Source organism: Equus caballus, chromosome 17 (genome assembly GCF_041296265.1).
Source record: "Equus caballus isolate H_3958 breed thoroughbred chromosome 17, TB-T2T, whole genome shotgun sequence".
Lineage (NCBI taxonomy): Eukaryota > Metazoa > Chordata > Mammalia > Perissodactyla > Equidae > Equus > Equus caballus.
Genome location: NC_091700.1, coordinates 61,055,423 through 62,208,855, shown reverse-complemented (window position 1 = coordinate 62,208,855; position 1,153,433 = coordinate 61,055,423). Strand labels below are relative to the sequence as shown.

The 1,153,433-nt window shown below is 35.6% G+C and overlaps 1 protein-coding gene and 4 long non-coding RNA genes across 18 annotated transcripts; 3 read left to right on the top strand and 2 right to left on the bottom strand.

Annotated features, from left to right (window-relative positions):
- The first annotated feature begins 199,629 nt into the window (after positions 1 to 199,629).
- On the top strand, positions 199,630 to 1,080,835 carry PCDH9 (protocadherin 9). 13 transcript variants are annotated; one of them, XM_070240339.1, is made up of 6 exons: positions 199,630 to 200,274; positions 201,490 to 204,660; positions 530,537 to 530,638; positions 781,169 to 781,244; positions 1,053,522 to 1,053,672; positions 1,078,651 to 1,080,835. In XM_070240339.1, the coding sequence occupies exons 2-6, from the start codon at positions 201,625 to 201,627 to the stop codon at positions 1,078,679 to 1,078,681; spliced, it is 3,396 nt and encodes a 1,131-aa protein (XP_070096440.1). In that variant the 5' UTR covers positions 199,630 to 200,274; positions 201,490 to 201,624; the 3' UTR covers positions 1,078,682 to 1,080,835. The 13 variants fall into 13 exon arrangements, with proteins under 13 accessions (XP_070096440.1, XP_070096439.1, XP_070096438.1 ...); XM_070240338.1 differs by having other exon boundaries at positions 781,043 to 781,244; XM_070240337.1 differs by lacking the exon at positions 1,053,522 to 1,053,672 and having other exon boundaries at positions 530,582 to 530,638.
- On the bottom strand, positions 920,028 to 921,352 carry LOC138918531 (uncharacterized). The gene is made up of 2 exons (XR_011427999.1): positions 921,212 to 921,352; positions 920,028 to 920,250 (listed from the first exon to the last, which is right to left on the bottom strand). It is a non-coding gene; the product is annotated as an uncharacterized lncRNA (long non-coding RNA).
- Positions 921,389 to 937,798, top strand: LOC106781888 (uncharacterized). Its single transcript, XR_001378676.3, has 3 exons — positions 921,389 to 921,579; positions 923,663 to 923,709; positions 935,837 to 937,798. It is a non-coding gene; the product is annotated as an uncharacterized lncRNA (long non-coding RNA).
- Positions 1,038,411 to 1,060,543, bottom strand: LOC138918530 (uncharacterized). Of its 2 annotated transcripts, XR_011427998.1 has the most exons (4): positions 1,060,369 to 1,060,543; positions 1,054,395 to 1,054,645; positions 1,053,245 to 1,053,273; positions 1,038,411 to 1,038,678 (listed from the first exon to the last, which is right to left on the bottom strand). It is a non-coding gene; the product is annotated as an uncharacterized lncRNA (long non-coding RNA). The 2 variants fall into 2 exon arrangements; XR_011427997.1 differs by lacking the exon at positions 1,053,245 to 1,053,273.
- Positions 1,080,836 to 1,123,456: 42,621 nt separating the features above from the next.
- Positions 1,123,457 to 1,130,974, top strand: LOC138918529 (uncharacterized). Its single transcript, XR_011427996.1, has 3 exons — positions 1,123,457 to 1,123,789; positions 1,125,065 to 1,126,797; positions 1,128,780 to 1,130,974. It is a non-coding gene; the product is annotated as an uncharacterized lncRNA (long non-coding RNA).
- Positions 1,130,975 to 1,153,433: the final 22,459 nt, after the last annotated feature.

The window sequence follows — 1,153,433 nt, the reverse complement described above, 5'->3', positions numbered from 1 at the left end:
ACCTAGCACCAATCGTCAAGCCACGCTGTGGCGGCATCCCACATAAAATAGGGGAAGATTGACACAGATGTTAGCTCAGTGATAATCTTCCTCAAGCAAAAAGAGGAAGATTGCAAACTCTGTTTTATATCATTAAAGCTGAGATTAGTGATCACTGATCTATATTTGTGGGATTGGTTACCAAATATTGTTTAAATTAATGTTCATTCCATCAGGAATTTAATAGTGTAAATAAAAGTGAAAGCTAATTATTCACATATGTGCATAAGGACACAGATGTTTCCATATAAAAATTCAAATTTTTTTTTAGTTTTCTTATCTTGCTTCAAATAATAAAAAAGTAATAAGACTATCAGATTATTTGTAAATCCACAGTATTCCATTATAAAGTTAATTTATTTTAGTATGGGAGGCATGCAATTTAATATTGCTTTTTAATATAGTCACCTTTTATTGCATCTTTCAATGTAAAGCGTATGTGTATGTGAGAAGCAAATGTGTGCAGAATATGTATATCTCATTAAAGGGACAGAAACCAAGCAAGTAGCTTTTATTAATACCTCAGGCAGTCTCCTTGGTGGTCAGCTGTGGCAATGCTCTATAAACACAACAGGTCTAGTAATGTTAGCACAAGCAAATCCAGAAAGACTTTCGGAAGCACCCTGATGTCGTCCCAGAATCTGTGGTCTTGAATAGCTGTGGACTCAAGAGGAGAAGATCTCCCGGGAGCTATGTGCTCTCCTGCCAAGCAAGCTGAATTTTGGAGGACGATGCAGAATCAATTGTGTTTTTGCAAAGCAAGAAGACATTAGAAATTTTAAATGACACTTGACCTGAATGATAATTATCATAATTTTTCAAATCTCACATTAGCAACTCATAAATTTATTTTCCTTTTTTTAAACATTCTCCTCTATGGAATAGATTGACTTTGACAACTGAAATATTTTCAACTTTATAAACATAAGCACTTTATATATATAAACTATCTTCTGGTGAATAGTATGCCTAGATCTCTAGCAAGGTAGGAGAGAAAAATGCATCTGAAAATTGCTATCCTCCTTTATCTCTTGAAACCATATTTTTTATCTGACATAGTATGAAGTCTAAGTCAGATATGGCAGCAAAGGCTAATAAATTGATGACAGTATGGAAAGTTGGGATGACTTGTTACAGTATTAGCTCTGGCAGTGTTCCCATTGCCTTTCAGTTTTAACATCTACTCAAAGGGGAAAATCAGAAAATCATGAAAAATGATACGGTGAGAATGTTGCCCCTGAATATTGTACAGCACGCATGCCAATCCTATAAACAAGAGATGCATCTTTCAGTGGAATGTCATAACCTACAAAATAAACTGTTTCATTAACAAATAACCAAATTTCCTTTGAAAAAATAAAACACAGATACTGCTATAAATCTGAACTTCCAGTCATCATCATGACTATATGTCAGTGAGTGCGTTTGAATTCAACTAAAGCAAAAACGCTTGGAATTTTAATTGTTGTATACAGCCTTATCACAGGCACAAGAAAAAATTCCGGTTGGTGTTTCCGACATCGAATTTTAGCTGACAGTCTTCCACTGGGCTTTCCCAGTCCACACTGAGGACTGAGGCCAGAGATTAAGAATTTGAAAAACACCTACATACATGATTACCAATAGACATAGTGTTTATTTTTAATAAATAATTTTTATTTCTTTCTTCACAAGTAGTCAAGCTACAAAAAAATTTTAATGATCAAAATGATTAATATTAACATACATAAAAGTATTTTAATATTTAATATATGCCTATACTCACTAATTTAAGTCAAAATTTTTCTACTCTGCTATATAATATTTAATTTTCATGTTATGCCAAATTTGTGAAGGAGGCTATGCTTGGGAAACACAATGCCTCTAAATTTGACCTTAAATTCCAATTATAAAATGTAATGTGCACTTTTTCAATTTTAAATGCTGCTCCTGTCTTGTTTATTGCATAAACCTATGCTTCAGCTTACATTACAGAAATTTCAGACATATAACTCCTCAAATACTTATTGCTGGTTCTTTAAAACAAGTTGTAGTTGAGATGGATAACTTGTGATGACTGCTAGTTCATGCTTAATGGTACCCAAATCATCAGACATTTATATCTCAATGGTTTCTATCATTGAATCACTCCTAGTTCACCTAAAATTAAAATATATCTAATTATACTTGACTATCGCTTTTCAAACATTGTGTCAGTATAGAACTAATATTACCATTTTACTAACTTTGAAAATATTTACAAAGATGTAAGATACTAACATTTTCATTTATTTATTAACTATTTACCAAACACTAACTAAACACTACTATAAAGAAGTGGCCTGGATTAAAAGATTGGTGATAACCACAAACACACTGCAGTGCAAAGGATTTATGAATAAGCGCACAAACAAGAGTGGGCCCTGCCCATGTACATCTCCCTCATTCCTCATGGAAGCCTGACGAGATCTTCTTCTTCATAAATCTCATGTAAATTGAGGTACCCACAGGTCAGAGTTGCTGGCAAACTACGAATTTTCTTCCTTTTACACTATGTGTCAGCACCTAAAGGCCACAGGTCAAATCCAGCCCACCACCTGTTTCTGTAAATAAAGTTTTGTTGGACCACAGCCATGCCCATTCATTTCCTTATTGTCTATGGTTGCTCTCACTTTACAAAAGCACAGCGTACTAGTTGCAATAGAGACGGCATGGTCCACAAAGCCCAAAATCTTTATCGCCTGGACCTTAATATAAAAAGTTTGCTGACACTTGTTTTATATCACTAAACTAAGGAAAGGACTATTTTAACGCTCAGTGGTCTACATAATACCATCTACAGAAAGCACTTGCTTGCGTTACTGTTGCGTTATTCTCTTTCTGGTTCATTCTCTGTCATTAGGCCCAGAGCATGTTGGGCCATGACCCACTAAAATCCATCCCTTTGGTTGGGGACATGGGTATTCATCCCTCGTTCCTCACCCATCTCTCACTGATACATAGAGATGTCACTTTTTTAACATGGCAACAGCATATCCAAAAAAACCCTACAAAATAAAAACAAGTGATATTAATTATCATGATAACCTTGTTTGAAAAACCAACAAACTCAATATAGTTTTGCAGCTCTTCATGCAGTTGGAGGGCTTAAGTGCTCCATACTTAATTTTAAGGCTGGAACTATTAGACTTGTGCCTGCCAGGCATTTCTTTCAGTTTTAATGTCCACCTTTCTTCTCTGAATGAAGCTCAACATCAAAGATGCTTTGTATGGATATTCACCCAACCAAAGAGGATATAGTGAGTATCAAGGCAATGACAGTGTATGATTGAGAATATCATCCTCAGGCAGGAGGCTCAGTGTCAGTGTCAGACTGACCAGTGTGAATCTTCTCTCCAGTTTCTTGTCTTCTGGGGACATACTTGTTGAAGTTCTTAAAGTCTTTTGATTCTTTCCATCAAGTTTATCACGAAGGCACTGAGGTAGATACAACTAGGCTTTATCAGTATCTGAATCTTCTCCCATTCTATACATACAGAAAAGTAGAATATTCAGCCCCTTTGAAGTTGGGTCAGACCATGCGACAGCTCTGCCTGATAGACTGTGGCTTTGACTTTCAGGTCAAAACATTGAAGATGGGCACATGATTTCTAGTTGTTTCTTTGTCTTTGTTGCGTGGAGATGAAGACTCAAAATTACAGAAGATTGTAGCCATGTTAATCACAATGTGCTGTATGAAGTTCAGTTGTCATGAATAGTTGTCCACACCCTTGAAAGTTTGGGATAAACAAGAAATAAATCTTTATTGTGTAAAGCCACTGAGATTTGAGTTTCTATGCGGCACACACTTGCCTAATATATGTGCCTTCTACTCAGACTTTCTGTAATTTTAACAAGACTTCTAGTGCTCCCCACACTTCCTCTTTAACCCTGCAAGCAGAAAATGTGCAGGACTGAACTATTCTATTCACTTTCAGAACACCCAATCATGATACTGATAGCTGACTCCAACTCCTCTATTAAGTATCTCCAAGATAAACTAAACTATAAAAAGATATACTCCGAGTCATCCCAGAGAGTGAGTGATTTTAAAATCAAGGAAAATGCTTTAAACGTGTCTGGAGTTCAACTCAGATAAGACAGAAAATTCTAGCCCCTGAAATCCAATAGAAGCTTCCAAAAGAATGAAAATGAAGTCTAGTCAATCAATATACTGTATCGTATCCACTCTATAATGGTGATGCCAGCCTTATTTAGTAGTTTCTACTACAAAGTAAAGATTCTTGATAAGCCCCCAGCACTTCATTGGGCTTTAACTGCCTAGTGTCTTCTGCTGAAAATGAGGTGATATCAAGTTTAAGATCCATAGCTTAAGCTTCTCTTTCAGATCCTCTGTTCTTGAGTTCACAGAGGAAACAGAAAATGAAGAAGTACTTTAGTTGTTTATCACATGTAGGACTGAAAGTAGTCCCAAATTTGGTAGCATAATCACTCACTTGTCGTAACACTTGCTCATCTTTAATATTCAGGCCTAAGATCTGCCCCAATAACGCAGGTATGAATTTGGTGATTCTGTCCAGCACTCCTCATGGAAGGAGGGGATACAGCTGCTTAGCAGCAGCAAACTGGGGTTTATAATCTGCCATATGGTTTCCCTGGCATATGGAATGAATGTTGTGTCCCCGCAGAATTCGTATGTTAAAACCCTAACCAGCAGCATAATGGCATTAGGGGTGGGGCTATTGGAAGGTAATTAGGTCCTGAAAGTGGAACCCTCATCAATGGGATTAGTGTCCTTATAATAACAGACACAACAACTTCCTCTCTCTTTTCTCTGTCATGTGAGGACACAATGCAAAGATGGCTGTCTGCAAACCAGGAAGTGGGTTCTCCCCACCAGCTACTGGATCTGCTGGCACCTTGATCTGAGCTTCCTAGCCCCCCAACTGTGAGAAATCAATGTTTGTTGTTTATGCTGCTCAATCTATGGTAATTTGTTATAGCAGCCTGAACTGACCAAGACACATGAGCTTTGTGCCATGGATAGGTACATTGCAGGACCTCGGGAAACTCCAGAACATTTTGGGTCATCGCAGCTGTAGCTCACTCATCCCTGAGTCAGAAACACATCATGTTTCTCCCATGTCAGGAGCTGTAGCTCAGGTCCTACTGTTTGTGTCTGAGCTATCTAGTCACCATGGCTCATAACATCAGTGGATTCCTATAACTCCACTAGGAACACAGGCTCATTTCACTGCCAGGGCCTAGCCCAGCAATGGAAACCATAAATTCATGATGAAAACAGGGACTAACACCACTTGTCAATACTTTCGATGAGGACTTCCAGAATGAAATGCTTGGTTAGCGACAGGTCAGACCATTTGATTCCAACATGTAACACTCTGTTGGGTGGCCAAGAGTGCAGCCTTTTTTCTTAGGGGAACCTCTCCTGTGCCTCTGCAGCTGTCCTTGGAATGGGTTATCCCATGCTATTTTAGAGCCTCTTCATTTCTTTTATTTCAGTCATCCCTCCTTATTTCTAGAGCCCTCTTCATCATTACCTAGATCAACAACTACACTATGCATAGTCTGTTGCTGAAACAGAAGGCCAGGCTGGAGGAACGATAGCTGACCCATTCTCTAGTGAATTCTGGATTACAAAAATGGTAAAAAGGAGTATTTCTCTGACTCCAAAAGGAGCAATGATTCATCTTGACTTGAATTAACCTATATTTTAGATATGTGTTTGCCTTTCCTGTCCATAGAAACTTTGTCAGCAGCACTATCGAAAGTGCGATAGCGGATTTGGTTCACTGACACAGGATCACACGTAACATCAAGAAGAGGAGATCTATCTGCTTTATAGCAAAAAAGATGTGATAGTAGTCACATGATCATGGTTATATCACCTAGAAGTCACCCAGAGTAGAGAGAATGGAATGGTATATTAAAGAAGTGGCTGAGATGCCAGCTTAGAAATGGTTATCTGCAAAGGTGGGGTGTCAGGTCGAGCAAGCAGATGTCAAGGTAGTCAATTAGGAAAAGATCCAAACTGAAAGTAGCAATAGAGCCTTTATTCACTTACTGAGACAGTTCATGCAAGACAGAGTGTTCTATTTTTTCCCATGGAATGGCACCCAGCAAGCTTCGGGTGAATGCTCACAGCTGAGAAACCCCAACAAAAGACTGCCTCTTTGTGTATATAGGGACTAGTGGGATAGGGGGAGAGAGAGCTGGGATTGGAAAGGTACTGGGTCCACATGGAGCAAAGTACCTCAGCCAAAGCTCCAGATAAGGAGGTCTTCGTGGAGGTGGCTGAGAAGTTCCTCAGCCAATGTCCCAGATAAGAAAGCCGTCAATGGATGGCTTGGGCTAAGAATGCGGATATGCTATGAGCACGGCTGGCCTGGGGATGCCATTGAATGAAAATCCCTCCAGGAAACTGCAATTTACTGTCTGTGCACCAACTCTGGTATGGAGAAAATAAGCTCACCCCATGAGGACCGCTAGGAAAAGTCTTGTAATTACCTATGGTCACGTCTGAAAGATCCCACGTAGGATTTTTGCCTGGAGCCAGACTCCTCACAGGATACCCTAAATCTACAGTGTTATAGTGCTCTATTCCTGGTAAGTAAAATTCACAGGCCTAGGAACCACAGGTTGGAAGCAGAAGTGACCCTACTTAGCGTCACTCCAGGGACTCTTGGGGAATTTGAGCTTCCTGTCCCAACTTTAGTCTCTGTGGGTCTAGAGGTCCTCATTCTTGGAGTTCTAACACTTCCAGCAGAAGACACAGTGAAAGTCCCATTGAACTTTAAAGTATAAATGCTGCCTGGTCACTATTATTGCTCTTGTGCCCAGTTTCAGTAGTAAACAGATAAAATTAGCAGACATATGTTGGCAACAATACATGGCAAACAGAGACACAGATATGGCAGTATTTAGGATCTGGGTTATCCCACCAGACAAGTCATATAGCACAGCAAATGTGATCATCATTGGTGAGAGGAATATAGAATGGTGGTACAGGAGAGGGGTGATGCCTATTAATGGTGTCCTTGAGATAACAGCACATCAGGGCTGTGGTCTCACTAAACTTTCTCTTATAAGTTTTCTAAGATACAAGACCAACAAGATTCCTGGAGAATCCGTTCCTAGACGGGACAAATTTAGAAGAAGCAGCAGGTGCGTCTGAGCTTCATTCACTGTAGTGGATACTATGGTGCTGTCTCATATCCTTTCTTTAGGGACAATTAACCCATTCCCCATTTGCTGAGAATCGCTTGCAGATGTACCCCTCATTGAAAAGGGCTCTTGATCACAAGAAACTGCATCATCCACCACAGTTATGCCTCCTCTTAAGGGATGCAAAAGCACAGCCTCATTTTGGGACACTAATATAAACATACATGCCAACTCCAAAGTTTCCCATAGGGTTGATTGAGGTGTTATTTGCAACTCTACAGCATTTCCCTCTACCAAATTGTGTCTTCATCACTTCCTTACAGCTGAATCTCCCGAGAACTTATCCTAGTAATCCTCTTTGCATATAACTCTGCATCTCAGAGTCGGTTTACAGGGAACCAGTCTAGACAGGTAGGAATGTATCAAATCTATATTTCCCCCATTACTCTTGATTTACGTCACGAGACCATGCTCTCTAATCCTGTTAATTATACCAAAAAAGAGGTACAGACTTCAGAGATCTTGCCCAAGAATGACAACTTAGATTTAGCTGAAGTTTCGGTTTTTGTTATTATTGTTTGTTTTTAATGTTGTGGAGTTGGGAATGTGTGCACATGTGTGTGTGTGTGTGTGTGTGTGTGTGTGTCTATGTGTGTGGAAGTTTTAACTTCCAAACACCAAACAGAGAGTACAAACTATATACAAATAAAAATACAAGTAAGTACATGACTCCCTGATGCTCCCTTAATATCCCGTAGAAACTTACTCGCAGTGTTTGAAGTCAGTGCGACCTACTTGCCGAGAGCAACCTACCTGGTCAGAGGAACCTGGAAGCTATAGGTTCACTGTGTATTTTTCATTTTGATTAAGGGAGGAATAAACCACCACTCAAGATTCTCCCTTAAGGAACATTATAAGGATTTTGTAATTCACACAGAACAACATGAAGCCAGAAAGGAATTTTTAAAATTCACTTTAAATCAATGTATTAACGTTTTGTGTAGTCAAGAGTGAATTTAGGGAGATAACAGTCCAGGTAGGAGGTAATGGTAGTTTAAAAAAAAATAGCAGTGTTGATTGAGAGAAATGGATGGAGTCGAGGTATATTTCAGAAATAAAATAGAAAGTGCTTGGTGATCTATTAGGTGGGGAGGATGGGGTATGTTTCAGTGATGACTTCTTTGGTTCTGGCACACATCACCAGGTAGATGGTCCTGTTCATTATAATAAAGTGTATGAAAGAGAATACTTGCTGGAACTGTTGAATTTGAGGTTTTTTTAGGATATGCAAATAGAGCTGTCAAATAGTTGCATAACTGATCTACAGCTCAGGGCAAAGTATGGCTAGAGAGATACATTTGGGTCTCAGTAGGGTTAAACTGGTAAATGAATTCGTTTGTAAGGGAGATGGGCTATGGAGATAGTACAGAATGAGAAGAGAATGGGTCTAGGACTCATCTTTATGACACTATTATTTAATGATCAGAAAAGAAGAAGGCATCTGCATGAATGTGATAAAGAAGGAGTTGGGAGGCAAGGATGATTTATTAGGGTTCGGTAACTTAAAATATGCAAAATGTTTAAAACAGCACCTAGCACTTAATAAGCTCCACATAAACACAAGCTATGACTGTTATCGAGTAGAGAAGAGGGTGATAAAAACAAATTCACGAGCTTCAAACAAGGATGATTTTTACAAGAGGTTAGGGAAATGGTAGTCTTGAAGCAGCAAAGGTGAACAAGGAGAACACTAACCCATTTTTCCACAATGAGGAGTATGACGTGTGAGAAAATCAACCGTTCTCACTCTAGAGGCTTGGAGATGAAGTCATGTGTTCTGGGCAGAGGCTCTGAGAAGATGATGTGAATATAGGAGTCTGGGAATAATGAAGAGGGTGTAGTGGAATGTTGAGGAAGATAGGAAGTGGAGAACTGGAAAGTATAGATTATCATGGGGATGATGGCATGCAAATTCATTAGGAACCTTGAGACCTATACTTTGGAAACAGATTAACAACAATAAAAACAGGCATGAAGGGTTAATCCAGTTGTTTCTTTGAGGAAAGTAGAAGCTCTGGCCTATATAGACAGAGCATTTGGCTCACTCTACTTGGGTCTGTGGTACAATAGCAACTCATTCTGGGCTTATTAGAAATGTGATGAGGTGACATCGAAAGTGGTTGCTGTATCTACATCCTGATAGCCTCCGGGACTGTTGATTCCAGTGACTGAAGACTGCATAGAGAGGAAAATTCGTATTTAATATTAAATGTATTCATTTATCATTCATTCAAATGAGACATAAAACTTAGGTTAAGGATAAAGAAATGGTCTTTTGGAACACTGAGAATCTAGATTTATCACCTCTTTTAGTTATCCCCGTCACAGATCTTTTTTACTTCTTTTGTCTCCATAGTCTTTATTTCCTAGAATTGCATAATTTTTTCCTCCAATGTAGGAAAAGCAAGAGGAAAGAGTTCCCTAACTAATGGCAAGTGGGAAGGTAGATGCTCATGTTCTTTAAATTTTTTAATTTATCAAACTCATAAAATAACAGCACATTGAAAACTATGTACCAGATGGTTTTCATAAACGATACATCCATTTTTAATTGTTACTTACATGGGTAATAGTGACTAGATCTTTTTAATTTTTTTAATGCGTAAGGTAACTGAGACTAAAATACATAGTGCGACTTGTCTGAGATAACAATGGTTGTTTCTTTTTTCTCCATTTGACTTCCCCTCTTGCATATGCTATATAAAACAGCCATAATATTCTCTCAGAAGTCCTATCAATATCATTTTTCAAGTGGCCTTAACTGTTGTTATCCTATTCAATAGTACTAGCATCCAGATTTTCCTGCTACTATATATCCCATTTCATTTTCAAAACTCTTTTTTATTCTTTAAAAATTTAAAACCCATTTGATTCAGCCTCTAATAGTCATCTTATTCCATCTGAACTCTTTGCAAGGATAAAGGCCAATTCTTTGGACATATCCATTGCCATGTTTCAGTTTCAGTACCTCCATAGGGATAAATTCATTATTTAACACTTAATAAATCACACCTTCTAAATCTGACCTTATCTAATCTCTAAATATGAATGGGATGACAATTCCTGCTTTATCATTTCATTTCTGATCCAGCAATGATTGACCCCCTTACTAGCCTGAAGTCTATTGTCAACCAATTTATTTTTGGCCTTCTTTTTGAAGCAAGAAATCTGGAACAAGACAAATTTATCTTTGAATACAAGGAATAGCACATGGTATTTAAGACCGTAACCTCTAAAGTCAAATGGTCTGTACTTGAATTCAAAATTACTTAACAACTTTGCTCCTCAGTTCTATCCTCTATAAAGTAGGGTGAGCTCCTGCATAAAGTTGTGGTAAAGGAATGGAGATAATGACTGTCAAGCACTTTATAGAGCCCAGTACCCATGATTCCCAGTTAAGTCCCAAGGATTAAACGAGGTAACTGTTATAAAGCACTTAGCTAGTGCTGCTATACAGTAAGAACTCAATAAATGTTATATTCTATATTTAATGCAATAATAATAGTAATAATAATCTGCCTTGTGGACACAATAGCATTTAATTGACAAGATGTTCTCAAGATTGGTGATGAGTTATATGAAGCCGTGATCATAGCACTTGGCCCATGATGGGTGCTCAATAATTAGCAGCTATTGTCAGCACCCTAGTCTCTCTTGCCTGTAATTCTTTTCTTCATCAACCAATATAGTCCCTGTTCACAAAAAACCACCCTGCTTTCTTGAGTTGTTTTGGAATTATAAAAGTGAAAAAAAAAAAAAAATGGAACCCAGTGCAAAATCATGTAATCTTAACTTCAACTGGGACTTTACTCTTGCTTTAAAATTATTTTATTAAGCCCTGGGACTGATTCCCTATAATGTTGATAATAGCTGCTCAAAAGATTGTTTTCCTGAGACTTTAATTCATGCCATTAATTGTAAGGAAATGACATCTTTTTTTTTTCCAACAGACTATTTTTAGAGCAGTTTTAGACTCACAGCAAAATTGAGATGATGGTACAGAGATTCCCAATTTACCCTGCCCCATAAATACATCTGTTTTTACATTACTGAAAGATCAAGTTTGACTGACATGAGTTCCCCAATATGCATCTCTATCATCCAAAATATTTCAGTCTTTATAATATTTTCTTTTCCTTCTTTATATTCTCAGAGGCTTTGATCTACTGCTGTCTTTTAAGGTAAACTTTCCCCAGTTCCGTTTTCTTCTTCGTCCCCTGAAGATCTACTCCCTCAATTATCCTTAAACACTCTAAAATATTTGACCTGTCCCTCTCTTAATAGAAAGGTCTCTGACCTTTTACTCTCCAATGTCTAAAGCTTTGAAATATCTTAGTATTTGTTTTCCTTCTCTTTTATTTCCTTTTCACTTCCAAATTTTTTAAACAAGTTGTATATATTGACTGTCTCTATTTAATCACCAACTCTCAACTCCTTAACATTTGAAACATGTTTACATCTTCATAGCATTTGAAATGCTTTGGCTTCTAAGAAGTTCCCCTTTCAAAAGTTACCCATTACCTCTTCATCCTCTAACTCGATGTTTCTCAATACTTGCTCTCCTTAGAACTCTCTTTAGCATTTGACCACTCCTTGAAAGATCAGAGAAAGGGCATAGAAAAGGTATAAAAGCAAGAAAGCATCTGTGAGTTCTGGGAACACATTCAAATTTGTCCCAAAATTTTCAGGAACCAGGCAAAAGATAAAAAGAACATGTAGGGAAGAAGAACAAACACTCATAAAATGAAAATCAGAGTTAGAAAATGGAGTTCCTACCATGCGATGTCACTGTCTAAATATTTTCTGTGTACAAGGCAAGAGAGCCAGCTTCCATTTAACCTGGTTGTATGCGCACTTGTGAAACTGGCATAATTAGCTCAAATCAACAAAGGGTCTACAGTCATTACTAAGCTGGTTGCTTTTCCTCTCTGTGACTTCAATATTATTGATTAAAATAACAAATTAAAATGAATGTGCAGAGGCCTGTGAAAGAGGCTCAACAGCTGGTAATAGGACAACAGTGAGTCATCGGAAGAACAAACCCTTAAAATACGGTTCTTGGAAACATGAATGCATCAAACTACCTTTGGCAGTAGTTGATTTCTAGCAATTGATAATTGTTACAATTGTTACTATCATATATAATCATCCAACTCAGAGCTTGATTTTAAAATTTTGTGTCAGATTTAAATAGAACTAGAGTAGTATGCATAGGGATGGATTTCAGTATAATAAGCAGAAATTTTCCTAAGCAAAAATGAGCCCATTGCATCAAAAATAGATCTTCAGGTGCTAAACATAAATAGGGCCCTTTCCTCAGACAGAGGAACACGGAAAAATTGTGCCCTGTAAATTTTTACAAAGCAGTAGTTACACAAAGATCTTTTTTAAACACAGATATCTTGTGTCCTCTGAGAGAGAACACTTCAGATAAATAAGCAATAGTTTTAGAACAGTTCACTTCCTTTACTTTTTCAAAAGATTGACTGGAAATTCATCGCAAGCAGCATTTAAAGAAACACAAAACAGGCAAAATTTAATATCTAGGCTACATTAAACCATTGGTAGAAGGATTATATGTACTTGAATCAGTGATTATAATTTAAGATGATTTGGTTTTTTTAAAAAGGGTAGAATTTGAAAAGAAAGCAAAAAGAAAATCACATAGTAATTCAGAAATTGAATAATAGAAGTGCAAAGCATTATGAATTATTTTTGAACCATCTTCACAGTTCTTGTCTAATTTGTATGATAGTTCACTAGTATTACCTGATATTTTAAAAATAAACCTTCATTTCACCTTCATTTTCACCTATTTTAATATGAAACGAAAATTCACATGAAGTTATGGTTGTGATATACAGTTATACTTTTTCTAATTTATATTGAAGAAACATATAACTATGAATTTTTAAAAGGAGGTCTACACACCACCTAAAATCATCTTGTATAGTAACTAGCTGTGAGAGGAGAAGGAAATAATTCTTCAGAAACTGATTGTCTTAAGCAGCTTGGACTGTTATGGCAAAATACCTTATATTGGGGAGCTTAAAAGACAGTCATTTATTTCTCGCAGTTCTGGAGGCTGGAAAGACCCAGATGAAGTTGCTGGCAGATTCAGTTCCTGATAAGAGCTCTCTTCCTGGCTTGCAGACAGCTACGTTCTCCCTGTGTCCTCATATGGTGGAGAGAGAGCACTGGTTTCTCTTCTTAGAAGAAGAACACTTATCCCATCATGAGGGCCCACTCTCATGACCTCATGTAAACCTAATTACCTCCCAAAGCTCCCACCGACAAACACCATCACACTGGTGTTTAGGACTTCAACATACAAATTTTGCTGGGGACACAAACATTCAGTACATAACACTGCTTTCCACGTATTTGAACAAATAATCAATTAACAGTCTAACTGCAAGGAAAACTAATTTCCTCACTCTAACATCAAAGATGAAGTTATATTATAATTTTAAAATTTATGCCCAATTCTACCCCATTATTTTTGTGACAAGTAGAGTTTTCCTATCATTTGTGCATTATCTTTTATTTTAAACTGGATCTAGCATTTTAATCTGTCATCACTCAACAATATAATACTATTGAATCTAGAAATAAGACTTAACAATGGAATAAAGTGCAAATGTTCTACCTGCTTCAAATTATCCCAGTAATATTATCAACTCAACTATTCTGCCACATGTGGCTCAACTTATCAATAATGAATGGTGGTGGTGGAGTGTGAAATGAATCTAGAAACATGCATAATAGCGTACCGTGGAAGTGATTGAGGACAAATGACGAACATGAAGCTATTAAAATGCAACCAAAAGTATTTTATAAAATGAGATTTTATTTTTTATTTTGATCTTATTTTGATACAATTTACATACAATAAAATTGACCCATTTTAAGTGGAAGTTTGATAAGTTTGGACAAATGTATAGACCCAATTAACTGCAACTCCAATCAAGAAATACAACTTTTTACACCACCAAAAGTGTTCCCTCACCCCTTCTTAGTCAAATGTCTTACCTACTACTATGGATTATTTTTTGTGTATCCTAGAATTTCATATAGATGGAATTATATGTTAGTTACCCTTTTGTGTCTGACATTTTATTTTCAGCATAGTATTTTTGGGATTCCTCCTCAGTGCTTTTACATCAGTTGTTCATTTTTTCACTTGGTAATTAGTTTCTTTTTATAAAAATATCAAAATTTGTTTAAGAATTTGCTTTTTGATAGACATTTTGGATTTTTCCATTTCTAAACTATTATGAAGAAGGCTATTCTGAACTATCGCCCTCAAGTTTTTGTGAGAAGATGCGTTTATACTCTTTTTGGATAAATACCTACCTATGGTGGGGTTGTTAGGCCATATGATGATTAAATTAATCTTTGCAAGAAACTGCCTGATCATTTTCCAAAGTGTCTGTGCCATATGATATTCCTCCCAGCAATGAATGAGAGGCCCGGTTATATCACAACCTCACTAACACTTGTATTCCTGGTCTTTCTAAAATTTTAGCTATTGCAATGAATGTATAGGGTATCTCACTGTGGTATTAATTTACATTTCCTTGCTGCCTAATAGTGTTGGGAGGCTTTTGAAGAGTCCCTTTGATTATATTTCTTTAACGTCCTTTGCACATTTTTAATTTTCTTCCTATTGGATTCTAAGAGTTTTTTATGTATTCTGGATAAAAGTCCTTTTTCAGATATATGAATTGCAGATATTTTCTGCCAATCTGTGTTTTGCATTTTCATTTTGTTAATGAAATGGTGAGCTTTGAAGAGCAAAATATTTTAATTTTGAAGAAGTTCACTTAATTATTTCTTATAAATTTTTTACTTTTAGTGTACTGTTGAAGACATTTTTCCATACCATAGTATTGCCTACCCCAGGATTTTCTGCTAGAAGTTTTATAGTTTTAACTTTGAAATCTGGGTTTATAATCCATTTTTTAGTTAAATTTTGTGTATTGCATAACTTAGAGAGAGATATATGCGTAGTTTCAAAACCATATTACATTGTTTCACAATTATTTCTTGAAATGACTATTCTTTCCCTGTTTAATTTCTTTGGCACCTTGTTGAAAATTAATTCACCATATATGTGTGAAGGTATTTCTCTAATCTCTATCTTTGTGCCCATCCTATTGCCAATACCATAATTTCTTGTTTTTTCTGACTTTATGGTAAGTCTTAAGATTGGGATGTGTAAATTCTCCAATTCTGTCCTTTGCATTTAAAATTCTGTTTGCTGTACTATTTCATTTTCAAAAACTTATAAATTTTAGAAGTAGTTTGTAAATTTCTACAGAAAAGCCTGCAGAGATTTCTCCTGGGATTGCACTGAATCTATATATCAATTTGGGAATAATTATCATTCTTACAATTTATGAACAAGATATATGTCTTACTGTGATGGTTAAATTTATGTGTCAACTTGGCTAGGCTACAGTAACCAGTTGTTTAGTTGAGCTTCAATCTAGATGTTGCTTTGAAGATATTATTTTAACATGTAATCAGTGGACTTTTGAGTAAAGTGAATTATGCTCCATAATGTAGGTGGACCTCATCCAATCAATAGAAGACTTTAGAAAAAAGACTGAGAAAGAAGAGAAAGGACTTAAGATGGCCTTCAGACTCCAGATTGCAACATCAATTTCTGTTAGAACTTCCAGCATGCTGGCCTGCCCTGCAAATTTTGGATTTGCCAGCCCCCACAATTGTGTGAGCCATTTCCTTAAAATAAATCTCTCTCTTTATTTATTTATATCTTATAGATTCTGCTTCTTTGGCGGTCCCTGACTAAAACATTCTTTCTTTCTTTTTAGAACTTCTTTAATTTCTTTCAGAAATGTTTTAAAAAATTTTTTTGCTAGAAAAATATTGCACATAGGGAGCTGGCCCCCTGGCATAGTGGTTAACTTTGGCACACTCCACACTCCACCTAAGGCTTGGGTTCACAGGTTCAGATCCCAGGCGTGGACCTCCACCACTCATCAGCCATGCTGTGGAGGCAACTCGCACATAAAGTGGAGTAAGATTGGCACAGATGTGAGCTCAGGGCTAGTCTTCCTCAACAACAACAAAAATGAAATAAAATAACAATAAATATTGAACATAGTATTTAAAACTTATCCCAAAGCATTATATGTGTTTGATGCTATTGTAAAGTGTATTTTTAATTTAATTGTTCATTTGTTTGTTGTTAGTATAAAGAGATTCAACTAATTTGTATTTTCAACTTAAATTATTTAATTTTTCTAAATTCACTTTCTTGTCTAGTCCATTTTAGCAGATGCCCTAGGATTATTTACGTGTGTGTTTATTTTTTTTTACAAAAGAAGAAAGACAGATTGCTTCTTTATTCTCAATCTGTATAACTTTTACTGGTTTTTCTTGCCTAAACCTTGAAAGGAAGGAAAGCCTTAGAAGAAATTATCAGTTCCATATTGTGCTGTAAGAAATGACTTACAAAAATAAAAGCAGAATTGATACTGAGAGGAGGAATAACCGTATTGAATAGAAACTTATGGCTATATTTGATTCTATAAATAACTCAGACCTTTTCATATATTTTTGCATACCTAAAATAAAAGAAATAGACAAATTCAATATAATTCTTCTGCAATAATTTCAAGCAGCCTGATTATACTTGTCTCACATGTTTTTAGAGATGTATTTTTAACCATATTGGAAATAAAATATTTACCAAATATAGAAAAGCATTCAAAAAGAATCTGTGCTCTTTTAACTTATGAGAACTTTCTGAAAATAACATCAGTTCGATAAAAGGTGGTTAGGAAGAAAGCAGAATCTTCTCAAGTGTGATTTATTTTCAAAGATGATCAGTAATCATAACGCATGCAAAAGGAAGAGTACGGCGACACAAAGGGGTCAAGATTAAAAAAAGAAGGAAATAGTGACTGTTTGCACAACAGAGTATATTTGGCCCAGGTCCTGGGTGTTGCAAGTGTCTTGGCATCTGGCAGTATAGCATAAGAGTTAATGTCAAGAAACCTGGAGCCGTACAACCTGGGTTCACATTCTGTCTCTTTCATTCTGTGATCAGCCTGTAATCTTGGGAGACATTTTTAATCTCTCTGTGCTTAAGGTTTCTTCATATATAAAATGCAGATAATTATTGTAGCAATCTAATAGGGTTATTATGAGGATTAAATGAGTTAGTATTTGTAAGCAATTTAGAAGAATGCCAGACACATATTGAGCTGTGTTTGTGTGTACTTTAAATACAATTTTAAATTCATTCCACTTTGAGAAGTCATACTATTCACATGCCTTAAGGTAAAAATATAATAGTTGTCACAAGAATTATTCCCACGATAAGTTCAAGAAGTTACACATTTAATTATAAAAAGATTACAGATTTTACTATACAGAAAAACTTCTTAGTCAATTTTATAGGGCATTATCATAAAAGAAAAGAACGCTACTAATATTTTTCATATGTTAACAAAGAGCTAAGATTCTCCTTCAGCCCTCTGTGTTCTTTCTTCCCGTCACTATTCACTATATCACAATTTCCTGGTCCTCAAGTGGCAGATTAAATGTGTCTTTCTCAGGAAAGCCTCTGACCCCTCTCTCTAGGTTGCATCCCTCATACATATCTTAATGAACCCCACATTCTTGCCTTCAAAGTGCTTATCACAATTGTAATTAAATAATTATTCCCATAATTATTCCTTTTATGTCTTTTCCACAATAAAACTTTAAGCTGCTCAGACATAAGAATCACTCCTGTTTGTAACTACACCTTCTGTTTCTAGCAGTGTCTGACACAAAGTATCTATAACTTCCCTGAGAGAAGGGATCTAGCCATACTCTTGATATCCCTATCCCTTGATGCTGAGTATATTGGGGAGTGTGATAAATATTTGTTGCATGAATGAATAAAGAACTTACATAATAAAAGTGATAAACTATTAGTTTTTGAGTGATAAATCAATCAAAGGTATGTTCTGCCAAGTTACAATGTAGATTTTTGATGCTGTTGCACTTTGAAAACACTACCTTAACCCACCATCCAGCAGTATAATTCTAGTCGAGTTCTCCATTATTTATTTAATGATTTGAGTGTGTGTTTGTGTTAAGGACTAAGTGTGAGGCAGAATTTTATGATAGTCCCCAATGGTCTGTCCTCTAGTGTACATATAAGTTCTTCCAATTACCTAATAAAACATTAATTTAGGTGATGTTATGAAGAAATTTTGCAGATGTAGTTAATATTCCAGATGAGTTGACCTTACAACAGGAACATTATATGGGAGGACTTTATGACCCTTTAAATCTAGATCTAGAGGTTAGAGATGGAGAGGGTCAGAGATTTTGAAGTGTGAGAGGAATTGCATGCAGGAGAGATTCTGTGTTGCTGGCTTTACGGATAATAAAAGACAAATGGAAAGAAAGACAGGAAGCCTCTAGGAGCTGAGAATGACCCTCAACTGACAGCCAGCAAGGAAATAGTGACCTCAGTTCCGTCTTTCAGGTACAAGGAACTGAATTTTGCCAACAATATTAATGAGCTTGGAAATGGATTTTTCCCTAGATGCTCAAGACAAGAACATAGCTTGGCCAACATCTTAAATTTCAGCCTCTGAGACACTAAGAAGAGAACCCTTCCACAGTGCCTAGACTTGTGACCCAAGGACTTGTGAATTAATAAACGGGTGCTGTTTTAAGCCACTAAATTTATAGTAATTCATTACACAATAAAAGAAAATGAATGTATCTCTTTATAGAAACAGGTAGATTTGGCTTGCAAATACAAAGAAAAGTTGTACAAGGCTCAGATGAATTAAATTTGTCTGACCATAATGCTTTTTTTAAATTGAGTTCATATTGGCTTATAACATTGTGTAAATTTCAGGTGCACATTATTATATTTCAATTTCTGTATAAACTGGATCGTGGTCACTACCAATAATCTATTTTTTCTCTGTCACCATACGTATGTGACCACAATGTTTTGATACTCAATTTTAAGTGTTTAATAGTAAAATAAAAAATACTCAATTTAACAGTTTAATTTTATTATTTACTAATTTAATTTTAATTATTATTAAAGAGTTAAAATTGAGTCTCAAAAAGATGAGAGAAAGTGGTTTATTAAATTACTTTATTATGAACACCCTATAAATTAGCTCTAGTCAACAAGGCAATGTTAATGGAAATGAAGAAGGTTTTTAAACGATATTTTTAAAATAAACATTGGCTATTTGGTAGGGATTTTGCTATTTGTGCTTCAGTACAAAACACACGCTGACTTGCTTGTATATGCCAGAGAAATAATCCAGATTTGTAGATCCCAGGAGTTGGCTTCCTCCAACGTCCGTTGACCTTCCTCACTTCTGTTTTGTGTGTTTGTTTGAACCCCGCCACTTCCTGTGGAAATCACGGAGAGGAGAGAACAATTACAACCCCCATTGTGTTTGAAGATCCGATCTGTGCCATTTTTCTATGTCCTCCTATAAAAAAGAGGTGACTCTGCAACCTCTAGATCATGATGAGAATAATTTCTCTGTGTAACTGAAACAATTCCTATATTCTCAGCCGAGAAAACTGCAGGTGGAGGAACTATGAAAAGAAAAGGCAAGGTGAAGGGGAACTTCTGGTTTCCTTCAGCAGCATGACAGCTGCTACACTAAGTTACGCACAATTCCCAGCTCTTCTTAACTTCTTCTTCATAATGTTTTTGGAGCAGTATCAAGCATCCTTTGTATATCTGAGTCTCTACCATTATTGTCTCACGTTGCTTTATTGCTATAATAAACTTGTGAATCATAGTAACCAACTCAGTAGGGCTCCTGTGGTGAATTCATTTTCATAACCTCTTTTGTTGTCACAAATGTGATCCAAAAGGGTGCCAAGTCAGCAGTTCTTCCCTGCTTATTAATACAGCACATTACACAGATTCATTTAAAACTTCAACAGATGTAATATAATGAAACACTCTACTTATGATTACAATTATGCTAACACTTAATAATAATTGGGCCTTTGTGCCTATATTTCATTTTGTTCTAAAGACAACCGGATATTTTCAAAAGCAGCCTTCCCCTCAGCAGGTGTTCTGCTTTAAAAGCCAGCATAATTAAGTAAGAAAGACAAAGTGATTATGGCATAAGCAACAAGTGTTGAACTCATAGTTAGAAATTAAAGAGATTTGAGGATCTAGTTGTTCTTAAAGAGAAAGCAAGTTTGCAAAATAAAAATCAGGAGGCTTAACGACAGTATATAAATACATGGAAGTAAGAAGTAGTAAAAATGCGTCTTGATGTGATTAGCACAGCTTGTTGCCATTAAATTAATATGTAGAATTATATGTCAAGTATAAACAAGCTATTCATAAACAGCTCATCCCAACAAACTCTGTTTTTGAAGGTTTAATAATGGCAGTGACTCTAAATTGCCGTTCTAGTGATTAACAGAATACCTATTTTTCCATCAGACCATATTTACCCATTATAATATCTATAGTCTATCACAAATGTAACTGCAGTATAGAAATTATACACCAAATACTGATGAGACATTGGATAGCAAACAATCAAATTTCTTCTTCAAATGCAAAATACATATTTCAGATCTTATTGACTCAAAAATTCTCTCTACTGTAAGGGTTTTGATCTCACAGTGAAACATGTATTTTAAATGGAGTTCACTAAATGATGGTATCACCTCCACATGCTTAATTTTAATTTTAACTAAATAATTGAGTAAATATAAATGTTTTAAATTGGTAGTGAAACATAGTGATAAATAATGAAAAGATATTTATAGTTTATGTTTGAGGAAAATGTTCTTGTGAGTACCCACAATTATGTTTCAAAATTACAAGCTAGGTAAATGCTCTAATAGATACTGGATATCAGACATTCTTCATTCTTTGGGGGAATTTACAGTCTAGAAAAAGGCTGCACGATAAACAAATATGTAATGATAAATTTTGGTAACTATTGTGATTAAAATAAAAGTAGAGTTGTGTAAGAGAATAGCCCGGGAGATCGAATTTAGAAGGGATGATCTGGAGTGGTACTTCTCACAAGGAGCCATTTTAACTAAGACCAGATTGCTGAGAAAGGTTAGTTTGGGGTGAAGCAGATGGGAGGAAGTATTTTCAGGCTGAGAATGTGCACGAAAAGCTCCGAGATGTAGATCAACATAGATGTAGCAGCCGTGCACGGTCCAGGGTAAAGGTGGAGATAGGTAGGTTTAGTTGAAGAATCTCGTAAGGCAGGTTAAGGAATTAGGGATTTTATTTTAACTACATTGCAAAGTCATGAAAATATTTGAAGTATATGGAGGGTGGTAACAAATTAACTTTAATCTTTTAAAACATCGCTTTGGATGCTCTGTGGAGAGGGTGCCCTGAGCAGAGACGAGTTGCAGTACAGAGATAATTCTGAGGCTTGTACACAGTCTAGGTGAGTGATGATGGCTTAGACTAAGATGAGATCTCAAATCGTTGGGAACTACATGCACTGAGTGTCTAAGGTTTTACAAGACATAAGGAAAATTATCCTGTTAGCAGTGAAAGATCATATTTATTTATGTATTTATGAGTTTTTATACCTTGCCTTATTGCATAAGGTTCTAAGGTATAGTTTTATTAAAGATACTGTTAATTAACAATAAATAAGTGGCAAATCATGGTGAAGTGAACAAAAAGAATAAAAAGACAGGGCCAGCCCTGGTGGTGTATGGTTGAGTTGGGTGTGCTCCACTTCGGTGGCCCAGGTTTGGTTCCTGGATACAGCCCTACACCACTTGTCAGTGGCCATCCTGTGTCAGTGGCTCACATACAAAAAGAGGAAAATTGGGAACAGATGTTAGCTCGGGATAAATCTTCATCAGTAAAAAAAAGGGGATTGGCAACTGATGTTAGCACACGGTGAATCTTCCTCAGTGAAAAAAAAACAAAGACGAGCAAAAAGGCAAAAAGTAAATATCAAAATGAGGAAAATTTACTAAATTGTAAGCTATAATATCTTGTATATTAACTAGAAGGGGGACACAATTTGCTTCTAAAATTTCTAGAAACTAATAAAAAGAAGGATATATGATTTCCATTTAGGAAATATAAGTATCTTGAAAATTCTAAAAAAAATTAAAACTGTTTCTAAGTTGAAATAAAGGAATTCTTGAAACTGATAGTGTGAAATCTTTTATATGAAATCCTCAAATGAAAATCTTATGTCTAAAAAAATATGACCACCATACTTATGCTGAGGTACTGCATCCAGGCTTATTATTTATTCTCCAGAATTAAGTTTGGGCTTGTTCTAGCTGCTATTTCCAATAATCCCCAAAGCTCAGCACAGCCTTAAATTCTGGCTCTGCTTAGACCATTATAAATTCAAGCAAATGGTCCAATACCGTGGAAAGTTCAGAAAAAGTATGAACAGAATCCTTATTCTTAATAGGTTCCTCCACATTGTGCTGACGAATGTAACTAGTAATCTCTAATGGAATAACTCAGTCCAAAATTCTCTGTTAATCAAGCATAACGATGGCCTGAATATCAGGAAGGAAGTCCGCAGTGGTGAATCGCAGCTAGGCATATTAGAGAGAGCAAGTACTGTGCTCTCAAAGGGCCTGGCTTTGAATACTGACTCTACACTCAGCAATGTTTTAAGCTCTCTGAGCCTCACTCATCTGGTTATAAAATGCTCATAAAACTGGCCGCCCATAGCCATCGTCAGGATTAGAGATGACACATGCAAACCATCACCATTGTCTGATGCATGGCAAGCACTTAACGCATCATGACTATTTTTCTTTACTTGTCTTCTAACCAGAAAAATAAAGCTTATTTAATGTTGTTTCCAAAAGCTTAACGTTTGCAAAAATCATGCCAGTAAAGTTGCTGATCTAATGAAACTGGCAATTGACAGGATATTTTGTTTTACTATAACATACCAGGGACTAGGAAGGTATTTTATATGACAATTTAGCATAGTGTATAAACACAAACTGATCATTCCACCAGTTTCTGAAAAGTCACTCTTAGGACAAGAACAATCACTAAGTGAAAACCTGGCAGAGACATCAGGGTGTAGGGGGATGGAGGACTGACGGCAGCAAGGTTGTGATAAGGAAGGAACGTAAATATAAAAACATAATAGCAATACATTACCTACTTTACTATAAAGCGCATCCTTCATTTCAGATCAAATTATGTGCTCATCTTTCAACCTGAGAACAGAAAGTATCTTTATAAAGTCATCTTTTGCCTTCTTTTTCTTACTCTGTAGATATTTTAACATCTATTCATTAATTTTAGAAATCTGAGAATTTCATATATTTATGAAATGACATGCTAATCGTATAAAAGAAAGGTACAAGAAAACAACCATGTTATATCAAAATACCTTTTGTGAGCATTCTCAATGATCTTGACTCACATAACTTTAGCTCTAAATGACTAAATTGTTTCTGTCTCAAGAGCTGAAGATCAACTCTGTCCGTGTGTCTTTTAGAATACCTGATAGAAGATTTTGCATCACTCTCCAGTTACTGTTTCAAGCTGTATTTGCAAATATAAGCACACTAAGGATAATGCAACATGGAATTCTTGAACTCTTTCAACCTGCTCTCCTGAAACAGCACTAATTTGGAAAACATAAACTAGTAGGATATAAGTGCGTTTGCACATAAGGGTCTGCTTTTTCATCATTTGCTCATCAATTACAGGCATTAAGTGTATGTTATATAATAATCAGAGGTAAATGTAGCCTCAATTCTTTGGGGTTTTTCTCCCAGTCACAATAAGTCAGAGAGTTATGAAAGATATTAATAATAAACCTTAAAAAGTATAAATTATAAGGTTTGTATTCATATTAATCTTGTAGAGAGAAGACTGGGAGCAAGCTTCTCTAAGGGGGTACTTTGATAAGAAATACAGTCTGGCTAGCAGCTATTGGTGCAGTGTTTTCCAATATAAAATTTGTGAAAGCCAAAAACAAGAGATTGTTTGAATACAGAACGGTGGGACAGTCAACCTGTCATCATAATCTGGGACAAATTTTCCCAAAATAGAAGGCCTGTAGAACTGGATTAAATAATGTAATTAGGGTAAGTTGGTTAGAGGATATTTTGTCCTTCCCCTCCTTCTATTCCCTAGTTTAGAAACACAAGGTAAAACCCCACCAAGAAATTAGGCATCCGACGATGGTGCTGTTCTTCTGAGGCAACCACGGTGCTGCAATTAGTTCAAATTCCAGTCTGAAATCACCATTGTCATGCAACAATAGGCCAGGAAACTTTGATGGTAGGGAAATGATAGAAGTGTATTGAATTTTGAAACTTTAATTCCAAAAGTAATTTTTGTTGGCAGCCAGCTTGGTAGATTCTTATATTATGTCTTATATTATGACTCCCCATATGCTCTACCTATACCAGGATCAGAGGGACAAAAAAATGGACAGATGGAAAGAATCGCAGTTTATGAGAGCATTATGGGTAAAGCTTTCAGATAGTAGAAATTAAGCCATATGCTGATGCACATTGACCTACTGTCCAAGTTTGTTTCAGAGAAGAGGCTCCCTTCAAGCAGCCAGGAGGCAAAGATTTGAGGCAACATTTATTTGTAAGCATTAGATTTTGACAGATCACTCTCAATTCAAGGATCGGTAAATCAAGAATAATTTGGGATTGAAAAACGACTCCCCTTCTTTGTCTGCTGAGTTTCATAGCATCATGCTTGAAGCAGTCACTATCTTTGCTGTACGTATTGTCACATTCTCATAGTGCCCTCTACTGCCTTTCTAGTAGGCTTGGAGACAGCAGGTTGGTTGACAACTAAAGGATGTGCTTTCAGATATGAGAGACCAATAAGAAGAAGGAAAAATAATGTCCTTTTCACATGTTCTTGATTACCAGAAGACATATTTTAAAGCCATTCTAAGTTCTTGTCAGCAGTACTTCTCTTTCGGTACCAGGTCAAAGATCCGTGATGAATACGTCTCAGAATATTCTATCCAAGTAGAAGAAAGAAATTAGACTTTAATTAGATCATTACTAACTCATTAACAAAAACGCTTTTTAAGAAGTTAAAATAATTTTGATCATGAGTCAACAATTGATAGGTTCACAAATTATCACTTTAAAAATCTTAACGACATAAAAAAATGTTTATATTGCAAATTATGAACCCCAAACAATAATATTCTCTTCCACTAATTGTTGAAATTACCATTTTTCAAACCAGTAAATGGGGCAAGAATGCTTTTATAATCGAGAAAGTACAGTTTGATGTGAGATATTGAGAATTATCTTTTTTTAATCTAAATGTTTGCAAAGAGAGGAAATTATACAAAATAAAATTTTCAGAAAATTGCAAAGACAAATGAAATAAATGAGAAACGATTTAGAACAAAGCTTGTAAGGCAGTAGCAGAACTTTTCTCATATAACCACAATTACATCTTTAAAACTCAACTGGTAGGTCTCAGGGAAATCTGTAATGACATAGCAAAACAATGTAGGACACAAAATAGAGAAATTGTTCTGCACAAATTAAAATGGTATAATGTTTTTAAATCCATTACTTTTAAAGAAATTCTGTACTAAGGTAATACAAAATGGAGTTTAAAAGATATCAACAAATAGATATAAAATCGTGTCCACAATTACATTCAGTATGGAAAGCCAATTTTACAACACACAAACACAATGGCAGATAGTTTTACTTTGAAGTTTGTTTTACGTCAAATCACACTTTGATATTTCTTTTTATAGTGAGTAAATGTAAAAACAAATGTCAAAGTGAAAAACAATGTATTCAATACCTGGTTTGTGTTAATAGTGCAAATCTATCAATGAATATTAAACTAAAAGTAGAAAAAAACACTACAATTTCTTCTCTTTCCAAAACAGAAACAGTAAATCACGCAAACACAATAATTTGTTCTGTTATATATTGTAAAGGTTATGTTTATGCTACGAGCTGCGAATGAGATTAATGAGTTTTCTCAGCACGGTAAACCTTCTCCACGGAAACAGAAGCTAAATTGCAATAAATCATGGGTTTATGTTCACGTATTTATGGGATGGGAAAGATTTAGAGTTCCTCTGTAGAGAAAGCCGTCCCAAAGTAAAAGAAAAAATTATAGCGTCCGTAACATGAAGGTAGATAAACTGGGGCAAGCTCAAAGTTGTGCTTTCAGTACACTTTAATAATGTCAGTAATTTATTAACAGTAATTATCATGGTAGAGTTTCATGGTTGTACTTCACCAGAAGTGACAAAATGCTAGTTCAATATGTTAGCTACCTTCACATGATTATGTACCAAGACCAATTAAACTAAAGCTGTCATTTTTATACATTTCCTTTAAAAGTAAATACTATTTTTTCTTCCAAAAATGGGTCAACAATAATAGAGGTGATCTGGTACAATTCATCCACTATAAAATATCTCATGTTATCATTTATGCCAATAATTCAGCCTTATATCACTTCCTAAAGAGAAAGATTTTTTCTTTGTTTTTAAGAGAAAAACCCTACTCATCATATTTGGCTGATAAGAGTATACTCTGTAATATTTATATGTAAAGTGGTTTTAGAGACAAATTTTGTGGACAAAGATCTTGAAGACAATCTAGTATCAATTTTAAGTGAATAGCATCTCTTCCTCTTAATTTGTGGCACCTTATTAGAAAAATGAACAGAAGCCAAACGCTGAAATACAATTACAGCAATACTAACACAGATGCCAAAATCCTAGTAAATGCTACTTTGCCCATACCTCTAAATAAAAGATTCACTATTGGAAGCAGTAATATTTTTCTACTCAATATCTTGACCAAAAAAAAACAACAACAACAATAGAATCTGATGTATTTTGCTTCTGGGAAAACCATTCAATCTGGTTCAAATATGATGTAATGCTAAGAAAAGAGGAGATGGATTGTTTTTAAAAAATCAAGATCATTTCAAGTGAAAGATTGATGAGTAAAAAAATTCGTATGACCAAGAAAGTAATTACAATCCTTATAAATAACAATACTGTAATAAAGTTGAACAAAATGTTGTAAGGCGTGGAATGTCATGTTTCAGACATTTTAAATGGGCTGCTTTTCTTATCTATCTTCAGAAGGAAATCAGACAAACCACAGAGCTAAACTTAGATCGTGTATGCTCACAAGTGAGTAAAAAGTCTTTGTTAAGGTTATATAGCCTCAATTAATTCTTCACGGAATAGGGACTTTTTGATGGAAGAACCAGATTTGTGGGCGATGTTTCTTTTCTAACGCAGATTTTTGTTAGGTCTTTTGAGAAATTTGTGTCCATTAATGGAGGAACAATCGCTCTCATATACCCAAAATATTTGACTCCATCCAGTTTAAATATTTCCAAATAACATATTTAATGGACACTGCTCAAGAGAGAGCCAGAAGTATAAAAATTAATAATGAACAGTCCGTAGGTGGAGAAAAGACAGGATTAACATGATATGACAGATTTTGATATTTTCTGAAATGAAAATGTTACGTTTTCCTTTATACAATATGCAACCTTGAAAAAAGCTTACTCTATCTTGATTTCTAGAATTCTATAACTAGCAAATTGACAATAGGGAAACTATTTCCGATTTGGCACCCTTACAGACACCATATTATTATCAAACATCCCAGTAATTACAGTATATAAACTGTTAGATGTCAAATTTTCACATATACTTTCATGTATTTTGATCCTTCTACTGCTGTCAGACTATTTGTTACCAATAATTGGCAAATGAGGTAAGTGCATCATTTTAATTTTATAACAGAAACAAACAAAATGATTCATCCAATTCTCAGCCAATTGTTTCATTTCTATTTGAAGATGAAAAACTATAAAAAAGGCTAATTGTGTTCTTTAGTTGTATGTTCAGACTTGTTCAGAATTTTTATATTGGCTTGATAGAAATCATATTATTATAGCAAATTTTAAAATGTTATGCTCTTAAAAAATAAGCTAATTAATTACTTTTTGTTGCTTTACAAAGTGGTCTCTGTAAAATGAGCTCAGAAGTAAGAATATTTCAGCTTTAGCTCTTTCTTAAAACTTATTTCCAGTCAGTTTTATTTAGAAACATTTTGTATATTCCCATTTCCAAGAAAACTATTGTGTTAGATAAAAGAAGTACATAAATTTATTTCTTAATAACTTTAATGAAAGAAATTCTATAAAAAAAAGTAAAGTTATGACCAAACCAAAAGAACATCAACTCTCGTCCTCATTTACACATAACACAGTTATGCTTTATTAGCAATTAGTTCCAGAACACAAAACCTAAAGATGATTAAAATGCTGTTAATGAATAGTTGGAAGCAAGTAAAGGAGTTTTTCACGGGTTCAAAATACATTCAAATCTGCACAACATCCAAAGCTAGAGAAGTTACAACAAAGTTGGAATACAATAAATAGGCAGATCAAGCAGACTAACACCAGTCTGATGGCAGAGGCCTTTATTTTCGTTCATTTTCAAATGAATTCAAATCTTTCCACAATGAAAACTTTAGGCACAGATAACTTCACTGATGAAAATCTATCAAAAAAAGAATAAAGAATAAGAAGTAGAACATAATTTATCCAAATTCACACATTTATGGTTAAAAAAACTTGGCAAATTAGAAATGTATAAAAAGCATCTAAAAAAATTGATATTTAACATAGTCAATCCTGAAGGATTTAGTGCTTTCCTCTCAAGTGTTGTAAACAAGGGAGGGAGATACTCTCTCAACACTTCTAATCAAAATTTTACTGGGGACCAAGTTAGCTCAAGAAAAGACAAGAATAAGAAATTTAAAAAAATAGAGTAAAGATTGAAGTGAAAGAATATAACTGTCCCTACTCACAGACAAGATTATTTATATAAAATCGTAATATGTAAAATTCAAAGCAATCTACAAAACATTGTCTAAAGCTTTAAGTGAATCCTGCAAGTTTGTAGAATACAAGGTCAATATACAAGAATCCATTTAATGTCTGTATTTGGAGCAACATAGAAAAATATAGCCTAAAAATAAATTTACAACAGTGATAAACACATAAATATCTTAGGAAAGTCTTTAGATGGACAAATTTTTTATATTAAAATCTACAAAATATGATTAACATGAATTTAAAGGGACCTAAAAATGGAGAGATCTATCATATTCATGGGTGGGAAGGCTCACTATTTTTAAAATATTACCTTCTCCGACTTGATCTATAACTTCACCTCACTCTCAATCCTAACACCAGTAAGCTTTTAGGTTTTGTTTTTGTTTGATTTAAAAGCAAGTGACAGGCAGATCATAAAATTCATATTAAAATATTAAGCACCTAGTATATACAGACAAATCTCGAAGAACAAATTTGTAGGACCTGACTTCAAGATTCAGTATAAAGCTAAAGTAAAACCAGATAAGAATGACCAGATACATAAATGGGACAAAGAGAACACAGAGTTCAGAAATAGACTCACACATTGATTTTCTACAATCGCAGCCAAGCAATTCAATACATAAGGGTGATTATTTTTTAACAATTGGTGCTAGAAAAACTGAATATACAGGAGGGAAAAAATCTAGACTCCTATCTCATTCCACACACAAAAGTTTTTTAATGATTTTGCAAACTTGGGTTAAGCAAAGTATTCTTAGATAAGACATAGAAAATAATAATGATAATAAAATAAAACTAATTAGACTCCACTGAAATTAAATATTTCTGCTCATGAAAACACTTTTAAAGAAAATAGACAAACGACAAACTGGGGGAAACATGGAAAAAGTGGAAAAAGACTTAACAGTTTGTAGGAAAATTATATATAGGAAGTTCAAGACTATGAAAACAAGTATATTCTTAAAAAAATCACAATTGTTGCCTCTCAACAGGGGCTGGAGATGGGAACTTCAACTGGGAAGAGGGATGAAATAACTTTTTGGAGTGAGATAATTGTTCTGTATCTTGATATAGGTATGAAATACAACATTCTTGCATAGTCTGGATCTAATCATAAGGAAATATCTAATAAGGCAATTGAGGCACACCCTACAAAATCACTGGCCCATAGTCTTCAAAAATGTCAATGTCAAGAAAGACAAATAAAAACTAATCATATGTTTCAGATATAAGGAGCCTAAAGAGACAGGACAACTAAATACAATGAATGCTTCATCTTGGTTTGGTTTTTAGAGCAGGGTAAAATAGTTATAAAAGACATTATTGGATCAATTGATAAATTTGAGTAAGGACTGGGATAATATAATAAGGACAATTTTTCAGATTTTGATAATGTACTCTGGCTGTCAGAGAAATCCTTTATTCTGAAGAAATTTATATTAAAATATTTAGAAGAATCGGCTTGACATCTCTGACTTGCTTAAATGGTCCACGAAAATATGTTTGTGTATATGAGAAGGAGAGAATAATAAAGGAAATGGAGCAAAATGCAAACAATTTCTGAATTGTGTAAAGGATACACGGGTATTTCTTGTGCTGTTTTCGCAAACTTCCTCTAAATTTAAAGTATCAAAATAAAAATCACTTACACACAAATTTAGAGCACTATAAGACAGAAAAAAGGGACTGTGTCAGGGGTGATGGAAGGCAGGAGATAATACAGCAGAAATTTACAGTTCTCAGCTCTGAGAACACATGGTTCCTTTGGTTTTAAAAGACACGATTGTTATCCAGATGAAGGATAGCGGAGGAAAGCCTTGAAGAAAACAGTGAGGAAAAAATAGATCCCCATCTGGAGGCTGACTAGTCAGAGGAAGGTCCATTTGCTTATGAGTTGTATTTAGCAAAATGATGTCTACTAGGAGGACGAAAAGCAAAGAGAATCTCAAAAGTTCCACTTATAAAGGATGTTCTTTAATGCTATATGTCTCACTCAAAGAATACGCACCAAGATAGGTCACTTTTACTCCTAGATCTGCTACTTAGTAGTCAAATATATAATTTAAATTTTATGTGCATGAATTTTCTCATTTGTAAGTAAAGCAACAAGGATATCCAATTCATAGCATTTTTATGAAAATGTAATGACAATTCATATAAAAATTTTAAAACACTAAACACATCAATTATTTAATAACAGTTAACAATTAATTAAATACTATATGAGACATCATTATGCACCTGTATAAAATGTTATACCATTTCTAGATATTAATAGGTACAAATAGACAATACATAGAACTAGATTTCAGGTTATGTGTTATAAACACTTGCAAAAAATAAACATATAAACATATGCAAAAAATAGCAACTGTGCTAAAGCAAATTTTTATTTAAAGCTTTTGACGTAATGTGTGACCTTTGAACATAGCATATAACCATTAAGATAGTTTATCTTGATTTTCCTTTTCCCTTTTAGGGCTATCTTCTGTTTTGAGTAGTTTGATCTGTGTTCCATTGGCAAACACAGAAATTTGCAAAAAGCATGCAGCTTTGCAGATGTTTCTCAAGCATATAACATATTTGAGCTGCTGTCTTGGGAACCAGGCCATTTTTATACAATGAGTTGCTGCACATACTTTAAATGTCAAGACATAGTCTCAAGACTGTACAGGCTTTTCATGAAGTCTAACTTAGAACAGTCACATTTTTAATTCTACGCACGTTGATTTATGAACAATCACGGTAGATTTTCTTGACGCTTTCTTTATTTTCCTACTTTTAAAGCTCGATCTAGCATTTCTGGTTAAGTGCATTTTCTCTTGTCTTCCATGGGATGCTAACAGTTTTAAAACTTCAGTAAAAACTTACAGTCATTATATATATATTTTCAAAGGTCATTTAACACAAAAATATTAAAATTGAGTCATGATATTGAATATTATAAGCATACTTGTGTATGTATATATCTATATGCATATATAATGAAATCTGCAAATGTCATAAAATTTCAGGAGATTAGGAAAGTTACATTGAATGTTTCATAATCAGTGATGATAATATATATTACAACATAAGGATCTTTGGAATAAGTCACACATGTAAATTATGAAAATACTTATAAAAATAAATGTCATATTTTCTATAATTCTGACAAAGAACACTGAACTATAATTTCTGGTTTTAAATAATTTTCTATATATTAAGAACTTGGGATTCGGTGTTATAATAGTCTTTTATAATGTATAATACAATCTTATTCTTTTCTCTTTAGAGTCATGGTATTTATTTATTTAATCAATATGATTATACAAAATGAAAAAATCTACAACAGTTTGCTGAAATTGAAGTGACACATAGAACATGCTTTGATATAAGAGATTTGTACATCTAATTTTTAATCATTAATTTATTCATCATCTGACCATGATTTTCTCTACTTACACTTATTCACATAAAAAATCACCAATCAAACAAAGGATCCAGCAGGTGGATCAATTGTGACCAGCGGTTGGTTGCAGCACATCCGGGAGTGGTTCCGGCATGTCCAGCAGGTTGTTCACGCAAGGTTGGCAGGTGGTTCAGGCGTGTTCAGCAGGTGGTTCTGGCGTGTTGGGCAGCTGGTTCCAGCGTGCCTGGCATGTGGTTCTGGAATGTCTGGAAAGTGGTTCAGGCTGGTCCAGCAGGTGGTTTAGGTAAGGCTAATTCCAAAGCTATACACTGTATCCTGTGTAGCTTTGCACTATACAGTGTAATATGTTTGCATATAAGTGAAAAAGGTAAGGCCAAGAGAAAAGAAGGATGGAACTTAAGAATCGCTGGTGATTTGCTAGTGCACATAATGGACTGCATGGACTTTCCTACATTTTTACTTGCAGTCCAGGAAGCAAAGACAGCGATCAGTAAAGTGATCTATAATCGTCCATCAAATAAATACAAACTAATTGCTTGGCAGACGTTTGACTCTTCTTAGTATTGAAACCAAATATATTATTTTTTTCCTGAAGACACTTAAAAGAGGACTTTATGATTCTCAAAAGAGGTCAAACTGCTATCCAGTGAAAGCTCTTTAAAAAGGATCTGTTGGTTAGCTCTCTCACTCCTGGACCAGTCTCTCTCTTCTTGACTGTCAGAGGGATCTTTATAAGATGTAAATCAAGTCCTCCCTTTCCCAAATGCTCTGGAGGTATTTTACCGCACGTGAAATAAGTCTAACCTCCTAACTGGGTTCTACAAGGCCTTCTATGAACTGGTCCTTGCCTAAGTCTCAGGTGCCATCTTATAACGCATCTTCTCTGCTTTTCTTACCAAGGTATTTAAATTCTGCCTTTCTGATTTTCAAGTAAGCCCAAATCAATATGGTTTCATGTTGTTGCAATTGCTTTCCTCTTTTCAAGGACAGCTTTCCACCCAGATCTTCACATGCATGGCTAAATCAGTTCATTCGGGCCACCACCTACACATTACCTCCATTGAGAGAACTTCCTCACCGACTCTGCCCAAAGTGATCCCCTTCTGCAAACCAGCCCCTCTACTACAACGCCAGGTTTCATTGTCTTCACAGAACTTACAAGTGTATGTGATAATGATTAGTATACACATTGTTTTTTTTACTTGTTTGTTATTTATCTTGCTTCCCCAAAATATAATACAGCATGGCCCAAGAAACAGTCACTACTGTAACCCGGCACCAAGATCAGTGTCTGGCTCAGAGCAGCCATTTAATAATGTTTTTGAATGATTGAAAGGATGGGGAATAAATACAATATAAGCTGAGCACACAGCTTTCTCATGTTCTGGACAGTACAAGAGAGGAAATTAAATTATCTAAAGGAGTAATTTTCACCTCAAAATCAGAGGATTCTGTATTAGGGGCCAGCAGGACTGGGAAGTCGAAGGATGAATAATTGCCTGGTTTTGATAGTCCTCATATCCTTCAAACTGAACAAATTTTTAAAAATTTGTTTTATCTCTTGAGTTTCTGTGTAAGATTTCCTTGGAGAAAAATAGTTTTTCTTATTGAAACAACGACAACACAACAGTGTTTGACATTGGGCAATATTGGGTTCAAGATTACTTCCCTGACTAATCCTTGTAGGAAAGCTATTCTGAGCAACTGCTCAAATGTAGAGCCATATGCTTTTAACAGTAAAAACACTTTCTTTTTAATACATATTGTAGATCCATATAACATATAAGAACCTTTGACAAAAAATAAGGTCACCACGTCTCTGCTGGAAAATGAGCTGAGGAAATATAAGCTGGTAGGGTCAACTCCTGCTTTCATAGATAGGTAAAATTGAAGGCCCAGATTTCTTCCTCACATGATGTTATTGCTAATATTTTTGTTTTCAAGCCATCAGGCAATAGATAATCTCTCAGAAGTGTCATTGCATTTAGTCCTCAAAAATAATCCTATAAAGGAGATCCTATTAATATTCCCATTTTATACATAATCCATGTAGTTTGAATCTGAAGACATCCCGACCACTTTGTTATGATTTAGTCGAAATTTCTTAAAAGCAATTTTAAGCAAGATATTTGAAGGAGAAAAATAGCTCGGTAATTATTAACTATAAATCTATTAAATATAAGGACAGTAGTTTCTCCGAAAAGTGTCTTTGACTCTTTTAATAAATTAGATAAATTAGATTTTACATATGATAATTATTAATAGAAATATGCAATTAATCCAACTGCTGTAATTAAGGGGAGGTCACACAATTTATATACATGCATAAACACACATGCACAAATTCTATATATGAGATTGCTTTTCAGGGCAGCCTACTTAGTCATGGTTCTCAGGCAGTCGGTTACTTCAAATCATCAAAAAAAACCATTAAATAGAATCATCAGACATAAGTATTTAAGAAAAAATTCAAGAGACAATCCTACAGAACCTCATTCTCATGGCAGAAAAGGAGGGCACGATTCCAAAGAGAATCAATAACTGAAAATCTGTAATGTGCCGATGGCTAATGAAGAATGTCTTCATGAATATCTGTCCATAAAAACAAAGGCTGAAGAAAGGTCAATCTAAAATGTATTCATGACCAATCTCTCCTGTTAACTACCGGTATAGGAAACTCAGGCTTTCTTTGAGACCCTATAATACATTTTGGATAACATTATAATAAATTAACAGATATGTAATTTGGGATGAGTAATATGAATTCATGTCGGGACTCCCCCAAATTCCACTTATTCCAAGATATTCCCATACCAGGAACAAGGTGGATTTCTATAACCCAGGCTATACCTGAATAGGAGTCTCAGCCAGATGCCAGAAGGGTCTTCTATGACAGCAGGAGATGAAGTGAGGCCAAGAAAGACCAGCTCATAAATTATAGCTACTGGAGTTTTCCGCTGCAGTTGCCGACGTATCAAGCAGCAGCTATGTGGCCAACAGACAGTCCTGGAGAGCAAGAAAGCCAGACGCTCCCTCCTTGCCAGGGACTCTCCTTCATCCCCTCATCACAGAATTGTATAGCCAAATCTCTTCTCCAATGTACTCAAATATTATAACGGAATGGAACTAGGGAGGAAGACTGAAAGTCTAACATGTCTGAGAGACGACAATTTTTATTCTCTTTTCATAGATTATTTTAAATGATCAGTTCACTAGGTTTTAAACCAGTTAGGACCAAAATTTAAATGTTTCTCTTCTAACAGATATCTGAGGGCTTAGAAAATAACAAGATTAGCTCAAGACAAAAATAGAGAAGCTGGTTTCCCTTGTAAATAAATTTTGCATCTTTCTCTATACTTTTTTAATATTAAAATTTTTATAAATCTTCATTTGCATATTTTAACCTTGTGAGTTCAGTCTTAAACAAGTTTAATTCTAAAACTAATTCTAAAGTATCCACAGTGATTATTGATATTTTGTCAAGCATTAGTGGAATTTCTAAGTCATTGCTGTAGACCAAGGCAACAACAGTATATAAAAAAGAAAGTTAGCTTATGCAGAGGGCTCTCCAACAAGTTCACATTTTTTCATATACAGGAAAGATGATGATATTTTATTTATCCTCCAATTTCCGACACAGAAGTCACCACATATAGCATTTATTCTCTTTTTTATGTAATTAACATTTATTGACTTTGTATTATGTATGAAGCATTCTACTTGTAGATTGAAAATACAAAAATAAATATAATACTCTATATGCTCAAAGGGACATATGCAACTGACTGTCTGGCCACAAGGGTATACAAATAAGAATAATGCAATAAATAAGGGATATTGGAGAGGCAAGTTCAAAATTCTTGGAAGCAGGAATATTGCTTTGGTTGCTTAGAGGCACTTCAAAATGTAGGTGACTTTTGAGTTGTATCTTAAAGATAAATAAGATTTTAATAGTCAAGTAATGGGGAAATATTCTTCAGGTAGTATGAGTAGCTTGTGCGCAGGCACAGCACCATGAAGAAAGTACATATTTATAGGATACTAAACAATTTTAGTATGACAAATGCATAGGAGGCATGACAGTGTTTGACATGAGATACAATTAGAATGGAATGTGGTGACAGGACAGGTCCTGTAGTCAATAATATCAAATGAGGAGCTGCAAATTATTTACTACTAAACAAACAAGTAACATTCCCCTATTGATTGAGCTCCTTGTATTCTGATATTTCTCCAAAGTACCCCCATTCTTTCACAAGTGTGAGCTTTCTAAAATATATATCTATTAATAATAGGAACATTTATTTTGTATCTTATTACTCTTAGACGTAAAACCTTCCAAAAACTCCCTATCATCTAAGACACTAATGAAGCCTCTTGGATAATATGGAAGACACTTCACAGGCAGGCTAGGCCAGCTTCTCCTGCTAACCCCCTCCTTTCCTCTCTCCCACACACTACATTCTAGCCTTAGGGAATTTGCCATTCTTGTTCATGTTTCAACTCAGTCTAATTATCACTTCCTCTTTTCAACTCTTCCCTGGTGCCTTTAGGCAGTCAGTCACACCCCTTTGTCTGCTCCCATGAAAGGAAGTAATTGGCTGTCAGTGAAGGATCTTATGGAGAGTATTCCAGTACTGAGACAGATGCTGGATTCAATAACCTCGAAGGTCACTTCCAACTCTTTATTACTTTTCTACAAGCTATTATGTTTGCATAAACACTACCCACATCAATCAACAAGCTTAATTACAGGTGAGGTTTTTGCATGCAGGTTACTTGAATAAAATAAAACTATATCTCACTTATTAAGTGCATTTTCATTTTTATCTTAGAACTTTTTGTGTCTTTCACAATGATGGCACTACATTTTATATTTGACAGGTAGATATATGTTAGAATAGATATATTAGCATATTAGATAGATATCTTATGTATATTATGTAGTATAATATAATATAGTCTATTAGTTTGCTAAAAATGTTGTAAAAAACTATCAAAAACCGGGTGGCTTAAAGAACAGAAATTTGTTATCTCACAGTTCTAAAAGCTAAAAGTCCAAGATCAAAATGTCAGAAGGGTGAGTTCCTTCAGAGGACTGTGAGGAAAACTCTGTCCCATGTTTCTTGTGGTTTGCTGGAAATTTTTGGCATTACTTGGCTTTGTAGAAGTGCTAACAATCTCTGCCTTCATCTTCACATGGCCTTCTCCCTGAGTGCCTGGCTGAGTCCAAATTTCCCCTTTTTATAAAGACATCAGTCATACTGAATTGGGGCCCATCCTAATCCAGTATGACCTTATTTTAACTAATTACGTCTGCAGTGACCCTATTTCCACGTAAGGTCACATTCTGAGGAACTAGGGTATAGGATTTCAACATATGAATTTTAAGGGACACAATTCAACCCATGACATACAGATATTTTGGTATCAACTGTATAATCTCTATACTATTAGTATGTTGCTATAGATTAGATGGTATAGTCTACAGTACTATAATGATAATTTGGCATAAAATAGTACATAGTGTATATCTATACTATTAGCACATTATTGCATTAGATAGGTCTATTAATATATTTTATATTACATAGATAGATGCTAGATAATTTATAAGAAACACATCTCATTGGCCTATTCCAGGCAAAGTCTATGGGCTGACTTATTGTTGGTAGTGCCCTGAAATGCTATCCAAAGCAATTTTTCCTGCAACTTTTTCTCAATATACTAATTCTTTAAAGGAGAAAACAAAATATTATTAAGAAACGGAGGATATTAATAGCGTCTCACTCAATGTTTTTCAACAATTAATATAAAGGTTTTCCCTAGGTAAAATTTTAATTACATGTGTGTTTTAAAGTTACAACTTTCAAAGTTGCAATTCTGTGACTAACTTTGAATGAATGGTATGGCAGTTGAACTGCATATGTATGTAGTGTGCCATTGTTTCCTTAAAGACTTGCACAAATTGGAAATATTTGCCAACATGGTATTTAGACTGTATTCTATTCTTTTATATTGGTGAAGTGATTAATTCTATAATAGCATTTTCAAATACAGGCAATATGAAGTATTTGGTCTTGCATAAAAATTTGTGTGTGAGTGTATGTGTGTGTATTTGCCATTTGCTAAAATCTACTTCAGTTAGAAGTCCAAAAATAACTATTACATGGTATTTGATGAAGTAAATAGCACTATTTAAAACAATCCTGTGTTACAAAGTGACGATGATTTTGTGGAACAGCTCCTCTGCTTTCTTTTTTCATTCGTAGCCCGGACCCCTGTCCCCTGCTATCACATCCAACCATTCCCTGGGTTCCCATCAGAATTTGGAGACATATCTAAGTATCAGAATCCATGTTGTTTTTAGAATTATCACTTTCATACAAAAACAAAGCCTTTGTTAATTGAGGCAAGATTTTAATGACTAAGTCTGTCTTCGTTAGGACAAATTCCTCTTCCTAAGTTTTTTCAATGACACACATACACACATAAAGTAAAAATACTGTTTCCTTTCTACTACTACCAATACTTCTTACACTAAGTGTGTAGGTTTACTACATCAAGCAATTCTGCAATTCTCTGGACAACGCTGACTGCCTATAATTAAATTCAGTTCTGACACTATCTACCTGAAGTTAGCATCAGATCCCAGAAGTTAAGGGCTCAGTCCCACAAGACTGCCCTACTTGAGATGCTAATCGCAAGTCCAGACCTCCCGTACTTGTGACCAACTGGCTAATAATCTTGTGTTCCCATGACCCCTTCTTTTTTTTTTTAAAGCTTGGCACCTGAGCTAGCAACCATTGCTAGTTGCCTTTTTCTTTTTTTCTTTTCTTCTTTTTCTCCCCAAAGCCCCCCAGTACATAGTTGTATATTCTAGTTGTGAGTGCTCTGGTTGTGCTATGTGGGACACCGCCTCAGCATGGCCTGATGAGCGGTGCCATGTCGTCACCCAGGACTCAAACTGGTGACACCCTGGTCCATCGTGGTGGAGTGCGTGAACTTAACCACTCGGCCACTGGACTGGCCCCACGACCCCCTTCTTGAGTTCAGTAATTTGCTCGAACAGCTCAGAAAACTCAAGAAAACACTTTACTTATGATTACCCACTTATTACAGAGGACATAACTCAGAAACAGCCAATGGAAGAGATGCATAGGGCAAGGTATAAAAAGGGGCATGGAGCTTTTATGCTTTCCAGGTGTATCACCCTCCTAGCACGTGAATGTGTTAACCAATCCAGAAGCTCTCTGATATCCCTGTTAGGCTTTTTCATGCATGCTTCATTATGTAGAAATGGTTGATTAAATCATTGGCCATTAGTGACTAACTCAACATAACCTCCAGCCCCTCTCAAAGGTCAGGGGTGAAGCTGAAAGTTCCAATCCTCTAATCACATGGTTGGTTCCACTGGCAACCACTGCCCCTCCTTTTGGAAACTCTATCATTAACATACACTCAGGTGTAGTTGAAAGAGGCTTGTTATGAACAACAAAAGATACCCCTTTCACCTTTACCATTCCAGAGCTATTTCAAGAGCTGGTGACAAAAAACAAATATTATAGCAATAGAATAAAATAGCTCTTATCAATTAGGAAATTACAAGGGTAAAATTTTAGGAGGTCTGGTCAAAAGCTGGGGACAAAGATCAAAATAAATATTTCTTATTATATCATAAAATCACACACACACACACACAAACATATACATATATATGTGTGGGTGTATATGCACATATGTATATGTACATGCATGAGTATATTATGTGTACGTATGTGACTCTATATTTCTGGTAAGATGGCTCTAATTGTAAGAAACGTTGTTTCTAAATTTCACCTTAGGTTCTAACTTGGCTCCCTGCTATATCATACTGAATGGTTTCTATTCCTGATTCTTCCGCTTATTAGCTTCTACATGCCTATATAATAGGAATAATAATATTATTGTAAGTATTAAATAATATAACACCTATAAAGTAGCCAAATAGTCCTTGACATGTTGATGCAAATAATCCATAATCAATCCATAAATCATAATCGGGGTGAGTTTATTATGAGCCAAGTCTGAGGACTATAGCCCAGGGCCTTCCGTCCCAAAGGGGTCTTCCAAGGATGGAAGGAAGGGCACCAAACAAGTGGGGTGTACAGAGTGGTTATAGACCATCTTGGAACAAAGAGCATACATCACATATGACAGGAATATCTCTTTTACTATTGTCACGAGATGCTTAGATGGCACAGCAGGTTGGTGGTCAGCAAGTCAGTGATCACAAGGTGAGCACAGCAGGTCAGTAATTAATCCTTAGTTTCCAGAAAGAGATGCTTATCCTTAAAGAAATGCTGATATAGGAGGAAGTTATATCCCTGTCTTTAAGGGCTTCACTCTTGTCTTTGGGACATAGTAAAAGTTTAAAGCAGATGTACAATGCGTGCTCAACAGGCCACATCAGGTCCTTTTGGTAAAACAAGGTCAGGCCAAATTAATTTTACACCAAATGGCTTCCTCATGTACTACAATGTATCCTATTGCTTTTCATTTATTTATCAGACATATAGTAAGAACTCAATAAATCAGAGCTATCATCATCATCATCATCCCTTTTTAAAGAATACAAACCAAAATATTAACATTTATCTTTATACATTGGAATTAAAACTGATTATTTTATACAGTTTTTAATATTATTTTTCCAGATCTTTACAAGAACCATGCACTGCAATAAGTAAAATAGTGTTTTGAAATGAAATGAAAAGAATCTGACAGTATTAATCCAATAGTATTAATAAACTGTAAAACACTTATTATATAAAATAATGTAACATTAACTGTATTTCAAACAAAATTGCATAATTATTCAATCTATTAGAAATATTTATTGACATCATGACATATTTGAAAGTGACACAGACAAACATTAGTTGCCACTTGTTTTTTTCTATTTGGTAACAGTGGATCTAAGAACTATATGGTGGTTTTCAATTGGTATTTTTCTTTGGCTTTTATTTTTGGATAATTGACCCTTTATAAAGAACACTCAGAAAAGACTCTCTTGTGTCTTTGAACACTATTTACCTTGCATCCTCACTTATCTGAGGTTAGCTTTGCTGCACCAGGATTTATGGGATAGAATTTACTAGTGTGTATTTATTTTTCTATCCCTTTACACTCCACTTTTCTGTGTCCTCTGATTTAGGTATTTCTCTAAAAGGGGCATTTATCTGAATTGCAGCTTTTACCTGACGAAAGACTTTTTTATCATCCTAATATGGAGTTAAGCCTATTTACATTTGTTGCAATTGCTGACAATTTGGACTGTTTGTGCCATTTTCTTTTGACATGATTCGCTTTGCTTTGCTTTTATTCTCTTCTGACTTTTGTTAGATTAAATTTTTCCCCTTAATTTTTATCTTCAGGGTTGCATATTGTATATTTCTTTTTAGTTTTCCCTTTAGTTATTAACATTTGTATTTAAATCTACATTTTTTCCTAATAAATGATAATATTAATGCTTCGCACTTTATCCAGACAAAGGTGTGTCACATGGCATACTTCAGTTTCTTATGAACGTTTCTTCCCCCAACTCTAAGGTCATTTTTGCATATTTAGTTCAAATTTATTATTAACCATAAAAACTACACTTATCTTTTTTCTTTATATTTTATTTCTTATTTTTATTGTTGATATTTGGTAAATTTATTACTACGTTTTACCAACATGTGTTCTCATTTTAACTTTTTGTCTTATTCTTTTCTTCTGCATTCACTTTTTCTTTACTTGCAGAAGTAAATCCTTGAATAGCTTTGTCATCAACAGTGTCTGGGAGTAACCTTTCTAAGTGTTCATATGAATTTTTTTTCTCAACTATTGTAGATAAAGAAAAATTTGCTGTTCCTATACTATTCTTCTGTAAATAATCTGAATTTGTCTCTCTGATCGATTTCAGGATTTGCTCTCTGTCCTGGTGTTCTGCAATTTCACTATGATCTGTCTATTCCACACACATGGGGCTTCTCAATCTGATGAATCACATGTTTGTTCATTCTGGAATAATCTCAGGTTTTATTGTTTCAAATATTTCCCCTCTACCATTCACTTTATTTACTCCTTCTTATTCTTATTTCTTTTAGAAGTATGTTACAGAACCTCATGCTAATCTTCATGTCTCCTTATTTCTGTTGCCTGTCTGCCATCTTTGTATCCCTCCATACTGGATTTGGGGACATTCTCTTGCTCTGCCTTTAAATGCACTAAAGTATAGGTATAGAGATTTCAATCTAAGTGTTTCTCAGCTTTCATCTCATCATGGAACTTACAGAAAATATTAATACTTATAGGGCACACTGAAGTAAAAGACAAGTCTGCTCATTCCAGTAATTTAGCAGAACAATTGACCTTCTTTCAGTACTGTCTCCAAGATTTATAACTAGTGCTATTAGCCAAGCACAGCCACTAATATCTTCAGGTGCATCCATTTGTAAAAGAAACATTTTTGACTTAAAAATCTGGTTTCGTGGCTTATCTATATAGCAACTGACACGTTATCATTGTGAGTATTAATTGTGTTCTTCAGAAACCATGCCTTTCTATTTCTCTTCTTTTTATTGGTACCAAATGTTGAAAACTGCCATGCAGGCTACTTAAGACAATTATTCCACAATCGTGTGTGCTAATTTGACTTCAGCTACTAACTGTCAGATATTGCAACTAGCTTATTGATCTCACTCTAATACTCTTGTGGTGTCCTCATAAAAGAAGTTTAAAAAGTTCAAATCTTTTTCTGCCTATGATGGATATTTTCGTAGTAATTTGCTATTATAATTATATAAGGCTTGGCACCATTGCTGGTATCACTATACAATGCACAGCATCCTTGCTTTTTATGATAAATTTGCAATAAACTGTTTAGCTTGAAAATGAAAAGAATTATTGAGTCACACTAAGATACATTTGGGTATCTTAATTTTTGTTACCTCCTTCCTTTCATGCCTCCTTTCTTTCCTTTTTTCCTTCCTTCATTCCTTCGTTCCTTCCTTCCTTGCTCCCTGCTTTGCTCCATCCCTTCTTCCCTCCCTCTCTCTCTCCCCTCCTTTCTCTTTCTTTTCTTTTCCTCTTTCTTTGTGTCTATTTCTCTAATTACTATATTTAGTTGTGCCTTTGATGATTGAAATCAAAACAATTGCTCATTATGCTTGGACTATGAACATATGTATTTTAAATATAAAATACTTAAGTAGAAACATTTTGGCTTCAGAAATCAATGTTTTAAATGATGTTTTAAAAAATTAGAATGAAGGTGTTGAAACATCTAGCATGTTTTAAACAAATTAGTAAATACGGAAATAGTAATTTTGTTTAATTCAATGAGTATAATTCTATAAAATCACAAAAAAGTAATAATATATTTATAAATGATAATGCACTCAGAAAAATCAATTTTAAGAAGCTCATTGTATGTACCAACCAAGCTAGTTTTCAGAAATAAACATTTTTTTATTCCATAAAATAGTTTATGAAATTCCATCAAATATTAAACTGTGCCTAATTCCTAGTGTCAAAAAACAGTAGTGGTAAAAGAGAAAAATCAAAAAGAAAGCACAAAGAAAGAATTCAATCAAGCATGTTCTATACAGGAATAGCTAAGATCAGATGATGGGAATAATGACAACTGCTAGACAATTCAACAAAAATGCTAGATTATAAAAAAAAGTGCAGAATTAAATATCATATTTTATATGCTCCCAAAATAAGGAATGTCACTGACAATAGAAATTAAAAGTAATCATCAGACTAACTGAGATATTTAATGAGAAGATAAGGGATGGGATCATGCAGCGTGACTAATACAGAACACTGTCTAATGGCGTGGACTCGATACAAAGGCACCTGGGCAACAATACAAATTATGAATTCAGGAATTTTATAGAGGGAGACGCAGAAATGTTCCAACATAATTTCAAGTGTAGACCTTTCAATGGTTGTAAACATATTTTAAAATTAAAATTTATGATCAACTATATTTCAGAATAAACTAATTTACTCAAAGAAAACAATGGTGGGAAACTCTGGGCTTGTTTATTCTTTAACAATCTATTGATTTTTTAAATTAACTATATTTTTTATTTCCATATTTTTAAAATATTTATGCTTGATTCACGGGAGCTATTTCATCTGAAAGCTCTTTGAACATTACAAATCACTGCCAATTCCATCAACTTAAAAGCTTAGATTCAACCAAAACCTCTGAGCATGGGGCCTGGGCATCTCTGCTTTTCAAACACTCTGACAAAGATTCTAATAAGGATTGAAAAACCACAATTTCTAATACAGATTTTTACAGTCCCCTTAATCCTGCTCTACTTTCTTTAAACTCTGCTGTGAATTTTCCTAGCTTGAGTCTGTGGACGGCCTTTCATGTAATAATACTCCCAAATGCTCTATGGTTGTTGTTTGCGAGCTCATCTTCAACAGTAATCATCTTTCATTTGTCTTTGTAGGGTGCTTCCACTATTACTTTTTCTCTTTTGAGGAAGATTACCCCTGAGCTAACATCTGCTGCCAATCCTCCTCTTTTTGCTGAGGAAGACTGGTCCTGAGCTAACATCTGTGCCCATCCTTCTCTACTTAATATGTGAGACACCAGCCACAGCACAGCTTGAAAAGCAGTGTGTAGGTCTGCACCTAGGATCCGAACTGGCAAACCCTGGGCCGTTGAAGCAGAACGTGTGAACTTAACCACTGCACCACTGGGCTGGCCCCCTCTATTACCTTTTTTTCTGGTAAATTCCAAAACATTGCTTACAGTTGTTGATTTACTAGAGGTTTAAATGTCATTATGAATTCAGGTACTATCGATCTTAAATTTTACTCCCATTTCCTTCTTGCTAAAACTGATACCAAGTGAGACTTAGGGGTTCAATCTTTTAGTGGTATTTTTCTGTATTTCAGCCTAGATGGGGAAGCACCTTCAACTGAGGTCCAAAGATAGCAGACCGACTGTTCTAGTCCTTATTTGTAGGCAGTACAGTACTTTTCTAGCCTCTGGCTTTGTTTGGACCAGTTTTAACTGTGGGTCCCATGTGGGCTTTAAATCCTATCCCTAATAGCCATATTCACTCTTTGTCTTTCTGTGGGCCACATGAATTTAACTCTTGCTCATATTCCAGATACCTATTTTGTTTCTGGTCACTCAGGGATTTCCTTTTCTTGTTTTTGAACATGACTATCTAGCAAAAAAGTAAATAAATATTTCTTTGAAACAGAAAAGATGATACTCCAACATGTATCCATCCATGACTCCAATCAGTCATCTTGACTGGAAATCTTGAACACTGATGCTTTAAATATAACGACACACTGTTCTGAAATAATTTTGCTCAGATGAGAAGAAGAATTAAGCTTATTTTATTCTTGAAAGTTATGGTTTCTCTGGACACATAAACTAATGCCCAAATGTTACCCTAAAAGTGACAAACCAAACTCTTAATAAAATTGAAAATAGGTGCTGGCCTGGTGGCACAGGGGTTAAGTTCATTCATTCTGCTTTGGGGGCCCTGGGTTCACTGGTTCAGATCCAGGTCACAAACCTATGCACCACTTATCAAGCCATGCTATGGCAGGTGTCCACATATAAAATAGAGGAAGGTGGGCACAGATATTAGCTCAGGGGCAATCTTCCTCAGCAAAAATAGGAGGATTGGTGACAGATGTTAGCTCAGGGCTAATCTTCCTCAAAGAAATAATAAATAAAATAAATTGAATATAAATTTAACACAGAAGGCTATTTATTTCCTCAGAAATGTATGTTAACATATTGCTGAAAATTTTCAAAAACTGCAATATTCTTCTGAAATGTGATCCAATTTTTATCTAAAATATAAAATCAGATGCTGTTCACATTTTAACTATGACTTAATAAAGCAATCACCAATTTATTAGACTCTCAAGACTCTTCCAGGCTTAAATATTTAAGTTTATTTTATAGTACAAACCAGATCCCGAGGTTGTTATCGTAATGGTCAAATGACAACTACAGATAATGATATTTTTCAGGTAAGATAAAAAAAGGAGACAATTTGCCTACAATGATTATATTTTCCCCTTTGTCTTAGTTAGAAGTCAAATCCTAATTACCTTATTCTTTTTTAAGTGAAATATTAGAATACCTTTAATAATTCTAAATTACATAATACCTAAAGATTTCAAAACACTTTATGTTAGAAATTTTGCTATCAATCTTAAATTTAATTCCTATTTTCTTATTGCTAAAACATTCCGTCTTTTAAACATTTGAATTCAGAAAAATGCAGAACAATTTCATTAATTTGCTATGTGAATGCTTATGTGTTTTATATACACTCTCTCCAAAATGCTTTTGATATTAGCTTTTTTCTCAAAAAGAATTAATCTTAGCTATTATGATTCTCTTTAATTCACAAATCTTTTTTCCCATTGCCTGGCTTTGCTTCTTTATGTTCTATATATGAATTCCTTAGAAATTTATTATTTTTCTCTGGCATTACACCCTACTTCTCCCTTCAGTATTTCTGATTCCCAACAATGGAAAGCAGACTTAGTCAGCAACACAGCACGAACAATTTTTAAAAGCAACGTTTTGAAATTTTGAAAAGTAACGTTTCAAAAGCCAAGTCTTAGCTTGCAAAGTTAAAACTTGGCAGGCATGCTTTCTAAGTTCTGATATTCTATCAAATTTTAATAGTTTTAATTGCCTAATTATCTGCTCCAGTGCAATAATAAAGCCTTTTAATATTTCATTTTCTACTACAGGAAAAGGTATTCCAGTCTGTGCAAGAGAACCTTCTCACCCTTTGTTGAATGTTAAGTTGAAGTTGTTTCGTATAATCTTGCACTTTTGGAAGCCAGCTCCATCTGTCATCTCACTTTGGCCCCCTCCACCTCCCTCCTTACCCAAATGTTACTTGTTTATTCAAAGAACACCTCGTTTTCTTTCCTTTATCCTTTTTGTCATTGACAGCTCCATTTTTTATATCCATTTTTAGACTCTTCAGTAAATTTCTCTCTATTATCTATGTGTGTGTTCTTTAATGCAGGCAATATCTTTGTTTCTGAATCTTATATGCCTCCCCATGCCTCTAAAAATTTTGTTCTCAAGTCCCAGTCTTGCCATTAACACCTCTCTTAATCTGCCGGGCTGTGCTGTACTGAATAGTTAAGAGAGAATCAATGCTTCTTTTCAGGCACTGGCAGAAGAACTGCCTTGGGCACACTCAGTGAAACAAGGGACCATGAGGTCAACAACAATAAGAGGATTTAAGGACAACTTCTAGGCACTGAATTTCTATTTAGGAAAGTCTGTGATCCATTTGTGTCTCCTTGATCGAACCAATCAATCTATGAGAAATAAATAACAAATATAAAAATTATTTATCTACATCTTCTAGAATTTATTCCTCATACCATGAGCGCACAAGAAGTTCTGGTGTTTCATGCACAGGAATACTGTCATGAATCTTCAAAATATGACTATTTTTGTATCCAAGATCAATACTCTCAGTTTCCGTTTCCCACACTGGGCTCAGCCCATCAAGTTACTCAGCCTCGTTCTTTATTTAGGTACTACCTGCTTACTCGAAAATTTTTGACACCTCACAAATGAAAATGAAAATGTTTACTTTCAGTTTCATTATAAGGAAGCAAAAGAACTCATCAGCAGTAATTAGGGCTTTAAATATTCGTCAATGATGATGCTCCTATTATAATCAGCTTGGGAAACTAAAATCATTTTCTTTTCCTAGGGAAAAGGTAGTGCACAATGGAGAAAACTGATAAGAAACCAAGCAGCCACAGTTTTTGAAAATTATTTACCTCTAATGTATTTTTTCTTTAGAAAACAGTAATGAATTGCAAATCACAGGAAAATATTAAACCAAAGTGAGAGATTTTCATGAGTAATACAATTACTTCTATGGTTAATGCATTTTAATAATGCATCTCAATAATTATTATCTATATTACTATCTCCACTTAACTAACCAAAATTCTCTTTATGACTTAGGGCAAATGAAAACTAGCATGTAAGAGTTATAACTTAAACCCATAATTGGTCTCAAAATTTGATTCAGTTTTATGTATACAAGGAATAGAAAACAGAGATTATATGTCTTTTCAAATAATAGAATTTACAAATAAGCAACTAAAGAAGAACCTTTCACAAGAAAGAATATTTTTTTCCTAAAAATATGCTTAACCAGGCTTAGATGTTTTTGCATCATACCTGAATCATTATTTTACAGGCATATTGAAAAGAGTTAAGAATATGCTTCATTTGTTTTTGAAAAAGACTTTGATGAGAATTTTTGTGACAGGCCCAAGTTGAAAATTACAAGCGTAAATGATCCAGAATAGAACACCAATCAAATAAGAATTTCGTTAAAAATTGAAGTAGGGCATTTGACAAGAAATTATCCTTATTATGGTTTTAGTGATGACAACTCGTTAGTAATATACATGGAACTCGAGATCTGACAAAATAAAAGATGCACACTATAAAAGAAAATATATTTTAGGAGATTAAAGTTTATAAAATATTTTATATTTTCTTTAAAATCTTTTATTAAACTGATAATCTTAATATAAGTTAAACATGTATACTTTATTCATTTCTAAAGCATCTCTCTTCAAAAACAATTCTGAATTAAAATATTGACTTATTTAACTCTTTTATCAATGTCTTTAAAGATCTCCTTATATATGTCAGATATCTTAAACTGAACTTCTTTAAATCAGTGAAGACAAATCTTTTAAAAAATCAATTAGGTGAACGAGTAATCAGTTCTAGAATTATGCATACATATCTGCATTAGGAATCAAATTTATGAGAGACAACAGAGCTGCTATCTTAAAGGGGTTTAGCCTAACCAAACACGTGCCACGTGACTTTTGCAGGTATGTTATTCTCTTCCCTTTGTGTGTATGTTTACTTGCAGTGTTCCTGTAAGTGTTGCAATAGTTAACTTTGCACCTAACCCACAGTGTGAGCTGCAGGGTGGAGTGGTAGCTAAGCAACCTAACCAGGAGAACATTAAGTACCAGATTTTCCTCATTTAAATCTGTTTGAGAGCTAGAGAAGTGAGAGATTTTTATGGGCAGAACTTTTCAAATTGATTTGGCTAAACTAAGCAGCCTGCAATTTGTATGCGTGCAATCTTGTCAGGTTGGCAAAGGCCAAAACAACAGAAATTGCTTTAAGAAAATACTATTACTACTGTGAGGAGGATTTTTCTTTGAGAGTAGACTCAGTTTTATTCTCAAGTAAAAAGATGTATTTTTCAAATACTGTAGAAATTTCATATTTGGTGTATCTCTATTCTTGTATCACTTGGTATTCTGAAGATAATTCTTTTTAAGACAATTTATTATGCTATTAAAATTAACCCAAACCCATACTAGATGTAACTAAATAGAAAATCTTTACTCTTCTTTATAGACTTAAGCACAGAAAATTTCTATTCCTAATAGGTTCCTGACATTAATAGTTCAAGTTAAAAAGGCAGAGATGGGAAGTGGAGTGAATAGATCTTTGATTTTAAAAACCTACAAAATATTCTTTCATTTTTTTTCCTTTTCTATTACGATTTTTAAAAAATAATTATTTCCTTGTTTGAATGCATGATTTTATTAAGTATGTATGCATCCTCCTAGTCTATAATTCCCTATTTTGAGCTTTATATTAATGAAAGCTCAAATATTATATATTTTTTATGAATTATATTTTTTGTTAAATAATAAGATTGTGAAAAATGTTTGCGGTTTTGTGTGAACCATAGTTTACTGATCTTATTACTACTCATTACTTCATTATATGAATGTAACTCATATAATTATTTGGATCACATCAATAAGTAAAATGGATAAATGTATTAATTATTTTTCTATCTTACCATTAATGAAAATTTAAGATGTTTCCAACTTAGGGGTAAAAACAATTCTTCTTTGGTTCTTGCTGTGTCTCCTAGAGTACCAGTGAAAGTGTTCCTCGGGAGATATTCCAAGGAGTAGAAGACTAGATCATAGGGATGACAAAATCTTTACTAGATAATAAAAAATTGCTTTCCAATGTGATTCTAAAAATATATACTCCCACCACAATATTTGAGCATCTCATTAGTTGTTCCAAACCTTCACCAAATCTGTTACTATCAGTTTTCTTTTTCATTTTTGCCAATGTGGGAAATCAACGTATCTCATTGTGGTTTTAATTGGCATCTTGATGATTAATCATGAGAATGAGTATCATTGAATACGTTTCTTCTCCGTGACATGCCCCATGGGAGACTAGGTGCACTTCCCAGTGGCGCTTCCCGCTGTGGGAGGATTACCCAGCTCTGTCCTGTTGAACTAGGAGTGCACAAGGTGGGGTTGGAAACTGTGTGTGTCATTTCTGTGCACAGTATTTAAGAGCCAGCTTGTGATTTTCATGACTTTTTATCCTCTGTCCTGAGGCCAGTCATCTTCCAAATGGATTTGCTCTCAGAGTCTGGGTGCCTGAGTCAGACCACAGAGTAGAGTCAAAGCCCACCAGTGAAGGACACACACTGTGAGAAATTAATGTTTGCTGTTTTAATCCACTAATGATTCTGAAGAGTTTTTAAAATATATTCAAGACACTAGTCTTTGTTGGATTCCAGTGTTGAAAATTTTATTTCCCACAGTATGATTTGTTTTTTACTCTTTTTGTGGTGTCTTTTGATGAAAAAAATCCTAAAAAAGAATTTCTGAGAATTTATCAATCTTTATCCATGTGGTCAATCTAGTTTAAAAATCCTTCCCTTTCCTAAGATGACTGTATTCTAAAAATGTTTTTTGTTTACTTTTCATGTTTCAGTAGAACTTCACCAAAAATATATCAAGCCTTGAAGTATACGTGCTTTTCTTTAAATTTCTTTTTTTAAATCGAGAAATGTTCGATTACCATTTTATTTTTTTATGGCTACAGAGTTGGTTATAGTTTACATTTTTCTTTTAGTCAGTTTTAATGTTATATTTTTCTAGGAATTTATTAACTTCATATACATCTTCAAATTTATGTGCATGAAGTTTTTCATAATATATTCAGTAAGCTACACATGAAATATCTATGATTTGTCAAATGTATTTGTGCCCTATTTTTACATCAATTTTACTATAAGTTTATCATTTTTATTAGATTTCTGTTAATCTTTTCCTTTGTGTGCTTATTTACTTTTTAATTGATTTCTGCTTCTTTTTTTTAAAGATTGGCACCTGACTCAACAACTCTTGACAATCTCTTTTATTTTTTCAGATTTTACTCCCCAAATCTCCCCAGTACACAGTTGCATACGTTAGTTGTGGGTCCTTCTAGTTGTGGTACGTGGTTCACCGCCTCAACATGGCCTGACGAGTGGTGCCATGTCCGGGCCCCAGATCCGAACTGGCGAAACGCTGGGCCACCGAATCCGAGTTCAGGAACTTAAACACTCGGCCATGGGCATGGACCAATTTCTGCTTCTTTCTTTATTATTTCCTTCACTTTAAATTTAGTTTCAATCAATTTTATTTCTAAAATCTTCAAATGGTTGTTGGTCCATTGATTTTGAATCTTTCTTCTCTGTTTAAGTAGTTAGGTCTCTAACTACAAGTTTTACAAATAATATTTTCATAATCATTCAATTTAAAATATTTTTCATTTTCGGGGCTGGCCCTGTGGCTGAGTGGTTAAGTTCACGCACTCCACTGCAGGCGGCCCAGTGTTTCATTGGTTCGAATCCTGGGTGCGGACATGGCACTGCTCATCAAACCACAATGAGGCAGCGTCCCACATGCCACAACTAGAAGGACCCACAACGAAGAATATACAACTATGCGCAAGGGGGCTTTGGGGAGCAAAAGGAAAAAAAATAAAATCTTAAAAAATATATATATTTTTCATTTTCAATTTTCAGTTCTTTGTTTAACTAACTCCTGGGTTATTTAGATGTGAGATCACTAATTTCTAGTGTATTTTTCTTTTGGATATTATTTTCTACCTTAAGAATATTTGGTCACAAAATTTTAGTTCTTTGACATGTGATGAGGCATTTTATGTGGACAAGTATATGACCAAATTTTACAAATATTCAAAGTCTGCTTAAATAAATATTTATTCCACATTTGTGTGCAGGAATAATATAGACAGATAGATGATAGCTAGGTAGATAGACAGATTTCTATTACGTCAATTTTTGTGAATTTTAATGTTTAAAATGTCTATATCCTTTTTGGTATTTTTGAATGTTTTATCAATTATGGATAGTGCTACCCACAAGGTATATGAGAATTTACAACTACAAATTTATATTTATCAATTTCTCCTTATATGTCTCTCAATTTTTATTTCCTTTATTTCAAAGCTGTACTATTGAGTGCATGCAATTGTAAAGTATTTTATATTAATGAGTTAATTGTACTATCTCTCACTTAATGTTCTTCTTTAAAATAAATTTTTTCAAATATTACTATCCTAATAATTTATAAAAGAATGAAAATTAGTGTAGCGGCAAACTTGCCAATAACGATACTGAAATAACATTTCCAAAGTGCCAAAGAGTAAAATTATCAGCCTAGAATTGAATACACAGCAAAACTCTTAAGCGTGAATGTCAGTCCCAAACCATAAAAGTTTACCATCGAGAGACCTTCACTAAAGGAATTAGTATGGATTTAATTCAGGAATTATGAAAGTGATCTGAGATGTCAGATATTAGGTGGAAAGAATTGACTGGTAATAAATAATCAGCAAATATATAGAGAAGCTTTATAAATTAACAATCTCTAATGTATAGAGTTAAACCACAATATTTTTTGTTTAAATTTTAATTGTTATACATGTTCCTTTATCTTTATATCTCCTAACTCAAACATAGCAGAAGATCAAAGATTATTGCCTGAATTTATTCAATAAACGGGTGACAATGTCATTTTTTTTTCAGTATAAGTTTGCTTTTAATACTTGGTGAATTTTGTGAGCTCTTGAACGCTCTTTGTATTCTCCATGACTAGACTTTGCCTGGTAGATAGCATGTTCTCAGTGGCTTCAATTTGAATAAATAAGTGATTTAATAAATGAATTGTATAACTCATATTCCAACATCAGACTCCAAATCATTGAATTTTCTACTGCTTTCTAGTGGTATTACTCATGAAGTATGACTGTGTGCATTCTTGGCCCAAAATTTGCAGTATATTCGCTCCAAAATGCTGTTTTTTATAAAATATCTCCTGTGACAACCCAGGCAGCATACAAAGGCTAGGACAGAGTAGTAAGGCTGGCAGCCAGGGAATACAGATTGCTCAAATAGAGAGAGGCTGAAAGCATAGAATCACACGAATAGTAAACGAGATGATGCCTTGTAATAACTAATGGAATCTTTTGGTGAAGGACGAAAAAGTCACTCAGCAAAATACTTGACAAAAATCCCATACTTTAGATGATCTTTAGAGAACAGAAGCTGAGTCTGAAAATACTGGTCCCAAATAAAAGGTCATAACCATTCCAATACAGAATGACCTTGAGCAAAACAACACAAAGGTAAAAGAAGATCAGTAGTATTTGGAAGACTTAGGAGGAAGAGAAACCAAACCCAAATAGAGAAGAGAAATTTCAGAAATTCTAAAATTCTGATATAAAATTTCCCCAATTTCTAATGAAAGGGTAGAAGAAATTCGTATCATTCACCAATCCATTCATCTCTTCATTCGGTGAAATTACATTTTCTGAACACTTAGGAAGTGCCAGGCAATAAGAACATGACAAGTGCCATATCTCTCAATGCCTCAGTTTTATCATTTGTAGAATAGTGATAATTAGATAGTTTACTCATCGAGTTGTCTTAAGGATTAAATGAGTTGCTCCATCTCAAGTGCTTAGGACAGCTCCTGGTACATAGTAAGCACCCCCAAAATGCCAGTCAACACTAATGCTACAGATCTGCCAAATAAGTGAAATAATAAGGTAAGGAATAGCAATGGCCATGAACAGTTCTCTGCAAAAATCTCTTTTTCTGTCTTTCTAAATCAAATGCAAGTTAAAAATTGAAAACCAATGGCAGATAATTATGAACAAAAGGGCAAGGTAAAAGAAAAGGCTTTCAGAAAGTTCTTCAATTTCATCTATTCAAATGTTTTTGACTCTGTCTTTGGGACAGGTTCCCAGCGACTGAAAGACCTTTTCAGTCTTCTGAAATGATATCAGCTGAGGGCCTCTCTACTGTGCTCAAAATATTTTCATTCCTGGGGAAATCATGACCAAACATTGCATGTTTAATTCAATTGAGCTGTGGAGAACAAAAGATGCTTGAAGAAGACTGGGAATAAGGATTCCAAGAGGACAAGTAAATGTTCTGTGACTGAGAGGAACTAAATGTGAAATCCTGATCAGCAGACGTTATGTAAACCACATACCACTGGCTTTGAAGTAAGAGAACAAAGGTCTTGAATTTTATGAATAGGCATGACTTTCAACTTGTCTCCTTCACAGTTTTTTATGAGCTATAAGGTGCTTGAGAAAGACAGGGAAAGCTGAAATACATAGGTTTCCCTAGCAACTGTAGATTCTTGATAATATAGCATGAGAATCAAATGGCCGCCTTCCAGAAAAAAAGAAATGCAACTGGAAAATACTGACCGAAATGGTAGTAGCTTTTATGAGTAATTTGTGTAATTACTGTCAAGATTAATGATTAATTAAGCTGTAGTAATGGAATTTTCAGCACTGAAGTTTTTAGCATCATGACTCTTAAAAAGATATCTTCATAAGAACTTATGTTAGACTATTGTTTAGAACCTAAGCTTCTCAAAAGTCTGTTAAGAGAGTTAGAAGGCCATAGTCATTCTCTTGGTTTTGAAATGCATCCTCCAATTATCAATTAGGGAATCTCATTACAAAGGTTCAACTAGTGTTTGATATTGTCCCAGAGAAAGTAAGCAACCAGCTTCAATTCTCTTGGCTAACATTTGTTCTAGCTGAGTTTTCAGATCCTAGCCTGGAACAAGGGCATACTGTTGCATTAAATTTTAACCCATGTTAAAAAAAATAAGTGAAGAAGATCTTAATCTTTCCTGAGTAAATATATCCATAGGCAGGAATTTTTCCAGCTACATCAATTTACAACTTTACTTGAATCTATAATACTTTAGGAGAATTGTGATCATCTAGTCATGCTAGCCAGGAAGAACTAGTTATATCTTGCTATGGTCACAGAACAGCCTTAAAATTACCCTACTAAATGAACAGCCAAGCTCACCCTATAGATGAGCACTAGGCAAGGCGCACATTCCTCAGCCTTCAAGAACGACGTGAAAGAATTAAGAATTGGAAAGAGGTTGAGAGTAGAATTTGGGCAAAGAAACCAGGTACCAAGCAATAGGTAATAGGTCCTCTTACTCTTACCATGGCCATAAAGGAAGGGGTTGGATTCCATAGAATCTGAGGATTTCAAATATTGATCTAAAGAAAATTGAGAGAAAAAAAGGCAAAGATATTATCCATATTTCTAACCTGAAGGACTAAGGAGAAAGAAACTGGAGCACAAAGAAGAAAATTTAAAGGCCAGTCCTTTGGCATAGTGGTTGAGTTTGCGTGCTCTTCTTCGGCAGCCCTGGGTTCATGGGTTCGGATCCCAGGCTCAGACCTACACACTGCTGGCCAAGCCATACTGTGGTGGCATCCCACATACAAAATAGAGGAAGATTAGTAACAGATACTAGCTCGGGGTCAATCTTCCTTACCAAAAAAAGAAGGAGAAGGAGAAGGAGAAAAAAATTTAATAGTAGAGGAAGATAAGGAGCTGAAATTGGACATGAACATTCTTGTTATTGGCAAAACTTTATCATGTTTGCATTTAATATCTTTAAAAGGGTCAAAATTCGTTCAGATTAAATGGGAATATGGGTAGTTATGAAACTAGAATAAAGCCTCTTTTGGTTATAAAATAATGTGTGGCTATCAGGTAATAAAAGTGATCATTTTTGTAAAACGTGTAAAATAATTCAAAGATTCATAAGAAATATTCCATAGACATTTTAACGTTGATAATGTTATTGGAGTTTGTGACAAGCTTCCAAATTTACTGCTTTGAAGAATTATCACTTGGATGTAGAAGTTCTAGTGTATACATTTAGAAAAATAAATTCCTTGATTTTTTGCCAGTCTTCATATATGTATTTGTGTACTTTAAATAAATGGGGATTTTTAAGGGCACTCTCAAACTTTGATTAACATTTTTTTATGACAGCAGATACTACTAAATATAATGGCTGTATAGTACAAGTTAGAATTCACAATAACTCAATGAGGATGGAGTAATAAAGAAATATATCTAATTAAATGTTTTCAATGCTCAATGCTTCCCAGACACTAACCCTACCAGCATATAAGTCTCTGGTCTCTAGTAAATATAGCTTAAAAAAATAACATTTGGAAAAATATATGAGGAAAGCAATGGTGCTTTCAGTAGGAGAGCAAACATCATAATCTAGAAGAAGAGAGAGTTAAAAGGAAGCCATCCCCTATCATTGGGTTGTGACAAGACAATTAATCAAACTGGACAAATAAATAAAAGCAAGATCATCTCCAAACTCTAAAATCATATTCATCATGAGATAGAAACAGTACACAGCATGGAAAGGCCTCCTAGGTTGACTGTCAAAGTGAAAACATAAAAGTTTTTTCAAAAACAATTACAATAATTTCATGCTTACAAAGTGGATGAGGGAAAAAAACAAAACCTTCAGCTCTGCATGCTAGCTACGCGGGGAAGAGTGGGTTGCCCTCACATCCCTGATCACAGGTTTTACTCTATTACTACCTGATATATTCGAGCATACCAAATAGATATAAAATGATAGTAGATGACCTCCTGGGGGCTTCTGTGCGCAGAAAATGGAGGATGAATCAGTCTGAATTGAATTGTGTTTCTCTCCCCCACAGATAAATATTGCATACTAAATCAGTTTCAGTGTACTCACATTGCCTTCCGTTTAGCTTAATATATGCAGTGTCAAGTTATTTCAAATTGAGTACAGTTTGACTCGATGTACATAGTTTGTCTAAGGTAAAAATTGGAAACAGTTAAAGCAAAGTATAATGAAATTCTCTTCCCACTCTCATAATTTTTCAGGGAGTAGGAAGAAAAATCTACGAGCTGGAACTTCGACTTAAACTGGTATTTCTAATACTACTTAGTGGCATGAAAAATCCATATTCTTCACATTCCAAGAGAACCTACTAGATTATTTCATTCAGAGATTTCTGCACACTAACACTTTCTTTAGTGACTGTCTCAATCAATTGGAATAAATCAAGTTAGGTCATATTTTCCAGCAAGAAGTTTTCTCTAGGTTACTATATTTCTGAAAATATTGTCATGTACACATCTCATATCAGAGACAGATTTTTTTTGTGTGTGTGCAGAACTGTTTCCCTGTCTCTGAAGCCTTATGATGATAAAACAGTGTGTGTGTGTTGCATGCATGTGTGTGCATGTAATATATGCTCAATGTAATTTATAAGCAGGTAAAGGGTGCTGGATACAAAGTTCTCGAACATAGTCAGAGTGAAAATATAATACTACTTGCTCTGCTCATTTTCTCCATCAGACATTTTAGTCAACACCCAAAGAAAAAACGAGGGACAGGCAATAAGGAAATTGGTGATTGCTGATATAAAAAACTGCACAGTAAATTCAATCCACTTATATTGGTTGGGATATTGGTTGAGCTGCTTTAACAAAGACCCAAATTAACAGTGGTTTAAAGAAAATAGAAGTTCATTTCTTTTTAATGTAGATCCAGGTTGGTATGGAGACTCTGACATACGAATTTCTCTATGATTGAGGGGCTTTCTATTTTGTTGTGTAACATCCCTCTGTGGATGACTTGAGTTCATAGTTCAAGACGACTCAACACCGTGGCTGCAGTCTACACACTGGGAAAGGGGAATGGAGAAGGGTCATGTCTGGCTGCGTGAAACATTGTTTTAACAGCACAGCCCTGAAGATAAAAACGGAAAATAACTTACATCACATTATCCAGAAATTACTCTCATGCCAGATCTGGGTTTGAGGATGCTGGGAAATGTAGTCTTCATTCCAGGCAACCTTGTGCTTGGCTAAAAACTGAGGGTTCTATGACTAATGCATAAGTTGGTACTAAGATTTGTAGTAATCAATCTTATTACTCTAATAAAAATTTCTATGTCATAGTTCACTATTGTCCTTACTCTTCTAAAACTTATATACCTTATGAGAGGTGATATGATACAACTGTTTAGAAAATCACATCTGAAACATATGCTTTTTGATTGAATTTTGATTCTGCCACTTTCTTGCTAAATGACTTCTCTGTACCTCAGTTTCCTCATTTGTGAAAAATGGGAATAAACTTATTAGATTACCATAAGTATTATATACTATTATATTATATACTAGTATATAAGTATTATATACTATAAGTATGTTTTTGGATGCATGCACTTGGCACATAATAAGAATTTAATAAATTTAGCGCATAGAATTATGTGTCTGCTTTTCTCTAGAATAATGCTTTTGAAAATAAAGTCTTCATCAGTCTTTTATAATTTTTTTCCTTTAATGCTTGTTTATAGATTTATTTTCTTAAAAACCATATTGTTTAATAGTGCCAAATATAAAACTAAATCAAGACTCCAGAATTATGTATTTTCTTTTCTTAAGTTGGATCTTTATTAGGAATTTCTAAAAAAAGATGTTTTGAAAAAATTTTATATCCATCTCTATAAATGATGGCTTCATTAATGGGCTAAATAGTTTTATCAATTGGCTTATTCTTATTTTAAATGCCTAAAAATAATGTTAACTTTACAAAACTCTGGGTATATCTTTAAAAAACAAAACAGACTGTTTTAGACAACCAGAAACTAATAACTCTTTAATATTTCATTCCAAGCATACAGCAATAATAAAGATTTGTCAGCACAACACAGCTTGAGGAATACGGCTCAGAATGTTGAAGGCATCCAGATGAAAGAGAGTCAGATAAAATTTAAGAAATTATGTGGAGTATAAATTATAAGCAAGCATTAAATGCAACAAACCCATGGCAAGTAGCTGGTGTTCTGCATAAGTACAGGGTTAGGCAGTAATAATAGAGTGTGCAGCTCGTGCTTGAGCATGTGCATGTACTAATATCAAAGGGAAAAAGCATTATTGCCCCGTGATGGATCAACAGTGAGTGGATTTTATGTCTCAAGACAGAAGCAGCAGAGAAAAGGCACAGTGGGAGAGCAAAGAGAAGGAAAGGGAAAGAATAAAACAGTAAAGTAGATTAGCCAAGATTGATAAAAATTTCAGATCTGAAAGAGGAAAACAGGAATACAGATAGAATATGAGAGAGAGAGAGGGACAGAGATGGAGGAAAGATGTCAACAAGAAAAAGAAAACAGAAGATCTCACTCTCAAAATTCAGGCCTGAAAAGAGAGGCCAAGATGCCAGGCAGAGCCCGCACACAAATGACCTAATCTCCCAGACTCAGGCCTCTACTGCCATTCTAATAGGGACTAGGTCTTCTTGAAATTCTTTCTTGTCTGTCGCTGACAATCTGAGGCCTATACCAAGCCTTAGTCTTGATATCTTGCCTTACTTTTCATATATACATCAGCATTGTTGCCTGAGAAGCCAGTTAACCTCACACTATAGCATCTTAGACACATGTGTGTATCCATTGGCAGGTAAATGTAAGCTGAACCTAGGGATAGAGGTACTTCAAAGACAGTGGCATCTATAGTCTAGAACTACACTGGCATTTATAATCTAAAACTATGCTGTCCAGTACGTTAGTCTCCAGTCACATCTGGCTATTGAACACTAGCCCAAATTGAGATGTGCTGTAAGGACAAAATATCTGCTGGATTTTGAAGACTTAGTACCAAAGATATGTAAAATATTTCACTGATATTTTATACTGATTACATGTTAAAATAATATATTTTGTTAATATTGAGCTTAAAATATTAAAATTCAATGAATTTGTTTTTTCTTACTTGTTTTAAGCATGAGTACTAGAAAAAAAATTTTTATTGAGATATAATTGACATATAACATTGTGTGGTACTAGAAAATTCTAAATTAGATATGTACTTTAAGTTATATTTCTATTGGGTTATACTAGTCTATAATTTTATCCACTACAAGGCAAAAATCATTTGCTCTCTATCAATTCACAAAATGGGCTCCCTCCTGAGTCAAGCTTTAAAAGCCTTATAAGTGCGTAGTCTGGTGCATGGCCCAATGAGCAAGGATACGTGGTTGTTCTGGCCAACCACAACCTGTACGTACCCTTTATCTAAGCACTTAGGATATGTGCAGTCCAATTTTAGTCAATTAAACCAATCACTACTTCTTACACTCTTCGAATCATGTTTTATATAGTCTTTACCAATGACAAAGAACATAAAATACAGAAGAAAAATTATAATTTACACTATATGTACTCTCAAAGTCAGAGAAAAGAAATTTTTAAAATATTCATTGGAAAATCAAGGTAGCTGACTTGTATATTGAAATGAGGGATAGAAACTAATGCATCCTATTCAACATTAAATATTTGACAAGTCGGTACTTGATGGCCATGTCAGTCAGTAGCACAAAAGTCCCACGGTAGGTAAAGTATTGCATTACATTTATTATAAGTTACAATTTTTTTTTACATATTTTAACATCTTTGAAATCAAGATGCTTCTTAAGATTAATGATATCTTATAATTTCTGTCAGGCAGACGGCATTCCCAACAAACTCATCACTGCCTGTGCTTGAGCAAGTATCATTGTTATTTGTGGCATGATAACACAACTGAAATGTTGACATTTCCATCTCAAACTACTTAAGAAACAACTCGGGAAGGAATGTGAGTTCTGTTTATACTTTGAAAACCTTCCATAGACACATTCCAGTAAGAGAGCACCAGCAACAAGTCTTCTAGAATTGACATCCATATCATAGAAGGAAATTCTGGAGATAATGTAGAGCAGTCTGAAAAGATTATCGATCATCAATATCTTGATGGTTCAGCAGGCAATATATTTTGGACAAAAAAAACCAGGAATACAATAAAACAGATAAACAGTGATTCAGACTCTTCATATGAAGAACTTTAAAAATACCTTACCCAGTTTATTTCATTTTTATTTCCCATTCACTTGTTCATTAAGGTGATAAATAATAAAAATCTATATGTGTCTGACAGACCTCTTTCAAAAGGTATAAAATTAAAATTCTAAGTTACAGTAATGAACTGAATTGTAGTGTAATTTTCAGCATTCTTTTTCTTAAGGTTTTAAAAAATAATGACGCTTTTGATTGGTACCATTATCATCATATAATACTAAACTCGGTTGCCTAAACTGTAAGACTGAACAAGAGCCCATCCTCAGTAAGAAAATATCTAGAGTCTCTTTGAGTTCACCAACTTTATCTATTTATGCTTTAAGATCATTTTGTAGTTCTCAGGAAAATATCATGCGTATACTTCCTCTTCTTATTTATTGTATTTAGACAACATTTATTGATTCTCCAACGTAAGAAAGGAAAATATTCGAGAACTTTTTCTATATTTCATAATTTCTTTCCTATTAGCCTCCCAATTTTTGTTTGTACTCATTAGTTTTTAGTCCTTTACCTGAGTACATATACATAAAACTTTCTGCATGTCTTAATTATAGACAGGATTTATTGAAGCTCGGTATATGACTCATCTCTCCTACTGTCTTCTCCTGATTTCTGTCATTGCACATTATTCTTTTATATTATCCAAGTTTACAGTATTTACATTCTTAAACTATAATTCAGTCTATTGCCTTTTTCTATATGCTGATTGAACAAACTCAAAGCAATATACAAGATCATAATATCATGCTTAAGTAACTACTTTCTTCTTCAAGATCAAATGCTATGATTGAACCCATAAAGAAGAAACATAAAACTATATCAGTAAATGTGTCTCTTGACTGCTTAAAAATCCTGCCTCCTTTTGTTTTTTACTGGCATAGATGGAGTAAGACTTTTCGAAATAGCTTTTTATTTTTGTTAAACTTTTAGATTACTTTTTCACCCTATTTATAGGGAAAAAAAATGTCCGCATGATAAAATTTTAACTTTCCTTGAATTGCAATGCAGCACGTTTTTCGAGATTTGTTTGTTGTTGTTGTTCCTCTTACTTCCTGCTATCCCTTTAAAATTTCGCATTTAAGAAAAAAATCTGCTCCTGGGTTTAGTTCACTGTTTCTTTAATTCCATGGCTTCTCGGTTTTGGAGAGTTTTTAAAAATCTTTTTTGGTGTGTGTGTACATCTTCAAGGAATTTTTTTCTACAAGAAGAGTCTGTGAAAGGTAGATTTTATGAGTTTGTGTGTGTGTGTGTGTCTAGAAAAGTCTATCTTGTCCTTACACTTAATTTGGTTGGTGTTACAGAAAGTCTAATTGGCTTACTTAACACCCTTTCCCAGGCCAGACTCCCTTGCCAATTTCTAATATAAGGCCTAAGAGGATAAAATTCAATACTCAGCTTCCTGATACCCACGGATGACCAAGAAACACAGCTGCATCTGGTGAACTTAAGTGGAATCATGCTAGCAGAGGGACATACCTAGAAAAACTTTTGTTCCTAAGGAAATACAAATAAAAAGACTCAGCTGGTGTGGGACATCTGCCCTCTCCTCCTGGCCTTACTCTCCTGCACCTAATTGCGTAAGACTGGTCAAGAAGAGTGGCAACCATCTAAACAAGTATCCTTTGTTTATCTGAAATTGAAATTGAACTAGCTGCCATTTCTTGGTTTGTTTGCTAAATCTGGCAACTCTGAGGCCATCCTCAGGTTAAACACAAACACACATGCCCATTCAGAGGGGAGATCTAGAGAGAAAAAGAGTGCCATTGTGTTCCCAATGCTAATTGGCATCAACAGCCAAATTTTTTAAGTAGTATAAAGTTGGATGGAAAGGACTAAGTAGCTGTGAATGTCTATTTCCATCGTGGGGCGACTGTAAGAAGCTTTTAGAGGCTTGAACTTTGAGCAAAGCTGAAGGAGAAAGGGTGTTGGGTAAAGAGGAGTAGAGGATATCAGAAGATGCACTGTTGCTCAAACTTTTAGTTCAGCAGTGGGAGGTGAAAGTTCTCCCCATGTAGAAGATTCCTGAATTAGACATATATCTGAAAGAAAATACTTCCTACGTCCTACATATTTTCTTCCAGGGTGCTCCTTGTAAAGGAAGAGGGATTAACATGGTTTTAATATATATTTGATAAAATAAGGAAAATTGGGAGTGGGAGGAATCAGTGATGTTGGACATAATGAATGAGAGAATATTTGTATTCCAGAAAAGTAAAAACAAGAACATTAACTCACAAGACATTTCTCGGACATAGGGAAAGGGCTGAAGTGGCTTTTTTGTTCTGGTTCTTAAGTGTTTTTACTGAATTTGTGGGATCCAGTCCCAGAAAACTGAACCCTGTTAAATGAGTCTTCTACTCCAACCAGGTTTAGGATTTCGTGTATTTAAGTTTGAGAGTGTGTGTGTGTGTGTGTGTGTGCACGCACACACACGTGCATGCATTTATACCCAAGCACATGCACGTCTCAGGTGGGAAGAACATTAATTCTATAAGCTGTATATGCGTATATACACTGTACATGCCCAAACTATAGATACCTTGTGTTAGAGTTTTTAAAGAAAGAAAACTTCATATAAAAATGTATTACCTTAAGCTACAGAAGTTCTTCCTCTTCTAAACAACATTTAAAAACCAGGATATATGAAACATCTTCAGAGGTATGACGCTTTGTTTTGCAGTAAAAGAAAATCTTCTGGGTTACCACCCTGGCTGCAAAATATCACAGAGTCTGTGAAATCAGAAAGTCAATATGTATTAGACAAAGAGAAGAAACGAGCGAATAGAGAGTGAACTGGAAACCAGCGATGAGGAAAACAGCAGGGGGTTGCTTCTTGAGCCCAGTGACCTTTTTCTATTCTTAATACACTGAAGATTGTGTAGATCACAGAAAAAAACGATTTCTTTAATTCTTTAGTTTTCTATGTACAGACAAAAATTTTTCTCTCCTCTTTCTTGTATTTAACTTTAGTAATTTTCTCCATTGAGGTTATTAAGCTTGTAAATTCAATTCAGCCTGGGCTAACTAGGAGAAAATAATCAGTATCTTGAAGTTTCCCCTGCTACTATTTATAAAACTCTCCAAGAACTGCAAGTATTCTTCTCCTAACAAGCAATACTATCTTCACCAAGGGAAATGAAACAGAGCTGAGAGTGTCTTGCAACCTATTACATATTTAATAAGTAATAATGACCCATCAGAGCATGGACTATTTTTTACGTATTATGACTACAGGTAGTCACTTCCCAGTTTTAGCTACAGGAACAAGGAGGGAAGCTATTGTGATGGAACAATCAAATATAAAGTGATTAAAATAGCTGACATTGTATTTGACATTTGTTAATATGAACTTTCAAGGACTGGGTCATGAATGCAAACAGCTTTGTGCCACTGTCTATGTATGTGTGTCTCTAGCTCAATATCTCAAAATATTGAGATCCTATTTCATTTCCACTGTCTTAATAACCACTTGGATACATTCATTAATCAGATCTTGGGATTGAAATTTGTCTTGTCTTATGATATCAGGGACTAAGACCAATATAGTAGACATTAAACATAATTTGATAATTCAGCATGCCTCTCATATTCTGATTGTCAAGACTGGCTAATTTTAGAGTCAAAGTAGTACATTTCAGTGATAGCAGGCTTAGAGTCCACATCCACTAGGGCATATAATTTACTTCTTCTCCATTTCACCTTCCAAATCTAGACTATCTTCATGACCTTCTGAGAATAAGGCACATCCTCTACTGTTCAAATCAAATTATCCTCACATATTGTGGTAGGTAGGCAGAATTTTAAGATGGTCCTAAGATTCCTACCCCCTGGTGTTAATGTCCTGTATAATTCCCTCTCCTTGAGTATGAGTGGGACCTCCAAATATGATGGATATCATGGCCACGATTATGTGATATTATATGGCAAAGGTAAAAGGATTTTGCCTGGGTAGGCCTATCCTACTGAGAGAGCCCTATATGAATAAATTTAGACTTTTCCTGATTTCAAGGATTCTCTTGCTGTCTTTGAGAAAGCATGCTGCCAACATGGGTAGGGTGACCTCTAATTGCCAAGAGTGACCCTAGGCTGACAATCAGCAAGCAAACTGGGGCCTCAGTAATACAACCACAAAAAACAAGTTCACCAACAACCAGAATGAACTAGGAAATGGATTTTTCCCTAGTCAAGCTTTCAGATGAGAACATAGGCTGCCTGACATCTTAATTTCAGCATTGTTAGACTCTGAACAGAGGACCTAGTTGAGCCATGCTCAGACTTCTAATCTACAGAAATTATGAACTAATAAACAGGAGTTGTTTCAAACTGTGGTAATTTGTTATGCGGCAATAGCAAACTAATATAAATGGCTTCTAGGCCAGGAGCATCATAATATGAATTAAAGTTAGCTGATACTGTTTTAAGAACTCTGAAAGACTGAATGCAGGACTAGGTTAATATGAGCTCCTAACTCAGTGTCGAACACACAGTACATACTGAAAAAAAGTTGGATATGTGACTGAATAAATGGTTAATTTATAGTAAATTCTTTCTACTGCAGATGACAAAGCACTTTGAGATATATTGTTTTTTTAAATGATAAAGTATTGATAGGAGTATTATTATTAAAATACACATTTTAGAAGTGAAAAAAGTAATCCACAGAGAGGTAAGTGACTTGACTGAAGTCACAGCATTGGAAAGTGACAAAATTTTCCACCACAATCTCTCCGCCTCTATTAAACAAAAGCATTGAAAAAGTAAGTGGATGGAAACGTGTTTGAAAATAAATAGAATTCTGATTAATTCATGAAAGCAAATAGAAATAGCATCAAGAAAATCACTTTTGGGGCATGTTATCTAATATCTTTGAGTTTCAATTCCTTCATCTATAAAATGGAATTAAACTAGTACCAAACTCATAAAGGGCAGAGCATTCACATAAGCATGTCTGTTACAGATTGATAAAAAGATAATAGAAAATGTAGACTTTTGAAATTTTACAGCTTTTATAACTTGTTACATGCTGTCTTAAAAGACATCTTCATATATACTAAAAATAATAAAGAAAATTAAATCTCCTGTAAATGTAATTTTTTAAATAGATTTTACATACTTAAAAGAAAATAGTGTTACAGGCTATGGGTTAAATGTTTTCTCTTTTTTTTTTTTAACATTTTAATCAAATATTCAGTAAGAGTTTGAGTTGTTTACAAAAGTATTTATCATGCTCACTATTTTTCTATCCATCTCCCAAATAAGAACATAGAAAGTGAGGTTCATTTAAAACGACAATAAAGCACAACACAATTCTAATTTAGCCATCATCTTTTGAATTTCAAAAGCAATCAAAATCACTCTGGAATATTAAGCAAAGGACTGAGTGATTTCTCAAAAGATCTTTAACTTTCTGAAAGGAGGTCAGGATGTGTCTTTTTATTAAATATTGGAAAGAAAGCCATTTTGCAAATAGCTTTTTCAGACACTCTCACTGAAATAAGTTCCTACATAAGAATAAAAGAGAAAACATCATCATATTTGTACCACTTAAATGAAAATATTAAAATGACTTCACAAAAATCTTTTTTCTACTTTCAAATGATTTGAGACTTGATAATATATTTCCCAAATTTACTTTATACTGTCCAAACTTGCACATACAATTTTTTTTAGCCCTAGTCATTACTTTTGATATCTCCAAGAGAATTCACTTCAGTGGTTTACCCAGAAAAACTCCAGTGGATCTTAAATAGGTCCTCCTGACAGTTATACTTAGATATGAAACATCTTGCAGCACGATTGACAGATTCTCATATATACACTAGAGCTACAAAAAGTAGATATTGTCTGGGGCTACAAAAAATTGAATTTAAAATATCTAGTATTAAATTTAACTAGTTATTTTCTTTACAGTCGCATAAAATTAATAGATTGATATACTGATTTATAAATGACCACTACATTGTATTCAGAGGAAAAATAAAAATTAAATTAAACTCTAACTACTTGTGTATGTTTGTTTTTCTGGTCACCATGTATTTTCTGTGGAAAATTCTCACATTTTTAAGCCTTCGGATTTGTCTCTTTTCAGAAATTGTGTTCAAAACATAAAATATTTGAAAAGAATCAAAAAATCAAATCCTTGTTCCTTTGCTGTAGTTTTATAATTTATACTATGCTAAATTCTAATAGAACTTACCTCATATACGAATGCCACAAAATAAGTCATCCACCATCCCAGATATTAAACTCGCACAAGTTGCCTTTACGTAAGTTGTCACACAATGCGGAAGTCATTATTCTTTCTGTGATGAATGGATCTTCAAACATAAGAAAACTCCTACTTCCATCTCTCTTACCAGACAACAAAGGAGTTGTGATTTTTCTCTGTCTATATTTTCTTATTTCGGAACACAAATGTAAAATGGATTATATCAATAAACAGAGGGAGGAAAATAAAGGCAAATATGCAAAGTAGGAACCCTCAATTTCAGAGAAGATTTGGAAGTAGACTGATGATGATGAAGAAGCTGTATGCCTTCTGTGCCTCCAGGCAAAGGGAAAGCTACGTGCAGTCAGCGTGCCTTGAAAATAGTGCATATTGACTGTACATCTTGACTGATAGTATAGAATTTCAGCATTGTTGTAAATTACGTTAGCAAGTATAAGTGATTAATTGTGATTATAGATATATACATACACATCAATAATTAGGAAGACAGCAGTGAAGCAATACTTTTAATATTTTATTAGGTGGTTTTTAATTTTTAAAATTTTTTTTCTTTGGTGCGGAAGATTGGCTCTGAGCTAACATCTGTTGCCAATCTCCCTCTTTTCTTCTTTTTTCTCCCCAAAGCCCCAGTACATAGTTGTATATCCTAGTTGTAAGTCATTGTGCTTCTTCTATGTGGGATGCCACTACAGCATGGCTTGATGAACAGTATGTAGGTCTGTGCCCAGGATCCAAACTGGCGAACCCTGTGCCACTAAAGTGGAGCATGTGAACTTAACCACTACACCACCAGGTCAGCCCTCTAGTTGGTTTTTAAATGTTGCAATAATTGCAACACACAGCTGAAGATTTTCCACAATAAAGTTCTAGAAACTACACAAAAGCATTTTTACTCTAGCATACACACATATCATAAAGAAGTTCCAATGGATATTGTTTAGACGGTTGAAGATCAGAAAAAAAACTTGAGAAATATATAAAACTAAAATCCATGATAAAAACCAGAAGTTTCCTACAGCAATTAGCCCGTCAAATTTGCTTGACAAATTGTTACTTTTTAAAAATCCCTTTATCTCTGGGAGAAATTCAACTAGGAGCTTGCAAGTCCCCACTGCCTGAACAACAGTCACATACACCTTGTCCCTGTCACAGTGCTTGATATTATCTAGAGCTGAGCAACAGAAAAGCTCAGGACCAACAAAGGCTCGTTCTGTTCCTGTCAGCAAGCTCTGCTCTCTCTTTCTTATTAGAAGTACCGGGAGCTTTCTCTGCACAAGTAGAGTCCTAGAATAGGTAATAGCTGTCTCTTGTTTTTAACCATTTATAATCCTGAATGAAAGTAGATCTCTTCCTTTATCATGGAAATGCCTGCCCCCTTTTGGCCAAAAACCAGCAATTTAATTTACAATGAGAAAACACAAACCATAACATCCTCTCTTCCTGCTACCCCCTTCCGTCTTAAATAATGAGTGAGCAGTTCTCAGACTAAAGAAAAAACGAATTATCATGATGCAGAATTTGAGTTCCTATCAGGCACCTATCTTTTGTTGTTATGCAGACATATGACTTTGGAAGGAGCCCATGATTTCAATTTTACTTGCAAGAGGAAAGGGAAAAAAAGGACCTTGTGCAAAGAAGTGCAAGTTTAAATTTATGTGTCATCAGGCATCAAAAATTTACTATTTTTTCCTGGATTCAGATAATTATAATAAAAATAATTGCTGGAAACATAAGGTTTAGTAACATTACATGTTAAATGTCAAATTTAAAAACTTATGTTTATTTAAAAACTAATTTTATGTATTGCATACCTCTTAAAGTTACTACAAATTACGCGTGCTCAAAGACAAACCAAAAGACTATGTTTTTATCAGTTGTTAATTTATTACTTGATTCTGATACCATGATCAGGGAATATTGTTTTGTGAATAGAATGTGAAGAACAAAAAATACGCAAGCGCAAAAATAGCTGATTCAACCGTGAATGTGAATAATCAAGGAAGTTAAAACAGCTGAAGTCTGGGGAGAAAAATAGAGCGATTTAAAGCGAGTTTCAGGTAGGTCAACTGGTAACCTTTGATTCTGCCATAAGGAATGAGGATTGGGGTGCGGTTCCTATTGCACAGGAAAAAATCCGACCAGCGCAACTCGCCTTTGACTGAGAAGGTGATTATTGAACCAAGAATGACCCTGGATTTACTTGCTTCCTTGTGGTTTGTTCAGTGCTTACACTGAGACTGGATGGCATACCATTTCTTTTGAAGGCAGACTGAAAAAGAAATGGTAATTTTTTTTAAGGATTGTTGGAAAAACATATACCAGTTGACAAAGCCATAATATTGTATTTAGTAATTTATTGGATCAGATCTAGTAAATAGAAAGCAACATTTTCTTGAGTCTTTCTGGGTCTCAAGAACTCTAATCATTTCAATGGCTCCTTATTTTGGTTTGCTGGTGTTTATTAAAATTCTGGTTTATATTTATGGCGGCATTGTCCATTATCCCAAAATAACATACTCTCTCTTTCGCACACACAGACACACTACCACACACATGCACATACCTATACTCAGAAATAATCTATCTTGTAGGAACATAATCCTGGATTCTCTCTCCCTCCTTTTGCCTTGAGGTTGAAAGGCTGTTATGAGTCGATCAAGATGCAAAGATGTCCTTGATGTTTCCCTCAGCTTGACTAGAAGTTAGACAGAATTCCTCCTGACTCCAGGTCCTGATTTCCCTTTCCTTAGAACATTTATTTTACCTGAGAAAACTTGTGATTGTGAATTCTTTATGTTTCTCTTTGAGGTGTAAATCTCTTTAAAAGCCTCTTGCAAATTTTATAATGGAGGAGTGTCTTTCTCAAGACCTGGGATTCATACCTTTGAAATATATTCAGCAAGGAAGTTAGCACCCCTGTCTCCCAGTTGCTGTGGGAGGGTAGGAGCCTGACTTCAGTAGGTAGCCTTGTTCCAGGTTGTAGAACAACCTCCAGTCATGGAGATGAGAAAAGTTTACATTTGATAAGGCCAATTAACAAAAATAGGTGGCCTAAGATTTCCTCCTAGCTCTTAAAAATTTTCTCAACTTTTGTTTGAATGACGTTTTCTGTCTCTCTCCCTTATTACAATAGCCTGAATGAAATCTTCCTCACCCATTTAACTTTGGCCTGTTTAATGTTTCCTTTGACAGAGCTAAATTCATGATATTAGGAAATGATGCTTTTTTGTGATGTGGGATGATATTGCACTCTTTTGTTCAAATTCTTAGTCTATAACCTCTTTCTGAAAACATCTTTCAATTTGTATCGAGAGATTTTTCTTTTTTTCTTCTTCTTTTTTTGATGAGAAAGATTGGCCCTGAGCTAACATCTGTTGCCAATCTTCCTCTTTTTACTTGAGGAAGATTGTTGCTGAGCTAACATCTGTGCCAATCTTCCTCTATTTTGTATGTGCATCACTGCCTCAGCATGGCTTGATGAGCAGTGTGTCAGTCCATGCCCAGGATCAGGACCCACAATCCCTGGGCCATGGAGGTGAAATGCATGCACTTAACCACTATACCACCACGTGGGCTCCTGGAGATTTTCCTTGATCTTTATCTCTTTTTGGGTTTATTCTCACATGTGATTCATATTCCAAGATATAGCTGAAATGCCTCTTATTTTGGAGGTGTGCAAATTTCTAGGGATTCTTAGGTATGTGTTGCTAAGACAATCACTTAAAGTCATGAGATAAATATTTCCCTTCACTTGCTAATATTTTCTTAGATTCATATTTCCTTGGCTTTGATCCTTGGTAATAGCAAGGCCACGGAGGACCAAGACTACGATGTGGTTGTAGGGGAAGAGTTTTTAAACTTCTTTGTGTCTTGAACCCCCTTTGACAGTCTGGTAAAGCCTACGAACCTCTTAGAATATTCCATTTAAATCCATAAAATAAAATACATAGGATTAACATGGAAGCCCATTACATTAAAATAGAGTTACCAAAATGTTTAAAAAATTGTTCTATAGTAACATATTTCTTGTTTAAAACATTAAGTAATAAGATACAGTAATTTGTTTATTATTAACCATAACCTTAAAGTGGTAAAAAGCATTATTTCAGTATATCTGCAATAACTAAGTAACAAGAAAAAAAACCCCATAATTTCTATTGGTATGTATCAACAGATTAGCTGATACTACTGCGGGTTTTTTACCCATATTCATAATTGAAGGAAGTATTAAATTTCAGTTGGTGGTTACTGAAAACCGGTATTCTTTTTTTTCTGTTCAGGTATATGGATAGCCTGGCCTGGAATATAAGAACCAGAAGAGTGCTTGGATTCTAAATCAGGACTGTGAATGAAGACTTAGGGCCATACGGGCCCATTGTGGCCTTTCATCATTAGCGAGTATGTATAGGAGATTGTGGCTGAATCCCTATAGAAACAAACTATAAATCCCTTCCAAATAGCTTCCCTATGAGAGAAAGTGCTATAAAAGCAGTGCTAGGATGAAAATTCAAAAGGTTGGAATTCCTGCACAATTTCATCACATCTTTATTTTTACTAGCCTCTAACTCTGTGAGCATAAAATGTACTTACTCAGCTGACTATGCTAAGTTCACATGCCTTAGGGACAAGCTGTTCACTTTCAGTGGGTATTTTTGTAGTGTGAGATAGGAAAGAGCCCCAGGAGAAGGAATTTCTGAATAATGGCAGAGATACTATAGGGGTCATTCACTTGCAAAGTGTCCTTTAACCTCTTAGATACATGGAGTTTAATAAAAAACCCCTCCCATAACAGCCGAACAAAGATGGCTTTGTTTATGCATTAGAATGACATGACAAGTTTCTCTCAAATGCTGGTTGTTTTGCAGTTCCCATGTTGTACAGATTTTTGCAATCATAATTTTGAATAGATTTTAAAAAAAATTAACGGAAATACAGTTAGTAGACTCTATAGTTAAGAAAAGCGTATTACATTTTATAATCATTGCTAACTGGCTGATTATACTCTTCAATTTCAGTGTCATTCTGATTCCAGGAACTGTCAACCTCGTGGAAAGCAAGAGGACTAGGAATTTTGAGAAAGATTTCTAGACTTCTCAAACAAAATCTAGGTGGACATACTATTTCCTGAATAGAGCCTTAATCAATATGGTACTGAGGGGAAAAAAGGACAATTAACATTAGACCCAATAAATTTAATCCTGTGTGACATAAATTTTGCTAAAATTTACAAGTGTGAACCTGAATATTTTTTTCTCTGCAGTAGGTATTGAGTGTCTCGTAGCTAATTCTTTTATGTTTTATAAAATCATATCCAAAGTTTTAAAAATTTTCCCTTTGAAATTACTAAGCAGATGTATAGAAAAGAAATAATTCAATATTTGTGTTTATCAGATAAATCAGGTAAGCACACCCCATTCATTCCCATCAGCTAATATTTACATTGTTCCCTGAAAATAGAGTCACTGGAAAAATAAGACTGTCAAGTTAGATCATAGACCATTGCCCTGCATCGGGCCGGCCAACAAAAGGATTTGGTCAGCAGACTACCAGTTTGCCATCTCTTGTTGATTTGTGTAAAGCACACTGGAATTAGAACAAAAGGAAAAATGAGGTGGTATTTTTGGTTCCACAGCCAGCTCCTTGACCAAAACACCTCAGTTTTTGATGTGGAGAGATGAAAGACCACTGTGTACATTTTGATTTGATAGCCTGTCAGATTCTCTCTTGACCTAACTCTATTCAAATGCCAGAATCCAAGGGAAAGGGAGGTTATTATAATGAACAGGGCGAATCAAAGCTGCGTCACGGTGCTTTCTCTAGACGAGAGGCAGTTCCACATTGGGACTTTAGAACAATAACAATTTAATCAAGGTGAAATGTTTGAAGAGCGACAAGACAGATGCACCTTGCAGGAGTTTTGGGTGGAATCATTCACCTGGCTGCAGCATTGGTCAGGTGGTGTCAGCTTCTAATACACCTGAAGACATCAATCAGGAACAGATGTATTGGCAGTATATGGGCTGGGAAGCCATGTAAAAATAGGAAGAAAGATGGCATTGTGAGACCTCCCAGGATTTATCCAATTGAGCAAGTCAGAAAAAAATGAACAGGTGCCAGTTCCAACAATCTAGCTCCTGGGTAGAAGAAAGGGTGGTAGCCCACAAATTCCTGGGGTTTTTTTATGCTGCTGGTCCCTTGATCTATTATTATCCTCAGGCCGCTGGCTTAGGTAAGACCCATTACAGCTATGATAACAGGTGTTTAAGCACTTCCAGCTAAGTGTTCAGACTTAACAATTTACTTACACCTAAATAATATATCTTCTGTATGTAGAATTATTTATTCAGAAACTAGCGTTTATTTTTCACTTAAGATATCAGCATGGCTCATCAGTACATGGATGAAGCAATATTTGAGTTAATGGTCTATGAAGTATCCATAAATAGAATTATGAATTTTTGAAATGTAGTGAAACAGTGCCTTCCTTCTGAGGCACTTAACTATTGGGATATAATAATTACAACTCCAATGACTCAGACAGAAAATTAAAACAAAATATCTGTGCTCTTGATCTGAGAGATAAAATATAGTAGTCTATCATCAAAAGAAGCAAATGAACCTACCATTCAAGTTTAGGAATCTCCTTATTCATGTTGCCCTATTAGCTCTATCAGAAGAAGATGAGCGTCTTTCCACCTATTGGCCTTCAGCACAGTGCCTGGAACACAATCTGTCACCATTAATACAACTACAAACGGGAAAGGTCAATTTTTAACCCATTTTCCTCATCAGAGCTGCAAGAAGAAAACTGTAACAAGCATCTAAAGGATACTTAGATATCACCAGGGAAATTAACATCACACCCCACGATAGTTTCCTAAACAAAATGTTTATAAACTTCCCTTAATTTAAGCTAACAATTTCTAAATGTGTCTTAAAATTTGCCTCAGACAATGCGAGATCATTTTTCACTCTGAGAAGGAGCTTACTTCTGATCTTTGGCCTATTTTTGTCTTAATGACATTTGTTCAATTCATTGAAATCCTCCTCACTTTAGAAGTGTACTCTAAAGAAAAATAAGTAGGCCTTTTGCATATTAAGCAACGGCAAGTGCAATTGATATTTTTGGTTATTGAAAGTTACTGAAAAAAATAGGAAAACATGCAAAAGGCTTTTCATTTAAGTGGATTTCTTTAGTTCAATGAGACTATTAAACCATTAAAATTCTTTAATACCATTTTTCAGCTATTGTCTGTGCCATTTGTTTGCACTCATATACCAACACAGCATTGTTGTCACATTCTTGTGCCTTTCTTCTAATTAAAGTATATATCTCCTGAAGAGGCAAATATATCTCATATTTATTTTAAATACTTACAGTATCTTCCTTACACATAGTATCTAGTTAATTATCAATTTAAATGTATGCCAAGTCTTTTATGCCATTGCCTGAAATATCTGTCTCCTCTAATCCCAAACCAACTGGAAACCCATCTGGATAAACTTCTGTGTTTGGGTCAAATTTGGATAAAAATATCATTAAGATACCTTTTTTGATCACAAGCCAGATTCTTTTTCTCTTTTGAATTTTTCTAGATCTGAACCTATATTTGTAGTGGCGAAAGCTGAGACTTTCTAGAGAGCCCAAAGATCTCGTATCACCAGAATTGAGGCTGTTTCCAAGAGATGCTGAAAGCCTTGGGAAGTAACTAATTCTTTCATTTCCTAGTCAAGTTTTGATTTCATTGTCTATTGCTGCTTTTAAAAAATGTGAGCAATCTCTTGAAAATGTCCACAGACTTTCCATTTCATAGACAAAATAAAGAGAAGATATCAAAGAGAACTATCACCAACTTTTAGCTTCCCTTTTCTTAGTCTTCCAATGGATCTACTGGGTCACATCTTCCAGACACCTTTCTCAATGTATCTTCAATTTCTCTCCACCCACTGGTACATAGAAGATCCTTTTACTTGTTACTAAGATGTGGAACACCCTTCAGCACCTCCCTTCCTGGAACCCTTTTCAAAGTGTCTGTATTTAATGTTCTCTTCCTTTTGCTGCCACAAATATTGAATTCTGAAATTCTATAATTTATTTTGTACATACCCCCAAAGTTCTTCATCACCAGCATTATTACCCCAAAGTCTTGTCTATCTTACTTGGAATATTAAGAACTTTCTCCCTAACTCTTTTTCCTATATCCTCTGTGGCTTCCTGTAATCTAGTTTATACACAGAAACCAGAGTAATATTTTTTAAATGCTACTTGAACTTGCCTTACACACACCATCACTTCAAACTCTATGTTTCTGAGGATAAAGCCCAAAATTCTTAACATGGCCTGCAAAGTGCTGTATGGTTTGGTTTACTTTCTGCTGCTTCCTCATTTTGCATAAATTCCCTGGCTACTCTCTGGACTCCAGTTGTCACTGGTCTGCTTTCAGTTCCTTTAACGTGCCCTACTTTTTCCCTGTCACTGCAATATTTGGCACTTACTCTTCTTCTGGACATGCTTTCTCCTCCCCTTTGACCTACTCAACTGTTAGTTTTCATTCAAATTTTAGCTCACTCATCCTTTCTTCAAGGCAGCTCTCGCACCCCAACTTCTGACTGAGTTCGATTGTTACTGCACACTGTTTTAGCACCATCTATCTTTCCTTCATTGCACTATTGTAGTTTGTAACCATAAATTTAATTTTATGGCATCATTTATTTGCTCAAGACTAATTAAACATCCAACAAGCTATCCCTGTCTCTTCTGCTCCCTTAATTTCTCTCATATCTTGTCAATTCTTTCCACGTCTACCATGAAATTTCACCCAGATTACCTCTTCAGATTAGCAATCTAATTAATTAGTAATCTAATCTTTACTCTTTAGTCAAAAATTATCTTTTTAGGGCTGGTGTGGTGGCATAGTGGTTAGGTTCTCTCACTCCATTTTGGTGGCCCAGGGTTCCCAAGCCCGGATCCCAGGTGCAGACCTACACTGCTCATCAAGCCATGCTGTGGTGGCATCCTACATACAAAATAGAGGATGATTGCCATAGATGTTACCTCAGGGACAACCTTCCTCACCACCCCCCTCAAAAAAAAAAAGATCTTTCAAAAACATAAATTTGATCTTGTTTCTCAGCCCTGTTTAAATTAGTTCAAAGAGCCCCATAGCCCTGAGAATAAAGTGCAAATTGCTTAATTTTGCTTACAAAACCTTTGTGAGAGAAGCCTTTTTCTTCTTTATTTGGTCCCCACCTACCACTTGATGTCAAATGTGTCCAGGGTTCTCCTGCTCCACTGCCTCTGATTCCACTCGTGCTGTTTCCTTACCTGGCTGTCTTCTGGGCATCTCCATAGGGGTACCCTCCTTGATCACATATGAGTGGTTCAGCTGTTGTTAGTCTGATTTCCCATAGTAGCTGGGCATTCTTGCTTTTAGTCTGATTCCTGATAGTACCTGCATCTTTTATAGCACATCTATCTATGTATCTTTCTATCTATCTTTCTATTATCTATTTATACACCCATATACACATGTTCATATATGTGTACATGTACATATATGTGAGCATACACCTATGTATGTATGCATGTATGTATATATACTTAAAAAAATAATTTACATAGTTTTCCTTCCTCCTACAGGACAGTAAACTCCTAGAGGGCTGGTGATACATTATTCACTTCTGTTTCCTCAGGGCCTATGTCCAGCACATAATACGAATTTCTTATATATTTGTCAATATCTAAGATTTTTAAAGATAATAATAAAATTTAAAATTTTAAGATACTAAATCTAAGAGATCTGAGCACCCAGTTCCAATGGGGAGGAGGTTCCCCACGCCATCAAGCAATTTTTGGACACTAGCTGAGTGTCCTACAATTCAACTCAGTCCCGACACTATCCACCCAAAGATAGCGTCAGAGCCACAGGTTAAGAGCTCAATCCCACTAGACTGCCCTCTGCTTCAGGTGCCAATCCAAAGCCCAGGTTGCTCCCTGTGCTTCTGACCGACCAGCTACAGATTGGAGAGTCCCACAGCTCCCTCCTGGGGTTTGATTAAATTTGCTAGAATGGCTCACAGAACTCGGAGCCATATTTTACTTATAGGTTATCAGTTTATTACAAAAGGATATAACTCAGGAACAGCCAGATGGAAGAGAGGGCAAGGGAGGGGAAAAGGGCTCAGAGCTTCCCTGCCCTCTCTGAGGGCGTCCCTCTCCCCAAATCTCCATGTTTACCAACCCAAAAGTTCTCCAACCCCATCCTTTTGGTTTTTATGGAAGCTTCATGTCAGGAATGATTGATTAAATCATTGGCTATTGGTCACTGATTGAACCTCCAGCCCCTCTCCCCTCCCCTGAAGTCAGGGTGGTAGGACTAAAAGTTCCACCACGTAACCACCTGGTTCTTCTCCAGGCAACCAGCCCTCAACCTCAGGTGTCACCTTATTAACCCCTCAACCAAAAGTCACCTTACTAACATGAGACACCTTCATCTCTCTCATCACTTAGAAAATTCCAAGGATTTTAAAAGCTCTGTGCCAGAAACAGGGTCAAAGACTAAATATATAATTCTTAATATAATTCACAATATCACAAAATATCAGTGCCTTATCAATTAACTTTTACTGTGATACTGTATATACTTAGCTAACCTCCCCTAATATGTTAGGAACTTTTTCAAAGTTATAATACCAATATTTATAAACCTTTATCAAATACAAGATAATTTCACTTGTGTTATCTTATTTGACCTTCAGAACAAATGAGATTGATGAAGCAGTATTATTGCTGTCCCCAACTTTAGGAATAAATAATTGAAACTCAAAGCGATAAAATGACCTGTTCAAGCCCATATTCTATCAAGTATTATTAAAATCAAACCCCATTCTTTAATCTCAAATCGTGTGCTTGTTACATCAATTGTTTCATATGTTGTATGTTTTTGTAAATCCAAAGGCTTGTAGCTGGGTGGTTTTCATACAATTTTTTATATGAATTAACGAATGCATTAGTAATCTAAATGAAAATTTCACAATTTTGTTAAAAATGTACAATTATTGGAAAAATTTAAAAAGAAATATAGTGGACTTAGAATCCTCTGGAAGCCAGAACCATACCAGAGAAAGGTTAAAGTATTGTAGATTGAACTCCATATGAAATGTCACAATTTTTTTTTTAAAGATCAAATATATGAAGAAAAGAGTAAGGGTAATACAGGATGTAGAACTTTGTTAATGTTAGATATTTTAAAATTGGTTTAAAAGGTTATATATCAGATTTAACTTTCCTTAATACACAGAAATATTCTAAAATATCTCACAAATAATCTTTCAGAGATTTGTCTTTCCATTTTAAAGAAAGTTTACATTTAGAATCACAGTGATTTAAGATTTAATATCGCCGTAAAGCAGCATAAACCACACCTGTCTTTATACATTTCTGTTCATGTAGATGTGAACAAAAATTATGAGAATGAGAAAATTATAAGCAATTTACATTTGTTGTAGCCTTGTTTCTATGGCAGTGGGAGATGACCATAATTTGTCACCCTGGTAACCAGAAATGCACTGAGTATCATAAGGGGCTGCTCCCACAAAGTGCTTCTCTTCAAACTTAATGAGAGAATAAAAAGGACAATATAATCAACTTTAAAATATCCTCAATAACACGGCAAGATTTGTTCACTTTAAAAATGAAATCATCCTCACAACACTTTTAATTGTTCACATGGTGCTTATTCTTGCTGAAATTTTCAAAAAGGAAAGAAAAATGGAAAAATCAAAGCCTTTCTCATCCTTAAATTATGGCCTGAGATAGACTCAGTTCTGTCGTATTTAAAAGAAAGTACTTGGTCATGATTCAAAAGAAAGGGAGGAAGAACAAAAGGAAAAGAACAAGACTTGCTGTGCACCATTACTTTACAAAGATATCTTAATCTTTTATTTTAAACTGACTTGATTTAACAGGATGGGACAATGTTATTTTAAGTGTTTTCCCCCCCAGATTACATATCTTGGAAAAACATAAAGCTTCTGATGGTCAAGCATAATTTCAGTGCCCAAGATGCCTGTTGTCTGCTGTATTATACGAACGTCTTACAGGATTTATAATAATTACATAATATATTTGAATCTACTTCCCAAGAGGTAAGTATCCATTTTCTTAAGCTATGTACAGCTGTCTTCACACAAGCAGTTGGAGGAGAAATGTATAGGATTAAATGCTTATATATGCAAAAGCATTTCAGAAGTTAGTAACTCTAAAAACAGTTAACAATAGCCCTTAAAATATATTCTGAAGTCTTGTGTTTCCATTGCATAGACTATAAATGGAAAGCTTTTGATTCTAGGGCTTAAAGTCCATATTGTACAGGAAAGTTGTAAATTAGACAGACAGTTGGAATGTGGGCAAATAACAGTTACTGAGTTTATGAACAGTCAGAGGACTCTGGAAACATGCATTTGTGCTGCTAAATAAATATAATTTCTGCTTCTTGCTTAGATCCCACAAGAGGGCACTGAATAGAATTTTCCTTAGTTGCCTATTTTCTGTGGTAAATAAGACCACACTGAGGAAGTGTGTGGACATTCCCAAAGATATTGTCAGTATGTATGGCATATCATTCCACTATTCCATGTTAGTAATGGGTAGCTTCGTAGACTGCTCTAATTCCCTCCTATAGGATGACTACTGCTCCAAGAGATTTAACTTAGAGGGATCCACACATTCCCATTGCTCGAGTGGAACAATTTTAGGCATAGTTAGCTTCTTTATATTGATACCTATCCCATTATATGCAATGCCTTATGTCCTTGTGATTCCCTTTTTTTTTTTTTTTTTTTTTTTTTAGCACCAAGCACAACTGAAAGAAAAAGTTGAATGGTTTGAAAAATTTGCTATCTATAGGCTCCATGTCTAAATTCACCCTGTTGAACTCAAGGCTTCTGGACACTCACTCATCAGCCTCTGTGTCTCAATTCAGTCCCATTTTTAAGCATTTCCTAACCCCACTTGGAGTTCACTTTTCTTATGTATACCTGCTTAAATCTTACCTAGGGACCCAATTCATACTATTTACCCATACAATAACTTTTCCTAGTCCTGCTATGCCTAATTGGTTGGGCAAGAGTATGGTTAAGAATTAATGGACATTAACTACAGTTGAACAGCTAAAAACCTAGGAAACAATACATATTCTGCTTTACCTAGACTTCCACTAAAGTAAATCTTAGTGGAACAAAAATAACTCTACGATTGAACCATAACTCCTCTTGACCTATAGTAACTCATGTACCCTATTTCTGTATCTTACATATGTAATTATTCCCAAGTTTTTTCGTTATTATCTAACTCATCCTGAAATCTTCTCTCCTGACTTTCTTCACTACTTCCTAGGCTATTTGCAGCTTTTGGTCAACATTTTAATATCATTCTCCCCAATTTGTTTCTGTATTCAAAACTATTATTGGACAAAATTATAAGACTCTACTGAAGGGGTCACTACAATCTTTACTATCAAACTATAATTAAGCCCTTATTTTTTCTCACCAATCATTTTCTTTCAGTATTTGAAGCTCCTTTTAGGCTTCTTTATAGCTCTATAGCTCTTTCCATGTTTCTAGAATTCCCACTGTTTTCAATATTATCCCTGCTTGTCTCACTCAGCAGGTGACTTTACCTATTCATTCTCTTGTAAGACTAAAATCATTGGACATGATTTTCACAATGTCCCTTCTCTAGACAAACCCAACACCTGTCAACACAGCTTATTTCAATTTTAAGACATGTCTGTATCTTCATATATAACTCGTCTTAGGCCAGAGGTAGCCCTTGACCCCAGACCTTCTTCCGTTCTGCTCTAGTAAATATCCTCTCTCTCTATTCCTCTTTGTTCCGCAATAAAAGTATTCTGTAATCTCACATAGGATTTAAAACGCTGTATCAAGGAGGGAGGTACAAGTAACTTATCGAGATAACTATCTCTACTTCCTTAATGTCTATTCTAGGATTTTTCCATTATTTCGAGATCAACATGGACTACAGAAAATCCATTCTGGTATTTCCAAGGGGCTGCCAAACGAGAATACCCAGGAAATTCTGTCATTGAGAAAACAGGCACTGAAAAAAAAAAAGAAAATACTTCTTACAGTTCAAATTTGTTGCAAAGGTAATGTTTAAAGTTCAAATTGCTATAAAATGGCTAATTAAATATATGAATCCTAGCAAATGGTGCATAAAGAGCATTTATTATACACTTTTAATTTTGGTAATGCAATCTCATTTGGATAAACAGTTATAGATGAACTATTATCACTTGAAATTTCCAAGATTTCACATTCTGATTGGATAAAAATCCAGATTTTTTACGTTCAAAATAACTCCTCATGTTGGCTCCTAATGTCCTTTATTCTTTGTCCCCATTCTGATATTCAGTTCTTTCGCACTCCCCAGCCACTATCACAAATTTCCAACATAGTTTTAAAGTAATTTTCTATCCTACACAGCCCAATCCCATAATGTATTCAAACTAACAGATATCACCCTCTGAGTATCTCTTATGCACAATTACTAATGGCCAGACCTGAGTAAGCCCATTACCTCTTTTATTTAATTCTGGCTTAGGATTTGTAGCCTTACTGGAGAAAGTATGGTAATTGTATTAATAGGCCTCTGTACATTTTCAATTCCATTTAATTCAGCAAATACTTATTCATTGCCTATATCACTCAGTGCCTATCACATGGCTGGGCACTGAAAAATAACAGAAAATGAGGTAATTTCTCCTTTTGAGAAACATTCCTTGTGTTAGGTGGTAGAGACATGAGCTAAAATAGAAATCAATAACATTTGACAAATGCTAAGAAAGGAAGAAAAACCCATGTGCACGGTCTGTTAGGAGTACAGATGAGGGACCCTTCACTCAGCCTAGAGTGGGCTTGGGTGTGTCATGAGAATAAAAGATTCCAGGTGGAAAGATGACTGCAGCCAGAGGAAAGGAGATATGAAATAGCCTTGTGTGTTTAAGGAATTACAAATACCTTCAACCTAGTGTAAGAATTGAGGCTGTGCAGGTAGGAAAAAGATTGATTGTAACAGGATTTGTACATATCAGTTTTAACAAAGGAATAAAAAAGTGTCAGTATCTTGATTCTCTACATCTACCTGTGGCTTTGAAACATCTACAATATGATGTCCAACAAATTAAGATGATATTTCATGAGAGACACACATCAGTGGGCACAAAGAAGCAGCATACAGAGCAAGAAAGGAAGATGTCAGATCTTACTTAGTAGTTCCCAGGATTTGTCCACTGCATGTATGAGACACATCATGGTGATGCCCAGAAAGGACTAGAAGAAACATTTTCAAAATCAAAGTTTCTAGAAATACCTAAGAAATGCACTGTACTAGTTTCTTACTGCTGCTATAACAATTTACCACAAATTTAGTGGCCTGAAACAACACACTTATTATTGTAGGGTTCCATAGATCAAAAGTCTTAAATGATTTTCACTGGGCTGAATATAGGTATTGGCAGGGCTGCATTCCTTCTGGAGGCTCTGAGGAGAGAATTTGTTTTCTTGCCTTTTCCAGTTTCAAGGCATCCCACATTTTCTGACTCGTGGCCCCCTTGTATCATCAAAGCCAGCCATTGCCCATCTAGTCTTTCTCATGACACTATCTTTGTTTCTAACACTCCTGCCCCTCTCTTCCTCATTTAAAGACCCTTGTGATTATATTGGACCTACGTGGGAAATCCAGGATTATTTCAGCTGTTTAGCAGCCTTAATTCCTTCTTGCCATGTAACGTAATATATTGACAGGTTCCAGGGGTTCGGATTTTGACATCCCTGTAGGACAATTATTCTACCTACCACAGGTTACACATTATTTGATCTAAACTCTGTGTACTGCAATAAAATGAGAGTCTTCAGGGTTATTCTCAAGGAGCAATTGTTGGTTGAGCTTCGGCCTATTACAAGGTTTTGTTTTTTCTTAATTGTGCCAAATAGCTTTGTCTTGCTAAATGGCATAGGACCCTGGACAGAGTTTTAGAAAGGAAATACAGGAGAGGCAAGTGGAATCAGTGTAACTAGAGATACAGAGAGGAAAAAGGTTTTGATAATAAGATATACGTATATCAGATATTATGTATATTATTATCCTAGTGTGGGGAATTTGGTGAAGGGGAAAGATTTTAAAGAGGAAATTATTGTGTTATATATGATTTGATCCAAATTTTCATCCATCCAAAATCTTTAGCTGAATATCTTCAATACTTTTGTAGTCATATGGTTTTCTATTGGACACAATCAAATGTTAATATTATATAATAGGAGAAAGGATGATGTCCAATGAAAACCAAATGTATTTGGGTTACAAATCTAACTAAGTATTGCTTTCAAGCTTTTGATCCTAAGTGCTCCCAAAGATGTGGTTCGTAAGCAACATCTTTTTCTTTGTTTCTGGCTGCTCTATGTATCACCCAACTTATATCTGAGGCCCCTGAGAATATTTCTCAGTGATGACTCCATTGGCAACCATACAGAAATTTCTATATAACTTACTGTTTTCTGTGGTTTATTATATATTTGCTAGTTCTCTGAGATGTTTGTTGTCTTTCAAACATACCAATTTTTAGAACCCCTCTAAAAATTTCAGTTTTTGGAAACATCAATTTTTGAGTACCTTCAGGGTATTGCTCTTTATAAATACCTATTCCTGATGAGCCTCTATGAGAAAAATTAAAATTTTGATCCCTGGGGTGCAGGTTAGCAGTACTTACCAGATAAAAGTACCATTATAATACTTATTTGTATCAGGATAAGCTACATACTTATTAAGTTTATCTCTATGTCTTTGGAGGCTTCTCAGTTATAGACTACTTCTAAAAATGTTTAGATGTTAAAATATTTTATTAGGTAGCCAGAATAATATGCTAACTTAAGCCGAGAGCTGATTAGAGTTAATAAAAAATACAAATGTTTCCCTAGATCATTCATATGATATCTCCCTTCCCCACATAGATTGAAACCATATTATAGAGTGCCTCCTTGAGGAGATACACATACATTATGTCTATATTATAGTGGGTAACTGGAGTAATACACTGCATTTTAATATAATTCCTATTTTATTTATTTAATTGTTTCAATTGAATAACGGTAATAGATCTGTAGGTCGATCTACAGTGAGAAATAAGGTATTTTTGTCAAAATGCTAGAAATATAAACAACATAGCACAAGACCTAATTACTTAACAATTAATATCCTCACACACACCAGTTGGATATGCCTTTTTTCCATATCTTCCAGGGAAGTTCAAATGAGATTTTCATCTATTTGCATAATGGATGAGAGATATTACTTAAACATAATATATGTGTAAACTGTTTGGAAAAGGAAGATGCTTATGGCAGAAAGGGTAGCATGCATGCTGGGCAGGTGACAGGCTTGAATATTTAAATATTTATACAGCTAGAAAAGCCCATAGAGTTATAAAAATAAGTTCTACTTAATTGGCTATGTATGTCTAAAAGAAATACTCAAATATGTTACAAAGCTTTGTAATTTGTATTTTAAAAGTTAATCAATACCTTTACATGGAATAATTTTGGTGAAATCACTCCCCTGCCAGAAGACCTTTGTATTGTATCTAATACAGCACTTAAATTAACAATTGTCAAATCAACAGGAGAATGCACCAAGATTATTACACTATACTTTTACATGCTAGGGCACTTTGTGTGATATTCCATTGCAAAAACAGCAAACCGAGTCGACTCCTGTCATTAAAAATGAATGGATCACAGAGATATCTTCAATAACAGTGTTCTGGGAAATGCATGTTTTTTTACACTTGCAACAATATATTATAATATTAATTACTTAAATCAAAGGACAAATAAAAGCATTGAATCATTGTAATTCTTATAAAATTCTCATCTGTAAGTTCCTAGTTGTTTCAGTGTTCTTTCTTTCTTCATTTATGATACTCAAATACTCAAATGAATACAAATCATTGGCAAAATTAACTTAATTGTTTCTTATCCTGATTTCTTTACTGGGAAAATGTGGCTTGCCATTGTTTACATGCAGGCATATTAGAGATAAGGAGCCAGGATTCTAAAATCCCAGTTGCAATACTCATGTTATTGACTTGCTTATCAACTCAATATCCCTTTCTTGAACCTTCCAAACCAACTGTTTGCATTTTAATAATTGATTTTAAAACAGCAAGAGTTAAAAGGAATAAAGCAAAACAAAAATCCAATGGTAGAAAAAAGCTTAATCATGCAAGTCTTGTTTAATATTCGGTGTGTCTGCGTGATTTTCCTCTCTATGTGTGTAAAGCAAGAGTTTCTATAATACAAGCTCTATACATCCTCTGTCACTGGACTCTGCAAAACGGAGGCTCAAATACACATTGAACAACCCCACAGTCAAAACCCGTGTCCTACATGAACGTCGGTGTTATTTCATCCTAACTAAATAATTATGCTGAAAGAAAGTGCAGCTGTTTTTCATTTGGCAACTATAGTTACCTAGGACTTTTTAGAACCAAGTGATAGAGAAACGTAAGAAAAAATCCCTGTAAATCCAATCGGCACAGAAAATTAGAATTAAATTTTGACCACATGCCTGAAAAGATGGATTTCCACGTAATATAAAAGTGCTTTGACTATCTGTTTTCCATTGAAGTCTGCAGTAGCAGAATTATTAAAGATTCACACAGTGGTCTACGATGTGGTGCTAGGCATGCACCCAATGGTTGTTCAATAAGCACTAATTATTGCTGCTGTTTCAGTACTCTAGGGCAGTCTTGGAACATTGAATAATCAATGGGAAAAAGTGTGCAAATTACATTAGTAGATTTTTTTATTATCTCAGGGCAAGGATGGCAAAGAGTAAACAGAGCAGATACCCACCAACCCAGTGTTGTTAAAGGGGTACTTTCAGGACAGCATGAACAAAATGTCTAGCATATGCTCCAGATTTTACAATGCTTTCCTGTCTAACTTTGTCTAAAATAATAGTGACCTATCTGCAGGGGGCATAGGCAAATTCAAGCTCTTATTTTATTTTCTTTAACAATATACAGGACAATTATTATTAAAACAAAAATAAAAGAGAGAAAAAAATGAATGTTAACTTAAAAGAAAGACAGGAAAAAATGAAAGAGGAAAGGAAGGAAGGAAGGGGGAGGGAGGCTAGGAGGAAGGAAAGAGAGAAGGAGAAAAGAATGGTAGAAACACACAGTGGAACCTCAGTGTCTTTTGGGGAGAGGTACGCTGCTGACCATAAGTGAGGCACAATGACTTTACATCCTTACAGGGATGTAAATGCTTGTTTACATACCTGGCTCCCTGTATAAAAGCGAGTGGCACCAAGAGTCGCTATGAAAAACAAAACTGCCCACAAACATTTCCAAATATACCCAGGCAGATGATACCTCCTAGCTTGGGAGCCACTGCAGGACTTTGTATACATGAAGCTCCTGTTAAATTAAAAATACACCAGAGACATACGGCACATTATACGAGTGGTTCTCAACCTTGGCAGTGCATTAGAATCATCCAGGGAGCTTTTAAAATTCCCAAGGCCAAGGCCATGACCCAGCAGAGTTACATCAGAGTCTGTAGAGGAGGGACCCACACATCAATATGTTTTAAACCTCCCCTTCTCCAAGCCAGTGATTTTAATGTTTCAAACCATTACAGCGAACCACCCTCCTGCTCAAACCTTTAACTTGATGAGTTGATTTAATAACCAAGTCAAAGCTATAGCACCCTTCTCACCCAAGGGTCTGGGACTAAGAGTTTAATGAGTATAACAAAAGCCATTAGCCATTTATTGATTGCCTACTATGAGTCAGAATCATGCTAACTTACATATATATATGTAATATATATGCAAACTTACATATATCTAAAAATCTCAGTCCTCGAAGCCACTCTGCAAAACACAAATTATTATTTCTTTTTCTAATGAGGAAATGATAAAGAGGTTGTGATAATTGACTCATTGAATGTCACGGGAGTAAAAGATTCCTGTTACAAACCTGAGGCTATCTGCCTTTTTCTCTTTTCTGAACATGAAGTAATGTTAGAAGAGAATAATTCCATGGAATAGACCCCAGCAGCGGCCACAACCAGAGCCAGCCCGATGAGGCTGTTCTCCTAAAGAGAGAGAGAGCAGGAGAGGAAGTGATAGGCTATCCTGGTTTCCATGTCTGGATCAACAACTTTCACAGTCAAACTTGGTTTGGGGCCAGCCCTGATGGCGTAGTGGGTAAAGCTCGGTGCTCTCCTCACTTCAGGGACCCCGGTTTGCTTCTCAGTCATGGAATCACACCACTCCTCTGTCAGGTGCCGTGCTGTGGCAGACAGCTCACGTAGAAGAACTAGAACAACTTACCACCAGGATATACAGCCATGCACTGGGGCTTTGAGGAGGAAAAAAGAAAGAAAGAGGAAGATGGGCAGCAGATGTGAGCTCAGCGTGGAGCTTTCCCTGAAAAAATAAAATCCTTGGTTTGCACAGTCAAGTTTCCACAGTCAAGGCCTAGCAGGAGCGAAACATAAAAATAATGAGACATGAACATGAATTCTATAGAGTTCATGAAAGGCAAAGTTTGGGAGTGTGGGTGGGGAGAAGGGCAGTATGTCCAAAGTAGTGCAATTTTAATTTTTAGCACTTTCTATTTAGATTCAGGGTTTATAATATGCAAAACATAATTCAAACCTGTAGAGAATTCCTAAATGAAGAATCATGTGGTTTCTAATTTTCTTATCCCAAAATGAAAGAGACACATATGATGTAAATGTAATGACTACAGTAGTCAAAATACAAGATGAGTTATTAAAAGAATGTGTTACCATGAAAATAAAGTCCCTAGGAGAGTAGTTCTAAATACTATAAATACAGATTTTATTTTCAGCCATCTTATTGAAGCAAAAGGAGAAATTATGTACAGAGAGGAGAAATAAAGATTTGTACCATTCACCCACATAAAAGAAACTAAAAATCCACAGAAAACATTTCATTATGTCACTGTGGACTATCACCTCACAACACACAGTGTGCTCTGCTTCTCGTTAATTAGTATAGAAAATTAATGCCGGGGCTGGCCCCGTGGCCGAGTGGTTGGGTTCGCATGCTCCGCTGCAGGCGGCCCAGTGTTTCGTCAGTTCGAATCCTGGGCGCGGACATGGCACTGCTCATCAGACCACGCTGAGGCAGCGTCCCACATGCCACAACTAGAAGAACCCACAACGAAGAATACACAACTATGTACCGGGGGGCTTTGGGGAGAAAAAGGAAAAAATAAAATCTTTAAAAAAAAAAAAAAAAAAAAAAAAAAAAAAAAGAAAATTAATGCCATATTTTGTTTTGTGACTTCTATGTGTTCTAGATTTAAAGGTTGTTTTATTTTTTCCAAACTACGTATAACAGTAATGGTGTGCCCTCAAAAGTGTCACATATTCATATCAATCTGGTTTGAATTCATGCATTTTAAGAAGAATATGATTAAAAATTAGTTACTCATATTTTCCAAAGCATAAATCGGGAAAATTATATTTCATTATTTATCTCCTTTTCTCCTTGCTTTGTTTCCTTTCCTAAAAATTATTTTAAAATATTATAAATACCATATAAAGAAGAATTATTAATTCTAAGTTTATTTTTATAAATAAGCATTTGTTCAGCATTTTCTTTTTATCATATTATGTAAGAGTTGGTGTGATCAAGAGTTTAAATTTCTCATTACAAACACATTTTGGTTAAACTAAAACGTTTGCAAATATTTTGAGCAATTTATTCTAAATATCTACAAAAAAGTAGTTGGGAAAATAAATGACCTACGAGAAGGAGTTAAGAGTTGGTAATCAAATCTGTAATATCGTGTCTTGAAAAGGAATCATGGGGCGGCATACTAAATACCTGACATTATTTTTCCAACTCCCAAAGAGAATATGACTTTCCCCAGCAAAACATTCAAAGTGTAGTTTGTATCCAATGCTCTCAGACTCTCAAATTGTTTAAGACTTTAAAATTTAATCAAGGGATTTCTTAATGGAAGCTAGGAAGAGCAACATCAGAAATACATTTGACAAAAGGGTAACAAATTTCTACTTAATTATTTACAATGGCCATATACAGCTACAGAGAGACAGAAAAGTAGTCAGACTCTTGTGCATCAAACTCAGCTGTCTGAAAGAACAAGGACATCAATTCGTCCTCACACCATGCAAACAGTTTTCAAGATTGCATCTTGTTGATCTTGATGAAATTACAAGGCTAGGATCTGAAGCTTCGTGCTGGTAATTTATGGCTACAGGTCACTCTGAATTGAATGTTTGCAGGGTACAGAGAGCCAGCTTGTCATTTGCATGCATCTCATTTCGACACCTAAAACATGTTTTTCATCATTGCTAAAAGCCTCTACATTTTAACTTTTTTTCTTCTCTCTCTCTCTCACTTTTTCTGTCTCTGTCTTTTTCTCTTTCTCTCACTGCCTCTGTCTGTCTCCATCTATCAATATCCCTATCTTTCTTTCTAGAATAGAACAGATATGTTTTCCACTGAGCCCAACATTGCAATAAACATCCATAAGAAATGATAAATTAAAGTAATTTAATCTACTATGTTTAGGTCAAAGTTTTTCTTTTGTTTTTGCGACTTACTGAGGTAGAATTATAGCACAAATGAAATATTTCAGTTGTTTTATTCATAGAGAAACCCTTTAGCTTCCACACTTTGGATTAAGCTTATACTAACTCTTCTTCTAAAAATAAGAGCCCAGATTTCCTATTACTAAGACACAAAGATACATTTTCAGACCAATACTTGTTGTCCTTGAAATTTTACTATACGATACATTTATTAGCCTTCACATTTTTGTTTGAAGTTATAATATACATTAAATTTTTTAAAACTTTAATTTAAAAAATGAAATTAGATGTTTCTTTAAGGAACATCACTGTAAACAAATTCATAGGGCTCTGAAAAACCATTTCTTGAAAAGAAGGTATCAGCGTATTTTCTACAATTAAAAGACACAAAGATTGAGTAAATAGTATTTCCATGTATCAGTTACAGGCTCTATTTGTGTGACTCAAGCTTTCTGAATACACAAGTTCCTCGGAATTTGTATAAAGCCAAATGTATATAATCCCTGAAATGTCCCAGTATATCTTAACACTTGCTATATTTTCAGCACATGTAAGGAATGAAACTGGAGAATCTTGTGTCACATTAAATACAAGATGATTCCATTAATAGAATTAATCTAGTGACATATGAAATATAATCTTGCAATTCCATTGTTGGAAAAAGCAGATAATTAGAGATACTTGTGTGAATTTTTTTAAATTTCTGAAAGTTGTAAAATCATTGAGTCTTATAGTCGAAAGGAATCTTAGGAATCATGATGTGCCATCTAATATGAAGTCCTTTTTATGACATCCTGCATAGGCATCCAGTCAGTGAGAGACTAAACATGAAAATATATCTCATATCTGTAATCAAACCCCTTTTATTGCATATTATATATCTTGGATTACTTATAATAGTTAAGAACTTTTTGTATGTCACTTACTAAAGAAAAAGTAAGAGAATTTTCCTTGGAATTTCCTTATCTCTTGTTTAGGTTACACATGTATACGAACAAAAAATTTCACATTTTTCATAATTAAACTCAATGTGTTTTAGTATTTTTTTGCTCTATTATAAATTGTTATACTAAATTCAGCATCCTATGTACAAAGAATAGGTAAATAATAATTAAACACTTTTTTAGCTTAATTCTAACTGGTATGAATTATTTTACGCTGTTGCACTTCTTTTTACCACTTTTCTACTCTTTGGTTTTAAAGATTTATCACAATAGAAAATTCGAAGAGAATTGGTATAGGATAACTGAGAAACATTCACACTTAGGATAAATTTTTCTCTAGTTCCACAAGAGTTTCTAAGCCCTTCTATTCTTGGAAGAATCATCAGGACGTTCCATTATAATGAGTGGTAGTGATAGACATAAAAGCGTGAACTCACCAAGAAATGATAGTGAAAGAAGCATCATTTTATATTTCAAGAACCTTGCAGGATCTGAGATATTACCCTTTTCGCAAACTAACATCTTATTAGCCTACCACACTTTCATAGTGCTGGCAGAAGACGTGAGACTCCTGGGTCATAGACAAAGAATATTATTATTCCATTCTGCACCACACAGCAGCAGTGCTTTGGTTTCCCTTTGTCTCCCAAGCTCCATGGAGTTGAAGCAGAGCTGGGCTTAGGTGGATGTAGCACACAGTGGGTTAGTGTCACAACTGAAGAGCCCTGAGCTTACGAAACCTCAATATTTTAAAAGTGGCTGCTAGCAAACCTATCCATACTTTTCCAGGAGAGAGATATTATCTCTTTCGAACTGGTCCCCAAACAAACCTGTTCACAACCCTGAAGAGGAACACTATTTCTGTCTTCCAAGGCTGCTTGCTATACAAACATCCTTACAACTTAGTCCAGGATAAAAGCTGAAACACATACGGAAAGATCACGGAGAATTGTCTCCCAACATTGATGTGTGAGTTAGTCTAAAATATCCCATGTATCACTTTATTGTACTCATAGGATTTCAAAGCTAGTACAAGCAGCTAGGATTGACAAAGCTGTTACTAGGATCCAAAAAAACCTAAATACGTCACATGTATTTGTCGCTAAGGATTGTGAAAGCCTTCCATTGAATTTGTCTGAAATTTTGTAACTATAATATGTAATCATTTTTCCTGGTCTAATACTCTTGGGACAATAAGAAGATCAGCATAACTGCTGGATAAATATTCTAAGTGAAGCATTCATCCATTTTGCATGAAATTCAGCCTTGTTGTAATTAAATTTGTCCTAATAGTTTTAGAAATTGGTAGATAGTTTTAGTCTGCAAATGAATCCTGTCTTGTTCTCTTTCTCATGCTTTAACTGTAATAATTTTCCTCTCATCATCAAATTCCTCTAAAGGATTTTTCCCCTTTCTGCTGCACCTCAGGAATAGATGTTATAAACTGAAGTTCACATCTTTGTGTTCATCCCCATATTCGATGGCGCTCAAGTGATAGCCACAAACTGAGGACAATGTCTTTTGTATCCATGCAAGTTAAACTGCTCAGTAAGCTACATGGACTTGTGCTTCTTTGAATTGCCAAAGTCTTTCAAGGATTTTAAGAAAAAAGCACTTTCATTTAGTTATTTGCAGTCCATATGATCAGAGCTTATTTTAAAATTAAATGTGAAAATCATAAAGAAAGAGAAAACATAATCCACAAGTTGAGAGAAAATATTTGCTTCACACCTAATCAATAAAGAATTAGTTGACGGAAAAATTAAAAGATGCTAAAACTTAATAAGAAAAATACAACCTAATAAAGAAATGGGCAAAAATTATAAACAAGCACATCATAATATAACACAAAAGGTCGATAAATATGTGAAAATATGCTCAGCCTTAGCTTTCAGAAAACTACTCTGAACCACTAACGTGGCAAGAATTCAAATTTGTAAGAACATGAAATGCTGGCACATTGTGGTGCTCACAAACTCTCATATACTGCCTGTGGGTTAAAACTGATATAATTACTCGAGAGAATAATTAAGTGACATCTTGTAAACAAATAAACCCTCATGCATTTGTCTCAGGAAACATGAGGAAGAACACCAGAGAAGCATTGTTTTTAATGTCATGTTACTGAAAACAACCTAATGTCCATCGAAAGAATAGTTAAGTAATATTTCATTGAAATAATAGTATAAAAGGATAAGACGACTGCATTATAGCAATGGGCATCAAAATTGTAAAAATAGAAAATATATACATTTATAGAAAAATAGGAAATACATGAAAACATTTTTAAAAGATGAAGCAAAAACTGTAAATTAAAAAAATGTGGCATGTATATAAATAATAGATACAGTATATTACAAAAATAAAGAGAATGATAAAACAAATAAACCAATCTGGACATTGTGTGTGTGTGTGTGTGTGTGTGTGTGTTTTCTCTTTCTCTGCGAGAAAGGCAAAAAGATAGACTGGTTAAAAAAAAATAAAACACCAAAAAGAATTGGTAATGTTTCCTTTCTTTAAAGGGAGAGTGAGTTCACAGATCTTTAATTATTTACTATTGTGCTTCATAATTTACACACGTATCTAATACTTTTTATGTACCAACTATTTCACAATAAAAAATGGGAGTAAAAGTCACCTGAACATGTAAACCTGGTAAAGGAATGATAGACATCTGACCACACACACACACACACACACACACACACACACACTAGAGAGAGTGACCTTGGTTGGGGTTATAAGGGCGGGTGCATTCCATATGCCAATGTCATATGAAATTTAGGCAAATCTTCCATATTTAACCTAATCTTTGTTGCAAAAGTCTATGGCATTTTATAGACTAACTAATCGACCTTGACTTTTGAGACAGTTCTCTTAAGATGCGTTTTCCTCTATCCTTATGAAATTAAAATTTAGACTACTAACACTCTTCAGTCTTGTCTGAGTTCTAGGGAGAAGGAAACATTAGATTAGGACTGGATTCTGAATCTGAAGATAATTTTTTAGCTATTGATGCTAGTGAACATATGACCACCTTCGAAGCAGCTGGCAAATTGGAAAGCTTGCTATGATTCCTTTTCCCATGTGTTTTATTTGTATCATTGTGTATTTATTTGCTAAAAATGACTTCTTGTTTTGGTTTCACTACATCTTTCCTTCAAAATTGGAATATATTCTTGTAATATTCATTTTTTTCTATGTCTCCATGCTACATTAGTTTTTAATAAGAAAGAAGAGAATGAGTGGAGACCTTAGGTTTCAGAATGCCATCAATAAAAAGAAGAGTATTTTAATGGTTCTTCCCTTTTTGTAAAAAAAAAAGTTTAAACCAAAATTAATTTTTCAGGTAAATTTGGTATAGTGATGATATGTTGTGCAATATATCAGTTTTATAGGCTAATCAATTATTAATCATTGAATTTTAAAATGCATCCTGAAAAACTACATTAATATTTCATGAAACTTTGCTGAATTTCACAGTATTTAAATACGTACTTGTATTAGACTTTCTGTGGTTCCATTGACGATTGTTTTCGGAAAAACTCCATATGCTAATATTTGTATGTATGTTAATATTGGATGCACTAAATTAGAGAATTGGGGACTCAAGTCTTCATGTTACTGGCGATTTTCTAAATTGTAGAATTCAATGCACCATCACCACAGAATGTCTTAAAACTACAGAGAATATGTAAATCTTAATGTCTGCAAAAATGACATTTTCAACATCATCATAAATAATATAAAATACATTGAATTTCCATTCTGATCTACTCTTTTATCCCCAGATCTTAAAATAGAATGAAAAGCTAGATGAGTTTTGATGAGAATAGATTCTACATTTAAAGCTATTTTATATCGGGACGGACCCAGTGGTGTAGTAGTTAAATTTGCATGCTCTGCTTCGGTGGCCTGGGGTTTGCAGGTTCAGATCCTGGGTGCAGACCTGCACACCACTCATCAAGCCACGCTGTGGCAGCATCCCACATACAATATAGAGGAGGAATGTCACAGATGTTAGCTCAGGGCAAATCTTCCTCAAGTAAAAAGAGGAAGATTGACAACAGATGTTAGCTCAGGGCCAATCTTCCTCAAAAAAATAAAAAGAGAGAGAAGAAAAAAAACTATTTCATATCAGTAATTTGTGACTATACCCTAAATTTTAAGTCAAAATTACACTTTAGATGCCATTGTACAGGATAAGTATACATATGTTTGCCACAAGTATATTTAAAGAACTTCAGAATGAAAATATTTTTTCTGATATTTGTAACATTTGTAGCTGCCAGGTAAAATATTTGGCTGTGTTTATTAACTACTCATTATTAGTAAAGTTGTATTTATTCTTTTATGCTTTTTTTCCCAGAATTATAAAAACAACAATGGATACAATCTGAATGTAGAAAAAAATCACTGACATATTTCTTCATTTTTATTGAATGATAGATATGTCTTTTTTTGCCCAGGGCACTAGGCAGTTCTCGTGGTGCAAAGAAAATATAAACTGTTTTTTACACTCAAAATATCTGTGTGTGTGTGTGTAAATATCTGCCTGTTTTATGTGTGTGAGCATATATAAATGCATGCGTGTACATGTATATCTGTGTATATGTTTATGTATGAATAGATAGATGATAGAAACGTGTACAGCAAGACGTGTTTATGATTAGCATAATCTAAAGAAGAGATTCCTGAAATAAATTAGTTTTGCATAAAAACATGAAAATTCTTACAGTTAGTTCAGCTCAACCACATATTTTTTAATCCCTGCAAGAATTCTGTGAAGATTACTCTAAGTGTGAAATAAGCTGTCTCCCCATAATCCGGTGGTGAGACAAATAGAGGAAATAAAATGTAAAAATGTTGGCTTTACCACTACATTCCTGTGTAGGGTCAAACACTATTTCCATCTCAAACTTTTCACTCTTTTTCAATAGTAGCAAACCCTTTTTAAAGTATAAAAATGGCTCCTTGTATTCCTGCAATGGAACAGAATCCCTCAGTATAATGCTCAGTTTTTCAGTGGAAACGGTGAACTCACTAGTCACTCATTCTTCAGTCTACAAGTGCAACCAGCTCTCCTTTGGTCTGGACAAGAAGATTCTAAGCTTTGCTGTAGCTTTAAATTTCGATGGGTTTCTGGTATAGTCAATTTAATCATTGTGTTTTCTATCAAATTTCTTTTCAAATATTTGCTTGTTCTTATGTTACTTACATCTTTCATGCATTATCACATATTTTCGTTCTGAAGCCCTATGTGTTTTTCAGATTGAATTGAGGTTGTTTTTATATTTCTACTAAGGTCGTTGCATTATCGAATGGTCAAATTGTGAAAAGCATTCCTCTTCTTCACCTTCGTGATTTCTGCAATCATTCAAACCCCCTCTTTTCATCTCCTGAAGTATTAAATGGTCTCTGCCTCCAATTTTATCATACTGTCACTTAATTGATTTTTTCTGAAACACAAGTCTGATCATATTAGTCTTCTTAAAATCCTACAATGGTTCCATTGCCTACAAGCTAAAATCCACATAGTTCAACATGATTTAAAGGCAGTTCATTGATCAGGTACAAACCTCCCTGCGCCTTCCTTTCCAATTATTCCCCAATTAGGCTCTCCACTTCTGAAGTACATTACGCCTCTCTGCATTTGTTCATGCTGTTCCCCCTGAGTAGAACACCTACCCCATTTTCTTCCTCTTGTCTCTCTTTCAAGCTTTAGCTCAAGCATCACCTCTACCAAATATCTCTCTGATTCACCTTAGAGGAGGAAGAGATGTCCTTCTTTTTATCTTTCTTTTCCATCTGCCAAACTTCAGTATCAGTATTTATTAAATTATATGTCTGTTTTATTAGATTCAAAGTCCCTTCGGGGAAAGGTCTTCTTCATCTTTGTATTAGGGGACTTAGCACGGGGCTGAAACACAGCAGTCTCTCGATTGACATCTAGTGAAAAACAGTATGAAGTGAAGCATCCACACTAGAATATTAGCACTATGAGATGAATCAAAAACATACATTATACAAATGACTTCATACATTTATATTAATTTCTATATTTATACATTTGCGTGAAAACTAATGACAGTGCAGTAAAGAATATCAAATTTTTCTAAAGTGTTTCTTATAAATACAGATTTCTGGATCCCAAGGACCAGAAATTTTGATTTCTTAGGTCTGTGGGACACAGAAATCTGTCTTTTACTAACTCCCAAGTTGATTCTTTTGCATAGTAGAGTATGAGAATGAATCTTTATAAAATATTACAAGAAAAAATGAGATAATTTTTTAATAGACTGATTGGCATGTGAGGTGAAGTCTAATCTTTGTTTTCACAATGAGCAGAGTTGAATTATGGAATTCTAAATCCCTGAGTCTTGACCACAGACAAGTTTCCTCATGTGCCAATTCAGCTGTCTCCAGATATCTCAAGATGGCATACAGAATGTCTTTTTCTTATGAAAACAGAGTTGCTTAATAGTTGTTGCAGTCAGTCTTGCTTGATGGTTTAAGCATTAAATATGTTCAAATGGATGGCTCTTCTTGTAAATTAAATCTGTTAGCAGAATTTATTGAGGGACAATCAAAAGTTTACAGAGCCTATACATTTCTCTGTCGTATATACAAATATATACTTAATTTTACTAAGTTTCAGTAATCAGAAAATAAGTGATGAAGCTAAAATCTCTTTGAAACTTGAAATATATTTTGTGAAATACATAGTATACTTCCTGAGGCATATTTACTAAAATCTTTACATTTGTTCCATGTTCATAGCTGCAATTAGTATACAATTAGTGGAGCAAGATAATATAAGGATGCATTTTTTTCGCTTATTTATCCTTCTCTTTGCAGGTTCGTCTATGACTTGCAAAGGAGTTTGCATTTCTGTATGGACACACACATGCACGCTCACAGACAATTTCTTGTCTTAAGTGCCATATGGTCTCTTTTGAAATCTTTCGTCTTCCAGATTGTATAGACTTTTACTATTGATTTGGCTTATCTAACTCATTTTCAGAAATGAAATGAGTTTTCTGATTAACTTGACTCATTCTTAAATGTATGGATTAAATGCCCCTTAATGTGTCTGCTCACATCTGGTATTCCAGATGTTTGCTATAATAATCATATAAAAATCGACACAGCATTTCCAGGGCCGTGAAAAACACTGAAGAATGAATAAAGACAGAATCGTATCCCTTCCTGCATATCCTTTCCTGGAAATTGGGTATTCTGTGCTGTACCACCCAGGCCAATTCATCAAAACCCAAAAACCTCAACAGGACTAATCCAGCCTTAAATAAACTGGAGTCCTAAATTGCATGCAGTGAATTAGCCATTCAAAGCTTCTCCCGAGTACAGAAATCTTCCCATAAAAATGCCCTAAAAGGAAGGATCCTGAAATATTTTCTTTATCGTGATGATTTTTTTAAAATCAGCACTGGGATTTGATGGGGTATTACATAGTCTGGTCCAGAGAGCCATGACCAGGAGGCTAGACAGCCACATAAAAACAGATTGTAAGGAAAGGTCCAAGTTGCAGGTGTTAGGAGAGAGGGTGGTGACTGAGAGGTGTTATTTCAGAGGTGGTTGCCACCAGACTATATAGGTTGGGACACTGATGCAGTGGGGCAGCATGAATGTTTCTGAGTGAACAGCAGTTCGATGTTTTAGAATGTGAATGTGGTAGGAGGATGTACAGTGTTCCCTTGTATTACAGAAAAAGAAGATGAAGCACAGAAATATATTGTTTTCAACTTATCTGGATTAGTAATTGAGATTCCCAATATAAACAGTAGCAACAATTTCTGAGTTCATGGCTCTGTACTGGGAGGTTTCAATGAACACAACTAGGTAATTTTATATTTATTTTTTATTCAATAATGGTCTGTTGAAGAAAGCCAAACTAAAGAGTACATAGACAGGTTGAAAATTTTTAGTTTAAGTATACTCTGACATGCTGAAATGATGGGTATACATAATCAAGATCAAATGCATAATGAATAATGCAGACTTCACTTATGAATGAAACAAATTCAGAGAGGTAAGTACAGAATGGGAAAGACACAACCTAATGAAAATCTCTAGTGGAAATAACTCTATCTCAACATGAGCATAAGATAATTTGATGCCTCGAATTCTAATATAATGAATAATCAACTAAAAGAATTATGGTTTTTAGACCAAGCGGAGCAATATTCCACTGTATTCTACATCCCTAGTGTTCAGTTCTGGACATCTGTGTCACAAAGAACATTGCCAAAGAATACATACTGAAGAGAACAACCAGTGTAACTCAGTTTAACATGTATCAGCACACTGATAATTTGCCAAACACTTTGCTAGATATTATAGAGGGTTCATAAAGTATTATAGGAAATACAATTTGTAGAAGTGACTGTACTTACCTGAAAAAGAGAAGACTTTGTGTGAGGTGGAGTGAGGTTGGAAGGAATACATTACACTGCATCTCCTTCGAACACGTAAAAGACTGAGTGCCCCGGGAAATGAAACATTCAAAGTAATGCCATAGGAAAGAACATTTGTATGGTGACAAATAGAAACTAGATTTTGGTGGTGAACACAATGTAGTGTATATAGAAGTCAAAATATCATGATGTACATGTGAAATCTATATAATGCTACAAACCAAAGTCACTTCAGTGAAAAGAAAAAAGTCACTGGTGGCCTGGGGTTCATGGGTTTGGATCCCAGGCATGGACCTACATACCACTCATCACGCCATGCTGTGGTGGCACCCCACATACAAAATAGATTAAGATTGGCATAGATGTTAGCTCAGGGACAATCTTCCTCAAGCAAAAAGAAGAAGATTGGCAATAGATGTTAGCTGAGGGCCAATCTTCCTCATCAAAAAACAAAACAAAACAAAATGACCATCATAAAAAATTTTTTAAAGAGGCAGAGGAACTGTTCTAGATCAAAAAGAGATTTAAAAAACATAACAAGTAAATGCTACTTGTGAACTTTGACTGGATCTAGATTAGAAAAAAAAACCCTTATAAAACACATTTCGGTACAAATGGAGAAATTTGAATATGAACAGAATATTTGATGCTATAAACTACTATTAATTTTCTTAAGGTGTGAAAAAAAGTAATGCTTTGGAAAGATACTTAATGGACTATTTTATGAGGTAGTGATTTTCCTATTAATATATATATTCAAGCAGAGAATTGGCGGCAAGTTTTTGGCACCCTGAAAAACAGATCGGGCTGCATTTTATGTTTGGTGAAAACCTCCTTTCAATTCAAAACTTTGTTTCTTCCAAGCTGTTTTATAGCATGTGGAGAAGTAGAACCTAGGGATCCTGTCTTTTATTCTTTCCATTGCACTTTGATTTATCTGCTTGATATTCACCAGCCTGCCTCATCTCCTTCAGCAGTAGATAATGCATTATAGCCACTTCATATCAAAAAAAAAAAAAAGGCTGTGAACTGCTACTCCAACGATGTATACTGTGTCCTGGAGAATAGCAATACAGAGGATGGAAAATGATAGACCTGACGTAAAGAACCATGTGAAATTTGGAGAAGGGAGTATTGTCTGAAACCTAACTAAAAGAAACATTATTTCATTTACTGTTTTGAAAAAATTTTCATGGTTATACTATTTCTGATGTCGTTAGACACAAATTAGATTGTACCTCTATTTTCTTATTTTACTTATATTGTACTATAAATGTAATTAATTTTTTCATCCCCACTGTAATGGGAGGACAATTTGGGATGAGAATTTAATAAAATATGTCCCATTTGCTTCTCAATTGGTTTGAGAATATGCAGTATATAAAAACATGATCAACCTGATACACTTGTTTCAGTTTGAATAATATGAGGGTTTATTATGTGCCAGAAAAGATTCTTAATACATCGTATGTTTTCTCATTTTAGCAGATTTCAATTATGTAATATGATAGCACTTTGACTATTACTGAAAAAAAAGCTCATTTTCACCTAATGAACATACCAGGCTAATTGATCATCATTTATAATCCCAGCAATGTCAAGGTAATCTAGCATTTCAAAATAAATTTAAGACTGTTCTTGACACAAGTAGCTTAATATTTCCCCGAGAGATGGAGGTTATAACAAAATCATGTTAGCCTTAAGGTATCCTTGAAAGTGACCGAGGTGAAGCAATCTTTCACTAACTTCCACATGATTACAAAAGACAGATTTTTTACAAAAATCTGGATAATAAAAATCATTTTGAATGTGAAACATTTCAACTGCACTTGAACGTTGCATACTCCTTATATGCTAGTTTACCTCAGCAGATGTTTTACACGACAGTAAGCCAAATGTAATGTCTTTATCCCGGAGAGATGTCCTGGCTAGCAATGGTAACTATTTTGTTACAGTATGCAGATGTGAAAATATATGGCTGCAAAAGAATTCCAAGTGGTTCCAACCTGAGGATATTAGTAATGAAACACTGAAGAAATGGTCACGTGGCAGAAAATTTTGTGTTTCTGCCCACTGTCCAGCACTGAGAGAATAATCACTTTTGTAAATGGGAATGGTGTACTGTAAATGCACATTGCTCCTGGAGAGAGACGTTCTCAAGTAGTCCTTTTTTTTTTTTTTTGAGGAAGATTAGCCCTGAGCTAACTACTGTCAATCTTCCTCTTTTTGCTGAGTAAGACTGGCCCTGAGCTAACATCTGTGCCCATCTTCCTCTACTTTATATGTGGGACGCCTGCCACAGCATGGCTTTTGCCAAGCGGTGCCATGTCTGTGCCTGGGATCCAAACTGGCGAACCCCAGGCTGCCAAGAAGCGGACAGTGCGAACTTAACTGCTGTGCCACAAGGCCGGCCCCCTCAAGTAGTTCATTTTTATTCCTAAATCAACTCCACATAAGTCACGGCCTTGAGTCATTGGTTATAGAGTGGAAAACTCTATAAATCCATGCTTAAAAAAATAAAGGTGATCGATTTGCAATCAGTTCAAGTCTTTATATGTAATATTTAAAATCATCCTGAAAAAGCATTTTAGAAAATGAAGGCTAAAGTTGACTAATTTATTTCTCTCTAGAATTCATTCATTCTAAAATGGGTAAAAAAATGAAAAAAATATAAACTGTTGGAAATCAGCTAAATTGGACCACAAAGGACACATGGTTTTCATTAGCCATTTTTATATGCTGACAACAATATGTATCCTGAGAAATATTCATGCTGAGTGAATGTCACATTGTGTATTTTTCATTCTTTATAAGAGTGTCGTTAATTTAGTTAACAAAAATTGAAATACACAAGCTTTATTAGTTAAGATAATTATAACATTTTGTCCACCAACATCACTTAAGTGACGCAAGATAGAAAGGAAAGTATAGAAATATGTCCATGATTTAAACGTACAAAGAATGCAGTAGAAAGAACACTTGACCCTGGTCAAATATCTGAGTTTCAATCATGCAAGTAAGTTAAACTCTTTAGATGTTATTATCTTCCTCTGTAAAATGCAGAAGTAATATCCACCCTATATAACTCACAGCATTATTGTATGTTAAAAAATGATCATCAAATAAAACTGTTAAAACTATAAGGAATCATATAACCAAATGATTAATGAACAGAGAAAGGTTACTTTGAAAAGCTTAGTTTCCTTGATGTCTGTAAACGTACAGGTATCTTAATCCTATTTGAAGGGCATGTGCTTCTTGAAGGAGGCAGATTCCGAAGGAGCAAGATTCTACTCTCGGACTCGCATGGTTAGGTGTGAGCAAGTGATCTAGGTTCAGAGACCTTAATCTCTGGCCTGAGACTTTAAGCCTAGAACCAGTGATCGCTGGAGAAAGGAGAGATTGCAGTTTGTTTTCCCAGCCTCCCCGTCTGGAGGTGGCAGTGGGAACATTGACTGGTGCAGGAGTAGAGGCAGGGATGGCAGACGCATCAGTGATGAGGGCTCACTGTGCCATGGCTGGGGTGTGACTCTGGCACCGGTCGCCACAGCCCAGTGTCCCCTGACCTTGGCCCATCTTTTGAGTCAGTTTCTCCAGTCTTTCTATAGTTTCCGAGACTCACCTAAAATTCTTCCAAAATATATTATTTTCTGCCTGAGAGAGTCAGAGTTGGATTTGTTGCTTGCAATCAAAAACCTGGTTGTCCCATGTAATAAATTCATAAGGAGTTTGTTTTGATACAAACATGGCTAATATATAATTGATACATTCCTTTAAGGATATAAAATATGGTTATTGATTTCATGAACTTTTCTTTGTTTCTAAAAAAATACTCCTTTCTTTCTATCTCTCATCTTTTAGATATCTTAATATATTAATCCTATTTTGTGGTGGTCTGAGATCTCTTCTATGATGCCTTAACTGAATCGGCCATACTCGAGACACCCCATAATTCCTTTTATAGCCCAAATCCCTGTCAGAACTTAAATTATATTATGGCAATCACTGTCACAACAAGAGTCAGTTAGAAGTGGTATGTACTGAAATAAAAGGGTTGCTATATTAATAATGCATACTTTAGTGTCTACAGTTGTTCTAATTTTCAGTGCAATACGTTTCTTCCCCTTCACTTGTGTAATGGAATTGATGGCATATTTCTTAGGACTGATTTATTTGGCCCAGTTTGTATGAATTGATTCTTTTTGGAACATTTGACAGAAGAGCTGATATCAAAATAATGCTGTATACAGAACACATAAACACATTATTGAATGAAAAATGAACTGAAAGATCATGAGTTCTCAAAGATGATGCTCACAGCAAGAGGATTAACTTGCATAAAAATCAAGTCACTGCTCTGAAATACACGACGTAATAAAAACTTGAGAGAAAAATGCAAGAAAAACTCAATTTCTCAGCCATTGCCATGAGTGTAGATGTGCATCCTGCTGTTTTGTGAACAATTACCATGCCTGGAGGGAACTGAATGAATGCTGGCACCTATTGGTAGATGGAATCAAAGCCTAAGCTTATTCTCCTATCATGAGGCTCACATGCCATATGCTACAAACTAGTACATTAAGTCGGCGTAAAGAGGGAAGTAACACATTTTACCACTGCTTGCTTACATTGCAAAAACTGTAACACCATTATATAAATTGCCTGTAATTCATTGAATTTCTTTTTTCTTGCAATTCTTAGAAATTTAGAAGGACATAAGTCTCGTAGAAAATATACCAGTTGATTCGCTTGGTTAAGAGCATAAGGTTCATTGAACTTTGGCCTAAATATTATTCTCTCCACTTTTTCTTAAATCTCGCAAGCTATATGCTGCACATTTGCCATTGAGTACTACATTCTCTGTGCATCTTTTGTGTGAAACAGAAGAATGCATAGGAAATATGCAGTTGTGATATGGAAACTCTTACTTTCATCAGGTGGATGATTCTTACAAATATATTTTAATCGTATAATTTTGACTTCCATGTTAACTTTGTTACTGTATTCCCTGTATAATAGATATGCAAAACGTCTAGCATAGTTTAGGTTTTGAGGCAAGAGGTCAGTGGATGTTTGATGATTGATTGACAATTGATGCATGCAATGCTTGAAAACTTAGAAGCTACATAATTACGTATCATTATTTCTGACAAATCTAAGTGAGGATGTATGGGGGGGAAGTAACAATTGCCTCAAATAGAGGAAGCAAATTCAGTCTTCCTTTCCGGTTACTCCTGGCAGAAACTTCATGGATATCTCTGAACAGATAAATGAACAGGGCAGGGTGGGCCACCGGGAGTGAAAAAGAGTAATGTGCATATTATTATTAAATCCCCAGACCTCTCGTCAAATCAGCCAGTCAACAATGTGTTCTGCACTTGGCCATGCACGGTGGAATATTCAAAGAAATCTAGGACACAGTTTTTCTTCTCATAGAGCTCAAAATTCAAATGAGATGCCAACATATACAGAGCTAAAGTATGAAAAATAAAAACTCAATAGAGAAAAATGAGATGTAATGTAAATGGGATGTCCCAAACTATTGTGGGACTCCTGAAAAGCTGCAAGGCTTCATGCAGATGACTGGAGTTGATTGGTTCATAAAGGATGTGAAGGATGCGGATCAGTGAGGAAAAGGTGTTACAGAAGTTCATGGAAAGACAAGCCAGAATAAGCAAAGCTACTATGCTAGCAATGAGCGTGTTTTGTCTTCAGGAGAAAGGAGTAGTACTGCTTGACACAATGTTACAGAATAATTGGATATGTGTTTGAGTAGGGAAGAGTAGATAGCTCATGGAAAACGGCTTGATCTGCAAGATAATAAGGGAATACTGAAGAAAACACAATTTCATTTAAAGCAAATACATATTAATGTAATTCCCAGCTACCACCTGGCCTTTGTGCAGGATATTATCTAGCTAAAAATAATTTCTCCTGCTTCATAATTCCAAAGGAAGGGGAAAACTCCAGGAGTTATACCATCTAGGATTGCCTAATTATTATTAATGTCACATATTGACAAGGTATGCTAGGTGTATCAGCTAGTATCAGTGTGCGGTTTCTTCATCTTGAAAATATTTTCTGCCTTTCTTAGAAGTTTATTTTTAGACATCAAAAATGAGAAAAGCAAAATATGAAATTTCTGGAGACAAGCCTGGTGGCGCAGTGGTTAAGTTCATGTGCTCTGCTTCTGCGGCCTGGAGTTGGCTGGTTCGGATACTGGGCGGACCTATGCACTATTTACCATGCCATGCTGTGGCAGGCATTCCACATATAAAGTAGAGGAAGATGGGCATGAACATTAGCTTAGGGCCAATCTACCTCAGCAAAAAGAGGAGGATTGGCAGTGGACGTTAGCTCAGGGCTAATCTTCTTCCCCCCGAAAAAAGAAAGAAATTTCTGGTTAAGATGACTATGTAAATTGACACTTTTAACCTTTCATTTCTCTGATACCTTACCTCCTATATCAAAATGTGTAGCGATGGCAGATAAATACGTACGGAGATATTTTAAAAGCCCAATAAGATAAGTATTTCCATGCATCAGAAATAGAAGATAAACATAAAGCAATGAGTAGAGGGTAAAGCCGTGTGCTTGCTGGTTTCAGGTATCAGTGTGAGCTTGGGCAGCCTAAGTTCACTTTGTCTAAGTAATAAAGATGGAAACTGCAACATATAAGACGGGGCAGCCAGAGATAGGCTTACTTCTTAAAACCAAGGCTAAAGAGGATTTTCACTGATGGTGAAAGGAGGTAAAATAAGTTAGCACCAAATAGAGTCAAAGTTGTGGCTTATTTGAAATTACAGATCTGAGAAGTAGATTCAAAGACCCTACTTAAGACCAGGAGCTAAAACAGTCCACCTCTGGCTCGGGATCTGAATTGGATTCTTCCCTCACATCCTATGACAAAAATTCTTTCCAGGCAGATTAAAATTTAAACAAGAAAAGCAAAATGTTAAAATTGTAAAAGAAAATATAATAGGATATGACCTCAAGATAGGGAAGGGCATCTTAAAGAAGACCAGAGAGCACAAAATGTACAGGAAAATATTTATAAATTTGGTCACATTTAATTTAAATTTTACCTAGACACAACACAAACAAAGTGAAAAAGGAAACTACAATCTAAAAGAAGATATTTGCTGGACTTATATAAAAAAATTGATTTTTTTAATTAGAACCCCTCAATAATAATAGATCAGTAATAAAATGACAAATAACCCAATGGAAAAATTGACAACAGCAAAAAAAAAAATTCACACAAGAAGAAATGAGGAAATCTGAATGAGCAATGAGCACAAAAAACCTCTTTAATATCACTAGTAACCACAGAAATTAAAATTAAAACACAATTAGATACTATTCTCACCATTATATAGGGAAGAACCTTAAAATATTTGATGATGCCAAAAATTATCAAAGACATGGAAAAAAAATTAGAGATTATCTCATGCTCCTGATGGAAGTGTAGAATAACAGGAGCCTTTTGGAAAGCAATTTGGCAACATCTAGAAAAGTTTAAGAGGCACTGTATCATTTGGAATGATGTTCAGGTATAAGTAACTGTAAACCAGATTACAGTGACTTCATCAAGCAAGGGGTTTATCTCAGACATTAAAATAAAAATTATCTGGACAGGCATCTCAGGGCTGGAGCAGTGGCTAACAATGCCCTCAAGGAACCAGACCTATTTTGTCACTCTGGTTTCCTTAATGTGTGACTGCTGCACCTCCAGAATCACCACAATTCCAGGCAAAAAAAATTTAGGGATGAGTGAGTCAGCGCTGGCAGTTTATGACTATATTGCATTGGCCGGCACTTTCTTGTGACTTAGCCTCCTCTAACTGCAAAACAGATTGGGATTTAGAGTAATTTGCTTTTCAAACTCTAAAGATGAAATAGCCAACATAAAAGGGTTTGAGTAGTGTTGAATTCGCCAGCTGACAATAACCACTTCATAGGCACATAACTCCCATAGGAATATATGGAGAGAATATACGTGAAAACTTTTCTCTGAGAGTCTTGCTTCTCAATGTGTTCTGTGCTCCTTGAACAGGAATCAGAGGCATCATTTAGGAATATTTTAGAAATGCATAATCTCAGACTCCATCCCAGATCTATTCAATCAGTATCTACGTTTTACAGGAGTCCCAGGCGGATCCACATGCAAATTAACGTGAGAAGCACCACTCTAGAGAAATCCCTACACATGTAACAGTGTACATTGTATCTTACAGGGAAAATTGGAAATCACCTAAATGTCCATCAATAACAGAATACATAAGTATTTATTTTATTCAATAGAACAATGTACAGGATAGTTGAAATGAATAAATGATTGGTATTCATCTGGACAAATACTAAAATATAATATTGATTTAAAAGACAGAATGCAAAAGTAAATCAACAGTATGATATAATTTGTGTATATTTTTAAAAGTACAAAACAGGGGCCAGCCCAGTGGCGAGGTTGCTAAGTTCATGCGCTCTGCTTCAGCGGTCCAGGGTCCACAGGTTTGGATCCCGGGCGCGGACCTACACATTGCTTAACAAGCCATGCTGTGGCAGGCATCCCACATATAAAGTAGAGGAAGATGGGCATAGATGTTGGCTGAGGCCAATCTTCCTCAGCAAAAGGAGAAGAATTGGCAGTGGATGTGACTTCAGGGCTAATCTTCCTAAAAAATATACAAAACAATATTTCATGTGAATATATGCATACTTGTTACAAATATTAAAAAATGCATGGATGGAGGATGCTCACGAATTTTATGACACTGATTAACTTGTGTAAAGATGGAAGAAAATGTGACTGAAAAAGAGTACAAAGTGGTTTCCATTTTATGTTATATTTTATTTCTTAGAAAAACTGAAGCAAATACGGCAAAATGTTGAGATATGTGTCTATGTATTTGCACTGGTGTCTGCAAAATTATTCTCTAAATTTTTTTATATATTTAAAATATCATAAAATATTTTTAAAGATAAAATGAATGCAGATAATTTTTTGAAACCATAGTAATGGTATAACTCTTTTCATACTGGCAATTTGTTCTTAAATGATTTAGGAATAGCTGGGTAAAATGAATACATTATTTATGAAGATTAAGTAAGTCAGCATTAGAGCAACATTTGTAACTGATTTTTATGATAGTGAGTCCAGGATATTTCAATGAATTTGCAGCTCTCTCCTGGTAATAACACAGTTAGGAAACTCAAGAATATATCTCAATACATGGGCACATATTTATAACAAGTAGGCTTCAAAACTGCTAAAGATGAATGGAAAAACTGTGGTGAAGCTGAACATCATGCCTGTTTTGGAAAGGATTCTGAACATTCTTGGAACCTACATGCCATTCTTCCAGCCTCTCATAGTCTGTCTCTCCAATTGCTCTGACTTTGACAATGATATTTATTGTATGTTTACTCCTTTTCAAAACATTAATCTGCTTGAAAAATTTGCTTCCTGGTTCTTGCCATGCTGTTTGCTTCATTTTTAGTACACAACTTTCTCTGTGTTTTTAGTGCTTAACATTAACACTAGAAATAACATATTGTTTTACACTGTAGAAAACAATTTCTTAGCATATAATACTCTTAGATAGAAATAAGCCTTGTTAATAAAAAGATTGTTCACCTAGTCTCTCTGCTATGTGTACCAGTTTCACGTTTATTAGCCACAAGATAAGAAAACCAATAAGGAGAAAATTTAAGTGATATACCATGAGGACGTACAGTAGAGAGTGGAAGGACCAGAATTTGAAAAATCCCATGGTATTTCCACTTTGTTCCCTTTGAACCTTTCACTATCTTCCCACTATCCTAAAATTAAAACCAAGAGACTTGTAGGTTCCTATTAAGATATAAGAGATTTTTAGTTTAATCTGATATTGGCCTCAAATACTATTTTTTCTTCTCCCCGTAACAGATGTCAAGATAGTTGATTATTATAAGAAGCTGATCCATGACTACTTGGCCATCTTTACCTACATACACAAATGCCTGAAGCTGGAGCATCCAGAGGGTAATTATAGAGAGAGAATTGGCAAACTTTTAAATTGGCAAACTAAGAAGGAAAAAACTAAATTGTCATTAGTTGCACATAATATATTTCTATTCTTAGTAAATGCAAAAAGACCACTTAAAAACTAATAAAACTAATGAGTATTCAGTGAAATAGCCAGATACAAGAAAAATACCAAAATAATAGCTTTCCCAAATGCCAGCAATAATCAGTTAGGAACTCATGCACGCACTCACACAGACACACACAGAATTTAAAATAGAAAAAAAGACTATCAGATATTTAGAAAAGAACTTTAGAAATTAGAGAAAGATGTATTTGAACAAAATAAAATAGTAAGGAAGTATTAACAAAAAAAAAGACAATAAAAGATATTATACTCCTGGAAAGGAAGAATCAATTATATATATATATACGTCAATTATACTAAAATGAACATGCTATTTCAACGTAATCTCCTTCAAAACTGTAATAAAAAGTAGATATACATGTGTTGACACGGAAATATGCTCAATATATATTATTAGTTGAAAAAAAGGAAGATGAAAAATAATATCTGATCCTTTATCAGTCATCAATATTGTATATAGCTAGAACACATAGAATTTGCGTGTATTTTTGCTTCTTTCTCTGTGTGCATTTACGAAGCAATGGAATAATCCACACCAAACTCTCAATATTGGTCACTGCTGGGAAACAGGTGGGGGGAAGGGAGAGGAGAGCTTTCCAAATATTGTGTACTTCTGTGTTGCTTGAAATTTTATGACGACCACATTATATTTGCAAAAAACAGATGAGTAGATCAACAAGGAAACAAAATGGAGATATGCCATATTGGGAGACACAAAGGAATTATTTTTGGAAACCTTTCATTGCTTTGTAAATCTGTTTCAATAAGAGCAATAAGGTATGCTGAATAATGACTCCCCAAACATGTTAACATTCAAATCCCCAGAACCTATGAATTACCTTACGTAGTAAAAGGGACATTGCAAATGTGATTAACTTAAGTATTTTGAGATGGGAGATTTTTCCTTGATATCCAAGTGTCCATAAGTGTCCATAAAAGAAGGCAGCAAAGGAAGGTTTGACTAGAGAGAAGCAGATATGAAGACAGAAGCAGACATTGAGAGATGCAGCCATGAGCCAAAGAATTTCAGTAGCCTCTAAAAACTGGAAGAGTCAGGAACAGGGTCTCTCCTGGAGCCTCTAGAAGGAACCAGCACTGCCAACACTCTGATTTTAGCCCTGAAAGACTGATTTGAACTTCAGGCTTCCAGAATTCTAGGAGAATAAATTTGTGTTGTTTTAAGCTACTGTGTATATGGTAATTTGTTACAGCAGCAACAAAAAAATGAATGCAGGCAGGAAAAGTGCACTGAGACAAATCTGATGCGTAGTTAGGATAATCAGGTAAACTGCATGGCCAAAAACCTATAAATTGAGGAGACCGAGTAAGTTTGGCAGTGCAAAGCAAGAGGAAAAGCAGAATGAAAATCACTATGGCATGAGCAGAGCCAACATTTAAATCACAAGGAGAAACTTTACATGAAAACCTTGGATAAAACTGAGTCAAAAGTGAAGGACCAAGATGGTTGTCAGATCACTCAGTCAGTCGATTAACAAACAGGTATTGAATGTGTATTATGTATAAGGCATGGTAAGGAAATGTAATGAGAAATGAGCTGTGACTCCACAGAATTTGTGATCAGGGAAAGACAAACAAACCACTGAGTGATTTTAGACAGATGTGTGATATGATGGTTTTCTCTGTAGAATAATTACTGGCATCATTGATGGGAGTTGGATAGAAAGACAATATTAACCACAAGAACAGAAGCCTATGCCCCATGTGGAACCCACAGGAAAAGCCTAGATCAGAAGTGGAAAAATATCAGCTCAGAGCAGGCATTGAGGGGTTAAAGGTCAAAGGAACGAACTGTGCCCATCATATCTCTTCTGGGACCTAAGGGATTTTTTGGGCTGATCTCAAAGGGGTGATGGGGGCTTTGCCCTGGGGAGGGAGGCCTGGAGGTGCAGATGTGTCCCAAAAAGAACACTTTTATTCTCCCAGATAGAGTATTATTCTATATGAGAAAAAACAAAAACAAAAAGTCATATGGAACACGTCAAGGTCAAACTAGTATTCTTAGCCGAACTAATGTCGGTTTGCTTCTGATTATTCTGATAACAGTGTCATTGATCTACTTCTAGCCCTGGTGATGGAGAGAGGAGAAAAAATGTACACACACACGCACACATAAATATGCATATTTGTTTTGTACAATATTAGGAATTCTATTAAGGTTTTAGAAAGATAATCCACTTATTCAATGTCCACATTTGTTTTCATCCCGTAGAACTGGTTTTAAAATATCAACTTTTGAGATGAGGGTGATGTAGTCTTGTTAATCTGCTCCAAAGCCATTTCAGTGTGAGGCACACATTATACACTAATTGGATTCCTGGTGCATCTTTAAAAACTAATTTCAAAACACTAAGTAATCAGAGGCTTTGTCTTCAATACAAAACATTGCATCAGCAAAAGTGTTTATTACTCAGCCACCTGTGTTCTGCACAAAGCAGTTTAAGTAGACACTGTCCATGCCCTGAGGAACTGTCTAAAGCCAGGGCCACTGTCACATTCAAAGACAGACAACTACATTAATGACAAACACAAGCTACTAACATGATTAAAAAATAAAAGGATCCGCTTCATAACGTTATTTGAATCAAAAGGTGAGCTAGTGTTTTATTTTGGGAAAAAAAGACACAGGAACTTTCTAAATACTCAAATATTTGTCGAATTCAATAATGCATCCTACAATCTTGTTTAGATTCAAAAGATGGAAAAATTAAAATGCAAACATGGCTTCTTGATTAGAGTGTATTCTAAATGGTGCATTCCATATGAAGTAGACTTTAGGTAGTTTCCTTATCTGAGAACCAGGTTGTTATAAGCCTTTCTGCAAATTCCACTGGATTGTGACCTACTCAAAGGCAGGACCAAGCGATACTATTTGTGTATCAGTTTTCACCGTGGTGTCTGGCATATAATATAGACCTTACAGAAATGCTGAGGATGGCTAATAATGAATGACATAAAATAATTTTGGAGCCAGTTTTCTGTAAGTGGAAATGTTTCTGTTTGTGCCTTCTTACTAGGCCTGCAATTTAATATTTGTGGAAGATTATAAATATGTTAAGACCTTTCACCAGAAAAGATATGCTAGATCACCCTGACTTATATTAACATTTTCCTATAATATAGATTTCTTTTCTGTTTGTCTTGTACCTTCCACAATCAAATGTTTCTCCAGTTGCAAAAGGAGAGACTAAATGAATTTCCAGTTGAGTCCATTTTTGGAACCCGTGATATATGGATGTACTGCACAACTCCATGGGACATTTACATAAATACATGTATATAATTGGGAAGGATACCCCTGGAGTTGTGCATTGTGGTGGCATTGTGGTAGGATAGTGTACATGATTTTCAGTATAGACAATAATGCACAAACTGATGTGTGCAGACATCATACCCAGTTAAAGCAATCTCTTCATTGGAACATGCAGTCTCTCTTCCACTGTATAAGTGTCCTCTCAAATTATAACATTTTTTTCCCTCTATTGGAGAAGAAGCAGATTAACAAATAAGCTACAATATCATTATGGCACCCTCATAAATCTGTTCTAGGGAAAGGAAATTATTTCCATCAAGCCATGGAATAACTTTATTCAGTAAAGTTTTGAGACCAGAATTCACTGAAATCAGGTCAATTTTTCAAATCAGCTTAAAAATATTGATAACCTATAGTCAGATTGAAAAAATAGTTCTAAGCATAGTTTGTGCCTTTAAAAGTTTCCTGAGAAAATAAAAATTACCCAGTATATAGAGTAAGTTCTATTGTCAGGTCTTTCACTACCAAGATACTCAGGGAAATTCTCATAAAACATGCAAGAGAGAATTTTGTATAATCAATTACATTATCTTAAATTCATACCTTATATAATTTTCAAAGTATATTAGGGATAGATAGACAGATAGACCGACACACTTTAAAGAATGGGAGGGAAACAGAATTAATAAAAATAAATCAGAATCAATAAAAGTTTCATTTTACACCCACTGTACAGTAGTAGGCTGAATAATGGTCCCCAAAGATATCTGGTCATAATCCTCAGAATTTGTAAGTGTTAGTTTATCTGGAAAAAACACCCAAGGATTTTAAATGGGGAGATTATCCTGGATTATTAGGATGGGCCCTAAATGCAATCACATGTATCCTTATAAAAGCGAGGCAGGAGAGACGGATGAGAGGAATATGGGATGTGAAAACAAAACAAATATTTGAAGCTGCTGTGCTGCTAAACTGAAAGATGGAGGAAGAGGCTATGAGTTAAGGACTGCAGCCCTAGAAGCTGGACAAGGCAAAAAACATTTTCTCTTCTAAGGTCTCCAGAGGTAGGCACTGCTGACCCTCAGGTTTTAACCCAGTGAAACACACTTTGGACTTCTGACCTCCAGAACTGTAAGGGAATAAATGTGTGCTGTTTTAAGCTATTAAGCCTGTAGTAATTTGTTATAGCAGCCACAGGAAACTAATATCTATACCTTCAGATATAGAACTGGAGTCTTCAAATACTCTTTTCCAAATGATTTATCATTCTTCCTTCTTTAAAATAATTAAATGATTTCAAACACATCACTTTCATGAAGTCTTAGTAAATTAATAATATTTAACTATGTCTTTCTATTTATTGGATCTACATTATTTCTACTTATTGGATTTTCCTTGAATTCCAGGTTTACACTTAGGTTCTAGTCCCACGTGATATATACATTAGACACATCCCATGTGCTACTTTAGACACATCTTGACAGTTTTTTGCTTAATATTTCTATGCAAGTCTCTGAATTTCTCCATAATATAAATTAAATATATTTTCTATCTTAATTTTGTGCTACCAAAAGGTAAAGACAATTGTATTAGTTTTCTGTTGCTGCTAGAACAAATTTTCACAAATTTGGTGGCTTAAACAATAATTTCCTTACAATTCTGTAGGTCAGAAGCCAGACACAGGTCTCATGGGGATAAACTCAGTGGACCCATGTTCCTTTCTGGAGGTCCTAGGAAAAATTCTGTTCCTTTAACCTTTTCAGTTGTAGAGACTGCCCACGTTCCTTGGCTGGGGCACCTATTCACAAGCTTTATATCAGCACTGGTGAGTTCAGTCCTTCTCATGCTGCCGTCTCTCTGGTTTTGTGACCACATCTGGGAAATGTTCTTAAATTGAATACACCTGGATACTTCAAGAAAATCTTCCATTCAAGTTCTATGCCTGTAATTTCATCTACAAAGTCCCTTTTGCCAGGTCAGGTAACATCTTCAAAGGTTCTGGAGACTATGCATGTACACCTCTGAGGGCCATTATTCTGCCTACTACACCCATCTATTATATTTTAATACATGTTGTTTATACTATGAAAATCTAAAATATACTTATTATAGATATTTTAAATGATAATGGCAGTCATTTTAAATGCAAACTCTTTGCACATATTTTATTTTATCCTTAAAAACACAGTTACAGATAATTAAAATAAGAATCATAAAGAATAAGTGACCTGGCCAAGGTTATTGTAACAAATGACCCTCTTACTATTGTATTATTTCATACATAAATATCAGATTCTCATCATTGCATCATGATATGCTCATGTTGAGGCCATGAGATCTGCGTTTTAAAAATTCCAGACAGGAAAAAGAACATCAACAACATGGCTGAATAAAACATCACTCATTCTTATGTCCCCTTCAACAACAACAATTCGGATCCATCCACAGACAAAAGTGCCCTTGTGGGATCTGTGAGAAAAAGCACCAGAAGCCAAGGGACCCAGGAAGAGTCTCATTCACCAGTGCATTAGGTAATAGGTAGATAGACCTCAGACTTGACTGTGCACCCTGCAATGGTTTGTGAACCAGCTCCATCCCCTCTTGGCTGTAGTCTGGGAGATTTAGAAGAATACTATCACAGACAATGACCCATGGATGAGGGAGTCTTTGTGAAAATCCAGGTTTCCAGCAGAGAAATTCCAACACACATTTGGAGCAAAAAAAAAAAAAAATTTTGAGTTTGGATGCACTGGAGAAGGTAAGAAAAATAGTTTGACTTTACCCATGTTACCCCTCCCCCAACACAGCATATCTTAATGCCAAGAGAGATCTCAGCCCATGAATTCTCCCGTGGGGGAAAGTGAGAGCATGTGAATGAGCACTTGACTTCCCCAGTTGTGCAAGATGCTGCCAAAAGTGCATTTCTTTTTTGCCCCATCCAGAGAACAGAGTCATGAGCTACAGGACTGGGGTCTTGGAGAGTGGCAGATAGGACTCTGGAAGGGCATTAAAAGGATGTGGATCCTATTAACTACATGGTGGACTCCATAAAGAATCCTGCACAGGAGCTAATGGGGAAGCTTCTCCCATGGATCCCTCAGCTAGCCAACAGGTACCACCAGTATTCCATGTGCCTCACCCAAACTTACTTCCACCCTGTTGTGAGCTCTCTGTGTGCATCCCTAATTATAGCAAGATCAAGCTTTGGCAGACACCTAGTAAACAGACACAAAAAAATAGCACAAAACAGATGCCAAAGAGAGACTACAAACTTGAGCTTTTTGCTTGGGAAAAGTACCCAGGCTGTCAGCACCCAGCCTAGTACATTGCAGGATCCAGAGAAGGCATGTACTTTTAAGAAGTCTGCAACAAGATGGAGCAAGCAGCATGGAGCAGGTGTACCCAAAGGAGGGCAGAGAAAGCCTCAGACACCCTAGTAGGATGGATGGAAAGTATTATTCTCCTAGCATCAAGTAGTATAGACTAGTGGAGGTGACTGCTGCTTCAAATATGAAGACAGCAATAGAAAGCTTCAAGGAACAGGAAAAATCAAGAAAATGTGACACCACCAAAGGTTAACAATAATCTTCCAGGAATGGACCCCAAAGACATGGAGAACTGTGAGTTACCCAGTAAAGAATTCAAAGTAGCTGTCTTCAGGAACTCAACGAGCTACAGGAAAACACAGACAGTCAATTCAGGGAAATTAGGAAAACAATACAGAAACAAAATGAGAAGTTTAACAGAGAGAGTGAAATCACAAAAAAGAACCAAATAGAAATTCTGGAGCTAAAAAATGCAATTATTAAAATGAAAAAGTAATAGAGAGTATCAATAACAGAATGGATCAAGCAGAAGAAAGATGGTGTGAGATAGAACACAGGAACTTTGAAATTATCCAGTCAGAAGAAAACAAAGAAGAAGGAATGAAAGAAAGTGAAGAAAGCCTACATGATATATGGGGTACCACCAAAGGAACCGATTTATGCATTATTGAGTTTCCAGAGAAGAAAAGAGGAAGAAGGGGGCAAGAAAGTTTATTTAAATACATAACAGCTGATAACTCCCCAGATCTGAGGAGACATTTGGATATCCAAGTTCATGAGCTCACAGGTCATCAGACAAACTCAACTTAAAGAGATCTCAAAGATACATTATAATAAAACTGTCAGAAATTGAAGACAAAAAGAGAATCTTAAAATTAGCAAGAGAAAAGAAACTTTTAACTTACAGGGGAAACTCCAAAAGGCTATCAACATATTTCTCAGTAAAAATCTTAGAGGCTACGAGAGAGTGGGATGATATATCCAAAGAACTAAAAGAAAAAGAGAAAACTGCTAACCAAGAATACTCTAACAGGCAAAGGTGTTTTTCAGAAATGAAGAAAAGCTAAAATCTTTCCCAGACAAATAAAAGCTGAGGAGGTTCATTACCACTAAATCTGCCTTAAAAGAAATACTGAAAGGAATTTTTCAAGCTGAAACGAAAAGATGCTAATTAGTAACAGGGAAATATATCCAAATACACAACACACTGGTAAAGATAAGTATTAATCAAACCCAGAATACTCTAAGACTATAATATAGTGGAATGTCAACCACTTAACTCTAGTATAAAGATTAAAGGACGAGAGCATCAAAAATAACTATAGCTATAAGAATTTGTTAATAAATACACAATATAAAAAGAAATTGCGACATAAAAAACTTAAAAAGGGAGTAAAAGGGTAGAATTTTTTGGATGCAATCCAACTTAAGTTGTTGTCAGCATAAAATTGAGTTACATCTACAAGATATTTTATGTAAGCCTCATGGTAACCACAAAGCAAAAACCTACAGTAGATTCACAAATAATAAAGAGAAGGGAATCAAAGTATACCACTACAAACAATCAATACACAAAGGAAGGCAGCAAGAGAGGAAAAAAGAAATAAGAAGACTACGAAATAGGAGAAAACAATAATATGGCATTAATAAGTCCTTACCTATCAATAATTATTCTAAATGTAAATAGATTGGTTCTCTAACCAAAAGAAATAGAGTGGCTAGATAGATTTAAAACAAGACAACTATATGCTGCCTACAAGAGATTCACTTCAGCTTTAAGGGCACATATAGGTGTGTGTGAAGTGACGAATGAAAAAAGAAATTCCATGCAAGTGAAAACCAAAAGAGAGTAGGGGTAGTGGCTATACTTATATCAGACAAAACAGACTTTAAGCTAAAAATTATAACAAGAGACAAAGAAGGTCACTATACAATGATAAAGGAGTGAATTCATCAAGAAGACATAATAATAAATACATACGCACCCAGCATCAAAGCACATAAATATATTAAGCAATCCTAACAGATCTGAAGGGAGAAATCAACAATACAATAATAGTAGGGACTTCAGTATCCCAGCCTCAAAAATGAATAGAACATGCAGAAGGAAAGTCAACAAGGAAATGTTGGACTTGAACTATACTTTGGATCAAATGAACCTAATATGTATATAGAACATTCCATCTAGCTGCAGCATAATATACATTCTTCTCAAACACACAGGTCATTCTTCAGGATAGATCATACAATAGGTCACAAAACAAGTCTTAGCAAATTTAAGAAGATTGAAATCATACCAAATATCTTTTCCAATCACAATGACATGAAACTAGAAACCAATAAAAGGAGGAAAGCTAAAAAATTCACAAATATGTGGAAATTAAACAACACATTTCTGAATAAGCAAATGGATCAAGGAAGAAATCAAAAGACAAAAAAATATTAGAAACAAACAAAAATGCAAACACGTTATACCAAAACCTATAGGACACAGCAAAAGTAGTTCTAAGAGGGAAGTTCATAGTGATAAACGCCTACATTAAGACAAAAGAAAGATCTCAAATAAACAACCTAACTTTACACCTCAAGGAACTAGAAAAAGAAGAACAAACTAAGCCCAAAGTTAGCAAAAGTAAGGAGATAACAAAGATCAGAGCAGAAATAAATGATGTACAGACAAGAAAAATCATAGAAAATCTCAACAGAACCAAAAGTTAGTTTTTTTGAAAAGATTGACAAACTTTACTAGACTCATCGAAAAAAAGACCCTGAATAGCCAAACAGATCCTGAGAAAAAAGCAAAGCTGAAGGCATCACACTTCCCGATTTCAAACTCTGCTAAAAAACTATGGTAATTAAAACAGTATGCTACTGGCATAAAAATAGACACACGGACCAATGGACCAGAATTAAGAGGCCTGAGATAAACCTTCGTATATGTGGTCAACTAGTATTTAAGGTAGGAAGAAGGATTTGGCCACCCATTTCCCAAAAAAATGGCCACGAAACCTTGTGAATAGCTGTGAAGTACTGGAAAGCTACAGGATGGCACAAAAGACTGGGCAGGGTTCTAACCTGCTGTACACAGGGTCACTATGAGTTGGAATGGACTCAACGGCACTAAAGACAACAAAATATTTGGGAAGGGAGACAAGAAAACTCAACAGGAAAGGAGTCTCTTCCATAAACGGTGTTGGGAAAACTAGATATCCACATGCAAAAGAATGAAATTGGACTGCTATCATATATTACTCACAAAACTTAACTCAAAATACATTCAAGACTTAAGTGTAACACCTGGAACTGTAAGAATCCTAGAAAAGACATAGAGATAAAGCTCCTTGGCATTGGCCTTAATAATGACTTTTTTGGATACGACACCAAAAGCACAAGCAACAAAAGCAAAAATTAATCAATGGGATTACATCAAACTACAAAGCCTCTGCAGAGCAAAATGATCAACAAATGAAAAAGCAACCTATGGTATAGGAGTAATTGTTTGCAAATCATACAGCTGATAAAGGATTAATATCCAAAATATATAAGGAACTCATACAACTCAGTAGCAAAAAACCAATCTGATTTAAAAATGAGCAGAGGAATTGAACAGGTATTTTTACAAAGAAGACATACAAATGCCCACCAGCTACATAAAAAGATACTCAGAATCACTAATCATCAGGGGGATTGCAAATCGAACTGCAATAAGATGTCATCTCACACTTGTTAGAATAGCCATCATCAAAAAGACAAGAGATAACAAGTGTTGAAGAGAATGTTGAGAAAAGGGAATCCTTGTGCTTTGTTGGTGGGAAGGTAAATTGGGCAGCCACTATGGAAAACAGGATGCAAGTTCCAGAAAAAGTTTAAAATAGAACTACTATATGATCCAGCAATTCCACTTCTGGGTACATATCCAAAGGAAATAAAATCAGGATATCTAATAGACATCTACACTCCCATGTTAATTGCAGCATTATTCACAATAGCCAAGTTATAAAATCAACTTAAGTGGCCAACAAGGATGAATGGATAGAAAGATATGGATAAAAACACAATGGAATATTATTCAATCATGAGACATAAGAAAATCCTGTCATTTGTGACAATGTGGATGGAACTTAGGGCATTATACTAAGTGAAATAAGCCAGACAGAGAAAGACAATTTCTATATGATATTCACTTATATGAGGAATCTAAAAGAGCTGAACTCATAGAAACAGAGAATTAAATGATGACTGCCAGTAGCTGTGGGGTGGGGGGAAATGGGGAGATGTCAGTCAAAGGGTATAAACTCCCAGTTATAAAATGAATGAGTTCTGGGGAGCTATAGCACAGCATGGTTATTATAGTTAATGATACTACGTTACATACTTAAAAGTTGCTAAGAGAGTAGATCTTAAATGTTCTCACCACAAAAAATAAATGTTAATTATGTGAGATGATAGAGATGTTAATTAACCCTATTGTGCTAATTATTTGACAATATATAAGTGCATCAAATCATCACATAGTACACGTTAAACTTACACAATTTTATATGTCAATTGTATCTCAATACAGCTGGGAAAAAAATAAAGATTCTAGACAGGTTTGGGTGTAGTTTCAGATGGGAAGGAAAAGATGGTCCCTGTCTTGGGGCCAGCCCAGTGGCATAGTGGTTAAGTTCACACACTCCGCTTCGGCAGCCCGGCCCGGGGTTTGCTTGTTTGGATCCTGGGCGCAGACCAACACATTATTCATCAAACCATGCTGGGGCAGCGTCCCACACTGAAGACCTAAAAAGACATTGAACTAGGGTATATAGTTATGTACTGGGGATTTGGGGAGAAAAAAAAAAAAAGAGGAAGATTAGCAACAGGTGTTAGCTCAGGGCCAATCTTCCTCACCAAAAAGCATTAAAAAGAAAAACAAGATGGTCCCTGTCTTCTAAAGACAAAGCTGAAGCAACAAAAAGAAGTGGTGGGTTACAATATAAAGATAAGCTAAAACTTGTTGGGCATTAATGGCAGTTCCAAGGAACAGGATGGACTTTCAGAGGCCTCCCTGCTGCTCAGACTTAATCACTGTAACACCCCTCAAAAACCTCAGATGCAGATAAAGAGTTTCTTACCCTTGCTATGCAAATGCAGCTTCCAGATCAATAGGCCCTCTAAAACAGATCGGTACTTTAAACAATTCCTATATAGATTTTCTTGAATTGCCAGTGAAGTTATATTACCTAGTTGCATGAGACTATTTGTATTTATTTTCTCTTCTTATATCCAAGCACTGATATCAAAACCAATTTTTTTCCACAATCTAAACTGCAATTTCTGGCATTTGTACGTGACTTACAATTGAGAAATGCGCCAGAAGACAGTCAGATTCAGAGGCTGAGCTTTCCCAGCAGTTCAACTATCTAGCCAGGTGCAAACTCAGCAATAGACTTTATCTGCTCATTTTTTGTCAACTTAGTTGTTTATTTGCCTGTGCAACACAGCAGAGGCTTGAATTGTAACTCAAATTCAGGTCCCTCAACAACTCTTAAAATGTCTTTAAAATGATAGCACAACAATACTGCATTGAAAAAGAAAGTTCATACACAGACAATGGCCTGTCACCCACCAGGCAGAGTAATCAACGGTGACAGAAATTGCCAGATTTCTCGGGATAGGATAAACCTTTTCAAAATTAGGAGTTCAGAGAGAACGGATTCATACATGATGGAGAACTATGACACAGATGCCAGCAGCTATCGAAAGAAAAGAGTTTTGGCAGACTTTAGAAAAGTGTTGCTTAATTTTCAACAATATTTAATTGAATTATGATTAAAACAAACAAGCATTTAGCCAAATAGGAATTGCAGAGAGAATCATGGTATTCCTTGACATTACTGGAAATCATTTCCTGAAGCTTAAGGATGCTTATATTATATAATGAGGCTTAAAGATATCATTACATATTGGAAGTGTGTCACAGTGCTATAACGACTGTCAATTATCTGAGGTGATTTACAGAAATCTTTATATCCTGAAATTGAATTAGGCATAGGCTGAAATTCTAGTTGTGACATTTAAGAGGGAAAATGGTCAGGAATTGAAAGAGTAGCATTATTGATTTTTGATTCATTAAAAAGTTCTGTTTTTAACAGAGTACATTATCCCAAAATTGATTCTGTGTTTTATAACTAGACAGTGTGTGAGTTTCAAGGAAATACGACAGGAAAATCATGATTAAGTGCTGTAGCTAGATCTCAGCAGTGTTCCAAGGACTCAGGGGCCACAACTCACTGGGGTCAGTCTGGTGTTGTATGAAAGCTTGTCAAGAGAATAAGGGTCTCATGAAAAGGAGTCAGGAGTACGAGGCTCAACTATCACTCTTCATATTGGTAATCTTTAAGGATTAAGTTTAAATTTTATTACATAAAAGCTAATGAATTTCTGTTAGAGTTATCAAGTGATAAGTGGTCCTATGATTCTGAATGCCACCCTCACATCCTGCTGAATACTGAATTGGAAAGTTCCTACTTTAACTCCTTCACTGTCATAGTTGAAGATACTCTGTTGGAAATTTCAGCAATCCACTAAAATATGTCTATTCTGGGTGGCTTTCAGAAAAAGGGACACTAAGGTGGTTTTCTGTTCTAGGCTTTGTCCTTAAATTATAATTGTAAATTAAACATTGTCCTTAGATTGTATCCACTCTATCCAGTTATTTATGTACCTGGAAAGGAACATTTTTTAAATTTTGGACTTTATAAACACATAATATATCGGTTGAGAAAGAAAGAACCCACATTTTGGAATGAAAGCTACACAGGCCCATGCAAGACTATTTCAAATAATCTGCAGTAGAGAATTTATATTAATTACCATTAACTCTTAACTAAAGAATTATTAGTGTATTTAGGCAAGTTTGACTAAGAACAAGTGTTGCAGATGGTCTTGCATTATGGAAGAATTAATTCTTTGGTTATTGTGCGTCCTATGCTGTTTTACTTTAGCAAGATTGTTTCTTTGAAGCTAGGTATTTTCTACTCATTGTTCGCCCAATTTCTCATTGTCACCAAAAACAAGTTCCAAGGCATAAGGAAACTCAGATAAGCATCAATGTTTCCTACATTCCCAATCTGTAAACCAGAAATTAACTGATCAAAATACATGGAAAGCTCTCTACCGTGCAGCAAGAACACCGATTAAATGTGCGGTGTTATAGTCCAGATTGATGTTTCTTGTCCATGAGAACCTTGTCATCTCTCCAGGCTCCTGCTCCCTCCATTCTCTCTTATTTATTTAGTTAGTTAGTTAGTTATTGTTGCAACATTGATTTATAACATTATATAAATTTCAGATGTACATCATTATATTTCAATTTCTATGTAGGTTACATCATGTTCACCACTCAAAGACTAATTACAATCCATCACTACACATGTGAGCCTAATCACCTCTTTCACCCTCACTACTACTACTAATAATAAAACTATACTTTCCTAAGTAGCTTGAAAAATATCTATAATCTTCAGCAATCTTACAATCCTGTTTTTACACACCATGAAGCTGTGGGAGCCTCCTCCTTTCCTTGGTATATACTTCTGCAACCTCTTTCGTATATATCACCCTGCACAGCCCTTGTCTTTTCTGTAAAAATATTTTCTTTTCATCAAGGTAGTAATGTCCATAGACTTACTAACAGAGGGCTGGGAAACTTGGTATAAAAACTAGATTTGTGTTTCACCCTCCTCATATGTCATGCCTGTTCTCCAGAGGTAGCACATTTCATATCTTCTTTTGTTCTATAATTTTATCCACATTTCTTGAGTTTTTTAGTCGTAGATACTATTTACCTAATTTCTTGATTTTAAAAAAAAATTTAGAAATCATATATTAAATTCTATCTATGCATGGAACTCCCACCATAACCCTCATCTTAATATAACTAAAAGAAAAATTTTGGCTATATTGTTTTCCATTACTTCCATTACAATACTCTTTAATTATTAACTATTTGCTACAGTTGAGCTATGTGATATGCCTTCCTTATATAACATCTTTTGTTTTCCTCATAGTTAATAATATAGCTATTTTTCATTGGTGAAGACTTTTTCCTACTTTTCCTTAATTCATCCCCAAACTCTCCCACAGAAGTAAATATCTCCTCTAATATAGTTGAATGTATCAAAATTTGCCTTAGTTTCTTTTCTTTTCTTTCTTTCTTAGAGAAAGTTTAACTGGACTCCTCCATCCTTCTGCTCCAATATGAATCATTTCCTTCTACATACCTGCTGCATTACTGTCATTCTGGGAGTTTCGTTTGTGCTGGTCTCTGTTTCCCAAATTACTCCTCCACAAATGTTTCACTTCCTTAGTTCTCAGTTCCTATTTAGGAATGAGGCACAAATAATCCCATGCATTGGGGTTCATTGGTAATCATTATTCTACAATGATCAGGCAGGAACCCATCAGCCTAACAGGAAATGTGTAGATCTTTCCTCCTGAGTTTCTAGGTTTTCTTCCCTCAGAGAGATTATGCAGTCTCAAAATGACTGCCCCCAATCTGGAAGCAAATTCAAGAAAGAGGCCAGGAGTGCCCTGTTAGGTATGTAGACTTTCACTTAATCCCATTGCTCCCATGCAGAGTCCTCTGTTTCAACATCTCTGGGGAAGAAATTTACAGAATACTCACCAGTGTTGCTTGTATTTGGAGGATGAATGCGAGAACTTTTGATAAGACAGCCCTTCAAACCATCCTCTGGCTTTAAATCATAGCAGCACCCCTTTCTTATAAGTTGCTCCCATTCCTGAGCCTTTACACAATAAGCTACTTCTTGACTATCCTCCTGAAAGCTTAGGTGTTAGCTTTCTCAGCTCTGCTGAGTTTCATCCACATTTCAAGTCCAAAACTTTAGTTGACATATATTTTCTATTAACTTCTTAACTCTCTTTTCTTGGTGCTTATGTGTTTATGATTTTTTAAAGTCTTTAATTGTTATATTGACAGAGTTTCAAGAGAACATGGAAACAAAAGCATGTGTTCAACCCACCTGTTTAACTGGCTCTCTGCTGCTTTTTCAATCAATTTCTCATTAGTGAAAATTTCCACCTAACTGTTGTCCTCAGTACACTGCACCACTCTTCATTTCTCTCTTATTATAAAGCCATGGAGGTTTCATCTCCTAGGATGTGGGCAGCACGTCTCTGAAGTTTCTCCATCTTTAGCATCAATCACCTAGCGGACTATAAGGTAATCTGGGATTAGCAGTGTTTCTACCTGCAGCCACCAAAAAAGGAACTCTATCTAAGTAATACAGAAATCATCCTTATGTGTGCACTAACTGAAAACAATTCTTTATTTCAGTCTGTCGTGGCTTAAACTTAAGCCTTTAAATATATAGAATACATGGACTATTTTTCTATGGAACTTCTACTTTCCTAAAACACGCTCTGTTGAGTCTCTATTGGCACTTATTTTCTTTCAATATGCACAAATTTGAAACTCTCTTTTTCTGAGAATCACAGTATTGTTGCTTTTTAGGAATAAGAAGATACTCACAGTACTACAACGAGCCACACAAATGTATTATCCTAAGATGTAGCATCAGAGTCTCTCCTGGAAAGTAATGATTATTGTTCAGCAAATTACACCACTGAAATGATATGGGGAAAGTAGAAATTTCAAGCTCAATGTTGTCAAAAAAAAATATACAAGCTAAACTGGATGAGTCAAAGAGAGGAATCTCTTTTGCATCTGAGCAATTAAGGGATTGAAGTTACAGGAGACGAGGAGAGTTTAGGATAGGAGCCAGAAAGGTTGTGGTTATTTTGTATTAATTTGAAAATAAACAAGGTCATAAACTCTAGCGCTGCATTCTTGGGAAGGAAAAGAAAAATGGGATCGGGGAAAAGTACAAACAGTACTTTAATTCTATCAGTATTTCATTTCTTAAAAGATATCTGAACTAAATATGGCAAAATGAGAGGATATATTAGACTATATGGTAGGCACCTAAGTATTCATGATGTTTCTTTCTGTACCTTTGTATATGCCAAAAATACTTCATAAATTAAGAAAAGGCAACAACAAAAGAACATGGACTAGTGCCCCTGAATCAGAAAATCCTATCTATATTGCAACTTAGAGAACAAGACCTGTGGTTGGAAGTTTGTGAATATCAACCTGATCAGAATTTTTCCAGATCATGGAACTAAGGTCTAGGACTCATCCCAACATCCATCCAAAGGCAAATTTTTATCTGAGAGGTAAGTTAAGGAAAGAAAAAACTAGGAAAGTAGAAAAGAAGTGGCAATTATCTTCCACCAGAAAAAAAAAACATAATTATCAATATATCAGCAGATATTAGAGAACTGCCAAATATATATATATATATATATATATATATATATATATATATATATATATATATATATATAATGTTCTTTCCATTGTAGCATGCTATTCTGTGTCGGTAGATTCCCAGACTCTGGTGCACTTCCCCCATCCCCTACCTGTGCCTCTATTTTTTAATTTTGTTTTCTAAGCCAGGTCTTATTTCCTCATCTATTTACTTACATGTCTTATTTCCTCATTAAGGATGTAGTTATCTATAGCTATCTATAGTTATCGACTATAGAGTTGATAACATCATCATTTAATATCATTTCTGATTTGTCTTTGTTAACACAGAATTTCCAAAACTTAATTGAGGATTGGAGGAACTTTTTCTTTATTCTTTAGACATGGAAACCCTGTTGTCATCCCATAGTACTAGTATCTCATGGAATACACCTTGAAAATGATGGATTAGATGATTCCCTAAGGTGCATTCAAGGGCTAATATTAGACGATTCCATCATTTCCTTGAAATATTGCCCCTTCCTGTGCTGGTGGTGGATGTTCTGCTGCAGCTTATTAAACAGCAGATGCTCAGATATCCTGCTGTCATCCAGGGAGCAGGTTTATTTTGTAGCAAGTGACACTTCCAGATGGTGAACTGGATGCAGTCTAGCAAGCTGTTGATGAAATGCCTCAGGAAGTGGTGTAAGGCATTTGTGGGCAGTCCAAATTTCATTCAAAATTAGATAGTAACACCGTGTTTTACTCATTCAAATGGTTTGGAGCTTAATGCCAAGGTTCAGCTTTGTCCGTTAAGCTCATAAAGGTCACGCTTCATCATTAAACTCTGTATTTGTCCTCCTTTAGAGTGTTATCTTGGTAGCAAATATTGTAAAGTGTTGTCAGTGCTGTCTTACAAATAAAAAATTGTTGTATCTAGTACACTAATATGACCTTCTCTTTTAGCTTATCCACATGCAGCATTTTATCTACTCTGCAAAGCAAGTTAGATTTTTTTGTATTTCTTATTTTTATTTTGGTATATTTTCAAATAAAATAAATTATTATTTATTAACTTTTCAACTGCTTTTTCATCTTAAAATAATCATTTCAAGAATGATAATATATCAAGTGTATATTAAACGATATTATTTATGTGTCGGTGTTAAGATATAGACCTAGAATAATAGAGGACAGGAAGTATAAAAACTCCTAAATTGAAGAAAAGATAAGTAAGATCACTACGTTATACATGAAAGCACATAAAGAACTTATTTTAGAATCTCTTTGAGTTATTCTGGAATAAATATTATGGCATTAGCATAGTTATCTACTTTCTCCCTACTGGGGTCACAGGAATACAATTCTATACTTGTCTCACAGCAATCGCCCTCCTAAATGATTTATATCAGCTTATGCCCCTGTATTCACTGATTATATTGTTCTAGTTTTCATAAATTCAGCAGGATTCAGATAAAAGAAAGTAACTAATTTGATCTGAGAATTTGGCTAAAGAATTTACCTTTGTAAATATGATGATCCAGGTATATAGTATCATCCACGTGTAAAGTGGCCTGTTTCCAGATAAATAAACCATGAAAAAATAAGCTCTGCCTCTACACAAAAGTAAAAGAAAAATGTTCAAAATGTATTAGATCATCTGTATTGGTCATACATTATCACATAACAAATTACTCCAAAGATAGCAGCTTAAAGCAACAAACATTTTATCATTTCACATTTTCTGTGGGTCAGGATTCTGGCCATGGTCTAGCTTGATCTCCTGGCTTAAAGTCCTCATAGGATGAAATCAAACTGTCTGTAAGGGCAAGCAGCCTCATCTTAAGGCTCATGCGGTTGTTACCAGGGCTTGGTTCCTCTCCACAGAACTGCCTTAAAACATAGCGGCCAGCTTCTCCTCTAAGGTTAATGATCCAGGAGAGAGTGAGAGAGAGTACCCAACAGAAAGCCAGAGGTGTTTTTATAACCTAATGTTTTTTTTGTGTGTGAGGAAGATTGGCCCTGAGCTAACACCTATTGCCAATCTTCCCGTTTTTGCTTGAGGAAGATTGTTGCTGAACTAACATCTGTGCCAATCTTCCTCTATTTTATGTGGGATGCTGACACTGCATGGCTTGACAAGCAGTGCTATGTCTGCGCCCGGGATCCAAACCTGAGAAGCCCGGGCTGATGAAGTAGAGCACACAAAATTAACCACTGCACCACCTGGCTGACCCTCTATAACTTAATCTTCAAAGTGACATCTGAAGACTTCTGCCATGTTCTATTCCTCAAAAGAAAGGCTACAAGTCCTGCCCACACTCAAGAATGGATTATAAAAGAGCATGAATACAAAAGGCAATGATCATTGGGGGCCACCTTAGAGGGTGACCACCATTATATGTTTCACATCTTAAATGATTAAAGTAAATATTATTTTAAGTATCTTTAATACACAAAATCAATAGGATGTAATTGAGGCATTCAAGTCTTAAGAACGTGGAATTAATACCCAAGAAAGTTTAAAAGACCAAAAGTCTTTGGAGGTGATTTTCCCTTCTTTATATAACTAGATCTAACTGTAATGCTAATAGAATTGACTTCAGATACGTCTACACTGGGAACAGTAGATTGTTCCATCTGTGAGGGAGATTTACCTAACTCCAAAGGGAAACATTTATGCACATGGACATTATATATGGATATATATCTTTGTGGTTAAATTATAAAAACTCCATTTGATAAAGTACCTTTTGTAATTATTCACTACCTTTAATGCCCTAAGGCAAAATAAACAAAACAAACAATTATTATAACACTGTAAGAGGTTAAAGCCCTTTCAAACAGGCATATTATAATATTTCATTATAAAATGTTTTTTCCTAACAATTTAAAGATTCATATCAGCATTAACTTATTACACCTTATAATTTTATTTTTGGTGGAAGAAGACATTTTTATTTCTCTGAATGAGGAACAATGATAAAATAGAAGATTTTAACCTATCTCTGATACATAAAATGTCAACAATGAGCTAACAATCAGAAAGATATCTTTCTCTTTCTTCGGTCGTATTTTCTCTATTGTGTTTAATCTTTCCACCAAAACTGTAAGTTACATTCTATACCATTCAAAGGGACTAATGTAAAGCTATATACATGCAAGAAAAACTTCAGATAACTTATTAATTATATTTTCAGTTAATAAAATGAAAGAATTCAAAAGATTAATTTGTAAGAATTGTGTAGAAAATGTTAGTTGCTTTACAAAGTCATTTTCCAGAATCAATACAGCCTCTCACATTACAGATTGACACTCACCCTTTTTCAAATAATCCTAATTACCATCTCATATCTAAACATTGAAAAAGTGACCTATTTCAGATCAATATTTCACGATGGATACTTTTAATGATAGCTAGCCATATCGCACAGCTTTTGTTTGTTAAGCTGACACGGAAAATTAGCTCTGTTTTTTCTTGCTTATGATTTGCAATTGCACATGAACCAGATGGCTGTAAGAATCAGATAAAAGAATAATAAACTTAAGCCAGAAAAATTGAGATTGTTCGAAACAACATACCATTTCAAAGATATAAAAACCCCGATGGTTAAATCCTTTTCCTTTCGCTCCTTGCATGAGCTGTCTAATGCATTTATTTCCGTCTACCTTTATTGGAGAACCTGTCCGTTAAATTAAACCACGGAAATGCAGGGCAGATGAGCCTTGGTTCAGGGAACTAATAAGCCCGCTAAGTCATGAACAGGACTTCAGATGAGCTGCAGTTTTTCACCTTTCTTACACACCTGGGAGGCATTAGACAATTTTTCCTCTGAAGGGGACTTTTTTCCTTGTCCAGAGGAAATACCTTCCTTACACCAGCCCTAAATAATGCGGCACTTTAAGGTAACTCTGTAGAGGGACTTGTGTAGCAGAAGTACATCACAGGATATGCGCTGTTAGAAACTCAAACTTATTACTTTGATGTACCAAATGATTCCACAACTCAAAAATTCCTAGTGCTCTCTCTGTTTGGATGCAATGAGGTAAGTGACAAATGAAGATGTTCTAATATAGCCTTGCTGTCTCCCTGTCAAGGCCTGTATGAAACAGAAACCTGTCTCCCATAAAAAATTCTTGTGCAATACTTGCATGAGCATGAATCCTTGGGGCGATTATAAATTTGTCCTCATTGCATGAGAGGTTACCTTTAATGGCACATTAAATGTAGTTAATAAGAAAGGTATTCTGACAATAGATAGAAAGAACACGGGAAGTTGAACTGGTGAATGGAGAGAAACAAGAGATGAAAATTTAAGAGAACACTAGTTATTATTTCAAATAGTAATGAAATAAGATATTCAAATACGTATGATATAACCTACATATCTGCATGAAGCAAATACTGATACAATAAAAATGGAAGAAATATGTGGAAATCTTTTTAAACACTTTCTGTTATTTTCAAATTGTTCAAATGTACATTTTGATAAATTAGCTATCTATTTCAAAAAAGAAATCACCCCACAATTTGGAAGTCTGAGAAAATGTGTGTGTATATTAAAAAAAATAAACATTTTCAAATAAGAACTAAAAAACCGGAATTGCCAAAATGCCATTTGCTAATGAAACCAGATTTTGGTAATACTATTTGAACTAAAGTCTTCACATAACGATGTGAAATAATCCTAACATTTTTCAATAAATAAAGCAAGTTGAAATAGCAAAAGGTGTGGGAAAATCTATGCATGAATATTGTATTAGCTACTGTCTGTGTTTTCTGCATGAATTGTAGGTTAAATTCTGAGAGAATTAGAGAAAGAAGGGAACAAACACATACAAGTTCAGTCTGCATATTTCTAACTTCAGATAATACTTCTTATATAATTGCTATTTATATTTTTAATAATAATCATTTTAAATAAAGCACCTATAAAAAGGTAATATTGATCAATACCATCCTGAATTGAGAGAAAAGTGTTGTACTGAGTCAACATACATTTGTTAGAATAAACATCTGGATTTTTCCAAAAGTAACCAGTTTATATTTTTAAAATCAAACCTCAAATTTCTATAAACGAAAATAAATTAAAAAATGAAATTTGTTCACCAGAAACAAATTGAATTCAATGGTCCTTAGCTCCCTAAGAGTATAGTGCAAAGTAAGTAAAAATAAAAATCTCTGTTGTTCATTTTTAACATTTTTAAATACACAGCTTGAAGAATGAAAAATTTTAAAGTGTCACTATACCTACCAGCTTATAAAGTAAAAGAGAACACTGTTTGGATTATATTAATTGTCGCCCCAGTCTCACATAATAATCCATTCACATTCTGGACAATTACAAATCACCTTCTAAATCTTGATCAATATAACACACAGGTGCAATACCCTTGGGAAAAATGGCTGCGAAATGGGGAATAAGGAACTACCTGAATGGTGTCCTCAGACTCCTAGTAAATTACTACGTATAGAGAAATAGGCTCTAGTGTGGAAGTTTAATCACTGGCTGCTAAGGAGTGAATAATATATTTACTTATTCACCAATTCCACTTACAAAGAACATTTGGAGTATGTTTTGGTGCATATATCACCTGTCAGTGTGCTCCAGGCAACAGATAAACTGTTGGTGAGTTTATGAACTTGAAACAGAACAAAGAACAGATCTAACCAACTGCTTTAATGGAGTTTAATTCTTCTGTTTCAATGAGGATATTTTGAATTTCTTAACGCTCACCATCTCATTTAAGAGGAGGTTTTGTTTTCCAGTTTAAAAAAAAAAAGTGATGTAGTCATATGGCCATAGCTATAGCCCTAATTCTTAAGGACTCACAGATGTATCCAGTATGTGAGACAGAGGAATTGATTATCAATTTGTATTCATGGAAATTCCAAAATCATCAAGACAAAATTTAGCAGTTGCAGGAAAGTCTCTTTAAATTTCAAAACTCCTAAACAACTGATATTCTTTTCCCTCTGATGTTTGTATATGTTAACTATGTTTAATGCATTTCATTGAAAATTGTCATGTTATTTTTGAAATTTTTTTGCCACATGAGAGAAAACAATTCTCTAAAAAATTAATACTCTGATAAGCCACAGTCTGTAGTTATTTTGTCCTAATAAAAATTATGACAAAGTATGCCCAATACAGCCTCTTAATATCTAAAAACCAAAAAGTAATAAAATTTGTACTAAAAATTAAACTTATGGCTTATATTAGTCATGGTATAGGCTTAGACATTGTTAAAAAATTGAATCACAAAACTCAAAATATAAAAATAAATAGAATCGATTTTTCCTCTCTCATCACAGTCTGGAGATGAATGGCAGGTCAGATGACTCTGCTCCAGAAATAAATAGAGGCCTAAGTTCATTTCACATTTTTGCTTTTCCATTGCCAAGGCGACATTCTCTTCTGCATTGTTGAATGTAGACCAACGTTTTTCTATACTGCAACCTGTGGGAAAAGAAAAAGCAATTCAAACAAATTTCGTTTAAGAAGTGAGTTGGATCTTCATTCATTTTCACATTCCACTGAAGAAAAATAGTCACAACTAACTGCAAAGAAGGTTGGAAAAACGTCATAGCAGCCGTGTGTCCAGCAAAAATCTACTGTAGTGGAAAAATGGATTTGGAGCAACAGCGAATAAATGGACCCAAATATGTGTGTCCTTCTTTATTGCCACATGCAGACTCATTCCACGATTTGTTGCATCTTGCTCAGTTTAGGATCTCTTGGTGAAGCAGTGTCCTCTCCATGAAGGCTAAATATGACTCTTCACAATCTATTAATCTATAAACTAATAGACAATTTATATGACGACCTCTCACACAAAATTCAATAGAACAAGCTATCAGTCCTCTATAGGCATACAGCTAATTTCAGTAGGCCAGGCATTTGGTTTGATTTCCTTGTCAATAAAATTCTCTGAAAAAAAAGGTTTTCACCTTATTTCACTTGTCAGTTTTTTGTAAAATAACCATGCTCAAAGATTTCCATTATTTTTTTTGAATTCTGTGCAGATTACATCATGTTCACCATCCGGAGACTAATTACAATCCATCACCCTACACATGTGCCTAATCACCACTTTCACCCTCCTCCCTTCTTCCTTCCTCTCTGGTAACAACCAATCCAATCTTTGTTGCTATGTGTTTGTTTATTGTTGTTTTCATCTTCTACATATGAGTGAAATCATACGGTATTTGACTTTGTCCCTCTGACTTATTTCACTTAGAATAATACCCTCAAGATCCATCCATGCTGTCACAAATGGCTGGATTTCATCATTTCTTATGGCTGAGTAGTATTCCATTGTGTATATATACCACATCTGCTTTATCTATTCACCCCTTAATGAACACCTAGGTTGCTTTCAAGTCTCGGTTATTGCGAATAATGCTGCAATGAAAATAGGGGTGCACGTATCTTTATTCAAGTTCTTTGGATAAATACCAAGCAGTGGAATAGCTGGATCATATGATAGATCTATCCTTAATCTTCTGAGGAATCTCCATACTGTTTTCCACAGTGGTTGCACCAGTTTGCACTCCCACCAGCAGTGTATGAGTGTTCCCTTCTCTCTACATCCTCTCCAACACTTGTTATTTCCTGTCTTGTTAATTATAGCCATTCTGATGGGGAGTAAGGTGATATCTCATGGTAGGTTTGATTTGCATTTCCCTGATAGTTAATGACGTTGAACATCTTTTCATGTGCCTGTTGGCCATCGGTATATCTTCTTTGGAGAAATCTCTGTTCCAATCTTTTGCCTATTTTTTAATTGGACTGTTGTTTTTTTTTTTTTGTTCTTGAGATGTATGAGTTCTTTGTATATTTTGGATATTAACCCCTTATCTGATATATGGTTTGCAAATATGTCCTCCCAATTTTTAGGTTGTCTTTTCATTTTGTTGATGGCTTCCTTTGCTGTGTGGAGACTTTAGTTTGATGTAGTCCCATTTGTTTATTTTTTCTATTGTTTTCTTGTCTGATCAGACGTGGTGTTTGAAAAAATTCTGATAAGACCAATGTCTAAGAGCAGACTGCTTATGTTTTCTTCTAGAAGTTTAATGGTTTCAGATCTCACATTCAACTCTTTTGATATACACCTTAAGCCTGTCGACTCTTCTATTTACCGGTTCTGGTCTAGATCCATCCATTCTCTAATGAGGTAAAGACAGATTAATTGAAGATACTCTGAAACAATATGGTTGGATGAGAAGTGCAACTCCTTCAATCAGAGCTTTACCACAGACCGGCTCCCTATTCTGCCTAAAAAGTTTAATTTGGAGGCATGGGGATAGGTTGCAAGTGACAATCTCATCTTCTGCTACTTAGGATAAAAAAGCAGTTGGTATTTTTATGCTTTTAGGGCCCAGATTATTGGGTTTTCAGTCAATATGATTGCCAATTGCAGGTAGAGATTGCCTCTCTTAGTGATGCTATCTTTTCCTCTATAAACAATAGCAAAAGTTGTCATTTCTTGCCTGATCTCAGCTCTCTTTACTAGGAATTTTGCTAAAACAACAAAGAGCAGCCAAACATATCATTCATCTGAATTTTCCAACAAGTTCCAGTAAAGCTCCAGACCTGATAAGCGTATAGTCTGCCATTGAAATTATCACAGGTTATAGCTTTACAATTACTTAACCATGCCCTGACATGACATCATCTTTCCAGCCAGAACATGCATGCCATTCTTTTTCACTTTCTAATAGCAATGCCAGTGCCACATGATTTGGTTTTTGTTTAGTAGTGCCTCACTTCCAGGTATCTTTTTCTGTATTAATTAAAGACTAAGTTGATTACAAATAGACTGCAGAATACATTAGTTTAAATAGGAGTTAGTTCTCTCACACATGCAGTTCGGGAGTGGTTCAGACTGAAAACCATCATGCCTCTGTGAAGTCCTTTCTATGAAGGAACCCAGGTTTTTTCCATTTTGTTACCCTTTCCCACTCTATGGTATTGATTTCATCTATACATCCACAAGAAGTCATTTTGAAGCTCTGTCTCAGTCAATGGAAATAGGAACATCTAACTGGGAACAGGCAACTTCCTTTTGAGCAAGAAACTCAAATGATACACAGATGACATCTACTATCCGTATTCTGTTAGAGAGAATTTAGTCACTTGGCCACACTTAGCTGCAGAGAATGCTCTAGACAGATTCCTCTTTAATGAGAAACCTGAGTGAGCTTCTTGGAGTGTTGTCAGCAGATGTATTTCAGCTTCACTCCTTTCAGGTATTGCCTCAGCTGCAAAGTCATTTTGTCTAAGGACAAGCCCCATCCAGCATGACCTATATACAATGACTAATCCATGTGGGGATACAGAGTCTGGCTCCCTCACCAAAACTGAGTACAACTCTGAAAGCCTATTCAATTTTCAAAGCCCCCAGTGGGCTCAGCCAAAGCTGGGCTGGAGGATGACTGCCCTCTCTCTGACCACTTTTATTTCCTTTCCTGCTTCCACAGGTATAAATCCCAAGGACGCTCCTTAACAAACATCCTGTATGTTAAACTCCATCTCAGAGTCAGCTTCCTGAGGAACCCAATAATCGACAATGATAAGGTATTTCATTTAGTTAACGTGTATGTAAATTTATCTTTCTATAATTTAGCTAGTCACATCAAGGCAAATATAATAGATGTCCCTATCTATGCCTCCTACCTAATTCAAACTTGCCAGCAAGATAGAAATTTTTTCAAATAAGGAAGTTATCCTTTACCCTTGTCCTTGTGACTACAGTATCAAATGCATGAGGATGAGAAAAATATGTGGCTTTAATAATTTCAGTGTATATTCCCTTGCCTTCTCGACAGTATACATATTATATCAGTATCCAAAAGCTACTACCTGATAGGAGTAACCAGACTGCGTCTCCTCATTTCATTACAAATTAATATCAGTTTAGTAGACAACGGTAATATTCCGACTCTCTCTGCTTCTACTTATAAGTACTAGCTTTTATTTAAATGGCTCATGCCAAAACCAATACATCATACATCACTAGAGACTAAGTAAGGAAGCCTTCAGTCAGCCTCATAAGCAATGCTTGTAAAGGAAAAAAATGCACACAGGGGAAGGAACGTAAGGTCTATGAGAGTTTCACAAGACCAGGAGGACGTAGCTGCTCCTTCTCTTCCTTAAGGACAAAGCAGGAGGGGAGAACTGGAGGGAGGTTGCCAGTGGGCATAGTAGTGACTTTCCCTCTGAACCAGGGGAGAGATACTCCCAGAACAGGGGAACAAACAAAGGTGATAAATTCCTGCCAGTCGGAAGATAAGACTTCACTCTGAATAGCCTATGCCATTTCTATTCTGTCATTACAATTTCTTTTTGAGTCAAATGAAGGCCAAAATTTTAATACATTCTACATTACATAAATTGCCATAGTGTGTTTGCTGTTTTGACCTTTTCAGCATTCCTTCTATAATTTGATTGGGCAGTTATTATACTTTCTTTCTGTTTACAACATTTAACCTGAAAGGAAGAGAGCTATTGAGCCAAACAAGCAAAATACTAAAATAACACAGAGAATTAATTAGAGGTATAATGTGCTGCAAGTCAGGGGACCAAAATGCCAGAAAGTCAGGAACTGCCTTGTGAATTTCTTGATTGACAGAAGCAGCAAGAGAAGTGAAAGTGATAAGTAAAGTGAGGACAATTAAAACAAATTATTAGCATTATTTAAAGGTCATTTACATTAAAATTTTCTCTAATGTATTAGATGCAATAATCAAAATGTTTTAAAAATAAACTTATATTTGAGAAGTGTGAAATGTACTGAATTTACAATAGAATAGTCTTGGATAAATAAGATTTGGCAGAACAAATCTAATCCATCAGGTGGCATTTCTTGAGTGCCTAGAATGTATAACACATTGGGTTAGGAACTCAGAACAATCAACATAACACATATTTCAAACAGCTTACAATCTCCAGCTGAAGTTGCAGACAATGAATGTGTGCTGACACAAATCCACACAATTGAGTGATTTTCCCCAAGAGCATTCAGCAACCTGAAGGAAGAAGTCGTAGCGATGGATGGTTGGATTGATTGAGGGTTGAACTTTGCCAGTCTATGCAGCAGAAAGATTAAGGGACAAGAAAGTTGAGGTTGTTTGTAAGGTGGTGGTTTTAGTGAGTTCTAGGAGTTTGATGAATGGGATATAGTATGTGAAGAAGGGGAAGAAAGACACAGTGAACAGTGAAGAAAATATTTAGTGTTGGAGAGAATGAAGCAGAGAGTCATTTGGAAATAAGTGTAACAGAAATGCCCTGAAGCTAGCACCTACATTCCTGATGTTGAACAAGAAAAACAGGAATTTGAGGCCTGGCAGCGTTAGCTGATTTTACCTTCGTGAGTACAACAGAGGAAGGAGTATGAGAAGGATACTTACATCAGAGTACATGAATCTTAATTTTTGAAAGATGATTTAAAACATAAACTGATAAAAAATCTGTCTTCAATCCATCCAAAAGCCCTAATCATATTCTATACTTCAACTAATTTGATAACTTATATTTTCAATTTATTATAATCCACTAGATGTGCAATCCCTACCACTGTGAAATAATGACTCCAAAAGTATAAAAATGATTATGAAATTAGTTCCTAAAAATGTGCCAATGCCCATACATTCAAATTAGCACCACTTTTCAAAGTAACCTTGAGTCTAGTCCCAAAAATGGTGCATAGTTGAACAATTTTGGATATCGTTGGTTGATGGTATTTCTAAATCATTGATCTATGATTCTCAAATAATCAGTATAGGCACATCCTTTAAAAATAAAACAAAAATTCAAAATAAGGCATGAATCTAAATAACTAATATTCCCTAGATTTGGTTGCCAGAAATTTCAATTTTCTGCACCTCTGAAAATAATACAAAATATATTCTAGCATTTTATATTCTTGCATCATGGGAGTATAGGTACTCTGAAAGGACTTTCTAACACACACCACACACACACACAAAATCCTGGTTAAACTTACAATTTTATGTGTTATTATGCTCTCAATAGGTGAGAGAAATTTCCACAGATCCTATTCTCAAGAGACGGGAATTGAGATTCCACTTCTGAGAAGATGGAGTAGGCATACTTTTCCCTATTTCTCCCTCTAATTTATATTTAAAATCTTGGACATTATATATAAAGCCAACATAAATATACTCTGAAAATGCAGAGAGAAAAAGGCAGACTAGGTAGGGACCTGGGTACCTGAGAAACAACAATGTGGTGAGTTCCCTAGGGTTTCTTTCTGCCTCATATATCTAAGACTTGGAAGTAATGAAGCCAGCAACTCAGAATGCCAGTGGGTGTGGACAAAATAAAACCCCAGCAAAAGCCTCCTGTCTATAGCCAAAAGGGCAAGAAAAGTGCAGCATGATAAAACGGAACACTTTTAGACATGAACTGGTCTACTCCAGCCCAACACCACAGAAAAAAACTGTTGCCCACCTCTAAGAACAAAGGCTTAGTCAGGAGCCTAGACTTTCAGTCTTGCCAGGAATTAAAAAGTTATAACCTCCCTGCCAGGGTGGTATCAGAGAAGGCTAAGTAGAGAACTAGAACCTTCATCCCTTCCAGAGTATAATATACTCCCTACCTGGCAGTATTAGGATTCCACTCTCCTCCCCTACTGGGAAGAACCAATTGAAAATTTTAGAGCTGAAAAATATATGTGAGATATATACTCAATGGATGGGCTCAACAGCAGAACAGAGGGTTTGGGGTAAAATCAGTGAATATGAAGACTGAACAATAGAAATTGTCCAATCTAAAAAACAGAGGAAAAATAGATGGAGGAAAAAAAGTGGAAATGTTATCGAACCTGAAGTGAGTTCACTCACCTTTTGTGCAGCAAGCCAATCTCTGACTCTGGGTGTAGTGGAAGAAAGTAGGAATTTTATTGCAAAGTGCTGAGCAAGGAAAACGTGCAGCAAATGCTGTACTCCTGAACTCCCTGAAAAGATGCAAGTGTTTTTATTCAGGGTTTTATGTAGGGGAGGGGGAGCCTGTGGCCTTGGGGACTGAAGTTCTAACAGTCCTGCACAGGCATGACTGTCTGTTCTATGTGTTGCATGCAGTGGATTTTTAGTCTTTGACATCTAAAGTTTATAATCAGTCGTTTTAGCTTGTCAATGTTCCTACAAGATGCTTAGTCAGGCAGGGGGGCTGTCAGCAAGTTCCTCTCTTATCAGCAGTCCTCCTGCTGTTCTGCAAGGCAAGCTCAGAAACTTTGGTTACTTTGTTTCCCACGTTAATCTTGTGAGTACAAGGCACAGTTTCACCCCAAATCCAGGGAAATTTTTAACATCTTCATCCTCAGTTTCAGAATGAGCCTCAGAGACCCATTGGACTATAACAAACAATTAAATATTCATGTCATTGGAATCCCAGAAGGCAACAGGGCAGGGCTGAAAAGAAACTTGAAAAAATAATGGCTAGAAACTTCTTAAGTTTGACAAAAGATCTAGACCTATAGATTCAAGAAGCTGAGTGAAAGACACATACACAGAAATCTACACCAGGATATATCATGAGAAAACTTTTTGAAAATTAACCATCCTGAAAACAGGGAGAATGAAATAATACCTTACCTATAGAAGAAAAACAACTGGAATGACAGGAGGTTTCTCATCAGAAATCATGTAGGCCACAGGGGAGTGAGACCACATTTTTCAAGGGCTGATAGAAAGAAAGGATCAACCCAGAATTCTATATACAGAGGAAATATCCTTCTAGAATGAAGAGGATATCAAAATATTGACAGACGAAGGAAAACTAAGAAAATCTATCACCAGAATTCCCCCCAAAAGACTGGCTAAAGGAAGTTATCTGAACAGAAAAGAAGTGGTAAAAAAAAGAAGAAATCTTAGAACGTTGGGAAGAAAGAATAACAGAAAGAGTAAAATAGGGGTAAATACAATACTTTTTCCTTCTCCTCTTGAGTTTTATAAATTTTGTTTGATGGTGAAGCAAAAATTTAACATCGTTATGGTTTTAAATGTATGTAGAAGAGAAATTTAAGACAATCATATTATAAATAAGGGAGGCAAAAGTGCAGAATGACAGATTCGGTTTCTACATTTCACGCTAAGTCGTAAAATATCAACATTAATTTATGGGGATAAACTGTGTACATATTATGTAATACCAAAGAGATATACGCAAAACAATCCTACCAACAACATATGAGAATTCTAGTTGCTCTATGTTCTTTCCATCTACTAGTATATGTTAATCTCTTTAACTTTAGCCATTCTGGTGGGTGTGAAATTTCTCTCATTGTAGTTTTATTTCCCTAGTTACTAATTACATGTCTGTGTCTTGCCTTTTTGTTTTCTATATTGTATGTCTTAATAAGGAAAGATATTTAATTTTGATGAAGTTCAATTTATCATTTTATTTTTTATGCTGTTTTACTTTTTGCGTCCTTGTAAGAAATTACTGCCTAATCCAAGATCATAAAAATATTGTCTTTTGTCTTCTCCTGCAAGCTTTGGAGTTTCAGCTTTTATGTCTATGTCTATAATCAAATTTGAATTAGTTGCTATGTGTGCTATGAGGGAGAAATCAAGATTCATTTTTTAACACATTTATCAAATTCTTCATCAACATTTGTTAAAAAGTCTTTCCTTTTCTTCATTGAATTACTTTGGCATCTTTGTTCCACACCAATTAAATCTCTTCAACTTTCTATTCTGTCCCATTTATCTGTTATTCTTTCCTATGACAATGCCAAATTGTTTTGAACCTTGAACTTTTACAGTAAATTTTGAAATAAGGTAGCATGAGTCTGTCAGCTTTTTTTTTCTTTTTTTTTTCTTTGTTAGCTTTTTTTTATTTTTATTATTCTTTTTTTTTTAAAGATTGGCACCTGGGCTAACAACTGTTGCCAATCTTTTTTTTTTTTTTGCTTTATCTCCCCAAACCCCCCTGTACACAGTTGTATATCTTAGTTGCAGGTCCTTCTAGTTGTAGGATGTGGGACGCTGCCTCAACGTGGCCTGATGAGCAGTGCCATGTCCTCGCCCAGGATCCGAACCCTGGGCCGCTGCAGCAGAGCTCTCGAACTTAACCACTCAGCCACGGAGCCGGTCCCTGTCAGCTTTTCTTTTTAAGTCAACATTGTTTGCTTTTCTAGGCCATTTGCATTTTCATATAAATTTTAAAACCCACTTGTCAGTTTCTCCAAGCAGGCTTGTTGGGATTTTGATTGAAACTGTGTTAATTTAAAAATCGCTTTGGGTTGAATTCACATCTTAATAATATTGTCTTCCAATCCATGAATAATTGTATACTGTTCCACTTATTTGGATCTCCTTAATTTCTCTCAGCAATTTTTGTTTGATTGGTTTTGTTTTTTAGTTTTCATTGTAGTGTTCCTGCACATTTTTTGCTAAATTTCTTCCTAATATTTTAAGGTTTATGATGCTATTGTGTCTTAGTCAATCATTAAAATAATAACATCAACTCAAGGAAAACAATAGTAAAAAAATACCTAATAGACATTAAGTTAGGCATTTGCTATAGAAATATTTTTTGAAAATGAATTATCCTATTTTTTTACTCTCCATGGGGATGGATTAGTATGAAGAAATTGAGAAAAAATGTATGTATTTTATTTTCAAATAAGGCAATTGAATAGACCAGGACAAATATTTCTAGGAAAACATTGCTTTAGGAAAGCAAAAAATAATAAAATTTATATGAAAATTTGTAGCAACAGCCAAAATGGTATTATGAAAAAGAACTGGTCGATTTAATGGTCAGAAGACTCAAGTTTTGGCCTATGCTGATCAACTAACTAGCTATATGACCTTGGGCAAGTTATATAATCTCTTCTGTCTCTTGACTTTCCTTTTCCTCATCTGCAAAATAGAAAGGATAAGCTAAATAATCCCTAAGTCTCTCTCAGTTCTGAAGGTATTCTATTTTTGAAGATCATTCCAGGATTTCTCAAACAAAAAGTGAATATTGCTATTTAGAAGTTAAGGAAAATTATTGCATGTATTCCTTCCGTAGAGGTGGTGTGGCATAGTGGAAATATTTATTCTTTGGATACATGGTTTATGGTTTGAATTGTTTCCTCTATAAAAGATATGTTGAAGTCCTAGCTCCTAGTACCTCAGAATATGACCTTATTTGGAAATAGGGTCATTGCAGATGCCATTAATTTAGTTAAGATGAGGTAATACTGGAGTAGGATGGGCCCCTGATCTGAAATGCCTGGTATCCTTATAAGAAGACAGCCACGGACCCACAGAGACCCACAGGGAGAATGTCATGCAATGAGAGAGGCAAAGATTAGAATTACGTAGCTGCAAGCCAAGGAACGTCAAACATTGTCAGTAAACCTCCAAAAGCTAGGAAGAAGCAAGGAAGAATTCCACCCAGATTTCAGAGGGAGCATGGCCCTACTGATTTCAGACTTCTAGCCTCCAGAACTCCGAGAAAAAACTGTTGGACTTCTCAGCTCCAGACCTTCTAGCCTTCAGGACTGTGAGAAAATTAAGCCAACCAGTTTGTGTTACCTTGTTATGGCAGCCTTAGAAAACTATTACTTATGGGATACAGATTTTTATGTACACTCTGTTGTTTCTAGTATATATGACCATGGTACTTAAGCTGTATGTGCTTTAGTTTCTTCTGATGTAAATTTTGGATAGTGAAATCTACTTGATAGTTTTGTTTTGTGAATTAAACTAGAGCACATATAACAGTGACTCAAATACGCTTTCACCATAGTAGGCATTCAACAACTTATTCCTTATAATTTATATTATTGGTGCTCAAATTTGAACTGTTAGAGAAGTTTTGTAAAACGTAGATTCCTTAGTCCCACTGCACTTTTATGAGTTAAAAGTTTTGAAAGTGTTTTTTATGAATTTATATTTTTAACTTGGTCTGGAGGTGATCATTATTTACTCAGCCGCCTATTATCACCCTATAGATCTATTTTGGGGAGCCGCTTATTTAAATGAGAATGGTTTCATTGTTGATCCAAAGAACTTTTTATATCTGGAATAGGGAATTACTGCTTTCAAATTTGAATCACTCTTAAGATCTATAATTGGCTTCTTAAGTTTTTCTATCACCCTTTTAAAAGAAACTTTATCTTCCCTTCTGAAAAGTAGTTTGTATATACATTTTGTAAACTACGATTTTCAACCAAAATTCTAAAGTTTGCATCTAAATAATAACCTAAACAAATGCATTTCAAAGTCTGATGTTCTATCAAGAGATTCACAAGTAGTTTATTTTAAAAGATTATGAAATCATCTTGGACACATGCATTTCACAAATTTGAATTTTAAGCTTCATTGATATCTTCTCAAAAATATTGTTACTGTCAGTATAATCTTTATATTCTTAAAGATTTTATTATGCTTCAAAGATCTTTTAAAAAATTTTTGCTGTGTCTTATTTAACATTCATTATCAGGTTAGTAAATAGTTTCATCTGAAGTGCGGGAGAGGGTCAGATCACTGTGTCTGTTATAAAGTACACTTTTAAAATTTGTATTTTTATTGAATTGTGGAAAAGCATATGTATAGCATGCACTCAAAAGCAATTCTTGAAAAGATAAGTTAGTGATGAAAACAGTTACATAAACATTACAGTCAAGACATAGATAAGTTGTGTGAGGATGCCAAAACTAATGTAGACTATAAATCTTTATTAGCTGGAGAAAATAAAACTAAGTGTGATAATTTTATACAAATAGACCAAAATGATGTAAAAGTCATAGGACTACAAAGTGGGTTGTACTGAACTAGAAATTCATTCCCTCAAGTTTTCAGTATGTTATCTTTTATGAAATTTGTAATTTTCAAAGCAATTTTCTGTTTGGTAAACTAATCATATTTTTTTCTAAAACAAGTGCTCAATATTAATTCTGTTATAAATTTGAAAAATTTGCCCTGATTTAGGTACCTAGATTATGGACATATCAAAGTTTATTCTTTTAGGAAATCATAAACAATCATATTTAAGACATTATTTCAGAGAACTAATCATAAATATTATCCTTGGAGAGAACACAAAATGAGGGATTACCAACAGTCCTTTATCAATGGAAATATATATGATAGCAGATATGGTGTTTTACACTTTGATTAGACCACTGATGTGCAGAATATGAATCAGCTCCTGGCATATATGCAGTATATATTAGGTAGAAATGTTCAACAACAATTTACAGTCAATCCTCATTATTCCCAGATTCTACATTTGTGAATTTGTCTACTTGCTTAAATTTACTTGTAACCCCAAAATTAATACTTATGGGGCTTTCATGGTCATTTGCAAACATGCTCAGAGCAGGACAAATTTGAGTCACCTGACATCCACATTCCCATTTGAGATAATACAAGCCACGGCCCTTCCTTCTTGTTTCAGTCCTCATACAGAGATGACTGGAGAATGGACACAGTAAGAGGTAGTAGAGTGAAGCACAAGAAACTCTAGCTCTGGGATGAAGAACAAATCCTGAGTTTGGCACCTGTAAATGGGGCAGCCTCAGGCAAGTCACTTAATACTTCTGAACCTCATTTTCCCTTTTGCAAAATAAAGAAAATAGAATCTACGGGATGGGTTGCTTTTAGGATATAAGATCATAATCTATGTGAATTATGTATATCCATATGTACATATTTCCCCTGGAGCAATGGTTCGGTATTTGCGAATTCAGATTTTGACAACTTTATAGAACATAACTACTGTGCATGACAAGAATTGCCCTACATTGTCTCTCACTGCAAAGCTATATTAAAGGAGAAAAACAATTTATATGTATACTATTTTTGATCAATTAAATAGACTGTAAATGTGTGTTATCTTGAGTAAGTATCTTTCAATTTAATACGGAAGGTTGAATATATGAGATTTTACTTGCTCCCTAAACCTACTAAAATAGTAGTTAAGAAATAAAGAGAGGATAGAGGAGATAAGATATGTGAACAAAATTTGGGGAGATTGAATGTATGTAACACAAGGTAATGATTTAGAGAAGAGAAAGCTAAAAGTATCAGAAGCAGTAAAGGCAAATGGTCTCCTCTTTCTTTTTTTCAGTAATAGGCCCCCTCTCTTTTAATTGGACACGCAACTGCCCGGGTCTGAATGCATTTCTCAACATCTCTTGCAACTATATATGCTCACTAAGATATAGTGAATGGAATGTGAATGAAAGTAGCCTGTGTGACTCCCAGCTTGCATCCTTTTGAGAAGAAAGCTATTTGCCCTCCAGTGATGTCTTCCCTGTCCTTTTGGCTACAACTTGGATCCAGTGCTGGTGGTCCAACTTCCTATGCAGATGAGTGCAATGCCATAGATGATGACCGCGCAATAAGAGAGAAGGAACCTGGGTCCCTGGACAGGCTCCAGAAGTAGAGTTACTACTCATTTTGGATAGTCTTTCTGTTCCCTGGCTATCAACGAAGGATAGGTGAGGGGTGAGGCTGAAACCAATAGGATCTCCAGATCCTTTTCTCTATCCCAGCAGAAGACAGAAGGTTTACTCTCTTGAGAGACTGAATCAGAAATACCCTGAGTAACAGGAATCGGGGCTTACCTGAGGACAGGTGTAAAGCACTACACCAAAACAGTAGATATTAACTACAGTTTTCAAACTTAAACTCTACAAGCCCAGTCTCTTTTTCTACTTCTACAGCAATCTCCCTATATAGAAAACTGGAAGACTCTTCTCTGAAGAAAATGATAAGCCAAATAGTAAAATCTACAAATATTGACAGGTATGTGTCTCTCAAAAAAAATGGTGAAGTCCGCAATTTTATAAGAACTCTGTGAACAGTAAGCATTTAGTTAACTTTTAGCATCTCATTCCTAAATATAAAGTGGTAGTCAAGGAAAAGAATACCATAAACAGAGAATAACAAAACAAACAAAATAGAAAGAACTCATAAAATATTAGAAAAACATGCAGAAAGAAAAATAACATTTTTAATCTTAAATTAATTTTACTGTATTAGTTATCTAATACTGGCTAACAGATTATCTCAACATTTAGTGGTTTAAAATAGCAATAAATACTGATTATGTCCCACAGTTTTTGTGAGTCAGTAGTTTGGGAGCAGTTTAGCAATGTGTTTCCGGCTCAGGATTTCCCATGTTGTAACAGTCACAATGTTGTCTGAAACTTCAGTCATCTGAAGACTTGACTGGGGCTGGAGGACTCCTTTCATGGGTGGCAGGTTGTTGTTAATTTTCAACAAGAGCTCTCAGTTCCTCCCCATTTGGGCCCTTTCCCAAGGCTACTTGAATGTCTTCATGACTCTGGTGGCTGGTGTCCCCCAGAGCAAGTGGTCTAAGAGAAGCCAACACAGAAACTACATTGTCTTTTATGGCCTAACCTCAGAAGTCATACAGCTACCTCCTCCATATGCTATTGGTCACATTAGCTAATCATTATTCATTGTGGGGGGTACACAGGGTGTAGATACTAGGAGACAAAGATCATCCAAGTTCATTTAAAGGATGCCCACTACCTCATCTGTAAGAGAAAAAGTAAATATTAAGCTGGAGAAAAAAGGGTAGTATATGTACTCCAAAAAAGAACTTCCCAAAAAGGAAAACGAATTCTTAGAAATTTAAATTTTCATGTAAAATATTAAGAATTCAATGAAAATTAAATGTAAACTCTGTAAATTAGAATTTAAAAAAATTTCCGGATGCTAGAACCAAAAGACAGAGAACTAGAAAATTTGAAAGAAGTGAGTATTATGATAAATTGTCTAGAATGGTGCCTGCCAAGAACTCCTCACATCCCTGGATATATATGCGGTAGAATCTATTTCCACTCACTTTGAATCTGGGCTGGCTCCGGGACTTGCTTTGATCAGTAAAATTTCGGAGCAGAAAGATCAAGGACAGGAAGGGGGATAAATGTGCATTTCCACACCAGCCACTGATTTTCAATAAATAGCATTCAGTTGTTTGTTTATGCAAGACATTTTGAAGAGACTATGAAACTACCACACAGGCATATGAAAATACTATGCAGTGTGGAATGCTGGGAGAAGGGAGAGCAAGTATTTATCTGCTAGCTCCTTCCCTTATTCTATCTTTCAGGGCTTGAAGTTTACCTCATGAGATATTAACTTCCCTGCAATCCTAGGTTGTTATTGATGCCACTTGACAGTTACAAAGGAAGTCAGAGCCCTCACCACCGCTGCCACCCAGCAGAGAGGTACCTTACATGAGCCTAGAAATGGTGAAACATGAGAATATCTATGGGTTCACTAGGTGAAACTTGACTGTTGCAGATGCTCTGCTCTCTCCACAGAAGGTGCAGTGGAGGCCAGGTTATCACTTCAAGGACCTCTGAGACAGATAGTGGTATTAGATTAGGGAACAATAGTGGCAGCTAAGGAGCTCCATTGTGTAAGCATCTCAATTCAAGAGGCAGATAAGACTGAGCAAATCTATTGGGAGAGCACATAAATTAGATTTCATACAATCCATCCCTTGTACCACTCAGATGTGCTCACATTCTCCAATAATAATATTAAAATAAGATTGCTGCACTTCTTCACCAAGAATGGTGGTACAAATCCAATCGTTTAGTAGCCAGTTGCAGAATTCTAAAAAGTATTGTGGAGGGTTAGCAAACCATGCTACAGTCCCTATCACTGCATCTGTTCCCAAGCTATAATTGATATTCTTCTTCCAATCAATTCTAGATTCACCACCCACTTCTGCTTTGACTAATACTTCACCTTACTTAGCAAAGCAGTGAAGTGACTGAGATCCTCAGATATGAAGGGTCTGAGTGTAGTTGTCTTGCTCGTGTCCAGATGAATTTGCTAAATAGATGCACCAAGTAATGGTGCCCTGAAATTCACTCATTCCATACACATTCCTTCCTGTGCCCATTGGGCAGAAGCACCTCAGATTCTCTTCATAATCAGAGTTAACTACCAGGCAGTCCAGTAATTCTTTCTTTGCCAGCTAATGCTCTGGAATGAGGAGCCCAATGATATTTGCAACTTCCATTTCAGTGAAATTCTTACCATTTCCTCTGGTGGAAATTACCCCTATAGTAACAGAACCTCTATTTTTGCAGTTATTGGTTGGGAAGAAAGGCTGTAGAAATTCCATAAGTTGGTCACTGGGAGCTATGATGAGGGAATCAATCTTCTCTCTTCCTCTTATTACCTAAACTCTCTGGGAATACAGCTCCATATATCAGCCATTGGATCAGTTCATATACCATCACCAAGAGGACAATGCATTTGAACTCATTGTATTTTCCAAAATGGCCACAGTAGTATCTTCCCCTCCATATGCTCTTCTGCAGTGTAACTTTATCAGTCTCACATCAGGAGGTAAAGCCAGCCTTATTCAGAACTTTGATCAAAAATAGTGTCAATGGTGATATTATAGGCTGGATCCTAAGATGTCTTGCAGTCCCCATGTGTGTCTTTTAGAACATCTGGTACTGGAATGCTCACTTCAGAACCTAGCAATCAAGCCCAAGCTGCATGGAGAGGCCATAAGTAGATAATCCAGCTATCAGCCCCAGCTGAGCTCCTGACATTAACTGCCACTCATGTAAATGAGCTATCCGCCCCATCAAGCCTTCTGCAGCTCCAGCTTAGCCTCAGCCTCAGCCCCAACATCTGCCTAAGCCAACTGAAAACCTCCAATGAGAACATTCCAGCTGAATTTAGTCAGCCAACAGAAGAGCGAGAGAGAATTTGTTTAAGCCACTTAGTTAGTTGTATAGAGATAGATGACCAGAAGAATGCCCCAAACCCTTCATGTTGTTGATCCCATGTTGAGACCTTAGCAGAGACTTCAGTAGGCCATTCCATCATTCTATAGGAACAATCATTTTGAATAACAGAAAACATTTATGACCAGAAAATCTCACAGTCATACACCCATTATCATAAGTCATTCCCATTATATGGCTCCCTTAGTTGGAGGTAATGCTGTGTGGGATATTATGTTATTAGATCAGGCACTCTAAAGGTCATGATCATCAAATGGTGATACTGACAGGAGTAGAGAAGGCAAACTGATATCCACAATGTGTATCAATTTCAGTGAAAGAAATCTTTGTTCCCTCTAAAGTGGAAGGTTCCTGATATAATCTACCAACTAGATGGTTGCCCTGACTCAGAGTGCCATATCGAAGAGCCACCAGCCCTGGTGGTCTAATAGTTAAGATTCAATGCTCTCATGGCTGCAGCCTGGATTTGTTTCTCAGTCAGGGAATCACACCACTCACCTCTCGATTGTCATACTATGGTGGCTACAAGTTGCTGTAATGCTGAAAGCTATGCCATCGATGTTTTAAGGGTGGACAGGTTTCAGCAGAGCTTCCAGACTAAAACAGACTATGAAGAAGGACTTGGCCACATACTTCTGAAGAAACTGGCCATGAAAACCCTGTGAATAGTGGACAGAGCATTATTGGCATAGCACCAGAAGGTGAGAGAATGGTGCAAAATGACTGGTCAGGGTGCTGTTCTGCTGTCCATAGAGTCACTAGGAGTCAGAATCAACTCACTGGGATTAACAACAACATTGAAGAGCCAGCACTGTTCTTTACTTCAGTGGTTGGATATTCTGAAGTAGCTAATTTAGCCTTTATGATAGGCAACCCACAATTTTTGACAAATACATAGTTTCCAGCCATGCCACAGAGCTATTCTCTTCATGGGTCCATTTGCAGGTAGTGAGATGGTTGAGGAAAGAGATTTGCTAACGTGCACTGTCATCCTGTTACCTAGTTTTTGAAAGCCTGTTCTTCAGTAAAAGCACACTGGTGGGCATTAACATGAAACACAAAGATCTTCATACTTTGTGCCCTCTCTCACAAGTCCATACATATAACTCTCTTCTCCAGACATCCTTATCCCCAGTCTTCCATTCTTATTTCTTCCCAGCCATTATCCACTAGAGAGCATTTCATGTATATCCATATATGAGATATCTCCCTCCATACAAAATGGATGACTGAGTGTTTTCTTCACAGCTTTGCCCCCTGACATGATGTGATTTGACTAGTATCTTTCAGGACCACTATGAATGGGGTCATAACATGGCAGCAGCCCTTTTCCAGATAATACTGATATGTTGTGGGGGTCTGTCTGTGAGTCAGGCTTAAGTCTTTTCTTCCTCTGTCAATTGGTCAAAAGTTACCCTCCATAAGGACATAGTTGTGAGTAGAAGGATAAACATCAGATAAACAGAAGTAAGTGACAAGGGAGTCTGGGTCATCTGTTCATTTAACTTACTTGTGCTTTCTGAATCTGCTTCAACCTACTTCTAAATGTGTCACTTCCACTAAATATTTGATTACTATTGCACCTGCCTAACCTTAGGACTAGCTGAATTCAAAATAAGTTAGTTCATGGTAGAAAGCTCTGGTTACATAATCTCTTGGTGTTCTTTGGTCAGGTCCTCAGACAAAAGCAGCTGCTCAGATAAAAGCAGTTGCTGGCATGTGCAGACAAAACTGTACTTTTCAAAGGGAGGGTCATTCTCTGCCATGGTGGGCATGGCTTTGTTCTAGAACTCTGTGATTATCCCATATCCAGAGACTCAACACAGCATCCTTATCTATCACAGATTCCTCTAGCATAAATTGGTCGGTCAATGGATGAAATGCCTATAATAGCAGGGCAGCCCTCACTGAAGACTGGATTTTTAAACCTCATTCAATACTTACAGCATTCACAGTCTCCTGAGCAATGCTTTGGAGCTATATTCTCAAGTGATATGCATGTTGCATCCATAACACAAAGACTTATCAAGTACAGTGGTTCTTTCTTAGTTGTGTATAGTTCTTTGAGCAACAACTCGTCTTCAATGCAGAATATCCTGGAATACCCCAGATCTCTGAATCCCTAAAAATTTCACTAGTCTAGCAAGCATCTAGTTTATATAGATTTATTACCACTTTCTGGCACTATTTCACTGTCATGACTCTCACTTGGATATAAGACACTTGTGGAGACTACAAAAACACAAAAAGCCAACATACACACACTTTTTTGGAGTTCTACCAATTCTATAATCAGGTCTTTGGTCTGATCTTCAACAGAATCTGTCCAGTGGCTGCAAAAGACAAACGTCTTCTTAAAATCTACCACAGAGGGGCCAGCCCCATGGCTGAGTGGTTAAGTTGGCGCACTCTGCTTCAGAGGCCCAGGGCTTCACCGGTTCAGATCCTGGGCGCAGACACGGCACTGCTCATCAAGCCATGCTGAGGCAGCATGCCACATGCCACAACTAGAAGGACCCACAACTAAAAATATACAACTATGTACTGGGGGCGCTTTGGGTAGAAAAAGGAAAAAGAAAATCTTAAAAAGAAAATCTACCATAGAGGCTCCTTGGCTTTGACAGCCTACCTTAAGTTGGAATTAGCTTTTTATAAAGTCTGAAAAGCCATAAAAAAGGTCATACTATATTAGTAAATGCTTAGTTATCATTGGCCTTATACTGATCAACTGCACTTGCCTTACACCTACACCTCCGGTAAAAATATGACTGACTATGATGTCACTGAATACAAGGGATAATTAACACCCTACTTCATAAGAAACATGGCCCTATTTCATTCAAACTACTCTAAAATCCCATCCTGCAGATCAATTTTCCAGGGCCAGTCCTGGTCAATTGTTTCAGCCAAGTTCCCTTGAAAGTATGGCTTTAACTAAAGCTTGCATGCTAATACTTTATTGGTGGATAAAATTCCAGATAGTGAGAGGGAAGTGAAAACGAATGTGCAGCAAGGATAGGGAGAAAGCAAATACAAGGCTTGTCGCTAAATTGGTCCCAGCTTCACAAGATATCATATGTGGGCTTGGACTTCGGACTTACTGCAACTCCCACTATAGCAGAAATGATGGAGACTGCCTAGTTCCCAAGCCAGGAGAGGTGAGATGGCCAGCAGTGCTTAGAGATTTAGTGATGAGGCAGAGGAGGTTGCTGTGGTCCTATCCTCTTTTGGTCAAATAGAGAAGGAAAGTGGAAATTATGAATCTAGGTAGGTGCATAGATTGGGCCCAATAACATAAATTATAAAGTCTAAATATAAATTCTGAAAATTGTGCTTGAAATTATATTTTGGTTTTTATTGTTAGATTACTCCAGTCATATATGCATTAATAGTAGCAATCGGTATCATTTTCTTCAGATATTCTGTATACTAGATGTTTACATACATTTTCTTTCATCTTTACTATAACTGTAATACAAGGATGATTATCTCCAGTTTAGAGACTCCATAACTGAAACTAAGACAGAGGAAATAATATGCCATTATCAGATAACTAGTGTTTGTGATTCCAACCTAGGTCTGTCTGAGTATAAATCCCATGCTTTTTCCAGTACATTGCGATAACTCAATAAAAACAAATTGCTGCTTGCTCATTGCTCTGTAGTATTAAAAAAAAAAAGTCATGAAAATCTATTTTGTCCCCTGTAAAATTTGTATAATGAGTATGGCCTAAGTTATTACTCTTGTTTTACAAGTAAGAAAGCTAAAACGCAGAGAGGCTAACAATCAAACCTACCTTCACATTCCTGGAGAGCATAAGGTTAAGGACACACTTCTATCACCAACCTGGAAATTCAGTAAGCCACAGCTCTAGGAAACACAGAAACATTTTTAAAATGTGGCTTAGCTTTATATTATGCATCACATTTTGCCAATGCTCATTCTTCACTTCTGCCTGCTAATTTGGTAGTTTTTTTCCTATGAAAAAGGAAGACAAAACTTTATGAAAAGCGGCCATAATATAGACTTTACTCGGAAAGCATTCCTACAAATGAGAAAACACACACAGAAAAGTACAGTAATTAATAATGTCTAAGAGGAGGGAATCTCTGTAAATTCTTTTGCAATGATTAATAAATCAGTTTTCTCTTCTTGCATTAATAGAAAGTTCTAGAAGTAACAGGATGGTTTGTGCTTTGGGGTTTTTAGTGAGGCTTTCAAATACGAATATGTGCTCCAAAGATGGACAGAATTGGTATCTAAACTTTATGCAGCCATTTAATAACTATGAAACCTGGGTGAAGTTAATGAGTTTTTCCAATCTCAATTTTCTAGTATGCAAAATGGAGATTTCTAACTGGCATGTAAAATGGAAATAAATATTCAACTCATGTCACTGAAAAGTATCATTTGCAATGGGTTTAGTAGATGCCTAGTTGCAGATTCCTCAATACCTGGCAGTCCTATGTCTTACTTTCAATATTTGAAATTTTCATTTTATTGTTTATCTATTTCAGAAAAAGCAGAGCTCTCATTCATTTTACCAGCATTCCTCATATATTCCCCCAAAGTTGGACGCTAATAAAGTTAACCCTCAGTTGCTAACTAATTAATCTGAAATTCTAAATACCCACATGAATTAAATCCTTGTTTCATCGTGAGTCACGCACTAAAAATGAAGAGCTGTTTAAGGTTGTGTAAAACATTGATTAATTATCCATCAAAAATAAGAGTCCAGGGATATTTAAACTTTGCGTTTCAATAGTAGATAGTGTTTAACTCAAATCACTAAACTAAGTCATTTTATGATTGAGGTTGCAAAAAGTAAGCTCTAGACTGTGAGAGAGGGGTAACATGACACAGGAGAATGACCCTATTCCCCATTTTTGTGGCAGCATGTGAAGCGTGTTGCTGTGAAGTGAACAAACACAGTCACATATGGAGAGAGGCAACAGCTGTCTCCATAAAGTCTTTGGCCTCCTGCTGCCCTCCATCCTAGAGGCAGACGTGGAAGTTGATGGCTGCCCACCATGCTATACTTTATTGCTTCATTGACTGTGTTGCAAATGCTGACAACAGTTTACCAGCCGCAAAGAAATTATTTGATCGACTCAAGTTCTTTTGCTGCCATTCCAGAGTCTTGCGTGTCCTTGGTTAAGTGGTGCCCTTGTAAAATTGCAAGGCAAAAAATAAACTGTTTTCCCCAAAACCAAATAGATATAGTGCTGTGATGTGAAATTACTGAAAAAAAAATGTGATTTGGGGAAATTACAGTTCCTTGTTTAGTATGTATTGTGCATGCCCTACAGCCTTCCCTAACCAGTAGCTCCCAATTTCATTTAAATTGTAATGATTTCCTTTAAGGACAATTAAGTTGCCTAAGAGCAGTGCATGCATACTAATGTGGCAGAGGCAAGGCTTAGTGTAGAAGAGAGTAATAACTGTTTATTAATATGATAATTAAGTGTTAATGCTTAGCAACCTAATGATATCTGTTAAATAACTTACATTTTGGAGCCAAATCCTGGCAAATGGAATTCTATTAAAAATAACAAAATGCAGTGAATATAAAAATAAATGATGCTAATCTGCCATTAAATCACATATATTTTCTGATTTGCATCTCATAAGAGAGAAATCCCCTATTCTCTCTTTTCTACCAAATATGCAAAACCAGTATAATTATCCATGCCCATTTCAGAGTTTTTTATGCTTGTGGATATTTACACACATTCCAAAGGACAGAGAAGTAATAAAAAGTAGAGATGAAGATGAATAGCATTTTAGAATATTCTTTTTAAAACTATCCTTTTAAAAGCATGCATTTTCTAAACTTTCAAAAAATTCTAATATAAGAAAACAAAACATCCAAAATGTGATATTCAAAATTTTAACAGTTTCTATGGGTCCTCACTCTCCAGCCTCAGACTATCTTTCATCTTTTCACAGACTACTCCATAAATAATAAAAACTTCCAATTTCTCCAGTATTGTCTGAATTTTTTCCTCTTTTTAAAGCTCACTTTTAAATTTTAAATGTATATCCTTAAGTCTTCGTTATCATTATACCTTTAGCGACATGTACATTTGAGAGTGTGACTAGGTATCCATTCTTAATTTAACAGAGTTCCAGTCAATGTTAAATATTGGGAGAACAAATAGAAATTATTCTTCCTGCAAAGTGGACAACAAGGAAAATTTGTTCTGCAAGTGTGGAGCTGCACTTCTATAAATGGAATGAACAACATTTCATGAGCTGCTTCCTTTCGGAAGCTGTCAAACTACTTCCTAGGGTGAAATGAGACACCACGGTATCTTACTCAGTGAGTGATTTTTGGTCTTTAATCTGTAGTCTGAACCCAACAATCAAAGGAGGAAAATAACCCATCCAAAGCCACATTCCTGAGATCCCATTTTTAATTGCACTGTCTCAGACATCTCCTCTTTTCACTGTTCTGCTGTCCTTGTGGTAAAATATGCACAAACTGAGTAAAGTCCTTTGAAGGAAGACACAAAGCCTGAAGTTCTTTCCAGAGAGTGACACCTATTAATGCCAAGAGAAGTAAAGGAGAAGCCAAACACTTAGTGGATCAAATACAAAGGAGGACTAGGAAAACTCAGAGGACTTAATCGCAAAGAACTCCTTAATGGCCTTTAAAAGGGCAATATTCTTAGCGTATTAGGAGCTAGGTCAGAAGGCAATGGAGCGAAGTGTGAATTGGATTAAATCAAATCACAAAAAATTAAAACAAAAAATAGTTTTCACAGAGCTTGGCTATAAAGGGAGAAAGAGGTATAGGGCATTAGCTAGAGAGAGAATATAGAATTGAGGACTATTCTAAAGCTAGAGCATATGTTTACTTGAATATGTTTAGATGTTAAAGAAATACTGAGGAGAGACTGGTTGAAGATTTCCAGGAAGGGAGTAAAAAATGATGAAACAGTCTCTGAAGAAGTAGAAGGAGCTGAGACTGAGAGCACCAATGGAGACATCAGCCCTGAATCCTACAGGAGCCCCTCTCTCTCTGAAACTGAAAAAAGGGAATGAGGTGGTTATATTTGTATTGTGAAGACAGGACTTTCTTACCAAATCATCTCAAATTTTCAGTGAAACAAAATAAAATAAAAAGCACTGTTATCTAATCTTTTCTTTACCACAAGTAGTTTTATGCTTCAAAATACGAAGCAGTGGAGGTTTTGAAATACAGACTTTTACAGCACACCTGTGATTATTCTCCTTTAGTCCAAAGACCTCTCAACCATAAAGGTTGTAGCTGGTCTAGTTAGTCTTTTCTATTTCCAACTTCTGGCCCAAGTTATTGTCTTGTGTCTTTCTTTGGATCTCTAGGGTAGTGAGGAATTCTTTTCTATTTGGCCCCAGATTCATCCCTTTGGCTACCGGTCAGAATTATACTGACATACTGTCTACCTCCTTGCAAACTTGGCTAACATCCATGATACTAACTGGAGAAGGCTTCTGTCTCTTGGCTAACTCTTCTGTTCAGAGAGGGGCATAAGTCCTGCTCCCTCCATTAAAGCATGCTAGATACTGTTGTTTTCTATTTTTTCTACGTGACTTTGGCTATTCCTATCTTATTTTTTATCAAATGTAAGACAGAAGAAAAATGCAGATAGAAAAGAAGATAGCTTTTGTTGTAAATGCAAGTTAGCTATTTATGTTGATGAGTTTGGACTTGCATTAATATTCCAAGAGCTTGGAAGCCTTTGGTTGTCTAAAACATGTCTTTTGAGCAACAAGTGAGGAAATAGAATCCCCAGCTCTAGAAACAGAGATTAATGGTTTGATTAATTTGGAGTTTCAATGACTTCTTGATTTTATGATTGAGTAGAGTAGAATTTGGGTATAAGGGCTAGCCAGGCAAAAGTAGCAAAAATAACATACTTTAATAAAAATGTTTCCAAGGAAACTCACAGAGGGGCCAAACTCAGGCCAGGAAAAGCTAAAACATTAAGAGGTCTGGAGATACAGCACAAACGTTTTCCTTGTCAGCCTAATGAACAAACGTGTCAATGGTTTAGGGTTCGGTAAATTGATATCTAACAGGTGCATTTACTAAGAGAGTCTGTGCACAAGAAATTTATTCCTCAGTGCTAGATGTTTATATTTATTGTATTTTTTTGCTTAACCAGATTTCCTACTATAACTTTGTGTCAGAGAGCTTATAGAAATCACATGCACTGCCTAGTCCAATGAGGTAAATTACTTTAGGTAGATCTAAAATTGTAAAGACAAATTCTAAGACACAAAACAAGTAAGTTTCATGCTACCAGAGTATTATGAATGCTTTATTTTACAAGGAAACAAAAACAAACTATTGATTTCAAGATGTTAAATTGAGCCCACATATTTACATTTTTCCCTTTTGGTGTAATACAGTTTATCAAATAAACGTGATAAAGTCTAAAACAGAGCTAGATAAATAGCAGTGATATCAATAGAACAAAACTTGGATTAATTTTTGTAATAGAGGAATCAAATGGGATTGGACTAAGGAAAAAGCCAATTAGTTTCAAAAAGCATTTGATTAAACATATCAAAAGAAGGACAAACAGAAACAAATGAACTTGTTTCCCTCTAGAAAAAAAAATCACCAGTTTGAACTACGAAGGAGGCAGTGTTACCTGTGAGCATATGCACGTGCACGTATCTTTAAGTGTGTGTGCACCTGTGTGTGTTTTGTGAGTGATGGGGATTGAAAAAGTCTGAAAACTTCACTGGGACCAAAACTGATTGTGACTTACACTCTTAGGGGTCACGTGGTGAGTCAACTGGACAGTGCAAGATGGAGAATCCAGTACAAAAAGGTGGGGAAGCAGTTCTCCAATTATGCATGGGATTGTGACTACCCCGAAAAATACAGAAGAAGAAAAACCTTCAGTAAAGTAGTGAAATCTCCAAATCAGACTAGTCTCCACATTTCTTCCTTTCCTAGTGCTAGTCACAACTGCATTTAGACTGAAAGGCCTTCTCAACAACCCACAGGCAGAAGATGAAAGAGTGCAGAGATTATTGAGCAGTAGACAGAGATTAGATCAAAGACTTAAGGAATCCCATTGGCACCCTTCCCTAACAGCAGCCAGATACTGCATTTGCCCACCAGCTTCTATCATCAGAGACGGTGTCTCCCTATCCTAGGACTCATTTGGAGGATAATTCTCCAAGCATAGGAAGAGAATTCAAATGTGAGCAGCCAAAAAATTCACTATATTGCTCATGTTTTCTGCACATGCACAAAAAGACTTAGTATGATTCCGCAGACCAAACTCATAAATGTCACATTCTGATCCCATTATAATAAGACTAGAAATTAACAAAAAGCCAAACAAAACAAAACAACTAGCCACTCAGAAATTTAACAGCACTTCTTAATAAATCTGGGATCAAAAACTAATTCGAAATTAACCTACAGAAGAACTCTACAAGGGGACTGCCACAGAAATGAGAGCTAATCTACCCTTCAAAATCCCAGACGGCCACGGAGCTGAAAATCATCACATACAATGGAGGGCCAGGGTAAGAAGCAGAGCTGAAAACCAAAGGACTAATTAAAGGTCTATGAAAAGGAACAACTGTGCAATACCTGTCACCAACCCTCCTGTATACCCACACATACACACACACAGAGCATAACTTCTGGCAAAAAGGACAGTGGTTCTTCTCTAAAGAAATTGAAATTGTAATAAGGTGAAAGAGAAGGTCTCTAATGGCGTGTTAGAGTCTCAGAGCAAAGGACTCTCGGTTCTGGGGATTTTAGATCCTGCTTGACCTGCATGTTCATCCTAAAGTGAAGACTGCCAGTCAACCCAACCTTTCCGCATACACTGTGGTCCCTGCAGACATCCCAGTCAGGGAAGGTGAAAAATCAGCCTGTATAATACAGCAGAGGAAACCCATCCCACCCTCCCAGTGCTTAATTACTGAATATAAATGGACAACCAGAGATTACCAGGTAGATATATAAAGAACACTGGCCGCATGGAAGACAGCAACCGAGAGCAACAAAACAAAAGCTGATTCCCAGAGAAATGTGTAATTCAAAAAAAGATGTTAAAAAACATCTAATTAATATATCCAGAGAGATTAGGGGAGAAAAGTTGCATCTTTACCACAAAAATAGAACGACAAGGGAGAGAAAAAAGGAAAGATTCAAGAACAAATCATATGTGAATATGAATTTTATGTTCAAAACACGAGAGATTTATTATTTCACCCATTCAACAATTACTTATGGAACGTTTGCTACATGTCAGCGCATTAGGTGCCTTCTCCCCATGCTCTCTTACATTCAAAAATTGTTTGGTGGAAGAACTATGCTGAAAATTCAGGCTTAAAATGCCATTATCGGTGAGAGATGAAAACAATTTTCTAAAATGCCCAAATGACGTGCAAATGATAAAAACCAAAATTTTAGGTCAGAAAAGCTGGGCATTCAAGTGAGTACATAGGGCAAACTCCTGAGGCAAACGATCGAAATGAAATAAAGAAGGATATTGGATACTGAAGAAATTTGCGTGCGCCAGGCGGACTGTGGCCCAGCTAGGATCCGTGAGCCTGGCGATGTGGCAGGCTCTGTAAGTTTCCTCATACCTGGATAGCGTTTTCTAAATACTGCGTCTGGCCGCCTTCCCAGATATACTGAATCAGAATCTCCAGTGATGGGGCCCTAGTAAAAACCCGGGCTCCAATCAGGAACTGAGGAAAGGAAAGAAAGGGGAAGGGGGTCAGAGGACTTGCAGGCGCTCAAACGCTACACCTGGAGTTTAAAAGGGGAAACTTCACCTCAAGGAACACGTGAAACCCCCAGACCACCAAGAGCTTCCGGCGTCAGTGCTTCCCCGGTGCAGTGAGTAGACCGCTCTGTTTCTGCCTTACTTCTTCTGCCCTCTTTTGTGGTATTAGTTTCTCTAAATGTGAAATTCAAACTCTCTGAAAGGAAGGAATTGGGGTGCTGCGGCTGCGCACGCAGTTTTTCTCACCCTCAGTCTCCTTTAAAGTGGAGACATGCTATCACGTAGTGCTGCCTTGAATACTTACTGAAATAGCAGTATAAGGAATACCTGGCATAAGGCATCGTGCATACTGGGAACTCGCTAAAAGGGAACTATTCCTGCTAGTGAATTTGTAGCTGCTATTGATAAATATTATAGCCATTTTTATGACTTTTCTCTACAAATATTAATTGCATTGCCTTTTTCCTGAAAATATTTAAGAATGCTATTATCATGAAAACTACGACAGCTGCTGTTTTTATTATTACTCTTAGGACTCTTTTAGTCAATGTGGCTAAATTTTATGGGACAGAATGCTCGAGTTAAGATAATGCATAATCATAATTAAGGAAATTTTTCTTTAATAGGAATGGTTGACGAAATTTAGAATGTCCAAAAACCACCAGGAAAACTTGTTCAGAACACGGCTCCCTCTCCCAGAGTTTCTGATTTGGGCCTTGGAGTAATTTGTGCAGAAGCCACAGTCCCCCAATTCTATACTTGGGAAATCAGTCCCTCTATATGAATTGTTGAGAAATTAAAATATCTTCGTCTGTCTCTGAGTCAGCTATTTCTGGTTGAGCCATTTATTACATCTTAAACTATTAATAGAGTTTAATATCCCCATCTTGACTCTTACTTTAATTCAAAAGGAAGAGAGTTCTGCTGTAGGGAAGTCAATTAAACTACTCATTACTATAAATATGATGAAGGTAGAAAAATTTTATATTACCATAATCCTAGAAGGTAATTTCACGCAGATTTAAGAGAAAATTTAGCAGAATATTTATGGTTTGTCCAACTTCACAGGTGTAACTGTGAGTAAATCTGCATTGGGCGTATTTGATTAGTGCTCGTGCTATGGCTGTGATGGCCCCATATACAAAAATGGGCCGGGATAAATTGAGTTGGAAAAAGGGTTGAAAGTAGTCAAGCTGTCAGTTCAAGTTCCAGTCTGGGCTCTACAAGAGCAAAGGCATTCACTTTAACTTTCAATTGGTTGTTTTGCTATCCAGAAACCATTAGTTCCTTTGTTTATTCAATAAACAACTACTAAATACCTACCACCTGCCAAGGAATATAAGCGATTAATTAATTTTATTCTTACACAAAGGCTTTCACTGAAAATTTACAGAGTTCAATTGTCCTGACCTAAGAGAATAACATAGTTATTAGAAGGTAAAACTCTTACTACCATCTACGACTACTTCTATTTGAAACCTATTTCAAATTATCTTTGTGACACTGTCCTCAGGGGAGGCAGGTGAGTAGACTGGTTCTAGAATTTTGCATTTATGAACCTCAGCCTGTTACATTCAAATTATCAATTCATTAGCACATAGAGCCACACAAATGATTTCATTTTAATCTATAGTTTGATTTGCTTATCAGAGGATCTGCCCCGTTTAAAGCTTCAGCATTCTTTTGCTTCTCCTTGGGTCATTTTTTAGAGGGCTCCAGGGAAAACTAAAAATCTTCTCAAACATGTCCATTATTATTACTTACCAAAAGAAAAAAAATTTCAGAATACCTTGACCTGGTAAAAAATATTTATTTCCTCTTTATTTTTCTAAAAGTTAAAATTTAACTGGCAAAATATGATAAATAAGTCAGTCCTAAGTAATATATTAAAATTGGATATGATTGGTAAGCTTGTTCCACTAAAACATTTGAAAAGATTTAGTATTCTGATTTTTAAAAACTATTCATAGTGGTTTAAATACAAAATATATGGGCATTTGTTTACAAAAATTCAGTGTTATGCCTCTCTGTCAGAAATACTTACCATTATTTCTATATGAAAATCAGATTTGATTTATATCATTTTGATTAAAATTACCTTTTATGGGTCTGTAACACATCTTATGTGTCAAAAGTATTCTTGCCTCGATTTTTTTTTTTTTTTCTTGGGCAAATCCAACTCAGCTCAACATTTTTTCAAGGATATCAACATCACAAGAACTGGATCATCTGAGGAAAATAGAAAGGAAACTTTGAAATGAGTTGAAAAGATTACAATGGCTGTGTGAATGCAGTGAGGTGCAAGTAATAAAACTAGTGGAAGGAAATAAAACTGATTGGATATATAGATAGCAATCTGTTAATGAAAAAATAAATGATTTCAAGGAAGATCTCAGAGATAATGGGAAATAGAGTGAAAAAGACTTTCCAGACAGAAAGCCGTTTTGATGACAAGTTGATTCTAGTAATTAGAAATTTTGATATTGAACAATCAAATATAAACAAGGAAATGGGTGGTGGCTTGAGGGTTATGACTCGCTTGCAGTAATACTGTGGCCAGAAAAAAGGCTGTCTTGATTATTAAATAGTCTAAATACTCCATTTCAGGGTGTCTAGGATTAAAAACATGAAAGGATTCATGGAAAGAGTCAATATAAAGAATGCAAAAAGGTTACAGATACCCAAATCGGTAAAAACTATTCCAAAAAAAGAAATTCCCTAAACCAAGAGGACAGATGATAGAAAGGTAAAGGGTATAATGAAGATGCCTTAGTATGTGCAGCCCTTAAGAGAGCTGTGCGTTATTCAGCCTCTTTCATTTGATGCCCACGTTCATCAGGTAGGAGATGAAGACAATAAAATCCCTTCAACAAATGAAAGGGCTGACACCCACAGAGGCTGAATTTCCCAGATTATCTTGGTATTTCTTGGATATACCCATAATTTCCAGCATATCTTGTTTTGTTCCTTTCTTTTGATTCCTTCTGCTATGCCTTTTTTTGAGCCAGAAAACAGTAAGTATCATGATATGATGATGATATTCTCTGGGATCTCTTATTCCTTCCTTCCAGCAGAGAGAACTGAATGGTGTTAGCAGGTCTTATGTTTTCGCTCGACACATGGTGGTGTTGAGGGGTTTCTAAAACAGAGTTACGTGCTGTGTTTTTGTCTCTGAGCTGCTTTCTGACTGTACTCCAGAATCCCTTCCTGCTAAATTTTGAAGTGAAGATTTTTTCCCCATTTAAACATCTGTTGGGGTTTGAGACTGCTAATAAATTACTCCCTCTCTTTCCTACTTTCTAAAGTAATGGGGAGACATGAAGTGGTGGCGTTCAAAGTGAACACGTCATGGGCGGCAGTGCTGGAGAAAGGAGGGCAGGGTGAGCCTAAATTCGCCTGGCCCGCCGTCCTGGCATGGCCCACTGGAGGATAAATTTGGGTCTGTAGAGCAGAAATGTTTTCCTAAACCACTGTCTCTTTCTGGCCCTGGATATAGAGGAAGAGGTAATCGTTTTGCAATATATATATATATATATATATATATATATATCAAATCAACACCTTGTACTCCTTAAACTTACCCTTCCACCTAGGAACTTTGATTGGCACATTCAACTGAGTGAAAGGTAAGAGTGACGAGTCCAATAGGAGACGGGAGTGTTTCTCTAGTTGTAGTGCTTCCTCATCAAGAACGGGATTATTCTCAGCTGTGAACAAATCCAAATAAGTGGCTAAAACATGATAGAAGTTTAAATTCTTTATCATTGAGTCCTGTAGGTAGCACAAGATTGTTAGGACAGTTCCAGGATCCTGAGGGATCTGATCCTTTTTAACTTGAGTCTCTTTCATTTTCTGTACCGGAATGCCACTTTGTGATTCAAGAAAACCACTCGCTCTTGAGTCACTAGGTCCACTAGCCAACAGAAGTGGGAAGGAGGAAGAAAGACTATGCCGCCTCCCTCCAAGGAAACATACCAACTGTTGCATACACCACTTTATTCTGTAGCATATTGGTTAAAACTATGTCACTTTCAATACTTATTTGCAAGAAGTCTAGAAAATGTAGTCTTTATCCTGTGTGCTCATGCTAAAATGTAGGTTTCTATTACAAAGAAAGAAAGGGAGAACTTGTAAAAAGCCAAACTCGTAGAAACTGACTAGAATGGTGATTATCAGGGGCTGGAGGATGAGGGAAAGGGGAGATGTTGGTCAAAGAGTACCAACTTCCACTTAGAAGATGAATAAGTTCTGGGGATCAAACGTACAGCATAGTGATTAGAGTTAATAATACTGTATTATATATACTTGAAAGTTGCTAAGAATAGATCTTAAGTGTTGTCACCACAAAAACTGGTAATTATTTGACGTCATGCAGGTGTTACCTAATGCTATGATGGTAATCATTTTGCGATATAAGTGTATCAAATCAACACGTTGTGCACCTTAAATTTACACAGTATTATAGGTCAATTGCATCTCTAAAAAGCTAGGGAAAAGAAGGCTTAGGAAGCCTCTTGCTTATATAGGACACACTTGCATTACAAAAGTATGAATTACCATTTGTTGATTTTAAGCAATTATTTAGCCTGAACTCTTTTGCTCAAGAAGATGGTTCTCTTCATTTCTACCAGAACAACATATGTCATCATGTCCATTGTCAGGTCCACCAGAAACAGTAAACTGCATGAATTAGAACAGGTAGGGGCATAAAGGGGACAGATGGGTGCAGTGGGCAGTAGTGATTTGCCTGTCCACTAGCCAGTACCCCTTATTGTCGTAACAGCACCTCAATTTTTCTTTCCCTCACTCTCAGTTCATATGATTTAGATTTCTACTTCTGTCACTTTCCCCCAGATTGCAGGAGTTGGTAAGTGACCAAGGACTGGTCAGGTGGGGTGTTCCCTTCCCCCTGGCCATAGGGATGGGCATGGAGCACAAGACAGATCAATAGAATGTATTCAGAACTATTTAGAAAGCAGAGTTATGTGTTGACGGGAGAACAGAATCCTGCTGGATCTACAATCGGAACAACCTGAGACTTTGAGACTTTTTTGTTAATTAAACAAATTATTATTATTATTTTTTTTTACTAAGCCAGTTTGAATTTTTGAATTGGGTTCCTGTTACTTTTTCCTTGAAGTCTAGACAAAGTGAAGGTCAGACTCTTGGAATCTTATTTCTTTTAATTTGCTGTGATTGAACAATAGCATGTAATATGAATGTGGTACTCAGCCTTAGGATGGCTCCAAAGATGCTGGCCTCTTAGGAGTCACAGTGTGGTGTAATCCCCTTCCCTTGATTGTGGGCTGACCCAATGACACTCTTCTAATGAACCGAAGCCAAGGGCGTTGGGTTGTCCCTTCCAAGATTAACTTATGAAGAGTTGAGGTATATGTCTTGCATGCTCCTTCACCCTCTCTTGGCTCTCTTGCTCTGAGAGAAACCAGCTGCCATATTTGAGCTATGCAATGGAGAGGCCCAAGTGGGAAAAACTGATGTCTCAGGAAGGACCTGAGACTATAGTCACATGAGTGAGCTTGGAAGGGGCTCCTCCCCCCCCGTCCAGCCTTGAGATTACTGTAGCCCCAGTTTATACCTTGATGGCATATTTATGAGACAGAGTGAGCCCAAGGACCCAGCTAAGTTACACCAACATATCTGAACCACAGAAACTATGATATAATAAATATTTGTTTTAAGCTTCTAAATATGGGGGTAATTTGTCATGCAGCAATAGATAACTAAGAGAATGGAATTAACCCCCAATAGATGAACAATAAAATACTCTTTTTAACAAAAAGGGACAAAAATCTGTTTAATTGGAATGATTAGATTTATCAAGAACAATTTATTAGTGGAATTTAAATTATTAAATTCTAGTATGGTTTCTGGTGTACTATAAACACCTTGAGCAGTATAAAAATTTAAAAAAAAAGAAAGAAAGGGAGACTGGTTAGTGGAGACAGCCAGCAATCTCTACTACCCTCACCACCCACTTCTTACACACCAACATGCTTTCGGAGGGGTACTGTCACATTCATGTATTTATTCGCAGCTGTTCTTTCTCTGGCCAATAATTTTCCAACTCATATGAGTTTTTCCTTTTGCTTAGTTTGGTTAAGGCTAGTATATTTTTTTGCTGCTTTTACTTTTGTTTCTTTGCTTGTTTGCTTCATTAGGCAGGGAGAATGGGAATGTTATGACTGTTTACTCTGCCATCTTTTCTTTGTCAGCTTTCTTTGATTTATGTTTTATGCTCACTCAGGGTACTTTCTATCTTTCTGGCGTGGGAAATCTTTCACTCTATAATTTTAAGAAGAGGAACACATGTAACAGATTCATATATATTCTCATCATTCTAACTGTGGTGGCAGTTATAAAAAGAAAATGTTATTTCCAGATGATTAATTTGTCAGTTGATTGTTGATGAACTTCTAAAATGCATGCATCTTCTTTTACTGGATGAAAAGTTCCTTGAGGGCTGAGATAATGCATCTCTCTTAAGCCCCAAATGTGCACAGCAGTATCAATATAATAAGACAACAAATATTTATAGAAATAAAGAAAACTAAATAACAAAAGAGATAGGAAAGTGGGTTCAGGTAAAAAGGAGGAGAAAAGGAAAGGAAACATGGGTGAATTATTTATGCTAGATTTCATGAAATGGAAATATTTGATGCATAAGGAAGAATAAGCTAGACCACCATGGGAATCAACTGGGGAAAAAAATGACACTCAATTTAAAATACTCACCTGCATTACATATCACTTCAACATTATTCAAAATATGTAATTGAAAACATTACTAACCTTGTAAATTGTAGTAAAAATAGACAGGAAAACAGCCATAACAGCACATTTTTATTAACTTCCATAACTGTAATCAATGAATAAAAAATAGAATTGTCCTTGTAGGTCAATTTGGTTTTCCTTTAACTAGTGTAAATAAATCCAGCTCTCATGCTTTCATGGAAAGAACAGACCAAATTTTACTGGAAAGAATCTTAGGCCTTAACACTAAAAGGCGGATCTCTGGCCAGTATCACTAGCAGACACACTTTATTTATGACAGGTGTGGTCTCATTAACTCTAAGGCCCACTGATCAATGTTGTGTGTGGTCTGTTTTCCAAACTAAACATACCCAAGGTAACAAACATAAATTTATCAAAACAAATATTTTACTAATGCTCTCAGACTCCCATGAGACTGCTTTTTCTCCATGAAACTAAGGATGCTGTGTAAAAAAGGGTCTTTAACCTTTTATAATGCATAAGCCAGGAGAGGTTTCAGGAGATCAATTATGTGCCCTTGTACCTAACTGAATTATTCAATAGGGTTATAGCCAACTTTATGTAATAGCATAGAGAATGTTAAACAATAATTCATTTGGAAAGTGATAATCAGGCAACTGATTTTACTCAAACTACTTTTCCCATCTTCTTCTTCTAAACTAATGAATTTGTTTGTTTGTTTTTTGAGGAAGATCAGCCCTGAGCTAACTACTGCCAATCCTCCTCTTTTTACGGAGGAAGACTGGCCCTGAGCTAACATCTGTGTCCATCTTTCTCTATTTTATACGTGGGACACCTGCCACAGCATGGCGTGCCAAGCGGTGCCATGTCCGTACCTGGGATCCGAACCGTTGAACCCCGGGCCGCTGAGAAGCAAAACATGCAAACTTAACCACTGCACCACCGGGCCAGCCCCTGTATTTTCTTTTCAGATGAATGTAATTTCCCATCATATTTGCTAGGTACCTATATTATCAATTATTACTATTATCATATCATATTTGAGTGCTACTTGACAAAGGGAGGCTTAGATACCATCCTTGGTGTCTGAGGTCTTTGCTGCTGGAAAGGAATAATACAGTCTATAAAGGCATAATAGATAAGACTATCGCTATTAAACTATACATACTTAGTGTATATACATATATATGTGTGTGTGTATATATATATACACACTATACACACTCACCCTACACATCAAGAAGCAGGCTATACAGTATTGCACTTTCACTCTTGTTTTCAATATCCCCTACCTTAACTAGAATGGAGTTTCCAGAGTCAGTGAAGTGAGTTTGATATCTGGGCACATTTTTAATTCTAATTAGGCAAGACTGAACATCTTGGTGCCCAAGATTAGAACATTTTTAGAATTAGAGTGGTAGGGAATATGCAAGCAGGGTGACTGTCAGTCTAATAGAAGATGTGTACGTAGTATAGTCCTTGGCATCTTTTAATTCAAGCTTGTGGCACAATTGTCCACTTAGAGCCCAGACTTTGTATAAACCTTGTTATCTAGTTATGAAATACACTGAGAAAACTGAGATATTTGTAAAGACTGGTTCCAGAGGTATATCAAGGCAGACTGGAAGCAGAGGCCAAGTAATCTGGCAAGATCCGTATAATCTCAGACAGTGGTGAGCAACAGGTTTTCTATGACAGGTGGCAAAGTTCAATATCCAGGGTTCAGATAGCCAAGGAAGGCAGAACCCTAATGCTATAGGATTGAGGAGTAGTAAAAAAGCTTCAACCAGACAACAAACTTCAGGACTGCCCTCCTATCTTGGAGTGAAACTAGAATCCTAGGACGCAATCTAGTTCTACTTACAAAGCCACCAGCATAAAGGAAGTGGAAAACTGTGACTTGGGAGTAAATAGACTCCTACATGTTCGTCTATGGGGTTCTAATCTAGGTCTACATATGAGTTAGAAATACTAAAGGATCAGTGAGGAACACTCTCAGTCAGCAGTACAGTGGCTGAGCATCAGTATTCTCACCTGGGGGAATTTGAGGAAGGTGTGGCCAGAGGAAATAAGGTAAAAAACGGAAAAGTGATAGAAGATGATCAATATTCATCATTTGCTTTTGCATAGAATAAGGATGGCCAACATAAAAATAAAGGGCTAACAACAAGGGAAATGGAGGAAGTTTCCAGACTCAATAAAAATGTTAAAGGGAAATATGTAGAACAACTATTTTAAACAACTTTCAAATTAATTTTATGAAATTTGACATATATTTAAGCCAAGAATAAATTTAAAATGGAATAGCCTAAAATGAAATTATGATGTACTTTGTAGGTATTGCAGATTTGGAGAGAATATACTAATTGGAGAATATGCTAATAAGAGAATGATTTACGGGCAGGGATGTGTGATGTGCAAAAGGAGATACTGTGACATGACAATGTCAGCAAATTTAGGGCTGTCTCCAACATTTAATTTGCAATTAGAAGCAAGACTGGTAAAGATTTAGTATAAAGAGATACCAGAATAGTTTGTTTATAAGCAGTAGCTGGCCTAGACCTATTTAGCAACTATATGTTTTATTTTAATTTTCATTACAAATTAGCCATCTAAATATCTTTTTCTACCCCAATAAGAAGACTCATTTTCAATATTTATCATTAATATGTAGCCTTGCTCATCTTCTTTAGTTATATTTAGACTTTCTGAGCTGAGGAAATCTGAGCTTTGTAGTCATTAGTGATCATTATCCTTAAATGAAAATGTACTGGAAATAACTTTTATATCATTCTTATTGGGTAATTTAAAGGAGAAAATGGGAATATTAATGTTGAAAAAAGTACAGTGTAATAACGAAAAAGCTTGTTGAAGAGAATATCAAGCTACAAGGATCACCAGGAAAGAAGTGTCCTTGTCTGATATTTCATGTAAGGCCTTTACTATTCCATTCCCGTGACCAGAAAAAACTCATCCCTGCCTTCCAAAGCAAAAAAGGAATGCCAACCAATACAACCTAACACCAAAGGGTGCTGTTGGCTCCCAGTTACTTGAAATATCAGTGGGCTGTAATTGCCAGATTAAATAATTCACTAAAACTTAAACTCGTGCTCGAATTCTCCATCTTTTAATCTGATAATTTAATATAACTTTTGCCTCAGTCTGGACCAAGCATTCATAAGCATGAAGCCCCACTTGCCAGATGCTGCCTTTACTCCTCAGTGAAAACAGAGCGCTCAAAGTACTGTTACTTGTCAGTAACTGTGACATCTCGGTTGAATAGTAGATGGGAGTCAACAAGGCTAGGCTATAACCATGGTGGAAACAAAATGCTGATGACCCCTGAAGACAGGAAACAGGTCAAGACATTCAACACTCTTCCACTTCAACTCAAGGTAGGCAGCACCTGTTGAAATTGTGCCGCATGCCAATCCAAGCTACCCCCTGATCAGTTCCCAAGCACCCCCTCTGTCATAGGCAATGACATTCTGCTGCATCAGCCCTATGGCTCATAATATTCATGGGTTGAGTCCATCCTATTTCACACTGCTGTAATTCCTGAGGCTCCTACACATACCTCTTGCTTGCCCAGTTCTCCATTCTCTTATTCGTATACAGTTTTCCACTCTTTCTACCTTGTTGTATAATCCACCTTCATTGCATTTCAAAAGAAGTTCTCTGTAATTATATCAGTTTATAGGAACCTTCTGTTTACTTCCTCCTTCAAACTGAATCCTGGATTTCCTCTAGAAATTTGTACTTTTTCTACAGTCTCCAAAAGTGGAAATTGGTCCTTCTCTCTTACCTCACATTGTTGACCATGAAATCAGGAGACAAAGTCAGCCTTCTTCTCACCAGGCTTTTTCAAAATGTGATCATTATTCTTTTACCTTCATGTAAAACCTGCCCCTTCAAATTCATACATTCTTGCCCTCGTTTTCATTAGTGTATGTTGATGGGTCATTTGCTCACATTCGTTTAGAAGTCAAACTGAACTAAATGATCTTTCAACATCCCAACTCCTGCCCTAAAACTGAGAAATATGCATATGTATTTGGATATCTATCAAACCACCAAGTCTGTTTTAATTTTCTTCATTCAGTGACCTCTATTGTCACTCTATTTCAGCAACTCACTCCCAAGAGCATACCTTAAACTTCTAAATACTTAAAGTCATTATCCTAATTTCTCACCACAGCTTTTTATTCCTTTCATAACCTCATTTTTTAGAAAATAGAATGCCTGATATATAGTGGATGGTGTAAAATATTTCATTTTGCAATGGGGAAAAAAGAGATGAGAAACATCTTAAGCTTTGAGGACATAAATGTCAGAGAATTTCTTAAAATTATAGAGAAGACATAAAATTAATCTTTTAAAAATTAATTGTTTAATAGAGAAGAATGAAATACTAAAAATCTGATTATTTGTAAAGTTAAATAAAACAAAAAACACTGGTTAAATTAATCCAGAAAAACACGGAACACACAATTAAAAGGAGACATAATCATACATTTTAAAAAGAGTTAAATAAATGAGAATGTCATAAAATATATGCTATTAAATCAGAATCTTAGATAAGTGAGCAATTTCTTGAATATAGTTTACTAAAAATAGATTCAGGAAGTCAAAGAGAACGGAGAAGTCTATAATTATTATTGAAATTGAATTTGTAGCTGAAAATTTATGCCATGGACACAAATAAAATAGACTAGGCCCAGATACTTTGTGTTCCTCTTTATCCTATGGTTGTTTTTCAAACTTTTAAATAAGATTTTCTGAACTAAAATTTTAAGGCTATATATTTCCCCCTGAATAGTTTTAGTTTTCAATGAAAAATGTGTCTGGAAAGACGAAATTCCCACATTTCACAAATGAAGAAGAAACCTAAAGGTAGGAAGGTGAGCTGCGTGGTCAAGGGGATGTAATCACCACCACTGTTCCAGTTACCACGGCTGCACGACAAACTAGCCCAGAAGTTAGTGAGTTGCTAAAAAACAATAACCTTAATATGATTCATGAATCTGCTACCTGGGACAAATGTCAGAGAATTTGCAGCCGTGTTTTAAAGCCATCACAGTAACTAAGGAGCTGTGTTTGTAAAAGATGTGAATGGATGGAAGTAAGACAGCCGCTTAGAACCAAGACTGTCTCAAAGAGAATGAACCAAAGGACTGAGAACCTAGGAGTTTCACCCGCAATGAAACAGTGAAGACCAACCCACCAGCAGAGAGAGAATAATGAACATGTCTGTCTTAGCCAGGATTCTAGAAAGAAAAAGAAGTCGTATTCCCTTCTTCAAGATTCAGGATTACTGATCCAGCCCTAACTTGGGTTTGGTTCTTGGTGAACCTCAGATCACAGTGTAACATTGCCAACCAAAATTGAAAAATATACATGAGCGAAAGTAAGAGATTGTCCCCAAATTTTCAAGAGAACAGTAGAAAAAAATACCCACCTCATTTTATGAGATTAATATTACAATGATAAAGTGGCAATTTTCTATTCAATATTCTTTCCTAACAAAAATTCAAAGTTGTTGGAGTAGCACTGTACCAAGATAAAGAGGTATATTCTTCAGGCTCCCTCATAGAGAGAGGTGAACATGGGACTATTTTTGTCCAAGTACAGGTTCCTGGATAAGGATCCTGAGAAGACATCTTAAAAGAGGGCTGACTCAGCTGCACTTGCTCTTTTATCCATTTCTCATCTCCTATGTCCTGCCCTGGACAGCAGATGGTGTGACTCCCTAAGTCATTTTGGAGCATGACGATAAGGTTCACAATTATTGCCTCCTTTGGAATCTTTAATTTCTTCTATCTAAACAACATGGATTTATTCTTCCTTCCTCTTCTCCTTGCTCTTCTCTCCCTTTTTTCTTGTGTTTAGCACTGTATGAGAGAAAAATATACGGCTAACATTGCAAAAGTGATTTATTTTTCTTATAAAACAAGAATCCAGAGCTAGGGCACTGACCCTAAGATAGCATCAATGCTTCAGGCACCATCTACCTGTGGGTCCTGCAGTTTTTGAAATGTGGCTTTTATCCTCAATTGTAACAGGTCATCTGTGCTCCTATGCATCACAAAGACATTCCAGAAGATAAAAAGGCAAGGGGGAAACTAGAAGAGATATGACAGCTCAATCTGTCTCATTTAATCCAAGAATAACAGTTCTTAGAGTCCTGCCTAGTATTGCTTCCTTTATATCTTATTGGCCAGAAATGTGTCACTTAGGCCACACCTAGATTGGCAGCCACATGGAAAATCATGTATTTAGCTGGGAACATTATTACTAAACCAAGCAGAATTGGGTTTCTGTTAGTGGAAAAAAAAGAAGGGGAAAATGAATATTGAGTGGACAGCCAGGACTATCTAGTTAGGTCCACATTTTGCTCAGCATTCTGATATTGTTTGATTATATGTAGCAAACCAAAGTCGTGGAAATTTTTAATATTTAGCCCAAATTAGACAAATAGATATGATTTTCAAGATAGGAAAAAAATCATGGAATTTTAGTAATGATTTTAATTACTAATACATATAGACCGTTTGTCCAGTCTTTTAAAGAGATTACATTGGTATATGTGGCAGCATTTAGATTATTATATTTGTTTAATATTAAATCAACATTTTGCCCCAATTTATTAAAAGAAAACGAGGATAACTTTGTCTAAACTTGCCGATAAAAGCTTTTGAATACTACTATATTTTCCTCATGCATTTAGCCATTTTGCTACATCTTACAGCAGCAATAATTCTCTATTCCATAAAAAGTGGAATTTTACAAGCAGGACCAACGGTTCCATAAATTAAGAGGAATACCTGCCTATGCTGAAACAACGCATTTCTTTCTTATTCACACTTTTGTGATGTATTTGTCTGGGAATCGCACTCTCATTTTTCTTAAATTTACAACTCCTTTTTATGGGTTGAAAATCCGGTAAAAAATTGGTTGACATCTAGAATATCAAGAAGCAAGGAATTTATAAATAAAATGCATATTTCAGATATGAATGTTTTCTGAAAACATATATCTCATCCTAAAATGTTATTGAATATATTTAGTAAGTTGGTAAGATTTTCCTCCTAACACAGTTTCAGAGGCTTAGGTGTGTGTGTGTGTAAACACATATGTACACACATAGTTACTCATGTAGTTGAGAATTTTAATTGCTTTTCCAAGACAAAATAATCTCATTGGCATATGTTTTTTTTCTGTAGGAGAAAATTTGCTGGTATTAATTCAAATCTATACCTGACAATTGTTAAAGGAAACTAATCTGTAGAAAGAATAGTGTAGCAACAATAACTACACTTTGCATTTCAATTAATTTATTAGACCTGATTGTTTTCTCACATATTACAAGCGAGTCCGCTGTATTGGAATGGGTGAGCGCTTCTCATATTTTCAGATTTGAATTATGTAGTTATTGATCAAGTCAGGAATGGAACCCAAATGCTATATACAGCCAGACACTTCAATAAGCCATACAAATACTGAAAATAACATTTGTAGAAGTATGACTTTCTAGTGTTTCTTTCCCTCTCTTATGTAAGTGCCTGTTAAATTCCAAGAAAAAAAGTAGAAAAATTCAAAAATTACTAAATTTCTACAAAATATATATGGCTTAAGAACTTCTTCAAGGTTCTGAAATATTTCTCTGCTGATATTCTTAGGAAAACTCTTCACAAAAGCCAGTACTCATTTATGTTTTTATAGATGTATAATTAATATCTGAACTTGTATAGTTGCTCTGCAGATGGATCCTACTTAATTCATTCATTAAGCAACTTCTATATGCCAGGTCCCACACCTGTTGAAAGAAAGTTTGTTAATCCATAAACTTTAGTTAAAAAAATAGTATCTGTACATTACTACTAATAGACATCTATTCAACTAACAGATAACTCGAAGAAATGCCGGAAGCTATTTTGGTAAAGATATGGAGTTTTTTTCTATAATCATTTTTAGGGTTATTGATATACTACAAACAAAATGTCTTCCCGTAGCTTGGATCCCATCAGTAGTAGCTGGTTGCCACCTGCAGCATAATATATGTTAAATATTGGTCCTTTCTCAAACTGGAGCCACACACAGGGGCTGGGAGAAACTGACATTACTGCAAATAAAAACTGATCGATGGGGAGCCTGGAAGTAAAAACAGAAATGGATGATGCCCAATGGGTTGTAGCAATTGCAAATATTAGTGAAGAGAAGCAAATGTCCGAACAAGAGTAGGAAATAGGGATGAGGCCATTGTGAAATTCAGATAGGACAACAGCGCACACCAAGGAAATTGAAGAATGGTAGCAGATCCTGCACCACATATCACGCCCCCCCCCCCAGGTCTCCATATTCTGGAATTGTAGAGAAAACGGTAATCTGTGAGAGAGTTACTAAAAATAATAAAGTTCCACTCAGGTCTGTGGAAATGCTATATAAGTGACCAGAAGACCTTGGAAAGGAGGCACTAGCAGAACTGGTAAGAGTAGAACCTGATGCAGTGTCCAACAGGCATTTCCCTCAGCCCTAGCTCTTCCCCTGCACAAATAATTGAGATATACGTCCAGTCTTTTTTGCAGATTTAAAGTTCCAGATGTCCTAAATATTATTCCAAAACCTCCATAATAATAAATGATCAAGAAGAAACATTGTTGGAAGAGAGTCTAAATCACAAAGGGTGATGCATATTTTTAGTACATTTGATTTTGTGTGAAATTGGAAAGATGAAATCTGATCTTTTAAAACAGTCTACTAATTTGTACATTTTGCTAAACTTAATCCTAAGAAACCTTAGGATCAAAAGATATTAATCCATTTGCCAAGAACAACAGATCTTTGTTCAGATGCTCTTTGGAATTACTGAAGAATTAACTCCTTTTCTGTAGCTTCATAATATAATTAAGATGTTAAAGTTTCCAAGATGTCCTACAGTAAAGAAACATCTTTAACTTGATTAAGTTGAATAAACCTATTTCCTCAGGGCAAGTTCTTTGTTCATTGTTTCTTTGAAACAAACCTACTAACACCCTTTAGTGCTAGACTAGAATGCTTAAACTATGGGTTCTCAACCTTGGCCTTATTGACATGTTGGGCCCGTAGTATTTGTTGTCTATTGTTACATAACAAATGACAAATTTGGTGATTAAAACAACACCCATTCATTAACTCACAGTTTCGTAGGTCAGAAGTCCAATACGGCCTAGGTGGGTTCTCTGCTCTGGCGTGGGCTTAGTTCTAAGCTGGAGGCTCCAAGCCCTCTTCCAAGCTCATTGCTGTTATGGGAAGAATTCAGGTCCTTGTGGTTGTGGGATTGAAGTTCCTGTCTTCCTGGATGTCAGGCAGGAATTGCTCTTGGCTCCTGGAGGTCACTGGTAGATCCCTGATGATGGGCCCCTGAATCTCAGCAACAACAATCTTCTCACATCTGTCAGTTCTCTCTCGCATTCCAAATCTCTCTGATTTCTTTTTCTGGGACCATCAGGAGAAAACTCTAATTTTAAAGGGTTCATATGATAAACCTGCTTGATTACCACCCTACCTTAAAGTCAACTGTGCCATATAACATAATCATGGCTGTGAAATCTTATCATATTTGAAGTGCAGGATTTATACAGGGTGTGTACACTGGAAGGGGGTGATAAATCTTCAGGGACATCTTAGAGTCCTGCCTACCAGAAGGTGAGATAATTCTTTGTTGTGGGTGCCTGTCCATGCATTGTGGGATATTTAACAGGATCCATGGCCTCTATCCACTAGATGACAGTTGCACCCTCCACCCCAGTTGTCACAATCAAAAATGTCTCCAGACCTTACCAAATGTCCCCTGGCAGGCAAAATTGCCCCTGGTTAGGAATCACTGGTTAAAACACTATCCTATTGTCATGAAACTCAGTGCAAAATTAAAATATACAGAGTCCTATTTTTTAAGGCCAGTAAAATATGGATTTTGTTAATTTATTACAATTTTATTAATAACTTGATACTGATTTTTAGGTACATTACTTATTCCCTAGCCTACATCAGTATGATGACCATTTTTACTCATAGAACCACAGCATCAGTTTAGCTTTGCTAGTTGAACAGCAACCATGATAAACCCCAGTGTTAAAAAATTAGGCAAATAGGATGCAGAATGTGAACGGCAAACAAATTGGACTCCCCTTAAAATATTGAGATGACTCATTAATAAAAGTCATAGCTTGGAGCCATATCAGCCTTCAGGTCCTAATTTTCCTTAAGTTTCTTATGAATTTGCCACTTATGGAATTTTCTCTATCCTCTTCAGATTTATTTATATCTTCAACGTGGAGCATTTTCAGGGTTTTAACTTCCACAGTTTTACAACTAACTCTGTAAAATGGAAGTGTCTTTTATTAGTTCTAAAAAGTATCTTTTGTGAGTTTCTGGGGACAGCCTCTTCAAATGTTCTCAGATTGCTAAAAATTTTCATGTCCATTTCTCATAATATTTTTGAATTTATGGTTTTTATAACATCCCTTCTTGACTTTTATTTCTCTAGGCTGAAGAATTCTATTTTATTTTTAAAATCTCTATCTATACAGAAGCATTCTTTGGCTCCATAATTCATGAGGCCTCAAGCTTTTGTGATGAGCGGATAGTTTGGTTTTTTGAAGCTTTGGTATTAGTAGTATGGAGAGGAGGATTGTGGGCTGACGCTGCCAAAGCATATACTAACTACATGTGTGACTTTAGACAACTTGAACTTGGTCCTCATTGTCATTATTCTAATCTCGAGATTATATCACATATCTTTTAGGATTGTTAAAAAATAAAAGCATAATATATGCAAGGGCTTAGTATAGTACTTAACTCCTAGAAGTCAGTGGTAAATTTATTCATTCTTTTAAGAAATATGTGTTGAAAACTATTCTGGGGTAATAGTGAGTATTCAGGAATTGAAAACATACAGAACAGGCATGGCCCTGGTCCTCATTGGTCTAGTAATTGTTGTGTTCACTATGAAGATGAGGGAGAGGAGGATGAAGCTGTTAACTATGGTGTTGACTCATTGGTAGGAACATGGAAATTTCTGGAGGCCACTGCACAGGACTAGGCACTAATGACAATTCCTATTCTGTTCTTTCAAACTTTAACAAGAACTATTAGGAAGCAATAGACTAGTAGTTTATATCCTAACTATGATCATCTTCTGTGGGTAACTTTACAAAACACAGGCATCTAGGCCACACCCCAAGATATTCTGATTCATTAAGTTTCCAGTGGGGAATACTGTTTCACTGTTCAAAAAGGGCACAGGGGGGTTTGATGCATAATTCAAGTCTAGAAGTTATGGCCGTGTGGGCAGTGATTTATGGCTACGTGTAGCATCATTCGTTAACCAATTGGGGATTACTCCATTAATAATTTTATTACATTGTGTGAACTTTTCTCAGTGTGGTAATTTCCCACCTGCAGTGCATTTCCCAGAAATTCACATAATATTTCAGGTCTGGATGTATCATTATTTTATAACTTCTATTTTATAGGAGTTAAAGTAATATTTTCTGTTTTGTGGTCAATACTTCTTATCAAAGATTCTCAACTTCTTGGCATATTGTGATGGTATCTTTTAGGCAAAGCTCACAGTAACTATTTTTTCCTGAAAGATGACTGATTAATAGAGAATCAAATTAAAAATGAAGTAAATTTTTAAATCTAGTATAAGTCTCTATATGTTACTGCTTAAAGTTCCTACGCTTCTCCTCCCTCGTTTTATATGATCTCTCCTGATCATCTTTAGATTTTGCTACTCATGTGCCATTTCGTTCTCCATAAATTCAGTGACATCTACAAATCGAGCAGGTTTACTAATCACTTTAGAAATCTTATTAAAAATAGTAAATAACGATGGTCTCATAAGCAATTTTTAGAACAGTTGCATCTATTTATTTCTATTTTGTGTTCATTGACTTCAATTCACTTTTTTATCCATAATCCGTTTCCTTATTTCCCCTAATCTTTTAATTTTTCAACATTGTGTTTAACTTTTCAAAAGTTTTTGTGTTCTAATTTTTCCATTTCTAAGAAAAATTAAAAAACCAAACAAAAAACCCACCTGTAATTATTAACCAAAGTGATTTCCACGTACAGAAGTTTTGCTATCTTTTCCTCAATATATGCAATGACATAAATGTCCTCTAATTCTATGTTTTATTGCACCCTACTAAGTGGAAATAAGTATGCGGTTGAGACTAACTGGGCTATAATTCATAAAGTTATCTCAGGAGTCCCTCTCAGGAATAAAATCAGTTGATATTCTTAAAAGAAGTATTTGTTAATTACATGGTGCAACATTTTTGTAATTTTACCCTGACATTTTTTTCTTCAAATTCTTACTAATTGCCTAGTGGTCTCTTAGCAATTGCCTATTTAAGTACTGTTTCCTTAAAATGCTGGCTTTCAAGTGTTTTATCACAGCTATGAGTAACATAGCTGTGAGATAGATATTTTGTATGTTAACCAAGGAATGTCCAGCACAATGGTTGATGACCAGAGGCCTCTTCCCATCCCAACCTTCATACTTCCCTCCAATTTTCTTGGATAATAGTAGCCTCAGATTAGAGTATAACCCAATGTGTATACAGGTATGTATATCATTGAGATTTTTGCTGACTTTTGCAAATGGACATCCAGAACTGGATTTGATTCGCTTAGCAAAAAAGAAATGTCACAATACTTCCATTGCGTCCTGAAGCAGTTAACATCCATGGCAAATGCAGTTCCTATTGGTTCTTTGCTGCCTTCTAGTATTGTTTCATACTGATTCTGAAATTCACCATTTTCTCTAGAGACTAGAGATCAGACTCTATAATTGAGTAGAGACTGGATGTGATTTGAGCTATTGTAGTTTTCTAGAAGAGATGCACGTGAAGCGCTCATTATAATGATGGACAGAGTCCTAGAAAGTTAAGAATTCTAAGGTTGGTAAACTTTGCATTTTTTTGAAGAAGAGAAGTAAGGCTCTTTGCCTGTGACTATTTGCCAAAGGCACTAAAAATCATTTATTTTTACAAAGGTTATTCAAGGCAGGAACAGTTTGGAATTTTCTCCTTAAATACACAAAGTATCTGCTGCATTTTCTAGGGTGATGATGAATCGCTTCCAAAAATACATACTTTTGAATTGAAATGTCTCACACTAGAAGAAAGCCTAAAGGCAAGTAAAGTTTAGATATTTGAAATTACCAAGTTTTATATGCTAATATATCATCAGCTTATATATATATATTATGTTAAAAATGTAAATATTAGTAAAAGATTCTCTCACAGGTTTTCTCTCAACTTCTAGAAATATTATATTTATTTTTACAGTTAAAAATTGGGACTCATAAAATTAAGTTGACTACCACAAAAGATAAGACTGGAAAAATTAAAATAATTTATAGGAATGAGAGTCACAGAAGTGAGGTGGAAATGTCACTGTCCAAAGATTAAATATTTTCTGAATTGTGTCATTAAGCAAAATATAGTAAAGACTTCAACACATTTTTAATATACTTATGCTGTCTCATCACAGGATATCATATTTGAACAGCAGACATAATGAAAACATAGGGAAAAAGAAGAAAAGGGTCATTAAAATACATGTAAAAATGGGAACTAGGCCACGAAAATGCATTTAAATATCTGTGTTCAGAACTGTGAGGTTCTCTTTTATCTAGTATTTTGTTTTGTGCAACTGTTTGTATTTGACAAATTTTTCCAAGTAATAAATATATATCTTGGGCAGAGTTTCAAATATTTTTTAATGGGATAACTACTCTAGGAAATTAAAAATTTAGTGAGAAACTAACATGTAAACTAATAAGTATAACATATTGAGCTGATTGTTACAGATTTGGAAGAAATTCTGTCTTAGAGAAATAGCATGGTCTTCAAAGTGAGAATAAAATGATTTTGAATCCCTAGTCTGCCTCCAACAAGCAGCACAAATTTGTCGTGGCACTTAAGCTCTCCAAATATGATTGTTCATTTGCAAAATGAAGATGTAAGTTTCTAAATGCATGAAGAGGTTTCCATGAGACACGTCATTTGTAAAGTACTTAGTGTCATGCCTAGTGCACAGTAGGTGTTCAAGAAGTAGTTACTATTATGCTCAACAGTGAGTCATGTTTTCCAAGGTGGAGTGAGTGGGAAGACATGTTAGAAAGGTTTCCATGGAAAGATACTGTTGGAGCTTCACCTGAGAGGATGGCTTTCATATGCTGTCTGCCATCAATAACATTAATTTGCTCTAAGGTTGTACTTGTTCCTGACCCTATAAAAAAGGGTACAACATAAAAAAAATAAAAACTTGTCATTATGTTCATTTCAAATTTTAGTTGGATAATGGAGATTAAATATGAAATATTTAAATATTTGGAAGTGTTTACATTATTCACAAAATCATTTGTCAAACATGATTACTAGGTGCCTAGGACTAAGCCAGAAGATACAGAGCATCCCCATAAAAGCAGAAGAAAATGCAGCACACTCTCCTCACCTTTGATAAATGAATTTACTGGGTCAAAATAAATGCATGTGATCTATTGATAAACATGTGTAGAAGGCATTCAATGAATTAAAAGATGATGTTGAATGAGAAGAGCACATGACTAAAGAAACGTGTGGGAGTTAGTGGTACAGGGGAAAAAGGGGTGTTACTCAGAGAAGGCTGAAGTCTTTCTAGAAGAAGGGATGCTTTATCCGAGAGTTCCCTGCCATGGAGGAGGTAAGAAAAGGAAGAAAGTGAAAACAGCGTTGCAGGGAATGCAATCTTTGTGTGGGAGAAAAACAGCTCTGATAGAGGGTTGAACTTTGAGCTGATTACCCTGAAATGTACATTCTTAAGTAAGAAAAAACAGATACTTTTAACTGGAAAACTTAAGTCCTATCTGCTCTCCAACCATGTCCCTATCCATCACTACTCGGCATAGAACATTGGATGTTAGAAGACAAACTTTGGATGAAACATAATTAATTTGCTTAACTGAAAGTATTGAGTGAATTTGTGCCATCATTTCATGGTCACAGAGACACAAATATGGAGTGTAAATTTGGACTTCTGTACCTTTCACATCCCTTCTGTCCCTCTAGGTAGGCAGAGTGGTTTTATAAACATTCTCCATTGTTGAAAAGAGAAGGTTGTCCATGTGGATAGCTCAGGTGATCTGAGCAAAGATTCAGACTCAAAAGGCGTCAACTCCACTAAACTTTCAAGGGGAGATAGACTAATGTCAGAAAGTCCATTGCAGGACAGAAATGAGAAGGACAATGTAGTTTTTTGGCCATATGGTTGTGGGTGGTGTTCACTCACATAACAAAAGAGCTCTTATTCGCTGGGCTTCCACGCAGCTGCCTGTCACTGGCACCGGGGAGAGGCGGTGCTGGACCGTGTGAAGCTGGCATAGACTTTTAAATGATGATTCCACAGGAGCTCACATCTAAGACCTCACAGACTTTGAGAGCTTAGCTCTCAAATCCAAGCTTTTGGAACTCAATTTTTGTTTCTCTCAAATTAATGCCTTTGAGATGAATACTAAAGTGTGTTTTGAAATTCAAAAGATAAGCAATGTCTTTCTAGTTATCTGAACTTCTCCTTTCCCAGAGACAAAGCGGAAAACTGGAATTTCCCAGACTATAGAATAATCAAATTAATGTATATACATATGTAAATATACAAACACATATATGTGTTTGAGTATATTTCTATATATATCTACACACATACATATATAGCAAATATGTTTATTATATAGTGCATATATATATCATAAAACATTGTACCTATTTTGTTTCCTGAAACACCATTGCTAATTGCCGCTCCTTTGTGGAAGTGTTCCATCAATAAATAAATTTGGGAAACATACTTTGTCTCTTTTTAGTAAGTAATAATAAATATTATCATATGAAATGTTATGTGGAGCCCTGAAATATATATATTTTTAAATAGAACATTGTAAACTTACTTGACTGTGGAACCCAATTCTCTAGGTCTATGTTTTATCCTCTCATAAGTGCTGAGGAAGATGTTATGGGAAATGTTGCTAGATGGCATGGGAATCAGCTTTTTAAGTGAGCTTTTTCTTCTCTCTCTCATCACCTTCCTCTACCTAACAGCTCTGCGAGGTCATAAATGCTATCTTACTTATCCTGTAATCTCAACATTTGACACATTGTATAAGTTATAGTTGCGCTTAACACCCATGTTTTTCAAATTTTCTTCGTAAATTGGATTTTTTTCTGGTAAAAATGTGTCAGTAACATTCATTCTGTGCTAAAATATTGTACAGGTTTGAAATATGGCTTTTTATCATTATTGCCATGTTAGTATAGCTTTCAATAAAGATGGAGGATAATTAAGTAAAGTATGTTTAAAAGTCTGTAAATGGTTAATTGGCGATTTTTTTTATGATCTTGGGATAGATAGAACTCTGGTAGCTATGAGATAAAACTCAGAATTGGAAAGGAACACGTGACAGATTTGATTACATTTACATTTAAACTGTCTCTGTTGAAAAAAGATATAATTAAAGTTGAAAGGCAAACAAGAGACAAAAATAGTTGCATTATCTGACAGTCTTTTCAAGTGCATGATTAGCTCCTATGTTTCAGTAAGGAATATACAAATTTGTTAGAAAACAAAATGGCAGGAACAAGCATCAGTAGACATACAAACAAAATAGACAATGTTTAAAACTCTCAAATTATAATCAAATAAATGAAGAGTTAAAAATAATTATCATTTTTGCCTATCAGATTGATAAAAATCAAAACGCTTGATCATGCAATGTTAGAAAGGATTTGAGTAAATACTATTGGTTCATCTTTAAGTTGGAATCCATCTGGAAGGCAATTTGGAAATATTTATCAACATGTCACATGCATTTCCTTTGACCCAACAATCTCAGTTCTAGATAGTTATGTACAGGGAAACAAAAGAAACAAAAATATATATATTGTGATGGCGAACATAGCACAGACTTTTGGGAAAAAAATATATAGGAATAGTTAAATTTCTAGAATGTTCCCACCAACACTGGTAAAGTGGATTTCTCAGTATTTCCATACGAAGATATCTTTAAAAATAGATATAAACATCTAATGCATATTTAATTGTGTGCACGTGTGTGGTGGGAATGAGGATGGCAGTGGGAGGTGGGGAGGGCAGCCTGGGAGAGCCTAGAGCTATTGTAACAGCAATCAGTTAGTGGCTGAAGTGGGAAAATAAGGAAAAGACAATGTAAGAGGAGACATTCCCTCTCTCATTATACTGTTTTTTGAGATTTTCCTTTTCCCTAAGGAATTTGTATAGCTTTGTAATTTAAGAAGCTATTGCTACTCTGAAAAACACTTTCATATATGAATGCCACATTTTGGTGAAGAAAGAAGAGTATTAAAACTACGATTACATTAAAAGTGGAATTTAATCACTGATATGAATAGATAACAGTTCTTTTTGAATCATACTAAATTAAATAATCGTGTTACTAACCTGGACTTGTTGAAATGTTTACAACACACTTGCTTAAGTTTTATGGGGAAAATACTATTTCTCAACCATTGAAAGCATTTTATTAGAGGTTTGAATTTAGATAGATTATATAAATTTAAGATACAACGTGGTAAACAACGACAATGCAGCCTAACAGATTATCAGATTGCAAACACGTACAATTCATACTTATTAAATTTTAAAATATAAAAGAAATGAAAATACTGTTGAAACAAAATTGATAAAAATGGCCAAAATTGGAAAAAACAAAATTCATGTAATTAAATATCCAATGAACATGATCCTTTTTTTTTTGAGAATAAATTATTTGAGACTTGGCAATACCTCTATGAATCTCACAAAATACAATCTCAGTAATAAAGCATATTTTAAAGAAAAATTACGTATATTTTTTCAAGTATATGTAATTTCATGGATTCTTTTTCTAAGCCTTTAAAAAAGATTTTCAGAGAAAAAGGAGCCCTTTTCATGCTGGGTGATTTAGACCTCGAAATGTTAACAGAATGCTGGAAACCTGATCAGTACATGTATTTGTTTCACTGTAGGAAGCCGAGTTTTATTAAGTATATAATTGTGTGTTGTGAGAGAAATGCACGTGGCATATAGACCTGCTGGCTACGTATGGCAATGTCACATATGTCTCAAGTTGGGGCCCAACCCTGAAACCTCAGAAAAAGATCAACAATAGATGCCACAGTAAGCTGATACCAGCTCTTCAAAGTGTGAGTAAGCTGTCTACAATGCCTCGTGGTCTTTTAGATTTGTTTGTTTACAGTGCAAAAAATTACCTTTTCAAGTGATAAAATTACTTTAAAGAAAAAACAATTAAGGAGCAAACATTCTGAGAAGTATCTGTGCAGTAAATTTAAAATCCAAGTGAGAATGCCCTCAAATGTATTTGAAAACCGATTCAATAGAAAAGTTTTCTGTGTTTGTGAGGGAAGGGAGTGAGGAGGCTAGGAGAAGGAAGATGGAGGGAGGCAGAGGGCGTGCTGGCAAGGAGCTGATCCTTACAGTACCCCACGTTTAATGTTCCCCAGGAAGTGGAGAAGTGGGAGTTGGGGAAAGGGGACGAAGAAGGCAAGCATTACAAATATTAACATCCAAGACAAGTTGATGAATTCGAGTCCAAATCAAAACATACGGAACATAGAGTCCAGCAGGTCCATATTTGGTGATTGTGGTCCCTGCAACACGATGAAGCTCAGAATCAGACCAATGACAGTATTTGGCTCCTCAGTTGCTCTATGAATTAAGGCTGACTCCAAACAAGGAGAGGTAGGGACAAAAAGAGACCCTAACACATCAGAAGGCAAGGATTCAGGATGCCTGACAAGCAGCCTGGGATTCTTCGCAGGTGTTGGAACCTGAGGGGAACTGAAGGGAAAACCAAGAGGACAGACAGGACTGGGCCGGCAGAGGTGGAAACACTGGGGAGGCCAGGCTTCCGAGAGGTCATGCTCAGGCATCACCCTGTGACTGAAGATTCTCGGTGGATGCCCAGGTCAGTTGCAGGCCCCCCTGTTGGTGGACCAGGCACCCAATCTACTCCAGGTGATGTGATGGATGTAGGACTGGGAGGGCTACATGTAGCAGGCAAATCTCAGGTAGGGAGGAGCCCACCCCAACCCTTCTGGGGAAACTCAGTGCTTGCTGGCACTTGCGAGTCTTGGGATGTCTTTCGGTTTGATTTGTTTCTTGGTTTGTCCTCTGTTTTCTTTGTATTTGCTTTCCCATTTATTAGCAGTGACTATACACAGCCTTTTCAACACTGTACAAAAGCCCTAGCAACTAAAATGGCAGAACAGAGATTCCCTTTCTTCAAGTGGCTTTGCATAGAAAGGTATCTAGCCTTAAATTCATTTGTTCAATTACAAGGTGACCTTGTTTCTTTAATGTTTAATTTCTGCTGAACAGTGAAAGGAAAACTGTCTTATACTCAAGACTATTTTCTTCTGTCAAACAACCAGCTGGATGTCACCCTTCATCCTGAGGAAGTGGTATGCAAGATAGCTAGGGCGAGTGAGGAGGGGCCATGACAGGGCCATGACAGGTGCCATTTTTAAAGTATTTTCTCTGAACCACATGTTCTGTGGGCAGAGTGACAGAGAGAATTAGATGTTTGCTGAATTTATTGTGTTGCAGCAGAAATAATCAGATGACTGGAGACTGTTCAAAGTGCAGTCAGCACAGATGACGCTGTATTTGTATTAATGTAAATTAAACTACTTTCTGGGATATATTTCTAAATCGAATATGTTCACATAGTATGTGTGTGCATATATGTGTGTGTGTGTATGTATATTTCTTTTTCCAGATAGGATTGCTTGCTTTATCAACTCCTTCAAAAACTCATGTCAGAGTGACAGTAAAGAAATGAAATCAGACAAAAGCCACAAGAGAGAAGAGCTCAGAAGGAGGGCAGAAGCAGATGCGAAGTTTCAATAAATGTGTGGACGGTCAAAAAACAAAGGAAGCAGCATATGTTCAAAGTGAAGAAAGCAGTAGTTCAGGATACAGGAAGTTTAGGGCTGAGCCTAAAGAACCCCAGACTCACCACAAGTTTAGGAATAAGAAAGACACTGTGTGTGCCTTTAGGCTGTGCCCACTGATATGAGCGAGAACCCTCAAATCTCAGTCTTAGCGTTTCAGGGTCACTCTTCATGGACACTCCTGATTGGGGGTTGGGACTCCTCTAAGACCTGAGTCAAGGATCCTGGCTGCTTCCATCCTGGGCCTTGGCCATCTTCATAATATGGATTCAACATTAAACCAGACTCAGAACTGTCTAGGACACTCAGAACAATTTGATAAAAATTTATATTCAAGAAACATGAACAGGATACTATGAAAAAAGGAAGCCCCAGAGAATGTGAAAGAGCATTGGAATTTAAAAGTATGATTGTTTAGGATTTTTTTTAAGTGACAGTAAAAGAAAAAAGAGAAAGGAAAGCTCTTCTCTACTGAAAAGCTGTTATTCTAATAAAAGAAGAAAGGATAATATTAGAAAATTCCTATTTTGTGACATGTAATGTAATCATTGATTCAGGTCAAAGATCATCAGTGGATGTTAGAATCATTTGTTGCCAGTTTATCAAGTAACCAAACATTCAAACAGAACCAATACATCTTCCCACAGATCATTTAGTAATTGAGAGGAGAAAAATCCCCTACAGTGGAAAGGATTGCAGTTACTTCCTGCATAAAATGACCATACTTCACACCATGAACAGGAAAACAGTCTGACATTATGGGTCTCCTGGTGTAACTGAATATGAGGAACACAACCTCACCTATGAAATATTATTGCACAGAAAGTTCAGCTTTAATCGGAACTCTAGTCCTGTGCTATGCAATATGTTGGACACTGGACACATGACTATTGAGAACTTGAATTGTGGCTAGTCCAAATTAAGATGTGCTATAAGTGTCAAGTATACACCAGATTTGATTTCATAGATATAGTACTTTAAAAAAAGAAGGGAAAATATATTACAATTTTTTTATATTGGTTACATGGTAAAATGATGTATTTTGGATATATTGGGTTGAATAAAATATTAAAATAATTTCACGTTAATTTCTTATTTGTTTAAAAATGGCTATTAGAATATTTAAAATTATGTGGTTCAACTTATATTTTTATTGAACAGCACTATTTTAGATCCCAGTTTACAAAGATAGAGGTCACAGAGAACCAAGTTAATGACCCAAGAGGAAGCAATTAAGCAAATTCAGTTTGTGTAATAGTCTATCCTACAACTGTCTTAAACTCTTTAGAAGTAGAGTGTCAGGGGAAAAAAAAATGAGGGAACTGTTTTAAACTAAGAGAGTAAAGAGATATAACAATAAAGGCAATGTGAACATAAATTAGGTTGGATTGAATTTACAAGGGGGAAAACACAAATGGCTATAAAGTTCTTTCTGGGAATAATTACAAAAATCTGAATATAAACTAGATATTAGATGATGTTATGGAATTATTACTACTTAAGCATGATAATGATCTTGTGGTGACATAGGAGATTGTCCTTATTCTTTGGAGATACATTCTGAATGATTTTGTAATAACAGGTCTGTATCTTTCTTTCAAATGCTTGTGCAAATATATGAGCAAGAGCTCAAGGAAATTGGACCAAATATTAAAAATTGATGAATCTAGATAGAGGATTGTACTATTTTTCTACACATAAACGTTTTCTTATTCAAAAGGCAAGGGTCCAAAGTTTCAAGTGGGAAAGGATGGCCAAAAATTTTACATTTACAGTTCCTCTTTGGTATACTACGGTCTTTCCTATGTATTTCTTACTTTGATAAAAACATAATACATAAATGTATAATATCAAATAATATGGAAATATCAGAAGTCCCCACTGGAAAGGAAGTCATTATTCCTATGTACATTGATATTGATTCAATTCCTTCCTTTCTCATCAGTGATAATTTACAATTGAAACACCAGATGCAAAATGGTGATTGTAACAGTCAGCGTTCTACCACTGTCATTAACCCTGTAATTTTTACTCAAGTAAATGTAAAATAATAATCAAATGAAATTGTCTTGGACTCTATTATAGATAGTCATTGTACTTAAAACATCAAATTATGAAAAGAAAAATTATTTGTATACTGATCATAGATTTTCCCTTCCTCTCTACAGCTTTATCGTAACTTTGCAGAACTACATTTTAATGCTATGTATCTGTCTTGTTTGACTAAGTTTAAAATTTACACTCTCCTTTGTCTTCCTAATAACAAGTAGCTTAAGTGCCGATCTAACATAAAGAAGATACTGAAACAGAACTCTAGTCATCTCAAAAAATTGCAAATACACATAATTATGGCTACAAGTGATACAAGGTAGACTGTTTCACAAATTTCATTAGTAATCTGGAATTCAGGGAGCATATAAAAATAAATCTCAGTAAACAACAATTACATCATTTTTAACTATAACTGCATATATTTGATAGCCACTTAACTTTGAAATGGATGCTATTGGTATTTGGAAAAATTGTCATAGGAAAATGGAAGCGTTATAAAGTTAAGGTGCTAGTATTTCTATTTAAATAGACAATACAGCAAGGTACCTCTCGTTTTACACCTTTTTAGGTTCTGAGTACCTGCAGAGTGTCAGCCACCATTGATTGATGAGTAACTCCTCAAACAGCAGACCTTGGATGTCAGCACATTGTGTAAGTTAATGAGAAAGGACTGAAAAATATCCACGTTAAAACTAACACGAGGTAAAAAAAAAAAAATGAAGAAATAGCAAGAATAGCACAGGTGATTTTATCACTTTTCTGAAGGAAATATTTGTTGTGAAGTGTATAAATTATATATTGACATTGTACAGCTAGCTTTTCTTGCTATGGATTCTAATATCTTTTGTAAAAATATGACTATAATTCTGATATTATAACTAGCTTATTAGATATCAAAATTTATATCTAACAAATGTGAGTAAGCAATTTAAAAACATTATGGTTAATAAAAGATATTTCATTCAAATAACTTCTTTGATAATAGTATTGATACTTGAAACAGGAGAAAAAATGCCTAATGGCTTAATGTTGCATTAAATTAACTTCATAAAAGATAGAAAATTTTGTCATATTTTTGAAATTTATAAAATAAAAACTATAGCATAAATCCACACATTTAAAATTTTTAGCAATTTTAGTTTTGATCTGCATTACCAGAAAAGTCCTCTAGATGGCAGTGTTTACCACAGTTAGAAATTATTTTAGACCTATTTTAACTTTTAAAATGATTCTTACATGAGCCAAATAGTGTATAGTTAAAAATTTATTTCTCTAGAAGTCAATATTTCTTCAGCATTTTTGTTTTGCTCTGAATGAATGTTTAACCTAATTCAGCAAGATTTTGCTTATTTATTAGGTTAATTTGCAATTTAATTTGCAAATTTCCAGGAACAATTAAGTTGACCCAAAAACTTTAGAATAAACATATATGTGATCTCTATTCTTTGGAGGAATTAAAATAAGTTGTTGAGACTGTGGTAATAGGATGAAAGAAATCTTAGCAAGTAACCAGATGAATTATATTACTTTTGTTTTTCAAGCTTGTGTATAATCGTAGATTTGAATGGAGTTATAGATGTTTTATTGGGACTTATAGTCTTATAACCAAGGGAGATTTTCATCTTTTATTTGAAATAATTGCAGTTTTAATTTTTTGACCTGACGAACAACCCAAATAAGCCACAGATGTATAACAGAATGTAGGGCAATCATATTTTGTCAGAGAACTTGTGAGTCAGGAAGGTTTTTTAAAATTATGAAATGGTAGAAATAATGATAAAGATATGATATAAAGTTAATTTGAGGGGCCTGCCCTGTAGCTGAGTGTTTGAACTTGCACACTCTGTTTCAGTGGCCTGGGGTTTGCCGGTGCCGATCCTGGACGCAGACCCACACACTCCTCATCAGGCCCAGCTGTGGCAGTGTCCCACATGGAAGAACTAGAAGGACTTGCAACTAGGAGGGGGAAAAAGGAGGACGACTGGCAACAGATGTTAGCTCAAGGCCAATCTTCCCAGGGGGAAAAGAAAAAGACTTCCCTCTCTCAGTAAAAAAAAATATATATATATATATATTAACTTTTATACTGGATAATATTACATACTAGTAAAAAACTAATAAAAATGCCTCATATATACATGGAAGAATCTTACATTTTCTGAAAACAAAAATGGACAGAAATGGCCAAGTTCAGGCCCAGTGCTTGGTTTATAGATTTGTATGACTTCACTAAAGATAGAAAACTTGTCACTAAGCATTGGGAGAGAGATGTATTTCTCTAGATTTCAACTAATATTTCAGAGGCATAATTTGTAACATATTTTGTCTATTTCCCTACGGGTCAGAAAACGAACTCTAGCAATATTTTAAATTTTGATTTGGCTATTTGGAAATAATTAAATATAAATTTGGTTAAATAAATCATAATATATAAAGCTATAAATGCTATTCATCCAAAGCGGGGTTCCTCAACTTTGGCACTACTGCCAATTTGGGCCAGATAATTCTTTGTTGTGTGTGTGTGTGTGTGTTTGGTGAGGCCGGGGTGGGGAGATAATCTGTGCATTACAGGATAATTAGCATCATCCCTGGCCCCTACCCACCACATGCCAGTAGCAACACTCACCCCTCTACCCATACTCCAATGTGACAGTCAATGTCTGCAGGAATTTTCAAATGTCCCCAGAGGGGTAAAATCACCCCAAGCTGAAAACCACTGATAGAAACATCTGATTTTTTTCACTCTTCTTATTCTCCCTTACAATTATAAAATGCCAATCATGTTATTACAATTTACATTTTAGTCTTGCAGTGGATAAATTAATCAGAAAAAATAGGTCAAGCAAAATTACCAAGTTGCTGTGGGTAGTTCTGTTAGATAGGACTCTGGTTGCAAGTAATAGCTATTATGAAGGCTACTGGTGTAGTTCTTAAAGAAGAGTTGTGGGGATATGACTGGGCAGGCACCAACAATGACCCGGAACTAGATAATTAACTACCATAAGGGGTTCCCTCTTTATGCAGCGTCTTCATTTTTCTTGTTCTCTCTCCCTCAACCTTCCTTTGGTTTTCTGGTTTGTGTAATGAAAAACTGCTTCTAATTGCACCTGCGTATATGTCACTTCCCGCTCACAGAGCAATGAGATTAATCTTGGAGTATCTCTGTTACAGATCCAGGTTCTTTGGTGAAGGGGTTCAGTGGCCCATCTTGAATTCAGTAACTTCACAAATGTAATCAAGTGTTGTTAGAAATTGATGGATCTATCCATTTCTGGCAGGATGGGAGGAGTCCACACCATGTGAAGATAGCTGCTTTGCTTACCATGTGGATGGAACATGGGAAGAAACATTTTAAAAAATGGAGGAACTCTTGTGAGCTTTGGAGATGACTCATAGGTGTTCACACGTCTATTCTATCACCTCCTTGTCAATATCTTCTAAATGCATCAGTGGCCTGGTGTCCTCACATTGCTCAGCAAGGGCCCTAAGCCTCCAATTCATTTTTCTGCAATCTCTGCCTTCCCCTTAAAGGTGCCAGGCTCCAAATAGACTTCTTCCTCCCTCCCAGTCTGGAGTCAAACAAAAATTTAGCTCAAGATACCTAATCTCTGCGAGAAAGGAAACAGACTAACTCAGACTCATATGTGAGTTATGTGTAGGTTTCTTGAGCCTCTGAGCAGTGCTTGCATCAAAAGAATGCTTGGTAAGGAGATGAGTCCCTGCGTGGTACAACGGTGGGCACAGTCCTTTCTCCAGTGTTCTCTTTTTGCTCTTTTTCTCCTGTGAGCTATGACACTTTGTATCTAAGAGGCCTTTTAGGTCCTTGCTACTTAAAGTGTGGTCCACAGGTCAATAGCATCAGGATCTCCTGGGAGCTTGGCAGAAGTGCAGGCCCTTAGCGCCCGCCGCAGATCCATCAGAACCAGCACTTTAATTTAGCCAGACCTCTGGGTAAATTTGTATTCACATTAAAGTTTGTGAAACACACAACAGGTTAATTGTTTAAATCATGAAGTCAGTTTTAGTATAATATTAGGCTTACAATAATAAACTGAGTAAACGTCCTGAAACAATATGAAGATAAACACAACTAGATTACTAGTATATTTATGTGTATTATCCAGAACTTGCTATCAAGCATTTGAACCATTAAGATTAATGGAACAAGCGAAGTTTTTTAAATCTAAAATATAAAGGAGAGAGATTATGATGAGAATTAGCAAAGTAGAAAGGACTCACAGGATAGAATGCCTCCATCTAAAAAACGAAAACCAGTAAAACAGCTGAATTATGCCTCAGGTGTGGTTTTTTAAAATCTCTCTGTGCTGGGCATATAGGAAGTTTTAAAAGAAGATAGGTATTTTTTTTTTTTAACACAGTATGGTTTTTAAAGCAGATTTTTGAATCAACTAATGAATAGACTTATGACACTAAGTTTGTCCCTTATGTGTTTTATAATTATTTCATGTAATGCTCACTTTCCACTTTTTCCTACTAATTGTGGTATTTACCTCGTATCACCTGGTCTTTAGGATCTACTTATCTATTGTAATGTACCAAAAAGTCAGCCTAGTTCCACAGTGAAGAACAAATATTGCTCGAAAATGATCTCATTACTCTCTGTCTGCATAGCCATTAAAGACACCTCCATTGGTACAGTTACTTCTAGAAATTAAAATACATTTGTAATTAGGTCATAGATATACTGATATTGCACTCAAACATGGGTGCTATTTACTCTCCAAAATCAACACATTGCATGAATACTTTTGTGACATAAAGAAATCTTAAATTTATTGCAAAGAGATATTTATTGCTTTTTCTTACACTTTACAAGTGATATTTTTCCAAGGACAATTTTCCTAATCAGGCCTTCTTATGAACTCCACTTATGTTTCTTATACTACTTTTTAAATAAATCTCTCTTATGATGTGTCCTGGCTTACTTTAAAGCAGATCGACCCCATTCCATACAGCCAAGAAGTTTCTTTGACGCTCTTTTAATCCTTTCTGAAAATTTCACCAATCTGCTTGTAGCTGGAGCACAGAAAATTCACAGGCATAGAATTGAAAAGATGATGTGTACTGTAGGACCTTTTCAAGGACTGTATTAATGTACATTACAGAATAAGATTTTCATTTGAGAAAAAATTATTTTAAAGCATGCACTCAATGTTTGTAAGCAGAGTGGTATTGACTTAAATCCCAGACAAAGCATACGGATATCTTTTAAAGGCCGAGCAATCCCTCTTCCCTCTCTCCATTACTTGGGTGTTATCAGTGATATGGAATTAAGCCAGGGCTGCAAGAGTCAGTAGGATATGCATAGTCTCCCTGACTCATCCTAATTCAATTAGAGGGGCACTGTGGGTTGAATTTGGTTCCTGAGAGGAGACTATAAGAGAAAAATGAGGCTTATCCATCCTGCCCTATATTAGTAAGTCTATTTATGTGCACATTACATAACAGATTGGACTCCTAGAAGAATATCATGTAAGTTTATTTATTTTTTAAAAAAAAAGGACAGGAAAAAATAGTCATGAAGAAGTTGGGGGGGGAGGGAATAGAGAATGAAAGTTCCCATAAGGATGTTGTTTCAAGTAATAAGAAGTTCTGTTTTTAAGAATATACTCTTATTAATCAGAATGTACTGAAAGAGAATAAAGAAAAACTCGTGTTGTATTTATTTTAACTTGGGGAAGAAGAGTCCTAATACCTAAGAAAATTATTTTCCCAATTATCTTTGGGCAAATGCTGTTGTGTTTGAAACGTGTCCTTGTCCCAACATTTTGCTCTCTCTCTTTTTAAGTGAAGTGTGTGCTATTTCTGCATGTTTGGACATTTACCACGTATACAAATATGAATTGAATAGATCATACTTAATATTTCTAATCTAACAGTTCTTACGAAAATAAATATCATACAGACATAAGAAATAGCAAGTTTTGTAAGTTATATTTCACTTGAAATTACATGACTTCAATCAAACTGTTTAAGGTTAAACATATATTTATTCTCTTTATCATCATAAAACTACTTCCTCATGTTTTCCTGAGTGATTACTTGAGCCCTACCTGTGATGGGGAAAACACTTGTCTATATATAACCTGAAGTCTTAAAAAACCAATAATGAAATTTGAAAATTCAATATTTTCTTCATTTATATAGTGATCATGATAAAATAGTGGCACTGGAAAATGTCAGTTTATATTGTAATAACTGTTAGAGCTACAAATCTGACATCTATAATCGTTGTCAGTCATAAAAATATAGCAAATTGGGATAAATTTAGTTCCGTCATTCAAACAGAATGAAGCTGCTTGTCACCTGCTTTCCTTTGTGATTTGATTACCTTGGACTAGGTTTTCCTTAAAAAGAAAGAAAAGGAGAGAAAAGAAAGGGATTCAAAGGAAAGAGCTAATAAACAGTGAAGCAAAAGAATTCTTCTAAGAGCTTACTACACTTTGCCAGTTTGCACAGCCTTAAAAGGTGTTAATTTTCTTTCCGTGGTGTTAAAATTCTGCATTGTCATTTTCTAAGGAGTGATAATACAAATAACCCTTAGCATTTTTCACACAATTTCCCCCCCAGAAGTACAGTACAATAGTCTAGTCTCGTGTGAAATGGGGACAATAATACCTGCTGTGACATGAGAGCCCCTGTGATTGATTGATTAATGTCTGCTAGACACAATGAGACATCTGGATTAAAGGAACTTTAGAAGTAGAGGGCACAAAAGTTTTTATTTTTAACTTTGATTGGAATATAGAACTAGTGTAGTAAAGTTGAAAATATGAGACTTAAAATCCTTGAGGAGGTCATTTGATCTTTCTAAATAGCATAGTCTATGTCGTTTATATAAAATGTAACTTAAAGGAAAAAGCCTTTATAATCTGTGTGAAATGTAATTTTAAAATGCTGAGTGGTAATTAGAAAATCATCGATGAAAATCCAATTAACAAACTGATTGCTTAATATTTTAGGTTATTAAATGCCATTACTTGGAAATTATTGCTTAGGGTGCCTTCACTTCACAAGTATCCATCCCATGATCCATATCACCAGCAGAGAGCACGAGGGCAATTTTACTATAGCCCAGAGGACAGAATTCCTAAAGGACTACTCAGGTACAACACAGGTGAGTATGTCATCATTCCTTGCTGTAGCAGACAGGCATTGACAAAGACAAACAAGGGTTAATTAAAGAGCTCCAAGTAGAAGTCTAACACGTATATTGCAAGATTTCTTTTGGAAGTCATATAATTGGAAATCCAATATTCACTAAAAAAAAAAAAAAAGATTAAAATACAGCAAAAAAACCTTCAGTACATGTTCCCCTACAAAAACTAAAACTAATGAATATCATTTCCGTACTTCATAACTATGCAGATATAACTTCAAACAAAATAAAGGTGGATTTTGAGCTACTCGTGTTGTAAATGTTTTACATGGTATTTGGGGCAGAAGCCTCAAGTTGTGAGAGCAGAGGGTTAGGAACATGACCCTTCATATTTAATTTTCTTCCAAGAATATTAATAAGGTCTCTAAGAATAGATCTCATTCTGGAATTTAGCAGTTGGAATATAACAGGGCAAACCATAAGCTTCAATTTAAGAGCTAAAAGTAGTACGATTAGGTAAAGAGTGTCAATAATTCAGATATGCCAAATAAACACCCACAAGATAGAATGCCTTGAAGTCAGTGGCTTTATTTCTATATTCAATCTCCTTTGAAAAGAATCTAGACATACTTCATTTTGGGGCTTTGACCTGTGGTTTCCGTTAATTGAAGTCTCACGGTCATAAATTCAATCGCGAGGATTTTTTCTCTCCCCTCACCTTCATCTGTGTTCATACTAAGATTTCACTTATGAGCATAGTGTAATATTGGGTTGTGACTACAAGTAAAGCTATCTCTTAGCAAACAGAAACAATTCCACTTAGCAATAATGTTCAACAATTATTGCTAAGCTATGTGTTGCGACTAAAACATGACTTTGAAATGACTACAGTATGATTAAGAATGTGAGAGAACTGTGATGCTTATGAAATCAACTGGAAAGTGGCAGTGCTGCTATGTTTATTGTAAATGTGTCCGAACGATGGTTCATTTATGATTTTAAAGTAGTTCAGAGCATAAAATAGGTGACAACTGGAACAATGCACTAGCTTTACTTGTAGATTTTGTGAATGGCAATATGATCGTTCGCTGTGGTAAGATAAAGGAATCTTCCTTTAATTTACTCACATTATTGTATGAGATAATATTTTTATTTTGACTTTCAGATACTTAAGTCCTTTTTATTCTTAAATTTTATATATTCTAATCATACAAAATACTATTGTAAGAGTTGGTTGGCTATTTAAAAGCACTATCAACCCATTGCGTGCAAGAAACCTGTTTTTATACTTCATATACAAGGGATTAATGTATTTTAAAGCGGGCTTTTACTGTGAAAAAAGTTTGAATTAAAAAGAGCTTACATTTTCATAGATGTGGGGAAACTGTAATGTCCAATGACTTGGTTAAATAATGGAATTATTTATACTATAGTTTGGTAGGTTTGCTTAGTGAATTTTTTTTTTGTTTGTTTTTACTTAAAAGCTAAAAATGTGTTCCTATTGAAAATGAAAACCATTGTATTCAAAACCAGGAGGTATCCCTGCCCACGCCATCATAGCGCAGAGCTAGTGTAAGAGCCTTGAATCCATATACAACCCAGTACAGAATGGGGGACACGTAGGTTTAAAATAAATGCCCTCTATCTCTGCAAGTTAGAACAAGTTATTCAATCATGCATTAAGACCTCCTCAGACAACCTTTATAGGTCATTCCAAAAAATAAATTTTTTGTTCCAAGTGAATTGTTATTATTAATGCGTCAAACTTTACTCAGGTACCTGGCGTTGTAAGTACAACCCATTACACAAACCTTCGCGGTTTCCTGATTTTAAAAGATCATTCAAATATAGATAGTACTTTCGGGGCCAATACTGAAGGAATAAGGTTAATCCTTTCGGGAGTCATTCCATCCGGCGCTTGTATGAAAATGAGAAACGTGTGAGCATACGCTACACAACTGGAGTCAGAGAAATGAACTGCAAAGGAAAAGACAAGTATTACATGTAAAGTTGGAATCAGCAGAAAGGGCAAAGGGAAAGGAAATGTTCCGCAGCTTGGGGAGCAGCTGGACGGGACTCCTTCCAGCCTTTAGCGAGCAAAGTTTGCAGTTAGGTGAGCTGGAAGCGGCTTTGCTGCAGCCGCCTGTCCGGACGAGCTCGGCTTCGCAGATTTCCGGGCGCGGCGGGAGCAGAAATGCAAGGACAGCCACGATCGCCCGCCGCGGCCCGTCTTGCTCCCCGAGAGGAGACTTCGCACCGCACAGGAGACTGGCCAGGGCTGACCTAGGGGACCCCAGAGGCTGTCACTTTCCCTTTCCCCTGGGGGGCTTCCGTCACCCAAGCATGTAGGGAGTGCTCAAATTAATTTTCTTTCCGGTCTCGTCTGACATTCAAATATTCTCTGCCCTGACCTTTAGCCATCCGCCCTCTCCGCCCTTCTCGCCAAGGTCCCCGGCAGCAAAAGCCTCCAGTTGCACCACCGGGCGTGTTGTCTGCTGAACGCGCTCTGGGGATCTGGTGGCCCATGCTCCCCTCCGAGGGCCGACAATGCATCTAGCGCCTCGGACCCGGGTTGACTCTCCCATCTTTGCATTTTAGCCCCTCCATTTAGCAAAGAGAAGTGCGCGAAACGCGCGCCCAGAGACGAGCCGCCGCGGTGTCCCCCAAACGCCCGCCGCGGTGCCCGAGGCTCCCTGGGTCGGCGCCCGCACGCCCCGCCGGCCTCCCGCGCCGCCCCAGCTCGCCGGACCGCCGGGGCTCGGCAGTTCGCTGCCCCGCGCGGACCCGCGCAGCTGTCAGCCCCGCACCCGCCGGCGAGGGACCGGTCCGCCTAGGCTTCGGAAGCGTCGGCGCCTCCCTCCGGGCCGGACCCTGCTGGGCATGCTCAGTGCGCCTTCTGGAAGCCGGCTCTCCCGGGGCCAGGATCAGTTCTCCGGGTTTTCACGGCTGCCGAGGGGGCGCTGAGGAGGGGAGGCTGGGAGACAGTCTGCGCCTTGTTCCGAGCCCCCTCCCTCAGGCCCGGCTGCGGCCGCCCGCACCGCAAGATGCGGACCAATCAGGGGCCGGGGGCGGGGCCTAGGCCGTCACGCCCTCCCTCTGGGCTTATTGAGAGTTATATCAAGAAATTCAGTTCAGAGAGAGGAGAGAGAGGAGAGGGAGAAGGAGAGAGGGGCAGAGGAGAAGGGAGAGAGAAGGAGAGCATGCAAGACAGGAAGGAGCGCCTTAGAGTCTCTGAAGCACGAAAGAGATAACCAATTAGGAATTTTGGGGGCAACTGTCGCCCCGGACAGCAGCCAGAGAATCACCATCACCCCAACTCTGACGTTTCCTGCAAGAAGTTAGAGACTTAAGCGATATTAACATCGGAGGGAAATGATATGCTTGACGCTGTGGAAAATACCCCTAAGCTGAAGAAGTGCAACTGGATGTTGTGTGTGTGTTAAATACCACAAGAGCCCAGACCCCGTGGGTAATAGAGACGAAATGTGGAGAGAATGACTAACGACAAATCTGTGAATTTGTTCTCTGGAGTTGCTAATTTGCCAGCCCGAAGCAACACATTTTACAAGGAGGAAACGTTTTGCTGCTTCTGATTTCTCCCCAAACTGGTGCTACCAGATGCATGGCTTTCTATGTGTTGGAACAAATCATTGCTAACTGCAGCATACCGGCAAAGGGGAAAGGTTGAGGCAACTAACGTAAGTGTAAAGTTTTGCATGCACAATTGTAAATTCTGTGTTTAGAGATGTCCTCAGTGGAGACGAAGGATGTTTGTAATTGGGTAGACGGTTGGGGCAGAGCTCACCTACTCGGCTGTATCTGCATCCCTACCTGCATCACTCTGCCGGAACTAATCGCGGGCATCAGCTACCGTGCAGCCTAATGCAGATAAGATTAGAGCTTGGGAACTGACCAGTTCTACTCAAGTAGGTAGCTGCCTGGAGGCTTGCACCCATTTAAATTGCAGTTAGGGGAGCATCTAAGCAGCAGCCTTTTTACCTGCATCATTGGTTTGCAGTATTTATGTGTGGCAGATGTTACTTATATTTTAACCAGAGATCAGGGTTAAGAAACTGCCTTTTTTTCCTCTTTATACTCAGTATAAAATATTGTGCTTTTACATGGAAATGTTAGCTGCGTTTCATTTACATCTCGACACTCTCTTCCACCTCTAGGAGAAGGAATCATATATTATTCTACGTTTTTAAAAGTTTTAATGTGTTTATTAATTCTAATAGGGATAATTTGACAATATGGAGAAATGAGAGCAAGGTCTGGGCAAGAAATTTGAAGTCTTGGTATTGTGCTTTTAGGCAATGAGGATATGTAGTGGCCGGTGACTATTGCTTCTGATGCTGCAGTAGCATGTCCGGATGCTTGTTTCCCAGTAAGATTGTACTAGAAGGCAGTTGAAGAACTGGGAGGAAAGAAAAAGATAGTCTTTTCAGAAGAAAGAGATGACTCAGTGTGGCAGAGAAGAAAACACATCACATTTGACATGTGACAAAGCAATTAGCGGGAACCATAGCTAAATACTTAGTGTTTTTCACTTGCACCTAAAAAAACTAAGGGAGATTGGTTAGAAGCCAGGAGGCGGCTAAGCCGGGGGAGGGGAAGAGGAGAACAAGAATGCATGTTTTGAATTAAACAGTATCCTGCAAAACAGTGTAGGTGAATACAGGTAAAAATAGCAGCTGTCCTTAATTCAAAAGTAGATAATTTCATTTTCTCTGAGCAAATGCAACAAGCAGGGGATATTCAGTGTTTTTTTTATCCCCAGAGTTAACTTGCAAACAGTAGCAGAGCAAACTGCCATGTTTACTAATGTGTAGTGGAAAATGTGTTGTGATATTTCGTGACTGTGTGTTTTTGTTTACTGAAGAATAATAATGTCTGTACGATTGTGTTGACAGTGGCTGTCTCCAAATAAGCGATGAGATGTAATGCATCCTCCCGTCCATGCACGCTTCCTCTTGCCATTCGTGCATCATTCCTCAGTGGGAACCTTTAAACCCTAAAATCCAGGAAAAGAAAATAAATACATTATCATGGACCTGAGGGATTTTTACCTGTTGGCTGCTCTGATTGCCTGTTTAAGGCTGGATTCCGCAATAGCTCAAGAACTTATTTACACTATTAGAGAGGAATTGCCTGAAAATGTGCCCATAGGAAACATACCAAAGGATCTGAACATTTCTCACATCAATGCTGCCACAGGGACCAGTGCCAGCCTTGTCTACAGACTGGTTTCTAAAGCTGGGGACGCCCCTTTGGTGAAAGTATCCAGTAGCACTGGGGAAATTTTCACAACCTCCAATAGAATAGACAGAGAAAAACTCTGTGCGGGCGCCTCTTATGCTGAGGAGAATGAGTGTTTCTTTGAACTTGAGGTGGTGATCCTCCCCAATGATTTTTTCAGGCTGATCAAAATAAAAATAATTGTTAAGGATACCAATGATAATGCCCCCATGTTTCCATCTCCTGTCATCAATATTTCCATTCCAGAAAACACTTTGATCAACAGCCGCTTTCCAATTCCATCAGCAACAGATCCTGACACAGGCTTCAATGGTGTACAGCATTATGAATTGTTAAATGGGCAGAGTGTTTTTGGACTGGATATCGTGGAAACTCCGGAGGGAGAGAAGTGGCCGCAATTGATTGTTCAGCAAAACTTGGACAGAGAACAGAAAGATACCTATGTGATGAAAATCAAAGTAGAGGATGGAGGCACTCCACAGAAATCCAGCACAGCCATACTGCAGGTCACAGTAAGTGATGTAAATGACAACAGGCCAGTGTTTAAAGAGGGTCAAGTGGAGGTGCATATTCCAGAGAATGCTCCTGTAGGCACCTCTGTAATTCAGCTCCATGCCACTGATGCAGATATAGGCAGTAATGCTGAAATTCGGTACATTTTTGGTGCCCAGGTCGCCCCTGCAACCAAAAGACTCTTTGCTTTAAATAATACTACCGGGCTGATTACCGTTCAGAGGTCCTTAGATCGAGAGGAGACTGCCATTCACAAAGTGACAGTGCTGGCTAGTGATGGCAGCTCCACTCCCGCTCGAGCAACGGTTACCATCAATGTCACTGATGTAAATGATAACCCTCCTAACATAGACCTAAGGTACATTATAAGTCCCATCAATGGCACAGTGTATTTATCTGAGAAAGATCCTGTCAATACAAAGATTGCCCTAATTACAGTTTCAGATAAGGACACAGATGTGAATGGCAAAGTGATCTGTTTTATTGAAAGAGAGGTCCCATTTCATTTGAAGGCAGTATACGACAACCAGTATTTGTTAGAGACCTCTTCTTTGCTGGACTATGAGGGCACCAAAGAATTCAGCTTTAAAATTGTTGCCTCTGATTCTGGGAAGCCCAGTTTAAATCAGACTGCCCTGGTAAGGGTTAAGCTTGAGGACGAAAATGACAACCCACCAATTTTCAACCAGCCTGTAATTGAGCTGTCAGTTTCTGAAAACAACCGACGTGGGTTATACTTAACAACTATTAGTGCCACAGATGAAGACAGTGGGAAAAATGCAGACATTGTTTATCAGCTTGGACCGAATGCCTCCTTCTTTGATCTGGACCGAAAGACAGGAGTTTTGACAGCCTCCAGAGTCTTTGACAGAGAAGAACAAGAGCGATTCATTTTTACAGTAACTGCCCGGGACAATGGGACCCCTCCCCTTCAAAGCCAAGCGGCTGTGATAGTCACTGTTCTGGATGAGAATGACAATAGCCCCAAGTTTACTCATAATCATTTTCAATTTTTTGTGTCTGAGAATCTGCCAAAGTATAGTACTGTGGGGGTAATCACAGTGACAGATGCAGATGCTGGAGAGAATAAAGCTGTGACTCTTTCCATTCTAAATGACAATGATAATTTTGTGTTGGATCCCTATTCCGGAGTCATAAAGTCAAATGTCTCATTTGATAGAGAGCAGCAGAGTTCCTACACTTTTGATGTCAAAGCCACTGATGGAGGACAACCACCTCGTTCCTCTACTGCAAAAGTAACTATCAATGTCATGGATGTCAATGACAATAGCCCAGTTGTCATTTCTCCACCGTCTAACACTTCCTTTAAGTTGGTGCCCCTCTCAGCCATTCCTGGCTCCGTGGTAGCAGAAGTTTTTGCAGTGGATATTGACACTGGGATGAACGCTGAACTTAAGTATACAATCGTGAGTGGGAACAATAAAGGCTTGTTTCGGATTGACCCAGTCACAGGTAACATTACTCTGGAAGAAAAACCAGCCCCTACTGATGTGGGCTTGCACCGTTTGGTGGTCAACATAAGTGACCTGGGATACCCTAAGTCTTTGCACACACTTGTGCTTGTATTTCTTTATGTTAATGACACTGCTGGAAATGCCTCCTATATCTATGACTTGATTCGCAGGACTATGGAGACCCCATTGGACAGGAACATAGGGGATAGTAGCCAACCCTATCAAAATGAGGACTATCTCACCATCATGATCGCCATTGTCGCCGGCGCCATGGTGGTCATAGTCGTGATCTTCGTCACCGTTCTGGTGCGCTGTCGCCATGCATCAAGGTTCAAAGCAGCTCAGAGGAGCAAGCAAGGTGCTGAATGGATGTCACCAAACCAAGAGAACAAACAAAACAAGAAAAAGAAAAGAAAGAAAAGAAAGTCTCCCAAGAGCTCTCTTTTGAACTTTGTTACAATTGAAGAGTCCAAACCCGATGATGCAGTTCACGAACCTATCAATGGGACAATAAGTCTACCAGCTGAGCTGGAGGAGCAAAGTATAGGAAGATTTGACTGGGGCCCAGCACCTCCAACAACCTTCAAACCTAACAGCCCTGACCTGGCCAAGCACTACAAATCTGCTTCTCCACAGCCTGCTTTTCATCTTAAACCAGACACTCCAGTTTCTGTGAAAAAGCATCACGTGATTCAGGAACTCCCTTTGGACAACACCTTTGTCGGGGGTTGTGACACCCTTTCCAAACGCTCTTCCACTAGTTCAGATCACTTCAGTGCCTCAGAGTGCAGTTCCCAAGGAGGCTTCAAGACAAAGGGCCCCTTACACACCAGACAGGTAAACGAGCACTTTTACTGGTCTATAAGTACTGCATACAAGTGCCCAGTCAACCAGTATTAACGTGCCAGTGTGTCTATTGTTTTGGTCTAACTTTAGCTTAGTTATAAAGAGGGAAAAAAAAAACTTGACCCCTTTTCTATTCCTCTGGGGCTCAGTCAAGAATTTTTAGAACAGCTTTGAAATTTCTGAGTTCTGAGAATTATTTAACCTCCCAGTTTCCTTCAAATGGCTAAAGATGAAAAGAGGAAATTATTCCAAAATGTCCCGAGATAATGTTTGCTGAAGAAGAAAACCTGTCCTGATATGCCAAATTCTGCTCCTGGGGTTTCCAAATTGACTGCTTCAAGATTTTCACATTACTTTTTGATCTCGAAAGTCACCTTCAAATCTCAAGTTTTAAATGACGTTTGAAGGTCTGACTGTAATGATGTCGGAGCTGTGGTTGCTAAAGGGGTTAATTTTTTTTTAGTCTCTAAACAAGATAGTAGAGTATGAAATGTACATCAGCTGTGAAGCACATGGTTGTTGATAGATTGCGACTAAGCCATATAGGAAGTCTTCTCTTTGATTTCAGATGAGTTTATTGTAATATAGTAGATTGGGTATGGAATAGAGAGGTTTGCAGCTTGTCCACAATGGCCAAAGTACTCTTCCAAAAAAAAAAAAAGAAAAGAAAAAAAAAGGAATGCTTTCTCCTGGATATAACTGATTTATACAGAAAAGAATGAATCCATTGTAAATATTCTCTCATCTTAGTAATGCATAAGTGATCTGTCATAACTCATTTTAAACTGTGAAATATGCCATATGAAGAGGGATTAAGAGGCTGAGAAACTCATATTTCAACCAAATCCAGAATTAGTAATAATTCCTTGTTAATAAAGATTTAAATGCAGCGCTGTCTAATTTATTTCACTGGTGCTTGTCTATTGCCATGAAAGTTGAGTGTCAATAATAGCCTGTAGATGGCACTAGGGTATCATGTCGCTTGTGCTGGCCAGGTGCCAATCTCGCAGTAGCAAGGAGAAGGGGGAGGGAAGGATCCAACTGGTGCTATCGCCAAAGATACCTTTTATTTAATGATAGTTGCTCTGGAGCAACTAGCATTTAAGTTCATTTGCTTGCTCTTTTGTGACTAGGTCGCACCGCACCACCTTTCTAGGATGTCGTAAGCTCAGTTCTGTCTTTGTTGGTATTGAGTCCACCTACGGTGATGGCCCATCTGAATTTGTTAAAAATAAGGAACCTATAGATTTCAGAAAATGAAGTAAAGCAAAATAAATCTTCAGGATAGGACGGACAGTCACTGAATAGTGTTTGAAAACTCAAGAGATTTTTCCTTTTGCTTTTTTTGTGGGGGTTGGGGGGTGGAAAGTCTTGTTGAAACGCCATCTCCTTCTCATCATCTAGTGTTTATTCATCTGGAGTAACTTTAACACTCCATGGTCATAAGATATTTATAAAAATAATTTTGACAGTGAATCACATAGGTACTGTCAGAACATTAAGTATAATGCCTATGATTATACAACTAAAATCTCCATTTCTTAAAGCAAAAGATTAAATATCTACGCACATTAAATATAAAAGTGCGTATACTTAGAGTTTGAATGCACAGAATGAAAGGAATTAAAATGTCAGTATAGAAGTTCTAGAGGAGAATATGACTTAGATATAAGTTGAAGTTAGAACAACTTATTTTCATGTTAACTTCAGCTTTAAAAGAAGTTGATTTTTAAATTTTTAATATTTAGAAAATTTCCAAGCTTAGTAAAGGTTTGTAAAAGTTGGTAAATAGTTAGTCATGGTAAGAAAAGTAATTTGTAAAACTAAATAGATTTAAATATGAATATGCTATTTAATGAAGAGAAAGAAAATGGCTTTTTTTTAATGTTATTTTTAATGTGAAGGTCACTCACCATATACTAATGATATTTTACTATTTGCATCATATTTTGAAAAAACTAACATGATTTAAGACTTTTAATATAAAATCTGAAATTTTTTTCTAAAGAAATATACTGATCTTCCTCCCACATTCTCTTTCTTTTCATATAAGTATGGTGGGTGTTAGAATTGAGGTACAGACCCACTTTTTCTGGCTTCTCAAAAGTTGAAACTATATATAGTACCCTGACATAAATGTTAAGTGCATTTCAGCAAAGTATGGAAAAGATGTTTTGTTGAGGCTTAGTCAGTCATAAGAACATTTGTTTGTATGATGTAATCTTTGAAATAGGATGCTGAGTAATTCTCTAACTGGAACTAAAGTGCGTTTTAGACATTCCTTGAGACCATGTGTCACTGTGCACTTGTAGGCATTTTGGTGTTCCAATGTAGCTATAATTCACTGTTATGATAAAGAGCTATGCAAATGGCTTTGCTTATACCTTTTAGAAATTTTCATGCTGAGAAAGAAAAATTGCGATGTTGGAGAAAAGGAATATTGGAAGTAAGGAGAGGTGATGGTGATAACAATACGTACAATTTTAGTATAAAAGAGGCGTTTTCCTATGAATGAAGAACATAAATTATATAGAACCCTTCTATTTTTTTTTCACTGAACTATATGATTGTTATCTGAAGATGTTCTAGTTAAGCTAAAAAGCAAAAATTCTCTTTTTACCTCCTTCGCTTCAACTAGTGGCTTTTCCACAAAATGTGCTCCTGAAGCTACACAATTTTGAAAAAGTAGAGTTTATGACAACACCAGCTTTCGAGAACATCTTGTCACTTTATGGTGCTAGTTGATGTGTGGGTAAAATGCAAGATTCTTGAGTAAAGGGTTACCAAATTTAAATATCATTAATTTGTGTTGTCTATGCAATGAAAATATAGTGTCTGACCTTTCCACCATGATTTGCTTGTAGTGCATTGATTCTTATTTTGTCTGACTTTTTCCCCTGCTGTTTTCCTTGTGAGACCCTGCAAAGAATATATGAAGCAATCGTAAACCACATTCTTCATCCACTTTATTTGACTAAGCTTACATTTTCCTTGAAGATAGCAAGTCTGTCACTGAATTTTTCACAAATAATTTTTTATGAATTTTTAGGAGTGCCCTTAGCATTCAGAGATTGAGTGAAATTACCTTTTATTTAAGGTGAGATCATGTCTTGATATTTATTCATAGATAATTAAAGTTCACTGTTAGGGGGTTAAGAGGACGACAACATAGCCGGTTCCAGTAAGGCTTTCAATGATAAGCTCACTGGGGTATTTTCTTTAAAAAGAAAAGATATTCTTAATGGATACGATTTTTAAAATACGATTAAAATTTCTCAAAATGTAAGGTGTCTCAGAATCACCTGGAGAGTTTCTTAAGACAGGGCTCGCTGGGCCCTACTCTCAGAGGTTCTGATTGAGTACCGCTGGAGTCTAGCCTGAAAATTCACATTGCTGACATGATCCCAGGTGTCATAGATGATACCAGTCCAGGATCCACACTTTGAGAACCACTACATCAGCATCTTGGAAGAGGAAATATCAGCTCCTTTCCCTTTCAGATTATCATTTCCAAAAGCCCTGTTTTTGCAAGCCCAACTCTCAGCTCACTTATTGACAACCGTTTTATTGTAGCTGGAGGCTTTCTAGTAAACTGTTTATTGCTGTTTCCCAACCTGGTTGACAGCATTTGGGGAATTAATTTTCTTGGCCCCAGTGTGCTTTTTGTGGGGGTGTGAATGAAAATGTTAAAGAAAAAAAAAGTGACCTATTTACATTTGACAGCTTCTTCCAGGAACAGAACAATCTGTGATAGTTTTACTAGAGTTTGCTTCTGGGTACACAATCATGTTTAACTTTTAAATGAAATGCTCATTTTAGAGCTTAAACATCCTTGCTTTAACTTTTCACAGACTGGAGTATTTGCTCAGATATACATTTGTGTATACAGTGAAGAAATTATATGTTGAAAATGTGTACCCATGCTGTACTCAAGTGTATACGTGAACTTTTACAGTATAAAGGGAATTGTTTCTATTCCCAATCATTCAGAGATACTGTATTACATTTATGATTACTTTTCCTTTTTGAGTAATCCCACTACAACCACTACTGAAATGCTGTTATGTCATGTAAGATGAGCAAGACAGTCATAGAATTGCTATTTAGAATAGTCACAAAGAAAACTACAGTTGAAAGTGAAGGGAGCAAATGTTAACTAATGTGAGGCTGGCAAAAACTTTAAGATATTTTAAACTACTAAATTTTGGAGTATATGGTGACAGTTAAACATGGGTGGCATGTGGAGAAATATTGCTCCCCAAAATGCAAATTATATTTAAAATGTTATCAGTTGTGATTTTATTTCTACTCCTTCCCGTTGGCTAAGTGCTCTGTGATTGTGAAGTCAGTTTATGGTCATGAAGGCAAATTTATGAGGAAGAAGATACCCAGACTCCTTGGATATTGTTTCAAGAATTTGAAATGAGAATTGGCCGTCCATTCAAATTGGCTATCTTTCCTCTTGGGATTGTAAGACAAATATTTGATGGTTTTGTTTTCAGATTGATACACCTAAGCTATAAAATTCAAGGTACATCTTAGCATTCATTGCTAATAAATTTAAAGAGGGTAAAAATAAAAAGTTGGCACTGTATTAAGCATAGACCTGTCTGCTGACTCCTGAACATTTGTTAACATAGAGAAAATAATTTCTATAGTTTAAATATTCTATTATCTTATTTTCCAAATTTTGCTGCAATTAATTCTATAGATAGAAACACTGTAAATTGATGTTCCCTTAGTTTCAGATGAGTCATCCTCATAGTGTCACACAACAGATTCTGGCATCATTAAAGTTACCTTGCAAATATTGTACTTGTAATAATATGTTATATTCTTATAGCATATGCATAGTCATATTGGTTAAATATTTCAAGTTATAATTTATTTTCTCATAATAGCACAAATTAAAATATATGTGATGTAGTGAAATAGAATTTAGATTTAATGCAATACCTCAAATCTAAAATCAGGTTTCCTCATAACCAATTGTGACTTATTTGGAGTCTTGAAGTTTCATTTTCATATTGAAATACATGAGATGTGTGTAAATTAACACCCAAAATATTAGAAGTGGCATCATAATGAATTATTTTTTGCGACACTCCTGAGGTATTAAAGTGACACCTTTAAATCACATTTTCTCGCAACCTCTGTTCCCATAATTATTTCTGTTTTATTATTTAGATTCTTTTGATTTCCTGGTTTTTTTGGTTTGGGAGAATACAGAAATCCAACAAATACTGAAGCTACAGTGGTTGTGTTGGTCGAGCCGTACCAGACTGGGTGTTTACAGGACTCGGGGCTATGCCGACTGTATTGCTTTTTTTGGGTACTTTCTCAGTTTGACTTTATCAGAACTGAACTCTTAGCTTGTGTATAGTTTAAAAAGAAAAAGACAAAACTGTGAGCCTGGTGGAGTGTTTACTACTTTCAGTTAAACTCCTTTGAGTAAGCTTCTCTGAATTTAGTCTGGTGTTTTCTTGAAGGGGACCCTTTATTAAAACGATAAATTACTCTCCTGTTAATATTAACAACTCAGTTAAATATCTTATATATTTAACATAGTTGGAAACTGAGAATTATTTAATGTGGATTCTTAAATTTTGGCTTTCTTGACAGCCAAAGTTATATTTAATATGTTCTCCAGAATTTATTACATACCAACCCCCTCAATTTTATATCAAATTTGTCGAAAGATGACTCTAATCACAGGTCAGGTATCAGTGAGAATTTGAGAATGCAAGTCAAGGGCTTCCTATAAAGTTTTTAATATCTGGATGCTTAGGAGTCATGTTCACTAAGTAATAATGCTAATGTGTTATGACCTTTTGGATAGTTAGCACCCCTAAAATCTGCATCAGATCACAGAAGCAAATCTAAATGTAGCAATGTAATCACTTGTGTACATAAGGAGATATGCTCCCGTTTAAGATTTCATCAATTATTTCAGATGGCTGTTAAATCTGTCAAACATTTCATTTGGAAAGGAACACATGCATTTTTGCCTTTGTTTGATACAAACCTATTGGGCTGTCAGTCATCAGAAACATAGAACAAGAAAGATATATTCCCAGGATTGACATTTTGGTTTTGATTTATATTCTTTGTTCCCAAAGCCAAAATTGATTAAAATGTGAAATTCCTAAATAAGTTAAACTACCCTTCCTTAACAGTGGTGAGTGATGGAAGAAATAAACCGAGAAAACAACCCATATTAAATCTCTCTCGCTCATATTTTTGTCCTACGGACAGTTTGGCTCCTATAGACAAGAATAGTGGCAGAATCAGTAAAATTTTCTGAGCCATAATATATAACTTTAAGGCATTCAGAACTCGAAGTCATTTATTAGGGATCTGTTTTTACATACTTATCCATTATTTAAATGGCGTGTGAAAATATTTTCCCTCGATCTTTAACAGATCTTTGACTGATTACAGTGCCGTAAGCACATATCACATTTAAAAGGATGGACTTGGGACCACCTGTACAGCCGGAAGTGGTGAAGATGTAAGCACAGGCAAGATCTTTGACGCATATTTGATTGATTCTTTTTAGTCATTTTACACTAATTATTCCTGAATTCCTTGAGAAAATATGTAAAGTTATCTTTTCTAGAAAGGAGTGTACTACAACTCACCACTCATTAATTTATATAGATTTTTAATTATGTAGGCTGCAGGAAAGAGTGAAAATGTGGTCAATTTTGCCATGTCTGTATAATATCTTCTATTTTAAGATTCTTCCATAGTATGTCTTTTTTCTGACCATCTCTACGTTTTAGTATTACACTGCTTTGTTAATATCCAGTCTCTGGCCTCTTTCAGTCTGTTAGCAGTTGATTAAGAAATACTCTAATCCCTTCCAGGATATTGAGAAACTAATGGATTGCAGAGTATTTGGGTCTTTAAGCTTCAATTGTAAATGGTATGAAGAATTGTCATTGAGCTGATATTTGCATATATCTCTCCCAGTGCTAGTTACTTTGCCTCCCTTTTTGTCCTCCTAATCTTCAGCTTTCATTCTAAGAATATTTATTTTAGTCGGAAATAAGCACGCCAGTGATAGAAATTTAGGATTCACCTCCAAATGAATGCCATCACAGACAGGGAAGTTCTGGCACATTTTGCATAGATCTGTATGAACACAGTGAACCCTTCATAAGCTCTTAGATTGCAGGAAATCAGTGCTGAAAATTAAGTGGGGTTTTAAAGATTTGCAAAGTAGAGAGCTTTGTATAATGCTGGTATTGCAGGTGCCTATTAAATATGAAGTAAAGGCTTTGTAATACAGCTAGCTAACACATTTCCCTCCACATTAGAGTGATTTATAGCCAAGGGAATTAGTCTTGCCTATTTTTTTCAAATGCAGAAACATTGGATGTGCTTGAAAGAATAAAAATCTCAAACACAGGCCTTAGAATGGACAGATTTGCTCTCTGTTGATTCTAGTTATTCAAGGTAGATGATGCGGGCCTGCTCACACTTACCTGTGGTACCTCTGATGCCCATGATCTGGCCTTCGCCTGTCCTTAGGAGAAACTGCATTGTGTGTGTAGACTCTCCTCTAGATGTAAATCTGATTAAAACCCTAGGTATCTATAAAACTATAGCATTACTGTAATGAACAGGGCTGGCTACTGAGTGAGTGCTTTGATCCTCATAGGAATTGCTATTGAATCATTTCTCAGACTTTATTTTTAGAACTCATCTTTGCTCCATTTGTAAATGGTGTGTATTTGTAGCACAGCATTTCATTCCAGCCATACATGGATTTCAATATATTTACCTTCATGGCAGTGTTCAGTAAAATGCCTCACAGTTCTTTAAAGCTTAATGTCTTTGGCCCTGTTAGATACAAATCAGTGGAAATAACCGTGCGTATTTTTAAATGATTTCACAAATCCTATATTTTTGCCTACTACAAAAAGTATATAATCCATGTGCAGCCCACAGTAGGTACAGTATACTTGCTGAGAATCATCACAGATGATTGATTAGGAAAGCAAAACAGTTTTTGTGTAAGACAATAGCAACTGCAATTCAGTGAATGAGGTTTTTTTCACATTAAACAAACCTCTATAAGAAGAAGGGAAATAGAGAAGGATATAGAAAATGAAGCTGTATCTTTTATAGGAAGAAAGTGTCTTCTGCTGACAGTAGTTCCATAGTAGATCTTTTCTTGAGTAAAAAAATTCTGGTGCTTTTTTGGATTCGGAGGATGCAACCAATCTGTGCCTCTGTGTGAGAGCAGCTGCATGCTGAGGACTTTCAAATACACAGCAACGTAGGATTCTGCAGGAAACGTTTGTAGAAGGTGGAAGTGACAAATGGAGACAAAATGGAGTGAGTTCTGAGTTGTGAGTTGATGCCCTCCTGTGTCATATATTCGTGTCATTGAACTGCTTTTCACGTTGGAAGCCTAGTGTCACAATAGTCCCCCTCTGTTTTCAGCTGTGAACACACCTGGATTGGCAACTTTTCTTTGGTCTATTTCTTGTTTTTCATGGGTGGACCCTATTCATTTATCTTACTTCATACACATCTTCTTCCTTACTTTCTTGATAGGTTTTTAAATGACCCAGTTATTTCTACGTATCTTCCCTCAAAAAAACCAGACAAAATATTTTGCTCAAGAGACATCCATAAAGTGTCAAATAAAACACCCACAGTGTGTCTTTTCTTCCTAGAAATATAAAATCTCTGCTTATGTTTTCCTTTGTAATTTTTAAAATTGAGTTTTTCTTAGTGATACCATTTTCAAAGTTAAGAAATAACATTAAATTTTAGCTATATGGGTTAATACTGTTTCAGTGCATTCCCAATCCAATCAAATTTCCAACATAAAAAGGATGTTAGAATTTTTGTGAAAAATTCTTTTTTGCTGCAAAATTGAAGTGAGTAATAACGTTACATTAAAGCATAGTAAAAACAGACACAACCTTTAGGATATTTTAGTTTGACATGAACTCATTTTCATTCTTGGTCTTGACAGCAAAATTTTCTGCCAAACCATGATGGCAAAATATGTTGAATTCATTGATTGATTTTTAAACATGGTAATAATTAAGCAAAATCGTTTTGACACCTAAAGTCTCTGTTTTAGACAATAAATTCTGCTTTAGCTGAGGGTTTATTGACTTCTGGATGATACTGGGAGCGACACTCCTCAGGGTTTAAACTATTCCTACTGGACCATCTGTTTTTGGCAGGGCTGTGCATCTTCTCCAGCAGATGCAGTGTTAACCCCAGGCGTATATTCAGGATTATTCAAAACACAGCCCTGGTTCCTCCTGATCTTCAGGCTCAAATGGCAACTCAGTCAAATCAAACACTGATATATCAGAACTTAAAGCATAATAATTAAGGAGAACATAAGAGAGTCCCTCAAAGGACAAGACTATGTCTTATTTACCTTTGTATTTCCAAGAGTAAGCCTATAACATTGCCTAGAAGAGTGAACCCAGTAGGATTTAATAAATGTGGACCTAACCTGAGAGATCAACTGAGATTGGAGTCAGGCTTTATATATGTATAACATTTCCATTGATTTAATCTCCTTAACAACCACGCAAAATTACATTAGCTTTCTTATTCAACTTAGGTAGAAAATGAGAGTCAGAAAATATAAGTGCTTTTTTTCAAGTCACTTGGCTAAAGCTAGTGGCTTTTATTTCCAGAACCCTGCCTCTGCACTGGTCCTTCTTTCCCATATGTAGTCTACTTTTACTTCTAAAACACTGTTTTTAGGCCAGATGTATGTTTGAAAGATTTTCTTCATTAGGGACATTATTTTTGTTAGAAAGGATTGCAGCCCATTTGTAAAAAATAAACCCACATTCGAAGACAACTCATTGCACCAAAAATTGTTCTTCACGAGTTATGTCCCAGTAAAGTAACTCTAGACCGTAAGATTATGTTAAATATGGTAAGCATGTGACACACAAAATCTAATCTGGATCTATTGCTGTGACAGAGGCCAAAATGAATAAAGTGTATATGGACAGAGTTCTGAATGTCTGGTTTCAGCTGCTGTCCGTGTTTTCCTCTACAACAGCTGAGGCCTGATGACAAAAGCTCTAATTAGATTTAAGAACTTTTTGTGGCTCAGGAGTCCCCATGCTCTTCAATCTAAGAAATGATAACCTCCTTGGCACTCCACCATATTTCTGGTGGGCCAGTGAAGATCCACCTAGCCTAACCTCGTCTTATAGATGTGCAAGAGTAGGCATTCTTAGACTTGATTTAGACGTTCTTAGACTTGACAAGAAAACTTAAGTTTTCTTGAATCTGAGTTTTATTATGTGTTTTTAATAAGAAAGTTATCTCTGTTAATCTGCTTCTGCATTTTGCCATTTTGATTTTTTTTAAACGGGGAATATAATTAACGCCTCTATGTCATTTATCGGCGTCTTGACTCACTCATTATTTCTGCATGTACATGAGAGAGTGAAGCAGAGGACGAGAAAGCTGCTGATTCTGATGTACATAAATATACTCTTCTATCACTTAATCAGAGATATGAGTGGTTTCCATTTTCTCCCTCATTTCTTCCATACCATTCTCTCTGCCCATCATAACATTTTTTTTCATGTTAGGATATAATGGGAAGGGAAAAGGTGAACTAAATAAACAGGATCGGATTCCTTCTCTTCCAAGCCTCCTCATCCAAAATTTTTTTAAACCTTTGAATATTTAGATTATTGAGTCATTACGTCTAAACATAATGATCAATAGATTTAGTTTGATATCTGTTCGATAGACACAAGTATTTTGGAGGAAAAAAAGTCCTGATATTAAAGGTCCCTTAAGAGACTTTTGAGCCATCCAGACAACACCCTAGAAGCACGTATGAATTCTATAAAAAGAAGCAAAATAATAATTGAATAGTGACTGAGGCAGTGTCTAGCTACCATATTAATTTTAGAAAGATAAATTTAGTGTCTAATAGAACTCATAGAATAGTTTCTCAAGTCTCAAATGGACCTTTGAGATTATTTGGCCTATTTAATTCTTTTTCCAGAAGAAAAGGAAAAAACTGAGACACAAGAAGTGATTTGCTATTTGGAGTGAGAAAAATGACTTGCTGAACTGCTACTTAAAACCTGTGTGACATTGGGCAGATCATTTAAGTGTACTGGTCCTTGCTTTCCTCGGCTGTAAATGGATGTAATCATGCCTAACCCACGAGGCTGTTATGAGATTAAGTGAGCAGGTACATGAGTACCTGTAAATGTCTGGCCCATGGTAGGCAGACACACACAAAAAACCCCTACATTTTTTCCCACCCCTTTTGTTCAAAGACACCAGTTTGCCCCTAACAGAGGTGCCCGATTTCACTTAATGCATGCTCTTTTAGTTTTGTTTTTGGTGCATTTCTTGAATCTGAGTTTTATTATATGTTTTTAATAAGAAAGTTATCTGTTAATCTGCTTTTGGTTTAACACATTGTTTTTTGATTATTTAGGATTTCTCAAAAGTTGATTTTCGTAACAGTGTCAGAGTACAGCAGATAGGATGTTATGTTTTCTTTGGATCTTAGTCTCTGTTGTTTCGCGTTTGTATAATTGCTTCATCTTTCATTTTGAGTATTTCACCATTTTCATCTGCCTGTTGTTTTTTAAAATTGTTCTGCTCCTTTTAGTATTTGTTATTAATTTACTTCCCCGTCGATTACCCATAGGAATGCCACCCGTTTGGGGATTTTCACCTTATACATCACTCCTATTACAAAACAATGTATAAGAGAGTGAATCTGTTTCACAGTCAGTACTTAACACAGCTGGAACCGTTTGAAACCTGCTGGGTTTTGCTTCCAATTATTCCATAGACTAGAAAGCATCTCTGTGAAGTAATGGCATCCATAGTGTAATCAAACTAGTTAAAATACCTTGGAGTATGTGGATCATATTTCTGGGATTCATAAAATTTATACCAGAATCATAATAACCGATAGTTTTTTAAATGATTTATCTTGTTTTTAGATAATTTTAAAATAAATTTTTACTTTCTGAATATACAAGCTTATAATGTTTTAGTATGTGGGTGACATTATGGCATAACTGAGGTCCAACAAATAAAAACATAACATAATATGATACTATCTGAAAAATACTTTTTCTTAATATCCTCAAGCCAAAATCATTGCCTTATGTTGGAATAGCTGAAAGCATCAAATAAAGTTAATTATTTGGATTTGGAATAGAATATAGTGGGGATCGGTTACTAATTCAATTAACTTTATCAACTAAATAAGTAGGTATAGTCAAATTTCAATTGGTCTCGTGACTTCGATTGTAGAAATTAAATTTTTAACTTCTTATTGACCTTTCCTACTCTCTCGGTGCAATTCAATTGTTTTTAGATTGGCCTTTTGATTTACTTCCGATTTCAAATATAGACAGTGGCTCAGTAAGAAGAAAGGACCTTAAAAAAACAAACAATGACAGGAAAACTCATTCTTCGTGCCTAGAAAAATTTAATCAAATAGAAAAAAACATGGCAAAGTGGCATGATATCCTTTAGACTGCTCCTTGTTTTATGCTAAGATATGACACCCATCTTAGAGCATTGGGGTACTAGACAGGGTGGGACAGAGTGTGGATATTGCTGTGAGTATCAGACCTCATGGAGTTGTAAACATCATAGCATGGCTTATAGTAGATGTTCAATAAAGTCTACCTAATCACAACATAGGGGCAAACATGGAGATAATCAGGCAAAATGAGGGTGTTGAACATGTTTTAAATGGCAAGAATCAGGCTTTAAAAATTTGAGTTCATTGTTTTGTTTGCAATATGTAGCATTCTCATGACGTCAAGTATATATGCATATATACTATGTATAGCTACATGTAAATTAAGATGGCCACCATTTTATGTTGCCCATATCAATGATATCTTCTTTTAACTCTTATAATGGAAAGGTGATTGTGCATCTGAGGAAGACTATATAAATTCCAGCTCTGACAATGACCAAATACTTATTCTATGAAGAGATTACATTCCCTAATCTGTACCTCTCACATCTTTCCCTATGTAGACAGGGTTCACTTCATTTTCTCATTTAGCAACGTGAAGGACTTTTTCTGCTTCGTGAACACTTATTTGGCTGTAAGCCTGATAACTAGACAATATCCAGCCTTATCACGAGACTATTAACCCATGTTATATTTTCCTTAATGGAGACTAAAACTTATTCCAGAATTATATCCTAAAGTTTTAAATGTATATACTTTTGTAATTCTCTGATATACAATGAAATTTTTCTGCTTCCAATGACCTGTGATATGATCCACTGATATATACACAAATTACTCTTTTTTTATTTTTCATTAATTGTGTTATTCAGTAACTACTGTGATCCAAGAACAGTGTTAGACAATGGGAATTTTTTTATAAGATGAATAACACATTGTCTTTGCTTTAAAAGATTCCAGTGGGTTTTAAACATGATACTTTTTTCTTGGAATTCCCTTATTTTAAAAAAAAATATGAGTTCCCTCTCAGTTTTAAATTGATGTCATCATTTCCCTGAAATATATTTTTGAAGTCTCTTTTTTTAACTAGTGCTCAAGACTTGATCTTTCAGTAGGGTAATAAAATTCGAAGATCTATTACTCTAATTATAGGAATGCCAAGTTTAAATTTATCCTTTGGTTAATTTAGAGGGAAACATACTTTTTCATCCTTAAAATCACACTTCTTCTACAGGCAAAGGTGTTAGTAAAATATGGTTGCAAGTAAAATTTCCTTTTTTTAACTATATGAGATTAGCATATTTGCTGTATTAAAAATCACTTTAAAAACATGGCACACATTGACAAACTTGAGTAATAACCCAAGTTAAAAATGTTCTCTAAAGATAGAATTCCATTTATGTAGGGATCCATTTTTGAGTCATGATATTCTGTGAAAGAATGTTCAGGCTTCATCCTTCGAAAAAACATAGGCTTACCATAGACATGGAATATAGATGTTAAACTCTGGCTGGAATAAATGTTTGGTTTGATTGACTTTTACTTCCAGATAGTTCTGATTTTCTCATGAGTATTTATCACACAATATTTTAAGGAATCAATTCAATGACATAAATGTTGAAAATAGAAACCTTTATTATATATAAATTTTTCATAAATTGAGAAATATTAATATCCCAAAAAGACAGTTTCCTTTAATCAAAGAAGAAAATGTCATAAATTGGGCTTTACATTTTAGGCAACACAGACTGTGTCATTTTAAACATACTTAATCATTTCTAAAATGTTAATTTACATGTGGATGGATGTTTATATGAAGAGGTCACTTCAAAATTTCAACATAGTATTCAAACAAAAATCTTTGTTGTTTTGGAAAAGAATACATTTAATGTCTCACCTGCACAATTTTGTGCAAATATATTTTTAAGAGAAACTTTTCCTGCCAGAAAATGTACTATTTTAGTTTCAGTTAGGCTTCAGTGATAAGCATCAAGTTGTTGCCTGACTCTGAAAAGTTGCCTAACTTTTGTTACTTAGCTTTCAACTTCTCTGTGGATGCTTAGGCAACCATCTACAAGTAATTACTATAATGAAAGTGAACTGCAAAATTGAAACCTGGTAAACTAGCTAGACCTCAGAAATAAATTGTATAATAGCTCTTGTTAATTAAAAATATTGATTAAAATGTAAACAATTTTTTGGGAAATCATAAATTTATTGATATTTAGCCATGTAACTAAATGTAATCCACTTTTCGATAATGTGAAAATATGGACAGTTTGGTAAGCTATTTTAGATCCAAGGAACAGGATAGATTACGCTTAGTATAATAGATACGTTTAAATAAGGTTGGCATGGAAATCACATGAATGTTATCCTGTCTATAGTAACCAATTTCTGCATAAAATTAGAAATGTGGCCATCTCACCATTACGCACAGTGACAGTTAACTTGGCATTTTTACATAATTTTAATTCCTTATTATGACTTTTATAAGGACTATGCATTGCTTTACCAAAGAAAATAACCAGTAAAGGTTATTAAAATAAATACATTTTCCCATTTTCAAAAATTTGATACACATTGCTTTCTAATCTTTGTCAACAATAATATCTATTTAAAACCATTTATACTTTGCTAAAATTTCACTTAGCATCTTGAGAATTCAATTTTCCCCTTTGAAAATTAGATCATTGGATTCAGCCATTTTTTCATTTCTATTATTAAAAATTGAACTACAGCTTTTGTTAATTACTTAGGGAAACATCACTCTTTGGCAGGTTGCCTGTTACCACTCAACATTCATCTGGCCTACTTCTTTCTATCATCAGTTGATATATGTTCAAACAGTGCAAATCAGTGTTAACATTGGCTCAAGAAAAACAATTACAAAGTAAATCATATGGTTCAGTGTCTCCTGACAATGAATGATTTGCAATATTCCCATTGTTTGTATGATCTATGTTATCACTCTCTGCATTAGTGTTGATAACAGAGCATTGCCTTTATTTTCTTTGAGGTCTTTGCCTGATTAATTTTCCCCTTCTGAACTAGAAAATTAACTTTTTCCTCCTAAATCAGAAATCACGAAACAGAAGAACTATAAAATCTCAAGCAAATTTTTGGTATTTTTAGTTTGATTGGAAAACTATCAACTTAAAATAGGATGTAGCTATCATATTTTTATCAGTAACATTACTCTATGTTTGATTTTTTTCTGTAATAAGGGATTAAGATGAATTTAGTATTTCAACTTTTGTGAATATTGGAAAATTACACATGGTTATGGGATAATGTGTAAATATAATTTAAAAAAAATCAAAGTGGTATTTTTGATTGATGGCATCGTTTATCAGGCTAAGTCTTAGAAAAGCTAATTAAATCTAATAATGCTCATTGATTTTATTGGCAGCCTGTTCATTCCAAGAAAAAATAAAGTTACGCTGAACAAATAATATAAATAATCAGAACTGTCAATCTATTGCTGAAGGAAAATCAAGTTTGAGATTAAAAGGACTAAATTGCAAATTACCTAAAGTAGCCCCCAAACATATCACCTGAATGTCAGACAAGAGCTATTTGCTTACAGAAACATAAATTAGACCTTATTTTGCCACCGCAGAGCCTATGACATTCTTTCCAGAACACTGCAGAAACAGACTTCCGTAGAATGGTTCTGAAACCTGGGCAGTGGCCTAGGAATGCTTAATTCTCTAATATCTCAATGATTTCTGAATCTCAAAATGTGTTTGTATTTATCACTACTTACTTTTGTGTGCTTTTTCATCTATAAAAATTTTAGGAAAACTTAATTCTATCTGGTTTTGATGGAAGTGTTACAAAAAGACTGTTTTGCATTGTAGGTGGATAGGTTTAGCAGTTCCTTTGCAAGTTTGGGAAGCTGACATAGATGGAAGAGGTATAGTTCCAGAAATGCCACATGTTGGCCACAAGACACTTTCTTTGTTTTTCATCTTAAGCAACCTCATCCAGTGTTCATATCCTGAATGTGCAGCAACAAAGACACCTTTGGCTCTATGGACATGATATATTTTCTAAATATTCATTCCACGGATAAAGGTCATTTGAAAGTTATTCAAAATAAAATTCCAAAATAATTAAATGTTACTAATGCAGGTGACAGCAAATTATAAAAAACCTGAAAGTAATATCAAACAAAACAAAAAATAGATTAGTGTCAAATAAATACCCCATGATTTTTACATAAGAGGCACTTTAGTAATTTGGCGTAGTAATTGATCGAATAAGATATCAGCTGTCTCTGGCAAGGTGAGAAGCTGGACAGGCCAAGATTTAAAACCCTGGGAGTTTGTGGAGCCTTGTCAGAGTAGGCCATTCTGTGGACTATAGAGCGAATCACCCCTATATGATTAATCAAATCAGCTCTTTATTATAAAAGAGATGACATCCATGGGCATCTGATTTGGAATTGTATGCATGTAGATTAATGAACTTGTGTAGACTGTGCCTTCCAATGTTTTGCCTGGGAAAGGAATAAATTCATTAGGAATTTGGACAAAAACAACATTTGATAACCGTAATAGAGTTAGAGTAGCCTATATATGGGAAAAGCTAATGTTAAAAAGTATAAATTCATTAACTTAATAGTTTTTTATTGAGAGTGAAACTAATTATTAAGCACTTTAACATATTAGTCATTACTTTATTACTAAAACAATGTAAACATGCTTTTAAAAATGTATAAAAGAAATTGGCCAAAATAAACCACAGTAATTTCAGCTAAATAACAAAGAATTTCACAGGAGAAACGGAAGATATTTGTGGCTCTGTAAAGAGATCACAGTATTCACTCTGGCACCATTATTTCTTTATTTCTAGAAACTTGGTTTGCAATGCTTTGAAACTAATCACCAATACCAGATAATGACAATCACCAACATTTACTCGAGTGCTCACTGTGTGCCTGGCGTTCTTCTCAGCCCTTTTCATGTAGTAACTCCTTATAGGAACCAGGACCTTCTGAATTAGGTACTATTATTAATGTCCCTCTTTTTCAGCTGAGGAGAAGTTAAATGATTTGCTTAAGGTCACAGTTCTTGTAAGTGGCGAGCAGCCCAGGACTTGAACCCTAGCAGTCTTATGTCAGATGCTTGACTCGTGGTTGCTAAGCAATACTGCATCTATGCTCGAACTTTTATTTAAAAAAATAAAATTGTCGTGCATCACCAACAGTCAATTGTGCCAAAAATAAATTCTTTGTGTAAAGGTGAAAAAGGACAGCTGAAGTCTAATTTAATGTATTTTGTTTTTAATTCCTTTAGTGTGTAAATGCTGCCACTGAGCACATGGCATGATGCTACAACCATGCTTGAGGCATGTGTGGTTCTTTCCAGTTTACAGTGAACACTCACAGACAGTATGTAGTCAGACTGTCAGCAGGTTTTTTTTGGAGGAAGATTAGCCCTGAGCTAACATCCACTGCCAATCCTCCTCTTTTTCCTGAGGAAGATTGGCCCTGAGCTAACAGCTGTACCCATATTCCTCTATGTTATATGTGAGATGCTTGCCACAGCATGGCTTGGTAAGTGGTGTGTAGGTCCGTGCCCAGGATCTGAAGTGGCTAAACCCAGGCTGCCAAAGCAGAGTGTGTGAACTCAACCCTTATTCCACCAGGCCAGCCTCAGTAATAGCATTTTTAAGTGTATCTTTTAGGCAGTAGGATTCCAGATGCTTTTCGCAAACAGTGGATTTTAGCAATGAATTACAGTATTTTGCTCATTTCAAAATAGAACAAGAATTTGGGGCCACCCAGTGGTACAGCAGTTAAGTTCGCACATTCGGTTTCAGCGGACTGAGCTCCCCAGTTTGATCGCCGGTGCAGACCTATGCACTGCTTGGCAAGCCATGCTGTTGCAAGCGTCCCACGTATAAAGTAGAAGAAGATGGTCATGGATGTTAGCTCAGGGCTAGTCTTCCTCAGCAAAAAGAGGAGGATTAATGGTAGATGTTAGCTCAGGGCTTGTCTTCCTCAAAAAAATAAAATAAAATAGAACAAAAATTTTGTGGGTATCCTTTTTTTAAACTGCTCATATCAGAGAAGAAGAGATCTAGAAGAGAGGGAGGTCAAACTATAATGATAACAAAAAGGTCTTTCTTCTCCGCTAGACTAGAATGAGGCTTTCTGTTTTTTTTAAAAGAAAAAAACTTTTATTCCAGCCCCTGTACCTGAATGAGTCAGAAGCACTCAACACCATCCACCTCTGCACAAACTTACCAGCTAAGATCAGCATGGGCCTTCTCCCAGCCTATCTGTAATACACTAGGAAAACGCACTTTCACATCTATTTAGAAATGTGTATAATAAGTTATTTTATTATTTTTTATAAAATTTTAGCCCTTTTTCTAGAATAAGTTTTCCAGTTTTATCATCCACAGCCACAAAAATTATCTAGTAATTTTATAGAGTTCTATAAATACACCATGTTTTATTATTGGCTTCTTAATGTCTCCTTGTTTAAAACTCTAACAATAGGTAGTAAACACTTCCAACCACCTTTCAAGATCCCCCTTAAATCTGAGAACTGGAGAGAACTATTTTAGCCATCTAGTCAAATAAAATTTGTTTATCATGGGTTACTATAATGAGTGTATTTTAATAAAACTTCTAGGGGAGAAAGTCCAGGTTTAATTTGAGGTGCATTTGAAGGTTAAAATGAAATAGCTGAGAGTTGTGGATGCACAGCTTGCCCTATTCCACTTGGCAAAGGAAATTGATTCTCAGAACAATATGTTTACGTTTTTTCCATTGTATGTAGTGAGTGTGGATCACTGAATCACTTTCATGAATGCTATTCTTATTTGGAACGTAAAGTCTGTCACATTTCTAGAGAATAAGAAAGATCTGTTCTTTCAAGAAGAATTTCTTGATATGAGATAAGCAGATTGACTTATAATTTCAAAAACCTATAGTTTTGAAGCTTGTATTGCTTACATTTTCATTGTGGGGACTGAGTTATTTAAAGCTTAGTTCGATTTGGAGGCGGCAGCTTTTTCTGTATGACACTAATATGCTTTAATAGGCAGAAAAATTTCAATTATTCTAATTAAAGAGCAGAATTGAACTTGTTGAGTGACAGTAGATGTTATGTTGTTAATTAGACAACAAGAATTTGGTAAGGGCATACTTTTAGATGAACCATTAATGTAAGAAAGCTAAGTTCACCTGCTAATTTGTCAATGAACTAGAGTGACAAGATTTCCTTAAATTACTAAAGTAAGATACTAGAAGACCGTAATTCTTAGATGTGAACTCAAAAACAAGCAGGCAAGTTGACTTTGAAATTGATAACACATGCAAAGGTAAAATCAGTTTGTGGTGGAGATGTGAGGAATAATTTTAGTCTGTATATTTGTTTAGGGAGTTATTTTTTTAAATGATGCTTTTGGGTGGAATGTTTGGTCTCATGTTTAATAAAACCAAACATAAAAGCAAGCACTTTTAGTAATCTCTTTTTATCAAGTTCAGGTAGAAGAGTGCCAAACTGTTTTGGTTTCCCAATAGGTTACAGTCTTGATGGAGTTCCCATTTGGAGTTTGGAAACTAAAATCCTGGCATGCAGATATTGGTGGCCTAACATAATGAGTGGATTTAGCTTTCCAGATGACCTAAAATATAGCTGGAATTCTCCTTTATCTAGAGACTAAACAGACAAGACTTTATGAAAAACTAAATTAATTTTGCATCGACATTCTGGGTGTTGGTGATAATTTGTAGTGACATTATGCCTATTGGTTATGATTGTGACAGGCAGTCTCTACTCAAATGGGTGTTACAAGAGCCAGATTTAATAGTCCTAGCAGTGGAAATTTCTGCCTTGAGGAGAGCAGAAGCTTTCCAGCGTGTATGTTGTTTTCTACCTCCACAGTTATGGATTAATAGACATCAATTCTAGGAAGTTGAGTAATGACGTGAGAGGATTAATGGAACTGGACAGCATTGTGCTAGTGGAGAGAACATTCTGTAATGGTTTTTCTGCAGGGATGTGGTAGAAAAGGCAAATGGACACGAATTCCGAGCCTTGGCACATTCAGGATTTCAAGAAACTGAATGAAAAGGGAAGTGGAAGACAACTATGTAATTCAAGCTGGTATAATTTTTCTTGTCAAATACATAAAGCACTTTTCATAAATATCAAGAATTGGTTCAACAGAGTGGCCTAATATTATATGTAGTGTATGATTTTGTCCATTTAATCACAATCACCTTTATCTCTTAAAAATATTCACAGAAAAGATAAGCTTAGTCTGTGACCACAATAAGAAAATTAGATGCAATGAATATATACAATACATCTAATATACAATCATATACATATTGCTATAGGAAAAGTCTCTGAAGTGAAAAGATCTTTCCTTACCAAAAGTTTTAATAAAAATATTTTAACTACAAAATATGGAAGTCTCCCCTAACCAGCTGGAGTTTTTTTCCCCCTGCTACAAAGCTTATCTATGATAGCAGTAGAATTATGGCAGTATTTTCTACTACTAAGGTTGTGTGTATATTTTTTCAAGTTATCTGAGAACTTTTTAACTGTCTGTTGCAAATTGAGTATTTCCATAGTGGCGCTTTAATAAAATTACTGTTTTGGGACTTTAATTTGGCAAGCTCTTGAATGTATTTTTACATAGATTTCTGATGGGGTGCTAATCTTTAGATTTTTTTGATGTCTATTAAGTAGAAGATGATTTCTTTTCCTTAACTGCATGCACTCTATTTTTTTAAGCACAAAGCATATTTGAACACTGTGCATAGATTGGCAAAAATGAGCTACATCAGTATGGAAATGGCCCCCAGTGTCACTTTTACAGATCCACTTTCTTAGGCAATGGATTCTAGTAATTCACAGTATTGTTTAAAGCTTGTTCTTTTGATTACCTCTTAGAATAGTAATATTAAAGCCAAAAGGATCAGGAATATGCCAAATTTAAGATCATCATTTGAAAAAGAAATCACAAACTTGTTAATACTATAATTGAGGTAATTGTAGATGAGTCTTTGATAGATAGTATGGCATTAAAATATAATTATAAAGTCTATTAACCATAATGATGGAGTTCTAGATGAAGATAAAATGAATGATTGTCTTTAAACTTTCAGTAAATTTGTTACCCAATTTAGAGAGATTTGTAGCTTATGAAAACTTGTTTATTCATTTAACTTTAAAAACTTAAGAAAGAATTATTTAAAGAATATTTGAGGTTCTATTATTTAGTGTCTAATATTCTGAGAGAGTGGTCAAGAGAATTCTAGAGACTGGAAATATCTTAACTTAGTGCGAAAGTGTATGTCCTTTACAGTGAAATGAATCATTGCTTTGCTACTGTTGAGGTCTTAAACCACAGAGCGCTGAGAAGACAGCAATTTGCTTAATTAACCCCTGTTCATTTTACAGGGCAAGAAATAAGATTAGTCTTTGGCAATCACATGTCACTTGAATTATATTTAATCTTTTATTACCCTGAAAACATACCACCACACACACACGCACACTCTCTCTCACACTCCAATGCAAATATGGACGGAAGGAATACCGCCACTCATAAGTGAATACATTTCTTCCTAACAAACTGAATGTTAGTACCTCTGATGGCGTTTCTCTCTGATGGAAAAACAAGGTGCCATAGTTAGTAGAGCAAAGCTCATGCTTTACATGTTTATGGCCTGCACTAAAAGTAGGTAAAGTCTGCATTTGTGTGTATCCTCTACATAGCTTCTCTAATAGCAAACGACTTCTTGCACAAAATGTATATGCTTTTCATTCTGACCAATAAAAAGGCAACTTGGTGAGTTATAGAGATTGACTGGGTGCTTGACATGTGGTGCTGCTCCATTAAAACAGTGGGCAATAGGTACTGGGGAGGTTTAGGAGAACTTAACTTGTTTTACTTGCTTGCCTTTAGATATGCCTTTAGATATGTTGGTATCCTAATACTCTAAAAATATAAGAATGCAACATCAGTTCACATACAACAGGTTTCCTTGTATTGCTTTTATAGTCTGAATGTAAAAAGAATAAATAGATAATTATGCTCCTAGTCATTCTTTAATCATGTTCTGATATTACCAGGCAATTTTTGTAGACATAGATAAGCACATTGTTCATTATTTACATGCAGACTGCATCTTTTCAATCATTATTGCCTAACTAATTTTTAGAGAATGATCATGGAGCCGTCCCTCTCCCACTTCACTGCTGTAAGATAGGTGGATGTGTTTGATTCCTTTTCCATTCTTTTGTTTATTATCAAAAGAACCCTATAGAAAATAAAAGATTTGTTTTCAATTAAAAAAAAAAACTCTGGTAATTTATATTTAATTTTACTTCTGCAAAATAGCCACATTTTCACATCCTCCAAACAAATTGTCATGTGTAACTATATGCTAAAAATGATGGAATGTGGCTGAAAGTAACTTCCTTATCGTGCTGCAATGTATGAATAATTATGAATGTAAACACTTGACATCACATGTTCTATAATACCGTTATTCTGTAGGTAGCATTCACAATACGGTATATTCTATTGCTACTTTGTGAAATGAATTCTTGAGATTCATAGTAAGGCACTACACAAAGCATTATTATTAAAGAATTATAGGGAAATTTTTCCCAATTGAAAACTGATAATTAAGGGTATTATTTAAAGTAAGTATACTGCAGAGTAGATATGAAGTACAATGTAGCAATACCTTTCTCTTTTGATTTTAAATTAAGTTTTTATATACACAAAATTCGGCTCAAGAATTAGGTGATATATTTTAGAACATTTAAAATAGCCAAAATAATGTTGTAGTGTGTTATATGGATAATTTATCAATAAAAATGGTTACTGTTAATAATTGGTAGAATTTTTTCCTCCCTGTGATAGAGATTTAAGTTGAATGAGAATTTAGTAACATGTATAGGGATGCATCTTAATATCTATATTTGCTGAACAGTGTTAAAAACACCATGAAAACTTGTCCTCATTACAATGGACTTTTGTACACTATAATTTGAGTTAAGTAATGAATATATAAAGTATTTAAAAATTGTATATCAAAATGTATAACGTTCCATTTTTGGCTATATTTTGTAAAGCGTTTTTGGTGTAATCAGTATGACTCACATATGTCAAAACAAGTATTCTACTATTTATTTAAACAGATATATACCTAATGTATTTGGAAGCTTATTGCACTCATATAATTGTATATATTATGGCTTCAAAAGTCTGTACTTATCCTTGCTTTAAAAACGTAGTATGTGCATTTCTTTCCAATTTATTTTAATTAATTATATTAAGGAAAACATCTTTTACTAAATGTACCTTAAAATTCACAATAAAGTTTCAGAAATTGTTTTGTACAGTGTTGAGATTTTGTGTTGAATTTGTTTGTGAACATTTTTTGAAATTGTTCTCTGGTTTTCTAATAAGGATTCCCTGAACTTAATCTTATTGATAAAATGATGAGTTAAAGCACGTGATGTGGTGAACAGCTAGCCCCTGGTTAACTGGGAGGCTGTTCTCCTCAGTGATGAATTGCTCACACCTATGGAACCTTGGCTAAAAGACACCAAGTGGGCTTCCTCCTCGACTCTCTAGTTACTCATTGTGTCCACTTTTCAGCATTGGAATGCCAAGCAATTTCCACTTTAGCTGAGTGTTCTAGATTGCAGAGAAGCAGTTACATGGAGGTAATGTGGAGAAAATATATGCAGATCTGTTAGTCAGACTTTTTTATGCTCTATTTACAGAAGTTAAATAGATATTTAAGAGTAAAGGTTTAGCATATGTTACTTTTGACGTCCCATTAAAATGCAAGGCTAGACTCTTGAATATAGTAAATATAAATGTCCATATTTGGTTCAGGTTAGCTCGCTGAGGGATAGACTCACTTATTTTGCTAACATAATTTGGATTGCTGGGGTGAGGACAAACCCCGTATCATTGTGAGTTCACCACAGTATTTAAGGTCATCCTGATCCTTGATGGGACGAAATGCTTGGCTATTTCCACAGAGAAGCACATGTACTCCACATGGCTGGGTAGTGATAAATGGGTGTTTGCTTTGTGTTTTATGCTTTGATTCCCTACGATAAGGAGTGAGAAATTGAATTAAATTTTCATAACATAATCTTCTCAATCGCAGGTTGATTGTTTTATTTACATGCTTGTTAAAAACAAGCAAAAAAATTCATCGATTTCATTAAGTGGTCCCAACGTTTTTCATATGAAAGAGTTTTATTTTGTAACGATATTCATTTGAAATAGCAAAGATAAAAACATACTCATCATAAATGTGGAATTCCTGTTTCAAGACTGCTGTTGGTCTTCAAGTTCTATTCATTTTAGCCCAGAGAGATTTAGCCTATTCTGCCCTATTTTCCAAGTTTTGTTTTGTTTTTGCAGTTTTTTTTCACTTAAAAACAGTAAATTGGTCAGTCCATTCAACAAATGTAGTTGAAAGAAAATATTTTTAGCTTGCATTGACATTCTGATGCCACACACAAAACAGAGCAGTTTTTCTTTTACTTTCCATCCGTGTAATGAAAAATATTTTGAATGCTGAAGTAGTCAAATGTGAGGACCAACAGGGCTGGGCAAGTGGCTTGTTGGTATCTTAGTTAAATATTAAACAGCCAGGGATAACAAGGTGCTCTTTCCATAGGAGGGGAGAAGTGATTCCAAACCTCTATTTTCCCCTTTGATTAGTTCTTTGAAATTGTTTCCTATTTTAGGGCTGTCCAGTACCTCTACCCATTTCTTTCCTCTTTCATATTTTTTTCATGAGATGTAATTCCTTACAAAGATTTTGCCCACATTTTTATTCTTAAATAGTACATATTTTAATACATTAAAACACATTAACACAATACATTATCCAAACATTTTCACCACTTAATTTCACCTTACACATGCATTCTGGTATTAACTTAGGGGGTTAAATAAATATTATTAGTCATATTTTAGAAGAAGCAAGTGATTTTTAAGAATTAGAGGGAAAACAGAATAAATATTATACCTAACAACAAGATATTCTAATAGAAAACACCAGCTAATTTAGTTTATAATTTTAATTATTTAATGACTAGAAATAAAGTACTTAATCTTAGAGAGGTATATGTATATGGATATATGTTCATATATTTATATATATACATATGAATATATTATAATCTAAATGCATATATGTATAGAAGAACATATTTGTATGCATATGTTTAGATAGATCGAAAAAGACTGAAATGTTAATTCTATCATGTAAAAACCTAATTTTTATTTATTAAATATAATCAGTTATTTATTATACAATCAAATTTTAATACATATTTTAATGCCAACAATTATTTTTGATATTATTTGAATAATGTATCAGCTTTCTGTTCTAAATTTTTGAATAGAGTCTTTGGAATTATCACTAATTAATATTTTTATTAACCTAAGTATCATAGACTGAGATCATTATTTTTACTATAGCTGCTTATGGGAGTTAAACATATTTCCTTTAGTAAAGCACAACACCCACTTAGTTTTTGAAAATGTACGTGTAACCATTTACTCATATGGATATATAAATAAATTCAGAAGTCTCCAAGTAGTGTAAATGAATCATTATTTTAACTCTTCTTACTTTAAAATATGATTTCATAAAAAAAAGATAATCCCACACTTCATTTATTTAATAAATATTTACTGATCACCCATATTCTGGTGTATATTTTTGCCAAGTGGATCTTTATGCATAATTTGATATGTTTCACGTGCACTTACAACCTTCTGAATATTAGAAGATTTCCAAAATGACTGGGTTTCTTGGGAGTGGACAGGATAAAATTGAGAGTTTTGTATACCAAATGGGATTTAATAATATGCTGCAAATTCAAAAGAAACCTGCCAGAATTTCTAGTTCTTGGTAGATACTCATAAATACCTTATGGATAAATGAGTGACAGAAGGCTCCTGAAGATGGAGTTGTTGTTTTCATTAATGTATATTACCAATTATAATTTATACTTTTTTCAAATAAAATTTCAGTTAATCTTGTCATAGGGTAAGATGCATGCTAGGGTTAGTTTTATTATTTCATTTTATTTATTTATCCTCTTAACATACTCACAAGATAAAATAAAGTGTGTTCCCTACAATGGGGAAAATAACCAATTTCTTGTTTTGTTTTGTTATACAAAACCTGTACTTGGTATTTAAAATAAGTGTATTGCTGTTAGAGTCCAGAAAAGTCATCATCCAACTATTTACCATTTTAATTATAAATAGGTATTTAGTAAAATAGTATTCTGTTTTTAAAATATTGAAAACAACATACTGGCAAACTCTTCTTTTGATAAGCATGTGTGTCACTTTCTTTGCATGATTTATGTCTTATATAGAAGAGTAAGGGTGTTAGAGTTAATTCATTTATAAGTCAGAAGTATTAATTGGCACATTTAAGAGACTATTCTTCAATATATGTATTAAATGAATGCATATAATATTGTGCCTTTTGGCAATTACTTATTATAATCATTTTGGAAATGTGCAGTAGCCTTAAGCATATAAATGCTTATTAATATAACAGAGATATATTTGTTACTTTAAATATTTCATTTTAAAACCAGCTGTGCTTAAACTTTTTGTGTTCTGGACTCCTTTGAGTATCACTTTAAAGCTATAGGCCTGCTCTTCAGAAAAAGTCATACACTCTCATTTATTTTTTAAAAATCGCAAATCATTCAAAGTTTCCACAGACCCTATGAAGCCCATCTGTGAAATCTTCCAAGAGCCTATGGCCCTGGGTAATAACGAAATATGTATAAATTATTGGACTCCCTATGCAACTTCTATTAAATATTCTTTGGAAATAGTTTGAAGTATTTCAAATAAGAGGAATTTAATATTCTTTTCTCAGCAATAGCTATTTTTTAGAAAATGAACTCACTTTGGAACCAGTTCCTCCTACAATAGTGGCTAAAACCTCAAAATATTTTTGCTTCCTTGTACGGTAGAAAAATGAGATAACACATTACAAACATCCATTTTGCCATAGGAATGAATACATTGATTACATTAATGAAATGCTGTTCATCGCATGTATTATTGACGCTGTTAGCAGACATGCAAATAAGCAGCTAGACAGAACCAAACGGAATAGGGCAGCTTTAGATTTAACTCTCTTTGATGTATTCAGTCCTCACTATTAAATTTGATTTCTTTTGTATATTTCAGCCATTGTTCTTTGGCTGCTGTACAGTGCACGGACAATCCCTATGGAGTGACATAACAAAGATGTAATTTCCTGTTCGCTCGCATTTCCAACCTAGACTTTGTGTGACATTTTCTTTCATTCTACAAAGAGAATAATAAAAACAATACTTTTTTTGCCTATAGCCATATATATTTATAAACTAATGTCACATAAAATAGTGTGTTTGAACCCCACCAAAAACGTGTAAATTTGGCTTCCATCCCCATTTCTGAGAAAGTGAAAGATCAGTGTTTGAGCCTTTTTCAAGGTCACACGGCTCCTATGTGACTCAGCTAGGGTTTTTCTTTTAATCTTCTAACACTCGTCCCAGTAATCAGAACTGATTTGAATAAGAGACGAAAGTATTTTAAAGACAATGTATTGAAACCTTACATAAGGATACATCAAAATGTGTGCGCCCAGAATTTGCCTTTGAAAATACATACAAAACTTTGAGTTGTTTATAATATTTTAGTAGTATTTGTCATAGATGCAGAGAGACTTTTCACAGTACTTTGTCACTTGCTGTGGTTTTCTCTAACTCATGATCAGAGACATTTCAAAGCTTGTGAAGTAGTGAGGGTTTCTTTCTTTCATGTATATGTGTGTGTATTTGTGTCTGAATCTTCTGCCAGAATTGAGAGATGAGAGTAGTTTCTCTCATCACTCAGGAGTAAGAGGTCCTGGGGGAGAATTTTAACCAATACAAACCAGCTTCCATGACCTTAGTACCATTCCTACCAGTCCATTTCTTCAAGATGGGTTTCTTTATCCCCCTCCAATTGCAATTCCTCATTAGTTTTGGCTAATTTGTATCAGTACCAAAGCAACTATACCTGGTAATTTTTATGCTTTAAATACATTCCACATAGTCTTTTATTCATAGATCTTGTTTCTAACCCTCAAAACAGCACTGTGAGGTAAAAGTTATTCTCATCCTCATTTCACTGATGAGGAAACTGAGTGTCATAGACATTAAGTAATGTATCCAGAAAGTTGGTTTCAACTTCACAACAAACTATTACAGATTAAGTAGTAAACCACTTCAGTTCCACTTCTCCTTTACAAGTTAGTGATCCCTTTATTTTTTACAATTTTATTGAGGCATATTTTACATATCATATAACTCACAATCTATAGTGTGTAATTCCACAATTTTTAGTAAATTTAGCAAGTTGTGCAACCATAATTATAAATCAGTTTGAGAATATTTTTTATCACCCCAATGAAATCCCTTGTGCCTATTTACTGCTGATCTCCATTTCCCCCCCTCCCTGGCCCCAGCAGGCACTAATTTCCTATCCGTCTTTGTAGATTTGACTTTTCTGGACATTTCATATACATGGAATCATACCATACGTAGGATTTTTTTCTCTTGTATTTTGCTTTCTAGTGATTATTTTTGACATTATTTTCAAATGAATACATCTTCAAATATCATTGCAATTATTATTAGTGTGAAAATATAATAACACTTATCTATATTCCCATCAGCACGAATCATTTCCCTCCACAGCTTTGCTGGCATAGATTCTTACTTTTCTCAAAAAGATCTGGTAAAATCAAATAACTCTTCATGAGAGTAACAAATTATCACTATTCCATCCAAAACTGGTGTTTGCCTCCTCCATTATCTATTAAATAATAGGTTATTTATTTTTAAGGATTCCAAAATGTGTGAAAACTAACAACATTCAAGACATTATTAATTTACCCAGTGAGACTGTATTTATTGCAGTTTTTCATAAGCATTTTTTGACCATGATTTGGATGTGGCTCAGATGACCCCTCATTAGGGAGATTTCTCAGTTGGCACAAATGATCCAGGTTTACGCTTTCAATCAAACCAGTAATTCTTCCTTGACACATACGCCCATTGTAATTACAGCTGACTCTCTTGGTGAAAGTTCCCTCCTGTATATTAATGGTGTTTCTTCATTATGCTTTTGTTTTTTACTATAATTTAGCATGTATTCTAACCACAGAGTGGTTCCAATTGCGGCATTCTTATCAAAAAAGTGATGGAACCATACAACTTACCAGTCCTCCCACAGTAAATTAAATGAGTAGAAGCAAAATATTTACTATTTACTTATAATTATTTACAGAGATCGTTAGAAAACGAAAACTTCACATTTTAAAAAATAATCTAATAAGATGATAACTATGAAGCTTATTGTAAAAGGGAAGCTTTGATAATATATACTGCAAAAACTGATCCAAATTTTATTTGGTTTTATTTTAAGATGCCATTCCTGGGGTTTTGGTAGGATATTTATTCCTCAATTGTAATTTTTGAGCAAATATTTAAATGATTTTATTTTCTGAGCAAATATTAAATAGGTAATATGAGGAAATGACCAGACATGGTCACTAACTGAGAAATAGTTCATTGAAGCTTCATCATACCTATGAAGAATGAAATACGTGAAGATGATGGAAAGCTTATTTTAGTCTTCCATGATCGCTGTTGAATTTTTGTCTTTGTCTCCTATGTTTTAATTTGGAGCCAGTGATTTTGTGTCTCAACATTTGAGAAACAGAGAAATATGAAATGTGTTCACATTTCTATAGTGCTTATATGAGTGCAATAATCAATAAATTAATATTTGCAAGAACTTAGAATAGTGCCTGGGACATAGTAAGCATCTACGCTTGATAAAGCATAACATTTGATAAATAATATGGCTAAAACTCCCAAAATAAAGTTTTCCTCTCAATTTAATAACTATTTTTACTTTAATACTATTCTGTCCAATCAGCTTTTAAAAAAGAAAAAGGTCATCTTGAGTCATATAGAAGGAAAAACAAAAATAATCTAAATGTTCAAAATTTGGAAGTTACATTGTTTCTTGTTCCTATATGTGTACGTATAATTTAAATATTAGTGACACTGAAATTAAATGTTAGCCCTGTTTGTATAATAAAATATGATTTAACAGAAATATTTAAAACTAGTTTGACTTCTACAGAAATATGGACAGAATTAGTAAAAGATTATTTCCCGTGGGGATTATAAGAGACTATCAAATCGAAAGATTAAGAGCCTTTCTCTGAAAGTTTCATAAACTCATAATTGTAAGATTTCTCTTTAATCATTACTTGTAATTAAAGTATTTTTTCCTACTTATAAGGAGGTGAACTAAGAATATATATCCAAGGTAATCTATAATAATGTAAGCTTTCCATGAGAGGTTATTTGTTTTTATGGTTTATTTCTTTTGGAAAAACTCATGTTTAACAGATAGGTCATGTAGTTGGGATTCAAGTTCATTTCTTAACTCTGTTCAACATCAGGCTAGATTTGGGATATGGTGCTTTCTTTTCTGCATTAATATTTTATATTGAATATGATAAAACCTAAATAGAGGAGAAACAGATAACTGACTATGCAAAAAAGAATTGTGTGAATGGAAGGGACAAAGTTATACAACTTTCTTTTTTCTTTTTCTTCTGTGTGGGTATGTTTTTAATCTCCTGTAACACACAGCATGATTCCTTGTATATAGCTGACCGGGAACTGAAGCCTCCTGATTTCATGATCCTACCACTTTGGTGTGGGATTAATTTATCAGACATCTTTATTTCACTAGGCTCAAGAAATTTATCCCAGATGTACTCTGAATCTGGCGTGTCAGTGGATGTATGTTTGATTACAAACAAATGTGACTATAGTCAGGCATATATGGGCACAGTCTTCATGCTTTGTGCTATAATTGGGTTTTCATGCCCATATTTTCGGTTTATCTCTCTAGTTTTTGCTAAAGGAAATTGAGTGTTGCCAAATGGAAAAAGGAGCAACAGGAAGAAGGAGCGTGCAACATAATTGGGCAGAGATGATGGTTCCTGTTCAACAGTCTTCCTTTCTGGCTACTTGGTGAAAGATATTAGGATCTTACATAAACATTCCTTACAAACATATGGAAGTTATGTATGCTTCTGGCAATAATTCAGTGAACAGGGTATTTAAATTGAGCGATTTTAAAAGTTGCAGCTTTGTACACAAAAATAAGGAAAGGATTATCCCTCTTATTGATGATGTGTATTATTTTAAACAGCTCCTGAAGAATCTGCTTCACTCATGATGAATTCTGCTTTTCTGAGTTAGGCCACCAATCTTAGCTATTCAGGCTCCTTCCATTCCATGAGACTGCCCAGAACCTTTGCAATACATTTCCAACACTGCCCCTCTAGATTTGAATTTATTTTCATTGTCAGTCTGAGTATGTTCCTGTCATTTGGAATCCAAGGATCCTAAAGATATTTTATAAAAGCATTTATAAATCCATTTTATCCATATAATACAAGGCAACATATATGCAGCCAACAGAAACTGAAACATAATAAAAGTGTTTCAAAGTTTAAGTGAATAGTAACTTACATTTGTTTGGTTTTTAGTCTTTTTTTTTTTTTTTTAATATTGGCACCTGAGCTCCCCAAAGCCCCCGCAGTACATAGTTGTATATTCTAGTCGTGAGTGCCTCTGGTTGTGGCATGTGGGGTGCCACCTCAGCATGGCCTGATGAGCAGTACCACATCTGCGCCCAGGATCCAAACCAGTGAAACCCTGGGCCGCTGAAACAGAGCGCGCAAACAACCACTCGGCCACGGGGCCGGCCCCAGTTTTCAGTCTTTTCATATCACTTTAAAATTTATTTTCTCCCTTATTCACAAAAGAATTCTAGGTTTGAGAAGTCAAATATTTTTCTCCCTACATCTTATCATTGACAGAATTAAGGCTAAAGGATGGAATGCATGGTGGAAGAACGTATATTATATTCTTAATATACACTAAGAATTGCTAATCTCTTTTAAGTCTTCCACAATCCTTTTAGCTATAGATTGACGCCCCCACTTTTGCAAGTAAGAAATCAACGTAGTAAAGCGACTTGCCTAAGGACATATGGAAAGCAGGTGGTTCAATTTCAGTAAGAACCCCTTATTTCTAATTTGAGATGTCTTTCTTTCACACAATTTCTTGAACGAGAATTAGGAGAGTTTTAACAGAAAGAAAAAAAGAGGGAGAAGGCCCTTGAGAGATGCCTGAGTCAGGCCAGGTAGAGGAGAGAGAAGAGCATGCAGAAGAATATAAGGCAGGTCCAGGAAAGGTGCTGCTGGTTTGGCCAGGCAGACATTTGTGCATAAAAGAGGTTAGAGATATGTCGGAAGCGGCAGGCTGGCGTTAAGTTACAATGAGGGCACAATAACCTTCTAGGTGTTTCCATTGTTTCCAAACTAAGGTAGGGGGATCTATTTCTTACATTATATAAGATTATATGCTGTTTTATTTAAAAATATTAGAAACAGTTTTGGCTAGCAGAAAGCAATTCAAGATAGTGAGCAGGAGAAGACATGAACAAAATAGTAGATTGTAGAGGTAAGTTCTTCAAATTTATTCAAATACTTATCAGATATTAACTGAGAGCCTATTATATGCTAGAATCTGGGACATCAAAATAAGCCAGACATCCTCCCTGTTTTCAAGGAATTAATATTTTTCGAGGAATGTACATTCTCCAAGGAATTTCCGTTCTAGACAGAGAAATATAGTAGTTATGTAATGTGTTAAGTATATATTTGTATTACTTATGGAATTGGGATTTAGCCCACTGTAAAGATTAGAAACCCAAAGAATGATTTATTTTCCTAAAAAGGAGTATTTTCAGAGCATTCACCAAAGTATTAGTGGATATTAAAGCATCAAAACCAAATTTCATTGCTTTGAGAGGTTCAGTCTTGAGATCACATTTGAGCAGAACGGAGGCCAAGGCCTCAAGAACTTTTTGTGCAATCATTTCTCAGTATTTTTCAGTAGGATAGAAAATAGAAATGACCGATTTGACTTTTTTTCCCTATTTTGTACTTATCTATAAGAAGGTCAAATGAAAAATTAGCTTTCATTTGACATTTTAAAATATTACTGGGAAGGATCAAGAATTTAAGGGAAATAGAACACTATAAAAGCAATATGTATCCTAACCAGAAGATAGAAAAAAGTTTCTGCTATGCTTTAAAATATATCGTTTAAAATTACAGAAAAGTTTGAGTTACAAATAGTAAAACTATTCATATTAGTAAAAATCTTTGTTGACAAGTCTGTATTATTTAGTGCATTTGAGCACTTCTCCTATCTATAATTTAGTTACTAATTTTACATTAACAGCTTTTTACTGAATTCTGACCACCTAGTATGCTGGATTCAGCATTTTCAAAATAGAAATCCAAAGTTCTATCTTAGAAACTACATTATTCAATTTGCTAGTTCTTCTTTCTCAAAAGGACCCACTAATTGCTGTTTCCTTTCAATATTGAATTCCTTATAGGTACAACAAAATAAAACATTTCTTCTTAATTTAAGGTATCAAAGTCTAGGTGAACTTAGCCAAAGTCTCTTAATTTCAAATTTGGGAAAAGGAAAAATTAGCCCCACTACCATTCATCCATTGTCTCATTAACTTAACAAATATTAACATTCTGTTCACAAGTAGCGTCTTTACTTGTCTTATTTTCTGCCTATCTAATGTCTTGACCATGTGTAGCACCATCATATGGTTAAGTGGGACTAGATGTCAAAGGGCCTAGTGACAAGAATCAAGTAATGTCTTTATGCTTCAGGGTCTCTATCTGGACAATTAGGAATTGTGAGTAAAACTTCCAAGATTCTTTGCATATTAATATTCAACGAGAACCTCCCCAAAACTTTTTGAATATTGTTAGTCTTTTAAAACAAGATTGACAAATAAGCTTCTCATGTCAAGTGGCATAAATGTGTGATGTGTTTTCGTGACAGTATCTAAAGTTGTATTACTTTTCATCAATTTATTTGAGGAATATTTATTTTATTTTAACAGTATTTGTTTCAGTGGATTAATTTTCATACACTAATTGTATTTATATAGACAAATTAAAACCACATTTATCTCTTGAAGCTAACTCACGTTTTCCTTGAAGTATTAGCTTAGTAACATTTTTTTCTCTTGTAAGTTCCTTGTCTTTACCTGGTGCGTTCTTCTAGGTTGTCACATGGCGTTCTCCCTCACTTCACTCATGTCTCTGTTCAATACTCCTTCTCCAATGCTGTCTGTCATTTTAAGTTAGTATCTTTCATAACACTTATCACTTCCTGAGCTTACATTGCGCTTTTTTTTTTAACTGTATGTATTTTTATAACTATGAGAAATAAGCTTTATGAGGCTGGTTTCTTTATTTACAGCAAAGCTGCTTCCCTGTTGCCCAGACTTGTTATACTTTTCAATAAAGTAGACCCTAGCCACATGTGGCAATTTAGTTTAAGTTAATTAAAAGTTAATAATATAAGAAAAATATTTCCTTAGTCACCCTAGTCACATTTAAGCTATTCAGTATGACATGTGTCTACTAACTCCTGCACTGAACAGTGTAGACATGGAATATTTCCATCATCGCTATGGACGGTTCTGTGAACGGTGATCAACATACTATAGGTGCATGATAAATAATGAGGGATCAAATCCAAAATCTTCAACAAAACTTAAAGTTTTGAATTAAGACCTGTCATTTTTGCCTTTTTTATATGGAATTATTCCCATGCAAAATAAGACATTGTAAAAATGAACAGGTGAAGCCTATTTCCCAGATTCTTATTCACCAACAGAGGCAAAGATTTCCAGGGCAAATCACTAGTTTATTCCTCTTTTCAAATGTGATTCCAAGTATTTTATTAAAAGAAAAGGTACATTTCTTTATAGATAATTTGCTGAAATTAGCAGAAAATTAATTTATTGTTAATAAAATAGAATTAATGTTATGATACTTGATCACATGAGGAATTATTCCTCCCTTGCCAATTAAAAAATACTTTTAATAAAATTGTTTCCTCTGATCTCGTAAATAACTGGATTGTCAAAATAAAAGTATCAGAATGTTGTTTGAAAAAACCTACATTTGGTTTATATTTGTAGGTTCAGTAAAGATTTAGACAAAATTTAGAAGATAGGAATCGGGAAGGCTATGTATTTATGACAGAAAATAATCTCTTTTATAATAATATTAGTATAGCATTGCTGACAATAAAATAAGTGACTACTTAAAGTCAGTACATTATTATCAACAAAATTATCGTTAAAGTCAGAAATCTCACATAGATGCATAGAAATTGGTATAATAAATAAAGGCATACTTTTTTTTCCCATTTCTGCTTAAAGTTCAACTTTATTAGTAAACTGTAACATATAAACTGCCTTGTTAGTTTTATTACTGAATACTTCCTGTGTGATTTTACAATTAGATTTTACTCTTGAAATTGACTTATTCATCTGAAGAACATGGCCTTTGAAATCACTATATTGTGGATATGGTTGCATTTTCCCTTAGCCTATATCAATAAAATAAAAGTAGATATGAATTCTAAATTTCGTTACAGTCAATAGAGTACACATGTGATAACATTTAGGATTATATGTATTTATATATAAAGCCATATAAAATCCATGATGCAGTTCAGTGAGAGCATTTTTTGATCAGCTGTACTTTAGAGAAACAGAATTTTTTAAATATAACATTTAAAGATGTTAGAAGATCTTCTGCTGGCAATGGAAACTATATCTAAGAAAACCCATTATCTAACCTCCACAGGTTATAGCAAACCATCCGGTATGAATCAAATCCGTCCATGGACATTTTGGTGCATGTTTCTATACGCTACCTTTCCTCTAGCCCCAGAAATTCAACAAGACTCTGGGAAAGATAGCTATGTGGTTTTCAGTTACGGAAGAAAGCGGCTTTTCTATTTACCTTGAGGATCAGAGAGGCTTCATGCAACCTGGAGAGCTCCCTTGGCTCCAGGTTTTAAGTCGTTGGGATGTGCTTGTTCTTTTGTTTGTCTTTCAGGGCTGCATGGACCAGCATGACCATCATGTTCAGCTTTGAAGCCTGTGGGGCATAAGTTAGATAGAAAACACAGTACAGAGAAAGACAGATGCTGCTGCATTTGGATTGAGTTTAAAGGAGATACTCTAAAAGTGTTTGGGTTCACCTAAGTTGGAACAAATGAACAAAGAAAAGTAAATTGCTGGCCAAGTTATCAATGGTTCTCTCTCTTTGACTTACAACATAGACCATGGAAAATGACCTTAATATTTCAATTTTTGCTTTAGCATACTGTTTTTCACACAAGCTTTAACAGCTGCGACTTATAAAGCCCAAGAATTTTCCACGTCTGAAACTTAATGGGGATGTAATGTGCATGTTCATTTTGCAGTTGCAGCTAACCTGTATGTTAAAAAATGAACATTAGTATATCTAACTAGTCTTACACATTAGTTAGAGTTGTTATCCAGTTGATCCTTCACTAGAGGAAAATAACTCTCTTTACGCTTCCCTTCATTCATCCTAATCTTTTTCCCTTATGGTAGATCATTAAAATTTAACCAACTTTATTTAAGATGTTGCTACTAAAAATGCAGTTCACCCATGAACCAGAAGCATCTGTATTACCTGGAGCTTGTTAGAAATGCAGAATCTCCATGTCTACTGAACCAAAATCTGCATTTCAGCAAGATTTTCAGGTGATTTGAATGCATATTAAAGTTTGAGAAGCAATATTTTAATGTATGCATTATATTGTGGTAGACATTTCCTAATCCTGTATACATTTTTGATTCCTGAAATGAAATTATTTTCTATTATATAAAACCATCAAGTCATGAATTTTTAACTTCATTGTCAGTCAACATACTCAAAGGTGAGTCAATATAAATTATTTTAACATTATACTTATCCATCAGGATCCATATTGTTAATTTAGGTATATGCTCTTAGGATCCAAGAGAGTGAGAAGTATAATTCTTTCCAACCACAGACTGTTTCATCTTTATTGGTACCTTAATTATGTTTTTGTACACCAGAACAAGTTTTAGCTTTTCAAAAATCTTAAGTGTTCATTAAAAATACTTCCAACTAGTTGAAGGATATCAATGGTAGAACGTCGCCACAATATTGACTTTTGTTGTTAGTGCCATGGAGTTGATTCCGACTTCAAGTCGTGTGCAGCACAGCAGAACCCTGCCCTGACTTTAGGCCAACTTCTCACCTTCAGGGCTGTATCAGAGAATGCTCTGCTGCTATTCACAGGGTTTTCATGGCCAGTTTTTTCTAAAGTAGGTGACCAGGTCCTTCTTCCTAGTTTGTCCTAGTCTGGAAGCTCCACTGAAACCCGTCCACCATGGGTGACCCTGCTGGTATTTGAAATACTTGTGGCATAGCTTTCAGCAACACACAGCTGCCACAGTATGACAACCAACAGACCTTGTGGAGTGGCTCCCTGACTGGAAGTGAACCTGGGCCACGGTGGGGAGAGTTCTGAATCTTAACCACTAGACCACCAGGGCTGGCTCCTATACTATGAGAGGTTTTTTCAGAAGATTTGAGATCTGTGGTCTCAGTATCATGTCTTAGAAAACCTTTAAAAATAGTATATTAAATACCTGAGCAAATTGAAGATTTCAAATGGTCACTTTTGGTTTATTAACTCCAGATTATGTTAGCTTCGGGTGTAAAGATTTCTTGGCCTATGATGCAGCCCATTGTTTTAATGTATACTTATTTTATATATTGTGATCACTTATACCATATGTTACATATTTGTATGTTAAGACATTTTCACACAGATAACTATAATCCTGATTCACGCCATCACATCTATCCCCTCACACCCAAGATATTATTTTTTAGCCTATATTCATCCTACCCTCCTAGTTCTAATTTTAACCATCTTACATAGTTTGAGAAACACTTCCTCCTGCCACTTTTAACTAGTTTTTTAGGTTGAAGTCATCCATACATTCAATTTTTTTTTTTTTTTTTTTTGCTAAGAAAGATTGGCCCTGAGCTAATATTTACTGCCAATCTTCCTCCTCTTGCCTGAGGAAGATTCACCCTGAACTAACATCTGTGCCAGTCTTCCTCTATTTTGTATGTGGGTCACCACCACAACATGATTGACAAGTGGTACAGGTCCATGCCTAAGATCCAACCCTGTGAACCCAGGCCACTGAAGTGGAGTGTGCTGAACTCAACCACTAGGCCATGGAGCCAGACCCCTCAACTATTTTTAATCCCAGAAAATAATTTGTAAAGGAATGTCATTTCAATTTATTTATCAAAAGCCTTATCGTTAATTATGAAACCTAATACATTTAATAAACATTTCTTTTTAGCTTAACCAATTAGCTTCTTTCTGGGCCACACAGCTTCGACTATATAGAAGATACATTGGATTCTCAGATTACAATAGAACCTTGCATTGAAATTTTCGAATGTCATAAAATTCTTCTTAGAAATCTGTTATATTTATATTACACAAAGGGACACACAGTTCTATATTTTAAGAAGCTCAATTTTAACTAGTTATAATGTTAGAGCTACATTATTAATATTGAGAGCCATAAATATTAATATATTAGAGCTACTATATTAATATAGAGCTATAACACTAGCTTAATATTAATGTCTTTTATTTAATTCTAAGTGAAGACAATTTAATTTTTAAGTTAGTTTGGATTGTCCATGTAGAGTTGGTGATGAGTTTTCACTATCCCCCAGTAAACAAATAAAATAAGCGAATACCCAAAATTAAGCAATGAGAGTAGAAATCTGTATTGCAGAAATATTGTTAAAGAAAATATCATATAAGTTGTCCTGGGTAGTGGTGGTATTTTCTTTTTTTTCTGTTTATTTGTGTGTGTGTGTTTGTGGTAAGAACACAACATAGGAGCTACCATCTTAATGTACAATTTTAAGTACTAGTTACCTTGTGCTGTGTTCTTGTTTTTTTAATGAACTACAAATAATATATTTATTTTCATTGCCAGTCTCTCTAATGGATCAAGAATTTAGCATAATTTTCACTCACTGCACTCAAGGACATTGCTAGATATACGAGCTAGAGGAGCTGAGTGGACAAGTAATTATCATAGAAGGTAGTTATGACAATACCATAAGGAAAGTCTTGACCACGTAGTTTGGACATTCTGCGGAAGGCATTCTTAGTCAGCTGAGAAGACTAAGAAGAGCTGCGTTAAGATGAGGTTTGAAGGATGAATCACCTTTTGACAGGTCAGGAAAGGTCACTCTAAATGAATGGAAAATAGTGAAAAACTGTCCTGTTTCTAGAATTCGTGGTTTTATTTGCCAAGATAATAAAGTTACTTTCACCATAACACACTAAGTGAAGTTTTCAGGGTAGCATTGCCGTTTACAATTTATCAACACCCCCACCCTGTGCATGCCTTAGTTTTAAAATCCTGTACCTCCATAAATTCAGAAATCTAAATGGGATTGAATAAGGTTGTCACATGGACAAAGGGCATAAGTTGTTTAGAATTAGCACAGAATCCATAACGTAAATAGGACCTTGACCCCTTTGTCCCTTATAACCTTCATCTTCACAATTTTTGCTGCTAAAGAAGCTGTGTGACTGCTTGTCAGTGTTGTTCCCTGTGTCCTTTGTTAGCATGTTCAGACACCAACCACCTGAAGGGAGTTTTATCATACATTTCCACTAATCAAGTGGTTGTGAAATGATGACTAAGGAAAGAGACACTGATCTCTTTCTTCCTTGGGAATGAAACATAGTAATTTGTGTGTCTAGCTAAATTTTCTATGTTTTAGAAAATTTAATATTAAGACATTAGTTTTCTCATTAACACCATGCATTTAAGAAGAGAATTATTAGTGTATCATAGAATGAATTGCAAATATATATGAAAAGCTACTCCAAATTTATATCTTAAATCTTAATTTTTAATCACAATCTTATTTTTGTATATTTCCTTAAATTATAATTTTTAAATGCAACAATAATCTTAAGTTTTAAAAGTTAAAATTAATCAAACTGCTTAAACCACTTCTCTTTACCTCAAACGTCAGCCATAGTATGTTCTTTTTTTGTTTTTGGCTTTTGAAAAAAAGTGTATAATGTATGGCAAGTTTTATAATTAAAAGTGACTGCCTTTATCCTTTGAGACATCCCTCTTTGACGATATCCCAAAGACTCAAGAAAGAGTAATAAAAATAGCAACTGAGATATTTAGGGTGATATTTGGATTCAGAAGAAAAGGAAGGAAGCAGGCTGTGGATGCAGGAACTTGAACTTGTAAGGGATATAGTTCATAGCAGACTTTTTCAAAAATATAATTACCTACACTGCCCAAAATTCCCCCAGACATGCTGACTTCGTATTTTTTCTTAATAGTTATGAGTCTAGGCTTACTGTCAATAGAAGTGGATTTCATTCCTGCCAATTGCTTGCTCTCTGGCTTGGGGCACAGTTTTAGGCCCTCTGATCCTTACTTTCTGAAATTCATTGCAGTGAGTTTCAAATGGACATAAGACTCAAGCCGTAGCAATTATTATTTTTATCATCATTGATATTGGCTATAGTAGTAGTAACGGTAGTTGTAGCAGTCATTCACATCTGTAGATAAATTAATTGAATCCAATTATTTCTTCCCAACATCTAGCGAAGAAAACTACACTAAGGAAATAGAGACTTTCGTTTTGTTCATCTTCCTTTTTCAAGAGATTGAAATGAGCGTAATTTTAGGATGTAGATCCGTCCTGCCATGGCACCTTCCAAACGATCTGTGGAAGTTAGGGATAGTAGTGAGGAGCTGCAGGTCTAAGAAGAGCACTCGAGGACAGGGACAAATAAGTAGGAGGGTGCCCCAAAATAAATTTCATCTGTTTCCTAACTTTTCCAAGAAGGACTAGTAAACTCTTTATTCTACTTCCTTCAACCAATGGTTCCTCGGTGTGAGTGGTAAAAATTTACTCTCAATGTACTGAGGGATGTTGATGAATGGAAGAGCTGGCAGAGATCAGCTTATCCAAGGTCTAGTTGGCAAAGATTTGGGTTATGTTTTGTGTGGGAAGTGGAGTGACTTAAAGTTTTCAGCAGAGGGATAGGTTGATCTGACCTATGATTTTAAAAAATCATTCCAATTACTATGCGGAGAACTGATTTTAGTGGGTAAAGCGTGAAAACGAAGATAAAGATAATGGTAGTTTGGGCCAGATTATATAGCCAACAAGGTGGTAAAGAATGGTGAGATTTGGGATATTTACTAGATATGTAGTAGGGCTGATAGGCCATGTTGGCAGATTTGATGTGGGGTGTGGAGGGAAGAGATGATTTGTGTCTAACCTCTTGACTCCTTGGTTTTGGGCCTGATTGAGGGGCATTGGAGAATTCTGCGGTTGCAGTAGATTTAGGATAAAACCGAAGAGTCTTGTTTTAGTTACGAGAAGTTTAAGATGCCTATTTGACATTTAAATAGAAATATCAGGGAAGTAGTTTAATTTATGAGCCCTGAGAGGGAGGGAGGCTGTATTTGGAGAGATGTATTTGGGGTCCATCATTGAAAAGTTTAATGCCCTGAAACTAGTTATCAATCTAATTAGCACGTGAGAAAAGAAATCCAAAGACAGTGCCCTGAGACATAGGCACATTCAGAAGCAGGAGGAAGGGAGCCACTAAAGTACATAAAGATGTAGCCAATAAGGTAAGGGGCAATTTGGGACTGTGGTGTCCTAGAAACCAAGGGGGGAAAGAAAATGTTTCTGGAAAAGAGAGTGATTAGCTGGTAAAATTCCAATGAGGGTTCATGAGGGCATTAAAAGACAGAGAATTGACCACTGCAAGACAGAGACTGTTAGTGGCCTTGAGAAGAATGGTTCTAGAACCCATTTTGGGGGGTATTTTTTCATGTCCTACATTTTCAGTCACTCCCTTTGGTGACTTTAAGAGAGACAGCTAGATTACAGTGTCCCTCCATCTTTCCAAGATTGACCCGCATTACTCTGGTTTTACACCCACTAATAGAGCTAGCACCCACTGTAATTCTCACCATCTTTAGGATATTTATATGGAATATTCAGTTTATACCACTTCTATTACACTATTACCAACAAAGATTCAAATGCCATCCCATCTTAACCAGTTAAAAAAATTATTTTAACTTCCACTGCTTTCTAGCTGTCGTCATACTCATTTCACAAACACGTTTTTTAAATGATCTATATCCTTTTTCTACCAGTTCCTCTCTATTCTCTCTCTCTGTCAAACCCCTTGCGATATGAATTTCTTCTACAACTCTCCTGAAATCGCTCTGCTTAATGACACCAATGATTTCCTAAACATTGAAACCAGTGGCTTTTTATGATTATTCTCTTTATGTAGCTACCTTGAGTAGGAAGTTCAAAATAAATTATTTGCACTATTTGCAAGTTTGATTTACCATGACTTAAATTTCAATAATAAATCCCCAGGAGCTCCTTTTTTGACTTAAGCTTTTCATAGACTCTAGTTTGAAACCCACTGATCTAGAAAACAGTATTATGTTAATATCTTTTACAGAGGACAACACCTAAGCTAAAGGCCAAGCTGATTTTCTCTGGGTTCCTACACATATCCCACTGTTAAATTTTACATTAATTTGAAATTGATTTTTAGTAATTAAAATCACAGTTTTATTAGCCTCTTGACACAAATTTAAAATGAAGAGCTTTAACTTTATAAATGATAATGCTTATTGCAGTAGATAGTGCTAAAAGGTAACAATACGACTCTGTAAACACATTTGGAGTTGCTGTCCCTGAACATGAGCCAGCATCATAATCTGCTTATCAGTGAGAAATGTTCAGGGAGTGTGAAATTCAACAAGACAAGCCAAAGAAAATTAATTCAGACTTGCCTCAGAAATGCCAATTGACCTAATCTTCCCAATCTATTAATTCTGAAGGTAGAAGGAGGAATAGATAGAAAAGCCTAGGGGGCAATCATAATGACACAAGGCTTATGAGCAGCTCACAGAGTCAGCTCAGCTCCTGAAGACCAACCAGGGAATTTTGAATAGTTATTTTCCATGTGCATAGGCCATGAGGAGTCTTATAGGTCAAAAGCAAAATCTAAAAATCAATAACAAAAAGTGAATTAGGAAACTTGAAGACATAAGTAACGTGATGGGTTGATTTAATACAAGTGACTCTTAGAGTTGGAGGCATCCTGTAATAGTAGCAGAACTATGGCTTCCAGTGAGCCATACAGGAACTCCACAGTGAGCTTCACTATCGGACTTGGAGATAATAGAAGCTTTGAATCATAACACTTACAAGACGGTGTAACTGTAAAAGCTGTTCCTGAAAACTGGTGCCAGTTATATAGCATACAGATCGTGGTTGTGGGTTAAAATTTGTGGGCCGCAAGCCCCATAGGCTGCCCATTCTTTCATTCTCTGTTGGAAAGAATATAGCAGAAAGCTTCTGTAATTAAGAGATGACACTGATCTTCTAGGAAATACTACAGATTGTTAAAAAGCATTTCCATATATCATACTTAAATCACATATTCATTAGCAATTTCGTCTAACTTTCTGAGCAATCAAATTTTGTAGAAAGAATTTCTAAGAAATAATATCAAGTGGACAACGACAAACAAACACATAGCAATGGAGATTGGATTGGTGGTTACCATAGGGGAAGCGGCGGGGAGGGCAAAAGGGGTGATTAGGCTCACTTGTGAGGGGCTGGACTACAATTAGTTTTTGAGTGGTGAACACGATGTAATCTACACAGAATTCGAAATATATTACAATGTACATCTGGAAGCTGTATGTTATAATCCAATGTTACTGCAATTAAAATAATAATAATAAAAGAAGTTCTATTCTAAGTGACTAATTGACCATAAATACGTGCAATGATAGATACATTTTAGTTTGGAGTTTTCTTGGGTGCCTGAAATATGACCATGGATTTCTTAGCAAACTATAGTTTAGTTTAAAGTCTGTATTGTAATCAATATTTTCTTTTCTGTTCTACTTCTCTTTTCCCTTCCCCTTAACTTTGACTTTGAAATAGGTTTTAAAATATGATAGAAACAGATTCCCATAAGAAGTAATGAGGGCACATCCAAGAAACTGGGCAGAAATGTTGCAACCTAGCTTAACTTTTTATCATTTTTCTCCAAAATAACAACTCTTGGTTAAAGAAGATCTATGGAATATTTACTTCATAATTGATGACCTCAAAATGGCTTCTGGTGTTTTTAACTTTAATTCTAATAGAGTATGACAGGCATAAAAACCAGATTTAATACCAGTAATTATTATAATTATTATGAATTAAATAAATAGCAGTTAACACTAGAAATCTGTTTTTGCTTAACCTGGTTTGTTAGGATATAGTCCCTGTAGTCTTGATTTGACCTCTAATCTAGTTACTTTAACAACCCACTTCATAGTCATTTAGCAGCTGTGTACTGGGCAGGCTTTGGTTGATAACCTGTGGATAGATTGCAAAGGATCAGTCCCAGCCACCGACTCTTGTGGCAAGCGCTTTCGTCTACTTAAATCTCAATGATCCCATTATAAGGATTAGTTAGGCAGATGTTTAAATAAAGAAAATAAAATTTCTACATGGACTTTTGTGTCTGACAACTCTGAGAGTACTGACTTTGACAAATACTGTTGGCTTTGGATGATAACTAGGTGTTCTCTCAACTTCAGTTTTCTCTTCCATAAAATAGGGATTTTACTACCTAACTCACAGTAGTTAAAGAAGGCAGACGCGCTACAGTGCCTGGGACATAGTAACACATTCATTTACGTCTTCATGACTCAAAGGTTTATTGTGCAATTACTGTGTGCCACAGTAATGTTTAATTGGGTATATGGGCATAAATGCACAAATTATATTTAAAGTCTCTGTTCTCAAGGACATCACAGTAGAAGAAAAGAAAATTAAGCAAGCTTTTGCATTGTACTATTTCTGGTAAGTATAGAGTACCAAAGGGTTTTATAGCCAGGATATCTATTTGTCACTCTATTACAGCTCAGGAAAGTCTGTCTTTCTCCCTCATGGGATTGTTTTGAAGAATTTAAAAATGAAATTATTTGTGTAAATCTTTACTCAGTGGCTGTCACAAAAATAAGCATACAGCAAGTGTTACTTATCATTAACATGTTTAAGATGAGATTTAAAAGATCTAAATTCAGTAGGATTAAACTGGCAAAGATGGAGGGGGGAAGATTCAGGAAAACACAACAGCATGTGTAAAGAATTGGGGCAAATGAGAGTGGCACTTAAGAGGAGCTAAAAACATTGATATGGCTACTGCATTCAGTAATAAGTTCAGACTAAAGGAGATAGGGCATTCAAGGCTCGAGTTATGAAAAGGCCAATTATAAACTGTTAGAAAATGTAGACATTATTCTAACTTGTAGCAGGAACTCACTAAAAGTTTTAATGTGAAGAGTTGACATAATCAAATGTAGAGAAAACAGTGAGAAGGAATGGTTATTGAATGTAAGAATGAACAGTTCTGTGTGCTAAGTACTTCATAAGCAATATCTCATTTAATCCTCCCAACATAAGATATTAATTATCCTCATTTTACAACTGAAGAAACTGAGATGTAAAGAAATAAGTAATTTGTCCAAGGTCGTACAACTACACTGGTGAAAATTGAATTCTAACCTATTTTATTCTGACCTTTAGCCTCTGCGATACATTTTTTCCTATTTTACTCATCTTAGCAAGATCTTTCTCAGGGTACAGAGAGGTAAAATGGGAGTTGGCAGCAACAAGAATTCTAGAAATAATATCATTGGATTAAGATAGTGGCAGTGAGATAAAGAGAAAAGAAGGGCCTTGAGAGATATGTGGAGTCAATAGCACTTTGTACTGAACATATAGTATTGTGTTTGAATGTGAAGGATGCTTCAAAGATGAACTCCAGGCCTGGCTTGGCAATTGGGAGGGTGTTGCTTCCCTTTATTGAGCTAGAGAGCATATGAAGAGGACTGATTTTTGGAGTGGAGATTAGACAGCATGGGTTCACTTTTGGACCTGCTGAGGTTGAGACATCCAGGACATATCCTAGTTGATAGGTCCAGTGTAGTAAACTATGTCTTCCTGTCTGAAGACAGAGATTTGATAACTATCAGTGGTAAATGGTAACTGAAGTCTTGCCCTGCAAGACGTTATAAGAGAGAAGAGGACAAAAGAGGGAAATACCAACATTGTGGAATAAACACCAATATTTAAGGTTAAGGTTACAGAAGCAAGATTGTAGAGTTGTGTATTCAAAGATGGACAGAGGAATTGGATGGCAGCTGATATGGAGAGAGAGTATTATCAGAGAGGTCAACAAAAGGAAAGAGAGTCAGGTGTCAAATGCAGCCAGGATTTGCTAAGTAAGTTAAGGGCTAGAAAATCAACTGGATTTGGTGAGAGAACACCTGTGAGAGAAATTTCAGCAGACTGATGGAATCCACATGGTAGTCAGGTGAGTGAGCAGCAAGTAGTGTTGATAAAATGGAGTCTTTCTTCAAGAAGAAAGACTCTGAAAGGGAGAAGAAGATTCAGAAGCTTGGAGGCATGACTGATGGCAGAAAATTTCATTTGAAGACAAAAGGTGTTAATTATTTAATAATTTGATAAATTATAAATACTCTTCATTTTAATTAAAAGAAAGCAAACCTATGAGCCAACCCTGATGGCCTCGTGGTTAAAGTCTGGTGCTCTCACCACTTCAGCGGCCCTGGTTTGTTTCCTAGTCTTGGAACCACAGCTCCTCTCTGCCATGCTGTGGTGGTGGCTCACATAGAAGAATTAGATGGACTTACAACTAGGCTATACAACCATACACTGGGGCTTTGAGGAGGAAAAAAAAAAAAGAGGATGATTGGCAACATGCTATCTCAGGGTGAATCTTTCCTTGCAGAAAAAGAAAAAAACAAATCTAAGTTCTGAAAGTTGTGGATCAATATCTGAAACTTTGTATGACTTGTGAGTATTCATAGCAATAATAAAGGCACTTTTTATTAAATACTTACTATGGGCTGGACACAGTATTCCTAGCAATTGGTAGTTTAATTCTAGTAAAAACCTATGAAGAAAGTGTGACTGTTGCTCCCCGTTTTAGAGATGAAGAAATTGACTATGAGAGATTACACAGTTAGTACCTAAGGTAACTTAATAACTGCACTGTCTTTTCTCTTTGAGAGAAAATCAGTCTAGCATATTTTTCGTTCTTTTTTTGTAGTAAGATCATAGGAGTGATATCTTATGAGGGCAGATAAAAGTATCCTCACATGCTCTTAAAACAAGAGAAGTCCCGTAAAAGAGCCAGACATGTGATGGAATAGACAAAGCTAGATAAAGGGAGAAAATAATCTTTTTTTACTTAATATTGTGTTGTAGATATATTCATTTTTGCTTGGTCTAAAAATATTCGTATTACGGAATAAGTGAAGCTAGGTAGTGCTGTCAGTTGTATCATCTCCAGATATGTTTTTCAGTCCTAATAGAGGCTCTTTTTGTTTTTGCTTTATGTTTTTATTTCTGGAAACCACTCAATCACTTTAACAATAATGCTTTGATAGTAGAATGATTTTAGTCAAAAACTTTAACATTGAACTGAAAGTATTTCTTAGTTGAAGAGGAACTAAGTGAAGAGAGTGGGCAAGATGCATGTGCAAAGATCCAGGCAGATCATCTGGTTAAGCATGGGGGATTGAACCTGAAAAGATTTAGGGCAGCCTGAGCAATTTGCTTTATGCTGGTAATAATTGCAACACTGCTTACTCCCTACTTCCCTTATTAACTTTCTCTGGATCACCGCTCTTTTTGAGTTCATCTGTCTTAATGAAATACCCATCTTCTGTCTTTCTTTCCTGCTTTACATTTTAGACCTTATAGGGGACTGAAACTAGTTTTCACAGCTGGACACACTCACTAGCCAGAGGCCAACTTGGCTTCCAAGTAAGGCTCCATGCAATTTACCCCATTAGGCGTTTGTTTCATTGTCTACATGAGAGCAATAAAACTTATCAGCTAGCTCAATCAAACACATCAGCTGGAAATGTCTTCTTGCTGCGAATGAACAGACCAGTTTTAAAAAAAGGTTTCCCTGGATTTTGTTGTTAGAACAGACTGGATCTGTTGTTTGAGCATTAGACATGGTTTCTACGCCTACATATTTGTGCATTTTGAAAATCTAGTGCTAGCATTTTATAGAAGTTAGTACTATCATAGTTCTCTTTATAATTAGTTAAGGAATGGGATTAGAGACATAAGTTTTAGGTGAGTTCTGAGAGTTATAGAAATAAGTATTTTATTCTATCTGTAATCAGTTTGAGCAAATAACCTCTCTCCAGCAACAATTAAGTTTCCATTCTCTTTCTTATAATAAAGGAAAATGTATTTGTGAGATGCTTTCACTCATCCAGGACACTCCCAGAACCTTTACTGGAAGGATCGTTGGTATGGATGGTACCATGAGTTAGTGTGAAGTAACGGCTTAGGTGGAAATAGATGCAGAAGTGAGAAGCTGGTTCTCACCCACAGCAACCATCAATAAATGTATATATACACAGATATACAGGGGCCTTCTTAGGATGTATATATATATAATTTTTTCATTTTATAGCCCCTATTTGTTCTAGGCCCTACATATGGTGTTTTCATGGATAGTTAGGGTGGTTTATGTATGAAAGTTCAGATAGCTTGCCACATCAGGATGATTTATTTATAATGAATCTTGGGTTGTGGTAGGTAGAAACCAACCAAGACCCCTTTATTTCTGGGGATGTGAAAATTAGTTTTCTACAAGTAATTATTACTTTTAGTCAAAAAAGCTAGTTTCTCTGAAGAATATTGTAAATTTCTCAGGCATATGCACCATATTGTCCAAGCTTAGACAATCATTAAAGACATATAGTGGCCTGCCCAGTGGCATAGTGGTTAGGTTTGTGCTCTCCACTTTGGCAGCATGGAGTTCGCAGGTTTGGATCCTGGGTGTGGACCTAACACAACACTCATCAAGCCATGCTATGGCAGCAACCCACATACAAAATAGAGGAAGATGGACACAGATGTTAGCTCAGTGACAATCTTCCTCAAGCAAAAAGAAGAAGATTAGCAACAGATGTTAGTTCAGGGCCAATCTTCCTCACCAAAAAGAAAAAAAGACATATAGAGTCAAATAACAAAAACTGTTTGCTTCTCCTCATATCTGAATATATCATGCAAAAGTGCCCAAAAGCAAATTTCCTTGCAACCTTTCAGTCTGTGGAAATGCCTCTTTATCAAAGAGCATTTAGCTTTGTTTAGATCAAAGTCAATGAATAAGTATTTTTCTGATATAAAAGATGCTTAATTTGTTTTCAAATTTACAGTGACTCATTAAACATAAATTTGAAAGTAATAAAAAGGAAAATGAAAGGCCAGTTTAGGTTGGAATTAAGAAATCTGGTGTGGATGCATCCCTTGTGTTTAATGCTTTGGGATCTCCCCCACGCAGGCTTAGCCCACTTCACCTCTTGTTTACCTGCAGAAATGTAGCTTTGGTTATTGGTTCAATTAATAGATAAATTTATTATCAACAGTGTTTATAATCAGCAATACTCATAATCCATAATAAAAAAGGGCACAGCATTCAAGCTGAGCTTTCTGTAGACAGGACCATTGTAGTAAACAATAAATTTTTTCCCTCCCTCCATACCCCCCCATGTATGCATGTATGTGTCTATTATCTAGTTACCTGCTGTCAGTAGTATATTTCAAAATTAATATTTTCTATCCAAGTATACAGGACAAGTTGCGTGTAATTTAGAGTGTGTGTGTATAAAAGAGATATTTAGTTTTCCCACAAATAAATAGTCTTGTTAATCAATGTTTTGTCATGCAGACCATATAGTCTATGAGATATTAAAGATGTTTTTAATTTTTCCTTCCATCTAAAAAATAGAATGATATGAATAAATTGATTCTAAAATTTAATGTCTATAAATTATATGGATTTTTAATTTTTGCCCCCTCTAATGGAGGGTTTCATCTGACAAGGAAAGCCTGTCATCCAAGTTGTTGAAAAGAGTTAGCTTTTGGTTTTGTCAAAATGATTTTTTAAAAAGCAGAAATAATTCATGCATGCAACTCTACAGATCAAACCTCTTGGAGGAAGTTTATGGTTTGCTACAAAGGTGGTGGGGTTCTGTTTTATTTTTGTCTTATAGCTAGAGGCATAAAACAGCATTTTCTGCCTGTAAAGAGTACTTAGAATTCGAAATTCAAAACATATCGAGACACACACTTCCTGCTGCCTTGCTAACCTATTTTCCAGGGTCATTTTCTTTCAAGTGCAGTTAAAATTTTTCTCTGTCGAACTGAAGTATGTACCAGAGGCTCTTGGGATTTGAGTTCACCATTCCAGACTTTTATCTAGAGCAGGTAGCCTAAGCGAATTTTCCATCTTGTGAAACTCCTGCAGTGAGGCTGCAGAGGGGAAAATGGAGCTAAGTACTGACAGATGCGCCACGAGTCCCTACATTGTGAATCAGGGTTGCAGTGGGAAAAAATATATATAATTTGCTGATCTTGAAGGATATATCTTTCAAGGGGCTAAGCTATTCACCCCTCCATTTTCTGCTTTAATACTGTTCACAGGAAGGTGGACTCAATAACTATACTTCTCAGGTGATAGAGTTCTCCACCCGCCACTCCTGCTCGTAGTTATTTTTATATAAAAAATTGCAAATTCTGTTTATTCAAGAAGATCACTATGGGAGGAAAAGTATTAAGGTGGGTAACTTTCAGTCCTCTCAAACCCTGCTCCAATTTTTCAGTCTATCTGTATAGGATAACCACGATGGTCTAAATTTCCCTCTTTGTGATTTATGCTTAAACAAAGCTTTTTAAAATTATTATTATTTTGAGTTCCCCGAACTGTGAGGAACAGAGTTTCAGAGAGTTGAATGACTCTTTGCTTTTTGGATTTGACTTCACTGTTTGGATGAACCAGCAATACCATTCCATTCTTGAATATCCACAAAAAACCCTCTAGCGTTCATCCCCAGCAACCTCTTTAGAAAGTGCAGGTTCCCTCAGATTTGAATGGTTCCTACCACTTGCCTATTATTCCCTCACTTGAGGTCAAGTCTCCATTTTTCATCTTACTCCTCGTTTAGCTTCACTTATTTACTTTAACTGCCTGCTCATTGAAGTCATTTGAGTTTTCTGCTCATTCTATATGAAGGGATACATGTTACAATTTTTCTGCCAACATTTATGAATGAGTATGTTCTGCCTGGAGAGATGTATTAATAATGATATTGGGGCTCTTTCTGGCCTAAGCAGGAAAGTATGCCTTCAAGAATTGCGCTATCTGCCAGGGGAGCTGTGAGAGCAATCATGCTAGACATGGTGGATGTACACTTGAGAGGAAGGACAGCAAGGTTGACTGAAGTAGCTGAATTAGTCCCTTTACAGCAATTGGAAGAGTAATTGAGGCTTACTGAACATTTTTTTTTAAGACAGATTAACACACACCTGTTGATTTGGCTGTGTAATAATCCTGTTAGCCCCATTTTACAGATAAGCTGAGGTTCAAGGTCTCATCTGATGTAAGTGGTGGTCTTAAGTTTTGAATGTGCATCCTGTCTGTTATATTGTGCTTCCTTAGTGTTTTGAAAACTTTCACATTTTTTAGAGAAGCCAGCTAAATCCCGATACCTATGGCAAAGAATTAGATACTAAGAGTAAGGCCTTTTAGGGAAATCAATTCCACTGTCCTCATTTGTTGAAGACGTATGACGTGTCTACAGTGCTGCTTGGTACTTCATAAAGGTTATCTCATTTACCTCTACAACTTCCCAGTTTGTGGGAAAGTATTATAATCATCAGTTTATAGAAGAGGAAACTCAGGTTCAGTGGCCTCAGGTAACATATCTAAGATCACCAAACTATTAAGTCACTGAGGCAGGATTTAAGTCCTGAAGGATTTCTTCAATGGCCAGTTTCTATGCACTAGACCATTAAAGATCTTAGTTGAAATGTGGACTAAATTAGGGATAAAACCATATTACCAAAGATAAATCACCGCTGTCACAATTTCACCTGGGTCTAGTTCCTGAGATTTTGGATGAGATCATAGGTAGTTCAGTGTTTTGGCTCAAGGCTCCCAGTTTCACTTCTGACACAGATGGAAGAAGTATATCAACTTGAGAAAATGCTGAATGAATGAGATTGAGGGTCTTAATGACTGGTGACAATCCAGTGCCCGCAAAGTCTTCTGCTATTAATAGGAATAGAACACCAAGTCCTACCCTGAGCAGGAAAAATCAAGCGTTATCCTCATTTTAAAGTTTTACCCCAATTTGTAAATATGGATGCTGGCCTTTACTTAATGTAGATGCCCTATCTTCGCTTTTGTCTTTTAAATATTGTTTGGGTTGGAGTACATACAATTAATAAGAAAAGTCATTCCCTGTAGGAAAATTTACTTGGAAAAATTAAAATAAAAGTGACAAAAATCACTCAGTGATCTATTCCTGAGATTCCGGGGGTCGGTGTGTTTGCAGCATTGTAGTTTGACATAGTGAGCTACAACAGAAAATAAGCAGACTCATGTGAGACTTTCAACAATGAGCTAATTGGAAAAAATACATAGAAGTGGAAAATAAGGGCTAAAAAGATTAATTCACTTGCTCAAGATCTCTTAAGTGGTTAGTAGAAGCAGCTTTATTAATTTAATCTTAAAAGTGTCATTTTAATATTTTTCATTACATAGATACTTTGTTGGAATTTTTTCAGTAGCAGAGGGTTGCTACGATTCGATATCAGTTAACATTGACATGCCAGTTTCAACAGCTCCAGAGTAAATTTAACGCATTGTTTAATTTACAAAATAATATTTTGGTCTGTTGTAGAGTGTTTTAATAACAATTAAAATATGAACACTTCAGAATCTACTGTAAGATCCTGTTTAAAAGAAGCCAAGAGAAATGTATATAGCAAAAATTTTACGAGTTAAATCTATGCCATAGTTTTCCTTAAAAAAAATGGAAGGACTTTTCTATGGTAGATCATTGGAACACATCTATGTATATGTTTTTGATTTTCTTAATAAAGCATTAAAGTTAATACAAATACCACAATAAGCATTGTAAAATATATATAAATAATTTGAACTGATGATTTTGGAATGTCATAGTTTTGCTTTCCTTAAAGCGTGAATTTTCAATAATTGCATAGTTCTTGCCTCATATTTGCATTTTTTGTTTTCATGTCAAATGCAGTCATCTGTGTGACAAATCTAAGTGTTGTCTCCACTCATAAACAACCACTGATTTTCTACAATGACACTGATGACTGCCAGTGTCACCAGTGTCAACAGGATAATGTCTCTAACATCAAGAGTTTGCAATGTTATGAATGTGTGAGGATTGGGGAAGAGAAGATAAAATGTATATTAATAACCTTGTTCAACAAACATTCATTAAACACCTACTGGAACTGTTGCTCATCCTTAGGAACACTAAAATGATCCAGACTTACTCATGAAAGGTGCCCTAAAAGCCATTTTAAAAATTGTTGTAGAGATTCAGAAGAAGCTGAGCACATTCAAGTTAGAGATAACAAAAGTTTAAATATTGAGATAGCATTTTAAGTGAACTTTGAATAATGATTGACAATTGGTAGTCGTTTTTTTTTTCCCTCAGTATTTTTCTTCTGTATTATTAATACCCCTTTTTAGAGTCACTGAAGTCCTTTTTAGTATTCTTGGTATGGATCTTTTTCTCTCCCCATATTTCCTCTTCTTCCCTGTTTATTTCCCCATGGCTATGAACATTCTGTATCAACCTTTAGAATCAATGTTCTTGAACTATAGCGATATAAGACTGTGCAATGATGCTGAGGCTTAGCAAAGAGATTATATATTGAAATCATTTCCAAATCAGATATTTTACATTAGAAGAAGGCTACAAGAATAAAGGTTTTGTCACAACTTGTCATAAATGTGAATATGGATTGCCACCTGCTTTGGATAACAAGTGATTTTCTAGAGAAGTTGTCTACAACGTGGTTGCCTTTATCAGCATGTTTTCTTCTCTCCAGGTATTGTATTTGTCATTTTTAATATAAGCTTTTGTTATCTGTTGCTATAGAGCAAGCAATTTGTTTCTGCATGAAATAGTAGGGACGTGACCTCAAGCTCCTGAAGACAACTCTGTCTCCTTTTCCTTTTTCCTTGGGCATATTAGGAGGAGCTTGGTTTCTGACTTTTCCATGTAAATCTAAATTCCTCTAAACATTAATTTTAATACTTTTGATAATAAATTGGATTATGAATATAACTCAGACAGCTGATCTGTTCTAAGGTTGGTCATAGCACAATAACTACTGTCACGGTGTAATCATGAAGAAAAGGGGAAAAAACCACCCTGATGTTTAGATGCAATGGGACTTAGAACTTCAGCATACTTAAAAGGCTGTTGAAAAGAGTCGGAAGTGGATAGATGCCAAAGTTGGGCCTCAGTCTGTTATTTAAAGCAAGTGACTCAAAATGTTGATTTTCCTGCCACAGGGGAATGTCAACACTTGTAAAGAAAGAGAAATTGACTTAGAGCAAATGAGTTAGAAGGCTACATCTAAAGCTTTTCTATGGTTAAGTGAAAGCTTGATGAAGAGTGGCTTTTCTCCTTATGAAACTGTAAATTTGACTTTATGTACTAGAGAATTATATGATACAGGGCTTACCGAAGTCAGGTACTGTCCTTATTGTTTTCTATGTTAACATCTTACATCCTCACAATCACATGATGAAGTAAATATAGTTATTATCCTCCTCATTTTAAGGAAGAGGAAATAAAGCATTTAAGTAATTTGCTGAGAGCTATGTAGTTATTAAGTAGGAGAAACAGATTAAAACCTACAGAGCCTGGTTCTAGATTCTCTCTGCTCCTAACCATTTCATTATACTATCCAATGACACACATAGCTCCTTTAAAGTCAAATATTGTGGCTTAAATAATTTATACTTAGATTGGGCCAAGGATTTTAAAAAATCATAGCGGATTCTTATAAATTTGTTATTTTAAGATAGAATAAGGAAGGGTATTGTTCTAAGGCATGAAACCAGTATTAATTAATTTAATTAGCAATGACACAATGTTAAGGACTCTTACTGTCCAGCGATCATTTTTCTAAATTTATGTCAGTATTAATGTCATACAAAGACCTTTTCATGCAAAGAAAAGATATTTTCCACATAGCAGAAATAATTATAAAGTTGTGGTCTTTTAGACAGAAATGCAGTAAGAGATCAACATAGACTTTGACCACTCATTGTAGGCCATTTTATTTCAACATTATACATTTTTTTTTTATCTTAGCGGAGAGAAGGAACTTTATTTTTCCTATTACAACTATGTAATATAGTATAGAATAAAAAAGTCCAGCAAAACAATCAAAATCCTTAAAAATTCTTATTGATCATGCTTTATATATAAGTCTAATAAAATAAGCAGATATTTTCATTTGATAGAAAATATCAATTATGTTGTGTTACCAAACTAAATCAATGTACTAACCAAATAATTTGTATAAACTCATTATACTGTCATAGTTAAGGTACATACTTAAATATACACATTTTTTGTAATATGAAACAGTTTTCAAAGAGGTTAAGTGACTGGTTCAAGGTTATCCAGTGTAGGGAAACAGCTTCCAATTCAAAGGGAGCGATGCATTCAGTCCATTCCTGATTATCTTTTGGATACCTGTTTTATGTTATGTAACAGAGGTGGAGGATACAACACTAGGCTAAACCAACGCTCTGCCCTCATGGCACTTATTCATTTCTAATAGAAGAGAAAAGCAAATAACAATATATTCTACGTCTTGTGCTTATAAAGGTTTCAAAGCTGAATAAAACAATTTAAGGCACGAGGAAATTACGGTGGATGTGAAAATTATTGTGTACGGAGTGGTCAGAGGAGGACATGCTGATAGGAAAAATCCAAAAGAAGTCATTGCAAAGCCCATGTTCTTAACCATTCAGGTCAGCTGACCTCATACTACAGCATTTCCAACTTAAGAAGAAACAGATTCATGGGGCTGGCCCCGTGGCTGAGTGGTTGAGTTCGCGCACTCCGCTGCAGGCGGCCCAGTGTTTCGTCAGTTCGAATCCTGGGCGCGGACATGGCACTGCTCATCAAACCACGCTGAGGCGGCGTCCCACATGCCACAACTAGAAGGACCCACAACTAAGAATATGCAACTATGTACCTGGGGGCTTTGGGGAGAAAAAGGAAAAAAAATAAAATCTTTAAAAAAAAAAAAAAAAAAAAGAAGAAACAGATTCAGAAAGCCTAATTAATCAGATTGGCTTGAATCTGGTTAGATTACTACTTGTATTCAGTCTGCAAAATGGGTAGAGTTGTGTAGCTTCTAATTTACAGAGCATAATTGACTGTTAAGACATAATCCTAAATCAACAAGTTGGTCATTCAAGTATGATTTATTACACTAATGAAAAATGCAAATACCAACACATCTCAAAAATTATTCAAATTCACTAGGCAATAAACTTATATTAAAAAGATAATATGATAATTATTGCCTATCCAGCTGTCAAAAATTAAAAATAAAGTATCCCAAATCGATTTTGTTTCCAAAAACAAACATTTCTCATGAAGAGCTCGTGACAATATAAATTGGAATAACTTTTTTTCCTAGAAAGGATAGATAGATAGATGGAAAGAGAGAAAGAGCAAGGAAGGAAGGAAAGAAAGAGAGGTAATAGATAGATGGAAGGAAGGAGGGGAGGAGGGTAGAAAGGGAGGAAAGAAGGAAGGAAGGAAGGAAATATTCTCTTTGTCCTGAGTTCAATCTCAATTCTGCCATTTAATCCTAAGGCAGTCTTGACAATTCATAAAAGGGAGCAATACCAGAGTTACTGAGAACATAAATAAGGTAACTAATGTGAGATTTTTAACACAGAACATAGTACAGTAAGCACTTGCAAAATATTAGCTATTATTATTGTGAAATATATAATGGTGTATTTTACAGCCATAAAATTCAGCTTTAGAATTCAATGACATGCTGAAATTTTTATTAATATATGGATAAATAAAAATTGCAGATTACAAACAATATTTACAGTATAATTTCACTTTGTAAAAGTAATCATATATATTTCATCATGTATAACGAGATTTATATTTAACTTACCATTTAACGCACTCAAACTCTTTTTATTCATTATCGCAGTTCACTAATAAAAATAATAAAGTGAGGGAAATAAATAATAGCAAAAAAATTAATGGTGTTTTTTTCTGAGTGATAAGATTATATGTGATTTTTTAATTCATTTATTCCTTCATACGTTGTTTTTCAACTCACATTATCAAGTACCTACACTTTGCTAGGACCCTATTTTAGATGCTGTATTGCTGTGGTCAGCAATATGGTCAAGGTCTCTGCCCTGATGGGGCTTTCATAAAGAGCTTTGGTCAACAGGTAAATAAATTCATTTGTAAGATCGTTTCCATAGGGTTAGTGCTATAGGAACAGAGAACAGAGTGATGAGATAGCAGGTGACTGAGTAGAAAGAGGGAGACCGAAGTTCTTGTATATAAGGTGTGGTCAGAGGAGATCTGAGGAGTTAAGAAATAAAGTGAGACCAGGATCACAAGTGGAAAACAGACAGGTGAAGAGCAATCTGGTCAAAGGCCTGGGGGGAAGAACAAACTCTGCCCGCGCAACAATCGGAAAATGGCCAGAGCAGGGTGCCAGTGGTCTGCAAGTGTAGTGGGAGTTTTGACAGCACATAGTGAGGCCGGAGTTGAATGTTACTTCTCCTTAATACTTATGTTAATTTTTGAATTTTTCTATACTAAACAGGTTATATATTCTTGACTATTTGAACTGAAATATAGATCTATTTAAAAGAGGCAGAAATTAAAAAACATAAAAATGTTTATAGATGAAATGAGAACAGCAGAAAATGAACTTGGAGATGCATTATAATTGCATTATGTGCAAATGCATATGCATGTGGGCAATGACTAGAAGATATCAAAGCACATAATTGTGTTTGAGTGGATTAATAACTTTTTAAAAGCTAAATCCTTTAATCTTTCAGCTAATTAATTTTTACAATAAGGTAAGGGAAAAGTCATGTCATTTATTCCCTTCGCAAACTTCAGGAACCTCTTTTATCATTTACTTGAAAATTCCTGTAGGCTGTCATTATGCTTCTCTTTATTGTAAGAACCTGGTTTCAGATCACGAATAAACAATTGTGAACATGTTTATTAATAGTTTTCCTAACTATGTGTAAGGAAAAAATAACATTGTAAGTCACTGATTATTACTTAAAGATTTGTACATTTTGGCAATTGAATATAAAGTTATAAATGATGATATATCTTTGCAAAATATTATGCAGGGTTTAAATTCAGTTCTTTGACACAGCAAGTGTTGGAATAAAAATAAACATTTTTTTTGCTCTGCTTTGGCATGTTAATAACTAAAACCAGAAATTATTATTACTGTCTCAGTGTCTTCCTACAAGATGAAATGAAATATTACAATGATTTGAAATTAGGGAGTTTCAGGTTTTTGATGTGACCTTGTTACAGAAAACCTGCACTGGAATTTTAAATGGTTGGAATATAATGACAGAGAAGCAAAATTAAGATGGAAAAGTTGGAGCACCTATAAAGGATAATTTTAATAACTATGTTTGACAAGTGAGATTAAAGTACCTGATGTATCTTTGAAAAGCACTGTCCAAGATCTTATATATATATTTCAAAAAATATATTTAAATATATACATTTAAATGTAGATGTTAGATATTTTTAATACATATTATACTTGAGAGTAGGTTGATTCCTCTCCACTGAGGCCTGATAAACCCGTGAAGCATTGTTGTACAGCAGATCTCTACAACATTGCGTCTATAGCCAACAATACTGTATTGTACCCTTAAAATTCTGTTGAGAGTAAAGATCATGTTAAGTGTCCCTACTTCTATACAATGTTTTTAAAAGAATATAGATAAATTTTTATAATGCCACGATAGTAAAATAATAAAATAGATTGCATCCAAAAAGTTACGAACAATTAGTGCAACTATAATGGAAAGCTATGGTCTTTGCTTCCACATTTTTATTTCTCAGGGCTGAGGAAGATCTGTACGAGCTTCTTTATATTTGATTCCTTTTGATTCTCATTCATGCGCATGGAGTTGCTACAGTAACCAAACATTTGAAAGCCCAGAGTCGGTTCTTTCTCTGCTTTTACATGCCAAACTTAAAAGTGTTACTATTTACGTATGGTAACTAATTAGTTGTCCTGGCTACTCTGCGTCGTGCTATGAATGTGGGAGAACTGGATGGCAGTAGAGGACTGGGAAAGTGCCTGTATGATTTTGCCCATCTTTTCTCGTTAACTCTTCTCAATTTCACTACTAAACTTAGCGGCACACTTAAGAAAGATTTTCTCTTTCAGTGACCTCAAACCGAAGTGCTCTTTTCTCAGTCCAGAACGGTGCAGGTAGTTGTATATTCAACAGGTATCTTTTTTTCTGAGTACATTACTTAAACAGTAATGTCTAGGGGGCACACAGTTTTCCTTTCTCTCTGATGTGGAGAAAGATGTTAAAGACTCTGAAGCACCTTGTCTTCTCCACCCACTCGGGAGTGTTAGAAGAGGGCATTGAAGGATGGCCAATTTTATTTCCTGATGCAGACTCCTGCAAGCGAGGAACTAGGTCAAAAACTTCTGACCTTCTGTGAACAGTTTCTTCTGGTGATCAGATAGGAAAGGCCTTTGATGGTTGTTCTGTGAGTTAGGAGTCCAGCAAGGGGAGTCAACACTGCTTGTGGTATTTGGTATGTGAACTTTAATAAAAATATTTCGCACTGAAATTCCCAAGAGAATATACCTAGTTCACTTTAATCAACCCAAATTTTGAAACTGAAGTTCTAGAGAGAAGCTTTCAGAGAGGCAGATGCTTTGAAAATTAACATGTGTTTTTGAAATACTTATATTTTAGGAGAAATCTGAACTATAATTCAATCTGAGAAAGAGACAGGTATATTTTTCTATTTTATCAAACATTGTAATCTATAGTCTATAATTTACAGTTAGTTTTGTGCAACTGTACATTATTTAGGGTAGCTATCTAGGCCAATAAGTATTAATAAATGGAAGGAATAAAGCCAAGGAAAATTTAGCCTGAATATGAAAAATTAATAACACTAAAAATTATTGGCTTTATAATTGCTTCCCAGAAGATGTGGCAAAATCTCTACTCCAAGGGTCATTTAAGAAGGCTGACTTGAACAAAATGCTTAGTCTGTGGACTAGGCCAGCTAATAAGTTTTGGCCTTCGCCAATTCCCAGGCACTGTTGACCACACATAAAATATCACAGGTATCACTTTAGTAAGTCTAGAGAAGGGCAAAACCTTTTATAATCCTTAGAGGAATTGTGTTGTTGCTATTATTACAACATCTTCTTTAGTTGTGAACTAATGGGAAGAGGCACAAATTACAGACATTTGGCAAGGGGAAATAGTTTCATTTTCTGCTACACTCCCTTATTAACTGCTAATTCCCTCTTCCTAATTACATTAACCCTTTCTGACAGTCCCTAGAAATTAAAATGTTTTCAGGTCCTGGTCTTGTATACACTGTCAGTGGTACTTTCAACAGTCAGCATTTCCCCACCATAAGTAATAGCTCTGCATGTTGGTCTGTGACCTGTGGAAAGCGACTTCCTCCTCTTGGAGTTCAGTGGCTCTATTTGCAGCTTACCCTCAGATAAGCTGCAAGAGCCATGGGCTCTATGGATAAATTCCATTTAGAACAAGAAGAAGAAAGATTTAGCTCTTCAGAGGAGGTTGGCGTCAGCGGGTGCTAAGCCAGGTGTTTCAGTCACTGAAGAGCTTGAAGCATGGAAGGAGCACACAGCAGCCAACCAGGCCTCCTGAATAATTCATCACGGCCCGATGCTCTTCCGAGGCTGTACTCTTATTTATGAACATAGATTATACCGTTATTGATTGCAGTCCTCACGGAGGCATTTCATTAACTGGGAGGTTTGTCTGTTTGCATAAGCTTTGTTTCCCTGAGAATTTCCTTGTATTTGAACAGAAATTTATAGCGGAAGTAAAATTAAAGAGAATTGTCTAACAATTCTGGCTCATTCTGCAATCAGGAAGGGGATTGGAAATGGTTTCCTCTAGATACCCAGATTGTTAAATCATTTTATTCCATTAATTGTACTGTGATCTGAAAGTGTGATGAAAAAACACCCAAGAAAGGTACCCTTCGCAAGAATCTCTCTACCAACCTCATTACGACTGCTGTTCCAGATAGATTACCTGAAATTTCAAATAAATTTTCCCATGGTACTTGGATTTCAGAGATGCTTAAAATATCTAAGTGACTAGAAAAATTGTTTGACTGCTCCACAAACCAGCTCCTAACTACATGAATTCAAAGGGCGTGATAATTCAGTTGTACTCAGTGCTGCACGAAGGTTCAGAGGGCAACCAGAATCTCACTCACTAGGACGGATGGTTCTCTTAGGTGCGTGTGAGCAGAAGTAGCCTTTCTTAAAAGAGATCTGAATGGTACTTGTAGCTCATGAGATTGCAGTAGCTGAATCCAATGAAATGCTAGTTTCTATCCGATAAAAACACAATGGCATGAAGAGTACCACAGCCCGAATGCTCTTTTGAATCATGATATACAAACTATAAACCCTAATATAAGAATAACATTAGACTACAGAAGGTTGGACTTTTAATCAAAATTGAACTAAGAAGACAATTTTCTATTGCAGGAAAGAAAACTCCTGAAACTTTTGGGGTATTTGTTTTTGTTGCATTTTGTTGCTGTTTTGGAGGATGATGATTTGTTTGTTTGAAATCTGTGAGGCTGAAGAGAAGTGAATCAGAAAAACGCAGAGTCAGGATTTCCCAGACGGCGGTCTGAGGAAGCGCTTCAGAATGTCCCTGAGCTGGAGTACTTTGACAATGGAGGAAAAAGGAGAGAAGTTCGTATCTAGAGTTGACTCATTTCCACAGTTGTAAAGAAGGCCTTAAAGTTCTAGCAACTGTGCAAAAATAATAGACAAAAGAAAAATGTAAGCAGGCAAAGTCTCCTTTCTAACAAAAAAGAAAATATCTTGGTTTCATAGTTTAGTTACTTCTTTATTACAGTATTGATTTTCTTTGCACTAATTGCTACATTTTTTCAGCATCAGGTTTATTATTTTTTTTCCCTGAATGAACTTGTTCCTAGGAGTCATTTACTGAATGGATCAATTCTGTAAGAAGATATGTTGCCACTTGTTAGGCAAGAAATTATTCACCACCTGCCCCTTCATTTCTCCAATTCTCTTAAAAGTTTTTAATGAAAATGTTTCAATAAATTGAAAATCTAAAATATTTTATTTTTTTAAGAGATTTTTACTCTCACCTTCCAGGGATCAATCTGGTTTCTCTGACACCCATTATTTCCTACGCGAGGTCCAAGAACTCACTCTATTGCTTTTCCTTTTGTAAATTCCATTCAATTTCAAGAAGTGTTGTGAAGGGCCAAATATGCCGATATTGTGTCATATATGACACTCTGCACTGACTTCAAGTCAAGTCATGTCATTCCTGTGTTAAAACACTTCAGCGCAAACTATTTCCTTTAGAATGAGTTCTAAACTCCTTGCCATTGTTTATGTGTCTTTATATGGGGTGCCCCACTCTCACCCTTTGCCCACAACTGTCCTAGTTTAGCCAAAAGTCCTATGTCTCAGTAAACACAGGACAGTTGATCACTCTATAGGGCAGCCTTCATCTCTAACATCCTCCCATTCAAACCCCCTCCTTCCAAAGATTTCCAGTTGTATGATCTTGAAGAAATCATCTTATTTTGCTCATCTTTAGTTTCTTCATTTGTAAAATAGGAATGATAATAACATTTCCGTTCATGATTCTTTTGAAGATTAAAGACAGTGTCACTGGCCGATGTCTGTCTTATTGTCCATAAATATAGTGATATCTTTCCTCTTTTGGAGTTTGATATTGTTTTACACTATAGGGAGACTGTTATTTCGTCTTGCAGATAGGAATAAAACTAAACTAGAGCCAGCCTTGATGGCCTAATGGTTAGCATTTGGCCCGCTCCGCTTCAGTGGCCTGAGGTTCAGTTCCCAAGCCCAGAACCATGCCACTTGTCTGTCAGTAACTATGCTGTGGGGGTGGCTCACATAGAAGAACTAGAAGGACTTACAACTGGAATATACAACCATGTACCAGGGCTTTAGGGAAAGGAATAAAAAAAAGAGAGAGAGGAAGATTGGCAACAGATGTTGGCTCAAATCCAATCTTTCCCAGCAAAAAACCAAAAAAATGAGAAACGTTTCTCATGTTTCAAACCACCTACTTTAGAAAAAAAAAAGAAAGACTAAACTAGTGTAATTTCAACATGGCAGCTTATGTATCTTTTGCTTGTCATTCATTCAGTGTTCCCAAGATTAGAGAGGTATAGTAAAAACACCATAGAAGGGAAAGCCGTTATCTCATAAGGGTAAAGATGTAACAAAAATAAGTTATTTTGTGTTTGAAAGGCTTTGGGGCCTTTCACCCATTGGGAGAAAAAAACGCTGAAGAAGCGAGTCAACATTTATAATTCCTGCTCTCAGTTTGCAAGCTATGTAAACATTCAAGCCAAGGAAATATGGAAATAAACAGACATTTTGTTCTATTAGCTTATATTGTGTGAACCAAAATGAAGAAGCATAGATATTTATTTTCTTTGGGCCTAAAATAAGCACTAATACCTTATACCCTCATAACTTGTCTGTCAGGAGTATCATAAGGTCTACTGATACCACTTATCTTCATTATAAGAGCTTTTATGTGATACACTATGGAAAGACATTATAATTATCATTATTTGAGAAAAAAGAGTAAGATCCTGACATTCAGTTACCTTTGTAAGAAGTTTACTTTTAAAATCGCTCCATCTCATTTGGCATCTAAACTCACCACAGATGCTTTATGATTTCATGTTTTTAATTAATGTCAAACCCCAGGTTGCAGTGAGAATTGTCCGATTTCCCTGCCAGAGCCCAGACTGAGAGAATTATGCTGGCAAGGAAGAAATGAGAATGCCCATTAAGGTTGCAAACTCAAGTTTCAAACTTCCCCAAAATCTGTGTCTGTGTATGTGATAGATTTAAGTTTGCCTTTTGCTAAGGGCCCTTCTGATCCCCGGAGAACTATCTTTAACAAATATTGTGGGGGAAAAATTGACTACATTCATAATTATATTACTATTTCATTAACTTACATGGCATATTTTATTTCCTATCCAGTTCCTAGTCAATAAAAGAAATTATTTGGCATTATAGACACTTTTGCATGATCTTGCGTGAGTTTGAGAGTCAGTAGGGTTTACTCACAGTGTAGGCCAGCACTATAATCATATATGTGCCATGTCAGAGACTTTCAGAAAACTGAACATTTTTAAGCTGCTGGGTAAAACAGAAATGATCATTCTAAGACTTACCAGTAATACAATTTGTATCAGTTCATTTAAATAATATTATTTGAGCAGTTAGTTTATGTATGTCTTAAAGGCATGAATGTTTCAAAATGAATAAAAGAAACAAGTGTCAAAAAATTTACAGTTTAATGAGGGAGATTTTTAAATGACATAAATACTGAGAGTGATAAATGGCTGAGGTGAGATGTATGCAAAGTGTTGGGGCAAGAATGAATATAAAGACACGAGATATGATGCAGTTAAGATATATTAATACTCAGAAAGAAGTGTGTTTATTCATCCCTTCAATTAATTGATATTTATTCCATATATGTTAGGCATCGTTCTAGGCACCAGGGATACAGGGCTATGAAAGATAAGCAACTTATTTTATAAAGCAAAGAAAGCAAAAAGAGATAAAATACCATCAGATAATGTTAAATACTCTGAAGAAATGTGTTAGAGAGCGAGAGGCAAAGGGGAATATATTATAAAGGCTAGCCTCCTTAAAGAGCTGATATTCAAGCTGAAATTGAAGGATGAAATTGGCCACCCACGTGAAAATCAGGGAGGAGAATGTTCCAGGCAGAAAAAAGAGCAAGCCAAGAAGCTATGAAGCAGGCATAGGTTTGCCAGTTGTGTTGCTATTTGTATTGGGTTCAAAGGTGTGGATAGATTTTAGATAGCTAAGCAGAAGCCAGATGAGATTGGTATTGCCTTTTTTTATTCCCACAAAACAGCTCCCTTTTGTTGGTTATTTCAGAGTGAGTCCAATATTTTACTCGACTTTGTACAGCTCTTAGTATTCCGGATATTTCCTTTAGGGTATCTAGCTTCTGTCAACAGTGAGTAATTCCTCAGCAAATACAGTGGGAAGAAAGAGACAGCCCCTGGGACCTAAAGAGAAAACAACTCAAAAATAAAATCACCTAATGGAACACATCATGCATCTGGCATGTGCTCTTTTGTTATAAAAAATGCAAGAAAATTTGTTTTCCATACATTTGATAATTACTACTTAAGATTATGATCCAATTTTAACGTAAATAAATTTTGCTTACTCCACCTCTCTATCCCGTTTGAAAATCTTCCCATGATTATTGTAATACTGTAGCCTCTGATACAGGAATATCAGGTAATCACTAAAACAAAGCCTTGTAACAGATTTTAAAATATTAGAAAAGCCTGAAGCATTGAACTATCTCTGAAAAACCTGAAAGATTTAGAAATGATTCTGCAATTACTTGAGCCTGCTGGCCTGTTGCATTCAGTTCCAGACAGAGTTTTAGTTTGCTTCTGAAAAATAACTGACATAAGTTTTAAAAAGTGAGTTAGTGAGAAATTGTGAAATATCTGATAAGCTGAGATGGGATGCTAAAATACAAAATTGAAAATCACGTGTATAGAAAGGAAAACCCGTTTGATAAAAGACATACATTAAGAGAATGTGATGAAAATAAGGTGACAGGAAATCATTACAAGATAACATTTCTTAACATTGTATGAATTACCAAAACAAGATAGTATCTCTTTCTTGCATATTCTAAACTGGTGGTAGATTATTTTATACACTTTTTATGTTTTATATGAACAGGACTTTTTGTCATTTTTAATTTTCTGTTTATTTTTTATTCTCTTCTTCCTTACATTTGTTTCAATTCAATGCACCAATTCTTTTTAAATTAGTTGCATAAAACAATATATGCCTTGAGCAAGATGCCAAAATATATGTGTGTATTCATCGTGTATCTTTTGATTTCTAAGATTATAACAAGGCCAGATGAGACTGTTATTGCTTTTGTCAGTCATACAAAACAATTTTCTTTAGTCATTCAGTTATTCCAGGGTAAACTAAATTTTTCATCAGTGACTATTATACTGCAAATGTAGTTTTTCAGCAAATGATAAATCTCCAGTAACTGTAGATAAAAGCATCCTGGAAGATTGGAAACCTCCTGGTAATCGAGGGAAGTAGATATTAAAGGGTTTATATATTTTTTTCAATAAACCTACTTAATTGTGTGATTGGGGCCAGCCTGGTGGCACAGTGGTTAAGTTCACACATTCCACTTCGGCAGCCCAGGGTTTGCCAGTTTGGATCCCAGGTGTGGACCTAGCACCACTTGGCAGGCCATGCTGTGGTAGGCGTCCCACATATAAAGTAGAGGAAGATGGGCATGGATGTTAGGTCAGGGCCAGTCTTCCTCAGCAAAAAAAGAAAGAAAGAAAGAAAGAAAGATAAAGAAAAAAAGAGGAGGCCTGAGGAGGCCTGGCAGCAGATGTTAGCTCAGGCCTAATCTTCCTCAAAAAACAAAAAAAGAAGTGGAAAGCAAAAACAAAACAAAGACCTACTTAATTGTATGACTTCCATCAACGCATATAGAATGTTCTAAATGTGTAAGGCACTGCAAAGTATACAAGGATGAAAATGACACAGCTTTTATAGGTGAGAAGCTCATAATTTTGCAAACAGAAAATATGTTGAAATAAGTTGTTAGGTGTGTTATGAGAAGTGCCATAAAATATATTTTTTAAAAATATTGTAGAAGGTACAACTGATTCTGGAAGCTTAAAATGGGGAGCTTGGACTGGACCATAGGGCTGTGCAGGTACCCCAGGGCAAGCAAGATAAGGAGAGAGGACAGCATGGCCATAAAGCCCACAGGTGAGAAAGGGCAGGTCCAGGTGGCAGTGATTAGGGCTAGATGGGGAAGTGTCTGGAATGCGCAGCAGGGACGGGAGCGGGGGGGGGGGGGGGGGGGGGGGTGCAGCTAACCACATCCATTAAATAGGAGGAGACCTGATCCTTGTGCATTCAGAAAAGGCACTGCTTCCTTGAGATCTGAGCCTGAGTCCTCTAAGTAGCACCCTAGATTTATTCTTCCTAGGTATTTAAAATATAAAACTTTCTCATCTGCCTCATTCTCATTTCTGTAGTATAATTTTGAAAGAAGTTCCCCCAATAAAGTGAGTTTTAAAGTAGCATTAAATGATGATAGAAAGCTCTATTGTTTTTCTCTTGTTTGCAAAAAATGGTGCTGTTTTTGTTGTAAGAGTATAAACGTCAAGACAACATGCCTTTGAACAGAGCGGATATTCCTTCCTTTCCAAAAGGGCATCAATCATTTTGAGACGGCAGACATTTTCAGATGCTTAAGTCTGTCATGTCTAAGGGGATTTAATTTAGTCAGACATCTAGAAATATTCTCTTATCTACCCAAAGAGATGCTGATTTCAACTGATTTACTGTTGTTGTTGCAAAATTGAAGAAATGTTTGGAGATTTAGGTTAGAAAAATGTGTTCATACTTTTTTCTTCGTCAATACAGTAGAATCGGAAGTCTAGCAATGTCATGCTTTTTACTCTGAAAAGTACAGAGAGGCCTAAGGCACAAGTGGATTTCTGGAAGCAGTAGATTTCATAAATTTGAAGTAAATTGTATCAGGCATGGAGTGCTGCCAAATTCTAATTCATTAGTTCACTGCTTGGCAGAGTTCCGCTTCCTATCAACAGTAAAGCATACAGGTTTCTTCAGGGGGTATGGAACGTTCTCACTTCCAAAAGGCAGCTTGGGCTTTTATTTAATGTAAAAAGTGTAATTCTTAAAACAAGTATAACACCAAAAGCTCTTGTAACTTCTTTAGTTATAAGATGAAATCTGGGGGAATTTGTGAAATACTGCAATTTCTGTCATATAATTTGAGATGAGCATTTTAAGAAAGAAAAAGTATCTTCAAAATCTTTTAATTCACTCACATCATCTTGCAATGAAAGAATTACCTCTTTGGGTACAATGATGATACAGGAACCTTGAGTGCATCTGGGCTAAGTTGTCTTAAAAGTGAGCGTTGTCCAGAACTGAAGGGAGCTGTACCCTGCAGCTTTACTGTGGTTGTTACTCCTTGAGGCCTTTTCCCAGCCTGAAAAACCTAAGGTCCCCATGCTTAATGATACATTTCTTCTTCTGATTATTATTTGCTCCTGTTTTGATCGATTGAAAAGGCAAATTTTTTTCTTCATCTGAGTATTGAGCAAAAAGCTTCCCCAGTTTCTATGAGAAGTAGTTCCTCTTGTTAGTTGCTGTATGAAATGAGGTCCTTGGGTCAGATGGGGTCTTCCGGTTCTAACATTATAGGATTTTAGAATGCAGTGCTTCCTCTTAGATTTCCTACCCAGTCGGAATCATGCCCATTTCTTTTAAGCAATTCATCAAAGAAGTTGCAGCCTTTGGTTTACCAGTAGAACCTGAGCCTGTTCTCCTTGCATTGCCTACGTACACCCACAGCCAGCAACCCATAAAGAGAAATGGCAAGGGAGGTAAGAAAGAAGGTCATGTTCCTTCACTGTGTTAAATATTAATATCCCTAAAGAGGAGGAAATGTTATTTTTTTTTCAAGTATTTTTTGGTCACCTGCTATATGCAAAGTATTGTGTTAAAGCTGCAATGGGGGAATATAGAAGTGAAAAAAAATTCTGTCTGTCTTACCAAAAGTTTGTCTCTAGGAGCAGAAAAGCCCAACAATAAATGACCCTATTTCAAGATAGTACAGAGATAAAACCCAGAAATGTGATATAAACAAGGAGTTTTAGATATTCATGGAAAGAATAATTTTGAATCGAATGTCCAAAGAGACCCTCAAGAAGAAGATGACCCTTTCACTGCACTTTGAAAAAGTGGAGGACTTTTCTGGATTAAAATAGGTAAGGCAGAGGACAAGGCAGCATAAGGCAGGAGTCATATATGATGAATGTTACATTCAGTTGTTCCATAGGTTTTTTGTTCAGTGGTAAGTGAGGAGCAATTGGAAGGTCTTGGGAAGGGGAGAATCCTAACTAAAACTGGCAAGATAAGAAGGTTAATCTGGTTGCAGCAAGTAGGTTGGTTAAAGGGGATTAGTTACTAACTCTGTTTGCAAATAGTTGTGCAGTGGAAAGATGCAGGCTTCCTGGAGTTCTGTTGGTTGAGAGAACAGCACTGAGTGCCTGTGGTTACAATTGGTGAGTACTAGTTACTCTGTTTTCCAGCGGTATTTTTGGTAAATTAAAAACAAGTATACATTAGTTGTAAATGGTTCTCTATTTACAAACCATTGTTCTCACTCTTTGATATAATTACAGGCACTTATTTTTGGTGTATTGGGTTTAAGAATCACATGACTTGAATAAATTGTGCTTATTGATTTAGCAAAACCAAGCATGAGGGAGCAACATGGGGCCATTGAAATTGACATGGAACAAATGATTATATTTCTGATTAACATTGTTCAAGATATCTTTGTTTTACATCCTTTTAAGTTGCTCATGCTGTCAAAATATAGCTTAATAATTGTAGCAATCTGTGTTAGTTATGAATTTTTTCTGACTTGTTAGGAAAGCAATGTATTGACTTTTTGTTTGGATTAAAACTAAAATTATGTTTGCTATTAAAATATGGACTAAAAATATTTCTGCCTCTATATAACCTTTATAAGCTTTTATTTTCAGAATTTTGACTTCAGAAGTGAATATCAGATACTTCTGCCACTAAGAAGCCCTATAACCTTAGGTCTTAGTTTCTTCATCTGTAAAATGGGGCTAAGAATACCATCTAGAGTGTTTGTCAGGATTAAATATGGTCATTCGTGTGAAAGTGTTCAGCTAAAAGCAGAATTTTTTAAAGCTCAGATACTATACAAGTGCATTTTTATTACTACTACCATTACCTAGTTTTAAAGATAATAATCTTAGTTTTCTTTTATAGGAAGCAAAAGCTTTTAAAACAATTTTTCTTCATGAAGTAGAAATTGCAATTTCTTTGTAATCTTAGGGTAACAAGTAATCATAAACAAATCAAATAAAAATTTATGGCTATTAGAATTTATAGTTTGATTTTTCCTTTAATGTTACTTTGCTTTGTACGAAAGCAGATTTTTTTCAGGATTGTTTATTTCCTTTCTTGTAAAAATAATGATGACAATCACACTGACAAAATTTATGAGGTCCTAACAGTGTGGTGGGCATTATGCTTAAAAGAAGATATCTCATTAAATTCTCACCATAACTCTAAAGTGGGCACTATTATTGTACACATTTCATAAATAAAATGATACTTAAGTATTAAATATAACATGTTCAGTATGACAGGGCCAGCGGGTGAAGCAGAATTCCAGCTTGGCTGGTCAGCAACAGACATCCATGTCCTCGCTATATCATGCTTGCTGTCTTCATACTGATACCTAGGTGTTCAAGGATCACAAACTCTAGGAGGACAGATCTCTGTCTTACACTTTTTGTACATAATAATGCATGGTAATATTCCTTCAGAAGACCTGGCCACATTGTTGGCATAGTTGATCAATAAATATAGTTGAAGGGTTATTGATTCCATATAGTAGATTAGGGCAGACTTGGATGCTCAGGTTTAAGCACAAACCTGAGGGCGTAACCTCTTTTAATTTTGCCCTTTAGGTGCCTCACTTGCCTTATCCTAGTTGCAGCCCTGTAGTAGATGCTCAATAAAAATTTGTTTCATTGGATGATTCCATGCTTAATTGGAATGGACAATGTCATGCAATAGTTTTACCTCACAGGAATCAAAAACCATATGATACGTTTTTTTAAAGATCAAAAGAACTGTATTTATTATATTCATCCTTGGACAGTGTTCAGTGACTGTATTTTTCCAATTTAATATGTACACCCAAATCTTTAAGAACATGAGACCGTCAGGCCTTGATCAGTTTTTCTCAGGCTTTTAATGGTAAATAAAAATGTCTTTATGACATGTGTAAAGAATGTAGAGAAGGACTTCAAAGGACATAGAAGAAAAATATGACTGAAACAAGAGATGCTAAGTTTTAAATGCAAATGAATATGTTGATTGATTCAGAAAAGTGGTAATTTTAAAGAGAATGTTGGCTGCTTTTGCCTTAATCTTTTCATTTAAAATGAAAACTCTCACGGCATTCTAACCACACGCTGGTTATTGCATATAACAAGGAACAACATAATTACTTTTTTTCTTTTTTTTGCTTTCCTGTTTCTCATTGCACATGTGCATGCTGCTGTTACCTAGGAGAGAAACAGGTATACATCAGCTGTGAAATTCCAAAGAATATAGGAAATTCCTATAATTGGTCCCTAACTGTCTGGGGAGAGCTGCTTCACACAAAGAAATGGTCTTGAACAAATCTTTTTCAGTAGTATGTTTCCTTCAATTCACAAAGGGGGAGAAAAATACAAATTCCAATTAATGTAATTTTGCAGGAAAAAAAAAAAAGGACGTGGAAGGTATCCTTAACATCCTAGATGTGCTTATAAAATCTCAAAGCCACTGAGACTTCATGACTTCTGAGGACTTAAAGTATGTTAAAAAGATAGACCCGCATTTAAATGCTGATCTCAACTTTTCACTGGGGACCACTAAAAAGCCTTTCAGAAGAAAAGACCAGGATCAGCAAAACATGAAATCATTATAGCAGCAGACTTTCTAGGTCTGCTTTATATTATACTTTTGAAAAGGACATTTGTTTAAGGATATGATCGTTTTATCCTGCATGTAATGCATACTCATTTACTGGGGGAATGGTGGGAGTTGGAAGGGAAGGATGGAGCGCTTTGACAATGAGGTAACAAACCAAAAACACAAGAGAACTGGCCCAGACCCCCGCTATTTCTTAGCAATTCATCTGTGAAGGCGTTCTTCTAATACCTAATGAGGGGAAAAAATGAACAGTGGACAATTTCTGCTTGTAAATGTGCTCTGAAATATAAGGAAGTGATTTGAGCTATTGAAAAGGTGGCAGTTGTGGGATAGTCCCCAAGTGCCCTTGCCTTCTTTCAAAACCGCTCCATCTCAGTTATTATTCCTTTTGGTTAAAAAAGGAGTGGATATGGCACCCTCTTCAAGCTTTTTAACACAGCTGTGAACAGTAGCCAAAGAGTTCACTTTAAAGTCAAGCGAGCATACTCTCCCTCCAGCGACAGCACAGGCTGTGTGGTTGGAAGTGACCAGACAGTATATTGTTGCTGTGCTGGTAAATACACATCACAGTTTTATGTTTGTGATGTGCGCGTCCCTTCACTCTTTCTTCTTGCCCTGCTCCCACCTTTGCTTTTAAAACAATACCATAAGTGGATTTGAATAATTGCAAAGATAAAGCCATTTCACTTTTCCAAAAGTATCATTTTTCATTCAAAAAGTGAAAGTCCAATAGAAAGTTGAAGCATCCTATTTTCAGCTGTTGAAAATAAGAAATTGAATAAAAAAGAATGCTAAGTCTAAAAACAACGGTATATGAAGCCTTTTCAGATGAAACGTAATACTTGCAGACTAGATAAAACACTGTAGGCTAGATGAGAGGAGCAGAGAAACGGCCCATTAGAGCATCTTTTCTGCATTGTTTATCTATTTTGTATGTATAAAAATGCTTCCACTTGCCTCTGGGCACATATATAGCAAAATTCAGAACCATGAAAGAGTAACTAAACTCAAAAAAGAAGGCCAAAATCATAGTTGTTCCTTGCCAAACTTGAATCTCACTTCCTATCAGAAAAGAGAGAGGAGAAAAAGAAGCTTCACTATTTATTTTATGAAAATGTTGAGAAAAAAAAACAATCTTAAGTGGAAGTTTGTTTTGACTGAAGTAGGCTTTTCTGGCAGAGTACTTTTAATAAAAGAGAAAGAAGTTGCCAGTTATCCACAAGCGTTGAAAGCTTTTCAGAATTGGAACCCTTTCATAAGTCCTTAATGTAACCACTGCCGCTTCTAAATGTGAACAGTCTCAAAGATTCCTGGAAGGATCTATTTTGGAGCGGGTCATTTGCCGGTTTCCGATGTTCTGTGCATATTTTTTGCGCACTTTATAAGATTTACTGAGCAGATGATTTTTCAAGATTTCCATTGACATAAATAATGGCAGAAAGCCTGAATCAAGATGTCCATCACAGCAAACCAAGGACAATCATTCTGCTTTTTTTGTTTATTTTAGTTTCGTTGGTTTTTGAGGAATTTGGCTTCAAGATTATGCTGAGAAATTTCAACTGGAGGAAAGAGCATATGTCATGTGTGATATTCTCCACTGTATGCATCGTCATATATCCACATATTAATTGATATGAACTTTATATATGCTTAGTTTTGTAACATCTTAATTAGCAAAGTAGGTTGTCATAAACATGTACCTTCATTGCGTAGAATCCTAAGAAAGACGTTATTAAATATGGGGATTTCTGCTGTTATTCAATATCAAATATAATAGAGAGACTCTTTAGCGTGAGTTTCCTGGAAACATTTGAAGACATTTCAATGTCATTTTATGTTGACTGAAATGGAACGTGGACTATTTCCTCAATTACCTGCCTAAAATATTCAGCTAAAAGAGACCTATTAAATCTGAAGATTAAAGGCAAGCCAGTTTTATAGCAGACAAAATTAATTCTTAAACTTATTGCCTTGCAAGTTAAGAGCAAAAGACTTTCTGATTATAGATATTAAGACCCTATAATGTCATCCTTCAAAAGCACGTGTTAATATAAAATCCTTATAAAATATGATTTTGGTGTCATTTTATTGACAGATATATCATCTCTTCTGAAGTTTGAGGAATGTCATTGAAGTGACTTTCTAAACACTTTAGGACTTTTCAATCATTATACTAGTATATTTTATATCTTATAAAAATAATACAGTAACCATCCAAGTAATAATTTGACTTTAGCTGGACTAGTTTGCATTAATGCTGCTCATAGTTTTTTTCCACAAAAGACTCCTGTTACATATTCCTGGATTTGAAAAGTTATGGGATGTACATCTGAATGTATATTGAAACTTCGAAAGGTTTTCTTTGTGTCACCTACTATTTTATACTATAAAACGTATAATATAAACTGTAGCTTGGATGATACTAATTTAATAGGATAAGATATTCTTTCCTGTTAGGCACGAGCAGTCTCTTCTTGTTATTGAGAAATCATATTTTGTCTTAATTAAGACTCTTGAGCTTCTACAGTACTAAATGAGGTGCCCCAAACCCCTCAACATTCTTATCATGTATCAGAAGGGAAGAACAAAAAAATCTGACGAGGTAAAAATAATTAATTGAAAACACTTGGAAGAAACCTAAGCATCTTAATAGAGAGATACTTCATTTATAAGTATCTTGTTCAGACCAAATCATGAATTCTTGAAGAATTTTATTGCTTTGGTATTTGTTACTAATATTTAGACAGTCATCCAAAGAGAGCTTTGGGCAGTCATCATGCAATACATGTTGGGGTAGATATTTTTTGACTGTCATTATTGCATTGTACTATGGTGTGTAGTAGATTTTCCCGTTAAAACCAGTTAAGGAGATTAATGAATGTCTGATTTAATGGAACTTTCATTTTCCTCTTGTTTTCATGTCAAACACCAAAGACGATGGGGAATCTGGAAATCTGTGAACATTCCCACCTCCCAATTCAATCTCTGCATGTACTTATAAAATAGAACAATTAATGTGACTCAGTATCTAGAGGAATTTTTTTTTAGGAATTAAGGGGGTCAAAGTGACGAGTGGGATTTAAATAATTGACAAACATGAGAGGTTTTTAATTCAAAAGAATTTGACTGCTGAGACAGCATTTCCCATTTCATCCTATTTTTGCATTAAAAAAAAGTACATAATGAATTGCAGAACATTTGTATGTCCTCTTTGCATGTTTTCCTCCCTAATGCATATCATACTCACCTTCTATCAACAGCTTTAAAATGTAAGTGGAATGAGTCCTAAGGAACATTGAATCTGATATACAAAGGTATTCTCTAGACACTCTATTAGCATTCTTTTACAGTGAATGATAAAAGTCCTTCATACAGAGATTTAAGATCCTTGGCATTTTTACTCTTTCAATGTCAGTTTGGTATATAGCAAGTGCCTAATGTTTTACACACTTAATATGTGAACTTTTTCCCAGAACTATAAATATTTCCTAGTATGAATATTTTATAAAGTGTATGAACGTTGTGCTAATTAACTGAGGTGGTTCAAGATTACAAGACACTGGTGCTTTATTTGGACTGTATTTTCTTTAGTTTGTAATAACATCACCAATAATAAGATATTATATACAGCAAGCTCTTTTTCTCACGTGAACACTATTAATTAGGATGAAAAACAAGATCATTGTTCCTAAGAGACAGTTCCTTACAAATTTTTACAAAGAGGTGGCACCCTCTTTGTCCTTCATTTTGAAATATTTTCTTCCCTAAATTGTTCCCTGGCAAATAAGCCCACTATCATTAGAGCAAATTAAAAATCTCTTTTGGAAATTTTGTGGCAAAACCGGAAATGGGAATTCTTGCTCTAAAGAGTTCTATTTGCATTTCCTCTTTACGTGTTTTTGTTAGAAAGCTCCTAAATACACCCAAATTTGCCTTTCTTAGACGAAAGGGGGTTCCTCTATGATAGTTACTCTCGCCCTTCAGGGAGATACGGGATCTGTTTCCTCAAGGGAAGAAATGCGAAGTGTGTTCTCTGACAGTGTTTATTCTCCCAAAATATACAGGTGCATAATTGTGAGGACTCAACTGAATTGTCTGTAAGGATGCATTTCTTCCTCCATTTCCCTTTCATAGCCTACTCTAAGCAGGTAACAGCCTTGATATCTTTAAATGGGCTTGGATTGAGTCAGACTTCAGATGGAACCTTCTGTCCCTGAGGAGGCCATATGGATATGATCTAGCTCGCCTCTTTCCTCCCTCCCCCAGGGGTCTGTTGTTCTGTCTGGCTTTCTTTTCTTAGTAGAACTTTTGTGACTTTCCTAAAGCTGTAAGCCCAAGAGAGAAGGAACACCTTCCCAGAGAGCCCTCCTCCTTTTTTCAGTTCAAATCCTACAGAAGTACTTTATGCTAGATGTATTCAAATTAAGTGTATTTATATTTTATTTTATAAACGTCTGCATTATGAAATTAATGTGACAAGAACCATTTTTTCAATAACTAGAAGAAGGAACCCCAGAATAAAACCCCCAACCTGGAGCAAACCAAACTTAACAACAAAGTTTCTTAATTCTGAGCCTTAGAATTCCTTAACATTAAATCCTGTGTCTACCTCATAGCATTATTATGAAGCTCAGTTGGGGACATTTATGGAAAAATATAAAGAGTAAAATTATGTAAAAATGAATATTTAAAACAATTATAGTCTAGTTCTATTTCTGTCCATGCTACTAATGATGTATTTGATGAAATAGCTTTATTTTGATGTATTTAATATACACTTTAAGGAAAATAAGTCAAATTCTTCAATCGATGTCTGTGTCCTCATTTCATTTACTCTCATGAAATTTATCAGTTATTACTAGATTTTGCAAAGAATTCAATTTCAGAAACTAAGTTCAAATATATTAGTATTTATTTGTACTTTTAATATTTTAATTTTACCTTTCCTTAATATCACTTTGCACTCTCAAAGCTTATCTTTATTCATTCTGTAACATTTTCTTGAGCACACATCATGTGCTCTTAATTGCTGGGTGGAGAGTAGTGAATTAGGCCATCACCTTCATTTTTATTTAAAGTTCAAACATTGGGTATGAATGAGGCCATTCAAAGTGTTGCTGATTTAAAAGCCATGAAATCAAAATGAAGTATGACCCATAAGTGTTAAGATACCATTTTTTGATATACAATCAGTTTGAGCTCTTTTTCTAGGTCTTTGATGTGGAGCCATTTTTTTTCCATATTGAATCAATGTAAGATCTCCACTGAGGCAATTAATGTTGATAAATGAGATCATATAAAAGTTTATTAAAGCTTATAAATTTACTAGACCATACAAAAGTTTAATTCTGTTTGATTTTCTTTACACTTATGATACCAAGAGAATGGGATTAATTGTCTAAATTCTGGATTCAAATGAACATATTCTGATATTTACATATATCTCCTCAGGCTTTCATATCAGGAACATTGTTTGTTCTATTGATGGTAACATAAAATCACTGTCACCAATACCACCACATTATCTTCAAACCCAAAGTGCATTTAGGTAATCATCCAAAGTTTTCATATAAAATTTTGTACCCTACATTTATAAATGGTACAGAAGTAAATCTTAGAGTCACTGAAAGTAATGGCTTTTTGTAAATAAAGAATTATTGATGCAGAATGGACTCCATGTGATGTTGCAAGACAATAAGGAATGAAAAAGGTGGTGTAATCACTTTATTGAGACTCAGAATCGTGGTTACCCCATTTAGTCCCAAACTGACTCACCGGCTGCTTCCCTACCTTTCTTATTCCCACTACTCAACTTTCACGACTTCTGCTTTCCAATTCTTGCTTCTCTTTTTTCCCACTTACTCATAACACTTAGCCCACCATTCCTATTGCATATGTACTGTTGTCTGTCTTTTTATTTTTTGTCCATATTAAAAGGTTTGTGGAGGGGCCCAGCCCAGTTGGGGTAGTGTTTGAGTTCGTGCCCTCCACTTTAGCAGCCTGGGGTTCCCCACTTCAGATCATGGGCACAGACCTACACACTACTCATCAAGCCATGCTGTGGTGGCATCCCACATGGAAGAACTAGAAGGACCTACAACTGGGATATACAACTATGTGCTGTGGCTTTGGGGAGTAAAAAAAAAGAGGAAGACTGGCAACAGATGTAAGCTCAGGGCCAATCTTCTCCACCAAAAAGTATACCTTTAAAAAAGGAAAAAAAAGATTTGTGGAATTCCAAACAAAATATATGAAGCTATTCTAAATTTCTTTCTTTAGGACTCTCATTGCTTATACTCACATATTTGTCTTCTCTTTTCTCTGTTGTTAGGGATCTGGTTCCTAGTTCCTTATCTTTTGTGATGTCCCAAGTTGTTTTTTGAAGTTAGCTTCCAATAAGACACAAAACAACAAAATAATAAATATTACAAACAATTGAGGGAAAAAAAAATGCAAAAGAAAGAAAAGGTAGCACCATAACTGAAACAGAAAAGAGTGTATGCCCTGGAGGACGGTGCAGACATAGTTTCCGCTGCAGACTTGACTTTAAGCTTTCTGGCAGCCAGGACAGCAAGAGAAATGTTACACATGATCCACAGTGTCCAGAGCACGTATTTCTCAAAAGAAGAACAAACTTTTTCTGATCTCAAGAGAAGAGAAGCTTTTCTCCTGATTCTACAAATAAAGAGACCAATGGAGAAGGCACACTGGAATTAACTGGGGGCTTTTTAAAAACACCAGTTATAGGCCCCATCTCAGATCAATTAAATCCAAATCTTCGTGGGGGAAACCAAGAATTATTATTTTTCAAAAGCTCTGAAGGTAGCTATAATGTACCCTCAGGGTTGAGAACTCCCAGCCTGGAGTAGAGAGGACTGGTTCCTAGATTTGAGGCCACCAAATACCAGACGTGTGTTTCTGTTGGTATTATTTCTCTGGGTCTCCTGATTTCTAAATCAAAGAGTGTGAATTAGATACTTTAAAGGGTCTTTCACGTTTCAGTATTTGTCTCTTGATTCTTCCTCCAGTGGACTTTTACCTTCAATAGATCTCATGCTGCACATTTTCCAGGAAAAGCTAAGATATACATGGATTGCCACCTGTGGTCATCATAATTAATGGCCAATTCTGGCAATGTGAGTCAGATACTTTGTATGGCTAAATTCTAGACCCCAGGAGGTACATTTAATCTTTCAGACAATAATTGACTAAAAGTGCTCTTGTCATAAATCAGAAGCCATTGACACTAGCAAGCAGGTTCTTTTATGATTGAACCTTTCCTTAAACCTCAAGAATATTGTTGTTTTAAAAAATAGGGCAGTGGGGAGTGAGAAGAAAATAGAATTTCCAGTGGCAGAAGAGAAACCAGCATATGGAATTACCTTATCAAGGGTGTGTTTCAGATAAAGAAAAATACTCTATCCTGTCATAAAAATAATCCCAAAACACCAAAAAAGACTACTTGAAAATAATTCAGATGTCGTAGTTATCAGCTGTATCATTTGTGACCAAATATCAGCTGATGGGAACTGTTTTGGAGTTAATGAAAGCATAATTACTTTATTTCAAGGGTTCCTAACCAGAGTCGGATTGGTACTGTGGAGCAGATGTCATGCTATGGTGCAACCTGAACCTATTACAACGATTGCCTCTTGACTGGATTGAGTAACCAGATGTACAAGTCATACACTTTGAAAAGCAAAACTGCTGATTATCGGATGCTTTTAATTTTAAAGTAATAGTAACATATTTGGGATCTGTTCAAATCCTTGGTGATACTGCATATTAATAGCCACTGCAAATTCAGAGAAATAGCAGCTTCCAAATAGGGCCCTACATGGTTTCATTTTTATTCACAGAGACTTGGGATAAAAGGAGATGAAGTTTGAGAATTTTGTATTATCACTCTGTTAGTTTCATCGGTAACTTCTGTGCTGGAATCAAATGGGGAATTTGCTCTGATTGCAGTATCCGACTGTGCTGAATCTCAGAGCGATTAAGACTTGTTAATAGCGATGGAGAGTCGGTAACACTGCTCATAGATTCGAATGGCAACGTTGAGCAGTCAGAACAAAACCCAAATTATTTTAAGGGAACAAATTTGATTCACACATAGTGTGACAGCTGATGTCAGAAGAAAGTCTTCTGTTAATGTTTCAGATGGTTATGTTATTACCTGGGTGATTTGACAGAATCCACCGGAGCTTATGCAAAATAGGACATGGCAGATGTCAGGGAAGAAGAAGATGCACATGTGATGGTATTGACTAGAGTTTTGTCCTTGAGAATTGGGGGAAGTGGCATTTCCTTCCTGAAGCAGGTATCGTCTTAATGCTTTGGATTCTCACTATGGGAGATCTGTTTCCTGAATCACACAGATACTCATACCATTGCCATGGTTTCATTATTTTACTTTAAACTACAACTGTTCCATTTTGTTTCCTGGGAGAATTTTATGTGATTTCATCAAAGAATTTAGTTACTCTGATTTGTACAGGCTACTTTCAATGATATATGAACAGATTACCATTAAGTTCAGCACCCTAGATCAACAAGTGGCACAGATAGTAAATAAAGCGTGAACACACAAAAACCATCATAACAATATTTGAAACATTTCATGCAATTTACATAGCTTGCGTAAATAATGGACACTATGTATTGAGTGCCTATAATGTGCCAGACAAGTATTCCAGATCATTTGCTGCCCACAACAACTCAATGAGAAGAGCATGTGTTATTTTTGCCATTTTATAGAGGAAGATACTAAGGCTCAATGATACAAAGTACTCTGCTCAGAATCTCTCAAATAAATAGTAAAGATGGGATTCAAATCCACTTCATATGATAAAAACAGTTCATGTATTTTCCACTGAGTTAAAATGGCATTCTTCCCAGTCTCTCTCATAGAAAATTTCCTTTTTCTTTACTATATGGTCTGTGCAGCACTACTGAAAATAAGACTGGAATCAGATTGTTTGTGGGCATTCCTTTCAGCTTAAAAAATTTTTAGAAATTTCTGACATGGAATTGAACAGATTTTCTCTCCTTTTGGGGCATTTTTAAGGTTGTGCTTTTTAGTAAAAGCCAAGTAATCGATTATGGACAAAGAAAATCAAATAATCCTTGTGGTTGATGACATTTTTAGGCCAAGCAGCTTTTTGAGTAGCTGTAAGAGACCACCAGTGAAGAAAGAAGTCCCTTTTATTCCTGTGTATTAATAGCACATAAGTAGCTTTAGCAGAATCTCTAACAATAGTACTACCTCTCACTATTGCAGACAGAGCTGAAAAAAATGTGGATGGGTTAAATGTTCTAAAATGTATTATAAAATTACATGTCACAGCAGCTGAAAGCCAATTTCCATTACAACATAGCTTCACTGTGCAGAAGTTGAGTCATCTCTATTTTGGTAACTGTTCTTTATCACTAAAGATAATTCACATTATATTTTCATCCTCATGATAGAGGCAAGAAGATCACCCCAAAGTTTTGACCTACAAAATTGCACTTGATAAAGCAGACTGAGGAAGTAGTGAAAGATACTCTGGTGCTGTCATTGAGCTTATAGTTGGAGATTTCAATAAGACAAGATTTGATTTAAACAGATTACCAACCAGTCTCCATCCTCACATTATTACCTCGGTTTGACTTGGCTTACATGCATCAGTTCCTAGCTATTCATAGCCAATGATAAAATATTTACTGAGTAAAATGAATGAATGAGAAGTCTTTGCTTCTCACATTGCTACACGATCACGTTCAGGGTAAATAAATATAAATAAGTCTTTTAAGTCATTTTATAGAGCCTTCTATTCATAAACACATTGTGTAAACTTGGGGGACAGAGAAAACGGAGCCACAGATATTTTATGTTCTTCCCTATTATTATTCTTACCTAATTAGTAAAATGTCAAATTAAGGTCCAAGTGATTGAGTCAGATTGCAACTTTAGTCTCCATTTTAAGAGGTTAGACAGTGGCACTATTCAGCTGAAACTATAGCACTTATGTAATTTTGTTAGCCTTCATTTCTCGTGGGTGCAATTAAATGCGGCATATCGAATCCTCAGAGTATATACTCAGTCTCTCCTCCCAACCTTCCTCACTTTCGCATTATATGATGGAACAAACTCAAAGGACCAACCTCAGGTCTAGGTTATGATGCCATCTGGAATACAGGTACTCTTGGAGAGGAACAGGTGCTGCAGTGAAGGACTGATTCATTCTCTATCACTTTTCCTTAGAGTTTAAGAATGTTCAGCATGGACGGAGAGCAAGCAACAGCAGTTGAGGAGGCCCCATAGCAGACATGTCAGAGAAGCTCTTTCTTGCTTTCTAGGAGCAGGAGATGTCATTGTAAACAAGGATAGCATACCTCACTACCATCAGCACTACCAGATCTCCAATTCTTCCACTGTCCAAGAAGGCATTATACAAGAGAAAAAATATGATGGCACAACATGCCAACACCTCTCTCCACTTTGCAAACATACTACAATTTCTCCCACTTATATTTTTCTACAAATGTTTTTTTAAAAAATTGACTCCTAGCAAGTTTACTCCATGCATGTGCAAATTCTCCTTGACTGTTCTCATTGTACATCCTCCCCCAGAACACTGCTTTTTATAAATCACTAATTATTTGTATCTTCTAAATACTGCCCACCAGTGTTCCTATGGTGACACTACCTTGGCTAGTGAAGTACTGGTATTTGGTTAGATGTTCCACATCATAATTTTAGAAAATTTAAACTTTATATGAATCAAAGTGAGACAGATTGAAAAAAGGAAGAAAACAAAAAGACAGGAAATGCCCCTTTTTAAATGACATCCATGGGAAGAAAATGAAGGGAGATGTAGAAAATACAAATTGGATACACACAGCTGGAGTTTAGATTATGTTTTCCCAAGCTGAGTGCTGAAGCCAAAGTCCAGTTTGAACTGACTCTGATATACCCCAAGTACCTCCCCGCTTCCCCTAAGTCATAGCTTCATAAAACAGCAAACAAAATAAAAACTTAAAAATATTAATGTATTTTAACAATTTGCAACAGACGTTTTGATATTTCTGAAGTTGTGCTGCATCTTGCAATCAATGACATCTCAAAACTAGTTGATAACATTTTCAGTGGCACAGAAAATCATCGTGCATTGTAGAATTGATGGCATCTTGGAATCAATGAAATGCATTATTATTAACAATATTAGTTAATAGTAATCTTTCCTACCCAAGAATGATTTTCATAAACCTATGCGTATTATATCGGGCACTGGAAATTTCTCATTCCTCACATATCGTTACCTTGTAACTACAGCTTCTTTCCAGTTTCTATGGCAGAAAAATCAACCACCACCACATGATTTTTTTTCTCTTCAAATAATCGTTGTTTAAAGAGTTTTAACCATCAATTTGGATGAAGAGTTGAGGAATTTAAATTGCCGTCTCACCCATGCCAGATGCCACTTTTACACTGTGTTAGAATCTTCTGGAGCGTATTTATAGATGACGTGTTTGCTTTCATGCATGTTGCTAGGTTTACATATGCTGCTGTTTGGAAGTATTTTCAGATGTACTGGAGCAGCAAGCCACCTTGCAATTCAGCCTTTATTCTTTAAGAATGTGCTTTTGGGGGAAAAAAATACAAAACAAGCTTTAAATGAAGAAGCGTGCATATGTTAGAGGAAAATGCAGCAAGAGAGAGTTGGCTGTGGGACCAAAATTTCAGTGACTCTCATTCTCTGGGTCATCTTAATCCTGCGTGAGAAGCAGGGCTAGTGATCTGGGGTCCCGTTGGGGTGGCCATGTATATGAACCGTGGTGAATTAGAGTGCCAAAAAGAATGGCTTATTCTGGATTATTAAAACAGCTAATTCTGTGATACAGGGTGATTTATATCACTTATATTACAAGTTTGTGTTTTTATCTAAATGAAATGACCTATATCTAAAAACCTCAGGGAATGTTTTGAATTTTAAATTCTCCTGAATCCTAATCTTTGCTACATTGAAAATAGGAAAAGAAGAGGATACAACCATTAGGCTTTTGTTTTTTAAATTGCATATTTTTGTCAACATTGGCTTTCATGGTTATTTTGAAAACACTTGGAGGCTGTCTTAGAAGATTTTATGAAAAATAGTCACTTTTATTAGAAGTTAAATTGCTCAACTGAAAATATAATTATTGGATATAAATGTTTCAAAATCATCAAAAAGCTATTGATGCAAATTTTCAAGAGTGGGAGGCTTTCTGACCTGCTTTCATAAATTTTCATTTCTACATTTTTTAAGAGACCTATCTGACTATGAACATTCACATGTATCTTTAGGTAGATGTCTTTCCCATACAACCCTCACTGTGGACTTTTTATAATCACTCATGAGACTTTCATGTATTCCTAAACTGAATTAGTCCATGAAACAGTCGCTCTTTCTGGTATTGCTTTTAATTAATTTATTGCATGAAGAGTCTAACCTTGCCTATTAAGGTATTTTCTTAGCGATGTCTTTTTATAACCTTTCCTTTCTAGATGAGCAACCTAAGAAGAGGTAATGCAGTCATTTATATAAAACACAAACTGCCTGCCAGGGAACCTGGGTTTGTTCCAATTCTCCTCTTAGGCAAATCTTTTATCTCCCTTTGATAGAGACCGGGGTTCTGTAAAGCACTAACCTAATGGAAGGGGGTTGTCTTTTTCTCTAATGTTTTGACATAGAATCTGGATTAGAAATTATAGAATTGTGGCATTGAAGAAGACATTTTAATCATGTAATCCAACCTTTCAAGCAGTGTAAGAATTCCGATTCAGAATTCCTTACAGTCTCGTTCAGCCTCTATGAAAATGTATCCACATATAGGAAACTCATCATTTTTAAAGGTAGCCTTTTACACTATGGAGCTTCAGTTACAAGTCAAGCTAAAATCTGCTTCTCTTTTTATTTTTATCTGTTGTTCTTTTCTACCCTCTGAAATAAAAATGGCTAGATCAACTGTTTTTCCAACTTAAGACCCAGCAAAATTTTGAAGCAGTTTATTATGCCCCTCTTCTATTGTAGACAGATTGAGATGTCTCATTCCAAATTTATCTTATTTTTTGTTTTTTGAGATCTTGCATTTCTTGATGGAAGTCTGATATGCAGATTTTATATGGTCACAGAATTGCCTATATATATGATCTGACTGTGGCAGAGTCTTGTTTCTCATGATACGGTACCCATCTATAAATTTATCTTTTGAGGAGCATCACTGAAATATCTTATACGAAGATATCTTAAATTCTGGTACATAAAATGAGGATTGCAGGAATTCAGAAAACACAATGTAGTCAGGATGGACTTCCTGGATATAATTGGATCTCAGTAGGGCCTTAAGGAATTCATAGAGTTTTAACTAGAAGAAAGGATTGGGAGTGTTTTTCCTTCTGTCTGACACAACACTTTGTATTGAATTCTTAAATTTTATTGACCACATAATACGTTAAGGACCTCAAACGTTTTGACATATACTTTGTCAACCATATCTGTAGTCATATATTTAAAGTCACGTATTTTTAATGCTGTGTTGTATACTTGGCATGAATTACTATTAACTTGTATAAGTTCTTGTTGATTTTGACTGTCTACTAAAATAAAGAGACTGGGTAAAGGTTAACTAAAGGAGTGTATTTGATAATCAAGGTGAGGAATTCAAATCCTGGGAAACAGTCCAACAGAGTATTCTGAGGAACTACTCTGAGGTCTAGAGGTCTGAGTACTGTTTACATATTTTTTTAACAAAGCTGTATATGTGCAAGAAAGTGCTTACACATCTAATAGTCATATACTTTAGGGATAACAAGAACTTTTTGGTCATAAGTCAAACAAGGCTTGTAATGTCGGCGTTATCTATGTGGGGGGGGAGGCAAGCACCAGGGTCATCGCTTTTTCCCTCAATCTCTAAAAAATGTGGTTGGATGTGAGAGAGCAGTACCCATTATCTCTCCTTGTTGGTGATTCATCCTGCTGGCGTCTTCAGTCATGATGTGAGGGGTTGCCAGGTCATTCTAGCACAGGCTTATGAGACCTGCATGGCTGCTTCACAGTACAGCGTGAATTTTTGTTGTACTGATTTTAAGCCTATGTAGCTCGCTTGTTAGATTTGCCTGTTAGACCAGGGAGAGGGGGCCCAGCTTCATTTCCATGACCCGCTATTACAGCCTGTTAAAATTATTTGGAATGTTTGCTGTTATCTGCCACTGTTGCTATGAACTATGTGATGCCTTCTATTTGACACACATGCCTTCTATATCTCAGTTGAAGTTATTGATTTAAACATGGCGAAAAGGGAAGATCTTTAAACTGAACTTTGGGTTTGCATAGATATCAGAAAGTCAACTCAATTGTGACCCCCTAAGATATTTCTAGCTGGAGAAATCAGGAACTAATGGATTGGAAGATGAGGGGGTAAGTGGGGAGTATATTTCAAGTAATTCAAATATATTCCAGGAAATGGGAAGGTGCTAGGTAACTTGGTTAAAGGGAGCATGGATTACTAGTGTGGAAGAAATGAAAATTGAGGTGAAGTAATGCCATTTTTTCCTTGTTTCCCCTGATCAGAAAATCAACTTTAATTTTTTAACTCTCTGATTCCTTGTATTTTCATAAAACTTACCCTTTGATATTTGTCATATTTATAGATACATAAAGCAATTTGGTAGCTAATTAAGCTGGACTAGACATTTGCATTCGTGATCCCTATGAAAATAGAGCACTTCCTTTCTGACATTAGCTACAGAAGTTCTGGGTGGGCATTTGATGGAGTTGGTGTGGGATCACAGAACCAAACAAGCAGATAGATGGGTGCACAGGGCTTGAGTTCTCATTGAAAGGTGGTCTTCTATGATCAGAACAAGGATGGGGGGATGCAGGCCGTTACAAAGTCTATTGTAACTGGAATCATATGTTTATCATATCCCTAATCTCTGTCTCAGAGGCACTTGTCCCAGGCAACATCTAAAGACTCACATTGTACTTACTTGGAAGATGACCCTTGAAATAGAAACCGAAAGTTGTGTGAAAGTTTCTTTGAATTTTATTTCCTAAACTTTCCCAGATTTTTCTGCTACATCTCCCCATAATTGTTATTAATGTTTTCTAATAAGCAAAATTGAAAAAATTCATGTCACCAAGATTTCGTGAATGTAATATTTTCTATCCCTATTTAATCATAGAAGCAACAAATTGCAGGGTTTGTGATCAAGGTGTCAACAAGTTCAGAAATGCACATAAAAAAACTGGAAGAATTTGCCGTGTTAAATCACACACATTAATCCTTTAGTTTAGGAACAATGTTTGTAAAGCGTGCCTTCTTTTCCTTCCAAATCAATTCTATTTTCCAGGAACAATAAATCAGTCACAGAGAGGCAAAGTACCTCTGATGATCGGTGGGGATGAGTTTATCATAGATGGAACTTCTTGATATGGCCCCTTCCTTGACCCTTTCTTTAATCCCTGCTTTGTAATAAGTAATACGTTGGAGACCAAAGGTCCAAACCATACTTAAAATGAAGTCAAAATTTCACATTTAATTATAAAGTATACCATCTGGCCCAATTATAAATATTGTAAATAGGTGGCAATTGAACTAAGCATCTAAATATCTGATCTTTCATTTCATTGTTCTCAATTGTTATTTCTATATTTTAATGTGGCTGCATTTTTATTATTTTTAATTAATATATCTTATTCAGTTTCCTCACTGGGAAAGACATCCTAGAATATGAAAACTATTATTATATTTCTTCAGCAATATACCATTTTGGTGTATTAGAATTTTATGTAATTCACACGTGGAAAAAAAGAGTGAAGAATTTATTTATTACATTTAGAATTAAGGATTTATATTATATATGATAGCAATCTTATAGTTTTGCATTTTTTTTGTTTTTGTTTTAAATCTTTATTCATTTTGACGTATTTTGTTTCTAGTAGCAAGTTGGTATCAGAGATACGTTGAAATCATCCTTTTCTGCAGAGCTAAGTGACTACATCTATCTCGTGTTTCTTTCTTTGTGTGTGCAGAAAGTGAAAATGCTCATTCATAATAAGAAAATGTAAGTCTGGTAGGCACCAAGGTTTTAATATTTAATTTTCTACATTATAAAGCAGACTCTTCTCTGCCTTCCCATAAATGCAGAAATGGATAAGATTAATTAAACATTAAACCATTATTCTTCGTAAAAGAAAAGCCCATTGCTAGTCATGTTTGATATACTTTCTTTCCAAGGTGATCTTTCCCAAGTGTAACTCTCATCCCTTTTTTAAATTTTTAAAATAATTAATAACAAGGAATGTAGTCATTTTACTGTCATTTTTCTTTTTTATTTTTTTCTTGTATTATTATGAAAGCCTTTAATATGAATTGTGGATTGATTCCAGAATAGATAATTTATTCGATATTATTAGACCCAGCACTTCTTTTGTAGTAGAATTGTCTGGAAAGAAAAACAAATTTCTTTTCCAGGTCTTTTGGATATAGAGAATGTATATATGTATGTATTTGATGAAGAATATATATGTTTGATTCCAGGGCAGAGCAGATGTTTGAGCACTTAGCAGCCAGTCGTGTTGAGGTTTGTGATTATTCTGTTTTAACCAGTGACTCATTCCTAATAGATTCACAAGGTAAAAAAACAGCCAAGAAATATTGGACCCAAATGTAGAGTTTAAATAAGGCCAGAATATTGGATTGAAACACATTCACTCACACACAATTTTTCATGCATATAATTTCTATCATGCATTGTTACCTTCTAACATATATAAACATAACTCCTAATTGCTGTACTTTTTAAACTACGGGCATAATTACCATGAACATAATTATAGCATTTGCCAGATTCTGTTCATCACAGAGAGGTTTTCTTTCTCTCTCTCTCCTTCTTTTGTTAGGCAAGGTTATTAGCTATTTTCGCTGTCAGATGATGATATACCTTCTGTATTTTACAAGGAAATGGAAGAGGAGCCATGGAAACATTTAGCCTAAAATATAAATATAACAGAATTGCTGATAACTATTATTCATGGTCATGTTACAGTTGCTCTCAGAGCATTGACTTCTGTCCTGAGGTGGCATCAAGTAAAAGAAAAAAGTGAGTTTCCAGACGTCAAGTGGTTAGCACTAGGCAGGAGAATATGTCTGCCATTGGGAAGAGACGAAATGATTAGATAAACCAAGATCAAACTTACCTCTACTGTCTCCTTTCTGACCCTCTCTTAGAGTAGGTAGAGTTTCAGTAAATCATTAAACTCATGTACTAGTAAAACTTCTTTGAACAGCATAGTAGACTGGCTGCTCCATCCTCCTCTCCTAGGAGGTACATCATATTGGAACATGATTGTAGACACTCAAGATCTCCTGGGGGAATTGAAGCAATGGAAAGAGATGTAACACTGGCATTATCCTCAGAAGCCTCACTAGTGACAGAGACTACTTCCTACTTTCTAAACAGTAACCAAGGCAAAAGTTTCCAACCAATAATACAGACTACGGTTTAAATGCTAGATGGAGGGAGTAGAGGGACGATAATAAACCCATTCAGTAAAATGACTTAAATAAAATAAATAAATAAGCCTAAGGAAGACCTTTGTGGTACCCAACTGCCATAACTTTGATTAACCCCGCTGTGTTTCAGCACTGGGTCATGCAACCCTTTGACACCTTTTCTTTGAGATGTCAGTCACATTTCAATAACTTTTCAGCATGAACTTGTAAGTCGTGTCTCTTCATTGACTTTGAATGAGGCAGGTTGCTTATGAATGCAGCTTGAAGTGTCACTCAGAGACACTTGCATTGTGTTATCTTTGATTGGCATGTCTGGGGTTGTGGAAAACTTCCAGAATATCCAAATGTGCTTCTTTAAACACTGAATTTCTTTACACAAGTGTTTTTTCCAAGAGAATCAGCTCATACTCTTGTGATGAGAATTTGTTATTGCAGTGTTCCCTCTCACTACAGATGAGGCATGTCCTAAAGGGGTAGGTTCACGGGACTTGGGAACTCCGTGTTTGTGATTCTGATCCCACAAGCCTTTGGGGCTACAATTTAACTAATGTATGACATTAACTGCCACATGCAGAGCCTATCCAACAACCTAATTACTTTGATGAGAATACCTGTGTAATATCCTCCTACTTGGCCAAAACAAGTGGTGCTAAAAAGATCCCAATGCATCTACTTCATCTAGAAAAAAAATAATAAAAGCAGTCTCTTCATTAACAAAATGCCAAGCATATAAACAACTGATTTGCAAATGATCCTTATGGACAAAGATGTACTCTTGCCCCCAGTATCGACTTCCTTGTGACAGATGACATGAACTGTTGGTATCCATATTAGTGCGATTCGAAAAACTATGGCTTCATATGTTAGATATACATACATATAACAAAAACAAAAACTATTGAAATGTGTAGAGGAACTGACTCCAGAGATGGCTGGAGTAAGGACATGCTCACAATGCCCTTCCCTACAGCGTGAGCCTTTGTTTCTCTGTAGTACAAAGAAGGCACTCACACACACACACACACACACACACACTAGCACGCTACAGTGTATTGGGTTATCAGAGAAAGTCACTAGCAAGGTCCCCCAAAATCTCATCATCCTGCAGAGAAGGATGCTTATGCTGGGCATAGCTAGACCAGTCACAACTGGGAAAATGCTCTAAGAGGGCATTCCCCACCCCAACAATACTTTACATATTAGAAACCATGGGACAGAAACATCTGGACAACTACGTACAGCCTGAATTTCCTGTCAGCAAAGTGGCCTTGGATGATGATGCCTTCAGAGAACATCACATCAGCCTGCTCCTCCATTGAGCCCACTGGGTCTGTTGAGCCAGCTTCTTATGAAACTACCCAAAACAGGGAGAAAATCTTCCTCTAGTGTCTGGCCCCATGGTGTAGGGGTTAACTTTGTCATGCTCTGCTTCGGTGGCTTGGGTTCGCAGGTTTGGATCCTGAGTGTGGACCTACACCACTTGTCAGGCATGTTGTGGCAGTGACCCACAAATAAAGAGGAGGAAGATTGGCACAGATGTTAGCTCAGGGCTAATCTTACTCAAGCAAAAAAAAGAGGAAGATTGGAAACAGATGTTAGCTCAGGGCTAATCTTCCTCAGCAAAAAAAAAAAAAGAAAGAAAGAAAGAAAGAAAGAAAAGAAAATCTGCCTACAGGGCCATTTGGATTGTCTCTCCTCATTTAGAGACCAAATTTATTTAATTTATTATTAATCTTAGTAAGGAATATCTTTTTATAATACAAACATCTCTGGGTCCATCCTGGGACAATTATCATTTATATATTATTATTCATTTAATTTCCATGCTCCCCATCTAACACATAATAAAGATCAGTTGACTTAAGGAAATAAAAATCTTGACTGCCATGGAAATGAAATACCGTGGGCTAAAATAGCTTGAGGACACTAGGCATATTTGGGAAGTACCAAAGTGAAATTTCAACCATTTAAAACTTTTGCCTGGAGTCAGCCCTATTCCTCTTCAGAAAAAGGAATAAACTTGTCTATTCTCCTCTTTGCCATGCCTGCCTCCCTGCTGCCAGAACAGAGGAACATTAATGCCTTAATGTAATGATTAGTTGGTTAATAGTAGATTAAAGGGGATTTTGTAACTATCTCTAGCATCTAACCACCATTTATAATATTGTTTCCATATTTAAACAACTGATCTACAAATTAAATCTTTAAAAAAACCAATGCATTTATAAACTGATGTCTTGGCTACACTGCTCTGGTGAGCACTTATTTAAAAGAGGTAACATTTTGCTCTATTTATAAGTGTACTAGAGTTTGCTAGAGAGCAATGTTATTGGTTGATTAAGATCGTTAAAGGAAAAGTGAAATAACTTCAGTACAGTAATTAACTTGCTCCATTGTAGTGGCTAAAGTCCAGGCTCTGAAACCACATAGTCTAAATTTGAATCCTGATCACTGCTTACTAAATATATGGCATGTCTAAGTTTTTTAACCTCTTTGCTCCTCAGTTTTCTCATCTGGAAAATGGGAATATTAATAGACTACTAGGGATAATAAATGAATCAGTACAAGTCACACACTTAAAACAATGACTGGCACACGATAAGCACTCAATATATGTTAGCTATTTTTGATATTAAATATTAGTGGAGAATTTGTAAATTGTTTTGAAGAGTTTAATCAAGCAGTAAATATCACATGAATGTATTAATAATGCTAAGTTAAAAAGTTATACAAACTGGGGGCCGGCCCCGTGGCCGAGTGGTTAAATTTGCGTGCTCTGCTTTGGCAGCCCAGGGTTTCACTGGTTCGGATCCTGGGCTCGGACATGGCACTGCTCATGAAGCCATGCTGAGGGGGCATCCCACATACCACAACTAGAAGGACCCACAACTAAAAATATACAACTATGTACTGGGGGGCTTTGGGGTTAAAAAGGAAAAATAATATCTTTAAAAAAAAGAACTAAAAAAAATTTATACAAACTGTATATTTTAATAAAAAGTTAGACTCTTCATTTTAAACATAATACCTACTGTATTTTATTATGTGAATCTTTATCATATTTTTAAAAACTCCCAACTTTTTGTATGTGAATACACAAAGAAAAAAATGTAGAAAGAGATTCTTGGAAGTTCTTAACTTAAAATACAAAGAACGTTGCAGCAATAGGAGATTAGGATACTTAACATTTTAAATAATATTCCCATTATTCTCAACTCAGATTAGTATTAGTAATGCTTAATGATGGGGATATCTTCTCATAAATGCATGGTAAGGTGATTTTATTGTTGTGTGAACATCATAGAGTGTACTTATGCAAACCTGTATGGTATAGCCAACTACACACTTAGGCCAATGGTACTAGTATCATGGGAGCACGGTCATATATGCGGCCCATCATTAACCAAAACATCGTTATGCAATGCACGACTGTGTACAAAATTATACAGGAACATATATAAACTTTAAGAAGAAACTTTCTTTAATTGAAATATATTTGACATATAACTGTGTAAGTTTAAGATTTACTGCTAATTTGATACACTTATATATTGCAATATGATTGTCATTGTAGCATTAGAAGAATCTTTTTAAAAGGACACTCTAGATGGCCAAACTAAAAGGTAGAAAAAAACATGAAAATCTCTGGCCAATGTAAGATAAATTAAGCAAAAATAAGTGAGAATATAAGAGAGACAAGCCCATTGGAATATATGAGAGGTGACTATGGATCAGTTATTATACCTTTTATTGATTTCAAAACTAAGAAATAAATTTCAAGTGTATCACATACTGGATAATGGTGATATTCACTGATTAGGAAAGAGATAAGTGACATAGGTTTAAAAATTCCTGAAATTTACTCACTTCTTCATGTAAGCCATATTCACAATTATGTTGTGATTTTTCTGTAGCTTAATATTTCTGGAGCAAAGGGGAGAGGAAAGATTCTTCCTCTTCTACCATATATTTGTTCCCTCTTTCTCCCAACCAGCTGGAGTCACCGAGCTTTTAATTTAAGCCATGCCCTCCACACTGCACCTAAACAAAGTCTGAGTAAGAGTGGTAAGAATTAAGAGTAAAGGAAAGCATTTAATCATTCCCTAACAAGATTGTGTTATTCCACGGGCAACATTAATGCACATGCACTGTGTTCAGGCTGCCAAGTTACAAAGGAGCTGCAAAATATGACATCATAGGTGCAAATTTATGTCTGTCTGACACCATGTAGGAGCACCATGGAGACTACTCATCCAGGAGCTAGGAAGGAAAAAGGGGTGAACATTTTATGAGTATTTGCTCTGTGTCAGACACAGACACTTTACATCCATTATTTCCCACCCCTCTGAGCATTCCAAATTTTGCACACAAAGAAACTGAGGCTCAAAGACTTGCCCAAAGTCAGAAGATTCATGAGTTGCAGGACGAGGATTTGCACTCTGCACTGACTCCAAGCTGACAATCCTTCTACTTCCCCACAACCTGATTTCTAGTTCCAGGCTTGTCATTGGCTATGTTGACATAAACAAGTCACTTTCCTAATGTGTTAATTTAGGGAGTTGTATCAAGACCCATCCGGATCTTGGGAATATCTAAATTAGTAAACCCAATGAGGTGAAACTAAATACATCCACGTCATCAACATAAATGCATCACACACAATGTACACAAAAATCTCCTTAACACTAGTGAAATGGTTCTAGTCCCACAGGGATAAAGCTTCCTAAACAATTTATTACTCTGCCAGGTCAGCTGAAATCTGCTCTAGACAGCAATGACCATAAGGGGGAAAGATGTACAATCAAAGAGAATCCAAAATCTGTCGCCTATTCCCACCTCTTCTAATTCACTGTGTATTTCAAAAGAAGATTCCTTTGCTTCTTCCTCCTCCCCTTCTTCCTCCAAAAATTTAATCAAAATAAGAGAGAACGACTGCAGGTGAGGTCAATGATCTACATCAACAAATAACCACAAGAAAGGTAGGGGTGATTCTCTAGTAGATGTTAGGTTATTAAATTTAATAAAGAATAATGTAGCTTGAAAAGTGCTTTGGGTTTGTCGTAAATTAATACTGGGTAGCCAACAATATGTTTATTGTTTTACAGCGAAGAACTGATTAAGAAGGCCCCTAGGACCTTCTACCTTGTTACAGAATTAATTTTTAACATCCTTTTCTACTTCACAAGATTTAAAGATGCTTGAGGAAAGAGAATGGGTTATTTATATACTCTTCTTTTTCATTACACCTATAATATTCCTGTACACATGTTGGGTATTCAGTAAGCATATATTGAAGTCTTCAAAGTAATATATATGCTTACTACATCTGAGACACCCTCAACAGTCATTTATCTAGTGGATTTTAGAGTTTTCGTTTGTTGTATTTATTAGTCATGAATAGCAAAGACCTGAGCATGCTTAAAACTTCAGATTGATCTTCCCTGTCTCCAGCGGATAGCAGGAAGGCATACTACAGATGCCATTGCTTTGACAATATCTAGTAGTTATGAAATGCATATGTTTTACTCTTTTGAGTCTGTGGATTCATTATTATTTAGTATTTAAAAACAAAAAAACTACACAAAGTTATGATTGAGAATAATTGCGTAAATTAGAAGGAAAGTAAAGACCTGTATTCAGTCATGGATAGGCATGATAACAAGCATTTTTGTTAATTTTTCCTTTAATTCTTCAGATGAAGCATATTTTGAGAATTAAGATACTGTTTGGGGCAATTCTTTAGTACTGGCTATCTAGTTAATTAATCTGAACTAATTTTGAGTAATAGTGTATAACATACATATACATAACAGATGTTTTATAATCTAACTAGGTGTTTTATGCTGGAAAAGTACAGAAGGCAACTAATTTACTTGGATTTTTTTCATCAGTTCTTGGGAACTTTTAATTTCTCCTTAATATTCAGAACAAGTTAGCTCTCTAGTACCTTTTATTTTCTTTAGATTGAACAAGAATAAGATGACAGATAATAAGTTTAATTGTAGGTACAAACTCTCTCCTAATGGTACTTCATAATTTGACAATCATACTAACCAACGATGGGAGTTATAAAGTTGCTTAAGAAAGACATATCTGAATAAACGAAAATCGAAATAGGGGCTTCAGCTAGTGCTCAAAAGGAAAGAGAAACATAGGTAATGAAAGCTTGTCTCTTCAACCAAGTGTATGTTTACAAAGGATGGAAAGCATTCTTCTTTGGCTTAAACACGTGAACAGAGGTGCTATAGTGGAACACAGCCCTGTCTTGATTTTCTCTAACTGGGGACAGGCTGGAGAGGAAAGGAAAGAGTTCTCAGTGGTTATATCTCTCAGCATTTCTTGCAGATAATATGCTACCATATATGTCCATTCGAAAACACAAATGATGGAGTCTTGCTTTCTGCTCCTAGGAGCTTATGTTTCATGAATCAGGTGAGAATATAAAGACGAGTAGAAAGGGATCCTTTACTGCAATGTGTCTGTAAAGGTGAGTAGATTTTGTTCTTTCAAGTTTGAAGGGAGAAATCAAGCTAATTTAAAAGCAATTATACTAATACCTGTATGAATGAATGAATGAAAAAGCCTAAAACAAAATTAGGGAATTTTGCATATTAATTGTGATTAGTTGTATTGAGTAACTGTTTTCAATGTTTGTGTCACTAGCAAAATAGTGACAAAGTTGTTTCTTAAAAAGAATAAAGTTAATTTCATGCATGAACTAATCTACACATTAAAAGCAATATTATTTGCCCAATCTCCCTAGAAGACTTTCTGGTATGGTGAAGTGACAATCAGCTGAATAGGATCCTTGCATCCTAACTATTAATTTCACACTGAGTGTCAACTTTCCCGTCTGTAAAATGATAGCATATTCTTCATGAGGTTATTGTTAGGAATAACCTAGAAAATATATATAACATGCCAAGGAGGTGAAGGCATTTAAGAGACACTGATCCCTTTTCACAGGCATCTCTACCATGAAGAAAAATGCTTGGTGCTTACAATTCAGTGCCATATTTTATTTTATGTGGACATTAATTTCCTTATCGCAGTTGGAATTGTCATATTTGTAGTTCAGTTATTCATAAATAAGAAAAAAACAAAGAAAAAGCCAAGCAGGAATCTAAACCAAATAATAGATTTTGAAAGAGGCCTTGTCAATTAATTCAACTTGGCCATCTTAAGATAGACGTAAGTTCTTCGTTAAGACAATGTGTTTAGAGCATGTTCATCATGATCAATATTTAGAAAAACAGAAACAAAACAAACAAACAATCTAGAGCTAGGTAAGGAAAGTGAAGCCCAGGGCCATCACATGAGTTTTATAAGATTACATACATTTATTTAATGGCAGAGCCCAAATAGTGCCAAGTCAATTGCACTCTCAAATATGCTTTATAACAAAAGATTTTTCTTACAGACAGCAATATTCAAATGATCTTGCATCAAAAAGATTCTATTCCTCGCTATCATACAAGTACTTTTTCCAACTAAAAATTCTGAAAGAGGTAGGCATTTAAGTGTCGTTCTCTTGAGATTGCTGATAATATGTAAGAAAGATTAGAGAGTGTGATACAAAGTAATGTGGAAAAGGGCAGAGAAAAATAATTATTCTGTATGATGGGGGAAAAAAACCCCTAAGATACCACAACAAAGACATTAAAAGTTAACATTGCTCCAGGCAGCAATGTGTTGTAATTCTCTGGCAGAACACAGAGCAGATTCCCCAGTCCCAATACAGTAACTCAGGAGCTTGCAGCTTCAACACATTTTAAAATGACAGCTCGTGCTTATTGTCTGCTTGTGGGACAAATGGTCGAAGCTTCTAGGAGAAGCAAGATTAAGAATCTGCATGACCCGGACTACACTTACAGCCAAAATAAATTATATTTGCAAATTTTATAGGGTACATTGATTCTTGTATTTTATAACAATTCCAAAATTTTAAAAATAAATATTCATATTTAGGAATATAAATAAATCCTCTCTCTCACCCTGAAAGAGATGAAGATTATTTTATAAGATCTTTGTACATAATCTGTCCTACTGCAGCACTCTCAGTTGTTTGAGGGACTAACTTTGTCCTTAATTGGTGTCTTCAGAATCTTGCAGAATATGTAGTAAGAGGTCAGTAGTTGTTCAATAGATTAAAAGTAAATAGATTTTGTTAACGAATGTTCCTTCTCAAGGGAATAGTTACTCAAGGCCCATTTCCTCTGTGGTGATCCAAGTAATTTCCTCAAAATAAGATGTTTTTCAGCTACTTAAAAACGTATACTAGCTCCTTATTGCAAAATCTATAATTTTTTTGTGTCATAATATATGAGAAAGTAACTTGAAAACTACAAAGTATTACATAAATGAAAAAAAATGATTATGAATTTATTTCAGCAGGTTTTTAAAGAGGACCTAATTGTGACACCGAGGATTCAGGCATTAATGAGACCTACACTTGGTCATATCGGATCAGGCATTCCTGTGACTAAACACTGATATGATGTAATTGAACTATGTGTAAAGTCCTCTGTAAGCAATATGAGAGAGAAATTGCGTTTGTTGTCTGGGGAAGAGTTAGAGATAGTTACAGAGAAAGTCATACTTTAAATTGGATCTTTAAGATTGAGTGATACAAAGATTAAAGGAGAAAAAGGGAGAAGCGATAGAAGGAGGATTGAGTAGGGAAAGCCAAGCTGTTGGGTGGCAGAAAAAGGAATTGAACACTCATCTCTAACCCCTAATTCCAGGTGTTTTAGCCATGAGGGCTAGTGAAAATTCATTCATAATGGATAGTACCTGCAACCACAGGGGTTGCCTGTGTACAAAGAAAAATCTGTATTACACATTTCATTATGTAATTGCATGGAGACCCAGACTAAGAAGAATGACAGGAATAAATGCCTTTTCTGGATGCACCATCAGCCTTCTTCAGGGCATTTATGCAGACCTTACTATCTCTTAATACATGGGCATGATATGCAGTAGAGTTTAGAAGACTTGATTTTAATTCACACACTACATTCATGTATAGGCTCGGGAAAAAATAGAAAGTCTTCTTAAATTCCTCATATATTTAAATATACTTTCTGTTCTTAAGGATGGCATGAGATTATTAAAGAAGTGGCATATGAAGTTATAAAGTTAGAGTAAGATGACTACATAATTGTTGTTGTTTACATATATTTACATGTTTTCTGGGAAATGGAAAAAGACAATGGAAGATCTGGCAATGGAAAACAAAAGCCACTGAAGTCCTTAAAACAGTGTTCCCAGTCCAACCTACTCATAACTCCCTGGCCCCGTATCTTCTTAACCAACTTGCACCATTCTTTGAGGTTCTAATGATGTTTATGTGGCTCACTCCTCCATACCCTAACCTACCTGGTTAAAAATCATTGCTTAAGTATTTCAAAAACATGTAGGTTTCCATCTCTCAGGATACTTTACCCCATTTGGCCAGTCAATGACTGAGTCTACATTCTACTCCTAAAGTCTGAGGAAACAAATGAATTTGTGTCATTTCTCCATTTTCACCACATTTCCAGACTACACAATTTTTTTGTCTATCGGACTCTAAATTTTGTTCCATGATTCTTTTCTGTGCTAGTTTATTACTCAGTAGCATGTCCTGCGTTTACCTATCTTGTATTAGAATATGTAGACTGATCGAAGAATCTGTTTGAAAGACATTTCTCATATTTAATTTCTAAAAAGAAGTAAGATTAGGGCCTGGCCCTGTGGCCCAGTGGTTAAAGTTCTGCACTCACTTTGGCAGCCTGTGTTTGTGGGTTCGGATCCCGGGCGCGGACCTATTCCACTCACCAACCACACTGTGGCAGTGTCCCACATACAAAAAAATCGAGGAAGATTGGCACAGATGTTAGTTCAGAGCTAATCTTCCTCAAGCAAAAAAAAAAAAAAAAAAAAAAAACAGATTGGCAACCGATGTTACCTCAGGGTGAATCTTCCTTGGCAAAAAAAAAAGAAGTAAGATTGATGTGGAAATGAATAATCTTTCCTTACTAATGCAATGGTAGTATTCAGGAGGAGGTTGGGGGTAGTATGTTGATTCTAACAATTATAAGCTCTCATAGACTATTGCTTAGAGAAAATGTAAGGGTACATCATGTATTTTATTCCAGGTTAAGGTCCTGGAGATCCAAGCCTAATTGATTAAATGACGATGGTAATAACAACAACAAAATCAAGAAACAAACCCGAAAAGGAAAAAGAAAAAAAACCTGCAAACTTCTAAGTCTTATAAGGCTTTAGGCTTATGACGGATTTTAGGATGCATCTTTTATTTTTCTATCCACTGCAACCTTGCTAAAAGGACATTCTGTTTCCTGCTTGATATATTCCAAACATGATCTTAACTGTTGTGCTTGAATTCACTGTTATAAAACACCTGCTACGGCAAAGAAGATGTTTTAAATCCCGAGCACAACTAAATTAACAATCATATGATGTATGCCAGGTCATATAGCTTTTTTCTGACCAAATAAACTAATTTAAATAAGTTACTTGTTCTACATTTGGATGCTGACCCTGGTAAATTGTAGTGACACCCAGAAAATTACTTGTTAGGAAAAGGTATTTAGGATAAATAGGTTGTAGTGTGAAGGTGCCGCAATGCCGTAGATATAAATATTTAGGAGCTTGATTAAATTTTGATCCTGAGTTCAGGCCAATCTGCAGTTAAATACTGTTCTGTTCTATAGCTTCTTGCTTTTCAAAAGGCTCTGGCCACTTGGAAAGTTAATTTAAGGTGTATGTGTATGTTTCACCTGCTTGGCTTGCAGAAGTTGCGTTTATATAATAGATGTTTCACAGACAAAGAAGAAGTGCTGGGAGCTCACTTTAATGAAGCACAGATAAACAAACAAAATCCATGGTGCCGTATGGCAGTTATGCCATACCATTGAATTTATTACCAAATAAAACTGTGGGGTTATGCATTTCACAGTTTTTAACTATACATATCCAATGTTTTTTACAGATTTTCTGTAGGGTTATTTGCCCAGACTTATACAAAAAATTAGTAGCGTCCTTGTTGAACAAAATGTACGAAATGAAATCCAAGTAGAACAGCGAATAAAATTACAGACTGGTTCCCTCCAAGTCCTATTACAAGTGGCAAGAGCTATGAAGACATTTAACCTAGTGAATATAACATTGTGTCCGTTTGGTTATGGTGTATCCTTGTATCCAGGATCCACAGCAAACGTTTCTGCAGCATGTAATCTTTTGTTCCTAAAGAGAATATAGATATTTTCTTACCTTAAAGTTATTTAACATTGCCCATATGAACTCTAAACTGCCAATTAACCTGCTAAGTTTTATTGAGTTCAGACAAACTCAGTGTTGAAAATTTAATGTCATTTTTCATTTATGTAGTGATGTTATACTTTCTTAAAATTTCATACATTCTAACCCTGATAATCCAGTCAATTTACCCACGTTCCCCATGGCAATTATACCAGCACGTCTTTTTCTTGGGGAGTCACTGAATAGTTTTGGCATTTTATGTGGGTTATCTTCAAATCCTCAAATAAGTTACATTTGAGATCTGACATTTTTATGGCTCAAATCCTTTTTAATTTACACCCTTAATTAGGTCACATTAAGGAAAGTGCTTTTTTTTAAAAAAAAAAAATCCAATGTATCCATTCATCTGTGAAAGTGGACATTTATATTATTACTTCAGATAAGATTGCTCTCTGTGGTTTAGAGGCTCTGACGCATTTCACAAGTGCAATTTCATTGCATGCATACATAGACAACTTTATAAATAGCATTCAGTATAACTTTTATTCCGGCTATAAATTTGTACTTTATTCTTTTTCCTTTCTCACTCTTACTTCCATGTTTCTCATTTTTCATTAAGCCACTTTCAAAATAAGCTTAAAATATGATGCTCAGTAATGCTTATGTTTAGAACCCATCACAGCCCCTCCCCCAAGAACAAAGCTAGATGTGAACTGGCCTTACTTCCACTTGGATATGCAGTTTGACTTTCTCAGTGAAGTTGGCAGTGATCCTTAAGGCTGAAAGGGAATCCTTCAAGGAGGACAATAGTGCTTTTCTTTGGCAGTAGGAAAAGATGCAAGAGAACACAATTAATTCCCTACCCTAGCCTTCAATGGCTCAATTCAGCTGGGCCCGTTCACCGGCATTTTCAGTGATTGGCATGGAAAGGAATACAGAAAAGTGGATCTACAGAATTGCTCTTCAACAGAGACAACTCACTTATCTATAACCTGTCAAATTTACCACCAATTAGTGTCAGTATCATAAATTCTTTACAAATTTGTCGAGACACTTTTTCCCGTGTTCTTTTTTTTTTAAGTTTGGTTCTGTTATCAGAGCATATCCTTAAAGTTCATCCTTCTCCATTTATACATTTCTTTCTTTTTTAAATGGATAATGTAAAATATAACAATAAAAGTTGTGACTAATATTTGGCCCAGCTCACGTGGAAAGGGAAATTCCCTGAGAGGCAGCATTAATAATGGGTTGGCACAATAAGTTTGCTAAAATGGGTTTGATGCCTTGATTGCACTTCTGAGGTGCATTTGTTGTTGCTTTGGGGAAAGTATGTATATTGGGTTCAATAGAGCACAGAATTTTAAATTAACCGCTTATTTTCCTCACCTTGAACATAATGATTTTAATAGTATCTTCTTGTCTATTTAAGGTGGCTGGAACAAAGGAGTGATGTGTTTGCTTTTACCAGTATCACTAGCCTTATTTCAGTCAGTTTAGCTTAGAGTGAGAAAATATCAGGGACTGCTCATCCATCTGTTTCGTAGGTTACTTGACTAAGCCTCATTCCCAAGAGGACTTTTTTTAATCAGCTTGAATTCAACAATAATTTACCCTGTTCAGGACCTAAGAGTGGGAATGATCAGCACTTCATTTTTCAACTGGCCTTCCTAGTCTTTTCTCCTCCTCTGCCTCTTCTTGCAATGGATAAACTTTTTTATTTTTCTCTCCAAATCCCCAAGACATAGTTATATATCCCAGTTGTAAATCCTTCTAGTTATTCTTCCATGTGGCATGCCTCCACAGCATGGCTTGATGAGCAGTGCACAGCTCTGCGCCCAGGATCCAAACCAGCGAACCCTGGGCCACCAAAGTGGAGCAAGTGAACTTAACCGCTATGGTACTGGCCGACCCCTGGATAAACTTTTGAAAAAGCTGAGAAAATCCTGAGTTGATTTTTGGAAGTGATATCAAACTTGGTCATGATCTCCGTTTGAGATAAATAACATTTGTGTTATTTGAGAGATGTCATTATAAGTAATTTATAAGAATGAAGATAATGTAACACTTTCATCTGATTTCCTCTGATTCTGTGTGGCTATGATTCTCGTGTTCTCTGGTTGATATTATGATCTATATTAAAATATCTATATTTGGGAGTTTCCTTCTAGGGTTGGGGAGTTTTCACATACCAAAAGAAATAAGACAATCTTTGAATATCAGGCATCTAAGAGAAAGGAGGTGACAGAAGAAGCTATGTGATTTGACAGACCGTGTCCTTCCTCCCAAGAGGTCAGCAAATTAAAGCATGTTGGAATAAGGCAGGAAAGAAGAAAATCAACATGGTAGTCAAAAATAAAGGGAAAAAAGTGAAATGACAGCAACTCAAATACCACTACTACTCCCATTGCTGCTCCAAGTAGTTCCTAATATTTATCTCCAACCATTTGCCAGTCTTATGTTCATTGTATGTATTTTCTCATTTACTCATCTCAAAATCACAGGAGACAGGAGTTGGTAGTTTTTCCAATTTTGCTGAATGAAAGCATATTGATTTTAAAAATATATAAGAAAGTTATATTATGAAACTCTTTCTCTATTGCTGAAATGTATACTGGGAGGATTTAAGTAACTTAGCCAAAATCATGTAGCTGACAGTCTCTGGATTCTAACCCAAATAGTCTGCCCAGTGCCTTTGGTCCTAATGACTATGCTATGCTGCCACTCTTTATTTAAGTTGATAAAGGATAAAATTTAAAACAGGATATAATTATTATCTCAGGCAGATATCAAATAAAAACATGTCGAAGATTTTCTTTAATTTGTTAGTTAATATGGGAACCGGTAAGTTATTGCATTTGGTCCAAAGGAGAAACCCAAATTCCACACAATAAATTCAAATAAGGAATGCTGAAATAAATTTACAAATGGATGCAGAACTGGCAAAACAGGTCAATATCCAGAGGGGCATAATCAATTGTGTTCTATTGGACACAATTTGTATTTTTATGGACAGGAATCATTTGTATTACTAGCTGTATTAATGGCACGTTAATCCCCTTACCTGTCCCATTGGTTAAAGGACTCACAAGAATCACTTTACTCTTATAAGGCATCTATATTGTTGGCAAAAGATACCGAACAGCAACAGCAGCAGTATTTGCACTGAAAAGGGTTCCAGACATATCAGGAACAGACTCTTTTGTCCTCCCATTCCTGAGTGGGTGGCATAGAGCATGTGTTGTCTCCAGGACCACCACTGGTGGTGGAAGGAGTACAGTTCCCATAGGCACATCCTAGCTGTAGGACCAGCACTGACCTTTGAAACTCCACCCCAGGCTTCACCAAAACTAGACGTAAATCGTGTAGGTCCAATTATTGTTACTTGACAATGAAAACAGCTTGATACATTCTACTCCAAAACAACGTATAGACTCATGGTTATGGAATCGCATTTGTCTTTTCTTAATAGATTCTATAGCATTGGGTTAGTAGCCATAGAGGTTAGTATGTGGTCAATTCAAAACAGCTCAAATTAACCCATGCTGTGCACTCTCATTTTTCTACAGTTTAAATTCTATCTGTACAGAGCTGTAAAAACAAAATGTGAACAAAAACAATGAGATAACAACAAAGTGGAGATAACATAGATGAGTGAGAGTCAGGACACTAACCAAATTTCAAAGCCTTTTACAATATTTTCATATAAACTGTACTCAAAAGTAAGACAATTTGTATATAATATCAGTCTAAGCAGATGAAAAGTCAAAATTCCAAGCAATCTTCTTTGTGTTTCTATCTAGAACCAAGTTTCTGCTACATAGATATATTTATTACTGACTTTCTCTTTTTTCTTTTCTTCCCTCCACTGTCCAGACTATAGTTTGCAAAATTAACATGCACAGGAAGGAACTGTTGCATAGTTCTGGAGTTAATTTAGAACGCTTTATTTATAAATACAGTTGAAATCTGACGTTCAGCCATACCTTGGTCTCATGGAATAACTGTGTAATATATTGCTTTAAAGATGGTTTCAAAATATGTTTCTCTGCTTTTCTTCATTTCTCTTTTCTTCATTTCTTTCATTTAAAATTCTCTCTGTAAAAAACTGTAAGAGTAGTTTAAACTATATGACCTGGCAAATGCCTCACTGAAATTAAATGAAAGTATATCTTCTACAATTCAAAACTTTGAGCTTTGTCTATTGCATACGTTCTCAAGGGGAGATGTAGCTTCCAAGGGGCTAAAATTGGTTCCTGGAAGAGAGGGGTGAAAAAAATGTTACTCTTTGTGTACATAAAGCACAGATATACATACATTAAAAAAAAAGATATGTACTTTATCTGCAGTATTAAAATTTGATGAGGTTGGTAATTAAGAAAAATATCTTAAAAGGCTACTTGGGGGAGAAATGAATAAAAGGATTGACAAACATAAGTCTACTGTAGTTCATGGAATAGTAAATTACAATATAGTCAATAGATGATTTTTTCCACTTTTTTTTTACATTACACTGACCAGTTGTTTTGACTTTAAGCAAATTGAACTCAGAGTTTTCTGCTAAGTTCTAATTATGCTATGTTATGTTCTCTAATTTGATTCAAAAAAATAAATAAAACTTGTGTTGCGTGTATAAAGCATTACTCTCTGTGATGTACCAATTGTACACCTTGACTTTTAATTAGCTCTATCCAGCAAAACAAGTACATTTTATTGCCTACCTCAGTGATTGCATTTCTCAGTGTGATCCAGGTGTTTGATGGGCAAAGTTTTGGCAGTTACTGAATCAGAAGGAAGCATGATTTGGCAATGCATAAACTAATGTAAGCTGTTCTTCTTGTTACCATATGGAGCAAAAGCAGTTATTAATGATGAAAGGGAGAGCAATTGTATCACTTGAAGTTTGTTGGGGAATATTCCTGATAGCTGATAGTGTTGTGGTTGAAGTTATAAGAATTGGAACTTGGAAGTCACCTGCATTGGGAAGGTGAAAAAGATTTATTTTTTTTGCCTTTTTCTAGGGACAAATGCTGAAGAAATATAGTCACAAATATTCTGTGTAGGTTTTGTTTGGATAAAGTTATATTTATCTAATTAAGATGACGGGCTGATTTGATCCACTTCACTACATCTGAGTACTATACTTTTACTCAGCATTATATTGTGGATTCAAAATTAATTTCATTAAAGTTTCAACCTAAGGCAAAATATTAATAAGGAACTAAAATCTAAGAGTAGGAATAATATCACACCAAGGTCAGTAATTTGATTCTAACTGGAAAATTAAATATTCTCATGAGATTGGGCTAAAGTCATAAAGCAAAGGAGGCCCGAATCGATACACGACATTATCTTGCAGAAGCCTTACACATTTTTGCATGTTAGTCAAACAATAAGAAGATGTTATTCAGTTTTTTTTAAAGTTTGGAAAATTTGCAGCTTCTCTTATTCTTTTGATTCTTTGATCGATACCTCATTAGTTAATATGCTCTATTTGGCACAGCAGATCAGGGCAAATGAGAATCCCATCACTGGAAGAGTTGGTGATGCTGAGGGTGAAAGAGCAATGTACACAGAGTGTTAGAATAGAATATATCTGCTGTGGGTAAGAGTTCTGCCACTGAATGCAGCAAACATGGGTTTAAATATGGATCTTCCACACATTATCGATGTGTCCTTGAACAAACATGTTGCCTCATCCACTGAATAACAACCATAAGAATTGTGTCATAAAGCTACTTTGAAGGTAAATACATATAATGCGCCAAACACTCTAGCACACAGACTTGTTGAGAGAAAGTTTAATATTAGGGATGAAGAAAATTATCATGACGGGAAAGGTATTATAATAATAATTGTATACACAGTATTGTAAGGAGTACTGAGAAGGGGCACACGTGAAAGTTCAGACCAGGCTCTACTCTAAGTTGGTTATGACTTAACTGCAGAAAATGACACAGGGATAATCTAACTGGCATTATTGTGATGTCAAGATGCGCTGTTAAAAATGTGTACAAAGCTAATGTGCTCAGTGATATGGCAAGAGGGATAGTGCCATGACATATCTAAGGATTGGATTGTCTAAATGCATTTAAAGTTGTGTGTGCATTTCCTGAAATTTAGTCCCAAGTTAAGATAATAACATCATTAATTATTTAAATTAATTTTATTATAAATAAATGACAACAGTGGCATAGGAGGCTTAATTAGCATAAAGAGGTGAGAGTTACATGTAATCCCTCATTTTTGTAACTATTAATATATATTATGTTATATATAAATGTAAATGATAACATTAATAGTATATATTAATAGCTATTTTGTAGCTATTGTACATATTATATCTTGTTCCATTAGTCTTATCAAAGTCACTCAAAACTAAGCCTTTCCATACTAGTTTCTAGTGAGTGATCCCACCCACCTCTATTGAAATAACTAAGAAAATATGCTTTTAAAATAAAAGTGACAAAAAATACTGTTAACTTTACAATGGATAAAGATAAGTAATGTGACAGTGAATTTTTAATTTCTCCTATATTCCTTAAAAATAAACTCAACTATTTGGTAGTGGTGACAGGTGTTTACCGTTTCCATGGTGCATCCCTGTTTGGCTGGTGTGTTTATCTAGCCCTTGCAATAGGCCATACATATATAGTGCAACCTAGGCGTTGCCTTTTTACCCTAGTGCTCACCTATGCTGAAAACAAGTATGTTTGTTTATTTGTGTGTGTAGATTTTTATATAGTCTGAAGGGTCATTTGCCTAAAGAATAATTTGGAACTATTGTGGAGTGTTCATATCTCAGAATGGTAATAACTGTATCTAAATTCCACATGTTCCTACACTCATTACTTCTCCTTCTTGATATCCCAGGTTTACGTATTTACCTGTTCTGACTGCTTTACAAAAAGGGACTTGAAAATATGATATAAAAAGATAGAATTAGAACTCTAACTCACTTTGGTAAAAGAAGTAAAGAAACGTTATTCCAAGAAGCCATCTGAAAGAACAGGAAGCCATATGATGGAAGGGGCATGAGATTCAATTAGTTCAAGCTATTTATTTAGGTAGTCAATCAACCAATATGAATTGAGTAGTCACTATGTTCTAAATGCCAGGAATGCATAAGGTACTGACCTCATGGAATTTGCTTTCTAGTGGATAAGACTATAAATCTGTGAACAAATTAATTGTGTAATTTCAGATAATGACCACTGCTATAAAGAAACTGAAGCCGGATAATAGGATAAAAATGAACTGAGTGGGAGTGCTTTTATTGGGGGATAATGTAGAAACAAGCATAGACGTAGAGTCAGAGAGGTAAATAGATATGTATCAATCGAGGCTCAGCCATTTCCTGAATGTGTATGTCAGTTAACATCAGTGAGCTTCTCTTTCCTTATCTGTAAAAGAAGGATCACACCAACCTTGCAAAACTATCCTGATATTACAAATATTACGTGTATAATGCCTGCTGCATAAGAGGCCTTCAACAACTGTCAATCATTAGGAATCACACCGTAAAAGTCACAAGGGTCCCTCGTGTGGTAGTGTCTTGTCTCTAATGTCCTTTTCACTTAGAATTGCTTTTTGAAAGGTCTCCTAAACTAAACACATAGATATTTGCATTAACTTTTAATTCTCACTGTAAATGGAGTAATTATTCTGTGGTCAGGAATTTTTGCTCCTCTACAAGGGTGAAGAGACTGTAGTCACGTGCTCCTTGGGTATTTTGGGAAATTATTTATCTCAGTGAACCTGGTTCAAATGCGTCACTACCAGATTGCTTTTTCAGGGGCCACCTGGCTTATCATCTGCACAACAACATGCTGTGTGCCTTTAAAAGAATCATTTCCATACTCTCATTTTCTGTAAATGAACATTTTTGCATAAAAGTTTTCCATATGAAGAGCTTAAACCTAGATTACAAGGACTCTTAAAATGTGCACTTGCTTAGATAAGTCCATTTATTATTAAATTCTTTTGTGTGTGTGTAAAGCCTCCTTGACTAAATTGTCAAGCCCTTGAGATTGAGGACTCATCTCCTTTAAAATATTATGGAAATGTGGTACACAAAGCGAGTGTTATGTACACAGTAAGGGTCACTTGTTATGGTTAAATGTAATTATGTTATATGATGCACTTCAAGGGGCATATTGTCATTTCACTAAGGATTCATCACAAAAGCTTTGATTTTTCACTTTATAAATAAGAAATCAAAGCTTCAAGATGCAAAATAGCCTGTCCCTAAACCAAATAAAGATATATCATATTCGAACCAGCTTTTTTCATTAGCCCATAGAACTATTTTGATCTAAAATAAAATATTTTCACTATTTCTAAAATAGCATGAAAATCAATTTAGACTTACTGGAGATGAGTTTTGAAATAATTCTTGTGTCATGACACTAAATATTAGGATTTTTCTGGAGACTTTTATTCAAATGGGTAGTACAAATATTGATCGCAGGTTAGAAAGCATTAGACACAAATTTTAGAGAAACCTTTTAAAAAATCAGTAATGAGGGTTTATGTGTGCTTATGAATAGGGAAGATGTCCAGACTTGGACCGAGTCTGTAAGCATACCAATTAAAGACAGATGCATTTGAAAAATGAAATATGCTCAACTACGTGATGAGGCTACATTATTGGCTTACTTAGGAAAATGAATATGATCATTTTCATAACACACAATTACCTAAATTCCATTGGCAAAATAGAACTTCAAAATAAATCAACATCATATCAGGTATAATACTCTTAGGTTATGGACTTAAAATAGGGAGAGGGTGAGGACGTGTAGAGGAAGGAGAAAAAGTGACAAAATCAGAGAACCTTCTTTGAATAAATTAAAGATCACCTCTCATTTTTTTCTTATGAAGCATGATTAATCTCCATTACCTCTTTAAAGTTTCAGAAGCGTGAGAGTTTGCAGTGTGATAGCTATAATTGAAAGAACATTTTACAACATGGATGTATTTTTTAATTTGCACAGATGCTTTCTAGCCATAGGACTGAGACCACTTGTCTCATTTCAGATAGGCCACATGATTTTGACTAAAACTGACGGAATATGACGTGGTAATGGTATTGAGCCAAACTGAAAATTATGCTAAAATATTTTGGTGACCCGATTAATAGTTTTGTTTTGTAGGTCCATACTGCAATGTTATTCTTTATAACATTATTAAAATGGGAAATGGTAAATTTTTTCTCAAATATGTATTTATTGTAGTAAAATTTATATATGTTTATTCAAATTTATTAAAATATTCACCTTGTCCCTACCCAGTTATTTAATATAATACATAGTTTAATTAAAATTATGGATTTATTTAATAGAGAAATGGTGAGTTTTTTTATGTTTATATGTGTGAATTTAATGAGTCCCTGCTATATCCTTGTGGACTATTTTTTATTCCCATAATAAATGTTGTGTCAGGCTATATGCTATATAATACAAATGGTACAAATGGAGATTAGCTTTTCCTCTAAAAATGGATTCTGCTATTGTCCCAAAGTGGGATTTTTCTACCTTGAAACTGACAAAACAAGTGGTTTATTGCTTTGGCATGGCTGCCTTTTTGAGTACATCTGCCTCATTTCCGTTAACTGTTGTGATTTAAAACATTATATATTGCTTATTATGAATAATCTTCGGTTCCATACAATTATACCATCAACTTACTAGCAAGTGACCATGTGTCTCATTTAACTATTTTAAAAGATAATATCCTAAATCAGAACTACATTACCCTTAATATACCATATTAAAATTAGAATTGTAGTATGACCAAATTAACTTTAACATAAAATAGGAAATAAGCACAAGTGATGATTAACCTGCTGCTTTTCACTTAAAGATGCTATGATCCTTTGTTACATTGAATACAGAGCGAGTCCAGAAATAGAATTAATGTTTAAGATAAGCTTGACAATCTTACATTTATCTTATGTTTTACATAGAACACTTACTCTTTTAACATAGAGCGCTTAAAATATCCAGCACACCATAGCTATGTAACAAGTGTCTGTTGAATGAATGAAGAAAAGGATAAACAGCAATCACATGCAAAGCAGGGTCCCAAGAGTTTTTGTAAATTACCCAATTTAATCCTCACAATAACGCTGAAACAGCAAGGGTACCTTTATTGACTGCCTTCTACATGTGAGGCACTTTATATACTTAATCTCCCTTAATTCTAACAGTACTATCTTCATTTTACTAACAAAGGAACAGATTTGAAAAGTTGAATGACTTGGTCAATGGCGTCATTATCTTAGTGGTCAAGTGAGTATTGATGAAAGTTCTAGCTGACTCAGAAGTCCATCAAACTTTTTCCCTGTGCCACAAACTTATGTATATGTATGTATGAGATTATTAACTTTAATGATGTACATAATTAAACATTATGTATCTGATATACTAAGAAAATGAAAAACTACTTATTTAAAAAGAAAAGAAACAAAAGATGAAAGAAATATATTTCATCCCTTAGTTTTGAAACATGCTGCATCATTCCTCTTCTCATTCATTGTCTAAGGAGGCTGTTTTTAAACTGTTAAATTAGATCATTTCTGAACATAAATCAACAAAAATCATAACGTCTTTCTTTCATATTTTAATAAAGAAAAAAGTGCAAATTTATTTCACAAATAGGCAAGTTTTCTAACAGTTAATTCATGTGCTCACTTCATCTCTGGGTACACAGAGAATTTGCAGCTAGAATTATTTATTTCAGGACTTTCCTGTCAATGCCCCATTCTTTTCCAGTAATCTAGGATGCAATTCTCAAAACTGGTAGCCAAAGAATACGAAGTTTTATGTTCTAAAATAAAGTGTTCTGTTTTCTTGTGTTTTTATTTCCAAAATTTAGAGTTCCTTTACCCAATATTATTTTAATTTACTAAATTGCTGACAGATGAAGGAAGACTTTCCATTTTATCTGATTTTTTTCTTAGAACAAAAAATAGTATAATCTTCTATAGTTTGGGTCTTTTGCCAAAAAATGTAGACAGTTTCACATGATCTTCTTCCCACATCAGTTTGTGATCCAACTATAGAAAAGAGACATAAAATACCGAATGAATGAAACAGGAACTCCAACACCAGGAGGTTTCAATTTTGAAGGAGGGTTAGTGGCAAGATATGTGACTATAGATGTACCAGCGTGAGTGATGAGCGAGGGTTTGAGCTCAAGAGTAAGATCATCTTGTGAAGGAAACGTTTCAAAAGAACATTCTAGGGAAGAGGAGTTGGTTTTTATTTCAGTGCAGTTGAACTGATTTAAAAATGAGATTAAGAATTCTCTTACAGAAAGAGGGGGATCCTGAAGGTTAAAACTATTTCATTGTCTAACCAGATCTGACGTATATGGCTAGTAATCCAAAGGGGTTATTTGTAAAGTGTCATGCTAAACAAATTTGCAATTAGTTTAAAACCTATAACCTATATTCTAACTGAGAAGGAAGATGGCTTCAAAGGCAGAGGTGGGGGAACATGGGGGGTTGTTATGACAGCCTCTATCATTGATAAAGCTAGTCTGACAATGCTTTAAATATTTAAGGGTCCTTTAAAAATTCCATGTGAATTTGTTATTTTTGCCATAGAATTCTGAAATATTTGAGTTTCCAGCAGTTCAGTGCAGACACAGGCTAGTTAGAAGTAACAGAGATACGCATTTCCTTTATCCTCACGGTGAAATCTAGCCTAAACTCAACATGATATGTTTAGAACTCCAGGACCCAGATTTTAGAAGGCAGTGTTTTCAGTAGGTTCTTCATCTGGATCACGTGAACTTAAAACCATTCTTTTCAAGAGAAGACCTTGAGAGGAACACAAAGCTTAAAATTCTGCATCGTAGGGAAGTTGACAGCAAGGCCTTACTTTGAATATCTCATATAAAAGCTATGTATTAGTGAATCATATTTGATTATCTTGAAATGCCTGATGTTACATTCTTAAGACCACTAAACTCTAACGACACCGACACCGTAAGTACTGAAATTTGATTGCAATTGGCCTCTTTGCAACTACATTCAGTCATTCGCTTAGCCCTGCACATAATCATCAGACTGACTGTGGGAATTCCCTGCTCAAAGAACTTCAATGGCTTCCCACTGCCTCCTCAATGACAAAAATTCCTTAGTCAAGAATTCAAGTCCCTAGGAACTCACCACTGTCCTACGTATCCTATGAGAGCAAGCTCAGTTATCCTGTTTCTTATCCATCATACATCACTTCTGTTTCAACATGATTTAAAATACTTTTCCAGACTGTGTAAGTAGTACAAGTTTATTGTAGAGATTAGGGAAAGATAGGAAAGGAATAAAAAGAAAAAGAAAACCACTAGTTCTTCTGGCACTTGAGGAAAATCCATGTTAATGGCTAATATTGTTAGCAAGTTTGAAATTATACTGAATTTAGAGGTTCACAATCTTCTCTTTATGCTGTGTATTTAAGTTCACCTTTTTGTGCTATTATACAATCTATACCTTTTTGTGGACATCCTGATAATTACTTGTAAATAAATTCGTGAAAGTAGAATCATTGAATTACAATGGGAAGATTTTAAAGCTTTTCCATTTTTATCCACCTTTACCTGCAGAGCAGTCATACTGATTAAGCCTCCCAAAAGGCAACTGTGAGGTGTCCATTTCCCCACCCCTCCTCACAGATGTGTTGGTATTTGACATTTTAAATGTATGAATTTTTAAATAGATTTTATTATTTTCCCTCTACTATTATTGTATTTTTATTGATTTTAAACATCCCAACATGTTATGTGTATTAACACTTTATCATATATTGTGACATCTCTTTTTTTTATTGTTGTTTTCTTTGCAATAATGCTTAGAAAACACTTTAGGTAAATATTTACCTATATTTTTTCCTATATATTTTAATAACCAATAAAGTGTCATTACCCTACTCTACAGGGACTGTGTTTTTGTGCGTGATAAGAGGTAGAAATATAACATTATTGCCTTTCAAATAAATTTATCAGTTGCCCACGTGCTATTTAATAACTAATGGTTTTTGTTAATTTAATTATGAACTAAATTCATGGGAATACTAATCTCTGTTTCTTATTATTTGTGTTTTCTCACTTTCGTCTGTCTATTCTTTCAGTAGTACAGTGGATTTGTAATGTGTTTTATATCCAATAGTTCAGCCCTAATCATTATCTCTCTTCCCCAGAATGTCTGTCATTCTTCATTATTTAAGCTTTCAGCTTAAATTTAGAATCTTTTTGTCATGTTCCCTCTGCACCTCTCTCCCAGCTAGAAAAAATATCTTGGGTATGTTTTTTGTTTACTTTGAGAGGCATGAAGGATAATAAAGGTGATAATTTGGGTATTCAGAATGTTTCTTTTCTATTTGAAACTGTTTCCTTTCATCTTTTAGAACTTTTGGTGAGGAAGATTGGCCCTGAGCTAACATCTGTTGCCAAGCCTCCTTTTTTTTCTCTTCCCAAAGACCTAGTGCATAGTTGCATATCTTAGTTATAATCCATTCTAGTTCTTCCATGTGGGATGCCGCCACAGCGTGTCTTGATGAGCAACGCATGGGTCCGCACCCAGGATCCGAACCAGCAGACCCCAGGGCCATTGAAGCGGAGCACACAAATTTAACCACTTGGCCAAGGGGCCAGCCCCTAGAACTTTTGAGTTCGTTATCTTATATGTAAAAATGCAGATGTTAGAGCACTGTCAGCAACACTGATACTTTTGAATGTCAAGGTCTTATATTTGTGTATCATTCCATGTTCAGAATATGCTGAGTTGTACGTGCAGGTTGCTGACTTCACAGATGAGATCATTGAGGCACAGAAAGACCTAACATTGCAAAATCCAAACAAACTAATGAGACAGCCCTTGTTCTGCCTGTGTACAAAGACTACAATTACTTTAGTTCATAACTGTTAAGAATCAAGGGACCTGAGGTCCAATTCTGGCAGTTTCACTATTACACCGTATGTCCCTTATGTTCTTCACATTTGATGCATTTTAACTGAAGCTCTGGAAGACTCGCAATTTTTTGATCTTTTAATGTAGAAGAATGACTTTTGAACAAAGACCTCTCTGCCCTTTTATGACAGAGAAGGCTTATTAACACTGACGTAAATATTATGACTATTATGGAAAGAAACAGTCTCACAAAGACTCAGTATTGGGAGTGAGATTGTGGAGATTTAGAAAATTTCAGTTGTTTACCAACATTGGTATTCCGTTCAGGCATGGTTCCATCCATGGATTCCATTCTATTCTATCACAGCACTGGTATGCCTTTAAATAGTGTTGCTTATCCATTGCTGGTTTTTATTCTTTTTGTTACTCTTTTTTTTTCCTTCAATGTCACTCATTAATATTTACCCCCAAAGAAAACTTACATCCTAACTGAAGATATTAGAAACCTAGAGTTAAAAATCAATAGATTATTCACCCTGGTTAAAATGCTGAATGAGTGATACACAGAAAAATTAGTTAGAATATGTACATCAACATAAAAACAAACAAAAAATTCTTACCATATTTTAGAGTTACATTACTCTACATTGGTCTACATTTTCAGTCCTTTGGATATACTTATAGGTATAAGATATATATATACACATACATATATATATATACACATATATATTTAGAGGATGCTAAATGGATGAGGCAAATTTATATCCTACTTCTTTGGCAACCTACTTCTCAATTTTTTTAAGAAATTCTATTTTTAAAGATATTGCTACCACATTGGATCTCAGAAGAAAAGCTCAAATATAAAGTGTATTTGCTATTCACACATAAAATATCCTCCCTTAACTTCTTTTTTCCCATCTGTACAGAAGCTGATTCAGTGAATGATGATGAGCTGGCAGTAAACGTCACAACTACAGTTTTTAGATAATATGTTCTTGCTTATTATCAGATTGCATCTAAAGTCTTTTTTTTCTGAAAGCATGATTGAAGAGGTAGGAGTTGGTGTTTGCTGTTTTGTTTTGCATGGAAAACCTCCATTGCTGTTGGCAGTGGCAGGGGATAAGGGTGAAGAAGAGCACTGAGCTGGGGCGCTGACAAGACACCTGATGTCAGTGGTTCCTGCTTTCTGTGAACAGGCAGTGCTTTTCGAGTCTGATGGATATGGTTAGGCAACTGCTGACACCCTTCACGGGTAAATCACAGATTCCATTCATGAGGCACTTTGCACTCTAGAGAAACCTACCCGTTTTTTAAGTGATTACTTTTCTTTCCCAGCAGTTTTCTCTCTTAGTCCTCTTTCTGTTCTTTTCACTGTGCTGCTTCTTGAGCGGCCTTTCTCCATTGACATCCAGTGAGCAGCCCGAAGTACAGATGTTCAATCTCAACTAAATAGGATGAGAAGAAATGAATAGTTTAGAGCAATTTGTAAGCAACCAAGCAAAGAATGAAATTCTCAAAGTATGTGCTGATCTTAGAAGATGATAAGCAAGAGAGCAAGAAAAGGCTGTGACAAGTATCTTTGAGGAGAAAGGAACGATTAAAGGTCTTTCTGGCACAATTTTTGGTAAAGCTGAGGTAAGATAGAAACTGCAGTGACTACTTTTTTGATACTTATTTTTGCACTTCCTCAATATCAATTCTTACATTAATTAATAGTATTCCTTAAATACATACGTGTAATTCAAGATGGAAATATTTCCTGTATTTCAGCAGGCTTTAATTTAATAAAGTGAGTATGATTCGAGATATAAGGATTTCCTATGTGTCAGTAGGCTGTGGTTTATGCATATATTTAAGGGTAAATTATTTTGTGTTCTTCAAGTGTTTTTGCCTTTCAAGAAAGAAACCTAAATAATCCATATAAAATCGTCCTTGGTACATACTGAGCACACAGTAAGTGAGCTCATTATTATTTTTATTATCACTATGTGTACTATTATTTCTTGATCAATCATGTAATGAGGATCAAAAGAAGCCAATAGAGTTATAATTTAATTAATTAATATGTCACAGGTTGGTCCACCTAAAATGCATTAATGACTTAAGCAGTGTCAGATTCTTTAGGGACTTTGAAGAGGGGAGCGTTAACGAAGATGTCAGCCACTTCAGAGGCAAGGGCAAAAAGCCATAGACTTAGTGACATGTCTACTCGAATGTTTTTTTTATTTTCTTTTAAATGTAGTTCAATGATTTAAAATCACTAGGAAGAGTGTGTTTGAACTTCTAGAGATGTGTAATAGATGTTATACAGTGTCATGGAGCACAGGGACCCGTTATTATATTTCATTGTCTCTTTTATTACCTGAGGGTAAGTGCAGGCAATAGAACAAGGTGTCAAACTTACTTTTAACCTTTGCTAGAGGAAGAAGTTAGATGAAGGGTTGAAAGGTATTTCTAAGTTATTATCCTTAGAAAGACCTCACTCACCGCCCCTTTGCAGCTACTGAGCGTGAATGTTATTCAGTCTGTAGTGTCAGCCCCTCATATCAACTTCTACTTAGTCCTGTTGTGTTCTCCACGGGGCCCTTCACCCGAGTGCCCGTGCTTCATCTAATGCATTGTAGATGAGTTAGCTTTCCCCACTGTGCAGTCTAGTCAGATGAATTGTGCTTCAAAACACAATAAACTCCATTTCTGAATATTTAGAAAAAGTTATTTCTTTACATTATTTCATTTAAGATACTCTGGATCAAATGTCAGGTGTACTGACTGTAGAACATTCTTTAAGTTAGATACATATGGTCAGATAATAAAAAGTCAATATTGGAAATCATTGATGTTTTCCTCACTTATCTGCATTTTTACAAATGTAGAGGAAGATTTTTAAAAGTCTATTGACGTTTGACTTAAATTGATGGTTTCATGCGGTCCATGTTAGTTATTTGGCATATAGCGTACATAAAAGGGTGTAGAGAATGTGGTTATTTAGATCTGTCAAGCCAGCCCTATCCAGTGAGCTCTCCGTTAATCTTTCCTATGACCAACAAAAGGAAAACTGGAGCATCAAGCTAAAGTCCTAAAACATCTGACTAATGGTGACTGAGTATTCGCAGCATTTCTAGGTTTATGTAAATTGATTCTACTCTTTGACGACTTAGTCGTTGCTTAGCTCACTAGAATGACTGGAGTGAGAGGATAGTGATAACATGAATCCACAGAATTTAATGTAAAATTCTAGATTCAGAAGGTCTAACTTCAGATCATTCTTTACAAAGGATTACCCGACATGACATTTATTTAGTGCAAATGCTTTGTGATTTATTAAATATCTATCTCACTTCTAGAAATAACTGGAACAGTAATTCTAGCCACCACCACCCACCTTCCAGTCAGAAATCGGTTCTTTTGCTATTGTTTTTATTGCTGTGTTATTTTTAGCTCTTTTACTTTGTCACTATGTTGATTTATTTTCTTTTTATGCAATTTTCAGTCCTCTTTGTTTGCATTTCCTAACAAAGATATTTTAACCATCCTTCCCTATCACCCAACAATAATAAGTCTACTTCATCAAGTAAGAGCAAGCTGTGGAAATACAAATTTTCTTTATCTTGTCACTTTTGTTTGTATTATTCCCTTTAAATTCTTTTATGCTAACACTTTTGGCATAAGGTAACCATGCAAACTAGAAAACTTAAAGAAAGTTTGGGTTAAATCTAATCAGAAACAGGATTTAGATAAAGAACTTAAATAATTGTGGACATTAAATTACGTTATTTATAATCAAAAGAATTAAGAAAAAAATGCCACTACATTTAGCAGGCTTTGGAAAGGACCGTCCTTACTGAAACAATACCTGATTTTTTTTTCCCTTCACTTAATTTTAAGAGGCATTTCCTCTAAGCATTTAACCATTTTTTCAAACTATATTGTTTAATCCTAGATGTTTAGAGTTACAGAGCTGGGCAATGCTTCAGAGATCTTTACTCATTACTTAACAGATGGAATGCTCACAGAATGTCATGATTCAGAAATGATATAAGTATTTTGACATTCTGCAAATTAATATTTATTTATTGCATACTCTTCCAGAGCTCTATTTGGTTTGTTTTTTAGGATCATTTGTTCCTCCTGTGTCTTTTGTTGTTGTTGGTATTGCTGCTACTTGCTTTGTTTGTTTTTAATCTTGGCAATGATGCTATGTTTTAGTGTTTCAGTGATATGGAGCTTCAGGATCAGACGTTAATTGCTGTGCGAGTGTTTTGTGTGTGTGTTATTACGTGTGTGTGTGTGTGTGTGTGTGTGTGTATTTAACCAAATCTAAAGAGTGGCTTTTGAAGAACTGATTTACTTTCTGCAACATTTTTAAAAATATTTTTTATTCATATATGTAGACAACACTTATCAACTTCACAAGGATGTTGTTCGGGATTAGCTAATTAGAAGGTACTTAGCACATTTATATAGTGCTCTGAAGTCCTTTTCTGGTAAGGTTTCCCCAGGACAGTAAACTGTTTAGCTCTTCATTGGTTGTGCTCCTGGTTTTTATCAGTTCTAGGTGTGTGGTTTTTCTTTATGTTGAGAATTTATAAATGCTTTGACCCCACAAATTTGCTTTAGTGTGGGCTCCAGGATATCAAAATTAAAATAAAAATGAAATTAGTTTTTTCCTTTACTGGAAAGAGTAACAATAGATCAAATGGTTATGAGAGCAGAAAGCCCACTTAAGGATAGGTTGTAAAAACTTTTTGCATAGCTCCTGTCCAAAAAGACCCAGTTACTGTTTTAGCCACAATGAGTTCCTTTTTTCTAATAGTAAACAGCCGAGCAATTAAAGCAGTTTTTCCATTTTAAGAAATATCCTCTCGCTATATTTTGCCTAATATTTGACAGTTTATTTTTAAATTGATTGGTGCCTAAGAATATAGATCATTTATTTTGTATTGCAGGTAAAATTTTTATATGAAATGAAAAGAGAAATTAAAAGGATAACTTTTAGTTAAATCTGCATTTATATTTTGAAAATATTTCAATTTTTAAAATTCTTAAGATACTTTTAAAACTGTGCCAGTCATGCATCTGATAATGAAAGTAAAGCATAGGAAAATGATCTTATCGCTTTACTTTTACATAGTTTTTAAAAATGGACTTTCTTAGAGCAGTTTGAGGGTCACAGCAAAATTGAGCAGAAAGTGCCAAGTTCCCATATACCACCTGTTCCCACACACGCACAGCCTCCTTCTCTGTCACCATCCTACGCCAGAAAGAAATCAGAAGTGGATAAATAATGCAGTAACACAAAATCTGCGTATCTCAAATATGGTGGTTCTATTATATACTATGGTGATCCCTAGCCAGCAATGTGAAGGAGAACCTCTGATGGGAGCAGTTGAAGAGAAGTGAACAGCCTCTAAAAGTTGTCTTTTAGCCAATTTCATTTCATTAATCAGGATCCTATTCCTTGAGTTGCTGAGGTTTCCTGTGGTGTTGCTGAGAACTAGATCCATCTGGGGGGGGGGATTATCTACCGGAAAATAAATTCAGTTTTTCCATCTCTTAGTTGACACAATGAGAATATATTCTAGGGAGGCTGGATTTAAACAAAATGAGTATTTTTTTAGTAAATTCTGAAACTCTTCTGGGTATAAAAAATAAAATATTTTTCAAATGATTTGGTAGAATTTTGTGGTTTATGGCTTTGTTGTGTTGCTGTATGGTAATCTGGTTAAAAGAGTGACAGCAATATTATAAACTGATAAGGAAAATACAGTATAGGAAACACTCCCCCAACACAGACGCACAAACACACACACACACACACATTGTTTTTTTTATTAATGACTACCCTATGTAGATGTTAAGTAAATGTTTTTCCCCAAATAGGTAAAAATCTGTTACAGTTTCTTAAGGAAAATTTATTCTCTATAATATATTAACTATGTTTTGGTTAAAAGAAACCATTGACTATCACGTGCTTGCTTATCTTTACCGATACAGCATGCATAATTATAAAAGTTAGCTTTCTGTTCCTTCCTGGCCTCAAGTAACTGCAGCTTCAGCTATGGCATGGGCCAATGAGATTTGCCTTTTAGTAAAAGGTATTTAGTTTCTATTTAGTTGTGGCTATTTTTCCGAGTATATAAAGATTCAAGCTGCAGTAATTTGGACTGTGTTTTGTTATATGACAAACCCAACAGTTCGTGATAAATAAGGTATTGTCTGAGACCTTGAGTTAGATTCATTTAGCTGGGGAAAGGAACTAATCATTTCTTTGGTGACAAAGACTCAGTAGGCGACAAGTACTATGATAGGTACTTTATATACGTTATCTCATTTAACCTTCACAACAAGGAGCCCATTAAAATGAACCGAAGAGCAGAAAGCTAATAATGCTTCCAAAGTCACACAGCTACAAATGGCAGAGGCAGAATTTAGTAAAATGTGTTGCCCTGATGACTAGTTTGATGTTTCATCCTGGTTAAATGTGCATCTTCTCTTCTATATTAGCAGAGAGGCTGCCATCATGGGTTGTGTCATCTGACACTGGTTTTCTTTTATCTAATTTGCCCCACCTGTACATGTGGACTGACTCTGAGGAGCTTAAATATATTACTTTTTAAAAATATAATACTTAAAATCTTTTCTGACTTTGATGAGAATTTTATATAATCCATGACTTTGAGTAATAACCAAAGAACACCTTGTGTCCAACTCTGCACTGTAATCGTTCACATACAATCCTAGTGAATTCATTACCACAGTATATAGAGTTTTTTAAAGAAACTCTGAAATACTTCTTGGACACAGCTGTATTCCATGCTGTCTGAGTAATTGGAATGCAAGTAACACTCGATTGAACCACACACAAGCCAAAGACTAATGCCTACTTCTGTGCTGTTCATGCTTCAGTGAAGGTGGTAAAAATGAACAAAACAATTTGAAAGAATATTTGTCTTTTGGAAAAAAAAAAAAAAAGACCTCTCAAGCTTTTAAATCAAAATATATATGTCATAAGGAGAGCCAAATGTTTCAGAGTTTTCCCATCAGCTTAGGGAGACAACTTGATTTTCAACTAAGAGTTGCTTTTCAGTTCTTAAAATATTATTGTTTCCTGATTTTAGTGTGAGATTTTGGCCAAATTCTGGGCTAAGGGACATTGATAAAACACTTGAAGGGAATGGACTACTTTTAGCTGGAAAGGCAGTAATGGTAACATGGTTGGATTTCCCCGGGAATGGAATTCAGAAATTCCAGAAGATTTGGAAACTGGGTAAAAGAGATTCATGATTCAAAGAACTGGCTTGACATCATTTAAAAAAAAAGAGAGAGAGAGAAAGAAATTCATGCCTGCTTCATTAAGCGTGTTTATGCAAGCAAAACCAAAAAATAAAAAACAAAAAAACAAGCTAAGAATGTTCTGAGGTCTTTCTTGGTAGGCAACACAACAATGCTAGATATGGGTTTGTATTTTGGCATTCTTATGTCGCCTCTGTCACCTTGGGCAAGTTACTTAATCTCATTTCCATCATGTGTAAAGTAAAGAAACACTAGTTTCTTACAATAGGAGTCAGGGTTAAATGCTACAAAATATCTAGAGCATAAAACACATTGAATGCCTTTCAGAAATGTCAGCTGCATTCTTTCTTCTCCTTTTTAAACCATGACTATGAACTTTGTTAGAAGAGATATTTAGATAGTGTTAGCTACTTCAGCCTGGGGTGGAAATGAGGATGTTAACAAGAAGGGTTTTGTGGTAAAATTTTCTAAGTTACAGGAATAGGAAATTGAAATATGAGAAGTAAATAGTGAGAATGGTCGAAATGCTTTTCACCAAGTGTTCTCATTAGTCCACGATTTGAATTCGTGCCCATGATTGCTACAGATATTACTAAGGAATGTCCTATTCTGCTCCTGAATACCCATGAGGAGTTCTGAATACTTGCTTGGGAGTGTATTTCCTATAACTTAGTATTGCAGTCTTTGATTAGTGGAGTATAAAGGTTTTCAATTATATAAGCAAATGTATTGCTTGTAGTCAGTGGGAGTCCATGGAGTAGAAGAGTGTAAAGTTCTGGTTACACTTTCTCTTTCTTAGCAAACCTACCCAGTCCATTTCTGGTAGCTTTTCTACCACCTCATCCTCCAAATTCCCTAAAACCAGAAAGTAAATTTACCAAGATAAATAATACTGGAACTAGATAGTAATGTCATCTAATTGCCAATAGCCCTAATCATAAGGTTCCACTGTCTGTAACTGTGTAGCCATCTTGCAGGCAGGTATTGACTACAGGGGCTGGAATCTCTACAGATCTGCTGTGCTAAATGGATGCGTTGATCTTCTAGTGAGGAAAAGAAGCAGGATGTGATAATTATCAGAGAAATGATTAGCATACTTTTATCTGAAGGATGTTATTCTAAGGTGTTGTTTGTTGAGTTCATAGCCCAGAGATTACAGGTGACAATCATAATTTCACTTTTTTAGAGACACTTTACTCAAATTTTATTTTTTACTAGCTGATAAAATTAAACTTCCCTTCTAGCTACTTCCATTGGGTTTCAAATGATAGCAAGTGACGTTTCTCTTTTGGGGATCAAAACATTCTTAGCTCAGATCTTATTCTGTGAGACTGATATTGTGTAATTACGTAGTTTTGAAGTTGCTATAGATTTCTTTTTCCTTTGCCTAGTGGCCTAGTAGTTTACATCACTAAGTAGCTGAAGTTCCAATCAGTAAGTGAGTCTGATGGCTAGTTGGGTCTCAGAAATGCTGAAGCCGATATGAGACACTGATTCGTATTGCCCACGTTATTATTTTTCTGTAAGAAACCGAATGATGTTATAAAACTGAACATTACAGTTGGAGAGTAAAAGCTCTGGCTCCTAGGATATTTCTCATTGTGCTTTTTATGGGAAATAAAATGAAATAACATAGGGGAGAAATCATGTGGTTTAGTGCTGTTGAGATGACAACTTTAGCAAACAAGGTATGCTACCATCAAGGAAGGCCAGTGCGGCATTAGGCATTGAAACTGTCTCCTCAGTGAGGGGGAATAAACTACCAGGAAAGAGTTATGATAATGGCAGTAGAGCAAATCTCTATGGGCCTTTAGAAGTGAGATTTTTGCTTTTCTCCCATAGATTTTTGCCTGGATTCTAAAGCTATACATGCATCCAGGTACATTGTTTCTGAGTCATTTTCTTTACAATTCGGTACACGTTTACTGAAGAAATTAATAACAAACCATGTTATTGAAGGTTTGATTTTGCTACAGATTGAGTGCTATTAGTTATTTGAATCAAAAGAAAAATACCTAAGATAAAAATCTGCCAGTGCTGAAAGATTGGGATCACTTTACATATATGTATCATAAGCCAGATATATAATAGATCCTTGATATGGATATTAAAAATTTCAAATCCCATAAAATAAGCTAAGAACAACCCAAGGAAATGGACAAAGTGCTTTTTGTTACCTTAAAAATAAGATCAGGGGCCAGCCTAGTGGTGTAGTTGTTAAGTTCATGCATTCCACTTCAGCAGCCCTGGGTTCGAGGGTTTGGATCCTGACACAGATTTATATCCATGTTCATCAAGCCATGCTGTGGTGACGTCCCACACACAAAATAGAGGAAGATTTTCCCAGATGTTAGTTCAGGGACAATCTTCCTCAAGCAAAAATAGGAGGATTGGCAATGGATGTCAGCTCAGGGCCAATCTTCCTCACCAAAAAAAAAAAAAGAAGAAGAAGAAGAAGAAAAGAAAAGAAAAGTAAGATCAGAATGAAAATAAGTTTATTTAAAATTCTGATAATTTCAATATAGACCAGAAAGTCAAATCACTGAAGAAACTATGGAACTGTTCTTAACATATGTCCAAAATCTTAAATCTTGCTTCTGTATTTTAGATATAAGTAAAACAAATTCCCTTTAAAGTATTACATTCTGCTGCAGAAAAAATTACAAAACAATCTGAAAAAGCATGAACCTCAATAAATAATAAATAATACTTAAAACAAAGCCATTTTATTGGGAATAAAAGCACATGATTCTGTTCATTTTTCATAAGTCATTGGTGGATTGACACAATAAATAAAATCAGAAAAAAGAAAGATGTCTATGACATACCTGAGGCAATTTTAACAAGAAATTGCTACCACAGTTTGAACCATGCCAAAGTGTTACATAAACTATTGATTTTTGCATACATTTTGTAAGTTTAATGCTTCTATGAGTATTAATATCTTCATTATGCAAATAAGGCAACTAATGAAGGGCAGAGCGGGATCAGCTGTGTGTGGTTTCAAAGGCAATGATGGCAACAATGTAGTGTGCCTTTGGAGGAGATTCTGAAGTCATGATTGTATTGGTTATAAAAGTAGAGAAAGCTTGTTTGAGTATCTGTTTGTATGTGTCTGATATAAGTAGGACTTGTAATACTCAGAAAAGATAACCATGGTGTAATAAACAGCAGTGGGATTTTGTTTCACAATCCCTAAGTATTTCCCTTCAGGCTAGATAGCTTCAGTTTTCTCATTTGTAAAGAGACATGTTAATATCACTTTCTGATTGATATATGACAGTCATAGAAGATGATGCATGTATTTTGTCAATTACAGAGCACATACAGATGTTGATTTTTGACTGTTATTATACCTATTAATTATTCTAGGGAGGCAGAAGTCAGGAAGCAATTTTGAAAAAACACTCTAACCCTGCCATCCACATTTGAGCCTATAGTCATTCTATTTCTCAAATTATTTCTTAGGATGATTAAAATATAGGACATTAGTCCCTGGTAATCTGCTTAATGTTGGAAGATTAAAAATATCACAAATCAAAGTGAATATGAAGAAATTCAAAGGTTGCGGCTGCCATCACAGATTCTTGGGCACATAAGCCAAAATCTGTATATAAACGTAAGAGAACAACATTGGCAGCAAGTCATGGCAATCCACATATTCAACAAAACGTGATAATATTTGTAGTTGGAGTTTTATAAACTTTAGCTTTTGTAATGTGTAACAGTGTGGATTTAATTTTGCAAAATCTACACCATATTAGCTTCATCTCTTGCATTTTTCATGAAGATTTTTGTGTAGATAAAACATAGATTTATGTTTTGAATTTCAGTTTTATGTACATTTGTAATATTTAAGTCATTTAAATAAAGAGCATATGTGATTTTAAATTTCATTGCACCAAAGGGATGTAGAATTTATTTAAATTAATACTTGAGTTCAAACATGTTGTGAATTTATACATTCACTGGAGGAGGAAGAAAGTGAAACATTTTAGGAAGCATTCAAAGGAGAAGGAAGTTGAAAGTGAGTCATTTCGTAACCACTGCCATATACAACATCAAGGGTTGAGGAAAAGTACAATCAAGTTCTAAAAATGATAACACACTTTTAGATCTACAGGTGCTCTAATGGTAAAAAAAATATATGTCGGGGCTGGCCCTGTGGCCAAGTGGTTAAGTTTGCGCGCTCTGCTGCAGGCGGCCCAGTGTTTCGTTGGTTCGAATCCTAGGCACGGACATGGCACTGCTCATCAAACCACGCTGAAGCGGTGTCCCACATGCCACAACTAGAAAGACCCACAACGAAGAATATACAACTATGTACTGGGGGGCTTTGGGGAGAAAAAGGAAAAAAATAAAATCTTTAAAAAAATACATATATCAGTGAAGATTCTAGAATTAGACTTAATTTGATTACTGGTTCTACCAGTTCCTAGTTGTGTGACCGAGAACAAGTGATTTAAGCTGCCTGGGATTTCATTTCTTCATCTGTAAAATAGTACCTGTCTCAGATTATGCATAAGAGTTAACAAACGTCAGCATCTAAAATGTGGTTGCTTCCTGAGTTTTGTGATTGGACTATGCCCTCAATGGAATAGCATGCCTTCTTGTTCTCATATTTTCTATCAAATTTAACAATTTTCTTCATTTTTATTCTTCAGCATTTCAGAACTTCATTGTAATTTTACACAACCCTTGCTTTAATAGCTGGTAATGGTTAATTCAGTCACTACTGTTTTTTCCTCTTTATGTTGTACAACATTCTTTATTCACCCTTGAGTAAATTTGTAAATTCCTAACTTATAAAAGTGCCCACCATGTGGTAAGCACTAAATGAAGAAGCAAATATCATTGTTGTTTTTCAGTGCAGGATAACGCCTTCTAATAGCTTTTTAAACTAAGTGTTTATGGCCGAAAAAGATGTGTTCATTAATGAAATTTTACAGTGGTACCCTAAATTCTTCCTATTTGAACGGTTATCCAGGGACCAGCCACTTTAGCATTACCTGAAAGGTTGTTAGAAATGCAGACAATCAGGTCCCACCCCAGAAGTAATGAATCAGAATCTGCCTTTTCACAAGTTCTCCCGGATGATTCACATACATATTAAAATTTGACAAGGATTGCCCTAAAACATTTTCATCCAGCTATAGTCTTCATTGAGAGTGCTTTTTTTTTTTTTTTTTTTGGTGAGGAAGATTTACCCTGAGCTAACATCCATTGCCAATCCTCCTCTTTTTTAGCTTGAAGACTAGCCCTGAAGTAACGTCTGTGCCAGTCTTCCTCTACGTTTTGTATGTGGGATGCCTCCACAGCATGGCTGATGAGTGGAGTAGGTCCACACCAAAGATCTGAACCCATGAACCTGGGCCGCCCAAGCAGAGCATGTGGAAGTTGAACCACTTGGCCACAGGGCCAGCCCCTGTGGTCTTCATTAGTAGTCATTTACTCTAATCATTGAACAGATATTTAATAAGTGCATATTTTGGTTTCTTGAAATTCTTCCATTCTAATGATTTGAGGTTGTGGTCAATGCAAAGGGACAAAGGTCAATTTGGAATGATCATGCTAAAATCTCAGCAGACTAATTAGCATGTTAGCTTGGGCCAGGGGAGGGGTTGCAGAAGCAATTAAGAAAAATAAGGAAAGTCAATCCTGTGTATTTGGGGCGTTAGTAATTTGGTCCATGACAGGTGTGGCTCATTGTATTTACAGGTGCACTAAAAGCTCCAGGAATAAGTAGGGTAAAGAAGTGACACTAAATATGAACTTTGTACTTTTTGCCCAGGGATAGTTCTATGAACACCTGAAAAGGGACAAAAACATAACAGCAAAATGCAGGTAAATGTAGAGGAGAATGTTCACATCTAGGGGATTCACTGTTTGACCAAAGAGATCCTTCATAAAAATGAGTTCCCTTGTGTATTTAGAATAATTTTATTTATAAAATGCAATTAAATAATTATATTACAGAAGCTGGTTATTTGTCACAGGATGATAACTTCTTATAAAAAGGAATTACAAAATTTTCACAAAACTCTATATTGCTTGAGGGCAGAATGCAAATTTGTTTATCCTTCATATATTCATGGTCTAATGCAATACATGGGTATGGTATATGTTCAAAAAAGTGGTTCAATAAAATGCATTGAATTGATCTTGACTGAAGCCTTTGGATTCATTCATAAGAGACATAAACTTCTTCAAATGAATCACTGCTATCTCATCATTGAGGGAAGGACCATTGAGGTTATATATCTTGGGCTTTGTAAATGAACAGCAAACTTAGAAAAAGTGAATTAAAAATACAATCTTATATAAACAGGCAATTATATTTCTGTACTTGTATATAATTAAAGTGAAAAAAAGACAAGTGATATTTGAATTTCTAATTATACATCTTCCACACAAACAACTGTTTCCTGTTGTTATAATATTCTGCCTCTGAATGTAGAATTGGAGATTAGAAAATGATGCCCACATTATTAGTGATCTTTACTCTTCTTGCTTTTGGGATATGTAGTCTGAAACAACCTTAAAACTTCATTAGGTTAAAAAATTTTGAATGAAGGCAATGAATACACAAAAGAAATATAAAATACGACAGAGTATGTTTATTTATAGAGAGTAAATTCTATCTCTCTAGTTATATTTTGTAATCTTATAGCTACTGTTCTTAACCTTCTTCCATACCACAAATTCAATATGATCCTATAATTAATGTTAGAAGTACTTGAAATATTAATACAAGTGTCAGAGACTTGCATGAAAATAATTGACTTCCTTAGTGTTCTTTTCATTGAAATAAAACTAGGATTGTATTTTTAAGCTGCTCAGTAATATTTTTAAAACATATTTGATAATACAACAGATCTCGCAGAGTTTCGAATGCCTAGTTCTCAACTTAAGCACTATGAACCTTGATGTTGTGTATGCTTCAAGTTCTTACACACTTTCTTTTCTGATCGATGAAGTGACGATTATACTATTTGCCCAAGTCTTAAGACCTCCTAAGGAATAGTGGTAACTCTCCCTCTTTAGTGGAGAACAAGTTGGCCAGTCTGTCAGAAGTTAAAACATCATTTGTTCACATACTAATCTCATCATTAGAGTTTTCTTGTGTCTTTTGCCAAAATTCTGTTATTTTTTATTGACCTTATAAGGAAAAATCTGGAACAAGATGTAAGAGAAAAAAAATGTTTTGTCACTATTGAATTCTCTGTGCAAGATCTATTACTGACACATAGGAGATGCTTGACAAAATTTGGTGAATGAAAGGATGGACTGCAGACTAATCTTGATGTAGACTATCATCTGAACTTGTTTGCATACCCACTCCTAGAAGCTGGGTAAAACGGAACTACAGTCTTAAATGATTTGCGATCCAAGAGCCATGGGTTAATGTCATGTATTAAACAACACTACGACCTTGTCCACAAAGCTAGAGATAAATGTCATATCAAGCCATTCAAGCAGAAATTCTTGTTCTTTAGGCAGTAACTCGGAGAGGTAAAAAACCGAAATGATGAAATAGTCCAAATCCCCTATCTTTCATATTGCAGAGTAGTCGCAATTCCTAATAGTGAGGCTCAGCAGCTTTTGGGCTGATCAGGCTATTTTGGTGCTATATCAAGAGAAAATTTTGACAGCCTTGGCTCGCAATTTAACCTCCTTCAGAACTGTTACAATCTGGTGGGGGAATAGCCACAGAATACTAAACATCTATCTTGTGTTAAAACCAGCCATTCTCTCATAAATAATAGCTGTATTTCATGCATGATCCTCTTTTTGTTCTGTTGCTACAGAAGCAGCCAACTAGGCAACAGAGGAAGCAAAAGTAAACTAACATATTCCCAGTTCTCTTGGCATCATTGATGAAAATGTCTATGATGCTTATGATGATCCAGAGGACATCAGAAGAAAAAACATGTTGGCTTGTGTTGTATAAGTAAAGTGTGTGTAACAGGGGAAGGGAGCATGGACAGCCAATGTTTGCCAATTGAGAAGAACAAAGCTCAGAGGGAGGATGTGTTACAGCTCCGAAGTGTGCTGCAGTTCCCGGAGACTTAGAGATGAGCATTTAAAATATTTTTAATGCTCAGAACTTGCATTTACCATTTATGTGCTAGTAATGGTTGAATAACTTACTATACTAAAATTTATTTCTTAGAGAAGATTAGAGAATATAAACCTTTCTCTCTGTAGATTAGAGTAAAATGGGGTTTGTGACATATTCGTAAAATTGGTACTAAGAAGATTTATTCTTGTATCCTTTAATCTTTTCTCTCATGGAACATATAAAATACTTTTCTAAGGCCTAAGACTCAGAAGCCTAGTGGAAGGTTTTAGCATACATGTCTTCCTGAGGGAAGAGTAAAGACCCTTCTTTGAAGTAAGGCAGTCCTGGTGTTGCACACTAGAAAAGGATCTTAAAAATGTCTGTGCAGGGCACTGGCCCCATGGCCGAGTGGTGAAGTTCGCGCGCTCCGCTTCGGCGGCCCAGGGTTTCACTGGTTCAGATCCTGGGCTCAGACATGGCACCGCTCATCAGGCCATGCTGAGGTGGCGTCCCATATAGCACAACCAGAGGCACTCACAACTAGAATATGTAACGGTGTACTGGGGGCTTTGGGGAGAAGAAGAAAAAAGAAATGTGCAAGCTGAAACCGCACAAATCAATGGAAAAAATTACAATTGTTCTGTCACTTTTTGAAAGTTTTTACAAAACCTTGAAAGCTCTCTTCCTGCTGGTCATACATGTATAGGGAAATGAACAACTAGTAAAACTAATATTTATTTAGTACACTATAATTTAATGCCTTGGAAACATTGACCATTAAAGTGTTTTATTTCTTTGTAAAAGAAAAAACGTATCAAGAGTAGTTTAAACAGTTCTTGCCCTTTTCTTCTCTTCATATAACTTATCATATGGAGCGAGCATCTTTTCTATGCCTTGGTGAATTGTCATACTCCTTTCTAAGTTTGGATCAGCTAGCAACATTTTATCCTTTGCAGTTTCAATATTTTGGATTCTTCCTGAGAGTTCCATTATTGTGAAGTTTCTTGCCTGCGTCGCTTCTGGACATCATCATCCTTTTCACCACAGCCATTTTGCTAATTTATGTCGATAGCTTTGCCTTCACTGAGTTCCTCTGGCTGCAGATCTACAGCCGCTTGAACACAGCAGAATCAACATTCCCATACTCAATTATTTCTTCGATAACCCATTGGTATTCTTTCCAAATTTTACTTGTGATGTTATCATTTTTTGTTTCTTTGCTACAGTTTTCATCTTTGTTGGCCAATTACCTCTTTCAATTATCCATTTTCGTAAAATGCCATGTAGGTTTATCACTGGGAGACAGAAAGAAACAGAACTATATACTTTGCTGTCTGTGCATTTTGAAAGAAGTGCCTAGATTGGACGCTGATAAACACATAGTAGTTTGTGGACTGAAGGGCTAGCAGCAGAATTTGTACTGTGTGATGCTACAAACTGTATGTCAGCCACTATTAATACACTGTGGTAGCTGAAGTTTGAACCAGGTCGTTGGGAGACTGGTCTTGTTTAACTAAACCATGGTAACTACAATTCATACATACGAGAAATGTGCAGGGGCTGGCCTAGTGGCGCAGTGGTTAAGCTCCACATTCCGCTTTGGCAGCCTGGGGTTGCCAGTTCAGATCTCAGGTGCAGACCTACATGCTGCTTGTTGAGCCATGCTGTGCCAGGCGTCCCACATATAAAGTAGAGGAAGATGGGCATAGATGTTAGCTCAGGGCCAATCTTCCTCAAAAAAAAAAAAAAAAGAAATGTGCAAATGAGGCTGCCCGTATGCTACATTAATAATTTACATGATTTATACCTAAAAAATAAATTCCTTTTAGGTTCTTTATCAAAAAGAAAAACATTGAACAGTCTATAGGGGCTATATGGTTTGTTTTCACCCACTGTTATGCCTCTATAGGATTTGCCTGAATAGAGTGTTAATATTTCCCTTAGTTATAAAGACAATTAGAGAGAAAACTGTAGGCTATATCAAGCTTGGGCTCACAGGATTTGCTAGTGGAGTCGTTTTGGGTCAAGAATTGTTTTTCACCTTACAGATTCTGAAACTTAACATTAACACATCATCTGTATAAGTGATGAGGTTCTGGAGGATTCATTTTTGTTAGCTAGGCTAACAAGAAAATACTAATTTATATTGTAGATCTGTCTACCTCAACTGAACATTTGCATTTGGTAGTTCCTTTGGACAAGCTCATTCAGTCAAGAGATGAAATCATTGGTTGGAATATTCCTTATTAGCTACAGAAGTAGAGCATAGTAAGAGTTAGGTCTCAAGCTATTTTTTGTCCAATCAAATAAGCACATTCAATAATTTGTCTCTCCATATTTGAAGAATATTTCTCTTCATATCCAGGGAGCCAGGTATTAGAATTAGCACTTTATCGCCTTGTTGGTGTGAAATGAATGTTGACAGACTGTAAGTTTCCGATAGCAATTTGTCAACAATACTTTTTAGTGGCCAAAATTAATTCATTTTATAACACATCTCTTGTAAATAGTTGAACTTTACAGTTCATGTGGCAATATGCTACGTATATTTGAAATGGCCAGCACGTAGTAAGTGCATACTGAATGCTTCGTTATCTTTTCTTTTCCTCCCATTCGTTATTTTTGTCATTTTTGTGGGTAATCTTTCTTTAAGGACATACGGTATTGCTCCTTGCAGAGCTTAGAAAGATCCTTAGGACTCTCAGGGCAATATTCACAGATTACTACATTGATTACTTTTGTACTGGGGATGTGTCCATCAAGAAGCCATTTTATAATCTTGATGTAAATCTTCATTTATTGAATGAATTTTTTCCCATTAAAAAAACCAGAGTGAACTTTTCTAGTTTTTAACCCCCAATGGTAAGAGTATGTGTTAATAAAACTTGTAGCCTCCAATCAGTGAATATACTCCTAAGTATAAGATTAACTAACAACATATACCAGGAACTAGTGGGGCATAAACTCTTAATACAGGCCCCATGTTTAGATGAAATTTACATGGGCTGGAAAATTAAAAGAGACTAAAAATCTCTTTTAAACTAAATGGTCAACCTGTTTCAAAATGAATGTTCCTAAGACATGCTAATAAATTGAGCTATGTCACATTTGTGTTTGGAATCTCATAAGGGCGGTTCCAAATCAGCCCTCTCGGGTGTACATGGATGTGGCTCTCAGAGTGGCTGGTACTAACATGATGTATACTCTAACGTGTTCCATTGAAGGAGTCTTTTGTGCTCTGTGCTTATTTTTCTGCTGACCATTCCCTTGTCAATTTTTTTCCTATTACTACATGAACAACACTCTTGATTAGAAAAAAAAAATCAGGCTCATGAGGTCTTGTAAGGATACTTATTAATGAAAAGCCACAGTCTGCAGAACTGATTATTTTCCTGTAATTCTCTGTATATATGTTACTTTAAACAGTCAGATTTCCTTTTCCCAGTTGCAAGTTGACATTTTAAATGAATATATAGACCATCTTTTCTCAATAATGCTAGTGACACACATTTTTTGTTGCTCTCTCTAATTACTTATTTAGGGCTGTATAAGAATGCTTCCCACTAGACATCACTAAATGTACTAACCCAGTTATGTTTCCAGACTGGGTTTTGTTATTGTAACATGATTAAAATACCACATTAATTATGTAAAACTCTATAAAATGGAATTCAACAGAGGTAATAAATGCATATTAATAATACATAAGTTATTAATCTGTATATTCAGTTGAATGAGATGCAGAATATATTTTCAATTCATGGAGATTAACTTTACTTTTTATACTTATTTTCTTTAATCTTATCCAGCTAAAAAAAGAAAACCATTTTCAGGGTGAACCAGGATTCAAGATCCTTTTTATTAATTTTATTTTAGCTTCATAATCCAATTTGAATAATTATTTAGCACACTGGAAAGTTCCAGAGATATTGTAGTATTTTTTTGGACTTGGATTCTTGTTTAACAAAAGAACAAGTAGAAATCAATATCTGAAAATATAGAGTTTCAGAAGTTTTATGGGAATTTTTATTTAAACAGCACTGTAAAATTATTTGGTCTGTTTATTTAGGAATTTGTACCTGGGTCGAGCTCTGAGAACAGATGTTTGTGATTTTTTGAAGAAGCAACATGAAGACATGGGGATGATAAGAAGTACCATTTGTAAATATGGATTTTTACTTAGATATTTTTTCCTCCAAATGATTTCCGGAAAAAAAATTGGAAATCTAGAATAAGGGATAGTAGAACATACAGAGAGGAACTACTGGTAAAGTTTTGATTTAAAAATTGAACTCTGACTCGGAGGAATATTAAGAAACACAACATGAATGTACAGGACCTAAATTATATCCTGTCAGAGGCCAAACAGGATCACTGATTAAGAGACAGTTAAGAAAAATCTAATAAAGGAAAATAGTGAACTTCTCATTCTTAGCAGTCAGTCTCCAGGAAACTATTAAAGGTGGAGTAGAAACGTCGTCGTTAGTGCTGTCCAGTCGATTCTGACTCCCAATGACCCTGTGTAAAGCAGAGCAGAACCCTGCCTGGTCTTTTTACACCATCCTCTCACCTTCCGGCGCTGTATCAGACAATGCTTTGCTGCTGTTCATAGGGTTTTCATGGTCAGTTGTTTTTTCAAGTGGGTTTCCAGATCCTTCTTCCCAGACTGTCTTAGTCTGGAAGCTCCACTGAAACCTGTCCACCATGGGTGACCCTGCTGGTACTTGAAATATTGATGGTATATCTTTCAGCATCATAGCAACACACAGGATGATAAACAGTATGACAACCAACAGACAGTGGTGTTGTCCCCTGACTGGGAAAGGAACACAGACCTTGGCCGTGAGAGCACTGAATCTTACCCACTAGACTACCACGGCTGACAGTAGAAATGTTACATTTCAGATATAATAATAAATATAATACTAAAGGGAGAACAGGATTTTACCATTTTAAGAGCAGAAGATTTGCAGTACAGGGCAGGGAGTACAGATTACATTTGTAGGGTTTCAACATACCCCAAAATTAATCATATAAAACAACATCCTGTTCTATGAGACTGTCGTTAACCACAGATGATACTTGGCTAAATGCATAACAAAACAAAACAAATTCACCACATTGGTTCAACTATTATCACCGCAAACAACCATTTATTACGTGTGATTCATTCTGGAATTACCACTGTTCTCTATTTTCTTGTCTTTTCTTATTTTTGAGTCAGTCTCACCATTCTCAACATAGTAAATTGAACAATGTTTAAACCACGGGACCACTAGATATAGGTATTTGTTTTTTTCAAAATTAAATCAGAAAGTTCTTTTACCATCACTACTGCCTTAATATAAGAACACCTCACATTAAGTTAGAGTGATTGGCAAGGGTTTAATGGTTTGCTAATCAGAAAGTTACTGTACTTTTTGCAAAATAATGACAGTTATTCCATTAGATTTCATAACAAGATCACACAGATTCATGGGTTTGTTTATTATGCACCAATGCATAGATCACAGCTAACATAACTAAATAATTTTCACAAAGAGGTTAATTCATAGATTGTGCTTCTGCTAACACTCTGTTATCTGCTCACAGCATTGACTGTATTTGGTGACTGCCATCCTAATAGGCTGTTAACACTGGGCAATTGATTCTAAGGGAGTTTGCCTAAACATTGATGATTTGCTTTTGTTTTCTAATTCCTTCTGAAATCCCAAATTGTTTTATTGATTTTTATTTGCTGATACTCTTAATGCAGATAGTAGTCATGGTTATAACAGCATTAGACTGAAAACGAACACTTCATAGAAATATAGTTTCATAAATGGCTAATCAGAGGGTATTTAAAGTGGGACCTTTGAACATTGACTACTAGGCAAAAAATGTTGCTAATGTAGCATGTGGCCATTAGAATTGTAATTTTTGAAATTTTTGATTCTAATAGCCTTTTTATACATTTTCCACTAAAATTCCAAATTTGGTGTTCTGAAGTCTATATGAAATATATGGATAATAATTAAATATTTATTGTAGTTAATTGGATAATTGGTTAAAGTTTTGAGAGCTTTGACAATGGTTTAGGAATGATAAAATCACATTTTAAATTACTATAAAGTGTATTAACTTACCAAGAAAGTGTTTCTTTTCCCATTTAGAAATTATTTTATTGTATTTTTCATACATTTCACCATATTTTTAAGTGATAAATAGGAATAGATTTCTGAATACTATAATTTCTTAATATATCTTTTATTTCCTGTGTGATAAGAGTATCCTAAATGCCTTACTTTTTGCAATTTTCAGAAATCCTTGATTCCAGGTGCCCTTATGATGATCTTTAGTGCTTCTCTAACAAATTTTAGGGTCACGGTAACTATACTACTTACATGTGGACTTTGTTAACCACCCGTGAGCCTTGGACTTTGTCCACTATTATAAAGTGACTTTTTCTTAGTTTCTTATTTGTGGATCAGATCCAGACTGGCCACTGCAGAACTATAATAGAGAATTGCTTTCTGATTTATTGGAATGTTATGAAAGATTTAGATATAAATGTGAAGAGGGGCTCTAGATCATAAATAGTACTTTATTTTGATATCCCAGCCTCACTCTCTTCTAATAAAGAGACTTCAACAATCTAATTCATCAAATACTTATTGAATTTCTAGAACTTCCAAGGTGCTGTGTTTACACTTTATGAAGATAAATAAGACATGGTTCCTGCCATCAAGAGGCTTGAAGTCCAATGGGAGAATGAGATATTGTACAGAAAGAGCTATAATAAAAGACTTTTTTATAAAAGTTCACAAGTTGGAAAGATTACAGAAGGAATATATATGAGGCACATTTGAGCTTTGAATTTGCCACTTTATGTCCAAGAAAGATTTAGACAGGTAGAAAGAGAAGGAAGGCATGGTAGGAAGAGCAAAGACAGAGCTGAAGAACATGAAACTTTTTTGAGGAGCGTTGTGTGGGTTCAAATTCTCCTAGAGAAGCAGGCAACAAGATGGGGAAAGATCTACAGGGGGTTTATTGAAGGATGAAGGGGAGGGAGCTGGAGAAGACAGGGAGAGCCTGGAGACCAATGCAGGCCCCACACCTGTGCAAGAAGAGGTAGGTAAGGGAGGTTGGGCAGGAGAGGCTCAGGACTCAGTGCAGGGCTGAGAAAAACTTGGCCAGGCTGATGAGGCAGCTGGGAGCCAAGGCACTGGCACTAGTCCGCCTGCCTCTCTTAGCCTTTGGTGGGAAGCAGTCCAGGGAAGTATGGCTTCAGTATCGATACGTAGCCTCTGGAGTCTTTGTCCAAACCTGGCTCCTGCAAAAAGTTGGAAGGAGATCTGAGTGGCTGATGTCCGTTGACATTGCAGCCAACTTCAGGAATGCCCTGTAGTTTCCTTGGCTGGAACGTATAGAATGTAACACAGGGAAGGAGCTGAGACTACATCGGGGGGGGGGGGGGGGGGGGGGGGGGGGGGGGGGAGGGGGCGGGGTCATGAAATGTCATCCTTTGGAATGTGTGATTTATCTAATGCTAAGACATTGAAAAGTTTTAGCCTTTTATGTAGAAGTATCATCTACAAAGCATTAGCATTTAGAATATATCTAAACTAATATACATATGGATTTTTAAAAGGGGGGAGGTTGGGTATCCAACCACTGAGTATCTATTGTACTAATTCAACTGAAGAAATGAAGCCCTAAATGTTAATATTGAATGTTGATAGCTGTGACTGAAATGCAATGTCAGGAAACATGTTGACAAAAGAATCAAAGACTTTGGGAGAGATAATAAGTAGGACGAAAGAATGGGAGGGAAGAGAAATGATTCTAAGTTTAAATCTAGGTTCCTCAAAGAAGGTTAATGTCACCTATTCATTTATTCATTCAAAAAATATTTATCGAGCCTCTCTACTATGTGCCAAATACTATTTTAGACATCAGAGATAAGTCAGGGAACAAGAGGGGCAAAACTTCCTTGTTTGATGGAGTTTACATTTGAGATGAGACTGAAAATAAGCAAGATTTTTATCAAGTGGTGAGAAGTGTCACGAGAAAAATTCAGCAGAGAGTGCAGAAGAATAAGGAGGACCAGGGAGGTGAGGAGAGAAGTTACTCTTTTAAAAAGAGTGATCAAAGACATTTCATCAGAATTACCATTGAGAAAGAAATCCACAGAAATAGCTGAGGAAGCAGGCGAATGGGTATCTGAGGGAGAGTGAGGGACAGAAGAAAAGCAACAAGGCAAAGCCTTAAAGTAAGAGCTTTCTTGCTGTTCAATACACAGCAAGGGGGCAGGGAGATTGGGGAAAAGAGAGTGACACGGAGGTTAATGGGAAACAAAGCAAGAGACTAATGAGTGACGGTGATTAGGAGGTGGGGGCAGGTGTCGTTTATGATATTACATGAAATTAGAGGTCACTGATATTTTTGATCAGAGAAGGGGCTTGATCTCACTTCAATCTTCATTCTGCTGACCCTTTTGCAAGTAGACGGGAGGAGAGCAAATTCAGAAACAGGATTCCTCATGTGAGGCTCTTCCAGTATCAGGCAAGTGTTGTTAGCAATGAATGTGGTATGAAGAATTCAGATTTTGGATCTATTAATCAGACATAATCAGACATTAAACACTGCTACTCTGTCATTATTCTGCATATTCACTTCTTAAAGTTTGAAGCAGTGGTAATAAACATATGTCTTATGTTACTTTCAATAGGAAAATTAAACTCTATATTGTACATACATTGAGTGTTGCTGGTGATCTGTCTTGAATAAATAAGATGTACTATCATTCCTCTTCCAGTCGTCTTTCGAAAAACAGCTTTGTTTCACAAAATTTTATGATCACTTCTATTAATAGTTTTCCTAGAAACTAAAGAAGACTTTACAGACACTGATTCATCTGTCTGAAAACACTATTTCTCTTCCCCATAGTTTAGTTCCTGGTTTAAATACCACTTCAGCTGAGAAGTCTTTCCTGACTGAAAGCCCACATCACAGACTCCTGTGTTCCCACCCTGTGCTCCCGCAGCACTGCCTATTTTGCCTGTTATGACACCTATGCTTTGTGGTGCTTGCTGATTTCAACTTCTGTCTTTCCCCTTAGCCAAGGAGCTCTTTCCATTGAAGGAGATTTCTGCTACTGCTTCATTACACAGCTATTTGATTTACCAAATAATGATGTGTGTTTCTAGTTATTCACATATTGAGAAGACATAGCTTCTCGCAAATTTACTGAACCTCATCCATCTCCACAAATTCAAATGCCCCACTATGCTAAGTCTGCATATATGCACTCTCCTCCAAATGGGAGATTTGCATTTGTTCTTGCCTGTATGCGATCGGGAACTGAAATAATGCAGGTGGAGTACTGAGAGCAGTATCTGGCACATATAGAAAGTGCCAACATGTTTTCTCCCCCATATTTTAATATACTCATAATACAATATATGTTATACAGATATAATATAATATAAATTCTCCATTTAATATATATTCACCATTTCTTTTCTGAAATGGTTGGAAGATAGATGTTATAAGTGCCTTACACAAACAACATATTTGCTTATTGTCATTTTTTTCTTTAAATGTTTATTTTAATTTCAATTAAAACTTTTGTATGTGAAATTATATTAATAATACACTTATAGCACTGCTTTGCCAATATTTTTGCCAATTCTTTCCAAATTCTTCCAATCTCTAAATTTACAGAATTGCATAATAGGACCAGACAATACTTCACAAAGTAGAGTAGGATTTTCTTATAGTTTTGACATATTATGGTGTCTTGGTATTTTTATTTATTATTAGTAGTAGGAGTGACAGTAGTATTACTATTCACTTATTGGGGTTTTTTTGATAAATAGAAAAAGCACATTTGAACAATTCTAACTAGACCATTCAGATGGAGCGTTCTATTCTTGCTTATAATAAGGAAAACAATGGATATTGTTGAAAAGATTTCTAAATCTAAAGCACAGAATGTATCAGGTTATGTGTAAAAATATAGAAGAAAGGGTACAGAAATAAATAGAGATAATGAGTTGGAGTAGAGTAAGAAGGTGTGATGGAATTTTAACTAGATGTGAAAATAGATGGAGAGATTTTAGGAAACTTTCTGAAAAGTACCTATCATAATTAAGAAAGAAAACAGTAATGATTCCCCAGTCCCTCCAGGAAGAATGAGCTGTTAGAACAGAGAAGCTGGAGCTGGGGATGGCAAAGCAAGTTTGAAATAGCCCCCTAGGTTCTCCACTCCTTTCCCTTATGAGATCCAGATTTTAAAATCACATTTTTTCCTTTAAAACAATTAACTGAATTAACTCAAATTTTTTAAGAAAAGTAGGAATTTAAAAGTAGGAAAAGAAGGGAGAAGGGAATGCCCTAGAGTCCTCTTGGACACTACCCAGTGAGCAATAATAAAAGCTACATCTGTCAGAGTTTTTTTTCACTTTATGTTTATGTAAAAATCAAAATATTCCTAATTCCTTTCCTCTTCTTTCTTTCCTCTTTCATAAGTGACTTCAATAACCTTCCTTTTTATGCACCCACAAGAAAAACAATACTCTTGCTCCCTAAAGAAAAACAAATGTACTAAATTGACTTAGAAGTTTTGAGCAAGATGGACTACTTCAAAAGAGAGAACTAGATGCTGAAAATGATACATGTAGGTGGATTAAACTCCTTGGTGTCCTGAAATACTTTCATCATTTGGCTTTCTGCTTCTAAGCATTTTATTTGAAACAAGAAGTTTCATTGTTTTTTCTTGTCTATATCACACTAATACACTAGGGATTGCAAACAGAAGTACACATGACAACTGATCTATTTCCCATTGGGATGACACATGGCACCTAAAAAATGTCTGCACTTAGGACAAGAAAATCCTGGCTCCAGCTCAGGTTTACAGAGTGTCTGATCAGCTATCAGGGGATTCTCCTGTTCTCAAGTACGAGAATAAACTAATATATGTTGGGAACCAGAGCCCCCTTAAGACCATTTTTTTCCTTTTATTTTTAAGTTCAAAACAATCTTTTGCATATTAATACTAATAACTATGCTCTTGCTTAATTCCTTTTTACTCAGCTATTATAAATCACACATTAAAGACACTTTCAGACTACAGCACATCCTTCAAATTTTTCTCATTTTTGCTTGACTTTTATATTTTTACAGTTGAGTAGAACCATTCTATAGTACTTGTCTTGAGTTTTCTTCTCCTGGATAACCTTATAAATATATACGTATAAATTTATATATAAATAAACCTTATAAGTTTATCTGTAGGCACTTCAGGAAATAAATATCCTCTTGGCTGTGTTTCAAGACAAAACTGTCTTGTGTTGAGTTTCACTGCATAACATTTGCTGTTATAGGGAAATAGATAGATAGATGATAGAGATAGATAGATGGATAGATGATAGATAGATAGATAGAAATAGATAGATAGATAATTTCATTTCACTGAAATAAAAAGTATATAGACCAAGTCTTACATGAGGAAGGCTATCGTGCAAAACTGGAGTTCAGAAGGTTAAAGCCTCAAGCTAACCCAGGAGAAATAAAAAGCTCTTAAAGCAACTCAAGAAGTGGACTTTTAGTAGAACTATGTCATTTTAGTGGAAATGAAAATGCATTTTTGTGTTGGAAACTAGGGTGTTTTATGTGTATAAACAATATACATATATTAATATTATAATATTAAAAATGAAATAGACACCTAGTTAGCATACAAGAAAACTACATATCACATTTTGAATCTCAAAACTATGCGCCTTTAGAAAGATATTTATTACACGTGGAATAGTTTTACATAAGATAAAGCGGTTAAATAATAGTTACATTATTGTAGTAGTTATATAATAGACAAAGCTGTTACAGTATAAAGGTTTAGAATGTGAGCAGTGGTTGGCTGGGGTTTTCTGCCAAAAAGTTTTGTCTTTTAAAGATCTCCTGGGATTCTTATGTTCCCGTTTCATTTGATAGCCTTACTTGTGTGTTATCCCACTTGCCACCAAAGTTTCTTATTGTTTTCATCTTTTCCTTCTTGTTGCTCGTAATATGTAATGTCATGTTTTTATGAACATATCTTGTTTTTCTTCCCACCTGTAACCCCCTTGGAGGTCATAAGGAGTATTTTAATCGATCATATCATAATCTCTGGTGGAATAAAATCAGACAGTGTCTTAGTTCTTCCTTGAAACTTCTCTGCAGTTAAATTAATTGGATATGTATATTTCTGCAACAGCAAATATGAAGTTATTGATGGCATGAAGCAAAGGTAGCTTTTACTGATATGGGTCTTGATATTTACTGTCAGACCGTATGGCTCAACATTCATCTGCTGAAAAAGAAAATTATATTTGGCAGCTATGTGCCAAAATTCAACCGGTCGCTTTTAAACAGGCTCACGTACAAAATGAACTATTTTAATTACCTTTGGGTGTGTTCCATGACCATCACTTTCTGTTGGATTTTGGAACTCTACTGTTTGACGTATGACATTTCATCCTAATATTATTGAAGTTTGCTACATTTGAGGAGGCCATCAGTAACACTTCCTAGAACAATTTTCCAGACCCATTCACCTCAACTTTGTTCTGGGATGCCCTTTCCCATATTGTGATTCCCAGGCCACTTTCATGAGAATGACATTTGATACTTTATAAAAGTTGAAATCCTGAGGCCCCGCCCCAGACCATTTGGCATGTTTACCCCTAAATCTGCAATTTTAACAAGCGCTGTGTGTGACTGTAGGGTGCCTAAAGCCTTAAAGTGGCTGCTGTAGGACATGAACTTCAGGGAATCAACTGAGCTACTTTGAATATACTTATGTAGAACCAAATCATTTTCTCCAAAAACATTTACAACTCACCTCTGCATGTGGTCAACCATTATTTCAAAATTTTCTTTCATTGGAAGAAGAAAAATGAACTAAAATTATTGGTCCCTGAGAATCATCTTGTATACATTTTTTGAAATTTTCCGGCACTTAGCAGATATTCCCATTGTAGTACAAATACAAATTTATTTTTAATTTTAGTATTTACTTATTATGTAACAGAAGACATTCTACTTTGTAGAAATTTTGGAATATTTACACCACCACTATTTTTTGGAAGTATATTACATAGAAAACTCCCTTTCTGATCCTTGGGTTCCAGCATGCAGAAACTTGCCCTCCTGTTAATAATATGGGATTGAGGGGGCTGGCCCCACGGTAGAGTGGTTAAGTTTGCTTGCTCCATTTCTGCAGCCCCGGATTTCGCCGGTTCAGATCCTGGGCGGGGACCTAGCACTGCTCATCAGGCCATGCTGAGGTGGCCTCCCACATAGCTCAACCAGAAGGACCTACAACTAGAATAGAACTATATGCCAGGGGGGCTTTGGGGAGAAGAAGAAGAAGAAGAAGAAGAAAGAAGATTGGTAACAGATGTTAGCTCAGGTGTCAATCTTTAACAAAAAAGAAAACGATGGGCTTGATATGTTTATGTGGATAGATATATAGAGGTCAGCAGTCACTCCTAATCTGCTCAGAGGGATATCTCTCACTGGTTTCAAATAAGCCTTACGCAAAACTCTATGGCTTTTACCAGGAATTCAATTACACTAACCATACTTTTATAACTTTGGTAAATTTAGTAAGATTTATGGGGTAACAGTGTATTGAACTGTATGTTTTTTAAGCACTCTGTTATTACTGAATAGTTTGTTTTAATATTTTCTTGATACACTTCTAATAAATGTGTGTTTTATTTCTGTAGGAAAAATTATTAAAAGGTTGCTTGGAAAAAAAGATTACGATGATTTCAGCTATGATAGATACTACCAAATTTCTCTTCCACCATTGTATGACTTTAAATTCCTACCAAGGTTTTGCCAAGACTAGACATGATCAGTTTTAAATTTTTTAAATTTTGCCCATCTAAGAGTCAAACATATTATACAGTGGTATCTATTGACTTTTTATAACATTTAGTGAGTTTAGCCTTTTATATTTCTTCTTTTGTGATTTGGAGAATGGTAGTCACTCATTTTGTTTAAAAATCACTGCCAGTGGTTAGGCATGCAACGGAAATGGGATTACAAATCTATTAAATCTGATCATTCTATTGTCTTTAAATAATTTTGTTCTTCCAGTTTTTCTATTATGCCCTGGTATAGGGGGCTGAGCAGGGAGGGCTGGTTTTCCTTGAAGAGAAAAATCTCTGAAGAGAAAGTGCCTTTTGTTTGGGAAATGAATATGTAAATCTGAGTGTTCAGATTATTGCCTTAATTTGCTAGAAGGACATTTTGTCAAAATATATGCCAGACTACCTAGAGTTTAAAAGCTTGATAAAAATACAGACAACTGCTCCAGACCTATTGAATTAAAATCCCTAGCAAGTCGGGGAAGGACTCTGCATTTTAACATTGCCTATATGCAAACTATAATTTGAGTACCAATGCTTTGGGGAAAAAAAAATAAAGAGAACCAATTTATATATAATTATTAGAGTTTTTCATTCAAGAGCTAAAATGAACAAATAATTAGAAATACCAAGTACAGACCACAATGTTTATGTGAAAAGGAGAGCTATTAAGATGCATAATTTAAAAAGGAAAAGTACATTAAGACTGAATATAATGATTCTTGATGTCCCCTGCATAATTTAATCAGTGGCAATTGCCATGCTTAGATGGAATAGGAAAGGCTTAACATAAAATAGTTGTTTTGCTTGTTCTGTGGAATCACTAGAAACAAGCACAGCAGGTAGATGCCTGAAACAACTGTGAGCCTGAAGAGGAGAAGCTTAAAAATAGTGAAGGCAAGTTTCACGCAAACTGTAAGCTGTTAATGCTTCTCACACTTAACAATGAACGGCTGGCCACTTCTCTTTACCTTCTATGTTACTGATTTCAGAAACCTCGTAATATCTGTTGAAAGATTTAAATAAACTTCTTTTTTTTTTTTTCAATCTGTGGAGGTAACATGAGCCTCTCTTTTTCCTCACAGCAGTTAGGCCTGGCAATCCTTCACATCATGGGGAGGGGAAGTCTTTTGGTGCTTTAAACTTTTCTCTGTAGATTCCCAAGGGCTAAATCTTTCTTAATTTAGTCCACAATAAAACACAGTACTAATAAGTAGCCATTAAAAGCATGGAAAACAATTGTATTTTATTTAAAATACATATTTCTGTACTTATAATTTATATTTTATATTTGTATTCCACTTTGTTTAATCTTCATATAGTAGGTGGCAGGGCTGATAAAAATCAAGAACCTGCCAATTACTCAGAATGCCCTTGAAGCATTGTGGATCACAGAATGCCAAGAAATGGAGGGAGGCTTAACAATCTCTGTCAAAAATGGTTCTGAGTCTTTTACTTGATGTAACACGAACGATGGATAATATTCACATGCCCAACATCTTCCTATGGATATACTCTGCTTTTGACAATCCCAGGATTTTTCAGAGAAGCAGAGCAATTAGCACCACAGATTCTTTATCAGTTAATCTGCTTAGATCTGTTCCCATTAGTACTATTTATTCTTAGCCTCCATAAGGGTAAAAAGGCAACAATCTAATTAGAGGAAATTTCCTCACGGTAAATACATGTAATGATTTCTTTACCATAAAGGAGTTTTGTGGTCTGCAAAAAGCAAATTTAGAAAGAAAGGAGATGGTCATTAAAGAGTGTGAAAAGCACTAGCATGAGACCAAGCTGCCCCGTCTCAGCACGGACCCGGAAGCAAGGGGGAGTTAGGCAGGCTTGAAACTGGCCTGACCCTTCTCACGCAGAGCGTGGTCCTATTAACCTGTGACTTTGATTGAAGTCTTTTTTTAAACTAGTAGATCATTAATCACAAAATATTTGAATATAATTTTTAAAACAATTGCAAACTGAATAGTATTTCAAATTCATTTTCTCTGCTACTGAACACCAATGTAGAAAATATAGGTTGACCGTACATTCAACTCACTTCTGTTATTTGGGGTTTTGGAGGAATTTGGGGGATGGAGAAAGATACTACTATCATATGTGATGCTGTCTTCATTAAATAGTATCTTTTGTGAGAGAAAAGCTGTTTGTAGTCATTCAAGAAATTCATTAGAAAATGATTACTAATATAATGAGGTTTCATGAAAATGTAAGTTAAATGCATTTTATTTTGTGTCTTAAGAAATGAGCATTAAATGTGAATCAAGTGTTTTTATTTAGCTTTCACTTTTACAAAAATATTACTATAAAAACATCCCCAACTTTAAAATGTTAAGAAAGTTTAAAAATTTAAGCAAGGAAGTTTTGTGTTGTTAAAAGATAAACTGAGTACATAGTTTCATTTTAGCTTTGGGGAGAAGGCCTCAAAAAACTTTCCAATCAGGCTCTGAATATCAGCTGCCAACTTGGCCAACTTCTGAGCAGAGAGCTGCTTAAGAAAAGGAAAAAATCCTTTCAAACGTCTTGTCAGGTTTCAGCCAGGACAAACAGTAAATATTCCTGGCAGTCTTGAACAACTCCTTGGAAGCAAGAGGTGTCCCCAAAAAGAGTGCAAAGGATACTACTCTCCCAAGATCCAGAGCCACTCTCAAAGATAACAAAGACTTAGGCAATTCCCCTGAAAGCTGGCGACAGTCAGTAGGACCCTTGCCGCAAATGGAGTGCAACCCACATGTCCAGCATTATCTAGCCCAAAATGGGATATAACCTACATTTCTGTCTGACCATATTATTTTTGGCCCCCAACTTGATGGTTGCCAGCCAAGTCCTCAGGACACAAAACAAGACAAACAAGAAGGCAATAGCCATCCCTGGGAGAGAAGGGATTGACAACCAGTAGGTACCTGAAGGCAAATTCACAAGTCACAATTCAAAGAGCTAATTCTTACAACAGTTTTTTGCCTGCCAATCAGAATTTGAAAAGAAAGAGACAACGTGAAATTTTACCTTCCATTCTCGACCAGGCACCACAGATTGAGATCTAGGAGAGATGATTTGGTAAAGATTCTCACTCTTTGCCAGGTTCTGCCAGTTTTCCCAGGATCCATCTATGATCCATCCCAGGATCCATCTCACTCCATAGTGTGAGTGGGGTGTCCCAGCTGGTCTCATCCAGGTCACCAGAAACTGTGGAGGAGGACAAATAATTTTCCCTCAACCCTTTACGGTGAGTGCTTCCTGTGACATCTTTTTCTCTAGGGCATCTCATAAATGGATAAGCTTAACCAGGTTAAAAGGTCTCCACTGCAATCACTGTAATCCAAGATTACCTTGGTGAGGTTAACCTGCTTGTTCCGTCTTAAGACAAAATTTTACTCACCTGAGGCCTCATACTGGACCCAATCCAGTTTCAGTCAGACCCAGTCGGACCTTAGACCCAGCCTAGTTTTTAAGTCAGAACCAGTTTGACCCCAGACCCAGTCGGGAAAAAGAAATGCTCAAATAAAGTCTGAAAGCTCATAATACAAAAGTTGCAGAGCTAGGATTCGAGAGGGACTGACTTACCACCTCAAGAGGCGGAGAGAAAGCTACGAGCTCGTGGGGTTCCCCAGATACATGTGTCTGCTCGATGCTCCTTGGGACCATGGGATCTCCTTCGTTTCCTTCCTCTGACACCAGAACTGTTAAAAGATAGAATGAGATACATTAAAAATTTTTAGTTTACTTGAGCAAAAATCAATTTGAATTGATCAGCATCCAGTCCAGCAGATAGAAAGGAGCTTTGAGGAGCTGTACAAAATGAACGACTTACAGGCAGAAGAGAACAGGAAGAAGGAAGTTACACTAGGCCAAAAAAAAAAAAAAAGCAAACCCGTTGGGTTACTGCAAAGTTACTTTCCTTTAGAGAATGACAGGGGTCTATCAGGCAGAGTACCTAACTAGTACAAATGTGGCAATTCATGATTGACTGGTTTAAGATTTCATTTCTGGGAGAGCCGAAACTGTAATGAAGTCTGGGTTTCGTGAAGTGGGGCTTAGCATGAACGCCTCCATTTTAGGTCTGTTTTCTTGTTTTTAACAGTATGCAGCTAAATTTTGTTTGGAGACCTTTCTAATTAGATAGGATGAAAGTTTTAAATTCAAAGACTTACTATTATAGATTGAATTATTTGGCTAAAATGACAAGAAAGTAAGACATGAACATATTCTGATAGGATTAGTCCTTACTTCATATTTTCGTATGTTGGGATAATTTGAAATAGTTGTATTTAGTGTTTTTACGTGTATAGTTGTTGATGAGCTCAGTGTGCTACTCCAGGAGATATTTGAGAAAACGTTATTTTTTCTGCTTTTGATTTTTTGCTAGATGATTCTAAATTGTAAGCAACATGAGGTTCAGAAATGAGTTTGGGGGGCCAGCCTGGTGGTGCAGTGGTTAAACGCACACGTTCTACTTCTGCGGCACGGGGTTCGCTGGTTCGGATCCCAGGTGTGGACATGGCACCACTTGGCAAGCCATGCTGCAGTAGGCGTCCCACATATTAAGTAGAGGAAGATGGGCACAGATGTTAACTCAGGGCCAGTCTTCCTAGGCAAAAAGAGGAGGATTGGCAGCAGTCAGCTCAGGGTTAATCTTTCTCAAAAAAAAAAAAAAAAGAAATGAGTTTGGGATCAAACACACCTGTTCTAATGCTGATCTTGCCCCTTACCTGTAGAAACAGGGACAGGCTATTTAATTCGTCTGAATTTCAATTTTCTCATGTGTAAAATGGAGATAATAATATCGAAAACTTAAAGGCCTTGTGATTAAATATAATAAATATGGAGCTCTTACTTTTCTAAACACAATAAATATTCATTCTCTTTCCCTCTGTATCTCAAAAGAGACCACATATTAGGCATCTTTGCGATCCAGGCTTTAGCATAACGCACGTTCCATGTGACATGCAAAGCTAACTTTTATTCATGACTGCTTTTTGGAAAAATAAACTTTTAACGAATAAGCTTTACATAAAAACTGTATTTTAGAATATCCTCCTACCTAACACCTGAAGGATTTTTTTAAAGAAAATTTAAATGAGGTAGTATTTACTAAATATACGTGGATTTTCTTAATACTATTGTTTGTGCCAATGCTGTGTAAAATGAGAAAATAGTTAACATTGTTTTGTACTTAGTATGCTTATTTTACTCTGCTTTCTTGGGTAATTCTATCTTTGCTCATAGTGGTGTTTGCCTAGGAGCTATCAAAACTGGATGCTGTTATCACCACAACTGGTTCTAACCAAATGGAACTAGTAAAGAACTGTGAACTTTGAGTGACTTAAGAATGCCACACCTTTATTGGAACTAACTGAAATCTTTTCTGACCAGGAGATCCTTACATTTAAATCTTGCAAAAAAAATCTTGTACCCAATACAATCCAGGGTGCTATCTTTCCATCTTTAATTAGCATATCCTGCATGAAACTGCCACCCACCCTCTCCCCTAATCCCCACATATAGGTCCAACACTTAAAATCCTGGACTTCTTTCCCTAAATCAGTAACCTACACAGCACGCTTGTCCACCGCCAGGCGTTCCCTTGCCTGAGAAGTTAATCCATTCAGATTTTTGTTCTGTTTTTTAGCTCCGGTGACCTTTGTTTTATTCTTTAAAATTCTTTTCCAAAAACAAGGTTAAAACTAAAACCAATCACATGGCTACAGAGTAGCTACTCTGGGAAGAGAGATGATCCTTTAAGTCAGTAAAGACTGTGCAGTGCAATAGGGGAAGTATGAGCCACACGTGGCACCTGAGCACTTGAAATCCAGGTAGTGCAAATTGAGATGTGTCCTAAGTGTGAAATGCACAGTAACTCTGAAGACAGTACACACCCACAAAAAATTGTAAAAATCTCATTAATATTTTATGTTGATTGCATGTTGAAGCAATGATATTTCGGATACATCGGGTAAAATAAAATACATTATTAAAATTAACTTCCCCTATTTCTTTTTACTTTTAAAATAGGATTATTAAAATATTTTAAATTACATATGTGTCTTACATAGTTCTCCGGAACAGTCCTGGTACAGAACTTGCGATTTTGTTTCTCTGCTCATTAACAAAGACATTCCTCTCCCACAATTAAATTGAAGAGCAGTATAAAGTAGGATGACTAGAAATATGAATGAAAAGATTTTGTCTGGTATCCTTGGCTAAGAAAAGAAAAGAAGAAGAAGAAAAGCGGCCAATGACCCTGGCAGGCCTGACAGCCCCAGGTAGTTTTCCAGCCTTAGCCATTTATCACTTTCAGAAGCAGAATTCAACACCATTAGTGGGCAACAACGATACTGAGGATATAGATTTATGCGTTTACTATGGATATGTTGTGTCTGCTCTGAATATAATAGTAAAGGATGTAGGGGAGGAAAACGTTCTCTACTCTCTTAGCTGGATCTGAACATTAAACTGGCAAAGATTAACAGGAGAAAATTAGACAGATTTATTTAATATAAGTTTTACATGTTACAAGAGCCTCCATAAGGAAATGAAGACCCAAGAAACAGTTAGACCTGTCGGTCTAAATAAAGAGGTAAACTGAGGCAAGCTGGAATTACGAATTTCTTTGGGAATAGCAGAGGAATTGCAATTCAGAGACCCTTGACGATTTGGGGCAGGCTGTATTTATGGACAAGGAGTGCAAAGAAGGAGGGGGTCCAGCTTGAGTCCAAGCAGTAGGTTCACTGGCTTGAGAGATTCGTAGCAGTGGTTCATCGGTCAGGAGACAAGTTCCGGTTTTCTGTAAGTGTGGCATTTACAGGAATTCGGTCTCAGTTCTGAAACCTCATTTCCTAAGGGCGCCTGTGTGAGATTCTCCGTTTCATATTCTCCAGTTCCATTTAGACTGAAATCCTTTCACAGACCTGAGTATTTTGAGGCTAGAGCTAATGCAGAGGGGCAGTCGTGGAGAGACATAGTAGGTCAAGAAGTATGAGGTAGGTGTAGCGAACTGGTGGAAACTGAGCAGGGCCTGTTTGTTCGGGTTCTTCTAAGCATTCTCCGTCCTCGGAGATTAAGATGCTCCTTTCTTCAGGTTAGAGAGGGCACCTCTCACGTGAGAGTTTTATGACCTATTTTAGGGGAGAAGGGCTGGGGAAGGGCAGAGGGACCTTCCTGCTTCCTGTTTTCTCAAACTCCTTCAGTTTAAAATATTCCGTATGCCAGGGCCAGCCTGTGGCCTGATGGTTAAGTTCGGTGCACCCCACTTCAGTGTCTTGGGTTCACAGGCCCAGGTCCTGCTGCAGACCTACACCACTCGTCAGCCATGCCATGGCAGTAACCCAAAGTGGAGGAAGATTGGCAACATGTTAGCTCAGGGCTAATCTTCTTCAGCAAAAAATAAAAAATAAAAATAAAAAATCAACATGCCAAAGTGCCATATTTTGGGTGTAGCATGTCCTGGACCCCATCAAGGGACATTATAAGTGCATATCCTTATAAATCTGATTAGAGAAATGTTGTATGACCTCAAATAAACTGCAGCAAAAGCGGGCATATTGAAATTGGTCATATGGGGAAAATAATTACTAGGTGTGTGCTAATGCAGAAAATGAAGGAGTGGCTTATTTTATTTCATATTAACCACATCTGTTATTCCTTCAACAAGAAAAACACTGATAAAATCTCTAGAATTGCAAAATAATATGACAAATATAAAAAAGTTTTCTTTATGAAAGTTTTCACGTAAGATGTTTAAGTATTTGTTCCAGTCATTTAAGTAATACTAAAACAATAAGAAAAAGAAGCAGCACATGTGCTTTTGCATATGTGGTTTAAGTTGAAGCGTACTTTTCCCGTGAGTTTTAAAATCGAGTGACCTAAATTTGTAATGACTGCTTTTAAATGACTAACAAGTATTCCACTGAGTTGGTAGGCTAAAAATCTACAAATATATCATTTCTATTTTAAAAAAATGCTGTGAGGAACAACCCTTAAGTGTCACATCAATTACATATACATATTGTCTTATGTTTTAAAATAACTTTCTTAAGGTAGAGGTGCTCAGCGACAGGAAACAAGCATTGTAACGTGTAATTCCTAGTGCCGTGTTCTCCTTCAGAAACTGCGTGTCAGTCTGTACTTTCACCAGCAAAACAAGGAGACTGACTCTTTTTTCTATCCATGACCCCGCTAAATTTTAGACTTTCAAAATACATGCTGATTTTTATTTCCCAACTTGATGCCTAAATATTCAAATTAATATATGCTTTGTATACAAAGTCTTAAAATTTTTGAGCATAAAGTTCCACCAAAAGGGTGACAAGAGCAAAATTCTTTTTATATCAAGTGAAAGGATACTGGACTTGGTGATATAACCTGCTGTGCCCCCAACCGCCGTACGGCTTTATGATTTTCCTGTCAATTATTTGAGTCATGGCGTCTTCATTACTAAAGCAGCAGTGGTGGTAGATAATATTTGCCGGTGGAATTTTTGAAGTTCAAAACTGCAATTTTGTTTTAAAGTTGTACCATCTACCCCGTATCATTATGGGACATTTAGTGGAATTTTGAGCCGTCACAGATTCCTAACACATATGTGACGTGATGACGCAACTTCCAAAGTCAAGTCTTTCTCACTCGTTTGTATTGGAGTTGAAGTTCAGTTCATATCTGAAACGAGAACATAATTTTAGACAACTGAATAGAATTTGTGAAAGAATAATTATATCTTTAAGTGAAAGACAACTACTTGTTTTCAGGTATTATTTTAAAATTAGATGAATAAAAAAATCTTTTTTTTTCTTCAAATGAACATAGCTAAACTCACGTTCTCCTTTGATAAAGCTCAGTTGCGGAGGGTAGGGTGGGGAGAGCACTTGCTTGTTTTTCTTTTTCTTTTATCTGTCACCATTCAGTGGGCTTGCAATAAAAGAATGATTAAATGCACGATTAACATCATGTAAGCGTGCTTCATTCCAGTTTCCTGACAAGATACCAAATCCTCTGAGTTTTATGTGCGAAGTAATCCCAAGATCCAATGTCAGCATAATTCCCCAAGACAGCTTAAATATTTATCATTCTCTCTTAAATCAAGTAATCTCTTAGGTTCATTCAGATTCCATTTCTACAGATGTATGTATCAATGTCTACCTATCTATCATCTATCTCTTTACACAGGCATACACACATATTCGCAAACACACAAGTACTTTTTCCCTTTGACTACCCTAAAGGATTGTTGAAATGTGTGCCATTTGTTTTTCTTCACAGTACTCTAATGAAATACATGAAAAAGTGTGTAAGGTCGACAAATTATGCCTTTTGGGAAAGTCCAAACCTGGAAAAAAATAAGAGGAGGAGAGACGTTTACCGTGATTACTAGAGTGGCGTCTCAGTAGGTTAGGATTATTGTAAGTAAAATTGATTTTGTCCATGATTTGATTTTAATCTAGTTTAGCAGAATCATATTCTACAAGGAGCAGATATTTAATTTAGTACATTATGATGAAAAGACTTCAGTTCAAAGAAGCTGAATGCATTTGTTGCAATAAAAGCACTAACTGATTATTAGGCTTTTAAAAATAGTTATTCCTTGTTATTTTATTACCATTTAAATCATTTGCTCTGCTCATTATATATGTTAAATCTAGAAAATAGTTTAGACTCTTGGACTGGTACTCTGGCTGAGTGTCTCTGTAAAATGCAGCAATTTAGGAAGGAATAAATAGGGTTTAAAATTTGCTCCACGGGTTATTGGTTTTTTGGTGGGTTTTTCTTTTGATCTGGAGATTTTCAGAGAAATCACTTGCCATACAATGAGCTGAAGATGTCTAGTTACCAGCTACAGTTGTAAACAAGGGTCTGTGGAAACCAATCTCCTGTAATTTTCCAGTCTACTGTTTCCCAATATTAGGGAGTTAGAACACTTGGCAATTTTGAAGATGCTGCTCAACAGAGGTCTCTAGCCCTTTAACAGTTGGTACCAGATAGGGACTATTTTCTGAGGTTAACACTGAGGCCAGGAGAACTAAGCAAGCAAAGGAAAGAGACAAAAGGGGAAATTCAGAGGGTGAAGTATCATCTTTCCTTTTCTATTGAATAATTTACACCAAAATGTCCTCCCTCTGTCTCCGTTTTTCCTATAGGCTCTTGACGCTATATAAATATCATGTCAATTCATCATACTCCCTGTGGCTCTGCAAACTATTTGTAGTAAATTTTTGAGTCTTAATGAATACAAAGGATATGAATTTTTTTTAAAGTTAAGTCTGCTCTTTCCTTTTCTGTAAATAAATGATTAAAACCGTCTTTTAGCACTATACCATTAATTTGCTTCACAGACATTTTGTTATATAAAATTACAAAGCAAATCGAAATGGCTCTATGCATGCAGCATGCGTTTTGTTGTTGCTTTTAAAGTGAAGAATTAAATAGTACCTGAGACCTAGTGGAATAATCAGCTCTATGGTGTGGAGAGAAGGAGGGTGACCACTGTCAGACAGTAGTAGCTTTTTAGCTTTGGAAAGTTTCCTAAATCCTATAAGCCTCAGGTTCGTTTAGTAAGCAAATTGAACCTTAATAAAATCCACCCGCAAGAATTACAGTATGTATTAAAATTATGCAAAGTAGTAAATTGACTCCCCAAACTTTGCACTTAGTTGGCCCTTAATAAATGGTGGCTGCTGCTTCTGGTATTTATGCTTCCTGACTCCCTTGTGGTTAGCTGGTCCCTTGTGAGTAGTACACAATGAATTGTGGGCAGAAGTGAGGTTATCCCTCCTGGGCTGGAGCATGTAATTGCTTGTGTGAGATTGTCCAGAACTCTTTATTTCTCTCTACCATGGCAACCAGCAATGTTACAGGTAGTAGTTGCTCCATCAACTGAGACCCCAATGTGAGTATGACATAGAGTAGAGCCTCTAGCCGGCCTGTGATGGACTTGTAATATAAGTGAGGAATAAACCTTTTATTTGCTTTAAACTACTAAGCTCTGGGAGCTATTTACTGCAGCATACTCTAGCCTATTCTGATCTACATAACCTTTAAATAGGTAGAGAGTGTAATATCAACATTCTTCCAGTTCTTTGAAACTACTTACCAGTTAACAACAAATTCTGACTTTGATGAGAAAACTTTAATGCGTGTTTCATAGATTGCTTCTCTTCCCTTTTAAGAGAAAAGTAATGAATATATCCTATTGTTCTCAAACGTGTTAGAAAAGACCGAATCTACATCATCAATTTAATTAAGCTGAAGCATGTTTAGCTATTTTCTTCACAGTTGTTTTAGGACACAGATCCACTCCCCATACTTCTGATTTCAGAATAATTTTATAATTTACTAGATTGCTATATGAAATATATCTGTATAAAATTTTGCAAGTTTAAAAAAACGGAACAGTTTTTTAAGACCAGCGCTCCAGACGTTGTACAGAACACACAATGGTTCATAGTTCCCAATGATTATCTTTTTCTTCCTTTTTAACATATATCTGCCTCTGCAAATGTGAGCTAACAATATACAATGTGCAATATGCAGTAATACAGTGAAATAGCAAGAGATGCGCTTGCCTTTTATATTATCTAAAATGGTTAACATTGTGAAAGTAATCTTGCATCCTCTGCAAAATTCTCCCTTCCCATTCTTGGGAACTGCAAAGAAGGCTTTTCTTTGGTGAGCTGACTGTAGCATGCTTGTACCTATTCTGATAAACACTGGAATTTTTCCTGCAATATGTTGAGGGATGTGAGGCATAGGTCACAAGCTTCAATGTGTAGTGTTTTTCCATTTTTTTAATCCATCTATCTAATCTCTCCAATTTCTTGTCTGTGTTTCTCTATCTGTTTGGGGCAAATAAGATTGATAGTGGTACCTTGGATTCCTGTCCCTTGGGGCCTGGTGAAACACTGTAAGACATATCACCCAAGCTGAAGCCGGGGAGCACTCCTTCGGCCTCTGTCTTACTGTCTTATCAGTAATCTTTGACTTCCACCAGCTGAAACTGTGAGAATGCTTCGCTCCATCTCCTTCGCGCGCCTCAAGATTCGGGAGTAATGAGAATTCCCCCGTGTTACCGCCTGCGAGTCCTACACTGAGATTACATCAGTTCATTTAGCCAGAGCTTTTCAGGCACTCCTTGGCAGGAATTGATTTCCTTATTTTGGTCCCTTTGCTTTTGGCTTCTGCCCAAAAGACAGATTCAAGGAAGTGAATTCTGCCCTTGCAAGGTCTGTTTCAAATAATTACCTGAAAATGTTAGAAAATGTAAGGCAGTAGGGAGGTTATTTTTCTTTATCTGTAAACCCACTGAGAACATGTATATAATGCACCTTAAAAAAAGTGTGTTCCTTTTTGGGAGTTTGTTGAGAGGTAAGAGACATGAAGGGAAATGAGAAAGTTAATTGATTTGCCTTTCAAATTGATTCATTAGGAAGTTTCTAAAAGACAAAAAGCTCAGAAATAAAAACAAAGTAAATTGAAAAAGATATGGCATGTATTTTTAAACCAATCTTTTTTTCACCAGTCATGATGTCCTTTCAAGTATGCTTCCTGCCAGGATTCAAATCATAGCTTCTTTGCATATGAACATAGCAATTATTTTATACCTGTGCTAGGAATATATACAGAGATGTGATTAATACATTGTTCCTGCTCTCAAAGACCTTGCAGTTTAGTGGGTATTAGTTTTTCTGCTCATTTGACTGTAGCCATAACTGACCTGCAGGATCTCTGTGGAGGCAGTCAAATGAGCAAAAAATCTACTATCTGTTGGTGACGACTGACTGAAGGAAGCCCGGGTTCTAATCTCAGTCAGCCCGCCCGGCTGTTTAACCTGGGGGAATGGAAGCAGTGGGAAAGCTGGGGAGAAAGGTAACTTTGTAGGGGAACATTTGTTTCTGTTTTTACTGCCACTAAACAATACATAGAATCTTTTTTCATATTTCTTCTGACGTAGTCTAACCTCACATGAGTAAAAAATAGAAATTAAATTTTACAAAGTCATTTGACCTGTCAGCTATCAAAATGTATTCGGTTTATTTGATTCTTTAATAATAATTGTGGGGCATCAGAATTGGCCACCCCAAAATGTGTCTCTTTGGCTTGATTATTTTTTTAGGACAAAAGACTCTGAAAGAAAGTTTGAGCTTCCCCAAACTGCCTAAAAGAACTTAAGATAGAATGCCTCCCAGGACAGCCCATTGCCATAGATAACTCTGGAGATTGGTAGACTGGGAAGGGCCTTGCTAAGCCCGTTTTTATCAACTCTCAGGTAGCATTGTCTAGAGATGGCCCAGCAAACACTTATTTATCAAACATGTAAATTACCTTCCTCCCCTTTGAAGTCCCAAACCACGCCCCCCAACATCATCCTTTGTCTTTAGCTGAAGAGGGCTTTTGAGGTGGTGGCTTCAGCCGCTGTAGGGAGTCAGTTTTCCTGGGTTTCTCCCATGTTGACATCTTGTTAAACTTTGTTTGATTTTCTCCTATTATTCTGTCTTATCTCAGTTTAATTCTTACACCAGCAGGAAGAAGCTAGAGGAAGAGTCCTTCCTCCCCTACATAATATAATAACCATAACCATCATCATAATAATAGTAAATAGGACAAACCAGATCTTATTGACAAACAAGGTGCTCTTACTTCCTCCTCAAAGATTTTATGCAGGAGTGTTCTAGTGTAAATGATCTTAAAGCAAACCTTAATAGACGAGACATCACAGAAGGCTCCTATACTCTGATCCATGAGAAATCATGGAGGAAAAATCCATCCACATCACCTGGGAAATGATTCAAGGGTCGATGGAATTGGTGTATATTATTTTTGATGCTTCACTTGGTTTTGAGTCAGCGAAGGTTGCTCTCAAAGTGATTTAGAGAAACTAATTTGGGGAGAGAGGAGGAAATGGAAGCGAAAGGTTGATTTGAATGTCATCATATTTCTATTATATGGTGATAATTGTCAGAATTGTGGTGCTGGCGGTGAGAATGGAAATGGAGGGATTGATAAAAGAGTCATTTCAAAACAAAACAAAAATAATACTCAGGTCTTAGAGAGTGATTAGATATGACAGTCAGGTGAGACAAAAGAATCGAAAGCATTTATTATTTGTGAACTGACAAAGCAGACCAAAAAAAAAGAAAAATTGTTAAAAAACAAAATTCAACCAAGTAAATTTGAAGATCTAATTGGCTTTATTAAGTGATTCATGAATTAAGCAGCATCTCATCTAGCAAGCAGAGAGATACTCCAAGGAGTTATACAAAGTGGAAGGTTTTTATAGGAAGGAGGGTAAAGCAAAGAAGTTACAAGCAAAAGAAAAAAAGGATTGTTTTGCTCCAGGCCATCTTCTTCTTTAGGGAGAAGGGAACAGCAATGGTTTTATTATGCAGATCACCTCTTCTTCCTGGGGGTGGGTGGGGGCGGATGGAGAGGGCCCAAGTGACAGATTATCTCATTGGTATTGACCAGAAAATTCTAGACTGGTTGACTAAGATTACATTTCTGGAGAATGTTGAGGTTGTAATTAGGTTAGATATTAAATCTAGATTTGGTATCTCGGGTAAATTGGGCCATTGTAAAAATTATATGGAATAAAGCATGGAAAATACCCACCCATCTATGAGCTCCTTTGTGCCTCTGGAATGCCAAGCAGATCTCAGGCACTTTGTGTACCTGACCTCATGAAATCCTCCCAGCAAAATGCTGGGGGTGTTTGCCTCTCGTTTTGACTTATAATAGTGAAGGTCAAGTGCTGTAAGCAACCTGTCCTGTCCTAGTGCGCTCAGGCTGCTATAAGAGAATACCATGGACTGGATGGCTTTAAAACAGAAGAAATTTATTGCCCACAATTCTGGAGGCTGCAAGTCCAAGATCAGGGTGTGAGCATGGTCGGGTGAGGGCTGTCTCCCTAGTCACAGACTTCTTATATCCTCACATGGGAAAAAGGGAACTAGGGAGCTCTGTGGGGTCTTTTTTATAATAGCAAGAATGCCATTCGTGAAGGCTCCACTCTCATAACCTAATCACCTCCCAAAGGCTCCCCTTGTTAAACTGTCACCTTTAGAGATGCAGATTTCAAAGTATGAATTTGGGTGGGACACAGCCCTTCAGACCATAGCTTGCCTAGAGTCACACAGGTAGTGAATAGCACAATTAGAATTCATATCTAGGTCTCTGAATTCAGAGCCACACTCCCTATTACATAGCTGGCACTCAATAAATGCCATTTCTCTTCTTTGCGAACAGTGTATGTCACACTTTTTACTTTTTGAATGTATAGCAAAAGTGGTGGGCTCTCATCCCACAGGGAAAAAAAAGAGCATACATAGATAAACACAAAATGTTGGTGTTGTGGATGTCCCTAAAGCAGTAAAGACCTCTGAGAAGCTGGTAGCTTCAAAGTTAATTTCTATGAAATTGAAAAATACGTTAACTAGAAAGTCAGTGCAACACTAGAAATAAATGTATTCTTTTATTCAAACGGTTTCCTCTATTAAGCTTCCTGTGTTACTCTGTTTGATTAGGCAAATGTTGAGTAGCTTCATTATTGTCTTGAAAGGACGTTTACACCCACATGTGCCTGAGTTCTCTTCCCGAGATAGCCCCATGACTTCACTCATTCCTGTCATTCAGGTCTTCACTCAAATGTCAGAGGCCCTCCTTTTTCTTTTAACTGAAGTACAGTTGACAACAATATTGTATTAGTTTCGGGTATACAACACACTGATTTGACATTTATTTACATTACAAAATGATCACTCTGGGCCAGCCCCTGTGGCCTAGTGGTTACGTGCGGCACACTCCTCTTCGGTGGCCTAGGTTTGGTTCCCGGGCATGGGCCATACATTATATCCCCATGACTTATTTATTTTATGACTGGAAGTTTGTACTTCTTATCCCCTTCACCTCTTTTGACCTTCCCCCACCTCCTCCCCTCTGGCAATGAGCCATTTGTTCTCTGTAGCTATGAACTGTTTTGGTTTCATTTTGTTGGTTCATTTGTTCTGTTGTGTTTGGAGTCCACATATAAATGAAATAATACAGTATTATTCTTTCTCTGTCTGGTTCATTTCATTTAGCATAAGACCCTCTAGATCCATCCATGTTGTCACAAATGGAAACATTTCATTCTTTTTTTATGGCTGAGTAATATTCCACCATGTAAATATACCACATTTTCTTTATCCGTTCATCAACTGATGAACATTTAGGTTGCTTCCATATCTTGGCTGTTGTAAATAATGTTACAATGAACATAAGGGTGCATGTATCTTTTCAAATTAGTGGTTTTGTTTTCTTCGAATAAATACTCAGAAGTGGTATTGCTGGATCACGGGGTAGTTCTGTTTTTAATGTTTTTTGAGAAACCTCTGTACTGTTTTCCATAGTAGTTGCCACCAGCAGTGCACGCGGGTTCCCTTTCCTCTGCATCCTCTACATCCAAATAGCCAAAATTTGCTATTTGTTGTTGTTTTGATAACAGCCATTCTGACAGGGGTGAGGTGATCAGAGGCCCTCCTTGATGGACCATTTTATCTACAATCACCCTCCACGTGCTGTGTTCTCCACCCTGCTGTATTTTTCTTTATAATACATACTTACTTAATAGTATATTACAGTTTCTTTTTGAACTTTTTTTCTATCTCCCCATTGGAATGTAATATTCATGAGGTTCTGAACTGTTTTGTTTGTCCTTTGTCCTCAGCACCTAGAACAGTGCTAGCACACAATAGGTGGTACATACCTACTGCATAAATGAGTGAAAGAGTTACATGTGGACAACCATGCAACCATGCTTGCTGGTTTAGAAAAATAAAGCAGGACAGAACAGGAAGGAGAGGGCAGAGTTGTGCCTTAACTTTTGGTACAGGATGCTTGAGTGACCCTAGGAGAGCTGACCCTCCTGGGGACTAGCTGTGTGAGAGGAGGCATAGGAGAGCAGCGTGAAGTTGGGTGCACTTGGAGTGCCCTCATTTACGCTGTGGTCATCTACTGAAGGGTCCCTTACACACTCTCTACTCCAATAATGTTGAAAGACCCCTTCTTTAAAAAACTACACCTAAAAATGAGTAGAGTACATGTGTTTACAATTATTAGAAAGCTGTCATATATTTGCAGATTAGCCGTATCCACTTAGTTTCAAGATGTGGGCTTCCCCATGCCTGAAGACGCCTTCACCTCCAGCTAAAAGCTCTTTTCAAAGGTGTGCTAATGTATAGAAAGCTATTAATACAATTATTCCTTATGCTTTGAAGGTCAGAGATGAGCCGGTTACCGGTGTTACTGTTTATCATCTATCATAGGCATGGTGTTACTGCTACTTAAGATTATATCCCATTCTTCAAAGCATAAAAGTCTTTTTGCTCTCATTTATAGTAATACTTCTGTGGTGGGAGGAAAGTGTGTGTAGTTATAAGTTCAATTACAGCTCCTGGTATATCGGTAGCAGTGTCCTAGACTGGACCGTGGCCCTGACGAGGGCTATGCAGTGAAAAATGAGGATCATGCTGAGTACAATGGAAACTTAAAATGAGATTGGGTTTAAATTCACTTCTGGGACTTGCACACTTGGCACAGGAGAACATGGGGTCACTATAGTAAGATAAGGAACGTTCAATCATATCCTGCAGGGAAGCTAAGATACTGGTTTTGTGGCTCTTGTTTAAATGCCTAGAACTTTCTCTTGGATGATGTATATGTCCATATGTGAGTGTGTATCTATATATACTTAGACACAAAAACACAGAGATATGTATATATTGAACAAATAAGTTTTATTTACATACTAAGAGATAAAAATTGAGGTCATAAAAAATTCCTTTTCCAATAATGTTATTCTTTTACAGTGTTTTGATAAAAAAAAGAAAATATTAGACAAGGTAAAATATAGAAACTTAGAGATAATATTTCTTATGATTTTAAAAGCTATGGTTTAGGCATGCTACTATTTAAATCGGATGTAAATTGAGACTATGTAAATAAATTCAGTTTTGGGATTTTTATTTACACATTCATAATTACAGAGTTTCAAAGAATAATACTGAGTCAGAAAAAAAAAAACTCCATAAAATTATAAACAAGAAAGAGGAAAGGAAAAGAAAAATATCACATTTATTTTTTGGCTTATTATGTTTCAAGTATATTGATTGGCCATCTTTTAGTTGGTAATACTATTTACACTCAGAGCTAATATAAAAGCTAAGTATTATATCTACTTTTAGAGGAAAGGAAACAAAATTTATGAGACATTCAATAATTTGGCCATAGTTAAATTGGCAGCCATTGGTAGAATTGGGATTTAAACAGATCTTTCTGAATTCAAGGTCCATCTTTGTGGATGGCCCCATGGCTGAGTGGTTAAGATTGCTTGCTCTACTTCAGAGGCCCATGGATCACCAATTCAGATCCTGGGCACAGACCTATACACCATTCATCAAGCCATACTGTAGTGGCATCCCACATAGAAGAATTAGAATGACCTACAGCTAGGATATACAACTGTGTACTGGGTCTTTGGGGAGGGCAAAGACAAAAAAAAGGAAGATTGGCAACAGATGTTAGCTCAGGGCTGATCTTCCTCACCTAAAGCCATCTTTTTTATTTGGGACTAACCCAATTTTCTTTTTTTCTTGTCTTTCCACAAAAGTAATTTATCTTGTTTTTATGTTTGTTTGTCTGTTTTTTCTTAACACATAATTTAGAAAAAGGAATCAAAGAATAAGCCTAATTTAGTGCTGGGAATGCATGAAGACCCCTCAAATACATGGTTAATAGGTCTGGATTTAAGTACCTTTCCACTCTTGACACCCAGCTATGCTGCTGATGATCCAGGACCTGTAAGATGCACATTTTGATTATTTCCAAGAGTTGTCATGCTGATAATTTTATATCCTCTCAGTCACCTTCCTAAATCAGTTGCCAATGACTAAAAAGTGGGTTTGAATCTAAGAAAGAAGGTTAATTAAAAAACTACTGTTTTTCCCTTTGGATTTCTGTCACTCATTTATTCATTCATTCAACATAGTGCATACCCTGTGTAGACACTGTGTCAGACCTTGCTTTGGTCCTTATACAGCCTAAAGACTTCTGCAAAGGTTAGGAACACAAATTTATAGGCAGGTAATATGAAGAAGAGAAGTAAGTGTATGGGGTGCATCTATAATTACCCAAAAGACACCTGCCACATGTAAAAGAGTGTAACGGCTACTTAACGCTTGTCAATCATGGCCATGTAGTGATGGAGCTCAGCATTACCTGGAATATAGTCTTTCAGGAGGAGATAAAAAAGTTCTAGATTTTTGTATGAAATCATTCATTCTTAAATATTGGCACAGTTTTTGTTGTTTAATTATGTGCAAAACAAATACATTAAGCATATAGCCCAACACGTCAAAATGCATTGTCTGTAGAAATTATTATTGTTTAATGTATTTCCCACCATTAAATAGTAAGTTCCTAGAGAACTGGGATCATCTTTGCATTTTCAGAATTTAAGAGGCATTATAGGTTAATAATTGTTTAATAAGGAAGAGAAACTTATTCATTTAGGAAGCAATTGGTGATATCTAATAAGTGGGAAATAAGCCCCTGACCTAGATGAAAAAGAGATATGTATGAGCACCCACTATGTCATGGGTACCTTGAATTGTTACAGCCACTTAATGATCCAAGTCAATATTGTTGTTAGTACTATCCATTTTATAAATGAAGAAGTTAGCATAATTAAATAAAATGTATGAAGTTGCATCTTCCAATAAATACATTTTCAAAATAACTGGAATCTTGAGTCAAATATACCTAACTTCAAATTCTAGTGGTTTCAAATTATATTCTTGTAAAACATTGTGCAAGATATTTAACCCTGCTGACCCTCAATTTTCTGATACATACGGGGAACATAATAAAACTTTATAGGGCTGCTGTGATATTTATCTGAGATAATATATATGATGTCTTTGAAGAGTGTGTGGCATCTGGTTGGTTTTCAGTAAATGGTAGATAACATTCCAGCTACCGTTTTGTGTTAAAAGCCTGTGTTCCATCTGCTATACCTCCAAGGGCAAGAGTTGCCGTACAGTATATCAATGATATTGAATTCTAGGAAAGTGGAGAAGTAGGTTGTTATCCTTCCACACTTTGGGTTCTTTCTAAGTAGCCATGCTAGTGGGCCCAAAGGCCACCAAGACTAAAGGTCATGCTTTCTCTGTGGATGTAGAGTCAACTTTAGCGCCTCTTTCTCAAGCTCTAGTCAATAACATTCAGGCTGCCCAGTTAATTCCATTCAGCAATGAAGCAGTCACTATTCTAAGGAAAATATGTATTGAAATGTAGATTTCAATCAGGAGAACACATCAGAATTCATGGGGAAGCTTTGTTAAGCTACAAGTATTCCTAAACCCACAGAGGCACATCAAATAGTTGTGTCTTGGATTGAGAACCGCTGATCTTCAAAAAAGCCAATATTCAACTAGAAATGTTACAAAAGCAAGAATACTCATTTCATGGTAATGATTTGTATCTTTAATTAAGTACCCATATGGTCATGCATTTGAGAGTATATGACAAATAGCATAGTGATACAGTTACAGAGTAAAGAGTTATTCATCTTTGTATCCCCAATTCCTTGCCCAGTATATGTAAAAGAGTGCGTACATCATCAGTACTGGCTTAACAGCTTGGGTTGAATCTTTCTTTCCTGTCTTTGTGATAGTGTAGTGGATGGTGATGATGATGATGATAAAGTATCCACTGACGCTCGTTGAGTATCAGGCCTTATGTTAAGTACCTCACATATAGTATCCTATATAATCCTCATAATGCCCCGATTACTAAGGTGCCATTTTCTTCCTCATTTAACAGAGGAGGAAATGAATGGATGGAGATTTTAATTAGTCACCTTTTACACACTTATTATAGAACCATGATTTGAACCCAGGCATTCTGACTCCAGAACATAGATGACTAGTTTTACACTTCGTTCTCCCCTATGAAGAGTGAGAAACTCTAAGAGGCTAAGGGTCTTCCTTCAGTGATTCCCCTGAGACATACTGCTACCAAAAATCTTCTCTATCATCTGTAATATTGAACCTCCATCACCTCCTTTAGTGAATATAGTTAATAATTAACTGTGCATCTTATTGGGAGCAGGAAATCAAATAACCAGAGATACAAAAATAGACATAGAGATACACAGATAGATAGTGTCTGCTCACTTAGCTAACTAGAAGAGATGTAGTGATCAGATTCAGAAGTAATCACATTTTTGTTAATTAGGCCCTCAGTGCTGTTTTTCAAGTGCCATCCATTCTCCTAAACAAATAAGTACTTGTCTCTTAAATAAGTAAATTGCAGGCCTGGCTTCATTTAGTACATTAACTGCCTTGTGAGAATTGATAAGACTTCTTTAAATATCCTAATATCCTGCGGCTTCTACTGTTAAAATAATAGCATTCAGTTTTGAAGATTCCACTTTAGCAAATCTGTGCATTTTTGCATGTTGTTTCCTAATATATTCCATTTATTCTGTACTGTTTGCACTATTTCTATTTAGACATTATTTTTCTTTTTTTCAGTAAATATTTATTTTTATTGCAGTAACATTGGTTAATAAGATTATATAAATTTCAGGTATACGTCGTTACATTTTGATTCATGTGTAGATTTCATCATGTTCACCACCCAAAGACTAATTATAATGCACACCACATACACGTGCCAAATCACCCCTTCGCCATTCAGCCTCCTCCCTTCCTCTCTGGTAACGACCAGTCCAATCTCTGTCTCTGTGTGATTGTTTGTTATTTTTATCTTCTACTTATGAGTGAGATCATATAGTATTTGACTTTTTGTCTCTGACTTATTTTGCTTAGCATAATACCCTCAAGGTCCATCCATACTGTCACAAATGGCCAGATTTCGTCATTTCTTATGGCTGAGTGGTATTCCATTGTGTGTATATATAGCATCTTCTTTATCCATTCATCCCTTGATGGGCACTTAGGTTGCTTCCAAGTCTTGGCTATTGGGAATAATGCTGCAATGAACATAGGGGTGCATGTATCTTTACACATTCAAGTTTTCATGTTCTTTGGATAAATACCCAGCAGTGGAATAGCTGGATCATATGGTAGCTCTCTTCTCAATTTTTGGAGGAATCTTCATACTGTTTTTATAGTGGCTGAACCAGTTTACACTCCCACAAGCAGTGTATGAGGGTTCCCTTCTCTCCACATCCTCTCCAACACTTGTTGTTTCCTGTCTTGTTAATTATAGCCATTCTGATGGGAGTGAAGAGATATCTCATTGTAATTTTGGTTTGCATTTCCTTGATAGTTAATGATGTTGAACATCTTTTCATGTGCCTGTTTGCCATCTGTATATCTTCTTTGGAGAAATGTCTGTTCGGATCTTTTGCCTATTTTTTAATTGGCTCGTTAGTTTTATTGTTGTTGAGATGTATGAATTCTTTGTGTATTTTGGATATTAACTCCTTATCAGATATATGGTTTGCAAATATCTTCTCCCTATTGTCAGGTTGTCTTTTCATTTTGTTAATAGTTTCCTTTTCTGTGCAGAAGATTTTTAGTGTGATGTAGTCCCATTTGTCTACTTTTTCTATTGTTCCCCTTGTCCAGTCAGACATAGTACTTGAAAATATGCTGCTAAGACCAATGTCAAAGAGCTTACTGCTTATGTTTTCTTCTAGAAGTTTCATGGTTTCAGGTCTTACATTCAAGCCTTTGATCCATTTTGAGTTAATTTTTGTTTATGGTGTAAGGGAATGGTCTATTTCATGCTTTTGCATGTGGTTGTCCAGTTTTCCCAACACCATTTATTGAGAAGACTTTCCTTTCTCCATTGTATGTTCTTGGCTCCCTTGTCCAAAATTACCTGTCCACAGATGCATGGGTTTATTTCTGGCCTCTCAATGCTTTTCCATTGATCTGTGTGTCTGTTTTTATGCCAGTACCATGCTGTTTTGGTTACTATAGTTTTGTGGTATATTTTGAAATCAGAGAGTGTGATACTTTCAGCTTTGTTCTTTTTCCTGAAGTTTCCTTTGGTATTTGAAGTCCTTTGTTGTTCTGTATAAATTTTAGTATTCTTTGTTCTATTTCTGTGAAAAATGTTGTTGCAACTTTGATAGGGATTATGTTGAATCTGTAGATTGCTTTAGGAAATAGGGATATTTTAACTATGTTAATTCTTCCAGTCCAGGAACACAGAATATCTTTCCATTTCTTTGTTTCTTCTTCAATTTCTTTCAACGATGTTTTATAGTTTTCAGTGTACAGATCTTTCACCTCTTTGGTTAAGTTTATTCCTAGGTATTATATTCCTTTTGTTGCAATTGTAAATGGGATTGTATTCTTTCACTTTCTGCTACTTTGTTGTTCATGTATAGAAACACAATTGATTTTTGTATGTTGATTTTGTATCCTGCAACTTTACTGTATTCGTTTATTATTTCTTTAGGATTCTTTAGGGTTTTCTATATATAAAATCGTGTCGTCTGCAAATAGTGACAGTTTCACTTCTTCCCTTCTGATTTGGATCCCTTTTATTTGTTTTTCTTGCCTGATTGCTCTGGCTAAGACTTCCAATACTATGTTAAATAAGAGTGGTGAAAGTGGGCATCCTTGTCTGGTTCCTGTTCTTAGAAGGACAGTTTTCAGTTTTTCTCCATTAAGAATGATATCAGCTGTGGGTTTGTCATATATGGCCTTTATTATTTTTAGGTGCTTTCCTTCCATATCCATTTTATTCAGAGTTTTTATCATAAATGGATGCTGTATCTTGTCAAATGCTTTCTCTGCATCTATTGAGATGATCCTGTGATTTTTTTGTTCATTTTGTTAATGTGGTGTATCACGTTGATTGATTTGAGGATGTTGAACCATCCCTGCATCCCTGGAATAAATCCCACTTAATCATGGTGTATGATCTTTTTAATGTATTGTTGTATTCAATTTGCTAGTATTTTGTTGAGGATTTTTGCATTGATGTTCATGAGTGATATTGGCCTGTAATTTTCTTTTTTTGTGTTGTCCTTGTCTGGTTTTGGTATCAGGGCAACGTTGGCTTCATAGAATGAGTTAGGAAGCTTCCCTTCCTCTTCAGTTTTTTGGAAGAGTTTGAGAAGGATAGGTATTAAGTCTCCTTTGAATGTTTGGTAGAAATCACCAGGGAAGCCATCTGGTCCTGAACTTTTATTTTTGGGGAGTTTTTTGATTACTGTTTTGATCAACTTACCCTATTCAAATTCTCTTTTTCTTCCTGATTCACTTTTGGAAGGTTGTATAATTCTAAGAATTTATCCATTTCTTTTAGATTGTCCAATTTGTTGGTGAATAGCTTTTCACTGTATTCTCTTATAATCTTTTGTATTTCTAAGGAGTCCATTGTAATTCTCCTCTTTCATTTCTGGCTTTACTTATTTGAGCCTTCTCTCTGATTTCCCTGGTGAGTCTAGCTAAAGGTTTGTCAATTTTGTTTATCTTTTTAAAGATAAACAGCTCTTGGTTTCATTGATGTTTTTCTATTGTTTTTTTAGTCTCTATTTCATTTATTTCTGCTCTGATTTTTGTTATTTCCTTCCTTCTACTGACTTGGGGCTTTGGTTCTTCTTCTTTTGCCAGTTCCTTTAGGTGCACTACTAGATTGTTTATTTGAAATTTTTCTTGTTTGTTGAGGTAGGTCTGTATTGCTATAAACTTCCCTCTTAGAACCTCTTTTGCTGTATCCCATAGATTTTGGCATGTTGTGTTTTCATTTTCATTTGTCTCCAAGTATTTTTTGATTTCTCCTTTGATTTCTTCATTGACCCAATCATTGTTCAGTAGCATTTTGTTTAATCTCCACATATTTGTGGGTTTTCTGATTTTCTTCCTGTAGTTTCTAGTTTCATAATTTTGTGATCAGAAACGAGGCTTGGTATTACTTCAGTCTTCTTAAATTATTGAGACTTGTTTTGTGTCCTAATATGTGATCAATCTTGGAGAATGTTCCATGTGCATTTAAAAGGAATGTGTATTCTGCAGTTTTGGGATGGTATATTCTATATATATCTACCAAGTCCATCTGATCTAATGTGGATTAAAGGCCAATGTTTCCTTATTGATCTTCTGTTTGAATGATCTATCCACTGGTGTAAGTGGAGTGTTAAAGTCCTCTACTATTATTGTGTTACTGTCTATTTCTCCTTTTACGTCTGTTAATAATTGCTTTATATATTTAGGTGCTCCTATGTTGGGTGCATAGATATTTACAAGTGTTACATCCTCTTGTTGGATTGTTCCCTTTATCATTATGGAGTGCTCTTCTTTGTCTCTTGTTATAGTTTTTGTTTTAAAGTCTATTTTGTCTGGTATAAGTATTGCTACTCCAGTTTTCTTTTTGTTCCTATTTGCTTGGAGTATCTTTTTCCATCTCTTCACTTTCAGTTTGTAAGTGTCTTTAGGTCTGAAGTGTGTTTCTTCTTTTTTTTTTTTTTGAGGAAGATTAGCTAACTGCTGCAAATCCTCCTCTTTTCACTGAGGAAGACTGGCTCTGAGCTAACATCCATGCCCATCTTCCTCTACTTTTTATATGTGGGATGCCTACCACAGCATGGCGTGCCAAGCAGTAACATGTCTGCACCTGGGATCTGAACCAGTGAACCTTAGGCCGCTGAAGCGGAACATGCACACTTAACCACTGCACCACTGGGTCGGCCCTGGAAGTGTGTTTCTTATATGAAGCATATATATGGGTGTTGTTTGTTTTTTGTTTTGAGGAGGATTAGCCCTGAGCTAATATCTGCTGCCAATCCTCCTCTTTTTGCTGAGGGAGACTGGCCCTGAGCTAACATCTGTGCCCATCTTCCTCTACATTTTTTTTTATATGTGGGATGCCTGCCACAGCATGGCTTGCCAAGTAGTGCCATGTCTGCACCCAGGATACAAACCGGCAAACCACGTGCCACCGAAGTGGAACTTGTGAACTCAACTGCCGTGCCACTGAGCTGGCCCCATAGGTGTTGTTTTTTAATCCAGTTGGCCACACTATGGCTTTTGATTAGAGCATTTGGTCCATTGACATTTAAAGTAGCTATTGACAAGCATGTACATATTGTCATTTTGTTACTTTTGTTCTGGGTGTTTTAGTAGTTCTCTGTTCCTTTCTTCTTCTCTTGCTCTCTTCCCTTGTGGTTTGATGGCTTTCCTTAGCATTATGCTTGAGTTCCTTTTTCTTAATTTTTTGTTTATTTATTATAGGTTTCTGGTTTGTGATTACCATGAGGTTCATATATAATAACCTACATATATGGCAATCTATATTAAGTTGATGTTCTCTTTAGTTTGACCTCTGCTAAAAGCTGTACTGTTTTACTCCCCTCCTCCCTCATCTCATATTTTTGATATCATGTCTAACCTCTTTTTTTTGTACATGTGTATCCATTACTCTCTTACCAAGGAAATAATTTTAGTACTTTTGTCTTTTGACTTTTATATTATCTTCATAGGTGGTTGATCTGCTACCTTTGCTGTATTTTTGCCTTTACCGGTGATTTTATTGCCTTTTTTTTGGATAATTTTCTTATTCCTGTTTCTTGTCTTCTCTTTTTCACTTAAATAAATCCCTTTAGCGTTTCTTGTGGAACTGGTTTCTTGATGATAAATTCTTTTAATTTTTGCTTGTCTGAGAAACTCTTTCTCTCTCTTTCCATTCTGAATGATAATGTTGCAGGGTAGAGTATTCTTGGCTGTAGGTTTTTTCCTTTCAGCACTTTAAATATATCATGCCACTCCCTTCTAGCCTGTAAGGTTTTGGCTGAGAAATCAGCTGATAGCCTTAGGAGCTTTTCTTTGTATGTAACTTCTTGCCTTTCTCTGGCAGCTTTTAGACTTTATCTTTCATGTGTTACATTTTAATTATAATGTGTCTTGGCGTGGGCCTCTTTGGGTTTATCTTTTTTGGTGCTCTCTGTGCTTCCTGTACCTAGATGTCTGTTTCCTTCCTTAGATTAGGAAAGTTTTCAGCTATTATTTATTCAAATAGATTCTCTGCCACTTTGGCTCTCTCTTCTCTTTCTGGGACACCTATAATATGACTGTTAGTGTGCTTGATGTTGTCCCAGAGTTGCCCTAGACTGTTCTTGTTCTTTTTTTTTAAAGATTTTTTTATTTTTTCCTTTTTCTCCCCAAAGCCCCCCGGTACATAGTTGTGTATTCTTCGTTGTGGGTTCCTCTAGTTGTGGTATGTGGGACGCTGCCTCAGCGTGGTCTGACGAGCAGTGCCACGTCCGCGCCCAGGATTTGAACCGACGAAACACTGGGCCGCCTGCAGCAGAGCGCGCGAACTTAACCACTCGGCCACGGGGCCAGCCCTGTTCTTGTTCTTTTTAATTCTTTTTTCTTTTATCTGTTCAGCTTGGGTGATTTCCTTTAGTCTTTCCGTCCAGCTTGCTGATCGAGTCTTCTGTATCATCTACTCTGCTATTGAGTCCCTCTAGTGAATTTTTCATTTCCAGTATTGTATTCTTCATTTCTGACTTGTTCTTTTTTCTATTTTCCAATTCTTTGTTGACATTCTCACTGAGTTCCCCCCATTCTTCTCCTGAGATCACTGAGCATCCTTATGACTTCTTGTTTGAACTCTGTCAGGTAGATTATTTATTTCTGTTTCACTTAGTTCTTTTTCTGGTGTTTTGTCCTGTTCCCTTACTTGAAACGTATTTCTTTGCCTCCTCACTTTGCCTCTTTGTGCTTATATCTCTGTATTAGGTGGGTCAGCTACCTCTCCAAGAGATGCCTCATGAGGCCTGGCAGTGTGCTTCCCTTTCGTCACCAGTTCCAAATGTTCCAGGAGTGTCCCCTGTGTGGGCGCCATGTTTTCTTCTGTTGTGGAAGGGTTGCTCTTGCTGCAAGTACCAGGGACACTAGGCTGTCCCCCTGGCCAGCTGGTTGTAATGCTTAACTGCATATGGCTGCTATGGACACTTCAATCACTTTATTGGGTTTGGGAAGCCCCAGCACAGTTGGCTTTAAGGTCTAATCGCGCATTCCTATTGGAATTTTTCTTTTAAGTGAGTAGGCCCTCAGTGTGGCTGGTTGCTAGGCTCAGGGGATTATAATTGCTGTAGGCCTCTGGCCTGTAAGGATCTTGTCAGCTCTCTCAGGATTGCACCTGAGTGGGGCTGGACCCAAGTGTGGGAACACACAATTGTTTCAGGCTTTGGAAGGTAGGGCCGACCCCCTATGTGGCTGTCGGAGAAGCACAAGTCTTCTGAAGCTGACAAGCCCCACCACCCAGAAGGCCACACACACCATCAACAGAGTCCTGCCACATGCAAGTGCCCCAAACCCCTGAATCAGACCCAGTCCCCCCACTGCAGAGGACCCACACACTCCATCAATGCCCCACATGCTCCACCTGCTCCTCATGTACACCCTGCCCCACAGAGGCAGACCCACTAGCCTGGCTGCAGAGGATCCATGCACCCAGCCTATGCAGGCCCACAAGTTTCCCAAGTGCTTGCTGTTGACTGAGCTGAATTAAACCTGCTCTCTAGTGGGTGGGGCTGACCGTGGGCTAACAGGTCAGTGGAAGAATTCCAATGGTGTCTACCAGTGTGTCTATCAGCAGACCTGTACTAGGTCACAATAATGGCTGCCGCCAACATTCCAGTCACTGGAAAGGGCCCTCCTCTCACTGCGATGCACCCAGAGCCTACCAGATGAGTCTCTTTTCACTAAAGGACTGTGCATCTTTCTTTCTGGTGATTTTAGGTTGCTTTCCAAAATGGGTGAATTTGTGCATGGGCCCTTTAAGAGCTGGCTTTTTTCCGCTTATGTCTCATAGCTTTTCTAGGGGTATTCCTCATTGTAATTAATAGCCAGCAAAGCCAAATATTATAAGACTCATTTCAGTTGTACTGACCCCAAAAGATGCTTATAGTGGTAATGCTCCCCTGCTCAGACCCCCTTCTGCTCCAGGGAAGGCTGCATGCCTTAGGATTGCTCCTCGCCAGCTGTGAAGCACTGTGGCTTGCAAAGGTGGCTTTCTTCTCTCCAGAAAGGAACTTCTGCCTCTTCTACCTCAGTCAGCACTGTCCCTTGTTTTAGGGATTCTTTTTATCCAGTTTGCATTTCTTTCGCAGGGTAATTGTTCCAAGAGCAGTTGTAAATTTGCTGTGTTTGTGGGAGGAGATGAGTTCAGAGATCATCTATGCTGCCATGTTCCAAGATCTCCTAGACATTATTTTTCTTAGAATATAATATCCACTCTAATGGCCCCTCCTTGCTCCTTGGAGGTCTAGGATACATAATTCCATTTGAATCTAACAAAAAATTCTAGAGGGAGTACTGCGCATTTAAAGACACTCTGTGAATGCAAATTGGATGACTACTGATTCTATTCACATGACCTGTTCAGATACACACATATTTATCTTAAAATCGCAACAAATGTACCAGAATTTCCAGAAAAATCATTTGACATTTATAAACTGTTTGGAACGTCTCAGCGTTTATTTTCACCAATGCTTTCTATAGTAACTATTACTCATATTTAATGATTCAACAAATGTACTGTAATAATATCGAAAACCTCAGCACAAAGAAGAATAATTTTTAGTAAGTGTAATATTTTCCTCACAGGGAAAAAAACACAGAGAGGATGAAAATAGTTTGATGAATTTTAAGTGGAAATAATAAAATATAATCCACCAAAGGGAAATTGAATTTTATAATAGTAACAATGCAATGGTGAGAACTTTAAGGAAGAATTCAGCAACTAAAGATACTTTTAGAATCATATAGTTCTCTGATGGTCTCAATGAATAGAATGTGCTTATCTAAAAGATGCCCAAGCAACCACGTTCACTTATTTATTCATGAAAAATACTCTCTTTCTTTTGAGCATCTACTGAATATAACTCTCAGTGCTGGATAATATGACAGATGCAGGGACATAAACTTTTCTGACATTAAGGATTGTGATTGTTCTAAAGGTGAATTTAGTCCTGTTATTTCTACTTTTAACCCTTCAAGCTGTTTTGATTATAACAAGTTTCTTAACATTAAAAAACTGCAACGTTTTATTTCTTTTCTCTTTGAGGTATTGAATGTTAACACAATAGCTCTGTCAAAACTTACATAGATTCAGGGGCCAGCCTGGTGGCATGGCAGTTAAGTTCACATGTACCTCTTTGGCGGCCTGGGGTTTGCCAGTTCAGATCCCGGGTGCGGACATGGCACCGCTTGGCAAGCCATGCTGTGGTAGGTGTCCCACATATAAAGTAGAGGAAGATGGGTATTGATGTTAGCTCAGGGCCAGTCTTCCTCGGCAAAAAGAGGAGGATGCAGCAGATATTAGCTCAGGGCTAATCTCCCCCCCCCCCCAAAAAAACCTTACATATATTCATCATATGTGCAATAAAGAAGGACAGCTAGAAAAACTCTGTAGTTTTACTAATAGTAATTTATCTCACCTCCAAGCCTGCTAGTTAGACCTTTTAGGGCTCTATAGAGGGTTTTTCAGATAAAAGCAGGACTTGCAGCTGAGTCTACGGTAACAAATCCAACATCTTTTGACCCACTATGTGAAAAAGCACACATATTCCCAGATGAAATAAGCAAAGGTCTTTGCTTGTCTGTGGGTGTGTATATGTATAAAACAGGATACATTTATGTTCTCGTTTGCAAATTAAAACATATGAAAATAAAAATGATACAATTTCAAAATACCAGATTTTTCTTTCTTAATGTATTACTCTGTTAACTAAGTTATGTTTCCTCAAAGTGAACTATTGTTGATATTTTGAAGAGATTTTGGAAGTGATTCTAAATACTTGGTCAGAAAAGAAAAAAACCTTCAATATTTTGCCTCTCCTCTTCCTTTTTTTCCTTTATTTACCAGTTTATCTATTATAATTAGGTTTGCTTGTTTTTTCCCCAAGGCGGTGGGTGGGTGAGTGGGGGGAATCAACAGTTTGTATCTTCCCCTGATGATGGGTCAAAGGTTCCATAATTTTAGAGCATCTTAGAATGGAGAGTTTTCTTCCACTGAAAGAGGTGTAATAATATCTAGCTTGTTGGGTTTTTACGAGGATTCAACGTGTTAATAGTTGTAAGTTGTTTAGCACAATACCTGGCATATAGAAAATGCTCATTAAATGTTAGGTCATGATGGTGCTTTTTAACTCAGAACTAGTTTCAAACATCAATCTTGAGAAATATTGGAATTATATACTGAAATTGTATCATCTGAGTCATCAAGATGTCTAACGTAAATGACAACCTAACCTAAAAGGCAAATCATACATTATATACATTATTTGACCAGTGACTCACAAAGGTGTTCTGCATTATTTTGTTTGTTGTTTTGGTGCACAAATATGGAAGGAGATGAATTCAGCATGAAGTCACTTTTTTGAGATAACTTATGTTCTCGAGAGAGAGACCTGATGTCTTTTATCTGAATTTTAGTCTCTACTCCCCTTCAATATCCCTTTTTTAAAATTTATTCTGTTAACTAAAATTTCCCACCCCAGAGTGCCATACTTTGTTCTCTTCGGATCTGAGACACTTTGCTGTTTCTTTGCCTATGTCTTGTTTTCTCTGTGCTATTTGTAGCTTCCTTATCCTTCTGCTCCTCTCTTCCATTCTGGGGTTCCTGGAGGATAGAGCAAAAGTGAAGTTCTAGACATATGCATGTCACTTATTTGGCACTTATTTTTTGGACAAAGCTCGTGCACAAATTCCACTCCCCCTGCCCCAAATTTTATCAAATGGATTTGGACAACCTAGATGGAAATGGAAATTTCCATTTTCTTCCTCTTATAAATTTTGCCCTACTGTGAGTTTTACTCAGATGCTCTTTATTTCTTTTACCTTGGTATCTCGCCTGCTCTCACTGGCTTCTCTGAAATGAGATACTCAGTTGGACTTGACCTCTCCACCCTTTCTCAGACTATGGGCTGTGTCTCTAGATCACTAGGCCCTTTCAAGCTCTGATAGAACTGCTTACTTATCATGTCCATATGGGCAGCACCATATGGTTATCTGCAGCATATCAAACTCATCCTTGTCTAAAATGGTACAATCTACTCTCTGCCTTTGTAGCTTGTTTTAGTAAATAGCATACTTCCTCAAACCAGAAATCCTGAATCTCCTCTCATTCCTCACCCTCCACCTCCACAAATAAGTCACAAAGCTCAGTTCTTTCTGCCTAATACATATCTCATGAATTTATACATTTATTTATAAATTTCATCAATACGCATTCACTCACTACTTGTATCAGTGCCCTTCACCTTAGTGGCTATAACTCCCTCTTACCGGGTCTTCTTGCATCCGCTCTTAACCAGACCTACAGTTATGTTTTCTTGTTCTTGTTGTTTTAAAGCTGCTGCTAGGGTGATCTTTTATGATGCCAATATGTTCCTGACAAGTAAAACTTTCCGTGGATTTTCAGTTATCCTTCAGATAACCTCCCAAATCCTTAACAGGGTTTACAAGGTGATCTGGGAGCTGACACCTGTACCTCCCTTCTTTCAGTTCCTGGAGCACAACAGCCTCTTTTCCCTCTTAGCCTGAGGGCATGCATTTCCACTGCCTGCAGTCATCTTCCTTTTTTTTCCCCTACCCTCTTCTTAAAGAGCTAAAGTCTACTCTCACTTCAATGTCATTTTCTCAGGATGTCCCTTTGGCCCCCTCCTACTGGGTCCCTTGCTGTATACACTGTACTCCCTGTTTGTTTACCCTCATCATGCTGCTTGCTGATCATTGATATCTCCCAGCATATAATTGCACCAAATAATTCTTTGGAATTTAAGTTTGGAGTTAGAAACAGGAGAGCCTAATTCCAACCATATCACTTGTAGATGAATGACGTTGTATATGACACTTAATTTCTGAGTTTCTTTCCCCCATCTATAACATATGGACTATAACATCAGCCTTGCATGGCTGTAGTAAGTTTTAATAATACCCTATAACATCTAATATGGTGCCTGGAACATTTTCAGCACATGAATAGTAGCTGTTATCTGGAGATTTCCCAACATAAGTTATGCAACTTTCCAATTAGTTTAGTTGTATAATCTATTCATCCTGCCTACCAAAGATGTGACCTTACAAGTAATATGATAACTTAATATATATTAGGAGAAAGAGAGAGAAATTGAAAGGCAGATGGTTTCTGCCTGCTTGAGTTATAAAAAAATGATTCACTTCCCTTAGGTCCTTCCTTACCGGCCTTTCGCTATTTGCTAAAGGACCCTTGTGTTGTTTTACCTTTTCATTGTACTTCCAGCATTTTAACCTCAAGAACCGCTCATCCTTGCTCCAGATCAGGCAGATCCAGCTCCCAGAAAGATAGAGACTCAAGAATATATACGCAAGTCAATGCTAATTTCAAACTAGTTTAATGTTTTCTTCCCCTTTTTTAATGTGATTGCATTTTATAAGCACCTTCTGGAGACAAAATGGCTTAAGCCCAAGGCTGTAGGAATAGGAATTTTTATGGCCAAGGTCAGCCTGGTGGGTAATTATTTTGGAGCAGGTTATGTTTAAGGAATCTTGACAATTCTCTACTTTATCTGTGTTCTTGAGTGGAGTCTGATTCCCAGTACTACTGTATTTTCATTTGTGACCATTCATACAACTCAAAAGCCAAGTGAAGGAATAGGATTTCTAATCCCCTAAAGATCTATATCCATTGCTTGTTGAGTTTTTAGTTGTATTTTTTTTTATTACTAACTTTTGACATGTTTGTATATGCTGAAGATTTCAATTAAAATAGACAGCAGGGTGATACTGAATCAATCCTTGTTGTTTTGTATCCAGGGAAAAGGAAGCAATATGAAATATGGAAATCTAAGAGAATGTAAATGCTCTAGGATCTGCTGTGAGACATACCCTTCTGCTTGTGAGACAGACATGATTTTTAGAGCAGAGAATTTGCTGGCTTAAAGAAGACAACTTGCCAGTTTTATTAGTTTTGTATCTTACGCTAGACAGACTCACTGTTCCAATCATTAAAGTACCAACCCTAAGCTTCCATTAAGTTTGAGCCAAATGACAGCATATTTTCCAAGTGCTTTGTACAATAACAATAAGTAGCTGAATACCGCTTATAGATGAGTAAGCTTGTGATGACTTCACTGTAAACCGGGTTCCGCTCTCTTTTTCATTCTTGCTTAGGTTTAATTTTCATGAGCTTGCCACAAACATAATTATTAGTGCTTCTTATAAATACCCAGTGGAGATCAAATTGAAGGAGAGTCATTCTTAGAAAAGTGGAAAATTTGCAAATATCAACTAAAGTACCAATGTGGTAGGAACTGAGTGGGTGGAATCACAAATGTTTATTGTGGTGAAGTTGTGGGGTTTTTTTCCTAACGTCTCAGGGGTGTGTGAAGATCCAAAGAACAATGAATTACTTAAACATGTTTCTGGGAACACTTCAGAATAAATGCTATCAGATTATGGCTTATCTCTTGCAACCAAAATTAGGATGGAAAATCTACCTGCAAAGAGCCAATCTCTAGTGAAGAAAATAGTATGTTTTTATTTTCAAAACTAAAGTATTTTGTTATTTTGTGCCATACTGAGCACCCTACATAATATCAGCCTGGGATTCAGAAGAACCTGCAGGAAATCTTGTGACAAATATTTAAGGTCAACTAGAAAACATTTTCGTTCTCTGTGATTCCCTCTGAATTTGCTATTGTTCATTTTGAATTCATTGTTCTCCAAAGGCAAGAAACAGAACAAACACTAACTGTCGGATGTCTTGTCTTGCTGTCTATCTGCAGAATTTTTTGGCTGTGTGAAGTTCTTCAGAGTATAGTAGAAAAAATTATTTATGTTTATACATTTTGTGCTTTTCCTGAACGTATTATTATCCTACAGACTCGTTAAATTTCTTAAACTGCTAATGTACAAGAGTTTCCCAAATTGCCAGTTATTTTTTAGACTGTCAATGTAAATACCTCCTTTGTTTGAAAAGTTAACCCTGAAGAAAAGATGAGGGTACTCAGCCAGCTACCAGTAAGCGCTTGGTGCCTTGTTTAAAAGCATATGGCTTCTTTACAGTCATCTTCAGGCAAAGAATCCTACAAAAGATGTTAATAAGGGGCTGGCCCAGTGGCACAGCAGTTAAGTTCGCAAGTTCTGCTTTGGCAGCCCAGGGTTCGCCGGTTCACATCCCGGGTGTGGACATGGCACCGCTTGGCAAGCCATGCTGTGGTAGGCGTTGCACATATAAAGTAGAGGAAGATGGGCATGGATGTTAGCTCAGGGCCAGTCTTCTTCAGCAAAAAGAGGAGGGTTGGCAGCACTTAGCCCAGAGCTAATCTCCCTAAAAAAAAAAAAAAGGTGTTAATAAGTTCTTGATATGTATACATATGCCTCTTGGACTTCTGCTTCACCAAGAGTGAGGAGACAACTATAATAATCTGCCACTTGAGAAAACTCTATTCATTGCTAGGAAGAAGAATCTGATATCTTTTCCATAATGCTTGGAATATGTTTTATCCCTATTGCTATAGATGCCGAAGGATGCAATATAGTATAGTAGATGATTTTCCACAATTTACAGATTCCCACTGTTAGCAATATCATCCCTTAGTACGTGCCTATAAGACAATTCATCAGGACCATATAAATGATATGCTCAAGCTTCTTTTTAAAGAATGTGCTAGACTCACAAAATAATTAGTTCTACATCATTCAAATATTACTGTTTTTACATTTATGCCCATTTTAATAAACACAGAGAGCATAGTATTCAAGAAAGCCACTTTCCGTTAAAACAAGAAGTACCACTTAAGGAAGGCTAAAAGTTAAAAAGAGCAGATCATTTTTAATTTTAGACTGTTAGAAATATTTGATTATAAGGCACTCACATCTAAAAAGTAATTTACCTTTCAAGGGTGACTAAAATTTTCAGTCTCCTAAGGTTCTCAAAAGCACATGTTGCCACGGCAAACGATGCAGGTATTTTAGTATTGTAACGTCTTCCAGTGGTTTTGCTTTTTCATTCAAGTTATAAGGGGTCCTCGTGTTTGCCTGTCAGTATCAGAACTATCCCAGGAGCAGATGCAATTCTAGAGATATGATGTTAAAACCTGTTGTGTGCAAAAACTGTGTGAGTCCCTGGGCAGGACACACCTGTGAGGAGGGCAGAGCCCCTCCCTATGGACTGCCCACAATCTAGGGGAGAGTTGCAGGCTTAAAGCCAAATAGCTTGAGAGTTAGCAGGCCTGGGGAAACTCCAGTCAGCACACATTTTTCTATCCTCCACTCACCAGTTTACCGTTATCTTTGTTTTCCCATGCAGTCTGATTTCTTTTTTTTGGCCTCTTTCCTCTGAGGCTGAGAATATACATCTGTGTGGGAGTAAATGCCCTGTGTCGCTTCACACGCGCGTGAAAACAAACAGAAGGGACAGGCAGCATGCTATGCTTTTAGAACAGGGCCTTATTCCCCTCGGCTCCTGACAGTGTCACCTCAGGCCCTGAGCATATGGGCAAGGGCTTGTCTTCAGCTCCACTTATGGCACATATATAAAATTTACTGTACCTTCCTGGAAAAATGCAGTGTTTGCGAACCACTTGGGAGAGGGACGGATTTATGGAAGGGGAAAAATATGCCCAGTCAAGCTATTAAACACTGGTTTCCATGCCATTTTCAGTCAGTAGGATATACATGAGGAGCTCTCATGTTAGGCCATAAGATGAGCAAGTGTTTGTATCCTTTTTGAAATAAAGTACTTGTCAAGATCTCTTTTAGGGATCAATTTCACTACTTGTATCTTTGGAATCATAGGTTTTTTAAGGTCAATGGTCAAAGATAAGGGATGGGCAACACATGTAATGACAGAAGTAGAATGAAAGTTATTTTTCTATTGCTGAAAAGAGATGCAAAATCAGAAACACTGTTTCTCAACTAATTAATCCCTCTGAATTTATTTTTCAAAGGAATCTGGTTCATAAATTGTTCTGTACTTTTGTTGGTAGAGAAACTGGTAATATGTTCGACAGTGTTTTTGGATGAATAATCTTAAAGTATTAATCCATATAGGTCCTTAAATCAATCTTCCAATTTGGCACAAGCATTCCCATTTCACTATGTATGATATTTTTAAAATCAAGAGAGTTGGCTTTTGGTATAAGTAGGTATGTATTAGAACACAGAAGTGTAGTGACATGCTGTTAGACCCTGTTTTACTTGGAATGGCATGGTACATTTTCACTAATATGTTTAATTTTGCTTAAAGGCGTTACACCCACTCCTTCCTGTATCTATTTATGACACTATAGAGAAATTCTCATGGTGAAGTTGCAAACCCAAATTGATCGGCAGCTAGGGTGGGAAAGAAATAGAACCCTCATAGAGAAGACCTTCTGGATGTCAATTTCCAATGAGCAGAAGGAGGGAGAGTCCTTTGTCTGTAACTATATATTTTGCATAACTTAACCTTTAAAGTGTTGTGTGATTTATTTATATATATGAAATCAAAAAGAAACTGCCACTCTTTTCAATTGCAGATGTCATTTTAGTTAGAGCTATAATTAGAAATACATAACTTGAATATGTAGAAAGTGTTTTGTTTTTACTTGGGTGGAGTTCGAGGAGGGAAGAGAATGGCAAAGGCACTTCAGCAGGTGCTGCTTACTATTCAACTCGAAAATTTCATTCCCTTGGAGGCTGTAAGCACCATGGCCTTTTGGAAAATGCATTAGAGTGGGTGTTAAGAAATGTGGATTCTAGCTGGTTTTGCCACTAGTTATGTAACCAAGAAGACATCACTAGCCTTGCCTAAGTTCCTCGCCTTCATTTTCCCTTAGCACTTTATATGTTATATACATATTATAGCCCACACATATCCTGTGCTGACGATACAGACATGACGATAAGTCCTTTACATGTGTTACTCTATTTGAAATGTCCTATCAGAACATTTACTGGATTACATTGAAATTATCTGTTCATGAGTTTAACTCTCCCCTGTGGCAGAGACTGTGTTTTATTGGCATATTAGAGGCTTAGGAAGGTTTGTTAGGCTGAACTGACCTTTTATGTCCCTCATTTCTCATTTGTTTGGGTTTTTATTCTGTCAAATAAAACTAAGATTGTAGTTTCTCCTCATCAAGATAAGGACCGTTTCCTTAATATTTTTTCTATTGTTGTTATAATGTTATGGTATAGTATTTTTTGGTGTACATTCCCTGTGTTATCATAGATCATTGCTATTTTAATTTTATTTTTGTAGCCCAACTGACTCACTCAGATACAGCGAACTAAGTATATTCCCTCAATAGATTGTTCCGAGTGATAAAATAAGTGAAAATACCATAGATTCTCGGTTCTATGAGACACTAAAATCATATAGCAAAGCCACAGTGTTTGCCAAAATAGTGATCTTGACATTGATCATTGTGAACTTGACTTTAGGTCTCTATAAAAAGCTATACCTTTTTATGTTTTTGTGATACAACTAGTAATATATTACTAAGCTTTATCAAACAGAAAAAGTTTGCTTGGTCGAACAGAATTTGTTAGTCTGTCCCTATCTGTTCATCTAAAAACATTTTTAACAGATATTTTCTGAAACAGTCTTAGGGTCTATATCTTAAAGCTGCATGTGAAATCCATTAGCAGCCCATACTGCAGCCTAATTGCTAGAATGCAATCTTGGAAACATTTTTATAACTGCTAGTGAAACCCACATACATAAGAGGGTACATTATCTTATAGTAATTATATTCTCGGGAGATTTTGTTCTTAGCATATTAGAATGGTGTGAATAACAGCATGGGCTACTGGCCAAGGAAGGAATTATAATCTGTTGAGGTGAAGATCCACCAGTGTAAACTATGTTTGAAATACTTTCAGTGTGTATTTGAGATAGGATGAGTTACATTTAGTTAAACACTCCTCCTTTTTATTTCTCTTTGACCATTAAAACACCCCGGTACCATTCATGAGGAAGAGAGGGAACAGGGAAAAATGAAAATAAAGACTAAGGGGAAAACAAAAACAAAAACAAATCAAATACCAAAAATAATCAAGAGAGAACAATTACCAGAATTTGATACGATGTTTCTTTCCATGATGCTCTGGACACCAAAATGAGGCTAAGGGTTTATTCCTTTTGAAAAGTAACACTGAAGCATCTCATCATATTCAATTAAATTTTAGTATAAGGCATGATAAGGGCATTAAAAACATTTACTTATTGATGCTAAAGTGTGATGGGTTTTCCAATTCCATGGCTAAGTAGAACAATTCAGAGTTTAGTGGTCTTTGAGGTCATCTGAAATCTTGCTGATTTTTAGTCACAGTACAGCCATTTCTGTTCATTTTCTTGCTGGGAAGTGACATTGCATTATCAACAAGTAAGGAAGAGATTTAAAGCAGAGATGGGAGGTGGAAGGAGAGACAAAGTTGTTGAGTGACTGGGAAGGACCAGGTATAGTTGGCTAGACATATTGAGATGAGAAGATTGAAAGTATAATCGGCTACGGGGGGAGAAAAGGAAAAAGCATGGGAGGAAATTGTACAACACACTACCTAGTTTGGCCTGAACAAAGCATTTAGGTAAGGGATGGTGAAGAATAAAATATGGAAGAAACGTTTGAGTTATGTTGTCAAACAACTCAAACTGAGCTGAGAATATTTACCACATCAGGTATTGAAGTTGGTTATTAGGCATTGAAATGATAAGGATACTGGACAAAGGGCTCTATTTCTAAATGTTATTTTACCTAGATCTCTTCTGAGGCTCCCCCTTCCTCTTGGAGATCTGGGTAAACTTGCCCTGTCTCCTTAATCCGTAATATCCTGTGAATGTCTCAATCACTCCCCACAATTTGTGAATTCCAAAAGGCTGGCATTTCCATTGTATGCTTCACTTTTGCTCTGTGTGCACAATCTCTACTTCACCCTCTATCTAGAAAGATATCAGATTCAGCATCATTTTTCCATTAAAAAATCCATCTGCAATAAGCATTTCACATTTTTAGTGATTTTGCTGAAGATTTGAGAGGCCATACCCTTAAGTTTCTTCTTCTCCCCTCCCTCCCTCTTATTTCTTTGAAAGTAGTTTCTCCCCGTTCCCTGAAGCCCTGATACAAACTGACATCTGTGCCCCTCAGGGACTCCCCCCACCTCCATGAATTTGCTCATTTTCTTGAATTATTAATGTTCAGTAAGATTTAGTCACAGCCTTTTCCTACCTCTGAAACTGTAGTGTAAAGTCAGCAGCCTTTGGAAGATCTCAGGATATATTTTAACATCTGCCATTCCATTTTTGATACTCTATTGAAAGAATTAGACTTGTTTTAAAAGGGATGGCCTGGAGCAAGCTTAGGGCATAATTCTCTTGGGGCTAAGGAAACGACTGAGTTATTGCACTTTGTACGTGTCTGTGCATATATTGTGCACAAACACACACTTTCACAGATGAAAGTAACACAATGAATACTTTTGAGAAGGACTAAGAATTCCATGTGGAATTGGATTTTGGGCATCATTTTAATAGCCATACAAAATGTGATGTGAATTTTGATCTCTTCCTTCTGGCCACTCTAGTAATGGAATGTTGTTATAAGATTATATTTCTTACTATTTTCTGAAGCAAAGGGTATTTTAAAACTCTCTTTTCAAAAGATCTTGCTTTCTTCCATTTTTCCCCCTTTGAACGCAGCTTCAGGATAAAAGAGTTTCAGAAATTGGCCCAATTGCTTTTTTGAACTTTGTCGATGTTTTGGTTACCTACCTAATATGTGTGCCTCCTCTCCTCATTCCAAATAGAACCCTCATTGTGTTTGGATTTCTTCTTTGCTCCCAACACCCACTCGAGGGGTGGAACTTTGTTCAAATGAGGTAATCTTGGCAATACCATTGCTCTTGCCCTAATTTAGGGATGGATTAGCCTAAGCTAGTTTAAACTAATTTGTGAGAGATTTGCAGTGGCCTGCTTGAAGTTTCCATGCATTTAAAACAGAATGTAGAAAGTCAGCACAACTCTCCTACAGGACATCAACAATGTTACATATACGTAATCGTGATTATTATACTCGGAGCCATCCCATGACTGTCGTTATGTGGAAGCAAATACAGAGCTCAGAAGTATAAAGGAAGTAATAATTGATCGCAGTTTTAAAACACTAGATCAATCAATTCTGACACCTGCTTTAACTTTGGATCCTTGTTAGACTAGCCAATACTTTCCCATGTACTTTAAACCATTTCTTCCCTCTTATTAAACCAACCTAGACATTTTCCTATTATTGAATCTATAATTCCAGCTATTGCATATTTTTATCTCAATGTCCCATAGATGTTGCAATTTTATTGCATTATTTCCAATGTTCTACTTCCTATGTGTTTTCTCCCTGTATTTGCATTTTGTCATAGAGAAATCTTAGATTTTTTTATTTCCTCTTCCCCCTCACTTCCCAAATCCTAATCACTAAGTCTTATTGATTCAAACTTCTAAGTATCTCTTAAATTCACGCAGTCCTCCTATACCTACTTTGACTGGCTTGCTTCAATCCCTAATCATTCCTTACATGGACTGTTGCAAAACGTGCCAATCACTTCCTGGGCCTTCCATCTCTTCCTCCAACAACCCAATCTCCAAATTACTTCCAGGAAGAGCTTTCTAAAATAAAAATCAAGCATATCATTTTCCTGCTTAAAATTTGTAAGCAATTTCCTATTCCTTGAGGATGAAGTCCCAAGTCTTTTGCATAATATTTAATACATGCATGTTTTTTCTTTTTGTTCATTTCCTACCTTATTGCTGGATGACTCCATGTTCCAATCATACTGAATTTCCTAAAATTCTCTAAATATGACTTTTTTGCTCACAACTTGGTGGTTTTCCAGTTCACCTCCTTCCATGTACTTCCTCTAATTTATAATATTTGTGTATGGCAAACTCTTTTTTGTCCTCAAAGATTGTCGAGGATCACCTTTTACGTAACTTCTACCCTAACGCTCCTTAGGAAGCATTAGGTCTTTCTCTACACGGCTCCCACAATGTCACTGCATACCTCTGTTAGAGCACAAGGCAAATTCTAATAGTTTATTTTCTTGTCTGTTTCTCTGCTAAACTCTGACCTCTTGGAGCTAAGCACCATTTGTCATTGTATTTCTGATATTCTCATTGTGCCTGGCACATAGTAGACAAGCAATGTTTGTTTTTGAATGAATAGTGAGAAAGAGAATTGCTAATGTAAAGACTAAAGGCTATCTGCGTATGATGTCAGCCCGGCTTGTTAAAAAGGAAAATTTCAGAGAGTTCATTGTTTTTGTCTGTAATTATCCTTGTGATAATACACGACCAGTTTTATATTTGTTCTGCTCATTTTATTTTGTGTTTCACTTAGATGCTTGAGATTGCTTTGTAGTTTTGTATTGTTTTTCTGCTTTAGAATGTATTCAGTAACAGAAGATAAGGTGGATTTGTCTTAAATAAGACTTTAAGCCAATAATCAGGAAAATAAAATGGAAATTTTTGTTTTTAGCCATTTTTAAGCAGAATAATATATTAATTACTTGATATTAAGTGATTGCAATATTCTGTTTGACTTACGGGGAGACTGCAGAACTTGTTAGAGTGAACTCAGGAAATGATCTTCTATAGCTTATTTTGGGTGAAAGTGTTGTAATTATCAGGACAGCCTAGGTCATGTTGAGGTGCTAGGTCATGTTGTAGTAAACCAAAATGAAACAACCCCACCCCTCCCCAAATCCCAACATCTCAGAGACTCAACACCACAAAACTTCACTTCTCACTTGTGCTGCAAGCCACATGTGTTACAGAATACCTCCATTCCACACAGCCACTCGGGGATCCAGGCTGACAATATGCACCCAACCTGGAGAGGCACCCTCAGGACATGGGGCCTTTGCAAGAGCAATACCATGGAAAGAGAACAGAGAATTGTGCGTGGGTTTTTGTAGCCCAAACCAGGAAGTGACACATTTCATTTTGATCACAATTCCAGTGTCCAGGACTAGTCACATGGCCTTGCCTAATGTCAGGGGGCTGAAAACATAAGTGAGCAAATGGGATTGTTAGTAAGCATTTCTTTCTGCTACAGTCTTATGGTACCTGTTTCATGGATGGGTCTATAGCAATGCAGTCTTGGAAAAGTTTGTAAAATGAGTGAGAAGGCAGGGAGAGAAAGTGAAGACCTTTCATTTTTTCCTTTCCCGTAGGCAATACTGCTTTTCATTTGAGACTCAAGTTTAGAAGTCCTCTCTCTCTCCTTCTCTGTGTATATTTGTATTTCTGTTGAATTGCATATAGAACATTAAATGAAATACAAATAAAACTTAAAAAGTAATATATCATTTTACTCTTTTCATCAGGACATTCTCACTTGAAGGTACAGTATCCAACTGTGTCTTTTAAACACAAAAATGAATATACTGGCTGATACTGTTGAGAAGTTCAGGCATAGGCTACAGAGACTTCAGGTTCGGCTGTGCCTTGTTGCTCTAATGATGTTGTCAGGAGCTGAGTTCTCTTTCATTTGCCATCTCTAGATCAACTCTCCTCCATTTGGGCTTTATTTTAGGTAGGCTCTTGTCACTTAGTGTTCCTTGGCCATCTCTACACCCTACCTGCTCCTTAACAGTGAGGTTATTAGGAGGATGATATTAGTTACTATAGTATCTAAAAGAGGGCCTGCCACTTGGTACACGTTGCATATGTGTTAGTTATTATTATCTTTGCCCACGGTTTCAGGCAGAATCCTGAAAGAGAATTTCATTACCCTGGCTCATATCGAATGCTCAAGTCTTGACTAATCATAGAAGATCAAATATTGGGAATGGCCAGGCCTGTGTTATTTGCTCAACTTTGGAACTGGGAGGGCTGCATTGGTGCTCAGCTGCATCTGACATTTGTAGGGGTGGGAAACTTTTCCCTTCTAGATTCTTTGGCTGGTCTAATAATTAAATTGACATAAGACGGATAAACAGGAGTCAAACAAATTTAATTTCACATGTACAGGAGCCTATAGAAATATGAGACTCCAAAAAAGTGACCAAAGCAGGCAACTTGTATACCTTTTAGACAAGGGAACAATAAATTTGTGAAGAACTGACATAGCAAAGGGGTCTGGGCTTGGGGTAGCAAATAAGTGAAGAAGTAACAGTGTTTGTCACCAGAGGCAAGAGGATGCCTTCTATCTTCCTGGTACAGGGAGGGTACCATCACGTGGGAGATTTATTTCCTGCTTTTGAGGGGACAAAGGAGGGTCAGACTGTTCTTGCACCTGCTGTTTCTTAAGTAACTTTAATTCAAATTCATCAATGTGCCAAGGTGGCACATTTTGTAGTGGAATATTCTGCTCCTCTTCATGTTCTTGGACTGGTTGTTGGGGAGAGGGATGTTCTGGAGAGGAAATGGATCCTGGGAAGGCAAAACAAACAAACAAAATGCCGACTACGTTTATTATCCAAAGAAACATTAGCATGTTCATTTGGAGTTGTCCCTAGGCATATATAAGGTGTATTGATAAATTCTCATTTTCACTTAAAATATAATATCTGTCAGTGGTTTAATACATTCTTCAAAATTGCCAATTATAACAAAGGGAAATATTCTAGAATAAATATAGGATACTTAAATTTTTAAGTCTTGGAGGAGTAGTTTTCCTTCTGAAATAAAAATAAGTATTTTTATGACTTTAGTACTTAATTATTTAACCAAACTGTGACTTGCTTTATTTGTATATGTGAATCTTTATTGTTTCTTCCAAATACTAACCTTTTACCAGCAAAATTTATAATCAATTTGTTCCTAAAAAACATATTTCTAGGTTTTAAATATGATCTCAATGTTTATATTTATAAATAAGTCATATTAATGTGATTATTATTGTTGAAGTGCTTTACTGTCATGAAGAAGAGTGGATTCTTTGCCTAGGTGTTTCTAAATATTAGATTTATAATTTCATCAGGAAATTGGATACAGTTTGGTTCAAATCTAATTAAATCAGATTTGGGGCTTGTGTATGTTTGTTAAGGCAATCTGCTATGTTATTACCTTATGAGCAATTACATAAAAATAATTAATACTTTAAATATCATACCAGATTACATTTTCCTAAAATTCTAAACATATATGTGCACATTTAAATTACTATACTTATCTACAGTAATTATGTTTATAATCACTTTAATCTTATTCTCTCAGTATATAGTGGTCTTAAAATATCTCTGAAAAAAGTTTGAAATGCGTGGCTTTTCATAATGCAATTAATGTTGTAGTATTTTCACTCTAAAAACATTCATCTTAAATTAAAATTTAATTCATTTTATGATATAAATCCCAAAACAAATTTCTTATACTGGCGGCCAATATAAAGACTATTTCCTTGGATTCTAGGTAAGTTCTTAATTACAATTGGAATTTTGTGCAACTTATTTTAAAGCATTTGTGATTTCTGTTTCTGGTTTAACAGCTGTTTTCATCAGTTCCATATGAACTGCTATTTATATCTTAATGTTAAGCTTCTAGGAATTCTTTTCTCTACTGAACTGTCTTACAACCATATTCTAATATTTACAGTCTTCCTGCCAGCCCCCTCACCTCCAGCATCTTTCCATCTCCATTGCAATGATCTTTTCACTACCTTTATTACCAAAAAAATTATTCTGTATGCCAATATCCCAATATTCTTATCGCTCAGAAAGACCATTGGCCAAGAATGAAGGTTTATGGGGTAAATAAAATATCCCTCCACAGTCTCAAGCTGGTCTTCTTTCCCAGAAGTTCTCATTAATTTCATCTTGCCGAGATACTGAAATATAGCAGTAATATAGTTTCAATTATGAAATGGAACAGTCCTGAACCATGACCCTTCTGAGAGTTTTCATCGCTGATTTCCGTGCTCTATGACAGTATTGGTGGTTTAGCGGTTGAGATTCATTGCTCTCACTGCTGTGGCCCAGGTTTGTTTCCCGGTTAGGGAACCAGACCACATGTCTGTGGTTGCCATACTGTGGCGGCTGCATGTTGCTATGATACTGAAATCTATGCTACGGGTACTTTCAAATGCCAGCAGGGTCACCCATGGTGGACAGGTTTCAGCAGATCTTCTAGACTCAGACTAGGAAGAGAGACCTGGCCACCCACTTCTGAAAACCATGAAAACCCTGTGAACAGCAGTGGAGTATTATCTGGTACAGCACCAGAAGGTGAGAGGATGGCACAAAAAGACCGGGCGGGTTCCGTTCTGCTGTCACAGGGTTGCTAGGAGTCAGAATCGGCTTGACAGCACTAACAACAACAAATGACAGTATGCTTGGTGCCAGAGAGGAACTTTCAAAATATTTCTGTCACGTGAAAGCTACAATGTACTTCTCACAGAAAGAACTCTCCTAGTATCAGTCAGGTTTATATAACATAACTAGAATAGCATTGTGTACTCAACATAAACCTGAAAATTTTCTGTAAGATGGTGCACATAGACCCAGAATCAAGACCTCAGACTTTTGTATTTATATTTTAGATCATAAGAGTTCACAAAGATGGCCATATTTATGAACAACAACAAAAACTTAAAAGTAACATTTTTAGAATTGACAATTGGTAGTAGATGTTTATAACTGTTCATAGAATGCCTACAGTAAAGCTGCAGAAAGCGTCAATATCCCCAGGCTCATGGTGGAGGGTACATATGTGAGTCAAAAAGCGAAGTGCAAAAATCACTTGTGTAAGCCGAGCAAGTAACATAACTTCATGATATAACATTGATGAAGTGAGCATTTCTGTCTCCCAGTTCCACACTCCTTAATCAGGAATTGGAAGGAGTTAAACAAAAACCCAAAACCTCTCTTGAATTTAGACTTTTCCCCCCTATGAAACAGCAACCAGAAAATTGTGTAGGATTTTGTGGAAAGTTGAAGGGGATGTAATCAGGGATTGAGGGGTCCTCTAAAGCTGCTTTTAACTAAGTCTGTGGGGTAATCTGAAAACTAGATCCTCCAGCCTAGTGTCGGGTATATGTTAAACCTCAGTTTTAATTTACGACCTGTAATATAGTTTCCTTGGCGGTGATTCATAAATCCCCATTTCATCTGACGACTGTTGCATGATAATGGTGCTTTCTCAGGAGCAGCTTCTATTGCTACTAAGCCTGCTTCTCAAGCCATGAAGCCTTCCGCTTAGAGAATACCACCCAATGCCAGTCTTCACAAATGCATAGCCTTATTGAAAATGTGCTAGTGCCTCACATTGTTATGCAGGTCCATGGTCATTAAAATTTTATCATATAAACCCTGCTGTCTGCACAGAAGAGGAATTGAAAATGTTGGCAAGGAACGATCATATATTTTATCAGAATCTCCTAAAAGGGAAAACCAACATGTTTAGAGCAGGAAGGACCAAAATAACATCGCCTTTAAGTATAACAAAATGTCAAAAACTCTGAAATTGACATTTATCGACTACAGTTCGTTTTCACATTTTCCTTGAATATCTCAGTTTCCCAAATTTGCATGTCAGTTTGATCCACTTGCACATGGTATGAGTGTCATATGTTTCTCTTGGAAAGCTGATATTAATCAAAGGATGCCATTGAGACCTAAAGGCAGCATGCTATTGATTGCAGTGTTGACTTATGAAAGGGCTGAGAGATTAGTGGGTTTAGAGCTTTATGTAGGAAGAGAGATTTGAATGGCTAGAAACATGATTTGGGGAATGCACTTTAGCTTATGAACGCAGATAAAATATGAAACAGTGGAGATAAAACCAATCCCACAGTAGCTACAACGTTTTTGTCAAATGCCCATGTACCCCCCCCCCCGAAAATATCTCTCCTTACAGTTGTGTCTGAATTGAATTTTGTTTACTGCAAAATGTGGCGTTTTATGTTTTTCCTTTTTAGATTTAGAACAGACTGTGACTCTACTAAAATGTTCATATGCTGTTCCAATTTCCGTCAATGGCATGAGTAATCATTTTAAAAAGAGAAAATCTATCAGAGCTTTGAAAATATATAGGAGTCATTCTTGTCATATTTTAACATTTTATTGTTTGGAACAGTTTTAATGATTTATGTCTATATGTTTTCAAGGTTAAAACAGAGTGTGGTCAGATAACTTTTTAGCAAATGAGAAAATCAACTGAGGACAAATGTTGGATTATGTGCTAAACTTTTAAATATTTGTAGTATTCTGTGTGTAGATAAGACAAGAGTTCTCATCATTGATAGGCAAGCTCTGGGAGAGTGTTCTAGAAGTAGTGATAGATTTGCTCTGATTTATCTTTTCCTCTTCAGTGTTTTCAGATTGTTGTGGTGTTTGGTGGGGAGTTTTTTGATTCCCAAGCAGAATTCATGAATCTATGTTCAAATTTACTTTAGGTGCCTTATCAAAATTACCATCCATTTTTTCTCCAATAGGTCAAAATTTAATACTTACTTTAATTTTAATAATATACTATTAACATATAGTTTAAATTAATATATAATTTTATGTGATATATATTTCTTTGAAGCAGTCTTTGTTTTTATTGAAATCCAATTTCTGAGTTCAGTTTTAAAAGGTTCCAAAAGTGAGAGAAGCACAAGGTTGTAATGAGCAATTGCAAATGTTCACTGAAGAAATGGAAAACTGTATGTCAATCTATGAACATAATTCAGCCATTGTGGAACTTCTGAGTAAATACAGTAGAAAAATTGAAGTGGGGATTGTATCTATTGATGTATAATGTATATGCATATACATATACATGTTATATGTAGCACAGCCAAGTAAGAATAAATCTTGATAAGACATTTTGGTAAGAGATGCGCGTCCTTGAGGTATCTTGCACACTTTGGACAGTATATATCTGCCTGCCACTGTGTCCTCTGGTATACCTCTAGGCTAAAATCTATTTAAAAAACAACTAAACTAATTTTTCAGCTTGGAACCTCATAAACACCATGAGAAATTGACAATTGTTTGATAATAATTGAACCTACACTCTTTTCACTGTAAGCAATGTAACAACACAGGTATACATATATGTATACATAAATATACACATATGCATATTTATGTACAAGTACACACAACCAACAAACTGCAATATTTCAGGACCATTATATTTATGATACAATCATGCAATTCTTTTCTGGTAGAAATGAAATTTTATTCTAGGATTGACTAGGATAGTTGAACAAATTGACTAAACTTTTAGCAGAAAGATATCCCTGAACTTCTGTGCACTAAATTATACTTTAAATAGTTTCAAATGTTTTGAACAGATCAAATTTTAAGAAATGGAAGAACATTCTAGCATGAAAAGTATAGACCTAAATGATGCCATGATATGTTTTGCAAAAACACCACAAAATATTTACTATATTTGTTCCTTCAGAGTTGGTTCTATCATATAGTTCCCTGTGCCCAGGGTGACACAGATGGAGCATAGACCTGTATTTTACAGTGTACATTGGTTTGTGTTTTGTTTCTTTTTCTTTAATTGAACATTCTAGAAGATCATCAGTAACACCCCACTTTATCTATAGTGAAGACTTTGGTATGAATGTCGTAGGCAGGATCAGCATATAGAAAAGGTAAAGAATTGACCTTCAGTAATTACATATATATACCCTTGTTTATACTTCAAATAAGTATAACATATGTTTAAGATTATATCACTGTCCATTTTATTTGTAAAAATTAAGAGAAAACACCATCCTTTTGAAATTTCCAAGTTGTAATAGTGGTTTTCTTTCCTTTTTTTTTTTTTTTTTGGTGAGGAAGATTGTCCCTGAGTTAACATCTGTTGCCAATATTCCTCTTTTTTTTTTCCTCCCCAAAGCACCAGTACATAGTTGTACATCCTAGTTGTAAGTCATTCTAGTTCTTCTATGTAGGATGCCGCCACAGCATGGCTTGATGAGCAGTGTGTAAGTCCATATCCAGAGCCGCTAAAGCAGAATGCTTGAACTTAACCACTCAGCCACAGAGCCAGCCTAATAGTGGTTTTCATATAAAGTAATTTGGATCTAAATTTCATCCTAATCCTTGCTGTCTTCAGCAAATAGCTGTTGTGTTTGTTTGTTTATCATCACTGAATTGAAGGGGACATTAAGTGTTGAAAAGATATTGAATATCTTGCTTCATGAGACTGTCTCAGACTGATTTCAAGTATAAGAATATTCAACCAACTGTTCCTTAAGCAATAAGGACAGTTAATAATCTCATATCACAAAGAGTGGAACTAGGCAGTTCTGGGGTTCAGTGGCTCAGTGATGTGAGTGTGGCATTTATGAAAAGTATAATTTTGAAAATCCTTCTCAGGGTTAGAAGATGCCAGCCACTGCTCTGATCCTCATGCCCTCACACCATGATTCTAGGCAGAAAGACATTCTTTAAAGCAACGTGCCCTCATTAGCAAAGGCTTTATGTACAACCCAACATCTATCTTCGCACAGATTGAAAAACAAAATTTTCTCCTATCGTTGTTCCATTTGTTTCCCCTTCTGTCTTTCAGTATCTCATCTGTGACACATGAATTTAGCCTCTCTCCAACTTTGCAAAAACACTTTCTGACCAATGGATTAGTTCCTTTTTTTTCTGCCTTATTTTTACCCCTTTCGTGCTTGTCTGGTGCTGTCCATCATTCATATGAACATTGACTTCTCACTACAGTGAGCCAGAGCTCTAGCGTGGAAAATATTTCATTATTCTTCTTCAACATTCAGTGAAAAGATAGACGCAGTATTTGATAACAAAGAATCACAGCGAAAAGAGAGAGAGATCCTAATTCTCATTGGTATGAGCGGGACTGTCACAGCCTCCTTACTTGTACATCTATGGGGAAGGACTGGCAGACCAGGAGGACAGACAGTCTGGAAAGCAAGTCTAGCTTGTATTCCAAGGATTTCCTCAGACCTAATTTTTTTATTTTTAACTACCCATCACAGTCGTCAAGAGTAAGCAATTTAGAAGAAAACTTAGCAAGCAGACTAAACACATGGGCCAATATTAGAAATCAGTGACTCAGATTTTGCAAACTATAAAAACCATACTGGGAGATCGGCAAATAATAACTGAATCTGATTGCTTCCAAACACAGCAGTTGCTGTACTTAGGAGGCAAGCTCTTCAAATTGTTAACTCAGTAACTTGCATGGAAAACCATCAATCCTGTTATATATTAAGAACTATCTTCTTAAATTTGTGCCCTTTATATAGTATAGCTAATGAGACTCATGCTTCACAGTTTTAATTCAAACTAAAAAATAGCATGAACATTTGTGCAAACCATCTTATGATGAGTCTCATTCAAATTGTGCTAATAACATGGAAAAACTGCTTTTTAAACCTTAGAATAAGGGAGACTTTTTTTTTTTAGTATTCAGCAGAATTTTTATATACGCACAAACAATTCTAAACTTCTCTAAGTTGGAAATATTTAATTATTAAATTTTTCTTATTAAAACTGAAGTTTTGGTTCCAAATGTTATTTAGCGATTGCTTTCACACCCACAGTCTATGACTGCTGGCTTTTCTAACAACTTGCACTGGAAATTCAGTGGCTAATTGCAAGATTCTTATTGGTGCAAGTGCACCTGTGCTCTCTGTAGAATTGCTGCTCTTATTAAAACCTTTGAACCTTTGTTTTGGAATGATTTTTTCCCTCTGTTACTGGCAAGTTTCTACAAAATCGTGTGAAATCTAAGTAAAAGCCCAGCAAGACTGCATGTCTTTGATAGGCATAGTTTCCAAAGGTAGCTTCTCTTAATTCTGTAATAATAAATCAGAAACAATATAAATATTTTTAATTCTCCAAAAAGTGTACTAGCAAGGCAAATATTTCAAAATGCCCAAACAGTGAAAAATCTAATATTTTATAGAATTATATCTTAGACATGGACTAATGGACATTTTGGAGGGCCACAAGTGTTGTTTGAATTGGGTTTTACAGGTGGGAAAAGAGGTAAGAATTCTGGAAGAAATTATTACTGTAAATTGCAGAAAATATGGATAATTTTTAACTTCATTATATATACATATATTTCAATTTTCTGGAATAACCTGTTTTTTTAATCTGTTTGCTCATTACAAAAATTATGGATGTTTCCAACTTTAGATTACACTGTGGTGTCATTATTGGTTCTTTTCTTAACACCTGCTTTCAAAGTAGTTTACGGCTGGAAGAAAAAAAAGTGAAGCAGCATTAGAGCTCTCTCAAAGCTTTCTATAAATGGTTCCATTTTTTTCATTCATTTATGCTTTGAATGCAAAGTGAGTTTAAAGCAGTAATTCTTTTTCTTTCTATTACTCTCAAAATGTCATTTTTGAAACCATAGCATTTAATTATAGGGTTAGTCATTCTAAGTTTCCTGTATCAGTGTTACTAGGAGTTTAAATTGATTACTGTGAATGACTTGTTTAAAATACTAAATAAACACACTTCCTTTAGGAGTTCTATATTTTTCAGATCTTACACCTGCTACTTTTTAATTTTTTGCCAAAAATTTAAAATTTTGTGATGTCATATGGTAACATCTTTAATCAACAATGAGAGAAGAATGAAGGTAAACTTTAATAGATGGAGTGAGAGACCCTCAGCCTTCAGGGCAAAGGCTCCAGTGAAGTATGGAGGGCAAAGTGTTCTTTTCCTGAAGAGCTCGTTGGGCAGAAGGCACAGGATTCTGGCAGCAGTATCCTCAATCTCAGCTGAAGCGACTTGCTCCAGGAAAGAGCCCTGGGTCTCAGAGCCTCTGTTAAGCATTCCGAATTACTAGAACATTTGTTGCCTTCCCCTCTGCCCATTTGTGCCCATGGAGAATGTTTCACTATTGAGCTAAAGCTACAGCTCCAGAGCAGACTATGCCTGGGTTATTTCTTCTTCTTCTCATGCAACATAAAATGTAGTCTCTTTCTGATAATGGGATCACTAAACCAGCAAGAAAGACGATTGGCTCAAAAATTGCAAGCTGTGAATGACCCAAGGCCTCTGCTAATTTTTACAATAGTTTTGACAGGAAGATAAAGCGTTCTGACTTGTTTCCAAATATTCATTACTGAGAGATTTACCTGGAAAGAATGAAAAGATAATAATAGAAAAACAAACTGAAAGACTTTGAGTTTGGGACTTGAAAAATGGAGAGTAATGAGAGGTTGCATTAGGTGAGTATTATTATTTATGTTTAAATGTTCTCGCCAGAACTTTGATGTGTTTTCCTGGTTGGAAAAAATGATGAATAAGCATAGGTCCATAATGCATATTGATCATTCAAAAGCACATTGCAAACTGAAAAGCAAAACAACCGTCAAGGCTCTTAAAACACACACAGGGAATTATGCCAGTAAAGGAAGCTGCTTTCTAGGGAACACAGGGTTGTATTAGCTTTTGAATGAAGAGGTTAACCACTGAAAAGCTATTTTAGAAGGGATGAAAAAGCAACAGATATTAAAAAAAGGTGGATAATTCTCCATGATTGGGGACAGAGCCCCCATGAGAGTCTACACAGGGTGTTTTCAAGAACCAGATAACTAGAAAGAGTGAAAATTTGTGAAAGACTGCATTAACATTCTTTTAAAGAAGCCATTATGTTTTTCTCATGCTTCTTCTTGTGCACAGCTTTTCACATATAAACCTCATCTAGGATGAATTAGAGTAAGATATCATAGATATCATCCTTCTCTCTCTCTTTTTTTCTTTTCTTTTTGGTGAGGAAGTTTTGCCCTGAGCTAAGATCTGTGCCAATCTTCCTCTATTTTATATGTGGGAATCCACCATAGCATGGCTTGGTGAGTGGTGTGTAGGTCCACACCTGGGATCCGAACATGTGAACCCTGGACCACCAAAGCAGAATGTGAGAATTTAACCACTAGGCCACTGGGCTGGGCCCTCTCTTTCTTTTTGGTAAGAAAAAAATTCCAACAGCTTTTTAAGTATTTTATCAAAATTATTATTCCATCTGTCTTGCCTTGATATTATGAGTTCCATGACAGCAGATCATTTATTTCCCATTCATTTTTGCATAATCAGTGTTTAAGTCAAAATATTTATTGAATAAATTAGGAAATTGATAGGAATATATTAAGAAATTTATTTAAAATTACAGAGTTCATCTAGTCTATTTTTAGAAGCTAACTTGACTTCAGGCCATGATTTTTCCAGAATTATCTTTCTGATATAATTCAACTCTAGTAGTCTATCTTAAGTTAAGAAAGAATAAAGCTCTTTGAAGATGTCAAAATATGCCTAGCCCTCATTTAAATTTGTAGATAATCCATCAAAATTAAAGTATCATTTATTCTAAGGTGTCAGTGTGTGTGTATTGTAAATAGGGATTTAAATAACATATTTTGAATGTAGAGAAGTAACACATGCTCGTAAGATATTTAGAAGAAAAATGTATTTAGAATGAAAGTACAAGAAAGTTTAAAACCTGCAGTCTCATAAGCCTTGGGTTAACTAACTTTTAATCGTTAAACATCTTTATATTTTTTTCTAAATTGCCCACTTTAAAAATTAATTCATTCCATGTATATAGTGTTTTGCCTTCTCTAAAATATAGAATAACTGTTTATCATAAAATAGAATGTTTGTTACTTTTCTAAAAGAACATAGCACAAAAGATAGAAAAAGTAGGCACAAAATCAGCTATGCAGTGATAACCCTAATATTATATAATATTAGACTATTATATAATATCACATAGTAATATATAATATTATAGTATTTTATAGTATTATGCAGTATTATATACATATATATAGTAAAAGCATGTACGTATGCTTTAACCTATCTTCATTCTAGAAACTTTTAAAATTGATTTATTGAGATAAAATTGACAGGGACTAAAATACAAATATTTAAAATGAAATTTGTTAAGTTTTGACATGTGAATATACCTGTGAAGTCATCACCACAATGAAAGAAATTTCTTCAGGCCTCTGTAACCACTCCTTCCCGCCCTTCCCCAGTAATTTTTAATCTACTGTTTCAGAAATGAAATTGCTTTTAACTTAGTACACAGTGGATGTTCAACAAATGTAAATTAAGTAAATCAACATTAATTTCATCCTCTAAAATGATTCTTTTCAAAGCATAATTTAGTTAATTTTTGATGCCGATGGCGAGATCATAATTATATCCTTTGGAATGTGCCCCTGTAGTCCAGAGAGAAAAAGATAAAATAAGGGGGCTTCCCTCAATAGCAATGGAGATTTTGGAATAGTTAAAGAAGAGTAAGGAAACATTCATATTAATTTTTCTTGGGCAACCCATGAATCATATTTGAAACAACCTGGTTTTGATGTTTCGTTAGATTTGTCCAGTATTCTAATAAGGATTTATAACAGGTGACTTGGTTCTTCATAGAAGATTTAAAATAAAACATACTGAGCTATTTTTACCTGTTCATTTAGAAGAAAAACAAGTAGAATACAGCACCACAAGTAAAAAATAGCTTCTTCTTCTTCCCTGGCATATGTATTCATACTCACGCAGACACACACATATTTATTGTACATTTTACTGATATAAAGAATGTGTGTCTACAATTTACAAATAATAACGTATATTTCAAGGTAAATTCCATATAACCAACTGGTTATTACAGAATATTTTCATTAATTGGTAGCAAATAACAAATGAGTATGCTTGTGACATGCATGTTGGTTGATATTTTCATTTATGTTCATAAATAAAACAAACAAAAGTAAGACCTATATCAGAACTTCACTCATTTATCAGCAATGTGAGCACTTATTTGTTTAATCAGATAATAGTTTTCAAATACTGGAAGAATATTTCATCAATTTTTTCTGCTATTTGTAATGTAATGAGTACAGATATGACAGATTTTTAGGTTTATTCTGTATTATTAATATTTTCTCCATCACTGTCTTAAGTCCAGTGATTTTAATTTAAGTGATTTTAATCAATACAGCAATAAATCAAGCCCTGACATATAGTGTTTGCCAATTTTTATGGTGTAAGCACTCCAACCATGGCCATTTTCAAGCTAACAAAGTGATAATACAGAACATGGAGTTGAGAAGGGCTGCACATAGCACACCATTATATACTATTTCCACCATACGGTTACAATAAATGGAAAAACGCCCAAAAACATAGATAGTAGTAAAAGCTAGTAAAAATTATTTTAATGTAATTCATTAAATTATAAGTTCAGATACATTAATTTCTTTTTTTCTTTTAGTGAGGAAGATTAGCCCTGAACTTACATCTGTTGCCAGTTCTCCTCTTCTTGCTCAAGGAAGCTTGTCCCTGAGCTAACATCTGTGCCAGTCTTGCTCTATTTTGTATGTGGGACGCCACCACAGCATGACTTAATGAGCAGTGTGTAGGTTCACACCCGGGATCCAAACCCATGAACCCCAGGCCTCTAAAGCAGAGTGCACAAACAGAACCACTCCACCACACCTACATTAACTTTAAATAGTGATTGTGTTTAATAACTGGTTCACAAAATTCCTGAAAATTTAACCGATTTTAATAGCTCCAGTACCCCATTGCCCAGAGAGGGCTGCTGTCCTCGACATAGTAACTGTGACCAATGCCGTTGAGTATTATGGTAGTTAGCCTGTTCTGCTACCACTTTTGCTCTTTAGTAGTTAATCCCCTGTTTGGGGTCAATCTTTGCTGAAATCAACTTAAGTTTTCTCCAGATTGTAAAGTTCCACGTCTCTTGAACTAAACGACTAAGTGTTTTCCTATAGTCCTTTTACATTAAAATACACTGATTTCAAGATAAAATACAAAAACTAGATTCTGCTGACTTCCTGACAAAGAATTTAGATGAATACGTGGGCTAAAAGTTGCATGCAGGTTTCACTTTTCTCAAGTGCCAAGATATGGCAAACAATTACTACAACGAGAGCTACTACTATTACTACCACGTCTCCTCCTCGCCATCCTCCTCTTGCTCTTTATCTTTTTTCTTTTTTTCTCCTTCAGATAGAATCCCTTATAACATGGGCCATCCTTAAAATACAGTCTGGTTTGTTAAGGATAGGATTTAATCTATTTTTTGTCTATATTCTTTCTGATAGACTCTCTCTTTGCCTAAAAATTGCATTTAAATGTGCATTCTTTCCAGGCCAACTTGTTTTCCTTTTAAGCATTTCCCAATTGCCTTTTTGTTAAGTTGGGTCCTCCCCGTACCCCTGGCTGCTTGTAGGCAACAGCCTGTGGTTAGCTGTTATGAGCCTCTCCATCCAGGAGACTGGGAAGGGCTGGCCAGATGCCAGAGGTATGTGTTGATTCAGAACTTTGAGAGGATCCCTTAGTTGTCCAGTCTTTGATCCAAATCAAGAGCTCTTTGCTCTGCTTGCTTCCCCTCAGGCAAACTATCTTTCATTTACTTGTTTCAAATTCTTGACTTGGCTATTAGGTGTCACTTCAAGTAACTGCTAAAATGAAAAGATTCTCTTCAAGTATGTCTTTATTTTACATGCTTTCCCATTTCCTGGAAGCTGATTATGTTGGCATGTAGACGGCGCAGGTTTACTATAGAATTTTTGGTACATCTTTGAAGTTTTGAAATTGTGTTACAAAGGATGCTAATGTGATTGCTTTTTTATGGTTAAAGGAAGGCAAATGACAGTTGGTGGAGAAGGGGAAAAGGAGTGTGGGACTGGAGTACTAATTTGGAACAGGTGTTGATCATTTTTGCCTAGATTAAGTAGTGTAACTATAAACAAATCCTGTTCTAAAATAAAGGTTCAAAGTTAAAAAGGCTACAAGAAAGTCTTTCCATGAAAGATTTCCCAAACCCTTTCCAGAAACAGAAATGTTACTGTAAAACAGAAGTTTCAAAGTGATTAAGAGTGGTTGGTTGAAAACAAGAGCCGAAAGAGAAAACTGCATTGCAGTGATTGGTTTGATTTGGTGAATAAATTGCTATTTTCAGATTCAATTTGTATCAATAGACAAAGCTCTGTACACCTGCAGACCCTGTCACAGTCAGTATAGAGAGCTGAAGCAGCCAATCTTAAACAGTCGGTTTCCCTTTGGACAATAATTGCACCCCCGTTTCAGAAGCCTCAACCTGAGAGAGGAGCCTTTGATGCCTGATTGGCAAGCAATACTCTGTTCTATTTCTAATGGAAAGAACATCACGGTTTATAAATTTAGGGAATATCTCAGAAAATTCTACCTCCTTGTTTTTAAAAGGGCTGAGGGTGTTGAACTGCTAGAAAGATTCATCTTTATTAAGTGTGACTGAACACTCGAAGTGTAAGATACTGTTTTCTGAAAGAAAGTAAAGAAATAACTTTTTGGTTTTTCACAATGCTCAGTGTAGCAGGTTGAGTTAAACAGGTGTTCATGGAAGTCATGCATAGTTCCTGGCTAAGAAGGAAAGTCGCAAAGTAACTTTACACACTTTTCACCATGGAGGGTGGAGGGTTGATGTGGAATACCCAAGTCCTTCTCAGCTCTGATTCAGGCCCCCAGGGGCTGGCCCCGTGGCATTGTGGTTAAGTTCACATGCTCCACTTCAGAGGCCTGGCATTCGTGGGTTTGGATCCCAGGTGTGGACCTGTACACCACTCATCAAGCCCTGCTGTGGCGGCATCCCACATACAAAATAGAGGAAGGTTGGTACAGAGAGCTCAGGGTCAATCTTCCTCAAGCAAAAGGGAAGGTTTGGCAACAGATCTTAGCTCAGGGCCAATCCTCCTCACCAAAAACTAACTAAATAAAGACCATCTCCTCGTCCATCCTAGCCCTTACAGGCTGGAGCTTTTTTATAAAATGAAGAAATCTTCCATTTTGGGGCACTAATGCATACAAATTCATTCATAATTTTTTTCTCACTTTCCACTTGGTGAATATTAACAAAAATGCAAGGGATGTGCGTATACGTATATAGAAAGAGCAAGAGAAAGGACAAAGAAATTGACATTTGAAAATAGCATCATAATGAGTATAAGAAATGCCACCTCCACATCCCTTAGTACATTCGTAGTAGTATATAAACTTTTAAGCCCAGAGGTATAAGAGGAAAAAAATATGTAATCTGTTTCAATGATACTTTTCTAGTATCAAAAACTTTTATGGGTACTTGAATAAAATAAAACTATACTACTTGTCATGTAAGTATGCTTTCAAGTATTTAATGATTCCTTTTTTCCGGTTACCTTCATTTATTAAATATTTATTGAGTGTCTGGTACTCGCGCACTGTGCTAGGTGAGAGAAATACAACTGTGAGTGGTTCCTGCAGAATTCCACTTAATCTTCTTAAGAGGACTTTTAGGTATAGCAAAATATTCTTCCTTGTCTGCTAGTTGTTGTATAATATAACAATATAACAACAAAGTTGTCACTTTGCTTCTTGAATTTGAAGCTTGACTGTGTCTGCATCGGGTAACATAGGAATGAATTGTGCGGTGAATAGCAAGAAATGCAGAAGGAGACTGATACTTCAGAAAAGGAATATGTTTCTTTTATTTAACATACAAAGCAAAAAGGAGGATAGAAATGCCAAATTATAATATATAGATAGTTATATAGTGAAGACATTCACATTTAATTGTGTACTTTGAACTGTCTTTAGTTTTACTTCAGTTTTCTCATACTTATTTTCACCGCTGTTTTAACAACTATTAGAAAGCTCATATATTCAGATTTTGTGGGCTCAAAGCGTTTCAAATAAAAATTTTCCATAGTCCCATATGATTCAGGTTAACAGATGACAGATGCATAATCCAGTTAAAACCAAACATGTTGTTACTGGTGTTATGGTGATGATTCCATCCCCATAACTCTGCATATGATATATTATAACAAGCTGGATTGATTTATTTGACCTCTTGTCAGATGTTTGTTTATTGACTAAATCTACATGGCATTTTTTCCTGTGGGGATTTGGCTGGTATATACGAGCAATATGCCAGCTATATTATTTTACTCTTTTGATTTTTCCAGCTGCTTTCTTGATGGACATTCTTCCCTGATTTTTCTTTTTGCTTTGTAGTTGGTTTGGGGAGAACGGAATATCTGTACTTCATCTCTGGATATGCGGATACTTTTTCAGGGGTTCAACCTTCATGACCCATATTTTGCCTGCATAGTAATCCAGACAGATATGGCTATTGCTTGGGTTGCTGTGAATTCAACAAAGCTTTCCTTGAACAGTGAATCCAAACATTATTTTGTCTGTCAATGTACTTCAGCTTCTATTTAACTGCAGCTTGTCACCGACTGGTGGGGAGAAGGTAGGTGGTTGGATGTGTTGGCATTAGTCACACATGATATAGCATAATCACACTGGGATAAGTGAGTGTCATGCAATCAAATAAAAGCCTGTTTTGTGGTTGTTTTTCTTTATAGTTTTTTTTTACAGATGGGTTCTGCCTGTAAGCAGTACTTGACTTTCAGAAAAAAGAAACACACTACAGACACAGACTAAAAAGAAAAATATAACTAGATACATGTGCTTTCTGAAATAGAAGATATTATAGAAAATTAAAGGCTTCTTGGCAGAAAGTTTATAAAAAGCATTGTCACTCAAATATAGAAAAGTTGTTTTATAGCTAAAGAATTCTTAGTTTGTAAATGATTGAGAGAGTGTGTACAATAAAGCAAATTAATAGATAAAAGCCAGGTTACCCAGCTACCACACCCATCCAGGCACTGTTTTCTCCCAATTAACTGTCATATGCGCAAAACAGATTGCTCATTGTCCCTGGAGTGTGCCTGGTTCTCCCCTCCTGCCCCTGAAGTTTTGCTCTATCCCCTCCAGGAGTCTCCTGCAGCTTTCTTGCTGCCTTCCAGATAATCCCCATGCCCGTTTTCTCTAACGTTTCCCCACTCTATCCTAGCTTGAGGTTATCCTTCCTCCCCTTAAGTAATACTTCCTATGGCCAGGGTAATGTTCAGGCCGTGGGAACACAGCAGTGAAGGAATACAGTGCCTTCCCTCAAGAGCTTATAGTCTTGTGGGAGATCCACAAAAAGCAAACATTACAGTGGAAATATGTGGATCAAAAAAGGAGCTACCCACTGACGATGTTGGGGAAGCCCTCACGAGCAACTGTTTGAACTGACATTTTCAAAAGGAGGAGAAGATTCTCATGTGACTTGTGAGGGAGGGCATTTCAAGAAAAGGAACAAAAAGTATGAGAAAACAATGATGTGAATGTTCAAGGAGATGTAATGAGCTTCGTACTACTTAAGGGAAAAGAAGCAGGCAGGGCGGGTGATGATGGTTGTCATGAGGATAGATATTTGTAAAGTCATGAGATCAGGAATGTTCTTATTTGCCAAATAAATTAAGTTCAAACTTTAAAATGGTTTTGATTTGAGGGAGGGGATGACATGGTCATATTTAAGTTTCAGAAGGAATTTAATCATCAGGTTGCATTATTGAGTTTACAGGCAGAGAGACTAGAACAAGAGCATTGCAAAGACTTAGTGAGGGGTGTGAGAGCTGATGTGTTTAGGAGAGAAGACTGTAGTGCAATGGAGCTTGATTACATATGGAGAATGAGGAAGAAGGAAGGGTCTAGGAAAGGATGGACAATTCAGCTGTGAGTGCCATCCCTCCCACCTCTGTACCCATAGGCACAGTACTAATCAATCTGGATACTCATTGTAGCTAAACCTGGGTATAGCTCAAGAACAAGACTCTTCAGAAACCCACCTGGAGTCAATCAGAGGGGCCAAGCAAGGGGATATATATTTGCCATTATTGAGATAAGATGACTCCTAGTTATTGTTTCTCTTTGGGAATCTCATGGCAGAGTTAGTTCAAATTATTTAGTAACTCATTATTTGGCCATCCCATTTATTGTCATCTTAAGTCATATATTTTGTTTATGTTTCTTTTGAAATGAAATATGAACCTCTCATTTTTAATTATTTTTACCCATTTACGACTTTTTTCCTAACTAAATTGCAAGTTCACTTAGAACCCTGATGGTGTTATTTCCCTAATGTAACTTTTCTTATTCCAAACATAATTTGCACATAATTAGCAATTACTCAATATTTGCTGAACAGATTTGTGAGCCATTTCAGCTGTCACAGGCAATGTCCAAAGAATTGTAACACACAATAACATATTACATGTTAGTGACAGGATAATTGCTTAAAATCAAACAAAAATTTGTAAAACCAAAAAAAGAAATACTAGAGTAACAACAGAGTTACATTACTAGTAAACAAAAGAAGGTGTATAGCTATGCCTGTCCAAATATTCATTCTTAGGTCCAGCTGAGATGTATATCTGTAGGTCTTTAAAGTTGTTATTTTTCCCTCACTATAGCATCAGTTCTAAACTAATATGCACTTTCTTAAACATCTATCTGAGATTATTGGATTTGTAATTTTTCTCTGTGCACAGCAAAAGCTTTTAACATTTTTGTCCCTGCTTACCCTACTGATAAATTCCTGTGGATGGTAGCCTTCCTTACTCATAGACTGTTCACAGCAATAATTTTCTTAAATTCTTAAAGATTTTGTCATTTTTGTTTTGTAGGAAGTTGTTAAAAATAGTCATTATTTTACATTTGGGATATATTTCTGGAAGTACTAAAAATGTTTTAACTATGATTTATCCTATTTCCCCTTCATAACTGAAACAAAAATGTAAAAATAGAACTATCTCCTCAGTAAACCTGGGATTATGGGCACATACACAATAACAGGTGGGCACCTCTCCTTTTCCCCTCATGGTGACCATCTGCTGGTACCCATCTGCCTTATCTTTGTAAGCAGGGATATTTTAAACTGTAAGAGAATATCAATGTCTGTAAATTGCTTAGAGAGCGAGATTTATTTAGATTCCCAAAAGTGACGGTATAATTCACTTAAAGTGAAACTTTATTTATAGCAAACCCCCGAATGAACGTTCAGATATCTAAAATGTATTGTGTTGTTTAAATTGCATTTTTGGTTTATACAGAGCCACTTTTCTTGGAGCAGGGTTTACTTATGAAATCAAATTGAATTCTACTCTATTTCTGTTCAACAGATCATGGTTCTGCCCTAAATGAAATGATTCTATTTTTCTAAACAGTGGAAGACAGGACATGACCAGCTTTGTCTGGCCTGCTTATAATTCACATTTGCCCATGTATCAGCAGCTCCTTCTTCATATGCTATGGCTATTTGTATAACATTCACGTTGTTAAATTCAGAACTATTGGAGGTTGCATTGATTGTATTGCCCTTCTGAGAGTGCTAGAAATGCCCTCTGAGGACAAAAAAATGTCTTGTAGAAAATATCATTGAGCTCTTAATGGATGCCCTTGGGTCTTGTGTAGTAGGTGCTATTATTGAAAAAGACAGCAGTGCAAGAAGTATACTCTTGAAGGCTTATATGATTAGTTCTCATGTAGAACCTTCACATGTGTGTAAGAATATAAGAGAAAATGCTTTTATATCAAATCAATAATATTATATGAGACTATTGCTAGAATATTAGCCATGAAACAAACCAAATGTGCTAGATATTCTGATTTTGATGAGTAGTAGCTGTGGTGATGTAATGGGTCAGTGAACTATGGGAGAGAATATGGAGAAAGCACAAATAAAATTTACTGAATTGAAACCAAAGCTCATTTTCAAGAAGTTCATCTGCTGATCTCTTTAGAAGACTTGTGTGATTGTAAAGCTTGAGGTAAATTGGCAAGATGATTGGGAAAATGACACAATAACTTCCTCTCTGTGGAGGCTTTGAGCCAATCCACTTATTTGGGAAATCAATTCATCAAATTCATCTCTTAAATTATATAGCTTGCTTTTCCTGAGTAGCTCAAATTGTCTTACAGACATTATCTCATTTGTCCTCATAAAGAAATGGAAGTTACCATTGAATGAATGCTTCATAGAGTGAATATGTTAATGAATGGAAATTCAAAGTGTTTTTAATCTCTACTGTATCAGTCACTGGCTTTGTGACAATGATAAGTTACTTAACCTCTATTAGTCTTATTTTCTTCATCTGTACCATGGAGAAATAGTCATCCTTTTTACTTAATATCATGAAGAGTGTTGTAAGAAGTCATGTCAATGCTCAAGAAAATTCTTGGAATTCTTCCGAAGAAAAAACATGCACTAAATTTTAAAGCTACACTAAAGCATGTTTTGCTGGTGAATTAATCTCATCTAAAGGCAGCTTATTCATGTAGATATCAGAGTGATTTTAATTACTGAAATTAGTTTTTTTAAAAAATTTTTTTATTGTGGTCTTAATTGCAATTAGTTTTTAGAACATTTATTGAGACTGAAATATTTACCAGGAGTTGTCCTATGATATGAATAATCTGGATGCTACCTTTCGGGAACTTCTAATTTAACTGGAAGAACAGACATGCTGACAACTTAATAAAACAAAAGGAGTTGAGAGTTGTATCTATTGGCATGAATAATGAGCCACAGGAACATAGATGAAATGGAGATTCATTCTGTTTGGGTGGAATAAAGAGAACAATTATGTAGAAATAGAAATTAGAAAAGGAGTCTGGATGGCTGGCCTGGTGGCATAGTGGTTAAGTTTGCACACTCTGCTTTGGTGGCCCAGGGTTCTCAGGTTCAGATCCTGGGCGCAGACCTTCACTCAACAAGTCATGTTGTTGTGGCGACCCATATACAAAATAGAGGAAGATTGGCTTGGATGTTAGCTCAGGGCCAATCTTCCTCACCAAACAAAAAGAAGAAGAAAGAAAGAAAAGAAAAGGAGTTTGAGGACAAAATGTAAAGGACTTGAATAGTAGATGTTGATTGAATCCTGTTAAGAGAAACATTACTGTGTTTAAGCCTCTTGAATCTAATCAATGTGTTTAATCTCTTCTATGTATTTGAAAGGTAATTTTGATGGTAGTGAGAAAATTAGATTAAAAATGAGTTGTGAAGAGAAACAGCAACAGAGTAGGACACATCAAATAGAATTTGATAATTTCTAAGTTGAGTAACTGGTTGAATGGGGATACCATTTACCAAATATCAGAAGTAAAGAGGGGAAGCAAGCTTAGATGAAGGGAAGGAATAACAAATATGATTTTGGTAAATTAAGTATGATATTCTTCTGTATCTCACATTCCAATCTTCACTTAAACATCAGGGTGTATTTTTAATATCCACCCAAATATCTGCAGTTTTGATAGTTACCTGTGTTTAGATAACAGTGGAGCCACGGAGGCCAGGAGAATAGGGGGATGGAGAATGCAAGAGGGTGAGGACCAACTTCAAATAACATTTAAGGGGTTATTCACAAAAGAGGAGCTCTTGTAGATAACAGACAAAAGTTGTAAATGAAGAGCCAGAAGTGAATAACGCCACAGGCACTCTAGAATAACGTCTCAACAAATAAGGTCTATCCCATTAGTAAGTGCTTTAGTGATGTCAAGTAAACTGGATTGAGACCAAAACTAATTTTGTAAGACTAAGAGCTGATCTTTGGAATTGACTATTACAAATTCACTGTGGGGTGGGGGAGGCAATGGGTATATTATAGTAAAGGAAAGGTAAAGCTGCACAATTCATTCAAGAAGTTTGGTAACTAAGCAAAAGAGAGATGGGACTGCTTCTTGAAGGGGTGCTGGACTCAAAAGAGATCTTTGACCATGGAGGACATTTTAGCACATCTACAAGCAAATAAATGGTGGATGGAGGCAATGGAAATTCAGGAGGGAGAGTAAGCATTCTTAGAGTAAAGCTGCAAGAAGTGGGAGAGGAATAAGATAAAAAACACAGTCCGAAACTACTTGAGCCATTACTTCCTAAGAGACTGTAAAGGAGTTGGCAAGTAGTGGTACAGAAATAGATCACCTGCTGAAAGATTGGCTATGTGTGTGTTGGCTGGTGGCAGGGAGGGGTGGGTATTTTGCGTAGGGTGATTATAACTCAGAACTTTGTTAAAGGAATGGGGGGAAAAGCCAAGTAGATGTGATTAAGTGTGCCTGGTAGCACTGAGATAAAAGCAGTGATATTATCAAAGGAAATCCAGACTTCAGGTAAGTAGAGCAATAGAATGTTCTGGGGGAAAAAATTGAGGATATCCATTTTTTCTTAGCAAGTGAATAAAAGTTCTAGAAGATACAGGCAACCTAGAAAGGACAGTTTGCAAGGAAAGAGATATTAAAGGGTCCAGCAAGGGACCGTGCATGGCTGCCTGTGGCAGTTCCTACTTCTACTAATTGCCCCTTCTTTGTTTATACAAAGGATATCAATATAAGACAATCTTGCTTATTAGCCAGGCCAAGAACAGCTGTCTGGGGATAGTACTCTAGCAAGATGTGCATGTTGGAAGTTATAGAAAGTGATCTGTTAGCGGGGACGAATAAATTACCTAGATTCAAAGAAGGCAAAAGAAACTATGCAGTTATGACTGGTTTCAAATTATAAAAGGAAAATACATATTTGGATCTGGGTTTTAAGGTCTCAAGTATGAAGGATACAGAAATGTTTCTGAGGAGCAAGTGAACAGAATGGGCTGATGGACAGAGCATTGGGTCACACACTGAGAACGAGAACAAGAACGTGGGGTCCAGAGAATGCCTGCCTCACGACAGCAGTACTTTCCCTTGTAGTGTCTGTCTTCCACCCTCAGGGCCTTGCCTCTCTTGGCTGCCTTAGCTTTCCTCATAGTTAAGGTCATAGGCTTGTGCTGAACCTGTTTCTCCAGTCCCAAATTGCTTGGATGCTGAACACTTTCTTTCTCCTACTTAACCTCTGATTTTTTTTCTTCTTCATTCACCAACTATGTGTAGAACTCGTCTAAGGACAACCAATCAGGGATGAGTGAGTCTAACATCTGAGGAATGATAAAGGAGCAGGCCCAGTCTGTGCACAAAGCCTAGGTTATGTGGTCAACACATGGGTTTCAATCGAATATTTTTTTAAAAACATTTTGTTATAATTATGGCATATACAAATCAAAAGCTTGATCTAATTCCAGGAGTTTTATTAATGGAAAAAAAATCAGAGATGTGCAGAAATAATTATGCATAGAGTTGATCACAGATAGTTAAATATATGGTTAAATATATATGGTATATTTACAGGATGAAATTATGAGTTTCTACTTCACACTGGAATATTGGAAAATTGGATATTGAAAAAAATGCTTATGTTATAGATTTAACTAAATAAAAATAGGATACAGAAGAATGATCTGTATCTTAGGAGGAAGAAATGTGTGTCTGTCTGTGTGTGTGTGTGTGTACTGCAAGCATATGTTTAGGAAAAGTCCTAGAAAAACTACAATATGATTTCCACACTGGTTGTTTCTGAATTGTGGTTTCATGAGTGATTTATGCCTTTCCAATACATTCGCCTAGATATGCTAAATTTTTACAGTGACCATGTATCACTTTTCTAATCATAGAAATGTTACTAATAAAAAAGAATACTTATATGATCACAGCTATAATTTTGTTATGCCACAATTTTTGTGGTCTACACACACACACTTTGACACGTTGTCTGGGTCTTAAATGAGCACAGTGACTTCACCTAGTAATTGGGCCTAATTATCTCCTGCAGGTCTGGGAAGTGTGTTCTTTTTGCCACAGTGTCTAATGCCAGCCAATTTACACTTAGTTCCTCTACAATTGATCTTCTGGGCTTTCATGATATAATAACACTTTAGAATTTTCTCAACAGTGTGACTCTTTAATCTTTTTACATAAAACAGGAAATATTTGTCTATTATCCAGTGTTTCAGTGTTAACCATTTGATTTTGGCGCAGGAAAGGAGTGCAGGAACCGTCGCAATTATGGGGGTGGGAGCAGGATGAATCAGAGGCCGTCTGTACTGTTTACGAGGTGGAAAACAATGTGATTCACTAACCATTCAATTTATTTGTACTCTTCCTGTTCATTAGCCCATGAATAGTATAAACTGGGTGAAACAATGATTCAGAATTTTCTTATCAGTGTTCATTCAGCAGGAGAAATCTTGAGGTCCCGTGGTTGGTTTTGCTTTTTTTCTTTCCTTCTTGCATCAATGATAAATTAGAAAAAGTAATTAAATACTGTTGGTAATAACTTGCTTGTTGTGCCTTGAAAAAGAATGGAACTCATTATAGAAGACCCGATGGCCAGGTTTGTTCTCATTCTCTGTCTCTCTTTCTCTCCCACGCACATGCGCGTGCACACAAATGTGCTACCAGATATTTAAACTTTGTTTTGCTGATATGACTCCAGCCTAAATCTCACTAAATCGCATAGTGACCAATAGTTCAACTATTATTAAAGATACCATTAGAGAAACAAGACTTATTGAGCTCTAAACATGGGCCATGTAACATGCTATCCATGAATCATGATATGCTTAATTATCGAAAGTTGAGGGGTTTCAATATTCATTTGCTAGTATTTAAACTGAGTAGTAATTTATTTTATAACTTTATAAAAGGGTTAAATTTATTTAATTTCTCATAGCTTAATATTCTGTTCAACAATTAATAATAGAATCACTATTCAAAAATTCTATTAAATCAATTGTTTCAAGATCCAGTGCTTTTTAAAAAAAATTATATAAGCAATACAGTGATTTCAGAATTGCGAAAAGAATGAAAAAAAAGGAGAGGAAAAAAGAAGAAAGGATGGAAGGGAAGGAAGAAAGGAAGAAAGAGACTTAATGCCAGGCATCGAATATTCTACCCAAAGCAGAGTCCTGTATTTATTCTTAGTTTCATGGTTTAATTGAACTGAAAAATGTTATTTTTATAAAATGATAAGGAAGAGTTACCATGCTGTTTTTGCTGAGTAAAAGAGATGAATTTGAAAATAGGTCCTTCGTTATTTTGAAGTGCAAGTTTGCTGATACTAGTAGCCACCTAGACATATTTTCAAGCAACAGGAGATCTAAACATGAACACTTCTATTAGGAGGAGAAGATTTTGGCATGATAATTTCATGAAGACTGCCAACAAAATTCAGCTTTCCAACCATCATTCATGGCTCTAAGTAAGTTTTTTTAGTCTGTTGGTACTGCTATTTTTCTATGTACATTTAATTTGATGAGTCTTTTAGAGGCTTTTCTGATTGAAAAATGCCTTAGATCTTATTACAATGGTCTAGTGATGTTTCATGTGGCAACAGTCTCTTGCATAACTGTGATGGGTTGGTGTAGTACACAAGACGTTTAATTATTGGCACACAAAAAATACTTCGCAGTGGTCTACTCACCTCTAAGGCATTAATTTAACAGATTATCTTAATGAAAAACGTTTTAGCAAAACTTCCACCTCCCAAGATAAGAATAAAATGCTGCTGTTTTAGAAAACTAGTATTTTAGTATCCCTATTATGTGAAGTGAATAAAAGGCATTTATAAATGATAAACTTCTAGATTAAATCTTTTAATAATATTCTGGTCTATTAGACTTTAGACTATAAGCATAGGTGTGGATGCAGATTTTTCTGTTTCCTCATGGTCCTATTGAATATAGCATGTGCCTAAAAAGTATTGTAGATGATGACTTTGTAAGTACACATTCAATATCATCTTATTGTAGACGATGCTATTAACATCATGATTCAAAGGAGCAATAAAAGATAATATATGCAAAAAAATGTGGCCATATATTAAGTAGAGTCGGAAGTTGTTTTTGCCCATATGATATGCACGTCAATTTCCTTTTTATTTAGTGTTATATTGATATAGGGAATTGTATTAGTCACCTTCTCTCTAGGTCAAATGAGTATTTTGAGGAATATCACAACGTCTGTGAAGTTTTTTTGAATCCAGAGAAAGGTAACTGGCAGGAGGTAAAAATTAAGTGTTTAATCTTTCTGATTCAGAAGAATGGAGGTCAAATAATCCCACATTTGACTTTGCTCTCTAGTTTCTACCTCCTGCCAAAGGTGACTGATCTAAGTTTGAATTACTTTCCTTTAAATTGGTAAAGTCCAGTGGAAATGTTAATATACCCTGAGTTGTATCTCTGTCACTGGGGACAAGGAATCTCTGCCTTAGACAAGAGTTGTCACAAATTGGGCAATGTGTACACAAGTAAGGAGAAGGATATTGCAAATAGATCAGAATAATTTCTTAATATGGAATTCTAGTTCTAATAGGACATTCATCAAAATAATGGCAGTCATCACAACCTGTTAACTAGTATTTTATCAGTCTGGAAGCTATAAAACATGACATTTCTGATATTCTTCAAAATCGTTCTTCTGACTTCCAAATGTACCTGTTCTGTTTGGAGTTGGTGTGGCACTGTTATCCATGGGGCTAGTGTGCTATAATTAAATGAAGTTTACTTCCTAATTTTCAGGCTTTTATATGCAATAGGGAGAAGAAAAATGATTTGGAGAATCTCCCGCACACCCCCCTGCACCTCACCATAGTAGATTACAGTTTCTGGTTTAGCTGATTAAGAGCTACGGTACTAGAGTTCTATAGTTTGGAGTTTGAATCCGTACTCTCTATTAGCTGAGGGACTTCGAGGAAGTTATTTAACTTTTCTATTCCTCAGATTTATCTTAAAACAACAACAATCATTACAACAATAATGGTAGCTTATTTTAGGGAAGATTTGAGGTTAGAATGAAATAATATGTGTAAAGCTCTTAGGATAGCGCCTGCCAGTTAGTAAGTCTGTAATAAATATCAGCTGCTATTGTTAGTTATTTTAATCAACCTGCTTAGTGTATTCTTCACATTTCCCTAACACCAATTAGTTAATTGATAAATATGTAACTTGGCAAAGTAACATCCCAAAGGATTTTACATTCATTCTCTTTAAAGAGAAACGTGATAAAGAACTAGTAGCAACACAAAGCAGTTGAAAGTTGATAAAAAAAAAAAAGAGCCAGATTAGTCTAGGAAATAAAGAAATGGTCTGGTAGTCAAGGATGCGTGGGATTTGCTGTGGGAAGGGAAACAAGTGCAGAATGAGGGCTAAAGGACTTTCTAAGGAAGGGGAACAGATCAGACAGGGCACACAAAGGAAAAGAAGTTTGACGTGCTCATAAATCAATGAAAAACCCTAGATCTCTAGCAGCAGGGGAGGATCCAGCCTTTGTGTGACTTAAAACACTTATTTTTAGAGTTCCTTTTAAGGAAAAGAATACAAATTAACTGTAAGGCCTTTGAAGAGGCCTGTGCAAACGAGGGGCCTTGAAGCTGATGTATTAACTTCACTATAAATCCACATCTATCTAATAAGAGAAGTATTTACTAAGTGTAATGAAATAAGTAGAGTGGCCATACACTACGGACAGCTCTGCAATCCTGGCAGAGGGGTTTAGAACTCTGTGTTAGAACAGTGGTTCTCAAAGACGAGCTCCAGGATCAGCAGCACCAGCCTCTTATAGGAACTTGTTAGAAAGGCAAATTGGCCTCACCCCAAACCTTCTGATACAGAAATTTTGAGGCCAGCAGGCTGTGTTTTAACAAGCCCTCCTGGTGATGATGATGCACACTAAAGCTTGAGAATCACCGTGTTGGAAATAGGCTCCGAGAAGCCTATAATGAGGGTGCGTTAGGTAATAGCATGCTGTGAATGAAAGGAGTTTAGCCACATTACAGATGTGTTTAGCATTGGCTAGATTAGAGGTAGATAGGCAACTCTTGATGCTGCTACATTGGCAGGTATGTAATGCATATAAGAAGATCTATAAGAAGAGAGGAATTGACTAGATTTGATTGCTGTATGTCGGGTATGAAGGAGGTATCTCAGGAAGAGTCGGAGTGTCCAAGTTGCTTTGGACAGCAACACTGAAAGTAAGGAGAGTCGGTGTGCTGGAAGGAGAAGATGGGACTGATGGGTGGGGGGAGGAATAGGAAATTCTGCTTTGAATGAGACCCAAACTAAGACAAGTTAAGTGCACGCTATAAATTCTTTTCAGTTCTGTCCTGGAGGTGACCCCTGACGTCCCACTTTGACTGTGAGACTCCTCCATGGCTGACATCCTCCCAAATCAATGTCCCAGGGAGAGGTGAGAGGAGGCCTTCAAGAGTTGAGCTGCAGCAGGTGACATGATGATGCAAGACTGGATGGATACAGGGGCTTGACCTCCTCAGATTCCTAGGGTCTTCTCCAGCCCTCAAACTGGAGATGAGTTTACGCCAGAATTGGCGCTCTGAATCAACTGGGGAGGGGGAGGCATATCCGATGATGAGTAAAACATAGAACCACTCAGAGGCCTCTTAAAATGAAGTTTGAGATTCTACAACAGCACAGATGGTTTTTTTCTTATTCCCTGTCATCATTTATATGCAAAATGTGGAACAAGAGAAGGGGATTAACAGTTACACTACCTAGAGTTGTAGAGCGTTTTCTGTTTTTTTCCCCCAACTTGTATTTTTAAAAATATATATTGTATTTTTTCAGCAAGCCCATAATATGTGTTTCATATTATCATCCTTATTTTTGAGATGAAAAGAGGGAGGCCCAGAAATGGGAAATGGCCTTCATCATGTTAAAATAGAGTCTCTTTGAACGTGCTGACTCTGGGGTATCAATGAGATATTGAAGTAAAAAGTATCTAGTAGCCAGTGGGGTAAAAAGGACTGGAATTAGTTGCAAGGACTGGAGGTATAGAGTTAGCATATTTCTTGGATAACAATATAATACAAAACAGTATATAATTACACGCCCTCCTCACCCCACAAAAAATAAACTAACAATTTTATAGATTGTGCACTAGCTGATTTCTCCTTGTTCAAATTGTTTACATAGAAAAGAAATGTGATATGCTTCTTTTCCCAGTGGGTAGCTAGTACCTAAAAGAAATTCCACTGTTGGTTATAGTGCTTTTTAGTTTCCAGTAAATTTGAATAGACTCTAGCAATTTTAACCGCTATGGAGAATGTAAACAGAAACAAAGGATTTGTTGAGAGCTTTTCATTATTTTGCTCCATATTATTGTGGTTTTGTTTCATTCTTTTATTCCAAAATCTACATATTATATCCGATGCTGATTGGGAATTATTCTAGCTTTAATAAAATTTGCCTATTTTATTTGTACTTTGGCAGTTTAACATAATAAATGTATTTGCATTTCATGATGTATGCTAACATGAATGGTAAAATAAGCTCTGATTATAAGCCTTCTCTTTGTGTACAGTCACATAAGACCAGAAGCATTTTCCATGTACTAGTTGTTTTCAAAGCAGTTATACAATGCATTCTATGTCCTTAATGGTGTAAAGCTGATAAACTCATGACTATTCCCACCACTTTCAAATTGGCTGTTATGCTTGGTAGAAAAGGTACCTGAATAAAAATGTTACCCTTAAGCTCAAGGACTCAGAGGTGCATAGGTTCTGAGGTTTGGTCGCCCAAGTTGCTGATCAGCACTAACCAAAATGAGGAACATGGAAACAAAAGTGGACATCACCTGCATGCACACATGAGGATTCTTATTCAAATTCCACTGCATGGCCTGAACTTAATATATAGTTAGCGACTTTTGCCTGAATGAGTGAATGGAAGTAATTTATTTCTCCTTCTCTATATCCCACACTCCCAGCTGCTCAAGAAAGTTAGGGAGAGAATGGGAGCGTTGTCAATTATGCCACAAATGACAATAGAGTGAAAAGAATTTCTCAGCCAAATTAATATTGTGTTTCTCTCTATACAGAAATTTTTAATTTTAAAAATCATTTCACAAACATGTTTTCTAAGTTGATAAATTAAATAAAATTAATATTTTAAGATTAAATAAATATTTTAAAGCCCTCATAAATCCCACTATCTTATGATTAATGTTTTAACTCTTTTCCTCTTGTTCTTTGTGCTCAGATATAAATATATTTACAGATTTATTGGCGTGTAGAATCTGTTTGTTGTTTACTCAAACATATCTTAAATATTTCCAAAGGTTTTCACATTTTTCCTATTATTATTTTGATGGTTGCACAATATGCAATGTAATAACTTTGAATTGATATTCTACAATACATGTAGCCATTTCAACTCTCGTCATAGATATTGCTGCTATAAAAAGTTTTGGAGAAAGCCCTTTCTACTGTTATAAACTTGGGAAAATTTTCCAGAAAGAAAGATTTCAGAATAAGTTTTGATATTCTCTGGAATATTTCAACTTAATGTGTTCACACATTGGCAGTATTGCTGAAGCTAGAGTATATGTAAATACTTTGAGTCTTGACATTGGAGGCCAAATTAGGCTTAGATGGATTTTTTTTTCTTTAAAAGGTATTTTTCCCTTTGAAATTATGTCATTCCCCTTTGAAATTGAATTATACATTATATATTTTAAAATATGTGAAGTTGTTTCCCTTTAAAGTTGTAAATGTTGTTATTTATATCCTATTAAAATATATAATGTACAGTTATATATAATAATCAAATATGATATTATAAATAGTAATACTACATTATATGAGCTAAATAATAAATGAAAATTACATCCAAATTAATGGTCCCAAAGATATGCTTTTAGAATACGTGACCTTAATCCAACTTACAAAGCTAAAAAAAATCTATTTTTAAACATATCCCTTCACTGACCTTCCCTCTTCTAGGTTATTGAGTTCCAAACGATGGTCCAAAGATTAGTGTGGAAGGGACTGTGTAAAATCTCCAGGGATATGGCTAAAAATACTTATTTCCAGATCTCATCAACCAAATCCTTAGGAGTTGAGACTTGGGAATTAGTATTTTTAATAAGTTCCCCAGGTAATTCTGATAATTTCAGACAGTTTTCAGAAACCAATGACCTAGATAACCAGAGACGCCATTTACTATTTCTTGCATCCCTCCACAGTCCACCCTCCATGTTTCATAGAGAGCCCATTCTCTTTGGGCTTGGATTTAAGGTATTATTATGTTTCTCCGTATAAGATCCAATTTTACTAACATTATTTAATGTTGCCTGCTGCTTCTTTTTAGATTTATCATCTAACCCTTATCTAAAGCCATCCTGGCTATAGGGCAAAACCAAATACCTGTGAAATAAGCAGAAATATAGTATTTAAAGAACATTGAAATATGCCATTCATTTTTTGCTTTCACTGACAGAATGCGATCATCACCTATTACCTAGCTAAAGTCATTCCTTGTGTTTGAAAGTTTGAAACGTGCATACGGTCTTTGGAAGACATCTTCAAATACACATATTGACATTATCACGGTTTAATTTAACTTGCTTGCCAGTGTAGGAAGCACAAAGGCCTGAAGAGGAGTTTGGTGGCAAAAAACCAGACGGTCCGTTGGACACAAGATGCCAACCACAGGGAGCACACATGGAATGCGTGAGGGAAATGAAAGGTGCACTTAAAGTTTTAAACTGGGAGTGTAGGGGTGGGGGCGGAAGAGATCTGAAGACAAAGTGATAAATAGTACCGAGAGAGTTGCACAGAAAAGCCCATTGGCTCTATTTTTGCCTAGGTTTAATGCTAGCCAAGCACATTTACCCAAACTCTCCAAATGGAAAACCGACAGTTTAAAGCCAACTCAAATAATAGAAGAAAGTCCCCTCACTTCACCAAATCAATTTCCTCTCCTGATTCCTCTCCCTACCACTTTTTGCAGAAAGATTTCAGTTTCGAGTGTGCATCTTCTACTTAGGAAGGAAAGCCAATGGGTGTTCCCACAAGCTGAGATGTCTGTGACTCTGCTTGCCTTAACTTTTCTGATTTCCTCCAATCTCCTGTGTGAAGTTTTAAACAGGAAACACTTGCTGTACAATCTCTTCTTCCTGTGTCCACCTCTTTCCAAAGGGGACCTTATTTAATGTCCTCTAAGTTACAGAGAGGAGAAAAATATCCCATAAATAATTTGGAACACAATATTTATTGTTAGGTGGACCATATATCCTTTTTTTCTTAGATGTTGACATTTACAGTTAGAAATAACTGATTTGAAGATTGGCTAGACAATGCTAATAATAATAACATCAAGAGCAGCAGCAACAACCGCTAAAGCATTTAACTGTTATTATTTGTCAAGAAACACAAGAGCCTTAAATAAAATAGCTCATTTCATCATTGCCCGAATCCCATGAATCTCACATTATTTCTCTCCCTACTTTATGCTAAGGAAATTGAAGCACAAATAATTCAAGAAACATCCACGAAATACAGATTTACCAAGTGAGAGCACCAGGATTCAATCCGGACTCCATAGAAGCCTACTGTCTACTGCTTACTGCCGAAAGTTTTCAAAACATCTTTGTTTTAAAATATGTTCTATATAACGAAATGCTCGTAACAAAATGCAAGGTCTAGATTCCTTTTTTAATTTCAGAACGGAATATTGTGTGAATATTTTTCAAGACTCTAATTCATGTACGGTATTCTGAAAAGTTCTTCAATTGAGAGTGTGGCTTTTAACCATATGTTTACACGAAGCAAATAAATATGTCAAAGAAAAAAAAAGTTAATTTTTCTCCCTGTGACCTACTCCCTTCTACGGAATAAATCAGGGCCCTGATAACACCACACTGCAGAATAGGGGCATTTTTCAAAGGCATTTTTCTCTTCTCAGTTTCTCAAAGAACTTCATCAAAACTAATGGGACTATAGAGAAGATTTATCAGAGGCTCGGTCTGGTCTGTTCGATCTCCCCTGCACATGAGAACGGGCACATCCATCTGCCTTCCCTGGAGACTAAGTAGGGACAGAGAACGCCTGACAGATATTATGCCTTTTAAAGAGGCTCTGTTTTTAAATGAAGGCTTTTTCTTCCTATGCTATTCTCTAATAATGAGTAGCAATCATTAAAATAGTTCCTGAAAGTGTTATTTAATTTTGTAGTTATAATGGATAGACTGGAGAGTGAAATATCTTGAGTGTATCATGACTAATTTTGCAACTGGGACAGTCTCTTTGGCAGGATATGAAGTAATGAAAGTTCTTGCTTCATACTATATTGGTTCTCTTTTAATCTTCATTTAAATAATTGGATGTGATGTTCCTAAGGATAGGCCAAGTCCAGTAACATTAGGTCTGCTTAATAATATGTGCATTCATCAGGGGCTGCTTGTGATAAAGAAAAACATCTCGTGTAGATACCCTCAGATAAACAAGAGATTAAAATGTGGAAGTAAACTTCTATCGTTACAGTTCCTTAAAATAGTAATATGATGGTATATGTTAATAATAAACATGCTATAGAATGAAGAGATAAATCGATTGAACGTCTTTTTTTCCCTCATTTCTTAAATTTAGACTGTTGTTCAAAGCCCAGTGTAGGGGACCAGAATATGAAAGTTTTTGCAGTAAGTACCTTTTTAGAAGTCAGATGGTATCTTTGCTGCAAGAAAGTTATTTGTAAAGTAGTTTTTAAAATATAACAATACTTCCAGAAGTATATTTGCTCTATACACGGATTTCTAAATCATGTGCACTTACAATGTATGTGTATATGTGTACACTTATAATTGTGAGAAAGCTCCCTAAATGAAACAGATCAATCAGTTTGAGAAAATGTGGAAAACAAGTCTGGTAAGTGCCAATATAATGCAACAGGTTGTCTCGTCAGCAGATGTGCAACTCTATTAAAAAATCTCTGTCTAAATGTGGATGCTATGTTTAACATTAAAGCAACAACCGAAAAACCAAAACCAAACCAAACAAACAAAGCAGGCTCCATGTCCGCACAGAAACTACAGAAAGGCCTGGAGGTAGATGGCCAGAAAATGAAAGAACTAGACCAACTGATAATTGATGGACTGATCAATATGTCACTTTCCAACACCATTCATAAGATTTTCCATCAGAGACAAATACAGCATAATAAACCTGATGATTGAAAGTAGAGTCAGATGGCAAATAAATAGAAAGAAAGAAGTTTATAGAAGATTAAACTCCTTCTTCGGAAGGTGAACTTTGTTTCAGTGAAAATTATGAGTGTTTAAATTTAGTACATCATTAGTCTTATTTGGAACCAAACCGGGATAATCATTGGTCTCTAAAAATTGATAGCTATCTTCTTAATAAGGGAAAAAAATAAGACATGCAAGAAAACTGGGTATGTTAGACTCCTGACTAACTGTTAATTCATTTCAAAAACAGAATAGTCAGCGGCCAGTCTGGTGGCAAAGCGGTTAAGTTTGCACACTGCTCTTCAGTGGCCCGAGGTTCGCCAGTTTGGATCCCGGGTGTGGACCTACATCCTGCTTATGAAGCTATGCTGTGGCAGAAGTACCACATATAAAAAATATAGGAATGGGGCCGGCCTCATGGTGTGGTGGTTAAGTTCACATGTTCTGCTTCTCGGCGGCCCGGGGTTCGCCCATTCTGATCCTGAGTGCGGCCATGGCACCACTTTGCAAAAGCCATGCTGTGTTAGGCATCCCACATATAAAGCAGAGGAAGATGGGCACAGATGTTAGCTCAGGGCCAGTCTTCCTCAGCAAAAAGAGGAGGACTGGCAGTAGTTAGCTCAGGGCTAATCTCCCTCAAAAAAAAAAAAAATAGAGGAAGATGGGTTCAGATGTTAGCTCAGGGCCAGTCTTCCTCAGCAAAAAGAGAAGGATTGGTGGCAGATGTTAGCTCAGGGCTAATCTCCCTCAAAAAAAAAAAAAAGAAAGAATAGTGACTTTTAGGCCTGACTCTAAATTAAAAAATGCAGTTTTTAATATATTTGATTACCATTCTAACTCAGTATAAAATATGGTTTCATGTATAAACCCAAATGATATGCATTTTGACATAAATTTTGAAAACTTTACTGTGTCTTTTTTCAATTGAGTTAAGAGGCTATCGAACAGCTTATGAATTTATTATAGGCAACTTTAAAGTTTTTTAGTGTGAGTTTATTGACATAGTAAATTAGATTTTTAATAATAAACATTTCTCTTCATGATTGCTATGTTATCCGTATTTCAGTGATTGATAGAGTGTGGTTTTATATAAAACTGAACATTTTGAATCTTTTATAAATATTCACCCCAAGGAATTATGAAGAGAAAGACATTCTATAGGTAAATCTAAGTTGCTTAGTTTTTGTATTAAAGTAGTTTGGTTATAACTATTTCTGGGAAGAGGGGGAACAATTTCTTAGCACTTTTTCAAATAATAAATATTTATTATACGAATGATATAATACAGGGAAACGTACATGAATTTTGTACAAGATCTTTGAGGCATAATAAATAAGCTGAAAAGCCTTCCTGACCGTAACTGAATTCTTACAAGCAGACTAGTCACCTCTACTGATAGAAATTAGAAGTAAGAGAATAAGAAGTAAAAGCTAAAAAAGCTTAATATATCGAATGCATCATGATTTTGGGGCGGCTAAGATTTGTCTCTGGAAGACTCTCTTCTTAAGCAGAATACTTGGGATTCACTATTACCGTGGGAGACGCTCGTGTCCCCTCTCTCCCACTAGGAGTACATGGCCTGTCTGTTCCTCCTGCTTCCCAGATCCCATGTTGCTCTCTCTCTGTCTTTCAGTCACAGCCAAACAACTCTGGTCCTAATTAAACCAAGGGGATTGACATTCTCTCCTAGGTACTTAGAATGCTGTACCAAGAGCATTCTCAGACCATGCCAGCCAGGGAACAAGTCTTGGCTTTTCCCATTTTGGAATTTCTCTACCCTTGTTTTGTTAGCAGTAAAAAACAAACTGAAACTTGGATTCCCGGCAGCACAGCATAGCTCCCTACTCTTGTCCCTTTGCATCTGGTGAAATAGTTTTCAGGGACTAATTCTTAAAAATTTTACGGTACAATTTTTCAATGTTTTACACAGTTTTGATTTTATTCTAATCAAAGTGGTCAACAGAAGCACAATAACTGTACGCTGGAATTCTAGTTCAAACATCAAATCTCCCACTTTTATCTAAGTATAGTGATTACAATATAAAAACCAGCTTCTCAGCTCTATAGTTGGAAAAAAAGCATTTGACTGAGACAAGCCTAGCTGTGTGTTGAACTTACTACCTATGTGACTTTAGCAAGATATTTTACCTTTCTAAATTTGAGTTTTAATCTTTTGTAAAATGTAGATAATTGTAAAAGCTACTCTTAATCATTTTGTAAATGAGTGAAGTATATTAAATACTTATAAAAATGACAAGGTCATATAAGTACTCAATTAATGTAAATCAATAATGCCAATAAAGATATTATTTTATATAAATGTTTTTACTACTTTAAAAGTAGCAGAAATTTATATTTTCAACTTCAGGAAATTTTTTGGTATTTGTTTTGTAGCTTAAAACTATTTAAAAATGCTGTGAATAAAATCAATTGGTCATGAATTAAGCCTGAAATCTACATTTTACCATGCATTAAAATTAAGAATGTTATTGGTTTCCTTCTGTACAAAGAGAATTTGATTCAACTCCTTGATAAATTTATTTTCTCAGAAATATGATTGAAGAATGGAAATGATGTCAAGTTACTTATTCCTTTAGCAGTTACGTTTATGTTGTTTAAAAGTTCAAAGAATGTAAAAGAAATTTGCAAGGGTAGCATGTCCTTAAGTATAAATGGGTTTGCTCATCTCCCTTGACTTCTTTTTTATATATACTTCCTATGCTACTTTCATCCATTATGAGTGTTTCTACTATTTGCTGCTGACTCAGAAACCTGTATCTCAACATTGCTTGACATCTCAGGCCAAATTAATTGAATTTAGAGAATAAATGACATCTGAACTGGACCTTGAAGGATGAATAGGAGTTTTCCAGACTTAGTACAAAAATAAATAAATAAAAGCTATAGCCTGTGCACAGGGAGAGGTGGGAAAGAATCTGGTTTATTTGGAGTTCATGGAGTTTTAAAGTATGGTTGGCTGGGAAAATGGCTACACTTTAAGGATGGAAAGGAGGCTGATTTAGATTGTGTAGGACTCTGAGTCTTTCTAAAGAGTAGGTGGTTTATCTTGGCTTATAGTATTGTCGATATTGATTGATTAAAATCTTTGCTTGCTTTTTATTTTGTTTTTGTTTTTACTTGAGCCTTAATAATATGACTCTTTTTTTTTTTTTTTTTTGGCTCTCAATGAATGAATGGGTAAGTTTCTTTTGGATATGGCCCAATTTTCAAGTCCCAATATTGTAATCTGAGATTAAGTCTTGTTATCTCTTGCAAGGAATATTTAAGAGCCTATTAATCACCCCATGTCTCCAGGCTCTTCCATATCGAATCTAATTCAGCCACCACTTCAAAGCATAGCTCTGCTTATGTTACCACTCTTCCTTTCTCTTTTTCTCTCTACCTTGACTCTGGTTAAAAACTTGTCATTTTCATTTGTATACTGAATTTCCCATAAAATCCTTCACTGTCAAATTTGGAATAAAGCCTTGACCTAACTTCTTAACTTTTTCTACCATGACTTTACTACAAATGTACCACTTTCCAGCTAAATGAACTACTCACTTTTGGACAAGTGCACTTGGTACTTTGATGATACTCTAAGTTTCTTTTTTTTCTTTTTGTGAGGAAGATTAGCCCTGAGCTAACATCTGTGCCAATCTCCCTCTATTTTGTATGTGGGACACCACCACAGAATGGCTCGATGAGCAGTGCACAGGTCTGCACCCAGGATCCAAATCCATGAACCCCAGCCCACCAAAGTGGAGTGTGTGAACTTAACCACTATCTCACTGGGCCAGCCCTGATGATACCCTAAGTTTGCTCATACATTTATTTATTCAATATATTTTTGTGTTCCTTTTCTGTGTCAGTTTAGTACTTGACTCTGAGGATAAACATAAAAATGAATTATAATTTTGATGCTATTTCCTTCCATAAAACACTCTTTTTCACAATCAAATGCTTACCAAAATTCTTCAAGTCTCTGTTCAGATGTCGCTTTCTTGATGAAGCCTATCTCATCCATCCTATTTAAAATTGTAATCACTCACTCCCAGCATGGGCACTCTGAATCCCAACTAATTTCCTCTGTTTTTCCTTTTTTCTCAGCTCTAATGTTCTAACACGCCATATAACTTACTTATTTGTTATGCCTATTGTCAATCATTTGTCTCCACTCACTAGAATGTAAGCTGGGCAAGGGCAGGGATCTGTGACCATTCCTAAGTGTACCCTGACTGCCTGGAACATAGTAACATTCAATAAAATGTCCAGCTCAAAAAAACACTCTCTTAATGAAATCTCTTCTGAGGATTCAAGCTACGGTTTCTACAGCACTTTTCTGGTGCCTCTCAGATAGGACTTAACCTTCTGCTTTGCCATGTCTTTCTATTAAATGAAAAGCTCTATGAGGCTAGACAGTGTGGTTCACATCTTTGTTTCTTCCATAGCATTTAGCCCATTAACCCAGGAAATAGCAAATAACTGTTTACTGGAAAGAGAAATGAATGAGGTTTATAAACTGTGAAGTACTATACCATGAAGATGTCATCTGGTTTCAAATATTGTGGCCCAATAACAATCATCTAAAAGCTCTAAGTCATCGTCATTTTGTTCAGTCAGGCTCTTTTAGTTTGAATTCAGTACATCAGGGCGTTTTTACATGGCTGTAATATGGCTGATCTGTCCTCTCTGACCTGGTTGACTATGTTTGCTATAAACTGTTTTCCGATCCTTGTATAGAATGAGATTGAGCTCTGCCTGAAAGGAGAAGAGTTCCAGAAGCTGCAGGGTTTGCTGCAGGAACACACAGGATAACAGATGTTCTTTTCTTCTTTATAGTCACAGAAAAAGTCTTCACTTTGCAAAATTAAAGGGTAGAACTGACACAAATATTGAACAGTTCTCCTAACTTCTTAACCCAACGCCCAAACTTAGGGTTTGAAAATTGGTTACAGCTGTTCCTTTCTGTTTCTTAGGATTTTTTTTTTTTGTCAACGTTAGTGTTGGACACATTCACGCACCAGCGCTCAAGCACAGCCTCTGACTGCAGGTGCATTCACCACTGGGGGAGCAGGCTGCCCCTGTTTTGTTAGCCTCAGCGTTTTCAAAAACCTCACCTCGCCTGTGGTGCCTGTGAATATATCACTGTCCACCTCTTTTGCCTTTTGTATTTACCGTTGTCTTATGCTTCAGCGTTTCCGATGCCCTTGAGAAGCTGTAACGATGCTTTACATTTGAAAGAGTGCCAGATCATTTAATCAGGCGGAGCGTGAGAGGCATGGATGAATTTATTCTATCTAACATTTAATAAAAAATAAATTAAAAATGTGACTTATGCCATGACATGCTTAGCATTACCCTTCCAGGTTTAAATTTGAGAGTCTTCAGCACCCTCCTTGGTCTGAAAACTGACGTGTTATCAATCTAGTGCGGGGGTGACAAGGCCGCCGATGTCTTCCCAAGGCTCTTGTTTAATAATTAATTTTTCATTGCAGGCATGTTCAATAAATGGATTACAAAACTTAAGCCCGTTTAAAAGGTTTTAGAAATTCATTATTAGTTTTAAAAGATGAATGCACAAATTAACTATCCCATGATAGATGGGGCATACCAAATATAGCTAGACCTTATGTGGTTTTAGCCTATATTTATATATAGTATAGAGCAGGGTATAAAGTCAGTACAGTTTTGTAGACAATGTCGTTGAATCACCGAGGAAGTAATTCTTTTCAAAAGAGACTCAAAAGGGGAGATCAGATGACAAAATCGTGCTTTGAATGTTTTCATCTTTTCTCTTGCTCTCAGAAGTCCTCAACCACCTAGCTTCTGGACACGCTCAGTGCTATTTCTGGAGCCAGTACCTCAGCTCAAGTTCTTCTACTGAGTAATATTATGCTTTAAAATCAAAGGAACCTTATCAGTTATCACATCTTAATTTCTGTGATTAAACTTCAGTGCCGGTTATTAAGCTGTTATCTTTCAGCTCCAAACCCACCAGCTTTGTGGTTCCCAGGCAGGGGCTCAGCAAATTGCATTTCCCCTTGGCCATCTGGCTTCCTGTTAGGATCTGCCAGCAGGGCACACTAGAGAGAGGCTGGCGGCCTGGGAGAGGGGAACTGTGACTTTCTTCTCTGCTGGTTTTGTTGTCATCCCAGGCATGGCATTTCACCCTGGTTGCAGTTCTCTCTCTCTTTTTTTCCTCATTCCTGGAATCAGTCTCATGGCGCTCCCTTGGAGTTACCAAAGGCAGCCAGGCAGTGTCCTCTTTTCAGAAGTCTGAGTCCCAATTCTGTGGTGCCCTCTGCCAGGCTTCTAGTTTCTGATAACTCCAAGCTCTTCCCTTGTGTCCTAAGCTGTATAGGTATTCAATCCTTCCCATAGTTATTCATGACTGTGTTACCTCAGTGTCTTATTTCTTTCCTTTTTTCTTTTCATTTTTTTATTTGCATCTTTAGCCCTCCGACACCTGATTTACAATTCCCTATGTTAAATTCTTTCTATTAACATGACTAGTGTGCTCTGTGATTTTCCAGCTGGCCCTTGGCTGGTACAAGTGCCATAGACCATAAAAAAAGAAGAGAATCAATTTGTCTCTAGCTTCTAAGGGAACTCCATATAATTGAACGGCTAGAATATTCTGATCTCTTTTGTCTTAAACTATTGAAAATGTTTTACATGTAATTATGATATATATAATTTAAGAGTTGTAAAATCAGAGTTCTTAGTAGATTACCTCACAGCTTATTTACCCCTTGATTCCTTCCCTCCCGCCCTACCCAGCTTTGTGATGATGTCTCCCTCTCATTTCAAGCCAAGATGTGAAGAAGGACAGTGGTACGACAATGGCTACCACTTTGAGAATCTCTTTCCCTATTAGCTGTTATACTAGGGAGAGGTCTGCTAACCAGTCTCCTGCTCCCCACCCACTGAGTAAAGAAGAAGCTTCAGGTAAAAAGCAGAGAAGTTGCCCACCTTCCATTAATGTCTTTCATCATTGTATGAACAATTTTGCTTTCTGAAATGGTTACTCTTATTTCATAACCATGCCTCAGATTACCCTGAACAAATGCAATGTCAGGAATTAGTCCAACTTAAATCTTTCCCCAAATGGAATTAAGCTAAAGAGACTAGCTACAAATGTTTATTTATAGAAAGTTAGAATTGTTGATGTTCTATTTTTCCATATTCAGTATGCAAAGTAAATATTAGGTAAATCAGGAAAATAAACAAAACCATGTCCTTGATTAATCATTTTTCCATTTATTATATATTCATTCATTATTTTAATAGATGTTTCACAAATGGCTACTGTGTATTAGGCAAGATGCTAATATTGATTGAACATTTCTAATGTGAAATTCTTTGTGGAATTACTCTTTACTAAATAATAAGTAGTATTCTTAATACACAGAAAATTATTTCGTGGAGACTAAAATTATTTGTTGTCCCCACTAGAGTTCATTTCATAGGAAATCTAAATTTTAGGGTCTAAACTTTAATGTAAAATATTTCCTTCATTTGGTGCCAGCAGACATGTCTTCTCCTTTGCTGCTACTTTACATTTTGGCTGTAATCCATTCTGGACTTCTTTTGAGTCAAAGCTCTAAATGATCAAAGAATTTTACTCTATAGCTCTGATTTACATCCTCATAAAGACAATTGATAGGCAAGAATAATGCTATACTTCGGCCCTAGGAGATCTCGATGATGAAATTCATTGACCTATTTTCTCTATTGTTCTGTCTTTTGTCTTTTGGGGCACGCATTTTTATCAATTCAGCTTGTTGTTTTGACTAGTCTGAAGTCATCCAGGGCTTTTTGTCTGAAATCAGCCATTAATTAGTCAATGTTTCTGTACCATCCACTATATTCAACGACAAATGTCAGAGGGTTGTGAAGTGGAAACAGATACTGGCTCTAAAATTAAAGGAGCTCATCTTCCAACAGAAGTGTGATGATATATTAAAGAATAAAGGAATTGGTATGACAAAAGAAGTACAAGAGTCAAGGAAAAGAATATTACTTAGATGTAGTTAAGCTGGTACACTGTCAAGAAAAACAAATAGCATCTCTGATGGCTTGGTGTGCATTTCAAATTGCCTCGCTCCACTGGAGGGCATAGTTTCCTCAATATCAAGTTAGATCCTTTGCCTGTTCTTGAGGCGGTGACAGTATCTTTCCTCTGTGGTACCTCCACTCCTAGCATAAGATGTAAAACACAGTAGGTGCTCAGAAAATGTTTGATGAGTGAATGTATCAGTAGATGACCAAAGCATTTGTTTTCCTATGGGGATATTAGCCTCGTTCTTCCCAGAATCTCTGGTAATAATCTGTTCATTCATAGATCGAGAGTCATAACACGTTTATGTAGAGGTCACTGGTCAACATCTTAATATATTTCTTTAAAAATCTAGAGTTTATGGCACCACTTTTCATTGTAACATTAGGCAAAAACAAAGTTATCCTATCAAACGGAGATTTAAAACTTCCATCAAATTGGAAGTGATATTAAATTAAAAAGATGCTTTAACATAATCCATCATTTCCTACCTTCTCAAAAATTAAGCTATGTGGTTTCTCCTAATAATCAAAGAGTATGTCCCAATGGTTTTTACTTTGCCTCTTTCTCTTGTTTCCATTTATATTTATGGTAGTGAAATTTATTGTTATCCTTCATGAAAACACTATTATTTTCCCCTAGGGAAATTTTTTATTTCCTTAATGAAAATATGCTTTACTTCTGAAATAAAGGCTTTAGTTTTTGTTTGGGATTTTTTGTTATTTTTGTTTGTTTTCCAGTCAAACATTCTTAATGTTCACTCAAGTTAATTCCCAGGCTTGAGTTCCGGTGAAAATGGAATTGAAAAGCAATTACTTAAGTGAAATTATAATGAATAAATTAAATTTGCAGTAATTGGAAATAATAAAGGATGCTAAGTTTATTAAAGAAGAGTAAATCAAAATTATGCTTTTTAGAAAAAATGGTGTAGCTAGAGAAAATAATTTTCTTCTGAAGTCTTTTGTGATTCTTTGAGAGATATATTTTTTCTTCCTAGAGAGTATTCTTTCAGTAATATACAAGAGACAGTTAATTTTGGTAAGACAGCATTAATCATATACTTTTGGTCTTGACATGTATGATCAAATACTTCACAAGGACAACTAGCCTGGTCCTTGTCCACTGCAATGGGAAAAAATGTGCCTCATCTGTTCTTCTCTATTAGTGGTTTTTAGATATAAGTGGATTGCTCTTGTAAAATTGAGTTGACACCTACCGATGTCTTGGAGCTCCATCTTGATTCTCTGTTATATACAGATAAGTTATGGACCATAGACAGATTCAAAGCACAGTCTCACAGAAAAGGGAATAAGAAAATATGTTATGAACTCTGGTCCAAATGATGTATGTAACTGGCAAACTGGAGTCAGGGACATCCTACAGAAGAATACTAATATTGGAAATCTTTTCAGGTGGAAAGGAAAATTAACATTAAACAATAAAAAGAAAACCAAACTTTCTGAAGAGATAAATGTCAGACCCAATTTTTTTGGATATTCTCTGTAGTGAACTTATTCTTGACCACAAAAAGTACTTCTTTGTTATGAAAAGAAATGAAAAATTTTAATCAAAATTAGGATGAGTAGGAGTTGGAAAACGGAAATCATATCAGTAATTCAATGGGTAATGAAAATATCAAATATAAGTAAGCATAAATCTTAGTATTGTATCAGAAATCCAGTATGGTGACAGCTACCCTCTTCAGAAATGTGAATTCTCTTTGAACATAAATGAGAAATCGCTATCAATTTTGTTTGCTATTGAATTTGGTTTTGATATTGATTTGGTTCTGACATTTGCTTAACTGTGTCACAAATGCTGTATTCTGAGGAAAAGCGAAAGGAAAGGGAGATGATAGACTGTCAAGTACTGTCACATGAATTTTTGCAAAGCCAGGCATAGCTAGTGCTTGGGGTTTACTGCTTATAATTCTTTAAAATATTCTGCATTTTAAAACTTTATCCTATTTTACCCCTCAAGATATAAGGATATACATGACTATTATTTTTTACCTCAACCAATTTAGCCTTTAAATTAATAGTCCCATTTACTGGACTGTTACCAAAGTTTATTAAGCAGTTGCTTTGCAAACAATTACAGAAAACGAAAGCAAACAAGTTCAAAAACACCACAACACTTTTTCTTCCATTGAAAATAATTACTATCTTTGTTAGCTGCAAAAAATAAATTCTGATACATTTATTGTACTGCTATGGCTTGAAAACATTATTTTCCACCAGTCTTTGAAATGTGCTATTTAATAGAGTACTTTATTTGTTTCTTTTAAGGAAACAACCTAGGCATCTATAAGATAATAATTTTGAATTCTTCTACAATGCAGGTGAGAATGCTGCCAGTCTCAAGAAGTATTCCTCCTTGTTCAATTTTTATTTCTCCATTGTGCTAATGGCTCACCCTGTTCTTTAATATTCCGCGAGAGTCTGTGGAAGTGACTGCTCTATCAAGTGCATGGTCAATTAGACGCTCTGTCACATGAAGTGAGAATGTAAATTTTAACAATAATTTAGATATCTAAAATAATTCACAAGTACACAGGATTGTTAGTTCATTATTCATGAATAAAGTGATTTAGAGCTGAAGCTGAGATGAAAGTCTTTCTGGTAAAGAGGTTGAGTAAAAAAAGACTTAGGAGCATGAAGTAATTTCATAAAGTGCTATTTCTACAATCAGAAAGTGGCGTTCATTACTTGATAAAATTAGTTGAGGAATAAATTTTAGTCTGTTTTTCAAATGTATTTGTAAGATCATAGGAAGCAAACCATTGGAAAGATAAAATTAAATTGTAGTCTACTTAATGGCTCCAATCTCTATATTAAGGAAGTTGTCTGTTCCTAATAGCAATGTGACTCTGTCCTATTTCAGGAGGTCATTTGGGATATTGGTGGGTCAGATGGAAAACATTTCTAATGAATTTAACAAGTGATATCCATAAACTAAGTAGAATATGACTTTTTAAATATTCTACATTCCCCTTGCTCCATATTATTTCAATTAGAATCACAATCAGTTCATGATTTGTAATGTGTAGAATATTTATACCAATACTTATTCACTATGATCGGGAAGCAAGTATAGATCTTTAATATTTGTTCCTCAAAAATCCCTTCTCTAAAACTTTCCTATCTAAGTAGTCTCACTGTTGCTCAGTGTATATGTTGTGCTCCAACAAAGTTTGCTGCTTGTGCGAATCTCTTTCATATGTCAACAAATTTGCACACCATTTATTTGCCCTGAATGGCTCCCCATAGTCTTCTCTGCAGTTGCAATCAGTAGAAAGCTCTGGATAAGACCTCTTAGGTTTAGATCACTATCATGCTCTCTAGTAACACCAAAGCTGTGGACAAGTCATCTAATAATTCTGGGCATTCATTTCCTCATCTGTAAAAAGAAGTAGGAATAGATAATTGCCCCTATTACATCTAGCTCTGAAATTTGAATTCCCGCTAATTCTTTTTTCATTCTTTCATTTGCATACTTGTCCAGTTCCTTCATTTACATTCCATATGGGAAATATTGCATGTGTTCTACTTCATCCATTTTTTAAGCACTCAGAGCACTATGGAGAACGCTACTCTCCAATAATGAAAATTCAGTACATACCCCAAAAGTCAGTTTCATCCTTGCTGTCATGTAATGTAATACCTGTCCTACTTCTTTTGAGAACACAGAATTCACAAACTTTCCATTTGGTGCCTAATAAAGGAGAAATTGTGTCACAACTCTTAAAAAATTTTTTCTTGGCATTTTGAGGGTGGAATGGGAATAGGGAAACTTGCAAAACTGCTTTACGTGAGATTTTATTGTATAAACATCAGTCCCTATGTTAAAAGGTCGCCTTTAAGATACAGAATTTTATTTGGATCTTGCACCATAACCAAATTTTCATGACTTCAATTAACTTATGTTCATTTCCCAATAAGCTTTCATCTTTTGGGAAACATAAGACTTTATTCAGGTTTTACAAACAATAATTCCATTTAAAAACATATGCATATACATACATACATTATATATATATATATATATATATATATATATATATATATTAAAGGTTTGCTGCAATATACGTTTTTTTTTCCTTGGTGAGGAAGATTGGCCCTGAGCTAACATCTGTTGCCAATCTTCCTCATTTTTTTTCTCCCCAAAGCCACAGTACATAGTTGTGTACCCTAGTTGTAAGTCATTCAAGTTCTTCTATGTGGGCCACCACAACAGCATGGCTTGATAAGTGGCATGTAGGTCCAGACCCAGGATCTGAACAGGCAAAACTTGGGCCGCTGAAGCAGAGTGTGCAAACTTAACCACTTGGCCATGGGACCAGCCCCTAAAAATATAGTTTTGAATAGATATTTATGGTGTTGTGGAGCACATTCTTAATTCATTTGACATTTTAAAATAAAATCTTTAAAGTTTCAGAGACACATCTCTTTCTTCAAACCATGAGCATATTGCCCAGCTCACTCATCTAGTAATCATTATTTAAAAGAAAATTGCATTAAAAAATGTGGAGCAGTTTTCTAGTCATAAGGCTGTGGCATCACAGTTTTGCGATTATGCAGTTCTTTGCAATATAAATCCTGCCTACCCATGATTTAGTTGATTAAAAAAATAATGAGGTGCATATCATCTGACTCTTTTTTCATTTCTAAAATTTATTGGTATAATACACATAATGTAGGTTGTTGAATGTGGCGATTCACTAGAAAAGTGCAAAACAAGGTCAAATTGGAATGCAGATGAGGTCATAAAATTTTAAAATAGTCAATAAAGCAATTAATGTATCAACAGCGTGTGCTATTAAGCAGCAATGTAATGATGCCACTGATCACACCAGGGTCCTCTGAGTGTTTATAACAGGCAAGAAAGCTGGGCTCTATAGGCATTTCACATGTATGCTGCAGAAAAATACCAACATGTAGCCTTGGAATCATTAAAAGAATTCTATTTCAAATGTTTCCAAGAAGCTCAGGATGATCCTTTTTACAAAGCACACTTTGAAGGAATAAAATGGAAAGATACAAAATATGAATCACAGCCCTTTGTTTGGTTTATTTGACTTTTTTTTAAATTGCAAAGCAATACAAATTCATTGTAATTAAGTAAAACTGAAGTATGGAAAAGCTAAGAATCAAAATCTCTGCCCTTTCCAATGCCATTTGCGAAGGTAGGCTCTGTTAATAGTTTAGTTTGAATTATTCCTTTAGTTTTCCTGCCTGTGATATAAATCTATATATTTATATAGATACAGATACAGATATAGATATATACCATGTATAATATGCATGCCTATCTACTATTATGCATTGATATCATAATAATAGTCATGCTCTGTCTGCTGTTATGCTTATTTACATTATCTTTATTTCACTCTATTATGTGATTGTTTTTGTGTTTATTTTGAACACTTTAGACTTTATTGAGAATAAAGTGAATCTTCTCATGGAACAGTATACAACTTAATATTCTGTGCAGCTGACAATATCTTGTTATATATTTTTAGACATCTCAAGCCATCATGGTTTTAGTACCCTTAAAACCTATTGGAAAATCACTATGAAGATTCACTATGGAAATTTTAATAAGATGCTAGTTAATTTAAATTTCTCGAATAAAACAGGTAGCTAAAGGTCATGCCTCTTCCATTAATTGTGTAAATGGACTATCTAGTATTTGGACTTTATTTATTTCCAATACCACCTCTTAAAGACAGTGTCAGGTTGTCTTGAATTTTTTGCCCTGAATGAAAAACAGATTATTCGGTTGCATTTGTTTTGACATGATCATTTACTCATAAGGTGTCAAAGACGACGCAGGAAATACTTATGTTCCTGTTTTGGGTGATGTGATGAAGAGACTTTACCAATAAAAAATAGACAGTGTGTGAATTTGTGAACTTTTAGGTCATATTCTTGTCTAAGGGAATGAATATAGTGGCTATTGACCAGACAAGGATTTATGAGTAAGATTGACCATCATTTTTCTATACTTTTTTTTCCTCCCAGATTGTATAAAGAGTGTACAGCACTGCATTGAAATGGCAAAGCATAATACACCCAACTCCAGCATACGAACACACACACACACACAACTAAACATTTTACTAATTTACATACTTTTGTAGTAGAGAGATGATATGCCATTCTCAGTCAGTCACTGTGCAGTTATTGTTACAGAGCTTGAAAGTACAGCAGCTGAGCATCATTCAATGAATAAGTAAATTTTATAATCAGTCATGCAAATAAGCTATACTGATGGCTGGTACAGATGAAAAGAGAACTGTGTCCTGTGAACTTTGATACACTTCATGGTTGAAGAAGAAAACAATTCTGGTCTTGTTAACATCTGAAATTTCAAGTAAGCTTTAAGAAAAAGATAACACACGCATAAGATTTACCTATATACAATGCATTTTACTAGACATAGCTACTTGTTTATTGGCCAAATCATGAAAACAATCTACATACGTTATATAATCATAACTTATTAACTGTGAAGGAATTAACTTTATATTATTTTAAGAATCATTTAGCTTTTTATATGTTATAAATGCCCAAATGCACTTTTATATTCATTCAACAATGATAGGGTTCATTGCCAGGGACTGATCTTGGCACAGGAGTAAAGAACACAAAAACAATATATACTCTCATCGAAGTAAAGAAAAAAACAAGTCAGAAAATACATAAACCCAATGATTTCATTTTGTAATAAGCACTGTGAAAAAGATAAACCTGAGAAATAACAGTAGAGACTATAATAGATAATAATATATAGACAAATCAGAGACACTTTCATAAGAATGAGAGTTAAACAGAGATCTGCATGATCTAGGCAAGCAATGACTTGGAGAAATGTTTCAGGCAGAAATAAGTGGTGCAAATAACCTGAGGCAGGGACTCTCTTGGCAAGTTGGAAGAACAAGCAGATAGTCAATAGAGCTGGAACAGAGAGAGTGAGGTGGAGGGTCCATTTATATAGAAGACCTTTTCAAATCAACCTTTGGGAACAGTATATGAAATTACTAAAAACCTAATTATCATTAAAAATGGTGAGAAAATATACAAGTATGATATTTTATGAAACAATACATCAATTGTTTTGCTGAAAAACAATTCAAATTTTTTGATAGATATAATTTTGGTAATAAATTTCAACTATAGTTAAATTATTCCCTTCATCCTTCATTATAAGTAGATGGGTTTTATTGCTATCATTTACTTTCTTGAGTCCAACCAATGGGTGGTTCCATTTTAGAATTAGAGTGTTGAAAAATATCTGAGCTTTTATCATATCTAAATATTTCCTTGCTTCCCTTTTGCAAATGAGGAAAACGAAGCCTGGATGGTTTCAGTGATTTTTCTGAGGTCAATCAAGCAGAGCTGGGAAAGGCTGTGGATGTAACTTTCCCTGAGTACTCAGGCTAGTGTGTATTTTCTTGCAGCAACCCATGTGAATCTCCATTACGGAAATATTCAAGAGGTGGAAAAAATGATGTTGGCTTGAAAATGTAGATTATAGATATCGTAAAAGAATATGACAATTTTCATGAGTACTTAAGTGTCTGATTTAAAATAATTCTTAAGGCAACCCTAGATAATGGGAAATATTATTCCAGCCATTTAAAAAAAAAAAATAGTGAATGATTTCCTTGTTCTCAGTGTTTCAAATAAATGGGAATCTGAGCTGGTAAAGAGGTTGTCTCAATCCCACTCTAATATTTGATAAAGTTATAATTTTATTTACATCTGTCTTTTTGATATTTTGAATTTCGTTGCTTAGTATGAGTATTTATTTGCATAGTATAAATGTATAAAAAGGGTACCTAGTGTAGGGGAGCAGAATTTGCCAACTCAAGATGTGTCTCTTTTGTATGAAGATTATTTTGGGCTGGTTATTTTTTTAAAAACTGCAGACATGGGAGAAGCTCTGAAAACCAAGTAGAGGTTACCCCTTTGTAAAAGACATTTACATTTGTAAGGGAAATATCCATTTGTAAAGGTGTCTCCCTCTCTGTACCATGAAAGGAGGATGACCTTATCTCTTGAAACTCTTATCAATATGGAAGGCAAGGACATAAATCTGCATAATAACCTTACTCTTGTTTACTTCTGTTTCTACTTTTTCTGGTAATCTCCTACGACTGACTCCCACAACCCCCAACATCCTCCTTTTTCTTTAGCTAAAGATGGTATTTAAGGTGGCGGTGGCTTTGGCCATTCTGGGAGTTACTCAGCTTTCCTGGATTTCTCTCATGTATACATGTTATTAAACTTTGTTTGATTTTCTCCTGTTATTCTCTCTCATGTCAATTTAATTCTTAGGCCAGCCAGAAGGACCTAGAGTTGTTTTCCTCCCCTAAAATAGGTCATAGCAGGTGTTGATGCAAATAATCCATAACCAATCTATAAATCAAAATTGGGATGAGTTTATTATTAGCCAGATCTGAGGACCATATAGTCAGGGAGAGTCCTTTCACAAAGGAATGGAGCACTCCATAGAAGTGGGGGTGTACAGAATGGTTATACGCCGTAAAAGAGCATGTGTCACATATGATTGGAATATCCCTTTTACAACAGTCAGGAGATTGCCTAACCAGCACAGCGATTGATGAACACAGCAGGTAGCAGGTCTATGGTCTCCAGCTGTTTGGTCATAGCAGGCCAGCAATCAATCCCTAGCCTAGAGAGAGATGCTTATCCTTAAGGAAATGACGACATGGGAGAAGTTACATCTTTCTCCATCTTAAAGGGCATTGTTCTAGTCTTTGGGGCACAGTAAACTCTTGAGGCAGATATAAAATGCATGCTCAACAGCCATGTCAGCCCCTTTGGGAAAATAAAAGGTCAAACCAAATTAGTTTTACACCAAATGGCTTCCTCATATACCCCAATATATCCTATTGCTTGCCATTTATTTATCACAGGATATCTACAATTATGAGCAGTTATGAGACATACAATTATGTCTCTTATTTATTTAGCTGGTGTTTATCAGAATATGATGTTCAGGATGAGAAATCCTGCAAAAAGCATCTTTCCAATAGAATGAAATTCTTATTTACATTAGATTATATCTGTGAAAACAAGAGTGAGTGTATAAAGTAAAATTTTATGATTTCTGTTGCCAGAGAACACACTAAACTCATGTTTTAATTCGAGAATATTTTTAAAGCCATCTGCTGCATCTCTAGTAATTCTGAGAACGCAATCAGTTCCCAATTACCTTCTCAAAAGGATAAAGTAAAGCAGTGGTAATCCAAAAACTATTTATATTTGGCTAATTACCTTTCTATCTTCTCTTGCTTTTTATTTTTTTCCTTCACAAACATCTAACCTCTCACACACTCACTTTTTTCACAAACAGGAAATGAACCTTTTTTTTCTTCATGTGACCCAACTCTGCTGCATAGTGAAGGGGAACAAAGCAGTCTTTCATAATGAATAATCTGCAAATTTTATTCTACAATGTGACATTTTAAAACTTGATAATTTTTTTCTTTGAAGGTAGTGACAACTCTGAGCAGACTCTAGCACATAAGGAAAAGATTGATCCATGGGAATTGGAAAAAATGCCATTAAAAACAATGGGGTATTTGTTTCCTCTCCATTTCTTAACACGTGATTTTAATGTAAATATGTATGTATGAAGAAATGCAAATGTGCTGCTTGAGCTATATCTCATCTACTACAGGATGGCACTATTAACTCCAGCAGGAATCTCATTCAAGTCAGTTTGCAGTTCTCCGGCACCTTCTTAATTTACATATTTTTGAAAACACAAAGGAGGTCATGGTAACATGGTAGATACTCTTGGCTGTCAGCAGCATAACACTCAACTCAAACTGTCCTAAACAAACAAATCAACAAAGACATGTTGTCTCTCCTATCGGACAGGCCAGGATGTACAGTCTTCAGCTATGATTTGATCAGGGATCTTGCTCCGTATTTCTACCATTTTCATGGTTCATCTTTGCTTTGTCTTAAGATGTGTCTCTGGCTGGTTTCTGTCATGATAGCAAAAGTGCTATAAAAGTTCCTGAGCTCACACAGTGCATGCTACCTGGAACATCAAGCCCAAGTCTTAGGCTTCCCTCTGATTGGGCCAATTTAGTTTATTGGCCCACCCTGAAACAGTCACTGGTGTCCTTTGCTGCCATGTGTGGATTGGCTTATACTTGGGTTATGTGTCTGTCCTTAAACCACATAAGGAGTATGATTATGTGGATTGGTAAAGTAGCCAGAGGCCACCCTTAAGGCCAGGAGTGGAGTCCTCCTTCCCAAACTCTGATAATGTATGATGTACAAAAATACCAAATGCCGTAATTTATCTCATTAAAGCAATGAGGAATAAACAGAAGTACTTTTACAATGAGAATGAATGTAGGGAATTATTTTTTGTTTTTTTGATTAAAATATATAATTTGCTTCATGGGAATATATATATATAATTTTCTTCATGGATTTATACACACACACACACACGGGGGATCAGAATTGGCCACCGCAAAATCTGTCTCTTTGCCTTGCCTTGATTATTTTTAAGAACAAAAGACGCTGCAAGAAACTTTGACCTTCCCCCTAACCACATAAAAGAAATTTAAAATAAAGCCCTGTCCCCAGGACAGGCCATCACCTTAGAAAACTCTGGGTATTCAGTAGACTGAGAGATCCTTTGCTAAGCCCCTTCTTATCAAAGCTCTATTTAGCCAAACATTTACTTTTCCATTTCCATGTGAATTGCCTTCCTCTCCTTTGAAGCCCCAACCACCACTCACAACATCCTTCTTTGTCTTTAGCTGAAGATGGTATTTAAGATGAGAACCTCCATCATTTTGGAGAGTTGCTCAGTTTTCCTGAGTCTCTCCTATGTATACGTGTTATAAAGCTTTGTTTGATTTTCTCCTGTTATTCTGTCTCACCTCAGTTTAATTCATAGTCCAGCCAGAAGGAGCTTGAGTGGGTAGGGGGAATGTCTTCCTCCCCCTCACACACACACACATTATATTTTTAAAAGTGCTTCAATTACTACCAATGCTATGTTATATTAATTTTATCAAGAAATAGTGACAGTTTTATTTTCTTATTACTCAACAATATTTTTATAATTATTTTTTGGCTGGGAAAGATTCACCCTGAGCTAACATCTGTTGCCAATCTTCCTCTTTTTTTTCCTCCCTAAAGCCCCAGTACATAGTTGTATATTCTAGTCGTAAGTCCTTCTAGTTCTTCCATGTGAGACACCATCACAGCGTGGCTACTGACAGACAAGTGGTGTCGTTCTGTGCCCAGGAACTGAGCCCAGGTTACCAAAGTGGAGTGTGCCAAACTTTAACCACTAGGCTGTGGGGGCTGGCTCTAAATTAAGTTTTTAATGATTATAAAGTTTCACATTCTGTATGAATATCAATATTCACAGTGTTTAATATTATGCTATTTAATATAGAATATATTAATTCTATAGACAATATTTTTTCCATAATATTAATATTTTAGAATGTTTAATATTCACACTATAGAATATTTAATATAAGACTACTGGAAGTGTGCTTTTTCATGAAAGTTCCACAAATATAAACAAACTAATATTTTACTTCAAGGTATCTGTCAAATTCTGTTTTGAAGCCTGTGTAATTGGTGGCATTAGGATTTCTAAAACCTTAATGCCAACAAGGTTTATTAATTAATCCAAAAAACATTTATTGAAATCCCCTATATGCAATGTACAGTCCAATAGCAGTGTAAACAAACAGAAATAAACCTCTTTTCTCCCTCACCTTAAATTCTTTTGGAAAGAAACAAACAATAAACAGGTAAACAAAGAAATAAATAGCATGTCAAACATTTTTAAGGGCCATTAAAAAAATAAATAAGTAGGGGGAAGCCTAGCAGCATAGTGGTTAAGTTGGTACTCTTGGCTTTGGCAGCTCGGGGTTCATCTGTTTGGATCCTGGGCACAGACCTGCATACGGCTCATCAAGCTGTGCTGTGGCAGGTGTCCCACATATAAAATAGAGGAAGGTGGGCATGGCTATTAGCTCAGGGCTAATCTTCCTCAAAATAAATAAATAAATGAATAAATAAACAAAGCAAAGTAAGTGGGTAGAGGCCTGGGTGGTGGGTGCAGATGTGAATTTGGTGGGTAAAGAAGGACTTTGATGAAATGAAATTTGAACAGAGACAAGAAAGGAGGAAGAAGGAGGCCCAGAAGATTGAGTTCATGGAGAGATGCTGTTGGGGGCGCTAGTAGAAATGCTCAAGGTTTGGGGTAAAAGACTAGTGCAATGACCCAAATCAGGAGCTCACTTGGTTTATTTCAAGAACAAGGAGGAAGATAGGGAAGAATGTAAGAGTTGAGGTCTAGTCATGGGGAACCTTGTAGGATGTCCATATTCAGATTTTAGATTTTATTTTGGGAAAGCAAGCTATTTTTTTTTTTTTTTTGAGGAAGATTAGCGCTGAGCTAATTGCTGCCAATCCTCCTCTTTTTGCTGAGGCAGACTGGCCCTGAGCTAACATCCATGCTCATCTGCTTTATATGTGGGGCGCCTGCCACAGCATGGTGTGCCAAGTGGTGCCATGTCCGCACCTGGGTTCCCGGCCGGCAAAGCCTGGGCCTCGGAAGCGGAACATGCACACTTAACCGCTGCACCACCGGGCAGGCCCCGATCTGACATATTTTAAAAGGAATGTCTTGGCTGCTGAGAGAATTAGCTGTGGGGGGTGTGCTTTATATTTTGTACTCAGATGTTTTTGGCTTTCAATGTATCAGTCACTGTTTTAGCAATTACCTGAATTATCTCACCTAATTCCTACAACAACTCTATGAAATAGAAATGGTCTTTACCCCCAATATACGCACCAGCCTGTGAGACTGTGAGAGGTTAAGTAAACTCCTGGCGCTAAAGCGGCAGAGCCAGAGGTTGCAGCTATGTGTGCCTCTCACTGTGAAGCCTGAAGTAGCAACCGTGATGCGGCCTTCTATCGTGTACCATTTAGCCTCTCCTCTACATTTAATTAGGGCCTACTTAAGAGCATATTGTCTGGGAGTAGTGCAGATTTAATTAAGGGACAAAGACAACAGTATTTATTTTAGTAAACCTTTGTTTTTCGGAAAGGCAATTTTTTAATAAAACAAATCAGAAGACTATACAAGGCAAACTTCTTATCAATGTTGATTGCTCTTGTTGGTTTAGAATTGTTTTCTTTCTTAGAACATAGTAAAAATTGGGAAAATTGCATTCTAATTATGAAACAAATTATGTTTACCTGTAGTTAAATAACATTGTTAAATATATAACTATGTAACTTTAACCAACATAAAATAATGTATGGCATATAGTATCTAGATCATGCGGAAAACTGGAAAAGAAGATATAATTATTCAGAAAAAGCTAATAAAATATTTTCCATCTGCATTATCCTAAAGATAAAATCTAATAAAATTATCAGACTGTGTAATTTAAGCCAACTACCATAGTCTATGGTCTAATGCATCTCAGGAAATATACTCCTTGCATCAGAGGCAAGGGGACAAGAACACCATGATGCTCATGCCTGTCCAGCCCCTTTTCAATGAAGCAATAAGTGCTTTTTGCCTCTCTTCAGTGTTATGATGGAAAACATGCAATTAATGGTGGAAGGAGCAGGAGATAGCAGACAATCTCTCCCACCATTTTGTAAATATACACACACGTATTTCTGTGTGAGTGATTTTATATGTATATATATGTGTATGTATGTGTATATATATACATAATATATTCGTGTGTGTATAGTGTAACAACATAGGTTAAATGACAGTTTTCCCAAAAGATCTCTAATGGAATATAAAATTATTTTTTAAATAAGGGAAATTTTTGACTTGAATTCTTTTAACTAAAGTTTAATTGTGTTCTTACTTAGAAAAACTTTATTTCTGGTCTTCGATAGTGTACTTGTGCCCAGATAACCTATTAGGTAATTGAAATGCCAGTGGTGACTAAGACATTTGATCTCTCTGAAGGATTTTTTTGGGTCATCATTTTCTTCACTTCTATTGACTGTCACTAGCATAAGTCGGGATTCGATTTTTTTAGAGACATTGTAAACGTTCAGAATAAAACTAACATTATATATATATGTATGTATACACACACGTGCACAACCACAGCAGTTTGTGAGTGTTTACGTAGTGTAATTGGTCATGTACTACAAAGATGCAAGTACCCATTGGATAAAAATATATCTGAAAACATCGTTTATGGGAATCACTCTTTAATACCAATAAAGACACTGAAATATACTAGATGTAGTATACATATGTACATTCCTCTGCTTAGGCATTTGGACAATTTATCCATGTAAGAAAACTGAAAACAGGGAAGCGAAATAGCACAATAACTACTATATAGTAAATACTGAATAAATGAGCAAATAATTTTTGAATACATCTAAGATCTCATTCAAACCTTTCAACAATCTGTGAGGTAGGTATCGTCGCAATTTTAGAAATGGGGAAACTGTTAAGTTGCCCAAAGGGTTTTAAACCTGAACCTATCTAACCTCAAAGTTCTGATCTTCATACCATGTGATTTAAAAGCAATTGTGTGAAGAAGGAAAGTACACTTTTCGAGAAAACTCAAAAAGGGTATAGAGCTCTTTTCTAGTTTGTGATATGCAAGAAACAAAGAGGACTGTATTTACCCTATTTGATTTGTCATATGCAAGAAATACAGTAATGAACCTAAAGTTGCTGAGAAAGAATGGGAGAAAATAGCAAAATCACTTCTTTCCTACCTACAAGCTTCTACATTGAGTAGGACTCCCCTAGCAATGGACTGCCGCTTTCTCAGAACCTTTATGGAAATCTTAATTGATAAATGTAAACAAATTTGCCTCTTTTTCCATTAAGCTACTGTTTGTCCTCTGATAACTTTTTCAACTTGAAAGACGCAATGAAAATTTCACTCTTGAAAAAATGGAACATACAATAAGTTTAAATGTACGTGAAAATCAGGAGTTCCCATTGGTATTAAAAACACCCCACCAGTTTATAAAATAATTTTGTGTGAAATTAAGAAACGAATGTTGCTGAGGAGATTGAAGAATCCAAGTGTTTTCTCTTTTCCCAGATTTTCTGCTTAAAGCATCAGACTCACGGTTTCTTTCCAAGGCAGGGTTTGGGGAGTGGAGCTCAGGAGAGACCAGCTTTGATAGAGGTGGTCTATAAGCAAATGCGTATTTTATAGGAGCTGACATAAGGGATTTGTTATTTTATTGTAACTGGTGAATAAGTTACTGTTGGACTAATTTTCTGTTATAAATCTTACCTTTGTCATAAATTTTAGGCCAACGTTCAACGTCAGTTTTCGACTTTTATCATTTCAGTTTATTTTTAAATAATTATTAATGTTTGTAATTAGCATTATGATGAATCAAGAAAATGGATGGATATATATTGCATTCAGTAAGTAGAGAGTTTTAATTTATGGAATAGCAAGAATTCCATTAATAAGAAGTTAATCAACCAGGAAGTTTTTTTCTTTTGGTAGACATTGTATAATTAAAGGATCTTTAATAAAATGTAAGAATTCAATAAGTTTAAATTGGATCAAGTTTAAGATAAGCAATTATAGTAGTAATAAAGAAAAATTAAATCTTTCTCAAGTACATCTTTTGGGAATAATTTACTGCTTTTCACTTTTTTATATCTTAGTCTTATTTTCCCTTATTCTGTAAATTTCTTTAAGGCCAATACTTTATATATTCTGCTAATAGATATAACACCTAGCATATAGCACATATTTAAAATAGACTGGTAATAGCAAAACACATGGAGCTTACTTTAATAAGCACTGTACAAAGGCTGACGATGATGGAACAAATATAGCTTATAAAACAGCTTGGAACCAGCATGTGTGTTTTTATGCATTTTTGTTTATTTTGTTTTAGATTTATACTGAATTTCACCCTAATGTTCTTTACTGCTGAAAAAGTTTTGCTAAAATATTTGTTTATTTGGCAAATATTTATTAAGTACCTACTGAGTGCCAAGTACTAAGCCAGAGGTTGGATATAAAGTAATAAAGAAAGCATATACAAACATGACTTTTCTGATTCCTAAAAAATCGTGATTGATATAGTTTTAAATAAGTGAGCAGGCAAAAGAATATATGATTGCAAATTGTGACAAGGATTGTAATGGAAAAGTAGAGGGAATGAGAAAGGATAAAGGGACTTTAGATCAAATCAGGAAAATTGTCTAATAGGAAGTTAATATACAAATTGAGATCTTAAGGATGGATAGAAATTTCTAGAACACAGGGTAGTGGTTGATGTGTTTAGAAACTATAAGGAAATGTTGGTCAAGATAAATCTTTATCTTATTTTAAATTAAAAATCATTTTAGATACTGGAGTACATGATCCCATTATACTTTTATAAGATTACCCTTGCTGTCCTTGTGAAGTGGACTCGGACTTGGCTTGGACTTGGATTATGGAGATGGAGACAGTTTGTGTTTGTGTGTGTGTGTGTGTGTGTGTGAATATGTGGTGTGATTAAGATGGATTGGATGGGGCTGGTGAAATGGGTGGAGCTTTTAAGAATGCCCTCCAGTTTGGGAACATGAGCAACTAAATAATTAGCATTGCCATTTCTTAAGATGGAGAAATGAGATAAAAACAAATTGTTGGAAGGATCAGCAGTTAAAATTGATAGATGATAGCTAGATAAATGTATAGAGACATATGTGTGTGTATGTATACATATAGTTTATATATACATATATATATATTTATTAGTGTAGATGTCATTGCCAAATAAATGGTATTAAAAGCAATGAGAATAGAAGGTATCCATTGCAGGGGGGTGGGGGGAAGAGTTACTCCAAGTGGATCTATTAAGAGTTTCAGTAGTCAGTAGTCAAATAGAAAAGAATGAGATAGGAAAGAAAATCAAAGAGAGACAGGCAGAGGGATAGGAGAAAATAAATAGCAGGTGGTGAGTGAGTAAAACCAAAGACAGAGACAGGGTGAGGGAGGGAGAGAGAAGGAGAGAGAGGGATGGGGAAGGGGAGAAGAAGGGATAGAGATTCAAGTATAATATGGTCAATTGTGTAAAATGAGCTCTGAAAAGTATTCCTATAATTTGACAGACAGAGGCTATTGGTGGTCTTAAAATCTGATTAGAATAGACAACTCTTTCAAGAACTTTGACAATGATTGAGAGAAGAGAAAGTAGATGATAGTTTGATGGAAATATGGAGCAAAATACAATTAGTTATGTTTGTTTTAAAATGAGAGTCACTACAGAATGTTTGTACGTTCTTGGAATGATCCATTAGAGAGGAATGCTGAAGATTCAGGGGAAAGAAATCTTTGAGACCTCATGGAGTGGGAGATTGGCTGCAGAACAGATGGTTATATTAGCTTTTAATAGGAAAAAAGATTATGTCCACCATTAAAATGAATAAGATGATGGAAAAGATAGACTCAGGACCATGCAGATTTACAGACTTTTTGGATACAATATGAGCACGTTTCTATCAAATGGCTTTTATTTTCCTGAATGAAATGTGTTGCAAGGTCTTGCTTTTTCATTGGAATCCACACAAAGGCATTTTGTTACAAAAGTAAAGAAAGGACCTAATTATAAGAAAGTTTGCCTAGGGTCCATTTTTACATGGATTGCAAATCTATACCATTCAAAGAAGCAAAAACTCCAAGGTTTGTAGTTTTATTTTTTGTGTGGGTTTTAATCTCTTTGCTCTGATAAGAACATTTAATATCAACTCAACACAACATATAGTTTTAAAAAAAGCAAGCCATTCTTTGCTAACCAAGTATGGATATAACCATAAGAGTAAAAATTAATTTATGTAATTCTTTATAAATACAAATATATATGGTGTTTTGGCGCTTATAATTTAAATAACTGTATATATATTCTCATAGAAGGTAATTAATAGCTTAAAATAGGAAAAAAATAATCTATATATGGGTATCTGATCTATGATTCATTTCTACACAAGAAGACTGGATAAATATGTTTTTTAGATGTTGTGAAAAAATTAAAATATGGACATACGTTAATGCCTATAATAAATTTTACTTTATAAACAAATATATCTGCACAACAGGTACCTTTCAGAAATTTGTAATATAGCAGGCTAGGTAATATTATCTATTTTGCTTGCAATCATGCAGAAATTACAGTAGCTTTTATTTTGCAGATGGATAATCCTGAGCAAGAGGAAAATCCGTGTTGTTGTTTTTCTCCCATATTTGGTTTGCAGAACAACTTTACCTTAAATCTCTAACAAGATCTATCTGAAAATTATTATTTAAATGGACTCTCAAATTTCAGCAAAATTAGTCTAAATTAAATCACTTAACTAAATAACTAAAAATAAGTCTCCTGTTTTCTCATGGTTAATGATAGCAACAATAACAGAACCCAGAACTCACAAAAATAGTTATATGACAGAAACATCAATATCAAGTACCTGAATGTATACATGTAAATCATCATTCTTGTATTTGGTATATTAATCTTTAATGTATTAGTTTAATGAAAAAGTTAGACAGCTTTGGGGTTTCTTTCAATATATCTTAGGGAAAGGTTTTAGAATATATCAAGAGTTCAACATGTAGAAACAAGGGTTAATTTAGCATATTTTCATCTAACATTATTAACATCTATCTGGATAATGTGCTTCCTTCAAATATTGCAATTTTGCCTTTAAAATCAGGATTCTTTTAATTGCACCATAGCTGTTTTCTATAGGAAATCTGGTGGCCTGGATCATTTCCAGTGAGGAGCTCAGATTTCACCAGAAGCACTATTTCCCAGCACTCTTTCTGGTAGAAGCTGGGTTCCTAGTGGAAATGATGCTGCTATTAGGATGATCTGAAGTACTCTGGAGAGAGACCTTCTGCTCAGTTACCCTTCAAGCTGGAACCTGCTATGACAGTTGTCAACAGTGCCCTTTCTGATGTCTCCCAGTTGTGTTCCATTTAGAATAAGTACTTAAAGAGACACCTGCTAAGAAAGCCAGAACAGAGAAGCTACATGATTCTGGCAAACATATGTAGACAATAATATCCCTTTCCTACCTTGGGCAATAACTTAATAAAGCCTTTAAGACAACAGAATCTTAAATAGTCATCCTTTTTGTTGTTGATGTGAAGGAGGGATATGGATACCAGCATCAAAACTTTGTGTGCCTACAGCTGCGATCTGGGCACTGCCACGCTTTCCTGCTGCTATGACTCTCCAGCCATATGCTGCCGTTTAAGTACAGCCTATGATTCAGGCTGCAAAGCTTGTGAAATCGGCATATAGGCTGTCATCATTGTACTCTAAACACCCTACAAGCCAGATTTTTCTTCTTCCTATGAAAATTAGACAAGATCCTCCAAGTGTCAAGTGGATAGATGGTACGTATTCTAACAATATAAAGAAAGGTATACTATTCAAGAAGAGTCAAATATTATTTATTAAATAGTACCTAGGGGGAAGCATAAAGATCTTAGAAATTTATTAATGGAATAAGAAATGAAATGACACACCCCAAAACTATTGTAGATTTCAAGTGAATAAAGGAAAATGATACCCCAACAAGTCATTTAAACACGACAGGCGAGGCATTTGGATCATTGGGGTAGGGGGGCATGGTCTACTTTTCAGAATTTGGGAAGGGTTTAAATCAAAAATTACTTTCAAATTTCCAGAAGAGAAGTCTTATTTTATGGTGTTTTTTTTTTAAGATTGGCACCTGAGCTAATGACTGTTGCCAATCTTTTTTTTTTTCTTTTTCTCCCCAAATCTCCCCAATACACAATTGTATATTCTAGTTGTGGGTCCTTCTAGTTGTGGCATGTGGGATGCCATGTCAGCGTGGCCTGACGAGCAGTCCCACATCTGCGGCCAGGATCCAAACCCATGAAACACCCGGCCGCCAAAGCGGAGCGCGGGAACTTAACCACTCAGCCATGGGGCTGGCTCTATGTTTTTGTTTTTATACTCAAGAATTATAAAATAAAAACATGGTAGTGCAGATGGATCTATAGATAAAAACAAAGGTAAAATAAACTCTTCATTTCCCCAATTGTTATATTTCTCCTTTTTCTGTTATCTGGTTACAGATAAAATGTAATATCCTGGACTGGATATGGGTGATACAAATGATAAATGACAGTTTGTACTCGGTTTTCCCACCACCTTCCCTAACTTCCAGATTAAGGCACTTGCCCCCAACATTAGCACTGCCTGCCTTGCCTAAATATTGATTCCTGTTGTCCATATTGGTCTTGAGCTTTTTTGGGTTGACTTAATTGCTCCTCTCAGTAAAATATAGTATTCGTGGAACAAGATGTGGTTTTTGCCTAGGGGAATCTACAGTTTCCTCATAAAGCCAAAAATCATTTGAAACTCAAGGAATTATTTTACTGGTAAAATTTCAGGCACTGAGAGATTTCACAGAGGAAATGAGTTTTAGCCAAAGGGCCTGTCTAGTTTTCCTCGAATTATACCCATATAAGAGCTGCCTAGTGGAATTTTAAATACATCTCTAGTTTGTGTGTTCACTGTTTCATGAATGAGTACCATATCTTCTATACATTTCTTTCTGTTAATTCTTAAAGATGAATAATTAACATTTTTTCCTTCAATATTTAAAACTAAGAAGAAATAATTGCTTATAAACAAAAGGCAATTTGCTAGTGAGGGGATTTTAGGATTGAAGGATATCCATTAGCTTGATTGAAGTAGACAGCAGGCAGTAGTCATTTTGACTATTTTTCCTCAAAGGACAAAGAACATCTCCTGTTTCACTTTGTACATGCCCTATCTTTCGGAAGAAATGGTTTTATCAATGCCTCCCTTGTATCTCTCAATCTCAGTTCCTCATCCTTTTTTCAAAAAATGTAGTGGAAATTCACCTCTTACAGACTGTCTCATGTGATTAACTGTATTGCACTGATTACTAAATTACTCTTTCATACAGTTTTACTTAGAAATATATTACTTTCCATTCATTGTAAAGTTGCTTTTGGAGGGAGATGATATCATAGCACTTGGTATATAAATATATTATTTCTTACCATATCTTATTGCAATTGTTTCTATTTCCTCTACTATTCTGAGATCTCCCTCAAGGTCAAGTACATTATTTTTGTATTCCTTGCACCTAGTTATCTAGTTCCCTGCACATAGTGTGCACTTGATAAAGGTTTGCTAATGAGGACATTAATAAATATGGAAATGCCTGTCGAGTAATTCTTCAGTTCTTGTCCCCTCTTCCACCTACCCCTCTTTGTCACTGCTCTAAGTAAGATGTTCAGCATTGACCGAAATTTTTTGAACTCCTCAGAAATAGCTTTCAACTTCTTAACAGTAGTTATTTCATATCAGCAGAGTGGTTAAAAGTATGCTCTCCTAGCTGGATGCCCTCAGGCAAGATACTTAACCTATCTGTGCTTTTGTTTTCCTACAGATAAAATGGAAATGATAATACCTATCTACCTCCTGGGATAGATTTTGGATTAAATAACTCCATGCTTATAAAGTACATAGGATAGTGTATAGCTCATAGTGAGTGTTGAGTCAATGTCAGTAATTGTTATTAATTCTTGCCCTAACAAAGCAATTCAATGAAATAATTTGACATTGGAATGGATTGTCTGTTCCTCCTCCCCCCCAGAATTTATATTTTATTGACATCTCTTCAACTGAGAAAACTTCATGGTATTAGAAATAATTCTGATTGCTATAATTCAATAATTCGAGGTAATTTATATTTCTACTTTCTGTAACATGGCCCATCCATCCATGTCTCTTTGGTTCACTGTAAACTCCTCTGGGATAGAGAGAGAGATTTTATAGGCATTCATCATGCTAGTTCATGGCGAAGATGCGGACTTTTTAATGGAAATTTTAAACCCACAATTTTCTTTTATTAGTTTAGTACAATAATTAATATTCTCACAATAAACAAAGGAGTAAAAGCCTAAGCATCTCTAACAACAGACAGGCTTTTATTAGTGTCATATCAAAAGTCATTTAACTGCTATGTGGTTAAAACTGTCTTATTTAAACCAGGTTATGTCATAACACTGTTGCAGATAAGGTGAATAATTCACACTGTACTGCGTGTTCAGTCGCTCATAATTAAACTTCACAATATAAAATTTCACTTTAGAGCTGCTTTAGATGTTCCATTGGCATAAGACCTGAAAATCTCTACATGTGCAATTTGTCATTTATGAATGGGTTTTACTTCTGAAGTGTGTGGTTAAGGTCAATCGTTTGAAATTAGAAAGCCATGTTACTACAGCAACAATGTATTTTAAGAAGAAATTAGGAAAACAGGCTAGCCCACAAACAATTTGCCCATAAATTACCTCAAGAAAAAGTTCTGTAGAATGTTACTAATACTTTACAGATATGTGGGAAAATACTTTCAGAAGTTCAACATGGGATGCCAAGACTGTCTTCCCCTCAATTCTGGACTTTCATTTCTCTGCTTCTTCTCTAATCCAATTTCTGTACAGGTGGATTCAAGCCACCCTCATCTCAAGCCTATAGCTTACCCCAGGAAGTTGGACAGGTCGGCATCAGAACGGCTCCGAGAAGGAGTTGTAACTGGAGAGGGAGGAAGAGAATGAGCTTGGCTTAGGGAAAACAGAAATGAGATTTTGCTTCCCAGAGTCCCTTACAGCTTCTCCTTTCTATCAGTAGCCTCCAAAGAGGGGAGCACATTCTCCAGAGGGTAGTTGAAATGATGCGTTGTAGTATGAGAAAAAATAGTAGAATCTTAGTTTATTTTTTCTTAAGGAAAATAAATAAAGTTTAACCATGTAGTATTAAATATATGGATTGAGACTCAACCCCGTCTCCGAGGTCATCATGGTGGTATACACCTTTGTGAGGTATTTTGAGGGAAGAGTGGAAGAACCATAACATGGAAAGATGAAAGGTGGCATCCTTAGTCACACATTTGATTATGCTGTAATGTATCATGTTTCACGTTCACTCCTGTTATGTGAAATCACAATTAAATTATTTCGTTATAACTAAACTAATCCTCAGCAAGGGGACATGTGTCCATTTTCAAATTGGCAAAGCACAAAACTGCCATTTGAACATAATATAAGTATAAATGCAAGCAAACATCAAGAACATGACATGTCTGCTCCAAAATAAGCTTTACATCAAATACTTCATATTTTCTAAACTAATTGATGATCTATCTTATGTGATGTCATACAAAAAATTGAAAATGTAAGACATTTGCAATGAGATGTTACACCGTCTATTATTAATGATGAATTTTACCCTAGGTTTTTATTGTGCCTTAATAGATAAGCTAATAGTGTAAATACATGGATATAATTGAAAAGGAATAGATAGTTACATATAGTAGATTCATATTTATATATTATTTTTTAAACTGGTTGAAATAAATGATCAAAATAATTTGAAACTACTGGCCTATTCTTTTTTAGGAGCTGGGAAGAGGGTTGTAGTGATATAGTAGTAATATAGTGTTTTTCTTGTCAGTTTTTTCCTTGAGGAAGATTGTCCCTGAGCTAACATCTGTGCCAATCTTCCTCCATTTTGCAAGTGGGATGCTGCCACAACATGGCTTGATGAGCAGTGTATATGTCCATGCCTGAGATCCGAACACCCAAACCCCAGGCCACTGAAGCTGAGTGCACAAACTTAACCACTACACCACTGGGCTAGCCCTATGAAACGACTGTTCTAGGTCACCATCCTGTCACCTCTTCCTTTTTCTTTGAGGACCTCCAATATCAATCTGTTGTCTTCCTCTTCCACTGCTCCACCTTATGGCTCAGAAGTAGTTTCTCTCCTCTTGTAGCTGGCTGTGGGACACAGCCCAATCTCATGAGCAGGTCTTTTAATAAAATAGCCATGGTATGTTGTCCTGTTACTTGGGAGTTTGCTTTTCTTCTTGCTTATAACAACTTAGATCATAAGAAGCAGTAAAAAAATGAAGATGAAGCTTTAGATTCTGAAGGACTAAAGCATTATATTCAAAAGATCCTATAGCTTTTAGTACATGGATGATGGAAATTAGGAAAAGAGTAAGTGCTGAAAATGTAAGGACCATGCCCTAGTGAAGCCACGATGAAGAACAAAATGTGGAGCTGCTCAGAGGACCAATTTCCGCAATGATACTACAGTTCAGTGAATTAGGACCTGAATCCAAAGGAAGTAAGGTAGCAGTATACTAAGGTATAGCCGGTAATGTTAGACAGAGTGTTCATTGGAAAGGAGATGGGCATACCTCATGGAAATAGGGAAAGGAAGAATGTTCCTGAGGCTACCTGCCTGTTTATTTATACCAGGTGAATTTTTAAAAAGCACGGATAAAGAAATGGCAGTGACTGGTCTTCTAACTTAGCTTTATTTCCTTGTCTTATTTTGCCATTTTAAAGGAAGGATGGTAGAACAAGTGTAAGTCGTAAGGTGTTAAGTTTCTACGAGAACTGCCAGTGACTCATGTTGATCTTGAGGCTTTTGGTTTGCCAAAACCTGGGTTGGAATTTCTGTATCAATGTAATGGAGATTAGAATTGTGTCAAATCTTGTGAAAAATAAGTGAGACAGTGAACCAGGACTTCAGATGGGTGTTTTTCGAAATGGCCATAGGTCTCAACAACGAGACCACAAATTCGTGATTTCAGGACTTATTTTAAATTATGCTCTAGTAGTTAGAAAAACTAAGTGTTGCATGTGTGCTTGGTGAGGAGAGTAGCAGAAGCCATTTCTTAAGCAGGGGAATGACTACAAACATGTAATTTGCATAATTAAGCCATGTCCCTTTCAGGATTCAACACTAGGTCATAGTGCCAGTTAAGGAAAGGGCCACTAAAAGAATAGGCATAGTATGTGGAAAAAATACTTTTGAAAACTATTTTTTTCTGGGTTTTATGGCAATTGTGTCTCACCTCCTTCTTCTATCACTATTTGTGTCTGTGATTATACTTATGTCTATCGTGGAAAATACCATTAGTCTGTTTAATGCGGAAGAGGATCCAGATTTGGATATCTTTTAGCAACTCTATTTCTAAGAACTAAAACAATTACCTTATGTAAGTAATTTTATTTCTTGCATTGTGGTGTGTGTGTGTGTGTATGTATGTCTCTGTGTGCATATTAGCAATATTATCTGTATGCATATTAGCAATAACTTCAGGTAGAGTGCTCTATAATCAATGTGGGATAGCCTAAGCAAGATTAGGAAATAAATAGCCATAATAACCTAACTCAGTTTTCCTCTTGGGTATTAAGAATGTTTGCACTCAATGAGGGTTATATACCTAAAACAAAATTTATATTACATCAATTGTATTAAGATCATATTTAATGATCTAATCTTATTTTTGGTATGGCACTCTATTGTTTAAGAGTAGCCCAAGGTCTTAACTGTGATGTAATTAGAATGATTCCTTATGATATGTGAAAGAGCAAGAAGTTGTTCCTTTTTATTCGTTTTAACTAAAATATCTTTTGGACTTCTAAGGTCTCTTGGATATACTATTTGAAAAGGTTTTCTCCCATTTTATTATTCTTGTTTTGTTTCTGCTCTTCATTAGGACAAACACATGTTCAAGGACACATCTGAAGGATGGAATTTATGGGCTGCCTGTTCCAGTGTGCATTAGATTTGCAGTCATTGAATAGATTAGTTTAAGCAATTAAAAGAGACACCATATAAACCTTACACAAGCATGTAATGATGCCAGGAGGCAGTAATGGCCTTGGGGGAATATAAATCAAATAATCGGAATAAGATTATATTGTGGTTCCTTTTCAAAAATGCAAGAGAGAAAGCATAAACTTTTCCGTGCATTCATCCTTGATCTTATTTAATGTTTTTGAGAAGACAGGAAAAATATGATTTTGAGAAAGGGATTCTTAAGGACACATCAGTAAACATTATTCTGGAGGTTTGTGTTTGGTTTTGTTTATATTCATTTGCATATTATGGACTGCTGTTTGCATAATAAGACCACTGTTATTTCTAGTCAGTCCATGGATGATTACACATATGAATAACACAATCGTGTATCCTCTCTGATATACATTATTGTAATCTATGAAAGTATCCTGACAATTCTCTGCACTGAAGGCGGTGAATCATGCTCCAGAGTGTTAGATGACAACTCCACAGTATTATGTTGCCATTTAGAAGGAGGAAGATTCTAAAAACACATAGAATTCATCCAAACGCACTTCAAATCTGCAGGGCTGTGATTAGAAAGCTGATATCAGGCATGACCAAAGATCTAGACAACGTGGCCCCCTTGGATCAATATCTATGACTGACAAGGGTGCGCAGTGATCTGCATAGACAAGACGGTCAAACAGTTAGACTGCGGAGGCGGCAGTTCTGACACTGATCATTATAGGCTAGACAGAAGAATTCGATATAGGCTAGCCTGTTTTTTTTTTTTTTTTTAAATAAAGAGACACCCTCAGAGTCTTCTAACCACAATAGAGAAGGGGGTGGGGTGGGAGATAATGTAAACCTCACCACCAGGAACACTCCAGTTATCCTCTGGAAATGTTAGTATCAGTGTCGTAAGCCAGAAGGGACTCAGAGAGAGAAGTAAAGAGAAGAAAACCGGGCTTGTATAAGAAATGGGGCTAAGCCTTTTTTAACTCCTTAATTTTGTCTTCAGGGCTGCTGAAGAAATACCACATGTGCTTGTTATACTCACTATGCATGTAACTTCACATAATACTGCACATTTCAACAAATTATTTTTTAGGTTCTTCTGCAGTGAAAATTATGTGAGAGTAATAATCATCACACTATCTCTAGCTGTTATGCATCTAGATTTTCTGAAATTCTAATCAGAGTTTCAAGAAGCATCAACCTGCAACAATTTTCATAGGTCTGAAATAATCTAGTTTTATTTTGCAAGAATATCTAAGGCATGTTTGCTTTTCTATTTCCTCTTCTTTCAAAGAGTGTGTATTTATAATTGCTGAAAAGAAAAAGGGAGAATTGAGTCTAGAATGATATCTTAATAGTGCACATATATGCACATACTTTGGACTCATAACCAGGAGCTAAAATATCATTGTTGTCAATATGATTATTTTAAGACCTACAATTTTTCCAGGAAACACTTTTGCAATTAACTTTTACTCTCAAAAAAATAAAGTGTAGCTAATTATGCCTCAAGAATATGTACATGCCCCATTTCTGAGTTTTATAAAAAGAAAAACCTGATAGCTAATTTCAGAATAGATTTAGCTTTTATAATTGATTCTGTATATATCTGTGAAAATAGAATTTTGATAAAAAAACCATGTTAGAGCTTTAGGTCAAAGCACAAATGATTCTGAGATGTTTGGTAACAATGGCTAGAAAGTGAATCAATCAATGCTTATTATTGAAAAATGGTTTGAAACAGAAGGTATTTAATTGATGTGCATGATCCTGTTTCATGCAGAAAGTGCTGGGCAAGAAAGTCAAATTTAGATTTCTCAATCATACTGTTAAAGTTGAAGAGTACAGTATTCTTTGACAGGATTATGTTATGAACATAATTGTAAGCACTAGACTGTAGTGATTTCAATTTATTATTACATTATAAGCCTCCATATTTAACCATGAGAAATCAAATGTTGAAAAGTGTCTGTGTATCTCATTTGCTTTTGACGGTCTGAAATTCATAAAAGGTTAAATGATGGTTTTAAAAACAAATAAAGATTAATAGACAACCTTCTGCATGGAAAGTGTGGGATAGAAAATTAGGTATGTTGCAAACATTTAGGAAAAGAAATAGAATCACTAAGAAGTATTTACAGTAGCAAGAATGCCAGAGAACGTTCATTTCTAATTTTGAAGAAATAGATTGGCAGCTTACTGGAGTGCTATAGAAATAAGTTAGTGATATCAACATGGCTTTTGACAGTCTTTATTATATTTAAGGGAACAGAGTAGAGAACCATGTTTTAGGTGTTAGATCTAAGGGGATGCATCTGTTCTGGAAGGGCATCATTATGTCAAGTGGTAACACGCAGTGTTTGGAGTAGAAGGTCCCAGTGGGAATTCCAGCTCTGGCAAGTCTGGTTAAGTGCTCTTGATGAAATCATTCGCAATTGCTATTTCTCTATAAAACAGGGATAGTATATTAAAGGGTTGTTCTAAGAGTCAAGGATCATATATGTGTGGTTCCTAAAACATCGTCAATGATCAAAAAATGGTAATGTGTGAGTATCATCTTAGAAAGAGGTTTCTGGTGTTGTGATAGGGGCATTTGCCCTTGGACTATTTTTATCAATGTCTTTAATGTAGACATATAGATTATGTTTATCATATTTGCACTCAACACAAAGCTGGATTGATAGCTAATGTATTAGATGATTGACAAAATCAAAGTTTGGAAAATCTTAACTGATGGAAACAATGTGCCCAAGCTATCAGCATGAAATAAAGTCCTCCACTCAAATGCAGGAAATCAACTAAAAGAACCAAGGACAAAGGAGTCATGATTTGACAACATCTCATTCTAAAGCCTTAGGAACTCTTAGTTGATTGTAAGTGGGCTATGAGTCATCCTGTGATGAGAATGCCAAGAAAAGCTAATGGAATCTTGGGCATCATTGATAGAAGTATACTGTACAGAGCCCTGGAGGTAATTCCCACAATTCTCTGTACTAATCAGAACAACTCGTAGATATTGTAACATTCTGGACGTTGCACTTTGAGAGACGTAAAATTAGAAGAGGTCAAAGAAGTATCTGGAATGATGCCTTATGAGGAGAGTTGGTATAATCACCTGCAAGTATTTCAAAGGCTTTTACATGGAAAAAGAAATCAACTTCTTCTTTCAAACTTCATCTGATAAAATGTAGGATTAATGGAAGTTACATAAGCAGGTAAATTTGGATTTTTTTGTAATGAAGAAACTTTTTTCTAACTGAACTGTTAAAAATGGAATGTTTTCCCTTATGAGGTGATAAATGCTTTGCCAATGTAAGTGTTGAAGCAGATGCTGAGTGATTTCCTGTTAGAACTGGGTGAGAGTCTCCTCCATTCCACAAACAAGTACTGAGCGCATGCTGGATACCAGGGTTACAAAGGTGATAAACAGGGGCCAGGAAATGGCACAGGTTTTAGTATAGCAATAAGTGCCAGGATGCAGTGAAGGAGCGCTTAACCCACCCCAAGACCTCCAATTAGCCTATATTCTATACTAAACTGTACTAAATTCTATAGTACAGTTTAACAGGTAAAAATAAAATGATCAAATTAAACCCGTGATGTCAAATTATTTAGTTTGATTTACTTTTTTGACTTTAGAAAGCATTCATTATGAGGAAAATTGTTGCATTTTTGCTGTGTTTGTATTTTGTTTTTATGTTGCATTTAGTATTGTTATAGTTATATATTGGGCTTATCTATGATTTTAAACAGCACTGTCACTTAAGGATATGCATCTATGCCTCAATATTAGGGAAAACTATTACTTTAAAGCAGTGCTGTCCAAAAGAACTTTCTGCAGTGATGGAAATGTTCTATGTAAACATTAACTGATACAATAGCCATGTGTGGTTCCTGAGCTCTTTAAATTTGGCTAACATAATTGAGGAACTAACTTTTGAACTTTGTTTAATTTTTATTAGTTTAAATTTGAATAGCCACATGTAGCTAGTGGCGACAATATTGAACAATGCTGCTTAAAACAACTGGATTAATTTTATATCACTAATAAAAATTGCACCTATCTATTAATAAGCGTATATAGGACAAAAGTAACTATTTATCTTCTTTAGCATTATGAGGATTTAAATTCATGCTACTATTTAAGGTGATGTTTTCCCTCCAACATAACTTAGAATCTGTCTCATCTTTGACAGAGAGCAGTACATTTGAATTTTTAAACCTCTCTCTTCTAATGTCAGATCAAGACCTATCCTGGGATAATTCTCCTACCTTATTCCTCTTCTTTCACATTGGTCTGTAAGTTAGGCATTGAAATTTGCATTTGATATGTTTATTTATTCATACATTTGGGAGTCAGGCTATGGGTTACTTTTAGTTTATCCCTTTAGATTCTTGCCTTGGTCTTTTATTTGCTGACGTTTCCTGATTCTAAATTACCAAGGACTCTGTATGCAAAATGTTTCCAGTTTCCTTCTGTTTTTCACACCCTGTTTCTCATTCTCTCACATCGTCACTGTAGAGTTCATTTCTGAACATTCAGTTGAATGGGCCGCTGCATCTATGAACACTGTCATGCCCTCACAACCCTGCAGCAAAAGATGGAGGGCACTAAAATTATTGTGAGTAGTTTTTACCTCACTTGAAGGCCCTTATTTCTTATTCAGTTAAGTACTTTTACATTTAAAAAAAATGTTTTATATTCACATAGAGGGAAAGATACAGAGATTTCCCGCATTCCCCCTTCCCCACACATGCATAGCCTCCCCTATTATCAACATCTGGCTCCAGAGTAGTACATTTGTTAGAATTGATGACTATACATTCATACATCATAATCGCATAAAGTCCATACATTAAGTTTCACCCTTGCTATTGTACATTCTAAGGATTTGGACAAGTGTATAATGACATGTATCCACCTTTATAGTATCATATGGAATATTTTCATTGCCCTAAAAATCCTCTTTGCTCTGCCAATTCATCCCTCTAAACCCCCAACCCCTGTCAACCACTGATCTTTTTACTCTCTCCATAGTTTTACCCTTTCCAGAATGTCATATAGTTGGAATCATTCACTATGTAGCCTTTTCAGATGGGCTTTTCACTTAGTAATATGCATTTAAGTTTCCTCCATGTCTTTTCATGGTTTGATAGTTTACTTCTTTTTACTGCTGAATAATATACCATTGTCTGTATGTACCACAGTTTATTCACCCATTCACCTACTGAAGGACATCTTGGTTGCTTCCAAGTTTTGGCAGTTATAAGTGAAGCTGCTGTAAACATATGTGTGCAGGCTTTTGTGTAGACATAAGTTTATAACTCCTTTGAGCAAATACCATGGTAAGGGTATGTTTAGCTTTGTAAGAAACTGCCAAACTGTTTTCCAAAGTGGCTGTACCATTTTGCATTCCCACCAGTGATGAATAAGAGTTCCTGTTGCTCCACATCCTTGTCAGCATTTGCTGTTGTCAGTGTTCTAGATTGTGGCCATTTTAACAGATGTGTTGTGGTCTTTCATTGTTGTTTTAATTTACCTTAATTTTTATAAAAGTGTTTTTGTGTTATCCCATTTGATACTTGAAACAATATAAACAACAAGTTGGATAGGCAAGGCAATCATTACCATCTTTGTTTACTAAATGAGAAAATGAAAGCTCAGAAACATAATTGTGCAAGATTTTGGGCATGTTGAGTTGCAGAGGTGGGAGAAGAACCAGACCTTCTCTTGCTTAATGCCTCTAATCCTCATGTCAAGAAATAAGAAGGACCATTTGAGTATATAATAATAATTTTTAAAATATGGCATACAATTCAGCTATTTCCTTATTCATGGCATAAATTAGTAATCAGAACACTTTCAAAAGAATTTAGGTGACCTTAATTCGATTCTTAAAAGTATAAAATACACTTGGAACTTGATATTTTGGCTTCTCCTTCTTAATTTATAATTTAACATTGGTTTGTATGTCTTGAAGAAACATATCTAAAATATGTTTTAGATAAGAATTTACACATCTGTTTTCACACATTGTCTTCTTTTTAATGGAACAACTATAGCTGACATTAAAAATAATCAGAGATTATTCTATTAGTATGGTAATAGTGTTATCACCTTCACTATGTTATTAGGGCATAATGAGTTGCTGTGATTAAAAATAATCATTCATTCATAAGCATTACAATAAATAAATTATGAAACCTTCTGCAATCAATTAATAATAAATTTCTGGTCTAAAGTGTGATGGCCCTGAGGCAGAAAAAGAAATAGAACAATTTAATATAAATAGGAGAAATAGAGATTTGTGAAAGGTCACGATTGAAATGTTTGACGGAGCAGGTTGCTTTTTGAGGATGTATGGAGGAGGCTGCAATCACTTGATGAGTATAATCTGGATAGCTTCCTAAGCATATGGAGTGGTGAGAAAAAGTGGCACAGAAATGCTAGTAAGGAAAGATAAAAACTGGATAAATTGAAGGAAAAGCTTGGGGGAAGGAAAAAGCCTGAGGGAAGGAGATGAGAACAGATGTAGAAATGGTCACTGTATTTTTTAGACAACATGAGATTATTTTGAATATGCTGTTTCAGAGAATAAGCTACTATAATAATTCAATAAGAGGCTAAACTGGCTGGAATGGTTAAAAACGGTTTTACACGATAGTAGTTTCCAGTTTCAGCGTATTGATTAAAGTAGAATTTAGAATTAAAAATGTCCAATAATGGGTATGCTGGAGTTTTTAATTTTATGCTTTGCATAGCGTTACAATGACTTTATTTTATAGTACCTGTGTTGTTTCCCTTCCAAATGTAAGGACATTTTTCAATGTATGAAAGACTTTAAACACTTAATTTTTCTTTTATTCCTAAAAGGAAATATTTAAAAATGTTTTGTTCCAAAATGTGCAGAAACTTACTTGCTTGCTCTAATTATTTGATGCATTATCTCTTGTAAATAAAAACTATGCATATTTAATAGTTTTAGATTTTTTGTTGATGACTGTTAGACATCTAAACAACTAAAGGTGTTTAGTTCTGTGATGCCCTTGATTTTACATATGCCCCAGATCTCTCACTCAAAAGAAGTGCAACGTTAATTAACCTTGAACATAAGCTTTTACTTTAAAATAATATTTATATATAGATACTTGTTTCAGAAAATTGAAGGAATATTTTTGCAATGACATCCTGTCTATCATTCTGAAACTGGACAGAAATTTTGCCAAGAAAGGATATAAGAGATGAATAGAAAAAATTCCTCAATTGAAGGTCTGTTAGAATCCTGAAGAACTTTCTTCATATTTTTTCCTGGGAAAGCATTCTATTCCAAAAGATTGAGCCATAAAAAGCACACAGTAGGTCCATATTACCTTAGAGCAATCATTTTAAGTCAAAGAGTTGAAGTAAAATGAAACACCCTGTAAAATGATGATACACCCATGGAGTACTAGAACATTTCCTTTAAAATATATCACTGGGGGGCTGGCCCCGTGGCTGAGTGGTTAAGTTCGCGCGCTCCGCTGCAGGCGGCCCAGTGTTTCGTTAGTTCGAATCCTGGGCGCGGACATGGCACTGCTCAACAGACCACCCTGAGGCAGCGTCCCACATGCCACAACTAGAAGAACCCACAACGAAGAATACACAACTATGTACCGGGGGGCTTTGGGGAGAAAAAGGAAAAAATAAAATCTTAAAAAAAAAAAAAAATTAAAAAAAATAATAAATAAAATAAAATATATCACTGGATTTCTTTTTCCATTCTACGTTAAATTACATGGTCGTTTAAAGGGAAATAGAAATGGTAAATTTCTTGTACTATAGTCATGTCAACATTGGAGTAAATCAGTTGAAGAAATAAGTAGAAGATATACAGAAGTTTTAAATATGTATGTATATGTATGTTTATATATATGTGCATATATATATCCATCCATTTAAATGGATTTTCCACAGCTGCTACTTTTTATAGATGACCCATAAATAGTGTAACGTTTTTCTTATTTTACCAGTTGATAGTCTACACAGTTTAACCTTCCGTAGAAACCAAGCCAACTGTGGTTAAATACCTATGGTTTTTTAATAACTTGAAAAAATAATTGTTTTTAGAATTTCATAAGTTAATTGAACATAATTATTAAGAACTGATTTGGTGATCCTATTTCCCTTTGAAAAATAATTTCTTCATTTTGTATACTGCTTTAAAACTGTAATGAAAGCTGCTATTTTCCTTTTTCTTAACTGCCCAATTATAAATTCTGTTAAAGTAGTAACCTTAACATCAATGGCTAGATATTACAGCTTCTAAAGAAAAATTATTTATAATCTCAACTACTGCTTCATGTAAAATCCAAAAAGTAAATAATAATGTGAGAGTGACCTTCATTATTTCTTGGGCAGAATTTAATTAACTAGAGACCATCTCCTTCCATGAACCCATGGTGGCCCTTTGAAATTCTTTGGAATGATTGAATTCCTATCACAAATTCTTCACAGGACTTTCCAAATTACTGGAGAAAAGAAAGTAGATAAAATGAGTCTAGATGTACAACTTTGATGGTAGTCAACAAAGTACTCTGATTCAAAGTACTCTGATGGGGCCCCATGACATGACATTGCTTGGAAATAGTTAATTATATGTCATTTTTTAAAATTAAACCCATTCTTTTGTGATTATTTTCTTTTAAACTGTGTCTGTAAGATGTTTGTAGAACACTGACACCTAATTTTGGCTGACGACCAAAAGCTCTGTTTGCAATTAAATATATCTTTTAAGGGAACATGAGGTCAGCAGAGATGTTTTGATTTCATTTCACTTGCAAATGTATAAAGACTGATATATTGCAGAATTATTGTCTGTAAGTCAATTCATAGCAAAACTTTTAGATCATTTTGTGAGAGTTTTTGCTTCCCAGTGTCAAAATTGCTCCCTAATAAGTATTCTCATACGTTAGATGCTCTTTCAGAGTATTGAGTCACTAAGGACATGATATAAAGGTCCCCAGTAAGTTAAATTTGTTCAGAAACCATGGACAACTTTCAACATAGAGTCTCAACCATTTAGAAAGCCTGTTGATGTCCATTTCATTGATTGAGACTCAATGACTTAAAAAAGAGGTCAACTGAGCTTGTTACTTCTAGCTCTGAGGCCAAAAGAATATCTTTTCTTACTTAAGTAATTTCTTAATTGATATTTTTATTACAGACGTTTTACAGTTAGCCAAATATATTGAGAATTTCTTTTTTGTTGAAAGAATGCCCTTGTTGGTAGTTTACAATTGTCAGACACATTTGTAGAAAAGAGTGATATAGAATGTTTTTTATTTTTTTTAATTTTAAAATCATACTTATTTCATAGCACCTGCTGTATTATTCATTTAAGACTTTCCAGGGCTCTAAGTGACAGCTCTTATATATGCCCCATGTTATGTGAAGAATACTGTATTCAAAGAGGTGTTTTTATCATGCTCTTTAAAAAATATCATTTGAATATTTCCTGAAATTTTTGTATACCTAAGGATGCCAATCTGTTATTTAAAGTTATATTACCCCACATACGCTCTTACTTTAAAGTATGTACTAACTTGCCACGGATTGGAACATTTGTAAGTGATCATTTAATACTCAAGTCCTAAGGTGAAAGAAAAGATAAAGCTTGAGTTTAGGCTAGAAACAACAGCAAGTTTTCAAAGAAAAACTAGTCTGAAAATAAGATGGGAAATTTAGATGGTTTCATTTCTGAGAAAAATGTCTAAGTATAAGTCACAGCATGACAAATCTCTATAGAGGGAACCACCTCCTCGCTAGCGTGGGTACTCCTCTGACTGACAATTCAATGGGAATGGAGAGAGCTCCTATTTATGTTTAACTTAGCTTAAAAACAGCAGCAAAGCTCTGTGCCTAATATAGAAATGCTCTCGGAAGATCTAGTTTATTTCATGAAAAAATAAAAGAACAAAAGCTTAAAAAAAATACATCAATGAATAATATGTCCTAGTTGTACTTGTAAGGGAAAAGAAATGAATGAAGAGGTTTTGGGTTTTTTTTTAGTAATGTAATATATGAGAAAAGAAATATGGGTCCTTAAATATTATCTCCTATGTATTCCATGTTTATAAAATTAAAGTCACTTACATCCATGTTACTCACTCATGATCTTTCTCCATCTCCAGCTGCATGTAATTTAAGGCATGCCATGAAAAAAGTGAACAATTAGCCTTCCTGCTATATCACTGCTACTCCCTGACTGTTTTGTCATTTGGAGCAATTCCTACTTCCTTCGATCTTATTATTTGCAATCTGTAAAATTACTCGTAGAATTCCACGTTTTCACCCAATCCATCTCATAACTCCAACTTTCTAACCACTCCAGTTCCAATACACCATCTCCAGGAGTATTCTCATCATCACTAGCTTTCATTTCAACCCATTGCTCTCTCTCAGCTCTACCGGCTCCATCATGTTCACTTTCAGTGTTTTCATTGATTTCATTTCTTCTGCCTTCAAACACGGGAAGATCTGTAAAACTGGAACACACCTTCATGTGTAATTCTTCCACTTCTAAACATCAGTCATATTTCTTCTTGTTTTTGGAGCCAAAATTCTCCACTTAGACAATATGTAACACATGCTGCCATTATCTTACTCATACAAGTCTTATCATGTTAATCCATCATCAAAAGTATAACTCTTCTGAAGTTTACAAGTAACTCCCTTTTCATTTTACTTTGTATTAGTCAGCTCAGGCTGCCATAACAAAATACCATAGACTGGGTGGCTTAAACAATAGAAATTTACTTTCTTACAATTCTGGAGGCGGGAAGTCCAAGATCAGGGTGCAGCATAGTGGGGTTCTGGAGAGGGCTCTCTTCCTTCTTGTAGACAACTGCTTTCCTGCTACATCCTCATGTGGAGAGAAGAGAGAGCCAGCCAACTCTCTGATGTCTCTTCCTCTAATGGCACTAATCTCATCATAACGGTTTACCCTCATGACCTCATCTAAACCTAATTATCTCCCAAAGACCTCATCTCCAAATACCATCACACTGGGGGTTAGGGCCTCAGCATAAAAATTTTGCAGAGACACAATTCAGTCCACAGCAACTTTTCTGAAGTATTTCACATCTCTGACTGAGCTTTCTTTAGGAGAGGATCTGTTTTTAACTTCATGACACCCCATCAATGCATCTTCATTTACTTCCTCTATCAAAAACTTCAGTAAGCTCATAGATTCCTAATAGGCATCGTATTTGCAGATTATGTGAAACTTGGAGGTGTAGTCCTGTGTCGGATGGCTATCTTGTAAGCTGGACAAAAGTAGGGGTGAAAACAGAGTTCAGTGCAGCTAACGATTGAGGATTATGAGGCTTATCAGCACATGTCAGAAAGATGTTGGGATTTTAGTTACTGGAAGTCTGAATATTAGTCAATAGTGTGATGCGGCTGCCAAAGCGCAAATGCAATTTTAAGCTACTTTAGTCAGCATACAGTTTCCAAAATAAGGGAGATACAAACCTCACTCTATCCTCTATCTAACTACAAAGCACTGTTACATTAAATTCTGGGTGCCACATATTCAGTGATATAGATTAGGGTGAATCAAAATCCTGCCTTTTGAGTGTCCCCCATAGAAACATAGAAGATTCAGTCTGAGGGGACACCAGCTTGGAAGCCAAGGCTTTATATTCTTCAAAGCTGGAATATAATGCTACCCTAAATAAAAATAACCCCTGCTTTTCTGGAAAAAAACCAGACAAACAATAACCTACCTGAATACATAAACATGTAAGGATTTAAGAAATAATCAAATTTCTACTTGTAATATCTAAATTACAACTATTGCTTTTTTAATATCACATTGCAGCAAAAACTTTTTAAACTTAATTCAAGCTATATCGTTGTGAGTGTCTTAGTCATCACTAACATCACCTGGGGGCCATCTAACACATCATCTCCATTTTCAAATTATTAGAGAGAGTACTTTCTGAAGTTGATGGTCTTGCTAGAAATTTTCATATCAAGCCATAATTAACCGTGTATTCATTCATTCCTTTAGTCAGCAAATGCATTTTGAACTGCATTTGAAATACATCAGGCACTGTTGTAGGTAACAGGGATGACGCAGTGAGCAAAAATAACAAAGCCCAGCCTTTGTGTTCTCATATTTGCATAACAAGAGAACAATTAGTTTTTCATTCATTGCTTAGGTATATATTCTTCACTGCCTCAACAGCTACATTTTCTCCAATGAGTTTTTGAAGTGGCCTTTAAAATGTATCGTTACAAAGTTATAAAACACTTGCAAATTTTAATTCATCCCTGGACTAATTATTAAACTGTATTAAAGTACTTTGTCCTTTCTTTTTCACAGTGACCTTTGTAAGCATCCAAAATAGGAACTGATTCATGCTCTCAAAGGCTGATGTGTCTTCCTCAAGCAAGGCTCATAGCAAGAAAGAATTTTAAAGAGGCCTGACATAGTCTGGCTCCTGTCTTCTGACATACAGTTTTTGCTAAAAATATCACCTACGTTCAACCATGCATGGTACCTGGTGAACCTTAAAAAAGGGCATTTGGTGGTCAAAACATACAAACTTCCAGTTATGAAATAAATAAGTCCTAGAGATAAAATGTATGGCATGGTCACCATAGTGAATAATATTGTATTATATATTTGAAAGTTACTAAGAAAGTAGATCCTAAAAGTTCTCATAACAGGAAAGAAAACATTGTAACTGTGTAGTGATAGATATTAACTAACTTATTGGGGTGATCATTTTGCAATATATACATATATCAAATCATTATATTGTACACCTGAAGCTAATATAATGTTATATCAATTATATCTCAAGTTGAAAAAAGGGGACTTGATGAAATCTGTCCAACTCCATAGGACCTATGTTTGGGTGGCAGATTTCAGCTGATTTTATTTATTTGAATAATATTCCAATAACTGTTCTGACATTTTCTAATAATTGAGATAACTTATTAGGAGAGCAAGTTTACTATCACTGGAAATCCTAACACAGAGCTGGATGTCCAAATTTTCTTCCTTTCTCTCTCTCTTTCCTTTCCTTCCATTCTCCCTCCCTTTCTCTCTCTTTCTTTGAAGGTTCTACTACTGAATCTTTAATTTCTTCTAAATTCTAATTTTTTATATACTTTTTAACCTGGTAAAGGGCTTTGAAATAATCAGATCACTGATATTCAATGATGTGCTATTGATCAAGGAAAGATAGATGGCAATCCAAGTTGTGATTTAAGATGATTGATCTGAGGGGAAGGAACTTTAGGAGGAGGGTTCTTAACTCAAGTGTCGTTGGTCTGTGAGAGAGAGAGGGTGCTGCTGTGATGGTGCACTTTGTGCCCAGAGCGTGGACATGGTCCATGACTTGGGGTCTACAGTGATCTACAGCTCAGAGCTTTCAGAAGAAACAATGGGGAGGAGCCCAGGATCCCTTTGCTGATAGATTCCAGCACCCTTGACATGTCATAGTCATCATTCAAGCTAATGTTATTCTTCTAACAACTCAAAAACTCCTCATTCTGTCAGCTTCAGCCAATCCAATACTTAGGTTAAAAATTTGTAGCAGGCAATGCAGTGAATGTAGAGTAGTTGGCCTAGGTATGAGTCAGTTTGCTCAATCACTAGCCAGATGGACTTGTACAAAGGACTTAATCACTCTGAATACCAGTTTTATGAATGAAGTAGAGAAATATAATTGTACTTATAAACAGAGTACGCAGAGAGAGAGAGTTGTAAGTTGCACAGTGTCGTAAAGCATGGGTTGGCAGCACCCGGGGACATTAAGGAGATAATTACGTTATTTTAAGTTGCAACAGCTCCTGATACTTGGCAGATGCCACTGCACACCCTCGTTGTATACTGTCGGCCCGAGGTTTCTTCACTTGATATTGTGCCCTGACCAAATTGCGCTGTCAGGTATGAGGCATCCTGGTTGTCACATGTCCCTGAAATTTCAAGTGGTTTGCTGAACTGCAGAACTACTACATTCCAGCTGGAAGCAAAGGAGAAAGGTGAAGTAAAGATGACTATTATGCCTCCCAGTATCTCTGCAGGAAATAGAGTGGTTTTTTCTTGATTTTCTATGATTCAATTCCCTTATCCCCTATTTAATGTAAGCACACCCAGTAGAATTCTGAACTCAAGGAGAAAATACAAATACTAGATATATTGGGTAAAATTACCATGAAGACAGCTATTTCAAACATACACTGCATGTTGGGTTTGTTGGTGAGGCGAGTGGAAGAAGTAAATGAGGAGTCATGAGGACTTAAGGGTAACATCACCCACCATTATTATTAATGGATGCAGGGTAGAGGGTTGACTTGTGATGGGAAAAGAGCTGGCAAAAAGGAAAGGATGGAGACGCTGAGGCAGTGAGAAATAATTTGTGTAATATTTTTGCAACAATGTCTGTTCTCTAGAATATTTGCCAAGAAATTTTTGGAACAAGTTTCTGAATATATATATATCCATGATATAAAATAAATATTGCAATGACTAACCTTGTGGTTAAGAGATGTAATGGAATGTTCAGTCATTGATTCAGCAAGTATTTTTTGAGCATGTGCTGTGTTCCAGGAGTTGTAGGCACTGGGGATGCAGGATGACCAAATCCTACTAGGTCCCTGCCTTGAGAGGGCATATAGTAAATAACTACAATATTGTGGCATGTGGCTTCAGTGTTAGCATTTTTATGTAAAATTTAAAAATTATGTATTCTCACATATTGGTGATTATTCTTTACTAGTGCAACTTTGTAAGGTCTAGTTCCTATAGCATGTGTTTACATGTGTACATTTGTGCATACACATTCTGATTTTAACATTTTTTCCTCAAAAATCATAAATTTGATGACCTGTTTTGGTGTTTCCTGTCTCATACTGGGTGGTGGGACGAATAGCCGAGGCATAATGGAAGTTGGAGCATATAATTAGTGTCCCTTAAATCTGTCACCTTCCATTTAATAATTTACCTTTCTTTGGCTTCTCATTTCTACTTACCCTCTATGTCAAGTATTTCATTCTGTTATGAGAAGGATTTTATTTTGGATGAGATGAATTGGAAAAACTTAAATATAAGAACAAGAAGCACATTTCTAGGGCATCTACATTATGCTGGAGACTTTCATGTACTTGGAATGAACCATTCACTTACACTAATTTTTTAAACATGTCTGTGAGGCTGTCAACCCTGTAGTCGGAAATGTCAGCTTGAATAATTAGGGCAGTGTTGTAGATGCAGGAGATTGAACATCACTCAATAAATACAGGGAAGCAGGATTTGTATCAATTATTGCCCAAGGTTCTTTCCACAATCCATTGTGCTTTGCTGGAGAAGCATTTGTACCCTGCCGTGCGCTGTCAGCACCCTGCTATTTCATGAAGGAGAAACTAGCCTGCGCATAACCATGTGAGATGTTCCCCTGTAAGAATGTAAGTTTAGAAGGTGCCACAAAATTCAGAGAAATGACTTGCAGTGTTACCAGGTTTTCAGTAAAGACAGCTTGCTTACCGTAGCACAGATGCTCACCCCTACTTTAGTTAGGACCGTCTCTAGTACAGATGAAAGAAATAATTACAACACACCCCATGTTTATTTTATAGGGAAAGGATTAACATACAAATTCACCTTCTCCTTTGAAATTTTCTTCTAAACAGCTAGATCCCTGCAGGCACTTAGAATACAGAAACTGTATCTACCTATAAAAAGGGAATTAGGAAATTAAGGTTGTTTTCAGGAAAGTGTAACCCCCAAACTCCCGTCTGTTTAGGCAAATGCTATGGAAAGTTCAATGAGGAAAATCTAGATAGCACCATCAATTCTGTCTGTTTTGTTGCGAGACTTAGCTTTGGTGTTTTGACATCTGTGTCATTATGGGTACTGACTCTATGAGGAAGTGACGGCACAGACACACTCATCTTTCTTCTCTTCTTTCCAGTTCACTCCCTCAGCGTTTAAAATGTTCACCCAAGCTGCTTATTAGAAAACAGGATCTTTGATGACAATTTCATTGGTGACTGCTGCTTATTTCTCATTTGAAGTTATGAGTCTGATTATGTCAGCATTCACTCTTTCTGAGGTGAAAGAATACTCTCCGTGGCTCAGTGAAATATATTCCATTTTCCTCATCCTCCTGAGACCGCTTTCAAACCAGGCTGCTTTGGGAGACTTCCATTCTGTGCACACTTAGATGTGTCCCTTATATTGTCACCTTATTTGTAATGCCATTCACCATCAACATGAGCAAATGGTGTATATTTCTGGTGCACCGAAAAGTGTGAAAACAAAAAGGAAAGGAATAAATTAATACTTAAACCGAGATCCTTCATCATTGTGAAGCATTAATTAATAATCTATTTGCATGTGGCATGGGACTGGAGGTTTTGCAATAAGTTAAGTGCTCATTGCACTATGCACCACAGCTTTCCCCAGGATCAAGAAACAGGGCAGAATGGAAGATATTTCACCCAGTAAACATTGAGAAAAAGAATTAAATGATAAAATCCAATATTTCTCTTGCTTACAAGGCAAGGGTTAAGTGTATCTGATAGAAAATTCACATTCAACCAGCTGTCCTTAGTAATGAGAAAAAATAAATACACAATGGGAAAACCTGTCGCATGCCATATGACAGATGGATGGATAGATAGCTTATGGAAGCAGAGCTGTTTGTTGTTAAGTAGACAATTTTAAGCTCTTCACATGGTTTTAATCATTTAAAAAAGTCCGCATGATCACCTGTCTTGAATGTTTATTTTCCTTGTCAAGGGCCTGGCACTGCTGAGTAGGCATTTTCTGGGGAAATATTTTCTGTATATACATACCTATGGTCACTTGTTTTATATTTTAAAATTCTGTCACTTATGATTATTAAATATTAGGAGGAAAATCTTTTATTTAACCAAATATATACAATGACCTAGTATACAAGGAGATAAGAATATTTTCCTAGAACAACAGTTGAAACTTTCGTTTAAGTGATAATACTAAGAGTCAAAAATATCAGAGACACGTCCTGTATTGTGAATCTACTATGTTTCCTGAACTTAGATATTACCTAAATTATCTCAAATTTTTAAGAGAAACTTACATGGCATAGCATAACAATAGTGATTTTATAGATGAAGAAATTAACATTTCTAAAGGTTGAACAAAGTGCTACATATCTCACTAGTAAGTGACAAAATCTGAATTCAAATCTTCTGATTTTACTCCATTGCTGTAGGATGTCACAGACACAGGGGAGAGAACCATAAAGGTCTGAAGGAATTCTGTGGATTAAATTGGAAGATACACAACTGTTTTTGAGCTACAGCCAAATCTGATTTTCTTGAAGTGTAGAGTTATTTTGTGTCACTAAATACATCACCTAATTTAATATGTACAGAAATTCTATGTTAGGCATTATTATCCATCTAATGTGATAATCTTGTCAACAAAGATTAACTAGTGTTTCCATTGTCTTTCAAAAGTAAATAGAATGGACATAGAATCTAGACCAGTTCAGGTCCAAAGACATTTCTTCTAACCACTTGATTCTTCTATTCAATATAAATAGTTGAAAGTTACTTGAATAGCATTTTAATTCTAAATCTAAAAGACTTTCTGCGTATTTTTCCTTCTTTCATCTACATATATCCAGTTTACTCAGAACTGGTGCCAGACAAAATTGTGAAATATAGAAGTTCCTATTTCAGGGTCTTCTCTTTCCTGCCAGTATCCCTTTCCCCTTTATCTTGTTTCTCTACTCATTTTTCCAAAGCTCTATTCTATTTCTTGTTTCATCCCAACTAGTCCACTAAGATGATAGTTGATAAAAGATTAAGGCTCAGCATCTCCCAGGAGTATTTACATTTTAATAGGGGTCTCTTGCCGATCAAAAAAGCCTCCAAGATGCAGAGGAATAAATTCTAAAGGTAACAGGAGGGAAAGATATTTTTAGATAGGAGCATCTGGCTTGCCCCTCTAATCACATCCCATAAGCTGCCTACTCCATTTATTTGTAAGACCTTGGCTTTGCTGTTTACAGTGAGAAGGTTCCCTGTAATTGCACACGCTTTTTCAAAGGTTTGAATCGTGTCTCAGAGATGGTGTGATATTGGTACCTCACTGTTTATTCTCTCTCCTAGTTCCGCATTTTTGATGACTGGAACAAATTCTAAAAGGCTTTTTAACGATGATGTAAGGCCTTGAACAAAATGAAAATCTGTTGTTTTAGCATATTTGGAAGAGAATAATTCAGCTGTCATAGGATGAAAGACTTGTCTGGAAATGCCATCTTTCCTTCGCTGTGTTATGATGCACACCTAAAAGGGAAACACCGTTTGGTATAAATGCTAGAGCCTCTTATACCTAAAGAAAAGAATGCATAATAAAGCACCAAACAAGCTTTTGTCGTTTCACCTGCAGAACTCGCTCTTTAAAGCATATTTAGCCAAGCTAGTACGCCTGCTTGTTTTAGCAACTGAAAGAACTGAAAAGATTGAGAGGTTTTTTTTCTTTTAAGCATTGATTTAGCATATATGCTAGATTAAATTGGATACTCTCACATAGTAATTTTCTATGCAAAAACAGACACCCTACTGGGTAGTTTCAAACCTAAAATGCTGAATAATTTACAAAAAGGCTTAGTAATTAAGTATGATGATAATACATTAAAAATGGAAAACAAGTAAAGGAGGCTTTCAAACACATTCTTGAAGTGAAGAAAGTTGGGGAAACATCCTGAAAAACTTGGTCTTTATTTGGTCAATTAATTAGTATCCTAGTATTTGATTGCTGAGTACAACATTCTTTCTTGACAAATGTTAACATTTGCTACTCATTTTAATATTTGTATGAAATTCTCTAGGCATTTACCTATTTCCTGCTTTATATTATTCATTCTTCCAAACATTCTGAGGATGCTTTTGTAGTATGGAGTTTACAATTAAAGATAAGCTCTTTAGCTATACTTTTTTTTTGTTTTTCTGCATCACTGTAGATACTCAAGAATTAAGCAAAAAGAAATAGGCATATAAATCTGGACCCTTAATACAAATTCTGCATTCCAATTTCCTTCCCAAGAGGAGGCATGAAGAATTTTGAGAAGTGAGGGCAAGACATAACTATAACAGCTCATATATGAACTGATTTCTTTCAAAACTGATATTTCGATTTACTGGTCAATCATTAATCACAAGCAATTTATTAAATTTCTGCTTTACGCTGGGAACTGTACAAGTATGAACTACATCTATTTCTCTCCAAATATATATTAACATTTATGCAGTTTGAGGTCTCCAGATAACCTGTTAGCACGTCCAAATGAATATGGTAAACCAACCATTTCTCCAGAATTCCCAATTTATGTCAATGTCACCACTATTCTTTGAGTCATACAACTTCAACTTATGGAAGTATCTTTGAGAAGCTCATTAGCCTCCATACTCCCACATTTGTTAATAAGTCCTGTCAATTCTACTTCTATAGTATCTCTCACATCAATTTTTCCCATCTTTTTTTCCCCCACCATATTCTATTTCCCTCTAGATTAGGTAGTTCCAGTAGCTACTTGACTTTCCTCTCTATCCAGTGCTTCCTGTCAATCCATCCAATTCATTGAAGACAAATTCACCTTGTTAAAGGGTACTTCAATTATGTCAGCCCTCTAACCCTACTGCTTCCCCAAGAAAAGCCATAAACACATTAGCCTGGCCTTGCATGGTCCTGTATAATTCCACTCCCTGACACTACCTTTCTAAACTTGTTTCAAATGTTTCCCCTAAACATAACCTACTTTCAAGGCAAAATGAATTATTTATTCTTCTCTGAAAAAAGATTACATACTTTTCCACCTCTAGACATGTGCTCATGAGGATTCTAATCCTCTGGTTCAATCCTCTAATCTTCATTCAAATCTGTCTCCATGAAGTCTTTTCCCACCACCTGCCGTGTCTACAAAAAATAAGTTGCGTCAATGTGTTGTTCTTTAAACTCTTTAGGGCTTTGTCTTCATCTTTCCAATGGCAATTATATTCTGCTTTGTACTGCAATAATCTGTGTACTTGTCATAGCACTCGTAGTAGGGACTATTTTTTGGAGAGAGAATATGTTTGTCAGTTCATTTTTACAGTAAAGTTCATTTTTTTATAGCAAAATTTATACTAGCAGCTGATGTCTCTGACTTTTGGTTTCCTCATCTGTGAAATGGGGATAAGAAGTTGTTATTACCAGGCCCGTTTTGACAGTTAAATAAGATAACACTATGTGAAAGTCCTTAGTACAGGTGTGCTTATTTTACCTCTCATTATGGGGTATCAGAGATGAATACAGAAAGGATGAAAATTTCAGAAGAGTTATCTGACCTTGAATATTCTGGCCCTTGCATACTGTCCTGTTGTCATGCCAACCAGCTGCCCGTCGAAGAGATGCATCATGGCAGAGCAAGCTTGCAGTTGAGTACAGTTGAATTATATATACTAAAATCAATCTAGTCAGTATTACTTTATTAATATTTTATATCTTTATGCTAAAATGTGACTTCTAAACTATATTTCTCTTTGTTTTAAAGTTAAGGAGACTATTCACATTAAGGATGAAAAATTCATGGCAAAAACAGCACATTTATTGAACATATATTTTGTTCAAGGCATATGGTGGCTTCATTTTGCAGAAAAGTGACATATTTTTGGAACTATTCTTGAGAGATTTATGTTAACTACATATTATTCCCTTCAGGCTACTAAAATTCCATTAGGAATTATTTCTAAAAGATAGAGAATTTGTGGTGAGGTCAGAAATAGAAAAAGAGATATTTTTGCCATTAAATCTATAAAGACTTTATACTTTTGAGAAAGTCAATGACTCCTGGATTCTCTAGTTTTCACAAGATATTGTAACTTAGGACTGTATATTTATGGCCTTTGCTATGGTTTCTTTTTTACCATTATTGCTATTAAACACTCAGAACCACTGTGTGTACTCTTTTCACAGATGTTGTATACGACCTTTTGCAAGATATTCTTAAGGCAGCAAATTAAATACAATATGTGCTCATGAATGTAATAGTATAGTATTCTTTGTATTTTCATATGCCTTCAGTGTGGTTTAATTGTACCAGTGTTTAATGAATATCTATTTCATACTCTGCTGTTCGTCACTCTAATCATGATCCCTTTGCTTAGTATTTTATATCTTTATGCTAAAATATGATCCCAAAATTTTCCACATGTTTTAAAATTAAGGAGGTAGAAGGCAAAAGGGGTGATTAGGATCACATGCGTGGTGAAGGAATATAATTAGTTTTTGAGTGGTGAACATGAATTCGAAATACATTACGATGTACATCTGAAATGTTATAATCCAATGTTACTGCAATAAAAAAATAAATAAAATAAAATAAATAAAATAAAATTAAGGAGGTAGTTGCATTAAAGGAGGAAAGATTTATGAGAATACAGAACATTTATTGATATGCATTTTGCGTAAGAAATATATGGCTCAGTTGTTGAAAAGTATTGTGATTTTGAGCAGTTCTTGAATTATTCATAATAACTACTATTTGAATATTGCTTAATAATTTTCAAAGTAATTTAATAGTCATTATTTCATTAGATTCTCACAATGGCCCTAAGATAGAGACATAGAATCATTATTATTAAGCAAATCTGCCATTGAGAAAAATGAATTGCTGAGTTTTCAAGAGAAAGGCCCAGGGTTCTGCAGTTTACGTTCAGGAAGGCAAAGACTCAAAAGGCGATCATTGGTCTCTGCAGCTCACATTTTTGCATTGTCTCAAGCAGATCTTCTAAGCCACGTCGGTGCCATCCATCCGCAGTCTCCTTCTCCTCCTCCCCCTGCTCACACACAGTAACTACCTGAGGTCTTCACGTAGTCCTGTACTAATAGTGAGAAAAACTACACCGAGTCACTCTTTTTTAAATACAAAGCATAAAGATAGATGTGGATAAGTACACTGGTCCTTTGAGTATAGAAATCTATATCAATCTCTAGGAGTCTCCAGAGAAAGCTATAACACGACAAGTCTCTAGTCAGTTTCAAAAAAAGGTTTTCAAAAGGGGCTGACCCCGTGGCCGAGTGGTTGGATTCGCGCGCTCCGCTGCAGGCGGCCCAGTGTTTCGTTGGTTCGAATCCTGGGCGCGGACATGGCACTGCTCGTCGGGCCACGCTGAGGCAGCGTCCCACATGCCCCAACTGGAAGGACCCGCAGTGAAGAATATACAACCATGTACCGGGGGGCTTTGGGGAGAAAAAGGAAAAAATAAAATCTTTAAAAACAAAAAAAAGTTTTCAAAACCTTAGAGTAATTGTATTTGAATCTAATGGAGGTAATTTTCATGTAATTTCAATTGCTAAGTTAAGTAAACTGAAAATTTCAAGGAACAAAAATTGTCGTTAGGGAAATTATTGGCAATAGTGAAATAGAGCAATGTCAGTTCTCTCTGATTTACATAGTCCTTGGTTATCTATCTGGAAAACTTAGGGTGGAACATCCAAATAATCTTTATATTGATCTTCTTCTATTGTCCCATTTCAGTTAGACAACTGTGCTTATGACCAAAATAGGGCCTACATCCCATGAGGGCCCAGTGGGGAATGTGGGAGAGGTTAAGGATGGAGTTCATGACTAGAAAGGAGCAAAAACACACTACTGTGAAATGACAGACCATTTGTAATGTAAAGGTAACAACTTGACTTATCATGATTAATTTCGTTTACAAATGCTTTGTGAAGGTGTGTTGTGATAACCACCTTTAATATGAATCAGTACTAGAAAATGATGCTTAAACTGGTAGAATGCTTAATGTAAGAGTTGTGATAATGCTTCTCAAATTAAACTGTCAAATAGAGTTAATTATAACCTCTTAAAGTTTTTTTTCCTTCTGTTTGTAAATTTGATATAATAATGGAAGGGCTCTATCAAATGCCACGCAGGGAGAGCTGTGAGGTTATGAGCACCTCTTTGTTCTTCGAGAGTTGCTCTCTGGGTGTTGTTAATCCATTACCTCAGTGGCCGCTTTCTCTAGGCGTATTTAGACACTTGCCTCAAGTCACTTGAGAATTAAACCATAAGAACAATTCCGTCATTTAAATTTAGAAATTCAGATTTCATGTTAGATTTCACTAGCTTCCATTCAGCTCCGAAATTGTGCAATTCTGAACGATTAAACATTCTTATTGAAAGAATAAGAATGATTTTCAAGAAGCTGGGGAAGGGTATGTCCAGTCTTGCTAAGGAAGAGGAGGCTGCTAAGGCCTCCAGAACGTGTCCCTGATCTCAGGGGCTTGGTGGTTGAGGCACAGTCCTTATTCCATTTCTTCTTCCTCTTCACATAGCCTTGAAATATGCATTTGACTGCATCAACCAAAAAGGCAGAGCATATAGTATCAACTTAAAATATGGCTTGACCAGTGAGGTCACTCAGACTGGTTCCAAAAAGAATGATGAAATACCTCATTATCCCAGAATGGTGAAGAAATGTCAGATGAAAATTTCCAAAACTGAAATAGATAACATGACTGTATGGAATGAATCATATGCTCACCCATTCTCAACCTCCTTGTCTATTTGGCAGGGGAGGGGAGCACTGAAAGGTGCAGGTTTAATGAGTAAGAATCAGAGACACTGTTCATTTGAAATACAACACATCACAGATACATGTGCAGGGATTGACACAAATGCTGCACTAATGCCCCACCTTCCTTGCAATTTGCCGGATGCATTGAATTATGCAGTGCTAATGAGGACAGTGCACGAAACATATGATGTAATGTCATTGAATATACCATGTGTTGTACAATAATGTCAATAATCCATATATTATACATATTCACCCATGTCTCCAATTACTGTTTTATATATTGAAATGCCAAAATGTTTTTTCCAGATCTCTCCTTCAATATAGAAAATCCTTTTTATCAGAACGTATCTTGAAAACCACTTTTTAAGCCAAGTTGTTATAAAAGAGAAATGTTATAATTAGAGGTTGTGTTCTTGACCAAAGAGTTAGAATAAAATATATCAGAAATAATGACAAACAATATCATAAAGCATAGATACAATATCTATAAACTTTTTATAATTTGGAATAGAAAAATTATGTTCCAAGGCATTGGCATGGTTTTAAAGCATGCTTAAAAATTTCCCTCCCCCCCAAAATCTATAACATGATATGATTGGACTAAAGACTAATGTGATAGGAAGTTCAAAGTCTCTAAAGTTTCGATTCTAGTCTATATTTCAGCAAAATAATATATTTATAATTTATATAAATATGCTTTTGCTCTCCAGGTAATAATACCATTTGTACTGCTTTTTTTTTTCTCCTTTCAGACCGAATCTCTGCCAATCTCAATTTCCCTATTAGTTCAAATACAGATTAAATTTTCATTTATGAAATGTATCTTGGTTTTATTCAATCATCTCTCCTCTCTTCCAATCCCCATTCTTTACTGGTAAATCTTTTATAATATATCTTCTGGCATATATTTGAGTTAGATTTATCTTATATTTTTTCTAGTAAACAAAATCCAAACAAAAGAGAAAAGATCTGGGTTGTATGCCCAAGCACAACTTCTTTAATTAGCCACTAATGGAGTCTTCCATTTGTTTTGTTATAAGTTAGCCTGATTTTATCAAGATTCTGATGACCAGGATTCCTTAATCTACACAATTACATTAATTAGAATTCAATTCTAATTAATTAGAATTCTTGGTATCCAAAGTGATTTATTAATAATTAAAATTTCTTCCCCAAATTTCAGATTCAGTTATTTTAAATGCATCTTATTTGCATAATAACATGTAGCCCAACATTTATGTATTTTTCTTTTACTCTAGATGAATTTGTGAGATGTCTATGCAAAATCAGTCCATTGGTTTAGTAAATTTTCTTTGAAAAAGTGACACAATTCCTTTTAAAAAATCTGCATATTTTCTCATCTTTTGCTACTAAGTGGAACGTTAGTGAGTTATTAGCTGGATGTAGTGCAATCATGGTAACTACCTCTTTAGTCTATTGACGTGTTTTTATTTTGAATACGATATTATCTCAAATAATTCTGGATTGATTCAGGGACATATGTTACTACCAACAAGTAAAAAACATGTTCCAATCATTCTTATTGACTCCACGGATGATGTGCCATACATCATATCCAAATGACAATGTCTGTCTCTGCATATTTTAAACTCAAAAAGAAGAAATTAACTGAAGCAGTATTTGTAGTATTATATTTATTGAATGTTCAATGTCAGGCAATGGAAGTATTTTAAACATGTTTACTTATTAAATAGAACTTTCATATGACATAGACGTATCCTTAGCCACATTTAATCAGTGAAGATATTAAAAAAGACAAAGTTCAATAAGAAACCTGGCTGTCCTTAAACCTGAGCATTCTCACCTGCCTACACCTGCAGAGCAAAGGAGAAGCAATTCCCCCGCGAATCCATGTCTCAAGATTTGCTACATGGACAGGACTTTCTCAAGAATGAAGCAATGGAATGCTCTTTTTAGCATTTCCTCCTTTGAAGTTCATGCATATATTATCCATTTTTTTTTTTTTAAAGGATCACATTTTTACTGCCACACAGCTTTTCTCCAGCTTTCTTTTAGATGTATGATAGTTTAGATTTTATTTTTAGGTCCATGAATCATACATTTTTGTGTAAGATGTGAAGTAGGGATTGAGGTTCTTCCAGGCATATGACTATCCAACTATTCCAGCACCATTTGTTCAAAAGATCAGCTTTTTCTTTTTTTTCCTAGTGAATTTCCTTCACACTTTTGTTGAAAAGTAGCTGTCAGTATATATGTAGGTCTGCTTCTGGAGTCTGTTTTGTTCCATTGGTCTATTTTTCTATCTTTGTGCCAATTCCACAGTTTTTGGATTATAGCTTTATAATGTCTTGAAATCAGATTTTCTTGGCTTTTCAACTTCGTTCTTCTTTTGCAAAGTTGTTTTGCCTATTCTAGGTCCTTTGCCTTTCCATGTGAATTCTAGAAACATCTCATCAATTTCTACAAGGATTCCTGATGGAATTTGGTTAGGGTTACATTAGGTCTACAGATCAATTTGAAAGAATTTACATCTTTAAAATATTGAGTCATCCAAACCATCAACATAGTATATTTCTCCTTTTATTTAGGTGTTCCTTAATTCTCCAGGCAATGTTTTATAATTGTCAGCGTACAGCTTTCACCATATTTTGTCAGATTTATCCATAAATATTCAATCTTTTACTGCTCTTTTAAATGATAATGCTTTTTAAAGATATCCATGTCAATTGTTGGTTACCAGTATATAGAAATACAATTGAACTTTGTATGTTTATCTTGTACCTTACAACCTTGCTAAACTCATATGTTAGTTTTTGGATTATTTCATTGGAGTTTCTACATAGACGATGGTATCATTTTTGAATATATATAGTACTACTTCTTCATTTCCAATCTGTATGTTTTAAATTTCTTTTTCTTGCCTTTTTGCACTGGATAGAAGCTCCAGTTTGATAATAAATAAAAGTGGTAACACTGGGCATCCTTATCTGTTTCCTGAACTTAAGGGGAAAGCATTCAGCCTTTCATCATTCTCATTAAGAATCATGTTAGTTAGAGGATTTTTACAGACGCCATTTATCATGTTGAGGAAGTCCTCCTCTATGTCTAATTTTCTGAGAGTTTTTTATCTTTAATGTATGTTGGACTTTATATGTGTTTGTGTGTGTATGTGTGTGTATATTAGTCAGGGTTCTCCAGAGATCCAGTAGGATCTCTATACTAAGTGATTTGTTGTAAAGTATTGGCTTACAAGATTATGGAGACTGGCAAGTCCTAAGATCTGCAGGTCGAATCAGCAAGCTGGAGACTTGAGAGCTGATGCTTTAGTTCAAGTCCAAAGGCTGCCAGGCTGGAGAACCAAGAAGAGCTGATGTTTTAATTTGAATCTGAAGGCAGTAAGAAAGTAGATGTCTCAGTTAGGAGATCATCAGGCAGGAAGAATTCTCTAATTCTCTCTTACTTGGGGGAAGGCAAGCCCTTTTATTTTTTTGTTTGTTTGTTTGTTTGTTTGTTTGTTTATATTGAGGTCATATTGGCTTTTAACACTGTGTAAATTTCAGGTGTACATTATTATATCTCAGTTTCTGTATAGACTGCGTTGTGTTCACTACGGAATAGACTGGTTTGTATCTGTCATCATACATATGTGTCCCTTTATCCCTTTATCCCTCCCCCCACTCCTTCTCCTCTGGCAACTAGTAATCCATTTTCCTTATTTATGTGTTTGCTTATCCTCCACATATGAATGTAATCATAATGCGTTTGTCTTTTTCTGTCTGACTTATTTCACTTTGCATAATACCCTCAAGGTGCATCCATGATGATCAGCCTTTTTGTTTTATTCAGACCTTCAACTGGTGGGATGAAACTCATCCACATGAATGAGTACAATCTGCTTTACTCAGTCTACTGATTTAAATGTTAATCTAATCCAAAAACACCCTCACAGTAAACCCCAGGATAATGTTTGACCGAATATCTGGGCCGTCTGTGGCCCAGTGAAGTTAACACATAAAAGTTAACCATCACAATCATGATCTATTACCCAGTGAATGACATACTGGGCGCCATTTGCTATCATTTTGTTTGGAATTTTTGGATCTATGATCACAGGGAATACTGGTTTTTGATTGCCTTTTCTTACAATGTCTTTTTATGATTTCTGTATCAGAACAATTCTTCTCTCATTGATCAAGAAATATTCCTTCCTTTTCAATTTGTTGGAAGAGTTTCTATAGCATTCAAATTATTTCCTCTTTAAAAGTTTGATAAAACTGAATTTGAATTTATTGGCATAATATTTTTTATAATATTTCCTTATTATCTTTTGACCTCTGTAGAATCCGTAGAGTTGTCACCTCTTATTCCTGGTATTGATAAGTTATTTTTTCTTATTTTTCACTTTCCTTCATCTATCTGGTTGGAGGTTTCTCAATTTTGTTTATCTAAATGAATAGATGAATTCATCTATTCATTGAAGAACCAACCCTTTGTTACCTTGATTTTGTCTTTGACTTCTCTGATTTCTATTTACATTATTTATTTTTGATCTATATTATTTCCTTTTGGTGAATTTCAGGTATACATTTCTGCTTTTTTTCTAGTTTATTTAAGAGGAAACTGTGGTCCTTGATTTGAGGCTTTTTCAATTTTAATACAGGGATTTACTGTTATAAATATCCTAAAAGTATTACTTTTGTGCCATTCCAGAAAACTTGATATATTGTTTTTTCATTTTCATTTAATTCAAACTAATTTCTAATTTTCCATTTGATTTCTTCTTTGACCCATTGGTTATATTGAAATGTGGTATTTAGTTTATAAATATTTGGAGATTTTCCAGAAATTTCTCTATAATTAATTTCTAGTATAATTCCATTGTGCTCAGAGAACATACTTTATGAGTTGAATTCTCTTAAATTTAAGACTTGCTTTATGACTCAGAGTGCCATCTCTCTTTTCACATATTCCAGTTGCGTTGGAAAAAATGTATATTCTGCTATTTTGGATAAAGTGCTTCTTAATGTCTGTTAGATCAAGTTAGTTGATTATGTTGTTAAAATCTTCTGTGTCTATACTGATTTTCTGTTTACTTTCAGTTCTATTTGTTTTCCTTTCATGTGTTTTGAAACTCTTAGTTAGTGCCTGAATGTTTAGGATTATTATGTTCTCTTAATCAACATATCACTATGAAATGGTCCTCCTTATTCCTGGGGATATTTTCGTTCTGAAATCTACTTTGTCTGTTGTATACCCAGTCCAGATTTCTTTTGAATAGTGCTAGCATAATATATCTTTTTCCAAGTTTTCACTTTTAAGTAATCTGAGTCTTTATATTTAAAGTGCATTTTCCTGTAGGCAGCATATTAGTTAGGCATTGCTTTTTATCCATTATAACAATCTCTGCCTTTTTATTGGGATGTCGAGATCATTTACATCTAATTGTGATTGTTTATAATGCTAGGTTTAAATCTATCATCTGCCTCTTTGTTATCAATTTGTTCCATCTGTGCATTTTCCCGTTTGTTTTTCTTTTCAGCCTTGAGATTGAATATTTGTAATGATTTATTTTATTTCCATTGTTGGATTGTGTGCTATGACATTTTGCTTTGTTACTTTTCTTGGTTGTTTTAGAATTTATAGTGTATGTCTGTAAGTTACTACATTCTATCTTCCAGGAATATTCTACCCATTCACATATAGAATAGGAACTTCACAGTAGTATACTTCCATATCATAAACCTTTCAAATGTCAATTTTATAGTCAGGAATTCTTAAAAGTAAAATTGCATTTTATTTTGGATTTGGGAACAGTTTATACACTGCTAGGTAAAGTTTACCCTCTATAAACTTTCCCTTCAAGTATATGACCTATAGATGAGAAGAGAATTTTTCTATAATTTGGTCAATTTGTTCCTATAAGATTCTGGATCTTGAGAGATAAAGGAAATCAATGTGTGAAAATATTTCCTCACTGGCATTTAATTTTATTATGTCTTGATTTTAACACAAGAAAAATAAATATGAGAAAAATTTATTACTGAGAAAAATTACTTCTTTTCTGCTATTTGTTCTCTTTTTGTGCCTTTTTCTACTTCTACTTTTGCTACTTATACTCATGAAAGTGTACTATGGAACTTTTTACTGTCTTGGTAATTAAGAATAATATCTCTTGCAGAAAATAAACTTATTCCAGAAGTATCTATAGAAAAGTTTTGTTACTCAGCTGCTTAACATACAGATTTTATTTTTCATTCATTATATTTTTTTGGTCCTCATTATTATTCAAAAATTGAACACAAGCTATAGACTACACAATTCCATTTGAATAGTTGTTCATAGTTACTAATGATAGTGAGTAATGATAGTGATCAATAAGTTACTAGAATAATCAGAAATTTCAGAAAATGTTTTTTAATATTCCGTTTTATCATCACGTCAAATTGCTCTCTGTAAACAGAAAATACCTGTTGGTTCTCTGAAGGAATTGCTTACATACAATATGGTGTTTTTGAACAACAATAAAAGATTTGAATGTAGGGGTGTTTGTGGCTAGAAATTGAGCTGATAAGGTGATTCTTATTTCATGATGCATTTTAAAACTAGGTGTTAAGAAACTTTTGAATGAGTAGCTTTAAATTGATACAGTTTGTGTGGACCTGTGAATTGAAAATGGCACTGAAATTGAAAGAAAAATGGATCTAAAACTTTTCACAAAACATTTAAGTTTCACACAGGCTGAAATTTAGGTCAAATTACAATCATTTGCTTGTCCTTTTTAGCCTTCCTTACAAGCATGCTTAGTCTCCATTTTTACAAGGTATGCATTATGCTTACTCTAAAAACCATAGTTATTTTCAAATCCAAACAATGTAGTGAAAAATCTTTTTTTAAAGAATGTTAAAGAAAATTTGAAGTTATAAAGCATGAAAAAGTAAGTGTTATGAAACAATACAGAGAGACCTCTACCACTCCCCAAAGATGTTGACTCACAGCTCTAAAAATAAATATTATCTGACTATATACTAAGTACCACCTATAAGTAGAGCTTCTATAGTCTAATATCAGCCACTTTTATTCATAATATTTAACATCTGTGTGTTTCAGTTGCAACTTATTTAAATATAAAAACAGCAAATTGGGGTCGGCCCAGTGGCATGGTAGTTAATTTCATGTGCTCTGCTTCAGTGGCCTGTGGTCTGAAGGTTCAGATCCCAGGCGTGACCCTACACACCACTCATCAAACCATGCTGAGGAGGCATCATCCAGGCAAAATAGAGGAAGATTGGCACAGACGTTAGTTCAGGGCCAATCTTCCTCACCAAAAATACCCCTATAAATTGATCTCACTTTTTTTGAGAATTTATTATTAAAACTGAAATTATCTTAGGAAAGTCTTACATATTTATATTCAGTAAACACATGTCTAGAACACATATACAGTCTAGAAACCTGTTATCTTTTATAATTATTTAATTAAATTTGATTTGATCTTGGAATCATGATTGGAGAAAATTTATCATTAATAAATGAACTATTCATTAATTAAAAATAATATTTAAAAAATAAATTTTCTAGTAATTATCATGAATTCTTTTGTTTTACAAAGAATCTCATACAGTATAGATGGCTTTCAGTAAATTTTGAATGACTCAAAGTTAAAATACAGCAGAGCTTGAGAAAAATACGCTGTGCCCAAATGCAACAAAAATCTATTATCTTACCATAACTAACTCAGCATATGCTAGTTAAATGTGTAAATCTGACCTTTTAGTATAACTTTTCTGATATTATATCTCAATATAAAGAAATAATCTGATAGACATTTTCTCAATTAAATTGAAAAATATATAAATAAATGCAATTTTTTTTAATTCTATTAGAGTTATCTTATGTTCGCACATGCAATTCCAATTAAAGTGATTTGGATATGTGAAATTTACGTAGACAAAATAGGTAGGCTCAAAATGTATTCATGTTACTCAAAAGTAAAGTGTAAGTGATTACGTTAATCTAACAAAAATAATTTCCTGGCCTTTCTCACTCTTCCAATGATTCTATGGAGATGAGCTTAAAGTGAAAGAGAGAGATAAAAGATAAGAACAAAAAAGTAAAGGGGTAAAGGGACACATATGTATGGTGACAGATAAACCTAGACTATTGGTAGTGAGCACAATGCAGTCTATACAGAAGTGGATATATAATAACGTACACCTGAAATTACACAATGTTATAAATCAATATGACCTCAGTAAAATAAAAGGAAAGGAAATAAGTTTTCTCTTTCCTTTATTTCAAAGGATGACATCAGTGGCAGTAGTTTCTGTGTGAAGTTAGGAATGACTGAGGAGAACACTGAAAACACTAAACAACCACCACATGGAAATGTTGCATTGTGATTTGGGGCTGCTGTAGTTTTTACAGGGTTTGCTACAATTTATTTCTTATACCTGAATTTAGTCATGATCCTCCATTCAAAAAGAGCCATGACTCCAAGCTTTATAGAAGTTCTGATCTAAATCACTGCAGTTAAATTAATGGATTATTTCATCTTACAAACTTTGCTATATTCTAATTCTATGACATTTTAAACATGGCTGCTTTATTTATTCTGGCCATGTAAAGGAAGTTATTTCACTTCAATCTCAACTTTGTAACTATGATTAGTTTAAAAAAGCCCTACTGATACATTCCTCTTTTATTTTTCCTAATGGTAATTAATTATACCTCTAGTACTTGAGGACCTCTAGTCAAACCATCAATTATGTCTCAGAATTAAGGCTAGGACTCCTCTAGTTTGGAAGACTGAAGTGTCTATCCCTTATATAGGTTCATAAAATTTATTCAGAACCATAAGAATGAGCCATACTTTTAGAGCATTAAGGGGCAAACCACACACAGTTCTACTCCATTGGCAAGATTATTTATTTACATGTTCATTCGATCAATATTGGGTTCCTACATATACTAAGTTTATGTCAGGTGTGAGGCATAAAGCAAGGAACAAGCAATGTATGTCCTGTCCTCATGGAGCTTAGAAGCAGGTTGGGGAGGCAGGCAGTAACAAGAATAAAGAAGTAAATATATAACTTCAAATAGTTATACATACTATGCAGAAAGAGGAGGCTGATCCTGATTTTCTGGTCGTTATGTAACAATTTCAGATAACAGTTGAGAGCATGCTGTTTAGAGTCAGGCATTCCTGGATGTGAAACCCTATGCTATTACTCTGCAAATTCCTGCAGGTTTAGTAACTTTACCAAAGGAGAAATTCCTCATCTATACAATAGGATAATAAAACCCATAGGGTTCCTATGATTACCAAATAGGATAACGTATGTAAAATGCATAGCCAAATGTCTAGCACATTATACACATCCAGAAATGATTGTAGCGGTAGTAATTGTTATTACATGTATCTAACAAATAAAAGCAGATGATAAAACTGGAAAAATTATACAAAGAATCATAATGACTGTCACAAATATTTATATCCTATATCTTATTGCTTGAGAAAAAATTTACATGATCTGAGTAGAAATTGTTGTTCTGTCTTTCCATATTGTGCACCCCACAGTTTTGTAAAATGGCTTATACAATTTGACCTGTAGGACATTCAATCTTTGATACAATAAACAATAAATAGTGAGATAGAAAATATGTCAAGCAATTGTAAAAAAACAAATGTCTTAGATTTGCCTTGAGGAGAACAAATATTATCCCCGTTTTCCAGATGACACCATTAAAGTTTAAAAAGATTAAGAAATTTGGCTGAGAGCTCACTGTTATTAACTGGTAAAACATTGCACTTCAAATTTATGTGTCTTTGAAGGCAAAGACATTGTTGCTTCTATTATTATATCATTGATATATCTTTTTCACTTACTTATTTAGTGGCCAGATAATGAAAGAGACAGGTATTAATTCAGGTCTCCTGTGTATATGTACTGAGATTTCTTCTGCAGGCACCATCTTACTTTACTTTAGTTTCAACCTATCATTTCTACTTGTCTAGATTTCTTCTGAATTTTAATTGTGTCACTCAACATGATGACATAACTGTCCTAAATTTCTTCTTCCAGAAATCTGGTTAAATATGCCTTTTAAAAAATGAAAACTCAGGGCTGGCCCAGTGGCGCAGCGGTTAAGTGTGCACGTTCCACTTCTCGGTGGCCCGGAGTTCACCGGTTCAGATCCCGGGTGCAGACATGGTACTGCTTGGCACACCATGCTGTGGTAGGCGTCCCAGATGTAAAATAGAGGAAGATGGGCACAGATGTTAGCACAGGGCCAGGCTTCCTCAGCAAAAAGAGGAGGATTGGCAGTAGTTAGCTCAGGGCTGATCTTCCTCAAAAAAAATAAAATAAAATAAAAAATGAAAACGCTTTTAAAATAGTCCTTAATTATTCCCTACATACACCTGGTTTTTGGACCCACGTTATTAATTGCAAGACAAAACAAAAACTGAAACTGACAAAAAATACTGTTATATTGTCAAGTCAGAAAATGGTAAAGATTAGAACTTCTTGATCTCTGATGTTAAGATGTGATATACATGATCTCTAAAACAATATTCCAAATGATTTGAGTCTGCTAACACATCAAAGAATAACCTGTATAAGATATTTAGGAGAAATCAGGTATCATTTTAGACACAAAGAAATGCCTATCCATTATTAATTTTACAAAGTAGAAGGTTCATCATACTTCAGAGGATCATTTTGTGACTAAAATTGAGAGCATTAGAAATTTCTTTTATCGTAACTTAACATTTCTTTTTGTTTTCCTTATTATTTCTAGGTAAATACTCATTTTTTTTTTTTTTTTTTTTTTTTTTTTGCTGTTTCTCTTAAGGTCTACATTGTAATCAGAACAATGTAACAATTATCCACAATAAAGATTTTGCTTTCCATTATTTCACTGGAGTTAATAGTAACTATTGACTTTGACAGAGTTTATTTCTTCATTGTATTTGTGTTGTCTGTCACTATGTTTCAGTTTGCACAAGGTACTCCTAATTTATTGCAGTATAATTAGGGAATCACAGAGACCACTGAGTTCAACTCAGTACCAAATTAGCTTTGTAAACCTTAAGTGCTCAATTCAAAAAGAAAAGCTGAATGAATCAGTGCAATGTAAAAATGCAAACACATGAAAATTGAGCCCAAATATCAAAAGGAATTGTTACCATCATAAAATATTCACCAACAACTCCTCAGCATACAACTATTCTGCTTTTTACTTTGTCTACTTCTTGCTCTTATGCCGCACTGAGCTTTTACAATTCTCCTAGATGGTACAGATGGGTAAAGACCACTGTGTAGGAGTCAACATAGTGAAATAGCTACAATGCCACAGTGTCAAGTCATTCAGCTGAGTCAATGTCAAGTTGAATTCTTGGATAACAGTAGTTAAGCAGGCAGTGGGCAGGCAGACTTTAGGTGCTTTGAGCGTATTTGTAATCATCGCTTGTCTTTACATAATTTCTGACATTTTAAAATTGATTACTTTGGTCAGGATGATTGCGTTGTAAGTGGATCTTTCTCTTCTTTTCTTAGTTCAGTCGAAACCCAAGGTCTCTTCTGCCCCAATATTTTCTGCCTAGCTTGTGTTTTTATAAAATTACTGGATTCTAAATGTTTCCTATAAAAACAAATGTCATGTTTTGAGCTGTTTAATTAGAGCTGAGGCAAATTAATACAAATTTTCTAACTAATATTTACAGAATCCAAGACACTTCACAGGATTCTAAGATGTGATTGATGACACGTTTTTCTGCCTTGTTTGCCTGACGTTCAAATTGCTGAAGATCTTAACAGGAGAACCGAACATTTTGTCTTGACAGAAAAACAGCAACTGCGGATATCACTTACCCCGGGTTGAATAAAGTACTTTTATAAATTTCATCTATGAACCAACTAGGGCATTCTTATTCCCAATTTAGATACTGAGGTCTAATAAATCTACTTTACTATTGTAGCAGGACCAAATCTTGAAAGTGTTTTTCTCAGTAGGTGCCAAATTTGGCTGTAATATTTGGATTATGAAAGAACACCACCTACAACATGATAATATATACTGTTGACAAATCACCTTCATCTTTCCTGTTGAGTTTTGCAAAACAGTTACTTACCTTATTCAGCTGAGAATCTGAGAACTTGTTTTCTCTAAACTAATTCTTTAATACTCTCTTCGTTGACAGTGCTGAAAATATACTGATGCCATAGATAAAAGGCACTTTTGATCACAGATTATTAAGAAAAACGTCCTTTATAGAAAGAGAGCATTTGCTTTCTGACAAAGAAAGACTCACATACAACAAGAAATCACACATATCTCAGGATACGAGGGGCAGGACCTAGAAAGACAAAAATATTGTGTTACTTTACTGTGAAATTGAGTAGGGTTGTGATTCTCTGGGGGACAGACTATAAAGAATATACAGTCTTTCTCAAAGATTTTTATATCATTTATAAATACACCCCTTATGCAGCATAAAGAATAATGTTCCCATTACCTCAATAAATTTAATTATTTTGACTATTTCTATATTAACATTATCTTATATAATCCATAATATGATATATTTATATATCAATGCAAATACTATTCTATGTTTAAGCAACTGGCTATTTTCTAAATTTTTGACACATTACTAGATGTTCCGAAAATGGTTTTGCGGACTTATTTTTTTTCTCAGTTACACTACTAGAATTTTACTATATTCTGATTTTACAATATGTAACTTAAAAGCCTTACAAGCCTATTCTAAAAATATTATTAGGATGTTTACACATTTGAGCCTAGACAAAAATGGAAGTTTTTTTTTTTAAATTTTCCAAAGTGAATGATGTGGTTTCTCTTCTTATGAGTGGAAGTAAATAGAATTTACTGCTCTAGAAATTATTTATCTAGAGAAGTCATTTTTTTACTTTTCTTTTTGATTTTGTTTTGTTTTGCTGATGTGGCTTTTGAATATTCACCTGAATTTACAATTATAGCAAAGATATTTTAGAAATCTCTTTGGAATCAAAGAAAAATAAAGGGTTTCAAAATTTAATTTCTTTACAATGATTTCGGACTCAAAGACAGTTGAAGTGATGTTTTCAGCTAACTCTGATAGTATGTGGAGGAAGAAACTGAGACACAGGAAAGCTAAGTGAATTGGCTTTAATATTAAACACCTAGCAAGTGGCGGAGCCAAGATTTTTATGCAAGCCTTCTACATCCTGTGAATCAAAAGTGCTCTGGTACTCTTTCAAGAAAGAGAGATCATGAATTATTCTTTGAGGTCTCCAGAAAGACTTTATAATTTCCTTCCTGTTATGATAGCAGATACTAATCTTGGTGTCCAGTTGACTACTGACTTCCCTTTTACTAATCTATATACTTCATTCCTAGTGTTGTAACAGTTTCATTCAAACAAAAGGAAGCAGACACACACATCCCGCATATACACATATGTACATGCATCCTAATATTCATCCATTCTTAGTCATTGAAAATATAAATTCTCTCAGCGACGCTATAGTACTTTGCTGGTAGTCAAACATTTGTGGGGAGGGCAATGTTGGTAAGCATATTCAGTCACTTCTGGAAAATCATCATAAGAATTGAAATTATCAATAGTATTAAATCAAAGTATAATTACTTGGATGGAATCATTGGTTGATGAAATCAGGAGTTAAAGACTTGAGAGGAAACTTCTCCATTCTAGAGATATGCTACGGAGCAGAAAACTCATGCCAGCTCCTTGGTGCTTCCTATGTTTGAAAGCACTGGAAATATAATGCATTAGAAATCCAATGAGTGATAGCATTTTTCTCTTTGATTTCCTTGTGTGTGTGTGCTTGTCTCCACCCTTCTAAAACATCATTAACTTCAAAATAAAATTAAATAGATTATGCGTCCAGTCCAGTGACATAGTGCTTAAGTTTACGCTGTCTGCTTCAGCGGTCCAGGGTTCTCAGGTTCAGATCCTGAGCACAGACCTATGCACCACTCATCAAGCCAGGCTGTGGTGGAGCCCCACATACAAAGTAGAGAAAGATTGCCACAGATGTTAGCTCTTGAGGAAGATTGTAGCTCAGCAACAATCTTCCTCAAGCAAAAAGAGGAAGATTGGGCAACAGATGCCAGCTCAGGGTCTATCTTCCTCACCAAAAAAAAAAAAATTAAATAGATTACAGTTTTCTTTTACATCAAACACATTCATTTATATTTTCCTGAGGACACAGCAGAATTTCTCTGATTACCCATAGGAAATTTTTTCCCTCAAGACTCCTCAGTGATATATTTATAAACCATGGAGTACAGTGATATGTTTAGAGGTTGGATTCTTGTTATTTCTCATTCTTAATATTTTGCTTGTTATGTAGACTTCATATATCCTGAGAATATTTTTATATCTTCTATTTTTTATGACAATGTGGTTAGCTCATCTCTGAATATTAAATGAACAAAGAAGAAAAAGACAGTAACATTTATTAATAGACTTGAACTCATAAAGAATATTTAAATACATAACACTGTATTCATAAATGACGCCATTTTTTACAAAGTTCTAAGCTGATCCTTTTTTTGAAATTAGGAGGGTGAGGAAGGAAGTTCAGTGAGCGACAGTCAGTCAACAAAACAGAGCTGGGAAACATTACTTGATGCGGGCAGAAAAGATAGGTTTCCTTTTTGAAAATTTTAAAACCCTGAGCACATTCAGTGTGTGCTGCCACTTAATGCATTGCCCAATATTTCCTGCACATCCAATTTTTATGAGAACCTTAAAAGGTTTCTAGTAGACAGTTTAATCACATTTCCTCTCACCACTTGTATGTGTGCTTCTATATGGAGGTCATTGTCATAAAAAGGAAACTTGTTTGGTTTCTCACTGTGCCTTGTCACTTTCATTTTTTGGGGGGTGTGGGGGAGGGTGTGGAGGCCTGACAAATACATCAAAGCAGATAACATTTACAAATATAGGCCATTCCTTGATTTTGTTAAATATGAGCTATCATTAATATATGCAAAACACATATTTGTATGTCGCCAGACTTGGCTCCACCTTCTTCCCTGCCCTCCAAAGGAATTAATGACCGTGAACATTAATAGATGAGTGGCAGCTGGACAATTGCTCATAATCCGCATGATATGTGTGTAGTCAGATGAAGTAATCTTTTAAAAATGGCCTCATAAGATTTTCGTGCTAATACTTCTTCAACGGCTTTTACACCAGATATCCTGAATTTACAGATGAAAGGCTACAAGGAGTGAAAGCAGAGCTCAGAAATGGAAGACCGAGCAGTGTCCTCCCTAGAGCTCCTTTTCCACCTGTAAATATTCTTCAGTTGAAGTTTTAGCTGCTGCTGTCACTGCCAGAGTCTAGGAATGTCCTAGATCAAAATTACTCTTCTTGAGAGAGATTTTATAACGGCAACAATGGAGGAAATAAATTTTGGTCATTCGGTGAAAACTACTCAAGATGATCTTTAAGGCCACAAATGATGTTACCATTTTGAATGACTGTATCCTTGGAATGAGAGCAGAATGCGAAATAGCATTACTTTTAGGTAAAATAAGAGAACATATTCCTTTGTTTTGAGGTAGTACTCTCAAAGTTTGTGCGGGCCTAGAGTAGACCACAGGAATAGAATTCGGATAAAAAGACTAGGTCCACCTTTCTTAAGGTGAATACTGAGTTTTTATTAATATGGATCATCAGAAAGCAGAAACAAAAGTCTCAGTTTAACCAAATAACCAATTAATAGTGTGAGAATATCAGCCACGCTTTGTCACAAGACTAGATTATACATCACTTAGGAGTATCATGGAGCACAATATCTCTTTCAGTTGTCTATTTATTTCATTGCCAGGAACTATGAAGATTTTTGCAAGATACACTTAATGTGAAAATTCTCTGCTTCATTATATCCCTCAGTGTTTCTCAATATTTCCTTTATTGTGAAGACTAGATAACACAAAATATAAATATACAATATACTGACACATTTTAAAAGATGTACTACTATATTTTATCATATGAATATATATGTGTGTACAAGTTGTTATGGTATAGAACAAAGTTTAAACTATCAAAAATAAAGTTTCTAAAGTTTTAAATTTTCATATAAAAAGTTCAAATTAATATGAATTATTCAATTTAACAGTAAAGATAAGATTTAATAAGTCATAAGTTATAAGGCTACTAGACATGGAAAAAATGTCAATATAAGACATCTAGTAAATATAGCTTTTCAAAATTTCAAAATTTATTCTGTGAAATTTGACCAAGTATTTTGTAACTATAATTTTGATTGCGTGAGTGTTTAAATTTTTTGTGTATAATATTGAAGAGGAAAAAGAAAGCAGTATTGTTCTTTGGTTAAAAAGTAATCTGCTTAAAGGTAAATACATTTAAAATATCAGAATTATGTCCTATAATTTATGTATTTAGTATGGAAATTATTCTTTGTTCAAAAAATATTTTTAAATGGGGAAGATAAAGTCGAGATTTTTTTTTACTGTACGTGGCTGGAACTGTAGACATATTTCCCCCTGATATGGAAAGATTGTGAATTGCAGAAGCACAAAGCCATTTCTTTCCTGGTTATTTGGCTTTAGAAGATTTCTTTAGTATTCTGAGCTTCCATTTCCATATCACAAAACTGGGAATAATATTGTTCACCTTGTGTATTGCTGTAAGAACGTGAAATTCTGTACACGAAGAGCCAGACAGAGGAGAGATTCTGAACCTTGCACTAAATAGATGGTATCACTTATCATCATCTTCATCATCATCATGATCCCAGCACCTTGTTAAAAGGGAGGCCATTGAAGTCTCCTTTAACATGGAGAAATCTCAGAGTCCTTCTTCAAGTTTTCTATTTTAAAAATGAGACCACTGAAACCCTAATAGCTGACCTGCCAAGGCCATGCAGCAAATGTGTAGCAAACTGAGAAGGAACCTGTGTCTCATGACTTCTGATCTGATCTTTCCATATGATTACAAGTAGACAGAATAGATATTATAAGCTTTCCTTTTCTAATATTTTCCCACCCCTACTCCTGTGTGCCAGGGGTGCAGTTTAGGGGGATATGAATCCAAATAGAACTTCAAATTAAAGAATTTGATTGATTATGATTCAATAATTCATATTATTCATATATAAATGATTGGACTTAATAATTCAATAATTAAATAATATGACTTTGACTACTTATTTTTATTTTCTAGCTAACAAATATGCATTTACTAAGTGTTATGCACTGAATTGTGTTCTTCCAAAATATAGATGTTGAAATCCTGACCACTAGTACCTGGGAATATGACTGTTGGAGATAGGGTCTTTAAAGAGGTGGCTAAGTTAAAATGAAATCATTAGGGTAGACCTTAATCTAATATGGATGGTGTTCTTATAAGAAGAGGAGATTTGGGGCTGGCCTAGTGGTGTAGTGGTTGGGTTCACATGCTCTGCTCTGGCGGCCAGGGTTTGCCAGTTTGGATCCTGAGTGTGGACCTACACCACTCGTCAAGCCATGCTGTGGTGGCAACTCACATACAAAATAGAGGAAAATTGGCACAGATGTTAACTCAGGCACAATCTTCCTCACAAAACAAAAAAACAAAAAACAACCCACAAGAGATTAGGACATAGATACAAGCAGAGGAAAGGCTATGTGAAGATAGGAATATGAAGACCATCTATAAGCCAAGGAGAGAAGCCTCAGAAGAAACCAACCCTGCTGGTACCCTGATCTTGAACTTCTAGCTCCAGAACTGTGAGAAAACAAATAAACACATTTCTGTTGTTTAGGTCACCCAGTCTTTGGTACTTTGTTATAGCAGGCCTGGCAAACTAGTACACTGCATGCTAGACACTCTTCTGAAAACTTTATCTACATTGTGTCATTCACAGCTGAAATTCTATACTAGTCATTCAAAGTCCTCTGGAAATGTTAAGATCATTTCCCCAAATGGAGACTTTATTCTTTTCCTTGAAAAGATGCACATCTTGAGAGTCAAGGGAAAACAGTGAAATCCAGAAATCACTCATTAGAAATCCATCTTATTGTTAATTGAACACACTCTTCTAGTCCAGTCCTGTCAATCTACTTAAGCACGTGTGTGTGACATTTTCTTAGGAATCTTTTTATGTTGCGTTTTACTGATTCTCTGAGTGTCTAGCACTCCTAGAAGAATGTTAGCTCATGTAAAATAAAAACTCTATGACTAAGCAGTTAGCACTCGGCACAGCAAAGTGTAGTGTGTGGCCATATGCGTACTTGATAAACGCTTGTGGAATTACACTGAAACCTCTTCATAATGCTGATGTGAGTACCTATGTAACTGACTGCCTTGGTTGTGAAACAGTCTTACAACATGATCTTTTAAACAGCTCAATAATTAAATTTGCTTGGACGGTCTCCAAGAAAGACTTACTCATGCCAATGTTATTATAGCGAAATTCCAGAATGGTAATTCTGGTTGTTGGTTGTAGTGATCATCCTTGGTACCTAAAGCTAATTAACATAGCAATACAAACGTTAATCCAGGCAGCTTACAAGTGGAAAACCCAATTAGAGTGATGCGATATTAATTAGAAGAAAATAAGTAGTTTAGCTTGAGAGCCCGGTGACACAGTATGAGTTATCAATATGGGGTGTGTGTGAAAGGGAAAGAGTGAAGGGGCTCCTGTCCACGCAGGGCGTTACAGCTTCAAACAATTACTTGAGATACTGTGAGGGTTAGTAAGAGCATATTTCAAACACCTTTTGGTTCACCTGAAGAAGAAAGATATTATTTTTTTGCAGATACTATGCAATAGTCAAGGAAGGGAACAGGGAACTGTATTCAGGGGAAATCAGTTAAGAGGCACCTGCTTCTTCATTGCCCAGACAAGGAGGGAGCCACATGCGATACTAAAGCTACATGAGGGGACTGGTTTCCTAGCAGAAAGTTTGTTATGTCGGTTAATGGCACTTCTCTGGGAAAATACAGTTTGGAAAGCAAAATAATCTATGGAATCATAGCAGTGTAATTCAGGCATTGCCATTGCCATTGCTGTTTTATTCAGATGATTATGTGTAGATAATAAATAAATGAAACCCTGCAAAGAATGAATGATGATTAAATTACCATATCTGGAGGCAAAGATTTACTTTAAGAATTATCATAGAAAATTGTTAGGAAAATATTTTTATGCTATTATCTATTTTATTACATGTTATTATAATACATTTGTATGTTATAAAAGATTTGATAAAGGGAATATTAATAAATTAAGAAGCAACCAAATATGATGTTAACCAAAGAGGCATTGAATGTGTAATAAGAATGAAGAAAGAACATACAAAATTGACTTAACAAGGTTAAATAGAGGATCAACAAATAACAATTGATGACTACATAATCACATAGAAATGAACAGAGAATTGAAGCTAAAGACTATTGTATGGAGAAAAACAAACTTTTAGATTCCAGTGTGACTGACTTAAATCAAATCTGTGCATTGTGGCCCTTCCACATAGGGCTCCCAAAGGAATACTTACAGGGTTTGCAAAATATCACATGATTATATTCTAGGGAAAACATTTTATAAGGTACGTGTTATAGATATGGTAGAAGGATACAAATGTAAATGAAGGCTTTAGGACTCTAAACGTGGGGAAGTGAGTTATTTTTAGCATAAGAAGCAATTTTTGATTTTTTAAATAAAACAGTTTGCAGAAAGAATAGAATTATATTTTGCTGGGAAAGATGTGCCCTGATCTGACATCTGTTGCCAGTCTTCCTCTCTCTCTCTCTTTCTTTTTTGTTCCCACCCCGAAACCCCAGCACACAGTTGTATATTCTAGTTGTAAGTACTTCTAGCTCTTCTATGTGAGCCACCGCCACAATATGGCTACTGACAGATGAGTGGTGTGGTTTCTCCCCCTGGAACCAAACCCAGGCCACCAAAGCGGAGCGTACGGAAATTTAACCACTAAACCATCAGGGCTGGCTCCAGAAATCACATTTTAAAATTTCTGAATGAACAATCGTCTATCATAATACTATATTTCTTAGTCCATTTAAAATTATTCAAGAATAAAATATTAAAAGTTCAATCAAATTTAAAGAATAAATTTAAAGTTTATTTGAAGGCCATTTATGCCTTTTCATTTTCTGATGTATTTTCTTCCTATTTCCTACTTCATAATTTCATTTGATTTGCTGAACTCTTTAATGTTTCCTACAAAAATGTATGTTTATATTTGTGCGATTCATTTATTTATTCATGCTACTTTGTGAGTTTTGAAAAGTATTAAGGGCTTATGTGCTGCATCCCAGTATGCCAGTTTGCCTGGTGGGATATTTTGTTTTACTAATCTAGCTCCCTACGGACTGAAATAATAATATAACTACACCGGCCAACTCAAAGGTCTAAGCGCTCTAACTCTGAGCAGCGAAATTCCTCTTACATTGTGCATACCTGTAGATACTTCTTTTTCTTTTTTCTTCACATGTGAGTACTTACTTTATATATCCTCGTGTATATACTTTTCTCTTTATTAATGTGCTAATATAATTTTCAAATGTTTATGAAACTGATCATACACATTTTCTGATGCTATTTTTATTTGCTTTTTATTAGTACACCATGAAATTCCTTATAGATTTTCCTTAAATGAAGCGATTCCCTAGTACATTTAAATATTGGTAGAAATCTCATTTTAAGTAGCATCACTCAGATCATCAAAATTCTTGCCTTGTGTTCAGACCTAATTATAAAAAGGAGTTGACTGAGAATATATACAAAATGCAGACACTATATTTTTTACATTTTTCTTTTCACATAAAGCATGTGCTTATCTGTGTAACTTATTTGCAAACAACAAAATAGTAGGGAGAATATTTTGAAATAAGAATATTTTATTATATTCAAAGCAGTACTACCTGAAAGTGTAAACATATATATTTCTTTAATCGATCCTGCTCTGTCTGTATTTGAGGACTGTCTAAGACAAGATATAAGTATGTCTTAAAATGTTACATTAGCAATTTGATTTGATGAGGTCTAAGAAAAGTGGCTTATAAATTACAGGTGTTTTTAAGTGATGCACTTCCAGTGAGAAATAGATGGCTACATGTTCATGGATTGGTGGCCATAACTAAATTCTCACCAAAAGGGATTTTCAGAAGCTTTTTAAATAACACAAGCTGAGATGACATGATTTTATATATAGAAAACCCTAAAGAATGCATTGGAAAACTATTAGAAATAATCAACAACTACAGCAAAGTTGCAGGGTACAAAGTCAACTTACAAAAATCAGTAGCATTTCTATACTCTAACAACGAACTAACAGAACAAGAACTCAAGTCTACAATCCCATTTACAATTGCAACAAAAAGAATAAAATATCTAGGAATAAATTTAACCAAGGAGGTGAAAGACCTATACAAAGAAAACTATAAGACATTACTGAAAGAAATCAGTAATGGCATAAAGAGATGGAAAGATATTCCATGCACATGGATTGGAAGAATAAACATAGTTAAAATGTCCATACTACCCTAAAGCAATCTACAGATTCAACGCAATCCCAATCAGAATCCCACTGACATTCTTCACAGAAATAGAACAAAGAATCTTAAAATTCACATGGGGCAACAAAAGACTCCAAATAGCCAAAGCAATCCTGAGAAGCCAGAACAAAGCTGGTGGCTTCACAATATATTACCAAGCTATAGTGATCAAAACAGCATGGTACTGGTACAAGAACAGACACACAGATCAATGGAACAGAATTGAAAGCCTGGAAATAAAACCACACATCTGTGGACAGCTAATCTTCAACAAAGGGGCCAAAAATATATGACAGAGAAAGGAAAGCCTCTTAAATAAATGGTGCTGGGAAAACTGTACAACCACATGCAAAAGAAGGAAAGTAGACCATTATCTTTCCCCACACACAAAAATAGACTCAAAATGGACCAAAGACTTGAAGGTAAGACCTAAAACCATAAAACTTCTGAAAGAGAATACAGGCAGTATGCTCTTTGACATCAGACTTAAAAGGATCTTTTCAAATACTGTGTCTACTCAGACAAAGGAAACAAAATAAAAAATAAACAGGTGGGACTTCATCAGACTAAAGAGCTTCTGGAAGCCAAAAGAAACCAAGATCAAAATGAAAAAACACCCCACCAACTGTGAGAAAATATTTGTAAATCATATATCCGATAAGGGGTTAATCTCCATAATATATAAAGAATTCACACAAATGAACCACAGAAAAACAAGCAACCCAATCAAAAAGTCGACAGAAGATATAAACAGACATTTTTCCAAAGAAGATATACAAATGGCCAATAGGCACATGAAAAGATGCTCAACATCACTAATCGTCAGGGAAATGCAAATCACAACTACACTCAGATAGTGTCTTACACCCATTAGAATGGCTATAATCACCAAGACAAAAAACAACAAATATTGGAGAGGTTGTAGAGAAAAGGGAATCCTCATCCACTGTTGATGGGAATGCAAACTGGTGCAGCCACTGTGGAAAACAATATGGAGGTTTCTCAAAAAATTAAAAATAGAAATATCATATGACCCAGCTATTCCACTACTGAGTATTTACCCAAATAATTTGAAATCAACAATTCAAAGAGACTTGTGCAGCCCTCTGTTCATTGCAGCATTATTCACAATAGCCAAGATGTGGAAGCAACCCAAGTGCCCATCAACTGATGATTGGATAAAGAAGATGTGGTATATATATACAATGGAATACTACTCAGCCATAAAAAGATGAAAATGTCCCATTCACAACCACATGGATAGACCTTGAGGGTATCGTGTGGAGTGAAATAAGCCAGACAGAGAAAGACAAACACCATATAATTTCACTCATGTGTGGAATATAAACAAAGTTACGGACAAAGAAAACAAATTAGTGGTTACTGGGAGAAGCCGGGCGGAGGATGGGCGCAAGGAGTGAAGGGGCATACTTACATGGTGTATGACAAATAATATTGTACAATTAAAATCTCACTATGTTAGAAGCTATTATGACCAAAATTAAAAAAATAAATAAATAAAAAAGAAAAGCCTGAGGTATCCTTGGAGTAGAAAACTTAAAAAAACAAACCAAGTTGAATACAATTTCAAAACCAGTATTGAATAAGGGAGTAAGTAGGCAGTGGTCAAATATGCTAAAGATAAAATAAAATTTAGGAATGGCTGTCTTTGGGATTACAGGCTTTGAGAGTAGGTGGTCTCTGATGTCACTTTGTTTTCTTGACCCTCCTGCGTCCTCCTTTAATTCTGTGTCAACATGACTGGGTGCTTTTGGAATCTGACCTCAGGTTGGAAGCTCATTGCCGGGACTGGATAAAACAGGAGGATCCTATATCTTTAAACCTTTTTAAAACATAAAATTATTAAATTTTATTGATATGATAAATACTGTATTTAAACACCAGACAACCCTTTCACGAAATAGTCTATAGGTAGTAAAATGGAAAGAGCTGTGGGGCGATGCATTACTAATTTTTTGTTGGTTACTGGAATCCACTTCACCCTCATTAATAAAGCAGTAATAGAACAGGGCAATTGCCAACATTTGGGCCCTGTAGCCATGCCAGAGAATTCACATTGGGGCATTTTAATCAATTAGCTTTGTGACGTTGAGCAAATTACTTAATCACTCTATGCCTCAGTTTCCTTATCTGTTAAAATGGGGATGTAGATTGCATACATTCTATTGGGTGGTTATGAAGATTAAAAAAAAGAATAATGTATTTGAATTACTTCACACTATATCTGGCACATAGTAATCAATGTTACCTGTAATTATAAGCTTTTCATTTTAACTTGGACTTTGAAATAGCCTCAATCATATAGAACTAGATATGTTGATTGTCTTTGTTAAGATGGAGTCTTTATTCAATTTACCAAATAAAAATATTTGAATACAAAATTTCTAGAAATAACTCTGTTATGAAACAAGCTATTCTTCATAGTCAAGATTTGGTACACATAATTAGCTATCAAACATGTGCCAATTATAAAACTGCTCGTGTGTATTAGCCAGGTGTAGCATACCTTAAATATTAATTCTGTGAATCTGAAGAAATTGTATGAATTATGCCATTTTCTGCTCTTCTGAAAATGGACATACAATAATTTACCTATTCCCTGGTGATTTAAACTTTTCAGATTTGTGCAAATTTTTTACTTATCTGCATCATTAAACATTAACTATGTTATATCCTCAGTTTCTGACAACATAAATGTTCTCATCTCTTTCATACTCTAGTGCTGCCAGGAGAATTTTAGATAAGATATAACTAAAAAGTGGTAAATGTACACTTCTAGTTATTTTTATTTCTAAACATTTAATAATATAATGAGTTTTTTTAAAGATTAACAAATAAATGAGTTAGAAAAGCATGACCATTGCAGTAACAGCTAGTGTTGGTAGCATTATTCTTTTCCCAAGGAGAATGGAAGGGAGGTGTGTTTTGATTGGCGGTATCACCTGAAGAGAAGCTGAACTGTAAAACTGAGACAGACTGTCAAGTTCCTTGTATCTAATACAAAAGTGGCAAATTAGTGTTCTCTGCAGCACTAGCATCGGAACAGATTGCATTATAAATCATCATATCGTTGACAGACAATTATATTCGGAACTTTCCAAGCATGAGGTGGTGGCAATGTTTGTCCACCAACAAAGTCATTCAAGCCAAAAGCTCAGCTAGGATGTGAACTTGAGGAAGTTACTTCTTGGGGAGCTGCCGGAATTAAGTTCTCATATCATCTTCCTCTCACACATCTCCTGTAGAATCATGAAAAGATAGACAATGCATATTAGCACTCATTGAGTCTGCCCTCTTGCCCATCCAAAAGCAATTCAAATATACTATCTTGCTCTCTGTCTTAGGTTAAGGGGGAAAATGTCTTTATAAAAAGAAGGCAGAGAAGTAGTTCTCCTGGAAGTGAAGAAGAATGAGCTGATCAATTTCTTTTTGTATTCCAAATGTGATACTTGACAGTTACAACTAGACATATTTGTTATATATTCTAAAACATTTGCGTAAAATATTAAATTAATTTTTGATAAGTTATGTGTTTTCATCACACAATTTCTACACAAGCATTTCATCAGTGCATAGTGAATTACAAGATTGAGTGTAGTAAATTGAAGAGATGGGCTAGTTTCTATGAAAAGAAAACAAATGTTAGTACTATTTACACATGAAACAAATTAACCCAAGTAGCAAGTCTTCTCAAGGCCTAATTGACAAAGTTTCCCTAATGTTTACAAGTTACAAAGTTTACATAAACGTTTTTGTTCTCTTGATAGTGATATTCATGTGGCGACATTTTGGCCTTACTTGTTCTACAAATTGGTTAGTTTATGAAAACTGCTACCAGAAACCTGATTAAATTTCAGAATGGTTTAAATGACTGTTAGAGCCGTTATTATTAGGATAGTTTTGTAGATTTCCGCAGAAGTTTTGCTAACCACTAGACTCAGCTCCACTGCGCTCAAAATCGGAAGCATTCACATAACAACCTACCTTGGGTTAAGTTACTTTTTGCTCATGTGGTCTTCGCTCAAGGTCTGAGATTCTAAAAGATGGATACCATGTTTTATTTAGTCTTTTCAATTCTTCCAGCAGGTTTGAGTATGTGCTTTGCTTCTGCTTTGTTCAAAGCATGTATTCATGTAATAGGTGTGTGTATTCATGTGGCAAATTATAGCTCTGTTAGGTCTTCCACTGAAACTGACTTTCCTTTTTATAGTTTTGGTAAAATAAAGATTACTTACCTAATGTCAGAGGATCAGATGCAATAACTATAAACCTTCACCCTAGTTTTGTCAGCTGGATAAACCAATAGAACCTGTTCAATGTGGCTGTGTTGTCTGCCTTAAAAAGAGAGCTATTCCGAATCTAACTCTGATTTTTACCTTTAATAAATATCCTTTTTCTTATGAAAATACAGTCTCTGCTTCCATAGTCACTATAATTAAAAGTACTTAAGAATATTGAATTTTAAAAGGCTTATCCAATATTCCTAATTTATTCACTTTGAAAATATTCTAATTATCTGAAGCCTTTTATCAACGTTTTCTGGTTTACCAGAGAAATCCACGACATTACTATCTGCTCTGCGATTATGTTTTTCAGGTACAGATCTTTTCAAGCTGAGCTAAGAATTTGCATCAGTTTGTTGAGTATATATTTTAGGGTCTTTATGCACAGTGAAATTCAGTAGAAACATTCATCAGTCTTGCTCAAAGAGGAATTCTCCATTACTAAACTCTGAGATTCACTCTTCCATAGTTTTATGTAAATGGAAGTCATGCAGATTCCAAGAATAACCCTATAATCTGGCTTCACCATAATTGTTGAGGCATGCATATGAAGATGCATTTTTTAAAGGCTGATTGAAAATACATAAACATTCAGGAGGTTATTGTTTTAGGATGCCTTTGATTTCGGAAAGGAGTTATTTCTTCCTCTGAAAATTACAGCTCACTGGAAACAGGAATTCATTCAATAGAATTGATTTGGAACACAAAATGCTACATAATTTTCAATACAGTCATGCGTCGCTTAACGACAGGGATACATTCTGAGAAATGCGTCATTAGGTAATTTCGCCCTTAGGCGAACGTCTTTGAGTGCACTTACACAAACCTAGATGGTATAGCCTACTACACGCCCAGGCTGTATGGTACTAATCTTATGGGACAACTGCCATGTATGCAGTCCGTTGTTAACTAAAACGTCATTAGGCAGAACGTGACTGTATATCCATGTTATATAAGTGCACAAGGCTCCATAATTTTAAATTACATGGGCTGAAGATGGGGAATTTGTGTTTTGTTGCTGCTTCAACAATTGGCTGTAAAAAGATGATGAATTGCGAGGTGGTTACAGACTTTAATTTTTTGATTGAATGAAGGGATTGTATTTATAGAAGGTCATTCAGCTCCTGTGGGGAAGGTTATTAATATAAGAAATTATGTGCTGAGGTAAACCACCTCAGTCAGACAGTGAAATTCATCATTCAAGACTTGTTTAGGGACATGCAAAATACACTGTAAATTGAGTGTCTCCCTTTCAAGGAGATTTATGCTGCAGCTCAGGAATTTTCAGAAAGTTGTGATAAGAGTCCTGAGGATTAGTGACCATCAGAATACAATTAATTTTTCTTTAATTTACCTGGAAACCAAGTCCATTTTGAAATATCTCCTGTCCTTCTTGTTCTGCATATCTTACTTGTAAATATAGGGGGGAAACTGTCTATTCCTATCCTTCCAGAGTAAAACTTAAAAGCACACATCTTTAAATATGTGGGTTCATTGAGTCAAGTCTCTTACAAGGCAAAGAGTATATAAGTAAATGCAAACAGTGTTTCTATATCAAGCTTACGTCCTTCTGAGAATCAGCATGTCAATGTTCATTCTTGGAGCAGTGTGGTAAGGGGTCACAAATAGCATATTATTTAGGTTATTCTAGGGAGCAGATGTAGTATCAGTTTTATGAATATGTTTAAGAAGTGAAAGAATGTTAAAAACATTGCCAGAATCTGTTATTTTGAAAAATGAACATCATGCTACTTTTAAAACTTAATAGGGAGTAGTAGGAACCTGTTATATATAATTTTAAATGTTAATATTAATTAATAGAACCTGACTTTGTATAGCCCTTCATACTTTCTAAATTCTTTCACATCTAATTATCTCATTTAAGGCTCTTAGCCACCTTCCCTGACAGCTAGGAGAGGGGTTATTATCCCCATAGGGACATAACTACTTACTCATGATTTCACAGTGAATACAATGCTTTTTCCAATGGAACACTCTGAAGACTATGCCTGCATGCAACCTGTCGGAACAAAACAATCCCAGATATTCAATACTTCCAATTAGCTGCAGCAAATATATGGTGTTCTGTGAATGTCAATGTAATGTATTGTTCCATAGCAGAATTTGAAGTTGAAAATACTGAATATTTTTATTCAAAAACAGTTTTAAGAATCTAGTACTTCTAGACATTGTGCACAGCATTAGGATATCAAGGGGAAAATAGACACATACACATAATTATCATACAGAGAAATCAATGTTAAAAAGTTATATTTGCTATGGATGCAAAAGGGAAAGAGTAAGGAGGGGCCAAGCCAATGACTTGGGCTTTGGACAAGTTGGTTTTAAGATGCACAAAGGAATCTTAAGTGGAATATTTAGCAAACAATTAAAAATGTAGAATGAAGCATAGGAGGGCAGTTGGTTCTCCTATGAAGCAGTAAATTTGGTTATCATCACTTACAGGTGGATAGGAGATAATTCAAGGTTTGGAATTGCATGAAATTTCCCAGAGAAATAAGAAATAGTGAGAAGATAAGCTAACCAAGAATGTAGACTTGAGAAACACCAACATAAAGGACATTTCCAATGGGAGCGGAACTGTCAAGGATACCGAAGTGAAGAAAATTATTGAAGAGCAGAGAGATCAGCATTACGGAAGAAAAGGGAAAGAAAGAAGAGTGGTGGCTTTCCAAGAATAATGTTCGTCAAGTGAAAGGAAGCTGAGCCATAAGAAATAAGGAAATTGAAAATAGAAAGTGTAGAATACTCTTTCCAAAATGCACAATGAAAACAGAGTTGAAAATACCAATGAGAGTTAGGTCAATTTTAGGTAAATTTATTTTATCATGATCAAAAACCATCCTGTAAGTATTCTACAAGAGAAGTGTCAAAGTTATATCATTATTTAGATGTAAGTGCATTTGGCATGTTGGGAGTACACGATAAGTGGTCTTATCATTGATAATATAGAAATAGTGGGGCATCCATTTGATACTTTGGCAGCTATCCTACATCTCTGCCTATTTATTTTTTCAAAGGGTGAAAATTATTACTATAGTAATTATAAAAACTGTTAAAATGGTAAATTATGGCACATTCTTTTTTCTTTTTGCCTTAGTAAAACTGAATTTGAAAGTCTATTTCCCCCTAATTGTCTCACCCTTTCCTGCGAAAGCAGAGTGATAAAGTGATATAAAACACCCTTTAAAAAGATAGTCTTAATAAAGTACAAGGTATACAGTTACAAAAGTGATGAGGAAGACACGTATGGTTATAAGAAACAGAAACTCACACCGGCTACATTAGAATAGAGATCTCCTGGAATCCAAGGAAAGAAAATAAAGACCACTTGAGTCCGTGTCTGCAATGGAACAGAGAATGGTAAATGAGACACTTTCTCTGTGTATGTCTCTGTGTCCCTCACTCTGTCTGTCTCTGTCCATCTCTCTCTTTCTTTCCATTTGGTACCTATGCATTTCTGGAAACATCTGTTTACTTCTTTATACTGTTTTGTCACAACTTGTACATGGCTGCTGCTGGGTCCTTGTATACTTAAACCTTTCGATTTCAACTTCAACCACCAACTGAGACTTTCTTTTCTCCCTCTTAGTTTAAATTTCCATGAGAGCATTGGAGAGAAAGAACCCCTCTTTGAGCATGCAGCAGTTTTAACATAAGACGCTGGTCATCTCAGATTTTGCTTGTCTGGGTATCTGAGACACACCACTTTCCTCATGTGACTGGTCTGTAGGGAGAGGGGATGAGAGAGAGATGATTGTGCGTGTATGCTGGGAAGTCTCTTCAGGGGATTGGATACAGTAGAGGGGGATGGCTTGACTAGTTTATCATAAACATAATGTGAAAGTGAAAACACGCCATTTTAAACTCGCACAAGAGTTCACCTAAATATAGAGAATTATTACTCTGGGGGCATTTTAGCAAGAGAAAATTTAGATTTTGTTTTTCACCTTGTAATGAAATGAAAAGGAATCTTCTGGTAGATTCTATCTTACATACTTTCTATTTGTATTGAATTCTCACACCAAGTATTTGTCACTTCTTTTCCATGAATCACAATGAATAGATATCATAAAAACAAATAGCATGTCAACACATTTACTCGACCAGAGCCCTCTTGAGATAATGTCTGAATTTTCATTAAGACTGTAGTGATTAGTGTTTCTGATTATGATAATCAAATAACTCATTAGTGCTTATGTTTCAAAAAGGATTTAAAATATAAAATGTTTCTAGAATATGGTGAGTCATTTCATTCAGGCTGTTGACAATGGGGAAAACTGAAAGGACAATTTTGACCCTTAATATCATTGCACAAGTAAGGCAAGGGTGCCTGGCTTTTACATGCAGCACATTCCCAAAGGCGCCGAGTTTCATGGCAGTTCATTTTAAAGTGTACGCTTGCTTATACAGGAAGAATAAATTGAACAAAAGTTGTTGCCTTGTCTGACTTGACATCAACATAAACCATCAAATGAGTGGAAAAGGTTTCAACAAGTGAAGTGCATGTTTTATTACTTGGTACTCAAAATATGAAGTAGGCAATTGAAGTAAGGGGAAGTAGGTTGTGAATTTGTTTTTCAAAGAAAACTTCATTTGCAAGTAGTTTCAGTTTAATGAACAGTAGAAAATAAGGTTTTGTTATCTTTCATGTGTATTTTCTGAAGCTTGTTTAAAAGTTTGTAAATATTTGCTGTATGTGCCCTTTATTGGGTGTATGTGTGTGTATGGGTTTATCTTCCTTAGGCAAACTTCGCTTGTTGCGTTTAGCTATTTATTTTAATAAGACCATCGACGAATTTCTATACTTCTCCATGCTTTAGAGAGCTCACTAGAGAATAAGTTTGAAAAGAATGTTCTGTATTTGGAGAAGATACATACAATGTCAATTGGCTTAAAAGCGCAAAATACTAGTTGGTAAGGTTCAGTCAGGCCTTGCTCACAATCAACTATTAACACCAAAGAGTCTAAGCTATATGGATAAATTATATACACAGTTGCTATACTTAGAGCTACATTTTCTTCTTTTCTTCTTTGTTTTTGAGCAAGACTAGCCCTGAGTTAACATCCGCTGCCAATTCTCCTCTTTTTGAGAGGAAGATTGGCCCTGAGCTAACATCCATGCCCATCTTCCTCTATTTTATATGTGAGATGCCTGTCACAGCATGGCTTGACAAGCTGTGCGTAGGTCCACACCTGGGTTCCAAACTGATGAACCCTGGGCCACTGAAGCGGAGCCCATGAACTTAACTGCTGTGCCTCTTGCCTGGCCCCTAAACCTACAGTTTGGCCATATCCAAATGCATATTTATCATAGCATTTGGTTTTAAACTCATCAGACCTTCCTTTTTAGCCCATGTTTCAGAATATCTGATTGGCCCTTTCAACCTCCCAGATTCTGAGCATGAGATATTTTGAGTTGAACTGATAAAGGTATGTTTTATGAATACATTTGAATATTGAGTTAAGCAGATGGTTTCTTAATATTTGGTTATAAGTTCCTTCAAGGGAAAAATTTTTTTCCTATTAAGTGAATAGCCCTCTGTAATAAATGAACTAGGGGCTCTAAATCCGGTCTATTGATGGGTCATAGTTGTTAGCCTCTTGCATGGCAGTGATCCGAGCAATTTGTGAGAATATTAATGAGCTAAGTTCAAAGGTCCCCTTAAACTCTTAAGCCCATAATTTAAAATATGAGAATGAGAATATGGCTGAGTTTCTCTTTGTTTCAATTATATTAAAAGGAATTAAGATAATTTCTACCCTATGTCATCTAAACAAAATAAAATACATCATCCACTGGCCTCTAAATATTTGACCTTGGTTTGGTCTCTGTGCCTTAACTTCCTCACTGATAATAGACTTTATGCTAGTCCTAGTGGTCTAGTGGTTAAGATTTGGCCCTCCCCACTGTGGCCTGGGTTCATTTTCCAGTGAGGGAACCACACCGCCCATCTGTCGGTTGTCATACTGTGAGGGCTGCATGTTGCTATAATGCTGAAAGCTATGCCACTAGTATGTCAAATCCCAGCAGGATCACCCATGGTGGACAGGTTTCAGCAGAGCTTCCAAACTAAGACACACCAGGATGGAGGACCTGGCTACCCACTTCCCAAAAGATTAGCCATGAAAACTCTGTGAATAGCCATGGAGCATTGTCTGATACAGCACCAGAAGGTGAGAGGATGGCACAAAATGACCAGGCAGTGCTCTGCTCTGCTGTACACAGGGTCTCTAGGAGTTGGAATCAACTGGATGGCACTAACAATAGAGGTTAAGAAAAGAATCTCTAAAGTCCCCGTCAGTTTAATATTCAATGAATCTATCAGATGTTGAAATCACCAAAGGGAAGGGAATTGCTGCAAATCTTTACTTGCAAGTACAATTTTCAAGCCCAGATTCCAAGCTCTTAAAAGCGTTTCAGTGCCACAGAGGGGAATGAAAAAGCAACCTAATAGGACTTAAAAAGCAAAGACTGAAAGAAAGGCAGAGGGGGATTCAGAGCTACAGAGCTCAGTGTCAGACTATGAATCATATTTACTCTGATTTCCTATTTCTTTTCATGTTGAGTCTCAAAAGAAGCCAGCTACCTTATCTGGTTGCTTCCTTCTGCTTCTACACACACACACACTGCAAACTCCTACCCCTGCAAAGCTGGAGAAAGTTATACTTTGTTGTTTAAATTGCCCTTAACTGTTTGAATTATTGCAGAACATTGCAGATTGTAGGATTAATTTTAACTACATCACACTACAGTGATGTAAGAAAACCAACATAAATTAGTGTTGATGGCTCCACTCTGTTTATCCTATGTTTCTTGGTAATGAAAACAATAAGAAAAAAATACGTGAATAGTCTAGCAGAATCTTTTCTGTTCTTTCCTTGAAGGGGGGTGCAAAAGTCTACTCATTCTTGACAGATCCTCATCATCTCGTGCTGAATAAAAAAACCTTTTGTAAAATAGCTTGAAACTGTAATAGAATGGTAATACAAGATCACAAAGAGTCATGTTTTAATGGTATTGAATTTTAAATTAAAAGGCAATAATTAGTATATACATATATATTTTTTTCCTCTTAGAATTCTTTTCCTTAAATCATGTACTATATTGATTTGGAAGTGGATTTCTGTTATCATTATTATTAATATGAAGAGATATGTTTTACAAAACATTCTCTCTATATTGTTTAATCACCTTTAAATATTGCCCCATCTCCATTTCAAAAAACTATTATGAACTCAAATATTAATCCTTATTTAGCTTGAGTAAATATATTTATTTTAATATCATTGTAGGACAAAAATACATTATTCTCTGACAGACAGCTGTCATTCTGTATTCTTCTGAAGAACACTACCTGGGGGAAAAAAATAATGTAAAAATGTCACTATTTACTTCTTTTCTCTTCAGACCTTATTATTTTTTCCACTCAATTTTGAGACATTTAGATATGTTGCTGAAAATACATTTGGAAGATGTAGAGAGTTCATCAAATTGGCCACATTTAATATACTATCAATTCTTTGAGGGCAAGAATTATTTCTTATTTTTATTCTTTTAACCAAATCGTTAAAAAATACTTGGCACATGGAGATTAATAAGTAATGTTTGTTGAATGAATGAATGTGTTTATTTGGGAGGATCTTCCTAAAAGATACAGTATTTAATGTGCTTCTTGAAGAGAATATCGGATCATGTTTGATCATTTTCTTCTTCAGAAAAGAAATGTTTCCTAGTTATGCTTCTTATTTATCAACATACATTCACAAAATAGCTTTTTTACATATATTTCTGTCATCTATTTCTGCTTCATTTTCATACCTTTCCTTACCAGAGGAGCAACTTCATAAGGATAAGGCAGAGAAGTGTTAGCGTTTTAGAAAGTCATCTAGTTGTTACAGTTCTATGACCTGAGGATTAAAACATAAACAGTAAAGTGGTTTTGCTGAAGATATGTTAGTTTGGAGCTTGGAGACAAAGAAAGTAATTCAAAAGGTGGCTTCTATTAGCAGTGCTTACACATGCAGATGATAAAGTACATTCCTGCAGGGTTGCTCACCCCACACCTATAAGAAGAACCGTTTTTAATGCCTTGAAAGTGAGCATGTTTCTCATGTGACTTGGTTTTGTTCCTTTCAATAGATAGAACTTTAATTTTAAAAATAGCTTTAAAACACACTCTAGTCTTTTAAACATTCAAAGCTAGAAAGATCCCAGACTTGCTCAAGAGTTTCCGTCCAACATCACTGTGATTAATTTCTTTAATTTGACCCTAAATGCTCTGACCTATTTCAAAAGTTACTTGATGCACCAATTCTTTTTCTGAAAAGAACGTGGAAGTGTAGCCAATAAAATCAGCCCTTTGATTGTGGCGTTTTTCTCTTTATGATTAAAAAGATGTATATAGAACATGAGAGTTAAAAATTATACTTTGATTTTAATAGAGTCACACATATTTTCAAAGCTAACAGCAAGTGGACACACCAGAATCAGTGATATCATTTCAGCTTCTCTGTAGTCCCTTTATCAACTAAATTATTTGCCATTTGAGAAAGATCTAAATTTAGAGATTGATATTTGGAGAAAAAAATCCTACCTTATGTTTTGGGGTAACATATCTGACAATATCTCCCAGATAGACTGCATTTTTGCCTTGGAGAAGTGGAGGAGATCCTCTCACTTAAACTTCCCATTTTGCAGACAAAGATGCTGAAGCTGAGCAATGACATGGTCAGATGGTGACAGAGCTGAGAGTCAAGTCCATGTGCCAGTTGGCACTTTCCAGTATATTCTAAAGAATATCCTTTTTACTGTAAATCATTGATTAGAAAGTTATAAATTTTCACTCAAATTTAGATAACGTACAACTTGTATAAATGAATTTAAAATCAAAATATGAAACACAAATTACAAAAAACATCTTAAAATTAGGTATTCAAGGGAAAGTGTTTATATGTTATTAGTGTACTATAAAAAACCAAACATGCTCTCTCTGTCTTTTTCTCTCTGTGTATGCTCTTAAAATATAAGTCGCAGCTTCAGGGTCTGTTTTAGAAAAGTTTTCAATAAGGGAAGTATAATAAACCACTGAACTTATTTAAGAATTTACCTTGAAAAGACAATATTCAAATAACTGGCACAGCCTTGAATTTTGAATTCACTTTAAAGCACTCTAGATTTGAATCTCTGAATTTATTACCCGATTTCTTTGACTGAAGGCTGACTTGCAGACTATTGTTAAAGATTGGCCTGCAGGTAGCCAAGGCTAATGTTATGGTAAAGGTTTATTTTTGTAAAGCGTTTTTCATGATATAAGGACATAGTCCTACTATAGGAAATTATATTCAGTTCAGATGTTTTAATTTCTCTCTTTACTGCAGAAACTTCAAAATATATTTATAATTCTAGGTAATTATTTTTTCGGAAGTATTTCACCCTACACTCCAGGATGCACCTGTGTTAGACATTGTGTGTATTAACTTAGTATAGTATAATATGTGGTTTCTTTATAACATATTTAAAAATTTATAAATAAATATTTGTATAATTTAGCTGTATAGTTAAGGGTAAATCTTTTTGAAAAAATATAGTTTTTGATGGAATAATAATGGAACCAATTTTATATAATAAAGAAATATTTCTTCATATACAAATATATACAATCATCTATATGAAAAAATACATGAAATGTGTATTCACAAGCATGATGTGTGTGTGTTTGCATGTGTGCACACATGTAAATGTAATTCACAAATGACCTCCTTTGCAGGAAAGGAGACTATTTCCTGTGTGCAAGGCCCATCGCTATATCCCTGAACTGACATCATAGGCTAATCTAACTTTTCATGCATTTTGATGTCAGTTAACGGAAAATATTATAAACTAATGAGTTGTTTTCTTTTCTTTTCTTTTCTTTTTTTTTTTTTTTGAGGAAGATTAGCCCTGAGCTAACTGCTGCCAATCCCCCTATTTTTGCTGAGGAACTCTGGCCCTGAGCTAACGTCTGTGCCCATCTTTCTCTATTTTATATGTGGGACACCTAACACAGCATGGCATGCCAAGCAGTGCCATGTCAGCACCCGGCATCTGAACCGGCGAACCTCGGGCCACCGCAGTGGAAAGTGCGGACTTAACCGCTGTGCCACCGGGCCGGCCCTGTTGTTTTCTAATAAATTAGTTTTAGCATTATATATTTGGTACTCTTTCAGAATTCCTTGGAAATTTTAATCAACTCAAAAAATACATTGATTTGTCTATTCATTTTGGTGCGTGTGTGTGTGAGGAAGATTGGCCCTGAGTTAACACCTGTGCCAATCTTCCTCTATTTTGTGTAGATTGTCACCACAGCATGGCTTGATGAGCAGTGCTAAGCCCACACCCATGATCAGAAACCTATGAACCCTGGGCTGCTGAAGCAGAGCGCGTGAACTTAACCACTGTGCCACCAGGCAGGCCTATGACTTGTGTTCTTAAGCATTAATTACCTAGAATGAGAGTGAAACTCATCCTATTTCTTCCCTGAAGTCTTTCCATTCAATCTGGAAACATAACAGACAGACTTCATCCTTCAATTGCCTGTGAATACTTCTAAAACAAGACCTCTTCCATTATGTTTGGAATTTAAAATATTTTTAGGCAATCTATTTTTACTTGTGTTGAGAAATTTTACCTTTCATTTCTCTTCAAGATATAAATACAATTAAATGATAGATATATGAAAAAAGTCTCAGGGATTTTACAATAACAAATAAAATAAACTTAAATGAACTAAAAAACAGTTGTCCTGAATAAAAACATAGCATGAATAATCTTGATTAACCCCAGTACTGAAAATGTCATTATTAGATTCCTTGGAATATGTTTGGACAGAATTTATCATCTCTCCTTAAGTGTCTGTGGAGTTGCAAAGGCCTGCATTGCCTACATCCCTTTATTTAAAATGCAAAATTAAGTTGCAATTGCAGTGCTGACTGGCATTAACAGGGCTCTGCCCGAGCAATATAACAAGCAATCCTTTTGTAGTTTAAAACCTTTCAATGTCTTATTGCTCTTTGAAATGGCTTTACAGTAAGGTAATACAAGGAGGGGCCCAATGGAGAAATTGAAAAGTATAGAACATTAGTGTTTAAAGTATACTTCCCGAGGAATTTTATTTTTATGCATGCCCATAGCAACTGAGTCAGAAGAGGTGCATAAAACTCTCATATAACATTCATGAACCATTTAAAGAAAATATCGTAATGCGCACAGAGCAGCTACGATTTGTGGTCTTTGTGAAGGTGGTTTTGCATTGCTCTTCCTTGCTGAGTAATGACCTGAAATTGTATCCAGTTTATCTATATTAAGTTAGAGAGCTTAGCGGTAATTGCGTAGGAAGGAATTTACAGCTGGACATAGGAAAAATACATGGGCTTATTCATGTGTTTATGTATTTAGGAAAATGACATTCACCCTCATGTACCCAGCACTGCAGCACCTCTGCCCTGAGGACTCTTTGGCACACCTAATGTTGAGGTCACAGAGGTCTGCGCTGTTATGGCACAGTTAGAGGGAACCTACTGAATAACTTTGACATTGGGTGCTATTGTTCAATTGTTAATTGAATTACCAAAAATTTCACAAGATTACAAAATAGCTTTTTCCTTCCTCCACACTCTCATTGAGTGTTGTGTTGAGAAAAGGAGACAAAATTCAGCCTAACGTAGCCCTCTCAAAAACTGAATGATTATTTTTGGAATATATCTCTAGATCTATTTCTGCATTTGTGAAAGTCCCTTAAGAAAAGCCTTGAAGGCCTTTGAATAAAGGGAAAGTCAACTGAATACACAGTCTCCAGAAATGGACAACATACAGAGTTGCTAAAACTTCATAATAACTAAAGATATTTATGCCAATAGATTCTTCTCAAATACCACTTAAGCAATAACCCACCGAGAGAAAGCTATGTCTTGGTTATGGTACTTGACACTTATACATTTTATTAAATAGTTACAGTTTGAAAAATGTCAGCCAGCCTATGACAGAGACCATTAAATTTTGGAATAGCATATGAAAGAGGAATTCCTAAACAAAGAAAAAAACAAAATATTTCTTTTGATACTTCAATGGAACCACTTACTGAATTTCCTGACTTTAATTTCACATTCTTGGATGTTTTTCTAATCCTCTTTTTACTTAGATTTGTTAAGATTTTTTCTGGTTGTAAAGTCTTCCTTCTATCATAACTGTTTTGGAAGAAATGGGTTTTATTTATCATAAAAGAGTAAATTGATACTAATGCTTTAAAAGTGACCTTCTTGCCACAACAAAATGCACAATAAGAAATATGTCTTTTTATCTGTCCATTTCACTTGATTACCGGGAACTATAATTGAGGGAAGCCAACTGGTCTATTTAATGGCCTGTGCTAGAAGACTATATAAAATCAGCTTTTGTTTTCTCATAAATCCCACGTGGAATTGTCAACTTCTTTCTGTTCACTGAGCAGTGGTGACTACCTCCATCTGGCTAGTTTCTCTGCAAACCTGGATTAAAAATGAAAGTTTTGTTGGCACAGAGGAGAAAGAAAGTGCTACTGAAGAAGAGAACAGAAGAGGTACCTTTGAGACATCAAGAAGGTAGAAAAAGGGTGTTTCTAGACTCAAAGGAGACCTGAAATGGGAATTGTGAGAAGGATGGAGTAGAGTTTACATAGAATGAGAAGGGTTATTGAGCAGTTCAGGAGTTTTGAAGCAGTCAACTTACATACTAGGGGTTTCTGCTGTCCTGGCAGAACCAAGAGGGTGGCCTTGGCAAAGTCTCCTGGGAAGGGAAATGTTGCAGGGCCCAGAAGTTGAACAGGAGCTAATTTGTTCATATACATAGTAGGGAAATTCAAATGTATCCACTTAGGTAATATATTGCTGTGAGGAAGTTGCTTCCTGCCATGAATTGCTAAGGGTCCAGTTGGAGAAACAAAGCATGATGAGCAGACCTACTGCTTTGCTCAATGTTTCAGGTTTGCTCAATGCTACAGGTACTCTCAGTCCATGGTACTAAGGCACTACATTTTTGTGATTGCACTTGTGATATAACTATAGGTCTTGGAAATGCTAACTTTTTTTTTTTTTGCAATGAATGTTTCTGTTGGAGACAGTAGAAGAGGAAGACATTTCCTCTACTCCTCTAGGTCCTTCTGTCCAGGCTACGAATTTAAATTCCCATGAGACAGACTAACAGGAGAAAATCAAACAAAGCTTTATAACACGTATACATGGGAGACACTCAGGAAAACTGAGCAACTCACCAAAATGGTGGAGGTTCTCATCTTAAATACCATCTTCAGCTATAGACAAAGGAGGATGTTGGGGTTGGGGGGGTCAGTTATGGAGATTACCAGAAAAGTACAGTAAACAAGAGTAAGGTTATTATGCTGATATAAGTCCTTGACTTCTGCATTGATAAGAGTTTTTAGAGATAAAGTCATACCCCCTTCTTCCTGGTACAGAGAGGGAGACACCTTTACAGATGGAGATTTCCCTTACAAATGTAAATGTCTGTTACACAGGGTAACTTGTACTTTTCAGAGTTTCCCTCATGTCTGCAGTTTTTAAAAGTAACCAGCCCAAAATAATCCTCATGCCAAAGAGAAATATCTTGGGGTGGCCAATTCCAATCCCACACAGGCCAAAAAAAAAGACAAGAAAGGAGGAAATAACTACAAAGAAATCACCTGGAGAGTTAGAAGCCAAAACAATCTAGGTGAATATAAGTCACTGTAAAAGTCTTGCATTTATTTATTTGTTCTTTCATTTCAGTTAAAATTTTCACTTAAATATTTATGCAATACCTAGTGATGCTGCAGGCATTGTACTATATAATTGTCAACAGGAGGATCATGTTCCTTTGTGAAAGAAAGAGAGCAAAACTATATTTAAAGGAAGTAGAGAGAGACCTTTAAGCTGTAGTACCATAGAGAAAAAAAAACTAGCATGTTCCTCACCTGGCTTTAGAGAAACATTTTCTACTGAAAAAAAGGAGGATTGACCCTGAGCCAAATGAGTAAGCACCGAGCGCCCACGTGGTACCTTTACTTCTGAAGATGCATGATTTCAAGATATTAAGGCTTATAAAGCCCTTTCACAACCATTATCAAAAATCTTGTTGAGGTGGATGGAGCGGATTTTTCACAAAGCCATGCTAATTCTTTTTCTGTGTGCTTATTCATTTTTAAGTATTTGCAAAACTCAGAAAAAGTAAAGAGAGATAAGGCAAATACCCATGTCCCTGATACTCAGAATTAACATATGCTAGTATTTTGTCATATTTCTTCTCCAAGTTTTAAAGAAAAAAAAAACTCTTTTCTTTAAAGAAGAGGCAAAACAAACAACTTTAAAAAAACAAACAAACTCTATACTAAAGGTCCAGATGGCATTCCCTTTGAATCCTTTACTGACGACCCACCTTTGTTTCTCATTTTACGTAAGTAATCTCTACCTTGAAATTAATATGTATTCTATCCATCTGTATTTCTATGATTTGATTAAGTATTTATATGGCATTTTGTTTTAAAATTTATTATTCTGCATTTTATGTTTAAATCATGATATATATTACCCAAGCTGAATACCTGTGTGTTCATCACACTTTGATGAAAATTTTAGCTTTGTTTTACAATCATACCTAGTGATGACAGGAAAATAAGCCAATGGAGAAGGATACACAGAAGACATTAGAGAGAAGGCTCTAAATACAGGCTCAAGCTTCCTGATTTTAGACAGAGGAGGTTTCAGGATATTAAGTGATTGGAAGAAATTTTCAGAAATGATAAGAACCTACACTATAGACTCCTATAGTGTACACTATAGATAAATTTTTATCAGTTTCTAGAAATACTCATAAAAGTATGTGCTTTGAGGTAAGCATCTTTAGGAATGTTCTAAGAGTCCTTCCCTTGTCTGCTTATAAATAGGAAATTGTTAATGTGTTGGTCTGAGAAAGTATTTTAGAGCCAGGATCCAACACAGAACATACTTTCTGAGAAAGTACTCAGGTCTCATTTTCTGTAGGCTTCAATTTTAACAACAACAGTAAAAATATGAACAGTTAAATGATTCTGAAAGGGAGCAAAAGAGGTAAAAAGAAACCATGAGTATGCGGTGTCCTGGAAGGCTAGTGACATGAGTGTCTGGAAGGAAGGAGTTACCAATTGTGTCAAGTGCGAGGAGGACCGAGAGTTGCTCTTGAGTTACTAATGTGGAAATCACTGGTGATCACAATAGAGCAGTTTCAGCGGAATGAGGCTGGTGGAAACATGATGCATGTGGGTTCTCCAGGGGGATGAGTGGAGAGAAGAAGGTGGCGACACCAAGTACAGACAATTCTTTAGATTCTTTTCTGTAAATGCAAATTTCTTATTAACCTTAGAACTTTTTTTATCAAAAGTTTTAAGAATGTTTTCCAATTCTTCATGAAAGGAAAGCTTAGTTTCTTAAAATGTGTAGGAATAACATTTTCAGTGGGAGTTTTTAACAAATGTAATTGTTATTTAATGAAACCTATAGCACAAAAATACAAGGCTACTGACTCTATAATGATTGCACAAAATTTATAACAGTGCCATTGAATTTTAGCGAACAACCTTGATTTTGTAAGAAGCTTGGAGGAGTAATAGAGTAAAAGGGCATATTACTACTACTATCAAGTCGGGTGGAAAAATGTAAGAAAACTCTTTAGCAAAGAAAACAGCTGTGTCTTATTTATGGTTATGTGATTTTTTTTCCATAAAACTTTTGTTTCGTTTGCTACTGTTGATATTTTTCTCTTGCTATCATGGCTATGGAGACCTTTCATAGGAATTTGTGTCAAAAATGAAAGAGCTAACATGCCTGATTATAAGGCAGGTTTGAGTAGGTATTTCTATAGGTAGTAAATGATGGTTTCCCAGGAACCACAATGGGTGTTTTGAGGAGGCAAGATTTATCCACATATTAAAATAGAGACTATTAATCGCAGGTAATGTAAAACAGCCAATGGATTTTAAAGTATAAAACAAATGTATTTACAGTGATTTCCATTTAATATGATTGTTGTGATTGAGTTTTGGACATCTCGAGTTTGATTTACATATGCACCCTGCAGTATTAAATCTGACTTACCAAATTCATCTTAACCATAATTCATTACATAGTTACTCGTATCAGATTTGGCAAACAGAAAAAAAATTTTTTTGTGGGTGAAATCTTGGGACATTTATAATACATCTTCCTTCCATTTCAGGCTACAGCTCTCCCTGAAATAGAAACTTGTTAGGAAGGATGCATAGTGATTAAATTGTTTTTCCCTTAAGAACTTGCTTCCTTAAAGTTTTAGCTATTTATAATATTTGATCTCAAAATATCGTTTATAGTGTTATTTTTAAATTCCTTCTTATCTTTTGCTCTGATTCATAGATTTGTAATCCTCAGGGGCTATTTATATTATAATACTCAAAAATTTTTTAAAAATTAAGAAGTAACAGTGGGTTAAACTTTTGTTGATTTTATTCTCTGTTCTATAAACAGAGGCTGCTCCAGAATCAGACACGGGAGAGGCTGAGGGGTGAAATCTTGTTGGGATGGAGGGGCTTACCTGAGTGTCACGGTCGTATTACAAATGCACTCATTTTGCTTGTATTTTATTTCCATAGGGAGGTTGACAGAGAAGGAACAACACTTAATGCTCCCTCTTGGCACCACCGCTGTCTAGAAAGCACCTATCCTATTATTTGGTAGTCATCCCTCACATTAAGTCCAATTCTATAATTTCCCATCCTTGGATCCACTGTTAAATTTAGTGCACTAACAACTTCTGTCCCTATCCTCAAATCATTCCTCTCATGATCTGTGGCTAAAGCACTGTCCAATTACTTGCAGCTCACAGGCCAAGTCACAAGAATTCATATCTTCTAGACTTTGTGTATGCTGTTCCTTCTGTCGTGAATGTGTGCTAACCATCCGCCCATCTTTAAGAATCTTTCCTCGTACCAAACTCAGCAGTCTAGTCTTTCTATCATCTCAGTCCCTTAGCAAATGCTGCATACATTTTTGTGTCTCATTTTCACATAGCATGGTGGCTATTCATTTCCATGTATGATTTCACTGCTAGAGTGAGAGTATTGCAGATATTAAATGCCACATCTTGGCGAACCAGTAAAATCCTGACGCATAGCACGCACTCAGTAAATGTCTGATGATCGGGTAAATGAACAAATAAGCAGAATAGAATATGTGAATGAATGAGTAAATGGACGAACCTCTTAAGGGAGATATGGCAGAGGAGAAATAGCCCGAGTCTTGTCACCCAGGAGTGCTTTTGTGGGGCAAATCCTTGCACAAAGGACACTGAATATATCTGAATCTCTCTCTCCCCCATCTGTTAAAGAAGGACTATATTTTATAACTCTCTGCAGAGGTTTCTTGTGGGTAATACATAAAATCTTGTATGTAAAGACATAATGTATTATACAAATATAGGATATTTTTTCAAGGTCAGAAACATTATGATACATCTATGAAAAAAAAATCACCCAATATATGATGGGTTAAATAAGGAAAAGGAAGAACAAATGCTAAGATGCAAAAGCTCAGATCGAAAGAGGAATGAGGCCAAAATTCGCTGTAGTGTCCTAACCCAGGGATTCTAAACTCTGGTTGCACATTAGAATTGCCTGGGCATTTTGAAAATATTTTTGCCTGAGCTCTAATTTTTCAAGTGTGAGGTGGGACTCAGTCATTGACAGTTTTTAAAACTCCCCAGGTGCTTCTAATATACAGCCAGGGTGAGAGCCACTGCTGGGCCACAGGAATTGAGGGAATGTTTCTAGGGAGAAAAATTGCTTAATACATGAGATGTTTTAAAAAGATTAATCAGCATGAATAGATATGAGGAGAGGCTGGGGACAGGAATTGAGTGATTAAAATGTCTAGGAACATCACAGATGAAAATAACTGTTTTAAGGCCTAAGGCCTAAACTTTTTTTTTTTTTTAAGAAAGCTAAGGAAGGCTCTGTGGAAAGATATCAAAGATAGGCCTTCATAATTAGCAGTGAAGTTGTTCAGACAAACTTAGGCACATTCCAAGAACTAAAACTGGCAGAGCAGCATTTTACAAAGTACACCTAAAAGTCACTTGGGCTGCAAGCAGAGGTTAAAATGGCAGTCTCCATTTGTTTCATTACCCATGATGAGTTCCTAGAGGAGGTAAGTTTGAATAGGGTTGAACTGACATTGTTATAGAGAGGATAGGCATAAAATAAGTTTTTTCAAGCCAGAAGTTTTCTTAGTATGGTTTTGGGTTTGCCAGTCATGCTATTACCGAAAGTTCGGTCTCTGATCCCAATGCCAATCCAAATAATGAGAACAGAGTCTTGGGGGAAAAAGGAAAGCTTTACTTTGCCAGGCAGAGGGAGCAAAGCAAAGGGCCAGTGCCCCAAAAGTTGCTTGCTCCCTGTTAAGAAATGGGTAGGGGCTTTTATTTGGGTTTTAGGTAGGGGAAGGGGACCGTGGATTTCTTGGTCAGCGTTTTCCCATCCACCTGTGTGTGGGGCTGCTTCCAGTGCAGGAGACAAAAGATTTCTCGGATGAGAGTCCTTAGCTGTTTATCTCCATAGTGGGAGGTAGGCTCTGATGTCAGGAAGCCAAGGAGTTGGGCCTGGGAAGCTTTGGCTTCTTGATATTCTCTGGACATTAGTTTCTCTGTAAAAGAACTTCAAGGTTCTGGGATCAGCTGCTTTAGTGGGAGCCCAGTTTAAGGCCATCTGGGCTTTAACAATTTGTAACTTCTATTTGGTTGTAAAGCTCAGGGAGTCAGAGGTTAAAGAAACAAATATTTACATGTGAGTGTAACTAAAGAACCAGGGAACTAGGATTGCATGTTTTTTCAGTTTTAATCCCATACATGCCAGGTTCACTGTAGGGGAATCAATATCAGGGCTGATATTAACCATGAGCCAGTAACAATGCCTTCCTACTCTGCCATATTGCTCTTTCCCTTAAACAAACACAAAAATAAATGAGGTAGTTACTTCATACCTTCAAAATGTAATGAAGGGCATCCTGGAATTCTTTTTAGTATTTTTGCTCATTTTCTGTGATTTTAAAATTATTCAAAGTAAACAGTTTCAAAGAATGTAAAACAAGGGTTTTAAAACATGTTTAAATATATAAAACGGTGGTGTTGAGATGAAAATATACTGAACTCAATATACTAAACTCAAACTCATTTGCTTTTTAAAATGTCTTTGGTAGCAATTGTCTAACAGATTGTTCTTTGGGATGGGGAAAGTAAAATTTCATTAGTGAATCAAAAATGTGACATACTATTTTGAAAAAATATTATCTTCCCTATTTGTGTCATAAAAATCTGTACGTATGTTATAGTCTTATGGGAGGGGAAAGGGTGTATACCAATGATGAACTCTTTGGTGAGGCCCTACATTATCTTTTATTAAAATGGGAACCTTAGATACCCTAATGTTATGTTTAACATATGGCCAAACAGCAATGCTTATAAACATTCCTTGCCTTCAATCTAATAAGAGATTTAGGAAAGAAAGAAGCAAAGTAACAGAAAGCGAATAATATCTTATTTTCACATAAAAAACTCTTACGAGGAATATGGAAAACAGCCATTTTAATATTTTCACAGAGAAAAGCCAAACCATAATTTAATATCTTATGTTCTACAATTCACATCCATTTACAAGTGAATTATTTTAGTTAACCTGTTTTTAAAAATACTTTATTTTGGTACAGAAAAAAATGAACTAATATTTTAAGACAAACTTTTAGTTTTTCAATTTTATCTGTTTCAAATATATCATTTATAAAGGCTGTGCAAGGGGTAAATAAGGTATGGAGCTTGGTCGCAGAAAGCTGGGTGGCAGCCCAACCTTGGGAAAAATGCTTTTGATACCTCATTTTCCTCATCTCTAAGTGGGGATAAAAACAATATCTAGGTCACAGGTTAATATGCGTATGATATATGTCAAGCACTTGAATAATATCTCACACAAATAGTAACACCATATAAGATTTAGCTACTAAAATCATAAGCATAGTAAATAAATATTGCTTAAAAAAAGAAAGGGTAAAAATACAATAACTACATCTTAGATTTCTTTAGTTTTAGTTAAAAATTTTCACAATCTGTTTATCCTGGGGACATTTTCTTTATCTTTTTGGTGAAGGCTCAGTATTAATGCATGTACCTATGAGCATAGATCCTTGTTAGTTCAAATGGTTCTTCTTTACTAGACTCATAGCAAACAACCATGTCTCTCGATAGACACTCTAAATGTGGAGTAGTTTGTCACAATTATTTGGTAATCTCTTTCAGTGTAACTCACACAGCAAAAGTGACAATATTCCTGTCACTCCTCAGAAATGTCCCAGCTCTGCGGGTTTCCACATTCAGGAGAATGAAGAAAGCCATTACGAGGTATGCCATATCTTTATAGAGACCATGTTAGTACTGAGCACTTTGCATTTTCCTGGTGATTTTTAAATACTTTAACTATTATAAATATTGTCTTTACTGACCTCTTTTATAGTCATAATTTTATACTAGTACCTTTTTTAACAACTTTAAAAAATTTTAGAATAAAAAGCAATCATCTTTTTCCTCATTGGTAATAGTCCAACTATTAAATATAATGTCTTGTCTTAAATGCGAAGTGTTGAATTTTACCTATTTTTGAAGAAAGTAATAAGCAACTTTCTTTTGGAATTAAATGTTCTTAATTGATTCATTTTTACTAGTTGAGCTAAAAGATACACTCGTCTACTTCTTGAAAGATTGATTTGTTTCATTCCCTATACTAAAGGAAGATAAGACTGTGCAGCCTAATATGAACAGGTTAAACTGGAATTTTTCTTAATCTTTTTCTTTTTTTACTACTTTTTCTCAGCTTGATCCTTTATTTCCCGGTATGTTTTAATTTAAAATAAAAGTCATTATTTTCCTTTTTTTCTTAATGAATTCACCCACTGTAAAATGTAGAAGATCCACATATCTTTTTTCTTTTTATATGTTGGGAAGGCTATTCCAGTATGAATTACTCTAACATGGCTGGATGAGGAAATCTCTTATCATTTATTTCATTTTTTAAAATTGTGGTATAAAACACATAACATAAAATTTACAATTTCAATCATTTTTAAGTGTAGAGTTCAGTGGTAAGTATGCTCACATTGTGCAATACGAGATCCATATTTTTAAGGAGTTCTCTTTCAGTAATTAATTCTAATATTAATACATGTATATTTGTTTCTCCTATTTTCCACAGTCATAACATCCATGTTGACATAACATACATGACTGATAGGTAGATAATATGTATGTGTATCTATGTATGTGTGTTTGTTAGTGTATTAGTATATATTCTATTTTCTTATTGAAGCTAGGTTTTTTCCCCATTCCCTTAAAAGTATTGAAAACCTTTTGATTATTACTAGCAGTAAAAGGTTTTTGCACTTGTTGTTGCCAACTCTGGGAATCTATATTCTGAAATTCCCCAGTTGTAATGTAGGTCAGAGTAACTACTTTGATTAATAGAAATCTGATTAAGTAAGCAACTTCTTTTTGTACAAACCGTTAATTGGGCAGGAAAAGGATATAGTGATATTTTTGACAGTTTTCTCCCCTAACTTTTTATTCACGTATTTTTCTGCTTTTTCTTTGTGTGGATCTAACTATTCAGAAACAGCCTTCTGAACTTCACTATATATTCTTCTTCCTGTTTTACTTTCATTTTCTTCTTTATCTCTCTCTCTCCCAAATCTTAATGACTTGACAGTTGAGAGAAGCACCGTAATTTTTTAACCCTCTGATTTTTCATCATCACCATGTATGTTTCAAGTATCTAGAACACAGGTGTTTCTCCCATTAGACACTCTTATTTCATCCAATAATAACAAAATGGCCCTTAATCTATGACAGAAATAAATGTTTTATTCATAAAGACTCATGCAATTCTTTAAAAAGCCTATTGAGAATGTTCTGAAAGCCACTGAAATCCAAGTAAATTTCAAATTTCTAAGAATTAAGTTTATAACATTTTTGTGTCTGTGTTTTTGAGTAAATAATGCATACTCCCCAGACAGGTCTTTCATTACCCCAAGGGGATATGATGGGGAAACTTTTACCAAAGATTTCCTCATTTTTTTGTAGAGAATTTAATTAAGCTATAATTAAAATAATTTTCTATGAACCATATTTTTTTCTCCCCTGGATATTTTATAGGACCCAAAACATAAGGACACAGTTTGTACGGGGTTTATTTGACTAAAGTTCTGGGGAATGTGGGCAAGAAAATGATACTCAGAGTTATGATGATGATTTATATTATGACTCCAATTATCAAAGAACAGTGAAAGTAAATCCGCTGTGCTATATTTATGAACAAAGGAAAGTAGACACATTATTTTAGTAATCTCTTATCCCACAAATTCTCATTTAACCATCATACTCCAGACCCATTGCAGTCTGAATGGTTTCAGACTAGATCATCTGTAAAGTCCTCTGTCTCTCTAACGGTCTAAAATGCTAAATCAAGATGATGACATCAACAATGAACACTTTTTTTAGCACATACTCTGTGCCAGGGTCTGCTTCAAGCTCTCTGTGTATATTATTCAGCCATCATTTACATTTTATCCTTGATCAGGTTAAATGGCTTTTGATAATAATATGCTTAATTTCTTAAGTATACACTTTTTTAAATGGAGAGAGACAATTTCTGATGTTTCTTATAAAATGAAACTTGAAGATAGAAGTTGCACCAGCTTTGGAGTTCTATAAAGCATTGTGAAAGACAGGGTTTCTGTATAAATGCTTAATATCTGCAGACCAATAATAAAGAGGATAGTTTTGGTAACCAGTTCCTTAAAAGTTATTAACCTAGTGTTAATCATTCTTGAGAATTAATAGCAAAAGGTGATTATAAACTGTAGAGTTTGTGTCTGCCATATGTTATTATTTTGTATTTATATTGAATTATGTGCTAAGCCTGGCAAATGTATATTCCTAATTTTTAATTTTCTCACAATTTATACTTCTCTTGAATCACCTTACTAAAGTGAAAAATAGCATGTTTGTCTTTTTTATCATAGAAAATATTTAATTGAATAAAACTATAATGTTGAAGTAGAAAGTCAGATTTTGTGTCAATTAATGTTGATTAATCTGAATCGTTATTAAATTTGTATTAGATATTATATACAAAATAAAACAAAGGCTGATATGACTAGCAACCTTTTAATCATTCTCAAATTATCATTAACTTATTACTCAACTTAGATATAACAAATATTGCTTACTTATAGAGAAATGTTAATATTATCTAATGGGCTGTTTTTGTACCATACTCTATTCTAAGCCCGTAATATGTATTACCAATTTTCATCTAATCAGAGATATTACTGAGTCCAAAACATGCCATGATTTCATGTACAACTAAGAAAAAATGCTGTCAATTAAACTCTGCCTATTTTTGATTTCCTTAATATATATCTTGCTTTAAGATATGTTAAAATATAGAAAAATTTACATATTAGAATTGTTAAAATAGAGCTCATTTAAAACTGACAACAACCCCATTAGGTAGTGTCAACCTTAAAGATAAGACAGCTCATTATTTTACCAGCAAAATGAGTTTCTTTGAGAGTAGCCAAAGAATTGCAATCAGGACGAGCATGCTATGGCAGACCATAGGCAAATACAATAAACAAGAGAGAGGAACATTATTTGAGGAGAAAAAGGAGGTAATTGGGAGGGGTCGTTTTGAAGGAAAGTCGTTTAGAGAAAAGCAAGAGTTCAGGGTGGTGATGATTTCTCGCTGACTGAGTTGCTGGGGTAATCAATTTCTGTTTGGGATGCAGTGTACATTTCTTCCTATTAATTAACAATTCTTTCCTGTTGACTGGCTTCTGTTGGGGTCTGTAATTGACTATCTTTCCTGTAATTGACTTCCAGTGGTACTGTGTAGGAACTCCCCCTTCTGGACCCCTGACTCCATTTTAAATGAGGTTTCCCTTTATTAATTTTCACAATAGGTACTATTATTATTATTATTCCCTTTTACAGATGGGGAAACTGAAACACACTAAGATTACATAATTTGCTCAAATTCACACAGATCATAATTAATAGAGCTGGAATATAACCATAGCAAAATGGATTCAGAAACTGCAAAGTTAACTACTCTGTGATAGTGTCTAAGTCACAAAAAAATAATAATCACAGGCCTTTTGACTGTCAGGGACCATGGAGATTATATAATCATATTACCAGAGCATAGCTTGAAGACAAGAAAGATGGAGTAGCTTCCCTACGTCACAGAGCTAGCTAGAGATCGCTCTAGGGTTAGACCCATGTTTTCTGATCCTGGAGTGATCTAATGACTGCCTTCAAGCTGCATAAGAAGTTTGCAAACAAGTGTCAAAGAAAATAGTTCGTATTTGAAATTTCTCTTAAATTGGATTTCAAATAAGGTGTGTAATTTAAACTGTCACATTTAAGTTTTCTCTTCCTGGCAGGCCTTCTGTGTGTCATTGGATACATAGAGAACCATAGTGATCAAAATAGAATCACAGGGGCCGGCCCTGTGGCATACTGGTTGGTTAAGTTGCCCAGCTCTGCTTCAGCAGACTGGGTTTTGCGGGTTCGGATCCTAGGTGCGGACCAATGCACGGTTCATCAAGCCATGCTCTGGGAGGTGTCCCACATACAAAACAGAGGAAGATGGTCACAGATGTTAGCTCAGGGCCAATCTTCCTTAGCAAAAAGAGGAGGATTGGCCGTATATGTTAGCTCAGGGCTAGTCTTCCTCAAAAAAAAAAGAAAGAAAGAAAGAAAGAAAATACAAGTCACAGAAATGAATAAGTGCATATCGTTCTCTTACTGTAAATGCATATTACCTTTACTAAGCATCTTTAATCTATAAATTTTATCGTCATTTTCCTTTTCTTCCTTTCAATTCCCTTGACTGTAAAACAGCATAGAAAGTAAGCAGATAGAGCTTGCAGGGTCTATGTTCTGCAATCTGTAGGAAAATGTCTCATAGTTATTAGAATTCACACAAGACTGCATCTTAGTAGGAGTAGCTGTTCCCCGTCACTGTTTTTGATGCTTGAGCTAAAGTATTTTTGCAAAATGGTCTAGTGTTCAGCGTATGAATTTTTGAGATAAGACTTTTCACTTGTAGCAATGAAATCCGAAAATCAATGTCAGATGGAAATCTTAGCTCTAAGAGTTAGGGAGATTGATGGAAGAGTTTTAAAATAAGTGTGAATTTTAGCCGCCAGACTTTGGAAATGTGGCAGTTATTGCAAGTGTGAAATTCCTGAGTGCAGATGGTTGATGAAGATATCCTAGGATGGACCATGGCGGTAAATCTCCAGACCAAAATGGGGAAAACTATTTTGATAAGGGATATATTTCTGACCTTTTATGTAAATTTATAACGCAGGTTTTGCTGGACTCAGATTCATAGAAGTTAAATTCTCATTGGTTTCATGAACATTGCAATGGTGTCATTTGATGGGAATACTTAATAGAATAAAAATATGGCAAATGGACAGTGAGAGGAGTGTGTGGTAAGAGAACTAAAATGTATTAAACTGTTACTATTACTATGTGTCTTGCATTTCATATTCATAACTTTATTTAGGACAATAGTCTTCCAGGTAAGTTAAATATTCCCCCACTGAAGATGATGTTGTGGGTCCACCTTGAGCTTAGGTCACCAAACCAAAGGCACGTTGAGGGCTAAGAGTACAACTGGGCACAGTGTTTGTAACACAGCTAAGAAATACTCCTGTCTACATTAACAATACCAAGTGGAGTAAGAGCAAAATGGTAACATTATCTGCTACTTTCAAATAAAAAACGGGAGATGTAAGGCCAAAACTCTGCTTTTGTCTTGGTCTTTTCTTCTTTTCCTTTTCCTTTCTGCACTTATCACAGATTAACCTTCACTTACTTAACTAATAGTCTGGATCTAAATAAACAGAACTTAATGTATGAATATTGCACTACATATTTGCATTTTCCTGTTCTTGGTGTATTATATAGTCGTTACCCAAGTACATTTAGCTTTTAGTATATAAATGTGTTCAGTCCTTAAAATAGGTATTATAGTTGATATCATCATTTAAATTAAAATAACTAATAGATAAACCATTTAGTGATAATTTTTTTGTGTTATAATATTTGGGAGTAATAAAGTAATTGCAATTAATTTCTGGACTTTAGCAAAATAACAAAATCATTACATATCATGTTTGCAACATTGTTAGAGTTAAGTTCTCACAACAACGCATCCTTCTTTCCCCTGTTGACCTTTTCCATAATTATGCTGAAACCAATCTATAAGCCATCAATTGACAAGTCCTTCCTTCCTTTCTTCTATTCTTCCTTCCTTCCTCTCCTTCTTTCCACAAATATTTATCCAGAAAATATACCGTAGACATTGTTGTATTCTATGCTAAGGACATCATGCTAAGCAGGTAAATATGGTTCTTTGTGTCTAAGATCTTACAGTCTACGGGGATACACTCTTATGTTCAATAAGTCACCAAAAAGTGTAAGTATCGCTAAAATAAGAGATATTCAAGATTTGAGAAGAACACATCACAGGAGAAATTTAACCTAGTAAAGGAAAAATATAGTAAGGTTACTGTAAGACTTTCAGGAGTCTGCTGTGTGAATGATCAGGAGTGGTGTGATACGTGGCCGTGGAGAAATGGGAATGTTTCTCAAGTAGGCTGCATGTGTGAAGCCTACATGTTAGGAGAATGCATCACAGGTTTGAGAAAAGTCCCACTGGTTATTTCTTTTGTCAATTCAGAGCTCTTTCTGGCTCCATTATTAAGACCTTATCCTGGTTAAAAATGCGGAATGACAGTAGCTATCAAATTTCACATTCTTAGTTACTGTGATATCTACGTACATTTTTAGTTATTAAGAACAATGTCTATATAATATTTCTCAATGTATGTTCAATATAGTTGGCTTTAAAACTTCTAAGACTTAATTTTAAATTCAGATATGCATATTTATGGATATATTCCTACAGATTTGGATTTTTTAAATAAATTTTATATGTAATAATTGTATATATACTACATATGGATGTATGTTATTATATAGAATAAATCTGATGTAGAGTAGTATCCTTATGTGGATGTGCAAATCCGATTTTATATATAGTAATTAATACCCACTTAATTATTAAAGAGAGTACACGTTAATGTTTCCAGAGGCTAATAAATATATTTGAACAATGGGGGTGGCCTGATGAATTGCTCCATGAAATCCGTAGAGAAGTTTTCAGCTGGATTCCCTATATTCCAGCAACAGATATAAAACAATTATCAAATTTTCCACCAGCTCAATATTGTTTTTGCAGTTACTTAACCCTATGTGAAAGATGGCCATCACCTTCTTTTCCTTTTTATCAAACGCATTCTGCCCGTCTGTCTTCACCACAGAACAAGTGGGCTGGGTTTTATTCGCAGGAAGAGCCACAATTGACAGATTTGCTGATGGTGTCAGCAGTGTTCACAAGCTTGATGGACAGCACCAAACCTTGCCGTGGCCCAGCTCCCACTAATTAGTTGTTTGAAGCCACTCTGTGTGCCACAGGCATAGACTTATCAGCCAAAGACATCTTTGCCATTCAGAATGACAGCTGTGATGCAGCTGCTCGTGGAGAGAAAGGAATGTACAAAGAGAGAGGGGAAGAGCCTTTCAAACAAGTGACAACCATAGTACCTTTCACTGAAGGATCCTGAAGATATAACAAAACAACCAAAAGGCAGAATACAAAAAGGTGTAAAGCAGGATCTGTTGGATCAGCATGGCAACCACACGTGAAATGACAATAAATAATATCAAACTGTGAGAATGAAAGAGAAATACAGCTGCTTCATACTACTTTTTAAATCAACTGAAGTTACATATTCTTGTGATTAATACAGGTCAGGCATTTGCTTATGGAATTAACATAGATGCATAGAGTTTTCAGGAGGTTCTGCACATGTCCATGGATACACATGGGGAAGCCTACCAGAAAGTCTGGTATTTAAACTCCTGTAGAGGGCATGGTCATAAATAATGTATTGGGATGCGAAATATCTCAGGATATTGAGGACACATTAAGAGGAGTGAAAGTAATACAAATACATGTGAGAAGAGTATAGAAATGGAAAAGATAGAAAAATAGAAGATCTTTTTTCTAGAAAAGTGTACTTATACTGAAATAAAAATAAACGAAATTCTTTTCCACTCATGGATGATTGTGAACTGTGACATTCCTTTTTAACGACTCTTCAAAGAATTTACAAATCTAATGGAAAGTCAAAGTATCTGTTGTTAGAAGTACACATTGACTAGTTAAATTAAATATTTTTCACAAATGCATTTCATATGATAAAATCCTCATTCTAATTTCCAAATATCCACCAAGAATAAAGTTCTTTATAGAAGATACCTGATATTTTACAAAACAATTTTAATTGTATTTATTTATTATAGAATTTATAATCATGTTCTAAATTAACACATAAGTTATGGAAATCCTATTAAAAGAAACTTTAGACTTGAAATGGATTTTTGGATGTTTGCACTTGAGTTTTATATGTTTATATAATATAATTATTATTGTTATACTCTATAAACACATATAATGATTACTTCAGAGGGCTTATGAAATAAAGTTTGGTGTGTCATCAAATTCTGGGAGGAATGGAGATGGAATTGCAGCTAGTCTTCTCATCTGCTCTATAGTACATAAAATTCTGCACACAGATATAAGAATGTTTTACCTATTTAAAAGGCTTGAGGGGCTGGCCTGGTGGTGTAGTGGTTAAATTCACTTTGGCGGCCTGGGATTCACAGGTTCGGATCCTGGGCATTGACCTAGTATCACCTGTCAAGCCAGGCTGTGGTGGTATCCCACGTAAAATAGAGGAAGATTGGCACAAATATTAGCTCAGCGACAATCTTCTTCAAGCAAAAAGAGGAGGATTGGCAATGGATGTTAGCTCAGTGCCAATCATCCTCACACACATGCAAAAAAAAAGGCTTGAGAAACACTTAAATATGCCAATTAAATAGAAAATGATACAGATAATATACACTACATAATCTCAACTTTGACTTGATTTTAACTTTTATTTTAATTATATAGTTCTGAATTTAAAAATGTTAAAACTTATTTACAAATAGAAGTGGCATAGAAGCACTGTAATTATTGAGGAATAGTTACCTGGACCACTTTTTTTTTCTCTAGGTAGTTCAAACAATGAATATACCTTAGAATGTATGTGTGTGTTGCATAAATTCAGATCTAAATATTAACAAAGAATAAATTAAGCTGAGACTTTTGAATGTCATTTATTTCTTCAATTTTGGAAATACTGGAAACAGATTATTTGACATCTACAGCATGTTAAACTGAGAGAGAAAGACTCTGAAGCCAAGAACCCCAGGATATCCATATTCAGCAGGTCAGAGATGGATTCTGAATCTGAATTTGTGAAAAATTTCAAATTTTATGAAGTATTTAATGGATTTTATGTGAAAGGTTAACAGGAGGACTGAAGGCAGAGATTAAATGATGATCAGTACATAGCTCATGTAGAGAGATTAGTGTCTTGCAATCTGAGGATTAAGACCAACTTTTTCTTAGTAGAATTGAAAAAAACAGAATAGAAAAAGTGGTATAGAGTTGAATGCATATGTTAGAACAGAATAGAATGAGAAGACAGAGAAGGAATAAGAGAAGAAATAGAAGAGAATAAAAAAATATTAGAATGTATGGCATATAAAATAGTTAAGTATTATTTCACTGAACTTTTATTTCAAGTGTATCTGTTTGTGTATGTTTGGGTGTCTCTATGTAAAATGGGTTGTTTATTGTGGGTTGAAGTAAAAAGTTTGAAAGCCACTGATAAAAAATAGCTCACACTTACATACCAATTATCATTTATCAGCAACTTCTCAAAAACGTTTTGATTATATTAACTGAGAACTCATTGGATTAAAATTTCCTATGACTCTTGTTTATAGCTGAATAAAGGAAGGTGTAGAGAGGCAAGTGACTTGCAAATTCTCACACAGCAAATGAGAAGCTGCGGCGGGACTCAAGTCTAGAAAGTATAAATCTGAAGATTGTGCTCTCAGCCACTGCTCTAATGCTTCTGACAAAGATGGTGGCAGAACCAGGATTTGAGACCAGCCTCCTGACTTACAGTATAATATGATTCTCTTTCACTTTATCATTTCTCTCCCTTGTTCACCCAAACCCCAATCATAGGTCAGAGTTTATTGATGTGCTCCTCACAGATCATTTGTCCAATAAGATGTTCCTCATAACAAGAGTGTCTAGGGGGCCAGCCTGGTGGCATAATGGTTGGGTTTGCTTGCTCTGCTTCAGCGGCCTGGGGTTTGTGGGTTCAGATCCCAGGTGCAGACCTACACACTGCTCATCAAGCCGCACTGCGGTGGCATCCCACATACAAAATGGAGAAAGGTTGGCACAGACGTTAGCTCAGGACAATCTTCCTCACCAAAACAAACAAACAAACAAACAAAAGAGTGTCTAGGCTGAATGAGTTTAAGAAGTTCTGCCTCGATAACTCCTTTTAGTGATTTACAATAGGATTAATGAATAAATGCACTTAACCAATTTAAAATAAATGAATCTGTTTACATTTGTTCAACCTAATCCCTGGTAAAATAATTTGACTATAATAACATACTCAAAGAACATCTGTTAATATTGTATTTCGTATAACTCATTTTGAGAAACACTGGTCTAGATCATGAATCATACTATATGTTAAAATTGATTTTCTGACATTAAAATCAAGACTCTTAAAATTTAAGTAAGACCTCCATTTTTAAGCAAGATGTATGTCAGAAAACAAAACAAAAAGGAAATGAACTTGTGCTGTCAAACTTGTGATGTGCATGTGTGTGTATTATCCATACACTTGTTACCAGAGAAGTAAAAGTATTTTTTAAATTTTTGATTCTGCCTTACTTTTTAGATAACATCTGTAATGATATGTATATCTAGCACAGTTTTCAAATGAGCCATTCAAAAAGCAGAAGCCCAGAAACTTTCTTATTGAGATTAAATTCTTAATGCTTTTGGCATTGTTACCCATTCTAATGTAGCTGTTTTTTTATAAGACGACATGTCTTATCACAAGCACGATGTGTTCTTTTTTCCACTCCTGCTACAAATTTTTAAAAAATTAGATAGAAATAGGGGCTGGCCCCGTGGCCGAGTGGTTAAGTTCGTGTGCTCCGCTGCAGGCGGTCCAGTGTTTCGTTGGTTCGAATCCTGGGTGCGGACATGGCTCTGCTCATCAGACCATGCTGAGGCAGCGTCCCACATACCACAACTAGAATAACCCACAACGAAGAATATACAACTATGTACCAGGGGGCTTTGGGGAGAAAAAGGAAAATATAAAATCTTTAAAAAAAAATTAGATAGAAATAAAATTAATTTTTCTAGTTTCTATCTACTTTACAAAATAATAAATCTCAAACACAGTAATATGTTGAAATAATTGCACAAACACTGCTGTACAGTGAAAGATGGCAGAAATAGAGCTAAATTTTGGAAGGCAGGAAGCTCCAGCTTCTTCATCAAGTAATATACAAACGTTTGAATTTTGCATACAATAGACATTTCTCAAATTTGAACATATCAAAATTTGCCAAAATTTTATATTGGTCAAAAGTATATTATATAAAAGTCAAATACTGCTTATATATATTAAATGTAAGTAGTTTCAGATTGGCCACTAATATTGAAAACTAGTCCACTTGGGCTCTCATATGGCAATATGAGAATAGAGGGAAAATTCATTAATTACTTAATACTTTCTTAATTTATTTTAATTTTTGAATATGCCACCCTACATATTTACGTCTTAAAATTGGAGTAGAAGTGTGGAGACTGCCACTACTTTCCAGTCTCTTCTCTAGCTACAGAAGGAGGAAGATCGCTGATGCCCAGGAGTTATGCTCTCTCAAATAATTTCACTCAGTGTCAGTTAAAGATTAAAAAGGCAGCCAAAAAACCAAAAAGTAAAAAGCAAAAGCTGTATTGTGTGTAGGTAGGTTTGATAATGAATTCTAAAATAATGAAGTTCATATATTTAAAATATATAAATATGGGTTTAGCCCACATCTAGCAATAGGATTTTTTTAAAAGCATACTTTAGGGAAGAGGTTTGTATTTTTCCAAATTGATCTCATAGCCTTCTACAATCTAATACTCCTATTCTATTGGTGTGTAATTATTTCCATATTTTTTGTAAGGAAGCCAAGCTGCTTTAAAGCACAATTTCTGGCTTAATTATCTCAATTTTGATTTCAATGGGTATTCAGGATGTAATATCTATCTAAAACAAATGGACAGTATAAAATTTCAGCAAATCTCGTATTGATGTTTAAATTTAAGCAATTTGTAGACATGCACTTTGCCAGAATTTTATAGGAGATTTAGTATTGTTTTCAAAGTGGTGGCTGGTTTGTTTATTCATTTACTGGCATAGTTATTATATAAGAACCTTTACAGTTGAGATCCTGGGAAACTTCTGTTAAACCTGGGAAGAAAAGTAAAAACCTTTGGGTGAGTCTAATCTTGAGTCAGAAAGTATCTGGAAAAAAAGTATGATGAGCATCATCTTGAGTAAGACAAATGTTGATACAATAAGGAGAGCCAAATTTAAATTCGAAATATGGATTGAAAAAATAGATAAATTGTGGTAGTGTACAATGTAATACTATTCAGCAGTGTAAAGGAGAAACCGCTGATACATGCAATAACATGGATGAATATCATGCTAAGTGAAAAAAAAACAGACATAAAAGGCTACATACTGTATGATTTAATTTCTATGAGATTTTGGAAAGGCAAAGCTATAAAGACAGAACTCAGATCAGTGGTTACCGAGAGCTGGTGCTTCAGGGGAGGATCTTAGCTACAAAGGGGCTCAGAGGAAGTTTTTGGAGTTATGGCATTATGGAGTTGTAGAGAACATATTTTTGGATAAATATATTCTATAATTTGATTATTGTTGTGGTTTGTCAAAGAAAAATTGCGCTGGATGGAGTTAACAGACAAAGGAGAGTTCATTCAAGACTATTGCAATAGGGGAGAGAGATGGAACTCAACTCCTTTGAAAAAAATAAGAGAGAGTTTTCAGCACTGGAGTGAACTAGTGGGAAAGATTGGAGGGTGTTAGTGGGAGGTTGGTCAGTGTGATTAGATTATCTGTGTTTGCTCTCACTTATCAAAGCTAGGCTCCTCCCCGCCCACAGAGACTAGGACATATGGATGCTATTTTTCTTGAGTACGTTTCAAAAGGATAACCACCAGGTCTTTGAGAAAGACATTCCTGACTTGTAGGACTGGCAAGAGAAGGGAGATTTCCATCTCAAAAGGGCAGAAACAGAATTTAAAATTGCAATTTATACAATTGTATAAATACAGAATTTACAAGTACATACTGTAAGAAAAGGAAGGTCAGGGGCCTAGAGGCAGAAAGAAGACTGTCTCAAGTTTAGTCAAGCCTAGGGGAATGTTAAGGGCTCTTAGTCAGGTTCCATGACTGTGTGTGTTTGTCACACTCATATAACTCTACTCCTAAACAGGTGAATTTCACTGTATGCAAATTATTTCATTGTACGCTCAATAAACTTGACATTAAAAAAAATGTAGCCGAGAAAAATGTCATCATTGATGTGGAATGAGAGCAGTAAAATCATGATGCCATCGAGAAAGGAAAAAGTGAGATTATAACCCCACAGGAAATAAGTCCTTTTCCGTATATGGAACATCTACCATCTTTCATTAATGACATGATAATTCATAAACCTAAAATATTCAAGAGATAGCAGGTCTCTGCTCAGAATACCAAAGTGATACCCTAGCTGCCATAGATGAACTGTGTTTGTGTGCATATCTTTCTGTTTACTGAATTGTTAAGCAAGAAGCTGTTACCCAGAGGAACATACTTGATTAAAATCAATACGCTGATATATCCAAATACTATACCACACTCACTCTTCCATCTTCCTAGAATTGGAGCAATTGTCCTATTCTTTCAACAACAGCTGATGTACATAGTTATGGTGAAAAGCATCTCAGCAGGACTGAACTTTGCTTTATGTCATATGCCTCTTTCTCAGAATGCAACGGTGTAGTGGCAGAAAAAGAAAAGGGAGTTTCTGTATGTTGACTTCTATACTGCTGAATGCTTTATTTTAATTCCAGAACCAGCGAGTGTCTACTCTCCTTGTAGTGGTGATTGGAGGGCAAAGTTCTCATTTTCACCTGGGAGGAAGTGACAAGGGGCTAGGGATGTAAGGAACCAGGATCTCCAGGGAACAGCATGCCTTATGTGTCTTGTTAACAGGATTCACAAGTCCCTCTCTTCTCCCCACCCTTTAGTCACTTCATTGAAAATACAGAAGGCTCATTTAGCAGCACCCTAGGCACAAGCATTACAGAATCAATCAATCAACACAAATACTTCCTCTCTGAGGCTCCCCCGTGACCTTGAGAAGTGTGACGAATGACTTAAAGGATGGAACAGATGGAAGATTCGTGATAAACCAAGAAATTATGTTCTGCTGCATGATGAAGAGAAATAAAATGGAGAAAGTGAGATATATGTTTAGTTTAAATAAGGCCAAATAAATTCTATAACTGCTCTGTGCGGCCTTGGCCCCAGATCAGAGGTACTCAGCCTGCACAGTAATCAGGACTTTCTCAATAAACCTCAGCCTGTTACGCTTCTTACCACATTTACTTTCTCAATGCGATAGTACTTTACAGCTATCTACTCGATTATGGCCAGAGTTCCTAGCAGTTATTGATAACCATACCATAGACTTTATATCTCAACCAGCACAGGCTGAAGGAAGGCAATCAGCACAGTGAATTTCCTAACCTGGATATATCTTCCCGAAACACGAAGGCGATGACTCAGTTCTACAATTGAGCTTGTGATTCTCACTGTGGCGAAACTTCTTACGTCATTTTTATTTTTAGTTCTTTGGCACAATTATAGAAAATTATTGTAGGAAAATCACAGCTTCCATCAGGAGGAGCCCTGACTGCTTTTAAGAGGTTCTAAATCTTGGGAAAACTCATGAACAATGTGCAGTGCATTTCTTGGTGGGGAAATGCAGATAAAAATTTGTTTACTAAAAGAACGAAGCAAGATTGTAAGACCTTTTCAGTTTATCTTTCCGCTTCTCTTTCTGAGCCCTCTCTTTCTGAACTTTGCCTTGTATTTCCCTTGCTGCGGCTGCTCTCAAAAATCCACACTCTTCCAAGGCCTAACTTTCTTCAAAGATCGCCTCTTTGTGATTCAAGGGTCTATTTCCTATGTGAGCCACAGAGCAAAGTTGGGTGAACACACAGTTTGATGAGGATGACAGTTTTGAGTAGCTACTCTCCCGGTTCCCGCTCCCTGAGATGCAAGTGAGTAAAGTGAATTAGTTTACTAGCCAGAAGTGTTTGCAAGCTGAGTTCAGTAAAACCACGTCATAGTAATTTGATTTGCTGGAGTGACTTCAATACCGCAAAATATGGGGCCAAAATTTTGGAACACCACTAAATATAGTTAAGAGAATCTTAATATAGTTAAAAACGCCACCATTAATATAACTGAATGTATCATTATTATCCACATAATGTGTGTAATCACGCCACTATTTAAAAGCAGTATTATGACTTTCAGTTCTGCAATAATAGAAATTTTAGATATTCTTGTTATATAGAAAAATGATGTTTAGATTTTACAATTAGGGGTTTTAGTGGTTTTATCAATATGGGTATGCCTTTACTTCTAAGCCAGTGTCTAGTATACATAGAATACCAGAGATGAGGTGAAATAATAGTATGAGTGCCGGGTCTAGGTAATATTCTACAGCACAGCTGTCACACAATGGCCACCTCTGATAGTTTATTAGTAATTAGCATATTAGTATTAATATGTGTAGTACCTAAGTATAGTAGGAGCCAGTACTAAAAATACTCTTAATGATTTTATATTATTATGAATGTATGCTATTTATGAGGATACTCTGAAGTTACAAATCAGTGCATTCCTTATTTGAAAGTTTCAAATGCCTTTATTAACATCTCTCTATTATACAAATATTCTCATACTTCCTTTCCTGCTTTAGATTTGTTAAAAAGTGTCTGCTGTAGAAATGGAACATAGCATTTTTTTTCCATGGCAGAATGCGCTTTTCCGTTTTTACTGCATGAGCAGGCGGTTTGGTTCATTAAGCTCAGTGGCACCGATAGTAAACTGAAGAGGAATGAAAGCAAGAGGAACTGAAATACCATCATCCCACTAATGATACTGAAGCCGCTCAGCTTTATTGGGAGACTGCCCAGACATCCACTAATAGAAGGCATGGTCCAGGATGTGAACTTGGTGTTGGACTGCCAAAACTACAAACCCAGGAAAAAAAAAAAGCATTGCTTAGAAGAATGTCTGGAATAATTTAAGGAGTTGTCCAGAATTATAGTGTGTGTGTGTGTATGTGTTACTGTATTTATTGGTGGGTGAGTTAGAGAGGAGAGAGAGCACAACAGAAGAAATAGTAGAAACAGGAATATTCAATTACCTCAAGACTCTATTGAATAAGGATAGCAATTTTATCACAGGGATATATGTATCTCAGGATGCATGAATTGGAGAATATCCAGACAGCTTGGTGTCACTTTTTGATTAAAAGAAGGTAGCTCCTGAATGTTAAATAATTCCTGATAAATGTGCACTTTCTTAAGAAGGGGCCAGAATGCACGGCTCTTCAGATACCCACACACTTCCATATCATAGTACTTTTGAAGTATTTACTAACACTCAGTGATAATAATTAACACAATGATTTCTTTTATAAATGAATGTTATTGTTCCCGATTCACCCCTGCACATGAGGAAGTATACAGAAATGTGCCCTTTGAAACAAGGGAAGAAAACAGATTCTCTGTTCAAATTGGGCTGATGCCCAGTTTGAACAGAGAATCACTCAGTTGGGGATGGCAGCTTTCGTGGCCTCTGGCTAACACAAACCCCTCAGTGGCTTTTCACAGCCACTTAGAATCAAGTCCCAGCAGGCTCAAAGTGGAAGCTGCAGCTGCAGACACTGGGGAACACCTATGTGGTCCTGGACGCATGCTCACAGGCCCCTTTCCGATTTTAATTCTGTTTCTGTTTTGTGCTGGAGGTTGGAGGGCAGGCAGAGAAGGGCCCTTCCTCTCCCCCAATTTTCCCTTTCTCTTTTATAAGCCCTCAGAGAGAGATAAACCTTTTGGAAATTGTTCAGGTAGGCTCTGAAAAACACAGATCAGAGATGGGACTCAGTGACATCTTTGCCCTTTAAAAAACACACAGCTTAACATAGAAGTCTCTTTTAGAGGTTTAATAGTCCAGCAAAGGCAAATGAATCAACAGAACAGAAACAGTAAGAAGGCCGGGCTTCAGAGTTGCACCTGAGCTCATGCTGAACATTTAAATGTGGTCTGAGAATCCATCCACGGTTAAAGCTCTTCCCGCTGGAGGACTTCACTGGGAAGAAAATGGTGTGTTTTACGATACCAAGAGGATCCTATAGGGGTAAGACATGGAACATATGAAAGAAATGGAAAAGATCCAGCAGGATATCCTTAAATAGAAATGAGGTTTTAGATAAAGAAAAGACTTTTATGAGAGGGAAGAATAAGCTATTTCCAGGTCCAAGTTGTTCACAGCCCTGCAGAAATCTCCATTTATTATCACAGGCTATAACAGATTATGTTATTATAATTCCTCCAATTTACTTCAATTTTTATTCCTATATGCTTCAAAGTAGCTATAGAAGAGAAATTAAGTATTCTCACCAACTAGGAGAATAAAAGGTCTTGATAAAACTAAAAGTTCAGAACCATCAACTAGTGAAGTGGAATATTGGCTGGTTTGGCAATATAAATGCGTAATCCATAGTTTTACTTGAACTCTCTCTCTTCTTTCTCATCAGTTTCTCTCCCATCAAATGTTGAACCCAGGAACTTCATATTTTTAAAAGATACCCAATTAAAGAAACATCTTGGATCTTCTTGAAAGCAAATGCTTGAAGATATTATATAATCTAAATTGTTGTTGTATAACATCATGGCTCAAAAGTGAGTAAATGCATTCAAATCACAATTGCCTAGTTAATTAAGCACATTCTTTTAATATTCAATTTAGCATACATATATTAGCATATCTCTTATTTACCATATGTAGATATTTTCCTAGGCACTTTGGGGATAAACGTTTTAGCCAGTTCTTAACTTCTATGTCCAGGTTTTCTAGGGCTTGAGAGAGATCCTACACACACATCAATACTGCACGCTGGTTTGAACTGTATGCTCTGATGGGGCACATTAGGTGGAGGAAGGATGGAAGATGAGATGGATTCAGGCTGACATACCAAAGAATGCCTCATAGGAGAAGTGGGATTGGAGTAGAGTATCAGAGAACAGTAGGAGAGCTAGCAGGAAATTAGAATGCTAATCGGAAGAGAATATTGTGGGAGTCTTGCAGTCTAGAGAAATGAGGGAGCCAAGTGACGCGCAGAGGATGTGGAATTTGGGGTACATTGTGGTCAGGGAGTGCACTACCAGGAGAGAAATTCTTACACTTGATCCTAGCCAAGAGGCCGAGAAGTGATAGAAGAGACAAAGTTGAATCAATTTTATTGCTGATATGAATTTGTAAGCCAGAAATAGTATTCTGACCCTAAAGACTTATTGAGATAGGTGGCAATAGAGTGCAAGATTGTAAATGTTTTTGAAAATGTTTTTGAGAGAAACAGTGTGTAACCTGACATTTTTTTTAATTCACAACACATAATACAGGATTCTTCTTTCAGGCAGTGATGTTTTGGGAGATGGGAAAGAAGGAGAAATAAAAAAGAGAAAACATTTTTATCAATTACAGTGATGTGGCACATCCCCTTTATGTTCTTCTGCCTTTCTTCAAAGCATCCCTTCTATTTGATGACCTAACATGCAAACTTGATCAGTCTACAAAAACACTTATTTTACAGATGGTCTGGTCAACTATCAATGTGATGTTACCTAATGAAAATGTTATAATGAAGGAAAGCCAGTTTACCTTTGGGATCTTTTTCTTATAATATCTTTCCTTTTACCTTCTTCTTTCCGAAAATGAACATAACCACCCTCAACTGACTCCCAACACACATCCACAGAAAATCAGCCTAATTCACAGGATTCTTTCAACATTGCGAACATTTTAGATCTCCTGTTGAATGTAGGACATTACACTCACCTAAATTAGGAATCAGAGACAAGCATAAAATAAAGAACAATGATGTAATATCTACTATCTTATAGGTACTGTAAGAATACAAAGAAAGGGGCTGGCCCGGTGGTGCAGCAGTTAAGTTTGCACATTCTGCTTCGGTGGCCCAGGGTTCGCTGGCTGGGATGCCAGATGTGGACCGATGCACGGCTCATCAAGCCGTGCTGTGGCAGGCATCCCACATATAAAGGGGAGGAAGACGGGCATGGATGTTAGCTCAGGGTCAGTCTTCCTCAGAAAAAAGAGGAGGATTGGCAGCAGGTGTTAGCTCAGGGCTAATCTTCCTCAAAAAAAAAAAAAAGAAAAGAACACAAATAAACAGGCAATTAGACTCTGATAGAGGCCAAGCAGAAGAACCAGTAGAGGGTGGTGTTTAAGATTTATCTAGAGTCATGATTAGGAATTCAGTAAGAGAGCAGTTTGGAGCAGAAGCCCTCAAGGTAGAGAGGGTAGCAGGTTGCAAAGGGGGAGAGATTAATGTGTGAGCATGGAGGCATGTTACAGGAGGAGCTGGTCATCTGCAGAAGCTGGAACAGCACTTCCCACACTACATCTCAAGAGGTGGTGTTCTGGGAAAAGCAACAACAAAACAAGCAAACACAAAACCCTGGTATAACAGTTATAAATATATAAACTTCCAGGTTTCCTTGCTGGAGGACTTGTTTACCCCTCTAATAAGCTAATGTGTTTCATTCTTCTCCCGTGAAACACTACCATTATTTCAGGAGGCATCTAATGTGATTAGTGTGCCATGGAACACGACTTGGGAAAGGCTGGGTTAGAATATCCTCAGTCAGTAAGTAAAATGTGCCTATTTAGTTAGAAGAGGGCAGATGGATTTAAGACTGATTGGTTGCTTGAAACTGGGACAAATTCTTTCAAACAAGCAAATACACACACACACACACACACACACACATTATTACTGATTATTCATCTGGCAGTATATCTACGGTATCATAGCATCAGAATAAGATGAGTGAAGCACAGCGTGAGTCTCTAAGTAGCTGACAGTGTGTTCAAGTTTTACAAAGGAGTGAAGGATTATTTCCAGCTGTTGGAATAGCTGAACACTCATGAAGCAGGTGACATTTGGTCAGTGTCTTAGAGTGATGTAGACGTACATGCAGGGCTATCTAGGCAGAGGGAACAGCATGAACCAAAGTTCTGTCTAGAGCTCAGGCTCGACTGAATGTGTGTAGTATGCTTTGGAAAAAAAGATGAGAAAAATGAGAACGAGATTTCCATCTTATCTAGATACTGAAGGACACTGAATGTCATGATAAGGAGTTTGCAAGTCAACCTCTAGATAATATAAAGTTACCTTTATAAACTCTGACATCATCATAAGAAAAAAGAAATTTCAAGAACTTCATGGGCTCAGCAGTATTTATCATTAGGATAGTACAGGCAGATAGAATTTATGCACTCAGATATTTTTTTGAAGACAGTTTTGTTTTGTGAGATTTATATATTTTTTCCTGATGTCCTCCTATAACTGGACATCTTTTCCATTCCTTAGTGTCATGGGAAAAGCGTAGTTGTGAATACCTCGTATTTAAACCAATGAAAAAATTGCCATTGAGTATCTGCTTTTCAGATATGTTTTGAGGACATACAAGCGAGCACATATTTAGCAAGTGCTAGTCTGATTGGGGGAAGTCATACTTACATACGTGACACTTTTTGAAGGCAATTATATACTATATTACGTGGAATTAAAATGTAAATACAATAGTTTAGAGCACAGAAAGAGGCGTGCAGGTTGCCCCTCGTCAGTCAAGAAAATGAAAACAGGGCTGGGTTTTGATGAAGGAGGAAAATTTGGAAAGGTAGAGAGGAAGCATTGAGTTCATCAGTAGGAGAATGCGTGCGCAGTTACTCTATCAAGCTTTGTTGCAGTGTTCGCCTGGTGTTTGAGAGGAATAGATGGGATTCTGACATGACAAATAAATATTGTTTGCGAAGTAAAAGTACACTAAGGAGATATAAGGCACATTATGACAACCAAGAGTTTCAATTTAGAAAAGAGTAGAATATTTTTAGATTTTTTAAAATGTTAACCAGTTTCTCCATGGCGCACGAGAGAGATGACAGTTTCAGAAATAATTACATTGCCGTCAGGAGAATTTCTGAGAAACTAATGTTCCGTAGAGACAGAAAACTACCTTGTTTTTGAATTTGGTGACTTGGCTTTCTACTCCAAATAGGCAATACAGCAGTAAGTTGTGTTTTAAGAAAGTGTAAATTTGCTTTTAAAAGTGGGATTGTGCTACATACAGATTTAGTAGAGTATGCATAAAATACTACAACAACTGAAATAAGAGCAGGCCAGCTCTTTTTCAAGCATCGCTTAGGGTTATCTTAGATAAACCTGTAAAGTTACCCTGCTTTACCCAGCTCTAACACTGGTGATATTTCCTTCCCATATTTCATGTAAGCAGTTCTTTCTTTTCTTTTGCTCTATTTCCGTGGGTATGAATTCAAGAATATACACAACTTAAATATTTATAGAAGGCATTGGAAATAGTCTATTTTTTTTCAGAACTAGATCCTAAATCTAAATACTAGTTTTAGGACTGGAATGCTTGAAAACTTGTATTATTTCCCCATGCCTGTACAAGAACCCATTTTTAGATGTCAATCGTTATTTTCTTTTATAAAATGTCTTGAGGTAACATGCTTTGGAATCACATATTGTTATATATCATTTACTGATATAAAGCACTTCCCTAATCACAAATCAAAATTGCAAATTATAATATTTTACTAATAGTTTGGTTAGTTACGTTAAATAGATATATGTTACATAGATGACCTTCTATCTACTGCTAGTTGACAACTATTCTTGTCAGGCGTGTACTTTACATGAATTATTTCATTTAAAACTCAAAAATATTATTATCTCCCATTTTTTACAGAGGAGATTTCTGAGGTATAGAAAGGCTTAGCAATTTGTCAGTGTCTTAGAGTGATATAGACGTACATGGAGGGCTATCTAGGCAGAGGGAACAGCACGAACCAAAGTTCTGTCTAGAGCTCAGGGTATAGTGAGGAGTTCTGGCTCGACCAGGTCACACAACCAGGGTTAGTGTTGGGATTGGCTTGTGGCTCCAGAACCTACAATTCAAACTCAATATCATCAGGAATTTATAAGCCGTAAGCAATTCATCAAATTAATTTATTGAATTATTATGATATGTTAAGAGATATAACCAAATATATCCCATAACTCCACTGCCCGTTACATGCTTTATGTATATTATGTCAATTAAATAAATACCATGTCAGTTAATTCTCATGTGGCACATCGGCATCTTTATTTCTTGTATAGTAAAGGCAATCAGACCTTGAGATACTGTGAGACAATTAAGATTATTCATATCAAGACTATGAAATATTAAGTGCGATAAAGTCTGAGAAAGATGCCTGAAGAAAGTTAGACTTTTTGCTTTGAATGTAAGTTTACGTTAGTTTCCTGCCAAATAATATAATTATTTGCTTTCCTACTGGTTTTTGTAGTCCAACAAAGTTTCAAAATCTTTCTGCTCGTGATTGCCAGCTTTCAATTACTGAGGGTGGACCATCCCATTCAAAAGGCACATCTCATCCCTCATCAATTTCCCCCATTTCAGAGTTGTGGCTGTCACAAGTGATGATGTCTGATGTTTGAACTTCATAGGGTGATTGTACCCAGGGGCTTTTTAGGCAGCTGTGTTTGGTGTCTTATGGACATTAAAAGGAATGCCCTCGCCATAGCTTCCTAACAAAGTACTAGTCATATAGTAAGTACTAGGAATCCAGCCAGTGTTTTATCATTATTCTAGTTACTTTGATTTATTCTTTTGTACTTCAATAGCACAATACAACCCATCTCTTGTTTGTTCTATTCACTGCTATTATGCGTTGATTTGAGGGCTTTGCAGCTATTTTTCCTTCAATAATAGCATCTCCTTTCTCATCCTCTATCCTGGAGCATTTTTTTGGATTTGTCCTTTGGCTCCAGGATTTGTTTGTATTCGTTTGTACTAAACTACATTTTTTATTTTGTCTTCAAGCCAAGCCACTAAATATGTCAGTCAGTTGCAAAGGATGTCTTATTTCATTTCCCGTTCTGCTTTTAACTTTATAGTATTAGTAATTGTTCAACCCAGTGGAAATCTAATTTGAATAATCTTTTATTCAATTAGACACTTGATGTGTTGCCTCAAATCTTCATTTTTGAGATTTCCTTTCATGCTTCCTTCTGATTTCTAGTTCTAGGTGAAATAAGTAGAACTATGTTTTGTCAAAGATACCATTTAGTTGAGATTACTTTTTAAATAAGCAAGGTGAGAAAATAGACTTCTGATATGTTTATGTTATTTACACGTAATTAATCCTAAATTGCTGTTTGATATTTGCAAGTGCATTAGCTTATTTTCCAAAGCTACCATGCCATCTGCAGGGGTGCGTATATGTCTGTATCTCACAAAGGGGAAAAAAAAAAATAGAATGATAATTGGTAGCCAACCACTGGAAGCATGTTCGTTCTGCCGGGCTCCCTCATTTCTAGGCATATTGTTTTTTAGCCATGTATTTTCAATATAAGAATACATTTTAGAGTGAAGGCTGGTCTATGACTGTTGCCAAAGCAATTACGTAGCCAGCTGTAAAATTAGCTTAAGATTTGTAATTGTTTGTTTTTCTACCGCCCTAGAGAATGCTTCCACTAGTGGTTTTGATAGTCAAAATTCCTACTATTCAACATGATAAAATTCAGAATAGGAGAAACATAATTATTAATTGTGCATTAGCTTTTTTTTAATTTGATTTGAGAACAAGTCACTGCTCTCTGCTCTTTTTAAATTAGCTCACAGCAAATCTGCTGTGTGTCTGTTTCCCAATGTGACTGTCTTCTCCATGGGAGAGGCAAAGCTTTTCACAAACAGCAGCTTTACGGTTTCTATAGCGATGCCTCCTCCTTGCTACACTGAATGACAGTATCATAGTCTTAGGTTATCTGTACTCATACATGTATTCCCTGGTTTAATTGTCTTCTATGCACACGATGCTCTGTCCAATTTGGAAGTGGATGTCCATTAGAAAAGAAAATTAAAAAAACACTGAAGCTATCCTTCTGGTGTTCTTGCTTGTCCTATACTCCATTCTACAACTTCTAATCTCTGTTTTATTATACTTTGAAACCACCAAGATTCCTTCTTAATCTCAATTCCCAATGATTTTCCTTCTTTGTAAAAACTTTTGTTTACAAATAGATTTTCCATCTTATACTTCGTTTATTTTGTTTTAAGTCTTAAAATGTATAATTTGCCAACTATTCCTTATTCCACTTTCAAGACCACAAGTACTAAAGCCTAGTTGTTTATTCTGCCCCTCCACCTACACTCCATAAAGATGAAATTAGGCTTTCAAGGCCCAAATATGAAAAAGTTTTCTTTTCTTTTAAATTAGCAGAACTGCTCTTACATTTAGCCTCTTTGTGAATTTAAAATTGCGCTTACTCATCTCCCCTTTTCACTCTCTGCATCTTCTACTTTCTCCTTTAGAACACAGTCCTTATTTTTGTATTTTTCATTATTTTTGAAACTATTTCTGAAGGTATTTAAAAGTCCCTTTGGGTTTAAGACTGTGTCAAATGCTAATCAAGGAACAGGAAGTATTAGAATAAAAGTTTGTCTTCTCTAATTTTTGGTCTGCGATTAGCAAGTTAAAAGTTAATTTGAGCCTTCGTTAAGGTGAAGGGGCTTGTGGGAGTCTGAAATATCTAAGTGTTCCCTATTCTTACTGAGTTTAGAACACTGTCCAGATAAGGTATTTGAATTCACAGAAGCCACCCACCAGAAGAAAGAAAAGTGTAGGTTCTAAGGACTTGAAGAATAATCTTTTTTCCTCTATGAACATCAAACATCGTGTACTTGAAAGCTACAGTCCAATGAAGATGTTGTTTCATGACTAAAGTGTTGGTTTTAACATAAAAATAACTCTACCGCGCCTAGAGGGAGAAAGCGAAGTGAAAATGATTCGAATGCTTTCACAAATATCTGAGGCTTGGAATGGGCAGAATACAGGTACATTTTCCCCGAGAAAACCCCTAAGGACCCTTAACTGAAGCTGATGACTCCAAGTCTTATCAGCTCATATTCTTTAGTTCTTTGACCGCTTCTGATTTAGGATTCTCCTTGAATCTTTAAAACCACTTTAGGAAGCTTGCAGAGGTTAAGGTACAAAGTAAAAGCTGCCAGGAGAGAAAGTAATCCAGTGGTACTCAGATTTGCATTTCTTTAAATATTGCTACCTGTTATTAATTCTGATGCGATTCTTTATTTGTAGAATATAGTGTGGTTTTTTTTGAGGAAGATTAACTCTGAGCTAACATCTGTTGCCATTCCTTTTTTTTTTTCTTGCTGAGGAAGATTGGCCCTGAGCTAATATCTGTGCCCATCTTCCTCTATTTTATATGTGGGATGCCTTCCACAGCATGGCTTGACAATGGGTGCATAGGTCTGGGCCCAGAACTTGAACCAGCGAACCCCAGGCTGCCAAAGCAGAGTGCGTGAACTTAACTGCTGTGCCACTGAGCAGGTTCATAGAAAATAATGTTATTTAAAATAGAAATCTATTTTTTGTGGTCAAAAGGACATATATCTGACTTTCGTGTCTTTCAACTAATGCTTTTTTTTTTTCCAATTTTCAATGTGGCTAAGATTCTTTGAACATCAAACATTGTTAGGAGCTTTCATATACATTGTCTTATTTAATCTTCTCAATTAAATGTGTGAGGTAGGTATTATTATTTTAATATTTAGATTATAAAATTATTACAGTATGTAAGGGGGATCTAATATCAAATGATAATAGCAGTCTAAATTGCACAACAGTGTTCCAAAGATACACATATAACTGTAAGAAATTGGGAAATACCATCATATTAATAAAATAGGATATGTGAAGCTACCAAATTTTTCTTTTACTTTAAAGTCATGTTTTGCCTGGTGACATGTAAAACATTTTCATCTTTGGAAGTCTCTTTTCTCTGCTGATTTCAAAAATAATTTCTCTAACATAGTAAGCCCTCTTTTTATTATTCCTTTCAGTTTGACTACTAATTAGGCTACACACACTTTAAATTAAAATCACCATTGATGTCAATGTCCATAAAACAAAAACAAAAATCAAGTAATATCAAATGCTAGAGAAACTCAAATTTCTCCTAATTCACTCCTTTGAGAAGTAAGTTCATTAGTCTCCTTGTTGACATACTGAAAAGCAGGGGAACGCGTTTGAATGTGGAGACAAGAAACTAGATTTGAACTAACAACATGGAACGTGATGTGTTGTGATTTTTTTTTTTCCACTTTACTCCTTCTAAAGCAATGTTATTTGCTACACTGTGCCTTCTTTCTTAATCAGCAGTAACTGAATCTCTGAGCTGTAGCCATGCTCTCATTTTTATACTGAGAAAGACAGACGCACAATAATTGAGTCATATCTTTTTTTATTTCCTTACTTTCTGACTCTTGATGCATAGTACTCACTTTAATTCACAGCACAAAGTCTCATCAGTTCTGGTCATTGGTTTAAGTAAGTCCTGGCAATATTTTAGTGAATAACTTTATCAACTACTGAACACTGTGGTAATTCACACGAGGCATCAACCAATTCATTATTGTTCATGTGATGACAAGACAAGAAAGCAGAATTTCCAATGACAATATTTCATGCCTTGATGAATTGTTTTGGTGGTCACCAACATCTGCATTTAAAATCCCAAACTCAATCTTTTATAACAGATAGACATGTTAGAATTGACTGTCTTTTAAGAGAAAAGGAGGACTTTAGGACCTGGCATGTTGCCTGACACATAACGTGTGTTTACAGTATTTAAGGAGAATGAAAGTATGTATTCTACGTCCCCCAAATTGTTCCGGTAATTGTAAGAATCTCTAAATTCCACTATAAACAAATATGAAAGGGCCTATAGGCCCCCTAGAATTTATAACCATAACTGTAAATCGTTAGCAGTAAACTCTAAGTAAATTGGGGACAGATTACTTTTTAGAATGTAGATAACAAACATATGGTATTATATAGAAAAGACAGGGTAAAATGTGATTCTTATGGTAAGTGGAAACTTTTCCCTGGTTGACATTTAAAAATACACAGTGCAGTTCTTTTCACTGAAATAGACACTGGAATGGAAACTGCCCACACTCTCTTGCGTAGAAAAATAGGAAAATGTTTCCAGCAGCCTCTCACTCCTTGCTTAGTATGCTCTGTGTATCTAGCATCATGTACACTCAGTGAGAATCCAAATGTGTTGATGTTTACTAAACAGCCGGGTGCACGATTTCCTACTGCAGTGCCTAAGAAGAAAAGCAGAACATATGCTTGAATATTCCAAATAATTTGTTAGAGGATGCATGTGGATCTATATCTAATATGAAATTAATTTTTCACACACACACAGAGCTCTGTAACCAGATTTTTACACAGTGGGTTGTGATATTGTAATCCCTCGTTCATGAGCCATGTGTTTGAATTATACTAGTTGAATTATCAAAGTCATCTTGCTGTTTGAATGCTGCTGGCATCATATTTGAAAAAATTTTATAATCAAGTCTAGCTCCTCTAGGGGAGATGTTGATACTGCCCCTGCAGGTGGTACAATAGATGTTAGTTAGTGGCTTGAAGCTAATTTTTCTATTTCATATGTTTATGAAATGTTTTCTCTCTGAAAGATACCAGAGGTCTGATAGACATTTCCTCTCTCTCTCACACACACATACACACACACATATAAACACGTGTGAACTCTTTTGCACGCATAATCTATTACCTCCCTCATCTCTAAAACTCTGTTGGAAAAAAATAATTCAATGGACTTTTAAAAGTTTGAAATATTTCAACAGTTTTATAGAGGATTTGATACCTAGGGAAGTCTTCAAACCTCTAGATGCCCAGTTAAATGAGTCTTATCTAGTGAAATGAGAATTACTTAATGTTTTAGCCTCAAAAGAATCATACCAAGTATATTTTACTGAACACCTATCCTAAGCCAAATGTTTCCCTACGCATCCTCATTTATCTCTTTTCCTTCAGACAGCTTTATAATATTATAATTATTTCCATGTGGTAGCCATGCACAGCTGAAGGAGGTCTTTCTATTGTTAAGCAACACAGTGCTGCTCCCGATCCTAGTTTAGTCTAGGCTTACTATATTACTGATTTTGATAAAGATCCAGACAGTGTGTCTATCATATCTGCATGCTGTATGAAGTAAAATCTACAAGGTAGATGACAAATCGGGATAAAGAAAATCTCTGTGTCCGGAATAATAAAGACAAAAGCTAACAGTTTTATGTGTGATGTTCTACATACGTGTAAGAACTAAAGAAATATATAATTGGAAAGTGAATTTCACCTAGCTTTGCAGTGAATCAATTGAAAAGATTTACAATGTTAAATTGATCATAATTCGCTGTAATCTAGCAGATTTAGATTGCTACTGAAAAGTGATAATATTTTCTTAGAACAGATTAAGAAATATTCTGGGTCTATATTAAGGAATTTAACTATTTGATTTTTTTAAATTTTATTATTCTTTTATTTTTTTTGAGGAAGATTAACCCTGAGCTAACATCTGGTGCCAATTCTCCTCTTTTTGCTGAGGAAGACCAGCCCTGAGTTAACATCCATACCCATCTTCCTCTACTTTATATGTGGGACTCCTGCCACAGCATGGCTTGCCAAGTGGTGCCATGTCTGCACCCAGGATCCAAATTGGCAAACCCTGGGCCGCCGAAGTGGAACATGTGAACTTAATCGCTGCACCACCAGACCGGCCCCTGATTTGATTTTTATATTGGGCCGACCAAATTATATCTACAGTTTTACATTCAATTCTGAGCACCAAAGTTTCAAGGATGCATTGCTAGAATGGAATATATAGAAAGGAGGTAAACTTGGACAGTGGTGATCTGGACACCATTTCCTGTGGCAATCAGGGATGATATATCTGGAAAACAGGGAGATGTGGGAAGTTGGAGGAGAACATGGGGAAGGAGCTATATATGTTTTATGTATCTTCAAATATTAAAAAGGTTATCTTGGGGAAGTGGAGTGAACAAATCTATGGCATTCAATAGGACCAGTGAATGGAGATTAGGAGGAAAGCCTGCCTCACTGAAAGGGAAATTATAGCAAGGAAAAATGTTCCACAGTAGATAGATTGTAATGTGCTTCTTGTCCTTAGAAAGACATTTCTTGTATTAAAAGGTAAATTAGAATGTTTGGCATTTACTCTTCTTTCTATTTTAAATGCTTCAGATTTTATACCTAAAATGTAAAATGAAGTAGTGAGAGAAAATAGCCCATGCATATCTTAAATACAAAAAAATGGCATTTCTCTTACTTTAAAAAATATTTTTTTATAGCTATTATGGTGACATTTCATAGCAGGCCGTGATAACATAAAATAACCTAAAGTAGACTGAGTCATGAATGTTGTTTACAAAAAATAAAAATCCTATTCAGACACAGGTTGACTTTATTTTTTCTTAACTTATCAAGGTGATGTTTTTCAGAATATATGAAAAAAAGGAAATGCTCTATATTATTATATATATATATATTTAATAGTAACTTTTAAGAATGTGTCTATATCTAAGTTAAGGTATTAGATGTTAGAACTCAAGTTTTAGACTTAAAAATTTAAAAATGAGAAACTACCTCTTCCCTATAATCATCCATAAAAAATCAGAGCCAGGCCTAATGGCCTAGAAGTCAAAGTTTGGCACTCTCACTGCTTCGGCGGCCTGAATTCACTTCCCAGTCACAGAATCAAACCACGCCTCTGTCAGTAGCCATGCTGTGGTGGCGACTCACATAGAACTAGAAGGACTTACAACTAGGATATACAACCATGTACTGGGGCTTTGGGGAGATAACCACTTCATACCAAGGTTTACAGATATTGTTGAGAAAAGTATTTCTGACTTCATAAGAGCACATTCTTTGAGTATATTGTAACTAGAGATACTAGAAGAAATAGCATCGGCCAATATATTTGAGCATATCTGTTTAATTTTAAAAACTTTCAAGTTGAATTCCACAGAATTTGACCCATGACTATGCTCAGATATCATATTGGTTTTCACATGTGCTTTTAAATTAGCTTCACTAAAGAATGTGATATAAAGAAAATAAGAAATAATATTAGAAGAATGAATAGATAAAAGATTTTGACTTTTAAAAAGACATTTTGTTTTAATAAACTCTCCTTCATTTTTAATTTGCTTTAATTTGGCTTTTTAATTTGCCACACCCATCTTTTTCCTAGGGGTATGTGATTTTATGAAGAATTACCACATAGTTAACATTTCTCCAAACATTATAACCATGCTTAATGTATGCTGGAGACATGGATATAGCCAGATACAGTAAAATTATTTCAGCTTTATTCATTGAAACTAGAATTGAAAAGGGAAGGTCAACATTCTAGAGAAAAAAAGAAGTGAAATTTTATGTTTCTGTATGAATTGATTCACTAAGGGAGATGAACATAATTAATTTGTTGGTGCTTGTCTACATCTGGTTATAAAATAGTTGTGGCTCATAATGAAAAGCATATTTTGCCCTCTTGAAATCAAAGGTTTACAATAGGTCAGCAACATCCTTAATTTTGACACTTTCCTCAGATTTGGTCACACTTTTGTCATCTGTCCTTTACTGAGAATCTTCAATATCTGGCACTGTTTAAGGTAGTTCTACAAGAATTCAAATTCTAGTAGTAGATAGATGTTAAAATAATCAAAATACAGTTTTACAAATATACTAGAAGTAGTGTGGAAAGAATCATCACTCACTCTGATTGAGGGGCTTAGAGAAGTGATTAAATGGAGATTAGTTTTGACTTGTGTCTGGAAGGGTGAGAAGTTTTCCGTGCAGTAAAAGTAGGCAGACTATTTCAGAGAAAGGGAATTAAAAATGTAGGGGAAAGAAGAGAGATGAAATAGCACTGACTAGAAAAAAGATTTGATTTTGTATGAGTGCCAGGAAGTACATCTCAAAAGTTGTACTAGGGCAAGTCCAGATATGATCAATATCAATATAAATAATATGATCAATGTAAATAATAAGAAATTTAAGCTGACAGTGCCATGGGCATTCAGGTATGGTAGACCACTCTGGCAGCAGTATGGGCAGAGGGGTTAAAGTCTATCTAATCCTGATTCAGAAAGATGAGTTAGAAGATTACCACAAAAACCTAGTTCTGAAGCAATGAGCAACAGTGACAAACAGCAGTAAAACAGGATGATCATGTTTTAATTTTTATCCTCTGTGCTCACGGAGGAATCAAAAAGAATTGTGTTTTAACTGGAATTCAGTCCCTCTCTATAGCCCCAAACTTTCCTTCCCTTCTCTTCCTTCTTTTCATCCAAAAATGTTTTTGAATCCACAGCCTATCCCCAGTCTTCTAATTACTAGACAAACAGTAGTGAACAAAGTAAGGAACGGGTGACAGGAGTGTGTGTAAGCTTGCTTCTGTGTCTTTGGGGATTAACGAGGTTTTGCATATTCAAGTAGAATGAGCACATGCTTGCCCAGCAACGAAAGGTCAATCAAATATATAACAGGTCTTGTATAAAAGTTAAACATAGAGGCCCACAGAATAAATCCTCAGTTTTCTGCAACAATATTATCATTGCTCAAAATACTCTATTAGAGCACAGCATGTGAGCAAGAAAGATAGGATGGAAATGGAAAATTCCAGTCTTTACAGTCCAAGAAATCTGTGTTCCAATCTCATCTGTATTGCTTCCTGCTGATAAAACCTTAGGTAATTTATTTGACCTCTCTATGCTTCATTTTTTTCTCCTTGAAAGTTGCAAAAATAAAACAGTATACATTCAGCATCTGGCCCATTGTAGGCCTTCAGTAAATGTTAGTTATGACAATGGTATTGATTAAGGTTCTCTTAGGACAAGGACACTATTAAAACTCCTCATTACTGTTACCACTGTTGATTATTAAACTCAACATTAATTTCGTCATCTTAAAAATCACCTCTTCAAATGTACCATCTTCAGTAAGAGAGCTGAAACTGTGATGAAGGCCATCTTACGGTGGGCATCCTGGGGCCATGACTGTCACTTGTAGGTCAGACCAGGAAAGGCACAGGGTCCATGGTTACTTTCATCAAGTCAACTCATGAATGAAAGTCTTTTTCATTTTTGTTTTGATTGAATCTAAATTTTAGGGTGTTGTCAGTTGATCCAGACTTATCTAATCACACCTTTATTCTCTCACAGCATAACATTTTTGCTTATGTTACTTTATTATATACATAATTTTAATAAATATTTTAAGTGTATATATGCCATGCTAGTTTATAAGTTCTTCAAAGAGAACCATATTTTTTCTCATGTTTTTAAACTTGACAAATTCCTAGTGTGGTATCTGGCATAGGGTAGGCGTCTAATAAACTACTGTTCACTAAATCAAATATAAGCTTTATTTTTCCCAACTTGTTGAAGTGAACAGAAGTTACCAACTGGAGGCATTCAACTCCTGCCATACTCTTATACCACATGTCTCCTAATGAATGTATGTAATAGCAAGTTTATTTCACAAGCAGATTTCAAATGTCCAGTATTCATCTTTAGTCCTTATTCACTCTGGATTCATGTCTCTGATGTTTTTCCCTCACACCATGACAGAGAAATAGTACAAATACCTTCTACAGAATATGCAGCACATTTTTGATCCTATAATTCTTAATTATTTTTTTCTTGCACATGGTTGGTATTTTTCAAATATTTGTTAAATATATGTAAAAGGAAAATAGGTTGATACATTTGGGTTTATTCTTCTATAAGAGAATATGAAAACCACAGCCAATGTTTTAAAATGATTGTAGTATTCCATATAATTGTATGTTATTTTCCATAAAAAAAATTGGATGATCACTTGAAAATGAGTTAGTATTATCAAAATTCACCATGTAAATAAATGTAATTATAAAACTAATTATAGTATTTTGTCATGGTAAAATTACCTAATTTGCCCAGTTGTACTGTTATCTTCATAGGCTAATATTGAATTTAGCCATGCTAAATTTGTACTGCATATTACAGTTTAGCAGCAGTTTCAGGAACCCATTATTAACTGTCAGATGTCATATTATATCAGTGAAATTTGAATCACTCATTACATTTTGGCATTTATATTATGACAGTAAATCAGTCTAGGAAACCTATTTAGAGAGTGATTTTAACTTCAGCTAATTTATTATTTAAATAATGTCACACATTTTAGCAATCTACCAATATATTTAAGTGAATACATCCTATAAAGTAAACTTTTAATTAATCAGAATCAAATTAATTGAAATCCATAACTATTTATTCACCAATTTAAAAAATAACTATAGACATTTTATACTTCAAAAGGAAAAATGAAAGAAGAATAAAAACTAATATTTGGATTCTTTCAAAAAGTTGAGAGTGATTGGTAAAGTCAGGAAATAATCATCTCTACGTTCTTTACTTGACCTCTACAGATTTACTTTATAAATGATTTTTGAAATGCTTACTTTTTCGCAATAGCAAAATCCAAGTCATCAAAGAAAGATGATAGCTGGATATACATCCCATGATAATACGTTTTGGATGTTTTTTGAATAGCATGGCTTAACAAATTATTTCGCCCTCAACTTTCAATTATTCACCAACTTTCAATTATTCTGCACGTTGCATGTTTCATACTTCACATTTTCATACTTTTTAAAAAATTGTACCTCTTCTAATCACACATCCATGCCTCTACTTTGTCTTGCACATTTTATGATTCATATAAAAACCTTAAATCATATACTATTCAGTAACTCAGCATTGCACTCTGCGGTCTCCCTAAAGGGAGAGAATATTACTTAGAGATAAGCAATTAGGTATTTTAAATATTTAGATACCAAAATATCATTCTACAGTCTTAGTCTCTCTTATTGAGATAAATTGTTCCCTGGCTCTGCATCCATAAACATCACCAGAGAGAACATTAATAATCATTAAGGATGTGCCTCAATAGAAATTGGGAAATAGTTTAATGAGATTTTAACTTAAATGAAGACCAACCGTGAGTAACACTTTCTTTATGATGGATCCTCAGGGTCTGAATAATGACTACTAACGAGAAAATGATCACTTGTCTTTTGGTTTGCTCTTTCTTCCTATGTGAGTTCAAGATTAAAAGGCTCAAAAAGCAAAACTGGGATAGCAATCCAGACCCATTAAATGTTGAATGGAAAAAATGCAACATAAGAAACAGGTTGGATCATTACCGTAAAGAGTTTGGGAACCATACAGATCTAGTTTTCAAATGTCCAGTAGTAATATACAGTGTCTTGGGAAAATGGTGTTTTGCCTTAGGCTTGCTGGATTTCAAAAATATCAGAAATTTAGTGTATCGCTCTAGTGTGAAGTGATAGCCTCCACATACATGTCAACAAGGTTTTTCCCCAAGGTTATGTATTTCCTCCAAATAGTGATATCTGTGGAAATGATTAAATAGAAACAGATTTTCATTTAATTAATATGTTTATTCTTGCCTTTTCTTCTTGCAATGTTCTTGTTTCTCTTTCCTCCCATCATAGCAAATCAATTTGCCCCATACCTTTATCCTTGATATTTTTTATTTAGTAGTTGAAAGGTATATTAAAGGCCCACTATTAAATGAAATTTTTTACTAAACTGATGAATTTGAAACAAATCTTAGGGATAGCCTTTAATTCTGCAAAGGTTCCATAAATTTCTGGCTCAAATCATTTTTGAAAACAGATACACATTTTATCCATTTCAAAGGATATATTTTTAAGAGCTCAATCAGTTAATGTTGCTCCATATCAGTTCTGGATATAGCTGCCATAATTCAAGAATTTATTCTGGAAGTAACTTGAAAGAAGTGCAAAGTGAAAACAATCGCTGGCACACTGGGATGAGCTTTACAACAACATTTGAGAAAGAAATGGGCATCTCAACACATCCCACATCCTTCTTTATGATGTTCACCAGACATTCCTAAGCAATAGGGAAGATATTTTGTGATACATCTTAGTAGAACCACCCTGGAAATTGTCTAATCTGTATTGTCTGATTCTCTAGACCTTTGAAAAAGTCGAAGAATTAAAGCTGCCCCTATAAAAAAAAAAAAAAACCTAAGCTAATAGGAATCAAAAGACTTAATCATTTTTTCCATAGGTTCTAATTATTCAAAACTATTGTCATTTTGGTAATAAATCATTGCAACTTCTAATGACAGTATTTAAAGTAATGTTTAAAATCGTAAAGAAAAATTTGACTTCACACAAAACTAATAAGAGAATATATCATTGTGGGATTGAATGTTCTATTAATATTTGTATTCTTTTGTGAGGCAAATGCATGCAGATACCTGATGTATCCATTAATGAGCTTAATGAGCTCAGAGGATCATAATGTGCCTGTAACATGCTTAAGGAGGAATTATTTTAGCCATACTTAAAAATTAACTTTAAAATCCTTTACCATATTCCCAAGCTATTTAAACAATATTTTTTAAGGAAAAGAATAGAATTAAAGGAATAAATATGAAGATTCCATTTTAAGGACATATACTTTGAATTTTTAACATATTTGCAAAACTCAATTGGAAGGATTTGTTTTTAAGATCTCGGCTCATTCCTTCCCCTTGTATTTGTTCTTGTTCTGTAACTCTTGTCCTGCCTCCAACTTTCCACCATGACAAAGTGATTGAGAACATGTGTTGGGTTTTCTTCCTTAGCAGTTTTGTTCTGCAACTGTTCTTTCTTGGTACTTTCCAGGCAATTGGTCAGCTTTCAAGTTTATTTGCATTTTAAAAACAACACACAAAATAAAACACTCTCGGATCTGATTAATGCTCACAGTTTAACTTCTGAAACACAAACAAACAAGCAGTGCAGGCCAGCCACCTGCAAAACGCTAAAGGAGCCTCGTGATTATTGACTGAGAACATTGCGTGAGAAATTTTGCAGGCAGGACAAAGTGGGCAGAGTTGGCTCTAGAGAAAATGAGTTTGCTCGCAAATGTTGGGTAGAGTTAAATATAAGTGAAAGAAATATTTTTTACTTCCAAGTAAATTTCGAATGCACTTTGGTAGTGATACATCAAGAATAAATCATCCATTATCAGTTTTTTCATTAAATGACTTCGCATATGACAATAAAAAGGAAAGTACATAGATTTTAGAATAAAATTGATCTCATTTCAAATCACCTAATATCTTCTTTTCTTTCTTTGCACTTCGCCTTTTTGAGGGGAGGGAGGTACATGGAGTGAGCCTAAGAAACTGGCTCATTGACCGAAGAACCTTGGCAATGTTCTCATTGTTACCAAGAAAATGAGAAATACCATACAGAATGTTGGCACTATAACTTCCTGTGATATTCTAAAGTATTTTTTGTGTTATAACCTCTTCTAATGTCCTATAGTACCTAAAGTTCCCTGGAAATTTTGTACGTCACATGATTTATGCAGTGGGTAACTCTTACTGTTATTTGGTATTCTCCAAACATATAGCTCAGTTTCAGAATGTGCTTTACCCTATGTTTTATTTTGGAAAACTGAAACTCAGTAAGTTGATTTCCTGGGCCTTGTCTCAATGATCACTTATTATTTGCTAGGCAGTGTACTAAGTGCTTTTTGCCTGTATTATCTCAATTAATCCTGAAGACCAAATTGTGAGATGGTTATTACAATTACCACTGTTCTATTAAACTGAAGTCCAGAAAGCTTAAGCAACTTTCTAAAGGTTACATGACCAGAAAGGACAGAGACAGAATTAGAATCTCAGCAGTCTGTCTGTTTTCAGATCTTGTTTTTATTTGTTTTTTTAACCTTACTCCAGCCCTATGAGACAACTAAATTAACCTCTCAGTAGGAAGCTTTACATGTTTGAATGATACCAACTACTTTTAAAGGAATAGGACATGGTGACCTTGAAAATGCAACTTTCAACCACTCCTTGTTAAGAGAAACTATTATACAGATATTCTTACTTGGGGTGGGCTGCTAAAAAGAAAAAAAAGTTATATGTCCCAAATGTCTAAAAATATATAGTGAATTTTCTCTATGTTTACTTTTCCTTTCATAATTCTTTCTCAAAATGTTCTTGCTTGCTGCCATTTGCTTGAGGATGACAAAATAGAGAAAGAGTAACAAATGTATATTAATTGAAAACCTTGGACATAGCAATGATGTGTGTCATAGGGGATTCTTTCCTGATAGAGATATGCTCATTTCATGAATCTAGATTGCTCACGTCATACAATATAGTAATAATTTCTGTTGGCAAATTATTCCATCTTTTATATTAAAAATTACTGACTTTAAGGAATTTACAGAGTAGTTGGGAAGAAAAAGTTTGGGAAGATCATTATAACACAGAGTGACAAATGCAATGAAAGTTATAGGTAGGGAGGATACCCAGAATACAAATGAAGCCACCCGATCTGGATCATTTTAAGAGATTTTTTGGGAAGGAAATCCTCAACTGAGACTTAATGAGTTAGGGAAACAAAAAGTACACTTCATTTCCTCTGTTTACATTTCAGATAGTTTTCAAACAGTTCATAGAAAACAGAAATAACTAATTTTCTTCACAGTATGATAATAAAAACTAGCAAAAGCCAAAGACAGCCTCCATATTAACTTCCAGTAAAAGATCTACATTTCAGAGCCGTTTGGGTGCAGACTTTCTAAACAGCCGGAGAATATGGGATTCCATGGTAGACAGTGATGCAGCGAGTGTAGGACCTTTATTTCTCCATAACAGGAAAGCATGTGTACAGTTAGCAGCAAAAGTTTTTTAATTCTCAAAATCACTAGACTTAGTACGCTTTACAACCCTCACCTACTCACCATAAGCACATGCCTCTGAATACATTCTTTCCTGGCTTAAAACTAAGGTCTTTCAAGAGTGATTCATTTTGCACACACTCTCTTTTGAGCTAATAGAACACCTACAAGATATGAGAAAAAAAACTTAGATATACACTGTTTCTTTCTTTAGAGATCGTTGGATATTAGTAATTGAGGTTTGAAAACATGTTATTTAAATGACTACAAAGCTAATGTGACGACAATAGAGCAATGCTGCTAATACTATTTAGAGTAATATTGCTATGACTAATGATGGTGAGTGCTGTAAAGTTGAATGCAAAACAAACAATACATGGAAATGTTAGAGACCATGACTGGTTATAGAATTCTCTTCTATAGAATTCACTTCTGCAGCCCTCCTTCTGTAAAGTGAGAAATTGCAAGTGTGAAAGAAAAAAATTCAAATGACACTTGTTAAAGATGGGAAGGCAGACTATATTCAGGATCAGCATGATAGGTGTAGGGACCATGCAATGGGATTTTACAGTGGGGAAGAGAGATTGGGCTCAACTCCAAATACAGCATGGGCAAATGGGAATTTATAGCCAAGGAGCAGGGTGGGTAGCAGTAGATGGAAAACTACTAGGAGGGAACATCAGGGATAAGGGGCATTCTGGCTAAAATAACCTTTCAGAATTCTTGGAGAAGACAGAGCAGGGTGACAGACATCACCTGGGGGATGGTGGAGGAAAAAGAACCTGATCAGATACCGCATGTGGGGGATTCTTGCTAACTTGACTTAGCAGGGTTCTTGCTAAAACTAGGTTTTACAAGAAAATGTACAGTGGGCTTAGGAGAAGATTCAGGAGCCTGACTAAAGTTTGGTCAAGCAAAGAATCTTTGTCACAAGAGAGAAAGGGAAGCATATAAAAGTGTACATGATTTTTTTTTTCACAAGTGCTTTAAATCCTTTAAATCCTATATAGATTTGAATTTCTTTCCCTGTTCTGTGATTTTGTTAATAATAGTGTATAAAGGATAATATTAGCATGATTTCATTTATTTAAAGCAATGCCATTTTATTTATTTATGGATAAGTAAAGCTCTGGAAATAGTAAAATATTTTTCTAAGCGTTGAAAATAATGGGTGAGTTGTACATAATGGAAACAACATGGCTCACTAGAGGCATTTAGTGTCCAGAGCGGAATAGCCTTTGACTGATTAAGTGGGCAGACTTTATTGACTACGTTATTACATATGAAATCTATTAAACTTAAGTACAACCTTTCCCCCCTTCAAATGTTAACATCAGTGCCAGTGTGAGAGTAAAACTCGTGACATTTAGAAAGGAGAGAGAATCCGATGAGATTTACCAGGAAGAGGATATATAAATAATTGAATAAGAATGTCTGTAACAACACAACTCTTTTAGATAATGTATGACAAAATATTTCTCTATTTTCTGATGAAGAAAAGGTTTAAGAGAGGGCTCCATCAGTTGTTCCGTAGCCACTGCAATCAAGGTAATTTCGGTGGCTTCCTTCCAAATTCTGATTTATCACCCCAGTGTCCCAAGGGCCCTCCATGTGATTGCCTTGGCACTGATATTTATGCTGGATGAACTCAAAGTGCCACTCTTAACTCGATATTATGCTTCTTTAGGTCACAAGAGTGCTATCTTTCAAGGACATTTGGGTGATTTTCACACCACCTCATATCTCATCAACACCAGAGGTATCTCTTTGAAACTTAGAAGGAGTCCACTAGACCCGTAAATAAAATTCAGCAAGTCTCAGTAAACATTTCTTTTCCCAGCTGGGATGCCAGTTCACAGAAGAAGAAAGTCAATACCCTGAAGTGGGATAAATTAGCGCACTGGCTCCTAGGACCAGCTTCACAGCTATGGCTTGATTTCCTTTAGGGGTGTGGGAAAATGTAGCTTTTCATGCCTGATATTCTTTCTATTATTATTATCTATCCTCTTCAGAGGTGTAGAGAAATGACCTTTCCACTGGAAATGCCAAGATGATTCTTTCAGGGAGACTGCTGTTGCTTCTAAAGAGATAGGCCTCTGTGTCACTCTTTTGGAGAATCTGCCATTGCAATCACAGTAAGTGCTTAGTGGAAGAAAACAGTGCTGGGGTCTCCAAGGTAAGCTTACTCTCACAACAGGGCATGGGGTCCACCACTGCCTCGCTGCCTTCAAGCTGCCAGAGCGCTTCTCCCATGCTGACATCCTTAGATAGTAAGACCTTCATTGTCCTTGTTTACATTCTTGAAGGGAAGCTTTTCTTTCTGCTGAAAGTTTGCACACTGACAGCTTTGGAATGTGAATTTTTCCATCTTTTTGCAGATCAAGTATAGTAGCACTGATAGGAGCTTCTCACACTGCCTCGTGTTAGTTTTCTGCAAAACGTGGGCTAGAGACAGGTGTCAGCTCTGTTCACCAGCCAACTGGACCCTAGGCCAAAGGCAGCAGGCCTTTCCTAGCCCAACAAGCCACAGAAGTGGCATTGCACCACAGGCTGTTGCCAATGCCCGTGTACTTTTTGATATAGTGTGGTCTTATGCACAGTGCGTTCATTGATGTAGCTGAAGGTTAGGAGTGAAAAGATTCTCCTTTGATTCCTTGTCAAAAATAGATGCCACTTAGGACTTACATTGTTAGATTAGTTTAGACATTGACATTGTTGGGAAATGGAAATTCTTTACTCTGGGAAGTTTGACGCTAACACTTTCCTGTCATTTGCATAACATTAAATGATCGGCCAACTCTTGATTTCCATATATACTTCTTTGTAATCCAATCTACCTTTTAATGAAATAGAGAGAAGACCTAAAATACATCAGGTTGTAATAAAACCGGGCTGTGGATGTTTGTAAACTTTTAAAATTTGAAGATCCATTACATTCGAATGGCTTTGGGCATCTTTAAGTTATAACTAAGCCACATGTTTTATTAGTAGCATTGTATTTCCTTAGAGACAAAGGGTTACAAAGCAATCAGCAATTATCTGACAATGACACCAGAATGTAGCCCTCCTTGTACTTTCTTCATGGATTATATAGTTATTCTTATACTGTATTTTCTCAAAATAATTTTAAAACTCCTGTTTTAGAAATGCCTTCACAATCAGGTTGGTAATTAACACAAGAAGAAATTACTTCATTTGGTTGCTTTATATTTTTTCACCAGAAGCAGCATTACTCGCCAATTTCATCATCAAGTTTCTTCTCTAATCTTGCACTCAAGTGAGTTTTGTTTGTGCCTGAAAATATATGCAACTTTTTGTTTCTGAGAGCATTTAAATGCTGACTATAAAATTTAAAGATAGTTTTTATGAGATATTGCATAAAACTAACTAATCTACCTAAACTGAATTTTACCCTTAAACTGCTTTCTAAGCTAAAGTGTTGGTTAAATGTTGGCATTTCAAAGGCTCTTCTTGTTTAAAGATAGACATTAACAGAGGTTAATATGAGGAAATGCCAGGCAAAGAAGCAATGAATCAGAGTGCCTATTGACTACACCAAAAAGGAAATGTTAACAATGGTGGAATAGAGTTCTGGGCACCCTGCAAATAGAAAGTTTTCTGATAAGTGAAACGTAGTTAAAGTTTGGATATCTAATTTGCAGTTTGGATAAGGAAGAGTTTTATTTGTATTTTCTACTTTTAAAATGTAAAATAGCAAAACGGCCCTTTGTTGTTCTTTATAAAAATCATGATTTATCAAGCTCACATATTCAGGCAAGTGATATTGATAGAGCCAAACATGAATGCTTTTGTTTTGAAAAGATTTTTCCAAATAGCTGATGTTCAGAGCACTGATTAGTAGACTCCCCAAAACTCATTTTCACCAGTAATTAGTATAAAATATTAATAAATCTGTGCAGTGATTATGTAGACATAATAAAATTGATATCGGAGGAAGTAGGAGAGAGAATGAGAAGGGCCTTATGAGACATTAAGTGTCTACTCTGAGCCAGACATTCTCCTAAGCGCTGGGAAACAAAAATCAATGGAGGCGTGAGTTGTTCCCTAATCATGGAGGCATGCACGTAAACAAATAATTACCGCATGTGAGAATTATTAAAATAGAAGACAACAGCGAGCTCTGGAAACATCCAGAAGACTTGGCAAACTGTGTTTTGTGGAGATTGGTAACCTGAAGGTGGCAGGGCAGAGAAAACTTCAAAAGTGTGTTGAAATTTGAACTGATTCTTAAAATATAGTGGAGGAGTCAGGTGAAAAAAGAAGAGAGTCCAAGACAGAGGAAAAAGTATGTGCCAGCAATTGTAGGCTTAATATAAATATAAGTAAGTCAGTGTGGCTAGATCCAATGATGCTGTGTGGACATGGCAAAAGATGGATTTGGAAAGACAAGAATATAAGTCATATACGACTTTTATGTCATACTAAGGAATTTGGACATTTTATCTGTAACTAGGGAGGAAAATGAAATATCTTAAGCACATTTTATAAGGATCAAATTTGATTTCTAGAAAAGAAATCACTCTAGCAAGTGTTTGAAAGTAACCATACTATTCAGGTTTATGGAGCTGGTTGATTAAGGGCATACCCTCCCAAATATAATCTCCTCTGGGAGCCAAAAGAGAAAACAAATCAAATGAAAAATGAATAAATTTACCATGTTGAAATTTTACAAAGAGGCAGAGGTGACTTCAATAATTTAATTGTGCTATTCATCCTAGTAAGGATATTATTTTAAAGGAGCATTAACTAATTAGATTGAAAGACAGATTCCGTACACTCTAGTTGTCCCGGGATTTTGACAGTGTGATGCTTCTTGGGTTATTAGGTACAGGATGAGGGAGAATCAGCTCTATGTTTTGCTTTGTCACCCACTTTGAGACTCTAGCACTACTGCTGTGGGCAAGGCAGATAGTATCAGTCTGTCTATGAGTTTGGAAGAGGACATGCATGCTATTCAGTGTGTATGTTCAGTGTATATTTCCCAAGATATAACCACAGGAGAAAATGACCTGTGAACCTTTACTGTTTGCTACATTTCTTTTCCCTATCAAATAATAAAATCTAATCTGAAGTCACTATCTATTTGGAATTGGATGAGTATAAGTAGAAGAAGTAGAATAAGAAGGAGAAGGAGGGGAAGGGGAAGAGGAAAAGGAAGAAGAAGAAATAAATACACAGCTCAAAATGAAGAAGGAATGTGCTTAAACTTCTGTTGCATAATCTGTCTTTTATATTGGGGTATAAATAGAGCCGTGTGAATGGAGGTCTATATTTGTTCCCTACTTACCTCCAGAAGTTGCTCCTTTGAACAGCACCTTTTTCTGCAATGTACAAGTAGAGCAGCTGCTTTTTCACAGACTGGTTTCTGGTTACTCAACATCCTTTTTCCTCATCTCTTCCACCACCCTCCACCATATACATGTATCTATTGCTCATCAATAAAATGAAAAAAAAATCTTGACTGCTCGTTTATTTTCTAAGGGATTTCAGTAAACCAAATGTATCAATGGAACAATGCTCATTGGCCTCAAAGCAAAGGAGTAATTTGAACTTCAAAAGTCAAACATAGATTGTGAATTTGTGGCAAAGCTCAAGTCTCTCAATGGCCTCTGACCTTTTCTAAGACTTTGCTATAAAACATCATTAGCACTCCGAGATCTTAGAATTTAGGATACTTGTGAAGAATTTAGCATCTAGGGTGGAGGAACTTATTGGTATACTTAAGTTATTGAAACAGAGAGAGTTAAAGTAAACAAATATTTAAAGACTAAAATACTATAGAATTAGTTTACAGTGAAGAGGTTAAAAGTTTGAGAGGTTTAATGTTATGTAAAGACAGCTAAATTCCTTATATTCAATCATATGAAGTTTATAAATGGAAAAGCTTGATTAATTTTTATATGAAAAAAGACAGGAATGTTCATTTTTATATGCCCCTCCACCAAGGGTAAATCCCTCCCCCATGAAGGTGAGGGTGCGCGCCCCTGGTTTTAGGGGAAGAGGTGACTGTAGAAGTACTCTTTTGGTGGGAACACAGAAGTGGAAAGGGGAACAGATGATGAGTATTACACCTCTGGCATAAACATCTCTGATATCTTTGTTAAGATATTTACTGAGTATCCATATTTACAATGGACATTCCATTCCATAACCCCATCTCTAGGTGACATCACCTACTAATTTGGGGGCCTGTGGCAGCGGTGCTGAATCACAGGGATGGGGCGGATAGACCTCTTATGAAAATTTTAAGGGAAATTTCTGATATTTCAGAGAAACAGCAGTGAGATAGTGTACATATTATCTAGTCTCTAAAAGCAACACAGAAAAAAAATTATCTTTCTATCATTGTTGCTAGGTTTCGGAAAATACTTTCCAGGCACAAAACTATTATTTTCAGAAGAAGCTGTTTATTATGGTTGATCATCGATTTTCAGGTGATCAGAGAAACTAACTACTGCTCTGTTTCATATTCATTCTCTAAGACTGGATGTCTGAAATGCATTTGAGCTCCTATTGCTTTCAAGTTAGAAAGAGTTTACCTCTAACTTTCACACTTACCTGGATGTGTGGTGTATTTTACTCTTCTTTTACAATCTCTAAAATGGTGATAAAACGTTTAGGTTAAAGGAAACTATCATTTGTCAAAATCTGCTCCAGTGTGCTAGAAAGTATCAAAATAGTATCACTTTTTTAGGTTTCTATTTATACAGGTTGCTGAAGTTAGTGAATTATTTATTTATTACTGTGCAAAGTCAAAGGGCTGAAATAAGAAAATCCTCTACTCTTGAATTTCAAAGTAAAACAGTGTTTATTAAGCCAAGAACCTATTACCTATTGCATATTCAAATGATTCCCCTTTTCTCATTTACCTCTGTCTAGAAAGAGACTAGTAAACCATTATCATCACTCTTTTGAGATTTATGATTTTATCTCTTTATTTTGTTTTTAGAGAAACATAATTCCTAATGTTTCACTCTTTCAATAGATCTTATCTATGACAACAAATGTTACATTTTTGGTCTAGTAAATAGGTGTATGTGTGTTTATTTATGTTTATACATATGTAAATACACAAAATTTCACTTCCTGTAAAGAGAACAGGAAGCACAGTAGGCAGGTACATTAACCAAGGGTTTGAATGCCCAGGTCAACCACTCACTCACTTACCTTGTACAAGCTACTTAACTTTTCCAAGCTTTGTTTGTTTTTTGTCAGTATGCTGGAACAATAGCAGTAATAATAACACCTAATTCATAAAGTTGCTATGAGAACATATGTGTGTATATATATATATATTAATTGTATACTGATCTATCCTGTTTACCAGAATGTCTGGAATAATAGCTTAATGAAGGTTAGGTATTATTTTAGTCCTGTGTCAACTGAAAAGTTCTTTATATTTCTTTGAGAAAATGTCTAGCGAAATCAGGAAATGAGTGAAGGCTACACAAGCATAATTGTACTCTTTAATCACAGACGTCCCCTCACAGCACATTGGGAGATTTGCACTTTGTCAGCACTCAGAACATATTAAGGAAACAATCAATCAAGACAGCGTTGCAACACAGCAACCCCTGATCCATTATTCATTTCTGAAATACTAGTTGTAAGGTAAGGTCTGTATGTTAGGGTTGATTTCCTGTCTTATCACACGTTACCATTTTTTAGTGAATGTGAGGAGTGACTTTTTCTCATGGACCAAATCCCCACCACTCTTGAATAAAATAGAATCAGAAGGACCAGATCCCGGGGCACAGATCCCTCATCATTCCATTAGCATTAGCAGCATGACGCCAAACTTGCCGTTACTCCTTTTATGCTTTGTCACCTATGAAGTAGAAGAAAGAGGAATTTAGTGTTTCCTAAATTTTCAAACTCCGTGTTTAGATTTCCACTTAGAAAGAAATACATTCAGGTCCTCCTTATTCTCAGTAATGTTATGAAGTCAGCTCAAACACTGAATTCATGAATACTGGACCATTACATCTAAGGTGAATAAGGGGTTACTTAGGTTCCTATGAGCCTCTGGTCACACATTTTAATATATTATCAATACATAGCCTTGTTTTATGTGTGTTTCTGTTGAAAGACACCTTATTTAATACATATTGTTGACTCATTAATATTGAACTCATGGCCAACAGCACTGTAACTCATGCCTGAACAAAGCTTATTGAACATATATTTTCTCTGTAAGGCACATCACAGCCTTTTTGTGCTTAGAAACACTAGACGGCACCTCAGCACTATACGTAGAATTCATTTTAAACAGCAAAATCACCAACAAAAAGCACCAGGATGCAAAAAAACATGGCACTAAATAGACTGCAAAAAAGATGCTTTTCTACAATCTGAGAACTGAATCAGGAAGGCAGAGTGTCACACTGTTCGACCTAGCTAGGAACATGTGGGTTGTGTGACTCAAATTTTTTGGAGCTCTGGGCATGTCCACAATGACCACAAAAACACGGTAATTATCGTCTTTGGGGTTACAAATAAATTTCAGCAAGTAGGCATTCACACGTATGGAATCTATGAATAATGAGGATTGACTGTACCTATTAAATAATCTGTACTTTTTAAAAGTTTTTATCTTTGCATTAGGATAACAACGGCACAGAAATGATTTATAACAATAAACATTTATTGAGTAAATGTCAGGTCAGGCACTGAATTACTCATTTTATATTCATTTAACAACCATGACTATACTGCTCTTTTACAGACAGGCAAATAAAAGCTTAAAGAATAAGGCCAAGGTCACACAGCTAGAAGTGGACTAGCCAGGATTCAAACCAGGCTACTTGAGTCCAGAACCACTACAAGTTGTTAACCACTGTGTTGTACTTCTCATTATAAGGAATATAGTATTTATGCACAATAGAGCAACATTATTGGCTAAAAATCCAGCGCATTCCATTTTAGTTCTTCTTTGATCTTTGAATCTTATGTTCAAGCCTTTACTTCTTACTTTGAACATGCTATTGAGATGTAAAATATTTCTCTCTTTGTGTATTTTGTGAAGCCATAGTCTTCTCCATTTTTTGACCATCTAAATAATTTCATATTTTTCTCTCTGCATATTTCCATTAAAAATGACTCATTGATGAGTCATGTTCCCACGTTTCATTTGTGAGTCATTCAGAAGTTTCCTTTTTTAACCATAGTGGGTTATGTCCTAGACCAGCCCCTCCAAGCCCATGTATCCCATCGTAAAACCAAACTAGCAAATGAACAACAATAGTACTTTTGGAAATGCCTTCTAGAATAATGTTTCCTTGGAAAAATACAGTTTCTGGGTGGAATGACAACAAATATATCCCCAGTGCAGTTAGGTTAGAGACTCGCATTCCTTGATGAAAGGTGGGTGTTGAGACTGCTCCACCTCAAAGGCATCACTGGCTTTCTGAGAAGATAACTGAAAGGAACCCCAGAAACTTTGGAGCTGGAGAGATTGAGGAGAAGGAAACAAGGTGGCGATCAGAAGTTTGGTAAGAGGAAAGTCCTTCTAACGCCCTGTCTACTTGGGGATGCTGATGGGGCCAGGACGTCTTCTTACCTAAATAGTGTCTCTTTTTACTGCTACTGATCTTGGATTTTGACTGGTAACCCACTTTTTTCACATGCAGTATTTGTTGGTTTTGACCCATCTTTCTCATCTCCCTGTTACCACGAAGAAGATAATTCTACAGATTTTCATTTATATTCATGTCCCTAAAGTTCAAAATTCACAAATAATTGATGTGTTCTTAGGGTATTTAGTGCTAATATTGAAAAAAAAATCTTTTTAAAGAATTCTCTTTTCTTCTTTTATCTCTCACCCTCCCTCCCACTCCCCCTCACCCCAGCATCCGCCTATTTCTTCCTCTATAATTGCTGTCTCTCAAATTTCAGTATAAATACAAATCATCTAAGAACTGTGTTTTTAGAAGAATATAGATCCATGGATCTCACCTACAGACAGTCTGATCAAGTAGGTCTGCAATGGAGTTAGGAATCTGCATTTCTAAGATCCCCCAGGTAGTTCTGATAGAGGTGAAACAGGACCACCTTGCAACCTGTGACTTAGTGCTTAAAAGGAAATGAAGTTCACACTTGCAGGTTACTAAAGGATCTTTACATATAAATATGGGAAATTAAATGGAATTAGCATTTCAGACAGCCCAGAAACAAGATCTACTGGACATTTTATTACACAGTTAGGAACAGGAGATTGGTAACAATGGTGCCATCTTTTGTAAAGGAGGATTGAGTTTGATGTCAATGGTCAAGAGAGGGAAGTGAAAGTTTATCCAGAGGGATCTTTTCTGTTCATACATTATCCTTCACTCTCATCACCGATAAGTTGATCATCAAATGAATTACCTTGAGTGGGTTTAAGCAGACAGTGAAGAGAGAAATATAGATTGGAGGAGATTGGCAGTGTTTATATCAGCAGATTGAGAGGAAAAGGAAAGAACTACTTTTTGTCTACCAGGTCACATAGCTCGGTGGCACTTTCTGGAAGGATGTCCAGAAAGTCTATTAGTGGGTGAGCAATATTATCATCATCATCATTACCATTATAATAGCCATCATTAATGTCTTTATTAAAAGAGGAAGAGAGACCATAGCTCTCTCTCTCTCCATTCCCACGGACCTTGGAAAGGCATTGTGACAGACACAGAGAGAAGGTGGCCATCTGAAAGCCAGGAGGAGAACTCTCATAGAGATTGAATCAGCCAGCATGTTAATCTTGGTCTTCTTAGCCTCCAGAACTGTGAGAAATGAATTTCTGTTGTTTATGTTGCCCAGTCTACGGGATTTTCTTATGGTAGCCAAGTGGACTAGGACAAGGACTTGAATATATTCTCATATTGTTGTCGTAGGAATTTGAAGAGAATTAGTATGATCTGTTTGTAGTTGAAGAGCCCAGGTCTAGTGAAGTTAGGTAACTTGTTCAAGGTCACACACCAGTAAAAGGTGTTTGGCTGGTGTCAATGTTAGATATAACTCAGAGAGTCTAACCCTAGAACCTAAAATCCTAATGATGAAACCACACATACTTCCCATAGATGCATGTAATTTGACTTTTTGATTTTTATTATGGATATGTAATTTAAAGATTTTACTTTTAAAATCACTTTCATCTTAAGTAATTTATTTGTTGAGAAGTATTGCAATTCATCATCGTATAAACCTACTGTTATGTGTTGAACAGGTCCTTTGTCAATAAATTTATTATTATTTTGTTTTAAAGTGTTTCTGATTCTACAGTCAGGAATTTCGCAATCTATTCAAAGGGTTTTTTTTTTCCTAATAGGTTGAAATATTTCTAGACACTAATGCTTTTGTGGCAGATTTCAAAGGAAAGTTGTCTAAGGGCAGCACGTATTTTGAAGAGTTTCTCAAATGCTTTCCTGTCCTTTGTTACACTTTGTATTTTTAAGTTCTTTGAAAGTAGGTACAGTGCCTCATATTCAAAAGATGTTAGAAGAACCTAAACTAGATTTCTATTGGTTTAATTTGACATTTCTTTGAAAACATGCAAGTTGGCAGAGACAGAATTTCCTCAAGGAGGTCCGAAATTTCAGTTCAGAAAAGACTGGTTTGTCTATAGTCACACTGTTTCAAAGCATTTAACACTGTGATGTAACTTGAGAAGAGCACAGGGCCCCACATAAGATATGAAAGATCAGCTGGGTGTATTTTCAAACAGAAGAATTTCCTGTTAAGCTTGACTGTCTTGTTTGAACTAAGAACTTCTAATGTTTCAGCACAATGTGCAATCATATTAGAATTTGCAATCATTGCAAATGAAAAAAATAAATGAATGTGGGCTAATCATTGAAATATGATTTCACTTAAAGGAAAGGAATCACACATGTTAAGTTAAGCTTCAGTAGATTTTAAAGTAACTTATCTTAAATAACTTCCTGAATAAAGGAAATAATAACCATCCCTTGCTGATAATGTCTCCTTCCTTTACTTTGCAGTTTTAACTTACATTCTAATAGTTGTATCTTACTAACAACAACAAAAAAACTAAGTTTCTGTAGTGATGTCATTCTAACATTCTTGAGCGGTCACGATTTCTGCACCTCCAGGTCTATCATATTTTGTAGCACAAGATTATTGTCTTGCCGTGCTAGATGGTAAAGTGGAAAGAACAGCTATCCCCTAGGAAAGAGGATCCCCCTGGATATTAAGTGATGATTAGGGACTGACCCTCTCTTTCCTGAATTGTGACTCAAGGCTGAAGGAGAACACTTGATCCCAGGCGTCTAAACAGTCTGGTCTGACATTCCATTTAAGGCTAATGTGGCAGCACCATGGCCAGCAGCACTTCTCAGCAGCTTCCGTTAGCTTTGCCTGTGGGAGCTCTTGAAGACTTGTGGACGCTAAAGGCAGCATCACCTGGCTGCACCTTGTTAACAGAGACTTCTTCCAATTTCATTTCTCACTGGCAGCGAGTCCTAGCCCTACTTCTATAGTTCTGATACCTGTGTCTTAGCCTTTGCCAAAGGACTCCATCACATGCTCTTCCCTGAGGCTAGATATAGATTCGCTGACTCTCTCAGAATCCATTACCTTAGAGTCCCACAGTTCCTCCACCCCACTCATGCTGAAGGGCATTCCAAGGTAAGACTTGAAATCTCTATCTATCTTCTCTCTCCATCATTATCTATCTGTGTATATATATATATATATATATATATATATATATATATATGACGTCATTCCTAAATATCTTATCATATAGGCCCCCTGGAACACTTACAAATATACTAACCAAGTGCAAAGTCATTGATCAAATCACTAAAGAAGGCTGTCTTGCATGCTATATTTTAACAAAACCACTATCACTGCCACACATTGCCAATAGTAAGTATGCTGTCACACTGAACTGAACAGATGAATGTCACTGTATTCTTGTATCTTATTTAGTGGTCGAGGTAGGGGTAATTTTAGTCAAATAATAATATATTCACAAAATGTTACCATGGAAGAAAAAATAAGTAAGATAAATCCTTGTATATACAATCATTGTTAGTTGAACAGATGATGACATTAGCTACAAATGTATACTATACGAAAAATGCTAATGTATTAGAACTTCCCACTTAAAGCAGATCACACCTAGAAGAATATTTGGTAGTGAAGTTACTGTAAAGTCTTTATAACAAATGAAGGAAAAATTAATTTTCTCTTCCCTCATATATTCTAGAAACTATGTCTCCAAAGTATGTAGAATTATCTAGACTGCATACTTATGAAAGGATTTGAGCTTTAGTGCTATTTATATTTAGCAGTTAGTGACAGAGCATGAACATTTATTAATACTCCCACATTAAACTAATTAAAATCATACATCCCAAGATCTGCTATTACTTTTGTAAGGGTAAATGTTTGACTAATGATGTCTTAGTAAAAACATTAAAATCACATTATTTTTTCCTTTGGTTATGTAAGACAGCAATAAAATATGGTTGGCCACTTGAAGATTTCTTGCCAGTTTTCAGCAAAAGCAGAGCTGAGAAATTCAATTATGGAATTTTAAAAGTATGTTAGCTATTTTTAAATTATAAATGTTCCATTTTCTAAATATAGCTTATTTTTATTAAGCTGAGTAATTTTAATATCAATTTATAATACAGCCAAACAGAAAGGGAAATATATTGTTTATAATAAAAATGATACATCTTTTTATTCAAATATTGCTTGCTTTTTAGGCACTGAATTTTCTTGATATGCCAAAATACAGACATGAGATTTTGGCACCTGGCAAACCATAGGTGGTATGATATCAGAGATGCTGGAACAATCAAATCAAAGACACAAGCACAGTCACAAACACAGACACATACACACACAAAAATAATCAAGTTAAATACATACAAATAGAAATACTCTATACAAATCTGTAAGCATGAAATAGTAAATTTGTTACTTCAAATGGTCTATAATCATAGCTGAAAGGGAAAACAACATATTATGGAACCAATTTTATTATAGAAAAAACTTGATTGCTTCAAAGAAATATTTAAGTGAATGAAAATAATTTATATAAATCTTGTTTTGGAGACAACATCAATGCAAATCACTTCTAAAGATGAGGGCCACTTAACAGTTTTAATGTATCAAACTTAGAAAATGTGTCATTTAGACATACTTTTATTTTTGTATGTATAATTTCTAATATTTATTTCTTTGCCTGTTCAAAGGAAGTGGTAGAAATAATTCATTGGACTATTGACCTCTACTCATGAAATTATCATTTATCAGGAAACAACTGTGTATGTGTGTGTATGTGTGTGTGTGTGTGTGCGGGGGTATCAGTGAGAGAGAGACTGGTGAAATGTCTAGAGAAATATCCTGTTCTTTTTCATAGCATCTCATGCTATTATAGTATTTACATACAAAGTCGAGAAGGAAAATATACCTTAAACATTTTTGGTAATTCTATTCAGGGCTTAAAAAGTTTTCTTCATTCTCAGGAATAGTCATATATTTTTAAAAGATGGAAATTCATTTGATCTAAGGGAATTCTAGCTGAATATAGTGCCCAGTAGTTTGATTTATAAAAAGAAAGGAAAGAGAAGAAAAGCAAAGATCAATAAGGTAGAAAAGAAGACAGAAAAGAAAAGAAAGAAAAGGAACGTAACAATTCGCAGAGGACTACCAATATCAATCATCTTTCCAAAAATAAAGTGCAAGGGAATATCCCCATTATTTTAGGTGACAGAATTGTTTTCTATTTCTAGTATTTTAGGTGAATAATAAAAACAGCAAGTTCAATATGTTAGTGAAAAAAGGCATGCGTATATTCTATCATTCAGCAAGACTGGCATCTGCTTAATTATTCTGCAAAATATGTTAACCAACAGTTATCTACCTATGAGATTTCCTTGTATATTTAGAGGACACAAATTAAGTTTTTTTTTTTTATTAAGGTTATGAAAGTTAACATCCTTGTGAAATTACAGTTGTACATCGTTATTAGTCATGTTGTAGGTACACCACTTCACCCCTAGTGCCCTCCCCCCCACCCCCCTTTCCCCTGGCAACCACCAATCATTTCTCTTTGTCCATATGTTGACTACCACCTATGAGTGGAGTCATACAGAGTTCGTCTTTCTCTGTCTGGCTTATTTCACTCAACATAATACCCTCAAGGTCTATCCATGGTGTTGTGAATGGGACGACTTTGTCCTTTTTGATGGCTGAGTAGGATTCCATTGTATATATATATATACCCCATCTTCTTTATCCAATCATCAGTTGCTGGGCACTTAGGTTGGTTCCATGACTTGGCTATTGTGAATAATGCTGCGATGAACATAGGGGTGCATGGAACTTTCGGAATTGCTGATTTCAGGTTCTTAGGATAGATATCCAGTAGTGGGATGGCTGGGTCATAAGGTATTTCTATTCTTAACTTTTTGAGGAATCTCCATACTGTTTTCCATAGTGGCTGCACCTGTTTGCATTCCCACCAATAGTGTATGAGGGTTCCCTTTTCTCCACAGCCTCTCCAACATTCGTCACTCTTGGTTTTGGATATTTTTGCCATTTTAACAGGTATAAGGTGATATCTTAGTGTAGTTTTAATTTGCATTTCCCTGATGATTAGTGATGATGAGCATCTTTTCATGTGTCTATTGTACATCCATATATCTTCTTTGGAGAAATATCTGTTCTTGTCCCCTGCCCATTTTGTAATTGGGTTGTTTGATTTTTTATTGTTGAGTTGTGTGAGTTCTTTGTATATTATGGAGATTAACCCTTTGTCGGATAAATAACTTGTGAATATTTTTTCCCAATTAGTGGGCTGTTTTTTTCTTTCAATCCTGTTTTCCCTTGCCTTGAAGAAGCTCTTTAGTCTGATGAAGTCCCATTTGTTTATTCTTTCTATTGTTTCCCTCATGTGAGGGGTTATGGTGTCCGAAAAGATTCTTTTGAAGCTGATGTCAAAGAGTGTACTGCCGATATTCTCTTCTAGAAGATTTATTGTTTCAGGCCTAATCTTTAGGTCTTTGATCCATTTTGAGTTTATTTTAGTAAATGGTGAAAAAGAATGGTTGATTTTCATTCTTTTACATGTGGCTGTCCAGTTTTCCCAGGACCATTTGTTGAAGAGACTTTCCTTCCTCCATTGTAGGCCCTCAGCTCCTTTGTCAAAGATTAGCTGTCCATAGATGTGTGGTTTTATTTCTGGGCTTTCAATTCTGTTCCATTGATCTGTGCATCTGTTTTTGTACCAGTACCATGCTGTTTTGATTATTGTAGCTTTGTAGTATGTTTTGAAGTCAGGGATGGTGATGCCTCCAGCTTTGTTCTTCTTTCTCAGAATTGCTTTAGCAATTCGGGGTCTTTTCTTGCCCCATATGAATTTTAGGATTCTTTGTTCAATTTCTGTAAAGAATGACATTGGAATTCTGATTGGGATAGCGTTGAATCTGTAGATTGCTTTAGATAGTATGGACATTTTAACTATGTTTATCCTTCCAATCCATGTGCATGGAATGTCTTTCCATCTCTTTATGTCGTCATCGATTTATTTCAAAAAGGTCTTGTAGTTTTCGTTGTATAGATCTTTCACTTCCTTGGTTAAATTTATCCCAAGTTATTTTATTCTTTTGTTGTGATTGTGAATGGGATTGAGTTCTTGAGATCTTTTTCTGCTAGTTCATTGTTAGCATATAGAAATGCTACTGATTTATGTCTGTTGATTTTATACCCTGCAACTTTGCTGTAGCTGTTGATTGTTTCTAATAGTTTTTCTATGGATTCTTTGGGGTTTTCTATATGCAAGATCATGTCGTCTGCAAACAGCGAGAGTTTTACTTCTTTGTTGCCTATTTGGATTCCTTTTATTTCTTTTTCCTGCTGAATTGCTCTGGCCAAAACCTCCAGTACTATGTTGAATAAGAGTGGTGAAAGAGGGCACCCTTGTCTTGTTCCTGTTCTGAGAGGGATGGGTTTCAGTTTTTGTCCATTGAGTATGATGTTGGCTGTGGTTTTGTCATATATGTCCTTTATTATGTTGAGGTACTTTCCTTCTATACCCATTTTACTGAGGGTTTTTATCATAAATGGGTGTTGGATCTTGTTGAATGCTTTCTCTGCATCTATTGAGATGATCATGTGGTTTTTGTTTCTCATTTTGTTAATGTAGTGAATCACATTGATTGACTTTCAAATGTTGAACCATCCTTGCGTCCCTAATATAAATCCCACTTGATCATGGTGTATAATCTTTTTGATAAACTGCTGTATTCGGTTTGCCAAATTTTGTTGAGGATTTTTGCATCTATGTTCATCAGTGATATTGGCCTGTAGTTTTCCTTCTTTGTGTTGTCCTTGTCAGGTTTGGGGATCAGGGTGATGTTGGCTTCATAGAATGTATTAGGGAGTGCTCCATCTTCCTCTATTTTCTGGAATAGTTTGAGAAGGAGAGGTATTAAATCTTCTTTGAATGTTTGGTAGAATTCTCCAAAGAAGCCATCTGGTCCTGGACTCTTATTTTTGGGGAGGTTTTTGATTACTGTTTCTATTTCTTTACTTGTGATTGGTCTATTCAGATGCTCTATTTCTTCCTGATTCAGTTTGGGTAGGTTGTATGAGTCTAGGAATTTATCTGTTTCTTCTAGGTTGTTCAATTTGTTGGCATATAGTTTTTCATAGTATTCTCTTATGATCCTTTGTATTTCTTCAGTATCTTTTGTGATTTCTCCTCTCTCGTTTCTAATTTTATTTATTTGAGACTTCTCTCTTTTCTTTTAGTGAGTCTGGCTAAGGGTTTGTTGATTTTGTTAATTTTTTCGAAGAACCAACTCTTTGTTTCATTGATCCTTTCTATTGTCTTTTTTGTTTCAATATCATTTATTTCTGCTCTAATTTTTATTATTTCCCTCCTTCTACTGACTTTGGGCTTTGTTTGTTCTTCTTTTTCTAATTCAGTTAGGTGTCGTTTGAGGTTGTTTATGTAAGATTTTTCTTGCTTATTGAGGTGAGCCTGTATTGCAATGAATTTCCCTCATAGGACTGCCTTTGCTGTGTCCCAAATTATTTGGTATGGTGTGTTTTCATTTTCATTTGTCTCCAGATAATATTTGATTTCTTCTTTAATTTCTTCAATAATCCTTTGTTTGTTCTGTAGCATGTTGTTTTGTCTCTGTGTTTTTGGCCCTTTCCCAGCTTTATTCTTGTAGTTGATTTCTAGTTTCATAGCATTATGATCAGAAAAGATGCTTGATATTATTTCAACCCTCTTGAACTTATTGATGCTTGCTTTGTTTCCCAAGATATGGTCTATCCTTGAGGATGTTCCATGCATGCTTGATAAGAATGTGTAACCTGCTGTTTTTGGATGAAGTGTCCTATATATATCTATTAGGTCCATCTCATCTAATTTTTCATTTAATTCTATAATTTCTTTGTTGATTTTCTGTCTGGATGTTCTGTCCATTGGTGTTAATGGGGTGTTGAGGTCCCCTACTATTATTGCATTGCTGTTGATGTCTCCTTTTAGTTTTGTTAATAGTTTCTTTACAAATTTTGGTGCTACTGTGTTAGGTGCGTATATATTTATAAGTGTTATGTCATCTTGGTGGAGCGTCCCTTTTATCATTATATACTGCCCCTCTTTGTCTTTCTTTATCTGTTTTGCTTTAAAGTCTACTTTGTCTGATATAAGTATGGCAACACCTGCTTTCTTTTGTTCATTATTAGCTTGGAGTATCGTCTTCCATCCCTTCACTTTGAGTCTGTGTTTGTCTTTGGGGCTGAGGTGTGTTTCCTGGTGGCAGCATATTGTTGGATCTTGTTCTTTGATCCATCCTGCCACTCTGTGCCTTTTGATTGGAGAGTTCAATCCATTCACGTTTAGAGTGATTATTGAAAGGTGGGTGCCTACTATTGCCATTTTATCACTTGTTTTCCGGTTCTTTTGCATTTTGTCCTGATGGAGAGCTGTTACTTTGTGTTATTGTCCTTCAGCTTATCTCCTTTATTCTGGATTTTGTAGCCCATTTCCTTTTTTTGATTTTTCAGGAATGAGGTTCTTCCTGAACATTTCTTGAAGAGGAGGTTTTGCGGCAATGATCTCCCTTAACTTTTGTTTATCTGGGAAAGTTTTTATTTCCCCATCATATTTGAAGGATATTTTCACTGGGTAGAGTATTCTTGGCTGCAGGTTTTTGTCCTTCAGAGTTTTCAATATTTCATTCCAATCTCTTCTAGCCTGTAAGGTCTCTTCTGAGAAATCTGCTGATAGCCTTATGGGGTTTCCTTTGTAAGTTATTTTCTTCTGCCTGGCTGCCCTTAGTATTTTCTCTTTGTTGTTGACTTTTGCTAGTTTCACTACTATATGCCTTGGGGTTGGTCTTCTTGCATTAATAAAGTTTGGAGATCTATTGGCTTCTGTCACATGAAGTTCCATCTCTCTTCCCAAGTTTGGAAACTTCTCAGCTATTATTTCTTTGAACAGGCCTTCTGCCCCCTTCTCCTTCTCTTCTCCCTCTGGTATACCTATAATCCTTACGTTGCATCTCCTAATTGAGTCGGATAATTCTCGGAGAGTTTCTTCATTTCTTTTTAGTCTTAATTCTCTCTCCTCCTCTGTCTGCAGCATTTCTATATTCCTATCCTCCAAATTGCTAATTCTGTCCTCCATATTATCGACCCTACTGTTTAGAGTCCAGATTTTTCTTAATCTCCTCCATTGTGTTCTTCATCTCCAGTATTTCTAATTGGTTCCTTTTTATAGTGTCAAGCTCTTTTGTGGCATAGCTCCTGAACTCATTGAGTTGTCTATCAGAATTCTCTTTTAACTCATTGAGTTTTTAATAATGGCAGTTTTGAAATCATCATCATTTAGGTTACAGATTTCATTGTCTTTGGGATTGTTTTCTGGGTGCTTATCATTTTCCTTCTGTTCTGGAGATTTAATATATTTTTTCATACTGCTTTGTGGTGTGGATTTGTGCCTCTGCATAGGGATAGAGTTTAGTCGCTTCTTCCACTTGTTGCGACTGGTGTGTGTGTGGGGGGGGCAGGTGTTTAGACTGCACCAATCAGGAACCCTGTCGGCTGTTACTGACTGGACCTGGACCCCTCCTCGTAGTCACAGTGGTCCTGTGGGGTCCCTCGTTGGTTGTGGGGGCAATCGCAAGGGGACCTCAGGCTGCTGGTGCCTACTGTTGCAGCCCACTTAGATGCGCTCCCTCCTTGTGGTCTGCAGCGGTGTCGTGGACTTTCCCAGCAGCCAGGATCAGGATAACCTATAATCGCCGCTTTGTCCTAGCAGAGCCCACAAGATCACACTTGTCCACTATAGGTCCCAGCAGAGCTATGGGTATCTTCTGCAGTCTGTCATTAGCTCACCTAGCTGTGCTACTTTTGCCCCAGGGCCTTCCCACCTTGTGATTGCAAGTCGGGACCTCTCCACTAGTGCTGTGCAGAGGCTTTCGCTGAGGTTGCTGTAGGAACCTGGAGTTCCCCCCTGAGCTACGTAGCTGTTTCACTGGAGCTCCACTCTGCCCCACTCCACTCTCATGGGATCTCTGGGAGCCCTTTGCCTCGTCTGGGACATGGCCAGAGTCTGTGGGCCTGGCAGTGGCTTGTAAGCTGCTGCCTTGTGGGGAATTCTGCCCAGGGAGCTTCCTGGTGTTCCGAATGCTGGGCAGGGCCTCCCTGCCAATGGCGAGCAGAGGTCCTCCCTGCTGCGGGGGCGGGACCCTGGAGCATCCCCCTGGGCCGCAGAGCCGGGTGTTGGCGCTCCACCCAGTCCCCAAGCACGTCTACGGGAAGTCCGGGCACCCCCTGCACCGACCCGTGCACCAGAGACTGTGGGCTCAGCAGCAGCTTGCAGTCTGGTGCGGTGCCAGGGAATCTGCTTGCCGGGAGCTTCTCTTTGTTCTAGATTCTGGATGGGGCCTCCCAGCTAATGGCGAGCAGAGCCTTTCCCTGCTGGGTGGGTGCGGGACCCTGGAGCCTCCCCCCAAGCTGCAAAGCCAGGCGCTGAAGCTCCAACCCTGTCCCCAAGCACGTCCACAGGATGTCCGGGTGCCCTCTGCACCAACCCATGCACCAGAGACTGTGGGCCCAGCAGCAGCTTGTGCTCTTGTGCCATGCCGGGGAATCCACCCACCAGGAGCTTCCCTTTGTCCTGGATTCTGAGTGTGGCCTCCCTAGTAATGGCAAGCAGAGGCTTTCCCTGCTGGGAAGGTGCGGGACCCCGGAGCCTGCCCCCGGGCCGCAGAGCCGGGTGCTGGAGCTCCAACCATGTCCCCAAAGCAGGTCCACAGTAAGTCCGGACGACCTCTGCACCGACCCATGCACCGGAGACCATGGGCCCAGCAGCAGCTTGCGGTCTGGTGCCGTGCCTGGGAATCCGCCTGCCGGGAGCTTCCGTTTGTTCTGGATTCTGGGTGGGGCCTCTCTGCTAATGGCAAGCAGAGGCCTTCCCTGCTGGTGGGTGCAGGACCCTGGGGATTACCCCGGGCTTAGGTGTAACCGTGGGGATCTTGAGTAGGGCTGTTGTCACCTGTTTCCACCGTCGCTCTGCTGGTGAGTGCACACTCCCACCCTTGGTGTGTGGCGATGCTATGGGGTAGTCCGCTGGAAGAGAGCCTCCTGCAGGAACTAGGCTGTCCGGGGGTCGGGGGCAGAGAGTTCTCACCTATTTCCACCTCCTCCCTGGGGGGAAGTCCGTCCGCCTTCTGATGTATAGTACTACGAGACTCTTAGGCGTCTTGAGATGCTATCTGGATATCCTTTGTTAATCGGTGAATGTCCAATTAGTTGTAGCTTTGACGGGGGAGAGACAAAGAAGACCACTCACTCCGCCATCTTGGTCCTGCCTATTCGACACAAATTAAGTTTTAATGTTGAAAAGGTATTTATGTGTTTAGTGATACTTTTCCCCAAGTTCTTTACAAATCATTTTCTAAATACATACCCAGTGCCCTGTATTTTGCTCCCAGGAAGCTTTACTGCACTGCTTGTATACAAGCTGATTTTTGCTGTTTTCCCCCCTTGCATTATCTATATGTGTTTACATGCTCCACTGTAATAGCCCCAGAGGAAGTATTATGGTCCGTCTCATTGATAATCCACGTTTTAAACTCTCTAAATACATGGATGGCATTATCCGCTATCATTGTACTGATCTCCATTTTAAGAAGTATCTAAATACATATTTACCAGCTTAATCTGTGTCTTGAAAGGTCCCTAAGCGTGTATTTATATGATAAAGTGTACTGACACAGTGCAAACTGACCTTTAATGCACAGTTATAACTAGGGTTTTATTATTATAATAAAACACAAAGCTATAGGGGACTTTTAAAGCATACATTGAGTTGCAGGACTTAAAATTTTCCTTTTGGGGAAATTCTTCCACAATCCACAGTAAAAGGATGTCTGTGGCTTTTGGACTTTCTCTTAACTTTTTGTTTTATGTGTCCTAGAATAAAAAACTTTGAACAAACTACCTAAGAACTTTTAAAAATACAAGAAAGGCTTTGTGGTTTCTCTTTTTCTTCTTTTTTCTTTTAGACTGAGTTTATTTTTCTACTGCATGGATATATGTGGCAGGACAAAGTATCTACTCCCCAATAACAGCAACAGTCATTGGCATGAATTACAATTTTTAGATATTCTCCATTCCACAAGGAATTCCTACAAAATGGATACTCTTGATTAACATGGTACTTAGGTCATGTGATCTTTTAGGGTCTTTTATTCCATTTAGAATGTTTGGAATATTCTCCTCAGTCTTATTTCTTTAAAGCTGTTTGCCGATTCAAACTAGAAACTTATTTTTTTTTCCTTTTTTTTTTATTTTATTAATGTTATGATAGATTACAACCTTGTGAGATTTCAGTTGTACATTTTTCTTAGTCATGTTGTGGGTACACCACTTCCCCCTCCGTACCCTCCCCCCACCCCCCCTTTTCCCTGGTAACCACCGATCAGATCTCCTTCTCAATATACTAATTTCCACCTATGAGTGGAGTCATATAGAGTTCGTCTTTCTCTGACTGACTTATTTCGCTTAACATAATGCCCTCGAGGTCCATCCACGTTGTTGTGAATGGGCCAATTTCGTCTTTTTTTATGGCTGAGTAGTATTCCATTGTGTATATATACCACATCTTCTTTATCCAATCATCAGTTTCTGGGCATGTAGGCTGGTTCCACGTCTTGGCTATTGTAAATAATGCTGCGATGAACATAGGGGTGCAACGGACTCTTGAGATATCTGATATCAGGTTCTTAGGATAGATACCCAGTAATGGGATGGCTGGGTCATAGGGTATTTCTATTTTTAACTTTTTGAGAAATCTCCATACTGTTTTCCATAGTGGCTGTACCAGTTTGCATTCCCACCAACAGTGTATGAGGGTTCCTCTTTCTCCACAACCTCTCCAACATTTGTCGTTCTTGGTTTTGGATGTTTTTGCCAATCTAACGGGGGTAAGGTGATATCTTAGTGTAGTTTTGATTTGCATTTCCCTGATGATTAGCGATGATGAGCATCTTTTCATGTGTCTATTGGCCATATTCATATCTTCTTTTGAGAAATGTCTGTTCATGTCCTCTGCCCATTTTTTGATCGGGTTGTTTGTTTTTTTGTTGTTAAGCAGTGTGAGTTCTTTGTATATTATGGAGATTAACCCTTTGTCGGATAAATAACTTGTGAATATTTTTTCCCAATTAGTGGGCTGTTTTTTTCTTTCAATCCTGTTTTCCCTTGCCTTGAAGAAGCTCTTTAGTCTGATGAAGTCCCATTTGTTTATTCTTTCTATTGTTTCCCTCAACTGAGGAGTTACAGTGTCCGAAAAGATTCTTTTGAAACTGATGTCAAAGAGTGTACTGCCTATATTCTCTTCCAAAAGACTTATTGTCTCAGGCCTAATCTTTAGGTCTTTGATCCATTTTGAGTTTATTTTGGTGTGTGGTGAAAAAGAATGGTCAATTTTCAATCTTTTGCATGTGGCTGTCCAGTTTTCCCAGCACCATTTGTTGAAGAGACTTTCTTTTCTCCATTGTAGGCCCTCTGCTCCTTTGTCGAAGATTAGCTGTCCATAGATGTGTGGTTTTATCTCTGGGCTTTCAATTCTGTTCCATTGATCTGTGGACCTGTTTTTGTACCAGTACCATGCTGTTTTGATCACTGTAGCTTTGTAGTATGTTTTGAAATCGGGGATTGTGATTCCGCCGGCTTTGTTTTTCTTGCTCAGGATTGCTTTAGCAATTCGCGGTCTTTTGTTCCCCCATATGAATTTTAGGATTGTTTGTTCAATTTCTGTGAAGAATGTTCTTGGGATTCTGATTGGGATAGCATTGAATCTGTATATTGCTTTAGGTACTATAGACATTTTAACTATGTTTATTCTTCCAATCCATGTGCAAGGAATGTTTTTCCATCTCTTTATGTCATCGCCTATTTCTTTCAAGAAAGTCTTGTAGTTTTCATTGTATAGATCCTTCACTTCCTTGGTTAAGTTTATCCCAAGGTATTTTATTCTTTTCGTTGCGATTGTGAATGGGATAGAGTTCTTGAGTTCTTTTTCTGTTAGTTTATTGTTAGTGTATAGAAATGCTACTGATTTATGCACGTTAATTTTATACCCTGCTACTTTGCTGTAGTTGTTGATTATTTCTAATAGTTTTTCTGTGGATTCTTTGGGGTTTTCTATGTATAAGATCATGTCATCTGCAAACAACGAGAGTTTTACTTCTTCGTTACCTATTTGGATTCCTTTTATTTCTTTTTCCTGCCAAATTGCTCTGGCCAGCACCTCCAGTACTATGTTGAATAGGAGTGGTGAAAGTGGGCACCCTTGTCTTGTTCCTGTCCTCAGAGGGATGGCTTTCAGCTTTTGTCCATTGAGTATGATGTTGGCTGTGGGTCTATCATATATGGCCTTTATTATGTTGAGGTACTTTCCTTCTATACCCATTTTACTGAGGGTTTTTATCATAAATGGGTGTTGGATCTTGTCGAATGCTTTCTCTGCATCTATTGAGATGATCATGTGGTTTTTGTTTTTCATTTTGTTGATGTAGTGTATCACGTTGATTGACTTGCGGATGTTAAACCATCCCTGTGTCCCTCGTATAAATCCCACTTGATCATGGTGTATAATCTTTTTGATGTATTGCTGTAATCGGTTTGCCAAAATTTTGTTGAGGATTTTTGCATCTATGTTCATCAGTGATATCGGCCTGTAGTTCTCCTTCTTTGTGTTGTCCTTGTCAGGTTTGGGGATCAGAGTGATGTTGGCTTCATAGAATGTGTTAGGGAGTTCTCCATCTTTCTCAATTTTCTGGAACAGTTTGAGGAGAATAGGTATTAAGTCTTCTTTGAATGTTTGGTAGAATTCTCCAGAGAAGCCGTCTGGTCCTGGACTCTTGTTTTTGGGGAGGTTTTTGATTACCGTTTCTATTTCCTTACTTGTGATTGGTCTATTCAGATTCTCCATTTCTTCCTGATTCAGTTTGGGGAGATTGTAGGAGTCTAGGAATTTGTCCATTTCTTCCAGGTTGTTCAATTTGTTGGCATATAGTTTTTCATAGTATTCTCTTATGATCTCTTGTATTTCATTGGTATCTGTTGTGATTTCTCCTCTGTCATTCCTGATTTTATTAATTTGCAATTTCTCTCTTCTTTTCTTGGTGAGTCTGGCTAGGGGTTTGTCAATTCTGTTAATTCTTTCGAAGAACCAACTCTTTGTTTCATTGATCCTTTCTATTGTCTTTTTTGTTTCAATGTCGTTTATTTCTGCTCTTATTTTTATTATTTCCCTCCTTCTACTGACTCTGGGCTTTGTTTGTTCTTCTTTTTCTAGTTCTGTTAGGTGTCGTTTGAGGTTGCTTACGTGAGCTTTTTCTTGTTTAGTGAGGTGAGCCTGTATTGCGATGAATTTCCCTCTTAGGACTGCTTTTGCTGCATCCCAAATGATTTGGTATGTCGTGTTCTCATTTTCATTTGTCTCCAGATAATATTTGATTTCTTCTTTAATTTCTTCAATGATCCATTGTTTGTTGAGAAGCGTGTTGTTTAGTCTCCACATTTTTGCACCTTTCTCTGCTTTTTTTCTTGTAGTTGATTTCTAGTTTAATAGCGTTATGATCAGAAAAGATGCTTGATATTATTTCAACTCTCTTGTATTTATTGATGTTTGCTTTGGTTCCCAGAATATGGTCAATCCTTGAGAATGTTCCATGTGCACTTGAGAAGGATGTGTAACCTGCTGTTTTTGGATGAAGTGTTCTATATATATCTATTAAGTCCATCTGGTCTAATTTTTCATTTAATTCTATTATTTCCTTGTTGATTTTCTGTCTGGATGTTCTGTCCATTGGTGTTAATGGTGTGTAGAGGTCCCCTACTATTATTGTATTGTTGTTGATGTCTTCTTTTAGTTCTATTAAGAGTTGCTTTACAAATTTTGGTGCTCCTGTGTTGGGTGCGTATATATTTATAAGTGTTATGTCTTCTTGGTGGAGAGTCCCTTTTATCATTATATACTGTCCCTCTTTATCTTTCTTTATCTGTTTTGCTTTGAAATCTACCTTGTCTGATATTAGTATAGTGACACCTGCTTTCTTTTGTTCATTATTAGCTTGGAGTATTGTTCTCCATCCCTTCACTCTGAGTCTGTGTTTGTCTTTGGGGCTGAGGTGTGTTTCCTGGAGGCAGCATATTGTTGGATCTTGTTCTTTGATCCATCCTGCCACTCTGTGTCTTTTTATTGGGGAGTTCAATCGATTTACATTTAGAGTGATTATTGAGACGTGGGGGCCTACCACTACCATTTTGTGTCTTGTTTTCCGGTTTTCTTCAGTTTCCTTTGTTTCTCGTCCCATGGTTTAATCTGTTCTGATGTAGAGCTGCTACTCTCTGTTGTTGTCCTTCTACTTATCTCCTCTGCTCTTGGTTTTGTAGCCCCTTTCCTTTTTTGGATTTTTCAGGAATGAGGGTTTTCCTGAGGATTTCCTGAAGAGGAGGTTTTGTGGCAATGAACTCCCTTAATTTTTGTTTATCTGGGAAAGTTTTTATTTCTCCATCGTATTTGAAGGATATTTTCACTGGTTAGAGAATTCTCGGCTGTAGATTTTTGTCCTTCAGATTTTTGAATATATCATTCCACTCTCTTCTAGCCTGTAAAGTTTCTGCTGAGAAATCTGCTGATAGCCTGATGGGGGTTCCTTTGTAGGTTAGTTTCTTTTGCCTGGCTGTCCTTAATATTTTCTCCTTGTCGTTGACTTTTGCTAGCTTCACTACTATATGCCGTGGAGTTGGTCTTCTTGCATTGATAAAGTTTGGAGATCTATTGGCTTCTGTCACCTGAAGATCCATCTCCCTCACCAGATTTGGGAAGTTCTCAGCCATTATTTCTTTGAATAGGTTTTCTGCCCCTTTCTCCTTCTCTTCTCCCTCTGGTATACCTATAATCCTTACGTTGCATCTCCTAATTGTGTCTGATAATTCTCGGAGAGTTTCTTCATTTCTTTTAAGTCTTGCTTCTCTCTCCTCCTCTGCCTGCAACAATTCTATATTGCCATCTTCCAAATTGCTAATTCTTTCCTCCATATTATCGGCCCTACTGTTCAGAGCATCTAGATTTTTCTTAATCTCCTCTATTGTGTTCTTCATTTCCAATATTTCTGTTTGGTTCTTCTTTATCGTATCAAACTCTTTTGTGACATAGCTCCTGAACTCTTTGAGTTGACGGTCAGAATTCTCTCTTAACTCATTGAGAATCTTAATGATGGCTGTTTTGAAGTCATCATCATTTAGGTTATATATCTCATTTTCTTTGGGATTGTTTTCTGTGTATTTGTTACTTTCTTTCTGTTCTGGAGATTTAATGTATTTTTTCATATTGCTTGATGTTGCTGATTTGTGCCTCCGCATGGAGATAGAGTTTAGTTGCTCCTTTCACTTGTTTCAGCTGCTGCGGTGGGGGGAGCAGCTCTTTATACTTCACCAACCAGGAACCCTGTCCATAGTTGCTAACTGGGCCTGGGCCCCTCTTCATAGCCACAGTGGCCCTTTGGATTCCCTCCTCTGCCGTGGGGGCCGTCACAGGGGGGCTTCAGGCTGCAGGTGCCTACTGTTGCAGCCCACCTAGATGTGCTCTCTCCTTGGAGTCTGCAACGGTGTTATGGGCTTTTCCAGCGGCCGGGGGTGGGATCACTTATATTTGTCGCTCTGTTGCTGTCGGCACCCACCGAATCTCACTTGTCCTCTATGGGTTGCAGGAGAGCTATTGGCATCTTCTACAGTCTGTGGTTAGTACACCTAGCTATGCTGCTTTTGCCCTGGGGTCTTCCAGCCTTGTGGCTGGCGGCTGGGTGCCTTCTACTGGTGCTGTGCAGAGGCTTTCCCTAAGGCTGCTGTGAGCCTGTAAAGTTTCCCCCTAGGCTACTAAGCTGGGTCTCTGGAACTCTCTCCAGCCCCAGTCCTCTCCGAGATCTCCGGCAATCCCTAGTCTCACGGGGCGGGCAACAGCAGCTGGGGTTCGTCCCGCCCTCTGGGCTTCTCTCTGGGCCTCTCCCGGGAGCCCTGAATGCTGGGTGTGGCCCCTCTGCTAATGGCAGACAGAGAGTTTTGTCTGCTGCCTGGCGGAACTCCGGCGCTTCCCCTCCGAGTCGCAGAACCGGCCTTTGAAAGTTCCCCCCGCCCCGGTCCTCTCCGAGATCTCTGGCAATCTCTAGCCCCACGGGGCGGGCAACGGCAGCTGGGGGTCGCCCCTCCCTCTGGGATTCTCTCCGGGCCTCTCCCGGAGCCGTGAATGCTCAGCGTGGCCCCTCTGCTAACGGCACACAGAGAGTTTTGTCTGCTGCCCGGGCAGAGCTCCGGCGCTTCACCTCCGGGTTGCAGAACCGGCCTTTGAAAGTTCCCCCAGCCCCGGTCCTCTCCGAGATCTCCGGCAATCCCTAGTCCCACGGGGCGGGCAACGGCAGCTGGGAGACCTCCGTACCCTCCGGGACTCTCTCTGGGACCCTCTGGGCGCCCCGGGCACCAGGCTGGGTCTCCCCGCCGATGGCGGGGAGAGACTCTCCCCGCGGGCTCAGGTGTGCAACTCCAAAGTTTCCCTCTGCGTTTAGGAGTAATTGCGGGGGGTTTAGGTAGGGTTCTGGTCACCTGTTTCCACCGTCGCTCCTCTGTTGTGTTCTCGCTCCTGCCCTAGATGTGTGTGGATCCTCTGGGGGCGTCCGTTGGAAGAAAGCTGCTTGCGGGTACTAGGCTACCCGTCGGGGTTGGAGGGTTTTCACCTATTTCCACATCCTCCCGGAGGAAAGTCCGTCCGCCTTCCGATGTATAGTCGCGTGGGTGTCTCAGACGTCCTGAGATGCTGTCTGGATATCCTTTGTCAAGCGATAAGTGTCCAAATAATTGTAGACTTGAAGGGCGAGAGACAAAGAGGACTACTCACTGCGCCATCTTGGATCTTCTCAACATTATTTTTCTTAGGTGAGAAGATTTCTAGGACAAGTCTATATGTAAGGATATAATTATGAAGGCTGAAAAGTCAATCAGATTGCAATGTTTGCTCAAGATGCCTAGTAAATGATGTAAATAACATTAAAATCCTATACACATAAAACTTTTCTTCTGAGGATTTCAAAGGGCTTTATAGACATTATCTTAATGGCTCATAACTAGAAACTTATTTGTATACAAGCTTGTATATAATGTTGGATGTGAGGAATTTGGAAAACATAGTTAAATATAAAATTAAATAGTAATATGTAATAGGTGTGAGTTTTTTCTAAATTAACTGAACTGAAGTCTATCATAAGGCAATCACAGATTTTCATCCCCCTCCATTATTCTCTTTGTCAACTGTCTCTCAGATATATGCTCTTGAAAATATGTACAATTATGCATCATTTAAGGACAGAGACATGTTCTGAGAAATGTGTTCTTAAGTGATTTCGTCATTGCGCGAACATCATAGAGTGTACTGAAAGGGAATAATATTTCTCACCCAAACATGTGTCTCTTTACCATGAAGATTATTTTAGGCTGATTATTTTTAAGGAAAAAAGACTCAGAAAGTTTTTATCGTTACCCCTTCCTTAACTGCCTAAAAGACTTCAGATGAAAAAACCTGTCTCAGGAAGGGAGCTATCATTTTAGCATAACGTGAACTAGGTAGTAGATAGAGAGGAACCTACAAATGTTTTTTGGGATCTCCTCTGTGTTCTTTTGCGTCTGTGTGGCCAAATAGACACTTATTTTCCAAACATTTGCTCCTTTTCACCTACCTGTCAATTGCCTTCCTTCCCTTTGAAGTCCCTGACTCTCCCCATCCCCAACATCTTCTTTTGTCTCTGGCTGAGGATGATGTTAAGGTGAGGGCTTTGGCCATTTTGGTGAGTTACTTGGTTTTTGTGGGTTTCTCCCACATATACAGGTTATTAAATTTTGTTTGTTTTTCTCCTGTTAATCTGTCTGATGTCAATTTAATTCTTAGACCAGCCAGAAAACCCTAGAAGGGTAGAGGAAAATTTCTTTCTCTCCTACAGTGTTTACACAACCTGGGTGGTATAGACTACTATACACCTATGTATAGGCTATATGGTACAAGTCTTATGGGACCACAGTCAGATATGTCGTATATTGTTGACCAAATCATTGTTTTGTGTCATGTACTATATATACAAGCTATCTTCACAAGAGTGCATCTATAAGGGCATTTATTAACTTGTATTTCAGTTGTAGCTTAATTTAAAATCCAAGCAGTGGCATGAGCTACCATCTCATAGTCCCTTTCCTCTGGGCTGTCCCACTGACAGACTCCTTCCTCTTTGTGACCCCAGCAGCAGGGCCAACTCATGTGGTTTGAGCACATAGTCTTCTCCAGGAGTTCTCACATTAGACCTGGCTGTCACCCTGTCTCCCCTTGGGAAACTGGATCATGCTCCCAACCCTGAACAAATATCTATGTCTGAGAGGATAGAGGTCCTGTTTTGAGTGACCATTGCAGCTACCCTCAGACTTAGGGATTGAAAGTGAGGAAAAAGTCTGTCCACAGCAAATCTAGGACACTATTACTGAAAGAAATGGAAGTGGATTCCAGGCTGAAGGCAATGACCAATATCCAATAGAAGTGGTCCCTGAGAGTTTAATATGTCTAATGTCTGTTATGTTCACCAGAGAATGTTGTGTGTGTGTGTGTGTGTGTGTGTGTGTGTGTGTCTATGCTCCTCTAATAGACCTGGTCTTCTAGAAAAAGTTCAACCAAACCAGGCAGATACTTTTGTTGGTGATGTTAGGAGGTTTATAATATTGGCATTTCTCCATCTGTCTCTGTCTACATTTAAAATACAACCACTTAGAATCTCAAAACAGTGAATGCAGTCGTACTCCTACTTAATAGAGGCTTAGTCAGAATTATCTTTGCTGAGGGCACACACCTGCATGTAGTAGCATCTGAAACCTGGGTCTACCTGAAGTTCACTGCCGATGGTAATTGATTTCCTTCCTTCAGTCAAGTTAACATAGATCAAGAGTGAGGTGGCACTTGGCTGCACACACGATCTCAGCAGCTGCAATTTTGCTGTTGCCTGTCAAACAGAGTCCATCTTTTACGGTTTCCATAGAGGCCGGGAATGTTACTGAATTTAATTCTGAGGCACTGACTGATTCCTCCCTGTGATCTGAGTTAGGAAGACATTCTACACTACCAGATCTGAAAAGAAAATTGTCTGTTTTAGCATCATCAGATGTGTATCTTTCCTTTTCTTATTAAATGCTTACAATAGTTTTATAAAATTTCATTCTCATTACCCAAACTTTGGGAGATAATATTTTATTCTTATTCCACAAATATTAGAATTAATAAATGGGTAATATATTTGCCAAAACACATGTATATACAAAATTGATCTTATTTTGTTTTATGCTCAAATTGGAAGTAGTTATATGCCATCTTCAGTGTAGGAAAGAGATGATGCTTCCTTATTTCTTTAATATGAGGGAACTAACACACAGTCTTGGGGGATACAGCAGGTCAAAGCCTCCATGGGACCCACACTGTTCCTTTTGGTTTTTTGTTTGTTTTGGTGAGAAAGACTGGCCCTGAGCTAATATCTGTTGCCAATTTTCCTCTTTTTCCTTGAGGCAGATTGTCACTGACCTAACATCAGTGCCAATTTTCCCCTATTTTGTATGTGGGATGCCATCATAGCATGGCTTGATGAGCGATATGTAGGTCCGTGCCCCTGATTTGAACCTGCAAACCCCCGGCTGCCAAAGTAGAGCGTGTGACCTTAACCGCCAAGCCACTGGGCCAGCCGCTATATGGTTCCTTTTGGAAGTGTCATCCAAAGCCTCAAAAAGTTACTGAAGAAAAGAATGAGGAGGGGAGAGGGGCCATGAATTGTCCTTCCCTGTTCACTGTAAGTGGCTTTAAATAACTGAGATTTGAATCGCATTAGAATTAGTTTACTATGCATACACTGGGAAAAGAGGTGAGGGAAAGACATTTTCTTTTTCCAGGATAATGTTTAAAATAAGACCCAGGTCACTGGTAAATTATTTTATAGCAGGCACTGCCCTCAGACATAATGGTAACTATATGAGGATTTATTGGTTTCCAAAAGATCCAATATATCTTTCCATGTAGAAAAAATTAAGATGAAACGTAATTTCCAACTATGAGTTAAATGAAGTTACATTTGATGTTAGTGAATTATCGCATTGTGGGCCTAGAGGAGTCCCTGGTAATACTGCCATCTAATTTTCCTCCAACCTTCTCCACTCCTAGTTTTCCAAGCTAGGAATCTCAGAGTTACTCTAGCTTCTCCTTCCCCTCACCCTCAGCTTCATTTTTCTCTAATATTCATAATTCCTACCTTTAAGATGTCATTGTTTTCTCCACACTCTCCTAATTGAGCCCCAATCATGTTTGACCTGAAAGAATGCCATGATTTTATATCTTCCCACATGAATTTCTAGTGAGAATGATAAAGCAATAAAGAGATATATTTTGGGGTACTCCAGATAAAATTTCAGGTCTATGTTCACCCCTCCAACTTTGATAGCAGGTATGTGTGAGCTACAGGGTAAATCTTGTAATGTCTCCGCTAATATTTATTAAAATAATAATAATAATAGTTCTTATTATTTTCTTAAATCCAGATATGTGAATTCCCAAAAAATGTGGATGGGAGGTTATAGATCAAGTAAATCAAATATGACATGTTTCTAAAATTATTGTCACTTTCATTATTGTTATGAAATATATTTAATTGTTGATTATGAGAACTACAGAGGAAGTGTGCTGTTCTCTAACATTTTACAACCTGTGGCTAATACTTAATTATTATTGCTCTATTCTAACTATGTTAGAAAAAAACACTAATTTATTTTCAATAGCATATTATGCTGCTTTAGTTTTCATTGCTTATAGTTCATTTAATTAAACATGAGAAAAGCAGGCTTATGGGGAAAAAAGTCACATAATTGTCATGCAGTGTACATAGTAGAGGGATCCCTTTTCTTTTTCTCTAAGACTAAGATGTTTGTCAAAAAGACTTTTATATGTGCCTGTATTTATGCATCTCTTATGTAGGGAGCTGCAGACTATTGCAAAACTCATTATCATAATTTTCTTCATTTTTTTAGTTTGCTACCTTTTAATGATATCCCATCTTTTAAAAATATTTGGATATGATCTAAATGCCTAGATTTAATCACGCTGAATTTTTAAAAATGTTATTGTAAAAAATAAAATATTTTTATGTTAGAGTTTTCATTTAAGCTGCTCATGAGGCAATAATTACATGAGAATTCAGACTGAGACAAGCCACTGAGGTACTGTTTTCAGTACCCAAGTGGTCTCTATGAAACAGCATCTAGGGGTATATTTCCTTTTAACTTGACTTCATTTCTCTCTAATTAGTAGTGTGCAATGTACCATTGTGATGCCTGCCTCACCCCTTGGTTCTTCTACCTCCCCTTGGGGATTTCCCAGCTGTTTTGCTCTCCTGCTGTAATTGAAATCTTACTTGTTCCAGCCTGTAATTGATAGCGAACCCAACCATTTTATGTTTGTCATGCAACAGATGTACAACAGAAACACTGAAAGTGGCATATGGAAAAACTGCCCTACTAGAGTGAAATCAGATCCACTCCTATATCCCAGTTCCACTCTCAACATTTTGTGGTTTTCTCCTTTTTACAAGTGCTTTGTTGCTGCACAAGTCAATATAAAATCATAATATTCATTGGTTACATGGTGATTCTTCTTTAGCCTCATTACATGATTCTGCATATATAATAAGGGCTTCACAGAATAATGTAGATTACTTAATAAATTTAATAGGGTTCGCTGTACACTTTTGTCAAATCTGGTCACCATTTTTAAATAAAATAATTAACCTTACATGAACATGTCTATGCCCAGGAAAGAATCAAGAGATGTTTGAGTTAGTTAACTGTATTTCTTAAATTAAAAAAGAAATACTACTTGCAAATGCAAAATGAACCTTCAAATCAATTAATTCTAATTATAATTACATCTGTAACTCAAGAGTCAGAGCCTTTGCTTCAAAAGAAATATTATCTTTTCAGTATAATATAAAGGACCTTTGAGTAATTGATTCCATATTATAGAGTATATTATATTTTCAAAAGATGGTTCTGGATGCTTTGTAGATTGTTTGATAGGCTTTTGTGTGGATATATTGGGCCCTCAGTGGCTTGACTAGAGTGCAAAGAGATAGGACTTGGACTGAGCAGGACAGGTCTAGGGGAATTGACACCATCTTAGGACAGCAACGCCCTTTACAGGTAGAATGAGATATCCAATTGCAATGTCATTGCACTAAGACTCTTTGGGTAAGTACTAGTGAAGTCAGATTCAGAAGGAAAAATATGGAAGTAAAGTGGGTAGTGGTGAGTCAGGAAATATAATGAATATCAATTTCATATTCCTGGTATTCTTTTCAATTTTTAACAGAACTTCAGCCAATCTGGGGAATGTTGAGGACCGGGATGGGAGGGAAAAATAATTGACAAGTGTTTAGGGGTATGTTAGGGTACTAATCAAAGGTGTTAGAATCCCATTCAGAGCTCTGAGCTGCGGTAGAGACCTGAAAGGCTAATTAGCTAACTGGAGCAGAAGACTGGACGACTGATACTATCAGAGAAGTGTTTTTGAAAATGATTGATGATATTATAGCCAGTGAATTTGAGGATAGAGAAGTAGAGGCAAGGAGATGAATTAAAGCGCTGTTAAAATATCCACATAAAATACCAGAATTGAAGAGAGGATCTGGGAGTTCCCAATACATAGGAAGACATTTCAGAGGTGTAATTGGCATGACATTCTGTGAAGCGTGAAGGAAAGAAAACGTGGAAAATGGCCCAGGTATTTGTAGTCTGAATGACTGGAAACTGTTTTGATATTGGTAAAAAAGGAAGAAATGTCGGAGAAAAAACAAATTTTGGAGATAAAGTAAAGAAATTAGGCACATAACATCTTGAAAATTCTATTGATATATCTAGATGCAGTGCAAAGTAATTATGTAGAAGCAGGAATCTGGAGAGAAGTCAGATTAGACATAAACATTAAAAAGTGATGCGTGCCTGTTAACTAGTTACATAATATTTTAAATGTGTTTCAAAACCTTCTATAAGAGGTTATTTGTGAACATAAATATATGGAGAAAATAATATAATATTATTTTAAACCTTTTTAATACCATCCTTCCTTAGAAAAAAATTATGTTAATACAAAATGTATTATGAAAATGATTAAAAATCTCATTGTTATATTTTGCAATTTACAAAAGCACAGATTGGATAATTATTAAAGGAAGTTAGTTTTCTCGTACCAGTTCAAAATTTATTCGCAGAGGACTTTACTTTGGTTCAAATAAGTGGCATTATTTTTAAAGTGATCATTTCTCCCTTTTGAATAAAAGTCTGTTACTAGAGATTAGTGCATCATACATTATAAACAGAATGGCAAAATGAGTTGCTCTAAATAATTCTAGTACATCATGTTTTCCTTTTAAGTGAAAAAAAGAATAGAAACATGGCACTGATATTTAGCTATGTTTGTAATAATATATGGCTATAAACCCATACGTTTATTTCAATTGTAATATTAAAATACAAACATTCACATGGGTTTTTATGTACCACAGTTTTTCATGATAGCATGAAAAATTGTGTTAATATTGGTTCAATTTTAATGAAGCAGAACAAAAGGTTGGAAAATATATCAAATACATTAAGGCTATTAATATCAGAGCAAGTTCTCGCTATTGAAAGCCTGGCTGGATTTTACATTATTTTTAAACTGTATATGAATATGCACAAAGAATTCATTTTATTTATGATATATTCAGAATTTATTTTCCCAAATCATCAACACATCAGCAATGTGCATTTTTAAAAATGTGAATATTTTTGAAGGTTAATTTAAATACCTTTATAAATATAAAGTTTAAAGTGTATGGTACTGCTGAGTTGATTTTACTATCCTACATATCTCAGATGGCTGAATTGTACTTAAAGAAGACCTTTGAAGGAAAAAATGGAAATGACTTTCTGGTTAGACTCTAGAGAGTTGTCGAGATTTACAGAAAAGTGAAAGATGAGAAAAAGATAATGTGAAATGAAATATATGTTCTGTAACATGAATATATATTTAGAACCCTGGAAGTAATGGTGTAATGAGTACAAAACTGGGAAATTTGGCATAGTGGATTAATTTCATTTTGAATTTTTTATGCTTTAATTTTAATTTTTGATGCTTAATTTTTCCTTTATGTTTCAGTGAAAATTTAGTATTCAATTTCATTCACACCATCTTCCTATCACTATTGCATTTTCTGGCACTCTGATTAAAATGGGAGAGGAAGCAGCTCTGAGTGTTAATTCCTGTGGGTATGTATTTGGCAGTCTTGCAGTGTAACTATATCTATTGCCTGGGGATTGCCTTTATCTTCTTGAAGCTTATTTGATGAAAATATTACCAAACCTCATAGCTACACAAAGATGGCTTAGAAGATTGTTATTTATAGAGCAAGTCACTTAAACATAGAGAATGGAAACACGCAATACTTTGTACATGTTTTTAGAAGGTTTTTGAGCAGGGCAAAATTTGAAGCAAGGAACAGAAAGAAAATTTCCACCCACTACATAGTTTTGTTCTTCTCCTTCCCTTCCCTACTACTTGATTTGGAAAAAAGAAGCAAAACAGGAATCAGGAAGAAAAACAAAGGAAAGGAAGGCAGAACTTGCTTTCAACAAGAGAATGTCTAAGGGAGCCCAGCTCCATGATGGGCAGAGGAAGGTGGTGGTTCTGAGCGTGATCTTTGGAGGCACTTATTTTTGCCTCATTTTGTGCAGGTCAGTTAACTTCTCTGTCCCTCACTTTCCTCCTCTGTAAAATGAAGCCACTAACAATACGTTAGTTCATGAGAATTAAGTGAGTTAATACTTATCAAGCATTTGGGAAAGGACCTAGCATATTGAAAGTGCTGGATGAGTATTTGTTAAAGGCAAAATAAAGGAAAACTCAAAAGAGTACTTGGTTTTGAGAGATTTTGGAATTAAGCCCGACAACTAAAAAAAAAAACAGTATCTCGAAAGTGTTAGCTGAGTCAGTTGACCTTCATAATTTTGGTCTATCTTGTGACCTGGCAATTCCATCCATGAGTACATAAACCAAGGAATCCTCACACAGTTTCTGTACAGGTGGCCCTGTACAATGATGACGACAATGTTGATTGTTAGACTTACTTGGGTACTTAGTATGTGCTGAACTCTTTTTTAAGTAGGTCTTGTTCTTTAGCACACTTACCCCTTAGGCCAACTACGTGAGTAGACTATATTATAGGTGAAGCAACAAGGCGTAGAAAAGTGACTTGTCCAAGCTTATACACCTGGTCCATCAGGGATCTGGAATTCAAGCCAAGACAATCTGACCCAGAATCTTGCTTTTATCTCCCAGTCATAAGAAAGCAAAGTCAGAAACAAGACAAGCCACTGATAGCTTCGTTCAGAAACATTTACTCAAAGTCCACGAAGGGCCGGAAACTATTTTAGACACCAATAAATCACAAGTAGGGGGAGATGATGATGTTCCCAACCTCCAACAGCTCAGCTTTTCTTGGATAAGATAGATATATAAGCAAAAATTACCGTTTAGTGAAATAAGTGCTGATGTAGGGGCACAGAGAATAGAGTTAACTTCTCCGCCTGTATCTGTGGGATTTAGGTGAAGACATAATAAAGAAAGGAAACTATGAATGGAATTACTAAGAAGTTCGATAGACAGACAGGACTAGGTACCACAATGACCTTCCAAACAAAAGGAATAGTATATAACATTTTTAAAAAGTCATATAAAAGTGATATTTAAGTATGAAAGGAATGTGATAAAAGAAAGAAGGACAATTTGCAAAATTTGCACAACATAAAAATTACTGATACTCTAGACCTCAAATTTAACTAAGCAGTTGGGAAAAGGATCTCACATCAGATTTCTGTTCTCTTTTATTCCCAAGTAACGTAGAGCCAAGAAAAAGGGGCTAAGGGTATAAGAGAAATAGCTTTTCATTTTAAACTTCAGTGTTTACTACAGCGGACAATATCAAATTCAAACAAACACGCAGCTTCTTTCAACTCTGTTTCCCCATGTGACTAAATGTACTCTTACTTTTATTCCTATCTGTTCTGTACACAGCTGCTGTTTTCTTTGTTTCTGGCTGTTTCAAATCACTTAACATTACTTTTATGCTCAAACTTCAGTATTTCTCACACCTGGAAAAAGAAATGCTGGTTCTTTTATAGTTCAAATTGATATTGCTTTTGATTTTCAACTTTTATCTCAAATTTGATGTCTAGGGTCATATTCAAGCTTTTTTTTCACCTTGCTTTTTATAATTTGAGTAAATAACTTTTTTTGTCCTTAAAAATTTTCCGTAATAAGTATGTGTTATATGAATTATGCAGGGAAAATAATCAAATTAAGAGCAGCCCTCCCTTTCCAATTTATAATATATGATAGTCTTCTGACATTTTGTGCAAAAGAAAAAGTCCATTGATTTTAAATTCATTATTCAAGTGTTTATAGGCATTCAAGTGCAAAATATATTTGTTGTGAAGGCTGGGTGATTAGGAGCACAAATTTGTGGCTCCATAACAAGCCCCCAAATAAAAGTGAACCCAGCATCTAGCACAGATTCAGCGAGAAAAATAGAGCTGCAGACCATCCATCACTTTTTTGTCATGACCTCTGCTGAATCCACTAGCAAATTATGTGTTATTGAATCACAATGACAGACCCAAATACAAATGTCACGACTTTGCTATGTTCCCTGGGTCTTGCCACATCACCGTCACCATTTTATATTCCCTTCCCGGGGACACTCTGGAAGATTTAGAGGCTTTCAACCTAATCTGACTGGCTCCACACAAACAGCTGGAGCCTTGCCAAGAGCCTAGCCCGATTATGTCAACAAGACGGCCTGGTCCACAAGGGAGCTCCAGCCGGGTGTGCAGAAGCTCTGGGAACGGCCATGAATTAGCTTTATATGCTCCAAGAGGCAATTTCCTATAAAAACAAACTTCAAAAGCTGCCAGAGGAAATTGTTTCCCATTGGAACCAGGCCTAGCTGGCGATTGTCTTTAGTGACTGTGTCACTTTGGTAGTCAGTCCCCAGGACATCCCATGCTTAGCCCTTGGACTTGAGTTTCTAGACAGAACCAAAGCCCAATTAACACTACACATGTCAAAACACTTCTGTAATAATTGTGGAGCTGCTGTTCTGCCCCCAATTATTGAAGTTATTGTTTTAAAGTTTAAAGTCAGGTAGCTAAACAGATATTTTCTGACCTCAACTTAAAGAAGTTGCTCCTAAAACTTCAAAGAGGTCATTCTATTAAACAGAGTGTCCAGATTAAGAAGAGAAGCTCAAAGTACTCTGCAGTTCATTAGCCTTTTGCTGAGGCGTTAAATGGAACAGTAGGAAACTTTGCTTACAGGTATATTTAAATATTAGAGGCATTTAAACAAGGCTTATGCATTTTGACTAACTCTTTGTTACATTTCTTTCCAAAAAGCATTCTAGCTGAAAGACCACCTGGAAGGTTAACTCTTAGATTCTCCAATGAGCAATGAGTTTGGCAGCTTACAGCAACTAGTTAATGTATAGTAACTACATATATGAACAGCACAATATAATGACTTTTTGTACTTCTTGTAAAACAAACACCTACAGAGTTTGAGAGGATTCTAGGGTTCTTCTGGGCTTTTACAAAATTTAGAAATATCTGTAAAGGGTAATTTGGGGTGTGGGTTTATAATATGCATCCATCTAAAGGTGCGTAAACATTTAGAAAGATCATTAGGCATACAAAAATTATATTTAGGACAACAAATAGCAAACATATATTGAGAGGACTCCAGAGTATAAGACTATGTGTATATAAAGAATGCCATATTATTGCAAAGGAATGAATTTGTAAGAGTTGACTTTTTTCACTCTACCAAAGGTATTCTTTTCTTCCTAGAAACAGATATTTGATATCTGTTTCATTGATCTTAACTATTTGTCAGTTAATGTCAGCTATTTAAACAGCACAAAGTGAAACAAGTCATTTCTATCACTATTTTCCTACACAAACCAAAAAAGAATTTGTTCAAATTTCAAATTTTGAAAATGATTTCCCCTCTGTCTGCAGTTTTAATTTGAAAGCCAATGGTCATATGCTCATAAAGGCCTATTCTGCAAACATTATTTGATGTCACTTCACTCACACAATTGTGACCCCTTTTCTATATGAATTTGCTAACAAAGTCAAAACTGTAAGTAGAAATATGGAGAAATGTAATAATCACCATTTATTCAATCATTTACCTATTAAAAATGATCAATCAAGTATCCTAGTTAAAGTAATCTTCCAAGTATTTTGAGAAATACAGAGATAAGAAACAGTGCCCACTCCCATTGTTGTTATGCTCCCTAAATAGAAAGGACAGGTGCACAGGAGGTTCAGAAAAAATGTAATTTGATGCTGGCCCCAAGGAGGAACAGAGCGTGTCAAGAAAATAAGATTGTGATCCCCTCTGCCTTGGGGTGGAGAGAGGATCAGCCAAGATGTTATGGAGGAGTTGGCACTTCAGACAATGCCAACAAGCTGAATTTACACCTACAGAAATATGAGTAAAAGAAGGAGAAAAGAAAAAGGGATTAGGATGAAGAAAACAAGACCCGGGCTCCAGGGAAGAGTTTCAGTTCCCTTTTGTTAGAAAGAAGGAGGAAGGAAATTAGGGGTGCATACTCTCTAAATGTTACTGTGAGGAATCAGTAAAGATGGTAGAGCGTGAGGAGAGAGCATCACAGCTCTCTTTTGGGTACATTTACCTGGGGGTCATGGGCAGGATAGTGGGGAAGGGGAAAGATTGACTGGCTGGGAGACTACATGGTAAAGTATTTGATTTAAAACAGCGGGCAATGAGAATGAAAAGAAAGGAACACTTTGAGATACAAAAAGACTTGATAACTGATTCTTTTGTGGTGTGAAGGGGCAGAGCATTAAGATTCTGAGCCAGTGACTTGGGGCATGTTAGTTCCACCAACAAGTACAGGGAGCAGAGGAAGGACACCAGTGGCCTTAGAAGTAATCTCAGTGCTGTGCATGATTAGTGTAGCACTGACAGAGCATCCCGTGGCTTAACACCTTCAGAGAGGGGCCAGGACCAGAGGAACATTTGGTAATCATCTGATTTGACCTAATGATTGAGTGTCTCTGAATTGATATTAATAGCTATTTTATAAGACTCCTATCATGGAAAGGTATATACATTTTTAATTTTATTTGAATGAACATGTGGGAAAGGCATTTAGGCATTATAACCTAAATTTAACCAAGCGAGCTCATCCTATATATAGAAAAATAGAGAGAGATTGAGAAATGGATAACCATTATTCATATCTCCATATACTCATTCATTTTTATGGTGCCTATTCAATAAACACACATATCAGTATATGTGAAAGATATTTCTATAAAATTTCTGGATTTTCTATAGATTTGGTTTTAAATGAATATCTGTGAAAAATGTTAGTAATTATAATTTATCATCATTAAAGATAAAGCTTAGGGAAAAAAATATGGTAGTGTAGCAAAGTGTTGAAATTTTTGCAAGCTGTTTTAGAAACTTCATTGAATCCAAAGATATTCTAATTCTGTTTTCATTATTAATCACCTTTACACTCAACTCAACTCTGTATAAGGTTTCATATGCCGTAAATTTATTATAACCTCTAATTCTGTTAAATATAGTCAGACAATAGAAATTTTATTTATAATATTTAAAGCAAATGTTTTTGTATCCTGGATTGGATTCTGTTCTTCTCAGCCAGCTGTGCTCCTGTACCCTTTGTGTACTGTTATGATGTAAAGAGAATTTTCCTTTTGAGGTAGTCGATCAGTTACCGTCATCCTTTAACTCTGTGAAAATTGTAGTGGCCTCCTGCGTTCTGTTTGGAATCCAATAACACATTTAAGCGACTGTGTGAAAAGAAAAGAAATTTTGAATTAAAAAAATTGAAATATTTTCCCATAATATTATACCTTAAAAAAGGAGACATGCAAGTAATTATGTGAACTTTTTTGAGCTTTTGTTTTTTCCACTGAAGTTTTCATTACACTAGTCAATTGCCAGGCATCTGACTCTGTTAGTGATGTTGTCCCAGATGCTGAGAGTCATATTCTTATACTAGGTGAAATCTGTGCAGGTGAAATCTGTGCTTAATTTTCCCCCACGAATTGTAACCCCAGCATAGTAATAGAGTGACTCACACAAATCTGCAGCTAAATGCCAGCCACTCATCATGACAACAATTAATTTGGACACATCTTAATATACAGGCCCATTTCTCAGTCTCAAATTTAATTTGGTGCTTCAGATGAAATCCTATTTGTGAAAATCAAATAGAGGTTAACTGCAGATTAGGCTGTTCTGCTGTTTCAATGTTCTCGGCTTTGATATGATGCCAGTGTGACATCTAGGTTTTACTTCTGTCTCCATATCGGTTCTACCTCCCTGTCTCAGAGATCATTTCCTCATGCCTGTTAACAAACACAACTGGTGCACAAGAATTAGTATGCTTGTCACAGCTGCTATCATTTTGGAATTCCCTTGTAACAACTCAGAATACAAAAGAGAAGGAAAACAATGCCTGCTTAGTGTAGCTTCATTTATAGGAAAGATTGGTATCCAGAAGCCACGCCTCATGCTTTATACTGTCAATTTACAAAAAGCCTTTTAGCTTGAAATGAAAAAGAGGTCATAGGTGTCTTTAAAAATTGCAAAAGGCTGCACCACAGTCAATACAAATAATAATACAGATTTTGGGTCAACAGCCTGGCTAGTATGCACTGAAGATCTGTATGACAGAGACACCACTGCTCAAGAATTGATGCCCTCATTTGCAGAGTGCATGCATCCATAGAGGGCCTGATTCTCTATAGCTCATAGTCCTCTGTAGTCTAGTAGAATCTGTTTGCAACAAGCCATAGTATAAACCCACATCTTTGTGGATTGACCTACCCTAAGGGACCTTACTTTTGTAATAGCTGTAGCTGTTTCCATTTTATATGTTTTCTATTAATGTTTTTACTTTGGTACTTGTACCTCAGGCATAGAGTTTGTGAAAGGTACAATTTCAAAAGTTGAAATTTAATAAAAAAATATTATCTAGCTGTAATGTGTGTGTATATATATATGTATGTATACATACTAATCTCTTTGAATTCATTCTCCTCTTCATAGGAAAAATGTTTTTTAAAAGTATTTATGTAATTGTGAAAAATAATCAAATCGTTTTAAAGATATCCTGAGTTGGTTTACGCATTTATTGGCCATGGGTAGATTAAAATATCCAAAATTCACACATTTTGAATTTCATAGAAGTGATATAATAATGTTACTGTATTGACACCTACAACTAGCATATAGGGCCTTCATTTAAACACCCACTGGCTCATAACTCATTACTTAATCTCTTGATATTTTTTCATAATATAATTCTAAACAGTACCTTCAATTATATATATGATATACTCTTACGAATGTACATATATTAATATTTTGTCTTAAGTTCACATTATATTTAATGAGCACATATTTATTACTTAAGTTTAAGAACCCTGAGATGATGTTCATTTATAGAAATTTATTTAGTGTAACTTTTTCTGTTTTGGAGAAGTCAATAATGGTTTATTAACGACTACTGACAAACAGGACAAACTGCCTCAGAGGAAGTAACCTCTAGCCTTTTACAAAGCCAGTGTATACTTTGAGCAATCAGGAAGCTGTGAACCACCTGTTGAGCCAGCCAGTATTCATTTCCTTTCATATCTGTAGTCTTATCTTGATTTTTAAAGTTAAATATTGAATTTATTCTGCTAGTCACTGAGAAGCAGAGTTCACGTTGTATATTTTTCTATTTCCAAATATTTGCTCTGGCTTTATTTACATTAAGGTTTTATTGATGTTTTTGTAATATTTATAACTTGGCTAGGCCAATTTGTTATTGTTTTGCTTTGTTTTCTTCTCAACAAACTCAAAACCAAAGATAATAAAAAGTTGGAACAATTTCCCTTTCTTTTATATAATTTTTATATGTTTTAGCCTTAGGATTGAATGTAAATGAGTTTTTTTCAATATAAACTTTAGATTTCTGAATACAGATTAGATAAGTTAAAAATGGGCTGCAAAATTATGATTTTTATAATAAGTTATAGAACCCAGAATTCTAGAACAAAATCTACAGTTTTTCAACATTCCAAAAGGGATATCTTTTTCTTTCACTTTTTTTTGAAGTCTGGTAATCTGAGGTAGAATTTCATACAGTAGAATTCACCCTTTTCAGTGTACAGTTGCTGTGTATTTGACAAATGGATCCAGTTTTGTAACTACCACCATGATAAAGATATGAAAAATTTCCATCATCCCCAGTAATTTCCTCCTGCCCCTTTATTGTCAACCCTTCTCCCAATCCTAGCTCATGACAACCTCTTACCTGTTCTCTGTCCCCATATCTTGCCTTTCCAGAATGTCATATAAATGGAATCTTATATTATGTAACTTTTTGAGTCTCGCTTTTTGTCTTTCATTTTTAATAAAGTCATTATTAATTCCTTTATATGGCTGTTTATAACATCTAACAAAGACAAGCATCGTTATCAAATATGGGTGTGGCAGGAGGTATACTTTTTAACTTGACTTACATGGATGAGAAAGGAAGATGTTTTGTTCTCTCCATGTTATGATTATTATTTGGATGTATGGCTTACCATGAAATTTAAGGAGCAATCACTCTGGATACTTTTAATAAGTTATTCAAATTTCTTTTAAAAATGTTTTTGTTATTCTGTATCTTCTCCCTGACTCCCTGTAGTCTTTGTCACTTTTTCTTAATGTACTGTATTATTATTTACTAAGACAAGTCAGTGATTTATGGACATTTAAATTATTTTAGCTTTTTCTTACCGTTCTAAAACATTGTGTACTATCTGATAGACTTTTACAATACAGTGATTTTCTCAGATGATTGATGATATGTTGTATTGTTTAATGATGCCTGTGCTTTTACCTTAAAATGTCAATTAAATAACACAATTAAGAGAGATATAGGTATTGGTTGGAAAGTGTGTACTTTTAATAATTGGGGGTAAACTTTGTATTTGGTTTTCTTTTCAGTAATGTTGATATTTTTTGAGTTTGATCTTTGTTGTGCTGTATTTATATTTCTCTCATGAAATGCTTACATCAGTGGAATTCAGAAGTTATTTTACCTTTAGGATAAAATTAGCCACCACATAGAACTTTGAAGTCCTAAACTGTGCCTTGATTTACCTTTTTATTCTACAAACTTACTGATTTTCACTCATGTTTTCATTTATCCTTACATCAACCCTATAAATTAGTCATTAGTACTTTCATGTTTTAAACTTAGCATTCTATGTTTTTTCTTTTATTCTGTCTGCCAGTATTTTCCTCAGATGTTAGTTCAGATGTCGGCTTGAATTTAATTTCTTAGCAGATATGTTTGCCATTTTATCTGTAAAGAAACTGGATAGAAATCACCCACTTACTCCGGATTTTCGGAGGCCTTTCTTCTGTGCTCCATACATCCTAATCATCAGCAAGTCCTGTCAAAATCCCCTTCAAAGTATAGCCCATACCTGAGCCTTTTCTCTACCTCAGTCACCACCAATACCCAAAGCCCAGTTCACCACTGTTTGGTGCTTAGAGTATTTGTAGAAGCTTCTGGCCGTCTTGCTTTCACTGCCATCCTTCTACAGTGCCTTATATGATCTAGGCCCTGCCTTTTTCTGCCATTTCCCTCTGAATTCGTTTCCTATTGTTGCTGTAAGAAATATCACAAACTAAGTGGCTTAAAACAACACAAAGTTGTTTTCAGGTTCTGTAAACCAGAGGTTCAAAATCAGTTTCACTGCCCCAAGATCAAGGTGTCAACAGGGTTTGCTCCTCTTGGAGACTCTGGGGGAAAGTCTGTTTCCTTGCCTTTTCTTACTTCTGGCATCCTTAACTGGTGACACATTGGTTGCATCACTCCGACCCCTTGCTTCACATCTCCTACCATTCTTCTTTCGTCAAATCTCCTTTTGCCTCCATTTTATAAAAACACAAGTGATTACCTGTATGTTCCACCCTGGTAATCCAGGACAAATCCCGCATCTCAAAGTTCTCAATCACCTCTGCAAAGCCCTTTTCGTCATATAAGGTAGCATTCAGTTTCCAGTGATGAGAACTTGGACATCTGTGGGGGATCATTATTCAGCTTACCACACCCCTGTATTGCTTCACTGAAACCAAAGCTAGTCTCTTAAACAAGTCAACTTTTTATAGCCTCTTAGCTTTTTTGCTTGTTGTTTCTTCTGCACAGAATATGGCCTCTTCTCTTCATTTAGGTTTCTGCTCAAGAGCCATTTCCTCAAAGAGATCTTCTCTGACTGTTTTAAAAATATTCCCATTCAGTTTTTTTATTTTTTTTTTTACTGAGGAAGATTTGCCTGAGCTAACATCCATTGCTAATCTTCTTCTATTTGTATGTGAGTCATTGCCACAGCATGGACACTGACAGACAAATGGTATAGATCTGTGCTGGGGAACTGAATCTGGATGTTGAACTTAACCACTAGACCACTAGGGCTGGCCATCCATTCACTTTTCAGCTTTGTATTTACTTCACAGCTTATATAACTGAAATTATTTTATTTCTTTATTGTCTAGTTGACTACACCACCCTAAGGCAGGGTCTTTGTCTTGTCCATGATGCATTCCCTGGATAAACTGTATTGGCATGAACACAGTAATTTCTTAAATTTGTATTGAGTAAACAATATATTATTCTAATTATAAAAATGAGTAAGCTGAAATGCACAAGGGTTAATTAAATTGTTTAAGATCACAGAGCTAGTAGTGGCAGAACTGAGATTTCATTTCAGATTTCTCTGACTTTAAAACTCACGTTCTTTATATTATTTCTTTCTTTTGAACGGAATTTAACTTTAACCATGACCTTTAGTAATATGCATCTACATTAGCCACAAGAAGAAGAACCAAACCCAGACACACATTATTTGCATTTTTTCAGGGAATCCTGGAGAGCAATATGCTTCTAAGTGCTGTTGAAGCTTTTTGTTTCTTTCCTGACATTGTGCCATGTTGGAATCCATTCCATGACCATTTGGTGAATTCAAGCTCAGGGACTGATTTATATTAAGTCCTTGAAGATGTTATACAATATGGTCCTTAACACGCAAGTTCCTTTTCTCTCATCCTAAACATGACTCTGGAATGTTAAAAGAAATCATTCTTTGGGTCGTTTTATTGAAATCCTTAAGGAGTCTGTAGGTTTTAATGCAGTACAAAAAATGTAATTTTATATATGTAATGTTTTATTTTTGCTTTTCATTTCTTTAGAGATAAACATTAATGCTTCACCAAATGAATGCTTGTGATCCATATACAAAAACTTACTATAATATTTATTTGTTTTAATGAGAATGGTTTCCTGGTATAGCGCCATGCAGTTTGTGATTTGTTTCTGGCACCATTTATTTTATCAAGCTGCTTGTCTGTCAGCCAGATTCTTGAATCACTGCATTCATGTAGAGTAATTTCTTGGGTGTGTGAAAAAACAAGAATTTCATCATGTTGATTTTGTTTTGAGACACGTCGACTTCTATCACTATTTTGGCAATTTGGATTCAGCTAAACAGATAACCTAACAAATATGCATCATTTTTAAAAAGCTTGTGCAACACTCTGCTTCTAGTGTTATTTAGAATTAATACAATGAAGTTTAGGACCAGCCTCAATGCTCCCCCAGAGCATTGGTAAGAAAAGCATACAATGAGCCCACAGGAAGGATGTATATTTGCATGTGTTCCATGTGTCATTCTGCAACAGGCCAAATGGAATGCATGCATTCTGGACCCACTTTTCTCCTTTCAGATGACTAGAAAATGCTAGTAAATTTGCAATTAATTAAAATTAAAGAATGGCATGTCATTGATTTTAGCAATATGAACATGAATATCTTAAACTTAAGGAAATATTTTATTCCTGAAGAGTTTATCCTCTGTTCTTAATTTACTGCATATGCTGATAACAGACGTATCCTACAGTTTGAGATATCTGGCAGGGACACAAAGATAGCTACAAAAATCTATCCTCTTATGTGGGTATACTCTTTTGGACAAATTTTTAGACTTTCACTTGGGATATTTCTGGGTTATACTCCATTCTCTCATCTTGATGATTTTTGTTGAATTGGAAAATTGAATATAATAATCCTATATCCGATTGGATTTAACATTTCTGAACATTTAACTATATACATATTATTTCAGGCAAACAAAGGTAGAATTAGAAATTTTGTCCAAGATATCTTTGGTGAGTTAAAAGAAATACATTTAATTGAAAATATATTAGCATGTTGAGGCAAGTTTAAAAAAATAGATTTAAAAGAGATTCTATTTTGTATCAATGAACAAAACATAGTTTTAAATGGTCTGAATCAAATTGATTAATTTTGACTATATGATAAGTCATGAAAGGAATTTGGGGATACACAACAACTGGGGCCCTGTAAAAAAAGTTGTTCAGGCCTCATTTGTCTTTGGAATCCACATGGTGCTTTCCTGAGGAGAATGCTTTATAAATATTACATGCTTTATAAGTATAGGTTGACTGAATGAACACATTAGATGACATAAATACATAGAAAAGGAAATCAGTAAACCTGACATTCTTGATAACTGATATAGTATAGTGTCAGAGAATCAGTTTTGTTCACTTTTAAGTCATTTTATGGTTTGAAACTAAAATATACCACAAACATTAAAGTTATATTAAGATGTCCTACAGAAATTCATTATTTAAAGAACTTCATTGGTTAACTCTTTAATACAAAAAAGCAGCTTGCAGAATTACTTTCATTCTAGACTATAAAACCTCTACTTTTAATTGTGTAATCTATGTTTTTTGCCTATATATTCACGATTTATTTGTTAAAGTCTGCCTATATCTAATTAAATATTTCAAAGGCCTTATCTTTATACTGTATACTTTATATTTTTGCATTAAGTTGAGCATATGTGTATTTACTGCTTTTTTCTCTTTTTAATGGGATATGCCTCAATTTCCTGCTTTTCTTAGATAATTATATGAAAATATTGTGATCATCAAAATGACAATTTTTATACTTTAATATTTATAGAAAACTAAAAACATGCAAACATGGTGAAAGTGGAACTACTTTTTTCTGTTTAGCATATAAAGATAATCTGAAATTCTTTAATATGTATAATTTTTAGTACTGATAATTTATAATCTAATGGAGAGTATGAGATGGAATATATTTCTCTCAATAATTTGATGTATTTTTTAATACTTTACACTTGCTTTACTAAAGGTATAGATAATTATGTATTTCAATCTCTACAAAACTTATGAATTACTTGAAATGCATGTTAAAATTTCACAATACAGCTCTCGTCACAAATATATTAGCCATACATATATGGTACATAGGTGGGAGCTCATCCAGAATTCAGGAAATTCAATTGTCTTTATTTAATATATATCCTTTTAAAGTAATAATGAAGACCAATAGTAAGTTAATGACTTAAAAAATCTAGGGTATCACAAATTCAGACTAATCTGTGGTTCAGTACAGCTGTAGCACTGCATAATGAAAACTTCTATTTGTAATTGTGACTCTGAAGCATGTCAAGAAGTGAAAGTAGGATGTGCTTCCTGTGATGCAGGCTCTAAATCTTTGAATATTAGTAATCCATGAACCATGTCCATTTTAACTTTCAAGTAATTTAATCAGAGATATCTATGTCCTAACTATTCCGGATAAACTCGAGATTGCTAAGCATGTTAAACACTCGGGATCTGCATACCAACATGACAGTAAATACATGAAATAAGTAAATCTTATACATATGTATGTGTGTGTAAATAGACAATCTTAATATGTAGATATATGTGTGTGTGTGTGTGGTGTGTATTAAGCAAGTCTCATTGTATAGTTAGTATCTGGAGAGCAGTATATTAAATGAAATAAGCCAGAAAGAGAAAGACAAATACTGCATGATATCACTTACATATGGAATCTAAAAAAACAAATAAAAAGACAGATGGATTTCATAGGAACAGAGAATAGAATGGAGGTTGCCAGGGGCTGGGTGGGGAGAGGGGGAAACAGGGTGATGTAGGTCAATGGGTACAAATTTTCAGTTACGAGAAGTATAAATTCTGAAGCTAATGTACTGCGTGGGGACTATAGTTAAACACGGTACTGTGTACTTGAAAGCTGTTCAGAATAGATCTTAAGCATTCTCACCGCACACACACAAGAGTCACCTATATTAACTATGTGAGGTGATGAGTGTGTTAATTATTTTGATCTTGGTAAACATTCTGCAGTGTATATATTTATCAAATCATCACATGCACGCTTTAAATACATACAATTATATTTGTCAATTATTCCTCAATAAATTTTTTTAAAAAAGAATGAAATGCCAAGTGACTATTGAATCGAGCTGTGTTGCTTTATACTGACATGTTAAAAATGTTGGTATAGGTTGATGCATAAAATTTGATTATAAAGGAAACAACTCTCAACATTTTATAAAAGCATTGTTCATGTAGCCTGCGATTTTACAAGCAGTCAGTTGACATAAAATGATATAGACAAACTCAGTACGAAATCTGCGGAAATAAATATTCAGGGTAAAATAACTAACTCCAGGCCAAATTAACATGTTTCTTTGCTAAATCTTCCAGACATGTTGCTAATTATTTCCAGTTATAGTATTAAGGCACATTGGGAATTGAATGCATCACAAACATCCTCACATAAGGATAACAATTTCATCCAGGAACAATTAACAGATGTTTTTATTTTTAAGTTGGGAATTCTGGTCACAGAGTTGGTAGAAGCGCTACTTAGGACTTAATAGAAGGACTTAATAAAAAAAGTTCCTGCATCATTTACCACTCCAAATTTATTTCCTCCGGAAATAAATGGTCTGGCTTACTCTGTTAAGGATGCCATTTAAAATACTGCCTTTTTCTATGAAAACTGATGAAGTACTTGCTAGAAGATATGTTGTGCCATTGCTAGTGAAGTATGATTCTTATGAGTTTGGCTTCCAGAAAGTCTCAGAGGGATAGAAAATGGTCCGTTTAGCTTATGTTTATATAAACCCTATTACTCTGTGAAGTTCAAAATGGAATAGCTACTCTATTTCTGTGATTCAATTTTCCTCTTGTTGCCTATTTTTTTCTGATCCTCTGAAGTATCTTCATTTTTTCCTAATCCAGAGGTCTAAGAAAGATCTGAGCGGGAAAACGTGATTGTACTTATTTATCTAGTGTAAAATATTGCTTCCAGCTCAACATAAAAATGGAGATGAACATTTCCACCTTTAACTTACAATTGTACAACAGAGAATTCAAGCTCACTAGCGATATAAAAGGTTTACAAAGTATAAATAATGAAAAAATTATAGTTTAATTTGAATGTACATTATAATCAGAATGTGGCATCCACTGTTTATGAATACAGTAATTTTTATCAGAGGAGGAATCCTTTTAATACTCAATGAGTAGAATAGAGGCTAGAAAAGTAGGCGTACTGACAAAAAAAATAACTCTACTAGGAGTGGAGCAAATAATAAATTAAATGTGTTAAAAATTATTAAAGAAAACAACTTAGGTGATTCAAACAAACTTCATTTAACACTTCATAAAGTGGACAGTCTCCTTTAGAACTGCAAAATAAGGCAGAAAGCAGAAACCTTTTATAGGATAAAGAATAAAGAACAAAGAAAAGAAAAGCAGAAAAATGTCTGATTGGCTGGGGCCACATAGTCAACTTGTTTGTTATGAGAAGCCCAGAGACGGCTTGGCATTTGGGGCTTGGCTGCCTGGATATGCTACATTTCTGATCAAGCAGAGCATTTACAGGGACACAAAAGTTATCTAAATTTTGGTTTGTTGACTTGGCACCTGGGGCAGCACCGGCTCCATCTTGGACCTAGAAACTTATTTCAACTAACATGTCTTCCTTTTATCTTACAATGATATCTAATAGTGTGCACAGCACATAATGTGGATTATGTTTTTGGTTTGTGTTTTTATGAATAAATTTATTGTCATTGAAAAAGCAGGTAAGCATATTAACCTAAATGTTTACAAAATGCCTTATTGGAATAAGGTAGACACTAAAATTTGCTGATTATTCATAGTATTCCTACTTATCCTAAAAATTACTTTCTTTGAATAAAGAGTAACAGGTAAGCTTTACTTTTGTTTATTTTAAAGTATCCATAATTCTCTTTTCTATTAAACCTTATGTTTGACCTTTCCAATGAATTAGAATGAAGAGAAATTGCAAGGCAGATTTTAAGAAGATACAACAGTTACTCTCCCTAATATATTCATTTTTAGGGACTCCATGAAAGTCTAAGTAGTGGTGTTGTCCTTTAATTGAATAGATTTTAATAATAAAGAAATCTTCATTTTTTTAAAATAGTAAAATCATTAATTTTAACCAATCTGAACTACAGAGTGGGTACATGATAGAATCCAAAGCCTGTCTCTACAGTCCTTTTAAGAAGGTTGTTCATTCTCATAAAGAAGGAATCAAGCAGAATGCCTTTTGAAAGGTTTGTTTTTCCTCCTTATCAACTTCTTTGAGAGGAAGCAAATGGAAAGCTTTATGATGGGAAAAATCAATCCATCAGTCAATGCTTGGGGAGGCAACTCTGTTAAGAATCTAGAACCCAATAGAATTTGGCAAACCAGTGGTTCAGGTGATTTTCTTTTTTGTTTGTTTAAAATATGGACTCCACAACCAAGCTCTTTATCTGTGTTATGCTCAGTTGGTGAAAGTGATGAGCTGGAAGACATCTGCTGGTTTTGGCTGCCCTAAGGAAACCTTTCTTTGCAGAGTACCTTGTTGTAATCATGCGTATTGACACCTATTTTAAGCTTTACTTTAAAGCCTCTGGCTTTTTATTTGAAATAAGTCATCACACCTTTTTGATAGGAAACACTGATTCCTCTTTCCTTCTGCTTAGGTTTCTGGCTTTGCCAGCATTTGCAATATGGAAGGAGATTACTATGAGTTATTAATTACTCTATTGATTTGATATATTATCAGTTTAGTGGGTTTTTAAAATTTCCTTTTCTGCTGATACTGCGCCAAACATAAGAGTTTAGTCAGTCATTTTTTATGCTTATTCAAGATAAATTAATTTATTAAAAAAGTTAAATACCAATTAAAACTGGAGTTGACGTAAATCCTCCTCTCCTGAGAAAGATTAAAAATTATTTTTTAATTATAAAAGTAAGCAACAACATAACTTAAACATCAATTAAGGCAAGCAATACAACTATAAAAGGGAATTTAAGTCTTGCTTATATTTTCGACACATTTTAATGAAAATATCTGTTTTGTCACTTGCTCAGCTCGTGAATCTGCCCATGGCCAGGAGAGAAGGGCATAATGATATTGCCAAACTAATGAAGACTCTGCTCCTTACCAAAGCAGTATTCTGAAACCAGTCGAGATCTCAAAACTCGATAATAGAAATTTATCTCAAATGAAATTATTATCATTAAAGAAACTAAATTGAGGCTGTCCTTCAGGAAGGAAACGTCTGTATAATTTATATTCAGCATCAACAACTTATTTGGATATATTAATTTTGATCCCTAGTGAAATAGTTCTCTAGAGTGTTGGAAAGAAGTCTTGGAATGAATTATTTATCTATATAAAATTGAAAAATCTAATTAAATGTATAATTCCATTGGTATGAAATTACTTAAGTAATTTTACTCAAAAGTATCAATAGTATTACAGTATTACAATAATATTTTACCAAATGAGAACTAACCTAGAAAATGCTAAGGTATTTAATGTGCTCATTTATCTTCTATTCGTTAGGTAGCTTTATAAAACACAAGGTCTATTATTGCAAATGATTCAATAGTTGGACTATGTTCAGCAATATGTATCAAACAGATAGATGTGAAAGAGATAGAGATGTGTGTGTGGGGGCTCATTTATACAAATTAAAATTCCTAAATAAAATGGTATCCTTTAGAGTATTAGACTTCTGCAGCCTATGTTTTCCTAGCCGAAATTTAGGAAGAGGTATATGCAATATTCATCATTAAGAGAGTTAATAAATTTCCAAAACTTGTGATCCCAACATGTTAAAAATGCAAGTGGTAGTTACTATACAGTCGACTGAGTTCATACATTAACCTTACAAAACCACCAACACTACAAGATTCACAAATCCATGGCTTGTTCCACAAAAAAATTGTTTCTTTAATTACCCATGGGGATTGAAAATATTTGTGAAAGTGCATCTAACCTTTTGAAATATCTGCAAAGGAATGTCTTCTCCTACTCTCTCCAGGCTGTCCACAGACCTGGAAAAGAACATTAATGCTGACTTAGGTAAAGTAAAGGGAATCCAATTTAAAACTATTGTGATTTGATTGTGAGTATGTATGTGTCAGAGAGAGAGAAGGAGAGAGAGAAATTGTGCATACCCCTCTGCATCTGGCTATATTTTGACTTGATCATAGTCCTACTGATATAGGACTGGTTTAGGTTTAGTTTGCTAATATTTTTGGACACTTTTGCCATCTTATCTTGGGCCAGAGCATGGTGTCATGGAAAAAGCACACAGTTTATCCTCAGATGTGCAAGCTCCATTCTGCCCTCCTAACATTTATGTGAATTTGGAGGGGTTACTTAATCTCTTCACATCTTAATTTTCCAGTTTGTGAGAAGGAATTACAATCCCTAACTTATTGACTTGTTTGGGAAAAACACCTGTCATAATGAATAGCGGTGCTCAGTGAACTTTTCCCTAAATTTTAAAACTATGTCATGGAAAATAACTGCATTTGTATTAGACTCGTGTTATGTCATGAGGAAAACAAGCCCAATATAATATTGGCTTCTAATTTAAATGTTAGTTAGTAGAATTAGGGCATTTGAAACTGATTATTTTGTTGGGAGCCCAATAACGGACGTTTAGGTATTTGTAACCAGATAGATAAATACAAATTTTTTTTCTGTGTATCAAACCAGGCATGGGTGACTAAAAGGTCTACATTATTATCTAATTTATTTCTATGCAAATATATCACTTTAAAATAATAGCATAAACATTCAATAAATTGCGTTTACATGAATATCTGAGGAGATTTTGGAATTAGTTGGAAATTATGCATCTTTTCTCATAACCATCATTGGTTAATGATGGCTTAATGAATTTCTGCTAGAGAAGACTATAAGTGGGAAACAAAAAAATTAAGCTACCAAGAAGTTACACTTTCTGGGGCTTAAATTTCCGCGGCGGTTATTTGCAATTACTCTGAAATAAGTTGTTAAATACGTTTGGAACAAGCCTGTTTACTTGGAGGGCACTACTTTCTTAATATTACAGCATCTTTTATTTTGTTAACTGAAAGGAGCTTTAAATGCCTCCATAAATGCTGTCTGTTGACTTTTTAGAAGGTAATATGCCTGTTGTCCATTTTTTCTTCCGACCAGCAAATAAGCTAAATGTTACTGGCATTTGTATGTTTTACTTCAATTCTGTGTTTACACATTAAAGTAACAGTGTTTTTACTAATTAGGACTAAACTGCTGGTTGCTTACTTGTCACTTGCTCCACTCTTTCCTGCAGGTTTTTAAAAGCCTGTGATTTGGTAGTAACCTTCACTATTTTTCAACTTGGCCTCTGATTTTTTTGTTTAGACCATTTCTTTAAAGAAGCTAGGGTATTTTTGAACCTGAATTTCACTATCTTGTGTGTAATAAAGCCCTTGTCCTTGTTCTTTTTTTAGGAACAGTTGAAGGACAATTTGTCAGGTGGAAGAGCATGGTTAACAAAAAGTACCTGCTATACTTGATAAAGAACAGAATAATAGGCAAATTATACTCAGTACTATCTAAAAAGACACCGTGAAATCAATACAATATCGAAAGATGTCTTTTCTTTTTGTCTTTCAGGGTTTTATTTATACATGATAGGTAAATAATATTTATCTTTATTTTGATATGTTTCTTCCATTCCTTTCATTCTTTCTTTCTTCCCTCCCTCCCTTCCTTCCTTCTCTCTTTCCCTCTCCATTCATTTATACATTTAACAAATATTTATTGAGTAGCAACTATGTAGTAAGAGTTGTTTGGCTGTAATCTCTTTTTTTAATATTCTGATTAAAGAAGAGGATAAAACTACTTTAGATTAATGCACACCCGCTTTGCTTACAGTCAAATTAGATACTGTTTTTTATTGCTTTAGAAATTCTGAGAGAATGCCTTGAGTTGGTCATCTTTATTCTGTTAATACCATGTGCATTTAGTGCATGGTAGCAGTCTTTTCATTTGTCATCTGACAAGTGAAAAGAGTTGGTTCTTACGAAAAATCAGTGTCCACAACCATCACTGCCTCCCTTCCTCATGCACCTGCCAGAAAAGGGGGAAGTGAAGGGTTCCATGTGAACGAGCTACATTTACGGATATGAGGAATTACATTGATTGCTTATTGATTGCCCATCCCCATTTAGGCTGCTCCCAAGCGACCAGCAAGCATGAACACAACCACGGGATTGGGATAATGTTGGAGCAAGCTGGTGTCTGTGATGGTTGCCATTGGAACTCTAAATACCAAGAGTGGTGTTGCCACTTAGCCCATATAGGTGACAATAAAGTTTAAACCAAAGAAAACATAGTGGAACCAATAAACCTGCTCTTAATTATTTCCTCAAATGTTATTTTTGATTCTGTGATAACTAAACTGTGGTCAGGTAGTCATTAAGATTAGTCCTTTCCTATGTGTTACTGCTTATGTCAATGACTTTTCATAGCTAGATGTAGTACTCTGCACTACTCTATTTTATGGTATTCCATTGCTCTGTTTCTTCCACAGACTACTTTAAATCCTGCAGGCTCCCTCAGTGCCTCAGGCTGTGAAATAGGAATAGAAAATGAGTTGCTCCTAGACAAATCAGATACATTTTATATGCAAATAATTTCTTCCTCTGTGTCATCAGAGTACAATAATTTGAGTGTTTGACATAGTGATTTATCAGTGTCTATGATACGTCACCTAAATATTAGAGTCTGCCTGACCCAACAGGATGTGGGTGGAGTGGTGGCTAAACTTTCCACATTTTTCTTTTCCTTTGTTCTGTTCTTCTTTAGATGCCTAGTTTTAGCATTATCCAATTCTTATAAAATGTACTGTATAGATGTTAGGGATTTTTGCTCCCACATTTTATATTTTGTCACCTTGTATATTTTGTACCTCCTTCCTCTAAACTCTTTTTTAAATCCTTATAGATATTATGCTTATTCTGGAAGTTTTAATCGTAAGAAAATATTGAAAGAAGTGGCTCCATCCATAAGCAATGTTATTAAAACTTTCTTTATGCTTTATGACTTTTCTCTTGGCTTGTGGAGATATTTTGAGCTGCAAATCTTGTGACCAAGAAAAGAAAGAATGAGGGAGAGAGAGAAAGAGAGAGGAGGGGGAGAGAGGGAGAGAGAGAAAGGAAGGGACAGATGGAGGAGGAGAGGGAGGAAGAAAAGAAGGAAGAAAGGAAGGAAGGCAGGCAGGAAGGAATCTGAAGAATATTAAAATTAACTGCCAGTGAGCAAAAATATTTTCAAGTATCAGCTATTAATTTAGTGAAATATTTTAAGCATAGGAAAAATAGCATTATTATGGAAGCTGAATGAGAACATTCTGCAAAATATCTTTATTAGTTACTTCCCTGATGATTACAAAATCTTTGACAATCACACACCTGGTACATAGGAAGGTGCTTAATGCAGGACCATAGAGACCTCATTAACAGATTCCTTAATACAGGGTTTTGGCCCCTGTGTCAATTAGAATTTCTCTGTAAAATAGCAGGAAGACCTCTTTCTGCTTGTTTTCCCCTCTGATGTACAAAAGACCCAAGAGGCTACAAACTAATCATTGAAATCAGCATTCATAATCTCTAGATGTTCACTCTTTTAGTAAGTTTTTGTTTATTTATTGAACTAAACTAAAATTTTACTTGTAAACAAATTTGAGGCAAAATTTATAGTAGCATGATTTCTTTTCAACCCCAGAATTCCTATACTAAAATAACGTTCAGTGAAATTGCAAACAATTCTCACAAGGTGCTGTTAGAAGGAGTTCCATTTCATTATCAGTGTTAGTTAAGCTGATGGCCAAGGATAAGTATAAGGAAATAAAAAACATTTATATTAACTAAAATGCAATTATATATTTGTTCACTTTCCTCATCTATAAAAGAAGATAGCAATACATATCTTGAAGTGGTATTGGCAATGCCATACTAAACCTGTTTTTTAGCTTCCATGTTAAACCTTATTTTTCCTAAGGTTGAAGTATTTCACTAAAAGCATATTTGCTACTTAATATTTTGTTCTCTGGCAGTTAGTTATAGTATTCTTCAAATTTCTTTTGGTGTCTTTTAGATGTAGAGTTGCAACCTAACATAAGCTCTCTTAAGAAGATAGATAGAAATAAAAGTGTGTTAGTGTTAGAGGTTTAATTTAAGTGTATCATCATATACTTAAGTGCTCATTCTTGTTTATGTGAAGTGGCATAAACAGTAATAATAGCCACCCCTGATTAAGCAACTACCTGCCCGGGTGCTTTACATTCATTATAGTCCCAATCAAATTAAAAATTATTTATCTTTTATCTACTTTTTTAACAGATGAGGAAACTGGGACTCTAGAGGTTAAATTACTTATCCATTGTCACATAATGAATAAATGACAAGACTGAACTTAAATTTGAGTGGATTTGTTGGACGATAATGCACCTGAATCTTTCAAACTTTATTTTTAATTTATAAGTTATTAAAAATATGATGTAGGCAGAAGATATCTTTAACAAATTTGTATGTACTAATCCTCAGCTTCCACAAAGAATTTTAAGTCCATAAAAAATGATTACAAACCTATGTTCCAAACTTTTTTGTAAAGTTAACAGAAAAAGACTGTGATATGGGGTGCTGATAAAATATGAATGCCCAGTGAATTATGTCTGCATGGTTTTACGACAGTAAATGACATAATAATAAACATAATTCCACACCATATAGTCAGTTTTGGTTAGCATTTTCCACACACATTCTCCTTTATGCCTAATTCTCTTTCTATTGGTATTTCATGCTTCTTTTTTATTGCTGTGTCTTGTGTGTTCTTCAATAGAAGATTTATTATTATTATAATTATTTTAATAACATTACTTTCTCTACTAATTTTGGCCAAAGCCTAAATCTTAAAGAATTTAAGAAAGCTTCTGATCATGTTGACTTTGTTGAATATATTTTCAGTGACACTCAGTAAATATTCATTAAGCATCTACTTTTTTTGCCAAGGACTAAAGTACTAGAATTGTAGAAGCTAATAAAACATGGTCTCCGCTTTCATGAGTCTGTAAGTACAGCAAGACCTAAGTGTAAACAAAGAAATACATTGAAATTAGAAAGCACTGAGCTGAAAGTATACACAGATTGGTGCTAAAGTGTTATAATCCTGAACCTTTACCAGATATATTTGCAAAAAGTGTCATAATGATATTGAGCCTTAGAGACAAAGAACCTTGTTACCATATTTTGTGCCTCTAGAATCTGTTGATTTCTTTTTCCTACTTTGACCACGGATTTGATAATAATTTAAGCATTCTTATTTGTTGTAGAATAATTTCTTGAAAAAAAATTGATTCCACAAAGATCTTCTGATCTTTATCATTTTGCCAGAATTCTGTAATAACAAAGTTAAACAAATTTCCTGTAAACCTCAAGATGTATTCAGTGCATTGTCTACTCAGTCATTTTTGTACCAGACTCCAGGTACTCTGCCTTTAAAACAAAGTGATTGTTTTGAAGTTTTTAAATCATAGGAATACCTTTAGTGTTGCTTCTCAACACGTACCGTGTGTACAAATCTCTTGGAGCTCTTGTTGAAATGAAGACCTGCATTGAGCGATCCTGGGTAGAGCCTGAGATTCTGCGTTTCTAATAAGCTTTTAGGTTTTGTGATGCAGCTGGTTTAGAGTCTGCACTTTAAGAAACGGGAGCAAGAGTAGTCATGACGAATCTGCATTCTGTAAGGCCAATAGAGTATTTCACCTCTCTGTTCTATTAGCCTACTCGTGCTTTATGGGGAAGCAGGAACAGAAATATTTTCAGTAAACTTGAATTTAATCAGATTGGATCTGAAAGACTTTTCAGGCAAGTATCAAGAACTGGGTCACATTACATGCTCTCAAATCTGTTAACATTTAGTTAAATCTGTTGTTTGACTTCTGCAGTAAAATAACCTGAGATTAAATTGTTCTGTCACTATATAATTGTTTTTAAAGATGTTTTATAAATGTAAAAATCATATGTCTTATATTTGCTATAAATAGGAGGAATCTTGCATGATACCGCTACACCAGTGGCTCTGTTATAAATAGTAAACTCATGTTGCCTATATTGACTTTTTTCCGGTCTATATTGTTTATGGTATTTTGATGATATATCATTATATTACAGAAACTTGATTAAAATCAAATTTCAGTGGTCATGCCTTCGTTCAATATAAGAGACAAAGAAATCAAGATACCCAATTAGAATCTGTGTCCTTATAGCTGCCAATATTTCCTTGGCTCAGTAGGATGGACTTGTGTGGGCTATGATCCTTCTATATATTTTTATTATTTGAACGTAATATCTAGCTTTTCCTTTGAGTCTGGCCACTTGCGTACCTCTGGATGCAAATTAAACAGGAAAATACCTCAGAATATTCTTAAGTTGAGAAAACTTGTCCTCTCGTCTGGTCTATTACAGCAATGACTCCTAAACTTTCCCGTCCATCTCCGCCACACTCACCACTATTCCTCCAGCCCTCCTAGGATAGGTCTAGAAGACAGAAATCAACCAGAATGATATCTCTCTACCTCCTTTACCTTTTACTATTAAAGAGTTCAGAAAAGTTTACAAACATTTTACAATTATGAACACCTCTGCAGAGTAGAGAACTATTAATATGTTTAATGAATGTTTATTCAGACTTTATATATTGCTTTGAATAATGCAAAGGATTAAAAATTCTCAGAACCTGAAAAATATTCTTTATTAAAAATAGTAAATTCCTTTGTCTAATACTTTATACCTTTCAAAGTGTTCAAAATTGTTAACAATAATCGTGAATATTTATTTAGCGTTTTTTTATACTGTGCATTATGTGAAGTTCTTTACATACATTATCTCATTTAAAGCTCATTAATACACTAGTTACTGTTCCCTTTTCAGAGAAGGGACTTGAAACTTGAGAAGTGGAGCAACTCACACACCTGTTGAAGGACAGAAATGGTTAGAAAGTTTTCTGATCTGAGGCCCTATTTCTTTTATACCACCTTATGATTTTTGTTTTTATTTAAACAATGAAGTAGACCAGAGTATGATGATTTTCTAATTTTTCAATTTGAAGCATTTGAAAAATAATGTGTTTAAAAGTGTTGCCCCAATCCATATATAGCTAAGTGGTAATTATTTGAAATTTCAAGCAATGCAATAATATGTTTTTTATTAGATTTTGAAATCTCTAGGCTAGAATAGAGTATATTTTTGATGCAGGAAGGGAATCATGGGAGAATGATAAAACTATACGTTTTAAACCTGTTATATAAAATGATCCTGCAAGTTACTGTATATTTGTATTTCTCATTATAGGAGAAAAATGGTTGAAGATGGTCTAATTTCATACTGCTACAAATATTCCAAATAACATTCCATAAATCTGGGATTCAGTTACGAACTAAGGGTTTGAGTATGTTACTGGATTTATATTTACATTATTAAAGGAAAAGCAAAAGTTCTGCTATGATACTTTTCCAATTTAGTTTGTAGATATTTGGGGTAGAAAGAAATGGAGGTATGATGAGAGACATAATTAATGATAAATTTGTTTTTTATCTTAAATGGACAAAAATGGCTTCTTTTCCTTTTCCAAAATGCATAGTAATTGCTAGTATTTATTATGCACATACTAGTAGTTGCCAATATTTGAAAATTAAATGGATTGATGGATGACTGCTTGCATGTAGACACTGTGCTAAGCACCATACTCATTTGCCTCACTAAATACAGCACAGCAGGGTACACTATTTCAAGTTTATCCCAAGTTTATATGTAGAACTTAGAGAGATGAAGTGCTTCATTAAGGTTGCATAGCGAGAAATTGTAAACAGCAGGTTCAGACTACAAAGCCGGAAAGAGTCCTCCTAATCCTTATACTAGTTATTTAATTATGCCAGTGAGTATATGTGGGTTGCAGGAACTGTTTGTAGAATAGATGACTAGCTGTTTGCTTCCATAACTATGGCAAAGGTAACCGCACAGAGCCAGGATTACACTGGGCAAAAGCGTTCAGCAGATGGGCCTGTTCCAACATAGTAACTAATAGTCTGATTCATGTTGGAAACTGTCTTGGAAACTTAAGTTTTCAGCAAGATGTGGTTATAAATACTTGAATCATCCTTTAGGCTAAGAGTTAGGCAACATTAGATCGTACCACCTGGGGCTACTCTGCATTAGCAGAGCTGCAACCTGCTACTAGTCTAGTAACACTGAACTACCCATGACACCAAGCCTCAACAAGGAGAAATTAAATCAAATTGTAGTTGAGATTTAAAATAAATTTTAACATAAATATTTTTAGCAGGAATGTTTATGCGTTGATAAATACATACGCATGTGTGTGTACATAGATAGATGATAGAAATCTATTCACGCACACATGCATACACAAGATTCTAAAATTTGACATTTTTCCCGTGGATTTGAACTATTAAAAAACATATTTTGTGTACATAAAAGACATGCTGTCGGCAGCTAGAGTCACATTGGCAACCCATTGAAGAAGTCATGTTTTTTCTAGAATTGATTGATGGTTTGCTGAGGAAAAGAACATTGGGCTTTGGGAAAAAAAAATGTCATAAAACAGAAAATAAATATGAACTACTGTGGTATTTGGCAACCTTTTATCAACTCTGCTAAGCCAAAAGGGCAGTCTGCCAAACCTCAAATATGATTGCATTGTACCCAGAGTGGATAAAAATACCGTAGCAAAATAAATAAGGAACAAGCTATAGTATCATCTTTATCTGAAGAACATGGGAAAGGATTGGAACATTAACTCCCTTTTATATTAACAAACCTATTCAATTATTGTTGGAGTTTTTATTCATAAGATGTAGGTTGGAGGGAAGGTTAGGTTACATTTCCAGTGGGCAAGTGTCTGGTTGGGTGTCTTTGTGCCCTTTATTTAACTGCTGTGAACTTGATGTCTGCCTCGTGTAGCATAAGGGGGATTAAAGTGCATTGCCACTCATCTCCTTCCAGCAATAAAACTCTGTGTTTCTGATTTTATAGTTTAATGTAAAATTTTATTTTTACATATTTTAGTTTAAAACTTGTATCTTTCTTGAAATTCTCTGTGAGTATAGAGCTGTCACCCTTGGATTCTCCAAAACGTCCTCAAGTCCTAAATTATGGTCTTTGGACCAGCGCTCCTGAGTATCCTGGATAAGTTTGGCTGTAGACTTAATTCCCTTGTTTGGCAATTAGGACATAAGAATATTCTCCAGAGATCTGCTATATATCCTGCAGGATTTCTGTAGTATGTGTACTTTAGGAAACACTGCAAAATTGAATTTTTAAAACTTAGAGCTATTTACTTTATGTAAACTGAACAAAATTGGTGTTGTATGGTACTATTGAATCAAGCATTTAAGAGTCCTAAGGAATGTAAGTAAACAAAGGCTTAAAACATATTTATTAGATGTCTGCTGCGATAAGGAGGATGGCAGAATAGGATATACTCTCCTTGCCTTCTTACCAACGTACCCCTTCCATAGAGCCTCTGTGGTCAGTAAGCTCAGCCAATGCCCTTAGAACTTCCAAAAACGTTGCTTAGAGGTGCATTGAACATATAGCCCAATTTGTCCAGGATTATGCTGGCTATCTTCATGTAATTATTGATAGTACTCGCTTTCACTCTCAAAAATGTTTGAAATTGGGCAATTAAAAATTTTGTCATCCATTATATCCCCAACTTTCCACAAAAAAAAATAATAATTTTCATTTAGGACAAATTTATGAGCTCTGAATAAGAATTAACTTAAGGGCTGGCCTGGTGGCACAGTGTTTAAATTTGTGCTCTCTGATTCAGCGGCCTGGGGTTTGCAGGTTCGGATCCCAGGCACAGACTTAGCACCACTCATCAAGCCATGCTGTGGTGGCATCCTACATAAAATAGAGGAAGATTGGCACAGATATTAGCTCAGCAACAATCTTCCTCAAGCAAAAAGAGGAAGATTGGCAATAGACGTTAGCTCAGGACCAACCTTCCTTACACACACACACACACACACACATGCAAAACTAACTTGACTCTTATAAGAATTATTCCAATTAGTTAACAACAGATCCTTTGAGCAGTAACAGGGCAAAGGAGCCTTTCTATTTATTTACGCTTATGTATTAATTTGTTTGTTTATTAATACTGCTTCTCTTGCAACTCTGATGTCCTGCAGTGCTTGTGAAACCATGCACCCCTTACAGACTTTATCTCATCTCTAACCAGGAAACGTCAATAAAATAATTTAAATTTTATTGTAAAACTTAAGAAATTTATGACTCATGCGAAATGTAAAGAAACATGCCTATTTACTTTTTGGGGGGGCAGGGTGAGGTGAGGAAGATTGTCCCTGAGCTAACATCTGTTGTCAATCTTTCTCTCTTTTCTTGAGGAAGATTGTGGCTGAGCTAACATCTCTGTCCATCTTCCTCTATTTTGCCTGTGGGACACTGCCACAGCATGGCTTGATAAGTGGTGCATAGGTCGGCCCCTGGGATCCGAATCTGCAAACCCCGGGCTGTGGAAGTGGAGCATGCAAACCCAATCACTATGCCATGGGGCCGGGCCCTCTATTCACTTTTTTTATGCCAAGTACCAGTCTCCTCTGTTCTTTACATGTGTGGTGACTGTGGGAATACAGTCTTATGACCTAAATATTTACTGATCTTCAGGAAAATAAAGCACTGAAAAGGAGTGGAGGGGAAGGGAGAATTAGATGCATATAAGTAGATTAGATAGGAAGGCTCCTGATTGCTAACGGTAGTCACATACCCAAATGCTACTATTACAGCAGGACTTCATTGGTATTAACCAGGAAAATGGCTGCTTGTGGTGGTCACTCAGCAGTCTCTGTCAAGCTCAAGGTTGAGTTGTTCAAGTAGCCCCTGGCACCCTGTGAGCCAGAGACAACTGGTTATTACACCAGGCTAATCACACAGATCGCTTCACAGCATGTCTGTCTCAGTAAGTTGGAAAGCACCTACCTATTTGTGGATTATTCCATAAGCCAGTACTGTTATGCCACACATCTTTCCAGATACTGTTTAAAATACTTTACTATGCAAAAGAATATAGCTGACAGTTCCTTCTCATGGGTCAAATTATCTGTAACATTGTCTACTCATTTTTACACTGAGCAGTCTCTAAACCTGCTTGCCATATGCATAGGAAACAAATCATTATTGTAATGAAATTTGAGACACCCCAGAGTAATGGAGAGGAAAAGGAAAATAAAATAAAAACCTGCTGCCCTGACATCAAAGACAGCCAAAGGAAGGGAATTGCATCAGTGAACATGTGGTTTTGTGATTTCAGAGAGTTGCTGCAGGAGCTCTGGTGTGCGAGTGGTGGGGGCAGGCGGCCCCTGCTGAATACTCAACAGTAGACATGCAATGTGCAGTGAGGGTCATCGAACCTTGCTGTCTGGAATCTTATGAAATGGCTGTGCTTGAAATTAGAGGTAATTGAAAGTAGACACTTGTTTCATTTAGCTCGTAAACGTCACCTTTTGACCTAGTCATTACTGCATAGACTTCCTCAGTAGCCATACACTCTTCATCCGTGCATTTGATGGCTTTTTATTCTGGCTGTTTTATTGTATCAGGAATTGAACGTCTATAGAAAGCAAAGAAGAGCAAAAGGATACTTGTTTTATGGCATAGGGCTGAAAACAACACACATTATTTCTGTACCTCTAGAGACAGGATGCCCCCTCTAGAGAGGCTGACATCATAATTAATTATATACACTCATTTGTTTCATAGGGATGGAATTCAGTCTTCACTCTACTGTGTACTCAGAGTCGATTTCATCCGTAACATTATATACTGCACTTTAACGTCTCAAATCCTGGAAGTATATCATTAAATTAGTAACTTCTTCTATAATTTATGACTTGATTGCTAAGTTAAAGACAACTCTGTTAGAGTCCCTAAACATCTAGCTGAATTTGAAAGATAAAATGATCCCTTATAATAATCTATTAGTACTGTTAGACTGCCAGTGACCCCATTATCACTCTGCTTAATTAGCAAATCACCTCTTACTTTGAAATAATTGCAAAATAATGAAATGAAAAGAGAAGAGTAAGAAATTGATACATGTCAAGATTGTTTGTCTCAATTGTTTTGCAATGTTACAGAAAGAAAAATTATTTTGTAAATCATATACTAATAGTTTTTTCTTATTTGGATAGAATTTTTGAAGTTTAATGGGTCTGGTGAAAGATAAATTAAGTACTTTTAAACTTTACAACAACCTACAGAAGTGGACATTCTTTATAACAGATTAAATAAATAATGAAATGGATAGCACATGCCATATTCTTCAGTTGAATAAGGTTCTCCACGGTCTTTAAGAAGTAGGCAGTAGAAAATGTGTCATTTATAATGATAGCTGTTACATTTCTGATTTCATAATATTTCTAAGGCAAAATATGTGAATAATCTCAAATTGTTTTTATTAATGAAAAATTATACCTGGTATTTATTAATTAAACTGTTCATCCTTTTAAATATCCTATGTGAATAAATAGCCTTGTGTGTGCGAGATCCTGCTCACAGTATATTATATTGCAGGTGCAATATAGGAACTCAATCTTTTGCGAAGTTTTGTCTTGACAAAGATTCTTTGCTTGACCAAACTTTAGTCAGGCTCTGGAAATTTCTCCTAGGCTCTTCTGTACGCTTCTTTGTAAACCCCAGTTTTTACAAAAATCTGCTAAGTAGTTGAACCAGAACCCTCCACCCTTGATCTCTCATCACCTGGGATGTCTGATCAGGTTCCTCATCTGCCACCATCTCCCCAGTGATGTCTCATCACCCTGGCCTGTCCTCACCAAGAATCCTGTGAGGTCAGTTTAGCCGGAATTTCTGTTACTTGATATTTCTGTGCAGAAATCTTCCATCCGCTGACTGCCCTGCTGCCCCTTGGCTATCAATTCCCACTTGCTCATGGTGTATGTGGAGTTTAACCCAGTCTCTCCCCATTGCTGTAAAATCCTGTTGCGTTGGTCCCTATTCCCATCATGATGGTCCTGAGTAAAGTTGCCTTACCATCTTTAACAACTGCCTTTGAACATTTGTTTTTGACAGTCTCTGTGATCTCTTAAGATTTAAATCAGTTATTAGAACTATGTTTTTGACACTTTGATAAATACCGACAGATTAATTTTTGAGAGCAGACTAAAACAAAAATAATAGCCCTAGAAAAAAAAGGATTAATGAATTCTGTGCATAGTTGCCATTTTGTTATATTTCCTCACAGAAACTTTCGTAAAAAGAAAAAAAATCACCTAGTTCCCATGTTAGGAAAATTAATAATTCAGTGTACATATAAATGTTTACATTTTAAAATCCTGACTTAGAGTCTGGTGAATTCTTTGTAAACACTCTCTATTTAAATAAACTATTTTCTAAAATTAATATAGTCAGTTTAAATAATTTGTAGAGAAATAGGCTATGTGAATTTTATTTCTTAAATGTTCAAAAGAATTTCAAAACCCACAGGACTATTCTCCATTTGCTTAATAATACATTTTAACCTTTCTGCAATTTGAAGTATATATGCATTGAATCAATATTTTTAGAAAAATAGCCAAAAACTGGCATGGCAATCCTGAACACTCAGGAATTATATATTTTCTTGCTTGAATTCGTGTATTAGTTGGTAGAGATATCTGTTTGATTTTTAAAAGTATTTTTCCCCTTAATCCTCAACCAAATAAAATGATAAATTCTGACACTCTGGTAATTTGCATAACAATTGGCCGCAAAGAGTAATTCATTAATATTCAATGAAGTTCTAATTTGCACAATGCCTGCAGCAATATGTAAACTTCATTTTGCTTTAAGATGGAAATTTGTTACAGTGCAAATATCAGTAAGTATAATTTTATTAATCAGTCCCAATGAGCATTTGATTCTGTGACCTTGACAATGTCTATACTTTTGTCCTAGAATTCACACAAAAAAGGAAAGTATGATCACTGTATTTTCTTCTTGTTGCTCCTTAGCTACACATACTTCTTGGTATTCAAACACACTATAGTGCAAGGAACTTTCATTATTCAAGAGAAAGCTAACGATATTGGTTAACCTTCACTAAAAAAAAAATCAGACTTACTTATCTCAATCACGTTCATTAACTTAGTCAAGTAGCATTTGTCAAATGTCTGTTGTTTTCCAGACAGCTTGCAAAGTGCTGGAGATACATTCAGACTTACATCTGTGTCCTAGAGCTTTCAGACTACAAATTTTGAGTCAAGAAGGATGTATTTGCTGTGAAATAAGAATGGAAATGCTGCAAATACATTTTGGCTTGAGCTGAACTAAATAATAATAGTGCTAAGAGGTAACAGACAGTACTTTTGATGCGTCAGGCACTATTCTAAGTAGTAACTCCCCAACTCTAGGCAGTTGGTATTGTTGTTATCCCCATTTTAAGTTAGGAAAATGAGGAATAGTGAGCTTGTTAAATATGCTTATACAAAGAGCGATTAGACCTATGTTGCAATTTAAAGTCAAAGTTTGATTTCTACCAAGATTTTCTCACTGGATTTAAATGTACCAAGACATTAACCAAAGTTAATATGCGGGTGTTGCATCTTACTGACCTTGTTCTCAAAATTTTTAGATTAATAAAGTACTTTTCATTTATTCATTTGACATACATGTATATGCTTGAGTATCTACAACCTGTCCCATGTAGGCAGTGAAGATTCATTAGTCATTAAGACAAACAAAGCCTTGTAGTCTTAGTGCTTTCATGAGGATGTTAGAGACAAATGACAAACGAGGAAACAAATGTACGTGTCATATACTTTCAGGTAGTGGTAAGAAAAACAAAGCAGTGCAAAGCGGTTGACAATGAGGGTAGGGTAAGGTTAAATTGTAGTTTGGTTAGGAATTGCTTAGTTGAACAAAAGCTCAAATGAAATGTGGAGAGATTCTCTCAACCATGTAGAGGAAAGTAGTTCAGGAAGAAAAAATAGACCCTAGGAGGAAAAACAAGACTAGAATGATAGAGGAAAAGGCCAAAGGGTAGATCTGACTGTTATGAAGTCAGAGAGATTGTAACAGCTGGATGAAACTGTAAACTTCGGTGGCGATGGAAAATAGTTTGGATTTTATTCTACGTATGATGAAAAACCAATGGAGATTTTGAGGAAGGAAGTCAAGTACTGTGGATTATGATTTTAAAAGATGTCTCTGGCTTCCGTATAGAAAATAGATTGTAAGGCAGCTAGAGGGGAAGCAACAAGACAAATCAGAAGTTCCCGTTCCAGTCCAGGTGACTGTAGTAGGATGGTGTAGTAGGAGTGGGGGGACATGGTCCATGTCAGGAGATTTTTAAATGACTCTGAGCCAATAAAACCTCCTGATGGGCCGGAATTTTAAAGCTGTCACCCAAACTGCCAAATGTCCAAATTTCAAGCAGACTCAAAAAAATGCTGCATTTTTTTGACTTGGTTTGTAGTATTGTGAAGTGACATTTAAAAGAACTTACGGTTTTAACAAAAGTTATGAAGAGTTTAAAGTTTAAAATCACTGATTGTTTCTTACAAATCAGTGGTTGTATTAAAGGATAAGTAGGAGCAGACCATGTACAGACATTCCTTAATCTCTGAGAACAAATTATGAATGAAATAAATACAGACCTTTATGTATCTTAGCAGATAATTATTGAGTATTGATATCAATTAAGGAAAAGTAATTTTATTACATATTGAACACCTTGCTAATAAAGTCAGTTGTATGCTCATAGGTGACTCATCAGGGTGATGTTAATGGTAATATTCCTCCAAAGCAGCAAGATTCCCCACTGCCCCAGCTTTATTGAAGTATAATTGACAAATAAAATTGTAATATATTTAAAACATACGTGATTATTTGTTATATGTATACATTGTGAAAGGATTCCCACAATGAAGTTAATTAACACATCCATAACCTCACACAGTTACCTTTTCTTTTTGATGAGAACACTTAAGATCTACTCACTTGGCAAATTTCAATTATACAATACGCTATTACTAACTATAGTTACCATGCTATACAGTAGATCTTTAGAACTTATTCATCTTGTAACTAAATGTCTGTATCCTTTTACCAACCTCCTCTCATCCCCCACCACCCAGCCATTGGCAACAGATGTTAGCTCAGGGCTAATCTGCCTAAGGGAGAAAAAAATAGTACTGTATTGTGCTTGTCATATTTAGAACTGATATTTTGAATTGATGATCATAAATTTCCCAGAATTATATTTGTATCAGTAAAGAATTTAGTGAATGTCTAATGTAATACTATTGTGGGGACCTGAAATTGGCCACCCCAAGATATGTCTTTTTGGCATCAGGATTGTTTGAGGCTGATTGCTTTTGATAAACTGGGACAGGGAAGGAGGCTCTGAGGAATGGAACTTGCCCTTTGTTAGCACACATTTACGTTTGTAAGGTAAATCTCTATCTGTAAAGGTGCCTCCCTCTCTGTACCAGGAAGAAGGAGATGACCTTCTCTCTAAAAACTCTTAATCAATACCAAAGGCAGGGACTTAAATCTGCATTTTATTGTGCTTCTCTGGTCACCTCCTGTAACTGACTTCCCTCCCCATCCCAATGTTGGCATTTCTTTAAGGATTAAGCATCTTTCCTTAGGCTAGGAACTGATTGCTGCGCTCGCCTGTGACCGCCCAGCTCCAGACAATCGACTAGCCTCCTGCTACGCCCACCAAGATAGCAGACCCACTACCTGCTGTGTCCATCAAGGACTGTGCCGACAGGGCAATCTTGTGACTATTGTGGGAGGGACATTTCAATCACATGAGAAACATCCTGTTTGGGGGTATATAACCACTATGTGCACCCCACTTCTTCGGTGCCCTTTCTTCCTTCGGGAAGAAAGGCCCCGGGCCATGGTTCCTCATAAAGCTTTGTTTAATTTTCTCTTGCTATTCTGTCTCATGTGAATTTAATTCGTTCTCCGGCCAGACGAACCCACATTTGGGGAGAGGAAATGTCCTCCTCCCCTACACTATTGTATGGGAAAACAAGAAAAAGACTGATTCCATTTAACTCCCAAGAATGACTTCCTTCTCCCTCCTTCTCTTCCTTCCCTTCCTCCTTATCCTGCTTTTTCTTTCTCTCTTCTTCTCTTTTGCTCTTTCTCTTCTCCTCCTTCCATTTATTGCATTAAAAAAAAGAAAGAAACATTGCTGTTCTCTGCTTGTAGGGGAAAGGAACACTGCATTGTGACCAGATAAGATTGGTAGAAGAGGCTAGAGAGAAAAGTTCACCTAAACCGGGAAAAGACAGTAAAGACCCTACAGAGAGTTACAACCTCCTGTTCTTGTTTATACACAATCATGCCCTTATTTTAAAAAGTCTAGTTTGTGGGCTTATTTTAATGTGCATGCTCTTTAAATGCAATCATATTTATATGCAAAAGAAAGACACACTGTATGGTAGAGGTTCATTGTTAAGTTATTTTATAAGAAATAATCCTATGTGCTTTACTTACCGTAACGTACATACTGACTTGGTGATCTTTTCTTTTACCATTTGTGCAAAATTGTTTCAAAAATTATGATTCACATAGGTGATTTACTTAGAAAGTTTATTACTAGAAGGTTAATGCTTTATATTCTGCAATAACTTTGTTCCCTAATAAACTTGAAGCAGCCAAACATGAACTTTTAGAATTCAGAGAGCTGTGTTATTATGTCAAAGTGCTAAATTCTAATTTGAAACCCACATACATTTGGATTCTGGGGCAAAAATCAATTTTAAATAAATATACATTATTATCATCTTACATTCTTAATTACTCCTTACCTCACTTTCCCCAAGAAATCTAAGTATGGGTAGATTGAATAAGTCTTTAAATCAATACAAGACTAATGGCCTAGAGTACTAGAAAAATTAAAGCAGTTCTTATTTTCAAAGTCAGCTCCCAATCAACAGATGCTGGTAACCTATGGGATAGAGTCTTAATAACTTTACATGGCATAGAACTACCTTCTCAAACATTTCTTTGTTGATCTCCCTGGTTCACTCTATCTCAACATATGAATTAGCTATACAGAATTTCTTGAAATTCCTCTAACATTTTTTTGCACAGAATTTGTCCCCCACTGCCCACCTTTTAAACTCTTCCTCTGCCTTACTCACAAAAACTTCCCTCCTCTTACAGCCTTACCTAACATTCTACTACTTCTCCTATTGTGCCAATTATTCCTGTCTTGAACTTTGAGTGTAGTCCAGTGACTTTTACTGTATCAATAATGCAAATATAGTATGATCACGTGTTTACATGTCTGTCTCCCCTAGACTTTATGCTTCCTGAAGGCAAGAACTATTTTATTCATCATTTTTACAAGCAGTGTGTGGTAGAAGCTCAATAGATATTTGTTAAATGAATTAATTCCCTAGAGCAAAAATTATATTCGGAATAATACTAAAAATCTTTGTGTTTGTTCAGTTTTATTATTTATGTGTACTTCCTTTGGGGAGCACTAAATTATGTGTGCCTTATCCCAATATCATCCAGAACTAAAAAATGATTACACTTGCTTAACTTTTCAAACCAGAGACCAGTTGTTTGAGGAAGCTGCCACTTTCTGTAGTAGACTGGGGTACTGCTTAAGCGACTGTCACTAATTGAAGAAAGGAGACTAACGATTACAAGCAATACCACTGCAATAATGAGAACATTACATTGACATTATCGTGTTATTCCATGGTGGGCTCAAGTGTTTTACAGACAAGAGATTGCAACATCATTCACTCCAGCTTCTGTGCACATTACAAAAATGCCATAATGCTATATAAAAGTGGAGCTGGGAACCAGCCCAGTGGCATAGTGATTAAGTTTGCGCACTCCGCTTTGGTGGCCCAGGGTTCTTGGGTTCAGATCCTGGGTGTGGAACTACACACCACTCACCAAGCCATGCTGTGGCAGCATCCCACATACAAAATAGAGGAAGATTGGCACAAATGTTAGCACAGCGACAATCTTCCTCAAGCAAAAAGAGAAAGATTGGTAACAGATGTTAGCTCAAGGCCGATCTTTCTCACCAGAAATAAATAAATAAAAATAAAAGTGGAGCTGGTTGAGGAAATAAGCTTCCTTCACACGTATTCAAATGAATCAGGAATGCTCATGACCTCTAAGTGCTAGCCAACTGCAGATGAAAGCCAGAAGTTCCCTGTAAGCCAATGGCTGGTAATAACTGGTAGAAAATGCCCCCACAGGATCACGCTAACTTGTCATGGAAATATCATGTTTCAGTGAAAGCTTAGACTCTTTGTTTTGTTGAATAAATCACTGATCAACCTGCTAATATTGCCTATAAAATGGAGGAGAGAGCATGCAGACAGCTCTCTAGAACATTACTGGGCAACAGTTACTGCTTCCCAGAGGAGAGAAAAGCTGAATCCTTCCAAAAGCAATGAGCAAGCACACAAACAAATCAGTGGGGAAAGCGAGAGGATACAGCAGAATTCACTGTTTGTAGTATGAAGGGATGCTGTTTTATAGCCACAGTAAAAGTTCAGTTCTAGAAAGAAACGAATGCAAACATTCCTCCTTGTAATGAGCTGCTTTAAATTGACAGCATTATCATGTTTTACCATCTTTGCTAAACATTTTTATTAGCTTGATTGGCAATGAATAAACAGAGCCCACTTTCTTTTCCCTATCATTTGAATGTGGAAGAATGCCTTATATAGAAATAATCACAGCCATGAAAATACAGAGGGCATAAAAATACCACTCCAAATCTGAAAAGATTTCATATCACCAGTAAAAAGAGGGAGTAAGTTAAGAAAGAATGAGAAAATATCGCATTATGATATTTTCCTCCAGTCTTATATTGATTAGAATTATTTGATTAAAGGTATTTATAAATTATTTGTCAGGTGGTATCTTTTCATGAAAGTGTTAGCAATAAGAATTTGTTAATGAATTTATAATATATATTATATACAATTTATTTATTTTAGGCTACAAAAGAAAACTAATTGATATCATATTAAATATGCTCTTAAGAAACTTGATTACCCTGTACTGTCAATCTTTTAGCATAATGTTCTCCTTTTTCTTATTTCAGTTTCTATGTGTGTGTGTGTTTGAGCTAATTCCATTTGTGAAACAATCTGATTAGTGACCCTAGAACTGAAATCTAATTAGGATTCATTCAATTTAAATTTAGTTATTAAAAATACTATATATGTAGCCTTGAGTGTTTTAGTGAATTAGAAACAGAAAAGGGACCAAAAATGCTGATAACAGTGGGAAGTCTTTTATACACTTTCATTGCTTAATCAAGAACCTTACAGGATGAAGAAGCAACTTAACAGGCTGCAATGCAGTATTGACAGCAGGAGAGTTAAGGTCAAGCAAAGTTGAATGGCTACGTTACTGCTAGTCATTCTTTCTTGTAGATCTGAACTTTAATCCACAGAGATTGTTAAAGCCTCAGGTGGAGGTTGGGTGATAATGGTAGCTGTTATCCTAAGGAACAGATGGTAGAGTGAGTGACACCTATAAATGTGCAGGCTGTGTTGCTTCAGTGACAAGATGCTAAACCCTTCTGGCACCGAAGTAAAAAGACAGGTGTCTTGACACAAAAAGAAGTATTGAAACTATGCCTCCAGCCATGTACAACAGTGGAGCCAATTCTTCAAGGCTAAGTAACTGAAAACCTAATTTGGGGTGCATTAACATGGAAAGATTACTCTAAGATCTTTTCTATCAATGTTTCTTCCCTCCCTCCATCTTCCTTCCTTCCTTCCGTCATCTCTTCCTTCTTTCCTTCCTTCTGAGTCCTCCTGCCTTTCTTCTGATAGTAAGTTGGCAAGTAATCATTGCAGTCTAAATTTCTGATTTTACTGGGTTCATGCATTTATGTGAAAAACCTCTATTTCTTAATTTAAAGACAAATAAAATAGCAAACACAGTTTTTCTTTGCTGGAATGATACGTGACAGTGGAGTTCTTCAATTACCTTTCCGTCTGCTTTAAGTGTAGTGTGAAGTTAATCATGTATACATACACCATTTATTATAATTGTAATTAGCAATGTCAGATTTAGAGATTCATGTGGCCAACAGGGACACCTCAATAGTGTAACAACCAATTTAATGAAATGTACTTACTTTAAATTCCATTATCACTTCAACAGATTACTTGTTTTAAAAGGTATTAAAGCTAATAACATTTAATCTGCTTGCTTGAATGTAGCAGCATTTTTTTTGAAGCCAATGAAAATAAAGCTTCAATAATCAAGTACTACAGATGTTAAAGTTTTCAGCGCAATTCTTTCTGAAGGAAATTAGGTTCTAATAGCCATTCCTCATACCTCTTTGTCTTCTCTGGGATTTTATACGATACAGTCACATAGATTTCTACAAAGAGAGATAAATGTGATGGAAGAATAAATCATTTCATAATACTCCAATTAAGTGTTTTGGCACTAATAATGAATAAATAAAGACATTACAAATGTTGAAAGACAGTATGAGGATTGTTTAGATATATTTCAGTGCAGTGGTAATGTGAATGAATAGTAGCACTAGAGTCAATTTACTGGTGGTATTTAGAATTAATTACTTCTTGAGCTCTACTTTTCCTCATCTGTAAAATCAATGACTCATCTAGAGTAGCACTAAATTCTTTTCTAGCTCTATTTTTCTAGATTGTATCTTCTTAGAAGAAATATTCTCTTTCCATCTATCCGTAGCAAAATGAATTCATTCTCTCCACTCTTTCAATAAATCTAGTATTTGATGAAATAGCGTAGGTAAATGTATATCGTGGTGGTCTTGAGGCGCACATATAATCAAGGTTAATTAACAGTAACTCAATAGACTCCAGGTTTGCTGAAGACGGGTGCCTTGTGCTTGGTAGATGTTCATAGATTAACTGTAGCCCCGGGTGCCAGGTGTTCTGACTATCATATGACAATGCATTATAAGGTACCATGTTACCTATTCTTTATATATTACATGTGCAGTATTGTGAAATTGTTAAATTGGTAGAAAAAGCCAACTTTAATAATTTTATTTATTTATTTGTTTTGTTTCACAAAGGATCCCAGCATAATGACATCCGATCTACTAAGGGGAAAATATTACTCATTCTTTGATTCACTGTTGAAATTATTTCTAAGCTATTTCACTGATTCATTTAACATTTTGGATACCAACACACTGTATGTAACTACTCAGAGTATTCTGATGTAGTGTTTCACTTGTTTTGCATCCTACTCTTAAGTGCAAAATCACAAATATATGTCTGAACAAAAGTTCTGATCAGAAAATTGACTCTATACGTGTGTATGCATGTTATATATAACATGTACATTTGTATATATAGCATACGTGACATATATACAACATAGATATATGACCTACACATGCAGGTCTATATATACCTATATGTCATTCATGTGTGTATATGTATATATGACATGCATGCACATATATAGAGTCAATTTAGTGATTAGAAGTTTTCTAAGGTAACCTGTATTAATACACCAAATTATCATAGGCTTGAGTTTTACAATGAATCACATGTATATGGCCTGTTTTCTCCTATCTTCATAGAACTGATACATATATATGTGTTATATATTTAGTAAAAGCTTATGTTCACATAATTTTTAACTGGCATATCCTTGTAATAATTTATCCAGTTACGTATATTAATACATTTTTCCTATTACTGAGGAATTCTTCATATGACCCTAGAATAAATCCTGAAGGTGATATATTGACCAACAAGAAAAATATTTTCAATGACTGCGTTACATAAAACCACATGCATATACCTTAATAGACCCTTGGAGTTTTGTGAAGTGAAATTTGCAAAGCACTCTGGTAGAGCAAAGTAAACATTCTGAGTAGGAAATTATTGATTTCCATTGTAAAATTCATAACCCAGGTCTTTAAGAGTCTTAGAATAAGTATCTATTGACTTTAGGTCACTAGAACAAAGATTTTTGGGAGCATAATTTAATATATTTGGGTGGTAATTGATACACTATAATATTTCTATTGTAGGAAAGTCCACATGATAGAGAAGGAGTTAAGAGAGTGTGGTCTATATATGTTTAGAAAACTATTATAATACAATGTTATTATATGTGTGCATGTAAATTACAAAAGCTTTAAAGTCCTGCAGAGTTAGTCATTTTAACATTGCCAATACCGTAAAATTATTTCACTTGAAGGGTCTACCAGAGTAGCGTAGTAATGAGCACTCTTTTTAACACATACTTAATTATTTTTGTAAAATACCGCCCAGTTATAATATATGGACTATTTCATCACAAATTCAAAACATAAAATAATTGTCAAACATTAAATGCTCTGTGTTTTATGACTTACCGACCTTGATTTTGTTGTACTTATTTAAAATGTATTAATTTCTTGATGTGTTTCTTTGCAAAGGCTTGCTCTTGCATTATTGCAGATTAACAAAGCTACAATAGAAAGCAAAGTCACTCCACCTACTCTTGCAATAAATCCAGTGCGTGGTGAAAGATGATAGCTAACCTCACACAATAGTGCCTGCCTTACCACAGGCTTGGAGCTGGAGAATTTGCATAGTAATAGTAAATTGCCTGTTTAGAAATTGTCTTGCATTTGAGCATTAACTTTCCTACGTTATGTTTGATTGATTATTTATTGAAATTTACCTCCCATAGAGAGCCCACATTGACTGGCTAAGATAAAATACAATTTTAAAAACAGCTTAGGAGATCAGATTCTTGAGGGACATGCCATTTCTTCTTTAATCCTCTATAAAGGTTCACAGATTAAAAATATGGCTAAGGATCGGGCCAGCCCTGGTGGCCTAGTGCTTAAGTTCAGTGCACTCCACTTTGGTGGCCCAGGTTCCATGTCCAGCTGCAGACCTACACCACTCTGTTAGCGGCCATGCTGTCTGGCAGCCCACATACTAAAAAGTAGAGGAAGACTGGCATTGATGTTAGCTCAGGGTGAATCTTCCTCAGGGGGAAAAACATATATATATATATAATATATATTATAAATTATATAAAAACATATATATAAACTAAACATATATATAAAACATATATAAAAACTAAATTATATAAAAACAAATATATATATATAAGGATTTTGGCCACATGGAAAAATATTGTTTGAAATTATATATGACATTGGACCCTTGAAAAATAAACAGGGATATCTGATATATGAGAAAGGTGGCATTGCACACCATTGGGTTAAGCATAGAACTTTCAATAAATATTGATGGGTGAGTTGGTTATTCATTTGAATACAAACATTGACTAGGCCCCTGCCTCACACTATACATATAGATCCAACCCCATATGCATTAAAAATCCAAATATGTAAGGCAAAACCAGTAAACTTTTAGAAGTCAAGTTCATGAATTTTTTAAAAACACACAAAAATTATAAACCATGCTGATAAAGACTAAATTTAACTACAATAAATAAGAACCTCTCTTTACGAGAAGTTACCCAAAAATGAAAGAAAAGTCAAACCATTAACTAGAAGATATTTGCCACTTATTTAACCTATGAATGCTTACTATGCAAAGTATTTAATGAACTTTTATGAATCAATAAGAAAAAAACAATAATCCATTGGGCAAAAATTGGCAAAATAATTTTACAAAAGAGAAAGAATAAAGGTTTATACTGTATGAAATAAAGTCCCACCTTATTAATTACCAAGGAAATTCTAGTCAAACAATGGTGAAATACCATTTCACACCTATCAGATTGAAAAACATTTAAAAAAATCTGACATTGCCAAGTGGTCTGCATGTGCCTTCAATGAAATTGTTTTGCTTTATGGAACAAAAAATTGGTAGAGCCATGTTAGAAACAGTTTAGTATTACCTGGTAAGTACCCTACTACAATCCAGCTATTCTATTAGGGGACGGGTGCCCTGGAAAAATCGCGGTTCACAGTATTGTAGACTTCAGCGTTACTCAAAATGAGCAGAATTCTTTACCAAACAATAGACACATCTGTTCAGTATTCACTTGTGTTTACTGAGAATTCAGCAGATATTTGTTGAACACCTATTATATGCTAGATATTGCTCTAGATGTGGAGGATATAGTGACAAACAACACTGACAAAAGTGTGACAGAGGCCAGGTAACGAACAGAAGAAGAAAAGAAATTACATGGTATGTTAGAAGACAGTAACTGGTAGCCAGACCAAGGAAGCAGGAACAGGGGAGATGGAGTACTGGGGGTAAATGCAATCTTAAAATTTGCTTTATTGGGGCTGCCCCATGGCTGAGCGGTTAAGTTCACGTGCTCTGCTTCTGTGGCTCAAGGTTTTGCTGGTTCAGATCCTGGGCTCAGACATCTCACCACTCATCAGGGTATGCTGAGGGACCCACAACTAGAATATACCACTATGTACTAGGGAACTTTGGGGAAAAGAAGAAGAGAGAGAGAGAGAAAAAAAAGAAGATTGGCAACAGATGTTAGCTCAGGTGCCAATCTTTAAAAAATTTTTGTTTTGTTTTGTTAATGGAGATTACAGAGCCAAAAAGGACATGTGTAACCCATTTTGGAGTCTGGAAGTATCTTCAGTTGCTTTGCAAGTAGAGGCTAGTTTCTGAGCAAAAGTCTTCCTAACTGAAAAAAAATCATTGTGGATCGATTAGTGCCTTACTGTATGGAGACTAGTTTGATAAGCTGGAGGTAAAAATTTAAGTTTGCCTAATTGCCAAGGAAAGAATCATTTCAGTATGCCCTTAAACAGCAGGCGCTAGTTGATACAGAAATTCTTGGATTGTTAATGGCCTGGCTAATAGGAACTGTAAGCCACCTAGGAGATTGCCTTGAGGTGGAAGAGTGCTGGGTTACAAATCTGGGCTACAGAGTCAAACAGACATTTACACGCATCTCAGCTTTGCTAGATGTCACCCAACTCAACTTGAGCAAGTTCCTCAGGGTCTGAATTACCCATAATCCATAGGGACTTTGTGAGGATTAAATGGGACAGCATCTGTAAATGTCTTGCTTGTCAGACCCTGACACATTGAAAGCACTCATAAATGGGAAATGTTTGTTGTAATTGCTGCTTGGGTGGCTAGGATTGCTGAGCCTTCCTGGTAAAGGCCAGGAGAGGAAGAACAGAAAGATTTTAAAAGTCCGGTGGGTTTGTAGAGAACCAGGGGAATTCTGGATCTCCTAGTCAGAGTGGAAGTCTTACCTCCAGGAAACTCTCCCTGTGTCTTGTGTTGCCAGGAAAGAAGGAAGACTGAAGAGGGAAGACAACAGGGATTAACCATTGATTTCATTCAATAAGACTGCTGTGAGGACAGGCGTAGGATGAGTTTAGTTTGCTGGGATTTTTGGCTTTATTTTGTTTTGATTTTTCCCTTGAGTCTTTAAGATATTGACTTGAAGCCCAGGAAGAAAAAAAAACTGTTTCTCTTTGTAACCTGGGAGGTAATAGACTAAAATGTCAACCTGAAATTCAGAATGGAAGTCAGCGAGCCGGCAAGCAATTCCAAAACTTAACTTTGGAACAATAGGGAGAGGCTAAAGATTCCAGGCGTCATTAAATGTCTTTACAAATGCTATTCAACTTAACAGTCACATCCCTATGACATGTATACTATGATTACCTTATTACAGATGAGGAAGGTGACAGTGAAATAAATCATATAACTTACTTTAGGTTGCCAAATAGCAATATGGTGAACAGGGACTTAAACCCAAGACTGGGTGTCTTGTGCCCATGCTGTCACCCTAACTGCTTCAAGCATGAGCCAAAGTGAAAAAACAAATGAGAGTGTATGTTTCCAAGTTCTGTATCTTTATATCTTGAGGAGTTGCTAACATACCTCATTATCAAAGACTTTATTATGGTGCATTAGTAATATACAAGGCCTATGTACCCCATGACAGTGAGGAGTTGTAGCACTGAGGCCCTAAGTGGTTGGGGAAAAAAATCTCCCCAGGTGATTCTGAAGACTAGCTGGGTTTGAGACGCATTGGGTGACAGTTCAAAAGCATCATTCAGTAATAACTAAAATAAAGCACACTGAGGCCCTAAGTGGTTGGGGAAAAAAATCTCCCCAGGTGATTCTGAAAACTAGCTGGGTTTGAGACACATTGGGTGACAGTTCAAAAGCATCATTCAGTAATAACTAAAATAAAGCAGCAAATCCAAATTTAGCGTTTTCTTAACATTTATCCTTTAAAAGTCTTCACTTTGGGAGGCCAGTCCCATGGCATAGTGCTTAAGTTTGCATGCTCTGCTTTGGCAGCCCGGGGTTCCCAGGTTCAGATCCCAGGTGCAGCCCTATGCACCACTCATCAAGCCACACTGTGGCAGCATCCCACATACAAAATAGAGGAAGATTAGCATGGATGTTAGCTCAGGGACAATCTTGCTCAAGCAAAAAGAGGAAGATTGACCATAGATGTTAGCTCAGGGCCAATCTTCCTCACCAAAAAAAAAAAAAAAGAGTCTTCCCTCTGGAAAAATATTGACAGTACAATATCACATATAAAATGCTCTGTGTTCTTTACTATGTCTCGCTCCAACCTTGTATGTCAGGGCTACTAGCTAAAGAGACTGGCGTTACACCAAACAACACTGCATGTAGTTGAGAGTCATGTGCTTGATTACACACACACTCACATACACACACACACTCACATACACACACACACAAAAGCACAAAAGTGAACAAACTTGATTTATTTCTGTGACAAAAGATCACAAATTAGAAATCCATAATTCATTCTGCTTCCCATCTAAATTTTTCAGTTAGGATTGGTTTTTGGCTAAACCTTTGAGGTTTGGAAGTCAGATAAATATTATTAATTTGCTTTTGAGAATCTGTTACTATCATCTGTGTTGTCTTATTTATCCTTTTTAATGCATTGCTTAGACATCTCTTGTAATTCATCATTGGTTCTAATTTTGTTTCCTTTCCTTAATATGCATGTCAAGGCCTTTTTTTTATGTTTTGAAATTTAATCAGGTTAAATTTTCTCAAATATGAACAGCTTTATTGTTTGTTTTGGTTTCCAATTTAAAACGTTAAGCTATTTGCTACATTTAAGTCACATATTTACCTCAATGGGAATGGAATTTCCCCCCAGTTGGAGCTAGTCCTACCTTCTGGAAGGCTAGAGCAGTTGAAAGAGCATGGTTGTTGACTCTGATAGGCCAGAGGAACAGGCTGGATGATTTAGGCTGGAAATAACAGAAACGTTGATTCAAAATGACTTTTTAGAAAATAAGAAAACTTGTACTTCACTTAGTTATTTTGATGCAATCAGGTCAACAACTCAATGTGACTTAGGAATCCGGAACTTTCTTCTATATTCTGCCATTTAGCATGAGAGTCATTCTAGTTCTCCTCATGGTTACAAGATGGACACAAGCAACAATTTGGGTAGTTTTCTTCATATGTGGAAGGAGTCCATAAAGGCAAACCTCTTCCCCTAAGCACAGAGCATAAGCCTTGTCCTTTGGTCCTATTGGACCAACTTATATAATAGCTCCAATCCTTGATCAGGAGCAGTCACCAGGCAATTCCACATGGCTGATTCTTAGGATGACTCACTCTGCAGCTTGGAATTGTACCTAGCTACCATTGATGCATGTGGCTGAAGGTAGCACGGGTAGACCTCAAATAATACCAGGGATCTATTATTAAATGGAGGGGGAGAAATGGATATTGGCCATTCAATCAATTTACCGTTGTGGCAAATTAGCTGTGTGACCAGGAAAACATTTTTAAGCTCTCAGAGCAATATTAATGTAGAGTATAAGATCTCACTTCAAAAGGAATGTAAGAAATTCAATGAGATAATATAACATGAAGTAACAGTACGACACCTGGGCAATGCTCTATAGTTAAAATATTACTATTATTTCAAAAACTCCAAAATTTATCATTGTTGTCTCTCTCTAGAGCTATGAGCTAGATAAATGACAGTCTCAAGTAGTTAAATTGTTTTGGTGGAAACCACAAAACCTCAACAGTAATCAGTGAGTGAAAATCGTGATGTAGAATGACCTGTACATGTCCTGCTCCATCATGCTCCTCAACTGAGGAAAATGGTGAAATAGTCAGTGAGTATTAACACTCACATTTGCCAGCAGCTTTCTATTGGATTACAGAATAAGAGGTGGTAGATCAGAATGATAGACGTGCATTACTTTCATCTTAATGTTGCTGATGTCCTGTCACTTATCAGTAGAATGAAATTTTCTGAAGCAGACTAGAAAAACCAATGGCATTTTTCTTGCCTTGATAGATATATGCTCTCTGAGGTAAATCCTTCTAGGATAATTCTACCTCTCCCATATTAAAAACCAAGAGAAATGTAATAGTCAAATAAATGCAAAGTAAATAAAATTATCAATAAAATAAAAGTAATAATTAAGTGATCTATCTGGGCAATGGCTCAGTGAAGGAGGCCAAAATGATACATTCTTCTAAGAGATCAATTTGAAAATATTCATCACTAGTATTAAAAACACTCATGTCTTCTAACTTAAAATTCCATTCATCAGTTTTCCAAAGGTGTAATTGATGATGGGGACATGGATTTATTTACTTGTTATCTTGGTGCATTATAGTAAAACATTAGACAAACCTATAGTATGCAATGATAAATTAATAGATGTGTAAAACATGGTTAAACTGTTGGTGGAATGTTATTTATCCACTTTTGGAGAATATTTAATGTCATGGCTAATGAAGCTGCTACAACGTTAAGTGAATAAAGCAGGTGTAAAAAATGCAATTAGTGTCATCTCATTTTTTAAAGAAAAGAATTACAATTATTAGTATTTTTATGTGTCTTAGAATCATAACTTTTAATAATAGTGGAAATACTAAAGAGGAGTTTCAAAAATGAGAGATAATGGAAGATAATATGCAGCAGAGCCTTTTAAAGTTTAGAAAAATTACTAAGATAGATGTTTATTACTTAGAGGTTACCTATAGTTTATGAAAGTGCGAACATCGTAATTAAGTAGGATTTTTTTCTTGGAAATAGTATCAAGATGTATTGACTTCAGGAAATTTTTTAACTGACCTTGCTATATAAAAATGCTATTTGCAGTCTAAATGTTTTGCATTGATAAAGTACTTGCTCGCCTGAAAGCAAATTTGCTTTTTTAGAAAAATACAACATTTATGGAGCCACCTATAGAAGAGTTTTACATTTATAAGTTCTGGGGGAAATGCCTATATGAGATAAAGTATGAACATGACTGTAACATTAGTAATACTCTATCAATAAGGGTTAGATTCAGCTGCATATAATAGAAAAACACAAAATAAGAATCACTTAAAATAAATCAAGCTTTACGTATCTGAACATAAATTAAGTCTGAAGATGGGTGGTCCAGGGTTTCTGGATTTCTTCATAGTGGCCTCAGAGACTGCTGCCACATCCTGGCATACGGCTTCCATTCTCAAGCTCACCATAGGTCCTAGAGGGTTATTAGAACTTTAGACGGCATTCCTGCATTCCAGGTAACCGGAAGAACAAAGGAAGGAAAATAGATGACTCTAATTTGCTTTTCAGGTGACTTCCCAGATGTCTCACACAACATTTTGCTAATATCTCATTGTCCAGAATCTAGGCACCTGGTAATACCTAGATGCAAGACATACCGGCAGGTCTAGTCTTTTATGTGTGGTGGCAATGTGCTATCTAAACATAACAGTGCTGTTAATCAGGTGAAAGAGAAAGGTGGCTGTTGGGGTAGGCAACCAGCAGCTTTTTCTACATAATTAAATTTCTAGTATCGATGCTTGTGATACCACTATCCTTTCCTTAATGAAATTTTTGTTTAATCGAAACTTTATGAAGTTCTTCTCAATTATATAACCCCATTTTTCCATTTTGAAATTGGAAATTTATTCTGTTATATTTCAGCCTGGAGATACAATTAAATCATAATCAATGATACAGCAATCACTACAAATGAATTTTAAAAGAATAAATATGCAATCTTGCAAACAGTTTGATAATACTCAGGATATTTCAATACTGCTGTGTTGTAAAGTCAGAAAATATATGGGGAAAAAAGAGGTGATAACTTTTGGGGGAAAGTATATATAACGTCAAATGAAAGTATTACCATTGATCAGAAGTATAGCAATATGATTACCTCCTTCATTGTGTGTCTTCACTCTGTAATATGTGTGGAGTTTTGTTTGTTTCTTAAATATACTTGAATGAATTAAAATAATAACCATTAAAATCTATGCGTGTTCTTGGTAAACATCAAAGATTCCGATTTTTGTAGAAGGCACTATTCATTAGTTTCAGTTAGGTTTATTTCATTTCTTCTATTGTAAATGACATTGGTCATGATATACCTGGGATAGCATGACGCTTTAGAGGGGAACTAGCCTGCTTATAGCTTGGGCTAAGGTATGATCTAGGTGTCTAATGTTTTTGCCAGCTCGCCATGTCCTAGCAGCATACAGAGGTTAGCCCTCACCTCTGAGCTATGGCAAAGCATGACAAGATGAGCGAGGACAATCAGATTCCCTCTCTAGGAAAGGTGAATTATGAAATAAAGAGGGAATTGACTGAGAACACTGGGAACAAAAGCAAAAAAATTCACATGAAGAGAGAGAGTAGAGGACAGCCCTTTGGGGCTATGTAATGGCCAAAGCTGAGAAGGACAAGGAAGAAAACAGTACAGGGAGTCAAGAAAACAAGGACTAGAGAAAAAAGCCAGAGGCTGCATGCAGAGAGAAGCAGAAACCCAAGGAGTGATTAAGACCATGTATGGGTCCCTTCAGAGAGTTAAATGGCCTATGGAGCTACTTTGATTCTTGTCCTGAACCAGTCTTGCTGCTTTAGAAAAAGTTTGTGTTCTTGCAATGGGAAGAACAACACTAAAACACATAAATGCAAAATTGTTTAGATTAATTTATGTTAAATGAGCCATAGCTGTATAGTGGGTCATTAATTTAGAAATATTAATAATATCCATTACCATTTGACAGAAAAGAAAGCATATTTATCTGACTGAAGTTATGTGTAATTACCTCTTGCAGGACACTCCCTTTTTGAGATATTCTTTCTAAATAAATTTTCTACTACTGCTGTCTAGTAGAAATATAATGGGAGCCCCTAATGCAAGCCATATATGCAATTTTAAATTAATTTAAATTAATTTTAACAATGTGTTTTATTTAATCCCATGTGTCTAAAACATTATCATTCCAACTTGAAATCAAAATGAAAACATTAATGAGATATTTAGATTTTTTTTTAAATCTAATGTATGTTTTACATTTTGAGCACACCTCAGTTTGGACTAATCACATTTCAAATGTTTAATAGCCACGTGTGGCAACTGGCTACTATATTGGGCAGCCTGTTTGTAAGCTGATTGACTTCATGTCGCCATAATTGACATCGTTAGCCTGCAGTCTCCCCAAATAAATAACTCAGCCAGCTGACAGCCATGTCTCCTAAACTCTCATTGCTTTTTTAGTTCTTTTATTAGACTAGGAAATAATTTAAGTATGCCTATGCCATTAAAATTCTTTCAGATTCCTAATTTGTAGGAATTAGGAATTTTCCATTTCATAAATAGGATGAATATAAACTCTTAACATTTGCAGTTGGTGGAGGAGGGAAAATGGGAGTGGGAGGAAGGATGGACTACCAAGGCAAGCTGTAATGTTAAGAACGTGAGATGTGATGTGATGCAAGATGTTCATGTTAAAAAAATTGCAAAAAATGAAAATACCAAACTCTGAATCCAGGAAATTAAGTATATTCAGATTTACTTGAAGAGAAGAATGAAAATACTTATCTTTTTACCAGTTATTTTCCATGAAGAAAATGATCTCATAATAAGGAACCACAGTGTTTGAGTCAAAGTTTTAGATAGTGCCTAGAGGCTGCTGATTGTTTGAGCCCTACAGGAAGCCATTTCATCCTAAATTGACTATTGCATGATTTATTTTATTGAATTAGCTTAATAAATAACTAAAATAAATTCATAACTTATGTACTAGTTTCATGATTGAAGTATTGTTTTTATAGTTAATTTCAGATAGGATGGAATTTTAAAAATCCAAACCCTTGAAACACTTTTTAAAAAAAAATTAATTTATTGAGGTCATATTGGCTTACAACATTGTGTAAATTTGAGGTGTACATTATTTTACATCAGTTTATATATTGACTACATCATGTTCAGACCAATAGTCTAGTTTTTATCCATCGCTGCACATATGTGCCCCTTTATCCCTTTCACCTTTCCTCTACCCTCTTCTCCTCTGGTAACCAATAATCTGATCTCCTTATTCATGTGTTTGCTTATCTTCCTCATGAGTGAAATCATATGGTGTTTGTCTTGGTCTGACTTATTTCCCTTAGCATAATATCGTCAAGGTCCACCCATGTTGATGCAAATGGCATGATTTTGTCTTTTTTATGGCTGAGTAGTGTTCCATTGTGTATATGTATATATATACCACATCTTCTTTATCCATTCCTCCATTGATGGCTAGTTGGGTTGCTTCCACATCTTGGCTATTGTGAATAATGCTGTGTTGAACATATTGATGCATAAATCTCTTTGAACTATTGATTTCATGTTCTTTGGATAAATACTCAGTAGTGGAATTGGTATTTCTATTTTTAATTTTTTGACATATCTCCATACTGTTTTCTGTAGTGGCTGCATCAGTTTGCATTCCCACCAGCAGTGTATGAGGGTTCGCTTTTCTCCACATCCTCACCCTTTATTTCTCGCCTTGTTAGTTATTGCCATTCTGACAAATGTGAGATGATATCTCGTTGTAGTTTTCATTTGTATTTCCTTAATAATAAGTGATGTTGAAATACTTTTTAAAAGAAGTGAATTCCTATGTTCTACCAGTTTAGCATGTTACTTAAGTTACTAAGTCCTTACACGGCCAAAAAATATTTCATAAAATCTGACATCGTGTAAGCCTAATGTGTTCTTTTTGATTTTTCTCCCCAAATGTTTTCTTTTCCTGCCAAAGACGAGATATAAGTGCTGAGCTAATGCACTCCTCAGAGACCAAGCCTCTACTAATTATAATTTCCTGTGCTGATTTTTAATTCCTTTGTAATATCAGTAGCAGTTTTAACACCTTGTCAGGCATTCAGGAACTTCCATCTGTGCAACATAGCATATTCGTGAAATAAACCCATCTGTACAGCTGATTAAAAGTTGGATTCCGTCCATGTTTTGACTTTGCCCTGGAAGAGGTGAATCCTAGTGCAGTTGTGCCATTAAGGGCAGAATGTGGAGTGACTGATATGCGTGGCGCTAATACAACAAAAGTCATTTTCTGTTTGATTGTTTGTTAGTTAATTTTAACTTAACCTTAATTTAAATAAAATCAAATGATATCTAAATAAAGTCGGTGTGATAACTTGGACAATTAGAAACAGGAGATCTCTTTTCATGATTTCTTTATACTCAAAGACGTATCTCTAGCAAGTTCCACTCAGTTTTGTGCTACTTAATATTGACTGCTTCATACAGTGAGTCACATGTGAGTAAATTAGAATGACAAAATCTCTTGAAATACCTAGCCCTCTTCCATTCCTTAGCATGGCCTAAAATTCCACAATTACAGCTTCATGCCATTACTTCAATTAAGGTTTATGGGTCTTTTAAACTGCACGTGATGTGGTAAAAAATAAAACAAATATTTTTTTATTAAGTGCAATTTTTGCAAAGGAAATTTTTAATTGATTTGGTCAGTCAAAAAATATTTATTGAACACCTACTATGTGGTAGGTACTGTTCTAGGCACTGGGGATAAAGCACTGAGCTAAACAAAAATCAGAAGTTTTCTTAGGACTTAGATTCTATTATGGAAGAGACCTAAGAAATAAATAAGTTAGAAAATGCAGTATATTAGCCATTCATAAGTGTTTTAAAGAATTATAAAGTAAGGACATTGAGTAGGGAGTAGGGTGCGGGAGTCCATTTTAAACAGAATGGTCTTGAATATCACTGAAAACATAGCTCTTCAGTAAAGATCCCAGGAAAGGGAGCAAGCTGGCCATTATCTGGGAAAAGAACCTTCTAGTCAGAGGGAACATGCCAGTTCCTAAGTCAAGAGAGCACCTGGTATGCTTGAGAAACAGCAGGAGGGCACGCAGTCAGGATTTGAACCCTGGATTGGCAACCAGGGTCTGCTCTCTTCAATACTCTGCATGGTCTCCTAGGGTCAGGTTTAAAGTATAAAGACACAGATGCTGTTCCTAGTGAAATATGAAAGACGTATTTAGGAAATACAATTTTAAAAATAAAATTTAAAACAAAAGAGAGATTTTCTTTCATGGACAACCTTTCTAAATTGAAATATTGTCCAAGGAGAATGGAAATGTGAAAAATGTGATTGTACTTTAGAATTATGAATAATCCCAGGGAGGAAGTGATCAGTAGAATAGCTACCAAAATCAAGGTGACTGCATAGGGAGCTCTCTGACAAACTAATTTTCTTCAACTGTGAAATAGTGATAGGATAAACTGGAAGTGAGCTAAAGATAAACACAAAAAAGTAGCTTAATTTGTAAAAATCATGTCCTTAAAGCTCAAAAATCTTAAATGTACTATAAGATGGGGAAATGTTAAGGAAACTAAAAATTATTTATTTAATCTATGTTGTAAATAAGAAGATAGGCAAGAAAGGCAAGGTCCACCACCCAGGGAAGATGGTTAGTATTAACAGAAGAGAGTAGACGGAGAACCATACAGAGCTGCTGGCTATATTCCTGCATTCTTTGTAATTGGCAGGCCTGAGTTTGAATTTCAGATTGGTCAGTTAGTAGCTCTATGACTCAGGATGTAATATTTAACTTTTTGAGTAGCAGCTTCCTCATTGGCACGTTAGTTATGTGTAGTTTAGAGTTCTGTGAAATATTTTAGAACATTCATCACAGTTCTGGGCACATAGTAGACAATAACTGGAGTTAGTAGTGTATTTCTTGTTTAACTACCAACTTCCTCAAATACCTCCTCAGTAATCTGTTTAACCAACTCAATAATTACTATGTGGAAATACACTGTGACAAGCATCATTAGAGTCAAACAAGGAAATGGCAGCACTCTGCCATCCTGGAGGAATGATATGTAAATAATTAACTGCAACATGAAGGAATATACTTTAACTAAAATGAGAGGTAAAATGTAAAGTCCAAACCTGGGGGCCAGAGGAAATATTTTCACAGATGTTACTGGAGATGATACTGGGGAGGAAAGATGATGCCTTAGTCTGTTCAGGATGCTATAACAAAACTACCCTGGATTGGGTGGCTTATAAACAACAGATGTTTATTTCTCACAGTTCTAGATGCTGGGAAGTCCAAGATCAAGGCACTAGCAGATTCATTGACTGGAAGATTCAGTGTCTGGTGAGAGCTACCTCCTGGTTCGTGGATGGCAGTCTTTATGCTGTGTCCTCTCATGGTGGTAGCGGCAAGGGAGCTCTCTGGGGCCTCTGATAAGAGCGCTAATACCATTTGTGAGGACTCCATATTCCATGAATCACCTCTCAGAGATCCCACCTCCAAATACCATCACCTAGGGGCTTAGGTTTCAACATATGAAATTTTAGGGAAACGCATTCAGTCTATAGCAGAATGTTTGAGTAGGCTCTTGAAAAATGGAGAAAATTTTGAAATGGGGTTTGGTAATGACACTTTAGAGAATACAGTAAACAGAGCAAGATCCTGATCAATGGGAGTGTGCCAGAAGACTTGAAATAAAAACAGAAGTTGTACCAGTGGGCCTCCAACATGGTAGGCTAATGGGCCCCCTTATAATGTAGAGGAGCTCAGGCGTCACTTCAAGAGAGGCTTGGATTGCTATATTCCTGGGGGTTTGTCTCCATCTGAAGGGGAATTCCCATGATATATCCAAGTCCTCTTAAATCCAGGGTCACTATATCCTGGTTTCCATGGACAGTCCCTGTTTACACATTAATTGTTAACAGAGCCTTATTTCACTCTCAAAAGGGTCCCATTCTGGATGATAAATTATATGGACACTCTACGCAACTCTGAAAGCAACATTAGGCATTTTGAAAATGCAAAGTGATTTCATTTTCCCTCATGCATGCCCTGCTTCCTGAGACACTGATAAATCTCTTTATTCCACTTCTTATTCTTGAAAAGTGATCCTTTTTAAAAAGCAAACAAATGTTATGTCATTTTTGAAAGAAACACTGTGTTAGTTCATAATCCATAAATCAAAGCTGCTCAGGTAAAAGACTCTTCCTTTTATAAAGCATTAGCAGTAATCAGCATAAAAAATAGGAACTTAATCATCATGCAGATAGAATTTGATAATTATAAAGGAATTCAATGTCATATACTTAGAAAATAATATCCAAATTAAATCAAGTGAGGAAAAGTAATAAGCTGGCTGATGATAAAATGGAAAATTTTTCCAGGGAGCCAAGTAGCCAAAGTTGAATAGATAAAACAAGCTGTCTGATTGAAGGTGAGTGAATATGAACATTGGCTAAAAGTTAGGAGGGCATGGGCAATTGTAATTATACACAATAGAATTATTGCCCACTGAGTACTGATTTTACTTGAATCTAGGCCACTTTAATGCTTAGGTGATAATAACAATACGTCATTTAGGGTATTGTAAATCACCTCGAGGGATCAATATGAAAACTCTAGGGCTGAGCAATGCCCAAGTGTTGGTACCTTGATGAAGCACAATAAATACATAGGCTTCTTTTATAGAACAAGTAAGACTAAAATATAAACACAGTGCAGTATGTTTGGCACGGCATCCTCAATCTGTCCATTTTATATGCTTTGGAAATATGTTAAATATCTTTTAAAATTTGCTGATGAGTTCCCTCCGGAGTTAAAATCTAGTGGATGAGCAGAAAAAGGAAGTGATTCCATCACTTCTCCCTTCTCTCTTCTGCACAATGATAAATCATCTGTTTGGAAACTGCCTTCTTCCTCTCATCACAGAAGCAGACGGTGATTCACATAGGGACAGTGCGAGCACGTTAGGTTTGCAAGGTGGCTTTTTATTCCCCCAGGAAAAGATGGGGTGAGTCAGACATTGACTCTCATAATAGCAGGTCTGTCTCCTGTGATCTTTAGTCCCTTATGAATCTTACTAAAGAGACTCAGGAAGAGTCATATTCTGCAACTCAAAGCAGATTATTATGAATATATTTGGACATATTTGTCTTGTTTCTTGATGAAAATGTTAACTTAAGAAATTGCAGGATTAGGTGCAGGGACAATTATTCAGACCATCCCCTGCTGTCCAATATGATAGCGGCTAGCCATAAGTGGCTGTTTAGATTTAAATTAATGAAAATTTAGTGCAATAAAAAATTTAGTCCATTAGTTACGATAGGCACATTTCAAGTGATCAATAGCCACTTGTGGGTAGAGGCTATCATATCAGACAGCACCGATACGGAACACTTCCATCATTGAGGAAAGTTCTATTGGAAAACACTGAGTAAGCGTATCATTTCCATTTTCTTTTGTATTTGATGTGATGGGAACGGTCATACATGGATGACACACCAGCTGGCTCGCTTAGAATCAGTCATGGGGTTGAATGGATACTTCATATTACCACAAAAACTGGAATTCTACAACTTATACATTTAGTTTAATTTATTCAGTTCATGTCTAATCAAGCTAAACTTAAGGTTGCTAGCATCCTTTTGTAATCAACTAAATTTAAATGCCTGAAACTATTTTTGTGAGACAGTTTTTCCTGGCTTATTTTCCAGCAAACAACGTGAATCTATGCACAGAAGGCAGAGAAATATTAATGACTAATATACTAGGTATAAGTACTGATAGTCCTATGACGTTGGTATGCTTTGAAAAACATTATATAATTTGATATTTGAGAATGAACAATAAAAATATAGTATTTCAAACTTATAAGATTAACTTTGAGCTTTTCATGGTTTTAATTTTTGTTATTCTTATTTTGTTAAAATGTTCTATTATGCTTATGTTGATGCCCCCTTTGTGACACTTAGAGATATCGTTATGTAAACCAAGATTAACACCAGTTAAGAGTGATTTATACATAAGTTTATGTGGTATAAAATAAAGAAAATCAAAAGACAATGTTTCTGATTGCTGTAATTTTCTCAGAGATGATTCAAGCAAATATTTCAGTAATAGAGTTCATTACTGAATAATATATAAAAGAGTAATGTAATTATAAAAGAATAATACACAGCTTTTATGTGGTTAATATTTACCAAATGCAAAAAACTTCAGGAATATTTTATAAATGAGGCAAGAATAAGCTAGAAATTGAACACTTCCATGTAAACAAAGCCTGCTCCTGATAAACAGGTATCGCTTAACTTTGTATGGCAAATTTACACTCAGCAGAGGCCACAGAGGATAGGAGTTTTAAGAATGTATAAAAACACGATTTCTTCTCCTACTGCAGGTGTCTCGAGGCACACAGGATGATTGCTAGAGCAAATCTGATCAGATTTATGCATGAAACACACTGTATTAATAAAGCTGTTTTATTGCATTTGCCAGGTGGCTTCTTGTACCTAAAGCTATATTTCTGAAGCTAATGTAATATTTTTTCTAATTCCTTATGCCAGAATGTTGGCTACCTTATGCCTCTGCTTAAAATTCAATTGTTCCACGTTTGGGGGAAGTTTTAATTATGGTTAATTTAAATTGTGATAGTCTTCTAAAAATAGAAAAGATATAGACTATTTTGGATCTTTTTGTTCTTCTTTTTCTTACAAATCTGTGTACATAGCCCAAGATATCTTTGCCTTTCTAGAAATACTACTATAATGTTAGCTCTACATGTCTATCAGGTTCTCTTCTTAGTGATTTATGTAACTTTTTCTCATTTAATACTTAGGGTAATTCCATAGGGAAAATTGTATGTCTCACTTATAATTAGGAAACTGAGAATTAGGAAGGTAAATCAGTTTGTCTAGTGTCCATAGGTAAAGAAAGCCAGAGTCCAAAATTTGAATCCAATTAGAACTGACAGCGCAACCAATGTTGTTTTTCAAAACTCTAGTGGGGCTGGCCCCATGGCGGAGTGGTTAAGTTCGTGCACTCCGCTTCGGCAGCCCGGGGTTTCACTGGTTCGGATCCTGGGCATGATCATGGCACTGCTCATCAGGCCTTGCTGAGGCGACATCCCACATAGCACAACCATAGGAACCTACAACTAGAATATACAACTATGTACTGGCAGGCTTTGGGGAGAAGAAGAAGAAGAAAAGAAAAAAAAAAGAAGATTGGCAACAGATGTTAGCTTAGTTGCCAATCTCAAAAAAACCCAAAAACTCTATACTGCCTCCTAAATTTATGACAGGTCTATTAGCTGCCAGTTTCTGTCGGTTCTGATGTTAATACAACAAAAATGGTATATGACCTTAAAGCTTGCCCTCTTAGCACTTAGCATGATTATGATTAAATGATTAGTAGGGCAATTAATGGTTTAACATTTTCCTTTTCTGTCAAAATGTAATATCCAGGAGGGCAGGGACCAGGGTGAGCTCTTGCTAAATGTTTATGAAAAGGACAAACTGAAAGAAAGACTGAATGATAAAGTCTGAAGACAGGAAGGATGGAAGGAAAGAAGGAAGAAGGAAGGGAGAAAGAAAGAGAGAAAGGGAGGGAAGGAGAGAGGTGGGAGGGAAGAAAGAAAGTGGTCCGTATTTTCCTGTAAGTCAAAAGCTAAGTAAACAAATGACTAAAATTCAGATGACTGCTATGAACAAGTACAGGAACACAGTGGGGGTGCAAACCTAGATGGCACACGACATTTAGGCTGAGTCCTGAAGGAGAAGTAGGAGGTAATTCAGGTGAAACTGGGGTGATAGGAGAAGCCAGGACCTACTGCATTTTGGAACTCAAGTTCAGAATTTAGGCTTGATTAACGACCATATTTGTAATTTTGAAAAGCTTCTTTGGCTTTAGTGTTTAAAATAGATTTAAGGAGGCCAAGGGTCGGTTTTTGCCTGATGGGCCAAAAAGGAAAGAGTTTCCCAGGATGCGGGAGAGCGCTATTGTTACAGTAGGAGAAGCTCTGTGGCAAAACCTGTGGTCTTGATTGGAGGGTCACAAGACTGCCAGAGTAGCTCTCTGATGAGGGAATCTGTGGGAATAATTACCCTGACTTGTCTCTCTGCCCACCATCCAATCCCCTACTTATGTCCCTTTGGCTGAACCCAACAAGAAGACAAAGGGCAGGAGGATCCTCTTGACACCATCTATTGGGGTCAGCCTTCTGGGCACAAAGCAGGTGAGAAGGGAAAATATCCAGCACACTGTTACAAATTAGTCTTCGTGAGGGAAAAGAGTGGACTGATCTAAGACTTTGGGGCATGCTACCAAAACCGACAGATGTTACATCTTACTAAACCTACTCTTTAAGCTGACCTCTTTGCTTACTTAGGGGATATGGGTCATACTCTACTCTTTCTGTGATAGTAAGAGTTGAATATTGTTTCTGCCTTTTTACCTAACTAAGCTGAAACAACTTTTCAGTATTAAATGGTACAAGCAACCCCATTTCCCAGTACAAATAGAGTGATTCTCAATTTGCCTCCTCCACACTTCTTTTAATAGAGATTTGTTTTTAAAATATTATAGAATCACAAGGTGTTGAGATGTATGCAAATGACTATTTGTTTCTCAGTCATTTATTTTTAAAAGGAAATACCCTCCCTCCATCAAATGAGTCCTCACAACTTCTAGCCCCCAATAAAGATCTCACTTTGTTCTAAAACTTTCAACCATCTGTCTTCAAGTAGACCCTTCAACTGTAAAAATAGGAGTGTGACCAGATAAATGATCAATGAGTTTCCCTGAGGCTCTATAATTCTGTGGTTCTGTTTCCTGGAAGATCATTTAATTGAAAGCCAATGTTTGTTGTAGTGAATGTTTAAGTATATCGTCTTCAAAAAAAGCAGCCCATTTTAACTTCAATCACAGAGTGATATGATCTTGTTGAATTTCTAATTGCAGAGCAGCTACCTGTGGTCTGTAGGTCAACTTTTAATAGCATAAGTATATTTTGGTTGATAGAATTGTAACCACACTGTTATCAAAGTGGCTCCAAGAAACCTAGAGGATTGCATCTTTGAAAAAAGAAATATATAGCTATTAATGATACCAGAGAACTTTAGGAGGTTGCCTTCCCAAATATTAATTTTTTTAAATCATCTCTACTTTCATTGTAGTGCTATACCCAATTAAAGCATCAAGCACATAACATATACTTGTGAAAAAAGCAGTTTATGATGGGTGTAATCATACTCCCATAGCTCCAATTATCTCAGTTGGCTCCCAATTAATCCATGGAGTTGTTAGGGCCTTCTTTTAATTAGATCTCTTCCTCTCAAAGAACAATCTTTTTTTTTTTCCCCATATTTCACTTTATTATTTCCTTTACTGGAACCCTGCAGGGTGGGAATGCTACTTTGAAATGTACTTGTTTGTTCGATGGCTGGTTGAGATTTAATAAAGATAATACTTTTAACCAGAGTCTGCTTCTGAGTAGAGATAGAAATGCAAGTCCTTCTCTATGAAAATTAAATCCAAACATGTACAAAGTGAGATGAGGCATACCTTGTATATAAGTTTTAACATTTTTCTCATTAAATCTCACTGATCTTTTGTGTCATCTCCCTGAATGTGAAAATCGGCATAGAATTAACTGGGGTTTTTTTGCTATGTGATTTACCTGTTAACTTTATTACCTTTAAGGTTATTAATTTATGTTTTAAATCAAGATATAATAAAATGAGTTCTAGAAGGAAGACATTTGATCTCCGGTGCCATTTGCCTTTTAAATCTCCTCCAGGCCATAGATAAAGTGTGAAGGATAAAAGGTTGCTTTGTCAGCAAGGGGTTTCTTTTATATTTGCTTTCTAGTAGCTGATATACTCTTGCATTCTTTTCAAAGTTCATCAAGAAAACCCTTTGAAATTATAGATTAAAATATAAAACTATGTAATTCTTTTTTCCAGCCAACTTTCTAAGCTGTTAAAAATATTGTTTTATATATAAGTGAAACATTCTCATTAGATCCAGAAGTGGTACAACTTTATAGGAGTAGTCGACTTCCCTTTGTCACATCCTGCCTACCTTATTCACTGGGAAAAAGAGCATTTCGCTAAAGAGAAAGAATGTAAACCACTTTATCTTTAAATTTATTGACATTACAGGAATTTAGGAAATTAGGTTTCATGAGGACTGAATTACCTCCAAAATTTTGTTATGTAGGCTTAGCTTGATATAAATAAGTGTAAATTTAACTTTTGTTTGGAAAACCTGGCTAACACCTGGAGATGATAAATTTAGTTCAGTTTCTTTTATTATTTATGCCTTTGATCATACCTACTGTTGCCATTGGAGGAAAATTTACACATTTAATGGGGAGCCATAGTTTTCCAGGAAGTCAACAACAATAAAAGTCATAAATATACAAAAAATACCTAGATAGATATAAGGTTTGAACTAAAATAGATCTTTTTTGACCTGGAAACTTTAGAATGATAAAATGAGGCCTTGAGTCTAGAACTTTCTCAATCCTTGCCTTTGCCCCTGAAGAGTCGATTGGGAAACCCATATATTCCTTCCTCATAGCAACTACCACACTCTGTTGCAATTATTACTTTTCAAGTCTGTCCATTCTACTAGACTGAGTGGATGTAGGACTTAGCTTTAGGAATCTCTGCAGTTCCAGCTCTTTTTGTATTGCCTGGTATATTCACAAGGCTTTCAATATTTGTGGAAGGAAAGGAGAAGGGAAAGAAGGATCATTTTTAACATCTATGTCCTGGGATTTCTCCATAGACAAGACCGACTACTATAGATGTTCTTTTGGGACTTCAGGAAAAAACAGCTATATTGAGCACAGTTCAACACAATTCACTTTATCCTGAATTCCACCCTCTCGTGACTATTATTTGAAAGAATCGCAGAGATTCTGGTCCTTTGCTCTCAAGCTGCTCAGCATAACCAACTCCTTTCCTGAGAAGTACCTGCTAGATATTTTTAGTAGAAGTTCGAAAGGATCAATGGATATATCGCTATTAGGATGGGTATCAATTTTAGTCTTCGGCTCATTCTCGTGAACTAAGAGAAAAGTATGTAAATCAGATTCTCTGGTAATTAAGCTTAAATGAAAAATACCTGAACAAACATTAACTCAGGCACAATTCAGATTATCTTGACTCAGAATTTACTCAGAGGGGAAACTGAATGGAGAGTAAATTGCCAGAATGTTGCTTAGTGATCAAGGAATTCCAACAGTGGGATCTGTTTAAAGGACTTAGGCTAAGATGTTGCCTTAAATTTAATGCATCTGTACTTTCTCCATAAAATCTTCCCTTTGGTCTTAGGGGTGCCATCTCCCCTCATTGTGCCTGGAAGTCACTACCAATGTGAGTTTCAGTGACTCCTTTTCCTTGGCTCCTTTGTCAAACATACCCTTTTCAGATTGACACAACCTTTCTTTGGATATCTTTCTACTTCAATTATGTTTTTAGACTCTAGATCAGATCCAGGAGTCAGTTTATGTAAAGAGATTTTAAACATCTCCATCCAAACCATTAGGTGTTGATTGCATGGCTTACCTTACTTGAAATCACTGTTGTTTTACATATTTTGGAGGTGGAACCTTACCTAAGCTTCAAGTGACAACTGCATTAGATGTTCTAAAAGTTTATTGAATGAAACCACTACGTGGTACTCTAACACCATGTTACAGTAGCTGATAGTAGGCGTGGAACATATTTATTGAGGAAACTAAAATCTCAGTTTGTATTTGGGCTTGCTGTTGTAGAGTAATCTTCAGTCATCCGGCACCATTGATGACTGACCCATCCCAATAATTGAATTTCCCAAACACATGGAAGTTAGAATGCTGGAATAGTTAATGCTGTCAAGACTGACTAAAACTATTTTTAGCATTCTTCTCCCTCTCCTCCTTCCCTTTCTCCTCCTTCCTCTTTCCCCTTTCCCTTCTCCTCTTCCTTCTCTTCCTTCTCCTCCTCATACTCTTTCTCCTCCTCCACTTCCTCATTCTTATTCTTATTCTTTTCCTCTCTGAAATATAAACCATTTTCTAAACTCAGATCTATAGACTGCTGCTACTGTTCCTCATTAGAATTATCTGCACATTCCAATTTTAAAATGCTTGTAAGGATTGTGTTTTGATATGTAAAGGTTGGGATCTTGGCTTATGTTTCTTTTTCTTCGAATGCTCAGTTATGTCTGGAAATGATTCGGTGTGCCCTATATTTGTGTGTCAAGTGTTCATGAGAGCTCTTTGTCACCTCTCTTTCCTAAGCAGCAGCCTAGCCTACCTTGGTCTGGTGGATCTCTCTTCATTACTGGCTCTCTTAAAAGTTGCCACAGGGACTGAGCCTGTCACAATCTCTAGTAACCATCCTTGGAGAAGCTGCTACTTGTAAACACTTTCATGCTTTTCTTAACTCCAGTTCTCTTCTCTGCTCTCTTCTTTCTTCCCTCCATCTCTAGCAGTAAGTTTTGTCTCTTGTCACATCACAACCTGAAAAGTCTCACTAGCTGATGTCAAGCAAGTAGAATTACTATTATTTTATTATTGTTAATGAACTAACCAATCACAGTACATGGAGTATGATCATTAGAATCTTGACTTAATTCTTTGTTGCTTCCCGGAGGCTGATTGTTTTCTGGATTTAAAACCTGAGGATTCTGGCAGACTGGTCTCAAAACAGATTATAACTGTTATTAGAAAACCCATACAGACATCACGACCTAATATTTGTGGGCAGAATCCTCTGCACCAGGCACTGTTCTAAGCAACTTGCAACCATGATTTTATTTTGTATTTCAATAAGCCTAAGGGATAGAAGATTAAATAATAAATCTGAGATTTCTGAGCAATCAACTCAAAACAAGATTTTAAAGTATACAAATATGTGTATTTCATTATATTTGATGTAGATGATGTTTGCTAGTTTCAGACAGAGGAACTGAAGTTCCTATACTGAGACTCAGTCAGTTTCATAGCTAGAACCTGAGTGTTCTGACTGAAAATCTCATTGGCTTTCCATTACTCCATTATAGCCAATATTGTGACTTCAGTACTCTAAAATTATGAGTGTGTTATCCATTTAAACATATCTTTAGGATAATTTAAAATAATTTGTAAATGATAAAATTTGCCTTCATTAATAGACGAAAGAATAGAACCAAGTTCCCTTAGTATTACTTTATTTATAAACTTTTGAATAACAGTATATATTGTATTTGCAAATTAACAAAGCTTTGATGCAAGGAATGCTATTCTTTTTTTGTTCTATAGTCATAGTGTATCCTTGGTCCATAACTTTGAACTCCATTCCACAGATCTGCTTTAGAGGCTGTAGAATATTTGTGTTCTCCTTTCTTTCATTGTTTTCTCGTTTCATCATGTTAACCAGACATTTTAAAGCTAAATTATAAAATGGTATTATGTTATGAGAATTCCTGTCCCCTTCTTCAAACTATTTAACCTTTAGCTTAATATAGAGTGTATCTTAAGGATATACGGTTGTCTCAAGGTCTGGAATTGGAACACCTCATATAATCTATATAGAAAGTTTTACATGCAAATGTTAATGGCTATCACACAAACAAATTGAAGAGAGTTAAGGCCTGCCTGAGTCACAAGCTCCTTGTTGCCTGGGTCTTATCTTTTAATTGACCCTGACTTTGTTTAACTCAAAATTTTCTCTAAAATCAAGACAGAATGAGATTCAAGGGTTACTGCTTGGTTTTGGATGCACATGTGCAAGTTTCTGTGTGTGTGTAATTGATTATTCGGTTTTTATTTTCACTATATAGGCGAGACCTTGTCCTTATGGCCACCTCTTGAGAAATATAATATAGCAGGCCCTACATACAATTGCCTAGTTTTAACTATTGAAGACATTACATTTGTGAGACCTACCATAAAATAAAACTTGAGATCTAGGCCAGAATGCCTTGGCCCAGGAATCCTTGAAAGAATAAACTCTCATGACTATCTTCTCTATGAGATCTCTGTAGTCAGCCTTGACAATATCTCACCTCTCCTACTAAATGCCACACTTTTAATAAGGATGCCTGCTCATCCCTCTCTACTCAATGTGACAGCACAATTTCTTCTTCCTCTCTTTTGGAATTCTCTTCGACTATCTCCAGGAAAATGGGGTGGGGGAGGGTCACAGGTGTAAAATATTTGGCTATGTCAGCTATATTTTAAATCTGGAATTAAAATGTTATAGGCCTTAGTGGAATCGTCTTTATCTTAATCCAACCTCGTTTTCTTCTCCCTTGTGCTTACGTACTTCACATCCTTGCCACTAAATCTAGCCTTTTGTTTGACTCTGATTTTATCTTTCAACACAACTGCTACCAGTTAAATATAGCTTTTATTCTGCATGTTGCCTTGTCTGAATTGTACGCTATTTTCCACTTTTATATGTATTTATGTCTTCCTTTACTCATGAATATAGATTATAGAGAAAATATATGTTATTTTATAAAATTCACATATATACATGCATACACATAAATATATACACAAAAAATTAAGTAGTCTTATAATTCTGAAAAATGACTTACCTTACATTTGCCTTAAAGGCTGAACTCTAAATTTAAATGTGAACAGATTTACTTATTGAATTTCTCTTTCAGTTCCCAAGAGTTCTAAGCTAATGAATTTGGATACTCATATGACATGAACTGACCCAATAACTTGCCACAAGTATGTTTTGTAACATCAAAGAAATAAATTTTAAGATATACATCTTAGAAACAATCTCTTTACTTTTCATATTCTTTGTCTTGAGTATCACGCCAATAACGTGTAATAATGTTGGTTGTATTTGAGATAATTATTGACATTTAGATTTCTAATCCATTAAGAATACAGTAAAGATTTCAGACTAAGCTTTTGAGCTTTTTAAATTTCTTAATAATAAAAAATTGGAAGAGCACAATTCATGTGCTCAGAGTTTGGTGAAATCTCATTTTCTACATTTCTTTGCTCTTTCATCAACATGGAAACATTTTGGTTTAATTAGTCTTGAGGTACGTGACACTAGCTGGTGCATATGAAGATGTTGAATACTTACCACTGGATATTTTCTTTCAACAATAGTCAGATATTTTCCCTTTTTGGGTGGGTGAAGTAATGTTATCCCCATATGTGTTATGTAAGTTTGACTCCGTATTTTATGTCATGATTGAGTTCCATTCTTATATCCTGAAAGGGAAACTCTGTATTCTATTTTCCATCATTTACACATTCTAGGAATTTTTCATTGTTTTAATGAGAACACACAGAAATTGATTGAATGAATAAATGAGTGAAACAACCCAATGATGATAATTCAAGTAAACCTGGGCCTGAACTCTCAGAACTATGTTACTGTGGTAGTTAATTAAAACTAAGTCTTTAGGGCCCAGTCCTGTGGCCGAGTGGTTAAGTTCTAGCGTTCCGCTGCAGGCGGCTCAGTGTTTCATTGGTTCAAATCGTGGGCATGCACATGGCACTGCTCATCAAGCCATGCTGAGGTGGCGTCCCACATGCCACAACTAAAAGGACCCACAACTAAGAATATACAAGTATGCACTGGGGGGCTTTGGGGAGAAAAAGGAAAAAAATAAAATCTTTAAAAAAAACCCAAAAAACTAAGTCTTTAGCAAGGGACCTAAAAATAATTCCTTAACTTAAAGAATACAATAAAATAAGAATAAAGTAAAACAAAAAAGTTTATTTTAATGATCTAAAATAGCTATTGAAGGTCAATGAATTGTTGTGCTCTATGAAGTTATTCAGAGACGCAAGGTAAGGTCAGCTCTGCCATCTTCAACTGGTGTTTTCCAATGTCACTCTAAAAAAAAAACAGAGGGAATGAGCGTTGAGGATCTAACATGAAAGTTGGTCCAGAAATCAACCACGTGACTATACCTAGCTTCAGGGAGTGCTGGAAAATATGCTCCCTAGATGGGCAATAATTTCTAGCTACAACTCTAGTACCATAAAATAAGCAGATAACAGAATTTGATGTACAATTACTAGTATCGGCCACAGTCCCCTTGGCACAGACACAAATATAATTTTTGAAAATGAGTATAAGGTTCAGAAATGAATCTTGGAAGCATGGGAATTGGAATTGACATTCCCATGATATGCAGCCTTAGATGCAGACTGGTATTGCATCAAAGATTATTCTACAGAAGACCTTATTGACCTCATTGATATCAACATCAGAGGTTATGGATCTTTTTGCCAATATCTTCTTGTTATCTTTAATAGTGAACGATGGTGTATCATCTAATAGAATTCCTAAAACTATTTACAAATTCAGACTTCATAGCCTTATATGATAAACAGTTTGATAAGTTAACTCATGGCTTACAAAATATCCATTTATCTTAACCTTATCTTATATAGAAGTCCTTGATTTTTCATTGTTCTGATATGCTAGGATTTGGTAAACATGTTCATATTCACCTTACTTATATTCCTCATAATTTTTTAAACATAATAATTCTGAACTTACAAGGTTTTTTTTCCCTTAATCACTAAATACACGGCTTTACAAGCAGTAGGCATTTAATTATGAGTTTATGGATCTAAGTCTAATTTTAGGCAATTTCAAACAGCCATATCTTCACTCCTTTGAGTACCGTAGTCTTTTACTCTGGGCCTTCTGCAGATCCATGGTATTAACCAAGATATTACCACATTTTGGGGGCACTTATTATTAATAAGGCACCATTTTGAGAGCTTTAAGGGATGCAAAGAATGTTTGTTTGTTTTGTTTTTGTTTTGTTTTGAGGAAGATTAGCCCTAAGCTAACTACTGCCAATCCTCCTCTTTTTGCTGAGGAAGACTGGCCCTGAGCTAACATCTGTGCCCATCTTCCTCTACTTTATATGTGGGATGCCTACCACAGCATGGCTTGACAAGCGGTGCCATGTCCGCACCCATGATCTGAACTTGTGAACTCCGGGCCCCCGAGAAGCGGAACGTATGAACTTAACTGCTGCACTACTGGGCCCGCCAGATGCAAAGAATTTTGACATGCACAGAAAGCTGCTCAAATGCAGAGACCTCTTGATCCATAGCCATGGGAACAACATGAATCTAGATTCAAGAGCATTCACTGGAAAATTTCTCCATATGTGTCAATTTCTTACTCATTGGAATTTTTTCCTTGTGCTCTCCTATTGTTTTGTTCACCCTTGTTTTCCTGGACATTTCCAAGTCCGCGGCATATATCATTTATTTCCTCAAATGATAGATTTTAAGGGATTCATCTACCTCCATCGCCCAACACCTTAGACCCTCAATTTCAGTTAGTTTGATGGGTTTTTTTTGGAATAAGTTAATATGCATTTCAGAAAATCCAAATTGCTTTTCCACATTGAAGAAAATTAAAGCAAGAGAGATCTGCAATGTAGAGGATACCTATATTTTGTGACAAAAAAATGTATCCCTTTATTCAGTAGAGTGTTATACAACACAGTGGAAAGATGGTGACTTTTAATGCCAAAAAGTACTCACTTGTATTCTTAGCTCCAACACTTCATTTCAATTAAGCAGACACACTGCATACCTATGATATGTCAGTCACTCTCTTAACACATACCGTAGGTTCAGAAAAGAATAAGACAGTCCTAGCTCTCAAAAGTATTTATAGTCTGCTAACGTGTGTGATATAGACATTCAGTTGATGTTTATAGGCACTAGTTTTCTCTTCAGTACAAAGGAGATAATATCTGCCTTATAAGAATATTATGAGAAATTAAATGATTTTATTTGATTTATAGTGATTATGAACTTTTATATGTCTACTCTGGGATCAGCAAATTTTTGGTTTATGCATTACAGTTTTGGGGATTGTTTGAATATTGACTTTTCATAGAGGAAACAAAGACTAAATACTCCCAAAGTACAATACAAATTTGAGATAAGTAATTTATTGCAAATTCCTTTCAGTGCGTTATAATTAACATAATTCATTCCTCATTGATGAGGTTTCTTTACATAAAAATAAATTCTGGAGATATATCATTTTGTATAAATTTCAACTTGCTTTAGAATATGAATATTACCTGTATACATATGTATTTGTAAATATGCACCTGCAATTCTTTCTTGGTTAGTGCTTCCCAAAAATAAGAGGAATAAATGAGTTACCAGTATGATTTATAATTTTGATCTAGAAGAGCTAAATTTTTCATTTTAGTTTCTAATGTAAATGCTTGATGTATTTCCATTTATATCCATTTCATCTGGGTTATGTATTTATTACATAATTATAAAAATAGGTGATCAGCAATTACGTTTCTTTATGAAATTCTCAAGGATTCAGAATTCCTAAAGCATGTGTAGATTAAGTATAGCATGATTAATTATTTTCAGTTTCTTCATAAAATGTTTCTTCTAAGCTCTGGACTACAAGATTTGCTTCAGAAATGAGTTTATCCCTTCCTGACCCAAGCAACATCACACACACACACACACACACAGCTCTTCCAATGAGGAGAATGAAGAAAAAGCTAAGAAGCCACTTAATTAAGAAGTTCACAAATTAGAAAAAAAAATAAAGATTGTTTACTTCATTGAAAATCAATGAATATCTAAAACTAACAGAAACATATGAAGATTCAATATTTGTTAGTACAAGAAAGCTTTCTTCCCAAAATTTATTTGTCCCCATGTGTGTTTTTCACAGTTTTGATTGTCTAGATGCCTTATAGCTAAACAAAGTATGGCACATTTTGTAACTTTTTGACATACTGATTAAAGCAGGAGTATAGCATCTTTTATCCAGAATGATTAAGCAGCATTGAGCTTTGAGTCAATGCATTGGAACATTTTATAGGTAGACTTGCTATGAGAGTGGGAATGTAGTTGGCACAAAGGACACAGAGAGAGTAGAATACACAGCCTGCTCTGTTCACCTTATCCCTCCAGTCACGGTCCTCTGAGCCAGTTTTCTTAATTAGACGACATCTCCCCATTATATTATTTTAAGAGCAAGACTCCTTTAACAAAAATTGTGTTGACAACCTATCAAATAGTTTTTGGAAATAAAGATGAGAAAAATTTATAGTACTTACAAATAAATGAGAAGGATTGGCAAAATATAAATTACTTCAATAGATTAGGATAAATTTTATGGAAATGAAGCCCTGAAGAGAGTCCCTAATTTAATCTGGAAATTTAAATCATAATGAAAAAAAATCATCATCTCTCTGTTGAAGACTCCAAACTAAATTCTCAGCTCCTAACTGTCTCTTGATCCTCCCTCTGGCTCCAATGGCCTACTTGAGAGTTCCATTTGAGCGTCTCAAAAACACATTAAAATTGTCAAAATTAAACATGTGGCTGAACCCTGAACTTTGTTCTATCTCCAGTTTTCTCCATCTCACTGAGATTCATTTACCTACACGTTGCAGCTTCAACCTGATTTCTCTTTTTCTTAGTCCCCAAACCTAATCCATCTTGTGTGTCCTTAGATCCTCTTCCTCTTCCATTTTAAATGCTGGAAGCTTATCACAGGAGACCACTGCAATATCCTCCTAACTATTCTCCCCGTTCCCATTTTAGCTCTCTGTTTCATTCTGCAAAAGGCAATGAAAGTAAAAATTTAAACTTAAAATATAATATTTCTCTCCAATTAAAAAATGCGATAGTTTCTATTTGCAATTTAAAGAATACCCAAGCTCTTTAACTATACCAAGGCATGACATATACTAGAAACTGCTTTTTTGTTCTGCCTTGGCTTGTTCCTTTCTACTTCCCTCTCACGCTGTCCCAGCCATCTATTTCGTGCAGTTCCAAGGAAAAGCCAAGATGTTTAGACTTTGGTTCCTGCTGCCCCTCAGCCACCAATGTCCTTTCCTTGGGCTATTTCCTTTGTTAGACCTTTCCTGTCATTAAGGTTTAGGCCTAAAGTTCAAACCCTTCCTGTGGTTTCACTGTTTCCCCAGCCATAGTAAATCTTCTCTTTTTCTCAATCGTGCTTTTCTTCTTATCAGTTCTCATTTTATTCTTTTACTTGTTCATTTTTACCAGCACTACGTTATTAGTTCCATGAGTTCAAGACTAGTTTCACTTTTCACTGCACACCTGCCTAGCCAATCCCCAGTTGGAAAAGTACAGCTGGAACTGTGCTGTTCAATATGGTGGCCAATAGACACATGGACTTTTTAAATTTAAATTTTAATTAATTAAAAATTAAATGAAATTAAAGGTTAATTCCTTAGTTGTACCTGCCGCATTTCAACTGTTAGGTAGGCACATGAGGTTAGTGGCTACCACATTAGACAGTGTAGGATTGAACTGAAAAAAGTTCTACTGACCAGTGTTGCTTTAGAATGAATAACATTTCAGTTGCTACATCACTCTACTGAGACATAATTTTTAACAACACAGAATTGCACAAATAATACATTATAGGTGCATGAACTTAGTAAAATTTTGTCTTTTACAGTAAAGTAAACATATGTTAATAGTGGAAGGGTTTTTTAAACTTATTTTTTGTTTTGGTTGACCTTTTTTATTAGTTAAAAAAGTGAACCATTGTTATTTTATGTCTTGACTTTCAAAAACTTAGATTTATACATTACAAACCTTGCTCACTACTCTCAGAGAAAACTTCTCTTTGAAGTTGTTGGGAGATCCAAACAGGAATAGGAGATAGAATTGTGCCAGGGGGCAAAATGTTATTCCTTTTCATGTATCTATAAGATGAAATAAAATATATTTGATGAATTGCTAGTCTATTTGCTCTGCTTCAGATCTTGCAATGTACCTATGGTATTATAAAATATAGATGCCAAAGAAAACTGGAGGCCCTGAAGAGGAGGTGGGAATGTTAGAAGGCAGAAGGGAAAACTTAGTAAAAATATAAAAGATTAGAATGTTTGAGACTGGTGTTAGCTGTTTGTTGTAAGCTAGTGTTTTATATAGAATTCAGTGCTCCCTGTGATTCTGATATTTCACGTCTTAGGAATCCATTTTCATAATGGTGCACTCACTCGGTCTTAAACAATTGCCATACATTATACTTATAAGTACTATAAGGAAACACATCATCTGGCCTCAAAAAGTTTAAATGTTAGTTTGATATTTATATAGCCATTCCTACTTCCCTTTTGTTAATGTTTTATGGCTATAGCTATGCTCATTTCATTTTTATATTTATTCTAAAATTTTATTTCTAAGCCTCCTTATGTTTATTTTAGACAGAACATGTTTAGATCAAAAAAATTCAACCCATGATATATTTTTTTTTTTTAATGGGTTAATTTTAAAGATGATTATGTTTGTCATATTTTGTTATAGTAGTTAAATTTTCATTTGGCCTCTAATTTATGCTTTTACTATTTATCTTTTCTTTTTTAAAGATGGATTTGGAGGAGAGGCATGGTTTTTTATTGTCACAAAACCAAAGGCAGCTTCAGTGATAGGAGGCGCAATAGACAAAAGCAGAAATTTCAATTCATAGTTTATGTCTCTTTTACACAAAGAAGAGATGCCTTCTCTACTCTTCCACTTTCCACTAGCAGGTTTATTCCCTAATCCCAGTTTGGGGAGTTATAGTCCTTTGTCAGGAAGTGTCCACTTTAACTCCACCTGCCCAGATACCATGTCCTCATCCCCTCTGCTCCATCTGCCTGTGCCCACACAAACAAAGACGTGTGACCTGTGTTAGAAAGCCGTCTCTCTCTCAGAGGTCAGTGAGGACTCCCTTGAGTGAAAAGGGGATGTGCTTTGTTTTTCATCTTGGACTGAGGCAAAGAAATACACAGGTTGTGTCTCAGTGCCCGGGCAGTCACTGCCTCACTCATCTGTGAGGCTGAGAAGGCTTCCCCACTTCTCTTCTATAACCTCTGACAAGCTGATGTCGACCGCAGTTACAGAACGCAGCGTAGACCACAGCGGGACGATTCCTTTCACCGGGCCGCAGGAGGCTAGCAGTTGGCCCCCTACCCACAAGAAGTCCCATGCTTTTGGCAATGCTGCAAGAAGTAGAAGTTTATCCTACCAGAACAAAGAAGGTATTGGGGAATGCAGGGCTGAAGAAGAAGGCTGGACAGTGACACTCGCTCATTCTCCTCTACAGACACACACACACACAGATTTTCTGTTGCTAAGACACTGAGAACAGACCCAGGGATCTCAACAAAGTGGTGGAGGGCTGCCGCTCTCCCACAGAGCCAAGACCTTGAAGGGAGGTCTATCTCATCCTGGGGTAAGAGGCAAAGTTTGTAAGGAAAGCTCAAACAGCCAGGGGCGGAAAAAGGCCAAATGGGGACAGAAGAGGAGGCCATGTAGAGATTCACTCTTGTTTATCCTATTTTTCTAACATGGAATTTATTTAAAATACTGGGTGACTAATATTTCTAACTTCTTTTCTTTTGCTTCTCTGCCTTATGTTCCAGGAAATTGGTGAATTAGTTTCAGGACTGGCTCCAGGGACTTGTGGCCCATGCAGTCGCACAGGGACCTATGTGTAGAAGGGCCCCATGGTGTTTTAATGCTCTGCTGTTGCCGTCTTGGAATTCTTAATACTTTTGAACAAGGTGCCCCGCATTTTGCACTGGGTTCTACAAGCTATGTAGCCAGTCCTGAATAATCTTACCTGTAACTACGTCTACCTGATTAGTCTTAGAGGCATCTCTTATTTCTCCTTCTTGTTCAATTTCCACACTCCATCAGTCATCATGCCTTGTCTGTTTACTGCTTAAATACCTTATAAATCCTTTTCTCTTCGTCTCTGTTGCCACTTCCTTATTTCAGGACACCATGATCTCTCACCTAGACCACTGTGGTAGTCTCAACGTTCTTTTTGTTTCTCTTTATGATTTAGCCTTGACACTGCTATAAGAGTTATCATTTTAAAGCAAAGATGTAATCAAACTGCCACTTACTTAAGTGATTGTTATTAATCATGCAAACCACTTTTTGTAAAATTGTTTTTCTATTCTATATACGTTTTCTGAGTGTACTTTGTTACATATATTTAACTTTTTTTATTGATGGGTTAATTTGGTTATTTCTCCTTTTAAAGAGTTTCCATCATTCTCTTCTTGTTTAGTAGTAATGATGTCCTTCCTATTTATCTGAGAATAGGTGATAGCTATTTTCATTCAATATCTTACCTCTGATTTGTGTGTGTGTGGGTATGGGAGAGAGAGATTGATGAAACGCTTCTCATTGTACCGACCCTGTTTTTATGCTTTTCCTTGATTCTTCCTTCTTGCAATGTATTTTTGTTGTAGAATCTAGAGCTAGTACGGAAGAGGTGGGTCAATGTCAGGTCTTGGTGATTATGAAGTAGATTTTTTTTTCTCCTAGTTCATTCTATTCCTGAAGCAGAGCTTAAGACAGTGGGTTGTGTTGGAATCTAGAGATATGTGGCTGGTAAGTGGTGGGTGTCCATCTTTCGGAACAGACATTTGCCCAGATTTTAGGCATTGGGTATTTTTAATTAAAAGTATCTTAGACATGCTTTCTAAATCCTGGTGTTGAGCTACCAGTGGGAATGGGAAAGACAGCATTCTACTTTGGTTAAGATAAGTGATTTGAGGATTAAGAGGAATTCCAATGGTACCAACCCTTCTTAATATGATTATGTCTTTGGTCCCTAAACCATAGTTTTCTCACATGCAAAATCAAACTATAATGCTTATGTCTGGGTTGTTGAGAGGATAGAAAGAAATCATTGCGTGGCGCATGGTAAGTACTTCATAAATGACTGTGGATTATGGTATAATACTCGTTGTTATCCCTCCTGGGGTGAGTACAGGAGGGTGCAGGTGGATTTTGATCATCCTATCATCATAGCTGTTGATTGTCAAAAATACTGGAAGAATTTGAAATAGGTACAGTCATTGCTGTATATTGCAGATGATGCTGGAATGCTCCCCATCCCATATCACATTATTGGTGGGTAATCAAGTTTAAGAAGATGAAATTCTTTATGCTGGTAAAGAGTCAACAATCTAGATGAGTGTGTCATGTATCTGTGTTTGCATGTGTATCCTTCAGTAATGTTATGTTTAATAATGATGACTGTGAAAGAAGGTCCGGGTCTCACAAATAACTATACCATTTTCTTATTGGTTTCTTTTCCTAAGCCACCATGAGCAACTTTTAATAAGCTGTATATGGGTCTGCCCTGCTAACACATCACACTCCTACGTGTTCCAGTAGAGACAGAGTGGCAAAAATTTTAAAGTACAGCTATGCAGAATGGTCACATCAGAGCAAACATACACTGGCATTTGAAAATACATGGCCACTTCTAGAGAATTATCTTGGTGATGCGTGAGTCCTTAACCTCACTTTGTGATCTGCTATGGTTTAATTACTGTGCATTCCTCCACTTCAGAAACAAATCTGACTTTTGATGACTGCATAAACCAGCCAAGATATACATAAAATAAAATTTATTTCATTAAAATTGTCCAAACAATAATGAAACATAGTTCTAAAAGAATCCACTTTATAGCTATCTATCACTATTGGTTTAGGGCTCTATAATCCCGCACAGCTGTTTAAATCATTATGCTAGCCTTGTCAATGTATAATCAGTACTCTAAACTATCCTACCTCTCAAATTTACAGTATGCTCTGGGATAAATCAGCAATTCATTTTTCTGCTTGAATGTGCATGTTTGGTACCACTGAACCCAAAATATGAAGGTCTAATGAATTGGCTTTAATGGTTTCCTTACCTCCTTAAATGTTTTTGTTTTAATTGGTTATACCACACTATATCCTGAACTACATTGAAAAGTTCACAGCATTGATGCTAATGGTCTCTTTCTAATTACTGCATAATGAACAAGGTCTGATGGTGCAGTTTTAGAGGTTAGACACCGCAATTAGTGATTATCTTCATATTTTTATGAAGCAGAAATCTTAAGACTCCATTATAATGTGAGCGTTATGTGCATACATACACTTCAGTGTATACGTGTGTGCATGTGTGTGTCTATCTTAGATAAATGCCTAGCAAAATGTACATTTGGGATATTTTATTTTTAGATTATGTATGTATATGTATATACACAATACACTAGAGGAGAAAACCACTTAATAATTTAATTGTCAATTTATTTGTCAAAAGCTTAATTTCCAGTTTTATATGCTCTCTTATAAGTGTATCTAGCCTTTATGGATCGTCTTTCTTTCTGGTCTGGTATTTGAGCAAAATATTTGTATTGGTCAAAATTAAAATACTCTACTGAAAAGACTTAGGGTGATGCTATGTATTTATAGATTTAGGCATCCTGTTTTTTATTATAAATGCATCTTTCTGCATAAAATCTTTAAACAATTGTTTTTACAGTTTGTCATTTCAGGGGGAACATGAGCAAGAAATCTAACAAATCATGAAAGTTGGGGAGGAAGGATAATCACATTTAGCAATCTAAAGGACTTATGATGCAAACAATGCCAAACGTTATTCTTACTTCTTCTAATACTGGTTCTCCAAAACATTGATTTTTTTTTTTTTTACCAAAGTGGTGAGAAAAATTTAACCTGATTTTGATTACATACATTTGATTTTAATTTGCCTTTTCAAAGTGAAAATATTACTATTTATTTTTGAAGAAGTTTGATGCCAAATTCCATATTGAAAGAAGGATGGGTGCAATCTTAACCTTTTAGAAAAAAGGCCCCTAAATCTCTTTAATACAAATTAAATTGTACATACTTATATTCATTTTTCTCAGTTTTTTAGGAATTCCAACCCAATTTTTGTACTTACTTGTTTCAGAGATTTTTTACTAGTAATGGCATTACATCCTCTTTTGATTCCTGCTTTATCATTCCTTTCTCTCTTTATTCTGCTTATTGTTATTTATTCTGTTTATTATTATTCCTAAAATTAACCTTAAACACACTTTCATACCTGAAAATTCTTTTTATTCCTTTTAGTAGCATTGAAGTATTTTTAGGTGTTGTTAGCAAAGTACACTACAAAGAAACATTCCCATTATATTCTTTGCAATCTAAAATTAAAGGAACAGACAAATGAAAGGTATATGACAACACACAGATAAGACCAAGTGAATGAAGAGAAAATGAAATTTTAAAAAGTGATTTAAATGAATATATCAGCGTATTTGGGGAAATAACAGAAATGAATCAGTTAGTTAGCAGTTGTATTTCTGAGAGGAGAAAAGCTCAATATAGATGTAGAGGAAACATTTACATTTTAAACAAGAGGCGATTGGAAGCCAGTGAAAGGATCTAAGGGGGTAATAATGTGTTTGAGCAAAGTAAAAATGTTCTCCATGTTGGCAAATCTTAATCATTTCTTGCTGTGATAATTAATCAGACAGCTAAGCACTAGCCACTCACCTGCTTCAAAACATAAATTTTACTTTACGTGCACAACAAATTACCCTTTCATGCACACATAAAAAAACGTACAAATTCTCCATGGGATGGAGGAGATGTTCGATATCTGCCTTTGGTGGAAATAATTATTATTAATTTAAGATTAGCATACTCTAGACAGACTGTTAGCATTCTTGTTTTATCTAAACACAGCCATGAAAGGGGCACAAGGCTGTCAGTGTGTTGGTGGAAGCTCTCCCACTGTTCCCAACAGCTGCTGAAATCACAAACATTTCAATCCTATTAATTCGACATGAAAAAATCATTAGCATTGTACTGAGGTGTTGGAACCAGCTCGCTCCTGCTTGGTTGATCTCTCAAGTCAAATTAGGAAACCTCCTGCTCAGGAGCAATTTACTATTTGTTGAATAAACCCTATTATTCTGGTCACATTTTGAGATGGTGCTCCTTTTGCTTGTCTTATGAGCAATGATGAATTTAACACAAGAAGGAAATTATTAGGGGTTTGAGAGAAGGGACTTTTCTGTCGCTTATGAATCTCTGCAGGTATAATACTTAGAAAAGAATCAATAACATTTTTAAATGAATAGGGCATCATCTTCAACAATAACAATAACACATAGTTATTTAATCCTTGTTAAATGCAAGACATCATTCTAATTGCTGAAGATGTGTTAACCCTCTTGATCCTCCCAACATCCTTATGAGTCAGGTACTATTATTCCCATTTTCCAGATGAGGAAACTGAGACATAGGGAAAAAAGTAGATTACTTAAGATTTTATAGCTTGTAAGTCATGGAAGCATGAATTTGAATCCAAGCAGTCTGGCCCTAAAGTATACACTCATTGTATATGGGTGAATATAAAAATAAAATGACACGAAAACAAAAGTGAAAAGATACCAAAAACTTTTCTCTCTAAGACATTTACCAGCAATCTCATTTTATTCCTGAATGTGAGGAAGTAGCTAGTAAATGCCAGAACTAATATAAATTTGAGATGTCAGATTTATGAAAGTCAATATGTCAATGGTCCAACTGGGACTAGAAGCCATATTTCCTTTCAGTCTAGAATTCTATCCATATTTACCTTGGAAGAAAAACATACTGAACAGAATATGATTTTTTATATCTGGATTTCTTTCTTGTACTTATGTTGTGTATGACAAGGAGCATCAGGGGTACAATATAATAAAGATTTGTTCTGTTATATAGCCATTTGTTTACCATACCGAATAAAATAATGACACACTTGACTTTATATGTAATTAACCAAGTATAGGAAGCGTATTTTTTTTGTGCGAATACGTGTTGGGTGTGATGGATGTTGGAATGTTAACACAATCATAATGTTTAGTATAAGAGATTGGTTGTACGCCTTTCCTTGAGCTTTGGGCTTCTCAAAACACAGTGATTCATTGATATTCCCATTAACCTTTACTCCAAAGTCATATTTTAGAGTCCATCTTTATAACTTTGGACATTTGATCCAAGTATATAAAGTACTTAACTATTTTATAAACAGAATAAGAATTTTTAATCTGTCAGGACTACTTAGTCTTCATAGAGTCATAAAGTATCTTTCTCTCAGGAAATATGAATAGAATATTATGAAAATGACAAATATGTGTCCCAGGAGTTGAAGACTGTTAAGAAAATGGTTTACAGTTTAGGAATTTCAGGCACAGCCGTCAGAAGTTCCTTCTCCAGACTTGTAGGACTCTACTTTCAGTCACAGTGCTGGAGGTGGATTTCACATGAACACCAGTAATCTCGGTAATCTTGTTTGACACTTTTTGCCTGGCTATTTGTGCACTTAGCACCTCACATTCCTTTCCCTTTTGTATCTTTTTGTTTTGTTTTGTTTTGTGGACATATCTATTTTCCCAGTAGACTTGAAGCCACTTTAGGGAAGGTGCTATGTCTTAAACATGTTTCGGTTGTATCTCATGGCTGCATTTGGTTTTTGTTTCCTTACCGAAGATTTTTTAAGTTAAGTCAATAAAAGTAAAATAAAAGACCTATCTGGTTAAAGCAATGAAATGGGACATGACAAAATGGCATCAATTGAATTACTTAGTTGTAAGAGATGTCCTGTTTTGACTTTTGCAAATTTCCTCAAGTGGAAAATATTCTCACATGTCCCTTCCCTGCCTGCAAGTAGTCATCTCCATCACAATAGCCTGTTCATCTCTCTAAGGTCAGAGTGTGTAAGATGGTGCTCGTACACGTGACTCTGGAGAGTCTGTGAACTTCTGACACTGATTGCAAAGGTGTGTGTGTATATCAGTTTTGGGGCAAAAAACCTATAGCTTTTAATCAGATTCTGAAAGAGATCCCCAACAAAGGAAGCATCAAGAACCACACATCTGGGGCTGGCTCTGTGGCCCAGTGGTTAAGTTCGCATGCGCCGCTGCGGCCCAGGGTTCGGATCCTGGGTGCGAACATGGCACTGCTCATCAGGCCATGTTGAGACGGCGTCCCACATCCCACAACTAGAAGGATGTGCAACTAAGATATACAACTGTGTACAGCGGGGGTTTTGGGAGATAAAGCAGAAAAAAAAAAAAAGAGATTGGCAACAGTTGTTAGCCCAGGCGCCAATCTTTGGGAGAAAAAAAAAAAAAGAAGAACCACACATCTGTGGGTAAGGACTGGACAACTGTGGTCAGGCTAAGTTTATCCATCTTGAAACACTATGCTAATGGCATAATAGGAAACCAGGTGACACCAAAATGTGAGCAACTGTGTGTTTTTATATGGCAACAAGAATTAAGAAAATGAACAAGAATACTCGTTAATTTGTCAGTGTAACCTCTGTAAAAACGACTTTTATTTGATGAATGAATACAAATTAAAAATATTTTATGATATCTTTCACTTGTTAATATTTTATTAAAATTATTCATTAATTCACGTCATTCTCCTGCTTATTTTATGTAAGGTGCTATCCTGGGTCTTGTGTGAGATACCAAAAATACAGGCTCCAGTCCTTTTTTCTCTCAGGAAAGTACATTTTATATTACTTTATAAGTAAGACAAACGATCCTGAGAAGTTACGGGAAAAAGAAGGTAGTAGTTAAGGGTCAATTCATGAGAAAGATCTCTGGGGGATCGAGTCGTTAGTTATGTCTTTACGGAGAAAGCTAGCATTTGCATGACAGATTGGATTCAGACGGATGTAAAGGAAGTGTGTGTTTCAAGAAATGGGAACTCCATGAGCACACAGAGCAGTGAGACTCTCCAAGGTAAATGGTAGCTTCAAGGTAAATAGAGTAGACCCACCTACTGCTATTATGAGCTTCGTGCTTCAGTGCATTGAAAACTATTGTAGCAGTGACCAGTTTTCAAGCTCTGAAGAAGCATTTGAACTGCCAATTATGTATTACCCTGAAAACTTCATTTTTTTTTTCATTTGAAGGCTGTATTAGTTTGCTAGGGCTGCCATAACAAAATATCGCTATAAGCTAAATACAAAATAAGACTGGGTGACTATTTTCTCACAGTTGTGGAGGCTAGAAGACCAACATCAAGGTGTGGTCAGTTTTGGTTTCTCCTGAGGCCTCTTTGCTTGCCTTGCAGCTGGTTGTTTCTAGCCATGCCCTCAGGTGGTTTGTCCTCTGTGCACACACATCCCCTTCTCTCTGCCTGTCCAAATTTCCTCTTCTTATAAGGACAGCAGTCAAGCTGGATTAGGGTCTACCCTAACACCTAAATTAATCACCTCTTTAAAGACGCTATCTCCAAATACAGTCACATTCTGAAATACTGGACATTAGGGCTTCAGCATATGAATTTTGGGGAGATACAGTTCAGCCCCTAACAAATCCCAAAGTTCAGTCTCCAAGAACATAAATATTCTAAATATATTAAACTGTAATAGTATATTATGTTTAATAGATAATCTAACATATAAGAATCAAAAATTTAATATATTCAACTAACTTTTGTTGAGTAACTATAATGTTTCAGCATATATACTGAATATTTTCAAACATATTACATCTCATTAAATCTTTGCAATGTATACCTCTAAATGTGTGTGAACGTATGTGATAGAGTATAGCCTTGTGTTTGGCACAGAATATACCCGGTCTTTGGTGTATGAGACATTTCCTGATATTTCATAAACCTCTCCTGATTTTAATAGTTTGAAACGTCCCCTGTATTCATAGAACAAGCTTTTGTTACACAAGACTTTGAAAGTGTTTGATAGTTAAACTTATATTTTGGAGCATCTTGGCAGTATGTTGTGTCAAGTGAAGGTAGTGGAATCTGCCTGAGATCTCACAGCTGCCCTAATTAGCTGATATACTCTCAAAACTTTGAGAAGTCAATAGCACAATCTGTTGTAGATGTAATTTTGCAACTAACAAATATATGATATTTTTGGTTCCCAGAAAGTGTCCAGAGCTACATTCATGTGACTAAACAAGTTATTCTTTGTATTTTAGCTAATCATGGTAATCAAAATTTCGTACTGTTTTAGCCTTAAGATATTTCAGTCCTAATCAACTCAGCCTCAAAAGAGGTTTGGGAGCTGTGTTAACAAGGAGAGGCTGCATTTGATAGTCATTCTGAGTGTGGGATTTGAAATGGAGCTGGTATTAAATTCTGGCTTTACCACACACCTTAGGTGTTGAATCTTAGAAAATTACTTATTTCTCTTCCTCTTTGGAAATGGGCATAACAACATGCATTTCACAGACTATTACAAATCAAGAGTTTAATACATTTTCACTGCCTAGCATGTAATTAGTACTCGGTACCTAGAGCTGTTGCTATTTATTTTACCAGATTCATATTTTAAATATTTTTCAAAAATTTGCAACTAAGCAGAAGTAGATATCAATATTAATCGATATTTACTATACATTAGTAGTATGTTACAAGATAGGCAAGCTGCCAAACTGAAACTTCTGAGGGCACAGTCCCCAAGACTGCCTTCACTTCTGACACCACTTGCAGATTTGAGGGGTTCACCAAACCACTCTCAGGGCCAATAATTCACTGGAGGACTTACATAACTCAGTGAAAGCTGTTATGCTCACAGTTCCCGTTTATTTTACAGAAAGGACATGTACTAAAATCAGCCAAATACAGAGACTCATAAGGCTTAATCTGGGAAGGCTCCAAATGCAGAACTTCTAATGTCTTCAGGATGTGTTATCTTCCCATCCTGATGTTTGACAATATCCAGGGAATATTGCCACGAGGGAAGCTCTTCTGAGAACTCAGATGTCCAGAGTTTTTACTGGGGTTTCATTACGTAGGGCTGCTTGCTTGCTTTATTGATTTCCCACATTGTTGAACTCACCAGGTTGACTTATACCATATGACCCAAAGCCTTCATCCTAATCATGGTTGGTCTTTCTAGCTTGGCCAGCCCACTTCCTAAGACTACTGATTATGGCCAGTATTACCATAACATCTGATGTGAACAGCTCCTGCCCTAAACAAAGACATTCCTATGAGGTATGACATGAATTGCCTCCCTGAAGCCGAGCAAAAAGCCCAGATCTCTCTTTGGGCATGGTCAAATTATTTACAACACAGTTATGTTGCCTTAATTGTACAAATAGGTTGATTTGTTTTGGTTTTGTTGCATTGCTACTTTATAAAAACCTGGTAGGGTGATTATTGAAATAATATAAAATATGAATGTAAATACAAAATGTTGCTCTTGCTGTGAAAATTTTCAAAGTATAATCCCCAATAGTCAACATTATAATGATGTTCTTAATGTTATAAAGATACCTGCAAGCTCGATTAATAGCCATATGGCCTTTAGAGTGTTAATGCTATAAAAAAGCCAACTTTTGTAACTTTTTCTACATATAAAATGTTATTAATCTTTAAAATTCCATATACCTATGAAGGTTAGAACATTATCTACCTGTAAAATTTTTCCAAATAAATTTATTGAGATCTGAATACAGAATCAAACTATCTGCCTTGAGTATTAATTTGTAGTGTACAAGCTTATATCCAATAGCTTATACCTGCCAATTTGGGGAATGAATTCTTGGCACCAGGTTTCTAGTTTGTGTGGTTTTAGTTACAAGATTAATAAACATATACATCAAAAAAGATTAGTGTGAAGGAAGGTGATCTAAACAATTAACTAAAGGTGATTGAGTAGCACTTTTTAAATTTAAAAATGTGAAAGAAATAATTTGTGGCTATACCTAATAGAACTACAAGGAGGAATTGATCTCATAGTTAAAGGGACATTGTGAGAGATGGAAATATCCTCAATAGGATAATTATGTAAATGAAAACACTCTCTGATGACTAAGTTTATAAAATTATATGCAGAGGATTTTCAAGGTTAGATTCAAAGCCACAGAGCCAGGTCTGAAATCTGTATAAAAATCATGGTCTACGTCACAGCCTATAAGGCTTTCTTTGTTTACTTGATGGTGTAACCAACACCTGTTTCTGTTAAAACACTTAATTTAGTGAAATATAATTATATATGCTTAAATTGTAATTTTCCATTTTAGTATCAGAGATAGTAAGTATCAGATATGACCATGTTGAAGTAAAGTGAGCTACAAGAACTAGGTGGGTAATATACCTCAAGTAGTACTTGTCATAAAGTTTCTCTCACAGATCATATTTCTGGGAAGATTTTGAAGATGTGGGTCAATTAAAAATCTTAGGCTAATTTTCATATATTTATCAATATGCAAATAAAAATGTAAATTTTCAAATGAGCCTGTTCAAAATTCAAGGACTCCATTAGTCTTATAGTAACACAATCTGAAGACATAGCTAAGCAGTTTAGCAGAAATGAAACATCAGTTCTTACTTAGGTATGAAAAGGAGACAAAACAATGAACGTATCTGGTAGGTTTCTAGGATTTGGAAATCTGACTTTAGTGACTTTGAAAAATAATTTTTAAAATGTTAAATTCATTTCACTTTGGGGTGGTGATATTTTGTCTGTTACTTCAAATAGATTCCAATAATTGAATAACTTTAAATTATTTTCCAAAATTGGCAGGCCCATATGGACACATCCAGATATTGTATAAGCCAGATCAATGTAGACATGAAGTTTTATATTACATCACAGATGATAGGAGCAGGTTGTCTTTTTAGAATATTATTGCCTAAAAAGCTAAAGATTGCATTTTATTGTAAAATCAAAAGTATACCTTGGGTGTAAAAAAGAAAATATATGAAAAAATATTGTTTCCAAATATATTTTGATTTTTCAAGGCAAATATACTAGTGTTGATAGCCTTCCACATATGGTGACATTCCTATGGTCCACAAAAAATAATAAAGCAACATCAAAGTTTTAAGAAATATTGCAGAGTCTATTTATAATGATATAAAACATGCAACTTTATTTAATATTGATATAAAATATTTCAAATCGTATTTTCAAGAAAGGTGTGGAAAAGAAATCTGTTGATAAATAGGATATATAATTTAATATTATGATAATACCAGTTTGGGCTTGGGCTATGGCATTTATAATATATCTCCTTTGACTTACTGTGGGTTTTACTGCTTGTGAATTATTGAAACTTGATTCACTTATGAGATATGTTTATCTCAATTCAGTTCAAAGTGAATTTCCTTCTCCTTTCCATGCAAGAGCTCATATTGAATGCTCAGTGGGACTATAATCCATCATGTTGTGGCTTGGGAATCACATTTACAAACTTAATATGGTACAGATAATTTACACTTCTATTGCAAAGAAAATACAAAGTTTTATTTTATTAGGCTAATGAAACAATATGGAGTATTACCTGAGTATATGATTCAACAACTCCATAATCAGAAGTAAAATAAAACAGATTCAGAATCTAAAGGCCAAAAATAACCCTAAAAAGCCATCTTCTCTCTTTTCATTAGAACCATATTCAGACACAAATTGGATACAAACTGTCTGACTTCGCTACCAATCTTATATAAATATATGATGCTTGTAGAGAAGAAATTCTATGAACATCCTTAGTAGGTTATTTCAATATCTAAGGCTTTTCTTTGGAAATAAACCTCTAACAAGAGTGTTTTTTCCTCCAATTGCTACCGTTTCCTCTTCTATTGACTTCAGAAATAACTGGTCATTCTCTTGGAAAGATTCTTTTCTAAGACTAAAGGTTTTTATTGAATCACATTTAACCATTCATCTTTGGAGTTAGGCATATTAATAAATAAATAAATAGTGTACCCACCAATCATGTTAGTCACCATGCAAGGTACAAGATAAAGAATGGAGAGATACTATAGACATTTACTCCTCATGGAGCTTAGAGATTAGTAATCATACAATTATACAGTTGTGACTATGGTAACTGATATAAAGAAGGCGTGCATGGTGCCCTGGGAGCCTGCCTAGGTTAGAGGAATCCAGCTCAAAACAAAGGCAGCTAGTATTTCCTTGAGGAAGAGATGCAGTGCGGAGATTTGCAAATTGTGTGGTATTTAAGTAGGTTAAGAAGAGAAGCAAAACATTTCTAAGAGTACTATCTAAGTTTTTTCACAGACCTATGCAGTAGAGGTTTAAAATAAAGATTGATTCTAACTATGAAATTTATAAATATACTGTGAAATATAAGAATATCAAATATTTTCAAATGACAGAAAGATTTCCCCATATCTCCAGTTTTAAAAGTAAAGTAGAAACAAAAGAATAAAAAGAAAGATTTCAGGATGCAAAAAAAAGTAGAATGAATATATAAAATATTGTTAATAGAATTAAATAGATAGATTATTTGAATTTTGAAGAATATACAGAAAATCAAGCCTGTACAAAGAAAGCACAATGGATCAACAGGTCCACTGTAGTTGGTGAAATATGTTTAAAAATGAAATAAACACAAAAGAATGATTTGATAATTATTCAGAAAAGTTTTCTTAAACATATATTATTCTATAGGCTTTGAGGTTATAGGGACTAAGATGGAATGAGATGCCATATTTTCTGCTCTCAAGCATTCCATAGTCTACTTGGCAAGTCAGACAAGCAAAAGATCTGACTTATGTTAGCACACTGTGATAAGTGTTAATATCTTGGTTAGCACAGAGGACAATCAGTGCATAAAAAGTCAAGAAATTTCAGGAAAGTCTCCATGGAGAAATTCAACCCTGAAAATAGAATAGGAGTTAGACAAGCAAAATTGGCCTGGTAGATGATTGAAAGAATTTTCTCACGCAGGAGCAATAATATCAATGTGAGTTAGTAACTAGAATAAATAGCGATATGTTCAGTGTGGTAGGAAGTGAAGTGTGCAGAGGGTGAAGACGAAGGTAGGCAGCTGAAAATAAAGGTTGAAGTGATCATCAGAAGCTTTGCATAATTTTTCTAAGAGTTTGGACTTCCTACTGAAGCTAAAGAGAAGGTTTGAAGATCGTTAAACAGAGGAGTAACACAAATTCACTTGCATTTTATGGAAATGTACCTGGAAGCAGAATAGCGGATATTCAAGAATGCATGCTCAGTCACATGTATGCACATAACTAAAGGCAAGGAGAGCCGTTGATTGTCTATTGTACTAACACTGGAATGAAATGATATGCGCCTGATCCAAGGGGAATTTGTGATGAATTTTGAGCCAGAGGGAAATGGAAGATAAAAGATATCTAGCAGGGTTTTCATTTGGGTGTCACATGACTGGTAAGCTTATAACACTATCTTATTTCACTCATCAAATGAATACAAGAAGAACAACAGGTTTGAGGATAAGATGTTGAGTCTACTTTTAGGGATGTTGGATGTCAGAGATTTCTAGGACATCCAAGTGGATATTACATAGACACTCACACCTGTGAAACAGTTTAATTCATAGACTGAGAGCTCAGAAGAGATCTCTAAACTGATGATACAAACCTATGTCATCAGCAAATAAATGGTAATTGATGATGATGTCAATTGTGAGCAAAGATCCTTTTATTTCTTCCTTCCCCCTCTATATACCTTCATTTCCTTTTCTTGCCGTCTTGCATTAGCAAGGACTTCCAGTACCATAATGGAAAGGAGTGGTGGGAGGGGACATCCTTGCCTTGTGTCTGATCTTAGTGGGAAAGCTTTGAGTTTCTCAACATTAAGTATGATGTCAACTGTTTGTTTTTTATTGATAGTCTTTATCAAGTTAAGGAAGTCCCCCTCCTATGATGCCTGCTTAGTCAAAAGATTCATTATTTTTATGTTGAACAAAGAATCAAACTTAAAAGACACCTTAGCGGGATAAATACAGAGTACCAAATTTAAATCAAAGAATCAATTGCACAAATTAGGAATGGGCAAGATCTTCCTTGAAAAGTATTAAATCCGGGAGAATTGAATTAACCTCTCCTAAGGAATAACAGTAAACATGATGACAGAAAGAGAAAGAAAGTGAGAGACAGAGAAAAAAATCTGAATTAAAAGCAAAGGAAAAAATCCCTAATGAAGCTTCTAGGTTTCATTAATTGACATGTCTATATATTTCATAGGCCTCACAGAGTTGAAAATATAATTCAGGAACAAAGAGTTATTTGTAAACTCCAGAGTACAGGGGAGTTAAGTTGTATGAAATTCTTTCTCTAAATGAAAAGTAATGCTGAAAAATTAGGGTATCAAACAGTACAATTAAAATAGTGAATTGTATGTACATCATATAATGTGAAGGATGCTTAACTGAACTGAGATGCTTTAGGAAGGACGTAACGATTTTACTTAAATGTAAGCGCTTATCATGCAAAAAAGAAAATTATGTTTGTTTTTTATTATTCTGGATGACCAAGTAGGAATTATGGTGAAACATATTTTAAATTAATATATAAAATAAATTTACAAGACTTATAGTTGTCAGTAAATAAAATGCCTGCTTATCAAAATAACGAGTTCCTTGCCACTATGATGATTCTAAAAGTATTTTAAAAACCTACTGCTAGTGGATTTATAAGCTCCAAGATTATACAGACCTTAAAATTCTTTAAATTCACTGATAAAGTAATATTCCCTGATACTGGTACCTATTGGAAAAATGAACCATAGGAATTCTTTTTCTTTTGTACTCAGTTTATATTAATTTCCACATCAAGTATTATTCTTGGAGGAAAAAGGTAAGATGAAAGAGAGGATGAGAATAATTCAGGTTTGCATGTCATATCTATCTGTATTTCTATTTCTGTAACTATATCCTTAATATCCACACACACACACAAACAGTAAAATACTATCTACGAAAGTGTAATCTATTTTTATTTGACTTTCCTTTTTTCATGACTAAAACTCAATATTTTTTAGTGCTTTCTAGTGGGAATTTTTTCCTTGATTAGTGTGTTAGTTTCAGCAAATCTCTTCATAGTTTTATTTTTTGAGAAATAGAGAATAGAAAGAAAGATAGACAATGAACAATAGAGGCTTAAATTTCGCCATTAGGCAGATGACAAATCGAAAACTCTGAACTCTCTTACCGTATTTGAAAGAGGTTGTTAAGTTTAATATTTAAATATTTACCAAGCATTTTGGATTTTTTAAACAATCCAAATACTTAAAGAGATTCAAGAAATGAGCTGAGCAAGTAGGCTGATAACGTGACTAGAAGCTTGTTGCCATTGGTAAATATATTTGAGATTCTCGGCAGTCTCTAAAATCCAGATTGACTAATGTTGAAAAGTTTGGCTAAATTTATTCAAATCAGCTCAGTTCTCCAAACATTTATTTAACACCTACTACACTCCAGGAAGTGTGCTAGAAATTGGATACTAACATGAATAGCGCTATATTTGGGGTCTTTTGATATGCAGAAGGAAAAAAAAGACTAATTCAAGCTACCTCAAGTGTTGCAAGATTATTTTGAAGTAATTTGGGGAATAAGCGGATCACGAATCCCACGGAAGCCCTGGAACAGCTGGGTCTCATGGAGATGGGAGTATATTTTCATAACCATGAGACTCAATGACTCAAACATACTCTAGGGACTAGAGTAGCAAGCAGTCTTCGATCTACACCCTAATGTTATGTTTCAAAAAGCTTCATTCACTTCTCCATTTTTCTTACTCTCTGTACTTGTATGCCTCTTCTACCATCTAATTGCTTTATCTTTTACCGTTCATCATGCAACTTTTCACTACCTTCAAGTTTTTGTCAGCCTCCTTTAACTCAACTCTATTTCCTCTCTATTGCAACTTTATCGATTTCCTGGAGTCTCACAATACATCTTCTCACCTTAGCCCTGTTTTCAACTTGTGCGGTCTTTCCCTGTTGCCTATTGCAAATTTTAAAGAAAAAACATTCAACCCCCACTCCTATGATGCTTACATACATGTTCCTTTCTCTCTCTCTCTCTCTCTCTCTCCATCATTCCTTCTCTCTCTTTCTCTCTCGCTCTTTCTTTTGCCAGGAGAAGTTTTGAAACATTTTTAAATTAAAAAAAAAAGGAAATAAAAGATTAGGAGATGTTCTCTCTTGCTCACTCGTCTAGATTATTTCTCCCTTTCACTGTGTTGGGCTATTTTAAAACTCTGGAAGTTGTAATAATAAATGTGATAAAAATAAGGTTGTGATAAAAAATAAAAAGTGATGATAAGAATAGAAATGATCCTTATACAAAAAAAAATTGTTTCTGTGGATAGTTGTGATCTGAATCTATTTGTAAATTTATTTCGGAATCTCTTAGTCTCTAGATATGATTCTGTTCTGTTGATTCTCTTTTGAAGAAGTTTTAACATCTTACTGGTTCCCTTGTTAAGGAGGTAAATAAATTATTTGACACAAGTTTATTTTATACTTTTATGAGAATTATGATTGTATTCTCTTTTAAAATTTATTCTTTAATAACTTTTTTTTAACCAAACTCTCTCAAAGGTCACTGCTCAGCCTTTCGAGAAGTAACTGTCACAGTCCAAATAGCTGTGGCTGGGAGGTATCTGAGGGGAAAACGGTGTTGGTCACCAGATCATGGAGGACCTTGTAGAAAATTTTAAAACTTTGACATTCATTCTGAGAGGAAAGGGAAGTGGAGAAGTGCCAAATTGATTGACACTTTAAAAGCATCACTCTGACTGTGTTTTTGGTAGGAAACTGGAGGTAGAGGGTAGAAACAGGGAATTCAGTTCAAAGGTTATTCTGGTTATTTGTCTGAGAGGTGATGATAGCTTAGACAATTAACCAGGTAGGTAATGGTAAAATAGTGCAATTTAAACAGACTTTGGATACTTTTTGAAGGTTGAGCCAACCTTCAAAATTTGCTATTGAATTTGGTGCAAGATGTGTGAGAATGAGAGAAATCAAGTTATATCAAGATATTGGACTTAAGAAATCGGAATGGCAGAGCATTCAGGGAATGTGTGTGGGGGGCGGATGTTTTTGCACAACTTAAATTGAACAAACTCATTAAATTTTCAAGTATAGTTGTTGTGGAGAAAGCCAGGCATTCAGGAGAGAAGCCTGGGCTAGAAATGTAATATTGGAGTCCTTAGCATCTATATGGTATTTTAATCCCAAGTGTTTGTTTGTGGAAATATACAAACACCACTCAAATGAGAGCAAAGAGAGCCTATAAATTCAGAGCTTATTATGTCCAGGAAGTCAGCCGCCATCGCTTGTGTTTGGCAGACTTCAAGGCGGGACGGGGAGTAGGAAAGCTTTACAACAGGCATTGGGGAGTGAGGAGGAAGGAAGAGTTCAGATATGCGTTCATTGGAGGTTATTGGCACAGGGAAGCTGGAGGTGAGCTACCTAAAACTGGGGCCTCTTACGTGGTTCGTTCAAGAAGGTTAGTTGGCTTTCTATTTGGTCTCCCTTGAGTTGGAAGGAAGGTGGGTGGTGGCAAAATAGCAAGCATTTGTTGACAAAGTACTGACCATTCTGGAACAATTTCTGCAGAGTTTGTGACTTGGCTTCCTAGATATCTTACGTGGGTCAGAGTTCTATTGTCATAAGTGGTCTAGCCATTGTCCATTTGCATATTCAGTCTCTTACTCTAGATAAGATTACCATGGGAATAAATGTAGGCAGAAAAGATAAGGGTGGAAATATGAAGATTTACAGGCATGTCAATGTGGATAGAATCTTGTTGTCACATTAGATGAGGCAGGGGAATGGCTTTCTTAACTCCTAGTGGCAATTTCAAACCCTATGCTCTTGTATGTTTCCCGTGATGCTTCTGATTCAAGTTTAACTCATCTCTGCAAGGACACAGCTGACTCAAATATTGTTGTTGGCTCGCTTAAATAACACCTGTAGTGAAAAATAATCAAATGAATTGTTTGTAAATCCTAAGTATTAGATTGTCATGTGGAGATAACTACGAGCCAAGGTCATTTGGAATGAATCAGGAGGTTTTGTAATGGGAAAAAAAAAATTTCTGGGCACTGTCAACGTCATAATTGATTAGGCTGCTGCTATTGTAATTGTGCCCACTTCTGTCTTTCTCCTCTTTTCTTCTTTCATTGCATCCTGTTGTCAGATTTTTCTTCCCTAAACCTGTGGCCTTCTTTTAGAGAATAACTTCCAATTAAGCAAAGCCACATACTTTAAATTTTAAAGGACTCTCTGTGGGGTGAGACTTGCTGCAAGCCTTCTGGCACAATGCTACATTTAAAAACTGTCCGACGGTTGTGTGGCCTTTTACTGTGTCTCCTTAGCTCTATGCTCTCCAGGGCCGCAGCTTTTCATTAGAATTCCGGGCATGTTGCATCATGTTGGCATCCCCAGCCTTCCCTTTATTGCTCTGCCCTTCCTTTTACCCCTTTCTCTTTGGCTTCTGCTTGGATCCTTTGTTATCTGGCTTCTTTTACCCTCCTTGTCTTGCTTCCTTGTCCTTTGTCTTCTTCTGTTATGATTTATGATGCTGCCCTACTCCTTCCTTCTGCAGGCCATTGGCTTCCAAGCTAAGTCCCTACCTTAAACCAGTCAATACTTTGCACAACTACTTGACTTTATTTGCAATTGAATCTTTGAATAGAGCACTGAGATAACTCTCATTTATAGTTATAGCAAATGCGTACAAATCCTTTGGTATAATTTTTTTACACCATTTCCCTGAATTTGTAAAACCTAATGCTCTTCCCTTTTTGAGCACTTTATTCTAAAAATTTCAATTAGAAATGATTGTGCATTTCGTCAAGGGTGATTCCTTTTCTATAATATGTTACATGTGGATCCTTTTCCTTTTCAGACGTCCAGAAAGTTCCTTCTGACTTTTTCTTTTTTTAGGATAAAAGGCAGGGGAAGGAGATTTAAAAGGAAGGCCATGAAATATAGGGCAAAGAATCAAGCAGACTTAGAATATTAGAAAATATTTGGTTGCATAGAATAAAAAGCAATGTAAATTACTTACAGCAAAAGTAAAATTTTGAGGGCATTCATTATGAGAATGCATGGGTATGTGTTCAACACAAGAGCAGAAATCAAAACTTTGCAAGAGTCAGAAACAGGAGTTTTTCATTGTTTCTTATCACATTTGTTGTCTTCCTTTCTCTTCCAATTGTCTTTCTCCACAAGGAAGAAATGATTGCCCCAAAAATCATACATTCACTCCTGACACTGAGGCAGGAATCCTCCCACAGGAAAATTTCAGAGGGAAGGAACTCTGCTTGGCCTACCTAAACCAACTGAGTCCAGTGAATAACTGTTGGAGTGAAGGAAAGGGTGACATGGTACAATTAATCATGGCTTCCAGGAAGTCTGTCTCCAACACTTACTACCTGTTTAACTTGGAATGATATGCTCAATCTCTTTGAGATTTAGTTTACTCCTTTGTAAAATGGGGACAATCGTACCTACCACATTAAATAAGATGACCAATAAATGTTAGCTATTTGTCAAAAGCAAAACATTAAATGCATTATATTCTAACTATATAATTAGTGTGGAGCACATTCTAATTTGGTATATTCACGTACCTAATATAGTCTCAGTTTTAAGAAAATGCAATAAGCACTTATCCCTTATTTTTATGAGGCCATTCACACATGATGACAGTTCTGGCAAATGTCCATGATTATCTAGGTCACCCTAAGTTCTGCAGGAAGTAAGGAGCGTCTTTCTTAAAGCAAGTATATTTGGATAATGGCTTAAGATAAATGACACCCAATAGGAGGAAACAGACAAGGATGTCCCTTTGGGGTCTGTGTTCATAAATTTATTCCTGAAGAAAATGATTAGAAACCACAGTAAGGTTATACATTGGAGGCTCACGTCTTTGGAGGTTTGGGGAGATATAAGATATTTGTGGTACTTGAGGTAGAATGAGCAAAGCACTGTGAGAGAAGATTGTGGAAGGGCATAAGGAAAGATACAGATTTCAATGTTTTTAGAAAAATATTGCAGAATTTACTTACTAGGTGTGAATGATATTGGCTATCAGAGATCTATCCATAGCATGAGGGCTGCTGATTTCAGATTTGAGCAACTGCTAATACTTCAGGAGAATATTGCCAGATTAAATGCATTGTGAGTGCTTAAAAAATATAAATCGTTCTCTAAGTTGTAGGTGTTTTTATCTGAATCAGAATATGGTTGTGGCAAGAGCATGAGTTCTGTCATGTCATAATAAGAAAAAACACTGAAATATCCAAGATCTAATATAAATATACTCAGAGAGCTTTTATAATTTAAATCAGCATTTTGCTAAGCATATTGTACATCCCTTAAATGTTAATAGATGATTAAAAAAAACACACTAGAATAAGTAAAGATAAATAGATATCTTCACTGCAAGACTTTACACAGACTTTAATATGCTAATGTGCATTACGAAGTCCAACATGGGAATATGATATGCTGAATTTCCAAGATGTATTTGACCTCAGCACACTTTTCTATAGTACACTTTGTAAGGCTTGGTATTCTGAAGTCCCCACTTCAGGAAACATAACTTTATTACATTGTTTCTGAGTATTGTGTTATATTTATTTCAAAATTAGTAAAATATGATTAGCACAGCCCATATAACAGCAGGATGGTTTCGTCCATACTTCGTGAAAAGAACTCCTGATGTACAAATAATTTTTGTATGAAGACTAATGGTTACACACCCATAACATTTGGAACATTTTGTATAGATTTTTCCTCTGTGTAAGACAGTGACACTAACATTGTGTTATGGCAGCATTCAGTGTAAGTGCTCAGATGTTATGGACTCACTTATTGCTATTTATCTCATTCCACCATGCATATACCTGCAATTTCATTTGGATTTTTGAGCCCACAATGTACCATCATCAAGTTACTATTATATTCTTTAATTACTCTCATTATTATAACTTTCTCTCTTGTACTTTACTCTGTGCCAGAATTTACTGATATCCTAATGTTACTTGTTCTTAGAGTTTGTTCTCATTGATGATTTGCATCTAAAAATTAAAAATCTTTCCACAGAATGTATTTAATGGTTTGGTCTCCTGCCACATATACTCCCTAAACTCATTTAACTTTACATTTTGTAGCAGAAATTTGTAGGATATATATGGCATTTAATTAGGACTCTAGTGGTTCTTGGAAGAAAGAAAATGTTTGTGTGCCCTCAGTTTTTAAAAAAAATTGCTTCTGCTTTATCTCTAAATTGATGTTTTCTTTACTTTATTTTTATATTGTCTAACATAAATGCTTTTTAATAAAATCTAGGAAATAGACCTAGTCCTAAATTACAGGCATTTAATAATATTATTGATTATTAATCAGTATTGATTTTTCCCATTCTTGCCTTTGGTCTCCTAAGTGTTCAGACATGGTGGCTGAGCAATCAAGCATTTGCTTGAAAGTTGGGGTCAACTGAAGAGAGGGGAGAAGTCAATTATAACTTTAGGTCTGCAGATGCTTCCTTATCCTATTAACTGCCATGCTTGTTTTCACTTAAACCATTGGTGCTTTCATCAGTCTTGTCCCCTTATTTGTTGTTAATTATTCTGGCTGAACAACTTCACTATAGCTGCTTAGACAAAGATCTGGAATCAATTTCAAGTTATTATGTTGTTTGCATTCTGATGCCAAACAACCTCACTATAGTTGTTTAGAGAAAGGTTTAGAATCCTTTTCAAATTATTTATTTAAAGACAAGTGATACAAATGTTTACCTGTCTTCTTCATTACTATCATCACCTTGTATTGAGCACTAATCATGTTTCATGTTCATATTGAATCCATAATATTAGCATTTTTATGAAAACGAGAGATATTATTTTTATGGAAATGAGGCATGTTAAAGACTTCTCTGAGACTATTTACCTAAGAGTAGTGGAGCTTGGATTGATGCCCAGCTATAGCTACCTCCAGGACCAAATAGCGGTCTGTTAAACCACCCTTGCTTCTCTTACATCTGAAGAATTTATTATGGAAATCTGCATTGCATAATGAGTTCTTGTTTGAAGATAAGAAATAAAAAGTTAAGCCATACTAAGTTTTGTAAATTTAGATAAAAACAAAATCTACAGACAGAAAATAATTCAACAAGCCTTTTTATCACTCCGCCATAGGCTTGGAGTTTGTCTTAACTAATATCCAGGCTGGCACCGGAAACAGTCTCACACTCACGGTTCAGGGCAGCTGCCCCATGCTTCCAACCAGGTACTGCTAAGGCTTTGGGAAGATAAAAATAAATTTGCTCAAGGGAATATTAAAACTCTTCTCTTACAGTCCATGCTTAAGCTCAGACCGTCTATCCCCATAGGACATGCTTAAATTTGGTGTTTATTTTGGGGACCAACGCTTTTTAGAGTGATTTTGTCTCATCGTAAACTTTGAATCATCAAAATAATTTGTGGTTATTCCCTCTACAATTGCTTGTAATTCTCATGACAACTTATCATAAGCTTTCTAGAAATTATCCTCTGATGATGGCTTTAATGTCTTCTTTTGCCTTTTAGCAGTTAGCAATTTTAAAACAAGTGATAGTGAAAACATATTTTATTATCTTTTAATTTTATTATTCATAGTTTGAAGACATACACATAAAATGAGTTATTTTTCTAGCAGCATGGTGCGGTGGATTATGGAGTCAGATTCAACTACATCTGGAGCCCTAGGTTAAAGTCCCAGCTCAGCGGAGTGTAGAAGAAATATTTTTAAATGTGCTTTAACTCCTCTGGACTTCAATTGCACGTCCACAAAAATTTGACACAACAGGATTGTTGTGAAGCATAAATAACACAACATGCATGAAAGCACTTTATAAAGTGGAAAGCGTAGTACCTTCCTTCATAGTTTGAATAGATCTAAAGGTAAAATAAGCTAAATGTGAATTCTAGTCCTTATACTTACCTCTTAATTTTGGTAAGTATACGAGCCCCAATTCACTTGTCTACAAAATGTAATTAAAATATGTATGTCCAGGGCATTTTGACCCTGAGCATATTTTAAATAAGCGCAATGGTGAGAAGACAATTATTTTTCCTTCTTCCCATCAGTTTACCGTCTTTCAAATCTAATTGATGAGCCCTTCTTCAACTGGTGGGTTTTTTTTTTTTTCAATGTGAAGGACAACATATAGTTATTAAAGTGATTAAACTATGAAAAGACAATGATTTATGTTCCAATGACCCTGATTATTTTGCTGACTTTTGGAAATACCAAAATGATCTCCACCTTGCCCTCTTTGAGAAGCATGGGATTGTATAAATAAATAGACTGCTTACTTATAAATTGTTTTGGGCATCTCAATATGCACATATGACACATTTAGGAAGTTTTGTTCTGAGAATCAGATCTAGGAAGAATAGACATTAACATTGATATATGTACCTACTTAGAAAATAGCACAATAAAGAATATGCAAGAGTTTTTAGGTAGAAAAATAACAAAAAGACCAACCATGAGCTGATTATAGAACTTTGCAGGGCATGTTAAAAATGGCCTGCATATATTAGGGCCATTTAAACAGCAGATGGCAAATAAATTGAGGTTGATAAAACTCTTAAGCAAAGTTGCACTCATATGCCACATATACACTGCACTGCTTAAATTCTAGCTTCATTTTATTTTTAAAGTTACCATATGGTGTAAGTAAGTGAAAAATACCTTGAAGAGTCCCCTAAGAAGTTAAAATAAAAAAATAGGATCATGTCATGAAACTTAAGCTTTAAGATCAGAATATACACAGGAAAAATCACCATGATATGACAAAATGGTTCCCAGTCAAGGACTACCATATTTCACCATAACCAGCAGCTGATTCAGGTTTTGTGGGGTCTGAAGTTTATATTGGAAGACCTTCTTTCAGAAATAAATATCTTCATTTCCAAATTTTGATTGAAATCTATTACTATGTGGACACTTTGTTCTGGCTTTTCCTCAGGCCTTGGAAAAGACGTGTTCGAGTGCGAAGCTTAATCTTCTTTAGCTTTAGGGTTATTCTACCACTGAGTATAGCTGAGTAAATGGATGAGCATATGTGAAAGGAGAACACGTCAATAGGAAAAAAGTGGTTATCCAGGAAACTGTATCACCAGGAGAATTCCTGAGATAAATCTTGACATTGCACATCCAAGCAATTCTGGGGAGAAAAATCACAGCTAATAGAGTTGAGAATTTGAGTTTTGTCAGCAAAACTGCCTGTATTGTGAGATGGATCCACCTGGCCATTTTAGGATCTTACCAGGATACAATTCCCCATTTATAAAGCCAAGATTGGATTAAGCCCCATCCAAACCTTTCCACTCCCCTCCTCCCTCCACTCCCATAACCCCATCCTCTGCTTATTGGAGGAGGATGAAAAGGCAAAAATGAATCAACCCCTCTGGTCTCTTCTGCTCTTATTATTGTGAATCAACAACAGGCCTACTGATTATACACATTGATTTATCCAAGACTGAATATCAATTATCTCTTTGAAGGTATTCAGTAGGCAGCCCACATGTTGACTAAGTAACAAAGATTTCTGCTTTCACCAAACAAACACAACTACTTTCTATAGCACTCGTTATATTAGCAGATATTTTACTAATCTTCCGGACAAAAGCAAATGCTTTCTCAAAATAAATTAAGAGCTCATCATTTGAAATTTGGAAAATAGCAATTAGAAATCAGAGATATAAACATATTCTCAATGCTTTGCAGCCACCCTCTTGATTCCCTCTGATAGGATAAGTATGTTATTTACGTTATTTATTACTCCTACTTTACACAATATGCAGTGGCTCTAATTCTTGAGGCAGTGTATATGACTATTGCAGATAGGAAGAATCCACTATCTCTATTTAGCTTTATGAAATGTCTTAAAGATTCTGAGTGCTCCTTCATACTATTATATCTATGAAAGCAGAAGATGTTGAAAGAAGAAAGCAGGCAAGGCATGAATGTGAAGTGGAGCTTTTCTTTAAGTGAAACCACCTCTGAAATGAGGACACTAATGCACATTCATATTGATCTATCAGTTCTTAGTATCTGTTTGTTGTTGTATTTATTTGTCTGTGCATTATTTATTGACACGTTTATACTCAGAGGAATTGGATAAAGACTAGACTTTTTATTATGGGGAAGTAGAGTGTTGTGGAAACAGAGAGCACATTACAGACAAAGATGTACAGAATGATGAATTAGGTATGTATACGATTTGTACTATAACATCTTGCAGTGCCATGTAAATTATTGAGTTAATTTATTAAGTTGAAACCCAATTATAAACTATATATGGCTCAAGCATACTATAAATATGACATATTGACTATTAAATTATGCATCCTCTTATTTTCAGGTAAACAAACGTCTCATTATTACATGTTCTTCTTATTAATCCCTCATTTTTAAGTCATGTGTCTCTGAAATCTAAGTAAACCGTTAATCAGCATTAGTGAAACACCACAAAACCTATAACTTTGAAGTGGAAAATATTGATCACTTTGGTGAGGTAGTTTAACACTTCAGTTTTGAAAGAAAAATATATTCAGGATAGCAGAAAGTATAAATAGCAGATGCTGTTTAATAGGAAGTAATTTAAAATTTTAGCCATATGTGTATTACAAGAGTTGAAGTTCAAGGGATCTCTGTCAGTCTAGAGGAATAGAAAGATGCCAAGGGACAGATGACTTGGGGCTGAAGTCTTAAGTGTTCTTGCTATGACAGGAGCAGTCTAAACATGTGTTCATTGTTCTTTGCTCCAAAGATACTGAATTTTTTGTCCTTACATCCAGGTGATCCTACACACTGTCTTATTATTCTTCCTCTCTCCAATAGAAGCAGTATGACCACTGCTTCTGGATAAACTCAGAATCAGTTGCTGATGTCTGACTTTGTTATGCTCAGCCATACCCCGTAAATTATTGTGCTGGGGTTGAGGAGAGGTAGTAACAGTGAGTTAACAACATTTAAACAATTTAAAATCTTTGAATATTTGATGTTTCCTTGGTTCTCAAGAAAAGGTAATGCTATTTAAGTTTGAAGGAGAACTTAGAAGACAGGTGGGAGTCTTTTATTTAACTGACTCAAGCCACGTAAAATGACAAATCATATTTTTATTATAACATTCAGTGGATAGCCATCAATATAATTTCAATTTAAGTGGTGATGTGATAAAAACAGAAGGAAATTGCATTAGCAGCTAGGTAAGCCAAATTATATAGATAGATAGATGATAGACAGATATATAGATAAATGGTAGATAGATAGGTATATGATGGACAGATAGAAATGTAGTCATATACCATTCTTTTATTGATTATATTATTATTTTTATTTCCATTATTATTACATTATTGGACTGTGAAATTGCTCTCCATTCCAAGAAAATAATATGCAATTTTTTAAAAAACAATATTGATAAGCAATATCCTTTTCTTTGTGTGAAACGTGTATCCCAGTATAAGGTTATAACTTCATTTATATTTTATAGCATTAGCATACTTAGCTGTCCATTACCAAGGGATCCTCAATAACCTTCAACAATATGTTAATTTTACCCCCTTTAGAATAATTTGTAGGATGAAGAAATGATAATCAAACTAATTGATCAATTATTCATAAGCAATAAGTAGAGTTCAAAGAATAAGGTACAAAAAAAGTATTTAGCTGGGTTCACTCTCCGTGTCCTTGCATTACACAGAGATGTTATGGGCTATGAAGGCTTCAAAAGTTCCACGGATCTCTTACTTCACAGATATTTAACATACTTGATTGCAACTTGATTGACACTATTAACTGTTTATAGGCATCAAAACACAATTATTCACACCAATGGGAAGAAAACAGTTGAGGATGAAAAAGTAAAATCTAATTTTTTTTTTAATTCACATGGAACCATTCAGGTAACCTTAAAACCACCCATTCTTAGAAGCTCACAAACGTACTATCCATCTGGTCATCAAATCTCAAAAGCTGTATTAAGCAATGGAGATACCAAGAGAGCATGCACTCTGTTTCTTTTCTTTTCATTTATAGCAATTCATATTTATGCAGTTATTTGATGATATGTTTAATTTCTGTCTTCTTTCCTAAACAATAACTTACAATAGAATGGCATATTTTCTGAGAACAATGGAATATGAGAACTAGAACAAAATTTCAAGAGAGAAAGAGAGTCCCTGTTGGAGAAAGAGGTTTGAACATAGATTGGAGGATGATTAGGTGTTAACTGGGTAAAACAGGGAGGCGTTAACGGTTCTCCATACTGCCCTTATTATTGAGGAGGAGCAGGCCTAGGGTCTTAGAAAATAGGGGTGGAGGGATCTACTCAATCACAGCTAAGATTTAGTTATATTATGAAAAAATGTATATATCAGAAATAGTTAAAAGTAAGGAAGCATTACAGAGATAATCTGAAAGAATAACTAATCCAAATGTTCCAATATTGGGATTTACATGTGGCTTATGGTAATGGTGGCTCCTCATCATTACATTTGTTTTAACTAATTTGGACAATGATTTTATGTTTCTTGAAAAGATATTGAACAATGGTGATATCAGAAAAGGAAATATAAGAGGATTGAAGGATACAAGGAGCTATAGTAAAGAACAGTAAACATAATAAATAGTAAAATTAAATTTGATATAAACCTTTTTCTGGTAATAACACAAAAATATTATCTATTCCCAAGTTAAGCATCAATTCTAAAAAATTTGTATAAATTATTTCAATTAAGGGTTAGAATGATTTAACTTTATGTAACCAGTATATTTTTGTGAAATAATCAAAGACACTTAATGAGTTATAGCTATATAAGATGAAATTTGCCCTCCTTTCTGTGATTGGACATCCAATAAGAGGATAGAAGATGACATCATTGTCAACTCTCATTTTTATAGAAACTCTCATTTTTCAAAAATGAAAAATAGTTCATTTTTGGTATTCATGTATTTCTTTAGATTTGCAGTAGTTACAAAAGATCAATAAAATAATTAATAAAAAAGTCATTGGTATATCTTACCATCAAAAATGTTAAACGTTTTTAGATATCATTACACTCTTGCTATAGCTGCCACAGGGTGATTACGTTGAATGGTATTTGGCAGTTTTAAATTGATCTTGTTTGACTACTCTTTTTTTGACTATTTGAAAGCCAACTGGAACTTGGAATAGCCAGCAAATGATGCTAGTGAAATTTACAGTTTAGTTAGAAAGTATAGTTCGACTCCAACATATTTCAGTTTGTGTTCATTTTTAAGATGATTATTTAGAACTCAAAATAAATTTTCTTATAGAGTAAATGTAGCGAATGGTTAATAGGTTCCCAGGCTGGATCACGAAACTCATTCATTCAGTCATTCATTTCTCTGAGTCTTTATTAAATTTTACCTCAGTGAGACTTTCCCATGGCACCCAATCCAAAATTTCAAATCCAGCGTCAAATATTTCATATTTCTATTTTTTGCTTTACTTTTTCCTAAGCCCTATCACTGTGAGATAATCACTTATTTTTATTTATTTATTACGTCTATTGTCTTTCTTCCTCACCATAAAATAAGATTCATGAGGGCAAGATTTGTGCCAGTTTTTTTTTAACTACTGTTTTTCTATGACTAGAATAAGACATATAATTGATGCTCAGTAAAAAAATGATAATGGTGATTCTTTGTGCTCTCAAAGAACTGAAAAGAAGTACAACCATACAACACAAACCCAGACTTACCACAATTCTAAACATTTTATTTTTTATGCTGAGCTAGAACCCTTAGGTTAGAGAATGAGGCCATACCTACCATCATTAAAATGGGCATGTGATAGGCAATTAATACATGCTATCTCTTTTCCTTCACAACAGCTCTGCCAAATGATGAGGAAACTGAGGCTCAGAGGTTTTGGTTAAAGAACGCACATTTACACAGCTACACGGAAAGAGTGACAGTTGGTTTGGGCAAGGAGATTTTTTTCTAGTGTTTTTTTGTTTCTGTTTTTGTTTTGAGAAGATTGGTAAGGTCACCATATTTCAGGTTTGTAGCTCTCTTTCTGAACCCATAGACACTCATTCTATGGTCAGGTTTTCAAGAGGGACCAGTTTGTTCTTAAAAAATTAAATTAGCTCAGAGTATAAAAAATTAAATTAGCTCAGAGTATAAAAAATTAATGTGCCATTTGGAAACATACTGATGTTGGACTGCTAACACATTTACTGAAAGCAACAACAAACAACAAAGAGATTAGAAGATTTATTGGCAAACTAAATCTGAGCTCAAGTTGTTGGATAATCTAAAATATTTTAATCATCCTCTTACTTTCGCAAGTACATTCTCAACTTGAATTTAATTATTTAGAATTTGTCCTCGAGGGCAAAATTTGACCATTTGCTTTATGCACATATTTAATATAATGTATGTCTTTCTAGTTATGTAGTTTATATACAAAAAGCCAATCCAAAGGGTTCAATTTTGTTACAACATACTAGAAAATATAAGATGTGTATGCACCATCAATAGCTCCACAATTCTACATTCAGAATTAACAACAATAGGGAAAAAATTTAGATGATCATCTGAAGGTAAGATTGCTAGTACACAGCAACTGAAAAGTTATCCAAATGATTTCTGTCTTGAAAGCTTGACAATATCCATTTTCTTCTCAAAAGGAAATCTTATGTTAAAATTGTAATAGGAAATTCTTCTGTTTTCAAATGAATTAGTTTTTCATTTCCTTGTGGCCATTATAACGTTTATTCTTGTGTTTAAGTGAATGAGAATCATCATATTTGTGTGTAAGCTATTTTATGGAACATCACAACTCTAAATTTAGACTTGAGTTTTAACACGCATTATTAAAATAACCCTGTCTTATTTAAGCTGAGTAGCAAATGAATAAGTACTGGGGTTTTTTGTTTTATTCCATTTCTCTTGACTATTAATTTTGTAGAATAATAACCTTTTTTTCATTCAATGTAAATTATCAAATGCACTCTATCATATAATTTTAACTATCATGCCTATGTTAAAGTAAAGCCAAAAGAAAAATATTCCTGGAAATAGTACAATGGGAAAAATAATACTTTGACATTTTAAAATTAGTTCAGAATCTCAACAAAACAAATGAAATATTCTCCTTTTAATTTTCCCAATAGCTATTTATATAACTTAACAATTCAGATTCATAAGTAAGGATTTTAGTAGTACTCTTGCTCTATAACCCATAAAGAAGGAACATAAGGAAAGAGAAAAAAAGAAAAAAATTTCATGAGCTGGGAAGGGGCCATACAATGTCAGAAACCTGGGAATTGGGAAACAGAGACATAAAGTAAGACACTGTTTGTGAGTTTGAATCAAATCAGTATGTTGGTGTTCAGAGCAGAAGTCAACAAGTGCTGAAAATCCAAGTAAGATTATAGCAGATGTTCCTTGAAACACTAAGCATACAGCAGACTCCAAAGGGCTCCAAGTTAAGAGCATAAATGATTCCGATAATGTGGCCATGGATTATAAGAAGGATAAGTAATTTGTGGTAAAGAATGAACATATTTCAAAAATAATTTTAACTCCAATTTTCATTATCTCCAAAATTACTGACATAACCCAATGTCTATGAGTCTTGAATCTCAGAATCTTTCATGTGTAAATCATCAACATTAAATAACTTTTCTTATTTTTAAGTAAAATACTACTGAATTTCTTCTTTATTTCTGGCACTTGATGATGCTCAAGAATAAGGCTGAAAAAATATACTCTTAACATCACAGGCTCCATGCCACCTTTAATAAAAATAAGCTGCAATACATTGGTTGCTGTATTTCAGGTTAATTTGTTTTGGAGTTTTCTTCTTCCTCAACACATATAAATACCATTCTATAAAAGGTCAATATACAGACTTGGATCTGAATCCACAGAGGCAATCAGCTTAACAAGTCTGCTTGAGAACATCTTGCTTCTTTGTATTTAATACATTTTATTATCCAATTTCTATGCCATTCTATAGGTGGCTGACTTTGTTCTTTGTAACAGATGTGTAATGTTGCATTGCGTTTATGTATCAAAATTTTCTTAGTCTATTCTCTGTTGATGTGTAGTTTCCAATTTACTGTGATTTAAAATAATAGTGTGTATTTTTGTTTGTGCAGTAGGCAAATAATGCTCCCTCTAGCAATAACTCCATGTCCTAATTCCCAGCACCTGTGAACGTGTCACTTTATGCGGCAAAATGGACTCTGAGATGTGAATAAATTAAGGAATTTGAAATGAGGAGATTATCTTGGATTAACAGGGTGGGCCCAATGTAATCATAAGGTCTTAAAAGTGAAAGACAGGTTCAGAATAAGAGTTAAGAGAGAGCTGGCCCCATGGCCAAGTGGTTGAGTTCACATGCTCCATTTCTTTGGCCTGGGGTTCACTGGTCCGGATCCTGGGCACAGACATAGCACCACTGGTCAAGCCATACTGAGGTGGCATCTCACATACCACAACTAGAAGGACCCACAACTAAAAACACACAACTATGTATCAGGGGGCTTTGGGGATAAAAAGGAAAAAATAAAATATTAAAAAAAATAGTTAAGAGAGATGTGACCATGGAAGAATGGTCAAAGAGATGCAACATTGCTGGCTTGGAAGACGGAGAGAGAGATTCATGAGCCGAGGAATGCAGGCAGTCTTTAAAAATAGAAAAGCATGATGTATTCTCCACTGGAATATGAGCCATCACCCTGACATTTGCCCAGTGAGAACAGGGTCAGACTTCTGACTTTCAGAAATGTAAGATAATAAACCTGAACTGTTTTAAGCCACAAGATTTGTGGTAATTTGTTACAGCAGCAATAAAAAACGAATACATTATGCTTATATTAATATTCCTGTAGTTACCCATTTCTGAAGTAGAGTTACTGAAATACAGAAAACAAGATGCTTTTGTGTTTCAGGAGGGGTATAAAGGCTGCCGAGTTGGAAAACATATATCTTTTACAGTAAAAGTAAATCTCACACACAGCAAAGAGCATTGCTGTCTTGTCATCTTGTATGCTTTTCTACTTTAAAAGATTAAAGGTTAGGTATTATTGTTTTTGGTATCAGGAGAATACAATGCATTCTTCTGGTACTCAAAATGAAATCAAATCAAGTCAATTGCTGCACCATAGCAATAAATAATAGAAGACATAAAACATTCTAGTAAAAAGTGCAAAGAAAGCTATATATTAATTTTCAGTAAGAAGAAAAGCATTCTAGTTCCAGTTATATGTTAAATGAAACAGATTTCATTCACAAGTCTCCTCCCAGTCTGTGTAGGGAATGTGTACAATGCCAAACCAAGCAACAATTGCTTTTATTAAACTTATCTTAATGGCTAGCCATTAGCCAATTTTTAACCCTCAGTGTTTAAAAATACAGAAAATCCATTGGTATTTTTAAATGACTGTGATAAATTTAAATTTATTTTAAATGAGAAGATATTTCCTTTTCTGACAGTCATCAAGTTATTTTGCTTATTTATCTATATATGCAGGTCTGCATGTATGTATTGAATGATTGATGGTCTCAATCCAAGTCCGTGGTCAGAATTAGCCTTAGAAAATATAAAGAAGACACTAATACTCTCCTTTGACATTCTGTTAACCTGTCTACTTCATCTTTCTCCTAAAACGCTCATGTCTCCTTAAATGAAGGGAGATCTCAAATTTGCATCTGCCCTGACTCTGCCAAGAATATGTTCCCTCTGTCATATCTTTCCATCATCCCATCAGAACATGCATGTTCTATATGGTAGGCCTGGAGCTCTTTGCTAGAAGACAAATTGAATTAGTCATTGACAATGATTTTTAACGTCCTATTCCCATATTGCAAACATATTCATTTTAACATCGGTGTTCAAAGGCCAGTGTCTTGCCTCAAAACAATGTATTTGACAGCGAAATGTTCAGGTACCAGAAGAGGAAATTGATGTTTGTTTGTTAGCAAAGCAGCCTATTAGTAACTCGCTAATCAAGCTCTGTTCTTAGATATCTGCTAACTCATATGCTTACTTGGAGAAAGGGACCTGAAATAAAACTTACCTTTAGAAAAAATGACAAGATGATTGCAAAGAGACGCAGAGTGTGTCATGTAACCTGTCCTGGGTAAACTGAAACTGGAGACAGAAGAAAATAACTGTTTCTGAATTCTAAATAATTGTTTTCTTTGATACAATTGTGTTTAATTATCATTCGGACCAGGAAATATATGTTAAAATAACAATGTAAAATGTGTACATGAATATAATTTATTTTTAGAGTAAAATAATCAGTTTAAATGTGTAGTCTCCTGCTGTCCTTCACAGTGCCACGATTCCCTAAGTCTGTAAATGTTGATGATAGCAATATAGAAAATATTATGTTATTTTTCCAGTGAATTGGAAAAACCTCCTTCCAGGAAGTTGTGCAGTAAATCAATTGTCAAGTCATGTTTTCTACCAGCACATCTCGCTCTATCCTACAAATGAAAAAGCCTGAAGACTATCTTATGGCTAAAGCTTTCAATCTCAATTCTGATCTTGTCCCTGAACCAAGGGCTTACTTAGAAATAGTATGTTTCCCAAAGATATATCAGAGCACACTATAACTACTATGACACTTTTGGGTGGTATAATCATCTCCCTAAAACCAAACCTCTGAAAATTTGGTTGGGGGCAGAATGAGTGATCTCTATCAAAACAGCAGCTGACTGTCACAGATTTTGCTCTTATGTGTTATTTTTGAAGCCAGGGATTGTTTTCGCAACACTCTCCTTTTGAGCTGTAGGGTCCGTGGTTTAATTGTGAATTTCATTCTCCTGTCCCCGAAAGCAGTGCCGTTATTTGGGTCACATACTTACACTGAAGGAGCTATGCATTTTCAACATCTTTGTATGTTTCTGATGTGGGAAATGACTTTATGATAGCGTGCATTCACAGCCCTTTCTTACATTTCAAAACCAGAATATTGACTTCACTTATTGTCATTAAAAGACATCTACCTATGTCTATAGTTTTCAACAGCTTTTTACCAATTTTCCTGAATACAGCACTACGCCTGTGGAAATAACATTTAAAGCAGCATCTCCTGGACTGCAGTTGTTGCCTAGCTGTTTCAAAATAGACCAGACGAAAACAAAAATAGCTTGAAACTAAATCACCACATACACTTCCCAGTTTACAAGAAGAATTAAATTAAAGGAGTTTTCCTGTGTTTAGTTTGAATAGTGCCTTGAAAATAAACAAGAAAACACAGATAAGAAAATTCTACTGTGAATTAATGTGAAGACTGGTGTCAAGATATTGGTGTAAAGACAAACAAGCAGAACAATTTTCTAGGATGAACAAAAAGTGCTTATCATGGCATATCAAGGAGAATACATTAAATCTTACAAACATTTTAACTAGTAAATCGTTATTACATTGCTCGGCAATTCAATACATAATGATACATTCATGAAGCATTCAATAAATGTTAATTGATGGTGATTGGATAAAACCTTGCCAAACATCCCCTTTGCACACAGAAGATAAGTGAGTGACCTGAGCAAAGAGAGGAATGTGTTTCTTTTCCATTGCTACTAATTCATCATCCTTTAAATCTTGATAAACTCTCTGGGTTACTTCCATTGATGAGTTAATTAATTAATATTTATTATCTGAGTTTAGTAAAAGAGCCTATGTAATCTCATTTATACATATGTTGATCTGCACAAAGGAATAAAAGTGATGAGTATTTCTCTCTAAGTGCAGAGTAAATTAAGTGCTGCCTAAACTAAGACAAGGTCATGTCCTTGAGGGTTGCTGTGACTTAATAGCTGATGTTACATGCTGCTTTTTTGGATCCGTCACTTGTTCCTTCTAAGGGCCTCATCATCATTGGATCTCGTCATTCAACACTGTGATAAGTCAACAGCACAAATATTTGGATGAAGGAACCCAGTCAAAGATGTTCTGTAGTTTTTGAAATGGCAGAAGAAGTTGAAATTATCAACCTGATCCTGTCCTCAGTGGCAACTGCTTAGCTTCCTAAACCATGTTATTGCCAAATGTTTTGGTTGAGGACCAAATATTGTCATGCTAAGTTCACCCCTTTCACATCAATGGTATATTCCATATATGAAAGTGGGTGGGAGTGCTAAAATTAAAATATTTGTTGAGGGAAAAAATTTTAAAGGAATCTCATCACATATTAATTTGAAAGATTACTTATTCGATTTGTCCTTACCTTTGGCTCAAAGCACTGATCCCAACCCTATGATCCTACATCTGTTTTCCTAATGGCTTAGGACACTGAGCTCAACATCTGGGGACTGATGCCAACATAGCACTAAAATATAACAGGCCCCATGACTGAGCTAGATATTTCTCAATAACCCATTTTCTTGGCTTGATGGACAGCACCCATGAGCCATTTGATAACTGACTCCTTTTAGTCCTAGCTCTGACAACTAACTCCCCTGCCTCTTAACTCTTTCTATCTCAATTCTATTTCCAAAGTTTTCACTGAGTAAGGAATAAAAGCAATGACTGGCCTCTTATCTTCCATACCTTCCATCCGTGACTCATCAGTCACAACTTCTCATCTATGTCTACTGTCTAAAACATCATTTGGCACTTGGCGTTTGCTTTATTTTTTGGGTATATAGATATGTGGTTTTTTTATAGCTAGTAAATATTACCGCCACTACCACTACGATAACTGCTAGCATTTTAATGTTCGTCAAGCATGGAATATTTACCAGATATTTTGCTAATCTCTTTACATAGCCCAGTTGATGCAATCCTAACAAAATTCTTGGGATCTAAGTGTTTCTTTACTCTGTATTGTTGAAGAAATCGAAGTTCAGTGAGATTAATGAACTTGTCAAATTTGCGCACCCAGTAAGTGGTTGATCGTGAATTTGAACCAAGGTTAAACTGAATCATAAGAACTTTGAAGAAAGTCTCTGAATCTAGCCTAATATCTTTGTATCCTTATCACCCTACATAACCCATTATACATGAGGGCATTCTTAAAGCTGACAATGATGATGCCACTGGGTTTCATGGTCTTGCTTTAACTCCCAGATTTTCAAGTATTTCTAAGTTAAATTATTTCCCCTAAAGAATATTTCTCCTGTTCAAATACATACTCTAATCTTCATATTTTGGCTCAGCTAAAATTAATGACTCCTCATTTACATAATCTTAGCTGTCTTTTGGCCAAAGTGTCCTTTTTATTCTTCCCCAATCAAAGTATTTCATTACAGGCACTTGAGTTGTGATCAATAGCTGATGAATAACTTCAAAGGAAATCGTCTAAAGTAAGATGCCCACAAGGCCAAGGAAAACTAGCCTTGAGATGAAGGACTTTTCTTTTCAATAACGAACAATCGAATATATTTATTACTTGGAAAATCAAGTTTCCTATAGTCCTCGTATGTATATGATTATATACGGTTTATTGAATGAAGTCCTCAGTTAAGTTTGAACTTGTCATCTTGTCTTATGATATTTTATTTTCTCCATCATTAGCATATGTACTTCTCTTGTAATTCTGTATTTCTAGACGTGGAGAGAGAGGAGTGAAAACTGCATTTTAGTTTTTATTTCTTTATATAATACATTTTCACATACAAAAAGAGGTTTGTTTGCAAAGTTTTATACATGTGGAATATAAATTTATTTATGAAAAATGCCATACATTACACCAATTCACAGGCACTTTCAAGCTGCTGCTTCTAAAATAGATGAGGTGAACTTTGTTTAGGTGTGATGGGGGATTGGGCGATTTGTTGTTTTCCTCTAGCTAACTGTGTAATTTAGGAGGAAGTCAACATAAGTAACAAACATGTTGAATCAACATATAGTTAAGCTTGGAGAAATGTGCTAGCATCCAAATTTGATTAATGCCAGCATGGAGAACAGTCTTTCCCACCTCTCCTGTAAACATTATTACGATAGCAGCAGTTTATATGCTACATGTTTTGCCTTTGTTCTTCATTTTAGAAAATGATCTCCTAGTCTGCACATGTGTTATGTATAATAGCCCTCATGCAAAATTATCCCAAGAAAATTTAGATATTTTCAAGAATAAAAGAAATTGAGTTATCTCTTCTATAAAAGCTTTATTGTATAAACCATCACCATGAATTTAACCCTTTGTAACCATTTCTGGGATAACTGTTTCTTTGGCTGGAGAAAGGTATACATTCTATAACCTCAGGTTTACTGGGATATTAAAAGTCAGAAAAGAAAATTTTCAAATTTAACTAAACTTTTATATTTAAGCATTCATGAACACAAATTGTTATAAACTATAGAATGATAGTAAAGTGTTCAGCATTAGAAATGTTTCAATGTACTAATATTTCAAAATCAACATAATATTTACCCAAACGAAGTATATTTTAGGAGGCTCTAAATAGAACAAAAGTGAACAAATTAGCTGTTTTATCTTATTTGCATTTTCTTTTCTTTTTTTTAAAAGCACTTTATTGAGGCATGATTGATATACGAAAAGCTGCACATATTTAATGTGTACAAGTTGATGAGCTTGGCAATAAGTATACACCCATGAAACCATCATCACAATCTATGCCATAAACTTATCTGTCACCACAAATACTGCACAATGCTGCTTATGTGAGGAGTCTGAACTGGTCAAACTCATAGAAGCAGAGAGTAGAATGACGATTGCCACAGACTGGGAGGACGTTTGTATTAGTTAAAGGTTCAGTTATACAAGCTGAATCAGTCCTAGAGGTCTACCGTCCAGCATAGAAGCACTTGCATTTGCTAAATCAGTTTCTAGAGAGTTGCTTCTCTAGAACATGTTTGTGTACAAGCTATCTATCATAACAGAAACATGAGTTTATTTTCCTTTCCTAAAAGTTACACTTACCACTCTCTTTTTCTTTCATGACATCATTTCCATTGTCATCATTCTGTCTTATTGTATTACAATAATTTCCTCTAATTTATAAATGAATTGCAAATTTTCCTCTCCCCTCAACCCGACTGCCTTTTTCATTTACTTTAGTTTTCTCAACTGCCAGAGGCTTGCCTTCTTGTCATTTTTACATTTTACATTTAGGAAAGAATAAATCCAACTAAACTTGCTTTTATTTAGACTCTTAATAAAACATGAATTATCTATGTAAGGCAGAAATGTTACAGAAAGAAAACAGCCCTAAGAAATGTCTAGTCTTATGGCTCAGATCAGCTTAGCCTTAGGCAACTAAACTGCCTGTCAAATATAAGACATCGGTTTAGGCTTTAACTATAGTGAAGGCATGTTACAGAATTGAAGCTCTAATTTTTTTTCCTAAATGTATAGTAATTTTATTTCATTCACAGTTGAACATATCAAATTTCATTTCATGAACTCGCTTGTTGTTTTAATCAAGGTTAAGCATCTATTCAAAGTTTTGTTTCTGTGTGAGTCTTACATGCCTTAGTATACAAAAATGAATCTTCTGAAAAATTGATTTTTAAACTGTGCACCATGATACCCTAAGGGTAATGAAGCATTTTTAGTGTCGTTAAAAGGAAAAATAATCAGAGCAGATATGTTTAGTCTCATCGCTTTTTATTCTTTATGGGCTGAATCAACATCAATGAATGGGAATGTATGGTCACAAAGATTTAACCAAATGGAAATACCTTTCTTAATTTCAGTTAATGTATCTGTCTGTCAAATCTATATAGACTATCTTGAGAAAATAAATGATCTCTTAATCCCGTGTACTCTTCTGGATCCAAAGGTGAGCAATACCTAGAGTGTTGGATGTGATTATTTGACGGCTTGAATGCAAAGTTTGATCTATCCTAGACTATGACTGTTGTTCATTAGGTCAGTTATGAAAATCCTGGCACTCTGCACAATTAATTATATAAACAAAGTGATATAGCCATTATGTTAATGCAGCATCAGAGCCAGAGTTATTTGTGGTATTGCTTGAATGAGCAAGAGAGAGGGAAGGGCAATTCCTAGATGGAAGCAAGTGGATCAAGTATATCTGTTGCATAGAATTACAGACATTTGACAAAAAATTCAGTGATAATATAACGTATCGCATGACAGCAGTAAACTGAAATTTAAAAATTCTGGGCAATTTATATTGATATTTATTTTAGGACATTTTTAGTAGTAGTAATAACTCCATTGTTTTAATTTGTAATTCCATGTGTACTTGCACTATTTATTCCAAATTTCTCCTGAAAAAAAATACACACACACACTCGCATGTATACATATATTTTATATATACATGCATATGTATATATAGATGTGTAGATGTATACAAAATGTATGTTTATATACAAATATACACTTTTTATATATCTACATATATATTATATTTTGGCATTTTATTTTTCAAAACTGACAATTTTTCTATCATTAGAAGTCTCATTCCATTATGATAGAGGTGATATTGGAGGTGGAAACATTTAATGAAATTCACATGACATACAGTATATTTCAAATTTATGTTTTTCTTTGGAAAACTGGAAGCCCTTTTAATATCATTTTTAATGTTTTGATTCATATTTCCTTTGTTCACAGGCCATTAGTATACCTATTTTCTAAAACTAAAAATCTGTGCTCTGAAAGGCTTATTTTTAAGTTTCCTTTTCTAAATACCTTTGGTGATAGAAACTGTAGTGCTAAAATTTAATTTGAAGATGATGTACTTATTCAAGCAATTGTAAAAATTTAATTTTATATCATCAAACTTCATATGAGTTGTTGTTGATTAAATTGCTATTTGAAAATGACGCATAAATAAATGAAAAGAGTAGAATGAAAATGCTCTCTGGGCATTGTGTCTTTCCAGTTAAGGGCATGTGCTTCAGATTCAGACCTGGATACCTGTGCTTTTCCCAAACTCCTGACTTTGGGCAAGTTAGACTTCAGTTTCTTCACCTGTAAACAGGGAACAATATCTGCCTCATGGGAACGGCCATTATCAGGATCAAGTCAGAAAATGTGCATGGTATGGGGAATGTAGTTAACCAGCATTAAATAAAACTTTTACTATTTTCTTTACTGTATCTTTATATTTCTTATTTGCCTTAACACAGAATATCAGAGAAATAAAATTCAGCTTATGAAAGCCTAAGAAATTATGTTACTAGTAAACAAATAAACAAAACCAGCAGAACAATAATAACAACAAGCAATAGCAATCTCAGTTGTTGATGAAGCCTTCTGAATCTGCCCTTAAAAGAATGCAGTTTTATTCTGCACATAAATAAATAGCCAGGCCAAACAAAGGGACAATCAGGGTAATGAGGAATTTTATGGTTCCTTAACTTCTGCTGAATTAATCTTGAGTATTGGACAGCCTGAGCTTTAAGAAAATGTGAACATACACACACACACGTACATACATATATATGCATATACATACACACACAGGTATCAATGTAAATAAATATACAGTATTGTTTACAGTAGCCATGATGAAAGTCTGAACAAAGAGAAATCATGCAGCATAATTCTACCTAGGAAAGTCTCCCTGTCTGAGTTCGATGCTATTCATTTCAAGATATCTGAAGTTTTCAAATTAATGTATCATTCCGATGCAAGTTATGGAATGCAAATATCTTATTTTTATTTCTAATTAGGGTGTATATTTGTTTATTACAGACAAAAACTAACTTAAAAAACCAGACTTCCATGAAATATGTAAAATATGTAAATAGAGAAAAAGGGGAGTCTAATTTAATTCTTTATGCCCACGAAGTGGAATAGAAGTATGTATATGGTAGTTTTAGAGAAAGAGGATTTCAAAGCATGGAAAAGGATAGAAAATAATTTGTTGACACGTGAGAATTACTTCCATTGATGTAGTTTTAAAGGACTGTATGAGAATCTTGCTGTATATAAGAAAACAGCTTCATTGTTGCGGTCGGGCAGCACATTTTGCCTATTCAGCATATTTGACAGAACAAATAAGTTCGCTTTTGAAAGTCTCGTCCTGATTTATAAAGAACACTTAATTTGTTTCCTTTTGTTGAAGTTCAGATTAATCCACCCAGTATTTTCAAGCTGCCCTTTGAATGTTCTTCCCGTGCTTCCCACAACTGTAATTACTTACCAGGAACTCTTGTGTTCTTTTGAGAGCTTGCAATGAGAAAACTCAGAAGTTGTGAATAATGGGTTTAAACCGCTGCATTCCAGCTCATCTTTTCCATACCCTTTTGGAAAGCTTAGAATCCCTTGTTTTATCAGTGGCTTATATTACTTTTAATCACAATTATGTCCTAAGAAATCTTGTAACATTAAAGAAAGAAGGGAAAAGAATGACACCGGTCTTTCTGCAAGACCTCCTGTGAAGGTTCTGTCTCATTACGTTAACAATCTGCCAAGAGAATGGAGTCGGATGGCGAGAGCAGACTAGACTGATTTACTTTACAGGCCTTTCCACCCAGCCTAATTATTGCATTACAAATAGCAATTCTCTCACCCCATGAAGGAGCACTTTGATTAGTGCCTACAATACAGGTGCCGGAGTCTGCTACCGTGAGTGCATGTTAACCAGCTCCCTGAGTCACAATCAAACAGCCCTAACAGCACAGAACAGGAACAGACGCCTTGTTTTACTTATTTCTGAGGTCTCTAAATGAGCATGTTTAGAACAGTTATAGACAATGCTGTATGATACTTTTATTGTTAGGTAAAGATAGACACACCATGTAACAGCATTCCTTAAAAAGAAGTAACAGCCTAACAGTCTCTCACTATTGACATTATGTTTGAGATATGGCTAAATATTTTAAATCTTATTTTAGAGAAGAGTGAGTACAATATTTCCAATTGCAAATTGTAGTTGTCTTTTGTATTAGTTTTCTGTGGCTGCTGTAACAAATTACCAAATGCTGGGTGATATAAATAACAGAAACTTATTCTCTCACAGTTCTGAGGTCGGAAGTCCAAATCAAGGTGTCTGCAGGGCCACACTCTCTCAGAAGACTCTAGGCAGGAATCCCTTCCAGCCTGTCTCCTAGCTTCTGGTGGCTGTGCCAGTCTTTGGCATTCCTTGGTTTGTGGTGACATCCATGCCAATCGTGGCCTCCTCCTTCACATCACCTTCTGCGTCTCTCCTCTCTGTGCCTCTTATAAGAACACTTGGCATTGTATTTAGGGCCCACCTGGATAATCGAGGATGATCTCATCTAAAGATCCTTAACTGTTTACATCTGCAAAGACCATTTTTTCTGAGTAAATTCACATTCAGAATTTCCGGGGATTGGGACCTCAACATATTTTGGGGGGAACCACCATTCAATCCACTGCTTCCCCAGGCATGCCAGCAGGTCAGTGTGGTTAGTGATTTTTCATTTATTTGCTAGTCATTAGGCAATTATTTTCTGTTGTACTAATTAAAGACTCATTTTAAAATAAAAATTTCTTCTCATCAAAAACAGGCTTGAGGGGCTGGCTCTGTGGCTGAGTGGTTAAGTTGACACACTCTGCTTCAGCAGCCCAGGGTTTTGCTGGTTTGGATATTTGTTTATTACAGAGAGCCAGCTCCAGTGGCCGAGTGGTTAAGTTCATTGCACTCTGCTTCATCTGCCTGGGTTCAGTTCCCAGGTGCAGACCTATATCCCTCTGTTAGCAGCCATGCTGTGCTGGCAGCCCACATACTAAAAAATAGAAGAGGATTGGCATGGATGTTAGCTCAGGGCAAATCTTCCTCAGCAACAAAAAAGGGGGCGGTGGAGCTTGAGAGAAAATTTGTACTAATCAGTTAAAAAAAGAGAAAATCTTTCCTCTATAAATAAGAGAGGAGTTTGAAATACCAAAGAAATAGCATTGGCACTATGTGAAATAAAGTGGTTAACTGATGAAAAATTAAATAGAATGTAAATACATACAAACTATTTTAAAGCAGTAGTTCTCAATCATGGGTGATTTTATCCCCTCAGCCTACCCCCACGGGACATTTGGTAATGTCTAGAAACTTTTTTTTATTGTTGCAAAATATACACAACATAAAATTTACCATTTTAATCATTTTAAGTATACAGTTAAGTGGCATTAAGTATTTTTATGCAACCACTACCACCATACAGCTCCAGAACTTTTTCATTTTTCTGAGCTGAAACTCTGAACCCATTTAACAGTCACTTCCCATTACCCCTTTCCCACAGACCCTGGCAACCACCATTCTATTTTCTGTCTCTATGATTTCGACTACCCCAGGTACCACATTTCAGTGAAATCAGACAATTTTTGTGCTTTTGCATCTGGCCTATTTCACTTAGCATAATATTTTCAAGGTTCATCCATGTTGTAAAATGCATGAGATTTGATTCCTTTTTGAGGCTGAATAATATTCCATTGTATATAGATACCTCATTTGGACATTTGGATTTCTTCCACCTATTGGCTATTGTGAATAATGCTGCTACTAACGTTGATATACAAATATCTGTTTGAGCCCCTGCTTCCAGTTCTTTGAAGTATATATCCAGAAGTGGAGTTTCTGGATCATATAGTAATTCTATGTTTAGTTTTTTGAGGAATCAGTATACTGTAGAGACAATTTTTATCATCACAACTAGGGGTGATGATGCTATTGGGATCTACTGGATAGAAGCCAGGGATTCTGCCAAACCAACTACAATATACAGGACAGCTCCCTCCCCTGTGAGCAAAGTATTATGATTCAGAATGTCAGTTATGCCCCTGTTGAAGAACTTTGTTTTAAAGACATCTTAACTTGTGAATGATCTTAATCCTATTACTTTAATTCTTCCAAATATTGTCAGAGAGCTGTGGAATATTGCCTTGTATAGTTCTGTAAATAAGGCTTCAACCATAAAACAGTGTGCAATACAATTTCTCTTCACCTATGTGGGAGCCCATCACCTTTCTTTCTGTTGTAGTTTGGCTCTATAACATTGGTTTATGTAGTAGGCAGTGAGAATTGCTGATCAACTGCATGACTTTCCCTCAAGGTTTTTTGGTAAATTTCAGGAAGCAGTTTATGAAATCATGCATGAGAACTACTACTATTAGTGTCTTAAAATTATTACTAAATTATTTGTCATTTCCAAGAATGTAGCTTAAAAACTTCTAATTTTTCCTTGTTTAATGAACATATTCTTCAATGATAAATGCATTAGGGCCCTTCAAAACCTTGCAGCAGGGGCCAGCCCCGTGTCCTAGTGGTTAAGTTCAGTGTAGTCTGCTTCTGCGGCCTTGGTTTGGTTCCTGGGTATGAACCTGCACCACTTATTTGTGGCCATGCTGTGGCAGGGACCCACATACAAAACAGAGGGAGATTGACACAGATGTGAACTCAAGGTGAAGCTTCCTCAGCAAAAATAAACAAACAAACAAAAACTTTGCAGGAAAAATTTACCAACCAATGATTAGAAGAGAAACTACTTTATAGAAAAGAAATGTTAAAGCTTCTATTGGTCATAGAATTTTGGAGCTAGAAGGATTTCAGATTGTAGAGGGCCTATTTGAACATAGAACTGTGTAACTATTACTGCATTGAATCCACAGTACCAATTTCATTGATGAAGAAACTGATACTCAAGGAGATTAAATTAGTTCCTTAAAGCCATGCAAATAATGAGTAGCAGATCCAAGGGTAATTCTCTGCTCAGTTGGCTCTAAAGCTCCATCATAGTGTGCTACCACTTCAAGTCCCCTGAGTCAACCTTCATTTTACAAAGGAAAAATTTGAGACTCAAAGAGTCTTGATGTGGCCAAAGTTGCCAAAGACGAAACCTAACTTGCAATCTTGTGTGTTTTCTTATGACAGTTTCTATTCAGTTGATGAATCATTTGAGTCTCTGCCATCCCCTGCCAAATCCGGACTACAGGGCAGCTCTTATCCAGACAGGTCCTACCTGCCTGGACAACTAGTCATGTTTGTTCTTCAAAGTCAGAAAGGGAAGCTTCCAGTAGATCATTGGCACTACAAATTAGGAGTAAAAAATGCGACTTCAAGCACTTGATTGCACAAAAGTAGAGTTACATAGCATATTATTAATCAAAACATTTTCCCTGAGCAATCCAATTTTGCTGTTAATAATTCAATTCCATTGCCCAACAAGAGTGATGGTTTGTGTAGACATATACAAAGATATATATTATAGAAGACCCAGTGAATGAATGAGGAATTCTTCTTTACAGAAAGATTACAGAATATTTATTTTGCTTGGCATTGCTATGAATGTGGAAATTATTGTCAGATGGTTAGCTTATGTCTTTTCTAAAATAGATGGTTGCATAAAGGAAAAGCACAGATTAATATTTCAGTTATCATTCTTATAACAAAGATCGCATAATTATCAGAAAAGCACATCAACAGTTACTGAAATATTGAGTTGTTGTAACATAAATGAAGTTTCAGTGATCATTAATTTAGCACAATTGAAAATCATTTCTCCTTTTTTTCAGCATTATACAGTCTCAGAAAAATGGCTTTAAAAAAAATTTACTTGATTCACATATCACCTGAAGCACAATTCTAATTGCCAGGGAATTTTAATCAGTGCATAATGTCTTGCTTTTTAATCACCACACAAACATAATTTATGAGTTTATATAATTTTCAATATAATAAAGATTTTTAAAATCCAAGATGGATAACTAGCTAAACCTATCATGTTTATTCATCATGTCCATATTTTCCGAGTCATGATAAATGCAATGATAATGCATGATAACGCAAAGAAAATGGTTCTAATTGATTTTTAATATTTATTCTCAGAATGTAAATTAGAATATTGATTATTTAACCACTTATTGAAAATATTAAAATGGCCATAACAATACAATAACAAGTATAATCATCTCATAATTGAACAAATGTATGAACTACATTTAATCTCACATTCAAGCCCAGTTAGGGCCATCAAAACTGACATGTATATTTTTGTATTTACAATGCAATCGATTCATTAATAAAAGATATTCATGGAGCTAAAACTTAAGGAAAAAATGGTACTTGTGTTGATCAGGATCTAGTTAAGAAAACAGAAACTCTATTGGTTATTTTACCAGGGAGTTTTTAATATGAGCAAATGGTGAAAGAGACATTAAAAGACTAAAATGATAAAGTGGGAACACTGAACCATAAACCGCTGGAAACAGCGACGAGAAGAGGCAGTTCAGAACCTAGAAGCTTGGGGAAGCACCCTGAAGCGCTGGGATGAGATCTTTGAAGAGAGGGCTCGACCCATCTAGTGCTGATCTCTCAAGAGCTTACAGGTTAAGTTCCACAGACATAGACTCCAAATCCCAGTAGCTCGGATGCAGGACCTCATGGAGTTTGAATACTAAAGAGATGGCAGGCATGGTACTTCCTCTGAGGCATGATGAGTCTGGAAGTGTGGAAAGAAGCTAGAATCTGAAATGAACTGCAATTGGAGCTAAAGGCCACAACCTGGATAACAAGGTACCATTGCTTGGGTGATGCTTTCAGGAATTGAGAGGAACAATCTCTCCTCAAATGTAGGGGCTGTATCTTCACTGGGGCCTCCAGCATGCAGCAATCTGGCAGCCGATAAACAGAACACCTCCTCCTCCCTTTGAGTCTGCCAAGTGCCCCGTACTGGCAGAACTCAGCAGGAAGCCAGATGGCAAAAAAGAAACAGTTTACAGAGTTCAGCCTCTGTATCATAGAGCAGAGACTAGAGGGGTAAGTTTGGATTGAGAAACCATCGCTTAATAACCAGTACAGTATCCAAAGCTGGTTTCCAAACCTCTCTTACAGCGTGATTATAGAATAATGTATGTTACATTTACTTCTAGCATAGCAAAGTACCTTTAACTTACTAGTTAGCATACCTAAAATAATGATTGAAGGAGAAAGCATGCTTGTGTTATATGTGTTCAAGATACAGTCACATCATGTGAATCATTATTATTAAGATTTACTGTTAAATATACCAGTCTTTGGAATATGATAATTTGACAACAGACCCAGATTTCACTGAATCTATTACTGGAAGATCCTAGATTAGAAATGGGTTATATTATAGGACTTCAGTCTCAGATTTAGTAACAGAAACTAGAACCCACATATTTTGATTTCCAGTCTTAAACTGGTGTCAATATAACACAATTAGTGATTAAAATATTTATATGAGTGATGAATATGTATTCTTTAAGAAATGCTCACATATTTAATTCAGCAAATATTTATTGACCACCTGCAGTGTGCCTGACATTGTCTAATTGCTGGATATGCAAAGGTGAATGAGAAGAGGCCTTTAAAATAGAGAAGTTTCTAAAATCTGTGATATATATAACATTTGGCCATTTGCTTTCACTCAAATATCTTCTATAATATTTGTTTAAAATAATTAGTTAACATATAACAATCATAAATTTGTGCAATGATGTTTTTCCCTATATGGGCCATATTTTTTTAACCTACTAGTGCATTTGTATAAGAGCAAGCACAAATTAATGTCTAATCTCACCTAAGGGCGTCCCTAATGCAATCAATATAAACCAAAATAGTCTCCTGAGGAGTAAATGCAACTTCGATTGTTTGATAGAGTCTTTCCCTTAACTGACCTGCAACACACACAGTTGTTTTCTGATATTTTGGTTTATGTTGATCATCTGACAGCCCCTTAGGCCAATGCTGTGCACAGCTACTATTAGCAAGGTGTTTATGCTTTGGTAATGCATTTCTTGAAATCATATGATACACAAGATTTTATTACAGACATCGTTATAGAAATTCAGATAAGATCCTTTCAGCTTCAAGTTGCAATGTCATTCATAGGTGACTTTTTGCATTTATATAATATTTTCAACAGATGGCATAAAAATATTTTGAAAACAACAAGACATTGACTTGATTTCTCAGCTGAGATGTTCCTATGGATGTGGCTAGTACTCCAACCAGCAAGGCTGCCAAATGCCACCTGCAAATTTCATCTTCATTTCTTTTTAATTTTTTGTGTATTTCACAACATTTGTGATGTCATGTGTGACTGGAGACATGACAATTTGTTCTACTCTCTCTTCTAAAACTAACTGGAACACTGCCATTTGCCATACAAAAGTGTCTTACAGATGGAAGCTGAATTTCCTAGCTACCGCTTCCACTTCATGTTACCGATATTAGGACTAATTAACTAGAACTACCTAACAATGTATTTGCCATTTTTCTTGCAGATGCATTGCATATTTCTGTTTAGGAGGGCACGATTTGAGCTATTGTGCATACAATTTTGAAAAATATAAAGTCTGCCAAAACAATTTTGTTATTGGGAAAACAGCTGATCAATTCTAGGGCATTTGGATGTATAAACAATTGGCAAATTGTTTGTAAAAAGTAACCTCAGGAAAAATCCTGACATGTTTAATTTAAAAAAATAATGGATTTAATAAAATCGTGAATTATGAATATTTACTAAATAATTTTATCACTAAGTATTTATTGGTAGTTATGCTCTAGTCACGATAATATATAGTTTCTTACAAATCCCTTTTACTTTGTATTCTTGACTGTGTGTTCTGCAAGAATCTTAGATGAAAGTGGGTTTTTTAGCATAATAATATAAAAAGCTTACTGAAAAAGATAGCAAAATCTAAAAATGAGTTATGATCAGTATGTAGTTGAATGAAACGACAAACTTAAAACTACTCAAAGTTTATGAAAACAAGTATAATACCACAACTCTTTGATATAAGCAGGAAAATGTTGTTATTCCAATTACAGATGAGGAAATAAATGTTCATAAAGAGTAAAACATTTTGACAAGATGACATGGTTAATGGTAGAACCTAGATTAGAACTTATGCCTCCTGCTGTCTAGCTATACGCACTTGTTGACACACTGCCCACAATCTTCTCTAAACTTTATATAAGTCCACCGCAGGGAACTTGATTTCTTTTGAATTCTCATAATAGGTGTCATTGGTACCCACTCATATTGAATTTATGTTTTCATATTTAGTTCCTTATGTTAGGCATGTTCGTAAAGTTCTCCTCAAATAATTAATTCCTTGTTTATATCACCTAATCTGCTCAGTACAGTGCCATGTTGATAACTGTCTAGTGATAGATTAGTATACAATGCTACCGTTCCTGATATGAAATTATATATAATTGTTTTGTCAGTACATCGCTAAATAGTGCAATGATTGGAATATTTTATAACAAAAACTAAAGGTGATTCTAAACGTAATTTGAATGTCTGTGGTGTCTAAGTTATACTGTTATACCATAACTAAGGGTATTTGTGTAAAATACTATTGAATGGAAACATAATGCAGAAATGGATGGTTGTGGATTATTATTGGTTTGTGTGGATGTTCTCAAATACGTTGGCTACATTTGGATTGTAACCAAGTATCTTAGAAAGCAGCAATTAAATCTCAGAATATTATTTTAATCAATGTTTAGTATGTCAACTTTAATCAATACCTATAGAGTGAGGAAAATTGTTATTTCATCTCAGAACTTCCTTTTCAGTGTGTTATTGGAGACGAAGAACATTAAATTATATAAAGGTCTTCAAAACCAAATATGATGCTTCCAATCCATCAAAATTAAGAAGGGTTATTTTATTTCTCGATAACTTATATATTATAATCAAGGAAATATTTTCTCTCTTAACTTCTAACATGTTATACATTAATGATCCAGATACAGTTTTAAGTTTCCTTCAAGGCTAACTGATTTCTCATTCAAATTTATAACTTGGTGAATTGAAGATTAATACAATTACTCCATGTCATATGGGGGCTTATATCAAAGACCCTTTTCCACAGCTTGGGCATCACCTAGTCTATTTGTTGGTGACTTATACAATGATGTGTAAAGTTTTGGATAGAAATTCAGAAACCCAATGCTAATGCTCCATGGTTCAAGATAGCCCAGCCAGAGGTTTGGATGAATGATGGTAGAATTTTTTTAAATTTATTTTTCACGTGCATCAAACATTGCCCAAGTTTAAGGAGGTGGCACAGCATCTGTCTCCCACTCTCACCCTTCCCAGTGGAAACTCTTATTTATGTTTTGAAATATGTCATATTTTCAACGAAACAAAATATAACAAACATCTATTTGGTGATAAGAAATAAGGATACTGACCATTATTTCAAATCTTATAACTTTAATATGAAATTTGAAAACACATCATTACCATATTTTTAGTATTTGACGGCACTCAGCACATTTTTACAAATATAATGCATGTTTTCTTTCTTTTATTTTGTTCTCTTCTAAAGAACTCTAATTTCAACGAGTATAGAATATGTGGGTTTATTTTCCCAACGGTGATTATAGTGATTAAGTTTATTTTTCCTCTGAGATATCAAGACAGATATTATAGTAATTTTCAGATGCAAAATCATCTATGTTTAAGTAGTTTCTATTGCTTATCACATAAAAAGTTAAAGTAATCAGGAAACATCAGATATAGTTTTTCTTTTTTTAATCCTACAGCAACAAAATACAAGAGGACAGATGTTGTGACAATACACCGGACCAGGTGTTATTTCTTAGCATTCTTAAAGTACTCCATAATGACAGGAATTCATTACTCTGTTATTGTAACTATGCCAATAGAAGGACACAGCAGTTGAACGTATTTAAATCTGGTAAAAGAAATTGTTTAAACAAAAAACTGTTAGTAACTTTTAAAACCTTAGTGCAATGTATCTCAGGTCCAAGTCCTAGATTCCTGTTAGTTCATGAAGTTTCTGGTTGAGGATAGATATCTTGCTTGCCTTCTAGCATCGGCTTAGACTATTCACTAGGGCTCCTTAATTCCATTCTGAGCAGATACTAATATATACTTCACCTACAAATGTGTTTTGTGTGGAAAGAATTCTAGAAAGAAAACAAGGAAAGGTCATTTCTCACCCCAATTTTGACACCTATCAGCAGTGATATTTTGCCAACTCAGTTTCCACCTCTGTAAGATGATGAAATCTTTCTAGCTGACCTTAAAACTTCAGCTTAAGTGACTTTTTGAATTGCCTTTTCTGATATAACACAGTCCTTAGGGTTAGAGATTTTTCCCTCTATTTCCATAGACCTTTACATTGTCCTAAAGCCTTTGATGTGTCTGTTTTTTTACCTTAACTGTAAACTTCCTGAGAGCAGGAGATGGCTTAGATGATTCTTTAATCCTAACACCAATGAAATGTAACCATTCACATGAGTTACAGTGTCTTCTAAGTAAAATATGTCAGAACTTGTGGGGATTATTACCAAAGTTTCTTCTAACTTGAAAATTAGACAGTTCTATATTTATCTATTCCATACGTAGATTTTCTTGAGTAACTATGTCACCTAACTGCTATACTGTGATAATGGACTATTTGATACCTAAATAAATTGTATTCTATTACAGAAAGGATTGTTTGAATACTAAATGTTAAAGAACTTAGTATATTATGTTCTAAATTCCTTTAGAAAGGAATGATATGGAGTTTATTTTTCTACTAGTGTTTCTTACACAGTAATCTCTCCTTATCCACAGTTTTGCTTTTCAAAGTTTCAGTTTCCCCTGGTCAACTGTGGTCTGAAAATATCAAATAGAAAATTCCAGAAATAAACAATTCATAAGTTTTAAATTGCACTCCACTTTGAGTAGTGTGATGAAATCACACACTGTCCGACTTCATCCCACCCAGGATGTGACTCATCCTTTGTAGGATCCCCAACCATTGACATGGTCTGCTCCTGCTATCCAACCGTCAACATCACCATGGCTCCATGATCCTCCTTCTGACATATCCTCAGGAGGTCAATAGTAGCCTAACACTACATCACAATGCCTGCATCACTCACCGCACTTCATCTCCTCACATAGGCATTGTATCATCTCACACCATCACAAGAGGAAGAAGGATGAGTACAGTACAGTAAGATATTTTGAGAGAGAGAGAGACCACATTCACATAACTTTTATTACAGTATATTGTTATAGTTGTTCTATTTTGTTATTAGTTGTTGTTAATCTCTTACTGTGCTTAATTTATCAATTAAACTTTATCATATATATATGACATATATATATACAGGAAAAAACAGAGTATATATAGGGTTCAGTAGTATCTGTGGTTTCAGGCGTCCACTGGGGATCGTGGAACAGATCCACTGTGGATAAGGGAGGACTGCTGTATGACATAGTCTATCCACATGCTTGAGTCACTTTTCACTCACGTGTATCTCTGTTTTTATTTATGTAAGTTTTATGTGGTCCAATTTTGTAACTAAGATAGATAATGCTCAACAAATTTTGAAGCTGTTTTTAATTTTCAGAAAATAGATTTAATTGAAAAGATAATACTTAGGATATGTCTTGAGGCATAGTCCTTAAAAAAAAAACATTCAATAAAACTCAAATCTGTGCCCTGCTTTTTCTCAAGTGACTGGTACTGTTTTGTCAATAGCTCCATCTGCAGACCAGGGACAGCTTGTGAATCTTGCTTGGTGATCGGCCTGTAAAGAATGAGCTCTCAGCTCGCAGTTGTCTATTAAAATTTGATTTGAAAGGCAACACCCGAAGACACCTTTTTGAGGTTAATTTTTTCACAATGTCAGGTTTTCTATGATTTCTGCAAGGATCGCTGTAGGCTCTGTCAATGGGAATTTATTGGGAGAGAGGGAGAGAAGGAAAAGGAAGCAATAACTATTGCTGAAGGCCTGCAATCAAGCATAATAAACTCTTCAGTCAGCTGTTTAAATAAGTACACAGCAAATTAATTTTTTTTTCCTGCAGAAAATTGATTTATCTGAACATTTTCCCCCATGAAGGCAGTTTCTAAGCAGTCATGTACTGAGTGTTCTTTCCCTAGTGCTGTGAGTGAGAACAGTTCAGTTCCCACTGCTAATGCTATAATTTTAGTAGTTGAAGTAATATGTGCTCCTAGCAGTAGGATTGTCAGCAGTGATTCCACATTAAAGAAGCTGGGTGAGGGGATGAGGTTAGCCAGGCTTGAACGTCTTTTCTTTTGGGGGTCTCTAGCTTTGAAACACTAGAGGGCTGTATAAGTCTTTTTATAGCAACCTGTAAGGGTGCTGGATTCCCCGAGATACGGGGTTCGCATTAGACATTAAAATCAAACCTCAGTCTTTGAAAAAGAAAAATACCAGCAGAATTTATATGGATAACATATACTAGTGGCTATAAACACACGTGTTTCCCTTAATGCAGAGTATTTCAAAGCATAATGACTATAGTTGAGAACACATGCTTGTTGAAGCTGTTGGCCTTTGGTTCAACCTTACCTTGATTTTTAAATGTCCATAGATTTTTCCCATCCAGGCACCAGAGGCAATATGTTTTCTTATATAATTAATATGTGTATAATGGAGTACACTAACAGTAGGATGCAAAAAAAATATGGATGTAGTTACAATGAATTTGCTGCTATATCTGCCATATACATAACAGCAGGGCTGTTACGAGGCTGAAATGAGGTAATAGCTGAGAAAATGCTTTGAAAATGTGTAAGTGCTATAAAAATGTAAGGTGGCTATATTTACCGTTATTAATCATTAAGTTTCCATGGTATAATGACTTTCAGACAGTGGTTTCTGGAACATAACAGAATGAAATAGATTTGGGAAAGTTGCATTGTTGGTAAAGCAGTTGGTTCAAAACCACATCACAAAGAAAGATAACTCTCACATACTTCTTTTTTAGCTTCAATGCTTATATATACACCAACTTTTCATTTCAAATAATATGAGCCTTTCACTTTTACTTTCATGCTGAATAGATATCAACATTTTGTGCACATCTCTACTTAAATACTCTTTAAAAAGTCAAAAAGCACTTTCACATAAGATCCCTGGGCACACAGTCTCTATTCATCTATAAAAACTGAAGAAGAGTGGTGAAAGAGATCAATCTATATAATCAAATAGTAGATGGAGCACATGATGAGCTAAACAGTTTATTTAATTCTTACAAAGCTAAGAACAAAGGTTAAGGATGAAGGCAGTGAGCTTCAGACATTTGTGACAGAAAAAATAAGGCAAACCTACAGAGTCAGGAGTATAAAGTCAATACACAAATAGTTGTAAAGGAAGGCAGGCTATGATAAATGTCCTAAAAGAGGAAAACATTAAGAGACAAGAATAGTATATGGAGATGAAAGTATAGAAAAGCCGTCATAAATAAGGCGACCTTTGAAAGAGAGGCTTGGAATTTTGGTAACACTAAGAAAGTACGGATGAGGAAAAGATCATTAAAGAGAAAGAATAGTGTGGGCAAAGTTTCACAGGCAGGAAAGAGCAAGACTTAATCCCACAACATAATACATAAATAAATAAATAAAGAACTTTGAACTTTATCTCCTAGAACCTATAATATAGGCAATGGGAGCAAGAAAAAATCAAGATCCCTTGAAGAGAGCAATCTTACAGCTCAAAATGAAAGATCGGAAAGGGGAACAGTCAAGGGTACTTTTCGACCTCATTTCACAATGAGGTTTTGAAACAGGTGATGTCAGTAGATATGGGTGGGAATTAAGTGACCAAAATTGGGGATCAAGGGGCAAAAATGTGAATGACTTTCTTTGGGTTTGTATATCTATTAACTCATTTGAAACCTGTTTTTTGAACAAGTGCAAAGCCAATAGAATACACAGTTGTGTATGTCCAATGGTAATTGGAAACAAGTATAGAACTTATAAAGGAGTCAAAACTAGGTATACAGGATTGGGAGAAATCTACAAAAAAGGATGATTGGGCTTAGTGTAGATGCAAAGTCTGAGAAAATGAGAAAATATAACGAAGGAAGAAGGCCCCAGGGAATGTACTTCTGCAGAATCTGGAAATAAAAAATTACTATGACACAAAGTAAAACAAAGAGAGGAGTAAGTGAAACAAAATAGAAAAAAATATTGAAGAACTGGATATCAATGAGGCAGAATTTTAAAGAAAAGTTACTATACATTTTTCAATACTAGAGAATGGAAAATCCTTATCTCAAAAAGCTCTGAGGGTAACTCATGGATATTACTATCTATTCCTGTCTGAGAATTTCTGAGCTTGAACCAAGCGTATTCTTCAGTTTGGCCATATAAACAAAGCCCAGCTTATTGGAGCTGTGATTGCCATATAAGAATAATTCATACTTCTCTCATAATAACCCTATGTTTCCTGGGTCACATGTAGTTTACTCTGCAGTTGTCCAAACCATATCTGATCCTACTTTGGTGGGAAATCTTCATGTCTGTCTTTGGGTACAATTAGGACCCAGGCCATTTGTTCTGAATAGTCTTTTTAAAAAATTCCATTTCTGTATACTCTTTTCAGATTTAAGTTTAGAAGTTATAATTAAAATTATGACAATCTGTATTTCTGAGAATTTTTCTAAGCTGAGTGATGCCCATTTTGCCCTGGGAACATTGCCTCTGAAGGAAAGAATGAGGTCTCTGTTTAAATCCTGGGTCTACCACTTATTAGCAAATTGCTCACTTATTAGTAAATACACTACCACTTGCACCCTTATTCGTACAGACATATTAGATAAGACCAATGTATATTTTCTAGAGGACAAATAATATTTATTTTGTCCTATGATTTTTTTTTGCAGCATATGGAAGAAGTGAGATTAATTTCTTCTTTTAATTGCAAACATTTTATTGAGCCTATGGGTTGACTATGTTGGATGACCTCTCCAAGTAACTTGAAATACTACCGAATTGATGGCATGCCCTTAAGGTATTAAATAAGCCAGTCATCTCATAGTTATTTAGTTTTGGATATTGATTTAGAAGACTATAATGAGTTTCCTAGAAATAAATGTGAGTTGAATTTTAAAAAGAAATAAAATAAATTTCTATTAATAAAGTATATTTCAAGCTTTCATAATTACTTCTATCAGAACTAGTACTTTTTCCTATTCTTAGGTATGAAATACAAAGTAATTACTTTCTTCATATATACATAATCAATGATGTGATTTTAAAGGGACTGTATTCACATAAGGTGGAAACTTTGTGACAGAGCATGAGAAGAATCCTTTTCTCTACCCTTTATTTTGCTTTTAAGTAAGGATCATGCTTATTCAAGCCAAGATTTTACACTCAGTCATGAAATATAATACCTACTCTATAAACAAAGCGGGAGTTCATAGACAAACCTTATAACTCAATTCCTGTTTTAAATTTGTGTAGAGAAGTTGTAAACTTCCAACTTCAAGAATTTCCATTGCAATAAATAATTTAATTATAATGGCTTCCTAAAAATGAGATTCAAAGACAAAAGTAGATAATGAAAGAATGTATATTTATCACTAGGTAACACTTACTAATGGCTAACTGAACATTTTAGGTGAATAATTGCAGTGTTATATTTTATTTCTTCATGATAATTCATCAAAAGTTCCCTTGAAAAAAGTGACAATGTATAGAGATAACAATGACTATAAGCATGGTAATATTTCTTGTAACAATGATTAGGGATATACTTTACTTAAGTGAAGTGTATGTAGGATAAATTTAACTAAATGTACAATTGAGAAACTAAAAATTGAGAAAGTTGAATTCTTTGTCAAAGGTTACAACCATTTAGATGCAACTGTATCTTCCAACTTCAAGCTTGGAACTTGTTTCTTTTGGATTGCTGTAATGTTTGCAAAGTCTGGTTTCTGTCATTACTATTAGAGAGTCACTATTGTTCCTTTCTAAAGAGTCTTAATTTTCACGCTACTGCTCTACTTGGCATCTTAATCTGCCTTCATATAAAAATATGCCTTCATATATGTATGTATATGTATCTTCTTTTTTCTATTTGGAAAACAACAGAGAAACCAGAAAGCAAACTTCTGAGAGACAAATGCAGTAATAATTTTGTGTACCTGGGAGCTAAAGACCACTTAGTTTACCAGGTCAATAACAATTTGGCTGCTGCTAGAGATTCTTCTGTTGCTTCTCATACTTGTATGCCTGCCCTTCAGATTTGACTTACAATCATTAGAAGCTTTCCAAGAGGTTCTATAATTTGTAAAGAATTTCAAGCGTTTGTTCATGTATTGACAAGTAATCTTATATAAGTAAGGTTAAATCAGAGAAATGACCAATTATACAGCATAACCAAGGGGCACGATTGTAATTAGAATACAGGACTCTTAATTGACTATGCTGTAGAAGTCCAGTAAAAGACTAGAGTAAGCTGTCGTTTATTTCCTTGGAGTGTACGGTAACTCCAAACATTTTCCAGACGCGACTAAAACAAAGGATTTTTTTTTTTTTTAACAATTTCATACTATGTATGAAGCATTGTGTTGGTCATTGTAAAAAACAGTACTAGAAGTATCAGGAATAGTCCCTCCCGCTAAAACCTTCTGATCTATTTAGAGGTGGTCTATTTAAGGGTTAGAATCCTGAAGAGTTAAATAGTAATCCATAGAGTGATCGTAAGAGGTCATTATTTTATAAATGAATCATATGAGTTCCTACACTTTATCCCTATGAATTACGTTTCTTTAGAGAGATTTCAGGTAGGAAAAAGGCTTGGATTTGGATTTGAAAGATGGCTAACATTTAAGTACATGTGGTATGGGGGAAAGACAATTGCCATTACTTTACAATACTGAGAAAGGAGACGCAGTTCAGCATAAGGATGTAAAGATTAAACTTGTGGGCTTTGTATGCACACCCTTAGACTTTAAACCTGTGATCTACTCTTTCTTGGCTATTTACTGTAACACAAGTTCTTTTTTCTTCTTAGCATGTTTCCTCATCCATAAAAACAGACCAATAATAACACCTATCTCATATGTTTGGTGTGAGGATAAACGAAGTGAAGCACTTAAACACAGGGCCTGCCGACATAGTAAGCCAGCTGTTCCTATCAAGATATGAGCTATGAATGCATCCATTGGACTGGAGTGGAGTTCCTGCAGCAGCAAAATGAGATATTATAAGGCTTGCGGTCTAGTGTTTAGTGTGGGGGAGGGGAATTGGGAACACTTGGAAACTTCTCTCAGTTTTGCTGTAACTAATGCTTGCTTGTGTTTGAAGCCAATGTGGTGGTGTTGGACGACTCCATTGAGGGCAACAGCTAATGACTGGTGACAAGCTTGACTTGTCAGTTAAACCATGTAAACCGACAGTGTGGCTGGATTAAACTGGTGTTAGGCAGAGAGTTTGTGAGTGCCTGCTGGGCAAAAGAGGAAGAAAAAGACAAATAGAAGTGTCTTTTAGACTTGCCATCATCACTGAAACTTCCTCCATTGTGGGCTTTACAAGCCACCCACTTTCTGTGTCATAACAGCTTGTAACATTGTATTTAAATGACAACTGCCACAGCCAGTAGATTTAACAAGACGGTGGTCCCTCGAGGCATCGTAAAATGTTCCCAGCAAACCCCTGTCGTTTGTTTCCAACCACTCTGTGGACTAATAAAAGCCAGAGAAAGCAAGAAATAGGGCTGCAATCCCTTTCTCTCTGCCACTGCTCATGTAAGACCATGGTTTTCCCTGCACAGGAGATGTTTGCCCGTGGAGAGTTATTTTTCAAGCTGCCTAGAGAAAGTGAACAGATCCTAAAGCCACCAATAGCTTTCAAAGCTTCAACTTTGATACAGCTTTAAAAGAAATTAGATAAAGAAAATTAATTCTAGTTGGGAACACATAAAACGTTTCATTTAGAAACTGACATGAATAAAATTATAGCTATGGTAAACACAAAATATGAAAATCTAAAATTAAAATACATTCTGACTTTAATATTTCCAGACAAATTAATGTTTTGTTAACACTCAGGAAAGTACACAATAGCCAGGAGACCAAGCATAACAATCAGAAAGGGGGCTGTTCTTTTTGTATAAACCTCTGGGCAGACCCAAACTCTGAGACTGAGCTGGAAACAGGAGAAGATTCTGCAAGAGCAGCTGAGGCAGCACCTCAAACAGCACTCAGGTGGGCATTTTCTCTCTCTCTCTCTTTCTCCCTCCTTTTTCTCTCTAGATAGAAAAGATGATAGATAATAGATAGATAGATAGATAGATATGTAGACAGACAGATAGGCATAGGAAAAAAGATAGATGATACATTCTCAATAGGGGCAATATGACCCCCAATGGGTAAAAGGTTATTATTAGGAGCAAAAAACTCTTAAATGTTATAATGGTTGTGACTCTCCACAGTACACAAGCAGCTGTACAGTGTATATTTGGTTTTTAAATTTCACAGGGTAGAGGTGACTAGGAATAAAAAATTCTAAGAAGATTTACCAGCAGTGATATAGTGGAAAAAAGACTAAGAAATACTGATATAGTTGTAGAGTTTGAGTCATAGGTAACTTTTATCTGGCCTTCTAATTATACAGAGATAGGGATCACAGGACAGACTAAAACCCCCAAAAAACAAAAATGAGCCCCAAAACTGTATTGTGCATGTATTTATACTGATGTGTACAATATCTAATAAATATATCTTTAACTTTAACTCAGCTCCACTGATATTTATGAAGTGCCTACTGTGTGCCAGGCATTGTACTTCTTCTGGAATAGAGCAGTAAATGTGCGTTTATGGGGAGTATGAGCCAGACAAAAGCAGCTATCAAACTATTACTAGCAGAGAGGATGTAGGAAGGAAGTAAGATGTACAGTGCTTCGAGAGCATATTGCAGAGGAACCCTTGGAAGGTGACTTTTAATGACAGACTTGAGTGAAAATGAGAAGGCAGCCAGGCAAAGGTCATGCAAGAGAGTGTTCCAAGCAAAGGCACCAGTATGTCCAATGGCCCAAAAGTCAGAGGCAGTGTGACATGTCCAAATAAACGAATGGGATCCAGAAGGCTGAGATTTAGAGACCAGGAAGAGGCCAGCGGAAGGTAGTAAACTGAAGCAGCTCAGAGGTAGAGGGAAGCCACATAAGTCTCATTAAGCATCCTGGAATCCATCCCAAAGAAAAGGGAGAGCATTGTATCATTTTACGGAGGGGAGTGACTCACCTGATCGGGATTGTGTGACTGAAAGACTGGATTAGGTCTAGCAAAATTTTCAATGTAAATAAATGCCTAACAACAGATCTCCTTCTGTGTACAAATGAATACACTTGCAACTATATAAGGCTCTTGTTTAAAAGGAAAACTCCTAAAGCTGGAATCCTTGCTTGGCAATATGCCACCTGGAAATTGGAGAAAAGGAAAGAAAGCAATGGTTCATTTAGTCAAATATACAAATAGTGTACTTGCAGGAGGTGAAACCTATTGTGACAAGTTTTTACAGGGCATGTGGGACAGTTTGACTTAAGATGCCTGTGACATTTGCTGTGCGTTTCTACAGTGAATGTAGCAGTTCATGTTGATGGAATGACTAGACATAGAATTTGAATACAAGTAGGAGTATAACTGAGCTGGTTTTCTGGGACCTGTAGAATTTCTATTCTCAATGGCCTTATGGAGTAGTTGGGGCCAGTCTGTCTGTGGTCATGGGGAGCTCAAGCTCCTCTGTGAGCTGTAGTCAAGATAACTTTTTGAACAGCTGTCTTTTTTAAAAAGTAAAATTTAGAAACGATGTGGGCCGGTGAGCCGAGGAGTCGAAAGAAAGATTTCTTGGACTGTCAAGGTCTGGCAGTAGTGCTCTTTTATTTAGAGAATAGTGTGGAATAGCATGGGGACAGGACCCACGGGCAGTAAAGAGCTTCTGCTGCATGGGGACAGGACCCATGGGCAGTCAGAGCTTCTGCTGCAAACATGAGTTGAGAGTAGGGCTAAATTTAAGGCATAGGTGTGTGAGTTATCTCTTTACAAGACAAAGGAAAGAATATGTAAAACAAAGTTGTTAAAATGATATCAGGGCAGGTGGGGTCTGGTTATTGGGTGGTCTTATAACTTTTAGGTAAGAATCAAACCAGATTAAGTAAATGGCAGAAGCCACCGCTTAAATATTATCTTCAACTAAAGACAAAGGAGGATGTTGGGGGCGGGGGGTGGGGGGGGGATCAGTTACATGAGGTTGCCAGACAGTAAACAACTTAAGTCCTTGCCTTCCCCATTAAGAGTTTCCAGAGATAAGACCATCCCGCCTTCCTCCTGGTGCAGAGAGGGAGACACCACCCACAGATGGAGACTTCCTTCACAAATGCAAATGTCTCTCATCAAAGGGCAAGCAAATTTCACTCCTCAGAGCCTCCTTCTCATCTGCAATTTTAAAAGTAACCAGCCTAAAATCCTCATCAAAAGGAGTAAAAGATTTTAAGCCATTTCATTAATAGGGATACATAATCCATTAAGTAATTCCTCCACCCTGTCAGTGCTTTTTATTTTTTCACAAATAGAGTGAATGAAAAACAAAACTTTATCTCAAAATATTTTCTCTTAATATAGAAGACAAATTGTGAGAATTTAATAGCCAGAGCTTTTCTAAGATGTAAATAGTTCACATACGAATATAAAAATACACTGCAGTGAAGGCGTAAGAATAAGAAGAAAGTCTTTCTATTATCTATTTTGTCTTATCTCAATGCATAGTGATTATGCACATATGGATAACATTTATTTTTGGTATGTTAATTTTGCTATTTTCTCCTCTTTTGGATTATATTTGACTGCAAGAGTATTACAATACATTAAATTTAAATTCATCATATTTCCTTGAATTGAGCAGCCTGCTGTTTTGTTTGAGTTTGGGGGAGTTTACTTTGGTACTGTGTATTGTGTACTAGTTTTCATCGGTAATGGCCCCTGGGTTCATTTAGAAAGCTACAGAGCTTTTGAAATGCTATTAATCAAAAAAGGAAATTATAAATGACAACGCAATTTTATTTTATGGCAGTAACCCATGGATGAAAGTAAGACTTGAAAAAACTCTAAGCTTTTCGAAAAACACTCCGTGAAATAACAAACTGCTGGAAAACACACAACCTTACAGAGTAAACGAAAATAAGAAACATCTTTAAATTTAAAATACTTAAAAAATATGAAATATACTAACCCAAATAAAACTACCCAGGTTATCTAGGGAATAAAACTGTGCCTTAAGTATAATGTGCTGCAAAATTAGTTGATTGATTGATTGGCTGTGTTCTAAACTGGCAAGATCCCATTAATCTCTGTCTCTTATCAATGAAAAGAAACTTTCTAAATTAACTATAAATAGGATGGTCATTAATTACAAAATGAGGAAACACTGACTCAGCATTTAAATGTATGTGTATTGTTTCTGTTGCTCTCTGACGTGAATCAGTTTCACAAAAGTCCAAGATGATGTATAAAACTGAAAAGCTCCTTGATGACAGCAAACATGTCATCCATGCTGATGTCAGATTCCAAAGTGCATTGGACATAGTTGATCCCCCATAAATATTTGCCAAAGAAATCCAGGAGCTGAAAGTGTCAATCTAAATTCTTAAACACATATGCAGATTCTTACCAGAAGAAGTGACAATAAAGAAAAAAATAAGAAAAGTCTGGCTAGATTATCAGAATTCCTTGGTAGTCTTAAATAAGATGTTAAAAAAGCAATTTAATTTGATGGTTTATCCTATGAATCATCTGCCTTTATTTAAATAGAATTTTCAAAAGATCATCTAATTAAAGATGCATTCAAGACCTTGCAATGTATCAGGTGAGGTAATTTTCAAAAGCATTTGCATATAAAAATTATAGAAATTGTTCTTTTCAGCATTGGCAATCTATGCATATTATATCTCTGAAAGCAATTATGTCTCTATATTCTTAGGTAACATATTTAAATAATCTATTGGGGATTTGCTTTTCAAATTAAATTACTGTACCATTAACATTGCTATATTCATACAGAAATGAAAGTTTCAGATACATTAATTCCAATTTAAACCTTTTCTTCTCTTCACCTTTCAGAGCAATGCAATAATAATTTGGAACAAAAAAATTAAACACATGTGAGAAGGTTATGTTGAGTTGGGAAGATACTGTAATCTTAAGCCTAAAATCTTCAAAAAGTTCATTATTGGACCCAGTGCTTTGGGGTGTACGCATTTGTGCCAGTGAATGCATGTGTTATCACAATGTGCAAAATGCAATTGAGTTCAACCTTCGCAAGGTTTCCATTCCACAGAGCCAATATTACAATAATGTTGGTATTTGTATCATGGTACAATGAGCATTGTTTTATGAATTTCTACAATTAACAAGGAATTATTAAAGGATCACACTAAATTTTTTTTAAAGATAAAATTGTTTTTCAGAATTAATGAATTATGCGTACAAACTATTCAAGAGTTTTACAAGAAATGCATTTAAATAATTTGAGGAAATATTGGAAGAAGACAATTAGCTTAATTTAATGCTTTGTTTGAACATATATATTATGTATTTATTTATACGATGTAGTCGTTCACCCAAAGTGATCGTGGTGGATGGATTAAATATGACGAATATACACATTAAAATATTTATTTTATGGCCAGATTTTGTCATTTCTTATGGCTGTGTAGTAGTCCATCGTGTATAAACACCACATCTTCTTTATCCATTCATCCCTTTTTTTTTTTTTTTTTTTTTAAAGATTTTATTTTTTCCTTTTTCTCCCCAAAGCCCCCCGGTACATAGTTGTGTATTCTTCGTTGTGGGTTCTTCTAGTTGTGGCATGTGGGACGCCGCCTCAGCGTGGTCTGATGAGCAGTGCCATGTCCGCGCCCAGGATTCGAACCAACGAAACACTGGGCCGCCTGCAGTGGAGCACGCGAACTTAACCACTCCACCATGGGGCCAGCCCCTCCATTCGTCCCTTGATGGACACCTAGGTTGCTTCCACGTCTTGGCTATTGTGTATAATGCCGCAATGAACATGAGGGTGCAAGTATCTTTATGCCTTTGTGTTTTCAAATTCTTTGGATAAATACCCAGCAGTGGAATAGCCTGATCATATGGTAGATCTATCCTTAATTTTCTGAGGATACTCCAAACTGCTTTCTGTAGTGGCTGCACCAGTTTGCACTGCCACCAGCAGTGAATAAGGGTTCCCTTCTCTCCACACCCTCTCCAACATTTGTTGTTTCCTGTCTTGTTAATTATAGCCATTCTGACCAGAGTGAGGTGATAACTCATTGTAGTTTTGATTTGCATTTCCCTGATAGCTAATGATGTTGAGCATCTTTTCATATGCCTGTTGGCCATCTGTATTTCTTCTTTGGAGAAATCTCTGTTCAGATCTTTTGCCCATTTTCTAATTGGATTGTTGGTTTTTTTGTTGTTGAGCTGTATGAGTTCTTTGTATATTTTGGATGTTAACCCCTTATCTGATATGTGGTTTGCAAATATCTTCTCCCAATTGCTAGGTTGTCTTTTCGTTTTGTTGATGGTTTCCTTTGCTGTGCAGAAACTTTTTAGTTTGATGTAGTCCCATTTGTTCATTTTTTCTTTTGTTTCCCTTGCCCAGTCAGACATGGGACTTGAAAATATGCTGCTCAGACCAATGTCATAGAGCGTACTGCCTATGTTTTCTTCTAGAAGTCTCATGGTTTTGGGTCTTACATTCAAGTCTTTAATCCATTTTGAGTTGATTTTTGTGCATGGTGTAAGGGAATGGTCTACTTTCATTCTTTTGCATGTGGCTGTCCAGTTTTCCCAACACCATTTATTGAAGAGACTCTCCTTTCTCGATCTCACTCATTAGTAGAAGATAAAAACGACAGAAAAAAAAAAAAACACATAGCATTGGAGATTGGACTGGTGGTTACCATTGGGGAAGGGGGCAGGGGGAGGGCAAAAGTGGTGATTAGGGCCACATGTGAGGGGATGCACTATAATTAGTGTTTGGGTGGTGAACATGATGTAATGTATACAGAATTTGAAATATGATGTACATCCGAAAAAAATAAAAATTAAAAAAAATAAAATAAAATATTTATTTTACCTTGGAACATATAGTATACAGGGCATAACCCTTCTTTGAGTTTTACTGGAGCTCTGCCACTTGTTTGTTGCAAAAACAACCAAAAAAGTACATCAACTATGAATTTTAGGCTTTGTTTTCAGGAGTTTGAATAGAGAATCTTGAGAAATTTTTTTGAACATTTCTCCACTTTTTCTACAATTGCTCTTATCAATCTCAACAGAACATTTTTAGCAACTTCATCAAAGTTTTCCTAAGTACTCAAGTTAATCTCCATAGAAACAATATTTCTTCATCTTGCCTTCATATTTCACTGCAAGTTCATATTATTTCAAAATAGGTAATTAATTTATATAGTATCAGCAAAATTAAGTTAAATAAATATATTGGGAACAAAAACAACCTAATGTTGGTAAGCATCTTGTCCGTCCAGTGGATGTTGATGTGAACAGACAAGGGGACAACAGTGTCCTGATAGCTCTGAGTCTTCTGCCTGCTCTGAGCATCAGTCAGTACGGTTGACAAAAAGTATTATCAAGTATTCAAAGAACAATAATCAATTAATTGGGATCCAGTTTGGAGAGATTATTCACCTGTGCTCAAATTGTGGCCTGACAACTATTTGATTGGTATTCTGACCTTTATACAAAAACCACAGATTCATATAACATGCAATTCCTAGAGAAATATCTCCCTCCTGCACACACATGTATATATTTACAGTTTAATTATGTTTATGTTTATATATCAGATTAGTGAGTAGCACAAAGCCCTCAGCACCTGAGTGGTAAATACAGTTAAAGGGCCCAAATTTTCTGATTCCTAATTCAATCATTTATCCTATTTTCTTCATAAGAATATTCTCTTTCTCATATTAAAAGTTCCTCCCATATAGAGGAACAAGGAGCAGTATGATTGACAATGTGCAGAGCATATGCTTTGTATGGACAAATACAGTTTCCAATCTTGGCTTTGCTGCTTAATAACTTTTTGGCTTTGCACATAAATAAATTATTTGGTATATATGATATGCTTAGAACAGTACCTGGGTCACAATAAGTCCCATGTATATTAACTGTTAATAAGTTACTCAATCACTCTGAGACTTGGCTTCTAAATCTTTAAAAATGGGTTCTTCATAAGATAGTGTATATTAAGGACCTCAGTGATTCTCTTTTGTGATACATAAAAGGTTTTGTGTTCAGTTTTGGCTCATACATTTTAAATTAGTATTAAATTTTGAAGAGTTTTCCAGGCTTAGAGCAATGGAGTTGAGATCTAAATGCTATACTTCTGGGCGTTCCTGAAATTCATTTCTTTAATTGCCTAAATTTATATACACATTTAAAAGTACATGATTTACCATGACAACAATTGACTATAACATTTACTATAATTTTTAATGGACTTTAAAAATAAACCTCTGGTGGGGCTGGCCCCGTGGCCGAGTGGTTAAGTTCGCGCGCTCTGCTGCAGGCGGCCCAGTGTTTCGTTGGTTCGAATCCTGGGCGCGGACATGGCACTGCTCATCAAACCACACTGAGGCAGCGTCTCACATGCCACAACTAGAAGGACCCACAACGAAGAATATACAACTATGTACCGGGGGGCTTTGGGGAGAAAAAGGAAAAAATAAAATCTTTAAAAAATAAAATAAAATAAAATAAACCTCTGGTGAAAAATAAAGTAAGGATCAAGGAAACTGAGAGAGAAGGCTAAGGCCAATGTTTGTACGTTAATGCCAGAAATAGGTGGGAAGGAAAATGAGAACCATAACATAGCAACTTTATAAAATAATCAATCATGGACTTTCAAAATTTAAGGAATAGCTTGTAATAATATGATAAACATCTCTTTAGAAGATTTTGTTTATGATTGTCTAATTACAGTTAAAATAAATTAGTTTCTAACTTTTAAGCAAACTGAAATTCTTTTTTAAACAAATATTTAAATAGAAAGTAAGTATTTTAAGAGGAAACCAAACTGTCACTGAAGCAGAGTATTAAATAATACATATTTTTAAAAATTTCTCTGATATTGAATGTGCTACCTATTTACTTTAAAAAACTTTGAAACGTGTTTATATATATTTAAGACAACTTGCTTTCTAACCTAGAGCTTAAAATTATGGAATCCATGTTTATGTAACTTTAAAAAAATAATAAAAACATTGTTGACAAGAGGCTTTTTATAAGTTAACCTAGACATGCACTTCCTCTCATTTCTAGGTACTTAAAATGAAATTTCACATTGATTATAAAGCATTTTTAAAAATTCTATTATCTTAAAACTGCTGTCTGGGCGTTGTGTTTATGGTTTTCTAAATTGCTTTATAAAGAAGTTAAGATGACAGGTACCCTGATGGCTGTACACCCTTTAATGATTTTTTAACCGTGGTCCCTCCATTAACCTTCAAGACATTCCTGTATCACTATCTATATCTTCTTGAGTTTGATCTAAAAGAAGTTTTAATTCACATATCTACTTTGAGTACTTGGAAAATGGATCAATATTGACATGTAAATATATGTTCAGACTTTAATAGTATAAGAGAAAAAATATGTAAATTATATTAAGATCGCTAACTACAATGACTATTTTATAGAAAATAATGCTTTTCTACACCTGAGGGTCCATAGTTTTGCGATTTTCTAACAGTTAGGATATAAATGATCTGCCCTCCAAAACACACACGCCAATCAGTGCTAGAATGAGACCCACCTGTGCATATTTACATACAGAATTGTTTTCTTTCCCTTAGCTAGATTTTAGATTCATCATGAGACAGATGAGAGTTACACGTCATGAATCCTTAATTTCAATAGCAATAAGTTATTTTTGAGAATGACGTGATAAATGAAAAAAGCCTTGATCTTTGAAGTGACAGACCTAGGTGGAGATCTTACCTTCGCCAAGAACTCGTCATGTGCTCTTTAGCCTCCACAACTTTCCAAGTGTTAAGCATATGCTTTAAATCACCTGAGAATTATGGGCACTATTTGGTGTAGATGTATATAATTTTTCCTTTAATATTTTTGCAATGTTTCAAATAATTCGTTGGTACTGATTAAAAATAACTAATGTGTAAACTTGCTCCAATGGAATAGAATTTGATTACTAAAATCATGTGATATGTTCCCACTGGACTGCAAAGATTACCTCCCTTGTAGAAGGTGAGTTATTCAGTGAATCATATTAAAATATGAGGCAAATGGTTTCTCACTATTTTTTAAAAGTAACGGTGCTAAGGTGAGAGTTCACTTGGGATGCAGGCTAACCAACAAGAAATGAAGTTTCTGAAATTGTGATTCTTCATGCTGTGAAGATTGAGATAAAATATATGAAAAAAATAGCATAGAGACTGACACATGATAGATGCTCCTTAACAAAACCTGGAGCTACAAAAAACGTACTTCTTTGTGAATGTTAAAATTGTCTAGGTACAGTACTAAATTGTTATACAAGGTTGGGAGGTGGAGGGGAATTGAACAATCTGCCTGTTTCAAATTATTCTGTGTAATGCTTGAATATAGACCAGAATAATAAAAGCAGAGATGAAAATTACAGAATTTATGGGAAAGAGAGCTAAGAAGTTAAACCTCTCCTTCAGTGAACAAGGAGGCTGACACAGATTGCTTAACTGACTTGTACAAAAACAAGACTTTCTTGGTGACAGAGTTACTATCAAAAGCCAATCAACCTGGCACCTGTTGTTACCATTCTGAAGAAAGATGAAGGAAGGGTCAAGAAAGGAAACAATATTTGCTAGAGTTACTATCAAAAGCCAATCAACCTGGCACCTGTTGTTACCATTCTGAAGAAAGATGAAGGAAGGGTCAGGAAAGGAAACAATATTTGCTAGGTGCTGATTAGAGACTCTGAACTATGTAGTTTAACACTACTTAATTATTCCACAATGTAGACATTGACATGACACCTGAGGTTGAATTTGGTTAAGTCGCTTGTTCCCTTGACATATGAGTAACCCCAAATACATGGATGAAAGATTTGATTATCTAAATCTAGGTCCTGAATGTATATCCTGATCTAAAGTGAACATTTTGACTACTCTACTTTGCAGGAGATACAGCAGCACTTGTAACCAGAAACATGCAATAATTTACAAAACAATTACCAGCACAATCCTCTGCAAAATCTATTAAATTTGCAACTTTGAAAGCCAGATATATTTGCATTTCTTTTGCCTACTAAAAATATTATTCAAAATTGCATGAAAGGGATGTTCATGTGTTCAAAAAACATCTCTTGGATCAAAATCAAACCATAGGCAAAGACATAAGCAACAGGCTCTAAAAAGAACACACAGCTCTTTGTCTTTTGTGTTTACTGAATTTTGTTCTTAACTTAGAAAACTGAAACTCGTAAAAAAATCGACAAAGTACAAATATAAGATATTATCTTAAAATCTTTAGGGTTTTTTTATAGATAAGGAAACTGAGCATCAGCAGTTTAAAACTTTTATTCCCACAAATTCCTATCTAGTTTTACAGTAACATTAAATAAATCTCACAAAAATTAAGATTGGAATAGTAAATGGAAACACAAATCTTGATAAGAGTTAAATACAAAGGTTATCAGGACTGATTTAAAATTAAATATACTGGGAGATATAATTTAATGCTTGTTCCTCTTATTACATTGGAAACATCAGTTAACTACACATTTACATCTAAACTCAATGTAGATTTTCATATCTCTACAGTAGACAAATTTGTTTGTTGAGTCTTTTCTATATAATGTTTCAGGTATCTTAAAGAAATGAAATAAATATTAATCAAATTAAAGTGAATTACATTAGAGGCAAACATTTATTGTAGCATATAATTGATTTGAACTCACATATCCACAACTGTGGTGCAGTTTTTGGGAATAAATACAAAAGGAAAATAATTATCACTTTGTTCTAATCCTTATTGTTAATTATATTTCTTTGATAGCTCTGATATTTAGTGAAAGATTCCTTTATTCAATTTTACAGTATGCAGAAAGAAAACTCCAAATGGCAGTATTTTTAGAGGTTATACAATTTCAGAGCATAGCACAAGCTAACATAATGTTTTGCCCACAGGGCCCATTTATATTGGCATTAAACTCTACTACTGGTTTTCCATCTGCAGTCAATCATTTTTTTAATCAATAAGATGTAAAATGGAAATTCTTTCTACATACATAAGTGTGGTCAATATAAATTGTTGATAGGTAGTTCTTTTTCGTTTATATTATAGAGAAAGTCAAGTAGAATGTGCATTTTTATGGTTCAAGCAAAATAACTGTGAAAATTTCTTTGATAATTGTATCAGATGATGCTTATTTTAGGATATTCATTTAGTGTGGATATACGTAAAGATTATAAGTCATTCTCATAAAATTATTTCCATGGTTTTTGAAAATATTACCTGGTTTCCTTGTAGTAAGCATTTTGTTTGCTGGTGGGAAGATCTGTTGTCTGATATTAAAGAGCATCCAAAAATTATAAATTAACTGCATATTTTTATGTGAAAAATGTATTAATATTTAATTTTACATACATTATAAAAAATTCAAGATAATATCTCCTAATTTTAGGCCTTATTATAATTTCCCTAAATGTGTTCATGGCAACAGAATGACACCATAAACTAATTTTCTAGCAAGAGAATGATACAAGGAAGACAAACTAATTGCGATTATGTAATTACTTAAGTAAATAAACTTTTTTCTTTCTTTTTTGATCTTATTTTTTCCTTTTTCTCCCCAAAGCTCCCCCGGTACATAGTTGTATATTCTTCGTTGTGGGTCCTTCTAGTTGTGGCATGTGGGACGCTGCCTCAGCTTGGCTTGATGAGCAGTGCCATGTCCGTGCCCAGGATTCAAACCAACGAAACACTGGGCCGCCTGCAGTGGAGTGCGCGAACTTAACCACTCGGCCATGGGGCCAGCCCCTAAGTAAATAAATTTTAAATTGTGTTATTAAATATGTAAGCTATTTAAACGAATGCTATGTAGCATAATAAGGTAATTGAGCCGATATCTAGATATTGAGCCTGTGTAGTGATGTCAACCGTTGAAGTCGAGATTGGATGGTGTGTTCATTTGCTAGGGCTGCTCTAACAAAGTCCTAAAACTGGCTGCCTTGAATAAGAGAAATTTGTTGTTGCACAGTTCTGGAGGGTGGAAGTGCAAAACCGAGGTGTCTGAAGGATTGGTTTCTTCTGAGAGCTGTGAGGGAGAATCTGTTCCAAGCCTCTCTCGCAGCTTCTGGTAGCCTCAGGTGGTCTTTGGCTTGTAGATGGTGTTCTCTCTGTGCCTGCGCACAGTCTTTCCTTTGTGTGTGTCTGACTCTGTGTCCAAATTTCTCCTTTTTAGAAGGGCACAGTCATGTTACGTTAGGGCCCACTCTAATGACCTTATCTTAACTTGATCATCTGCAACGATTCTTTTTTCAAATAAAATCATATTCACAGGTACTACAGATTAGGATTTCAACTTTTGTGGGACTCAATTTAAGCTGTAACATATGGATATTATGTAAATTCATTACATGATGAAGATTTTCCGGAAAGCCTGGGTGATAGTGATTGATGTACATGAAGGTATGAAAACAGCCAAAATGAAGTATAGTATGTTTTCTGTTTCAGTTAGTGTCATATAATTTCCATCTTTCCTTGGACATCCCTCATTCTTCCCGCTTAACTGAGTACCTATCATCTGCTATGAAATATATATATTAAAAAAATCATGCCACCAAGTTGGTAAAGTTTCAAAATTTTCAAAGATCCTGCTCTAAACTTTTGGATCCGAACCTGTAATTAAGATAATGATATTCATGTAGTTTTTTACGTCAAATCTCCATTCTTCTTTCAGCATACATTTATTGAATACCCACTATGTGCTACACTTTTTGTAAGGGATATGTCATTATGAATTATTTAAATCAAACATACGCATTATTTAACTTGGTTATTTTATTTCTAAGCTCCATTTCTTTTATCTTTTAACAAATATTTATTGATATCTCCCATCAACCGGCATTCTATTAGATACTGGTGAAACAAGACCAATAAAGCTACTCCCTTCACCGAACTTATATTGTAATAATGTGACAGATTAAAAAAAAAACACTAGGTGCTGGCCCAGGGGCATCGTGGTCAAGTTCATGTGCGTTGATTAGGTGACCCAGGGTTTACAGGTTTGGATCCCAGGTGCAGACCTACGCACCACTCATCAAGCCATGCTGTGGCAGCATTCCACATATAAAATAGAAGAAAATTGGCACAGATGTTAGTTCAGGGCCACTCTTCCTCAAGCAAACAGAGGAAGATTAGCACAGATATTAGCTCAGGGCCAATAGTCCTCACAAAAAAACCCCACTAAATAAATCATTTGAGATAGGAGCACGTTATAGAGGAAAATAACCCAGAATAGTAGAAGAGTGATGCTAGGCAGAAGTTTGAGGATGGGGCTACTTTAAATACAGTCAAGGAAGTCTTCTCAGAGGAGGTCACTTTGTCTGTTTATGAAAGAAACCAAGTAAAACTTTTTAACAAATATGATTATCTGTGTTTAGTGTTTTCATTTACATATTACATATATAAAGTAAAAATTTTGTGAGTGATTTTTTCTTTTAATGTGTGATTAGGAAGAGTGATGGTTTTAAAATATGCTGAAGATTAAATGACCCTTCACTGTCCTTGCTCATTTCATGTAGCCATCTCAGCTTAAGCAACTACTAGTTAACTCCAAATAATGATCTTCTTATGCCTTTGTTGTCTTCTTCCCTTTCTCCTTACTTCCACTTTCTTACCTTCTATCTCTGTTTGGTTCTGCGCTGTCGGAGAGTGGCTCAGGCTGCTTGTTAGGAAATACGGCTGTAACACCTCTGAGAACCTGGGCTCCATTTCTGTCAACCTGGCACAATTCACACATCTTCAATTCGCTTCATTATTTATTGTTTTGTAGAACAGTGACAGGATACTTGGCTCCGCAGGAAAAAAAAAAAAAAAAAAAAGGAAGATAGAAGGCCACTCTCTGCCCCGAGGTCATTCAATTTAAGTTCGACAATTCAGACAGAAAACACAATGGCTGAGAAACTGGTTCGTTTTCAGAGTGAGAACAGCCCAAGTTTCCATTCTTGTTTGTGGAGGAGGGCAATTTACTGTGGGATACTTTTTCTCAAGAACAAAGAGATACTGAGAGAGGGAAATAGAGAGATAAGCAATGCTATCTTTAATTTTATTCTTTATTTTTCAGACCAGTTACTAGCTGAATTTCACCCCTCTAGTGGAATGCTGCAAACAGAGCCCATGATGTAGCTTAGATAGACAAGGGTGCAGGTAGATATTCCATTTGCTTACTTACTGTAGGACATAGAACAACTGAAATAGATTCAGTGAGGTAAAATGAAATCCAAAACCAAATGCAAAATGAGATGAAATAAATCAATTATTACCAAAATTATAGGTGAAATATTTCCCTAAAGAGTATGAAAATCCTTCAATGAGGCAGAAATTATTGAAAACAAATGTGAGACCATAATGCTACTCTGAAAGAGTAAAATCTGTTAAATACACTAGATTTTTAAAAAATCTGAGCAAAGTATACGAATTCTTTCTTCATTAACAATGAGTTAATTTTATGCATAGTAGATGCTCAACAAATGTTTTTGAAAAGAAGGGAGAGAAGGAGAAAGATTCTTCAGAGAAAAAGTGATTTTCAATAGTAAGTTGCTTCTAAAATTTTCATTCATGAAAGCCAGGTGCTCTGGAAATGTTTTTTTTTTCCTGTGTCAGGTTGGTCCTGAGCTAACATCTATTGCCAATGCTTCTCTTTTTTTGTTTGAGGAAGATTAGCCCTAAGCTAACATCTGTGCCAACCTTCCTCTGCTTTATATGTGGGTTGCTACCACAGTGTGGCTGATGAATGGTGTAGGTCCATGCCCCAGATCCGAACCTGTGAACCCAGGACGCTGAAGCAGAGCACACCAAACTTAACCACTACGCCACAGGGCTGGCCCCTCTGGAAATTTTTAGAGGGCTTTCCCCATCACCACTCCTTATTACCATGTACATTTCAGCAAGAAATTTGTACCTCATTATGAATCGCGTAAGTCAAACAAATAGGTTACTTATAGTGCATGTTTTTAAGACAGAGAATGAAATTTGGATGACAGTAATCAGAGAAATACCAGTGTTTCAGGGTTTGGGTCCCTACTGTACAGAGCAGTTGTAGGTAGGTTGCCACCAAGTGTATGAGATTGATAAGCAAAAGGAAAACATGCTGGATTTGGGATCTTGGAGGGTAAGAGAGATGAGTGGAAAGGGAGCTTAGACAAACTCTCAGAAAAACAAAAATTACCAGGTATCAATTTTGTTGAAAGCCAACGAAAACCATGTATATCACCAAAAATGTTGAACCTTTTAGTTATAAAAAAGAGTTGCCAATGTTTTGGTTATATAGTTATCACTCACCTTTTTAAACTGTTTTAAAAGAAAAGGCAGAGAAAAATAATCACCCTAATCTGCCTTACTGAATATAGGCCGCGAGGAATTATAACTACAGAATCTACAGAGACGGGGAAACAAATAAGTAATTTAATTCCCAGCCTCCTGAAACTCATCTTTTCATATCATTCAGTGGATTTTATTTGTTGTGCTTATTCCACTGTAAAATTAGATGTACAAAGAAACACATATTTCTTTGTATTTGCTATTGAGTATAAATCTTTAGAACAAGCTTAGGCTATACTTATTTAAAACTATGTATCATGACCACACTCGCAAGTTTCTTCCCCAATATTTAGTTAATACCACATAGACAGATACTTAAGACTCATCTAATTATGAAGCTAAATATATCTTGCCTTCAAATTATATTGGTGAGGTATAATAATATATAATACAACACTGCACGTAGTACTAGATGCGTATTCTAATTTGTCAGGAATAAAGTAGTTAGGGGATTATAATGGTGGCCCTCTATAGCAATAAGAACAAGTTTGAACATGCCCATTTGTAGGTGTAGAAAGACCCTGGACTTTCATAATTCAAGAGGAGGTATAAAAGCTATGAAGTAATGAAATATTATAAATTTGGAGTTCTTAACCTATGATCCATAACTCCACCAGATCCATGGGCTTAGGTTCAATATTTCAGGGTTCCTGTAAACCCCAGTATGTATAGGGTTTGAATTTTGCTGGAGGGATTTCACTAGATTTTCAAAAGGGACTGAGAAAAAACAAAGAAACAAAATTTAAGATCAGTGTAAACAACCGTTTTGTAAAATTTTATTCTAGTATATTTATATTTCCATTACTGTGGATGCTTTATAAAACATCCAAATATTTGGGAATAACAAGGCTCTTAGAAGTAATAAACCGTCACATTTGTGAGTGCTTGACCGATTGCAAAGACCTTTCACATGGATAGCACGCTCCAAACGTCCTCCATCTCTTGCCACCCCCCACCTCCCTCTCCCCTCTTCTTTGCACAACCATCAAGCCAGACACTATCTTAGGCACAGGCACAATGTGTCCACTGTTAGGTTCATTTTGCCAGATCTTTTCTCTCTCGTTCTTTTCTCAGACTCTGTTCACTTTTTTAGATAAAATGTGCTGACAGTCACCCCTACTAGTTCTAAAGCTTGATGTCCCTAAATAGATACTTTATATTTTGAGTTTAAGGCTGGCATTATAACTTTCTTCTTTTTACCTTGGTTCCTCTTCTTATTTGGTTCACAAGTATATCGAAGTTGCAGTTTTCTTAACTATAAAAGAAGTAGAGAGTAATCATAATAACCCATAATAATCAATCTCATAGGTCTCTGTGCAAAATAAAACCCATATTTCATATATTCAAATATTTTTGCTAATACTTGGAATATATCAAGTCAAAGCAAGCATCCATAAATTCCAGCCCTTACTAGGAAGTAATTCATGCAATGTGAAAATCTCTGACTCTCACAATACAGTCTATTTTGAATAGGAAGCACTGATCACCATTATTACTAACAATAAAGAAATAGGTGTTTTCTTGTGGAGAATCTGACACCTTGTAGAACAATTCTCCTGGAAGCTCATTCTGGAATCTGCCTGGCTAGCATGGTGAAAATTCTTGAACTCTTTTATTCTAGTCCAGAAAGATATACTGTATCTTTCTTGGTAGTTTAAAAAGAAAAACCTATCCTTTAACTTACTTCTGGCATTTTCTAAAAATGGGGTCACCTTACGGAGCTTCTGGCAAAATAGCTTTACGAGGCTGCTTCAAGAGCATCCAAACATAGAAAACCATAGAACATCAGAAGCCAGTTGGAAGAATCTGTGCATAAGGAGTAAATGGGACCCTGAGCCAGCTGGAGCCGTGACTAGACATCCAGCAGAATCCCATCTGGACTCACACAGGAACTTCCCTTGCAGCCTGGGCAGCATGGAGCGTTCCCTGGCTTCGACCTAGCCTGGTTCTCTGGCCCTCATCTCTCTGCTCTGACCGACAGCCTGTTCCACGTTTGACCTGCTCTGATTTCAGCCTCTGACTTCTGGATGTGCCCCTGTTGCCATGACTACTAGTCCTTGGTTTTGACTCAGCCTGGCTTCTGGTCACAGCTTCTGCATTCACACACAGCCGGGTGCTCAGTTCCTAGCTTTAGATTCATTTGCAACATTATTTGTACACTTGCTGCAGGCCTCTAATTCAACCATAACTTCCTTGGTTTCACTCATTGGAATCCGAGGTCTAGACCCAAGATCCCAAAAATGAGCCCGGAGGAGAAAACTTCAGCTTGATTAATTTGATGTTATTTGGGTCCTGCCCATGCCCCTCTTTAGTGGGTAGCTCTGAAACAGCACTTCATTACTCACCCTTAGTGCGGAATACCTCCCTCCCCTAATCTAATATCTTTCGAAGCCATAAGTAAATCGATCCTGCCAGCATGCATTTACTCTTCTGTGGATGGTACAAGTGGTAGCTTAAATGAATTTATATCAGTAATTCAATTTACAATTATACTGAGTATATACAAGGGGAAAGCACATGTAGAGGACAGTACTAGACATGAAATAATCACATAAATAATAGTCAGACTATACCAAGTGCCCCAGAGGCACATTAAAAAACATACAACAACAGAAACAGAGCAAAGGGAGTGTATAGGTGGTAGAAATGATGTATATTGGGGACATTAAGGAAGTCTTCCTTAAAGAGGTAGAATTTGATATGGATCTTAATGAATTAGTAGGATTTGGGCAGAAAGTTGGGCTATATAAAGGGGACCTAACAGAATCAGAGAACAATAAGGGTAAAAAATGTGGAATTGGTAAAATAGGAAACATCACCAAGAAAGTAGCTTTCTTTCTATTTTGGCAAGAGGATAATGTTGGTACAAGGAAAATAGTAGGAGAACAAAGTGGACCGGTTAGCTAGGGTTTTCCCTTGAGGGCTTCAAAGCTTGTGTGAGAAAGCTACATTTTATTTTGTAGAGACTGGTAAGACATTGCATATTTTACTTATACCTTAGGAAGATTGCTTTTTATATTGTAGAGGGGAGAGACTGGGAGTAGGGTGGCAGAGATAGAAGGATGCTTTAAATATTTCAGTAAGAGGGTATGAGTGTTTAAATAAAGGTAGGAAAAGAGAATGTAGAAGAAACGATGGGTAGGAGAGGAAGTGTACAGAGTAGACAGAAGAAGGATAAAATGTTGATAACTACGCCTACCTCTCTAAGCATGTTATTCTCTATGGAGAATATAGATCATGGTTCAGAGGAGAAACAAGTCACATTTCTCCTTTTAATTTTTTAATTTTTTTTTTTTTAGGAAGATTAGTCTGAGCTAACTGCTGCCAATCCTCCTCTTTTCACTGAGGAAGACTGGCCCTGAGCTAACATCTATGTCCATCGTCCTCCACTTTACATGTGGGATGCCTACCACAGCCTGGCATGCCAAGTGGTGCCATGTCTGCACCCGGGATCTGAACTGGCCAACCCCAGGCCGCCAAGAAGCGGAACGTGTGCACTAAACTGCTGCACCACCAGGCTGGCCCCTCTCCTTTTAGAAAGTAAACCTTGAAAATGAATTTTTTCTTGAACTTCATAGAAGTTTTTAGGAGTCATAATATCATTCACAGTGGTGTTTCCTAAGCTTGATGATGTATCGGAATCGCTTGAACAACTTGTTAATGTTTTTTTAATTTAGTAAGTATTAGGTGAGATATTTGAATCTTTATTTTGAGAAAAGCCAAGTAGCTATTTGGGAAGGGAAGGGATCTGAAAATTGCTGATTGTGAGACGAGGGTGTCCAAGCTCAACCTCCACCTTTCTCAGAAGTCATAACAAACTGCCACTAATGCTGTCTTGACCTGATGGCATCACTATAAGTTGTTTTAATGACAACTCAATAAAATGAATTTCTTATTTGTCCTTATCCCAACACAAATAAAATTGTGCAGACTGTAAATGGCATAATTATGTAGCATACAGGCAAATTGTTCAGAAGATAATTTCAATAAATCTTGAACATGTTTAGAAACACTTTTCTCATTTTTTAATGGAAATTACTGTTGGCCAATTAGACTAGGTTGTATTTTCTATGTAGCTAAGGGGCTAGAGAATGTATCCCATCCCACCATGGTCCAGTTGGATGGATTCAGCATGTCCTGCTTGCAGAATTACAGTTGAATGTCTGTGGTTCTTTTTTTATCCTGCTCCAAGCTCCATGGTGCTCAGCCAAGCAAGAAACTCCAATTGCCTTCAACGATGGCTCTTCACTTGAATGAGCACTGTGGGGTGCAGAGCAAGATGAGAGTCTGGCCTTGTGTAAGAAGCTTTAACATATGCCTCATTTTAGATCAAGCTCTCCCTAAAAAGGATTCTACGGAACCTTCAAGGCATGTACACATCTCTAATTCACAATAGGAAATTATGAATTACAGAATAAAGCCAAGTGAATCTTTATTCGAAAGACATAGGATATTAGGATAAACAAACTAAAGAATTAACTAATTTTCATCTCTTTATTTTCTCTATACATCTAGTTCATGTGTCAGAAAATATAGTTAAAATGTATAAGTCAGTGGTGCCAAGGTGTTTGCACATAAATGCATATGCATATCCATTTATTCTGTGAAAAATAATTTACATATTTTAGGAGATAGGCCACTTTTCTGTGTTAGCAAAGATACCTGCATGCTTATGAAAACTTTCATCTTTATTTCTCAAATCTCTTTTTGTCACTGACTACCTAAGACGATAATATATGTTCTATTCCCCAAGGCCTTCTCAGACAGTGCAAATTCAGCAGCATTTTTCTCTCTTGCTGTCAGATTCTGCCCAGATTTTTTTTTACTGACATTTAGAAAGATCCTGCTGCCTTCAGAGCTACAGAATAATAGTAATGGTTAAAGGGTTTTCTGGATATTTTTGTTTCTGTTTTGCTTTGGATACACACTTCAATTTTAAATATCCCAGGACATCAATCTCCTGAGAAACATAAATGAGAACTCTGCCAAAAGATGTATGAAATATCGTAAGGCAAAAAGTATCATTAGATGCCATAACCTAACCAGGAGTAGGACAGTTTACTTATATTTTGTTTACCTCTCTTCACATCATGTAGGCTATGGTTAAGATTCTCCTATAGAGACTAGTTTGTCATAAAGATGAAGGGAAAAAATGCTATTGGATTGTGTCGCTTAATTAATCATTTAATTTTAATGATTCATGTTAATGATTAAATATGCAGCATTGTTACTTATTAGCTTTTGAAACTATAAGTGAACTCGCTATTCCACGGTTATCGAAAATAATATGACAATTGAAATCTAAGATAGAAGTATTTCAATTCAAAATGTGCTGTAAGTCTTAGTTGCTAATTCTCTCTCTGGTAGTTTTTCTTACTAACTCTCACATAATACACCATGTTTCAAAACTGAGTTATTTAGACCCTACTTTCTTTGTCTTGCTTATTTGCCCTTGACTGGTATTGAGCTGGGGAAGAACAGACCAGAGCCTATAACAACTCCTTCCTTCACCATTGGTCCTTTATGTGCCCCTGCATCCTTTCCCACTTTTCTCCTCAAACATGTCTGAGAGTCTGCTGCCTGCCAGATAACTTTGCTGGATACTGAATATGCAACATCTTGGATAATCGATCTAAATTAGGAGAATTGTTTGGTTCATTGACATTTACATCGTGTTTTCCACATTGCCTTTGAATCTCATTTACTAGTTCGTTTGGGCCTCATCTTTTATATACTTGATATTTTCTTTCAAAGTCACTCGCTGCCCTGAAGGAATCAGTTTCTCAAAGACTTCCTATCCCCACTCCCCCTCCCCCACCACACACACACTCATCAAGCACACACACGAACAATAATTTTCAGCGTGTAACGGCATTAATCTAATGTGGGAAAGTAAGCCTGAAAGTAAGCCTGTTTTATTGGTTGGCTTTGAGTGATTATACCCTAAAGGGTGTACATGTTAATTAATATGAAAGGGCTTCGCTATTAGAACTCCAGAACTATATGGTCCTAAGTATAAATCAACCAGAAAAGGCAGTTTGTTCAAAATCCACCCTTCTCCCTTTATGAAGCACATTTGAAAGTTAGTCATATAGCTCTGTTGGTCCATAAACAGGGTTTGCCTTTTGGCATGTTTGTATACCTGTGCATTTATTTGGTTTACAAAGAATCTCATTGTATTTGTCTGTGGATAAAATTGTGAGCCAATTTTGTTCATTTATTTCCAACATTTTCATTTGAATTAGCAACAAATTATGGTCCTGGGGTTGGCTCAACCATGATTTCATGGTCTAACCCAGATAAACAGGCTAAACCTCAGGGGACCTCTCAGTGGTAAAGCGATTTTAATTAGGAAAAGATCCTGAAATTGCACATTCAAAACAAACTGGTACTCAGCAGACAATATTGGTGCCATTAGTCCGAGTTCTCATTCACAGCTGTGAAAGGCAAGGAGCTTTAGGGAAGAGCTGGCGAGGGGTAATGAGAAGTGTCACTTAAAGTTATTTCCTGGAAATAAAGATCAAAGTGAGGGACACTCACCCTCCTGGCGCTAGAACTCATATCCACGTGTCAGGTTTCAGAGTTATCACAATTCTGCACTTCCAGCCAGGGAAAAGGATCTTTCTACAAGAAATAAGATTCATCATCTTGAAATTCTTTGTTGTTAATTCTTATTTCCTATTAAAGGAAATAGGAAATGGTGGCATAATTATGGTTATAGTTAAACCAACATGTCACCAAATCCTAGTCCTCAAAATAAAGATTCATACCTGGGCTTGATTTTTTTTTGGCATTTTGTTTATAAAAAGAAAATTGTTAAATTTTGATTTTTTTTACTTGTATCCTCATTTAATACTCTCTATGAATTGTTTTACATTTCATTTATTTATAATAAACTACTAATAATATATTATGAATAACAAATTGCTAGATACATTTCTAGAAAGTGTCACTAAAATATTTGTGTTGTGTAACCTTAAAACTTCTGCTGCAGTTAGAAATTGATATTAAAGAAAAACCTCACAACCGAAAATGTTTTTTGCTTAAAAGAGGTTTTACATGTAAACTTACTGGGCATTTGAAGTCAGATGTGTTAGTAGACACATCACTATAATCAGTTGGATACATCAAGAATCAATATTTGAACATACTTCTTTCATATTCTCAGGTCAGATAATGGAATTATTAATTAATAAGGCCAATGACCACCAAAAAAAAGAAACTCAAGGTAGAAAGGGGTGAAGAAATAAAGACCTCAACTCCATGTCCTGCAAGTAGCCAGGGCACCTCTTGCTTCTCCAGGTAGATGGAAGCTAGTGCTGAAGGCGTTTCAGATAAAATAAATGGTCCCACTTTTCCAAGGAACCCTTAGCAAGCTAGAATGTTTATTTTCCTCCAATATTCTTCTTCCATAACCCAAGCCCCAATAAGCCATGCATAGTGGTGTGAGATCATTTTTAACTAACAAAGAAAAGTAGAGAGAGGGAGACATTGAGACAGGATTTAGGCATTCATCTGGCTCTGAGCGTTGGAGAGAATTAAATACCACTTCTCAAGCATTGTAGCTCAGAATCCACCAGCAGTTAAGTCTTGTTTCAACATCAGCAAAATTGTGGCACCTTAAATAGTGTCATCATCTGCTCTGCAGTTACTTGTTACAGGCCAATTAGGCTACTTGCCCATTTACTAGTCCTAGGTAAAAATAAGCTAAAATATATACCCTCCCCCCAAATCAGTTCACCTTTGCGACAAAAGGCAGACTACATTTTTAATGATTCCATGGGTGGAGTTAAGGTGAGAACAGGAGAAGAAATTGAGAAAGAAGAGACTAGGGCCGGGAAGCAGAGGGCGTAGAGAAGCAGTGGTGGTGGCGGGGAAGGGGACAGAAGCAACAATAGGAAAGAAATATTTAAAAAATCTCTCAGGGAAAACGCAGTAAGATACATGTGCTTTAAAATTGGAGAAGAAAATTAAAACCTGCTAACGAATAAGCAAACACTCTCTTCTCTGCTTCTTCTGCCAAGCAGACAAAATATATACCCTAAATGGAGGGATAAACCACATTAAAGTGCATCTGGTTTCAAATGTTCCAAGTTCTGTTTTAGTGTGATTGTTTTTCCATAAGTCATTCTGGAATGACTTGGAGCACTGGTGCTCCCCAAGGATGTAAAACTTAGGGAGACTTGTAATTGAGTCTGATGAGTCTGATGGTGTGAAGCCTCTTTTTGGATGACTAGTGCATGCACAAAATAAGCCTTCGAGACTGAAATTCTATGACTCGGTCAATACCTATTGAACACTGTTCTGAAGCGAGGGATATATTTGACGGTGAAACAAACATAACCCTGTTTCATGATGCTTATAAACTAGTGGAAGAGTAGCCAATTTATCATTGCATGGCCATTTTCTATATTTTTGTCATTTTAAGAATTTTAGTACTCTTTCCTATCATCGGGGATAATTTAAGGTTTGTGTGTATGTATGTTGTGTTGTGTTTGTGCAAATGGAAAGTCAGGGATTATGCAAACAACAAGTCAGGGATTCGACTCTGACAATTACACTTAAAAAATACGACCTGGGCAGGTTAGTTATGAGTCTTCTTTAAGTCTATTTACTCCTTTGCAAAAAGAGGATATTAGTTCTTAAGTCAGAGTTTGTTGAATATGATCATTAGTATAAAGCAGCTAGTACAGTAACCAGAAAACAATAAATTCTCAAAAAATATTAGTTCCATGTTTTTCCTCTCTTGACTGTTAACACAGTATTTTGTCAGTTCTGAGAAGCCGTAGGCTATAAAGTACAGAGTATGTACCACTATTTTATGCAATGTTAAGAAAGTAATGCTGACAATTAAATTATAACATAATGCTTTCTTAGCACATTGATTATATGACATCCTGAATCTAGAATGTATGTATATATTTTTTAAAAAACATTGTGAATAAACAAATGGCTGTTTAAATTTCATTCATGAGACATAATGGTTTCCGTGTTTTAAATTTGAAGATAACTCATGTTAACGATATAGAGAAAAGTAAAATTGATAATTATATGTACCCACATTCATGGATATATTGAGGAAGGACATGGAAATAAAAGTAAATTAACCAATAACGGATCATGACTAAACATAATGCTTAAGAATTGCTTATTCTATCATTTAAGCAACGGTCTGGAACCAATGAATAAATAATCTTTAAAAACTGTAGGTACCTCTTAAGCTAAAATAAATTCGTTTTTAATTCTACTTGACAAATTAGAATAGATATAAGAAATACTTGCAAATTAAACACAACTCGAAGTAATAGTGCTTCTTCTTATTGTATTTATTATTTTTTAAGTGGGAAAAATTTATTTCTAAATATATTGAGTGATCCTGGCATCTATCAACCAAGTTTTCCAATGATTTTATTTCCCAAAACGAATTTGATTGTTATAAATAACTTGAGAAAATTCAAAGCACTCAATGCAAAAATGCAAAAGATCAAAGTCCAGCAAAGGCAAGGTTTTCCTAATAGACTTCTTTGACATTGAGGCGCTAGAAGACTATCAATAGGCTTGTAATAAACATCGTGATAGGTAATCCGTGTAAGCAGTGAAACTTCACACTCACAAATGTGCCCAGAGGTTTGGGATGATTTTCCCTGCTCCACTGGCAGGAGGAGATATTATGGCATGCATTTCCATGAATTCTTGGAATACAATACACACACACACACACTGCATTCAGATCTACCGGATTCCAAAGGATTCCTTCAATACTGGATTTCAAATTGCTGTAAAATGTTGCACAGAGAAAGAGAATTTTGTTTAAAGTTACATTTGGAGTCAGAATGTGCTTAGTTGTTAATCTGGCAGAAGTCATCCTTGTGACGTAATCTGGGCCACCAAGGGGCTCCTTGCCTGCCAGTCCCTTTGTTCTCCTCCTACTTGGCATCCTTCCTGAACTGCTCAGGATCATAGCAATGTGGGAGTCCCATATGATTAAGGGACTTTCTGTGCAGGTGGACTGAGGCCAGATGCCTTCTTTCATTTGTATTAGCCCTTCACCTACGAACAACAGATGCCACAGTGACCCAGTGCGAGCTGTTTACAGTAGGAGATAGCCAGTTGGAAACTAAAATGATCCACACAAATGAGCTGAGTCTTCCCTAACTTGTTTGGAGCTGGAGTAGAAACTCATGTAAATGGCCATCACGTTTTAGATCCATTGATCTCCACCTACTTTCTTTTGGGCCCTAAGAAATCCTAAGGAATTCTAATGTAGAGTGCCCCCACAGCCCAGGCACACACGAGTAATTAAAATGCGCATAGGATTTTGCTTGAGGAAGCTCCTTTCTGTTGCTTTCTTTTTCTTAATCTGCTGTTCTGACTTGCTCTTCTGGGGCAAGAGGCAGTTCTCTTTTATACTCTTCTTTAAATGTTCAAATGCTCTTAATTCCTTTTGGGCATTCAAGAAAGCAGCAGTAACTGTCTTGGAATTCACCAGACAAATGGCCAAATCTGTCATTTCTTTCCCTGTTCTCTGTACAAAGGGAGGTCTATCATGTACTCAACTGTTATAAAACTTTCAAGCTTGGAATTTAATAAATATTCATCTGCTTCTTGTCAGATTATTCTATGAGTGCAAAGCACTTTTACAGGAGTATTAACTCTTAGAGGCTCCCCTTTCAAGGGACTACGGAGGAGGGGATTTTAAAATTATCCCTTGCCCCACCCCTCAGTGCTCTCAATCAACGCATGCACCTTTAAATGTGTGCAACATACCAGGGGGAGTCACTTTCACAGTAGGAGAATGACACTTATTAAAGAAAGAAAAAGAAAAGTATCATTAGCTTTCGGAGGAAAACTGTAAATTTTTTTTTTCTTTTAAGAGAGAACAAAGTACAGGTAACTAAATTTGTTTTTCAAAGAGTAGCCTGAATGCAAAGAAGAGGGAACTTTTCTAATTAGAATGTAATTCTAGGAACCTCTGATGGTGTCTTGACTCTACTGAATATGGAAATTTTCAGCCTTCTCTGTTAATGAACTCAATTCACTAACATTGGGATGGACAGGGCTCCTTATTTCTAAGCTTTTGTATTACCCTTTGAAAGCAGTAGGTCAGTGGGGCTGCCACAACCATGCTTGTGTGCACAACTGGCTGTGTTCAGTGTCAGGCCGAGCCAAGTAAATGGCCTGCTGATAAGCATTTTGCTTCGGTTCTGCTTTTTTTTTTTTCTTTTCCTTTTAAAATCTTTCATTTGTTTTGCCAACATGCCTGCATTTCTGGCACACCTGCTTTCCTCCTTAGATAGTTTTAGTTCTCTCAGAATCAATTGCGAGCAGCTTGCAACCAAATGCCTGATTAAAAAGTTAGCAGACCTTGAGTGCAATTACTTCAGCTCTATAGCACTCAGGCATTAAACCCGGTGTTAATTGTTTCCCATTTTTGTAACGATCCTTATAATAGGATAAAAACAGAAGAGATCATTTCTTGTAGTTAAAACAGCAGAAAATAAAGTCATTCACTCTGATTAATCTTTGCAATATGAAATTAAACACTATTAGGAGTAAGTACATTTTAGGATATTTTTTGATTCCAGTGAAGGTCATCATTCCTTCTGTCAAAACGTGTCTACAAATGGCCACTGCAACAAATTATTCACCTAAGGAAGAGGTTTATGTAATAAATAACTTTTAATGTAATTATTTAAGAATTTTTATATTGTTTCTGAGCATTATTTAGCTGAATTAATGTTCATCATAAATACACATTCCCTTAATAAATCACTTTATGGTCAGAGTGGCTTATATTTTCTTATGCATTATAATTTTTAAAACATTTAGACTAAATGTTTTTAAAGGATTGACCTTATATAAAGAAAAGGCACATTAAGAAGATTGCATGAAAAAAATAGTCTAGCCAACATTGCTTTATTCTAGCATTTCATAGCATTGAAAAGATTCGTTAAGGTTTAGAATTTGGGGCTGGACCCGTGGCTGAGTAGTTAAGTTTGCGTGCTCTGCTTTGGCTGCCCAGTTTTTCCTGGTTCGGATCCTGGGCATGGACACGTCACGCTCATCAAACGATGCTGAGGCAGTGTCCCACATGGCACAACCAGAGGCACTCACAACTAGCATACACAACTATGTACTGGGGGGGCTTTGGTGAGAAGAAGAAAAAGAAAAAGATGAAGATGATTGGCAACAGTTGTTAGCTCAGGTGCCAATCTTTAAAAAAAGAAGATTTAGAATTTTGTTATTTAAAATGCCTAACATATTAAATGTTTTCTGCGTGGGAGAATAAAGAAACGCTACCTCTTTTGCCCCTTTTGTAGTTGTTATTCCGTATAGCTATTTTGTGCCTTATTTTTATTTTTTTAACCTGTGATCAGGAAACTCAACTTCATCGTTTGTCAGGGAGTACTCATTGGGCATAACCGCTGCTTTCGATTGTTGAGACTCAGGCTGTGATATGTATTTTCTTTCATAATACAAGGGTCATCCACGGCAGAGTCCCCTGTAACTCCCAGTGAAGAAGACATTGTAGGCAGGGACACAACTTGTTGAATGGCCTTCAGAACCAAAAAGGTGGAAAAATCCACTGAGATAATCAACACTTCTATAGAATCCATTTCACTTCCGTCTTTTTTGTGTTGGGGGGGCGAAGATTGGCCCTGAGGTAACGTGTGTTGCCAATCTTCCTCTTTTTTTGCTTGAGGAAGATTGTCACTGAGCTCACATCCATGCCAATGTTCCTCTTTTCTGTGGGATATGGCCACAGAATGGCTTGACGGAGCAGGGGTCTGAATCTGCTTGATGGCTTGGTCTGTGCCCGGGATCCGAACCTGCAAACTCTGGGCTGCTGAAGCAGGGCAGGTAAACTCAACTACTACGCCACCAAGCCAGCCCCTCAATTGCTTTTAATTATTAAAAACATGCAAAGCTTATCTGTTTATCTTTTGTTTTTTCCATCTGTCACCTCAGGTAAATTTTCAGTATTATTTTCCTAAGAGATAAGAGGTTTTTTTTCATGTTTAAAAGAAAACTCAGTCAAGCTAGTTCTTTTATTTTCACATTTTCATTAAAGAAAAGAAAGCTTTAGGATTATGTAGATGGTTATATATTTTCATTCACTACATACTTTAAGTACCTGTCAGACGCTAAGGACTGTAGTAGGTACTAGATATTACAAGTCAAATAAGATATAGTTACTGACCTTGAGGAAATTCTACTTCTAGTTCTGATAGGTCATAATCTTCTGCCTGTATGATTTTGATCATAATTTCAGATAATAAGCTGAAAATGCCACCTATCCAAAGAAATCCTGAAACAAACAATGGAGAGTGTTTTGAGGTACCGTTATTACGTACCCAGAATTATTTGGACCTGATCATTAAACTCCCAAAAGATAAAAATTACTACATCCATATTTATCTTATGTATTTAGGTGCAAGCAGTAAAAATCAAGAGATCCTCAGAAGCATTGAGAAATGTGCCTCAATAGCATCTAGAATTTCTAACATTAGCTTTGTTTAGGGGGTATAAAGTTTCTGTTCCACAGAGGAAAGCAAAAAAGAGTGGGCAAGAGGCTGATTGTGGAGAGTTACTATTTCCTGGTTTTTACATGGAATTATAAGCTATTAGGACTAAGAACTGTAGCCTCCCAGAGTCTTCCAAGTGGCCGTGCATGAGCTGCCATATCCCTCATTGGAAGGCTTCCCTGGTGAGTGGGATCCTTCTATTATGTACTGCTAGTGCACCCTGAATTTCTCCTTTATAATGCCTAATATATTTGTGATTATTTGTTCCAGTCCATTTCTTTTACTGGGTTGTAAGCCTTATGAGTGGAGAGACTGTGCCATTCTTGATGGAAAAACTTCCCTCAGTATCTAAGAGTATCTGATAGAAAGTAGGTGATTGAAGTTTCTGTTAACTAGCTGAGTAAAGAGCTCTAGGGAATCTCTTAAATCTTAAACTATTCTATCTTAGCGTGTATTCTCTACATTTACAAATTCTCCTAATGGTATAGTTCCAGAGATGTCCATTTTATGAGGACTCAGAATTTAGATAGTTTTTCTTTTACTCTATTTTGCTAATGTGTACATCTCTTACAGTTTGAAGCCTGATAAGGAAATTAGTGAATAGAATAAGTTGGAAGATTTTTAACATATGTTGCTAAACTAGATTTAAATCTCCAGTTGATAATTTTCAATTCTTTCTTTTCCTGGAAACACTATGATGCTACTTTTTGTTCTAACAGTATTGCCCTACAGACATTAGGAGAGGTTAGATGTGCATGGGAATCAAACGATCATGCGCTTGTGCTGAAAGAACTTTTTCTATCACAGTTTCCCAGGGACTAAAATTGGTTAGCTGCCATGTTTGATCAGTTATCACCTAAACTGCAGTTCTGATGAAAATCTCCTGGATTTTCATATCTGTGAAAAGTTGGTGATCAAACAAGATATCTGAACTGCATTCTCTATGTGCTTTGTCAGTCTGTGAAACGTAAGATAAGATGCCTTCTATAGACATTAAGCTCTATGATCTATTCCAGGAAAGGTAATTCCTTAATTCCCAAAGTACCATCATCTATCTTCTTCCATCTGTCAGGCTAGGACAGGAACTAGATCAGAATTGCTTTTTGACATGAGGAACATTTCATTTCATCTTCATGAAGTTAACTCTCTGAAATATGTCCCTAGAAGTGTCAAAATTGTTTTATATCATTGCAAAGTATGAATTAAAGTGTCTATTTAATGAAGAACCTTTAAAAGTTGACACTGTTTCAAAATTTTTAAAAAGGAACAAAGGACAATTGTAGACAACAATCACAACTTTGTGCGTACAGAAATATTCTTTTTTGAAATGCATGTAATTATATAAATATAGAACCTTTATTCATGACTTAAAAAGGACCAATCAGGGCTAAATATAAGAATGATGATACATGAGTATTTCTATCACACACATACACACAGACTCAATAGAAGTACAACTCAACGTAATACACACCAGTGCTATCATCTTTTAAATTCCTTGAAAACAGCCTGAAATCCCCTTCACTTTCACTACAAAAGTCTTTGTCTTCCTTTTCTCCCTGTTTAATCCTTGGATTTTTTAAAAAATAGACTTTATTTTTAGAGTAGTTTTATGTTTACAGAAAAAATTGTGCACAAAGTACAGAGTTCCCATATATACTCTCCTCCTGAATAGCTTCTCCTGCTAACATCTTGCTTTAGTTTGGTATATCTGTTATGATTAAGGAACAAGATTGACTTATTATTATTAACTAAAGTCCATAGTTTACATTAGTGTTAGCTCTTTGTGTTCTAATCCTTTTTATATATCCTTAAGAAAATTATTTTCAAATATTTATTTGTACTTTTCTCCCATTTTATTTCAGTGTACAGGTTTAAACAATTACTCACAAAAACAATTTCATTGAAAAGAATTAATTCCAGGCTATCAATTTGTCCATCATTTCTAATATCATCTTCCTAGGATAATATATTCCTGACTTTCACAATGCTAAATATAAACTTCAGGAAGTTTCATATTGTTTTTCAAATGGCAGGCTACCTTCTTAAATTTTAATGAACAAGCCAAATTGTGCCATAGAGTAAGTGGACTCTGGTATGGGAAATTTTCTAAATGTTTCATTCTGAAATTGTCTTTCTGTCTCTGCCCCAGACAAAAATTAGAAGGCATTTCTGGGCACAAGTGTTGAATCTTTGAGTCAAGAGAACTTACAAGTGTTTACTTTCTTATCTTCAAAAAATGTTACTAAGATTTTTGGATCTTTACCTTCTGGATATCTGTGTTCACACTTGGAACATAATATTTGGGAGTTTTGTCTCTTCAAACGTACGTTTTTCTGAGTATAGCTCATTATTTTATAGATGCTACCTAAATCTAAAGAAGCTTTTGACATGCAGAAGTTTTTGACATATGTTTGAATTTTATGTTTGTATCCAAGGAAAACAAATGATCCCCAGCACACAAATAACTGAGATTGGTGACTTGGTAATGTTTTCAAAGGAAAGACTGAGAGCCACAGGGCAAGTAGCGATTATCACTGAGATGTAGGAGTGACTTTTGTTTCAAATATCAGGCTCAAAGTCACAGTGACTGTCTGCAATAATAGGTGGATATTTTCTTGAAATAAAGTCCAACCACTTTGTTCAGAACAAAGGCTGCTCTCCCCAGGAGAAAAGAGATATAAAATCTCACTCATGTTTATTCCAACTGGGTTAGTTTCTCTGTTTTCTTAAGATCATTATAAGGGCTCTGATTCTAGCAGAGTTCAGTAGGTAGCTACATATTACATTTTTCAAAGCAATAGAGGCTTAAAACGTTTTCCTACAGAATATCAGGACATCAGTGTTTTACACTCTACTGAATAATGCTTATTAATACTTTCAAAAATATTTTGATATGATTTCCATATCCAAATGTTGCCACTCAACACATATGTAGCAAAGTTGCTTCATAAGCTTTTTCTCAGATTTCTGTAATTCAAAACCCCTTATGAAGTCCATCGCCATTTATCTCATTCTCTCAGACCATACCGCCTTCACTATTCTTTCTAAATTTATGGTCCAAAAAGAACATTCCTGCATATAAGTTGAGAATAAAGCTGAGACTGATTTTTATCTAAGGAACAGAAATTATGCACGTAGATGAGTGATGTCCTTCAAATTTGCCCTCGTTTGTTCCTACAGCGAATATTGTCATTTCTCAAAATATTTTGGATCTCCTCTTTTGTAATGGTTTTCAAAGATAGTTTTTAAGCCACTGAAGAAAATGTGTCATGTTATTTTGTAATCTCTTTTCTTTTTAAAATGCGATTGTTCATCACTACAGATGGCTTTTAGTTGTTTCAAAAAGTAAAAATAGATCATAAAAGGCAAACAGTTGGCACCTTGAGACTGTGCAATATAATGTCATGCAGGCATTCTAAACAATTCAAAGGTACAAACTCAAAAAATCTCTACAAATGCAGTGATATCACTGCTAAAGTATTTAGATTATTAAGTACCTCCTCTTTGAAAGAATTAAATAGATGTTTTATATCATTTCTGTTTATTCAAAAGCTGCTTTTCTTCAACTTATCACAACTTTATATGGTGTAGTCTACACTCAAAGAAGTATCATTGCTAAACAAGCAATTTTTTGTCACCAAGTCAGGCTATATATTATATGGCATTAAATATAAACCTGAAGAGTCTGTTTTGGGAATATAATTTGTGATATCAGAATTTATCTAGATTAATTCAGGTCTTCTCATTCAATTAATAAAGTTTGGATTTCATTTTTAGCATTAATAAGTAAAGCAAAGATCTCAGATATATTTGACAATTTCCTTGACTAAGAATAGGAAAATTTCTTTCTAAGACATGTGCAGTGTGTCTGTCTATATTGCAGTGTGCTCATAAGTTTTGTATCATATGTACATATAAATACGTATACATGAATTTATGTATATATTGTATCTATTTTTTTCAAAGCATCCTCATTTTCTTCCTAACTTACTCTGAAAAAAAATATGACTTTACTATCACACATTCCTAATCAAAATTTTTCAACTGTGAACAATATTTTCATTGACGTCCTTTGAGAGAGCTAAAGGAAGACAAAGTTAGAAAATGCTTGTCTATCACAAGTATTTTTTGCAATATAATTAGGATAAATGATGTTCTTAGTAAATGCTTGTTTAATATGATAGTTAATATACAGTTTTTTAGAGAATAGTCATCCTGTATCAATATGGGATGATTGTCTATCCTGTCTATCACATGTCAAATCATTTACCAATGAGTCCAAGATTTCAGATGAAATTCCAAGGATGCTTGTTTCTTTTTTGTGTGCTCTCTATGGCCAAAGCCAGCCCTTCCCTCTCTGCAGTGCTTCTCCCTGCCTCATTCTGCAAAAACATTTCTTAAATATGTGTCATGTTTATAGGAGAGCCTAGAAGAGAGAATTCAACAGTTGGTCAATTGTGTCATAGTCACGTTCTGTGCCTGTACGCACACATTTCCATATCCTCTAAGAGTAACTTGGATCTCTACCTATGTTTTGTACACTGTGTTCTACTCTCAATCTTCTTCATGCAAATTAGTCCCCCCATTAATCTGCCTCTAAGGATAGGGTTCTTTATTGTGACTGTTTTCGTGGCACCTATGCTAATTAATAGTTATGTGACCACCTCCACATTTGAATCATATGAATTACAGACTAGAAAGAGGCTGTTCTCCAAGAGCATTATTCCCATTGCCATTTTCCTTTTTTGCTGAAGAAGACATGATTGATGGCTCAGAGTTAATTGTAATCTATGGGCTGCCAGTGATAGATGTCCATCACATGTGCTAGGACTAGTTCACAGAAGTTTGCACTCCTTCACTGCTTCTAAAAAAGAGTTTTAATGTTCTTCTTTATCCTACAAAAGTAAGACCAGAAAGTTAAATAAATAAAATCAAACTTCCATATGTGACATAAGGTCAAACGAAACAGATTATACCACATTTTAGGTGCAAATTAACAATCCTTCATGAGGACTTTTAAACAACCTTATTGTACAGTAATAGTATTTCTTGGAGGATTTATACAGATTGCTTCTTCTACCCCTCTATTTGTGTTTCATTCTCTAACTTGGAATAACATGGTCTGTCCTCTAAAGTTGTGAATTACTGGTTTTCATTCTTACTAAATAATTATGATCTCGTGCTTGTTAGCAATGCACAAGGAAAGTTTAAAGTGTGTTTGTGTGTGTGTGTGTGTGTGCGCGCGTGTGTAAACTCTTCTCTGAGTCAAGTGCCCATGGTCTGAGGTTAATTACAATACAAAATGAGGGCTACCTGCTGAAAGGTACTACTTACCTAAAGAAAATATGGCCTATTTTGGTTTTACAAGTCTTATTTTGTATTGGGAGTTACTAATGGAGGGGAACACTAGGGAGATGCCCATTACCTCTTTTGTTAATTCTGCTAAAACTACTTAAGATGAATTCTTGAATCCCAGTTACCAAATCAGACTCTGCTTCTATTATTAATACTAAGAGATCTGACACACTTTTTTGGTGATTTTTAATTATCCAAAGAAAAGCTCACTTTTTGTTAAGGACTACACACTGTGTCAGTGGGTTCTATATATTTACTTAATAACTGTGATAATTTAGTGTAATTTCTAATTAAATTGCCACAACTATCATGTGTGCTGATTTTGTAAATATGATAAGGGTAACTTACTTTGTCACATGGATTTGTTTATACTAGAAATCTAAATTGGAAAGGACTCTTCCCTATTTCTGTACATATAATTTATAGATGCAAAAATTCTGCCTGCAGATTCAGGAACAGCTGCTCCTGTTTAATGTAGTCATTTTATATTTTGTATGCTCAGATAAAGTGCCTCATTCCTACTGGGCAACATTTAACTGTAAGAAATAGGTTGAGGGTATTTCTGATAGCAGAAACTAAATAAAAATACAGGGAGCAAAATAACCAACAATGCTGACAATTCTTAATCCTCTCTGCTTGTCTTGGACCCCAGAGGAAACTTAAGGGTGGGGTGATGCCCGCAAACCAAAGAGAAAAGTTGATTCAAACCCTTTTCTCTTTCTCTGCTGTCCCACAGGGGAAAATGACAAAGGCTGGAGAATCCTCTTTTATGTTTGCTCCTAGTATTTAAATTCAAGCACCAACGTTACACCCAAAAAGAGTAGCAGGAATTTACTTTTCCCTCAAGTTTCTTAAAGCTTTCAATGGTTTTTGCAAATGAAGAGAATTGCCATCTAACCTTCTCACAGATCACACTGAAATCAAAAAGAAACAAAATAAAATTATTTTTAAAATTTCACCTTCTGTTGTTAACATAAGTCTTCCAGCCATAGGCAGTTCTAAGAGATATTCAATGCATTTTATTTACAAAGCACGAGAAACTCAGGTCCTTACTTTGGGAAGTCATTTCACAATAAGACATTTACAAACTAAAGTAAATAGGCTAAGTTTAAGTCAATGTGAGTTTCCTACACACCCTGAGACAAGGTTCCTAAACTAAATGTGCAGATGAGCAGTGAAGTTAGAACAGCTGACAGCTCTATCCTGAAATGAAGCAGTTGCTTAGCAGCAGATCGTGAACTGGTTAACAGAGCAGTAAGCATAGTACATACGAACGCTCATTTCCCCTGAAAATGCTACTCAACTTTAAATGGCCACCTATCATCCACACCCTAGTCCTTTTTTATATAAGAATGAAAAAATTCATTTTAAAATTGCTGACACCTTTATATCTGTCACCTATGATCAGAGAAGATGTTACATATCTTTCTCAAACACAAACTGAATCTTCTCATTTGTCTCCAGACATTCAAAAATGTAGACATTGAAGAGGCAAGAAGGAAGGGCTGACAGCTAGTGGAATGCTATCATGTTTCATTTTGCTACTTTTAAAACAGGGCAATACTCACTGAAGAGTTCTTGTGGGGGAGAGAGAGAGCTTTTCCCACAGTAAAGCGTCTTTGGAGGATGGACAATGATATTTCATTTCTACTGTATCCCCTTAGATCTCCTAATGAAATTCTGAATAAATCATCTTCATTCAGTAAATATTCATTATAAGCTCATAAAATGTCAAGTGTATACGTTCCTCAGAAAAACTTGCTGGTTTTGATTTCATCAATTCTTATTTGAGGTTGTTAAGATTTCTCTAACTACCTAGAGGAAAAAAACTGCAAAAAATTGCGAAGTTAACAATGATTCTATATTTGAGTCAAGAATAGCCTAGTCTAATAGTCTCAGATACTCTTCTATCCTTTTTATTTTTCGTTGTCACAGATTGGCAATGAATCCCAATCTGAGAATTGCAACAGATCTGGAGATTGTTTAGGATAAACTCAGAATGCACTCCCATTCTTTCTTTTTTCTCCCTCGGTCATTGCTGATTAATACAGTGAAGGTCTCCTATTCATGCACTGACCTTGCCTAAGTCTGCATAGTTTGCAAGAATTAGAAGGGAATCACATTATAAAAAGGTGACACACAGCTGCTGGCCAAAAACATTCCTCAGAACTGATAGGGAGTAACTTAATGAAATTCTACTTTTTAGCAAGTTGTGGGATATAGTTTTTGTCTTGTTCACCATTATATTCTTAGCAATTAGAATGGTGTCTAACACAGAGTAGGTACTCATAATTATTTATTAAATGAATGGATGAGTGAATAGTGTTTTATGTTGAAAATCAGAAAATGCAGGATTTGGGTCCCACTGCAAGTCGCTTTGCCTGATTTCCTCATCTGAAAAAATGTAGCAGAATAAAATAGGATAGAAAATCCCTAAATAATATCCAGCTTAAAAGAAAAAACCTAGAAACTCTACATTAACAGAATCATTTTAACATAAGTGCTTCCAATAAACAGGATAGGAGATTAACTCAATTTACCAGTTACAAATAATAAAATCACTCATTATAAAGTAATTCTGTGCTCAAAATATTTCATTTATTACCAGTTGAAAAGTCCCTTATGATTTTGTCCTTCAAAACTATTCCTTATTGCTGATAATGGGCCCATTTTCACTCATAAGTTACTAATACCTTTCCTAAGTCCTGTATCCAGGAATCTTTTCTTCATTTACTGCCTAGTTCTCATCTCTCAAACATGAATGAAGAAGAACATGTGTGTATTAATATTAATTCCCTTCAGTTGAGCCTGCATGTATTGAGCAAAAGCAAATTAAGCTATAACCACAGTTTGCTTTTTCGGTCACATTTACCTTACCTTCTAAACCACTATGAGTTTTATTCGATTCTGGATTTTATTAAGAGGAAGACTGTGCGTTGATTTTAGATGGCAAGCAGCTATTGAGCAACTTACTATTGAATCAAATGAGTGGTTTCAGCTGAAAAGGTGTTCTTCTGTCATTTAAAAATTCCTCTTCCTATAGCTTGCAAGCTAAGACTATAGCCATGACTGTTATTGTTTACATCTCAATTAAAATATGTTCTTTTAAAAATAAGGAAGATCAAAATATTTCTAATTAGCACTATAAAAAATATTTGTATTAAAATGCAGTTTCCAGTCTCCAGATTTTGTTTCAACCCTCTTTGGGATGATTTCTTTGGTTACTCTGGGAAGAGATATATATGAAAATATTATTTCAAATAAACAAAAAGCATATCTTTATTGAGTTTAATGCTGAGATAAAGCAAAAACAAAGTCAGAAAAGGAACTTTAATATGATTTTGTCCTTTATTTCATAATAAATAATTTCTGGCTGATGTGTGTGTTTGTGTATGTATGTGTGTGTACACTCTTTAGACATTAGATAAATAGATAGATGATATATTATTTCTTAAATGTGGTTAAAGGAACTAAATCAGAATTAGGAGTATGTCCTTGAAAAGATATTTAAAGAATTCTTTACAAATAAACCCATATTTAAACAATTCTAAAGCACTTTTTTCTACTGTCATAGTATCAATTTATAATTTTCCAGAGAATAATTATTTTAAATGTTTGTCACTAACTGGTAAATTTATTTTTTTGACTTGTAATAATTGGCTTAGTGCTAAATTCATGTTGTTACTTTGTGATTTGAGGAGAAGGCAAGGATCTTTAATTGCAATGATTAAAAAGCTTAGGTAAAGAAAGTAACGAATGGAAGTCAGAACAGTAGAGCCGGGATAAGAAGATGGTTTGGCATTCCTTAGCTGGAGAGAAAGCCCACCTACTGTCTACCAGATCTTTCTGTTCTCTTGGACTAAGTTCTAATTTGCTATAAGTGATGAAGAGGAATGCTTAAAAGTTAGAATATTTTCTTTTTATTGAGGTTATGATAGTTTATAACATTGTGAAATTTCAGTTGTACATTATTATTTGTCAGTCATCTTACAGGTGCGCCCCTTCACCCTTTGTGCCCACCCATATCTTCTTTGTCCAGTCATCAGCCGATGGGCACTTAGGTTGCTTCCACATCTTGGCTATTGTGAATAATGCTGCAAAGAACACAGGGGTGCATACATCTCTCTGAATTGCCGATTTCAAGTTCTTTGGATAGATACCCGGTAGCGGGATGGCTGGGTCATATGTTTTTTCTATTTTTAATTTTTTGAGAAATCTCCATACAGTTTTCCATAGTGGCTGCACTAGTTTGCATTCCCACCAGCAGTGTATCAGGGTTCCTTTTTCTCCACAACCTCTCCAACATTTGTTATTTTTTTGTCTTGGTTATTATAGCCACGTTAGAATATGTTTTAATATTACAGAGATAATGCATGGAAATTTTAATGTAGTTCAAACAATAAAATTTTAAAATACCACAATTTCATGACCAAATAATATCACTTTAAACACTTGATGTATGCATATTGACACACAAAAACACATTAACAAGAATGCAATTCAACCAAGTAACATTTTTACTAACCTGATTTTTATACTTAATGATAGATTATATATATTTTCTATATCTATAAACATTAGCACAATTTTAAGTATTGTGAATTATTCAATTGTATAATATTACATAACTTTAATTAATCACCTATTGGACATTTCACTTTTTTCTGCCTTTTTGCTATTTCATGCAAAGACACAATGAAACTTACCACCAAATCTTTGCACACGGGAATCTCTCTGGATTAATGGGACTGGGATTGTAGGCTTGAATGTGAGTCATTCATTGATGAATATTCAATACCAGTAAGAAACACTCATGAGAAGCGTTCAAGTAATGATTGGGATTTCTTAGGAGATTCATTCTTTCAGTGACTCTTGAAGAAAAGTGCCCAATACAGGAAATACATAGATCTTCCCAGGACGTCTTGAATTTTCCCTCGTTCTTTTCAACTAACCTATAAAAAAATGTTGCAAAGGTGCTTTGTGATGTTTCTCAAATGGAACCAGTGACACCTTCTGACTTGCAGGATCCTGGACTTATCTATGTTTGCATGAATGGCCCTTTATGATTGTGTAGAGTACAGAGTCTCTGATGAAAGCTTCCCCTGGGCAGAGTTCCTATCAGCAGCCCTGAGATAAAATAACATGAAGCAGTCTTAGGAGTTGTTTGTTCCCATCTTATTCTTTCTCAGGGCAGCCAGGGACCTGGAGCTAACCTGTCAGTGATAAACAAGACAAACAAATGTGACATTCAAACCATTAACCAGACATAGCCGATAATAACAATAATGTTTCCCATGGGAGAAAATGGAATGGGTAAGAAATGGATTTAGGAAACAAAATGTAAGTGCCCAGCTTTGGAAAGTCTGAAGCCGTCTCGTGATAACACGTGGTGTCTCAATGCAGTCAGGCAGGGTTTGACTATGTTTATAAGCCAAATTGGGCCTATTTCCATGGGGATAACCCAAAGGCAAAATTCCCAGAGACAGTAAGAAAAAATCCTCCCTCTTTCTCTCTTCGAATATACAAACAATTGTTTCTTGAAAGGAGAATGAGAAAAGCTTCACTTTCTCTAAGGAGAAAGCCTGTATTCTAAACAGTTGGTCTTCATCCCTCACTCCCACCCAAAAGCAGCTTCCCCTCAGAGAGGCTCTGAGCTGACATGATCTACAGGCACCTTCTGAGGCATTCCAAGATTCCGGGGTTCACGCAGTTTTCTTCCAAAAGAACAATACTTGTTTTCTAGGCTGAAGGAATCATATCTTTAAAACTAACATTGATAGCCCCGGTTAAAAGAGAATATATAGCTATAAATTTCAAGAATTAGAGCTACCTTTTATTGAGTACCTACTATGTGTCACGTATTATATACCAGGAACATGTCTTATTTTATCTATTTGAGCCTTACAACACGCCTCTGGCGAAGGCACTATTTTCTCTGTTTTACAAAGGCAGGAACTCCTTCAAAGAAATAAAGTGCCGTGCCGTGGGCCAGTCTCTGCTGAGCAAGGGCTCCCAGCCAAAATGTCTGGTTCTGGCTCCTCACCTGGTGCTCTTTAGCAAAACCAGAATGAGTGCTATTGAATCCTTGATGACACCCCCAACTCCTGTTTCTTAACACTTCATAGATCCTCATTTTTCTGCACTTCAACTTATTTAGATACGTTACTTATATCTACTTTGATATTTCAAACATTCTTCTACTTGCATCAGTCATTATGATGATAAATTAAAGATTGATTTGCTTGATCAATTTGCTTTTCATACCGTAATATCCCTGTCCTAATTCTTAGTCCATATGCATCACCACCCCCACCTCCCATTAGACTGACGAATTGTGCACAATTTTGCCAATTAAGACTTAAACATCTTTGAGTCAAATTAATTAGGGAATATTTCCATAAGGCACAGTAGTTTAAACATTATATTACTCTAATTTACAGTGTCTTATTGCAAATAAATTACACTAGATTTCTGTCTTTTCTTATTCTCACTTATAAAGTGGTAAAGAATTGTCATAGTGTATATGAGAGATGGAATCTAATAAGTGTATTTGAAATAGTTTTGAAGAAAACATTTTCCCTGTTATTCTCAGTGTAATTAACGTACCAGGCTATACCATATATATATATATATATATATATATGTAGCTCAATAAATGCTAGTTCTAATGACCATACTGTGGAAACTACTGGATTCAGATTCAAGTATAAATGGTCTTGCAGATTTAGACACTTCTTAGGAGAAAAAAATATTGTAATTGAAGCAACATTAATTGTGTTTAGAAGAAGATCACAGATGCAAATTTTCCTCTTTTTCTTCTGTCTATGAAACATATAACTTATAATGGCTTATGAGGCTTCTGGAAATGCTTTATACAGATTGCAGAATCATCTGTTCCGTTGTCTTTCTGTTGTGTTTTGACTTTTTTACTCACGTGAGCTATAACTAAGAGATATTCCTCCAGAGATAACATCGAAGATACTTGAATCACTAAAACTATGGATTTTTAGTAGGCTAATCACTTTCAGAGCTGTCTTTGACAGTCACGTAAAAAAGGCAGTCTGGTCATTGGCATTAGTGCCAGGTTTATCACAAAGGATACTGAGGAATTAAGGGCATATTGAAACAGAATGGAAAATACTTGTATTATTGGTTTTCCCTAGAGGGTAAATTTACATGAGAGGGGAAACAGTATGATAAATGAAAATGGTAGCTTGACCTTTCCTATACAAGGAGAAATACATTTTGGATATTAATATTCCAATTTGGCTCGCATATCATGTAGCACTCACCTAGGCACGTTTCAAAACTATTGAGGGAGGAATGATGGTACTGACAGAGTTGTGCATGAAGGTGAAATGTGCTACAATAGACTCAATTAGTACCATTTATGATTATAGTTTATGTGATGTTGGCATCAGTTCATTAAAAATGTACTGAACTATCAAATCATTTCACACAGGTCGTTGAACAGCAATAAAGTGGTATCAGCTCTTCTCCATTATGACTCAGAGCTGGATTTGAACCAGTGACTCATAGGAAATAGACTATGTTCTACTGTCAGTGTGTAAAAACGCACTTGTAGAGTAGCAGTATTTCTGTCTGTAGCATTTTGTCTCTAACTGCATTAGTTTTTCTTTGAGATGGATACAATCTATAAGTTCTCTCGAAAAACAAATTTTAGGTATTGTAAAATGATCATATTATACATTATGTATTTATATATTTTATTATTTATATATTCACAATTTTATTAAATCTGAGTAAAAGTGGTCACATATGACACGATATTGAATGGTCTTTTGGCTGTTAAAGCAGAATGAAAATTAGGTGCAGTCATACATATAGCGCAAATTTACAACTCTCATATAATTCATAAGGCATAAATCTCTACCCTGTATAACTGTAAATATTCTTATAGCTCATGGATTACATCAGCTAAAAGAATATTTACCAAGAGAGTTAAGCAGCAGTCTGTGCTGAAATGCACAATTTTATTTTATTAAAACACTAAAATTTATTGAAATGCCATATACATATTTTAGGTCATTTCTGATACTGACATTGTGCAAATAGATGACAAAGTAATATTCCAAACACCTTTCAACTGGGATATCCCATAACCAGTGGCTGGTGGTAATATCTGGGCCAGTGGGCAATAATGACTTCATTGCAAAAACTACCTTGAAACTATCAAGAAATCACATGCCTGGTCATTCAAAAAAATGGAATGTTGTATTATCTATGTATTTATTCAGATCTATGGAACAAACATTTGCACATTTCTGCTTCTTTAAAGTATTTTTGTATAACTTCAACAACTACTATAGATATTCTCTTTTTGCCTTTCTTGCTACAAATCTTAACCACTTCTCGTTAGTTTTTTGTTCTTGAATTGTACAAGATTGAAATCTTTTCTTAGATTTTGCGAGTTGTACATTACAAAGTAAATAGCAAATAATAAATGTTTGTTCCTAGCTTTGTTGCAAGTTTTATTTACTTTGCTTTTTACATTGTATCGTTTGTTGAAAATTGCTTAGAATTTGTGTGCCGCTGCGCCTGTTTCATTTGGGAGGAGTGTTAATCCGCGTGTCCTGTGGTCTTCTTTGTAGTCGCAGCGCCGCGTTACGTTTCACCTCCCTGATGGCTCCCAGGAAAGCTGCAGTGACAGTGGTCTGGGAGACCACGAGCCGGTGGGTAGTGGAACCCTGATCTCACACCCTCTTCCTCTGGTTCAGCCACAGGACGAATTCTACGACCAGGCCTCTCCGGACAAGAGGACCGAGGCGGACGGCAACTCTGACCCCAACTCTGGTAAGTCCCCTTAAAAACTTCCACCCCTTCGAGTTCTTCTGGTTTTCTGTTGTGCGTTTGAGTTTTAACCGTAATTCTGGGGAGCAAGTAAATAGACATTTGGTTGCTTTTTGCTGGCTATATTGTTGTTATATTCTTTGCTGTATGTCAAGCCAAATGTGTTGATATATTTGTTGTTAAATTGCATAATGCATCTTTATTTTATGAACCGTTAAAGAAGAAACAATGCTACAAATATAATTGTGAAAAGCCATTTGTTACAAGACATCCTGTCAAAGATGTTAAAATGTGAAGACATTTCAACATTATTTTAGAACTGGTAAAATACAGTTAAGTAGAACATAATCAACGAAGAATAAGGGAAAAAAAGTATATATATATATATATATAAAATTGTCCTGTGGAATGCTATTTTCAAATGAAGACAATAAAAAAGATAAAACAGTAATTAGAACAAGTGTGAAGAGGGGTGATAATGAGTTTCGCGTTTTACCTTTTTGTCTATTTCAATTTGCGATGATTTGGTTTTAATCAATACTTTGGCAAGCTGAACGAGTGAGATGTAATTGGCAAAAACCTTTCTTCTCTACAGACCCACACCCCACTTCAGAAATCACTGCCTAAAGTCAGTCCTGTGAGGCTGCTTCTTCCTTGGCCTTTGGAGGAAATTTTGGGCAAGTGCTATACCTTTTTTGGTCATGCTATTATTTAAAAAAGAAAAAAAATCACTAATCAGTTCACTTTTATTAAAAAATTGAGTTCAATCCGATAATAATTATGTCCAGTCCAGAATAATAAACATGATTTCTATTTGATTTAAATTAAAAGTTTTTTCTAACTTTTCTTGAACTTGCTTAAAACTGGTTGCCTACAGCATGAAATGAGGATAAGGTGACTTTTTCCTAATTTTCTAGCTACTTCTCTCCTACTGCTTTAGACATTAAAGTGCCTCTGGCAATTTTGTGGCTGAAGTAGAAATACCAAGAGGAGGTAAAAAGCATGAAAAGGCTTTCTTCACTAGTCCTGTTGTGGTAATCCAGCTTTGGTGTTCTCTGACTTCTAGGATTTTAAACTGTTTCCTGGGTGGTGGAGGGATCTTTTGTACGTCTCCTCCAGTCTGTGCCCCCATCTCTGCAGGTTTCTCTGATACATGGTTCTCTTCTCATTGGCATCGTGACATTTGCATCTCCTTTCTGCTAAGGTTTTTCCCTGTATCAGCCAATCTTTTAGAAAGATCTAAGTAAATTCCATACCAGCTGTGGTTCTTGACCTCTCGTGTTCTATATCTTGGTCTCATAATGAAAATGTAAGTGCATCTTTTGACTTCACATATCCAGAAGGTCAGGCCGTACCCAAAGGGACAATTTCTCATCACACAGCATTTGGGTGAGCTGGCCAACTATTCTCCTTAGATTTCTTGGGTTTGATTAGTCTAAGCACCATTGAATCGAAGTGGTTCCACTGAATCAGCCTTTCCTGGGCTTGTGTGAAGAGGTCAGAGAGGTAGCACAGCGCTTTGTAAACTGATTTCCTAGTCTCCAATTTTAAAACATCTCTTATTGGCATTAAGCCAAAGGTCTCAAAACAGGTTCTTGACTACCTCTTCTGAAGATGGTAGTGGTTGGCTCCTCTTGTATAAGCCAAAACCAAGACAGAAAGACTCCATTTTAAACATTCTGGTGCAAATGGTTTTAGGACTTATCTACATAGTTCAACAAAGTTATTTTTATAGATATAGAAATTTAAAAGAAAGTAGACTGAAGTATGGTGAACCTAAGCTGCCCTAGGCCAGACCATTATCCAATATGAGCACCTACTCACGCAATGACTTCTTAGACCTGGGTAACAGCACTGGGCAAGCCGCCAAATGCAAGAAGATAGAAGAGATTCTAAAGCCAAAAAAAACCCTTTTAAGCCTGGTTCAAGAAGTCCCCAGAGTTATTGCCAATCTAGTCACATGGAAAAAGAGACCCAAGAGATGGCACACCCTTGCACACTCCAACATTCAACTCAACATGGTGACTTCACCCAGGAGAATCATGGTCAATAAAATGTGTTAAACTGAACAGTGGTGCTTGATGGCGACAGCATCCTTATTCAACATTGGGAAAGAAGAAGAGGCAGATAGGGAAAGGAGGAGCCCAGAGGGCCCCTCGAGGCTAGCAGTTCTTTTGACATTTAATGGGAGTTAAAATTTTAACCTCCTTTGTAAATGTCTAGAGCAGAATTAATTAGAATAGCCCAGAGATATTAAGAGATTCATAACTAAATGGTAATTCATATTAGAATAGTATTATGATATATTATCTTAAAATTCTGCAGTCACATTTTTGTAATTAACTTTGAAGAATTTGTAAAGTGAGGTACAGTATAATTGAAGCAATAATCTTCAATAGTAATAATCTTGCTATTTAGATCTAAACTGTTTCCTTTGTCTTCACTGGGGTTTTCTGTCTGTGGTCTGATAATTCTTAAAGAGGCATGATTTTCTAGCAATTGTGCTATATGTGTATAAATCATGAATGTCAGTATTATCTATAGAGTTGTTAACTGTTGCATGTGTATGAATTCCTCTTTTTTTTCAAATATGATACTTCTCAATTAAAAAAATCACTAAGAATTAGGACTGATTTCATAGTAACTCTTTTCATTGTGCATTTTTTCAAAAAAATTAATACAAATGATGTCTTATGGGAGGTCTTTGAAAACTTTAGGCTTTAATATAGGGTCTTGCTTCTAAACACACACAATCACACACAGAAGCATTGATTTAAAATATTCTTTATTTTAAATTTTATAATTTTGGGTCGTTGGCATCATCAGTTTTATGTTATATCAAACTTGATTTTTTTTAAAAAATAAGGAAAAGATGGAAATTTTTACATGCAATGCCAAAAATAAATTTAAAAGTTTGCAAATTAATCTATAATCAATGGTTTTTGTAAGTGATATGTAAAATCTAGAGTAATCTTTATCTATTGTATCAGATATGACTCATGCCAATAATTTAGATGTGCTGGAAATATAACTTTCATTTTTTTCTTTCATTTATTTTTAAATTTCTAATCCCCATTTTGCCAGTGTGGCAGAAACTACACTTCTTTTTTCCTTCAATCCCAGCGATTCTATATCAAGCCATAAAGAGTTGAGATATTCTGGTCCCTGGGTTATCTGTCTATGTTCACTGAGATGCCCATTGTCTCATTAGGTCCACATGAGTCTCAAATGACACTGCCTTCGTTCCAGTCCTCCTGGCTCCTTCAGAAATACTGCTGTTGCCTTTGTGCCGTGGAAGGGCAAAGGAGTTTGTGCAAGGCTGTCTCTGGACCCCCGGGCCTAGCTGCCCAGTGCAGTGCATCACTTTCTAGGATCTTCTTGTTTCCTTGGACTCTGTCGTGAAATCTGGCTTTAGGACTCTCTCATCCCAAGCCTCCGGATTTCTCTGAGTTCTGCCCAACAAGCAGGATGTGGAATCTCTCCTCTTTATTCCCATCCCTTTCACCCCTCTTCTTCCCAGTCAGGTTGAGTAAATGTTTTTAATGTCTGGGCTTGGGGATCCCCACTGTTTTTCTTGATAGTTTCCCTCAAAGACACAAGTCCTCTTTTTTCTTTTTTTTTTTTTTGCCTCAGTAGCAACTGAAAAGATAAGCTCCGTGGCAGGTTTAGAACTTTGCAAAATAACTGAATGCTTTTTTACTGTTCTCCACTCTGTCTCATCCTCATCCATTCAGTGAATCTGAAACCTGTATCTGCCAGCCCAATTTGAAAAAACTGGGGTAGATAAAGGGATATATACAAGCAGATAAAAAATCGTTAATATTTCAAAATTATTTTCACAAATAAGTAAAATGATTTTTGTCCTTATTGCTAAAACAGTTACAGAGCATGCTATTAACTTGAACAGTGGGCGGATATAAAACTGATAGACGAAAAGAATTATTCCTTTTTAACAAAGTGGTTTTTAAAAATGTGTGGTGAAGAATTTCACCCCGTTAATCATTGATTACCTTGAGATGCTGTTCTCACAGGAAATCTGGGATATATATTTGAGTAGTATATTAATTTACAGAATGAATTGGTGCCTTAGAACTCTCCAATGGTGATGAATAAATTTGTTTCTTTTTTCACTATCAGTATCACAGAAAATAAATTTTTGAGACAATTGTAGATACATGAGTATGTGCTGGGATTTAAATGATATTAAAAATTATTTATTTTATTCAATGTGATAATGTAATTGCAGTTTTATTCAAAGGAAATCCTTATTGGTCGTGATAGATTATGAAGAATTTATAAGAGAAACAATATGATGTCTGGAATTTGTTTTAATAATACTTCAGCAAAATAATAATAGTGATAGTAATGATAGGAATGAATTAAACGACGAGATGTTAGTAATTGAGGTTGGATAATGGCTGTATGGAAGTTATTATACCATTCTCTCTAATTTTTTGTGTATTTTAAAATTCCCAAAATAGAAAGTTTATTTTAAGTATATAGTGGGAGTCTGGTATAAAACTCAGAATCAGTCTATAAAGCATATCTGGCCTTGTTAGCTCAGGGCAGATCTTCCTCAGGAAAAACAAACAAACAAAAATATATCTGTTTTTCCTCTTTCTCTTAATCTTTTTGATGCAAAGACATGGTTTAGTTTACAAAAGTATAGCCAAATGTTTTTGTATACAGCAAGCATATTTTATACATTGAAGTACGTTTCAAATGGTGAAATTGCAATTAAGCAGAGATTTTCAGTAATTACATATGTATTTGGAATACTTGAATGTAAATGGGTGTTTGCCTCCATTAAAGACCTTTTGAGTAAAATAAAGCTTTGAGAACGTCCCTTTAAAATTTAGCAATAAAATCATTAAGCACAAACCTCAGCCCTGAGCTGTTGTATGACACCCAAGAAGAGATTAAAGGCAGGGCATGACAAGTACCTCTCTGGTAACCAAATAGACGGTGTCTCTATGTTCTAGGTACATCTGAGTCTTAGAGCTGACTTAGCCAACTGCCCCAGGAATGACACACAGACATGCAGTATTTCCTGTACTGAGTTTTGTTACCTTTTCTGCATTCAAAGATTTATCCCATTCCCAAATAGCAGAGTAAATCATAATTCCTTAAGAACTTAACTCATTTATGTGATCATACGCTCCATGTAAAATTCAATAAAACCATTAATTCTAAGAAAAGACTAAAGGGATTTGCAATTGAAGATTGCTATTTTTGACCAATATGACTAGACTGATGAAAGAATTTTACTAAGTTATAAGCAAACAAAAACAATTATGTGATCAGATCAGGGTCAGTTTATTACCACTAATTCAGCATTAAGTCTTAATTTTGTCCATTGAGAATTATGAATAGAGTTATTTTTATATCCAATATTTCTTTTAAATGTTATTTTAAAGGATTTTCTGCTGTTTAACCATGTGCAAAATAGCAGATTATATTTCGTTTATGAAAGCCCTCTCTGTCATCTGCTTCTGAATACCTGGACTGCGTATGAATCAGTTGATGAATTCTCACTAAGAATGATTTTGATGCTTGATGATGTTTATGAGTAATTTTTATTGAGGTTTACTTATGAGTCAGGAATGCTAGTAAATATTTCAATATATTGTCTATAATCCCACACCGATATAGCAAGTTAGATAGTATTGAAACTGAATTTCAGAAAATTTAAGTTATTTGTCAAAACTACCGAGCAAGTAGCTGAGGCAGAATGTGAACTCAGGAGCGCCTGACTCCACAGTTTATGTTTTTGCTGTTCGAAGACACCACCTTTAATGTAGACACTGTTTTAAGGCAGTGTATAACTCATTGAGTTAAATTTGGGGGCGCTAATCTTATTTTTTAAGAGGAAATTTGAGAAATTGAATCTTATGGAGATGGTTGAACAGTCTGCTAGTGAAATGAACAGCTTGTGAGAAAACTACAGAATTTTTTTGGCGTTGGGATTGTGAAATGAATGAGAAACCTCAACTAAATTGGAGTCAGGAAGGCCTGTTGGGGGAGCTCTCACACCCTATCATACATCATCAATTACTCCAGATAGGAAGAGATGTGTTCTTGCATCTTCCACAGGCAGTACAACTACTTTACTACTGAAGGAAGATTTCTTACCCCACCTGGCAACAGCACGGCTAATGAGAAGTGCTGCAGCTCGGCCAATGAAAAACTGTTGCCACCCTGAACTGTTGCTTTCCCCCAATGGACTTTTGTTTAGGACAGCCCCTCACTAGCCCCCCCTTTTTCTCTACAAAAGCAAGCTCACCTCTTTTGTCCTCTGGATTGCATATGGTTCGCCAGAGCAAGCACATCCCAAATTGCAATTCTTTTGGCTAGTCCCAAATAAACTTATTTTGAGGGTAAAATAACAGGTGAATATGCTTTTTAGGTTGATAAGTTAATGAAGATTTAGACCTTGGTAGGACCCTACAGATCATGCAGTATAAAATTATTTTGTACAGAGGCATACAAAGGGAAATCCTTTGCCTGTAGTTACATAGTTTGTGAGTCAAGAATAAAACTCATATATGCTGACTCTTATTTAGTGCTCATTTCTTTGGAACAGTTTTTACTTATCATGACTCTTATCCCTTTTCCTCAAAGAAAATCTCTATGATTATTTGATTAACAATTGTCTCCCCCATTAATCTCTGACTATTTGCTCACCTTTCCATTCACTATTTGTAACCATACCTGGCATATAATAGGCCAGCAATGTATACAGTCATGCATCATTTAACGATAGGAATATGTTCTGAGAAATGTGTTGTTAGATGGTTTTGTGGGACCATCATAGAGTGTACTTACACAAACCTAGACGGTGTAGGCGACTACACATCTAGGCTATGTGGTACTAATCTTATGGGACCACCATCGTATATGTGGCCCATTGTTGACTGAAACAGCATTCTGTGATGCAGATTTTATTTGTTGACTGAATGAATAAATCAATATTTCACAAATATATGAAAATGCAATCAGACAAACTAAAAGTGTCCTATTAAGATAAAAACAAACAAATAAACAACAAAAGCTAGAATGTAGTGCACCATGTTAACTGTGGTTATCTTTGGGTTGGAGTATCGATTTCTTCTTAATCGTCCATATTTTCCACAATTTTAATAATGTATTCAAAATTATATTTTCATTTTGTAATGAGCTAACATACGTGGAAATCACCTAACACAGCTGAGAAAAAAATTCACTCTCAGTACATATATATTTTGCATCAAGTAAAAATTACATTAAAAATATTATTCCTGTCAGTACTAAAGATATAGGCCATACATGGTAAGAAAACTTGAAAATTTAAAATATTTGGGCATGAGAAACAGGCTGTCATTTTGGGCAGAAAAGGCAAGTTAATAAAGTAAAGAAGATTCCAGAAAAAGTATAATTACTCTATCAAATTCCGATCCTAAGAAATTGTGCTAATCCTAACCTGCAGGAAAAAAAAATCACTAATGATAATAAGCTTTGAGAATTAAACATGAATTTGATCTGGGGGGCACAGTATTGTATTAAATAATATTGGTGAACTGTATTTATAACTTTTATAAGTATCCCGGGTTGAGTTAATTACGTAAATCTAAAGACAATTGTTCAGAGATTTCATATTGTCACCTGTTGTGTTTGCTTCCCCATGGGACTTTTGTAATCAATTCAGGATGATTCTACAAAAGTGGCCCCTGAGTTAATGAATCTAAAGTTCCTCAGAGAATGGGATAGAGAAAAGGTAATCAATCCTACATAATTTTAAGGAGAAAAAAGTTTCCCAAAACTCAGTAACTTAAAAAAAACATAATTTGATTACCTTTTTTATCCTGTGAGACTTTAATTCTTTGCTTTATTAAATATGTTTCTCTAAATCTAAGTTCAAAACTTATCTACTATTAACTATTTTTACCTCAAAATCAGAGCGGGCAGAACATTTTCTAGATTAAAAGCATCTTGATTGTAAACCAAATATATATCTACCCATCTCTTATCTATGTGTCTCTCCATGTGTCTACGTGTGTATCTATGTGTCTATCTATCTGTATTCTACTGCTAATTACCATAAATTTAGTGCCTTAAAACAACACACATTCGTAATCTCACAGTTTCTTTAAGTCAGGAGTCTGAGCATGGCTTGGCTGAGTCCTCTGCTCAGGGTGTCAAAAACCTGCAATCAAGGTGTCAGCCAGGTTGTGTTCTCATCTGCAGGCTAAACTGTGTAAGAATTTACTTCCAAGATGCTTCAGATGGTTACCAGAATTTATTTCATTGCAGTTGTAGGACAGAGAGCCCCAGTACGTTGCTGGCTGTCGGCTAGAGACTGCTCTCAGCAGCTGGAGGCCACTCTCTGCTGCTAGCCACACATCCCTCTCAACAGGAGTGCTTACTTCTTCAAAGCCAGTTAGAGAGAGAGTCTCTAGAGAGTGTGTAACAACATCGAGCCTTGTATGACTTAACATAATCGTGGGAGTGACATTCCATTACTGTTGCCATATTCTTTTGGTTAGAAGCAAGTCTCAGATCCCGCCCACACTCAAGGGAAGGGGATACATATCGTCGTGAACGCCAGGAGATGGGGATCATGAGGGCCCACCTAGATCATGTCTGCCACAATTTTATAAGACTTTGTCATTCTGATATATCTTAGTATTCAAGGTCTTTTGTTGAAGATCCTTTATTCACTTGCCTTTTCCGTGATTCACTCATTTATTTGGTCACTTATCTATTTGTTCTATAAACCATCATATAGAGGATACTCTGTGCCAGGTCCCACACTGGCTTCTGGGGACAGACATTAAAACCAAGACTCTCTAAACTTAAACAACCTCACAGTTACTAAACTAAGAGCAAGAGCTCTTAATCTGAGTTCTTTGGTTGGAGAGGCCCTTGGATAGGTTTTTGGGAATCTGGGAAGTTCCTGAAATTGTTTTGCAATTCTTTTTTCCTGAGGGGAATGCTATGAGCATTTTATAGACCATAAAAAAGGGACAAAACAAGAAAAAGAAAAAGAAAGATTGCTTTTTGTAAGAGAGAAGATACTGGGTACCAATAACAATAGTTAACTAGAATAAATGCTAATGATAAGTGCATAAAAAAGTATAAGGTTTTAGAATAGAATAAGTCTTGAATAAAGAATCAATAAAGATTCTGTAGAGTTATACTTTAAAGTGACATTGGATGAATAGAAATTGCCTAAGTTAATAAAATGCGTGTGTGTGTGTGTGGGCAATGGGCTTCTTGGTGCTATGGAAGGTCATGGTCAGTAGGGCAATTGGTGAGTAGGACATGCAGGTGTGCTCAGCTCCACAGCTTGGCCTCAGGTTCCTAATCACCAAAATGGGGCTATTAAAATCTATAAGAATTTTTTTTAACCTTTTTAAAATTATTATTATTTTTTAAAATTTTCCTTCTTCTCCCCAAAGCCCCCCAGTACATAGTTGTATATTTAGTTGTTGGTCCTTATAGTTGTGGCTGTGGGATGCAGCCTCAGCATGGCCTGAAGAGCAGTGCCATGTCCATACCCAGTATGTGAACCAGCAAAACCCTGGGTCGCTGAAATGGAGTAGGCGAATTTAACCACTCGGCCATGGGCCAGCCCCATGAGAATATTTTTATAAAAATGAGTTATTTTATGTAAGTAATCACCTAGCACAGTGCCTAAAACATAGTAGATACTCAACAAATGGCTAATATTAATCTGCTCAAGTATGTGGCGATAAATGAAACTGGATTGAGAGATAGGTTGGGACCAGATTTTAAATGATGAGGAGTTATGAGATAAATTCTAATTGGATATAACAGATAAGGGAAAAGAAAGACTTGACAGTATTTCCAAGATTTTAGTTTGGGAGACTTACTCGAAAATGACACAAATAAATTAGAGACTATAAGAGAAAATCTCAGATTAAGAATTAACAATTTTCTCTTTAGTTTTAAAGTTTGAGCTACTGGACTAGGTTATCTAGGAACTAAGAATATGATTCTGAGTTGGAAATTAGAAACTGACAACATAGATGGTGAATGATATTCTAGGAATAAATAAGAGAATGATGAAGAGAGACAAGGAGCCTAAGGAAAAATTCATGACAAACCTTAATGTTTAGGGCAGGCAAAAGTGAGGGAACGGTGGAGTGACAGCAAAAACTACAAAAATTAAGGTACATTTAAAAAGATATTTGAAACCTTCGGGGAGATTGGAGTCCTGTACGGTTAATGGTGGCTTTTCTTGGAGGCAATGTGGAGTTGTGTGTGATTAAGAACACAGACTGTGGAATCCAAATAGCCCATCATTTAACTCGTTGACCTTGAGGTGACAAAGTGGTTGGCGTATAATGCAGGCTTAGTTTACAGATATCATTAATTTCTTATTGTTATTATTATCATTAGATATTGAAAAGGTGTAGAAGTAAAAGACGTATTTTAATTATTTAGCAAAAGTTTCCAATCAAGTTTTAAAAAGTACCATGGTGAATTTTGAAGCGTAAAATTATTGTTATACATTAGAAGAAATAAAAATTCTAAAAAAGGGTTGGTCTCAAATTCTAAAAAACTTTATATTTTGAGTTCTTTTGATGTGACTTTTTTTCATATTTATCATATCTGATGGATGCTTCCAAAACATCGCAGTTCTCTAAAGTCTAATAAAAATGACATAGTAGCATATTTGTACTCCAGTATCTTCATTGCTTCACCTTAAACAAATTATGTTCACTTTATGATTTTAAAGTATTTATTATAATATTAATTATTCACAATACATTTTCTGTTTTATTACCATTTTACTTTTAAAAGAGGTACAATGAGATGACTTTATGTATTATTTCATAAAGCAGGTAAAAGATAGCTGTAAAACAGGCAGGAACCCCATCTTTCTCTGCTGGAAAATTTTAGATGTCATCAATTTTAAGTATGACTTTAATTCCAGAAAGAATTAGTTTGAGTAGTCATTTATTATAAATATTTAAAAGTTGTTAGTAATATTCTCTTGCATTCGAGCTTATTTAAGAGGTCACGACTAGTATGTTTGCTTTAGTAGAAAAATCTGTAGGGACAACATGCCTCCTAGTGTAAAGTAAGGGTAATGTCAACTTTCGTTGGTGTGCTGCTTAGAATCGCATTTCCATAGCTGCATACCGTCATGTGATTCATTCTTCTAAGGATCCGTGAAGAGGCATGACATTACCTAACCCTGGATATGTGGTCTGCCCTCGAGGAGAAAGAAGTTATTCTTTGTATATCTGTGTTTATAATAATTTGAGAGTGTTAAAACTAATAGATAAATAGATAAGCAAATCAGTACCCATATCAAAAAATAGGAGTTTACTGATTTCAGTAACTCTTTGAAGCATAAGATTAAAGTGTTTTTTTTTTTAAAACCTCAAAATAAAAACATCCCCCAAGAAAAATCTGGAAATAAATTGCTAATTGTAAAGGACGTATACTCATAAAATCAAACTAATGTCTTTTATTTACCTTAATACATAAAGCAAATATAAAAGACATTGTCTAGTGTTTGAAAACAATTTGAAATTTTTAAAGAAACCATAGATGTTTGTCTAAAATGTCCTACACATACCTTAACACTGTTTTGACACACATTTCTGCCAGTGGGTTGAGACTTATTCAGATTAGTGTGACTGACAAATATATGGAGGTCCAGATGTTAACAACTGTAAAGTAAGTTACCCAGTAAATTACAGGGTGGCCAGTCCAATTTGAATTTCATATAGCAATGAAATATTTTACGGTCTAAGTATATCTTAAATATTGCAATATTGTAATGTCCTTTTCAATATTGGGGACATACTTAGACCAAAAATACATTCATTGTTTATCTGAAATTCAAATTTAAGCAGCCATCTTCTATTTTAATTTTTTTAAATCTGGCAACTCTTCTCTAAAACTATGGTGTTTTAATAAAATGGCATTAAATGTGTTAAATCATATAATTCAAGTATTATAAGGAAATGTATCCATGGCATACATTTAATTACAGTTAAAATTCGGGGCAATGATTAGTCAACTTTATATTAGAATTAGTCATGTGGCACTGCCCCATGTAGAGATGTTATTTCTTTTCTTTAAAAAAGCATCAGTTTTGGGGCTGGCCCCGTGGCCGAGTGGTTAAGTTCACGTGCTCCGCTGCAGGCGGCCCAGTGTTTCGTTGGTTCGAATCCTGGGCGCGGACATGGCACTGCTCATCAGACCACGTTGAGGCAGCGTCCCACATGCCACAACTAGAAGGACCCACAACAAAGAATATACAACTATGTACCAGGGGACTTTGGGGAGAAAAAAAAAAAAAAAGCATCAGTTTTTAGTATAGTAACTTTCATGTCCAGAAAATAATCACACTTCAGCGTTAGAAGCTCAGTTTGTGCTTATATTCAACAGTGTAAATGCACTGTTCCATCATTGAATGATGACTTTTATGTGAGCCTTCTACTGATTGTTGGTCTTTTACTGATTTACAGAGAGAAATTCTGGTTAAAGTTTTTGATTCATGATTTTATTTTGGTTTAATGGGTTTTTTTGATACATCGTATTTTAGGAATCTTTATATATTCCTTGACTTTTGTATACTCTCCTTCCTTCAGGGTCTAATCTATAATTTTTAGTATCTAACCACATCCAAAGGAACCTATGTCAACATGGGAGGAGGGTAGTGGGGAGAGAGCCAAGAGAGGGAGACGGGAACAGACAGTATTTCAATTTGTTTCTGGAATTTTAAGGCTTTGATTGCATATCTTAGTAAATATATCCATCTAGAGTACACAAAATAGATTTTAAGCTCTCTTAAGTAGGGGCTGACCTAATAGAGTAGTAGTTAAGTTCACGCACTCTGCTTCGGCAGCCCGGGGTTCACTGGTTCGGATCCTGGGCACGACCTCCACAATGCTCACCAAGCCATGCTGTGGTGACATTCCACATAGAAGAAGGAGAAAGACTTACAACTAGGATATACAACTATGTACTGGGGCTTTGGGGAGGGAAAATAAAAAAGAAGATGGACAACAGGTGTTAGCTCAGGGCCAATCTTCCTCACCAAAAGAAATACATACTTTTTTTTAAAAAAGAGACCCCTTAAGTAAAATGTTGGGAGGAAATGTGTGTAGTTGTTAATTGCTGTGGAGCTAGACAGATTGAGCACAGGTCATACCTCCTCCTTATGCCAGCTACATGACCCTGGGCAGGTTACTCTGCCCCAATGACCTTATCTGTAACATGGAGTGATCGTAAGACTATTTACCTCATGGACTTGTACAGATTGTGGGTTAACACGTGTAACTCACTTAGAATAGTTCTAGGTTTATAGTAAGTCTTAAGTTATGTTAGTATTATTGTAAATTCCAATTTCTTGCTGACTAGTTGAGGAAAGATAGGTATTGCTTTTTTAGGGTATCTTGAATCATCAAGATAATATCTTAGCTCTTTATTTCACTTTACTTGTGTAGACGGTCAAGTTTTGTTTTTAAAAATTGTGTGATTTAGCACCAGTTGTTTGAAATGTTACATAGATTAAGACTAAAAGGAGCTTTTGAATAATAACGTGGAGGGAGTTAGGTATGTGTATAATTAACCCAAACATCTACAGGTCGGTTTAACTGGTGAGCATTTAGTTATATATGAGGAATATTAATGAAAGTCTTACGGTATTCCAGGCTCTTATTCTTCAATTAAAGTTTGGACCTTTACAGATTTATTCCTACTAATTGGCCAGTAAACTCTTTCTTTCTTTGTAATTACTAATCGCCTAACTCACAGTCAGATCTGCAAACAGGCAATATACTGTACTTTGGACAAATTTGCCAGTTAATCTCTGCAAATCAACAGTGCAGTTAAAAATAACATAATAATTTCAATTTAAATGCATGTTGGAAGGAAAGAATTAAACGATAAACTTCCTAAAGTGCAGGCACTGGTTTCATTGATTTTTTTTTTCATACTTTTATGTTTTGACACGAACATGTATTTTATCATTCCTGAGCATTCGAATGAAAAACCCTTTCACATTAGGAATGAAATAAGAAAACCTGAACTAGGTTTTAGAATATTCCATGAATGATAAAGAAGTTGCTTTAGTCCAGGAAGGAAATACATTGTACTTTATGTTTTTTAAGAAGCGGTCTTAGACTAAGCACTCTCTCTGGGGGCCAAAAATAGATGTAGGGGCCCCACAAAAAGCAAGCCGAGGCTTAGGAAAGGCACAGTCCTATCATAGGAAGAGTGGTGCCTCATTGGAATATTTCCTCAAGGCTCTTTTTTATTAGGGAAATATATGTTTAAACGAAGTGGAAGAGGGTTCTTCATTCAGAAAAGGATGTTGAGTTCTGATTTAAGCTCCTTAAGAAAGAGCCATAGAACAGCTAACAGTAGCTCTTCAGTAATCTCTCCTCAGTCAAAACGATTGTCCTGTAGAAGATTATAATTTAAAATAAGAAGTTCAGGGGCCAGCCTGGTGGTTTAGTGGTTGGCTTGCATGCTCTGCTTCAGCAGCCCAGGGTTCACTGGTTTGGATCCTGGGCATGGACCTACACACTGCTCATCAAGCCATTCTGAGGCGTCATCCCACATAGAAGATCTAGAAGGACTTAGAATCAGGATATACAAATATGTACCGGGGCTTTGAAGAGGCAAGAAAAAAAAAGAGGAAGATTGGCAACAGCTGTTAGCTCAGGGCCAATCTTACCTCACTAAAAAAAGAAGAAAAAAGCATGTGTTAAAAATAAAATACAATAAGAAGTTCAGGTATTTTGAGCCAGAAATACCAATACTCCACATGCAATAAAATCTTGACATGAGGCCAAGCAGCGTAAGAAAAAGGGAAGGGAAATTGGGTTATAGTCTATCAATTTTATGTGATGTTCACTCAATCAGAAGGCTTTTGGTACTTTAGTTCATTTGTTGTTCAAAAAAGATATGGAACACGAAGATATTTTATGATCTGCAGGGCCCTTGGAACACGTACTTCAGAATAATGAAAACTGAGGTTGACACTGGCCTTGTACTTTCTCATTGTGTTATGAAGTCTTAATGTCTTCTCTCTCAATCTCTCTGTCTCTTTCTCTCTTCTTTCCCTTTCTCTCTTTCTCAATCTCTTTCTCTCTCTCCTGTATCTAACTATCTTAAAGAGAAGACGTTAGAAATGTTAGAAATAATATAAGCAAATTATTCTGAATAAAGTCTGGCAGATAATAAACTCCAAAACGTCAGTATTACTATTATTAAATAAGAAATACTCTCTCTCCTTACTTGTATCAGTGTCCTCATGCCAAGTCCTTCCAATATGATGCTTCTAATTAAATTTGTGTTGATAAACTGAAGAGACCATTTGAGCAAGTAAATGAGGAAAAACCTGGGGTATTTCCATGAATGATGTACCACCATTTTTTAATGAACAAAGGGAAATGTATTTTGACTATTCAGACAACATTTTATTTACTTTCTAGTTCTCAAAAAGAATTATTTTAAATGATGTTTTTCAAATATAAAATCAGAGGAAACACAATATGCATGATTATGATAGTTTAGATGGTATTGTATAAAGAACCTTAAATTCTCAAATGGTCAGCTATTCAAAATAATCTGCCAAATGTACATAGAAAGTATAAGTTTTTATAAAAAGTTTTAAAAATTAAAAACCCACTGCTGCATTCTAATATGTTTCTCTTCACATGATAAAAATTCATAAATTACTGATTTGTGTTATACTAATAGACATTTGAGTTACAGTAATAGTAGCCTGTTGTGAAATAAAATTGCTATGAAGAGATAACAATAAAATAAAATATCCATTTTTATGATATATAATATTTTTGTTAAAAAATTCATTATATTTGTAATAATTTATATATTGCACTCAAATGCTTTATACAGAAATCAAATTTTCTATTTCCTTTGGAATGTGTCTTTGTATTTTCCTTATATCTCTGAATTGCTTGCTGATTCGGCCCCAAATGAACTGTAGGCAGACATTCCTGATTCACTGCTGGAAAGCCTTGTATGTGGCATTGACTTTCTGATTTTCACTGAATTGCACAAGCACCTGGAATGCAGTGTTTCTTCTCTCCGTGGCTTATCACCTCCTTCCTCTTTATCATTAGCTATGTTGTGATCACCTTTGACACCCACTCATCACGCTGACACACACTCCAATATCTCACTTAGCTCACAGCAACTTGGGGTGTCCGTGGAATGAAAAGGCAAACATAAAGGAGACTTGAGACTTCCCTTAGTTAATTTCCTTTGCTACAAATCAAGGTTATATTCTGTAGAGATCATCCTCTGTTTTCCTTATTGACAGAGTTTTCCTCCTCTTACAATTCGAGATGCTGGTTTTGATCCAAAACATTTTAAATCTGTTTCCCAACTATTTTAGGAAGTGTTACTTCCTTTTTGGTCCTATATGATGTGGAGGTCAAATGGAGCAGCACGCCTAAAGAGTCCCTCAGTTTGATTCTGGGCCTGAGTGTAGCCCAGGGTATCTCCTGCTTGGAGGAGCTTGACAGAACTATCTTCTATTAGCCTTTAGGGTGAGGTTCAAACTCTGTCTATTCCCTTTGCCTCTTTCCCAGCACTATTAGTTTGGGGAATTGGAGGTTTGAGTGAATGATGTGCCTCGTCGTCTCATTCCAAGCAGCTGGAACAAAACGCTAACTGCAATGCTGTCTCTCTCTACCAGTCCTAAAGCAAAAGGAAGGGGCTTTTTTAATACTAAATTTTTTTTCCTACAATATTTATTCAGAAGAAATGTGTAAGATGGTAAATAAGTGAGACTTTGTAATTGTTAAAAAATCAGTTTGGCCTCCTTGAAGTTTTAGACTTTGGAATGTTTTTTCCAGGAAATAGGAACAACTTATGGAAATTGCACAATAAATTTAAAGTTTAATCTTAAACCTAATGATACTATGTAAACTCTTTATGATTAGTTATCGTAGATGTTTAACTTAGAGCTTTACTGAAATATTTTTATCAGCTTTTATTTCTCTGTCTCAGTTTTAAAGGACAAATATGACAAAAACACAATTATGAAAAACCGTCTGAACCAGATTGTTCCCAAAGAAGCACATTTCTTCTTTGAACACTCCATTCGTTGGTTCATTCTTTCATTCAAACGTTTTCATTTATTTGAAAAATTGTTTCATTTATTTCAGAAATTTCATTTTCTCATTTATTTATTCATACATTTGGAAAATTTTTACTGAATGCTGACTAGATTGCAGGATGTTTGAAGAAACACTTAAAAATGTGCTCTATTTTATTTGCTTTTGTCTACTTAGATAGTGCTCATTCTATTCATGCTTTCTACAAAAATGGTGACTATATAGAAAATTTGTAGTCACATAATAATAATTAAATAAATTATTAAAGAGTCACACAAATGATCAACTCCTATACTGGAAAATTTCCTCAGTCATTTGATTATGACTTAGGTGTATACTGGTTGGAAAAACTTACTACTTTACAGTAGCCAACAATGTGTATAATTTTCCTTTTAGCAGATTTTAGATTTGGGACTTATTTGCCTATAATCAATGCAATCAAGTAAATTTTGAGACTGATTCATTGGTACTATGAGAACACAGATATAAACATATATAAGATGTTAATCTAGTGTCTTTACGTGACATAATTAATTAGAACAGCACAGAAATTAGGTAGAAACTTTGGTAGAATGCAGTATTTTATGCTTAAGGAAACTTTATTTTGCCTTTACTATGAGTAGTTCCATTTGTAGTGGCCTCATAATTTTTACCTCCAAGAACTGTCATTACTACCGTGTTTAATAAAAGAAAAGTAGATGACACGACATAATTTGTAACAGTTTGAACTTTAATAATAATATTTGTCATTTATTGAAGACTTACAATGTGCCAGGCACTGTGATCAACTCTTTTCCTGGCTGAAATCATTCTATCCTCATTACAAACTTATGAATTAAGTATCATTTTCCCATACAAAAAGAAACGTACAAACTGAGGCTTAAATTCACTAATAATTGCCTCAAGGTCACAGTGCTGATGGCGGGGAATAGGGTCTTGACTTTGTCAACTACTAGATTAACTGCTCCTTAACTAATATTTTTAATCCTAATACTTTTGTATTTACCAAATAGTTTTTCAGTGGGGTTATTTAGTGTCTTAACAGACCCATTGAAAACCAGTCAATTTTGGGCTCTTTTGAGTAGGATCTGCAATCTCAGATTAGTTATTAACTAAAGAATTTTGTCTTTCATATTACACAACACAAAGGGACCATCACAATTTTAGTATAACAAATAAGTTTAACTTAAATGTGCAGGTGGTAAGAAACATTAATGCAATGGCTCTGATATACTTTTAACTTTTCTTTAAGCAATACTTAGATGATTTTAATATTATTTTTTAAGCTTCAGATAAAAGAGAAAGGCTGCTATGTAGGCTAGGATCACCTACCTAAAGAAAAACAAAGCCACTTAGGGTTTCCAGTTGTAGCAAATAAAAATACAGGAAACCCAGTTAAATTTGAATTTCAGATAAACAATGAATTTTTCAAAATATGTACCATTAGTGATGTGGGACATACTTATACTAAAGCAATATTTATGTTTATCAGAAATTCAAATTTAACTGGGTATCTTATATTTTGTCTGGCGACTTTAAACCAAGTAGAAGATATTGATATGATTTGCTATTATTAATTTTGTTACTAATAGTTGCACACACATCTGGACCATCATTACAATGAGAGCAGAAATGGGATCTACTAATGTATCTCAGCTTCCTACAGAATCGACCAGATTTTACTCCAGAATACCAGTACGATTCCCTTCAGCATATTTTGCCAAGCGCTTGTTATCATCCAACGTATTAATGAGCTGCTCCTATTAGAATGGAAACCCCATGAGAAGCTCTGTTCGGTGCTGTATCCCCAGTGCCTAGCATAATGCTGAGCACACAGGAGGCACTCAGTGGATATGTGTTGAAATGAATGAATGAACATAGAAAGCGCTCAATACTCATATTAAGTATTTGGCATATATTCAGGAGGGAAATGTATACGTTTTTCTTACTATTGACAGAAACACAAAAATGTTGCAGTGACCAGAGAGAGTGAACCAGCCATTTGTTCTCACTGCTTGTCCTCCTAATTCTGATTTTGTGTGGGAAAAATAAGTGAGTCACGATGAGCCTTGTTCCTCTGCGAACTCTAATCCAGAGGGCCATTGATAGATGAAAGGTCTTCCTGCAGCTTAAAGAGCTGCATGAATGCTGAAGGCAGCCCTTTGATTTCCATTTCACTCCCCCATACCACACTTTAGATCCTGCAAATCTTGGCAGACCCTCAAGGAGGTGGCTGCCCCTGTTATCCAGAATAATGAATTGTACTTGAAAAAGTGAACTCAGCCAATGTTACTATTGGGAAAAAAATGGTCCTAGCACATGATAAATAAATACTTTTATCCAACACTGGGAATTACAGAGAAAAGCTGAAATATTTGAACCACCCATGATATTGTACAGTATTGGCTTTGCATCGTCAACTCTATTAAGATAATGTATGGAAAACATGTTTATTCATCTGGCAAAACTGATAAATAAATAAAACTGTTAAATAAATAATCAGAGTGCCAGTTCTGCTGAATAGGGTGTCATGTGGACACTTCATTTACTGTTTAGCTGAAGGCTGAACAGGACAGAGCAGGAGCCAAGTAGACAATAACTTTTAAATATAGATGAGGCTTTATTATGAAGCCTACAGTTCAATATTTGCAAGAGCTGCTTGTAGAAGTCTTGTATCATCCTTTGATATTGTCTCCTTTGTGTCCTTTGCTTTTGTGTCTTTCCTTTCAGAACTTTAACTCTTAACCTTTGTATCTGACACTGTAAAATATCATAGGAACACATACAAGGAGTCCTCTGTATACCACAAAGAGTAACCCTTATATTACTTGTTCATTTTCTTTATCATCAAAATGTAACTTCTCCATAAATCCAGTGAGTTTGTCTAGGATAGCATAACTTGGGGCAGTTCTAGTACAAATACTACTTTAGTCAAGTATTTGGTCCAATATTCAGAAAATATTATAAAAGAATTTACAAACAACTTCAGCTCATATATACATATATAGATATACATATATATATATATGTGCAACAGTTGTAGTAAATTTGGATAGACGATATATTTGATATGCCGTAAGTATTCCAGTACTTAATTAGTATAAGAAATGTCAGAGATAATAGTATTTAGAAATGTACTTTAATTCCCCAGGATTCTCATGTCTCACTTTCTCCCAACACCCAGAAACCTAGTAAATGTCACAGTTTGATCAGTATGTGGCTATCTGATCCTGTTGGAACTTTGCATCATTACTTAAAAGCAAGTATGAAATCAGGAGAAGATACTACGGAAAGTGATGTAGCTGTTGCCCCACCAGCAGAGACATCTTTGGGAAAACTCGTGCATAGAAAAATACCTGAGAATCATATTTACTAATGGATGGTTTCCATTGAATGATGGGATTGAGAAGGAATTTATCATTTGATCTGTTTTTCTATATATTTTACTTTTATATTTCAAGCATGTGTTCATTTCTTATTAAGTAAAATAGCCCTTTTAATAGTTTTTAAAAATTATTTTTATACACTGGGTTAACAGTTTTGGTAATCATGTTAAAATAAATCAACTACCCCTCTGATCATTAACACTTTTTTGCACTCATATTAATTGAGAGAGATATGCTAATTTGGGATGGAAATAAATGTATAATTAGTAATATATAATAATTTACCTGGAATCATAGAGCTTTCTCTTTTTTACATTTAAGTAGTAAAAAAGATAGTTTGAATAAAATTAATTATTTGTCCCACTATCACAATGTGTTGGTGAAAATAAATGTGCATCTACATAACTATCTGTATACATATGTAAATTCTCTTTAGAATATTCTGTTCTGCAAAGAAAGATTACAATATGAACAAAGTGCCAGAGGCTGGGATGTCTGAAAGAGAGGAGGAATGGGGCAAAGGTTGAGTGCTTACTTTCAGGAACTATATTTTGGAATGTAAATTTGATGACCTGAAATATAAATTGTAACATAACAGCAATATTTATATTTATAAGGAGGAGTCAACACATCTATCGTAAATGAAAAGGAAATGCATAGTTACAGCCACGTCTGATTAAGGAGAATTTTACCAGAGAAAATCAGTAGAGTGAAAAAACCACACCTTGGGGCCAGCCTGGTGGCACAGCGGTTAAATTCACGTGCTCCGCTTCAGCAGCCTGGGGTTTGCTGGTTCGGATCCTGGTTGTGGACCTACGTACCACTTGTCAATCCAAGCTGTGGCAGGCATCCCACATATAAAATAGAGGAAGATTGGCACAGATGTTAGCTAAGGGCCAATGTTCCTCTGCAAAAAGATGAGGATTGGCAGTGGATTTTAGCTCAGGGCTAAGCTTCCCCCCCAAAAAAGAAAAAGAAAGAAAAAAACACATCTAAGTTTAATTGAACAGGTATATATTGTGTTTTAATGTTCTCATATTTATGATTTTATTGGTAATATCAGGTATATTTTTGGTTGATTTTGAACTGCAAAATTAAATTTTAAAAAGTCTTGAAAAAGTAGGAGAAATTCTATAGGCAACTATAATATAAAACTCTTCAAAACAGCAGCGAGGCACCAGAAACATGTCACACTTTTTTTGAAACCCTTAACTTATTAATAAGTGTCACAATCAAAAAATGAAATATGAAAGTGGTGGAAGGGGGCCTCTTTGTAATAATGGAAATACATTAATTAAAGATCAAATATTCCTAAATGTTCTGTGTGTGAATTTCAGTGTATAACTTGTAAATGCATTCTATGAAATTTCTTGGATATACATTAAATGAATCAAATAATTTCTCAATGACAAAAGTATCACTACACTCTATATGTGGAAGTCTCTTTGATGATATAAGCAAGGATATTTAGAATTTTGGAAGAATGATGCTAAGTACATCCAAAGAATTATACTTGTTTAAATTCAAATTAATTTTAAATGAAAAAGTTAAAACCATTTTTATTGTTATCACAGCCACACTCTCCAAGTTAAAAGGCATTTAACCCCCCTCTCTAAATTAAGTAAGCTCTATTGGATTTCTACAGGGTTAATAGTTAGTCTGGGCATTGTCATAACTAGCACTAAGTATTAGTCTTAAAACTTAGTAGCTTTGCTTTCCTTTGTGAACCCAGATGATTTATTTTCTTGAGTGTGCTCTTAGAATATTTCTACTTAGTAAAACAACCTTCTGAGAAAACGTCAATGCAAATAACCTGCTCCAAATGTTAAGACATTTGACTTGATTTAGTTATGATACTAATGACGTCAGAGTCATGAGAGAGGATTTACTATCACAAGTCAGTTACAGCACCGGTAGGGTTGTGACCTGATTATTTAACTCTTCCCTCACCCTCACCAAATTGAGTGAAGCCAATTTTACAGTTACCCAGTGAAACTAATTTCTGTTTTGTATGTCTGCATTGGTTGAATTAACTAAAAAATTGATCGCACTTGTACTATGTGGAAGTAGCCAGTGTGATTCTCTAGCAAAAATTCTCCTGAGGGGTGAGTATGTGTTTGTGCATGTGCATGTGTGTGTGCTTGTCTGTGTTTTAAATAACAGACAATACATTTTAAGAACATCTGTATAAGGCATTGAGAAAAGTTAAGCACCTTTTTATTTAAAGACAGACAAAAGGCACCAATATATTTTGCTATGGATATCTCTCAAAATTCCTTCTACTAATTGGGGATAAAATTCAGAAGTCATTACATCCAGCCCAGAGCGATTGTCTAAAGAATATGATTCTCTATGTGACATGTATGTTTTGTGAATAAAATATTGTAACCTGAGTTAAAAGGGCGCTTCAAATATAAAGCAATATTTTCTTATAATATGACTTCACGGAAGTGTACAAATGAGTCTTAGGTGTGCCACTGGGAAAGATTTGTTTAATTTGTTCATGAAAACCACTGGAAATGGAATTATATAGTCTCTCTCTCTCTCCTTGGAATTTTACAATAATTAAAAAAAGAAACGTGAAAAAAATCTTAAGGTTAAGTGTTCTTGAGTAAATTAGAATGTTCCCTGGGACTTGTGTATAATTTCAATCTTAACATGGAAATCTAGAGGAAAACAAAACCAATTATAACATGGTATAAAGTTAGTGCCCATAAAAAAAAACACACTTTTAATTCGCTTGTCTAAAATGTTATTATATGTGTATTTTCTTGAACATGTAAGAAAGAGTTCAGGCATAAACTCTGATGCCAATGTCTATACCAATATCCATAATTACTGCTCATAAAATGTAAAGCACAAAACAGATATGACAATATAATACTCTACTTCTGCAGAATATGTAACAGGCCCAACTCCTAATTGCTACTATGGGGATATTAAGTATGCTATCATGCACTTACACAAAATGTTAGAAGAAAAATGTGTAATTGCAGAATTGCTTGAAGTGCTTTTAGTTTGTATTTATCTCTTGTCAGTTTATTAAAAACATAAGAAAACCAGTCACCAGAAATAATATTAGTAGAATAAAATAATGATTTTTTGTTTTCTATAAAAAAACATCATTGAAAACAGAAAATATCAAACTGCTAGACAATTCCTCAGCAGACTCTGTGGTACTAAAATCTTTTGTCTTTGAATTGTCTCACAGCGAGTTCTAAAGCAATGGTTCTGATCATGAATCTTTATAGCTGATGCTAAACATTCTGGAATTTTAATCACTTTGGAAACCTACATAGTATATTTAATAGTTCTTTCTTGGTCTGTTGGTCTAATAAACTCATTGAAAGTAGTTAGGTGCAGGGGAGCTGTTTAATTCCATTTCTGGAATTCATATTTCACTCATTCATATGTACTTTTATTCATTTAAAATTTACTGAGGGCTTATACATAACGGGGAAAGGGAATATAAATGAGATATGGTCTCAATTTGAAAAGTGCTACAATTGAGGTAATGGGGCATTTGCAAGCATAACATCATATCAATCAGGAGGCTTATCATTGTTAAACATTGAAATTGAAACCCAATCCTGAAATCCCTCTTTAATAAAATTTTCGGAAAATTATATTTGGGACAAAATCAATCACAGACAAAATTGAAGTACTAAAGTTTGTTTCTGGCACTTCTCCTCTCTGGTATACATAGAGCATTAACATAATGAAAATGATAGTGCATAGTTTAAAAAATAAAATTGTTGGGGGCTGGCCTGGTGGTGCAGCGGTTAAGTTCGCATGTTCCGCTTCTTGGCGGCCTGGGGTTCACTGGTTGGGATGCCGGGTGCAGATGTGGCTCTGCTTGGCAAAACCCATGCTGTGGTAGGCGTCCCACATATAAAGTGGAGGAAGATGGGCATGGATATTAGCTCAGGGCCAGTCTTCCTCAGCAAAAAGAGGAGGATTGGCAGTAGTTAGCTCAGGGCTAATCTTCCTCAAAATAAAATAAAATAAAATAAAATTGCTAATTAATGATGTACAATATATTTAAGTATTTTTCAAGAAGTAAAAGCAGTTGCGAACATAAAGTATTAATATTCTATTTAATAATTTCCAATAGTTGGCAAACACTGTAGAAGTAACCCACTGAGTGACACATGAAGCCCTTAGGTGGCCCAAATATTTCTGAATTGGGATTTTAATTATTTATGATTTTTTTAACTCCAAAAACTCCTCAATCAAAGCAATTCATACTGAACTCCCAGAACAGAAAAACAAACAAGAAAAAGGTTTCGTTATTAAAGGATTCTCATATATTTCCTAACTATATCAAGTAGCAAAATATAGAGCCTAATTTATGTTATGGTTAGTGAAAATAGTGATAAATGAAAGAAACATACATATATTGCTACATATTAAAGCAGCCTAAAAGTTAAAATATTTTAAATGATCAATAAGATAGTCTTGCAAAAGAGACCATTCTAAGTTTCCAGTTAGATGTAATAAGAACAATAAATTACATGATTTTAAATTGTTCAGTTGAAGTAATTGTTATAATAGGGAAGTTTAAGGAGAGCCAGTATGCTTCTAATTATATGCTACTTTGATTATCACTGTCTTTCTTTTAGAGCAGTTTTATAGATGCGCTGTACTAATCATAGCTATTGCAATTTAGCAATATCAGGTAAATAATTACAAGGTCAAATATCTGAACTCATTCTCCCGAGTTCCTGATATGGTTCTTATGAGGCATTTATGTAGGATCTGGTAATTGTCCCTTTTCCCCTAAATCACATTTTAAATTTATGAACACACTTCTAGTTTTTAATCTCCATTAATGTGTCATATGCTAAACAAATTTAAGCAAGCACAAAATTTTGCGAGTTTAGATTAATTAAATCATTAAGCCAGTAGTTGCTACGCTGCAAATACCCATTTGGCCTTGTTGAATTTATTATCTAATATCTGTGGGCACTGATTAGCAGTTTTGCTCATTATTAAACTGAACTTGTTGCATAAATCAAGGCCCTAACACATTACTTAGCATGGTTGTTCCCTGAGCCATTTTTAACCTTTCTGTCTCAAATACTTCATTTTGTTTAAAAAAGACAAATATGTATTAATTTCTTGAGCATAATCTTGAATATAATTCATAACAGTATTTGAACAATTTTCCTTCACCTTGTTTCTGTATTATCTGTATTATCTGTATTGTTTCTATATATCCTCTACATTTAACTTTTCATTTGATATAAAAATAACTAAAGAAAGAAAAGAAAAAAATGTAGTCTCTTTTGCCTAGCTGTGTTTTGCCACAGTACAAACTGTACCCTTACATTTTAACTCCTTTTTTGTTGTAAAAGTGGTTACTTGGGGGAAAAAATGAAATACAGCAAAATATGTTTATTTGTGGTAAAGTAATGAATTAATAAATAGTATATATAGGAGTTCTATCACAGGGATTTCAAAATTTCTGTTGAGTTTTTAATCATTTGACATACTGTGATTGACTAAAGAGTGATCTAGAGACAGAGAACATTATTTCCAAATCTTTATAGTCTGACTCATCTATTTAATTAACTGGGCCTTATGTAAAATTCCTAAAAGAGGGGCCAGCCTGGTGGCATAGTGGTTAAGTTCACGCACTCTGATTCGCAGATTCAGATGCTAGGCATGGACCTAGCACCACTCTTCATGCCAGGCTGTGGCAGCATCCCATATAAAACAGAGGAAGATTGGCACATATATTAGCGCAGCGACAGTCTTCCTCCTGCACACATATACAAAACTTCCTAAAAGAAAGACTGTAAAGAGCAAGTAACCGGCAACATGTGTTACATATAGAAGAAATGAAAATGTAATGTACCTGTCCGAAATTTACATATATGTGTGTGTGTATATATCTGTAAACCTATATATTTGTGTGAATACACGTGTAAATACATAAATATAAACATACAACCATTTTAATCTCTGTATCTTATTTTTAAAATTCAAAAAGTTTTCTAGAAAAAGTGGACAGTGTTCAACTTGTTGATGTCTGCGTTAAAGAATCATTTGTTGGGAAATGGGACAAAGAGTAGATGAATTGAATGAAGACTTGATGTAACAATTTTTCCTTTGCCTAGACAAGCAGGTATATAGTATTAATCATTTTTTCATGTGTATGAAATAAAAAAGAATCTCTACGCAATATGCAATTACATTTTGCATTCTTTAGATATCTTCAATATTGGATCACGACAATGTGATCTTCTTTTGAATCATAGGAATATAATATATGTTTTGCTTGTCATAAATTATTGCATATTGTTGTTACATGATCTTATCTGTTAAAAACTTTACTTTTTACACTCCTCTCTTACGTTCTTTATACTCTTCTTACACTCTGTGGAGAATTTATAGTTATTCATTTTCACTCAGAAAAGGAATGATTCCTAGATCTTAGTACATTGTATTTAGAAATGTGATTGTCAGTGACTGTTCATAAATTTATTCTAATTTATGCCACTAATAATAAAAAGTTGAAATATGTTTTCTCTCTGGTGCAAATATCTTGAATTCTTTGTTTCTAATTTTACCACTGTTGGGGAATTATAATTAAAAACAAAATCTTCTCCCTACTCAGAAATCCCTTCTACAAATGTAAGAGAGAAAGAAAAGACACATTATTGAATATGCGTTAAACCAGAATGTGATGAGCATCATAGGCAACCCCCTGAGACACTGCAAAGACAGAAAGGAATCTCATCCCCTTGTATAGCGGAGCAGATACAACCTATCGCAGACTTGTTTTCAAGATAAACAATAATCAGTCCTCAAGGAAGAGGATTTGGTAGCACCATTTATCACACAGAAGTTCAATTAACTTTACCTGGTAATAAAGGTGACCATCTGAGTTAGCTTATTGGCTTTACCAAGAGGAAAAACAAACTTCTCATATCTTTATGATAGGAGGTAGTTTTGCAGCCTGGAGCACAGTGCCCATGGAAGTTAGGCTTCTACTGTCCCACGGAAACTGGGAGACAGGGGTGACGTTTCCCTTGATGTTTACATGCCAGAGAGATGGCTCCCAGCTTCTTGAGAAAGACATTCCTGGGTCATAAAGCTGACAAAAATCCTATCTAGTTTTCAAAGGGATCTACATATATTTCAAACAGATGAGAAAGTAATTATAATTTTAAGTTTTATAAAGCAAACAACCTAAGAAAAAGGAAAGGAGAATCTTTTCCCTTATCTTCAACAGAGAGAATTAAGCCTCATACTTTTAATTTTTACTTGTCCTTATACCAACAAAACTGTAATTGTTTGTTTAATCTAAAGTAACATGATACTACCTTAATTTTGGCTATCTTAACCAATTATAGTCTGTGTTCATCAATATTGTCCCCCCCAAAAACTTTATTTTCTTTAAGATAAGGAATTGGAGTGGTAGTTGCACATTGCTTTCACATGAATTTTTGATTGGGTGTTTTTTCAGAGGACCAGGGTCAGAGATTTTTTGCTCCTTGTCTTTGATTTAGAGGAGTATATTCAAGTGTTGTGACTTGCTAAGTAGAACACTATTCTCCTGAGAATGTTATAGGCATATTTTTTCTTTCTTCCCTCATATCACACATCCCCTGGTCATATTATTCTGTCTCCAGAAAATATTTTGCCTAGATGCTTCACTTCTAAATTAGCTTAAATTTAGCATGAGCCTTATTTGTAAGGAGATATGTTGTGTTGTTCCATGGCATGTTACATTAATAAAACATAATTGCTTCAGTTATGTCATACCATCTGTTGTCCCAAACACCACTATCCTTGAAAAAAAGTTTCATGATTAAAAGCTGTATAAAAATACTTTACATGTAATAATATTAATTCTTCCACATGTCAGCCCTGATAAGGAATATATTGATATATAGAAGATTTTGATGTCATTTAGAAGAAAATTACTTAAAGCGTTTAGGGGAAGAAAAATAATTTTCCTCTACCCTTCTGAGTTCTTGGCTGCCACTCCTGTAATAAAAGATTATCAGGAGAAAAACAAGCAGAAATTTATTAACATATGCACCTCATGTACACATGGGAGAGACCCAGGGAAAAATGAGTAACTCCCTGACATGCTACCCCTCAAGACTACAACAAATCCAAGTCTGTTTCATCCTTGGAAAGAATATTCTTTCCCCTTTGTTTTCAAATGAAAACTTAGAGTTCAAAAACAAAAACAAAAATATTGTCCCTTCCCTGCCACAAAAAGAATGCTAGCCATGGTTATTTACAATTAGACTATTGATTAACGCTTGTGGGGTGTTAAGAAAATAAATCTGGCTGTATAACCATTGTCAAGTAAGAAATCCACTGTGTATTTTAATGTTTTCTCAGTGTTATAGATGTTCTTTTATATGTACAGAATAACACGGACTTGATCATAAAGCAGGATCCCTTACAAATATAGAACCATCTGTATTCATTGTTTTAGATCGCTGGAACTACATCAAAATCACTTTCTAGGGAAGGAAAATGTATCTTAAGAATTCTATCCCAGATCCTCTTTTCCTGAATTTGTTTTTACAATTCCATATACTTAGTGCATTCCATGTCTTCCACGGGTATCATCAGAATTTCTCTCTGCTACACTGCATGGAAATCTATGTCTGGTTAATAAAACACCATTAAAATTACCTTATACAATGACAAGAAATGCTCTGAGGATCTTGTAATCTTCAATCACAAGTCCCCATGTACACATTGGCTGTATATAAGCACTGTATCTGATAAAATACCAAAAATTTTACCATGCAATTTTAACAGTTCTTGATAAATACTTCCAAATTTCGATAGGATTTCAGAACTATTGATGGAGATTTGAGGATCCATGATCCACTCTATTCTTGAAATAGTGTCTTCCCTTGGGCCTTTGTAGTTGTTGCCATCACCTTTAACTTTAAGGCACAGTGGAAAGTAAATGTCCAAATAATGCTCATTTTGTAAGTAAACTAAGAGGAAACCAACTACATTGAAGTTTTATCTTTTTCTATCTTCATTTTTATTTTTCCTCTCTCTTACATTAAGTATTATATCTATCCATTTGATTCACTTTCCAAGCAAACTTGTTTATATGAAGTAGTCTTAACTCTTCATCAATTAGCTATTGTTGTAACTTCTTTTATTCTTATCATTATCTCCTTGTTCCATTTCTTTTGGAGTTTTTCTTAGTCATTTCCCTAAAATGATATTACAGAAAATTAAGCTGTTTTGTCTCATAACATACAAAATACATAAAATAAGAAAAACTTCAAACAAACCCATTACAGTAAAAATATAAAGAAGAAAATAATGTTAAAAAATATAAAGAAGAAAACAATATAAAATCCTCAATTCACTGGAATTTTTTTTCTACATTTGGCTTTTAGGAGAAAGAGAAAAATCACAGAAAATAAAAGGAAATTGCAATGTTTTTGAAAAGCACTATATGTTTTAGTATTGACGTGGATTCAGTTAATTTATTTTGCCTTTAATATCTTGTTTCAATAGCACAGCATTCTGAAAAGTTCTGATCTATCAATTAACTATTAAATACAAGGCAGGAAAGAATTTAAATAGTATATTTTAAACCCCTCCTCCTTCCTTCCTTCCTTCCTTCTTCCCTTTCGCTCTCTTTTCCTTTTCTTCCTTATTAAAAGCTTAATACTGATCTCTGACTGCAGAAAGACATTAGATTCATGGTAATGATTCATGCCTAGCGTTCCAGTTAACTGAAATTGTGCTCTACTTTTTTGTGTCTTGTGAAACATGAAGCACTGTTTGGTTGATTGAATCTTGTCTTTCCTTAAAGGTGAGTTCAGTACATTCAGCATATAATACATCCTCTATCTTATTGTGCTTCTTTGTACTCCATGTATTGAGAGATACTACTTCAAAGAGGCTCACATGAAATTTATACTCTCTGAAAGTCTTTCTGAATGATGTACAATTCATTAAATAGCTGACCTCACATAAGCAGCAGATGTTTTCAATGTTTTCTTTTCAGTGACATATTTTCAGTAGATTTTTTTTCTGTTAAGATTGTCATGAGCACACATTTTGTTTATTTGAAATGTTATTATTTAATGTTTAAAATAGTACAGATATTTTTGTTCAACATTTTAGATTATTTAATCATCTTGTTTCCTTTCCACTGTGAGTCTCTCCCTACCTTACTTTGCATTGAGATAACTAAAGCATCAGAATTTTATACTATTGCAACATTATAAAGCCTATAACCATTGCAGATCTTTTTTTCTGGCTTATTCAAAATTCATTGTTGTAACATAATTACAAATTAAAATATGTCCGAGGCCTATTGTAATTCCGTCTGTGTCAACTCTTCTTCCCTTGAAGCTTAAATCATAGCTGATCATTACTTACATGCTAATTGATTTCTATTTAATTTGCTTTCTCTGTGTTGCAGTAGATCAAACTACTTGACAAGACTCCAAAAGTGAGATTTTGCTTTTAGTTTTTCTTTTAAGATAGTTACCATCTGTGGGTAGAAGTTTGACTCATATTGGCTTAATTTTCATCATACTGTCTCTTTTAAAGTGATTCATCTTAAGGCAAATGCAATGTTAGAAAAATCTAGATTTAAATGAGAAATATATTTTAGGCCAAATATCCTATTTACAAAATATTGACTTGCAAAGAGCTGAATAAGGTATGTGATAGTCCGGATAAACCAATGTATCATAGTTGCTTTATTTTAGGTAGAGAACAACAAACTAAGTCTAATGTCAAAATAATTAGGAAACAAAAAAATAGATGATGGGTTCATGACAGTGCCTCCTGTGGGACATTAGCACAGAATTTCCAGACAATTTTTTTTATCTGAGATAAATACAGAAAACAAATTTTTGTTTGATTATCATGGATTAACATTAACTTGTAATGTTAAATAATAAAGAGCATCTGAGATACATATGATCTTTTAACATCAATTAAATATTGCCTGTAGTTTTATTGTAACTTTGTATTTTTTAAATTATGTTAAATTTATATATTTTACTATATTTATATTTATACTATGTATTTAATGAAAAGAGAACAAAATAATATAAGGAAATAAAATGATATAGAGTTTTATATAAAGGAAATGCAATATTTTAATCTAGAGAGTTAGATAAAGAAGTATACATCCACTTTTAGATTTAGTTTTCGGATTTCTGAGTGTGAGAAGGAATAACGAATTTTAACAAAGAGTGTTTTCAACCTGTACTATGGCTGTGCGACAATTAACAAAAGGGAACACTGAGAACAGCTTTCTCTGAATAGTTGTATATTTCAGTTGACAACTTCCAGTCATTTTCTGAAAATGGTAGATGCAAATTAGATTTAGATTTGCTTAAAGGGATCCTCATTCTCTGCTAAACAATGTGTGCATTTGTTTGTCCCCAGAACCTTATTATGTCCCACTCTGAATCTAATTTTCACTTTGTTGCATAGTCAACCAGTTCATGATTTAACATGAATTTAGATAACTTTGAAAAAGACTTTGTCTCATAATTATTATATTAACTTTTTAAAAAGTAAGTTCAAGAGAATATTTTTTTGTTTTCTTTTTTCCTCTTGCTGGCTACATAAAGTTTTCAGTAGTTCTGAAGAACTAGATTACTTGTAGGCATCCCCACTCTCTGATGTCCAGAACAAGGATAAGAGGCTTAAAATATCTGTGAACTATTGTTAATTTTGGTACATTCAGAAGTTTTATGGTTAAAAAACAATCCATGCTTAGAAGTTTTGGATCAAGGGATCTTTAGGATTTCTAGTGCCTTTTCATTAAGGTTTTCTTAAATATATCTTTAGAACATTAGTTAGAGATACTAATCATTTTAAGAACTTTTTAAAGATTTAAGAATTTCTTATCTAAACCTCAAATTTGGACATTACCACATGTTAGTTAATCACTATAGAATACAAATGTAATCAATTTTTTTGATTATTTGCATAATATAAACCTATATAAACATATAAAACAAAGGAAACTTTAAGCAACACAAGAAATTTATATTACATCTATAGAAAATGACTGAGAATTTCTTTTTCTTTTAAAGTTCTCCCTATTTTTCCCATTTGATTAGGCATTTTTATAGGGACAAAAGCAATAAAACTCTGCTTTTACTTGGCCTAGAAGGCATGCCAATCATTTCTTGACATGACATAATATATTTGATTCTGCTTTCTTAAATAGCTGTGTGAAATTACTGCAGTCACACAATCTCCCCAGATGTAAGATTATTCAATTTGACTATGTGTATTCTCAAGCTTTTTAATTCCTTCAATTATAAAACTTTGCAATCATGTGCAATGTTATTTGTAGTATAAAACAGCTGCTGTAGGTGAAGATAAGATTAATTGACACAGAGCCCAGCCTATTGTCTTTCCAGAAACCCTCCTAGTTTCTACATCACGATGATGACCACCTCCCCAGTGGACCCCCGCAGAGACCTTCGAGTTCCTAGGGATCCATGGAGCACCAGCTCTCAAATCATGCCATCCTTTATGACTATCCCATACAGCTACTTTAAAATTAATCTTTTAGTATTTTGTGCTTCCACCCTGTAACTTTGTTATAATTGACAGAACTTGTCTGAATTTATTACTTTATTTCACCTACGCTGGCTCTACCAAATCTGTACATACCAGTAAGATTAAAAAGACAGCTAGGCATGGCCATACTTTATCTATGAAGTCATGCAGTAATTCTTTACTTGATTGGGTTTAAAAATTGGGATATATTCAAACCTTTTTTTGGAACTGATGAGTTATAGGCTACCACTAAAGCAGCATTTCCTGGTTTAGGTAAAAGTGAACATTCAGTATAAACATCCACATTAAAAAAGAATGAAAGCAAAAAGGAAGTATGGGAAATCTTTCATAAGTATTGATTATTAAGTCATGTAAAAGTCAACTTGTTCCTCTTCTTTCCTTATGAAACAATGGAAAGTTAAAAAAAAATCTCATAACAATAGATTTGTCATTTCCCAGGAAATGTTTTTTCTTCATCTCAAGATACTGTCTGCATTAAAACCCCAAACCGTACAATTATATAAAGGATATTATGCTGTCAGCACTATTGAGTTTCCATGAATTATATTCAAGAAAAGAACTTTTTTAGTCAGCTTTAGATATAATTCTTAGGAATTTTATCTTCTACATCTTTCTCCAGTGAACATAGAAATGAAGGACAAGGTGTGACAGATTTTAGGGCAATGGATTTATTTAGAAATTTTCGTGTGCATAGACTCATTTTCTTTAAATTTTCAACAGTTTAATAAACATGAAACATATGAATATATATGTATATACACGTATGTGTATATTATTATACACACACATAATAGGGGTTCTCTTGTTTGAGTACAAAATAAAATAAAAAGTAATAACAGTAAAAAGCCGATGGGCAAAAATTGATTCATAAATGAGATGGTGGCATTCATCTCAACGCTCTTATTGGAAACCTAAATCTCAGTAAATTTGTAGCCTAAGGATACAATGGGCTTAAAGGATTTCTGTCTCTGAAGAAAAATTAGAAGGCCTTTGAGGTAAGGTAAATGGAAAAGGTTGTTTGGGCAAATGTGGAGCTCCAGCACTATTAAATGTTAAGCACCATCAGGGGGTATCTCAGTCATTAACAAGAGTGGCATGTAGGAGATTGTTTCAAGCAGGAGAAGAATTATAGATGGCTATGTGAAGGTGCCCCAATGCCATAGGGAAATTCTGTCAAGCAAGAAATGATTTTTTAACAAAGTTATTATAAAGAAAAAGTGAAGAGGTTGTGACCATCTCTTCCCCTTTTTTGCTCAGTTTCTCAGAATATGAAAGAACAAGATAGTTGTGAGAGAGGGGAGAGAGAGAGATCTTTGAGGTGAGTGGATTGCTCAGTGGCCTTCAATAAAAATCATGAGGGCCACTAAAGGTGTAAAAATTCAAGAATTATTATACTCTTGCTGTTTAGCATTCTTGATCATTTTGGCAGTGTTTTATTTGGTTTGAAAGTAAGTTTTATGCATGATTTTAAAATCTCCAAGACTTTTTTTTTTTAAATGATATTGCAGGTTAACTTCTGCTGTATTGCTGCAACATGCTTTCACTTGAGAAAGAATCATTTAAGATCTAATTCAGAAATTTTGACTCTGACCATACTAGAAAGCTGAGCACCACATCCACACACACAGTACTGTATTTTCAGGCAATTACTTTCACACAGTACTAGGCCATCTATCTGTCAACTCTGAGAAATACCCTGAGATTCAGAGCTCTGGAAGAAGATATCGATATTCTCCCAGGTGGAAGCATGTAGTGATGACAGTGCTTACATAAATTTCATGGACACTGAGGTGGTTTTACCTTTAGAGTGCTAACTCAACACTACTCTTGGATTTTCCTTAAAGAGTAGCTCAAAAGTTGGTAGCTAATGAAGACGATATCTGCAACCATTTTCTTTAATTCAATGTGATGCTCATTTTGTTTGTTATATGTTTGTATTTTTTGTTTGTAATTCATCTTGACTTATACTATATTCTAAGCAGTAATCCTTTAATTTTATTTTCAGTTTTCCTTTAAGATTTATTTATCTGGTCAGCGAATAAATAATGAGATGGCTCAATTAATACAATTGGTTTACTTAAAAAAAAAAATAGCTAGGGGTCAGCCCAGTGGTGCAGCGGTTAAGTTTGCACATTCTGCTTTGACAGCCTGGGGTTCACCGGTTTGGATCCCGGGTGCAGACATGGCACCGCTTGTTAAGCCATGCTGTGGCAGGTGTCCCACATATAAAGTAGAGGAAAATGGGCACGGATGTTATTTCAGAGCCATTCTTCCTCAGCAAAAAGAGGAGGATTGGCAGCAGATGTTAGTTCAGGGCTAATTTTCCTCAAAAACAAACAAACAAACAAAATGTTGATACCATGATGAGATTTTTTTCAGTCTATGTTTTGAAATGACACATTATGTTAATTAAGAATTTTGAATTTATTTCCAGATTTGCCACTTAAAATTTCTAGTTCTGAGCATGTTATGTAATAATTTTGTGGTAGTTTTTGTTTTTTAAAGCCACACTATGTTGTAGCTCTTATCATAAGGAGGTAGGAAGTGCAGGCACTTTGGGCTTTGCTGTGTTTTGCTGCTGGGAACTCTAAGACTTCCATACAAAGAAGCTTGAGCTAGCCTCCTGGAGGATGAGAGACCCAACCATCCCAGCTGAGCCCAGACCCCAGCTGATCTGCCAGATGACTTGAAAGGCTAGTGGCCGCACATTTAGATCTGCTTTCCTCGGAAATGTATACAATGTTACAGTGAAAACATTCTTCCAAAAGGCATTGCTTGAATTGAAAATTAGAGTCAGTCAAAAAAAAAAATCTGTAGTTTAGTCTCTGAATTGTAGCTAATATGTTTCTTTTATGTGGCTATTGCTTATTATTGCTTTGGCTCTCTTATAGTTTTCAGTTTTGCAAATGTGTTGTCATTAATCTGCTTAAAGTCTACTCTATCCTTATGTAATACCTTTCCAGCTTTTAGTTCATTTATGTTTATTTCTCCCTGAATCTATTGGAGAATCTAAAGTCATCAATGCATTATCTCCAGTATATTTAACAAGTGTATGAGCTGACACTCAGATGTGAATGCTTTCTTTTGGTCCTATCCCATAGAGAGAATTTTGTACTAAGAGATCTGTTTGATGTGGTTTGAAATGGAGCAAGTTTGTATCACAAAGGTATAGTGTGTTAACCCAATAGAGTTGACCCAAGATAAATCACTCATTTCCTGGTCTCAGCTTGAAACACAGAGCGTTGCCCACAAAAGAAACAGAAGACCTCTTTTAGTCTCCTTGTCTCAGGTCAAAATTGAAACTGTATTTGTTGGACATGTATTCATGTTCTAAGATCATTTGTTCACCTCTATGCACTGCAATACAGTTTAAGGTAATTGTTAAAATTGTTTAAACGTAAAAAGGGCCAGTGGCATGACAGGCCATTTCTGAGATCCTCTGATAGAATGTGTCAAGTCCCCTGCCTAGTGTCAGTATCGCTAGCTCTTTGTTTTTATGGCAATACAATTATTTTTTTAAGAGAAAATAATGAATAATATGAAATATTTTAAAGGACTTGATTTCTTAAATATCTTTTGAAGATATTAAATGAATAGATAAAGTACTCTTCAAAGTAACATTTTATTTTAAAAAATTGGTAGGACAAGAAGCAACCTTGCTGAATCTCACTTATTCAGAAAGTTTTGTCAGGAATGCAGAGATAAGAATCTACTAAGTTTGTATATAGAGAGGGAAATAAACATTTAAATGAATTTTGATTAGTTGCACTTGATGTTTACATAAAGGATAGTAAAAGTACTAGTTCCACTAGAACACTACCTCATTAGTCTCAACTTCTCACTGATAATCAAAACCTTACACAGTACAAACATAACTTATTTTTCTTGTGTGTTTCATATTGTATGCTCTCCCAACATGCACCCCCATATTGTAGTCCCTCAAAACAACTAATTCTACAATTTATGCAGTTTCCTAGTTATATGACTTTGTGTAAACTATTTCTTCTAACTGGAATGACGTTACCATTTTTCTGTACACAACGGAGTTTTATTTTTCTTTAATTTAAATGCCACTTTCTCTTTGAAATTTTGTTAGCTTATTTCTAATTGGAATTCAGCCATTTTAGTCATATTCTTAAAATAGGTGTTACTAAGTTTAACATTTATAAAACTACCTCCTCTTTCAATTATGAGTCTTTAGAGGTCAAAGACAGTATTTTGTTCCTCCCTCTATCGTCTACCATACCTTGTATGTATTTGGACTTAAATAGATGCTTTTCAAACTGAATTTAATGATACTTTCCTGGCAGGTTTTAAAGTAATGAAGACAATTCTGAAAAATACTCAAGATTTTTTGTGGAGTTAGAGATGCTCTAGAAATATATGAAGTATAGGGATTAAAACTAATTTTATAGCAGTATAATGAAGCATTTGAGCCTGAGGTAACTGAAACATTTACATGAATCACTCATTTAAGAATTGCATGGTAATGGTACGTAACAGTTCTCTACTTTGGTCAATAATTTGGTAACTATTGAATCTCCTACTAATTAAAATGGAAATGCCTAGGTTGTTTGGAGCAGTAATATTTGATTTCATTCTAGGATTTGTGGGCTTTCTTGAGAGTCTAGAAATCATGATTAATTCTGTACTCAAAAACAACCCTGTTGAATGTATATTTTATTAAAAATTCCTTTGAAAGGTAGCTTTCGTAGGCTTTTCCATGAAATATTTTCTACCTACATGGCATAGTTTCTTTCTAGACAGATAAAATGATGAAATAGAGCATAGGATGCTAAATTCTTTTGAAAAGTTTTAATCCTAAATATTGAGTAAATAATCAGATGGTAAGAAAGTACTATCAAGGAAATAAAAATAATCAAGATGTTGTAGGAAGGTACAATTATGCATTTATTTTTCTGAAGAGGATGTCCATTTCTTTAATCAGATTACCAAAGTGGTTCATGACACCAAAAGGTTCCACTACAAGTAAAACCTATATGCACATACTCACAATTTTGCATACAATTTCAAGAACATTCTTAAGCCCATGTATAGATATTTTTTAGGCGAGGACAAAAGTGAGACTCAACGAGAGAAAGTCAGATTTAGACAAAAAAATAAGGCAGTCTAGCATAATGGAAATTAGGCCTGTAGAACACTAAACTTAGTGTTGGTGCCCGGCTCCAAGGAGGGATCTAAGCTAAATGAGAGATAATCACAGGTGTTTGAGTGGAGAGTAAATGTTGGATTTATGTCTGGAGCACAAGAGAACTTGGGTCGTGTAAATAAGTATTAACAAGAATTGGTGGGAGATCCCTGTCCTCAGAAGGTGGAACAAAGGTCTTGCTTCAGATTTTGTAAATTTCTTCTCTTACTGAGAAATAGATTTTATAATGGAGCCCACCAGTGGTGAATTGCGCTTAGAGCGGACAATCAATTTATGATTCCAAATCTGGTTGTCTATTTATGCCTCTGTACTACTTAGGTACTCTTGACCACAGAGTTTACTTTTGCTTGTCACTGGAATTGATAGTATTGTCAGCATTAGGAATTTTTATGAAATACAATTTTAAATAATTGCACTGAATGTAGGAAGTCATAAAGAGATGTCTGTTAGTTTGTATTAAGAAATGCTGAAAGAACAAGGCTCTTTAGAAGTAGCAATTATCAGTCAACTCGTTAATATTTTATCCTTAATATGAAATGAATAGTTTCTTGAGATGAGTGAAATATCAGGATGATCATTGAAATGGCTTAACGACATCTTAATTTATCCAGATTTTTCTTAGAATAGGTACCATTTAGATAGAGAAAAAATCTTATCTTATAATATGGACTATAACAGCGTGAGATTGCAAAGGTAAGCCAAATTTTTTTTTAAATGTAGCAGAATGCAATTTTTTGTCCTTCTTTTAAAAAATAAGGGTACTTTTCTATCTCATTATGATAGATTAGGTGTGTAATGATATACACTTTGGTCTCAACACATTACCCAGAACGGAGCATGGGATTCTCACTGGCTTTCAAGAGAAAGATTTAAATTTGAGACTGACTTAAAGAGGGCATGAAGAGAAATGGATTAGCTGATCATGTGTTTCATATCCATATGAATAGTTACTATGCTGACTCGATGAGATACATTTTTCAAGATCTAAATAGGATGACTGGTGGACGGTGTAAATTTCATATTATTATGTAGATGTCTGAGGCAGAGCTTCAAGCAGTAGGCATTTGAAACCACAAAGAGACTGAAGAAAAAATGTGGGACTGCCATTGAGTTGCTGGTTTTCATAGCAGCACCTGGCACACTTCACTTCTTGGGCACACATGGACTATAATTCAATTTCTGTGGATGAAATCTAAATCTTTTGAGGAAATCCTAGAGCAATTAAATGATTCTGCTTCACGTAGAACACTTTTTAAGTCTGAAGTAATGTTTCCTTTTACCAGTCTTTATCTTCATGTTTCCTTCCAATATAGGTTTGTTGGCATAAGGAGTAGGAATAAATACTATAGGTCAAAGCGTCTCTGATAACATTGTACTTCAGGGAATTCACTTTTGATGTGCATCTTTTTAGAGACAGGAAACCCACAACAGATGGGATGTTTAATGCTAATCTCCTTATTATTCACCACCCAGGATTGCAGGAAACCTTCAAATAGCAAAATATGGCCTGGCTTAATAATCCTGCCATCTTGATGCTTATTTTATCCCATCCGTGGAATGATAGTGACTTGCCAGTGGCAATAAAGTATTAAGACTTTGATTTGCTTATTGAAATTTGTTCTAGAAAGCTAAACCATTTTCCAGACATAATCTATTTACAAATTTGTACTGTCTGGAATCCAAAAATTATGACTTCATGGTTTCTATTTGTGGCAAATGTGAGGCATTGCTCATTTTATGGTAAAGTTTAGTAGCTCTCATAGCATTTTTTAAAACGGAAATAACAGAGTTTAGTGTAAGATGAGGGCTTCATAAACGTAGGAATATTTGCAGAAATAAAGACTGGCAAGGCTCTAGTCAGAGGGTCTCACTCACTGACCACCTCCGTGGTCAGAACTCCCACCATGCTCAGCCCTGAGAAAACCCCCACCCTCTGGAGCCCTCTTCCATTTCCACTTATGTCTTCTCCTTCTGTTCTGATTCTTCTCAATTATTTTCAACATCAGCTTAAGTATATAGGAGAAAAATTGTCAAAATTGATGGCAATTATTGAGCTGCTTGTATTTCATCAGCTTTATTGAGATATCATATGCATACTATAAAATGCACTCATTTGAAGCGGGCATTTACATAGTTTTTAGTATATTCATAAAGTTCTATGGTCATCAACACTCTCAATTTTAGAATATTTTCATCACCCCACAAAGAAACCCATACCCACTTCCAAGCACCAACCTGTATGCATTAGAATTTGACAATATTTAGCACTTCATGCAAGGTTTAAGGAACTTTTCCTCACATGCATTATGGTGATATCTGACATATACTTGTTTAACAAGCGTTTTATTGAATATCTTTCAAGTGCCAGAGAGAATGGTGGGTATTGAGGATAGAAAGATGAATCTAACACTGGACCCATGCCTCAAGCAGCCTGGAAAGTAATCTAGCAAGAAATAAAGTTATGTATGCCAATAATTCTGGAAAAATGAAAGAAATATTTTAACAAAGATGTTTTAAATTGCGATGTAATTTCAAAGGAAAATTTCGTTAAATTTACCTGAGGTGGGGAAAGATAAAGTTTGTATACATGTACAATAGCTAATTATTTATTACCTTTTAATTAAAACGTTCATTTATATAATACTAATATAGTTTACGTCAGGCTTGAATCCTTAGTCTTTCAAGATGCATAGATCCTATTGATCCTTGAAACTTAAGAGTTCAAAGATACACTTTAAGGAAAGATATTTGAACATCTTCAAAAATCTTTTTATGGTTTCGGTCTAATTTTCACTCTGGAAATGTTCCCTGGGTTTTTTAAATTATCTTCAGGATCGACTCACTTAATGTGCTCCAATGAAGACTCTTTCAAGACTATTTTTTCCTGAGTTAATGCTTATGAACACTAGTTTTGTCAGATAGATCTAAAACAAACGCTATGTTTGTCACTGTTCTTTGTTCCTTCTTTTTCTCTTCAAATATTTCAGATATTTTAATGTTTGTGTACCAGACACTATTTTCATTTACTGTTTGACAGTCAAGCTACTTCAAACCATTTTTTGAATAAGATGGGCATAAACAAATTAGCCCAATCTAGCTGATTGATATGCCCATTTTTTGTCACGTTTTTTGTTCTAACAACGTTTTTGATTGATAACTTCCTCTCACCTCCTTTCTCCACGTTGCACCATGATATCAAGTGTTCAGGTTCACAGCAAAATGTTCTGCATAAGAATCCCTGTTTCCACCATTTGTCTGTATTTCTTATAACAGTCATTTTCTCATTCATGTTTTTGACCTTCAGTGAATGAATGTGGCGGTATTTTGTTTGGTGATGATTTAACATTGCTTGTCCCTGTTGCAATATTTTTCCGGTTCGAAGTTTAGCATTTTGGCGGCTGATAAACTTCAGTATATTTATATGAAGCCATTTTATGTAGTAGATTTTATGATCTCCATTATGGAACACTTATTATGATTTATACATTTATATTTTAGTTGTGGTTAATGGCTACTGCAGGATGAAACTAATAGGAGCATCAATTTCACAAGAAAGAGATCCCTATTTATTATGCATGCCAAAACTCAAGACAAAGCAATTAAGAGACCGTGTACCTGTAGAATGGAGGGGCTCCTATTAAATATGCAGTTTCTGTGGTTATTACAAAACGGGAGAAAGTTTATTCTAGAGACCCCAGCCCCTACTTGTTGATCACTAAGTCTCCTTGACCTATGCTGCTAGGAACACAGAGTACCGTAATGAGTGTCTCAGGTGGGGATCATGATATAGTTACAAGTTGCCTTGCTATCCCCAAAGATTAAAGAAGCTGCCTGGAAATTTAAGGGAAGAGGGCTGTGTGGTTAGTTGGCAGAGAACAATGTGAACTCAATTGGTTCCCTCAATGCTTACTGAATTTATTGTGTTACCTCATGTTATGTACCATTATGTTATTATCATTGTTGTTGTTTTTAGTGTTGTTTTCACAGAAGAATATATGCAGGAAATGGGATGTTCAGTGGATCATTCAAAGCTCGACTTTCCCTTTCTTCTGCTTAAACTCATCGACTGTTAGAGACTTAGCATCGTTTCTAGTTGTGGACATTGGTTTCCTTCTTGTGAAATATGTCTGGGATTGAAGCATTTGAGATCACTGCTTTAGAAATTGCTTTTGTAAGCGAGCTTTCTAATTGTTCTGTCCTCATAAGTCAAACCCACAGCCACTCAATAGATGTACTGAGCCTCTTATCCTGGCCCTCTAGCAGGCCGATTATCAGCGTTTCGCCCTCTCAGTACGCTGCAGGGTGAGTCGTTATTATCCTCACTTTAAAGATGAAAAAATTGCAGCTCATTAAATTTAAGTAATTTGTCCAAAGTCAGGCAACTAAAGACATTCAATTCAAAGTCGGCTTACTCTGTTGAAAAACCTCACTTCAGATGCTCCGCCCTCGGTAAATAAGCGCCACGTTCTGAGAGGATAATGTGAGCCCGGGTAGTATGATGTCTTCCTTGAAGATAACATTTTAACACATTGTCTAAGAGAGTACATGTTTCTAGTTTAGGTGGGTTTTAGTAATATTTGATTTTACACTTGCTTCAAGTGTCTTCATGGAGGATATTGAATACATTAGGGAAATATTCAAAATACCAAACTTTTAGATAATTTATGTTATCTCTTGATAGATATGTAGTACACCTTTTACACAGAGACAGATGTTTGACTTTGATCTCAATCTAATCACTGGTTGTGAGATGAGGAAAGCACCAGAAATTAGTTTGTGACCACAGTTTTCACCTTTGCTTTGACATCAGCACTTTAAGAAATACTAAATCTCTGACAGGAGTTTATCAGCTGAGCTTACAGTTGTGTGTCCTATTTTTCAACTTTTCATGCATCTGTCACCTTTTAGGTTTTAGCCAAGTTTGCTGAGCATCAGAATCCTCCGTCAACAAAGTGCTAAAATCCATAACTCTGAAAACCCTATTTTAACCAATAACTAATGCTCTTCAACTCAAGTGGAACTGCAAAACTTAAGAAAATATGAAAGCAATCCCCTATCAGTGAACCAGGCTGCTTCCATTTCAATTTCTTTAGGAATACAAAGTAATAAAAATATAGATATGAACTATATATTCTATGCAGTGTATTTCAGGGCTACCGACTGGGAAAAAGGACAAATTGGTGTTAGAGCATACCAAATTTTCTGGAATTATTTTGCACTCCAAATGTAGAATTCATATAATCTTGATAATATAAATATTCTAAAATGTCCTTAGTGAAACAAACTTTAAATTTAAAAAAATGCTTCCATTATCCATTTCTATTTCTATTATTTACTTGATAATTCTTTTTGCTTTGTTAAAGATTGGCACCTGAGGTAACAACTGTTGCCAATCTTTTTTTTCCTGCTTTTTATCCCCAAGTCCCCCGGTACATAGTTGTATGTTTTGGTTGTGGGTCCTTCTAGTAGTGGCATGTGGGACACTGCCTCAGTGTGGCCTGACAAGCAGTGCCATGTCTGCGTCCAGGATCCGAACCAGCAAAACGCTGAGCCTCTGGAGCAGAGCATGCGAACTTCACCACTCAGCCACAGGTTCGGCCCCTCTTTGATAATTCTTGTTCCTGAAATTGAGGGTACTTAAATCACCCTTAAGACGAATCAATTCTGAAAAGAAAACTTTTTTTTTTTTAAATTTAAAGATCCATCTTAATTTTATAGTGTTGGCAAAGATCATCCAAGATAATATTTCTAATTTTAATTGACTATATATTTATTTGTCAGTAGGCTGGTTCATTGAAGAAGTCAATAACAATAATTCTGATTTCTTACAACAGTGGCAAAGACTTTTGAAATTAAATTATATAAGGTTATTTCTCAGTGAGATAATTTGTCACTTACTTGTGCCATGAAGTTAGGTGCTGTTTTTTATTCAAGCAGCTATGTCTTCATAATTTTATATACATAATTATGTATATTGTGAATAATGTATTTATATTCCAGCTCTTTAATGTAAATTTACATGGGAAAAAAAACAGAAGAAGTACACTGCAGTGATAGAAATGTCTTCCTCTAAATAAATTCACTGATGAGTTTTACCTGTTTTTATTTTAATTACCCATGGAAGCTATTTCTCAATCCCATGGCAAAGTACTCAGCCAGTTTTTCTATAGCTTCTTTTCTCCCAGGATTTCACTCCATACAAGAAAGGAAAATTGAAAAGGAGTGAGATTGTGGCAAAATAATTGATGTCCCTTTAGGTTTTCCCCATGAGAATGCTCCCATAATAGCTTAAATTCCCCTGATTTAAGTCTCACAGTTTAACTTGTCAATATGTCATTATGATTCCAAAACAAAACAGGTTACTTTGCAGTGATGGTGTGGATGCTGTCATGCTGAATAAAAGAGAAGCATTGGCTGGACGAAGGGAAGGCCTCATTAGTAGTTTCTTATTTAATGATCTACCAAGGTTAGGACTCTAACTGTGAATGCTATCTTTAACAGTCTTAAGCAAGATTCCTCCAGAGGCTCTATAATAGCTGTAAAGGTTTGAGGCTGCAAGCTTAAATTTGACTGCTGCAATTATGGATATTATAAAAAGAAATATATGTACACATAGCTCTGTGTCTCTGTGTGTGTGCCTGTGTGTGTGTAGAGAAATCTATGTGTTAACATACAAGATCTAATCACACAGAGCTGCATACTTCATTTATAATGAACATTTTTGGATTATGTATTAACTTTGAAGTTCTAGAGTAAGGAAACTATCAAAGCAATAAAACATTTATGTTTGAATAGTTGATTTGGATTACAGAATATTTCTAACCTCATGCTGATTATAAAAGTAAAGGCTGCCTGCTTTGGACTGTTGAAGAATTTTTCATTTGCTTTTTCTCTCTGCCATGATGTTTTATGATAATTGCTCTTTTTATTTAGGTTAAAAATAATCCAAAGTATTTACCTTACAAACTCTAATCCGATGACCTTTCTGTACTATACTAGTGTGTTAATTGTAGTACAAAAATATATAATTAAGGTATTTATCAAGCAGTCACTATCTACAAGACCATGCTAAGTATTGGGTATAGAATATATGATATATATGGTTTCTTCTCTCCTTGGATTGTCTAGTGAGGAAGTCACATATAATTAATTAATTTCTAAAAACTAAAGTAAATTAAATGAAAAAATTCCAGGGTGTTTTCAGAGTGAATAATAGAGAAACCTGACATAGTTGATGGAAGTATGGTCAAGGAATGTCTCTGAGGAAACAACGTCTTAACTAAGACCTGAAGAATGAAAAGGTGTAGATGGATGAAGAGAGGATACCACTCAGTGAGATGGAGGAATGCTAAGGCCGGGAAGGAATGAAGAGCAAGGCATAATTGAGGAACTAAATGAAGGCACCGTGTTTGGAGTATACTCATCATTGAAGAGTAGAGTGCTAGGCAGGGGAAGATCATGCAGGGCCTCGTGCACCCTCATCATTCCAGCAGCAGTGGAGAACCTTTGCCAGATTTTAAGTAAATGCTGATGCAACTGATGTGAGGGGCATTCAGGAGAGATATCAGTTAAGACACTCAGATGTTTGACTGAAGAGACTGGGTGGATTATGGTGCCATTTCCTGAAGCAGGAGCCACTGGAGACACTCGTGAGAAATACAACTGTATGTTTCTATGGTAGGAAGCAGGAGAGAGCTAGGGCTGAACATATAAACATAACTATTTTCAAACATAAATATCCGTTTTGTTGCTAGGTCACTCTTTATTTCCTCTTCTAAGGAGTTTATTCACGATAGAATCATTTGTGGATAGAGCAAGGCCAGCTTCTATGAAGCAGTCAAGGGCAGAAGCCACACGAACTTGTTGAAGAATAAAGAACAACAGGATAAGAACTGTGAAGAATGTGACTTTTCCAGGAGTCATGGGTGGAAAGAAAGAAATTAAAGTGTAGCTAGACACATTGGCTTGAGGAAATTATTTCTGGAGACAAACATGATTAATCTATTTGAAAGACTATAAGAGAGTGGGAATTTGAAGATACAAAGATATTGATTTAACAGCATTAAGGGCTTGAGAAAGCTGGAGGGATTGGAATACAGAACCTAGAAGATGTGATTAAGTGAGAGACACTCCATTTTAAAAGAAGCATATGAAAAGAAGATGTGTTGGGTAGTTTGGATATCATCGATTTAAGGTTACCCTCATCTGAAGACTTCTGTTTTCTCTCCGTATTAGTAGGCTGGGTCATTTGCATGGCCGTTGAAGCTGGTTCAATAAAGAAAGGGAGAAAGAGAAATGAGATTGGTGGAAGGAGGGAGACCGAACACAGGTTTGAGGCAACTGAAACTGTTTGGAAACAGTAGCTCTGGAGAGGGTACTGCAAATTGACCAGAAAATTGATATCGTTGTTGCCAAGCAACTTCAGCTTCCGCTTTATGCTGGTGCCTACAAACACATAGTTGAACCATTCTGGTTATGTGATGTGATTTTTTTTTGAGGAAGATTAGCCCTGAACTAACATCCACCACCAATCCTCCTGTTTTTGCTGAGGAAGATTGGCCCTGAGTTAACATCTGTGCCCATCTTCCTCTACTTTATATGTGGGGTGCCTGGCACAGCATGGCTTGATAAGTGGTGCATAGATCTGTGCCCAGGATCCCAACTAGTGAACCCTGGGCTGAACTTGACCGCTACACCACCAGGCCAGCCCCTATGTAATGTAATTTTTCTCCAGCAATGGTTAGCAGCTTGAATGTAGGCATGTAGGAAGCAGAAAATTGAATTTACTGGGAAATGCTGTTTTCCTGGGTGGATTTGCCCAGAGTGACAAGGGCAATTAGGCTATTGACTAGAGGGATTTTATGGACAGACTATAGAATTTTAAAACTAAAAGCAGGGGGAAAAGTAATGCTGGAGAAGACTGAAGGAGAAAAAGAAAGCAAAGGAGAAAGTTGACTGGAGACTCAATGGGTAAAAGAAGACTGTAGTGGAATTGTTCAGGATTCCCGTGTCCATGTACAAGTATTATTGACTGATCAGTTGCACTGCATTTCAGTTGATTTTATACCAAAAAAAATCATTAACACCCAATTAAATACCTTTGATTATGTGACTGCCACTTGATAGCAATAATTATTAAGATGTAAGTGTGTAAATCACTTTTTAGTTTATAAAGCATTGAGCATACATGATCTCCACCTGGTATGTCAGGTTGATATCAAGCCAGACCCTGTCCTGGAATCTAGTGACACAAAGTGGACAAGGTGTGATCCTTGCCTTCAAGGAATTCACATAAGGCAATAGGGCATCCTATCTAGGAGGGTCATACAAAATTACAGATAGAGGTGATAGTTGTGTTGGATCCTAATTGAGAAAGGGAAAACTCGGAGGGTTTAAGAGATTTTTCCAAGTTTATGAGGTCAAAAAGACTCAGAAGTCTAAGTAGAATCCAAGTTTTCTGACTCGAAATCCTATTACTTTGTTTACCCCATTTTGACATACTGTCTGCAAAAGCACATATATTTAAAAGTTAATGTCACTACCAATTTGCTGCAGGAGCAACTAGAGCAAATTGTAGATTTTTATATGTAATCAGACATTCATTTTCATTCAGGCATACACAATGACACATTTGTTTCCAAGACTCAGCCAAGATAGCCAGAAACAAAGTGTCAGATTGAGAGACTGGAAAAAGAAAAAAATGTTATTTTTATGCTCAAACATTTGACTGCTTTATGACCTCAGAAGAATTATTTGCCCATTCGCTGTTGAGATTTCTCATTAGTAATTGCATATGCAATAGACTTATCAGTCTATCTTACAAGCTTTTTATGAAAAATGGCTAATAAGAATAATTATATAAAAACAACAGTCTTTTAGCAGTTGAACTGTCAAGTGATAATGAGGATGGTAGCCGGGAGTACAGCTGAGATGTAGGGTAAAAGAGGACAATTATTTCTCATGGCAACAAGGTAAAAGAGAACATCAATGCCATTTAATTGCTATTTTTAGCCTAAATAGAGCTTGCTGAGTCTTTGTTAATGCCCTTCTATTTTGCCATAACATTCAATCTCTGGCTGTTATAATTTTCCATACACAGTTAGGTGAGCAAATAATCCTGATAGGTCTACATATGCCAAGCGAAGGGTCAATGTTTTTAAATTACATGTATTTGTTGCTTATAAAGAGGCCTCCAAATGTATTAGAATATTGTTCAAGATCAGCCTCAACAATTCACAATAAATGTGTTGGACGACCAGAATTATAACAGAGTATCTGATATACTATGTGAGTATGCTATTTGAGTAGCATAACACCATATCACACTGAATATTCTCTCATAGGAGACATAATTCAAATTTTATTAGACCTCATTTAGTATATTTCAACAAAGCAAAAGTTCTTAAAAAGTTACTTTGAACTGTGCTAAGATTTTGATCCTTTTATGCCTGATAATGTTAAAAAAATATTCCTTATAATATAAAAGTGATGTATTTCCGTTATGGAATAGTTTGTTAATATAGGTATTTATACATCCTGGTCAATTTAGCCTTCCAGTTTTTTTTTTGGATACATAATATTTAATCAGGTAGGTACTGAAATTATTATAAAGTGTACATTTTAAACTTATTAATTTTCCTCTACTTTTGAGAGCCATTTATTTAAATGTCTTCTGATTCACAAATGAAATAAATACCTTCTTATTTTATGTCTTATAACTGGCGAATATGATACTGTAGTCTTCAACATCTGTAATTCTGTATTCAAAATCCGTTGCCTGAATCTAACCACTGTGAAGCTGATCACTTACCTTTCCTTTTCTAAAATCTCACTTGTCCTTACTTAGTTTTCACTACAAATCTTATTCTCCAATTAATTTTTAATTGAAATGTTTATTGAGGAAATTGAAGATTTGCGTGCAGTTTTAAGTAACAATATAGAGAGATCCTAATCCACTTTGCCTGGTTTACTGAAAGGTAAAATTTTCAAAACTATAGCACGATGTCACAATCAAGATATTGACATTTATACAATCCACCTATCTTATTCAAATTTCAGCAGTTTTACTGGTACTCATTTGTGTTTGTGTGTGTGTGTGGGGGGGGGGAGGCTATATTTAGTTCTGTGCAGTTTTATCCCCTGGGTAGGTACATGTATCCACCACAACAGTCAAGGTACTGAATAGTTCCCACAACATAAAGATGTCTCCTATTGATCTTTTATAACATGTACACCTCCTTCCCATCACCTACTCCCCTCCCCAATCCATCCCTAGCCCTTGGTAATGACTTATCTGTCCTCCAGTTCTTAAGTTTTGTCATCTCACAAATGTTATATTGATAGAATCACAGAGTATTTAGCCTTTTGATATGAAATTGCTTCACTCAGCGTAATTCCCTGGGGATTTGACAAAGTGGTTGCAGGTGTCAATAGTTTGTTCCTTTTTATTGCTGAGTAATATTCCACGGTAAGATCAGTATGTTGAATAATTTACTCATTGGAGGATATCTGGGCTGTCCCCAGATTTGCCTGTTAAGAATAAAGCTGCTGCTGAACATTTGTGTACAGGTTTATATGTAAACATAAATGTCTGTTTCTTTTTTTTTTTTTTTAAAGATTTTATTTTTTCCTTTTTCTCCCCAAAGCCCCCCGGTGCATAGTTGTGTATTCTTCGTTGTGGGTTCTTCTAGTTGTGGCATGTGGGACGCTGCCTCAGCGTGGTCTGATGAGCAGTGCCATGTCCGCGCCCAGGATTCGAACTAACGAAACACTGGGCCGCCTGCAGCGGAGCGCGCGAACTTAACCACTCGGCCACGGGGCCAGCCCCATAAATGTCTGTTTCTATGGGATAAATGACCAAGAGTGCAATTACTAGGTTATATGGTAATTGTAGTTTTAATTTTAAAAGACTTGAAAAGTCTTAGTTTCCAGAAAGGCTGTACCATTTTGCATTCCCACAGCAATGTGTCCAATGTAGGAATTCAATGTGATCCAGTGTGTCCACATCCTCACCAACATTCGATGTTGTCTTCCATTAGGTTTTGATCATCCCATCTCTTGTCTAATAAACCTATAAATTCTCTTTATGTTCTTCATAAATGGAAACATCCCCCAACCAACTAACAACTGCAAAGCCTGTAGATGGTGATTTGACTACACAAATTTTTAGTGTGGAGTGGACTGTGTGGTAAGGTTAAAAATTATATTGAGTAAGAATGGTATATAATGACATTGAAAAATACTCATGATATATCTTTAAATGGAAAAAGCTTACATTATTGTGTGTATTGTACATTATTTAGAGAGAAAAACACCAAAATATTAATTATATTAATTTTGAATAGTAGCATTATAGATGACTTTATAATTTACTTTTCTTCATCTGCATTTCCTAATTTTCTAAAATGATAATTTATAAGGAAAGGAAAGAGTTAATAGAATCTCCAAATATACTGACGTTTCATGATCCGTATTGCTTAGTATTTGCATATCAAGATCCATCTCTCCTACATCCAAGCATCGTGAGGAAGCCTTTTCATTTCCAGAACTTCCATTAATTTTCACCTTCCGCTCACAATTCATATCCTTTTTTTCCTTCAGAAATGTTGCTCAAGGTGTGCCTATACAGTTTCATAAATATAGTCATGTGTCAGTTAACCACAGGGATACGTTCTGAGAAATGGTTTCATAGTCGTGCCAACATCATAGAGTGTACTTACACAAACCTACATGGTAGAGCCTACTATACACCTAGGCTATATGGTACTGTCTTACGGGACCACTGTCATATTTGTGGTCTATCATTGACTGAAGCGTCATTATGTGACACACACGACTGTATACTTTGCTCTTTCTCCCGTTGACTTCCATTAAATGTTAAAGGCACATTTGAATTTCTCCTGTCCCCTTTCACTAATATGCTTTGCATATTCCTTACAAACAGCCTTCTGTGTGTGTGTGTAAATATCCCCAGGTCTTAATTGTACAGTGTCTTAGTCTGTTTGGGCTGCTATAAGAAAATAATACAGATTAAGTAGCTTTTGCAGCAGAATTCACTTTCTCATAATTCTGGAGGCTGAGAAGTTCAATATGAAGGTGCCAGCGAATTCAGTTCCTAGTGAGAGCTCTCTTCCTGGCTTGCAGATGACCGCCTTCTCACTGTGTCCTCACATGATAGAGAGAGAGCTCCTGTGTCTCTGCTTCTTTTTTTAAGGGCACCAGCCCTCAGATTAGGGCCCTGCCCTTACGACCTCATTTAACCTTTATCAACTCCTCACATGTCATATCTCAAAATACAGTCACACTGGGGGTTAGAGCTTCAATATATGAGTTTTCAGGGAGAAGGAACACAGTCAGTCCATAACATGAGAATAACACACAGTAGGTGCTTATCAAGCAATTCTTTAGGCTTTGCCTGAAAACCAACAGAAGTGGAATATAAGCCAGAAACACAGGTTTTTTCAACTAAAATGTAGTTCTAAGTTAGGCTAGCATGGATGTCACTGTATGTGGTTTATACAATAAGAATTAAAATCTCACAGCAGAAATCCTATAAACACTACAATTTTGGGGGTTTAACAAAGATAATTTCTCGCTGGTTACATAATTTGATAGTGAAAAGAAAAGTCACTGACTGCAATGTCAATTAAATTTGGTTTTGTATTTAAAATGATTCTTCTGACAGTCTTAAAGAAAACTTTCTGTTGAGTTGCTGATATTGGTGGTAAACTATTTCACTAAATATTGTTTCAAACTTGTCCTCCTGGCCAGTTATGCCAAGGAAAGAAATGCAAGGGCTTCAAAGGTCTATGTATTCCTCTGTTCATGCATTTACATTGTAATATCATTTGTTAAGATCAGGACTATTGATTTATTAGCTGAAGGACAGATTTATTCAGTGTTGTAAAAATGAAAGAAATCGAAGTAATAATTGAAGGTCAGTCAGTGATTGACATTCTGGTATAATGGATGGGAAAGGGAGAAAGATGTCAAAGTCGGGGGTAAAGGGAACTGATTAAAAAACCAATGAAAAGCAGTTCTTAAAACTACATAACCCATACCATAAACCCATGCATTTTTAATTCAGATCTAGTTTCGTACTGTCATATGTGTGAACTCTTCCTCCCTGACTAGAAAGTAAGCTCCTTGAGAAAGAAACAGTGATGCAGATTCCATTGTATCCTGTGCAGCACTCAGCACAGTGCTCTTGCCAGAAAAAAACTCAATGCACCTGTTGAATGGAATTGACTTAAACTGAACAACACTGAATTGAAAAGACTTTCCCCTCAGGACTGGCTGAAGTTTCAGTAAACAATTGAATTTTAAGGATTTGTGGGGTTTTTTTTGTTTTTTTTGGGTATTTTGGTGAGGAAGAATGGCCCTGAGCTAACATCTGTTGCTAATCTTCTTTTTTTTTTTTTTTAAAGATTTTATTTTTTCCTTTTTCTCCCCAAAGTCCCCCGGTACATAGCTGTATATTGTTCATTGTGGGTCCTTCTAGTTGTGGTATATGGGACGCTGCCTCAGTGTGGTTTGATGAGCAGTGCCATTTCCACGCCCAGGATTTGAACCAACGAAACACTGGGCCGCCTGCAGCGGAGCGCGCAAACTTAACCACTCGACCACGGGGCCAGCCCCAGCTAATCTTCCTCTTTTTGCTTGAGGAAGATTGTCCCTGAGCTAACATTTGTGCCACTATTCCTCTATTTTGTATGTGGGATGCCACCACAGCATGGCTTAATAAGCAGTACATAGGTCCACACCCGAGATCTGAGCCCATGAACCTCGGGCTGCCAAAGTGGAGCACACAAACTTAGCCACTTCACCCCCAGGCTGGCCCTGAATTTTAAGGATTATTTTAAATGTGAGAATAGAGAAATTTTCCTCTCACTGTTTTCTTCCGTTCACGTACCATTTTTATCTCACTTCTGTTTTCCACATAATCCTGGTGAATTTCCTGTGATCCTTTTGTGTCCTTCCACTGTTAGTAATTGCCGTTTGCTTGTATAACTGTGAGATGTCAAAATCGTCTCCACTAACGTCTAAAACATTATCTTCTACTGTTGGTATATAATTAAATGAATGCATCAAAAATTTGAGCATGATTTTTTATAAGATGCTGTCTAACAAAATTATAACTAGATGTTAAAATTATGACCTAATTGATCATCAAGACTAGCCATTATTTCGGTTTCTAAGACATGCAAGACAATTCCACTTGAGGGTGACTAATAACAGGCCAAATCACTTTGACGTATCAACTCTTAAGTCCGTGGAAGCCCGTGTTCCTGTTAGTCAAAGAAATGCATGTAAAAGATGTAGCGATTTTGGCATAGTCATTTTACTTTCTTTGAATTTTGTGTTATCTGCTCGCTTACCTTTTCACTGCCTAGTTGTTTAGTGTGAAAAAAGAGAGAGGCAATATACTCAGATACTATTGCTATTTCTTTATTAGATGAGGCACATATAGATAGAAAACAGAAATCATCTAAAGGTGCCTTGCTTCTTGATGTGGCGGTAAGCTTAGATCAACATCCCTGGTTCCCTTGTGGAAATCTAAAGCTCTTGCTGCATTTTATGGATATTTACAGTGGGCTGGTATTCTTATGGCTGCTCCACTTCCAGAACTTTGCTTCTTTAGTCCCATTCTATTGTCCCAAATGTAAAGCACCATTCTTTCACTTTTTTTTTTTTTACAAAAACACACACTCCTGGAAAATAGTAGACTTTTATTTTCTTTTTAATATTCTAGGATGGAGGGAAATCTGAAAAGTACATCAAGGTCAAATAAGTTCAAATTGAACATTAGGCTTTCATGTTTTTAGAAGTCCTTTCATGTACTCTGTCACCTTGAATTCCTCCCAAACCCAGACCACCCTGAAGCCGGATTCTCACACTCTCCTCTTCTCTACTCTTCCAATGCCTCCCTTCACTGCTTTCCTCACTTCCTCCTCCCCGCTTGGAGCCAAGCAACTAACCCACAAACCAAGAATGTCTTCTCCCAGGCAGAGCAGGGGAAGAATTCTCCATTTTTGCTCAGGCTCTAGCTGTTACTGTCTGATGTCTGAGCAGTCCCTCCCAAGCAGAAGAAATATGGGACCAGATGTTAAAACAATGACTAGATTGCCACTTTATATTTGTATTCTGATAGACCAGTTTTCTAGATGGAATGTGGATAAATATAAAGGAATGTATATGGGTGTCTATATTTTCTTAAGGAATTTGGGTCTGGCTATAAGGTTTTATCAAGATGTGTGTGCTTTCATAGAATAACATTTTTTAGCACAAAAAAGAAATATTATAATTATGAAAATGTTGAATGATAGAAGGACCTGAAGATGAGAGCACTAACTATGTGAGAGATATTAAGCAGAACGTGAAATCTGAGATGGTGAGCAATTTGAAGCTTTCTCTGTACTCGCATTAACAGCTGTTCTGTCAAAATCTGCCACACTTAGTTTCTGTGAACTCAGGCCTGAGAAAGTTCATTCCAGGAATTTGCTTCACTGCACTTTCTAGGCTTCTCATACAGCTTTTGTTTATCAAACCCTGTGAATCTTGAGGGCACATCCGTTCATGAAAATGAAACAACAATCTTTATCACAAAACTGGATAATTATTCTTCTGTTCTGAAGTTGTTATCACTGTTTATTTATTTGCATGCTATTGTATTCTCCATACAAGGGTGAAAACTCTGTACATCAGCATTAGGATCAATGTGAGGTTACAATTTCAAGACAGCAATTTATCAACAAAGATGATTTATATAGCATTTTAACAACAATCAAACATGAATGAGTATATGGTATTCAGAATGTACATTTATTGATCCGAAACAGTTAAAAGAATATGTACAAGTTTTATGATATTGTGCTATGTTTGTATAGCTTCCTAAGGGAAGAATGTTCTCCACATGATGTCTATTAGGAGAAAAGAGGTTACATCTGTGTGGATGAGTATAACCCTTCCACTGATTTATGAGCAAAAAAATCCCCAGGATATCAAAATTTTAAAAAAATCCTACATTATGTGCATGATGTGTCTGAGTTTAATTTTTTATTTGCACTTCTGAGATGGATGAAAGATGGGGAAAAAATCACTTGTGAGAGAAAACTTTCTAATGACTGTGCATCAGGAAAAAAGGAAAATGTGTTCATATCTCAGCAAGTAGATGGAGTATTTTTATTACTAATATACTAATTTCGGAGAAGAGACTTGAAATAACTAGAAAACTTGTGTTTTCAGAAGACAGTATTTGTTATTTTAGTGATATCACATGTAATAATCCTCCCACTTTTCCTTCATCAGTCTTTTTAATTTTTGAGCCATATTTAAAAACCATATTTAAAATCTTTGCTAAGCCATTGGTAAGAGAGCATCAAAATTTCTCATAAAAAATATTGAAACAAGATGTCAATGTTATTGTTCCTTTTAGAGGTGTCAGCTTTTAAGTTTGTATCTGTCTGGCTTATTGTCAGCAACAAAGCTCTTTAATTCATCCCACAATTGTTTCTTAAGCGTGGACTACATGCAAGGCACATTTTAAACCCTGCGGATATAATGGACAATAACAGACAATAACAGACAAAAAACAGCTTTTATAAAGGGCTGAGGTAGGGGAGGCTAGAACTGATAAATTAAAAAATAATGACAAGGGGTCTGGCCCAGTGGCGTAGTGATTAAGTTTGCATGCTTCAGTTTGGTGGCTTGGGGTTCACAGGTTCAGATCCCAGGCATGGACCTAGTACCATTTATCAAGCCATGCTGTGGAGGTATCTCACATAAAATAGAGGAAGATTGGCACAGATGTTAGCTCAGCCACAATCTTCCTCACACACACACACACACTCACAAAATAATAATAACAAGAATTATAATAAAACTATATAAATATTATTTCAGTTGTTAAAAGTGCTCTGACTGGGGTTGGCCCAGTGACGCAGTGGTTAAGTTCACACATTCCACTTCTCAGCAGCCTGGGGTTCACTGGTTCAGATCCCACGTGCAGACATGGCACCGCTTGGCAAAAGTCATGCTGTGGTCGGCATCCCACATATAAAGTAGAGGAAGATGGGCATGGATTTTAGCTCAGGGCCAGTCTTCCTCAGCAAAAAGAGGAAGATTGGCAGTAGATAGCTCAGGGCTAATCTTCCTCAAAAAAAAAAATTGCTATGATGAAAATAAAACTGGACAATGTGATTCAAAAAGGGGGTTTAGGTAGGCAGTTATGCTGCTAATCTAGAATGAGTAGGTAAGGAGTTGCTCTCTAAGAGGTGACAATTAAGCCCAAGCTCAAAAATAGAAGGAAGTCAAGAGTGGGACAGTGGTTTTGGAAAAGAGCATTCCAAAATAGGGCCAAGTAAATGTCTTGCAGATTGAATGGGCCTTTCTCCTGAAGAACAGAAGGAAGACCACTGAGGGTGGAGACTAGTAATTGAGGCTGAGCATGGTGGCTGATAAAGCAATGGACAACAGTCAGATCATGCAGCACCTTGTTCTGAAAGTGAGGAGTTCAGGTTTTATCTTAAGCACAAGGAGAAGACAGCATGAGATTTAAAGCAGGAAATGACAAGCTCTCATTTATGATTTTGATGGATCACTCTGGCTCGAATGTAGCGATGGATTTTCAGGAACGCCCCCACCATATAGAAGCAAGGAGAACATTTTGGAGTGTATAGCAGCTGCCCAGGCAGGAGATAGTGGTTTCGGCTTTAGTAGTAAGAGTGAAGAGATAGAGGCTAAGTGGATGTGCAGGATCTATTTTGGAGGCAAAGCCAACAGGACTTAACAATAGATTGAATTTGTCTGTGGGGAGTGAGAGGGAAGTGGAAGGAAGGATGTCTCCTAGGTTTTTGGCGTCCAGACTGGAAAGAGAGTAATGATATTAAGAGAACTTGGAAATGGAACCAAGGCAGGAACAGGTTTACACAGGGAGAGGTGGGAAGAACCAATAAGAGTTCTACTTTGGAAAAGCAAAGATAGAGGAACAAATAAGACACCGAAGGCAAGATGCCCTTCTCTGATATCTAATTCCTCGAGCCTGAATGGTGTCCATCAAGACCATGAATTTTATATAAATTTCATAAAGTCAGTGAATTTAACTAGAACGGAAAGCTTTTAGAGGATATGTTAAACTGAATTTTATTTGAGGTATTACTATATACTATATATATACAAGCATGTGTGTCTACAGCATATATACACTTCAGATACACAAACATACGTACACTATACCCCAAATTTCAGTATAAATGAGGAGTGTAACCGTGAGCTGCTACTTGTGTTTTATTCTTTCTCATCCTGCGATGGCTCTATGAGTCTCTGTAACTCAGTTTCACAACTCTCCGTCTACTTACTCAAGAGATAGCTTTGTTCTGACCATTCATGCATTTAGTACATCTGCTTTACTGAGATCTATTTGTGTCTAAAACTAGGAACTCTTAAAGGCTTAATGATGCAGAAAAAACAGCAGCCTACATGCTGGGCTCAAAAAAAATGTATCAGGAATGATGATGTCATTCGTGATAATGGATTTACATTTTTTTGTAAGTTTAAATATTTCTTTTTTCCCCCTTCTAAATACATTTCAGGCATAACCAGTTCTTCGCATGACTCATACACTTCCTAACCTGTGCAATTACTGACTTCTGGACTAGTGTTGGATCACATTTCTGTAGGTCGAGTGGAGCGGTGACTGGGCCGTGGTAGCACTGTGGCAGTGGCCGTGGTGGTAGTTAGACAAAGTAGAAGTTAGATAAGGTAGCCTTAAATCAAAAAGATATTTTAAGTTATAGCACAAAGACAAAGATGTTTTGAATTAAATCTTCCCTTTCAACTCCACAATCCAAGAGTAGCTTGAAGCCAATTTTATTAATTGACCCTTTATTTGAATTCATATAATTACCTACTGTGACACACCCAGAGCTGAGTGTTGCACCATTCGGTGGGTGGCCAGGCTGTGAGGCCGTGATTGAAAGGGAGATAATTGCCACCCAGAGAGGAAACCAGTGCATGATTTGCTCTTGCTAGGAACAGAAAACATTCCACAAGCTCAAGTAGTACAGTCTTTACTTACAGAAAGAAAGAAGAGAATGTGTGTGGTCCAGCTCCTTGCAACGAGTTGGTCCCTCGTGGCCAGTGGATCCATTTCACAGCCCAGGCAGACAATGTGCTTCACACTCCCATTCATGCTGCAGTGGAAGGACCCCAACCCCTCCCCCATGGGGTCAGAAATACTGCAGAAAGCTGAGGGTGCACCTGAGGACCATTGACGCATGTGCTTAAACAGAATAAAGTACACATTGTAGGGGAGCAGAATTTGCCACCCCAAACTGTTTCTCTTTGGCTTGGGGATAAATTTAGGCTGATTATTTCTAAGAACAAAAGACTCACAAAGAAACTCTGACCTTCCCCCTAAATGCCTAAAAGAATTTAAGATAGAACGTCTGTTCCAGGAAGGAACTATCACCACAGATAACTCTAGTATAGAATGACCTAGGTGTGGTAGACAGAGAGGAACCTAGCAAGGCCCATTTGATCAAAGTCCTCTCTATGTCCCATTGTCTCTGCAAGGCAGGCAAATGTTTGTTTACTAAACATTTGCTTTTCCATCTCCATGTGAATTTCCTTCCCCCTCTTTGAAGTCCCAAACCACTATCCCCAACATCCTCCTTTGTCTTCAGGATGGTATTTAAGCTGGTGACTTCTGTCATTTCTTAGAGCAGCCAGGAGAACCTAGGAGGGTAGAGGGACATTTTTTCCTCCCCTACGATATGAAGCCCAGAACAGGGAAAGATACTCCTAAAGGAGGTGATAAGGCCAGCACGGGCTGTGAGGGCTCCTTATGTCATAGTAAGGAAATGTTCCAGGCTCAAGGGCCATTCTTAGGTAGTCCAGTGGGGGTTGAAAGATTGCATGCATGACCCTGGCTTTCCCAACACTGAAAAACAGCAATTCTTTTGAGACTGAATAAATTTGATACTTCTAATTTTTAATTTTTGTTGTTCTTTTATATATGAAAATACGATGCTCCTTAGTTGTGTATGTTAAAGTCACTGAAGATGTAGCATAGTGCAGTGAAAAGAGAGTGGGCTTTGCCTCTGATTGACCTCCATTTGAATCCTGATCCACCCTTTCAGTTGCTTGATATCAAATACTTACTTAAATTCTGTGAACCACAGTTTCATAATGTTAAAGTAGAGATGATGTCTGCCTCCAGCGATTTGTAGGATTAAATGAGACAATATATAATAAAATATGGGTCTTATAGCAAGCACGCCATGTCCTCTGATACAATGTCAAAAGACAAATTTTCTTAATTTGTGGGTGTAGGAAAGAAAGAGTTCAAGAAATATGAGTTCTTAGATACTTACTCGTTTATGCAAATTTTCTTCTGAATCACTGAGATTACCAGGTACCAGTAACGTGAACATATTAATAGTTTCAACAGGATGTAAATTAGTCAATGGAAGAGTCAGACGTTTTATTCTTTACTTTCCCGACAATTCCCTTCTGGTTCTGATCAAAGGTAAGTCTTGCTAACAGAAACAACAGGTTTCAAATTCACTGCATGAGAGAAGTTAAGTGGAAAGTTCCCACTCCTAGCCTTTTAATGATTCCTTCTGACCCCACTTTTCAAGTCATCAAAGCTCTGTGCTTGTCAACTTTGTCACTGAAACACAAGTTAAGAACTGGCAACTACCGTCAGGTAATTTTGTCTCACTTCATTGACAAAATCTTCCATTTGGCTTACAGAATTTTAGTTCCCTTAATTACAACTAAAAACAAGTCTAGGAACAACTTATAGAATAAGCCATTTGAACCTTTGCCCTAAGGAGTCTTAAGATCCAAATTTTAGCTTCTGGCTGACTGCATCCAGAGTGGTCTGAAGGGAATCCAGCATTTTCCAGACTAAGCCCATCCTTTGCATCACTGAGTTCTTTTACGGTTAGTGCCTGCCCTCTCTGCTTGAGGCGCTGACTTCGGCAATTGCTCCAGAGGAACTGACTGCGTACCAGGGCACTGTCTGAAAGTTTCAGGGAGGGAAGAAAGGTTTTTGATTTCAGTCTGTGCCAAAGAGGACTTTGGGGGTATTTTCTTCCTCAGCAACTCTTTGACTCTCCCCTTGTGAAACATCTTTCTGTGTACTTTGCAGAGAATGGAATCTCACCAGAGGGCCTCTGAAATGACTTCAGAAAAGCATAGATAGGAGTCGAGCGCAGTCTCGCCGCCCCGTCACCCCCTCACAGGCAGCTGCAGGGCAGAAGTTATGACCTCTTTTTTGACTATGCTAAAATTTTTATGTCATAAAAGGCTTTTTTTTTAAGTACAAATTTGTGTAACAGTATGTAAAATGATTTCCAAAAGTAGTCTTTTTACTTAAATGGATTTTCATGTAATAATGGTGCTATTTAGTAATAAAAGTGAAAGCTATAGTGGCGTGGCTGGCTTATTATCATTTATTTCTGTTCTTTATCCAGAATTTGATCATACTTCTGACATTAATCTTTGTATACAATTCTATCCTAGTCTGGATGTGTACTCTTCGTATATCTTTATATATATGCCAATACTTTTCTTAGCATATCCTCTCTTTCACATATTGGTCAGACCCTTAACTTTAAGCCTAACAGGGCTCTATAAACTTATAAACATTTATCATATTATAATAGACAAGATTTTTTTTTGCTTTAGATTTTCCCTTTTTAAAAAAATGCTTAATAAATTTATAGAGGAATTCTATTCTATTGCAGAGAGAAAAATAGTTCCCATATACGAAAGGAAAAGCAGTATAAATCATTGTGTAATCAAGTACGTGGTGATTTCTCTATGTTTATGAGCAGATGAGAAACATATATTTCCTTGAAATTTTGTAATTTTCTGTAAGAGGCATATCCTTAATAATAAAATATTTCTAGAATATAAATTTGCAAAATAGCCTACACTTAGTATTACATTTTAAAATGTATATATTTGATGAATGTATGTTTTTAAATGATAATTTTGTATATTGAAAGAATTTGCAATGTTACATTTTTGGATTAACCAAGGAAATTCTTCTAAATTTCTAGCCAAAACATTCTGATAAATAATTATCAGCTTCTGTTATGAAGTAATTATCTCAGTAAGATTTTTGCATGGTTTATAGGCAAACAAAAAATACATTCCTTTTCCATGTCTGCTGGCAATTTTTTTCCCCTTTGCATTTTTCTCTAATCCATTTGAACTTGAAAGGCTGGACTACTTCCTCAGCAGTATTTGGGTGTCTCTCGTCCATAATCTTATTGATGGGCTCCTTTGTAATTTGTAAAGCAAAATTAAAATCGACCTGTAATCTGTTAAAACAGTGCTAAGCATTCACATCAACCATTAGCTCTGATAACTCCTTTATCTTTGTGAAGAAGGAAAGGCTCTTAGGCATTGATTTTAAATAACAAAACATAGCTGCCAATCTAGTGTTACCTGCCACGCACTTAGGTTCTTGGGTTTTGTTCTTCCTACTTCAGCACTGCCTTTTCTGTTATGAAATAATATGCTCTTCTGTCTCAGGGAAGAATTGTAGAATTCTTGGTTTTCCTACTAAACAACTGTAGTTTGGTGTTTGCCACAGTAGAGACCTAGGTAACACAATATGAAACCATAATTTAGAATTCTTTCTCAGTTGTATTTTGAAGTTTTCATGATTAAATTATGCACTTCAGGCAAGCATCATAAAACTAATTTACTAATACAACTTGATCAGCATATTACCATGTCATTTACAGCATATAAACTATGGATTATTGTGATGGAAAGAGTAACTCTCACCAGAAATATTCCATCTGTTTCCCTGTATTTCACAACTCCTCTGCAATTAACCACCGTGATCTGACTTGTTCGGGCCAACGGAGTGTTGTATATCTTTTCCAGGCTGATGACAAGCCCAATTCTCCAGCCTCTTTTCCAGCTGAGATGACCTAGAAAGTTTCACGTTCCAGATGAAACAACTAATTGAGGATGGAGTGTCCTTTAGTCTAGTCCCTGGACGACTTTGTAAAGAAACACTGACCTGTGCAGGGCCTATAAAATTAGTGATAAATAAATTTTTAATGTGTTATGACAATAGATTTTCAGGGTTAATTTGTTATCTCCTCATAACCTAGCCAATCCTGGGTAATATAATGTTAGACTAATTCATGAGTAGAAATTATGTCATCACCTACACTGATATGTCCCATGAAAATCCACTGCAAAACTTTCAGAAATAGCTTATTACAGTTATATTCTTTAGGTTAAGCTGAGGTGTTTCTTGATATTCCATTCAGCCCCTTAAATGTCAAGGATAAGAGTGAGCGAAAAACTGGAAGAGAGAGAAATTGTTCTTTAGCAGAAAGAATTGTGCTCGCAATAATTCAGCTTACCAGAGAAGATTCAAGGTCACAACACTCCCCGAGCTTTTGAAGACATAGGACAGTTTCTCCAAGAAGACAGTTTTTAACTTAAAAGTCCTCCTAGATTATTTTTATGTTACTTTCTCAGGTTCAGTTGTTAAATATCTTCAAAAGAAGTTCAAAATGTGATTTATTTTCATTGAATTACATGTGATTTGCATCTAATTATCTCGGTCTCAAGTTTTATACCACTGAAAATCTACTAAAGACTAATATTTTATAGTGTTTTAATAGAAGTTCATATACAATGTGATAAAGCTTTTGATCTTATCACATTGATTTATCTAAGAATCAAAGTCTGCTTTTAAAGTTCTGAAAGTTTAACCACCAGTGAAGAAAAAGATTGAGTTCTTGTCATTTTTTGAATATTGTGACATATTCTATACATGGAAATAGAAACTACTCATGTTTATTTTTTTGAAGAAAACCCACCGCAAAGTAAATCACCTTTTTACATGCAGAGAAAGAGTTTATCCCTTAATACTTGAGTGGAAAACTATCTATATTATTACAGCCTGTTTTTCTCAGTACCCACATCCTCTACTCAAATTCTAGGAGAAACAAAAGATAAATATATATACGCGATTTATGTTATATAGCATTATTATATTATTATACATAATATATATTATATTATAGAGTATAAAATATTTATATGAATATATAAATTGAAGCTGCCGTTACCTGCAACTTTTTAAAAATTTCATGATATATTTTAGGACTATATCTCTTGTTAGTTAAACTGCTATTTTAGGACTCTGTGAACAAATTTAGAATGGATTGGTTGCATTCAAAGCTTAGTGTTGGTGGGCAATGCTCAGAATAAGGGTCTGAAACTAATTTCATTCAACTCATATGTTGTTTTAGATTCTAGAGGCTAGATGAATATATCACAGACTTTGCGCTGTATATCTACCAGTGTAGTGAAGAACATGGATGTGTTCTTAATCAATACAAGGTGATGATGATAACTGTTGCAATAGTAAACTAATTGAGTACTTTAATATGCAAAGAGGACTTCAGATAGTTTCAGGGGGGATTAAAACAAATAGCGCTAATCTCAAGTAGGCAGGTAACAATGGTGAGAAAAAATGAAAAATATACTTTGCAGATAATTTTTTTCTGAATTTGGTCAGTATTTGAATGATAAAATGAACAATGAAGCATAGAATTGCTAGGCCTGTGGCATAAATGATCCAATAATTCCTTTAATTGTATTAGAGAATCTATAAAAACAAACACTTGAGAAACAGTGGCTTTTTGTTTCTGTGAAATAACTCTTGTATCTCCAGTGCAAGTATATGGCTTAGCACAGAGCTGGAATAGAAGAAGCATCTTTTTAACCATTTAACATTTCTACTTTGCATTGTATGTTCTATTCTTCATCTTTTTCTGAGACCATCATTTAATTTGAACCTGTTATTCACCATTAATTTCCTAGTAGGTTATTTGTTTTTCCTTTAAATTTCTTGTAATCTTTACTAACTCTTCCTTTTTCAAATCTAGATTTTGTTAATACTTTCCATTAACCTTGCTAGTGATGATGCCCTACACCGATTCAATAAAGTCCCACACCTAAGCAATTCTTCTATAAGTCACAAAAATATCCAACGGCGTATTTATTTGTCACGCTTCACTTTTGTGATGTAAAGTACATGGATTTTAACTATTAATTCATTTGAAATCAGAAGAAATATTTCATAGTATATTTATATGTCTAGTTATCCATTTAATGTCTATATGCCCTTATTCAATAAAATTTTGAGGCTGATTAGAAATGTTTTATTGCCTTAATCTTTCAAGAAATTGTGATTTTTGCATTACCTTCTTGGAAAGATCTTATTCAACTTTCAATTGCTGAAAATGGTCCTACTAAAAGTTGCAACAGAGAATACATTATAAATATCAAAACTTGAGTTATAGCTACATATTTCATGTCTAGAAAATAAGTGTGTGGCTTTCTAAAAACTTTCTTTTAGGGGTTAAAGAGTACTTTTTAGGTGGTTAGAAGAAAAGTAATTACTATTGATTAGCAATTGGCTCAGCTTCTCTAGAAAGGTTATTAAGGTCCTAAAATACAGAATGGAGTGTTATAAACAATATTGTGTTCTCCCCAGTCTGCCTAGGACTAACCATTTCTTTGTCTGAAATGTCCTTTTTACATAGCTTATGCATCTGAGGAGCTTTGATATAAGGGGCAATTTAGAACTAAAGACTATTTCAGCATTTAAAAGAGAGAATACTCAGAAACCCCTACAGAAGACATATGAACTCTGAGTGAATGGAATGGAATAATTGTAGCACCTATCAGTAACTTCTCATTGTTTATAAAATTACTTTGTGAAACTAAGTGTAACAGTTCTTCTGGATTTATATGATTTTAATGGAAATAGAAATGGTTCAAAATGTGTAGAAATTGTTCTAAAATATGTAAAAATGGGGATATTATCAAATTACAGAGGAAATAAAATGTCCACATTATGTATATATTTTTTATATACAGGAGAAACATGATATTAGTAAGGGCCACCTCTTGAGACTTTCATAAATGTCCAAATGATGGAACACAGTATTGTTTGTGTAAGCCCCTGGCATTCACCCAAATCTCATTTCTATTGAGGATCGAGGTTTTTTCCCACTTTTTTTTTTCCTGTCTTAACACAAGGAACCAACTCTTCAGTTTTCCACAGAAGTGTTCTCTTTTTTTGGTCAGTTTTTGTCCTGATTGAAGCAGTGTGTAAAGCCAGCTTACAAATCAACTTTACATACCACAATTTAGTACATATGGTATATATGTTCGAGTCACAGATCTACATCAGTGAGAATTTCACATTAATCTATTTAACTTCTCCAACAGTTTAATTTGCTGTAAAAATAGTCATTTATTCATTCAGTTGGTAATTCATTCAACAAATATTTAGTGCATTTCAACTATGTACTAGGCTATATTTTAGACATTGGGTTGCAAGGATACACAAGGAATGTTCCGCTGTTACACTGGGTCTTTCTTCAGCCTTCTTCCAAATTACTTCCGTGATTTTGTTTTAGAACTGGACTTCCTTTTTGGCCAGTGCAGGTGCCCATCTCTCTTCTTTTAGCTGCTTCAAATTACTAAATTTATGGACCAATCATCAACATATTGGACATATTATATTGATTTTTGTCTGTATGATTTTCCCAAGGAGATAAAATCAACATCTTAGTGATTTCAATACATCCAGTGCCTGGTACACATTAGCTTCTCAGTGTGTTTGTAGAGTTGAACTGAACATAAGGCTGACTATCTCAACAGTGCAAGGGAAGTTGGGACAGGCATAAGGCTCTGGCACAGGCCTCAGTGAATATATCAGGAGTTATTGGGATTATGCCCCACTGATACCTGAGAGGGAATGACACCATCCAAATTCCGGCTCCCTATCAGGCACATCTGTAGTGAGAGTCCAAGGTGAAATTTAATGATGCCCAAGGAAAGAGGTGGCCTAGCAGTAGAGAATGGAGATGGGAAGTAAGCATTCAGACAGGCAAATACCAAGCCTATGAGACTGCAGGGAAATAGTTTAGAGGGACGCTGGTTGTGAAACTCTTCACAAAACTACACACCAAGGTAATGTAGACTGAGAAAGGGGGATAATTTAGAATCCAAGAATCAGTATCAGGAAATTTCAACCAAGATCCGATGTTTGTGTTGATATGAAGGATACCTCCCTGAGCCTCACTGTGTTGCCATAGACTGGGCAAGGGTAGAGATCAGGGCAGAGATTAGGGTGGAAAGTGGGTAGGGCCAAAGTAGCCCAATAAACAAGGTAACTGTGGGCTCATCTTGGTGGACTGGAGAGAGAACTTCACTGGAGACTGACAACTATAAGACAGTTAGCATTAATATTCTTTGTGTTCAGCCTTTTCATAAATGGGTTCATTGTAAGTTGAATGTTCAGTGATAGGTAATAGAAAAATCAGATACTTCATTAATTAGGATAAAATCCCCACATAAACTATACTTATTTCTTTGTTCATAAAACTGAATCAAGCAAATGTGGGTTATTTGGCCCCTCATATTGCATCCTATATTGTATAAAACATGTTTTTGCTTCACTTTTTCAGGTGGAGACTTATTCCACACTATTTGCAATGTGAAAAATGAAAAGTTTACAGTCTAAAAATGTATATCGACAGTCAATTATAGCCTCGGAGTTTAACCAACTTTGTTTCTACTTGACATCCAGCTCTTTTAAAGAACTTCCTTCTATGTCATTAGGGCATCAGTGCTTATGTTTGCACTCTCAGGTAGAGAATAGGGTACATGGAGAATTTTAAAAATTGATTAGCTGTCACTGTGAGTGTGCCTTAAATTTGACATGAGTTCTAGAACTCTTTCATTTCCTGTTACCGCCTCCCTCCCAATTTTCCCCTATGTTGCCACCTCCTTTGTAATTCTTTCTAGTTTAATTCTTTCCAACTGAGAGAAAGCCAGGAACAACAGAAGGGTGTGTGATTTTAAGTGCTTTTTCCTCACTTGGTGAGCTGTGGATGCTATGAAACACATGAATGCTGCGATGTTATGAATCATATTCCCTATCTCTTCTGCAGTGAGATGCATTGTGTTTCACATCTGTCATTGGAAAAAATAACCATCTAGTCTCCTTGTGGCAGAGAGGGCTTAAATTGGATATGGTCCTTTGGGAATCTTAGTTTCAAGGTCATTTTAGGAAGATTACATATCAAGACAAGGAAAAGACATTGTCGTCCAACGTAACGGAAAGAGGTTTTTATAGAAAAGCTCTGCTTCCCTTAGAAAATGAGAAATTAAAAAAAAAATTAAGTGCAGAATCACCCTGAGCTAGAAACCCAGCTGACAAGCTTGTGAAAGTAGATTAGCCACATTTCTGAAAATGTCATGATTTACTTTGGCTTTCCTTGAATTCCGAATAGTGTCAGGGGGCTAATCAAACAAGTTGTAGTAGAGGAATCAGGGATGTTAGTCTAGAGCATCATTTGTAATGTCGTAAACATTCGGTATACGATGTCTCTCTAGTGTGCTCGTGAATCACTTAAAAGGTAAAGAATGACTGTTCTTTGATAAAAATGCCAGGCTGTTTAGTCAGTATCATCCCTCTTCCCTTCAACAACTTTGTATAAGTTAAGATGAGGTTTAGCTACAAGTGACAGAAAACTCAAAATAGCATGTGGCATTAACAAAATAATTTCTTTTTCCTTTATATAAATGTTTAGGGCTGCTATGGGACTTTGTGCTATCCAGAACACAGGCTTCTTTTTACTTGTTGCTTCATGATATATTCCCTCTTACTTGAGGTCCAAGACAGCAGCTCTAAACCCCAGGCAGGCGGATGGTAGAGGGGAAGAAAAGGAGGCCAAAAACATCCTATAGATACTTCTGTTTTGGTTTGACTTAAGAATTTTTGACTTTACGATGGTGCAAAAGCAATATGCATCCAGTAGAAACCATACTTCGAATTTTGATTTTGAACTTTTCCCAGCCTAGCAATATCTGGTACAATACTCCCTCGTGATGCTGGGCAGCGGCAGCGAGCTGCAGTTCCATCAGCCATGTGATCATGAAGGTAAACAGCCAATACACCCACCACCATTCTGTACCCAGACAACCATTCTGTCTTTCACTTTCAGTACAGTATTCAATAAATTACACGAGACATTCAACACTTTATTATAAAATAGGCTTTGTGTTAGATGACTTTGCACAAGAGTAAACTAATGTAGGTGTTTTGAACACTTTTAAGGTAGACCTGGCTAAGCTCTGATGTTTGGTAGGTTGTGTATTAAATACATTTTCAACTTACAATGTTTTCAACTTACAATGGGTTTATCAGGCTGTAACCCCATTGTAAATTGAGGAAAATCTTATTTATTAAGAATGTTATAAACTTTGCATGATACTCTATTACTTGAATTTACTCCATAAGCTTACATCATTCAACAGTTATAAAATACAAATACAAAAATGAATTAGCCTACATTAGGCAGATGAGAATATAGATTGCATATATTGATAACGCAAAATTAGTGTTAAAATCTTTTGTATTGAATTCATCTGTATGCCTTACTCAAAAATGTTTTTGAATTATAGGCTTTCTTTTTTTAAAATTATAAGTACTTTTTGCTAAATATAGAAGCCAAGTTTTTAGATGAAAATTTGTTTTTTCTTTCAATTAGTGTTACTATGGTCTGTATTTTACTCAAGAATCTCAAGAAAAAATGGAGTGTTATTATATCCATGCATCTTAAGTGACATTTCCCATAGATTCATCTATTTCCTTTAATTAGCACCATATAACCAAGAAAGTTAACTTTACAGGTCACCCCAAGGATATACTTAAAATTTAGAGCAGATCTTTGATCATGAAACTCTTACAAAAAGTAATTTGATTTATCAACTATCTTTAAAATCTTTTGTACTAAAGTGTCCTTTGGACCAATGTTTCCAATGTAGTATGTGCCTTGTAAAACTGGTTTAGTTTAAACACACACACACACACAGATATATTTGTTTGTATGTATTGATTTATTTCACTAGTTTATAACAATGTATTTAATTCCATAAGCTCATACTTAAGTAAGTTTGGAAATACTAGCTTTAACAGAATTCAACAGAATTCTATAATGAAATACTTTGAAGACCTTTTAATATATTACTCTGCATCGTATCTCTTCCAGAGGGGAATGTGCTACGTAAACATATTTGACCACAGATCCTCTGTTCTAGGAACAGTCAATTAATCAATCCATCAATCTTAATGAACAGGTATTTTGTGGAAAACATTTTAGGAAATGATGAAAGTAATTGTTATTCAAATAAGTAGTGTGTATATTTATTAAAATCAAATCACGAATTCAGAATACAACTTGGTTCACCATAATCCTGGAGAAAGTCTTCACAGACTAGGTGCCAGATGTCAGTCATTTCATTTCAGGAGCACCAAGAATACCCAAATTGGAATATTCACTTGAATAAAAATTCTCTAATTTTGCTAAGTTAAATTTTTTTAAAAAAATTGAACTCTGAGTAGTAATCCTAGAGTGTATAATCATGTATTCCTTATTTTACTTCATTTATCTAGGCTGTGTCTGCCCAATGAGAAATAACTCTTTTGAATGACATTGTTCATGGCTCTCCTTTTCATGGACATCATTTATGTACCACCTGTATTTCATTTCACTACTCATGGATTAAAAACAAAAACAAAACCAAACATTTATTGTTGAAAGCGTACCATGTAGCGGGAAAAATACTTGGCACCGGAAATACAAAATAAAGATAATTGTGGAGTATAATAAGTTTACATTTAAGTACAGAATGGAGATAAAAGCTTGACATCTGTCCAGAATATTACCTAAAATCATGTAAAACTCTTTAGAAATGACTAGAACAATTGTCTGATACAAAGAAAAACATTTTCTATTGTCAAACTTTAATCACCTTTAAGAATATGAATAGCATCTTTATTACTTGTTACAAAGACCAGAAAGATATTTACATATAAGCCAGGTAAATTTTGAATTAATTAATCTGTGAGTGACAATAAATATATATAAATTCCAAAAAGCAGATATTGCGAGTCCTGATTTTCTGACCACAGTGCAGTGAAATTAGACGTTAGTGATAGGATTGAACAACATCTGCACGAAAGATGCACTTAAAACTGAAATGATAGGCCGTTTTGAAAATTACAAAAATTTAAACATCATGTAATGAAACATTATATATGTACATACACACACACACATATATATGTCTATGCTATGAGTATATTTAAAAGCGAATTCACAGACCTAGATCCTTAAATTATTAAACTAATAAATAAAAAATAAAATTAATAACTGCTCTTTTAACTTGAGCAATTAAGAAGAGTAATCAAATACAAATAATTGAGGAGGAAGAAATTAATAATTAATCAATTTTAATTAATAAATCAAGGGAGATATGACTTAGAAAACAGAAAAATGGTAGAATGGATAAATATGTATAAGAGCTGAAAAGTTAAGTCAAAAAGAAAGGGGGAAAACACAAAGAAGTAGGAATAAGAAATAAGATCTAAACAAAATAATGGGAAAAATTAAAACTTTAATTTATTTTATGAGGATTTATCTTTTCATCTGTTTATTAAGGTAATTCTGCAAATTTTTTTTTAAAAAGCAATAACATATGAAGAGTGAAAGCTTGAATTTTCTGAGATGTTACACAGAGTTGTGATCACAGCATCTGGATTCAGAATATCTGGTTCCAAAACTTAGCTCTGCCAGTTACCCACTGTGTGAACTTGGGCAAGTATGGGAACTCCTAAGGGCCTCATTTCTCTCTTCCATAAAAGGGTGATAACAGTAGAACCTAGTAAATAATATTGTTATAAGAATTCATATATATGAAAGCACCTAGTGTAATTGAGCACTATAACAAGTATTTGCTAAATCTAGTATTGCACCTGTTTTGTATTTTAATCTGCATTATATAAATCTTCCCTGCTTAAAATCAAAACAAGAGCAAACATACTGCCTTTTTTTTCTAAGTAATATTTTGCATTCTACTTGTTACTTAATTTTGTCCTCATTATAAACTAAACACAATTGTCTGACATAAGGAGAAGGCGTATCTCAGTAATCGAAAACATTTTTCAAAATGCATCTACAAATATCAAAAGCATTCCAAATATGTTTTACCTTCATCTAGGAAAAAAAGCCTCATTTGTACGTGGAAAGATATTCCCATGTAAATTCACAGCTCATTCTTTCCCATCTAGTGCTTTCATATACATACACACACACACACACACACACATATATATAATATATATATAAGATTTCCAAAACTATTTAAGGAATATACATTGGGAGGGAAAGAGTGTCTTGCAATTAGTATAAGATCTATTGCAATGAGTTGAGAAAAATTGATTCTTTTCTCATTTATGCTGGTATATTTTTCCTTGAATTAACTGTCCAAACCAAAGGAAATTTTAAAATTTATTCTTGAGTTTTAATCATATAATATTTTAATAAAAAAGATATCAGTGGTGTTGTTGATAAAATTAATTAAAAATCCTTTTCAATTTTTGATTGCTTTAGCAGTTTTTTAAATATAAAAAGGGAACCTGTCAGTGTCATAAGTTCTATTTATAATCACCTTTGAAAAGTTCAAATAAATTTTTTCCATGAAAATTACAATCTATATCATTCAAATTTAGACCATTTAAATGGATATTACTATAGTTATTGTAATTACAACAAAATACAAATCCAAGGGGAGGAGTTTCATAAATTATAGAAAATGATTAAAATAAAATTTTAAAACCAGAAAAAAAAGCTAACATTTATAATTTTTACAAGAATAGATCTTTAAAAAATGTTTTGAATTATAATGCTCTCATATTCCAAAATTAAAAATGTCTATTTCATATGGCATTGCCATTAAGTTTTAGCAATCATCTCATTATGCAATGAAGAAGATATAATTGTTCTTCTTAACAAAGACAGTGGAAAACAGACATCAAAACACACACACACACACACGCACACTATGAAGCTTCTATAATTTATAGTGTCTTTAAGGTCATTATTTTATAATTGAATATTATTTAAATAGTTCCACGAGTTAATTTATATATTGACATACCCATTTGACTCTTTGAATTGTTAAAAAATGTGAATTCCATGTTACATGCTTAATAATCTTGCTCTATATGGGTGGGGAAATAGGAAAATCACTTTTTAAAATTATAATACCTCCAAGAAAATTTCCTTTCACAAATTATTAAAGATAAACAGCAATATAGTAGTTGGTAAAATTAGTGGAAATTAGTGGAAAGATATGCATGGGCACCTTTAGCTTTTATCAGGATTAAAGAGAAAGATTGCATCCCAAACAAATATAGGCGGGATGTGGGCAGATTCTTGCCAATACTGGAAGTAGTGTGGAATGCAGTTACCTTTATGCCCAGAAGAAACTCTACTGTATGGTTCAGTGGAAGAGTATGACAACAGTTCCTAGGAAGTCAATTTAATTAACCTTAATCTCCCAAGAACAGCCTTGTATACTCTGTTGATTTGAACAAAGAAGAAGAAACATTCAGTTATCAAATGGAGAATGTGAAAATATTGTTTTTTTCCTTTGCAATCAGGGCATATAATGCCCTCAAATTAAGAATAAATGCTTCTAAGGCATGAGGCTCTGCAAAGTCCCCACAGCAGATAGAAGCCATAGCTCGATCTAAATGTGGATAAAATGCTTCCCAGCAGCTGATGCTCACATAGCAAATAATAACTGATCAGTTTAAAAGTTATCAATTGAATTTAATTTCTATAAATTTGGCGCTATGAGTAACTGGGTTGAAGGGTGAAGTAATTCCAGGATAATAAACCTATGTAATTTATCAAATTGTAAAAGGCCAATTTTATTAGAAACAGAAGTGAAACTGATACAACCATCATCTAATTAAAACAAGCCTGATTTTTATTACATTTCTTGAAATCTTTCACTAACTAATTTGTATGTTTTATTTTATGTCTATTTAACCCAGAGAACAGAAACTTTGGGGAGATGAGTTAATCAATATCAGACTGTGCTGTTCTGGTTCACCAAGGGGAAAACAAATCTTGAGATTTCTCAATCAAAATGATTATAGTTCTGGTTGTCTTGATTCTAAACAACAGCAAAACAAACATAATGATAATTAGCATGCAAATCAAGTAACAGAAATTAAGTGCACTTTATGTTTTTCTTATTCAGTACAATCATGTAATCTTAGGGTAACAAACAATGTAAAGGACATCTAGGCTTGCTGGAATCAATTTTATAGTTAATCTTCACTTAAACTAAACTGTTATTCAAATTGGTCAGGGAATATTGAATCTGCCTAAATAAAATTGAAGAACCTTTCATGTATATGTATGTATATGTGAATGTGTGCACGTGTGTGTGTGTAAAACCACCCTTACTGAAATTGATTGAATATGTTTGGTTAATTCGGAAGTTTATAAGAGCTTGGTATGTCCCTTAGTCAATATTTTAAGTGTGAATTATCATTCATTGTTAAGGGTTTCCTGGTGATAGATTGTGATGGCAGCTAGGGAAATATTGGTAGTATAGAGAGACCCTGTTCCTATAGTCCTTGGAACTTACTGCTATTTAAAACAAGGCATCAAAACCCTTTATAAACCAAATATAAAGTTTATCTGTATCTGATTAGAAAGAACATTATTCAGTGGTCGTCATTTCTAATTTTATGTCTAAAGAGTGGAATCAAGGGCATTAATGTATTGAACTAATGTGTATCTAACCATTGGAAAGAGAGGAGCTGTTCAAACTGTGTAGACTGTCCCACAGACATGATCACGAGGTGAGGCTGTGCCAGGAGGAGGGAGTGGGCTGTGTCCCCATTCTGTCTCGTTCCTTGCATACCTCACAGAGGCTAATTTGGGTCTAGATGATGTTTTATTAGAGATAGAACTCTTGTATCAGGACACTTGTTGTTTCTATATTCTGTTTGTATTGTTTGTTTATACCACATGTTGTTTGAAAAAAAGATATTTAAGAGATGTCTTTTGTTAATATGTTTAATCCAATTGACTTTTCTCTTTTCCTTAACTACCTTACAGTGTGATAAATAAGTTTGTGGGACAAATATTCATTTCTCAAACTGAGAATTTCACCACCTGACCAGATTACGTAGACATGTTTGAGGTGCAAATTACACTTAGTGCTGATTGTTTTGTTCTACAGTCTAGGGATGGGAAACAATTAGTGTGCCAGTGATTTTCACAGTCTAATGTGCAACTGGTTTAAAATTTAGTCCTCTTTCTCAAGAACACCGCTATGTTGATGAGTATGTAGAAATGGAATAAAAAGGGAAAAATGTGCAATTGTTGGAGAGTAAAGATATTCTGGTCAACAGTCAATTATGATTATCTTTGTATATGTTTCTCCTAAGTTGTAAATTACATTTATAATCATATGACCTTCTACATTCATCTATTAATCTGAAAATTATAAATACTGTAAATTTTCTCTATAAGGATGACTAACTCACCATTTTTAATAGTAAGGGTTCTCTAGAGAAACAGAGCCAATAGGATAAATATATAAAAATTTAAATGTGGATGTAAAATACATACATACGTAAAGAGATTTATTTTAAAAAACTGGTTCACATGTTTGTGGAGGCTGGCAACTCTGAAATTCATAGGGCAGCACAGCAGGCTGGAAACTCAGGCAGGAGTCAATGTTTCAGTCTGGAGGCAGAATTTCTTCTTCCCTAGGAAATCTCAATTTTTGCTCTTAAGGCCCTCAGCTAATTGAATGAGGCCCATGCACATTTTCCAGGGTAACCTCCTTTACTTAAAGTCAATTGATTATCGATGTTAACCACATAGATTAGAATTCGATTATATAACTGACTGCCATAGCTTAGCCAAGTTGACACACAAAACCAACCATTACACTCTTCATTGGTAAAATCTGGTGGTCAAACCTAATTTACTCTTATATCCTGGTGATGTTAATGGAAATAGACTGTTAGATGTTTCACATGGTACCTTATATAAAGCAGGTATAAGTGATATAATGTATGGTGAAGATGATTATTAGTCTAAACCCACCAAAAACTTTCACATCACCTCATTTAAAGGCTTCTCATCTACTGTTTCCTACAGGAGGTCTTTCAGCACTTCTCCTTAACTCATTTTACCTATATGCGCAAGCCTTTAATATGCAAACATTGCAGGAACTGAAAACTAGAAGGGCATATATATTCCAAGTCTGTCAGTTTACAGATAAGGAAGACTCCTATGAACTTCTCTGATTCTCTGGTTCACGTAGATGCATGACCACATTTTTCTAGGCCTTTCTGTGCTTTGTCTGTAATTAACTACCTACTCTATAGTGGGTTGAAGAGCGTCCCCCCAAAATTCTTGTCCACTTGGAACCTCAGAGTGTGACCTTATTTTGAAATAGTTTCTTTGCTGATGTAATTTGTTAAGATGAAGTCATACTAGAATAAGGTGAGTCTTAAATGCAATGACTGATATCCTTATAAAAGAATAGAGAGAGAAACAGAGGAGAATATCAGGATCATGTGAGGACACAGAAACACACAGAGAAGATGGCCATATAAAGATGGAGGCAGAGATTGGAGTTATACTGTCAGAAGCCAAGGAACACCAGAAGCCACCAGAAATTGGAAGCAGCGAGGAAAAATTCTTCCCTAGTGCCTTCAGGGGAATATGGCCCTGCTGACACCTTGATTTTGGACTTCCAGCCTCCAGCACTGTGAGAGAATAAATTCTGTTGCTGTATGTCACTCAGTCTGTGGTAATTTAGTATGACAGCCATAAGACACTTATTATAATTAAGCATTGGAGCTTTCTCCACCTTCCTTACATTACTTTTGAAAAGAGTAATGAGGCTTCCACAAAGAAATCTTAAATGACTTGTGTTAAATTTAAGGTATTCTCAAGACTCTGGATATGGCAGAATGCCCCATTTTGGCACTTCTCCTCAGAGTCTTGTTTGGAAGGAAAGGTAGTGGGATGGATTTGACCACCATTTACACTGACAGGAAGGAAGGCATTCTTCTTCAATGGGACATGTTAAAATACCACATTGCTTGAACTGAATTGAATTCTGTTGGATCCAGTCAAAACTCTTTTCCCTGTCCAATTTCTTTTTCCCAAGAGAATTAACTGACCTAATCTGTTGTGTGCAGAGTGCAATAACTTACTTCCATTAGAGTAAGAACCAACAGCCAAGACTGTCAAAGATACGGCCTTTTAAGGTGTGTTGCTCAATTTAGAGCCATGCCACAACCAAAGATTCATTAAACTCATCTAATTAAATAAAAACAATAACCCAAATCATTAAGGGCAAAGTCATGACCTTTTGTGATCTCTTGGCTTATCATTGATACAAAATGAATTTTAATTACCATTAATGGTCTATGTATATCTAGGGTATGATGCAGTTTTAATCTACCCAAAGGGAGTCCTCTGTTCCTTTTGTACACGAGGTACCCTTTTGGGAATGAATGTTAATTACTCTTACCCAGAAACAAACCTACCTTAAGTTCTCAAGGCATTTCCTGACAACTGTCAGCATAAGTGTACATAAAATTTTAATTGTGTCCTGGGTGACTTCTAATATAGAATTATCCTTGAGAGCTTTAAGGAGAACTTTAAACTTCAGTTGCCATGTAAAGAAAGCTTAATAGCTAATTTTCTGATTATGTTCAGGCAGCACAAGTTACATTTAATTTACATGAATAGAACTGACAGTTTGATATGTGGTTCAGATCAAATTTAATTTCCTACTAAAATTACTAAATTTGCAAAACCAGCACTACAATGTACTGTGTTTATATGAACCTACAATTTGTTTTTCAATAGTTCCTTCATAAATATGTGTGTATAAACAGCTTTTTTTTAAAAAAGCCAATGTATTATTTCTCAGTTTTGTTTAGAAGGCTGATTCAGCAATCAGTTGTTCATATTCTAAACTTTGGGTCCCATTTTGGGTATCTCTTAGAAATGAATTTTGGAGAGGCAGCAAGACAAAGAAGTAGTAAATATTAACATTTTATTGTTTATAGGAAATAACCTAAGGGTGTATATCAGTTACTTGTTACTGTGCAAAACCAAACCAAAACAAACAAAAAATCCTAAAACTGCATGATTTAATGCAACAACCATTGGTTTAGCATAAGATTCTGTGGGTCAGTTACTGGGGCTGAGCTCAGCTGGATGATTCTTCAGTCTATGGCTGAGCTCTGTGATTGTATTTAGCTGCCAGTCATATGGTGGATTGGCTAGGGGGTGACTCAGCTAAGATGGCTTCACTTACATCTCTTGTTGTTAGTTCCCTGTTGGCTGAGGTGAAAGGGCAACTAGGCCACATGTCTCCCATCATCCCGCAGGCCAGCTTAGGCTTGTTCTCATGGCAGCTTTGCAGGGTTCCAGTGGTAAAAGGGGCAGAGGGAAAGGCCGCATGAGTCCTAAGCTCAGAACAGGCACAACTCCATTTAGTCTACCTTCTGTTTCTCAAAGCAAGTTACAAACACCATTAAGATACAAGGTGTAAATAAATAGACTGTGCATATTCATGGGAGGAGCTGCCAAGTCACAATGCAAAAAAATGTGATTATAGGGTAAGATGGAGAATTCTGATCATTTTTGCAGTCTTTCACAGGATGATTGTCAAATAAGAATGATTTAAGTCTCTACACAAAGATTCTAATTTAGTTGATCTAGAAACCACTTGAGTAATCTTTATAGAGCACAGTCTACAGCGACATTGAGTACCTATATTCTCATAAAATTGTGATGTCACAATTTTGTTAAGTATTAATTTCCCCACCAATGAAATGACAAGTTTGAGTTGATAATTCTAAGTGCCAAATCAATTCTGCAAGTCTTACCATCTAACTTCAGTTATCTAGGAAAGCATTTCACGTTTAATTCAATACTATTAAATATTGTATTACCTATAGATTTTTAAAATAACTTTGTTTACATAGAGTAATTTATGTTCATCATTTAACAAACCCTTCTTCAACCCAGTCAATTATTTTAGACTTCTAAATCAATGGATCAATTAAAAAAAAGGTGTCCATGTCTATAAAATTTTAAAACAATGGGTCTTTTTATTATAAAGCTCTTATGTTGTATAGATTATAGACATTTTTATATATAAGGAATGTCTTTATGCTTCTGTGTTTTGAAATAGTGCTTATTTCAATGTCATATACTCATATAATGTGTCTTAAAATACAAAAAAGAGGACAATGTCACAGTTGAGGTATGTCAGAATTTTTATTTCTTTACTTATTCAATAAGAAGCAAAGAATAGATATAACACATGCAAGCGTGTGGTTCTTAGGAAGAGTCTCTAAGAAAGTTCTATTTGAACCAAGTCGCACTGGTGAGGATGGAATGTCAGGCCAAAGTTAGACAGTAGGAAGCATACAGTAAGACATAAAAGAGGGAAATAACATAGTTTGCCCAAAGATGTAATGTGGTGTTCAGTGCGCCATGCAAAGAAAAAGAGGAATGAGGCTGAGTCTCTGTACCAGGGGGCCTGGAGCCAAGTAAAGAGCTTGGGTATTACCTTGTAAGATATACAGGGGGTCAGGAGAAGAAAGGTAAATTTTTTGAAATCATTAGAAATTTCAAATCATTCCAAGTGAATGATACTGACTTTGGAGTTTGTTTAGAGGGAGAAGAGAATCTGCAAAATCCTAGGATGATCAGAAAATAAAGAGCCCATGAAGAAGATGAAGAATATTGTGGACCTTGGGAAAGTTAATGTTGAGTGTCAAGATGAAGGAGGTTGTAAAATCCGTAAGACTGAAAAATGCCCATTAACAGTAAAGAGGCCATTGGTGACTTCAGTGAAGGTGGTTCCAGCAGACTGTAGTGAGCTGTGGAGTGATGTTGTTCAAGAAATGGAGGCAGTGAACATACACTATTCTTTGGACGAGTTTGGATGAAAAGAAAGAAGGATTTTCTTTTAATCTTACCACGAACATGTAAGATATAAAAATATTTCAATGTCTTCCTTTATATAATAAACTCTCTATATGTAGTTTAAACTTTTGCTTCCATTTTCTTTAATGGCTTTAGAATCATGAGATACTGGGTTGAGAACTACAGTTCTCACTGAAGAATAATCTTCTGGCAAATATTTTGCTGAGATGAAATTCTCATACTCCCTAGAGAGAAACATACTTCACTCCAGACCTATAGTGGACTTCATGCCATATGTGATGGTTAGGTTTTTTGTTTTTTGGGTTTTTTTTTTTTTTGAGGAAGATTATCCCTGAGCTAACATCTGCTGCCAATCTTCCTCTTTTTGCTGAGGAAGACTGGCTCTGAGCCAACATCTGTGCCTGTCGTCCTCTACTTTATATGTGAGATGCCTACCAGAGCATGCCTTGCCATGCGGTGCCATGTCCACACCCAGGATCCGAACCAGCGAACCCCCAGGCCGCCAAAGCAGAACATGCACACTTAACCACTGCATCAGTGGGCCGGCGCCTTTGGTGGTTAGTTTTATGTGTCGATTTAGCTTGGTCACAATATCCAGATGTTTGATCAAACTTTATTCTAGATGCTACTGTGAAGGTATTTTTAGATGAGATTAGCATTTAAATCAGCAGACTTTGGGTAAGGCAGATTATCCTTCATGCTGTGGTGGGCATAGTCCAATAACTTGAAGGCCTTTAGAGAAAAAGACTGACTTTTCTTAGTGAAGAGGGAGTTCTGCCAGCAGACTGCCTTTGGACTCGAACTGCAACTCTTCCCCGGGTGTCCAGCCTGCCAACCTGCTCTGCAGATTTTGCACTTGAAAGCTTCCACAATTGTGTGAGCCAATTCCTTAAACTAAATCTCTCTCTCTACACACACACACACACACACACACACACACACACACACACTATTAGCTCTGTTGTTCTGGAGAACTCGAATGCCCCATTACATGTGAATATTGGAGGATAAGGAACTATAATTTGGTAAAAGGCTCCATTTTGGCAAAAATAATTCCTCTGAACTTTCTAGTTTTGGGCAATTTTGCTGCACATTTGTGTATAGAAAGATACTGAAAAATATTAAATCATCACCTTCCAGTGGTGTGTGCTCTTCGTAGATGTTTCCTCCACTCCTAATTGCTTCCTAAATACATATTTTAATTGTTATCCCATCCCTTTTCATTTTGTCACTATGAATAATATGCGGAAACCAAGAGTACAAAGCACTAATTAATGAAAATATAAGTCAAACATTTGTCTTGTCTGAACATCATTAGCATGAAAGACTTTTTAAGAGTTGTCCTTGTTACTGAACTAGACAACTGCGGTAACGCTAACGAGAAGTGTAAAGAAAAAACTGTTTTGCCTTCTTGTATTCCTGCACTGCATTTTTGGTGTTCTAGTGGCCTTATTCAACAGCATGCAATGGTGCAAACAAAAGCATGTTCTTTTTTTGCATGGGAACAATTCACAGTGAGTAACTTAGAGGGCCCTTTTACTGGTTAATGAAAGTTTTACTGGATAGCTTTTAAGATGAACCTGTAACAGAAATGTGTACCTCACTTTGGTCACTGAATACTCAAAGCCTAAAGGACTTCCTGTTCAGTGACCAAGTGTGCCCTGAATAAAAAATTTATTTTAATTAGAATAACTGTTTGAATGACTTCCATATTCATCTTTACTGAGTCAACAGGAAAGATTTTTCAATTGTCGACCAGGCTCTATGTAATCTGGCCCCTGGCTCCCTTCTTGACTTCCTCTTTCCTCACATCTCCCTCATTTCTCTCTGCATCAGCACTGCAGGCCTCCTTTTATTCTTCAAATTCTGCAAAATGCAAAGCAAATTTTGCCTGGAATGCTCTTCAGCCAGCTATCTTCAAACTCCTTCATTTCTTTGAGGTTTTTTGTTCAAATGTCATCTTCTCAGGAGGCCATCTATGTATAAAATATTAACTGACCCTGTCTTATCTATTTATTATGTATATCAAAATAGGTATGCTAATTACATAATTAAATAGTTAATTAAATAGTTACTATGGACAATATAGATAGGTTTCACATTCATTCTAGCCCAGACCCTATATCTACCAAGAGTGATGCCACTGCTTGCTGGGCATAATGCATCATTAGCTGCCTAATGAGCCCTGAAGACCCAAGGGTGCTCATAACCAGGGTGCTCCTGATCACTGTGTGCAGTGAGACTACTGGTTCTCAGCTGGGCAGATAATTGGAAATACCTGAGCCCACTGGCAGCAATCCCATGAAATACACGCTTGATACAAGCATTATCTCCATACTTTCTTATTTCCATACTTTCTAAAACTGAGGTCTATTCTTCAGAACCATAGTGTTGAGAGCCAAATAAGCTAATTCATTTAGAGCTGCAATTTTAATAATTCCTTGTTATACCCCCAAAATACTTCAAAGAGATTTGTGAGAGTTTTTAGCTCCTAAAATTCATTGACTCAGTCATGTGAAACTCACCAACTGGATGCAATTCTGTAACGTGTTTTTGTACTTCAAGGTGTCTGTCATCATGGATAAAACTAGTTTTGTATATGCTTTTAAAGGCCCACTGATTTCAATTTTAATTTATAGCTATTTTGGCACATTTTCTTTGATGATAGAAGAACATGGCCTCATAATTTAAAATCAGTGTTTATTTAACATATATCCACTTCAAAATATTATATGTGTACGTATCCAATTTTTAGGAGCTACATCTATTCATTTGAAACTTTTTTGCATAAACTACGCTAACATTTTTCTAATTCCCCCAAATCATTCTTTATGAATTATTCTTTTACTGCCTAAAATATATCAGAATACCAAGGCTTTCTTCATTTGTGCTCAGCGGCAGAAGCCATGTTGATAGTAGGAAAACAGGGCTTCCTTTTCGAGTCTTATCTTTTCATCACAGACAGGTGAAGATTGAATACAGTAACATCTGGGAAGCATTTAGAAGACCATAAAACTAGAGCACAAGAAAATTTTTCTAAAACAACAAATAAATTTATTTTTATATTGAAAGAAATTGTGCTAAATGATTAAACTGTTTCTGGTAGTCCTTCATTCCTTCCTTGCTACCTTCCTTTTTTATTTATTTGTGTTTTGGTTCTACCAGATCCTTCCTTGCATGGTATACAGGAAAGGGCACTAGGTGAGGAGTCAGAGGACCTTTGTTTGAGCTTCAGCTATCTTACTCCCTAAGCTGTATGACCTTGAATAAGCCACCTAATAAAATCAAATTGCTTGTTATCTATAAAGTAGAAATAATACCTTTCTTACGACTGTATGACATAGTGAGGATAATCAAATGAATCATAGTTGAAAAATTGTTTTCTAAACTTAATGGGCCATAGAGATATATGTCTGTGTGTGTGTTTGTGTGTATATGCATGTATACACGTATACACGTACCCACACTTCAATGTTAAGATACCATTTTATAACTGGTGACCTCATTTCAATAATGTTGTTACAAATATAGCTAGAATTCTCTTAAAAAATACTTTATAGTGAACATTTTTGGATTATCGTTTGAATCTGTCTTGTGGTACCTAGCATCGTATTCTTGGGGGGGATCTACTCCCTCGTACAGCTATTTCAAGTCTGTGATTAAAGTGGGGGCTTCCAATGATGGTGTCATTGGCTCTGGGGAAATCGGAGGGAATGTTCCTAAGTAGTGTCTCTCAGAGCCCTTCCTGAGCATTATTTCAATTAGGCGAAATTAAGAGAACTTTCTAGGATCCACTGACAACAATAATATCTGCTTCCTGGCTAGGTAAGGGTGGGTTTTTACCTGTTACATTCTGAATCAATCAAGTTTGGTGTGAAATTCTAGCACATCACACTTTAACTTCAAATAATACTTTGTAAACAAAATGGCGTAATTTGTTGTATTTGAGATTATTCTGGCTGTTGCTCTTCTCACATCTGGGTCAGTTAGTGGAGGGCTGGGCAGAGAAAGGGCTAAGATAGATAGGAAACTTACAAGCTTGTTATTCTAAGAGAGTTTCAACAAGAATATTTGTGTTTATAGCATGGTATTTTGGACTTAGGTTGTAAAAATATTCACAGTTTTTTGTGTTTTTTTAAAATTTCGTCTTAGTTAAAAGGGAACATCTTATTAGTGTATAACTCAGAGCCTATTGACGAGTTGCTGCAATGGAAACCAGGCATACTAAGAAAATATTTTCCATCTTGCTAACAATTTTTAAGGTGCCCTATACACAGTTTACTATTTCTACCATTACTAAATATTGAAGTGGTTATATTCCAGTTTCAATGTCACAGGTTCTGAAGAATATCGTTTAAAATATATTGTTTTGTTACCACCATTTTACTAACCAGAATGCCAAAAAAGATTTAGTGGGTCACTGGTTGGTTTCCATTCATGGCACATACACATAAACTAACAGATTTGGATCAAAAGACTCAATAGTACTTCTTTATTACAGAGCAATTTTATACTTTGGGGTTCAGGGATATTTTAATATAATAAATTGAGAAAAAAAAGTAAGCCACTGTTTTATAGTAAAATATGCCTGCCAGGTATTAATAACTGTAGCTTTTGTCACACTTGACAAGAGCTATTTTTGAATTTGTTATGAATTTCAGAATCTCTAACAACAGACTATGCTGACAGTATTCATAAGGTTACTAAAAAGACTGGCAGCCTTGATGTGTGCTGTATTCATTAGACATTTACACTGAGTGAAGAGCCACCCATTTGTATAACTCTTATAGGAATGCATGCAACCAGGACTGTTACAAAGAGAAACTGTGTACAAGACAGAAAGGAAAAGAGGTATACAATAAAAATTTAATTAAGGCATCCTTTAAAAAAAAAAATTGTTCATCTGTATAAAAACTAGAGTTTGGCAGATTCGCCTGACTTTTTCCCAAAAATTGCCCTGACTCTTTAAATTATATAGTTGTATCAAAATGACATCATAGAGTTGGGACTGGCTGAACTTTTGATTTTGAATTCATCTGGTTCATTCATTGAAGTTGAAATATCAATATGCATTAGTGAAAATGGCACTTCTAAAAGCAAGAGTATGGAAAATAATTGAATCAAAACAAAGTATGTATGCTGCCATGATGATCATTTCATAGTGTTGTTTACAGTTATACTGTTAAATTGTGTAATTGGATAGAGTTCCATCATTCATAAACGTGTGGCCCACACAGAGCTCCAGAAGTCAACCAATGACACTAAAATTAGATTTTATTAAAAAAAATGTTTTTCTGGTTGTTCTGTCTGTGACTTTATATTTGATTGCATTTTAATCAAAATGCGTTGTTAGATTATATAGTCAATAAAGTAGTTGGATAGCCATGCAGAATACTTGTTAACTTCTCTCTAAGCTTATGTCTCTTAAAACTAACAGCATAAACAAATTAAAATAATATTGTGGTTAAATAAGTGCATTTTGCAATGAATAAGTAATGACATTTGGTCTATTTAAATTCAGTGACATGAGAAAAAAATGCTTAAAGGCAGATGTTTTCATCACTGAGTATAAGGTTGGGATATAATAGTTTTAAAGGAAAGTAGATTTTATAAGTGTTTTGACAAATTTGCAGAACACTGAAAGATAAAAGCTTAAATTTTAAAATAGTTTACTGCTTTTTTTTTTTTTTGCTGAGGAAGATCAGCCCTTAGCTAACATCTGTTGTCAATCTTCCTCCACTTTATATGTGAGTTACTGCCACAGCATGGCTGATGAGTGGAGTAGGTCCACACCTGGGATCCGAACTTGAGAACCTGGTCCACCAAAGTGGAGTGCATGGAACCTAACCACTATGCCACAGGGCAGGCTCCACTACTCTTTCTTAATTGTAATATGTTGATATTTGCTATATATAGGAAAATACATGAAGTAAGGTATAGAAGAATTTTCAGGAAATTCTTCTTTGTTATTTTGTGAATTTTAACTTCAATATGGTATATTTTACTTGGATTTATAAAAAAGCATTTGTTTTCTTAAAATAATTTCATGTTTTTAAAATAAGACTTTTTACTTTAGTTTTCCTTCTAATGGAAGTGTATGGGACCCATGTCATTAAACCATTAGATGCTTATAAACAAATTGTTACAATCCTAGCATTTTTATAATTAACTTAATAGGGACATTAAAAATAATTTTTGAAAAGCCCATGCATACTTTCAGTGAAGTGTGTTCTTTTCAGTTTCTTAACTATCTTTGTAGAATCTTGATCAAAAATGATGTTTACTCATCAAACACGAAAGAAATATAGTTACACAGTCTTTTAGGAGATAAAATTTTGCCTATTTGTAGCAAATGAAAACCAGAATTACTAAATAATTATGTATTTTATAAACTTAATCTATGGATTCATTATTTTTACTGTTATTGTAATTATAACATTTCTCCGAGTTGGTAAGCCCGTGTACTTTTCATTACTTTTTTTTTTTTCGTTTCTGCACTTCTTGCTTCTTTTTAGTTACTTAACTATCTAGACCTTTATATGAAACTTAGAACTTAGAGGTCTATGTGGAACTTCTAGACCTTTATATAGAACCATTTTAAAAGCTCAGTATATTTTATCACAACTTCAAAAATAGTTAACAACTTATTTCAACTCCCTGGCTACCTTGTATTTCATGTTCAACTAAATTGTCAAAATACTCTAGATATTCATTTTTTCCTCTCAGTTTTCCCATACTTTTAATATACTTTAAAATACTTTTTATTACAAAATACCATGGTGTTCTGGAAAAAATAAGAAAGAAAAAAGTCAAATATTACAGATATGTAAGTATTGAAAGTAAAATTTTCCATAACTTCTCATCTCAGGCTTTAGTCTTGCATATATTTCAAGATTTATAAATAGAAGTAGATACAGATATAAAAGAAATCAAACTCACCATGTTTTTGGCAGGTCTTCTTTTTCTGTGAACACTATCTTTCAGGTAACCTTCCCATTCTATCTATCTATTCTGCTGACTTCAACCCCTACGTTGACAACGTGCCCCTAGTATTGACTCATACCTTCGTATCTAGCTAAAAAAGAATCTTAGATTCCAGAGGACAAGGAATTAAAAAAATATATATTTTATCAAAATAATTATTATACACAAAACCAAAGGGAGTTTGATTGTTAATTTATGATGAGCATCCAAATAGTTTTACACTTTCTATTTAGTTTTACATATCCTCAATATTTGACTAAAAAAAAAGGATAGAAGATGTAGAAAGAGGTTCAAGGGTTCATTATGAGAAAATAAAAAATGAGTTAAATTCTAAAAAGGAATAGATTAATAGTCTGGAACATATCCACAATATCTGGAAACAGCTGGTGCCCTTTCACCATCGCTTCAAGTGAAGGCCCTGGTTTGGTGCCTCTCTGCCAGAAATAACATCGGTCCAGAAGCCCTGAGTCCCAGCAGCACAGAACTGCCAGAGTGCTACAGAACGTGAGAGCACCAGTGGCTTCCTCAGCCTGCACAATGACGTGTGGCCAAAACCATATGATAGCCTTTTAACTTCTTCATAGATATTTGAGTTATGCGTTTCTTTAAGACACTATCTCTTATCCTTGGTTAGACCATTTTTAAAAACTATACTTAATTCTCATGTTGTCACTTAGTTTTAGATACCGTATTACTCTGCCAAAGATGCTCTAAGAGCCAAGCACTAATAACAGGGACAAAGAAAAGTGAAAACCAAGGAGAATGGCTATTACGACATGGATGAGAGCAGTTAGAAAATAAAATAAATGAAATATGTATATATTTGGAACAGGAAATAGCATTACAATTAATTATTAAGAATTTTTAAAACCATTTAAGTTTGTTTTCCTATTTACAACTCATTTTGAGTGTCTTAAATACTAAAACTCACTGGTATAATTGTAAATCTTTTCCAATCCTTATTTGAACAATTTCTACGCTGACTTACAGGATATCTTGTCCTTGGTTAAACCATTTTTAAAGATGGCATGAAGATTTGATTTAAGGATTTTCAGCTTATGAAGTAAACGCAAATAGTCTATTTTAGCATGGGAGAAACAGAGCAGGTAGAGATGTATAGACATTCTCCTCATCTTACAAGGGAGGAAATTGCATCGCAGAGAATTTAAATTAATTCGAGTCTGTAGCCCCAGTCTCTAAATTCCTCCCCTATTGTTATCATTGATTAATAACCATACCGTGGAAATCTAACTTAAAACTCAATGAACATGTTGGTTTTAATGCTTCATTAATTAGAATGTATACACAGTATTTTCAAATGGATATTATTTAAAGCCTCAAATCAAAATTTGTTCCACTCGTTTATCCAGGAGCCCTCTTGTTAAATGTTACAGATTTAGGGAAATGGACAGCCACCACAAAGGACTCTCAAAACATAATTGATGTTTCTTAGAAGAGCTGTTAAAATTTAGATGAGGCTTTTCTTCCTTTAGTACAGATTCTTGACAGTAAAGAATCTCAAGGTGAATGAAAAAGATTCATACCGTAACAAGAAGATTGCTTCTTGAGGAGTTCATAATATACTATCCTTTTATTTTAACATTATGTCTTGTTGATAACAGAGCTTTCAACTGCCAGATTGCAAACAATGATTTTTAATCAGTTTTCCATATATAACTTTTAATGAGTACATCACAGCAATCCGTTGAGATTAAATGGGGATAAAGACTGTTGTTTTCTTGTACTTGATGGAAATAAAGTACAGCATCCTCCCCGTCTCAGAATAAATGCAAAAGTGGAGCTATCTACTATCAGCAAGTTCTCATTTGTCTTTTGTTCTTTACCCAGAGTTCTTATCACCACCTGAGTCTGATAGAACCAATATTACCAAGAAAACAGGGACAAAAGGGATCAAAGACAAAAAAAATAGGTTTAGAACAAAACAGTGATTTTGTTTTTACCTCCAACATTTGTCATTCATTTAAAGTTATTTTTAAAATCCTTTTTCTTAAAGCACTCCAGTACTATCATGATAATAAGCATGGGGAAAAACAATGGAGGTTTTAAAAAAAAAAAACCCAAAAAACCACAGACTCCTTAACATCAAGCATCATGGCCTGGCCTGAGGAAAGAGGAGAAAATAGTGGTGGAAGTCAGTGAGTTTTGTGTAAAGGTATGCAAACACTTCAAAAGAGAAAGTGATTATTAAGAGATTTCAGAAGACAGTATTCTCCCCAGAGTAACTTCTTAGAATCATAATGCAACCAACATCAGCAAAGGACTTAGTTGTGCTATTTAACCAGATAAAACATCTTGTTTCCCCACTATCAACTTATTTGCTGGTGAAAAGAGAAGGAAAAGCTGTGTTGGTGATATTAATCATATTTTTATGTTTTCATTGGATCAGCAGGCACATGGAAATAGGCATTAATAATGTAAACCGAGGATTGTCCTAATTTCTAAATGGCGTTTTTTTAGCATATACTGTGATACTAGATTGATGAAAAATGAAAGACTTTTTTCTTTTTCTTGTTAATATCCTAGTTTACTTTTTTAAAAAAAGATACCACAAAAGACACATAATAGATAGCACAGAGATAAGAATCCCCAAAATAAAGATATGACTATTTAAATAATCTAGCTCAATTAATAGATATCTAATACTCAAAGCACTGCAGCAGAGAGAAGTAAAATGTTAAAGTCAGCATTAAGTTTTCATCTCATTTGAGATGGTTTCGGGAGATAAGCCACACACTGTCTAAAAATAATGAAGTCTGAAAGGTTGGCCACTGGGAATCCTTGTCACAAACACGTATCTTCCCATGCTCTGACAGTCTTAATAATTCCTTTCCATAGACAAAAGACCTTCAAAACCCAAGGCCATACCAGAAGGAAGTAGAAGCAGCTTAAAAAGAAGTTAAAATTAAAACCCACGCTTAAGTTTGAAATTATAGGCAGAGAAGTTATTGCTTATAAAACTCCACTGCTACTGATTGGCCATACAAAATAGCAATTTAACTTAAATACGTATGCAAGAAGGTTTGTCTATCTGTTCGTGGTATGTTGTGTGAAGGTGTTGTATGTATATTTATGACTGTAACATCAAAAAAGTTGTGAATCATTAAATTTCTGCAAAAGGAGAATTCTTTTTCCCCTCAAACAAGTACAGTTCTTTTTTTGTTTTCAAACTATGGTAATATAATTTCTTTCTAGTTTGCAATCCTATCTTGTGTTTATGTGGTATTGATCTGTATGAGAAGTCTTTTGCTTTATATCTTTGTTCTGTAACTGTGATATATCTCATGTTTTTATGTCACAGATATATACTACCTACCTTATAAAAGACTTATAAGAAGAAAGAAACAAAACAGATCAGTTTGATCTATCAGATACTTTTGCAAACAGAAAAAAAATTTTAAAACAGACTTCTTATAATAAAAAGAGATTGCATAATTTTCGGTTCCAATATGGTTTTATTCAATTTTCTAGAGACAATCAGATTTCATTACATTTCAACAAACAGTGTAGTTATTAGTTTTTGGAACAAATATGACTCTACTGATGTGCAAACTAAAAGAAAAAGAGAGACAAACCTTTTTGTTGTTCAAGAAACTTCGTACAAATAATATTAAAGATAGTTACTTTTCCCCCGAAATAGTTCACTTTAGTGCAATAGGCTCTATTTTCTCAGCTGTCAATACTATTATTGGCATAAAACCTGGATGTATAGCTAGAATTTTCCAATTCCCTTAAGTGAGGAATCAGTTTTTCTGAAGAAATGGTGCATTTGAAGTCTTTTGTAACCTGTCAGTATTTGAGAATTATTAACTTCAACTTCCTTTCTGCCTTTTGAAATCTGACACGGATTTGTCCTGTATTTCCCAGAGGCCTCTGTGTGCAATTAGCCATTGGATTCACTGAGTAATTACTTCATTTTTCATGTAAAATGCACTTGATTTATTATATACTTGGGAAGCAATGGCAGAGATAGGTCAACAGCAGTTTGAGGAGATTAAAGGAGATATTCTACTTAACTGTGGAAGCAATCAATCCCCATAAGGCTGCTAGGGGAGAGTAGGAAGGGTGCCACTCAAAACTGAACAGTGGTTTTCTAAGTGGATTTGCCACTGCTTTGAAAATTAACTGGATGATGGGAGGTCATTTTTTTAAATCTACCTTGCAAACGTATCTGATTGAGTACTAGAATGACACACGGGTTCGGACAAATTCAAGAAAAAATGTTTTTAATTCTCAGTCAATTTCACAGCTCTTGTAAACTGTGTAAATCAGCAGTTTTACTGTTTAAAAGGAAAAAGGGGACTACTGTTACACAATTCCTGCCCATCCTTTTAGGACAATTTTGCTGGCAATTGCCGTGCTTATGTAATACTTTTCTAAATGGATTTTCCCTGTCTCCAGATAGATTACTCTGACTTAAATAAATGATACTTTGCAGGATAATACAAAAGGTATGACTGGCTTAGAATGAAGAAAGATTGTTTCCTTTTGACTAGGTACCACATTTTATGTGTAGTTTAGTAGTTGATACTGTACAGCTGAAAATAACACTTCAGTTGCTTGGGAAAACACATTTTAGCACGATGCCCGTACTTTGTTTCTGTTTGTACAATTGCGCTATCACTAGGAGCTTCCTCAGTAGAGTAGTTTCCTTCTGTGGGGCTGGCATCTGAAGAGAGGATAATTGAGTGACCTTGTATCATGGAGGAGGAATGCCAAGTCAGAAATGGAAGACGCCCCTGGGAAGGGAACTGCTGAGAGTTTTCATTGCACAAGATAACAAAGCAGGGGTGGATCTTTCAGAAATTATAGCTAGCTCCAAAGGGACCAGACTCTCTCTTCCTCTGCCATTTCTGTTTTTGTATTTCTAATTCTAGTCATCTGAGAGATGGTGAAATTGCAGGAAGGAAAAATAAAAAAGCTATTCCGTCAGCGTTATCAAGCAACCTTAACTTTAACAATATATTATTTGTTGTTTGTACAATTTAGGGTTTTTTTTTTTCCTCTAATAACATCTTCACCCCTTTTTCTTTAGAGACTGTGGCATTATAATTCACCAGCAGAGCTACTGCAGTTTGATTCTTTTTAGTATCCATTTGTGGACACGTACAAGTATCTTTGTACACTTGATACATGCATGCATAATTAGTGTCTTTGATAATTTATCTCTAATGAACGACCCACTCTTTTATTTATTTTTTTATCTTCAACCTTCTTACACATTTTGGACCGTTGTGTCAAGGTATGTTTAAGAATGTAAAAAGGCAAGCAAGTTTCCTTGTGTAGTTTCAACCATATAGCACCTCATCAGCACAGAGGGTGCTATTCAATCTATGGAATGAAAAGTCCAGAAGACTGAACGTTCTACTTTGGAATATCAGAACTATGTCCACATAAACTCTTTAATGTGATCACCTGTTTTATATAAATTAAAAGGCAGTGGCAGAGATGAATGCAAAGAAAGAGGCACCCAGCATCTGTAGGTCAAAGTAGGAGGGAAAATTTGTATCTACCATAGAAAGTGGTGAATCCAAACAAGTAATTCTATCTTTTAAATAAAAAAATGGCATGACAATGTTTTCTGGTCTGGTAGTCTTCTTTTTTTAACAGCTAGAATAAAACAAGGTGACCAGCTATATTTCACGTGACACCAACTTACAGTAATTTGGGAGTGATTACAACATGGAAAGATGGACAAAAGTAAAAACATAAGTTTTACATATTCCAATATTTTTCCCACAGAGTGCCCTTTAAGACTGATATAATGTTTCCTGAAAAGCTTTTGTAGAGGATTAGTGTTTCTTAGTTTTAGTGTCCCAAAACACGCCTGGCCTAGGAATGAGGAAATCTCAAGAACATTCGTATTCTCATCCCATAGCCACTGCATGGCCCACCTGATCACATTTAGGTCAACCAAGCAGGGGAATGGCTTTTGCCAGCCCTGTTGTACTTGTGTGAAAGCAGGGATATGTTCCCCGTACTTGTAAGTAATCATGTAGGTTTATCATTTATAACTAATCCAAAGGACGGATTCTCTTATTCATAGAGATTTTGTTAAAAACAAAAGCAATCTTAATATTTCAAATTTAGGTCACTGAGATACACTTGCTGGGATGTGTCTGTTTTGAACGTCCATTGAGGAGAAATTTGACATCATTGTGTTTCAAATATTCATTTCAGATATTTGTTTCAGGTATTCAGAGAAAAACGGGGTGTCAGAAACACCTTGTGTGTTAACTCCCAGTGCCGTGAGAATTGAGTTCTTTCTAAATACTCATAAAATAAAAGGACAAATGACGGCAAATTGACAAATATTAGCGATCTAGAAGGAATTGTAAAGCTGTATGCTATGAAAGAAAGGGGGTGAGCGGAGAGGAAGAGAGAGAGAAGGAGAGAGATTGCAAAGCCTTGCATAAGTTAAAAAATACATGGAGTTTAAGATTGCCATGATTTTTAGGCACTTGAGCTCAGCAAAATTTCTGAACTTTGAGCCGTACAGACTTCCCTCTTCTGGGGAATCTTCATTTTGACAAAATTGTTAATCAAAATATTTGTACAAGACACGGTACTCTTATTTTCATCTTTTATTGGCACCACCCACAGGATCACAGTCACTTTACACAGCATTTGTAACTCAAACCTCAGGTGTTCTTTCTTTGTGCTCTTTCCGTTCATAATTAAAATAAATAACATTATTCCTTCCTTAAAGCGCTTGCAATAGGGAGACTGCAGTTGTTGACAGCTTTCTCCCCTTCTTGGTAGAAATGGAAAGATGGCTTTACATTCACGATTATTATTTATTTTTATTGAGCATCAATTATGCCCAAGCCTGGTGCTCAGCGCTAAGATTATAGCAGGAATAATATTGTCATAGCCCCTTCTGCTGGGGGAATCAGAACAACACTAAATTAAACAGTGCAAATAAGTGCTTTGAAAGAGAGGAGCTGTGCAGTGGAGATGCAAATAAATGAAAGGATTTAAGTGCTATTTAGGAGCTAACATCTAAGAATTAAAGTGGGTAAGCTGAGGGAGAGAGCTAAATCAAGAACAGCGTGCATGGTCTTAGCCTTGGCAACAAGGTGAAAGATAGGGAGTTGAGAGAGAAGATGGTAAGCTTCGTTTTGGACATTCTGATTTTGAAGTACCTTTGGAGAAGGCAAATGGAGATGTCTGAGATGCAGTTGAGTGTATGTTGTGGGCAGAGGCCAAATGAGAGAAGCTTGAAGAGCAAATGGATGGTAAAGAGTCAGACACTCAATGTAGACAGATGTGTTTAAAGAAATTTGGCTTAAAGCAGCAAGAATGAGTGAGTGAGCTAAAGAGAAAGTTTTTGTTTTTGTTTCTTTTGGTGAGGAAGATTGGCCCTGAGCTAACATCTATTGCCAATCTTCCTCTTTTTACTTGAGAAGATCGTTGCTGAGCCAACATTTGTACCAATCTTCCTCTGTTTTGTGTGGGATGCTGCCACAGTGTGCTCGGTGAGCTGTGCTAGGTTCACACCCAGGATCCCAATCTGTGAACCCTGGGCCGCCAAAGTGGAGTGCATAAACATAACCACGATGTCACCAGGCTGGCCCCATATCTTCCTCTTTTTGCTTAAGGAAGATTGTCAGTGAGCTAACATCTGTGCCAATCTTCCTCTGTTTTAAATGGGATGCTTAGCACAGCGTGGCTTGACAGGTGGTGCTAGGTCCACGCCCGCGATCCAAGTCTGTGAACCCTGGCCGCTGAAGCAGAGTGCACAAACCCAACCACTGTGCCACCAGGCCAGCCCGAGAAAGATTTTTTTTGCTTTGTTTTAAGATGGAAAAGATTTGGACATATGTAAATACTGATAAGGGAGTGTCCGAAGAGAAGAAAACATTGAAGACTGAATAAAGGAGTCATAATTGACAGTATTTAGTTCCAGGAGAGGAAAGAGGAAATTGTACGCAGAACACACATGGAGGGGCTAGGATGTGACAGGAGACTGACCGACTTTAATTTTAAACACTTGAAAGCAGAAAAAGGATAAGTGAAGAATTAGGGAGGATTGTAAAGAGGTGAAAAATTGCCTACTGATGATGTTTGTTTCTATGAATCACTATGGCCTTTTTAGAGTAGGAGGGAGATTGGTGGAGATGAGTTAGAGAGCGGGAAGGTTTAAAATGCCATTGTAGAGAAGGGGAATGAGAGAGAAAGAAAGAACTGGAAGCAGTGCCTAGCAATACTACTAGTACACAGCTGAGGTTAGAACCACAGATTAATAGCAGTACTAATGTGAATTTCTGAGACTTTTTTCCTGAGGCTTGCAAGTGCCTGTGGAGACAGACACACTGAAGATTTTTATTTTTTTGGTGAGGAAGTTCGTCCCTGAACTAACATCTGTGTCAATCTTCCTCTATTTTGTATGAGGGATGCCGCCACAGCATGGCTTGATGAGTGGTGTGTAGGTCCACACCCAGGAATTGAACCCTCAACTCCAGGCTGCTCAAGTGGAGTGAGTGAACCCAACCAGTATGCCACCAGACCAGCTCTCACTCAAGATTTTTAATAGAGATTTCCTCTGAAAGTTCCCAGCTGTGTTAAAACAGGAGCAAAAGATGGCAATTTTTTCAAGATCTATGTATTTTCGTTTAAGAATAGTATTCTCTAGGGGCTGGCCCCGTGGCCGAGTGGTTAAGTCCGTGCACTCTGCTGCAGGCGGCCCAGTGTTTCGTTGGTTCGAATCCTGGGCACAGAAATGGCACTGCTCATCAAACCACACTAAGGCAGCGTCCCACATGCTACAACTAGAAGGACCCACAACAAAGAATATACAACTATGTACTGGGGGGCTTTGGGGAGAAAAAGGAAAAAAAATAAAATCTTAAAAAAAAAAGAATAGTATTCTCTATTTTAAGAATGAATATTCTCTACCTTTTGATTTCCCAACTTATATCATTATAAACTGCAACATATTGGCTTCTATTTGCTTTGCTAGAAAGCTCATATAATCATTTCAGTCCTTTTGCATTTCTCGACAAAGGCTGAGTTCACATTTGGAGGGCTGGGGTGGAATAATGCAACGTTCTCACTCCTGTTCCTCTCCTCTTGGGTTGCCCCTTTAATAGCTCTGCGTTTTCCGATTTCTCCGTGTCATTTTGCGAGTCTGAATTATGTTACCATAAACACTCCCCTTCAGCTGAAAAGAAGAGAGTTTTTCACATGTCTTGAAATTTGTCAGATTTGCCCATAACCTCTTTAGAATTTCTGTACAGAAAGAATGTTGGTTACTTCTTCTGGAATTGTATATACAAGTTCAAGACACACAAGATCCACAAAACTAAAATCCCAATCTTCCATGGCAGAATAAAGACAGACACAAAAGGAAGAGTAATAAGAAAAAATATAATGCTTCTAATACAAATAGAATTCATATTTCAAAGGAAATTAATAACCATTTTGTATGATTATAAAGCTAGGAAGATTTATCATACATAATAAAATGCTTTCAAAATGTTTTGTTACTTTCAATTTATTTGATTTTAACTGAATAATTCCTGTAATTAGAATGTGATAAAAGATTTTAAAAGCTCATCTTGGCAAAAGCAACATGAACTCATTAAAGGCCCTTCCCAATATTTATTTTTTTCCTTTCCCTCCCTTCTCCACCTGAGGTCTGAATGATCAAGCACATTAATCATAGTTTAGCATCACTTCGTAATGGGCTGTGCGGACCTTGCTTATCTGCATATCAATGGAAGATTCATTGGTATAGATTGAACCTAAAGTATATAACCCAATGCAAAACTTTCTTATTATTCTGTTAGGTAAATTATTTTGTTTAATTATCTTTCAAAAATTTAAATTTCTAAAAACCATAATGATTTTTTCCCCCTGCAATATATGTTTTTTCCCTTCTGTGCCAACAGAGAAATCCTGCTCTGAAAGTGATTCTATAGATGCTATCTCTTGATCCAATCATCTCATAAGTAGCTATAGCAATAATAATAATTAAAAGCATCCTTATATAATCTCTTCTTAGCCCCCACTTTTCCTCTTTCCTGAATTGAATCCCCCCCACTCTGGTAGAGAAGTCTGTGTGTGCATTTTTCTATTGAATCACTGTGTATGTATATTATTCTTTTGCACAGTTACACTCATCTGAACCCCAGGTCGGGGAAGGAACTATGCTCTTAGATGACACTTTGTATGTTACCTGGACAAATGAATTATTATCATTATCTGTAACAATATCACCACTGGACAGTTTAGTTTTCTCATATCAACTTCCTCTCTTTACTTCACCTTTGGGCAAATACTCAAGCTCTGTTTTTCAGTTCCTCACGTGTAAAATGGTCATGATACTAGTGCTCGTTTTATATGGCTGCTCTGAGAATTAAATGAATTTTCTTATATAATATACTGGCGTATAGCAAGTGCCATGTAATCGTAAGTTATTGCAGTGATGGCGATGAGGACGAAGCAGGAGGAGGATGATGGGGCATTTCACAAAAAAGGCAATGGTGCAGGAAAGGCAAATGAGAGAGTGAGTTAACTTTCCACAATCCTCATGATTCTTCCCAGAGCAAATTGTCGTGATTTCATCTAAAAGCACCCTTGCCTTAAGGTCATTTTGAAGAAACACCCTACAGGTAAGAGGAAGGAACACGGTATACTCTCTTCTGAGACTGCAATTTCAATCCAGTGAACTAAACTGAGATTGTTATTATCCTATCTAATAATAGCTAAATAAAATGAGATATTTCATTAGTGTCCTGTGGCTGCCGTAACAAATGATCACAAGCTTGGTGACCTAAAATCCAGAATTTTTTTCTTTCCTGCTTCTGGAGGCTGGAAGTTCAAAATGAAGGTGCTGGCAGGGCAGTCCTCCCCTGGGAGGTCTTAGGGGAGGCCCCGTTCCTTGTAGTTTCTGGTTTCTGTTAGAAGGCACCTGCTCCTTGGCTAGTGACTACATTACTCTGATTTCTGCTTCCATGGTCAAAAATTGCTTCTTCCTCTTTTCTGTGCGTCTCTCCTCTAAATGTCCTTTCTAAGGTCACTTGTCATTGGATAAAGAGCCCACCTATAAAATCCAGGATAATCTCATCTTTGGATCCTTAATTACATTTGCAAAGACCCTTTTCCCAAATGAGATCATATTCACAATTCTGGGCATTTGGACATGAATATATCTATTTGGGGCACCATTCAACATCCTACAGATGTACTTAGGTTATGTGATGCCTGTGTTTCTAAATAATTGTGTAATTGTCCTTAATCAATCTTGAAGTAATTTAATCTATTTTCTTAATTCTGAATGGTACCCAATCCTCAGTTTGATGTCTTAGTGTAACCTCTTCCAGGAAGTCTTCTCCGGCCCCTTGAGTTTACATCAGACTCCTATTTTCCATATGTCAATAGCACATGTTGTCTGTGTCACTTATTTCGGTTCCTGGTCATGTATTACCTTAAGATTTGAGGTATTTAAAATATATTCCAAGCCTTGAATCTAACCCTTGAAATTCTGATTCAATTCAGAAGAGTTCTGGTATTGGTATTTTTAACAAATTCTCTACATGATTTTTAAAGTACAGCCAAGGTATAGAAACACTACCTTGTGCAATAATTCTTAAAAGTTTGGTATCAAATTTCTTTTTCAAAATTTAATGCAAGACTATGGAATCTGCCCCAGAAAAATGTATATATGTGCACACACAAACAAAATTATTAAAAAGGTACATGTGTACACGCGCATCCATGCAAGTCTTTTCACAGATGTCCTAAGGTTAGAGAGACTTGGGTTAAGAATCCCTAAGTAAAGAGTTTATTTTGTGAATAATTTCTCCTATCAAGCTTTTCTAAAGCAAGACCCACCAATTAAGTTAATTCTTGTTGAACCAACTTTGCATTTTGAGAATTCGGTCACATTGTCAGTTACACCATACCCCTCTGTGTATAACGGTGTCTCAGTAACACGTACCTCTAGTGTTATCAGTGTCTCGAGGCCTCAGCAATATACTGGGCTCTACATTATTTTCTCTTATGATAACAATATCAGTGCTCCTACTGAAAGGTAGTTTCTTTCGACAGTTTTTATAAAATTGAAATTCTATGTTAGCCACCTGTGATAGGACCTGTGATGTTCGTAAAAGCAGTTTTCTTATTCCATCTTCAAAGCAGTGACTGTTTTTTGAGTGACTGACAGAGAGCACGATTCTACATCATGTGGCAGAAACTACTGACCTCATCATGGCCCATTTCCTTTCAAATTGCGGAGGAAAATAAATGATGAAAAAATGTGAAGGAAATGTTTCAGAAGCAATCTTTCATGTTTTCTAACCACATTACACAACACATGGAAAGGCTAATACTCTATTTTATCTCAGTTAGTGTAACTTGTAGCCATGCTTTCAACAGAGGGAAAAAAGATTTAAATGCAGGTCTTGGTTTAATTTAGAACTGATTGCTCATTAATCTTTGGAGTAGGTATGCAAGTTGTCTTCCAAATGAAGGGGAGGATGTTGGCTGCTTATCCTAAACCCTACTGTGCTGTTTTCAATTTGTTTTTCCGTATGATATTTAGTCTTTCATTCAGTGTTTAATACTAAACATTAATGGGGAAAATATTGCTTAATGAGCTGGTGTGTTGGGCAGAATGCGGTTAAACACGCCTCCTTTGCAAGAGCTTGCTGGCTTGTGCCAGTATTTAGATAGTGTCATTAATCACCGAGCATTTCATTCTCCTCTATCGTGGAAGACAAGGGTTTCCTGATGTCATGGAAACAGACTTTTTAAAAACTGGGCATGAATTAAGACATGGGATACTTAAGTACAAGACATCATATGGTTCAATTACTGTGAGGCAAATAGACCGCTTATGGTTCATAGTGATTTTGTGTGGATTTTATTAGCCCTAAAGAGTAAAAGTCCAGAGTTAAGAATTCATCCTGCAAATGCACAGGATTTGAAGGTTGTGCCATTGGAAAAGATCAGCTAAATCATCAGGTACTTGATAGATCAATTCTAAAGGCAATGAGCATTAAAATAAGCTTCATTGGTCCCAGGAAGACTGCTCTGCACCACAGGTTTCCTTGCAGCTTTGGCCCCTCCAGGTAATCTGCAGGATTCATGCAGGAAAAGTGCAGCAAGGCACAGCACCTGGCAGTTTCTGACCTGACGTTATCTCCCACAGAGTGTTAGGAAAAAATTAAATGTGTTTAGTTTATATTCAGATTACTAATTTCTTCTATTAACAGAAAAGAAGACCTAAGGAATTTCAGGACAATTATAAATTCCAAAGTAAATGAGAGAGAGAAAAAGAATCCTTATATACAAAATTGTCCCATTTCCAACAACATGGATGGACCTTGAGGGTATTATGTTAAGCGAAATAAGCCAGACAGAGAAAGACAAACACCATATGATTTCACTCATATGTGGAAGATAAATAAACACATGGATAAAGAGAACAGATGAGCAGTTACGAGATGGGAAGAGGGTGGAGGGATGGGCGAAAAGGGTAAAAGGGCTTGTATGTATGGTGACGGATAAAATCTAGACTATTGGTGGTGAGCACGGTACAGTCTATACAGAAACCGATATATAATAACATACACTTGAAATTACGCAATGTTATAAAGCAATACAACTTCAATTAAAATAAAAAAAATTCAGGGAAGTCTGTTGTCAGTGGCATTTTATTACATAGTCCTCATCGGTTTAAGAACTTAAAGGGAAAAGATGCTAAAAATAAATAATAATATTTTGGATAAGGAAAGGACATAAGAGGGCTAAAGGCGCAAACACCCCTGAAGCCTGCTAACTGTTGGGAGGCACCTCGCTCCGTCTCCTCATCCCTAATAGTCAGGAGAGGACAAATCCTCCTAGCTTTTTTGTCATGAACCTATTTAGAGTGTTACTTTGGCAGCAAAGGACAATCGGAGTAGTAGGAAATAGGTGTCAGTCCAAAAAGTTTTATTTAGTGTAATCCCTTGTCAGTAAAATATGAAAGTGTAGATTCTGTTTTAATAGGACTGCCACTGATCACTCAAAAAGAGAAGCTCAGAATCTGTAAATGCTGGTCATCCTGGCTTTGCACAAGATTTTCCAATGGCCTAGAGGTGCTTTGGTCTATAAAATCAAAACACAGAAAACTTAACAAAGCTTATATAATTGAGAATGTTATTACACTGTGCAAACGTGGATTAAAGGACTCTTTAGTCATATTGGGTTCATCACCTCTCCAGGGAAGACAACTGGCTTGTGTTTCGTCTGTTTCTTTCATAATGCCTAGCAAAGGTCTGAGGGTGTGATAACAGCACATTAAGAGGATTCAGACACTAATAAAATCTTAGGGTGAAGAGGACCTCAGGTATTTTCTAGACTAACTCATTTTTTATTTTTCAGATATGGCAGTTGAGACTCAGAAGCTCTAAGTGGTTTACCCAAGGACATATTGCTAATTAGAAACAAGCCTGAGATTATAAAAGGTTTTCCTCTGACCCCTTCTCTGTTGATGGTCAGTTTGATCATCACAAAGCTTTTGCCCATTCTACCATCAGCTACATACATAACCCAATTAATGGTGAATCCACATTGATAAATATGGCCAAACATGCTTATTGGCTATAATAATAAACAATTTCTCATATAGGCCTTACTAGGTACCTGACTTTTTTTTAAAGATTTACATATATTAACTTATGTAATCCTTACAGAACCCGAAGAGGAATGCACTATTGTCACATCTTTTTTCAGAATGGGATACCAAAGCACTGACAGCAGAGATAAACCCTCCAGGTGCACAGAGCTCACGTACTCAGTCAGCTTTCCCAAAGCACAAGATTACTGCCAAGTGGCTGGGTCCTCAGAGCTTCCCAGCCTCAAACACGAGCTATGCTCAGAAGCAAGCCATTCCACATTAACCCTGAGAAAATTTTATGCTATGCCTTGGTCACCAGGCAAAATTTCTGTTATTTAAAGCAGTTTGACTCCAGAGATCTTGTTGCCCTATGTGTCCTTGGGCCATTGTTGGGACGACTGTGTTCCAGTAAAACAATTTGCCTTGGTTTCAAATCATAGTTAAAGTTCTGGTCCCTCCGACCCTAAATATTTTAAAATTCTTCTAAAAATTGATTGACCCTCCCCCTTAAATTCCCTTGCCCCTCTCTGCCCTCTCCCACCCACAGCACTGCAGACCAAAGATTTTGGAGTGTGGCAAGTGGAAAACTTTATTCCTATCCAGCTGAACTCACATACGTTCAAAGTAAATTCATGTTCCTCCTAAACGTATATAATTTACAACCCTCGGGTCACAGAGCAAATATCTACTTTGAAGTGACTGTCCTTTCACTCGTAGATGGTAGACACAAAACTTTTGAATTCCTCAAAGTGTATCCTTTCAATCCCTGCTTGAAGCGCTAGCCTTGTACATATAAAGGTATGTTTCCATAATATTTAATCTTTAATATTAAATTAATATTTTAGATAGATTAGTTTAGATTAATATTTACATATAGTGTTTCTTTGGGAGAAGGGGTTCCCATCTTAGGGTCAAGAGTCAGCTATTGTTTCTCAATTTCACTCCTGAAACTCTTGAAAGTATTTCCCTGTTGTGACTTGCTTTGATGGTACAGGAATACAGCATTGGCTAGAACATGCCAAGTTGTCTTGTTGAGAATAATCGATGCCATAATGTGGAGCATGTTTATTCATTCAGTCAGTCATTTATGTATGCGTGCATTCATTCATCATTTTTTTCATGCCTACTTCCAACTGATTTTATTGTGCAGAAAATTTTTAAAAATTGTAAAATCATTAAAAGGAAGAAACACTAGAATTATATGTTAAAATTATGGAGTGCAAAAGTGTGGGGTACATGACAGGAAGGGAAATTTAAGATTACTTACTAAACTTGAGCTTCAATATTAGCTCTGCATTTCCTGAAGGCCAATTGTAAGCGGGAAGGGCAGTGAATTGGGTCTCTCTCATTGTCTACTAAAGGGAAACATAGCACTTCATTAGGAAACACACACTTTTCTTTAATGTTGAATTCTGGGAGGAATTTCACATGAGCTTTTAAGAGGGGCTTTGAAGAACACAGTGGATGTTGTCCTTGATGGCAATTTTTTTTTTATTTTTGAAATTACAGAGACTTCTAAGAATGCTTGTTTTGCTGGAAAAGCTAAAAGCATAATTATTGTCAAAGGTCCTCAAAGCTGTCTTTAATCCCACAGTTATGCAGCCCAGATATATAGTGCTCTGGTGATCTCACTAGATAAGGGGATCAAGCTTAGAGGAAATGTAGTTTATATCATAATTGGATATCTTGCTCTACAATGATTTAATAAATCAATTAGGTATCAAGTGCCCAATATCTTCCCTGAGCACTGTGAGGTCATACTCAAAATACATGTTTTTAAAAATTTATCTTAATCTCAAGTATATTGCATTTTAGTGGGAAAAATAAACTTACTTGAATTAAAGGATATTGGAAATATAACAGTTAAATTCTATTTGCTATTCCATGTTATATGTAATTTGCTAGGGGTTGGCAAACCTTTTCGGTAAAGGCCTAGATGGCAAATGTTTTCGGCTTTGCTGGCCCCATCAGGCTTCTGTGGCAGCTACTCAGTCCTGCTGTTGTAGGAGGAAAGCAGCCTTAGACAACACTAAACAGATGGGCAAAGCTGAGTCTGGACTGCTGGCAGTAGTTTGTGAACCCACGTTATGGAAAATACTATTTAATTTAATTCTAAACGATAGGACGCTAACTATAGATACATTAAGAGTTTAAAGGAAGTGAGGTCCTTAAGTAAGGAGATAAGTGCTAAAGGCTTTGACGAGGAGGATAAATTTGAACACACCTAGAGTAGATAAAATGAGAAACAGACACACACAGAGTGTGTGTATATGTGTGTGTGTTGAGGGTGGCTAGATTTAGGAGGGTGGCAGCTTGTGTGTAGCTGCCTGTAGGTGTGTAGCCAAATGGCTAAAGACAGAGAATGGGATAGTCGTTGAACAATAACAGGATCCATTAATCAAAATATTGAATTGCTCTCAAAGAATATATGGAAAAATGGTAAGCCATGCTAGAAATGTCTTACTACTCTACCTTCGTCAACATGGTTTTTTTTCCCCCAGAACTTTTCTAATTTGGTACACGTTAAAATATTTTAAAGTTAATAAAGATTGGGGTGCAAATATTAAAGGCTTAGAACACAGTTTTGTCTTTTTTGCCTTTGCAAAGCATTATAGAATAACAAAAAGAGAAGGGCATCTTCTAAACTTATTATGGACAGTATTAACGACGTTCAGTAGTTCTCTTGGCTTTGCTTAAAGGGCTTGTAACCATTAAACCATCTTGAACTACGTGTATACGTGTCTTTGTCTTAATATTTTTGCCACTTGTACCCATCGAACACCATATGTATTCTGTAGACTCTTGCTTTATAAAGTTAATGTATGTTCTATCTATTGAATTGTACTGAGGAAAATAAAATTATATTGAATTATTACACTGTTTGTATTTTGATGAGAGTTAACAAGGAAGATAATGTTATATAGGCCAATATTTTCTTTTAAAACTGAAGTATTTCAAATGATGTTCAGAAGAAATTCTGAAAAAAATATTTCATTTTCAACAAGAGCATAATTGGTGGGTATGCGAGGAAAATGTTCCATTGTAAACTTATAAATGTAGTAGTCAGCTTCCTTTCTTTGAAAACACAAAAAACAATGCAAGTTCCTCAAAAGTGTAACTGATTTTAAGGCTAAATCAATATAATAAGACACAATCTCTAGGTTTAATTGATATGAATTCCTTCCTATAGACACAGAAAAGTAATCTCTTTTAGTATACTGATTTTGTGTTCTCGGAGAAACTTTTATTGTTTACAAATTTGAAATTCATTACACGAAGGATTCTAAATTTGCTTTATTAAGAAATAGAGAAAATAAGATATTTGCATTTGTGCAAAATTTATACAGAATTTTTCTACATGATCCATAATTTCTATCAATTTTACTATTCATTTATCAATTTATTTATTCATTCATTTACTATTTCATTTATTCATATATTATTTTTTTAATAATATTTTCAATTTTTCCTTTTTTTAATTATGAAAAGATTTCCATTGTAGAGAAAAAAACGAAATGCCTGTGTATTCACTACCTGGACTTAGCAGATACTGACACTGCCCTCTATTTGCGTCTCGTTGCTTAATTTTTTATGAAAGAAATAAAACATTACAGATACAACATTCTCTCCCCTTCTTCCTGCCCAGACATATCATTTCCATGTGTGTATGGTTTTATGATTTTTCTGCATAGTTTATATTCCCCAAACAATACATGATAATTATTTTCCTATTTTAAAATTTACCTAGGTGATATCATGTATTTCATCCTTTTGCAACTTTTATTTAAAAATCAAATGAGCTTAAGAGTATTTTAATGACAAGGAATTTGATTGGCTGAAGTTATTTAAATATAGTTACTAAACATATTAATAACTCTAGTTGGTTGAATAATAATAAACTTGAATTTGTTTAAACATCAATCATATTTAGATTTCTTATTCAAGTATAGTATGTTGTGTTTGTGTGAGCAAAGCAAGGTTAACATGAGCACCATGGTCACACATACAAATACATTTATTTATACAAAACCGGACATAATGCAGTGTCTAGAGAGAGATTCCCCACCACTGCTTTCTGAATCTTCGGTCCTTTATTCAGTAACTGTGTTGTTTATTTTAAAGTGAGGACAGTAAGGAACCCGGAATGAGATTGGTTGCTCTCTCACAGCACTTGCAGAATACCAGGTATAATGAGGGAACTCATATAGTTTTATGGTGATGAAAACACTGTACTTATAAAACAGAATGGAAATAAGTAGATATTTGGGGCCTGAATTTAAACTGAGACAAATGTCTCCATATGAAATGGACTATTACGGGTTTATCTTCAATTCGTTTCAGAAATACACTACAGTAGACCAGTGGACCAGATAATCACCTCGAGTTGAACGTGTGAACGATGCAGTGCTACCATTCATTGCTTTTACATTATGTAGCAGGCAGAAAATTGGTGAGAATTCAAAATGCCTGTAAATAGCAACCTCTTCTGAATAGAGGTTTCCAGAATGCCGACTAAATAAGACAATGGAAGCTTGCTACATTAACTGGTTTTCTCATGTCAGCCAGAAAAGCACACCTGAAGAAAAAATTCTTTCTGTATTGAATTCCTGAATCCTATAAAATATATTTTAAAAAATTTTAATATAAGTGTTGCCTACGGCATCCCCTACCTATACTCAGCACCTGTTTCACCTGTCTCTCGTTTTTCTGTATCTACTTCATTTTCCCATTCATTAATTTTTAAACTCAAACAATTTGTTCTTTAGGCACCCTGCTGTTCTCTGTCTACATATAAGGACGTGCCCCCGCACCATGTCTCCATCCCACTACTAAATGAATTTTGTATTAATTATACAAACCAGGTCTAGGTCTTTGAACAAGGTGAATGTCCCAATAAGTGTGGCTAATTTAAGTCCAAAAAATAGATTTTATTGAATTACATTAGGGACTTGGGATATGCCAAGCAACAAGGTCTTAGCAAAATCAATTTGAGAACGTTGATTAAGTATACAGTACCGTGTATGCCTAATCAAACTTTATTTTACTCAGACCTATTTAACCAGGTTTGCAAATAGAGAGTCCATATTTTTAAAGAGAGAAATCTCCATTCGGTCTGAATCTACCTCGTGAGTGCCAGCTGCTTAACTTTACTCCCTAATACGTGAATGTGGGCCTGGGTCATAGAATGGAATTTACCCAAGAGTTGTTGATTCAGCTAAAACAAAAATGCCTTGTCAAATCTGCTTTTTCAGTTACTGTTAGTCACTGCCAGGAAATAGCTTTTTGAAAGTTCTTAAATTTAATCTCCGCTTGATTGAATTAAACACACATATCTGAAAAGAGAATAAGAGGAAAAAAAGTTATCTCACTGCCAAACTGTTAAAGAAAGAATGGCTGAACCTTTTGAGGGAAAAATACCCTGACTTCAACTTATTTCAAGGGCATCGCCAGGGCATTTTTTTTAAGTGAAGAAAGGTTACACATTTGTATTCTGTCAGCCGTTCTATTGTTTTCATTAAAGACTGAAGAATGAAAGACGGTGAGAATATTCAGCTGCACCTGATAAGATTTTTTTCTTTAAAGATGACCCCAACCTGTGGAAGATGATTTATGAAATCATGGTTTTCATTATTAGACTTGGTGCTGACTGTGTTGTTTTTGATTGATGGGCCTGTAGTTTTCGTCTTTTGTCTCAGTAGAGTACAAGGACATAAGAACACCGTAGCGGATGGATGAAATTATGTACAAGGTAGCAATATTTCGGGACAGGTGGTTTGAAAAAATGTAAAGGAAAGCACTCAAATAGCTTAGACACATCATAAAACATGAGGCTTTATTTTATGTTTTTAAAGTAGATTATTTTTAAAGAAGATTTCATAAACTATGGCAGACAATTTGTAAAAGTTTTTATTTGCTGTTGATGAAAATCATGCTAAAATGCAAGAAAAGGGGCATTTTATTCACCCCGGCACATAAAATGTTCTAACTGACAGAGAAGAACATATGTTGTTTGATAGACACACAGAAAATAGATTTGTCTGTTTTTATAGTACATATACGAATGAGACTTTTTGCCAGAGTTAATAGCTTTACAGCTTAAATTTCAGGAAACTTCTCATCACATAAACAATATCCAATGCGAGATAATATATTTTTCTTATTTTTTTGTAAATATAGACTATGTGTTTGTTTATGTGCGTGTGTATGTGTGTGTGTGTTGTCTTTAAAACCTCAAAATAAAACAGGCAAGCCTACGCATTGATAGGGATAGACTTTTCACAGCAAAGCCTTGGTCCATAGCATCTGCGGATATTGTCGGGGTCCAGTTACGACTATACAAAGTGAGAAACAGGAGCTCCCCGCCCCAGTGGCGCAGCGGTTAAGTTAGCATGTTCTGCTCCTTGGTGGCCCAGGGTTTGCTGGTTGGGATCCTGGGTGCCGACATGGCACTGCTTGGCAAAAGCCATGTTGTGGTAGGTGTCCCACATATAAAGTAGAGGAAGATGGGCATGGATGTTAGCTCAGGGCCAGGCTTCCTTAGCAAAAAAGAAGAGGATTGGCAGTAGTTAGCTCAGGGCTACTCCTCCTGAAAAAAAAAAAAAAGTGAGAAATATCTTTATCCCCCTCCTTTGAAATACTTTGCAGTTACTCTTAGAGCCTATTCTCATTTAATATTTTGTTCATTTCAATTTCTCAGTCAAAGGAAACTTTAAATAAAATTGTTTAAAAGCCATATATACTTTATAAGTTACAAGTTTTATATATAGTTGGTTCAACCCATTCATTAATGATTAATAGCTATTTTCTATTAAACATTCTTACTGTATGCTTATAGTTCTTAGTGTATCCATATATATTTTTTGTTAAATTTAATTTTTTTATGTTTCTCCAAAAGTTTATTAGAAAAGTAGGCCGGCATGGATCCAGGGCTGAATATTATAAAAGTTGTGGGACCCTGTTTAAGAAAGTGAAATAAAATTATGAATACAGACATTGAGTAAGGAAGTAAATATTAATTGGGAAGAGACCTGTACAAGTGAGAATTCCTAAAAGTTAAGCTTTGTTAACATCATGGTAATGTCTCTGCTTTTCTTTTCAAAATGGAGTGGATTTAAAAAATTATCAAACATAGGTAAAACCCATCAGTTATGATGACCTGATCAATCTATAACACCACCATTGCCAGCACCACTACCAGACACCACCATCATCACCATCATTATTGAGCATTTACAACATGCCAGGCCCTGTGTGAGGGCTTTGCATTAAGTATCTCATTTAATACTCGTAACAACCCTATTCGGCATGTATGATCTTCTTATCTGCATTTTAGGGATGAGGCAATTAATACACAAGGAGGTTAACTAACATCCCCCAAGGCATGCAGCTAGGAAATGGAGGAATAAAAATTCCAATTCAAGTTTATAGGGATTTAGGGTCAATAAAATTAAATAGGATGCTCAACTATATTATGCATATACAGTGAAAAACAGCAACTACAATGCAAAACTAATGTAAGCATTTTCATATTTATTAAGAGCAATACTCAAATTTATGGTAATTGTGTGTTTCATAAATACTTTAGGAATTTTAATGTGACTGATTTAATATCAGAATCTTTCTGGATATTAATCCTGAGGAACACTGGAGTGTTCAAAGCTCATCACAATTTCAGGCCTCATTGACACCATTTATCCTGCATGTTATGGAAAGAGTGATTTTCTTTAATGAGCAAAGGAAGCGTTGCCAGGACGAATTTCTTGGCTTTTGAAGTTTACCTAGTTGTTTATAGCTAACAAAAATTTAACAACACTTCAATAAGAAATTTCAGGGGTTCTCTAAAAGGTCTAGTTTTATATACATTTTATCCTCTTAAGAATTCAACATAGCTACTCCTTAAGAAGAGGATATGGTGTATAGATGTTAAAAATATGTTTTTCCAATCAAAATACACAATTCAAGACTCAGCTGCTTTGTAAAGAGAAAACAAAAACTATTAAATCCCTAAGCAATAGATAATGCATTTATTTTAAAAAGGAGGCACATTAAAATGCAAAACAGGGGCTGGCCCAGTGGGTGTGGTGGTAAAGTTCACCCACTCTCCTTTGGTGGCCTGGGCTTTGCAAGTTTGGATCCTAGGCACGGACCCAGCACTACTCTTCAAGCCATGCTGTGGTGGCATCCCACATAAAACAGAGGAAGATTGGCAGAGATGTTAGCTCAGCGACAATCTTCCTCAAGCAAAAAAAGGAGGATTGGCAACAGATGTTAGCTCAGGGCCAATCTTCCTCAAACACAAACTCAAAACATTCAATATCTGATAAACAAAAATGCTTTTAGTGAAGATGTAGAAATTATGATGTATATTAGTAACTCATAATTCAGTGTGGCTGTTGAGTTTATAAGTGTGCTTATAAACTGGAAAGATTTCTTGAGACAGCACTTTTCAAAATTTTCTGCTGAAATTCACAGGGAGAAAAGTGTGAACATCAAACAACATGGGGGTCTGCAAGTTCAGACCAAATTTATCAGTCTTTATCTGGAAATACATTTGTAATTTCCTTACTTTATAAGTACATATGAAAATTGAATTCTACCCTGTAATATATCCATGTTTGTTTTCATAAAAGGACATTTTAAGTGTCCAGTTACATTGCATTTTTCTTTCCAAATCTTCATGTAAAATCTAAGTTCCAGGAAGATGTCCCTGGGCTCTGTGTGAATTGTCAGCAAAAATTGCACTGGTCAAAATTAAACAGGCAAAGAAGACTTTATTGAAGACTATTGCAACAGAGGAGAGAGGCTGAAGCACCAGAGCAAAAGGTGATGGGATTTTTGAGCATTGAGGTGAGCTAATGGAAAAGTACTGGAAGACATGGTAGGGAGAGGTTGACCAATGGGATGTGTCAGGGCCATTTAGTTATTCCTCAGTTTGCAAAGGCTTTTTTCTTTGCTTAGGCCATCTTGTTGGCTAATTTCCACCCACCTGAGAAGTTAGTCTCCTAAGCTCCCACAGAGACTTGGAATTAGGGGTGCTACCTCCTTCCATGTTTACATTTCAAAGACGTGGTTCCCAGGTCCCTGAGAGAGACATTTCCTGGGTTGTAAAACTGGCAAGAGGCTGAGAGAAGATTTACAAGCATCTCACAAAGGCAGAGAAAGAATTCACAATTTCAAATTTTCTAAAGGAAATGCTCTAAGAAGGGGAGTTCAGAGGTCTAGAGTCAGGAGCAAGCTTGTCTGAAGTTTAGTCAAACTAAGGAGAGCTTGGAGCTTAGTCACAGTGTATATATGTAACACAGTTTGAAAATCAACTGGTTTCTTTTTGTCTACTACAGCATACCTCTGCCTATTTTACATCTAATATAATAATCTTTTTTAACAAGTACCATTATAAGTACTTATTATGTGCCAAGCAAAATTCAAAACCCATTAAGTTCATTATCTCATTCAATCATCACAACATCCTGAGAATTCTTTCTCCTTATCACAGTTTACCTATGAGGGAAGAGAAGTTTATAGGGCTAATAAGTGCAGGGGTTTGGAGTTGAACCAAGGTCTGTCTGACTCCAAACAGCTGTTATATTGCATTATCTCTCCAAGAGTTTCTCAAAAGAAAATAGCTTCCCATTTCTTCATTGCAAGCATGAATGTATTTTTGAAACATAGACTGGATGTCCCAACATTATTTGGTCTTCCCATACTGTGTAAGATAGTGGAAATGATTAAGACAATAATCTATTAGGCTAATATGATCGATGGGACCGAGTAATGGTATTTGGTGTGGGCTTTTGTGAATATTGCCGGGGTGCCAAGATTCCCTGCCTCATGAAGGTCACAGTGCTTGTGAAACATTGATTAATTGACTACAAAATTCTTGATGTAATTTGTTCTTACTTGACATCTGTGTTTCCAAGTATGTGTCTACTCTTCCATGTTATGGTTACTAGTAAGCAACATGAAAGTGAAGAATTCAGTGTCTGTTATCTGACTAGCACACTTCTGAATAAAATATTTTGTTAGAGAAAGATACACAGAAAAGAAAGAAAGCTAATTTGCTTTTGACAGGCATGCAAATAAGTATTTAGGACATGGTGGCAACCAGGCCGGCAGCCTGCAGGTACTATATAGAGCAATACATTTCTACTCTGAGCAAGTGACTGAGAGACTAGGATCATGTTGGGTAACCTATTTGGTTTCCTGAAAGTGAGAGGTGAGATCTTGTGTTCTCTAAAGATCCTTTAATGGCCTATGATTCAAAACCTTTCTTTTTGAGAATGATGGCCTTGGTTTCAGAAAGAAGGGTAAAGAAGCTACTCCCAGGTATGCCTATACTCAAATGACAAAAGATTCTCACTCTGTATGGAAGGTTCATGACTCTGTCTTTAAGTTACCTGAGGACCTTTTAAAAATACCGCTGCTGAGGTACTGCTCTAGAAGTTCTTACTCAGGTGGGGTGAGTGGTATTTGGGCTTCAATAATCTTTGAAATCTTCCTAGATGATTCTAATATTTAGGCAGAGTTGATGTCCACTGCTCAATGTCCTCATAGTTCATAGTAAAACAAACAAGCAAACATTAGCTCATCTATACGAAGTCAGGGATATAAGGCTAGCAATTTGTCATTTCCATGTGAAAACTCGTAGTCTTGTAGACGTTCCAGGTATTGTCAGAAGCAAACCATCTCGAGCCAGCCCTGATGGCCTACTAGTTAAGGTTTAATGCTCTCACCACTTCAGCAGCCTGGGTTCATTTTCCAGTCACAGAACCACACCACCCATCTGTCAGTTGCCATGCTGTGGTGGCGAATCACATAGAAGAACTAGAAGGACTCACAACTAGGACACACAACCATGCACTGTGACTTTATGGAGCAAAAACAAAAGAGGAAGATTGGCAACAAATATTAGCTCAGAGTGACTCCCTGCCAAAAAAAAAGAAAGCAAGCCATCTCATCAAATATCATGTTCCTTCCTAGAAGCAGAGAACAGTTGTTACAATATTTACTTTCTCTGAAAAGCAGCATGGGGTGCTGCAAAGAACATTTGACTAGCCATCTAAAGATGAAAATTTAGTCCCAAATCTACCACAAAACAGTCTTGAGGACTTGTGTCAGTCAATCAACATATTGAGCCTCAGTTTCTTCCCTAAGTGTAATTTTCTTTTTTGATCTTTTCCTAGGTGTTTTATGCATCTAATCTTTATCTTCCAACAATTCAAGTTAGGTATTATTAACCCCATTTTACAGATGACTAAATTACAGTAAAAGTCATCTTGTTAATTTGACCAAGATCACAATTTAAGAGGCAAGAATTCCTTTCAAGTTCATTTGCCTTCAGTGCTGAATAGGTTAAGTTGTATTTGCAAAGAAAAGTCCTTTAAGTCATTTAAACAGAAAGGTGTCTTGAAAATTCAGTGAATCAACTGGAGGGTGGCAGACTCTAGGCTGAGCTTCCAATAATGATTCCCAGCTCCCAGAATCACTCGCCTTGTCTTTCAATGGGAAGGTTCCTGCTGCCTTTGTAAGGAGCCATTGAGTCAAGAAGCTGCTAACAGAGAGATGTGCTGTTAGAATCCACACCAGCAAAATTGCTCCTGGCACTTTGCTTGTCATTCACTTAATTCGGTTCTGAACATAAATCTAACATAAGTACATCTGATTGGTGAGAACCTAAATTTAATCCAGACCATGGTTGCAAAGGCATCTGGGAAATGTAGTTTTACCTTTCCAGCTTCTTCAGTATGGAAAGGTACACAAGAAGGAAGTAGAATGGATGTTGAATAGCCAATGTACAGCATCCACCTCAAATTTATGTGCTATTTTTACTCTTGTGACTCTATTATGTGATTGTTCTGATCATGAAACAAGATCATGTGTGAGGAGTTCCTGAAATACCTAAAATATCAGGTCTTTTTTACATGCAAATTATATCGTTATTAGAGGGTCCAAATAATAGGTAACATTCATTTACAACAACATTTATTTAGAAGGTACCATGCCCCAAGCACTATTTTAAATGCTTTATATCAAATAATTTATTTGATCTTTACTTCAACCTTAAGACAAACTGAGGCATAGAGGTTAAACAGGAGTCACAGGAAACACCAAGCAGAGCCAAGTTTGAACCCATTTAGTCTGCACACTTGCCACTGTGTGTCTCTGTGGCAGACATAGACACAACTGTGCTTTCATTGAATACCTAGATTCTTTACAACTTGATTAATGCTAGAACATGACACATACAGAAACCTCAAACAATAAACACCACCCACAAACACACACATGCAGGTTTCCCAGCAAAGGAGATAAATGGAGTAGGCTAGAAACAGCAGAGGGCTCGCAGAAGGAAGAAAAGCCTAGCCATCCCCCAAGTAAAGTTCAAATAAATTATTATTTTGCCATTTGTCCACCCATGATACCCATTCTGAATTTTTGCTGCATAAAAATGAAGAAAAAATGTGTTTCAACTTAAATACATTTTGCCTTAAGGAGCTTCAGACAGTTTGAACTTGAAATGCAGCCCGTGAATGAATATTTAATTTCACTTTCCTTATAAGTGAAGTTGAATCACTTTTGCAAGTCTGAGGGTGACAGTTTCAAATTTCAGCTCAGGCAGGCAATCAACAGAGAATAATATTACACCAGGGGAAAAAGTTGGTGATTCAGTAATGACATTTTAATGTTACAGAACAGAGTATTGGTATAGAAATTTGCAATCCCTTGTGATAGCTTTCTGTTGACTTAACAATCAATACCATCATAACAATAAAAATATGCAAGTCTCTAGCTATAGGCAATGCCTAAGAATGAGAACTTGTCCATCATTTGTTATAACCTTCCAGGTTTTTCTACACAACAAAGAATTTTTCATGCATTTAATCTGGTGTTATAAAGCAAGGCACAGACATTTAAAGATATTGAAAAAGTATTTCTTCCTTTTGGCTATTATTTACTAAAGCAAAGGTGGTTTTATAGAACACATCTTAAAGTTAGCTTCTGGAACTAATTTGCATTTTTATTTTAAATTCAAATAGCTTCAAATGCAATAGATGCTATCTTATCATCATTAAGCATTTATTAAGCTTCCTTGTTGCGTGGCGCCATAATCAGGATTTAAAACAGACATGGTCTCTGTCCATTAGAACAGAGCAGCCTATAACCTGCTTGGTAACCACACAATGGACTCCAGCCCACTCAGTATCTTTACTTACTGAGGTAAAGAATAATGGCTATAAAGGTCTGATCTTTTCTAGTAATGATGTTTATAAATTGATCTTCTTTCCTATTATGATCCATGAGCATTTTCTCATTTCTGACATGTTTTTCTGAACATAGAAATAGACTTGAAATAGACTGTTATTATGCCCATCTTCCAAGGCAGGAGGAAAGAAGGAGAAATAGCAGGAGTTTACAGCTTTTTAAATTTTGAGTTAGGGAAATATGATCATAGAAATTTTCCAGACGTGTTTTGTGGGGTAATTCAACTCTATCTATAAACAAAACATGTGTAAAGTTACAGGCTCACAAAAGACAATATGAATATTGGATCCCATTCCCTCACCAAATACTTCTAGACATTATTTCAACTGTTTCAACTTCTCAGGTGTTTATAGTGAATATCTGTCTGCCAGGGATAGGAAGATGATGAAGCAGGATGTCTACCCTCAAGGAATATAGAGTTTTTGAAAGAGGGAAAAGAAAAATAAGACATGTTAAAAACTTGCTCTAAGACCATGGTTAGCACATATACTCTATATATGTGCAAGAACTGTGTGAGAGTATGGATTACTCTCCTGTTCTAGTAAATGCATCTCCTGAGAGATGAAAATAGAAATAGGCTTTGAATGCTGAGTAGGGTTATCCTTGACTGAGAAAGGTAGGGAGTGCACTCTAGAGAGATGAAATAGCATAAGCAGAGCCACATCAACCTCAAAGCTCCCGGTATGTCTGGAAGTGATACATAATCTGATATGGAAAGAACATTGGATGTGTAGTGGTGGAATTTCTGAAGATAACCCTTGAACAGAACACAGACACCAGTTTTTGAAGGACCGTACTTGCTCTGCTAAGGAGTTTGAATATCCTGATGAAATTAGCAGCCATTGAAGGGGAGTGAAGGGAAGATAGCCATGGGAATAGATGTTTACTCAGTGAGTGTTTCACCTCATAAGCATTACTTGTCTGGCCTCAGATCCTGTGTGAAGCGCCCCTAATACCTTTCCTAGTAGGCAAGGTTTATCAGTCCACTTTTTTATCCAGTTGTCTCTTTTCACATGTATTTATTGAACACTTATTATGCTAGCCATAGTTCTTGGCTCTGCAGACACAGGGATAACCAATATTGACAGTCTCTGTGCCCATGGAAGTTTAATCTATTAATGGTATATGAATTAGTTACCTATAAACCAACCACCTGAACCTTAAAGGTTTAAGATGGTAACCATTTTCTTTTTCACAGTTCTGTGGGGTGACTGGGCAATATTCTACTGGTTTAACCCTGGCTTACTCTTGGGCCTGCGTTCAGTGGAAGCCATGTGGACTTGGTGGTCTATGATGGCCTCCCTCACATGTCCAGCCCAGATTCAAGTGATAGAAAAATACACTCCATCCTTGAAGGGAGAAGCTGTAAAAAGGTATGGGCATATGATCACAGGGGGAGTTAAGATTCAATAAGATAATTACCAATATCAAAAAATGCTTTGAAGGAAACAGACCTAGACAGGAGATAGACATGAGTCTAGCAGACCATTTTAGAAAGAAGAATCAGCGAAGGCCTCTCTAAGAAGGTGATATTATTCTGCAACCTGAAAGACAAAACAAGCCAGTAAGTACTGTTGACACAAATAATCAATAATCATTCTATTGCAAAAGAAAAGAAGAGAGTTTTATTTGAGTCTTACTGAGGACTATAGCCCGGGAGTCACAGCCTCCACAGGAAAAGAAATTGTTCCAGAGAAGAGCAATTTCCAACATAGTTATATACCATTTCAAAACAAAAAATACATACATCAAGCATGCCAGGGGTACACTCCTTCAAGGATTCAGAGATGTTTGTTGCAGAGATGCTAGCACATGCGTCGTATTCCTTCAACGTGATGCTGGCACCATAGAAAGGGAGGTGTTGATCCCTATTTTCAAAGAATACATTCTTTACCATAGGTTAAAGTGGAGGTACAGTGTACATTGCACAGGCTGTAAGTCAGGCTTCTTTGGTTCAAGTATAGTTCAAGCCAAATCAGATTCAAACCAGAATGATTTCCCTGTATACTTGAAAGTATAAATTCTTTTTCTTATATCAGCACAATGTCTCATCTTGGAGAAGTAGAAAAGAAACTGTATTTGAGGAGCAGAGATGAGGTCAGCGTGCCTGAGGAATAGTGAACTCAGGAACAAGTGGCTTGAAATGAAGTTGGATTTGTAGCTAGGAATCATTCTGGCTTGTGGCTTTTGTGGATTATGGTAAGAAAATTTAAACTTCTGTTTTGGCAATTTATCTCTTCTGTTGGCTTTACAGTTCTTTAGAGATATGATGATATCTTATTTCCCTTCATATAACAACATCCTGCCTAATTTTTGCACATAAAGGGCGGTCAGTAAATGTGATCTAAGTGAAAGAGATAACAACAAAAAAGAGAAGCAAAATTTGAAAATATTACGATTTAAGTAAGCCATTGAAAGATGTGCATACTTTACGGAAGGCTTTCACCTTATGGCCTTCTGGATCTCAGAAGAAGGTGGAATGGATATGATTATTACCCCTTGTGTAAAGATAAAGCAAATGAAACTTCAATAAATCAAGTTCCTTGCTCAAATTCACCCAGAAATTATTAGTGGACCTAATTATCCTTATCCAACACACTATATCTCCTTTCATGCTTTATTTTCATCAAAGAAGAAAAGGGAGGAGAATGTATCAGTAAAAGAGGGAAAATTCCACACTAGTATTTTCCTCAAATAATTTTTCTGAAATATCATTTAGGTCTACCATGGAAGAGAATCATCTGGTGTGTTTGGTAAAATGGAGATTCTTGATAAATGAAACAGCCCCCACACGGACTCTGGAAATACATATTTTTAACCTCCTCTACTGAAACACTGATAAATGTACACTATATTTTGGAAAACAGTGTCTCAGTGCTTCTTCACAGGGTAAAAACCTTTCTTCTGAAAACTTGTGGCAAATGAGTTATTCCATTGCTTAAGAATTATGTGATATTGGAGATTAAGCACATGTTTATGAAGATAAATTAACAGTAAGATTCAATGCAATTCCAAATTGTAGATAATAAGCATTTTTGTGGAAAGAATTGACAGGTTCTTAAAGGAACATTTTACACTGGGATTTTTACCTTACCAATATTTCAACAAATTGCCTTGAATGTGTACTTCTATTTTATTAAAAGTTTTATCCTTTATTAAGTTAACTCCTATTTAGATATGTAAACATTCCTCAAAAGCATGTACTTCCATATTCTTCACAGCCTTTTACAGTACGGGGGAAATTGCTTAAAAGTTTTGGCAGATAAAATTGCTAAACCTCAGGAGATCATTATTTTTTCTTAATGTGTTTTTATGTAGTTTTACTTTTTATAAAAAGAATAAATAACTTGTGTGTTTTTAAAAATCTAATAAAACACATTAGAAAAAATACTTTGATCATAAAAAATAGACCATAAACTTCATAAGTAGTCTGTTAATAGAGCAGCTGTGTCCCACAGAAGTGTGTGAGCCAAAAATGAAATTCTAAACTTTCTAGTAGCTATGTTTAAGAAAAGGTAAAATATACATGTATACTACAATAATAATACCTTATGCAGTGTGACAGGTGACAGGAAGTTTTACTGAATCCGTACTCTGTTTAACAGAAAAATATTTTACTCTGTTTCAATTTTTAAGTTTAAATGTTAATTAACTAAATTTGGCCCCTAGGCACACTTCCAGTGCTCAATAGGCATGTGTGAGTAGTTGCTGCCATATTGGGCAGCGCAGAGAGAGAATATCAACGCTGGCCATCTGCAAAATTGCAAAATGCTGCTGTTTCTCACCTATATATTAATTAAAGCCTTTATATCACCTTCTGGATGCCTAACATGCAGCTCTAGACCAGAAAGCAATGAAAGATTCTCAGACTGTATGGATTATTTTATACCTTTACCTTCTTTTCTATTAGATGACACAGTGCTTTGTCAGAAAAAGTCACTTAGGCTCTGCTTTCTTTATCCTTCCCAGAGAGCTTAATGCCTCCATTTAAGTAAAATGCACATCTCTCCTTAAAAGGTCCTCAAAAGTGAGTACACTGTTAACTGGTGGACGGGAGATTTTTTTGGGTCAGTTTGATTTTTCAGTTCTTTAGAATGCACATTACTAGAATGATGAATATATCTTGGGATTCTCATTTATCTTAATTGTTTAATATGCCTGCATATTTGAAACTCTTAGAATTCACGGGGATGACTATTGTTGCTGGCTATTGAGAAAGTAATTTTTTCATTCTAGGTAAATTTTGCTTAAAAATATACACCTGCAGTTGGATTAGAAGCATTTGGATGAGAAAGAGATCACTCATAGTTGCTGGGAGAAAATGGAATGGGAGAGAAGTAGTAGAGCTTGTAATGAATAGAGGGAAATTTCCTAAACTTTCTCTGTTCTTTTCCGCTATGCTGTTTAATGAAATTCTTTACGACACAAGAGAACATAGTTGACATTTGAGAGTCAGCAAAATGTTTAATGACGCTTCACCACATGATGGAATAGTTTGGTCTAAGACTGCTTTATCCCTGATGGAGAAACGGTAGGTGAAACACTGAAGTTCTTGAGTCTCCCAGTGAAGAAGGAGAGAGATATCACTCTCATAGGAAAGCTGAGCACATGTGTATATTGCATAATGATTACTGCAGTAAGGTTAGTTATATCCATCACCTGAGATAGTTACAATTTTTTTTGGTGAGAACTTTTAAAATCTACTCTCTTATATGCAATACAAGATAGTTAACTACAGTCACCTTGCTGTACGTTACATCCCTAAAACTTATTCATCTTATAAGTGGAAGTTTGCACCCTTTGACCACCTTCACCGTTTCCCCCACCCCAAGCCCCTACTCCTGACAACCACCAATCTGTTCTGTTTCTGTGAGGTTGTTTTTATTAGATTCCACATATAAGTGAATCATATGGTATTTGTCTTTTTCTGTCTGACTTATTTCCCTTAGCATAATCCCCTCAGTGTTCACCCATGTTGTCACAAATGGCAGGATTTCCTTCTTCTTATGACTGAATATTATTCCATTATATATATATATGTATATATATATATATATGTATATATACACCACATTTTCTTTTTCTTTTTTTCTGTTGCTAATATTTATTTATTTATTTATTTATTTATTTATCTTCTTCTCCCCAAACTTCCCCAGTACGTAGTTATATATTCCAGTTGTAGGTCCTCTGGTTGTGCTGTGTGGGATGCCGCCTCAGCATGGCTGATGAGCAGTGCCTTGTCCGCACCCAGGATCTGAACCAATGAAACCCCAAGCCACCAAAGCTGAGTGTGCAAACCCAGCCACTGGACCACAGGGCTGGCCCCTACACCACATTTTCTTTATCCCTTAATATGTCAGTAGACACTTAGGTTTTTTCTATGTTTTAGCTGTTATGAATAATGCTGCTATGAACATAGGGGTGTAGATATCTTTTTGGGAAAGTGATTTCATTTCCTTTGGAGAAATACCCAGAAGTGGGATGGCTGGATCATATGGTAGTTCTATCTTTAATTTTGAGGGGAGCTTTCATAATGTTTTTCATAGTAGCTGTACTAATTTACATTCCCACCAACAGTGTAAAAGAAATTTCTTATGTTTTCCATTAAATTTAAAAGTTCCTGGTGGTTCTTTTCCTATGAAAATGTTACAACTTAATTAATTCAGCCTTTAGAAATATACTTAAACCTAATGAAGTTCTTAGAAATGTGAATTATAGTATTTTAGGTATTAGCTTTGCCAAGTATTTTTTGTTATCATTAATCTCAGCCAAATAAAAAATGCTATGTGGATAGAGGAAGAAAGAGCAAGTAATTGCCCTGTCAGACAAGGAGTATATCTCATTTGTAATGAAAATGATGTTGTTAGAATATTAGTTTAGGTATTAATGAAATATAGACTATAAAAATAAAGCAGAAAATAAAAGTAGGAAACATAAAAAAACCTAAACACCAAGAGGATAATATGGTCCTTCTTTTAAGTCAATTAACTCTTTTTGGGAAACTGACAAACAAAAATATGTTTTTTTTGAAAAAATATGTTCAAGTTGTAATTTTCATGATATAAAAATCTTTATATTCCAGATTTTGGATAGTATCCATAAAATAACAGTAACCAGCATTTTTTGAGCTCTTCCTAGGAGCCAGTTACCCTGCTAAATGTTTTATGTGCATTATCTCATTAAAAACTTACCCTGTTAGAAAATTTTATTTTTCCTGTCTTATATGTTTGGGAAAAAAAAGGAAAGAATAAGAAATCCCTGAGACATGCATGAGAATTACAAACTGGAATAACACTTATTGTAGCAATGTAATTACTCTCTTTTGTGTCATACATTTAATAATCTATTAATCCTACACACGAGAATTAGAAGAGGAGATTATCTTATTGGGTTGCCTGCCTTTTATGTGTCACTATGGTATTCATGTAGGTAGCACGACTGTCAGTGCTACTGCACTCAATAAATTTCAAAGGAAATGGTTAATAACCATTCTTACTCAATACCCACCTCCATGGACTACATGGTTTGAATTGGTCTCCTGGAGATTTTGATAACACGCCACTGGCAATACCACTTCCATCACCACCGACTTGAGAATCCTGACTTGTAGGTGAGTCACAAAACTGTTCAGATCTCACAGCTAATTAATTGGGACAACAATGTTTTTGACACCCTGCCATACTGTTTGGAACATATTTTTAAAAACGAATTAATGTGTGTTATATTCTTTAATCATTATTCAAATATATGCAGCATAGAAATTGGTTTTTTCATATATGGGCATAAAAAGAATCTGCTTCAAAGATTTAGTATGAAGGAAAGAATAAATAAACCATTTAAAAATTACCTTTTCTTTTTTTTTCCCCACTCAAATATTGCCTTTATTTTCATTTCAAGTAATATTATTATGTTTTAAACATAATACTAGGATGGAATGCACATGGTGTAAAGACTTTTCTAGCCCCCAAATCTATGAGCTTTTATTTTGTCCCTCTCATCCACATTTGCTTTTAGGCATTCAGCTCTGACATATCCATCAGAATATAAGTAAACAATGGTGGAAAGTGAAATGTTTTTTTAACGCTTCATTCTTTGTTCTTTAAGTGAACTATTGCCATGTGACATTTGAGAATGACATCCTAGATGCTTAAATCTAAAAATTGCTCTGGCCTTGTATTTTGATTCTGTTGATGAAAAGCAACTTTTGGTGTAGCTGCCAAGCAACTTAAGAGCCAAACTCAAGGCTCAACTATAAAAACTAATTTATCCAAAGACAGAGTAAAACTACTTCTGTCTTCTTTCATCTCTTATCTTTTCTCACGTAATATGGGATAAGATACCAGCATTTCATTTTATTCTTTCTTTTTTATATTTTCAGGGCTTATTGTTAGAACATTCATTTAATATTGTGGAGATATTTCTTTAATTAAACTATGGCATGTTGTACTTGAAAATTTGCATATAGATGGGGGTTGAGAATGAGATATGACATTTTAATGTGATATGTAGAAGATGAGTTCCAAAAAGTTGTAAGTTCATTTTCAGACCCCAGGGAAGTTGAGGAAATGAGTAGGTTAGTAGTCAATGCAAAGAGTTGTCCCTACTAACATTTCTTGCCTGTGTTCTTTCAACTTGAGGAAGAGGACATCAGGCTGGGAATACAGGGCAGCAATTTAGGGAGAGCAGATTGTCTAAAACAGAAAGAGTGCCTATAGTAGTTTTTCTCCACTCTAGACACTTTTTTAGCTGTTGGTCCCTCGTGGGGAACAAAATGGAGCTGTGTAAGGAACACCTGCTTCCAAGTTTGGAAACCTGGATTATCAACCCCTCTTATTCCCACCTAGAAATGAAAAAATATCTCCTAACTTCTTTGGTCTCAAATTTCTAACTGTTAATATGTGGAATTTGAAACATGGTCTCTAACATCCCCCTCAGCTGTTAACATGATGGCTTGAGAAATAAGGGAGGAGAGATGGCTGATTTTTGAGCATAAATTTCTATTGATTATTGGACTTTTGGGCAAATGAGGAATTCAACTGAAATTACGTCAAACTAAGCAGAGTTAAGTGAGGTTAGGCAGAATATAAAACAAAGTGTAGCTTATTAAATATAGATAGTTTACGAGTAGCACTCATTTCTTGATATGCTTCTAATATATTAATCGAAAATAAGCAGAAACTTGAAAAAATCCATTGCAAACTTAAAAGTGTTGAAACAGAAGGCTGATTTGTGGTTTTAAGGTGTCAAGAGGAGGAAAATCAAAGATTAGATATCAATTATGTGGCCTTGTGAAAGCAGATTAATCACAGCCGGTAATGCAATGGACATGAGAGCCTTAAAAGAATACCATAGATAAATAATCCCACATTGCCTTGGGGTTTTAACAAAAAAAAAAAGGAAACCTTTTTTGCTTGTTTGTTTTGCATTTGATTTTGCCACTAATTGCACTATTAAGAACTTAATTGCTTGTGATATGAGGTCATGTTCACTATTAAATAAGGGACGAGTAGCTAATTGTTGGTACAAGAACGTGATTATACCTCACTGAAGAATTATTGACATTATGTTCCATGTTGTTTCCAAATTACCAACTTGTATAAACCTGTATAGGCCATCTCAAGAAAAATGTTTACATTAGATAATTGGCATACAGAACATTTATTCGTTCAACCTATATATATATATAATATGTATATATACATATATAGAGACACATATTGGTAGAATGAATATATGTATTTTTTTAATATTTATTTATTTTTATTTTATTTATTTATTTATTTTTTTGAGGAAGATTAACCCTGAGCTAACTACTGCCAATCCTCCTCTTTTTGTTGAGAAAGACTGGCCCTGAGCTAACATCCATGCCCATCTTCCTCCACTTTATGTGTGGGCTGCCTACCACAGCCTGGTGTGCCGAGTGGTGCCATGTCCGCACCTCGGGTCCAATCCGGCGAACCCTGGGCCGCTGAGAAGTGGAATGTGCTCACTTAACTGCTGCGCCACCAGGCCGGTACCCTGAACATACGTATTTTTTAATTCATAACACTGAGAGGGCAATAATACATATCATGTTTGAAGTAATAGTTTTTACGGGGGCTTAGAGTCAGCAATGAGAAAAGGAGATGAATGTAGCAGTCAAGAAACATTTAAAGAATGGAACATTAGGACAGTTTATTATCTAGAAGAAAATGTGTTTGGGGATTTGGGGAATAGAAAGTGAAAACAGATCTTGGATATATGACATAGAAGATATGAAGATAGTTTGGATATAGTAGACAAAGATTGAAATGAGTTAAGGAAGTTAACGGGTTCGCTTAGTTTACTGGACAAATGCGATCTAGTTTGAGTAGCAGAAGAAGAGCGCTATTTTGAAAATGGGCCAACCAATATGGGCCAAACAGGTCAACATTTTTCCTGGTCAGGGAGGAATGAATGAAGACAGTATTGGACATACTATAGATATTTGAGTGTTTACAGGATGAGAAATAATAAGAATAAGTATCAAATTTTTATTACTATAGGTCATGCACAGGCTTAAGCATTTTAAACATGTAATCCATACAATCCCCTGAGAAAGGCAATGTGGGTAGATATCATTATTACTTCTGTTTACAGAAGCGGAAACTGAGTCACAGAGAAGCTGAGTAAAGTGATTTGCCCAAGAACACTCAGTAAGTGGTAGAGGCAGGATTTGAATCCAAGCTTTCTGATTGTAGAGCACATGCTTTTAATTACTAGCAAGCATTAGTGATCATGGTCATCACTGCCATTGTTATTTATTAGTGACACATCATATCATCATAAATATTTTACTGTTATACTGAAAAATGTTTTTTAAACATTGTAATTATCATTAATAATTAATAAGTTTAATTATGTGGTCTACCATAATGTGAATATATATGAAAAACAGAAGTATTGACAAAATGAGCTGCTTTTATTAATCAGTCAGTTTGTCAAACTGCCTACATCAGTGGCTAGTACAGAGTAGGAAATTAATCAATATTTGTTGAATGAATGAATGATTGCATAGTTTTGATAATAAAACAGTATTTTAAATATATGTTATGGCATCTTCCTTGGTTATGGCAATTCCTTGGTAAATGCAGATACTTATACATTAGGTTATTTACATTTGAGAAATATGGAATTAAGCTTTTCGTTTTGACCATTCACACTTAAGGGTTTAAAATATTTTTTATGCTAGTCAATTAAATTACCAAAGTTGTATGAAACACGAGTAGACAATTTTGCTTGTTTAAAAATGAAACCATTTAGACTAATATTATTTGCTCAATTATGTCAAATAATGTATACATATGTGCTAAATTTACTAACACAACTGGTACTAAATAGAAGATTTGATTGTTAGGAGGGGAATGAAGAGAATAACATCTCCAGTAGCTTTGGAAGTTGAAGTCAAGGACATAATTTGTTGCTTTGTCTCATAAAGGAAGACTTGCTAGCTAGTATTCAAACCCTATAGGGATGTATTTGCCAGACTAATATAAAATACAAGTGAACTTCTCTTCCAAATACTAAATTTGAGATTTACTAAAAGTCTGCAAAAAGATGTAAATGTAAGAATTCGTATACATGATTTTCCTCTGAATATTTTTCTTGCCTCTGGAATATGCTCTAATAAGTTTATAATCAGTTAAGAAACATATCTATTATTTTGTTTATTCCATAATATTCTAGTCTAGATTGCAGTTTAGAGTCATACCATTGGTAGTGAGAATTGATTCTTAGGATATTTTTAATGAGGCAGAATTTTCACTTCATTAATAAAACATTCGGTAGGACTGAGTTCCAGGATCGCGCTTAACTCCAGCCTGCTCACCTTTTCTTTGCGATAATGTCTCTAATTTGTTGTATTAATTTGTATATATTTTATGTATTCACCAGAGAAATTCGTTTAATTTGATCATGACCTTATTATTCAAAGTTTAAATGTGAAACATAACCTTTTCTCCTCAAGTGGTGTCACAAAAGATTACATCCTAGTCATGCAGCAAATCAATGACTGTCATGCAGAATGAGGCTTCCACCAGCTCTGAGTGGCACCTGGTGGTTATTTATAGCATGACCAGCAAAGCCATCTATCTTTTCTGACAGCTTGCAGTGTTACTCACCCATCGTCATGTTTTCCTCTAATGCTACTTGCAAAACATTCACCCATCTATTCATCATTCATTCATTCAGTCCAGCTTTAAACAAACGTATATTGCAGACCTATTTAATGCCTAGGATAGAATGGTTAACAAGATGCCTCCCTGCCTTCAGGGAGCTTTAATATATTCTCTTTATTGCTTGGAGAAAATTTGAATGGTATACAGATACATGGATATGCCCCTAGACTCAAGGACCTTACTGTCTTATAAGGGAGTATCATCATGAAAGCAAATAACTGCAAATCAAGGAAGCTAATAATAAATAACACTAACAAGTGATATCACAGGAGAGAGGGCAGGGAGTAAGTGTCTCTTCTGTTCTGTCTCACTGCAGGATATTTCTTTTAAGGGAGGGAGATTCTTTCTCGGAAGCCCTGAGATGAGTCTTCTCTCATTTCGTTGATCCAAGTTTGGTCATATGTGTCCATTTGAGATCCACACTTGTGGCGAGGAGAATGCCATGCATGTGTGGCTTAGGTCTGGTTTATTTGCATCAATCGCTTTGACACAAGGTATGTAGAATAGAGGATGCAACCTATCAGTATATATCATGTGAAATCAGCTGAACTCAAAGCACGTGAGCTACGGAAGGAAGGTGTGGATAATGGAACATATGTGTATAGGAAAGGGAGAGCCGGTATGGATGCTGGTAAGTAATCAACAGTTGTCAAAAAATTACCGTACTAAAAATTTACCTATGTTATGAGAAAAAACATACCATTATAAATCAAACGTGTGTCATGTTAAAATTACCTGAGAAAATGATATTATTACAAAAGTAATTGTATCTATATGATATAGTATATGAGTTAAGCCCTCAAATATCTAAGTAGTAAGCTGAATAATTCCAAACACTGCCAGTTCCTTAAGAAGAAACCAGATTCTTTTTGATATCTTACTTTCTTGAAAGGGTAGCAACTAAAGAAGAAGTAATCAGCTTTCCAAGTATTGACCTTAGAAGCCAACATGTCACTTAACTCACTAACATGGCATGTTTGGGAGACCTTAATTGGTACTAGATCCAAAAATATTTGTATTCTCTATTGGATCACAGTAGGTCCTCACTAAATGTTCACTGGCTGAACACACACACACACACACACACACCCATTTCCATAGAAAACAGCTTCTCATTAAATTTCTCTATCATGTTTTAAGCCAAATGATTCTTACCCATTGTCTCCAAAGAAGAACTATGGACTAATCAAACTCAATCCATGTAGCTGGGTCCTATCCAAGTTCGCTTTCATTAAACAAAGAAATGGAAAGGGAGAGGAAGTGTCCACTTTGTTAGGGGCAGTGAAAGTGAGGTTTAGTTTCAGTTTGAAGTAGGTGTTGAGGGGAAGCTGAGAAGAAGACTGTAAAGCTAATACTCCAAAGTGAGAGACTATCTCATTTCTATAAATTGAGGGCTGAGCTAGCTCAGTGAAAAGGTTGGCTCACTTTCAGACAAGCTGTGATCCTCTACAGTGTGGCCTGAAGCAGGGATGGGTGTGCTGGGCAGAGAAAAGCCTTGGAAAGTTCTGGCCCCCCCAAAAAATTTTAGACATTTATAATTTTATAATATATTATAATTTATACATTTTATCTACAAGAGAAAGGCTTATTTGGATCAGACATCATGAACATTATTGCTCTAACTTTCTTCATAGTTCTCTCTACTGGAATTGTTTTCTGAATTTTATGTGCTTTGATTTATCTTTTAAGAAATAGTTAAGCAAGTGATAGATTTATACACTTGATAACTCTCTTGCTTGAAATGCACTGTTGGGCCACCACCTCATCCGTTAAAAACAGTTTAATATCACAAGCTGACAAAAAAAAAAATCCCTCCAAAAGCAAAAACAGAAACCACAGAAACGCGTGTAATAGATGTAAAACAAACAAACAAAAACACCCCAAACCTAGGCTAAATCCCATGAACTACTCCCTCAAAAGGTCTCCTCATATTCCTGCCAGCTTAGCTATTAGGTTTTAAAGTCCACAGATGATTACAGAAGCAAATTACCAGGAGAAATGGTCAGCAACAGGCTGATACACCGCGAGCAGCGCCAAACAGGGCCACCAGCCTGACTGTGTTGCAGGATCCAGCACATCTGCAGAGAAAGCATTCATACGAGCCTGAAAGTGCCGCTCAGGACTTGGGTAAAAACACAGAAACCCTGAAAAACTCAGGAAGCTTGACGGCATTGATATTCTTCAGCAAAGCACAAGCATTTCTATCCCTAATGATGACCCTGGGTTAACCATTGTATTCGACATAAGTCTCCTTAAGCAGTCAGGAAAGAGGATAGAAGATTTAGAAATATTTCCACCTAATGCTTGAGTTTTTGTGTTTAGAGAGAAATTGGGAAATCAGTAGTTGGCTCAGTTGCTGAGAGTTCTGTAATTTAAATGGTTTTCTTGTTTGAGGACAGTAAAGATTGAAACTGGTTATCGCTTAAGCTAGTAAGAATCTGTGTGTGTAATTGATGAGGATCCTTCACTGATTTTTCTGTCTGTCTTCAGTGGGACCAACAAAATTACCGTAAGCGTTGGGCATACAAAGATGGAATTTTCCTCAAGGGATTTGCAGTGGAGTAAGTGGACATATAGACAGTGGACGTATAATTGTATATTAATGGAAAATATGCTGAAGGAGTTTTGGAGTAAGAAGAAGGGGCAGAAATTCCCTGTCTGCGTGGGCTCATTTGAGGAGTAGACAGATTAAAGCAGTTTTTCAATGCAACCAGCTAGTAACATGATATACAGTGTCAGCTGTAATCATGTCACAATTAGGAAGAAGCATCATGACTAATTCAAAACAGCAAAAACTAAAGTTAAAAACTATTTAAATTTAGTTTGAAAAATATCTACTTCTATGAAGATTCTTTAGATTAGAAGCTTTGCAAGTTGTTAGAATTATAAAACCACTGGCAAATAGTAGACAAAGAATTTACATGCAACTAAAATGCGCTTTGTGTGTGCACACATGCCTACATACTTCAGTTTTGTGTATTTTCTATTTTATATATTCTACTACACTCACCTGTGGGAACTAATTAATAAACAAATTAATAAATGTTTTTCTTGGTTGGTTTGTTTTATTTAAGTGTTTAATCCATCTGAAATACATTTTTGTGTAATGCAATATAGGGATTCAATTTTATTTTCCTCAAGATGGATTATTAGCATTTTTTATGCCAGCAACGTTTATTAAATAATTGATCTTTCTAACACAGAATTGAACTATCACAAATATCATACATTAATTCTCATAAATGTGTAAATTCCCATGTATATATGTATATGTGATATATTTTATTTTTGTAAATTATTTTTCTACCAATATAAGATTAATTTTTTTGCAGTGAGTAAGAAAATTCTCTAGAATTTTATGATATCTGTTAAAGCAACTCCATTTTTCTTTTCTCTACCTATTCTGGGGTATTTATTTTTTCATATAAAATGCTGGGTTTTTATGTTTGTGCTACATAATTACTCATAAAATTCTCTTATCTTTTCCTATGGTTTACCACTTTTTAACAATAATTATTTGTCTGTGCTTTATGATACCTCTTGCATTTGATCTTCCAGGGCACTCATTTGGTCCTCGCCAGTGAGCATCCCTTTATCAAAGCACACACCCACTTGTTATAGGGACATCAGTTCTGTTAGCACCAGAATTCTCCTTGGCATTGTATTTGAATCTCTATTGGCCATCTCTCCCCGTGAGCAATTCTCTCTCACTGGATCTATTTTGTGTTTCTCTGAACTGATCTCCCTCCGGATATTACATTGCTACATTAGCTTGATTTTTATTACTCAGTGTTGGCTTCTTCCAGCTCAGAAGTTGTTGTTGGAGTTCCCTAGTGTCAGCAGTTTGGTTGCAGTATAAAGCATCCTCAGTGGTTTAAAAACAAATGTCACTTCTCAGTCATGAAACCTGTCGGATGCTGTGATTCTGCTGCAAGGCAGCTGTGGCTCTTCTCCACATGCTTTGTCCATTTGAGGGTCTGCTCTGATGCTGAACATTCCGCAACACAGATTTCTGCCAGCCAAGACCTTCCCAGAGTGTGACACTTTCTGGTGCTCACCAATCGGTTCCCTGATCCTGGCCTAGAAGCTTACCCAGTCAAGTTCTCTCCAGAGATCCTCAGCCCTTATTGCATCTAGCTGACTTATCTATCACTTTGACTCAGGAGAGGCAAAAACTGGAGTTGGTGGGAGAGGGGAAGACTTTTTCAGGTATGTTCCTATAATTTATCCAATAAAATTGTCCTTGATAGAGATTTGAAATGGTAGCTCATTTTTCATAGAAATAGAAGATTTCTGATTATTCATACAATAAACCATTTCACTATCTTTATACACATTCCTGAACAATTTATGTTACGGATACTGACAAAGTAAATTTGGCAAACGGTGGAAAAGCACTTTACTTTGTAAAATGCACAGGCCATATTGAATTTACAGCACAATTTCTATAAAAAAGAAAACATCTATCCATAAGGAAGAAATTTAGTGAAAGACATATGCATTTTTAGTAATTTGATAACTGTAAACTAAGCCTCCCTATATAAGTGAAAATTGTTCTTTTTTTCTAGATAGTGTAAAACTGAATGTGTGCAGAATTATACAATGCTTTGAGGAATTATCGCATGTCTTAAATATATCTTTGTAGACTGTAGTTTATATAGTGACATCGATCATATACTTAGTTCTTATATTGAGAACCTAAAATTATTCTCTAAACGTTCAAAGTACAACTTGATTCACAAAGGAAGTCTCTGGCACCACATCCTGGCAAAATAAGAGAATAATTATCAAAATTGTTTCAAAGGTGTATATTTAGTGTTAACTTGATATATTACTATTAAGAAATAGTATATGTTCAATGTCCCTTTTAAAAATACATAACATAGACAAATTAAACTTACTTAATTGTTAAATCCACTGGTCTTTTGAAAAATTTTATGTATATGCACACCATTAATGGTTCCACAGAATTTTTTTTAATGAAATCAGTACATATATGCAGTCAATGGCATGTATGTACTTTCTAGATGACTCTAAAATTGAGCTACTAGCCAACAATCTAGTGGTTCATTATGGCCTTTGTCTGGCCACACACAGGTTGTCAGTGCCAACCTTATCTGATTGATATAAACCTCTAGCCAGATTGTCAGATTAAGATATATATGTGTATATATGCATACACATACATACGTACATATATTCATAGGCATATGTATCATATGTATACATACATGTATATACTTCCTTCCCTATTTGCCCCTTGAATATATGAACTACTGAGTGCAGGGACCAAGTCTTATTTAATGTTGTTAAACCTGAATTCAGACCTCACTGCCTGGTATACGCATATGGTAGATATAGAGGAAATCTTTGCAGAATGAAGAAATTAATTAGTTTACCTTAAAATGTCTAGCATATTGTTTTGTAAATTTAATGGTTTGTAATTTCAAAATAAGTCACTATTGCATAAGAATAATTACAAACATCAAGAAATAATGCATAAACCTTTAAAAGTAAATTTTATAGTGACTAATACATGAAGAAATTATGCAGAGAATTAGCCTTGATGAGGTTATTCTATCAGATTTAGACATGTTTCCATGCATAACATTTCATTTTTTTAAAAGAAACAAACAGAAAACAAAAGCAGTTTTAAATTTTCCCCAAGCTATGCCTCCAGTTTTCAAGAATACTATTTAACTGTCAGGGCTGAACACCTTAGAATTTATCATCCACCTTTCTATTTCACTTTCTTGCAGAATGTGATAAAAAAGTGACAGATATCAGTGTTTTAAAATTGATTTTGTGAACATATAAATAACCCAAATTGCAGGTACATTTTGTTATTAATACTAGAGCAGAACTTTAAAGGGTACATGTGTCTATCTGTACATCCTTTCTCCAATACGTAATAAATAGTTTTAGAGCTCGCCTCATCTTACAAAGCACTAGTACATGTTTTATTCTACTTGATTTTTACAACAAGTGAGTGAAATATTCACATAATTATCCTTGTTTTACAGATATGGAAACAAAGTCTCAGAGCAGTTAAGTGATATTCCCATGGGCAGAATTTGAATCCAAAGCCACATGTGAATTCAGATCACATTCTTCCCATAACATGAAGCTAGCGCTCTCTCACTGTAGACATGTGTTCGTGTGGTTATAAAATTTTCCTTGCAATGAGTAACTATTCAATGTGAGGATCTACATGAGAATTTGTCATTATCATTGGCAAGAAAGCTGGGAAATAATTGTAATTGCATCATAAAATCCAGTTAAATTACATGTGTAGCATCAAGGACTGCCCAGGAATACGCTCTTTCAGAATTGGCTCTTCCTTCTAATTTAGGGTACTTTATGAGGAGAATCTGGTTAAAATGAATAGCCTGTGTTGCATTTCCTGTTGGAAATGTAGATACCAAAGTTACTTTTAGAACAGAGGGATTTTTTTTTCCACCTTTATTGATATGTGATTGACATATGGCATTGTGTGAGTTCACGAGGTACAACATAGTGATTTGATATATGTATTCATTGTGAGATGATTACCACAATAAGGTTAATTAACACATCCATCAAATCACATAGTTACTTTTTTTGTGGTGAGAACATTTAAGATCTACTGTCTTAGCAACTTTCAAGTTTACAATACAGTGTTGTTAACTACAGTCACCTTGCTGAACACTGTTAGAGCCCCAGAACTTATTGATCTTATGACTGAAAGCTTGTTCCCTTTGATCAACATCTCCCTATTTCCTCTGACAACCACCAATTTACTCTCTGTTTCTTGAATTTGTCTTTTTTAGTTTCTACATAAAAGTGAGGTCAGACATTATTTGTCTTTCTCTGTCTGACTTATTTCACGTAGCATAATACCTTCAAGGTTCATATATGGTGTTGATTCTTTTTAATGGCTGAATGATATTCTGATATATATGTATATTATATCACATTGTCTTTATCCATTAATCTGTTGGTAGACACTTAGGTTGTTTCCTCGTCTTGACTTTTTGTGAATAATGCTGTAATGAACATGGGGGTGCAGATATCCCTTTAAAATAGTGATTTGGTTTCCTTCAGAAGTGGGATTGCTAGCTCATAGGTAGTTCTATTTTTAAATGACATTTTTTTTTTAGTAAAATGAAGTTTTCCTTGCTTTTATATGTGTGCATGAACATAGGTATGTGCTGGTGATCACGGTTTTCTCATGTTGGTGGTGGCGTAACAGGAGCTTCCTTCATTCCATGTTTCGGGAGATTGATATATTGGCAAAGCTATGGTAATGATAAATTGGACTCTCTGGGCTGCCTACCTCAGTTGTCCCTTTAAGTAAAGGTACTGACAAAACTATCTTCTTCTCTGGCAAGAATGTGTCTGAATCTATAATCCCTGTGGAGCGTATAATTGTTTCCTTTAAGACAAAAGTACAAATAAAGCAGAAAGAGACAATATGCTGTAGTTTTGAGCATGTTCTCTAATCAGAGAAGCTCATAACTACTTTCAAGCAAACGTTCAAAAATGTTTGAAGCCAAACATTCAGATATAACTGCACGTCTCTTCTGTGCGTTTCAGATGAATTAACAATTTCCAAAATAGATTGTAGACTCTTTAGAACATGAGTCACAAAGAACAGTTTTTCTACTATCAATCCTCTGGTTGACATTCTTCCTTTTAGCAAAAACTCTGCAGTGTCCATGAATTCCAGAGCAAAACACAGCAGGGCTTAGTATGTGTGGGGGGAAGTGGGCACCAAAGGCCAGGGGAAGTGAGAGAGCCGTAAGGTCATAACAGTTATCACAGAACCATTCCTTCTGATAATTTTGTGAAAAAGTGTTTCAAAATTATTTCATATCGTTTACCTTAGTGATGCCAGTTGGATATTTAGATTGATTTCGTAATAATTAGAATAATTTTTTCCTAGAAGAATTGGAGAATTCTTAGAATTAGTCTAATATTTGGAGAGATTAAAAGTAGAAGAAAAATAAGGGGAAAGTAAATCATGTCATAGTAATAAAAATCCTGCTGCTGCTGCTGCTTTTGAAAGAACTACTTGATGTAGATTGTTGGAGTTGCCCAACAAATATCCATCCCACCAGGTCCCTCCCTTTCTTGATTTCAGAACATGATTCTATTTGGGGTGACACTATGACCAGCATCATGTGATAAATCATGATTTGTATAGACCTATCACAAAAGTTTGATTTAATTTTGTCAGGCACTTAAATTCTCAGCCTTTCAGTAGCTAGGGGTGGTAGAGTGACCGACTTCTGATAGTAAGAAATGAGGGGAAGTCTCCCGGAGAAGGGGTTGTCTGTCTAGGAAAGGATACAATAGGCCAGCGGTAGCTGAGGCTGCTTTCAGATGTTATTCCTGGAGCTGCTTTCAGATGTTATTCCTGGAGCTGCGGTAGCCACACTGGGAGAGTAAAATGACAAACATCGGGTCAAAAGACAAACTACCAAAAATGGCAGAAAAAAAGTAGAAAGGGACTGGTCCTTGAAGACATTGTTGAATTGCAGCTCCATCATTTGTCTTCCTATCACCAGCCATCTTGTTCTGTGGAATAGTCCTGTGTTGCTTAGGCCACAGTTAAGAGTGTTGTTATTGTTGCTTGCAGCTGAGAACATTCCAAACTAATAATCTCCTCTACCATGTGCAAGTAGATGAAAGATTCGCATCAATAGAGTTAATAGGTTTTGGTTCACACACTGAGTTGATTCATTTATTGACTTCGTATTGTGTTCTATTTACATTATTGTGTGTGTTCCTCTGAATGCCTTGTGTTTTTTTTCAATATTTCCTGAGGTGCCTTTGTTAATGACTTTTGCTTTGGATATCTTTCAAACTCCTTAAGGAAGTGGAGATTTTAGATTTTGCTTAATTTTAGAGGTTGGGTAGGATGACGTAGATTATGATTGTCAATTACTTTTTCTGGGACAGAACATTTGTAATTAGATCTACAATTAACTTTGAATAATTCAACATTATGCTGTGCTGTTTAAACTGATTTAACAAAACAGATGTTTTAAATGACAATATATAGTTTCTCATAATAACCCATTTTTAGTCTCATGGTCATGTAAGGTCATGCTCAAGAGAATTATGAGTTTATGCAAAATAAGCCAAGTTTTTGCAATTTAAGAGAATGGATAGAGCATAATTTTTTTTGTCACTTTATCTTTTCTTGATGCTAATTATATATATTTTTTGTCTATGGGAATATAGATTTAAGCATGGTTTGCATATGATTTATATTAATAATAATAATAAACTTTTATAGAAAACTTACATGCCAGGTGCTATAATAAGTGTTTGACACAGTAATTCTTTCAATCTTCATAAACAGTCGTCTTTTGGGGGGCTATTCTTTGATATCTGTAAGTTGCCCACAATCCTTCTCAAACTTATATAATTTGGGTAAGCATAAATTCCCATAAGTCAGATCATAACCATAGCTAATCATGAAGTTGATATTTATGAACACACTGTTAAGTGCTTGGATACGATCCTATTTAATCCTCACAGTATTCCTTTTAATTAGGTATTGTTATTCTTCAGTTTTATAGATAGGCAAACTGAGGTTCAGAAAGCAAGTTGCCTGAGCCATACAGCTTATGATTAAGGGACATCCAGACTTTTCAGGTGTGTCTAAACACAGAGTATGTGCTCTTAACCAAACTTTTCTTAATAAAATGTGTGGTCTTATCATGTCATCTTTGTTCACGCACACATACATTGAACCATCCTCTCTACTCATGTCAAAATTCATGCTTTGCATTCCTCCTAGTGACTAAAATAAATGAAACACAGTTAGTTGTTTAAGTAAAATGACTATTGGATTATTCAGACTTTATTTCATAGCTTAGAATAATAAACAACCCTTAGGAAACGGAATTGTCCATAATTGTATTTCACCTGCTTATTTAAATGGGTATAATCGAAGATCGTTACATCCTAAGAAGTAATGTTTGAAGCAGAGCTATTTATTTGACAAGTCGAGGGTTGAAGTACCATCAGTGCCATCAAGTTAATGTTATACCTACCTTCCTAACAATATTTTCAGGTATTAGTCTCCAAAGCACACTCCTAGTTTGTGATGATAAAACAACGTCATCAACTTCTAAGAAGATACTTCCCTTCCTAGGTGGTAGGAAAGAGAAGCAAGCATCCATTTGTTAGCTTTAAAGCACTGACATAGCAGAAGTATTTCAAGAAATCTTTTATTGAAATCTTTTAAAATATTGGAAATAGAACCCATCTCCACTATTGAGAATTTACACTCATCTCTTCCACTTATTTATATTTATAATAATATTTTTGATTAATCTGATAATAGTTTAATACAGTTAATTAGGATTGTAAATAATGAAATGTAATAACAAGATTAGAACATCTCACTGAATGCATATAACAGTAATTCTGTTGACAATTTTCTTTACAAGAAAAACAGTTTTATCTATCTCTATGTTACAAAGCCTAATAGTTTGTTTAATAGTAGTGTTATATAATATTTTAGTGATTTTTTTTTAAGTGCATCTCTCCTGTGGTGGGGAGGAGCGTTCAGGTAAGTAGTGATAATATTCTGAATTTGTTCCTGGAGTAGACAGACACACAAGCTCCCAGGCTACATCAGGAAGACTTGAGCAATGAACCAATTTTTTTGGCTTTATAAAAGTAGGTGGGTGTTGGAAGTGAAGTCAGGGTAACATTCTGGGACATTGGTCTTAGGAAAATGTTTTGAGAAGATCTTTAAAGAAAGAAAGACAACCCAGTTCACATCAAATAAAACGTGCAGTGAAGAAGGCTGAAGACAGAATAGGAAAAAAACATTAAGCCTGAAAGGGCAGAAAATGAAGAGTTAACTCAAAGAACAACAATAAAGGACAAGGGAAGAGTGAGGAGACAGTGGCTCAGTTAGGGAAGAGACTTGGAGGTGAATTGAGGAGCTCAAATTCAGAGAGAGAGAAAAAAGATAGTGAAAGATCCATCTGGTGCTAATGCTTTGTGGCAATATGCAAGTTGAACCAATACTTGCAATTCGTTGTGACAAAATACGTCTTAAACCTCCCTTTCTGGGCACAGGGCCTTACAGCTTCAGTGGTGATCTGAGTAGTATTCTCTCCTGAAAGGAGACCATTTTAAGGGCACATTACTAAGAAGAACTGATATCAAATATGTGTTTATTCCATTCTCTTTCATCTCCTTTGTGTGGACATTGGAAGAATAAAGATGAGAAAATACAGTGAAAGTGAAGAGAGGGAAGACAACTGAGAACAGGAATATATTCATGCAGGAAAAATTGGAAAGCTGCAAAAAATGGTATGCTAGTTCCAAACACATGGTCTCAGAATGGATGAATTTAGGCACCTTAAGTACAAGAATATAGACATTTTAAGTTATTGTTTATGAATGAATAGTATGTAGTAAAATATCATGATAAAAATCCTTATAAGAAAACATATTTTCTGCAAAGCTATTTTCAAGTCACAGTGACAGCAGGGGTGTAAGAAGGTGATTAACATATTTTGTGCATCTACTATGTGCCAACAAGTGTGCTTTATACATATGGTCTCTTTTAGCAAAACTGGCAGATATTTGCTAATCTTGTATCTAGATAGTCTCCACAACCAACAACAAATGCTTTTCTTTATGCTGTAAGCATATAACACTTGTATAATGAAAAAAGCATCTTGTTATATTCAGCAAACTATTTTTCTTAGAAGTTGTATAGAATTCATCTCTTCCACTAGTCTGGAAGTCTTCACACATCAGCTAACTTTATTGGTTATATTTTTTGTCTATCTGTCATGACTTAGTGTCCCAAGATGACATTTGCCTGTAGAAAAAAATTGTGAATGTAGATACAGTTTCAATTATTCTTTCGGATGACAATGAAACTCATTCAAGGAGACTAGGTAACTTCTTCTGCTCCACTTCAGAACCTATTAATACTAAGAACAGAAACCGTAGGAACGAAATATTTAGAATTCTGGAAATTTTAACTCTGGATTAGAAAGATAGAAAGTTGATTTTGGTGACTCCCACTCTAAGAAGCACATGTTCATTCAGTGATACACAATGCTAAGAGCCAAGAAATATCAATCCCATTTACTTTTCAACTCCAGTCATTTAACTAATTTTATTAAAATAAAATTTATGCATATCAAACAGTAAGTTTATGTTGTATGTTTTTAAATTATAATAAACCATGAAAATGAAAATCCTACTCATGACCGTTATTGATATGTTTGTATTTTGGTGTATTTTAAACCACAGTTTTATAACTTTTTGGTTTACTTAATGTTTTCTTGTATGAGTAGTAAAGGCCGTTGTAACCTAATATCGGCTATATGTACCTTCCAAAATTTCACTTCAGCAAATATTTATTGGGTGCTTAATATACCTTATACTGTTAGTTACAGTTCAGTCTATCATATATAGCTACAGGTCAGCACATTAGATGGTAGAAGTGAATCTCTCAGTTTTTCTGTGGTTTCCTCATTTGATCTATTGAAATGATGTCTTCAAAACAGCTAGGATCTGTATGAACTCAGAGAAATACGAGCCATGTTATTCACTGGGGACCTTCTTTATGTTCTATGTGCCACGCAGTTGTGTTTCCAGATTCACACTGTGGTGTACCCATGGATAGATAAGCCAAAATGAGAAATGGATGTAAACTTGTGGATTGATTAAATTTGGTCATGCTCATGAAAATATCCACAGGTTATCTGTGCCTGGGTTTGTACAAATATATTGGACACATTTGTTTTCCCATTCAATTTCCTTAAATGTTTATGTTAAATAAGGCAAAATAAATGGCAGTTTTATTTGATTTTTGAAGTTTTTGATGGACATTGAAAGTTATGATTGCTATGCGCGTATTGAGATGAAAGAGTTAAGGATTTTTATACCTTTTATTATGGCTGCTATTAATAGCAATGTTTGTTCAGGGCAAACTTGTACAAACATACGGAGATCTACATATCCATAGGACATAAAGAGCCGGATATATTTCTTTCGTGGATATTATGTGAATGAAAATTTGCTGTTCTCTTTGCAGCATTATGGAAGAAGCTTTACTAGTCCCCAAGGAAAAGTCAAAATCTGCATTTAAATAAAGATATTAATAACTTGAGCTAGGGCTCTCTTTAGAAAGCTGTTAAGTGGTTTAAGATGTTTTGTATAGGTAAGAATGTGAAGTGAATTGCTAATGACACATACAGAATGATTTTGAAGGGCTCATCTTTTGTCATTTATCACATTGTATGCAATAAATTAACTAGTTACATTGTAACCTGAATTCTAATAAATGTATTATTCAGGAGTTATTGATAGAATTTTAATAGAGATATATACAAGTTTAGTTTCAGTATGCATTTATTAGTAGTATTCGTTGTAATAATTCTAACACATTTCTATGTGGATTGTGTCTATATATATGCACCAATAGAAATTTAAAAAATAATACCTTCATATTATTAATCATTCATATTTACATTAGCTTATTGAAAGTAAGACTAGCAAATGTTAACACTGCAATTCCCACTGCGTGATAATTTTTTCAAGTTTTGCTATGCATCTCCTTTATTTTTTTATTGAAATCTCCAACAACATAACCTTCAAAAATTGCCATATACATAATTATAAAACATATAATTTCTTCCGTAAGACTCAGCATCTCTGTGAAATCCAAACGAAGTTCAAATAGGCTGCCAGAGTTTACTATCTTCGATTGTATATGAAACTACAATCGTCAGTTGGAAGCTCCTCAATTCCCTGTTGCAAATAAATTGAACAAAAAGTCAAAAATGTATAAGAGGTACTAAGAAGATCTTGTGAGTTTGTGATCGCGTATTAGTATTTAAAGGGAATAAATATAACTAGACATCATACAGTTTCAAATAAAATAATAATGCACTGATCTTTTATACTTTAGGAAATGATTCAGTATTTCATTTAATTAACACCACTTAGGATAATTTTTTAAATATATAGTATATAAAAGCTTTGCTCTCAGATTCTTTCCTCTCATTCAGTGCTTTCCGAGTTTGGGAAGATTCTAACAATAAGACAGGCTTGGATGCTTAAACCATAAAACTTGATTAGAAGGTTCTTGACTAGAAAAAAAAAAGATGTTAAGATGAGAGCTCTGGAATCATTTTCAGTGACGTGGCCATGGATGCCCGTGGTCAGTTACTTTAAGTAGGAAAATCAACAAGGCAAAATTGATGTAGTCTAGATTCATTTTTCTTTCTGACAAAGATGAACTACATTTCTATTTTAAATGAATGAAAATGTTATATGAAGAATTATAATTTGGGAGAACCACAAAATAACCCAGATCTTGACTCAACACAGTTTCCCTTCCCTTATTTTACATATTTCTCTGATAATTGCAGGATGGTTAGGAGGATCCTCTGGAGCTAGATGCCCAGGGTTCAAATTCCACTCTGTCACTTGGTCGCTATGTACATTTGGACAAGATACTGTAACCTCTGTTGCCTCGGTTTCTCAACTGTGAAAGAGAATAATAATATGGCCTTCCTAGGGCTGTGGTGAAGGGTAAACATATTCAACATAAGCAAACTGATTTACATTGTGTCTGGCACATAGAATATGGCATTGTGTTAGTTATTATAATGGTAAAGTAAAAATATATCAACGATTCATAGCAAAGAATTACACAGCCACAAGTTGATCGACTTGGGATCTATTATAATGAAATTAACATTATCACCAAGTTTTCTTTTTGCAGATTCCTTGAGTAAATCTCGGTAGCAGTAACCCTTTGATAAGAAAAACAGCAGCTCTGTAAGTTCAATTAAATAGAATTGACTGTTTTAGCTAAACTTGTAGGAGCTGAGTAACTGCTAAGAATGTCTTTTTGCTTATTTCACAATTGGTTCTTTTTGTTGTCAAGGTAACGATTTAACAATCACCTTTTTTCACTGCCTCCCTCCCCTCTGAAAAAAGGCATGTACAAACTGATCAGTCCTTTTAAAACTGTGGCTAAAAATATGAGGCAGAAAACACAGATTGATTTTTGTGCAAGTAGCAATTTTTTTAGGCTCTAGGCAAGGGTTCTATGGTGGTCTCATTTACAAGGTAAGGAATAACTTCCCCCAGGTGCTGAATAGAAGTACTTTCTTCATACCAGATATTAACAATTGAGCATTAAAAATGGCTGCCTTTTATTGAGTACTTATTACTGACCATCTGGGTGCTTTATCCACTTCACATGCATGTCTTTAAAAAAAGGTAATGGTTCTTCTAAATCACCTAAGGATCAGATATCATGTGTCCATTTTATAGCTGTGAAAGTTTAGACTGGGAGAGAAAACCCCTTTGTCGAAATTTGCACAGTGAGAAGTAGAGCTGGTAGGATTTGAATCCAGTCACATGTCTACACGGTCTTTAATATTGATTTCTGTATGAGCTTCCAAACGGCTTTGGATTTCAAGACCCGTGTACAGACACGCGCAATCCTGCTTGGCTTTTTCCTCTAGTTATTTATACGATTTCATGTTTTTAGTATTTTGTACCTCATCGTGGAGCATAGAGACGTGTCTGTGTATGCCATTGAGTGAGGTCCTGCTTAGGTGAGCTTTTCTTCACAGTTAAACTGACCCAGATTCTTGTAAGTCACCAGATACTCTTTAGGAATATTGCACTTTTCAAAGATGCATTAACACTTTCAGATTTCCAGAGTATTTTAGTGACTGTTGGTAATGTACTTAGGGAATTGAGTTAATGCATCTTATATAAGTGCCTACATTTTAGGGAGTAGGCACTGGATAAATATGGCACACCATGTGTTGGGTATGCATATGTACTAAAATTCAACAGAAGGATATATATAATTCTAAGTATAAAAATACCTTAAGTCATTCTGTTTCTTTTTGGATTTTATTTTCTTGTTATTTTCTCTTTCTCATCTATATGAATATATCCATACCTACAGATGTCACAGCTCAAACTAGCAAGGAGGGTCTGTCATATTCTTTTAGTTATGGACGTAATTATACTAATATAGACATGACATTAATCAGTACTCGCCTAGTCACTTAGAACAGAAACATTCCTATGAAACAAAAAAACAGAGAGGAGAGAGAGAGAAAGGTAGAGCTGGCGGATTTCAGGAATTCACCAGAGACCACTGTGGAAAGTGGACAAAGTCTAGAAAGACAGGCAGACAGTGTAATTCACAGTATCACCCCTCTGTCATTAGCTTTGAAGGACGATGAAAGTTCCCCTGTCCATGAAACGCTGTGGCTGTCTTTATCAGCTACAGACATAGCAGATAAAACGTCCATGATAGAAGAATAAAAGAGAGAAAGGGTGAAACTAGAGAGAAAAAGACCAAACCATTAGGGAATGAGAAGCGTGCAGAAAGCAGTAATGTGCAGCTCCGTAGACGAATAAGAGGTCATCTGGGATACTACATTTTCCATAGTTTCAGTGTGCTATCATCACGCCTTGAAGAAATATTTTATAATTTTGAAAGTAAAATATAATACAAATTATCAGTGGCATAGAAGGAATTATATCAGTATCATGGATCGCTTGTAAGTCAAGAGAGAAAACGGATCCAGTTTGAAGTATTTGGTTACAATTTGAGCACTTTCCTTTTTTCTTTTTTCTTTCCTTTTCTTTTCCCTTCCTTCCTCTCCTCCTTCTCTTCTTTCTTCTCTTGCTTTCTCTTTCCTCCCTTCATCTCTTCCTTTCTTCCTAGTTTCTACAATTATTGCCTTTTGTAAATCAATATTAATATACTGTATATTTAAGAAAGTATCTGATAAGACAACATAATGTGCTTTTGTCATAGCAAATGTTTCTTTTTGTGTAAACAGGTATGTTACTATCCTCATTAAAACAAATTAAACTGTCAACTGTAACTGCATATCTAATTATTAAATTTATAAGCAGCTTTGAAGCAATATGAAAATAAATTATAATTAAATTTAAATAAAATGGATACAATGCAAGCTCAAAATGGTAATGAACATTAGCAAGACATTAATTAGCCTTGCAATAGAGATATTTTTGACCCAAATTCTTTTTAGGCCCCATAGACATACACCCAAGCATACACACACACACACACAAATGCGTAAACAAATCTTTTAGAAAGCATCCTCACTTACATTACGTTTTCAGAATAATGTTTTTGCATATATTTTTGCCCTAGTTTATCCTTCAGTCCTGTCTTTTTGGGTGCAGAATGACCAGATCTGGGTGAGTTTGCTTATAACTTCAGTATTTAAGCCTCTTTAGGAAGATCATAGAAGGATCTCAGAAAATTTCTCTATAGAAGGAGTATACTCAGTGTTTTATTCAACTCATTATCAATGTGAGATACTTGTAGATGTGGAAACAATGTGTGTAACCTAATTGTTAACACAAATTGTAGGTGCACAAGCCATTGAACAAAGGATTATTTTATCATCTATGCTTTTTCCATGAATAAATTGGGACACTAGTCAGAAATGCATGTAACTAGTAATGTGCCTCGTATTTGAGAGATTCATTTAATAGATAGTATTACCATTATCACTAGATTTGAGGCAGTGTATATATTGTCATGAAGTGCAAGGGATGATGAATCTTCTTTTCAAAAACTAGAGTATGAGAGTGGTTAACAAAAATTTGGCAATGCTGAGAGCCTCATTACTAGGTGAGTTAGAGAAATGGCAGTTATCTGTCTTATATTTTTAGTTTATTCTCGATTCTATGTTGAGAATAGAATAGGTCATTAGAGAAGCCTCTGAGATGATGGTGGTTTGGGCCAGGGTGGTGGCCATTGACATACTGAGAAGTAGACTGATTCTCAATTGATTTTTAAGGTAGAGCATTTCCTGACAGACTGGAGGTAATATGTAAGAAAAACAGGAAGGATGATTTGAAGGCTTTTAGACTTTGCTTCTGAAAGAACATGGTGCTGCCATTTCCTGGGACGAGAAAGATTGCAGGGTGAACAAGGTGATGCTTGGAGAAGAATAAAGTAGACCTGTTTGGGACATGCTAAGTTTAAGAAACTTGTGAAACATCCAATTGCAGATATGGACGAGACAGTTGGATAAATAAATCAGGAGAGGACAGCGAGCAGTACAAGTTTAGATTTCAGAAAAGAGAGGCGGAGGAGAAAGTACGATTAGGACTTAGAATTGGCTATGGGATTTAGTAACAGAAAGATCACTGTTGACATAGGGAAGAGAGGTTTCAGGGAAGAGAAGTAAGCATGAAAGATTATTAGAAGGGGCTCATAAGAGAATAGAAAGAGATAAATTGAAGAAGCAAGTATAACCAACTTTTGAGAATTTTTTGCTACAAATGAGAACAGAGAAATGTGATAATTGGACTCAGATGAAGGATCAAGATAGATTTTTTGTTTGTTTTTGTTTTATCTCATTTTTTTTTTCTTTTCCTTTTTCTTTTTCGGATTGATGTGATCCCTTCAAAAGAGAATGTAGATGGTACTGGATAGAGGGATAATGACTGGAACAATGTTCTTGAGTTAGCGACAGGGAGTAGTTTTCTAGACCACAAGGGATGGTTTCTGGAGCATGTCCTTAGAGGCATGGGCAATTTAGTCATAGAAACAGGAGGGAAGACTGAGGATATGGACACAGATGTAAGTTGGCTGGCAGATGTTGGGTGCTTCTGCTTTCTCAGTGAAATAGATAGCAAAGTCATCATCCAAGAATGAGGTTGAGGAAGAAGGTGTTGGAAGTTTGAGAAGAGAGGAGAAGATATACAATTCCTAGTGAGTAGATTTGGGTATTTTACTCGGTGTGGAGGATCTCTCCAAGAATCGCAAGAAATCAAAAACAGAAACAGTAGTTGTCTTTGTGGAGGAAACCTGGTGAAGCTGAGGGTTGGGACTGAGGAGACATCAACAACTTTTTATTGTGTTAAATTTAGTCTTTTCATGCTGTTTGAATTGCTTTTACATGTGTACATATTAAAATATAGGTAAACATGTAAAAGAAAATATGAGCTTAGATATTGTCTTTTGTGAAGACTTTTGCTGTGTTCCCCAGGTTTAATTAACTTCTCATTGCTCCCTTGGAGCATCACATTTTAAACTAGTTAGTTTTCAAAACAAATGTCCACTTCTCCATTGGATTAGGAATTTTTTCATGTTAGGGGGCATCATTTATTAAACCGTTTTTAACCATCATCCTCTCTGCAAATCCTGAAACAGAGTCAGTACCAAGTGGTGAGTGAGTGAGAGAGATCTTTTGAGGAACTTGGTATTTCTTTAAGTTATCTCAAGCACATTTAAATTTAAACAAAATTGTGAATAATTTCAGGTACTCTTATCCATATGTCGTTCCTCTTGGTCTAATGTAGTTTTTCTAAAATGTGTTTCCTAAACACCTATATTAGAATCACCTGAGATACATGCTAAAACAGTTTCCTGTCACTCGGTATATTAAATCATTATCTCTTTGAACACAAAAGTTTGAAAACCACATTTTTCCATAGGAAGCCATTAAAGGAAAAGTAGTGGTGATTACATATCATTTTAGAGAGATTACTTTTGAAGTAACATTGAGAATAAATTCACTCCATGGGAGTGGGACTTTTTAGAAGCTACACTGCCTGTCTTAGTGTGGGGTCCTGAACCAAGGCAAAGAGAATGGAAAACACAAGTAAGGTCTGAGAAATCCTTAAGGAGGTCTTCAACTCTATATAGGATTTGGGGATTCAAGAGATATTCAGTGAGTGAGGGAATGGAAGACTTGAAAGAATCTTCTGTGAACCTAAGAAAGTTTGGATGAAGGGAGGGAGAAAAGTGAATTTTACAGAACCGAACTGAATCAAAAATTTTGTCGAGAGATATAGTTGCATTTCTGTGAGAGAAAAAAAGAAGAATTTGCCAATATTTCAAAAAAGTAATTCTAGAATCTAGGTTCTATATTTTTGATTGTGAGAATTCTTTATTTCTCTTGGTGAACTTGGTGCTTCTTGAGAAACATAACATTTGACTTAAGGCAACCTTTCTTTACTTACCACCTTGTAAGGACTTTGCGTAAGAATCTAATGCTATTTCTTTCCTTTAGCTTAGGTGAGAGCTTATTGAATTTATTATATTAATACATTTTAATAAAATATCTTGTTGGCTAATACAGAAGAGCTTTCACTTAAAAACTTTTACATCTATTTTATGAAGATAAATGTAGGCATCTAATTTCTGTGGGATTATTAAGACAATAAAAGGAAATTCAGTACTTTTAATAATAATAATAATTTCACAAATGAGGAAACTGAGGCACAATGACACTAAACAACATTTCCAGTATTAGAGTTAGTGGAAAAGCTTAGTTCAGGGTTCATCCTTCTGTAATACTTTTGTTACTTTAAACTAAGCAAAGCATGAGAAAGATTTTTGATGTGAATAAAACTAGACGGTATACTGCCTACCTTAATAGTATAATTATTTTGAAGTGTATAAATCATACTAATTGAGCTGTCACATATACTTACATTCTACTAAAATTCATTTAATGTGTGTTTAACTGGCAATTTAGTTGCAATCCAAAGCTCAACTACTTAGTCTGAATCATTATAAATACTGATAGATTCAGGTTATGACAAGATTTAAATAATTTCTCACGTCTTTTTTTTGTCATCAAAATTTCTATGTTTAAATTCCTGAATTTATTCAAACATATTTTGGTCCCCTCTAACATTCTTTTCATCATCTGAAGTTTGGGAACGTCAAGATTGTATTAAGATCATCCGAGGTTACGATCCTGATCGTTTGGATTTCCACAAGCTGTTGTTCTGTTGATGCTGCAGTGCAAATCAGGGCTCCTTCTTGCTTTTACATCACTCAAGTCACATTTCCCCCAAGATGCTACAGATGTATAAATTGCTACTGCTGAAACTTCACTTTCCACCAGATGTTCAAGGAAGGCTAATATGCTTTCACCCTAAATAAGGCTTTCTTGTTGCCTTTCTATAGAAAATATGTGGTAGAAATAATAAGATGGTATCCTTAATGAAGGCAAAGCTTGGTGTGGCAAAGTAGAAGGGGATGAAACATTAGCTGCGATATATTAGACATATCCTTTGTAACTATCTCACATGAAACAGAAGTTAAATCTTTGAACACAAGAATAAAATTTCTAGAAAACACACCAATGTTAAGATACTTGTCCATTTCTAAATCTTCGCTTTCCTAAGAGTACCACCCAAATTTAGGAAGCTGGACCCAAGCACTTTCCTGAAAATTGTCCACGTGCAGCCCCTTATCTGGAGTAAACGGAAAAGTAACAGATTTGTTCCTTTAAGCATGTCCAAGCCTTTGATTACTTCTATTACTGCAGAGTCCCTATATCTGGCTATTAAATTGTGCAATTTTCCTTCATCATAGAGTCGGCTGCTTCAGGTTCAGCACAGTGTACTCCGTCTTCTAATTCCAGTAAAGTCAATTATATAAACTCTTTTGCTTTTACAAAATGCTCTTTAGCACTGGCTCCCTCATAGCAGGCAGAGCCAAGCAAAAGAGAATTGTGAAACCTTTTCAGGTGTAGCTGTGTTCTGCTCAGCAGGTACATTTATTACTAATGGGTAAAATAGTCTCCTTTTTTAGCTACATAATGCTTCTGAAGCCTTCCGTTTTCTGGTTTTGATAGACATTCCGGTTACACTGAGAGAGGACGGTGAATACCATTGATCACACTATGAAGCTGCCGCGGCAGCACTTGTTTTTTTTATCGTTCGCTTTGCTTCATAAGTCAGTGACTGAGCTTGGCCTAATGGGCTGATTTGCATTGTATGCTGGGGTCCTCCTTGGCTTAAACGCTTGAATCTGCTTACTGGTCTGTGCAAATACTTATAATGAGAGGAGACTCCAATATTTTGGTTTCATATTTACAAACTAAATGTTTGAGCAGAGAAGATTCCATCGATCACTTGGGTGTATGTAGTGTAGAACAGACATGCTGTGTAATTCTGGCATCAGTTAAATTTAAATTCTTAATGCTGATAGATTGTTTTGCCTCCCCCCCTCCGCAGCACCTACTTATATATAAATAAGTAATACAGAATCATTCATAGATTCATGGTTAGCTTACGCCAATACCTGATAAAACGTTCTTTGCTAAATGCCTAATTGTACCTTTGAGGGAAATGTGATGATTTAGGGGGATAAGGGGAGAAGATCGTGTCTTCTGCTGGGTATATGATATTTCTGCCTCTGAGCACTGTATTTTCGTGCCTGCTCAAAGAACGGCAAGGGAGTGAATCCAGTGGATCCAACAAACTGTTTATTCTGGGCATTTACCACCTTGCTGTTCAAAATGAAGGGAATGAGCCAAGAAACTTAACAGCATCAGTTTCCCCTGGGAACTTGGTGAAAATGCAGAATCCCAGCCCCAAACGTACTAAATTGGAATCTATGTTCTAAATGCACATTAAATGCTGGAAATCCCTGGTTGGCAGACCCTGTTTCTGCCTTCTCTCCCTCTCTCTTACACACACACATTTGATATATGGCACAAGTGCATGTGGCAGAGAATGATTAGAGTAGAAAGGACATCCATCAAATTTTATATAACATGTTCTAAGCCATTCTGTTTTCTTAAACTATCTGGAATTCTACCCACCATTCAGAAAAAAAAGGAGTGCCCTTTGACTCCTGAGAGAAAGCATTCTCGTACTCTCTTGAATTCTTGGTATGGCATGCTATCATTTTCACTTGTTTCCAGGTATTTTTTTATTTCTTCTTTAATTTCTTCAATGATCCATTGCTTGTTCAGTAGTGTGTTGTTTAGTCTCCACATCTTTGTGCCTTTCTCAGCTTTTTTCTTGTACTTAATTTCTAGCCTTATAGCACTGTGATCTGAGAAGATGCTTGTTATTATTTCAATTTTTTTAAATTTGTAGAGGCTTGCCTTGTTTCCCAACATATGGTCTATTCTAGAGAATGTTCCATGTGCACTTGAGAAGAATGTGTATTCAGGTCCTTCAGGGTGGAGTGATCTATATATGTCTATTAAGTCCAATTGTTTTAGTTTTTCATTCAGCTCCACTATTTCCTTGTTGATTTTCTGTCTGGATGATCTGTCCATTGATGTGAGTGGGGTGTTGAGGTCCCCTACTATTATTGTGTTGTTTTTAACATCTTCCTTTAGGTCTGTTAATAGTTGCTTTATGAATCTTTGTGCTCCTGTGTTGGGTGCATAGATATTTATAAGCGTTATTTCTTCTTGATGAAGTGTCCCTTTGATCATTATATATTGTACCTCTGTGTCTCTCTTTACCTGTCTTATTTTGAAATCCACTTGGTCTGATATGAGAATTGCAACACCTGCCTTTTTTTCCTCGCTATTTGCTTGAAGTATTGTCCTCCACCCCTTCACCCTGAGCCTGTGTTTGTCCTTGGGGCTGAGGTGTGTTTCCTGGAGGCAACAAATTGTTGGATCTTGTTCTTTAATCCATTTTGCCACTCTGTGTCTTTTTATTGGAGAGTTCAATCCGTTCACATTGAGAGTGATTATTGATGCATGTGGACATAATGCTGTCAATCTGTCGCTCATTATCTTGTTTTCCTGTGTTTCTTTTCCTGTGTGCTTTAGACTACCCATTTAATACTGCAATTTCTTATGCTGGGTTTCTTAGATTTTTCCTTATCTATGATTTGTGACTCTATTCTGTACTTTATTTTAGTGTCTACCTTGAAGTTTGTATTTAGAATCTCATGTATAATATAGTCTATTCTCTGGTGGTCTCTTACTTACTCGACCAATAGTGATTTAGACCCTTTGCTCTTCCCCTCCTAAATAATTATTTTCATTTTTTATTCCAACTCGTCTTATTAATTTGTAGTTAGAGTGCTAAGATCGTCCTTGTTTTGGTAGTTTCCTTATTTTTACCCTAATGCTATAGTTGAATATTTGCTATCCTGTTCTGGTTCTATCCATCGGTCTCCCTAGTCTGTGGCTTGTGTCCCCTTTCTCCCTTTTTTCTTTTTTCAAGTATGAGAGCCTTCTTGAGGATTTCTTGTAATGGAGGGCTTTTAGTTACAAATTCCCTTAACTTTTGCTTGTCTGGAAAAGATTTAATTTCTCCCTCATATCTGAAGGAAATTCTTGCTGGATAGAGTATTCTTGGCTGAAGGTTTTTATCCTTTAAAGCTGTGAATATATCACTCCATTCTCTTCTAGCTTGTAGGGTTTCTGTAGAGAAATCCGCTGACAGTCTGATAGGGGCTCCTTTATAGGTTATTCTCTTTTTTTTTCTTACTTCCCTGAGTATTCTTTCCTTATCATTCCTATTTGCCAACTTTACTATTATGTGCCTTGCGGTGGGTCTTTTTACATTGACAAATCTAGGAGATCTAAAACCCTCCTCTACACACATTTCTCCGTTGATCCCTAGATTTGGGAAGTTCTCTTCAATAATTTCGTTAAGCACACTTTCTGCTCCATTTTCCTTTTCCATATTCTCGGGAATTCCTATGATCCTTATGTTCTTACTCCTCATTGAATCCATTATCTCTCGGAGATTTTCCTCATTTTTTTTTAATTCTTAGTTCTCTTTCTTCCTCTCTCTGGCGCCATTCAGCCTGTCTGTCCTCGATTATGCTGATTTGCTCTTCTATGTTGTCTACATGGGCATTCAGGGAATCCGTATTCTGTTTTATCTGGTCCATTGTGTTTTTCATCTCAAGTAATTCTGTTTGATTCTTCTTTATGATTTCAATCTCTTTTGTGAAGTAACTCCAGAACTCAGCTTGTTTCTCTATCTTTCTCTCTACCTCATTGAGTTTTTTGATTATAGCTGCTCTGAATTCACTACCACTTAGTTTACCTAATTCCAAGTCCTCAGGACTTAATTCTGTGTTTTTATTGTTTTCCTTCTGGTCTGGGGCTTTTATAAATTGCTGGATGGTAGAGGAGTGTTTTTTTCTCATGGTGGTAGAATTCAGTTGCAGTTACAGCCTGTTGCCACTAGATGGGGGTCGAGAGCGGCATGTTAGCTCTCCGCCTTGGGGCAAGATGGCTGCGCCCACTGGCTTTGTTTGGGGGGAGGGGCTGTTACTCACACGCGCCAGTCTGGATTCAGATCAGTTCTGTTCTCTGGTCTCCCAAGGCCCTTGATTTATAGGGTCCCCGCAGGCGGAAGCTTTCCCCCTGTCAGCGGGTCTCCACTGAATCAGCGGCAGGAGTCCTGGATGATCCCCCAGTCGCGCGGCCCCTCCCCCGCTCCTTCCCGACCTGCGCCGCAGCGATCGCAGACTCTAGGGGAGGGAGCGATGTTCTCTCCTACTGTTCCAGTGCCTCCGAGGCCATCTGCAAGGTTTATGATCTCTGCCTTCTTGGTATTGTAGGTCTCTAACGAGCTGGCATTATGTTTATTCTCTGAAATTCAGTTCTTCCAATCTTTTGTTGTATTTTGGAGGTGAGAGAATCCCGGTCAGCTCACCCCGCCATTTTGCTCCGCCCACTCCTTGAATTCTTGTACTTTCTAGAATCAGGCTGATTGTTTACAATCTTAATGAATTCTCTCTATGGGAGAACATATGGCTAAGGAGGTAATTCTCTTCCTTACCAAGTATCACTTAAGGAAGTGATTGAGCTACTTCTTCCAATACAGTTGAAAACATTGTGGTATTATATTTGGTGAGCTAGGCATGCACCATGAAATGTATAAGGCATTTTATTTCAGATAGCTTGTACAAGTGGTGACATCACATCTCAGTTTATATCACAAACAACTAACTTTTTTCTCACAATTCCCTGACTACCAATTGTTAAATTTTGGGGTTAGTGCAAAGCGACCAAATTCATTTTGCTGAACTCCTCTTACGTGGTAGAAAATAAGAGTGTCTTTCTCCCTCAGCTCTGAGGAATGGCAGTACCTAGCACACTTTGAGAGTCTGTAAAGGTCTCTCAAAGCTTCTGACATCTCCGTTTCTCTCTGTGTTTCATAAAGGTCATAAAGCTTCTGACATCTCCATTTCTCTCTGTGTTTCAGGAATTTAAGGTATTTAAAGATTTACAAACGTTTGGATCCTAGACTAGTATTTCCAAAACTTGTCTGCACGTTAGAATCACTTGGCATCTTTAAAATATTCCAAAGCTCAGACGATGTTCCAGACCAATTAACCCACAGTCTCTGGGGGTGGTACACAGATGTCAGTGTTTTTTGAGGTTCTCTAGCTGATGCTAATGTTCAGGCAATTCAGGCAACTGTTGTCATAGACAAAGATGTGATCGTGGATGATCTGAACTCTCATATTTCGCTCTCCTAGTTGTTCCACTGAATTTAGTCCCTAGGTGAACAACTCCTGTCCTACACAAACTTCCCAAAAGAATGTCCTTCCTGAATTCTGTTTTTCTATTAATGGCGCTTTCATCCTCCAAACCATAAAGATTTAAACTGTCTAAATTAGCTTCGAGTCTTCCTCTTTTCAGTTTTTAAGCTTCGTCTCTCCTATCCAATCCCTTCAAGTAAGTATGTTAAGAACTGACGCTGGGTTTTAGTTCTTATTTTTTGCCCCTGTAGCACTCTGCACAGATTTTTCTAGATAATTACAGTAGTGTATTAGTAAAGGGACTGGGGAGAGGCATGAGTTATGCCATTTGCCAATTTCCATGGTGTAGATTCTCACATCATGGCTGATTTCATGGTAATGATGGCTTGCGGAATTCATAATATTTAACAACCAGCTCTTGCAAGCTAGTGTGAGCTGGTTTCAGAGCACCACTGCATCAGGTATGCAAAAAATACAGATGTTGAATAGGATCATTGAGTAACGAATAGGAATACTAGGGTAAGGGCTCTGATTACACATGAATTTTGACATTAATATTTGTTCACTTATATGTTAAGTTGTTTAACCCTATAATCCAATATAGTCATTTATTTGGGGAACAAAAAGTAGTATTTGTTACTAGCATATTTTTCTTCACAGTTTACCTGGCAATCAAACATTGCTTAATGCAGTTGATGTTGTATCTAAAGTAGGTGTTTATTAATTTTCAGGGCATTGTATGATAACGTTTCTCTGAAAAACGAAAGGACTATACATGCACATAAAACTATAAACTTCTAAAATTGTAGGCCTCACATTTTATGCATATTGCTTTAATGTCATCATGTCTACTGCAAATAAGTAAAATTACAATCTATGTTAAGCATAACATTAGTTTTTTTTGCATAGCTGATTATGTGGACATGGGTTTTTTAATGAATTAGGTGTATCCACTAAAAAATGTGTTATTAAAACTAAAACCTTTAGACTGCTGACCTGTTTTTTCAAGATCAATGTTATTTCTAAACATTTTTCTGCATTGCACACAAAATACTAATTTTAATTCAGTGAAGTCTGAGAAGAATAGAAATGTACAGTATCCCAGAGGAACTTGAAGATTAAAAAGCATTTTTTGGCTAAAGATGATTTATTTAGTTTTGATATAACTGAAACTATGCTAAGGGAATTTTCTAAAATGCAACAAATGTGATTTGTAGTCTTAAATTCCACATGAATGAATAATCAAAGGAGTGTGTGAGTCAGGCATAATCTTTTAAGAAGGTTTAATATGGTAGTGATACCTTAGGAACTGACTCCCGGTTAATTTATTTTAGCGTTTTGAGACAATCTCTTGGGGCTTTCCTGAGTGATGATGGGTGAGTGGAGGCCATGGAAGGTCTAAATTGTGGACCAGCATTAGTCTTTCTTGTTTCAGCATCTAATAATTTGTCTGAAGAGATATGAAAAACCCTTGGCCAATTTCTCTTATGTTTTTCATTCCATATATGCTAATAATCTAATCAGTATTATCTTTAAACATGAAGAAACAACCGGGGTGTAGGTAGAAGCTTCCAGTGTTGTCACCTCTGCTGAGATGCTATAATGATTAGCATGGTGTCACCAGTGAAGGGCTTACATGCTGGAGTAGTTCAAGCAATTCTGCAGATGTTGAGTGAAAGAAGATTCTACAGCTTCTGCTGTCTCTGTCACTCAGCAGCTGTGCTTGTCTCTCCCACTGATTCAACTATGTGACCTTGGAAAAAGTCACTTAACACCCCAGGTATCTTTATCCCAATACCTTTAAAACAGGAAGATGGTTTAAATTTAAACATCTCACACTAGCATTGGTGTAACATCCATTCAAGGCTTTGCAGTCCCAGTGAGAAAAGGCCCAGGTTTTTCTAATTTTTTGTTATCCGTTAGTTGTGTTCCTACTTTTGAAGTTTGAATTTCCCCTCACTTGGCAGAGTTTTCTGAATAACCACCATTTCTCTCCACAATTATTGACATCCTACTGTCACCATGTAGAAAATTCTCGTTAAGTAAGCCGTATTGGGCAGGCATGGAGTTCATTTCCCCATAGTTTCCTATTTCTTGTTGAAGTAGCTTCAGGCTGATAAAGCTCTTCAAATTAGAAAAAGTTGCAGTCCTGCATTTAGATATTTGTATTATATTTATAAATTATAAAACTTCTTTCCTCTATCTTCCTTCTCTCTCCTATTTGTCGATAATTCAGTATATTTTTACTGAATTATATATTTTTAGAGTGTCATTGATTTTCTGTCATGCTAATTTCAATTATATATTTTAAACAACATAAACAATATTTATATTTTATGTCTCTAGCTGGAAGTCAATACCTGTCACAAAATCTGTAAAAATTAAACAGTATAAGATAGATATGAAAATGGCACTATTGATTTGACAAATGAAACAGCACAAATTTTATGTTAGCTGTCTTGTGGTTGCTTCTCCTCACTTCTTTTATCTAGAATATAGATGCTTTTTAAATAAACAGACTGTAGCTGTACACTGGAGGTGGGTTTAGATAATGGTATGCTGTGAGAGAACAACAATTGCACACCTCCTCACCATATTCTCGTGGGCTGTGTATTATTTACACAATCTGTAAAAACGTTAAAGGATTTAAAAGCAAGCCCAGAGCTAACTTTGAATCTAGAATCCAATTTGATCAGGAGATATTTATTAGATGCTATAACATTAAACGTTAATGCATAGCTTTAAGCATGATAGTACCTTTTGTCTTCAAGTTCATTAGGAGTGTGAGGCTAACTGGCATCAAAGTGATTGGATGCTGAAGTGATAATCTTCAAATTGCCTTTCTGGTACTCCTCTAAGAACAAACTATTTTTCTAGTATTATTTTCTGTAGTTGTCATCTATTTTACAGTTTATATTTTTTAGCCCTCCAGAAGTTTACATCAATGAATATACCTTCAATACATTAACCCAAACCCAAAGGTTATTAAGCACCAAAACTCTTTTTTTAATTCAAAAGTAAAACCTCATGTCATTGCAATCAATAGCTGCTAAGTGGAAGGCAAAAATGACTATCTTTCTATTTTTCACCCAGAGATGGTACCGAGTGTCACCAATGCTGTCAATTCTCCATTCCTCCGCCCTATTGCACTAAGTGACGGCTGTGGGTAGGAACTGGACCCTCCAACATGTAAACAACGCTGAAGCAGAACCCCATAAATATACATGCTCCTGTAACTCAGCTAGCTGGATTCTTTTCATCTGAGTCAACCTCTTCACAGGCGGCAACTTACCACAGACTTAATATCTTCCACCTGAAACATCAGGCCGCTGCAAGTAGTTTTCCTTGCAATTTCAACTGTAAACAAGCCACACTGAATTATGAGTTATTATTTTCAAGAGCCAGAAGCAGCATATTTTGATCCTTTTGGAATTAAAGTACCCCTACCCCTACCCTCCAAAGAGCACACTGCTTTGATTCCATTTAATGGCCCTGAGATATGTGTCACTAGCTTGAATTTTTCTATCATATAAACATTACTACCTTCTGCAGAATGTCATCTTAGGGGAGAGTGATAAACAGTTGACATAATTTGAATTAGAGTTATTTAATTTTTAAACTAAATGTCTAGGTCCTCTTTATTACAATAATCCTAAAATACATTTTCTCGAGGGAAAAATTCGGGAGTGTCCCAATTATTGTAGTACACAGTAAGTTTTTGTACTCTTGAAATGTCCCTGTTTGTCTTCTCAGTCAAAATGGGAACTGTCTTAAATAAGATTTTGGACAGGCTCAAGGTACCTTTCCTGTCGTACTGGTGATGTATGTAACCTGATTACATTCCATCACAGTTTCAGTTAAATTAAGTATACATATGTTCCACAATTTATATTATTTTTGAGAGTGATGAAGACAGTCAGAGATGGAGAAAGTGAAGAAAGCAGTAGAAATCAGCAAAATGCAGATGACAGAAAAAGATATGTTCTCTTTGCGTTTTTGCTTCTGTTGCAGATGTTGTGGCCTCTTTAGCTTAAGCTGATTTCAATACATCGATTTCTTTGTACTGGAGATAATGCTCTGTTAAAAAAGAAAATATTCTTTGGAGCATAGATTGTTGGCTCTAAATCTAAATACTATGTAGTTTCTATTTAATTTAGATGTGATTATATGTAAGTAAATATGAATAAAATTATGATCTGAAATAAGCAGAAAATTATTTAAATAACTGCATATAATGCATAAGGTTGAATCAAAACAAAGTCTAGAATAAAACAGCTCAAGTATTATGTATGATTTAAGGGGCTTGGGACCAGATTTTAGAGAGTTATAGTTTTTGTTCTGTGCAAGATATCATTATGAGCAAAAGCATGATTTGTCTCTCTGTGTGTGGCCCTTTGTTAGCTACTGTACAGAGCTAATGAACTGACCTGTTTCCAAATCCTTAGGACCTTGCAATGTACAACTGATAACAATATAAATATATATAAAGGACTTAAAAGCAACAGAGACGAAACCTGAGAGCACAGTGAGTTAAATAATTTAAGGTATATTATTCAGGGACTAGAGCAGGCAGTTTTAGTAGTAACATGTGTAAGGAAAGTGAACCAAGAAAAAAAAAAAATTCAACACTGTCTCAGGGAAAACTTCCTAGAGTAGAGGAGGGTAATAGGAGTTAGCATGCTGGAGGCTACAAGGAAGGTACTCGAATCTCAATACTTTAAATAAAAAATGGCTCAGCATAACTCACTGGTTGCCAGCTCTGCTGTACTTTGCAATTACCTGGGGATCTTTTAAAAATATTAATGTCTGGCTCTCACTTCCAGATATTCTGATTTGATTATTACAGGTTGTGAGCTAGGCTTTGGGATTTTCAAAATCTCCCTAGGCTATTTTAATGTACAGTAATGTTTGGGGATCACTGACACGAATATAATGCCCTTTAAAAAAATAAAATATATCAGAGAAGCTATTTTCTTTTTTTGTAAGCAATAGCTTTTTGTATGTGTAAGCTTTCCTTAATTGTATATAAATGTAAATATAACTTTTATTTTAAAATTGGAAATGTTCCCTTTTACTACTTGGATTTAGCAAGCATTGCTGGTTATTTGGGTTATCAACAGCTGATAGACGCATTCAATGAAATTCTATTTAGCATTAAAAATGAACATATGGGGGCTGGCCCCGTGGCTGACTGGTTAAGTTCGTACACTCCACTGCAGGCGGCCCAGTGTTTTGTTGGTTCGAATCCTGGGCGAGGACATGGCACTGCTCATCAAACCACGCTGAGGCAGCGTCCCACATGCCACAACTAGAAGGACCCACAACGAAGAATATACAACTATGTACCAGGTGGCTTTGGGGAGAAAAAGGAAAAATATAAAATCTTTAAAAAAAAAAATGAACATATGGGGGCCAGCTCTGTAGCTAAGTGGTTAAAGTTCTGAGCACTCTGCTTTGGTGGCCTGGGTTTGCAGGTTCAGATCCCAGGTGTGGACCTACTCCACTCATCAGCTATACTGTGGAGGCATCCCGCATACAAAGTAGAGGAAGACTGGCACAGATGTTAGCTCAGGGCTAATCTTCACACACACACATACACACACAAAAGAACACATTAAAGCTTTACATATTAATGAGGATAAATATCAAAATAATAAACTTAATTGGCAAAGGAAATTCAAGAAGCATTCATACAGTTTATAATATTCATATAAAGTATAAAGAGATGTAAAATAATTGCTTTTGTTTTGTTAACAATTTAGCACATTGAGAAAGTGTGAGAATTGGGATGCTGCAGTCTTATCAAAGGAAAAAAATAAAACTCAGAATTGGGTTTTAATACAGTAAAACTGAAGTAAGGGGACACTCAATAGAGGCAATTGGAGTCCTAGATTTAGCCAGTTCTTTGTTACTAGAATGTGGGTTTTAACATTTTTGGCTTGAATTTTTCTGATAATTTTATTAAATTTTTGCTTTTTTAAAAAAAAAATCAACTACCAGATAAAAAGTATTTTATTTTTAATGTTTTCATATTATTCAAATGTATTGGAATATGTTCACTTAGAAACTTTCCGTAATATTTTCTAGTAGGAGTTCTAAAGTCTCTTTACTAAGAGATCTCTGTGAGACATTTGAAGATCGATGGACTCTCAATACAGAAAAATGAATATATGTGTTCAAGCAGCATTGCTCATGCAATTTCATGTCCTGTGTAGACCTCTCTGAAGTTTCTACAAGGTCTCCTGTCTGTCTCTTATCTTTAGAATAAAATAACATTGAAAATAGCCTCTTTTTTTAGTGTATGATGATTTAACATAAGGCATTATATTGACTGAATATTTTCACTTAAGATGAATAATAACAATTAACAGATAAAATATTACTTTCCAAGTTTGTAATACTCTAGAAACTATTCTTTAGCATTACATGCACAGTTTTGCTCTGAAAATATAGATGTGGTAAATATGAGTGGACACACTGAGCAATTTGAGATGGAAGAAGTCTAGTTTGCAAGGATTATCCAACTGCAATTAACAAGAATTTATTCCTTTCTTCTTTCATATTCTCATTCTTAAAACGTTTATTGGAAGTCCAAGAAGTACCTCATACTGGATCAAGACTGAAGCATAATAGTTTCCCTTAGGAATCTGATATATTATGGGAACAACAAAGAATATTTTCAGTAGTATTTTGTGCTTTTATTCCAAAAAATGATTAAAAATGATTGTGGGAATGTTCTTATGAATGGAAAACAATGAACACTTTTATGGGGGGATAAGAATTTGTAAAAAAGCAATTATATTTTTTAATAACTTTTTAAGTTTTAAATATAGAAATATGAGTGGGAAGGCAAGAAATATATGGTCAATATTGATCAATGTCAAAACAAGAATGGTAACTTAGACTGAGGTTAGGAAAATTAAAATGAATAAATATAAACAGAAAAAATTATAATAGTTTATTTTATAATTGAATTATTAAACTTATAATTGAATTAGCTAGATGATAACCTTACTTGCACTTTTTTGTATAACTGCAGATATATGTGAAAAGAAAATGGGCAAACATTTCTAAAAGACATAAAAATATCAAAGAAAATCAACACAAATAATTGCCATACTCAAATGCTTACCTAGTTAGAAAATAATTCTCATTGTTCCTCAAAAGGATTCCCTCATGTCAAGATAGAAACTTGGTAATTTTTACAATCACACATTCAGGAAGATCAACTAATAAACTCTTAGGACTAATTTATGTTCTCAAAATTTCCTTTTCCTACATCTTGCCAAAAATGATATGCAAAGATCATGTTTTCTGTGAAGAAAGAAAACTTTGCCAGAAAGCTCCTGGTAAAATTTCATTCCTTCTCCAACCTGAGAAAAGATGTCTGGGTCTCTTTCCTTCAAATCCTCTGTAACTTTAGGTAACGCATCACTAAGAGATGGAGAGCACAGCTTCCCATAGGTCCTTAGTGTGCGTTCCCATTGACTAGGAAGGAGGGAATGCCTTCCTCAGCACTGCCTTCTGTTGCCCATGATACATCATTGGGAAGGTTAAATTTTATTTATGTTTCAGATAGGAAGAGAGAACCTTAGGACCTTTTCCATTACAGTTGTTTGATTTGAGTTTAGTGCATCTGTGAATGTTCTTAAATATTATACGTGCTCATTAAAAATCTGATAGTGAGGAAATCCAAGTTTGCTGTTTTTTTTTCCTACATTCTAGCTCATTATATTTTATTTGCTCAGATATAAACTTTTATGTAGCTGTAAGAATGTTTTTTTTAAAAAAATACTACCTCATAAACTGCATATTATTTTTAGGAAGAACATACATTCCTTTAAAGAAAAAATCTTTATTTGGAGACTTATTTCCCCCAGACTAGTGGATATATTTTGGTTTGGGCTGAAATTATGATACTATTCTTATCATAAAGGACCAAAAAAAGAGGCTCTTGGAAAGCTTTTAGTTCCAAATCTATACATTTAAATATAAAAAAAGTTATTGACTATAATATAAAAGAATCATATTTATTATTCCAAAGTCAAATATGATATTTTCATCTAATTTTTAAAAAGTATTATAAGTACTTTTGGATTGAGGCGAATTGTGATGGAGAGATTTATTTTGTTTGTTTTGATTCCTGAATTATTACTAATGAGATCTAAGCATATTTTAGTAATAATTCAGAAGTAAATAATTCAGGAATATTCATAATAATTTGAGAATAAAAAAAACCCAGCTTTGACCAGTGTGGAATCCTTCAATATCCTAATTTCAAATTCTCAGAAGGAATCTGATTTAGCCCAGCTTGGGCCCTACACTGCAGCAGAAACATGGCTGCTGGGAGCCTCCAAAATGACATTTCCACAGATGTCCCTGTGGGTGTCCACAATGGCTAGAGGATTACTAGGAAGAGAAGCTGATTTAATTAACTTCAAGAGTGTTTGTGTTAGCACAGTTAAAAGTAATTCATCATTATAATAGGCACTGGGAGGAACAAAGAAGAAGAACCAGAGTCTGCCTTTGAAGAACCTAGTGATTTCCTGGGGATAGATTATAGTTCTGGGGACTTACAGAAAGGAAATATTAGAGTATAATATGACTTGGACTATCACTATGTTGAAAATGCACTCACCAGCTAGTAGAAAGGGTAGCTCTCTAGGTCAGTTCACGTTGTTGAGGACAGCTTTATGTAGGAAGTTAGACTTGAGATTTTCTTTGAAAGAAAGAGTGGAGTCAGATTTCTTTTAAAGGCATGGTTTTTAGATGGTCAGAGATAAGAGAAAGGAAAATTCTAAGATTTAGCTTAGGTGTCACCTCTTTCTTTTCCTGATTTTTGCAGGCTGAGTTAAAAGCCCTTTCAAATTCTCCTATAACACATCTTATCTGTAGCCTACACTGCCATGTAATCAAGTAATTTCTGCCTCCCCACTTGACTGGGAGCATCCTGAGGACATAAAAAATGTTAGTCTGTATTTCTAATATCTAGCACAGTGCCAGGCACCTCTTTCTTAAATGTGGGCTATTTGGCTGGTGGGCTGGCTGGCTGGATTGACAGAAAGATGGGATGGATAGGTGGATGGGTGGATGAATATATCTTAACTGAAAAGATTGGCTTGGTCAAAGTCATGTAAGAAGGGATACCTAGGAAGTGGTAATAATTATGAGGGAAATGTCCTGTCTTAAGCAACATATGTTTAGGTAAAGTAATGTATTTGGTTGTATAGGCAGGGTGAAATCTATTTATGAAGCTTCTCAGAGGCCAGTGATATGAGTCTGCGATTGACCTAATAAGCTTTGGGAAAGTCATTGAGAATTGTTAGTCAGGAGAGTGGCATCATGGAAGGAGTAATTCACGTGGACTGAAAAGACTAGAGACTAAGAGGTTATTGCGGTAATCTGGGCATAGAGCAATGAGGTCATGGACCAAAGGAGTGGCAGTGTGGATGTAGCAATTCAGGCAAGTCCTAAAACACTCAAAAGAAAGGATCTCCAAGAAATGCATATATGTTATAAATGGGGATGAATAAAAGTGAACAGTCAGAAATTGATCCCAAATTTTGAGGTTGGTTTCTTGGGAAAATGCTAAAATATCGGCGGAATTGAAAATTTGGCAAAAGATGGTTTGCTTGAGGGAGGTGTGTAAAAAGCTATGCTTTGGGCCTATCAAGCATAACATATAATGCATTCTAAGCAATATAATTTAATAGCAGTGACAAAGGCCAGTATGGACCACATTATTAGACTAGTTCAGACACCCTTTCCCCCTCCCCAAAGCATCCTTTTCTCCCAGTGCCCCACATGCTGCTCCCTTGCAGTCTTGCTGTCAGCTACAATATCAAGTAATTTTCTCTCCAATATCAGCTGATAGAGTTGTTATCCATCACAGTGATATGTTCACATCCTTCAGAGGATTATTGAAAACACAAGAACCCTAAAGCCTCAAAAGAATATTTCCGAATTTAGAATCTCCATGACAGGCTAGGCCCTTGCTCAAGCTTAAAACAAACAAGCAAACAAGCAAAAATGCTAAAGGAATATTGTTAACATTACCAAATTATTGCAAAAGATAGTTATTATCATTATCATCTTTGAACTCTATGGTATGTAAATTCATTCTAAGTTTCTTAATAGTTTAGTGAAAATAGAATATCACAGGATCTCCAATTTATAACTCTAGGTGAATTTGCCACATGTTAATAGTATACTTTAGATTTTTATGTGTTCTTTTTTTAATAGAATCCTCACTAGATAGCTAGATATCAAAATGCTTGGTTTTTAGTCTTGCTAGCTTTGTGACCTCTGGGAACTGACATAGTCTTTCTGAACCTTAGATTTCTCATTTGTAAACAGTTTTTGAACGTGCATGTGTATTGAATATAAAAGGCATGATGTGAGTATAAACAATTGCTAACATTATTTTTTATAATATTATTTAAAAGTTTATTTTAAACTAATTATAGTAGCTCTAGAAATATTAAGTAAATAATAGTTTAGTAGATAAAGGTATATTGAAATTAATCAAAGTTGTTGTTTTGTTCAGGTTCATATTCAAATAACACCACAGCACCTGCTTTGGGAATTTTAACTTGAAAGAATGGAGCCTATCTATTATTTTGTAATCTCTAGATTAGGTAAATTATATCAAAACGTTATGTAGAGGGAATTCTACAAACTGTAAAAAAGCAGACAGCTGTCTAAATTAGATTTGTATGTTTCCCAAATTTATTTTGTACAAGTAATTTCTTTCATTCATTTTGTACAGCATAGACCTGGCATGAGAAGTACAGCTTTTTGAGTCAATTTTAATACCCATTACTTTCCTAAGCTATCGAAAATGTTGGTATAAAAATTACATAAGCTATCAAAAATGTTGGTATAAAAATTACATAAAATATAGATTACTATTTGATGTTATTGGAAATGTCACAACTCTGCTTGAAAATACTATTGGTCACTACTTGTGTTCTTCAAACATGTTCTGGTATGTTCAAATGCTTGCTTTTTCTTTCCTCTCTCCTGGTCTCCAATTGAAATATTACAGATCTTTCTAAATGCTCAATCTTCTTTCAGTATCTCTCCAGACACCTCCAGCCAACAAGACAGTCCTTTCCCTTCTCTGACTCATCATTGCTGTGTAGTCGTAGTTCTCTAGAAAATCTCCTATCATTCATTACCAGGATTTAATCACTTATTTTCTCATGTTCTTAAAAATGAAAGATTGTTGAAGACAGGGACTCTTTTTAAATGCTCTCTAAATCTTATAGCATGTTGTGTGATAGCATATATATAAAACATTTTCATTAAATATGTTTTCTTAAATTGTTGCAAAGTGGCAATCAATTTGTTTATGGTGGTATTAGCTAGTTGTACACAATCCAGATTTTGTACAATTTTGAAATATTATGGATGAAATCAACTGATGGCCACCTACATTTTCTTGGATCAAATTTGGATGTCTATATTTTTCATTGTTTCTTTATTCTTTGAAAAAATAAACTCCTTTGAAGTGAATGATTGGAAGTGTTGAAGTCTAAACTTCCACTGCCTTCTTTATAGTTTATGATGGCAATTTACAAAGCAATATTCCTGTCTATTGTGTAGAGGAGGTAAGGCTCCTGAAATATAGTTTATAGAATATTTAACTGTTTTATGTTTTAGAAGTCAGAAATGTCACTTATGTACAATTAATGTAATTAGTATATAAAGGAAAATTTTTTCTCTTTCTTGAAAAGAATCATGTATGGATGCATAATAATTGTATTTGTTAAAGAAGTGTTGTAAAGTAGTATGCCTACACTAATGTAAAATTGGGATATTGGGGTTTGACAAAATTTTAGAAAGGCTTTATGCATAAATTTAAATGTATATTTTGATTATTTCACTCATTTGGAAAACCTGCCAAACAGGTTTTGATATTAGCTGTGGCATGTGGGATGCTGCCTCAGCATGGCCTGAAGAGTGGTGCCATGTCCCCACCCAGGATCCAAACCGGCAAAGCCCTGGGCCACCGAAGCAGAGCGCATGAACTTAACCACTCGGCCACCGGACTGGCCCCCCAGTCAGTTTTTCATAGAAGATTGTATAAGCTCACTAGCAGGGACAGATAATTTTGTTCCTTTGTCTCTTGCTGAGTTGAATTAAGGGGACTGTCTGGACTATAAAATTTCTTTATATCAAATGATTCTCACTTCTGCTGTGGGCTTCAGGGTTGACTGAAACTAAGAAAGAATTGGACAACTAAGAAGACCAAAAGCATCAAAATTTGGCTAAGTTTCCATGATAGATATATTTTCAGCTAGAATTATTTCATGATTCAAAGAAGATCTTGCAGCATAACTTTATTTCCTGAAACAAATCTACTAATTTGATTGTATGGCTGAAAAACTTATTTACAACTCAAAAATAGTAGGTAGCAAATATCTTGGTCCTTTCTGTTATAAACCAATAGATTTTCCCTTAGCTGTATTTCCAAATATTTTCTTTTCGTTGATACGGTAGTTGTAATATATGTTCTAATTTACCTTTGTTAACCCACGATTAAATTTCTGTCCCAGTTTCTTTGATGTAGCATTCTCAAAATTGCATGTGCTTTATACATGTCACCAAGATAGGTCAGTACATGGAATTTCAAAGATTTTCTTTTTACATGAAGATTTTTAACCTGTCCTCATAACTCAGTCTCTTCAATCCTAGGATTAACCTAGCTACAATTCAAGGGATCTTTTCTTTAAAGCGTTGCAATGTCTTTTTGCTATGTAGTGAAAAGAACTAACGCAGGACTCCAATTAGGGCCTGACCCTTACGGTGTGAAATGCAGCATTCATTCAGTTTATCTCCCACCTACACGTGCACTGTACATACACGTTCACTGCACACAATGTATGCCTAGGTCTCTGGGGATGTAATTGGAGTTCTGTGGGTCTGAGTTGTCAAAAATATACTTCTATAGCCGCTTCTCAAAAAACTATGTGAATTTCTGGCATTAGGTCAGCCATAAATAGTATACAATATAGATTTTCACATCTCAATTCCACCATTATCTTGGACTTGAATTTGTATCTATTTTGGCCTGAGAAATTCCTTTCTAAAGAGCCAATAACTAAATTTCCCACTGGCTTTTTATTTTCTTTTTTACTGGCTAACATGATAAAAGAAAGGAACTTACTCAGCCACATGTTACCCAATTAGGACCCAATTACAGTGTGATAACTAAATGATTAAGGCATAAATGACTATGGTGAGGTTCCTATAATGAGAAAAAGGTAGGATTTTTGTAGTTCTCTAAACTGATAGAAATGACCCAGATATAGTATCCCTACCTGATATTTTACAGTACTTGAAAATACGTTGAGCTGAATTAGCGATTTGGTAAAGATAGAGGCAAGATCAGGATCAAAACATGTTTTACTTTGTCCTTAGACCATTAAACTTAAATTGTTAGATAGCCAGCTTTTTACAAATTACAAGACAACTTTTACTCCTTTATTTCACTCATTAATTTTTCAAGTAATCCTCACAACAAATTAACTGGATCCCAGATAACCATGCTTTCTGTTTTTGTTATACTAAGTTTTGTAAACTTTAAGAACCTAGCATTTTTAAAGGACTACATTAAGCGGCAAACTGATAAAAAGGAACTCAGTGCTGATCGCCTCATAGAGATTTACTTGGGTGCAAAATATTAAAACATGAAGTAGAAAGGAATGTGAAATTATTATTAATTTTTTTTTGCAAAAAGAAAGAAAAAGACACAGGTAAATATTTTGGGAGAAGCTGCATTGGCATGGACAGATGCCTCTGACACAGGCTCGCAAGGGGTGGTAATTATTCCCAGTTATATCTCTTAAGGCATTTGCAGTGTATTATGAACACAGTGCAATTTATAAGCCTAATATTAGACTCAAATCTCCCAGGCTATTAGTTATGTTAACTCTGAATACACATGTTCAAGCAGAGTTGTGTTGCAGATATCATAAAATGAAGACTCATTTGACAAAGGAAATTTATTTTGCAACTTAAAACTGTATTAGAACCTTTTCAACAAATTTAGTGTGGCTTAGAATAACATGATAAAATTCATTAAACATTTATAGTTATAAATAGATGATGAATATAAATTTTATATCCTTATTTTTGGTCAAAAAACTCCTGCTGTCAGAGTGAAGAAAAATGCTTTAATTAATTGCAAGATCATTGTCATGTCCATAAACCTATGAACAAGCTAAATGTTTAGAAAGAAAATGTTAACTGTATAATTTTAGAGCCCAAATTCCTAGTTACATTTTAGGGAATCTTTTGCTTTGTTTCTCTCCACTGATTTATTTATAGAATGTACTATTGATTTAGAAATGCATTTTTTATCTGTTTATCTTTTAGAAATAATTATTTCTAAATATTTCAGAAAATTTCTATTTCAGAAAATTAGAATAAAAATTAAGGAATTCCACTTTTCAGAGTCCACAGCTTTACTAGATAAAAAAGGTTCAACACTTAACTGATTCCACAATTTTAAGACTTCTGGATATGAGAGACAACATCAACATCCTTTCATTTAGTATGAACCTCTTGTTTCTTGATCTTCAGTCATTGCCCAAGGGAATAAAAACAAAATTTCTATTCACCTGCTTTGCCTTAAGTATAGAATGTGCTTTAACCGACAGAACAGAAAACTAGCAACATTCTTTTCATATGTAGCAAGGATCTTTTAATATTCCTTGCAAGTCCTTACCAGGACTTTTGATAATTCTAGGGTCCTCTTTTTCCTACCTATCCTTTAGAAATTCCAATAACATTTATTTTTAACTGAATCACTATACATTGGAATTAACTTACAAATCCATACTGCTTATTTTATATCATAATTTCCAGCTGTCTTCTTTTCCTCTTTTACTTCCAAGTGTGGATTTTGCCTTTAATATAAGGATTAAGTGCTGAGCTGGCAAGCTTATCAAATGTTGACTGGTCTTTTTCTAGGGTTACCAGCTGGATGCTGTAATAAAACTCTGCTAATGGACTTCCTGTTCAAAAATAAAAAGATGCAAATGTTTTCACCTGCAACAAACACAGAAATATATGTATACTCACATAATCCACACACACACACACACACACACACACAATGGAGCTCTGAGCATTTCTCTTTTAGTATCTATTAGTTTTGAGTGTTACAATTCTTTCTACTATGCCAATATTTTCTGAAATTTAAGCTCTTTAGGATTACAAATTATTTTTTCTATTAGGACAACAAACTTTCAATGAAACTCTCTTTATAGGTGTACCACTTTTGGCTGCAGTTCTTATAAAATTTCTTTTCAAAATATTTTCTTTCCAATGCATAATATTCTTAGCAGGGAAAAAAAAGTCTTATTAGGAGAAAGCAAAATAATTTCTTTCCTTGTGGAAGCTTTCTAACAGTTAAAACTCATAACTTCATTTCCTATGCCTCTGAGCTATGCTATGTAGAAGTCAGTCCTCGTAAGTTATAATTAGACATGTAGGATAATTCTAATGATGTCTTACAACTGATGAAATCAGTCTCAGCCCTGTCTACCACCTGATTACCATGGAAACCAGTGCTGGCCAACTGAGTAATTCTGATCAAAAGGAATTATTATTAATCCTCCTAGTATATGTTGGATAGGGATTTGCACAGCTTTTTTTAAAGTTTCTTGTTGAGGCTGAAAGGTCCAGTAAGGGTAAATATTAATTCTTAATGTGCTGGAGAGCAAGAATGGCTTAGTCTCTGTGGGGCACAACTGGCTTTCGGTAAATCAGATATTAACAGATTATAGGATCAGCCTTGCACTACCCAGGGATTAGAGATAAAAGGTGAATTTGTAGGGGAGGAAAATAATTTCTAAAGCTGACTTACCCAAGTCATTGCCTTGTCAAATTGGAATTTAAACAAGGAAGAAAGAATGTGAAAGAAATTTGAAATTTGTTAAATAACATTTACAGTAATTTCCAAGAAACTGGATGATAACAATGAGCAATTATTTTCTTCCTTTGCATGTGTATGGGTATGAGATGTGGAGGGTGGTGAGCAAATGTCTGTGGTGAGAGGCGTGGTGTTGCTTAAAGATCTTTTTACATATCTTTATCTAGATATTTACCATCCTAACTTGCGCACTTCAAATATTGTTAAGAGGGTAGATCTCATGTTAAGTGTTCTTAACCCATTAAAAAATGCAAACCCCCCAAAATAAATTAAAATTCCAAAATTATGAAATTAGACTTGACATCAGAAATACTGCCAAGAATTTCTGACAAGTTCTTAATTAAAAGAATCATTATGCAAACTCATGTTGTGTAAAGCTATGACAAAACCGTAAGTGTTTTCCCAACTTTCAGTTTACATTCCAAAACTAAAAAGAAGAAAAAGGAAAAAGAAAATCAGCACTATTAGTTACAGTGGCATTTGTCACTATTAACTGTGAACATTTTAAAACTCTTGCGTCTTACTGGTTTATTGGTATTATTGGTTTGCAGAAGCTCAAGATTAACAACAACATAAGAGCTAATTCATTCAGACCAGTGGAAACTTAAAACCTTGAAAAATGTCAAACTTTTTAAAAGATTATGTCAGAATTAAAAGGCTACACCCTCTTCAACCAATTAACATCCATTATCAATGCCAACTAAAAAATGTTTCAATCTCCTGGCCAAGAAGATGAATGAGTTTGTTTCGAAGTACTCATTGAGTCTGTGACTTTAAATCTGTTTATTCTATGAAAGATAAGATAAACTCAAGCCAGTATTTTCTGAATTCTTTCTTGGCCACTCTGACCTTGCATGTTTCTTAATATGTTTGTCTGTTTTAGTTTTCTGATATGGGTAGTGAGCCCATTGCTTTGCTCTTGTTTTGGCATTCAGAAAGAGTCAGAGGGCTGACTTGGCACTCATGCCATGTATTTTTGGCTTGCCCTGATGAAATGTGTTAATTCTGCAGCTGTGTAAACTGAAAAACGAAATAGCATGTAGCTATGCCTGGAATTTGGAACTACCATTTACATGTTTTGCTCACTTAATAAAGTTGATCATGAAGGTAAATTATGTATATTTTAGTATGTTTTTTTCATTAGTGGTTAAATCTCAAAAACCTGAAAAGAAATAATACTATGATGAGCAAATAAATGCCACTGTGATATGAGACTTCAGACAATTTCAAAATCGAATAATCATTTATTACTAAATTAATATTTTATATTAATAATATCTCTAAAGCTCATTCCAAAATGATTTAGATCAGATAAGACTGAAAAGCAACAAACTAAAGGTGGATTTATTCTTTTGGGCAATTGGAGTAGCTCTTTCTAGTCTGGAATTTAAAATTTCTTTATTTGAATTGTTAGGTATTTTACATATATTAATAATTTATCCCATTCTTTGGAAGAGATCATTCATTTGTTCATCATCATAGATTTATTCCATTATATCCTTTTTCAATGAAAAGAATGCTGATCCATGACCTGATGAACAAGGGAAAAAAACAATTTTTGAACATTTCTCCAACTAATTAATTAAAGACCTGATTTAACAGTAACCTTTGAGTAGAAACCTCTGTGGTTTTAGATAAAAGAGGAAGAATATGCATCCTCTCTTTGAAAGACTAGAGTGTGCTATTTTATCCCTACTTTCTCCCATTCTTTTTTAAGAGTGACTTCACGTACCCTGATATTCTCCAGGGACATTTGTGGTGATCTCTAACTTTTTATTTATTTACTTTTTCATGCAGCCATTGCAAGGTACTCACAGGAGAGTCAAAGCCGACTACTGCACGTAACAGCCAGTTTTGATACAGCCATGCTTTGTCGCTAGACAAGAACCCTTGTAGAAGCGGGAGATAGAATTCTCCCCCTTTCTTTATGTGCTTGGAAAACTTAACATGTAAACTTATGATGTGCATACAACCCGATAAATTTGTCTAACATTCAGTTTAGATTAAGAACCCAACTAGATTACTCCTCTGAAGTAATGAGATTCAAATTCTATTTGCATACATAGCCTGGCAGCTAGGTGTAATCTTAGGGTATATGAAGAAATGGTTTTAAGATTTATAATGTAGAAACCCAGAGACTCTGTAGTAGAGAAGAAATGTAGTACTTAGAAGTCATAAAACATGCACTGCTTTACTCTGTTTTTTAGATATTTTTAGTGTTTTTCATTATTCACCGACAATTACTCTTTTCCTTTCTTAATTCATTAAAATAAAAGCCCTAAAGAATTTATTAAAAATATAGAGTAATAAAAAATATATATAAAAGAGCTAGCTTAATGGTGGTTTTTGTTCTGAAGATCATTAGTGATGTAAAGATAGTTTATTAGCTTTGGAAACTCTGTCCTGCATTTAGGAATTTCAAAATAAACCACTGAGGTTAAAACACTCTATGCGTATATTTTTTTGAAACATCTTTTGACAATTATTTAAGAGAAAACAATTCTGTTAGAATTGAATGTACTTAATACTTATCTTGCTTTGCAAATTTACGTTCTAAAATTAAAAGCAATCTTTTGATTCAATGTATTTTCAGGTGGCCGTCCTAATCATTTTCCTCCTCTCCTTCATGACATGGAAAAATTAAAAACAAAAACCTCACCCCAGTCTGTTTTTATTGCTTTGAGAATATGAAATTTGTCTCTAGCTTTCGTGGAGAAATTTCTGAAAACAGTGGCAATATTCAGACTTGTTAATGCAGCTTGTCTGCCCATGCCCATAGAGAAAGCGCTCCATCCACCAGAATTCTTGGAGATAACACGCTTCACTTCCTGATGAAGTCACATCCAAAGAGTGCTTTTAATGTTCCAGAGATGTAAATGGCGTGATGGTAGAATGGCAATAAAAAAGCAATTTTGTCTAGGAAAACTCATTTCTTAGTGTATATCCTGTGAAGGGATATTGTTTGATTAAAATAAAAGACATTAAAATTCAATAAAGACAAAATGATCATGGTTGAAGGAAGTTGAGTCATTTTAAAGTTAATTATGCTTGCGGTTGATCTTGTGGCTGCGTATCTGATATATGTGATGCAAAGTCTGTATGTTTCCATGAAATCACATCTTGAAAACAACATGAGTAAAGCCTCTATGTTGGAAGCATGGAGGAACCTGCTGGCAAGTAGGAAAAAGAGAAGAAAAGAGGAACAAACAATAAGAATAAGAAGTCTTCTTTATGAAAACAAAAAAGTTTGAAAATTACGTTTTGTTAGATACATTTGTCAAATATTTGCATTAGCGAAAGAAGAAATGCAACAGGGCTTATGACCTGCAGACTGTGTGACCTGTATGACTATGCAGAAGACCTTGTCCATCGGAGTCCCTGTTGTTGCCATTTGTTACCATTGTGTCTTCAGACATGACTTCACACCTTTCTGAATTTATTTTCTACCTGTCATTTGGAGCTAATGGTATCTGTTCCACATGTATTGCAAAGAATGCAAAAACATCATGTACTTTGCAAAATTAACATAGTTTCAAAATATCTTTATTAGTAGATGTAGTATTTATAAATATAATATTTAGAAACTGATTTAACTCTCGAAGGATCCAGCCAAAATCTAAAAAGCATTTCTAGACATCAATCACAACAAGTTGATAATAAATTAAGCAGTGGCCTAATTTCTTTTGGCAATGATTTCGGCAGTTTCCTCTATAAATAAAGGTGGCAGTGACATCAGCGTTGGCATACATGCCTCCTGGATCAAAAAAATAAAGGCGTAAGGGAAATTCTGAGACATTCTTTTATGATTAAACTGCAAAATTTCCCCATACAGTTGTTGCTGTGTTGGCTATAGATGGCCTGCTTGCAACACATGGAAGGGCTTACTGATACCAACTGTTTGATGGAAGAACTCACATCATGTGGAGAGACATTTGTGTCCACCTTTTGTTCAGTGTAAAGAACTACCCCTCAAGTATGTCACATATTTAAGAATCCTTATTGTTTTTTCACTTAATATGATTTGGTGTTTTACTTTGTGAGATGCATGTTTAGTTCAAGATAAACTCTAATTTGTTCAACAAATGTACACTTGAGTAATTAAGAATAAAGTAAGGGTCCCCATGAACTTACTCACAGACTATAATGGCTTGTGGAATATAATGTTAAAACAATTTCTTCTAACCCTTTATTAACTCCTCTAACAAAATAGAGGCAGCTTTTAGGGGCATGCAACACCAAGTAGAAACTCATGAAAGCCATGGCTAACCCCAGAAGACGTGGTGAGAAACTAAAAGAGATGTATTTACAATTTTGTATCATTTATAAAATTCCGTGCGTCCTAGTGCCATGAATAAATTGTATGAATCAATAGCATGAGCAACAAGATCTTATTTTAAAAAGATAAGCCCTAACTAAAATCTTTTAATAAGAAGAAAAACACCAACAATAACAGCTGCGGCAGCCACCATTGACTGTTCACTGCATAAGAAGCAGCATACTTTACCTGTATTTAGTTTTTAATCAACTAAACAAATATACTGTTATATTGTTAATCACATTTCATAGATGAGATAAGTAATGCCTATATACATTAAATTTCATCGCAAGTTCACACAAATAAGAAGTAGCTATTTCAGATACAACTCAGGTGAACTATGAGAAATGAATTAAGACAATTACTATTTGAAGACACAAGGTTGGGCCAGGAGTGAGCAATTGGGATATTCTTAAGGACAAAGGCAAGCGACATACTCAAAATCCAGGAGGGAATGTTTGTTCCATCCCATGCTGAATCACAATCTTTGTACAGAATTTTCTGTATGAGTGTTTCTCCATGATCTTGGGTTTCCACCAGGCCCATTTGCTTTTGTTCAGGATCAGACTATCCAGATTATAAGCATGACGGGGTGTATTGGAACAAATGTTGCAGCATTGGGGAAAAACTCCTCCTCCTTTTCATCCTCCTTGACTGTTCATAGCTACCTTTGCTTACTGAGTTGGCTTCAATGCTAATATTAGAGAAGGCTTGCTATTATAAAAACCCAAATCTCAGTGACAAAACACTGTACCAGTTGTTTCTTCTTCTTTCACTGTTGAGAGTGGATCAGCGATGAAGTTCTTTGTTGTTACAGTTTACTACGTCTTGGACTCCTCTCTTAATCCAGTGACTCTGCCAGGCAAGGAGAGAGAGATGAAGAAGTCTGTGCGGGGCTTTTATGGGTTGGGTCTGCAGGTGGTGAACACTCATGCACACATTTCATTGGTCATATCAGTTACATCCCTGCTATCCACCAACAAGCTAGAATGGCAAATACTTTCTTGATGTATGCCCAGGAGATAAAAGGAAATTGTTTTGTAAATAATTAATCACTCTCTGCTATTTTGCCCTAGACCTGTTTACTGATTCAAATAAGCAATCAACAGTTATTCAGCACTCCTTCCTTCGCTAGTGCCTAAGTGTATACGACACATGGTGGGAATGCCCAATTTGTTCGGATAAAATGATTTGCCTTGATGTCAAAGAGTACTCAGGATCCTTTTTTTTTTAAAATATATTAACTTTCTGTTAAAATATAATGTAGTTAAATAAAAGTACATGTATCATAAGAGTTATGTCATAAACTGAAAACAGCCATATATGTGGCACCCAGATCACGAAGCAGAATATTACCTATATCCAGAATTCTTCCTAGGGCTCCTTTCCAGTTCCCTTTTAGTACACATCTTCTGGTGAACATATGTACGGTATTATTTTAGGTGTATACATAGGAGTGAAATTGTGGACCATACGAAATGTGTTTTTTCAGCTTCAGCACATACTCCCAAGCCAAGTAGTATTCCAAAGTTGTTGTGCCAATTTATGCTCCACCACAGTGCATAAGACTTCTGGGTATGTCACATCTTCTCCAATAGTTGGTATTTTCTGTCTTTTTCATTTTAGCCATTCTGTTGGCATGTAAATTATTTCATTTTGATTTTATTGATATGTCCTTGATGGCTATTGTTATTAAGCATCTTTTCAACCACGGAACTTTATGAACCATGTGATGAGAATCCCACTCCTATTTGGTAATGTTTTCTGCTTATTTTCAAAGTGTAACTTGAAATTTCGGAAGCTGTTTTGTTTTTCTTCCCTTGTTTTCAACAAGATGAGAATGCAGGAATGATCTATAGGTTCAGATCTGCATCCTAGACTCCAGCTTTCTCATCAGGGAGTGAAGTTTTGTAGTTTATGAAAAAATATTCACCTTGAAGATATCAGTAAGAAATATCTAGCATTCTATTGACTAGAAATTGCTCATGAAGTTTTCTCTTATCATTTTTCTTTGACTTCACAAAAGATTGCAATCATATGTTACGTATAAGTTTAAGCAATTTAATGGGATGGAGCATAGGCCTGTGTTATCTTTATGTCAACAATTATGACAATTTAATTGGACTTAAGGCACAGTGTCAGTTTCCAAAGTCAACTCAATATGGAAAAAATGACCTCAGAGGTAAAGTTAGTGTACCATGCTGTGTTCAGAAGGAGAGTTCAGGACAGAGAGAGAAGCAGAATTGAACAATCCAGAAGCAAAGCTGAGAAAACTAGAGTCATTTTTGGTGTATTAAAGATAGATTAAAATCTTAACACTATCCAACACTACAGAGATTATGGTGACCCTCCTTATATTCACACAATCTAAATTAAAATAATACTAAATCATAAAGCAAACAAAAAAGTCCAGCAAAATGAGAAGTATTCTTATGGTTACTAGGCAATGATTTTTTACATATAAAATTATTTTGAAAAATAATGCCCTTGCTTTGCTGACATCCTAAGATTGCCAAGTATATGAAGAGTGGGAGAGAATCATTGATATGTGGGGTTCCAAGATAATATTAAAAAGTTAGAGCACTAGATAAAACCGTTTTCTCTCCCCAGACCTTGGCTCCCATTATAATCTCCAAGCATGGATCTGCCTTCAACCCTGGGATCCTAATAACAAGATTTTTTTCTTAGCTGTTCTGCTTTTTGTGAATATCTGTAGATGATTAAAACAGGCATTTTGTAATCCACCATTAAAGACAACTTTTTTTATTCTTGCGCAGTATATAATATCTCTAGTCTCAACTTTGTCTTAATAAATTCAATTTTAATGAATATGATTTGAAAGTACTTTTGCTATAGGTAATATTAAAGCCTTAGCGTGTGAGTGAACATGAAATGAGTTCATCTTAGGAGAATTATTAATACATCTTAAAGTGTTATCACTGCTTTAACATGTTAGTGACTTTCACACACCAAGTTGACTCATGTGATAAGAAAGCAATTAGCATGCTACCAATGCAAATATTATGATAAGAGTTTTATATTGAATTACTGGCTTTGATAAAACCCTGGTAGTTTCCATTTAATAAGTCATCTATATGCTCTAGCTAATGTACTAATAGCCACTATGAACATGACATTTAACGAGTCATATATCCTGTTTTTCTTTTTCCAACTGGATTGCCACTTAAAAAGAACCAGATATAGACCGAGTTACTTGTCAAAAGCACAGTAATTTACAGTTTCACTTAATTCTTCAGTCACAAATAATGATTAATTGTATCAGCCACTTTTCCAGGCTTGACTGCTGTCATTTCTCCCAATATGTGCTTCAGTACTTATTGAAAAAACAACCAGTTTTCTCAAGCCATTTATGAATTCATTTGCACTTTTGTCGTTTCCCTGGAATGAACTTCTTGATTTGTGATTTCCACACTCTGATTTGTCCTTCCAATCTTAAGTCAAACCTCACTTCCAGTGCCGCCTGTGCTGATTTCTAGGCAGTTAGACCTCTCCTTCGTTGGTTCTCTTAGCACGTTTTTTTCACACTCCATTATAGCATGTTTACATTATTGTTGAATTCTTTTTATACATCATTCTTCTTTTTATTGACTCAGAATGTGACTCATAGACTTCTGGTATTATGGATGGCATATCGTAGAAACTTTCACAAATATTTTTATGAGTGAATGAATGTGTTATAGTTTAGCAGTAGGAAATTACAAATGAAGTTAAAATGTGTGAACATCATTTTCAGTTTATATGCATGCCATTTTAAAAACTACAGGTATTCTAAGTTCATGGGAATTTATTTTAAATGACGACAATTCTTACTACTATGTTTCAGTTTTCTTGGCCTTATTCATACTTTTATCTAGTCACCAAGCATTGATCACCCATTATATGTTACACGTTGAATTATGCTAATGAGGCAACAGTGAACAAAACAGAAATTCTCCACTTTACTGTACCTTACTTTGGAGTCAGCGAAGGCAGAACATGAACAAATGAATATGTGACATATAATGTAAACCCAAGAAATGCAAAGCCCTTTGATTAAGTTTAAAGGACAGTTCATTTGACCTTACCTTCTAAATACTGAAATTCAGCTGAGAATAAGAACAAAAATTACCTGAGATGTTGTGTTTTCTGTGTAAAATCCAGAATGTGTATAGATGTTCAAAAGCTCTAGGTATTTGTCAGTTTAAAGAGGATTGGAGAGATTCCTGTGACAACCATGTCATAAAAATGAACTGATGTCATCCAGGATCAAATTGGCTTCCTTACGGATTTTGATACAATTCTTGAAACTTCTAACCGTTTTCACAGACTATCTTGATAATTTTGTATTTTATATATTTCTATTTTTCATATCCACTTTAAATTAAAGTGGCAATAGATCCAGCTGTTTCAACGTAACTGTATTTAACTCTTAGATCTAGAAAATTAATTATTGCCTCTTTTTTTTTTAATTTTTTTTAAAGATTTTATTTTTTCCTTTTTCTCCCCAAAGCCCCCCGGTACATAGTTGTGTATTCTTCGTTGTGGGTTCTTCTAGTTGTGGCATGTGGGACGCTGCCTCAGCGTGGTCTGACGAGCAGTGCCATGTCCGCGCCCAGGATTCGAACCAACGAAACACTGGGCCGCCTGCGGCGGAGCGCGTGAACTTAACCACTCGGCCACGGGGCCAGCCCCTTAATTATTGCCTCTTGACCGTAGATAATATCTATCTGAGTACTCTGTTGATTTCAAGCAAAATTATCCCAACAAAAGATCAGTTAACATCATTGAAATAAAGATCCAATTGCGAAAGTCTAATTAACACTCTTTCTTCAATTTTTTTTATTTGACTTGCACTGTAGTTTAATATTAAACTTACAGTAAGAGAGACTTCTAATTTGAGAGTACGTATGTAAAAACAATGAGGTATATTTTCTCTAACTTAAATATGAGCAAACTTGAATGGAATCAATCTTTAAACTGTATTTTTAATACCTAGCATATTAATTCATTGAGTGAGATATTTAATATCTGCTATAAGAATTTTAACATTAGATTGTAGCTCCGGTTCTCAATTACCATAAACCAATTAAGAGATACAGTTTAATGTGAATTCATACATGTTGTTTAAATGGATATTAACAAAAGAATCCCTTTCTGTAGCATGTAAATTGTTCATATTAGCATTCAGGCATTATCCCTTTCTGTAGCATGTAAATTGTTCATATTAGCATTCAGGCATTATTCTCTGATTCTAGATTTGTTTATGAAATAGATAAATAGCTTGAAATATAAGGAAGATTTTCATTAGTTCTCAATTACATGTTAATTAAGATAATTTTTATGAGAGCATTTTTGTATGTTCAGGTTAGTTAGATTTAAGAAACTGATGAAAATAAGGGAAGATTAATTGCTTAGTAATCATAAATATAAAATTTTGAAAACTCCAAAGACACTAAAATTAAACTAATAGTTAACGTTTATTCTTTTAATTAACATTTGGCAAGCTTGCTATTGCAAGTTAGTCTGATATAATTTAGTTGATGAAAATTCTAATTGACATTTAATAAGTGTGCTGATTGAAATATATGTTGTTTTGTCTTCCATTTCAAATGACAATTACCTGCTTAAGCATCCCTTTCATTTCACAGATTAATAAGAACAATAGAATTTTAATATTCCTCTAGCCCCAAGACTGTTACTTATGTGATTTATACTTTATGGGATTTTCACAATGCAGAATTTACTTCCTTATAGTAGGTTAGGCACTTTCCTAAGGGCATTGAGCCATATTTTTCTGGTGTGCATAACTATGCCCTGGGAGTAACTGAAGCATATTGGGAGCTGTGTCAACTCATATAGGCCAGTGGGGTGCTATTTAGTAAATAACTACTTAGACTAAGTGGTATTCACCATTTCTTCCTCATTGTTTTCTAACTACCATCCACAATTTTGCTGTTTTGGTTTCTCCCATGTCTCCAGTCTCATGTTCACCCATCATAGGAACATACAGTGGGCCAGAAACTGTTAACAGTGAGAGGGTCCCAACAGCTGAGAAAGACAGGACCTAGTCTAGGAATTTCTCCTCTATCCTTTCCTCTCATCTGATTTTATTTCCCTCTATCCAGCATCTTTCTCTCTTCTCTAGTTTTCTGTAAGGACTGATGAGAAATTATGGCTTTCCTACCTTACTCATTAGTCATTTCTCCTCTAGTCTGCATTTATCTTTCTACTACATCCTGCTACTTAAAGAGGTGTCTGCCCAACTTACTTCTCATAGCAAAACATTAACTCCTCTAATTTTACTAAATATTGCATATTGAAAAAATTCTATGTAATCTGACAACTTTCATGAAAAGAGATTTCATTTGAGGACATCAAGTGTGTTATCACGTTTATAATAAAAATTTTGGAAAATTAACTATTGTTCTGAAAGTACCCATGTTCTGCTTTCCTCAGGTGAATTATCTCAAGTTTCAGACATCATGTTGTTAGAAATTTCCAGAGGTAGCTTTAAGCAGCCTTCTCATCTCATATTCTGGGCCTGCTGTATTGTTGCCTACATTGGACATTTTAGACCTGGTAATGCCATAATTTTCCATTTGATTCAAGGGTCCTATATAACTAAGTTTTACCTAAATATAAACATTCAGATAAAAATATTAACTACTTTATTTGCTAATATTTTCTTATACTATAACAAATAAACAGAAAGAACTTGTTTAAATAAAGCAACTTTTGCTTTCATGCAAAGGAAATTTTACACAGAAGAAAAATTTACATCATCAGTATCATTAAAAACAATCAACAAAAAACTCTTGCCTTTTGAAGCATCTTCCTAGAAACTATTTGGAAATACTACATTGAATATAATAACTAGTGTTGTTAATAATCAAAACCACCAACGTTAGAAATCTGCTCATTGACTAAATTGGCTTGTCATTCCACTTGTCTTGTTTCAATAGTCTATGAAACCATATCAGAGAGAATGATGAGACATAAACCCTAATGAATCTCAGAAGTCATTAAAATGCAATTGCCCGTGTTCTCATAAAGCTTTTCTTTTTAAAGCCTCTTTCTATATTGTCAATTTTTTAAAAATAATCACCTAATGTGTTTGTGAGTGTCTTGGTTTTGAAATGTAAGACGTTGAAATGAAAGCCTTTTAGGTTTCCTTTTATTTTGATGAAGAGGAGGTAAACACATGTTGTTAAACCCTTGTATGTTAATGGTACATAGTAGAAAACTGGCATTTGAGTAGCAATATGGAGCCTTAAAAAGATATGTTATTATTATATATGATGCATTTCCTTTGTGGACTTTCAATTCTAACAAACTATACTGTTGATAAATCAACATAAATACTGAGTAGTTTGTATAAGAACATGGAACATAGAAGAATACAAACAGATTCTTTGAGTTTCGATCTCACCTCTGCCACTTACTAGCTTTGTGATCTGATCAATTTATTTAACCTATTTGTTTATCAGTTTCCTATTTGATAAAATTTGGATAGCATAACTTACCTCATAGCATTTATGTAGTAATTAACTAAGCTAATATATAGAGAGTACTTTGTATTGGACTTTACACATACAAGGTGCTAAGTACATTTTAACTTTCTTATTATTGAATCAAAAATTGACTCAAATTTTGCTCCCTTGAATAAGAGTGTATAATAATACAACTCTATGATCTATTATAGACACATATCTGAACTAAAGGTAAAATTATTCTTCCCATTTCCTTGGATCTACATACATATACTGTATTCAAATTTCTTGAGAAGGAGTCATTCGTAAGATGTACAAATATTGCAGTTTCTTTGAAACAAAGTGTTCAAAGATTTTTAATGAATTGACATTATCCAAGGTATGCCTCACAGCTAAACTGCACATTTGCAAATTGATTCGCGAATGTACAAATTACTGCATTCAAACTCTTTACGCTTTGGGAATTAACAGTTCAAATTTCTCTCCAACTTTGAGAGAGACTGTTCTTTCATGTCTACTCTCCAGCCCTTTTGTGCCTATGCTGCACTTTGAGTCTGCACTGCATTTCTAGTGCCTGTTTACACATATGACTCCCTTCAGTTCAGTTCATTTAGCAACATTCCAAGACTCTGCTATGTGTTAGTGATAAAATGAATCAAAGACGTTTACTGCTATTCCAGAGTCGACAGCAGGGTGAGGAATCAGGGAGAAACTCTTGATGACAAGACCCTGTCACCATGTGGTGTCTCTTAGCTACTAACACAGGGCCAACACCTGGTTGCCACTCAGTGTGTGTTTGCTGAATGAATAAATAAATATTCCATGTTATTGCCTTCCTGGAAGGATTTAACAACATCTTTAAAAATGCATCCCCCACTCTTCCTCACAGACCACCCAGAGCCAAGATTTGCAGCTGTGAGGAAAATAGAGGAGCTAGTTTCTCTCATTCTTACTCTCCTTTCAGTTTAGCCTATTCGTATTTTGACCCAAATTTATTATATTTATTGATGTGGAAATATGCCCTTGATATATTAAGTGAAAGAATTAGGTTAAAATGAGATGTGTAGCACGATCTCATTTTTAAAAAATGTTTGAGTGTGTCTGTCCTTAGTAAAACTTTAAGTGAATATAAATCAGAATGCTTATAGTAGCTGTGACTGTGTGGTTGAATTAAGAGTAATCTTTATTTCTCTAAATGTTTGTAATAAGCATGTATTACTTCTATAAATAGAAAAAATAAACCATTTTAAAGAGAGAAGCAACTTTGACTGGAAACCGAATGTAAATGGACGAGAGGTCTGAATTTGGGTCCACCTACATATGAGAGGGCTCTTTTGCCTCCTTGAGTAGTTCCCAGAGTATAGTTCCTAGAAACTTTACCCCCTTCTACACCCACCTCGTGGGTGAAGGGGGTGAGTGGATGAACGTATGTTTGTTTGTCTCACTAGCATTTGCATTCTCCTTAATGAGCTCTGCGATGCAAAGGATGATCCACTTCCTAACTTGCCAACTTCACCATTGGTGCTAATGCCTTTAACCAACTGTCCTTGACTGTCAACAGTGATCAGTTCTGTGTTCTTGTCTGCTAGTGATTCAAACCAGTTGACCTCAGCCTTAAGAACTTTTAAAATAACCAGCAAAAGTTTTTTCCTTCTTCTTCTTTAGCCGTAGGCCATTGTTCTATGTCCTTCTATCTTCTGACATTATGAATGATGTCCTTCCCTTAGTCACACAGTTACCTTGAAGATATTTATAGACCAAGTTCAGATCCCTCTGAGGGAGCCCTTCAGTTTGCATGCTTCAGGCTCACTGTTTTGTATCCTCCACACCTCCTTTTCTAACATATTTATTCTGGCAAAAAGTTCTGTATTAAGAAACATTTTTTTTGGTGTATTCCTCTTACCCACTGTGGGTGCAAAATATAAAACTTTAAAAAGGAAATGAAAAAAGACCCGTCAAGTCACACCAGGAGATTTTTGTTGTTCACATAGTCATCATTAAATATTACTTAATTTGTACCCCCTCTCCTATTTATATTGCTTGTTCTTCATGAAATGGCATTGGCTCATTTCTCCTAGTGCACTAAATTCTTTTGTGCTCATTCTTGTTAATCTCTCTTGCTTTTCTCAGACACGTCATTCTTTAAATGAAATTGCTGTCACAACAGAGTGGATTTTCCTGTATAAACATATTTTACCACAAAGCAAATAGGACACAGTATGTGTTCTTTCTTATTTCGGGTCACTATTGTAAAACGGCATGTGCCAGAACTAATTTAATCTATGCAGGCTACAATGAAACTAAAATTCTCTTCCTTCTTCCACCCTTTCTTTTAGACTGAGATCCTGTAGTATGCCATGACAATATGAACATTAATCCACTAAATGTTTAGTTATTTGATTATTTATAGATTTATATCACTTTTAGCAAATTTAAGTTTTTGATGTTGGAGCATATCATCTTAAAAGGGTTGAATATGTTCAGTACTGTCAGATATGAGCTAATACTCTGTTTTTATTGATTAAAATGATTGACAAATCAAGTGCTGAATTTAATCCAATTTATAAAAAGTAAAGAGGAATATCTGAGAATGATCCAAATCTGTTAACCCTAGATATCCCACACACTCAATCATGCAGCATGCATTCCGTTGTTCTCTCTCTCTCTATATATATGCATATATCATTCAATCCTTATAGTAACCCTTTAGTGTAGATATTTTCCCCTGCTTTGCAAATGAGGAAGCTGTACACAAAAAAGATTAAGTAACTGCCTGAAGCAGGTATTAACACTCTACTATTTTATACATTTCATTACATTTGCAGACTAATATTTGTCAATAAAACTCTGACATGATGCCTGTCCTGAGGGAGTGCAGACTTCTATAATTTTATGTGCATTCTGTACAGTTCTTTGCCAGAAGCTTGATCTAGTCTTATGCCAGTCAAGCTGATGATACAAATTTTGGCAATCTTTTATACAAAGGTTCTGCAAGGACACATACCGTTTCTTAAGACCTTTATTAACTGCCTTTATTAACTGCCTCTACTTCTCTAAGAGAAGTTTTCTTGCTATTTCTAGATTCATTGATTGTGATTTTTTTCCTATCCTTTATGCATTGGGTTACACAGAACAAAGTCAGATGTTAAAAAAGGATTGTATAGAAACATTATTCGCCATCTAATATGGTATACAAAACTTCCATTGAACTTTTTCAAAATATCAGCAACAATAGTATAGACTATTGCCCAAAACGCTACTACTTATAGCCAAATACGGTTTCTTTAAATAAAATATTCTTATAATCAAAAAGAGCGAAAAAATATCAAAGCTTTAGTTTGCAAGCTTGCTGAATATTTGATTAACTGAAAATCTATAATGCTAATTCTCTGGTTGTATTATTTATATCTTTTGGCATTTTATTGAGCTCAGTTAATTTTCTTTCATCATTATCAACATGAAATACTTACTAGGAGTGATTGCCCTTTGTGATGACCGAGCTTACTGTGAATAAGACATGCTAGATGGAATACTTGATGCCAAAGACCCCCAAATCTGGTTGATGCAACTCACTGGGGCTTCTTCATAAGACTATTTTAGACTTCGCTTAATCCTTGATGAATTTAAGAAAGAAAAAAAAGGTGGGTGGAGGGGTGGCTAAAAAAGTTACGTTATCTGTCCTGAAAACATTCAGTAAGTAAAGAAAGCCATCCCATGAAGATGCAATTCAAATAGAAATGGAGCAGTTTCCCAGATTTTATTCCCGGGCTCCTGACTTCCAATTTATAACTATGACAAGAGCAAACTTTCATATCTGAAACTAATACAAAACAGGTGTCTAAGTAAACTTGTGAGCTCTTAGTTTCCCATGTTTGAGATTAAATGGATTTGAAAGGATATTCATTCATAAAAGAATAAATGCAAACAACGAAAGGAAATGGAGAGATAGCATATCAATAAGTCAAGTAACTAAACATGCTTCTGTTCATTCTGCCAGTGAATGTGCAGACAAGATATAGTGTAGGTAAGCGAGGATTGTGTAATTAGAACTTATCTGTTATGGTGGTAATTCAGCTTTGTAGTCAAAGGTATTTACCAGATATATTAAACAATTATTCTTCACAGGTTCATGACATACATTAGTAATTTAAAAAATTAGTATTTTTAGAGATTTTGAGTTTTGTTTTATTCACATAGAAAATATTTTATTAGTCTTTTCAAAGCAACAGTGTCAAATGTTCTTATATTGACCCTGTAACTAAAACCTACTCACCCCCTTCTTTGTTTTTCCATGTGTTTGTATGCCATAAAAATGACGGCACGTAGCTCATTGATTTCAAATTCAATATGAAAAGCAGAATCAAATAGACAAACCAGACAATAGTTATTGTAACATAAATACTATGACAAAATGTTCTAATTATAAATAATGTTCGAGAATTATTTTTAATGGGAACTTCTCTAACACATTTATTACACAAAAGAAGGATATCCATTTTAGTATATCTTAAAGGAGTAATTAATAGTAAAATATACATAATTTATTTAAATCTAGTAAAATTTTATTAAGATAGTAGTTAAAAATGTGGAAAATTACTTAGTAAGGTGTTGGCCTTTAATAAAGGCCAGATAATTTCAATTAAGATAATTAGATGTCTTTTTTTTAAGTTGGTACCATAAATTTCCAATGAATTAGAAATTCACTGTTTAGTTTCCACACATTTTCTCTTAATAATAATAATAAATAATGACTTTTGTGAATGAACTTTTAACATAACATAGTAGAATTTTCTTCATGTTTACAAATAGCATCAAAGGAAACTTAAATTTGCACTGTTGAGGGGGCTGGCCCCGTGGCCGAGTGGTTAAGTTAGCACACTCCGCTGCAGGCGGCCCAGTGTTTCGTTGGTTCGAGTCCTGGGCGCAGACATGGCACCGCTCATCAAACCACGCTGAGGCAGCGTCCCACATGCCACAACTAGAAGGACCCACAACGAAGAATATACAACTATGTACCAGGGGGCTTTGGGGAGAAAAAGGAAAAAAAAAAAAAATTTGCACTGTTGAAAGGTCAAGCTATAGTCTGAAAAACAAAATGGGGTAAAATAGATGCTCCAGTAAGTTAAAGGACTATTTAAAATATTAACCACTTCAAGGAGGTTTTCTCTCTAAGTGTGATTCAAATTCAGAGAATATACTTATGGTTCATATATTCTATTGAATATTCTGTGGTTGAAAAAAAAATAGAACTATGGGATCTGCTGCTCTTGTTAGACTGTATTAACATTCCTTAGTCCCAATTCTCTGGTAATGGCAGGGAATGGTTTTTCTCTTTCATTTATGTGACGAGTTCAATAGAAAGATAGAATCTTTCTCCTGTTACCCACTGAATAGACAAAGTATCCGTGTGGCCAATTTGATCCCTTTCTTCCATAATCAGTATTTAGTACAAACCAAGAAAATTTTTACTCCCAGCTCTCCTTTTTCTGACGTGTATATTAGTCCTGATCAGCTTCTATGATTACGACATTACATCACGACGGACATGTTTATAATTAATTAGACTATAATTTATATTTCATTAATTACATTTTAGATGGGTGTCTTCATTTCTTGTTGCTGATGAGATTTGATGGAGGTTAAACTTCTTAATGAGATTCAGAAGTCACCCTTGTCTCTTCAACAAAGAGTACATTTACTAGACCCTTCTTAGGATACTGTTTTTTCTTTGGTATACCATCCACAGATGTCCAAATTCATCCAATTTAGGATAAATACTAGTTATCTAACCAGAATGATTCTGTATAAAAACTATTTCTCCAAACGTTTGGCCTGTACCTATACAATGTAAACTGCTATGATAGCTAATCCTGGTGACCTGAATGTATACTATCTCAGCTCCCTCCTCCATTCCTGAGATATAATTTATGCCTTTGGAGAATTTTTCAAGAGGACTTTTGTAGAGCAAAAGCACATCCACAGGATTTTTTTTTTTCCATTTTCTGGAAATAGGATAAACTCTGAAGCCATTAGGATGGATTTTCTTCCCTAAAAAGAAGGACATAAAGGTCTTTGATGAGATGGGGAAATTTAAAAATAAACCTACAGTTTATTATCTATGTTTTGGTTGTATTCTTGCTTTTATTATTGGCAAACCGTGGGAAACTGAGTTATACACTCAGTGTGATGGGAAGTCACTGAATCAGTCCAAATCACATGTCTGTTGCACCATTAAATGTTAGCTTCAAAGGCACTTCAAATAAAAGGTTGTCTGTGACCGAAGTTGTCAAATCATAATGGTCTTTATCTGTAATGTCTTCTCAAATCTCTTTCGGCAAGAAGAGAGACCAAGTGTTATTTATTTGATAGTGGAATATCTTCAAACAAGATATCTAGTGCAAACAAGACATCTAGTGCAGGATTCATGATTCTTTTGTATTGAACTATAAGTACCATAAAATGATGAATGTAATAGAAATTGAGATTTTTGATTCAAATTATGCAAAATAGTTGATATACATTAAAATATTAACATTTCATTTGTTACAATTTGACTGTCTTGGTGCAAAAACATTATTTCTTTAGCAAATGAACTGCTATGGTATGTGTTGCTTTTAGATATAATTCCAAGTATCATTGATGAAGTTTCCAGGTAGATATTTCTTTACTTTTCACTATAATATAAGTAATTAAAGATTGGCTAGCATAATCCCAGATATAGCTAAAATCTTGTAGAAGATTATCCATAGATTTAGCCCTGTGCCTCTTACTTGCAAACTCACGAGAAGTTTACTCAAAGAAAAATTAAATAAATTGACGAATCTGGTAGTCTGATGACCTTTTTCTTTCTCTTTTTTACATCTTACTTTTTTTGTATGTGTGTCTATTTTAGCTGGTAATACAAACCTTTGGCCAGTGTACAGGAGATGTGGTAATAGGACTTCTTCAGGATGAATACGAAAATTTATGGGCCAATTGGGAAATAAGCCATGTTGTCATCGATGTGCAGACTTGCACTTAATTCATCTTAAGTTTCCATCGTCTGATGTGTTGCCCTTATAGATGATAAAGTCTCAGGGTTAGAGGAAACCATCTGTACAGGTTACTCAAAGCTTAGATTCTTTCTATACTACTCCCAAATGGTCTTCCACACCATGTTTGAGTAACTCCAGTGAAAGGAGTGCATCCTTCCTCCGAGGAAACTGAATTTTCTTAGACTTGCTCAGATTAAAAGATTTGCTTTTTTCAAAAATGGGACAAAAATTCATCTCATTACACAATCATCCCACTCAGGATCATACGGAAAAAAATCTAATATTCCATCCACATTATAACACTTGAAATATTTGATGACATTTCTTTTCCCATGCATATCTTCTCCTTCTGTCATGGGTCCAAATTTCTACACCATTCAGATTGTTTTCTCAGACTGTGTCTCCTGACACCTTCACTGTGTTTTCCCTTTCTCACTCAGGGCTGAGCACAGTAATCTCAGTGGCTTCAGACCAATGCAGAGAAGCCAGACTTTCAACTTCACTGCTGCAGATGAAATTCGAAACGTGAAACCTACAATTTTGTTAGTACGTGTTTCCTCTGTCACCCAGGCCGCATTCCTGTTGGGCTTCCTGCCTGCCTGGACCTATACTGAGTTCACACCCATGATAACTCCCTGCTGCAAAATTCTGCAGGCCAAATTTGGCACACTAACACAGATTCAGGGCAGTGTTCACTGTAACTCTGGTTTCCGAAAATAACATCCTATCTTAGGGCATTAGTTATTCTACTTTTAGAAAAATATGAAATTTTAGATATTTGAAAGAAGGTGTGGATAATATTACAGCTTGAGATCTACTGCCCATTCAGTAGACTTTTGGAGTCCTGAATATAATCTGAAGCACACTTTGTAGGAATTCTTTTTGCTTTTTTCCTTCTCTTTTTCGTAAGCTTGTCTTCTTTGGGTTAGTAATATAGACTGTCTGTGCGGTGCACATAAACTGCCAACAGCATCCAGATGTTATGTCCTTTCAACTTTGACTCACACCATTCAAAGAGAAGATGGTTTCAGAATTCTCAGGTGATATTGCTTTCAGGGTGTGCAGAAAACCAAAAATATACAAAAGATTGTTTCCGTATGCCATTGTCATTCATTAAAAAATATTTCCTCCCCTCCACCCCAACAAAATAAAAATACCTATGAAAACAGCTTGGAATTCACTGAAACAACAACACTTAGAAGTTAGTAATGAGACATTCTTCTGCCTTCACATCTGTTAACATTTTGCTATAGTCTAAATTTCGAAGGGAAACCCGTAAAAATTCCTGACAGTAATCAGGAAATAATCTGAAGAGGTTACACATTAGGAGTCCCTTCTTATAATATTTAATTTTTTTTAAAGTGTGGTACTATGTGAGCTCAAATGAATTGATTTGTAACCTCGCTGTATATTAAGACAACAATCTTATAGTTATACTACTTTTACATTACTTGTCTTTTAGAATGAAAAGGTGAGGTATAAGAGTAATGCTTCTTTCACGTCCCTTAGTTTTTCCTATTATTTTATATCTCTTTTATTTTTTTATGTCTCTATTTTATTTTCTTAGCATTCTTATCTGTCCGCCTTTGAAATGATGTGTCCTTTATTCTTCGAAGTTGAATGAGGGTGGGAGGGAAATGAGAAGTGCCTTCTGAAGACAGACAATGAAGGATAGGAAATGTAAGACAGCAGAAGTCAGCAAATGGTGGAACATTCTGTAGCAAAACAATCTGACAGTTGTTATGCGTTGGATACTACCTAGCCTGTTGTAGTAGAATTTATTTGTGGGTGGTGAGAAATGATATGCCGTGGATTCTACCCATGAAGAGACGGCATTTATCATAATGTGGACAGAATTGGAAGTGCGGCAACGTAGAGTAGGTGGTCAATGAATCTGAAATGTTTTCTGGAGCAGATGGATTTTGGGGAAGCATTTTGGCAGATACTGTTTCCATTATAAACACTCTCTTAAGCTTTTAGTTCATAGCACAGCTATTTTCATTTAAAAAGAAAAGCATGGTAACGGGATAAGAGGAGTGAGATGTGGAAGATGAAAATAATGTCGGAGGGGGAACTGAGTTTTGTTAGATATTTAAGGATGTCTTTAGTCAAAACGCTAGTTTCTTTTTAAAAAAGCTAACTTCCAAAATATATGCAGTTTGCCTCTTTTGAAAATTTAATCCGAGATATTACACTTGGCTCTACACAATCTCATCAATTTCTCTCATTTTTAACATAAAAGTTTTAATGTATTAATACCATAGAGATGGCTAGAAAGTTAGGAGTATCTTCCTCTGAGCAATGCTAGTTCTTTTAAAAGCATATTATTTGTATGCTTTCAGATGTCATGTTTGTCCTATTTTCATAAGTCTGTTCATTCACAAAGGAAAGTGGATATGCATTTGGCTTTGTTCGTGCATCCGTAACATTTTTACTCTTTTGAAATTCAAATCTGTTTATTTTCTCAGGGGCAAAATAGAAAGTGTGACATAATAGGTTTCATGTTGAAATATTACGCTTCCAAAGCTGACAACAAATTATAGTGACAAGAACTGTACCAGTAATTTGATCACATGGGCAAGTCTTACCTCTCCGAAAATAAGATATGTTTCACATTTTTGGCAATATTTAGTGGCATCCTGCAAAATCTCTAAGCCTTTAAACTTAGTTAACTCCTAGACTCCATTAACCACTTTCGTAAGCCATACAGAGCTCAAGTGCACAAAGCAAATATATTTGTGTTTCCGTAAAGTTAAAATAAGATCTTCCTCAAGATTGTAAAGTAATCCATACCCCTGATAGCTTTTGTCATGCCAAATGTTCTCTACCAAGAAAGGGAAGAGTCACAGAGAGCTACTTTCCTTTCTGTCCCAAAGGGGCTTTGTTGATATAACGAACCGGAGGCTGTTCAGGAGTTTCACATAAACTTTAGATAACCAGACACTATGCTATAAGAGCTGTACAGTGAGACACATGCCAAAGTAAACAACTGTTGTAGTTAAGTCAGGATCTCTACAATTTTGTAGAAAACCAAACCCATTTGTTTATTTTCATTGCAGTTGAAAAACAGCGACACATGAAAGCAAGTTGATCAAATCTGTTCCAAATTGCAGAGTGAAATTTAAAGTGTTAGGAAAGAGATGAAAATAAGTGAAGTGCATAAGATACATGTCTAGTCTTTGAGTTTTTTCAATGTAGTCTTCTTCTTAATCTTTTAAGATAGAAATGTAGTTTTTTTCTCTCAATTTTCAGGTGTTTGAAGAAAGGCCCCTTTTCTATCTATTAGTCTAGACAAGAATTTTATATAGGAAAGGAAAAAAAAACACATTTTACGATTAAATACCAATGGGACCAGTCGAAAATCTGAAACTGAGTATGTGAAGTTGCATTAGGAGACACTCTGGTGATACTGTGCAGAAGGACATTTGGTTTTCTGGTTTGCCCCATATCACAGGTAAGTAATTGGTTTAAGTAAACAAAGTGCAATTTTTTTCTTCTCAACTTATTACAGCTCAATCTGAACAAAGATTTTTCAAATAAAAAACAGTCAAAGGTCTGAGAATTCTTGGAATAGATAATTTAATCAAAAATGAATAGCTCTATCTTTTCAATAGCTTATAGGTTAAATTTGTGGCATGTAGGTACATGGACATTCATAGAAAAATGCATGACTAAATAATTATGAGCCTATTAAAGTTGCAGTGACTTCATTTTGCACTGTAGTTAAGTACAATGGAAGTATTCAAACATGCAGAACTATATCCTTGAGATTATAAGCAAATGGGCATATGGAAAGATGGTAAGATATGGAAAGATGAGGAACGAATTATAAACACTTGCATTTTCTCCTTGTCTTGTGACAGTTTAAGTCAAACATGTAGTTGTCAGCTTGTAGAACAACCTCCTTGGAAGTAGGTACATGATGCTTGTTAACGGTAACAAGCCTTATTAATTCAAACCTCTGCAGACCCCACTGAAAATATCCTTTTGTGCATAGGTGCAGCAAATATTGAACATATTCCCTGTGTGTGTTTGTTTAGCCCAAGCAGTGACTTCAACTTTCTCTATGAAACGTTCCAGACATCTAGGGCAATTTACCACCTGCCCTCAGTTCACTCAACATCATGCCAGATTATTTTTACTCAATTAATAGAAGGACAAAAATCGGGCATTGGGCACAGGGAAACAACTAAAGTGCTAAAAGTGAATACAAACTTGGACACCAGGATTGGTATGGAAAAGTTGTTAGCTTGAGGAAAAAAGAACATAACTTAATAGCATTGTTCAGTTATCTGATTGTATCTTATATTGGGGATACCAATTATCCATCTCTGCTGAAGCAAAAAAAATTATACTTAAAATTAAAGAAGAGTTTACTTAATCATAAATAAAGAAGAGCTGTAAGAATTCTATGATAAAGGTAGTAACAAAATAAATAAAATCTTTTTTCCAAAGAAAGGTGCGTTATAGAAAAACCCTTCTGTCTTGCCTGGCTTACATTTATGCTAATTAAGAAAGTGTGTTAGTGATATACCTCATGATATACTATATAGCTCTGAGTTTTGAATATAATTTCTACAACGTCCCAATCATTTATCTCTGCTGTCAAGCTGGATTTGACAGTTCTATATGTACGTTCTCCAAGGAAAAGTTCAACAGCAGAGAATTATCTGATATATGTTCTTATGCTGCCTATGTAGATCATGGAATTTGTTTGTTGTTTTTAAGGGGGAAGTAACTGCTTGAAAATGCTCTGCAGGGTGATATTTCTGTCTCCCATTCCAGTGAAGAATATTGGATTTTGGAATTCATTGCCACATCATAAATAGCTGTCTAGGTCAATATTGAAATAAAACATTCAGAAAAGGTTGACCTTACACGAATAAAAATTGTACACATTTCAGAAAACCTATCTATTTCTTATATATGTGCATATTGAATTTCTCTTCCTCACTGCCTCCAAGATGTTTATTTTGGGATATCTATTTATCAGTCTATCAATCTATCAATCTATTGGCACTGATCAAAGTCAGCCAGGTCTTCAAAATCTCAATAGCCAGCGTTTCAGGAATTTTTCTGTAGCATTTTAGGCAAAGATAAGTGACATTTCTTTAAATCACTGCACCAAGAAGTGATTATCCAATTTATCTAATTTATGGAAAGATTTCCACTGATATGGAATGTCAGCTTTCATGTAGAGCTCTCTAGTCACTGAGAAGGTCAAAATATTTTTTCCCAGTGATAAGACCAAAGAATACCAATCGTATAAGTAATAATCTACATTTTGGACATTTTAAGGATTAGAATCAAAAGGGAAAATAAAATAAAATATATTACTGATGAGTAGTATGTCTTTTAAATTCTACTCCTTACCACTGCAGAGACTAACAGAGGCTAGTGTTGAATTTGTTTGAAGAACTCTGTCAGCAGTTAGGTATTTCATTGTTTTTGGATCTTGTGGGTTTTAGACCATCTTACTATTCATAGAGCCCATTTCTTAGTCAGCAGTGTTTTCCAGATCTTTGGCAATTACCAAAATCTTTCATCTTCCTTAGGAAAAAAATCAGCATTTTGTCTTCCATTAAGATAGCTGATACTAAGCTTGTGGGCCAAAAGTAATTGTATGATTCTAACTCACAATCTATTCAGAAGCCCCCATTCAGTGAGCCATATTCAGCTTCTCATTGACCTCTGTACCTCCCCAGGCTCAGCAACATTTCTGTCCTGCAGGAGCTAACCTGCTCAGGAAGAGGTTTAGATAAGATTACAGTGGCTGGTGAGTTTCTAAATCTCTGGTCTTCCACTTTTCTGGAACACCAGAAATCATTCATTTTGAATAGTAACATCTGGCTCTGAAAGTGGCCTTAATAACTAAGCAAAATAATTAGAAAGTGACATTGGCATAAGCTATAGTTTCCAGTGGTCACTCAGGAATATTCAGCATTACTTATGGGATTATATCTAATCATTCGTCGCATGTGATTATAATTTCCTATTCTATACTGTTCCAAAAGGTATGAACAGGCTACAGGTTTGGGCGTTGTAAAACAATGTTAGGATGCTAATCCTTACACAGAAAACCACATTTCTACATTGTAGCCTTTCTAAAAATGTCATTCTTTTAATGCTACTGTGCTGCTTTTTTTTTACGGAATAAATGATTTCAAAAATACAATTTTACTTTTCATATTTCCATTATTATCACTGCAGATAAAAATACATGCAGAGGCTACTTTTCTCATACTTGGCAGTTATAGTTCATTGCTTGATATCCAAGTTAAACATCTAAAGTTGATTTCCCGTGTGAAGCTGGTTTTAGCCAACCATCTGCTTAGGAGAGGGGAAAAGCAGACAAGGCTCATTCTTTCCTGCTGCTGCTTCTCACTGCTGTTAGGTGGCTACTGGGAACCTTAAAATAGGACTGCCAGGTATAACTTTTCAGAATATGGAGTAGGCATATGTGTCTACCAGGGATTTGGGGCAGGGCAGGTTGTACGTAGACCAGTGGGACTAACTTATTAGATACTGAAGCTGCTGAATACCATAGATGGGAGCACAGATGTCACAACCATGTCCTGCTTCCCATCTCACATTCATGATTCAGCAATAAAAAGTGGGATGATCTTGAATATATGGATCACTCGGGAACCTGGGTCTAGAATTAAATGTTATTTTAATACCTAGATTGCTTAGTCCAGTGGACTGCAATTTTCAGGATGCATATGTTAGAGAAAACTAGTTTTAGTGCTGGCTACAAATTAAAAGAACATCAAGGGAAAAAGAGAAATTATGGAGCTGAAGAATTGTGATGATGTTTAGATGCAGAAAATGTTGGAAATGTTTACTGTTCACGGTGAGCCCAATTGTGGAAGAGAATTTCTGGCATTATAGAATTTGCCATTGCAGAACGTGCTTTAATAGGGAAGAAAAGTGAAAACAATTAGTGCAATACCAAACTAAATACTTAAATCTGATATATGAAGCTAGATTTTTTTTTTCTTTTTTTGGCTGAGGAAGATTCTCCCTGACCTAACATCTGTTGCCAATTTTCCTCTTTTTTTGCTTGAGGATGATTAGCCCTGAGCTAACATCCATGCCAATCCTCTATTTTGTACGTGGTTTGCCACCACAGCATGGCTGACGAGTAGGTCCACGCCCAGGATCTGAAACTGTGAATCCTGGACCACTGAAGCAGAGCATGCCAAACTTCATGCCTGCCCCAAAGCTGGGTTTTGAAATACAGCAAATACTTAAAAAGCATCTTTTAAAATACTATGGAATTCATAGAAAGAGAACATAATATTAAAGATGTTTTCCACTGAAATATGAAAAAAAATCATCTTAAGCCTTGTATTTATTTTCTCATATTTATGGATATTTTCTTGGCTTCCTGGCTCCCTTTCTTCATTTATCAAAGTCTGTGTGGTATTCAAGCATTAAATCTCTCTGCTTCTACCCAATTCAGTCACACATGTTTGCACTCATCCTCATTTTAATCTCTTCCTCTTTCTCTCTCCCTCGCCTCCCTGCTATTTCTTTGTCTTCCTTTCATTATATCACCTAATCCTTACATATAAAGAATTTCTATACTGTCTGTTTTACCTCACAGAATCTCTTAAATATGTTTCTATAAATTTCGAAGTAGGAAGATTTTCTTCCTTATACATCAGTATAGAAGTTTTTTTTTCCAGAAAACCTCAAAGGCTAAAACTTATCAACCGAAACAGAAATAGTAATGTTGAAGCAGGTAAATCTTTGCTATTTAATGCCATTTAACTTAAATCTAGTCAGTGATTTAGTGTGCCTGAGCTCCATCATTGTGATTTGAAAAACAAAGGAAGAAGAAGGAAAGGAGGAAGGAAAAAGAATAGGAGCGTGGGGCAAGTGAGGAGGGAAGGAAGAAGAGAAGAATATATGTATTTGTAATTGGTTCTTCAAGATCAAGGCAATTAGACATTCACAAGGATGTATCCAAATGTTTAAAGTAGGTTCTCCTATTTAGCCGAAGTAAAGCAAATCAAAACCGAGTCACAATAATCTTTTACTCTTTCCAGAGTTTGAAAGAATATAAGCCGAAACATATCCATGTGTTTTTCCATTATTCTGTTTTTATCCTCTGTGTGTGCTACCGTATATCCAGAAAAATAGTGCTGTTTGTTACATTTACCAACATTTTAAATTCTGTACTTCCTGTCAAGAAAATGGTAAATGTGGACAATTCACAACGGGCTGTACCCTGCTTCTTGCTGCTTCTCTGTCCTTCAAAAGCCACCCCTGCCACTATAGGATCTGTTTCAATTCTGGATGTTTTCACTTGAACTTTGTTCAAAGTCTAAATTATACAATTCACTGTGGTCCAGTGAACCTGACTTTGTTTTCTTTATCAATGTTTAAAATAGTGAAGTCTGATAGGCTGCTTAGATAAAACTTCACTAGATAAGTGCATGTAATTAAAGGATGTCAACGGACCCAACTGAGGGATTTTTTCTTTCGGTGTTGTAGGGGTCTGGAATTGGCCACCCCAAGGTATGTCTCTTTGGCATGATGATTATTTGAGGCTAGTTACTTCGCAGACAAGAAAACAACTGAAAAGTAGAATTTACTGACCCTTTGTTAGGAGATATTTACATTGTAAAGGAACTCTCCATCTGTAAAGATATCTCCAGAAACTCTTAATGGGGAAGGCAAGGACTTAAATCTGCATTTGTTTATTGTGCTTGTCTGGTAACCTGCTGTAACTGACTTCCCTTAGCCTCCCAACGTTGGCATTTCCTTCTGGATTAAGCATCTTGCCTTAGGCTAGGAACTGATTGCTGAGCTCACCTGTGACCACCCAGCTCAAGACAATAGACTTGCCTCCTGCTACGCCCACTGAGATAGCAGACCCACTATCTGCTGTGTCCATCAAGCACTTTGCCCACAGGGCAATCTTGTGACTATTGTGGGAGGGACATTTCAATCATATGTGAAATATCCTGTTTGGGGGTATATAACCACTCTGTGCACCCCACTTCTTCAGTGCCCTTTCTTCCTCCGGGAAGAAAGTCCCCGGGCCATGGTTCCTCATAAAGCTTTGTTTAATTTTCTCTTACTATTCTGTCTCATGTGAATTTAATTCGTTCTCCGGCCAGACGAACCCACATTTTGGATAGAGGAAATGTCTTCCTCCCCTACAGTGTCTACAAACGTATTCTGTTTTATTTTAAATTGTCAGGAATCTCAGGAATACCAAAACTGATGGATTGTAGTTCTTCATGTTAAATGCTCAACATAGTAAACTTTAACATTAATAATTGGTGATGATGGTAGGTTGCATTTCTAATCCTTTGGAATGAGAAAAAAATGAAAACAATTTTCCCACGAATGTTGTAGATGCTACATTGAAATATTTAATACATGATTCATTGAAATGTTCTAAATTATGTTTTAAGTACACAGAAATCACATTTACAGCAACAGCATTGAAAAACAAAAATTCCCCTGATGGCTACAATTAGATGAACACTACCCAAGAGCCACACAACTGGCTCCCTCTGTTATGCAATAAATTTCGAATGATAAAGAACATCTTTCTATTAGTGAGTCCAAACCTTTGTCCTTTACTGAACGCAGTATATAGCATACAAGAGTGACCATAGATTAGAAGACCATAGATTCTCTCTGGGAACATTCCTAAGATTCTTATTGGGAAGTTTTTTTGTCTCTCGGATATATTTATGCTTAAACACATTTATTGCTGCTTTTTTCATTGCTTTGTTAGTATTGCCAACACTTTAAACTTTGGAACCTTCCCTGTTGTTCGCCGTGTCTGAGGAGAAATGGTGAAAGTCATTTAATAGGACGAGGTTGCTCCAGTGGAAAGGTTTACCCTTTAATTCTTTTTACGTGTGTCTTTGGGGTCTAAATGGGATCTGCACCTTGTTTGTGAGCTGAACATATAAACTCTGTATTGGGAAGGCGTTGCTTTTCTTTACGTGCCTCTTGGGTGTTTCTTTCTAAACCACTATTTATGGTTTTGCTGAAACATGGAAAATAGAATTTTTCGTGTAGCTAAAGATCTCATGTATTTTAATGTATTTTAAACAAAAGTTGGCAATATTAGGTGAAAAATACGATAAGAAGCTACAACTTTATGGCACTTATAGATATAGGATCTATGAATTTTACTGTCATTAATGCTTATGTGGTTGATTTTCTTGGTTTGGTTCAGTTTCTGCACTGTCTCAAGCACTGGTGATAGTGTGGTGAATAACACCACATGATTTTCCTTAGAGGGTGTAAATTCTAAGTAAATTAGAGATTAAGAATAAAACTTTGGATTTGAGCAGACCTAAACTGTAATCCTAACTTGGCCAATTACTAGCCCTGTGAAGATGGATATGTGTTGTAAGTTCTCTTGAGTCACAATGTTCTCATGGGTAAATAACTGATAATAATCACTCTTTGGAAGCTTATGTTACATGATTAAAATGAGAAGCCTAAGATAGCATTTAACTTCCAGGAAATGTACAATAAATATTAGTTATTAGCACTGCTTTACATGTGCCAAGATTCTAATAGTAATAGGAGCAGTTCATACATTGACTATGTGCGTCACAAATATCATCTGCAAACTTCATAGCAATCCTGTAAGGTGTGTACAGCCATCCTGCTTTACAGCTGAAGAATCTGGGGCTTAGGGCAGGAGTCCAGTTCAAACTCGCCCAGGTTTCACAGCTGCTGCTTCTCAGAACAAAGACTTGAACCACGTTCATCTGATGCCAAAGCCCATGAGTTTCTACTGCATAAATCTGATACTTAATCCAAAACTTGCTTTGCTTGGAGAAGCTATTCTTCTATTTTTTTTTCCTCTTTGGAAGAGAAACAAATTATACCTTTCCCTGTGCCCAAATCTGTATTCTGAAAGCAGCAAGACAGTCAGCTAACTTCCTCATAAAAACAGCACTCTGGCTCCATAACCTTGGAACAGACTTTGGCCTTCCACTATTAAAATAATCTCTCTTTAGCATCACCTCCTCCCTAAATTTTTCCACTCCTGATATGTCCCCTTATATGTAAGGTCTCCATATAATTTATCTCCCAAACTGGCACACTTTGGGGAGTAAAAAGAGGCAAATGATAATTATTCTGGGTTAACAGTTGTAAACTGGCTCCATCCTGGAGAAACCTTGATGTATGCTCACCCTATTTATGAGTCCAAGGTTTAGATTATGTGTTAGATTAGGAAAATCTAATTTGAGCATAAAAGAGAGAAACATTCTTTGCCCCTGTATATGGATACAGAAACATTTTCCTCTTGAAGCCAGAGTGAAGTCGCTACATTACTAATGCAGCCTCGAGCCCATACTCAGTCACCTGCTCTAGCTGTGTGATAACCACTTCCATGTTTCTTTGCTCCTTCAGTTCAAGGAGCAATGAATAACTGGCACCTTCTCCTTATAATATGTAAATAATCTACTTTCTGTTCAGTACATCTATGTATAAAAATATTTTATTTTCTCCTGCAAATCCTTTGGGCAGTGCCCAAATATGCAACGTATGTATTTGGAAGGAAATGTGCTGTGTAAAATAGTTGGTTCAATCATCACTAAGTATCTCTGCTAAGGAAGAGGCCTTTGTAAACTGTAATGCAAATTTTGCTATTACAGCAACCACCAGTTATTCGGAACAGTTTCTTACTGCAACCGGCATCTTGGAAACTGATTGAGAGGTTAAAGCTTTTATAAAGGAAAAATTAAGAGAAGTGAAGAGATGATAAGCAGAGTTCAGTAAGTGATTGAACTCTGAGGGAAGGGGGGCAGAAAGGAAAAAAAATAGAGCAAATAGAAATGAGACATAAAAAAGCTATCATGAATTCTCTCAGGTGTTACTGAGTTTTAGGATCTGTTTAGAATTAGTGAATTTGCTGAAATCGTTTGTCCATCTTTACCGGGAGTCTGTGATGAAAGCAGATACAGCTGATTTCTTTTAAAAAATTTTTTTTTGTATAGATATAACATTTAAACACCATATAGGCTATAAATAAGTGGAAGGAGGATGGACTGTTATTCTGGTGTTATGGTATCATAGTGATAAGCAGGAATGTTTCAACAATTTACCATAAAGATCACATAAAACGCATAACTGACAGAAAATATATCTTAATCTGATAGAAACTTAACTGAACTCAAGGTAGAAAAGAAAAAAAGGCCATTGAAGAGAGAGATGCAAATAAAAATATTAAAATATATTTTCGTTTCCAAAAAAAACCTTATTAAAACAGCATAGGCCAATTATAAAGTTTACAATTACATTGTGAATTTCAATGATGTATTTAAGCTGGATGATTTGTGTCCTGACCCATAATTTCATTTCCTTTGTTTTCCTTCCCTCTATTCCCTTTTCTTGCTTGCTTCAGTTTTTAAAAATTTCCTCTTATTTACTCACAGTTCTGAGATCATCAGTCTCTTTCTGAATCTAATTTCCTTAGAAGAGTCTTCCCCCTCCTTCTTCTTTGCTAGCTCTCTCCATAATTATACTACTACATTCTATTTTTAGGACTTTCCTCCCTTATTAGTCCTATGTTTCAGAATTCTGGCAATAAAACCATAAGTTTCTATTCTTAGAAATGCTGGACCCTGCTCATCTAAAATCGCCACCTGACTGTAGTTTCTTTTCTTTATTACTTAAAATATGAATCGCTCATGTCTTTCAAGGAGTCTTATCATTTACACATAAACAAGCTTCAGTTTTTCCTTATGTGTCAGAATTAAGCCAGGAGTAAGCAGTGCATCTATTCATTTCGACTTTTGGTGAGATAAAAGTGACTTCAAGGCAAGTCTTAAATGTTCTCAGATATTCTACTTTTAGATGGAATACTTAGATATTGAGATACTTTTCCTCCAATCAGTTGTTCTCTTTGAATACTTGCTTGAAAAACAGCGTACCTCCCAGCACTTGTCTCTTCATTTTACTCCAAGTTTTCCTCCTATTACTGAGTCTAGTTGTTATCAAAGTAAGAGGGCTGGGCCTCCTGGGGGTCTGGAAGATCGAAACTATTTTCACAATAATGCCAAGACATTCTTTGCCTTTTCCACCATAATTCTCTCAATGTAGAGAGGAGTTTGCTAAAGGCTACATCACGTGTGATGGCTTTATTGCTCTGATCGCTAACTGGACGTGTGCTTGGTATTCTTGTGTTTTTCTGTTTAATTTCTAATATGGTAACTGTTGATAGATATAACTCACATAAACAAAAGTTCTTTAGGGTCCTCAGTATTTTTTAAGAGTGTAAAGAGTTCCTGAGACCAAAACGCTTGAGAACCGCTACCAGTCCAGTCATGGGCAGTGTTTTGCCAAGTCACAATAATAACTATAAAATGTACATAATTTGTGTAAAGTTGCAAGGATGTTTTCCTTATTTCTCACTTCATGAAGTTATAACTATACATCTTAAGCTGAAGTGATTTTAGCAGCCTTTTCTGTGATAGTTTCTCTTGAGTTACCGATACTTCTCCAGCATTTTGTTGTTCTCTAATACACCCGTTATATGTCTAGGAGGCTTTTTGCCTGAGGACAGTGTGCTTTGTTTGTTAAACAGTATTTAGAGAAAGAGACGTTCATGTTTATTTCTGTAAAGGATATTAGTGGTAGTATGATTTTAGTCAACTGCCATCACCTTTTGATAAAAATAAATAGCTGGCATTTGGAAAGTTGATTTAAAACACATAAGGGCATAATGTGGATTAACTTTTGCTTATTATCTTTGTGATTATTGTATCCCTGTGATGAAGAACTTGTATTTTTCATTGTCTACTATTATCTTAAGTACATTTTGCATGACTAAGTTAAGTGTCAACGTTATTTCAGCTTAAAATGCTGAGAAACAGAAGTTTTCAGCAGAGGTAAATTTAACACGTTACACATTTATATGACATGTCAGCATTAATAAGAATTTGAATTTGTAACAAAATTAATAGTGACATCTCTGCTGCATCCATTAAGCTGATTTAATAAATCAAAGATCCAGGTCAATCGACAATCAGATTGTGATCATTATGGTTTCAAAGTGTTAAATTAGGAGGATGGATATAAATCTTTAATCTAAGTTATAGTGACACTTTATGTAACCAGTAATAATATATAATAATAATAACGTAGATATTAGGTATGTTAATGAACATATTCTTAGGTAAGCTTTTAGATGCAGTGTTTCTCTTATTAAAGAAATATATGCAAATAAAATAAATCAGATTTCTGCGAACCATAAAGACATTTCTTGTTTACTTGACAAGAACTCTGGACATAGTTTCAGAATTGGTTTAACGGTAGTTTAATAATGTCATCAGGGGCTGAGTGTTTTCTATTCTTCTACTGTGTCACATTTTTCCTCTTGTTGGATTCAATATGGCTGCACTAGGCTCGTTTCACATATTAGCTCTGTCTTCCCTGGCAGAAAGCAATCTGTGAGAAAGAGAGACAATTTATCTATTAATTTTTTAAAACAAGAAGGAAAGACTTCCTCAGACAACCTCTGGCAGACTTCTCTGAATGTCTTCCTGCCCAGAAGTGTGTCGTGTGACCATCCTCTAGGGCAAGCAAAGCTTGGGGAGTGAGTATCAGGTGGAAAACTAAGACCTGAATATTTGGTTTATACCTCTCTGTGACCTTCTGCGTTGGGCACATTGATATCCTGGGAAAAAAATGTTAATTCTATAAGGAAGGGAAGGGATCGTTCCTGCTGAATGGGAAATAAATAGTTTTTGCCATAATCGATAAGTGATAAAAACAAAGGCATGCACAGGATCTCAGAAACCCAGAGGATCGGAAAGCCCCATCTGAGGAGCTGGGGGAGACAAAGTAAAAGGGAGGATTAGTGAACCAAGTTTAGAAGGCAGAGGTAGAGTTAAAGATGTGGAAAGATGTGGAAAGGCAACCAGAAAGATATTATCTGGGACCTTAAGTGGTGTAAAAAGTCTGAAGGGATTTCAATAATAAAGGCCAGTTTTCATTCTGTAAATTGTATTTGTTAGAAGGCAATTACCACGCATTTCTCCCCAGCTTGGCGTGGGTATGTTTCCGGACTCAAGCAGGGTTAAGATTAAACCAGTAGAATACATGTCCACGTAGTCATATCATTGCACGAGGTCAACGAAGTGCTTTCACACACTTAGGATTTTCCTACACATTTAAAGTGGTGTGATGAAGCTGTGTCAGTTTTTGGGGGTTTCCTCTGTTAGTTCTCCAGGGAGGTTGGATTCCTTATTGCATTTTGTGAGATTACATTATCAATTCCTGGTGGGGTCTTCTTAACTTTTAAAGCACCAAAGAATTGAAATCACTGAGCCAAGAGTCTTGGGACCCATTGGCTTTTTTTTTTTTTCCCTCAGAAACTACACTCAAGCTGAGCAGTTGAAATCAAACAACTCTCTTTTTATTATAATTGCTTTATAACCATTGTTACGACTGTGCATTTTCCACACCAATTTACATGAGATTCAATCAGTTGTTTGTCAAATCCCTCAACAACCTTATGGTCCTGTTAGATTAGCCTATTGTAGTTTACCTGGAGAATAGATATTCCATGAGTTTGCTTCTGGTGCAGGTGGAAACACAGTAATAGTGGCTGGGCTGTGTCTGTCACTCTTGCTATTCATTACTGCAAATGCAAATTTATAAACTTATCTGGATATAGTATGACTCTTTCGAGTAGGGAAAGCCATAATCGGAGAGCAACTGCTAATTATGGATAAATGATGATCACACAATTTTGCCCTTAGGAATTTTGCCCTTAGAATCATATTGTATAGATATGATCTATTATTTAGGCCTTGCCTTTGGTTAAGATTTACTTGTAAAGATTAGAAACAACATTTTTATTCTACTCTTCCACTAATAATGCCTCCTTGCCTAGGACTGATACTCATTGTATGCATAACAGATTTCCCCCTGGCATAGATAAACAGAGCTGTATCTTAAGAGACTTGTATAATTAACCAATTATTACAGGTCAAGTGGATAGACTTCATGCTAAAACATGGAGATAGAGTAATAGTTTCTCTAAATCCAGTTTTTGTTTAGATGACTTGTGACAGCAGGTCCTTCTTGCAGTGAGAGGATATGAACAGGCTGTGTTGCCCTGAAGAGATGGCAGAGTGTGAGCGAGTGTGGACGCTTTTGAGCTGTCCTGGGAAGAACCGTGATGTTGGCCTGCACTGGGAATAAATTTGTTTGATGAATCCCAACTTCTCTTAAACTCAACTGGAAAATCAGAAAATAAAAATATAAGACAATAAATTATGACCCAGGGTCTAATGCTTGCTTTTCTTCATTTAACTAAACCAATTAATTTAAAGATGTTTGTGTATATGAACAGATATTTCTTTTTAATTGGCTATTGGATGGCATTTTACTTAAGAATCCAACTTGGTTTTATTTTTTGGTTTCTTTCTTCTTAGTTTCACTGTCTCTTTCTCCTTTTAACAAAACATCATTTTCTAGAGTAGATATGTAAGGGGAATTGCAGTTGTGTCTTATTTGTTTTAAATTTAAATGCTTTTATTGATATGCCTCAGAATAAAATGGACAAATCGCCATTTGGCTTAGGTACACATCTTACCTCAGGGGAATAATCAAATGTGTTTTTATATTTATTTACTCTGACTCTCCTGTTCTAATTCCAGAGTGTCAGTAACATCACCAAATCTGTTTTCCCAGCTTCCTGTTTTAAGCGTTACCAAAAGAAAAGGGGGGAAAATCTTCAGACCTGTCTAAACTACTTGAACTTCCAAAATAAGATGCTGACAAGAGATAGAAAGCTACAGACCAACCTCAGGCATACGGCACATCTTTCAGAAGTTTCTTTCTTCCACAGAAAATGGCACAGTCCCACCTCGGGTGAGCTTATGGATTTGCCCTGCTCAGATAGTGGAAGACCATAAGAGACCCAGGCTAGTTGTTCAAGAGAAAAAAATAATTGAACAAGTATGGTGCTAGGCTCTATTTCTGGAGCTTTCCAGTACATGTTCAGTTATACACTGTAGCTCTACAGGACAGGGATTATGATTCTCAATATTTACAAATGAGAAAACGCAAGGGGGCTCCCTAGGTGGCACAGCAGTTAAGTTCACGCACTCCAGTTCAGGCACCTGGGGTTTGCCAGATCGGATCCCCGGCATGAACCTACATACCGCTCATCAAGCCACACTGTGACAGGTGTCCCACATATAAAATAAAGGAAGATGGGCACAGATGTCAGCTCAGGGCCAATCTTCCTCAGCAAAAATAGGAGGATTGGTGGCAGATGTTAGCTCAGGGCTAATCTTCCTCAAAAAAAAAAAAAAAGAAAAGAAAAGAAAAAGTAGAAAGAAAAAAAGCAGGGCTCTGAAAAGCATTATAACTTGTCCAGGGTCCACTATTTTAAGTGATAGTGCCAGGATTCAATTACAGGTGTACCTAATTCCAAGCTTTTCCCACTGCATAGCTCAGTGAAAAGCTACTATCTTAATGAGGGGTGGGATTCAGTACTGCCTCATCCCTTGGCAGCACCATCAACAAATCTCACAGCATGCAATTAAAAACTTCCTCCAGGTGCATGCTATCTACAGACTATGTATCACTTTTGTTGTTTGTTTTCTTTTCTCCTTCTTATAAGTTTGTTGTGTTTAGTGGATGAAAATCACACTTTCCTTTATAATAAAAATTACTCTCATGTTTCAATAAATATTATCTATAATCTGGTGATTGACATACATAGTGCATTGGTCCTAGTTTTTTGTTTGTTTGTTTTGAGGAAGATTAGCCCTAAGCTAACTACTGCCAATCTTCCTCTTTTTTTTTGCTGAGGAAGACTGGCCCTGAGCTAACATCCATGCCCATTTTCCTCTGTTTTATAAATGGGACACCTGCCACAGCATGGCTTTTACCATGTCCTCACCTGAGATCTGAACCGGTGAACCCCTGGCCACCGGGAAGCGGGATGTGCGAACTTAACCACTGTGCCACCAGACTGGCTCCAGGTCTGAGTTTTTGAACTTTCTTAGTAGGTACCAAAATGTTTTTCTCTTATATATTTAAAATTTTACGTGTTAACTCCTAAACTCAATTTAAAATTCACTTAAATGTGATCTATAAATTTTTCCTTTCTTCTTCTTTCACATTTAATGAGGATACCTCAATTTTACATATTCTTGAGACTTAACAAAGAGAGAGTGAGGAAAATCTAATGGGGATATAGATTTTTTTAAGTAGAGAAATCAGATCCTAAATTAATTAAAATATCTCTAAATCTCCAAGGTCCTTTGTGCTCTTCGCTAATGTGAACCTAAACCCAAGAGCCTGTTATTTATCAAATGAAGTCACAATCATTCCAACAGTAGAGTTTCTAAATACATTTATTGAATACGTTTACAATAATTCAAGAAATATTGACCTCCAAAATTCTGCATTCTCTACTGAAAATTTATCCTTAATTTATACATATCGTTTAAGCTTACAAAGCTATTTTCTTCCTGTTACACTCCTCACTCCAGATTTTGTTTTAAAGCATGGGATATGGTATCTGGTGGCCTCATTTCTTCCAGTCCTAACTCTGCCTTTCATGTACTATATAATGTCGCTCAAATCACACAACCTTTTCTAATTTCAGTGTTCTATTCCATGAAATGAAGGGTCAGCGTATTTTCCAGTTCTGAATTACTAGGATTAAGTGAAATTAAGTATATGTTGCCATTATTAATTCTACAATTTGAGTATATCTCATTTTTGTTTTCTCAGAAACCCTGATTATTTCACAAAGCCAATAATAATTTTAAAATCTGCTGTACAAATAACAGTCACTTCACGCCAATAATTTTTGTTATGAGGCATTTGTATGAGAAGCTTGTTGTCTGGTTATCTTCCTCTTCCATGGAGAATAAAAGAAGATGCTTAGAAGAAAGGAAAATTAGTTCACTAATTACAACAACATTGTTTAGCCAGTCAGTGATAACAAGGAGAATGGAGAACACAGTTTCACAAAGATATTTTAAAATAAAGTTTTTTTTTTTTTTAAAGATTTTTTATTTTTTCCTTTTTTCTCCCCAAAGCCCCCCGGTACATAGTTGTGTATTCTTCGTTGTGGGTTCCTCTGGTTGTGGCATGTGGGACGCTGCCTCAGCGTGGTCTGACGAGCAGTGCCATGTCCGCGCCCAGGATTCGAACCGACGAAACACTGGGCCGCCTGCAGCGGAGCGCGCGAACTTAACCACTCGGCCACGGGGCCAGCCCCTAAAATAAAGTATTTTAAAATAATCTTTGTATGGTTTGCTATCATTGTGTTTAGAAACAGGGCTGACCACTCCTTTAATACAGTTCGGTCAGTGATTACATGATATCAACCACTGGTATCTTCTTGGTGTGGGTGTGCTTCCAAATTCAAAACATTTTAATGATTCCAGAGATGTGGCCATACACTTTGCCAGTATGCTGAATTATTTTATTTATATAAATAAAAATTATTTATTATCAGATAGAAGATCTATATTTACATGGCTCCGCACTTTCAGTAATATTTACTTTTTTAAGTAGAATCATAGAATGATACCAAAATATATTCTCCATGTCTCACCCATCTCCTTTTTTCCATCCCATTTTATTAATGTTTCCTTCTCATTGATTTTTCTCATGCTTGGTCCTATATCACTTACATCTCTTTGTTAACTCTCAAATTCAGAATCTGCAATTCTCTACTCAGCTGAAAGCTTATATATGGCAGGCCCCAGAATGAGCATTTTCATACACATTATTTTATTACTTACACCAACTACATGAATAAAGATGTCACTATCCACATCTGTGAATTTAGTATGTAGCAAGGCAAGAAATTGAACTGAGAGTCTTGCACTCCAAGTCATGTCCTTTCCCCTGCAACAGACCTGCCTCCAGACTCACAGATCTTTATTTGTTGCTTTGTTCATTAATTTCCGTTCATGGATAGGAATCAAACATTGCAGGTTGTAATGACTAGATAAGCATTTGTGGCATTTGGGATCATTGTTGAAGTCACAGTGAATGGTAGCTAATAGTTTGTGTAAAGTAAGCCTTAAGTCAGGTCCTCAGCATGGGTTCATCACACACTCTATCAAGTGGGTTCATCACGTATTCTAAAGAAGCTTCTGTGCTTTGGGAGGTGTTAGGTTCCTGATATTAAAAAATATGAATAAGACAAAAATCTGGTCTTTGAAGAACTTACAACTTAGTAAAATAGATATCAATGAAGGAGGAGTTGAGAGGAATTCCATGACAGAATTATCCCCACCTCCCCTGGATGACTCCTCTAACATTATGATAGTCCATGAGTGACAGGAAGTGTTCAGTACGTGTACTTTGCTCCACATTTCTATCCTTAACCCCTTCCCCCCATTACACTAGTTTGAAACTCTTAAACTAGTTAGATACATGCTAGATACAAACTCAGGCCTCCTACCCATACTTTCTCCAAATATTTTTATTTATACATGGCTCCCTCAATAGATTTAAATCTTCTTTGAGAATAGAAATCTTATTTATTTTTTGTCCTCATTCTGCAAGCTATGCTTTCCCCTTGGTAGGAAATTTTAAAATGTTTGATAAATAAATAGCAAGTAGTATAATAAAACTTTGAAGTTAATATAAATACACTATGAAAAAGATAATATAAAAGAAATTATTTTTTGTATTTTTGAGTGTACAAATTTTTACCTCATGTCTTACTCCATAATTATTAAGTGCCTAGTGACTTTTTGATTTAGGACAAACCAGTAAGAAGACAGTATTTTGCTGACACAAAACGTTTTTCTCATTATATTAATATGTTCTGTGGGTACTGTCTGAGCTCAGTCCTATTTATTTCAAATCTTCTATAGATGATTATTTTTCATAAAGTCATTATTTAGGGAAGCATGAGATTCTTGAATATCAGTAGTGCTCAAAAAGATCCATCAATTGTGTATTAAATGGAAATACTGAAGGAGTTTTCTTTATTTTTCCCATCCCTTGAGGCCCAACACTAAAATTTAGAGTTTTATTGAATGTTTCATTGGTATTTGAAGCCATATATGAGGACTAATGTCATGTTTCCCTTTTCCAAGATGCAGAACTGTACAAACAAACAAATGCACAAAAGAGGACATGGATATGACCAATGTTGTTTTGCAAGAATATTCCGTGACTGCCACTTTTGGAATTTCTCTCTTGTTGAGAGACTAGCAGAATTACTTAAATATATATGCTCATGATCTGATTATTGGCATACATTACAATAATTTATTTATATTCGGTATATTTTATTCAGTATAGGATAGACTCCTTTTATTTTCTGGTTGTCAGATACATTTACTTAAAATAAACTATGTTGCGTCCTCTACTATGCATAATTGTTCTTTTTATTCATTTAAAAAATGGCGAGTGTTCATTAAAGAAACATTATTATCTATTCCACTCTTTTTTCTTGTCCATTTCTCAAAGTTGTATATCAATTAGAACATTTTGTATTTAAATAAAACATTAAATTAGAAAGAGGGCAGTTGACATTCTAAAGACGCTGGCCCCTTAATATATTTTAAATGAGATGGAAGTTTGAAAATTATCAGTCGTTTTCCGTAGTTTGCAAAGAAAATGTAAATGTAGATATCCCCAGGCCACCCATAAATAAGCATATTTAATTCTGTTATGGGAATGTGGTTATGTTGTAAGTTTTTATGTAATTGTTTATGGTCAACTATAAAGAAAAAAGCCACAAAACATGGAAATATTTACTAGTCTCAATCTTCAAGTCAGGCTTTCTTCTCCTTCCCATCCCCAAGTAAATATGTACATCTCTAAGTAATCATCATACAGGTAAATACTAACTTTTTTCTGGAAATGATAGTAGGGGATGAATTTTAATAGAAGGACATCTGTGTGCTGATATTTATTAAACTAAGGTAACTTCCTTTATACTTCACCAAAGAATATCTATTTCACTGAAATGCTATAGAAGTGAACTTTACAGTTTATCATTTAGACCAGTGACCCATGAAAATCTGACAGGGTTCTCCCCTGTCACTCTGTTATCAGATCCTCACGATTCTGCGTAGATAATCACAGCAGTTTTCTAACTGGACTCCCTGCCGCCAAATCCCAGCCCACTGAGTCCCCTTCCACATTCCCACCAGATGAGAAGTGAGATAGCATTTTATTCCTTGGCTTTGAACCCATCTATTTCTCCTTTCAGCTACAGCATAATGTCAAATGCCTTAGCCTTACACCTGTTAGCCCCTACCAGACTCTATAGATTCATTTCTTGCCTCTCTCTCCTTCTCTCTTATTCAGTAAGTATTTCCTAACAGCCCAGGAGGCTCCAGGGATAAATGAACCTCAGTCTTGTCATCAATAACTTACAGCGTACTCTTCTTTTAAAAGACAACTCACAAGCCACCTCTGGAAATGTGTCCTTACCTTCAGTGAACCTGGATCCTGCCCTACTACACTTACCCACAGTTCTGTATTTCTAGAATAATTTATGCATACTTGTTTTATTTATTTGTGTGTCTTTTGCATGACCTATCTTTACAGTTATTCACTCATTCAATAAATATTTATTCAGCATTAATTATGTGTTAATGACTCGTATTGCCCAAAGCTACTTTGGATTCCTGCCGGCCTTCTCCAATGGCATGAATCTTCCATGCCTCTCAACGTGTCCATAATTTGCATTATTTTCAATGTTGCTGAGTTTCTGTTCCCCAGTCAGACATCAGCTTCCTCCACCACTGTGCCAGCTCCTCTCTCTGCGGAGCTTTGAAGACACAGTGCCAACTCTGCTCTTTACAAAAAAGGAATTAGCAGTGGTGCTTTGTCTGTGTATATGTTTACAGGTCTTTTTTCTCCCTATTCTTACAACATAAATCATTCCTTGTTTTGTCTGAGTGGACATGTGGCTATTTGCAGACATGAAATGCCATCTACATTCTGACTTTTCCATCATCAACGTGCAGACATTTTTTAGAAGGAAAAGAAATTTAGATCTAGGATTTTAAGCATTGACAAATAAGAATTATATCATTTTAAGACTCGAAGGAAATGTATACTTGGAATAATCGAGTCCAAACCCTCCAAGAGATCAGCTCAAGGTCACATAAGTCAGGTAAAAGCAAAAGCATGGGGCAGTGTTTTAACTTGCGTTTTAAAAACACCCAAGATTTAAAGAGCTATCAATGTAATAAATGTTGTTTACACAGGAATAAATCAATTATTGCTCGTCCAGTGGATTTTTAAAGTCCTGCCGTAGGAAAGAAGCAATGCCCTTACTTTTACCCTACTTGCTCTTTTGAAAAGAAGAGCAATGTGTTGCCTACGGAAATAAGGAAGCTCCCCCTAGTTCTAATATGGTGGGCGATTTGGAAGGAGAGATGCGACCTTTCTAGCATTTTTTACACAGCTTAATCTGAAGTTGTGGTGGCTAATTTTATCTCCATAAGATATGAAAGTGTGTAATTCAAACCTGCAAGTGTAGACTGCCAAGGAAAATATGTTTAACCCGCTGACCCATCTCTGCTTCACTTGATGCTCTGTAGACTTTAAAGTTTGCAGTTCCAGAGGCAAACAACTCTGTTTCAAATTTAAAGAGTAAGAGAAAATTGCATCCCCCAACAGAGAGGAAGAGTTTAAGGAATAAAGAATTTGTTGTGGGAGAAAACAATACATGGTGTTATTACTTTTAGTTCAGTAAGTACTAAAATGTTTTGGGGATTAATTATAAAAGATATGACCTGAATTACGTATCCAACCATATAAAAATTTCCAAAATTAATGTAACAGATATCTTGAAAATTATGAGCTAGCTAAGAAAATTTCAAAAATGTCATGAATAATAATTCTGTTGTGTTGCAACTTTTTCATCTATCATTAACATATATACATTTAATACACTCATCTTAAATATATGTCTAAATTGGCTTAAAAATTATTTCCTTGGGGCTGGTCTGGTGGCATAGTGGTTAAGTTCACCTGTTCTGCTTCGGCCGTCTGGAGTTCACAGGTTCGGATCCCCAGCACAGACCTAGCACTGCCCATCAAGTCACGCTGCTGCGGCATCCCACATAAAATAGAGGAAAATCGGCACAGATATTAGCTCAGCAACAATCTTCCTCAAGCAAAAAGAGGAAGATTTGCAAGGGATGTTAGCTCAGGGCGAATCTTTCTCACCAAAAAAAATAATTATTATTTCCTCAAATTATTAGCTGAAATAATTTTATTTACCTTAGAGAAACATGTATTTTTTCTTCAGTGACTTTCTTTCTTAGTACTTCAATTCGGTTTCTTTGGACGAATTTCTATTTGATATCTACTGTATGTCATGTAGTACTCAGGTTACACAATTAGCAAGACAAAATTCCCTGTTCTCAGTGATTCAAAATTTGTCTCTAGTTCCTAGCTTTATATAGCAGTAGAGTTTTTTTGTTTTTTGTGTTTTTTATGCTGAGGAAGATTCATTCTGAGCTAACATCTGTTGCCAATCTTGCTCCACTTTATATGTGGGTCACCTCCTCAGCATGGCTGATGAATGGTGTAGATCTGTGCTTGGGACCCGAACCTGTGAACCCAAAGCAGAGTGCACTGAATTTAACTACTACGCCATGGGGCCAGCCCCAGCAGTAGGTTTTGAAAAGGCTGCAAGTATATCAGTTAATATATTGTTTTCTTCTACCAGAAGTTGCCATGTAAACTAAAAATCCCAAACCTACGTATGTGTATATATGTGTGAGTATAAGTGTGTGTATGTGTGTATATATGTGTGTGTGTGTGTGTATGAAGAGAGTGAAATGTATTTTTACAATAAATTGCACATCATATTTATTTTGAGCAACCTGATACCATACAGGACAGATTGGACCTAAATCGCTTTCATAAACTGAGTCCTTTAAACTGAATACATGATAAATTCCTTCCCTAAGACTTCTACGGTATGAGCTACCTTTGAGTTGTTCATTCATTTATGAAGGTTTAGGTTTGGTTCTCTGAATTGGGGGAAAAATTGCAATTCATGATACCAAGAAATGAGCATAGACTTCTCGCCATGCAACATTGAATTTGTGAATCTAACCTGAATATATAATGCGAGTTTCCGAAATTCGTTGGCAAGTTCCTCTTTTATGAAATCACTGAAGCTCAAGGCTCTATTAGATACACTTGTTGACACTTGGGTGCCTTAAAAATGTACCTGTTCACTGAAGAAAATGATAAAACAGGCAGAGCATTTGTAGAGTTTAACAGTATTTGGAGCCTCCTAGTTATATTGTACAACTTTCATTAGGAACTTTCAAGGCATTGACATGAAGAATATATTTATAATTGCATAGCTTGTCAGCAGGCAGTACATACGCAGGTCCTAAAATCTTGAACAGGTTCTGATCACTTACTGCAGCACAATTCTCCCTCATAAAATTATTGGTTGTTATTGGATGTTGTTTTTTTTTTCATTTTACTTGTGACAGTTTATTTTATATTACAATATTCTATGGAAATAAGGTAAAAAAGAATTAATGAATTACAGATCACTGTTAAAGTAAGAGATGAAACTTTAAAGTAAGGGATGAAGGTAATATAACATATTATATGCTGCTTTACAATGACCGTGTTAGTAAAACATAAAGCTGTCATTTGAGTTTATTTTCTCGAAGGACTGCAAACCAAAAACTGTAGTTGTTTTCCCATTTGATCCTTTTCTCGTGGTAGAGTGCTGGATTGGGATACAGGGCATGGGGCTAGGAAAAAGACCCTGGTGTTTTCCACTTGCCACTTAATAGAGATAAATACTAGTTTAAGTAACAGCATGGGAAACCTTGAAAGGAAAAACAAAGAAATGGCAGCCTAAGGTCTCAGATAAATGGAGGAATGAATGGATTGATAACCTGGGAAGCTAGTCCCAGTTCTCCATGATTAACAGTTTCTATGCTCATCATATAGATTCCATCCATTTCCTAGCATGGGACAGTGGAAGGCTGTAAGATATAAGACGTCTATGAAGCAATGTTGGGGGTGGGATGGTCCTGCTCAGATTTTTAGACAACTGCTAGGTGTCGCATTTATTTCTGGTTGCTCTCTCCCCAGGAATTATTATTTATTCAGGAGATCTAATCTACTAGAGGATGTCATCTAATCTTGAGGTCACAGGGTGACTTCTATTTTTGGGTCAGTATGAAAAAATGATGGAGGGTCATGAAACAGACCAACGGCCTGAATTGATTTTTCTTATCAAAGTTAACTCAGATTTAATCTACCATGCTTGCCGCTTGTCCACCATGTTTAAGAGGAGACACAATTAGATCATATCTTTGGGGAAATGTGCTCTTTTTTGGGTCAGCATTTTGAAACAGAGATGTGTGCATTTTAGACATTGAATATCAACCAAGATTTTTTAATGAAAAATGATCTAAACAAACATATTTAGATGTAATCATATGCCTGGAAGTTATCTCCCTGTCTCTTTGTCTCTATTTCTATCTCTCTCTTTCTCTCTGACTATGAAAAATCTGTGACTATGAAAAGCAAATATTTTTGTGTGCCTATCAGTAGTGGCATTTTCTTCCAGGAAAGACAACATTAAGGAGATAGTGTTTTAATTAAAACAGACATGTATGTCTATATAAAATGCAAATGAAAGCCTTATAAAATACTTTCCACTTTTGTAGTTGAGGTCAAGATCACCATCTGGAAAAGAAGAACTTCCATGACTAAAGTCATTGACTACTTTTTTGAGTCTGCGTGAAACTGGAAGATTAGCTTCTAGGAAGCAAAAACAGATCAATATGACTCTGCTTATCTGCTATTACATTTAGCCCCCTCTAACTAGTCAAGGGAATTGAAATCTCTTTACCAGCTAAGTTTGAGCCAACCGATAGCACACATAAACAGCAAGTTTTAAAGCCAGTTTTTGGACCCTGTTTTCATATACAAGGGAGATGCTGTTGAAATCAGTTTATATACCATTAGAATTTATGTTTAAATCTTAAAGCAATTTGGTTAAAATTCTGTCTGTCAGGGTCCTAGAAAATTAAACAATTTTTTGAGATTTGCTATGGTTTCAATGGGTCACCCTTTATCCTTGACTCAGAATTTGGCTTATGTATAGAGGCAGAACATATTTGTTCCTGTGTTTTTAGAAATCACTTTCCATGGGCCAATCCCCTTGTGCATCCAGCATACAGAAGAAGGTCACATTTCTTCAAAGATCTTCCACGTTGGATGCAACCATTTTGAAACAGACTTTGGGGAGGGAGAGGAAGCCGAGTGTTGGGAAATATGAGACAGTAAATAGGCCTCAAGATGGTACTTTAAAACACATTATGAAGATCATGATTAGATGCTAAAATTTGAGATTTTTTTTTAATCCAATGATTTCATTCATAAAATAAGGAGAGTTACTATCATATCTCTATTACTATCATGATTTTGCAAATGCAAGTTTTAAAATGTAAAGGAGTATATAGTAAGCAAAACACATGGACAGAAGAAATGTAATTGTTTGCACACACAATTTAAAGGAAAATTGTGCATCATAATCTATTTTGGAATAATTTAAAACATAATGAAATATGGCTAATTCACTACCGAATATTTATCTTGGTTGTTACTAATTACATTTCCTGGAGCTTTGATCTGGATGTATATGTAGGCTTTACCCTCTGAGAGGCTACATTTTGACATATTTTATGAAAAATCACCTTTTTTACAAGAGACTTGCATGATCACATGTTTGTGAAAATATATGTTGGTTAACAGGATTTTGAAACAAGTATTCATGATATCCTACAGTATAAATAATAGTATCATATAAAGCGGAAATTTCTACCCTCAAGTCACAATGAACTTTTGAAACTTTTCTTTACTGACTTTTGTGAACACAAAAGTCATGACACTTGGATCAAAGATGTGAACATTTTTCTTTTAATTTTTGAAAAAAGCATTTGTTCACAGTAAACTATCTAAACTTCTCACAGTCGAAAATAAAACCATTGTCTTTAAAGCCACCACCTATAACCATTAAATATTACTGAAAAGTCTAGTGGAGTAGTTGTGGTGGGGAATAGAAGGTGAAAAAAGACCTTGATAAAATCATAAATACCACATTGACTATCTTTGAACCTTGGTAACAGTTACTGTGAAATCTATACTAACCCAATAAATTAAAAAGCTAAAATCGGTTCACTCGAGGTAAAATCATTATCTAGTATAGACTAATTCCATTTCCAGGGAGTAGGGAGTATAATTCTTATGAGTATAAACATAGTCATACACCTCACAGTTTCATAAATATAAATGACGTATCCCCAATACCTTTTAGTCTAGAGGAGTTCATTCTGTTGTCAAGCACAATTATTTAAGGGAAATATATCTTTACTTTGAGTGATCATGGATAAAAATTGGGACAACTATAAATTAATGAGATCCTCTGATAAAAGGCTCTTCGAAAATGTGTTTGCAATAATCACCTTCTCCTTAGGTATGTATTCCAAGGAGTTTGACTGGCATCCAGATAATAGCAGGCTGACTTTTTAAAACTGCCCAATACCAGCTTGAGGGAAAGAGCCCTGTTTATATCTATTTAATTCATTCAATTATTTATTCATCAAATAATTGATGCAACCATGCACCAGACACATAGTAGGCTCTGGAGACAGAGACACGAATGGAACAGAAGGCTGCATTTGAGAACCTCTGGCTGAAAATCACAGAAGGAATAATTGCAGTAAAGGAGGTTTAGTCAGTAAACCTGCCCAGGGAGCTCAGGGAAGGAAGCAGCAAGCTCTTTGTAATTTTATGGGAAATTCCACACTGGAAATAACTTTTGAGATACATTTGAAGGATGAGTAGAAATCAATCAAAAGGTGGGAACTTTTCTTGCTTAATTGCTTGGCTGGGGAAGAAAGTCTTGTAAGTGGTAATAGTGTACAACCAGGATAAAAAGACAAGGTAAGATAATGCATTGTTTCTGAGGGTTTTTTTGGTCTGTTTTTTAAAGGATTATATCTGTGAAGACCATTTCTCCAAAATAACTTATTATCTTTAGAGTGCAGAATGATAAATGCCTATTTGAATATTGAGTATTAATTACAGACTTGATTTTTGTGTCTCAGGAGCCATTAAATTGACACATTATGATTTTTCTTGGTAGGAAGCAAAACACTTAAGAATTATTAAAACCACAAGTATAACTATCATGCCATCACTACATGAGTTGAAGAACAGAGGAACTGTGACATCATGTGGCAAAGCTGATGTTTAGTAATACAGCTGAATAACTTGGACTATTTGACAGATCTCTGCCTATTGTTCCAAATAAAGTAATGTTAATATTAATAGATAGTAGTGCCATGTAACACCTGCATCGCTCAATTTTGTTATTAATTCACAATCAAGTTAGCCCTCCACTTCTGCCAATCACTACTAGCGTATTCCTATGACACTGTAATTTTTGGAATCCATTTGTAAACTAGGGACTATAGTATAACTAATCTATAACAGATTAATATGATTGATAAATAATTACAAATAATTTTACTACTCTTTGTAAGGCTATGCTGTGTGAGTACAGTGAAATAAATCATTATGTTTTAAAGTTACACTTATTAAGCACTTCCTTTATTCTTTGATAGTATGAACCATTCACCCAGCTCAAACTTAATTCATTATTTCACCCCAAAAAACTAAGGTATATTCATTGTATGTTAGTCAAGGACTTCATGGAGCAGAGTGGAGTGTAAATGAAAAGAAGTAAAAGATGCATTATCTGACTTTCAAAAAATAAAAAAACACAACCTTCAGAAATGGAGAGAGGAATACATTTCATAAGATTTTCTATTAAGATGGAAGATTTAATGTCAGTTTCATAAAATAGTAGTAAGTTATAACGTTAAGAGAAAAATGTATAATGGCATAGTATTATTTGTTGAAGAGTGCAGACAGTGCTGTTTTTGACTAATGGATAATATGCAACATTGTTGCAAAAATATATAATTTGTCTATGTATAAGTGAAGAATCTTATGGACCATTAAACTGATTTATTACCAACATTTTTGACTGTAATTAAAGATACCTTTTCTTCTCTTCCTTTATCAGACATATTTCTTAGAACTAAATAGAAAATACAGTTGTAACATCTTTCATTTGCTACATTAAACACATTTAAGTGCCTGTCCACCAAAGATTTTCACATTCCATGCTTTCTCTCAAGATTGACATACTACTCCCCAGAGTTCTAAACCTGATTTTGTTTTCTATTAAACCCTATCAGACAGGTTATATTTGAAACCAGTATTAGAATTAAATTGTAACTGAACCCATTTAACTCTTATTACAATGACATCTTACTGCCTTCTTGTAATCTTACTGTTAGAATCCTCTAAAAATCCATAACCATTTGATTACTAGCTGTAAATTTAAATTATAAGTAAGAGTAATGAAAAAGAAGACAAAATCTCTGAGAAGCTGTTGATCATATCATCTTAAGTCTGATTATTTCCATGACATCATCAACACCTTATTTAGATAAAATGAAACACACTGTGGTTAATTTCTTGGACTGGAATGGGGGAAAGGAGCATTCAAATGCTGAGTCAATGGTTGGGTTAGTGATTTGGAAGCACTCTTATTTTTGAGGGGATAAGGCAAAGTCAAGGTAAGTATGAGAAAAAAATTACATAGTGGATTCCATTTATATTTATTGGTTTTTTACTTTTTCTGATATCTCAGTAAAAATATTCTTCATGTTTTCTTACCTAAAAATTTGTTGCAACTCTTTTTCTTTGCACTATAAGCAGATGTACACAGTTAACATTAGATTTTATGAGATTTTAAAACAGGAGGCTTAACTACCGATCAGAGTAAGTTTATAAATGTTAAAACCAAAGAGCAAATATTCATAATGTCCATAGCTGGGATGCACAAATAGAAAAATCTTCCTTCAGCTCTTAATCATTTTTATAAGTTACATGTTGTCAAAATAACCATTTATACTTTGATCAGAGGTATTTTTATTCAAATATAGTGATTTAGTTTAGATACGGTGTGTGAAATCAAAGTCTTGGAAAACATAAGCATATTTCAGGGAAAAATAAACCAAGCAGGTATAATTAATAAAAGTCACTAGTCACCTATAAACAATTAATAAAAATAAATAATTAACACTTTTCAGTAGAAATATTGTATCCTTGAAATGTTTTTATTGCTCCTCTGTTAGAAGATCATCTTGCTAAGGATATTTTGTCTTAATTATTCTTATTTCGAAATCTTTTACAGTGTTTTTAGTATCTTAATATAGTTGCGTATGGGGAAAATGAGAATTAGTAAAATTAGAGTGATTGTTAAAAATTCCCAGGAAGTGAAAAGATTGGTATTAGATCATAAATGAAACACTGGCACAAGCAAGATGTACATATGAATGGTTTCTTCCAATTGAAAACCATGGTGACACTGCCTTTTTGTAATTATTGCTGATAATCTGGATGCCCTGCCATCAAACTCGCTTCCCCTAGAATTGCTGCTGGAATAACTAGGTAGCATTCATAGTTCTTGGAAAACAACTAAAGCCAATTAGCAAATTGACTTTGATGTGCGCCATCCTTGAAAATGACATTGCACTTCCCCTGAGGAGATAGGGTATTTCGGAACATTTCAAATGAAACATGAACACCAAGGACTCACATTTTCTTAGAAGAAAGGCAGTGGGATACAGTGCTTTTAAACCAACTGTGTGGGGGTGGAAAATGCAACGAACAGGAGTTGCAAGATCTTTCTACTTATATTTTGGCGAAATCCTCATAGAAGCGTGCCGTTTCTTTGTGTTCACTACATTTCATTTTCCTCATCAGATAAATGTTCATAATGTAATTTTCCTTCTTTTCTGACAGTCTTTTCATCAGCAGAAATTAATGCCTAATATCATTTAATGTGAACTATATTATGCTTTATAAAGGTAAGGTACGTTTTCCCTCATATAGGAAATAATTAAGAATATTTTATTATCCTTAGATCATAGTTGAACATTGTCTTTTAATGATAGAAAAATTACAAATCCTCACTATTGGACAGCAGCTTTCTGATAGGTGTTCAATTCATCTCTGAAAATAGTTTTGTTTCCAAAAAAAAAGAAAAAGTTTATTAAATGACCGAGTTCATAAAAAACATTCAAACATCATTATAATTAAAACAGCAAGAATGTCATATGTATTTCCTTCTATTTTAAGTTTTTAGTAGTTAGGGAAACAGCAATCGGTAATTTCCTTCTTGTCTGAAAGAGTACACTGTTTTTTGTTGCTTTTTTTTCATTCCACAATTGTGTCAGTAGCCACCAATTCTGCCTCTCGACATTAATATCATCCTCATTTTGAAGTCTCACCAGATAGCTTTCCTTACCCATTGGTTAGGTGACCTATTCTTGCTAATCAGATTCATTTCAAAGAATTTGACCTATCAGTACACATTAGATTTAAATTAGGGTCATTTTTAAGACGTACATTTGTTTTCATAGTGTATTTAGAAGATGAAAAGTTTAACAATTAATAGATTTCCAAGGTAAGAGTTCACTTTTAAGCATAGCTTTAAAAAGGAAGGTTGTAATATATTTCCTCTATTCAGCTACCCTTTCTGATCTTCACATACCCAATGACTTCTTTTTAGAAATTACTGGAATGCCTAACCTGCACCCTTTACACAGGAATCTATGCTAAGTCACAGGTTTTCTTTCTTCTTTTTTCATTTGAATAATTCTACTCTTATGCACCCCTTACACATTGAGTTTGCCCTTGGCATAGACGGCAGCGCTGTGAGTGAGGGTCTAATTAGAGCCATTTAGAGACAGCTTAAAAATTCCTGTCTAATTTACTGCAGTTCTAAAGTAGAGTCTGGATGAGAGTTTGAAAGTTTTAAAACTGCTATTAAATAAGATACTTACAGGGAGGTGTGTACAGTTTGAAAATTTTTTCAAGGAGAAATAAAAGAATCAAGAGACTTTTTCATAATTAAAGTCACATGACGAGGCCTAGGTTAAAATTTTAACTCCCTTACTTTTGCCTTAGAATTTGATGGCTTAGTAGCCCGGCTTTATGTTTATCTTTTCTAAGATGGCCTTCTGAGAACCTTGTGCTATACTTGTGATTTAGGACTCTTCTGTTGGGTTTAGTTTTGTTAGAGAAAACTGCTTTAAGTCATAAAAATTCAATATTATTTAATTTCAGTACTAAAATGAAACCTTACAAAGTCTGACAGAAGGAAAATCATCTTGAGTTATTTTTACCTCATATAGAAGCTACTTCAAATACATATGATAGGTTTTATACACCCAAGTTTTCTCTTATCATTTGAGAGCACATATTTTAATCAAATATTTTATGTCACTATAAAAGAAATAGATGCTCCAAGTACCTCTCCTGTATGTTTTCTTTGCCATCAAATGCTCAAGCTCTATTTTTTCCCCCTAATGAATTCTGATCCTTTATAAATTATAAGAGGTAGGTTTGTCTCTTGAAGAAAGTTAAAGACCTGATTGAGTTTAGAGATGAAATCACTACCCCTAAGACACAGGCTATTGCCAAGACAGTGGTCTTCAGAAGGAGAAAAATTTTAACTGCTATTTTTAAAATATAATTTTGAATTCTATTCTTCAAAGAAATAAAATGATATTTTTTTTGGCACGTGTAGAGATAAGCGTACTAGTTTTGCAAGTATTGTATATACTGATAGAAACACTTCTTTGTATTTCTCTTACTGAGGGTGACATGAATATGTCTTTCTCAACTTGAATCAAGGTTATGTTTCTAGGTCCCCCCAAAAAAACCTGATATATCATATTTTATAGACCATGGAGGAAAATGTGATTTTCTCCCGTACAACAACCACAATCCTTCTCCATCTTTTTTTCCCCTGCAATATGTGTCATCTCCTATACTTATTACAATGTCGATTCACTGTGGAGATCCATATTGCTTACTTCTTATCACTTCCCAAGTTCCTCAGATTGTTTATGGTTGTTTCAGTGTACTATTTAATGAAATTTCTGAAATAGGAAAAGAATTTGTAATATCTTCAGGTAACACTGGAATGGACAGTTTTCTGAAGTTTTTGTCTTGAACTTCCAAACATAGAGCTGTCATTTTATCTAGTTTGACTCTGTCTTATCCCAGTTTTGAAAGCCACTTATCATAGGTCCGTTAATTCATGAAACACAGTATATTCCTTGAGATTAAAATCTTTATGACTGCTTCTAAAATTTTTATAACTAAAGAGCCAATTTGTTTTGAAAGAAATTAGGTATTTTTTCTATATGCTCCATATGCATCCCTCATCTCAAATGTGTGTTTGGATGACTTTTGGTTTGACTAGGTCCACATATATTCTAAGTGTAATCCTTCTTTTATTTTTTGTGAGGAAGATTGGCCTTGAGCTAACATCTGTTGCCAATCCTTCTCTTTTTGCTTGAGGAAGATTTTCGCTGAGCTGACATCTGTGCCAATCTTCCTCTATTTCATAGGGGATACTGCCTCAGCATGGCTTGACAGGTGGTGCTAGATCCGCAGAGGGGATCTGAACCCTTGAACCCTGGGCCACCAAAGTGGAGCATTCGAACTTAACCACCACGCTATCAGGCCGACCCCTAAGTATAATCCTTTTTCGCTGATCTTTTTCTCTATGTGGAAAACAACCTCATTTTTGTGTTTTGTTTATTGTTTGTTTGTTTTTAAGGCACAGGCCGTTTTCCCCAACCATTCAGAACTCTTTTCTTATCAAACAATGCAGAGTGTTTTCTCCTTTTTAAGAATAATTCTGGAAAGCTAATTGCCTGCATCAGCTGTATATGTACATGCACAAATATTATACAGGGATACGATTTTAAACTTTTTATTTATGTTCCATTTCTCCAAGTGGATTTTTCTCTCTTTCTCCTTTTTCCTTTTCTTTTTCCTCTTTCTTCTTCTCCTCCTTCTCACTTCTCCTCCTCCCTTCTCCTCCTTTCCCCTCTCCTCCCCCGCCTTTTCCTCCTCTTGCTCTTCTTTCTCTTCCTCCCCCTCCTCTTCTCCCTTCTCTCCCTCTTCTCCCTTCTCTTCCTCTTCTTCTTCCTCTTCCTTGGTAAGGTCACTATGACACACAGCAAGCTAAGTTGTGCCCTGAGCCTACACACAACTGCCTCATCCCCTAGGATGAGTCTCAGTTCCACCAAGGCCTGTGGCAGCACTCACTAATCATATCTGTCACCCAAATCCTGCCTCTCCATGCCACCTCCCTGTACATCAATGAGATTATTTTATCTTTGTAATCATTCAACAAATTTTTTTTTTTTATCCAGTTGTGTGTGCCAGGAGTAGAATTTCTCTTATCCTACAATTAGTCTTTGAGAGTATGGATTAGTTACTATAACACCTTAACTATATTAAAATATCATGCTGAGTTCTGATCTGATGTCAACACCAATACCGGGGTAATCCAGTGGTGTAGATACCATACCTCTTTTGCTCAGAGCTTTGTAAGCTTGGTCTATGATAACTTGGCCTATGATATCCTTCAGCAGCCCTTTTCAACTTTTGTTTCATCCATATGCACATAATGGGTGTCATACACAAGAAACTGACTGATAACGTGACACTAATTTATTTTTAAAAAATATGTAATTCTTAAAAGCTTCGGCTCTTCAAGTAACATTAGTGACACATTCCTTACAATATTAATAAAAACTCTTATACTCTAGTGTCACACTGCTGTTGAACGCCATCATATTGCCACTCTGAGCAACTTACTTGTAAGTTGCACTCAGCTGTCCACCCTTCTCACATCCTCTCGTGATGTGCAGCACACATGGTGGGACAGATGGCCAGAGAGAAGTGTTATCTGTGCTCATGCAGCACTTTCTCTGTGCATCCTTACCCACAGCATATGACTCTTCTGCCCTTCTTTCCTTCATATGATAGTGTTAAGTGAAGTAGTCACATCTGCTGTACAGATTGTTGGGATCCTCGCTGCTAAACAATTAGGTAGCGTTTGCCTATACAGTGGAAAAATTCTAAGTGTGTTTCTGCATGGTTTCCCTTGAGAGGCAAAGGCCATATATTGACAACTTGAAGGTGACTTGCCCGGTGAACTTTTGTCATCTTCCTAATTCAGCAGCAAACTGCAGTTTCACAGAACTGAAGAACCAATCTTTTCTTATTTTAAGACCTCGAAAATTTTTAACCTTACATATTAGTCTTCACTGTGAATGAGAGAATAAGACCTGAACCTAGTCCTCTTATCTGTAAATATTCGACTGGTTAATATGTAGATAGTTACAGCAAGTTCTAAAAGCTACAAAAATAGCAGTCTTCCTAGATCTTTCCTCTTTCATATTTAATAAATATTTAGGAACAATGAATAAGATGAAGATATAAAGTAATATTTCCTAAGCTCAAAAGCTCTCACGCCTCGTTGAAGAAATGAAAACCTGTAGCTTCTTTGAAGTGCATACTATATTTGGGGGTGGAGCGGGTAGAAGGAGATATGCTTTTACTTATCTGGGAAATACAGAACCACAATATTACACTTGTCAAATATGATGCTTTAGGGTAATGCTGTGCATTGTATTTTTCTCTTTTGGATAGGATGGTATTCAAAATGAATTAGGTCTTAATGTCATGAAGTAATTGCATTCAGTGATCACATTAAAATCCAGAGTACATGGCATTTACTTAATATTCTATTGAAAACTCCTTTTACTACATACTATTTTGTATTTAATAAAAGTAACGTCAAAATTTAGTTTTGTACTGTGTCTGTTTATAAGCCTAAAGCTGTGATCACTCTCATTTACCTTCTGCATACACACAGAAGAAATTTCCCTATGTTCATTTTGTACCTGCACTATATAAAGACAGTTCTGATTAAAAAGTGCACACCCCTTGTATAGCAAAGCATAGTTATGTTCTAGAACCGTAGTTCTTTAGTGAAGCCCCCTGAAAACAGAGCCTCACATTGCTTTCAGGTTTCTCATTTAGCTTTGAAACAATGACCCCCGCGTGACTTAATGACACTTTCTGATGGAGTCTGTGTGAAAATGTACAGTTTTCAAAAACACACACACATAAAGGTTCCTTATTGTCCCGATTTCAAATACTATTTTACAGAGAGCATAACTTCGGATCCCAGGCAGGCACTTACCTATCTCCAGTTAAGGAGCTAACAACTGTAAAATGAACTCAGGATGGATTACTTCTCACAAAAACCCAGGGTTCAGGCAAGATGGTATAAAAAATTATTACGTCTTTGAAATGTTGAACGGAAATAATTCCAGCACAGTTCGTGTGATTAAATCTATTTTCATTTCAGCACACAGTTTGCACTTTTCTTCATCCTCAGGGCTTTCAGCAGAGTTATTTCTATAATCAATCCTTTAAAGAGGAATAGAAAGTGTAACCTAGAGTCTCTCTGTGAATGAATTTTCCCTTCTCTGCACCATTTAAATTTCTTTGAAAAATGTTTTCCAAATAGATTTTAATCTATTATACTAATGAACAGAATTTACCTTTAGGATCAGCTTGTGCCACAGTTGGAGCTCTTGCTGAAATATTGACTTTAAAAATCTCATTTGTGATAGTGACTACACTTAAAAATACAGAGGGAAAGAAACAATAAGAAGAAAAAAAGTATCAGACACAAAAGGTGAGGGAAAGGAATGATAGGCACATGGAGATGAGAAGGTAGATTGTAAGAAGCTTGTCAGTTACCTCTAAATTGCATAGTCAAATTCCAATAAAAGAGACAGATACAATTTTATCAGTCTGCTTTCAAAATATTTCTTAGCACATGCCAAGTCACATTTGTTTGTTCCTACAAATACTCAATCACCCTGCTTTATTCTTTGAAAGGAGAAGATTTTCTGGCTAATTCCTTCAAAATCCTTTATATCATTGACTCTAGCCAACTGTGAGATGCATCAGTGGAAAACCAGCTGGTTAACTTATGTATTGAATTGTGTATATAGACCTTGTCTTTTGCAGGTAATTTCAGCCTCCCCGAGATTTTTTAGATTGCAAAATTATCAAGACTAAAACTATTTTGTTTTGTTCTGTTTCTTCATATTTTCCCCAAAATGTGGTCCCTGGACCAGCAGGAACAGTATCACCTGAGAACTCCTTCGAAATGTAATCCTGGAGCCCCATCGCAGACTTCTTGAATCAGAAACTCACGGTGTGGGGCTCAGCAGTCTTGGGGTGGGGGAGCTCTCCAGGTGACTCTGATCCTTCTAATGGAGAACCACTGGCCTAACGCATGCGCCTTGCACAGTGAGCTGGCCAGAGGAGGTGTCCACTAAAAAGGACATGATTGTCCCACTGCAGTCCATGTGCATGGAAAACTAACAATTCAGGCTCAGTCAACCACCATGATTGCTTACAAATGACAAGAGAACCGTAGCAAGGTACAACAGCCCCTCTGTGCCTATTACATTCTAGGAGGGCGCCTTGAATAAACTGGTTTCTGGTGTTTTTGGCAAAGCTATTTTTCATTATTTTGCTACTATTCATAATTACATACAATAGAAGACCTCAGAGTTGATGCTGTTGGCCCAGGTAGTTGGTTGATTATTTATATACATTAATTAAAGTAGAAATAATATAAACATTTCAATTTAAAACATGTTAATGTATAACCATTTGCCAAGCTTTTTATGTAATACCAGGGCCAACTTTTGGTTAGTTTCCTTAAGGGACTTGTATTAGTTTCTTGATTAACTCCTGCTATAATTCATCTGTTTTTGTAATCTTCTAAGTATAAAATTCTCTAGAATTTAAAGATACATGTAAAGAAAGGAGTTTCGATACAGAACTTTTCTGGATTTTTGTGACATTTCTCTCCTAAGTTACACACATTTTACCCAGACATAATTCAAAAATACTTTTTGTTTTGTTTTTGTTTGCGTAATCTGCTTCATTTTGCCTCTCTAGAGAAATGACTGGTTTTCATGGAAAAAAATACTCTCTATTTTACACTTAAACTTCAATGGTGTATAAAATATTTAAACTACATATTTATAAGAAGAATAATTGCAATAAAAAGGTCATATTAATTGAATTGGGTCATTTATGAGAACAATTAGAGGGGCCAGCCGCAGTGGCCTAGTGGTTGAGTTTGGCTCACTCCACTTCGGCAGCCCAAGTTGATGACATGGACCTACACCACAGCATGGCTGCAGCAGTGACCCACATACAAAATAGAGGAAGACTGGCAACAGATGTTAGCTCAGGGCGAATCTGAAGATTGGTAACAAATGTTAGCTCAGGGAGAATTTTCCTCAGCAAAAAAAAACAAAACAAAAAAACAATTACAATATTAAGTTTAAATTTGAGAACAGTCAAAGGAAACTTGGTAAGCAGGCAGTGCAATTGATGAGAGCTGAAGACCAGGAACTAGTGAACCAGAGCAGCTGCAGCCGTCAGCCTGTGAGGGAATTCCCTCTTCAGGCTTTAGACAACAACAGACATCCTTTTATCTGGTGTGTTGGTTACAAGCAAGGTAATAAGTGACCCTCTATTGTATTAGGATCTGGGCTAATGTGCTAGGTTCTCTGACTCAATTAACCTTGTTCTAGTCCTTCTATTTTAGGTGATGGCAAATTTCGGGGCATGGACTTTTTTTCTGCATTTGTGCGTGAGTGATTCTAATCTTTAGGGAACTTTGAATGAATAATCTTTAGGAACTTTGACTCCATGGGAAGTCAGTCATGAGGATACTCCGCCTTTATTTATGTTTGTGTTTTGGTTGTAAGTTGAACATCTGTTTCTTGTAAGATTCTCAGCACTCACACAGGAGGACTGAAGCATGATTTTTTTAAACTGATTCTAATAGAGGCTCAACTTATGCTTTGGGATGACGGAGTAGTGGTGATGGGGGTGCAGGGCATCTATTTCTGGCTCCAAAATGATGATTTTAAACTCTGAAATACTACATTTACTCAAGTCATATTTCATTTTAAATAATAAAGTCCATTATTATAAACTATTCTCAATTTGTTACCTGCACTTTCTTAATATTGCATGTAGCGTCATGAGTGTTTTCTAGCATGGCTGTCTTCACCTTACAAGGCAGGAAGAAATATTGCAAGATCAACTTTAAGGCCCTGACAGTCACACTCACTGCATATTGAAAAAGCACAATTCTGTTACTTGTCCTGACCTTTCTTATTAAAATTGTACTGAAATATAAAGTTTTACTTGTAATGAAAAAGAATGGAAGGGCAACTATACTGCATATTTTTTCTCGTCTTGTTGATCAAAATAAAGCAATAACCTAGTTTTAGGAACTAGTGAAAAGAGAATGAAATTAGTATATCAGGAAAAGATCAGATTCACTGCAAAGATGGGAAGTGAAAAGAGCGAGGGTTGCTAGGCAAACTTACCTTTTACTGATTATGAGTAATAGCGTGGGGTTACCTCCAAGAATTTTGCTGCTCAAATTGAGAACACCACTCATAAGTAGGCACTTGAGTAATAATATGGAATTACAAAAATGTAATCTAACTCCATCTGGCAAATGCCGACAACTTTTGATAAAATACCTATGCCATTGGCAATGAAATTTCTATTATCTGTTAGTGACTTTCTAATAGAATTTTCACGTATTAGGCCCGAATGGCTTTAGAATTTTCATAAGTAATATTTAGCAACTCAAATCTGTTTACCTGAAATTGGCAATGTTTTGTGAAGTGGCAACATAGTGTACGGAAGAGGGCCAACTGGTTGAGTGCATTTGGACAAATTCTTTCATTTCTCTGGGTCTGCTTGTCCTCAACAAGAACATTAGCTGTGGTGATCTCTGAGCGCGCCTTCCGCTCTAAACGACTGACCTGTCTGTCCTCATCGAAGAAATACATTTTGCTCAGCACAGGAATATACTCTGTTTTATAGACGTATGCCCTCCAGTTAGAGACAGTTTAGATTTAGAAGATGAAATGCCATGGAGATGCGAGCTTTCTGGTAAACCACCTGAGTGCATTTTGAGAAGTGGAAGATTGGTTGAATGGTGTTATCGAAAATGCCTGGGCACAGGAGCTAGAGAGAATTGTCTGGAAACCCACCCACCATTTACTACTTGTGTGCTTTGGGCAAATTACTTTTAGTGTCTTCACCTAAAAAATGAGGATAAAAATCTATCTTCTAGAATTGTTGTGAAAATCGAATAAAATAAAATGTGTAAAGTGCTGAGCTCAGTGATAGAAACTGCTGTTCCCTCTCTCCCCAGCTTCCTGTCGGCTGAAATTTAAATGAAGGAGAATTCCCTAATCAAATTTCTAAAAGTACTAGTATTCCATCACTTTGAGTTCCTTCTTGATGCTCGTTTTTCCTATCTCCTTATCATATTCTGTCAAATTCATGCAGGTCCCCTGTTCCTTTCCCACTTCTTCCTTTCTATTGCTGTGTAGAGAATTTACGTGAAAGATCAACACTTATTAACAATATGTAGTAAGGAGGAAATAAGTGCTGGATTTTTTCAAGTAAATTACATTAACGTAAATAGACAAACATGGTAAATGAGTCTAAACTTTTGAGTCTAAATTATCTAATTTGTTCTCAGCTCTGACCACAATGCCCTGTGTGACATTGGTGACTGATAATGGTTTCACCTGCCTTTGACAGTCTCTGGCAATCCTCTTGGCAGCAATTAACCTAGAAATTGCTATCATTGTTTACACAGAACCCATCAAGGAGGTCAGTAGATGATAATAACATTTGCCTTTCTTGTATACCAAGCACTAATAAATGCATTATTTAAATCTTAAAATAATCCCGTGAGATAAGCAGGTATTATTATTTATGAATTGTTCGTTTTATTTGAGTCATTAAGTGACTTTTCCAAGATCTTATAAATAAAAAGTGTCAGAAGCCAGGACTGGAAGTTAGGCCTCCTATTGCATTATTCTCATGCTCACATAGCAGAGATTCTTTGAAAACCTTTCTTCAATGGGTTCCAATAATTAATTGCATCCATCTATTAAAATAGTACCACCTACGCTTACGTTATTTCTGCCTTGTTCATGTTGCTCTTCAATAGATTCTGGTAGTTTTTCAAGGCCATTTCTGTTTGCATTCTCTTTCCATTTTGCACTGTACTGAAGGAGTAATTCTGATTAAACATATGTATATATGGCTGTTTGATTCTTTTCTTTTTTTGTCCATTCCCTTTTTTTCTTTACTTCCCTGTTCTTCTTTCTCTCTTTTCAAATTTTAAAAACATTTTAATTGGGATAAAATACCTGTAACATATAATTTACCATCATAAACATTTTTAAGTCTACAGTTCAGTAGTGTTAAGTATATTCACATTGTTGTCCAACCAATCTCCAGAACTTCTTTTTTTTGAGGCAGATTAGCCCTGAGCTAACATCTGCCAATCCTCCTCTTTTTGCTGAGGAAGACTGGCCCTGAGCTAACATCTGTGCCTGTCTTCCTCTACTTTATATGTGGAGTGCCTGCCACAGCATGGCTTGCCAAGTGGTGCCATGTTCGCACCTGGGATCCTAACCAGCAAACCCCAGGCCACTGAAGCAGAATGTGCATATTTAACTGCTGTGCCACGGGGCTGGCCCTTCAGAACTTCTTTATCTTGCAAAACTGAAACTCTATATCCATCAAACAATTCCGCATTTCTCCCTCTTCCAAGCACCTGTCAACCACCATTCTACTTTGTTTCTGTAAGTTTGACCACTGTTAATACCTCATATAAGTGAAATCATACAGTATTTGTCTTTTTGTGACTTGCTTGTTTCAGTTAGCATACTGTCCTCAAGGTTCATCCACATTGTACCATGTGTCAGAATTTCCTTCCTTTTATGGCTGAATAATATTCCATTGTACCTATATATGCCACATTTTCTTTATCCTTTCATGCATCAATGGATATTTTGGTTATGACCACCTTTTGTCTATTGAAATAATACTGCTTTGAGAATGAGTGTAGTGCTATCTTTATGAGAACCTATTTCCAATTCTTTTGGATATACACTCGGAAGTGATACTGGTAAATTATATGGTAATTCTAATTTTTATTTTTTGAAGAACCACCATACCATTTTCCATAGCAGTTGTACCAGCCATCAATAGTACCAGAGCTCCTAGGAGCCAAACTAAATCAGAGTCATCTAGGACTTTGTCTGCTCTCTGCCTTATTCTCACTGATCATGTTTTAAAAATTTTATCTCTTCAACATATCCTGATGATTCCATGCTTATAAACCAATCCTCCTTGCACCCAGATAATTATAATTATGTACTTAGGGACTTGTCTTGCCAATGGTCATTTTCTCCATCCAATATATTTTTAAAACTCCCACCAGATAGTCTCCTTAGAGTATAGCTCTGATGCTCTTGTTTCTTTGTTTGATATTTAAATGTCTCCCCATTCACTGGCTGCCATATAAAATCAAAACTGCTTAGTCTGGTGACCAAGATTTGCTATGATTTTAACCTCTTTTTCAATCTAGCTTCCACTATTCCACTTTACCAAGCCTGGGTTCCAGGTGGGTTGAATTACTTACAGACATATTTTCTACACTTTTCGCTTTCTGATCTTCTTGCCTCTTTATTTGTTGTTCACTATCTGAAATGTTTTTACACATTCTTACTCTCTCTCTCATCCAAATCCTTCATGTCCTTCAAGCCCCAGCTAAAATTCTGAAATCATCTCTGATTTCATGGTTCTATAAACCTCTCCAAACCCAAGACCCGGGAGCACTTTATCGATTGTTCTCCTACAGCATTTATCACTTTCTATCTTGTACAATAGTTATTTATGTACTTTAAATTTTAAGTCTGAGCTTCCAAACTACAGCTTGAGGGCAGATGTTGTGTGTGTGTGTGTGTGTGCATGTGTGTATTTTCATCTTCTTGTCTTCTTCAGTATAAGACAGAGTACTTTGCACATAATTAGCAACCAATACATATGTTTTGAGGGAATGAATCAACAAATAAATTAACATAAGTATCGTGGAATGGGACAGACAGTTTCTTCAGATTTTTAAAGGTGGCAAAAAGTTTATATTTGCTAAGCTGTGAGGAAAAAGGGAATGAGCTATTCAAACAGGGCTGGCATTTGAACCTGAAACCACAAATCTTTTAAGGCGGCCTACTTGCAACTTTTCTGTGCATTCAGGAGATGTTTGAGGAAACAAACAAATCAAAAAGTTTGACTTCTGAAATACATTTTCAAGGAAAAATTGTAAGTAATGGCAATATGATTCTACTTAGTAGCCAGAAGAAGTATTTTATTTAGTGGTTAGTATCCTGTTTTTTTAAAAAAAATATTATTTTTTAGTTTACTAGCCTGAAAGCTAAAAATTAGCTCAATTTAAAATTAATTTAAGGGCTATTTTAGTCTGTTAAGTGCTTCAAGTTATAGCTCTGTTTTATTTTAAGAGTATTAAAAAATTGAAGGGAAAATACTTTAAAGAGTTTTAATGTAGTCAAGCAGATGTAAAAGATATATCATTTTGAACTCACTTAAATTTTGCCTTATAAACATTACAAAATACATCTCAGTACCCATCCCTCCCAGACAGGGCAAAGCTTTAATTAATTGAAACAAAAATATCTCCTTTGACATTTAGACAAGCTGTTTTCTATACAGCAGAGTACATGGAAAGTCAAGTAGCGTTCCAGCAAATTGTATGCGTGTCTGAATCATAAGATTGTGTGATCCCCAAATAGCCAACAAAATCTCAGTATCGTGTTGTAGTGACAAGTTGAAAGTCACTGAACTAATTCCCTCATGTTCCTTATGTTGATTGACCTTTTTTCTGGGAAATCCTTCCTTATAATTAATAACTTGGAAAAAATTTTGAACAATATGATTCATGAAAGATTTTCTCAAATATACACAATTTTACCACCTTTGTACTGTCTTTGAACTAACCACATTACTTTCAAAAATAATCATCTTACATCGTCAAGAATTATGACATAATCAAAAGAGAATGTTCATGATTTTCTCCAAAGCTCATTAAGCTATAATCAACTAAATCTGTGTCATTATCACTTCTACAACTTTCTAATAAATGCAGCAAAATATTACTTTGTAAATTTACCTATGTCCAGAAGTTTCAAAATTATAATCAAAAAACATGGTTCTAATTCATAAATTCAAAGAAATAGAGACAACTGTAAAAGAAAGATTGTACCAGACACTGTTAAAAATAGCAAGTAAGGGAGGCTGGCCTGGTGGCATAAGGATTAAGTTCATGTGCTCTGCTTTGGTGGCCCAGGGTTTGCAGGTTTGGATCCTGGGTACAGACCTGCACGCACTGCTCATCAGGCCATGCTGAGGCAACATCCCACATACAAAATAGAGTAAGATTGGCACAAATGTTGGCTCAGTGACAATCTTCCTCAAGCAAAAAGAGGAGGAGTGGCAACATGTGTTAGCTCAAGACCAATCTTCCTCACCAAAAAAAAAAAAGTGAGACTTTATTCAAGACTATTACAAGAAGAGTCAAGACTATTGCAATAGGGGAGAAAGCTGAACTTGCTCTGCTGAAACAAAAGAGGGGTGAGCTAATGGAAAAGTGTTTTAGGGAGGAGCTTGGTTTAAATGATTAGGTCATTTGTGTTTATTAATTGTTCCTTATCCAAGTTAGTCTCCTACCTTCCCACAGGGACTGGGCAACAGGGGCCCTATTTTTCTTGATAATTACATTTCAAAAGGATGGCTCCCAGGTCCTGGAAAAAGGCATTCCTGGGGTGTATAAGATTTATATCTCAAAAGGGTAGAGAAAGAATTTACCATTTTGAGTTTTCTAAAGTAAATGCTTTAAGAAAAGGGAGCTCAGGGGCCTAGAGTCAGGAAGAAACCTGTCTAAAGCAGACAGAAGCAGAGGGAAGATTAAGGCCGTCTTGCTCACAGTAGATATTTGCTTTTTAGGACCGTTAGCTACTTAGCAAAAATTCTGAATTTGTTCTTTGTTCCACTTTTCAGTGGGGTGATTCTGACCTAATAGGTGCCAAGAATTCATTCCAAGCAAGGTACTTCCCACTGTTCTCTGGTGAAAGTTAATATTCAATACTTTTGACAAATAAAATGTCATACCCAGAGGATTAGAAATAGACCATTTTTAGGCCTTCTGTCAGCAATTTCTAAATACCAGTCTTTCTATCAAAAGTATTTCTGGCTGGATCATTCATAGTCCACCCCCACCATATACCCTGCTTACTTACTTGCTAATTTAGAGAGAACTGCTGTTATTTCTAAGTATTTAAGTTCACATTCTTTGACAAAAGAGTTTCCCTATGTTCTTTCATCCATGGTAGAATTATTTATATAACCAGACAAGTAAAATAAAATAACTTTCTTTTTCAAAAATAAGTGGCATTGTACTTTCCTAGGTAGCATGTTATTTTAAAGCCAAAGTGATTGTCAAAGAGGGGGAGAAACCAAGAGAACTCTGTTTTCTATCTCAAGAAACTAGCATTTTACTGAAGAAAAGAGAAATGGAGGAGATCTTAAGTTTCCTTCTCAGCAACTCAGAATCCCTGTTAAAGAAAAAAAACCTAATCTGATTCTAATTTTATCTTGTAAACTAATTATAGAAAACAAAATTGTGTTAAGTGTAAAGTGGTATGTCAGTGATACATATAAACCTGTAAATATTCCTGATTTATACTAAATAAAGTGAATTAGCAAGTAAGTACAGTGTACAAATTTAACCACATATCCTTCCCAGATAACCATCAAAGTATCTATAGAGTTGCAGAAAAGGGCACAGATGTTCACCCTAAAAAAACCTGTAATTAAGACACATTTATGCTCTGCAGATGCAGCCATTTCTAAAGACTACCAAGTACTCTCGTAAACACACCCAAACCAAAGGAAAATCTTTTTGAACTTTCTTCCTTTTATTTTAACAAGAAAACCAAAACAAGGATCTTAATCATACAAATGTGGCAGTTTAATTAATCTAGGATTTGCTCTCCATCCGTATATATTTTACAGGATGTGTTGAACTTAAATTCATAATATTTAATGTATTTTCCCCAGACACTATTTCTGAAATTTACCAGGAAGATGTATGTCATTCTCATGCAATGTAAAATTAGAGGTGTCACTGATTTTAGTAAACACAATATAAATCAATATTTGAACGCTAAAAGGAATTAACAAACACTGACGGGAAGAGGGAGATTATCTTAAAATATTGCTTTGACCATGTTTTCAGTAATTTGGGCACATGTTTTGATTTTATGTTGAAAATACTGGAAAATAATTCCGGATACATCCATTATTCAGAAATGAATAGTGAAAGAAAGACAAATCTGCATACTTTCAAATTAATTTTTGCATTAAAATTTTAACTCATTTAGTAGTGTTAACAAGGACAATAAGAAAAAGGTTCATTATCTGGTCTAGAAAGGTTAAATTTAATTACTATCCTTACAATAAAGAGTCCATTGTTTTTTCTTTCCTTTTTAAGCTAAATATTGTATACTTACTGTATTTTTGCTGCAAATATTTAATTTGTCATTTAAATTTCTTAATTTAAATATTCAATTTGCATTTCAAAAATGTATATACATCTTGACATCTTGATTACACTTTAAGAGATGTAGTTTTAATATCACTTCTAAGGATTGCGTGGAAGTTGTGCAAAAATAGATTTCATTTCTTGAGTTGTATCCTGAAGGCATCTTTTCCATCCTTTCTAGGCTTTACAGATTTCCTGGAGTTATCTTTCTAAAACAAATTTTATTACATTTCTTCAAAAATATTTCAGTGGCTTCTGCCCATCTTGGTAATAAAGTCCAAACGCCTGAGAAATATATGAAAGCCCCTCAGGAATGGCCTCTTGCTTTATTTTCCCAAGTTTTCTACCATCAGCCACCCTCAAACATCCGGGACTCTGTCATCATGTGACATTCCCCGTGCATGCCATTTTCTTTGTTTCTACAGGGTAGCGTGAAACCACTTCCTTTCACCAGCCACATCTGAACCCAGAATTTTTCAGTCTTGATGTTATATTGCAGTTAACCTGTCAAGAATTCTTTTTTAAAAGTGCTTGCCTGTAGAGTGACATTTGAGTTTTAACAGTCAGCCCTTAACAGCAATTCCAACACAATATTTAGAATTGAAGCCATACTTTGGTTGACTAAGAAATGTTATTAAATGTGTATTTATTTTAAATAATTGGTTCTTGACTTATATACATGGTAGCCTCTGTTCAATACTTGTATAGACATAGGCTGTGTTTCATTTACCACTGTGAACACCTTCTTTTTTTTCTTTTCATATAATTTTTCTTAAAATGAGTCAATCTATTGGTTACCTTTGTAATTTTTTTTTGAAGGGAAAGGATACACAATAGAAAAATAAAATGCTAGTATTGGTGAAAACAAAACAAAATGGATATTTTGCCTACACAATATTTAATGTTGGATTGGTTTGGGTAGACATGAATGATATTGAAAAAATAATTGTAGCTTATCAGCACAAAAGAATATGAAAATAAGTTGTGTTATACATTATGTGTGATATCAAAACTACAAAACAAAATTATGATTAGTGTTAAATCTTGTTAAACAAAACCACAGTTTATGAGACTTGCTATGATATAATGAGTGTGTAACAGTTGAGGTCTGTTTTATGCTGATGGACAATGGTGTGTTGTACTGTTTTTACCAGATACTTTAAAAATAACTTAAGTGAACCTGGCTTATTTAATTATAATTACATAAACTATCCAGGTATGTTGTGTTATAATGAAATCAATTATTCACTGAACTTCTGTAATTTTTATCAGCTAATACTTTTTAGATACTATGTATCTGGAAGCTTTGCACACCTTTAATCTAAGAATATGCAATGTTTTATTAGAAATTATTGAAAGGATGCTACCTTTACCTCCCTCTGGAGATGTACAATTTAATTAGGTAAATAATATAGTCATAAAAAATTTAAAAAATAGTCAAGAAAATAATAGAAATCTCATAGTTCATGACTAATTTTAAAACCAATAAATGCTATCAGGAGTTTATAAAAGAGGGAGAAATCAATTTTGGTATGGTTTCACAGAAAGATGGAGTCTGAGTTAGAGTGAACTGAAAGGTATGGAAGAAGTAATGGAACAGGAAAATACCAAAGATTCTTGAGAAAAGATTACTTCAGTGAATAAATTTAGATAGTATGCTTATTTCATGGACATAATCTAGTGGCATTAGGTGATACCTAAATAGAATTAAAGAATGATTATAATCAGGAAATAAACATTTTAATTCTGCAAAGGCCAATTTTGTAATAACAAAAATGGAATTTTCAATAAGAAAAAGATTTTTTTTTAACATGAACTTGTGGAGTTGGAAGGATCCTTGTAAATCACCCAGCTTCAATCTGAAGCCCAAGGAAGAAATAATAGGTTTTCTTTGTGATTGTTTTATCCTCATTTTAACGTGGTAAGTCCAAACAATAATATAACTTGATAGGGGCTGGCTAGTGGCGCAGCAGTTAGGTTCTCACATTCTGCTTCGGCGTCCCGGGGTTCGCCCGTTCAGATCCCAGGTGTGGACATGGCATCACTTGGCAAAAGCCATGCTGTGGTAAGCATCCCACATATAAAGTAGAGGAAGACAGCCACCGACGTTAGCTCAGGGCCAGGCTTCCTCAGCAAAAAGAGAAGGATTGGTAGCAGTTAGCTCAGGGCTGATCTTCCTCAAAAAAAAAATATATGTATAACTCGATAGAACTTTTTTTTTGTTTTTTTAAAGATTGGCACCTGAGCTAACAACTGTTGCCAATCTTTTTTTTTGTTTCTTTCTGCTTTATCTCCCCAACCCCCCACCCCTGTACATAGTTGTAAATCTTAGTTGCAGGTCCTTCCAGTTGTGGGATGTGGGACGCCGCCTCAACGTGGCCTGACGAGCCATCCCATGTCCATGCCCAGGATCCGAACTCTGGGCTGCCACAGCGGAGCACACGAACTTAACCACTCGGCTACGGAGCCAGCCCCTCGATAGAACTTCTTACTGCATGTACACTTTAAGTTATTTCGAAACTTTCAAAATTTTCAAAAACAGTTTTATGCTAAAACTGCTACTACTACTCCTATATGATTATATGAATTCTATATATTAATTATATTAATTTGTGGTTATGATAATTGATTAAATCACTCGTTAGTCGGTAAACATTTATTGGGCCCTTGTTACATATCAAGAGATGTATTAGGCACTGATGATTCCAAAATAAACAAAATTTGTTACTGCAAAGAGAAAAATCACAGGGTAGTTGAGAGGAAGTCAAAATGATGTTTACTTGTCATCCATATACCTAAAAAAATACCATTCAATCATTTTTCTCTATATTTTAATTTAACAAGCCCATTTCTCTCAGTCTTCTCTACTGGGGTGCAAGAAAGACAAAGGAAATAAACAGATAAACATAGCTGATTATCAGCAAACACAATAGTCACACATTTAAAGGAATAAAAATGACACCCACTCTGAAGGGGTCTGTTCCTAGTACTCTAATTCTTACTTGAGTTGGAAGTCACCGTTTTCACAGCTACTCAGCTTTGCCCGATTTGATGTAGCTGGTGACAATGTGCCAGTTAAAACATCATCTGCACGTGTTGACAAGTGTCTAAGGGGGAGAACCAACTGTTTCAAATAGACCAAGATGACTCAGAAAGAACTGTCAGACAACCCTGTTCTCCAGAGGTGACACATCACCTGAACTACAAGAGACGTTAGATGACGTTTCTCCAAGAGGGAATCTTGTTCTGTTCCTGCCTGTTGTAGGGGATTCACTCTTGCAGTGTGACGAGCCAGAAACTAGAGTAAAAGAGGGTACTGAACAAGTGTAGGAGAGCGAGGTATATTTACTCCAACTATGTGCAGTATAAAATGAAAGAAATTAAGGTCATTTGTGTTACTGCCTTTTAATTCAAAGGAAGGGCTGATGCTCTAAAAAGGAGAGTCATGATAAAAACCACGTCTGAGTATGCACCCATCCTTTCTGAAATGCAGAGCTACAGAATTAAAGGGATGGAAGGGTCTATGAGAAATATCTCCTGAGCCTGTCTCTGGTTTTGAATTTGTTAGCATCAGAGCCTCTATTTGACTTGAGTCCTCAATTCACCTTGGCAGTTGTACAATTACATTCTCTCCTGTTTTCAGCATATTCTTTGCATCTACTTTGCAGAATGCAAGAAAATCAATCTTTGACTCACATTTTTGAAGGTTGTAGCAGTATCTCGCTATTTTCTCTTTCCAAAGTTTTTTTTCTTCTCTAGAAATCATTTTCTTTCCTTAATCTGTGGTGGGGTTTCACTCTCGATTTCATTCCGTTTTCTCTGTACACTGGTAATGTATTTCTAGCTGTCAGAAAATTAGAAAATTTAATGCAGTGGGTAGAAAGGAGATACTCCTAATCATTTCCTCATATAGCCTAAGTATATTAGTTCTGCAAAGAAGACTTTAAAAAAATAAACTTACTGCTGGATAGGATCATGCTTCAGACAGCCGTTAAAATGAAATCATCTTCTTTTCAGTATAAACATCTTAAATATTTACCAATTACCATCAGTATTAAAGCTCCAGTGATGGAAGACTTGCTGAGGGCTTAGACTGATCAAATAGTCAACCATAAAGGAAGGTTTGAGGCCTCTTCCTCCCCCAGCTCCATGGCTAAAGGTATATTTGTAGACAGTTGAATCAAGGATAGTTTATCAAACCTGCTCCACCGTACCAATATGTGTTTAAATAAAATAAACACAAAGGTAAAAAAGAAATGAGAAAATAAACTTTGTTTCTTTAGAAACTGTGAAAGTAGTAGGTTCAACATCATTATACCAAACCTCAATGTATGTGCATGGAGATATGTACACATTGACATGGGGAAGAGAATGCATTATGCATGAATGGAATATGTTTACATGTACAAATATAGTTGCTCATATTTAAGTTCATTTTCTCATATGAAATTCAGTAAAATTGAACTCTGCCATCTGGATGTTACATATTTTGGTTATAGAATTTACTATGGAGTTTGTCTTGAATCTATAAAATAAGCAAAAAGAACTTGAAATAATATTCACAATTTTTCCTTAAATTTTAAGGATGTACCTCTTGGGGTAAACTTTCCAAAAATATTATTTTAATACCAAACTTCTGTTTTATAATTTTCTTTATTCTAATTTCATGGCTTATCTTTTTATTTCCATTGAAACTGATACGTGTGGTTCTCAACTGATTTGTGGCTAATGCTTAATCTTGATATTCTAGTGGGCAATCTTGGTCTTGATCCTTTTCCTTTTTGTCAAAGGACTTAAAAGATACATGAAAATATATTGTATTTCTAATTTATCAATGGATAAAAATCTAATGATGCGATAAAACGAGAAATAAAATAAATCTAAAAGATGTTTCAATTGTTTAGTCACAATGAGAATCACAAAGAAAAAAAAGGATCTTTACCTAATCATCTCCATTTTTAGATGAGGGGAGATACAAGCTAGATAAAGTATGTGACTTGTGTAAGATATTGCTCATAGTTAGCACAAGAGCTGCAAATAGTACATGATATGGTTGTCCTTTTATTACACTTTATCCCTCAATTGGTCATTGTTGATCAGTTTCCAAGATCATGCATACACACACACCCCTCAACCACCTCCACAACCAAAGCCAAGTACAGACTGAGACAGAGAGATGGAGAAAGAAAAAGAGAGAGAGTACACAGCAGAGAGAGAGTCAGAGACGAGAGAGAAGGGAAGAGAAACACGCATACATACTTCCCTCAGCTCTGGGAACTTGTAAACTGCTAATCATTTTATTTCACACAAAGAAAACGTCCAGAAGGGCACACCCACAGATAGAGGCTTCTCACAATGGATAGAGGCTTTCATCATCATACATTCTCATCAATGACTTTCATTCCAGAATCCCATCCAATGTTGATATAATCCCGTGATAATGACTTTGAGAATAGCTCCCCGATGGGAGGGCCCAAAATTTGACTAATGCTTAACCTAGATATTCTTGAATTGTAGTTCTCACACAGGAGTACTAAATGAAACAACAATTTTGACTAAAAGACAGGTTTCCATTATGTTTACATATCATTGGGAAAGAACTTGTGTTAAGTTGATAGACTGGGTTTAAACTTATAAAAGATTTTAAATTATTGTTAAAACACACAGAAACTCTATCCTTTTGAAAATGTTATTGGTTGATTTTACTGAATGATAACAGAGGAAATGCAGATCACATTTAAAGTGCATTCTAATGACATTTAGTCCTCTGTAGCGATCCTAATAAAAATCAGTTAAAATTTCCGAAGTGCTGTCAGAGTAAGAAGATAAACCAAAATCTTGACCAGGGATTGAAAATAAAACTCTGCCTAATTTACTCAAAATCTTATCAATTTAAAAATCTGACATTGCAAAATTAAGAGATTTTTTTCTCTTATGTTTAAAAATGTTGATTTTAACATAAGCCAAGAAATAGTATTTCATTAGACAGCCAAGTAAGGAATTTTGGGTAGCTGCTCAAACACTCCTGGAGACAGTAGTTATCACTGCACATAAACCTGGACACTTTTTGATAAGCTTGTCCTATACTATATACTTTTTTAAAAAAAAAAATCCAATATTTTAAGTCATTTATAGGTTGAAACTTATTTTACCTAAAACATATATCTTGGTGATCAATAGATAAAATGCATTGAATTTATGTGGTAGATATTTGGTTTTCACTCCTTTCTCGAGCATAGAAAACATCTTGAAATATATGCTTTAAAATTAGTCCAAGTATTCACTTTTGAAATCTCATCTTTACTAGGATTTTCCTCGCACTGGAGATATCAAATGAGTGACATATTAGAAAAAGAGAATCCTTTTCAGCAAGAAAAACTAATGACGTGAAAGACTAACGTATTTATTAAATCACATTTTTTACCTATTTCTAGCTCCATGTGAATACTAGTCTGTATTGTTTTAGATATGTTTGCTTTAAAATTCATTAATTTGAATTAATAATTATTTACAGAAATGTAGTCCACATGGCATACATATGCAAATAATTAGAACAGTGCATTTTAACTCATTTAATTAGAATTATACTCGGAATGATACTTATTTTACTGCCAACAGACAAAATTTGAACGGAGTGGAGGAGTAAAGGGGTATAATTATGAGATTAGTGCACAACTCTTCCTGTCGGATGAGTAAAGTCATTGTGGGTCTGTAGATCCAGTCCGCTTAATAGATACCAGTGGTGCTTTTGTATATAGTCAATGCCCCATTGAGTTAATAGAAACACACTAGGGCCATGTTATTATGCAGATTACCTCATCAGCCATCCAGCGCTGGGCTATATGAGAACACTTGAGGAAACACAGTGGTAGCCGCACTTCATTTGCTCTCAGTGACCTATTGTTCTCAATGGTGTTCCATCAAAAATGAGCTCAGCTGGAAAAAGCAAAGGTTTAAGAGATTATTAGGTACTCAAACAAATTCCGTATCTAGTGCTGGGTAATTGGAGAATTGGTTACTATTAGTTGTCCCTCCAACTCAAAAAAAAAAAAAAAAACTGATGTATTAAAAAGGTATTGATGAGGTTAAAAAGAACCTTCATTTAACATTTATTTCAGTTCACCTTGAATTCCACTACCACTTTAATGCAATCAATCATTGAGACTCTGGAACATGAATTATGGCAATTTTCAGTGATTTTCAGAGAACCTAATATTACTTTCAATTTTTAATGTACAATTGACTCAAGCCACATTCATTACTTATAGGTAGAAAATTTGAGTACTGGCATAAAAGGAAACCAACTTTCAAATATTGTCAAATAAAGACTCTAAGTAGTTGCTCAAACTATCTGATGTTTCTTTTAATTAACATTCATAAACACATGAGAAAGAAAACCTCTGAGTTTTAAACTTAAATTAAAAATCAAGCTGTTTTAGTAGAGGGCAGGCATATTGCACACCAAAATATCCTTTGAGAATCACAGTTAAGGTTTAATAAACACTCTCCCCATTTCTGCTGTGGTGTGAGTTTCACTTTGCATATGCTGACCTTGGTTTAGGATATGGAAAGTTTGTTGTTAAACACACAACCTGCCATCAAGGTGGGCATCAGCTTTTTCAAAACAAGCCCATCCACATATTTCTCATTTTAGCAGCTTGTCTTTTCAGCTACCACACTACTATCCAGGGCATCAAACAAGGACATATGCAAAATAGGACTCTTAATTCTTGTGCAGATGAGGCTCTATGTAGTAGGTCTGCTCCGCAGGGCACTGTGGGGTCCTCCCCAACGTATCTTACCAGCTGCCACATCTCCCACGTAGATCAAATGTCCTTCCACCTGAAACAAAAGCACCTTTGCTTAGAGCTAGCCAAACAAACTTTACTCTTGCTTTCACATCACACCTAGAGATACTTGAAAGAGATATAAATAACTGCCATCACTCTAACTTATATTCATCTATTTTGTATTAGAAGAATACATACTTATACCTTTAACACAGGGAATTATATACTGATTATGAGCTCAGAGGTAATAACAGAGATTCTGACAACTGAATAGTCTGAACAATGGCCGAATGAGTGAATTGAATGGTTAAGGAGATAATATCTAAAGATGGTGCTTTGTTTCCATTTAATTCATACCTTCCTGTTCTGCCACCTTCAACTTAAGACTCAGAAGAAATAGTTGTGCTTTGTCCTCAATGTAGTAGATTTGCCACTATGTTACCAGACACTCTCAATGTTTCCCGTAGAATGTAATTCATCTTCATTGTTTCTGTGCCGACAGGATGGAACCTGCTTACAAATTTTACAGCTAGCAATACTTTTTATTGTTGTTCTGAAAGGGCTCCTGAGGGCTTTCTATTTTATTTTTAGGAACATTCTGAATTTTTTTCCCTTTTATGCTATACTTTTCACTATTATGAGTGATGACCCTAGAATACTGGGGAGGAAAAATAACCAACACCCACCAAACTCTGTAACTGTCATAAGTTTTAATGCAATCTTCCAATACTTTGATATATTGCAGGTGCTACCTTTTAACTGTATTATAGCTAATGAAGAATATCACAAGCCTTTGTGGAATGCTGACATTCCTTCAAACTAAGAAACCTTCAGGATGGCGCAAATATCTTTCAGAGGAAAAATGATATAATAAGGAATGTGATGTTTTTCTTGTGCTTTTAGGTATTGAATTAAAATTTTAGGCATCTAAAATGTAGTCAATTTTATGATGAAACTGTGAAATTATGTCACTCAATGTGATCTGTGATCCTTTACATGTTGTATTTTACTCCTACGATATCCCTCAGGCTTGATTATATTTGAAAGTAGTCAAAAAGAAGCCCAAGAAAACAATATAATGTGAACTCACTGTTAACAAGTATCTTTTGCCTGAATTTTAGGACTAGTTTATATGATTTCACAGGAAAAAATATTATTTACCAAACAGTAGTGGGAAGGGAAACTGTAGAAAAAACACATAGTTTGTAGCATTTAAAATGAAACTGAAAATGAAGGTGGCATTTTGTATGTTAACATTTTATGGACTTCTGTTTAGAAATCACCCTGGGAGAGGTCATTTGTCCTTGTATGAAAAATAGCGTGGGCAAACAAACACACACTGTGAAACTAATGGACTAATAGTTAGGTTGAAGATGGAGGTAGCCCATAATGTACCAATACACTTATTTTGTGTAGGAGAGACAGATTTGCTCTCTTATTCTCTCACATAATCAGGTTTTATACTAATGTTGAAATCCAGTTGTCAACTGTTTTGTAATGGTTTATAAAAAATAAATCCAATCCAAATCAGCATTCATAAACATCAATGCACATCCTGAAAAAGAGAGCTTTCCATATGTATTGATTACTAATTTTTTAAATGAGAGTTTGTAATTGCCCAGTATAGAAAATTGAATTTAACCAGTTTTAAAATCATTTTTGAATTTATGAAGGACTTTTTCCATCGTGCAAGCTGTGAAAAAAATATATATATACCTTATTATAATAAAATTGTGTCTTATTTCTATGTAAAAATAGCTATATGAAATCTAGTAAATTAGTTCAAACATTTTAAATACTTTATTTCCAGAGAAAGGGTAATAAAGATGCAGAAAATAATTAAAATCCTACCAAACATACCATACTGATATAAAAAGACCATGCTATTAACATTTGATAAAACTGATATTTTCCTTTAATTAGTAGTTTTGTTTAAATTAAAATTATTAATAATTTACTGCATGTTGGATTTGGGAAATGATAAAATTATCAGTGCGTTATCTTACATAATCATCAACTTAAACTCAGTTTTGGTAAGCAATTTAAGTCTATTGCTTACATTGTATCAAATTCTAATTTTAATTAGCATTACAATTTATGTTGCCCTACTCACAGTATATTACTGATGAATATTTTTATGCTAGTTGTAGAAGCAATACACTCATTCCATTTACTGTGACAATAAAATTAAAAATCTTGTGAGCTTTCTACATTGATAAACTTACTGCAAAATGCCTAAACGTATATGATATAGAGTATATTTGAAGGGCATTTCTGCTAATATCAAAAGGTATGTATACAACACAGAAGTTGTTTATAGTTATCTAAATTTTGTTTTCTCATTTGTAGAGAAGTTGTTGAGCATACAAGTGAGTTTTAAACAAAGTGTATCCTCAGCAATCTACTAAACATTGATCATGAGATAATTTCTATTCTTTGTGGTCTAACAGTGCAGGGGATAGACATCTGAGAGGAAGTAATCATGTGAGGTTGAATCTTTGCATGCAATTTAGCAATGGCCATTTTTACACATGCTGTCAACTATGCACCTATGTTTATGATTTACCTTCTTCCGTGAAGAGCCTGAAAGTGGCTGTAGTGGGTTTGAGAGGCTGCTGGTTTAAATTACTCAAAGAATTAATTGATAAATTGTTTCATTCATTTTGGCATCTGTGGCTAATCACTGTTAGAGTAGACAATGGACTCCCTACGTTCACTGGGAAAACACATTCACTTTTCCTTACAACTCTCCTTTCAAGGTTTATCTCCCTAACATTGCCCTGAAGAAATACTCAGATTCACAAAATCTGATTTCACCAATGTCCTCACTCAAGCCTTTTACTTTTCTGTTTGTATGTAGCAGTTCTCTCCACTTCTCTTGCTAGAAATGCTATCCACATTTCTCTTTACCCATCAGGATCGTGCCCGCTCACCAAAGCCCATCTTGGTGCAGCCTTCTTTATGACAGTTTGAGTGGGTCTTCTGAATGTATTTATCTTGCTTAAGTTGTCTGAAAGCCTGATCGTGTTTTGCCTGTCACACTTTGTGCTTCTTTTCTTTTCTTCTGAGAAGTCGTGAGTTCTGTAGTGGCAGGGAATATACCTTACTTATCTTTCTAATTTTTTTTCCTGCACAATGGTACAGAGGAATGGAAAGATGGGCCTTGGAGTACACACCAGGCTTGCTTTTCAGAACTGCCAGGCACTAACTTTGTGACCTAGAGCAAATAGCCCAAGCACTACACATCAGTCTCCTCATATGATAGTCCAGTCATCACAGGAATGCTGGGAGAGTTAAATAAGATACACGTGCTTAGCATATAGTTGTTCAGTGGGTAAGTGATTTGGCTGTAATTGTAGGATCTCCTTTTGCTCTTAAAAAATAGTCTTTAATTTACTCTAACTAGACCCAATACAATCACTGTTATGGTCCTGACGCACCATCTTTGCTTTTGCACTTTGTTTTACTTGCCTTTTGTGAAGAAGTTATGTTATTGTCTTTGACACAATGATGAATTTTAAAACTGTTCATTTGTTTTTCAGTGTGATCAAAAAGATTGACAAAAAAAGAAAATATCAGTGAGAAAGACAACGTTATATAATGAGAGATCCTATATAAGGGATGTGTAGAAGAGGCTTGAAGAAAACAGATTTTGGTTTATCAAAGACAGCAGTTGGAAGAGGAAGTATATTGTAGAAATTGATGACCTTGTCAAATACCTAAAGAGGAAGATTGTTTAAAAGAATGGTTTTCAAGCTAACCTTTAAAATTCAGGAGCTCTGTGAAGGGACTTTAGAGATTCTGTAAGGCATTTTAGTTTTAAATGTTTTACATGGTTTTAAGGCTGTAATTTTAAAAGTATTCATTTAAACATACTGTATTTTCAAATCATTAACACATTGGAGCTCACCAATAGTTCTTTTGTTATGGTGAATGGTTTTTCTTTTAGTAAATATTTTAATTTTTAATGCATAGAATTTATTTATTCTAATAAAGTTTCACTTTGTCTGTAGTATTTGTTGTTTTCCACACAAGTGTTCATTTAATAAGCTATTTTTTACTGCTTAAAAATAGTTTGGAAGCATCTGGTTTGAGAGTCGGTTGGAGGGGACACCCAAAAGGGAATATTGTTAGTCAGAGCGGACATCAATTTGGAGTGTATGTTTCTACTGAAGTTTTCTCCTGAGTCAGTTCTTGTTATTTGCAGTGGTTTTGTTCTATAAAGTCACCATAAGCACTGAATTAGCCAACACTGAATCATTGCTCCTTGGGGAAATACAGGGTTAGGTTTCTGTGAGCATCTGGTCACAATATTTTCATCAAACAATCAATACATAGCCTTGTTTTATGTGTGTTTCTGTTTAAAGGCACCTTATTTAATGTATATCATTGAATCATTAACATTGAACTCATGGCCAACAGCACCATAACTCATGCCCGAGCAAAGTTTATCCAACACATGCACTTTTTCCGTAAGGCACATCACAGCCCTTCTCTTAAGAACGCTAGACAGCACTTCAGCCCTATGCTTGGGGTCATTTCAAACAGTGAAATCACCAACAAAAAGCACGAAAATGCAAAAAATGTAACAGTAAGTAGACCTAGAAAGGACACTTGTTTATAATGTAAGAGCTGAAACAAGAAGGCAGAAAGTCACCTTGTTGAAGTTCAGCTGTGAACTTGGACATCAGGGAACTCAAATTTTCTTCTGCTCTGTGCATGAGTATGTGCATGACTAAAAAAGTGTGGTCATTGATTTTTGTGGTTACAAAGAAATTCTAGCAAGTAGGTGAATTCGCAAATACAGAATGGTGAATAAGGAGGACCCACTATACTTGCTTCCTAATGAAAGTGGGGGAGAAAAATCAGTGTTCACTTGACTTAGGTTGTTACTAACATGAGAAAATGCTATACACAGTCAATGACACATCTATAAATGTGCTGTTAGACTGAATTGTGTAAACTTGCCTTCGGCTTGTACTCTAGCCTTGTCACTCTAGTGTGGTCAATGGACCAGCAGCATGGACATCACCTGAGAGCTTGTTAGAAATGCAGACACTCAGGCCTCATCCTAGACTTACTGTATCAGGCTATGCATTATAACAATTTGTATGCATATCAAAGGTTGAACAGTATCCGTCCTGGCATGCAGTGAATTAATCTCTGATCAGTGCAATGGTGATAATAACGTGTGCCTTGTATGTCCAGGCAAAAATTGAATGAGGTAAGTTTAAATGAAAATTCAAGGTAAGCTCTTAAATGCAGTGGGCCTAATGGTGGTGGAAAGAGGGAAGAGCATTTCTATTACTTAGCTAAACATCTTTGTCAAAATGAAAGCTTTTCTACTTTTGATTTTATTTTCTAGGCATGATTTCCTTAAAATCCATTTTTTCAGCAGCAGCAACTCTTTTCCATTCTCTTTTTTTACTTTTGTCCCTATTCTAAAGTGTTTGTCACTTTCTACTATTACTTAATTACATTTAGAAAAAAAAGAGATGTGTTGATTTTTTTTCCAAAGAAGGTTTGCAACTAATAGAGGAAATTAGACTTAAGAATACCATTCTCAAGATCTTTGGGTCATATAATTTTTCTCATTAAAAACAAAACAAAAGAAATAAACAAAAAAACCCTCACTTTCATCTTAAAAGCAAGAGACAGCCACATTAGAGTTTCTTTAATGGATTACGGTGGTGTTAAATACCTTCATATTTTATTTCAGCCTTTTTGAAATGATTAAAAGAATATCTCTCTTTTTAAAAATATGTCAAAGAGATTTGCAATTACAGAATAAATCTCCTGGAAAATCAGAGGGAATCTGATATTTAATCTTATGTTTTCCAACTTTTCTTTGGGTAAGGTTAAAAAAAAAGAAAGGAAAGAAAAGAAAACCCACTCAAATCAAGTTCAAAATGCATCTGGTTATGAAGAGACCAAGAGAGAAGTAAAAAGGGAAAGGAGTGTTGTTTTCATTAAAACATTATCAAAGCTACTCAAAAAAAAAAATTGTTTCCATGTTAACGTGGAGCTCTCATGTGCTGCTGGATTCTAACAAGAGGATTTTCCTTCCTGCCAGTTGTTTCCGTTCACAATACTTAGCCACCTAGTGACTGATTTGTGCCAGGTGGAATTTTTCCAAGCATGCGATATTTACAATTCTCTATTTACTACTTCCTGGAGCCAGTTAGATAAAAATACAGCGGCAAATAGTTCTTTCTCCAGACAGGGGAATGTACTTAAGTATCTGAGACTCAAACACAGACAGAGCCCTAAAATGCATTGTTTCACGCACAAAAACCATCTTATTATGTTTTTATGAAGATGAAAAATATCATTGTATTAAATAAGCATAGAAGACTTGCCTTGGCTGTGAGATGAAAATCTAAAAAGGTTATCAACTGTATAAAGTGTCAGTAAAAATCAAAAGCGGTACAGAATAAATAGTAAAGTGTATATAAAATTGCCTTATGAGCACTGAGAGCACTTTCAAGAAATAACCTGAAATTGTCTCAAAAATCAGAGTTGAATGAAGAGTGATACTTAAACACGTCATTAACAGTCTCCTTATGTTGTTTTATTTTCGACACTCACAGATACACTGCAGGAAGCTGTCTAAATTGATGTATGAACTACCTACCTCCTGTTAGCAATGGGCATCTCTTAAATTCTACTTCTTAAGTATGCTCTTGAAATTTAGGCATTAATATTTTTATTTTTCAACCTTTTCATGCCTTCAAGGTTTTATAACCCTATTGATTTCAGTGCCAGGGAATCATTATGTTTTTTGAGGACCACTCACTTTCTACCAGTATGTAAGTGAGCTACAGTAAAAAATGTATTTTAAGGAAACCATACCTAGATCACAAGAAAAATCAAAAGAAAGGAAGGTAAAGGAAGGGATTTCATTGAATCTAGAATCAATAGTATTTGACCTTATCCAGCATTTAATTGATTGGCTCTTCAAATCTGTAAAATGGAGGATTACCCTCCCTGGTTAGAGAGGCTGCTTTACAGCCACTATGAACATGTGTATTGATCATGACTGTGCATTAGGTCGTGGTTATCATTTAATGGATAGATCAGAATGGAAGAATCCATTTAAATGTTCCACAGTGTTGTGATCTATCTGTAAGTTTCCAGATGTTTGTGATGATCAGTGTCAAGTGGCAGCTTTATTTTGGAATTGTAACCTACTGGAAGCATTTTCAGCAACTGGTTATAGAACGTGTTGTGCAGCACCAGTGACAGCATAGATTACTGTTACGGACTGAAAATTTGTGTCCCCCTCAAATTCATATGTGAAGCGCTACCCCCCAATGTGGCTGTAGTTGGAGACAGAGCTCTAAAGAAGTATTTGAGGTTAAATGAGGGCATGAGCATGGGGCATTGATGGGTAGGATTAGTGTCCTTATAAGAAGAGACACTAGAGAGCTCGCTCTCTTGCTCTCTGTCTCCACGGAACACAAGAAGAGACTTTGTGAGGACACAGTGAGATGGCAGCTGCTCATAAGCCACAAGAAGAGTCCTCAGAATGAAACCCACCTTGGTGGCACCTTGATCTTGGCCTTCCCAGCCTCCATAACTGAGAAATGAATTTTTGTTGTTTAAGCTACTATCTCATGGAAGTTTGTTACGGCAACCTGAGTGGACTAGTACTGATTTATAGGGTATAAAAAAGAATAAGTGAATGCACAGGCATGGATCATGTCAAACCTTTGAATTAGATAATTTACAAAGAGACAAAGTAGGTATCTTTGGTTGGAATCGCTATTAACGTGTCACTAAAGTTAAGAAGCTGTTTTGAGAATGTGTCCCTGAATAGCATCAATTCCAGCTTTGAGGGAAAGAATGCAATATGAAAAAGGAATGTATAAGGGGGAGCGAGTTTTTCATTTGGTTATGGGGAATTGCAGTGGGCTGAATAGAGAAGATATGGCTTAGAATATTGATTCAGTCAATTTTGTGCTTTATGATCCTGGGCATGTCAGTTAATCTCTTCAAAAGACAGTTTCTTCATGTATAAAATCTGGATAATAATATCCTATGTGGTAATTGTGAGGATTAAATGGGGTAATATCAACTAACTCAGCTCAGTGCTTGGTACCTAGCAGCGTTCAAAAATATGTGAGGATTTGGAGTGCTGTTCCCATTTTCTATTATTTCATAAATGTTAACCTGATTAAAGAAAATATTGTGCTTTTTAAGACAGCTATAAATCAAACATGTATCTTCTCCTTTTACCCATTACCTACTTTAGGTATATAGTAAATAACCAATTTCTTAGAAAGGACAGAACTAGCCTCATGACTGGTAGCTTTGGGTATTGTTAGCGGTAGGAGATTCCTGATATGAAGACATAAAATGGGCAAGTTCCTTTTCCACTCTTACTTCCTATCATAATCCCATTTTCTTCTAGTCTTCTAAAGGAACTTGTCCAAGATACGCCTAGCCAAGCTGGGCTTGTCTGACAAAATTTGGCTACGGTGCCAGAAAGGATAATTTTAATAACTAAATTATAGGGTTGTAGAGAGGGTTAAATGAGAGAATACATGTGACGTGTTTAGTATTGCATCCGGCCTGGAGTAATTTCTTCACAATTGATTATTGCTGATACAGTTATTATTCATTTCTATCGTTATTAATATTATAATGTTTATCCTATGGGTTACATAGTCCATCTTCTTGGTAATGTACAGTTGGTCCTATATTCTTTGGAACAAAATAAATGAGAAAAGATTAGCCATGAAGTTTGGTAAGAAGGCAAACAGCATTTTGGTTTATAATATTATTTCTAAATCTATTAAGTAACATAGACATTCTCAGTGATCCAGTGAGTAAAGTGAGATGGAAGCTATAGGAGAGTTGTGAAGAAAGGAATGACATAATCTGACATAAATATTAAGAGATTCACTCTGATTCTGTTTGAAAAATAGGTGCAGAAGGCAAGAAGCAGGAAGCCCAGTTAGAAGGTTATTGCAATAATCCAGGGAGGAAATGATGGCAATTTGGACAAGGGTGTTGTGAGAAGAGTCAGATTTTGGGTTTCTCATGAAGACCCACAGAACGTGGTTGTGCATTAGATGTGGGGTGGAGTAAAAGTCATATGAAATAACTACAAGATTTTTGTCATGAGACACCAGGAGGATTGATTTTTCATTGACTGAGAGCCAGACAAAGGAAAACTGAGACTAGATGAGATTTCTTCTACAAGGAATATTGCTAGAGAAGAGATGAGGTCTGAAGAGTAAGGACTGTGCCCTGTAAGGCTCCGAGGCTTAGCAATCATAACAAAGAAATTGGAGAAAGAGTGCGCAATGATGTCAGAGAAGAACTCCAAAAGTGTTTTCTCAAAGCCAAATGAAGAAAACACAGAATTCCGCAAAAAAAGATGTGATCAACTGTGTCCAATGCTGTGATGTCGAGGGTTGGAATTACTGGAAGATTTCAAGCCTATATAATTGTGAAAATATTGTTGCTTTTGATATGTATTGGGAGTCAGAAAGAAGAAGTTTGGGGCAGACGCTAACGAACTTGTGTTAGACAAGTTGAAATCGTGGTATGAGTGAGACATCACGTCAGCTATATTTGACCTAAACTATGAGTCTGGAGGTCAGAGCGAGGTCAGGACTGGAAGTTATAGGTTGATTATCATGTAAATAGAGATTATGTCGAAGCTGTGGGATTACATATTATCAGTGAGCATATAGTGTGTGAAGTGACCAATGGAAGTTTCTTGGGAATGCCTAACATTGAAGGGTAGGATAAAGAAGATTTAAAAGGAAAGAGGGGCAGTGAGAGCAAAACGGACAGAACCAGAACTGTATGATATTTTTAAAGTCAAACATGTCCTTTGACTATATAAATCAGTAGTGAAAGGCAATCGGGGTATTAGTAAGAGCCAGTAGTTCCCTAGCATTAACCCTTCCTACCTTGTAAGACATGTACTTCCATAGGCTCCATTCTCTCAGCTTGTAACTGGTGTCTGATCTTTTCCTTCTTCAGCCCTCTTCTGTTAATCCAGTTAGCAAAGCTTCCAGTACGCACTAAGCCAGGTAAAGGTGGCATGACTGCTAATGGGAACTCCTGTTGGTAATGCTATCTCCTGTTGCTCCAAAGCCACTGGTGCTCTCATCAGCTGCTGTTGAAGATGTTGGCACTTGGTGCCCCTGGCACATCAGATGCTAGGAGCCCCGCCAGGCCTTCGAGCACTGCTGCTGTGCAAAGAGTTCTGGATGTGCCAAAGCTATGACACATTTTCTGTCTCCTCCAAAGCACAATGCCACACTTTGAGACAAGAAGGAGGAAACTCCTGTCACCTTCTCTATATTGGTCACGATCGTTTCTGCTTTGGGTCCCAAATATCTGACACCAATAACTTGTCATCTGTGAGAAAACGGAAACTAAGCAGGAGAAAAAATGAGTGAAAAACACAGTATTATCATTTAAATCATTACTTCGCTCCAACATCCAAGGCAGGCATTCATAAATTCATTTCTTCAGCAAATATTTATTGAGAGCCTAATATGTGCCAGCATCTTTCCTCCAGCAAACACCACCTGCCGCTTACCATATGATGAGGTGCTTTCCTCATGTAGCTAATCTCAGCCCTGTAGATCTCTGGATCTATGCTTGACAAACTCTCAGTATTTCAGAATCACACCATTGCAGTTTCTGATTTAGGAGGTCTGGTGTGAGCCCAAGAACCTGTTTTCCAGATAGGCCTGATGTGCAGATACGTTTGGTCACCACTGCTTTGGGCATCCCATTTATGCCTGAATCATACTTTTGCACAAGGCTTACATCCCAGGCTGAAACTCCTAATGCACAAGGAAAGAGGAAACTTCCAAGTATGATGAGCTGTATGAGTGCTGGAGGGAGGACAAAGAACGCGGCTGCCAGGAAATAAAATGTAACTAGTTGATGTGGACGTCAGATGTGACCTTGAAAAAATAATTTCAGTCAGGAGGAGGGTGTTGATCGCAAGGATTTAAAGGGTGATATGGAAGTGGAATCTATTAGGCATTAGGCTATTAATCATTAGAGAAACTTGGTAGCAAAAAGAAAGGTAAATTGCAAACACATAAGCACTTGAGAGATACAGCAATGAGGTTAGGGAAAGTGTTCTTTTTCTTGTTGAGTTTTGTTTCTTGTTTTATGATGGGGGGCAGTTATTATACATTTCGACAATGGAAGGAGCCTGCAGATGGGGAAATTGAATGGAATTGTGTCTGTATGGTCAGGGAGGGGGGCATGATTTACTGACCAAAATCCACTGGTGTGCTGGCAAGCCGGCAAGATGCCAGGACAGAAAAAGAGGTAAAAGAAGGGCCAGCCCTGGTAGCCTAGTAGTTAAGTTTGGCACACTCTGCTTTGGCAGCCCAGGACTCGGTTCCCAGGTGTGGACCTGTGCCACTCATCTGTCAGTGGCCATGCTGTGGCGGTAGCTCACATACAAAAAGTGGAAGAATGGCAACAGATGTTAGTTCAGGGCGAATCTTCTTCAGAAAAAAATAAAAAGTTAAAGAAAAAAAAGAGGTAAAAGAAAATAGGCAAAAGATTAGGGGCAAAGCTGGGGATAGGTTCTTTCTCTGAGAGATTAACAAAGAAAAGAAATGAGTGTAAAGGAGAAAAGATAAAGAAAATAAGGGTTTCGGTAGATTCAGTTAAATAGCAGATGGTGTCATTTGCCGAAAATGAGGTGTTTAGGCCAGAACTGAAGCCCTAGGAGAAGCTATCATGTTGAATTCTCCCATGAGTCAATAAGCGATCGTTAAAGGAATGGTTGACCACCAGGGAAGGTCAAGTTGAGGTGGAACAGCACAGATTTGTAGAAGAGCCTGTCAACACCAGTTTCCAAATTGCTCCAGCGATAGTTGTCAGCTCAGGAGAGAAGCAGGGAAAGCAGAAGGTTGAGGCCTTTGCAGGCGGAAAGATAAGCAAGGAGGGCAAAGGTCAAAGTCTACAGAGCTAGGCTTTATAAGGTCCTTGTAGGAGAACCTGAAATGGCTGAGCACGGGGTAAAGGCTGGGCAGGAGGGCAGGTGGGGCCAGAAAGGAGTTAATAAACTAGGGAGTAGGAAGTGCCTAAGGCACTATAGGTCTCAGTTAGGATGAATACATTCAGTAGGGCCAGCCCAGTGGTGCAGCAGTTAAGTTTGCATGTTCTGCTTTGGCAGTCTGGGGTTCGCTGGTTCGGATCCTGGGTACGGACTTCCGTATCACTTGTCAGGCCATGCTGTGGCAGGTGTCCACACATAAAGTAGAGGAATATGGGCACAGATATTAGCTCAAGGCCAGTCTTCCTCAGCAAAACAAACAAACAAACAAATAAGCAAAAAGAGGATTTGGCAGCAGATGGAAGCTCACAGCTAATCTTCCTCCAAAACAAAAAACAAGAATACATTCAGTAGACACAAGACAGAAGATGGTGAATTTTGTTTGTAGATAATTTCAGAAGTCAAGTTTTTTGGTGGTGGTGCAATACTGAGTGGGACAATTATTTTTGCCTATTTTGACATTTCTTTTGGTCTCTAATTTGTGTGTCAACCATAGCCTAAGGCCTGAAATGCTTATACATTCGAAGTACACTGAGTGATAAGGAAATTGTAACTGTTAAAGATACTCTTTTCCATCTAAACAGAGAGACTCACTAAATCTATTAAAATTCAGGATGTAAATGCAAAATACTATTGCATTCTATTTGTGTATTACATATGTTCAGAAACATGAATACATTAAAATGCACTTGGTATGCAACTGAACAGGAGCTTTAATATATTTTTCTTTGGAGACATTCTTAAATTTCCTGTGCCAGGTACATTTTATATCAGTGTATAAAATTTATATAGCTAGCTGTAACTTATAATTGTAATACGTAGTACATTTTTAGCTGTAAAGATGTGTTCTTTTGACACAAAACTGCCCAAGGCCTGAAAGAGTTAATGTACCCCCATAATCCTAAATTTAATACAGTGAAATGACTTTATTTGGGGAGAAAGCATTTTTCTTTTCACTATTCTTTTTTGCTTTTGTTATGAGCCTTTCTGACTCCTATGCATTTCTTTAGAATTAGTAAAAACATTTCTTAGGGCGTTTGGGTTCATTGATTCCTAGAGTTGGGAGATGCCATTTGCACTCATCTCGGTTAATTCATTTTAAGGATGAGTAAAGCCATGCCAGGGCAGGTTATTCGACACATCGCCAGGGAGGGGAAGAACTGGGACTGAAGGCAAGGGCCCCTAGCCAGTACTTTCTGCACTGTGTAGCGCATGCATTCTGTCTCATTGGGGAAGGTATTTTAGAAATAAAACTCCCATTTCTGCGTTTCCATAAGTGTCCTTCCAGAAACTCAGGCTGCCCCACCAACCCCAGGGGCCATGTTGCGAGTCATTGCTGTAATTGCTGCATTATGATGGATGGCTGTCAACCCCTGATACTAATGCAGAAGGTTTCACCTCTTCCAAAATGAGCCTCTTCACCTTGCTTTCAAAACTGAGGGGGGATATGCCAAACTTTTATCACAAAAGGTTATTTCAACAACTACATTTTCTACTTGCTTGGAGCTCGCACACACAGTGCACACAGTAGACTCGTTTCTGTATGCACATAAGTCCCTAATCAGGAATGAATCTTTCGGTGGTCATGTGCTCATCATGGGAGATAACCAAAGGTGAATACTGACAGGAGGCTTATAATTTCTTCCTCTTTGGGGACATTTGAGAGCAATCAAGAAATGTCTGCTGTTTTGTTCCTACCTCAAGAAAAGGAAAATGCTTCATATTAATTGAATGCATTTGGCTCGGCAGTGTAAGTGTGACATATAGAGATGTGCCAAACCGCCTGAAAATAATTTGGGTCATCTGCAAATCACTGCGCCTGCCAGTTTGCCGACAGTTCCTGGTCCTTGTGGTCTGTCACATTCCTTTCCATTAGCTGTTTACCATCTGATGAGTGGAAGAGGGCACTAATTTATTTTTTGAAAACAGATATCCTGTTTCATTGATGTTTTCTCCCCTCCAAGCTTATGGTTGTGCGTTGTACACTTCAATATCTTTGCAAATGCTCACTAGGATTTTTCTCGTAAACAGGGAGTGTTATAGTGAATGAGAGAGAAGAGCATTTTTTTATGTCGGCCTGGTCTGCTCTATCGTATTGAAATGACAATTGTTTTTAGATTAGCTCACCCTCAGGATATGCTTCAAGACACCTGAGGGAGTCTTTATGACAGTGGACATGGCGTATCTTTGTGGACGGGACAGCCGGCAGCTTTCCTGCTCTGTGACTGAGGTCCAAATCAGCCTTATGCTCCTGAGTTTACTGGAAATTCAGGGTAAACCTTTTATTTACAAACAGGGAATACTTGCCAAGATGGAATAAAAAAGCAACTGATTAATCAGCAAGCAGCCTTCATCTTGAAGGGCCTCGCTGCCTGGCCCTTTTCAACGTTCGGGAGATTGGCCTTGTGTGAGAAGGATGTAGTGTGGAAATGCCTTTGATAGCTCCGTGATTGAGTCTATCATGCTTTGGAAAGGGACAGGACTGGGTTTAAACAACCCTGCCTGATAGAACACAGAGTGTGCATGGCTGGAAAAAAAATTACCTCATTATAGCTCAGTGCTGTTGCCCTTTGGAGTAAAATGAGAGAAAAGCTTGCTCTGGTACTTCTGCTGATAAAATTCACTTTCTGGAACACAACCAAATCCCAGCATATATCATCTGAGAGAAATAAAGCAGTCAAAAAATTGTATTCCTAAATAGGCCTGGAACATCTTGGCAACTGCTAAAGCAACACAAATAAAGAACAGTGCCCTACTAGCTCGACCCTTAAATTATGCAGCTGTTCATTACCCGAATTATACATCTCAGGCTGCCCTTTGGAAAAAGGCATGGAGCACAGAGCTGGAACAATCCCTGAATTATAGTACAATAAGAAAGACCTCCTAAAGTGTCACATGCGTGTAGTGGAAGATAAGAAAGGCCAGCTTAAGTTCTTGGCATTTTAAAGAAGGCAATCAAGAAAGCCTTTGAATTCCTTCGTTTTCTTTCTCTGCGGTTCATTTGCATTTTTGTGTTAGTTAGACAAAGCATCCCGTTCATGTGTCAGCAGTCCTGTGTCAGTCTTCTGCTCTGGAGACGTGCGTGTGTGTTTTGGTTTAAGCTGCACAGTATTTACAGATGGGACCGTTAAAAAACATTAATAACCACAGCAGCAGGCCTGCCGCATTTAGAGAATTAGTAATGACAATATTTAGTATCTCAAAGAATATAGACATCATAAAAATAAAGCCATCATAGAGCTTAAGGGCAGGACTCCAAAATTCATTTTGCCGCCTGTAATGGATTTTATATTTCTGCAAAAAGTGAAACATATTATACTAGTTAGCTTCAGACTTGAGCAGCACAGTTGGTTTATTTTGTTGTGATAAGATTCTTATTTCTTCCCTGTACTATATTAGCAATACTAACATTTGCATCCCCTTGGTTGTGTGAATAATAGGTGGGTACACTTTTGAACCACTATCTGGTTGAGTTAAAAGATTTTATGTTCTCACCCAGTTTGTAATTCTTTTGGACAAAAGTTAATGAGGATATCGACATTTTGTATCAGATTTTTTACTTAAATTACATGGGCAAATTAATTTTTTACAATTCCCTCTTCAATGAATGTTTGGTAAAAGATTTAAGACATCCTTTTGCATAAAGCACATAGTTAAAGTTTATGGGGGTTCTCCCAGTGGCGTAGTGGTTAAGTTCACACCCTCCAATTCAGCGGCCTGGGGTTCACAGGTTCGGATCCCGGGGCTTCATAGGTTCGGATCCTGGGCCGGACCCAGAACCACTCATCAAGCCAACTGTGGTGGCAATCTGCAGAAAATAGAGGAAGATTGGCACAGATGTTAGCTCAGTAACAATCTTCCTCAAGCAAAAAGAGGAAGATAGGCAACAGCTGTTAGCTCAGGGCCAGTCTTCCTCACATACACACACAAAATAAGATATAGATTATGTATGAGAGGTAAGCATTATATTAGGCAAAATTATGTTATTGCAAAGTTTATTTTTGGTCCTCCAGTTAGGCTGTCTGGGCTCCCTTACTCTCCTTCCCCGCTTCCAAACCTAGTGTCAAAGGCAGAATGCCCCCTCCCAAAGACGTCCACGCCCTCACCCCTGGAAATTGTGAATATGTGAGTTTATATGGCAAAAGGGACTTTGAAGATGTAGTTCCAATTATGGACCTTAAAATGTGGCAATTTCCATGGATTGTCTAGGTGGACCCAATCTAATCACATAAACCCGTAAAAGCAGATAACTTTCTCTGACTGAAGCCAGAAGATGAGCGGTAGAAGGAGAAGTCAGAGAGATTTAAAGTGGGAGAAGGATTCATATGTTGTTGCTGGTTTGAAGATGGAGGGGGCGGTGGGATGAGGGATGCAGTCGACCTTAAGATGCTGAGCGTGGCTTCCAGCTGGCGGCCAGCAAGGAAACAGGGCCCTCCACCCTACGACCACGAGACTGAAGTCGGCTAACTACTTGAGTAAGCTTGGAGGCCAATTTATCCCCAGAACCTCCAGAAAGTGACATGATGCTGATCCCCCGATTCCGGCTTCATGAGACGCTAAGCAGAGTACCCAGCTCAGTCACTCTGTACCCAGTATTCTGACCTACAGAACTGCGAGCTAATAACTGGACTTTGTTAAGTTATTAATTTGGGGTAAGATGTCATGTCAGCAATAGAAAATTAATACACCCGTCCTCTGGTATTCTTTCTGAAGTTTACCTTTCCTGGGAATATCTGCAGTTTAATCATTACTTTTATTTATGGAATAAAAACTTGTTACTAGCTACAGCAATTACAGATACCAGTGAAGTTGTTGTGGGTTGTTTGTTTATTGTTTGCTTGCTTGCTTATTTGGAGAGTGAGAATGAAGAGTGATTCCTGATCAACAAAAAAGTAAGACAGAAGGTAGTAAAGTGTAACACTTGATTAAATGGGCTCTAGAGAGAGATTGAAAGGATTTCAATCCTGACATAATCACTTACTAGCTGTGTGACCTCAGGCAAGTTACTTAACCTCTCTGCGCCTCTCTTTATCTGTAAAAGAAGAATATTTTCACCTATCCTGTTATGTAAAGTAAATAAGTTATTACATGTAACATTTGGCATATAATAAGTGCTTTAAAAATATTAATTATTTTGATGATTATTATACTTGTCCATCATTATAGTTGTAGAAAAACACATTTAACTACTTCAACAGGAACTCTTTATTTAATATGGGAATTGTCATGTTTTGTTAATTTTACAGTATGTTTAAAAATATAATAGTAACAGTTCTGGAGCTTATAATTTTGAAACAAAATTGATATTTCTTTCAAAATTGAAACGTGACCTTAAGTGATCTTGAGTCAGCTTTGATGTGACAACTGTGCCAGAGTATGGATTTTTAAAAATCTGTATGTTCAGATTAATTTTAATTCCAACGAGATGAGGTAACAGTTTTAGTAAAAGTTCTTTCCTTTTTAGGACTAGTGATGTCAAGTTTCTCCCTTTGAATGTATGAAGTCATTAGTAATGAGCCCGCTGTCCCCACCTACCCAACAGGAGAAGGGACGAGAGTCCCATTTTTTAATTTTTTCAGTCTTACTGAGACTTCGGTCTCACTCGGGTGGACACTTGCAACCTGCGCTGCTGCTAGCAAGGCGCGTGTAAACACACACTTCAAGTGTGCATATTTATGTCTCCCCCGAGCGTATGGGGCCACAGCTCTCCTCCATTCTGCCTCTGCTCTGCCCTGACCGTGCCCTCATTCTGGAGATTTATGACCATCGCTGCCCAAAAGCCCTGTGCCTGTTAGTGCGAGAGTCATTCTAGCAAACCAGCTCGGTGCAAGCGTGCACCTTGTACCCCGGAACACACAGAGATCTAAAACGTTTGTTTTCTCTTTGGGTCAGTTGTGCAACCAAAAATCAACAGTCATTAATTAGATCGGTGCTCAGGCTGCATTGTGCTTAGAAATCACCAGTGGGTTTGTTAAAATGTGGATTTAGATTCAGGAGATCTGTGGTGGGGCTAAGAGTCAAAATTTCTAACTGCCACACTTTGCATAGCAAAATTAGAGCACCATTTAAACTGTAAGTAATTATCTTCTTTTTAAGCAAGTCATTGTTGGCTATGAACGCACGACAATATCTTTGAATATGCACTCTAATTCTTAATCATTTCAAAGTACTTACGTCTCACTAGGAGGATATACCTTTGGTATCTGCTCTGATGTCAGGACAACTAATCAAGATAAAAGCTTCTCTCTTAAACTTAAATAATTTCCCTTGAAATAAAAGTATAAATCCCACAGGGATTTGGCATTTGGACTTTAGTATTAATACATGCAGAAAATCAAGTAATCAAACAATCTCTAGTAATTCAGATTTGGGGAAAGCGTAAATGTCAGTTTACCTCTGAGCACACAGGCGGCCTCGGGCAGGTCCCCTAACCTCTTTGTATAAAGGGGGAAAGAGTCATACCTGCCACTGGAGTTTTTATGTAAGAATTAAGTGAATTATGTATGTAAATAACTTAGGAAAATGCTTAAAGAAATAAACCCTTTCCAAGAAATTCAGTAGGTATATATTTGGCAGATTGTTATTGAAGAACATTTTTAAGAGAAAGTTTAGCTGTTGCTGTAGGGATACTAATCTATGGGCATATCTAAAATGTGGAAGGAACTGTTTGATTTGTTGTTAAAACTCTAGCTCTATGGGACCAGCCAGGTGGCACTGTGATTAAGTTCATGCGCTCCACTTCAGCAGCCTAGGATTCACAGGTTTGGATCCTGAGTGTGGACATACCCACCACTCACCTAAGCCATGCTGTGGCGGCATCCCACACACAAAATGGGGGAAGATTGGCACAGATGTTAGCTCAGTGACAGTCTTCCTCAAGATAAAAGAAAAAAGAGAGGAAGATTGGCAATAGATGATAGCTCAGGGCCAGTCTTCCTCACCAAAACCAAAAGCATATCATTTCATATCATTTAGATTTATTCTAAGCCCATTGTTCTAGGGCTGGAAAAACAAGCTGCACAGTGGAAAGTGTCACCATGAAAACTATTCCCTCAAGGGGCCAGCCCAGTGGCACAGCAGTTAAGTGCACACGTTCCTCTTCAGCAGCCCAGGGTTCACCAGTTCAAATCCTGGGTGCGGACATGGCACCACCCTGCAAGCCATGCTGTGATAGGCATCCCACATATAAAGCAGAGGAAGATGAGTATGGATGTTAGCTCAGGGCTAGTCTTCCTCAGCAAAAAAGAGGAGGGTTGGCAGATGTTAGCTCAGGGCTAGTCTTCCTCAAAAAAAAAAAAAAAAATACAAAAACTATTCCATCAAGAAAAAAATACAGGATCTTTCATATCTCCCAATTCCAAATTTCTGCTAGCTGAGAAAATTTGCTGCTATCAAACTAGTTGAGAACGAGAGGAAAAAAGAGCCTGAGGACTTTTAAAACATTAGCAAATTCTTACCAAATGAATTTTGGTTTCATATATAAGGAGTTTAATTGGAAATATTTGAAAATAATATGGCATCATCGTATTATTTATTCAATTGGGTGTCTGGATGTTTGTAATTACGCTGGAGTTCTTAACTGAGGAAAACAATGGATAAGTGTCGGTTTTAAAAAGTTTCTCTCTCCTCGTCTTTTCCCTCAAGTAGAGTTACATAGGAAGCTTATGCCCGTAAGTTACTAAGCCTAAAGAACAATAGATTTTTAAGAGGTGGTGAGGGAGTCAACTTCAAAGCGAATGAAAATTATGTGCCAAGAGGAACAAAAAATGAATAAAGAGCATTTTTGATATGCTGAAAGGGTTGAAGAAAACCAAAGAAGTGAACTAGAAGAAGCCACAGGTTGCTGTAATATCTCCTTTCATAAAAAGTGACTCCAAAGGGTGGATAGGGCTGTCTTTTTCCCATTCTGCTATTTGTCAACTGCAATTGTATGCTTGAAAAGATTAAAATTAAAGCAAAAGTGAACTCTGTTTGCTTCCCACTGTTTACAAATAGAGCAATGCATACACTTAACAGCAAACAAATATAGTCATGATATGGTATATTTGCTTAGCAGTTTTATTCTGAATGTCTCATTGTACTTTAGATATATTATCTCAATAATTTGTAACAAAGTATCTGTGATGTAAGAGGTAAGTAAAAATATCTCTTTTATATATATATAAAATTAAGTAATTACTATTGCAGCTGGAAAGCCAGAGGACTGAGGTCATCTCTAAGACTCAGGATAAGCAAAGAGATGTAGCAAGAGTTCTCTTAGCATCAGCCTTGTGCTTCTTTTGTTCTCATTTCTATATATGATAGAAAATTGAAACGAATACCTTCCTGAGTGTTTCAGCTCACCTGTGATCATACGGGCTGTAACTGCAGCCACGCTAAGAGTGGAAGCTCCGTTTTCTGTCTTCTGCTCTAATATACTTTTAGACTATTGCCTATGTAAAAAGCTCAAGTCTCCTGAAACTAAAAGATGCGCATGTTTGTGGTGAAAGTTTTCATTAATAATTTCAAATCCAACGCTGCCAAAGATCTGCCACTGTTTCAAGTTACGGCTGTTTGGAGCGCTTGTGTTTTTCTGCCAATGTGAAAATTGGTTTTGTGGGATTGTTTATTGCTGCTTCTTTACTGCTTTTTTCCCCCTCCACCAAGAGAATACTGTTTTGCAGAAGCGATGGAAGCCTAAAAAGATAGAACGTTTTCATGTCAGAAAAATTAAAGTCATAAAGGAGATAGATTTCCAGAATTAAATTAGAATTGAACAAGTCAGTTATGTGTACATCCATCAGCCCAGTGGTCAGGATCTCATTTCCACTGAAGCAAACTTAGCTAGAGGGCAGATAGAATTTCTACACAGAGAACACCCCGCATCTTTCACAGCGAATTATGCTGAGAAGAGAAAGCACTCACCTGCCAGGGAGGGGAATGTCTCCTCTTTAAATAAAAAGTAGAGGAAGATGGGCATGGATGCGAGATTTTGATCTTTGATCTTTGAGGAAGATTGGCCCTGAGCTAACATCTGCTGCCAATCCTCCTCTTTTTTGCTGAGGAAAACTGGCCCTTTTAATCTTTAAAAAAGCATTTTCCTATTTACGAATGCTGTTAATTAAGTTTACAAAATATTCTAAATGAGTATGAAAGCAGATATTAAAAAGAGTTTCAGGATACAGTGACTGGCTCTGTCATACCCAAAATGTAATGTTGATTCTTGTGCATCCATGTCTTGCCATATTAAAGTTAGTAAAACCCCTTGTTTTGATTATTTATTAAATAATCAAAAATGTTATCAAAAATGTTAAATACTCGTCATACTAAATAATGTTTACGCTAAAGAATGTTTGTAATATGTCAGGTATTTGCTCACATATATATGAGTCAGTAAGAACTGTTGTAATTTTGTCCTTCAGTTGAGTGACACTGGAAGATAGACATCAGGGAGGCAGAAAAAGAAGGAGAAAGAAAGAAGAGAAACATATTTATTGGACACCTACTACATTCTGTTTTATTTTACTTACGTGTTTTAATAATCTTTGAAACAGTTTTTAGAGGTACATCCTAAACATTATAGAATTGAAAACTGAACTTCTGGCTACCTATTGAATTTACCCAAAGTCACAGCCTCACGTATAAAATGAGCAGTGTATCAGGAGCAGGGTCCATCTCAATCTAATGGAGAAGAGAAAATCACTCACTGATATCCAACTCTTTTGCCATGTTCTTAATGGTACATTGATTTTCCGAAATCAAGAGCACAGATTTCCCTCCCAAGGTCATTCTGAAGATCTATTTAATTAAATTATTATTAATTATTATTATTTTTTTTGAGGAAGATTGGCCCTGAGCTAACATCTGCTGCCAATCCTCCTCTTTTTTGCTGAGGAAAACTGGCCCTGAGCTCGCATCTGTGCCCATCTTCCTCTGCTTTATATCTGGCATCCCTGCCACAGCATGGCATGCCAAGCGGTGCCATGTCTGCACCTGGGATCCAAACCAGTGAACCCAGGGCTGCGGAAGCAGAACGTGCGCACTTAACCGCTGCGCCACCGGGCTGGCCCCTTATCTTTAATTTTAAATAAATGTTTCTCAAATAAATTGGAGATCCACTGCCCTTTTATTTACTTTGTGCAATTATACATAATGTAATGCCCACTATTCTGTTCTTTTCTAGTCTGATGTTATGGGCCTATAATGTATTGGCCTGTAGTTAAGGGTTTTCTTAACCTTTAGGAAGGTTAAATATTTAAAACGTCCCTAAATGACTTGAGCAGTCCTTGACTTAGATGCAGAAATTAAAGTCATTAACAGACGTGAATGGTCAATTAGTCTGTATTTTTGTTTGCTTCCTTTTTTCACAAGTACCTCCAGGTGCTTACATCCAATGGGGACATTTAAACATACTAAATTGCAATTCAGTAGCATAGGTTTCAGGATGAACCAAAGTTTTAAGAGGGATGTGACCATTTTAAAAGCCAGATACGTGAGCCTTATATCGCATTCACCAAGGGCCTTCCGGGATGGTAAACCCTTAACTTTAGGCCAAATGATACTGGGCCTTTTAGTGTAATCACCTAGCTTCTCCAAGACTAGGCACCTTTTCTTGTGTTTGTATTTCTCTCCAGAGACCAAATCAAATATCAGGAAATAATTTTCAGAGCACTCATATTTCTAAATATATGTAAATTGAGTTGAAAGTCACAATTATTTTGAGCCTAGTTTTGACCTCATGTCATTTTCCGTATTTTTTTTTAAAGTGCTTTTAAATTTGATTTTGGAAAGAGACCACATATTACTTTATTGTTGTTACTGGCTGATGATGATTTTGTATACTTAGTCATTGAATCCTCTATTCAGTATTTAATGTTCACTTACATTCAAATAATCTTCAAGCTTTGTTTTAGGGAAAAGAATATTCCCTAAGAAAAAGCTCTATAAGAAGAGAATTGTCTGATTATTACCCAGTATCTTCTATAGTTGCAAAGGAGAATTTTTTTATTTATTATTTCTCTTCACTTTGTTTTTCAAAAATTTTTTGTTAGTTTGCGTGTAATATAATTTATTTAATCGAAGCTGCCTATATTTAGTTGCTAAGCGATATGGAGGATTTGTAATTAAGAAGAAACTGATTCTTATGAGACATGAGAATATTCTGAGCTGATGTTAACAAAACAGTTTAAAAATAGAATCTATATTGACTTACTCCTCTAGGTTTAAAAAAAATGATATTGAAGCACCACAAATTACCACATCCTTTTCACCATTTACAACTTAGAAAATATACATATTTTCAATTTAACTTCACCCTGCTTGTGTCCAAATAACAAAGCTCATTTATTTTTCTCTTAAAGCTACAGGAATATTAAACTATTTTTCTCCATTTAGTTCCCTTCAAAGGTTATTTAGCATATTTTGTGGGATTTTTTTGATGAGGAATATTTGCCCCGAGCTAACAGCTGTTGCCAATCTTCCTCTTTTTTTACTTGAGGAAGATTAGCCCTGAGCTAACATCTGTGCCAGTCTTCCTCTAGTTTGTATGTGGGTCACCACCACAGCATGGCTTGACTAGTAGTGTAGTGGGATCTGAACCCATGAACCCAGGCCACTGAAGTGGAGTGTGCCAGATTTAACCACTATGCCAAGGGGCCAACCCCTATTTAGCACTTTTAAAATCATCTATAAGCTATTTTATATTAATATATCATATATTATTAATTTATATTAAAGTATTTTTATTCAATGATCTTTATTATTAGAATAATTGAGATAACTTTGATTTTTCCAGAGTGTGTTATTTTTTTTTTTATTGGTACACAAGCTAATGTCTGTTGCAATCTTCCTTTTTTCCCTTCTTCTTCTTCTTCTCCCCAAAGCCCCCCAGTACATAGTTGGATATTCTAGCTGTGAGTGCCTCTGGTTGTGCTATGTGGGAGGCCGCCTCAGCATGGCCTGATGAGCGGTGCCATGTCCGGACGAGGATCCGAACTGGCAAAACCCTGGGCCACTGAAATGGAGCACACAAATTTAACCAGTTGGCCGCGGGGCTGGCCCCTCCAGAGTGTTTTATCATCCTTTTAACTCAGTCTGATGAGCTCTGAAGTGAATAACATAGGCCATATAGGTCTACATCGTGGTTTTTGCATTTTCACACCAAATCTCCCTGCACTGCTGGGCGTCCAAATAAGTGTTCATGGTTGGTATAGGTCTCTGGATTTTGTAATCAGGCGAACTTCTTGCAACTTAAAGACTTTGGATGGGGTGCTGAGAAATATAGGAGAAATTATTTCATGTATATACTTTTTAAATGGCACTTTCAACTTGATATAGTCATAAGGTCTCAAGCAGTACTCACTCCCGTGAGTAGAGAGTGGATTTCTACAGACCCCACAGCTGAGCCCTTTCATATATGCCTGGGTTTGGAAGGGTTCTCTTTCCATCATGTGCCCATTACCACACATGATTCTTTCGCTTTAGAAAGGGCTACAGCCCAGAGGATGTTGGGGGATACGGTTGGGCGATCTATTCTTATAGGATTTTCCAGTGTGTGCTTTACCAAGGCCAGGTCGTTGCTGCATCACTCTTATGCAGCAAACCTTACTTGATGGTGACAATATAAGCATCCAGAAGCCATGCTTTCAAGTTCAGTAGAAGTCCCTTGTACTTTTTACTAATGTTTTCCTGGCTTACAAAGAGGAGAGTCAAGTTCCTCTTGTTTATTGTTAAAGATCGTTAAAAACTGCCAAGAAGAAGGTTGTAAGTTCAAACCACACTTCACAGCAGGGAATATTTCATCCTGCTTACCACTGTGGCCTAAAGTATGTTTTGTAATCAGACAACCCTGGGTTTCATCCTGGCTTGGCCATTTATTAGCTGGGCTATTTTGTGCAAATTAATGTCTCTGGCTTTCTGTTTCTTCTTTGCTGAAATAAGAATAAAAAGGCCCACCTCACAAGGTTATTAATATTTTTAAAAGATATTGCATATCAGATACTTGGCATGGTGCCTGGTACATAAGTACTCAAAAAATGCGAACTTTTTTTCATTTAATTTGTTTTATGTTGGTGTTGCTTATTATTGTTGTCACTGTTATTACCTAACAAGCTAACCAGCTAGGAAATACATAAATATGAAATGGATCAATCACATGCAAAGGGGTAGAGCAGGCTCTGAGTTAAGAGGAGATAAGTAAGAGATGAGAAAATGCTCGTGTCAAATGAGGAGGAAGGAATTAAGATCCAGAAACTTAGTACTTTGAAGTCAACAGAAGTGAGGTGTCCACCTATTGCTTTCTTCTGTATGTCATGCTGGGCTCACCTGTGATGGTGGCCTGAAGAGGATAGTTAGGATTTCCAGAGTGTGTATTTTTGACTTAGATGATATGATGTGGTGGAAAAACCAAGGGTTTGAAGTCTCTTGAGGTGAATTTCAGTCCTAACTCTGCCACATTATTTTATGTCTTGAGGTCAGTTTAGGCTGCCTGGGTTTGAATCCCAGCTCCAATCCTTGAGTCTGCTACAGGACCCACGCTCAGGAAATGATTTTCCCTCTGCCTTTTCTCCACTTGAAGATTTGGACAGACTCTTTCCCTCATTTATCATCTATGAGATAGGTATAAAAATACCTACATTTTAGGTTTTGTGTGTATGTGTGAAACAATAATTTGAAATCAGTGAATATAAAAGTGCTGTAAAACATCAAATTGTTATTTGGAGAAGTTTCTAGAATTATAGGGAAATTCTTAGAGGTTACAATTATAGGTTCAGGTATAAAGGATCATACTAGTATCCGTTCCGTATAAAATATGAATCAAAAGAGAAATTGTTGTTATAAGAATAGGAGTTTTTGCCCTGATCACAATCATTCCACTGCGTGAACATCAAAAGTAAGTAATGAAGAAAAATTAGTTGTATAGTATAATCTGACAAGGAAACATTTTTTTTTTGTAAATAAAGAAGACGTACTTACTATAAGGGTTTGTATTAGTCAGGATTCCCCAGAGAAATAAAACAATAGGATGTATATACAGAGAGAGAAAGAGAGAGAGAGAGATGGAGATAGAGACATAGAGAGAGACAGAGAAACAGAGAGAATCAGAGACAGAGACAGAGACAGAGACAGACTTATTTTAAGGAATCGGCTCACGTGATTGTGAAGACAGGTAAGCCCCAAATCTTCCAGGTAGGATGGCAAGGTGGAGACCCAGGGAAGTATTGATGTTACAGTCTGAGGCAGAATTCCATCTTCCTTGGGGGACACCTATCTTTTTTCTTTTAAGGCCTTCAACTGGATTGGATGTGGCCCATCCGCATTATGGAGATAATCTGCTTTACTCAAAGTTTACTGATTTAAATGTTAATCTTGTCTTAGGAATATTTTCACGATGACATCCAGACTGGTGTTTGTGCAAATATTTGGGTGCCATGACCCAGTCAAACTGATACATAAAATTAACCATCATAGGATTGTATCCATTATTTTTCAGAATTGAACTTAAATCATTTGTTATTAACTAATCATTCTATTACTAATAAATACCCCAACCATCAGAGACAAACATGCAACAACCCCTCAAAATCTATTTCTTTTTTTTTTTTCCTGCTTTATCTCCCCAAATTCCCCCGGTACATAGTTGTATATCTTAGTTGGAGGTCCTTCTAGTTGTGGCATGTGGGACACTGCCTCAACGTGGCCCGACAAGAAGTGCCATGTCCTTACCCAGGATCTGAACCAGAGAAACCCTGGACCGCTGCAGCGGAGTGTGTGAACTTAACCACTCGGCCACGGGACCGGCCCCCAAAATCTGTTTCTGAAAGAAACATCTTTTATTTAAGCTTTCTCTTCCCGTTCTAAAACTTGAAATTTTTTTATAACAAAAAAGAAAGAAAGAAAATGAGAAGTAAAGATCTTTGTTCTTAGGTCATTCCTTTTTAAAATTTCCATCCAATGTAATTTTTCTCCTTCACAGAAGTATGTGGTCCTTGGGGACCCCACTGTTTACTTCAATACAGAGGAGAAACAGCATTGCAAAGGGACAAGCTGCTTGTGGCTGTGTTGTGAAAAACATGGCACCCCTGCTGGTGTGGCCTTCGTGGGGGGTGTCTAGTCCCTCATTCTTACCTCAGTGCTATGTTGGTGTACAAAGGGCATTGCAGCTTTCTGATGTCTCCTGCAGTTACTGTCTGGGACCGGGTTAAAAATAAAATCTCCATCTTATCCTTTGACAAATATTCTGAGACTATTACACCATTCCGGTTCCTGAAAATCTACACACACTATATGCTTATTTCTCTTACCTAAGATAGAGTTCCTGATTCTTGTCTTTTTTAGTTTACCTTATATTTGGTGTTTTGAATGGAAACATGCTCGTAAGAAAGTCTTCCTTGCGATGGGGATCCTATATGTTTTCAATTCTATCATAATTAAGAGGCTTTGCCGTTGTAAATGCCACCTTTAGGTTAAATATAAACTAGGCATCTGTCAGCATCAATGTAAGAGGGCAAATAATGCCATAAATGCTGGGAGAGTAAAACTCGAACTGCATTGCAATGAGCTTGTCATCTCAATGAGCAGTGACAAACACATCCCTGTTTAGATCTGTGAAAGAGCAGAGTTAATAAGTACATATATTTTCACGTATAGTGATATATATATAAACCTTTCCTTAGAGTTGTGTGGAACAATGTGTGGTTTTCCAATGCACACTGCTCTGTCCCCCCTCCTCCTTCCCAAAGAATGGGTCCCAGGAGCCACCTCTCGAGGGAAGCTTTCCCTGACCACCCCTCCCTAGAGAAGCCAGACCTCCGTGCTCCTATGGCACACGAGTATAGCACCACCGTGACATGTGCCACCCTACCTGTTGGCTTGTATTCCGCAGGTCTTTCTTTCCCTATTACCCAGCACTGGGGTCTGCATAATCAGTATTTGTTGAGCGAATGAATTAACATAAAGTAATGAATCCATAAACAACTGGTGAGTTCTGTTGATTCAAGAATTATGATACAACTCTGTAGATTCTACTAATAAATGGGCTTGGCAGCAGTCTCTTTTGATAAAATGCAGATAGTCGTGGACAGACCACTGTCAGTGGCTTGTTTAGTGTTGATTAAGGGCCCTTTCTAACATGGTGCCCTCTGCCTCACATACAGCTTTGCTCTTTTTGTTTGTGGTCCCCTCAGTCTCCCCCGAATCGTCACAGCAGTCATCTCTTCGGAGTGGAGAGTTCCTTAGCACCCCCAAATGCCTCAGCAATTTGGAAGGCACTTCTCACCCAGGTGAGCCGAGGAGGCATGGAGAGTTCTTTGAATCCTCTTCTTAGTGGGACCACTGAGGGAAGCCTTCTCTTTGCTTTTTAGAAAACACCCGCTGGCAACTTTGATTCTCTCTATTCTCTCACTCACTGCATACTCTTCCGTTGCTTGACAGCATTGATCACCATCTATAATTATTTTAAGTGTTTGGTTATCTCACTGCAGTGCCGAAGAAGCAAGGCAGAATCCTCCCTTCCTCATCTCCCTCTCCCGGAGCTTGCTTGCCAAGGAACGGCTGCTCCAAGTTCCCGGATAGAGAAAGTCAGGCTTGTTTATTCATTTAGTGCCACTAAACTACAGTCCTCATGGGGGTACGCTGTCTTGTTCCTAGCTGGGTCTCCTGTCCCCAGCAGAGTGTCTGGAACAGCTAGGGGATCACTAAAGGTTTGCTGAATAGTAAATCTTCTGCCAACTCATTTGGGTTGGTCACCAGTTTAAATAAAGTTTTCAGTAAGTTGCAAAATATTTTATAGCAGTTTATGCTACTTTTTAAATTTTATCAAATCCTCAGAGAATTTTGGATCACTTATATGATTGTTCCTTAGTGCACATAGCCATGCCTAATGATAAATTCCAGCAAATGTTAAACCAAATAAAGAGATTTATTATAACCATCTACCATTTCCTCTGGCACTTGTGTAGTTTGGGGCCAGAGAGCTTCCATAATAGTATTTCAATATGTGTTGGCCAAACTTTGTCCCTTCCATGAATGGGTTTGCCAAGGCTGGGTTTTTTCCAGTGACAATCACTACTTTAATTTGAAACGTCTCCTGAGTTGTGTGGAAATCATGAGGCCTTGCTTACCCTATGTCTTCCATGCATAATAAATACTTGTTTTATATTACTATGTTCCAGGAAACACAAACACACACACTCAAATTTTCTCTTCTGAGCAGAGTTCAAAGGTTGAGTCTGGTTTTCTGCGACAGATACAACCAATTCCTGATTTGTATCCTTCCAACTACACTTTTCTCTGAAAATGGAGAACCGCATTTGTGAGACGTTATCTCAGACATAAATAAAATATCCCACAACACCCAATTATTCCCAACACGTGACCTAGCCTTCAGATGTGAGCCTAATTTTTCCCAAATAGTATCCTCTTTCCTTAAAATATAGTAGTCAATTCAAGAACTATCTTATGCTAAGTCTGGATGTGATGAATATAGGCGGTTTGTACTTGAATATGTAACATACTGAAGGCATTTGTTTTATACAGAATTGTATGATTATGTGCAGGATTCTTTTTTTTCTCAAGTGACAAATAAGGCTTGAACACCTTTGAGATCTATATTCTACCTCTACTATACCAGAAGAATCCTAAAGAATTTTTTCTGGAAGTTATTTTGTCCTGGATCTTTTCTTTTGAGGTACGGTTTTGTTTTTATCCCATTTCTCTCCTCTTGCCTTAGCAGGGAGTAGGGCGGATAAACAAACCAGCACTGGCAACAAATCTGTCCAGTGGGCCATAGGCAAAGCCCAGTAGGTGTTGGCAGAAAGGATGAGTGTCTGAAACATGGTGAATATGCAGCACAGCCAAGTGCTTCTGGTGCTGAATTTTGCCGCAGGACATGCTGAGGCAGACACTTGTATAGACAACTGCTTCTAAGTATGTCACTGTATCAGCAGGAAACAGAAGATCTCCCCACTTCTACTTTTCAATTCCGAAAATGGGTCCCCATGAGCAATTACGTGGTGAATTAGCAAGCATCCTGAATAAGCAGCCAGTGCCAAGCTATTGGACAAGAGGATTTTAAAGAGCAAAGAAAAACAGGAAAAGACTATCAAAATAAGCGCTAAACAGACTTCCACATGATTCATGCCATGTGCAAGTGGCGTGCAAGGGGAAGAAGTGACGGTGTGTAATGTTTCTCAGGCAGTCCTGCTATCGAGCACTTACAAAGTGTTTTTAATCCTCTAATTGGGTTAAGTTCATTTAATTAGCACTGAAAAGATGCAGTTTAAGTGTTGAATGAAATGTTTATATTCAGAACAGCTACCAGATGTTTTTCATTGTAGATGTGGAGTTACGCATTTTTTTCTTCTAGAAAATCAGTATTTTCATATAATAAGAAATACCTGTTTTGCTTCAGTAGCTGGTGGCTAACCTGAGAAAAGAAAATTCATGTTTATGGTGCTGTCACTACCATTTCAGAAAGATCTTTGTTTTTATATTCTCCATTCGGCCCATCTGTGTACACAGATTCACACATCCTCCGCAAATGCACATGTGCACACACAGGCACACACTCTTCTGTTAAGAGCTGAGCCACAGCAAGGCTTCCTTTGGCTGACAAGGGTTGAAGAGGGATCCCTGAACGTTTTATTAAAAGCCCATTCCATGTATTCGCCGCAGGGAAAGACGTTAGAGAGCATCATGAATCATGGTGTCCTTCATCAACTGGAGACATTGTCCTTAGCGTGCTACGCTCTCTCAAGGAAAAAGGAGCTGGAAGAACACTGAGCATAGATTCCTCTGGGCAACAGTGCTGGGAGATGGGGCGACGGTGAGCAGAAGTGTGGTAATAAATTGAAATTATATACTTGAGTTGAATGAGTCTTCACATTCCGTCATTGAGCAACTCCCAGAATCAGTAGATAGTAACTTTTTTTTCAATCTCTATAATGTAGCTTTTCTACATTGCGGTACAAATCAGAATAATTGTTAAGCACTCAGAATCTAGCAATCACGCTGCCACATAAGCAACCACGGCTGTGGGCTTTGACTCAAAGTTACAGTTATAAAAGTACTGAAATTACCCAGATTTAGTTTGTAGAAAATCTTTCTTGGTTAAATGGTATTTGCTTTATGATGTGACTAATTATTCCCTGTCTCTCCCATTATTACTTTACTGATTCCTAAATTCCTATAGTTAACATAGAGAAAAAATATAGAATTATCTGGAAAAAAGAACTATTTTTAAACTTACTTTCTTGAAAACAAGAAAAGGAAAATAATAATAGGAAGCATTGCTACAGAATGACATCTTTGAATGACTAACTGAAAGCTGACAAATTACAATATTAACTAATCTTTTAAGATGAGGTTGAAGAATTCCTTCTGTAAGTTATGTTCCTGTTTGAAAAAAGAACATTCAACTTTTAGGGCCAGTCTCCAAGAAAATATTCTTTGATATTTCTCCAAAGCTCAATTCAATATCTTTGTCTAAGGAAAAAAAAAAATCACATCTTGACTGTAGAAATCATATTGAAAGACTAAAGTGCTTACCTGGGCTGCTGCTGTCAGTCATACTCGTCACACTCAGTGACTGTCCTCAATCCAGGCAGAAAACCCATTCTCAGTTAACACGGATCAATTGGAAAAAATATAAACCACTCCACTGCCCTTAAGACATACAGACGTCAACTCTCACACAGGTTATTTGAGTGCTCAATAGGAATGGAGAGCAGCCCAGGAGGGTTCCTGATACACGAAGAGGTTTGATCGTAATACCACATTGTACATTTTCTGTATTTTATCTGAAAAATAAAATAAAATAATTGAAAATGGTATATTCATGTCCTACCTTAACTATTGCATCATTTTCTATAAATGACAATATCGTACTTCTAAGGCACTTCTTACTTTTATACTATTTTTCTTCTGATGCTGTGAAAGTGCTCGTTAGTTTAAGTGGCGTGAGCCCGCTGAGTCACAAACAGACCTGGGCCAATATTACTTATGCCTGAAAAATATCCTTAGTTTGGTTTCTGGAATTACAAAACCAGAGGATAAAAGTAATAAATGATAGTACTTTGTTAAAGCATTTTGTTCAGTGGCGCAAAAAATATTTTGGAGGAATGAAATATTTCTGGCTTTGATGAGAGTAAACCTTAAGAAGATTAAAAACTCACTGATGAATTTCATGCAACTAATTATAAAGTATCTTGCATTCATTTTTGATACCTAATGGGCTCTTTGAAGGGTCACTGATATTTCTTATTTATGTTTTCAACATTGATCTTTAATAGGTAACTAAAGGCTTGTTAATTAGATGTCAGATGCTGCCACATCAGTTCCAAGGATTGTGGAAAAATACAGGTAGTTTTAGAGAGATTAAAATTGCAAACAAGGATAAATAAAATTCAGTTCATTCTAGGTTTCATGGCTGAGGAAGATAGAGTACAAGAATTTCGATGCATTGACTATATAGCTTTCACTTTATTTTTATGGTGATTACTCCCAATTGTCACCTAATACATTTATCCAATTGATTTTGAACCTCACAATAACCTCATAATGAATCAGCTATTATATTCCACAATTGTAGAGATGAGTTTAGGGTACAGAGAAGTTAGATAAGGCCCCCAATGTCCGCTCCCTACAATGATACAGGTATTCGAACCTTGGTGCTCAGGAGCAGGTCCAAAGCTTTTTCGCCCACATTATGCTGCCTCTTATGAGATTATGTTTTACGTATTTACATGGTTCATTTTTCTGGTTACTTCTGGGTTAATATTTTTAAAGGAGTGATTAATATGGTACATTTAGGAAAAAGGGAGACTTGCAAAGGAAATATTTCAGGACAAAATAAGTTCTTTTGCTTTTCAAAGTTCTGTACCACATGGTCTCGCATTCTCCTATTCATAGAGGTGAGCTCCCCCAAATTAAAGTAAATGAAAGCAAATTTAAAGATAGTAGTAGTCTCTTACTGTCCTTTCCATCAACTGGAAAACAACGCTGTTGCTTTCTGGTATAGGAGAGGGGATTCAAGTTAGCCAAAGCACCAAAAAAATCCCTGATATCAGAAGTTTAACTCCTATTGATCTGGATACAGAGTTATTGTTGGGGTTTTCCCTTAGCATCCAAAGCAAATGTACATACATTTCATTCTTAGAACGGTGACTTCGTGTGACTATTTCAGAGTTTGGTGTGGTGACCCTTAAAGCTACTTCTAAGGCTTTATATACAGAAGAGTGTTCTAATCTTTTGAAAGATAATTATATAAAGAGAGATAATTGTGATTGCCTTGGAGAGAAAAAAGTAAAAGAAAGAAAGACTCTTTATGGAGACATGAAGCCTAATCTAAATGTACTGTAGTTGCCCGAGTGAGAAATGGCGGATCTTAAACTAAGGCAGTGCGCTTAGGTTGAGTAGCGGAGGAGAGGCATTTGTTTTATTCTTTTAATAGCTTAGTTTTACTTAAACTCAATATGTTTATTTTTATATGTGAAGTTTAAAAATTGAGTAAAATTTCGTGATTCCTTTGTCATTAATTTCACCCACAGGAGTATAATTATCATGAATTAAAATTCATTGTGCATCTATGGAATTGCCCTGGTATCTATGCGTTTTTATGAAATTATGTAGAGGACTTAGCTCAAAGGATTTCTAATTGGGAAAATGAAAGACTGGGAAACGTACAGCCAAGAGAACATCCATGGGGTTACATACATGCAAGTGGGAAGAGATCGATAATTATTTAAGTTTTATCCATCCTTGCCCTGGTTTAAACCATGTGAAGATGTGATCAAGGGAATAGAGAAGGCATGTAATTTTGTTGTCATGGCATTTGGAGCAGACTAGCCAAAAACGTGAGAAGCAGGAAGCTGGAGAAAACAAGACTATTAGAGTTTGCTGAATGTGAAACAACCAGAAACTGGACAGAGGTTTGATAGAGTAATGAGAAGAATAATGTGCCTGAGACATATTACGAGGAAAAAACAAGCCGCAGTTCCTGTCAGATTTCTGAATAAGAGGGGGAACGATCTGCCAATTTTGCTTCATCACCATTGTAATGAACCTCTGCTTCAAGGCTATTTCATTCTAATTCAGTCCAACTCCATGGACACAGGATCACATAGTTTATCTAATTCTGTGACTTTTTTTCTCAGTATCTTTCGAAAATACTTGTATTCATTAATAGCAACCAAAGTATTAGCTTTAACAATAGTGAATGAAATGATTGACCTCTCACAGGTGTATTCTTGGATTAAACATACATAGCAGGAACAGTGACTCTATAGAAAATTCATACAGTCTGTAAATGCAGGTGCACAGAGATCATTCTTAAATACCATTTCTCTAAGTAAATTCTAGAATGAGAAAAAGGAAGACATCCTTGTATTTCTCTGAATGCTGGCTCATTCAATAAAAGAAAACCAGAAATTTAACCTTGTCAGCTCTAATTGTGGAATAGACTGACATAGTTTAACTCAACACAAATGTTATCCCTGCCCTTAAAATTTTCTTGGCCTCTGGAAACTTTTTTTCCATCTCATTGGCTAAACACAACTCATCACAAATCCTGAAATGTCATACATGCATTTAAACCTTAACCCATGGAAGCAGGAAGCAATCTGCCACAAATCTGAAGATATGCACTTATCCTTCTGGTCTTTATAATAATGACTAGCTTTCTGAATAATGATTCTCCCTTAGCAAAGAACGCAAAAGCCAACCCTGGAATGGAATGACAAACATTTCTCACAGAGAACTGAAAGTAGCTAGGGACCACATTGTAAAACTGTGCGTGAAGTTTGTACTATAGAGACCGTGCCTGTTTTGTTGTCCAGAATTTGAGGGATGTGGTAGATTTCTGGTGATAGGTTTTGTTTCTGTCATGTCAATAAATGATATTTCTCTGAGCTATATTAAAGGCCCAATATTGGTAACTTAAAGTAGAGAAACTGACGTCTGGTTTACCAGAATGGGGGTGAGAGATCACGGATGCTCTAAGTTTGTGTGTGTTCAGATTTCCTTATTTTCAGCAGGAGGTTTTCAAGGTTTGGATGACCGACCCAGAAGTATTAGTCACAGATAGAACTTTACAGGGATAAACCTGTCACTTCCAGTCACTTGGTGAATTGATATTAATCTAAGGCGTCTGAATAATTTCAGTTTACAGACAGCATATTTCTCTGCTTATAAAGTTACTTTCTTCTATTTGCTTAGGAAACTTAACTTTCTGTAAATTATTTTTGCCTTGTGATCAGTTTTTCTGTGCCATCCTTACACTATTAGTCTACCTTTTCAAATTTTTTTTTCTTCTGTAGAGTGACCAATGACTGTACCTCCACTTTAGACTATTCTAATTGGAAGATATAGTTTTATTTTATTCTGCTTATGCTTGTTTTAATTACCGTTATTTACCTAAATTTAATGTCCTCTGTTAACAATAGAGAAGCAGCAGCATGCAGCACTGTTTTGGGAATTAGCAGCTCTAAATCCTGACCTAGCTCTAAGGAGCTGTGTCACCGTTGGCAAGTCACTTTACCTCCTTGAGCCCATCTTACCTAATGAAAATGATGGGGCTAAGGGAAATGCTTTCTAATGCCCCTCTCAGGCAATTCTAAAACGTCTAGTCTTATCTATAATATTCACCAGAATATCTACTTTTTTCCTCTTGTGAAGAGGAGAACATGGCAGGATAGCAGATTGAGAGAATGCATTTCATAGCACCAGTGGTATTCTCTCAGATGCAAAAATGAAAACCCAGCCTCACAGATTTCGTGTGGTCTTTCATGGCTGGCTGTTCTATTGTACAGTAGGCTGCTCAAGTCTCTCCTTTCTTCTTCCTTTATAGTCCTTCCTTAGGAAAAATAAAAATAAAGGAGAGAGGAGCTATGGCAGAAATGTAGTCAGAAAGTAAGCACTATTTTATAGAGCAAAGTCCCAGCATATGTATGTATGTGCATTTCAGTGACACAACTTCAGCTATGCTTGCTGGACCAAGAGAGTGAAACAGACAGGAGAGAGACAGTTAAAGTAGTCAAGATGATTCTGCCGGTCATTCCTCCCACGAGAGTAAACAGATGCCTCTGAGTAAACTGCTGTGGGTGACATGAATGCCTGTCCCCCCAGCCCCTTCACACTTTTTATAATTTGAACAACTTGACATGCTGAGTGTGCTTCAAGGGTGGTTCTGACCTTACCTGTATTTTACCTTAAGCACTCACTTTGAAACTGACTTTAGATGTGATGCCACTATAGGTTTCAAAAATATAAGTTCTAAACCAAATCAAAACCAATAAAAAGAAGACTTAACAATCAGTTTATCATAAAAGAATCTCCACAATGCTCATAAAATCTATGGTTTAGAAGCAATAATTCAAATTATGAGAGAAGCCAAAGAAACAAAACTCTTTAATTCCTTAAAATGAAACCAAGCAACACTGTTTCTTCAGTGACACAATGATTTTTTATTTAATTATGTGTGTTATTATTATTATTAATGTTTTAGAACCTCGCTCTCCCTACACACACACATGCACACACACACGCTTCAGTTGTCTGCTATTGCCTCTAAAGGACTCACTGTTCTGAAATTGTTTCTTAATAATTTAATTCACCAAGAGCAAGTGTAAGTAGCTGGTTAAAGTGTACCAAGAGGTTTCCTCTGAAAAAATTTTTATAATAGTTCCTTTCCTAAAGTTAATTTTTGAGGTAAGGTCAAATGTTCTGGAAAGGTATTGGTAGGGGGAGGTGAAGATCCTCATTTAAAAAGATTGTTAGAGATCCATTTCCTTATTCTGCTGCATAAGCCAGTCATAAAACCCCACAGCGGACCTTAGGGCACAAAGACCAAGGATTTTAGGTGTCTTGACGAGTCATTCTATATATCATAATTAACATCTGCACTGCTATTCTTGTCAAGAAAGGAAAACACTGAATATGTTAACGCTTGGAAATGCAGTAATTCTTTTCCTCTTGATCTTAATAGTTCTGTTAAAACTATATTTTTCCTTTTAAAATGGAAACTCATAATGTTTCCTAATTCACAGTGGAAGAATTTTCCTCTTAAGTAAGATTGGAAGAAATAAAGAAAAAGAGCCAGAGAGCTTTACCAACCCGTTGTTTTTGTAATCCATTTGGACATGAAATATATAGGGATTTTTTTTATACATCTAGTTTTGTTAGCAAAGCTTAGAGTGAACATATGTGCATATGCAAATGAAATTAAAATGTCCACTAAATACTAGCTATGAAATCTTTGGATCTACTACAGAAAACTTCCATATTATTGATTTCTAGAGTATATAATTTCCAGCCTTCATAGAGCACACTTTCCTATCTGAAAATACAAGTTCTTGAATTAATAAAGACTGTAGGCATGCAGTCACTAATAAGCGTGCTGTAAAATAAACAGAGGAAGTAGGGCCTCTGCCTTGTTCTCCAATGATATGAAGGCAGCCAATGGCTCGAACAAAGCTGTGTCAGTTCAAGCTGGTAAATCATGAACAGGAATAGATTGCCAGCTTACCTCAAATCCAGCCTGTTTTCTAGTCCCTGAAGCTCACTAAGTGCTGCCACTCAAGTTGAACTTATGTCAGCTTTTTGATTCATGTCTTCAAACACTTAGGGAGTGTCTGTATGTGAGAAACTGAGTTGTGGCCATTTTCACAATCGATACTGATCATCCCAGCCAGAGTAGTCATAGGTTAATTTACATCTGTCACTGAGACAACCAGAGAGAATGGAATGGCTTGGCTTCTCTCCATTCATTTGGTACATTGTGTTAGGTACTTGAATACTATGACCCAGGAATGTATTCTCATGGAAACAAACAAACAAACAAACAAACAAAACCAGTGTGTCCTTCTGGAAAAAAGCAAAAATAATGTGACAGCGATTTAACATCAATTCCAACTAATGGTGATAATTACACAATCCATGCTCCCCAAAATACAGTCTGTAGGCCTGTTCATGTAATTTGGGTCATCAGCCTCACTTATAATTTAAGAACAGTTAGTGAGGCAGTAGCATCACAGGCATAGACTATTTCCAGTCCACTGGCACTGTAGCTGGGTACAAAAGACACTGTGGCATTGAGCTAGTGAAAAAACAAAAAAAGGATAACAAGGAAGCAAACATCTACTCCATTGTGAGCTACAGTGAAGAAACTTCAAACAACCGAGAAGGAGAAAACACTAAGTAGTAATTTCAAGACTTACAGGAGTTCAGAAAACCACATGTAGAGATTGCTTATCTTGTCATGTAGCAATTAGAGATAATGAATTTTTTGAAAAAAATGAATGCTATATATGTTTATAAATAACTTGTTTGTCTGTAATGACCATTTTAATTAACAAATAAAGAAATGAAAGCTACTTTGAATTTCATGCACTGACCTGACCATCTTAGGGATTCAAATGGCTCTTGGATAGTCAGTCAGACAATCAGCACACTTTCAAACAGCATTAGCTCCTAAAATAGTAGTGATGACCACTAATCAAAAATAACTTATATAAATATAAAAATGTCAGTGTCATGTTGACTTTCATCCATGCTCGTTCACCTAGATACCAACTTCAAAAATCTGTTCTTTATATCAGGAAAATATATTTTGCAGTTGTTATTTCCAGTTTACTTTTTGAAATTAATTAGAATATTAACCCCTCACCGCCTACAAGCAAGTAGATTTTTAAAAAATCCTTGATTCTTTGTATCATCACAAGCAGAAAAATCTAATGGCAAATGAATACCCTCCATTTGAGGAAAATCTGTGGTATGTCTCCTGGTTCACGACTTTGGCTTTCTTCAACTTTATGCCATAGAAATTGAAGAGCAGTTTGTAATGGGTGGTATATATTTACAGTTCAGGCATGATCGTGTAGCAGTGCCAGGTCTATGTGTTAAGTTAGTTCTGCATAAGGTGTTTGTAGCATATTCAACTGAGAGGAAAATACATTTTAGTGTTTATAAGAGTAATCACCAAGAATCAATGCTTTCGATTTAGTGAAAAACACTCTGAAAGGGAAAGAAATTTGGTTCAGTGGCATTGCATAAAGGAAGAATGCTCAAGCTATATGTGATCTTAAATCATCTATGTAATCCAAAACACCATTGCATCTTCTCTCATCTATGCCATCTTTTAGTAAAATGAGGCTTGGAGACTATAATTAAGAGCCACATACTATAGTTATGTTAACTAAAATAATGCCACTGTCAACTTGGTAACTCTAATATAGCGAGGTTATGGATAGATAGATGGATACATGTAGATATATATTCCCCAAGTAATAACCTCAAGTAATTTATTTGTTATAAGATGGTTGTGAAATATGCTGTTTGTCAGAATTCCATTTACATTCCCTTCTGACAGGGAGAACATTTTGAGGTATTTCAGCTAGATAAAAAATAGTCTTAGTGATGGATTTTGAACCAAAGCCATACCAATTGTTCTAGATGACAACTTAACTTTATAAATCTTGCCAAAGATTCAGAGATCTCGAAACCTTTGACTGCCATCTAGATTAAAAAGGCAAGGTTCACTCTGCAGTTCACTTCTATTAGAGAGAAACAAACTGACATCCTAAGCAGTATTGATAATATTTGGCAAGGCCCAGCTGTCTTGTGCTTTTATTGATGTGGTAGACTGAGGCACAGAGGCCAACTCAAGAACTCACAGCAGGAATAAAGTGTTTTAACACTACTTTACTGCATAAAGTTAAAAAGACACACGGGCCAGCCCAGTGGCGCAGCGGTTAAGTTTGCACGTTCTGCTGCGGGGGCCCAGGGTTCATCGGTTTGGAACCTGGGTGCGGACATGGCACTGTTTGACACACCATGCTGTGGTAGGTATGCCACATATAAAGTAGAGGAAGGTGGGCATGGATGTTAGCTCAGGGCCAGTCTTCCTCAGCAAAAAGAGGAGGATTGGCAGCAGATGTTAGCTCAGGGCTAATCTTCCTCAAAAAAAGAAAAAAGACCCAGAAACTTGAATTCATAAGTTTACTAATAATTTTAATTTCCAATGAAGATATACTAGGTTGGTTATTTTATGAAGATCTGTGTATACAGTGTGGTATTTGGTGAGTATAATAAGTACAGCATTTCAAGAATTTTTACTAAAATATTAAAAAAGACAATGGAATACTTCACTCATTCTCACTAGCACTATTTTCATCAAATCACAAGGCTGCTTTGAAGTTTTTTTTCCTGCTTTTTCTCCCCAAATCCCCCCAGTACATAGTTGTATATTTTAGCTGTGGGTCCTTCTAGTTGTGGCATGTGGGCTGCCGCCTCAACATGGCCTGATCAGCGGTGCCATGTCCACGCCAAGGATCCCAAGCAGCGAAACCCTGGGCCACTGAAGCAGAGCGTGCGAACTTAACCACTCAGCCACAAGGCCGGCCTCCTGAATTTTTTAATAATATTTGTTCTGCGTTATTATTTTACTAATTGGTTTACATATTACCTATAGTTAATCGGAAGTATTGTTTCCAAACTGATCACACTTGTCTGGATTAGTGGTAGATGACCATACTGGATTTTGAGGTTGTGTTTAGACCACTTAGGCCTTTAAAGCTTGGATTCAATTGGAAGGTTATCTCAAAGGACATTTATTGGTTTTATATCTGGTGATTTCCAAAATAAACAAAAAAAAGCAGAAAACTTTCCTATATGTGTTCTTGTCATTTATGTTACAAGTGCTCTTGCCTGTGGATTCTCTGGTTTCCTGCATAAATTCTTTTGAATCTTCCATAGTTCTCTCTAGATTCCTGGCACATCGCACACTCCCCTTGCCCCTTCAGGCCTGGGAATGGTAATATTTTCCTAGTTTTTCAAGTCCTTGCCTCCCTTACCACTCCATATTCATTCACTTTCCTCAGCCCACACTCCACAAAGAGTCCCTTCATTAAACTCTTTTCAATTAATCCTTTTGAGTGTCATCTCTTACATGCCAGGAATTGAAAGATGCCCAAGCTATGCCAGCTCATGGGGTGGCATACTTTCCCATTGTGATTTGATGGATGTCTCAAAGCCTTCTCTATCTCAAAATTACATTCATCAGCCATCATGCCTCAAGCATTCGTGTATTTGGACTGAAACAGCTCTATAAGGCTCTTATTGAAGTGTAGATATTCTTCTAAAGGATAACCATTAGCATTTTGGTCAATAACATTGTAAGATTAATGAGCTTATCCGTGTAGCCAACCACCAATTATGCCCAAGAGACGGGTCATTTTGATGAGACAGATTGGAGATAATAAAAACATATTTAATTGCAAAGGGACAGCAGATCTAGATAGGAAGCAATGGTGATTAGCCATAACTCCTGCAAAGAAGTTGTTGAAATAACCCAGAGGAAGAAGAAAGACAACCCCTCAGAAGACAAGGTCAAATTTTGCTTACCAAGAATTTTTCTCCTAGATGTGGAGTTAATAGCGTCCCTCTCCCCTATTTTGTTCTCATATATTCACCAAGATATTTTATTCTAAGAGTAATACTAGTTTTCCTAAAATTTTGCATGTAAATGTCAGCTTAATCTTGAGAAATTTTTAAATATTTTCATTAAATGTTAAAGTACATTGATGTTGCAACAAAATTTGTTGCAACAAATTTTTTTTATCTCAGAAAAATGATGAATGATTCATGTCTCATAAAATCAAAATGACAAGTAATGTTTTTGATGATAAATATGGCAACATTATATCTTTTGAATAGTTGGGAATTATGATCAACTACCAATAAAATAATGAAATGCTAAAGAGATGTAACTTGTCTTCTATCATCAGAAAATTATACCCTGGTTGGCAATAGTCAGAGCAGAAAATATGGGAGGAAATCTCAGCCAAATTTATATAGATGTTACAAAATTCACATGCAATACTTATTATTTTAAGAGAGAAATTTATCTTTCAAAGATGTATATTAATGAGGTAATTTCTCTGGATTTACAAGGTGCATTCAGAGATAAACATACATCTTGGTCCGGAATGGGTAATCCTGGGCATCACCCTGAGAGGACAAGATATCTCTCCACAATACTCTATTATGTAGGCCATTTTCAATAATTCCCTTAGGAGATTCTTTCAAAATGTAGCATTATATTTCTCATTTTTAAAGTAGTTTTTCTTTATGTATAACTGTGTTTAAGCAATGAATTTCAGCATGATATTCTATATGTAATCTAACGTGGCATGTTAGCCTCTTCTAAAATCACCTTTTTCCCTAAAATTTGTTAAAAGTAATTTCATCCCTAATAGTTGTAGGCCAATATATTTATAGAGAGCCTAAGCTAGCTTAAATTTTTCAATACGTTCCCTATTCAAATTAATTTTTTCTAAATATCATCCAATTTACCGGGACATATCTGTACCATAGGGCTCAATCCGGCACAGTTATCTGGATCTCATTAGCACTCTGCTTCAGAATAATTGCTAATAATTACTTTGCTGTTTTCAGGCTTTAAAGAATTGTTTTGTTATGTATCCTATGAATCTGGATTTCTGAAGACATCTAAAGAACTCTGTTGGTTAAAAGAATTATGACCTTCTGGCATGATGAAGGAGTTCCCTGGGGTATAGGAAGCAACCTAATTATGTTTCACTTTGGAGCATTCCCACTTGCTTCAACTCCAAAGTAAGGTAGAACATAAGTGCTTTGGAATTCAGCTATTTTGCCTTTATTAATACCCTTCATACATTGCAAATATTGTCCTAGTGAAATTTTATGCTGTGAACTCTTAGCAATGTTTCCTATGTACAAGTAAGAACTATTTGATTATTAACTATTTTCTAAATGTAAATTACTTCTTGCATAATGTTTTACATACAGTGTTAATGTTAGCTCACTGATTTGGGGCTCAGCACATACGTCATTTATTCTTTCCTTTCAAAATAAATCTAGTCATTGTCTACAGTGGGCCAGGCCATGGTAACAGATGTCGAGGATGCAGTTATCAAAAAGCAAATTACCTGGCTTCGTGATGATTATATTCTAGTAAGAAAGCTAGATGATTAACAAATAAATATAATGTGACAGGTAGTAATGAGTGCTATCAAGAAAAATACAGCAGAGTAAGGGGATAAAGAATGACTGAGTAGAGGATATTATTTTTTTATAAGGTGGTCAGGAAATGCCTCTATGAAGAATTGAATTTGAGGAGACATCTAAATGAAGTGAGGGAGTAAGTTACTCTAAGGCCAATGAGAAGGAGAGTCCAGGAACAAATAATGGCAAATACAGAGGCTATGAGACCTCATTAATCTTGAGGTATTTGAGCCACAGCAAGAAAGTCACTGTAGCAGAGCAAAGAGAGTTGCGGGGGAGGGAGTGGGGGGGAGTGTTGAGACGGGGGATATGAAATCAGAGAGTTGGGGAGGAACCAGATCATGTGAGACTCTCTGGGCCAAGGAGAGGACTGCGGCTTTTACTCTGTGATTGGAAGCAGAGAAGTGAGGTGGTCTGCTTTAAATATCGTGTTAGGCTGCATAGCCTCCAAACTTACCCACATCCCAGTCCCCAGAACATGGGACTGTGTTGTCTTACATGGCAAAAGGGACTTTGCAGATGCGATTAAATTAAGGCTTTTGATATGAGGAGAATCTCCTGGATTATCCACGTGGGCACAGTGTAATCAGAATGGTGCTTAGAAGCAGGAGGAGTTAGAGGAGGTGACATGATAAAGGAAGTGGAGATTGGAGTGATGTGGTTTGAAGATGCAGGAAGGACCCCGAAGCCAAGGAACACAGATGTCTTCTAGAAGCTCAGAAAAGGAAAAGGGATGGATTTTCCCCTCAGAGTTTCCAGAAGGAATCATACCTGTCAATACCTTCACTTTGGCCTAGTGAAACTGATTTCAGACTTTTGACCTCCAGAACTGTTAAGAGAATAAATTTATGTTGTTTTAAGCTACTAAGTTTCTGATAATTTGTTTCAGCAGCAATAGGAAACTAATGTAAGTATTTTAGTTATATAGTTAGAACTATATATATATACATATTTGCCTCTAGTTAGCAATTGGAGAATAAAATATCAAAAGAGTGGAAGAAAGGAGTCTTGTTAGGAAATAGTAGCTTGGGCTGATGGGTTTGCAAAAGAAGAGATAGGCTAAAGAACTTGCTGATTGACTGTGTGAAGAGGAAAAAATAGATATATTAGTTTTTTGTTGCTGAGTAATAAATTAGCACAACTTACTTTATAGCAAAACAAATGTATTATCTCAATTTCCATCTATTCGTTACCGCCCATGTCCAAGTGTGCTGGGCATGCCTAGGGGCTCACAAGGCAGAATCAAGGTGTCAGCTGCTCTGAGGCTCTGAGGAAGAGTCTATTTCCAGCTCATTCAGGTTGTTGGCAGCATCCAGTTCCTTGTGGTTGTAGGACGGAGATCCCTGTAGCCCTGCTGGCTGTGTTGTTCTCAGCCATTAGAGGCTGTTCAAGGATCGCTTCCGTGTGGTCCTTTCCATCTCCAAAGCAAGCCCACTGCGTCCTTCTTGTGCTTTGAATCTGAGCTCTTTTCTGCTACCAGCTGGAGAAAGCTCCCTGCTTTTCAAGGGCTCACATGATTATATTATACCCACCCAATAATCTCTTTTTTGATTAACTAAAAGTCAACTTTATTAGTACAAGAGTAACTTTATTACATCTGCAAAACCCCTTTTGCATTTGTGTTCGTCAGTCTGGGCTTCTATAGCAGAATACCATAGGCTGGGTGGCTAAAATAACAAACATTTAATTTCTTTCTCAGAGTTCTGGAGGCCGAGAGGTCCAAGATTAGGGTGCAGGCAAAAGTGGTGTCTCATGAAAGCCTTTTTCCTGGTTTTCAGACGGCCACCTTCTTACTATATCTTCATATAGGAGAGAGACAGAGCTAGCTTTCTAGTGTCTTCTTATAAGGTCTATTTGCTAAACCCATCATGAGGACTCCACCCTCAGGACCTCAACTAAAGATAATTATGTCCCAAAGGCCCCATCTCCAAATACCACCCCATTGTGAAGTAGATTTCAACTTATGAATTTGGGGGAGGGGGCAGAAATATTCAGTCCACGGCAGCCATATAATTTAACACAATCACTTGTGTGATATCTTATCATATTCATGGTCCCAAAGATTAAATTGGGAAATATTTAGGGGAAGGACATTTTAGATTTCTGCCTAACAGGTGCCAAGGCTGACTCCTTTTTATTTATTTTTTCTTTCTGAATTGAGCAAGCAGGTGATCTGTGTGCCATATACAAGAGTGGTAAATGCAGGGAGAGTAGCAAGTTTGAAGAAAGGAAAAGTAAGGCAAGAATTATGTAAGTTGGAAATGCCAATTAGGTATCCAAATGATGCCAAGGAGCTGGCAGTCAGATAGACTGACATGACTTCTCAGGAGAGATATGGGGCTGGAAATATAAATTGGAGAATCACCAGCATATATATGATATGTAAGGCCACCTAATTATTCAAGCCCATTAGATGGAGTGAGAATAACAAGCACTGAGCATTCCAACATTTAGGGGTCTGGAAAAGGTTGTGGTGCCATAAAAAGAAACTGAAACAGAGACGCCCGTGGTGGACGGGAGAAATCAGGAGAATGAGGCAGCACCGCTTAACTTGTTAGAATTGAAAACTCTTGGTCTCCACCCCAAACCTACAATATCAGAAGTTCTGGATGGGGTCAAGCAATTTATGTGTAAAAAGCCCTCCAGCTAACTCTGATCTCATGCAAAAGTTAGAGAACTTTCTTTGTTTAGACCACTGGGAAAGGACGTAATGGGGATAGTTAAATCCTCAATGTCCTTGCTTCTCAAAATGGGGTCCTTGAACATAGCAGCACAGAATTTGAGATATTGTTAGAAATAAAGGGACTCAGGACCCATTCCAGCTTTACTGGATCAGAATCTGCATTTTAATGACTTCCTCAGATGGTTCATATGCACATTAACATTTGAAAAGCACTGATCTGTGCTATGTATTAATTCAAAGTGGTGCTAAAACAATCCTGGTGTAAGCATACATACACACACGCCCTACAGATCACATGCACCATAATTGATGTTTTATTTCCTTTAAAACATAACCTTTAACGTCTTTTTAAATATGTAAATTGTCTTTAAATCCTTAATAACTTAACAAAGTATTTCCCCCAAATTTCCCATCTGGGAGAAGTCTCTATGCTCTGTGAAGACTGTGAGAAGTAGAATTTCTAGCCCAGAAACGAGGAGGGGAATGAGGCTGCAGTTATGTGTTGTTGGTGCTGTCAAGTCAATTCCAACTCCTAGCGATCCTGTGTACAGCAGGCAGAATTTTTGCACTAACCTCTCACCTCCGGGGCTGTATCAGAGTATGTGCCACTGCTCTTCACAGGGTTTTCATGGCCAATTTTTTCCGAAATAGGTGGCCAAGTCCTTCTTCCTGGTCTGTCTTAGTCTGGAAGCTCTGCTGAAACCTGTCCACCACGGGTGACCCTGCTGGTATTTGAAATACCAATGGCATAGCTTTCAGCATCACAGCAACATGCAGCCACCACAGTATGAAAATTCAGACTTTGTGATGTGGTTCCCTTACTTGGAAATGAATGCGGGCCACGTTGGGGAGAACACCAAATCTTATCCACTAGACCACCAGGGCTGGCAGTGATAAGTGCCCCAGGCGAAAATTATCAGAGAGCACTGGGCAAACGAAAATTAACTCTATCAGTTTTTTCCCCATTCTAATTAAATTTACCAGAAATACGGGGAACAGTGGAAATTGCTCGAAGGCTAATTACTTCACAATATTGTGTACTACTGGCCTGGTTTCAGACAAACTTCTGAGAGTTTTTTAAGGGGACGTAAAATTATATAATTTGCTTCTTCATTTTTAACTTAAGATTGCAGCCTGAAACTAATCTGTAAAGAATTGCTTCATTTCTTACCACCTTAGATTTACTCTTTAAAACTTGTAGCACACCAAATAAGATTTACCATTTTTTTTAAAAGATACTATACAAATTGCAAGATATGGAGAATAATTTAGAAAATACCAGTCCATGAATGAGTTTTTAAAATGAAAGACATCAAATATGATTAAAAGAAATCGTGAACTTTAGAGGGAAGTAAATTTGATCTGCGACAATGTAAATAAGGTGTTTCGCATCAAGCAATTGTATCAAAATTTGAAAGTAATTTAAATAATCAATGAAAGTCTATCCCATTAGATTATTGTCATTCAATTGATTGCAACGTCAAATACTAACGGTGAATCAATAAAATTATCAAAGATAATTTTCTTTTCAGCACTTAGCTTTAGCAGATGAGAAAAGGCAGTTGATATTCATCGCACAGAGAAGAAAGCTAAAGATTTATAAGGAAGTGCTCTCCATTCTCTGTGAACTCTAAAGTCTGTTCAAATAGCAATGTCCTCTCCGGCGGAGAGTCTGCCGCTTGGGCTAGCCATGTGTTATTGTATTTGGACTGTCTCCATCTGCAAATGTTGACTTTTCATCTGTGACCAAGGAAAAAGATCTGTGAGGAACGTGTAAAACATTTAATCCTTGTTTACTTGTTAACCAAAGGTTTTGTCAAATCCTGCTAGTGTGGGTTTTTGCATTTGCCTCTCAAGGTGACTGTAGATACATGCAGAAAGCTGTGTTTAAATCTGAGCTATAAGCTAAAACTCTGATTAAACCATTAGATTTTTACTTAGATTTAGAAATATAAATATTTGTTCTAAATATAGTTTCACGTTCCAAAATATAAGTGTGACCTTAGTAATAGAGGAATCTAAAGGATCAATCGATTCATAATTTCTTTGCCCTGTCTTGGGTTTCTCATTAGTAAAATGAAATCTGAAAAGTTTGATTGTCTATGACAAACCACAGTGATATTTAATGAAAGAATAAAAGAATGATAGAGATTATACATCAAAATCTAGCCTTTTACTCTCAATTTATAGATGAGAAACTGGCAACAAGAGTATTTAAAATTACTTTCTTAAAGTCCGCACTAATTCATTGTTTTACTGGGACTTCATTTCTCTGTTTACCCTCCCTATAATGATCATGTCACTTGAGATTTCTGGACTAGTTCTGATTGTAGATATTCTATGCAACAGTCTCTTGAACCTAACATGAGATCAAACAAAAATTATTGAATGAATGAATGAATGAATAAAAAACATTTTTCCGAGGGCCAGCCCAGTGGCATAGAGGTTGGGTTTGTGCACTCTGCTTCAGAGGCCCAAAGTTTGTGGGTTCGGATCTTGGGCACAGACTTACACACTGCTCATCAAGCCATACTGTGCTGGCATCCCACATACAAAATGGAGGAAGATTGGCACAGATGTTAGCTCAGTGACAATCTTCCTCAAGCAAAAAGAGGGAGATTGGCAACAGATGTTAGCTCAGGGCCAATCTTCCTCACCAAAAAACAAAAACAAAAACAAAAAACACAACCAATGTTTTTCCCATGAGTATACATACTCAAATTTGCCAGATCTGTTTAGATTGTCCACATAACTATGCTATACTATTTCATATATAAATCTGAATAACAATTGCAATGAAATTTATACCCTTTGATTTTTTCCTGTATGATAAGAGCGAAGTAATAACTGATATTTATTCCCATGTAACACTGATTTAAAAATATCAGTTGGGCATAGTATAATGTGATGTGACAAAGAAATAATGTATCAAAAGGGAATGTGGACAGTGCTGAAAAATTTCCTCTGTTTATCATGCCAACGCTCATATTTGAAATTAATTTTTCCATGTTTAGATTGCAAGTAAATTGATTGATCTGATGTGTAATAGCAATTATTTAATCAATATAGAAAATGATGGAATAGTGGCTATTAGGGGTGACTATCAAGTGAATTTGCCTGACATCTTTTCAGGTTCCTCCACATTTATATAAACATTTAGCTTTAGCTTCCGTTCCAGGTAAACAACAAAAAGATACAATGTTGTTATGCTCTTACATTTGTCTCAAAAAAACAAAAAAGAACAAAAATAAATTGAGGGTGATAATAAGCTAGTAAAAATATTAAATTTTTCTTTATTGGTCACCTAGAGATACTAAAATTGACTTAAAATGTAGTGAGTGCAAATCGTCGCTCCTCTAAATTTTATTACAGAAAAGATTGATCAAGACCAGTTGCAAGTATGAAAATTAAGATTTCCTCAATGTGTTAATAATAGCAAGTGCAAAGCAAAACATAGGATAAAGGCCTACATAACATGGAAATTTCTTTAAAACAAGTAAAGAAATTTCATTACTGGGCCTAAATATCAGGGAAACTGCTTCATCAAATCCACATCAGTGGATGCATCTTTCACTTTAACGTGTTTAGTGATTCACAATTCTTTGCAAACTACACTCCTGCTAGGGTAAAATCTTGGGGAAATACAGCAAAATGGAACTTAAGAGCAATCGTTTTGTGTAAAAATAGTGATATATGTTCTTTCCACAAAAAGACCATTATAACATGACAATTTGATGTATTTTGCATGGAAGAGGTACTTTTCTATAATAAAAATTGAACAAAACAAAAAATTGAGTGAGATATGCTGAGTTTGATCCAACGTGATATAAAAATGACTTAGCTATTTTGCAATTCAATTTTGGCACTCTCTTTAGTCTTATTTTACCCAACAGTAAAAATTCTAAGGAAAATTCCTTCACATAAAAGGCTAAACCTTTATACAGTGTGAAACATCTCTGGATTTTAAAAAAATATATCAGTTTCCAGCTCTGGAATTAAAGGACTTCAATTCATCAGGTTGAAAAGCTGGTGGTCAACAGGCCAGAAGGTACATGTTAATGACAGCAGTGAGTTAATCAGTGAAGTATCAGATCTGCTTCCAGGTACAATAAAATGAGATCAAGGCCCATTCATGTATCCTACCATTTAAGTGTAGTTGGAGATCCATTAACCTGGATAGTTTCACATTTTAAAGCTGCGTCTTTAAAAGTCAGCAATTCAAGCAGCTCTCTGACAGCTGTTGATGCATAAACCACAGAAAAAGTATTTTGTTTGGTTTTGAGTGAGAAGGTGAGTTATACAAAGATGGAGAGGGAAATACATTGAGGCCTGATATAAATATTAATGGAGACAACTTTCAAGGAGCTTTCTGTTATGTGCTTTTGCTTTTGCTTTCAACACTTAAATGCAGAGACAGATGGCTTGTACAATTTATTGGCACCTGTGTCTTTCTACATTCAAAAACCAAGAACGATAACTAAACATGTAGATTGTGGATTGTGAAAGGAACAAATCATTTAGGTTTTTTAAAAAAAATCAATAAATCTTTTGGTGTTAGAAAAATCGTGATGGGGAATTTTAATTACTTCATTTTTATTTATTTTTATTTTACTATTATTATTTTTTTTGGTGAGGAAGATTGGCCCTGAGCTAACATCTGTTGCCAGTCTTTTGCTTTTTGCTTGAGGAAGATTGTCACTGAACTAACATCTGTGCCAGTCTTCCTCCATTTTGTATGTGGGATGCCTCCACAGCATGGCTTGATGAGTGATGTGCAGGTCCATGCCTGGGATCCAAACCCACAGACCCTGGGCCACTGAAGTGGAGTACACGAACTTAACCACTATGCCACCAGGCCAGCCCCTTAATTACTTTTCTTTTAAGAGAAAGGTCTAATGCTGATATTATAGAAAGTATTTATAAGCAGTTTGGAATCCTGATCTGAATTCTAAATAGATATTGTGTGATAGAGCACAAATAGAACATTACAAGATGTATGAAAAAATTGGAGAAACAGGAAACACACACACATGCAGACACACACACACACACATATAAAATCTCAAGGAATTTATTAAGAATCCAGCACAATATCTTATTCATGAGATACATGTTAGTTATTCAATAAATACCTGTTGAAAAAATGGATGTATTAAAAGTAAATATTCATCAATTAAGATAATTACTTAGTGATAACATTAAAAAATAATTGTATCAAAGATAAAGGGTAATATTTTAGTGCATAAACTTTTTGTAGTATTAGCAAAAATTGCCTGATATTTTAATTGCTATACATTTGATGGATAATCATAGATTATTTTCAATCATATTTTAGAAAATGACAATATTCAATATCATTTATTTTAAATAATGTTTTTCTCTTTTTTAAAAGCATAAAAATAATTCAGTCAGTGGTTCTAAAATTGAGGAAAATGAATTGGAAACTATTCAATGTCTAGCATGTTTCAGATTATGAACTTTTAAAGGACAGGGACTGTATTAGGAGACCAGTGGAATGACTGTGTTCCTTTTAATAATCCATCATCAAATTAAAAAATTTTGGGGTTGGCCTCCTGGCCAAGTGGTTAAGTTCGCGCCATCTGCTTCAGCGGCCCAGGCTTTCGCTGGTTTGGATCCTGAGCATGGACATGGCACCACTCATCAGGCCATGTTGAGGCGGTGTCCCACATGCCACAACTAGAAGGACCCACAACTAAAAAGTATCCAACTATGTACTGGGGGGATTCGGGGAGAAAAAGCAGGAAAAAAAAAAGAAGATTGGCAACAGTTGTTAGCTCAGGTGCCAATCTGTAAAAAAAAAAGACTCTGGCCTTCAGAAGGGGTGGAGCTGGTAAGGACTCCTCTCAGAGTGGTGCCTGAAAGAATCTATTTCTAAAAAAAAAAAGCAAAATTTTTTTTCTTCTTACCAGTTCATGACAGATTTTATGGAAGAAAACTTGGAAGCATTGTTATTTCCCAAAATAAAACACATTGTGTTTTTTTTTTTTTCTTTTAATATCAGGGCAACTACCAGGAATTATATGTAGGCCCAAATAAAAAAAGTAAAATTTTCCCTAGTTAATGTCATGTCCCAAAATAAAAATTTACCAAAGCATAAAGCAAAGCATATTTTCCAATAATACAGCTCACCTATCTCAAGGACATAAGCAAATTGGTGTAATATAACTTAATTTTTTTTTTTTAATGCTGTCTTGATGCAGTTCTGAGACCCTGGCTAGAGGCTGGTCAGTTCCCTTTGTTGAGTAAGTCCACACCCCCTACTTCCCTCTGGAAGTTCTCAACTCCTGGGTCACTATGTACCTGCCATAGTTGCCCAGCGGTCAGGATTACCAGCTGATTTGAGACAAACCCCTACGCCCTGAAGCCTGAGAAATTACTCACATCAGTCAATCCACAGAGACCTCTGGAAACCTAGTTAACCCCACCCTGTCTGCCATAAGCTGTCCCCAACAGTCCAGTTTGCTGTTACTCTGTTCTTGGTACAATCTGCTATGTGGTCCTTCCTGGTGGGCTTTTCTCCTTGGGAGCTCTACGTAACTGAAACGTCTGGCTTTCATCTGAGTATCACTGTTTTGTGTTCCACGTTTTCGTAAGTCTTTAAATCTTATATGACAATCAGCTACCTAAAAGACTTAACTAAAAATCTACAAAACTTCTGTAAACTTATAGACTTTATCAAAGCCTTTAAATTTATTTACAAGAATAAATCATAGGAAGTACAGTTCTCAAAGAGCAATTAATATTATTTAATGAGCAGAAACTCATTTTTTTTGCAAGTTAAAGATATTGTATGGTACACACAAATTTTAACTGTAAATGTTTTCAATTGTCAATGATAAAATGGTAGAAATTACATAGTTTGGAACAAAGCCCACATTATCTTATAAAGCAACAGGCCTCTATAAATCAGTTGACTGCCTCCTATTTCTTCCCAATGAAACCTTTCTCTTCCCTCTCAGTTCACTGCTTTTAAGGCAATTATTTATTTCCCAGGATAGACCAAGAGCTCCATGAAGTAGTGTTGACATCTGTTTTATTCACTGCTATATTCCTGGTGCCTGTCACAGTGCTAGCACATAGTACATGCTCAGTAAATATTTGTGGACTAAATAAATGTTATCTGTTCTGAAAAAAAGTATATACTCTATTTTTTAAACTATTTCACTCAATGCTGAAAACTTAGGGTCCACATATACTTATAAACACACACACATTGTTCTCAATCCTTGAGTAATATTCCTTATTCTCAGTCCTTGGGTAATAAGATGGCAATGTATGTTGGATAAGGTTATTTTAAAAATAATTGTGTATACTCTTCTATTTTTGATGTACTCAATAAAAACCTAATTCTATTGATATTTCTGAAGTAGCTGATAATTTATTTTTTTCTTTTGGAGATATTAACAAGAAAGAAAATATTAATCGTGCTGGGAAAGGAAAGATTAAGGGTTGGTTTATAGGGCTCAAGAAATATTACATATCAAATTGATGATTATTTTATCTCCTGTGGTGTCTAGAGAGGAGTGAATATGTTTAACAGAGAAGTTACTTCATTTATTAACTGTCACAAAATATTTCTAGGCAAAAAGATTTGTTGTTGCAGAAGCTTTTGGTGTGATGTTTGTGCAATCAGCATCTTCTAATATAATTACTTCAGGTCTGCCTTTAAGCAGAGGATATCTTTAACAATTTCGCAAAACATTTCAACCTCATGAAATTTTATTTAACAATTAACATTGTTCATAGATCCTCCCTATTGCTTAGCACTATAAGGAATCAGAAGACTGATAAGTCATTTTTTTAAATCAATGGATTTCAAATCTAGTTGGGAGAAAACAAAAATAAAAACATATACTCATGAGTATACAGAACCTGCCCAAAAAGACAAAAATGGCATCAAGGTAAGAGTTGAGGGAGCTCCAATAGGAAATGTGTTATTCATCAATAAGGGGAGATCTGTGGAAATCTCGAAGCTGCATATGAGACATGAATTGGTTCTGTTATGGAAAGTTATGGAAAAGTTGACCCTTGAAAGACCCAGTAGTTAAATGAAAAAGGGCCAGGTAAAAAGCACCTTCTGAGCCTGTGATGCTGGTGTAGAGAGCATGGATTGGTTTGAGCCAGTTGTATTTGCTTTGTGGATACAGAGTCACCGAGCACATCAAAGTGAACCCAAAATGGAGAAATTCGTTTGAACTTTTAAAGTGTGGGCAGAATTCAGAGGGCAAAGAAAGGTTCATAGAGAAGTTTAAATTAAATATCCTAGGAAGTAAGTAATCATTGGAGCTTTATGAGAGAAATAGTTTTAAGTAATGAATTGTGTTTAAACAAAACAAACATGTTTGCTTTTGAGGGGATGGGAATATGGATTGGATGGGAAGGACTTTTAAGGTTATTCTACAGAGCAGATTTTAGATTTCAAAAATGACTAAAATTTGAGTTTGTCTGAAAGAGTACATTTTAGCTACGTTTTTTCATGTCCACTGTCCATTCTGATGTAGCCTGTGTTTTGTCGTCTCAGGTATTTGTCATCAACTGTTGCCTGTCTCAGCAGGCATTTTTATCACATGTAAGAAATATCTAGAATGTTATTTGGAAAAACAGATAAAATACCCCACAATTATTGGGCACTTATAAGTGTTAGTAGTACTAACTTGGATTTTAGCAAAGACCTACATTCCAATTGTATAGTTATTTTAGTTGTTGACTAGGCAAGCTTGCAGGTATGTTTTCTTCTACATTTTTATTCCGATGACTCTCTGCTTTTGAAAATGCTTTATGCTTCAGGCATTCTTGCCTATCCACTTAACCTCATTCATAAAATCAATTCCTAATTTCCAAGCTATCACTTATGGCTTGACTGTTTAATCAAGGGGAAAAAACACAACTTTTTTCTTTACCATTTGGCAGTAGTTGTTTTTCAGTAAAGGGCTGATTTCCTACACAATCAGAAAAGAGTTTGCTTTTGAAGTCATAGTTAAAATGTATGTTCTCAATTGCCTGCTGGCAAAAAATATAAAATAAAATTGAAACATCTATGGTGACTCTTTTCCCCCAAATATTAGATTCCATGTGATCCAATTTGCAACTTAGCTATAGTTTTATACCCTTAGAAATCTAGAAAATAGATTAAGCTCGGAAAGAACCAAAATGCTGTCTTTGGATGCAAATGGCTTCTTTATTTATTTGGACTTCAGAATGCTTGCAGCACATCAGATGTGCCTTTGGTAACATACTTTATTTAAAATATTCTTTAAAATGATTAATTTTTAAAATGTTGCGAAATTATTTTTATGTGATTTCATATATAAAAAAAGTATTTATAGGAAAACATGACATTTTACATAACTATTTAGAATATTTATTTTTTAATTTTTTTGCTGAGGAAGATTAGCCCTGAGCTAACGTCTGTGCCAGTCTTCCCCTACTTTATATGTGGATTATAGCCACAGCATGGCTGATGAGTAGTATAGGTCCGCACCCAGGATCTAAACCCGTGAACCTGGGCTGCCATGGGGCCAGCCTCTAGAGTTTTTATTTTTAATGATATTATATTTTAACTAGTGCTTTTGCATATTTTTTCATAGAATTGTAACATTTACATATTCTTCAACATTGCACATAAATTTTTTCTATTTCTCATAATTTCTCATAAATATGAACTTTTCATTGAGAATTAGGACATAAATCAGTAATAATACATATGGCATGGAAAGAGTTGATCAGAAATAATATATCATAGATATATCTGTTTATCCATGTTTGTCTTTTTCTCTCTGTCTATCTATCATCTGTCTATTACCTATCTCTATTTTTCTGTGTGTTTATGTTTCTGGATGTAAAGGAAGGCATAAAGAGGAAAAGAGATAAATGTTACCCCCAGAACAAGGAATTTGATTTCTTCTGTGTTAGTCTTAAACGGATGGGCAATAATATCTTTGAATTTCTTAATAAAGTTTTCATGAGAAAATGAGATCACCAATGAACTTTTTCTCAAAGAAGATAATTGTAAATAAAAATTCTAACCCCTTTCCTTTATTTTCTGTCTCTTGTCCTCTGCAGATGGGCCTCTGGGACCCCGAGGGTTAGCTGAAGCTACAGAAATGTGCACTCAAGAGTGCTTGGTTTTGGGTCATTCTGATAATTGCTGGATGCCACCTGGCTTGGGTCCATATCAACACCCTAAATCTCCTCTCTCAACCTTTGCACCCCAGAAAGAATGGGTCAAGAAGGACAAGCTTGTGAATGGGCACACCCTGACCAGAGCCTGGAAAGAAGACAGCAACAGGAACCAGTTCAATGACCGTAAGCAGTATGGCTCCAATGAAGGCCATTTCAACAATGGCAGCCACATGACAGACATTCCTCTGGCAAATCTGAAGTCTTATAAGCAAGCAGGAGGTGCTATTGAGAGTCCTAAGGAGCACCAACTCTAAAAATAAAGGCTATATGGGACCTAATAACTTTAATCTAAATAGACATGCTAATACCGTGTGTGTCAGAGCTTTATGTATTCAGTAGATCTCTACAACTATGCCCCTTATAGCAGGGAAATCCATAACTTTGTGTTAGCACCATGGAGGAGTCAATGTTTCACGACATAAGAGAGAAAATAGTTCTACTAGCCATGTGTTTACTAGAATTGATTAAACTCTCTAGAGATCTCGCCATTGTGCAAATATCCTTTTTTTTTTTTTTAAATTGCATTTTATTTTGACCCTGGACTGCTGCTACGAACAATAGAGAATATGCATTTGGAGAGTAAGAAAGTTCCATGGATTAGAGTGACTGACAAACATATCCAGTTAGAAAATTGTGCTCTTTTTGTCATTGATTTGTGCTGGGACTGCTATACTTGACATTATACTTCAAAAAAAAACTTAAAAAGATAAGCATTAAACCTATTGTGCTGTTAACAACGTTAGTGGACACTTGTAAGTCAATCAGTGTTAAAGTATTTGTAAATAGAAGCAAGTTATTATTAACAACTTTTGTGTACTTATAACATTCACCTAAAAACTGTTGTAGCATAATCCTGTGTTTTATGGTTGCTTCCTTCCTTTTTTTGTTTTTGTCTCTTTGTCGTTATTTTTGTTGTTTCTTTCAGTGAGGTGTTTCTGTGTTAGTAGTCTGTCTTGACACACATTGTTCAACGGATCTCAAACACTTGTGTTTAAAAAAGGTTCTGGAATCTTGCTTCTTTTATGATAGCTTATCATGCTGGAATTATGTAAAAAATAAACATAAAAAACAAAAACTTTATATAAAAAGAAGGACTCCTGCAAAAGCTTGGAAATTCAGAACCTATTTTCTTGACATCCTTATTTTCAGAGTAGGCAAAAGCAAAATCACTTAATTAGTAGCATTAAGTGAGAGAGTAATGGGAAAGTGTTATCCTTCAGAAAGTGATATAATATTCTGTACTTGTCACTCATGCAAAACTAATGTATCAAAATTAGCATATCTTGAAGAAAAATTACTGTTCAAAACTAGTTTCAATTGGGCAAATGTGTGTCTACAACTTTGTTGAAATGGCAGAGTTTGTGTTGATCCTCATATACAATAATGTTGTTGTAACACAAGTGTTAGACCATAGCCACAAAATATTTAATGTGTTGTGCCTTCATGATGTAACAGAACATTCTCCAGGTAGGCTAGTTGGGGGAAATAAAGGGATAAATCTCTAATTATTGCTGTTTAACTGTTTGTTATCATAGTTGGTCAATGCCTGGCAGGTACCAGCATCTCGTCACTTAGGTCAAACCAGCAGAGTGATGACTAATGTTTAATAAGATCTCAGTTGCACGTGCAAACAAATCCAAATTTGAACATTCTTAGGAGGTTTTTGTTAAGGCATGACAGATGATTTAAACAAATAAATAGCATGCAACAAAATGTCTTTATTGAGAGAAGTGAAAGTTATCTTAATGCCACGGTTCAACATCAGTTTAAAAGTTAAAAAAAATAAAATAAAAAATAAAAAAAAAGGTTTGCTAATCTGATAGTTAATTTGTTCTTACCAAAAATAAAATTACTTTGTAAATAGCAATTCACATTTTTCCACAGTATAATGGAAAATAATGGGTAGGGGTGCATTGCTTATTGCAGTACATTTTTGTCGGTTTGTGAGGGGTGTTTGATGACTTTAACAGAATAAATATCTAAACAATTACCCTTGTTACTGCTTTGCCAGTTCTACGTTATTTACAATTATTCAGCTCTTGCAATAAATGTTCTGAATTCCTGATTGTAGTGTGTTAATTCTTGGTCAACATCCCAAGTGATCATTTCTACTCTAATTGTTGGATAAATATTTGTTGATAAAACTTAACTTTTAATTGGAAATCAAGGAAGATTTGCTAGGGGTTTAATACCTATGTTCTGAAAATATGGTTCCAAGTTAGAATTAAATTCCCCTAATGGTCTATGAAATCATTTTCTAGGGAAATTCACGGAGAAAGTTGGTTCACTTTCTAGTCAATATTCGTGCAAGTTTCATCAAAGGGAAACCAGAAACAGGACAGGTAGCACTGGTTGGTTAGTGAGGTTATCTTCTTGACTCCTAGTCTCTTTACTAAGATTTCATGAAATAAACTCTCAGATATTTCATTTTTAGCCACGACAGAAGAAGACTATTCTGGGATTAAAGTCTTGAAACAAGGGCCAAAACTTCACCTAAGTTTCTTTTGGATTAGAAAAATACTCACAGAAAGCTGTCAAGGATAATATAAGACACACTCACACATACGCCATGTGTTTATATTCACCATAGAGCAACTGGATCAGTGTTCACTCATGTGAGAGTTTTAGCGTAAATAAGTAGGCTTGACTCTTCCTCTAGAGCTTTTTGAACAGCTGGGAAATAAGACTTGAGAGAAAGAGACATGGAAGTAAAGATATTTGCTTGGACCAGGGGCTGTATGTGAAACCCCTGCCCTTCACTTCTGAATAAGCCGCGAGTCTGAGGCACATGGATAGCACCTCCCTCCTTTACAGGCGCAGAGCCTGAAAACAGGCCACTCCCAATGAATGAATGAATGAATCCTGAAAACAAGCCACTCTGTAAAAAAAAGGAAGAATCCATGCCTTCAGAGTCCCTTTCTCCATTTTTCTACCAATCGGATAGGTTATTCCCCTCTGCCCTGAAGAATAAAGGATGAGAGAAACTAAAATAATTTCTCTCACACTTTTTTCTTTTCATAAAGAGTGGAATAGAAATGCCTTCCTCTCTATGAACAAATCATAAGTTTGGAAAAGAAATTCTTCATCTCCACCATATTTCTTCTGATAAATACAATAATATCTACTTTTATCAAGGCTTTTAGTTATATGCTTTGTGAAATTTTAAGATCAATAATATCATAAACCAAACTGAAGTATTAACCCATCAAGTAAATAAACTAATACATTCGTAATGACTATCCCTTAAATATTATCCGCGTTGTTTTATTGTGTAGACGTTGAATGTTATGAATCATCATTTACCTGGAAATCAAAGCATTTACATTTCCTAGGAATGCACAACTATATGAAATATATGAAAATAATGACTTTTAGGTTGCTTATCAAATATTACAATGCTGTGTACTAACACATTTTCTAAGGTAGGTATAGAAATACATTTTATGAAGCTGAGTAAGACCTATTTGAATGAGCATTTTTACACAAACTGACATAAAATATGTATTTAAATAATGGTCATTCACTAATAGGTAACAGAATAGTCATTTTGCTGCGCTTATGCTATTCAGCAAATCCCAGTCAGCAAAGAGTAGTGTCCCCTCCTCCCCATCATACCACTGCTAAAGCTAGAAATGAAGCTGAGCCCAGAAGCCATTCTAGTATTTACTAAACTCTCTTGGATAGAAGCCAGGAATGGCTAATTATTAGTAGTAAGGAGTTTTGGCAGCCAAGGATGAAAAAGATGCCTTGTTGGTTTCAGTTCTAATGTGGATGGCAGGGTGCTACTTTGTAAGAGGACAAACCAAACTGTGAAAAGGAGTGATGTTGTGAGTCTAAAAATGCTTCATTGTTCTCCTTTGTCTTAGATAGAGCTGATCTTCTCTCTCTAAAGGAAGCTCCTTCATTGGTTCTTTTGAAAGAGATTGCTTTGGAATTCTCACAGTGTTCTTAAAGGCACAGTGATCACATAATGAATTCTCTGTATACTATTCTTCCCCTTCCGCAACAACCAATTTAAATTTTAGTAGATATCAACCAGGCTTTTCATGTTAAAAAATGTAAAGTTATTCTCTTAGTACTGAAATATCTTTATAAGGTATACACTATTAAAACATGACTATCATAATAATATTTCATTCACATTTAATTCACTCAAAGTATAAATTAATGGCTATTCCAAAGGTACCAATTTTCAGTTATCTTGATGCCATCATGATCTACTTTAAAGTATTAAATAAGGACTATATTTTCTACTTCTATATATGCAGTTTATTTAATTATGTCTTAGAATTCTTAAATGGTGTACCACATTCAAATCAGTTCTGTCCACATTTTTATTATCCTAACATATTACATTGTTCTTGAGACTTTATAGTAAAAATCTCTTTTTAAATAAAGTCTTTGATTTTTTATCTTCACATTTTCTTTTTAAAGTCCTATGATTGAGTTCTTATTAGCATATATATAACATAATTATTATTAGACCATTCAATGCCAGATATTATAAAGTCCACATATTTGCAAATATGTTCAACTACAGTGATTTTTCAGGTAATATTACAGTACTATTTAAATTCAAACTATATATTTTATGGATCTGTGTGTTTTTTTAATTGAGATATAATTGACATATAACATTACAGTTAGTTTCAGATGTACTACATAATGATTTGATATTTGTATATATTGTGAAATGATTGTGTATATTGTGAATAAATCTAGTTAACATTCATCACCACTCATAGTTAGAGATTTTTTACTTGTGATGAAAACTTTTAAGATCTACTTTTTAAAGCAACTTTCAAGTATACAATACATATTATTTACTATAATCACCGTTATCTTTATGGTTCTTCGGTTCTATCAAGAGTTTATTTTTCTTACTTCCAAATTCATCATTGTGTTTGGCATCATTGACATAATCCTGAATAATGATACCCAATAATAATAATAATAAAAACTTGATCTTGGAACTCTAACACAATCAAGATTTCTTGTAATATAATATTAAGTGATTCTAAGTAAAATTATACTATTTTTATATTTAATGACATTACGTCTATTTTCTTTTAATGGACTGTTTACATAAGTGGTTGTGATCTAAATTATATGTGAAATGCTTTTGCTTTATTGCATAGAAAAATCATGAATAGATTTAGGTACCATCAAATTCATTTACTATTAAATTCATGCACACCCAAACATACTTCAATGTCAGTCTAACTGACAATTTGGCCTTCATGATGGGGTGTCAAACCTCTTAATTACAGACACACAACTGAACACTCCCTCCTCCTGGAAATATTTTCTTTTCCTGGCTTCCTAGAAACCACAACATTTTGATTTCCTCTTGCCTCATTGGCTATTCTTGGATCTTTCTTCTTTTTCAGTGTAAGTGTTTATAGCTATAAATTTCCCTCTGAGCACTGCTTTTGCTTCATGCCAGCAGTTTTGGTATGTTGTGTTTTCATTTTCATTCATCCGTAAATATTTTTTAATTTCCCTGGTGATTTATTTTTTGACACGTTGGTTGTTTAAGAGTGTGTTGTTTAATTTTCACATATTTGTGAATTTTTCAGTTTTCCCTCTAGTATTGATTTCTAGCTTCAATCCATTATGGTCAGAAAAGATCCTTTTATGATTTCAAACTTTTAAAATTTACTGAGACTTGTTTTGTGGCTTAATATATTTGACTGCCCCATTTTAAATTTAAAATTCCTCCTCCAGCATCCCAATCCCATTTGTAACCTACTCTACTTTTGTCTCTATAGCACTGACCACCTTCTAACATAGCTATAATTTACTTATTTGCAATGTTTGTTTTTCATTGTCTATCTTCCCTGACTCAAAGATAAGCCCCATAAGAGCAAAGATTTTGGACGCTTTCATTCACTGATGTATCCACAGCCCTTCAAATGGTACCTGGCACCTAGAATATGCTCAATATTTGATGAGTGCAAGAATGAATGAACTACCACCCTATCTCTCAGCCTTTTCAGTTCTACTGGTTGTATGCATGCAATAGAGAAAAGTTGACCCCTCTTTATCAACAGCTTAGTTTTCAGACAGATAACAAGGTCCTTAGTAAAGATAAACTAGGAGACTTTTAGATTACATGATGAGGAAATTGTAACAAAACGCATTGTTTGCAAAACACTGAAATACTCTACTCTCCACATTTTACCTCTTCTATTCCCTTCAATCTACTTAGTGGAATTTATCTGTTTTTCCCCAGAGGAACTCCAGACTTTTTTTTCAGTAAGTTTCAAGTACAAAATTATTACATTTCTAGGAATTTGCTGGTTGGGAAGAAACTACTTAGGAAGAAAATAATTTTCATTTTATCTAGCTCTTTTTCTTCATAGAATCTATTTTCCTTTCTGAACTCCTTGAGGTCTGCGCACTGCATTGACTGTGGTATGTGATCACTGCTTTTTTAGGTTATTGTTTCTTCTTTAACACTTCATAACTTGAGGTTACCACACAAGCTTCCCTCACACTCTGTTGCATTCCCTGTATATACCCCACCCCAGGGCTGTGCACCCCCATCAAGGAGATGCTCTCTGTGGCCATCAGCCTTATTGAAAGGCTAAGGTCTTAGCAGCTATTATTTTTAAAAACATCTTATTTCTATCACAAACAAGTTTTAGATTGCATTTTTTCCCCAAAACAGGTAAATCACAGAACAATAAAAATATCAGAAAAATTACGAAAAAGGAACAGAAAATTAAGGCAGAGGGAATGTGTGTGTCTGTATTATATATTATGTATAATATATATTAGAAAATTATATATATGTTTTATTACATACATTTTATATATGTTATATATATATTTCATAAATTCATGTCACCAATTCTGCACGCTTTCCAGGAATAGGCCATTTATTTGTCTCTGAGATTATTAGGACCCAAAGAAAAAGAAAAACAAACAATCAAAAGCATTCCATTTACCAGTAAAGTATGTTTTCAAGTTTTTGTGGATCACATTCTATCTTTGCAATTTTCTCCAAAGTCTGATAACCAAGGGACCATTGGAAACAATATATTTAAATAGACTCATTTTTTCAAAGTTTAGTATTGTTTTAAGTAATAATTTGTGTAAATCACAGATATCACTATATAAGCTACATAAAATACATTTTTTACTTCACTTATAATAATATTGTTAAAATATTCAAGTGTATATGACTTAAGTAATCTTGCTTACAAGTTCCACCCGTTGGAAAACATCATAATAGTGGTATCTATGCTGCTCCCCTGACAACTCATACCACCGAGCTCTCTGTTACGATCTAATTCTCCTCTCTGCACCATAGAAAAGACTGCTTCCCTTAGGAAAGCCTAGAGTTTCAAAAGGAGAAAATAATTTCCTTGGCTGCCAGAGACAGGAGGACCATAATTCCTATAGAACAAAACATATCCAGCCTCAATAATGGGTCTTCATTCTCCCCCTTTTTAAAGCACTCCTAATAAAATTCTGTCCAGAATCTAAAGGACCATTGTCCCTGGATATGGCAGAGGTTACAAAAGATTGTTAATATATTTACTGACTAGTGCATGTGGGTTAGATGACTTTTAGTTAAGTTCCATAATATGACAACAGATATATAGGATTTTTTTTTTTAACATGGGCACCTCAGCGAACATCTGTTGCCAATCTTTTTTTTTTCTTTTCCTTCTTTTCCCCAAAGCCCCTCAGTACGTAGTTGTATATTCTAGTTGTAGGTCCTTCTGGTTGTGCTATACAGTATTTTTAAAATTAGGGTTTTATTTACCTTTCATTGGGATTATTCCAAACAGCAGTGGAAATAGTGGGGGCTTTAATCAGGGCCCAGAGATCTTCAGAATACCTGATAGAGAAGCCTGCCTTACACATCAGAAGACAGTATAATTTCCTGGTAAAATCTATCTAACTGCACAATTGTCAGACTGAAATTCAAATATATGGGAAACTAATTTACTGCCCTTTGTTTTTCTGCAGCATATAATTATCCTTCAATGAGGTTTAGTCTTATTTATTCATTAATAATTATGATTGTACTTACTTAGCACTTACTCTGTGCTCAGAACATTTCTAAGGATTTACATGTATTAACATTTAAATTTTCTCATTTTGTTTTTTAGGTATATGCTGCTTATCCATTTTATATAAGAGGAAACTGAGATACAGGGAGTTTAAATGAATCTACTCTAGTTCCCAGAATGAGCAAGCAGCAGTGTCAGCCTCCTGCCCTGACTGTAGTCTGAGCTTTTAACCACTATGCTATAGTACCTCCTTATGAAAGATTTAAGCACTTTTTGATTCTGGGACTGAATGATAAATTGCCTTTTTTAAAAAAACAGCAGTAACAAGATGATTTATTAACTTGTTCTGAAATAAATCTCTCTCTTTCACTTAGAGTTTGGTTTACCTAATGGATGACATATTTATATGTTGATTTAAACACTTTATTTATTAAATGTGTAACAATTGTGCTATTTAGCCTTGGGACAAAATAGCACCGTCTAGAATGGCACACAAGTTTAGAGTGAGTACATCCTAAACTGTGTTACTGGGAAATCTAGCTAAAGTCCCTGCTGCTAGATAAAAATGCTGAGTTCCTTTTACATGCCCTCAGTGTGTCTATTCACAGCTCACACCTTTTTACACGAGGCACTTGCCTTCTGTTCCCTACCTTGGAAAATTAGGTGAGGAGCAAAGTGAGCCACATATCAGGCTTCCATTGTCAATAAACAGGGCATTAAAATGAGACCAAAATCAGTCTGATAATTAACTTTAGCAAGCCTATTTTCTTCTCGTCACGGACATGCAGCTCCCATTGACATCAAGGGCAGCTACTCACTCACCGGGTGAAGACAATGGACTCCTCGAGCGTCACGGAGAAAGCTATATGTTAAGCTTCAAAGCATAAATGCCCTCTCTCACTGCATCACCAATTTTAGTCAACTGTTCTTACATCTACAGTTTGGCGTATTATCCAAATGGAGAATTCTCTCTTAATCTGACAAACAAGAATTCCAGATTACAGATATGAAATAAATCACTTACAGTGCCAAACTCATACCACGTGGTAGCACTTCATTAGCCTTCCCCTTCCCCCAGGAAGGGCCGACCATAGATTTTTAAATGTCAACTTCCTGTAGTTTACAATCTCACAGTGCACTCTTTCGTGACGGTGTGATAACAAATGACATAAAGTGTTAAATATAAGTATTCAGTTAATACTAGTTTAACGATATCATTCCATAGGCCATTGTTCCATTAAGCCACTTGTATAGGGAAACCTTTCTTTTCTCTTTTATATTTTGATCTTTAATTATTTGCCATAATTGCTGGTGTAAATAATTGGAAATTGAGTGCATAGGAAATGTCTTTTTATGCACACACAGTAATCAGTACAAGAAAACCAACAATATTAAACTTTTTGCTAAAGAAAACATACAAGGGCGTTTCTTTTAAGAATATTAACCTGGGAATCTTTGAATGTTTTATCATTTACAGATAGATATAGATATAAAGATATATAGTTATATAGACCAATGTATGTTATTTTTGGTATTTATTACTAATAACTCATATGATTATTGTATGTGTTAATTTGGTATTGCTTGTATAATTTCAGAATTCTAAGCGAAGAAGTTCATCTAGCACAAACACCCATTTCCCAGTGGGATGGCATTTAAACTCCCTCGGGCGGATGAAATATCACTAGAGAAGAGATTGCTTTGGTTATGCATTCTAGGGCCTCATGAATTAATTTAAACTTAGATGGTACAAAGTGAAATCCTTAACTATTTAGTTCACGGTTGATGCCTTCAGCAATAGTTAGGGGTAGTAAAGTTCTTTATAATATTTCAATATTTATTAAAATTAATAATGGAATGAAGATAAGGAGATTTAGCTTATAAATCCTACTTAGGTAGAAAACTGTAAAGGAGATAATGGTCCCGAATCTCCTCAAATGGAGAAATTTCCATTTTGCAACATAAAACCTGGCATTTTATATAATTGACACAATCTCTTAATAAAGTAAAATGGGGAGAATAATATTCACTTCATAGGCTTATTGTGAAGATTAAATGGAGTGATTCATTTATAGAGCTTAGAATGGTGCCTGGAATACCATAAGTACTCCATAAATGCTTTTATTATTATTATAATTATTATTGTTAGTACTAGCAAGAGTTTATTCAAAACCTTTTCAAATCCCAAAACGTTTAAAATATATTAATTATACAGAATATCACTAATACAGTTTTCTTTAGCTCTGCTCCTACCTCAAGTGTTCTAATCAAGTGTTCTAATCAAGATTTTCACTAATGAACTTCCTTCTACTCTCAGAGCTTTTGCCCCTGACTCCAGACAGCAGAGATACTGTTAGTCAATTCTCTCAACTTTTTACTCAAACAGGTAGAAACTTAGCTGTGTCTCTTTGCTTCTTTTCTTTTTCACTTGCATCAAAATTCTTCAACTTTTCTGAATCCATATTTTTCAGCTCTTTCAGGCTTATTCTATATTTATTCTGTTGTTATTCCATAGGTCAGCCTGCACAAATTCAAACACTTACAGAGGCCAGTTCAGAATAGACAAATGGATAGAGCAGGAAATCATACTTACTTCCTTTGGAAGACATGGTGTCTGTTTGGCCACCACAGCCATTTCCATAGAGAATAGGGGGCCCAAGAGTTGCTAAACCTTCCAAATTTTCAAGTGAAGCCTAAATTCCATAATACCATGGGAAATTTCTCTCTAGAATACATTATAGGCTTGAAACAAAGAAGCAAATCTATAGGCCACTTATGGCTCAGTGTAGCAGGTTCGCTAACTGGTCAAAAATTCTTTCTTCTATTTTCTTTAAATTCAACTTCTTTTTTTTCACTTGCTCATGAGCTTATGTCTTTTCATAAGCATTTTGAAATGCTCAAGTCTCTCTAACTTAAAACAAACAAAAAAACCACAATCAAATAAATAGAAAATCTTTTTCCACTCACTTTATCTGCTGCCCCATTCATTTCATCCACTTCACGATCTTCTTGAAAGTGTACCAGTCCCTCAACACACCACGGTCTTTTTTTCCACCTCTAATAGCTACAGCAAAATTTCTCTTGCTAAATTCTCCAAGTTCTCTTGCTCAAAGTTATTCCTAAATCTAAAGGCCACCTCTCAGGCTTTACTTCGCTCAGTCTCTTAGCAGGATTTCACATCTTCTTAGAGCATTCTACTCCTTTCTTTTTGAAACAAGGAACTCTGCTAGGTTTTTGCTTATATCCTCAGGGCATGTCTTCTTAAATATTCTGTGCAAAACTCCCTCCTCTTTCCAAGTTTTGAGTGTCAGTGTTCCCCAACGTTCCGTCTTCTCTCACTCTTCATACTCTAGGCAATCTCACTCACACCAATGGTTCAGTTACAGGTGCCCCAAATCTATAAGTACGGTTCAACTTTTTCTCCTACACACCAGATCCATGTAAACAACTGACCAATGAAATATCTCAGAAATGCCTCAAACTCAATTTCACTTGGCATCTCTGTACAGCTTCTAGGGAAGTCAGATCTCATGCTTCTAGACCATGTCCGAACCTAGAAGTAAAGAAGGAACCAGAGCCCCTGTGTGCCTGAGCACAAGAGCTGCTCTGGGTCCTGCTATAGGTGGTAGGATGGAGGTGTGTGAGAACAACCTCACAGGGGGAGGCCAGGATAGCTAATTGTGCTAGGACGTGAGGGATGATGTGACTGTTCTTTCCACTAAACCCCTAAAAGCCACTAAAGCCACTGAGGGCCTAGTACTAAACAAATTGGAGGCATTGCTTAAATTGAATCCGATACAGGTACCATGATGGGAGTAGTCAGCTCTAACGTATACTTCTCTGCTTCTTGACTGAAGTCTTGAAAATCTATTCTCCACAAGTAGCCAGCGTATTTTGTCTAAAATAAAATCTGATCATATCTCTGAGTTAAAACTGTTCAAAGTTTCTCTATTACTCTCAGTCTAAAAGTCCATACGTCTTAAAATAGCCTGCAGACTCCAGCACACTCTCCCTCTGACTACTTGACCAGCCTCTTCACAAGCTACCCCAAAACATGGAAGACTTGATGACTCAGCTAAATTGAACTCGTTTGAGCTCTCTGAAAACAGAATGCTCTTTTTTGCTTCTGGGCCTTTGTGAGTGTTCTTCATTCTGCTGGTATATTCTTTCTTTTTGTTCTCTCCCTCTTTACTACTCTTCATGTCAGAGCTTAAAATATGACTTCCTTTAGAAAGGCTTTTCTGACTGCTCCCAAATAACCAGATTATATTGCCGTATCATAGCACTTACACTGTATTTTAAGCGTCCATTTACTTGCCAGAATCCCTCATTAGACTCTAAACTCCTTGAGAACAAATATTATGTCTCTGTTGTTCACTATTGTGTTCGCTGGACCTTTGACATAGTATGGGGTCAACATCTGTTAGTGGAATCAATACATGTTTGTAGAGTCAATTCATAACCATAATCCAATTGTAGGGTCCTATACAAAGAAAAGTGTTTTGTGTCACATTGAAACTATTCAGAGAACCACGACAACAATCCAAGAGCTTGTTATAGGGGTATTACGGGTGTTATAAAGGCATTAAATGTATTATTCAACCAGTTGGGGAGGACTAGTCTGCTTTCTTCTTCTCTGAAATATTATGTTTTAGGTTTTTTCTTTATTCTTTTTTATTTTTTTTTCTGTCTGGGAAAAAAGTTGACCTACTTTTCGATAGAAACCGATTTAGACTTTACTGCCTTTGCCAGGGTGCAGCTGACACAAAAAGGCAGGAGCAGAAGTGACCACACAGAGAAACTGATTGGTTCCTCTTTGCCCAGGTGCCCCTCCTTATCGAAGTATTATCTCATTAAATTGTAAGTATCAGTTTATCTGTTGGCCACTCCTAATAGTTGGGAACTATTTGAAGGCAGAGATTGACTTGTTAACCCTGTGAAATAAACATCTCAGACAGGGCTTATAATATGGTAGGCATTTAATGAATGTATAGTGTGAAATATGTTATAAAACTCTTCTGCTTCGAGAAGTAGCAAGCTATGATTTCTATAAACATGACAACCATTTGTCAGAATTTTTAAAAGATACATCCTTCAGATATGGGTTTGATTAAATGGTCTTTAAGTATTATTTCTTCCAAATTGGTGTTCTATAACACTTTGTAACACAATAAGTAGGATATATTTATGGAGAAGGATACAGGGTAATGTAAGGTTGGAAAATAAAGATCTATAAAACAAAGCAGAAAATTGAGACCCAAAGTTGTCTGTTTTTTAGAAATGTAATTATTTCATTGGAAGTTTTTCTTTATTTTTATTTAAAATTTTGTGTGTGTGTGTGTGGAAGATTGGCCCTGAGCAGATGTTAATCTGTTGCCAATCCTCCTCTTTCTGCTTGAAGAACATTGTCGCTGAGCTAACATCTGTGCTAATCTTCCTCTATTTTATGAGGGATGCCACCACAACAAGGCTTGATGAGAGGTGCTAGGTCTGTCCCTGGGATCGGAACCTGCAAACCCCAGGCTGCCAAAACGGAACACGTGAACTTAACCACTACGCCACTGGGTCAGCCCCAGAAGTTTTTTTTTAACATGATAATAAAGCAGACATTGGACTAGTTTACTGCAATCTGAAGTTAAAAAACCTCCTGCTCAAAGTCCTTTTTTGATTTCCCCTTCTTCAACTTTATATTATAGTATAAATAATTCAAAAACATTTCAGATTTTCAAATTCAAATATGAACTACTCAAGAATTATGCCTCAATTGCTAAATAGCACCATAAAATAAAATGGTTGGGCTGTGAATATGAAAAGACTATACTCAAATACAGTTGTTCAAAGTTTCATGCATTAAATACTGAATTATGAGTTATCAGTCATTCTTAAAAAATGCATTTTATTTGAAATACTAAAAGATATTCCGTAAGAGATAGTAATTTGCACTTACTCGATGCTCCAATATATGGAAGCAGTAATGCTTATGCAGTGGAGATAAACTGCTATATACATTTACTGAGTTTCTCCTATTGCTCAAAGTGGAATCTGGATTTTAAAATTATTGAAGCTGGCAAAATGGCAAATGCGAGATTTGTAAACAAATTCTGAATCTTAGGTTTGGCAGTGGAATTGTGCTTTGGAAATACTTTCTGCTTATTCTGGTCATGTCGACTGGAGAGCAACATTGACTCACACAGATGTGAGGAAATCTTGAACCAGTGCTGAAGTCTGACTGAAGACAACCAGAGTTGTTATGATGTCATTAGGGTTCAGTTAGAGCTGAAAAAGGTTACTATACTGTTTATTCATTCTTTCCTTATCCCTCCCTCCTCCCCACCCCAAAGAGGCATAAAACGAGAGACAGTGGGAATTTGACTATGAGAATGAGATCAGAAGTTGACCCTAGGCAAAATGATTAAAAAAACCAGATGGTCCTAGAAGTGAAAAGGGCTAGATTCTAAGACTATATTATCTGATACTCATTTTTAAGATGTCCCTTCCTGCATATAATTCTTGATATTATAATCAAACTTTAGCAAAGTCGTATTACATTCTACAAACTGGTATTAACTGCGCTGCGCAGGAATAGTGCAGAATCATTGTCTTGTCTGCAAGATGGTAGCATTTGGAGAAGCAATTGAGAGCCAAGAGGTCACAGAGAATCCTGGAACAACACTGCATTAAGACATGGCAAAAGGCAACCAGGTTCAATTTGTTGTATTAGAGAAGCATTTCTTGGGAATCCTCTGAAATAAGAAGGAAGATAAATCTGTGAAAGATACACATTTTCTGCAATCAAATAGGATTGGGAGCTTAAGCTATATTATTTTGGTGTTACTGGAAGAGAAACTACTTTGAATGAACTTGGCAAGTGGAAGCTCTGGATTTACGTGCATAGTATAGATTCAATTAATTCACATTAACAAGCATTCATGCACTCTTAAATAGGTCATACTCCGAAAGTTTGCTTGGATATTGAATAGTAGAAATCTGGATCATTTTTCTCAAAGAAAGAGTTATATAATAGTTATGTATGGTAGATAGATGCCTCAAAAACTTCTTTACTTTATTGATTTTTTTCTCTAATCCTCAATGCTTGGGTACCACATTACTATCTTTCACGGCCACAGTCTCCTACTTCCATACAAAATTGATGGCGACAACATGGATCAAATCATAGTCTTGATTGCAAACCAATTGCTTTTCGAATTTAAACATTTATTGACAAACAGAATAAGAAGAAGTTCTTTCTTATGACTCACTTCCATCAAGACACAGGTTTTCCCTCCCATCTCTCCTTTTTTTTCTTGCCTCAACTTTGTATAAAAATACAAAATTAAGATGAGTTGCTACTGGTGGAACTTTGTGCATTGAGAGCAGCATCTGCACCAGATCCTGGTTTTCCTTGACAACTTAAAAAAGCAGAGAGTTAGGGATGTTAGACTGGGACTGACTGGTCAAGCCAGTAGCACTACTGAGGACAAAGGGAAAGGTCACTATTGGACCTGTCCTTGGGTCATGATGAGAAGTAGAGCTGAGGTGGGCAGAGAGGTAACATTAGGCTACAGTCATTGAAAGGGAATGAATGGAAAGGCTTTGAAGAAAGCAAATTCCAAGGATTAGCTCCAATGTTAGAAAATTCTAAGAAACTATTCTTGGGATCATGACCTGATACTACTTACACACCAGACTTTGCTTTTCTCTTTCAGTAAAAAATATTTATTAAAACAATACTCTTAATGCTTGTTTTACATACACTGAGATGAAAAACTTTTCTCCAAAAATTTTAACCAGTTTATCCCACTTTTGTTCAAGTGTAATTTTCATTTTTTACTAGAAAACTTATTTTGGTACACCAACCAAAAATACAGTCATTAACTTTGGTTTGTGCAATTTATCATCTTTGGAAAATTAATACTATATCTTATCTCTGTGATATCAATTATTTAAATGTTCATTGCAGTTTACATTTCTAGAAATCTATACCACATCCATTCCTTTAAAATATAATCTTATCTTTATGTGTAATTGCATATGAAATATTGAAAAGATCAGTTACAATTACTGACCACCTGTGGCTTTAAATCTCCAAAAGCTAGTCAAAAAGAATAGGAGGAAATCAAATCAAGATTATTTAATTTAAAATGAATGTTCAGTAATACAAAGTTATTAGAGAACCACTGCCTGTTTAATCTTATTAACTATATAAGCATCTGAGAATAACTCTGCATTATAGTAATCTTAGATTTCATGTCATATTCATTAAATTAAAATTAAGTAATGTATGTTACATAAATAAAATATGCCTTGACTTATTAATTTTAAATATTGACATTTTAAACATTTTTACTGAAAAACTACAAAAAATGAGACTTAAAAAATGTTTAAGTCCATTTCTATTTTTTGTTTTAAACTATTGTGATATTTCTATCCATAAGATGTTGCTAAAAATAGCAGGTAATTATAAATTTTCAAAATCTAGACCAACCTAGCTGTTATTTTTTTCTCTGCTTGATATGTTTCATAGCTGCCATATGTTTAGTTTTCTAAAGGTAGATTTCTACCTCTCAACAGACTTAAGACTTATTGTCATAAGTTCAAACGAGCTGAGTGTCTTCTTGACAATTACAGGTATAAAAACTTCTCTTTTACTACAGAAATATGTTCTCATAATATTTTTGTTAAATTACTGCACATATGGTCCTTTTTATTACTGAGGCTGAACTAGGTCAATAAATTTTGAACTCTATGCCACTCAGTGGAATCAAGCCATGATTCCATGACATATTAATTAAATACATATAAAATATGGTTAAATAAGAAATGTTTTTCTTTGGTTTTAGGATATGTGTCTAATGTATGATATTTGTGATAGGCTTACATATTTAAATTTTACACTGTTTGGCCCTGAACCAAATTCAATCGTAATCAATTTGTTTTCTTCTGTTTTTAAAGAGATTTAAGAACTTAATAGATTTCATCAATCACTGGGCTTCTAAAACATTTTTTCTCAGATACTCCTGGATTTTTGTACAAAAGTTATTTCCTACTTTTTTCTTAGTGCTATATGCGTGATATTGTTCAGAAATTGAACAGGTTTTCTTTAATTCGCTGAAGGTGGGACTAGTCTCTGGGATAAGAGTGGAAATGTAACAAAGTTCTAGCCAATGATATAGGAAGGGAAGTCTTCTGGGGAACCTCTGGGACTGTTTTCTGTTTTTCTTTAATAAAAAAGATGTCTTGATTGGGTGCAGCTGTCTTGTCCTGATGAAGAGAAGGCCAAGGGAAGGGAAAGATGCTAACGCAGAGGCCTGAGCATATTGAGTCTGTATGCTAACTCAGCAACCACCAAGCTTGAGACTTCCTAATAGGGGACAATCAACATCCTATGGTTTAAGCCACTGTCACTTAAGTCCTCAATTAATTATAAAAAGCATGCCTCACAGACGGATAGCTTCACAGATGTAGCTTAGACAAGTTTGATCTCATCTACAAATAGATGTAGCCTCAACTTCTGACAGTTTAAAAACAAAGAAACGAAACCAATAGGGTAGAATAAAATAAGTGCTCTTGCAAATCAAAGAGGGAGCTCTATGAAAAATGAATGTGTCATATGTGTGCAATGAATATTAGGTGCCTTTATCATTACATCTGACTATCATACTGTGGTAATCCCAGCCTAAGGCAGTTTCACTTGCTGTCCAGTGAGAGATTCAGAAACCAATATGATTTGGCTAAAAGAAGGTGAAATGAAAGCCAAGACACCAGAAATGGGTATTGGTTCTAATCTGGTTTTTCATGAGTAATCTAATAGCCTTTATGCAACATCACAAATACAAGACAGTTAACCTGTTTTAGCAAACACAATAGAAATATTCTGGAAGTGCATTAAAATAAACTTTATTTTCAAGTTAGCAATTCTTTGTTCAGATGAATCATAGATATTAAATCTACATATAGTCAGGATCAGCATTGTGAAAGCCGTTCATTGTTTTAAATTGGGAATCATATTAAATTTTAAGTCATCGGAGTATGGTAGAGGGAAAGCTGAGAAGAAACCCATATAAAAAGAGTTAAATCATAGCTAATTTTATTAAGCCAAAATCCTTGTGAAAACACAACAAAAGCAATGATCTAGAATGTTCTTTGCCCTCCTTTTTGAGATTCACCAAACCACAACCCTGTGACCAAACAGGTGATACTAGACCATGAAGAAAATGTGTATTCTCTTCATCTGTGATGCTTATAAACTCTTTTTATTTTCATCTAATCTCTCTCATTTTTAAAGCAATTTTCTTTTATTCTCTATGCCACGTATAGTACTTGATTAATAATAGATGCCTAATAAATCTTTTCTGATATATCAACAAATTTCCAACCTCATTAGAAATAAAAATACAAAAAACCAATGAGATATAATTCTTTCATCTATCAAATTAGTATTTTTTTAAGGAAACTGTTCAGTATTGGAGAGGTGATGATGAAATTGGCCATTTTTATCCATTGCTGGAAGGGGAATAAATTGGCACAGTATATACTAGTTATGCATGTTTCCTGATCTGTAAAATAAGGAAAAGAATACTTAATTCACAGATATGGAGTAAAAGAAATAATATACAGAAGCATCTGGCACAATAGTTGGCACAGAGTGACACAAATCATGGTGTCATACAAAAAAAAAATAGAAGCAATAATTGGACACCTTTTTGTATTTCTTATAAATCTTGTGTCTCCCTCTTGACCATAAACTCTATAAGGTTGGGTATCATATCATCACATTTAGTGTTGTACCCTGATACATTATGCAGTGGCTTCCATAGTGCCTTTCAGTAAATACTTGTTAAATTCATTGAGGTCATTTAGCTCCCTTAATTACTAAAGAGAAATTTCATATGCAGAACTGTCCTGGCTATCAGCGGGGAAATGTATTGCATTTTATCTTCAATGAATGAGCATATATGAGAAGTAAAGTGACATAGGAGGAAAGCACAGGCTTTGAATTGGAGGAAATCCATTCAAATTCTAACTTGCTATCCACCATTCACAAGTTATTCAACCTTTCTGAAGCTTCATTTATATTTATGTGCTTCTAGAGTGAGGGTGATCAATCTCATGGAGTTTCTGTTCTATTGAATGAGAATATATGCATTTAAAGGTGCTGTATGCTTTACACAATTACAGCGACACGGTAGGTTAGGACTCAGATGTATAACTATTTCACCTAAACACAAAACTTCAGATTGGAGGAGACTTTAGAGAACCTCTTTAAATGTTCTAGACAAGGCCCTTAACCAGGCTCAAAACTAGTAACATTGTAAAATTCCTGTCACATAGTTTGTGCTCTTTTCATCTACTTTTCTTTTTCGGGTTCTCTTTTCCTTAAATGATTACAATGCCTGAACATTGTATGTTGTCTGTTTTCCACAGGAACCCTATAGTTTGTGTCAGGGAATGAGTAAGAAGAACAGAGCGAGACAAAGCCAAGGAGAGACACTAGTGTGTCTGGGTGGGTGTTTTGCTGTTGATTGGCTGAAGAGCTCGCTCTTCTCAACATAGCAAACAGCTAGATATTGCACATTTAATTTTTGTCTATTCTGTCAGGAAAACAAGCATTTGTTCTTAAGGAAGCCTTTGTGTAGTTGTGTTTGCGATTTTAAAATAAAGTTCAAAAGATATAGAGAGGAAGAAAACACAGGAGAAATATTTTTATTTGTAGATTATCCCTCAAAGTTTCTACACATCAGAACCTGCATGAACAAGTTTAATTTTTTAGGATTATTAATAAGTGTTATTTTTATCACTAATATTGTTCTACAATCTATGAGAGTGTTTATAAATATAGCAAAAGGTGCTCCACGATCTCATGGATTCTAGTATTTACATAACACCTTTTACCTAATTAGACTGTGCTGAAATATGTTACCTCATTATTCCTCACGATTTCACTGGGAAGTTGGGATGTGAAGACGGAAAATTTAAGCAAATAATAATAACAATAACAAATGATTATTGAGCATTTCTTATATATTAGACACCATATTAAGTGATTTACATCTAGTAATTTACTGAATTCTCACAGCAACTTTGTGAAGCAGAAGTATTACCCCATTTTACAGATGAGAAAATGAAGTCTGAGAGAATTTATTTATCCAACATCACACAACCACACAGCTATTTAATTGTTGTGAATTCAGTAGCCTGGCTCAAGAAAATAAAACCATTCACTAAATGTAAGCTAATGATAATATTTAATCTAGAAATAAAAATATTGGGTTTTATTCAGCAGATCCCTTTACATGGATCACAAGTAGATATTGCATGCATTTTCACAGTTATCTTTTCTAAGCAGGAAACCAAGACGCCAAACCAGTAAGTCTGTATGTGCAATGATACGTTCACTCCGTGAAGGAGACAATAGGAGCCAGAACCGTCAATCTTTCTTCTAGTATTTCAACAACTTTTGTGGTTTCATCTGGCAGTTCTGTAGGCTGCATTGTTAACTGAGTTGAGTCTTTTGATTTTATGTCTCTTTGGAGTTTTTAATATTTCCTATTTTCTGACAATTTTTTATAAATAGGGTAATTCGCATTCAGTATTGTGGTGATTGTTTATAGAGTTTACTTTAGCTGTAGATAACGGAAATGTCTTTCGTTAAAAGTATCATTTGATTAAGCTGAAGGTGGGCTTTGTTCCTTTGATAACTTTTTGACATTGAGACTGCCAAAAGAAGATGGATTTGTATTTTAAATGCTTTGAAGTTGGGACAATTTAAATGAGGGACATTTCAAATGTCGCATTGAGACAGAGCAAATTCCTTCATTGCCTGAAGCTGATAAAGAAAAAAAAAAGTCTGACTTATCTGAGTTTTTCTTTTAAAGCAGTTTTAAAATTGTAATGATGGAGTGTTTATATTTGTTAGGAGTTTTAAGGCTTAGTGACATGATTAACTGAAAACCAATAATACTCCTGGTTGATAAGATCAACATTTTCATTAGGTTTTAACTTTTTGAATAGTGTCTATAAGTTGGAATTTTAGAAGGTAAGTCTTGGAAGAATATTTTATTTGCCAGAATCATCACTAGAGAGGTGCACATTTTTTTTTAAAACCTTGTTTCCCATATTTCTCTATCAACATTTATGCAGGAGAAATCAGATAAAAAGCAACATTCATAAAACACTTGAATAAAGGAAAATATCATAAGATACAGTATGAAGAAGAATATATAGAAAGTGTTGGGACTACTTCTTCCCCAATTCCATTTCTAGACCACATAATATCCAACTTTTTTTATTCCAACCCACAATAATACATATATATTATAGTTATTACCACTTTTCATTTTATTTAAAACAAAATTCTGGCCTTTACCACTAAACAACTTTCATGATCCACTACTTAAATCTTTGAAGTTTTGAAGAGGAAATTGCCCTTCCTTTACGCCCAACCCATGTCATTACTAACCGTCTTTGTGGCCATGAAAAAGCCATCACTACAATTTTAGGTCACTTAATAGCTGTATGCTCAGATGGTCCATTTTATAAAACACTTAAAGTTTCTTTACAGTTAAAAATACAAATTTTGCTGTGGCCTGATTTTAAGGGATATGCATTTACTATCCTTTCTTTTTCAAACACTATTCAAATGCATTTAAATTGAATATCTTTTGAATCCCTAAAACAATTAACTGATAGATGTATTCCTTGCCGATAAACATGACTATTTCCAGGTGATTTAAGGTGTGTCAAGCTGTGTTTGTTGAAGACAAAAATCCTTTTTACAGAAGCAAAGAAATGAATTTTTCTGAAAATATACATGTTAAATATTTGCTTGTGAATACCTCACATGTTATATTTATTAAGAATGGGATTAAACTATTTATTATCTCTCACTCCTTTCTTCGCATTTCTTAAGAAATCACTTCCCCCCTAGAGATCAGCCATAATCTTAAATTAGGTCGAGCTGACTGGAGTCTAGACACTGAAGGTTTGCAGAGCAGCTGCGGAGGAGCTGCATGCAGATTTGTACCTGCAACCAAATGCAGCCTGAGGCTCTCTAGCGCCTGTCTGAATTCTCTGGTGTCTTAGCCCTGCCTTTGGGCTGCTTCCCACAACACTCCCTCTCTCCCTCTCTCTCTCTCTCTCTCTCTCTCTCACACACACTCACACACACACACACACACACACACACACACACACACAGACTTTCACTCCCTCCCTTTCCAGGAAGCTATTGTAACCTATAGTCTGCTTAGCTCAACTCTACTTGATCTCTCTCTCTCATCTCTCTCTCTGTTTCCATGGCACTGCATTCATTCCTAGAGTCCAGCATTCACATCTGGCTCTATTCTCCTCGTAATGATTTATATTTCAATGGGTGGCTCTAGATGTAAGTTTTTGTCCCTTGTTCTCAAACCTCATTCTCAAATAAGGCCTGCTGCTTGCTGCAGCTATTTCTTCTTTACCTGTTTATACACTTCCCTACATTTTAAAAATCTACAAGACAAATACTGACCTGACTTATGCTCCATCTCACTTTCTCACTTATGCATTCTCCCATTTGCAATTTGTCTCTATGGATTGGCCACTACCTCTCTTACTCTTTAGCAATCAGCCATAAAGTAAATTTCTGGAAAACGAGTCATGATTTTCCTTTGAGTTATATTTAAGAGGAGTAGATATGTTCCTTTGGAGAGAAGTGTAAGCTAAAAAATTTAGTTGATCATCTTCTCCACTACATACTGGAAATTATTCTTTACAATTATATTTTGCCAATCAGATATTTTTCTAAATATATGCTCTGATCTTTCAGACACTTTAGATTCCACCTTCTTCCTGACACTCTCAGTGTTTTAGGTAATAATATCAACTTGCCTTGAGGTGATGCATTCTAACACAAATTTTTATTGATACAGGACAAGCCTCTTAATTTCAAATATTCAATTAATACAAAATAAAGTAGTACCAAATTGATCAGTTCTATCAAAACACAGATTTTATTTAAAATAATTAGTACACAGGCTGAGAACTTCCAATGTGTGTCAACTTTGTCTGCCTCAGATTTCTAGAATCCAGCACGAGGCTTCAAAATTTCTGAATGTATTTGTAAAATTAATTAAATAATGAATGTTCATGTCGTCAATTCAAATGCCAAAATTAAAACAGACTTAAAGAGAACTTATTTGTCAGTGTAGGTAGGGGAATTCATAATCTACTTTGGCACAATAAACTATCATACTCTCAAGAAAAGAAAAAAAGAAAGAAAATTGAGTAGAATAAGGTAATATGTACTAAGTAATGCTAAAGCTCTTCTCATTTCAGTTTATTTTCTTAGAGTTGTTAACTGTTACAAAAGATGCCAATATTAATTGTTCTAAAGTAAAGTTTCATTTTTCTTCCAGATATGCAGGATGCTTCCATGAACACAAATTGGAACCCTTCAAAAATATTTATGTTAATCAGTAATGACTTGAGCGCACGCTCAGCCCTGTTAGCCTCTTTGATTTAGGAGAGCGCTGGCAAGGGGGAAATGAGCCTGCATGCTCCATCTCCACCCTCCCTCTCCACATTACCTACTTGAAATACTGCTAGTTCTACTTTATATGTATATCTGTGGGGTATCTTACAGACGTCTCTCTTTCCCACCTTTGAGGAAAGGACGGGGCCAACTATTCCTGTCTCAGTTGGCCTTCTTCCATCAGTGGTCACTGTGGTGGCATAACAAACACAGTATGAGAGTTAACCCAAGGAAGACAGTTTGTAAGAGTATGAAACAATAACTAATGGTTCTAAGGACCCACTCGATTTTTCCATGTAAATCTTCCTCTAGCTCCTTTGAGAATATTTGAATAGCTTCTCCCTTAAAATCCTTGCCATCCAGCCAGACACTGGGTCAGGTAGCGTCTCGGCAGGTCAGAGAAAACAAGTTCTGTGGAAATCGCACTCAGGTTGAATGTACTTTTGGTGTCGGCCTGCCAGTGGCCTGCACATTCCCGCGCGACAGACAGGCTCATGGTAACGCTCGTGTGGAAAGGAAATTGTGAGGCTGCTTCCACTGAGAGACTCTGCAGGCAAACTTCTGGACTTACTCCAGTCATTACACATTTGGAAAGGGTTTCACACAAAGGTATTTTGTGCATGAATGGTCTAGAGGAATAGGTTTCTGGACCAACTGGTGTGTAGCTAATTTTAAAAAGTCAGTTTACCATAACAATTATTTTATGGGCTACAGAGCAGATCTCATTAAAGAAGGAAGGGAATCGTAAATTAGAGGAGAAGCAAACACATTAATATGTCTAATGCTGCCTCTGTTAACATGAACACTACAAATAGGATTAAGAATACAACTTTATTTTCTCCTTATTTAAAAAATAAAAATGACTTTAACGAGGATTTTCAAATATGGTATCTCTTGATTTCTTTGTTTGGTTTCTTGCAAACATTTACAGAATACCTACTAGTTTGTCCAAAAACTTCTCCAAAGCTGTCCTAATTATTTTATTAGTTGACTCAATTATCACAGCTTCTTTGGTTTTATAGAAATATTTGGAAATGTCTTGTACTATTATTTTATTTCTACAGTGGCCACCCACTTTCTTCTAAAGTCTGTTTTGGAATTAGAATGAGCTGCTTAAGGCTCTTCTTGGTAGCTATTAGAGAAAATAAAATATGTATACTCCATCACATCTTTTGCTGATAAAAGCTCAATATTTGCAGCCTCATTTATTTGATTTATTTAAATATACTGGCTTTTGCATGTATTTTTTAAAATGATTTGTTTAAAACATCCATCTTTCTCTTTTGTTTGCTCCTGTTTCCTCTCACAAACTTTCCCCCAACATTAATATATATTCTCATATTTTTTTTCTCCAGGAAAAGATTGCAATATATGCAAAGTGCTGACTACTTTTAAGATACTTTTCCCAAGTTTTAGGGATAGTTCTAGAGGTCCCTTTTTATAAATCTTACCATCCAATCTCTTTTATATGCATTCAATAATCCTATAAATATTAATTGAATATCTACTATGTCTTAGGCAGTGATGGACTTAGAATTTTGGAGGCTGTCTTTAATAAAAGACTATAGAATAAAACATTTTACAAAATGACAAATTTTTTTTTTTTAGATTTTATTTTTTCCTTTTTCTCCCCAAAGCCCCCCGGTACATAGTTGTGTATTCTTCGTTGTGGGTCCTTCTAGTTGTGGCATGTGGGACGCTGCCTCAGCGTGGTTTGATGAGCAGTGCCATGTCCGCGCCCAGGATTCGAACTAAGGAAACACTGGGCCGCCTGCAGCGGAGCGCGCGAACTTAACCACTCGGCCACGGGGCCAGCCCCAAAATGACAAATGTTTAATAAAAACACATGAACTTGTGAAAACATTGCTTGGGGCCCTCTCTTGGCCTTGGAAGGTCCCTGTGTAAGGAATGGACCCCGAAGCCTAAGGACTTTGTTATCTTCGTGGGAAATCTCTCTCTGGTTTCAAACACCGTGTCTAGTGCTGGGAGTTCAGACATGAAGTGGATACATTAAGATCCCATTCGTAAAGTTCAGAGTCTAGAGGGAAATAGTGACTTTACACAAACATCATATCCGATCAACCTTTCTGTTCCTATTCTGCTCTGGGTGATGTGTCTACTGATTCAACCTCTCTCATCTGAACTCCTTTCCAATTCTATGCAGCATGGCTTCTGATACTCAGCTCATTGTATTAAAATTGCCCTACTTTTCCCATCACATCACTTATTATTCACTCCAAGCTTAGCCTTAGTTAGAACCTAGCTTAATCCAGTATCATCTCTTTGCTTGTGGGTAACTCATGAATCCGCTGGCCATTATAAATTCTTGAGAAACAGAACTATAAGCATTCTTCCAACTCCATGGATATTTTAAATAATTATTTATAAGAAGTGATTCCATAGTCACACTAAGTAAGGAGACATATTTTTACAATCATAAATCAGTATTTTTGTGACTCCTTCTTCAACTCTTCTGGAATTCTGGATACTGTCAGATTCCTCCAAAGAGATCAGCATGTCTTCAAGGGCATGTAACCAAAGTACTCTCCAGACGAACCTCTTGGCTCCTGTAATAGCTTCTCTCAGGTTCTAGTTTGCTGTAATTATATCTACAGTGACTGTCATTGTCAAAGGCCACAGCTTCTCCCCAAGGTGCCACGATAGCTGTGATGCCTGATAAAGTCAACACGGAGGCTGTAATGCTCAAGGTCAAAGAAGCTAAGATCTGAACCAAAGAAAATGTCCAGAGTTTTGACAAAACAACTGGCACTTTTTCCAGTACTGCAGAGGTTTAGACCCTGATGTAGTAATGTCATGAAAACGCAGAGCCCAAGCTCCGCAGCAGAGCAAACGAGAAAACAAACATCCCCATCACCACTCCATCTTTTTTTCGTTTCCAGCATTTTGTAGGAAATTTTCAAGCATACAGAAAAAATGAAATGTTTTAGTGAACACCTATATAACTGCTATCTTGATGCTACTACTACCATTTTACTGTATTTGCTTAACCACATCTCTATCCAGCTATCCATCATCATCTTGTTTTTTGATGGATTTCATAGTACACTTTTCCCTAAATACTTCAGCATGCATACCACTAAAACCAGAGTGAATGTGTATGTTTTGGAGGTGAAGACTATTAAAATAGAAATTCTTCTCTTTTATTTCTTATGCAAGACAAATCTTGTTGTATGGTTATTGTTTTCTCTGTTTTTTTTACCCCCTAGGGAAAATTTTCCTGTATCTTTCTGTTCTGGGCTTTCATCATCTATCTTCAAATTCAGATTGCTCTCTGCAACTCATTAAAGGACTTGGTAACCTTATTCATAGCCTACTTTTTTATGTCAACTTCTGCTCTTCTTATAGGTAACTCATATCCATTAGCAACCCATTTCCATGGATACAACTCAGAACTTATCATCTGGACACAGTCTACTTGTGAGATTGTTGGGAGGCAATACTCCCTGGGATTTCTACACATTGTGTGGGCTTATCTTGTCACAGACTTTTGAACAGCAATCAGCCTTGGCAGCTAGAGATAGCCTATCCCTCAGCATTTGTTTACTGACAAATATAACATAAACAGAGAACATCTCCGTCCCCCAAAACATTGCATTGCAGTAAAGCCTTCTTCCTCTACCCGGAAGATATTGCTTACATTGCAGGGTAATTGGACATTCTCCTGGGACAAAGGTTGGGCAAGGTTGCTAGAAGGCCCCTTTTAGATATGGTATTTCCTAAGCTCAGTGTTCCACAGCGTCAATCACACCAGCTCTTTTAACCTGATCCAGACCTACCATCCTTACTAAATTACATTTCAGAGTGTCGCCCAACCCTGCCTTTTCTTCTCTTCCTCTCATACAGTTAACTCACATCTCGACCTATTCTATTACTGTTATCTTAAAATTTCTTGAATACCATGTTCAAGTCTGTGAACATCCTATCCAATTCCACAGGCTAATGTCTCTATTCTTGCACTTGAACTTTTGAACTCTGCTCTTTAAAAAAGGGAAGAGAGTATTGACATCTTTAAATATTTAAAGAATATAACTTTAGTTGGGTCATTAATCCTACCAGCAATTTTTCCTTTTGGTTTAGTCCCTTTTGTTTCCCACTTAATGTGTAGAATCCATCAATGTTTCCCATGATTTTCATGATGAAATCCAGACTTCTGAGAATGGTTAACTTTATGAATGATCTGGTTCCAGAACACAAGTCTAATTATACTCCACTTGTATCAAATAGCTTGCAGCTCCCTGAGTAGAGATGGTCTCTCGTGTCTTGATGCTTTGCAAACGCTGTTCACTATCTGAATTGCACTTTCCTCTCATTCTACCCAGTGGGTTACATGAATGCTCCCAAACTTGGTGCAAATATCACTAACTCTTTTGACTTTTCAGAAGGAAAGAAAATTTTATTAGCAATAACATAGCTTTGGAGATTGACTTGCCTGGATACAATTCTTTAGCTTGGACATGCTCCTGAACATCTATAAATCTTGTATTCCTATAAAATGGACATATCATGCTTTTTAAGTTAGTTGTGCTAGAGAAGTAGGAGGAGAGTTACACAGGAAATGGATAAATTCCCCCCGATATCTCTACATAGTGTAACATTAGGCTTGTGTCAAGTCAGATCATAAGAAAGTTTGCTTTTGCTCTTTCACTGATTGCATTCTTCACAATACTCCGCACAGGGAACAGCTGGTTTAGGAACATGGATTCTCTACACACAATACCTTTTAAAGTGAAAATGAAAGATACTTATTTTGCAATGCAATATTCATGAAATAGGTGTCACATGACAAATTTACTTTGGAATTTAGTATCTTAAAATAGTTTTTATTCCTTAAAAAATTGATATACTTTCCTCCATCATAAAAAATAAATCATGTAACCCTGGAGTGTCAAAAAGTTCAGAATTTAGAACCAAAGTTAGTGTTATAATAATGGTGACTAGGCGCTGGCCCAGTGGTGTAGTGATTAAGTTTGCACACTCCACTTTGGCAGCCTGGGATTTGCAGGTTTGGATACTGTGGACAGACCTACACACTGCTCTCAAGCCATGCTGTGGCAGTGTCCCATATACAAAAAAGAGGAATACTGGTATAGATGTTATCAGGGACAATCTTCCTCAAGCAAAAAGAGGAAGATTGCTAACAGCTGTTAACTGAGGGCTGATCTTCTTCACCAAAATAACAATAATAATAATAATGATAGCTATATTCCTTTCACAGACACTTCTTTTAATTTCTTATTTCCATTGCTTTGATTTTTCTCTATTTTATCTTTATTTCAGTCCTCAAAATTTTTAAAAACAGTTAGATATTCACAGGGAAATAAAAAGGAGATAGCTAATTATATTTTAAAGTACAGTACATAACATCAATCAATTTGTTATTCAAAATCAGCTTACATTAAAAATGAGTGGAATAAAAACACTGAACTTGAAAATAAAATTTCAAAAAATAAAGGGCAACTTTTATGAAAGGATTTATTATTTAAAATTCTACTAATTACAGCAAAATATGTACTGTGTTATTTAATATATGCTTTCAAAAAGATCATTTTATTTGAGTCTCAAAATACCTGTCTTGGTCCATTTGGGTTGCTATGACCGAAGTATAAATTGGGTAGTTTAAAGAACTAACATTTGTTTCTCACACTTGTCGAGGCTGGGAAGTCCAAGATCAAGGTGCCAGCAGATTTAGTGTCTGGTAAGAACCTGCTTCCTTGTTCGCAGACAACCATCTTCTCACTGTGTGGTCACCTTATGGTGGAAAAAGGGAGGGATCTCTGTGGGGTCTCTTTTATAAGGGCACTAATCCCACTCATGAGTTTCCTGCCCTCATGCCTAACCAACCCCCAAGGGCCCCACCTCCAAATACCATCACATTCAGGATTAGGTTTCAGCATATGAATTTAAGAGAGACACAAACTTCAGTCAACATCCATGAGAGAAGTAATAACAGAACCCCACCCAATGGCATCCCGTAGATTTCACCCAAAACTTTAAAACCCCAATGCTCTTTATTATCTGAACACTGCATATTTGAGAAAACAAAGTAATAGTTAATTACTTGGCCTCTGGATTGATTTGAAATTCTTACTTAGCAATTACCTACTTAGGGATTTTTGGAAAGTTGCTTAGTTTTGAGTTTCTCCATTTCTTTATCTGTAAAATGGGGAGAATATAACATCTACTGAATAGTGCTGTTATAATAATTAAATAAAACTATAGTTTAAAAAAAAGCTTAGAAGTGTGCCTGGCATGTAATAACTCTTCAATAATATTAGTTATTTTTATTTTACATTTTCAAATTAAAACTGTCCTCAGTCACCAAGGGAAAAGTTATTTATTATACCTACTCTAGAATAATGCTGGAGGCAGAAGGGCTGGTAGGGAGGATGTCACTGTAAGGCAATAGAGAGATTGTTACAAAGCATTTGTTTTGGGGAGGATAAGTAAGTTTATACAGATATGTGATTTTTATGAAATAGTAAAATAGTGGCAACTTTTTGGGCCCTTTTCAAAAATCTCTGCAAGTTCACTTTTAAAGACTCTGTGATAAATGCTCACTTTGAGAATTCAGAAAAGCAAAGAAGCTGCTGTGAATATCAATAGTCCCATCTTTGTTATTTTGATGCACTTTTAGCTTAAGCAATCTTGAATGTGGAATAAAATCTGAGTCTGGATTGTGGGAATTAGAATGTAAGAGGGGTGATTAAAGATGATGTAGAAATAAATGAGTTTAGCAAAAACTCTAGTATAAGAGAGGGAAAATAGCACAGAGGCAAATAACCCCTGAAAGACTTGTATTTATTCAAAAATATTGTTATTGAAATAAATCTCTGGAGTGGCCCAGGGACTGATTCCTTGACATCACAAGTATGAGACATACTAAGATATTATCTGTGCAGTACAGAAGTCAAGGAAAAAGAGAATATAACATTGATTAGTTATTTTTCTCGAGAAGATGTAATTGGAATACAGGGATTGTATTTTGGATAGAAGTCAAATAGAAAATAGGTGGACTAGAAGTTTAGCCTATCATGAACTGACAGCATATATAATTAGCCCTCAGAATTGAAGTTTGCGATGTAAATTTTATTATTTCCAATTTGACGATTGTAATTTATTATTTTAAGTCATTATAATTATGCTAAAGTTAAAAACCAAAGCACATCCTCGAACCTCTGTTCAGCACTCCATCCCTGGCATGGCTACGATTAAACCCTCTACTGGGGGGCTGCCTGGTGAAACAGCAAGAGGACCATCCTGCAGCCAGAAAACCTGAATTCTAACCCTATTTCAAACCTTTAAATAACGTATCCTTGGACGAATAACTGTGATCTCAGAGCCTCTGTGTCCCTATTTGTATAACGGGGATTATGATCCATGTCCCACGGGCCTGCTATCGTTGAAGGTCATTGTACAGAATAGGAGCTCAATAGATGTTTCAAGGGATGTATTACATAGTTGAGCCATTTTTGTGCCTTGGGAAGAAGACCGTAGAGTCCACTAAAGCTGTGGCCTCAGGAAAATTAATAAACTCCTCTAAACTTCAGGTCCCTCATCTGTAAAGATGGAGATATTCATGCCTATATGGAAAAAGTATTGTGGGTATTAAACAAGATAATGTGTGTAAACTGCCTACCGCAGCTCTCTGCATAGAGTGGGCTCTCCGCAGATGGGAGCTATTCTTGTTATTAAATTACCCAGTAGAAACTCTTCTAAGTGCTTGCTTGTGCATGGTTTTAAAAGCAAATGTAAATAAATATTTAAGCATTTACCTTTTTAAAAGAAAATTATAGGTATGCATGAAATTTTATATACCAGAGTACAAAAATTTCAGTTGTGTTTGCCAGGGTTTGTTTTTCCCATTTTATAATAGCATTTTTTTTTTTTTCCCTTAGAGGAAGGGTAAGGGGAGATTTGTCATTGTGTTCGTAGGATTGGACCTCTCTTTGCCCAAAAATAGGATAAACAAGTGTTTGTGATACTGAGTAGTAATAACAACAATAATAATGATAATTGCAAAAACAAAAACTAACAATATATAGGTGCTGTCATAAGCATTTTATGTGTATTATATACTTTAATCTTCTGAACAACCTTATATTATCAACTTTCATTCCCCTCATTCTAAAGTTGAAGATATTAAGAACAGAGAGATTAAGTAACTTGTCTGAGGTCACAGAGTAAGGTAGTTATCTGACCCTAGTGTGAAAGCTGAGGGTTAGAAGAAAAAGCTAGTTAAAATCTAAGGAAAAGAGAGAAATAGAGAAGATTTGGGATCTTATAACGACCACTTTTTTGCTCTCTTTCAAAATAAAACTCTGTGTTTTAATTTGTTTTTGTATTAACCGTCATCGCCATCTCCGCTTAGTCATCTTCAATTCTCTTTTCTTCAGACTCCAACTGGAATTTGGACCTCATGATTCTTGCTCATCCTCCACACTGTACTCAGGCAATGTCCTTTAATCACAAGCTGTTAATATTTCCCCTATGAAAAGAATTCTGAAATATAAATCCCATCTTAGAGTTCTACCTGAATGAAAGCACACCAACACTTTTATCCCAAGTCATCTGTATTTCAGATAATGGCACTGCTGTCTATCTACCTGTTTGGGTAAAAACCCTAGGAGTCATGTTTAATTCTGCTCATTTCCTCACATCCACTCTCAAGGCCAGTCACCGCCATCTTCAAATTGTAATTTACGTGGAACTGTTTGTATCCCTAATGTCGCACGATGTGCTTCAGTGGTCTCCCGCTGGTTTCCGTCCATCCCCTCTTGTGCCTCTATAATCTATTCTCCACATTGCAACCAGATCATCTTAGAGCAGCTCTCAGATCACATTGCTACTGAACAAAATTAAAACCCCTTACCTGGTCTGTAAGTAAGGAAACCCTATGCCTCAGATTACCTGGGAGGGTCCTCATTTACATGGATTGTCTTGAATTGCTCTAATCTTCTACTCTCAATGCTTGTTTTTAATGTCTTGTCGATAGTGTCCTTTCCACTCTAAAAATTGTCCAGTTGACTCAAAAACATTACATAGCCTCTCTAACCAAAAGCTCCAAATGTCTGGAACCCTGCCTACCTTTCTGTCCTTATCTCTTATCCTTCATGTCCCCTCCCAACCCTGGCCTTTTTTCACTCTTTTCTAGCTGCACAAACTTTCATTATACCTCACAAGGTAGTTCCTGCCTCAGGATCTCATACCTCCTTTCCCTCTGCATGCAGTCCCTGGTCCCAGATGTTTATGGTGGCTGGTACTTTCTCCTCATTTAGATTTTTAGACAAATAACACCTACAGAGATGCCATTCTTCCCCCACTTAGCTAAATTGTGTGTTCCCTTTGTTTATTTTTTTAGTAACACTTATGCTAATCAGATTATGTATCTATTCCTTATCCATTTACTTGTGTATTTTATCATTGTCCATACCATGTTCACTTTTTTAACCCAATTAAGCCAATTGACTTGAGCTTTCTGGGGCTATTGGCTCCATTTTTGCCATCCCTCACAAACATCTTAGTCATGTGTCAGACACCTCCCAGTGAACCAGCTATTCTTTCTTCAGGCATGCAAGAGTCAAGAAAAGGCATCTACATTGATGAAATATTTATTTTATAGTCACTGGTTCTCCTTTAGATATGGGTAACTTATTTTTCCTTTTTTACGTCTTACGTAGGGTATGGGCATCCAAAGAATCCTTGAGAAAATCTTTTAGGAGTCTGTAAAACTAAGATGCACACTAGAGAGAAATGATAAAACAAGCCTGCCATTGAATACAGGCTTTTATAGATGGACAGATAAATCCTGCCTGAGATGTTTATACCATGGCTATAATGAAGCCCTGCCATAATAATTGAACTGGCAGTTTAGCTGAGGTTTGCAACTATTCATTAGAGATGAGGGACTGGGAGTTGATTAAGAAGAAATTTCAAGGAAATCTCTGAATGATTCTTACCAAGTTTTAAAAAGGAGAGAAAAAGCATAAAACAGATGTGGAAGACAGAATGGTGGCCCCACAAAGATGTCCACATCCTAGTCCCTTGAGCCTGCAAGTACTTTGTAGCTGTGATTAAGCTAAGGACCGTGAGAAGGGGAGAGCAGCCTCAGTTGTCCAGGTGGGCCCAGGCTAATCACATGGGTCCTTAAAAAGTGGAGAAATTTTCCCAGCTATAGTCTTTCAGGGGAAGATGTGACTATGGAAGAATAAGCAGAAAGAAGCAACAGTGCTGGCTTTGAAGATGCAGGAAGGGGACCACGAACCAAGAAATACGTGCATCCTTCAAAGCTGGAAAGGCAAGGAAACAGATTCTTCCTTAGAGCCCCCACAAAGGAACAACAGCCCTGCCAACACCGGAGTTGTACCCCGGGGAGATCCACGTCAGGCTTCTATAGAACTGTAAAGTCAAAAATGTGTGCTTTAAATGTAAGTGAGGTCATACAGTATTTGCCTTTCTCTGTTTGGTTTATTTCACGTAGTATAACTTTCTTAAAGTTTATCCGTGTTTCACAAATGGCAAGATTTCCTTCATTTTTAAGGCAGAATAACATTCCAGTGCATGCGTGTCTGTGTATGTGTGTGCATATCACATTTTCTTTATCCATTCATCTGTTGACAGACACTTGGGTTGTTTCCATGTCTTGGCTATTGTGAGTAATGCTGCAATGAACACGGGAGTGCAGACATCTCCTTGAGACAGTGATTTTATTTCCTTTGGATACACCGAGAAGTGGGACTCTTGGAACATATGGTATTTCTATTTTTAACATTTTGAGGACTCTCCACACTGTTTTCATGATGTCTGTACCAATTTACATTCCCACCAATAGTGTACCAGGATTCCCTTTTCTCCACATTCTCGCCAGCACTTATCTTTTGACTTTTTGATAACAGCCATCCTAGCAGGTGTGAGGTAATTATCTCATTGTGGTTTTGATTTGCCTTTTTCTGATGATTAGTGATGTTGAACACCTTTTCATATATACCTGTTGGTCATTTGTATGTCTTCTTTGGAAAAATGCCTATTCAGTTCTTGTGAGATTATTTGGGTTTTTTTGCTATTTAGATATGAGTTCCTCTAGAATTTGGATATTAGCTCCTTATCAAATGTCAGGTTTGCAAATATTTTCTCCTATGCCATAGGTTGCCATTTCATTTTGTTGATTATTTCCTTTGCTATGCAGAAACTTTTTAGTTTGATGTAGTCATGTTTGTCTATTTTTTGCTTTTGTTGCCTGTGATTTTGGTGTCAAATCCAAAAAATCATTGCCAAGACTGATGCCAAGACTGTGCCTATGTTTCCTTCTAGAAGTTTTATGGTTTAAGGTCTTATGTTCAAGTCTTTAATCCATTTTGAGTTGATCTTTCTGTATGGTATAAGATAGTGGTGCAGTTTTGTTCTTTTGCGTGTGACTGTCCTGTTTTCCCAACACCATTTATGGAAGAGACTGTCCTTTCCCTATTGTTATCCTTGGCTCCTTTGTTGCAAATTAATTAACCATATACGTGTGAGTTTATTTCTGGGCTCTATATTCTGTTCCTTTGATCTATGTTTCTGTTTTTATGCCAATACCATACTGTTTTAATTACTGTAGCTTTATAAATTAGTTTGAAATCAGGAAGTGTGATGCCTCCAGCTTTGTTCTTTTTTCTCAAGATTGTTTTGGTTATTCGGGGTCTTTTTCGGTTCCATACAAATTTTAGGATTGTTCTATTTCCATGAAAAATGCCATTGGAATTTTTAAAGGGATTGCATTGAATCTGTAGGTTGTTTTGGGTAGTATGGACACTTAAACAATATTAATTCTTCCAGTCCATGAGCATGAAATATCTCTCCATTTATTTGTGTCTTATTCAATTTCTTTCATCAAAGTCTTAAAGTTTTCACTGTACAGGTCTTTCACCAACTTGGTTACATTTATTCCTAGGTATTTTATTCTTTTTGATGTGATCGTAAATTGTATTATTTTTCTTAATTTCTCTGCTGATGGTTTGGTATTAGTGTATAGAAACACAGTTGATTTTTGTCCCCTTGTTTTCTATGAGCACAAAGAATTTAAGTTCCTGAGGTCAGTGACTGTTCCATGCACACTTTTATTCCAAGACCCTAGAATGTGGCCCTGTACCTATTTGGATCAATGTGTCTGACATTTAGATGCCTGCACTCCATCTCCGAGTGAGCTTCCGCTGATAACCTGTTACCAGAAAAATGTCACTGACAACTAATTTAGAGATCTGAGAGGCACTTAGGGGGCCAGGAGTTGTGTTGGGACAGAGTTAGGACTGCAGTACTGGCTGCTCAAGCTGTTGGTGAAAGAGTAAGGCTGCCTGGGACTCAGGACCTAGCCTGCGACCATCTAGACATCGGATCCATATGTCTGTCATTCACCTGGGATTAAATGCCTCGTTTGATGCTACTTGGCTTTGAATCTCCCCCTACCACTCTTTGTTCACTCCACTGAGTTGAGTTCCTATAATACTCTGGGATGCTTACAAGCCCTAAGAGACCCACTATACAATCATAACAATTAAGTATATCTACCTGTATTGGGGGAACATGCAGAGGCATTTTAGAATACCCTGAGGTGGGGACAAAGAGAGGAGATGCTCCTAAAACAAATGATTACATGAGAAAATTCCAAGAAAAGTCAATCAATTAAATGAATCACATTTCTTTTTCTTTCTTCTCTTGGATATTTTTCAGGTCATTCCAAGTCAGGATACATGTTGTATCTGTATTTGCCACTCTTCATAAATCCTTATGGTTCTTCTGTGCTGCTTCAGTCCTCTTGAATCAGAAAATTCATATTTTTCTGCCTGATCTCTTGTTAATAATTTTCACTAGCAATTGACTTCTCAATGTAAAAATTTCCTCCAAGTTTCAGTTTACCCAATAACTGAAGACAATCTTAGATTTCTAAATTTAAATTTCTTCCATTAGTTGATTTTGAAAAGTATCCAAAAATAAACCAAGAAGCTCACATTTGCTTTTTTAATGAGGAGTAGGGATTAGTGCTCTCCTCCATGTTCAGTCCCATCACCACAACTTACAAGGAAATTGTTTGTTCAGTGTGTAACGCCTATGTCAGTTCAATCTTTCTTGAATTACCAGTTAATTAACTTCATGGAATATTGCTTTTCTTGGTAATCTTCAACCTTCTACACACCACTTTCTCTCTCTCCACCCCAAATTCAGCACTTCTTGAAATAGCTGAGATGTTTGATAAGTTAATTTAACAAAATTCTTGCTAACATACTTTCTAGAAAGTATCTGGAGTATGCGGTTATTAAGAGTAAATAGATATGCCAAATATTAAGCCAATAAGTTGTAATTAAATTTTTCCAAGCCACTTACATCTCATTCTTCTGATTGTTTTTCTCTGTGCTCTCATAGATTAAGAGTGAGTGATCTTCTTCATTTAGACTTCTCACTCGTTTTTGTTGCCTGTAGAGTGGGGAGGTCTTGATTGTGTTAATATGAATGAAAGGAGGGCAGCACCTGGGAGATTGTTGGAAAAGCAGAAACTACCATCACCAAGACCTACTGAATCAGAATCTGTATTTGAGTAAGATCTCCCAGCGATCCACACACGTGTCAGACTTTGAGAAACACTGCTCTGGAATGCAATCCTTTCAAACCGGTACTAGTAGGGCTGGTTCTTTGGAAACACTGAGACCATCTCACTTCTCAGTCCTGTTATTCTCAGTCCCTAAACAGTAGGTAGGCACCTACAGGAAACAACTTATCTTCTCCTCACTCTCATCCCTCCACTGTTTTGCCATCTTCTCTGAACTACCCAGTCCTGTTCCTTCACCCTCAGTCTTTTCAGCTGGGCCCTGGTCAGACTGATAACGGTTATAGGAATAATAACAACAACAATGATGATGATGACAGAATGCTTCTTCCAGCATCTGTGACTTAAGTGACACTCTCTGATCCTGCAAACAAAGATACAACTTCCTTACAGCCTTCTCAAAATGTTGTTACTAATTCTGCCTTCCTTGGTACACTTCAGAATCTTGAGAATACACTCAACTACTTTTTGCTTTAAGATACAATTTTTAGGAAACCCATTTTTCACTCTCACAGAAGAGGCTCTGGTCTTTTAAAGCTTATGACATCAAGCTAGTCAATCAGCTCTTCTTCTCATCATTGCTCTTATCGTCTGCCTTCTCTGTCACTCTATCTTACTCTTCTAAGGCTTTGAAACTGAACCTCTGTCTTCGCTTATAGAACTCTTTCATCCACATGATTTTCAACAGCGTAGTTTGACCTGAATTTTAATGAGTTTTATTTCCACGTTTTTTAATCTCTCTTTCCCAGACACAACTGGACCTTGGTATTATCCAAAATTACTACACCTCTGCAATCAGTATGATTTTTAAAGAAATGACTTTATTGTGTTAGAAAAATCATTCAAACTCCCCTCTTAATTTTACTCAATTTCCAAAGTCCATTATTATTATCATTTTCTTGAAAAAACTTTTAACTATCTTAATCCTCTCCCTCTGTCCTACGTGCCTTGTAAGATTGCAATTCTACTTGATCCAACTTTGTGGCTTCTCAGCAACGACATCTAAAAAAGTAACTATTGCTGAGAGAAACTACCCTAGACTGCCTGGTTTCACTTTCAATTTGTTACCGCAGACTGCAAAGGTCCCTCAATTGCTCTGAAATTCTCCACATTTTCTCACGCTCTGAGAAAACAGTTTTATAGTTTCTCTTCTTTGCTCTATATTCCAACATTTTCTCTCTACCTCATTCTCAGCTGATGACCTTACCAAGATAAGAATGGGACAATAAATGTGTTCAGAGAAGAAAAATGTTATCTACCGACTCTAAACTTAAAAACAATACCTGAGAGTTACTGACCACTGATTGGCGCCTGGCATTGCATATCATCTCATTTTATCCTTACAATAAACCTATAAGGTAGTTTTCTTATTATCGCAGATGAGGAAACAGGAACAGGGAGGTTAAAACAACTAATTGCAGTCGTATTGGAGCCTCGAGTCAAACCAGGTGGTCTGAGTGGAGCCCAGACCTCGATCTGCTTGCAAACTGTAGGGGAGGAAGACATTTTCTCTTCCCAAACGGGGGTTCGTCTGGCCGGAGAACGAATTAAATTCACATGAGACAGAATAGCAAGAGAAAATTAAAGAAAGCTTTATGAGGAACCATGGCCCGGGGCCTTTCTTCCCGCAGGAAGAAAGGGCACCAAAGAAGTGGGGTGCACATAATGGTTATATACCCCCAAACAGGGTGTTTCACATGTGATTGAAATGTCCCTCCCACAATAGTCACAAGATTGCCCTGTAGGCACAGCACTTGATGGACACAGCAGGTTATGGTCTGCTATCTCGATGGGCGTAGCAGGAGGCAAGTCTATCGTCTGGAGCTGGGCGGTCACAGGTGAGCACAGCAATCAGTTCCTAGCCTAAGGAAAGATGCTTAATCCTTAAAGAAATGCCAATGTTGGGAGGGGGAGGGAAGTCAGTTACAGGAGGTTACCAGACAAGCACAATAAAATGCAGATTTAAGTCCTTGCCTTTGGTATTGATTAAGAGTTTCTAGAGAGAATGTCATCTCCTTTCTTCTTCCTGGTACAGAGAGGGAGGCACCTTTTACAGATAGAGATTTACCTTACAAATGTAAATGTGTGCTAACAAAGGGCAAGTTCCATTCCTCAGAGCCTCCTTCCCTGTCCCAGTTTATCAAAAGCAATCAGCCTCAAATAATCCTGATGCCAAAGAGACATATCTTGGGGTGGCCAATTTCAGGTCCCCACAAAACCATAAACTGATGTGCACCGGCTTGTTTTATTGCTGTCACCTACTCAGTGACCACTATGTGCTAGACCGTGTTTGTGGTGTTGCGCATAATAATTATACCAGAAAATGTCTACCAGAAAATAATAATAATTATCAGTGTGTTTCTGTTCAAAGGGTACTAGACTTTGTCAGGAAATCAGAGTTTTAGTCTCTGCTCTGAATCTGCTCATCTCTTTCACCATGAGCAACTCCCTTGTTACCACTGGGCCTTAGTTGTACCATTTTTAAAATGAAGAGGATTGAATGAGCACAAAGGACCACCCCAGGTTTAACACATTAAGATTTTTGATAGCAATATGCACCGATCCATTTCTGGTTAGTGGTGAATTAAAGATAAGCAGAAAATCTTCTTTCTTTTTTTTTTTTTTGGTGAGTAAGATTGTCCTTAAGCTAGCATCTGTGCCAATCTTTCTCTGTTTTGTGTGTAGAGGCACAGCATGGCGTGATGAGTGGTGCACAGGTACATATGCGTCTGGGATCCAAATCTGAGAACCCTGGGCTGCAGAAGCAGAGTGCAGGAACTTAACCAGCATGTCACCAGGTACGCCCCTATGATGACAAGAAAATCTCCAGTGCTCCATTCATTGAAATGTTGGGTCTATGTGCCTGCTTCTTGAATCTGTGCAGGCTCTGTGACTACTCTGACCAGTAGAATAAGGCAGAAGTAACATTGTGCCACATTCTATGTCTTGGAGCACTCATACTTGAAGCTCTATGTCGCCATGTTAGAAATTTGACTATCTTGCTGGAGAGACCACATGGCAAGGCCCTAAAAACTCATAGTGAGGGAGAGTGTAGCCCATGGGGGGACACCATTCCTGCCAAAGTGCTGGAAATGTGAGTGAAGCCATCTTGGATCTTCCAGATGAGCTCAGCTGCCAGCTGAATACCATACAGTAACCCCATTTGGTTCCATTTGGAACAGAAAAATCATTCAGGTAAGCAGGGTCTGAATTCCTGGCCCAAAGGTTGTGGACCCAGTAAAATGACTGTTGTTTTAAGTTACTAAATTGGGTGTGGTTTGTAATGTAGTAGACAACTAGAATAGTTCTAGTTCTAGAGAGATTCCAGTTCTGCTCACAGGCCTTGACTGCCAAGTTTGCTTTCCTGCCCAAAACCATTGCAGAAAGAATAAAACAACTATAAACAAAGCAAGTTATTGAATCATCTACAAATTGAGGGAAAAAAGTTTGCAGCTGAAAATGGAATGTCAGATCCTCAATGTCTGTACATGCCTTGGCCCAATTAAGAGTATACTTAAATGGGAGCAGGTAGGAGCCCCAACAGGCATTGAATGAAGTTGCTGACAGAGCCAAAAGAAGGCCTCATAATTAGGGACCTCTCTTAGGAGGTTGTTCTCTGAACACAACATTTCTCACACCGAAACAATATAATCAACACAATTTATTTTTCTGTTCATTCCCTCCTCATTGAATGTTTTTGTTTCCCTAACCTTGAGAAATAAAGTCTATTCTGATAGTGGCGGCCTGAATTTGAGGATATGTCTAGGCCTCACTCAGAGACTATATGACAAGTAATTGCATGTAAACAGTAGAACTAGTTAATTGAATATTAAAATTGGTTAATAGAATATTTCATATAGAGTGAGTTTAGTAATTAAGAGACTAACTCTCTTTACCCATTCTACAATTTTCCAGTGAGTGAGTGCCCAAGAGAAAGAGAAATAGTAATACAAGTGAAAATCAATAAAAATCTGATGTGTGTGGACTGGTGGGACTTGCAGGGGACTCTGAAAAGCCAAACACAGCTAACAACTAAAGTCAGACCATGGAGGGAGCGCTCCTAGAGAAATACATGAGAACTGCAGCTTCTAGGGAAGCTGTTTTCTCTGTGTAGCTGCTCCCAAATGGGTCCACAACCAAGTGCCTGGTAGTGAGCTTGGGGCTATTTGATCAGCAGGACCAACACTTGGGATGAGAAACAGGAGAGCAAGGACCAATGGGGACCCTCTGGCCCCCACACTGTTGGTCTGTCACTGTATCTGATTGTGTTGACCTTCTGAGAGAATGGCTTTCCTTTCAATTTCCTTTTCACCTCCCTAATCTCTTAAAAATTCCTCTTCTGGCTAGTTCTAACTTAGAATCTCACAGAGCATGGGATTCTGGGAAAATATTTCCAGCTTTGCCCCAGTTACCATTACACAATCCAGGACCATGTGACATATACAGTGTAGGGAAGCTGAAGGTAACCAGTTATTCTCTGACTGAAGCAGTTAATACTTCAGGGCATACTCTCCACCCCCATTCTATATAGAATATTACAAATAAAACTCAGAAGAGGAAAGGATCAAATTTAGATGTTAAAGCTAAAGGACACATTTACATGTTTATGATATTTGCTGGCATCACGAAAGCAATTGGTATATTACACCAAAGACATAAATCTTCATTACTGTTTGTGTAGATTATATCTTCCTTAAGAATTACAAAATTTCCTCTGATATTAGCACTCCTCTTACTTTAAAACTATAGCCCCTAAAATTCAGAGGGGTTTTATGAGAAGAAAATTAAGTGAAAAGTTTTCGAACTTGAGAATCTCACCTTTAATTTGGAGGTGTCTGTATTCAGCAGGTTCTAATCTACATTCTCATTTGATGACCTGATCAAAATCTTTTAGATTCTTGGGATCTTGTTACATCAGCATCTGTTTCTAGCCTGGAAAATTAAACAGATGAACCTTGACTCCGAAATGTCACCTTCTCATTATCTACAATCAGACCATTGAAAAGATGATATACCTGCTGAGGTCTCAGCTGTATCTAATTCTGCAATCACAGAAGGATGAGCATTCAGAATGTAAGAGGACCACAAGAGTTTCTCAGAGAATCAAAGAGAAGGGGAGAGAGGGCCAGTTCTAGCTAGACTGTGGAATTTTGCCACTGGGTATGTGATAGAGCTTATTTTAAACCTTTTTCATTGGTCCCTTAAACCATGCTTAAGTTAAATCTAAGAAAAAAAAGTGTAACTTTATGGAAGAGGCCATAAGTTAAGAATTGTTAAAAAACAAAGAAAAGACACTGATAAAGAAAGATAGTTTTAAGACTTTTTTAAAAAGACCTAGAGAACACCTAGAATTTTGCAAATAAAATATGGTTGAGTCATTTCAGACAGGTACAAACACATTTAATTTAGATATATGCAGAATTTTGACCCCTCTAATGCTCTCTGAATTCCATTGATCCATTTGAACATAAAAGATACTCTTTTGACCTCACTCTGCCTCTAAGTCAGAATATCTGCTAGATCGACTAGGATCATAGGTGATCTGCTAGCTTCCTGCCCCGGGGGATGTGGCAGCTCCTTATCTTCAATTTCTTCTCTACTGGATGCAGGATTTTCACAGTATCTATTTCCCTTTATCTTCAGCGAGAATGTAAATCTTCCTAAAGGAACTAGAATCATCATTTAAAACCTTGCACTTAGCTCCAGAATGATTCAAGCAGAGAGAGTAAGTCCCTTACCAGTGATCCTTAATTTTGACTTACAGATTTTGGCTCGATAGGAGACATTTCTGTGTCTGTGTTCAGGCTGTCCCAGGCTTCCCTGATGAGACTGATAGAAAAGGCATTGACTTGCATCAATTGTGATGATAGGTTTTATGACTGGACTGAGATCAGAAATTCATTTTACAGACCACTGAACAATTGCTAAATGCCTGCTCACCTCAGTTTCCAACCATTCACTAATAATTTTAGTCCTGGGGTGGATTTTGTGAATACTGGTCAAATGCCACAAGAGTAAAAACTTGAATCATTGGAAAAAGAAGGATGATAATGCTTTAATATGTGACCTCGTTGTCCTCTAAATTTCCTTTTCAATGTGTTTGTTGTGAAATCTCTTCTTAATCCATAAATTTCACATATTAACACTCTCACTGCCATTTTAAATTAAGGACTTTATAATGGATTGAAATAAAAATTAATTTACCATATATTTTATCTTCTCTCTGGCATTCCCGTTTTTATGTTTAGACTGTTAAAAAGAAAACAGTCCTCTACAGCTAGCTTTCAATAGAGACTTTAAATGTAATATCGATTTTAAATAATTGTAGACCCCTATCATCAAAATTACTAGTGTACTATGTGAATTTGACCTGTGTGAATCATACCATGGCCACCGGCTAAATTTGAGTTATGAAAATATGTTGATAAATTAGTGATGGTAGGCTAAATTTCAGTGGTTTAGAAAGCAATAAAGTCATTTTTTTTAATTGGTGTAATAGTCCAGGGTGGAAGTTTCATGTTGCCTCCATGTTGAGGATTCCAGGCTGCCATATACATTTGTCTTTCAAGACATTGACAAGTGCAATTAGCTGGAAGGGGTGAAAAGTATGGATGGGTATATTTGAAAGACTACAGAGAAATTTTAGAAGAAAGAAAAGAGTTAAGAACAAGAGAATTCACAAATGGAAGAATATGTATGTTAGATTCTCCCTCATTAGGACCCTTGATTTCAGGTGACACAGAAACCTCTCCAAGTGGGGAATGTGTTGGCTTATACGGCTGAATATAGGGGCTCAAAGAGCATCATGTCTCATTTTTTCTCGGTCCTTGCATTCTACATTCCTCTGTGTTGGCTTCATTTTTAGTAGACTCTCTACTCCTAGCTACGTACACAGTGCCGAGGATACACCCTCACAGTCTCACTGACACTATAAAAATAACATTTATTTTGTTATTATCCACCCCACCCCCCAACCCTTGCAAAAATAAGCCCTTAACATTTGATATCCTTAGTTCTGTCTGACCATGTCTGGGTCACATGCCCATCTCTGCAGTCAGGGGATACATTTTAATTCCATCAGAACCACCTGGACAGAGAATGATATAGGGAGGTCCCCAAGAAATTTGGGTGTTTTTACCTTATGAAAACACAGACCATTCAGCCATAATCCCTAAATGTCCTTTACATATGAGGAAAAACATATTTGTGTAATATGCTAACTCTTTAATGTGAAACTTCTCCTATTACTGTACTTTGATTTTTTTTTTGCAGTCAAATATAGTGTTTTTTAAACCATGGACTCATTTTCGCCTAGTTATGATTAATAACCCTGAGTTTCAAGACGAGCCTGAAATCTAGATTTTGATGTGAAATAACCTAATTTTTAAAACTAGGGCTTAGGCCACCCCAAAATACTTCTGTGGGTTGGTTTTGGTCACTTAGGCTGCAATTTTGCAACCTCTGCCCTAAGCCCATTAAGGAGATAAGTTGTAAATTTCTCCTAGAATGGGAGGTGTTGAAGGCTGGTTGCATGTGTGTAAGAGAGGTGGAGATTCCTCATATTGGGGGAAAAGAGAATGCCAGATTCTCAAAGTGACCAAGAGGGGCGCCAGACTCACCATCAGTGTATTAAAGGCTGAGGAACTTGGACGGGAGTAGGTGGAGAATATCTGTGGTGATTTGAACTCCAAGAACTTTAATCTTGGGAGGTAGGTAAAAGTCCCTAAGATCCTGGTCAAGAAGCATGAGCAACAGTGACAGTTATTAAGTGAGAGACAGTGGACTCCCTTTTTACTGGACTATGGCAGCTACAGCGTTCTGGTAAAGCTCAAAGGAAGGAGAGAGAAGCATGAAAAATGACTAATAGTGGACCTCATGCCAATATTGGTGAGTAGACGATTTGAATCAAATTTTAAAAATAAAAAAGAGTGATACATCTTACAGTATGTCTTGGAACATTCATACCTATTACATTAGCATAGCTCAGAAATCTGAGGATGGCACACTCATAGATCAGGTATTGCTCAGTGCTAACAGCTCCTGGCAAGGAAACACACACAGACACAAACACACACACTACTGAAAAAAATGGAATAGATGGAAGCCTGAAATGAAGTGCAAATCATACTAAATTTTTTTGATAGTCCCAAACAAATTGAAAAAGTGACAATTGAAGATTGGGATGCTATAGCAATGTTTAACAATAGAAAAAAAAATTAAACTGTGAAAAAGTAAGATGATTAGCCATTATATTGTCTTAAAATGAACCATTTAAAGTAGGCAGTGTCTGAGATGAGTGACACCCCCAAGAGACATACTGGCCTCTTCAACTAATGAGGAGCTTGATTCCACTTTGTTTTGAATGGCATGTGATTTCATCTCGCTGGAATTACCGGGGCAAAGGTGCTATAAACACACTCAAATCACCATCTCACACTAGTTAATGACACCTCTGCCTGACCCAGGCCTGCGTCCCTGACCTTATCCACCTTCTATATCAGGAGAAAATGAAGATCATTATGGTTATTTTTTTCTACCTGCTTTAAATCCTCACTGAGTGATAGATGCCATGTTCATGGGGGAAAATGTTGGGGTGGGCATGGAGGTGGGGAATAGGTTGCCTCAATAATCTGGTTTTAAGCCATTCACAAAGAACATGTATGCAGTTTTATTCTCTTTCCTTCTTTTTCTCATTCCGAAAAAAAAAATAATATAGAAGTAATTGCTTTTGGGTTATACATAAAAAAGGAAACAGTACTGATTATATAGTTGGAGGGCATTCTTATGAGTAGATAAAAAGGAGATATAGTGAAAAGAGATGCTAATATGAAAAGCATGCTTGAATGATAAACACATTGGAAAATACAAAAAATATTTGTGCCTGTTTGAAATATCCTTTTTATTATTTTGCAATACTGGGATAAGAAATACAATATTTAAGTGAAATGGTATTAAGAGTTAAATCACATTAAAAGTATGATATTAGATTTTGTCTTTATTTTTAAACCATAAATTAAATAATGATTTTATGATTAAATCACTTACAATTTATGCAATTTTTTTCTATGCTTTCTGGAATGAAGCTTTTGTAGAGTTATAATAAGGAAATAATCCAACTTCTTAAGGCAAATAAAAGTCAATTTTTTGCTTTCTTTTTTTTAGCTTTATCTCCCCAAATCTTTCCTGTACATAGTTGTATATCTTAGGACGTTGCAGGTCCTTCTAGTTACGGCATGTGGGATGCTGCCTCAGCATGGCTTGGTGAGCAGTGCCGTGTTCGCACCCAGGATCCGAACCGCCGAAACCCTGTGCTGCCACAGCGGAGTGCGTGAACTTAACCACTCAGCCACGGGGACCACCCAAAAAGTCAATTTTTAGTATATGTGGTTTTGCACTCATGAAGAAACAAGTATTTCTCACATAAAGCCAGAAGACTCAATTAATAAGTATGCTGATATAAAACCTTACATTTATTTTTGAAAATTAAAATTGGAACATGTCATTGTCTACCTTCAAATGCACTAACATTTTATTAATTGAAAAATGGAGTTTGTCTTTCATTTCTCTTTCTTCCTAGACAGAGATCACGGTTGTTGACCTCCACCAGCTGCAGCAGCACCGCTGTGTGCCTCTCGCTTCCCCTCCTGGCAACACAGGCATTGTTCCGCAGCGGGAGCTCCTGGAATTGGTGGGAGAACTTAGGCCAGCGTCCATGTCTCACATATTTAGAAAAAGAGACTTAGTTGTAGCTTCAGTTCTGAATCTTGATTGAATAAGCACTCACATGTGAAGTTACAAGTCAGGTTGATTTAGGATTGTATTTTTTTAATTATTAGAGCAAATAATCAGAGCTTGGTTTATTAAAAAACCCAACTTTTCAATATTAATTCACACTGGCTGCTTTTTGCTTTTCTCTTGTGTTGTCCAGTAAAAAGAGTGAGTTTTCAAGCCAACTAGAAAATGCAAAATTTCATAGGTTGTAACTCTTCATTGACTGCTTATCCTTTTACCACATCCAGACCTAATGCGTTTCCATCCTGGGGAAGGAGAATCAGCTAAGTTGTTAAACTGCTGCCTGGCTAAGCGCTCCGTGAAGAAGAACGTGGCTATGAGCAGCCAAGGGCCATTATGACTTAAATGCTCACGAAGGTCATCTAAACTTGGCTTCATCTTTTCCCCGTTTTCCACAGTCCATTTAACAATTGCTACCGTTGACATTCATCCTTTCTTCCATCTTTGTTCAGGTTGATCTGACCTTACCAAAGCAGAGCGGGCCTCTGGCAGTGCCGCCAGGGAGGGCTCCCCGTCCGACTACTGGGGCTTAACCAGCTCGGCCACACATCAAAGAGTGATATTAGTTTAAGAAAAATAAAGGGAAGAAAGAAACAATAATCTTTCACCTGACAGAGCAGTCTAAGAATGTGAAGGAGTTTACTTTAATGAGCTTCCGAACAGAACTCCAGCAAACTTTTAAATGTATATTACTCTATTCTAGAAATTCTGTAAAATGTATGTATTCGGATCCCCTGGCATTTTTCTGATCTCGAATGAATTTTAGTTAATTTGTTTAATTATTTTGCCAAGATAACGTGTCATGTAATAAACAAATCTGGGCTTCGTAAGGAGAGATTTTAGGATCCGGTAAGTGGGGAGGCATTGCATGTGGCTGGGGGACCTTTGCAGTAGGGAGAGCTCTCCAACCGCACAGCTGCAGGTGTCTGAAGGGCTGGGCAAGAAGGGATTTGTCTATTTTAGCGTGGAGCAAACAAGGCTACAAAGGACTGGGTGTGGGGAAGTGGGATGAAAGGGTGGCATTAAAAGACAGTAGATCAGAGAATGTGTTACAATAAGGCAGCGCGTACTCAGAAGGGGCTGTATGCTGGCTCTGGCTGAAGGTATGTCAAAGATCCTCCTGGGGAAGGAGAGGGGCTTAACAGAAGTTTGGGCAACAAGCATCTTGTTCTGATTGATGCGTGAGGACAGTAGCCCAGCTAATGATTTACGAGGCAAAGAATGGGAATTTGGAGTCTATGTCTGGTCTTGTCATAGGGAAAACAAGAGGGATATTCAAGTTTTCAAAGGTTTTAAATATCACCAAGAACTTTAAAAAGATGCTATAACTTTAATATAAAGAACAAAAAAAGGGAAACAATTTATAATAAAATAATCTGAATTTTAAAATGCAAATACTCAGATAAGAATTTGCTAGAAGTCAAAATGAAGTTACATGAGATTCTTGCATTTGCATATGGAGTCACCCAAAGCGAGAGAGCTGCAAAAAGCAGACTTAAACAGGTGTTTCTTTGGTGGTTTAAAATCTGTGATCAGCATGGTCATTAGTGACATGATTTTCTATAATGAGGAACAAATCTTGGTAAGGTTCCAAAACAAACAAACCCAAAACAATCTTCCCTAAATTTAAAAGTTAGCTACATTCCTGGATGATGCGTTTCTATTGAAACCATGCGAAAATATTTGTGTCCGTACATAAAATGCAGTGGGTTGCCAAGCTCTCATAATTATAAACAGTTTTATCACTTACAAAAAAGCAGGAGATGGGACCATTTTTTTCCTCATGTGGGACCTGAACAAGAAGGCCTTAATTTTCCCCTCAGCTTGACTAAACTTTAGAGGAGTATATTCTCTTCTTGCCGCTTTGAGATGTAAATCTTCCAACCTCTTGCCAGTTTGAAAATCCAGTTTTGCAAGGACCCAGGAGCCATCTCTTTGAAATATAATCTTCAAGGAAGTTAGAGCCCCTGTCTTCCATTCTCTGTGGGTGGACAGGAGCCTAACTTTGATAAACAATAATTAACAAAAACAGGTGGCCTAACAACATTGACCAACCGGCCAGTAATGTCCCCCAGTACTTTTCCACTAGTTTACCACAGCGCTTAAAAAAGCTCCCACTTTTTGTTCCAGGGAAGTTAAATTCAATCTGTCTACCTCATTGCAAAAGTCTTAAATAACGTCTTCCTTGCCTGTTTAACTGGTCTGGTGCAATTTTTCTGTGACAGACTCTCCTGCACATTGTGGTAGATCCACATCTCAGACCCCTGCCCACTAAATGTCAGTGACTTTGCCCACTTAGAATATAACCAAAAACCTCCCATACTATTTTCAGAATTCCTTCTGCACGTGGTCTGACTCCCTGGAGATCCATTGATTTAAAGTTTAAGTATCTGAGACTTGAAGACCAGAGTTCATAACCTATTTTCATACCACTTATTTGTAGGTAACCCTGAAGATGTTGCTTAAACTCTCTGAGATTTAGTTTTCTGCTGTTTATAAAGACACTGTAATGATGCCAACCTTTTATATGACTAATCGAAACATGCCTTACACTGGAACCACTTTATAAGTAAATTACACAGAATTATCACAGCACACTTGTTTTCAAGTTATCTCAATTCAACTCCATTTGAGAGAGAGAAGGCGGCTGAGAACATTCAGAGTGACTGGCTGGAAGCAGGTGGTTATAGGTTTCCTGGGCCTCCTGTAGAAAGCTATTGAAGAACTAATTAAGGGCCCAAGAAAACATTGCCTAACAAACACATGTAGCCAGGAGACAAAGGTAAAACAACAAACAGAAAAAGGATGAAAGCCTGGTGATTGTACTGAAGAATTCTATAACTGAAAGGCTTGACTAAATCAATTTCTAAATATGATCCTTCCAGAGAATTTTAGATAAAATATATTGGTAAATACACCATGCATTTCTACATACTCTGATCCATTTTTTGAGTTGTATGGACAAAAATCAGTTTACTACACTTTATGGATGATGTAAGAGATTTACAAGAGTAAATTTGGAAATTGCTCATGAAAATTTTGCACCTTTTGTTGCATGCACTGACTTTGGATTCTAACCCTCCAGGTGATTCGTGATTCCTCTGGATTACAGAGAAGAGTCTCCAGACCACACTTAACAGCCAAGAGTTATTGGATATTTACTGTGCGCCCCAGATTGCGCTAAGCCCTTGACATTCCTGAATTCATTTAAATTCCACAACTCTTTGATCTAAATACGAGTTTAGATGTACTTGATAATTTCCCCTCCCTTCAAAAAATTTCAAAATGTGTTTAATGGTTGCCTGATGTAGGAGGTACAGAGTACAAGGAATAAACATTATCAGATTTGCCTCCAGGGAGTATAGTCTGTAGAAAAAGGAGAGCGGACAATAGAAAGTCAATGTCCCAGGAAATGCAATAGAGATAAAATCTTGAATAGCACTTAAGAAACCATGCAAAGAAAAATGGCTGCTAGTTAGGGAGGTCACAGATGTGGCCTTTGAGCATGCTATATGTTACATAGGTAACAAGGTACAGATGGAGGCGAACTGTGCCAACTGCATTAGCGTTGGAATCTGAAGACGCAGCTTCCTGTACAAAGTCATTTAACCTCCCTTGAACTCCGTTTTTTTCTATCTGTAAAAGGGGGATCAAATAAAGGCTGGATCAGGATCCAGGGCTACTGTTTAGCCAACATGTACTCGTTCATTATGCTGGTTGCTTGTGACAGTATTTGTTCTGCTGTTTGGGGTGTTCATTTTGATTGGTCAGTGTCCACACTGTACCAGTTGGTAACTATTCTGAATATCACCTCTGCTTATGCCACAGGAGCTTTTTGACTGTACAATTAGTTTATGTTAAAGTATTTTATAAAATTGTACATATATAATATGTATAAATTATTATATTGTATCATATAAAATATTATATAAATAATAATAGCTATGTTTGCTCAGTAAGTATTTTGTCAATTTACAATTTGAAACAGTTTGCAAGTATAATTAATGCATTGAAAAACCCTGTCATATTTATCTTTGATTTCCCCATGCTCCTCTGGCCTAAATGGAGAGGTTCTCTATGTTGTGACCTCGTCTGCTTTGGTCCCAGTTGAATAAGAAGAGTGGATATATATGTTAAGGACAGGGGCCTGAGACTTGTAGCATGGCCTGGGAAACAATTTGTATAAATCAGATTCCTGTTCTTGGCAATTTGAACTAAGAATATTAGAAGGGATTTGACAATTGGTAGAGAAACAGAAGGGAAAATAAAACAGCAATTAAAAAAATAAACAAAACCAAATCCAGATTTCTGTTCCGTGCTTGAATCTCACTAAGGCAGGACACTAGAAAGTCCACACATATTGCTAAGGCCCCAGGGCTTCCTTGAGTCTAGAAAACTTCCTCAACTTGGTCTTGAGCAAGCCCCAGCCTTGTCTACATTTAGTCCTTAAATTTGTATGGACTGCTCCTTATTACCTCTGACAACGTACATTCTTAATTTGATCTATTTTTGATGAATCTTTTATCTTTACAGCAAAATTATCCTAATTAAAATAAATGACTTACTCAATTTTGTATCCTAGTGTCTAGCAAAGTGTCTTGCACACAATAGACAATCAATAAATATTAAAAAAGAAAATGTCTATACCTAAAAAAATCTTCTTCTAATGAGTTTTTGTTTGAATTGTCAACACTACCATTTGAGTAGTAAAATAAAATAAAAGGATGAAATACAGAAGAATCTTAAAACCCACTAAAATGAGAATTTTCCCTTTTCAAAATGCTTTTAAGAGATATAATTTTCCCTAAAGACATATGATTTGACCTAAAAACTCCTCCCTTTCTCCCTCTTTTAAAATACACACCATAAATTGCCCTCAGACAGCATTTGTATTCCTGTTTGGGTTGATAAAAACCTGTGTAGTTCACTGCCATCTTCATTATGCATGAAATGTGACTATATGGAATATACTGTGACTCTAGGAGCAATAATGTATTACCCTGAGGCTCACATAGATCAAAATCTGATGGCTAGACTGAGAGAGAGGATAAAATGCAGGTTGAGCAAACACTTTCAGTTGAGGTTTCTTGACTTGACAGAATAAAGGTTTTATGACTATTTGGGCTGTTTTATAGTGAGTATCGTGCATCTATCAAGAAGGCTGATGACCAACCTACTCCACTATTGGCTCTAATAATATGTGTTCATCTGTTTCTTATGATAATATTTTGTCATTCAAAAATTCCCTCCTTATTATAGTGCATCGAAGCATATTTTATTGCCACAGTACTTCTCACAATGTCTTGTTCTTATCTCTAATAAATATTTGTTCATTAAATAATTCATATTCTAGTCCTGGTAATAGCCCAAGGAATGTAAATCTTGGATAGAATAATTTAAAGAGAATGTGACAAAACTCATTGTCCACTAACAATTAGAACTATGCTTGTATAGATTTACTATTTGTTATGACTAGGGCTAGTTTTCTACCAATCTCAATTCTCTCTTTTTGTTTTTAATAGAACTTCTGAGTTTTAGGTAGGCACAAGGCTATTCAGCAAATTACATTTCCCAGCCTCATTTGAAGTTCATTGTGATTAGAAGTTATGTAAACCACTTGTATATTGCTCCCTTAAAAGGAGATTTTGCCCTTTCTTCCCTCTCCTTGAGATATAGACATGATAGAAAGATCTGGAACAGCTTCCTCAGATCTGAAAGTTAGAATCTGTGTTTTGCAAATGGCTGTGCTGCCATACTAGCCAGCCATATTCTTCTGAAACATACTACAAAAGAGAGAGAGATAGGACTTTAAAGATTCTATAATTTCCATTCTGTTTGTTATAGCAGCTCAGACTATACCCTATTAGTACACTAACATGTTAAAATGCAACTTCCAATTTATATCTCCATTCACCTCCTCGTGTTCTTGCCTCTTGAAGAGATTATTCCCCATTGTCCAGCTGACAAAGCCTTAATGATTCTTCTATTTCTATATCATTATTTCCTTCCATCATCTCCTCTGGGCTCTCGTCTATTTTCCTAAGCTCTCTGGTTGCCCCATTTTCTGCAGTGATTTGTAAACATTTTAAAATCAGCCTATCACCCTTATTAATTTGCATATTTCTAGAAGGCAGGAATGTAACTAATACCTATGTCTTCATCCTCAGCTCTTAGCACATTTCTTGGCACACCCTATAATTCAAGAAATGCGGCTTGGATGAATGAACACAGAAAACCTCCAAAAAAGGGGACCAAAACCAGAAGAGAGCATCCTGGGGATGTTGGAAGGGGGAAGGAGGAGCTGCCTTTCCAAGGGGCTTCCCTAAGGACAGAGGAAGAAGGGAGAACACCAGGAATCAAGGCTTGATTGTTATGCATGTGTGCCTCAGGTTGTTTTTTTTTCCCCTTAATTTTAATTTCAATTTTTTAGCACCAGCTGGCAGAGCCCACTCCTCCCCTGCCAGCTGCCTGCCTGAGATGTTGGCCAGCTGCCAGCAGCTGTGCCTGTAGAAAGAGGGCGCCCCCAGATATTCTAGACAGGCCACTGAATATCACTCTTTTAAGCTTTCTTGAGAACTTGTATTTTTTTTAGCATCTAATCATTAAGCTAGTTATCTTTTGAACAACTTTCTTCAAGAATTAAAGTGGTTGTGGCTCTCTAAAGAAATGTTTAGTTCACATCAACTTTATTTTCATGAAAGCATTTACATATTCTAGACACACTTTAGATTTTTGTTTGCAATTCTCAAGTGTACAAAGAAGTTCCAAGATCTAAATATCATAAGAAAAATAGGTACTTCAGTTGAGTGACTGCTTATTTCTCTGATTTTTCATTGCTTTTCTTGTCTTGGCAAATGAGATAGTTCAAGAAGTTCTTCCCTTTTCTTTGGTCTCGGGTTTGTGTCATGATCCTATCTGTAAGTGACCATAAGTTGTCACCTAATGGAATCAGTTCAGTGACCTGTACAAACTAAATTAGCAATCTCTACCTAGTTTCTACTAGATATGTGTCTAAATCACAGTTGGCTGTCTTGTTAGCTGCCTCAGTTAGAAGTTCAGGGAGAGAATGGACCAACCTAGCCTTTCATCCCCGGGGGATGTCCCTTAGCATCTTAGAGGCTCATTAACAGAGCTTTCGCCCTGAGATTGACCATAGTGTATTTGTTCTAACAGGATTTCTTACTTTGAGACACGGTAAACGTCTGTTGCAAATCCAATTGACATTTAATTTTTAAATTATCTTCTGTATTTGTTTGTAATTTACTCAGGAAGTACGCATAGTTCCCATCTGTTGAAATATTGATTCTGATTTATGATTTAGTAAATTAAGAAATGGTTGGTTCGCATATTAAACTTCACAAGTGTCTCACAGTATTTCACATTTATATTGCCCTTTAGAGTTCTACAAAGTCCTTCCATGAACGCTATCTGTGAGCATACTGGGGAAAAGAATCATGTTTAATTCATCTTTATATCCTCAGCATCTAACACAGTGCTAGCACATGGAAGCTACATAATATGGGGTTTTTAATGAAGTCATTTGAGTTTCTCAGCAAGTCAAAGAAGATGATGAATGTGACAGTTTTACAACATGTCCAAAATGCTTTGATACTCCTTTTACTAGTTTCCTATTTTTGCTGTATAACAAATTACCACAAAGTTAATGGCTTAATACAATATAAATTGATTAGTTTACAGTTCTGGAAGTCAGGAGTCCAAAATGGGTCAAAAATCAAGGCAGGGCTCCAATTGTTTGGAGGCGCTGGGTGAGAATCTGTTTCCTTGCCTTTTCCAGCTTCCAGAGGCTGCCCTGCCTTGGCTTATGGTCCTACCTCACTCTGGCCTCTGCTTTGTCATCACACCTCCTTCTCTGATTCAGACTCTCCTGTTCCCTCTTAGAAGGACTTTTGTGATTATATAAAGCCCCCCTGGAAAATCCAGGGTAATCTTCCCTTCTCTGGATGCTTAATTTAATCCCATCTGCAAAGTCCCCTCTGCCATGTAAGGTAACACATATACAAGTTTCTGGGATTAGAACATGGACATCTTTAGGGGGCGCCATATATAGCCTACCCACTCCTCAAGAGGAGGAACATAATTCCGCTTCCGTCGAGTATGGACTGGCCATAGTAATTTGTCTATAGATTAAAATGCAATGGAAGCAACACTACCTCATTCTCCAGGCTAGGTCATATGAGTGAATACAGCTGTACAGCTTTGACCTTGCTTTCTCTCTTTCACCTGTCTCTCTTGGGAGATGCGTTTTGGAATCCTAAATTATTTTATATGTATATAAAAATAAAAGGTCTGGTTACATTGGGGTTACTGTGTTAGAGAAATGACCTGGTATTTTGCAAGACGTATGAATTCTACAGATCTGCTTTACAATATTGTGCCTATAGTTAACAATATTTTACGGTGCACTTAAAATTTGTTAAGAGGGCAGTTTTCATGTTAAATGTTCTTAACACACACACAGAAAATGAATTTGGAGCTAAAATTTGGAGGAACACGTAAACACAAAAATTAACCCCTCTGGAAGCCTCAGCAAATTTTGGGAAGGTTTGTATTTTTATAATTACAGGAGATGGGACCTGTAGCATTTCTCTGGATATTAAAGAAAATGTTAATTCCAGAAGTCTGGAAGAATTTGGTTCTATTCCCAAATTTTTATCCCAGTCTGGATGTTGCTCCAAAGCAACAGCTTAAAATAAAAAGCTCAAGAACTGAGTTCAATGTTTTCTCCCATAATTACTCACTTCCTCCAATATTCCCTATATTAATTGCACCTGTACACACCTGGCAGTCATCTCTCACTTTACCATCTCATTTCTTACATGCAACTGGTCATCAGATTTTAAAGGCTCTACTTCTTAATGCTTTCAAATCTTTCTCCAACCCATTACCCCTGTGCACCCTTCTATCCATACCTTTATTTCTCACCTGGGTTAACTCCATCCACAGGCCCTGGATGTTCTTGCCACCTCTTGTTTTCTCCCTTTCTGAGTCATTCTCCTTCTTCCTTTTATAGTTATCTTTCTATAGAGCAAATTGGATAATGCTGTCTGAGGGACTGATTCAATTTACTGAGTTCTTACTATGTGCCAGCTCCAGTGTTTCACCTTTTACCTATTGTACTAGTCTGCTTGGGCTGCTGTAACAAATATCATAGACTGGGTGGCTTAACCGACAGAATTTACTTTTTCTCATTTCTCATGGCTAGAAGTCCAAGATCAAGGTTTCAATTTCTGGTGAGGGCTCTCTTCCTGCCTAGCAGACAGCTGTGTTCTCTCTTCATCCTGACAAGGCCTTTCCTTGGTGTGCACACATGGAGAGAGAGAAAAAGAGAGCTCTCTGGTGTCTCTACTTATAGGACACTAATCCTTTCAAATCAGGGCCCCACTCTTCTGACCTCATTTAACCTTAGTTAGTTCCTTAAAAGCTCTGTCACCAAATTCAGCCACACTGGGGGTTAGGGCTCCAAAATATGAATTTTGTGGCAATACAAACATTCAGTCCATTACATCTATATAAGTTACTTAATTTTTCATCACAACTAAGCTACGAGGTAGATATAACTATTACCATTTTATAGGAGAGCATACTGAAGCAAAAAAAAGGTAACCTCAATTAGTATTATGTAATACTAATTAATATACAATTTCCTGGTTATAGGGTTCATGATTGTAGCCCTGGGCAATAATACTCAACCATTAAGCACACTACCTTTCTCTGGGTTCCTGTAGATTTTACAAATAAGTCCCTTTCTAATTTCTCCCACTGATTGTTTGCCTCTTTCCTTTTGCCATCCTAATTTATCAGCTTGTAGGCCATAATATGTAAGCTTCAGTGCCTTTGTACATGATGCTTTGTCTAGCCCACTTTCTACTCATTTTCTAAAGCTTCTTATATTTGTCACCTCCTGAAGGAACCAGCACTTACCTACTCTCAAGTGAGTACCTTGTAGGAAGTAACTCTCTTCCTATGACCTCCCATGACACCTCTTGCTTATCTGTTACCACACTGGGTGGTCATTGTTTTCTCTGCTGCCCCTCCAATTGTTTAGGAACTCTTCGAATTTAATGACCGGGTCTTGGCTTTCTCTAGCAGATAGCATAGTACCTGACACATAGTTAAATTTCCATAAATGTTTGTTGAATCAATCACCTTAGATTCTGTATAGCAAGTTTGGGTCATCCCTTCCTAGCATCAGAAGGTATAGTTTGTCATCCAATCTGTTCCTAGTTATGTTGATGACTGAGAAGTTCAGCGTTCCAAAAACTTTTCCTACCTAAAAGGTGTAATATCTGTGTACAGATTTAGTAATGTTTTTTGCATTTTAAGTAACAGTGCCCATTCTTTTGGAACAAACTTTACCTATGCCTCAAGACTTGAGAATGTGGAACTTACAGAAAATTTCATTCTACTATTAAACTTCGGAGTGTAATTTTTAAAGTGGAAACAGAATCCAGGAGTTATATTTAGTTTCTAAATTGGCATTTAGTTGGAGCATAGTATTGAAAATTGTCTCTCAATTTTCTGTTAGCTTGTCAGCTGGTATATAGTTCAATGACTTCAAGATATAATATCTGCTACCATAGTAGCCTAAGTACCTTAAAAATGATCTGTGACTAGTGGAATTAAATTTTGTATAGAATAGGTGTCTTCTTATATACTAATGATCATAAAATACTGTTCTCTTATATCAGGAACATAATAAGAAACAGTCATGATTTTTTCATTCCTAAAGGAATAAAGAGTTTGACAAAAGCCTTTAGGCTTATGGTGTATTAATAGATAACAACATGTTCATTTTGCTTATCTGAATAATAATTACATATTTTATGAGTTCAATCATCAACTTTGGAAAACTCATTCAGTAGCAATCCCTGGAATCATGTATTTCCATTTTGCATTAATTAAATAATGCCAGTTATAATACAGGTTGCCAAGATAAAGACATTTTTCAGCTGTTAAATTTCATAGTTACTTATAAGACAGGAGGAACTTCGAAGTTTCATAACCTGGTGCTTATCATCTTAATTGTAAAGACCAAATGTCAAGTTGTCTTTACAACGATATTTAACAAAGCGATTTTTGAGACTCTTGCACCTTATACAGTCTATTTGTGTTTTAATATTCAGGCATAGGTTTTAAGATGAAAGTCTCTCCCCTCCTTGTTATGTTTTATCGCTAAAGTAAACACTTCAGGGATGTGTTAAATACAGCTACCATCTTTTTTTAAATTTCAGTGTAATACATTCAGATTAGCATTTCTATGAGACATAGGACAGAGCAGATTTGTGTCAAGGGAAAGAAAATAAGAGAGAGAAAAACAATACTAATACGAATAAGGATAGATCTAAGGTTATGCATCATTTATCAAACTGCTTCTGAGAAATATTTATAGTATCAGCAGTTATTTGTTTCTTTCATTTTCCAAAGAGAAATGTGTTAAGTTCTTTTCTATTTTCATATTGCTGTTATCATTGCCTTAGTAGAGTGGAGGGAGCATTGGGCAGTGTATTAGTTTCCTAGAGGTGCTGTAATAAAACACAACAGATCGGGGGATTAAATAACAGAAGTTTCTTTTTCATAGTTCTGGACACTGGAAGTCCAAATCGAGGTGCTGGAAGGGTGGTTTCTCCTGAAGCCTCTCTCTATGGCTTGTAGACTGTCACCTTCTTGTGGCATGACCTGCCCTCTGTGTGTGAGCATCTCTGGCACCTCTCTGTACGTCCTAATCTCTTCTTCATATGAGGACACCAGTCAGATTGCATGAAGGCCCACCCTAATGACCTCACTTTAACTTCATCACTTTTTTAAAGGCCCTATCTCCAAATATAGTCATTTTCTGAGGCATTGGGTGTTAGAGTTTCAATATATGAATTTTGGGAGGACACATTTCAGTCTACACCAGGTAGTGTCAGTAGATTAACACAAGCCATGAGACCTCTTTCCCTTTTATGCTTTGCAATTTAAATTATTTTTATAAGAAAGAAGGTTTGGGAGGCCTGTAGATATCTATATTGAAAGAGTTATTGTGGTTTTCTTATTCAAAAGGCACACAGTTTTGACTTATTAAAGATAATAGATCTCATTTAAATAATAATTTTATTGTCATGTTCTCTAATTTTATGGAATGGACTTATTTATTGTGATTCCTGTGTAATTGTTTGTGTATTACAAATCCTATTTATTAAGACTCTGACATGAGATTAACCTTTCACTTTGGCCCAGCCTAATGGGAGGAAAGTGAAGAAAGAATTCAATGTGATTATTACATTGAATGATATCTTTAAGGAGAATATACATCTCAAGGAGAAGAGCAGTAGAACTATAAATGAAAAACTTTCCTCGTGTGAGGTCTCTAAATATAAATCTGAATGCCATCAAGTCTTTTGAAACTAATTTCCCAGAAAAGTGAGGAAAAACTATAAAGGAATGAGATTTCTTTTTAATGAAATAGAAAATGTAACAGACCACTGGTTTTTTAAAACCCTATAATATGTTCACTATGTCGCACATTTAAAATTGGATTGTTATAAAGTATGTAATTATCTATTTGCTTAGTAATTGAATTAAATATCTTCCATCAAAAGCGATGACAGTAGTTGATTCATTCAAAGAGTATATCCATGTACAACTATATAACACTTAAATTTGTGGCATTAGCTCAGTGTGAAGTAGCATATTTATCATAAAGTGGCATCATGGAGTGCCTGGAAAACACAAATGTAACTCAGTGTTTGACCTACCTGCCATGACTAGACAAAGACCTCCTATTGCTCTTTATTTCCCACACTGTTAAGGAATTGCCACATCATTATTTCAGATACTATTTAGTCTGTTATATATATCTTTCGTCTACCTAGATTTCTAGTTTTTCACTTTAATGGTTTCTTAATAAATAATTTTTCTTAAAAATACATGCAATTCTCTTACAAATTATTGTCCTTGATTGAGCCATTGATTGGATACCTCTCACCTCTCGATAGGCATTAAGAATACAGACAAATTAAAGGGAAACCTCTTGCTCTCAAGTTGCTGAGGTCTACTTGTGGAGATAGAAAAGCAAATTAACTTTGCAGGATGATGTGATAACTGCAAAATTAGAGGTAAACATACGGTGCTTAGAGGCAAAGACCATAGATAATTAGTTAGATTCATGAGTTAGGTTGAGGATGGTGTCATGGAAGGTTCACAGAAGATAACAGCATCAGAGTGAATTTTGACAGCAATAGGAATGGGTGCAAAATGAGGAATACTCAGTGAAAAATTGTTCAACAGTTCTGATGTACACCTATTAAAGCATGATCCACGTTTGAAGAGGAGTGTTGAAATGGCTTGATACTAACCAGGAAGGACAATTTGAGTATTGAGACTACAGAAGGAAGGAAGACGTTTTACAAAGAGCCTTATATGCTCTACTAAGTTGTAGGCAATGGGAGCTTCAGAGAGCTTGATGCTGGGATAATATTTTTAGAAGATATTGTACTCAATACAAATTACTGCAAACTTAGCAGCTTCAAATAACACACATTTATTATCTCATAGTTTCCACGGGGCAGGAGTCCAGCCGTGGCCTATTTAGGTCTCCTGCTCAGGGTCTCACAAGGCATCAAGAAAGATGCCAGCTGGACTGTGTTTTCATCTGGATACCCAACTGGTGAAAAGTCCACTTTCAAGCTCCTTTAGGTTGTTGACTGAATTCATTTCCATGTGGTTGTATGCTGAGGGTCCCAGCTTGTTACTGGCTGTCAACTGGAGGCTGCCCTCTGCTCTTGGAGGCCACCCTGATATCTCAGATATGTGGCTTGTGTATGAGGAGTTCACAATCACAGCATAGCTTCTTGTTTCTTCATGGCCAACAGAATTTGTCCGTCTTTGGTCTGCTAAAATAGATTCTTAAATATTGTAATATAGTCATGGAGTAATGTCTCATCACTTTTGCTGTATTCTATCAGTTAGAAAAAAGTCATAGTCTCCTCCCAGATGCAAGAGGAGCACATAGTACAAGGGTTTTCAATAATGAAAATAACAAACAGAATATAGACTAGATCAAAATTATTCCTATGGACCACACGAGCAGCATCAGCATTTCCTGGGAATCTGTCAGAAATTCAAATTCTCTGGCCCCAATCCAGATCTATTGAATCAGAAATTCATGGAGTGGCACCCAGCATTCTGTGTGTTAACAACTTCTCCAAGTGATTCTGATGCCTGCTAAATTTTTGAGAACCACTGATGTAGGTGGTAGATCTTCTTGCTCTCCTGGAGTCAGGTTTGATGTACCACCTGATGATACTACAAAATAAGCTGGGGAATGTTTTCAAAATCAGATTGTCTTCTCCAGAATTAACAGGAATTGTAGAGGCGAAAGAAAGCAAAGAAGAGAAACTAAGAAACAAGAAAGTGTGAAGCTAGGCTCAAGCAGTTAAATCATTTATAGCAGTACATGATTCAAGGATGGGAATTTGAGGAAGTAGGGGGTGAATGCAATTCCTGAACGAAAGCACAAGAAGATAGAGTGAATTTTTATCTGTTTTCTATATTTAGGGGCCTGGCTTGAACATTTGGGATACAAAAGGGAGTAAGACAATGGATGTTGGTGTTTTTATCCAGGGAGAGTCTATTGAGTGAAACGACAAAGGGCTGAGATATATCCACTTTCCAGGGGCAGATAAAGAAAGAAATCAATAAATGTAGTATTAAAAAATGCAGGAGGGAAAACTAGAGAGATGTATCTTGCAAGTTAAAAAACAGAGGGCGTTTTCAAGAGTACCATGTACCACAGGACACTTAGAACACTCTCAGTTATGAATGACACAGACTTAATTGAAATCATTTAAAGCAATACATATCTGCATAAATGCAATAATTTTTTCACATTCATGGGAAGTCCAGGGTGATGACTGACTGGATCAGTTATGGCTGGATCCAGGGTTTTAAAATATGTTATCAGGAATTACTTTCTCTCTCTCTTTGTCTTTCTTCCTCTCTCTCTCTGTCTGTCACTGTTTTTCTCCATCTCAATTCTTTTTACCCTGCAGTTCCAGGCTCATCTTTCATTCCAGAGTGGAGGAGGGGGAACATGACTTTCTCTGCCTGAGCATCCATATAAATTCTGTAAAGGACTATCCTTGGATCACATGACCACTCCAAGAAGATAAACTATGTCGCCTGGCCAGCCTCATGTGCCCACTCTTGCAAAAAAGCAGAAAGGACTAATTGATTGACAGCCCACCAGAAACATTATTATTGCTAGTGAGGTAAGTTCTGAGAAATGTCCATTGGTTTTGAGCATCAAAAGGTCATTGATGAGCTAACCCTGATGGCCTAGTGGTTAAGTTTGGCATGCTCTGCTTTGGTGGCCCAGGTTCAGTTCTAGACACTCATCTGTCAGTGGCCATGCTGTTGCAGTGGCTCACATATAAAAAAGGGAAGATTGGCAATAGATGTTAACTCAGGGTGAATCTTCCTTAACCAAAAAAAAAAAAACCCACAAAAAGCAAAGGTCATTGATGACAGGGTTATGCTGGTAGCTGGGTTTCTACAAAAGCGAGATGGCAATGGTTTAAGAAGTGTAAAGAAAAGTAGGCACTGGTGAATTGTTCATGACCCCTGAAATGGCTTCTTCCAGAGAAATTCATCAGTGAGCTCCCAGCCAGAGTTGTTCAGCTTTCAGTTTAGGTTTTAACATGGTAAAATGAGAATTTAAAATTATTCTTACTTTCTCATCTGAAATAACTACCATTATACTGAAAGAAGAGTTTCTCTATCTGGTCCTGTGCTTTCCAGCTGCATACGTATCCAAGGGACAGAAAGTCTCCACGGGTCAGGGGCCATGCTCCATTGTGTCCTGGACTCCAAATTCCCTGCTCAAATGACCCCAAGTCCACTTCCAGGGCTTGCAAATTTCTCTTCTCCATGTTGATCCTCCAGAAGAAAGACCATACCACAGCTGGACACAACCCGAGGCTCAACAGGTGACTTTCTTGTTATCTGAAGACAGATGAACTTGGAAATGTGGACTATGATAAACAAATGCATGGCATGAAGCTTTTCACAGTGCTAGAGCTGGGGAAAGAAGCAAGGAAGGGTATGCTGTGGACCAGCTCTCCTTGGCTTATGAGTTCCAGCAAGGAACTCCAAGAAATCCAAGATATTTGAAATTGGGCTTCCAAGTCATTATGAATATATATTTGTCAAAGTAAGAGACTAGTCTATATTTTATTTAACACTTGTTAGCTTGATTTATAACTTTTAAATATTTAGACTTGTGTTATATAAACCTCCATTTGTATTCTGGCTTCATGCTCTACAACTGTTATGGGCAGATTATATAACTGCAGGGAACAAAGGATAGTATATATTGTAATTCCGGTCCATCAGTTAGTTATAAATTGTCAATAAGTACCATGATGCTTGATGTTGTAAAGTTCTAGTTCTTTGCTCTGACAATTTGACTTCAATAAATGGCCATAATTATGCCTCTACTTGTATCTATGCTCTTGGGTAGTTACTTCTCACAATGATTCTGGCCTTAGCTATGTGAATTGGTTTGGCCAATGGGACAATATCAATGTAACAGACACTCATAAAGTGTCTTGCCATTGGCTCCTGCTACTCTAATATTTCTATCATGTGAAAAAGCTTGAGCTAGTTTGTTGGGTGGAAAGAGACACATGGCCAAGCTATTCTAGCACCACAGCTGATGTCAAGCCTCTATCAGACATCTGAATGAGGCCATCTTAGGCCATGCAACCCCAGCTGAACTGCTTTCTGACCATACAAATCAGTTGAATTAGACCAGATCAGAACAGTCCAACTGGTAAACAAAACCTAAGAAATGATAAGCATTTGTTGTTTTAAAGTTAATAAATTTTGAGGTGGTTTGTTACACAGCAAAATTTACTGAAATGTATACCTGGAATTCTCACTCTTAAGTCATTCTTCATTTCCTTTTAATTTAGTCTAAATTCAACATGATATATGAGATCCTCTAAGATCTAATCTATGTTTGTTTCTTCAGCTTTCTCTCTTTTACCTCTCGCCGTCTCCAATCCTTGTATCCCATCTTACTGCCATTTATAGCTGTTTGCTAGCTTCTAAACACCACAAGTTCTTTCACAAATAGTTAACTGTTTTTTCCTCTTATCCTGCCTGAATTGCTCTTCTGCTTCATGTGTTGATCTTCTTCAAAAGGTAAATATCTGCTCAATTTTTCAACGGCCATTTTCTAACTTTGAAATCTTTCTGATCCACTGACAGAATAGTGCATTCTTATCTTTCTCCCATTACACTACAACATTTAATTGTACTCACTTATTTATGTTTATTGGTCTCTTTCTATTACATTATAAGTAAGGCAGCCCCTTGGCAGCACAAACTGTTACCTAGGTGCCTCTGCATCCTCAACTTCTAGTAGAGCTGATGATATATACTTAATGCAGATTTATTAAATGACAAAAGAAATAAGGAAGAAGGGAGGGAAGGATGGACCATAAGAAGAAGGGAGGCAATGTGTACAGATTTCTTAGTTTGTTTGAAGGACTGAGATGGAAGAAAGGCAATGATAAAACAAGTGAAATGTTTTTCTTTTTGTGGTTGTGGATTTTTTTTGTCTTTTTAAAAGTTTTCTTGAGAGGTTATCCTAGAGCATGTTTTTATTATGAGTACAAAGAGTCAAAATTCAAGAGGCAAGGGGGTTAACTTTTATATTAAGAGTCTTGAAGACGGCACAGTTGGATGTATTGGGCTTCCCAGCAGTCCATATAGAAGGATACTTCTTTTTCTAATATAGAATGTAAGGATATTGGTGACTGTGTGTGTGTGTGTGTGTGTGTGTGTGCAAGCAAGTAGTGATACAGGAAATTTAGTGAATACTCTACCACATTGTCTCTGTTTACACCATGAAATTTTAGGTAAGCAGGGAAGATGTTATCCTGTAAATGAAAGGGAAAGAGGAAGATAGAGGAATGGAGGAGTCCAGTAAAGCTCTGGACCAGCCAATGAGTTGACCTTGAAAGAGTGAATCAAGGATGTTTAGGGAATACCTAGGCAATTTGAATTTTTCCATTATCTTTCTTTGTTAGCAAACTTATTTATTGTGCTCTTTCTTTCTTCTTTTTAAATCAGCATCCTCTCTGCCAATCATACTTTCTCATCTTGTTATGGAACTTTTCTTGGTTTTTAGAGGATAGAATAATGTCTTTGTTATATGTCATCCTTATCCAAGTAAAAATGGTTTTACAGTTGTAAATCTTTTGATTTTAATATGATACCCAAACTTCCCATAATCATTTCACTTTTATCCATTTTCTGAGAGAATCAACAGTCAAGGAGCTTTATTCAGTTTGAGTTATTTAACATCTGGAAGGATTAAGTTGACAGAATTGTTGTGATAGAATTAATATCTCCTTTACTCCTTGACGTAGAAAGATGTGAGTAATTTGAAGTCTGACTCTCATCCCTCCCCTTCAATGTGAGCATCTTGTGGCTTCTCAAGAGAAGAGCTACTTGTATCAGAAATGGCTTATACATCTCTCATTAGCGTATGACTGTGAATACATATCTCTAGAATAATACTGTAGTAAAAAAGTTTTGGCAAGAATCAGGGTGAAATGAAAAACACCCAAATTTTGGAGTTAGAAAAAGACCTGGGCTTAAATCTTGACTTTCCTTCTTATTAACTTTGTGACCAGGAACATGTTTCACACTCTCTCTTAGGGACAGTTTCTGGATTTGATATAATAGGATTACTGTTAATATTAATGGAAATAGCTCTTCTAAAGGGGCAAGCAAAACGGGTGGCATATAATAGGTTCTTGATAAATGGTTTGCTCCCTTTCTCTTTACTACTCCCAGCAGCAGCAAAATAAAAATTTACAAACAAATGGTCATTTTTTTGTGAGTAGGTATTTCTTTATGAAGAAACAGAGGTTTGCATGAATTGTGTCACGTGCTGGGAGTGTTTAACTTTATATATTATATAGAACACGATATATAATTTACAATAAAAAATGTTGAATGGCTTTGAAACTTCCTTAGGGGTATTTGTTTTTGCAGTGCCTCATTTACTTCTCTGTTCTATGCTTTAGTAAATTCATAACAGGTAGTTGGGGAGGCAAAATATCCAAAAACTATTCAAGTATGTGAACACTCTTCAAATATATTTTGTCCAAAAAGAAGTGAGTAGGGAAAAATGTGTGCAGAACATTTTTTTATGGTAAAATCACTATATATCATATATGTATTTCAAGCTGGAAGACATTTGGGAAAGGAGTTCCTGGGTATTTTCAGGATTCTGAAAAGAGAGATGAAGAGAGAGAGAGGGGAGAGAGGGGGTGAGAGAGCATGCACACGTGTGAGCTGGATTTAGTCCCCAAGCTTAATTGGCATTCCTAAAGTCATCTTATCAACCACTCCTGCTTCCTTCCAGCCTCAGACAGCAGACTGTCTTTCAGATCTCCTCTTTGTCCTGAGGGCATAGACAAAGAAAGTGTCATCAAGAGGGACCTCTCACGAGCAGGAAATCTGACCAGACCTGGCAGGTATGTTTGGCCTGCGTCAGCATGAAAGGCAGTGGAGGGCCTTTGGGAACAGTTGGAGCAGCTCTCTCTTCCTTAGCTTTGCTCTTTGGTCTCATGGAAGCAGCTACTCTTTAATTCTGTATTCATTTTCAGTTTGATTCTGGATCCCTGAGCCACTGCCAAGAGTTGCCTGGACTCAGAGTCTAGAGCAAGAAATTGCTGGTAATTGCCTGTTACGGGCCAGGGACAATAGAAAGGCAGATAGAGAACATCCTGTACTCAGGAATTTAGAACTTAGTGGGTGAGACAGACTCAAAACCAAAGAAATATACTAGCAAGTTAAAATAAGATATGAAAGAAACAGAATTTTAAAATATAAAATAATGATGCATTTCTAATGAAGAAATTATTTATTATGTGATTTATTTCCCTGAAGAGATGTGATTTTGATGGCCAGGGAGGGAAGCAGATCGAGAGGTTTGGGTAAAGAGAAGTAGTAAGGATGAAGCCTTCTTTCTTTGTAATAAATGTCTCTTTGTGTTTTTGGGAAAATATAGCAAGCAGCAGATCCTGGGAATTTGCAACAGTCAATTCAGCAAAGAAGAGTTGGCAAAGCTGGATGGTGTAGTACCAAAGATTTCAAGAATCTCAAAGCCTGAGTTTGAATTTCAGCTCTGTCACTTACAGGTGGTAATCTCCAATGTCTTCATCTGTTAAAATGAATATTATAATAGTACCTACTCCATAGGATTGAGAATTAAAAAGGTGATCCACATAAAGCACCTAGCACATTATGTTGTCTATAGATATTGGATATTTTTGCTAATGTGAAATACGTTTTGATAACTGTAGTCATAAGATTATTTTTTCATTTATTCCACCTATAAATATCTCTGTATGTATATATATGAATATACGCAGTTTGCAACTAGAATGATAAAATGTTGGAAATATAAATCAATTTTTTTTTCAAAACTGACACATTGCTAATGTATATAAAAAATGTAAGTCCATTTTTTATCGACTATTGCCTTCTTTTTGAAGTCTTTACTTCAATTATTTTTTTACTTTGCCTCTTATTTTCCTTGGACTGTTGCTTGCATATAACGCAGTTCCTGGAACATAGTTAGCACCAAGGAACCCTCTGTTGCATGAATGAGTAGATGTATGAATGAATCACTGAAAGATGAGATAATGGTCATTACTACAATAAAAATTCAGAAAAGGGGTAGATTCACAAATTCCGTAGTCTAGAATATAATTGGCATAACTGTGGCTATCTGGAAAACTACATGTTGCTCATGATACTTCTCACACTATGTTAACACTACCAACATTCACGAATTACGTAGTTTGTATGGGGCCATCTGCAAAGAGTTATATACAATTCAACTTAAGAATCTCTTCAGTCCATCGATGGATGAATGGATAAAGAAAATGTGGTATACATACACAATGGAATACTACTTGGCTGTAAAAAAGAATGAAAGTTTGCCACTTGTGACAGACAACATGGATAGACCTCGAGGGCATTATGCTAATTGAAATAAGTCAGAAAGAGAAAGACAAATACCATATGATCTCACTTATACATGGAATCTAAACAAAAACAAAAATCCAAGCTCATAGATAGAGAGAACAGATTAGTGGTTGACAGAGGTCAGGGGTAGGGAGTGAGAGAAATGGATAAAGGGAGTCAAAAGGCACAGACTTGCAGTTATAAAATAAATAAGTCACGGGGATGTAATGTACAGCACGGTGACTATAGTTAATACTGAATTGCGTATTTGAAATTTGCTAACAGAGTATGTCTTAAAGTTCCTATCACAAGCAAAAACATTTTTTTCATAACCATGTAAGGTGACAGATGTTAACTAGAATTATTCTGGTGACCATTTTGTAATATCAAATCATTATGTTATATACTTGAAATTAATATAATGTTATATGTCAATTATACTCCAATTAAAAAAAATAAAAAAGATATCATAAAAATGAAACTTGTTTTAATATAAATACACATAATTATGAAATACACATAATTATTAAAATTGAGTGTGTAATACTTGCTGAGGTAGATTGATTACAAAATAGCACCAATTCGTCAATCCTCCCTGTATTCATATACTTTGCAGTGTGTCTGTGGTTCTCCCCACAACAAAAAGGGATCTGTGATTTCATTTGGGATAGCCTTCATACTTGCTTTTGCCAAAAGAATGTGTGGAGAGTGACCTTATGCTGGTTCCCAGCCTAGAGCTTGAGTGAACTAGAAGATTTCCTCTTTCTTTTGGAACCTTGACACTATCATGTGAACAGATCCAATCCAAGCTCCTGGATGCTTGGAGACACATGAACCATGCCCAGCACGCCTGATGACGGTTGGTTAATCACATCAGTGAGCCTCCAGGTAAACTACCACCTGATCACAGCAACATAAGCAAAACCAGACAAAATCAGCTGTCTTGATTAGATTAGCAAAATCACCTGGCTGATCCATAAACCTAGGTGCAATAATAAATTCTTTTAATTTTAAGATACTGATTTTGGTGTGGTTTGTTATACAGCAACATATAACTAATTAACATATATACTCTATGGAATCAGTTATATGCATAATCATTCATACGTTATACGTGAAATATCTTTATAACCTTTACATAGATATACACATTTATATGCACACATATAAATATCTTTATAGAAATGGAAGAAGGGAGAGAGAGTGTGTGAGTTGGGAAACTCATTGTTTTATCTCTCCTTCAAGAACACCATTGGCAACTGAGAAAATTCTAGCTTTATCTTTCAGTTAGAGATCTGCTGCTGCTAGTCTCTCTCCATAAGTAGCCTTAGCTCATAAATTTCCTATAGGCAGTAGCTGCCATTGAGTGGTGGTGCCAACTATAGCAAATAGAATAGGAACAGGAGAGAAGTTAGAATCCCTCTGAAGATTAGCAGTGAAACATCAAGCTTAAAGCCCTAGTTGGTAACCTATTCTTGGTCTCAAAAATGTAATTTCTAGTATATGTAGAATGGCCAGGATCCACGGGATGTCGTAATTTTAGACTTTATCCTCTAAGGAAGATATGGCCAAACTTGTCAAGGAATTAATTTAGTTATAAACATATGAAAACTCTCAATTTTTCTTTTTTTGTAGTATTCCAACATTCCAGTTCAACTCAGATTGTTATTTATAATATTCTCCTAATATTCTAATACAAAATGTCCCTATATAATTATGATTATTTAATCATATGGTTATGTGGGTCCTATACAGAATCTTAATACCTAGTCCTCTTCTTTTATTCCAGTTTACATGTATGAAACACAGAAAATAATATTCTAAACACTTCTGGTTTTGGTAAAGGTGTGATGTCATTGAGAAAAAACCTTTCAGTTAAAAACAGAATGCTTTGAAAGCATAAAATAGAAGAAAAACAGTAAAGAATTTCAGGCAAATTGTGACAACTGGAGAGGCAGCCCAAAAATATGAACGCCTGAAGGCTCTTGGCAATCAAGACCCAATCAAGTTGCAAATTGTACCTTAGTCTTGAGGCCTTGCAAAGTAAAAGTCAAAATATAGAGTATCTGGTAGATCCTTCTGCTTATTAGAATGAGATCAGAGTAAGAGCAAATCAAAAGAAAACCAGCTTCCTTTATTTCACCCAGGAGATGCAAAGGAGAATTGCCTTGGCATTGACCAGAGAGAAAGAGAGAGAGAGAGAGAAAAGAAACAAAGGAGAATCTTGTCAGCCCTATCAACAACGTGCAGCCAAAATTTTCATCACTAAAGTAGTCTAGGGAACTGTCTCATAGTAAATTGTGTTTTAAGTAATTCTGTCCTAGTCACCTGGCAACAGACAGAGCAAACACTAATCCATAATGGAAAAGCCATATCTTTTGTAGACCTTTAGAAGTACCCACAAAAATAATATTTTGAAAGCAATAAATGATGCAGTGGTTGAGATGTTTTAAACTTGTCATTTGAAAAGGGCCCGGAAGAAGGCTCTGGTGGAAGAGAGAGATTCTAAGTTTCTGTTAGACTGAGAAGTTGAAGGTAAAGACTAGAGAAGAGATTAAGAATATAGAAAATTTTATGATGACCAACGTTAAATTTCAGCAGGTGCAAAAGGATGCAGGAGTTGGAGAGAGGTAGAAGATGGGGTCAGGAAAGGGATTAGGGAAGGTATTTGTGATGATGACCAGGCAATCATGAGATTCTTGTAGGAAGTGACATAACTCCAGGATATAAGATATTCTGTGACGAATCTTGATCTCAAGGCAGAAGGTTACAGTATCTATGAATGTGGAGATTTTTCTCGGACCATGTAATCTCCTGGAGTTGGGGCTCTTGCCTGACTCCTGAAGAACCAAGATCAGATCAATCTTATACCAAATTTCAGGACAGCTTCTTAACCTCTAATGATAACGACTGGAGGGAGGGTGGGAAATAATGGAGGGTGGGATGTCTTACTCATGTTCTGGGGTTTCTGTTTTATTCCCAAACATGAAGATATGTCATGTCACCATAAAGTTCTCTACCTCTAGTGGTCTCTAACCTCTAAGCAGAATGCTAAAATATATTCTAGATATCTTTTTATTGCTCTTACAAAAATATTTTAAAAATTATGTTTTCTGCTGTTTTTGCTTATGTGTAAAAGCTCAATTGATTTCTGTACAGTAAAGCTACTCTCACAATCTTTTGTAGTTCTTCTTGGAATTTTAAAATGCATATATATGTACTATTTGAAAACAATGCCATTTTGATCCTGCCCAATTATCATAAAGCCCTTTTTCTTGTCATGTTGTTCAGGCTAGCATCACCAGTAAAATGTTGAAAATTAGTAGTGATAATGAAAATCTTTGTTTTGTTTTTATTAAAAGAGAAGATGCCTCTCATTTCATCACTATATGTGTTTTGTTTTTTTTTTGGTAGAGTTTTGGTAGATACCTCTTAGCCAGTTAGGAAGTCCCAAGCTGTTTGCACTTAGCAAGACATATCATCATGAACATAACTAAATGTTTTAATATTCTCACAAGTTTAGGAAAATACATATTGTTCTGCAGACACCAGAATTGGATTTAAACTGTTTGTTCTATCAACAGTGTGCCTAAATGAGCATATTTTTCCAGCCCAGCCAATCAGCGTCAACCTTTTACTTCTGAAAGTCAGCCAATCAGGGAAAATTTATTCAAATAAACTTGCTTCTGATAATCAACCAATCAAATACACTCTCACCTGTGAGTAACCAAATGATGATACCCACCATACCCGCCTCTAAAAGCCCACCAACTCCTAAATTCCCTTGATTTTAAACACTCAATAGAGGATTAGCATTCTCCTCTGTTCTGGGAGACTGTGACCAGCATGGGTCTTCCTTACCATAGTAAGCAATTAATTCAGTTTTTATTTTTGTTTCAAATATAGAAGTATCTTCCTTTGAAAACTGCTTCTGTTTTGATGATTATGCTTTAAGAAAATCTTTTAATTTGTACATATGATGAATTACAAGAAGGTTTTGTTTTTAATGTTCAGCTATCCCTGTATTTCTTGTATAAATTGAGCTTAGTAATCATGGGGCTTTGTTCTGTAAATATAAATTGATGGATTCAAATTGTTGACACTGTAATTAGGATTTTGCATCAGTATTTGTGAGACTGGCATGTAATATTTTTTCTTATGCCCTCCTTGACAATTTTTGCTATCAAGATGTTTTGAACTTTATAATTTGAATTTTTCTGTATTTTGGGATGAGTTACATGAAATTGGAAATATCTGGCACAAGTTATCAGCTTGTTTTGGTTTGTAGATTTATAACTACTTACTTTGGTTATCTCTTATAGACCACTTCAAAATTCTCTCAACCTCGTCACTGCTACAGTACTGCTTCTATGCAGATGTTGATTTGCTTTATGCAAGGACAATTGAGCAACCCATCACCTCAAACCACTCCACGTACATCTCATTTTCTACCGTGAGGCTACCTTTAGAACCACTCTTCACCCATTCATGCACAAACTGGAAGTGCAATTAATGACCCTTGGGCTACAGTTGACCAATGAGGAATGAGAGCAGATGGATACGTGCTCCTCTCTTTCAGGTGAGGGTTCCGAGATATCCTCTTAGATCCAGAAATATTTACCTAGAGTTGAGGACAATTTGACAATCCTTAGGTTGTCTGTTCTTTTTTTCTGTTTCATTCCATCTGTCCTGTACTCCTGCTCCATGGCATCACATAAGTACCACATGCAAGGCCTTATATCTGGTTCTAAGAACACCCAGGCTAAAGCATTTTTCTAATATGTATATCTAATTTTTCTGTCTTTTGTGTTATATTTTTGTAAATGTCAGTTTTGTCTAAATTTTCAAATTTATTGACATAAAATTGCTTATAGTGCTTTTTTATATTATATTCAGTCATTTATAAGATTCACCACAAATTTACCTTCCTTTAAGTAAAAGAAACTTCACTAGTTAAACTATGACATATTTTTGATTGTAAGGAATCTTGATGTTAAAATATAAGAAAACATACATTTTTAGATTTTAAATCCTAGCATTGATTTTGTGATTTTGATCCTTTCAATTGTCTATTTTTTCCAATTTAAAAGAAAATAAGCTTTTGGTTTTATTGGTCCAAATGTTTTATACTTTTGTTTTATATTGTGGTTTTATGTTCATTAGCTCCTTTCTTATACTTTCTTGAGATAGTTCTTGAGTTGGTTTTCTAGCTTCTCATCCTGTACTCTAAACTTTTTAACTCTCGCTCATCCTTCTCCTGATGTAAATTATGGAAGTAAAATTTCTCTTCTAAATACTATTTTAGCTGGATCCAACAAAGTTTGGTATGTAATTTTGATTACAAATTGGTCTTAAGTTTTTATCTATTATGACTTACTCTGTGTCCTATGAGCTATTTATATATTCATTTAAAATTTCCACATGTATAGGGATTTTTAAGCTCTTATAATGGAATTAAAACTTCTTTATGTTGTGATTCGGGAACATGCTCTGAATGATGCTCTTTCTTTGTTATTTGTTGAGAGTGATTGTTGTGAAATTTATTATATTGTCACTTTTTTATATTTATAAATGTTTCATGTAGGCTTGAAAATATGTTTATTCTCAAACTTTTGGGCTCAGAGTGTTATCCTCCTATTTCTTATGATCTCTCATTTTTGAACTTCTATTAGATACATGTTGGGCCTTTCATATTTTCTCTCTCTTTGTATCTCTGTTTTTATTTCCTGTAATTTTCCAGCTATATCTTCTACTTCACTAATTCTTTATTCAGCTGCATCTAATTTGATAATTGATCAATCCATAGAGGGTTTTTTTAGTATATATTGTATTGACAGAAGTTCAATTTTGTTCATTTTCAACCTCCTCATTAATTTTCAAAATGTTTTTATATATTTAAGCATTTTATCGATCATTTAAAAGTCTGTGTCTAGTAATTCTATTACATAAAATTCTTGTTTGTTCTGTCTGCAAATTCGTACTTTTGGAAGACTGTACAAGTATTGTGCCACTTTGGGTTGTGAGTTCACATTCAGCAAGACTTTATCTGTGGAAATCCTCTCATCTAAATTAAATTTTGTCCCTCTAGAACACTTTTGCCATGTTTCTGTCTCTTTTGGTCCCACTTGAGATCACTTTTTTCGGGGGAAGATTAGCCCTGAGCTAACTACTGCCAGTCCTCTTTTTGCTGAGGAAGACTGGCCTTGAGCTAATATCCATGCCCATTTTCCTCCACTTTGTACATGGGACGCCTATCACAACATGGCTTTTGCCAAGTGGTGCCATGTCCACACCCGGGATGCAAACCAGCGAACCCTAGGCTGCCGAGAAGCGGAACGTGTGAACTTAACCGCTGTGCCACCAGGCTGGCCCTTGAGATCACTTTTTATATTAATTTGTTGGCTTGGGTGTTCCTGCATCAGACAAAAGATAACACATTCAAGCTCATATGAGGCCACACTCATGTTTATTAATCCTCAGGGAAGAGTACTTTTATTTCCACGTTAATCCCAAGCAAAGATAGATAAGTTTCTATTTGCTAGCTGTCAAAAATTGATTTTTTTCTAACCTACCTGTTCAATGATAGTCGAGTCCTTTGAATGTCCAAATAAATGATGATGTAGTTCTTTAAATGTTCTAAGTTTCAGTTGTCCAGCATATGAGAGCCCAATTTTGTGGCTGTTAA

Bases quoted from the DNA above. Each gene is read 5' to 3' on its own strand.
- PCDH9 (XM_023621953.2), top strand. From the start codon at position 201,625: ATGGACCTGAGGGATTTTTACCTGTTGGCTGCTCTGATTGCCTGTTTA. The intron at 530,639-781,042 runs GTATGCCATATC...TCTTCTTTGTAG, and splicing joins ATGAAGAAAGCCATTACGAG to TCGCAGCGCCGCGTTACGTT. The intron at 781,245-1,078,650 runs GTAAGTCCCCTT...TGTCCTCTGCAG, and splicing joins CAACTCTGACCCCAACTCTG to ATGGGCCTCTGGGACCCCGA.